The following is a 1,153,433-nucleotide window of genomic DNA, read 5'->3' on the forward strand; positions in this document are numbered from 1 at the left end:
TTTTTTAAATAAAGCAAGGAGACACTATTATTGTTGTCACAATGCATGTTAGTATTAAGTCCCAGGAGAAATCCGAAAGCTGTGAGAACTGTTTAACTTTTTTTTAGTCCAGTGTTTTTCTAACTTCTTTGACTATGAAACAGTGTCCTTCACAAGTAATTCCAATCCTAACTGATGTAGTTAGTTAGTTACTTAGTTACTTAGTTCGTTTGGGAATACTTAACTTTTCAAACATTGGTGTTGAAAGAACAAGGTTTCAGAAATACTATACAATATTCAAATTCTAATTCTAGTATGTTTAGTGAGAGGGAGGGCCCTTAGAAACACCTGAATTTATAAAAATACAGGATGCCCAGTTAAAATTGAATTTCAAATGAAAAACAACTCTTTAAGTATATCCCCTGCAATATTTGGGATATACTTATACTAAAAGAAAAAAGTATTGTTTATCTAATTTCTGAAATTCGATTTTAACTGGGTGCCTGTATTTTCCCTAGCAACCCTACTGTCTTAGTACATTTTGTCTTGCTATAATAGAATACATGAGACTGGATAATTTACAAAGGAAAGAAGTGTATTTAGTCTACAGTCTGCAGGCTGGGAAGTTCAAAACTATGGCCATGTCTTCTGCTAAGGGGTTTCTTCCGTGTCATAATGTGGCAGGGCAGAGAAGGTCAAAGGGGAAGCAGATAAGTGAGAAGAGAAAGGACCAACCAGGAACAGAAACCTTGCTTTATAATAACTCACACTCAAGGGAACTAATCCATTCCAACGAGAACTAATGCAGTCTCACAAGAGCAAGAACTCACGACCTAAAAAACTGCATTATTCATAAGGCCATGTTTCTGGCCCAAACACTACCCACTAGGCCCCACCTCTTAACCACCACCATATTAGTGATCAAATTTCAACATGAGTTTTGGTGGGGACAAAAAAACCATATCCATAGGACCTACCTTTGATCCATTCCTAGGGAAGAACTGGTCCTTCTGCTGGTCCTTCCGATTCGGATTTTCAGACATTTAATGGGGCTTTACCACTAGGCAAAGTCCCAGGATTAAAATCACAGGCCTGGGTGTCCTGCTTTCTTCTCTGAAGCATGTCCATCTCTTCAGTTTGTCAGCGGTCTGTGCCCCACCAGGAGAGGATGGAAGGACAGAAGGAGAAAGAGATTTTCTGTTAAGCCCTAGGTTGACTGTGGCCTGGCTCCTACACCAAAATGCAACTTTGTGAGGAATGTCAATGGTCCTTTGCTTGCCCTTGAAAGCCTAGGGAAGACTTTCCTGAAGTCACCAACCCAACAGCCTCATCGATCCTTATTTCCCTTAATTATTCCTCTAACTTTATAAATAATTCCTTCATTAAGTTTTTCCACCCTTTCTTTTTTTAATATATATATATTTTTAGTTCTTATTAAAAATATTATTACTATTATTATTATTAGACTTTAAGTTCTGGGGTACATGTGCAGATCTTGCAGTATTGTTACATAGGTATATGCATGTCACTTTAGTTTGCTGCCTCCATCCCCCTGTCACCTACATTAGGTATTTCTCCTAATGTTATCCCTCCCCAATCTCCCCATCCCCTGCTACCCCTTCTCTAGCCCCCCACCCCTCAACAGACCCCAGTGTGTGACATTCCCCTCCCTGTGTCCATGTATTCTCATTGCTCAACACCTACTTATGAGTGAGAACATGCTGTGTTTGGTTTTCTGTTCTTGTGCCAGTTTGCTGAGGATGATGGTTTCCAGATTCATGCATGTTCCTGCAAAGGACATGAACTCATCCTTTTTTATGGCTGCATACTATTTCATGGTGTATGTGTGCACATTTTCTTTATCCAGTCTATCCTTGATCAGCATTTGGGTTGGTTCCAAGTCTTTGCTACTGTAAACAGTGCTGCAATGAACATATGTGTGCATGTGTTGTTATAACAGAATGATTTATAATCCTTTGGGTATATACCCAGTAATGGGATTGTTAGGCCAAATGGTATTTCTATTTCTAGATCCTTGAGGAATTGCCACACTGTCTTCCACAATGGTTGCACTAATTTACACTGCCACCAACAGTGTAAAAATGTTCCTATTTCTCCACATCCTCTCCAGCATCTGTTGTCTTCGGATGTTTTAATGATCACCATTCTAACTGGCATGAGTTGGTATCTCAATGTGGTTTTGATTTGCATTTCTCTAATGACCAGTGATGACGAGCATTTTTTCAGGTTTGTTGGCCACATAAATGTCTTCTTTTGAGAAGTGTCTGTTCATATCCTTCACCCACTTTTTGATGGGGTTGTTTATTCTTTTCTTGTAAATCTGTTTCAGTTCTTTGTAGATTTTCACCCCTTCTTAAGTGTTCTCTTTCCTTCCAAGCCCCTGACTGACACAGTGTAAGGCTGAAATGCAGGGTAAATGGAGATTTCCTACTTGAACCTTAATCTTGAATCTCAAACTCACACCTACTTTTGCTGAATACTACTACTAGGGGGTTTTAGCAGTTGGCTGATTACAAAGAGGTCATTTGTTTCCCATTTCCAGTCAGGTTAAAGATCAACAAAAGCCATTCAGTAGGCTTAATAGAAATTACTGTTATTAGCAGCACTCGTGTTATTTGGAGGTGGGGGTCAGTGTATTTAAGTGCTGTCAACACTCATCTCTCTGTGCTTTAGAGAAAAGGAGATCATATAAACAAATCCATATTTGCCTGCAAATCACAGTGACTCCATGGTGAGCCTTGTGTCTTACTGGGTTTTTTCGTAGGGGAGAGGGGAGGGCCTGGAATCTGAGATCTGACCAACATGTTCATATTGTTAGTTTCCAGAACTCATAAATTCCTAAGATTTGTCTGGCAAACTAGAGGTTGTCAGAATACTTAGGGTGAGATACAATAACAATTTAAATGATAAACAAAAACAAACAAAAAAGAATCCATCCTAACTTACCCAGGACCAGTTTCTTGCTGTTTTATTCCCCAGCTATTTTAAAATAATCGAATCACTGTAGTATCTATGGTATTTTAGAGATTGCAAGGTCTGTGAGTCATATCCTTATTTACAGGAATGATGGGAAAAAGTCAGCTTGTTCAGCATTTACTCCATTTATGAGAAGTATGCAGACAATTAAGAAGCTGGGGGAAATGCTGTTTTGTGTATCATTTTACCTTGTCCTAAATCTCTTTCTCTTTCCCTTTTCAGGACTCAGACTTGACAGAACAGCCACTGCCCAGACATGTTCAGTGACAAATAAAACAGAGTATAACATTTTACAAATGCAAATTCCTCCTCTTTGGCTGTAGAAAAACTTGGTTTCTCCTTCATGCACACTGAATCCTTCTGCCCATAATGCTGGTCCTAAATGCCTTATTCCAAAAACAGCCAATAAAAAATTTTAAAAAGTCCAACTCCTTAGGGAAAAACTTTGTTTTCCAGCTTGTGTGACTCAGGCCCTCAGCTCATGGTCATTGTCACAGCCCCAATCATCTGCATTTGTAAGCAACTCCTCTTTTTATCTCTCTCCCTTCAGCACTGCCTGAGAAGTACACACAAACAACTGAACAGGGACATTTTCAAAGAGTTTCAGAGAAAAATGAAAGGATATGATTTTAACACTGTAACTGGGAATACTCTCTTAAGCATAAATTTTTCTTACAGGGAGGATTTGTTTGTAATTATGAGAAATTAAAGAATATATTCCCAGTGAATTAAAACACAGGCTATTAGTAGAACTGGAACCTAGAAGTTCGTGCTATCAGCTTTGTGAGTGATTTCATTTCTTACTTTGTGCATTTCCCTTATGTTCATGTTTGATGTGAGCTGCATTCCCAGCTCACATTATTCTCATTCTTTAAAAATAACAGGCCAGGTGTGGTGGTTCATGCCTGTAATTCCAGCACTTTGGAAGGCTAAGGTGGGAGGATTTCTTGAGCCAAGGAGTTCGAGACCATCCTGGCCCAACAAAGTGAGACCCTTGTCTCTACAAAATATTTTTTAAAGTAGCTGGGCCTGGTGATGCACGTCTGTAATCTGAGCTACGTGGGAGGATAACTAGAGTCCAGGAGGTCAAGGCTGCAGAGAACCATGATCACACCACTGCACGCCAGCCTGGGTGACAGAGCAAGACCCTGTCTCAATCAATCAATAGATAGATAGATAGATAAATAAGAGAGGTGAAAAATATGGTTTTAAGAGCTCTGTTTCAGAATACTCTGCTCCCGGCCAGGCACAGTGGCTAATGCCTGTAATAACAACACTTTGGGAGGCCGAGGTGGGCGGATCATGAGGTCAGGAGATCAAGACCATCCTGGCCAACATGGTGAAAACCTGTCTCTACTAAAAACACAAAAATTAGCTGGGCATAGTGGCACGCACCTGTAGTCCCGGCTGCTCGAGAGGCTGAGGCAGGAGAATCACTTGCCCAGGGAGGCAGAGGTTGCAGTGAGCCGAGATCTTGCCATTGTACTCCAGCCTGGGGACAGATCACAACTCCATCTCAGAAAAAAAAAAAAAAAAAAAAAAAGAAGAATACTCTGTTGCCACGTGGAGTTCGTCAATTCTAAAGTGGTAAAAAAAAAAAAACAAGATGGATTGTAGACATTTTCATAAAGTCAGGATTGTTTGGTGTCACCATATTAAACATGTTAATGGTCACAGCGGAGGCCGACTCAATCTGCTTTTTATTCTGCCAGGCTATTTGATACTGCTGAGGGCTTACCTATTTCCTGAGGAGAAAAATTGTCGTTAAAATGATCTTACAAAGACTATGCTTTCAGGGATCATTTCTATAGCTTGCTACTAGAGAAGTTTCTCTTGTGTCTTGCTGGGGTTTTTTTTTTTTTTTTTTTTTTTTTTGGTTTTTGTTTGTTTATTTTGTTTTCTTTTCTTTTCTTTTTTTTTTTTTTTTGCCTGGGATCTGGGAAACCACAGGTGGCGGTGTAGCGTTCTATCTGGAGCCTGACGCTGGCTCTGGGTGTTGCTTCACTGCAACTTCCATTTGCCATTGGGAACTGTTCTGCTTTTCCTCTGGGAAAGTAAGAGAGAGAGGATGCAGTCTGAGGATCTTCCCTTCTTGTAATACAAAATAATAATAACCATAGGGAACATGGCAAGTAAAATGTGTATAACTACCCCATCGGAATAACCCTATCATCTTTCTACTATCTATTGATCTAAATATGTATAGTATAAATAACCCTATATAGCACTCTAAGCAACTTAAATTAGGTAACTTAAAAAACGCTTTTTTGTTTTTGATACTGAGTCTCATTCTGTCGGCCCCAGGCTGGAGTGCAGTGGCATGATCTTGGCTCACTGCAACCTCTGCTTCCTGGATTCAAACAATTCTCTTGCCTCAGTTTCCTAAGTAGCTGGGATTACAGGCATGTGCCACCATGCCTGGCTAATTTTTTTTTTTTTTTTTTTTTTTTTTTTTGTAGAGATGAGGTTTCACCCTATTGGCCAGGCTGGTTTCGAACTCCTGACCTCAAGTGATCCACTCACTGCTCCCCCTCCACCTCCCAAAGTGCTGGGATTACAGGTGTGAGCTGCTGCAATCAACCAGAAAACTCTTAAAATATGCTTTCCTAGCAAAAAACATGTTACACCTGTAACATGCTTTAAATTCGCCAATGGTTTCTCTTTGCTTTGAGGCCAACGGTCTTAATATGATCTTCATGTTCTTTCCCTTTTCTACCACCTTACCTTATACTATATTCTCCCGATCCCTTCATGCTCAGTCATCCTGGCCTTCCTTCAGGTCTTGAGCATGCCACAGGCCCTTTGCATGTGTTTTCACTCGGTTTAGGTTGTCTTCCTCCACATGCCTTCTTCACCTCTTAGCTCAGTAGACAATACACTAAGAAGTCATCTCATCCCAGACTCCCTCCTCTCAGTAAGATTCTGGTTTTAAGGTGCATTCATCAACTCTATTTTGTCACTTATCTCATTTAAGTGGTTATCTTCATTACCTATTACTTCGTAACAAATCACCCCAAACTTAGCAGCTTAAAACCAGAATTATTGCCTCAAAGTTCCTGAGAATCGGGAACCAGGGGCAGTTTAGCCAGGTGGTTCTGACTCAGAGACTTTCTGAGGGAGCACTCCAGACACCAGCCAGACTGCAGCCATCTGAAGTCTTGCCTGGGGCTGGCAGATCTGCTTCTAAGGTCACTTAGGTGGCTGTTGGCCAAAAGTGTCAGTTCCTTACCCTATGGTCTTCTCTGGCAGCTGGCTCACCCCAGGGCAAGCGATCCAAGAGAGCAGGTGAGAAGGAAGCTCCAATGTCTTTCATGACGTAGACTGAGAAGTCACTCACATGTTGTCACTTCTGCTTGACTCTGTTAAAAACATGTCTTTAAGTCCAACTCACACTAAAGGGTAGAGAAATTAGGCTCTACCTCTTACAGAAATGTTTTGATATGTTTTAACACTATCCCATTTGTGTATTAAGATAAATGTCTACCTCCCTTACTAGACTAAGGGTTCCTTGAGAACTCAATAGAACTCCTGTTTCTATTGTTCACTTTGGTGTCCCTGCTATCTTCCAGGATGCCTGGCAGAGCATGGACATTCAATAAATATTGACTATATGAATTAACGAATGAATGAAACTTTGCACTTGAATCCCAGCTCTGAGAACTTTCTACAAATTATACAACATTAGTTTCTGGTTTTGGTGAAAGCGGATAATCACAGCTGCCTCTCAGGTTGTTAAAATAATACAGCCTATACAAAGCACCTAGTATACTCTGGCACAAAAGGAAGTCATGGAATGTTCTTTCCGTTCTTCTTCCTTTCTTCAGTCGCACATGCAATCCACCCAAAGCCCCGTGGAGTCTACTTCTCATTATGTCTTCCCCATCCCTCTTAGTCTGTCACTCCCTTTCAGTTGCTGTCACTTAGATTTGCCTTGCACACACTTTTCTATTAGCCTTTTAACAATTCCCTGTGCCTCTATTCTGTCTAGTGCAATCCATCCCTAAATGTGCTAGAATAATATTATCTTTGTCATCTTTGCCTCTTCTATTGCTGTTCTTCTACCCTGCACTAGCTAAGTGTATATAATACATTTTCGTTGACTCGAATTTCAGTTCCAGATCTCTTTTAGTTCCTTACTTGTACTGAGTTACACATACACTCAAACCCAGGTACCAGGATGACCTAGAGAAACATGCCCTGCCCATACCAATGGTTATAAATTTTCTAGCTACGTGTAACCACATTCTTTTCATGTCTACACAAGATAAATTGTCCATAAATAGCAAATTATTTAGTAGAGCAATTACAGACTATGTTACATTTTATTTTAGTTTTATCTCTAAAGCAAGCACCTCCGCCCTAATACTAGAGTTATAATAACACCGTAATACTTCTGTGCTCATTTTTATGCTCTATAATATTGTCATTATTGCTAATAGCAAGAATATTGCAAACATAATTGAAGATAGAAAATTCTTAAATGGTCTGCATTATGTAGATAATATACAGTGGTAAAAAAAAAAAAAGATGGGTGGAAATTTGTCAAATTAACAAAAAAAGATGCAGATAATGTAAGAAATTCCATCTTCTGACATGCTAAAAAACAAGGTGATATTTTCATGTTCTAATAAATAAAAATCTGCTAAAAACATATACACCTAGAGAAATTCTTGTTTTTGAGTGACAATTATGTATCTTTGGGAAACAGTAAAAATTCAAGCCAACACCCGCAAAGTTAAGAAAACTAACAGTGATTCCTTAATGTAATAATAGTTGTGTTCAAATATTTTTACTTGGTTAAATTATTTTTATTCTGGTAAAGCAAAGAGATTTTGGAACTATATTTCCTGCCTTCCCATTTTCCAGAAGGGACTATGACTGCTTGAATTCTGTAAATATATGCAACTGTCTTCAGATGAGCAGATTCCAAAAACTAATCTTTACCTTTAAAGATGAGTAACTTACCTTTCTTCCTCCCATTCTGCTGACTTTGATTTGTATTAACTTAGTGAACAATTCCTCCTTCATATTTGTGTCTACTAGGCTTATACTAAAAAGAGCAGGTGGGTTACTGAAACAGAAGTTTCTTCCAACAGTAGAGACTTTCACCTTTGGTCAAATGTTAAAGCAGCTTAAGGGTGAATAGGCTCACATAACATGAAAACTTTGAGGTCTATTAAAAAGCTCCGTTTCACAAATGAGGAAATTGAAGACTGATATGCATAGGGCCTCCCAGCTCTGCACCACGTGGCAAAACAACCTGTGGCCCTGCACCGTGCCTCCCGTGACATTTGCCCAAACTGTCCAGAGACTTGTCTATCCCAGGGCATATCAATCTCAGCACTATTGTTACACTGAGGCGGACAACTCTCTGTTGGCAGGCGCTGTTGTGCAGCACAGTTAGCAGTATCCTGGACTCTGTCCTCTAGGTACCTTCATGCAGCTGCGCCAACAAAAACTATCTCCAGACACTGTCAAATGTCCCCTGGGGGCAAAATCACCCCTGTTTCAAAACCACTAGTTTATCTGAGGTCATTTTGTTTTAATGAACTATTCCTTTTTTCTGTTGTTTGGAAAAATACCTGAAGATACAAATGAATCACATTCAGTATTGAAGGTCTGAGTTGTTTATATGAGAAATCATAGTCTTTCTAAGAAATGGGACTTCAGGCCAGGCTCAGTGGTCCTGTAGTCCCAGCACTTGGGGAGGTCAAGGTGGGCAGATCACTGGAGATCAAGAGTTCAAGACCAGCCTGGCCAACATGATGAAACCCCATCTCTACTAAAAATACAAAAATTAGCCAGGCATGGTGGCAGGTGCCTGTAATTCCAGCTAATTGGGAGGCTGAGGCAGGAGAATCGCTTGAACCTGGGAGGTAGAGGTTGCAGTGAGCTGAGATCTCACCACTGCACTCCAGCCTTGGCAACAGAGATGAAGTCTCAAAATAAAATAAAATAAAATAAATGGAACTTCGCTTCTTTTTTTGGCACATGCAAATACAGCTAAGAACCAATTTTGGACCAGGGCTAGTTCATCCCAACTTCTAGTACAAAGGAGATTAAGAAAGGAGCAAAATAGAAACCATCAGTTTTGATCCATTTTTAATGAAAAAGAAGTTACATGAATAGAAATGGACATATAACAAAGAGATCAATTTGAGAAAATATGGTGATAGATGGAATAAGGAGAAATTGTTTTAATTCTGAATTTACTCACGTATTCCTATTAGCTGTTATTGATCTAAAATATCTCCTTAAATCCAAAACAAAACAGTAATTATAAGTTCACTGATGTTTTCATGGGCACTCACCCAAGTAATATCCAAACAACATTGTTCCATGTCCCCCCTTCCCCCAGAACACACACAGGCAAAGGAAGAGATGTTTACTGTGAGGTCACATCCCATGAAGCAAATGCAGCCTTATCTGTTTATTATTACAATAGCAAGTTAGCATTGGCAAATGTGCTTTGGTTACAAATGTGATTTCTGCTAATAATTTCACAAAGAAGCTTTTAGGATATGTGACCATTTATTCTTAGTACAATCAATCACTGAAGGATAAAAATCAGAGTATAAAAGTTTATACTCTGGGGAATATAAATACATGCAGAGAAGTTTCTGACAGTTTAAATTTGAGCATATTTGAAATATTAAAGGCATGAAATTTAAAAATGTGCATATGTGAAACTACAGTGAACATGTTACAGGTTTGTTGCATGGCTTAACTCTGCTCAGCCCATGATTCTTAGTGGGGTCAGTCAATAGCCTATTTTTATCATTTTCTACCCTGTTGTACGGCATGATCATATCTTCCTAAAAAAGAAAAATATACGTATTTTTGGAAAAGAATTCTGATCTCCAAAAACATATACTAGTAATAGTTTCATGTGAACGATCTCATTTCAAATATCCCTTCTCTCAAGCTAGAAGCTGGCAAGCAGCAAACTCATTATAGACAGTTACCATGGGGTTAATACAGGAAAGCAACAGATCTGACTCACTATTCTTTTAAAATAAAAATCTTCTGGCCAGCACAGAGCCGCCATCAACCTCGTATGCTCACAGTGAGAAATTGACAGTTAGGATGAGCCCTGCCTCTTCTGATACTGTATTCTAAGTTTCTCCAGTTGTTCCACACATTGAGACTGGGCCAACTTCAACGTCCGATTCTCCTCTGTCAGAGCCTCGAACTCCCGAACCAGCTCAGCAGCATCCACCTTCTCCTTTTCTGCCTGATCCAACTTGGCAATGAGCTCTTTCCTGAAGGTTCGGGGTACAGGGCAGGAAGAAGCACAGAATTCAATGCAAACAAATTAAATTATTAGCATGATGGAGTAGAAAGGTTCATTCTGCACTTCTGAATGCTTACCCATCTCTACTTGCCTCCAATGACTTTTTTTGTCCAGCTTTACAAGTTTTATATCTCTTTATTCTAGCATCTGTACCAGACACATCTAAAATACTAACCATACACAAAAAATCACAGGTTCTTTAACAGTCAAAAACTTGATCATTTTAAGAACACAAAAAATTGTACAAATAATAATTTAGAAAAAAATCTGTATATAATTTTTCATAATTTAAGATGCTGCCTATTGTCTTGTAGGGAGGATGACTATCGTTTTCTCTTGGTTGAGACTTTGTCCCTCAGATTCGGTTGTTATCTTCCTATGTTTCCTACACCTGAGTTGAACAAATTTCAAGACTTCTTTCAACTACAGAATCCCAACTCTGTCCTTGTAGACATTACCTCCTATGCCTTTCCCTAATCCTTACATATATATTGCAGCCCAAATTAACCAAACAATGTGTCCACATTTGATGCTGGCCTCACTCTAGAATTGAGGAAGCAGGCTGAAGGTACTGTAGGAAAACTGTAACGACAACACTTTAAAGAAACTTGGTGTTATCTTGCTGTGGAATCCTTTTTCAAAGAAAATCATACCCTGAAGGGACACAAATAAAACAGAAACAATTGGACCTTCTCTGGTTGATCTTGGTACAGTCCCCTGCCTCACACGCTCTCTCTCCCCAACCTGTGAGAGACTCCTCTGCACACAGTTTAAAAGCCTCTGCCTTTGGGAAAATCCTAAACGAATAAATTCTTCTGGTTAAACATAAAACTTATTAAAATCTCCCCTTATTAGAAATCTCAGAATAAATATCATGACTAAAAACAAATCAAAATTGCATTAATTTTATCTTATGCCTTTGCAAATTACGTATGCACCCTTCTGCCCCATCCTGATACATTCCCCTAGATGAGCTGTTGCTTCCCCAATCATCTTTTTTTTTATTTTTGAGACAGAGTCTTGCTCTGTTGCCCAGGCTGGAATGCAGTGGAATGATCTTGACTCACTGCAACCTCCGCCTCCCGGGTTCAAGCAATTCTTCTGCCTCAGCCTCCTGAGTAGCTGAGATTACAGGTGCATGCCACCATACCTGGCTAATTTTTTATATTTTTGATAGAGACAGGCTTTCATCATGTTGGCCAGGCTGGTCTTGAACACCTAACCTCATGATCCGCCCACCTCAGCCTCCCAAAGTGCTGTTATTACAGGTGTGAACCACTGTGCCCAGCCCTCAATCATCATTTTATACATTTTTAAAAGACATGAGAATACAGGTCACATTGATTTTGATAGCCTCATATGAAAACCCCTTTTTAATGTTTTGCCTGAACACATTAAAATTATATAACATTTTTCACCTCAGAAACAAAAAGACAAGCAAACTAAAAATAGGCAAAAGATCTTTAGGGAGATTTCTCCAAGAAGACATAGAAATGGCCAAGAAAGCACATGAGAACCTCTGCAACATCATCAGCCATCAGACAACTGTAAATCAAAACCACAGAGACACATTCCCTCACACCCAGAAGGGATGGCTAGAATCTAAAAGACACAGGAAGTGTTGGCAAAGGTGTGGAAAATTTGGAACCTTGATACACTGCTGGCAACAATATAAAGTGTCAATTTCTTTGGAACCAGTCTGGCAGCTCCTCAAAAGGTTGCACATTTAGTTGTCAGATGAGCCAACAATTCTACTGCTAGGAACCTACTCAAGAGAACTGAAAACATACGTCTACCCCAAAACTTTTCTGTCAATGTTTATAGCAGCATTATCCACAATAGCCAAGAAGTGCAAACAACCCATTAAATGTTTATTAACCTATGAAAAGATAAAATATTGCATATTCATACAATGAAATATTACTCAGCAATAAAAAGTACTGATGCATGATACAAAGTGAGTGAACATTAAAATCATTATACTAAGTGAAAAAAGCCTATCACAAAATATTACATATTATATGATTCCATTTCTACGAAATGTCAGAAAGTAGATTGTTGGTTGCCAAAGTCCAGAAGTCAGTAACTACCAAAGATTTCTTTCTGGAGTGAAGGAAACATTGTAAAGTTAGTGACAGTCGTACAACTCTGTGAATACACTGAAAACCACCGAACTGTAAAAGCCAGGATACAGGATAAACCTAAGTGTCCAGTGTCCATCAACAAAAGAATAGGTTTTTTTCACGTGGTATGTCTATACAATGGAATACTATTCAGCCATTTTAAAAAATGAAATCCTGCGCTGGGCTCGGTGACGCACGTCTGTAATCCCAGCACTTTGGGAGGCCAAAGCAGGTGGATCATGAGGTCAAGCGATTGAGACCATCTTGGCCAACATGATGAAACCCCGTTTCTACTAAAAATACAAAAAAAAAGTTAGCTGGGCGTGGTGGCAGGCACCTGCCCAGCTACTTGGGAGGCTGAGGCAGGAGAATCGCTTGAACACAGGAGGTGGAGGTTGCAGTGAGCTGAGATCACACCACTGCACTCCAGCCTGGCTACAGAGCAAGACTCCATCTCAAAAAAAAAAAAAAAAAAGAAAGAAAGAAAGAAAAAGAAATCCTGTCATTTGCAACAACATGGATGAACCTGGAGGATATTATGTTAAATGAAATAAGCCAGGCACAGAAGGACAAATACCACATCATCTCGCTCATATGTGGAATCTAAAACAGCTGCTCTCATTGATGTAGACAGTAGAATAGTGATTACCAGAGGCTGGGGAGGGCAGTAGGGAGAGAGGTACGCGAGAGGCTGTTCAATGGGTACATAGCTAGTTAGACAGGAGGAATAACCTCTCGTACTTTCCTGCACAATAGGGTGACTACAGTTAACAATAATGTACACTTCAAAATAGTTAAAAGAGAGGATTTTAAACGTTCTCACCACAAAGAAATGACAAATGTTTGAGGTTATGAATATGCTAATTACACCAATTTGATTATTACGCAATGTGTCCACGTATGAAAACATTACACTAGACCCCATAATTAAGTACAATTACTACATGTCAATTAAAAACAAAACAAAACGGACCAGGCTCATGCCTGTAATCCTAGCACTTTAGGAAGCCAATCACTTGAGGCCGTGAGTTTGAGACCAGCCTGGCATGGTGAAACCCTGTCTCTACTAAAAATATAAAAATTAGCTCAGAGTGGTGGCACACACCTGCAATCCCAGCTACCTGGGGAGCTGAGGTGAAAGGATCGCTGGAACCTGGGAGGCAGAGGTTGCAGTGAGCCAAGATTGCACCACTGCACTCCAGCCTGGGCGAATGAGCAAGACACTGTCTCAGAAAAATAAAATAAAACAAAATAAAACTATTTATAAAAAATATATAACATGAGGATGCAAAGACAGAAGAATGATACAATGGATTTTGGGGACTCAGGGGAAATGACGGGAGGGGGTGAGGGATAACAGACTATACATTGAGTACAGTGCACACTGCTCAGGTGATGGGTGCACTAAAATCTCAGAAACTACCACCAAAGAATTTATTCATGTGACCAAACACCACCTGTGCCCCAAAAACCTATTAAAATAAAAAAAGAATAAATAAATAAAACATTCAATCTGACTTTTCAGAGACTGTCTCTTTCTGACATTTAAGTTAATCTTCTAAACATCAAAGTACCTAACACAATCTTTCATACCAGAAAAATAAATAAGTGGGTTCTCTACTGGACAAGATAAAATGCTCTGTCTGGAGCAAAGCAAACTTTATAGTTGATTGTAGTTTAATAATATACTTTTTAAAATTTCTGTCAAGCAATTTGGTTATAGATTTCATTTTTTTATTTTTTCTAAATTTGGTGATAGATTTCAAAAGCCACAAAATGTCTCTATCTCACTTCAATGGTTTCATATCACATATACAAAAAGCTTTATATGTTGTAGAAAAATGCTTGTAATATTTATGGAAAACATCATGTTACACATGCCATGTTACTGTATTCACAATTATATTAAAATATCTATTCACATGCAAAAGGCCTAGAAAGAATTAGATAAAAACGATAGCAGGAGTTATTTAAAGATATCAGAATTCTTGGTAAGTTTTCAAGAGCTTACCAGCTTTTTTACACTGAGAAAGAAAAAATGTTCAGTAAAAATATAACAAGCTTCTGTATATCATTGGTCATAAGCCAGAAGTGATTTGTTAAATTGGATTCAGCCAGTGCTCAGTTCATAATCCTAGAAAATGTCTGACTCTCTTTCTCCAGCCAACAGATATGATTTAAAATTATAGTTTCTGCAACTCTTACCACTTCGCTTCAAATTCTCCCAAACTTGAACCAGGGAGACCTCCTCTGGAGATGAGAGAGAAGTTCAGTTTCAAGTTCAAACCTTAAGCTATGCCTGAATGACTCCAAAAAAGAAAAGCTCTTTTTTAAAATACTTGAGTTAGCTCCTCTCTTTGCATCTAGCTCACGCCAGCCAAACATCAGAGGCAACATAATCAGCCACACTTTTTGAAATTATGGGAAAGAAGTTCTCAACAGAATCATCAAAAAATGGAGAGCTAACTACTTGGATCAGGTTCATTTGGCCCAATATATCTAGCTTGAAAATAAAGACGGTTCAGGAAAAGATGTGTTGCAAAATGAATTTCTGCTTCAGTAAAGTCTTAATAAAAATAATGATCATTAATAAACTTTGGAAAACCAAGCTCGTGTATTTATAAATATAAGATATTACCATATTTCCCATTTTAACAATTCATCCTAGCAGTCCCTTATTGCTGATATTGACTCTGTAATATCAGCACTTTGGGCGGCTGAGGTGGAAGGATTGCTGTAGGTCAGGAGTTTGAGACTAGGCTGGGCAACATAACAAGACCTATCTCTAAAAAATTTTTTTCAAATTAACTGGACACGCTGGCATATGCCTGTGGTCCCTGCTTTTCAGGAGGCAGAGGTGGGAGAGTTGCTTGAGCTCAGGAGGTTGAGGCTGCAGTGAGCTAGTTATGATTGCACCACTGGACTCCAGCTTGGGTAACAGATCAAGACCTTGTCTCAAAAAAAAAAAAGAGAAAAAAGGCGCTTGTTAGACCAAGAGCTTGGTGTAAACAGGGACTCAATGACTAGAGGACCCACCTCCTGTGAGGAGGCCAATGTAGCTGAAGTTGAGGGATGAGATTGGGAGTTCTACAGAGGTACCAAGGCATCCCCAGCCGGTCTTAAAATCTATGCCAAGGACTGGCTGTCATTTTCCAGCAACAAGAAACCCATAGGCTGGGAAACTAGTTACAATATTGCATCAACCCAAATTTCAAGTAGTAAGTCACAAGCCCAAATGGTAGAAGTGAGAATGAAGAAAAAGGAACTTGAGACTTTATTAAAAAGAAAAAAAAAATATAATGAAAGAATTTGGCCTTGACCCTACATCTAGCCATTTATTTAGGGAGAAACTTCAAGTATTTTGGGAAAGGAAAGAAGATGAGTTCTGCAGAAACACACACAGGCGTATGAGCAACTAAGGAGAAGGTCTGGCCTACTTGTGTGTGGTCTGGATGGTTGTATAAAATATCTCCACTAGCCTGCTGGCCATGATATTTCTAGAAGTTGACTTTTTTTTATTTTTTATTTTTTTAAATTTTTTTGAGACAGGGTCCCACTGTATAACCCAGGCTGGAGTGCAGTGGCGTGATCTTGGCTCAATGCAACCTCCACCTACTGGGTTCAGTGATTCTTGTGACACAGCCTTCTGCGTAGTGGCGATTGCAGGCGTATGCTACCTACCACTTCCAACTAATTTTTTTTTTTTTGTATTTTTAGTAGAGACAGAGTTTTGTCATGTTGGCCAGGCTGGTCTCAAACTCCTGACCTCAGGTGACCTGCCTGCCTTGGCCTCCCAAAATGCTGGGATTACAGGCATGAGTTCTGCACCTGGTCCCTTTTTTAAAGTTTAATATTGTTGTGGTGGTACCCAGAATAATCATTGCTCTCAATGCAAACAGCAAAGATATGTTTCAAACATCAGATAGGAGTCACTCTCACATCATTATTCTACCATATATATATTTTTTCTTTTCTTTTCTTTTTTTTTTTTTTTTTTTTGAAACGGAGTTTTGCTCTTGTTGCCCAGGCTGGAGTGCAACAGCATGATGTCAGCTCACTACAACTTCAGTCTCCCAGGCTCAAGTGATTCTCCTTCCTCAGCTTCCTGAGTAGCTGGGATTATAGGCGCCCACCAGCATGCCCGGCTAATTTTTGTGTTTTTAGTACAAATGGGGTTTCATCATGTTGGCCAGGCTGGTCTCGAACTCCTGACCTCAGGTGATCTGCCCACCTCAGCCTCCCAAAGTGCTGGGATTACAGGCGTAAGCCACCATGCCTAGCCTCTACGATATTTCTTCAAATGCAACATTAAAAAAAATTACAGAACATGTAATTTAGGGGATGAGTATTGCATTTCCAAAAAAAAGAAAAAAAGGCTACACATAAAGTTAATTTAAATAACAAAGTTCTCCAGTACCTTCAGTCTGAAGAGTTTACAAATACAGACATAATTACTGGGGATTTTTCTTTTTTTTTTTTTTTTTTTTTTTTTTGAGATGGAGTATCACTCTTGTTACCCAGGCTGGAGTGCAATGGCGCGATCTCGGCTCACCGCAACCTCCGCCTCCTGGGTTCAGGCAATTCTCCTGCCTCAGCCTCCTGAGCAGCTTGGATTACAGGCATGCGCCACCATGCCCAGCTACTTTTTTGTATTTTTAGTAGAGACGGGGTTTCACCATGTTGACCAGGATGGTCTCGATCTCTTGACTTTGTGATCCACCCTCCTCGGCCTCCCAAAGTGCTGGGATTACAGGCTTGAGCCACCGCGCCCGGCCTACCGGGGATTTTTCTATCATATCACTACACTTCACACACACGTACACACCAGAAGATACTTTTACAGGCTATCATATATATCATACAAATCTCCCTTGACTTCAATACTGGTCACATCATTAATAATCTTCAATTCCTTCATGAAATTTTTTTGTAGGACTCAACTGTGTGTAACCATGCAATCTGAATATTCCAAGCAACGTTATCAAAACTCTTAGAACAAAAAGAAGAGTCAGACATGGGAGGGAAAAGTTGTATTTGTGACTTCCTAATAAACATCTTTTAATTCCCTGTAGCCAAAAGTCTAGATACGATATTATGTTTGAAGCACAGCAAAGCAAGGAAGGAAGAAAGGGTTTACAAAGCACTAACTGAGGTCTTACAGAAGTCTGGCCCCAAAATCCATACTGTCCACCATCATGTTACACTGTCAACCACCAATCTGGGAGTCTCAAAAAAATTCTAAGGATTTCACAAACTTCTCAAAACAAAATGTATTTTATTTGCTTTAATGTAAAAATTAAATTGCATGTCTGTGTGTGTGTGTGTGTGTATATATATATATATATTTTTTTTAATACCACCACACTTCACATGCACACACCAGAAGATACATTTATTTACAGGCTATTAATCATATAAATCTTCCTTTGACTTCAATACTTGTCACATTATTAATAATCTTCAATTCCTTTCTGAAACTTTATATATATATTAATGATAATAATAATCACTGATAACCCTTGGAAAGCCAAGCTCATGTATTTATAAATATAAGATATAACCATATTTCCCAATTTAACAATTCATCTTAGTAGCCCTTTATTGCTGATACTGACTCTGTAATACCGGCACTTGGAGAGCCCAAGGTGGGAGGATTACTTGAAGCCAGAAGTTTGACATAAGCCTGGGCAAGATAACAAGATCCCATCTCTACAAAAAAAATTTTTTTTTTTGCCTCAGCCTCCCAAGTAGATGGGATAACAGGTACCCACCACCACACCCAGCTAATTCTTGTATTTTTAGTAGAGACAGGGTTTCACTGTATTGGCCAGGCTGGTCTCGCATTCCTGACCTGGGCTCAATCCGCCTCAGACTCCCAAAGTGCTGGGAATACAGGTGCGAGCCACCTCAGCAGGCCCCCAGAAAGTCTTTTTTAATTAGCTGAGCATGGTAGCATGTTTATTTCTTCTCTCCTTCCTTTTATTGTAGTGGCACGTGATATATAAGACATAAATAATCACAATATGTTTGTGTTCTGTTTCACACATTCAACAATTTACTCAGCGTCTAGGTGCCACCTACCATACCAGGCTCCAGGAATCTGATGGTGACAACACCTGACTACCTGTGATTTTATGGCACTTACCAGCTCGTAGGAGATGTAATCAAAAGGATATGTAATCAAAAGATCATATTAATCAAAATATCTCTTTAATAAACAGGAAATCCAAATTGGCCATACTGTGAAGGAAAGGTATCTGCTCTGATGCTTTGCAAGTTTAAAAGAATGGGATTCACTGGGGTAGGCACTGGCAGAATCAAGTGCAATTAAAAAGAAGGATTCTGAAACAAAGTTATGAGTGAGTAAAATTAGAGTGCTTTAATTAATAGAACTGTATAATTCCCTATAGCAGAACTGTAATGGTAAAAGAAGCTATCAAGATAAAAACTTACCCAGCCTGTAAAATGTAGTCAGTCAACTAATCCATTTATGTTATTCCAAAGAGCTATCCCAGTGGCTTCTTCATGTGATGTGGGAACACCATCATTTAAGCAGTAATTAAAATTCACACTGACCCACAGTGCTTTGTAGCCTCTGGGCACATTTACAGAAAACGTAGTGTGGTTTTGGGTGGTATTTTGGCAGTTTTAATTTCCTGAACTAAAATTTCTAATTTTAAAAATTAAGTTTTGACTGGGAAGCATTCCTGGTATTCCTTTTGCTACTCTACAAAGTAAAGCACTTAATCTCCAATAGCACTGCTGAATCATTGCTATAACCTCCTTGCTTCCCTCTTACCCTCACACTCAGCCTGTCCCCCTGCCCACTGCTCCTGGTCCTTGCCCAGTAGGCAGTGCTCAGATGTAGAGTGCTGGCAGGTAGGTACTTACTTCCTTTGCTCAAGCAGGGCAATTTCCTTTTTGACCTCATGGTATTCTTCTGCTATTTGGCAGTGCTGTTTGAATACCTCCATGGATTCCGCAGAGTCATGACAAGGTGGCAGGGGCTTCACAAACAAGAAGAAGAAATTAGTTCATTGCTTTGCGTCAGGTTAAATTATCAACCATTTTGCTCTGCTGATGTTCTTTAAAGGAAGGCTTTCTCTCTCTCTCTCTCTCTCTCTCTCTCTCTCTCTCTCTCTTTTGTTCACTTGAGAACAACATTGTCAGTCAACGTTCAACAGAGTTCAGCTGATTCTATTTGACTGAAATAAAGCAGTGGACAGATAGATATTCTCCACATTCATCTCCCAGTGTCATTCATGGGCATCTCAGGTCTGAGCCACAGCCCTGAAATCCATTACATGTCAGTTACCTGCCATGTGATGGAGTAAAAATAAGTCTCCCAAGGATTCTGCAAGGCTCCCCAGAAACCTTAGACTCTGCTTTGGAAAAGAGCAGTGGTAGGAAAATAGCTCAGTCGTCTGTTTCAATAACCCTTTGCTTTCTGTTTCTGTAGCCAGGAGGCAAAAATCTCATCTTGCAGAGTAGAGAAGAAAGGCTCTCTTCTGAGAAATGCCTCTGACCTAAAGAAAGATGCTGAGCCAGAGATAATGCTTGCAAGGATTAACAAACCTGTAAGAAAGGCCAGATCTCCCTCCCCCTTAAAAAAAAAAAAAAAAAAAAAAAAGCATCCTTGTAAGATTCATGTCTCTCTTTTTCTCCCATCCATGAAAGAAACAAAGGTCAGCAGGGCAAACTGTTCCGAAAACCCTACTTCTAGGAATTATTTTTAAAAAACTAGTTTTCCCCAAGTTTTTTACTCTAATTTCTTGTTTAGTAATGTGTGATTAAAAGTACTACTTTTAGGCCAGGTGGATCACTTGAGGCCAGGTGTTCGAGATCAGCCTGGCCAACATGATGAAACCCTGTCTCTACTAAAGACACAAAAATTAGCCAGGCATGGCTGCACACACCTGTAGTCCCAGCTACTTGGGAGGCTGAGGCAGAAGAATGGCTTGAACCCAGAAGGTGGAGGTTGCAGTAAGCCAAGATCATGCCACTGCACTCCAGCCTAGGTGACAGAGCAAGAGTCCATCTCAAAAAAAAAAAAATATATATATACACACACACACACACACACACACACACACACACACACACACTACTTTTAGCAATATACTAGTTGAGTTTTTTTAAATCACCCTTTTTAATTATTCATAGAAAAAAGTATATAAAATCTGAAAAATATCAGTTTATTAAGAAATGGACCCTTCAATCTTATCCTTTCTTAGCAATGGTATATATATATATATATATATATATATATATATATATATATACACTATGTGTCTGACAAGGTCATATTGTCACTAATTTTATATTAGGAAATTGAGAACTAAGGAATCTTTTACTATTTGTTCCTCTCATTGTATTCTTCAAGGACATAGATTTCTGTGGGTGTCATATTTAGTAATGCCTCCCAGGATGCAATAGAAATTCAATAAAGTTTACTGTCTGATTGATAGATAAGATGACCTTTCCTATTTATCATGAGGCCTCTGAGTAGAGATGCTTAAAGGAAATAAAATTCTAAATAGATTTTGATCAAATTTACCTTCACATGGAACATCTGTTATGTCTCAGTTCATGGAAAATTTAATGATAATCATATTAGGTAGCATCTTTCTCTACTGTCCTGTGAACACATTCAACGATAAACTCAGCCTGTTGGAACCATTATCCCTTTCTATACAGGATTAAATTGAAAAATAAAGCACGGTAGTACTACAATATAATTCGCCCCATGAGATAAAGCTGTTGCCAAAGGAATTCAGAGTTCCTGGCTTCTCCAGTCTGTGCCCCAGAAATTGCTACCCACTCATCAATTTTCACCTGTTACACTGGCAACTTACCAGGTATAACAGTAAGGAGAATGAAAGCAATTTATTCTGGGCACCATAGCCAAGCTGTTAAATCATCTGTGCCCTGTTAAAGGATTTGTCTCCTGGAAGGCCCTAAGACTCTACACATCATATTCTGTTCTTACAAACACCAGACAGACTATACTCAGTTGAAACAAGAACTCAGTACATGTAGGTACCTGAATCATGAATTCAGCACAGTTAACTACATGACAGCCAAAAAGTTCTAGAACTCTGAAGAAAGGATTCACAGCTTTAGGAGAACACAAAGAGCAGCCATGTAAAGGGAGATATGTCTTTTGCTGCTAGAATTTAAAAGCAAAACTGTAAAGGGAGATATGCCTTTTGCTGCTAGAATTTAAAAGCAAAAGTACACTAATAACTTTCTTGGGAAGAGAGAGGCCTTTCCTGGCTCACCCCAGCTTGCCACCTGTAATGTTTTTTACTAAGTGGGAAATGTCATCTGTTCTTTTTTTTATTATTGGCACCTCTTAATTGTGGGAAATTCAAAGATGTTATTTTCTACAGGCAGTGTGATTGTGCCATTAAGAGTACATGATGATAGGCAGTACTTATTTCAAGACATCCACATAGCTTTCAGCAGCATGATCGTGCTATCTATCTATAATAATATTTTCAATACTTCCCATCATAACAAAGGGACAATCAGAAAAGAATAAGTCCCAAATACTTCATATCCAGTTTTCAAGGAGTACAAAGATTCCAGGTGCCGTTTCGTCCTTTAGATCCTGAAAACTGAGACTTCAACTTGACATATAACTCAGCACCACATCAAATTCTCCCAGTTTGTATGGAACCATTAAAGAGCAATACAGATTTCTCTTTTTTAAGCAAAGAGGAAGGTTATATTGCATAACCCACAAAAACACTGTAAAATTCTCTCATTAGTTGCCAGAGGAAGAGGGAAATAAGGAGTTGTTTCATGGGTAGAGTTTCTATTTTGCAAGATGAAAAAGTTCTGGAGATTGCACAACAATGTAAGTATACTTAACACTACCAAACCGTGCACTTAGAAACGGTTAAGATGGTAAATTTTATCATATGCATTTTTTTTTTTTTTTTACCTTTCTGCTGTCTCTAGCCCATTTTCTAAGCAGTGCTACCAGAGTTCCCTGGGAGAGGCTCACTCCTTTTGAAACCAATCTTTCTCTCCTTCCCAAATAATTTCTGCCCAGAAAACTTCAAGTTTCTCACTCCTTTATCATCTCGAGCCCTTCACTGGTAACCCCAAACATTGTTGGCAAATCAAAGTGCCTTTGGGTCCGCAGAATCCACTGTTCTTAGAAGACAATTGACATCATTGGCCATTTACAGCAGCCCACAAAACTGATCAAAGAATTTGCTTAAATATATGTGGTTCTCGTCCCAGCAGGAATTCTGGTGAGTACAAGTACTAAGATATTCAGGTTTTATACCTAATATAAAAAGCGGCACTGTAGAACAATGTGTTGTATTGTTCTTTGTGGGACAGAATAACTCTCATTGCTTTGTGATAGAATGTGTGTAGGTCCTGACTGAAGGTGATCCTCTCTTACCTTACCTTTTTAAGGGTAATCCCTCAAAATAAGAGACAATAAATGGCCAACAGTATTAATCAAACATAAGCTTCTGCCTGAAGAAATCGCTTCCTAGAATTCAAGAATCAGGCTTCCAGTTTAAAAATGGAGTACCAGTACACTTAAGTAACATGACACGTAAAACACCGGCACTCATGAGTTAATTGGCTGTATATAGGTTTATGTAACACATGCTCAAATTAAAAGCTGAAAAATAACTTAAAAGAATACTTGTGGGTAACTAGATTTAAAAAAATCTGTTAGCTTCTTGGAATAAAAGTTAACACTATTTGAATTCTCATCGCTTGATTTTAACTATTCTTCTCAGAGAGATTTTCATTGTTATAAGCCCATGCTGGGAATGGATGTATGATAAATAAACTCTTAATGTTGATAGTCAATTTTTTTCAAATCAGGAGGAAAAAAATCCTTTATTTTCTCCATAATGATGCTACATCCTCCCATACGTTGGACACACTTATCCCACCTTCCTGCTTAAAGAATGAAATATTGCATTTCAAAGAAAAGGAATCCAACGAAAGTTGAGTTGAAAAACTGAAGATAAAGATACTGCTAATATACTAGAGCACAGATTCTGCGTGGTCACAGCAGCCACTTTCAGATGCACTCAATGCCATCGTATCTGGTCTACTATTCAACACAGCCAGTTCTAAGGAAGTGAAATTAAGACATTCTCCCAACAGTGCCTCAAGCCAACTTTGAAACACATGTCTCCAAGGCACAGATCGGGGCTTGGATGAGGTCACAGCCCAGGAGATAGACACTTCCTCCTCACCCCCTTTTCCTCCGTCTCTGCCTCCTCCCGCTGCAGCCGGAGGATGGAGCTTGCGAGGGCTTTATATTTCATGGCAGCGCAGCGTGAAGGAGCTGCTACTATCTCTGGTATCCGCCCCAATTATCAGGACCGATTTAACAAGATGAAATAAGAGAGAAACCGCAGGGTCCCGTTCCAAGAATGCCGGCTTGAGCCACACGGTGCTGTTCTGCTCTCTGCCTGAGCCGTCGGGTCATAGCAGGCTCCTCCCGAAGTGGATTCCACTCCCTGGAAAAGGCCCCATGGGGAAGGACCCAGCCAAACAACCCTCGGCTAGGAGCAAAGCCAGCTTAGGCTTTCCGTTTTCTACTTGGCTTCTGCATGTACTACTGGCCCCATCCTCTTCAAAAATGTAAGAATTTAATTTTCCTATCCACGCTTCCCACACAGGAGATATATTTAGGAAGCTAAACATTCTACACTCCCCAAGCAGTCTTTGTATTTATTCCTTGATTCTCAGGGTTACCTACTTTGGAGAAAGATGGGGGTGTCTGACTTAAATTTACATTACATTTCAATGTCTTAAAATTAGCAAGTATCGTTTGTTAAAACTGAGAGAAAAACACAGTCCATGCTGATTTCGATATTTAAAAACTCTATTATCTTAGAATTTTAAATAATTTAAGAACAGACGTTTATATAGTATCTATATTATAGTACAAGTTAAGCACCAGCGATTATACTACAGAACTTATACATCATATTACATTGGAGTAAAGGATATTTAAGTCATCTCTGTTGACATAAGCAATATCAAAAGGAGAAGGAATATAAGAATAGCAAACTTTTTGAACGAGCCATACCCAAGTGATGACTGAGCTTCTCAAAAACAAACAAACAAACAAAAAATTCAAGGCATTTTTGAAAAGCTCCAAAGTATCTATATATGTTTTCTGTGTGGACATAGCAGTCAAGGAAAAACTACAGTATAAGATACTTTGCAATGTGTGTATAAGAGAAAATGTCAGCTACATCTGGTGCTCTCTAGGAGAATATATCTTAACCACATTTCCAGATGGATGTTAAGGATAAGGTAGCAGAATCCTGGAATGTTAGATTTTCATTTTCTATCATTTTAATTTCTCAGATGTCAAGTGATATATTGATGCAAAACCTAAAAGAAGTTTCCGGAGAGGCTGCTCGGATAACGAGATATTATGGTACAAACTGTAGCTACGAAATTGTTTATTTGTGGAGGTGACATCAGTTTCTGGACTTATCAAACTCTTTAGTTCAGTGTGTACCACAGAGACACCTGTCACTGTCATCTAAGATAAGATGGGAGGACTTTATGAGGGATTGAAGCTATTGCTCAATTTTGTTTAAAAAAAAAAAGTCATATTGTTTTCGAAGCATCTTGGCTTAATGAAAAGAAGAGGGCATCAGAACTTCTATCCCCAATTGGAAAATCCAAGGAGATGCTTTTATTTCATTTTACATGAATAAAAATAAATTACCTACTTTTAAGTCTTTCATTCAATAAAGAATTTCACCAGAGAAGGAAATTTACATTACTTGAGCAATTATTTCTTCAAGGACTGTGCTAGATCTACTCATTACCATATTTAATTCCCACAACAACAATGTGAGATTGATATTGTCTCCACTTTGCAGTTGAGAAAAGTGAGCTTTTGAGAGAGTAAATAACATGCTGGAAATCACAAATTTAGCTGAGATCCAAATCCAGCCAACCCAATGCTAATGCCCATGCTTTGGTCATTGTCATTCTCATTAGGATGTTTATTACAATCCTAGTTACCATGCCCTCTACCAGACAATGAAACATATTTCTCATTCCAGAGCAGTTAAGACCACATACATTATAGCATAGTTTTGGATCATGTGTAAGTCAAAACATACTTAAGCAGTAAGACAGGCTTGGTCTTGACCCAAACCCTGGGACTATGAAAGGATTCCACTATCTTTTAGAACAGAGAGAGACAGATCAACCAGAAAGAAGCTAAGACCTGAAGAAAAGTAATGGCTGGGCACAGTGGCTCACACCTATAATCTCAGCATTTTGGTAGCCTGAGGAGGGCAGGTTCTTTGAGCCCAGGAGTTTGATATCGATCTGGGCAACATGGTAAAACCCCATCTCTGTAAAATATACAAAAATTAGCCAGGTGTGGTGGCATGCACCTGTGGTCCCAGCTACTCAAGCTGCTGGGGGTGAGAGTATCACCTGAGCCCAGGGAGTTCAAGGCTGCAGTGAGCCATGATCATGCCACTGCACTCCTGCCTGAGTGACAGAGCAAGACTTTGTCTAAAAAAAAATTAAAAAGAAAGAGAGTAGTGATTTTTCATTCATTCTTAGAAATGGACATAGAATTGGATCTCCTTTCTTCTAACTATATCATCTATACTAGCTCTGCTCAAATAGTGTCCCTGATGGACATGGGAAATTTAGAAACCTAGTCCCAAGAAAGGAATCTGCATAAATAGAATTGACCTTCCACCTACCCCTGGACAGAGGCTCAAGCCCCACAAATGAACATTATAAAGAGATGTTCATTTTAACACCTACCTTCCCCTGAGGTCTCTTGCTCAATATTTTGCATTAATAGAGACATCAACAGAAATGTTTGCCACTGCTATTCTTGCACAAGGCTTTTTTTGGCTTCTGCGAAAATAGAAGCACCATGAATTACATGCTCAAACATGTCCACATTCTTGGCAAAACAACAGAAAAATCCTGGGGGTCAAATTGGTGATAGAGTATCCACCAAATAGCTATTTTATAGCAGCATTTTATAAACTACCAAAGCATGTGTAATGGATGTCAGAAAGTCAGAACAGATTTTACAAGGTTATTCTATAACTACATTATGGCAACTGTGCAAACCAGCAACAAATAAAAAATTTCCACTTATCAAAGTAATTTAAGCAGCCTGTATGTTCCTTAAAAAGTGTAAGGGAAAGAGAGGAATAGTAAATGTATTTTGACCAAAATTTGGCCTCAAGTTTCTCATCTGTAAAGTGGAGACATAATAGCTTATTAATTATTACAAGGATCAAATGAGATCATATGTAGGAAAACAGCTCTTGCCTAATAGGTACTCAGTGTGCTTCGGTGGGATTTAAATTCAAGGTTTTGCAGAGAATGGGGCTGGTAATACCTGGCATCATTCATTTTTCACCAATAAAATGTTTAAGATTCTGATAGAGGTAATCAAGACTCAGTTCAAGCAAATAGTTGCAACCACAAGGCACTTCACATGCTTTTGAACTAAACTTTTACTCTTCCACAGTAGATTATGATAGTCGATAAAATTCCAAGAGCTATTACTGTGTGATGAAAGCACACAGGACTGACTATAAAGATGGCCTGCTCCGTGTAATAGATTGTTCCTTTTATATATAAAGCATTTTCATTGCTTTCAATATCGAGACTTCCTGCTACAGAAGGCTTAAATGTATATGCTTATGCTAAGCATAGAAATAAAAATCTGCTTTTAGATGCCATTTTCTGTTAGATTTCTCCTCCCAACCATCACTATCTTGCTCTTTAGTCACTCACGCCCTGGAGTACAGAATAAAGATAACAGGCAGCAGCTCTAGACAGAGGCAACCCTACCCAAATGCCTTGACAACTGGCAAATGTTTGCAACACTCACTCCCACGCTTCACTCAACAAACAAGCACTTACTGAAATGTGTTTAGTTGTATTGCTGGTAACATTCTCTCCATTCACAAAGAGATAAAGCAATACCATACTTTAAGAGAGTAAAAAAATTCAAAACCCCAAGCCAGAAACCACCCTCTCAACTGCCTAATTCATTAAAGATAGTTCAATGAAGATGAAATAGTTTCACTGGAGTAAAATAATTAAATAGACTTAATTTCTAATATATGTCAAGTGGAATTAAAGCTATAAAATTCAAATGGACCTGGCAATGCTTTAACAGAAAGATTATCTGGATAATTGCCAGAGCTACTGTTGAGTCTTATGGAGAATGATCCACGAGCCAGAAAATTTTGTTCCAATACAAAAAAGTAGAATTAATGATCCATAATTTGAGGAGTGAACAAGAACCTGAATATGCTTTTACTGTTTTATTTTCAAAATATGTTTACTCCTTATTTTCACCTGATTTCCATAATAGCTTTGACATGACCATAGAATAAAGAGGAAACAATGTGACTAGGGTAAAAAATAGCTATTGGGTTGGTGTAAAAGAAGTGAGTTTTAGCCATTACTTTCATTGATTGATTGATTGAGATAGTCTTGCTCTGTTGCCCAGGCTGGAGTGCAGTGGTATGATTTCAGCTCACTGCAACCCCTCCCTTCCGGATTCAAGTGATTCTCCTGCCTCAGCCTCCTGAGTAGCTCGGACTGAAGCCATGTGTCAAGACACCTCGCTAATTTTTGTATTTTTAGTAGATATAGGGTTTCACTATATTGACAAGGCTGGTCTTACCTGTCCGCCTCAGGCTCCCAAAGTGCTGGGATTACAGGTGTGAGCCACAGCACTTGGCCAATGGCACTACTTTCAATGGAATCCCAATTACACCAGCAGCAGCACATAGCCTTTCTGTGAGAACAGAACCTAAGCAAAAACCATCATTTGCAGTGTGAGCAGACCAGAAGGAAATGCAGGCTGGCCTAGCATTTTGGGAGGCCAAGGCAGGTGGATCACTTGAGGTCAGGAGTTTGAAACCAGTCTTGCCAACATGGTGAAACCCTGTCTCTACTAAAAGTACAAAAATTAGCCAAGCTTGGTGGCACACACCTGTAATCCCAGCTACTTAGGAGGCTGAGACAAGAGAATCACTTGAACCTGGGAGGTGGAGTTTGCAGTGAGCCAAGATCACACCATAGTATTCCAGCCTGGGTGACAGAGGGAGACTCTGTCAAAAGAAAAGGAAGGAAGGAAGGAGGGAAGGAAGGAAAAGAGGGAGGGAGGGAAGAAGGGAAGGAAGGAGAGAGAGAGAGAAGGAAAGGAAGGAAGGAAGAAGGAGAGAGAGAGAAAAAAAGAGAGAAAGGCAGGCAGAGGGAGAACTGAATTGTACTTCATGCTTTCATGCTGAAAAGAGGTATTGGTGGGGGTAGAGGAGGGAGAGACTATGGTTAGATATCAGAAACCAGGAGAGTTGGGTTGAAGACCCTGCATGGAGGATAGAAAAAGAAGGAGATACGATGGCTGATAGCTAGAGAGGAATGTTTAGGGGATGACAGAGCTCTTTTGACAGCTGTATGGTGATTAGGGTAACCCTCCAACCCCCTATACAATTTTCAGTAATACCTACATAATTGATAGTGCTTTGTTGAGCAGCTTTCTGTTGGAAAGCTAAGAAATGCCCTGGACTGCTATAAAGGTGAGAATGAAGACTACTCCAAGCGGCAGGTCACACCTAAGCCACTCTCAGTTGGTTTTTAGAGACCATCCTGGCAGTAGAACACCAGCTCTTCAAAGCGGACCTGGTTGCTCCCAGGTTTTTAACACAGTGCACTGCACACTGAGGTAAGAACAGAAGCAAACAAAAGGGAACACTATCTTGGGTTGTAGAAGGGCTCATTCTTGGTTCTTCCACCTCTGTTGAGGGCTGTCCAGGAATAACAATCCCAAACTCAAAAGACCTTAGGACACAAGGCATACCCACAAATGGGAGAAGCTGCTGTGTATATGACAGTAGGGTATGTCGCGGCCTATTGGGAACTGGAGGTTACAAACTCCTCCTAAAGACTTTCAAAATCAATATATCAGAGAAAAAGAAGTGGTGGCCAAGCAAAATGTGTGTGTAAAGGATTTGAGACCCCTAATTAGACTTGTCTAAATGTGACTACAAAGTTAAGTATTCAAGTGAATGGCTGGTCCAAGGTCAGTATCCAGGTATTTTACACAGAACCTCTTCTGAAAGCCATTTTTGCCTGGAATCACCGTGGATAATCTGAAGAAAATTAAAATGTCGTAAGTGAGCCCCTTTCAAATAGTTCTGGTGTATTAAAATATCTTTAGACAGATCATTTAGAAACTACGTTTATAAAATAATTTTTCATGGGTCCAACAAGACAGTTTTCAGAAGGTTTAACTTAATTATATTCCATTAAAAGTTGTCAGAGAACTGGGGAAAGGGCAGGGAATACAGAAAGGAAGGTTATTCCAAAGTCTTGGCAAACATAGTAAGTTTTCTTTATGGAGTTTATCACTAAATCACTAACTCCAAACACAGCCAAAATTGCAATGGTCTGGTGACAGCCATACCAAAGAAGAGCAGGGACTTGTTCTTTGCCCAGGCTCCAGAACTCCTTAAAAATAGGAGCCAGTTTACACTATAAGCACTCAATGTCCTCGTGCCATAGCCAAATATTCCATGAGGGCTTCAGCCTGACTTTGGAGCTCTAGAAATGGAATCCTTGATGACTTCAAAGCCCCACATTCTGTGCCCAAGTCAGTCCCCCCAGTCAAGCCACTCTCCACCCAACTCGCTACACTTTATGATACTGAGGAGGAAAGAAGAGAGACTTTAGAAAAATCCTTACCTGTAGCTGCTGGTCTAATTCTGGAAAGACCAAAGGAATGGCGTCTTCAGGGGGTGTATCATCTAAAACATGAAAATAAAATGATTCTTCACTATAGAGCTCTTCCTCGTATGACAGGTGCCCTGCTGAAACTGTCCTTGGACTCCCCCATAGTTAGACCATCAGTATCTACTGTGTCAGTCATTTTCATCACTTCAGTTGGGGACAGACAGAATGTAAAGGACAATTTTGCTTGTTTTCTGTACACACAGATGCATGGAGAGCTTAGTTAGCCTGAACAAAATTTTGCAAGCAAATATCAGAATCCTCAAATGTCCAGGCTGGTAGCTCTCCAATTAAGAAGGACTGCTTGTCTTTCAGTACTCCTGCATTGGCCAAAACCAAAAAATATGATATGCAAGAAGATGCCTTAACAAGGTGCTAATGAGGTGGCCAGAAGGACCTCAATGGGACAGAAGAACATGTTAGTGAAAAGTAGAGGCATTCGTTCTGCTCTGAGGGACTCCACGTGCTGCAAGCTGTGATGGTAATGCTGTCTGCTCCTACCACAAGCCACACTAACAGGCAGTTAACCAGAAACTCGTTCTGGGTTACAGAGAGAAACAGGCAGCAACCCAAAGGGGGCGTTTCTTTCCAATACACCAGGCATCACTCCTACCCTGCAGCAGAATTCACAGCTTTGTTAGGGAGCGCCAGAGCCCAGAGTCCAGAAAGACCTCCTAACATGTGCTTACATTGACTGGTTGGCAATAGGCAGCTGTTGCTGGATCAAAAGATTCAGTTCTAAGAAGCATTTGAGGAAACCTGGTCAAAATATGGGTCAAAATATCCAAGCCACCCCCAAATCTCTTCAAGAACATAGTGCTGACCCAGCCTCGGTGCTAGAAAGCAGAACCTCCATTATCTCCAGGTACTCTCTGGCTCTAAGGATCCAGTGGCCACTCATTTCCAATCCCTACCCCGGCACATATACAGTACCCATATACATACAGTACAGATACATATACAGTATACATATACATACAGTACATATATAGTATACATACATACATATAATATACATATATAATAGAGATACAGTACAGATACATATACAGTATACATATACATGTACAGTACCCATAAACATGTATATATAATAGAGATACAGCAGAGATACATATACAGTACACATATACATACACATACAGTACACAATACAACATACACACATATAATACACATATACATGGCCGGGCGCGGTGGCTCAAGCCTATAATCCCAGCACTTTGGGAGGCCAAGGCGGGTGGATCACGAGGTCGAGAGATCGAGACCATCCTGGTCAACATGGTGAAACCCCGTCTCTACTAAAAATACAAAAAATTAGCTGGGCATGGTGGCACGTGCCTGTAATCCCAGCTACTCAGGAGGCTGAGGCAGGAGAATTGCCTGAACCCAGGAGGCGGAGGTTGCGGTGAGCCGAGATCATGCCATTGCACTCCAGCCTGGGTAACAAGAGTGAAACTCTGTCTCAAAAAAAAAAAAAAAAAAAAAAATACACATATACATATATATAGTACAGATACAGTACAGATATATATACAGTACATATATAGTTACAGTACATACACAATACATATACAGTACACATGCACATATATACAGTATAGTACATATAAATATGCAGTGCATATATTCATACAGTACATATATACAATTCACATATATATACAGTACAAATACAGTGCATATACTACATATATAGTATACATATACATATAGTACTCATACCTATACAGTACATAGATAGTACATATACATTGACATATATACATATGCAGTGCACATACCTATATACAATATACATACATATACATATATAGTACATACATATACAGTATGTATGCAAAATATAAGGCAAAAAATAATTTAAAAATCAAAGCTATTATAAAGTATAATAAAGCAAGAAAATACAGTTTTTATGTTTTCGTAGTCATCACCAAATTTCTTGATGAAAACAGGTTGATGTTCTTTTTGAACTAGAGGAAGTGATATGTAGAAATAAGTATCTTCTCCCAATGCACTGATGTACAGGCCAGAATAAAATGCAGCACACAAGGCATTTCTGGCATCTAAGGCATTAAAGGCACTGAAGATAACACAAGAAAGATAATTTAAACCAGCATGGTATTCACTTTGACCAAACCCCTCAAGGGTCATATCACTTAATAGTCTCTGGTATATTTTAGACAAGTGTAGTGTAACAGTACTTCCGTTTAAAAGTGGTTAAAATAATGACAATGCATCATCAAATTTGAATCTGTTTTGTACTGCACCTATGCTAGACAATGGTTGTCCACAGATTCACTGCTACCACTTAACTTTGGCTCACAGAAAAAGTAGAAACTGAGAAATTTCCGATCCTCTTACTGCAGGTTAGAGGACAGCTCTCAGAGGAACTGAGATTCAATACTCAGGCCCTTTGAATGTTCTCTTCCTACTTAGACTAGAAGTAACAAATTCTGTCAATTACTGTGCCTTGTTAAATCCACCCCTACATTTGCAAAGAACTGGACAAAAGGCAGAAATAATGCACTTGTCACCACTGACCCTTTAGAGGTAGGCTTCATTATAAAACCTTTGCTTTGTGAAACTGATTTTGGTCCTAAGTGCATTCACGTTCACTGCAGTACAAGTTTAATAACCTAGATATCACAATCATTTTAGCTCATTGAGTCCAAGAACAAAATCATTTGGCAAAGATAAATGGGAACATATTATACTAGTGCATCCCAACCCTAATAATCACAGACAAGCAGGCACTTGCTGGAAGGAGACACCACTTCTGTAAAGTACAAGAGCAGCTAAAACACTCTAGAATTCTAGAAGACACCCAGGAATGAACCTTAAGGCTTCCTGAGACTTAATCTGCCTTGCCCACTATGAAGTCACACTCCTTCCTGCTTAATTATAAAAAAGAAAAAAAAAGTTATCCATTTACTTTACTACAGTAATGTAAATAGTAAACATCTGGTATCAACAGACTTAATGAGGCTCGTTGTGGAAATCTATGTCCTTATTTATAATCACACCATGTCTAGTCACCCATATGTGACCATACTGATAATTTTACAGATAAATAAAGTAGCTTCAGATTGGACTCTTTGAGTTGAAATAAAAGTCTAATTATTTAACATAGAAATCAACATACAATGGATGTTTTAGAGAGTCGAACAAAATAAAATGTCAGATTTTTGTTGAAGAATGGATCAAGCTGGATTAACCCAAGCAGGAAATAGCAGCGGAAACAAGAAAACCAAAGACAGATGTACGAAGCCTACCAAGTCTGAAAGCCAGGCCTGTATTTCACCACTTGATGCCATCTGGTTTAGCTGGCATCCCTACCAGCCAGAAATTTCAGGGTTTGCGAAGCTGCTTACAAAGCTGCCCCAAGTTGATGTGTGGTGTGTTTACTTTTAAACAGTGGCTGCCTTCTTTGACTGGTTTTAAAAATAGGCAAATATTCTAAAAGCAGGATGATGAATCACTGGATTGGGCCAAAAGGAAAGAAGGAAAATGACTCAGGCAGACTAGTAGCACAGCTGTTCCAAAAACATTTGGCTGAATCGTTGTAAAGCATTTTGACAGTGATACTGGATCAGAGTTCCTGACAGCAGTTAAGTTTGTTTTGACAATTCCAGAAGCTCAAAGTAGACTGTACAGTAGCTGTACAAGAGACCCTCTAGCAAACTTAACTTTTTCCAGAAAAAAAAAAAGTTGCTAGATATGTTTATAATGGGACAAAATCACAGTGCAAGTATATTTTTATTAAAATCTATTTACCAAATATTTATTGGATGCTTAGTATGTACAAGGCTGGGACTGAGACTCATGCAAATTGGCAAATCACTTTATCATATTTTTTTAATGCATTAAGGAAGTAATTTGAAGGCTTCCTCTTCAAAATGGCACTGTAGACTTACCAGAACAAGCAAAATGTATCCTAAGAAAATTTTTCAATGATGAAATATAAAGGAAAGAAGAGGAAATTTTTTTATATAAACAGATGTTCACTGCCTGTTTGGCAAATACAACGTGACTAAGACAATGTCATTAAGATAGAACTTTCTTATTGGTATCCCAACCATTGTGATGTACCACAGTACATTTGATGATGGGCTCTTTTCAACATCTATTGAGGAGCTGTCGGGTTGGTTTCATGATTATTTTGTTTGTAGATTCTCTTCAATTGTCTTCTCTGTGTTTCTCCATAACTTGAATAAATAGGAGACATTGGGTCTGTAATCCAAATCCTCCCTGTTATTTAGCAATAAGAGCTAGCAATCAGTTAGCTGAGAATATTGAAGCTGGAAAGGACTAGGCAACCATCTGGTCCAATTCCCTCAGAGTAGAGCTAAAGATGAGGACCCCAAAAAGGGAAAGAAGCCACCGTGGCCATGTAAGACTAAAGTGTGTCCCCCAGCCCTGGGCTCTTTCCACCATACCACTCTGCTCTTCTTCACTTACTAGTAAATAGGTTCTCAGACTCATATTTCATGAACCAGTAAAATTTTTCCTAAAATATTCTGACTGGGTGCAGTGGCAAATATTTGTAATCCTAGCACTTTGGGAGACCAAGGCAGGAGAATCACTTGAAGTCAAGAGTTTGAGACCAGCCTGGCCAACATGGTGAAACCCCATCTTTACTAAAAATACAAAAATTAGCTGGGTGTGGTGGTGCGTGCCTATAGTCACAGCTACTCAGGAGGCTGAGGCAGGAGAATCGCTTGAACCTAGGAGACTGCAGTGAGAACTGGAAGTTGCAGTGATCAAGCCCCTGCACTCCAGCCTGGGTGACAGAGCTAGACTCTGTCTCAAAAAAAGAATTCCCTAAAATATTGGGAATTATGTCTTAAGAGCACTCAGGTTTTTATTTAGCTAGTGAAGATGATTCAAAAACAGCCACCGAATAGCATAAGTATCCCTTTATGATAAAGAGAACGTTTTAACACCAAAATCATAAGGCAATCACAGGGTAAAGGAGTAGCCATTATATTAGATAAGTTTAACTTTACAGACAAAAACAAAAACACCTCACTGTCGTACCCTTCTTTCTTTCTTTATATCAGAGGGGTGAAAACTTCATCAAAGCCAGAACAGTGTTTTAAGCCAGAACCACTGTTAGCCAGAACCACTGTTCTAAGCAACATCTTCACTGGGTTTTAGAATCAATCATCTCCCCCTCTTATTGTGCTCATCATCATAGACATTAACTGGGGTGTAGGTTTAGAAGCCCTAAATCCTAGTTTAAAAGTGTTTAGAAGTCCTCAGGAGAGGGAAAAGCCACACCCAGAGGACATTCCCAAGCCCACTCCACTCCCCAAGCAGAACACCAAGAGGGAGCCTTGCCCAGGATCCACTACATTTGTCTACATTTCCTGCAGTTACAGCTGGCTTCTTGGGCATTCAACGTATGTGATCACACAGAGTGCCTCTTCCAGATGGGCCCCACGCTTAATTTAATGCTCTGCTATAATGTCTTGAATTTCTTTTCTTGAAACAGAGTTTCACTCTTGTTGCCCAGGCTTGAGTGCAATGGTGTAATCTCGGCTCACTACAATTTCTGCCTCCTGGGTTCAAGTGATTCTCCTGCCTCAGCATCCCAAGTAGCTGGGATTACAGGTGTGCACCACCACGCCCAGCTAATTTTGTATTTTTAGTAGAGACAGGGTTTCTCTATGTTGGTCAGGCGGCTCTTGAACTCCTGACCTTAGGTGATCCGCCCCACTCAGCCTCCCAAAGTGCTGAGATTACAGGTATGAGCCACCACGCCCAGCCCTTGAATTTTTAAATAATTTTAGAATAAGGAACCCTGCATTTTCATTTTGCACCATACCCTGCAAATTGTGTAACTGATTCTATCTGTAGTATGACCTCTGAGTGCTGGTGTCCTGTAAATTGTCCTGCAGGTCAGCAGGGACAAACTGACACTTATAAGGCAAGTGAATCTGGGCAGTGGCTTCAGTGCTGAGGCTGATACAAAAACTTTCCTGGCAACTGTTAGCCTATGAAGAACACAGCGGATCAGTACAACGTTCAGTAGGACGCAGACTTGCATTTGAGTATCAGGTTGGCCACTTTTTAATTGGTGAATGTGAAAAACTGGCATAATCTTCCTGAGACTCAGTTTTCTCCTCTGCCAAATGAGAAGGGTATTAGCTGCCTCAGACACTTGCTACTTTTTTTTTCTTTTTTTTTTTTTGAGACGGAGTTTTGCTCTTGTTACCCAGGCTGGAGTGCAATGGTGCGATCTTGGCTCACCGCAACCTCCGCCTCCTGGGTTCAGGCAATTCTCCTGCCTCAGCCTCCTGAGTAGCTGGGATTACAGGCACATGCCACCATGCCCAGCTAATTTTTTGTATTTTTAGTAGAGACAGGGTTTCACCATGTTGACCAGGATGGTCTCGATCTCTTGACCTCGTGATCCACCCGCCTCGGCCTCCCAAAGTGCTGGGATTACAGGCTTGAGCCACCGCGCCTGGCGACACTTGCTATTGATCAAGGAATGTATATGTAAATCACTAGCCTAAACCCCAGCACCTAGGAAATAACCAGTAATAATAATGAATGTTTAATATAATTAAGTTTACTTTTCATTCCTTTTCACCATAAACCCGACCAAATGGGCAATGTGGAGACAAGGTAACTGTGTGTGTATGTGTATCAGTAGTGGCAGGAGGTGGAGACTTATTCTTCATCATCTGAAGAATACAAAGGCAACACACAGGGTTAAGGCCACTGACTAATTACTGAGTTCTCCCTCTGCTACTTAAGGGAGATTTCGCTGATGCAGCCATAACCTCAGGTCTTGCGGATTTAGTCTCTTCATTTAAATCTGAATTTAAGAATCTTCTGTCTAGGCGCAGTGGCTCACACCTGTAATTCCAGCACTTAGAGGCTGAGGTGAGAGGATTGCTTTAATTCAGTTTGAGGCCAGCCTGGATAACATGGCAAAACCTGGTCTCTACAAAAAAATACAAAAAAATTAGCCAGGCATGGTGGTGCACACCTGAAGTCCCAGCTACTTGCAAGGATGAGGCAGAAGGATTGCTTGAGAATGGGAGGTCAAGGATGTAGTGAGCAGAGGTCACGTCAAGCCTGAGTGACAGTAATACCTTGTTTCAAAAACAATTTACTTCCAAACACTTTTCATACAAAAGATTGTGAAAAAACAAAATTAACTTATGCATGAAAGATTTTAAGTACTTCTATTTTAAATCTAAATTGAAATTAACATTTTATTTTTAGGAATAAAATATGTGATAAAAGGTGGCCAATGCACATTCCTAATATATCAAAAAAATTAATTTCTAGATACCTAAGTCCTTGTTGTAATATCACATAGTTTTAAGACACAGCAAACGCTTTTTAAAACTTTGCTTCCTGCTTATTAAACATTAGAGATGTGAATTCTTTAATAGACATTGAATTTTCAGGGCCCATAACAAGTATATTTATAGAGATGGATGTGAATATTAATACAGATATGGAAAAAGGTGGAGATTTGGTATGACACCACAGATTTTCAATTTTTTATAAATTAATAAACATGATGTTATCTTAAGCAGTATCTAAAATTGTCAGGCTAACAAGATCATGTCTCAATAGATTGGTTTTGCTCTGCAAAAAGAGACTTCATTTAGTTAAGGACAATTTTTTTTTTTTTTAAGAGTCTCACTCTGTTGCCCAGGCTGGAGTGCAGTAGTATGATTTCGGCTCACTGCAAACTCTGCCTCCCAGTTTCAAGCAATTCTCCTGCCTCAGCCCCCCGAGTAGCTGGGACTACAGGTGCCTGCCACCACACCTGGCTAAATTTTTTGTATTTTTAGTAGAGATAGGGCTACACCAAATTAGCCAGGATGGTCTTGATGTCCTGACTTCATGATCTATTTGCCTCGGCCTCCCAAAGTACTGGGATTACAGGCACAAGCCACTGTGCCTAGTCAAGGACAAATTTTATGTTTCTTGAAAAAACTAACCGATTCACTATTATTGTAGCTATCATTTTGTGAATGTCATCAATTTATCCTGTTAGAATATTTTGACTGACTTAGGTTATAACATACTCACTGTCCAAAAAGCACTTGCCTGAAAAAGAGCTTATTAGAGCCAGGTACAGTGGCTTATGCCTATAATCTCAGCACTTTGGGAGGCCGATGTGAGTGGATTGCTTGAACCCAGGAGTCCGAGCCCAGCCTGAGCAACGTAGTGAGATGCTGTCTCAACAAAAGGTAAACAAGGCTGGGCACGGTGGCTCACGTCTGTAATCCCAGCGCTTTAGGGGGCCAAAGTGGGTGGATCATGAGATCGAGAGATCGAAACCAACCTGGCCGACATGGTGAAACTCCATCTCTACTAAAAATACAAAAATTAGCTGGGCGTGGTGGTTCACACCTGTAGTCCTAGCTACTCGGGAGGCTGAGGCAGGAGAATCACTTGAACCCAGGAAGTGGCATATGCGGTGAGCCAAGATCGTGCCATTGCACTCCAACCTGGTGACAGAGTGAGACTCTGTCTCAAAAAAATAAATAAAATAAAATAAACAAGAAGCTGGGCATAGTGGTACATGCCTTTAGTCCTAGCTACTCAGGAGGCTGAGGTGGGAGGACTGTTTGAGCCCAGGAGGTTGAGGCTGCAGTGAGCCAAGATTGTACTACTGCACTTCAGCCTGGGTGACAGAGTGAGACCCTGTCTAAAGAAATTTTTTTAAAAAAGACCCTATTGGAAGTATATTTATTCTTCAGCACACCATCAAATAAAATTTACCCCTTTTTTTCTTATTTCCTACCACAACATACCAAAAGTAACCTTCCTCCATCAACCCCATGGCCCTTGGGAAGATATTTGTTATCAGGAAGCTTTGAGCTTTCACTTATAACATGGACTCTGCCTCCAAATGGGTAATGAAGTGACAACAGTCCTGAGGACCTGGTTTTGAAACCCTCCTTCTGTTTATTAATTGCATGATTGGAAGCAATCTCACCTCACTAGGCAAAGATTTATTTCCACTTCTGTGAAAATGAGTGGAATAACACCTTCCTGTGGGATGGCAATCAATATTAAATTGATGAGAAGATGGGAGTAAAAGCACTACTAGGCCAAGCAAGGTGGCTCATGCCTGTAATCCCAGCACTTTGGGAGGCTGGCGGATCATGAGGTCAGGAGTTCAAGACCAGCCTGACCCACATGGTGAAACCCTGTCTCTACTAAAAATACAAAAATTAGCCAGGTGTGGCGGCATGGGCCTGTAATCTCAGCTGCTTGGGAGGATGAGGCACAGAACTGCTTAATCCCAGGAGGAGGAGGTTGCAGTGAGTCGAGATCACACCACTGCACTCCATCCTAGGCAACAGAACACGACTCTGTCTCAAAAAATTAAAACAAAACAAAAAACAAAGCACTACTCCTAAGTACTTAATAAACACCTCCTTTCTAGCCTTTCTTCACAACTTTAATACATTCCAACCAATAAATCCTATGGTATCTCAGACTCTTCATTTGACACCAGGATAATAAACCCCAAGTGGTTACAGATAGTGCCTGGCTGATTTTCTAAGTATTTGATAATTCAGTTTCTACTATAGTTCTCAACTCTGTGCTCCATCAGAAATGCAAATATAGGAGACACTCACCTTCCACTCTGCCCTTAAGGCACTTTTGACTGAATGTTGTCACTGCATGCCAAGGCAGCTTTAAATGTAAGCTCATGATGGGACAGAAGGTGACTCGAGAGAGTTCATAATGACTGTCTGAGCCTCGGTTTCTCACAAATGCCTTGTTCCTGGCGTCTAAAACCCCAGTGGGACTTTATCCCTTGACTTCCTACAGAGTTCCCTGTGAATATGCCCTCCCTCAAAAAAAGAAAAAGCCAGAGAAGGGGGCTGGGTGCAGTGGCTCAAGCCTGTAATCCCAGCACTTTGGGAGGCCGAGGCAGGCAGCTCACCTGAGGTCAGGAGTTTAAGATCAGACTGGTCAACATGGGGAAACCCCATCTCTACTACAAATACAAAAATTAGCCGGGCGTGGTGGTGCATGCCTATAATTCCAGCTACTTGGGAGGCTGAGGCAGGAGAATCGCTTGAACCCAGGAGGTGGAGGTTGCAGTGAGCTGAGATCTCACCACTGCACTCTAGCCTGGGTGACAGAGTGAGACTACATCTCAAAAAAGAAAAAAAGAAGAGAGGTAAAAAAGGTAAACTCTATATTCATTTACAGCTTAGTGTGAATGAGGCTTTGCAGAGTCATTCCAGAGAAAAGGGATTAAAAGTGTGGAGAGAATAGATTACTAGAAACCCTTCAGATCCTCAGGAGGATGGGGGGAATAATACTGAAGGCAGAAAAAGTTGAAGAAAGAGGACAGTGACAAAACACACTTTGTGGCTGGTCCAAGTGCAATGGTGTTTACAACTAATTGATTACAACCAGTTACAGATTCCTTTGTTCCTTCTCTATTCCAGTGTTTCACTTGACTAACCTTTAAAATAATAATAAATAAAAAGCCACTTTACCTGCACCACAATTTTGCTGAGAGCCAGTTTTACAAATGAACACAAAAAGACTTCACATAATACCCAATTTGTTGCATTAGATTAGAAGGTAGCTATTGCAACTACTCCATGTAATTATCCCTATAACACAAAACATCCTGATATTTGAGGAGAAAATAGTATTATTTAAAAGAGTCACCAATGGTATGGGTTCTGGATTAAAAAAAAAAACTTAAGTGTCATACAATTAATTAATGTCCAGATATGAAAATTTCTAATAGCTTGAACAAATTTTTTTGAAATAGGGTCTTGTTCTGTTACCCAGGCTGGAGTGCAGTGGCGTGATCATGGTTCATTGCAGCCTCAATACCTCAGACTCATTCAAGCTCCCCAGCAGCTGGGACTGCAAACATGCACCACCATGCCCAGCTAATTATTTTATTTTTTTATAGCAACAGGTCTCATTATGTTGCCCAGGCTGGTCTTGCTTGCCCTCAAGTGATCCTCCTGGCTCAGCTTCCCAAAGTGCTGGGGTTATAGGTATGAGCCACTGTGCCTGGCCTGAAAGAATTTTTAAAATCTTAAAAGCTACCAGCTTGAGCTGATACCAGTATTCGTGACTCTTTCTAAATAAAACAAAAAACTGTGCTAAAAAATGCAAAAGATAGAATTCCAAAGCCAAGGTCTAAATTTACAAGGAGTGTGCCAGATTTTAGCTTAGCTGAAGATGAAGAAAATTCTCAAATAATTAATATAAAATCCTAATGTCTGTCCAACTCTAAATTCCCTCTAACCAGAGAAGGGTCCGTGATTCTCGAATAACCCAAGAGATGGGGTTCATATTTTTCTTCTGTACTTTTTCTATTAAGAAAACTAATTCCATGAAGTTTCCAGTTTAGGAAGTTTTAACTCTTTGAAATTCCCAGTTTAGAAATAATACTGATTATATCATTAGCTTATTAAAGATAGGCATTATTGCCTCTAGGAATTACCATTAGCTAAGTATTACCTTACAAAGCACTCTGATGATAGGCTAGAAATAGTGATTGTATTTTAGAGGAATAACTATATATATGTGTGTGTGTGTATACACACACACACACACACACACACACACACACATTTGTGTTCTCCAAAACCTTGTTTCCTTTATTTAAGAACCCTTGGAGGTCCATCTTCTATTCAAGGTCTTATGGCTTATTCTGCTATCCCTGAACAATGACCAACTCCTCATCTCCTAGGGCCAGTCTGTCACCAAGTCCTTTCAACCGTTCTTTCAAAATAGACTCTGAATTCAGTCATCCCATTACATTATCTAATGCAGGCTCTCATCACTTCACACCATTATAAAAAGCCTCTTCTATTCTCTCATTTCTCCACATTCCAGACTGTTCTACCACATTTTGACCATTTTCATCATATTATTACCTTTTCTAAGGACTTTTGACTCTATTGCTTTTGATCAAGTCCGAACCCTTTTGCTGAACTTTGAAAACTGACTTGGCAACACGGGTCTACTGCTGTCTAAAGAGGTGCCCTATGTGAGCGTCCAAAACAATGGCTGGCTCAAGGAGGGCTCGGTAGACCACACGTTACTCTTCCACAGTTCAGACCTGTGCTGCAATTGATTAGTTTTAGTCTTTTCTGAAGAGACCATGTTCTTCCTGACTCTTAAGTTTTGTTCCTGCTTTGTGTTTAGAGTGAAAAGAGAAAACTGGTTACAAGGTATGTAACCCCCTTTTTTGTGTCTAGTACCCAGGAATGACACCTTTCGTGTACTGCCCCTCTATACTCTACCTGCCCTCAAGCCCACTTTGACTACCACCTCTTCCAAGAAGCTATTACTAATGGCTCTCGGTGACACAGACTTTTCTCCAAACATCTTTGCTTTATAAAACCCATAGGAGGTCATGCTGTTCTCTTCTGCACATCCCATCCACCTTTGGCAGAGTGCTGGAAACACTGAAACCAAATAAATTCAGCTAATTGATGAGAGGAGAAATAGGATATGAACAGTCTACTAACTGCATAACTATCCTAAATAACTGCAGGTCAGTTATGCTATAAAATCATATCAAGTAGACTGTGAGATGTAGGTGAGATACACAACTGCTTAGTGACTTACATTTCCCTTGATACTCCACAATCAATTATCATCATTTCAGGGATAAGTTGAATGCTTAATTTGTATCAAGCACTCTGCTAAATACTTTACCTATAAGGTGTCATTGCCTTCTTATCACAACCCTGTGAATTACTACTATATGCATCTGATAGGAAACAGAATTTCAGCAAGGTGGAATGATCATACAAATAGTGTTGGAGGTAGGTCTAGAAATCATGCCTCTCTGGCTCTAAAGCCTATGTCCTTAACCTCTACACTAAATCATCTCAGGAATATATAGTCCCGAAGTGACTGGATGAAATGAGCACTAGACTAGGCTTATTAGAAATGAACATGGCAGGCCAGACACAGTGGCCTGTAATCCCAGCACTTTGGGAGGCCGAAGCAGGCAGATCACCTGAGGTTAGTACTTCGAGACCTGCCTGGTCAACATGGTAAAACCCCATCTCTACTAAAAATAAAAAAATTGGCCAGGCGTGGTGGCATATGACTGTAATCCTAGCTACTCAGGATGTTGAGGCAGGAGAATAGCCTCAGGGAGGTGGAGGTTCCAGTGAGCCAATACAGCACAACTGCACTCCAGCCTGGGTGACAGAGAGAGACTCTGTTTCAAAAAAGAAAAAGAAAGAAAGAAAGAAAGAAAGAAATGACCATGTCAACATTCACAAGCAAAGATGTCTCCTTTTCTCATGGACTCTGCTTATTCATCAACAATAAATTCAACAACATAAAATTACTCCCAAAAAGACAACCTTAGTGCCTTCCTTTACTGTGAAAGTCTAGGGTGTTTTCTTTTGTTTCCCCCAAATGTGTGGTCCGCAGGCCACATGCACTGGAATTCAAAAGGCATGCACAGCTTGCTTGATGGCAAGTGTTTTCCTGTGTGACACTCCACATGTTCCTTACTCAAGAATTCAAAGGGAGTGTCCCAAATATCTGCAAAGCAGCTTTTTGTTCACTCATAGACACATGTATGTGCAAAAATACAGAGTCCTGAGCCCTGGCTATTCTTTGAAATCTTGCATTTGTGATATGCATAAAACACAGGAGGGACGTTTCTTTTTCTTCTTACAACAGTAATGGGTCTCCTGAATTAGAATATATAGGAGTGGGCCCTTAGAACACATGTTTTTGATGAGTGCTCTCAGGTGACTATTTTAATCAGGAAAGGCTGACAAACACTGAACCTCAGCTTCTGCCTAACGTTCTCTAGGTAGGTGCCCTTTCTAGAGATATGGGGACACACTGACCACAAGATTAAAATAATTACTTTTAGGATTTTTTTTTCATAAGCATCTTTTGATAGGGCTTGAAGGTAGGAATTATTTAAAATAAATTAGAATCCCTTTTTAAGGCTACTATTAAAAACCATGAATTTCGAAAGTAGGCATTCTAGAGTCATTCAAAAGAGAAGAGAAAGAGACTGGAACAAACCAATCTAAATTGATAGATGAAAAACATCTGTGAACTCCTAGTCAGGGACCAAGAAAGTTCAAAGAATGGTGAGAAATTAATTGGAAGTTGTACATCTTGTACTTCAAGAAAGAGGCTATTCATGTAAACCAAAAATGGAGATTCACCTCTCCATGGGTCTTTTCTGTACGTAAATTAAATTCTGTTAAACTGTTGACAGGGGAACAGTACATTTATTTGGACCAAAATTATAATGTGATAATATTGCTTGAGATAAATAAGCTTTCTGTACTGAAATTTCCTTTGTAAGGCTGTTGATTGTAACAGAGTTTGTTCTGCTCACATGTAGCATGAGCAAAAAAGAAAGGAAATTATACATTTTCTTTCCCTCTGGATTTTGGGTTTTCACGTGCGTGTCTTGAGAACTAGCCACTCAAGATGCCATGAAAAGCGTTATCTCCTGAAATCTTGCATTTACGAAATGCATAAAGACAGAAGGGGCCTTCGTTTTTCCTTTTAGAGAAACAGCGTTCTAAAATGGAGAAAGTCCAGACATCAAGCCCAGGGCCCTGATTTCAGAACATAACTCTGTTACTTACAAATGGTGTGGTCTCTGGGTGGCAATCTCTGTCTCTGTGCATAAAGAATACTAATGCGTACGTTGCATGGTTGTTTTAAGGATCAGAGATAATACAGGTCGATAATATGATAGAGAATTACAGTTAATGGCAGTTGCCATTTCTATATTGGGATGGATTGATTTGCCTATTGGGAAGATTTCTTCTCACCGCTGTCTTGCAGAGTGACCCTGAGTGAGGAGATAGTGCAACAGCAGGTCATAGGAAGAGGTTTGGAAAAATAGATTATGAAGAGTTGAGCCTTCACCTCTTCCTACTATGGAATACATCCTCCATTGGAGGCTACACAGTCTAGGAAACTCCAGGATAAATGTGTCACCTAGCATAGTAACCCAAAGCCTGCAATGGTTGTGTGATATCAGATTTCACAGAGCTCCTTACTTTGCATTATTTTGGAATTATCCTGTCCCTTTTCAATTTTTACTTTTTTAAAAAATAGAGATGATGTCTCCCTATGTTGCCCAGGTTGGTCTCAAAACTCCTGGCCTCAAGGGATCCTCCCGCCTTTGCCTCCCAAAGTGCTAGAATTACAGGCATGAGCCACCGCACCCAGCCAATCATTACTTTTAAAAGCAGTATCCCTACATGGGCATTGTAGGGACAGAGAGAGAGTCCTCAAAAGACCCAAGGTTTAAATGGTAATGTTGTTTAAGCATGTGATTTTAACAGATGATATTAAACTAAGAGCAATGGCAGACACCAGTGGAAGAGAGCCAAGCCTTCCTTTCCTCTGCTCTGTGACCTCCGGCCACACCAGGTCCCTTGTTCAAAAGTGGTGCAATTCAATATGTGTGTTAAGAGGTCATTGAGGGGAGCCATGACGAAGAGCTCTAAGTATGGCAGCTTCACCTTAGACCTTACTATTTCAAGAGGCTCCTCCTCACCTGTCCCATTCATCATTCCTGCTGAAGTCTGTTGATTTAGCCAGAAGGGTGGGAGTACCAGTGAGAAACCAGCATTTCAAACTTAGGCTTCAGCAAATATTGCTGGAACTGAAACAGTGATATTTTCATATTACCTAACCAACTGTCAGCTTCTAATAAATGTTTCGTCATGCAGTATTAACAATAACACACTTTGCTATTGTTAGACATTGTTATAGCTCAATGAATTTTATTCTAAAAGAAAGCTAGAGGCCGGGCGCAGTGGCTCAAGCCTGTAATCCCAGCACTTTGGGAGGCCGAGGCGGGTGGATCACGAGGTCGAGAGATCGAGACCATCCTGGTCAACAAGGTGAAACCCCGTCTCTACTAAAAATACAAAAAGTTAGCTGGGCATGGTGGCGCGTGCCTGTAATCCCAGCTACTTAGGAGGCTGAGGCAGGAGAATTGCCTGAGCCCAGGAGGCGGAGGTTGCGGTGAGCCGAGATGGCGCCATTGCACTCCAGCCTGGGTAACGAGAGCGAAACTCCGTCTCAAAAAAAAAAAAAAAAAAAAAAAAAAGAAAGCTAGAATGGAGAGGGAGGAGAAAAAATGAGTTAAAATGGCCCAAAGATTCAAGGTGGAGGAAAGCATCATTAGAGGCATTTCTGAAAGCCAACATCCAACAACGCATGATGAAATATCACATTTCTCATCATCAGCTCATGCAAACATGCAACTTTAAATTTTCCACAGAGATGTGGCATTAGAAAAGATGCTGGAAAGGTGGGGCATGAGGGAGACAGCTCTTCTTCCAGAGCAGACTATACCTGAGGCGTCATTGAGGCTAAAGGCGATGCGTACAGGCTTGTCGGCAGGTACCCTGGCTGTGCTGATCATGTGGGCACCTGAGCCTCCGCCTTCTCCTGGGTCTTCCAGCTGTGAAAGCAAGACAGAGCCAGTCACTTTACCCAGTGTCATCTCCCTGAATACTCAGAGGCCCTTGGAAATTAGAGGTAAAGTTATTAAGGTTAGTAAGCATTACCTGCTTATTCTAAAGATACTCCTAGTTTTGAGCTTTCTTTTTCTGTGTCAGAAGTAGTCACCTGCCTCATTTAAATCTTTTTTTCTTGGCTCAAGAAAAAATTGCTTTTGCAATATACATCTAGAATTAATGAAATATGGGAATATCTCACCTGCCTTACTTGCTCAGTATCCTTTCACGCTGACCAGTTCAATCCTGGCCCTTTAAGGTCATATAAAGTATTTTATTTTCAACTCAAGAGAATAAAAAGAGATATACTCTTAAAAAGGTATCAGATGGCTTGAGATTAGACTAGCATTTCATGCTCAAAAGCCTAAATTAAATCTGAATTATTAATCTGAGAGTGGTAAAGAATGAGTTTCATGGAATCATTCAAAGAATACCAAAAATTGCTGGATGTGGTGGCTCATGCCGGTAATCCCAGCACTCTGGGAGGCTGAGGCGGGCGGATCAACTGAAGTCAGGAGTTCGAGACCAGCATGGCCAACATGAGGAAACCCTGTCACTACTAAAAATACAAAAATTAGTGGGGCATGGTGACAGACACCTGTAATCCCAGCTACTTGGGAGGCTGAGCCAAGAGAATTGCTTGAACCCGGGAGGCAGAGGTTGCAGTGAACCGAGATCATGCCACTGCACTTCAGCCTGGATGATATAAAAAAATAAGTAAATAAAGAATACCAAAAATCACTTTAAAATATCTCAGTTATGAATATCATGTGCTTAAATATCTGATTAACTACCTGTAAATCTATCAAACATTTCTAAGGTTGCATATCTTAACAATCTATCCTAAAAGCAAAAGACAAAACTCAAAAACATCCTATAGATATTCTTCTCCATCTATTAAATCATCATTAATTAATTAATGGAAAAAAACATCCTGCAGATAAAATGGAATGGGCAAAACACATGAATATTTCTGTGTTATAATCAGAGAATTTAGCCCAAATATATTTTAACCAAGATATTTGATAATTTGATGTCTACAGGGAACTAGGAAAAGATAGATATAAATACATAATATCTTTGTTATTTACAAACATATATTTAACTTCTCTAATTTTAGTCCCTCCTCCCCTAAACCCTCTACTTTTCTTCTCATGTAGACAGTAAACCAAAAAACCTGAATGATATTTTAAGAGAAATGTCTCTAAAAATGGCAAAGTATAAATAATCTCTTTAGCCATCCTTAAAGAGACTCTGGGAAGTGCTTTAGCAGGACATTTTCTCACAGCATGGTTTCTGACTTTTTCCCATAACTTTTCTCTATCTAAAAATAGTGTCCAGAACACTGAATTTTGTTTTTAAAAGTATTTATAGAGCCAAAGCCAATGCATATATATACAGGCATATTTAGACATACATACATATGGAATCATCTTACCCAGCATATGAAAAAAAGATCAGGCTTATATTAAAACCCCACTACAGCTCTGGAGAAAAATCAGCAACTGTTTAACACTCAGTTAAAATCATAATTTGGCCCATTTATTTAGCACAACAAGTAGCAATGTACCAAAACTGTCCATATCATATAATTCTAAGTTAGAAAGAAATAGTAACCTGAAACATTTAATTTTAAAAAAGAATAATATAAAATATCTGTTATTTGATTCAGGATTTGTTTTATCTTAACTCAACCACTCTTTTGTCCAGTCTTATCTGCTTAGAATCAAGGATTTTATTAGTATCTGTTCCAAGGGAATGGCACGGATTGTCTCAAATTCAACAGAACATTAAAATTTCCTAAAAGTTTTAGCTAAAAAGAAAAGTTTTGCTGTTATGTACTGTACAATCACCAAGCCACTTTAGCATAACATCTAAGGATGGAAAGCTGCACTTCTCTTTTGCTAAATGTCCCAACACTTGCCCACACCAAGAAAGCAAGCACAAGAGGTAGAAATTTGCCTCACGGATCTTGTAAATAGTCCTCTGGTATGGTTTCCAGCTACAGGAAATTGAATTAATAAACACAGCTAATTAGAGTCCCTCCCCTCCACTCAATGGAGAACATCTGTCTGCCTGTGAAAGGATGGTGGCAAGACTGAGTGGACTTTGAGTTCCATACAACATTGACCACAAGAGCCCCTAGACCAACTTGCCTTTTCATCACACCGTCTGGGGAAACGAACCACAGGTTCCTTCTCTCGGCTACAAGCTGTAACAGAGCTTTGGTTAAGTTGCTGGTGATCCGAGCATTTAGTTCACTTTTCACACCTGTTGGCTTACCTCACTTAGTTGAGTGTCTGCACTTGTGTAACCCAGAGCCAGCCACTGCCTTGGCCAGTCGTTGCCTTTGTGGAGTAGAGACTCAGTGAGAGACCAGGCTGCACCTGCTGCATAGCAGCCACTGACAATCTGAGGAGTGAAGACAGCTGTCAGGGCAGCACGCTGCTACCTGCTCTGCCCCAGACCCCAGCGTCCCACGGGACCTCCCTTCCCTTCCCTTCCCTTCCGCTTCCCTCCACAACCCCTCTCTCCTTTCCTTGCCTCTCTAACAGCCAGGATGTTGTCATGTTTCTAGAAAAAGCAAGAGCAAAAGAAAACCCTCCTCCTGTCAGAGGCATTGATAAACAGCAAACTGTGTAGAGTCCAAATGTTTTAATTCATTAGTCCTGGCAAACCTAAAATACAAACAGACTTGCTTCACAAGACAGGAATGTCTTCAGCATGACCCAATCAGTGTCTGTGTCTATTCCAGCAAACTGGCAAAGATAGCATGACTCCAGTCAGCAAAAATGTCGGTCGCTCCAATCAGCTCAGCCAGACCCAGCCAACTTGGACAGGCCACAGGCCAACTCTCAGATGATAGTGCGATGATCCTGGTTAAGAATGTGAGGTTTGAGGTTGAGCCCGTGTTGGGCTTGATGACTTGATTCATTCTTCAAATGCAACCAACCACAAAAGGAATCAATGGTAAATAGAAATGGAGCATCAGGATTAGTCAACTTTCTTAAAAACTATAAACTTGGATGTCATTGGTACTTAAAAATAATTGGATTGAGATTTTGAGGTTAAATAAGTAAAATAAATATCAGAAGAAGGCAAAGATAAGCCACAGACTGGAAGAAAATCTTTGCAAAACACATATCAGATGAAGAACTGGCATCCAAAATATACAATGAACTCTTAAAACTCAACAGCAGAAAAACAAAGAATCCAATCAAAAAATGGGCTGGGCAAAAGATCTGAGCAGATATCTCACTATAGAAAATATACAGATGGCAAGTAAGCATATGAAAAGATGATCAACATATGTCATTAGGGAATTGCAAACTAAGACAACAATGAAATACCACTATACATGTATTAGAATAACCAAAATACAAAATACTGACAACATCAAATGTTGGTGAGGCTGTGGAGCAACAGGAACTTTCAGTCTGTGCTGGTGGGAATGAAAACATAGTACTTTAGGATATGGTTGGACAGTTTCTTATAAAAGCAAACATACCTTTGCCACATGACCCAGAAATCACACTCCTTGTTATTTCCACAAAAGCCCACACACAGATGTTTTTACCAGGTTTATCCATAATTGCCAAAACTCAGAAGCAACCAAATTGTCCTTCAACAGGTAAATAAATTGCAGTATATCCTGACAATGGAATCTCATTAAGGGATAAAAAGAAAAACTATCAAGCCACAAAAAGATATGGAAGTATCTTAAGTGCATATTATTAAATGAAAGAAGCTAATCATAAAGGCTACCTGCTGTACAATTCCAACAACATGACATTCTGGAAAAGGCAAAACTATAGATATACTGTAAAAATATCAGTGGTTGCCAGGGATTCAGGAAAAGAAAAAGAAAGGATGAATTGGTGAAGCTCAAAGGATTTTTAGGGCAGTGAAACTATTCTGTATGAGACTACAATGGTAGATACATGTCATTACACAATTGTCAAAACCCATAGAATGTATAACACAGAGTGAACCCTAATGTAAACTTTGAACTAATAATGAATAATAATGTATCAATATTGATTCATTAACTGTAGCAAAGATGTTAATTAGGAGTTGACAGGATGAGGAAATATATGGGAATTCTGTACATTTCACTCCATTTTTGTTCTGTAAATCTAAAACTGCTCAAAAAATATTAAATATATAAGGACTCAGCATAGATTTTCTTAATCTATTGAACAGCAGGCTAATTTGTTATGATATACACAATAATAAAGCTGTACAGATTCAGACAATTAAAACAGTCACATATAAGCTTACTCTTTTCAGGAATTAATATTACTGTTTTAATATTATTTTATGGTTATAATATAACTTACTAATGCATTGTAACTTATCAAAGTGAATTTCTTATTCATAATCTCAATTTAACCTTCCAGATGATCCTATACAATAGTTATGGTCAGTATTGCCATCTCGATTTGACAGATGAGTAAACTGAGGCACAGGCAATTCAAATAACAGGCTTTAGAATGAACGACTGTAATAGAATTAAGAACCCAGATAGGATCCAGGTTTTCTAATTATTAGTTTATGCTACTTCTAGTACCCCAGGATGCACCCTGTATCAAAGATGTAATTGAAAGTTTAAGTTAAGAGTGAGTCTGACTCTCAGCTTTTGTTGGGAGGAGACAAAAGTGTCACTTTCTTCAGTGGTCCAGCATCCAGGTTCCTCTGACGATAGCCATCTTTATCATGACACCCAAGTTCAAGCCCAAGAAAATCAAAGTCTGCATCTTATGTGTGCCAGTGGAAAAGCAGATACCACATCTGTGCTGTCTCTTAAACTGGCCCCCTGGGTCTGCCCTCAGAAAAGCTGGTAGTGACATTGACATTGCCACAGCAATCGGTGACTGGAAGTGGCTGAATTATAGTGAAATTGACAGTTCAGAATGGACAGAACTAGGATGAAGTAGCACCTTCCTTTTCTGCACTGACCAACAGGCTCTCAAGGAACCATACAGAGGTAGAACAAGACAGTTACATATTAAACACAATGGAAATATTGCCTTCTATGATACTGTCAGCAGCTCCTGAGCAACATAGCGTAGATCTCTATCCATATAACTCTCTGGAATCATTAAAGTAAACCTGGGGATTGACCCACTGTGTGGGCTGCAGCGTTGATAGCTACATCCTCATGACATCAAAAATGACATCAAGAGAGGTGTGGTGGATGCCCAGTTGGTAAAGGGCTACAAAGGAAAAGATTTCATTAAAAGATAAGTTGACAACAATGAGAAAGGAACAAACAGAATATGTCTAAATTGTCTAAATGTTCTCTTTCTGAATCTGATAACATAAATTCAAGGTTTTCACAGTCACAATTAATATTTACCAGCTCTTCTGTTCACATATGAGCAACGATGTATTTCTTGGCTCTTTATCCAAACACTTTCAAGAGAGTTAACAAATCTGAAATCCAAGTGAAATCCCTTCCCACAACTGAAACTCAAAATAACTACAAGGTATTTTAAGAATTTAATAGAATTATATAAATTCAATCCAGGAAGGACGTGTTTGTGCATCAAGATATACACAGATTAACAGTAAGTTTCTTGATGGTGGCAATAATGTATAATTTTTACTTTATTCTTTTCAGCAACAAATGTGTTTTACTGTTATTTGGAAAGCCATTTTCAATAATATTCAAGGAGCTTTTCCACTTAATTTTAAAACTCTTTTTCCCATGACACAGCCTCAGGAGGTCCTGACAACATGTGCCCAAGGTGGCTGGTCGGGACACAGCTGGTTTTACAGATTTTAGGGAGACATGAGACATCAATCAATACATATAACTAATACATTGGTTCAGTTTGGAAAGGTGGGACGGCTCTAGGTGAAGGTGGGGCAACTTAAAGTGAGGAGGGGGCTTCCAGGTCTTAGGTAGATAAGAGACAAACAGTTGCATTCTTTTGAGTTTCTGCCTCTCCAAATGAGGCAATCAGATACACATTTATCTCCATGAGCAGAGGGGTGACTTTGAATAGAATGGGAGGCAGGTTTGGCCTAAGCAGTTTCCAGCTTGACTTTTCCCTTTAGCGTAGTGCTTTTGTGGCCCCAAGATTTATTTTCTTCACAAAGCATAGGTTCAACAAAGTATGGACAAGCATGTAGAAATATGACTGGACAAAAAGGGTGTGATCTAACACTAATAGACCAAGTGGGGAAACCCAGCAAGTTACATCTGTCTAAATTCTCCTGGCTTCTCTGAGCATGCATTTCTTCCTTCAAGGTGTGAGGCAGGGCTCTCTTTGGAATGGGGGTTTTATGATCTACAGTCAAACAAGGTAGGTCAGATAATTTCATTATGGCCAGTTTTTACACAGAAAGGAGAAGAGAAAGTTAGGGTAATATTTTTAGGTGTTATAGCGAGCTTTGTCGGAAAAGGCTCCTGGTTTCTTCTTGCCTTGGGGAAGAGAGATTCTAGTTTCCAATGGCTAGCCTCATGGGAGAATGGGACTGAGAGACAAAAGGACGGGAGAAAGGCAGAGAAAAACTTTTGCATCTGAGGCCTTCATCCTGGGCATTGCTGTGAGCCTCCACGACATCAAGGTGCAGCATTAAAAATTCCCCAAACTGGAAACAAAAGATCAAGCTTCCAAGGAGGAAAAAAATAAGATCTCATAAAAACAATCAGTAACCAGAAATGCTTTCACATTTCTCAGTAACAATGCTGGAAACCAGTAGGAAATGAAACTAACCTTCAATATTCTAAAGGAAAAAAATGATTTCCAACCTAGAGTTCCATATCTGACCAAACTATCAATCAAGTTGTAGGATTAAAGGCCAGGCATGGTGGCTCATGCTGGTAATCCCCGCACTCTGGGAGGCCGAGGCAAGTGTATCAGTTAAGGTAAGAAGTTCAAGACCAGCCTGGCCAACATTATGAAACCCCATCTCTATTAAAAATACAAAAAAATTAGCCAGGCATGGTGGCAGGTGCCTGTAATCCCAGCTACTTAGGAGGCTGAGGCAGGAGAATCCCCTGAACCTGGGAGGCGGAGGTTGCAGTGAGCCAAGATCGCATCACTGCACTCCAGCCTGTGCAACAAGAGCAAAACTCCATCTCAAAAAAAAAAAAAAAAAAAGTTTTAGGATTAAAGTCTTCAACAAAATTTTTGTATCTCGTGCCCTTTTGTCAAAAAGCTACTGGAAAAAGCTTCCTCTTTTCAGGAAAGAGGAAGCCTGGAACACAGGAAACAGAAAGGCCTAACACCATGGTCCTTCAGGATGATAATAAAAGGAAGTCACAAAGTGACCCTGTGTGCCAGATCCCACAGAAGCAGGTCTGAAAGACATAGGAATGGTTAGACTGCTTGATTGATGCCATACTGAGAAGACATTTAGACAATAGGCAGAAGGGCAAAGACCATTAGGGTTGAATTAGTGATGAGTACATGGAATAAAAAAGCAAGCAAACACAAAAAATTTAGCCTCCCCTCCAGGGACAGGGCTGAAACTCTACTGTAAAGTAAAAATAACCATAGTTGACTATTTGCCTCAGCTGTGAATACATTTACATGAGACTAATATTGTAAATACTGAATGCTGATCTAACAAAAATTACACTGTGTAAAGGAGGTGGCAGAGAAAAGGTGTCTGTGTGTGGGACCATGTGGGGATGCAGGGAGAGAGCCAAGTCCTCATCCTCCACGGGGGGAAGCCAATAGATAACAGCCCAGACTGGTAAAAGCAAGAAATAGACATGCAAACACATTTCACAGAAGTGGGAGGTAAAGACCAGCACTATTATCTAGACAGTGGTTACCTCTAGAATGGGAAAAATGGGAAAGAGAAGGGCCGAGCCCTCTTGGGCTTTTTGTAATAAATCTTTCAGAACTATTTGACTATTTAACATATGTACATGCAAAACTTAAACAAAAATTAAAATGTTTAAAGATCCATTAACTCACTCTTGTTGACTCACTGTTGCCTAAAGGATCATATCTTTCGTTTGGCATCCAAAGCCCTCATAATTTGTTCTCCTTTCCTCCATACCCATCTCAGCCCACCTCCCTGACAATGGGGTCACACTGAACTTCTCTCAATGTTTTCAGATACTATGGCCTTGTTGTCAACTGTGTGCCTTCACAGATCAAGGCCCTCACTCTTGCCACCTCCTCCTCTGTGTCGCCATTTCAATCCCTGTCCTCCCAAAACCCTTTGTTTATTCTCCTGGTAATGCACTGAGCAGCACATTGTGTTGCTGTTAGATATAATAAACTCTAAGTTTCTCTTCAAAGAATCAGTATGTCAGTATGTTCAGCTCTCTTATTCTTTAACTCTCCATTTTAAAGTTTAACTTCCTTATAGTTTCAGTAAACAACCTTTCCACCAGTTCTAATCAGTAGTTTACATCTGTTCCCCCGGTCCCCTGCTCTGTCCTGACTCATCCCAGTCACCTGCTCTGGTCACCTGCTTTGACCTGAGTCACCCCTGGTTACCTGCTCTGACCTATCCTATAACTGTCCCTCACCAAACTACCCACCCCACCACTCCGGCTTGTACGTCTGCTCTCTTTAAAATAGCCGATTGAAATTGCTTAGACTATGTGGTCTAACCCTGGCCAGTAGGGGAATGACATAGCAGTAGGGGTGACCTCCGTCAGGAATAAGAATCCCTTCCCCTCCCTTGTCCAGGTGTGTGCTCGCCATTGTTCCATTTGTGAGCTACACACTTCTACAGAAGTAAATTGCCTTGCTGAGGAAATTTATATTCCAGTGCTACTTCTTTTGCAGCACTGAAAATTTACACACCACACTGCTTCCATTTTTTGCAGGTTTACCACCCCACGGTCACCCCCAATTCAACCAAAGACACATGGTCAGTGCCTTTCCCTTAGCAGGGGCCCAACAAATATTTCTGGAACTAAATTGAACCTAGGATGCAAGTGCCTAATAGGAAAGATACCCATAAAAGTCAGGAACACATGAAGAAAAGTTAAGAAACATGGAGAAGTTAAGACACTTTGGGAGGCCAAGATGGGCAGATCACCTGAGGTCAGGAGTTTGAGACCAGTCTAGCCAACATTGTAAAACCCCATCTCTACTAAAAATACAAAAGATTAGCCAGGTGTGGTGGCACAAACCACATGTAATCCCAGCTACTCAGGAGAATGAGGCAGGAGAAGCGCTTGAATCTGGGAGGCGGAGGTTGCAGTGAGCTGAGATCGCACCACTACACTCCAGCCTGGGCAACAGAGCAAGACTCCATCTCAAATAAAAGTTAAAAAGATCTTGGTTTCCTTTGCCAATATCTCTAGTTTTATCTACTGCCAGACTCAGGTCCAAGTTAACCTTTTTTTTTTTTTTTTTTTTTTTTTTTTGAGACGGAGTTTTGCTCTTGTTACCCAGGCTGGAGTGCAATGGCACCGTCTCGGCTCACCACAACCTCCACCTCCTGGGTTCAGGCAATTCTCCTGCCTCAGCCTCCTGAGTAGCTGGGATTACAGGACGCACCACCATGCCCAGCTAATGTTTTTTGTATTTTTAGTAGAGACGGGGTTTCACCATGTTGACCGGGATGGTCTCAGTCTCTTGACCTCGTGATCCACCTGCCTCGGCCTTCCAAAGTGCTGGGATTACAGGCATGAGCCACCACGCCTGGCCCAAGTTAACCTTTTAACTTTAGATCTGTTTTTGTGAAGAATCAATATCCGAACACCCGCAGGTATTGACAAGTGAACCGAAGCATCCCTGCCTCCCAAAAGGCATGTAAGAAGAACATACATGTTCATAGTTTACCACAGGCTGTTGTTTTGCTGGTGAGAGGTGAGAGGACATATATACTTCAGGCCAGAGGTGAGTGGCTACAGAAAATAAAGGGGCTTTTAAAAGCAGTGCGAGGAAAAGGAAGGAGAGAAAAGGGACAGGGATGGAAGAGTAGAAAAACATTGTCACAGGGAGAGGTCCAAAAAAAAATCTAAGCTTTCCTGTGATGAAATCATCCTTTCTATAGTTCTGTGAAACATCCAGTAAAATCCACATTATTCCCCAATGCTTCTGGAGTTCTGTATTCTGGAGATGTAAAGAGGCAGTGAGGCTGAACTCAAAGTTGGTTACGGGGTGACTATATAGGCTACCCAAAGAGTGCAGTCGATTTGGGGTATGACTATTCTTGCACAGAGTCACAAAGATGTCTCTCCAACCTTACTGCGGTCATGCTCACCTTGAATAAGGCTTTTTGTTGTTTAATAATGCATACCCTTTTTTCAAACACAAAGCTCCAAAGGCATGGGTAGTTGCAGTAATCATCAAAATGAGAGGCTGCTGCTATGGAAACATTTTGCTATTCATGGTGGCAGTATTTTTTTTTTTTTTTTAGATGGAGTTTTGCTCTTGCTGTCCAGGCTTGAGTGCAATGGTGCGGTCTCAGCTCACCGCAACCTCCGCTTCCCAGGTTCAAGCAATTCTCCTGCCTCAGCCTCCCCAGTAGCTGGGATTACAGGCATGTGCCACTACGCCTGAATAATTTTGTGTTTTTAGTAGAGACAGAGTTTCTCCATATTGGTCAGGCTGGTCTCGAACTCCTCACCTCAGGTGATCTGCCCACCTCAGCCTCCCAAAGTGCTGGAATTACAGGCGTGAGCTACTGCGCCCAGCTGGCAGTATTTTCTTTCTTTCTTTTTTTTTTTTTTTTCTTTTTTCTGAGATGGAGTTTCACTCTAGTTACCCAGGCTGGAGTGCAATGGCGCGATCTCGGCTCACCGCAACCTCCGCCTCCTGGGTTCAGGCAATTCTCCTGCCTCAGCCTCCTGAGTAGCTGGGATTACAGGCACGCGCCACCATGCCCAGCTAATTTTTTGTATTTTTAGTAGAGACGGGGTTTCACCATGTTGACCAGGTTGGTCTCGATCTCTCGACCTTGTGATCCACCCGCCTCGGCCTCCCAAAGTGCTGGGATTACAGGCTTGAGCCACCGCGCCCGGCCAGTATTTTCTTAATAAAGTCACCAAGTTAAACTTTTCCTTTTGATTATCTATTTAGATATATCAATGTTTTCAGAAGTTGGGTCAAAAGTAAAATGACATAGAGGTGGAATGAGGATGGGGAACACTTAAGCAATTTGCCTTTTAGTGGAAAAAGTCATTAACACACAGACATAAGAAAGAGAACTCTAGCTTCATGAATGGCATCAAACATTAATTGTCACAGGGACAGGTCCAAAAAAACAATCTAAGCTTTCAAATCCTTTCATCTTGTTTTGTCTCAACTCCTCTGGCCACAATGAGATTGTCACATAATGTCTCTGAGCCTTAATTTCCTCATCTAGAAGGAAGAGATTTAAAATGAATACTCTCTGGCTGGGCCTGGTGGCTCATGCCTATAATCTCAGCCCTTTGGGAGGCTGGTGGATCACCTAACGTCAGGAGTTCCAGACTTGCTGACCAATGTGAAAGGAAAATAATTCTTAGGTTCCCTAAATCACTAAGCTAAAGGGAAAAGTGAAGCTGGGAATTGCTTAGGGCAAACCTGCCTCCCATTCTATTCAAAGTCACCCCTCTGCTCACTCAGATAGATGCATATCTGATTGCCTCCCTTGCAAAGGCTAATCAGAAGCTCAAAGGAATACAAGCCTTGTCTCTCACTTTTCTGTGACCTGGAAGCCTCCTCCCTGCTTCCAGTTTTCCTGCCTTTGCTTCAAGTTGTCCTGCCTTTCCAGACTGAACCAATGTACTTCTTAACACCTATTGACTGATGTCTCATGTTTTCCTAAAATGTATAAAACTAAGCTGTGCCCCAACCACCTTGGACACATGTTAACAGGACTTCTTGAGGCTATGTCACCGGCCCATCCTCAACCTTGGCAAAATAAACTTTCTAAATTAACTGAGACCTGTCTCAAATTTGAGGGATTCACAAAAATATGGAGAAACTCCGTCTCTACTAAAAATACAAAAATTAGCCAGGCATGGTGGCACATGCCTATAGTCCCAGCTACTCAGGAGGCTGAGGCAGGAGAATCGCTTGAACCAGGAGGTGGAGGTTGCAGTGAGCTGAGATCACACCACTGCACTCCAGCCTGGGCAACAGAGCAAGACTACGTCTCAAAAGAAAAAATTTTAATTTAAAATTAAATTAATATTCTCTAAAGTTTCTTACAATTCTAAATTCCTTAATTTTAGAACATGGAACCAGCCCCTGAATAAAAGAATAATTTTCCACAGAATTTCTTCTCTGGTTTTGATTCTGAAAGGCACAACTGGTTTGTAACAAACCAAAAATACATCTTACAGCAGTTGTCAAGAAAAGAACAGAATAAAGATAATCTCTGCTTCCTGTGGAAGGTAGTTACCAACACAACCCTCAATTTTACTGCCAAACCCATTTAGTCATCAGATATTTGGTACCGAAGTAAAATCCATTCAGTCCCTGATTACACTGTGAAACCTGAGGACATTCAGAAAAGTGACAAGAAAGAGATCGTGTTTTGTTCATAAAAACATTTCTCAAATTAAGCCATCACATCCTAAAATAGTAGATTAGAATCACCCAGCAGGACTTCTTCCTGAAAGCACGCAAATGCACAATCCTTGTTTAGAAGTAAGTGTCAATTGCTTGTGCAGATACAAAAATGACTAATCGCTGATGCCTAATAAGACACCTGTCAATTTTCCTTTTTTTAGCTTAGCTACTTTCAATTCATAGGAGTTGCCCAATACAAACAGCATTTTGCTGACAGTTTTGTGTGTGCTTCAGCAGTGATAGCATTCAAACTAAAATGGAGCATCAGATATTTCTGTCCACTTCTTAAAAATACATTTTAAGAATTACAGTATTAAGCACGAATGAATGGCTGCCCAGCCTCACAAATGAGATACAGAAATAGCATTGTTAAGTCCATCAGAGAAGGAATAGCTTTCCATCACCACTCCAGCTAAATGGGAATGAAGATTTCCTAGAATAGTCCACAAATAGAAAATGACATTCTCCTGGAACAGAAAAATTGTAGTGAAAACAGGAGATTATCTTCTTTTGGGATTTTAGGATCTTAAAATTTATATTAATTATATTAAATTAAATTATGTCAAATAGAAGAAATATATTGATAGTTAAGACAGATTTCACAGATGCTTTTGTGTTTGAAATCAGAAGATCCATTATTAAACCACAAAATGCCTGTTTTTGGCTGGCTATGACAATAATTAGAATCAAAGTGAGGTTACACAGTTTGCCGAATTAATCTAAACAATTCAAATTAGACAAGTGTGTTCTGCACGGCCCTTTATGGCCTGAGTACCATGAAAATGGAAGTTATTTATATATCAGGAAAATTATTCCTGAACATGAAAAAGTCTATTGCTTTAAAAAGCCTTTTGGACTAACTATAGCTGATTCACACCCTGAATGATAAAATTATTTATGTATTCAAAATTTTAAAGAACCCTTTGAAGAGCCTCATTAGCATGCTTTTAGAATTCTTTCTCCAAATTTAGATTCTGAAATTCACAATGAACAAGAATGACGTTCCGTGTTTACCAAGAAACAGTAAATGAAGGTGAATCAGAATACAGACAGAATACTACTTTGTACTCTCTTTGATTTTTTTAAAGGAAGACTTTAGAAAAATTTTATCTGCCATTGACCTCAGATATTTTTAATAATTTTCTTTAAGGACATGTTAGGAACAACAACAAAAAAAGTACTCATTTTAACAAGATCTTTCCATTTGTGGCTACATGGGCAGTGGGAAAGAATTGAGGCCCATGTGATTCTGTTACTAATGTTAGAGCTGGGAGACTTCTTTCAGATCATCTAAATCATCCTCTGATTTTATGCATGAGAAAACTCATCCATCATTTATATTTACATTCATATTTTTTAAACATTTCTACTTACAAGTTTTCTTCATGTGTTGATACCAAGATCCTGGATGTCATTTACTCGACTCTTCTAAATTCATGTGACTTAATAAGGTAAGAATCTCATGGCTGTTTAGTGACAGAGTTAGTATAGCTAAAGATTTATTCTAGCCTGCTATAGCACTGGAAATAGAAAGAAAGAAAAACAAAACTCATGACCTACATGTTGCCACTTGTTTACTGCTGCACACAGGATATAGAAAAGCATTCAAAAATGCTGACTGAATAAAAGAGCTTCACTGAAGAAACCACTACAGTATATATAAATAAACCATGCAGAAAGCCACAGCACAGATAGAATCCAAGGCTCACTTTATCACTAATTCACGGTGTTACTCTGAGCTAGTTACAATCTCTCTGGTTCCCAGACTACTCCTCTGTCATTTTTTAGATTTAATTAATGTTTACATAGATTGCATATGTGCCAGGCATTACATTAAGGGCTTTAAATACAATGATTAATTTCGTTCTCACAATTATCCTGTGAGCAGGGCCAGCTTCCTGGCAAGTGTCACAGGGCCCATGCTCAGAGGGGTTCCACACTTGGTTTGATGTTATGCTGCTGCCAGCTGGAAAGGTGAACAAGGGGCCAGCATTTTCATTTCATCAAAATTTGAACAAGAGGCTCTTGCAAGCTATGCAACCAGTCCGACCTAGAAGGTAAGAACTATTATCACCCTAGTTTTACAGATGGGGAAATGGAGGTAAAGGGCGGTCAAGTAACCCGCCTAAGGTAAAAAAGCTGGTCTTTTTTTTTTTTTTTTTTTTTTTTTTTGAAGACAAAGCCTCCCTCTGTCATCAGGCTGGAGTGCAGTGGTGCCATCATCTCGGCTGACTGCAACCTCCGCCTCCCGGGTTAAAGTAACTCTCCTACCTCAGCCTCCTGAGTAGCTGGGACTACAGGCACATGCCACCATCCCAGCTAAGTTTTGTTTTGTTTTGTTCTGAGATGGACTCTCACTCTGTCACCAGGCTGGAGTGCAGTGGTGCAATCTCGGCTTACTGCAACCTCAGTCTCCCGGTTCAAGCAATTCTCCTGCCTCAGCCTCCTGACTAGCCATGACTACTGGCACGTGCCACCAGACCCAGATAATTTATGTAATTTTTTGGGTAGAGGCAGGGTTTCACCTTGTTGGTTAGGCTGGTCTCGAACTCCTGACCTTGTGATCCACCCGCCTCGGCCTCCCAAAGTGCTGGGATTACAGGGGTGAGCCACTGTGCCAGCAGAAAGCTAGTCATCTTTGAAGTCAAGTTTCACATCCAGGCCGTGACTGTGACCACTCTGGTCCCCTACACTCAGGGATAACACTGGAGGCCTTTATTGCTAAGTTCCCTAATATTTCTGCAATTCCAAGGCCCTCTACTAAAAAGAATGTTGATTTCATTCTTTCCTCCTTCCATCAATGCTTTTTATAGATGCAGAATTGCAGTGAATAAAGAAAAACACAAACAAGCCAAATTTGAAAAAAGAACTGCTTAGCTAAATGAAAGGTGAGACGGTTTTAAACGGTCGTGGCAGGGGCTTAGCTATTTAAATGACAAGCTAAACAGGATACCTTTTGGGCTATTTCAGACTCTGATCCTCAAATTAGAGTTTTTAGGAGTGGGATCCAGAGCCCTACATGGGGAACACCAAGTTAGCCCGGCATGGTGAGGCCACAGCAGAAGCGGGACACATCAAAGGAAGCACTCTGCACTGCCTTTTATAGACGTGAAAACAGCCCAATACCCCTGCCGTCCAATGGGCAAACATAAATAAATGGTTTGCATCAGCTGAGGATCAAATACTAATGAAAACAGTCAAGATTTCCTCAGGGCTCTGCGTCAAAGGTCAAGTCTCCTGTGGAGAAAAGCAGCTGGCCTCCTGTGGCTCCTAAATTTTCCAGTCGAAGTCTTTCCACACTCACCCTCTATTGAAGGTAACCTTGGGTGATTCACTTTAACTAGAATATTTGAGCTCAAGGGGATGAAATGTAGACATTCCCATTAATCCAGGGCCTGGTCTATACCATACAGTCTGAGAGTTTATTATTATTATTAATACTTGCTGTCATTTAAGGTTCCAACTACTCTCTGCTTTCGATTTTTAAAAATCATAGCCGAGTGCAGTGGCTCATGTCTGTAATCCCAGCATTTTGGGAAGCCAAGGCAGGTGGATCTTATGAGCCCAGGAGTTTGAGACCAGCCTAGGCAACATAGCAAGAACCTGTGTCTACAAAAAATACAAAGCTTAGCCAGCCAGGTGTGGTGGCTCACACCTGTAGACTCAGCTACCTGAGAGGCTGAGGTGGGAGGATCAACTGAGCTTGGGAGGTTGAGGTTGCAATGAGCTGTGATTGCACCACTGCCCTCCAGCCTGGGTGGCAGAGCAAGACCATGTCTCAATAAATAAATAAATAAAATGGTGTGGTGGCTCACACCTGTAAACCCAGCACTATGGGAGGTTGAGGGGCGCAGATCGATTTTGACCAAGAGTTTGAGACCAGCCTGGCCACCATGGCAAAACCTCATCTCTAGTAAAAATACAAAATTTAGCCAGGCATGGTGGTGCATGCCTGTAGTCCCAGCTACTTGGGAGGTTGAGATGAGAATCTCTTGAACCCAGGAGGTAGAGGTTGCAGTGAGCTGAGATCGCACCACTGCACTCCAGCCTGGACAATGGAGCATGACTCTGTTTCCAAACTAAATAAATAAATTAAATTAAATGAATTAGAATAAAACTCTTATTTAACTCCCAAACATAGATCAATGAAAAGGTGCCCCAGATTTGGGTAGAAATGATGCCTCTAAAAAGAACCACAGAAGCTGCTATTCTAAACCAAGCATACTCCTTCCTTGTTGCCAAACACCCTTGCCCAGGGCAGACCAGAACCATGTGAGCAACACCCAACAGACCAACAATGGATGCTTAAGTAGGCATTATATAAAAATGAATGGATTTAAAGAATCTCAGGTCTATCTGATAAAACAATATAAATTTTCTGATTGTGTCACAGGCGTTCAAACCAGAGCAACTCTATCTTGAATAGGGGGCTGGGTAAAATGAGACTGAGACCTACTGGGCTGCATTCCCAAGAGGTTAGGCATTCTTAGTCACAGAATGAGACAGGAGGTCAGCAGCGTAAGATACAGGTAGCAAGAACTCTGCTGACAAAAAAGGATGTGGTAAGGAAGCTGGCCAAAACCCACCAAAACCATCATGGCAATGAAAAGACCACTGATTGTTCTCACTGCTCATTATATGCTAAGTATAATGCATTAGCATACTGAAAGGCACTCCCTCCTGTGCCAAGAGAGTTAACAAATGCCATGGCAATGTCAGAAAGTTACTCTCTATAGTCTAAAAAGGAAAGGAACCCTCAGTTCTGGGAAATTCCTAACCCTTTCCCAGAAACTCATGAATAATCCACCCCTTCTTTAGCGTATAATCAAGAAATGACTGCAAGTATACTCAATCAAGCAGCCCATGCCACTGCTTTGCCTATGGAGTAGCCATTCTTTTATTTCTTTACTTCTCTAGTAACTTGTTTTCACTTTATTCTATGGACTTGCCCTGAATTCTTTCTTGCTCAAGGTCCAGGAACCCTCTCTTGGGGTCTGGATCAGGACCCTTTTCCGGTTACAACTAGATAAACTAAAACCAGTGGGATTCCATAGTTCTTTGACTGTTACGATTTTCTGGTTGGCTAACAAGGGCATCGATGCCTTTTAATGCTTAATCAGTTAGCCAGCCACCATCTCCTTAGAGGTCCTCCAACCTGCCTCTCTGCTCTGAACTACCAGGGACCAGGTGAGGACTCCCAGAAAGCCTTTCTTAACCCAAAATCCATTCTACATTTGTCTGTTATGGAACAACCTGTCCCTGCAATCTGGCCTGGCATTCCTCTCAATGACATCACTGCTTTGTGTGCAACTAAAAGTCAGACACACCCACCCTAAAAAATCAAAGTAGAAGGCTGAGTGCAGTGGCTCACGCCTGTAATTCCAGCACTTTGGGAGGCCAAGGTGGGTGGATCACGAGGTCACACATTCGAGACCAGCCTGACCAACATGGTGAAACCCTGTCTCTACTAAAAATACAAAAATTAGCTGGGCATGATGGCAGGTGCCTATAATCCCAGCTAATGGAGAGGCTGATGCAGGAGAATTGCTTGAACCCAGGAGGCGGAGGTTCCAGTGAGTCAAGATCGCACCACTGCACACCAGTCTAGGTGGCAGAGCCAGACTCTGTCTCAAAAAAAAAAAAAAAAAAAATCAAAGTAGAAAATGCCCCATGAAGGCCATGGTTGGCCCCAGGGAGCATGGAAGGATTTGGTCTCACCTTTACTTCTGAACATTGAAAACATCTGAAACCACAAAGCTCACTGTTTGTATTAGCATCATGTTACTATTCCAGGAAACTCTTGATCCGAGAGATGTCCTTGCAGGAAATTATTCCCACAGATTTATCTATCTAAACACTAGAGGACTCTTTAGTCCTCATTAGAGTAAATACTCCCTTCTCAGGACAATAGATCCCTATCTAGGCTCATTCTATGATTGCTTATGCTTCAAGATGGTTTCACAACTCTCACTATGCCCCCAATCCTGAACTATTATGTAACAAGCTTTGCCCAATTCCAATCAACATTGAAAGACCCTCCTTAAACCAGATGCCATAAACATGCCACCTTTGCCCTGCTGCCCTCAAGAAGCTACCAAGATTACTTTGCTTTACCGTTTTTGAAATCTGGGGGGTCTTTTCAGGGAATCAGCAATCAGTACTTCTTTCACTTCTATTAACTCTATCCCATTTTTCTCCTTTGATCACAGAAATGCAAAGCAATATGCAACTAGATGCAAAGAAAGCCTTGGGCTCTGTGAAAGTTGCAGAGAACTGGTACAAGGCTGTCTCCTCACTGAGTTGAGAGAGGACCTGGTGAGCAGCACTGAAGAACTCAACATGGAGAACTGGAAAGGAGGCAACATGACGTCTGGGTTTGGGAAGGGGACATAAGAACGAGAGAGGGCTGAGCACATCAGAGGGTTTAAGTCATCTTTGGGAAAGGTGAAGAATCAACTTGATTTACAACAAAGTATTCTCCAAAGGCTCAGGAATGGGAGGCACTAGGTACTTCTGGAAGTGGGGGCAACGTGAGAAACTGAAACAAGGATGGGCTGAAATCTGTTTAAGACACAGTCAGACTCTTCAATCCCTTTCTACTCCACACTCCTTTCCTTACCTCAGAGTCAGGCTTTATTCTCTGTAGAGCGGGGAAGAAAGGCTGCCTCCCTACACTAGCCTGGACTTTAAGGGGAGTAAGTCAAAACAGGTAGACTTCCAGTCTTTCTCAACATCCACAATGCTAACAGTCAAGCTCTTACCCACCAGGCAAGAGACTGAAGATTCTTCTCAGGAGACTTGGACAAGAAGATAGATCTAAATATGCTGATGTGGTGCGGTGGGAAAAGGGACAGTGGAGGAGTAGGGAATGGAGCTCCTCACGAATCCGAACAGTGGGGGCACTTTGCACTCCACAAGCCCCCCTAACATACCCAGAACTACCAGCCAGTTCTTAGCTCCCCACTCTTAAGAGTAGACAACTAAGGATGATGAGACATCCAAGGAATGTTTAATAGAATAGCATTTTTTAAAGAATCATTCAGAGAACAAAAAGAAGTTCTTCAAAATTAAGAATATGAAAGCAAAAATGAAAAATTCAATGGAGGGGGTGGGACATGAAGTTTAGGAGCTACCAGCAAATTGAACAAAAGGTAGAGAGATGGCTGAGCCTGGTGGCTCAAACCTGTAATCACCAGCACTTTGGGAAGATGAGGAGGGCAGATCATTTGAGGTTAGGAGTTTGAGAGCAGTCTGGCCAACATGGTGAAATCCCACCTGCACTAAAAATACAAGAATTAGCTGGACCTGGTGGCATGCACCTGTAATCCCAGCTACTTGGGAGACTGAGGCAAGAGGATGCTTGAACCAGGGAGGTAGAGGTTGCAGTGAGCCAAGATCATGCCATGGCACTATAGGCTGGGCAACAGAGAGAAACACTGTCTCAAAAAAAAAAAAAAAGAAAAAAAAATGGAGTGACAGGATTGTAACTGAAGTAGCTGCAGCCAAATTTATTGGTTTTTACACCAGGAGTTGAACCCGGGCTGCCTGGGTGAAAACCAGGAATTTTAACCATTAGGCCACCACAGAAGCAAGCAGCTGCTGCTGGAGCTTAGGCTTTTGGTCTTTTAACCCTGAAGAATGGGGAAAGGGGCCTTGGTGTTGCAGTGAGTGTTACAACTTAAATAGAACTCGTGGACCCAAGGAGTGTGCGCGGTAGTGCGATTTATTAGGCAGAGCGAAAGGACAGCTTCCACACCGCTGTGGAAGGGGACCCAGAGAGGGTGCCACCCTACGCTGGGGTGGCTAGAGCTTTTACCTCTGAGTTATTCCCTTTTCATTTATGTTTGTGTGTGTGTGTGTGTGTGTGTGTGTGTGTGTGTGTGTGTGTGAGACGGAGTTTCGCTCTTGTTACCCAGGCTGGAGTGCAATGGCGCGATCTCGGCTCACCGCAACCTCCGCCTCCTGGGTTCAGGCAATTCTCCTGCCTCAGCCTCCTGAGTAGCTGGGATTACAGGCATGCACCACCATGCCCAGCTAATTTTTTGTATTTTTAGTAGAGACGGGGTTTCACGATGTTGACCAGGATGGTCTGGATCTCTTGACCTCGTGATCCGCCCGCCTCGGCCTCCCAAAGTGCTGGGATTACAGGCTTGAGCCACCGCACCCGGCCCCTCATTTATGTTTTTATTTAATGTGAAGGGTTATTTTTAAACTTTTTTTGGATTAATTAATTTTGAATTCTTTTTCTTTTTTTTTTTTTTTTGAGACAGAGTGTCGCTCTTGTTACCCAGACTGGAGTGCAATGGCACGATCTCGGCTCACCGCAACCTCCGCCTCCTGGGTTCAAGCAATTCTCCTGCCTCAGCCTCCTGAGTAGCTGGGATTACAGGCACGCGCCACCATGCCCAGCTAATTTTTTGTATTTTTAGTAGAGACGGGGTTTCACCACGTTGACCAGGATGGTCTCGATCTCTCGACCTCATGATCCACCCACCTCGGCCTCTCAAAGTGCTGGGATTACAGGCTTGAGCCACCAGCGCCCGGCCGGTAATTTTTGAATTCTTTACCAGATTGGCTGTTTTACAACCCTGAGTCACAGTGCCTCCACCTTTAAGAGCCAGAGGCAGGAAAATGGAAACAAAGGACCCTGGGGGGCCAGAGGCAAGAAAACAGGAGAAGTTCTGCATTTGAAACAAAGCCCTCAGCCGACCCCAGGAAGTTTCTTTAAGGCTGTCTCTTAGGATGATAAGAACATTAGGGCATTAGCCCTCCCCCAAGCAACTGAATACAGATATTCCAGAAAGTGAAAAAGTAGATGTACCTTAAAGTTAATGACTTTAGTCAAAATTGTAATTGATGTGCTTGATGGAGGGATATGTAGTAGCAAAGAAATATGAATATATGTTCTGATAGTGGATGTGTTTTTTTAATTTATGGAAAATAGATGAATTCTGTGTTTAAAGTAAAATGGCTGGTTCTCTAAGATGTAATGGAAGATAGTAAAAGAAAAACTTGAATGGTTAAAAGCTATACAAGGTGTGAAGACAAGTAAAAATATTATCAAGTTTACTAATAGTCAAAGAAATGCAAGTAAGTACACAGTGTCATATCACTTTATACAACACTGTACTCATAACCTTCTAAGAATAGATAGCATCTCTTGTTGGCAGGTTCTCAGGAGAAACGTACTACACATTGCTAGATTAACTTCTTCTTGGAGAGCAATCTGACAATAACAGAAGACAAACTGACGTAACTTTTGACCTAGAAATCCCACTCCTGGGAGTCTACACTATAAATAAAATAAAAGCAGCAGAACATAAGGCATATGTTAAAGATAATTTATTAGACCATTTTACAGTTTTGACTGGGGCCAGCTCAAGATATAACTATTTGTGTAAATTGCAGTATATCCCTAAATGCAGAGTGATTATCACTTATAGACATTCATCATTACTATACCAACTCTGTGATGGAGGAATAGATTTCAGTAGAGTAAAATAGAACTGCTGGTCAAAATCTATTCTTGCATCTATTTCAACAACTGTTAACAAAGAGAACAACTGAATGCTGAGATGGGGGTTTTGCCAGAAGCCTCACACTCAATGAAATACCGAACACCTTCTGGCTAAGCATTTTTTAAAGCTCTCTCTGATTTCAAGGAGTTGGTCTATTTTTCTACTACTAATTAAATTACTAAAAGCAATAGTGATCGTGGCACTAATTAAATGGGCATAAAATAAGCATTACACACACATGCATTATCTGGTTGTACATACGGAATTTCTTCTTCCTTGGAGCTCACAGCACTTAATACTTACCCACCCTTCCCTCTGTCCATACTTGCAGTCCACACTGGTGGAAACGGTGTGAGGGAAGAGGAAGAAACAAGCATCTTCACTCAAGCCCGGAAGGTCTTCATCATTTGGAAATGAGATGATGAATGTGGTTTCCCTGATAGGATCCAGGAAGGTTAAGAATGTCAACCTAGTAGGAAGATACAAAGTTGCAACAAAGGAATATAATTCTGCAATGAGGAAAGGGAAATGCATAGACTCTTTGCAGCTACTTTTATAGAATCAGAAAATTATTTGGGCCAAGCTTACACGGAATTCAGATTCAAGTTGACCTTCAAGACTGTAACCAAAGCATTCATGCATTTCTCATTTTGACTAATTTTCACACAGTTGGAGTTGACTGAACACTGCAAATTATTTCTGGCTGTTTCATTCGACCTCCTGAACATTCTACAGTTTGTTCTACTGAGGCAGTAAGATGAATAATACTACCAACAATACATGTTTTCCTCTACAGTTTGCAAAACATCTTCTCATATGTCTCATTGGAATTCCCAACAGTGCTGTGAAATGGCACCAACAAGACAGGGATGATGATGATGTTAATTTGACAAATGAGGAAGCTGGGACTCAGAGAGGGGAGTGGTTTGCCCAAGCATACCCAGGTGCTGTAAGGTATGCTGCAATTTAAATTCAGTTCTTCTAGGGTTACATTCAGTACTGTTACAAGTACAGGGAAATATGTATTTTTTATATGCTACTGGTGGGAGTGCCTACTGGTATAATGTTTCTGGAGGACAATTTGGCAGTAGGTATCAAAAGCCTTTTAATCAGCTTAGGCTGTCACGAGAAAATATTATAGATTAGAGGGCTTCACAGGAATTTATTTCTCACAGTTCTAGGCAGGGAAGTCGAAGATCAAGGTACTAGCTGATTCCATTCCTGGTGAGGGCTCTCTTCATAGCTTGCAGACAACCACCTTCTTGCTATATCCTCATATGACCTCTTTTTGTCTGTGCATGGAGAGAGGGGACTATCTGGTATCTCTTTTTATAAGGACACTAATCCTATCTGATCAGGGCCCCACCCTTATGACCTCATTTAATTAGTCCCTAAAGACCCTGTCTCCAAATACAGTCACAATGGGGGTAAGAACTTCAACATATGAATTCTGGGGAGACACAGACATTTAATCAGTAACAATATGTGGTGGGGTGCAGTGGCTCACTCTTGTAATCCCAGCACTTTGAGAGGCCTGGCCAAAATGGTGAAACCTTGTCTCTACTAAAAATGCAAAAATTAGCCAGGCACAGTGGTAGGCGCCTGTAATCTCAGCTACTCAGGTGGCTGAGGCAGGAGAATCACCTGAACCCTGGGGGCAGAGGCTGCAGTGCAATGGCAAGATCTCAGCAACAGAGTGAGACTTAGTCTCAAAATAAATAAATAAATAATAATATGTATACTCTTTAAGCTTGTAGTTTCTCTCCTAAGAAATTTACTCAAAAAAATAATCCCATTTATCAAAATATATGTAAATAAGTATGTTCCTTGAAATGTTGTTGGGCAAAATACATTTCTGAACTTCAGTTTACTCATACAAAAAGAGAGATAACAGCAACATATATTGCATAGAGTTGTTCTATATATTATGAAGTTGGAGCACAATGCCTAGCAAAGAATAATTTCCATATCAGTTATTTTCACTAACCATTAATAGAATACCCAACAAAAGTAGTTTAACTAATGGACATGTATCCTCTCACATAACAGGAAGTCCAGACACAGGACTGGTTAATTTAGCAGTTCAATAAAGTCAACACTCGATTTTAGTGTCCCTATTTTTTTCATAACTTTATTTGCGCATGGTCTCAAGATGGCTGCTGCAGCTCAAGATACCACATCCCCATGTGACAACTTCCCAAGGCAGGTAGGGGTGGCAAGGGAAGAAAATCTTTCCCAGAAGCTCTCATTAGACTTTCCCAGAACTAGGGCACAGGCCTACCCTAAATCACTGCAGAAACAGGATTATCATGATTTACTTACACCACTTTTCCTAACGAAACAAAACAGGAACACAAAAGGGAAATCGCTCTTGGGTGGGCTGCAAGTCGTCTCTACACTGTTACTTTCTGCTCCTGAAAGTTCATCTTCCATCTCAGACCAATTCTGTTTATAAGTCAGACTTTAATACACCCCAGACTTTGAATGCCAGCCATCTTCCTTTTCTTAGCAGTCAGCTCTGAAGCCCTACACAGGCCTGCCCTCTTTCTTCCCCAGCAAGTCGCAGCTTGGGCAGAATTGGACAAAGCTATCAGAAAGAGCAAGATCCTGTGCTTAAAGGACTGTCAGAATAGACTATTTTCATGATTGGGCTCAGGGGCCAAGAGTAAGGCAGAGGCCTGCTCAATAGCTTGGCCACATGAGGCTCTGTGCTCAGAACCACAAGGCGGGAACTAGTCTGGGACACAGAGACAAAGCCTCAGACACTGCTCAGAGCTGGGACATCAGACCAGAGAGGGACAAATGGCAGCAGTTATTCTATTCTAAGCCTTACAATACTGAACTCATGCCTGATCCTTAAAACTGTCTGGCTAGAGGTCATGTTCCCGGGCTGCCACACGGGGTCGTACAGACTATGATCAGTGCAAGGGCCCCAGAATGAGAGAAGTGGGTGGGGATAAAACCCAGGTCAGCAATGCTCTCCAAGCCATAACCCCATTACTGGATTCCATCTTCCTAAAGAAGTAGGTGCCTCTTTCTTCAGAAGTAATGCATTTTTCAGGTGGATCACCTGAGGTCAGGAGTTCGAGACCAGCCCAGCCAAGACGTGAAATCCCATCTCTACTAAGAATACAAAATTAGCTGAGTGTGGTGGTTGCACTCCTGTAGGCCCAGCTACTTGGGAGGCTGAGGCAGGAGAATAGCTTGAACCGGGAGGTGGAGGTTGCGGTGAACTGAAATCGTACCATGGCACTCCAGCCTCGGCGACAGCACAAAAGAAAAAAATTAGTGCACTCAAAGGAGCCTTATCTTTGCCACTCCTGGAACCACACAGAAGAAGATGCCTTTTCCTGATTTGTATGAGAATTCCATATGAATTATCTATACCCCAGTCTGGCTTGATCTTAGGAGACTAGTGTGAGCCTATAGATGAGAAGATAGGAAGGTTCATGGGGTCTCAGTTTTGCAAAGAGAAGGCCAGGAACCATGCAAGACCTGGCCAGGGCCTAATTTTGAAGAGCTACCTTCAGCAACATTTTAAGAAAAAGAATTCATAAGAAGAATTTTTTTTCTGTCTCCCTCTATGTAGCCCCCTTTCAGCAGTCAGTGTACCGAGCCATATGTGCTTTTCTATCCAAGCAGCAACTCCAGACAAGGCTCACTTTAGACCATGAAATGTGGGGAGGCGATTTAAAACACTCTTGAATGTCACTGCCCCTCCTACCCCACTGGCCCTTCCACACAGAGCTTCTAGGATGAGATCTATGCAAAGACTATTTCTCTGAAGGAACTGCTTATAAGCTCTTCTCCATGTGGTTTCATGGCCCTGTGCCTCTATCTGGTATGTTTTTTCTTACTGCCTGGAATCTCCTGCCCCATCACACTTCTCCAGATAAATAATTACACGCTCCTTCCTCAAGGATCCCATAGCTCTTGAATGTCCTTTAGATCATTAATCACATGGTACTGGGATTATTCGTTTATAGATATAACTGGATAATTAAGCAGGAAGCTCCTCCCCGAGGTCAAAGACCTCATCCTTATTATCTTGGTTTTCAGCTCAGAGCTCCAGAGGATCAGTGGAAGGAGCAACAGGAAGAAGGCAGGGCAGAATCAGATCTGTTGAAGGTTAACCATCAGCATGGCACAGGAGAGGGGAGGAAGAGAATGAACAATCACCTGTAACAGGACTGAGAAAGATCAGAGAGCAAGGCCTTTCTTAAATATAAAATTCCCCAGGGCAAGTTCCACTGCCAGTAATGGGGTCATTGCAGATGGAAGGCAAAAGATGAGGAATTGCCCGGAGACTGATGGGTGATAGGTTCCACCACTGACCCAGATCTGGATTCTTGGGTGGAAATCAGATAGCTCCTGCCATTTGAACTTTACAGGACTTCCAATGAGACATTCTTACCTTCTTAGAAACACGTGAGAAAGTCTTAACCATGCCTTATCTCCGGTCCCTTATGCATGGGTCTTCAATAAATAGAACCCTGAGTTTCTCCAGGAGCGCTGGTGATTCATGAAAAACTATCGAATTGATCTGGTGGTGGCAAAGCTAGGCCTGTGTGCCCACAGTCTTAGGCCAAGGCATGAGTAGGCTGCAGGAAGGATACCGTTTCGAAAAGAGGGTACATGCAGAAAAAGAATCTTCACCTCAGCTAATGAGGATTAGCCAGAGGACATGCTGCGGTTCATAGCAAGCGCACTTTTGGGGTGATGCTTCCTGGAGTGCTGTAATTGGAGACAACCACACACATTCTGCCATTCAGGCAGGTCAACAAATACCCAGCCTTTCCTGTGTGTGATTCCAAATACTCCAGTTCAGGACAGTGTCAGGTTTCTATGGAGGACTTTTCTAATCCAGACAAGCTTTCCCAGCTTCGGCAAAGGAGGTTCTCAAATTCACGACATGTGCATAAGGCTGGTTAGCGCAGAATAGAAAAGCTTGCCTCCACGTGGAGGATTTGCTTATTGTCTTGTCCACCATGCAACTGGGAATGAAACAACTTCTGCAAGCATCACCAACACAGGCCATGCACAACGGGATGAGAAGTCAACTCATTTAAAGGTAAGGAAAGTGGTTTTCTTCTGCAGAAATAGCAGTAGTTTACATGTAAACCACAGCTCTTGGTAAGAGGAGAAATGGAGAATAGTTTTGAAATGAGAACAGAAAGAACCCCAAGAAAAAAAGTCTGTTTTTGTTGTTTTTTTCCCCTGAAACAGAGTTTTTCTCTTGTCACCCAGGCTGGAGTGCAGTGGCACAATCTCGGCTCACTGCAACCTTGGCCTCCTGGGTTCAAGTGATTCTCCTGCCTCAGCTTCCTGAGTAGCTGGGATTACAGGTACACCCACCACTATGCCTGGCTAATTTTTTTATATTTTTAGTAGAGACGGGGTTTCGCCATGTTGGTCAGGCTGGTCTCGATCTCCTGACCTTGTGATCTGCCAGCCTCGGCATCCCAAAGTGCTAGGATTACAGGTGTGAACCACTGTGCCTGGCCATCTCTGTTTTTAAAGGGTTGTCTGTGCTGGTGCTGATGCTGTTGGGTCCAAGGACCATCCTTTGAGCAGCAGGGACTCAGAGGACACAAGGCCTGAGATTATTAGGAAAATAAATAAACAAACAAAAAACACACAAACAACAACAAAACAAATATGTATCAAGAAGGGGAAAAATGTAAACAACATCCTGGCAAGAGTTTGTGTTGATGGGTGCTCTGAACACAAATTAAACCATTGTTAGGTTTCTCCATGAGATATCTACTGCTGTACAAGAAGAAAAAAATTACTCCAAAAGCTTAAAACAGGAATTGCCAAACTTTTGTCTTAGTTTCGTTTACTTTTGAGACAGGGTCTCACTCTGTCACCCAGGCTGGAGTGCAGTGAAGCAATCACAGCTCTGCTCACTGCAGCCTCAGCCAATCACTGGGCTCAAGTGATCTCCTACCTCCACCTCCCTGAGTAGCTGGGACTACAGGCACATACCTCCATCCCTGACTAATTTTTAATTTTTTTTTTTTTTTTTTTTTTGAGACAAAGTCTCACTCTGTTGCCCAGGCTGGAGTGCAGTGGTGTGATCCTGGCTCACTGCAACCTCCACTTCCCAGGTTCAAGCAACTCTCCTGCTTCAGCCTCCCAACTAGCTGGGACTACAAGTGCATGCCACCACACCCGGGTAATTTTTTTGTACTTTTAGTAGAAATGAAGGGTTTCACCACGTTGGCCAGGTTGGTCTCAAACTCCTGACCTCAAGTGATCCACTCACTTTGGCCTCCCAGAGTGCTGGGATTACAGGCATGAGCCAATGTACCTGACCGTAATTTTTAATTTTTTTGTAGAGACGGGTCTTATCATGTTACCCAGGCTGGTCTGGAACTTCTGAGCTCTGGTGATCCACCTGTCTCAGCCTCCCAAAGTGCCGGAATTACAGACATGAGCCACCATGCCTAGTCACGAACTTTTCTTCTGTAACATACGGTAAATGGTAAACATCTTCAGCTTTGTGGGTCATGTAGCTGCTATCACAATTACTCAGCTGTGCTGTTGTAATGGGAAAGGAGCCGTAGACAATATATAAACCAGCAGATACGGCTTTGTTCCAATAAAATGTTATTTACAAAGACAGGCTGCAGTCTGGATTTGGCCTTGGAGCAGTACTTTGCCAACCCCTGCTTAAAATAACAAATACCTATTACCTCTCACAGTTTTTGTGGGTCAAGAATCTGGGAGTGCTGAGTTAGGTGGTTCTGGCTCAGAGTCTGTGCTGCAGTTGCAAGTAGTCTGTTAGCTGGGGCAGTAGTCGTCTAAAGGCTTGATCAAGGCCAGAGGACCTGCTTCCAAGATGACTCACTTATATGGCTGTTAGCAAGAGACCTCAGTTCCTCATTACATGGACTCCTCCATAGGGCTGCTTGAGTGCCCTCGCCCCATGGCAGCTTCCCCGAGAGTGCATAATCCAAGAGAGAATAAGAAAAAAGCCATGAGACATTTTATAACCTATTCATACATATTCTGCCATATTCTATTCTTTAGAATTGAGTCATTTATCCAGTCCATACTTTTAAAAAGGGGACTAGGTTTCCCCCCTTGGAGGGTCAAAAGACGAAAACAAGAAGGTAACAGAATCAAGTCAATTTCAGCAGGTGCGGTGGCTCATGCCTGTAATCCCAGTACTTTGAGAGGCTGAGGACAGGAGACCTCCTGAGCTAGGAGTTCCAGACCAGCCTGGGAAACATAGCTAAAACCTGTCTCTTAAAAAAAAAAAAAAAAAAAAGAGAGAGAGAATCAAGTCAACCTTGTTGTCTTGGCCAAATTTCTATTTCTTAAAAAGACAAGATTCAGTCTTATTTTTGAGGCTTGTTTCCACCATAGACTTAATTTTCTGTTTCTTGAGCCTCAGTTAAGTCAACTGACTTGAAATTCCAAAAACAGCCTTTGTTAATGGTAAGTCACAGGTCTGCCATGTATTGCATTTTTTGTGCCCTGTACAAGAAGCAGCACAGATGAGGAGAGAAGTGGCTGAAATTCAGCCTGCACTCAGTTCACCACACTTCGTTCCCAAAAGGAGATAATCTTTGTGTTTCTTCTGTCCAGAGAGGGCACCTCTTCAAGGATCTCCACAATGTGATTCATGTGCCAGCAATTCCCCTGGGATGTTGTTTACATTACTTAGCCTCAGTCTTGGTATATTCTTTAGATCCTGGCTGTGGCATCCACCACATTCTCCATCTCTCAGTCACCTTCTCTGTTGGTGGGTTTTGCCCACCCAGAGAGTACATAATAATCCTTTAGTATTCAGATTAAAAAATAATGGAATTTCTATTTGTAACTGTTTAAATCTAAAGCATGAATGAAAGTAAGCCTTGCTATTAGTTAATAGATTAACACTTGCATATGTGTTAACTTATAAATATATGTATATATATTTGAAGTGAACACTTAGAAGTTTTTACTGACACATAATCAAGAACAATGAGAGACTATTGTTTTACATCATCAACTAAGTCACTGATGAAAATGTTAAGTGAGACCAGGCTGAGAACAGAGCCTTCAGGTGAACATTGATCCAGTAATCCGTGTGGGTGACGTTACCACTTGACTCAGCATCTAATACCAAATCAATTATTATGGAGCAGATACTCTGTGCTAGGCAGCCTAGAAAATGGTCCCCAATGATTCTGCCTCCTGTTTTTCACGCCCATGTAAATGGCATTTTGCATGCAGCTTTGTAGTAGATCCTGAGCCTGACTTATCCAGCTAAGCCACACCCAGATTCATGACCCACAGAAATCATGAGATAAAAAATGTTTGCTGTTTTAAGCTGCTAATTTTGGGGTTATCTCCATAATAAGTGACTACTACACTCTTCTAGGTGATGCGTAATAGATTGCAATAACCAACAACTCTGTGGTCTAACTATTATCACCTTCATTTTACAGATAAAACAGAAACTCAGAGTATTTAAATGACTTTCCCAAATTCAAAACAGCTAGTAAATGACAGCACTGAAAGTTAAATCCAGTGTAGCTCTGAAGTCCACACTGACTAGCTGTATGACCTTGGGCAAGTTACTGTAACCTCTTAGTAGTCAGTTTCTTCATCAGTAAAACTAGGGACTGAAACAAAGTATTCATCTCTATTTTTCTAAAATTAGGGACTGAAACAAAGCATACATCTCTGTTTTTCTAAAATTTCATACCCCTCCTTTGCTTTATCCACAGCCCAAGAAGCAAACTGAAATGATATTTATACTAAGAAATACGGACGGGGAAACAAGGATTTGAAGATTACTCAATTGAGCTGAAGAAATGCAGTCATGCAGAAAATCACTGAGGCTTGTGACTCTCCATGTATACATGGCTGATGCTGACAGCTTCCTATTCATCCTGGGGCTGCCACTCAGAGCATAAAGGTGGGAGGAGGAGATCCATTTCTTTCTTTTTGTTTAATCAGTCTGTCACAGAAGATGGAGATTTGTTTCTTAAAAGAAAAGGAAGAAGAGGCTTCTAATTGACTCTGACCAACTGTTATGCTGCAATGTCTTCACAGAGATCCTTCCAGCTTCAATAAATGTAATGAAAGTAATAAAACTTACTTTGGCTACAATTCAGTACGCAAATCTGAAATACAGTGAGGCCAGGCAGATGGCACACTGGAGCAAAGCAGGGAAAGGGCATAATAAGAACCATCATAACTGTGGCTGTATTCATATATATTTGGATGTTTTATTTTATTATAATTTGTTATTATTATTACTGGCTTTTGTGTGCGAGCTGTTTTGAATCTTTTAACTCCTTTAAATGCCTTCAAAAGCTAGTATTCTAGCTGAGCACAGTGGCTCATGCCTGTAATCTCAGCACTTTGGGAGACAAAGGTAGGAAAATGTCTTGCACCCAGAAGTTCAGGACCAGCCTGGGCAACATGGCAAGATGACGAAGTTTCATTCTTGTTGCATAGGCTGGAGTGCAATGGTGTGACCTTGGCTCACCACAACCTCTACCTCCTGGGTTCGAGCGATTTTCCTGCCTCAGCCTCCCCATTAGCTGGGATTACAGGCATGTACCACCATACCCAGCTAATTATGTATTTTTAGTAGAGATAGGGTTTTGCCATGTTGGTCAGGCTGGTCTCAAACTCTCGACCTCAGGTGATCTGCCTGCCTTAGCTTCCCAAAGTGCTGGGATTACAGGCATGAGCCACAGCGCCAGACCTAAAAATTTTTTGTAAATGAGCTGGGTACGGTGGTGCACACATGTAGTCCCAGCTACTTGTGAAGCTGTGGTGGGAGAACTGCTTGAGCCCAGAAAGCTGAGACCACCGTGAGCCATGATTACACCACTATACTCCAGCCTGGGCAAAAGAGTGAGACCCTGTCAAGAAAGAAAGAGAGAAAGAGAGAAAGAAAAAGAAAGAAAGAAAGGCGGGGGAGGGGGAGAGAGAGAGAGAAAAAGAAAGACAGAAAAGAAAGAAACAGAAAGAAAAGAAAGAGAGGGAGGGAGGGAAGGAAGGAGGAAGGAAGAAAGAAGAAAAGAAGCATTTTAAATGTGCCTCAGACCTAAAAATGAGTGAATCCCTGCCCTAAATTATGGAAATAGCAAGCCCAACTTGGTTAGGAGGAGACCCTTTCCATGTGGGCTCAAAACTCTACCTGCCACTTTGGCATCTTTGAGAACAGACCTTCAACTTCACCCTAAGGGGACTGCTATACTCATAACCGAAGATCCAAAGTCCAGATAAATGAGAAGGTAAGGTAGAGAAAGATACAAAGAATTTCTCTCTTCCTCAAAAGAAAGACATCCAATAACGAATCTTCAGTGCTTAATAATGTTTGGCAAGGTAGTCTAGTTGAAAGCTTAGGACTTGGCTGTTTAATCATTCATTCATTTCTTCAAAGGGTTTGCCACTTACTAGCCAGTTGAACCGAGGCAAGTTATTTGCCCTCTCTGAGTCTTAATTTCCACCTTTGTATAAAGGAATCATAATACCTCCCTCTTCCTTATTATTGTAAAGATTAAAGATCACTTCTCTGAAAGAATGGTGCACAGTGGTGCAAATAATGGAAATTCAGAAAGTATTGTGTCCTTTCATATTCCTTTTTTTTCCCCTCAAGAAATTTAAAACCAGTATTATGTTTTTAAAAAATCATTCCAGCTGCTCCATGGAGACCATATATAAATTGAAAGAATGGAAATAGAGAGGTGAGTCAGGAGACTATTGAAGTTGTCCAGATGGGAGATAAAAATGGCTCGGGCTCAGAGAGTAACAGTAGCAAAAAAGAGAAATTAGTAGATTTGGGATGTATCTTAAAGATAGAGTTGACAGTGCTTGCTGTGGCACACATGGAGAAAAAAAAAATCCCTCTTAAAAATTTTATTTAACTTATTTCATTCCAAAGAAAGGGGACTGACTTACTGGTGCTGTATAGATTGGTCTTCTCCAACAGAACTTTTTGTGATAATGGAAATGTCCTAGATAGCTGTTGTCCAGTTTGGTAGACATGAGCCTCATGTGTCTCTTGGCACTTGAATTATGGCTAGTATGACCAAGAAACCAAATTTTTTATTTTATTTAATTGTAATTAATTCAAAGTTATATAGCTATCATATTAGACAATGCAAATCTAGGTAATATACAATTTAGATTTTTTTTTCCCTATAATTCCTTCAAATTTGGCAGACACAACAATTTAGAGACTGTACAGTTTGCTCCCATATACATTTTTATGATGTTGTCCAACCTTAACTGTTCAACCAGTTTATTGAGCTAAAATCTGGGGGGGAGAAATCAACATTCTTTCTACTTCTATAAATCCCAATATTATAACATTAATCAGTAAGCCATTTGACCAATGAAAACATTACATAAACTATATCTTTGCATGTTTTAATTATGTTGCTCCTTGGCCTAATTTGTGTGAAATCAATTGCTATGGTAACTACATATTGTGTTATTTGACCATAATGTCTATAGGAGAGATGACTAATTTTAAAAAAAAGTATAAGAAAGATTATGTAGTAAATCTGACTCTCTATCAGCCTAAGCTCTGAAGTAGTCATTACATCTTAGATATTTAGAAGGCATATCAAGGTTGACGTAAGGGGAATTGCAGTGGCAATAATAAAATTTAAAATAAATTTTAATTTTGTTCTACCTCCTTATGTTTTATGCACATTAGTAATACTTTTAATTTATAAAAGCCCTTTTCCCTTTTTTTCTCTCTCTTCTTATTTTCCTTTGGATAATAAGTTCTAATATCTATCTGCTACCATATAGTTTATAGATACTTCAACAATGTCTTCAACACTAAACTTACCCTCTGTGCTGCAGTTAGGAAAAAACCGTGCTTACCATAGTAAGCATTCGCCCTCCAAATTCCTACTAGATATTCTGAGTGAGTATTTTTTGGTTCCGTCTGCCCATGTGTCCCCCTTTTCCTCATAACTACAATTCCTTTCCCCCTAAGGTAGTATCCCTTATCCCTAGTTGTGATTTTTGTGAGACAGCCAATCATAATACTCCTCTCATACCCCAGCCAAAATTGCTAGCCTGGGATTAAACATGGTACTCTTCCAGTTCCCGTCAGAGTTCTTATCTGAGATTTTATACACATTCTGAAAGTAAGGTGACCTCCTTTATCTTTCCAGTTGCTAAACTGAGATGCTGTAAACCTTGAGCTACCTGTAATCATACTCTGTCATTTCCCAACCATGAAGGAAGCTTCCTTCCCACATGAAGGAAGCTCTCCTGAAATGGGGAAGAATCAGAGCAGCACATGGAGGGAAGTAGAAGAGAGGAAGAAAGTAAAGGGACAGATCCAGTGATTTCATTTCTCTGCCTGAGGCCAGCTCCACCCAAGGGACTGCCCAGTTCAGTAAACCAACAATTTCCCTTTTATACATAAGCTTTTATGAGTTGGCTTCTGGCATCTGTAACCAAATGTGTCCTGTTGAATATAGTGCCTCTCCAAACTCACAGCCATGCTTCTCCTCACTCTCCCTGCTCAACCAACACTCTCTGGTCACTATGGTCTTTCGTCACTGGGCCTTTGAATGTATCACCCCTCTGCCTGGAGCCATTGCCTTCAGCTCTCACCTTAAACATCACTGTCTTAAGGAGGTCCTGCCTGACTCTTAGATGTAGGTCATTCACCTGCTATACACTCTTTGTGTACTTTGTGTTTTCCCTATCATCAGCCTCACCCTACTTATTAGTATTGCCTCTTCGATGTTTCTCTTCACCACTAGACTCTGAGCTTTGTGACATCAGGGAACTGCATCTGTGTTATCACTGGTGTATTACCCAGCACCTAGAATAGTGCTTAGCCCAGAGTATGCACCTAAGGAATATTTTGAATGAACAAATAAATGAGTGGTGTTTTCTGTTGTGCTTTGTCATTTGAAACTGACAACAGATCTATGCGTATTGTCAATATATTTTCAAAACTTAGTGTACATTTTCTTTTTTTTTTTTTTTTTTTTTTTTTTTTGAGACGGAGTTTCGCTCGTCACCCAGGCTGGAGTGCAGTGGCACAATCTCGGCTCACTGCAACCTCCGCCTCCTGGGTTCAGGCAATTCTCCTGCCTCAGCCTCCTGAGTAGCTGGGATTACAGGCACATGCCACCATGCCCAGCTAATTTTTTGTATTTTTAGTAGAGACGGGGTTTCACTATGCTGACCAGGATGGTCTCGATCTCTTGACCTCGTGATCCACCTGCCTCGGCCTCCCAAAGTGCTGGGATTACAGGCGTGAGCCACCGCGCCCCGTCCCAGTGTACATTTTCAACCCTACATCCTAGCAGAAATAAGCTGGTAGACACTAAATTTTCTAAGATCCCACAGCTCAGAAGGCCAGCTACCAGGCTGGAAATGTGACTTTCAACTCCTAATCCAGCCTATTTCTCACTATAACTACTTCTAAAAATATTTTTTCATACAAAAAATAAATAATAAACTTCTCAGTTGCAGCCAGGGTTAAGATCCACTGTTCCAAAATCACCTTATTTTTCCTCTTAGAGAAAACTGATACTATCAAGTGGCATTGCCCTAATTTTCTGTGTCTCTGTGTATTAATTCTAATTCTCTTAATGAAATTGTTAATTCCTTGAAACTTCTGTCTGGCTATTCAAAGTGTGGTCCCTGGACCAGCAAAATCAATATCCCTCCAGGAGTTTTTCAGACATGAAGAATCTCAAGCCCCATCCCAGAACCCATAGAATTAGAAATATTTTAACAAGATCCCCAGATAATACCATGTACAGTTCTCAACCACTGCTGTGGAGTAGTCAGCCACAGCAGAAGTTTTTGTGCCATAACATTTGTATTCACAGCACACAGGTTGGGAGACTGCAGATGAAGGAAAATAGTTAATACCAGCTTTTAAGGAATCAGATGTTGAGGTGGTCAATTAATTCAACGTGCCAAACTGAGAGTAACAATCAGACCATTGTTCACTACTACAACAGTGCAAGCAAGAGGCAGAAGAGGGCGGCTCCAGCTCCCCCATGTTCTCCTTATCCCCATGGAACAGCTCTAGGTGAAGATCAGATGATGTGGAGCACAGACAAGAAAAATGAGACCCTGCCCCACACAAAAGGCTCCTGCCTTTTTATAGGCCCACAGGCTGAGAAATGGGGAGGAGCTAGGAGTAGAAAGGTGTGGAGTCAAAGTGCAAGAAAGTGTCTCAGTCAAGGCATCCAACAGACAGCCTCTGAATAGAGACATCTGGGATAGGCATACAGCCATGCATATGTGCACGAACAGGTGCAGGGGTGTGGGGGTGGGTGGTGAAACAGAATCCGTTTTCATTTAATGAATGAACCTAACCTTCCCATCTGTTCCCCTCCCCTCCCTTCCCCTCCCCTTCCTTTCCACTTCATTTTTGAGGCAGGATGTGGCTCTGTCACCCAGGCTGAAGTGCAGTGGGATAATCTCAGCTCACTGCAACCTCCGCCTCCCAGGCTGAAACCATCCTCCCACATCAGCCTCCCAAGCAGCTGGGACTACAGGCAAGTGTCACCACGCCTGGCTAATTTTTTTCTATTTTTGGTAGAGATGGGGTTTTCCCACGTTGCCCAGGCTGGTCTTGAACTCCTGGGCTCAAGCAGTGCTCCTGCCTCAGCTTCCCAAAGTGCTGGGATTACAGGTGTGAGAAGAAAGAGTTATCTTCACCTGAATCCTTGGATGCAACTCCCTCAAGGATTAACTGTAAGGCACTGGCTGGGTACCAGGTCTGGTGTGGGAAGGGCAGCTTCTCCTTCCAGGGAGCTTGCCGGGCAAAGCCTTGTCATTATCTCAAATCACACATAGATCACACAAAAGATTTTGGCCTAGAGTCAAACTTCTCAGCTAGTTGATACAAATATGCACCATTTAAGAAGATACTACATACCTTGCTCAGGTGGCTAAGCAAGTAGTCTATCAAAGTGACCAATGCATATTGAAGGATTTCTCTCCAGAAATGGTTCTCAAAGAGCAACGTCTGGACCAGCAGCATTAGCATCACCTGGGAACTTACTAAAAATTCAAATTCTTGGGCCCCACCCTAAACTTTCTGAATCAGAAAATGTGGGGATGGAATCCAGCCATCTGTGTTTCAATGTCCCCCGGGTGATTCCGACACATGCTAACATTTGAGAACCCCCTACTCTGCAGCAGGTTTCTCAAATTCAGCACTATGGACATTTGGGGCCAGATAACTGTTGTTGAAGGGAGCTGTTCTGTGGATTGCGGGATGTTAGAAAAGCCTCTGGCCTCTAGCTACTAGATTCTAGTACCATATCCCTGGTTGTGACACTGTAAAATATCTCCAGCCATTAACAAATATCCCCTGGGGGACAAACTTGACCCTAGTTGAGAACCACTGCCCCAAAGTAATAACTATGGCCTAGATTGGTCCAAGCCTAAAGCATAACGTATAAACATGCAAAAATGATAACATATATGCACTTAAGTATTCACAGATACATGACAATGTGACATAAACTAACCCTTAAATAGTTTACAAAGCACTTTCACATATAGGTCATTTATTCCCCACAGTAATCCTAGAAGGAGATTAATTATCATCATTCTCATCTTGGTGGTAAGGAAACAGATTCATACAAATTACTCAGTATGATCAAGGTCACTGCCTGCTAAATGGCAGAGATGGAACTTAAAGCTAGGTCTTTCTTTTTCATAAATAAAGAGAATTATCTTATTAAATGAGTTATGGAGGGGTTATTTCTAGCCTTTAACAATATTATGGCTGTTGGAAAAAATTCAGTATTAGCTGAGAAATAATAGTTGTAGGAATACTTTAACAGATTATTCAATATGAAAAAATGGATTGTGCATCCAAAATCAGGAAAGCCTATCTTTAGATATTTATACAAATGAGTATATGAGCTATTATTTGGAAATAGAAGTCTTATGATAGTCAGCCAGGCATAGGGGCTCACACCTGTAATCCCAGCACTTTGGGAGGACGAGGTGGGTGAACCACTTGAAGTCAAGAGTTTGAGACCAGCCTGGCCAACATGGTGAAACCCCGTCTCTACTAAAAATACAAAAAATTAGCTGGATGTGGTGGTTCATGCCTGTAATCCCAGCTACTCAGGAGGCGGAGGCAGGAGAATCGCTTGAACCCAGGAGGTGGAGGTTGCGGTGAGCTGAGATCGTGCCACAGCACTCCAGCCTGGGTGACAGAGTGAGACTCCATCTCTTAAAAAAAAAGTCAAAGTCATAGTGAGCCTGAGTCAGAGATGTTGGGGAGATTCGTAATCAAATAAGAGGAGTAAAAAAACAGCACAATTAAACAAATTCAGGAATAGTCTTTCTCCTGTAAACTTCAGCCTCTGCCTGGTGAGAAAGTGAAATGAGAATCCTAGGACATTGGCTAAAGGAGACAGAGGGAAAGCACCCAGCACACTGTAGAGCCATTGTTCTCCTGTGACCCAGATCCCTGCAGAATGAGGTGCTGCCTAACCAGCCTTAGGCTTCCATGGTGCAGTGCCTGAGACCTCCTGAAAGCGGATGGAATATTCACTCAGAGGTGAGCTGGGGATTTCCAGGGCACAGTAATAGACTTTGGCTTCAGAGTGAGCATCCAATCACCAGTAGCCAACTTGGTGACCTTTGGATGGTCCTCCAACATGGCCAAACTTGTTGCAGAGTATAAAACTGAAATGCTAAATAAAGATGAAGGTCAAATCAAAGTCATGATGAGACGAATGACCCCACACAGACCTTTTGATGTCAGTTCTTTTTTACCCTAAGAAGAACTTGAAACCTCTTGCCTCCTCTTTAGAGAGGGTTGTTAATGGTCCTATAAACTGGAGTTTAAATCTGGAAACATTTCTCATCAAGGGAAAGGGCACTGAGCTTGGACTCAGAATCCTGGGTTCTAGTCCTGGATGTTCAACAGAGAAACCACTCAGCCTCCTTCTGCCTCAGGTTTTTCTTACAAAAACAAAGAGAGTTGATTATAAGAACTCCAGGATTTCTGCCACTTCTAGAGTTCTACCCTCTAGCAACATCTTAAATTTGCATTTAATATACTCCCCACCTGGGAGATACCATACATACAGTTACAGAAGGCAGGATTTGGAGTTATTTAGGCCCAGCTCACAATTCCAGCTCTGCAGTATTCTAGCTGGATCATGTTCGACAACTCCTCTAGCCCTCCCATGTTTGGTTTCTTCATCTTTAAAACAGAGGTGATAATAACAGTATCCAACTCAAAAGGACTTTTGTGAATGTTAAGTGGAATTATATGTATAAACAATTAATACATAGCCTCTGGTACATAGGAAGCATTCAGTAGATGGGAGTTACTATTAGGTATTTGAATTATTACTATTCAAATAGTTACTATTAGGCCAGGTGCATTGGCTCATACCTGTAATCCAAGCACTTCAGGAAGCCAAGGCTGGAGGGTTGCTTGAGGCCAGGTATTCGAGATCAACCTGGGCAAAATAGTGAGACTCCATCTCTAAGAAAAAAAAAAAAAAAAAAAAAAAAACTTAGCTGGACATGGTGGTACATGTTTGTGATCCCAGCTACTTAAGAGGCTGAGGTGGGACAACCGCCTGGGCCCAGGAGGTCAAGGCTGCAGTGAGCCATGATTGCACCACTGCACTCCAGTCTGGGTGACAGCGCAAGGGCTGTCTTGAAAAAATTACAAAAAGGACTGGGTGCAATGGCTTACACCTGTAATCTCAGCATTTTGGAAGGCCAAGGTGGGTGGATCATGAGTTCAGGAGATCGAGACCATCCTGGCCAACATGGTGTAACCCTGTCTCTACTAAAAATATAAAAATCAGCTTGGCGTGGTGGCGCATGCCTGTAATCCCAGCTATTTGGGAGGCTGAGGCAGGAGAATTGCTTGAACCAGGGAGACTGCAGTGAGCTGATATCACGCCACTGCACTCCACCCTGGTGACAGAGTGAGACAAAGAAGGAAAAGGAAATGGAAAGGGAGATAAGAAAATGTACACTCAGGAAAAGAAATTTGAAGGATTTTTATTAAAATCGATAACTCATTTTGTGATAGAGGGAGCTAGAGTGACTTAAAAATCAACTGGCTAAAAACATTCTATTTTTTTAAATCTCAAAACTGGTGAACAGCCTCTTAGAAGGAACACAGGCCATTTCTCGTTTTTCCTGCATGATTCAATTGGTGGATAATTAGTCATAAAGACTTCCTGAGGACACGGCACCATTATGTAATGCACTTTTTTCTGCCAGTTTGGTTAGAGATGGGAAAATTGTGAATGACAGAGGAAGGTATATAGATGTGTTGTCCAGTACAGTAGCCACTGGTGCCATGTGGCTAGTCACAGCTTAAAATGTGGCCAGTTCAAGTTGAGATGTGCTATAAGAACAAAACTCACAGCAGATTTCAAAGATTTGGTACAAAAAAGAGTAAAATATTCAATAATATGTTTATATTAAGTATATGTTGAAATGATAAAATTGGATACATTGGAGTAAATAAAATATTCAAAAATAAATTTTACCTGCTTTTTAGTTTTTTAATGTGATTATTAAGCAATTTTAAATTACATATATGGCTTGCAGTATGTTTCTGTTGAACAATGCAGTATAGAGAGGAAAAATAAGAACACATTCACAAGGAGCAAGAAAAGAAAGGAAGTCCCAGGGATGTAGAAAGTTAAAAATTGAAAAAAAGAGTTCAGGAGGAACGCCACAGGCTTGATGATCCTAGCTCCATGCAAAGAAAGTCACCAAAATTGATTTTCCTATTAACAAAGAAACTAGTAGAGATTGCATTTCCTATGTCTTTTACATATTTCATTTTGTAACATTTGGTAGAAGAAAAGAGAAGTTGTGCCTTCCTCACGTCTTTGATTGGATAATCTCTTTTAATCTTGTAAATCATTGTGTTCTCCTTGGTCATAAGTGGGTGGAAAGACATAAAAATGAGGAAAGTGCACCCTCTGCAGGCTACTTGGTAATATAGAAATACTGAACAGTTAAGTTCTGTTAAAAAAAAAATGCAGAACGAATAAATAAATGAATAGATGAGTTAGACTTCAAGTTACTGCATCTACTGCTGTTATCATTGATTCAATAATGATGAAAATAAAGGCAAGGAAATGGGTTGGATAGTATGAAAATTATTCTTAGGTTATCTTAACCCTTTCTTTTTTCCTTCCCTCCTGCCTGCTTTCCCTCCTTCCTGCCTTTCTTTCTTCTCTTTTATTCTCCTTACTCCCTCCCTTTCTTTTTTCCCTTCCTCTCTTCTTCTCATTGTTTCCTCCTTTCTTCTTCCCTCCCTCCCTCTCTCCCTCCCTCCTTCCTTCCTTCCTTCTTTCCTTCCTTCCTTTCTTGCTCTTTTTTTCTGCTTTCACTCTGTGAACAGCATAGACACTCCTATTTTGGAAATCCTATATAAAGAAGGAAGGCAAAAGGCCAAACTCAGCCTAGAGACTTATGCTGTTTATTTCTGTACAGTGTCTTTATGAGGTCAATACTTCATTCACATTTCTAAATCCAATCTGGAAGACAAAGTAAAGAAACAACAAAGCCACAAACAGCAGCCACAAACTTAATGGTGTCAAATATGTGATTATAAGCAGCCCCTAACTTAGGAAAGGGTTACAGTCTCAAAGTCAGTTTATATTTTGGTTGTTTGGAATGGGAAATCTTTTTCTCATTTTTTCCTGGGCCAGTTCACAATGGCACAAATACATATTAACCTATAATGTATCTGAGACAGATAATAATAATAGCATTTTTTTACTTTATCAAACAGTAAGATATAACAGCATTTTTATGGAAAAAGACAAATGTAAGGCCCACCTTGGGCTCTCAGGAGATGATTCTTTCTCCAGGTGATATGAGCAGTCTTCCACCAGCTTCTTGATTTAGAGATAAGGATTACCTGGGGGAGATCCATGCCAGACACACACTACCCTCCCCACTCCGCACCGCACCAGTGTCTTGTTAGCATTCTTTTGTGCAAAGCGAGGAAGCTAACTCACTGGTACAGTTACGCCCCAAGATTTCTGAACTGGAGAACAAAGAAAAATTCCTATCATCATGGAATCAGAGAAAGCAACACCCCGAAAGGTGAACTACCTCTGCTTTCTTCAACACACACACACACACACACACACACACACACACCAGACACTTTCCTGTGTCACCAACACTCATTTCATAGATTAGTCATCTGTAGGTTAAGACTGCCTATAATGATAATCAGGCTTCAATAGCCTTAAGAAATGCAGCACTAGGGTTATGGAATATATTTCCTAGTAGCATTTTTATTATTCACAGCACAATTTATTTTAAGACCAATTTAATTCCATTTAACCTATTAAACAAGACTAGCATGGTTAAATTAAACTTTGCAGTGTGTGAAATAAGGAGAGCTTATGAAAGGGAATTTGGAATAACCCAGAAATTGTATTTATTTCTTACGCATAATTCAAACAGTACAAAAATGTAATACAATCTGTAAACTTGTGTTTTTGTCAAATAAAGATGATATATTTTAAAATAAACACTTTCAGAAAAATACAACAAAAGGTGACAGCATTTATTATTTGCTTTTTCTTATGCTTACATTTAAAGTTTTTAATCCAGAATATTTACAACAGCCTAAATTGTGTGCCTATTAAAGCTTCACTTCTCATAGTTAAAATGCTGAAAAAAATTAAAAGCATCTATCTTGATCAGAGTTATGAGAACACAAGTGAAATGTTTTTGCAGCCCTCCTCTCTCGAGTGCACAGACATAAAATTCAGAGCTTTTGAGAAATATGGTCCCTATCTAATGCACAGTGGTTCAATGAAGAAGCTCTTACTCACTTAACTTAGTGAGTAGATTAAAATACAATCAGAATTTCCTCTTTGGGAAGCTGTTTAGTTTTCAGCTATAATCTTTAGGTGATTGCAGATGTGATGTACAGAAATCTCAGTGTTGTATAGCATGATCTTTTTTTAAAAATGAGCATTAGATTTAAACTTTACAGTTAAATCTTGCATAAACCACTCAGGAGATGTATGACCTAATACATACTTAACCTCTCTGTGCTTTAGCTTCTTCATACAAAAACTGGGGTTTACTCATTTATTGAATACTTACCATGTGCCAAGCGTTGTTCTGAGAACCAAGAACATAATAATAAAGGACATACTTGGTCCAAATTCTTAGGAAGATTATATCTAAATTGGCAGAGATAGAGTTTTTTAAATTAATGTGAAAATGTTTAGGGAGTATTAGCTTTTAGGATAAAAATAAAACAGGGCAATATGAAAGGAATATTGAGGAAGATCCTCGAACAGAGTTGTCAAGGAAACCCTCTCCGGGGAGATGAGATGTCATCAGGGACCTGAATGACAAGGAGGAGTCATCCACACTAAGGTTTGGGAGAAGAGAGGTCCAGGCAGAAGAAAAAGATGGTGAAAAAGTCCAACAGAGAATGAGTGTGGCATGTTACAAGAACAAAAGGAAGGTAGTGTGGCAGGGGCAGAGCGAGTGGAAAAGCAGCAGGACACAAAATAGGCAGGGGCTAGATCATGCATGCCTTAGAGGACATGTTACAGAGTTTGGATTTTAAGTACAATTCAAAGGCATTAGAGGACTTTCATCAGGATGGTTGTGAAGACTGAGATAACATGCATAAGCCCTCAGCACAATGTGCAGAGTGAACACTCAGAAAAGGGGGACGTCATCATAGTCATTGTTGATATATGATATTAAAAAAAAACCTAATACACAATATATGAAGTTCAAAATATTTATTCTTTTAAAACTCAGGGTCAAGTTATTGCAAGATTAATGAAGAAAGAACAGGGCCTGAGCAGAGGATGGGAGTCAATTGCCAATCACCACCTGACCAAATTCTTTTTTTTTTTTTTTTTTTTTTGAGACAGAGTTTCGCTCTTGTTACCCAGGCTGGAGTGCAATGGCGTGATCTCGGCTCACCGCAACCTCCGCCTCCTGGGTTCAGGCAATTCTCCTGCCTCAGCCTCCTGATTAGCTGGGATTACAGGCAAGCACCACCATGCCCAGCTACTTTTTTGTATTTTTAGTAGAGATGGGGTTTCACCATGTTGACCAGGATGGTCTTGATCTCTCGACCTCGTGATCCACCCACCTCGGCCTCCCAAAGTGCTGGGATTACAGGCTTGAGCCACCGCGCCCGGTCCTAACCTGACCAAATTCTTATTTACTATATTTCTTGTCATCACTATCATTTTCACCATCAGATTTATTATCAATGAAATTGAAGTAAAATCTTAGGCCAGCACTGTTCATCACTGAAGTGAAATGTTGACCAGCCTATGGCAAAATGAAACTGAAGGAGCAATACTCAATGCTGGGGTCACTCTGAAATGACACCAACATTCCTTAATTTCCCCCAGAGCATCAGCAGGTAAGTGGACTTTCTGCTTTCCAAGCTGGGTGGCAATCCTTCCACCCATTTTCCAGAGCAGGTGGACAGCAAACACTTGCTGGGCTGTGAACCTCAAGAAGTTCATTTCAGGCCGGGTGCGGTGGCTCAAGCCTGTAATCCCAGCACTTTGGGAGGCCGAGGCGGGTGGATCACGAAGTCAAGAGATCGAGACCATCCTCGTCAACGTGGTGAAACCCTGTCTCTACTAAAAATACAAAAAATTAGCTGGGTATGGTGGCGCGTGCCTGTAATCCCAGCTACTCAGGAAGCTGAGGCAGGAGAATTGCCTGAACCCAGGAGACAGGTTGCGGTAAGCCGAGATCGTGCCATTGCACTCCAGCCTGGGTAACAAGCGAAACTCTGTCTCAAAAAAAAAAAAAAAAAAAAAAAAAAAAAAAAAAGGAAGTTCACTTCAAGCTGGAACTCACATAGATGTGCCAAGGATTTTCATCTGTGCCTGCCCTTTCTCTAAGAACACCATATAAAGCAGTCCTTACTCCATGGATCATGTAGTTTACTAAATCATGGTTTATTTTTTCCGCAGGATAATACATGCTATTTTAGTCAGTTTTCAAAAGGTCTTAAATGACTTGGCTCAAAATTGGTTTTGTATTAAAGGAAAGAACCGATGTCCCAGAGTTTCAATCAGCACCTTAACAAATAGCTGCTGACTTCCCACAGATTGCCCAGAGATTGCCAACAGCAATGGTTAGCTGAGATTTCCAAGGTTCATTTCTCTCTGCTTCTTTACTATATTTTTTCATCCTGTTTTCATAGTCGACAGTCTTACAGGAAGGGGTTGCGGATATACCATAAGATCGGCTGCCTTGTCCTACATAACTTCTAAAGGTGCAAGCAGCTGAACCATCTAGTCACTTTGCATGATAGTAATTTAACCATTCAAGTTGTCTCTCACATGGGGGTTATGATTCTGCATCAAAGCCATCACAACCTTCCTTCAAACAACATACTAACCATGCCATTGACATTCAATTAATGTTAAATACAGTAACATTTCATTCATGTATAATATTGGGGAGAATGAGGTTTTCTACATAAATGAATTTTGCAGATAAGCAAAGCTCACCCAACAAGAACCAAAAGATATTTGTAAATTTTGAATCATTTTTGATAGTATTTAAATGCATTTTTCATGTCCAATGACCACTTAAATAAGGTGTAGGGAATCTTTATTTTGTTTATTCACAACCAATGATCACTTTAAGCATAATACCACAGCTACATGCAATACAATGGCTTTGCCTAAAAGCTTCAATTATGTTTCTTAAGTTGTGGTGAACAAGTCTCCTTGAAGCACGTCATGCCCCTGTCGGTCTAGCTGTCGCTTTTGCTACTATTAGCAGGTTTGACTGCTCTTGGCTTGAGCATTCCCACTCCATTCTCATTTACTCGGTGTGAGAAACAAGATTATAAAACGTATGCACTTGAGCAGTATTACTTTACACCAATTCTCAGTCCAGAAGGCCCTGGGTTAGATTCCATATCTCAAATAAGAGAAAATATGGGCTCAGAGACAGGCATTTTCTTTCCTTTGTGAGTTTTTGGCAAAGTTTGAGAATAATCTTGAGCTAAGTCACTGTGCATTATTACATTTTCTAAACATATTCTCTTCTACTTCTCATTTCTCATTTCCATTTCCTAAATAAACTTTCTTACTCACTCAGAAAGTTCATTTCTAATTGCTGTTAGACTATATTTGCCTAAGTTGTCAAAAACCGCTATGAGATGATATCAGAGAATGAGAAGATCTTTTGGAAGGGATTTTTGGTAACCATTACCCTCCCTCTTCATTGAGATTCCTGATGTGATTTAACTTTCACCTCAATGGTGAAAGTTTGGCATAGAGTCAGAAGCGTGAATATCTGGTAAGAAACAGAAAATAGCCTAATCAAATAGCAATGAGAAAATGTAATTGCTTTAGCAGACTGCTACATAAATAGACACATATATCCTTTCTTGATTTTATTCCCCTGAGACTAATGACTGACCCTAATGAAAATCCCAGAGGAAATCATTGTAATAAAAATAGCCAAAACATTAAGAACAGGACAAGTGAGAATGATGATGGCTGATAAGCATTTGAATCAAGCATCCTTACTAATCCAACTACAAAAATAAGTACTAGCTCATGAGCTAAGTACCTAAAAGAAATCAGGGACCATCTTATGTGAATCAAGTAGTGTGTAGACCTTAAGAAAAAATATTCTACAATGACCCCCTAGTTCCCATTATTATTTTTAATGGAATCTATATATAGAATGTAAGAAGGTCTCAATCTTGCTTTTTACGCTTCATTGTTGTGCTACTTAGGATTTCGTTGTATTTCTAGTTTAAGTCACAAATTATAAATTCCTCCTTCTAAGTAAAAAACAAAATCATTCTAAAGTGAAACTGCTAATCCCTTTAATCATCCTCAAACCATCTGTGAATTCATAAACTAGCAATTTTGAAAAAATATGTATATATACACATATATATTATAATATTACATTTAATCTTATAATATTGCATATATTATATATCATATAAAATGTATATATGTATATATGTTATATATTATATATATACATATATATTAAATTATTATCTCTGAATGAATAGAACAGATATATATTACATATAGAGATATAATATTATATATAACATACATATACATACACACACACATATATATACATACACACATTCCAGCTGATTCCATAAAGAACTTGATGTGGCTTATTAAAAAAATAAAATCACTAAGGATTTTTTTAAGTTGAGATAGTCTCAGCAAAAAAGAAAGAACAATCAGGAAAATAGTAAAACCAAGTAGTAAGAGCAGTAGACAGAAATGTTGCACCAGAGCCCTATAGAGTTGGTAGAGATGGGCTACACATTTGGCCCTAAGTTTCCAGCAGTTAAAGAGAGAATCAAAAGCATGGGGAGATTCATAGAGGCCATAAAAAAAAAAAGCCATGGCTGAATGCTGAGATAAATTTTTCCCACAGGTCATATAAAAAGGATACCATGTAATGAAATGATTGGCATTCATAAAAACAGGCACCAAGTAGTGATAACAGGCTATGATAGTTAGCCGTTCCTTTTAATTTGGCTTATTATAAGACAATGGCATGATACCAAAATGCAATTTGTCAAACTCAATTCTTCAAAGGACTAAAAATTTAATGGTATGGCTTCATCCGAGGGCTAAATTAACTATCTAAATGAGAACGTACTGCATGGCATTCAGGGAATTTTGCTCAAACATACATTTTTGAAATTAGGCATTTGATAAGGATTGGATAAAGAATAGTTAGAAATTATCTTCTCAAACTAGAATCCAGGGTGCATATTTCTGTGTAACAGAATAAGGCAAAGAAAATTGAGGAAATGCCCAAGGCAAACACTGCATTACCTTTAGAAAGGACCAATATCATGCCCTCCTAACATTTCTGAATTCATTTCAAACTATAATTAAATGAGAAAGTAAGACACCAATGCTCTACAACACAAAGAATGATGACATTAATGTTTAGCTGGAGTTTTTTCAATACAGATATTAATAGTCACCTGCTACAGTGGCTCAAGAAAAAAAAGCTCAGTTAAACATCAAAATAACACCTTAATTTAAGTAATATTGTTTGCTAGTGAATCAGTTTATCCTATGGATAATGGATAATGGATCAATTTATCCTGCAAGGTAAACTGATCCCAACATTTTCTTAAGATAACTTGTTGAATGAAGTTGTTGAACAAAGTGTAAATGAATGTGGGAGAACTCTTGCCAAAAACATGGGGTTTTAGAGTGGCTGTGGTAGATTGACTGCACTATTGTCCTCAATTTACATGTCTCCATGTATCTACAGTCTTTGATACTACCATGCCACACTGATCCTGGATGTGACCATGTAACCTACTTCAGCCAATGGGCTAGTAACAAATTTGACAAGGTACTCACACATTTCTGCTTGCTCCCTTGGCACCCTCTATTTTCATGAGAGCAAGCCCAGGTAATCTACTAGAGATGAGACCATATGATGCACAGCTAAATTGCTCCAGTTGAGACCTCCAAGCCTGCCAACACTGCTTCCCAACCCCAAGCCCACCTACCAGCTGAATGCAGATGCCTAAGCAATCCCTGCCTAATACAGTAAAGCTTGGTCAGATCAGCCGAACTGCCCAACCAGTCCTAGGCATGTGAGAAATAGTAAGTAGCTGTTGTTTTAAGCCACTGAGTTTTGGAGTGGTTTGTTACACAATTACTGACTAAGTGCCTGAACTTAAGCTATTTCTTTCTTTCTTTTTTTTTTTTTTTTTTTTTTTTTTTTTTGAGATAGAGTCTCGCACTGTTGCCAGGCTGGAATGCAATGGTGTGATCTCGGCTCACTGCAACCTCCACCTCCCGGGTTCAAGCTATTCTCCTGACTCAGACTCCCAAGTAGCTGGAACTACAGGGGCACGCCAGCACGCCCAGCTACTTTTTGTAATTTCAGTAGAGACAAATTTTCACCACGCTGGCCAGGATGCTCTCAAACTCTTGACTTCATGATCCACCTGCCTTGGCCTCCTGAAGTGCTTGGGATTACAGGCGTGAGCCACTGCACCTGGCCAACTTAAGCCATTTATTTATGTAATATTAGGAAATAGAACCAAGAGCTGCTAGAGTTATCTATGTAACTTAATAATTTTAGTAGATATTACTTATTACTTTTATTTTCAATGGAAAGAGGGACAGATTCAGTTAGTGCATCCAAAAGTAATATTAAATATTATGAAACAAAAAGAAACAAAGTAGTCAAAACATCCCTGTTTTATTCATTTTGAAATAATCATTTAACTTGTCAGGAGACTGTTCTTCCAAACCTAGATATTTGCACTGGTGTTAATATGCAAATTCTAGTCTGGGTGTGGTGGCTCATGCCTGTAATCCCAGCAATTTAGGAGACCAAGGCTGGCAGATCACAAGGTCAGGAGATCGAGACCATCCTAGCTAACATGGTAAAACCCCATCTCTACTAAAAATCCAAAAAACTAGCCAGATGTGGTGGCATGTGCGTGTAATCCCAGCTACTTGGGAGGCTGAGGCAGGAGAATCACTTGAACCCAGGAGGTGGAGGTTGCAGTGAGCAGAGATGACACCACTATACTCCAGCATGGTGACAGAGTGAGACTCCATCTCAAAAAGAAAAAAAAGATGCAAATTCTATATAGGAATCAGGACTGGGTTCAACATTGTACTTATGCAGATTTGCCTACAATTGGTTCCTGTGCACAGAATCAAATATTGAGTAAAGATCAATAAAAGATGCAATCTTATCTTGTTACAGAAAGATTTTTGCATAAAATCTACAGAAAGGAAAAGTAATTTGATGTGGAAGAACCTTGCCAAAAGCCTGCTGCTGCACAGAACAATGATCTGAGAAATCCAAACTTGCAATCTTTGGTGGGAAACCGGCTCAAATATAAAAAAGAATAACCAGTAAGCTGATGAATTCATAATATAAGAAAGAGTAAATTAACCTTTCTTTACAAAAGGAGAGATGGGAAATATATTATATTTTGGTCCATCAGAACCAAGTTGGAAAGGCCAGATGCCAACACACCGTAAATAATTTTAAGAGCAGAAAACCTCCTCCAGGTAATTTACGTAATTTGGCCTTTTCAATCAGCAATGTGATGAAATAAAATGTTCCCTGCATGTGCTAAGGAGAGGAGATTTATCTCAAAGTATAAGCCTGAGAAAAGAGGCCCTTCTGTATTTCTCGATATTGTGACTACTTTAACCTTCCTCATCAGGTTCGTCTTTAAACCTTTCCTGATTCTCAAACCTTTCCTAACTGCCAAGTCTGGGTGAGCCACAAGAATTAATTTTAAAAAGGAAAATATTTTTTAATCAAGAGTAACAATTGGATTTGGTAAGATTCTGAATTACTTCTGACTTTCATTTCAGATGTGAGCTCTCAAGCCTGGCCATGACTGTTTTTAGCTTTGTAACAATCATAAACACAGGAATTACATCATACAGCATCCCATGTAGGAAACAGAAACCACTCAAGCAGAAAGGGTTTAATACAGGAATCCGATCCTTCAAAAAATCTTGATGGGCTAGAGAAGCAAGCTCTAAAATGGGCTTCCGGGGATAAATCCCAGATGTAACAAAAAAACTCACCTTGGGAGCTACACTGAGAATGATCAGCAAGGTAGGAGGAATCAAACACCACCACTGGATGGACTGAGATCAAGAACACACCACCACACCTGTGACCCAGAAAGCAGGAAGCCAGGATTACAAAGCTGTCGCCAGCCCCACGGCTGCCCTTGTACATCTGTAAGAGCCTGGATAGCAAGGTGTATTTTTGGCAAAGAGGTGGCAAAAATGCTTCATCTTATCACATTCCTTACTCTAAGGTTTACAAAAGACCCTGGCCCCTGATCATCCATGAGTGCACCAGGAATTCTTGTTGAAACCACGGCAGCTGTGGAGGCTTATGGCAGAAATGCCAAAGCAGCATGAAATAGACTTTGTTTTCCTATCACTTTCCAATCCTCACATGAAGGTATCTAACCGGTGGAGGCTTATTTGTATCCAGAGCCATAACTACAACAAAATCAAAGAAACACTGTTTCTGCTTCCCAGCCTTGCAGTACAAAACCTCATGTGTGCCAGTCTAGCACATCTATCAGAGGAACTATGACAGTAACTTCTATCTTTGCTGAAAGAGAGACTGATAAACACAGTTTTAGTTCACCAATAGTTGATTTATGAAAGCTCAAGAGAACCTTCTCTCTCAAGTCACCTGAGATAAAGATTTCATCTCTAGATATCTAAGGTATTACCAATAGAATTTAAATGCATCTCACTCCATTTCGCCCCTCTCATTCCCACTACTCTAACCAGCTCAATCACACCTAGGCACAAAAGACACCAGGACAGCTAAACCAATATTTAAACTCAGAAAGCAATCAATCATTTTCATCCAGTTCAAGATCTTCCCTCTTAGAATGGTAGTAAACAGGGAGTGATTAACTACAATACATTTCATTTCTTGTGACTTTGCCCTAACCTGGCAAGACTTAAAGGAGCTGCTCACTACAGTACAGCCTCAAATAGATTGACTGGATTATTGTTGAAACTCTGAATGTTGTGGGCCACACACAGAGCCCACTTTGGAACAAAACAGCCACAGAGCATTCTCACACCGAGGTTACAGAGGACCCTGGTCCCCATTTGCTATTGAGTGCACCACCAATTCTTGCTTAAGCCAAAGCAGCCGTGAAGACTTGAAACTTCTGAAGTTGCTTGACTTGAGAATTTAGCAGAACCTGGGGGCTTTTTGTGGCAGAGCAATAAACTGAACCAATCAGATACTCCCTCTTGGGATGTTCAAATATGAAACATGTAGAGCCCTTCCTGGGGAGATAGAGATACAGTATGGGGAAGCTGAGAAACCCACCGAGAAAAGGAAGCAAGCCAAAGCTAAGAAATAAGAAAAAAAGAGGTCAGCAGTTGATGGAGGTGAAGAGATGCAGAAGGCACCTTGGTAAACACCGTAGGAGCAGATAAGCTAAGGTATGAGAACGGTAAGTCAGAGACATTCACCCTATGGTGATACACGTGAAAAGTCAGTCATCTGGCTTCTAGGACAGTTTTGTTCTTTCTTACTTTTCTGTAATCCTTAATAAACCAAACCCTCTAGTAGTCTCAGCATGTAGATTTCCTTTCTTTTCAACCTCAAAGAGCCTAACCTACCCACTAAAGCTTACGGAAGAGAGAAAAATTATGTCCGAGTTTATTTCATATGTAACTCATTCAGACTGAGAAGACTATGTACGCAAATGAGGTTGGTGTGGAATTTCCCATTCAACACTTCCCTGTGATGCTCATAGAAGTGGTTCATGGGAATCTTTCTCTCAATGGTTTCAGGCAGGTATTCACTGGTTCTTTAGCAAGCTGGAAATGTAAATGGTTTATCCTACTATGGAGACTAATAGAATAGTTGAGAGTCCAGAGATGTGGCCTAACACCTAAGCAGAGCATGGGTGGTCTGATACAGAAATATATAAACTGAGGCAAATCTCATCTGATTTATCAGAGAAATTAATGGAAGAAAAAAATTTTTTTCATAAGAATACAGAATGTTATAGAGTGAATTCTGTCACCCAAAATTCATAAATTGGGCCAGGTGCAGCAGCTCAGGCCTATAATCCCAGCACTTTGGAAGGCTGAGGCGGGTGGACAGCTTGAGGCCAGACATTTGCGGCCAGCCTAGGAAACATGGCGAAACCTCATCACTACTAAAATCACTAAAATTAGCTGGGTGTGGTGGTATATGGCTGTAATCCCAGCTACTTGGGAGACTGAGGCACGGAGGCAGAGATTGCAGTGAGCCGAGATCCTGCCACTGCACTCCAGCTTGGGTGACAGAGAGAGACTCTGTCAAAAAATAAAATAAAATAAATTCATATATTGAAGCCCTAACTTGGCTTCATTTGGAGATAGGGCATACAAGGAAGTAATTAAGGTTAAACAAGTTCATAAGGGTGGGGTCCTAATACCACAAGGTTAGTGTCTTCATAAGAAGAGACATCAAAGAGCTTGCTCTGTCTCCCATCATGTACACACAGTGAAGTCATATGAGAACACAGTGAGTTAATGTCTGCCTACAAGCTAAGAAAAGAGGCACAGGACCAGCACCTTGATCTTAGACTTTTCTAGCCTCCAGAACTAGGAGAAAATAAATGTCTGTTGTTTTAAGCCACCCAGCCTATAGTATTATGTAATGAAAGCCTGAGCTGACTAAGACAAAGAGCTTGGTAGCCATCATCCCCTCCCCACCACAAGCTTGGAGGAAAAAAAAATGAGCACAACTAGCCTATTTGTATCTCCGTAAAAGATTTTTTTCCTCCATTACTAGGAAAAGAAGAACCTAAAATCTGGCATTTATAGACACCTGCAGTTAAAATATTCATGTATCCAAAATAGATATTGTAACTTTGCTTAGAGTTTTTAAAATAACGCAGTTTAGGAACCTTATCTTAGGGTCCCAACTATGCCACATTCTAGTAGAGGAATCTTGTTCATTGGAAGGAAAACAACTTCTATCTTAACAACCAGAAATTATTAATGCAGAATAGATATATTGGTGATGGCATAGAGACTGATATCAGCAACTGTTGCAACTGTCTCTGTGAGCTCAGCATCCATCTAGCTCTCTCATCTGAATCCAGACAGCCACCTCCACATGAGAATTTGGAGCAAAGGAAATATACTGACTATCTGGACCAAGACACCAGCCCTGATACTGAGCTCACAGCATATTCTGTCATCTAGAGAAGATCCCCCTTGACTGTCACTAGAAAAAATGTCAGAGTGACAACTAAAACCATCTACACCCACAAAGCCTGAGGTCCACATTGACATGACTTTACTATTCCAATGTCCTCATCAACATAACTTTATTCTCAGAAACAATGGCCTAGAAAGATAAAAACTGCAAGTAACTTTATTGTTCATTCCAGAAACTTCCTGAAAAATCCATCAGCTCTTAATAAAAAGCATCAAGTGATGGTTTACACAAGACTCTTTGAATCTTTGCCTCGAAATCTTTACCTTGCTGTGCCCATATCATGATCCTTACTCAAACCTACCCAAACCCCTGCATTGAAGGACCTGCTTTAACCAGACTTTAAAAACTCTTGAATATCCCAATTTTGTTCCCCACTAGTTGCCACTAAGACTCTGTTAAGGTAGTGTTCTCTATGACTGCAGTATGAATAACTCAGATTTGTCTCATCAACATATTGTTCCAGTAACATTTTGGGGAGCCAGTATTCTGTAGGAATCAGGAAATAATTATAGGTAACCAGAGGGTGTAAGATGTCTTGCAGGAGGGAGCTAGAGACGTGTCCCTTCAGAAGGGTGGGCAGGAAGAGTAAGCACCCAAATGGTGGAAGGACAAGATGAGCCTCACTGAAGACAAGAATCTTCACAGGGGTGAGCCCTCTGAGGAGAGCCATAGAAGCAGCAGTGACAAGAGATAGGAGGGACGTGGCTCTGCCCTGATGTATCCACAAAGGCAAAGGCTTCCCCCAAACTAATCTGAGTCTTGGCCAAATGCCTTGTGATCCCCTGGAACACAAAAAAGGTGGAGGTCTGCAAAAGGCTTCTTTAAGGTCATCTTCCTCTCACCTCCTCATCTCCCCTGGGAAGCTGTCATGAAGCAGTTTCTCCTCACCTCCAGTGTTCTGATGAGATATGGGTCGTCCTGCCTCACCCCATATTAATAGAGTGGCAGAATTTAAAACCCCTAAGCTGCATTACACAGCTTGTATTGCAATCTCCAAGTCCCTTTGGTTTCAGTGTCATTCTCTTTGATGAGCAGAACAATGACCTCGAGAAGTCGGCACATTTGGTTAGTCTTCCTTTAATCATCTATGTAACTAATAAACTGTCTGATTCTAAAAAAGAGTACCTGTGTCTTTACCAGTCTGCCTTACAAGAGCTCCTGAAAGAAGCACTAAACATAGAAAGGAACAACCAGTACCAGCCACTCCAAAAACGTCCCAAAGGGTAAAGGCTCAAGCCTGTAATCCCAGCACTTTGGGAGGCCGAGGCGGGTGGATCACGAGGTCAAGAAATCAAGACCATCCTGGTCTACAAGGTGAAACCCCAACTCTACTAAAAATACAAAAATTAGTTGGGCATGATGGCGCGTGCCTGTAATCCCAGCTACTCAGGAGGCTGAGGCAGGAGAATTGCCTGAATTGTCCCCATGCAGGGCCAGAAGGGGAACGCAACTTGGCACCCCCTGATGCCAGCATCCTCATCAGCAATGTGTGCAGCATTGGGGACCATGTGGCCCAGGAGATTTTTCAGGGCTCAGATTTGGGCACGGCAGAAGAGGCAGAGAGGCCTGGGGAGAAAGCTGGCCAGCACAGCCCCCTGCAAGAGGAGCATGTGCTGGGATTACAGGCTTGAGCCACCGCGCCCAGCTGAAATAGGAACACTTTTACACTGTTGGTGGGAATGTAAATTAGTTCAACCATTGTGGAAGACAGTGTGGAGATTCCTCAATGTATCATATTCCATTTGACCCAGAAATCCCATTACTGAGTATATATCCAAAGGATTATAAATCATTCTATTATAAAGACACATGCACATGTATGTTCATTGTGACACTGTTTACAATAACAAAGACCTGGAACCAACCCAAATGCCCATCAATGATAGACTGGACAAGGAAAATGTGGCATATATGCACCATGGAATACTACGCAGCCATAAAAAATGATGAGTTTGTGTCCTTTGTAGGGACATGGATGAATCTGGAAACCATCATTCTCAGCAAACTGACACAAGAACAGAAAAACACCACATGTTCTCACTCATAGGCGGGTGTTGAACAACGAGAACACATGGACACAGGCAGGGGAACATCACACACTGGGGTCTGTTGGAGAGGAATAGTGGGGGGACAGTGGGTGGGTAGGGAGGTTGTGGAGGAATAACATGGGGAGAAATGCCAGATATAGGTGACAGGGGATGGAAGCAGCAAACCACATTGCCATGTAGATACCTATGCAACAATCCTGCATGTTCTGCACATGTACCCGAGAACCTAAAGTGCAATATAAAATATATATACATATTTATTTAATATGTATATATATATACATATTATATTATACATATACATATATTATATTATACATATTAAATATGTATATATATAAAAATATATATACATATTTATTTATTTATATTTAAAGTGAACCAAAACAAAAGGAAACAAAAACAAATGCCAAAGGATGATGTCCACCTTAGAATGGGCACGCTAGTGACAGAAACTGGAGAAATGTTGGGTTTCTGAACAATGAGGACATTCATCTGGAATTGATAATAAAGAATTATATATGTCTGAAAAAAAAAATTCCTACATGTTCAAGTCAATTGTTCCACCAAAACAGTCTGTTTCATATTTTCTGTATTTTCTACAAGGAGAGTGGATTACTTTCACAGTGAGAAAATTACTCTTTTTTGAAATCAGCCATGTGTTGATGTGAGAAGACAGAGATCAGGTTTTAAGATCTCATCTTAAAGGAGTAAAAGGAATCTATATGTATGTATAGATTTATATATAAATCAGATTTATATAAATGTATACATTAGATATATATAAATCAAATAAATAAATATGTGTATTTATATCTGTTCTTAAAGGAGTAAAAGGGATTTATATTCCCAGGAAGGAGAAAAGAGGAAGATAGTGGTTAAGAACCGGCATTTTGCCATCAGTTGATCTGAGTAGGAATTCCAGCTTTCACATTTACTAGCTCTGTGATCTGGGGCAAATTATTTCAGTTTGTGAACTTGTTTCCCTTCTACAAAATGGACACAATACCATTTAATTTTTAATGGCATTACCTCCATTTTATAGAAGGAAAACTAACTGGCATTTAAATCCACAATACCATCAATTTGTTAGATGGACCGTGAGGAGATACCGCATGTAAAGCGGATCACACAGAACCTGGCACGCGCGAGCCCTCGACGTGTCGCCACCCTCAGCGACGCCCTGCACGATCACGGACATCCCAGCGCTTCCGACGCTGCCCAACACAGAGCGGACGCCCGAAGACAGTTCCGGGGGACGGGGCAGACGAGCTACCTCAGGAAGAAAAGGCACACCTGTCCTGATGTGGGTGCTGGCTCGGGAAGATTACGTGGAAACTAAGTTAAGGATGTGTGGCTTCGAGGTCAGAAACGACAAAAATCGAACGACCAAGCCGCTGAGGGCGGTCGGAGAACGCAGGCTGAAGCAAACCCCTAAGGCCTGGGCCGTGTGCGCGTGCGTGAGCCAGAAACCCCAGGCGCTCCCGGCGCGCGCCCCGTGGATCGACTCGATCGGGGATCGTCAGTTTGGTTCTGGCCACAGAAGTTGCTCTTCTTCTCGCGAGGCTTCAGACCTCGCGGCGGGGAAAGGACAGGCTAACTGGAGGGCGAGGAGGGGCGTGAGGTAAGCTTTGCACGCTGCGTTCCCAGAAAGCTGTGCGCGCTCCTCACTTCCTCCGCGGTCTTCCGAGCAGTCGCGTGAACGGCTACCTGCAGCCTAGACATGGCGCTTCACGTTCCCAAGGCTCCGGGTTTTGCCCAGATGCTCAAGGAGGGAGCGAAAGTAAGAGCTGAAGGAAAGGAATGAGGTGGGAGAGTCAGCATAGGGCTGCAGCGGCCGCGGCGAAGTAGGAGGGCCTACTAACGGGCCGAGCGTGCTGCCCTGGCATAGCGGCCCGGGGCAGAGAAGATTCCAGAAAGGGAGGTGGTCTCGGAAGGGCTCGGCCGCCCGGGGCCTGCGAGCACTTGCCTCCTTCCGCGACCAGGGGAAGCCGAGGGGGCGGCCGCGATGGGTGGGTACCGGTCCGCAAGATCGACATTGTACACTTTGAAGGTGGACGCACGTGAAACCGCTCGTGCGTTTTGCCTCCATCCGTAAATGGGGCTGAGGCCCGTCACCCTTAAAAGGCGTTGTGAGGGTGAAGTTGAGTAACATGGATGAAATTGTCTTGGGAACTGCGACGCCAGTTTACACTCAGCTCGCGAGTTTTGAGATGGGAAGGAAGCAGAAGTAAGCGATCCAGGGAACAAGGGCCGAGTCTTGGTTGCTTCCTTCCCAGTGAGAAACAGGGCTCCCAGCTTAATTCACAGAAGCTATGCGTTGTAGACAAATAAGCGCCGGTCCCAACGTAGGTTAGCTGGCTTAATCTAAAACGTAACTCTGTTGGGTTTTGCTTTCATCTTTAAATTGGTGAGACTGGACCGAGATGTCGTGTCTCTGAGTTCTGACTGTGTAATCTGCAGGATAAGTGATACCCTGGGGCACATAACGTCATTTTGTGTAATGACCTTGTCTTCAACGTTGTATCAGTATGGTTTTAAAAAATACCTTACTGGACTGTTGATAAATTTGTCTCTTGTGCTGTTCGAATTGCATTCCGCTATGCGTCCTCCAGACTTTGTCAAGAAATAGATCAGTGTGGTTGAATTTAAGATTTTATGTGACGTAGTGGGAGCATTAACAGTTTAATGGGACTAGGTTCATGTTGATAGGCTGAAGTTTTCAAATAATGCCGGTATACTAAGTAAATGTCAGGGTTTAATGTAAATGTTGGTGGAATAATCTTTTGAAAATGATATGGGCTGATTCCCTTAAATCAGGCTGAGATCATAGCTTCCAATATGGATTTTTTCTACTAATACAGGTTTGGAAAACTTGTGTATCACAAAGCATTATTTCTCATTCCAATGCTAGTGTTGTTTTTTGTTTTTTGTTTTTTGTTTTTTGTTTTTTTTTTTACAGAACACTAAGCTGTTTTCATTCAGTAAATAGGTACTTAAGGAACTGCAGTGAAAGACAGAACTCCCAGCTCTGGAAGAGTTTATATCCTTCCAGAGCAGAAATAATGATTAACTAAAGGAGAGTTCCAAATAATGATGAAAGAAATTGTACTGTAGTAGAGAGTGACAAGAGGTAAAAATGTCTCTAAAAGAAGTATCAGGAATAGACAGAACACTTAGATGTTTAGGGAAGAACTCGTAGCTCAGCGCTTAGTGAGAGAAGTCCCTGAGCCTGGACTGTTTTCCTCCCCCTCTTTTAGGGGGAAATTCCAGGCTCAGGGACTAATACAAAGATCTCAGGATGGAATGATTTGGATCTGTTTTTTAAAAAACAAAAAACAGGTTATGTGGCTGAAGCTTACCAAAGAAAAGAAGAATGGTAAATTTCAGAGGAGGAGCTGTACAAGGGCCAGGACAGGTAGGGCCGTGTTTCCCTGAAGAGGGATTTGCGTTTTATCCTAAGCGGGCTTGGAAACCAGTGGTCTTAAGTATGGGAATGATGGGATCTGATCAGATGCTTCTCACAGAATGGGGAGTGAGGGGAAGAAGCAAGAGTGTAAGCCAGGAGTTCGGACTTAAGTTTATTGCTGGAATACCACCCTTCTTGCTGAAGATGCTTTTTTTCTTTTTTTGAGGCGGAGTCTTGCTCTAACGCCAGGCTGGAGTGCAGTGGTACAATCTCGGCTCCTCAGCCTTCTGGGTTCAAGCGATTCTTCCGTCTCAGCCTCCCAAGTAGCTGGGACCACAGGCACGTGCCACCATGCCCAGCTATCTTTTTGTATTTTTTTTTAATAGAGATGGGATTTCACCATGTTGGCCAGGATGGTCTCAATCTCTTGACCTCGTGATCCGCCCGCCTCGGCCTCCCAAAGTGCTGGGATTACAGACGTGAGCCACCACACCTGGCCGAAGATGCTTTTAAAGTAGTAGCTATTGGCAGGAGTTGGTGGCTTATACCTGTAATCCCGGCATTTTGAGGAGACTGAGGTGAGTGAATCAATTAAGGAAGGCCAGGAGTTCCTGGCAGACATGCCAAAAATCTTCTCTACCAAAAAAAAAAAATTATTTTAATTGCTTTCACTAGCCCCATTTAGCTGATGGCTGCTGTGTTGGACAGCACAGCTCTAGAGAAATGTTCATATGTACAGTAGATTCATGAAACATATCTGAGGACTCAAGTAAATCCCAACTCAAGTCTAGTGTAGAATTTGTAAGAATTTTTAGTGCTGTGAGCAATTCACTTTTTCAGTATGTACGCATTGGGATTGTATTGCAATTCAAAAAAGTATTCAGCAGTCTGTATACTTTGTCCCTAAACACTTCTTGCTTTATAAAAGCCCAGATTCTAACACAATAAGAAAAATATTCCACATTTAACAGTTAGAAAATACTGATAAACTAGAAAGGAATTCTACTTGAAGTACCTCATAGCCATTCTCTAGTCTTAGCATGCTTTCCTATGCTTTTCACTACTTTTAATAAAAAAATTATAGGTCTTATGATTTGATGTGCAAGTAGGTACCTGTGGTCCCCCAAAATGTTATACTTTATTCATTGAACTAGAGAGGAAATTTATGCATCATTTGTGAATATCAGATGCCTTGGTTTATGTAAATAAATCTTGTTTGAGTGTCTCAACAGTCCTCTGAGGTAGGTACTGTTATAATTACCTCATTTTACTAACAAAGAAATATTAAGAAAATTGCCCCAATTTAAAAATAGCCAGAAAGCAAAGATTTGTAACCAGCCCTTCAGCCCTCTTGTGCCAAATACCCAAGCTATCCTCCCTCTTTATTAGAAAGAAGCAAGACATAAGCAAAGATACCTTGTATTTGAAAATTCTTGTTTCACTGTCCTGTCTAATTGGCGGAGTTTTTTGTTGTTGTTGTTGTTTTTTACAGCACTTTTCAGGATTAGAAGAGGCTGTATATAGAAACATACAAGCTTGCAAGGAGCTTGCCCAAACTACTCGTACAGCGTATGGACCAAATGGTAATTTCTAAATTAATATTTGTAAAGATACAGTAGTAGAATTTTGTGTAATAGCTCTTCTTTCAAACTTGTTCTGAGGATATTTATAGTATGGCTTTGGAAGTTAATTTGATAGCTCAATGAATAGTTCATTTCCAATTTTATTTCTTAATTTTTCATCAACTCACATGTCTTTAGAAAAATAAGGATCGATATATTACTTTTTATCCTGTTGAGAGGGTAGAAAAATTATAACACTTTGATGAGTAAGGTAGTACCTAATGTTCATTGTGACAAACACTGAATATAAAAGTGACATAGTTTAAGGAAGAAAACTCTCTCCTTCCTCTTTCCTTCTACCACCAATTGAATTTAATTGATACAGTTACATGGAGTAAACATACAACTAAATATAGTAAGTGGATTATTTTGGCCTTTTTATATATTAATTTCTATTGAGCACTGGCTGCATGACAATCATGTTGCAAACAGAACACAAACTGGCAAAAATGTGAGATTTGGCATCTTATGTAGTAGTAAATATTGTAGGATGTTAGAAAGGAAAGAAGGAATGTGGGTCTGCACTTGAGGATTGCCCATGGGGCTATAAGATAAACTCGAAGAATAGCTAGTACATGTGTTCTTACAAAGCTTTTTTTTTTTAATTTGTATGTATTTTTTAATATACACTTTTTTTTTTTTTTTTTTTTTAAACTAGATTTTCCTGGGTATTTGGGGAAGGATTTGATTAATAATGGCTTTCTTTTTCTTTTTTTATTTTTGAGGAATGAACAAAATGGTTATCAACCACTTGGAGAAGTTGTTTGTGACAAATGATGCAGCGACTATTTTAAGAGAACTAGAAGTAAGTTGTTTCTTTAAAAAGAGTCAAGAAATGTTTTGGTGACATCAAAATTCAGTAGATTTTAACTAGAAGAAATTTCTTATTTCAGATTGGATAAGGGACTGTTTTTCCAACTTGAAAATTTATTGTATAGATTGTTCTAATTATAAAGAGGCCTCTTTAGATTGAACATTTTAGCCACTGAAATGTTGAAAATCTCATTATTAATTTATAGAAGGATTGATTATGATACGTTTGTTAATTATGATATGAAATTGATTACCATTGTCTTCATTCTATAGAATGACTCTGATGTAAATTACTCCACAATGCAGAAATGTATACATAAAACAGTGGTTTTTAAAAAGATCAAACCCTTTGGTTTTATGAAAATAAAACAATCAGTTTATGCCATTTTACTTTGTTCAGCTCTAGTTTTGCTATTAGAGTCCATAAATTACTGTTAGCAGGGTTATAAGGAAGGTCTGGCACCTGAACAGGCAGAGAGAGCCATTCCTCACCCCTGCCTTGTAATTAAAGGATAACATATGCAACCTCAGGGAATTTTCCTGAAACTAAGCCCTTGAAAGCAGTAGAACTTAATCTTTTGTTTTAAATGAAACTATCGAAGAATCAACCTTTCTCTATCCTCTTAAATAACAGTATATTCTTGGCTAGGTGCTATGGTTCACACCTGTAATCCCAGCACTTTGGGAGGCGGAGGTGGGTGGATCACCCGAGGTAAGGGGTTCGAGACTAGCCTGGGCAACATGGTGAAACCCTGTCTTTAATAACGAAAGAAAAAGATTAACTGAGCATAGTAGCACACCCCTGTAATTCTAGCTACTCAGGAGGCTGGGACAGGAGAATTGCTTGAACCTGGGAGGCAGAGGTTACCATGAGCCGAGATTCTGCCACCGCACTCCAGCCTGGGTGACAGAGCAAGACTCCATCTAAGAAAAACCCAATATAATCTTAAAGAATTTAAAAGTTAAATTTTAACTCCACAAAACATTTGTGTAAGAATTTGTCATTGTGAATGTTAATTTTGTACACGGATATCTCAGGAGTTATTAAAGTACGGTGGTGATAGCGTCAAAGTAATAAAATCACAGGGCTGACATTTTATAGTTTTCTTGATGTTCTCAGTTGTTACTCATTGATTTGTTTCATGGTATCTAAAATTAAATCCTACAAATAAAATCCAAAAATAAAAAATTAAAAAATTAAAAAAAAATTCATATAAAATTGCTATATTTTAAGAAAAATTGTATATTCCCCCCTTTCTTTGAACAACAAATGATAGTTCTTACAACAAAAATGTATAGTAAAATAGGTATTGAAACTTAAGACCGAGTTAAGTGTTATCTATTTTAGTTCTCCTGAAGGCTTTTTAAAAAAATGTCTAGGAGCTGGGCGTGGTGGCTCAAGCCTGTAATCCCAGCACCTTGAGAGGCTGAGGCGGGTGGATCACGAGGTCTAGAGATCGAGACCATCCTGGTCAACACGGTGAAACCCCGTCTCTACTAAAAATACAAAAAATTAGCTGGGCGTGGTGGCGCGTGCCTGTAATCCCAGCTACTCAGGAGGTTGAGGCAGGAGAATTGCCTGAACTCAGGAGGCGGAGGTTGCAGTGAGCCGAGATCGCGCCATTGCACTCCAGCCTGGGTAACGGGAGCGAAACTCCGTCTCAAAAAAAAAAAAAAAAAATGTCTAGGAAAAAGACAAATAAAAAAATTTTCGAAAAAAAAGTCTAGGTTTGGTGATTGTAATTACTTTGTTTTTTAATTTAGTGAAATACATATGCTGAAGTGGCACTGTATGTATAGGCCATCAAAAGAGGATGCACTTTGAAATTCTTATTTATAGTGATACATTTGTACTGATTGGCATAAAAGGACTTGGATTTTTTTCTTGTGACCACGCCATAAGTAGTATAATAGTAGTGTGATCAAATGGAGTTACAGGAAAATTGGAGTCTATTTAAGAAATGAAACTGAACAGTTTTATGTTGCTTTAAGGATCAGATGTTTAACTTGATAACTATCTTTTATACTAGGTACAGCATCCTGCAGCAAAAATGATTGTAATGGCCTCTCATATGCAAGAACAAGAAGTTGGAGATGGCACAAACTTTGTTCTGGTATTTGCTGGAGCTCTTTTGGAATTAGCTGAAGAACTTCTGAGGATTGGCCTGTCAGTTTCAGAGGCAAGTGTTCATTTTATAATGTACTCCTACTTAATTTTTGCTTACATATACACCTACTTAAAACATAAACTAAAATCATTATTATAGTAGTAGCTAACATTTACTGAGCAGTTTGCTCTGTACCAGCCATTATAGTACATATGCTTCACATGCGGTATCATTTTAGTCTCACAAAAACTCTGTAAGGCCTGTAATCCCATTTTACCTATTCCCATTTTTTTTCCGCTTTATTTTAGATGAGAAAACAGACTAAAATTTTAAAAATCTTGCCCAAGATTTCATAGCTAGTGAGTCAGGTAGAGTTAAGATTCAAATTTGGGCTGTCATCTAAGCCTCTATTCATGACTAGTAGAGTCTTCCATCTGTATTATTCTGAAGTATATTCTTTGTCATTTTATATCAAAAATAGATATCCATATGCATTGGATTACCAAAATTAGCTATTGTAAGTCATGTCAGAATAAGAAAATGTCGTTTATGTTTTAGGTCATAGAAGGTTATGAAATAGCCTGCAAAAAAGCCCATGAGATTCTTCCTAATTTGGTATGTTGTTCTGCAAAAAACCTTCGAGATGTTGATGAAGTCTCATCTCTACTTCGTACCTCCATAATGAGTAAACAATATGGTAATGAAGTATTTCTGGCCAAGCTTATTGCTCAAGCATGTGGTAAGTAAATATCAGTAAATGGAAAGATCCAAAATAAAAATATCTTTAATGTGACTAGATATTTTCTCTGTTGTCCTAAAATAATCTTTAGATATATCTCATTTTCTTAACAGTATCTATTTTTCCTGATTCCGGCCATTTCAATGTTGATAACATCAGAGTTTGTAAAATTCTGGTGAGTAGAAAATGTATTAATGCTACATCTGTAGGTCAGTATTTTGTTGTTGTTGTTGCTGTTTGTTGTGCAAAAAAAAAAAAAAAAAAAAAAATTGTGTTAATCTAAACCTAAATGTTACTTTATGATTCGGACACTTAGGACTTTTTTCGAGGTGTTATTTTATAACATTTTGATACTGTTAAGTTGTAATAATACTATTACCTATTTAAATTTAAAAGAATTTTGATATATTTTCTCCTTACAAAGTCATTTTCTGTGATGTGGGTTTGAGAATAATGTATAAACAAAAAGTTTTTTGGGGGACGGAGTCTCTCTGTAGCCCAGTGTGATATAGGCTCACTGCAACCTCCACCTCCCGGGTTCAAGCAATTCTCCTGCACATGCCACCACACCCAGCTAATTTTTCACCATGTTGGTCAGGCTGGTCTCGAATTTCTGACCTTGTTATCTGCCCGCCTCGGCCTCTTAAAAGGCTGGGATTACAGGCATGAGCCACTGTACCCGGCCCAAAATACTAATTTTTTGTGTTCTTCATATTATTCAGAATTATAATAAGCTTCAAAGACAGTTTTGAGTGGGGTGGAAGTTGTTCTATTCCTCTTTAATAATAGAATTCACACCTTAATGTTAGTACTGAAATATTGAAGTATATTTTTAATAAAATGTGCTTGATAGAGTAAAACCTGTCACTGGAGTGGTTTCAGTTTTGCACATTGGCATTCTCATTGTAAATATGAATCTAGCTTATGAGTACTACATGTGCTGTCTCTGAAGATACTCATGTGTGCCATGTTTGCTGTTTCCCTCCACGTACTCCCAGCTTTTCCCATTAAACTACTAAGCTTGTGAGAACAGAATCTTTGCTTCGTTCTGTGTTGTATTTGCAGTATTGGCAGCTGTGCCTACTATACTGGCACCAAGCATTAGGTGACTGAATGGCTAGGAGCAGTTCTCTGCCTTTGGTTCTTCCCAGTACACGTAAGGACCTCCCCTCCGTAACAGTGATTTCTGCCTCAAGCAGAATGGAATGCTTTGTCCACTACCCCACCCCTTATCCCAGGAGTCACTGCCTTGGTTTATGATTTTATTTTAGAAAGGGATATTTTTGGTATGTTTAGAATCAACAGTTTAACTGTTAAGTTATTTTCATGAGATTGCTGATGGTTTTGGTATTCAATTCCTTAGGGCTCTGGTATCAGTTCCTCTTCAGTATTGCATGGCATGGTTTTTAAGAAGGAAACTGAAGGTGATGTAACATCTGTCAAAGATGCAAAAATAGCAGTGTACTCTTGTCCTTTCGACGGCATGATAACAGAAACTAAGGTATGTAGACTTCAAACCTTAAAAGTAAAAATTTGGGTTACACTTTCAGATTGTTCGAGTTAGCTCTTAAATCAGTAAGTACTTCTTAGTTACTCAACACTGCAGGATCTTAGCTGTTTTTTATGCCAGATTTAAATTCTTTGAATATCTAATTCAACTACTGAACATAAAACTTGAAATATAAAGATGGTGACCATTTATTTATATTCTGACACACAGCCTTTAACCTCTAGTAGAGCTTATACATTCAACAAGTGAAAGATTATGAGAATGTGAGTACTTCGTGTGCTCTTCACAAAAATAAAAAAAGTTGACATTCTGTAGCATCCTGGAACAATATACTAATATAATTTGAAAATGATAGGTATGTTTCTAAAAATATATACATTAGACGGTTTGAAGTTTGTATTTATCGTCAGTAGTGGCTGACTTCATCTCTAGAATTCGTGAAATTCAAATTGTTGACAGTTTTAAAAGAGGTGTGTCTGGTCATTTGGTCCACTTATTTAATTAATTAATTTATTTGTTTGTTTGAGAGAGTCTTGCTCTGTCACCCAGGGTGGATTGCAGTGGTGCGATCTTGACTCACTGCAACTTCCACCTCCTGGGTTCAAGCGATTTCCGACTAATTTTTGTGTTTTTAGTAGAGACGGGGTTTCACCATGTTGGCCCGGCTGGTCTCAAACTCCTGACCTCAAGTGATCCACCTGCCTTGCCCTCCCAGAGTGCTAGGATTACAGGTGTGAGCCACCACACCTGGCCTAGTCCACATTTTAGAAAAGGTTTGAGAACCACAACGCTGTTTTGGTAACACTAGTTAACCTTTGTCAGAAGACAAACACCAGGACACCTGCCTGACATACTTAAAATAAAAGCACTTCTCCAGCTTTTCCACCAGAGTACTTCAAAGTAGATGCATCTGTTTTGAGAGGAGGTTCTAGAAGTAATCTGAGTTTCTGTCAATTTCACACAGATTTTATATTCTGCTCCTTCATAATAAATGCACATTTATCTTTATATTTATTTTGCCAAACGTTTAAATTACTTCTTCAGTAAACTAATTATCTTATGACTTTGAACACCAATGTAGTGAAATGATTTTTTTTTTTAAACATGTGAAATGATTTTAAAGGGAATATTTGCTTGTTTTGCCAGGGAACAGTATTGATAAAGACTGCTGAAGAATTGATGAATTTTAGTAAGGGAGAAGAAAACCTCATGGATGCACAAGTCAAAGCTATTGCTGATACTGGTGCAAATGTCGTAGTAACAGGTGGCAAAGTGGCAGACATGGCTCTTCATTATGCAAACAAATACAATATCATGTTAGTGAGGTAAGAGCCGAATTCTTTTTACCTATATTATAAATGGTTTTTTGGTGATGAAAACACTAAACAAAATAGACCATGAAAACTGTTCCTAAAGGGAAAGTATAGGTTTTAGGTCAAATAGCAAAAGGGCATAGATTGGAGAGGGGTCAGGAAAGGCCTCTGAGAAAACATAAATTTAAGCTGAGAGCTTGAAGGACCAATTACCAGATATTTGAAAAGGAAGAGGGAAAGCCATTCCAGGTAAAAGGGACAACTTGTCCAAGAGACTAGACACAAGCTTGGTGCATTGCCTATCAAGTGTAGATTAAGGAAGATTCCTTTTAATAAATGAACACATTTAATGTGTGCACTAGACAACTTATCATCCCTAGTACCCAATAAAATGTGCAAAATAAATCACTGTACTTTTCTTCACAGAACATTGATTGCACAGAGTAAAGCAAAAATTTTCTATATGCTGTTGAGTTTTGTAAAGGTTTCCTGGTGTTTTAGAACTACAAGCCACTGGCAATCTAAAGTGACTTCAGTTCTCCCAATTCTAGTACAATGCTATACAACACAGATTTAAGATGTGGTATTATTCGCCGGACTCATTCGCAGGGTCAGGAATGAGCTTCTTGGCCTCAGTGTTAATTGCAGTCCAGATGTGTTCTGAGTTTAAATCCATTGTCAAAAGAATGTGACTTGAGGGCTGGTGTACAGGTTCCTCTTTAATTCATACTTTATATGCTATCTGAAATTAAAATCAAATGGATTAAAACTTTTATTAAGGTCTTTGTGTTTTTTAAAGGCTAAACTCAAAATGGGATCTCCGAAGACTATGTAAAACAGTTGGTGCTACAGCTCTTCCTAGATTGGTATGTATTTTAGAAAGCACTAAAAGATAGTTGAACTTGGTTGAATTTTTTATTACAAAAGTCACTTTCTTACAGACACCTCCTGTCCTTGAAGAAATGGGACACTGTGACAGTGTTTACCTCTCAGAAGTTGGAGATACTCAGGTGGTGGTTTTTAAGCATGGTATGTAAGAACGGTAAAACATGTTTATATAAGTGGGTGGTTTTTAGCTTCTTTTATTTAATCACTAAATATATTTAATTTTTTAATAGAAAAGGAAGATGGTGCCATTTCTACCATAGTACTTCGAGGCTCTACAGACAATCTGATGGATGATATAGAAAGGGCAGTAGATGATGGTGTTAATACTTTCAAAGTTCTCACAAGGGTCAGTATTAGCAGTAATGTTAGTACTTTGTAAGGTCTGAGTACCTTCTATGGTCTTAAAAGTATGGTTGACAGGCTCATGAACATCATGAGAACTTCAGAATGAGTGATTTATATGAAGTGAAGCACCTGTTTTTGTTTTTACCTGAGACTTAAGTGTCCACTGCTATTAAATATGATAGTTTCTAAAAAAGATTGTACAGAAGAGTTAATAGCAAAGCAGAACTTTTAAAAGAAAATTGTGTATGGTTATTTTCCATTGTAATGTGCTTTTAGTTGGTAAAGCAGTTCTTAGTGCTATATCTGGATATGCAAAAAAAGATACGGTGCTTTGCTCATTCAGTCCTTTTCATATACCAGACTGTGTACTAAGAAAATTTGCCCCACCCACTCATTATATACCAAATTTATAATTTGTATTTGAGTAACAATGCCTGATTAAAAACTCCCATTTGGTGGGGTACTGGAATATGAAAAGATTAGAAAAATGCAAACTGCTTTTTAGTAACTTTTTTTTTTTTTTTTTTTTTTGTGGGGGACTACATACAGGATAAGCGTCTTGTACCCGGAGGTGGAGCAACAGAAATTGAGTTAGCCAAACAGATTACGTCATATGGAGAGGTATAGCTTTTTCTGTATAAATTGACTTTCCATAGCTTGAATAATATGCAGTAATTAACACATTTTTGTTTTAGACATGTCCTGGACTTGAACAGTATGCTATTAAGAAGTTCGCTGAGGCATTTGAAGCTATTCCCCGGGCACTGGCAGAAAACTCTGGAGTTAAGGCCAATGAAGTAATCTCTAAACTTTATGCAGTACATCAAGAAGGAAATAAAAACGTTGGATTAGATATTGAGGTATTTGGAAAAAAAGCACTGAACTTAAATTGCTTTAATTTGGGAATGCACAACCTAAAAATAGTGTGAACTTAAAGGAAAAATCAATGAGAAACACTGTTCTCATTTGGGAGCACATTATTTTCTTAGTTTTTACATAGATTGTCTGATGGAGGAAAGTTTCATTTTCCTTCCATTTTATTGGTAGCCTTTTGTTCTATAGTATGTAGTCAGCCCAGTTCTTACCCATTGATTCAACCAACCAGAAACTAAAGACATTTAAAAATACAGTATAACAACTATTTAGATACTATAATTAATCTGGAAACGATTTAAAGTATATTAGAGGATATGCATAGATTATATCTAGACATGTCATTTTATATAAGGGACTTCAGGATCCACCGATTTTGGCATCCTTAGGGGGTCCTAGAACCAATCCTCAAATACTAAAGGATGACTCTGTAAGGTAGTACTGTCCTTGGTTACTTTCTAGTACTATTTAAGGTGCTATATGGGGCTTTTTGTTGAGTATAAACATTTTCACATAAAATGATTTTAAATGAAGGATGAAAATTGTGTTTGGACAGGCTGAAGTACCTGCTGTAAAGGACATGTTGGAGGCTGGTATTCTAGATACTTACCTGGGAAAATACTGGGCTATCAAACTCGCCACTAATGCTGCAGTCACTGTACTTAGAGTGGATCAGGTGAGCAAAGTGAAATTTTGATCTTTAAAAATACTCATTTGCATATGGTTCAACAGTGTATTTTCTCAGAACTAGAACATAGCATAGTTCTAATTTAAAGGATTCTTAGTCTTCACATATTAAACATACTAAAGTGCCACCACTCCAAGTTTTTTCTTCTATTGTAAATTGTATTGAATATATTACAACTAATTTAAAATGTAGATCTTTCCACTGAAAGAATCCTTTGCCATTTTAAGTAGGAATCGGTAGAACAAATGTAATTTACATTTATAATTTTCAAACCTTTTAGCCTTAGAACCCCTTTGTACAAAAAATTTAGAGAGTAAATGTAATATATAATACTAAGATGAAATGTGGAAGGACTGTAAAGCCCTCAAGCAGACATTGCAGACTACCAACTTGAAGGAAAATGAAGTCTCTAGCTGTGCAGATAAGAGGACTGGGTATTTAAAATTCTTTTCTGCTATGACAAATTTTAGCTTAAGGTACTAAAAGGTGTTAAAGGTGTTTAAAATCATATTTCTACCTTTCTTTTTTAAGAATGTGGTAGACTGTTCTATATATAGAAGTAAATCTGAATTCGTAATTATTTTTCCAAAAGGCATTTTCTTGTAGACATAATTAAATCAATTTCTCCACAAAATTTTCGAAGTAATTAATAAGCAATGACTATTTGTAAGTACTTAATAGAAAATTTTGATTTGCTAATGGTATAGTATAAAATCCATTAGGTAAAAGTTATGTCATATTAAAGTTGGAGTAAGTCTTAGGTAGAAATCAGTGGAAAGACAATTCAACTTCTAAGCACAGTAAGGACCAGTTGGTGGTAACTATAAAATTTTTATTCTTTATATAAGGAAGAACTATGATAGCTAGAGATGACCAAGAAATGGAACTGGATATTTAGTTTCAAGTCTTTGGAAATAAGCAGAAACTAGATGTTTGTATACCAGATTAATAGGGGTTTCTCTATCAGCTTATTCAGTGGTTTTCAATGGAAGAATATGGTTTTTTGAGTTTTTAAATAAAGGTAACAGAAATCTAAGGAACTGTTTATTCTAGAAATTAGAATGTGGCTAAGAATAAAAGGGGGGGACCAAAAATAGGGATGGGAGAAGCTAAGTAGACTGCAGCATAAGGTAAGCAGAAATTCCAACAGTGTTAGTTAGGAACTTTGAATGTCATCCAAGCAAGACAATAACAACCCTGATCACAAAGGCACGTTGAATTTTGGCTTTAAACTAGGAACTCTGCTTTGTCTTATGGTAGAGGAAGTTGTTGGTTGATGTGTGCCCCCAGTCTTTGCACTCTATATAAAAGTATGTAGCTAAGGAACCCATCCAACTATATTAACCAGTTTGTTTATATAGTGTGTAGTATAATGAATCTAAATTTGTATAGTATATATTCTGGAAAAGGAATTGCAGATCAGGCTTGAAGCATTGGGTAGTGTAGTACAGGCTGGATTCATCTTTGTTCAAATGTCTGTTTCACTAGTTCTCAAAGTATGGTCCCAAAATTGACAGCATCAACATCACCTGAGAACTTGTTAGGTAATGATAGATTCTCAGGCAGATACGGTGACTCACACCTGTAGTCCCAGCTACTCAGGAGGCTGAGGTGGGAGGATCACTTGAGCCCAGGAGTTGAAGGCTACGGTGAGCTGTGATCACATCATGTCACTCCAGCCTGGTTGACATAGTGACAGTCCATCTCTATAAAACTAAAAATAAGAAATACAGATTCTTGGATGTCACTCCAGACCCACTGAAACACTGAAAGAGGCCTAGCAGTCTATTTTAATGAGTACTTTGATTATGGTACTCACTGAAGTTTGGGAACTACTTGTTTTAGTTACTTTTTAAAATCAAGGTGCACTTAGGTTCTCAAATACAGTTAATGCCTTTAATTCAATCTGAAATTATCCTTAATCAGTAACATGTTATTCTGAGAATTTCAAGTTTAGGTATCTTTTTTAAGATACCTAAAGATGGCCAACATGGTGAAACCCTGTCTCTACTAAAAATACAAAAATTATCCAGGTATGGCGGTGGGTGTCTGTAATCCCAGCTACTCGGGAGGCTGAGGCAAGAGAATCAGACTTGAACCCAGGAGGCGGAGGTTGCAGTGGGCTGAAATCGCACCACTGCACTCTAGCCTGGGGAACAGAGCAAGACTCCCATCTCAAAAAAATAAATAAATAAACCCAGGCTTACACCTGTAATCCCAGCACTTTGAGCGGCAGGCGGATCAAGAGGTCAGGAGATCATGACTATCCTAGACAACATGGTGAAACCCTGTCTCTACTAAAAATACAAAAATAAAATACCTGGGCGTGGTGGTGCGTGCCTATAGTCCCAGGTACTGGGGAGGCTGAGGCAGGAGAATTGCTTGAAACCTGGAGGCAGAGGCTGCAGTGAGCCGAGATGGTGCCACCACACTTCATTCAGCCTGGCAGTAGAGCAAGACTCCGTCTCAAAAAAAAGTTTTCCAGTTTGTGATGCTTGAAACACAAGCTAAAACCCATTTTAGATAAAGTAAGGAGAGGTTTGGAGCATTTTTTTTTAAGTTACCAGGGAACTAAATGCTTAGATTTTTGTTTATGAAAAATTCCTGCTACTTGAATGGTTCTCATTTACAGATTTTAGAAAATTTCAGTGTTAAACTTAGTATATATTTATGTATCAACTACTTTAGATTATAATGGCAAAGCTGGCAGGTGGACCTAAAGCTCCTAAACCACAAGGAAATTGGGACAAAGATGGTTGGCAGGACCAATCTCATATATAAATAGCAAATCAGGTGCCAAACTGACTGATACCAGTGATGCATGCACGTATGTTCACTTTCAGCTTATTGAGTTACTGAAGTGCATGTCTCAGAATGTTCACTTCATCCGTGAATTTTGTTGCTATTATACACAAAAGCAGTAAACTTTCTCATGCTGCTGGAAGTTTACAATTTAATTTCTAACAAGGGAGCTAGCAAACTCTGATGTAGTGTTTTAATATGCAGTACATAATTATATTAGGAAGATTGCTTAACCTTGAATCAGGCTAATAGAAGGATTCTTTTCATTCTAAAGGTTGAATTTATAAGCATACTCTTGTGTGATTCTTTTTTATGCAGATCATCATGGCAAAACCAGCTGGTGGGCCTAAGCCTCCAAGTGGGAAGAAAGACTGGGATGATGACCAAAATGATTGAAATTGGCATAATTTTTACTGTGAGTGAAAGCTGTATTTGTAGTAGTACTCTAGGAATCGCCTGATGTTTTCTTATTCTCCTTAAATTAAGAGGTGTTTTGTTTCTATTCTTGGCTGGATGTTATAATAAACATGTTGTTACTGTCAAAGCCTTATTGTCCACTGACCACTGTTATCTGCTCTAAATGACCATGTTCCTCCTCTCAACCATGTTAATCACTTTAGCTGTGGGACTTAAATCACTTCAGTAAGTAAAGGCCTGCCTCCCATGTATATCTGGCCTACTGGCTGTTTGTGTAAATAAATAAATGTTATTGGAAAACAGGCTCATACCATTACATGTTGCCTGCAGTTGCTTTCTAACAAGGGAGTGGTAGCGTTCAAGTATTTTTGACAGAGACCAAATGGGCCTACAAAGCCTAAAATATTTACTATCTATCTGGCCCTCTACAGGAAAGATCTGCCAACACCTGAACTAATTTCCAGAGTGTTTTTGTCACAGCTCTGGAATTCCTGACTCAAGGTGACTTGTTTCAATAGCAATTAATAATTTGTTGATATTCTTCTTAGTAAAGTACAAAAAAAAATGCTTATAACTGAAAGTAGATCTGACATGTACAAAATCAAGTTAGTTTTCATAAAGCAGATCCTATTTTGTTAAAATTAAAGAACATTGGCTGAAATTTGGAGGCCTGCTGGGAACAGGACTTATAAAAGGAACTATGTTTGGAAGGCTGTGGTCCAAGGCTATTTTTGTCGGCTATCAGCGGGGTCTCCGGAACCAAAGGGAGCACACAGCTTTTCTTAAATTTGAAGGTGTTTATGCCTGAGATGAAACAGAATTCTATTTGGGCAAGAGATGTGCTTATGTATACAAAGCAAAGAACAACACAGTGGCTCCTGGTGGCAAACCAAACAAAATCAGAGTAATCTGGGGAAAGGTAACTCAGGCCCACGAAAACTGGCATGGTTCATGCCAAATTCCAAAGCAACTTTCCTGCTAAGGCCATTGGACACAGAATCCGAGTGATGCTGTACCCCTCAAGGATTTAGAACTAATGAAAAGTCAATAAATAAATGTGGATTTGTGCTCTTGTAAAAAAAAAAAATTACAGTTAAATTATACTGAATTGCATAGGACATGTGCAACCATATGTGGTGGTTATGTAAAGTTCTTAATACTGTTTGAAATTGTGTGTGTATATTTTCCCTTGAGACAGTGTCGCTCTGTCATGCAGGCTGGAGTGCAGTGGTGAGATCTGTTCACTGCAACCTCCACCACTCTTGGGCTCAGGCAATCCACCCACCTCAGCCCCCCGAAAAGTTGGGGACACAGGCACACACCACCACACCTGGCTAGTTTTTAAGTTTTTGTAGAGATAGGGTCTCACTGTGTTACCAAGGCTGGTCTCAAACTCCTGGGCTCAAGGTATCCTGCCTTGACCTCCCAGAGTGCTGAGGTTACAAGCATGCCACAGTGCCAGCCTGTTTTTAGTTCGTTCCAAGAGATTTTAGAAGCTATGTGGCTGACTGGGTCTTACATGAACTCAAGAGATGTTAGGAATGATAAAACTCTCACTACTGCCACAGTAAGTTATGTGTTCATTGTATATCAAAGTCATCCTAATAACCTTACAAGAAGTTCAGAGAGGCTTGGTGTCCTTAGGCTCTTTGGGTTGCATGTAACTCAAACACTGGCTGACTGACTTGGGACAGTTCATAGGCTTTCTCTGGTATATTAAAGGGGAATGGCAAAACTTATACTCCTAGGAGTGAGACTGGTTTGTCTTCTATCTGTCCTATATCAGTTGACCACTGGCATAGAGCAAATAAAAAGTAAGGCCTTATATACTCCAGCTTTTATACACTATGGCTTCAGGATTATAAACAAACATTTATCCCATTCTACTGCCAACATCTATGCTTGTAAAATTAACACACTTGTAATGAAACTTCATTAGCCAGTCTGATGAAACATTTTTAAAGTGTTACCTAGTAGGGTAAGTCCATAGAAGCTAAAATCTCAGTAATAAAACAAAAGTTTGGGGTAAGTCAGTTTATTGATGTGATCTATCACCCAGACATTAAACACAGAAGACTTAAGTAATTCAGGATTTCCTTTCCAGAAACAAAGTAGGAATAAAAACCACCATAACAATACAAAACCATTGTAAGTTTTTAGGTACTTTTCCCTTCAATATTTTAAACATGATTTCTTCTGGCATGTATTTAATGTTAGGTCAACATGATTTTAGTCTTTATACTTTATTGTTATTTCAGCCATTATAAAAGCCATAAACGTGTTTCCAGAGAAAGCACTTTGATATTAGAATATTCTCTCATAAAATAGGAGGTATGCTTGTGAGTTTAGTACTTTACTCGTAGGCACAGCTTGCACATGTGTGTCGCTGATGTGAAACCACTGCCCTTTTGATTCCATTTCGAAATCTGTCAAAAGGAAATAAAAAATCAAACATAAATGGAAAGATTCAAGCTGATTACTTTTTGGTTATACCATAATCTGTTGAGTGTCTGAATTTTCTGAGACACCTTACCTTGTGGAATATCACCGTGAAGAACAAGATTAGAGAGATGCCTATTTGCAGTTCTTGCCTTGGCATAGGCAGTGTAATGCCCCGATCTCATAGTACCACTGTGTTCCACAACTCCATATAAGGAATATAGTACCCTTGTATTTTCTTCTGCAACATTCTTTAAAAATGAGTAGAATCCAAAAGTTAGTTCTACTTCCATTTATACAGATGTCATTGGCAAAACAAGTTTATACTATGCAAAGGGTCTTTAACCATTACTTTCAGAGTACAGAAATCATTCATGAGTCTACTATTTTATCCTTCAGCTTGAGACACCTCTATTTTTATTATAAAGGTACCATTGTTACCCTGCTAGAAAAGCTATAGGCCATTTGATGCAATCAGTTACCTGGCTCAGGTACCAAATAACTGAATTCAACTTGTCAGTTTCTTTAGAAGCCTGAGGATAATTCCAGAATATCTTAACCGCCCTAGCTATTAACAACCCTGAATACCCTGTTGAAAATTTACGCCCTAAACAGACAGTATTTTAGGTTGTGCCAAGAATTACCCCTTGTATTTTTAAATGTCCCCAAGGGAGTCGGTGAGAAGCACACTACACCTCTCAAGTGTTCCTCTTCCCCACCAGAAAGTGGAGGCTGCTTATTCTTTCAGGACTCCAGCGCTGGCAACAGAAACAGGCATTCTCTGGGCCAGGAGCCATTTTGCAGACAACTATTTATGTTCACATGTAAAAAGTCCTTAAACAAGTATCACTGCCTTTCAGTTGTACTGTCTCTAGCCTCAGCTTCCCAATCTACCTCAGTATTCACTGAAAAACTTAATACTTCTCTGTCCCATCTCTGACGCTCACAGGATTTTAAATGCCATTCCATTTTAGCCAACCAGAATCAGGACTAGATTCTGTGGTTGTCATCACTCAGAACTGTTCATACAATTTTTTTTTTGAGACAGGGTCTCACTCTTGTCTCCCACTGCTGGAGTGCAGTGGCATGATGTCGGTCCACTGCAACCTCCCCCTCAGTCTCTGGAATAGCTGGGACTACAGGCACACAGCACGACCACTAATTTTAATTTTTTGTAGAGACAGGGTTTCACCATGTTGCCCAGGCTGGTCTCAAACTCCTGAGCTCAAGGGACATAAATCTTATTTTTCATCTTAGTCCACAAGTCTTCCACTATTCAACTCTCATCTCACCTATTCTGTACTCTTTAACCTAGAAAGGATATCCGATGCTCATTCTCCTGGCCTATGAAGACTTTTCACTTCATTCTTGATACAGTCTGGCTGTGTCCCCACCCAAATCTCATCTTAAATTGTAGCTCCCACAACTCCCACGTGTTGTGGGAGGGGACCCATTGGGCGGAAACTGAATCATGGGGGCAGGTGTTTCCCATGCTGCTCTCATGATAGTGAATAAGCCTCACAAGAGCTGACTGTTTCATAAGGGGGAGTGTCCCTGCACATGCTCTTGCTTTGCCTGCTGCCATCCATATAAGATGTGACTTGCTCCTCCTCGCCTTCTGCCCTGATTGTAAGGCCTCTCCAGCCATGTGGAACTGTAAGTCCAATAAACCTCTTTCTTTTGTAAATTGCCCAGTCTTGGGTATATCTTTGTTAGCAGCATGGAAACGGACTAATACAATTCCCATATGCAGTCTAGACCATTGTTATTCAAAATGATGTCCATGAACAGCCAGCATCAGCATCACCTGAGACTTTACATTAAAGATGCAGAATTTTTGATCCCATGCCAGACCTACAGAATCAAAATTTGTAGGTCTGATTCATATATACACATTAAAGTTTGAGAACTTCAACCACATGTATCACTGACAAATAATCTCCTTAGTACTCACCACCAACTTTGCCACTATACCCAATTCATCACAAAACCTCACCCTGAATCCTATAATGTACCTGCTGTGCTCCAAAACCAGACAGCCACTACTGCCAAGAAACAAAAGTATAATATATGATCATGTACTTTGTCACAGTCCTCAATGTAACTATAATCGTATACATTTTTCTTAGCTGCCTGTTCCATTATGCCCTTCACAGCAACTGGCCCAGACTTTATTTTTTCCTGAGGCCGTTTGTTGCTCTGTTGCTCAGGTTGGAGTACAGTGGTGTGATCTCAGCTCACTGCAACCTCCACCTCCCAGGTTCAAGCAATTCTCCGGCCTCAGCCTCCTGAGTAGCTAGGACTACAGGCATGTGATGCCACACCCAGGTAATTTTAGTATTTTTAGTAGAGACAGGGTTTCACCACATTAACAAGGCTGATCTCGAACTCCTGACCTCAAGTGATCCACTCGCCTCGGCCTCCCAAAGTGCTAGCAATACAGGCATGCGCCACCACGCCTGGCCCCAAAATCTTCTTTAACATGGAGATTCTTGGAGATCCTTTGTGGTATCCTCACTTTCTACCCCTGCCTCTTCCACTCACAGACACTTGGGAAGGTCCTGTCATTGGCCATGTCTTCTCTCTCTCTTCAGACTCTACATATAAGGGATCCCATCTTCTCATAGTTTAAACCACCACATATGTACTGATTTCTAAACCTTTGCCCTGGGCCAATCCTAACCTCTCTGCCGTAGGTTTCAAGTATGTATATACAAATGTTTTCTAGACTAAGCACATTTTCTGAAAGATATTGGACACACAAATGTATCTAAAACTGAAGTCATTATCCTTTCTCTACCTGCTTTTTTCCCTCTATTTCCTACTTCAATTTATAGTACTCCCATCTATCGAGCCAGGCCTCAGGAATCTTCTTCAACCCCTTCTCTGCCACCCTCAGCATCCAATTATAAAGTCCTCTGCTTCACCTTCCAGTGCCAATCAACCATTAAGTCTGGTTAATTCTACCTCTTGAAATATTCCTTCTAGCTCCCCATCTCCTGCCCAACTTTAAGCCCTCATTAACTACTGGCTGAATTAATGCAACAGCCTCTTAACTAATTTCCCTGCCTCTATCTAATCTTTCCCTCCTAAAATCCAGCCTCCATACTTCAACAAGTAGCCTATGTCATACGTGGATCTGACCATGCCACCCCAATGCTTTAAGCTCTTCAGGGCTCCCCACTGTATACCTAATGAAGTCCAAATTCCTCACCATGAGAACCCTCCAAAACTTCATTCCTACCTCACTTCTCTGGCTTCATTTCTCAACTCTTCTATACTTTGTACTGTAAGTTCTAGAAATACATATATTACCAGTCTCTGGCACTCAACATCCTATTTTACACTGCTGCCTTTACTCCTGCTGTTCTTTCTGCCTGCAAAACTCATTTCATCTTGATTCATCATACTTTTACTCCTTCTTTAAATATACCTGAAGCATGGTTTAGTTTACAGAACCATTCCTGAACCACCAATATGCTGGGTTAAATGTATACCACCCCGATCTATGTTCACCAGCCTTAACATTCAACCATATTAAACAGATTATTCATTCATAGATCCACTACTTTTAGTTTTATGCCCTCAGCTCACAAGACATGAGTGCCACAATAAAGGGGATTCTAAACATTGAAATGAAATAACAACTCAATCTTCAAAATGATTCATCACTGATCTTTAAATTATAAAGCTACAATGATCAAAGACTCACTCTACCCAGTGATTGTTATCAACTTCATACTTAAGTGAGATGCTACTGAAGCATTAGGTAAGTAAGCTATGATTTGACTTTAAAGGACTTTCCCGAAAAAGACCACTTTCACTTACCTTACATTTAAGGGTGCAAAAAGGAGCCAAATCTAAGATTTCAGGAAACTTTATGTGTTTGTTAACTTTGCGTAAGTTAAAACCAGCCTAAAAGAGAAACATAACAGATTGAGTTCTTTTTCTGGAAAAGCAATACAGGTGAAGTCCCCTCTGATGTCCAAAAGAGTATCAATATTAAGCTCTAGTTCAATTTTCTTTGGAGACTCAATTCTTCCTAACCACCAACTGATTCCAAGTTGGTCTGTATTTGCTAAGTACACATGTATCACCACAAAGAACACACACCAACACGTTAAGAAAGCTATTCCCAGCTGGGCATGATGGCACATGCCTATAATCCCAGCCCTTTGGGAAGCTGACACAGGGGGATCACTCGAGCCCAGGAGTTCGAGACCAGCCTGGGCAACACAGTGAGACTTTGTCCGTACAAAAAAGTTAAAAAATTAGCTGGGCACGGTGGTAGCCACCTACAGTCCCAGCTACTACTGAGGCTGAGGTGGGAGGATCGCTTGAGAGAGGAGGTCAAAGCTTCATTGAGGCATGATCATGTCATTGCACACCAGCCTGGGTGGCAGAACAAGACTGTCTCAAAAAGAAGAAGAAAAAAGCTGTTCCCATGACAAAATTCTCAAAGTTTCTGCTTCAGCCATCGAAAAATGCCAGATTAGACCACAGGTTCCAAGTGCTTAAAACTCAACAATAGCATAATACTTTTCTGTGAAACACATACTCTCAGCCTCATGCTGGAACCAAGCTTATTGAGTTGTTAATAAAGGCCCACCCAATTAGTCAAGCCCATACCAACCACAAGAGGAAAAACGTTCTGAAGATGCTGAAGGTACTTTTGGAATTTGGAACACAGTTTGGAAGTTATACTGCTTATAGCAAAAGTTTTCCAGAAAAGATGGAAAACTTTCCATCATTTTCCACTAAAATGATGACAATCCAATGCAGCAATGTCTTCTTATCAAGGGTCAGTAAAAACAAGAAAACAGACACAAAACGGAAAAAAAAAAAAAATCACTAATATTCCAAAGCATGAGATATATGTTAATACATTAGTCTTTTTCTTTTTCTAACCTGAAATAAAAGATGTCCCTACATTATTTCAGGTTAAAAAAAGGAACATGAACATGAGTTCTAGGAAATCTGAGGAGACTGTGCCTCCACTTTCACATGCACCTCTGCCTAGCACATATTTTTTTCCCTTTCCTACTTCATTGACATTAGACTTCAGAAACAACAGAAAACCAAAGAAACATAGTAATATGTTGAGACAGTAATGAATAAAGTAGGTAATAATGAAGTAGGTGTTACATATTTAAAACAAATTTTGGGTAACAAGGATTACCTGCTGAAATCTCTTTAAATGAAGAGTAAGAACAGGAGGAGCAAGAGAAATTAGCATCTGCTTTTTGGCATTGGTGTAAACATGCTTCCTTTCACCTAAAGAAAGGAAGAAATTTTTAGCAGTGTGAAAATCATTTCAGACCCCTGCAACATTCAGATTTGCTATAAAATCACTTCAAACATCTAAAACAAGGATCAGTAAACTTTTTCCATGAAGGACCAGATAATGAATATTGTAGAATCTGTGGACTAGGAGGCAAATCAAAGATATTTTATAGGTACTTACATATGAGATATAAATTTCTATAAATTCTTAGTCATGAAATCAAAATACTGTAATAACTGGAAGTGATTATAATCTATTACAGAGAAAAATGGAATTACTGTGGAGAGACACTATGTTGGTTAATGAGGTTCAAAGGTTAGTATACTCCATCATCAAATCATTTGCAAATGTTCATCTATAAAAAACATTTTTTAGGCTGGGCATGATGGCTCACGCCTGTACTCCCAACACTTTGGGAGACCTAGGCAGATGAATCACTTGAGGTTAGGAGTTCAAGATCAGGCTGGCCAACATGGCAAAACCCCATCTCTACCGAAAATACAAAAATTAGCCAGGCATGGTGGCGGGCGCCTGTCATCCTAGCTTCTTGGGTAGCTTTAAGCAGGAGAATTGCTTGAACCCGGAAGATTTCAGTGAGCTGAGATTGGCCACTGCACCTTACCCTGGGAGACAGGGCACAACTCTGTCTCAAAAATATGTGTGTGTGTGTGTGTGTGTGTGTGTGTGGTCTCTGAGCTGATACATATATACATTCACACATACAAAAAGTAAGTCTGGCCGGGCGCGGTGGCTCAAGCCTGTAATCCCAGCACTTTGGGAGGCCGAGGCGGGTGGATCACGAGGTCAAGAGATCGAGACCATCCTGGTCAACATGGTGAAACCCCGTCTCTACTAAAAATACAAAAAACTAGCTGGGCGTGGTGGCGCATGCCTGTAATCCCAGCTACTCAGGAGGCTGAGGCAGGAGAATTGCCTGAGCCCAGGAGGCGGAGGTTGCGGTGAGCCGAGATCGCGCCATTGCACTCCAGCCTGGGTAACAAGAGCGAAACTCCGTCTCAAAAAAAAAAAAAAAAAAAAAAAGTAAGTCTGTTTTTGTATGCTCTCTGAGCAGATATATATATATATATCATATATAAGTAACATATATTTATGCAGATATAGTACATATATATTTGTCTATATATATATATACACACATACATACAGACAAAAAGTAAGCCTGTTTTTTTATGGTCTCTGAGCTCACACACACACACACACACACACACGCACGCTTACTTTTTGTCTCTACATGTAAATAAATAAAATTTTACTTAGAATTTTAAAAACATTTCAACAATTTTAGTAAAAATCCTCAGGAATCCATGGCCCTCCACATCCTATTTACCCAAACCAAAAAAAAAAAAAAAATGCAGTGGGGAGATGGGAGAAACTGTCAGTGTCTTCCTGTTGCCCATTTGAGGAAGAGTGTAAGAAGGCACTGTCATCCCCATGCCTTGCACTGGGCGTGTCACACTAGCACACTGATGAAGTCGTCTGGCATCCTGGGTACAAAGGAGATAAGGGTGGGGAAAAAATAGCCACTATGTGTCAGGTGGCTGTGGTGATTCCATTCTAAGGGGATAATTTACCCACAGGGAGAGATGTCAAGGAGAAAACTGTCCCATTTAACTGCTGCTGGGATGTCACAGAGTACTAGCCACTTCAATAAAGTCCTACTTCTTTCATCCTTCTTTTAAAATATTTACACAGAAGAGGTCACTTATTCATGCCATCCAAATCCAGATACAATTACAATAGAAGTATTCTGCCTATGCAGTGCAAAATGTGCCTTTGAATATTAATTTTACTTACAATGAGAGAATTAAATACCTTTTATATTTGCCTTTGGTCCACTACATTGTCTCCGTGTACATACTTCACAAAGCAGTTTATTTGCGTCTCGAAGTTTCTCATTACGAGTGAACTGATATAAACAATGCTGAATGGAACACTCATCAGTACTGAAAACTTCCCTGTTTGCAAGAGTACAGAAAGCAGTTTCTGGATCTTCATTTACAACCTCATATACCTTTGTTCCAGAAGTATGACTATCATTCAGAATCTCTATATTTATTTCATCAGGATGAAGAGCAGCATTCAAATTCAGGTTTTTGAAACCACTGGAAATGTCCATTTCTCCATTGGTCCCTTCCTTCAGATAGGCACCATTTAAATTTCTAGTACATTCAGTGGGAGACAATGTCAAAACCTCCAGATCATTATCCATGTTGATATTTTTCATATCAACTTCCTTTGTGGATTTTTGATTGTCAGTTACACTTTCTATCATTTTTTCTTGGCCATTCAAATCTTTTTGGTTGACACAATATTCTTTATGCATAACATCCTCTTGTGAAATATGGCTGGATTTAATATCTACTTCTCCTTGAAGTGACATTTCAGCTTCGTATTCATTATCTTCAGAATGGTCAACAGTACAAATATCACTTAAATGAAGAACCTTTCCTTGAATTTTTTGTTGTCTTCGTTGGTTCTGGATAAAAAGTATAAGATATTACGAAAGAAAAAAAAGAAAGAGGGAGGGAGAAAAGGAGGAAGAGAGAGGAACAGAGAAAACATACACATGTACTATATCCAGTTTTGTTGCTTGTTAATCAAAAATAATTTCCTAAAAAAGAGTTCATTCTCACAATCTGATCCTAAAAGTTGCTTTACTATCAAGGATCAAATAAATTATGAAGAAACTGGTTGGGCATGGTGGCTCACACCTGTAATCCCAGAACTACGGAAGGCCAAAGCAAGAAGATCACTTGAGGAATCTGAGACAAGCCTGAGCAACATACCGAGACCCATCTCTAAAAAAAATAAAAACCAGCTGGGCACGTTGGTGTGCACCTGTAGTGCCAGCTACTCAGGAGGCTGAGGCAGGAGGATCACTTGGGCCCAGGAGTTCAAGGTTACCATAAGCTGTGATCATGTACACTATACTCCAGCCTGGGTAGCAGAGCAAGACTCTGTCTCAAAAAATAAATATATAAATAATGAAGAAAAGTTATTTAGGCCAGGTGTGGTGTCTCACACCTATAATCCCAGCTCTTTGGGAGGGTGAGGCAGGTGTCTCACTTGAGTCAGGAGTTTCAGACCAGCCTGGCCAACATGGTGAAACCCCCACCTCTACTAAAAATACAAAAAATTAGCCAGGCATGCCTGTAAGGCGCGCGTGGGTGGTGCACACCTGTAGTCCCAGCTACTTGGGCAGCTGAGGCGGGAGAATCTCTTGAACATGGGAGGTGGGAATTGCAGTGGGCCACGTCCACACCACTGCCCTCCAGCCTGGGCAACAGAGTGACTCTGTTCCAAAGAAAGAAAGAAAAAGTTCTTTAAATGAAATCAGGAACAAAACATCACCAATCAACAAAAAATTATCCTATTGCAGAGATGAAAATATCCAAGACATGGTCTCTGTGCTAAGAGAAGTTGAGTACTAAGATTGTTAAACCCAGGCAGCCAAATGTTAAAGCATATGGTGGGTCTGACTACACACATAACAGAAAGAAACTTATCGACCGGAGTTATAATTATTGGGTCAAGGTTTCACTGAGATAAAAAAAAAAAAACCAACTGAAAGAAAACTCAAGGATGCACTAGTACAGGACTGCTTTCATCAGAGGAACAGACAAAAGTATTCTGAGAAAATAATGGCCTGAAGTTAGCAAAGAAGCAAGGTAGCCACCCGCATATACAGGAGAAAGTGAAGAACTTGTACCCTTTAAAATCACTCTTACCACCTGCAACCTACTTATAAACAGAGAGGAAAGGAAGGCATTTAATCAAGATTACTGTTACTGAAATGCCTAAAAACCCAAAGGGGTTAGCATTTCTGGTAGTTGTAACTGAAAGAAAAGCCCCTGTAAGGCTACGTTTTCATACCAGAAGAATGAAGGGCAGCATAGAGGACGGGACCCAAATATTTTCTGATGTGTTTCCACAGAAAACAGAGAAACACGTGAATAAAAAATGAGAAAATATAAGCAAAAACTTCAAAGAAAACGCAACACAAATGGCTCTGAACCATAAAGATATGCTTAATCTCATTTATATTAAAATAAATACAAAATAAAACTGCACTGAGATAATATTTTCCAACTAACACACCAATCAAAATCTGGAAATCTGATTATCACACAGCTGTTAAGGATCAGGAAAAACCTCTGTCAAGGGCAATTAGGTAGTATCAACTGAAACTACAAATTCAATCCTTCTTTTCAAAATTTACCCTAGAGATGACACATGTATAAGGTTATTCACTAGAGCATTGACCATTATAGCAAAAGACTAGAAACAAACTAAACCAATAGAGAAGTGGTTAAATGAATTATGGTACATCCATAAAACACGGAAGGAGGGAAGGAAGGAAGGAAGGAAGGGAGGGAGGAAAGGAGGGAGGGGGGCAGGAGGGTGGGCCAGGTACAGTGGCTGACACCTATAATCCCAGCACTCTGGAAGGATGAGGTGGGCAGATTACCAGAAGTCAGGAATTCAAGACCAGCCTGAACAACACAGCAAAACCTGTCTTTACTAAAAATACAAAAATTAGCCAGGTGTGATGGCTCATGTCTGTAATCCCAGCTACTCAGGAGGCTGAGGCAGGAGAATCACTTGAACCTGGGAGGCAGAGGTTGTGCTGAGATCTCACCATTTGCACTCCAACCTGGGCAACAGAGCAAGACTCTGTCTCAAATAAAAGAAAGAAGAAAAAAAAAGAACGAAGAAGTTTTATATACTAAAATGGAAAGGACTCCAAATACATAAGTATAAACAAACAACACAATCCAGAATAGTGTGTATGGTAAGAAAGGGGAAAAAAAAACAAGAATACATACTTGTATTTGCTCATATTTTCCAAAAGAAACTCCAGAAGGATATGTTAAGAAAAAACAAAAATGTTTACCTTTCTCATAAAGTGGTGGTCAACTGGGCATGATGGTTCACACCTGTAATCCCAGCACTTTGGGAGGCCAAGGTGGGTGGATCAGTTGAGGTCAGGAGTTTGAGACCAGCCTGGCCAACATGGTGAAACCCTGTCTCTACTAAAAATATAAAAATTAGCTAGGCTTGTTGGCATGCGCCTGTAGTCCTGACTGCTCAGGAGGCAAAGGCGTGAGAATCACTTGAACCTGGGAGATGGAGATTGCAGTGAGCAGAGACTGTGCCACTGTACTCCAGCCTGGGTGACAGAGTGAAAGTCTCAGATTAAAAAAAAAAGTGGGGGCGCGGTGGGGGACTTATTGTTACCTTTATATATTTTTAAATTTGTGAGCGTCAACATATTAACTCAAAAAATTAAGTTAATTAACTAAATTTACTACCAATACTTCTTACAAGCAATGTAGGACTTAAAACAAAAAGAAGCACAATCTTTTCTTCACATATATTCAAAGCAATTTCTCTGCAGAAAATACAAAATCAGCTAAAGCCTATAATTGTCAAATGAAAGTGCGATATATAAAATAATACACATCTAACCAATGTCATTCAGACTACAAACTCAATGGTTCAAAATACCAAATAAGAAATGTATGATTTTCCTCCTAAATACCCACCTTGGCTTGCTTTTTGGCTTGTTTCTTTGCTTTTTTCTGTAAGTGCTTACTTGTTCCAGAAGGAATATCACTTCTCTCTTTTATGTAACTGTCATTATCTTTTTCTTCCTCGCTATCTTTATCTTCATCCTCCATTGTCTTTTTTAGATTTCTATCATTTACACTTTTCTTACCACTCTTAAAATATAGATAACATGGGTCAAAAACGAACTTTCACAACTACCATTAAAAAAAAAAAATCAGTACTATCAAGTATTTTTCTACTTCTATTGCATACTAACTTTATTTTCCACAATATTTGAAAATAGATGAGACAAAATCCATTTACCTCATATAATAGAAAGCAATCTTCACATAGTGAGAAAACAAGCAAACCAACAAAACAGCAAAAAGGCAACTTCACATGCAAGTGTAATAGAAATACAATGAATTTTATTAGATACATGCTGTGTCACACTGTAAATATGTCCATTTCCAAATGTATTTTCTAAGTGATTTATACATGTCACCACAGTGTATTCTTTTTATTCTTTCTTTCTTTGCATGCATATGACAGTTTCAGAGAAAGAGAAAATAAAGTTTGGTGAGACTTCAATTACCAAGTAACAAGGCAAGGGACTCATAATTCATATGAAGTTGAATAATGACTTATCTAATACTCATAACATCTGTTTTTTCCTATTACTACTTAAAAGGAACCAAATTAACGTGGCTCTAAAATGAAACAATACTCTTTATTTGACATTTATGAACCTAGGTGTGCAAGGGATTCATGATTAGTCTTCAATAACAAAAACAAGTAGTAATTTTAATATAAGGAAAATACTTCCCTGCATGCAAACCAATCCAACTAACTACTTGTACAGAATTCTGAATGCATCATCTTTTTTTTCATCCTCATTTTTAAAAGTAGTTACCCTGTTCTTTATTCAAATCCTAAAAATTATTCTAACTCAAATTAAGAAAAATTTCTGTGTAGGCTAGTAATACACAAACTTAAAAAGCGTTACAAGGCTTCCCCATAAAATCTTACAAGGAAAAAAATCTATTTGAATAAAATAAACTCAGTAGTCTTACCTGATCATCTAAAACTGGGAGGGACAAATCAAGGAAAGATTCATGAACCAAGGAGACCTTAACCAATCAAAAAAGAAAATGTAAAAATGCAAATACTCTAAATATTACATAAGATCCTCCCTGCCCTGTGGAGTAGGGGGTAGAGGTAGGTTTTAAAATAAACAAAGAATTAAGAAAATTTGAAATAAAAAATTACACAACATTGAGGACTTTGGGTTGGGGAAAATAAAATTTTAAACTAACTTCTTCAAGATTTAAGGAATGCTGACATTTCCCACAAAGAACCATGTGCATTTGAATACTTTAAAAAGATATCCTATGACGGTAGACGTTTCTGTTTTTGAATAAACAACTGATAAACTACTCTATGAATATTAGTGAATAAAACCAGTGCACATGGCATCTACTTACAGTTCTGCATTGATCACACATGATCGTACTAGTTAGTTCACCACCAAAGATGCGGTCAACAAAACTTGGTATTGATTTTTTCTTCTCATAATCTACAGAGAACAAAAGTGTATCAATTACCAATTACCTTTATACAATTAATTAAACAAGAAAAGCTAACACTACTTACCTAACTCTAAAATTTTACTTTAAATTTCCTGTCCCACAGACTTCTTCCTCTATTCATAATCACCATTATTTGATTTTTATGCAACAGAAGTCAGTACTACATATTCCACCTCTGAGAATAACACATTTGAACATAATCGCCTTTTATGAATAAGACAAAGAGGTCCTTATCCAAAATGTAGTCAGTGGGAAGTAAACTGTACAAGTTAGTGAGACTTCTATGTCTCTCTCTCTCCACTGGTGTAAAATGAAAAGTTCTGACTAGGCTGAATGACGGTCTAGCTCCTCAGTTCTAGCTCTAACATTCTAACATTCAAAACTGATAAAAGATACCACGGTAGCAAACTGGGAGAGAAAATGCGTGTAACTTGTTTTGTGAACTCCAAGACTGAACTCCTTTCGTATTTTAGAAACAAAAGAAAAACCTCAGGAAAATGTTTCAAACAAAATCTTCCTTTTATTTCCCTGTGTTCTCATAAATAATCTTTTTACTACTTGGTCAGCCAATTTTCCAAATATGTGAAACCTATAAACATTATTCAAATGATAATTTATGCAGAAACACACTTTTATGACAGAAAATGCCAGGAGGCATCATTCTCTCCATTACTGGCCAGGCTCTAAACGCACCAAGGAAGCAAAGAGTTGCTATGAGTTGATTCAAATCTGTACTTTATAATACAATAGCCCTTAGTCACTTGTGGCTATTTAAATTTAATTACAATTAAATAAAAATTAAAATGCAGTTCCTCAGTTTCACCAGTCACATTTCAGGCTCCACATGGGCCTGGCTGCTTCTATATGGAACAGCAAAGATAAAGAAGAGCTCCATCAACATAGGAAGTTCTACTGGGCAGACCGGTCCTAATCTTTACATGTCACAAAATAAGAACTAAGTTGGCTCTGTGATTAATAAACCAACTACTGAGAACTCACACTAACAAACATAATTAATGTATTACTACTAATTATAATTTTAAGCTTTTGAAAAGTAAAACTGTAATTCATCTTAGCTTTATCTTTAATACATAAAAAGAATACAACATAGGTTAAAACTGTTCACCTCTGAAGTACTGAATAATTTTTACTAATCAATGTTGATAAAGAGAAATTATACATTAATAATTGTGGACTTGGAAATACATGTACCAGCAATCTTGTCCTAAGGTACAGAGGAATTCAACTATATTGTTTTAGTTCAAAAAGTGCGACATTACCTTTAACTTTATTTTTTAGTTCTTCATCCAATTTTTCAGTAGAATTACCAAATGCTTTAAGTATTCCTTTACTGACTCTCTAAAAGTAATAAAATGGATATATATATACTATTAAATTTTAAATTTTATTTTCCTTAGAAAATATGTAATCAAGTCAAGAAGTGATCAAGCTATAGCTCCCCATATTTACTAAATAATTCCAAAATCACATTTTCAAAGTTAATTCAAGGAGCTAAAAAGGAATTATGCCTGCAAAGCAATCACTAACTACTGAATGAAGATATTATCATTTCAAGATTTTAAACCTCTTCAAACCAAAGCTTTTAAGAACATGCTCACCTCCTTGGAAAAGAAACTGAAATAGCTTGTCCTACAAGCAGAATGTTTACGTGAGAGCCACAGGGACTGACTCTAGTACTTACAACAGCCCAGCTCCATTATTTCTGGGGGACCTTACACTAGGTATTGAACTTTTCTCTACAGCCTAGATTCTCAATCTATGGAGTAAGAAAAATCACAGTATTCACCTCGCAGAAACTTAGTGAAAACAAAGGAAGAGAATTAACATAAAACCCTGAAAACAGCGATTGGCATAAAATAAATGCAAAATAAATATTAGTCATTAGTTACTATCACTATTATTAGTACTCACTAATTCATATCCCCAAATACATTATTTTATATCCTGGCAATTAAGGAAAATTTTAAAATGCAAATGTTCCCTGACTCTTACAAAGAGAAAATACTTCCTAGTTTCAAAAACAGTGTTAAATCAGACTTGGAATAAGAGTAAGGGTGTGCTGCACCTGGGAACTATTTTGGGAGAAATATTTTCCAATATTTGGCAGCTCTCCTCGTAGACGTTAGTAAACAGAATCTTTAAAGAACATGAATGCTGTAAACATCAACTAAACTTAAGCCATGATGAGAAACAGAATCATTGCTAATTCTCTGGACTCATTCTAATGGTAAAAACACACTAGTTGAAAAAGCTGGTGTAAGAAAAAACTTAAAAGTATGACGGCCTTAATAACTAGCTTTCACTGTTTTAATAACTCATAAGATATCAAATGAGACAGAAAGCTTATGAAGATAGGATTATAAAATACAATGGTCATAACATGCTAACTTGGTGTTCTTCTGCTCTCATCCCATCCAGTAAATAGCGAAGCAGCTCCTGGCTGTCTTGCTGCTGATAGCCTTTAAACCGCACTGCTCTAGAGAAAAACAAAAAGACAGAAAAGCAATGATCAGTCTACTAAGATATTAAGCTATTTTTAGAAAAATCTTAGGATCATATCCCAAATCTCAGAGAGTTCTAGTTTCTCCAAATTTCCATTTAGTCCATTAACACCCTTGGGAGATTTAATCATCATAAAATGTATTTTAAAATCCAAATTAAAAAAAACTATGCCTTATTGCATATATAGGGTTGACTTTAATGCTATTAATATTTTTATATTATTTCTCAGCATCTCACTGAGGCACTGAAAGCACGATCAAAGTGGATACTCACTTTTTACAGACCTGAGAAAAGAGTTCTTTAGGTGTCACAATCCCCTTTTTGGTCTCTTGCATCTCATTAAGAAACTGGCTCATGGCTAAAGTAAGAGGGCCTGGGGGCTCAAGGTTTATTTCTAACGGTTCCTGAATATGGGAAAAGAAATTACTTTCTTCAGTCAAATTTTGGAATCATTGACTTTACTAAAATGTTATTAGTTAACATATACTGCCAATGCTCTTGACAGAATTGCCCCATTTAAAAGTTTAAAATGTATATCAAAAAATATAGAAACTGTTGGTTATAGACTGTCTAATGCAGAATTCAGCTCTACTATTTTAGTTTTAGATTATCCGGAACACTTACTACCTAAGAATTGAAAGAGCCAAAACAAAATGTAAATAATCAAAATGGATAAGGTAGTATTTATTTGGTTACACAGCTCTTAAGTCACCTTAAGATGTTAAAAATAATAATGTAAGCCTAAGGCTTCACAAACACATACACATTCCCAAGAAGGAGGCTTAACATTCGAGCATAGAAAAACAAAGCATACACAGAGCAAACAAACGTGAAGGCTCCTTATAACTTCTATTTGCCTGAAACTGTTTAACTTAGTAGCCTAAAATAAAACAAAACAAACAGAAATGGTGGAAATGAGTGTTAATTATTTCAAATAATTTAGAAAGCAGACATTCAGAGAGGAAAGTTACAGATGAGAAAAAGTTTAAAGAACATACTGTTAATGCCAAATCAGGTGGTTCAATTTTTACAATTGTTCCAGACATTTTCACTTCTTTAAGTAGTTCTCTCAGTACTGGTGTTTGTGACAAGTTCTAAAATGTAGGATGAAAAAGAAAAAGAAAAAAATTATTTAAAGGCAAATCAACTCAAATACTTTGTGTCTATTTTATCAAAACAGAAAATCGGCCAGGCGCGGTGGCTCACGCCTGTAATCCCAGCACTTTGGGAGGCTGAGGCAGGTGGATCACGAGGTCAAGAGATCGAGACCATCCTGGTCAACATGGTGAAACCCCGTCTCTACTAAAAATACAAAATATTAGCTGGGCATGGTGGAGCATGCCTGTAATCCCAGCTACTCGGGAGACTGAGGCAGGAGAACTGCCTGAACCCAAGAGACGGAGGTTGCAGTGAGCCGAGATCACGCCATTGCACTCCAGCCTGGATAACAAGAGTGAAACTCTGTCTCAAAAAAAAAAAAACAAAACAGAAAATCATGAGCAACACTGAAATCACTATTGTATCTATACTTGGGAAATGAAAAATTACAGATGCTTCTCTCCCTACTCTACTTGGACTCTAACTACTTCAGCTCTGGACTTATTCATCACTTCCCAGGGGCATTCTCCTGCCACCCAATCAGAAGTAGCTATCCCCAGTCCTCCACCATGATTTTCTCACAGCCACTTACCACCACTTGTAGCTACATACATGCTTCTGTGTGAGGTTAACCTGTGTTTCCAACACCCAACTGCAAGCTCCATGAGGGAAGCAGCAATATTTATTTCAAACTCACTGCACCCCAGTGCCCACTGTGTTACTGTCATGCAATAAAACTTTCCTTAAGTTTTCCTTGGCCATGAGTGGTGGCTCATGCCTGTAATCCAAACACTTTGGGTGGCCAATGTGGGTGGATTGCTTGAGACCAGGAGTTCAAGACTAGCCGAGGCAACACAGTGAAACCGTTTCTACAAAAAATACAAAAACTAGCCAGAAGTGGTGATGCGTGTCTGTAGTCCCAGCTACTCTGGAGGCGAAGGTAGGAGGATTACTTGAGCCCAAGAGGCAGAGGCTGCTGTGAGCCCAGATGGTGCCAATGCACTCCAATCTAAGTGACAGAGTGAGACCCTGTCTCAAAAAAAAAAAAGTTTTCTTTGAATACATAGAAATAAATTACTTAGGGGAAAAAAAAACTCAAGTAGCAGATTCTATGAGGAAAATGATAGCTTTTAAGGGAAAAAAATGACAATGTACCTGCATAACTGCATTGAAGAAACACGTGTTTCCCAAATTACTGAGTCCTTTCACGGTTAACTGGGAAGGAGAATTCACGGAAGGATTTTCTTTAGCCATGTTTTCCTTCTTTTCTCTCTCTTGTTCATTTTTACTCTCTTTTTCTAATTTTTTATTTTCAAGCTCAATATTTCCATTATCTTTCTCTGCTTCAAAAAAAAAAAAAAAAAAAAAGAAGAAAAGATTTAGCAAAATGTGAAATACCATCATATCAAATGCAAAAGTATACTTGAGAAACAGTACTAGAGTTTGTGAGTTTTACCTAAAGTCATTATTTTCCACCTATTTGATATTTTAAATAAACACAAGTAAATTGCCATCCAAAAAAAAAAGAAGAACCAATAAAAAATACTCAGACCTAAAGTAAGCATTTCTTTGACAAATAAAACCAAACAGTATATGCTTTGGTATAAGTCTCCCTTTTATACTGCACAAAAATTATTTACAAATGAACATATCTTGTGAAATTAAGAATATAAAACAATCAAGTAAAGAACGTGAACATGAAATAAAGTTTTTAATGAATTCTGTAAGCCAGAAATCAATCCCATAGTACAAACAAATAATTCTGGCCCTGACAAAGACTTTTGTGACGGTAAAAACTTAAAGAATATGCTTAAAGCAAATGCTGTATGTCAACCAATTAATTTAGTTATTCATGGAAAGAACCTAAGAAATATCTGACCATTAGAAGGAATCACAAATGCTTTACTTTTATATTATCCCAGCAGACAAACTGAAATCCTGTTATTGCAAAATGTACTACAGTAAGAAGAGTATAAGGCAGGTCTATAGTAAGCATTGCCAGGGTTATGGGAACAGGTCTATTGCCTATTACCTTAGTCTGTGGCCTTCATCACATCTACTAGATCATTTTTCACATCCCTTCTAATACCTTATAGTTAAACCAAAAATAGTTTCATAGTTTGAAATCAACCATAACTAATGTTACTCAGCTGCATATAATGCTAAGTAGTATAACAAACCTGAGTATCAGCAGATACACAAATCAACATTCAGTGTATATTAAAGAAACAAATTATTTTACCTGGCTTTGGAGTTGTAATACCGGCTTGTTTTCTAACATAATCAACCACTTGACCCAATTGGTTTGAACTACGATACTGGACCTCATTATCACATATGTAACACCTGTATCCCAAAAAATCACAGTGAAGAAAAATGATTAACTGACAACTAAAAAAGGGAGATAAATAATAATTCCTGGAATCCAGACTGTGTAACCACCAACTTATTCTATTACAGAAACTGAAAGTAAAAATTCTGTTTTCCTGAGGAAGACTATACATATTAACTCTGGTTTATTATTAATAAGATTAGCCAGAATTATGGCTACATGTAAGTGGTATGATGAAATACTCCAAACATTTTACTGTACTGATTATAATACTGAAGTCAAAAGATTTTTCTACATGTATTTCAAAATACAGAACTACACCAACAAAAGTAACAACCTTTACAATTGAAAGATGTAATTCAGGGAAGACCATTGTGAAAATAATTTTTAAGACGTAAAAATCTGTTTTAATGATATTACAATGCAGCATCTATAACACACCAGCCTGACATTTATTTTCATGCAAATTCCTAGCAAAAATTTTATTACATTCTTTTTTTTTTTTTTTTTTTTTTTTTTGAGATGGAGTTTCGCTCTTGTTGCCCAGGCTGGAGTGCAATGGCGCGATCTCGGCTCACTGCAACCTCTGCCTCCTGGGTTCAGGCAATTCTCCTGCCTCAGCCTCCTGAGTAGCTGGGATTACAGGCACACGCCACCATGCCCAGCTAATTTTTAGTATTTTTAGTAGAGACGGGGTTTCACCATGTTGACCAGGATGGTCTCGATCTCTCGACCTCGTGATCCACCCGCCTCGGCCTCCCAAAGTGCTGGGATTACAGGCTTGAGCCACCGCGCCTGGCCATTACATTCTTATTTATCTGAAATTTGTTCTTAGTGTCCTTATCTCCACTATATGCCTTATAATATCACAAGCAAGAAAAACAAAGGGGTAAAGATTCTTAAGTCTTCTTTGTTACAATTTTTGTGTTTGTGCAAATGTCCAAGTAAAAGCTTCTCATAACATCATATTCTTTGGCTTTCTGAAAGTGATGGTATTTTTAAAAATACTACAAAAATTTTAAATTGCTCTCTTCTTAAACATACACAAACATTTCCATTCTTCAATATTTCAAATAATTTCCACCCAGCAGGCAGAGGAAATGAAACTCACCATACACTCCAGTTGTCCAAGCTAAGAACCAGACAGTGAGGTTCAGATCGTGGCGTCATATAGTGCTTCAAGGCATGCTGCTCCTGAGAATTTCTGCCACAACCCTAAAAAAAAAAAAAAAACCCATCATCATAAACCTCACAGCCATAAAAATTCACCAAGAGGGAAGAATTCATAATCTATCATAAACAAGGAATTGGTTCATGAAATTCTGCCATTCTTACCAATCTTGGAAAGAAAACATTAGAATCTGTATTTTGTTAAAACTTACAAATGCACAGGCAACTGTACTTTCAGGTAATACCTTCTGAAATAAGTTCAAAGAGTTTTCTAAAATCCCAAATTGATCTTAAAATGTAAGCATACCTGATGACCACATTTAAGACATAGCCAAACTGAAGGCTTTTCTTCTGTTTCTTCTTCAGATTTATCTTTTACTTTATTGTCTGTCTTACAGTCTTGGCAAATATTCCATTCCACATTCACCAAAGCCTTTTTCAAGTTACCTTGTTCCAATCCTTTTCTAATGTGTCTGCACAAAGGTTCTATTAAAACAAATAGAAAAGGAACATATAACATCAAAAATGACTTTCTTCAGTTAATCTTAAAACTTACCTTGATTCACATTTCAAAAATGAAATTTACGCTATAAAAAAACTGCTAGATATTCTGAACTTAAAACTGATATTTGAAGAACATGGGATAAATATGTAATAAAGAGATAAGAGACAAATTTGTGAAGTTTTGCTTTCTTGAAGTCCTAAATATAAACACCACTGCCCCCCACTACAAATTCATTTCAATTTATTTGGCTATTTCCTTTAAATTAAGCCTCTTTATCATATTTATGATTCCTTTTATCTCTAAAGATTGTAGAAAACGTTCTTCATTCAGTCAGTAATACACCTACTATAGGGAAAGCACTGTGCTAAATGCTCAGGAGCCCAAAATAGACCACGTCACAGCTCTTCTCTTTGAGCAGCTCACATTGTGGAAGGAAAGGCAGCTAAATAAACTAATTTATAAGTATCTCCAAAACATGGTGTAGCAGCACAAGAGGAGAAGGCTGAAGTCACCAAAAGTTTCAAAGGGGAGGTAACATCTATGCAATCCTAGTAGATAACAATAGTAATAAAAATTGCTGATATTAATACTTTCTATAAACTTTGTTGAATATTTTGCATACATTATCTCATTTAATCCTTATAATCACCCTAGAAGACACTATTAGTCCCAATGACAAATGAGAAAACCAAGATTTAGTGCCCACATAACTACTAAGTATCTATGCCAGAATTCAGACTCAAGCCTTTCTGACTTCATAGCTCACACTTTAAACTGTAACCTCAGAGAGCGAAGGGCAATCTGAAATGCCAAGGCCATGAACAAAGACATATAAAAGTACATGTTGTCTCCCCAGATGATGGAGTTACACAATGTGTAAAAATGAGCAGTTGAACCTGAGGCTAAAAACTCTGCTGTGGCCAAGATAAGTAAAGAGCTTTGCAAACCACTCTACAGTGCCTGAGTTGTTTCAGGAACATTGGAGGTTTAGAAACTACTCAAGTGGCATAATTAGTTTTATGTCCAATGATCTTGCACCAAGAAAAGAAATATAAATGCAAATGGGATCATGTAGAAAAACTACCAAATCTCAGTAGTCAAAGAAATACAAACTAGAAAAAGAAGGTATCCTTTTCAACTATCAAATCAGCACAGATTTTTACAGATGATACTAACTAGTGCTGATGAAGGTTCAGGAAAATGGACACTTTACTATGCTGCAAGGGGGCCTGTAAATTAGTAAAACATTTCTGAATGGCAATTTAGCAATGAAATCGAGTCTTTACACCCTCTGATTCAAAAATTATATATCTAGGATGTGTATTAGAAAAATATTTGGATGTACACAGAGATTTAGCTATAAAGTTGTTTATCACTGATCCATTCATAATACTAAAAAGTTGACGATTACCTAAATCTGTAACAGTAGAAAATTATCTATATAAATTATGAAATATGCATTCATGGTCTTTGGTCAGTGCAAAAATATGCAATTAAAAATGTTGAAGGCCGGGCATTGTGGCTCACGCCTGTAATCCCAGCACTTTGGGAAGCCAAGGCAGGCGGATCACTTGAGGTCAGGAATTCAAGACCAGCCTGGCCAACATGGTGAAATTCCATCTCTATTAAAAATACAAAAATTGCCAGGTGCGGTGGCTCAAGCCTGTAATCCCAGCACTTTGGGAGGCCGAGGCGGGTGGATCACAAGGTCAAGAGATCAAGACCATCCTGGTCAACATGGTGAAACCCCGTCTCTACTAAAAATACTAAAAATTAGCTGGGCATGGTGGCGTGTGCCTGTAATCCCAGCTACTCAGGAGGCTGAGGCACGAGAATTGCCTGAACCCAGGAGACGGAGGTTGCGGTGAGCCAAGATCGCGCCATTGCACTCCAGCCTGGGCAACAAGAGCGAAACTCCGTCTCTAAAAAAAAAAAAAAAAAAAAAAACAAAAATTAGCTGGACATGGTGGCACACACCTGTAATCCCAGCTACTCAGGAAGCTGAGGCAGGAGAATCACTTGAACCCGCTAGGTGGAGGCTGCAGTGAGCTGAGATCACACTATTGCACTCCAGCCTGGGTGACAGAGCCAGACTCCGTCTCAGAATTAAAAAAAAAAAAAAAAAAAAAAAGTTGTAGAAGGTCAAGTGCAGTGGCTCTCACATGTAATTCCAGCACTTTGGGAGGCTGAGGTGGGCGGATCACTTGAAGCCAGGAGCAAGACCAGCCTGGCCAACATAAGGAAACCCCGTCTCTATTAAAAAAAATAAATAAATAAAGGCCGGGCGCGGTGGCTCAAGCCTGTAATCCCAGCACTTTGGGAGGCCGAGGCGGGTGGATCATGAGGTCAAGAGATCGAGACCATCCTGGTCAACATGGTGAAACCCCGTCTCTACTAAAAATACAAAAAATTAGCTGGGCATGGTGGCGCGTGCCTGTAATCCCAGCTACTCGGGAGGCTGAGGCAGGAGAATTGCCTGAACCCAGGAGGCGGAGGTTGCGGTGAGCTGAGATCGCGACATTGCACTCCAGCCTGGGTAACAAGAGCAAAACTCCATCTCAAAAAAAAAAAAAAAAAAAAAAAAAAAATAGCTGGCTGTGGTGGGATATGTCTGCAATCCCAGCTACTCAAGAGGCTGAGGCAGGAGAAAATCATTTGAACCTGGGAGGCAGAGGTTGCAGTGAGCTGAGACTGCACCACTGCACTCTAATCTTGGTGTCAGAGAGAGAGAGAGACAGTCTCAAAAAAAACCAGAAAGTAGAAGACTATTAAATGACATATAGACACAAACTTTACATTAAAATGCAGATAATATAACAATAATATGCACTTTTTTTATCATTTTTATATTTTAAAACATATATCCATGTAGAGATATGAACATTAAAGATTCAATCAATGAAATATACCTAAAGCTTCAGAGGAATCATCGATTGGAACAGTTTTTCCCTTTGTCCGTTTCTTTCCCATGTTGGCACTTTATGGATTACTTACTGACACAAAATAACAATCTAGAAAATAAGATAAAGTTAGCTTGACCAAAGAAAAAAGTATTTCTCTAGGAGTCAGTAATATAACTAAGCCACATATATTATGCATGTCTATCGCACTTTGTAATTTACAAAGACCAGTCAGTATCAACTAATTTTCTTTCTTTCTTTTTTTTTTTTTTTTTTTTTGAGACGGAGTTTCACTCTTGTTACCAAGGCTGGAGTGCAATGGCGCGATCTCAGCTCACTGCAACCTCTGCCTCCCGGGTTCAGGCAATTCTCCTGCCTCAGCTTCCTGAGTAGCTGGGATTACAGGCACGCACCACCATGCCCAGCTAATTTTTTGTGTTTTTAGTAGAGACGGGGTTTCACCATGTTGACCAGGATGGTCTCGATCTCTTGACCTCGTGATCCACCTGCCTCGGCCTCCCAAAGTGCTAGGATTACAGGCGTGAGCCACCGCGCACGGCCTAATCAACTAATTTTCAGTAGGAACTCAAGTATATAGAATAGTTATCTCCCGTTTTTCATAGCATAGGAAACTGATTCTTAGCAAGCTTAAGAGGTTTTCAATACATGTAAAAGTCAGGAGAGAACCCTGGTCTTCACAGGGTTCTTGAACAGTCTCAGAACTTGACACTTGTAGGAAGCTGACTCCTCACTACATACATGTGAAATAATGGTGGCACTCTTAAACAGAAAACTGATTGTCTTTCCTTCTAAGCTACCTTTCTTAGCTCTGCAGTCTATGCAAATTAAATTGATAATTTCTCTAATAAAAATTAAAAATAATTCTAACAACCCCCTGAAGGGAATTAGAAAATTTGCAAAATAACTTCAAAGCCAAATACAAAAAGCGATACAGTGTTGTGTATTTTCCACACTAGGATTTCCTAAGGGCATTAGCTAAATGGAAATTGACTACAACTGCATTCTCAACTACTTACATTATTATATTATTGCCAAAACCTTTGGAAGGCTATGACAAATCTAGTTGCACATAAAATCTTCACGTTTTTAGTCAACAGTTCAAATTTAGAAAACATGAAAAGTGCTCAAAGCACATACAGGTCTACCTAACTATCTAGAAGTACAGATCTTAGAAACAAATACAAAAAATAGCACCCAAGTTCTTGCCTCCAATCCAACTAGTTCTTTTTTTTTTTTTTTTTTTTTTGAGATGGAGTTTCGCTCGTTACCCAGGCTGGAGTGCAATGGCGCGATCTCGGCTCACCGCAACCTCCGCCTCCTGGGTTCAGGCAATTCTCCTGCCTCAGCCTCCTGAGTAGCTGGGACTACAGGCATGCACCATGATGCCCAGCTAATTTTTGTATTTTTAGTAGAGACGGGGTTTCACCATGTTGACCAGGATGGTCTCAATCTCTTGACCTCGTGATCCACCTGTCTTGGCCTCCCAAAGTGCTGGGATTGTAGGTGTGAGCCACTGCGCCCGGCCCAACTAGTTCTAATTGGTGTGGTACTTCAGTACCAGATTCATCTTCCAGTTATGCCATTTTTATCACATCACTCTCTTAATTGAAAGCATTTAACTGCTTCCCAAACCATACTCCCTAAACTCTGCACTCATAAGGCCCTTATAAATTTGGCCCCAATACTCTGCTAATCCTGACTATTATCCCTCAATAACAACAAAAACTGACTAAAGTTATAATTATATAGTGTTTTGGCTCTTCAAAGCCCTTTCACAAACATTATCACACTGGACTTTCATAGCAACACTTTAAATAAAGACATTTCACTAAAAATTCAGAAGAAAAATGGTGAAAGATCACACAGGGTAACAGGGATGAGCTAAAAGGGAGATGCTGTCTGGCCTGTAATCCCAACACTTTGGGAGGTCGAGATGGGAGGACTGTTTGAGGCCAGAAGTTCAAGATTAGCCTGGGCAACAAAGCAACACTCTACCAAAAAAAGTAAAATGCAGATGTTTGCATTTCAACACCACCACTTTTTACCTGCCAATCAAGTCTCTTTTTTTTTTTTTTTTTTTTTTTTGAGACTGTCTTGTTCTGCTGCCCAGGCTTTAGTGCAGTGGCTCACTGCAACCTCTGCCGCCCAGGTTCAAATGATTCTCCTGCCTCAGCCTCCCGAGTACCTGGGATTACAGGCGCCTGCCACCACGCCCGGCTAATTTTTGTATTTTTCGTAGAGATGCGGTTTCACCATCTTGACCAGGCTGTTCTGAACTCCTGACTTCAGGTGAACCACCTGCCTCGGCCTCCCAAAGTGCTGGGATTACAGGCATGAGCCACTGCACCTGGCCAAGTCTGTCTCTTATACTCCACACCAAAACACTTTGCACACCACCTCCTCTGGCCTTGATGCCTTTGATTTCTAGCTGTAATATTCTATCTATCCAAATCTTACCAATCTTCCAAGTTCTCTATTTCAAGGAAGCCTTAATCATTCTACTCTAAATTAACCTCTCCACTGAACTTCCTCAGTATTTATGGCGTGCTCTAATCATCTTGTCCCCTTATCAAATATTCCAGTGTATTTCTTAAATATTTAATCTGGGTTTATGTTATTTCTCTAAGCAGAATCTAAAGTTCTTAGAAAAATAAATAGATTCAGGCAAAGCTTTGGAACTGCCTATAATATTTAGCATAATGTTAGTACATAGCAGGTCCTGAAGAAATACTTCTTGCATTGAAATAGAAAAACAGAATAGTACCTGAGGCATAAAGGATGGTTACAAGGTGCAAAGGTAGGTACATAAGAATGAAGCAACCAAGTTCTGGTGAAAAAGAAAAGGGCGAAAAATAAGAAGTCAGAAATCTGCAGTAGTGAAGACACATAGCACTAGTAAATCTGTTTTGAGGATTGCAGCAGCTCAGACTCCGTAGGAAAACTTGAAAGACGAACTGTTAATTGCTGCAGGCAGAGGACTTAGAGGGGTCACTCCAGTGCTGCGGAAAGAGCCCCAGTAAATTTCTGGCAACTATAAAGGCAACTCATGTGTCATGAGGAGAGAGTATTGCGACTGCCATCAGCTATAAAACATCAATAAACTTACTACACTTTTCAAGTAGTGTCAGCGGATGAGCATTAGCGTCTCACTGAAATGACTCTTTGCAGGACTCCACAGAAAATTTAAATCAAAGCTAGTCTTGCCGGCTCTCACATTATTCCAAGTTTCTTCTCTCTCTGCCCTCCCAGTCTTCCCCCGCCTACTCGGTTCCATTAAAAATGTAAGCGTGTGGAAAACTTTGGCAGCAGGTCTTAACGTGGCTTTCAAGTTTTGCGTAGATCAGTCCTCTCTTAGGTGTATTCAAATGGATAGGTGACAGATCCTGCTTTTCCTACTAACCGCATGAACGCGGCTGCAAACCCAGCCCCAACCCACAGGGCAGTCCCTGCCACCCACTTGCTCCGCGCCTGCCACACACGGGGCAGTCCCTGCCACCCACTTGCTCCACGCCTGCCACATCTCCCCTCTCCTCCCCTTCTAACAGCTCCGATCCCACGGGGGAAGCTCGGGGTCCACGGGGTCGAGAAGCGCCAGCAGCGGCATCTCATTTGCCAGCTCCTGGAACTGACAGGACATGCAGCCAATGAGATCGCAGTACCGAAAGTAGCCGGGTTACACGCTTATGGAGAGGGGCCTTCAAGAAGAGAACAAGGTTGGGGCGGAAAATCAGGGCTCTCCGAGGGCAGGAAGTCAGGAGAGCGACGACTGCGAGGCAGCGGGCCCAGAACTCACCCACGGCGACAGAGCCCATAACTGCATCCCCTCATGGGCCTTTGGGCTGGGCATCCAGCTCTGCCTTCCTTCTGGTGGCGGATTGAGAGCGACGGAGCCGAAGCCAGAGTGACCCCTGGAAAGCAACAACTTCCGGAACGCGGCATTATGGGAAGTGGCTAGACGTTTCCCTTCCTTCCCCTCCCCGCCCCCGACCGTCCGCCCTGGCGCTGGTGGTAAATCTGCGCCTGCGTACGGCTGGTGCGGTAACTTCGGACATGGGGTTTGGTTGTCAGTGGGCTTTTTGGTCTCTGTCGTAACCATGGAGTTATATAAATGCTTCTGAGGTGTAGGCCTCTGGTGGTGGTCTGAGCCCTGGAGTCTCCTAGGTGGTTACCTTTCTGGAACACGTTACATTTGGAGGCTAAGAGGGGGAACACTTGAATTTTTGTTTCCCTAATTCTTTGCTGTCGACTTCTAAAATTGAGTACGTAAGTTGTCTTGAATTTACCTTCCTGCACCATGTCAGAATAAAAAACGCAGCGAGAGTGAATTTTAAAGCAAAACTGAAAGACGGTGTTAAAGAGAAATTGCGAGAGAGGAGGGTAGTTTTCAAATATTTACTGTTGATTCGTGGAAACTATGTAAGCGCGAGGCCGGGCGCGGTGGCTCACGCCTCTAATCCCAACACTTTGGGAGGCTGAGGTGGGTAGATCACCTGAGGTCAGGAGTTCGAGACCAGCCTGGCCAAGATGGGGAAATTCCGTCTCTACTGAAAATACAAAAAAAAAAAAAAAAAAAAATTGGCCGGGCACGGTGGCTCACGCTTGTAATCCCAGCACGTTCGGAGGCCGAGGCGGGCAGATCATGAGGTCAGGAGTTCGAGGTCAGCCTGTCCAATTTGGTGAAACCTCGTTTCTACTAAAAAATACAAAAATTAGCCAGGCGTGGTGGTGGACGCCTGTAGTCCCAGCTACTCAGGAGGCTGAGGCAAGAGAATCGCTTGAACCAGGGAGGTAGAGGTTGCAGATCGTGCCACCGGGCGTCAGAGTGAGACAACATCTGGAAAAAAAAAAAAAATACAAAAAATTAGTCGGGTGTGGTGGCGGGCATCTGTAATCCTAGCTACTTGGGAGGCTGAGGCAGGAGAATCGCTTGAACCCTGGAGGCGAAGGTGGCTGTGAACAGAGATCACGCCATTGCAGTCCTGCTTGGACAAGAGGGAAATTCCATCTCAAAAAGAAAAGAAAATATGTAAGTGCACACTTTGTGCCAAGCCTTCCCTCGAATTAAACAAGCCTCTCTGCCCTGGCGTCTTAGTTTAGTAGAGAAGATAGTAATCGCTATCAAGGGGGCAGAGGTGGGGGGATGCAAACGTCTATAGAAAAATAGTCAAAGAATGTAAATAGGTAATTCACCACAGAAGAACAATTGTTCACAAAATAAATGTCCATCCTTACTAGTCAGATAAAAGGAGTTTAAGATGGTAGCATACTAATAATCAGAGTAACATTTGGTTAAATTTGGGGGAAAATTAGTTCTCTTGCATTTTACTGCTGAGATAATTTTTTAAAAAAATGTTTTGTTTTTTTTTTGAGACATGGTCTCACTCTGTTGCCTAGGCTAGAGTGCAGTGGCACGATCTGAGCTCACTGCAACCTCCACCTCCCAGATTCAAGCAATTCTCCTGCCTGAGCCTCCTGAGTGGCTGGGATTATAGGCACACACCACCACACCTGGCTAACTTTTGTAATTTTTGATAGAGATGAGGTTTCAGGATGTTGGCCAGGCTGGTCTCAAACTCCTGGCCTCACATGATCCACCTGCCTCAGCCTCCCAAAGTGCAGGGATTACAGGAGTATAAGCCACCACGCCTGGCCTAGTTTCATCTTTCTCTTTATTCTGACAACATTACGACATTAAAGTCCAAGAGATACTGGGCTGGTCCTTGTTTGGTCTCTGGTGATTTAGATGAGGCAGGACTGAGCCCCCAGGGATGTATATCTCAAAAAGTTAGTAGCAGCTACTGTGCAAAGTTTGAAAGCCCAAGTCAAATCCTGGGCACATCCAGGGATGTGTGGTAGGGCAAAGGCTCCAGCTCTCAAGCAAGAAAGAACAGGAGTGGGATGAGGTAATTTTTTAAAAGTTTTCTTCTCCAAGCTCCAGAATTGCAGGCTTTTTGCCCTTGCCCATTTTAAAACAGAGCTTTGGGGTCATTGTACCACCTGCTTCCTGTCTGAAAGGCTCTTCCCTTTGATCTTCCAGGGTTGGTATCTTATTTTTATTCTGTTCATACCTTATTTTTATTTACTTATTTTAGAGACAGGGTCTGGCTTTGTAGCCCAGGCTGAAGTGCAATCATAGTTAACTGTAACCTTGAATTCCTGTGCTCAAGTGATCCTCACACCTCAGCCTCCCATAGCTGGTACTGCAACTGGGTACCACCCCATTGGCTTTTTTATTTTTTGAAGTGACCGTGTCTCTACAATAGCTGGTCTCAAACTCCTGACATTAGGGGATACTCCAGCCTCAACCTCCCAAAGCACTAGGATTCCAGGTGTGAGTCACCACATCCAACCTCTAACATGCCTTAAAAGTCACTTCCTCACAGTTACAGGGCAACCTAGGTAACGTAGTCATCTGATCACTCACATCACCTTACTTTACTTCTCTGCCCAGCAGTTATCCACTACTATCTGGTAATTTTTTTTTTCTTTTTTTAGACAGAGACTCACTCTGTCACCCAGGCTGGAGGTAGTGGTGCAGTTACAACTCACTGCAGCCTTAACCTCCCAAGTTCAAGCCATCCTCCCACCTCACCCTCCTGAGTAGCTAGAAGTACAGGCCTACAGGCACACGCCCCCTCACCTGGCTAATTTTTGTATTTTTTGTAGAGGTCGCTCTATGTTGCCCAAGCTGGTCTCAAACCCTGGGCTCAAGCAATCCTCCTTGGCTTCCCAAAGTGCTGGGATTACAGGCATGAGCTACCACGCCCAGACATCATTTTTTTATTTTTACCTTTATCTTTATCCCTCTTCATACATACACAGAAATGTGCAAATGTAAGCTCTTTGAGAGATGGGACATCTTTGTCTTGTTCATGGCTATAATTAGTACCTGGAAGTACCTGGAATATAGTAAGTAATAATAAATATTTATTAAAAAGTCATGAGAAAGCCGGGCGCGGTGGCTCAAGCCTGTAATCCCAGCACTTTGGGAGGCCGAGGCGGGTGGATCACGAGGTCGAGAGATCGAGACCATCCTGGTCAACATGGTGAAACCCCGTCTCTACTAAAAATACAAAAAACTAGCTGGCGCGTGCCTGTAATCCCAGCTACTCAGGAGGCTGAGGCAGGAGAATTGCCTGAACCCAGGAGGCGGAGGTTGCGGTGAGCCGAGATCGCACCATTGCACTCCAGCCTGGGTAACAAGAGCGAAACTCCGCCTCAAAAAAAAAAAAAAAGTCATGAGAAATAAAATGCTGTATAAGAATGTTTATAGCAGCTTTATTTATAATAGCCAAAAAACTGAAAACAACCCAGGTTTCTATCAAAACAAGAATGGAATTGGTATATTCATGATGGAATATTACCAAGAAATTAAAAGAAACTGATACACATAACAGACAAATCTTTAAAATATTACCTTGAAGCCAGTCGCGGTGGCTCAAGCCTATAATCCCAGCACTTTGGGAGGCCGAGGCGGGTGGATCACGAGGTCAAGAGATCGAGACCATCCTGGTCAACATGGTGAAACCCCGTCTCTACTAAAAATACAAAAATTAGCTGGGCATGGTGGCGCGTGCCTGTAATCCCAGCTACTCAGGAGGCTGAGGCAGGAGAATTGCCTGAACCCAGGAGGTGGAGGTTGAGGTGAGCCAAGATTGTGCCATTGCACTCCAGCCTTGGTAACAAGTGCGAAACTCTGTCTCAAAAAAAAAAAAAAAAAAAAAAAAAAAAAATTTTAAAGAAAAGCAGGGGACTGGGTACAGTTTTAAACTTCTGTATGGCAACTTTCAGGAAAGCCACTTGGCAATATCTGTCAAAATTAAAAATGTACCTGTCGCTCCAACAATCCACCTCTATAAGTTTATTTTTGAATACACAGTATTCAGTTTACCATACTGTATATATAAAAAGAACTTGCATTATGGAATTGTTCATATTAGTAAAAATATGGAAACAACCCAAATGCCTATCAATAGGTAAAGAAATAAGTTACGGCATATCTACATGATTCAGTATAACAGGCAACAATTACAAAGAATGAGGTAGATCACTATATGTTGACAGTGAATAGATCTACAAAATATATTTGGTGGAGAGGGAGATAGGAAATAGGAAGAAAAAGTACATCATATACCCTTTGGATACATTTTAAACATATATACTGTAATATATCTCACATTGTATATATTTATACATTATACCAGCATTTCCCATATGCGTATATGTATAATGCCTAGAATGTTTTCATGTTAACGGGTTACTTAAGCTACAGGACAATTAGCCTTTATTTTCTCTTTATGTTCTTCTGCTTCTTAAAAATGAATAAATGGCAGGCACAGTGGCTGATGCCTGTAATGCTAGTACTTTGGGAGTCTGAGGTGGAAGGACTGCTTGAGTTAAGGAGGTCGAGACCAGCCTGGGCAACATAGCAAGACCTTGTTTCTACAAATAAAAAATATAACTGGCAGTGCATACCTGTGGTCCCAGCTTCTCAGAAGTCTGAGGTGGAAGGATTGCTTGAGTGTGGGAAGTTAAGGCTGCAGTGAGCTGGGATCATGCCACTGGACTACAGCTGGGGTGACAGAGGTAGACCCTGTCTCAAAAAAACAAACAAACAAACAAACACATTAATATATACTTAAAAAGAAGAAATTGACCATCCACATAACCACTCTCTGACTTACTCTGTTCATTCTAGTTTTCCGGTATAACCAGTCATATCCTCTCTTCTGGCTACATTATCGATACAGCTTTTTTACTCCATAATTGGTTTACTTTGATGAAATTGCCCATTATGGTAGCTCAAAATGTCCTTTCAACTATCTAGACACAGAGGAATGTGGTGTCTACTTACTCTTAAGAGGTTTTTTGTTTTTGTTTTTTTATAGAGATGGTCTCAATATGTTGCCCAGGCTGGTCTTAGCATAGGACTTAGCATATTATATCTGAAAGTAGATAAAGGGGAAAGAGACTAATTAAGTTGTACAATTTATGAAGAAATCAAATATAATTTTAGTACTTATGTTGATCTATTGAATTCTTCCAAGATTGCTTATGTAAATTGTCTCTGTTGTCTTTACCGCCTTAGAAACTTACAGATGTCCAAAAATGATTGAGATAGAGCAGGCAGAGGCCCAGCTTGCTGAGTTAGACCTGCTAGCCAGTATGTTCCCTGGTGAGAATGAGCTCATAGTGAATGACCAGCTGGCTGTTGCAGAACTGAAAGATTGTATTGAAAAGAAGATAATGGAGGGACGATCTTCAAAAGTTTACTTTACTATCAATATGAACCTGGATGTATCTGAGGAAACAATGGTAATTCAGTTTTGCTTTTGAAAGGATTGAAATGTGTTGAGATTTCAAACATTGGTTAGTGCACTATTTCTTCTTCTCTTTAATCAGGCGATGTTTTCTCTGGCCTGTATTCTTCCCTTTAAATACCCAGCAGTTCTGCCTGAAATTACTGTCAGGTACGTTACAGAAGTTTTGGCCAACTTTAGAGGTCAAAAAATTAATCTGAAAATAAAAGCAATTCTTGAGTTTGTTTTCTGTTCCAAGATAACTTTTTTCTTTTATCTTTGCTATTAGATCACTATTACTGAGTAGATCCCAGCAGACTCAGCTGAACACAGATCTGACCGCATTCTTGCAAAAACATTGTCATGGAGATGTTTGTATACTGAATGCCACAGAGTGGGTTAGAGAACATGCTGCTGGCTATGTCAGCAGAGATTCTTCATCTTCACCCACCACAGGAAGTACAGTCCAGTCAATTGACGTCATCTTCACGAGACTCTGGATCTATAGCCATCATATCTATAACAAATGCAAAAGAAAGAATATTCTAGAGTGGGCAAAGGAGCTTTCCCTGTCTGGGTTTAGCATGCCTGGAAAACCTGGTGTTGTTTGTGTGGAAGGCCCACAAAGTGCCTGTGAAGAATTCTGGTCAAGGTTTGCTTTCACATACGTATGTAAAGTCATGTCAATAATTTTAATACTAAACAAGATACAGTCATGTGCTGCCTAGTGACATTTTGGTCAACAGTGGACCACACATAAAACAGTGGTACCATAAGATTATAAGGGAGCACATAAAGAAACCTGATACATGGCACGTGATCTTCCCACTATTGAATATCAGGGTGATATTCAGTAATGATGCTGGGACATTTGGTTTTCCGCATGAAAAAATATAAATTAAAAAAAGGTACCATCTAGGTTTGTGTGAGTACACTCTATCGTGGTGGTACAATAACAAAACAGCCTGAAGATGCATTTCTCAGAATGTCTCCCTATTAAGCAACACATGACTGTATTAAAGATGTGGATATAAGTATGGGATTCATTCTCAAGTTGGTGGATATGGCAGAAATCACATGTAGTCAGCATTTTTTCCCCTCACCTGACAAGTGTGTGTAGGAGACATTCTGTAATTATACACTGAATGAATTGAGCCCCTGCCCAAGACACTATGACCCCATCCACTTCCATGGATCTGCATCTTCCTTCATCTTAGTGATGCTTCAAACTGGATACCCTATGAAGAAAGGGGCTTTCTAGAAGCATTAGAATTGCCACTAGTCTTCTCATTTCTTTACTGATATCCTAAATGAATTTCTGAGAAGTTCCATTAGTAGTTTGGGATTCAGTAATTACTACATTTCTAAAATACTGATACAAGGCCATAGTAATAGCAACAAATGAGTTTGGGGATGGGATTATGACCAGAATCATATATGAGTAAAATAAATCCTTGTGAGATAAAAGTAGACTTCTTGGCAGGGCGTGATAACTCACACCTGTTATCCCAGCATTTTCGGAGGCTGAGGCAGGAATATCACTTGCAGCCAGGAGTTTGAAATCAGCATAGGCAATACAGCAAGACCTGTCTCTACTAAATAAATAAATAAAGTTATTTTTTTAAAAAGTAAAAAGTAGACCACTTCTAAGAAAAGGCATTGATAAGTCTGTTTTATAACTTCTGTTTTAAGGGCCCTAGAATATACATTTTGAAAATGTTTGCTTTGGAAATTTCTTTTCAGACTCAGAAAATTAAACTGGAAGAGAATTTTAGTTCGCCATCGAGAAGACATTCCTTTTGATGGTACAAATGATGAAATGGAAAGACAAAGGAAATTTTCCATTTTCGAAGAAAAAGTGTTCAGTGTTAATGGAGCCAGGGGAAACCACATGGACTTCGGTCAGCTGTATCAGTTCTTAAATGCCAAAGCATGTGGGGATGTTTTCCAGATGTTCTTTGGTGTAGAAGGACAATGACAACAAAAGAGGAGTTGAAACTATCTTGTCACTGTTGACCTTTTGCTTCCCCCTTTTTCTTGAAAGATTAAGTAATTTTATTTTAGTTCCATTTAGAATGTTGGGGAATGAGGGACAAGGAAAAAGCAGTATAGCTGAAATGCATCTGTTAAAAATGTCATGATTGGGCCAGGCGCGGTGGCTCGAGCCTGTAATCCCAGCACTTTGGGAGGCCGAGGCGGGTGGATCACGAGGTCAAGAGATCGAGACCATCCTGGTCAACATGGTGAAACCCCGTCTCTACCAAAAATACAAAAAATTAGCTGGGCATGGTGGCGCGTGCCTGTAATCCCAGCTACTCAGGAGGCTGAGGCAGGAGAATTGCCTGAACCCAGGAGGCAGAGGTTGCGGTGAGCCGAGATCGCGCCATTGCACTCCAGCCTGGGTAACAAGAGCGAAACTCCCTCTCATAAAAAAAAAAAAAAAAAAAAAAAAAGTCATGATTGAAAGCAGAACTGAGTTTCAAATTCTAACCTTAAAATTGTTGTCAGGTATTTCTTCACCTATCAGTTGCCCATTTTGAAAAGAAATTTATTATCCACAAAGGTAGTGCTGGTGCTCCAATTTGCCAGCCATTCCCAACCCACTCTTCCCTTACCTGCCTCCACTGAAGAACCCAGAAAAGCGAATTGCCCCCTTTCAGCCACTGTTGCAACTAGCAACTATTGGTGGCCTCAGAAAACAGCTTTGGCTTTGGGATTTCTGGGAAAACTTCTGCTTCCTGATTAAAGATATATATGCTGTTAGGCCTCCTCTTCCCCTTCTTGATGCCATAAACACCAAAGTGATGGCCGGAGCTGGAGGAGTTCTTTAAATCACAACAGAAGGAAAGGTGAAGAGAACCAAGAACATGCCAGTTGCCACATTGTTGAGCTGCTGACCCAACACCAGCTGCTGCCTATCTCTAGATGTCTTATGAAATAAAACCAGTTTTGTTTGATTTCTAGGCTTTTTTTTACTAGCAGTTGAAAGCTAGTTTGTCAGAGTTTTTCAGAGATTTAGTTTTGCATTTACCCCCGCCTTTTGATACACAAATAGGTGAAGATTTTCGGAAGTGGAGTTTGCAGTTCATCTCTATTTTTGTATACTCATGCTCTGCCCTGCTCCTGGGCTTCCCTTACATAAGGCTGAGGCATGAGTAGGGCCTGAACTTTTTTAACAAGTCTCAACAATTCATCAAATTAGTAATTTAGAAAATTTAGCAAATTGTATTCTGATTTTTTTTTGTTTTGGAAATGGCTTTCTGTGCATTTATTTTTGCCAAATTGACCTAGCATTAAATAAACACTACCTGGTTTTTGAGGCCCTCTGTAAATCAGTTCCAGAAGCATTTGTTATTTACTAACAAATGGCACTTAGCATAATAAATAAATAGGATTCACTATTTACTAATAATACTAGCACTCAGGTTGGCACCAGGTGTTGGATAATTTTTTTTTTTTTTTGGAGGTGGAGTCTCACTTTTTCACCCAGGCTGGAGTGCAGTGGTGCTATCTCGACTCATTGCAACCTCCTCTGCCTCCCAGGTTCAAGCAATTCTCTGCCTTAGCCTCCTGAGTAGCTGGGTTTACAGGTGCCAACCACCATGCCCAGCTAACCTTTTTTTGCATTTTTAGTAGAAACAGGATTTCTCTGTCTTGGCCAGGCTGGTCTCAAATTCCTGACCTTGTGATCCACCCGCCTTGGCCTCCTAAAGTGCTGGGATTACAGGCATGAGCCACCACGCCTGGCCTGGATTATTCTTGACCAGTCAGACTTAGTTGAGGAATGGTGTTGGGATGAGAGACGATACATTAAGTTAGTAAAAACACTGGACTATGCTCATCATAAAATGAACCAGTAAGTAAAAGATAGCATATATTATGTAATACAATGTAGAAATCTAGAGGAATAAAATGGAAGAAGGCAATATGGATAGATATTAAATATAAAGGTAATTAAACACAAATGAGAATCAGAATGGTATTTAAAGCACAGTGCTTGTATTGGACCTAAATCTTATGTACCTCCCTAGATTTCCTCCCTGCTGCCCAGTCCTATCACCCTGTCAGTTGCCCTGGAAATCCAGTTCTTCCTCTGCTGCCACCAGCCAGCCAGATGGACTAACCATGTGTCTAGTTTCTGATTCTTCCCACGACTAGCAGATTTGTATGAAGTACCCTAGAGAATGGAATCTGACACCCGTACCACCAGAGGGGCATATGATGCATATATTACTTTAAGCAGCTGAAGTAGCAGCTAAACTGCTAAAACTTTTTCAGTCTCTGTATATTTTATTAAAAACTAGATTACTGCCAGGCGTGGTGGCTCACGCCTAGTACTTTGGGAGGCTGAGGTGGGTGGATCACCTGAGGTCAGGAGTTCAAGACCAGCCTGGCCATCATGGTGAAACTCCATCTTTAAAAAAAAAAAAAAAAAAAAAAAAAAAAAAAACTAGATTACTATTTGTAACATGCAGATCTCAAATGTCACATAAACAAAATGTAGCAGAATAGTTTTGTTAAGTCTTCTCTCCTGGGACACTTGTCAAATTTAGACATTTATGATTAAGTCATAGTAAGCCAGGGAAGGACAGATTTTTCCAGACTTGTGATTAGCAAGTTCTTTTGAGAATGGATAAATGTAGTTAAATGTTAAGAGTTTAAGCAATATAGCTTTCTTAGGTTTTGTTTTGTTTTTTGTTTGTTTGTTTGAAGACAGTCTGGCTCTGTCATCCAGGCTCCAGTGCAGTGGCATGATCCTGGCACACTGCAACCTCCGCCTCCTGGGTTCAAGTGATTCTCCCACCTCGGCCTCCTGAGGAGCTGAGATTAAAAGTGGGTGCCACCATGCTCACTAATTTTTGTATTTTTAGTAGAAGGATTCACTGTTGGCCAGGCTGGTCTGGAACTCCTGACCTCAGGTGATCCACCCACCTCAGTCTCTCAAAGTGCTGGAATTACAGGTGTGAGCCACCTTGCCCAGCGCAGTTTCTACCAATGATTATATATATACTTGATATATGAACATCCTAAAATGTAAAATGTTCCGTATGATTGCACATAAAAAATTTGTTCAACAATGACAACTTGTCAATATGTTAATGTAATATTTTGAACTGGAATCACCTATAAAAATGATAAAAGAAACAGTTTCAAGTCAAATTATGTTTAAAAGTTACATGTTATAAAGAAAACAAGTATGGGCAGTAAATATTGGCCACATACCCGCTTTTATTTGTACAAGTGTTTGCTATACAAACAATAGTATTCTTACCAAAGAAACCCCTGAAATATCTAAATTTAATCCCACAAATTCAAATTAGTGTGCTTTGAATAACAAAAGTCAAAGCTAGTCTTGTCATCTGCACATTAATTTGGTAAGTCAAACTGCATTTAAAAAAATGTATCTGCTATTGTGCAGAACTGATTGCTTTTCAGCACCTAAATGAAAACTGTTACCCAGCTATCTTTTTTTTAACTAAAAAAAATAACAGATCATCGGTGAAATTCCGTAAAAGCCGCAACGCACCAAGGGTTAATGGTATTTAAGGGCAGACGCAGAAATTACGTTCCCGCCCCCGCAACTCCCGGTGATTATTAGAACTATTTAAGAAAACAGAGTCCATAAAAATTAAGCAAAGGAGCACCACAGGTCTTCCACTTAGGCACAATCTGCCAATCTGAAGCCATCAGGTCGGGGAAGGAATGTAGGTCGTAATGTCCTTTGCCATTCCCGAGAGGGGCAGGGCCGGGCGAGGGACGATTCCAGCTCAGCGTGGAGGTGTCTGCGTGCTGCCGACAGACACCCGGGTATCGCAAGGCTCCTAGGCGCTCTGGGGCTGTCACTGACAGCTGGCCGTTCTCCCGTGACCCGGGCAGCTCCCGAGCACCCGCCGAGCCCACACACAGCCTAAGAGCGCGAAGTGGAGCTCGCGATGCTTCGCGTGTGAGCCTTCCTGGGTCGACGTGACCCGGAAGCACTAGCTCGTGGGTTGCCCGGAAGCTGTGAGCGCGGGGACCTATGGGCAGGTCGCGTCACTGCAGTGGGACCTCGGCCGACGCTCCCAAACCCGGGTTTGGGTCCTAAGCTGCAGACTCGGCTCCCGAGTGGGCAGCTCGCAGGCTAGCCAGATGGTACTTTGGTGCCGAGTTGGACTTCTTGTTTATTTTTTGTTGTTGTTGACGCTGATTATCTTTTGGATAAAGAGGCATCGATCCTTATTCTCGGGACTTTCCTCTAATCCCCCACGTTGCTGCAACTGGGAGATTAGAGGAATTGTGCACCCTGGGACCCGGGTGGTGCCTTCGAATTTCAGGGTGTTTCTTGATTTTAACCAGGGAATTACCGAAATCGAGGCTTTTCCCCCAGACTGGGGCTTTTCGGATTTTGTAAACCTGCTCTCTCTTGTTCCTCCCACTTACAAATTATATATATTATTTAAATGTTATATATAACGTATTACATATATGTATTATATGCATGCTATAATACATATATGTATTATATGTATGGATTACACATATGCCATTAAAGGGAGATTGGAAATAACTGGATTTTAAAGTCACCCACAATCCTGTGTCTTTGGATTTTCTACTCTTCCTATATTAAATCTTCTACTCTTTCTATATTAAATACAGTCATTTCTACTCTTCCAATATTAAATCTTGGTTTTACATTTTATTTTCTAGTATCTTATTTTTGCATGTGTGTACATGTGGGGTTTTCTTAAAAAAAAAATACTGCACATGCTGCTTTGTATCTGCCTTCTTTCATTAAAGAATAGATTGTAAAGATTTTCATAACAATTTTAAACAACATTTTCAAAAATATTCTGTTGTCTGAGTGCATTGGAATTAATTTCATAAAAACAATTCACTAGTTGGTCATGAAGTCGTATAGCTTTTTAATTTGGGTTTGTTTTGTTTTTTTATCAACAAATCTATGCAAACATTTATTATTATTATTATTATTATTATTATTATTATTATTATCTGACACGGAGTTTCTCTCTTGTTGCCCAGGCTGAGTGCAACGGTGGGATCTCGGCTCACCGAAACCTCCTCTTCCCGGGTTCAAGCAGTTCTCCTGCCTCAGTCTCCCGAGTATGGTTTCACCTGGCCAACATGGTGAAACCCTGTTTCTACTAAAATTACAAAAAAATTAGTTGGGTGTGGTGGTGCACGCCTATAGTCCCAGCTACTTGGGATGCTGAGGCAGGAGAATTGCTTGAACTCAGGAGGCGGAGATTGTAGTGAGCCAAGATTGTGGGCGACACTGTGAGACTCTGTCTCAGAAAAAAAAAAAAAAAAAAAAATTATCATCATCAGCCCAATTTACATGTTTGCTGTTGGAAAGATATGGTATATAATCTGATCATCTTGTCCTGTGAAATGGGAGGAAAAGTCATCTGCTGAAGTAAAGGAGGAAGATGGAATGGTCAGAGTTTTGAAAAACTTCAAATAATTAATTGTAGGGAGTCCTAGAAAATTACAAAAGTATGGTACATTTTTTGAGCTGTAATGAAGATAGAACTAAGGCTTGGAATCATTAATGCTTAGTGGTCTAAAGCTTCTGTTGACTAAATTTTTTGTTTTCCAGGTAGTGTTCAACATTTCTCTGGTAAGAAAAAAAAAAGGGAGAAACAAATAACTGGCTTTGTGTAGTGTTTGGTTTCTCCAGATGAATAGGCTGAAAGAGGAGATGAACAAGAGACTTACTGTTATTGGCAAGAGAGTGATTGATACAAAAGATCATGAAATCTAAAGTCAACAATGAAGGGAGTAAAGAGAGAAGAGTCCTTAGAGTTATGGAAGAAGTTTAAGGGGCAATGCAAGGTCAAGATTTCCTTGAAGAACGTCTAGGTGGCAACAGTTAAATGAGGAATCTGGCAAGAGGGGATTGTGACCCAAGAGTGGGGTGAAATTGGGAAAATGTAAGTAGTAATGAGATGGGGCTAAAACAGAAAGCTTAAGCACTGCCATCCTATAGAAAAACCACTTGGGCCCTGAGCAGAGTTGTAGTTCTCAGAACTGTTATTGTATTGCAGTTCTCAGAAGTGTTACTTTCTTTTTTTTTCTTTCTTTCTTTTTTTTTTTTTTTTTTTTTTTTGAGATGGAGTTTCGCTCTTGTTACCCAGGCTGGAGTACAATGGTGCGATCTCGGCTCACCACAACCTCCGCCTCCTGGGTTCAGGCAATTCTCCTGCCTCAGCCTCCTGAGTAGCTGGGATTACAGGCACGCGCCACCATGCCCAGCTAATTTTTTGTATTTTTAGGAGAGACGGGGTTTCACCATGTTGACCTGGATGGTCTGCATCTCTTGACCTTGTGATCCACCCACTTCGGCCTCCCAAAGTGCTGGGATTACAGGCTTGAGCCACCGTGCCTGGCCAGAAGTGTTATTTTCCAAGGTTAAACATTTCCACTGCTACCCCCCTTCCCTTGCAACAAACTGCTGACTTTAACTTCTGTACAAACAGCTTGCCTTGCACAACCCTGAGCCCTACGAAACAAAGCTATGGTTTTGCAGCTTAAATACCTTGCTCCCCCTGAGCTCAGGGCCACAGGTTGGAGAGACGTTGAGTCCTCTGTGGCCACCGGCAATAAAGACCCTGCAATTTGGCATACTTTTGTCTTGGTGTTGATTTTCTTTACTCACTCTGGTACAATAGTAATATCAGGATATGACTGTGGTATGGTAGATGAAGTGGAATGGAGGAAAATGATATGAGAGATGAAGATCAAATCTCATGTTGGACTGTGATGAGTTATAGCTGATATATACTGACATTATCCTTATGTACGTTTATTTTGTGATGTTATCGAACTGTTACATCTTATTTGTTCAGTTGACTTTCTAAAGATCCCAGTTGACAAACAAATTTTCTGAGAGGCCAAGCAGTGGACAGATATTCCACATGGACCTAATTAGGACTTTAAAAAGACCATCCAGGATGATGTTTGGAATGAGGTTGGAGAGCCAAGTGCTAAAGTCTTTAGAGACTAAAAGGGAGTGACCAGGAGGCTGGTAAGAAGACAGATGTCAGAATGTTGACAGCACCCTGAAAAGAATAATTTATTGTTTTTTTTTTTTTTTTTTTGAGACGGAGTTTTTCTCTTGTTACCCAGGCTGGAGTGCAATGGCGCGATCTCGGCTCACCGCAACCTCCGCCTCCTGGGTTCAGGCAATTCTCCTGCTTCAGCCTCCTGAGTAGCTGGGATTACAGGCACGCACCACCATGCCCAGCTAATTTTTTGTATTTTTAGTAGAGACGGGGTTTCACCATGTTGACCAGGATGGTCTAGATCTCTCGACCTCGTGATCCGCCCGCCTCGGCCTCCCAAAGTGTATTGTTTTAAGGAAAGTGGAAGCAAAGAGGATCCTGTTCTTGTCTGCAGACCCCTGAGGTAGGTGGGATTTTAGACAATGAACATAACTCATGAGAGGCTGCTGGGGAAGCAATGTCGTTAGCCAAACTGGGAACAAGTGTTGAGGGTGAATATTGGTTAGTCACAGAGCTGCAATTCCAAACAGTATGTGGGAAGGAAGGGCTTTGTAGGGCAGATGGGAGTAGGGTTTAGACCAGCATCAAAGGACATAGTTTTATGTGGTAGGGAAATATGTATACATGTATCTGTATCTCCTTCCTGCCTTATTGACTTCATGAGTCCAGACTCAATATTACAGAGTTTCCGTCTAGATTCTAGAAATGTGTTTTTCATCAGTTTTAGTTTTAGTTATGCTATTTTTGTCTTCCTCAATGTTTTTATCAGTTTTTTGTGTGTGTGTGTCCGAATTTGGGAGGGGCTGCTAACAGATGCTATTTTGAACTGGAAATTCACCTTCATATTCCTCTATTAAGGTTCTTTTCTTTTAAATCCCTCTGATATAGTTTGGATGTTTGTCTCTGCTCAAATCTCAAGTTGAATTGTGGTAAGTTATAGTTGATATATACTGAAATTATTCTTATACATTTATTTCGTAATGTTAGCAAACTATTAGATCTTATTTTTTCAGTTGACTCTCTAGGGATCCCAGCTGACAAACAAATGTTCTCCTGGCATATACTACTCATATAGTGTTGCTGCTATTTAAATAAGTTTTCTTAAAAAACTAAAAAAAATACTGTTTTCCTTCTTTCTGGCATTCAAGATGTGGAAGCGAGGATGTGGTGGGTCCTCTGGTGCAAAAGTTCGGGTTTCGTTGCGTCTTCCAGTAGGAGCTGTGATCAACTGTGCTGACAACACAGGAGCCAAAAACCTGCATATCAACTCCATGAAGGGGATTGAGGGACAGCTGCCGGTGTGGATCCCAAAGTGCTGGGATTACAGGCATGAGCCACTGTGCCCAGCCTGTGGAAATATATTTTTAAGTACTTGATATCTGATTTTCCTCCTCACAAAGTTGTCTGGATGGGCAAGATTATTTTAACATCAGACTTCTGTAAGACATGCTCAATGTTTACTTAGGGAAAAAGGCTATAATTCTGATGTAAAACTCAATCTGTGAAAACAAGAATTTCTAATATTAATAATCATGAATGAAGAGTTTTAAATCTTTTTTTTTTTTTAACTCCCAACCTGATTTCTGAAGTCTTAAAAGTATTGAAACATTTCTTTCTTCTTTTTTTTTTGAGAGGGAGTCTTGCTTGCTCTGTCGCCCAGGCTGGAGTACAGTGGTGTGATTTCAGCTCAAGACAACCTCCACCTTATGGATTCAAGTGTTTCTCCTGTCTCAGCCTCCCAAGTAGCTGGGATTACAGGCATATGCCAAAATGCCTGGCTAATTTTTGTATTTTTAGTAGAGATGGGGTTTCACCATGTTGGCCAGGCTGGTCTCAAACTCCTGACCTCAGGTGATCCTCCCACCTTGACATCCCGAACTGCTGGGATTACAGGCATGAACTACTGCACTCGGCTGACATTTCTTGACATAGATATTTACATTTTGAAAAAATTAAACATTATTATTTTTGAGACGGAGAAGATGTACACCTTAGTTCAGGCCTTTGAAGAATGAAGAGAGGGTGATGGCTGGCTGTTGCTGGACCTCTGGAGCTAAAAGAAGGGATCCCATGGTGTTGGGGCTCAAACATTGGCTATCTCAGTAGCTCAGGGGAAAGGCCCCATGAAGCTGGAATTCACATCTATGAGGAGAGCACTGATTGCTGCTGTTATTTCTGAGGGGTGCAATAAGGCTGATTCTGTGATTGTTGGAAAAAGGATGGAGATTAAAATCACCTGCTGGCTAAAGCAATTACTCCTGCCACGGTAAAAGGCAGCTGCTGCTGGGATGATGCTCACAGAATGGAGCAAGTCCCTTCTTCCTCTTGCCTTTGTTGCCCTGTTGGTGGAATATCTCAGGGGTGTCCCAGTAACATGGAGTTGAGTATAAAAGGGTGACTGTGTGAACGAGAAACAATAACCACCACACATTTACTTGTTTCTCTAGTGCGATTCTGAGTCGCAAAATCACTAAGTTACAGGATTTGTACATTTCAGATTTTAATAGAGACTCCCACGTTAAACTCCTTTTTTTTTGTTTTGTTTTTTTAAATAAAGACGGGGTTTCACCATGTTGGTCAGGCTGGTCTTGAACTCCCGACCTCAGGTAATCTGCCCACCTTGGCCTCCAAAGTGCTTGGATTACAGGCGTGAGCAACCACGCCCGGCCGTTAAACTCCTTTTCTAAACTGCACATAACACTTTCAATATGGATAAAAGGGGACGGGAGGATAGATGTAGAGAGAATATTGCCTAAAGTAGTAATCACATTTTAAGAAGACTTGGGAACACTGTCAAAATGCAGGATCTGATTCAGGAGTTCCGAGGGGCCCGAATTGGCCATTCTAACAAACGCCCAGGTGATCCTGATGATTGCATCCCTTTGGAGGTCTAACCCACTCCCATCCTCCCACAGCCTCTACCATAACATCCTATTGCTACCCTCATGTGAAACTGCCCCTCTTGTGATTCATGCGTTTCCTACCGGCTAATCAAGGAACAAACGTTGCTTCTGAAAGCGCTGAAGACAGGATTTGGCGCCACGGATCCCATGCTTGGCTTCCTATTGGCCAGCAATGACGTCACTCAGACAGGCGCTGCTTTAACTGTGACGTCTAAGGCGGCGGATGGTCAGTGATACAGCGGGAGGCGGAAGGCGGGAGCGGAAGTGGGGCAGCAGAAGAACGGGGCGGGTGGCGGAAAACGGGGTCCGGGGGAAATTATTGCAGGGAGTCCTCTTCCGGCACCAGAGGCCGGAAGTTGTCGCCAGGACGTGTCAACCTGGGTCTGAGGGCTCAGAATACAGCTGCAACCGCGACCATGGGCGGGAAGAACAAGCAGCGAACTAAAGGGAACCTGAGGGTGAGTTGGGGGGGTGGCTCGGCCGACCAGGGAGCCTCGCTTCGAGGCGGCTGGTACTGCCCAGTGCGTGGCTGGAGGGTGTGCGGCGCGCGGCTTTGGGGAGGCGTGTGTTTGAGTGTCGAGTGTGACCTCTCCGTTGCGTGTGCGTCCCTGAGGGCGGTTTGGGTTATCACTGAGCAGACTGGGGAATTGTGAGGGAAGAGATGTTCCGTGCCAGACCTGTCCCCATCCAAGCACACACCCACAGCATGCATGAAGAAATGATTCTGTGTCAGCTTCAGTGGAAGGTTATCTGGCGGAGGTAGCGATTGAGTTGGGGGAGGGCGGCGCTGGGAAGGAGAGTCGGGAGGATGTTAAAGTGAACCTGCTGTGGAGGTTACCGCTGATCGTGCCTCTCGTTTGCTGCCTACAGTGGCTGCTCCTAAGCCAGAGCTCTTAGGATGGTATATTTGGTTTCTGGTCTGCCTGTTACCCCTTTCCATCTGCAGCCCCATCTTCAACTCCCTCCTCTTGGCTTACTTCATCCAGCCATACTCATCTCTTCACTGTGCCTTGACCTTAACCTGACCCACTCCCAACGCTCTTCAGTTAGTTGGCTCCAAACTTTCCCATGATCACCCTCTTGTAGACCTTCCCCACTCCCTGTTCCTCCTGCTTTATTTTACTCCGCTGTATTTATGACTTTTAACATAATATGACATTTAGTGTCTTGCTTCACTAGGATGTATTTCGAAAGCAAATGTTTTTATCCTCGAGCAAAACAGAGACTAGCACCTAATAGACACTCACTAAGTACTTGTTTAAAGAAGTCCTTAAAGTGGATTCGTGTAAAACTATGCAATGAGCGGTGTTATAATGGTATTTTGTTTATGTCGTTAGATTTGTTATAGTACAGTCCAATTTTATAAGAATACTTTTTCCCTGTTTCTGATATAGTTAATTCTAGTGATTTCAACGTCACATTTTCTCAAATCAGTCACTTAATCTGTTTTGGAAGATAATAACAGTATTAGCAATTCTAGCGACCTATTGTGTTCCTGTGCTAAGCACTTGCATCTTCATTTAGTGCTTTTTATTTTACAAATTTTCTCAATGTTTTATATTTGAAAAGTTCTTATGAGGAAAAGTTGCAAGAATATTAGAGTGACATCCCATATACTCTTTACCTAGATTCACCAATTGTTAATACTTGGTTGCATTTGCTTTCTTTCTCTTACTTTATGTATTTTGCTGAACTGTATGAGAGTTAGTTGCAGAAGTCGGGACTCTTAACCTCTAAATACATCAGCACGTATCTTCTAAAGACAATGCCATTCTTCTAGCCTGTAGCAATTACAGTAATGAGTATAGCATGGAGAAACTGACTTTTGTGTAATACTGTAATCCAGTATACAGCCTTGTATTTAGACTTATGTAGTTATCCCAATAATGTTCTCTACAGACTTTTTTTTTTGGTTAGACAAGTTCGCTCTGTCTCCCAGCCTCGAGTGCAGTGCTATGATCATGCCCATTGCAGTGTTGATTTCTTGCGCTCAAGAAGTGCTCCTTCCACCGCAGCCTCCTCAGTAGCTAGGACTTCTGGCTAATATATGTATTTTTTTCGGGACAGGGTCTCTCTCTGTAACTCAGGCTGGAATACTGAGGCATGATCTTGGCTCACTGCAAACTTACGCCTCTAGGGTTCAAGTGATCCTCTCACCTCAGCCTTTCCAGTATCTGGGACTACAGGCACAGGCCATCACGGTCAGCTAATTTTTGTATATATATTTTTTTATTTTTATAGAGACAGAATTTTGCCATGTTGTCCAGTCTGGGGCTTTTCTTTTCTTTCTTTCTTTCTTTCTTTTTTTTTTTTTTTAAGATAAATGATTTTATTTGAGATCCAGTCAAGGATCACTCATTACATTTAGTTACCATTTTGGTTTCTTTGATCTAGAGTTTCTCAGTGCTGTTTAAGCAGGGAGACGAGTGTATTTTTAAACAAAATTTGGAGGAGTCTGGGCCATTTGTTTAATTAATTCAGATTGATCTAGTTGTTTCCTTATGATTAGATTCAGGCTAAACAATTTTTAGAAGGAATCTTTCATAGGTGATAAGTCTTTCTCTGTGCATCACACCAGGGGCACTTTGCACCTGTTTGTCCCCTTATTGGTGGTATTTGTTTAACCACTTGGTTAAGGTGTTGTCCATTATAAAGTGATCTTTTTCCATTTGTCAGTGACAAATAATATGTTCGTTTGAAACTGAATGTCCTATCCTTCCACAAACTTTCACCTAATGTTTTGAGTACTCTTTGATTCTTGCTGGAATCAGTTATTACTATGGTGATTTGAAAACTTATGTTTAATCATGAAAACAACCCAAGTAATGAATTAATTACTCATATATCATTTTAAATGTGATGAAACTGAGGTTTAGAGAAATTAGCTTGCATGAGTTCGTGTAGCCAGGAAGTTGTGGAGTTGGGATTTTAACTTTAATGTGGCAAAGTCTTCAACAGAAGACTTTTTTGATGCTGGATGTCAGATATTCAGAGATAATAGACAGATGTCTGCTGTTCTTGAACTGTTAGTTTGATGATACAGACACATATGTAAGCAAATATTACATTAAAGCATTATGATGCAAGTATTAGAAGAAAGAATGTGGGAGAATAAAAAAGAATGAGGGAAGGCAAGTGTTGCAAATATGAGTTTGAAGGATGAGTAGGAGTTTATCAGAAAGTGAAAAGAAAGGAAGCATTTTCAGGCAGAAAAGAGTATATGAAGATCAAATTGTGAAAGGGCATCACATAGATAACCTTTTTTTTTTTTTTTTTTGAGACCATGTCACTGCAACCTCCACCTCCCTAGTTCAAGCAATTCTCTTGCCTCAGCCTCTTGAGTAGCTGGGATTACAGGTGTGCACCACCACACCTGGCTAATTTTTTGTATTTTTAGTAGAGATGGGATTTCACCATGTTGGCCAGGCTGGTCTCAAACTCCTGGCCTGAAATGATCTGCCCGTCTCAGCCTTCCAAAATGCTGGGATTACAGACATGAGCCACCATACCCTGCCTCAAAGAACATTGAATTCAGTTTGGTACTAGAGCAGGAATGATGGCAGTATAATTAGAGAAGGAGGTGGGGCAAGGGAAGGAAAGAGTGGCAGGAGGTAAGACTGGGAAAAGTTGAGTTTAGGTGGTAAAAGATCTTGTAAGTCTTCCTTGGTTTGGTCTGTAAACTGTAGACTCAGGATTGCCACTTCAAATACTTCTAGAAGCTAGGCCTGAACGAATGTAGACAGAAGTTGTCATAGTATAAGAAAAAATAAAGGTCATAAATAGAATTGTTTCTTAATTTTTATTAAACTATGGGTATAGCACTTAGTATACAAAGGTCATAGGAATAACTATTTTAAATTCAAAGTACACATTGAAAGAAAGATAATTAGTGCATTTAAAAGTAACTTGGGTTGTTTTCATGATATCCTAAAGTCATCATGTTTAGTTTTTAGAATTATGATTCACTAACTACTTCCTTTGTAGCTCTTTATTCATGTATCAGTATTGAGAAAGGTGAATTGAATTACCAATATTAATTCATTTTAGTAAACTTAAAAAATAGGGAACCACTGCTTTGCCTATGGAGTAGCCATTCTTTTATTCTTTTCTCTTTTTGTTTTTGAAATGGAGTTTTACTCTTTTTGCCCAGGCTGGAGTGCAATGGCGCGATCTCGACACACTGCAACCTCTGCCTCCTGGGTTCAAGCAGTTCTCCTGCCTCGGCCTCCCAGGTAGCTGGGATTAAAGGCACGCTCCACCAAGCCTGGCTGATTTTTGTATTTTTAGTAGAGATGGGATTTTACCATGTTAGCCAAGGTGGTCTCGAACTCCTGACTTTGGGTGATCTACTCTCCTTGGCCTCCCAAAGTGCTGGGACTATAGGCATGAACCACTGTGCCTGACCTATTTTCTTAATAGATTTGCTTTCACTTAGTCTTAAATGCTACAGATTGAAGAAAAAAATGTAATGCAGGCCATGATTTTCTTTTCTGGTCATTTAATTCAGTATAGAAAGTAGGCCAGATTATTCCTTGTCAAATGAATTTTCCAAACCACTTTTGCTAAGTATTAGCAATTTTTTTTTTTTTTTGAGACAGAGTCTCACTCTGTTGCCCCAGGGGGAGTGCAGTGGCACGATCTTGGCTCACTGCAACCTCAGCCTCCCAGATTCAAGTGATTCTTGTACCTCAGCCTCCTGAGTAGCTGGGATTACAGGCGCCCACCATCATACCTGGCTAATTTTTGTGGTTTTTTTTTTTTTTTTTTTTTTTTTGTAGAGATGGGGTTTTGCCATGTTGCCCAGGCTGGTCTTGAACTCTAGGGCTCAAGTGATCTACCTGCCTTGGCCTCTCAAAGTGTTGGGATTACAGGCATGAGCCACCCTGCTCCTCTGGTATGAGCAATTTGTATCACACATTTGGATAACTGTTGGCAAACATCCTTATAGAGAAATAAGAAATAGATGAGTTTAGATGGATTGTGATGTCTGAAACGTTTTCTCTTTAGATGACAATAAGTTAATTTCTTTCAGCAGTTCAAATATTTTCATTTTTAGTTGAAGACTAAAAAAAAAATTTTATTTTTAGTTGAAGACTACTATATTGTGTATCAGTCAAAGAAATCACTGAGTATGATTCAAAACAAAGGAGTCTGTCTTATAGATTGACCACTGTATTGAATTTTATAGCCATAATAATGTAATTTTAGCCTAAGGAGGCTAGGCCAAGCTTTGAGTATGTGGAAATGAGTGTATCCACCCTCAAGGAACTCTCAGTCTAGCAGCAGCTATCATTAGACCTGGGCCATTGTGATTGCTTAATAAATACTTGTTCAATTTATGAATGAATGAAAAGATGGGTTCTATTTATGAGTTAATTTTACATCATTACACAGTATACGAGAATGTATACATACTATTTATATGAAAGTTGGAAATAAAATTCATAAAACAGCATTTATGAAAATTTTACCATATGTGATACATTGTGATTTTAAAAATTATCAATTTCTTTAAAATTCTGTCATGGTCCATTATATTGATATTATGAGCCAATAATGGATTGTATCCATGGTTTACAAAACATTCTAATTTTTAGGAAATGGAATAATTCCTAGGATCAGTATTGATGGATTCTTGGTGACAAAACCATTAGTCTTTGGGGAACTTTGCAATGGGTGAAATTTTAGGCTAGGAATAAAGAAAATAAGAGTAAAAGCTCATTCTGACCATGGGAATAGCCAAGGAATTATAAAGTAAAGTTTTGAACCCTTTCTGGACTCTCACTTCTTTTTCTCCATAATTTTCTTATCAGCCTTCAAACAGTGGCCGAGCTGCAGAACTCCTTGCCAAAGAACAGGGAACAGTGCCTGGATTTATTGGTTTTGGAACATCTCACAGTGACCTTGGTTACGTTCCTGCTATTCAAGGAGCTGAAGAAATTGACAGTCTTGTAGATTCTGATTTCCGAATGGTGCTGCGGAAACTTTCAAAGAAAGATGTCACCACAAAATTGAAAGCAAGTTTTCCTGTTTTCATAAAAATTATCAAGAAAATCCCTTTGTTAAAAGGAAGTGTCATTAGCATATCTTATGTAAAGGAAAATGAACAATAATTTATTGCTAAGTTCTTTTACAATTGTACTTTTTTTTTTTTTTGTGAGACGGAGTTTCGCTCTCGTTACCCAGGCTGGAGTGCAATGGCACGATCTCGGCTCACCGCAACCTCCGCCTCCTGAGTTCAAGCAATTCTCCTACCTCAGCCTCCCGAGTAGCTAGGACTACAGGCGCGCTACCATGCCCAGCTAATTGTTTGTATTTTTAGTAGAGACGGGGTTTCACCTTGTTGACCAGGATGGGCTCGATCTCTTGACCTCGTGATCCACCCGCCTCAGCCTCCCAAAGTGCTGGGATTATAGGCGTGAGCCACCGCCCCCGGCTGTACTTTCTTCTTTCTTTCTTTCTTTTTTTTTTTTTTTTTTGAGACAGAGTCTTGCTTTGTTTCCAGGCGCCAGGCTGTAGAGTAGTGGTGCAATCTCAGCTCACTGCAACTTCCGCCTCCTGGGTTCAAACAATTCTCCTGACTCAGCCTCCTGAGTAGCTGGGACTACAGGCGCGCACCACCATGCCCAGCTAATTTATATATATATATATATGTATTTATTTTTTTTTTTAGTAGAGACGAGTTTTACCATGTTGGCCAGAATGGTCTTGATCTCTTGACCTTGTCATCCCCCTGCCTTGGCCTCCCAAAGTGCTGGGATTACAGGTGTGAGCCACTGTGCCTGGCCTACAATTGTACTTTTTTCTGATACACAGTCTTAAACTTAGTTGATATTTATTTTCTAAGTTGTAAATTAGTTTGTTATGCTAAACTTTTTTGAACTGCTTTGGAATTTTGGCTGTACAGTTTTTCCCATTAGGAAATGTAACTTTGACCGTGTAACTTTAAATTGAGGGTTTTTTTTTGTTTGTAGATGTTTTATTTTTTAAAAAACAACTGTAGAGTTTCTCCCATAGTAGCCTGTGAAGGAGCTCTTCAGACTAGTCTCATATGGCGTAAACAGAAATAGTGTATTCACCTGCTACATAAAATAGACAAAGCTTCCAGAACAGAGTAATAATAGCCAGTATTATAGTTGTTAATCCTTAATGATGTTAATAACTTAATTTTAGGCTATGCAGGAATTTGGAACCATGTGTACAGAGAGAGACACAGAAACTGTGAAAGGAGTTCTTCCATATTGGCCAAGAATTTTTTGCAAAATTTCACTTGTAAGTATTCAAACTTTGCTAGTTTATTTCTGTTGTATGTTTTTGGTTGGAGTCATGGAGACTCTCAAATTTGTAAGGTTGATTTTTGGTGAGGGTTATTAAATGTTAGGTCAGCCTTGTTAATACAGATTGAATTGTTAACACTTGAGAAGAGTGTGGAAATACGAAAGATTGGGGCCTGGTATGGTGGCTCATGCCTGTAATCCCAGCACTTTGGGAGGCTGAGTTGGGCAGATCACTTTAGGTCAGGAGTTTGAGACCAGCCTGGCTAACATGGTGAAACCCTGTCTCTACTAAAAATACAAAAATTAGCCAGGCATGGTGGCAGATGTCTGTAATCTCAGCTACTTCGGAGGCTGAGACAGGAGAATCCCTTGAATGCAGGACGCGGAGGTTGCAGTGAGTCAGGATCTCATCATCAGTGCACTCCAGCCTGGACAACAGAGAGAGACAATGTCTTTAAAAAAGAGAAAATTACTGGATTGTGTTGGGTTATGAAGAACATTGAGGAAGTCTGTTTTCAGAAATTAGGTTGTTACTAGAGAATTATCCAGGTGCTTTCCAGTTTTAATACCTTTTGACAATTATTTTATTCCCTGTAAATTTGCTGCAGAATGAGAGTGAGTTGCTTAATTATTTGAGGCTCAGCTTTTTTTTTTTTTTTTTTAAATTGAGACGGTGTCTCGCTCTGTCACCCAGGCTGGAGTGCAGTGGTGCAGTCTCTGCTCACTGTAACCTCTGTCTCTGGGGTTCAAGTGATTCTCCCGCCTCAGCCTCCTGAGTAGTTGGGATTACAGGTGTGTGCCACCATGCCTCGATAATTTTTTGTATTTTTTAATTAGAAATGGGGTTTCACCATGTTGGCCAGGCTGGTCTCGAACTCCTGTCTGCAAATGATCTGCCCACTTCGGCCTCCCAAAGTGCTGGGATTATAGGTGTGAGCCACCATACTCAGCCTCAAGGCTCAACTTTGAATCTGTTTTGAATATAATCCCATCTCATTGGGAAAAGGGGAGAAAGAAAAATTATTTTACATACTTTCTGATTAAAAAACCTCCAAATTATTGATTTAAAAAATTGATTTCAGTTTAGCTCCATACATAGGTGAATTCTTGGTAATGAGTCATTATAGCATATTTGGAAATGTCTGTGATTGTTTTTATGGACTAGAGCTATTTTAAATCACATTTATATTTTTAATAGGATCATGACCGTCGGGTCCGAGAAGCCACACAGCAAGCTTTTGAAAAACTTATCCTTAAAGTAAAGAAACAGTTGGCTCCCTACTTAAAAAGTTTAATGGGATATTGGCTAATGGCTCAGTGTGATACTTACACACCAGCTGCGTTTGCAGCAAAAGATGCATTTGAAGCGGCTTTTCCTCCAAGCAAGCAACCTGAAGCCATAGCGTTTTGTAAAGATGAAATTACAAGTGTAAGTTCTGGAATCATTTTGAATCTTGTTTATTTTTTTTGAAGTGTTTCAGGGTTATAAGCATACCATAATGACAGCTCTTTTACTTTGGATTGCAGGGGAATGAGTAAGTATAGTATTTCCAACAGAAGATTGCCTTTTTAAGATTCTGTTTAGTAAAGTTGACTAATTTGTATCTGTAACAAATTAACATTTTGGATTGGATCTTTCTACAGTATTTTCCATTTTAATTTTGAAGTCTTTATTATATTTTTTAAAAGTAGATATGTTTTTTAATGTGTAATCTAAACAAAGAATATAGCTAAGAATAAATTATTTTCTCTCATATTTCCATTTCAATACATATATACAGATCTACCTTAGTGTCTTTTTATTGGCTTTCTGGTGTAACTTTACATGAATGTACTGTAGTTTAACTCTTTTTATATTAATATACATTTGGATTTTTTTTCCAATTTTTTATCATAACAAATGCTACTTAAGTAAACATTCTTGAGTAGAACCCTTCATACCCTTGTGGGAGTGATACATACTAGAACTTACAGTAAGCATTTGTTGGGCCAAAGGATAAGAACATTAAACATTTTTACAGAAAATGATAAATGGCCCTTCAGAAGGCCAAACAAATTTAGACTCCCATTATCAGATGAAGTTTCTCCACACTGGGCCAACACTTTTGCCATAACTTTTTCATAGAAAGTTATCAGCCACACCTGTTTGTGGCTTTCAGTGTGTCTGTTTCTAGTAGTGTCTTATTTCTTCCCCCTTTATTTGCTATTCCCAGTATATGGATTTGAAAAACAAGACAACAGAGTTACTAGAATTATACGGAGAAATAAAAGTAGATGAAGTAGGAGTGAGGAGGGACTTGATAATTAAAAAAAAAATTGATGCTTGCATTTATTCCCTTATTTAGTACTCCTATGAGGTTTATGGGGATTTTTAAAAACGGATTTTACTAAACTAGGCTTTGTCTCTTCACCATTGACAGTTCAGTAAAACCAAAGGCTTTGATATTTTCCCCCCTTTGTAGGTGCTGCAGGATCATCTTATAAAAGAAACACCTGATACTCTCAGTGACCCGCAGTAAGTTGTATTGGTTCTTTGTAACTCATGTTAAGGATTTGTTTCACTCATAAGTAATCAGATGATATCAATGTGACTTTTTTTTTTTTTTTTTTTTTTTGAGATGAACTCTTTTTGCCCAGGCTGGAGTACAGTGGTGTGATCTCAGCTTGTTACAACCTCTGCCTCCTGAGTTCAAGCAATTCTGCCTCAGCCTCCCGAATAGCTGGGATTACAGGCACTTGCCACCACACCCGGCTAATTTTTTTGTATTTTCAGTAGTGATGGGGTTTCACCATGTTGGTCAAGCTGGTCTCAAACTCCTGACCTCAGATAATCTGCCTGTCTCGGTATCCCAAAATGCTGGAATTACAGGTGTGAGCCACTGTGCCCGGCCTTGTTTACTTTTAAATTCTAATTAAAGTTTTAAGAGTCCTCGAGGGAAAATCGTCTTAGATGGCTTGATATCCATTCCCTGGGATCACCCTTGTACATGCTACTGACAGCACTATACTTGCTCACTTATTTCAAGCCTTGGCCTTTCATCTTCTTTCACCTAGTATTAGGAGTAAAGTGTGATTAAATTTCTTTGTATGTTTATACTTTGAGGGTGGTTGGCGTAGGGGAAATAGAAGATAGAAATAAAGCAACTTTGGTAGATATTTAATGATAAAAACTTTTAAAATAGAAGTACCAGATATGTAGTTTGGCTTGTTCTAAATTTTTTAATATATTATTTTGTTTTATATTAAGAACTGTTCCAGAGGAGGAAAGAGAAGCTAAATTCTACCGGGTTGTAACTTGTTCCTTATTGGCATTAAAGAAATTGCTTTGCCTCTTACCTGATAATGAGCTTCATTCTCTGGAGGAGAAATTTAAGTCTCTTTTATCACAGAATAAATTTTGGAAGTATGGAAAACACAGTGTACCTCAGGTATATTAATCTTTTTTACCTTCAGACATTTCTCTGATTCCTTAACCTCATCATCTTAGTTTATGTTTTATGTTTATTGTTTATATTTAGAACTCTGCAAGCACATCTCTGTGGTAGGCCATTCATTTACTGAATTACATCTCTTACTATAATGTTATTCTATTTTTACTTTTTTATTTAGTTTTGGCCTCAGATTCAGAATTATCAGTATGAATTACCATACTCCTTTGTTCATAGCACCTTAAAATTGGTATGTGCAAGACTCTTTTCATTTAATGTATTTATTTTTTCCCTTTTGTCCATCTCTTTCTCCATTCTCTACTTTCGCTGGCTGACTGGTCTACTATGTTTAATATATGTCCTTTTGTTTGTATAGTTGATTCTCATCATTCATAGTAATTACTTTCTATAAACTCAACTTGAATACTGACTTAGTGAATACTGAGGAATTGCTCTTACGGGAAGTACAGGGTTAGGTTCTTGTGAGCCTCTATTCACAGCATTTTTGTTAGTTAATAACCTTGTTTTATGTGTGTTTCTGCTTGAAGACACCTTATTTCGTAGCTATTGTTGATTCATTAGCATTGAATTCCTGGCCAACAGCACTAAAACTCATGCCTGGATAAAATGTATGCCACATATTTTCTTTGTAATGCACATCACAGCATTCTTGTGTTGAGACACAATAGACAGCACGTCAGTACTGCTGCTTGGAGGCCATTTAAAACGTGAAATCACCAATCAAAACCACAAAAGTTTGGAAAAAATACTGCGAAAAGGACACTTGTTTACAGTGTGAGAGTTGAAATAAGGGAGTGTCTGTCGCCTTGTTCGGTCTCAGCTGGGAATGTGCATGGGGGTGACTTAGATTTTTCGCCATTCTATGCGTGTCTGCAAATGTTTGCAAGACACTACAAGTTTTTCTTTTTTTTTTTTTTTTAAATCCAGATGAAGTTTTGCTCTTGTCACCCAGGCTGGAGTGCAATGGTGCAATCTAGATCACTGCAACCTCCACCTCCTGGGTTCAAGTGATTCTTCTGCCTCAGCCTCCCAAGTAGCTTGGATTACAGGTGCCTGCCACCATACATGGCTAATTTTTTTGTGTTTTTAATAGAGATGGGGTTTCACTGTGTTGGCAAGGCTGGTCTCAAACTCCTGACCTCAGGTGATCCACCCACCTCAGCCTACCAAAGTGCTGGGATTACAGGTGTGAGTCACCTTGCCTAGCCTAAGCTGTTGCAAGTTTTGATTTTGGGGTTACAAATAAATTTTAGCAAGTAGGTAAATTAGCAAATATGGGATTTGTGAGGATGGACTGTATTTTTGAAAAATGTGCTTTTGTGTTTGCTTGAGTTTTTAATTCACATAAATGGTACTATTTTATTGCATTTATTACTTTTTATTTATTGCTTTAAAAAAGATCTCTCATTTTCCTATATGTATATCTGGTCTATGACTTCTGCCTGCCTTGTAGTATTCAGAAGTTTGCACATACCTATCCATTTAACCTGCCCATTCCTGCAGTGATAGATCCTGATTGCTTCCAACTCCTTGCCTTCACAAGTAATGCAGCAATGAACATCTTCATTCATGTGAAGTTATCTGAATTGCGGAGTCAATAGAGGGTGTGCATACCTAATTTTCTGAAATAGTTACAGATTGCTCTCCTGAATGGCTGCATTACTCTAGACTCAACCATTAATATATGATGACTCCTATACTGCATAACCTTATACTCTAGCCATCACTATGCAGCGTTAGCATTTGCTGCTTAATTTTTCATCAGCCTAATAGGAATTCAGGTGATATCTCTCTTTGATTTGAATTACCTTCCTTATTGGTGATTTTTTTTAGCAACTCTTCATAGCATCTCTTCAAGCATATTTAGCATCTATTCATTTTTGTGTTTCTTCTTGTTAATTTTTTCTTTTTTTTTTTTTCTATTGGGAGTTCTCTTTTTATGTAAGAGTTTCTTCTGTAATCTAAATATTAGTCTTTTTAAAAAATTCTAGTCTCGGGCCGGGCGCGGTGGCTCAAGCCTGTAATCCCAGCACTTTGGGAGGCCGAGGCGGGTGGATCACAAGGTCAAGAGATCGAGACCATCCTGGTCAACATGGTGAAACCCCGTCTCTACTAAAAATACAAAAAATTAGCGGGGCATGGTGGTGCGTGCCTGTAATCCCAGCTACTCAGGAGGCAGAGGCAGGAGAATTGCCTGAACCCAGGAGGCGGAGGTTGCGGTGAGCCGAGATCGCGCCATTGCACTCCAGCCTGGGTAACAAGAGCGAAACTCCGTCTCCAAAAAAAAAAAAAAAAAAAAATTCGAGTCTCATGACAGAGTATCTTTTGTCACTTTAGGCAATGCAAAAAAGCTCCCATTCCGTCATCTCTCCCATGTGTCTTATGTGAGAAAGAAATCTTAATTTTGATGTGATCATAGTCACTGATTTCTGCCTTATGAAGGCTATTTTTACCTTTGAATCATAAAGATATTCTTGTATTTTTAAATTTTTTAGCTTTATAGTTGTAGGTTTTATATGCAGTTTTAACTTTCATATAAAATCTTTAATTCATCAGTAATCTACTTTTTCATTTGGTGTTAAGTATGGATCTTGTTACATTTTTCTACATATATGGTGAGTCAGTTTTCCTAACATTACCTAGTAAACTGATCTGTGGTCTTGTCATTACAAGACATTAAATTCTTATATATTGTGGGGCACAGTGGCTCATGCCAGTAATTCCAGAACTTTGGGAGGCCAAGGCAAGTGGGTCACTTGAGCCCAGGAGTTCCAAGTCAGCCTGGATAACATTGCAAGACCCTGTCTCTACAAAAAATAAAAATAAAAAAATTAGCTGGGTGTAGTGGCACACCCCTATTGTCCCAGCTACTTGGAGGCTGAGGCAGGAGGATTGCTTGATCCAGGAAGTTGAGGCTGCAGCAAGCTGTGATTGTGCCACTGCACTCCAGCCTGGGGGCGGGACCCTATCGCAAAAAAAAAAAAAAAAAGAAAGAAATAAAATCATACAATCATAAATTTGCCTCTAAACTATGTTCTAATGCATTGGTCTCTGTTTCTTATACCAGTGACGTTGTCAGTATGACATTATGATAATTTTTTTATTTTTATTTTTTTGAGGCAGTCTCACTCTGTTGCCCAGGCTGGAGTGCCGTGGCATGATCTCAGCTCACTGCAACCTCTGCCTCCTGCATTCAAGTGATTCACCGGCTTCAGCCTCCTGAGTAGCTGGGATTGCAGGTGCCTTCCACGACACCTGGCTACTTTTTATATATTTTTTTTTTTTTTTTTTTGAGACGGAGTTTCGCTCTTGTTACCCAGGCTGGAGTGCAATGGCACGATCTCGGCTCACCGCAACCTCCGCCTCCTGGGTTCAGGCAGTTCTCCTGCCTCAGCCTCCTGAGTAGCTGGGATTACAGGCACGTACCACCATGCCCAGCTAATTTTTAGTATTTTTAGTAGAGACGGGGTTTCACCATGTTGACCAGGATGGTCTCGATCTCTCGACCTCGTGATCCACCCGCCTCGGCCTCCCAAAGTGCTAGGATTACAGGCTTGAGCCACCGCGCCCGGCCCTTTTTATATTTTTAGTAGAGATGGGGTTTCATCATGTTGGCCAGGCTGTTATTTTTGAGACAGAGATTTGCTCTGTCACTCAGGCTGGAGTGTAGTGGCACAGTCTCGACTCACTGCAACCTCTGTGTCCTGGGTTCAAGCCATTCTCCTGCTTCAGCCTCCTGAATAGCTGGGATTACAGGCACCTGCCTCCGTGCCCAGATAATTTATATATTTTTAGTAGAAACAGAGCTTAACCGTGTTGGCCAGGTTGATGTTGAACTCCTGACCGTAGGTGATCCACCTGCCTTGGCCTCTCAAAGTGCTGGGATTACAAGCGTAAGCCACTGTTCCCTGGCCAGAACTTTATTTTTTCATAACAATTTCAGTAAATTTGGGCCGGGTGTGGTGGCTCATGCCTGTAATTCGAGACCTTTGGGAGGCCAAAGCGGGAGGATTATTTGAGGCCAGGAGTTTGAGACTAGCCTGCACAACATAGTTAGACCCCATCTGAAAAATATTAAAAAAATTAGCTGAACACAGTGGAGAGTGCTAGTAGTTGCAGGTACTTGGGAAGTTGTGCTCAGAGGATCATTTGAGCCTGGGAGATTGAGGCTGCAGTGAGCTGTGATTGCACTGCCACTGTACTCCAGCCTAAGCAATAGAGTGAGACCCTGTCTCAAAAAAACAAATTCCAGTTTCTCAAACTCTTAAGTAGAATTTTAATTGGGGTTGTACTCAATTTATAGACCAATATGGAGAGACTTGCTTTCTTTATGTTATTGAGTCTTCTATCCATGGAGTTCCCATCTCACAATTTTTTTTTTTTTTTTTTGAGATGGAATCTCACTCTGTCACCCATGGTGGAGTGTTAATCTCGGCTCACTGCAACTTCTGCCTCCTGGGTTCAAGTGATTCTCCTGTTTCATCCTCCTGAGTAGCTGGAATTACATATGCTACCATGCCCAGCTAATTTTTATGTTTTTAGTAGGGACAATTTCTTACCATGTTGGCCAAGCTGGTCTCAAATTCCTGACCTCAAATGATCCACCTGCCTTGGCCTCTCAAAGTGCTAGGAATACAGGTGTGAGCCACCATGCCTGCCCTCTCTCAGTTAATTTGGGTACTTTAAAATATTCTACAATAATTCTAAAAAATCAACTTATTGAAGTATAATTTGCACACAGTCCTGTAAAATGCAGCCATTTTTACAGTTTAATTTTTGACAGATGTATATACCTATATAACCGCTACAATAAAGAAATAGAACGTTTTTTTTTTTTTACCCAAAATGTTTTCCTTTTATCCTTCCAAGTCATCGTCCACCTTTATCCCAGGCAGTCATTGATTTGTCTTTTCTGTGCTTTCATATAAATGGAGCTAGACATTACTTTGTACCTAGCTTCTTTTGCTTAGTGTAATGTTTTAAGATTTATTCGTGTTGTTGCATGTGACTGTAGTTCATTTTATTGTTTCATATAGTTTTTGTGTGAACATATGTTTGTCTTTCCTAAGGAGAGGAATTGATGTGTCATATGGTAAGTATATCTTTATAGGAAGCTACCAAGATGTTTTCTAAAGTTGTACTCTTACCAGCAATGTGTGAGATTTTTAGTTGTTCCATATCCTCATGTTTCATATTGTCAGCAGTTTTAATTTAGGTCATTCTCCTAGGTATGAGATCAGGGGTTGCAATAGCTCACGTGTCAAATCTGGCACATCTGTTTTTTTTTTTCCCCCATCCCCATGGACAGGAGGGAAACATCTATTTTTTTTTTTTTTTTTTTTTTTTTTTTTTTTTTTTTTTGGGAAACATCTATTTTTGTAAATAGTTTTATGTATCATCTGTAGCTACTTTACTGCCTTTATTGCTACAAATCAGAGCTAAGTGGTTGCAACAAAGACTACTTGTCCTGCAAACCTTAATGTATTTACTTTATGTCCCTTTACAGAAGATGTTTGCTGACCTCTGGAATAGAGGTTTCTCATTGAGATGTTAATTTACGTTTTCCTGATGACTAATGATGTTGAACATCTTTTAATGTGTTTGTGGGCCATTTGTGTATCTTCTTTTTGGAGGTGTCTGTTCTAATCTTTTGCTTATTTTTGAATTCATGTATTTTTTATTCCTAGAACTTCTGCTTGTTTTTTTATATTTTCTATTTCTTTGATGAAGTTGTCTGTTTTTTTCATCCTCATCATGTTTTCCTTTACTGAGTATAGTTTTAATAGCTTTTTAAAATCCATGTCTGATAACATCTGGGTCGTCTTGGAGTTGACATCAGTTAACTGTCTTATCCCTTGAGATGAGACCACATTTTTCTGGCTATTGGTGTATTGGGTAATTTAAGATTATATAGTTGACACTGTGAATGTTATGTTTTGGAGACTGGATTATTTTATCTTTATTCAAAAGGTATTTGTTAGCCGGCGGTTAACTTGATTAGACCCATACCAAACCATTATGCGTGTGGTGGGAAATGACTTAGTTCTCAGTTCATTTCTTGTTTTAGCTTTAATCTGCTTCCACTTTACTTGAGGCCAGGAGTTCAAGACCAGCCTGCACAACATAGTTAGACTCATATCTCTAAGAAATTTAAATTTTTTAAAAAGACGGGGTTTCATCATAATGGTCAGGCTGATCTCGAACTCCTGACCTCAGGTGATCCATTTGCTTCAGCCTCCCAAAATGCTGAGATTACAGACATGAGCCATCATGCCCGGCATCTCTAAAAATTTTTTAAAAATTAGCTGGGCATGGTGGAGTGCACATGCATGATTCAGAGATGGGTTGTAGATTTAGGCTGTTCAAATACAGAATATAGGGGTTTCCTTCTGTGGCCTTCTCCTTCCTAGAGTCCCCTCTCACTCTCCTGCATCATCCCGTGTGGTCCTGGCCTTCTTTCCTGGTTCTTCTAGTTCCTCTGGCCAGAAAGAAGTTAGTCTTCCTACTGAAGTTGTAGCTGGTCCTATGCCTTTGTGATGGTGACCACAGCCATGTTTGGGCAGAGCTGCAAAAATTGAGATCTCAATCTACATGGATCACTTACTCCCAGTTTGATTCTCCTCTAAAATGCATATGTATTTCAGTCTCCAGAGCCCTCAGGTAGGTTTTTTTTTGTTGTTGTTGTTGTTGTTTTTTTTTGTATTTTATCCACAGAGCCTATATCTGATCTTTTAGGAGGATTGGTATGTTGGGCTCTCACTCATCCATGTTTTTTGGTTTTAAAAATTGCAGTTTGGTTATTTTTGAGTTGGAAGTATGCTGTATTTATCCTGAGTAGAAGTATTTTGTCTGATAAAAGTATGGGAATGGTTTCTTCCAGTATGTGGCATGTCTTTTCATTAGTGTTTTTGAAGAGTAGATATTTTAATTTTGATAAAGTCTAATTGATCATTTTCTTTTATGGTTGTGCTTTTGATGTGCAATTTTTTTTTAATTTTTTTTAAATTTTTTTTTATTTTAAAGATGGGGTTTCACCATGATGACCAGCTGGTCTTGAATTCCTGACCTCAGGGGATCCATCCACCTTGGCCTCTCAAAATGCTAGGATTACAAGTGTGAGCCACTGCGCCTGGCCTATTTTTTGTTTTTATTATTTCAATGGCCAGTTACTAGATTGATGTCTTATCTAAGAAATCTTTGCCTAAGTTTGCAAAGATTTTCCATATTTTATTTTAGAAGTTTATACTTTAGCTCCATGTAGTGCATTTATAGTTTATTTTTGCATATAAATTGAAGGTGAGAGTCAAAATTGATTTTTTGGTTATGTTGTATTTAGTTTCTGAAAGACTATCCCATCCTTATTCTGACAACTTTGTCAGAAGTCACTTGACTGTATGTGTACAACTTTAATCTTAGACTCTGTTCAGCTCCATTGATCTGTATGTCTATCCTTACTCCCAATACCATACTCTTGATTATTAATGTTTTATACTGTGTTGAAAGCTTCCAACTTTTTTCTTTTTCAAAATTCTTTTGGTTATCTTAGGTCTTTTGCATCTTAAAATAATGTTTTATAATCTCCTCAGTCTTTATGGTTTTTGTTTCCATCATGAATGAATGCTTGATGTCAAAGCAAATCAAAATGTTCTTGATTTTTCTGATGTATATATGATCAGAGTTTTTCAGCATAGCTAGAATTTGCTGTCTTTTAAAATGTCATGTCTTTTAAAGTACTCACTTATATAAAATATACATATTTTGTGGTGTTAAATATGTGTGTATTTTTAAATCTCACAAAATATTATCTTATACTCTCAATCTTTGTTTAGATTTGCCTATGCATTTGTTGCTTCGTGTCACAGGTGTTTTTATTTCGTTCTCATAATTTTTTTTTCCACTCTCATTCTTGAAAGACATATTTGCTGAGTACAGGATTGTATGTTGGTATTTATTTTTGTGTTGGAAATACTATTCCATGTCTTCTGATTTAAATTATTGCTGTCAAGGTCAACTCTCAGTCTGATTATCCTTCTTTTGAAGGTAGTTTATCTTTCTCCTTGGGCTACTTGTAAGATTTTCTCCATGTGTTTTTCCAGTTGCGCCATAATGTGTCTTGGTGTGGATTTCCTTTATGTATCCTGCTTGGGATTTGTTGGGCTTTTGAATCTTTGACTTGATATATTTCATTGGCTCTGCAAAATTCTCAGCTATTATTTCTAGGTGTTTCCTTTGCCTCATTCTTCTCTTGTTTTGAGATTCTGATGAAATAGATATGAACCTCCTTACTGTGTCCTCTGTGTCGGTTATGTTTTCCTTTGTTATTTTTGTCTTTTTGTCTCTCCGTGCTGCTTTGTGGATAATTTCTTTTGCTCAGCCTTGTAGTTCACTGATTCTCTTATTTCTATCTAATCTGCTGTCTTAGTCCATTCAGGTTACTTTAACAAAATACAGTCAGCTCTCCATATCTTCAGGTTCTACATATATGGATTCGATCAACTGTAGATGAGGAACCTGTGGCTATGGAGGGCTGACTGTATTATGCCATTTTATGTAATGAACATTTTATGTGATTCATCGGCATTTAGTACGTGTGTGGAGGTAGGAGGGTGGGGTGTCCTGGAACCAATTCCCTGCAGGTACTAAGGGTTGAACTGTACCTTAGACTGAGTACTTTGTAAACAATAAAAACTTATTTCTCATGGTTCTGTAGGCTGGAAATTCCAAGATCAAGTTGCCAGCAGATTAAGTGTCTGGTGAGGGTTGCTTTCTCTGTTTCAAAGGTGTCATCTTTTTGCTGTGTCCCATGTGGCAGAAGGAGTAAATGTAGTCTCTCACACCCTTTTTAAAAGGGCACTCTAATCCCATTCTTGAGGGTAGTGCCCTCAAGACCTAATCATCTCCTATAGTTCTCACTTCTTAATACTATCACATTGGTGGTTAAGTTTCAACAAATTAATTTTGGAGGGAGACATTCAGACCATTGCACTGTTCTTAAATTATGGGTTGAGCTTTAAATTTTAATTATTCTTAGTTTAGTAATTGTACTTGATCTTTTCAGATCTACTCTGCTTTTTCCAGGATCCTTTTTCCTACAAGTTTTAAAAAACTTTTGTTCCTTTAAATATAATAAGCATTGTATTATAGAATTAGTGACTGATCATTCTAAGATTTAAAGTCTCAGATCTTTTATTTCTGCTGATTGTGGCTCATGGTGTCTTATTTTCTGTTTGGCTATAATGGAGGCCCCAGATGAAGGCTTCTGCTACTAAAGAGGATTTGTGTTTGCTTCAGTCAAAGAAAAAGAAAGTTGAATTAATTCTTTCAGCCTTCACTTTTGCCTTGGTAATTCCTTATGCCTTTTCAGCCATTTCATACTCTTTTAAGATTTTTAAAAAGTGTTTTTTCTAGCTATTTTAGTTTTCTTAGTGGGAAGGTTAGTGTGAATAATCTATTACTATAAATTAAAAATATTATTAAATTTTACTAGGTTTTAATTTAATTCAGCTTTGCATTCTTTTAGATTCGCTCAGCTTATTTTGAGTTAGTTTCTGCATTGTGCCAGCGCATTCCACAGTTGATGAAAGAAGAAGCATCCAAAGTGAGCCCATCAGTTCTACTTAGCATTGATGACAGTGACCCAATTGTCTGCCCAGCTCTCTGGGAAGCTGTACTCTATACACTTACAACTATTGAGGTAGGTAAGAAAGGCACATTTAGTACACTGAGGAATACTTGTCTTTTAATTGTATTTAGAACGCTTAGGTATCATGTGACAGCTTGTGAGATAAGAATATCTAAAACTTATTGGAAAAATGCTTTCTTGGAAATAAAATAAACTTGGCATAAATCTTCAACTGACTAAAATGGCATAGTTTTTATTTTATTTTGTTTAGCCAGTATTATTCTTTAAACATTATGTGGCCTAGTGCAGTCACCATATCTGAATTTTATATTTAAGATGAATATAATTAAGATTGAAATATAATTGTCCCTTTTAGAAAGCAACTTTTTTTTTCTTTTTTTTTTTTGAATATGGGGTTTCACCACGTTGGTCAGGCTGGTCTTAAACTTCCTACCTCAGGTGATCCGCCTGCCTTAGCCTCCAAAGTGCTTGGATTACAGGCGTGAGCCACCACGCCCGGCCTAGAAAGCAGCTTTTATAGAAATAGAAGTTAAATAATTATTTCTTATCAATAATGTCCTGTAAGTATGTCAAATATATGATCATTATATGTAACTACATTCATAATTTCAGTTTTCGTTTTTTTTTTTTTTTTTTTTTGAGACAGAGTTTTGCTCTTGTTACCCAGGCTGGAGTGCAATGGCAGGATCTCGGCTCACCGCAACCTCCGCCTCCTGGGTTCAGGCAATTCTCCTGCCTCAGCCTCCTGAGTAGCTGGGATTACAGGCACGTGCCACCATGCCCAGCTAATGTTTTGTATTTTTAGTAGAGACGGGGTTTCACCATGTTGACCAGGATGGTCTCGATCTCTCGACCTCGTGATCCACCCGCCTCGGCCTCCCAAAGTGCTGGGATTACAGGCTTGAGCCACCGCGCCCGGCCTCAGTTTTCGTTTTTAATGGTGGTGAGAGATTTTAGCTTTTTTTTTTTTTTTTTAAATCTTCACCTTAAGATTTTAGCTTTTCTTAAGGTAAAATACAGTTTTTCTTTTTGAGAGCCTGTATGTTTTCTCTTTTAATTGGGAAAAGTGTGTTTATGATCTCTACTTACTACTGTAATCTTTTCTTTGGTTAGGACTGTTGGCTTCATGTAAATGCAAAAAAGAGTGTGTTTCCCAAGCTGTCAGCTGTTATTCGTGAAGGTGGTCGGGGTCTAGCCACTGTCATATATCCTTACCTTCTGCCATTCATCAGCAAGCTCCCTCAGTCCATCACAGATCCAAAGTTGGATTTCTTCAAAAATTTCCTCACATCTCTAGTTACTGGGTAAGAAATTTTTGATTTTTAAAGCAAAACAGGTTTTCTTATTTTTATACTCATTATTTCTTAAATTTCTCCAGCTTTTTTTACTATTCATTAAGTACTTTTAATTACTTAATGAATTACATTTGGTATTTTTTTTCCAAAAGAGAATTACAATTGATATTTTTTTCTTGAGGATATTCAAGGCTTCAGTGGTAGAACACAGCAGAAAGTTAGATAAATAAGGTAAAGCTCCTAGTTGGAAATAGGTCACCTCGGCTATTTTTCAAATTAGCCATTTTTTAACAGCAGAATGTGCTAACCAGTTGTGCCACAAAGACAGGTAACCGTTTTATTTTTCATGTTGATAAATACAAATGCCTAAATGCAGTAACTTAGCCAGTGAAATATTTAAAATGTCCACAAATTTAACTACTATAGGTGTTTCGACCCACTCTTTAAAAAACTATTTCAGTACATTTGATGAACTTAGAATATACACCGTTTTATTAATGATTACAGATTTTTTTTTTTTTTAACTACACCTTTATTTGGTTAATGTTATCTTAAAATTGCAGGTGGATTGGTCCATGAATAGGAAATTAATCTCTCAGCTGGGCATGGTGGCTCACAGCTGTAATCCTATCACAGGCCAAGGCTGAGGTGGGAGGATTGTTTGAGGTCAGGAATTCAAGACCAGCCTGGTTAAGATGCAGACCCTATCTCTAAAAAAGAAGCAGCTAAAGGAAATATTCTTTTACTTTTTGCTGATATGTTTTTTGAAATATTTTTTCAAAGTTTTTTAAGTTTATATTCTCATTGGGCTATATGTATTTTTGTTGGTATTTAATTTGTAGTTTAAGAAACTGCTTTAAAATTTTTTCTTCTGATTGATACCTATTTGAGGTCTTTATTTTGATAATTCTGAGTTCTTATTTTCTTCTTCATGAAAGAGTAATCCAGTTATTAATTATTTCTTAGGCTATCAACAGAGAAAACTAAAACCAGCTCTTCAGAGTCCTCGGCAGTAATATCTGCTTTTTTTGAATGCTTACGTTTTATAATGCAGCAAAACTTAGGTGAGGAAGAGATTGAACAGATGCTCGTCAATGATCAGGTATCTATAATGTGAAAGTCGTCAGTGTCTTTGCATGCTGATTATATAGGATCAAGCTCATTGTGTCTTATTGCCATTTTCAGTAATAAGCCTTCCTTGTAAAAATTTTATTTTTATAATTTGCCAATTGAGTAATGGGTATTTCTGCTGTTAGTTGGTAGCATGGTATGATACCTAAGAAACTAATCAGTGTCTGGATGCATAAACCCTGTTTTTCCTTTGTTTGTTTTTTGAGACAGAGTTTCATTCCTTGTTGCCCAAGCTAGAGTGCAATGGTGCAATCTTGGGTCACTGCAACCTCTGCCTCCTGGGTTCAAGTGATTCTCCTGCCTTAGGCTCTCAAGTAGCTGGGATTACGTGTGCCCACCACCATGCCCAGCTAATTTTTGTATTTTTAGTAGAGACAGGGTTTCACCATGGCGATCAGGCTAGCTGTGAACTCCTGACCTCAGGTGATCAACCTGCTTCGACCTCCCAAAGTGCTGGGATTACAGGTGTGAGCCACTGCACCTGGCCTGTAAAAACCCTGTTTTAGAAAGATGTAATGCAAAACAGAATTTTGAAGATGCTATTTGTGATCTTTTATAGTAAGTTTAAATCATGAAATAATCATCTGTTAATTCTAAAATACTCAAATTATGCTTTGTGAAAGTTTGGCTTGGCTTTTAGAACCAGAGATAAGAGAAGGTTATGGAATATGGTTCTTTACAGTAGGAACTTAGTGAGATTATAGAAGCCCACATCCTAGGATGTCTCGGTTAACTTCCCTTATTTTTGTAACTTAGGAAATAGGATTCTGCACTCTTGTGGGTCCTAGGTGTCTTTCATATTGGCTTGTAGTCTCATATCTTAGATTTGCCTATAATTAAGGCAGAAAAACTAAACACTCAAGTCCAGAAGATGCAAAGAAAACTAGATTGTTAATGACCAAGAATCCCAGTCAGTTATATCATGAAAAAGAAATAATTCAGGTGAAATCATTAAGCTCTTGTATGATATGAAAGGGATCTTCAAGGTAGCTTTTTTCATAGTTCTAGGGGAAAATTTATGTTTTTCAGTTGTTAAATATGAAATTTTGTAGTATTTTACAAATACTTTGTTTAAATTGTATTTCTCTTGAAAGAAAATTGAACTTTCATATTTTTTACCTTCTGTGAATGGAGAAAACAGTTTTTCCTTTACTTTGACATTATAGTAATCAACACAGAAGACTTCTGTGACCAAGTGTGTGGGGATTTTTCCCCACCAAGCAAGCAGTCAGTTCTGTAGCAGACACCAGCTATGTGTTCTCTAATTCAGTTCTGACTATCTTCCTGGAGATGGTGGCAGATCTCACTGGTTTAGGACTCAGTCCCACAAGACTGGTCCTCACTTCTGATGCCAATGTTAAGCCCCAGGCTGTTTTACCTGGGCTTCTGATCAACCAGCTATGAATCAGGGATCCCATGGCCCCCTCCTCGGTTTGCTTAATTTGCTAGAGTGGCTCACAGAACTCAGAAAAACAATATACCAGTTTATTATAAATGATATTACAAAGGATACAGATGAAGAAATGCATAGGGTGAGATATGGGAAGGGGCAAAGAACTTCCATGCCCTCCCTGGGTGTGCTACCCTCCAGGAACCTCCATATGTTCAGTTATCTGGAAGCTCCCTGAATGCTCTCTTTTTTGCATTTTTATGGAGGCTTCATTACTAGGCATAAATGATTAAGTAATTGCCACTGGTGATCAGCTTAACCTTCAGCTGCCTCTGTATCCCTGGAGGTCAGGGTGGTATGGAGAGTTCTAGCCCTTTAATCCTGCCTTGATCTTTTTGATGGCAGACCCCCATCCTGCTATATAGGTGCTGCCAGCCACCAATCAACCCATTAGCTTACAAAATGATATCACTTTGGAGATTCCAGGGATTTTAGATTTGTGTGCCAGGAGATGGGGATTGAAGACCAAATGTATATTTTATGATATTATTTATACCTTTTCTTTCAGTTGATCCCTTTTATTGATGCAGTTCTCAAAGACCCAGGGTTGCAACATGGGCAGCTATTTAACCATTTAGCAGAAACTTTAAGTTCCTGGGAAGCCAAAGCAGACACGGAAAAAGATGAAAAAACAGCTCGCAACTTGGAGAATGTACTGATACGTTTCTGGGAAAGACTGTCAGAGATCTGTACCGCGAAAATCAATGAGCCAGAAGCTAATGCTGAGTCCGTTTTGGGTGTATCTAACCTATTACAGGTGCTTCAGAAGCCAAAGAGCTCATTGAAGTCAAATAAGAAAAGAAACGGTAAGGTTAGATTTGCTGATGAAACACCTGAAAGTAATAAAGAGAGTGAAAAATGTGTATCTTCAGAAGGAGAGAACATTGAAGGCTGGGAATTATCAACTGAACCTTCTCTCACTCATAATTCTTCAGACTTTTTATCTCCTCTGAGGAAAAAACCTTTGGAAATCTTAGTCTGTAAACTGGCAGAGATGAGCATTAATTATGTCAATGAACAAAAGTCAGAGCAACATCTGATGTTTCTTTCTACCCTGCTTGACTCCTTTTCTTCAAGCCAAGTATTTAAAATGCTACTTGGTGATGAAAAACAGAATATTGGCCAAGCCAAACCTCCTGAAATAGTCAAGCTTGCACAAAAAAATCCCGCGGTGCAGTTTTTATACCAGAAACTGATAGGTTGGCTAAATGAAGATCAAAGGAAGGATTCTGGTTTCCTGGTGGACATTTTGTACAGTGCTCTCGGGTGCTGTGACAATGATATGGAAAGAAAAAAAGTCTTGGATGATCTAACCAAGGTATTCCTCTTGTATATCTATTTAAGCTATTTCAATAATGGATGAGTAGAATGAGCCTGCGTATTGTTTTCTGGTTGTTTCTTCACTATGAGTGTCAATTTGGTGAGAAGCAATATATTCTTGATCATGATTTGGGAAGTATCTAAGGCTGCTGGGTATATGTTCAGCAGTACCAGGGAGATAGATACTTGGTAATTAAAAGGTGAATTCTTTTAATCCATACATTTAAAAAGTTGGATAAGAATATTTTAGTTTTGTATTGGTTACATGGATACTTCATTTACTTTTTTTTTTTTTTTTTGATACAGAGTCTCACTCTGTCACCCAGGCTAGAGTGCAGTGGCATGATCTCACCTCATTGCAACCTCCACCTCCTGGGTTCAAGCAATTCCCCTTCTTCAGCCTCCTAAGTAGCTGTGACTATAGACGTGGAATACTATGCCTGCTGATTTTCTGTGTTTTAGTAGAGACAGGGTTTCACCATTTTAGCAGATGATCGATCTCTATCTCCTGACCTCATGATTTGCCCGCCTTGACTTCCAAAAGTGCTGGCATTATAGGCATGAGCCACTGTGCCCGGCCTTCATTTACTTTTTTTTTTTTTTGAGACGGAGTTTCGCTCTTGTTACCCAGGCTGGAGTGCAATGGCGTGATCTCGGCTCACCGCAACCTCCGCCTCCTGGGTTCAGGCAATTCTCCTGTCTCAGCCTCCTGAGTAGCTGGGATTACAGGCACGCGCCACCATGCCCAGCTAATTTTCTGTATTTTTAGTAGAGACGGGGTTTCACCATGTTGACCAGGATGGTCTCAATCTCTTGACCTTGTGATCCGCCCACCTCGGCCTCCCAAAGTGCTGGGATTACAGGCTTGAGCCACCGCGCCCGGCCCTCATTTACTTTTTAAAAGTTTTAGCTGGACATGTTGGTGCCTGCATGTAGTCGTCCTAACTACTCAGGAAGTTGAGGTGAGAGGATGACTGAGCCCAGGAGTTCTAGACTAGCCTGGACAACATAGCAAAACCTTGTCTCAAACAAAAAGTTTTTCTAGCAGATTGTTTCTAACTCTTTTTCTTTTTTCAGGTGGACCTGAAGTGGAATTCTCTTCTTAAGATTATTGAAAAGGTATCTTAGGGATTTTTTTTTCTTTTTTTTATATTTATGGGAATAGAAATATTAAAATTGTAGTCTTATTCATACAATAAATATGGTTCAGGTAGTCAGGTTCTGTTAGAGAACTTCCTCATTTTTGTGACTTTCTTCCTAGAATATGGGAGGATATTTGTTCTTTTCCTTTCCTGTAGTAGTATTTTTCTGATTAGTAATATTAGGGAAAAATGAACAGGCTCTGGAAAATCATTTCTTTCTTTCCTAGAGGGTAACAAAGGGCAGATTAAAATATTTTATTATCTTTTAATTAAGGCTACACCTTTCTGCTCTTAGTTACTTTTTCTGCTGTAGAAATAGATTGGTGGTTCTAGCTTTGGCTAGAACACATAAGGAAATTTAAGTTTTCTCTACTTGGGAACACTATGTAGGTAAATAAAAATCTTCCAGTCTTTTTGTGATTGTCACTGACTGAGAATATTACTGGGAAGAATAATGAAAAGAAATAAAATAATGAAAGCAATTTACAAGTTTTCACAAAACGACTTGTGTTCTTTCCTAATGAGGATGTAAATATTATAACTAACACTTTTTCAACTACAGAAATGTTATGACTAGCCACCTAAAATTCGTACTCCTTTTTAAAGCATTTTCAAATTATTTTTCTGTTTTCATAGCTAACTCTTGAATTTGCAAGTTTTTTCTATTATTTAATAAGAAAATTGTAGTAAACAAACAAATAGCATGAAATTTACTATCTTAACAATTTCTAAATGTGCAGTTCAGTAGTATCAAGTATATTTACATTGTAGTGCAGTTTCCATAACTTAATTCATCTTTCCAAACTGAAACCCTGTATCCATTAAACAATAACCCCTCATTTTCCCCATAGTTTTATTTTTACAAAATAAGTACAGAATATTTATTTTTCAGTGAGGAATATGACACAGGCACACTGTTCACATTAGTTTATCCATTGCCTTCTCTCCCTGTACCCAAGTTACAGAATTATCAGAAAGCTCCTTGATAAATCTTGAATCAGAGCAGGGGATGTAAATAATTTGGTAAGAGTGGACTAATGTATCCATTTCCAGCTTAGGAATGTACCTGTCATAAAGTGCAAATACTCACACCTGTGTGGAAGAATATACCCTTCCTGAGCAGTGATTGAAACTTCCTAGGCAGTGTTTGCTGCCTGTGCTTCTATGACTCACTAGCCTCTTCATCTCCTTATAGCTAGGCAGCTTCTTTCATTAGGTATGTTCATACAGGCATACCTCAGAGATATCATAAGTTCAGTTCCAGACCATGGCAATAAAGCAAGTCACACAATTTTTTTGGATTGCCAGTGCATATAAAAGTTCTGTTTACACTATATTAAGTGTGCAATAACATTACATCTAAAAACCAATGTACGTATTTTAAAATTATTTTATTGCTAAACAGTGCTAATGATCATCTGAGCCTTCAAGTTGTAATCATTTTGTTGATGGAGAATCTTGCCTCAATCATGGCTGCTGACTGATCAGGGTGGTGGTTATTGAAGGCTGGAGTGGCTGTGGCAGTTTCATAAAATAAGACAACAGTGCAGTTTGCTGCACTGATTGAGTCTTCCTTTCATGATAGATTTCTCTGTAGCATGCAATGCTGTTTGATAGCATTTTACCCACAGAAGAACCTCTTTCAGAATTGGAGTCAATCCTTTCAAACCCTGCCACTGCTGTTTCATCTAAGTTTATGTAATATTCTCTAAATCCTTTGTGATCATCTCAGCAGTGTTCACAGCATTTGACCAGGAGTAGATTCCATCTCAAGAAACCACTTTCTTAAGAAGTAACTCCTCATCCATCCACATTTTATTATGGGATTGCAGCATTTCAGTCACATTTTCAGGCTTCTTGTGTCATTCTAGTTCTTTGCCTCTTTCCTCCATATCATAACTTTGCAGTTACTTCCTACACTAAAGTCTTGACCCTTTCAGTGTCATCCATGAGAGTTGGAATCAACTCCTTCCCAACTCCTGTTAATGTTACTATTTTAGTCTTTTCCCATGGTTCCAATGGCGGTGAGTTTTTTCTAGGAGGTTTTCTTTTTTCTTTCTTTTTTTTTTTTTTTGTAGAGATGGGGTTTCACCATGTTGGCCAGGTAGTCTCCATCTCCTGACCTTGTGAACCACCCACCTTGGCCTCCCAAAGTGCTGGGATTACAGACGTGAGCCACTACGCCTTGCCTTCCCAGAAGGTTTTCAATGGACTTTGCCCAGATCCATCAGAGGAATCACTATGGCTGGTATAGCTTAATGAAATATATTTCTTAAATAATAAGACTTTAAAGTAGAAATTACTCTGATTAATGGACTGCAGAATGGATGTTGTGTTAGCAGGTGTGAAAACAACATTAATTTCTTTATACATCTCCATCTAGATCTCCATCGGAGGTCTTGGGTTACCCAGGTGCATTGTCTGTCAATGAGCAGTACTATTTTGAAAGGAATGTTTTTTCCTTCATTTTTCCAACAATGGGCTTAAGATATTCAATAAACCATGCTATAAACATGTGCCGTAATTTAGTCTTTGTTGTTCCACTTAGAGCACAGGCAAAATAGATTTAGCTAAGCTTAAGAACCCTAGGATTTTTTAAAATGAGAAATGAGCATTGGCTTCAACTTAAAGTGATTAGCCCCTACAAGAGTCAGCTTGTCCTTTGAAACTTGGAAACCAGACATTGACTTCTTGCTAGCTATGAGAGTCTTAGATGGCATCTTCTAATATATGACTGTTTTATCTCCCATCAAAATCTGTTTAGTATAGTCACCTTCATTATTGATCTTAGCTAGATCTTCTCTATAACATGCTGCAGCTTCTGCATCAGCACTTGCTGCTTCACCTTGTACTTTTGCATTGTGGAGACGGTATCTTAAACCTCATACACCACCCTTTGCTAGCATCAAACTTTTCTTGTGTAGCTTCCTCAACTCTTAGCCTTCATAGAATTGAAGAGAATTAGGGTCTTGCTCTGAATTAAGTTTTGGCTTAAGGGAACATTGAGGCTAGTTGGATCTTCTGTCTAGACCACTAAAACTTTGTCCATATCAGCAGTAAGTCTGCCACTTTCTGTTACTCCTGGTCCCACAGGAGTAGCACATTTAATTTCCTTCACGACCTTTTCCTTTGTATTCACAACTTGGCTGTTTGGCTCAAGAGGCCTTAGCTTTCTACCTCTCTTGGCTTTCAACATGCCTTCCTTGCTAAGTTTCATCATTTCTAGCTTTTGATTTAAAGTGAGAGATGTGACTCTTCTTCCACTTGAACATTTAGAGGCCATTGTGGTGTTACTAATTGGCCCAATTTCAGCACTGTTGTGTCTAAAGGAATAAGGAAGCCCAAAGCCAGAGAAGAAATATTAGGGAATGGTTGGTCAGTGGGGCAGTCAGAACACACACACAATATTTGTTAGGTTTGCCCTCTTACATGGCAATGGTTTGTGGCACCCCCAGACAGTACAATCATAACATCAAAGATCACTGATTGCAGATCACCATAACAGATATGTTAATGAAAAAGTTTGAAATATTGTGAGAATTACCAAAATGTGACACGGAGACACAAAATGAGCATATATTGTAAAATGGTGCCAATAAACTTGCTCAATGCAGCGTTGCCACAAATATTCAATTTTTAAAATTACAACATTTGCAAAGCACAATAAAAGGATGCCCAATAAAATGAAGTATGCCTGTACATTAAGTTGAACTTCTAACCTTGCTAATTGGAGAGGTATTTTATTCAGAAGTTTGTTTACCAGGATTCTGCAGAATAGATTGGTTTTACTTGGCAAACTACACTGGGAAGGCAGGCATCATTGCCATCTAAACTCTAAAGTAGTTTTTCTTGTTTTACGGAACCTTAATACTGTTTGAGAAGAGTCTTAAAATCATCTTTTTTTTTGAGAAAGAGTCTTGCTCTGTCGTCCAGGCTGAAATGCAAATGCACAATCTTGGCTTACTGCAAACTTCGCCTCCTGGATTCAAGTGATTCTCCCACCTCAGCCTCCTGCACATCTGGGATTATAGGCACCTGCCACCATGCCTGGCTCACTTTTGTATTTTTAGTAGAGATAGGGTTTCATCATGTTGCTTGGTCAGGCTGGTCTTAAAACAATCTTTTAAAAAAACAATCAATTAAAAAACAGGTCTGAGTTTTGGAACCAGAAAAGGACCTTAGAAATTTTCTAAGTTAATCTTCCCAATTTTCAAGTTAGGAGATAGGCCCATGTTGATTAAAAGATTTGTCCAAGGTCATAGGCTACTTTAGTACTAAAGCTTGGACTAAAATATAAGCTCTGGTTACCTACAATTTTTAAATAAAAGGATAAAGTTTTCCAAGCACTACCCAATGTGCACTTGGATTGTTTTTTTTCTTCCAGATTGCTTTGAAATGAACCAAGTTGCAAATTCCTTTCTTCTCAGCCCTTAAAGCAAAGGAAGCTCTGGGAACATGGATCAGCATGCTTTGGGGGTGGATTTACAGTTTTTTTTTTCTTGCTTCCCCACCTCATGAAAATAAACAAGTTGCTGTCAGATACCTGGCCTTAGTAACTCTATATCAGAGAATTTGGGGAAATAAATCCCATTGTTCATAATTGAATTAATTTACCATTATTATACATTAATTGTTCTTTAATTTTAGCAAAATTAATGAACAAAAGTTTATAGAGCATTTATAAATCTATTTTCAAAGTTTATCCATTATTCATTGAACATATCTACAGTGTTGATAGCAGGTATCAAAGAAGTTTAAGACACTCTCTACTCTCAAGGAACTTACAATCTCATTGGAAAGACAAGATATACACAGATGAAACATTTAAATAATTATACAATCCAGTAAGTGCTTTAGCAATTCAGAGAAAAGCAGTGATCATTGTGGGCTGGAGTGGATGGGGAGACTCCATAAAGTAGGTGGGATTTGTATTGATTTTCAAAGAATGGATGGGAGTTTAAGTAAAACAAAAAACAATGGGGGAGTATTTATGGCTGGGAAGGTAGCATGAGCAAAGCATGGAAGTGAACATCAACCAGGTTTAGTGGGAAACAGGGAGGATACCAGTCTTCCTAGAACTTCAGGAGGAGGAGGAGGAGTGGGGTATAGAATTGGAGCCATGATAATGAAGGGATAGTAATATGGTACAAGTAATATTTTGGATAGCTAGAGTATTTGATCTTGTTGTTAACCTTTACTTTAATTTTATGGTTTTAGGCTTGTTCTTGTTCAGATAAACATGTTTTAGTAACTCCTTGGCTAAAAGGCGATATCCTTGGTGAGAAATTGGTCGACTTAGCAGATCGTCTTTGTAATGAGGACTTGAAATCTCGATTATCTTCAGAATCTCACTTCTCAGAAAGATGGGCTCTTCTAAGTTTGGTATTATCCCAACATGTTAAAAATGGTAGGAAAAATACGGCTTTTTTTTTTTTCTATAAGGGAATAATTCATTTCACCTTGTGGGGAATTACATGGGACTCAGCTTACATGTTATTGGTTGAAAATAACAAGACTTACACTCATTCAAATATCTTTTTTTTTTGAGACCAAGTCTCGCTCGTCATCCAGGCTGGAGTGCAGTGGTGTGATCTTGGCTCGTTGCATCTGAGTTCAAGTAATTCTTGTGCCTCAGCTTTTCAAGTAGTTGGGACTACAGTTGCATGCCACCATGCCTGGCTAATTTTTGTATTTTTAGTAGAGTTGGGTTTCACTGTGTTGGCCAGGCTGGTCCTGACCTCAGGTGATCTGCCCGCCTCAGCTTCCCAAAGTGCTGTGATTATAGGCGTGAGCTGCTGCACCTGGTCCATTTACATATCTTAATATTATAAGTACCCCAAATGTTTATTAATCTTCATACCATGACTTGGAAGATATTTAATAGTTTTATATCCTAAAGGTTTTTTTTTTTTTTAAACTCATATAAAGTTGACTCGTGACTTAAAGGGTTTGAGTGTAGCAAAGTTGCTCACCCTAATTGTGTAGGCCATTTCTGTTTTCTACTTAATTTAAAACTGCCTTTTTACCTGAGGGCCTTTATATGTGAGAGACTGTGTTGATTTGTTAAAATTTTGTCTGATACATAAACACCATTTTAAAATCCATGGAAACACCCATTAGATTATTAACCCAAAGTAAGATATTTAAAAGTGCATGTTAATATTTTTATTTTTTTCTGTTTGAACCTTTTTTCTCTAGATTACTTGATTGGAGACGTATATGTTGAAAGAATTATTGTTAAACTTCATGAAACTTTGTTCAAAACAAAGGAATTGTCAGAAGCTGAAAATAGTGACTCATCAGTGTCTTTTATCTGTGATGTGGCCTATAACTATTTCAGCTCAGCAAAAGGATGCTTGCTAATGCCATCATCTGAAGATTTATTATTAACTCTCTTTCAGTTATGTGCTCAGAGCAAAGAAAAAACACATATGCCAGGTAATAGCCTACTGCTCAAATGTTTTGTTGGGAATCTCCGGCTCTGACCTTCGTAGTGAGTGTAAGTGCCCAGGCTTTATTAATTGAATCATAATATGTTTGAAAGTTTAAAGCATTTTGAGTAAAGGACTACAGTCATATACACTTTCAGCTTTAGAAACCGAGTTAAAGATGTTATTTCTAAAGTTCTCACTTGATATTCAAAGAAATTTGGAATGAGCCATAATTGATGAGTTAGAATCTTAGTCCACTCAGCACTTCCGGCATGCTGCTTAATTTCTTGGTGCTTCAGTTTCCTCATTTGTAACAGGGGGATAATATCCCTTTATATAGTAAAAGTATTCAATCTTTAGGGTATATCAAAATAGAATTGAGATTATCATTTTAAGGACTGAATTCCTGCTTTATGAGATTATCTTTTTAAGGACTATATTCTTATATGCTAATTCAGACTTATTTGTGAAAGGAATATAAAAAACTACTACCTATAGAGAGCTATTCTCTATGTTCTCTTTTTTTGCTTTCCTCCTCCTCTCTCCCTCTTTTTTTCTGCCAATCATTGGCTACCAACCCTTTCTTTAATACTAACTTCTATATTTGAAAAAGGTGTAGCTTTTTTTTTAATATCTCCAAAAGGAAAAGTCTTGTAAGTAAGTTCAAGCAGAAAAAATGTAACTTTTAAAATCTTTATCATTTTACATTTTTATGATACAAGCTACCTTGTATTTTTGCATGTTTATGACACAGTTGCTTTATTTGACAATTGAATTTTGAATGGCAATTGAATTTAAAATTTTTCTTTTTTAAATGGTGTTTTAAAAAATCTCAGCTCTGCAGAATTGTTTCAAACATTTCATGCTGGTTAGAGTTAATTCAGTGAGATGATAAATACCTGTTGACATCTTGATTTCAGATTTTCTTATCTGTAAACTGAAAAATACTTGGCTCTCTGGTGTAAATTTATTGGTTCATCAAACTGACAGTACATATAAAGAGAGTACTTTCCTACATTTGTCTGCTCTGTGGCTGAAGAACCAAGTTCAGGCTTCGTCTTTGGATATCAACAGGTGACCTCATTTGAGCTTGGTTTTATTGCCTCTTTTATACTTGATCAGTGTCCTTAAATAAGATTCCATTATCAATGTGAGTGCCTGTGAAAAATGACTTGTAGGGCTCATGCCTATAATCCCAGCTACTCAGTAGGCTGAGGTGGGAGGATCAGTTGAGGCCTCCAGGAATTCAAGACCAGGCTGAGCAACATAGTGAGATGCCGTCTCTTTAAAAAAGGAAAAATGAAAAATGACTTGCTAGGTAACAAATCTGTAGGACTCTTAAGAAAAGATCCAAACAAGTTTTTCCAAAACCATTTTGTTTCAATGACCATCCATTTAAACTGCCAATTAATTGAAGGATAGTTTGCTATTCCATACCTGCTGGACTCATACTTTATAGACAGTAAACTGATAGTGATATTATCCTTTGTCATAGGCTGGTATGCATTGTAGCCTGTCATGGTCACCACATGTACTGATAGTTCTGGTTTATTTTTGGGGAACAGGTAGGCACTGTTTTAAGGTATTGAATTACAAGTATATTTTACATCTCATAGTTAAATCCATAGAATAAAGGAGAGAATGCATTAGAGGATATTGGGGTTAGGTAAAATGATGTTGAATTTCATAAGGTAGCTGTATTTCCAAAATACCTGGTCTGAAATAGGTCAGGTCTCCTTCACTCTGAGATAGGTAGGAAGCAACACTAGATTTCAAATGATAAATATTGTATTACCTCCCCAGTTTGACTGTGTTATGTTGATGTGTTGTTGGTCAGGGAGCATCACTTACCTCTTTTTATTTTCATCATTTCTTTTTGTTCAGGTAAGCTATTATAGGGTACTTAACATGTACTCGGTATTCAAACTAGTCATGGCATAACTGCAACAGTTAAATTCTTTGCATTATTTTTAGTCTCCAAGCCCTCTTGTCTGCTGTTGATGATTTGCTAAATACGCTTCTAGAGAGTGAAGATTCTTATCTTATGGGTGTGTATATTGGAAGTGTAATTCCAGACAACAGTGAATGGGAAAAGATGAGGCAATCTCTTCCTATGCAGGTATTTTGGAAATTGGAGAGTGTGTATTTCATTTTGAAGTTTGGATTTCGTGCAAGCTTGAATATTTTTATTTTATTTTGGGGGAGAAAAAAATAAAATGAATATTTTGCTTTGCTTTTATGTTTTTGTATGCTCGTATACCGGCTGTTTGCTTTTTGCAAGACACAATTTGACTGTGGCAGTGGCCATGGTACAAAGACTTAGATCTGGTTCTGTACTTAAAGAGTCTGAAAGAAGTACACATGTTAATTTCCTGTAATAGAAACCAAACTTCTAGGTTCCTATGGTTTTGCTAACAAATTAAATATTCTCACAGCTTCATTTTTTGTTCAGTCTGAATTGCTTAGGTAATAAATAATTTTGTATATAACGTGTTTTTTTTCACAGTGGTTACATAGACCTCTTTTAGAGGGAAGATTGAGTTTGAATTATGAATGTTTCAAAACAGATTTTAAGGAGCAGGACATAAAGACACTTCCCAGCCATTTGTGTACTTCAGCATTGTTGAGCAAAATGGTCTTAATTGCACTGAGAAAGAAAATAGTCTTAGAAAATAATGAGCTTGAGAAAATAAGTAAGTATATATGAGCATTTACATATAACATGATGCGTGAATAAATACAATTTTGAAATAATTTTGATTACACTGCAATTTAGATCTTTAATTCAAGAATCTTCAGCTTTCTTTTTCCTATTTTAATGTTGAGAACCTTGAAGTGGTGAATGTTAAATTGGAAATTAGATGGAAGCATATTGGCACCTTGCTATAATCTTGTTAACTGTGGATCCTAAGTTGGTGTTAGCTACTCAGGCTGTCATGACATCAATATAAGTAGATCCTGTGGCACATACCCTAAAGAAAATGGGTGAGGCTTTGGTGTTTTATCAAGGATTCAGAATTTTCTGTTGATTTAAAAAAAAAAATTGGTACCTGATAATTGTACATATTTATGGGGTACATGTGATATTTTGAAACATACATACATTGTATAGTGATCAAATCAGGTTAAGTAGGATAGCTATCACCTCAAACATTTATCATTTCTTTGTGTTGAGAACAGTTCAAATCTTCTTTTCTAGTTATTTTGAAATATATAACAAATTATTGTTAACTATGGTCATCCTACTGTGTTATTGAATACCCATTCACCCACCTGTCTTCATCTTCCACTCTCCCTGACCCTTCTCAGGGTAACCACCAGTGTACTTTATCTTCATGAGATCCACTTTTTTAGCTCCCATATGCAAATAAGAACATGTGATGTCTTTCCGTGTATGTTTTTTTTTTCACTCAGCATGATGTCCAGTTTCATCCATGTTGCTGCAAGTGACAGGATTTCATTCTTTTTTTAATGGCTGAATAGTATTCCATTGTGTATATGTACCACATTTTACATATCCATTCATTCGTTGATGGACACTTAGGTTGATTTCATACCTCTTGGCTATTGTGAATAGTGCTGCAGTAAATATGGCGGTGCCAATATATCTTTGATATTCTGATTTTCTGGATACCTGCTGCATTGTATGATAGTTCTGTTTTTAGTCTTTTGAGATATTTCCGCATCCTTTTCCAAAATGGCTGTACTAATTTACATTCCTACCAACAGCGTATAAGAGTTCCTATTTCTCTGCATTCTTGCCAGCATTTGTTATTTTCTGTCATTTTTTAAGAGATGGGATGTCACTGTATTGCCCAGACTGGTTTTTAATTCCTGGGCTCAAGCAATCCTCCTGCCTCAGCCTCCCAAAGTGCTGTGATTACAGGCAGTGCCACCATGCTTAGCTTATTTCTTACCTTTTTGACAATAGCCATTCTAACTGGGATGAGATGATACCTCATTGTCGTTTTGATTTGCATTTCCCTGATGATTACTAATATTGAACATGGGATTTTTTTTTCCTTTCTTGCCTTTGAGTTGAGTTCCTTGTGTATTTTGTATGTTAGTCACTTGTTGGATGAGTGGTTTGCAAATATTTTCTCCTATTCTGCAGATTGTCTCTTCACTTTGTTGATTGTTTCTTTTGCTGTGCAGAAGGCTTTTAGTTTCATATAGTCCTCTTTGCCTATAGTTGCCTCTGCTTTTAAGTCTTAGCCATAAAAATGTTTGCCTAGACCAATGTCCTGTAGTGTTCCTCGATGCTTTCTAGTTGTTTTATATGGTTTTAATCCATTTTGAGTTGATCTTTTTAGATGGCGAGAGATAGAGGTCTATTTTCACTTTTCCATATATGAATATTCAGCTTCCCTGGTGCCATTTATTGAAGAGGATGTCCTTTCCCCAATATATGTTCTTGGCATTTTTGTTGAAGACTTTGTCAGTTGACTACAAATATGGATTTATTTCTGGGTTCTTTAGTTCTGTTCCATTGGTCTGTGTGTCTTTTTAAAAATATAAATACCATGCTGTTTTGATTCCAGTGGTTTTTAATACTTTTGTATTTCATCAGGCTCTAATTTTTTTTCTGGCAAGTGGACATTCAAATGTTGGATCCTAAGAGGACTTAGGCCCTCGGCAGATTTCCTTATTTGAACAAATGGTTTAGAATTACAGGTAGTGGTGTTACTTTTACAAGATGGTATTAAAGGTAGAAGATTTGCGGAAACCCGGTATCAGTCTTGTTCGTAAGCTCTCAGCTGTAACACAGTTACTAGAATGGGGGGAATATATGCTCTGTGGAAGAAAGTTGAAACACCTCTTTTGGTCAGCCAGCTTCACACTGAGTTAAGGGCAAGGAAATAAGTCTGTGGTTTACATTCGTCGCAGAGTGAATCTGTGCAAACACAAAACTAGTAAGAGGAGTAATAATTTTTTCTTTTACTAATTACAAACTGGCAATATTATTTCTTTTATCAACCGCATCAGTCAGATATTATTATTGTTTTTGTTGCCATGACTTGATTAGAATTGCTTAACTGGTAGGTGTAGGATTATGTTTTGAACCAGGCCGCAACACTTCTGACTCCAAAATCTATACATGGCTTTATAAAAGGGAGTTGTGACTGTGTATTAGAAACCTAAGATATGCCAGACTTCATAATAGATACTCGGTCATTTAATTCTTATAACAAGTCCTGTGAGGTAGTTTGTAGTACCCTAATTGATAACTTTATATAGTTTGAGAGAGATGCAGATTTGAAGCTACCCCAGTCTGTAACTGAGGCCCATGCCCTTTTACTGTATCATACTGTTTCCCATTTCTGCTATTTTGCATGAACTTCTCACCTCAGGTCTTGGGTCCCTTAGTTGTTTTTCCTGTATACAACTTTTTATCAATTGTGCCAAAATGGTAGGAAGATTCTTTCAATCTCTAGTAACTTAGGTTCTTGTCACATTCTTAACTAATTAGAAAACTGACTAAGTAAAATTTTGGAAAAGGGTGGTATTTTGTATCAGACAAGTGTTCTCAGTTTTCATTATCTATGAACACCTCAAAGCAGATTTGAAAATCAGTTCATAGGTGTTTTGAGATGAGTGGGCACAACAGTGTTAGAAAACAAGGCAGAGAAGTGAAAATAATTGAAGAGTTTGTTCACAAAGTACTTCTGATAATTTGGTCTCTTCTTTTAGTTGCAGAACTGCTTTATTCACTGCAGTGGTGTGAAGAATTAGATAACCCACCTGTTTTTCTAACTGGATTTTGTGAAATGCTTCAAAAAATGAATATCACATATGATAATTTACGTGTACTTGGTAATACTTCTGGCCTTTTGCAGCTGTTATTTAACAGGTAAGAATCTCTTCTAATTTCTGTTTTTTAAATGACTATGCTATTCCTTTTTTTTTGGGGGGGGGGTGGGGAGGTGGGGACAGAGTCTTGCTCAGGCACCAGGCTGGAATGCAGTGGCGCAATTTTGGCTCATTGCAACCTCCGCCTCCTGGGTTCGAGCAATTCTCCTGCTTCAGCCTCCCGAGTAGCTGCGACTATAAGTGCGCACCACCACACCCAGCTAATTTTTGGTAGAGACGGGGTTTCACCACGTTGGCCAGGATGGGAGAGATCTCTTGACCTCGTGATCCATCTGCCTCGGCCTCCCAAAGTGCTGGGATTACAGGTGTGAGCCATTGCGCCCGGCCATGACTATGCTTTTTCTTTATGGCTTTGCCTTCTATAAATTGTTGTGAACCTCACAGGCAGGCTAAACAAGTGTGGTGTGATCAGCCCCAGATTTGATGTGCAACTCAAAGATCTAGAAAAATGGCAGAATAATGTGCTTCTGTCCTGCCAGTTTGGTTTCATTGTATTGACAACCTCAGCTGGCATCATGGACCATGAAGAAGCAAGACGAAAACACACAGGAAGGAAAATCCTGGGATTCTTTTTCCAGGGATATGATACATATATTTACAAGTAAAATGCCTCATGGACTCTGGTGCTTCTAAAAAAAAGAAAAAGATGTGACGCTACTTCGTGCTAATGTTTCAGTCAGAGGATTGATCTAATAATTCCTATTCTTAATGATAAACAGTTTATGAATTCTAAATACTTGATTTAACCTTCTCAGGGGAAGGTATTTGTACTCTGCCTGTCTTATTAAATCCATAAATACATTCAGGGGTCAGATGACAAAAAAGAATTAGAAGCTTGTATAAGTTGTTTTTTCTGTTACCCAACCTCCCAGTACTCTCAGATTCATCCTTTATCTTACATGCTATAGGTGTGTCTTAATGTTATGACCACAAAGCTCTCTCCCCTAGATGAGGAAGGTAGGTATGAAAACAGAGTCCCTGTAGAGGTTATAGTAGTAAGATGTTTAGCTTTTTGAAATTGCTGTGTTGAACTGCCTTCTCTTTAGGAGTTTATCACTTGCTGATAGTACTTTGAGCATTACTGTATCAGAGGACCCAGGCATCCTTTCCAATCACATTCTAGTTAGTTGACACTCACAACTTTCCTCAGAACCAAAAAACCTCTTTGATTGTTCAACTTAAGCCAGCCTGGTGTCCTCTGGGAGATGTCTTTTTCTTAGCTGCAGCCTCTGATCTTCAGGCCTAATCTTTAAGATCATCTCCTCTATTGGGACTGAAGAGATTTTGGAGTTGCCTAGGGATGAGAGCTTAGTAGCAGCTGTGAAGGAGTGTTGAAAGCCTAAACTCCCAATTCTTTGGATAATTACTGGCAGTTGTTTGGGTGCAAAGTCTTAGGTGAATTGATGCCATCACAAAGTGCTTTATTTAATTATGTAAAAGGAATTCAGCTAGCCAGTGTTTAAAAATTTTATTAAGTATAGTTTCAAAATGGAATATAATTTTTTTTTTCCTTTTTTAGGTCCAGAGAACATGGCACATTGTGGTCTCTTATTATTGCTAAGTTGATCCTTTCCCGAAGCATTTCATCTGATGAAGTAAAACCACATTATAAAAGAAAAGAAGGGTATTCTTATTTAAAATGTTTCTACTTTGTAATTTACTGTAATAGGTCACTTTGGCAATCCCTAATTAATGAATAATCTCTAACAAATCATGAAAACAGGTTTAGAAAATGAAGAAGTTAAAGACTTCAAGGCAAGTTAAATTGTTTTAGGTGAGGGACATACTTTTTTATTTTTTTGAGACAGGGTCTCACTTTGTTGCCTAGGCTGGAGTGCAGTGGTACAAACATGGCTCACTGTAGCTTCGACCTCCTGTGGTCAAGTGATTCTCCTACCTCACCATCCTGAGTAACTGGGACCACAGGTGTGCACTGCCACACCTGGCTTATTTTTTAATTTTGTAGGAATGAGGTATCGCCATTATGCTCAGGCTGGTCTTGAACTCTTGGGCACAAGCAGTCCTGCTGCCTCAGCCTCCCAGAGGCCTGGAATTACAGGTGTCAGCCACCATGCCTGGCCCACACCTTTTTTTTTAAGTAAGTAGTTTTAACTCTATAACCTTTTGTTGTAGAATTTTATACTGTACTTTTTTTTTTAAGCTAATAACATTTCATAAACTTGTTTTCTTTTCCCCAGAAATCTGATAGAAATCTTTCTTTTGCTGTTTCCTCTTTTTCCATCACTTTATTTGCTAAATGGAAGTGAGAGGGAAATTCTCTTAAATAACATCACCCTATTGAAGAGTGTTCTAGAAATGTAACGTGTTCTGTTCTTAAGACAAAGAAGTAGATTATGGGTTTGGGCATGCTGGTGAAGTTCAGTATTCAAATTCGTACTTACCTGAGATTTACTAAGAGGCATTTTGAATTCACTGATTTACCAAGAATTCTGAAATGATAGATATGTGTTCAGGCATAGTAGAATTCTAAATTAAATTTTGCCCGTTTTTTATCTTACTTGAAAGTTTTAAAAAACTTTTTATTTTGAGGTAATTGTATATTCACCTGAATGTGTAAGAAGTAATATAAAGAATAAAAGTCGTACATCTACCCAGTGGTAATGTTTTGCATAACTTTAGCATAATATTACAACCAAGGAAAAGGCATTGATACAGTCCATTGACTTAGTTTACATGCACATGTTTGTGTTTGTGAGAGACAGACAGAGTGTGTGTGTGTTCTGTGTAGCTCACATCTGTGATCACCACCACAGTCAAGCACAGAACAGTTTCATTTTCAGGATCACTTGGGTTATTCATCTGTAGCTTCAGCCACCTCCCTTCCTATTATCCTAATCCCTAGCAACCACTAATCTGTTCTCTGTCTTTGTAATTATGTCATTTAAGAGTATTTAATTATGTCATTAAGAATATGTAATATCTCTACAAAAAATACAAAAATTAGCCCAGTGTGGTAGTGTGTACCTGTAGTTCCAGCTACTCAGGGGGCTGAGGTGGGGGGATTGCTTGAGCCTAGGAAGCAGAGGTGGTAGTAAGCAGAGATTATACCACTGCACTCCAGCCTGGGTGACAGAGTGAGACCCAGTTTCAAAAAACAACAACAAGAAACACAAAAAACAATATTATATAAATGGAATCATACAGTATGTAACTTTTTGACATTAGCTTTTTCAGTTTGCATAATTAAAATTTTTTTCTGATTATAAAAGGAATATGTAATTAGCTAAAGAATTATTGGAACTAATTACTAAGAGATGGATATCTACTTGACACAAAAATCAATAGCTTTCTTATTCACCCACAGTAATTTAAAAAATAGTATGGGGAAAAAAAGGAGATTGATTCTATTCATAATGACAACAAAAACTAAATACTTAGAAATAAATTTAACAAAAAAATTACATTTAAAAACTTGAATAAAGATCACAAAAGAAGGTGGGAAGATAAATTTTAAAAATGGTTGTGTCAATCTATAATTTCAGTGCAATTTCAATCAAAATATCAGCAGTTTTTGAAAAACTTAGTAAACTATTCTGAACATATACATTTGAAGGCAAAAGTGCTCAAAAATAAGAAATTTTGAAAAAAGTGAAAGAGACTGCATACCAAATAGAAACTATATTATTGAATTATAGTAATTAAGCAGTATGAAATTGAAGAGTAGACAAATCAGTGGATAGAATCCAGAAACCTATCCACACATATATGTGAATTTGGTTTCTAAGATTTGGCATTTCAAATCAGTGTGGTGAGTAAATAATAATGATAGAAAATTGGACGTGTGTTTGGAAGAAAAGTACTGAGACCTTCTCCTTTACATTATATGTAGATATATACATATATTTGATTTTGTAAAAATGAAAACTTCTTGCAACCTAAGCATCCATCAGTGGATGCATGGATAAATAAAAGTGTGGTATATCCATATAATAAAATATTATTCAGCCTTAAAAAAGAAAGAAATTCTGACATGCTACAGTCTGTATGAACCTTGAGGATATTATGCTGAGTAAAATAAGCCAGTTACAAAAAGACAGATACTCTATGATTCCTTTAATAGAGTAGTCAGATTCATAGGGATAGAAAGTAGAAAGAAGGTGGTTATCTGGGGCCGAGGGTGAGAGAGGAATGGAGCATTCATGTTCAGTAGGTAGAGTTTCAGTTTTGCAGAATGAAGAGCTCTGGAGATTAGTTGCACAACAGTGTGAAGGTACTTAACACTGCAGAACTCTACACTTAAAAATGGTTAATACATAAATTTTATTTGTATTTTATGACAATTTTTTATATAGTATTTTTGAAAGATGACTTCTTTGCGACAAAAATATGAAATATAAAGATTACAGGGACAAATGACAAAATGAGAGAAGACATTTGCAAATCAACAAAAAAGATCTGTAAAATGTAGATAGTTTCTATAAATCAGTAAAACTCCAAATTGAAAAATTTAACAAAGACTTGAAGGGTCAATTCATACATAAAATGGTCAAAGGTAGTTCAATACTGAAATGTGAAATATGAAAGGATTTACCTTACTAATAATGACAAGTACAAATTAAAAGCATTTTTATCCACTGTATGACCAAGAATCAAAAAGATTCACTGTTTGCAGCTAAAGAGTCACATCTGTACATTTTTGATTAAAGTGTAAATTGATTACACGTTTTCAGAAAAAAATTTGAAATTACCAACATATAATACATTCACATCCTTTGAGCTTACAGTTTCACTTCTAGGAATTTAGTATAAAGTATTTATACATATGCAGAATAATATTTTCTTTAGGATATTTATTGCAGTATTATGTATGAGAGCAAAAATTGGTGGGGGGAACCTAAATGTTCACTGACAGGGAAATAGTTAAATAATGATACATCCATAGTATGGAGTGTTAGGTAGACTTTGTTCATTTTTGTTATGTAGCTTTAAAACAGCATATACATTCTGACAGAAAATATATTTAAGTGGTAAATGATAGAACAATATGTTTAGTGTCATCCCTTTTATGTGACTAAAACCTGACTATATATATGTACAAATACGAATATCAATTCAAAGAAAGGACAAGACAAGCCGGGTGAGGTGACTTATACTTGTAATCCCAGAACTTTGGGAAGCTGAGGCGGGTGGATCACCTGAGGTCAGGAGTTTGTGACCAGTCTGACTAACATAGTGAAACCCCATCTCTACTAAATACAAAAAAAAATTAGCCAGATGTGGTGGTACATGCCTGTAATCTGAGCTACTTGGGAGGCTGAGGCAGGAGAATCACTTGTATCTAGGAGGTGGAAGTTGCAGTGAGCCGAGATCGTGTTGCTGCACTCCAGCCTGGGCAACAGAGCGAAACTGTCTCAACAACAACAACAACAAAAAGGACACAACTATTTAAGTTAATCAATTGACTCTTTTTTAAAAAAAGATGGCTAGTGTAATTTTTAAAAATCATATATGGGGAAAAGTTATATATGTTCATTTTAAAAATTAGAAATATGCAGAAAAGAGAAAAGAGCAAAAAAAAAAAAAATCCAGTCAGCACTTGTTAAATCTATCACAGGTTTCTTTTTTCCATATAATTATTTTATATGATAGAATTATTCATCTTTTTGAATAGTCTAAATAAAAGGAATGTCATGAAATAACCGTATATTTGGAGGAATCTAATTGTTTTTTTTTTTCTTTAAACAGTTTTTTTCCACTAACTGAAGGCAATTTGCATACCATTCAAAGTCTTTGTCCATTTTTGTCAAAAGAAGAAAAGAAAGAATTTAGTGCTCAATGTATACCTGCTCTTTTTGCCTGGACTAAGAAAGATCTTTGCAGTACTAATGGTTAGTTGCTTGATAATAAATATTTCATTAACTTAATTATTGCTTGAGAGTAAGAACTGTTTCTAATATATAAGACCATATCTAACAGAAGTAAATTGAATGATAGCTGATTTGTTCTGAGATTATATGGATGAGTGTCGTTAGACAGTGGCTGTTACCATTTTGCAATACAAAAATGCTCTGGCCTTAGGGGAAGACTTACACCAAGAAATACTGCCTAACCATTTTTTATCTGTTGATAGCTTTTTAAAGCTGTGCCTTATTTCTCCCTAATCAACCAAAGATTGAACATATAAAGGCAGAAATAGCTTCTGTTGTATTTAAAACACTGCACTGTCATTTGTTAATTAATAACATTTATGAGCACCAACTACATGATAGTTACTGTTGTAGAGAAGACAAACATAAATAAAGTTGTATCATGTGATAATTGATGTAGCAAGAAGATGATCCGTGTATAGAAGTGGCGAAAGGAAGGAGTTTCCACTCTGCTTTGAGGGTGTCAGTGGTGTTTTCACAAAGAGAAATATTTTTACTGGATGTTGAAGGATAAGTAGTTTTCTATATGGACACAGTTGGGGAAGGGCATTCCAGGTACACAGAACCATACAAGGGTACCGATGGTTCATTTTGGCTGGTATTTAAGATAGAAGGTTCGGGGCAGAGGGTGTTAAGATACACCAGTGGTTGGAGTTTGAGGAATGGTAGCAATTATAAAGAGTGGGTCCTCATCAGAGTTTACCACATATACTAGCTGCTTATTGAGGAATGAATGTATAAATTATGAAACAGGAAGTACTATTTTCCATTTTCTATTTCCAGCTACTCTATAGCTGGAAAGTTTTTTTTAATTTGAACAATGAGTTTACTGAATATGTCCTGCACTTAAGAAACCAAAACAAAAAACAGCATAAGTCAGTTTAAATTACAATATCATTCCCTTAATTTCCCCTCCCCCCAAATTCTCTATTGTGTGCTAGGTGCTAGGTATGGAGACAGGGTCTCTGGCCTTTGGAGCTTATAAGCTCATTTTTTGACTCTTACATAAGAGCCATTTTTAGAGTTCTTAACCTGAGTACTTCTCAAAAAAGTTTTTTACTTCTCAAAGTGGACTTTATTAGTAGCGATATCGTTTTTAAAAATATTAAATTTTCATTTTGAATTTTAGGAGGTTTTGGACATCTTGCCATTTTAAATTCTTGTCTACAGACTAGAAGTATAGATGATGGAGAGCTATTACATGGAATATTAAAGATAATAATATCCTGGAAGAAAGAGCATGAAGATACTTTTCTTTTCAGTTGGTAAGTAATACTTGATGTTTTTCCTTCAGTATACAAATCAGACAAAAATTATATATCTGTGTCACAATATGGTAGAGCAATTATGGTAGACGTTTGAGTCAGTTATTTATAAGTATATAAGATTTAAAGTAGAATATTTTCTAATTGAATGCCAATATAATTATTATTTTGTTGTCATTTGTTCTTATCTTTAACACAGTAATCTGTCAGAAGCGAGTCCAGAGGTACTGGGTGTAAATATAGAAATAATCCGCTTTCTTTCCCTTTTTCTGAAATACTGCTCATCCCCTTTGGCAGAGAGTGAGTGGGACTTCATCATGTGCTCCATGTTGGCTTGGTTGGAGGTAAATTAACCTGATGTGTCATTACCTCTTGCGGGTTTTTGTACATACTTTTGCATCAGAACTATTTACTGATCTCATTCTTTAAGTGATGATTATAATTAGCTCCTTTGCATAATTTAAAACACTTTATAGATGTTCTCCTCACCAACTAGTATTTTACAGACTAGTATAATAATAGATTTTTAATGACTACTAGCATCATTCAGTGACCAAATCTCCTGTTATTAAAATGCCTTCTCCTTTAGCTTATTATAATATTTGCAGCACAGCCCTTTCAGGTTTTATCTTTTAATGACAATTGTTTTGGTCTTTTTTGGTTATAATTAGATTATTTCTAAAATGTACTTTGTGAGTATTGGGAGAGTAATGCATTAAATCTTTTTTTTTTTTTTTTTTTTTTTGAGACGGAGTTTCGCTCTTGTTACCCAGGCTGGAGCGCAATGGTGCGATCTCGGCTCACCGCAACCTCCGCCTCCTGGGTTCAGGCAATTCTCCTGCCTCAGCCTCCTGAGTAGCTGGGATTACAGGCACGTGCCACCACGCCCAGCTAATTTTTTATATTTTTAGTAGAGACGGGGTTTCACCATGTTGACCAGGATGGTCTCGATCTCTCGACCTCGTGATCCACCCGCCTCGGCCTCCCAAAGTGCTGGGATTACAAGCTTGAGCCACCGCGCCCGGCCTAAATCTTAGCAAATTCAGAGGTAGTTAGTGTAATTTTATGACCCAGAGCAGCCAGAGGTATACTACTTGTGGGCTCCAAGGCAGCAAGTCAGTCAGGGTTGAATTGGTCTGAATCTCTGCTTTGCCTGCTATTAGCTATGTGACTTAGAGTTTTAAACTTGAACTATTGAGCCTCAGTTTTCTCTTTCTTTTCTTTTCTTTTTGAGACAGAGTTTCACTCTGTCACTTAGGCTGAAGTGCAGTGGTGTGATCTTGGCTCACTGCAACCTCTGCCTCCTGGGTTCAAGCAATTCTTGTGCCTCAGCTTCCCAAGTAGGATTACAGGTGCCCACCAGCATGCCTGACTAATTTTTATTTTTTTAGTAGAGATGGGGTTTCACCATGTTGGCCAGGCTGGTCTCAAGCTCCTGGCATCATTCACCCACCTCAGCCTCCCAAAGTGCTGGGATTACAGGCATAAGCCACTGCATGTGGCCAATTTTCTTATTTTGAAATAATAACTCACAACTTGTAGGGCTACTGAGAAGATTAGAAATGTGTATTTAATGTATCTGACTTAGTGTTTTCTTCCATAGTTTAGAAATTTAAAAGGGCATTTCAGAATAAATTGTTTATTAATGATTCTAATTCATGGTATTTAATTTTGAAGAAAAAAATTATTTTGATGTAAAATATTTATATTTCTCCTGAGACTACACACGTCAACTGCTTTTCATTTTAAAATTCAAAGAAATGAAAGAGGGGCTTTTCTTTATTGGCTTTATTTGTAGTGTTCTGTTAGAAGTGAGATTACTTATTTCATTTTGATTGCTTTTCAGACAACCAGTGAGAATCAGGCATTGTATTCTGTTCCACTTGTGCAACTGTTTGCCTGTGTCAGCTGTGATTTGGCCTGTGACCTCAGTGCTTTTTTTGATTCCACAACTCTGAATACCATTGGCAGCCTTCCTGTAAATCTGATCAGTGAATGGAAAGAATTTTTTTCCCAAGGCATCCACAGTTTGCTTTTACCTATTTTGGTGACTGTTACAGGCAAGTGAAAAGGGGAATAATAATGAGATTGATTCATTGGAAATGGCTTACTGAAAAATTCAAAACCAAAAGTAAATAATGCTAAGTAGTAAAAGAAAAAGCCAGAAGAGAAAGCCTGGCTTCTCAGAAGCATCATATATGCTTCTACTTTACAGACAAGAGTTGAAAAATGGCAAGGTATCCAATGACTGTTGCAAATTAAAGTAATAATAATTTGGATAACATGAATAGATTATGTGAATAGAACCTCACTATTGACCATTTGCTTTCTTTTTAGAAAAGAATCAGGTAAAAGTCATTAAAATAGTTGAGATTAACTGAAATACATATTCAGTTCATGTTTCTAGTTAAGACTGCTTTATTGTTTATGTCTAGCTTTCATTTCATTTTCTAAAATGACATTTGATTGTGAATCAGTTATGTTATACCAACTTTTTTCTGGGACATGCATGTCTTTCCTTTTTGTCATTAGGAGAAAACAAAGATATGTCTGAAACATCCTTTCAGAATGCAATGCTGAAACCCATGTGTGAAACATTAACGTATATCTCAAAGGAGCAGCTGCTGAGTCACAAACTTCCTGCAAGATTAGTTGCGGACCAAAAAACAAACTTACCAGAGTATCACCAGACTTTGTTAAATACATTGGCCCCATTACTCCTCTTCAGAGCTAGGCCTGTGCAAATTGCCGTTTATCATATGCTATACAAGTAAGAATTCATCCAATTGAATCAGTGTTACAGTGGTCTAAAAAAATAGAATATATGCTTAGGTTTTACTTTTAATTAAAAAGTAAAATTTTTTTAAAAAAGGAGATCTGACTGTTTCACTTGTAGGGACACCCAAGTTGCTTGATCTTCTAGGTTATCATTTTCTGTACACAATTTATATTTATTTATTTATTTATTTATTTGTTTTGTTTTGTTTTGTTTTGTTTTTTTGAGACAGAGTTTCGCTCTTGTTACCCAGGCTGGAGTGCAATGGTGCGATCTCGGCTCACCGCAACCTCTGCCTCCTGGGTTCAGGCAATTCTCCTGCCTCAGCCTCCTGAGTAGCTGGGATTACAGGCACGTGCCACCATGCCCAGCTATTTTTTTGTATTTTTAGTAGAGACGGGGTTTCACCATGTTGACCAGGATGGTCTTGATCTCTTGACCTCGTGATCCACCCACCTCAGCCTCCCAAATTGCTGGGATTACAGGCACAATTTATATTTAAATAGTCCTGGCTATAGTAGTTATTTTGGAGAAAACTCATTCAAACATTTACTCATTATAAAATAAGTATTGACTTTTCTGTTCTTGAACATGACTTAGTAAACAGTTTAATATCACATATTTAAAAATAATGTTCTTATTTCTAGATTGATGCCTGAATTACCACAGTATGATCAGGATAATCTAAAGTCATATGGTGATGAAGAAGAAGAACCAGCCCTGTAAGGTTTTTCTTTTTGGGTCTAGTACTTGCCGAGGTTTTTTTTTTTTTTAAATAATTTGTTTTATTAAATTCTTATAATCCTTCTCACTTATAATGTCTTTAGAGAACCGAAGCAGCTCAAAAGCTGTAAATTAGAGTTATATTCATTCTACAGATAGATCTTTTTAGTTATTTTAAGATATAAATGAAATCTAGATTTCACCCAAAAGATTGTTTCTCTCTCTTAATTATTCTTAAATCGCGTGTTCTATTTGCTACTGCTTAGTAAAACTTTCTTTGGCCATATAATGGCTGTGGAAAGAGTGTATCAGTTCAAATATCTATTGAGCATCCACTTTGTGGATAGTATTAATTCAGTGTTTAGTGAGCACTTTCTTTTTCTTAGGGGATTAATCCTATACAGATGATACCATTTTATAGAAAGTATAGTATATGATAAGTGCAAAAAAAAAAAAAGGATAACTTTTTTCATGTCAGTTAGGCCTATGTAAGATAGCATGTTATGAGGGCACAATTAATGTATATCAGGAAAGGAAGACTTTCATTTGAGGAAGAGGCATTTAAACTGGACCTTTAAGGTTAGGTAGCATTTCTGCAGGACAGGAAACACAATATAAGTTAAGAGAAGATTATGTACAAAGTCACTGAATCATGAGTGTGAGGATGTACTTGGGGAATATTGAGTAGTTACCGCTTAAGGTATACTTTTATTTACACTATCTTTCTTTACTGGAATGTAAATTCTGTGAGGGCAAGAATTTCTGTCTCTTATTTCTGAGAGAGAAATCAGCGGAATGCTATAGGACAGAATGCTTCCTGGCCCATAGCAGATATGAGTAGTATGTTGAATGAAAGAATAAATGAACCAGTGAGTATGGAATAGGCAGGGTATAATGGAAGATAAAGCTGGAAGGGTAAAGAGGCCCGATAATAAATGACCTTAAAAATGACTTTTCTGGGAAGATTTGGGCATTATTTGTTAGGAAATAGGACACCACCAGCTGATTCTGACACCAGTGTGAAACATGAATTGTAAAAAGAAGCAAGCAGAGGTAGAAGTGATTCCAGAAGTTAAATAAGAATGCATGGAGTGCAATGTGAAAAGTGGGGAGATTTCGGAGCTGGTATTTTATAAGATCTGGTGACTATCAGTATGGAATATAGGGGCTTGATATGTGAGATGGAGGTGTTGAAGGAAAAGACCTAAGGGCAGAAGCTTGGAGAAGGCCGGTACTTACGGGCTGGGAGAAGGAAGCCACAAGGGAAGAATGATCATGGAAGTACAAGGAGAGAACCAGGCTAGAGTTTCATAGAGAAGGGAGTTAAGTATTTTACTTTTTAAAAATCTCTTAAGTTCACCTGAAAGTATAAATGAGTAGAATAGTTCAGTAAAGAAGAAAATTAACTTACATTGTTGTGAATTAATCTGAATGATAAGTTTATTTTCTTAAAAAGAGATGCAATCATGAGTTTTTAAATAGGCACATAATTATTTTCTGTGTTTATTATTCTGATTAATAATATGATTGTGATATCTCTTAATAGTGCTAAATAAGTAGATAATATGCAATAAAATAGAAACTAGGATGAAGTGACAAAGTTTGAAGTCTTAATCTTCACTTTATCTTTTATAAAGGATGATGAAAGGCTTGGTAGGATGTAGAATCCCTAACAGTTTCCCCGACTAATGGAGGGACTTTGGAATAATCATTTGGCTTCCCTGGATATGTGTGTGGTTTTTTTTTTTTTTTTTTTTTTTTTACTTATAAAACAGAAAATTGAAATAGATGTTTTCTAAAAATGTCTTTCCTTCAAGTGCTATAGTATGTCTTTTTGATTTTACTGTTATATGAGATTAGAAGTTAAAATTGCATCAATAGAGGGAAATTTATAGAAGGTTTTCAGAAAATAGAGACATTTTTCTAAAATGCTTGAAGTCTACAAATACTGTCAATTTATTAAGGAATGAGTTATAAAGAAAACTTATGGTGTTTAATCATTGATTCTTAGGTCCCCACCAGCAGCACTGATGTCTCTTCTTAGCACTCAAGAGGATTTATTAGAAAATGTTTTGGGGTGTATTCCCGTTGGACAGATAGTTACTATTAAACCACTGAGTGAAGACTTCTGTTATGTTCTGGGATACCTTCTCACTTGGAAATTAATACTAACTTTCTTCAAAGCTGCTTCATCACAGGTAAATAAATATGTGACAACTTTCAGTAGTTCTGTACTAATATGCTTCTCTGACACTGTTCTAAATACCTTTCTTCCCTTCAACTTAATAAAAGGGAAATGCCTTATGTTTTAATCTTATCTTTTTTTTTTTTTTTATTGAGGCAGGGTCTCACCACTCTGTTGTCCATGCTGGAGTGCAGTGGCACGATCTTGGCCCACTGCAACCTCTGCCTCCTGGGCTCAAGCAATCTTCTCACTAAGTAGCTGGGACTACAGGTGTGACCCACCATGCCTGGCTAATTTTTATATTTTGTATAGAGATGTGGTTTCACCGTGTTGCCCAGACTGGTCTCAAATTCCTGAGCTCAAGCAGTCTAACCGCCTTGACCTATAGGCAGGAGCCACTGCGGCCCAACCTAATCTCATTTTATTCAGCTATCTTCAGACAATCTGCTTAATAAGTTTACTCCTGTCCCTTATGCCTCACCCCTCCCAGCAAAAGTACTTACTCTGTCTGATATGTGGCCAGATCAGTTTTTTTCTGACTGAATAGTCACCGGGTTCTTTTATTTCAGGAAATAAGATTTTTTTTTTTCTTTCTTTTGAGACAGAGTCTTACTGTTGCCAGGCGCCAGACTGGAGTGCAGTGGCGCGATATTGGCTCACTGCAACCTCCATCTCCCGGGTTCAAGCAGTTCTCCTGCCTCAGTCTCCTGAGTAGCTGGGAGTACAGGCGTGTGCCACCATGCCCAGCTAATTTTTGTATTTTTAGTAGAGACGGGGTTTCACCATGTTGACCAGGATGGTCTCGATTTCTTGACCTCGTGATCCACCCGCCTCGGCCTCCCAAAGTGCTGGAATTACAGGCATGAGCCACGGTGCCTGGCCAGGAAATAAGGTTTATATAATTTAATTCTGTGCTATCATAGTAATGATTTAAAAAGAATTGGATCTTGTGTTTTTTCTGTTTTTTTGGGGGGTGTCAATTTTTTACTCGGTTGTAGAGATTTCACTTAATACATCATTGGAAATTTACCTTACTTGAAAATTACTGTTTGGAAAAAGATCTGTGAAACATAACCCATGTAATAATTCAAACTGTTATCTAAATGAGGAAAATATCTAAAAATTTGTCCAAATTACTCTAGTAGCCACTAGATGTCTCTGTTGTCTCAAGTTTAGGAAGTAAGACCTTGTCCAAGAAGAAACTGGAAAGATCTCTCTCTAGTTTTTCTTTCTTTTAGAAAGATCCCACTTGAGGATAGCTTGAGTCCAGGAAGCAGAGGTTGCAGTGAGCTGAGATTATGCCACTGCACTCAAACCTGGGTGACAGAGCCATACCCTGTCTCAAAAAGAACAAGAAAGATCCAAATCTCCATCAATCTTTCATTGAATCAATGTAGTAAAATATGTGCCTTCTTTTATAGGTCAATACAAAGAGATGTGGTTTATCACTTAGTGTGATGAAGTATTTATGGCATTCGTTTCCAATGGAACTTTTTCAGAATTTTTAAATTACAATTTATGTTGTTGTTCGTCACCTATACCTTGGTACAAAGATATCGATTTTTGCATCTTTGTATTTGTATATGTAAGGGGAAAAATCAAATCACAGAGGCAGCATTGATCTAGTTATTAAATTGATTAGTTTTCTCTTCAGGACTGTCACTTATTTTTATGACTTAAGCTAGTTTTATTTGCTGATGATATATTTCAAGAGCTCCTTATTGGGCTTTTACATCAATTTCTTAAATTATTGTTAATCTCTAAAAAATTGCAACGGATTGAGGCTTTTGTGTATAAGAGTTTTGTTCTTATTTTATATTCAGAAGTTAGGGAAATGGCCTTGCTTCCCCTTTTCTGTTAAGCTGGGATTGGGTTAGGGTACAGAATTATACGACAGCATTTATGATTATTGAGTCTGAAGCTTGAACTGAGCTATGGGCAGATAAACCAGAATAACCCACTAAATAATACTAATTAGATGAATCCTGAAATAAACAGAATTTTTCTTCAGAAAATTTTAAATGTTCCTAAATCATAGGTTAACTTTTTTTTCTGGAAAAAAAAAAAAAAGCTCCTAGCAAATCAGATTGAACTGAAAAAAAAGTTGTACATATACATGTGTATGTTTTTGTGTCTGTTTTATAAAGCTTTACTGAGATACTGCACATACCATAAAATTTACCCACTTAGCACATAGAATTTGGTGTTTTTGGTATACAGTCATCCTTTGATATCTGCAGGGGATTATTTCCAGGCTCCCCTCCATGTACCCCACCCCAGGGAATACCCAAGTTCCTTATATAAAATGGCATAGTATTTACATCTAACCTATGCACATCCTCCTGTATACTACTTAAAATCATCTCTAGATTAATTATCACTGATACAATGTAAATGCTATTGAAATAGTTGTTATACTGTATTTTAAAAATTTGTAGTGTTTTTATTGTTGTACTGGGTTTTAAAAAATCACCTTTTTGCCCCTCAAGTATTTTCAATCTGCGATTGGCTGAATTTTCAGATGTGAAACCCATGAATATGGAGGGCTGACTGTATTCACAGAGTTGTACAGTTATTACCACTACCTTATTTAAGAGCATTTTCAACATCTCACTGTACTTGATAGCAATCACTTCCCATTTCCTTTCAAACCCCACAGCTCCTGAAAACCATTAAACTGTGTTCTGTCTCTATGCATCTGCTTGTTCTGGACATTTCACATATCTGGTCTTTAGTGTCTGGCTTTTATTTCACTTAGTATATTGTTTTCAATTTTTGTCAAATTGTAGCATTTATCATAAGTATTGTATTTCCTTTTGTGGTGGAATAATACTCTGTTTTATAGATATACCATATTATGTTTATCTGTTTATTAATGGACATTTAGGTTTGTTTCTGTTTTTTGGCTATTGTGAATAAAGCTGATGTGAACATTCATATATAAGCTTTTGTGTTGAAATATGTTTTCATTTCACTTAGGTTGTATATCTTGGAGTGGAATTGTTGGGTCATATATGTGTGTTTCTTAAAGTCCATTGATACTGCTGATTAATTTTTTAAAAATTTCCAACTTTTATTTTGAAAAAAGTTAAACTTACAATGAAATTGGAAGAGTAATTCAATGAAAAGTCACATACTCTTTTAGATCAACACATTTTTAACGTATTGCTACATTTGCACATACTTTCTCTGTATTTACTTTTTTTCTGCTGACCTACTTGAAAGTAAGTTGCAGACATTATGATGCTTTACCAAAAGTATTTAAGCATATATATCCTAAGATCAAGGATATGTTTCTGCATAAGCATAATACAGTTTTTGTACTCAAGAAATTTAATTTTAATGCAATAATACCTAATTGTTATTTAGATACTTTCAGTTGTCCCAGTAATATCTTTATAGTTTTATTTTCTTTTCTATTGAAGATCAATCAAGAATCATGTTTGTATTTGTTTGCCATATTTCTTTAGTTTCTTTAACCTATAATTCCTATACCTTTGTTTTCTTTCTTGTCATTGTTTTGGCCAGCTGCTTTTAGCCTGTCATACAATTTGAATTTGTCTGATTGTTTCCTCATTAGATTCTGGTTAATTTTCAGCAAGAGTACTTACTGCACAAGTTGTTATGTGTTCTCAGTGTCTTATCTCATGAGCCATATAATGTTATTGTGTTATTTTACAGGTTGAGTATCCCTTATCCAAAATGATTGGGACAGTAGTGTTTCTGATTTCAGATTTTTTCAGATTTTGGAAATTTTTGTTACACATACTGGTAGAGCATCCCAGATCCGAAAATCTGAAATGCTCCAGGAGCATTTCCTTTAAACATCATGTTGGTGCTCAACAAGTTTTAGATTATGGAGCATTTGGGATTTTGGATTTTCAGATTTGGGATGTTCATCCTTCATTGGTGATGTTAAGTTTGATGGTAAGGGTACTTTGGTTAACATATTTTAAAAATCAATTCCAAATCCTATGACTTGATCCTTGTATTTAAGTATTCGTAGTGTTCAGAAAATGGTGTATTTTACACAAAGAAAGGATAAATGCTTGAGGTGATGAATACCCTACTTACCCTATTACATATTATATGCCTATAAAATACCTCATATGCCCCATAAATATCTACTGTATACCCACAAAAATTAAAAATACAGAATTTTTTTTTTTTTTTTTTTTGAGACGGAGTTTCGCTCTTGTTACCCAGGCTGGAGTGCAATGGTGCAATCTCGGCTCACCGCAACCTCCGCCTCCTGGGTTCAGGCAATTCTCCTGTCTCAGCCTCCTGAGTAGCTGGGATTACAGGCACACGCCACCATGCCCAGCTAATGTTTTGTATTTTTAGTAGAGACGGGGTTTCACCATGTTGACCAGGATGGTCTTGATCTCTTGACCTCGTGATCCACCCGCCTCGGCCTCCCAAAGTGCTGGGATTACAGGCCTGAGCCACCGTGCCCGGCAAAAAATACAAAATTTTAAAAAAGAAAAAAAGAAAATAGTGTCTTTGTACTATGAGGAGATATGTGATATAGTGGAAGAAATCGTTTTAAAACCAATACAGATACCAAAGAACTGCAAAGTGAATGTGAAAAATGCAAGCTGTGCTATTGAAGGAGAGCAGGAGTTGTAAAGCACAGATCTCACGTAGGTACCTGTCATGCTTCCAGTAGCGGCTCATTTTTCTGTTTTTAAAAGAGAAACCAGAAATCTGTATTTTTATGTGAAATTTCCTGACTGAAAAAACAAGTCTGAGAAGACCCCCCAAGACCTTTTGGACTACTAGTTTGTGCTCTCTGTCTTAAAGGGTCATCGGAGTTTTTGATACAGGGTGAGATCAGCCACAAAGATGGGATTAGTTTTAAATAGAAATTCGAAAGGTTAAGGACAATGGTGTGGAAGGAATGTGTGGAAGACTTGGGAGGAGAGTGAGCGAGCCATCTGTGGGAATGGTGAATAGATTTTCTTGTCTAAGGTACTTTAAACCAAGGTGAGTGTATTGTAATACAGGGAGACAATTTGAGAAAGGTATTAGAAACATATGTTATAATAATGAGGGAATAGAGAGAATGTCTGCTAGTTTATAAGGAAAGGAAATTTGTTATACTTTGATTTGTTCTTTATGCCAATTGTCTTGGTGTATTTGGTTTACTAACAGATTCATTGCTCTCCACTAGCTTCGGGCTCTGTATTCAATGTATCTTCGGAAAACAAAGAGTTTGAATAAATTGCTCTATCACCTGTTCAGGCTCATGCCCGAAAATCCAACCTATGGAGAGACAGCAATTGAGGTCCCAAATAAGGACCCTAAAACATTCTTTACCGAGGAGCTGCAGCTGAGTATTAGAGGTTAGTAAGATACGTGTTTATGTTTTTTATTGGACGCTAGATTCAGACTAGGTTGAATTAAACTTTTCCCTGGGAATGTGGAGAATCCTGGCTATGAGAGTGTTGAAATACATTATTTTCCATATTGTTCTAAATAGGACAAATAATTAGATTTTACCTGTAAGACTATGAGGACACTAATACATTTTTGAAGCTTAGTATGATGAGACTATTAACTTTTTACTCTGTAAACAAATATTTGTTATGTAATAACATTTTATAGGCATATAAATAAGGGGAAATTAAGATGAATAAAATTTATTTCATTCTGGGAGCTCACATTTTAGCTGAGAGGATAGATATGCATGTATCTGGTTGTACTACAGTATTGAAAACAATTTACTAAGAATATGAATTTTTTAAATGCCCTGGAGATCCTAGGATGGACTGTATCTTGTGAGTATTAAGTTGGGTATTCCAAGACTTCTGTTCAGCAGCTCAGTGAACTCTGGGGAAAGTCAAGGAGGCCAAACTCCTTTTCATAATTTATAACACCAGGCATCTTTAATTTTTCCTTCTTTTTAAAATAGGTGTATTCTATTTTATTTGTGGTCTTTCATGTTAAATATAGAATTCTGTTTCTAGGTAGATTTTTCAGTGTTAATTGCGATTTTCACTTTCTAAAAAAATTATTTTGCCATTCTTATGGTTAATTTTGAATGTGTGAAAGGATGCTCATACTCCAGAGTTCTGGTTTCTCTGGTTTTGTTTTATGAGCTATTGCACTATTGTTGAGGAATTAAGGATCACTTTCTAAGGAAAATACTAATATTAGTTGTTCATAAGGAATATATGTTACTAATCAAGAATTTGCTTTCTTCCTCAGAAACCTCAACTCTTCCATACCACATTCCACACTTGGCTTGTTCAGTCTATCATATGACATTAAAAGACTTGCCTGCTATGGTTAGGTTGTGGTGGAATAGCAGTGAGAAGCGTGTTTTCAATATTGTGGATAGATTTACAAGCAAGTATGTCAGCAATGTGCTTTCTTTTCAAGAAATATCTTCCGTACAAACAAGTACACAACTATTTAATGGCATGACGGTTAGTATTGTCTTGACTTTCTCTAGAAAAGCTGTTTTAATACTGGATGTGTCTATCGTGAATATCATAACAGACTGAGTTCTTGACTCAATTTATAGAAATCGTTGGCCAGGAGTGGTGGCTTATGCCTGGAATCCCAACACTTTGGGAGGCCAAGGTGGGAAGATCACTTGAGCCCAGGAGTTCAAGACCAGCCTATTTTATTTTCTAATTTGTGTATCAAATCTCAACATTACTTCATGCATGGATTGAAACTCTGATATAATTTTATTACGCACTGTATTAGCCTATTCTCACATTGCTATAAAGGAATGCCTGAGATTGGGTAATGTATAAAGAAAAGAGGTTTAGGCCAGGTGCAATGACTCATGCTTGTAATCCCAGCACTTTGGGAGGCTGAGGTGGGTGGATCACTTGAGGTCAGAAGTTTGAAGCCAGCCTGGGCAACATGGTGAAACCTTGCCTCTACTTAAAAAATACAGAAGTTAGCCAGGTATGGTGGCAGGTGCCTGAGTAATCCCAGTTACTCAGAAATTTATAATCATGGCAGAAGGTAAACGAGTCAGTACATCACATGGCCAGAGCAGGAGAGAGAGGTGGGAGGTGTCACACACTAGTAAACAACCGTATTTCATGACAACTCACTCACTGTTACCAGACTAGCACCCACGGGAAATTCACCCCCATGATCCAATCACTTCCTACTAGGTCCCACCTCCAACATTTGGGATTACAATTCAACACAAGATTCAGGTGTGGATGCAGCTCCAAACCATTTCAGCCACCACATAGTTTTTCAGCATTCATTAGTTCATTCAAAATCTGTATTGGAATACTTACAGATGCCAAGCACTGTGTACCGGTCACCAGGGAAATGAAGGACCAGATTCTTGTCCTTTAATGACATACAGTTTAATAAAGGGAAAAGAGCAATACTGATAATGATTTTTGCATTGGGAAGTAGCATATTAAGAGAAAGAATGCTTCATGATCTGAGTGGGACAGATTCATCTGGCTGAGGGGATTAGGTGAGATTTTATGGAAGAAAATCACATTGAGGTAGGCAGGATTTTGTTATAGGGAAAATGAAGGGAAAGGCACTATAGAGGAAATGCTGTTGCAAAGAGCACAGAAATGAGAATGTCATTTCAGTGATAGTCCAAGGAATGATAAATAATGCAGTATTCCAACCCAGATAATGAGTAGGAGTCCCAAAGGTGAATAGACCACTCAACAGTGAATTAGAGGTATGTTGGGAAGGGCCTCAAATAACTGTCAAAAGTGGTACAATTCAGCCACTGAACATTTTTCATTCAAGCAGTAGCATGGTCAGAGTTATAATCTGTGAAATTGCTCTGACCGCTGTCTATAGCATGAGGTTTTGGCAGACAGTTTGGATTCAAATGAATGGTTAGAGGAGACTTGGGGTAGACATTAGGAGCCAAGGACTAGGACCAGAGTGAGGCAGTATCAGTGGGAGTATAAAAGAGTAGGGATGTGAGAGATTTTGTGCTAGTGATTTAGCCAAACTTACCATTAGTTAATATCTAGGATAAAGTAGAAGCAGAAATTTAAAATGATGCTATGATGATTTTTAGCCTGGGAGTGGGAAATTCAGAAGACGAAGTTTGTAAAGAATGTTAATGTGTGTTTTATGTTGAGTTTGCAATGTTTGAAAACCAAACAAATAACTATAAATGTTCTGGCAGTTGATGGTTGGCTCCAAAGCTCAGGAGGATAATATGGTAGAGGAAGACATGTTAGACATAGAAGTGACATTTGATACTCTGAGTGTGGAAGAGAAGGAGTAATAACCCATTCTGTCATTTATCTATTCAAGGATTATTGAGCTATTGTGTGACAAACCTAATGTAATAAAACCTTTTTTAATAAGCAGTTAATTGCTTTTTAAAACAAACTTTGAATATTGTGAAATCGCTGTAAAAACATACCAGGCAGATATTTGAACCTATTTCTTAATTATCTCATGTCCGATAAGTTGAATGTGTTTACCTGCATTGTCCTTGAATGAAGCCTTTAGCTTTTAACAGTCAACCTATCAAAATATTTTCTGGATGAAAGAAAGGAATTTAGCAAACAAAATATCCTTTGCTGTGTTGTAGGTTAAAGCTCGAGCTACTACTCGAGAGGTAATGGCTACTTACACTATTGAAGACATAGTTATTGAACTTATAATACAACTGCCCTCAAATTATCCACTGGGTTCAATAACCGTAGAAAGTGGGAAAAGAGTAGGAGTGGCTGTTCAGCAGTGGCGGAACTGGATGCTGCAGTTAAGCACTTACCTCACTCATCAGGTAAGTTTCTGTTGCCACATTTGGCTTTACAAAGTCGAAAAAGAGGATCAACTTAAAAGGACATTTAAACATAAAATATATCTTTTCTGCTTAAGATAAAAACAGATACTACATTTCCTTAGATAAACACAGACATATCCCTAAATGGATTAAACCTGCCCTTCTGTTTTAATTTTTATGGTTCTGTAATTTATTTTCTGGTGTTTGAGAGGGATTGACTTTATTTCATTAACGTTGTAGAATATGTAGAACAATATGTGGTATTAAGGAAATTGAGAGAGGATCTTCTGAAAAATACTGGAGATGAATGTCTTCTGAGCTACTTTAACTTTTATTCTTACATTTCAACTCCTCTTTGGTTAGAGAAGTCTCAGTACTCTGAAAAGCTTTTGACCTCTAAACACATTTTAAATCTTCAATTCTGTTTGCATACTGTATCTCAGGCATTCTACAGTAAATAAAAACTGTTTTTTTTCTGAGATGGAGTTTCGCTTTGGTTGCCCAAGCTGAAGTGCAGTGGCACGATCTCTGCTCACTGCAACCTCTGCCTCCTGGTTCAAGGGATTCTCCTGCCTCAGCTTCCCAAGTAGCTGGGATTACAGGCACCCGTCACCACACCCAGCTAATTTTTGTATTTTTAGTCGAGATGGGGTTTTACCATGTTGGCCATGGTAGTCAACCAACTCCTAACCTCAGGTAATCCACCTACCTTGGCCTCCCAAAGTGCTGGGATTATAGGTGTGAGCTACCACACCCAGCCAGGAAAAGCTGTTTTAAAACAAATATGCTCATCAATATTGTAGAACTGGAACAATCATTTGAGATCAGATAATTTCATCATTTTCAGTTAAACATTAGAAAAACTAACCTAAATGATTTAATTATTGAGAGAGTTTTATCAAGCAATGAGCTGAGACTATAACACTTTAAGTATTGGTCCGGAAGCCTTTAAAGTATGTCTTTAATGGAGAAAAATTACATCTGCTTCCTAAAACTTAGGAGGTTATTTTAAAAACCAACATTCATGAAAGGAGATATGAACATAGCCAAGCAGATTCTCTTCTTTCAGAATTGTAATTTAACTTTAAAATTTGTGAAATTGAATAAAAATAAAATTGGTGGTCATCAATGTATAGTGACTTATTTTTCGTCTTATTAACAGAATGGAAGTATTATGGAAGGCTTAGCTTTATGGAAAAATAATGTAGACAAACGTTTTGAGGGTGTTGAAGATTGCATGATCTGTTTCTCAGTCATTCATGGTTTCAACTATTCCCTTCCCAAAAAAGCCTGTAGAACATGCAAGAAAAAATTCCATTCAGCCTGCTTGGTAAGTCTAAAGAGAAATTAATGCACTTATATTTGATGTATTTTATACACACACACGTGCATGCACACATACACACAATGTCTAACTTTGGTAGAGAAAAGATATGTTAAACTTAATTGTAGATACTAAAAAGTGATTTTTAAAAACCTACAAAAGATAATTTGCAATTTATTGAGACTGGTAGAATCAAGGCCCTCTAATAAATGGGTGTTTCCAGTGACCTCTTACCACTCAAGAAGTAGGTCTTAGGAAATCTAGACCATGAAGGCGACTACAGGAATTGGTACTGGAAGCCATCTGGCATCAGAGCCCTGTGCTCTTTTTAAACTTACTGAAAAAGAAGTTGCCATTTGTTCATTTCTTTCACAGGAGATCTTTCTTATATCTTGGTGTTTGTGTACATGAGCCTAAGTAGAAAGAACTTAGTGTAGCTTTCAGAAGTTATACTCATTTGTGTTGATTTTGGAGATTAACAGAAAGAGCAAAAATGTTAGTATTCTTCCCTTTTTACTTTATCATTTGAAGGTTACTTTAGATGTATGTGTACTTTTTGATATATGTAAGAGGATAACTTTAAAAAGTTCTTTTAATATTTAAAACCTTTTCTTTTTCAGTACAAATGGTTTACATCTAGCAACAAATCCACTTGTCCACTCTGTCGTGAGACGTTTTTCTGAGATTTTTTTTCATTGGAGGTGATCCCTGAAGTGTGTCAAGCAAAGGCATTGTATCTGGATCCATCTTAAAGTGTGGATGTGGGGAAGCCAGTGAGCATTACTTTTAAATAGGACCTTCTCTGGAAAAGTATTTTGGTTAGCATAAATAATCTTAAAATCAGGTTTACTTAACTTTAGATTGCTTTGTAAATGTTTGGGAACTTTCTTTTACAAAAGAATATTACATATTTGAGAGAAAATATTTATATTAATGGTTTAATCTCTTTGTATATTTAAAAATAAATAAGAAAACCCCCTAAATTACAGAATTGGAATTTTTGAAAAGATTGTACAGCTATATTATTGATAAACCCATTCTGTTTGTTAATCTGTGTTTTCAGATAGTCCAAATGAAGCAAAATGATCTGAGAGAGCTGATTTACATCTATAGGTATTTTAAGAGTTATTTATTAGTTACCACAGTAAATTAGTAGTATTCTGATATTTGTAGATTATTTTAATGATAAAAATGACACTAAGCTATTAATATAGCTTGTCTTAAGCTATTTGGAAGCATGCTCTGAAATCCTGTATAAAAGAGTGTAAACTGAACTTTAAGGTGCCTCCATTTATCAAGGGTTGTGAAATTCAGAAAATTAAATTCTTGATGCTGACCTTTTGCTTGTGGAATAATTATTTCTATATAGTAGTGAAATTTGAATTGTAAACTTGTCAGTGAATTTATTACTCAGTTTGAGTGAGTCACTAGAGGGTGAGAATTTGAGAGAAATGGCAGTTTATTGTTTCATTCATGAAGCAGCATGGTACTTATGCTTCTATTGAGGGGCAGAAATAAATGAGTATTGCTGAAACTTAAAAATCAGTGGAAAATTGCTTATAGCCATTACTGGATAGTGAATTAAAGAAAAAAAAATCAGTGGAAAACACAAAACATTTAAAAATGTTGTAGGAGGCTTTCAATTTTGTAAGCAAACTTCGTTTTTCTTACCAAAGTTACACTAAATAAGAGATTTGGGGGAGCAAATGTTTTGAGCCTTCAAAAATGAAAGTTATGGATTTTAGCACTAAGTAAAATTCAGTATAATAGTCTGAAGTGGAATAAGTGAAAACCTGTCTTTTGACACTCTTAAAAATTGTGCCCAAAATATAAAAGTGTGGAAGTTTAGAACTTGGAATAATTTTATTGCAGTCTTCAATTACATGAAAATAGCATATTGCATATCTAGGTTACTTGAGAGATCAGCTAATCTTCTCTGTTGCATATGTTTAATTGGCAAAAAGCAATTCATGAAAAATAAAATTACTGCTTTAGTCATTTTACCCAGTCATTTTGCTGGGTAAAATGACTATTGAAATAGTATGAATGTGATCAGAGGATTATAGTTGAGAGTGAAGTACTATGTGTGAGTTATAGATCTCTTGAGTTATATTTATAGATGCAGTGTCCTGCCCAGTTTTGTTTGCCTCCTACATTTTTCTGTAAAATATTTATTACTTCTAGCCCTGAGGCTCTGAGAGTCAGTAAGTGAAGTACAGATAGCAAAATTTTACTACCTCGTTAACCCCTTTCTTAAAATAGTCTGTCTTTCTATGTCTCTCTCTGACATAGCAATCCCAAAAGATTGTGTTACTTCCCTGTGAAAGTTATATACTTTTCCTTTAAAAATGGTTTTATAATAAGACTGTTTAAAACCTTTCTGGTATTGGTACATCTTGGCTTTTGACCCAAACCCCAAGCAGAAAAGAAAGTGGAATAATGGAGCATTGTTTTTCCACGTTAGTATTAGAGCATCAGATTCTTGGTGAAATACTATAATTAAGTAGTTATAATCAAATAACTGCTCTTCATACTTAGGACTCTTAATACATTTCTTTAAGACTTGTAAGTATAATTGTAAAGCTTGTTAACTGTTTATATGCTAAAGGAAAAGCTTTCCAAAATGAGACTGAAATTCAGGATATCATTAAAGTTTTATCTGTATAGCTTTGACAACTCTAACAAAAAGGATAGCAGCCCTTAAACTTGCAGCATAAGGACATTTAAAAATTGCATGAGATTAGCAACATTAGCAAAATTATTAATTTAAAACCCAAAGTAAACTGCAAATTTTAAAATTTATTTTTTACTCTTATCACATGCTCTAATGTACGTACCTAAGTTTCTGTGGCTTAAATGTTATTATTTGATACATTTTTTGTGGTGCAAGTAATTGTTATTATTTGATTGTTATACCATATGTGCCCATTAAAATTCTTTTTAATTAAAAAAATTTCAAATATACAGAAAAATAATAATTTAAATGCCCTTGTACTTTTCACATACTATTTTGCCATATTTGCTTCTGATTTTTAAAGAAATAAAATGTTACTCTTTTGTACTTCTCCTTGGCGCCATCCTCCTCCTTTTCTCTGTAGAGCAAACCTACTATTCTGAAGTTGGTGCGACTCCTTCCTATTTAAGATTTTATACTTTACCATGTGTTTTTATATGGAAGCAATATATAATAGTTAACAAAAGTTATATTAATGGTGTTTTACTGTATGTAATCTTTTGTAACCTCATTTTTCACTTAATATGTTGTTTAGTGTCATACATATCAGTTTACTTACAATAAATGATACAACACTAAAGTACATATTAAGTGAAAAATTAATGGTTGTCTAAATTGTTATTTTTTGTCATTTTGAACAGTGCTGCAAGTCTACATTCTTGATCATGTCACCTCATGCAGATGTGCTAGATACTCATTTACAAATGGAATTTCAGCCCGGCTTGGTGGCTCATGGCTGTAATCATAGCAGTTTGGGAGGTCGAGGCAGTAGGATCACCTGAGGTCAGGAATTTGAGACCAGCCTGGCCAACATGATGAAATCCCATCTCTATTAAAAATACAAAAAAATTAGCCAGGCTTGGTGGTACACACCTGTAATCCCAGATATTAGGGAGGCTGAGGCAGGAGAATTACTTGAACCCAGGAGGCAGAGGTTGCGATGAGCCCAGACCATGTCACTACACTGTGGCTTGCGTGACACAGCAAGACTCTGTCTGAAAATATACACATACATATATATATATATATATATATATATATATATATATAAAATGGAATTTCAGGTAGTAGGATGTGTATACTCTGTCACTTTAGATGTTATCAAATTGCCCTCTGAAGTGTTATGCAAGTTTGCTCTCCCAACCTCAGTTTAAGAGAATTCTGGTTTTCCTATCTTGTCACCAATACTTTGTCTTATTGAAATTTTTAAATTCTGCAGTCTAAAAGCTATGAGATGGTAGCTCTTTGTTTTAACTTGTATTTCATTAAGAAGCCTACTTACATTTCATATATTTATTGGTCATTGTTTGACAGGTTTTTGTCCATTAATCTATGCCTGTTTTTCTGCTGGATTACTTGTATTCTTACTGATCATAATGCCTTATCTCATAGGACTTCTAATATGTGGCTTAACATTTTCTGTGACTATCTTTAATCTCACAGAATTTTTCAGTTACATTTAATCAGATAATTTTTTCTTTTATGATTGAGCCTTTTTTATGTTGTTTTAAAAATTTGTTATTTAACTGAGGTTTAAAAAATTATATTTTGTTAAAACTTTTAAATTTTAAAATGTGCCCAATGTTCCCGGAATTAATTTTTCTTTAAATTTTACTTTAAGTTCTGAGATACATGTGCAGAACATGCAGGAATGTGCCATGGTGGTTTGCTACACCTATCAACTCATCATCTAGGTTTTAAGCCCCACATGCATTAGGTATTTATCCTAATGTGCTCCCTCCCCTTGTCTCCCACCCGGAACGGGTCCCAGTGTGTGATGTTCCCCTCCCTGTGTCCATGTGTTCTCATTGTTCAGTTCCCACTTATGAGTGAGAAAATGTGGTGTCTGGTTTTCTGTTCCTGTGTTAGTGTGCTGAGAATGATGGCTTCCAGTTTCATCCATGTCCCTGCAAAGAACATGAACTCATTCTTTCTTATGGCTGTGTCATATTCCATGGTATATATGTGCCACATTTTCCTTATCCAGTCTAATGATTGATGGGCATTTGGGTTGGTTCCAAGTCTTTGCCATTGTAAATATTACTGCAATAAACATAGCATGTGTCTTTATAGTGGAATGGTGTATAATCCTTTGGGTGTATACCTAGTAATGGGATTTCTGGGTCAAATGGTATTTCTGGTTCTAGATCCTTGAGGAATTGCCACATTGTCTTCCACAGTGGTTGAGCTGATTTACATTCCCACCAACAGTGTAAAAGCTTTCCTATTTCTCCACAGCTTTGCTAGCATCTATTGTTTCTTGACTTTTTAATCACCATTCTGACTGGCATGAGATGGTATCTTATTGTGGTTTTGATTTGCATTTCTCTAATGATCAGTGATGTTGAGCTTTTTTTATATGTTTTTTGGCCACATAAATTTCTTCTTTTGAGAAGTGTCTGTTCATATCCTTTGCCCACTTTTTGATGGGATTGTTTTTTCTTGTAAATTTAAGTTTCTTGTAGATTATGGATATTAGACCTTTGTCATATGGGTAGCTTGCAAAACAGTTCTCCCATTTGTAGGTTACCTGTTCACTCTGATGACAGTTTCTTTTGCTGTGCAGAAGCTCTTTGGTTAAACTAGATCCCATTTGTCAATTTTAACTTTTGTGCCATTGCTTTTGGCGTTTTCGTCATGAAGTCTTTGCCCATGCTTATGTCCTGAATGGTATTGCCTAGGTTTTCTTCTCGGGTTTTTATGCCTTTGGGTTTTACATTTAAATCGTTAATCTATCATGAGTTAATTTTTGCATAAGGTGTAAGGAAGGGGTCCAGTTTCACTTTTCTGCATATGGCTAGCCAGTTCTCCCAGCACCATTTATTAAATAGGGAATCCTTTCTCCATTGCTTTTGTCTTGTTCGTTGAAGATCAGATGATTATAGATGTGTGGTGGTATTTATGAGGACCACAATTTTCTAAAGCATGCCTTTAAAATGTACAGTATTTTCTATCTAGTGTGACAATTTTTCTTCTTAATTGTAACATTTAGTTCATTTATATAATGTAATTACAAAGATAGTTTATGATTAATTTTCTAATTTTCCCATCTATCTTGTAGCCTTGTAGTATAGTTTGAAGTCAAGGTAGCATGTTGCCTCCAGCTTTATTCTTTTTGCTTAGAATTGACTTGGCTATGCGGGCTCTCTTTTGGTTCCATATGAAGTTTAAGATGGTTTTTTCCAGTTCTGTGAAGAGGGTCATAGGTAGCTTGATGGGGATAGTGTTGAATCTATAAATTACTTTGGGCAGTATGGCCATTTTCACAATATTTATTCTTCCTAACCATGAGCATGGAATGTTTTTCCATCTGCTTGTATTCTCTCTTATTTCCTTGAGCAGCGGTTTGTAGTTCTCCTTGAAGATGTCTTTTACATCCTTTGTTAGTTGTATTCCTAGGTATTTTATTCTCTTTGTAGCAGTTGTGAATGGCAGTTGGTTCTTGACTTGGCTCTCTTTAAGTCTGTTATTGGTGTATAGGAATGCTTGTGATTTCTGTATGTTGATTTTGTATCCTGAGACTTTGCTGAAGTTGTTTATCCATTTCAGGAGATTTTGGGCAGAGATGATTGGGTCTTCTAAATTTACAATCATGTTGTCTGCAAATAGAGACAGTTTGACTTCCTTAAACCCTAACTGAATACCCTTTGTTTCTTTTTCTTGCCTGATTGCTCTGGCTAGAAGTTCTAATAGTGTATTGAATAGGAGTGGTGAGAGAAGGCATCCTTATCTAGTGCCAGATTTTAAAGGGAATGCTTCCAGTTTTTGCCCATTCAGTATAATATTGGCGGTGTGTTTGTCATAAATAGGTTTTATTATTTTGAGATACATTCCATCAATACCTCGTTTATTGAGAGTTTTTAGCATAAAGAGCTGTTGTTCAATTTTGTCAAAGGCCTTCTCTGCATCTATTGAGATAATCATATGGATTTTGTCTTTGGTTCTGTTTATGTGGTGAATTACGTTTATAGACTTGCATATGTTGAACCCGCCTTGCATCCCTGGGATGAAACCTACTTGATTGTGATGGATAAGCTTTTTGATGTGCTGTTGCAGTCGGTTTGCCAGTATTTTATTGAAGATTTTTGCATCTGTGTTCTTCATGGATATTGGCCTGAGGTTTTATTTTTTTGTTGAGTCCCTGCCGGGTTTTGTTATCAGGATGATGTTGGTCTCATAAAATGATCTGGGAAGGATTTCCTCTTTTTGTATTGTTTGGAATAGTTTCAGAAGGAGTGGTACCAGCTCCTCTTTGTATGTCTGGTGGAATTTGGCTGTGAACCCATTCTGGACCTGGGCCTTTTTTTGGTTGTTGGTTATTAATTGCTGCCTCAACTTCAGCCCTTGTTATTGGTCAATTCAGGGCTTCAACTTCTTCCTGGTTTAGGCTTGGGAGGGTGCAAGTATCCAGGAATTTATCCATTTCTTCCATGTTTTTTGGTTTGCGTGCGTATAGTTCTTTGTAGTAATCTCTGATGGTCATTTGTATTTCTGTGGAAATGGTGGTGATATCCCCTTTATTGTTTTTTATTGCATCTATTTGATTCTTCTCTCTTTTCTTTTTTATTAATCTGGCTAACGGTCTATTTTGTTGATCTTTTCAAAAACCAAGCTCCTGGATTTATTGATTTTTTTGAAGGGTTTTTTATGTCTCTATCTCCTTCAGTTCTGCTCTCATCTTACTGCTAGCTTTTGAATTTTTTTTGATCATCCAAATTGAAAGAGCTCCTCTAGTTCTTTCAATTTTGATGATAGGGTGTTGATTTTAGATCTTTCCTTGCTTCTCATGTGGGCATTTATTGCTATAAAATTTCCTCTAGACACTGCTTTAAATGTGTCCAAGAGATTCTGGTACATTGTGTCTTTGTTATCATTGGTTTCAAATAACATCTTTATTTCTCCCTTCATTTCATTGTTCATCCAGTCAACATTCAAGAGCCAGTTGTTCAGTTTCCATGAAGTTGTGCAGTTCTCAGGTAGGTTCTGAATTCTTAGTTCTAATTTGATTGCACTGTGGTCTGAGAGACTGTTATGATTTCCATTCTTTTGCATTTGCTGAGGAGTGATTTACTTCCAATTATGTGGTCAGTTTTAGAGTAGGTGTGATGTGGTGCTGAGAAGAATGTATATTCTGTGGATTTGGGATGGAGAGTTCTGTAAATGTCTATTAGGTTTGCATGGTCCAGATCTGAGTTCAAGTCCTGGATATCCTTGTTAATTTTCTGTCTTGTTGATCTTTCTAATATTGACAGTGGAGTGTTAAAGTCTCCCACTATTATTGCGTGGGAGTCTGAGTCTCTTTGTAGGTCATTAAGAACTTGCTTTATGTATCTGTGTCCTCCAGTATTGGGTTCATATATATTTAGGATTGTTAGCTCTTCTTGTTGCATTGATCCTTTTACCATTATGTAATGTGCTTTGTCTCTTTTGAGCTTTGTTGGTTTAAAGTCTATTTTATCAGAGACTAGGATTATAACTCCTGCTTTTTCTTTTTTTTGCTCTTCATTTGCTTGATAAATCTTCTTCCATCCCTTTATTTTGAGCCTGTTTGTGTCCTTGCACGTGAAATGGGTTTCCTGGATACAACACACTGATGTGTTTTGACTTTTTATCCAATTTGCCAGTCTGTCTTTTAATTGGGGCATTTAGCCCATTTACATTTAAGGTTAATATTGCTATGTGTGAATTTGATCCTGCCATTTTGATACTAGCTGGTTGCTTTGCCCATTCGTTGACACAGTTTCTTCATTGCGTCGATGCTCTTTACCATTTGGGACGTTTTTGGAGTGGCTGGTACTGGTCGTTCCTTTCTATGTTTAGTGCTTCTTTCAGGACCTCTTGTAAGGCAGACCTGGTGGTGACGAAATCTCTAAGCAATTGCTTGTTTGTAAAGGATTTTATTTCTCCTTCACTTATGAAGTGAAGTTTGGCTGGATGTGAAATTCTAGGTTGAAAGTTCTTTTCCTTAAGGATGTTGAGTATTGACCCTCACTCTCTTCTGGCTTTTAAAGTTTCTGTCGAGAGATCCACTGTGAGTCTGATGGGCTTCCCTTTGTAGGTAACCCGACCTTTCTCTCTGGCTGCTGTTAGCATTTTTTCCTTCATTTCAACCCTGGTGATTCTGATGATTATGTGCCTGGGGGTTGCTCTTCTTGAGGAATAACTTTGTGGTGTTCTCTGTATTTCCTGGACTTGAATATTGGCCTACCTTGCTAGGTTGGGGAAGTTCTCCTGGGTAATATCCTGAAGAGTGTTTTCCAGCTTGGATTCATTGTCTCTGTCACATTCAGGTACACCTATCAAATGTAGATTAGGTCTTTTCACATAATCCCATATTTCTTGGAAGCTTTGTTCATTTCTTTTTACACTTTTTTCTCTAATCTTCTTGTTTTATTTCATTGCGTTGATCTTCAGTCTCTGGTATCCTTTCTTCTGCTTGGTTGATTCGGCTATTGAAACTTGTGTAATCTTTTTGAAGTTCTCGTGTTGTGTTTTTTACCTCCATCAATTCATTTATATTCTTCTTTAAGCTGTTCATTCTCATTAGCATTTCATCAAAGCTTTTTTCAAGGTTCTTAGTTTCTTTGCATTGGAGAAGCTTTGCATGTTTCTTTGCATGTTAGAACATGCTCTTTTACCTCAGAGAATTTTCTTATTACCTACTTATGAAGCCTCTTTCTGTCAGTTCATCAGACTCATTCTCGATCCAGCTTTGTTCTCTTGCTGGTGAGGAGTTGTGATCCCTTAGAGGAGGAGAGGCGTTCTGGTTTTGGGTGTTTGCGTCCTTTTTGTGCTGGTTTCGTTCCATCTTTGTGGATTTATCTACCTGTGGTCTTTGTAGTTGGTGACTTTCGGATGGGGTCTCTGAGTGGATGTCCTTTTTTGTTGATGATGAAGTTCTTTCTTTCTGTTTTTTAGTTTTCATTCTAACAGTCAGGCCTCTCTCCTGTAGGACTGCTGGAGGTCCACTCCAGACACTGCTTGCCTGGGAATCACCTGGTGGTGGCTGCATAACAGTAAGGGTTATTGCCAGTTTCTTCTTCTGTTATTTTTGTCCCTGAAGGATACCCACCAGATGTCAGCCTGAGCTCTCTTTTATGAGGTGTCTCTTTGGATATGGGGGGTCGGTGAGCTGCTTGAGGAGACAGTCTGCCCCTTTTAGGATCTGAAGTGCTGTGCTCTGAGCTCTGTTGTTCCATTCAGAGCTGCTGGGCAGGTACATTTAAGGCTGCTGCAGCAGAACTCATAACTCCCTTTTTTCCCCAGATGTTCTTTCCTGGGAAGGTGGGGCTTTATTTATAAGTTCCTAATGTGCTGCTGCCTTTTTCCAGAGATGCCCTGCCCAGTGAGCAGGTAGCCTAGTCACAGTCTGCCAGCAGAGGTGTTGCTGAGCTGCTGTGGGCTCTGTCCAACTGCTGTGTGAACTTCCTTGTGGTTTTGTTTATAGAAGTATGGTTAGAACTGCCTCGGTTATGGCAGTCTGCCTCATTAATGGCAGTCTGCCTCATTAATGGCAGTCTGCCTCATTAATGGCTGACTTCCTCTGTAATGGTGGACTGCCTCAGTAATGGTGGATTGCCTCAGTAATGGTGGATTGCCTTGATAGTGCTGGACTGCCTCAGTAATGGCGGATGCCCTTCCCTCTGCCAGTGTTGGGCTGTCCCAGGTCCAGCTATTGTTGAACTGTCAGTCCAGAGCATTTCAGATTGCTGGTTTTCTTGGGGGTCATTTCTGACCCGCTGAGCCAGATCACCTGGCTCCCTATTTCAGCCCCTTTTTTTTCCAGTTAAACGGGTGACTCTGTTTCTCAGGCCTTCCAGGCACCAGTTGAAACAGCTGCCCAGATTTGTGTGAGTTTTTGTGCAGAGACCCTCTGCGTCAGCTTAAACACCTGTGCTGGAAACTCATGGCACTTTTCCGCCCAGGCATTTCCTGGTCTGTGGGCAATAAAAACTTGTATGGAAATGCAGTGATCACTCACCCTCTGCATTCTCACCGGGAACTGCACTCCAGAGCTGTTTCTAATCAGCCGTCTTCAATCATGTTCTGATCCTGAATTTCTTTTTGTATTTCCAGACATGTGAGACAGCCTAAAATTCTGCTCACCTTTTCAACTTCTGGGCTTCAGTTTTCTGCTCATTTTGTCCCACTTTTTAGCTTCTTAGCCTTAGGCTACTGTTTATGAATTGCCTCAGTGTTTCCTTTGAATTGCCTCAAGGGGAAAATAGGTGCTAAATGTCATTCTCACCTTTGCACTTCCCTTTTGGACATGGTCTTGACCCTTCAATTTCTTACTGCCTTGGTGGCTCTCTTGTTTAAGCAGATATCCTCATCTATGTTTCTGTATCTGTAAGTGTATCTAATTTTCAAGTAAAGTAGCTGGCCTGATAAAAGTATATTCTAGCCCAAATAAGAGAAGTCCCCATAATTTGTTTAATGACAAAAGCTTCCACTAGAGAGAAGCAGTTACCTAGATTAGTCTTAGAATGTCAATTCCGTTCTTTCTCTTTGCTTTTTATGGAGAATTTATAACATTTATAAATAAGTATAACCTTTATAGCAATCATATATGTACATACAGTATTTTGGTATCCCTGCTTCAGCACTTTTGGGAAACCTTTACCTTCTATGCCTTAAATCCATGTAGAGCTGTGAACACAAAATATCTGAGACAAGTCTCAATCAATTTAGGAAGTGTATTTTGCCAAAGTTAAGGATGTGCCCATGGTACAGCCTCAGGAAGTCCTGGTGTGCCCAAGGTGGTCAGGGGTACCTTTTGCTTTTATATAGTTTAGGGAGACATGAGGCATCAATCAGTATGTGTAAGATGTGCATTAGTTCGGTCTGGTAAGTCAGGACAACTTAAAGTCGGGGCTTCCACGTTAGAAGTAGGTAAGAGGCAAAAGACTGCATTCTTGAGTCTTTGATCAGCCTTCCACTGAATATACAATTTAGTCTGGTTCAGTGAATCTTCATTTTCACATAAACAATATAGGAGAGAGGAAGCAATCAGATATGGATTTGTCTTAGGTGAGCTTCAGAGGGATGACTTTGAATAGAGTGAGAGGCAGGTTTGCCTTAAGCAGTTCCCAGCTTGACTTTTCCCTTTAACTTAGTGATTTTGGGGTCCCAAAATACACCTATGTACCCATGAAAATTAAGTTAGAACAAAACTTTATTCTCATCTTTTTGTTTTACATAAAAAGTGATTTTGTCTATAGATAGGAAAAATGGGAATATTATTTATGTTGACTGATATCATATTCTAGTTATAAGTAATATATATTCATGGAAAGATGAACTAAAACCGCTACAAATTGGTCTTGATTCTCAGATGAATTTTCATTAAGATTTTTAATGTTTAATATTTATATATAAAAATGTTCCTATTTGTGATATCTACTGTGTTGTAATAGTTATTGTAATAATTTAGAAAAAAGTTTTAATACAGCCTTTTAGTCATAGGAAATTAAATTGTTTTAATTTCTATTCATATTTGTTTCAGAGAAGTACCTTACAAGATAAATATTTTAAGCACTAAAATATACTATAATTCTGTGAGGAAAGCAAAATATAAACAAAGATCCAGTGAATGATGTTTAATGTCTGACTGTTGAAGAGCTTGTTTACGTATTATGTTGATAATGGTGGGAATCAAATTGCTATGGTACTTAGAGTCTATTAAATTTAAAGAATGACATAAAAGTTTTTATTTTTGAAAATGTAAGTATTTACAGTATACCACTGGAAATTATCTTATTTGCACTTACTGAAATTTATGATGATGAATGTTAGTTATCAACTTAAAAATACATGAAAGTGTACATACTTTCCTAAATTTTATTTAGAGGTACGTAGGTGATAAAGTTTGAAGATACTCTTCTGGCAAATTCGGTAAGTGAAAGGTTAGCTAGCAGGGTCCCAGACTAGAGTTAAACATAACAGCCAATCTTTATTGACAGGTTTATAGAAATTAAAAACTATCTCTTGGCCGGGCGCGGTGGCTCATGCCTGTAATCCCAGCACTTTGGGAGGCTGAGGCGGGCGGATCACGAGATCAAGAGATCGAGACCATCCTGGCCAACATGGTGAAACCCCGTCTCTACTAAAAATACAAAAATTAGCCAGGCATGGTGGTGCGCACCTGTAGTCTCAGCTACTCAGGAGGCTGAGGCAGGAGAATTGCTTGAACCCGGGAGGCGGAGGTTGCAGTGAGCCAAGATCGAGCCACTGCACTACAGCATGGCACCTGGTGACAGAGCGAGACTCGGTCTCAACAAAAAAACAACAGAATTCTCTCTCAACTTTAGATTTGGTGTTAGGAAATCTGAACAGCATGTCACACTGTCTTGCAGGTGAGCCAACCAAGTCATAATGCTAGAAATGCTGGAAAAAACTGCCTTACTCCTTGGGTAAGATCTTCCAGAGACCCTGTTGCTAGGAATCTAGCCATTGCTGGAAAAAAGGGAGAAATGAAATAGAAATTCTTTGTAATCAAAGCCTAATTCTTCCCTAGTAATAGAACTGACAGCTTTTACAAAGTAAAAAGGTTACATTTTCTGTCATGGAAAGAATGTATTATTAAAATACATGGAAAGAATGTATTATTGTAGTTGTTTGTCACAAGATTACAATTAAGTAGTTAAATTTATTGGAAATTACTTCCCTTCATTTAACATCCCCTTATCCCAATACATACTCCTTCTCATGCCTGCAAAAAATGAACTTTGTCATAGTCTGCCTGACAGTAAGTTTTGAAAACAGTGCCTATGAATTTCACATCTTATTTTGTTTTCTTAGCTGGCAAGACTTCTTAGCAGTTACCTTTGTCTTTTGATTGACTTTAAAATGGAATATTTTAAATCATTAAATGTGATATCCCCAGCTTTTAGCTACTTCCACTATATTAGGTTAGGAAGTTTCTATTTGCTAATATTTTTAAGTCCTGAGTGGATGATGAGTTTTATAAAATGCTTTTCCTACATATATTAAGATGGCAAGTGGTTCCCCACTCCTGCTTCTCTATTATGGTGGATCGCATAATTTTGAAACATTCTTGCATCCTGGCATAAAACCAAATTGGTCATGATCAGTAGTATTACTAATAATATACTTGTGGATTTAAAATATTTTATTTTCAAATTTTGAATCTTCATTTACAAATAAACTATGATAATCTTGTTCTGTATATTCATAAGTGAGATTAATTTTCAATTTTATAATTTTCTTTTGGTTTTTGTCATTTTTTGAAATGAATGTACATGTACTTCATGTGGTTATTGTTTTCTCCCTTTCCTCCTCTATTCCTTGGAAATGAACCACTAAGTCCAGCTCACACGCAAGTGCTAGAGAAGTAGACTTCATTTTTTGGACACAGAAATGTCAAAGAATGTGTGGACATGCCTAAAACCCCCACAATGCAGGTAATGCATGTACAGATTATATGGTAAATAGAGTGTTCTTTCTAACTTAAGAAAGCTCTGATGCCAAAATGAATTTGAAATTGATTTTGATGCCCATATAATTTATGATTTTACCCAAAGGCTGATATTCAATCAGTCAAAATGGCTTTGTAGTTATCAACTTACACACACATTTCATACTAATGGAACTACAGAACAATTAAAACAGGCTGATATTAAAACAAAAAATATACTTCAGCAAAGTAACACATTATTTTTGTCTTTGCTGCTTGTCCCAAATTAGGTTTTAAATATACTTGAGTCTTCTTGAGCCTACGTTGTAATTGTAAGTGTCCTGTCACAACATCAAACCTTTTCTAACAGCTCCTAAGTTTTGGTTTTATTTTGTCTAAACTCAATGGAAAATCGTGAAAGAAAGAAAACATTTACCATATATCAGGGGAAGGAGTCAGGAAGATACCAGTACTTAGCAAATTTTACAAAATAAGCAGTCTCATCTACTTCAAAAATTTGTAATTATTCAAAGATGACGGTGCTCAAAGAGTGATTTATCACATGCTACTGCAAAAGGTACAGTTATATATGGAGAAGCATGATTTTTCACTAAGATAATGATTCTAAAATTATTTTCTAACAATATTATATCACATATGAAAAGTAATTACTGTTGATGCATTTAATTAGCAGAATTTTGCACTTACTTGATACCAGTTTTATATCAATGTCAGATATGCCAGAATTGTTTTCTCCCTTCCGTACTCTATTCTTTGGAAATGAACCACTAGGTCCAGCTCACACTCAAGTGTAAAATTTCCCTTTGGAAATTTTATTTTGAAGGTGAAACATCTGACAATATTATGCCCCATGTTAAAAGTTAAGTTAAAAAGCCCAATATTAAATAGCTATTTCTGATGGTTGTATTATCTATTACTAATTTAGCAGATTAAAATAACAATAAACATTTATTATCTGACACAATGGGACAGAAATTTGGGAATTTGAAGATGGCTTATCTGGATGGTTTTCTATTTGGATTTGCCAGAAATGTGAGGTCAAGAGATCAGCTGTATCTGATATCATCAGTCATCCGAAGGCTTGACTGGGGATGGAGGATCCACTTCTAAAATGGCTCATGCATGTGGCTGTAAGTGGGAGACTATGGTCCCTCACCACAGGGCTGCTTGAGTGTCCTCCAAGATGTGGCATCTGGTTTCTGCCACAATGAGTGGTCTTAAGACAGTGAAGACACATGCAGCATACAGTAAAACCTTTTTTTTCTTTTTAGAGACATGGGGTCTTGCTATGTTGCACGGGCTGGAATGCAGTGGCTATTCACAGATGCAACCATTGCAGTTTCAAACTCCTGGTCTCAAGTAATCCTCTCACCCTAGCTTCTGTAGTAGTTGGGACTACAGGTGCACCATCATGCCCAGCTTGTAATGACTTTTACGACTTATTCTCAAAGTCTGAATCATCATTTGGGATTCTCTATTACTCATAACTGTAGTATGTTAACTTCCACTCTGCACTAGTACCGTGTCACATATGCCAGCCGCTGCGTCTTGAATCCTCTATTTGAGCATACTTCACTAATGATTACCTGCACCTTCAATGGAATAGACCCACTAAGTGGTCAAGGACTGACTTGACCCATCAATACAGGTTATGCCTCCCTTCTGAGAATAGAAATTGACACCACCTGTTAATTCTCTGACTTTTGTATGAACTATTGTGGCAATATTCTCAGCTAGTGCCAAAGCAAGGGATCAAATGGCCTTTGGCTCAGGCACTCTTCTTTCTCAGGCCAATGTTTGTATCCATGGGGCTAGGTCAGGGCTGGCCCAGGCACTGCCAATGTAAGCCTCTCCTTCTCCCTTTCTCTGAATGAAAGAGTAAGATTCAGATTTCTACAGTGATCACTACACTTGTAAAGGGTTCAGGCCTCTTGTCATAAAGCCTTTATTCCCATGGTTATCAACCCTGGCTGCATTTGAGAGTCATGGGGGATGGAAAGGATACCAGTTCCCAGCCCTCACTCTGAGATTCGGATTCAGTGATATATGGTGGAGTTCCTGGCATCAACATATTTTGAAATATAGGCAATTATAATGTATAGCCAAAGTTTAGGAGAACTATTGTTCTATTCTCTTCCTGATTAACTAGAACATGGGTTAGCAAACTTATTCTGTAAAGGGCCAGATAGTAAATATTTTAGACATTATGGACTGGTACTCAACTCTGCCATTGTATGACAAAAGTGAATGAATGAGTGTGACTGTGGTCCTATACAGTTTTATTTACAAAGACAGGTTGTGGTCTAGATTTGGCCTATCGGATGCAGTTTGCCTGCCTGCAAACTAGATCAACACAACATGAATAACATCTTGAAGCTACAATAGGTTAGGGCAGGGCCATCAAGCTGCAGGAGTCTCACTAATGTGTCCTGAGTTCTGGAAATGATAAGTGGTTCAGTTTTCCTAATCTTCACCTATTTGAAACTAGCTGCTTGGCATAGGCCTAGGTGTGGTGCCATTTATCTTTAAGAATAGACTGGACTAATAGGCCCTACCCTTCTGCCAGAATCCCCACCATAATCCTACTGTGGCAGGTTCATAAAGGGAAAAGTGACCTTTGAGCTTGAAGACCTGGTCTCTGGGACTCTTGCCACACAGTTGTGATAGTCACCTAAAGGCCCTGTTCACATGTGATCACTGCACTCACTCCTTTGTCTCTGAGCTCAGTTAATTGGAGGGCAATTCTCCTTAAATCTCTTTGTGTTTCTCCATGTCTTGAAAGTGAGGCACTAACTTCCTTTTGTTCTGGACTATATGTTAAAAATGTCTGCATAGTGAACATATTTCAAAACAAAGAGAAGGCACATTTAAATAAAAAAACAGGCTGTCATGGTGGCTCATGTGTGTAATTCCAGCACTTTGGGAGGCCAAGGTGGGCAGATTACTTGAGGCCAGGAGTTTGAGACCAGCCTGGCCAACTTGGCAAAACTCTGTCTCTACTAGATATACAAAAATGACTCAGGCATGGTGGTACATGCCTGTAATTTTAGCTACTTGGGAGGCTGAGTCAGAAGAACTGCTTAAACCCAGGAGGTGGAGGCTGCAGTGAGCCAAGATCATGTCACTGCACTCCAGCCTGGGCAACAGAGTGAGACTCCATCTCAAAAAAATAAATAGCTAAAGAGCATGCATTCTTCTCTACAATCCAATAAGCATTAGTTTGACATGGTGAAAATCCCATCTCTACTAAAAACAAAAAAATTAGCTGGTTGTGGTGATGCATACCTGTGGTCCAAGCTACTCCAGAGGCTTGTGTGGCAGCACATTCCTGTAATCATAGCTACTTGGGAGGTGTAGGCATGAGAATTGCTTGCAACCTGGAGGCAGAGTTTTCAGTGAGCCAAGACTGGGTCACTGCACTCCAGCCTGGGTGACAGAACAAGATGCTGTCTCAAAAAAACAAATGAAAATAAAGAAAATTGAGACAACTGATTTGAGTAGAAAATGTTTGTAAAATATAGAGATTAATAGCCAGAATATATGAAGAATTAGTTCTTACAAATCAGCAAGCAAAAAGACAACAGAAGTCTGATAGAAAAATACTTAAATGACAAAAGAGCAGAAATATCTAAACGGCTAATAAACATGAAAATTTCAACCATATTATTCATTAGGAAAATATAAATCAATATTATATCTACTAGATTGGAAAAATCTAAGAAGTCTAACAGTCCCAAATATTGGTGAAGATATGGTGCTACAGAAACTCATATACACTGCTGGCAAGTAAACTGGCAGCTTTCTGGAGAACAATTTGGCATTATCAGGTAAAATGAAATGTAACTGTATGACTTAGAAATTCTACTTCTAGTACCAACAGACATGTACAGAGATGTTTATAGAAACATTATTCATAATAGGGAAAACTGGAAACAAGCTAAAATTCATTGACCAAAGAATGACTAAATGAACAGTGGAATATAACAGTGAAAATGAGTGAATAACTCATGAACAGGGAGAAACTGCACAAAACTATTAAGCAGAAAACTCAATTTGGGACATTTATAAAAATATTTTGGTAATCTATTAAAATTCCAAATGTGCCATCGCCAAGGGCAAGTGAAAAATCATTGACTCCAGTAAGGCAGAATTGAAGGAAGTTCCGCAAGGGAAAATTGCAGGACACTGCACTGTCGAGAAATGTAAAGGACCTGAGGTTTTACTCTACTTGCAACCTGACAAATTAAGTCTGCCACAGTTTCACTGTTGGCAGAAAAAAACAAAGTGTTTGTGTCAGAGACAGGAGCTTTATCACTCGTGGTATTAATACAATACTTAGCATGAGCAACAGCATGTTTTATCAGTTTCCCCTTGCCTCAAGTCTTATGGGGGCAACATGGATGGGCTGGGCTGGGTCCAACCTCCTTGGCCTCCCACAGTACAGGGATTACACCACACCTAGCCTCAATTTTCTTTATGATGCTTTTGATGAATGCAACTCCTTACTGTAACTGGATTTATCAGTCTTTTAGGATCTGTGATGCTTTTTGATTTTATAGATATACTTTCCCATTCCATTGTCATAAAAATATTCTCCTATATTTTTTCCAAATTTAAAATTCAAGCTTTTTATTTATAACTTAATCCATTTTAGTGAACTTTGATATATGGTGTGAGGTAATAATCTAATTTTGTTGTTTCCCTTTGAATATAATCACTTATACAGCACTATTTGTTCTGCAGTTCCATTTCAACATTCATACTTTCTATATATGTATATGTTTCTAGATGGACTTTTCATTCTGTTTCAGTTTATCTTTGAGTCAATATAAAACTGTCTTAATTACTGTTGTTTAATAAGTATTTGGCATCTGAGTACTTCAAGCTCTCTCATGCTCTTCCTATTATCTAGGAGTGTCTAGGCTGTTCTTGGTCATTTGTTCAGGTTTTATGAAAAACACTTTTGGAACTTTGACTGGAATTTTACTGTTAAGTATAGGAACAATTGGTATCTTTTTTTTTTTTTTTTTTGAGACGTAGTTTCGCTCTTGTTACCCAGGCTGGAGTGTAATGGCGCCGTCTCGGCTCACCGCAACTTCCACCTCCTGGGTTCAGGCAATTCTCCTGCCTCAGCCTCCTGAGTAGCTGGGATTATAGGCACGCGCCACCATGCCCAGCTAATTTTTTGTGTTTTTAGTAGAAACGGGGTTTCACCATGTTGACCAGGATGGTATCGATCTCTTGACCTTGTGATCTACCCGCCTCGGCCTCCCAAAGTGCTGGGATTACAGGTGTGAGCCACTGTGCCCGGCCCAATTGGTATCTTTATAATGAGTCTTCCTAGTCACAAATGTGAAGTAATTTTCCATTTACTTCGGTATTTAAAATGTCTTTTAGGCTGGGAATGGTGGCTTATGCCTGTAATCTTAGCACTTTGGGAGGCCTAGGCAGGTGGATTGCTTGAGCTCAGGAGTTCAAGACCAGCCTGGGCAACATGGAGAGACCCCCATCTCTACTAAAAATACAAAAAATTATATGGTTGTGGTGGTGCACACCTGTGGTCCCAGCAACCCAAGAGGCTGGGGTGGGAGCACTGCCTAAGCTTGGGGGTTGGAGGTTGCAATGAGCCAAGTTCATGCCACTGTACTCCAGCCTGGGTGACAGAGCAAGACCTTGTCTAAAAAAAAAGTCTTTTAATCTAATTGCATGTTAGTCCTGTACATGTTATGTTTATTCCATGATGCCTTATTGTTTGTCATTTTTAGTGGTATTATTATTTTTTCCTACTTTGGGGGACTAATGTATAGAAATACAAATGATTTTTGAATATTTTTATTATAGGCAACCACTTTCCTAAGCGCTTTTATTATGATTAATAAGTCAGTAGTTTTCAAATGTTTTCTTGGTAAATACTATCATCTGTATTGACAATTTTGTTCATATTTTCCTATTATTTTTTATTTTTATTTTTATTTTCTTGTTTTGCTGGCTAGGACTTCCAGTGAAAATGTTGAATAGGAGCTGTGATAGGTGGCAATTTTCTCTTGTTTTTGATTTTTACAGGGAATGCTTCCAGTATTTCTACTTTCAGAATATTTGCCAGTTTTTTATATACAGACCATATTGGGTTAAGAAAGTTCCTTCTCTTCCAGTTTGCCAGGTATATTGAATTTCAACAAATGTGTGTCCACATCTGTTCAGGTGATAATGTGTTATTTTATTCCCTTTAACCTATTAGAATGATAAATGGAATTTATAGATTTTTCTATTAAACCTTGGTTACATTCCTGGGATAAACTCAACTTGCTCATAGTGTGTCATCTGTTTTATATATATTGTTAAGATTTAGTTTGTTGAAGTTTTATTCTTTTTTTCCTCTATGTGCATGTGATTGGCCCATCAGTTTCCTTTCTTATATAACCCTTATCTGGTTTTGTTGTTAAGGTTTTACTTGTCTCGTACAATTATTTAGGGGAAAGAATTACAAGAATTACTTTGTCTTGGGGATACAGTTTAACTATATTGGAATCATCTGAATGAGTCCTGGCCTCAAGTCACTTATGCTACTTCTAGGACTGGCTCAAAAATCTCTCATGCATGATCTTAACTTAGAGGTTACACGCTGAATGTGATGGTGGCACAAAACAGAAGGATCCTGAGTGTCTGAATAACTAAACAGAACACTGTCTATCCCCTGGACAAAACACATTAGATTATAAAATGCATACGCAATAAACTTTTTTTATGTCACTAATAAGGAACTTGGTACACCAGTTGAACCTCTGTGCATGAGAAAAACATAGACTGTAAGATCATGGCCCAGTTCACATAAATTTAAAATAATAAGATGCTCACCCAAGAAACCCTCTGCCCCAACTTCAGAACTGGGACATTGCAGTTCCTTTATGGTGTTTAGCTGGGTGCCTGGTTCTTCTCTAGCCTTTCTCTCAGCCATCTTTACCTCCTTTCATCCCATTGGTTAGCACTAGCCTGAAGTTTTTGTTTATCATTATGTTGCCTTTTTGTTTGTTTGCTTTGTTTTTTCTCTTACTTTTAAATATTTTTTAGAAGAGTTTTAGTTTTACAGGAAAACTGGTAAGAAAGTACAGAGAGTTTTATTGTAGACGCATGTTAAAAAAGTTTGCACAAACTACAAACACATGCACAGTTCCCCCCAATTATTCATCTTGCATTAGTGTGGTACATCTGTTACAATTAATAAACCAGTATCAGAGGGCAAGAACTTTGATTTTGCAGAGGGTGAGATTGAACAATTGATAAACCAGTATCAATTGTAACAGATGTACTACACTAATGCAAAATGCAAATAATTGATATTAATTTATCAGTTGTAACAGATGTACCACACTAAATGCAAGATGCAAATAATGTATCATGATAGATTATTACTAAAGTTCACAGTTTATATTAGGGTTCACTCTCTGTTCAGTAATTTTCAAAATGTCATTTGATTTTTTTTGAGACAGAGTTTTGCTCTTATTGCCCAGGCTGGACTGCAATGGTGCCGATCTCAGCTCATTGCAATCTCTGCCTCTCTTGCTCAAGTGATTCTCCTGCCTCAGTCTCCCAGGTAGCTGGGATTATAGGTGCATGCCACCATGCCCGGCTAATTTTTGTATTTTTAGTAGAGACGGGGTTTCATCATGTTGGCCAGGCTGGTCTCAAGCTCCTGACCTCAGGCGATGTGCCTGCCTCGGCCTCCTAAAGTGCTGGGATTACAGGCGTGAGTCATTGCGCCTGGCCTAAAATGTCATTATTTCTTCTTTGACATATGAATTGTTTAGAAGCCTGTGTTAAATTTTGTAAATGTATGGGGAGTTTCAATTTTATTTTTGTTATCAGTTTATAACCTAAATACTTTATAATCAAAAAATATCATACTTATTTTTTGAATTTTATAAGGACTTACTTTGGTGTAGTATGTAATTATGTTTGCAAATATCCCATTAGTGCTTGAAAAAGAATACTTATTCCCTGATTGTTAGTTTCAGAGTTCTATGTTAGTTATGATATCAAACTCACTGCTGTTGTTCAAATCTCCTCTTGTCTTTTTGGTCTCCTTGATGTAGTAGTAATTGAGACAGACTATTTAAAATCTTCCTGTATGATCAATTTGCAAATTTATTCTTGTATTTCTCTTTGAAGCAATTTACAAGTTGTATTAAAGTTTAGAATTGTGTCTACTTGATGAAGTATAAACGTTTATCATTCTTTAGTGTATTAGTCTGTTGTTGCATTGCTATAAAGAATTACCTGAGACTGGGTAATTTATAAAGAAAAGAGGTTTAAATGGCTCACAGTTCCACAGGTTGTATGGGAAGCATGGCTGGGCAGGCCTCAGGAAACTTACAATCATGGCAGAAGGCGAGGAAGGAGGCAAGTCCATATGGTTGGAGTAGGAGGAAGAGAGTGAAGAGGGAGGTGTTACATACTTTTAAACAACCAGATCTCATACGAATGCACTATCACGAGAACACCAAGGAGGAAGTCTACCCCCATTCAGTCACCTCTCGCCAGGCCCCTCCTCCAACACTAGAGGATTAAATTTACATGAGATCTGAGTGGGGACACAAATCCAAACCATGTGTATTCTTAATCATGCTTTTAATTTTGTACTCAGTGTATTAATTTCTGAGAGCTACTGTAACAGAGCCAACAACTGGGTAGCTTAAAACAAATGCATTCTCTCACAGTTCTTGAGGCTAGGTATCTGAAATAAAGGTGTGGGCTGGACCATGCTAGCAGTTGCTAGAAACCCTTGACTTTCCTTCACTTGTTGACTCATCACTCCAACCTCTGCCTCTGTCTTCATATGGCATCCTCCCTGTGTCTCGGTTATTGTGTTCAGATTTTCCTGTTCTTATAAGGGCACAAATGATATTGGAGTTAGGGCCTACCCTAATCCAGCATGACCTTGTTTTAACTTGATTACATCTCAAAAGTTCCTAATTCCAAATAAGATTATATTCATAGGTTTCAGCTGGACATAAATTTTGATGAGGGGAAGCTACTCAGTCCAGTACAATCAACTATTAATGTAGCTGACGCAGGATATTTTGCTCCTTAGTTCAGTTAAATTTGAGTTCTTGTCACCCAGTGAAGAAAAATTAGGCATGCGTACACACTGAAAGATGAGAAGGGCAGAATTTATTTGTTTTGTTTTTTTTTGTTTGTTTTTTGAGACGGAGTTTCGCTCTTGTTACCCAGGCTGGAGTGCAATGGCACGATCTCGGCTCACCGCAACCTCCGCCTCCTGGGTTCAGGCAATTCTCCTGCCTCAGCCTCCTGAGTAGCTGGGATTACAGGCACGCACCACCATGCCCAGCTAATTTTTTGTATTTTTAGTAGAGATGGGATTTCACCATGTTGACCAGGATGGTCTCGATCTCTTGACCTCGTGATCCACCCGCCTCGGCCTCCCAAAGTGCTGGGATTACAGGCTTGAGCCACCATGCCCGGCAGAATTTATTAAGTGAAAGTTTCTACTTGGTAGTCAGGAACAATCACCCAGCCAGCATTGTAACTCCTTTGTCTATTGAGTTGGAGGCATGAGAAGCCCAAAGTGGCTGAGGAGCAGGCTTAAACTTTCAGTTCAATTAAATCATTAGTGAGTCATTTAGTGTAAAACATTCCACCCTGTGCAAGGTCTCCACAAAAAGCGGGGTCCTTCATGCAGGTTTTCCACCTCACAAATTGAATGCCAGGCCTCCCACAGGCGCTGAAGAGGCGTGGCTTCTTCCCTGCATAAGGCACAAATTCCTTGTGGCTCCATCCCATTCTTCCAGCGCATGTGCAGGTGCTTAGTCTAAGCCAGTCCACAGTGATTTATTTCCCTTATTGCACATGTGTTGAGAAACGGACTTTTCCGCAGTGGGCATGTTTAGGCCACCTGTGCACAACGACCTGGGCAAGGTGGAGCTTCTCTGGGGACTCTTCTCTATTTGCCCAGGAATGTGGCTGTCTCCCTTCTCTTTCATAGCTATCCTTTTTATAGACTGGTCTAATATATCTTTTAACAGTACTATAAGAAAGTGGCTTACATGATTATGGAGGCTAAGTGGTCCCATGATCTGTCATCTATTAGCTGGATACCCAGGAAGGCCTGTGGTATAATTCACTGTGAGTCCAAAGGCGTGAGGACGAGGGGAGCCAATGATGTAAATCTATGTGAGGGCAGGAGATGAGATGTCACAGCTCAAACAGTGAGGCAGGAAGAAAAAAAAGGGTGAATTCTTCCTTCCTCTGCTTTTTATTCTATTTAGACCCTCAACAAACTGGATGATGCCCACCCACCTTGGGGATGGCAATCTCCTTTACTGAGTCCCCAATTCAAATGCGAATCTTCTTTGTAAACACACTCAAGACACTCCAGAATAATGTTTAAACAGATATTTGGCACCCTGTGGCCTATTCAAGTTGACATATAAAATTAACCATCACGAGTCTGCCCTTGTCAATTTGGCACCTATACACATCTCCTTATACCATACTTAACTGCCACATAAAGATAATAACAAGGTCATAATTCCATCTAACGTGATTAACAATCCAGCATTCTACCCAAAACACACTAACCCATTTCCCAGAAGAGGAGGTAAAGTCTTCTTGTGATGTTTACTCTCTCTTTGATATCCCATAACTTAAATACTATGATATAAAATTAATCAAGGTTAAGCGTTGGAGCCAATTTAAAAAATTAACAATATTTAAACATTATGATATAAAATCAATGCATCTTATGTTACAGAAAAGGAAATGAGAAGAAAGTAAACAAAACTACACACACAAAATGTCATAGCAAAATATGGACGACATACGTTTGACAATCACAATCTGTGTTTCTGTGACTGGTTGTATGATCAAAGCTTGTATTTCTTCCACCTCTTATTCTGTATTCTCTTTGCCTTCAGCAAGTACCTCATCTGGTCGTGGTACTTACCCGGTGGTGACCCAAACCTTGATTTCTGAAAGGCCTGGGTCATTAGCACTTCTGTCTGGATTAGGCTGTAGTTTTCCACTGACCTTAATCACGGGGCATGGTAACACTAAGAGATGCCCTAAGGAATCTTGTGTATTCCTGACATACCTTTCCTTGCCACCACTGGGGCAGCAGTCCAGTTTCTACCTGGTAATCAGGAACAATCACCCAGCCAGAACTATAACTCCTTTGTCTATTGAGTTAGAGACATTAAGAAGCCCAAAGTGACTGAGGAGCAGTCTTAAACTTCCAATTCAATTAAATCATTATTGTGTCTCTTGGTGGAAAACATTCCACCCTATGTAAGACCTCTAGGCTAGCAGAGCATAAGTCATAGGAACAGGAAGCAAAAATTTTGCTAGTGGGTCAGTAGGACTAATGGTGTTCCTTGAAAATAGAATGGTGTCCCTTGATTTTGATCCCTTCTTTCCTGGACCTGTGAATCGCGGTCATAAGAGAAAGGCATCATATACTGGATGCTGATTCAGAGCACAGACAGCCTTCTAGAGAACCTTGTTCCAGTCCTACAAGGCACTGCTATATATAGCTGGTGCCAGTACTGTCTTCAAAATGCTATTCCACTGCTCTATGTAGGCAGTTGATTCAGGATAGTAGGGAACATGGTAAGACCAGTTAATTCCATGAGCATGGGCCCATTGCCACACTTTTGCTGCAAAGTGAGTTCCTTGCAATGCTGTGTGGAATACCGTGGTCTTAGATGAGGCATTCTGTAAGTCCATGGATGGTAGTTTTAGAAGCATCACATGAAGGGAAAGCGAATCTGTATCCAGATAAGTTCTATTTCAGTAAGGACAAAACTATCCCTTCAACAATGGAAGTGGATCAATGTAATTAACCTGCCACCAGGCAGCTGACTGATGACTGGGGAATGGTGTCACATCAAGGGCTCAGTGTTGGTCTTTTGCTGGCACACTGGGCACTCAGAGGTAGTCTTGGCCAGGTCAGCCTTGTGAATAGAAGTCTGTTGCTGAGCCCATGCATAACCTCCATCCTCGTCACCATGGCTACTTTGTTCATGAGACAATTGGGTAATGACGGGTGGCTGGAGAAAGAGGCCTACTGGTATCCACAGAATAGGTCATCTTGTCTACTTCATTAAAATCCTTCTTTGCTAACCCTTTGGTGAGCATTCACATGGGGCACAAATACCTTCACCCTTTTTGTCCATTCAGTGTCTAATCCACATACCTCATCCCCAAATTTGTCACCAGTTTTTCAGTTATGTTCAACTCCCTGACCATCCAACAAAACTATTGGCCACAGCCCATGAATTGGCATATAATTGACTATCTGGCCATCTTTCCTTGCAAGCAAAGTCAACAACCAGGGGGACTGCTCAAAGTTCTGTCCACTGGGAGGATTTCCCTTCATCACTGTCCTTAAAGATGGCCCAGAGATGAGCTGTGGTGCTGCAGCTGTTCACTTTTGGGTGGTGCCTACATATCATATAGAACCCTCTGTAAACCAGGCTGAAGTCTTCTCTTTCTGTCAGCTGATCATAGGGAAGTCCCCATGAAGCCACAGATGTAGGCTGAAAGAAAACGTTCTGTAGGGAGCCTAAGTGGGGACTATGGAAATTTGGGCTACTTCTTCATGTAACTTACTTGGGCCTTGAGGGCCTGCTCAGACCCAATCATGTATATACCATTTCCATCTGATGATGGGAGTGTTGCTGTGCATATCCAACTTTGTGTGTTGGTGGGCCAGATAATATCTAGTTCATGATGGGCAGCTCAGGTTGCATGGCAACTTGGTGACTCATAAAGTATCAGTCTCTACTAAGGCCTAATAGTGGGCCAAGAGCTGTTTCTCAAAAATAGACTACTTATTTGTGGGTAATAGCAGGGTTTTGCTCTAAAATCCTAAACCATGATTCACCTATAGAAACCTACCAGAAGCTTCAAACAGCATCCCTATCTGCCACTGCCACTTAAACACCACTGGATCTGCTGGATCATATGGTCCAAGTGGCAGAGCAACTTGTACAGCAGCCTGGACCTGTTGCACAGAATCTTCTTGTTCTGGGCCCTACTTTAAACTAGCAGCATTTTGAGTCATTTGGTAAATGAGCTGGAGTAACCTAATGAAATTGGAAAATGATGCCTCTAAAGCCAAAACAGGCCCACTAAGTATTGTGCCGCTTTTTTAGCTGTAGGAGCAGCAAGATGCAACTACTTATCCTTCACCATAGAGGAAATATCTCAACATGCTCCAAGTCACTGGATCCCTACCAATTTCACTAAGCTAGAAGGTCCTTGAATTTTAGTCATATTTATTTCCTACCCTCTGATGCCAATGTCTTTCTCCTATGTCTAGTGTAGTTTCTACTTCTTGCTCACTAGGTCCAGTCAGCATAATGTCATCAATATAACAAATCAGTGTAAATATTTTGTGGAAGGGAAAGGCAGTCGAGATCCCCATGAACTAAATTATGATGCAGAGTTGGAGAACTGACATATGCTGGAGATACGACAATTAAGGTGTATTGCTGGCCCTGCCTTCTGAAAGCAAACTGCCTTTATTGACTCATGAAAAAAAAAAAACATTTGCCAGGTCAATTCCATTGCCTAGTAAATAATGCTGAAATAAATATTTCATATGTAACTCTTGTATTTAAAATGCAAATTATAAATATACATATTTAATTGTACTTGTGCAAATAATTCTATAGAGAGTGAAAGGGAATGTTTCACCTTTGTACCTTGTTTTAATGAGAAATTTCTGGTAAAATTCCTTGTTAACTAATGGATGACGTCAGTTTCAAAATATGCTAAATGCCTTCAGTTTCCAGTGGCTCTGGGCACACATTGTATGCTAGGACCTGGTGAACTTGAGGACTGAAAGAGTTTCTTGGCCTGCTTGTCTAGAAAGTGCAGTGGTTCCTTGTAGACCTTTTGTCTTCATTATTTTCAAAATTTCTTCTAAAAAATCAAAAGGTAAAATCCATTAAGTCATTTGGCAGTGCGCATGATCATTAAGCAATTTAATAAGATGATAAACACAGATGATTTATAAGTTGTATTCACCTGACAAAACAATGTATATCAAATAAATGTCTATTAAATCTAACATGGTTTTCAGCTAGATGGGAGCACTTTGTATTTTCAAAGTGTTGCTGGTAATTGTAATCAGAATGAATGGCTTGCTTTGCAGTCATAGCCTACTTTAGGCCCAGCGGAAACATTAATTGTCTTTGTTGTTACAGCAAGTGATCAGTTTTTTTAGTTGCTTGGCTCCAGTCTCTGCCCCATATTTTTCTCTTTGGATGTCAAAAGCCAATGAGAGTGTGGAAAAACTGAATAGTGACATTGTACAATGAGAGCGAAAGTAGTAGCTTATTTCTTTCTTCCTTTTATAAATAAATAAAACTAAGAAGACTGAACTAAGAAAATGAAGAAAGAAAGAAAGAAGGAAAGAAAGAAAGAGGAAGGAAGGGAGGGAGGGAGAGAAGTAAGGAAGGAAAGAAAAAGAAAGAAATGCAAGCAAGAGAAAACTAGCAATCGTGATTTGAAAGGCTGAGGATTTCTAGTATAAGCTAAAAATCAAACTTGAGGTGTAAAGAAAAAGAAGAAAAATTACGGTAAATTTAGTTATAAAGCACTATGAAAACAAAGCTATAAAAATCTATACAATAAAATAGCTTTCATGATAAAACTCCAGACGAACTACAGAGTACAGCACATTGTCAAGGGCATTAAGACTAGAAGGTAGAGAGAAAATTCATACTACTGAGAGTGAGGTATTTGAAGAAAAAATTAGAGATTTTGGTACTTGAATATTTGGTTATACATGGGGAAAAGAGAAGACAAAACTTTTTAAAATCAGAAAAATTTACTTCTAAAAACCTCTTTTCTCTTTCAACATGAATTTATGTCTGTATTGGCTATTGTCAGTGATTAACTGTTTTAAGTGATTCATTAACATACCATGTTATCTTATAAATTATAGTGTTTTACATTAATAACTTTTGATTTCAGCAACATAAATAGTTAAACAATAAACTGGTCTGTATTACCTGGGTTGTTTTCTTTAATGGTAACTAAATAGAATAATCCTCTTGGTGAAAGGAGATCTGAAACCAGGGGAAAAAACCTGTCCATGACTTCCCGACCATTTCTGCCACCAGCCCAAGCTGCCTCTATTCCGTGACTTCCTACCTGTGAACAATTAGAAAGAATGTTTTCTTTTAACTCAAGTTTGATTTAGATCACAAACTGAATCTTTTTGACAAGTAATATCACCAAACAAGTATATATTTTGCATTTTACTGCTGACGAAGGAGCAGTAAAGTTGACAAGTTTCATCATTTTCTAGTGTGTAACCATGGATAAATTAGTAATCTTGTTTGTGAATTACTTTCCTCCTTTATCTGTAAAATTAGAAAATAAAATAGCTCCATATGTACAATCAGAAAAATAATTAAAAATATTTTCATCCACTGTTAGGAATGAATGAAGAAGTATATTTAAAGTTTTGAGAACACTGCCCTGCATATATCAAAGGTGGTAAGGTGGATACCCTTTCCTCGGGTAAGAGAAACCCATGGTTTGCTGCTCTTGCCAATAACAAAAACACTGGAAAGTCGAGTCGCAAAGCTGTTGGCATTGACATGTTTCATGTAAACCATGTCAAAAGATCCAGGGTGACTCTCTCTGTTGGTGATCACACCAATTCTTCCTAGGTTAGCACTTCCGGTCACCAAACACAGGTTATCACGTCAAACTTGATGAAATGAGTAATCTTGCCAGTCTCTAAATCAATCTGAATGGTATCATTCACCTTGATGAGGTGATCAGGGTAGCAGATGGTGTGAGCATCATGAGTCACCAGATGAGGGATTCCCTTTGAGTCCACAGAGATTTTTCTCACTTTGCACAACTTGTACTTGGCCTTCTCAGGTGTAATATGATGTACAGCAAAGTGACCCTTGGTGTCACAGATCAGACGGAAATTCTTTCCCTTCTTGTCAATGCTGATGACATCAACAAAGATTCTGAAGATTAAAGATCATGGCCAGATCATCTTCAATGTTTCAAAACCCTGTTTTTATGACTATATAAAATTTAGAAGTGAATCAAGGCTGGGTGTGGTGGCTCACACCTGTAATCCCAGCACGTTGGAAGGTCAAAGCAGGTGGATAACTTGAGGTCAGGAGTTCAAGACCAGCCTGGCCAACGTGATGAAACCCCATCTCTACTGGTAATTCATTCTTTTAAGGGCTATATAATATTTTCTGGGAGAAAAGTATTGCATCTTAGTTGGCTGTTAATGGGCATTCACTATGTCTATTTGCTTAATTTTTTTGACTCTAATTATTGCCACATCTATCATAAGCTTCTCAATACAATTTTCCACAAAGTGAATCATATTAGGAAATGTATCACTTCTTCTGTTTTTCTTTACGACTTTCCACCTGGAAACTTCCTTTTCCTGGCATTCTCTCTGCTTTTCTCCTGGGCTAAACTCCCCATTTGTGCTGTTGGCACAAATCAATAGCATCTTATTTCATGTTTCTGGATATATTAATAAGTATAGCCACAGCTTGTTATAAACACAAACTCTTATTATTTGTATATTATGTTTCCTGGATCTAATCTCTGAGTCTCTTTTACCTTTCTTAATTCTTCTCCGTATTTTCATGCTCTGTGCACTGAAATCTTTCTTTCACTGGGTTTCAAGATCACTGATTCAGGTCTTCACAGTGATCATATTCTTTTTTAATTTACTGCCTAATGTTTTAATGTATAAAACATATTTTGAAGCTCCAAGACATCTTTGCTATGTTGTATTTTGATCCTGCTTTCTAGCTAATTGTCCAGCTCATGAGAATATGATAGTTTTTCATGCCATTGGGACAGCAAAAAAGCCCAAGGCACTGCCTACACTTGATCATCTATATGTCCCAGCAGCTGTAATCTCCTTTCATTGATTAGTCTTCCCACCAGTTTGATAATGCTTTTCTAAAGAGCTTTATTAAGCTGCATTCCCCTCAACTGCTGTTCACCTTATGACTTCCTTGTCATATGAGTTCATACGGCAGCAGAGCAATAGTTTTTTCATTGTTTAACTGCCATCAGTAGCAATAGCAGTCAAATGAATCTTTCCCATCTTGGTATTGAGGTGAATGTAATGTTTACCAGCCTTGCCAGAGAATAATTATCAAAGAATAAAAAAAGCATAATAATGAAAGGAAAGCGAGTCTTAGCCCATTATTAAACTTTGACCATTCCTGGGAAAAGGTTAATGTTGTTTATCTCTTCATCACTGAGATTTAAAAAATTAATATTTCAAGATTATTTCTTTTCCCTATCTGAAATGAGAATTGGTTCCACTCCTCCACTTTTTAGAAATACCTGTGAAAGGAGGAAACCTGAAACTTTCAGAAGGAATTCCCATGTGAATTTAAGGTTGGTTAAAACATTTTTTTTTTTTTGAGATGGAGTCTCCCTCTGTCAGCCAGGCTGGAAAGCAGTGGCCAATCTTGGCTCACTGCAACCTCCATCTCCCAGGCTCAAGGAATTCTCCTGCCTCAGCCTCCCAAGTAGCAGGGATTACAGGTGTGTGCCACCAAGCCTGGCTAATTTTTGTAATTTTAGTAGAGACGGGGTTTCACCATGTTGGCCAGGATGGTCTTGAACTCTTGACCTCAGGTAATCTGCCTGCCTCAGCCTCCCAAAGTGTTGGGATTACAGGTGTGAACCACCACACCCAGCCAGTAAAAACATTTTGTTTTGCAAATTTTTTTATTCATGATAAAGGATATAATATATATGTACATATATAGTCAAATATATGAATATAAACTCCATGGCCTGATTTGAATGTGATTTTTAATGATAGATATCTATCATAGTTTGCATTTCCATCAAAGGTTCCTTTCCTAGGTCTATTAATAGGACCCAATTGCTGACAATTAGGAGTAAAATCAGAGTAGTCTGTGAGAGCAGCAGCTGACTGATATCATAGAATGACATTCATTTGATTTTACAAACAAAATAATTGAAAATATTAATAATTAAATTTTGTTGTATGCTTTACCTCTTCAGGCGGAGTCACTACATAGGGGGGATTAAACACCAGAAGATCAACTTTTTCCTTCAATCTTGGTAGCAAGCCTTTGACCTAAATGTATTCAATAGTGAGAATTTTACATTAAACTCTGAATTAAATAATTGACAAATCAATCTTTAAAAATCATCTCCCATGTTTTTGGGAAAATAATGTGTTGGGGCTGCACTTGTAGAGAGAAATGAAGTTAAGTATTTTTACATTTTCACTCAAATAATATATGCAATTAAATAAAAATATGAAAATTATTTATCAGAATGAATATAAAAAAGCCTGTACTCAACAGCATATATATTTATACTCTGGGTTCACTTTTAGAAGATGAAATAAGGAAGCAAACTCTAATTCTGTATAATCCATATAGACCTGAATACAAGTTTACAAGTCTATTTGCTAACATTTTCACAATTTTCCCATGTCTCTATAGATACCTACTATAATTTACTGGATATTGTTCTATAATTTCTTCTATCCCTGGTGTTTCACCATTCTATCAAAAACACTTAATACTAATTACGGACACATTAAAGATATTTTTAGGCCAGGCATGGTGGCTCATGCCTGTAATCACAGCACTCTGGGAGGCTGAGGTGGGCAGCTCACCTGAGGTCAAGAGTTTGAGACCATCCTGGCCAACCATGGACAACATGATGAAACCCAGTCTCTACTAAAAATACAAAAACTAGCCAGGCGCAGTGGTGGGTGCCTGTAATCCTGGGAGGCTGAGGCAGGAGAACTGCTTAAACACAGGAGTCAGAGGTTGCAGTAAGCCGAGATTTTGCCACTACACTTCAGCCTGTGTGACAGAGTGAGACTCAAAAAAAAAAAAAAGAAAGAAAGAAATTTTTAAAATAAAAAAAATCACCCCATTAGTCTCATGTAAATCACTGGAGTACCTGTCATGATTCTCTAGTTTTTATTAGCAGTAACAACTTCTAATAATATGAAAATAATTTCTTATCTCTTTGGTGTAATTCCTTCTAAGGTACAAAATCATTTGTAAATTAAAAACAAAAACAGAAAAGCTAGCTACCCTCATAAGAAAAGTGCAGGTTAAGGAACACAGAAGTATTTTGTATTTCATATGTCTACCTGATGCATGCTATTATTATTTTTGCCTATAAAAAGGTATTTCACACTATAAATTAAAAACCCACAAATTTAAAATTACCTTATCAATATAACGTAAAATATTTTAACAACTGCCACTTGAAAATGTGTGATGTTAACTTCTTAAAATAATGGTTGTGCAGTTGTAATTTGTTGTTTTTACCTACTGAGGACCCACTGCCCCTTTCTTCTGATTTAATTTCCTTGACTTTTGTTAGGGAAGCTCTATCTCCCATCATTCTTGATCTAAGTGGCCTGAGCAGGGTTTATCCCAACCCAGCTCCTGGGATGGGACTATGAGCCAGGTTGAAGCCAATCATCTCCATATTCAAATCTCCTTTGGCCATTGCAAAAGGTTAAGAGATAGGCACATAACCCAAGTTGATCCAAATAATACTCATCTGGGGCCTCTTCTAGAGTAACTGAATAGAAAGGGATTCTTTCCTTGGGAAGTTGCTGAGAAATAAGATACAGAGATGCAAACATCTTGTTACCATGAAGGGAAAGAATGCCTAGGAATAGAACCACCAGAGAGAATTTCAGAGATAAGAAAAAGATGCCTACAACAGTATTTAAGTTCCTGGAAGTAGCTGTGCTGAAGCCATCATTTTCTTTTCTTTTCTTTTTTTTTTTTTTGAGACAAGGCCTTGTTCTGTCCCCCAGGCTGTAGTGCAGAGGCATGATCATGGCTCATGGCAGCCTCGACTTCCCAGGCTCAGGCGATCCTCCCACCTCAGCCTCCCACGTAGCTGGCACCACAGGTGTGAGCAACCACACCCAGGTATTTTTTTTAATTTTTATTTTTTGTAGAAATGAGGCCTTACCATATTGTACATGCTGGTCTTGAACTCCTGGGCTCAAGCAATTGTCCTGCCTTGGCATCCTAGAGTGCTGGGATTAAAGGCATGAGCCGTTACACCTGGACTAACTTTTAAAATTTAAGTCAGTTTGAACCGGGTTCACTGTCACTTCTGATAAAGGAGGCCTGATCCATATAAGTTAATATAAATTCCTTTTGAATTGTGGAAAAGATGGATTACATCGATGAAGAATTTACATTGTATGGGGTATACTTTTTAGTGGGTCAAAAGTTAATTACTTACCAAAGTTTCTTTGTCCTAAAACATCATTACCTTATTTGAAAATAAAATTATTATTGGACAAAGATTAATAGCTTACCAAATCTGTAATAACTGGTTGAATGTGGACTCTGTTACAGCGTGCTGTCTCTAGGGTACAAGCTGCTGCCTCAGGGTTGATATCAGTACACCTATAAACAGAAATGGAAGGAAACTATATCCTATGTCCACAAGGCAAATCTGTTACTGAATAATTTCAAGGAATGTTCCATTAATTCTACACAGAACAGATTTAGAAAAAAAAATAGAATGCTTTCAATAATGGCAAAGAAAAAGAGAACAAGGATTTGTTCAATTGATGAAAAAGACTGTTATACTGATACAATGTCCAAGAGTAGAAGAATGCAGATACATGCACACACATCTGAAGGAATTTATGAAATTCTGATACATCCAATGAAGGAGTACTATGCAGTCACCAAAAATGAAATTGAAAAGGAATTTTTGAAAGGAAAATGTTTATGAGACAAAATTAAATTAAAAACATAGGAAATGGAAAAAAAAAAGAAGGAAACACAGTTGGACCATGTATGGTAAAATTTATAGGTCATTTTAATTTTCTTCTTTATACTTTTCTATATCCTCTAATTTTTCTATAAATAAATTTAAGCAACTTTAAATTTCTTATGATTATCAAATTATTTACCTAAGAAATCAAATTTAGAGATGATCTAAAATTATGCTGCTTCTATAATTATGCAGTACGATGGAGGAGTTTGAAACATGAAGTAATAATCTTTAGAGAAGCATAATTTGTAATCTGGGTTCTTACTACACTTAAATACTATAAGATACATAGTGTTTACTTAAAAATTATTTCATTCGAGTTATCATAGTTAACCTGTCAGTGGAAGATCTAGATGAATATGATGTACTTACACGTACAAAGCCTGAGGACCTATCATAGAGGCTAGGAATGCAGATACTACACCAGACCCTGCCCCTACTTCCAGGCATATTTCCACTCTAAAAAAATAAATAAATAAATATTAGTACAGTAGAATCAAAATACTCTTAACAGAAAACTCTCATGCTAATTTTATTTCTAGCATGTATATTTCTCTAGCATCATCACTCACTTGCAAATATACAAAAGCAGAAAGGAAATTTATAAACTCTGACAACTACTTTATACTTAATATTGCATAACTCAAAATTACTAATATTTTGAGTATGTAATATATATTAAGTTCATAAAAGTTATATATTACCAAACACAGCTTTCAACAAATCATTATATTAAAAAGTACTGAAAAATGTTAATCTAGGCTTGGAAATATTAATATGAAAGACAAAATTCCTTCACACAAGAAGCTCTTAGCTTAGTATTTCCTAAAATGATAGGGTATTATTACACAATGTATTTTTGAAAAAAGTGCCTCTATCTTTTAATACCTAACATAGAGCCATTAGTATATCCTAGAGAATTAAAATGTACCCCAATAACAGACTTAGAGCAGGACAAAAATTCCTTTTCTGTACAGCTATATGCTAATTGGGAAAATAGTATCTGCTGATCTTCAAATGTTAACCATCTTAGAATGCTGTTAACTATAAAATCCTCATTCTATTGTACTTTATCTTTCCATTAAATTTATTTTCTTGACTATCATCTTGGAAGTTGTTTCTTTTTTAGAGACAGGCTCTTGCTCTGTTACCTAGGCTAGAGTGCAGTGGTGCCACCATAGCTAACCGCAGCCTTTAACTCCTGGGCTCAAGTGATCCTCCCACCTCAACTTCCCAAGTAGTTAGGACAACCACAGTGCCAGGCCTCTATAATGTTACACATGCATCAAAAGCATAAATTATCCCCATTACAAGATCAGCTTGATGGCATTTAGGGAAATTTTTATCGCTAAACTTCCCAAACAACTACCCAGCAACAAGCTCCAGAGGTTTTAAACTTTTGGAACCAGTCTACACATCTGACAAGTCTTTAATAGGTGGTAGTAAGGTCTGTGAATCTCACCAGGTGGCTTCTCTTTGAAAATAACTATCGTGGTCTCATAAATAATTAGAATTCCAGGACTAGAAATAACCCAAGACTTTATAACAAAATCGGCTCCTTTTACAGCATATTTTGCAGTGCAATTTGTGCTTGTAAATCTTTCTGGGCTATCTTGAGGAAAAAAGACAAGTTATAAAACAGTACTGTTCCACTCTGTATTCCAGTAAATCCAAAAGTTCCATCATCTACAGTGAAAGACTAGTTTAATAAGAGCTGGGGCATTTTATACGTGGAAAAATATGACCAAATTTAAGACGGATAAATAAATACAATATAGATCTTTGAAACCTGACAGCTGTTTGTTCCATCCTGAGAAAATCCAGTTCAAATCTTATCTTCAAACAAATCTTAACTCAAATTCCTTGGATTTAAAAATCACAACGTCAGTATTCATTCTTTCTGCTATTAATTTAAAATCGATGGCGATCACTTCAACAAATCCATTTAAATAGTTGTAAAGTGCTAGGGTAGACTATTACCTGCTAGCAGCATGTAACTTTTTAAATTTTTTTGGTAACAATTAAATGAAAAATTCCTCAGTATCACTAGCCACACCTCAAGTGCTCTGTAGCCACATGTGAGGACTGGCTGGTGATAGAATATGCTATTCAATGGGTTTAAAAATATTTCCCCACTCCAGTAACATAACTTTCTTTCATGTTTGGGTCCTACCATTGCTAGAGGGTGCTTTCTATGTGCTGAGTAACTCAAATAATACCACGCAATTTCAATATTTAATGCTTTAAAAATCAATATAAATAAGCAATGTTTTCAGAACATTTTGTTTCCAAACGTGTTATACTACCGCTTCTCTCAGGGACTTGTGCTCTTCAGATTAACAGGTGACAGGAGAAGGTACGTCTTTGCGTGGTAAGCAGTCAGGGAGCTCGAGACCAGAGCGGCTCCCTGGCAAAGGAGATGTGTCCTCGGCACACTCATTACTTGTATCTACAGGAAAATACTCAATTACAGCGTCCTGCTGTCAATCATCTGCAAGTGGACCCCGCCTCCTCCGGCTCAGGGCGGCGACAGTCACCGTCCCGGCCCTCCGCCACCGCCACTTCTTCAGAACGCCCCAGACCTCTCCCGTCAGAGCCCCATCCCTCCTCGCACCCCGCCAGCTCGGCAGCCGCTGCCTCGAGCACGTCCAAAAGCAGGAACGTGTCCTCCGCGGGCTCGTACACGTCGCTGAAGGCGCCGCGGCCCACGTGTCCGTGCAACGGCGTGGGGAAGCTCAGGGCTGCCATCTTCCTGCAGTGCGTCCCACGAGCTCGCGCATGCGCACGCCTTCGGGCACAGGCCTAGGAAGGGGGGTGGGGTTCCGGGCGACCAGTGTGTTCTTGAGTCTTCATTCTAAATTTGTCTGTGGACCTCCTTGAAATTTCTAAGTAGACAGTTGTATAATCTGTGACCATTGACATTTGCTTTCTTTTTCTGAACACTTAAATTTTATTCTGTGAACTAGAACCTGATAGTGTGCATTCTGAGTTGTTTTTGACTAAGGTGAATGTTCTTTCTTCATTCTAATGATGTTTGGAAATACTGTTTTATTCCTAGTTTACAAGGCTTTGAAAAAATATATAACAAATTTTACTTTGTCAGCTGAACTTTAAGCTTTACACTATACAGATGAAGACTTTTCTCATTTGATTGTTTACTGTGCTTTGTAAATTGACTTTCTGATGAATCATGAATGCACTCTTTATAAACCTCACTCAAGCAAGATGATGTGGTTTAATACACTGCTGAATTTCGGAGGTTAATAATCTGGCTCTGATTTTTTTTTATCACGGTTATGCTATCCTCGTTTTATTAGTTAGGACACTGTTTCTGGAACATTAGGTAGAAAACCGTAAAACTGGCTGGGCTTGGTACCTTTTGAATGGATGGATCTTTGATGTTTTGGAACATCTTCTGCAAGTTATTAGACTATTCAGGTATTTGCATTCTTTTTGAGTCGATTTCTGGTTTGTTTCACAATGAAACATTTTTACAGCTAGTTTTTTACATTTGAGAAATAAAAATACAGAAAAGTATTTGGGTCACAAATTTAATTTAATTTAATTTAATTTAATTAATTAATTTATTTGGAGACAGACTCTCATTCTATCCCCACAGGTTGGAGTTCAGTGGCGATCTCGGCTCACTGCAGCCTCTGCTTCCCAGGTTCAAGCAATTCTCCTGCCTCAGTCTCCCGAGTAGCAACTGCCTCCACACCGGGCTCATTTTTGTATTTTTAATAGAGACGGTGTTTCCCTATGTTGGCCAGACCGCTCTCAAACTCCTGACCTCAGGTGATCCGCCTGCCCCGGTCTCCCAAAGTGCTGGGATTACAGGCGTGAGCCTGTAATGTGCCCAGGCCAGGTTACAAATTTTAAAACCCTGAGTTTTAAACCCAGAAATGACAGTATTTTATCATGTTTTCTCAAAATATGTTTTAAATACAAGAACTAAAATATTACAAATGAAATCAGTGTTCTTTCTCTACTTGTTTATTTTAAATTGGTCTCATTGCTAATGTTAGGAATGTGTTCATTTGTTTCTTTCTTTGTAAATTATTCATTTTTCTTATTTTACCTTAAGTTTTGCCTTTATTTTGTGAAAGCTGATAAATATTTTAATAGGGCAAATAGTTCTACATAATTTATTGTGAAAAAGCAGCCTTTTCTAGCACCCAACATCCAATTTCTCATGTCTCATTCTTCGGAGGACCACCTTCAACTTTTATCTGTTTCTTTCGTCATTCATTTCCATATCTCTGTATACTAAGCTTATAATAGTACTTCATTTTTAAACATTAAGGATTATCTATAGAGTTCCTATGAGTGAAAGTAAGAATAATTCTCCTGTCTCTAATAAACAAGTACAGTTGCCAGTCCCCTGCTCACTTTCTTCACAACCATGGTACCATGGTTTTAAAAAAAATTTCTTGGCTGGGCACGGTGGCTCCAGCACTTTGGGAGGCCAAGAAGAGTGGATCACTTGAGGTCAAGAGTTCAAGACCTGCTTGGTCAACATGGTGAAACCCCATCTCCACTAAAAATACAAAAATTAGCCTGGTGTAGTGGCAGGTGCCTATAATCCCAGCTACTCAGGAAGCTGAGGCACAAGAATTGCTTGAACCTGGGAGGTGGAGGTTACAGTTAGCCGAGATCACACCACTGTACTCCAACCTGGATAACAGATGGAGACTCTAACTAAAAAAGAAAAAATTGTATTGTGATTTTAAAAGCATTATTTTGCTTATATAAATGCTACTGAAATCTGACCCATGTGTTACACCAGTTAAGTTTGCTTTCTTGCACAACTTTTTGCTCTTCCTGGAAGTTAATTATCTACTGTATTAGTTACTTGGGCTGCCATAACAAATTACCACAAACTGGGTAAACAAATAAGAAAATTTATTCTTACTGGTCCTGTAGATTAGAAGTCTGAAATGAAGGTGTTGGCAGGACCGTGCCCCTTGATGAAGGGAAGAATCCTTCTTTTGGTCTTTCAGCTTCTGGTGGTTTCTAGCAATCCCTGGCCACCTTTGCCTTGTGGCAGCAGACCTCCCAGCGCTCCTTCATCTTTCTTTGGCTTTCTCTCCTGTGTCTTTGTGTCTCCAGGGCTTTCTCTCCTTGTAAGGACACCAGTCATTGCATTTAGGAGTCACCACACACACATTTTTCTCAGTGTTGCCAGTGGTCAGTGTCACATCTTCTCCTAATAAAAATACAAATTCTGGCATGCTTTTATTCAGGAGCTACCCTAAACACAGTGACTGGTGTCCTTACAAGGAGAGAAAATGGTAGTAGAGACGGTGGCACAAAAGGGTGGTAGTAGTGGTAGAGAAGGTGGTTAGGACTTCAGAATATCTCTTTAGGAAATACAACTCAACTCACAACATCTAGTAATAGCTACTTTTTCATTTGCTCGGTTTTGTAATATACCACCAATCAGCCTCAAAGTCTTTTCCAATTGTTACCACCCCCTCTCCACCAATACATTTAAAGACATTGAGCATTTTGATGATTTCTATCTAATTAGGCACCAAAACATGTTTCTGGTATTTATTTCTTGGTTTTGCTTATTCTTTTCCACTTTATCTTCAGGGTGGCTCTTTGTGATAACAAGATGGCTGCAACTTCACATCCTCACACCACCAAATTCAAGAGTCTTTTAGTTGTTTGCAACAAGTCCTGCCATTTTCTCTTTCTTATTGGCCCCAAATGAGTCGTGTGCTCATGTGTGAATCAACCCTGTGGCTAAGGAGATGAAATGATATGCCCCACTCAGGGCTGGGGCTCACTTTAACTGCATAGCCAGAATGGTATTTCCAAAGAAAAACTGTGTTGCTGGTATGGATGTCAGGCAATAAACACACAATTTCTGCTACATGGAAATTTCTCATGTAAGTATTGGTAATTTTTTTTCCAGTTTATTATTATCTTTTGGTTGTATTTACAGTATTTCCACCAGATATTAACAGTTTTTTTTTCAGATACTAACCCTTTTTTGATGGAAATACTTATTCAATCTACTTTTTTTTGTTTGTTTCTCATTCTTGTATTGTGGTTAGAAATATCTTTCTCACTCTCTGTCACTGAAAAGAAAGTTTATTTTCTCATTTCAAACTATAGACTTTAGTAATTAGGTTTACCTTATTAATTCGATTTTTAGGTCTTCTAGAGTCCTGTTTATTTTATATCTACTTGATCTTTATGGTCTGAATAAGATCTATTAACTTTTTATAGTAATTATAATAAATGTCTTTTCTTATTAGAGTGTTTACTTATATTTCTTGATAGCTTTTGGTTATTTGAATTTCAATTTTATGCCAGTTGGAGTGTTGATATTCATGATTGATACATGCTGACTGAAGATTATGCCTACTATAAAATATTTGTCTTTGTCTTTTTATTGTGTATTCAGCCTTGCCTGAAATTAAGGACACAATCTGGCATTCTTTTTGTTCCCATTTTCCTAATCTACCTTTGTCTTTCTTTCACTGTTAGTCACACTTAAACTTTGAAACGCACACACACACACACACACACACACACACACACACATTTTTCTCAGTGTTGCCATTGGTCAGCATCACATCTTCTCCTAATAATGATACAAATTCTGGCATGCTTTGCTTTTTTTTTCCAGTGTCCCCTAACCGCCCCCCCGTGTTTAGATCATCTGAAAATTTTGGAGATACTTATTAATTTTTAAAAACAACTAACAGTGATTTAATTTAACTACATATGTTATTTTATTCTTTAATATTTTTAGAGATGGGTTCTTGTTAAGTTGCCTAGGCTGGTCTCGAACTCTTTGCCTCAACGGATCCTCCCACTGCAGGTTCCCAAGTCTCCTGAATTATGGGCATGAGCCTGGCTTAAAAAAAAAAAAAAAAAACTACATATATTTTAGTAGTTCTCTGATGCACACTTTTATAGTATACCATATTTTTTTCTTATGACTTACCTTTAGTTGGCATACATCCTCTGCTAATTGTTTCCAGGAGTAACATCCCAAATGTCTTTATTTCAGTCCTCAACCTAAAAAACAGTTTTTGTATATTAAGGATTCTAGGTAGAAAATAATTTTCCCTCATAACTTTGAAGATAACTCTCCAGTGTCTTCCTGACATTCAATGTTGCTGATGATCAGATGGGATAGTTCCCTTGACTCCCTTTGTGGGTAGGAACTGGCGTGGCTTGTTTCACTCAGCTTGCTGCTGGCCACTTCTTGCCAGAGGGAGCACAATGAGTGTGGGAACCGGAGGGAATGAACACTGGAACTGGCTGGTCACTCCCCTGTGGCGAGAGTAGGTTCTGTGCAAGCCCCAGAGCAGCATCCAAGCCCCTTCCCTCTCTGAACCCGGGTTCTTGTCTGGTGTCCAGGAAGAATCAGGTCACACGAACACATTGAAGGGTAGTGTTTGCGGAGTAATTTATTAGACAATGAAAATGGCTCTCAGATGGGAAGCAGGATGGGGAGTTGGAAAAGGAATGGTCCAGGAAGAAGATGATCTTTCCCTGAGCTGCACAGTCTGAAGTTAGCCGCCTCTGTAGTCCCTGACACTCAGCTGCTTCTCTGCTCACCACTCAACCACTTGTATCCCCGCTGCTCAGGGGCTTGTGTTGTTCTGCCAGCTGAAGTCTTTCTATGGGCACAGGATAGGGGTGTGGCGGGCCAAAAAGGCAACTTTTGGGTGGAAAAACGAGGTCAGCTGCTTTCACTTAGGGCCAAGTTCCTAGCTTAAGGGTGAGGTTTAGCCGGGAGCCCAACCCTTCTGTATCAATGAGATATCATGCCAATTCAGTCTTATTCGTTTGTCGATTATTTATTTATTTAACCCTGGAAGTGTTTATTTTTGGTCTTCTGAAAGTCTCATAGTAGACGTATATGTGTAATGGTTAATTTTATGCGTCGACTTGATTGGGCCACATCACTCAGCTATGTGGTCAAACAAACATTATTCTGGATGTTTTAGTGAAAGTGTTTTTAGATGAATTTAACATTCAAATTAGTGAACTTTAAAGCAGATTTCACTCTATAATGTGAGAGGGGCTCATCTAATCACTTCGAGGTCTAGGTAGAACAAAAGTATGACTTTCCCCGAGCAGGAGGGAATTCTGCAGCAGATGGCCTTTGGGTTTGAACTGCAGCATTGGCTTTTCCTGGGCCTCTATCCTGCTGCCCCCCCTGAAGATCTTGAGACTTGTCAGCCTCCATAATCACCTTAGCCAATCCCTGAAAAGAAATCTCTTTCTGTATATGCACACATCCTGTTGGTTCTGTCTCTCTGGAGAACACTGACTAATAAACACGTATATGCATACATATATTTTAAACTCCTGTGCTCAAGCAATTCTCCTATCTTGGCCTCCAAAGGTGTTAGCATTACAGGCGTGAGCCACTGCACCCAGCCCATAGATCATTTTAAAGGCATCTTCAAGAATGGTTCTAAAGTTTTACAACCATATAATTTGTTCAAATTGTTTTTTATTTCTCTAAAGCCTCAAGGTTGACCAACACTTAAAACACTATGACAGAATAGGAGAAAATATTTGCCAAAGTCATATCTGATAAAGAACAGCTATTCAAAACATGTAAAGTATTAGAACTCAACAATAAGAAAAGGAACAACCTCATTAAAAAACAGGCAAAAGACGTGGACAGACACCTCACCAAAGAAGAGATGTGGATGGCAAATATGCATGTGTAAGGATGATGCAAATAATATGGCATTAGAAAATTGCAAATTAAAGCCACACTGAGATATTGTTACACACTTATTATAATGGCCAAAATCTAAAACACTGACAACAAATGCTGATGAGAATGTGTAATAAGAACTCTCATTCATTGCTGATGGGAATGCAAAATGGTACAGCTACTTTGGAAGACAGCTGGGCAATTTCTTACAAAACCAAACATACTTTTACCATACATTCCAACAATAGCATTCTTTGGTATTTACTCAAACGAGTTGAAAATATGTGTCTACACAAAAACCTGCATATTCATATTTATAACAGCTTTGTTCATAACTGCCAAAATTTGGACGCAATCAAGATGTCCTTCTTTAGGTGAATGGGTAAATAAACTGTGGTACATCCAGAAGATAGAACATTATTTGAAACTAAAAAGAAATAAACTATCAAGCCACAAAAAGACACGGGGAAAACTTAAATGCATATTGCTAAGTGAAAGAAGCCAATCTTAAAAGGCTATATAGTATACTATTCAAACTATATGACATTCTGGAAAATGCAAAGCTATAGAGGCAGTAAAAAGAACAGTCCTTGCCAGGGGTTAAGGAGGAGTGAGATATAAGTAGGTGGAGCATAGAGGATTTTTTAGAACAGTGAAATGATTGTTTATAATACTATAATTTTTTAGATACATATCATTATACATTTTTCCAAAGCCATAGAATAGACAACATCAAGAATGAACACTAATGTAAGCTATGGATTTTGGGTGATAAACATGTATAAATGTAGGTTTGTTGATTGTAACAAATGTACCACTCTCATATATGGCGGTGATAGTTGGGGAGGCTGTGTGTGTGTCAGGGATTGCAGGATATCGATGGGAACTTTCTGTACTTTGTATTCAGTTTTGATGTGAACCTAAAACTTCTCTAAATGATAAATTTTATTTTGAAAAACTCTATGATACACTGAAACTTTGTGTCCTTATTGGGTAATACTTAGAAGTATAATTTTATTAAAATTATATGTAAAAGTAGAGTCAAAACATATGCATGTTTTGATGAGATATCTTCTATGATTACTATTATCATACTTATTATTATCTGACTTAGAAATCCTCAGTAGACATTATAAATTTAGAGATCAGCAATGTTTATATTGAAAAAAAGACATATACTTAATAAAATTGCCTCTTGTTCTTTTGATGTTACTGTGGTTAAGAGTCTTGTGCTATAATGATTTCAGTTAAAAATAGTAAAAAGAATCTCTTCAATATTGTAGTGGACTCTGCACAGCTAATGCAACAAGAGGCGTGGTTACCTGCCGTACAGCTTTGTTTATATCAGCCAGCTGAAATGTCAAGATGGTTCCTAATCCACTGGATAATTTCACAATCCTTCTCTTAATTTGGTTGCTTTGGACACATTCTATCCTGGAAACAAAATCTAGGCTTCATAATACATTAGGAAATAATAGATTCATGCTCTTTTTTCCAGCTGGTACTGGTAGAGTTTACACATTTACTCCTGCTCCATAGGAACAGCTGCTTAAAAAGCTGAAGTGTGCATTTAATTCCATTGCATTGGCACAATAGAAAGTCACGTAAAAGAGAGAGACTCTCTCAGCTTCTCCATATTTGGGAAATTAATTCTTTTAAGTGCTTTACAAAAAATCTCTACAGGTGGTCAGATCCTATGAACTTAGGACCAGAAATGACCTCATCACCTTCAGCTGGTCTAAAAGTTGTCTTTGGCTGCTGCACACTTCACAACATCTTGTTAATTATGATTGTTTTTCCTAGTTATAAGTCCTTCTGGATAAATTTTTATAAAGCATTTATTTTTATCACTTACATAACTACATAAAATATTTTCATTGGTGTCAAAATGTCATGTTGCCAAACAGATTCCATTTCAATTTCTAGAAATTATTGGAAAGTTATTACCCGCATTTTAATGGCACCCTTGCTGTAGTATGAAATCATGATTTACTGAAATTCACAAGAATCGTAATTACACTGCGTTTATCCGGAATAAAGCACTAGAACAGTTACTTTTTGGCCATCTTGCCCATTAATTACTATGCTTGCACTTTCTCTTTTTTATTTTTATTTTTTATTTTATTGCGTTTTAGGTTTTGTGGTACATGTGAAGAAATGCAGGATTGTTGCATAGGTACATACATGGCAATGTGGTTTGCTGCCTTCCTCCCCTTCACCTGTATCTGGCATTTCTCCCCATGCCATCTCTCCCCAACTGCCCACCCCCTACTGTCCCTCCCCTATTTCCCCCCCAAACAGACCCCACTGTGTGATGCTCCCCTCCCTGTGTCCATGTGTTCTCATTGTTCAACACCCACCTGTGAGTGAGAACATGCGGTGTTTGATTTTCTGTTCTTCTGTCAGTTTGCTGAGAATGATGGTTTCCAGGTTCATCCATGTCCCTACAAAGGATATGAACTCATCGTTTTTTATGGCTGCATAGTATTCCATGGTGTATATGTGCCACATGTTCCCTGTCCAGTGTATCATTGATGGGCATTTGGGTTGGTTCCAGGTCTTTGCTACTGTAAACAGTGCTGCAGTGAACATTGCTCTTTCTCATTAGACAATGAATGCAATTTAGTGCTTTTCTAGAATTGAGTTTTCATGAAAGCAGTGATTATATATACTCATCATCTACGTTTCTTTTCGGCACAGTGCTATTTTAGTTCAAGAATTGGTAAGTGAGTCTTCCCCCTGGCTTGTAAAACTATACCCTATTTAGTACTATTTCAAGGAAAGTAAAACTATTTTAAAAAGTAAAATTAGGCAAGAAAGTCATCCTGCTAGCTAGGCATTTGGTTTCTCCTTAGAGATGTTACTTAAGAAAACTCAGTCTCCCTAGACATCATTTCAAAAATATAATTGTTAAGCTACAGAGCTACAGTTTTGGGTAGAAAATTCCCTTTGAGGGTTGCGCATCGAACGCATATTTAGAGAACCTGAGAAACGAGCTTTCAGCAGTAATCATATTTACTCTTCTCCCCACAGCCTGGAGCATCTGTAGGAAGCCACGAGGAAAGCCAGAGGATGAGAAAAGATGATCGAGTTTGCCAGATTAGGTCCATCGCCCTGAACCCCTTTTTTGCCTAGGTGCTGCATATTCTGTGCTATGGACTGAATTACAACCCTGTAAAATTCATATTTTGAAGCTTTAACCCCCAATGTCATGGTATTTGTAGATGGGACCTTTGGGAGATAATTAAGTTTAGATGACGCCACGCCCTCATGATGGGATTAGTACTCTTAAAAGAAGCGACATCAGAGAGCTTGCTGTGTCTCTCTTTCTGCCACTGTGAGGACATAGTGAGAAGGCGGCCATCTGCAAGCCAGAAAGAGGGGTGTAGCTCTGACCATGCTGGTGTCTTAATCTCAGACTTCCAGCCTCCACGCTGTGGAAATAAACGTCTGTGGTTTAAGCCACCCAGTCTATGGTATTGTGTTATGGCAGCCTGAGCTGAGGAATAGAAATGGTCCTCAACCTAACAATGGTTCCACTTAAGCTTTTTTTTGACTTTCTGATGGTGCAAAAGTGAAAAGCATTCAGTAGAAACTGTAATTTGAGTACGCATATAGTCATCTTAGCCATCTGTCTTTTTACTTTCAGTATAATATTCAAAAAATTACATGAGATATTCAACACTTTATTATAAAATACGCTTTGTGTTAGGTAATGTTGCCCATCTCTGCTAATGTAAGTATTTTGAGCACATTTCAAGAAGGTTAGGCTAAACTATGATAATCTGTAGATTCGGTATATTAAATGCGTTTTAAACAATATATTTTCAATTTATAACTAGTTTATTGTGACATAACCTCACCACAAGTCAAAGTGCATCTGTCCATTCTCCTAGGACAAGAGACTTGGAGGCTGAGCACACAGGGATGGTGCAACCTCAGATGCTGGCCCAGGCAGTTTGGGAACACATGTTTTCAAACTGGAATTGTTGCCTCAATTTTCTCTTTCAGTGTGTAAATAGAACCTCCAAATAAGGTTAAATTGAAGAGAAGGCATTAAAGGGCAGTATTCGAGTGGTATCAATGAACAGTTTGTAAGTAAAATTACCTGTTTGCTTTCACTGATTTGCTAAGTAAGGGAAATTTAAAAAGTACTCGTTATTCTTAAGAAAGTTAAATTATGATTTAAGTTATGGTACATTTTGAACTGGGCACTGTGCCTTCCTTATAATATTCTTATTGAATATTTGTTGATTTAAGATTTTTTACTTCATCACATATATTTAGCAAAGAGTAAATTCTTCTAAAAGAGTTTCTCAAATCTTTGTAAGAAATTACACTCCGTGCTAAATGTGGTACTAATTACTTGAGTGTGAAGGTGAAGATTTTCCCTGGCAAATTTGGAACAGCAGCTTAAAAAATAGGTAACATACAGCTAAAGAGTCTTTTTTCCAGATTCAGCTCATATGCCTACTCTCTTGACTTTCCCTAAGCATATATATTTAAATTGAAGAAACTGTGACATTCACTCACTAAACACAAATGCCAAGCATGTGTCTAACATTTATTCTACATGTTAATTTTTATGAAATATTGCTTGAAATAAAGAGTCACCCAGGACAAGGGTCCAGAATCCCCGGACCATGGACCGGTATTACTTTGTGGCCTGTTAATAACTGGGCGGGACAGCAGGAGGTGAGTGGCAGGTGAATGGGCATTACTGTCTGAGCTCCGCCTCCTGTCAGATCTGCGGCGGCGTTAGATTCTCATAAGAGCATGAACCCTGTGGTGAATTGTGCATGCGAGGGATATAGGTGGTGTGCTCCTTATGAGATTCTAATTAATCCCTGATGATTTGAAGTGGAACAGTTTTGTCCTGAAACTATCCCCTCCACCTCCTGAGCATGGAAAAATTGTCTTTCAGGAAACTGGTCCTTGGTGCTAAAAAGGCTGGGGACCACTGATCTAGGGCATAGCTAGTTTTTGCCATAGCTATAACTATAGATGTGACAAAATCTCACCTGTACATCTGAGCTGAGCATGTGAGACTATTTCACTGTGGTAGACAGTTCTGTCTGTTGTGACCCTCCAAAGATATTCACATCCTAATCCCCAGAACCTGTGAATATGATACCTTAGGCAAAAGAGTTTGCACACCTGATTAAGATAAGGATCTTGATATGGGGAGGGTGTCCTGGATTAACCAGGTGGGTTCAATGTTATCAGAAGGCTCCTCCTATGAGGGAGGAAGAGAGTCAGAAGTAAGATAGAAGTATGATGTTTGAGGAGGGGGGGGGGGAGAGAGAGAGAGAGAGAGAGAGAGAATGAGGAATGAGAGAGAGACAGATGGGGAGACAGAGAGAGATGGAGAGACAGACAGACACAGAGAGAGAGAGAGTTGATGATATGCTGCTGGTTTTGTTTTGAAGGCCGATGAAGGGGCCCTGAGCCAAGGAATACAGGCCACCTCTAGAAATTGGAAAAGGCATGGAAATGGATTCCCCCCAGCGCATCCAGAGGAACGCAGCCGTGCCAACCCATTTTAGACTTCTGATCTCCTGAACTGTAAGATATTCAATATGTGTTGTTTTAAGCCAATAAATTTGTGATAATTTGTTATAGTAGCAGTAGGAGATGAATACAGCAAATCAACAGATTTTATTTTCTTAAGGAATTTATTTTCTTAACTAATATCAATTTAAAAGCAATTTAAACTTTACACATAGTTGTCAAATCTCTAAATAGACAAACGTAAGTGGATGTAAGAGACTAATTTAACCTTCTGACATCTGTTGGCACATTGAAGACTGGTAGAACTGGTAGTGTTCACAGAGCGTTTGTCCAGTCCTTTAACCCTGCACCTTCTAGACCTGCACTCTCCACCCACCCTGGAGCTACGGTGCCCTGGAAAGGGAATATAATGAGATGTGCGACAAGTGTAAGATTCACTCTGGATTTTGCAAAGAAGAGTGCAAAATACCTTCATAATTTAATTTTTTTTTTTTTTTTTTTTTTTTTTTTTTTGAGGCAGAGTCTCTCTGCTACCTAGGCTGGAGTGCAGTAATGCCATGTTGGCTCACTGCAACCTCCTCCTCCTGGTTCAAGCAATTCTCCTGCCGCAGCCTCCCAAGTAACTGGGACTACAGGCACACATCCATGCCTGGCTAATTTTTGTATTTTTAGTAGAGACAGCGTTTCACTATGTTTCCCAGGCTGGTCTTAAACTTCTGACCTCAAGTGATCCACCTGCCTCCGCCTCCCAAAGTGCTAGGATTACAGGTGTGAGCCACTGAGCCTGGCGATAATTTAAAAACATTGATCACATGTTGAAATGATCCCAGTTTGGACATATTGGGTTAAATAAAGTATATTATTAAATTTAATTTTAACTTTTTAAACTTTATGAATGCTGTTATAGAAAACTTACATATGTGGGTTGTATTTCATTTCTATTGGACGATGTTGCTCTAAACAGATGAATTCTATGTAATGATGAAATTAATATAACCTAGGTTATGTAAATTGATAGATTAATGATTAGACTGCTGCAGTTGAGAGTTAATGGATTTATTTATATATATTTTATGCATTTTAAAACTAGTACGTCCATTTTTTGTAGTCATATTCTGCTAGAGGCTGACCTCTACAAATCTCAAGTTAAATTGTGGTGAGTTAAGTCAGACTTTGAAAAAATATCTGGAGGAATGCCTAAGGGATTGTGAGAAATCCTGTTGGCAGCTCAAAGGTGGCGTTTTTGGATGGAGAGAGGCAGGGTTTTCTGAGGTGGGGGAAAGTGATCTTTGTGCATGTTTTGTTGCCTTTTTTTTTTTTTTTAAAGGAAGGAAAGGTAGTCTGTAACTATGAAGACATTGCTACTATTAAAACCTCAATTTAGGTTTTTTTTTTTTGTAAAATGAAAACATATTTTTTTCCTTCAGTGTAAGAATACTTACAGGGGAGACATAGAATTAAAAAACAGAAGGCAGCTTGCTTGGATAGAAATCACTCAATTGAAGCCATTAGGAAAAACCTAAAACTTGTGGCTTCATTAACACGTGTGTCTGGTTAGGAATAGACGATGCTACCAAAGGAATGATTAAGTTAGAGCTTCCTAGACCAGCGGTGAACTTCTTTTTTGGGGGAGTGGGGGGAAGAACAAATTTATTTTGATTTCTCTGGAAATATCGGGAACCATCAAGAAACAAGCTCAATATTTGGCTGTACCAAAAGCAAAATACAAGTAAAAATAACATTTGAAAATCATGTTTAACCTTAGAGAAACATGTTTTAAAATATGTAGTTTAACATTCCTTCCTCTTCAGAGCTAAACAAATTTTCTAAACCACAAGATTGCAGTTTTATTTTTTTAGCTGACGTAATTTTTTAAAAAGAAAAAAAAAAAAAAAACTAAAAGAGAATAAAAAGCACTCACTTCCTACCCCAGAATCCTGTCATGTATAAAATAACATGCTCAAATGTCAGTGAAAATAAAGTTGATAAACCTGAAAACAAGTCTTTCAATGAGTTAAGATTACAACCGAACCCAGGATTTTGCAGTCAGGAAAGAACAGATTGTATGACAACCAAGCTTTACCAAATACAAATCAATGTAAAAAGCAATGAAAAACAAACTATGAAATCAAAATTTTTCTATAGAGTAGCAGCTTTCCGAAAGTAAAGACAACTTAGTTCCACAGAGTTGTATGTTCCGTAGGCAGATGGCCAGTTTTTTCTGAACCTTTTGTCTTGTGCTGTAAAAATAAAACAATCTTTGTCTTGGAGCAAGTCTGCTGAAGAAGGCACCAAAATCCTATCCTCCCTATTCTCCTAAATGATCATTAACAATCCTCTTAACAATCCTTTCAAGGTAACTTCAACATCATTAAGAATTAACATTCTAAATATGTAAGGCTATAGAAAGAAGGTCCTGCCTATTCTCTTTGCCTCTCTCAAATCGTTCTTGTCTGGTTTACCAAACAGAAGCACTAGCTAGGAGGATAAGAATATAGTCCCATATTCACTAGGTATTAAATAAACATAGCCACTTGTGCAGGAAGCCTAACGTTTTTACTACTTCCTAACTTTTTTTTTTTTTTTTTTTTTGAGACGGAGTTTCGCTCTTGTTACCCAGGCTGGAGTGCAATGGCGCGATCTCGGCTCACCGCAACCTCCGCCTCCTGGGCTCAGGCAATTCTCCTGCCTCAGCCTCCTAAGTAGCTGGGATTACAGGCACGCGCCACCACGCCCAGCTAGTTTTTTGTATTTTTTTTTTTTTTTTTAGTAGAGACGGGGTTTCACCATGTTGACCAGGATGGTCTTGATCTCTTGACCTCGTGATCCACCCGCTTCAGCCTCCCAGAGTGCTGGGATTACAGGCTTGAGCCACCGCGGCCGGCCTACTTCCTAACTTTTTAACACTTAAGGATAAGCCCATTTCCACCAGCTAACTTTATAGCTCCTTAATATTTTTAATCTGGACAATTTTCTTTGCAGACTGTGGGTGTCTACCTTTTTCAATTGTTTTACCCAAAAATATGCCTGAAATAACTTTCAAATTTGGAAACCCCTGCAGGGAACCCTTGTGGTATGTGAGTATGAACATTAAGTTGAAGAATATTCTTATTTCACAGAAATCTAAGACTGTCAGTCTAGGGCTGAGTTCATTCTCTTCCTTCAGAGAGAAAATTTCAAGCTGAGTAGATTTGGAGAAAGGGTTCCTCATACAGTCATACACTAGTGCTGAGAAAAGGAGAGAAGATGCTATTTAATTGGGTTTTGTGGTTCCTCCAGCTGGGTTATAGCAAGATTTGAGAGTTGTACCCTTCATTTTCAAGTTCAAGTAGCTGCAGAAAAATTTCAAGAATTTCTCTGGCAAGGTGGCAAGTCAGTTTCCTTTTAGATCTAAGACTCTTTTCACTTTAAGAAAACACTTTTTCTCCAGAACCTTTCAGAGACTTGTTCATTTGTTCATGTGACAAAAAACATCTGCTAAATAGGCTGGTTTCTGTAGTATTTTTTAATTTCCGAAGCACTCAGCAAAAGCTGGCTGTTTTCTTGTGGGTATTCTGGCAATTCACCTTTCAACTCAAATATCCTGTAGGGAACTTGTCCTCTGATAAGCCACTGGATATCTGCATGGTGTAGGAGGTTTGTGTGCTGTTCGTCCAGGCTTTTGTTTGGGGTGTTTTGGTTTTGTTTTTTTAACATTTTTGCATAAATGGGTCTTTGATACGGGTAACCAGTTTTGTAGGAGTATTCAGGTTGTCACTGTATCTTCAAGTTTTTGATATCAGCATCTCTGTGAGGAAAGCAGTGTGCTGTAACATCAACATCAGGATTTCTCTCTTTCCTTTTTTTTTTTTTTTTTTTTTTTTAAATGTACATAATCTGAAATACCCCTTTGGAGCTTTAAACCAGAGTTCCACACATGTTTCTCCGTATTTTCTCATGTCTTCTAAAAAAGCCTTCCATGTGCCTGAGATGGGTAACATTGTAGAATAACTGGAGTCTCCTTCTTGGTTTTGTACATATCCTGGAGAATATGATGTACCAGTTTCTTGGGTTCTATCCCAAGTGTCTTGATGAAGATGATGTTATTTGCTCCACTTTCCACTGACTGGCATCTTCGTTGCCTCATCTCTGTAGAGGCCTCATGGCTTAATGTCACCAACTTCTTTCTTCAAGGCATCCTCTACGTCGCTTTCTCCCTCACTTCCAGAGGGCTGCTGATCCTTGTCTGGAAACTTTTCTGGTCCATAAACGCCGCCGTATGCGTTGAGCAGACTGTAGGCCTCCACACACTTGCACTCGTTCACGTTGCAGGTGACGAGCGTGCCCTGCAGCCCCGGCTCTCGCTGATGGGGCCCGCTGGTGTTGCAGCCCCCAGCCCGCTTGGCCAGCACAAATTGAGCCTTGCCTTTGCACTTCCTGTAGCCAGGCTGAATAGGCTGCAGGACTGGGGGCCGCCATGGTGTGGGCGAGCTGAGAAGAAAGAGAAACGTTTCTCTGCTGCTGTGGCATCCTCACCTCCCTGCGAACTTCTACATGGTTTAGGAATATGAACAGAAGAAGCATGATGGCTTCAACATTTGGGATACATGTGCCTTTTTTTGTTTTTGTTTTTGTTTTTGTTTTTGTTTTGAGATGGAGTCTTGCTCTGTCGCCCGGGCTAGAGTGCAGTGGCGCAATCTCGGCTCACTGCAACCTCTGCCTTCCGGGTTCAAGCAATTCTCCTGCCTCAGCCTCCCTGAGTAGCTGGGATTACAGGTGCGTACCACCATGCCCAGCTAATTATTGTATTTTTTAGTAGAGACAGGGTCTTGCCATGTTGACCAGGTTGGTCTTGAACTCCTGACCTCAGGTTATCTGCCCACGTCGGCCTCCCAAAATGCTGGGATTAGAGACGTGAGCCACTGCACCAGGCCACATATGCCTTTTTACCTCCAAACCATAAGGGTGGTTTTGAATCACTTAAGTGTTTTTGTCTTCTCACAAAGGCTTCATGGACATCCTATCTTTCTCTTTTCGAAGAAACAAATTTCGTCTGAAATCCTGTTAGTGTTTTATGAAGGCATCTAGCCAGTGCAGTTTCCTGGATCAGATTCATGCTTGTTTGATCAAGAAATCTTAGGAAACTAAACATGATCCGAAAGCAATTATCATTTGTGTGGTGATTACCTTAGAGTTCAATGTGGAAAAAACCATATATGTGTATATTAGGCATGTGTATATATATATATACGTATATGTATATATATATATATGCATATGTATATATATATATATATGTCTTTTACAAAACATTCATCACTTTACTATATATATGTATGTGTGGGTATATATATATGTGTGTATATATATATATATACATATATATGTGTGTATGTGTATATATATGTGTATATATATGTATATACATAGTCTATACATGTCGTCGCCGTATGCGTTGAGCAGATTGTAGGCCTCCACGCACTTGTGCTCATTCACATTGCAGGTGATGAGGATGCCCTGTAGGCTGTCACTGATGGGGCATACACACACACACACACACACACACACACACATACACACACACATGCACACATATACACACACATATACACACATATATACACACATATATATACACACACATAAATACACACGTATATGTGTGTATGTGTATATACATATATATACATATATATATACACAATATACACACACATATATATACACATATATATGTGTGTATATACATATATATACACATATATATACACACACATATATATACACATATATATGTGTGTGTGTGTATATACATATATATACACATATACACATATACACACACCCACACACACACATATAGTAAAGTGATGACTGTTTTGTAAAAGACAAAAAAAGTGCCTTCTGGGTACTCCATACCATTTAGGGAATGCTAAATATCACCTAGGACATAAAACTCATGGTTTGACACTCAGCATGAAAAAATATCTATTAAGAAAATTTATGCTGGCCTGGTGGTTCACACCTGTAATTCCCAGCACTTTGGGAGGTTGAGGTGGGTGAGGCTTGAGGCAAGGAGTTCAAGACCAGCTTGGCCAACATGGTGAAACCCTGTCTTCACTAAAAGTACAAAAATTAACTGGGTATGGTGGTGCATGCCTGTAATCCCAGCTGCTTGGGAGGCTGAGGGAGGAGGATTACTTGAGCCCAGGAGACAGAGGTTGCAGTGAGCTGAGATCATGCCACTGTGCTCCAGCCTGGGAGATAGAGCAAGACTCTGTCTCCGAAAAAAAAAAAAAAGGCAAGAAAAAAAGAAAATTTATACAAAGTTTATAATTTCAGTAAGTAAATAAGTGTCATAAATGATTATTAGTGGAAGGATTTCTCTAACTTATTTGGATCATCCCTCCCCCGACCCATAACCAGTTTTTTACTTTATTTTGTAAGGGCTGCCACATGCATCTGTGGGCCGAGTCTACTAATTGGTGTGAATATTGACCACTTGAGGTGTTTTAATGAAATAGTAACCTCTGAAATGCTTCCCCACTTCCTGACAAATCCCTGTGTACATTTATCATTGTGGTATATATACAGAAAAGTTATCAGGGCCAGGTGGATCACTTGAGCCCAGGAATTTGAGACCAGCCGGGGCAACATGGTAAAACTCTGTCTCTACAAAAAATACAAAAAAATTAGCAGGGTGTGATGGTGTGTGCTTGTAGTCCCAGCTACTTGGTAGGTGAGGTGGGAGGATTGATTGAGTCTAGGAAGTCGAGGCTGTAGTGAGCCATGGTCATGCCACTGCACTTCCGCCTGAGCAACAGAGTTAGACCGTCTTGAAAGGAGAAAAAAAAAAAAGTTATCAGGAAGTAGAGAAAACTTTTGAAAGAGCACTTGGATAGGATAGAAGTCAGCTATTAGAGGCTAACATCCTAACTGGACTTCCATTAGCAAACATGCTGTCTTTTTCCCAATGGGTAGTAGAGTGTATATTTCTTGGCTTTGCAAGAATATAAAAATATCCCATTCATTAACTTAGCTTTAATAAACAATTCCCTTGATTTCTAAGATAAGATACAGTTAGCTACGAATGCATATAGGTAGAATCTGGTGCATGTGTTTATCTCAAATCCAGGACTGTTTTTATATTTACAGACCATGCACTTCAAGTTTAAGTGTTCCCAGTTAAAGTTGTCAAGGCAGGAGGCTGAGTGAGGACACACCAGCTTTACCTGCCTTGAGGCACTCCTGGGATTGATTGGTTTCCTCAGAGCCATAAACTTTTTTATTATTCCTCTGCATATATCAGGCCATGGAACTGTGTGGCCTTCTGGGACTTCTGCTGCTTGTAAAATGGCACAACATTTTTGTTGGCCGGAGTGCAGGGTGAGAATTGCTCATCACCCTTGCAGAGTAACCGGAGACCTCTTTTAGGGTCATTGGCTAACCTGCACAAGAGGGCAGTTAATGAGCCAAAGAAGGAAATGCTAACATTAAATTAAAAAATGTGAAGAAGGATTCCTCCAAGCATCAGATAAGCTAGGAGGGGTAGAAACATTGAGAGTGAGAATCTGGGAAATAACCAAGTGCTTTGTTTTTTTCTAAGGTATGTAGAACTCATTACTGTTGATGGAAGCAAAATCAACAAAGCTGAGTGCCTTGAATAAGTCAGAGGTTAGAAACCCTCCAGCTTAACTTTATTGGTCAATTTTCTTTAGGTGAGCAAAGAAGTCTCTAAAGAGAAGCCTGTTTGCCCTACTGGCAGAGCAGTCATTGCTTTTATAAATGATCAATACCATATATCTTTACATATAAGTTTATCAGACTTAAAATATTTCAGCTTCTTAGTGGTATAGAAGTTATAGATAGATTAAAACAAAATGCTTAAAATTCAACCCCAACAATATGGAATTGGTCTTAGAAGATGGTAGTCTTTGGGCTGAGAGGTAAGTCGGGTACTAGATGTCTCTTACTGGAAGGACCTACCGAATTCTGATCTAAATGATTATAATTGAGCCAGCTGGAGTAGAAAAAAAAATTCAGGTGGTATAATGCAGGAATTAGAAATTAGGCCTTGGAATTGGCAGACCAGGTACCAAATCCCTACTAATTTGTGTTATTTAACAGAGTAGAATTACAATATATAGTTAATAAAATAGTTACACAGAGTTTTATTTAGTTCTTTTGGTTTTAAAGAATAGTCACCTATTCCAACAATTAAAAGAATTTTAGCATATCATTATGATACACACACACACACACACGCATATGCACACACGTATTATTGAGAAAGATCATCTCTTAAAAATCCAACAGCAGGATTTGTAATAGAACAATTTCTGTGGAGATAGAACAGAAAGGGGGAAATGATTTGGAATCCATGACAAGTCTGGGATCCTCAGAAGCAGAACTCCATTAATTTCACTCTGAGCACCCAATTTTAATATGAAGCCACGGTGCATCTTTTGTCTTCTCTGTGCTCCCTTGGCTACCAAAGGACTTGTGTTTTCTGTATTTCACAATTCAGGCTCCTGAAACAGGCATTCTGGCCGGTTTGGGCACAGACTTATTGGCCAGGTCACATTTTAGCCCAATGACTAGTTTATGGATTGGCTGGTGTTGGAACAGACAGGCCTTTACTCCTAATCTAATTAAAGATGTTCATTAGGAAGGCTACCCTTGGCTGGGCATGGTGGCTCACGCCTGTAATCCCAGCAGTTTGGGAGGCTGAGGTGGGTGGATCATCTGAGGTCAGGAATTTGAGACCAGCCTGACCAACATGGAGAAACCTCATCTTTACTAAAAGTCTGAAAAATTAGCCGGGTGTGGTGGCACATGCCTGTAATCCCAGCTACTTGGGAGGTTGAGGCAGAAGAATTGCTTGAACCCAGGAGGTAGAGGTTGCAGTGAGCTGAGATCGCACCATAGCACTCCAGCCGGGGCAACAAGAGCAAAACTCCATCTCAAAAAAAAAAAAAAAAAAAAAAAAAAGGGAAGAAGAAGAAAAGAAGGCTACCCTTTAGTGAGGGGAATGGGTGGACAGGTTCCTTTTGCTAAGGTGTGACTGGCACAATGAATGATATGACAGTCCTTGAGAGTTTGTTATGGATAAGTTAGATCTGCATGCCATCTTACTTTCTGATTATACTTCTTCACAATCACTGGGACACAAGTGGAAGGAAAATAAAGGTCTCCTTTACTTGAGAGCAAATCTTCTGAATGTCCGTTCAATGAAACTCAGATACTCTCTCTAGGTAAGACTTAACTTTGTAACTATTCACCTCAGAAATGTAACCACAAAGAAATTGCCCTGTAGGTAAGTGACAGAGCAGAGTGAATCTTAAATGGTCAAGTAGGCAATGAGATTTTTTGTCATTGTCATTCTTTCTTTTAAAACCCAGAGCCATTTTATAAACTAGCAAATTAAAGGCACCTTTACTTTGGGAGGAAGAGGATGTGACTTAGTTGGCAGATAATCTTAAATCATACCTTTGCCCCATATCCCATAGCCTTGGGTAAATAAATGAGCTGCTTTGAGCTTTAATCTCCTCAGTGTCAGATATAACTATCTGCCGTGGTTGAATGTTTTCCCCAAATTCATGTACTGAAAACTCAATCCCCAATATAACAGTGCTGAAAGGTGAGTCCCTTTGGGAGGTGTTTGGATCATGAGGGCTTTGCCCTTATAAATAGATTAATGCCATCAAACTAGGACTTGATGGAGGGAGTTAGTCTCTCTTGACCTTCTGACTTTCCTTATATAAGGACACAGCAGAAAAGCCCTCACCAGACACCAAATGCTGATGCATTGCTCTTGGACTTCCCAGTCCCTAGAATTGTGAGAAAATAAAATACTGTTCTTTACAAATTACCCAGTTTCAGATCTTTTGTTGTAGTAGAACAAAACAGATGAAGACACTATCATACAAGGTTTTTGTTCTAAATATTGTCTGAAAGAGGTGGGCATATGATGGTTAATTATTTCATGAGTACTTAAAATAAAGATGGAAGGGATACCTAAGAACTCTCATTTTATAGATGTGGGAACTGGGGCCTGAGAATTATTTTTGTTGTTTAAGTTCAGTCAGCTTACTTAGTCAAAACTAGAACCCAGGTCTCTTGACCTCCTAACCTAGTATTTTTTCAAGCTACCTCTAAGTTTTTCTACAATTCTAAAAACTTGCTGTTAAGACTGTAGATGTGTGTGAAGTTGTAGCTTCCAGTTGCCTACAATGAACAAAACTATTTTTACTACTAGGCTGAATTTCTTTGTTTCTCTACTTTTTTTCTTTTTTAAGGTGGAGCCTTGCTCTGTTGCCCAGGGTAGAGTGCAGGGGCATGATCTCAGCTCACTGCAACCTGTGCCTCCTGGGTTCAAGCTATTCTCCTGTCTCAGTCTCCCCGAGTAGCTGAGACTACAGGTATGTGCCACCATGCTTGGCTAATTTTTTTTTTTTTTTTTTTTTTTTTTTTTGCTGGAGAGAGTATTTCACTATGTTTCTCAGTCTGGTCTCGAACTCCTGACCTCAAGTGATCTGCCTTCCTTGACCTCCCAAAATGCTGGGATTATAGGCATGAACCACTGTGCCTGGCCAAAGTTCTTTTTTTAAAAAAAGAATATATCTGGTCCTTATTTCTGTGAAGACTGAGTAACTGTTAATAGCCCAAACGATGAACTGTCCTAGAAGAATGTGTTTTAATAGTAACCCATGTCTTAAAGAAGTGAAACTCCTTAGCTAGGCATCCCGAGCCTCCCTGGCTTCCTGCAGTCACGCTAGCTACATGGCTAACCTGTAGCTCTAAGATCAAGGAGCCAATCTTGTTCCAGACTGAAAGACCATGAAACACAAGTTACTTGAGGTCACCTGGCTGAACATCACAATCCAGAAGTGTGTTCCGTGCCATGCACTCCTCTGTCACGTGAGCAAGGTGTGTCATGGTGCAGTGGAAACTTTGCGTAATTCATTCTATCTTAAATTGCCAAGGAGTTGAATTTTATGAAATATTTAAGGACTAGATTCTAGAAGACCTTCATGGGATACAGTTGGTTTGTTCACATAATTGTTTCTTTCTTTGCCCAGGAGTATAAGATTTTCCAAGCATGTCTTCCTTCTTCTACCTAGAATTCCTTCCCAGACTTGTTGTCTATTTTGTGTAAAGCACCATGGGAAATACAAAATGATATTTTACATGCTCTCTTTCCCAATAGAGCTTGTTTTCTGATTGCTATATGAATGGAGACCCCATGAAGTCTGGAATTTTGTCTGTTTTATTCACTGTTGGGATCTAGTGCTTAGAACAACATCTTGCAGAGAAAAGGTACCTAAGAAACATTTGTGGAATGCATGGATGAACATTAGTCATAACCAACAAACATTTATATGTCTAATATTCATCCTCTGTCTCCCTCATTTTTTCTTTAGAGACAGGTTCTTACTATGTTGCTTAGTCTGGACTCAAACTCCTGGCTAAGCTCATCTTCCCACCCTGGCCTTCCAAGTAAGTGGGATTATAGGCATGTGCCACAGTGCTTGACTGTGCCCCCTAGTATTTTTTTTTTTTTTTTTTAAGACAGAGTCTCACTCTGTTGCCCAGGCTAGAGTACAGTGGCACGATCACAGCTCACTGCAGACTCTACCTCCTGGGTTCCAGCGATTCTCCTGCCTCAGCCACCCAAGTAGCTGGGATTACAAGCGTGCACCACCACACTCAGCTATTTTTTTGTATTTTTAGTAGAGACAGGGTTTCCCCACATTGGCCAGGCTGGTCGTGAACTCCTGACCTTAAGTGATCCATCCACCTCAGCCTCCCAAAGTGCTGGGATAACAGGTGTGAGCCACCACGCCTGGACTGCCTCCTACTATTTTAAGTACAATTGCTGCCTCATTTGATCCTCACAATTCCATGAGGTAGAAACTATTAACATTCCCATTTTGCAAATGGGGAAACTAAGGCTTAGAAAGCTTAAGTAACTTTTTCAATGTTGCCCAGTGGTGATCCTGGGATTTGTAGCAAAGTCAGCTGGCCCTGAAATCTGTTCTCTTGGCCGCTTGTTCTGTTGCCTCTGCATACTATGCTGTCTTCTCCCTCAGAGTAACATGCACTTCTTACCTGTTTTTATAACCCAAATCAAGAGGTGTTTATAATGGCATCACATCTGTGATGTAAACAGCAATGGGCTGGAAAGTTTTCGAGAGTCTGAACCAGATGTGGGACTAAAGCTGCCCTTGAGGGATAGGAAGGACTTAAACAGGTGAGAGGTAGAACTCCTCTCACTTAAACTTCTGGGATAAGATGGCTTGAAAATCCTCTCTATAATATTGTGATCTCATAACATATTATAGTATTATTTTTCATCTTTAACCCAGCTTCATCATCTTAAACAGCTTGTGTGGGTGAGAATACAGTCTTGTTCATACTTCTGTACAAGCTCAGCACCCAGCATGACACCTTCTCCTTGATTTGACTGAAATTGAATTATTGTTGATGGCAGGTTGGATGGGCTTTGGAAAGTATTCTTGCCAAACCTTGAATTCTGATAAGCTTTCCTTCTTCGTGTTTTTTTTTTTTTTTTTTCTAACTCTTCCTCTGCTTTTGTAGAAGTTCTAAAGAAAAAAAGAACGCAACTCTTCATATGAAATCATTTTTGACATCTGTGGAGATTTCTCTAGGTTCTGGCCCAAGCCTGACTGTTGTTCTGTTCCACCTACATTCTTCCTACACTTGAGGGATTTCAAAAAATGTACTTAATGATTTTGACTTATTTTAATTTTCTCTAACTTATTTATTTTCTCTGAGGTTAAGAACATTTTGTAAATTCGCAAACCAAAGATATTTTGCAAATGATATAATAGCTTTTAAAAAACACTGGATCAGAGTTAGAATATTTCCCCAAGGAAAGGAAATATACAAAATAGTCACATGATTGACTGAAAAAACAAAGCAAGAGAACTAAAATATCCTCCTAAACTAGTTCCTAAGGTACACTCTTTTTCCATTCTGAAACACTGACTAGTCTGCACTGTTTGTTTTTTGAAGTGAAACTTTGGTGGGAAAATTTATAAACGAATTTTCTGTGTATTTCACAGTAGCATTCTTTCTCTTGCCAACCATTTTGCTATGAACTCGGGCATTTATCCGCATATGGTTTCCAGCCTGTTTAGGTGTTCATCTCTCTTGTTCTCAATAAATATCCCACTAAATTTTCAAGTCAAGCTTCTGGAAAGGTAGTTTGGTCACCATGTCTTTGTAGAGAGTGATTATAATGCAAATTTGCTTTTATTTGTTCATAATAAGGAACACAAACCCCTGCTGTGAATTTCACTTTGTTAGTAGAGCCTTTACAGTCTGAGGATCTGATATTAGTAAACCAGTCAATTTTGGAAATGTTGGCTATCCAAAGAAGGGTGACAAATCCTGAATGACCTAATTGATAAGTTGACAATGCTATTGAACTTGCTAAATTGAACAGACCAAAATTGATAAACATTTTTTGAGCAGTGACTGTATGCAAAGCCAAACTTCCAATTGAAATTTGCTTTCTACTGAACAGAAGCAAAGATGTTGGGGCTTAGAGTAGTCACGTTGTTAGCAATGTCCTTCCTTATTCCTGCCAGTATGAACACAGTCGCTGACCAGAATGAACTCTTCCCACCCTGTTTCTCTTTCTAACTTACTGTAACTGGACAAGAATTTTACTCTTATACCCAGATCAGTCAGTTTTTATAACTGACATTTTCTAATTCATTCAGCTCCATTAGTAGTGCCACCAAATATTACTTCTGATTTACTTTGGAATTAATTCAAGCTTTTTTTCTCCAGATTTTATCATGCTAAGAAACATTTCTGATGCCTGCAAGCCCTAATATCTATTTCCACAAGTCAAATTTAAAAATATCGATGGGGCTGGGCATGGTGGCTCACGCCTGTAATTCCAGCACTTTGGGAGGCAGAGGTGGGTGGATCATGAGGTCAGGATATTGAGACCTTCCTGGCCAACATGGTGAAACCTTGTCTCTACTAAAATACAAAAAATTAGCTGGGAGTGGTGGCACGCACCTGTAGTCCCAGCTACTTGGGAGGCTGAGGCAGAGGAGTTGCTTGAACCCGGGAGGAAGAGGTTGCAGTGAGCTGAGATCATGAAATGCACTGCAGCCTGGGTGATAGTGTGAGACTCCGGCTCCAAAAACAAACAAACAAAAAACAAAAACACAAACGAACAACAACAACAACAAAAAATATATATATATATGGATTTATCTCTGCCCCAATATCAGTAGCTATCAGGGACTCAGGAGGCTCTAAAGATACAGAAATGATAGTAGTAGAAATAGCAATTGTAATAGTAGTAAAAGTAGGAAAAATAGTAGAAATGATAGTATTTACTGAATGCTTTCTACCCAGGCACTGTGCTAAGCACTTTATTCAGTGACAATTTCATTTTACAGAAGAAACCAAGGCTCAGAGAGGTGAAATAACCTTACATGGTCCAAGTGGTAGAGCCAGAAAATACATTGTTTCTTAAAATTTTGGTAGAACTCACCTGTGAAACCATCTGGATGTGCTTTTTTGAGAAGGGAAGTTTTGGACTATCATTTTAATTTCCCACACCCAGTTAATTTGGGTATTTTTTGTAGAGATGGGGTCTCACTATGTTGCCCAGGCTGGTCTCTAACTTTTGGGCTCAAGCTATCCACCCACCTTGACCTCCCAAAGTGCTGGGATTGCAGGCATGAGCCACCATGCCTGGCCAACTTCCACCTTTGTAAATGAAATTATTTTTTCTAGGTTTCAAATATGTTACCCTAGAGTTGCATGCATTTCGTTTTCTTTTTTCTTTTTACTTCAGTAGGTTTTGGGGAAACAAGTGGTGTTTAGTTACACAAATAAGTTCTTTAGTGCTGATTTCCAAGATTTTGGTGTACCTATCAACCAAGCAGTGTATACTTGCAGTCTGCTTGGATGATGGGCAAAAGCAATGTGCGGTCTCTTATCCTTTACTCCCTCCTATCTTTCTCCCCTTCTCCCTGAGTCCCCAAAGTTTATTATATAATTCTTTTGCCTTTGCCTCCTCATAGTTTAACTCCCACTTATAAGTGAGAACATATGATGTTTGGTTTACCATTCCTGAGTTACTTCATTTAGAATAGGTTGCTGCAAATGCCATTATTTTATTCTTTTTAATGACTGAAGAGTATTCTCTGTGGCATATACAGATGCCACATTTAAAAAAAATCTATATGTTGATAGATGGGCATTTGGGCTGGTTCCATATTTTTTGCAGTTGTGAATTGTGCTGCTGTAAACATGTGTGCAAATATCTTTTTTGTATAGTGACTTCTTTTCCTCTGGATAGATACCCAGGAGTGGGATTGCTGGATCAAACAGATTTGCTATTAGTTCTTAATGAATCTCCATACTATTTTCCATAATGGTTGAACTAGTTTACACTCCCACCAGCACTGTAAATGTGTTCCCTTTTCACTACATCCTTGCCCACATGTATTATTTTTTGATTTTTAAATTATGGCCATTTTTTGCAGGGGTAAGGTGGTATCACATTGTTTCTCTAATAATTAGTGATATTGAGCATTTATTCATGTTTGTTGCTCATTTGTAAATCTTCTTTTGAGAAGTGTCTATTCATGTTCTTAGTCCACTTTTTAATGAGATTGTTTGTTTTTCTTTCTTGCTGATTTGTTTGAGTTCCTTGCAGGTCCTGGATATTAGCCTTGTGTTGGATGGATAGTTTGCAAGTTTTCTCCCATTCTGTGGGTTGTCTGTTTATTCTGCTGGTTATTTCTTTTGTTATGCAGAAGCTTTGTAGTTTAATTAATTTCCATTTATTTATCTTTGTTTTTGTTGCATTTGATTTTGGGTTCTTGGTCATGAACTCTTTGCCTAAGCCAATGTCTAAAAGAGTTTTTCTGCTGTTGTCTTCTAGAATTTTTATGGTTTCAGGTCTTAGATTTAAGTCTTTGATCCATCAGGGGTCATTTTTATCTTATAATAATTTTAAACCCTTATCTGTGATTATGTATCTCTTTTCATTTTGTGTGTATATGTGTTTAATCTTTTTTTTTTTTAACCTTAAGTTCTGGGATACATGTACTGAATGTGCAGGTTTGTTACATAGTTATATTTTCATTCTTTTTAATAGATGAGATCTCTCTATGTTACCCAGGCTGGTCTTGAACTCCTGGGCTCAAGTGATCTTCCTACCTCTGTGTCCCAAAATGCTGAGATTACAGATTTTTTTCATTCTTAATCTTTATTACTTTTCTCTTTTTCTTAATCAGAACCATAATGTGCTCAACTATTTTATAGGTATTTAAAAAGTAAATTTTGGGAATGTTTATTATTTTTCCACTTTTTATTCATCAATTTCAGATTTTACTTCTTATAACTCATCTCTTCTGGCTTTTTTTGTTTTTCATTTTCTGATTTATTAAGTGGAGTCATTTTTCTATCTATTTGGTTTTTATTTTTAATAATGATTGTATTTAAGGCTAAAACTTTTCCTCCAAGTTATAGCTCTGAATCGCTCCCAATGGTTTCAGAAGTATCCTCCTTTTCATTGTTTTACACATAGTTTATAGTTTCCATTTTAAATTTGGTTTAATCCAAGAGTTATATAGAAATATGCTTATTAATTTCCAAAGAGATTAAACTTTTTAGCAAACTTTATATAAAGTTTTTATCTTATTGAATTTGTTCTTTAATTTTATTGAATTTGATCAAAAAAACTTAGACTACAACATTTCTACCTTAAAATTGTTGAGGTTTTCCTGAGACTAAGCACCAGACAAGTACAAAACCTATTTTGAAAGTGTTCCATGAACATATACAGGAAGATTCTTCGTTGGAAGGATGTAAAGTTTAATGTACATCGATTAAACAAAGTTTATTGATTGTATGATTCTTTTCTGTATGACTTTTTTTTGGCTTGTTTTTAACAAGACCTATGTAATTCTGAAAGAGAAATAATTTATCTCTTGTGATAGTTTGATTTTCTAAAATTTTTATTCATGTAGTTAGCTGCTGTGTCACTTAATACAGATTTATACATGTAATATACTCTTCATAATCTGTTTCTTTCATTATTATATAACATACCTCTTCAGTGCATGTAACTTTACATTTCACCTTGTCTGTTATTGATATTGCCATTTGTTACATAAAATTAACTGCAGTCCTGTCAGAACATAGATGTTTCTGGGTCTTATTAAGAATAACCAAAGATTTCTCTCCTTTAGGAAAAGAGATTCTGTGAGCTACTCTCTATGTTAAGTCTTTATACTGTTTAACTGGCATACACGTATGTCACAAAGGTATATATGTTCTAAGAACAGAGTTCCTGCATGGCCCACTGTTCATACAAACACTATCCAGACTGCATCAGGTGTTGTGGTTGGCTTTGACTTTTCAACAGGAACAGGCATCTTGTTTCATAGGTCATGCTGACCCACTCAGCCTATAATCCTACAATAAAGATCTTCTATCCTTGGCCTTATCTTTATGTGACTGAACAACAAAACAGCTGCAAGGTTCCACCTTTCTTTTTATTTGAATGTCTCATATCTCATTGCTCAATTCTCAATTTCAGCCGTTAACACTGCTTAAGTGAGGTTTTATCCTCTTGTACATAGCAAATAGCTATGATTTGTTTGTCCCCTAGTCTACAGTCTCTGTCAACTATGTCCCTAACCACTCTTTTTCCCCACCAGGATGCCCTACTTCACCTCTACTTCTTCCTTAACCTCAGTAAGTTGAAGCCTATAGATTACCTTCACTTGACCTTTCTCCTCCCCAGCTTCGTTCTCTGCACCAGTGAGAACCTTGGGATGCTTCTACTTTCCGTTGTTCCCGCAATCACCAGCTGCTAAGTTTTCTGAATTTGTGTAGTACATATTAGAAATGTCTTACCATTCCTCTTTCAAGAGACTTGCTTATGGATCACATTTTGAGATTCTATGTTCTTATTCAGATAGATGTATAGATGAAAACAGGAAGGAAGGAGGGAGGAAGAGAGGAAGAAGGGAAGGGAAGGGAAGGGAAAGAAAGGGAAAGTATGGGAACTGGAAGGAAGGAAACAGAAAGGAAGGGAAGGGAACGGCTCGACTTTCTCCATGCTGCTGTGGTTCATTTATTGCTCAGAGTCTTTTCTCAAGAAAATTTTTAAAAAGGGTTCATGCCAGGATTCATTGTCACAGGGAGCTATGATCGCGCCACTGCACTCCAGCCTGGGTCTGAGAAACTCTCTAAAACATAAAACAAAACAAAATAAAGAGATAAATGGCTGACATGATCTATGAATTTTTATTTATCCTCACATATCTCTCTTTCACTCTGACAGATCAATCATCTTATTTGAGAATACTTTGGGTTGCAATTCTTTGATTTTATTTTTTTTTTTGTGGAGAACAGGGTCTCACTATATTGCTCAGGCAGGTCTCACATTCCTGGGCTAAAGCTTTCCTCCCTCCTTTGCTTCCCTAAGAGCTTGGATTACAGGTGTGAGTGACAGCACCTGGCCTGGGTTGTAATTCTTTAATTGATGTTCTTTCACTATCAGCCAGCTTTCAGTATTAATTAAAAAATAACAGAGGATTCCATTGTCCAATGTTTTGTTCATATATTCCTTTGTTAGTTATTTGTTATTTCTACCTAGAAGCCTATAATATTCTCTTCACTATTAAAGTTCCAGAATTTCCTCAGGACATGTCTGGTGTGTATCTTATCATAAAGCCTGCAACTTGGAAAGCTCTTCATGCTACAGTCTCCTAACTGTATTTACTTTAGATAAATTGGTTTTTAGTATTTGTTTAATGATTGCCTATCTTCTGTCTGCTCTTTTTTTTTTTTTTCTTAAGAATCTCCAGTTATTTTCGTGGTAAGGATCCTCGAATCTTGCATTTGAGTTGCCTACATTTTAATTTGTGCTTTGAGCTAGTCTTTGCACTTGATCATTCAGTTTACCAATTCAGATGTCAATAATGACCATCCTTATCTTAATTTTATGTACTGAGTTATTTGAGAAATCATGGTGTTAAAGTCAATCGCAGTTCCTGTAACCAGATGTGGTTTCATTGCTTGAGCAAATTAACACAACTTGTACCTGGTGTGTAGCTACTGACTTGGCAAATGCCTTTTTCTCCATTCCTGTTCGTGAGGCCCATCAGAAGCAATTTACCTTCAGCTGGCAAGGCAAGCAATATACCTTTATTGTCCTACGTTGGGGTATATTAACTCTCCAGCTTTGTGTCATAATCTTATTCGGAGAGCCCTTGATCACTTTTCCCTTCCATAAGATATAACACTGGTGTGTTACACTGATGACATTATGCCGATTGGATCCAGTGAGTGAGAAGTAGACACACTACATGTATTGGTGAGACATTTGCATGCCACAGGATGGAAAGTAAGTCCTACTAAAATTCAGGGACTTTCTACTTCAGCAAAATGTCTAGGGGTTCAGTGATGTGGGGCCTGTTGAGAGATTCCTTCTAAGGTGAAGGATAAGTTGCTGCATTTGATCCCTCTATACAACCAAGAAAGAGGCACAACTCCCAGTGGGCCTACTTGGATTTTGGAGGCAACACACTCTTTGAATGTGTTACTCTGGCTGATTTATTGAGTGACCTGAAAGGCTGCCATTTTTGAGTGGGGTTCAGAATAAGAGAAGGCTCTGCAACAGGTCCAGGCTGCTGTGCAAGCTGTTCTTCCAATTGGGCCGTGTGACCCAGCAGATCCAATGGTGCTTGAGGTGTCAGCCATAGATAGGGATGCTGTTTGAAGCCTTTGGCAGGCCCCCATAGGTGAATCACGGTGGAGACCTCTAGGATTTGGAGTAAGGCCCTGCCATCTTCTGCAGATAACTACTCTCCTTTTGAGAAACAGCTCTTTGCCTGTTACTGGCATTTGGTAGAAAGTAAATGTTTGACTATGGGTCATCAGGTCACCGTGTGACTTAAACTGCCTATCACAAACTGGGTGTCTTCTGACCCACCTAGCCATAGGTAAGGTGTGCACAGCAGCATTCCATTGTCATATGGAAGTTGAATATATGTGACTGGGCTTGAGCAGGTCAAGGGGGCACAAGTAAGGTCCATGAGCAAGTGGCTCAAATGCCCATGGTCTCCAATCCTGCCACCTTGCCTTTTCTCCCCTTCTCCTTCCCAGCCTGCACTGATAGCTTCATGGGGAGGTCCCTATAATCAATTAACAGAGGAAGAGAAGATAACAGCCTGGTTAATAAACTCCCCTTAGTAAACTCCCTTTTATAGGTCCATCTATCCTATTAGTTCTGTCCCTCTAGAGAACCCTGACTAATACAATGGTCTATGTACTTAAGTGTGTTTTTGTGGTGGCCAGTAATTGTCTTTTGTTCCAATAATTAGCCCTCCCTTAAGGAACTTTTGTAAGGTAGATCTGGTGGTAAGAAATTACCTTAGCATTTGCTTGTTTGAAAAGGATTTTATTTCCCCTTCTCTTATGAAGCTTAGTTTGGCTGGGTGTAAAATTCTTGGTTGGAATTTCTTTTCTTTAAGAATGCTGAATATAGGTAGCCAGTCTCATTTGGTTTGTAGGGTTTCTGCTGAAAAGCTGGCTGTTAGTCTGACAGGAATTTCTTTGTAGGTGACCTGCCCTTTCTTTCTAGCTGTCTTTAACAATTTTTCTTTCATTTTGACCTTGAGGAATGTGATGACTCTGTGTCTTGGGGGATCATTATCTTGCATAGTATCTCACAGGGTTTCTGTGCCTTTCTTTAATTTGAACGTTTCCTCTTTAGTTAGGTTAGGAAAATTTTCATGTACTATATCCTCAAATATGTTTTCCAAGTTGCTTGCTTTCTCTCTCTCTTTCAGGGATGCCAGTGAGTCACAGATTTGGTCCCTTTACATAATCCCATATTTTTGGGAGGTTTTATTCATTCTTCTATATTGTTTCTTTATTTTTGTCTAAGTTATTTTGGAGAACTGGTCTTCAGCCTCTGACATTCTTTCATCAGCTTGGTTTATTCTGCTGTCAGTACTTACTATTGTATTATGACATTTTTGAAGTGAGTTTTTCAGCTGTATCAGATCAGTTTCTTTTTTTCTTAAAATGGCCATTTCATGTTTTATCTCTCATATCATTTTATTGTATCCCTTAGATTCCTTGGATTAGGTTTTGACTGTCTCTTGGATATCAGTGATCTTTTTTTCTAACCATATTCTAAATTTTATTTCTGTCAGCCATTTAAGCTTGATTAAAAATCACTGCTAGGGAACTAGTACAGACATTTGGAGGTGAGAAGACACTCTAGCTTTCTGAGTTTCCAGAGTTCTTGCTCTGTTTTTTTCTCATCTGTGTGGCCTGATGTTCCTTCAATCTTTGAAGCTGATATCCTTTGGATGGTTTTTTTCTTTCTTTCTTTCTTTTTCTTTTATCTTCTTTGATGCTCTGGGAGTTTGATTGTGGTATAATGTGGGTTCAATTGACTGAATTTTTTTTTTTCTGGAAGATACAAGGGAACCAAACCTCAGCTCAGCATTCCTGCCCTACATACTGTAACTTGGGGGTAGGGGTGGGGGGATGAGTATTGGGCCCCTGGCTTTGTTTTCTGGCCCCTCAAAGTTAGGAACCTTCTGTGATGGAGGGGCGGAGGTCTTCCCGGTCCACTGGCCCAAACACTCTGCTGAGTGGTGCTGGCCAAAGTACATTGTCAGGGTGGTGGCTGTAGGATCTGTGCTAACTCACACATGCCAGCAGCTGGGGCAGCACAGTGGGGTGCATGTGTGTCACCTGGGGTGGGGTACTGGTGGGAGTGGGGCTGCAGAATTCCTGTTTGCAGTCGTACCAGTGGCAGGGCACAGGCAGGGGCAGGGTTGCTGGTGTCTGTGCTTGTACTCACACTGGCAGTGACTGGGGTGGAGTGCTGATGGGTGTGAGACTGCTGGCCTCCATGTGTGTATTCATGGTTTGTGATGTCAGGTATGTCAACAGTAGCAAGCTAGTGGGTAGAATAATGCATTTCACAGAGCATATTTTTCTTTAAGATTTTCAGTTGTTGAATATTGAGAAATTTTATCAACATAATCTATTATAACAACACATTGAAGGAAAACTGTAATTTTTATCAATAGATGCCTAAAGGAGTTAGAAAGAAATGAATCATTTCTAATAACATTGCTAAGTAAAATAGAATATAATGAAACTAGAAAACATAAAGCTATTCAGAAAATACTTAAAATTTAAAAATTCTAAAACTATTCTAATTAAATTAGTTACTAGAGGAGGACGATCATTATCATTCTATTTAACATTACCTCAAAAGGGCTACTGAATGCAGTAAGAGAAGAAAATAAAAAATTACTGATAGAAACTTAAAACAAAGGGATCAAATGATCTCTTTTTGATGATCATATTGTATGCCTAGAAAAATAAGAATTTTTCTACAGTGAGAATTACAAAACCTGGCTAAAAGAAATTAGAGACAGCATGAACAAATGAAAAAACATTCCATGCTCATGGATAGGAAGAATTAATATTATTAAAATGGCCATATTGCTGAAAACAATTTATAGATTGAATGCTATTCCTGTCAAACTATCAATGACACTTTTCACAGAAGTAGAAAACACTGTTCTAAAATTCATTTGGAATAAAAAAAGAGCTTGAATAGCCAAAGCAATCCTAAGCAAAAAGAACAAAGCTGAAGGCATCACACTACCTTAAGGGCAGAGGGTGGCAGGAGGGTGATGATTCAAAAACTACTTATTGGGTATTATGTGATTATCTGGGTGACAAAATTATCTATACATGAAACCCCATGACACATAATTTACCCATGTAACAAATCTGCACATGTACCACTTGAACTTAAAATACAAACTTTAAAGAAAACAGAGAAGAATTTGGTAAGATTAATAGACAAAAAATTTAAAAAAAATCGACAGGTTTTCTCTTTTAACAAAATATTGAGAAATAGAAGTGAGAAAAAAATTTCTATTTACAATTATTGGAAAAATATAAAATAGTAATAAATTGAACAAGAAAAGTAACTCTATAAAGAAAAATATAAAATCTTACTGAAAGAAATAAGATTTGAACAAATGGAAAGGCAGATCATGTTGAATAGAAATACTTACTAACAGAAGCATTAAATACACGTAATGAGTATATAAACATAAGGTAGTAAAATTAGAACTGGCTTTCTTTGGAGGGATGATTGGCCAAAGAAGATTCAAATTTATATTGAGGAATAAATGCTTCAGAATAGCTGAGAAAATATGCAAAGGAAGAATAGTGAGAGGTCTTGTCTTACTGGATGTCTGTATAAATAATAAAACTACCGCATCATAATCATGTGGTATTGGCAAAGGAATAAAATGCAGATTGCGGAAATAGAACCCAGTATAGATGAGTTTAATATATTTCCGAAGTAGTAGTTCGTTTTAGTGGGAAATGAGTCAATTATTTAATAAATGATGTTTGGACACCTGATTATCCATCTGGAAGAAAAGAAAAGGGGATTATCATTTTATTCTACCTTTAAATATAAATTCCAGATGGCTGAGAAGCTCACATGGTCAAAATAAAATTGTAAAAACCTTGCAAGAAGATCTAGAAAATAGAATGTATAAAAATGTATGAACTGAGAGCATCTTTTTCAGAAGCTCTAAAAGAAAAGACATATGAACCTTGATATCACAAAGGATATCATAAACAAAACAGTAGACAGACATTCAATTTATAACAAACATTTGTACTAATTTTTTCAAATAGCTGAACATTTGGCCAAAATAACACAATCCAATTTAAAAAAATGGTCAAAGAATTGTGAACCCAAATGGCTAAAAGATACATAGAAGGGTTCTCAAATTTGTTGCTAGTAAGGAAAATGCAAATTAAAGTAAAATAAACTGTAATTTTACATTAATCAGATGACAAAAATTGAAGTTATATTAAATATTACTGTTGGTGATTTAGGGAAAGGATTAGTCTCATGGCTGGGAAAAATACGAGGTGTTACAGGTTTTGGGAAAGCCATTTGCCAACATCTATTAAAATTTAAAATATATGTGTGCTTCTTGGCCCAGCAGTTCCAGTATTTGGGCTCTATTCCATAGAAAAAGATTTTCATATGTAAGGCCATGTGTTTGTAGTATTCCACACAAAAGTATGTGTGTATCTATATATGCAGTATTGTAGTATTCATATGTAAGGCCATGTATTTGAAGTATTCCACACAAAAATATGAGGAAACAAGATGCAGAAATTTTGAGATCTCTTTTTGTAAAATAATAATATATATGTAGACTTACATGCACATTTCTATGTGGGATTACATGGTCATGGAAAGAAGTATGGAACTAGGCTAATGTGAAGAGTGGAGAAAAAAGCAGATGGATAGCTTCTCCACTTTGAAAGAATGACCATCAGCCACTGTTTAGGATATTTAAAATCAGATGCTATTGACTGTGAATAAAATTCCTAATGAGAAATTCAAACAATTAAAGCTTATCAAATTGACCACTATGGAGGATATAGGTGCTTGATATTTGTATGTATATATGTATTATGTTTAAATGTGTATATATGTATATAGTTCCTTTGTCATTTTTCTTATTGCTTTACATATTGGAAGTAGGTATTATATAACACGTAAATAAGCAATAGATTATTAAAACTTTGATTTAAAAACAATCACATTATAATACCCTCTAATACTGCATATAAATATATTATTTATGTTTTATTTTTGAGCATTTTAAAATTCAGATTCCCTTAAAATTCCTTAAAAACAATCATTTCACATTATGTGGCTTCCCAGTCCGAAATTACACATTTTACTACTATGTGAAGCAGGATGCCCTTCAGAGAAATTGGCAAAGGATAATGGCATGTAAAATAATGTTCATCTCTCATTTTCCAACCATGAACAGTAATATCCACATAAAACATACTCCTCAGAGTTCACATTCAGAGAACTGGCTTATTTGCATAGAAAAATTCATGTTTAATCAAGATCTTTAACCTGAAAGGAGACCATGACATGCTTTAGAAGAGAAAATAACTTTCTGGTTCTATCTTCCTACTTTTCTTCACCAAAATAATTGGATTCTGATTGAAGTTTGTTATTATTGAGTATGTCTTTTTTTTGAAGATCATTAAATTTGAATTGCACATGTGCTACCTTTTCAGAATTCCCAGATAAGGGCTTAATATGGTTTTGGATTGTAATCTGAATTGTAATCACCACATGCCAAGGGAGAGACCTGGTGGGAGGTAATTGGATCATGGGGGTCGTTTCCCCCATGCTGTTCTCAGGATAGTGAGTGAGTTCTCATGATATGTCTGATGCTTCCCCCTTCTCTCTCTCTTGTGCCACCATGAGAAGACTGCCTTGCTTCCCCTTTGCCTTTTGCCATGATTGTTAAGTTCACTGAGGCCTCCCTGGCCATGCAGAACTGTGAGTCAAGTAAACCTTTTTCCTTTACAAATTGCCCAGTCTCAGGTAGTATCTTTATAGCAGTGTGGAAATGGACTAATACAGGGCTGTGCATAATTTGTTTTTACAAAACACATGTGGAAACTGCATGTGTTTCAAGTACATGAGGATACTATTAGTGTCATGTAAGAGAAGACTCAGCCAATAGGTACAAGACAAAATGAGCATTAACTTTTCTTATTTATTTTTTTCTTGTAGATCTGCTTTAGTTCTTTGTAAATTCTGGATATCAGCCCCTTGTCAGATGGGTAGACTGCAAAAATTTTTTCCCATTCTGTTGGTTGCCGATTCACTCTACTGACTGTTTCTTTTGCCGTGCAGAAGCTGTGGAGTTTGATTAGGTCCCATTTGTCTATTTTGGCTTTTGTTGCCATTGCTTTTGGCGTTTTGGTCATGAAGTCCTTGCCTACACCTATGTCCTGAATGGTTTTGCCTAGATTTTCTTCTAAGGTTTTTATGGTATTAGGTCTGATGTTTAAGTCTTTAATCCATCTGGAGTTAATTTTGGTGTAAGGTGTCAGGAAGGGGTCCAGTTTCTGCTTTCTGCACATGGCTAGCCAGTTTTCCCAACACCATTTATTAAACAGGGAGTCCTTTCCCCATTGCTTGTTTTTGTCAGGTTTGTCGAAGATCAGATGGTTGTGGGTGTGTTGTATTTCCTGTGAGGCCTCTGTTCTGTTCCATTGGTCTATATCTCTGTTTTGGTACCAGTACCATGCTGTTTTGATTACTGTAGCCTTGTAGTATAGTTTGAAGTCCGGTAGTGTGATGCCTCCCATTCAAAAATGGGCAAAGGATATGAACAGATACTTTACAAAAGAAGACATACAGGAGGCCAACAAACATATGAAAAAATGCTCATCATCACTGGTCATCAGAGAAATGCAAATCAAAACCACATTGAGATACCATCTCACACCAGTTAGAATGGCGATCATTAAAAAATCGGGAAACAACAGATGCTGGAGAGGATGTGGAGAAATAGGAACACTTTTACACTGTTGGTGGGAATGTAAATTAATTCAACCATTGTGGAAGACAGTGTGGCGATTCCTCAAGGACCTAAAAATAGAAATCCCATTTGACCCAGCAATCCCATTACTGGGTATATATCCAAAGGATTATAAATCATTCTACTACAAGGACACGTGCACACGAATGTTCATTGCAGCACTGTTTACAATAGCAAAGACCTGGAACCAACCCAAATGGCCAACGATGATAGACTGGATAGGGAAAATGTGGTACATATACACCATGGAATATTATGCAGCCATCAAAAACGATGAGTTCACGTCCTTTATAGAGACATGGATGAACCTGGAAACCATCATTCTCAGCAAACTGACACAAGAGCAGAAAATCAAACACCGTATAGTCTCGCTCATAGGCGGGTGTTGAACCATGAGAACACATGGACACAGGGAGGGGAGCACTACACACTGGGGTCTGTTGGGGGGAAATGGGGGAGGGGCGGGGGGTGGGGAGGTGGGAAGAGATAGCATGGGGAGAAATGACAGATACAGGTGAGGGGACGGAAGGCAGCAAAGCACACTGCCATGTGTGTACCTATGCAACAATCTTGCATGTTCATCACATGTACCCCAAAACTTAAAATGCAATTAAAAAAAAAAAACTTTTCTTATTTAAAAGGTCTAAATATAAGTAGTTACAAAATTATAGTTCAACAATTTTGTCAAGACAAAACTGTCTATCTTCCCATTCTTCTATCTCCAGTAATGTGATACTGTCTTCCATTGTAGACTTGGGATAACAACTGCACACTTAGCAGCAGGTCTTCACATATTCTTCTCCAAAGCTGGGCAACCAGAGGAGCAAATGGACCCTTCTAATATCTACCTGATTCTCTGTATACAATCAGAGGAGGAAATCTTTCCCTGTTGCTTACTGGGAAAGCAACCTTTGTTGCTTTGTCTCCTCATTTGTCTCCTCATTCATAACCAGGTCCCATGATCACCTGAAATAAATCATTGGCAAAAGGAAATGCGACTACTAGCACTAGCTTAGCCTACTCAAGATTTATCCTCTGGGACTAGGCACATTGTTGCTGAACAAAACTCAGCTTCTGTTAGGTAAGGAGAGGGGGTAATGGCTTTGGGTAGGCAATCAACAGTGACTGCCACATGAGCAAATACTTTCCAGATACCACCTGGTTCTATTCTCTACAAGTCATCAGGAAGGAACAGTAGGAAGCACAATCAAACACTATCAGGCCAAGTGCTAACAAGCATCCAATTATTTCATAGCATCTGTTGATAGTCTCAGAAGTTAGGATATTAGTTCAGGTATTCAGTAGAAATGCAGCAAAACCAACAAAGGGTGAGAGATATAAATCAATGTTTAAGGAACAATAGACAAGAAAGAATTATCTCAATCTTTTATTAAGAATGCATAGAAAACTGAGTTAGTTATATATGTGATATAAGAAGATATAATTGTACATGAATAAATAATGTAATATATAATAATAATACCAATAACACCCACTGAACACTTTGGGCTAGCCGTTATGTCAAATACTTGATATGTATGCTACTGTTTAATCTTCATAATTATTTTTTGAGATAATGTGTTAGGCCTCTATCCCTAAGACCACCCTCAGGTTCAGTGACTTTCTAGAAGAACTGACAGAACTCAGAAGTTGTAATACTTACAGTTACAGTTTATTGTAGTTAAAGGCTGCACAGCAAAATCAGCAAATGCAATAGGCATATGGGACTAAATCCAAAGGAAACCAGCCTCAAGCTTCCAAGAGTCCACTCCAAGTGGAGTTGCACAGAACGTGCCTAATTCCTCTAGCAACAAGTTGAAACAAGTGTAAAATGTTGTCTGTCAGCAGAGCCCTCCTAGCCTAGGAGTCTAGGGGTTTTTATTTTTATTATTTTTATTTTTTATTTTTCTATAAGTTATTGGGATACAGGTGGTATTTGGTTACATAAGTAAGTTCTTCAGTTGTGATTTATGAGATGTTGGTGCATCCGTCACCTGCACAGTATACACTACACTGTATTTGTTGTTGTTTATCCCTCACCCCTCCCACTCTTCCCCGCAACTCCCCAAAGTCCATTGTATTATTCTTATGCCTTTGTGTCCTCGTAGCTTAGCTCCCACATATCAGTGAGAACATATGATGTTTGGTTTTCCATTCCTGAGTTACTTCACTTAGAATAATAGTCTCCATTCTCATCCAGGTCACTCTGGATGCTGTTAATTCATTCATTTTTATGGCTGCATAGCATTCCATCATGTAAATATATGGAATATATGATGGAATATGTATATCACAGTTTCTTTTCTATATATATATAGAATATATATGTATATCATGGTTTCTTTATCCACTCACTGGCTGATGGGCATTTGGAGTGGTTCTACGATTTTGCAATTGTAAATTGTGCTGCTATAAACATGCTTGTGCAAATGTCTTTTTTGAATAATGACTTCTTTTCCTCTGGGTAGATACCTAGTAGTGGAATTGCTGAATCAAATAGTAGTTCTACTTTTAGTTCTTTAAGGAATCTCCACACTGTTTCCCATAACAGCTGTACTAGTTTACATTTCCACCAACAGTGTAGAAGTGTTTCTGTTCACTGCATCCATCCCAACATCTATTGTTTTTTTTTTTTAAATTATGGCCATTCTTGCAGGAGTGAGGTGATACTGCACTGTGGTTTTGATTTGCATTTCTCTGATCATTAGTAATGTTGAGCATTCTTTCATGTTTGTTTGTCATTTGTATATCTTCTTTTGAGAATTGGCTATTCATGTCTTTATCCCACTTTTTGATAACATTTTTTTCTTAGTGATTTGAGTTCATTGTAGATGCTGAATATTAGTCCTTTGCCAGATGTATAGATTGTGAAGCCTTTTCTCCCACTTGTGGGTTCTGTTTACTCTGCTGACTTTTCCTTTTGCCCACAAAAGTTCTTTAATTCGGTGTCAGATATTTCTCTTTGCTTTTATTTTGCTTTTGGGTTCTTGGTCATGAAATCCTTGCCTAAGCCAATGTCTAGAAGGGTTTTTCTAATGTTTTCTTCTAGAATTTTTATAGTTTCAGGTCTTAGGTTTAAGTGCCTAATCCAACTTGAGTTGATTTTGCATTAGGTGAGCGATGAGGATCCAGTTTCATTCTCCTACATGTGGCTAGCCAGTTATCCCAGCACTATTTGTTGAAAGAATGCCCTTTCCCCACTTTATGATTTTGTTTACTTTGTTAAATATCAGTTGGCTGTAAGTATCTGGGTTTATTCAAGGTTCTCTCTTCTGTTCCATTGGTCTATGTGCCTATTTTTGTACCTGCACCATCCTCTTTTGGTGACTATAGCTTTATACAGTATAGTTTGAAATTAGGTAGTGTGATGCTTCCAGATTTATTGTGTTTGCTGAGTCTTGCTTTGGCTTTGCGGGCTCTTTTATAGTTCCATATGAATTTTAGAATTGTTTTTCTAATTTTGTGAAGAATGTTGGTGGTAGTTTGATGGAGATTGCGTTAAATTTGTAGCTTGCTTTTCACATTAAGGTCATTTTCACAATATTGATTCTACCTATTCATGAGCATGGGATGTGTTTCCATTTTTTCATGTTGTCTATGATTTCTTTTGGCAGTTTTGTAGTTTTCCTTGTAGAGGTCTTTCTACTCCTTTGTTAGGTTATATTCCTAAGTATTTTATTATTATTTTTTTACAGCTATTGTAAAAGTGGTTGTGTTCTTGATTTGATTCTCTGCTTGGTTACTGTTGGTGTATCAAAGAGCCATTGATTTGTGTGCATTAATCTTGTATCCAGAAACTTTGCTGAATTCTTTTATCAGTTCTAGGAGCTTTCTGGAGGAGTCCTTAGGGTTTTCAAGATAAACGATCATATTGTTAGCAAACAGTGAAAGTTTGACTTCCTCTTTACTGATTTGGATATGCCCTTTACTTCTTTTTCTTGTCTGATTGCTCTGGCTAGGATCTCCAGTACTATGTTGAAGAGGAGTGCTGAGCGTGGGCATCATTGTCTTGTTCCCGTTCTCAGAGGGAATACTTTCAACTTTTACCATTCTGTATTAAGTTGGCTGTGAGTTTGTCATAAACGGCTTTATTATATTAAGGTATGTCCCTTGCATGCTGATTTAGTTGAGAGTTTTAACCATAAAGGGATGCTGGATTTTGTTGAATGCTTTTTCTGTATCTATTGAAATGATCATGTGATTTTTGTTTTTAATTCTGTTTATCTGGTGTATCACATTTATTGACTTGCAATGTTAAACCATCCCTACATCCCTGGTCTGAAGCCCAGTTTATTATGGGTGGATTATTATTATTTTTTCTTTTTTGAGACTGAGTTTTACTCTTGTTGCCCAGGCTGGAATGCAGAAGATATTACCAATTGATAAGAGCCAGAGAGAAGACTCAGGACCAAAAAGCCAGTTTTAAGTATTGACTAATTTTATGACTTCAGGCAAGTCACTTACCTTTTCTGAGTCATAGTTTCCTATCTGTAAAATTAAAAAAAATGCTAATTTTTGTTACTAAGACCAAATGAGATAATGTGTTAAAGTAACTAGTTCAATTCCTAGCACATGATAGCCACCTATATAAGATAAAGTCTTTAGCTCAATATCTAGTACATGGGTGTTACTCCAAAAATATCAGCTGAATCTGAATTTGCATTCCCTCAGAGCAGGCACTCAATTTGTCATTGCTGTTTAAACATGTGAATCAATACATGAATGGTTATGGTTAACTTAGTAGTCTATATGTATATGTAACACTTATATGTTAAATCCTCTAGTAATGGATAAGTGAGATAAGCCAAATATTTAGAGTGTGAGTATTTGTTACCCAGGTTGTGAGACCGGAAGAGTTAATGGCTCTTAGGTGGAGCATGATGTTTAGAGAGAGTTTTAACACTGAATACAGGGGGAGCTAACTCAGAACAATCTTCTCAATTTATATCATAATACAAGTTCTTTGTTGCAGCAGAACCTGCCCTCAATTCAATGATTCATTTGTTTACTAGTTTACTACTGCTATTAAATTTGTGTTCAAAAGAGCTCAAGTATTTCAACATTTTTGCTTCCGGCTCTTGTTACTACTTATTTACACCAACAGTAATGGAGACTCTTGGAGAGGTAGAGAGAAGAACAAGAAGACTCCAGGTAATGGGGACACACTCAAGACAGCTCCTGATTGTTATTTCCTCTCTCAATCCAGCTTTGTGATTATATCACCTTTGGCTAAAACCACATCCTGAAACATGACTGTGCCTCTTTGTACTGCCTCCAGCATGTGTGCCCTACGATATGAGATCTTGTGTGCTTTCCAGGGAAGGATACTTAAGTCCAGTCCTGATAATAAGGCAGAGTGACTCCAGGGAAAAATGCCTGGTGTCTGGGCTCTGCTATGTTGGGTTTATGATGAAAAACTGCAAATCAAAAGCTTTATGTATAGTAATGGTGCTTTTAAAGTCTGAGAGTGCTACATAAATATACATTCCTTGTTAAAAAAAATAGTAAATTCTCTTTAGCAGTTTGCTAGTATATTGAACTTTCCACCTCCTACAAATAGGATATTTTGGTAAACAATTAGACTATATACATTACAAAATCTGAATTAAATGCTGTTTTGTTTTGTTTTGTTTTGTATTCTGCCTTGTGTACATATAGTAAAGATGACACAGAATACAGACAGCTGTAGAACATAAGTGTGACAATATTCAACATATAGGTATTAGGAATCCATCACTGTTTGAAAGATGGCACTGTTCTTTTTTTGTTTTGTTTTGTTTTGTTTTGTTTTTTTGAGACACAATCTTGCCCTGTTACCCAGGCTGGAGTGCAGTGGCATGATGTTGGCTCACTGCAACCTCCACCTCCCAGGTTCAAATGATTCTGCTGCCTCAGCCTCCTGAGTAGCTGGGATTACAAGCATCTGCCACCATACCTTGCTAATTTTTGTATTTTTAGTAGAGACAGTGTTTTGCCATGTTGCCCAGGCTGGTCTCAAACTCCTGACCTCAGGTGATCTGCCCACCTCAGCCTCCCAAAGTTCTGGAATTACAGGCTTGAGCCACTGCTTCTGGCTGATACTGTTCTTTGTGACTTTTAATGACTAAGTTTCTTCTGTTTGTGTAGCTATGACACATGGCATCCCTCCTGTCCCTAGAAATTGATTTCTACTCATTTACTGAATATCGGGAATCATGGGCTCATAAGTCTACAAAGCCGAATCCAAAAGAAATCAGGATAGAAGACAATACATATTTTAAAAAGTTTTCTACAGATGGATAGAATACCAATTTTCCATTTCCTTTCTGGCCTTCTCCTTCTATTCTTTTCTTTCTGCTACCCATCTACATTTTTTAAAAATAAAAAACATTTTGAAGATATTGTAGTCTGTTCTCACACCGGTATAAAGAGCTACCTGACCTGGATAATTTATGAAAAAAGAGGTTTAATTGACTCACAGTTTCACAGACTGTGTAAGAAGCATGGCTGGAAGGCCTCAGGAAACTTGCAGTCAAGGCAGAAGGTGAAGGGAAGCAAGCATGTTTTACCATGGCGGAAAGAGAGAGAGAGTGAAGGGGGGAAGTGCCACACCCTTTTAAACATTTATCAGATCTGGTGAGAACTTACTATCACAAGAACAGCAAGGGGGAAATCTGCCCCCATGATCAAGTCACCTCCTGCCAGATCCCTCCCCCAACATTGGGAATTACAATTCAACATGAGATTTGGATGGGGACACAGAGCCGAACCGTATCAGATATTTTCTGCTGTAAGTATCTGGATGTACCATACCCAGGGTTCTCAGTTTTAGATAACATAATTGGACTCCAGTTTACTCGGGTTGAAAAAAAGAACCTGTATGGTATAACTCCCAGCCTGGAGGATTAGTCTCTGGCAAGAATTCAAGGAGGCAAAGTGTGGCTAAGATCTTAGTGTAGGAAAAGCCCACCCTCTCACTGGGAGCAGACAGATCTTCTGCTCCTTAGGAGTCTCTATTGGGAGTTGAGACCTCTGCTTACCATTTTTCCAGTAATTTTCTCCAAGTGAGCAGGACATTTCATGGCAGTTGGCCAAAATGAAATATATTTCATTATAATCAGTATCAGTGGAACTTTCACTCTGATATGAACCACATCTTTGTTTTCCAAAGTTTTAGAAACAGGTAGAGAGTGTATGTTCTTGTAAAGTAATTGGTCTAGGGAAAATACCTTTTCGAGATGATATAATTAACTCTTTCTACCCAAATGTCTTAAAATTCATGGAGCTTTGTCTTAAAATGAATTGCTGCTGCTGAGAATGGGATATTGTCTTAGTCTGTTTTGTGCAGCTGTAACACTGTTTTGTGCAGCTGTAACATAATACCTGAGACTGGATAATTTATAATGAACAGAAACTTATTGATTTATAGTTCTTGAGTTGGGAAGTCCAAGACGGTGGCACTGGTATCTATCAGGGACCTTCTTGCTGTGTCATCTCATGGCAGAAGGCATCAGACGTCAGAGGGGTAAAAAGAGGATGAGAGAGAGGAAATGTGGTTGACCTTGTTCTTTTGTAAGGAACCTACTCCCGAATTGATGGCAACAATCTATCCATGAGAGCAGAGCCCTTGTGGCCTATTTACCTCTCATTAGGACCTATCTCCCAACAAACATTGTTGGATTGGAGGTTAAGTTTCCAACGTATGCTTTCTGAGGGACACGTTCAAACCTTAGCAGATACCAAGAGGCAACTCACAACTAACAAGACTTGGGTAATGGTAGATACCTAAGTGCTTACTGTGTAATTAGCAACTTTGCATGTTCTAAAGAAGCATTTTTCAAGAGGCAGCCGCAGTCTATCTTCATCAAAATCATTGTTAGAAATGTAGATTGTTGAGGATCCCTCCAGGCCTTCAGAATTAGAAATTTTGAGAGGAACTCTTGAAGTCAGCAATTTTTATAAATCCCCAGATGAACTTTAAACCCACTAAAGTTTGAGAAACACCAGGAATGTAAAGGAATGCAGGTCTATTAAAAATTGTTAAAGCTCTTGTTAAAATCACTCATTTTCAGCCTGTCCTCTTCCTGCTTCTAATAATCACTGTATATATTTTTATTAAATATTGCATTTATGATTAACAAAGAAAGATGCTATTCTAAGGCTTAATGAATTAAAAAGAAAACCAGGTTGTTGCAGCTGAGTGGGTTTCTTTACAGAGATGGATATTTGTAAAGTGTTAGGTAGTTATTTGTGTGAAAGATCAACAAGCCCATTGGAAACTTTTGGAAGATGAGCAGCATTGAATTTCTGGAAGAAAGGGAACATTTTCTGACAGTGGTTGGTCAATGCTGAACTTTCAGATAATGATGGATTGATGGTCCAAAGGCTGCTTAAGCTACGTGCCTTATACCTTATAGTCAGCTTTTAGTCTGCTTGACCTGCTTGGTGTCTAGTAGCTTCTCAGTTTGGAAAAAGCCAAAGGCTGCTTCAATTTATTTACAGATGTGTTGTTCAGAACTGGTGCCACAATTGTGCATGTTCACCCAGTAGTTCTTAGAGCCTCATTGGTATCAGTTACCTACATTCTCTATTTCTCGTTGGTACATGAAGCATTAAAACGAGGGCTTCAAGGTCACTTGAGAGGAGAAAAGCCCCTCAAATCAACTTCACTCTTTCCTTAGGTTGGAATCTCTCATGATGCTCAACATGTACATCTAAATCCAGCTGCTCTAACCCTTCCTCTCTGCTTACTGTGTCTTGGGGTTTCAACCCTTAGAGTTGCGCACACCTGCACACAAATCCTTCCACCACCTGTGGCCTGCAGGGTTGGATCAGGCTTTGTGAGTCTTACCCTTACACAAGTTTTGAAATACTCTTTAAAAAATAGATAAGAAAATGTATGACTGTGCAACTGTGTTTCTAAGGATGCTTTCTAGAATTTTGGAAAAGCCTATGCTAGTGGAGGACCTGTAGCCTAAGCTACCAGGGGTAAGTTAACTGACACTCTACATTATATATACACATATAAAAATGTAAGTATACACACATACCTATATACATACCCCTCAGAGAACTATGGGAATCGATAGAGATGATATATACTGGCTCAGAGCAAGTTTTCAATAAATTGCAGCTATTGTGGTTAAGGCCCACAGAGATTAGTTTAAATAAAGTGGTTGCAAATGATCAACTCAAGGAAGTATTAAAAGCAGCATGCAATTTCTTGCAAGAACTCATCAAAGCAAAAACTAGACACATGCAATTATAACCATAGAAAACCAACACAATAATCAATATAGAAATTCTAATAGTTCACTACATAAGTGATTTTAACATAGTGGTTAAGATCTTGAACATGAAGTGGACTGTCTGTGTTCACTTCCTGGCCCCATCATTGACAGACCCAGGGTAACCTAGTTAATCCTATTGTGATTCATTTCCCCTTGATTTCTAAAGTGGAAAGAGCATGCTGCCTGTCATGCAGGACTGAAGATTGAGTGGAGTAATGTGCGTAAAACATTCAGTGTAGTGCCTGGCATATAATAAGTATTCACTAAATAGTAGCTATTGACAGTCTTAGAATCACAGTAACATTTGATGAGACTCTGATCTTTCGCAGAAAAAATAATTATTTTTTCCCCAAAGTGACTCAAATAATAAGCCTCTGAGAAGGAAGGACTTAACTCTTAGGTATCAAAACAGTTAGTTGCACTGAGAACAATACAAAGGTTGGGGAAAATTCTCTCCTGTGTTTCTCTGAGGTTGCATATATCCTTTTATTATAAAACGTCTTAGAGGTACTGTAATTATTTGTTAATTTGTCTGCTTGCCCTATGTGATTATAAATGTCTAGAAAGCAGTTCCGCTAGACTTTGTAGCCTTTCTGCCTAGCATGGGGTCTGGCATTGTGGCAGTACATCATAACTATCTGTTGAATGAAAGATTGAATGGATGGGAAAATTCCTGTTTCTTCTGGCATTTTCTCCCAGGTTATCTGGGAGATCTTCAGTCTTCTCCAGTCTGCTCTGAACTCCCACTTCAGCTCTGGGATGGTCTCCTCGTTGGATCTGTTTCAACCTGCTTACTGGATGGCATGGCTCATTCCAGAAGGACATAAGGTATTTGCACTTTGAAGGTGCTGGTTATGCCAGATTCTCCTTGATCACGAAGTCTCAGCACATTGCAACACTCAATCCACCGAGGCTAAAGTTCATTATCATAGTGAATATTTGAAGTGTGATTGAGAAGATTATTGCCACATAAGCAGCCTTTTGCAGGAGTTAGTTGCTGGGAGGATGGATTAGTTAATGTTTGCTTTCGGATTTTGCGATGGTTTAGGTACTTTCCCTGGTGATGATTTTTGTTACTGTTAAATGTTTTCCATTATAACTCTTTACAGTTTGTGGGCAACGTTAGTAAAGAACATTTCAAAGAGTTCTCATGATTAGTAGGCTGTGTTACTGTCAATAGTGGCCCTCCCTCATGCACCCCATTCTGGTGGAATATTAATATTTGGTTGTGAAGGAGATTTGAAAGAACTCTGGCACGCTGGGAATGGCACTAAAGATCTTAGGTGAAATCCACATTCCCAACAGAGAGATTCTTTCTCCAGATTTAAATATCCTTTAGTGTTTTAATCATTTTGAACTATGTGTTCATTCTGCTTAGCTTATTTTTGTGTGTGAAGGAAACCAAAAGAACATGGGATACTCTGCTAATATTTACAAATGTTTTTTTGTTCCCTTACTGGTGTGTAGTTATCAGGGCTCTTTAAGGCTATACTTATAATGAGGTCTTAAGTGTGTGTGATGATTGTCAAAAGGCAGTGAGGGAGACTTCCATTTACGGGGTGTCTGGATGGTTCTGTTTGTGCTGAACTTTTCCACTTTCATGAGTTTAGAAAAACTGCAGGCCTGTAGAGTCATTTAACGTGTTTTGCCCATTTAAAGCAAATGTATTTCAGCGTTTATAGACGATATTTCTGGGTGCCCTTTCATCCTCTCTTGAAGGCTATAGATTGCAATTAGCATACTGGCTCTCTCCCTTGTTCTTCAACTGGCCCCTCCTCTTCTCATATGTGCTTTCTTTTCTTATGGCTGGAGCTATCTGACCCAGAGACGTAGGTGGATCTAGGCTCCAGTCTCCTGAGAGCACAATTAGGGTGACCAGATGTCTCAGGACTGAGGGGTTTTTAGGTCCTGTACGTTCAGTGCTAACATCAGGAAATTCCTGGGAAAACTAGGATAGTTTACCTAACTTTTATGGTTGTCAGGGGATCTTAAAAATTCCTAACTCAGGAGCTCCAGTGACCAGTCATTAAGTCTGTGCTCCTGAATGATTGCTTACGCATTGAATTTTGCCTTATTCCTAAGGCCAGCACCCCACCTTGCACCCATATCCAGTAGAAAGATCTTGGTCCTACTTCTTTAAGATGGAGCTTCTGTTTAGTTGATCTGCTTAGTACTTCAGATCCTCTTACCCTGGTCCTCCCATGTTAGCTCAGATTGGCTCAGTGCTTTGAGTCCTGCCTTCGGTTCTTAGCTTATATCTCTACCTGATGTGGCCTGTAGCTTATATCTCTACCTGATGTGGCCTGCTAACTCCCTGGTGCCAAGACATTATCTTCACATCTATTTCTTATGCTCAACTGAAAGTCTAGACCAGCACCCACAGCAGTGGTTCTCAAGGTGTGATCCTGGGACCAACAGTATCAGCATCACCTGGGAATGTGTTAGAAATGCAGATTCTAGGCTCTTCTCCAGACCTACTGAATCAGGAACTCTGGAGATTGTGCCCAGCAATTTGTGTTTTAACAAGCCCTCCAGTGGACAGTAATGCACACTCAAGTTGGAGAGCCTCTTCCCTAGGTCATGCACTGTGCCTCCCCAGCTAGACTTCAAAGCCTGAAGCCAAGGCTACTCACCTTCATGAATCTTTATTGTCTCGCTCTCTGCCCATTGCTGGTCTGGCTGATCTTCCTAACCAACGTTAAACTCCCATTCTTACAGAGATCTGCAAAGCACTGTTTATTTCCACTGCTGATAGGGATTGTCCAGGTTTGCCCAAGACAGGGGTTAACTGGGCACAGAACTTTCAGTACTAAAACGGAACATTCTGGGCAAACAGGGAGGGATTAAAAACCCTAACTGAGCAAGCCTATTAATACATTCAGTGATGTTGCCTTATGGAGACAGAAAAATAGAGAAATAGAAGCAGAATTATTGACCCTTTTGGATATGCCCTTCTTTAAAACAACAAAAAAGCCGAAAGGAAGACTGTCCATTATGGAATGTGGATGGACTAATTATTTGAATAATTTTTAGTATTGAATAGGTTACATTCCAACTATGACTGTTCAAAGAATCTCTCTCTCTCTTTCTTTCTTTCTCTCTCTCTCTCTCTCTTTCTGTGAAGCAACTCCGATGGAGTCAGAATTTTAGAATGAACTTGCTGTGTGATCTCAGGCTTTATCTATAATTGGAATACTAATGATTTTTTCTTCTAATTACATTACAGCAGATGAATTGAGGATAAATAAAATTAAGTGGTATTTATAAAAGTCATTTCTTGGATGGGTGCTACATTTTAAAAATAACAACCAACTCATACACACACAGTTTTCCAAGAGAACATGAAATCTTTCGCAAGATATGAGAGGAAATGAAAAGTAGTATCTGACCACTTCAGATAGAAGTGATTTCTTCCTGTTGTAAATTCTGATAGGGCCTAAAGTCTAGAACCATGGTTTACAGCCTTGGATGCCCATTAGAGTCACATGGGGACTTAACAACAACAACAACAGCAACAACAACAACAACAACAACAACAACAACAACAACAACAACAGTGACTGATGCTCAGGCTCCCCTCATCCCAGAGGGTCTGCTTTAATTGATTTGCTGTGGTACTTTGTCATCGGTGGTCTTAAATTCACCAGGCAATTCAAATGTGCAGCCATGTTTGAGAATCATGAGTCTAGAATAGTTATAAAACATTACTCATAAGCATCATTTGAGAAAAACTTATAAAAATGCAAAATCAGCCCCCTCCTCTAATCAAGTAGATCTGGGGTGGGATTCAGGAATCTGCTTAATACACAAGCTTACCTGAGGGTTCTGATGGAGATGATTGGCAGATCAGGTAACTTTTAGAAACCTTGAACTCTGACATTTTTTTTGTTTGTTTGTTTTGAGACAGAGTCTTACTCTGTTGCCCAGGCTGGGTTGCAGTGGCATGTCTCGGCTCACTGCAACCTCCATCTCTTGGGTTCAAGAGATTCTCCTGCCTCAGCCTCCTGAGTAGCTGAGATTACAGGTGTGCACCACCACGCCTGGCTAATTTTTATATTTTTAGTAGAAACGGGATTTCACCAGGTCGGTCAGGCTGATCTTGAACTCCTGACCTTGTGATCTGCTTGCCTCGGTCTTGCTGGGATTACAGGCATGAGCCACTGCAACCTGCCAACTTTTTTTTCCCCACAGTATATAACACATGGTTAGTAGAGGGTTAACATATGGCAGGTACTTAACATGTGCTGAATGAAGTTTGCTGATTTATGTCCAAGAGACAATGATTTTAGCTCTTACATTGTAGAGCACTAGGTCCTAGGATTTGTGGGCTACTTTTTAAACTATCTGTGTCTCAGTTAAGCCTGATACAGACAAGGTAATGTAAGAGCTCAGTATACATCTCTATAGTGCTCACTCAGATGCTTAACCAGTTGGAAAATGCCCCAACAGTAGGAAGATAATCCCACATTGCAGATTAGGTTGTAACCTAGCTTTGTGTTTCTGTGTCTGAGATGGTTCAGTGGAAACAAAGATCCCATGTAAAATTTTAAAAAAAAACAAAGAACCAGCCAAAAGAAATTAGCAGAGCACACTGTGATATCCGAATCTATGTTTTTGTTCAATTATTTTTCTTTCTCTTAGAACCTAATTTCTGGATCCATGGAGTTTTCTAAGTGTTATCATGGCCTCAGAAATGAAAATCCCCAGAGCACTTTGAGCTTTCCTGTTGAAAAATCACAACAGAAAAGCAAAGCCTTGGATATAAAATTGTCAAAAGTCTTTGGATGTAATATTGTCGACTTGGCAGTTTAACAAGGCCCACCCTGTTTGCAGCAAAAGGCCAAAAGTCCAAGACAAGCAAAAGCTTATAGCAATCACTTACCAGAATGAGCCCTGCTGCCCTGTTCACATTACAGTACATTTGTCAAGCTTGATAGCCATCTCTCTTCCTGGAGGAACCAACTTTTTTTTTAAGTTGACTTTTGTTTTCTGAGCCATGCCAACATTCCAGCCACATGAGAGAGCCTGAACAGATTTAAACCCCAAATTCAAAAATTCAAAGTACTGTTTGTACTACAAACATATTACAGTTGTCAGCAAGCAGTACACAAGCATATTAGAAGGGGGGGAATGGAAATTGAATGGATATTAATTTCTGGGATTAGCTGTTGGGTGGAATGCTATATTTCAGATGGTTCATTTAAATTGTAATAGGCTTCCCAAAAGTTTATACATCAAGTCATTATGGGACAGAGCTTTGTTGATGCTAATTACAGCAGCACAGCTAGATAATTAAATATAACCTTCAATAATAATTGGGGAAAGGAATGGCTTCAGCTGGAGTTCCTCAACTTTTTCACAGCAAAGCTAGTCTAGCAATCCAACAATTACTAGGGCTCAGGGATACACACACACACACACACACACACACACACACACACACACATATATATATATATATATATATATGTGTGTGTGTGTGTGTGTGTGTGTGTGTGTGTGTATGTGGTGTGTATATAAAGTGCATTGTAGCCACTTTTATGGTGTGGCTCATTTAAGAAAATAAACTGGAGAAATTCCTTACATGTTTTATTCCACACATGTTCTATAAATTTTTTGTTACAATTGGTCTCTTACGATATCTTTTTAGAACATGGGCCAAGAAATTCAGCATTTTTAAAGCAAATTACTATTTCATATGCTGTGTGATTTAAATTGTGGGTATCTTAATATTGTAATAGGACTTAGGCCACAATTGCCAAATGATTAAAATAACTGAACCTTATATTCTGCTCAATTCGGAATGATATCGTTAGGTAAATTCGTAATTGCTAAGGAAATGAAAAAATACTTTATTTTCTTTGTCCCGGCGGGTAGATAAGATACCTCCCCGAGTGCTTCTAAACCGCTTGGCTCCACTACAAGTCAAAAAGGAAGATGACTTTTCAGAGTGTGGCTAAACCGGTGATCGGAATTCTGTAGCAGGATGAAATATCCATAAAAGGGGAACAGAGAATGTGATATTCTACAAAACAGAGCATCTCTCTTCTTTGCAGTTGTTTGTCCATATAGCCTCATTCAATTATGCTAATACTCATGTTTACCTCACTTTTTGGTCCTCCAGGAAGTATTACTGAAGTAAACTTCCAGAATCCAGATCCAAAGAGGTGGACAGTGAAAACAACTGGAACTAGTAAGTGTTGCCATCAACAAGCAGAGGAAGGGCAAGGTCTTGAAGTACCTGCCGATGTGTACAAAAATCTTCTAAGTTATACTTTAATTTGAATATATTTTATATCACATTTTTCTTTGAAGATTGAGCCACTAATATATTATAGCAGCAAACAGATGTCAAAATTGTTGGTCTTATTATTAGCAATTGGGGAACGGGCGCTGGCAATTCTTAGGAAGAGTATTCTTGGGTTTTCTGAGACTGGAAACTTGGCAGAAGTCTCTACTGATTTTTTCGGATAAACATTTTAGCCTCTTTTCTTTGGCACTCTGCCACTGAACTTTCATTTAGATTGCTAAGGTAAAGGTGTGTGGTGGAAAAGTGGTATGAGTTTACAGACACAATTGTTATTCTTCCTTCCAAATTCCTCAAACTAGGGAAGAGAAACTAGAATTTACTGAGCATCTATCATGAGTCAGTTTCTTTCACATAGGTCAACTCATTTAAATATTTCCAGAAGATTACCCAGTTTTGCTCTTAGTTCCACTTTTACAGATAAAGAAATACAGGCTCAGAGAAGTTCAGAATCCCTCAGTGGGGCAGCAGAGACTCAGACTGAGGTTGCCTATTCTGGAGCCCACATCCTCTTCCTCTATGGTGCAGTATAATTAGTGTTAGACGTTGAAATAGGTTTTGGAAGGTGTTAATGAACCAAATGGAGGGGGCCCGGGTGAGGTGATGGTGGGTGGAGTGGAAGGTTGGCAGGAAGGGTCTTCAAGGAAAACTGAACAACGGAATAAGTCCAAAGTCAGACAAAAACGACATTTCAGGAATTTACTGTTTATGCTTTACTATCTTTCTTAAGAGTCACAGAATTATAAATATAAGAAATGAAAACATTTGGTTTATGGAAAAATAAGAGGAAAGGAATACACTAATTGTTAGTGGAGAGTGCTCAGACAATTGGGATACCTTTTGGAATTCAGTCCTTGATGTATGTGTTGAGAAACCACTTTACTTATGTATTTCACATAGGAGGTCAAACGAAAACATAAGATTGCTTCAGATTCCCTGCATTTGAGCTTCCCCACATTTTTATAAGACACAGAAAACTCCTTTATGGAAGACATTCAAAAATAAGAGCCAGAAATACAGTAACCCAAAAGCTACACACTTTTTGTAAGGGTGAAGGGAAAGCTTGAAAGGTTTGCTAAAAGATCAACTCACAGAAATATTAACAAACAAAAGGACACACAGATTTATTACTATTATGTGCATGAAGGGAATCGCAGAGTGATTGTCCAATATTCAAATGGGACACAGGTGCTTATGTACTCTACTTCTTAGAAGGAAGGGAAATGGGAAAATGTGGATGATTTGATGGGGATTGTAAATGATTTTTAGGGGAAATCAGTGGGCTTGAGGAACATACAGTGGTTTTTTGGGCCCACAGAGTGGACAAAGTTTTGTGACAAAAGTCTGTTGAGGTTTGTTGACAGACTTTAGTCTTCCTTCCTGCAATATGGGTTCAGTTAATGAAAACTCAGGAAAGGGATGAAAGGTCATTGTTTTCTTCTTTAGTATGTCCAGACTTAAGGCAGACAAGGGAACTTTAGCTTTTGTTTGGGAGAGGCAGAGGATTGAGAGACAAGAGGCAGGAGAGGAAAACAATTCTTCTCTTTATGGGCCTGTCTGGTCTTTATGTAGATAGGGAAAAAGTCTCTTCTAAAATCTGTTGATCTCTAAAGGCCTTTAGTTCAAAATATTCGTTATACCAGGGAACCGTATTGTGGGGTCAAGTTCCCTGAACTCCACACATTAAAGCATTTGTATATCATGATGAAATCTGGAAATTTTCTTGTACATTTAACTGTTTATGAAAAAGACATAAATTGTCAACCCCTGAATTCATATCACTTAATAAACTGGCAGCTAGAATGATATTTCTGAGGCTTTTACAATAAGAACTAATTGGTTAAAAAGTCATGTCCCTTAAGTGAGATAAAGCTATTGAGTAAAGGACGTGGGAAAACTTGTAGAGAAATCATTAGAAAATAAAGGTGGAACGTTAAAGGGACTCTTTGGTAAATCCTCCACTAACTAGAAATTCAATAAGTCAAAATATTGCCCAAATAGTCTCAGGTATTTGAGTTAATTGAAGTTTTTGTTATATAACTTTTACCTATGCTTAAATAAAAAAAGGTAAAAGTCTTCCTACATAAAGCATATAAAAATATGTCTATGCACATGAATGGCATAGATTTAAATGACCAGGGCCTTTTTTTTTTTTTTTTTTTTTTTTTTTTTTTTTTTTTTTTAAAGCTAATAAACTGCATGGTTGTTATGTAGCTTAGATGGCACATTTTGACTCAGCAACATGGAAGACTTTGTATATCTTTATGTCAAGGGTATCCGACAATACCCATCTAGTTTTACTTGAGGCTTTTCTATACCCTGTTATTTGTTGGCTTTTCCTTGAGCAACTACCAGAACTTCAAGAATTTCCAGTTTCTTTAAGTATTTACCAACTGAGGGTAACGAAAACATTAATGACTGATTATAGATAACCCACAGTTCTTAGCCTTGGAAATGGTAAAGACAGGACATGTGAGGAAGAACATTGAAAACAAAACAGCAAATATAGGTGTTAGGTCAACATACCAAAAAGCAACTTTTAAATCAGCTACAACATTCCTCTGTAATTATGTTACTTTTGGCACTAAGAAGTGAATCCTACTTTCTTTCTTTTTGGTCCACTTTTTTTGTAGGAATGAACTGACGTGATTTGGGGAGGCCGTGAAAACCATAGCCATTTGCCTCAATGTGGTAGCAATTAATGGTGAAACTAAGCTGATGCTGACAGAGCTTAATACTGAGCCCCACGGACTGTGGTGCAGTCCCTGTGAGGCTCCAGGGAACCTGCAGTGGGGTCCAATTGTGGCAAGCCTATCAGGCCAACTTCTCCCTGCAGCTTTCCCAGAGTATGGATTGGCTGAAAATTCCTTTGGGGAGGTTGGGCAAAGAAGGGGAAGGAGAGAAAAACAGAAGGTGCTTTGGAGGTGAGGAGGGGCTCAGGTTCCGTCTAGACATTACTCTATATTCCTGTCTGTGTTCGTCAGGGTTCTCTAGAGGGACAGAACTAATAGGATATATATATATATATGTATACACACACACATGTATACATATATATATATATACACACATATGTGTATACTCATATACACATATATATGTACTCATACACACATATATATATATACATACATACACACACACGTATGAGTTTATTCATGAATATTAACTCGTGAGGTCCCACGATAGGCCATCTACAAGCTGAGGAGCAAGGAAGCCAATCCAAGTCCCAAAACCTCAAAAGTAGGGAAGCCAACAGTCCAGCCTTCAGTCTGTGGTAGAAGATCCAAGAGTCCCAAAGCTCAAGAACTTGGAGTTTGATGTTTGAGGGCAGGAAGCATCCAGCACGGGAGAAAGATGGAGGCCAGAAGACTCAGCCAGTCTAGGCCTTTCATTTTCTTCTTCCTGGTTTTTATTCTGGCCACATTGGCTGCTGATTAGATTATGCCCACCCAGACTGAGGGTGGATTTGCCTTTCCCAGTTTACTGACTCAAATGTTAATCTCCTTTGGCAACACCCACACAGACACACCTAGGACCAATACTTTGCATCCTTCAATCCAATCAAGTTGACACTCAATATTAACCATCACACTGTTCTTACATGCAGATGGTTGGTCACCAAGAGAGACTGGACTTATTTACACAGCAGTTTTACAAGATGGTACTAATTTCATGTAACAATGGATTCACCAGAACTCCAAGATAGTAACTATTGTGACTTAAGGACATACAGCTAGTAAATGGGAAGTTGGGACCTGAGCCCCATCTACGTTTTTGATTACTGTACTGTCTCCCAACGGTAATGGCCAAAAGATAGGATGGGCAGTGGGAAGGGTCATGGCTCCCTGCTACTTTTATAGACAAATTTTCTTCACTCCATCAGACATTTATTAGCAGCTACGTAGTATAATTACTACTCTCAAGGAAATCTTTCATTTTCTTTCTTAATGATTTTCAAAGGGCATATTTTTCTCGAAAATAAATACTTAAGCTCATGTTTTTCAGTTAAAATCTAGAGTTAATGCAGAGGATTCCCAAATAAGAGAAGTTGATCCCATTTGTGTCCTCTTTGCCCAAGTCTACACCTATCAGAGAGAGATCACTTGTGATTTGGATTATAAAAGCTTATTAAATAAAAATAGTACATCACTAAATTTTGAAACAGCTACTTTTTTCTTTGTTTTCTACAATTTGTTGTATTCTATATCTTCCTCTTCATTATATTTTATCTTTAATTTTTTTAAAATACATCCTTGAGAAACTATTTCCAAAAGGGTAAACAAATAGGCTTTCTGAGTCCTTCCATATCAGAAAATGCCTTTATTTTGTGTTTGAAATTGGGCTGGGAATGAGATTCTAGGTTCAATGTAATTTTTTTTTTTGAGAATTTCAAATATAATATTCCAACATTTCTTAGCACCCAGTTTTGCTGTTGTGATTACAGATAGTAGTCTAATTTTCATTCATGAGTTTATAATCACCCCCTGCAGAAGTGTTTAGCATTTTCTTTTTCATTGGATTTCGAACTTCCATGTGGATGTGTTTTGCTGTGGTTCTTTTATTCACTCTGCATGCCATTTGATGGTTCATTCCAATGAAATGATTTATGTGTTTCTTCAGCTCTGAGGAAATTTCTTCAGTGACTTTTAATTTCTCATCTTACGTCTTCTGTTACCTCTGTTTTCACTCTGGAACACTTACCAGGCAGCTGCTGAAATTCCTGGATGCATCCTCCGTGCCTTCTCTTCCTCTGTGCTTTCTACTTCACTTTCTTTGCACAATTTTGGGAGAATTGCTTAGCTTGATCACCCAGCTCACTAATTTATTCTTCAGCTATATCTATTCTCTTAGGTAACTTTTAATATTTTTTTTAAGAGACAGGGCTCACCCTGACTTCCAGGCTGTAGTGCAGTGGTGTGCTTATATTTCAGTACAGCCTCCAGCTCCTGGGCTCAAGCCATCCTCCTGCGTCACCCTCTCAAGTAGCTGGGACTACAAGCGTGTGCCACTGTACATGGCTAATTTTTCATTTTCTTTTTTATTTTTGTAGAGACAGTGTCTTGCTTTGTGGCCCAGGCTGCTCTTGAACTCCTGGCTTTAGTATTCCTACCTCAGACTTTGAAAGTGCTGAGATTACAGGCATGTACCACTGTGTCCAGCTGGATAACTTTAAAAAAATTTATTTTTTATTTATCTGTGATATAGATCCTGACACAAATTAATTTTAACAATCACATTCTAAATTTCCAAATTATTTAGTTTGTTTTCCTGGTAATAATATTGTCCTAACTTCTTTCTGAGAACATCACTATTGTATTAGTTTGCTAGGAACCAAGTATCACAGGCTGGGTGGCTGAAATAACAGAAATTTATTTTCTCACAGTTCAGTAGGCTGGAAGCCCAAGATCAAGGTGCCAGCACGATTAATTTCCCCTGAGGCCCCACTTCTTGGCTTCAGGTGCCATCTTTTGCTGCCTTTTCACTTAATCTTTCCTCTGCGTGTGGACATGTCTGATGCCTCTCTGTGTGCCCTAATCTTCAGTCATATTGAGTTACAGTCCACACTAAAAGCCTCATTTTACCTTAATTATCTCTTCAAAGGTCTTATTTCAAAACAAAATCACATTTTGAGGTGCTAGGGATTACAGCTTCAATATATAAATTCTGGGGAAAATAATAATTCAGTCCATAACAACTATATGTATGTTTTACTGTAGAAACCTTCCTCCCTCAATTCTTCTATCAGTTCTGTTTTCTCAGATGTCATATATTTAGTTGGTTAGATTTGGTGCTATTTTTGATGGTGTTGGTTTTTCTCAGGTGTTTGGTAATTTTCATTTTTGTGTTGCTCATCTTTGTCACATGCTTGAAGATGCTGATTGTGGTAACTGTAGCTTTCCTTCAGTGAATGCGTTGAAAGCATGGAATGTCCTGTTGGTGAAAGGTGCTATGTAAGCTGTCGCCCTCTTCCTCCCTGGGTCATTTTTTACCTAGACACCACCTGTGTTTTGCGGCTCTGGAGCTAATATTGGTGCTTTACTCCAGTTGCCATTTTTAGTGGCAGCTGCTTGTAGGATGTGGGAGAGACTAACCAGCTTAGCATCTTCAAAGCTGCCTTCAGAACCTTCCCTGCTTTTTTTTTTTTTTTTTTGAGCCGGAGTATTGCTCTGTCACCCAGGCTGGAGTGCAGTGGCATAATCTTGGCTCACTGTAACCTCCACCTCGCAGGTTCAAGTGATTCTCCTGCCTCAACTTCCCAGTTAGCTGGGACTACAGGTGTGTGCCACCATGCCTGGCTAACTTTTGTATTTTTAGTAAAGACGGAATTTCACCATGTTGACCAGGCTTATCTTGAACTTCTGACCTCAGGTAATCCTCCTACCTTGGCCTCCTAAAGTCCTGGGATTACAGGCATGAGCCACCATACCTGGCCCCTTCCCTATTTTTTAAAAAATATATTGACTCTGCAGAAATTTCTCAAAATGTCTTCAGATTTCTTTTCTTCCAACATGGTTCTGAATTTTTTTGAAGTGTTTTCTTTTTTTTTTGCTTTTTATGTAATTTGGGATAGGCGTGATTATACATATATGAAAAATTTTAAAGGGGTAAATGTATAAGTATTAATATAGTAAATATATATATTTGCCCCTTTAAAAATTTTATATCTTTTTTTATTATACTTTAGGTTCTAGAATACATTATATATTTTTATAATGAATATATATATATTTGCCCCTTTTAAAATTTTATGTCCATGTATATTTTTTATTATACTTTAAGTTCTGTGATACATGTTCAGAATGTGTAGGTTTGTAGCATAGCTATACACGTGCCATGGTTGTTTGCTGCACCCACTGGTTTGCTGCACCCATTAACCCTCATCTACATTAGATATTTCTCCTAATGCTATCTCTCCCCTTGCCCCCACACTCTGACAGGCCCCAGTGTGTGATGTTCCCCTCCATATATCCATGTATTCTCACTGCTCAACTCCCACTTACGGTTGAGAACATGCATGTTTGGTTTTCCATTCCTGTGTTAGTTTGCTGAGAATGATGGTTTCCAGCTTCATCGATGTCCCTGCAAAGAACACGAACTCATCCTTTTTATGGCTGCATAGTATTCCGTGGTGTATATGTGCCACAATTTCTTTATCTAGTCTATCATATGGGTATTTGGGTTTGTTCCAAGTCTTTGCTATTGTGAATAGTGCTGCAATAAACATATGTGTGCAAGTGTCTTTATAGTAGAATGATTTAAAATCGTTTGGGTATATAACCAGTAATGGGATTACTGTGTCAAAAGGTATTTCTGGTTCTAGATCCTTGAGGAATTGCCAGTTGCCACCCTGTCTTCCACAATGGTTGAACTAAATTATACTCCCACCAACAGTGTATAAGCATTCCCATTTCTCCAAATCCTCTCCAGCATCTGTTCTTTTCTTTTTTTTTTTTTTTTAAATGTATCTTATTACACTTTAGGTTCTGGGGTACCTGTACAGTACATGCAGGATTGTTGCATAGGTACATACATGGCAATGTGGTTTGCTGCCTCTATCCCTGTCACCTACATCTGACATTTCTCCCCATGTTATCCCTCCCCAAACCGCCCCCAGCTGTTCCTTTCCTAGTCCCCCTCAACAGACCCCAGTGTGTGATGCTCCCCTCCCTGTGTCCGTGTGTTCTCATTGTTCAACACCCATCTATGAGTGAGAACATGTGGTGTTTATTTTTCTGTTCTGTCAGTTTGCTGAGAATTATGGTTTCCAGATTCATCTATGTCCCTACATACTTTTTTGTGGCTGCATAGTATTCCATGGTATATATATGCCACATTTTCCTTGTCCAGTCTATTGTCAATGGGCATTTGGGTTGGTTCCAGGTCTTTGCTATCGTAAACAGTACCACAATGAACATACATGTGTATGTGTCTTTATAATAGAATGATTTATAATCCTTTGGATATATACCCAGTAATGGGACTGCTGGGTCAAATGGAATTTCTATTTCTAGGTCCTTGAGGAATCGCCACACTGTCTTCCATAATGGTCGAACTAATTTACACTCCCACCAACAATGTAAAAGTGTTCCTATTTCTCCACATCCTCTCCAGCATCTGTTGTCTCCAGATTTTTTAATGATCACCTAACTGGTGTGAGGTGGTATCTCAATGTGGTTTTGATTTGCATTTACCTAATGACCAGTGATGATGAGCATTTCTTCACATGCTTGTTGGCTTCATATATGTCTTCTTTTGAAAAGTGTTCATATCCTTTGCCCATTTTTGAATGGGTTTGTTTGTTTTTTTTCTTGTAAATCTGTTGTAGTTCTTTGTAGATTCTGGATATTAGCCCTTTGTCCGATGGGTAGATTGCAAATACTTTTCCCCATTCTGTTGGTTGCCAGTTCACTCTCATGAGTGGTTCTTTTGCTGTGCAGAAGCTCTGGAGTTTAATTAGATCCCATTTGTCTATTTTGGCTTTTGTTGCCAATGCTTTTGGTGTTTTAGTTATGAAGTTGTTGCCTATGCCTATGTCCTGAATGGTTTTGCCTCGGTTTTCTTTTAGGGTTTTTATGGTGTTAGGTCTTATGTTTAAATCTTCAATCCATCTGGAGTTAATTTTAGTGCAAGGTGTCAGGAAGGGGTCCAGTTTCTGCTTTCTGCACATGACTAGCCAGTTTTCCCAACACCGTTTATTAAACAGGGAATCCTTTCCCCATTGCTTGTTTTTGTTGGGTTTGTCAAAGATCAGATGGTTGTAGATGTGTGGCATTGCCTCTGAGGCCTCTGTTCTGTTCTATTGGTCTATATCTCTGTTTGGTACCAGTACCATGCTGTTTTGATTACTGTAGCCTTGTAGTATTGTTTGCAGTCAGGTAGCATGATGCCTCCAGCTCTGTTCTTTTTGCTTAGAATTGACTTGGCTATGTGGGATCTGTTTTGGTTCCATATGAAGTTTAAGGTGTTTTTTTTTCCAGTTCTGTGAAGAGGGTCATAGGTAGCTTGATGGGGATAGCATTTAATTCATAAATTACTTTGGGCAGTATGGCCATTTTCACAATATTAATTATTCCTAACCATGAGCATGGAATGTTTTTCCATCTGTTTGTGTCCTGTCTTATTTCCTTGAGCAGTGGTTTGTAGTTCTCCTTGAAGAGGTTCTTTGCATCCTTTGTTAGTTGTATTCCTAGGTATTTTATTCTCTTTGTAGTAATTGTGAATGGCAGTTCGTTGTTGATTTGGCTCTCGAAACTTGTGTATGCTTTGCGAAGTTCTTGTGTTGTGTTTTTCACTCCATCAGGTAATTTATATTTTTTTTCTAAGCTGTTTATTTTTGCTAGTATTTTGTCAAATCTTTTTTCAAGGTTCTTAGTTTCTTTGCATTGGGTTAGAACATGTTCTTTTAGCTCAGAGAAGTTTGTTATTACCCACTTTCTGAAGCCTCTTTCTGTCAATTCATCCGACTCATTCTCCATCCAGCTTTGTTCCCTTGTTGATGAGGAGTTGTGATCCATTGGAGTAGGAGAGACGTTCTGTTTTTGGGTGTTTTCATCCTTTTATGCTGGTTTCTTCCCATCTTTGTGGATTTATCTATCTGTGGTTTTTGTAGTTGGTGAATTTCAGATGGGGTCTCTGAGTGGACATCCTTTTTGTTGATAATGAAGTTATTTCTTTCTGTTCTTTAGTTTTCCTTCTAACAGCCAGGCCTCTTTCCTGTAGGACTGCTGGAGGTCCACTCCAGACACTGCTTGCCTGGGAATCACCTGCGGCAGCTGCATAACAGTAAGGGTTGTTGTCAGTTTCTTCTTCTGTTATCTTTGTCCCAGAAGGATACCCACCAGATGTCAGCCTGAGCTCTCTTTTATGAGGTGTCTCATAAAATATACGGGGGTCGGTGAGCTGCTTGAGGAGACAGTCTGCCCCTTATAGGATCTGAAGTGCTGTGCTGTGATCTCTGTTGTTCCGTTCAGAGCTGCTGGGCAGGTACATTTAAGGCTGCTGCAGCAGAACTCATAACTCCCTTTTTTTCCCAGATGTTCTTTCCTGGGAAGGTGGGGCTTTATTTATAAGTTCCTGATGTGCTGCTGCCTTTTTTCAGAGATGCCCTGCCCAGTAAGGAGATAGCCTAGTCACAGTCTGCCAGTAGAGGCGTTACTGAGCTGTCATGGGCTCTGCCCAGCTGCTGTGTGAACCTCCCTGAAGTTTTGTTTATAGAGGCATAGTTAGAACTGCCTCAGTAATGGCAGTCTGCCTCAGTAATGGTGGACTGCCTCATTAATGGTGGACTGCCTCAGTAGTGGTGGACTGCCTTGGTAATGGCAGATGCCCTTACCCCCACAGAACTGGACCATCCTGTATCCAGTTGTGCTTGCTGTGAAACTCTTAATCCAGAGCGTTTCAGATTCTTCGTCTTTGTTGGGGTGGGACCCGCTGAGCCAGATCACCTGGCTTCCTGTTTCAGCCCCCTTTTTTTTCAGTTTAATTGGTGACTCTGTGTCTCAGGTGTTCCAGGCTCCAGTTGAAATGGCTGCCCAGATTTGCGTGAGTTTTTGTGCAGAGACCAGCCACGCTGGCTGAAACAACCATGCTGGAGACTCATGGCACTTTTCCACCTGGGAATCTCCTGGCCTGTGGGCAGTAAAAACTCGTTTGGAAATGCGGTGATCACTCACCTCTTGCCGGGAACTGCACTCCAAAGCTGTTCCTATTTGGCCATGTTGGATCATCCCCCTTTCCTAAATTTTTAATGATCACCATTATAACTGGCATGAGATGGTGTCCCTTGTGGTTTTGATTTGCATTTCTCTATTAACCAGTGATAATGAGCTTTTTTTCATATGTTGATTGGTTGCATAAATGTCTTCTTTAGAGAAATGTCTGTTCATATTCTTTTCCCACTTTTTGATGGGGATGTTTGTTTTTTTTCTTGTAAATTTGTTTACGTTCTTTATGGATTCTCAATATTAGCCTTTTGTCAGATTGATAGATTACAAAATTTTTCTTCCATTCTGTAGGTTGCCTGTTCACTGGGGTGATAATTTCTTTTGCTGTACAGAAGCTCTTTAGTTTAATTAGATCTCATTTGTCAATTTTGGCTTTTTGTTTCCATTGCTTTTGGTGTTTTTTGTCTTGTAGGCTTTGCCCAGGCTTATGTCCTGAATGTTATTGCTAGGTTTTCTTCTATGGTCTTTATGATATTAGGTCTTATGTTTAAGTCTTTTTTTTTTTTTTTTTTTTTGAGATGGAATCTCACTCTGTCGTGCAGACTGGAGTGCAGTGGCGTGATCTTGGCTTACTGCAACTTCTGCCTTCTGGGTCCCAGTTTATTTCATCAGCAAGATCCAGTCTAGATTATCCCAATGTGAGGCACATTTGTGAATCCAGAAAAACAGAAATGAAAGAGGAGCCGCTGATCTTTAGTTGCACCAGGAGGCAGGTAACAGAAATGAGGTTTGCAAATGGTTACTGATTGAGCTCCTGAGAGCTGGCCACTCTGGTACCAGCAGATATTTCTTCAAATTCATGCCCTTTTTGATTTATTGTCTGTAAATAAAAGCTTCCATAACTGTTCCTCTCTCAGTCCTTTCAACAGTTTTGTAAGTCCCCGAGTTCTTCTATTAAATTATTACTGACGGAAATACCTAGAGTGGCTTCAGTTTTCCTGATAGAAAGCTGAATGGCCAAATGGAAATGACTGCTTTTTGAATGGGCGGGAAAAATTTGTGTCCTGTTGGGGTATCCTAATCTTGCACTGTACTAGAGATAGTTTCCCCAAGAACTAAATACATAGATACTGCTAAATGGGGAGAGGCACATTTCTGGCAGAGCAGTGCATTGACACTGGGATGAGGGAATCTATGGATATTCCATGGCTCTGGTGGCTGAAGTCATTCAGGCTAGTATGGTTTTGTTTTATACCATTTCAATAGCCTTGTAGGCCATGAATTATATAGAAGAGTAAGACAATAAGAAAATACAAGGAAACTTATGCCCAGAAATTGTTAATCTTACAAGGTTTGGATCAACTGCTACTCATTCTTTGAAGCATTTCCTTGAATATTTTAGAGGCGACACTCCCTTTGGATGGCATTCAAGATAGATCCAACTCTCTATGAATTCTACTCTGTAATTAACATATTTATTGTGAGTTTTTAGCACAATATATCAAAGCATTTAAAAAACACTAGAATGCATTTTTTTTTGTCTTGGATAATTTCATCCACATAGCAGAAATTGCTTCCTCATTTCAGAATGTTAAATATGTATCAGCCTTGTATTAAGCCATCCTTATAGGATTTCACATGAGGACTTCCAGCTGTTGCATTTTAAATGAAGTTATTAGCCATCTTCAAGAATGTAAATTATTTATTTGGCTTTCCAAAAACACTGGTATGGGAAAACTGTTTAGCTCTTAGGTGAACTGTTAGCTGTAGAAGTATTTAAATCTATTATCTCCTCTCAGAGCTCAAGCTTTCTTTGGCTGTGGCCTAGTTGGAAGATTTCCTCTTGTAATTCTTCACTACTTAAAAACCTTTACATAAGTAGACCATAAAATACAAACTCAGTAGCCTATAATTTGAGACCCTCTGTTATTATATACCAGTATTTCTCATAACAACCTGATTTGTTCTTTGCCTCTACATTTGGATCTTGTTTTGTTAATTTTTTCTCTTTACCTTTGCTTGTTCTATGCCTATATCTTTCCTACAATTAATTTGACAGCCTAAACTTTCTTCAAAGGCTAGTTGAGATATCTTGTTCTCCAAAAATTTTCTTCGATTTATACTACTAATCTGCAATCCTGCTCATCATTTGAAGTTATGATTAATATGTAACCTCCTCTATACGGTAATTGTAAATTCCTCTGGCACAATTCATTAAAGATAAAATTTTATTCTGCTTTATTGCCACTCTTTATACAAAAACAAGCAAAAGAGTATATACAATTTGATGACTGCAATGACAGTTTTAATCTGTTGTTCTTGAGTGCTTTGAAAAATGGATTATCTTAATGAACATTAATAATATTCTCTTAATCAAAACTATTAAATTTGAATAAGTTGAAATGCATTTTGTTAAATAATAATATAAAGATCAGACAGGAAAAAGTAAAATTGTCTTTATTAACAAATGACATGGTTATTTACATAAATAATTCTAAGAGATTTACAACCACTATAACTCATACTCATAAGTGAATTTAGCAAAATCACAGTATTCATTGTTAATATGAAAGATCAATTTTATTTCATATACTAGCATTACATAATTGAAAAATGAAATAAAAGAACAACTGCATTTATAATAACATAAAAAGTATAATGTATTTATAAATAAATATATAAGCTCTCTATGCTGAAAACCAGAAACCAATGCTGATGAAAATTAAAGAAGACCCAAATAAAAGGAGATATACCATGTTCATGGATTGAAACATTCAATATTATTGAGATGTTAATTATCATCAAATTGATTTACTGATTCAGTGCAATTCTCATCATATTTTCAGCAGGCTGTTTTTGGAAGGGCAGAATTTGACAAACTAATTTAAAAATATATATGGAAATGTAAGGGATCTAGAACATTCCAAAAATATTGGGAAAGAAGAACAAAGTTAGATGAATTACATTACCTGACTTCAAGATTTACTATAAAGTTACAGTAAACAAGGTAATGTGGTACTGAAATGAGGTTCAAAAAATAAACAGCACTGAAACAGTACTCCTCACAGGAGTTTTTGTTCAGGTGTTTGCCCTTGTCCCTGCTCATGTGGCCCAATTTAGATTCTGCCCTTTTGTTGGGGCCACAACTTCTCTGCTCTCATCATTTTCCTTGTGTCTCCTCTTTCTTCATCTTGGGGGCAATCTTGTTTCAAGGTTTTGGGGGAGACACTGTACTCTCTTCAAGTCCTTTGCTCTAGCTCTCTGTTTTGCTCATACTTACTTTATAAGCCTAAAGTTTTGTTAGCATCCTGGAAAGATCCAGCTGATGGAAATGCATTCTAGAGAACTCTTTCATGTCCACTTCCTGAAATTAAGGACACAGACTGGCTAAGTTGGAAAATAAAGGGGATGGACAGGAAAAAAGTTAATCATTAGTTTTCCTGAATTTTCACAGGTATTTAGTTTTACAGGATTTAGCTGGTCAGGATGTTTCTTCTTTCCCTTCTAGTGTACCAGATGTGGTGGTATGCTATCGAGATCTTTTTGCAAACCAAGGTACTTATTACCTTACCTGTTGAAAAATTTGGAGGCTGATGGCTCTCTACCAAGGACTCTCTCCAGGAATTGCTCTCTGCCAAAAGAGCCACATCAGCCAAGGCCACATTCCCTTCTCAGGGATGACCTGTGCTCACTAACTGGTCAGTGGAGTGGGGGTAAAGATGACTCAAGGTAGGGGCCCTGACAGCTTCAGAGTTCTTTGTAGGATGAACTGAGGTCTTTGTGGTGACTGCATTGCGGTTCAGCTTCTCCCTCTGTCTCTGGGTGTTGATTCTGAGGGCAATCTCTAATAACAATTCTATATGCTAATCTCTACCTCAGAGTATGTCTCCCCGGGAATTGACCTGGAGACAGAATTTAGAGGCCACACAGATGGACTTGATATGGTGGTTAGGCAGGGAGGCATCAGGATGACTTCTGGGTTTTTCTTTAAATAACTTAGTAGGTGGTGATGCCTTTACTTAGATGCAGTAGACTCGGGGAAGTATGGGCAGGTAATGAATCCAAAGTCCTGCTTTGGTTGTGCTAACTTTGAGATGCTGTTAGGTAAGAAGAGCTACCCATAGGGTAGTTGCAGATTTCATTCTGGAGCTCAAGAAGTGGTCATGACTGTAGGTAATATCTTTGGAAGTCATATGATATGAATAGCATTTAAAGTCCTGTGCTGAATAAATTCACTTAAGCAGGAACCTCAGTTTAATTCTGCTTTCCTCTGACATTTTCCAGCTGAAAGTACCTGCAAGGGCTCTGTCTTAGTTTCCTAGAGCTGCCATAAAGAAGTGACACAAACTGAGTTGCTTAAGATCAGCAGACATTTAGCCTCACAGTTATGGAGGCCAGAGGTCTGAAATCAAGAGGTTGGTAAGGCCATGGTCACTCTGAAGCATCTGGGGAGCATTCTTCATTGTCCTTTCTTAGCTTCTGGTGAACCCAGGCATTCTTTGGTGTGTGGCAGCATAACTTGAATCTCTGCTTCCATCTTCCTTTGTCCATTTTCTCCCTGGATGTCTCTTCACATAACCTTTTCTCTCTGTATGTCTTTGTCTGTCCCAGTTTCCCTTTGTAATTTTAATTTTTTGTCTTTTGCTGAACAGAAAAGATGCACCAGCTAGACAGCGCAGCCTCTGTGGGACTACCCAATACCCCCTTTTTATAAGTCCAACAGTCATATTGGATTAGGATTCATGACCTCATGTTAACTAATTACATCTACAATTGCCCTATTTCTAAATAAGGTGACATTCTGAGTTACTGAGGGTTAGGATTTCAATGCACTTTTTTTTTTTTGAGAGAATATAATTTAACCCATATCAGGTTCATACGAGGATTTTCTACCAAGTTTACTGAGTTAAAAGAATATTCTTAAGTTACAGTCATGTTACATATGGCATATGACATTTTACATGACCCAAGATATTAAATTCATTAAACCATTGCCTTGTAGATTTATTCTGAATAACTAAAATCCCATGATCCCATAATCATCTACAGTGACAACATTTTCCTCAGAAAGTAGGTGCAGAACACTTCAGAGGCATCACAGGCCAATCAGGCAGTCACGTGGGGCCACTGGAGACGTAATTCCTGGAAAACACACTCAGATTCCATGAATACGGCATTTTACCAAATTTGTATATAATAGTTGAACAGCTGACTCATGTTTCTGGACTTTTGGAAAACAGACACTATGCCATGGGACATACTGATGCGTGTATTCAAAAACAAACAAGTGAAAAGATATCACAAAACTGCTGAAAAATCAGAGTAGACAGAAACACTATGTACTGGCTGAGTTTTTGGACAATCTCAATTTCAGCTTTCCGTCAAGGTTTTGCTTTTTTTTAGTGTTACATCATTTTTCATAGTTGCACACTTTTAAAGCATGTAGCACCTATAAATACACTAGTTTCAGAGAAAAGACAGAAGAACTTTTAAATAAAACAATGTAAAGTTGTATGGAAGCATCTGCCCAGCCTAAAGAATCAGGGACTCAAAACATACTCTGAGACTACTTTGTTTGAGAAGCAACTCAGCTGATGGCAGCCTCGAAATTTCTGACAAGTTGTGTCGATTAGGAATAGCTTGTAATCCTCAAACATTTTGGTTTCAACCAATGCTTTTTACTTTATAAAGGTATGGTTTGAGACAAATAGAAAATAGGATATGATCCTCATTAGTTTGTCTTTTTGCTGAAGTTGCAATGCAAATTTTTGTCAGATAATAACCAATAATATAATTTAAGAGCCTATACGGTGCTAGATTTTATGGGCAGATGGTGGGAGGAAAAACAGGCTGTGAGAAGCTAGAGCTGCAATAGATGGGGAACGGAAGCCACTATTCCATTCACAGAGTGCGAATGGAGTTTTGTTGAGCTTTGGCATGGGTCAGTGATAAAGTCGGCTTTAGAGACAACCTACTTGAGGTTGAATACCCAACTCTTCCTGTGTCATCTTGGTGTCCTGATAAATTGTTTAATTCTTACCGTTTCCTTGCTTCTTCAAGTCAAAAACAAGGAAAATAATTGTATAACATTGCAACCAAGAGTACATTTTGTTAAAACACAGATTCCTGGGCCCTACCCTAGCCCAACCGAATCAGAATTTTCAGGGATGGGGCCTGGTAAGCTGTATATTTAATGATAACACAGGTTTCTGTAGATTTACAAAATTCTCAGGGTGCTTTGAGACACATTAATTACAAACAGTACGTAAAGTGCCTGGAATAGGGTATGTAGCATAACTGTCACTCAATGAATGCTGGTTTTCTTCCCAGCCCTTCCCCTATTGTGTTTGCAGGAATGAAAGAAATGTGTACATGTCATGTGGTCTGTCTAATGTCAGACTATATAGTATTCTGAGTGAGAAAGCTTTTGGATAGGATTTTGGTTTATGATCCATCAGTCTACCAAGTGCCATTGTCTCTTTACCACAGGGAGATCATTTTAGGGGCATATGTATTACCTTTAAAAATGATTTCAACATTTACTTATTATTGTATTTTATTTTTAAGTTATTTGCAGAGATGGAGTCTCCCTGTGTTGCCCAGGCTGGTCTTGAACTCCTGGGATCAAGTGATCCTCTTGCCTCAGCTTCCCAAAGTGCTGAGATTACAGTTGTGAGCAAACTGTGCCTGGCCTCAACATTTAATTATATGACATATTCAAACCAATTGCTGGAATTTTTCTGTTGACAGCTAAAAAGAAAATCTGGCTGTTCTTATCTTTATTTTGAATTACAAAATGTTCAAATCTTGTTTTGCACTTTTTCAAGAAATGGAGCAACTCTAGATAAACATAAGCAGTACCAAAGTCGCAGATAGTAATTCTTGGGCTAGTTGGAACAACACAGAAAATCAAGTAAATTTGTCTGAGCTTCCTGATTCTAGAAGATACGGGAAAATAGCTTTTTCATAAGAAGGTGTCCTTTATCTTTTGGAAACAAAGCTAATAAATACCATATGTTAATTGAACAAGATCATCTAGAATTTGGCTTCATTTTTTTAGACATTGATAGAGTCCTTGTGCTTCATTGCTTCATTCCAAAACAATCTTTTGTTGTGAATTTCCTAAGGAATATGCTACAGTAATTTTCGAAGAAATTCTATTAGCAGCTCAATGTTGATAATTGCAGTTGCAACAGGGACAGAAATTATTTGTAAGTATATGTAACTTCTTGCCCTTCTTTTGCCCATGAAAGACAATTCTGTCATTGCTCTGAAGTTCTGCCTGCCCCAACCCAACCCTATTATTCAGACAATTACGCTAATTGGGGTACCCAAGAAATAGAAATGGATGATTCATATATGAACAAGTGAGAAGAGGGGAGAGTAATAGAGGTAGAAAGAAATGGTGTAAGGAACAGAAAATCTATATGGGTGAGGGTGAGGTGTAAAGGGGAGGAGAGAGTTTTGGAAAGCAACCACTATTAATAGCTTTATGGAGGAATCTGATAGAAGTAGTGATGAGAGAGAATTTCAGAGATGTTTTTCTGGGCATTAAGAATATATTTTCTTCTTTGGCATTTTCTTAAGAGCCTGAAAAAAAAACCTTTCTGGCTGCTAAGCTGTGATTCTTTGACTGTAGGAGTAGGCTGAGATTTGACCTCACTGGTCCAGGATTTATTTGGGTTTCACAATTTAATTGAATGTAATAAAATGAAAACTTATTATTTCAAAAAACCCGACTATGTATACAAAGACCATTTATTAAGATTCTATGATTTTGCATGATCACAAATTTGTGATCCAAGATGATTAGTCTCCAAAGCTTGAGGTTTTTGGATGTATATGTTAATCCCTTGAGATCAACACCCGTATATATTCAGGTTAATTGCTTAGGAACCAACAGAACAGGAAGTATGTGTGCAATCAAGGGAAATGATTTTTTCTAAGACTTCTGCTGCCTGGGTTTTTGAGAAGCCACTTGCTTCCCTTTGGGAACTACATTAGTATTCTGAATTTATATTCTGGTGAGTACAGTTGTATGCAGCCAGGGCTAACTTCATGGGTTCCCAGCCCATTCTTAGAAGGGCCCCAATGATTGGCTTAATGATCTGCTGCTACCATCTTGGAGTTCTTGAAAAGTTTGTAACAAGGGACCTCATGTTTTAATTTTCTCCAAGTCCCCCAACTTATGTAGATGATCTACTGTGTCAATGATATAAACAAACATCTACTCCAGACCCTTTATTAATCAGTCACAAGACTCATTTATTTATTTTTAAGATAAAATTGTTTTGCAGAGGTAATGCATTCACCTGGTTGAAAATGCTAAAGTTATTAAAAGGTTGACCAGAAAATATATTTGTCATTTCTTATTTATTTATTTATTTTTGCGATGGAGTCTCACTCTGTCACCCACGCTGGAGTGCAGTGATGTGATCTCAGCTTACTGCAATCTCCCCATCCTGGGTTCAGGTGACTCCCCTGCCTCAGCCTGCCAAGTAGCTGGGACTACAGGCTCACACCACCATGCCCAGCTAATTTTTGTATTTTGTATTTTTTTTTTTTTTTTTTTTTTAGTAGAGATGTGGTTTCACCATTTTGGCCAGGCTGGTCTTGGATTCCTGACCCCAAGTGATTCACTCGTCTCAGCCCTCCAAAGTGCTGGGATTACAGGCCTGAGCCACCGTGCCCAGCCTAGCTGCCATTTCTGTTCCCCATTCCAGCTTCCTCTCCATGTAACTGGCATTATTAGTTTTTTATGTTGTCTCCTTCCAGAATTTCTTTATGCATAGAAAAGAAATATGAAGATAGAGTCTTATTTATCTACCTTTTATTTTACACAGAGGGTAACATATAACACACAGTGTTCTGTATTTAATTTTTCCACTTAATATTTCTTGGAGATCTTACAGATATGCTGTGCATATGGAACTTATTCTTACTTTTTACAAGCTGTGTAGAAAGTCATTGTACCAGTGACTCATTATGCTTTCAACTGGTCCCTATTGCTAGACACTTGCTTATGCAGTCCCACTCTTTTGCTATTGTAAACAAGGCTGAAATGAGTAACATTGTGTACTCACCATTTTGCTCACGTATATATACAGGACACATCCTCCAAAGTAGAATTGCTTAGCCAAAGCTTGTGTGTGTGTGTGTGTGTGTGCGTGTGCGTGTGTGTGTGTGTAAGCGTGTGTGTATAATTTCAGTAGATATGCTAAATTGGTCCCCAAAGATAAGTTAATTTATACCAATGATGTGTGAGAGGGTCTGTTTTCCCATAGTTCACCAAATAGTGAGTTTCCAAATTTTTGGATTTTTTTTTGTTAATCCAACAGTGATGCTCTAATTTGCCTTTCTCTTCTTATAAGTGTTATTGAACATTATTTCATATGTTTCATAGCTATTTGTTTAAATCATTTAAAATTGCCAATTTTCAAATCTTTTGAACAATCAGTTTCATATGATTTAAATTAATCTTATACTCTTTTTCTCTGAACTGTCTGTTTACATCCTTTGCTATATTGTGTTGGTCTTTTTCTTCTTGATTTCTAGGTGATCTTTGTATATCAAGGAGAGTAGCCTTTTGTGATATAAATTTCATATTTTTTTCCAAAATTTCCTATTTATTGGTTTTTAAAGTTTCTGTCCATGAAAAAGTTTTGTCATCAAATTATCATTTTTCTTTTATCATTTATAGATTTTGAATTGTAGTTAGAAAGATCTTCCCTAGTCCAAAATTATACTTTATTTTTATAACTCCAAGATTATAAAGAAGTTATCCCTTTAAAAAAAGAATACTTATAGTTTTATTTTTTACTGTAAAATATTTGATCCATTTGTAATTTGTCCTGGTATAAAATGTGAGGTATGAATCCAGTTTTATTTTATTCTTTCTAGTTGGCTCACAGTTGTCCCCAAACCATTTACTGAGTAGCACCTTTCCCCCACAGGTTTGATACACTAAGTCCCTGTCAACATGCCCCTCTGTGCATTTAGTTAATAAATGTTTAGAGGACACCTCATGTACTCAGAACACTTTGGCAAAGCTGGCCTCAGGAACAAGTGTGAAGCTGGTGCTCTTTTTTCTTCCACAGTATGTTCCTTTTCTCTTTCCTGGTATCTGTTCTAACCCTGGTACCCTGTCCTGCCCCATAAACCTCTGTGTGCACCCTTTCTTTCTACCATTCTCACGATGCTACTTCATCTTTATTAGGAAGAGGCTGTATGAGATGAGAAAAAAGGCTGTTTCATCAATGATGGGCCCACAGGTCATTTTACTTAGAAGACCATTTATTCTGCTTTTCTTTTGGCTATTTTTGAAGGCTGGGGTTGTTACTGAATAACATAAGCCACTTGAAATCATTGAAAACTGGCCTTTTCTAAAAGTGTATTAATCCAGGAATTGACATTGTTACTCTATATGTTGAAAAACGGCTCCTTTTAAAAAATACAGGCATTATTGAGTACTTTACCAATCTTGTGAGGTCTCACAATCCTCTACTATATACACACATATGCATAGATTTACAGATATATACACAGGTATATACATATACCCACATATGTTTACATATATATAGATACATCTATACACCTACAACATACATACTTATGATAAATATATATACATTTTTATATAATGTGGATAAACAGATACATGTGCATGCAGTTATAATTACGCTGTTAATATAAAGGGTACAGATCAGGACTTGCCAAATGCAGAGAAACACACGGTGTGGTCTGAAAGGGTCCTGAATACAGAGCTCGTGTGTTCTGTCCTCAATTCCACTGCATTAAAAAAAGATTACATTTAAAGCATTGTTTTTTTTTTTTATTGCATTTTAGGTTTTGGGGTACATGTGATGAACATGCAAGATTGTTGCATAGGTACACACATGGCAGTGTGCTTTGCTTCCTTCCGTCCCCTCACCTGTATCTGTCATTTCTCCCCATGCTAAAGCATTGTTTTAACAGGATTTCTTAATGGTTGGATTGGTTTTTCTGTTACTATATGAAGCAATCCAATATTGTGTAGTGCGAGAATTTCACATGTATGTAAGCACGAGATCAGTCCGTCTGATGTTTAAGCACCACTGACTCAAAACAAAGGGGTCCACTTGGAAGCAAGAGACAGATAACTCAGTCACGGTGACAGTGTTTTGATTTCCCAACCAATGTAGATCTGGACTGATGGATATAGCCATTAGGAATTTCACTGTCTTGAAAAGCATGATTGCACATAAACTGCAGCATCGTGTGCATAAAACAGGATTGCCAAAGCTGCAGTGTGAGTTTCAGGGTGTATACTGTTAGGCTTGAATGTTCTTGGAAAATGCTGTCACTTGGAGAAATGAAAAATGAGTATCTGGTTATGTGCTTGAAGCTGGGCCTTCTCATCACTGAACTACACAAAAAATGAAACCATAAATGAAGATTCCAAATTTGGACATGCCAAACATTTTACCTGATCAAAATATGGACAGTTTTGCATAAATAAAGATACAGATAGAAGAATGAGAGGGCAAATTAAAACTAATATTTTTATTCACATAGGGAGCATTTTTGAAAATCTCATAGGGCTCTCTAAACCTTCAGGAGTTAAGCACCGGTATGGTTGATGAAACCATGCAGAGTGTTTAGAATTGCGATTTTATAGAAGAATACCAAATTTAGTGCATTGGCTTTCACAGTCATTTGAAAACTGGAGTTCTTTGTCTACAAAGTTTTCTCAATGAGGTGATGATGAGGAGAGGATGACATAGAAATAGATGACATAGAATGCAGACTCACTCTGGGTGAAGAGGGTTTGAGTCTTGGACCCTGATAGGGTTTGGCTGTGTCCCCACCCAAATCTCATCTTGAATTATAGCTCCCACAATTCCTACATGTTGTGGGAGGGGCCTGGTGGGAGGGGATTGAATCATGGGGGCGGGTCTTGTGCTGTTCTCATGATAGTGAATAAGTCTCACGAGATCTGATGGTTTTAAAAAGGGGAGTTTCCCTGCACAAGCTCTCTTCTCTTGTCTGCCACCATGTGAGACGTGCCTTCACCTTCCACCATGATTGTGAGGCCTCCCTAGCCATGCGGAACTGTGAGTCCATTAAACCTCTTTCTTTTGTAAATTGCCCAGTCTTGGGTATGTCTTTATCAGCAGCATAAAAATGGACTAATACAGAACCCAAATTGTTGATCGTGCCACTGGCCCTGGCAGTCCTAGGGAGGTGCTGTGGAATTTGGAAATATCTGTGGTATGCACACTGTGCAGTTGGAAAACCACCAGTTCAGTATCAGTTTACTGTCTTAGGACAGCACTCAAATTAAGATTCCAGCAGGTTTAAAGAGCATCCTGAAGGATCTTAAGAAGGCACAGAAATCTCAAATTACTGGTGAGGGATAGGGATGCTTTTTACTGCAGGAGATGTAACGACATCAAGGCTGCACACATCTCTGGCTGTAAGAGTAATGGCAATGAGCAATGCATGGAGATTTGTGTCCTTAGCACAGTCCTTTGCACAAACTCATCACAAAATATTAGCTATATTAGCTATTACTACAGCTTCTACTACTAGTGGCACAATTTCTGCTATGATCCCCACCACAACTACTATTCATCTCTATTAATTGACAGTTCTGGTGCTACCATTTCTCTTCCTGTCCAGGCTGCCAAAGAACACAGGACAGGGATCAAAAAGAAAAAATGAGTGGCCAGACATCTCTTCTTTAGTTTCCACTTAGGCTCTAGAGTTCCAAACTTTATGAGTGATAAATAGAACAATGATAAATAAATAAAAACAGTTGGGCTCACTTATTCAGTTTTTAGCATGGTGTCTCGCATAGAGTGACTGCTGAACATGCAGCATCTCATTTTATTCTCCACAGAAACTCTATTGGGTGGGTGCACCTATATGCTCATCTTAAGATGAGTAAACTGAGTGCAGAGAGATCAGTTAAATTGCCCCAGGCCACAAGGTTACCATGTGAAAAAAAGTACGTCTGCAAAGTTCATTGCTGTTCTGTTTATATTTTGATTGTTCTTGAATTTCATCGGAAGTGTCAAGAGGCATGGAGGTAGTGATTTTAAACACCCACCCCAAACTCTAAGCTGAGCTTCACATATTCAGAACCCATTTATACTCCATGTGCAGAGAAGCACTGAAAGTAGTAGCTGCTGCTTGACGAATGAAGGAGAGGCACCCTCAGGAAGGGAGAGCAGAAAGATAAGACAGGGTCACTTGCCTGGATCCTCAGGACTGACTGTTGGCAGAAACTAAGCCTTAAAGGAGGCAGGGTGTGTGGTGTTCCAGTTAGAAGTTAAAGGATTGAAACTCATGGAGCACGAGGGAAGAATGTTTGGTGTCATCAATAAGTCCAGCCATGCAGATGTGAATCAATAGAAACTTTCATTATCTATATCAGCTCCAAATGCTCCTTGAAGCCTCTCAATAGCTCCTTTTGCACCTGCATGTCACAGAATCCCTTATTTTTATCTTTTAGCAACAATGGGCAAGACCTTTTTAATCTTCCAACTGTCATCTCCTATTTTGCACAAGCCAGTTTTCCTCATTATTTTGATTTTGGGTTTTATTATCTTGTATCTATTTCAAGCTAATAGCTCTCACTTAAGTTATTTTTTCACATCTTTTCATATTGAGAATTGGATTCTTCAGTCTCTAGGTTTCTCTTTTTCTTTATTTTTATTTTTTGAGACAGAGTGCTGCACTGTCACCAAGGCTAGAATGCAGTGGCACAATCTCCACTCACTGCAACCTCCATCCCCCTGGGTTCAAGTGATTCTCCCACCTCAGCTTCCTGAGCAGCTGGGACTATAGCTGTGCATCACAGTGCCCAGCTAATATGTTCTGTATTTTTGGTAGAGACAGGGTTTCACCATGTTTCCTAGGCTGGTCTCCGTCTCCTGCGCTCAAGCAATCCTTTCACCTTAGCCTCCCAAAGTGTTGGGATTATAGGCATGGGCCACGGGTCCCAGCCTTCCTTTTTCTTTTTGAAACTTACCTTGAAAACTTTTCCTCACTGGCTTCACTCATTTCCTGTCCTTCCTTTGTTCCTTCAGAACAGGAGTGCAATGTACGTCCAACAGTGGGGCTGGCCATGGGCCCTGGTGAAGAGTCAGTGTCTGCAGATTGTTGTGGATGACTTCTGCCGAGTGTACATAAAACAAGACTATCTTGGCATGCAAGGCAGTTTACCAACTCCTCATCTCTATTGGGAGAAAAATACATTTTCAGTCCTAGAAACTGTCAGAAGCACCAACCAACAGCCTAGGGATTACTTGTATGCTACCAACCAAACCTAGAAAAACTAAAAATATAAAAATATAGTGACCCTAGAAAAAACTTAAATTACAATTTAAAGTTTATATTGAAGTGCCTTTAATATTAATCGTTACATCTAAAGAAATAACCAACAGGCTATTTGCAGTGGTTCATACCTGTAATCCTAGCACTTTGGGAGGCTAAGGTGGGAGGATCACTTGAGCCCAGGAGTTTGAGACCAGTCTGGGAAACATAGGGAGATTCCTATCTCTACAAAATGAATAAATAAAAATTACCTGAGTATAGTGGCACGCACCTGTTGTCCCAGCTACTTGGGAGGCTGGGGTAGGAGGATCACTTGAGCCCAAGAGGTAGAGGCTGCAGTGAACTGTGATTGCAACACTGCATTCCTGCTTGCGTGACAGAGTAAGACTTAGTTTTAAAAGAAAAGGAACAATGAACAAACCTTTAAAATGGTCAAACTGCTAATCATTTCCTCACTCAGATTTCTAATATTATCATCAGACTCAGTCCAAGGCCTTCAGTATCACTTTTGGATAATTAATTCTGGTCATATACCTGATAATTACAAAATCCTAAACCAAATTTCCTTTTTGATCAGCCTCGAAGTTGTCAAACCTATGCTCCAAATTCACACTGCAGATAGTTTGTATTTCCTGGACACTGGGCTCTTTTTAATATATTTTATGAATCATCATGATTGGGATATTTATCTATGATTGACACATGGAAATGGCAAATACTTCTGAAATGTTCTATGTCGTTTTTCCTGAGCTCTTTCCTTCTTTTCTGTACCTTATATCTGTTCACCCAGTAAACAAATATTGAGTGCTTTCTTATGAATGATCACCATGGTAGGTATTGCAGATAAAGAGATGAAGAGACAAGGTTCCTTGTCCTTTGTGACTCCAGCAGAGTCTGTTGGAACTGGAGAAGGGAGGCACTTGACCAGCGGTCAGTTGATTAGAAAGATTTTCTTTTGATGTCCTTATTAGGCAGTGTTTTGGCATCAGCCAGAAAGTAGCTCTGGGAGGGAAGGACCTGAGTTATTGGCTCTGTCATATTGAGGCAAGTTCCTCATCCATTCTGAGTTTTAGATTTCTCATCTATTAAGAGAGAAAATTGATATTACTTTTCATGGATATATAAATGAGAGCCATCATTATCAGAGTAACTCTCTTTCCTTCTTTCTCAGTGTATCTATTAATTATTTTGAAAACAATGAGAATAAAAAATAATGGAATTAATTCAACAAAGACAGCACGTTCATCTCATAGGGATGTTGTTCATTCTCTGCTTAAACTTGCATTTGGCCTACAAGGCCCTTTAAATTTTTATGTAGTGTTCTATTTGAATATGTTTGTTCAGAAAAATGGCAGAACCTAACCCTTTGACACATCAAAGTGCTACGGCACTAGGTCTGGACTTTAATGGCACCCTTTTGTAAACTCTTGAGTTTCAGAATTCTATCAGCACATTTACTGGAACCATGCTATTAGCATACCACAGAATCCACACTTTTTGCTTGAGTCTCATTTTACATGGAACTCCTGGTTTCTTAGGAAAGAAACAGCCTTCACAGAGTCAGATATAAAATAGAGGCATCTGGTGCCCAGTCCCATTGTTCTCCAGTGGTTACTTGTCAACTCTGTAGTCAGTGAATGATTTAAAACAGACATGTTCATGCATTATTCAGTAAAAGCAAGCCTGTCATACAATATGTGAATACCACATTTCCTGAGGGAGTTTGCTGCCTTTGATTATTTGTACATCTCCTTCCCCACAATTCTCAAATATGCAGTTACTAGATTACCTGCTGATCTGAACAACAGTTTTATGAATGCCTTCATTTAATTGTATTGACATTGTTGTTTTCAGTGTTCACATACCTTCCAAATACTTCACATGATAAACAACCCAAGAACATTCCTGTTGAATTGACTATGCTGTCCCAGCAGGACGTGACATTTGAGTTATTCTCATTACACACACCCATATTTAGGCAAAACTCTTGTTGCTTCATATTCTATCTTAGAGAGAAGATTTTAATTGATTAGTCTTTTAGCTAAGGTATTTGTAGTGAAAAACTTCTGAAATGAAAATTTTGATATCCAAAATGCCTTTGAAAATTGTAGGTGGATAGTGAATTATTTATGCTGTTGATTGAATGCCATCCTATACATATTGTAGAGCAATGCATTCACGTGTGTATTATTTAAAAAAAACTTTAGGTACTTAGGTTATTTCCAAATATGTTATTTTTGTTTTCTGAAGTATACTGAAAAGAGAAAACCATACTAGTTTCCTAAGTTCTGCTATAACAAATTACCACAAAGTGGATGACTTAAAACAACAGAAAATTATTTTCTCAAAGTTCTACAGACCAGAAGCCTGAAATGAAGGTGTCAGGAGGCCATGTTCTCTTTGAGGGCTCTAGGGGAGATTTCTTGCCTCTTTCAGCTTCTGGTGGTTTCAAATGTTCTCTTGGCTTCTGGCTGCATTGGTTCTAATCTCTGCTGTCGTCTTCATATCGCCTTTGACTCCTCCCTGTTTCTTCTCTTCTTCTCTTGGCCTTTTATAAAGACACTGTGTTAGATTTAGGGCATACCTGGGTAATCCAGGATGATCTGGTTTCATGATCCTTCACATAACATAATAATTATATGGGCCAAGACCACTTTTCCAAGTAAGGTCACATTCACAGGTTTTGGAGATTGGGATGTGGACATATTTTTTCAGGAGCTACCACTCAACCCACAGTATCCTCTAATCTTTAATTACTAGTCATTTCACTTTGGGTGTATATGAACTATTTCATGACAATCACTTACTTTTATCAGTTACACACCCTCTGAATTCACTAAAACACACTTATTTGACAGAATCAAGAAGTTGTATTTCCAGGAAGTTCCAATAAAAACAATAACTTATCCTGGGGTTATTTACACACACAGTTTGAAAGTGGCAAAGTTTTTTTTGACAAATAGGTGCATGTTGTTTTAGGCAAAGGAGTTACTGAAATTGACCAGACACTTCCCCAAAAGTTTTGTTATTAATAAAAGCTGAGAAAACTTGTATTTGCAATTCCGGGATAGTTACCACTAGATGGGAGCCTTGCCTCATTAGAGAGCCCCAATCTCGTGACTAGTGGCTCAGAGACCATCAACACTTCAGAAGGCATGTTTGCTTTCCTTTAAGTACAACACAGTTAAAATACTAAAATCCACATGAATAAATGTGTGCTCTGTAGAAAGAGAAACAAGACATTGCATTAAAACAAAATGCAAGGAGAACAGAATTCCCAGGCATTATGGAAATCATCATGAGATACCTTCTCCAGTTTTCTTCCTTTTGGGCTAAGGCAGTAATTATAAATCCAAGTTGCCTTACCTTTACGCGCTATTTTTTGGTGCAGGTGGTCTTTGCTCAGTTGCACATTGAACCCTCTGGGGATATTTAGAAGATACCGATACCCAGGTGCCCCATGAGAGATTCTGATTTATCTGAGCATTGGGAGCAAATGCTGAAAAGATCCAGATGGGAACAAAAACAGTGAGGACCCTAGGAAGGCGTAGGAAGCTGCACTCTGAAGAAAACAGGTGTAGTGAGGTAGAAAAGACAAAGTGTTGATAAGCTCAGCAGTTGCTAAGCAGATAGAAACCAAGACAGGGAGCATTGCCATGTCACCCTAGGGGCAGAGGTTCAATACATAGCTATTGCTGAGTTAGACCGTTTCAAAATTTGGCGATTCCTGAGGAAGTCACATTTCTGTTATTGTATGAAGTATTCACCTAGAAAGACCTCATCACTTGAGATAGCTTGTAGGACGCTGTTTCTTAGAATCATGAGAGCAGGGCACAGAGGACCTTCCATTGAATAGTCTTTGGAAGCCCTGAACTTTTTCCTGTAAACCTCATCCTTCCCATTGCGGGGGCTTAAAATAGTTTGTTATTGGAAAGGGGTTCTGATCCAGATCCCAAGAGAGGGCTCTCTGAACTCTAACAAGAAAGAATTTGGAACAAATCCACAGAGTAAAGTGAAAGTGAGTTTATTAGGGAAGTAAAGAAAGGAAAGATTGCCTACTCCGTAGGCAGAACAGCCCTAAGGGCTGCTGGTTGACATTAGATGGTTATTTTTTGATTATATGCTAAACAAGAGGTGGATTATTCATGAGTTTTCCAGGAAAGGAGCAGGCATTTCCTAGGACTGAACATTCCTCCCCTTTCAGACCATATAGGATAATTTCCAGATGTTGCCCTGGCATGTTTAAACTGTCCTGGCATTGGGAGGAGTGTCTTTTAGCATGCAAATGCATTATAATTAGCATATAATGAGCAGTGGGGATGTCCAAAGATCACTTTCATTGCCATTTTGGTTTTGGTGGGCTTTTCTTTTCTTCCCTCTGCATTCTGTTTTATCAGCAAGGTCTTTATGACCTGTATCTTGTGATACCAGTCCTGCCGACCTCCTGTCTTTTCCTGGGACTAAGAATGCCTAACCTGAGAACACAGCCCAGCAGGTCTCATCCGCATTTTTTCCAGTCCCTATTCAAGATGGAGTCAGGATGAACCTGGAAACCATCACTCTCAGCAAACTGACACAAGAACAGAAAATCAAACACTGCATGTTCTCACTCGTAGGCGGGTGTTGAACAATGAGAACACATGGACACAGGGAGGGGAGCAGCACACACTGAGGTCTGTTGGGGGGGACTAGGGGAGGGAGAGTGTGGGGTAGGGAGTTGGGGCGGGATAGCATGGGGAGAAATGCCAGATATAGGTGATGGGGACAGAGGCAGCAAACCACACTGCCATGTATGTACCTATGCAACAATCCTGCATGTTCTTCACATGTACCCCAAAACCTAAAGTGCAATATACATACACACACACATATATATATATATATATATATATATATATATATATGTATATATAGATGGAGTCACTCTGGTAATTTGAGCACAGTGGATTGGCCAATCCTCCTACTGCTGCTTAAAGTCGTCAGTGGCTCTCATGGTCAATCCAGGCACAAATAAATCCAGAAACAGAAGACACCAGAGTAGTGGGTCTCAACTTAGACATTCCCTGACACTAAATGTTATTAGAGATTTCTTAAAATGATTTTTATGTTTCTATTAAACATTAACTTTTGTACGGTTATGTCAAATAGAGCACGATAAGAGGAATCTCATTGGAAAAGGGAACTGAACACTCAGCTTTCCTTAGCCCCACTCTCCCCAACTCTCCCTGCCCTTTTTTGAATTATGTTTATTTTTCGTTTCTGCCTTATTCACCTCCTTCTTAGGAACACAGTGTAGAAAAAGGTGAAAGGTTCTTTCCCCAGAAGGAACAATGCCCCACCATCTCAGAAATACAGGGGGAGTTTTCATCCATTCCTTGTCTCAAATGTAGCTTTCTGCGCACTATTCCATGGGGCAAGAGGAGAATTAGAGTGTGTATCTGTTATTCTCAACCTTGATTGCATAACGAAATCACTTTTTAAAATATTGATGCCTGTGTTCTACCCACACAGATTCTGATTTCATGAGTGTGTGATGTTACCTGGGAACTGGGATTCTGAAAAAGCAACTGAGGTAATATTAACATGCAGCCAAGGTTGGGAACTCTTGGTCTGCATGCTCTCCCTAATCCATCATTTTCTGTGTCCAACCACTGGTTCACAAATGGGACACTATCAGTCAGGGGCATTTCTTTTACCTTATTTGCAAAATATTATTTAGAAAATACAAAAAATACATTTAGAATACATACATATATAATATCATTTAAACTATTTCCAAAATGTTCTCAATGAACCCAGAATTCATTTTTCCTTCATTAGTGTTTTTTCCTAAAGCTAGAGGGAAGCTACAGAAGTATTTATTCATTCAATGACAATGGATGGATTTCTCACTCTGTGCCCAGAATCATTCTATCAAATACTCCTGTTGTGTTTTTCTCACACCAGCCCTGGGGTAATCTTGTGCTCTGTCTTTCATGGTTAATGCCAAATGGAAACTGTTGTTCTTAGAACAGTCACACAATATCCAAAACAAAGGATCAGCAAAACATCTGAACTTTGGTACTCTCTGTGGCAGTCTGCAAGACACTTGATGCTTGAAAAATGCAGGTTTCACTGATTTAAATTTTTTCTGAATAATAAAAACCATTAACAACAATTAATTACCCTCCTCCCTGCCTAACCAAATAGCACTTTGATGTGTAATTGATCCAGGAGAGTGGGTTAGAAAAATATTCCTAGTTTATTGCAGGTGTTTATCATCAAAATGGAATCACATTTCCGAGTTTTTGTTTTGAAAACTGACATTCAAAAAGATTTCAGAGACGTTTTATAATGTAGTTCATTGCTGTTGGTGTGTAGAAGAGCTACTGATTTGTGTACATTAATCTTGTAATGAAAAACTTTGCTGAATTCCTTTATCAGTTCTGGGAGCTTTCTGGAGGGGTCCTTAGGGTTTTCAAGGTAAACAATCATATTGTCAGCAAACAACGAGTTTGACTTCCTTTTTACCAATTTGAATTCCCTTAATTTCTTTCTCTTGTCTGATTGCTCTGGGTAGGACTTACAGTACTATGCTGAAGAGAAGTAGTGAGAGTGGGCATCTTTGTCTTGTCCCTGTTCTCCAAGGGAGTGCTTTCAACTTTTCCCAATTCAGTATTATGGTGACTGTGGTTTGTCACAGATGGCTTTTATTACATAAAAGTTTGTCCTTTGTATGCCAATTTTGTTGAGAGTTTTAATGGTAAAGCGATGCTGGGTTTTGTCAAATGCTTTTTCTGCATCTATTGAGATAATCGTGATATTTGTTTTCAATTCTGCTTATGTGGTGTATCACATTTATTGAGTTGTGTATTAAAGTTAAAGCATCCCTGCATCACTGGTATGAAACCCACTTGATCATGGTGGATTATCTTTTTGATATGTTGTTGGATTTGGTTAGCTAGTACTCTGTTAAGAATTTTAGCATTTATGTTCATCAAGGATAATGGTCTGCAGTTTTCTTTTTTGGCTATGTTGTTGCCTGGTTTTGGTATTAGGGTGATGCTGACTTTGGTATTAGGGTGATGCTGGCTTTATAGAATGAATGAGGGAGGGTTCCTTCTTTCTCTATCTTGTGGAATAGTGTCAAAATATTATGATTTCAATCTTGCTGCTTATCTGCTTAGATATCTAATTCTTCCTGGTTTAAGCTAGGAAGGTTGTATTTTTCCAGGAATATGTTTATCTCTTTTAGGTTTTCTAGTTTATGTATATAAAGGTGTTCATAGTAGTCTTGAATAATCTTCTGTATTTCAGTGTCAGTTGTAATATCTCCCATTTCATTTCTTACTTAGGTTATTTAGATATTCTTTCTCTTTTCTTGGTTAATCCTGTTAATGGTCTATCAATTTTATTTATCTTTTCAAAGAACCAGGCTTTTCATTTATCTTTTGTAATTTTTGTTTCAGTTTCATTTAGTTCTGCTCTGATCTTGGTTATTTCCTTTCTTCTGCTGGGTTTGGGTTTGGTTTGTTCTTGTTTCTCTAGTTCCTTGAGGTGTGACCTTAGATTTTCTGTTTGTGCACCTTCCAACTTTTTGATCTAGGTGTTCAGGACTCTGAACTTTCCACTTAGCACTGTCTTTGAAGTATCCCAGAAGTTTTGATAGGTTGTGTCATTATTGTCACTCAGTTTGAAGACTTCTTTAATTTTCATCTTAATTTTGTTTTTGACCCAATGCTTATTCAGGAGCAGTTTATTTAATTTCCATGTATTTGCATAGTTTTGAAGGTTCCTTTTGGAGTTGATTTCTCATTTTATTTTACTCTGGTCCCAGAGAGTGCTTGATATAATTTCAATTTTCTTAAATTTATTGAGGCTCATTTTGGGGCTTATCACATGATCTGTCTTGGAGAAAGTTCCATGCACTGTTGAATTGAATGTGTGTTCTGTGGTTGCTGAATGAAATGTTCTGTATATATCTGTTAAGTTCGTTTGTTCCAAGGTATAAAGTCCATTGTTTATTTGTTGACTTTCTGCCTTGATGATCTGTCTAGTGCTGTCAGTGGAGTATTGAAGCCCCCTACTAGTATTATGTTGCTGTTATCTCATTTCTTAGGTCTATTGGTAATTGTTTTCTAAATTTGGCATCTTCAGTGTTAGGTGCATATATGTTTAAGATTGTGATATTTTCCTGTTGGACAAGGCCTTTTACCACTATATAATGTCCCTCTTTGTCTCTTTTAATTGCTGTTGCTTTAAATTTTGTTTTGTCTGATATAAGAATAGCTAACCCTGTTCGCTTTTGGTGTCCATTTACATGAAATATTTTTTTCCACCCTTTTACTTTAAGTGAATATAAGTTCTTATCTGTTAGGTGACTCTGCTGAAGGCAGGAGATGATTGGTGAGTCCTTATTGATTCAGTGGTTCTGTATCTTTTAACTGGAGCATTTAGGCCATTTACATTCAATGCGAGTATTAAAATTTGAGGTACCATTGCATTCATCCTGCTCTTTGTTGCCTGTGAACTTTAGTTTTTTTGTTTTTGCTTTTTAACTTATATTTTTGCTTTATAGGTTCTTTGTGATTTATGCTTTAAAGAGGTTCTGTTTTGATGTGTTTCTGGGATTTGTTTCAAGATTTAGAGCTCCTTTTGGTAGTTCTTGCAGTGGTGGCTTGGTAGTAGTGAATTCTCTCAGCATTTGTTTGTCTGAAATGACTGTATCTTTCCTTCATATATGATGCCTAGTTTCACTGGATACAAAATTCTTGGCTAATAATATTTTGTTTGAGGAGGCTAAAGATAGGGCCCCAATCCCTTCTAGCTTGTAGGGTTTCTGCTGAGAAATTTGCTGTTAATTTGATAGGTTTTCCTTTATAGGTTGTCTGGTGCTTCTGTCTCACAGCTCTTAAGATTCTTTCATTCGTCTTAACTTTGGATAACCTGATGACATTGTGCCTAAGTGAAGAGGGCTTTTTGCTATGAATTTCCCAGGTGCTCTTTGTTCTTCTTGTATTTGCATTCCTAGGTCTCTAAAAAGGCCAGGGAAGTTTTCCTTGATTATTCCCACAAATATGTTTTCCATACTTTTTGGAGTCTTTGTTTATATTTTCTTATTCTTTTTTCTTTGTTGGATTGGGTTAATTTGAAGAGCTTGTCATTGAGCTCTGAATTTCTTTCTTCTACTTCTTCAATTCTATTGCTGAGACTTTCCAAAACCTTTTGCATTTCTAAAAATGTGTGTGAAGTTTCCTGAATTTTTGATTTTTTAAAGCTATCTATTTCCTTGAATATTTCTCCCTTCATTTCTTGTATCATTTTTTGGATTTCCTTTCATTGGGCTTTGCCTTTCTCTGTTCATTCCCTGATTTACTTGATAACTAACCTCCTGAATTCTTTTTCATGAAAATCAGGGATTTCTCCTGTTTTAATTAATTGCTTCTGAACGAGTGTGATTTTTCAGGGGTGTTAAAGAGTCTTGTTTTGTCATATTATCAGGGTTGTTTTTCTGGTTTCTTCTTATTTGGGTAGCCTCTGTCAGAGGAGAGGTCCAGGGCTGAAGGCTGCTTTTTAAGATTTTGTTTGTTTATTTGTTTTTTGTCCTATGGAGTGTTCCCTTGCTGTAGTAGCCTCCCGCTTTTCCTGCAGATGTGACTTCCTGTAAGCCAAACTGCAATGACTGTTGTCTGTCTTCTGAGTCTAGCCACCCAGCGAGTCTACCTGGCTCCCAGCTGATAGTAGGGGTTGTTTGCACAGAGTCCTGTGATGTGAACCATTTTTGGGTCTCTCAGCCATGAATACCGGCACCTGTTCTGGTGGAGATGGCAAAGCATGCAATGGACTCCATAAGGGTTCTTAGCTTTGGTGGTTTAATGCTCTGCTTTTGTGCTGGTTGGCTTCCTGCACGGAGGTGGCACTTTCCAGAAAACACTGGCTGTAGTCATGTGGAGAGGGACTGGCAGTTGGCGGGGTCCTAGAACTCCCAAGTTTATGTGTCCTTTGTTTTCTGCTACCAGGGTGGATAGGAAAGGACCTTCAGGTTGGGGCGGGGCTCGGGGTGCCGAAGCTGAGACTCGCCTTGGGCAGGTCTTGCAGCTGCTGTGGGGTATGAGGGTGAGATTCCCAGGTCACTGGAGTTGTGTACCTAGGAGGATTATGCTGTCTCTGCTGAGTCATGCAGGTTGTCAGGAAAGTTGGGGAAAGCTGGCAGTCATAGGCCTTATTCAGCTCCCATGTCATCTGAAGGACTGGTCTCACTCCCAACTCTGCTTCCCCCACTCCCAACTCTGCTTCCCCCAGCAGCTCTGAGTCTGTTTCCAGGTGAAGGGCGAGATGGGCTTGAATACTTGCCTAAAGCTTTCCACCTCTTAGCTGTGAAAGAGAAAGGCTTTAGTTTTTTCCCCTAGGCTGTAAAGTCTGCACGCCAGATTCATACCCTCCTCCAAGTTCTGGCCAGGAGGCTTCTTACCCTATTCAAATTGTTACAAAGTTCAGCTATAGAATTCCTTCTCCCTGTAGAGTTTTACCCCCTGCTTCTCTGGCCACCCTCCTGATGGATCACTGTGTTGTCAGGGAGGAATGGGCTGCTTGGGGACCTATGAGCTCGCAGGGCCTTCCTGCTGCTTTTTCTACCCTGTATTTCACTCAGTTCTGCTCTCCAACTTGACCCTCCTCCAGCTAAAGTCAGAAACTTCTTCCACAAGCAGACCTCCAGCTTCTCCAGTGGGAGTGCGTATTCACAAGAGTAGAGTATCCCTTTCACACTTCCACAGTTGGGCACTCACAGTATTTAGGGTGTCTCCTGGGTCCTTCAGGAGCAGTCTGCTCCCTTCGGAGGGTTTGTGGGTCTTTTCAGGATTGCTGGTTTATTCTTGCAGTCAATCCAGAGCTAAAATTCACAATGCAAGCCTTTGCATAGTGCTCTGTCCAAAACTGCAATCTAGTCCTGCCTTCCATCCACCATGATGCTGAAATTCCTTGATGGATATTTGCCGTTTACTGGGAAACCCTAGCAGTCACTTTCAAAAGCTTCTCTGATCTCCTACTACTCAATCTTCTAGAGCAGGTGTCCCCAAACTATGGCCCACGGGCTGCATGCGGCCCCCTGAGGCCATTTATCCGGCCCCCCGCCACACTTCAGGAAGGGGCACCTCTTTCATTGGTGGTCAGCGAGAGGAGCACAGTATGTGGCGGCCCTCCAACAGTCTGAGGGACAGTGAACTGGCCCCCTGTGTAAAAAGTTTGGGGACGCCTGTTTTAGAGTTAAGAGCAGATGATTATCATCAAAATTTATCCTGAGCTAAGGATTTGCTTTTTAATAGTTTTATGTTTAGTACACATGGGTTATGGTTTTATATTTTATTTTCCCCTTACCAAACTCTGGTGAAAATTGGCCATTTTTAGCCTAACCTGGATCTTATAAAATGCAAGAATGTGCCCCAAGGAATATTCCCTCTGCACATGGACTGAGTCTCATCTTTGCAAGCCCCTCTCACCAGTGGTTCTCAGTCTCCTGCTCTGCCTTGACCTTATCTTTCTGACTGTCTGCATTTATTTGGATGCATCTAGTGATACAAAACTATAAATTGTAAAATCCAATTAGAAAACTAATTGGGTGCTTTTTCTATACACATCCAAGATCTGGATATTAGATAGCAATCTTAAATTCACTTTTTCCGTGATTAACACAGGATATTTGGTAAAATGTAGAACATTTTTAAACATGGAAGTAGGCACATCTGCTTCTGGAACTGTCTGTGGAAATGCAAATTGTAATCGTTAGACATGGCAACTTATTTTTCAGACTTGTTTCAGACATTTTGGCAGGGCACCAAGAATAAGCTTGAGTTTAAGGTTTTTATAAACTTTTCTTGTAAAAGAGGACTTTGGGTACAGATCTCCTTAAGTGATATTCTGTAAAATTCTTATGTGAGCTTAACATAAACATATGCAGAATTGCTAAGTTAAATTACATGATCAATTACTGTTCTTTAATGCGTTGATACAAGAGATACAAAAATTGCAACCTAGGCATGCTCTAAATCTCTGCAAGAATCCTATTGACTGGGTTTTGAACTGTTGATCAATTACAATACAAATTTTGGTTAAAGAGGTGGATATATGGCAAATGTGTAAAATCCCAGCAACAAGTAGATATTTAGATTTCTACCAAAATGAATTAAAAAATTGATCTTTCAGAAATTAGCATGAAGAATCCTTTTGTTTATGTGCTGATTTTGAAAGTCAGACATGCTTTTCTTGCTATGTGGCAGAACCATAATATCGCCTGGGTATAAAGGACTGGTGGGTTGTTTTCCATAAGGCCAAGATGGCGGCATCATTGTCTTGGGAGATCTCAAGGTTTGACCTGGCCTTCTGTCATGCAGGCTCTTAAAATGGATTTTGGCAGAACACTGAGAGCAGATTGATTTCTCCCGAGCAGACTTGTTAAATAAACTCAAGAGGCTGAGAAATGAAGTCAGAATGACTTTGCCTATTTTTCCAGCCTCTCCTGGCCACTTCCCCATTGTCCATTTTGTTCCAGTTACCTGAATTTTTAAACAAAGTCTTGTATGTCCTGTGCTCTTTATTTCCTGTGTATATACTGAAATGCTGTTTCCTTTTTCAAGGATGTTCTCTGTCTAGCCCTTCCCCTGATTACACACACACACACACACACACACACACACACACACACACACACACATTCTCTCTCTCTCTCTCTCTCTCTCTCTCACACACACACACACACACACACACACGCACGAACTTTAGTAACCTCTGCTCACCCTCTCACCCTCCAGGTTATATCTTAAACATAATTTCTTCAGGGAAGCCTTTATGGATGCCCCTGGCCCTGGCCCCAGTTTACATTAAGCCTCCGTGCTCCATAACACTTCTCATGTGTGGCATTTATTATTCTTATAATTATTTATTAAATGTCTACCTCCCTGCTGAGTAACCTCCATGAGGATGTACACAACCTACACTTGATGGGTGCACTATGACTATGGAATTAATTGTGGAGACTCAGATCTCTGTTCTATGAATATTCCTTACTTTATACAAATCATCAGCGAACATCTTGATGATTCTCAAGACAGATTGACATTTTGCTTCTTTATTTGAATGTGCTCATTTAATGATTTCTGCCCACATCCAAGCAGAGAAAGGAAGTAGTGTATGAGGCCTAAACCATGCTGCCTTGGGATGGCTCAGGGCTGGGCAGTTTGATGCATGCTAGTGAAAGCGATTGGGCATTACATCATACATCAACTGGCCATCCGATTAATTTATTACCAAAAAAACTTATTAGGAGCCTTTTTTAGTGACTTCCCTTTAGTGCCTCTCCTTTACGGGATGAGAAACCTTGCCTGGGTCAGTTTCTATCTGCTTTCTATAGTTCATTCTCATTTGAAATTTTCGTTTAGTATAGTGGGAAGATAAGCTATGTGCTATGAAGAAGCCTAGAGTTCTTGAAATCCCAGTTGCACTGTGAACGTCTGCATAATCATAGACAAATGACCTAAACATTCTGAGCTTCTGTAGAATGGGATAACGTTGGCACTCACTTAGTAGAATTGCGAGGCTTAAATGACATAATGTTCTTTTTTCTTTTTGACTCCCAACAACATTAAATGGGATAATTTGGGGGAAACAGTTAAATGAGATGATTTGTGCTAAGACATTAGTGTAGGTGCTGGCACACAAGAAGCACTCATTAAATTGTTACCCATTTTTGTAAAATGGAATGGGTAATACCTACCACCAGGTTGTCGCCAGAGAACATATGGAGATGCTGGGCACTATGTCTAGCCCATGTAGCTGTCCAATTAAAGTAAGTTATCTTTCCTTTCCCACTTCAGACAATGATGTGTCTTCCCAAAAACTAGAGCGGGATTCCTTCTTGACTAGATAGTTCTGAGAACACATTTTCTTGTTTTTCAAATTATTTCTTTTCCTTCCTCTGGTAAGTGATCATTATTGCACTGATGATATAATGTCCAGCCTGTAACACACACCCTGTGATTTTACCCCATTTCTTCCTCTTTCCATTGTCATATACTCCTTGTAATGATCTTGGTCTTGAGTGATTCTGAGTTATTTTATTTGTGGGTCTTAATTATGTTATTTAGATCTCTGCAATCCCAAAGACAATGGAAGACTTCTTTGAGTTTTTCCTGTCTCTTCTATCATTTAATTATGTATGTGCTCCTCAATTTTTAAACATGATACACTTTGAAATTTTTATTAGTTTACTTTTAGAGAAAACAACACTGCAAATTCATTTGGTTGTTAACTTGGTTCACCACCCCCCGCTTTTTTTTTTTTTTCAGGGATTTGGGGACAGAGTCTCACTCTGTCACCCAGGCTGGAGTACAGTGGCACAATCTTGGCTCAGTACAACCTCTGTCTCCTGGGTTCAAGCGATTCTCATGCTTCAGCCTCCCAGGTAGCTGGGATTACAGGTGTGTGCCACTGCACCCAGCTAATTTTTGTATTTTTAGAAGAGATGGGGTTTCACCATGTTGGCCAGGCTGTTCTTGAACTCCTGACCTCAGGTAATGTGCCCCGCTCAGCCTCCCAAAGTGCTGGGATTACAGGCATAAGCCACCATAACCCAACCCAAGATTTACAATTCCTTAATGGGGTATTAGATTAAATTTTAATGACAATAACTAATCTGACCTATGGATGAATAATATTTTAGACTTTACAAAGCACTTAAAAATTAGATCATTTTGTTTTTGCAACAATCTGTGAGGCTGAGAGATAAGATGATATTCTACCATTTCACATGTTGAGAAGACTGAAACATGGAAGTGTGATTTGCCTAAGTGATGAAGCCAGAACCGGAACTTAGAGCTCTTGGTCCTGATCTTATTCCCATTCAGTTATTCATATGACAGACATTTAAGAAGCATCTAGTCACTGGGTTATGTACCAGGAATCAAAGATAATGCAAAGTTCTTGTTCATAATGAATTTGTTGTCTAAAGGCAGATGGGTACAACAAATATGTAAGACCACAAGGGAAGTGTGAACAAGGAGTATAAACAGTATCTTAAAATTCAGCTTTAAAGTTTTCTTAGATCAAATAAGGCATGAGTATGAATTGACTGATGAAATTTTTAATGGGCTGTCCTTTTAGAAGGATTAAAATATGCTAATGGTAAGGAATATGGTGTATAAAGGAGAAGGTCATAAATTTTGAGTCGGCAATTTAGACTGGGCTCAGGGGGATGGTTCTTCTGGTCTCATTTGGGCTTGCTTTTGTATAGAGAGTGACTAGCTGTTGCCTGGGGCTATGAAGATGATTTGACTTCCTCTATTTTCCTGTAAGCAGGCTAGCCTGGGCATATTCACATAGTGATGACTGAGGTGTAAGAATGTAAGCAGAAATGTGCACCTTTTCAATCCTCTTTTTGTGTGACATTTGCTAATATCTCATTGCTTCAAGAAGTTACAAGACTGAAGCAAGAATCAAAGTGAGAATGTGCATACTGTTACATGGCAAATGTTGTGGATATAAGTAAAAGTAAAGAAATGGGAACATATTTGTAATTTATCCTGGGGTAAATGCGAGCAGTAAAATTGCTGTGTTAAGGAGCATGCCTAATTTTGAAGTTTGATACTTATTGCTATATTGTCTTCCTGAAAAGAACCAATTTATATTACAGGTTAAGCATCCGTAATTAAAAATTTTGAAATCATAAAGTTTGAAATTTTTGAGTAATAAGATGATGCCACAAGTGGATAATTTCACACCTGACCTTATGTGACAGGTTGCAGTCAAAACTTTGTTTTATGCATAAAATTATTAAAAATATTCTTTAAGGTAGGCACAGTGGCTCATGCCTGTAATCCCAGCACTTTGGGAGGCTGAGGTGATTCCTGATCACTTGAGGTCAGGAATTCGAGACTACCCTGACCAACATGATAAAACTCCATCTCTAATAAAGATACAAAAATTAGCTAGGTGTGGTGGTGGGTGCCAGTAATCCCAGGTACTCAGGAGGCTGAGGCAGGAGAATTGCTTGAACTGGGAGGCAGAGGTTGCAGTGAGCTGAGATTGCACCATTACACTCTAGCCTGGGCAAGAGAGTGAGACTCTGTCTCAAAAAAAAAAAAATTCTTTCAGGCTATGTATATAAGGTGTTTAGATTTGGTTCCTATCCCCAAGATTGCTTATTATATGCATGCAAATATTTCAAAATCTGAAAACATCCCAAATCCAAAATACTTCTGGTCCCAAGGATTTTTGATAAGGGATATTCAATCTGTATCAGGGCTGTCTGTATGAAAGAGATCATTATTTTACATTGTTACCAGCACTTGCAAAGAAATAGCATTTTACATATTGGCTGTGAATTTAATTGACAGAGAGATTGACCATTTAAAAAATAGTAGTTTTATTGAGATATAACTACTGAGATATAATTATTTAGATAATTCAAGTATCATACAAATCACTAATTAAAGTGTACAATTCAGTAGCTTTTAGCATATTCACAGAGTTGTGCAACAATCAGTACAATCATTTTTAGAACATTTTTTATCACTCAAAAAAAAAACCCATACTCATTAGCAATCACTCTCTGTTTATCCCCGTGGTCACTTAAACATTTAAACATTCAACAGTTTTCTTTTCATGGGTTCTTTATATATGAAGGATATTAAAACTTTTCCCTATTACATATGTTATAATTATTATTTAAGGTTTTTTTTTTGATTATTCATGTCTCCTTTAATGACATGAAGAAGTTTTAATTTTTATTTAACTATTAATATTTTCCTTTTGAATAGGTATCATTGAATAGGTATAATTTGTGGGTTAGTGAAAGCACAAGGTAATGTATTTATAGATAACTTTTTTGAACTGTATGTATATACTGAATGTACTGGATTTATTGCATTTAGCTAGGAGAGGAGTCTAGGCCTTGATTGTTCTGTGAAGATATGGGTCCATTCCTTTGGCCTAGAGTGCCTATAAATGTTGAGAATCAAACAGAAATATTTTGGGTACAGTGTATTTTCCTAACATGATGTGTATATTGTAGTATAAGGTGCACCTTGATTTCTGGGTGCAGTTCTGTTCTCTATGTGTCAACTAAAGTAATCAAAATAAAGAAGGTAAATAACCAAAGGAATAAAGTCACTGTCACTTGGGAACATGCTGCAAAGATTAAAACTATTCAATTTTGAAAAGTCAAAGGGGAGAATGGCTAGAATGTGATACATGCTTATGTTAATGATTAAGCAATTTTTGTATCTTGAATGAAGTAGTTTTTGTATTAAGAATTCTAGGTGGTCCCAATGAAACCGTATAGTAAAGGATCAGTTCAGCAGATTGTCCACACCCTGCACAATCCAAAGAAAGGCTGACCCTTGCTCTGGAGGTAACCTATAAGCCTTTATCCTCCCTTATAACCATGTCTGTTTATGTGGTGGCCTTGGGCTAAGCCAGAAAATCTATGCAAACAATTCCATTATGCCTGACCTTGGGCCAGGCAGTATCAATGTGACCACTAGTGGGACTGGAGACTGAAGATCAACCATGTGGGTGGACAGCTATGCCCATATAAATGACTCCCAATAAAAACTCTGGCATAAAGACTCAGGTGAAGTTCCCTGGTTGGTAATACTTTGTGCATACTGTTCCACATTGTTGTTGGGAGAATTAAGCTGTTCACAGAAATTCACTGTGTGAGGACCACTGGAAACTTGTATCTGGTTTCTCTTAAAGTTTGCTCCATGAACCTTTTACCATTGCTGATTTTAATGTGATTTCTTTCACTATAGTATAACCATAACTGTGAGTATTATACTTTTTCTGAAGTTCTGTGAGTCCTTCAAGCAAATTATTGAGCCTGAGGGTGATCTTGGGGACCTCTGAACACAGGAACATGCCTTGGAAACTCTGGCATGGCTTCATGGGTAGCTACCTGTCTCATTTGCTCAACTGCTCAATGATCCTGCTGGGAGAAATGATAAGAACAATAGAGATGGATGAACAGGTTGCAAGCCTCTAAAGCTGATGTAGAACAGAAGCATATACTACTGTCTTCTAATTTTCAGGGAATACTTTGAGTCGATAGGTAATTCACCTGCAGGAAGAAGTCAAATAATAAAAGGGTGCTTTTAGATTTGATTTTATGAGTTGCCTCTTTTATATCTGCTGTCCTGGTCCTGGGTGAATGTACTCTGTGCTCCTGGAGATAGAGGCTTGTAGAAAAACCTGAAAAATGAGGACAATAAAGCCGTAGTAGTAGAAGTTATTTAGAAACCAGAGAGAGAAAGGAAAATGTTTTTGGGAAACTCTTAAGATCTATAAACATGATGAGAGAACTCTTCCTGTCTCAATGAAAAGTCTTGACTGCAGCATAAGTGTAGCCTGTCTGGGGGCTATGCTGATAAATAAGTGATGTCCCTGAGTAGTGATGTCATAGTCACCAAGGAGGGGTAGTGGTAAAGAGCCAGGGCAGCAGGGAAAGATAGAGACCACCAGAAGGGGAGGATGAAATCAGATACAAATGCACAAGAACTGTATTGGCTGTTTAGAGGAATTCGTTTTCTTTTTTTTTGAGATGGAGTCTCGCTCTGTTGCTGGGCTGGAGTGCAGTGCCGTGATCTCGGCTCACTGTAACCTCTGCCTCCCAGGTTCAAGTGATTCTCCTGCCTCAGCCTCCTGAGTAGCTGGGACTACAGGCATTCGTCAACATGCCTGGCTAATTTTTATATTTTTAGTAGAGATGGGATTTCACCACGTTGGCCAGGATGGTCTTGATCTCTTGACCTCATGATCTGCCTGCCTTGGTCTCCCAAAGTGCTGGGATTACAGGCATGAGCCACTGTGTCTGGCTCTGTTTAGAGGAATTCTTAAGTCTCCCATGACTTCTAGGGAGTTGGGACTTGGATTTAAACGGCTTTGTTTCATAGACAATGGGTCTGACTACTTCAGTGAGCAAAATGTTAGTTCACTAACTATTATGGTGGTCCCTTTGAATCTCAAGGTTAGAATGAACTTTAAAAGTTGTCTAGGTCAGTCTCTTAAAGTCACCCGAGCAGAACCCAGTGAAGTCTCATTAGCTACTTGTAAGCTCGTAGCTCATGGGCCTGAACTATGGTGCTTGCAATGAGAATCCAGTTCTTGTTGGTTAATGAGGCTTTTCCTGCTATGGGAGGTTTTGGTTTGTGGATTTTTGTTTGTTTAAAGTGACATAGATGATGGGTTGTCAGAGGGAGTTATATGTCTAATAAAAAATAATGTAGCAACAAAAGAAATGCTTAGGAAACAGTAGCATTAATCTCATGTGTAGATGGTTTTTTTTTTTTTTTTCCAACAAGAAAATTCTTACAATAAACTCTTTTTGCATGCTGAAAGAGGAGGCCATGAGCTAAGTCTCAGATGAGTGGTTGGAGTTAAATTCCTCCACCTTGTAAGAAATAGACACCTTGGAATTGTCCTTTGGTGCTTGGGAAGTTGGGAACTGGGAGAAGAAAGATGACAGAAAAGGTCTAGAGAAAACTTCCTGGGAAACATGGCAGGAGAAAATGACCCAAGGAGACACAGGACTTCTGTTACCCATCTTTTTTTTGTTTTTGTTTTTGTTTGTGGTAAGATGTTTGAAATGTACTCTTAGCAACTTTGAAATATGCAATACATTGTTATTAACTATAGTCACCCTACTGCTCAATAGACCTAAAAGCCTTATTCCTTCTGCCTAACTGAAGCTTTATACCCTTTGACCAACATCTCTCTAATAACCTTTTCCCAACCTCTGGCAATCATCATTCTACTTTCTAACAGTCTGACTTATTAAAATCCCTCACGTAAGTGAGGTTGTATGATATTACTCTTTCTATGCCTGGCTTATTTTACTACACATGATGTTTTCCATGTTCATCTACGTTCTTGCAAATGACAGAATTTCCTTCTTTTTAAATGCTGAATAGTATTCCATTGTGTATATATACTACATTTTCTTTATTTATCCATCCATTGATGAAAACTTAGGTTAATTCCACATCTTGGCTACTGTAAATAATATTGCAGTGAATGTTTGAGTGCAAGCTATCTCTTTAACATTCTGATTTCCATTCCTTTGAAAGTCTATCCAGAAGTGGGATTGCTGAATTATATGTAGTTCTATTGTTAGTTTTTTAAGGAGTTAAGGAGGCTAATCTTAATGTCTACCTTCAAGTCTCCTCGTCCTATGGCTTTCTTTTGGGTTGATTTGAACACCAAAGCATGATGCATAGAGGAAAAATCAATTACGTTGGATCTCATAAAAATTAAAAACTCTGGCTCTGTGAAAGCCCATGTGAAAAGGATGAAAAGGTAACATATAGACTGGGAGAAAATATTTGCAAACCAATATTTGCAAATATCCAGCAAAGGCTTGTTTCTAGAATATATAAAAAATCAACTAACCCCAATATATGAAGAAAAAAGTCAGGTTAAAAAAATAATTAGTGAAGGGCAAAATACATGAATAAACATTTCAATGAAAAAGATGTAAGATGGCAAAAAGGTACATGAAAAGATATTCATTGTCAGCCATTGGGAAAGTGCAGCTAGAAACTACAGTGAGATACGAGTGCATACCTATCTGATGGCTAAAATATGGTGATGAAACCAAACGCTGGCAAGGCTGCAGACAACCTTAACTACTCCTACATAGCTGGTGGGAATATAAAATGGGACAACACTCGGAAGAAGTTTGTTAGCCTCTTACTTAGAAAACTAACCTCCAATTGCCATAGGACACAGCCATTGCACTTTTGGACATTGGTTCTAGACATACTGAAACATGTTCATATAAAAAACATGTTGATAAATGTGTATAAAAGCTTTGTTTGTCTTTAACAAATGAATAGTTACATCTGTACCATGGACTACTGCTCAGCAATAAAAAGTAATGGAAGACGAACACGCTCAACAACTTGGATGAATCTCCAGGGAATTAGGATGAGAAAAAAAGGCAACACCTAAAGGTTGCATATCATATGATCCTACTTATATAATATTTTGATAAAATTTTAGAATTGGAGGGTAGCCTAGTAGTTGCTGGGAGTGTGGGAGTGAACAGGGTAAGGAGGTGATTATGGTTATATAAAAGCTGAGCCATTTCTCAATGTATACCTAGTTCACAACATTGTGTTGTCCATCATAAATATGCATAATATTTGTCAATTAAAATCATAACACTAAAAAATTTAGGACAGTTCTTTTGTACTACTGAGAATGTGTTCAAGGGTAAACATTTATTTTTTAAAGTACAGGTTCTCATGGGATTTTGGAAGTCTTGTTCATAAGTAAAGATGTTATTTAATTTTAGGAAATTTTCTTTAGCTTTATTGATGTCACATAGATACAAATACCCCATTAACTTTGTTTAATAAATGAATTCACTAGCTAGGCTTTTGAAGTTATCTCTGAAATCAAACACTGTTTGGTGACCTTATCTTTCATCTTTGGGAGGACAAGCCTAGTTTATACTCTAATAACAAATGTCCTCATTTGTGACTAGACCTCCTCTCCTTCCAAATGTGTTCTTTAATTCTGCTGTGACAGTTGTTTGTCTACCCTAAGCCATCTCATCCCCTTTTCCTTGAGGGCAGAGACTTGATTTCATCCTGGTGTCACCTGGCCATGAGTTTAGGGTAAACGACAACCTCTCCTGACCCCAGATAGTGAATTATGATGGCTAAGGCAGTCATGATGGACTTATTCTCTTTGTAGATATTGATTTAGGGATGGGCATGTGACTACATCTAGCCAGTAAGACCAGAGGAGAAGTCAGTTGGGGGAGCTTTGGAAACTTCTTTGATAAAAACAATTGAGATACAGGAGGAAAGTCACCTTCTCTTTGCTGGGTATTTTTGTGCCTGCAGTTGTTGGCTGATGCTGCTGATGCCATGATTGGACTGGAAAGGTGTCACATGACATACTGAGGGTGACAAAACTGACATAGAGAAGGCATAAGGGTTCTTGATGATATTGCTTTGCCACTTCATTTCCATATCATAAGCCTTGTTAGTGTTTGAACTACTTCAAATTGGATAGTTTGTGACTTGCATCAAAAACATTCCAATGGATTACTGAATGCTCACAGAAAATGGAATGAACACATTTTAGTGAAAAACGTGTTCAATAATACATAAGATAACCACTGTGATGGTTAATATTGAGTGTCAACTTGATTGGATTGACGAATGTAAAATATTGTTCCTGGGTGTGTCTGTGAGGGTGTTGCCAAAGGAGATTAACTTTTGAGTCGGTGGACTGGGAGAGGCAGACCCACCCTCAATCTGGGAGGGTACCTTCTAATCCTAGCTGCCAGAGCAGCTAGGATAAAAGCAGGCAGAAGAACATGGAAGGACTAGACCACCTGCGTCTTCCAGCCTTCATCCTTCTCCCATGCTGAATGCTTCCTGCCCTCGAATATTGGACTCCAAGTTCTTCAGCTTTTGGACTCTTGGGCTTACCCCAGTGGTTTGCCAGGAACTCTCAGGCCTTCAGCCACAGACTGAAGGCTACACTGTCAGCTTCCCTACTTTTGAGGTTTTGGGACTCAGACGGGCTTCCTACTCCTCACCTTGCAGACGGCCTATTGTGGTACTTCACCTTGCGATTGTGTGAGTCAATACTGCTTAATAAACTCCCTTTCATATATCCATCTATCCTGTTAGTCCTATTCCCCTAGAGAACCGTGACTAATATAACCACAGTCCAGTCTTACCTTTACTCTTACCACACTTGTGTGAGCCTCTCTCAGAATAGGATTATACACAGCAACCTACTAGTAGAGCAAGAATTCTCTGAATTGCACCTCATTCCAGGCTGGTGCAAGTGATTCGTCAGACAGATAACCCACTGGCTCTGTGGTATCCACTCTTATGTTAAAACATGTGTGAGCCTTGACTTCAGCTGGGTTGCCTGTAGAAGGCACAAGAAATTCTTTCATGTTTGCTTCATGCTTTAGGTTTTGAGAAGAAATCCTAATCAGGGCTGCTTACCCTGTTCCCAGACTTGAAGTGTCACCCTGGAAACGCCCAGAAGTCTACACATTCTTCTCAGTGTAGCCTGTCTTTGTTAGACTTTTCTCCCCATCTCTTGAATTAAAAAGGGACCCATTCCCCCTCAGAACTTAAGGGGTTAAAACCTCTAACTCTTCTGCAGGATCCTTTTCTGCCAATTTCTCTTAAAAGCCATTGCATATTATGTTTTACCTCCTTTTTTTACTCTCACCTCTCCGATTTTCACCACTCTTCTGAATCCTTTCCAATGGCATTTTAACAGTCACTCCCATCTTAATAAAATCCTCCATTTATTTCACTTTACTGTCTAATTCTTTCTCTTAAATAACAATTTGAAAGCGTTGTGTATACTTAGTCTCCATTTTCTTCTCTCTCACTCACCATTTATTTAATCTTTTATAATCTGGCTTCAGTATTCATCACTCCACTGAAACAACTCATGTTATTGTCAACAATGGCCCTTTATGTCCTTAAATTCAGATACTTTTCTATCTTTCTTGTTAAACTTCACAGAAAAATTTGACATTGTTGGGTAAAAAAAGCATTATTTCTTGACTTCCTTGAAACCTCATTCTGGGTTTTTCTCTGACCTTGGATAGTTTGTCTCCTTTACATTCTGTTTATCAATCTCTCATTCATGGCCATGGCCAAAGCTTACACTTGACATAGTGACAATTTTACACACGTGTGTGTATTTCAATATTTTATGTACACACACACACATACATTTTAAATTCTCCTCAGCTCAAGACCTGTATATCTATCCTTTTCGGGACATATTTTCCTGAATGCTCTGCAGACATCTCAGTCTCAACAAGTTCAAACTTTTGACTCATCCTTTCTCCTCTTCCTTTACTCTGTCCCCATTCTCACCTGCACATCATTTCCAGAGCTCTCAATTTCAGTAAATGATCATCTCTAGAGCTCTCAATTTCAATAAATGGCAATGTCTGTCACCCATTTACTCTAGCCATAAATCACGGCTTCAATTTTCCTAACCTCCAAAATAAGAGTGATATGCAGTTATCTCTAATGTTACTTTCAGTTCTTCAAGTTTGCAAAAATATTGAATAAAAAAATGAATAAAAGGAATTTGAGATGCGTTCTGCCTGAAAAGCCTCCTTCCTTACACTGTAAATTTTCCCATTATTGAAGGAAAGCCCTTTTTTCTGGAATACATTAGTTTCCACTTATGGGGTTCTTTTCTGCCAGGTTTTCCTCATGAAATCATTAAAAACAAGATGGATCTAAATTTAGATGCATGTTGAAGATAAGTTGAGGAGATAATCTTCTCAAAATTAAATAAATATAAATATTACAAAGATGCTCATCTTTTAATTGCTACATACTACTCAGGAATACATAATTTAGATTCAAAATAAACAATACTTCTATATTCAAAAATAGATTTGAAGTAGGAAAATATTTCTACTCTTAGTGACCTTGATAAGGTTTTTATGAGATCATCATATCACTAGAGAGAAGGAATAACAACATTTAATTTGCTAATTTAATTTATAATATTTCAAGGGAAGTCTGAATTATTCTGTATATTGGCATTTCTTTTCCTTTTCTTAGAAACAGGGTTTTGCTTTGTCACACAGACTGGAGTACAGTGGCACGATCATAGCTCATTGTAAACTTGAATTCCTGGGCTCAAGCGATCAGCCTGCCTTAGCTTCTTGAGTAGCTAGGACTGTAGGCATGTGCCACCACACCCGGCTAATTTTTAAACTTTTTTGTGAAGACAGTGTCTCACCATGTTGGCTAGCTTGGTCTTGAATTCCAGGCCTCAGTGATCCTCCCACCTCAGCCCCCCAGGATGCTAAGATTACAGGTGTAAGCCACCATACCTGGCTTTTATGGGCATGTCTTAGTATTGGTAACAGTTTTTAGTAGGTATGCTTGATTCTTCAGATATTGTAATAGATGTTCCAGGAGAAACCTGAGACATGAGACATTTGAACTTAAAAACCAAGTAGGCAGAGGCCTCCAAATTTGGAGTCTTTCTTAGGGATAAACTTGTCAATCTCTTTTATTTTAAGATAATATAACTGGGTTTGGGAAGTTAAGTAATTTGCCCAAGCTTATACAACTTGTGAAAAGCCTAAACAGGACCATAACCCAGGTCTATAGGTTTCTAGCCAGTGTTGCAGGTGTAAGAATAGCAAATGATAAGGAAAACTTGGGAATCTACTCTTAAATTGTGGCCTATTTCCTTCTCTGTGAAAATAAACTCACCGCTTCAGAAAGACTTTTACCATTCTTGATATTTGCAAGCAGAATTCCGCCACAAATTGCAGCTTGGGAGCAGTTTTCCTGCTAGAGTACATCGAGTATCATGTCATAAGAAAACAAAATCAAACTAGATTGGTGAGGTTCTGGTTTTCAGGTAGAAATCGTGAAGAATGGTAGAGCATTGCAGCTGAGATTTTTCTGGAGATGATCCTTGTCTTTGAATTAATCTTTGCAAGTCTCTTCCCATGCATAGCTAGGGACCTTGGTCTGCACTATTTATTGGATTTCAGGTACATCGTGTATATTTAAAATGCAATTATTAGAATAGTATCTGTTTTTCTTGGAAACAAACTCTACTTGCCCACCCAAGTCACATTCTAGGTGAATATTTTCTGTTAAACAATATTTCCAATCTTTTAGATATTAAAAGAGAGACTATTCTATTAACGCGTTTCTATATTTGTTTATATGAAGTCAGTTCTGTGTCCTTACTGAGTTCTGTATTTCTAGTTGTTAAGGATGCCTAGTATGCATTAGGTATTTAAATGTCATTAGTTGATAATGGGAGTTGCAGAGGGAGAGAATGAGTCAGGGAATTTTGAAATAAAGTAAATATAGAAGATCCTGCTTTAATTAATTGTTAACTAGCTTGCCTGCAAGCACCCAAATCAGGCCAAATATTCAGTGTGTTATTCACCTATTTGAACTGGTATTTGGTGTGGGCCCAATCTGAGACAATATTTGCATCAGAAAATGTTTTGTTCATAACTTGGCACCAGTGGAAACTCAAAATTAAATCTAGAACAGGAGAAGCACTAGAACTACCTGTTCTAAGTAATCTTGTGTCATTATTGAAATGAGCAAACTACTTCAAACAAACCAAGAGAACAAACTTAAAAGCATTTTTATTCAATAAAACTCAAATGATTTTATATAATTTAATCAACTGTTATTGGATGCTAATTCCAGACACCCTATCAGTTTCCTCAGATATGAAATGAATAAGATGCCATCTTCCCTCTGAAGGTACTTTAGTTAAAGAAGAGACAACTATAATATAGAGCAAAATGATTGTTATATATGCTTAGTGAATATAGAAGCAATGTGGTTGGGAGCAGAGAAGCTATTTGGTTAATGCTGATGTGGGAATCAGGGACAGATTCATGGGGAAACTGGTATCTGAGTTAGAGTCTGAGTGATAAAGAACATTTTGAGAGAATGGGAAGGGGATATAAGATATCCCAAGCTTAAAGAAGTGAATGGGCAAAACTCGCCAAAACACTATAATTTAAAAAGACATTAGATGAGGCAATACTTATGCCATATTTTTCTTTAATATGAAGCAGTTAAGAGCATTCTAAGGTATAAATAACCTTTACCCAGAATTGGGTAAAATCTGGAATGCCTTTCAGAGAAATGCATATGACCATTAATAAATCTTACAAGATTAAGACAGTATAATGAGTTGCCCAAACCAGAGACCAGCCAGGCAACACTTTAAACAACTTCGTCTTGCTCTTATAATAATGTTTTAAAGGCCAATTAAAATATTTTATTCACTTGATTGCATGCTTTCAAAGTTTACATGTGAGTAATGTAATGTAAACAAAGATGTTCTCCACTAAAGTTGTCTTATCATTCTCTGACTTTTAGGACTTGTCCAATGTAGGCATGGTTGAAACATAGGTTTTATTACTGAAGCCCATGAAATTTATCTTCTGACTAATTAGGCTTTGATTTGAGAACCACAGACGATGCATTTTCTCCACATTGTCTCTTCTGTTTCTGCAAAGCCCAGAGAACATGCTGTATGAGTATGATGGAAATCATTTCACTTTCTCTGATTTATGGTTAGTGAAGAGGATTTCAGGCTGGCATCAAGTTACAGGTTTGTTGTCTTCATTTCTTTTTTTCCTTTCAAGATTTCTCATAGAAATGGTATGTTCCAGGGTAACCACTCTCCTCACCCCCAGCCCCTTTCTTGAGACGGGATTCCAGGAAGCAGTGCCACTATGTGTGATTGGATGTGTGACAGACAATTGACTTGTTGGGTCACTGTTCCCAAAATAGTGTGCACAGAGCATTTTGTTCCAAGCAGGGTGCTCTTTCCCAGGAGATTCTTTGAATGTCAGTTTTTCCTTCAGTCACACTCCCCTTGTTTCCTAAAAGGACCTGGGAGTCACAGTAAAAGATTAACATAAAGCAAGACTGTTAAAATGGGCACAGAGAATCAAAATCCAAAGAGAAGAATGAGTAGGAGAGAGGAAAATATACCAACCAAACTAAACCCTAGAGCTGGTGTCAGGATCGCAGCTCTGTGGACATTGCTGCGTAGGCAGTTCTCGGGGAGGGGCAGGGCATCTTGTGCATTGTGGAATTTTTCACAGCACCCTTTGCCTGTGCTGACTAGGTGCCAGTAGCAATCTCCAGTTGTGACATTCAAAAATGTCTCTGGACATTGCCAAATGTCTCCTGGTCAGGGGGTGGAGAAGGGGTGCATGTAACCTCTGGTTGAGAACATCTCACCAGATTTAATATGAAACTATCTGACTTGATACTTCTAAATAATCTCTCCCTGAATAGTAACTTCAGAGAGTGTAAATTCCAATATTGTAGTATTGTGCTTGGCCATCATGAGTCCTGTTCACAGCGCACAGTTTGGACCTCAAACTGGGATTCAAACCTTGGCTTTCCACTTGCTATTTGTGTGGTCCGTATGTCTCAATATCCTTACTTATAAAATGGGAATAATGGTTGTGAGGATTAATTGACATAATGTTTCTGAAGCCCTTATCACAGTATCTGGCATGAAGTAACTGCTCTATATATTCCAGTAAGTTTGTGTGTGTGTGTGTGTGTGTGTGTGTGTGTGTGTGTGTGTGTGTGTTTTAAATCTTATTTCTCCATCCAGAGTCATGGCTAGGATAAAAAAGAGAGACAGCATTTGGTACTGACTCACAGTGGAGGAAGAGGTGGAGAAGTGTAGCATGAAAATACTCAGGAGATGGTCTAGAGAACTCTGATCTAGGTGCTCAGTCTGTAGTTCCATTTGATGCTGCTATAAGAGAATACCACAGAACAAGCAATTTATGAAAAACAGAAGTGTATTTGGCTCCTGGTTCAGGAGGCTGTGAAGTCCAATATCGAGGTGTCAGCATCTGGAAAGGGCCTTCTTGCTGTGAGCTCATGGTGGAAGTGTGAGAGTGAGAGAGAGAGAGAGCTGAACTAGCTTTTATAGCAAGCTCACTCTTGAGATAATTAATTCACTCCCACAATAATGACATTAACCCATATATGATGGCAGAGCCCTCGTTACTTAATCACCTTTCATTAGGCCCCACCTCCCATTGGAGATCAAGTTTCTAACACAAAAACTTTGGGGGGTACACTCAAATCATAGCACTTGGAAAGGTCTCAGTGTCTTAAAGATACTAGACATATCCTAGGGAACCCTCATGCCCTATCCCCTTCCCATCACTTGGAAATAGGTTGAACTGAATGGTAAGAAAAACCTAAGAAGAGCCCAGAGGGAAGAAAGTAATGTGGCTTGATTACTCTGGATGGCCATGGGGTATAGCAAAGAGGTAAAATCCTAAAGGAAAGGGTTTTTTCCTACCAACTGTTAACATGGTGTCTATGGTGTCTTGTTGAGGAGTCAGTGTGTGGATGAGGACATGTGGGTTGCACAAGAGTGGAGAAGCAGTCCCCAAACTCTACTTCCTTGTGAAATCTTTTGTGAGATGGAAAATACAACTTGCAAGAGAAGTCTTGTTCAATGTCACAAAAGCCTTGCTTTTGGGAAGGCAAATAGAAATCATTTATTTATGGTGCATTCTGCAAAAAAATTTAGCTCTTAGACAGTAGCTGCTATTGCCTTAGAAGTACTGCCTCACAGAGCTGAGGGTGCTGGCTGACGACTCTGAGGTATTCAAATTGAATTATGATGCAACTCATTTGCCCAAAGGCGGGGAATGTCTAGTCAAAACGTGACCCGTGTAAGCAATTGATTCAGTGCAAACCATTGCTTACAAAGGAAGCCTATTTAGAAAGTATTCAGAATAAGAAAAGTTTAGAGTGAAAAATCTCCAAACTCTTGTTCTGGTAATTGGACAGTGAAAACTTGAGCAAGATAACTTTAGAATGTGCAGCCCTTTTCTTTCTTTTTTTTTTTTTAAATAAAACTTTTTTTTAATTGCATTTTAGGTTTTGGGGTACATGTGATGAACATGCAAGATTGTTGCATAGGTACACACATGGCAGTGTGCTTTGCTGCCTTCCGTCCCCTCACCTGTATCTGTCATTTCTCCCCGTGCTATCTCTTCCCACCTCCCCACCGCCCCGCCCCTCCCCCATTTCCCCCCAACGGACTCCAGTGTGTAGTGCTCCCCTCCCTGTGTCCATATGTTCTCATTGTTCAACACCCGCCTATGAGTGAGAATATATGGTGTTTGATTTTCTGCTCTTGTGTCAGTTTGCTGAGAATGATGGTTTCCAGGTTCATCCATGTCCCTACAAAGGACGTGAACTCATCGTTTTTGATGGCTGCATAATATTCCATGGTGTATATGTACCACATTTTCCCTATCCAGTCTATCATCGTTGGCCATTTGGGTTGGTTCCAGGTCTTTGCTATTGTAAACAGTGCTGCAATGAACATTCGTGTGCACGTGTCCTTGTAGTAGAATGATTTATAATCCTTTGGATATATACCCAGTAATGGGATTGCTGGGTCAAATGGGATTTCTATTTTTAGGTCCTTGAGGAATCACCACACTGTCTTCCACAATGGTTGAATTAATTTACATTCCCACCAACAGTGTAAAAGTGTTCCTATTTCTCCACATCCTCTCCAGCATCTGTTGTTTCCCAATTTTTTAATGATCGCCATTCTAACTGGTGTGAGATGGTATCTCAATGTGGTTTTGATTTGCATTTCTCTGATGACCAGTGATGATGAGCATTTTTTCATATGTTTGTTGGCCTCCTGTATGTCTTCTTTTGTAAAGTATCTGTTCATATACTACAAGGCTACAGTAATCAAAACAGCATGGTACTGGTACCAAAACAGAGATATAGACCAATGGAACAGAACAGAGGCCTCAGAGGAAATACAACATACCCACAACCATCTGATCTTCAACAAACCTGACAAAAACAAGCAATGGGGAAAGGACTCCCTGTTTAATAAATGGTGTTGGGAAAACTGGCTAGCCATGTGCAGAAAGCAGAAACAGGACCCCTTCCTGACACCTTACACCAAAATTAACTCCAGATGGATTAAAGACTTAAACATCAGACCTAATACCACAAAAACCTTAGAAGAAAATCTAGGCAAAACCATTCAGGACATAGGTGTAGGCAAGGACTTCATGACCAAAATGCCAAAAGCAATGGCAACAAAAGCCAAAATAGACAAATGGGACCTAATCAAACTCCACAGCTTCTGCACAGCAAAAGAAACAGTCAGTAGAGTGAATTGGCAACCAACAGAATGGGAAAAAATTTTTGCAGTCTACCCATCTGACAAGGGGCTGATATCCAGAATTTACAAAGAACTAAATCAGATCTACAAGAAAAAAACAAACAAGCCCATTCAAAAATGGGCGAAGGATATGAATAGAATGTGCAGCCCTTTTCATGTAGGACAACAGAGCTTCCACTTTGTAGATTTGGTGAAGAAATATTTCAGTTCACTGGTTCCCTTTTGAGTCATTATGAGCAAGTGAGAGAAAAAGGGGCTCTGTTTCAATGGGTAATACTTAAATTCAGAGAGATTAAAACACCCATGATTATTTTGTATCACCCTCAAGAGAATCCGCAACCTTACCTTAAATAATATTCTAGAAAATTTACATCGGGAGTAGAAAAGACAATGACGTCCAGATATGGGTCTCTTAAGGCATATATCTGCTACTATTAGGAACCAAGTATCCGGCTTCATTATGCTTTGCTGAAGGTTCTGGTAGGATCTTTGACCTTCATTTTGAGGAGAAAACAAAGACCTCCCTTATGCTACTGAGCTGAGAGGTAAATTTCTTACAAGTTAGCTATCTGACAGCACAGCACACAACTTTTACAATAGAAACGGTACTTACACATCATCTAGGGTTAATGCCACAAGCTTTAGGGTAGAGATTGGGTCTTCTTTTGAAACCTGGGGGTCCCAGGTGGGCCTAAGGTCCCTGACATCTGGAGAGATCTCCTGTCGGCTAGTAGATCAGTTAGGATCCTTGCCAGTGTGTAAAATTCAACAGGACTTCTGTTTGTTTGCCAGGGCTGCTATACAAAATGCCAACAGTCTAAATGTCTTAAACAACACAAATTTATTTTTTCACAGTTCTGGAGGCTAGAAGTCCAAGATTAAAATGTTGGCGGGTTATTTTTCTCCTGAGGTCTCTCTCCTTGGCTTGCAGATGGCCACATTCTTGCTGTGTCTTCATATGGCCTTTTCTCTGTGCATGCTCACCCCTCATGTTTCTTCTTCATATAAGGACAGCAGTCCTATTAGGTTTTGGGCCCACCCTTATGACCTCATTTAACTTATTACCTTTCTAAAGATTGTATGTCCCAGTATAGTCACATCAGAGGTTAGAGCTTCAACATATGATTTTTAGGTGGTCAAAATTTAGTCCATAACAGGACCTCAGAGCAATGACCTTCAATCCATCAAGAACCTGGAGGGGAGGAAACTCATGTCACTGATCTTGAGATGCTCCATTTGTTGTGCTTTAGAGGAGACCAACGAGGATCCACCTTTTCCTTCTTGTCCTATCTAGGAGCAGGTGATAGGCTACCATGGGGAGAAGGGTACTTCTTGGATAAAACTTGAGGAAAGGGAGAGCAAGGTGTGATTTCTTCTGAGCTGAGTGTGAGATGATAGAGCTCTGAAGTGAAAAAGAAGTGATATTTCCATACAGGGGACACTCGGGCGAAATTCTTTATCTCTTTGGCCAATCCATGAAATAAGCACAAACAGAGCGGATACTCTGCAAGTGGCTGGATGCTGCGTGCTACACAGTAAGAATCCTCAGTATTGTGTGGTGTGGAAGAAGTAGAATGCATCCTTTGAATAGGCTTCAAGAGTTAGGTTAGGTAGAGGATGGCCTTTTGCTTCCACCAAACTCCAGTGGTTCCTGGGGCATGACACATGGCTCACAGAAGGAAGCCCAGGGTAAGAGAAGTGCATGCTTTTTGGGAAGAGGAATAACATCTGTGAGGAGACCACCTCTAGCTGTGAGAGGTCTTAGCCTCTCAGAGACACAATGAGAGAAAGACCATCTTCTAACTCTTTCTCACACTTTTCTGAGACCCTGCTTCCTTGCTCCACATCCATACAGGAAGCATATGGAGCTGAATAATTGACAACCACATTGGAGGCTGAAGCAAAAAAAGCAGGGGCACTGAAGGGGCACATAGAGGAGCTAAAGGGACTGTGGGGTCACGTGGGAGGAGAATTCTTACAGGACTTGCCAGCCATGAGACAGGTGACTGTGAAAGGATGTCTCATGAGCCAATGTTGAAGAACCCATGATTGTAAAGGAGTTGGGAAGAATGAATTTATGGAAGGAAAGAAGTCACTCCTGAGACCCCAGCTACTGCCTACCCCAAGGCACACCAAGTGTTTATGTGTTAGAGGATATGACTTGACTAAGAAGTAAGGTCTGCTATATATGATCTTCTAGGCTCCATGTGTTGTTACAACAGATTCCAGTAAAGTCATTTCACAATAAATTTTATAACTCCTTTTTTTATTATCAAGGGTATAATGCTAATTAGCATAATGTTGTTGCTCTTGCCAGTTCTTTAATGACTACTCTTTATCAGATAGGTTTCTGTGCAGCCTGGAGTCCTGAATTCTCCTGAGTCTTGGTCAGTGCCTTGTAGCCTCACTAATTTTTCAAGAACATATTTTTAAAAAATCTCATGCCCCCTTTGTTTCAAATCATAGCTTTTAAAATTAAAAAAAAAATGCAATAATTTTTGGGGTGCAGTTGGTTTTTGGTTTCATGGTGTATTAGTCCCTTTTCATGCTGCTGATAAAGACATACCCAAGACTGGGAAATTTACAAAAGAAAGTGGTTTAATTGGACTTACACTTCTGTGTGGCTGGAGAAGCCTCACAAACGTGGAAGACAAGGAGGAGCAAGTCACATCTTACATAGACGGTGGCGGGCAAAGAGAGGAGCGCTTGTGCAGGGAAACTCTCCTTTTTATAACCATCAGATTACAAGAATAGCCTGGGAAAGACCTGCTCCCATGATTCAATTACCTCCTACCAGGTTCCTCCCACAACACATTGGAATTCAGGATGAGATTCAGGTGGGGAGACAGTCAAACCACATCACATGGATAAGTTCTTCAGTGGTGACTTCTGAGATTTTAGTGTATCTTTTACCGGAGCAGTGTACGCTACAACCAATACGTAGTCTTTTATCCCTCACCCACCTTCCAACCTTCTCACTCCTGAGTCCCTAAAGTCTGTTATATTGTTCTTATGCCTTTGCATCCTTATTGCTTATCCTCACTTATAACTGAGAATATACAATATTTGGTTTTTCATTCCTGAGTTAAGATAGTGGCCTCCAGCTCTATTCAAGTTGTTGCAAAAGACGTTATTTCACCACTTTTCATGGCTGAATACCATTTCATGGTGTATAGATACCATATTTTCTTTATCCACTCATTGGTTGATGGGCACTTAGGTTAATTTCATATCTTTGAAACTGTAAATTGTGCTGTCATAAACATGAATGTGTGTGTGCCTTTTTCGTGTAATGTCTTCTTTTCCTTTGGGTAGATACTCCAGTAGTGTGATTGCTGGATTGAATGTTAGTTCTACTTTTAGTTATTTAAGGAATCTCCATACTGTTTTCCATAGTGGTTGTACTAATTTACATTCCCACCAGCAGTTTAAAAGTGTTCTCTCTTCACCATATCCATGCCAATATCTATTTTTTTTTGACATTTTAATTATGGCCATTCTTGCAGGAGTATGGTGGTATCTCATTGTGGTTTTAATGTGCATTTCCCTGATGATACGTGATGCTGAACATTTTCTAATCATGGCTCTTTAGCTAGTCATTACTCACACTTTTTGGCTTTCCCAAATTTCTCCTGAAGCTTAAGTGTGAGGGAAATGGAGCTCAAAGCACCAAACATTTCCTGCTGTTTGGAGATTGATTCTGACCTATACCAGGCACAGTAAGACTTGGTAAGTTCTTCCTCATATCTGGCTATTATCAGGGTCTCTGTTATCACTCACTCAAGGAATCATGTGTTGGTGGAGACCTTTTTGGCTGGTTTGGTAGCCTGTATTTCAAAAAGGTAGTGACAAATTTGATAATTTACAAACCACGTGGCTTATTGGTTTCAAAGTATTCAGTATAAATAGCAAAATGATTAGAATTAAAATCCGAGAAGTCAATACAAGATTATAGTTAGTGTATTATTTAGCTATTGCTATGTAACAATATTAGCACACACTTAGTAGCTTAAAGCAAGACACATTTTTCATCTCACCTTTAGCAGTTTAAACCAACACACACTTATAAGTTTCTGTACATCAGGAGTTTGAGTGTACTGTAGCTGGGTCTTCTGGTCCTTGGCTTCATGAGCTGAAATCACAATGTCAGATGGGGCTGCAGTCTCACCTGAAACTCAGTGGGGAAGGATTTGCTTCCAAGTTCATGTAGTTGTTGGTAGAACTCAGTTCCTTGTGGCATGTTTGATTGAGGGCCTCCATTTCTTGCTGGTTGTTACTCGCTGGAGGCTACTTTTTCTTCTCAATATACTCATTTGCTCCCCCAGAGGCCATAAGGGTGAAAGTTTTCTTGCAAGAAAGACATTAGAATCTTATGCAATGTAATGACATATATTCTGTCAATTTCATCATACTCAACTGGTTAGAAGCAAGTCACAGGTCCTGCCCATCCTCTGCCCTCAAGGGGAGAGGATCACACAAGAGATTAAGTGCCAGCAGGATATTATGAGTATCAGGTGGATCAAGGGGACAATTTATAGTGTGCCTGCCAGTTAGCAATACTGAAAAACTAGTAATAGTCATGTCCAGAATTAGAAGTAAATGTAACTGTCATTGCACATTTATGATTTACTGAAATACATAGGGGAAAGAGGTGAAATGATCATAGTATCTGATTTCTGGTCACTTGGGAATGCTCCATGTGAGAGTGGTGAGCTTGTCCCCCTCTCTTTCCTGACAGCTGCAGCCTTAAGTTGTACAAGAGGAGGCATCAACTTGGATCTGTGAGTTCTCGGAGGGGGCAATACTGAATAGGAAACTAGATGCCCTCTCTATTCTCTCCTGAAGATGCTGAGTGCAGCTAATAGACTTCCAAAGGGACATGCTTCTTTATCTTTTTAGGACTTTTGTGTTCTCTGTGCATATACTGATAAGAAGTAAGTGTGCTAGGAGTAAAACAGGTTTCATTGGAGTTTTTTTTTTTTTTTTTTTCCTGTCTCCTTTATCCCTTGTTTATTATAAGGGATGTTCTTATTATCATCTTCTTTTGCTGCTTTTTGGGCCTCTTCAGAATTATTTCTTTCTTTTTTTTTTTTGAGACAGAGTCTCACTCTGTTGCCAGGCGCCAGGCTGGAGTGTAGTGGTGCAATCTCGGCTCACTGCAACCTCTGCCTCCCGGGTTAAAGCAGTTCTCCTGTCTCAGCCCCTTGAGTAGCTGGGACTGCAGGTGCATGCCACTACACCCAGCTAATTGTTGTATTTTTAGTAGAGACGGGGTTTTACCATGCTGATGAGGATGGTCTCGATCTCTTGACCTTGTGATCCACCCACCTTGGCCTCCCAAAGTACTGGGATTACAGGTGTGAGCCACCGCGCGGGGCCAGAAGTATTTCTTGCTCAAATTCTTTCTTGTCTTAGCAGCTTCCTTCTCACTTTAAAATGTTTATTTAAACTCACTTTAAGCACTCTTGTCCACATAACAAATAGGAATCCACAATAACTTAGATATGCAGTTTGTCTTGCTGACACAACTCTCAGCCTTGGATATTAGACTACCTGCTAGGTATTTCAACTTGGCTAACTTAGGTTGACTAAGTCCCCAGTAACAGACTCTGACAGGATTTGAGTGTAAATAATTCATGTGGGAAGTGAATCCAGGAAACAGCAGCAGGGAGTAGGGAAGTGAGTTAGGAAAAATAGAGAAAACTATTAAAGAGTGTGATATTAAGTAGGTCACTGCTGTGTACAGCTGAGGTTTAGTTCTGCCAGGGGGATACTACGCAACATGCCTCAGGGTTGTTGCACCTGCTGTCATTCCAGGATGAGGCAGCTGGGGTTTTAAATTATTGGTTGAGGACTGCTTCTAGGGGTACATCAACTCCCTCGTCTGCTCCATGTGACCCATGTGGCCCCTGAGGTGAGAGAGTAGTTGGTGCTGGCAGTCAAAAGAGTTAGTTTGGGAGCACTCATCACATCTGCTTAACTGTACCTCACCGTGTCTCCTGAAAAGAACATGGTCATACTCATCAGCTCCTTCTCTTTTATGATGACACAGTTTCCTCTTTTAACACCTCTATCTGTCGAGCATCACCACACCTCTATCACTTAGGCTTGAATTTACTGGGTTATCCTCATTCTTTTGATAAGGCTGCCAAGGCTCAGAATGTTCCACTGTGATACAGTTGGGATGTTTGTCCCCTCCAAATCTCATGTTGAAATGTGATTTCTACTGTTGGAGGTGGGGCCTGGTGGAAAGTCATTGGATCATGGGGGCTGATCTCTCATGAATGGCTTATCACTATCCCCTTGGTGATGAGTGAGTTCGTGCAAAAGCTGATTGTTTAAAAGAGCCTGACCCCCTCCTCTCGATCTCTCTCTTGCTTCCTCTCTCACCATATGACATGCCTGTTCCTGCTTCACTTTCCATCATGAGTAAAAGCTCTCTGGGGCCTCACCAGAAATGGGAAGATGTCAGTGCCATGCTTTTATGGCCTGCAGAACCATAAGTCAATTAAACCTCTTTTCTTTATAAATTACCCAGCCTCAGGTATTTCTTTATAGTAACACAATGGACTAAGACAGAGTGACTTATCCAAGTCCTGTGACTTGTAAGTGACAGAGATTTGCACTACTCTACATAGCAAAGGTGTCCCATTTGTGGAAAGGGCTGAAGCAGCTTTGTGTGCAGAAGCTTTGACCTTGTAAAGTCAGGTAATTTAACCTGAGGCAACAGGAATCACAGTCCAGTGACATTTTTCTCTGAGCTTCCAGTTTCTGAATTTTCTGTTTCCCCGAAATGAAATTGGTTCACTAGCTCTCTGTAGTTATACAGATAATTTAATAAGTCTACTGAATCTTTGTTTCATGTTTTAGTCCATTTTCTTTTGCTATAATAAAATATGACAGATGGAGTAATTTATAAAGAAAAGAAGTTTATTCAACTCACAGTTCTAAAGGCTGGGAAGTCCAAGAGCATGGTACCTGCACTTGGTGAAGACCCTCAAGCTGCATCATAACATGGTGGAAGGTGAAAGACAAATAACAGAGCCAAGGGAGTTTGCTTGAAAACAAAGCCACTCCTTCAATAACAAACCCAATGCAGTGATAGCAACATGATTCCACCACTCCTTTCATGAGGGCAAAGAACACATGAACTTTTGTGGGATATATTAAAACCATTGCAACTTGCTACCAATTCCAATTAGTTCTGAAACATTAGACAAAGCACATACTCTCTCTGGAGCTAATTTTTCACATTCAGTGATATTTGGTGACTCTTTCAACCCTAACAATGTGAGACAGGTGAGAGATGCCTTGCTTTTATAGTGGGCTGGATATAAATAAATAAGGTGAGAGTCAGCTTTATTTGTTTTTAATGTAGACCATGGTTTGGGTAACTTTCATATTTCAAGCAGAAAATATTGTAGACATTAAAAAATATCTATGGGCCTGTTCTTTGCTTTCTTGTGCAAGCCTTTAAAGTGTTACAAGAATAGCAAGTGATGTGGGTAACTTGGGCCAATAATGGTATTAATAAAAGCTGTGAAACATAATGTACTAGACATAGCATCTCCAGGAGTCACACACAGGCAGCATTCCTCTCTTCTTGTATGAGTTTCTGCAGGTTGTCAGCAATCTGAGGGCAACATCTTTTCTTAGGGAAAGCTAAGATATTCAGTTTTATCCCAGAGTGAGTATCAAATTATCTGTGGGTATAAGGAATACACAATGGCAGAGATTTTATTCCTAATGAGCAGAGACTGGAAACACATTTGGAAGTGTATCATGATGTTTCTTTTCCTACCTCAGTCTAGTGATCTCATTGGGTTGAATTCTCTGTGGTTTGGCTTCAAACTCTTTTCATTCCAATCTTCGTCTTTTCAATTTGCTGCCCCATTTTATAGTCTACATCTTTCCTTCAAAGATCCTGCTGCATTTTATCTTCTTGATGTCTCATCTTTTATGCAATCTGTTGTGTGCCTTCTCTGCCTCTTCCCTCCATTTTAGTGCATTTTATGTGGCAAATGGGGGAGGAGACAGAATGAAGAGAGACCAGTAAACCTATATTAAAAAAAAAAAAAAAAGCTTCGTAGAGCAGATAGAGAAACTGAGACACCAAGAGAATAAAGGACTCAGTCTGCATTATGTGACACAGGTAACCAAGGGAATAAACTTCAGGTGATTTGATTTTTACTATAATTTGTGATGCAATGAGTTGATTCCTTCCTCTACATCAGGGTTGGCAAATTTTGACTCATGGGCCAAATCCTGCTCACCACAGGTGCTTGCAATTAAAAATATTTTTATATTCATTTTTTGATTTACCTTTGAAAATTTTGCATAATTTCATAATCACAGGAAAGCTTTAAAAATAGTGCAAAATAATGAAATAAGCACATGCATTTTTTTTTTTTACGGAACTGTTAAAGTTTCAAATATGGTGTCTATGTCTTATGAACTCTGTTCTTTTCTTATGAACTGATTCTTAAAGGACATAGACAATTCAAAAACGCCTCAGTCAATAAACTTAATCATACTTAAAAAAAATCATATACTGGGCAATAAATGAAGCTCCCTCAAAGCAGAGCAAAAAAGAATTACTGGCATTATTTTTTCTGATTATACATAATTTTAGGTGAAAATAAATAATAACATAAACTCAATAATAAATTAATAGAAAGATGACAAAAAGTAAATCTGTAAATGTTAGAAAGGGAAAGAGTAGATTAACCCTGAATAAAATAGAAATAAACAATAGATACACAGTAGAAATGATTGAAATAGAAAACAAATTGAAATGGAATTAAGACCAAAAGTTGACTTTATCAAAACATTGTTAATTCAGTTTATATCTGGTAAGATTGGTCTTTGATCAAAAACAGCAAAAATACAAACTACCCATGTCAAAAATGAAGGGGACCATCATAAGATGGCACAGTCTATAAAAAAAAATGACTATCCTCTAAAAATTTGATGTCATAAATATGAAGAATGATACAGAAATGGTTCAAGATTAGAAAGAACCAAAGAGACACAATGAGTTAATACAATATGCGATATTGGATATTATTTTTTAATGAATGATAGTCAAAACAATTTACAAAATATACAGAAAGTCTGTAATCTGTATAGAAGTTTTTTTTTCTTTTCAGTATTAATGTCATTGGTACCTGGTTATGCAATTAAATTTTTAACAGAATACAGACATAACTGTTTAGATATCGTCTATGTCTGCTTTTACATTGTCACCAGAGTATTAGCTGCAGCAGAGATTGTATATGCCACAAAGCCTAAAATATTTACTCTCTAGCCATTTATGGGAAAAATTTGCTGAATCTAGAAAGTGATAAAGGCCTTTAAATAGCATGGGCTTGATATTTCTGATAATTGACTCTAGAAATATGGTGAAAAGTCTAATGGAAACTTTCAGAGATCACCAAAAAACTTGCCCATCTACAGGAATTTTCTTTTCCATCATCCTCACCATGAGAGTTGGGAGTTGCTATTGCACCCTCTTCTTCTCAATCAAGATAGAAACAGGAAGAGGCCTTGGACAATTGCTGCATTGTGAAATTTTATAGATTTGGTGTGGTAGTTTGTACTTTAAAGAAAGAAATCCAGAAAATATCCCACAAGTGATGACAATTCAGTCCTTGTTCAGTTTGAGTGCAGGATGCCCGTCCCAGGCAGGACCAGCTATATAATTTGTGATGTTCAGTGTGTAGCAGTCCATTTTAAGACTGGGTAATTTATAAAGAGAAAGAGGTTTAAGAGACTCACAGTTCCACATGGCTGGGGAGGCCTCACAATCATGGTGGAGATGAACGCCATGTCTTACATGGCAGCAGACAAGAGAGAACGAAAGCCAAGTCAAAGAGTAAATCCCTTATAAAACCATCAGCTCCTGTGAGACTTACTATCATGAGAACAGTATGTGGGAAACTGCCTCCATGATTCAATTAACTCCCACTGGGTCCCTCCCACAACATGTGGGAATTATGGGAGCTACAATGCAAGATGAGATTTGAGTGGGGACACAGCCAAACCATATCATTCCGCCCCTGGCGCCTCCCAAATCTCATGTCCTCACATTTCCTTCTCAACAGTCCCACAGAGCTTTAACTCATTTCACCATTAACTCAAAGGTTCACAGTCCAAAGTCATATCTGAGACAAGACAAGCAGTCCCTTCTGCCTATGAGCCAGTAAAATCAAAAGCAAGTTAGTTACTTTTTAGAGACAATGGGGGCTACAGGCATTGGGTAAATATAGCTGTCCCAAATGGGAGAAATTGGCCAAAACAAAGACCCCATGCAAGTCTGAAATCCAGTGGGGCAGTAAAATCGTAAGGCTCTGAAATGAGCTCCTTTGATCCCTTGTCTCACATCCAGGTCACACTGATGAAAGAGGTGGGCTCCCATGCCCTCGGGCACACTGCAACATGAAAATGCTGGGATTTTGCTAGTAAGCTCTCAAGAATTTTAAGATGGCAACAGCTGATCATTAAACAAAGTGCAAGACCCACCGGAGCACAGAGTCTTGTGCAAATGCACAGATTGCATGCCCAAAAAGCCGGCCCTGATCCTAGGACTTTGGAGCTCAAAGGGACGTCAGAGGGCAACTATCCATTCATTGTGACAATTGCATTTTGAAAACCAGCTATGCCAGACAGCTCGGCTGACTACTAGGAGTGAGAGTACAGCAGACATTGGTAACCCTGGAGAGGGGCCACAGCAGGCGTACATGCTTCTCTAACTTGGAATGAATTGCAGGATCGTCTACTTTCTGGATCTAAAAAGCCTATCTGGATCCACAAATCACTGAGTTGCAGCCTATTCATCAGCTCCCCCAGGTAACTGGAAGTTATTTTTAGGTAACCTGTCATGGGGAGGTTTGACATCTTATTTTCATGTCTGAGGATTGGGGTTCATGGAAAATGTTCCAAAGAATTCAATACAGTGCAACACACATATTAATAAAGGCACAGTGTTTTTATTTTTGTTGCCTTACTATTAAGAACATCTATTCTTAGTCATCTTCTCTTCCGCTCGTTGCCCTTCCTAACTCTTAGTTTTTTCCAACGTCATAGTCTCTCTCGTGTCAGTTGCTGAGCTCCTCACTGCCACACGGGTTCCCTTTCCCTCGTCGCTGCCAACCCCTCTGGTTCTCTGCGATGAATGAGTTAGTGCTGTTGCTAACTTCCTTTTTGTCTCTCCCAGGTTCCTTCCTACTTTTACTCCTTTCCTATGGTCATATTTGCCTCTTAATTTCTAGATCTTAAATCCAAAAGTTGGCCGCTTTTTGTCCCGCCTAACCTGATTACACAGAGCAATTCCTTCTAAATCATGGCTCTTGCCTTTCCCGTTCTGCTGTTTTCTTGACCTCCTATTCAGTCTTCCATTTACGTTAGAATACTAAGGTGTCAGGAAACAACTGACCAGTCAGTCTGCATGCCTTAGCGCCTTCATTACTTTTTTGTCTTAGGACCACAATCTAGCTGTATTTAACCTTCCATTTTCTTAGAATCTTAATAGTTTATTTGTCTAACTCTTCCATATGGCTGAGAAGAAAATCATCCATTATACTTCTTCCTCTGCCCCTAAAGTAAAAAGATTACTGAGAACACATATTTAAAATGAATCTCAAAGCAAATTGTCATTAATAATAAACAGTTGAAAGCCATTGAGATCTTTACTCAGTTTACTCAGAAAATGACGAAATGGAGAAATTCATTCATAATGCATAGCCACATCTGCCATATTTCCTCTGCTTGCTTCCTCAGGAAAAGCTCCTGAACAAACTCTTTCTGCTGCTGCAGAAGTGCCCTCCTAGCACTCCTTCATGTAAACCCCCTCTTGGCCTTACACTTAACTCTTATCCTAGTCAATATCATCTACTCTCTTGCCCTAATGCACCTGACCAACTCAGTCCTTTCCTCTGGCCCTACAATCTCCAGGGAATTTCCTCCATTTTGTTGTATCTGCTATTTATTGTGTAACAAACTATCTTGCACTTCTCATCTGAGAGAACAATGATTTAACAATAACAAATTTAAACAATTTAAAACTAACAAATCTGTATGTTGGCAGGGGAATTCCTGTGTTGGCTTCACCTGGGCTCACTCATGCAGCTGCATTTGGCCAGAGGGTCCACTGGGATCTGGGCTGCTGCTATCATTGATTCTGTTCAGCAGATGGGGGAATGAGGCAGGCAGGAATGAGAAAATCTAAGATATATTTCTTTAAGGAAACAAACTAAGTTTTTTTTTCTTTCATATTTTCCTCCATTCTGCTCCCATGGTATGAAGTATTCTTATACATACATAAAAATGTGCCAGCTGGATTTATTATTTATTCAAGCAATTTAACCATAGCTGGGTTCTCTCCATTCCTGTCATTTAGTTTGAATCACTTATATGATACCTAAATTAAGCATAAATGACACTTCATAAATAGATTGACTTAGCGTGTGCTGGCATAATTTGATCTTCCTAATTCTGTATGGTACAGCATCTTTACTACGGAAAATATTTAATAGGCATTTGCTGAATAAATTAATGCAAGAATAGCAGTATGTGTAATGGAATTCAAAGTAATATTATCTAGGCAATTCCATTTAAAACATGATGAAACTTTTTTTCAGTGAATTATAGAACAAAAGTTATTAAGTGAATTACTTACTGTAAGTAGAAAATAGCATTGCTTACATCAATCTTAGATACCTGTCTTGAGAAAAAGCTAAGTCCGAACATTGTCTAGATGCTGAGGGAAACGTCTGAGGAATATTCTCACAGAACATTGCTATTGGAAGTTTTGGTTTCTTATGTTAATTTCATGTCAAAATGTAAAAATTCTCCTTTCCTATTTATAGTAGATGGACCGTTAGTATTATTGTTTCACCCTAGAAGGACAAAGTGTTTTGGAATCAAGAGGCCTTGGTTTGCAGACCTGTTCTTTTACTTACTAGCTAAACTCTCTGACACGAGGCACTTGTCTTCTCTGTAAATTGTGATAAATGATATATGTCTCACAAGGTTGTTTGGAGTATCAAGTGAAATGATACATATTTAATGTGTTTTGCAACACAAGGTGAAACTCAGGAGCTAAAGAATAACATAAGTGAAATTTTGATTTATAGCTGGAATGGATGGAGATTTCCCTGAGATCATTTTCTGCATGGAATGAAGTAGAGAGTGCAGTGTGGAAAAAGGCTGCCTGAAGTGACAGTAAATGGCTAGTGGGTGGGGAAAGACGGAAGAACTGGGCACATGGTATATTCATGATCTGCCTCTGTAGGGAGGCACAGTGAGGAAGAGATTAGAAGGTAAGCCACTACATGGTTTAGCCACCAGTGGTGCTGTTGGCTAGTTGGCTAAGGTCAGTTGGTTGTGACATTAGGTGGCCCCAGGGTAGACAGATGGAAAGCTCACAGGTCATTCATGGTTGAACAACTCACCTGTTTCTCGGAAAAACAAAGTATATCTATGTCCACTGGTAATGAACCCAATGCCAGAAGTGGCCTTGTGTCTGTCTTCTTGAGTTATGGAGAACACTCATGAAAACTGTGCTGCTGATGATCAGAAGTTACTTGACTTCAGTTGCTACAGTTCTGGCCTTTGAAATATGGAAATTGGGCTCACACATATATTTTAATGTTTGGTTCAATATAACTTTTGTGTAGCATATATCCTTTATTTCTATCTCTTCTCTTCTTATCCATTCCATCAGTAGATTGAGCAGTACTGTTCACTCACATACAAAAATGGCGTTTCTCTTTTTTTTTTTTTTTGAGACCGAGTTTCGCTCATTACCCAGGCTGGAGTGCAATGGCGCGATCTCGGCTCACCACAACCTCCGCCTCCTGGGTTCAGGAAATTCTCCTGCCTCAGCCTCCTGAGTAGCTGGGATCACAGGCACGCACCACCATGCCCAGCTAATTTTTTGTATTTTTAGTAGAGACGGGGTTTCACCATGTTGACCAGGATGGTCTCGATCTCTTGACCTTGTGATCCACCCGCCTCAGCCTCCCAAAGTGCTGGGATTACAGGCGTGAGCCACCGCACCCAGCCCCATTTCTCTTATTTCCATCCTATTAGGCATCTCCCAGACACAATTTTTATCCCCTTATTCCTGATTCCTGTGTAGACAGTGAGCACTGAGTTACTGTTTGTTGAATGGCTATGCAATAGCGCCTGGCTGGCTCTATCTGGTAGTGTCATAACTTGGCAATCAGCCTTCCTCACAATTGCCAGATAATTATTCTTTAAGTATCAATTTACAGGTAAAAATAAAGGTGATCCCTGAGCAAATCTTCTAAATCTCTTACTACTGAAGATAGACGTCAAACCTCTTGTATTTACTCCCACAAACTCTAAGGTAGAAACATAAATTGCAGCTTCTTTGTCAATCTGTAATGGGTGGCAGATACCTAAACTAAAATCCAGGACCAAGAATACTTGAGTTGCTGAAAAAGAAAGAATTGCCATGAGGTAGTGTGCCTAGAGTGTGTTTGTGTGGACATGTGTGTGATGATCACACATATTTTTAACATCAACAAATGAGGATTAAGCCTTGCCTCCCTTCATCACTCTTGTGGCTTTGGGAGTTTCACAGAAATGATATCCTCCCTTTTGTTTAGAGTCTACCTCCCTGCAGTGCATTTTCTAGGGGCTATTAGCCTTCATATTTTAGAAAAAGCCTATCCCTGGTGATGATGAAGACCTCTGAAGACCTCATGTGAATTCTACTGCCCTGGACTAGCCATCTCTGCACGCATCTGTGCTGCTCCCTCTGCCTAGAGCTTTCCTCAGCTCTGCTTGGCCAATTCTACCTACTCTGAAAGGCCCACATCAAAATACCACCACCCCCAAGAAGCCTTTGCTAGTCCTTAGCAGAAAATGAATTCCTCCCTTGTCCCTTCCCCCCCAGCTCTTATTTCTTGTGTCTTCTAAAGCCTGGATCAGGATTTGCCTTGCCCAAAGCAGTTGATTCTCAGGAAAGGTCTTAATGCTTTACTTGTTGCAGGCACATTAAAAATAAGAACAATTATTTATTTGACCTTATAGTCCCTGTTAAGCCCAATAAAGTACCTTGTGTATAATAGGCTCTCAATAATTATTTGTTGAACAAAATTAGGTTACATTTATATAAATGTTTACAAATGAGAAATCATTGCCTTACATGGTTTACAAAAAAAAATTCTGTTGATATAAAAATAGACAAACGACAAGAATTTAAGCTGAAGGGTTACCTCTTACACAATGAGGTTGTGTTGTTTTGGATATTTGGAACGCCTCTCAGAATTTCCGCTTCCTAAAGAGCCTGCTGCTCTAGCATTTTGCCCACATGCTAAAAGGCATCAGAATAGATTTTGATAAAACAGAATATTTTTAGGCATTGTAATTAGCCTAGCTCTGCCAAATTCCTGGCCTTTGGTATGTGCTGCTGAGTAATGTCAGACGCTCACACGTACACACACTGACATTTACAAGGCACAAGACAGTCTCCGCCAAGTTCAGAACAAAGCCCCCCTTTTGATTGGTTCACCAGAACTTCCTCGGTTGCATTTATTGTTTGCTACTGGAGGAACTGACAGTCTGCTGGTACCGATTGAATTTCCATTCTTTTCTTCAGTTCCATTCTTCCCTTCACTCGGGGAAGTGAAGTTGTGGACTCATGAGGTTACATACTCAGCTGCGCGAGGGGGCCCTTGGGCCTCTCTGGCACTGAAACTGATGGAAGCTACACATAGGAGTGAGGCTGTGTTAGATCTCTCTGGTATGAGATTTGTAGAAGTGAACGTGAACAGGGCTCCACTCCAAACATGTACTAAGGGATCTTAGAAAATTCCTTTCTGAAAAATACTTTTACCTAAAAAGACAAAAAGGGATGAAAAGAGAGCACTATTTTATTCTTGCATGCCATGAAAAAGCCAGAATATATTTAGTAACCTCTGGAATTCCACTGCCTTTTTAGATGGAGGAGCATCCCAAAAAAGGAGACATTGCATGTGTGCGTGTGATTGAAACGACCAAATCTCTGTCTAGACAAAAATAGTAACTAGGTAGGTTCTAGAAAAGAAGTTCATAAAACTAAGCAGAATACATTCTTTTTCTAAAATAGTGCTTTTTTGTGAAAGGTGTTTTTTTTTTTTCCCCACATTACTGTATATGGCTAACTCTGAGATTTGTAAGTGGCAACTCCTGGAGATGAAGTTACTGCTGAGAATTCAAATCACCTGCCTTAAAAGTGGATGTAGGATTTATGATGTATTGGGTACTGTTTTACCTTTAGGGGCATCCTTTCTCCAATGGTGATTGAGAATGTCAACCTTCTGCTCCCATAATGACCTCAGGAGTTAGAGGTGAACCCTTGGCGGTGCCAGATGACCTATTCTGGCCACATGCTCCAGGATTGCAGGCACTAGGGTTCTGGAAAAATGTAAACATGTGAGCTGCCGTCTTTTTTTTTTTTTTTTTTAGGCAGAGTCTCACTGTGTTGCCTAGGCTGGAGTGCAGTGGTGTGATCTCAGCTCACTGCAGCTTCTGCCTCCTGAGTTTGAGCGATTCTCCTGCCTCTGCCTTCCAAGTAGCTGGGATTCCAGGCACACAACACCACGCCTGGCTAATTTTTGTATTTTTGGTAGAGATGGGGTTTCACCATGTTGGCCAGGCTGGTGATTTGCCCATCTTGGCCTCCCAAAGTGTACCTTCTATTTCTTAACCCTGAAGAACCATTCTTGGTTAAGAGCCATTTTACCAAGGCATCACCATAGCCTCATTTCTGCAGCAGGGACTTCAAAACTTAATACTCGTTCTTCAGGGTTAAGAAGGACCATTCATGGTTCCTGATGCCAATCATGAATGGAAAAGAATGGGCTCACTTTGCACACAGGACATCTATTGATACCCACCCCACATTCCCGTGGGCCTCTGCCGTGGCTCTCTGTGCCATGACAGCGGGGTGCTCCTGGCTTCACTCTGCATTGTAACAACAATAATACCTTACATTTTATGTTGCTTCTACTTTTCTATTTATCCCTTCCTCTCTCATTTCTGCCCCCATCAGATGATGACATGTGGTACAGTGACTTGCTTTTAGCAAGGCTTGGAAAAGACTGAGTTGAGAGTTGTCCCTGTTCTCCTGATGGCAAATCCCGGGTTTTGTTTGCTCTGTGGGGGCACTCAGTATCCACAGCTGGAAGGGTCTGTCTTTAGATGAGATTGAGACATTTCCATTTTTTTTTTTATGACAGAGGAAGTAAACATATGCTATATTGCAAGAATCAGTATTCAAGACATGACTATGGAAGATTATTGTAGGACATTTCTATGTCTCTGAGGTATGTTGGAAGCCAGGCTCACATACCTAGATTAGAAACATCTTAGAAGGACTTTAGGATGTGCTCAGCCAACTGAGGTGCTGTTAACTGAAACAGAAGCTGTTTATTTGGTCTTTTGGATTATTCTGGGGATCAGTTGATTCACTCTGGTTATGATGATGACTGGATAACCAGATGATGATGCTCCTTCCAGTTATTTTGATTTTCTATTTGTTTAGATCTGTGAGATTGGACTTTGTTTGCTTTGGGGCCAACTAGTCTATTCACTGGCAAACAGGAATGGAGAAAATGTACATTAAAAACTGGTTTTGGTTGGGCACGGTGGCTCACACCTGTAATCCCAGCACTTTGGGAGGCTGAGGTGGGTAGATCACAATGTCAGGAGATGAAGACCAACCTGGCCAACATGGTGAAACCCCATCTCTACTAAAAATATAAAAATTAGCTGGGTGTGGTGGCGCATGCCTGTAGTCCCAGCTACTTGGGAGGTTGAGGCAGGATAATCGCTTGAAACAGGACATGGAGGTTGCAGTGAGCCACTGTACTCCAGCCTGGCGACAGAGTGACACTCTGTTTCAAACCCTCCCCGGCCCCCAAAAAAACCAACCAAACAAAAAACCAAATTGGTTTCATGACTTAAATTTGATACTTTAATTTTAGAGATTTTAAAACTTAAGTGGGAACCAGAGACTAATCCAATTCAGACAGTGAAAGGGATGTTCTGTTCGATTTATTCTTTCCAAATTTCTTGATATAAAACTAACATCATTTTTCTTTTTATAAAAATAAATCTTGGCCGGGCACGGTGGCTCATGCCTATAATCCTAGCACTTTGAGAGGCCAAGGCGGGTGGATCACCTGAGGTCGGGAGTTCAAGATCAGCCTAACCAGTGTGGAGAAACCTCATCTCTACTAAAAATACAAAATTAGCAGGCGTGGTGGCTCATGCCTGTAATCCTGGCTTCTTGGGAGGCTAAGGCAGGAGACGTGCTTGAACCCAGGAGGTGGAGGTTGTGATGAGCTGAGATCATGCCACTGCATTCCAGCCTGGGCAACAGTGAAGTGGCTCACGCCTGTAATCCCAGCACTTTGGGAGGTCGAGGCTGGTGGATCACAAGGTCAGGAGTTCAAGACTAGCCTGGCCAACATGGAGAAACCCCGTCTCTACTAAAAGTACAAAAATAAGCTGGATATAGTGGCAGGTGCCTTTAATCCCAACTACTCAGGAGGCCCTAAGGCAGGAACAATTGCTTGAACCTGGGAGCTGGAGGTTGCAGTGAGCCAAGATCATGCCAGTGTACTCCAGCTTAGGTGAAAGGAGCGAGACTCTATCTCAAAAAAAAAAAAAGAAAAAAAAAAAAAAGAAAAAAAATGATGAGGGAAACTAATTTCATATTTAGGTTTTCTCTCTTCTCAAATCTCATTCTATAGGATATTCATGTGTTTCTTTTTTCTTAATTTAACCTAATATATGCCTGAGTTTCTATATATATATTAGTTTATTTATTCACTGTGTTGTGAATACTGTTGGTTAATCTACTCTCTGTGTATTTCATAACTATTTACTTGGCTATTAGTCCTAAACTTCAAGATGAGTGAGATGTCTGCTTCTTGTAAAAGCAGTGGACTGTTCAATTAGATTAGTGAAAATAGCAATGATAAAACGATTTACTTAATAATGGATTATTTTTATTTCTCAACTAGTGGTTTCGGCATGTCAATATGCAGTTTGCTGTCCTTTTAGAGACTATGCCAATTTTTGGAAGAGAATGCCAACATTACACAGCCACGGACACTTCACTGATGTTCTCGTAAGAGATACGCTCTCTCTCTCTGGTTGTGTTCATTTCAGTTTCTTACGGAATGATCAGTTAAATCGGCCGAGAGCCATGTCCTCTTAGCCTTTAATTGCAGTGCTCATCCTGCTTCTGAAATTGCTATCCTTCTGTGCTGTGAGCAATTACCATGTTAAAATAGATTGCCTTTTACGGGATCATACTCTGACGATCAAGCTGAAGATTACCAAGTGCTGACAATATCAGTATTCACACGTCTTGATCAGATTCTTGCACATTTTAAAAAGGGACAGGGCTGTTAGAAATTTTGTGTGGAATTTTGGCGGTGCGTCCTTCATGCCAGAAAGCAAGTGTGTGCTTTCAAATTATCTTAAGATGGGCAGATACTTTGGATCCTCTGACATTGAGGTAATCATTTCAACTTTCTCTACCTCAATCTCCTCCTCTAAAAATGGGATAATAATAGTATTTACCTCATAAGTTCTTATGAGAATTAAATGAGTTAATTTGAGCATGAAACAGTACTTGGCCCATGCAATATAATAACAATGTAAGTTGTGCTATTAGGATTATAAAGATATATATCAGCCTGGCGCGGTGGCTCAAGCCTGTAATCCCAGCACTTTGGGAGGCTGAGGCGGGTGGATCACGAGGTCAAGAGATCGAGATCATCCTGGTCAACATGGTGAAACCCCGTCTCTACTAAAAATACAAAAATTAGCTGGGCATGGTGGCGCGTGCCTGTAATCCCAGCTACTCAGGAGGCTGAGGCAGGAGAATTGCCTGAACCCAGGAGGCGGAGGTTGCGGTGAGCTGAGATCACGCCATTGCACTCCAGCCTGGGTAACAAGAGCGAAACTCCGTCTCAAAAAAAAAAAAAAAAAAAAAGATATATATATAATGATTTTTGCTACTGAGAAAAGTCATCTTCTTGTTTCTAGTTATCTTCATAGTCTCATAAGGTTTCAGGGTTTCGCGAACTCCTAAAGGGAAGGTAGTTTACTCTTTTGGCCAATATTGAAATCTCCTGCAATATTATAGCTACATTAGGAGGTAGAGCAAACTCGTACAGCAGAATGCAGCTTCCAGGGATCTAAAGAGCCATGACTCCAAGGTCTGATAATATGTTAAACCCAGATCATAGAGTATGTGATGTTTATTGGACAACAAGATTTATCAAGAATCTCAGTTGACCGGACACATATCCTCGTGAGTTTGGTAATATGAATAGTTTAGCTGGCCTCCAAATCTTTGGAGAAAGCAAACTAGAAAATGAAAATTCTATGAAAGTTCTACAGAACAGGACAGGAATATTACCAATCTTTATAATCTCTCTCTGACAGGGGAAGGAGGAATCAATTTTTAAAATGAAGGTTAGCTCCTTGTAATTGATAATGGCGCATGTTTTCCCAGAAAACGAAATATTTATTTCCATTTCTCTGTTTCCTGTTCATGTATGCTTTGTCTCAGATTCTTTTGGTTTCCTGTAATTTTCTTTAGAAAAACCCACATATCACAGCAACAATTCTCAAATCTCACGGAATCATCCAAAAATAACTTGAGGGAAAGAATCAAGCCCAAGTGGTTCAATATTTGATGGAAATTGGTGTAAAGAACAACGTCACTGTCAAATGAAAAAGAACTTAGTCCAATGTACCATTTTCATTTAAAAGCAGAATGATACTTTTGTTATCTAGAGGGATTTTTAAACTGAACTCATAATTATTTTTTACCAAAGTATAGTAAAAGGTAAATATCATCATTAATTTATTTCCTTATTCTCCTCTTTTAAAAATAATTTCAATGTTTATTTTATTTTATGTTTTTCAATGTTCATTTTAGATTCAGGAGGTACCTGTGCTCCACGGGTGTGTTGTGTGATGCTGAGGATTGGGGTTAGAATGATCCTGTTGCCCAGGATATGAGCAGACACTTTTCAAAAGAAGACATATATGAGGCCAACAAACATATGAAAAAAATGCTCATCATCACTGATTATTAGAGAAATGCAAATCAAAACCACATTGAGATACCACCTCACACCAGTTAGAATGGTGATCATTAAAAAATCTGGAGACAACAGATGCTAGAGAGGAAGTGGAGAAAGAGGAACACTTTTATACTGTTGGTGAGAGTGTAAATTAGTTCAACCATTGTGGAAGACAGTGTGGCGATTCCTCAAGGACCTAGAAATAGAAATTCCATTTGACCCAGCAATCCCATTACTGGGTATATACCCAAAATATTACAAATCATTCTATTGTAAAGACACATGTGCATGTATGTTCATAGTAGCATGATTTACAGTAGTAAAGACCTGGAACCAACCCAAATGCCCACTGACGATAGACTGGACGAGGAAAATGTGGCACATATACACCATGGAATACTATGCAGCCATAAAAAATGAGTGTGTCTCCTTTGTAGGGACATGGATGAATCTGGAAACCATAATTCTCAGCAAACTGACACAAGAACAGAAAATCCAGCACTGCATGTTCTCACTCATAGGTGGTTGATGAACAATGAGAACACATGGACACAGGGAGGGGAGCATCACACACTGGGGTCTGTTGTGGGGGGCCAAGGGAGGGACAGCGGGGGGTGGGAAGACTGGGGAGGGATAACATGGGGAGAAATGCCAGATGTAGGTGACGGGGGGATGGAGGCAGCAAACCACACTGTCCTGTGTGTACCTATGCAACAATCCTGCATGATCTGCATATGTACCCCAGAAGCTAAAGTACAAAACAAACAAAAAGAATGATTCTGTCGCCCAGGTGGTGAGCATGGTATCCAATAGGCAGTTTTCCAGCACTTGCTCTGTCTCTCTCTTCCCACTCTAATAATCCTTAGTATCATTTCCATCTTTATGTTCATGCATGCTCAATGCTGGGCTCCCACTTATAAGTGAGAATATGTGGTGTTTGGTTTTCTGTTCCTGTGTTCATTCACTTAGGATAATGCCTCCAGCTATATCCACGTTAAGAAGAAATGTCAACATTACACAGCCATAGACACTCCTCTGATATTCTCCTAAGAGATACCCTATCTTTCTTTGGTTATGTTCATTTCAGTTTCTTACGGAATGATCAGTTAAATTGGCCGATAGCCATGTCCTCTTAGCCTTTAATTGCAGTGCTCATCTTGCTTCTGAAAGCACTTTGGTGCAAAGAATAAGATTTTGTTCTCTTTTATGGCTGCATAGTATTCCATGGTATATATGTACCACATTTATCTAGAGGAATTTTGACTCCAACATTTTCAGGATTATATAACATAAAAGTCCATTTAAAACAAATAGTGGGGTAAGAGTATTGTGACTCTAAGATAACTTCATCTTCACTTCTGGACATTTACTTTGAGGGTTGAATAGAACTATTTTTTTTTTCTGCACAGGATCACCCAAATTAATTTTCATGTATATTTTTTATCTTAGTCATTGGCTTGGAAGGTTTTAAAGTCATTCTGTGTCAACTTCAACTAAATCCCATGAGACTCAGAGAAGCTGAGGTGGCAGGGACCAGCTCCTGCATTTTTACAGATGAGTACATTAGGGCTCCGTGAGGTCCAACAGCTGGACTAGTCAAATAGGGAGATAGAGCGGGCTCCTCGATCCGGGTCTTACAGGGCAATCGTATTTGCTTCCCTCTGCCCAGAAACTTTCTCCTCCTAGGTCACAGCAATTCCCATATCTAAGCATGACTTTCAATTCATCTTCTCCCTTCTGTTGAAAACAGAAAACATTGAAAACATCAGGTGCACCTGTACACTCCACAGCCACAATGCACCTGGGTCTTCGAGATCTGTCCGTTTCCATTGCTACTGGTCAAAGGCACTGTTTCTTGAGCATGTGATTTCTCACTGGGTATCCTGCTTCTGCATTCTCCGTTCCATAAATTCCTATCTCCAGGGAGCAGCCAGAGTGATCAATTTAATAGGCTTAGAGCCTTTTAAGGACTTTTCTTTCCGCCTGGTAAAAAACCTCATTGCAGAGCCCTGGCTTATCAAGCCCTCCATGCTGCGGGTGTGTTTGGCTCTCAACTCTCTCTTCCACCCTCTCCCGCCCCTTCACCCCTGGCAATGGCCTTATTTGTGCTCTTCAAGTATGTTGAAATGCTTCCCATCTCAAAGTTTTTGCACTGGCACTTCCTATCTTTCTGGAATGTTCACCATAGATCATCATATAGATTTTTTTTTAGACTGGCCCTACTTTAATATCACCGATTCTTGGACCAACCAGTGTAAGATAGCCTCTCAGTCACTTTCTATCACGTCACCCTATATTGATTTCCTGTATAGTTATATATTTTATAAGCTATATTTATCACTCATATATTCCTTTAAAAATATTTATTTTCCGTTGCTCTCCTCCCTACCTGCACACATGTTCATGAGCAAACAACTTGCTTGTTCTGCTGATCTCTGCATTCTCAGTGCTTGGTGATACTTGAATGAATGCAGGGCAATGCTAAGTCTGTGCTTTCTGATTATCTTCTGACTCACTGCAAAGACAGGAGTCCCCTGTGAGCAAGGAACATGCCAACAGTAGCATGTACCTCATGTTGTTACTGAGGCATTTCAAAACATGCTCAAATGCTCATTTCAAAGCTGCTCAAATGCATGTTTACAGTGATGAATTATACAGAATACTACCTGCCGCAGAAAAAGCTCTAAATAAGGATCAGCTCCAAATAAGTTGTTAGTGTAGGATGTATATATATTTTTATTTATATTCATATAGTTCCCTTATACATAGAAAACAAAACATTTTATCAGTTTTTATTAAACCTATCTACATGATACATGGTGTTAGCTATTGTTATTATTCTATTATTTAACAGAGTAGCCAATAAAATGTGTTACAAGATTTTGCAAAATATTATAAGCTAAATGCCAATCACTTCTTTCTCACCTGGTTCTATTTCAAGATTCAGCCAGGTTTGTCTTTCTGGGAGTGTTAATATTTTTGAGCTAAGCAGCTGCAGTACCTGCTGTTACTGAAATAGTCCTGAAGGTGGCAGCGGAGAGTTAAGGTTTGGAAAATGCGCCTGTGTTCTTGTATACACGCTAGGACAGGATTTGAAGCGGGTGAGAAACGTTATCCCATGGGTCTGTTTTTGCATCTTAAAAATGTCTTTCATCATTCTTATTGTTGGGAAGGGGTGCGTCATATGTCGGGAAGCTACTCAAATGCAAATGATATCTGGGAAGCGGCAGCCCGCTATTATTCATGAAACCTCAGGCAACAAGAGAGCATTAGAGCATTCATCGGGATGCAGGGAAGTGGAACTGCTGGTGAGGTGAGAGAGAGGGCAGGTAAAAGGAAGAAAAGGGCTTGGCTTTGGATGGGCACTTCGTTGGGTTCGGGGACTTCTCGATCTGTGGCGAGGGGTGCCGGCAGGGGAGGTCAGAGCTGAGTCCTCTAAGTGGCAGGCCCCTCTCATCCGGATCTAAGGCAGTAAACTCCTGGAACAACCTCATACAACATCCATCTGCTTAAGTAGCAAGCTATGACGTCTATCTGTACAATTCAGATTCTCTGGGGAGTAAGCATGGAAAGGAGACTAGAAACATTGTAAAAGTTTTTTTTTTAAGTAAAGAAAGAATAAAAACTATATTTGCAGATGATGTGGTTCCATACATAGAAAGTTCCAAATAATCCGCATTTTCTCCAACTGACTTTGAAATACTTCATATAGACCACGAGATGGCAGTATTGCACCACTAAATGCCTACACAGCAAGGTTCCATCTTGTTAGCCCTTAGAAATCTAACAAAATCATGTGTGCTTCCCGCTTGAGGCAATCATTGGAATTATGCTTATGCAGGGCAATTATTCTTCATTTGCACTTTGTTCATAAATGAAGGATACGTTTTTTGCCCATAGTGGCTACTGTATGTATACTTCGGTTATTGTCTTGGGAAAATGGGAGTTGAAAAAATTGAATTGTCTGTGACTCTATGCGTTTTATAATTCAAAATTTGTGAAAAAAACCTAATCGGCATGTGAGTTAAAGTGCAGCACTTCTTCGGCTAGAATACATCAACTGTTGGGAAACTGCAAGACAAAAAACCCATAAAATTGTTTGGTTTATAATTTTCTGCTTTTAATTTACAGCCTATAATAAGATTTTCTAAATCGTAAAACAAAATGGTTCTAAAATATGATTTTATGTAGTTTAAATGTTTTATAACCATGTCTATCTAAAATAGCTCTCTCTAAATGCATTTATGTGGTTGAAAAGTATAAAAAGGTGGTTATCAAGTGAAATAATGTAGGTAAAATACCCAGCTCAAGCCTCCCATATAGCAGGAATCATAATAAATAGAGGCTCTTGTTTCATTTATTAAGGAGAAATTATAAATTAGTGGATAAATGCAAAAATTCTTTGCTACTGTGAAACAGGAGAGGCCAAACAGTGAAATATCATAGAATGAGTTGCTGCTTACACCTTCCTAGTTGAGTAGTCAGAGAATGAAAACTACTTAAGGTTCTACCCTTCCACAGACACTGCAGATGAAAAGTGTTCAGCAATGAACCACGAATGACTTTCAGGAGTAGCAAATCCATGCCTTTCTATTTTACTTGACTTGGATTACATCTGTAGCACAGATTTAAAATAATTCTGGGGACGGTTTTTGCCTGAATCTACTTACTGTCTAATTTCTTTCTTTTTTTAATGGTTAATTTATGTATTTTTGAAAAATATTTTAATGTTTATTTTAGGTTCGGGGTACATGTGCAGGTTTGTTGTATAGGTAAACTTGTAACTCAGTGGTTTGGTGAACAGATTGTTTCATCACCCAGGTATTAAGCATAGTATCAGATAGATTTTTCTCTTCTAAACCTCTCCCTCCTCCCAGGCCCCACCCTCAAGTAGGCCCCAGTGTCTGCTGTTCCCTTCTTTCTGTCTGTGAATTCTCATTATTTAACTCTCACTTATTAGTGAGAACATGTAGTATTTGGTTTTCTGTTCCTGTGTTAGTTTGCTAAGGATAATGGCCTCCAGTTCCATCCATGTTTCTGCAAAGGACATGATCTTGTTCTTTTTTATGGCTGTCTAGTATTCCATGGTCTATATGTTCTGTGGCTATCTTCTTTGATAGACTCAGAACAATAAAACATTGAGTACCCACAGCAACCCTTGTAGCTACAAGATGCCATTTGCATGATCCAAGCGTAACAGTTAAAGACGAATGGCCTTAATGGTTGGGGTCATCCAACTTTTACCATCTTCTATTTTAGGCTTTTTCCTCCTCCTAATAGGCCTGTATGGGATGAATTCCTTAATGAAACGAGATCTCTTGTTTGAAACAGTTTAGACTACAATCATTCATCAAACTTTTCTTTCTTCCCTCCCTTCCTCTCTTCCATTCTCCCTTCACCTCCTCTCCTTCCTTCTCTCTCTCTTTTCCTTTCCTGCGTCCCAAAGTCTTGTTACTTACTACACTCTGTTAAGCTTAGGTACACACATTAGAAGAAAGAACTTTATTTAACTCCTCATTTCCTGCTGTGGGCTGAATTCATCCCAGTCAGCACCTTGATCTTGGGCTTGGATCCAGCCTCCAGAACTGTGAGAAAGAACTTCCTGCTGTTGAAGCGACCCCGTCTCTGGTACTTGGTTATGGCAGCTCTAGCAAATGTACACATCCCCTTGGATTTTTTTTTTTTTTTTTTTTTTTTTTTTTTTTAACATGGAACACTTTTAGGAATGTGCATGTCATCTGGTGCAGGGGTCATGCTCATCTGCTCTCAATTGGTGCTGGAGCAAGCACTTCTGTTAGATTCTTCAACCCCTCAAATTTCCAAGAATTCTTAAAATATACTGGCTTTCCAGACCTTTGGGTCTCAGCTCTGCTGTTGCTGCACTCCACCACCGCAGCGCGCTTGACAATAATGCCTGCATTTGTGTGAATGTGAGCAGATACTAAATCCCAACATTTTTGAGGAATTTCATTGCGTTCCTAACAGGTACAGCACATTCATTCATTTTAATATTTACTATCACAATGGGACCTAAGAAGGTATCAGGAAATGGGAAAAAACTTAAAAATGGTACATGGGAAAAGATGGAAGACCGTGACCACAGAGAAAATTTTAGCCTAAAGATTTCTTACACTGTTGTTTCAGCAAAATGCTTTTCCTTCAATAAATATATATGTGTCTATAGAGTGTCTTCAAATTCTGGTGTTGGGTGAAAATATGAAAATACTGTAGATGGCACCATGACATCGCACATGACTGTTTTAGAACAAAACCACTGTGTCATTATCTTCTTCCCGCACTTTTTTTCCTAGTGGGTAAGTTACTGGAACCTTTAAAAAAACGATTATTTATGGTGAAAACTTGGAAAAGGAATTATGCCCGTATTTTTTTTTTTTTCAAGTTTACTCTCACGGTCTGCACTACAAAGCACTAGTCAGCAACCTCCCCTTGCAAAGTCTCTGGATAAGTACATGGTTATTCTAGCTACCAGCACTTGGTGAATCCCCATTGAACTCAAACGTGTTTTGAAATTAAACCTCAGAGATGTTCCCAACCTTCTTTCATGTCCCTAGAGATAAATTTACCAAACGTTAACAAAGAAACAATTGTGCTCAGAACTTACGGCAGAAAAGTGATGAGATGGAGAGTTGCTTTAAGACTGAGGCACAGATGGTGCTCTGTGGCAAACATAAAGAAACCGTTCAATGATTACTGTTTTCAGCTAATGTAAAATGCTGAAACAGGGGCCAGCGTTTCTGTACAGGTCCATCCAGACAGTAAATATTGTCAGCTTTATGGGCTACATGGCCTCTGTCCAAGCTACTCAACCCTGCAAAGCATCCGTAGACAAGACATATACAAACGGACATGGCTATGTTTCAGTAAAACTTTATTTACAAAAACAAGGGGGAGATAATTCGCTGACACCCGCTCAAACCAAGGCTTGCTTTCCCTCTGAAGAAGGCTCTCTCTTGTGGTGATTCCTCAAAGACCTAAAGACAGAAATACCATTTGACCCAGCAATCCTGTTACTGGGTATATACCCAAAGAAGAAATACATATCCTTCTCTTATACAGACACCTGCACACATGTGTTCATTACAGCACTATTCATAATAGCAAAGATACGGAGTCAACCTAAATGCCAATTAGTGATAGACCGGATAAAGAAAATGTGGTACATATATGCCATAGAATACTATGCAGCCATGAAAAGGAATGAGATCGTGTCCTTTGCAGGAACATGGATGAAACTGGAGGCCTTTATCCTTAGCAAATTAACACAGGAACAGAAAACGGCATACAGCATGTTCTCACTTACACGTGGGAGTGAAATGATGAGAACACAGAGACACATAGAGGGGAACAACACACACTGAGGCCTAGTGGAGGGTCGTGGGTGGCAGGAGGGAGAGGATCAGGAAAAATAACCAGTGGGTACTAGGCTTAATACCTGGGTGATGAAATAATCTGTACGACAAACCCCCATGACACAAGTTTACCTACGTAGCAAGCCTGCACATGCACTCTGAACTTAAAAGTTAAAAAAATAAAGCTCTTTCTGTATTCGGTTTGAATGCCAAATACGTTTTTCCCTCCCTTGCCTTTTTAAACTTCATGCCGCTGCATGATGTTCTAAGCCTGACCTTGTGTCATCTTTTTTGGAGGTAAAATGTTGCATTGAGTGGGTTAGGAAACTGACTTGTGAGTGTGACTGGGGGTGGGTCTAATCATCGTGTTGGCCTGGACATACCTCATTTCTTTCCATGGGGTCCATCTGGTTTGATTCAACTTTAGGAGTAAGAGTTTAGATTTGGGATTGTGCTTGGCTTGGAGTTGGCCTGGTAAGCACAAATGTAATGTGGCAAATACTCTTCAGTTATCTTGGAGCTAATGCGTGTGTGTGTTAACCAAACAGAAACCAACTTAGGAAGTACATTATAGTAGTAATTGTATTAGAGGTAAAGCATATGTACAGTTATGAACAGTGCCCTGTGTCCAAAAAATGCATTAAATGATTCTCAAAAAATGCAATGTATTTATTAACTTATCTATCCAATAGTCAGGTTCCACAGGAGCTAATTCTGAATGTGGTTCACTTAAGCCCACTCCCCCCAGGAAGTCGGGCAGAAGGGATCAGTTCCCTTGAGGGGCACTGATCTGCTAGGTTCTTTCTTGCCTATCCTGACTTGAGCAGACTCCAGAAGAATAAAGCAAATCATTTCTAGAAATTCCCTCTCGTAAACTTCTGGGTCAGGCAAAGATAGAAAGTTGCCGATAGTTTTCGGCCTCACTTGAATTCTAAGCTTATGAGAACACTGTAGTTGTGAAATACTTCAGCATGAAGCCAAGGCTGGTGAAGGAAGGGTAACTTTTCTCTTCCACAAAAAGCCTCTCCAGCTAGAGTCGATATATTTTGCGTGGATTAATTTATAAACAATCGCTATTGCCCATATGGAAGCTATGATTGCCAATTGACTGAAAAGTAGGCTGAAATCTGCAGCTGGGCCTCAGGTTTTGACCCAGTGTCACTTGAATTCCTGCTTTATGTCAGTTCTTATAGGTAAGTAAGACATTCCAAAGGGTTACCAGCACAATAAAGAACTTTGTCTATTTTCATGTTTTTTGGCCAGTTTAGAAATCTTACTGCGTGGTCTGGGCTGCACAAACAGACAAAAGTAAACAGAGAAACCTGCTTCATGGAATCGCTTTGGAAACTGTGGTTGCTGAGATATAGATAGGCTTTAAGTAGAGGGAATTTCCATTATAAATATACCAAAAAGATCAGAAAAGTGAATTTACATGAAAAACATACACTGGGTGTTTGAAAAGTGCTCTTTCTATAGACAGGTTGTGTACAGCACATATCAAGGGAACTCTTTGGGGGAAGACGAGAATTTGCGCAAGGTGTGGGGACGAAAAATATTGCTAACTTGTTTCAATTATTGGCTGAAACTTGATGGAAAGAGGAAAAAAATTCTCCAGATGATACAAAGTAGACCTTTCTTCTCATGCTCCATAGAGGTCTTTTGGGAAAAATTTCCCATTTCTATTCATGTTTGGAAAACTTTGGGTGTGTGTTTTCACTGTGTACTTAACCTTCTTTCCTGGCTTCTGGGACGGTGCTGTCCAATATGGTAGACACTGGCCATGTGTTGCTTTTGAGCACTTAAAATTTGGCTACTGTTGCTGAAAAACAGAATTGTTAATTTTATTGAATTTTAATTTAAATTTGAATAGCCACCTAGGGCTATTGGCTAGAGAGACAGCACAGATAGAGGACATTTCCCTCATCACAGAAAGTTCCATTTAGGCAGTGCCCTGCTCTAGAGGGTGACCGGACAGTAGTTTTTGCTCATAAGACTTGTCTTTAATATTGAAGATTTAGTTTTCTCCCAACTGATAAAGTTTAGGGAGAAAATGCCACGAAGATGGCATTCACGTTATTCAGATCTTATTAACATTTTCTCCCAACTTATTTTTTTTTTCCCTCAGTTCTGGGTAATTCTGTCTATTTTTATCCATACCATATTTAGTTCCTTCTAATGTAATTAAATAAAAATATCTTAACTTTAGAAAACACTTCTTTAGTTACTCGTGCTTGAAATGTCCTCACTATTGCTTACTATAATAACTGAATGGCCAATTTCATAGCCTCAGCGGGAAAAACAAAAAGAGAAAGACTTGTGTTCTTTGTGCCAAACAGGAAAATACTGTGGTTCAGCAATAGAAAATGAAGAGGGAGGAAATGTGTTAGGTCATCAAATGGGGTCAGAAATACGCATGTCAGTGTACCTTTGCTGCTCTCCTGAATTTCTCAAAAGGGTATCTGTGAATACCTAATTTAGGTTTTTTTTCTTTTTTTTTTTTTTTTTTTGGTTTCACCTTAAGTACACATGAGCTTCTGGAAAGGGTAACATTGATATATTTTTTCATTGTGGTTTACAACCCAGTGTACGTATATTTCAAGATGTCACTCATGATCTCAATATGGTCATAGAATTATTCAGAAAAAGTTAATTGAAAGCAAAATGCATTAAAACGACTAGGATTAAGCTTCCCAAGGGCACCGACTGCCTGTTTTGTCCCCATTGTATACACAAATTCCTCAGAAGTGCTTGCACTGAAGTTGGCCTCTGTTGAGTGAATGCATTTAAATGTGAGAGTTTGTGTATTATTACAGGATAAGAAATGCTACAATTGCAAAAACGTTGGGACTAGAGCCATCTCTGGGAGGTTTTCCTAGGACATAAGCCTTACTATTTTGGAGTTCAGGGAAAAGGGCAGTGACCTGAATAAGGAACCCTCAGGGTACAGGCCCAGGCTCCTGGCTTCTCCTTGGGACTATATCCCAGGTCACAGAAAGGTTTCTGAAAGACGGAACCAAGTGTCAGAGATGGAACAGACATCTGACAGAACTGTCCCTGCTGGTTTTATAAGACACACTTGACTTTGATGGAAAGCAGAGGGAGGACAGCAAGAGGGAGCCGTTCTCTGTGTCCACATCAGCGCCCTTTACCCTTCCTTGCTCTTTATCTTGTCTCATCCTCACCTTGTTGGAAAAACACATTGGCAACGTCACACCCCACTCAAAAGATTGCCAACACCTTCTCCCAATAATAGCGATCAACACATGTAATAGACTTCAGCTGTCTTTTTGGGAGATCTGGCAACAAACTTAAAAAAGTCCAATTTTTGGTAAGGAAGCACTGCTTTATTGCTTAAATGTGGAAATAATACAGACCACCAGCTAAGCTAATAGCTTTTTGAAAAGGAAAGTTCAACGTGTCCATTGTTACTTCAATAACACATACATAAGTGGAAAGTGACAAAAAAGATGAATACATACAGAGGGGCCCTCATGTGTTGGCAAACTGTTGCTATTCTGAGCTCTTCACTTGCAGCAATTATCTGACTGTCATCGGAAGAAGCTGAGAAACAACCCTCCATCCCCCTCCCATAATGCCATCTCCAGCAAATGAAAACACGATGCAATTGGCTTTTCAATGTCGGCTTCCAACCTGACCCTTCCTGTGTTTCTCCCTGAATGTGATTCTTTACTTCGTAAGGCATCCTCTCACCCTTGTATTCTGCGTGTATATTACTGGCTAGATGCCAATCAGCAATGGAAACCTCCCAGAGCTCTAGAAGACCTGGCCTGTGAAGTGAAGCAGGGCTTGGTGGATGTAGCCCATGAAAGTGAGATGTGAGAACAATAAAGGGATGTATGCAGAGAAAGGCACAATTCTCCAGAGCTCTTGAGAATCCTTGAAAGAAATATGTGTTCCTTACAAATTTTCACTGTAAGCTTGGTGCACATTTCTAAGGCAGCTGGGGAATCATACAGCAGATTTTTTTTTTTAACATTCTATGGAATAATTAAGCTCTGAAAACACAAGTAGGCCATGATTTCAGCACTTCTAAAGAAAAAAATAAGGCAGATTTTTGAAGTCTTATTTTCTCTGGCTCTGCCTCTAAAGCCTCAAAAATGTTTTATAGTAAGTGGATAAAACTCCACTGAGGGGTTGGGAGCACTGGCTTATGCCTGTAATCCCAGAACTTTGGGAGACTGAGGCAGGTAGATCACTTGAGGCCAGGAGTTCAAGACCAGCCTGGCCAATATGGTGAAATCTCATCTCTACTAAAGATACAAAACTTAACCTGGGCAGGTGGTGCACGCCTGTGGTCCCAGCTACTTGGGGGACCAAGGCCTGATAATTGCTTAAACTCAGGAAGCAGAGGCTGCAGTGAGCTGAGATTGCACCTCTGCTCTCCAGTCTGGGTAACAGAGCAAGACCCTGACTCGAAAACCAACCAACCAATCAACCAGCCAACAAACAATACTTCACTGAGACAGAAAATCTGCCTCCCTCACCCCAATCATTTTGTATTTACTGGGACTCTTGTCTCTTTTTACTTCTGAGTTTATGAAGAGCCTCTTTTAAACCTCCCCAGCGGCTCCAATTTTACATATGGAAGGGATGTGGGAACTATTCAGCCTTAGAAGAATAAAATTTAAACACCTGTGAATCTCAAAATATCAATAAATGAAAGGACGTTTATCTGTCAATTCTGAGTTTCACAACTGGATCAATTGTGACTCTTTGCACCTGCCTGCCTCTCATCCTTTTTTTTTTTTTTTTTTTTTTTTTTTAATTGTATCCAAACACAACCAGCAGGTTTCTGAAAGGATATTATTTTTCATTTTTTATTTTTGGAGATGGAGTCACACTTTGTTGTCCAGGCTGGAGTCAGTGACGCAATCTCGGCTCACTGCAACCTCTGCCTCCCAGGTTCAAGTGATTCTCCTACCTCAGCCTCCCAAGTAGCTGGGATTACAGGTGTCCACCACCACGGCTGGCTAATTTATCTATTTTTAGTAGAGGTGGGGTTTTACCGTGTTGGCCAGGCTGGTCTTGAACTCTGACTTCAGGTGATCTGCCCATCTCGGCCTCCAAAGTGCTAGGATTACAGGCATGAGCCACTACACCCAGCTACTGAAAGGATATTAATATACTCAGTCTTCCAGTTTGGGAACAAGCATCTCCTCACTTCTAGGCTGACTTAAGAGAAGCGTGAAAGTCTCCTGATTCGCTCTTCTGTTGCACTGATGAGAGAGCAGGAGGAAAAGATAGCTGGGCTTTGTGAAGTGGAGAAGAAAGGAAATAAAGGTGGGTTAGCCTACTTCAGGGACAGTGTGCGCCTGATGTGTCTTGCCTGTCCTTCCATATTCTCATCCTAGTCACTAGAAGTGGGCTCTTTATGTGGGCCACCTTGTTGCATCAACAGCTACCATAAGGCATTGGGCTGCCTGGATTCTGGAAGTCAGTCTCATATATCCCGTTTGTGGCAGATTGCAAAAACTGATGTTGTTCCTACACCCCTTCCTTGCGTCTGCCCTCTGTGTAATAAGTCCTTGTAGCTCCTTCCATCGAAAGGTAGAATCTACTTTCCCACCGTTTGAATTTGGGCTGATCTGCTTTGGTCTTTAGGATGAGGGAGAAGGGCCAATGAGCTGCACAAGCCCAGGCCTCTGCAGGAGGCTAAATTCCACAGTGGCCCTTACTGTTGTGCAACCTCCTTGCCTTCACTGTGGTCGGCACTTGTGAATATGATGAGCTATTACTCTTGTGATTAGGTTATGCTATATAGCAAAAGGGATTTTGTAGATATAACCAACTTTCCAAATCAGTTGACCACAAGGTAGTGAGGTGATTCGGGGAGACCTGAACTAATCACATGGGCTCTTTGAATCTGGGTCTAGTGGTCAGAGACAGAGGCAGTCCAAGGTCTGAGACACGGGAAGAAGTGGACATACCCTGACTGTATTAGAGATGGAGGGAGCTTTGTGGTAAGGAATGTGGGTCATCTTCAGTGGCTGAAAGTGGCCTCTTACTGACAGCCTGCAAAGAATCAGGGACCTCAGTCTTACAACCACAAGTAACTGAATTCTGCTAACACTGAGAATGGGATTAGAAGCAGATTTTCACCCCCAGAGCCTCCAGCTAAGAACTTAGCCCAGGTGACACCATAATTTCAGCCTCTTGATACCCCGGGTAGAGAACCCAGTTCTTTTTCATTAGACTTCCGATTTGCAGACCTGTGAGCAGTAAATGAGTGTTGTGCTAAGGTGCTAAGTTTGTAGAAATTGTTATACAGCAACAGAAAACCAAGATAGCCCCAAAAGACTTCATACACTTCTATTCTCCCTCTTGGAACCTTGGGAAGATTATGAAGCCATGCCCAGACTAGCCTGCTGAGGAATGAGAGATCATATAAAGCAGAGCCGAGGAGCCCCCACTGAAGCTGGCCAACTTCCAGAAGCAGGGCCACCTGACCAACCCACAACCGATTATAGATGCCTGAGGGAGCTCAGCGGAGTGTGGAATCACCCGGTTTATCCTACTCTGTGTTGCTGACCTCCAGAACCATGAGTTATGCAAGTGGTTGCTGTTTGGCCCATTATGCTTTGGGGTGGTTTGTTACAGAGCAATATCTAATGATATAAAATCTGTCTTCTTAAGCAGACACCAAACTTGTTTTAATGCTGAGCAGGCACACTGCCACATGTAGAAAAGACGGGATTGATTATTCTTCACATACAAGGCTTTTGTTGACTCATGATGAGACCCACCCATTTCAGTGAGGTACTCAGGCAGCACAGCATCACAGAGCTGATCAAAGCTGTGGGCATGGGTTCAATCAAGATTATTCTATGGGTCATGTCAAAGTCCTTCACTGCTCCTTTACTTCATGTAAAAACAATTCATTTATAAACTTTTTTTTTATGATCAAGACCTCAGCATTCACCTTTTCACCATTATAAATATGACTGCAAATTATAAATAAGGAAATTTTTTTTTAAAAGTCATCTTGCCAAATTTCTGATTATAGTTGAAAGCAGACATGCTGTGGCAGACAGAAAATGTAAAAAACAAAGATGAAAACATTTCAGTGGTGTACTCCTGCTGTCAGAGTTTAAAACATGTATTATAAATATATGCAATGTGTTTTTGTGTGGAGTCTAACCTGCTTTCCGTGAACTCAGGCTCTTTGCAAACTTGGGTCTCTTTTTAGGGAGCTACTGTCTGCTTTATGTTCCTAAGATAATCAGGCAGGGGTGTGAAACAAAATGAGAGGCTCAGTTTTATTTTGAACTCCTGATATGGAGATTAGGGATTTTGAGCTTAGAAGGTTCGACTGCTACAGTGTTTTAGTAACGGGAGGTCGGCAATGGCATCCAGTGTTAATACCGTCTCCCAGGAAGGACACCAATGACTTTTCTCCATCCCTAAATGGGCCAAGACACGGTAGAACAGACATCTGTGGATGGAGGTTGCTGTAAGATTAATGTGAAGGAGGAAAAGGATCAGCAATAGCGCTGCCATTGCTGGGAAGTGGGTGGGGAGAGGCTGTCACAGAGGAAGACTAAACAGTGGCTTGCAAAGGACAGCAAGCCGGCTACCAAAAGGTCACATGGAACAAAACATCTGTGTGTGAAAAAAATGGGGTTGGGAGGAGTGGGTAGGCAACTTAAGTCAAAATATTAGTGACCCACAGAGAAAAGGAAGAGCAAAATGGAAGGTGTGGGTGGAGGAGTTGCAAGTTCCAGTTCAACTGCAGAGAGGTCCACAAGGGCATCACTGGCTCATTTCTCATGAGACCTGCATGTGTGTCTGAGGAAGAGACAGCTAGTGGATGCTCAGGATACATGATGGGATTTTCAGCTGGAGATTGTTGTGGAGGCTTAGCTGAGAAACAGAGCCAATGTTATCTAAGATGAATTCTGCTTCATGCAGGGAAATGGAAGACCACACAATTTGTATAAGCAATGTCGCTGCTAATTCTTAATGTTTTTGTTTGGGAGATGTGATGAGTAGAGAACAAGCTGACCCAGTGAAGCTTCAGTATTGCACAGTCCTTATTCTGGAGGTACCTGCATATTACTGACAAGCAACACTTTATCTAGAGGCAGAGAGTGCATTTTGAAGGACATTCAGGAGATGGGACTCAGGTCTGACACTCAGCAAAAATCAAGGTTTTTCTTGTTCAGACAGAATCTTTCCCTCTGAGGAGTGGGGAAACTCAAGATGATTCGGGTGCCTACGCAGATGTGTGCTGGTGAGCCTTTCTGTTGTCTCCTTGGGAAACATTATTTACACAAGTTCCTTATCCCAACCTGTGGCCCCCCTACCAGTCCCTTTCATGCCCGCCAGTGCCTACATCCACTCCTTGTGCCTACAGCCTTCTTTTGTTCTGGGCGAAGGAAGAGCAACTTAGTGAACTGGGTCCCCGAGAGGGAAATTGACAGTGATGTCCACAACCCATTGTCTTCTGCCTTTGCGAATCCCCCTCACATATGCAGTCCATCCTCGGAGATGCCACGTGATCTGGGACATCCCTTGATGCCAGCACCTGCTGTATCATCTTTGCGAGTTCAGTTGTTTGTTTCTGACACTAGACTGTGTGTGCTCCTGGCGCACAAGCTCTCTGCTTTATTCGGCAGTGACCCTCAGCACACATCCAGTGCCTGGCACACAATGGGCACTGAAATACCATTGAATAAAGGACACTACTCTAACAGTGCACATATAACTCTGGAGCCATTAAATATTTTCCCCATTTTCTTTAAAATAGGACCTGAAATCTTAAAGAGCCGATAGTCCCTGAGCATTCTACTTGTGCAGCACATAGGGCTAGAAATAGCCATTTTCAACCCTGTACCTCAAAGGCAGCAGGAAGCCAAGTGTCACCATCTGTGATTCAGCCTGTGTCATAGAACAAAAGGGCAGGAGAGGGTGGGTGGCTGATGAAAGCAAGTATCTTGTCTCAAGTTCAAAGCAATGATTTTCTGACCTGTTAGGTTTCCAGGAATGACACGTGCTACCCGGGGACTCTGGACAAGCTGCCTTGCATGTCATCACTTCTGTGTGGGCTACCAGCTACTGGCAAGGCTCATGGCTTCAGACACAGGCTGTGCAGTGCTACCGTGCTCTGCAGATTCCCAGACAGCTTGCAGGTGGCTCCAGGGACTGCTCACTTCTTTTTTTCTCTCTCTTTTCTCTCTAACCCTATGTTATGAAGGAGCTGCTCACTTCTAAGCCAGGTGTGTATTTTGTTTCCTGGCCAAGGCGTCGTTCCATAAAACTTCCGATTTAGGGGACATCTGAGGACACAGAGTGAATGAGGGGGCATCATTCCCAAAACGTGACATTTTCATGGGCAAGTATAAATGTCTTCATCAGATAGCTACTTCCAGGCAGATTTTGAGTATGGGGTGTATAATGGTAACACAAAATATGGCAGTTTTTCAGAAATTGGATATTTATCGATTCTAGCTCTATTACATAGTATCTATGTGACCTTGGGTTACTCAAGCTGTATAAGCTTCAAGTTCTTTAAATGTAAATCGAGCATCATAGTAAAAACAGGGTATTGTGAGGGCTAGGGGGCTCTCATTCCTTACTCCTGGTGCTTCTTTCCATTTGAAAAGGTCTGCTCCTTCCATCTTCTCCCGTTTTTGGCCTAAGGCTCATAGTATCTCTCTACCACTTCCTCCCTCATTCAGGATTTATTCACGGTATTGATGGGTATGACACGGCATGTGCCCTGTAGCCCATCCTCTGCCATTTCTTCCATGGGCAGGCTTCTTGTTGGAGCATGAGTTTTTTTTCTTCTGGGATGGGGTAGTGGGAGGCCTCCAATAAGAAGCCTGCCCATGGAAGAAATGGCAGAGAATGGTCTACATGGCACATGTCATGCCATACCCATCAATAGCGTGAATAAATCCTGAATGAGGGAGGAAGTGGTAGAAAGACACAATGAGCCTTAGGCCTCTTATCAGGCTATAGTCAAGGTGTTGGCTAGGGCTGTGGTCACCTCAGGGGTCCACTGGAAGCGGAACTGCTTCCGTGCTCACTCCTGTGGCTATTGGCAGGAATCAGTTCCTCACAGGCTATTAAACTGAGGCCTCAGTTCCTCGCTGGTTGTTTTCTTGGTGACATGAGTCCTTGCTGTGTGGACTTATCCACGGGGCTACTTAGAACACGGCAGCTTGCTTCCTTCTATGCCAGGGCTCCAAGACAGCAAGAAAGAGAGGCCTGCAAGCCAGAAGTCACAGTGTTTTATAACCTAATCTCAAACTCTTTTGTCACGTTCTGTGTGTTAGAAGCAAGTCACCAAGTCCAGCCGCATTTAAGAGGAAGAGATTACACATGGGTGTGAATATTATAGGGGCCCTTCTCAGAGGCAGCCCACCATGACAGACAAGTCAGGGAGTCACCGCTCCCTGCAGGCTGAGGAGTAGGGACTGCCTGATCCTTTCTGGAGGGAAAGAGGGAGGGATCTGTGTCCTGGCAGCTTGAGAAGGCTGAAATGTACTGTCTCAATTTTTTCCCTTGTGTCCTATTTCAGAATCTGTTAAAAAAAAGTATTCAAATCAGAAAAACAGCATTTGGATTTTATAAAATACAACAGATCAATTCCTACTTGTGGTTTACCGTGGAGCTTGGCATGGAGAACAGTTTTAACAGACATTTTTCAAAAATCGTTATTCTCACCAAAATTCAAGCTGGCCCGTGATGTTTGTATCCAGGTTCCATTTTTTTAAGCGAATACTTTTCCATCCCCAGTGGTCTCTAGCTTTTAATTATTCCCTCTACATCATGAGTTTAGAAGAAAACAAGTATGTGCCCACCAAAGACAAACTTAGAGTTCTTCCATGTTCATGAATTTCTGGGCAAACATAACCACTTGAATAGGAAAGAAAAGCACAGTTGATAAATCTCCCAATCTTTAGGGAGGCCCCATGATTTCTAATAACTTCTGATTTCTACTGCTTAGCCCCGTCAATTTCCTTTGGGCCTAGCCTTGTGATATACTTATTTTCATATCTGCATTAGATCACTTGGGACGATCAAAAGTCGTAAGTGGTAATTATTAAAATGGAATTCTATTTTAGGGGACATTAAATACTTTTAATGTAGGATGATTATGGGATATGCCTACATAGTTAATTTGTAAAGACATGTCATTTTATTAGGGCACTGAATTAGTTTCCCATTGCCACTGTAGCAAATTACCACGAACTAAGAGTTGAAGAAAACATACACTTACTGTTTTCTAGTTCTGGAGGTCCCAAGTCTGAAATGGGCCTCACTGGGCTGAAACTGCACCCTGCATTCCTTGGCTCACGGCCCTGAATTGCTTCAATCTCTTTCTTCATCATCACATGTATTGCTATAATTAAATAGCAGCAGACTGCTTCAGATTATTATATTTATGCATATACACACTACATGCAAAACAGATGCATTTTTAAAATGAGGGATATAGCCTCCATTTTTTATTGGGACCAGAAGGATTTATCAGTTTATTTCAAGCAAGCCCTCTCCGGCTTACTTGAATGAAACAGATCTGGTCTGAATGGAATTTCTTCCCAAAGAAATCAGGCTTATAAATAAATGGTCCTATTTGAACGACAAATTTACCTATGCATTGAGAGTTATCTAATGAGTCCATGTACAGGCATTTTTAACATCGTTGAAAATTAGTCTATTACACGTTCTTCTTTTTTTCTCCACTAAATCTTAAATCTACAAACTAAAGGCCCAAATCAAGTAATTGAACGTCATGAATTCTGTAGCATCCATAAAGGATGTGGCTCCTTTGTTATTCTGAGTCAGCAGGGTGCAACTTTGAAAGGTTAGCTAACGTGTTTTTTATTCCGAGAAGCCATTTGTCTTCTATCCTTCCTTCCTTTCCAGACACCTGCCTGGGTATTAGGTTTTACTAACTTGTCCTGAGGATGATGTAGCCAAACCAAAGAGTTAATTTTCAGTTTCCGGGTTTCAAAAGCGTGGACGTCGAATTTCACAAGGCAAAATTAAGAAAGACTTTGGGACGGTAAAATTATCCCAAAGCCACTGAAGTGTAAACGTGTGGGTGTCCTGGGGATACACAGACTTCTCAAGGGAGTGCATAGGGACTAAGACAGTGTCAACAAAATCAACTTCCAGAGCCTCAATTTCCCTGTTTTCTTTTCTCACACTGATCTCTAGGCACCGTTATGATCTGCAGTTTCTTGCTTCTCCTCCCACACTTGCCCTTTCCCTGTTCCTACCTCCATCCCTTGAGTCACTACTTATCTTGCTGTAGTGGAAAAACCCGAGCAAAGGGACCCTGTGAACTGGTACAGCTATTGAGGAAACTGATCTGTTAACTGGGGACTGCATTCTTTTACAATGATTTTTAATTCTTTGCTCAGAATAAAATTAGAAAACATACTTAGGATATTCCAAATAATTTTTATTATTATTATTATTTTTTTTGGAGACAGGGTCTTGCTCTGTTGCCCAGGCTGGATCGTAGTGGTGCAAGGATTCTCATGTTTCAGTCTCTCAGGTAGCTGGGATGACAGGCACCTGCCACCACTCCTGGCTAATTCTTGTATTTTTAGTAGAGACAGGGTTTTGCCATGTTGGCCAGGCTGGTCTTGAACTCCTGACCTCAAGTGATCTGCAGGCCTTGGTCTCCCAAAGTGCCCAGATTACAGGTGTGAGCCACTGGGCCTGGCTGAAAATAATCTTTGATGGTAGACTACTGTGCTATGTTTAGGATGTTAACTCTAAAAAAGTTCAAAGAATTGAATGATACTGCTATAATAAAATCTGATGTTTTCAACTACTTAAATAAATTTTTTGGACAAGTCTTTTCACTGCTATTTTTTAAAACAAAGGACAACATTAATATTAACCTCTGTCTTATTTTATTGATAAATAGTATTCATTCATAGAGAGATTAACTAATTGGAAAAACTGACCAGTCCTGCTCATTTCATTGAGATGACTTTCCATTCAAATTTAAATTTTCAAGTTTATTTATTAACATTAAAATATATTTGTATTGTTTTGATCAATTGTGTGCTAAGTAAGACATATTATGGTAACTCTCCAAAAGAAAACTTAAAAAAATACATTTGAACCTATATGGCCATAGGACATTTAAAAAATGTTAATTTATACCCTTTTCTGTGGTGAACTATGGCAGCCTTATTGAATTAAATTCTTTCAAGTATATTATTGTATTAGCACAAAGCTCTGTGGGGAAAATGGAACAGAAATGTGACTTCAAGGAACATTATAAAACAAGCGTGTACGTTTATATTTTTAAGTGAACAATGATGAATATCACATTTCTTTGGAATTTAAATTCCATTGGGAACTTTTAAAGGATCCGAGTGACAATTTTGTTTTAGACTTTCAATATTTACAAGTTACTGGAAGTCACTTTTAGCAACTACTGAAACTGATGAGCAAAAACGCCTATGGATGTCAACCTAATAATGTGCCAGGGGGAACAGTATCTTCTGCAATTATTTTAGGGAATAGATTAGTAAACGTAGACGAATTGAAGACCAGGTTATAAAAATCATCCAGAATGATTTAAAGGCAAGATTTGGAATGAGATTGAGAATCTGGACTGGGGATGGTGGAGAGCGTTGCTTCTGACAGTAACTGCGGTCTGAGTCAGGAAACGGTGAGTTCAGCCTGAGAGCTGGCAGCACCTAGGCCTTCGCTCTTGTCTGGGATCCCTGGGAAGCTGTTGATGTCTGGTTAGGAGAAGGTTAAGGGGAGAAAGGCCTGAGGTTTCACCAAGTTCCCTCCCTGTGTTTCCTCCCAGTGCTCCCTCCGAGTTGGCAGCTCAGTTGTCCGCAGTGATTACCTGATGATTCGTGAAGGCCTCCCTTTTCGTTTACCGCCCTTCCTGTAAGTCTCACATTCTCTATTGTCCTATCTGAGATTATCTCCCCAATAAACTGTCTGCATCCAGGTTCTCTCTCAGAATCTGTATCTGGGGGACATCAAAACCAAGAGATGTGCTGTAAGTCACTTACTTATATAGAATAGATTTAGTTTCAATCTCATTTAGCATGCATTTATTGGGTACATGCTAGGTTAGCTCTAGGGACACTCGAGAATGTTGACTGACTTATTAATCAGGATGGAATAGTCAGGACTATCAGCTGGTCCTTTCTACTGAGTATACACAGAGAGATTTAGGGAAAACTGATCTCGAAGAAATTCATTTTAAAAAGATGTGATACCAATTTGGGAGGCCAAGGAGGGCAGATTGCTTGAGGCCAGAAGTTTGAGACCAGCCTGGCCAACATGGTGAAACCCTGTATCTACCAAAAAAACAAAAAACAAAAAACTAGCTGGGCATAATGGTGCACACCTGTAGTCTCAGCTACTCAGGAGGCTGAGGCAGGAGAAATGCTTGAACCCAGGAGGCAGAAGTTGCAGTAAGCCAAGATCATGCCTCTGCACTCCAGCCTGGGTGACAGAGTAGACCTTGTCTCAAAAAAAAAAAAAAAAAAAAAAAAAAAAAAAAAAAAAAAAGACGTGATACATCTAGTGAAGAAGCTGATCTGTCAAAAGCCAGAGAGCAAATGCAGAGGCATACCGAAGTCAAATAGTTAGGGTGATTCTTTTGGAATAACTAATTTCTCATCAAACAATTTTTTCTTCTTAGGAAATTTGCTGCTGCTCTGTTATTACAACCTGGAACTATAAAGAACCCAAATGTAGTGTCTGACTAAAAACACAAACAAACAAACAGTTAAGTTTTATTTGTAAGGGCAAATAAAGGTTATGCTCTATTCTGGAAACAAGCAGTTTCCCCCCTTAGCTTTCATTATGGCCCATGCAAATGCCAGTAATGCACTTACATAAATGTCTAGTTGGGGTTTGGAGTGCTGCCTTTATTAAACTCTAAAGTTCTAAAATGCCTCATTTGCATATTACATTTTGTAGCGATGGTAGAAAGCTTATAAACAAGGTTCTATTTTTTAGAGAAAGTGTTTAAAGCAGGCTTCTGCCAGTGAGAATATGAGTCCTACCTAGTATTTAGCCTTGAGCCTTGAGCAAGGGATTATGTTCATAGCTATAAATGAAGAAAACCAAAATTAAAGAAAAATAAAAAGCATGTTAATAACTCTCACAAGTAATTAGCAAACAGAGCTCAAGGGCTTGAAGAAGGGATTGAATGTCTGGTCTCTCTTGGTGGTTCCTCAGCGTGTGTGGTCTTGACCAAGTCTTGTCCTCACTTCTTCCATCTGTAAAGATGAAAGCAACTCTTAATACTTAGGATCATTGCTGGGGCATTGGTGTCAGTTGGTTCACTTTCTGATGCTCAAAATTATGGAATAACTCCTTTTCTCACCACAAAGTTGCAGCATTTTAATAAGGAACAGGCTTGGGTCAGAAAAAAAGACGCAGCATGGCAAGGCAGTGCTGGCTGCATATCTTCATAGCATGTCTGAGCTGGAAAGAAGCTGAATTATCATGTCATTTAAAAAAATCATTTTTGGGTTTGTAGTATGAGCCAGGCTAAACACTGTGCTAAACACTTTACCAAGATGATCTCGCTCCATCATTTCATCAGTCCCATGAGGCGGGCATGATTATCAGCATCTTTGAGATGAAGAAGCATGCTCCAAGAGGTAATATGGCCCATGTCTTGAAGTTGAAGAGCAAGCACTGAGCCCTGTTTCAGACTTTCTTTTTTTTGGATGGAGTCTTGCTCTGTTGCCCAGCCTTGAGTGCAGTGACACAATCCTGGCTCATTGCAACCTCCGCCTCCTGGGTTCAAGGGATTCTGCCTCAGCTTTCTGAGTAGCTGGGACGACAGGTGCGTGCCACCATACCCGGCTAATTTTTTGTATTTTTAGTAAAGACAGGGTTTCACTGTGTTAGCCAAGATAGTCTTAATCTCCTGACCTTGTGATCCACTCACCTCGGCCTCCCAAAGTGCTGGGATTACAGGCATGAGCTACAGCACCCAGCTGCTGTTTTAGATTTTTAATCTGTATGTAAACTTCTTCCTTTTGTTCCACCTTTCTCTTTAGAAATAAAGCCCTTGGAAACTGTGATGTGCCAAGATCCCCAGGGTAATACGTAACAGAGAGACTTTGAATGCAGGTTTTCTGAGTCCCAGGCCAGTCACGTTGTTCAGCAACACCTGCTTCTGTCCCAGGCTTCCCTGTATAGCAGAGGAGTTGTCTCCATGCAAGTGTGCAGTGACATGTTGACTAATTGTTCTCAGTGTTTTAAAATGAAACCCAGGCCAGGCATGGTGGCTTATGGCTGTAATCCCAGCACTTTAGGAGGCTGAGGTGCAAGGATCATTTGAGGCCAAGAGTTCGAGACCAGCCCAGGCAACATAACAAGACTCTGTCTATACAAAAGAAAAATAAAAAAAAAAATTAGCCGGTTGTGGCAGTATGCATCTGCAGTCCCCAGCTACTTGAGAGGCTGAGGCAGGGGGATCACCTCTGCCCAGGAGTTGGAGGCTGCAGTGAGCTATGGTTGCACCACTGTACTCCAGCCTGGGTAACACAGAGAGAGACTCTGTCTCTACTTTTTTTTTTTTTTTTAATAAAAGAAATCTACAAGGCCTGCATGAAGTTCTGAAGATGCAGATCCTGCAGGTATAAAAGAGAGTTGTTCCCGTTTCCTGGCCTTTCTGGATGCCTTTCTTCCCAGGAATAACCAGCACAGAAGCCTGTCCGTTGTCCTTTGCACAACTAAATGAATATAATCATTATTTTTTACATAGAAACAATTCTCTCAAAGAACTTTCAACTGATTTTTGAAACAACAAACAAGCAGTTTTCTATGGGCAGTGTGAGCAGTTTTGTTTTACAAATCCTGTCTGTTCATTCAGCAGATTTCGGCCTCTTCCATCGAACTCCTGTTCCTGCTGGTTTGCCTCTTCATTTACCTAGAACCCTTGTTCATCTGCAGACTCCTTCTCACTTGAAAAGTTCTTTTCCTGACATTTATCTCCAAATTCCCCTTCAAAATTTTTTTAGTATTCTCTTTTATTACCAATACAATTGGTATGTTTTTTACTTTATCTTCCTACCATTTGACCTGTGTTTCTATAGTAGATCTAGAGGGAAAGCGACACACCATCCTCACATTCATGGTGGCTCAATTTTTGCAAAATCTTGCAAAACTTTTGGAAGTTAGTGTTCATTCCTTTATAAAAATATCTTTTTCTTTTATATCTTCAAAGAATGCAACTGAGGCATAAGCTCTGATTTCTATTTACTGATAAGTAATTTTTATTTCATGGGTTTGATGATTGCATCAAATAGATGTGTGTGTGTGTGTGTGTGTGTGTGTGTGTGTGTGTGTGTGTGTGTTTGGGGGGGGAGGGGGTTATGTGTGGGATGGTTAAGAATGTGGGCTATATTACCTAGGTCAAATCTGGCTCAAATCTGGTGTGACCTGGGGCAAATCACTTCGCTTTTATTTTGTCTCAGTTTTTAATTTGCAAAATGCATAACACCTATCCCTGAGAATTCCAGTGAGGATCAGTCAAGTTAATATATGTAAAGTAATATATGTAATTAGTAATATATGTAAAGTACTTAGAGCAGTGCCTGTCTCAGAGTAAGTAGAATGTAAGCAATAGCTGTTATATGGTGATCTAGTTTACTATTTCCACTATAAATTCTTACTATTAATCCTCCCAATTCAGCTGTTTATTCCAAATCAGCACTGTGTAATACAAGCACAATGCAGTCCATATAAACCATTTAACATTTTCTAGTAGCCACATTTTTAAAAGGTAAAAAAAGAGATAAAATTAATTTCAGTACTTTTAATGCCTATTATGTAAAATACTTCAATATGTAATCAATATAATAATTATTTGTGCTGGGCATGGTGGTTCATTCCTGTAATTCCAGCATTTTAAGAGGCCAAGGTGGGAGGATACCTTGACCCCAGGAGTTTGAGACCAGCCTGGGCAACATGCTGAAACCCTCTTTCTACCTCTACCAAAAATACAAAAATTTGCTGGGCATTGTGGTGCATGTTGTAGTCTCAGATATGAGGGAGGCTGAGGTGGGAGGATGGATTGAGCTCTGGAGGTCAAGGCTTCATGGTTGCACCACTGCACTCTAGCCTCCTGGGAGACAGAGCAAAATCCTGTCTCAAAAAATATTCTCAAGGACATCTCAATTTGGATGAGCCACCTTCAAGTACACGGTGACTACATTTGGCTGGTAGCTACTACACTGAGTAATACCAGTCATATCAAACATTAAGTGTAAAATCCTGAGATAATTCCTCTTTTGCCATGGATAATTTATGTAATATTATTATAAGACTATATATCAATATTAGGGTTGGGCTCAGGAAATATGGAGAAGAGGAAGAAGTTTGTCTCTGGTGCTTCTCCAGCTGCAGTTCAGTGCTCTCCTATTTCACATGACCTTCCTTAGTTGCTCAGGGTGGAGCCCATCAAAACCTCCATTCAGGCCCTTATATTTTAACATTACTGTCTGTTCTGGGTCCTATTTTTCCAGGACCATAATATGGTGAAGTTACAGTTAATTCTCATTATTTGTAGTAGTTGTCTTTTATAAAGTCACTCTAAACACTGAATTAGCAAATACGGAACCGTTGTTCCTAAGGGGAAATACAGGGGGTTAGGTTTCCAGGAGCCTCTGGTCATAATGTGTTCACCATCTGATCATCACATACCTTACGTATGTTTCTGTTTAAAAACACCTTATTTACACAATCTATTGTTGGATTGTTAGTATTGAACTTATGGCCAACAACACTGTAGCTCAGGTTGAATGAAGATTACCTAACATGTATACTAGATGACAGTTCACACTGTGCTTGGGAACTTTTAAGTAGTGAAATCACCAAAGCAAAGCACACAAATGTAAAAAGCATGGCAGTCAATGGAAAACTAAAAGGACACTGGTTTTACAGTATGTCCACTGAAACAAGAAGGCAGCATGTTGCCTTGTTCCACCTTAGCTGGGAATATATGTGTCGGGTGACACAGACAATTTTCCTGCTCTGTGCAAATCTGTGAATGGCCATGAAAGCACTGAGAGAATTGATTTTGAAGTTACAAATAAGTGAATCTCTGAATAATGAGAATAAGCTGGGTTGCTTTTCGTCAACACTTTATGTTAAGAGATGCTTTCAGTGTATTTGGATGGGCAGCTGAGAAGCTACTGGGTTCCTTCAAACCCTGTCACTTGGATATTCATAATGGTGAACTGCCCGTGCCTACTCCAAGGGAGTCGAACAGCCAAGTGTGTGTGTCCTGTAGCTTGGTTGGTGTATTAGTCTGTTCTCACACTGCTAATAAAGATATACCCGAGACTGGGTCATTTATAAAGGAGGAAGGTTTGATGGACTCACAGTTCAGCATAGCTGGGGGAGGCCTCACAATCATGGCAAAGGCAAAGGAGAGTTTCCAGCTAATATATTTTAATAGTTGAACATATTAAAAATCAGGGTCTAGTATTTATAGTGGATGTAGAAGAAGTAAAGTAAAAAACAAGGTTCTAGAGCTTGACAAGTTTTAGCATATAGGTGCCACCAGCAGAAAAGGATTATGAGAGCTCATGGAATACAGGAGCCGTTAAACCATGTAGTTTAAAAAAGGAGAATTTTCTCATGAAAAATGTAATGGAAAGCCTGATGAATTAAGAACTTGGAATTTGGATAGGCTCTTCATTTAGGAATGTGTTTTCTGAAGTTTTAAAAAATAGCAAAAATACTAAACATGAAGCATATTCATTGAGACAGGATCATTTGATTCTTTCCTATTAGAGGACAGAAAATAATTGATCCTTTTTTTTTTTTTTCATTCTCCATAAATTTCATTCCATTCTCCACTGCATCCTCCTTCTCCTTCTTCCTCACTTCCCAGCACTGGCTGCTTTTTAAGGTGATGTGTTTTCTGAATTTGTGGAGGATTTAATGTTTTGAGAAATGAGATGGCATTGAAATGCTGTCATGGTGCCTGAGTTATAAAGTATTTAGGTGATTTGTGGTCCATACACATATGGAGAAAGTATCTTTGATTGAAGAAAAGCATATAGATTCTTTTGTATATCTGCACTATTTTTTTCTAATAACAAATAGCATTTTAAAGTAAGAAACAGGTAAATTCTCAGTGAGTTTGTGTTACTTTAAATTACTTTCAAGAACAGAATCAGACCACCATTGGCTGGTTTTTCTGTTTCCAAATCATATTCCTAATAGATTCCAATCCAGTCCAGCAGTTTAACTCATTATTATGCAAAATCCAAGCGAGTGAAATTTTAACCTTTGCTTCTAACCACTTTGTGTTGGTTTTATCTGTAATTAACTTAGTGAAAGGCATCTGATGACAGATTCTTCCCTGTGCTCCAATTACCTAACTTAGGAGGTTCTCCAAGGAGTTTATTTAACCACTTTCGACTGGAAAGTGTCATGTGGTAAAACAGAAATCATAAGTAGGAATTCTAGGTGTTTTAATAGTGAATCCCAAAGGGTATTATTGGATGAGCCCACATGGGAATGTTTGTAAGCCATTGACTGGTGTGGTTGGGTCTGGGGAAGTATCATGGTCAAAAGAACACCACACTGAAACCAAAATTAGCTTCAAAGTAACCTAAATCCTTTACATCTTTCAAAAGCAATGCTTTCTAATATCTTCTCTTCACCCCTCTCCCATTCTCTGTGCATATTCTCTGCAGTTATACCCGGACTTTCATGTTCAAATGTCCTTCCCCTGGGAAAATCTCTTCCCCTAGCTCCAGCCCTCTGGTTTCCTGTGCTTTCTCCCCTGCCCTCCGTCTGATTTTGTCTTACAAAAGATCAGTCTAGCAAAGGTGCGAGCTCTTTGGAAGGTGGAAAAAAGAAAGCCAGATAAGAAAAAGCTAGAATCTTTTTTTAGGGCAAAATGTTGGGAAACGGCAAGGGACCCTCATAAGATAATCTTTGTATTTAAATTATATAAATAAGGACATCAGCAATTTTTCTATCTGACAGCACCAAGGGACGTTTTATTAACAGTAGACTTGGTTGTCCTTTATAACAGCCAGTTGGAGATAGTAGAGGAGTACATTTCAAAGTTCCATCCTACCTTGTGACTCTCATTCATGACTTTACCGTAAACCCTTCCTGAACCTACTTATATTTTAAATTTGTGCCACTCCTGGGTTTCACAATGGAAGGTAATTTCAGAATTCTCAGATTTGATAAACAATTCTATATTTGCCTCCATATTTACTCTGTATTCTACATATGCCTTTTGTGATTTCAAAGACTTTGCAATGGATGGAATGTTTGTGTGCCTTCAAAATTCCGGAGCTGAAATCCCAATCCCGAACATGATGGTATTAGGAGATGAAGGCCTTGGGAGGTGATTAGGTCACTAGGGTGGAGCCCTCATAAGAGGGATTAGTGCCCTTACAAAAGGAACCCGAGATAACTCTCCAGCTCTTTCTCCACTGTGTGAGGATACAAGTTGATGACAGTCTGCAACCTGGGAGATGGCCCTCACCATACTGTCACTCTGACTTCCAGCCTCCAGGATGGTAAGAAATAAATTTCTGTTGTTTATAAGCCACCCAGTCTTTGGTATTTTGTTATAGCAGCCTGAACTAAGACAGTCTTCATTTACACAGAAAACCTTCTTTTCTTTTTAAAATCTCTCATATTTGAGAAACCTCTCTTCTTTTAATCTTTTTAGTTAACCTTCTTGGGTTTCATCCAGTTTGGCTATGTCTTTCTTGAGACCATGGATGTCAGAATTTCTCACAGTGTTCCGGATGTGGTATGAATCCATTTTAAATAAGGAATGACAGACTCATATGATTTACTTTTAACATCCTTTTTGCTATTACCTAGCATTATTTTTGTTGTTATAGCCTTCCAAAGGACAAATCTCTTTCAAACCACACCATAATACTTCCTATACCATTTTCCTTGGTCATAACCATTGTTGACAACTGTCATAACTAACCTTCTGTAAATATGGTTGGAATTAATTGTGCCATCTGTCTAACCTATGCTCACATGGAATCTTATTTGCCATTTCCCTCCATCCCTGGGATTATAGCCATACCCTGGGGTTTATTGTTTATTGTTCTTGGATTGTAAACCCCAGGTTTACAAAAAAAAAAAAAAAAAGGTAAACTATAATCATTTACTACAAAAGCATGAATAACATAATGAGTAGAAGAAGACAAAGAATATTCTTTGGCAGGAGGTAAAAAAGGATTAATAGTAGGTAAAACCAGTAAAAATAAAACTTGGTTTTCAAAAGATCCTTAAGTTTCTACATGTAAGTTTCATGTGGTAGAACATTGAGAAAAGCATTTTAACTAAATGTCGTAAGAAAACTGTTTACAAGTGGGTAATTCTCTGGTAAGTCTAGCTGCCTTCCATTGGGGCATACATTAAAGAGATGTAAAACTATTTACACTGAGTGTGGTGTCTCATGCCTGTAATCCCAGAACTTTGGGAGGCTGAGGCAGGGGGATCACTTGAGGCCAGGAGTTTGAGACCAGCCTGGGCAACATAGTAAAATCCCATCTATACTAAAAATACAAAAATTAGCTTGGTATGGTGGCACACACTTGTAATTCCAGCTACTTGGGAGGCTGAGGTGGGATGATCACTTGAATGGGGGAAGCAGAGGTTGCAGTGAGCTGAGATCATGCCACTGCACTCCAGACTAGGTGACAGAGTGAGACGTCATCTCAAAAAAAAAATTTAAATTGTGTAATTTAAGTTTTTTGATTTGGAAAATATAGTTTTCATTAATGTTATTTGTGTTAACATTTAATGTGCTTACTGTCATTTTAAAACTAATAAATATTTTAAAATTCTCAATTTAAATTTCTAATATTAGAAATATCAGTACACAGTCCCCATCAGCCAAAGCTCTTTGATGTCTTCCACTTCTGAGAGTGTAAAGGGATGTTGAGGCCAAAAAGTTTCAGAGCTGCTAGACTTTAGAGAATCCAAATGTCATTTCCATCTTCTTTGTGTACATTAAGTATTTACTTCTTCAAAGGGTCTCACTGCATTTCTTTCATTCACCAGGGTATTTATATTTATCTGAGAGCATAGAGCAGTTTTCTACTGACTGGGAGTTTCAAAAGAACACAGTACATACAACAATAAGGAAATACAGTAACAGAGAATATTGGTACCAAGAAGAATACTAATTTCAGTTTTTTTTGTGGTTCAGAGTGAGTATCTGAAATTTCATATTTAGCCTCCAAATAATAATTTTATAAACCAGGCTTATTTTATAGTCTTGAAAGTACAAGGCTTGCTTTTTCTGCAGTGATAACGTTCATGAAGAAAAAAGAAAAGCTCAAAATCTGGAAAAGTCATCTAATTTATTAAAAAGTTTAGGAAATTCTGTGCCTTCAAAGATGGATTAAAGAGAAGCCTCATCATTTCAGATAGAGAAATCTGAAGAAGGAAAGAAAGTGAAGTTTATAAAACTAGCTACGTTTTTCTGTTTCCAAGATGAATAAAGATACTACAAGAGTCATCTCATGGTCATATTTTACACACACTCCCCTTCCAACTAAATAGGAAATAAGACATGAATGACATTTGATTGAGACCTAGTAAGGACCATAAATTTCTCAGAAAATATAGCTAGGATGTGATAGAGTCATTAAATAATCCTTAAAATCTAACCAAACCATTATGGAACAGATTAAATGCATTTGTAGTTGTAACTGTCTACTTTTGAATGCTCAAAGAAAATCTTTAGATGAAAACAGAGGAGATTTAGAGACAGGTTTGAGATTTCCTACAAGAACTTAGAGTTACTTCAAATATAGAACAATTAACCTATGACTTTGTCCATGTGGAATGAAGCACTGATAGGTGGTGTGATAGGTAGAATAATGACTTCTCCAAAGATGCCTACATCCTAATTCTTGGAACATGTGAAGATGTTGCCTTACAAGGCAAAAGGGACTTTGAAGATGTGATATTAAAGACTTTAAGATACAAAAATTACCTTGGTTTGTCAAGTGGGCTCCAGCTAATCACATGGGTTCTTGAAAACAGACAACCTTTCCCACTGTGATCAGAGAAAGGAAGATGGGATTACAGAATGGTGAGAGAATTGCATTTCTCTGCATTTTTGTTGCATTTGTCTTTGAAGATGAAGGGTGGAGTCATGAGTCTTGAAATGTGGAAAGCCTCTAGAATCTGGAAAAGGCAAGAGTGTTGATTTACCCTTCGAGTCCCCAGAAAGGAACATAGTCCTGCAGACACCTTGATTTTGGCCCAGTGAGACCCTTGTTGGACTTCTGTAGAACTGTAAGATAACACATTCAGGTTCTTTTAAACCTCTGAGTTACAAAGAACTAACTCCATTAGCGTTACCTTGATTCTGTCCTTTTATTTCCTCTTTCTTAATCATCTTTTTTTTTTTTTTTGCCTCTGATATTCTGGTATAGCATATTTCCTCTTTATTATTTTTAAAACATGTATTTATTATACTTTAAGTTCTGGGGTACATGTGCGGATGGTGCAGGTTTGTTGCATTGGTATACATGTGCCATGGTGGTGGTTTGCTGCATCCATTGCCCCGTCATCTACAGTAGGTGTTTTTCCTACTGCTATCCCTCCCCAATCCCTCCACCCCCTGCTATTTCTCCCCTGGCCCCCTACCCTCTAGGCCCCGGTGTATGATGTTACCCTCGCTGTATCCATGTGTTCTCATTGTTCAACACCTACTTATGAGTGAGAACATGCGGTGTTTGATTTTTTGTTCTTGTGTCAGTTGGCTGAGAATGATGATTTCCAGTTCATCCATGCAAAGGACATGAACTCATCCTTTTTATGGCTGCATAGTATTCCATGGTGTATATATGCCACATTGTTCTTTGTGACTGCTTTTTGTAAAAGAGTGATGATCAGTCTTGCAATCATTATAATACTATTATTTGTCTGCTTTCCAAAATGTATAAAACATTTGAAGGATTATGTGACATAAAAAGATTAATGCTGAAAAAAAAAATAAACCTCTAAGTTTATAGTAACTCATTATGGTGAAAAATAAATATAGCAGAGTTGAAGTTGGACATTTTTCTGACTCCCAGCTCTTCACTTTCTTTTCAATGCAGTATTGCATAAGCTGTACTATGCAGCTAACATATTAATCAAGTAATAAGAGAAGAAGCCAAGAGATATATGTTGCTTTTCTATTTCTTTCATGAGGAACACATGGGAACCTATTTCCAGGTCTTTGATTCTGCCAATGAGTGAGTTAGGAAGGCAGCCTCCTGAGAAAATTATTCAAAAACCTTGCTTTTTCTTTAGGTAGAAAAAGGAAAGAAAAGTAGTAAAAAAAGAGTCTTAACAATTATTTAAATAAATGAAATAATTTATTGTAGTCATTTAAAGTCCATAGACATATAGATTTCAATTTATGGGAGAGAATGGTCCCAGCAAAATGTTAAAAAGTATTTGTTAATATTTTGAACCTTGATCTAGTAGTATGATAGTGGTAGGAATAAGTCAAGGTAGAACCACAAAAAAAGAAATGAAAATTTACCAAGCTGCCTGGTGAGAAAACTGCAGTTTCTATTTTTTTCACCCTCATGTAATTTTGTTGACTTCAAGCCAAAGATGCCTAGAGGGAGACCAGCAAGTACGAATGATAGCGGCAGTGAAGAGAGACGGAGGTAGGGTGCCAAAGCAGGTTAGAGCCAGTGAAGCGTCTGCCAAGCCAGGAAATCATCACTGCTTGCTGCCTTTACATGCCTCACCTGGTACAGGGACCAGGACAAACTAAGTTGTGTTTACATTCAGCATTTCTATTTTGAAACTTTGTATACTTTGTCACCAACATTTATTTTAAATGATTGGCTTTAAATTACTTCAGAGTAATTTTAGCACGTCTTAGGAGCGACAGTTTTCCTATGAATGACAGTTGAAAGTCAGGGGTAACTTAGGCTTACCTGAAAGAATTTTACTTTTGTTAAAATGCTTGTCCCTTCTATGTCCATTGAAAACCTATCTGCATTTCATAACCCTAGTATAATAGGAATGCATGTTTGTTTTTTGTCTTTGGCCAAAACCTCCTAGAACATGCTGAATATCATGGTATGAAAAAAATAACATCTAGTAAACCTCCTAATCACTTGTGTCTCACCTAGATGGTGTCCCAGATCCAATATAAATTTTCTATCAGGATGTAGAGAAAGCAGATCTTTAACCAGCCATGCATTTTGTTTGAAGTCTCAGGGCACTCAGGAAATGTCTCATGAGTATAAGGAGACTCGATTGATAGAGGGGTGCATTAGGATGTCTGAGAAGGGATAAAGTGGGAAAACAAACGTTTTCTATATAGTCTGAATTATACTTCTGAAATGGGTTTAGTTTATAGAAAGTCAGAATTTTGAATTAATTCTGGCCTCCATCCATGGATCTAGGAAGATTCAGCTAACTTAGCTAATTTCCAAGGCACGAGAAGCCTCTATAGACTTGAACTCCCAGCTAGTGTTTGTATATCAAGGAGTTTGTTTCTTCAGTGTCTCAACTTCCCAAACAATAGTTTGGACACTGTTTCAATGATAATGTGACATGAGCAGACACGTTGTATAGGTTCACAATGTTAATTAGCATTAATCATGGTCAAGTAAGCTGCAAGTCTGTGAAAACAGCATGAAATGTTGATATTCTGACCTAGGAGAACAATGTCTCAAGTGCTAAGACACGGATGAAAAACATGTAACACCTCATTAAATATAATGTTATTATACGGTAATTTTTTTTCTTGTAACTCTGAATCAGAGCATCCAATAAATTTTACACGGAATGAATGTACTTCCATAAAAACGTTCTTTCCTGTGCTAGAGGATGCTGTTAAAATGTAAGGGATGTGGCATGTAAGAAGTGAAATACAGTAACAGGTGCCACAGAGACCTTTGGCTTGAATGTATGGTTGGAGCACTGAAACAGAGTCTGGGGTTTCAACCTGTCTTTATCCACAGATAAAGGATGAGCAACATACTTAATTCCTCACAGGAGCTTTTTATTTTGTAACATAGTGTCAGTAACATGAGCATTATTGTAAAGCCTGTTAGAAGAAGGAAGCAAGACTTCCAATATGGTGCCTGTCACCTGGTGCTTAATGAGGTCGGCTTTATTCTCTCCCTAGCCTTAACCTACAAAACAAGGATAACAATGCCTGTTGCATCCCTTCTCCAAAGTACTACCTCTGTCCTGCCAGTGATCCTACAGGGAATCATCCTTCTCCTTTAAAACAAAAACAAAAACAAAAACAAAACCACTTTCAGTTTCAAGGGTACATGTACAGGTTTTTATATAGGTTGTGTGTTGCCAGGGTTTGGTGGAAAAGTTATTTCGACAGCCAGGTAATAAGCACAGTACCTGATAGGTGGTTTTTTGATTCTCATCCTCCTCCTACTCTTCGCCCTCAAGTAGGTCCCAGTGTCTGTTTTTCACTTCTTTGTGTCCATGTGTACACAATGTTTAGCTTTCACTAATAAGTGAGAACATAGTATTTGTTTTTTTGTTCTTTTGCTAGTTCACTTAGGATAATGATCTCTAGCTCCATCCATGTTGCTGCAAAGGACACAATCTCATTCTTTTTTATGGCAGTGTAGGATTCCATTGTGTATTCTATGTACCACATTTTTTTTTTTTTACCCAGTCTACTGTTGATGGGCATTTAAATTGATTCCATGTCTTTGCTATTGGGAATAGTGCTGCAGTGAACATACACGTGCATGTATCTTTATTGTAGAATAATTTATATTCCTTTGGGTATATACCTTATAATGAGATTGCTGGGTTGAATGGTAATTCTGCTCTGAGCTCTTTGAGAAATTGCCAAACTGCTTTCCACAATGCCTGAAATAATTTACATTCCCAGCAGCTGTATATAAGTATTTCCATTTCTCTGCAACCTCACTAGAATCTTTTATTTCTCGATTTTTTAAATAATAGTCACTCTGACTGGTGTGAGATGGTATCTCACTGTGGTTTTGATTTGTGTTTCTCTAATGATTAGTGACACTGAACATTTTTTTCATGTGCTTGTTGGCTGTGTATATGTCTTCTTTTGAAAAGGATCTGTTCAGGTTCCTTGCTTATGTTATAAGGGGGTGGTTTGTTTTATGCTTACTGATTTAAGCTCCTTATAGATTCTGATGCATAGTTTGCAAATATTTTCTCCCATTCCATAGATTTTCTGTTTACTCTATTGATAGTTTCTTTTGCTGTGAAGAATATCTTAAATTTAATTAGGTCACATTTGTCAATTTTTGTTTTTGTTGCAATAGCTTTTGGCTTTGTCATGAGATCTTTGCCAGGTCCTATTTCCAGAATGGCACTTCCTAGGTTATCATCTGGGTTTTTGTGGTTTTAGGTTTTACATTTAAGCCTTTATTCCATCTTGAGTTATTTTTTGTGTATGGTAATAGGCTGGGGTCCAGTGTCAATCTTCTGCATATGGCTAGCTAGTTTTCCCATAACCATTTATTAAATATGGAGTCTTTTCCTTGTTGCTTATTTTTGAGACTTTGTTGAAGATCAGATGCATGTAGGTATGCAGCATTATTTCTCAGCTCTCAATTCTCTTTTGTCTATGTGTATGTTTTTGTAGTGCTACCGTGCTGTTTTGGTTACTGCAGACTTACTGTACAGTTTGAAATTGAGTAATGTGATGCCTCTAGCTTTATTCTTTTTGCTTAAAATGCTTTGGCTATTTGAGCTCTTTTTTTTTTTGGTTTCATATGAATTTCAAAATTGTTTTTTCTAATTATATAAAAATGTCATTGGTAGTTCAATAGGAATAGCATTGAATCTGTAAATTGCTCTGGGCAATATTAACAATTTTAATGATATTATGGTTCTTCCTATCCATGAGTATGGAATGTTTTTCCATTTGTTTGTGTCACCTCTGATTTCTTTGAGCAGTGTTTTGTAATTCTCATTGTAGAAATCATTCACCATCCTGATTAGCTATCTTCCTAGGTTGTGTGTGTGGCTATTGTGAATGGGATTGTATTCATGATTTGGATCTCAGCTTGTATGTTGTTGGTGTATAGCAATGCTACTGACTTTTGTACATTGATTTTGTATCCTGAAACTTAGCTGAAGTTGATGATCAGATCAAGGAGTTTTGGGGAGAGGTTATGGGGTTTTCTAGGTGTAGAATCATATCTGCAAAGAGGGATAGTTTGACTTCTTCTCTTCCTATTTGGATGCCTTTTATTTCTTTTTCTTGCCTGAATACTCTGGCCAGGACTTCGAGTATTATGTTGAATAGGAGTGGAGAGAGTGCATTCTTGTCTTGTTCTGGTTTCCAAGCGAAATGCTTCTAGCTTTTGCCTATTCTGTATGATGTTGGCTGTGAGTTTGTCATAGATGGCTCTTATTATTTTGAAGTATGTTTCTTCAATGCCTAGTTGAGGGTTTTTATCTTGAAGGCATGTTGGATTTTATCAAAAGCTTTTTCTGTAGCTATTGTGATAATCACATGGTTTCCATTTTAAGTACTGTTTATGTGATTGATTACATTTATTGGTTTGCATATGTTGAACCAAGCTTGCATCCCAGGGATAAACCCTCCTTGATCCTCGTGGGTTAGCTTTTTGATGTGCTGCTACATTCAGTTTGCTAATATTTTGTTGAGGATTTTTGCATCTATGTTTATCAGGGATATTGTTCTAAAGTTTTCCTTGTGTGTGTGTATATATATATTTTTGCCAGATTTTGGTAACAGGATGATACTCGCCTCATAGAATGAGTTAGGGAAGAGCCTCTCTTCTTCAATTTTTTGAAATAGCTTTAGTAGGCATGGTACCAGCTCTTTATGCATCTGGTGGAATTTGGCTGTGTATCTGTCTGGTCCTGGACTTTTTCTGGTTGGTTTTTATTACGAATTCAATTTCTGAACTCTTCATTGGTCTGTTCAGGGATTCAGTTTATTCCTGGTTTAATCTTGGGAGATTGCATTTCCAGGTTCATCCATTTCTTCTAGGTTTTCTAGCTTGTATGCATAGCGGTGTTCATATTAGTATCTGAAGGCCTTTTTTTTTTTTTTAAATTTCTGTGGGGTTGGTGGTAATGTCCCCATTGTTATTTCAGATTGTGTTTATTTGGATATTCTCTCTTCTTTGTTAGTCTGGCTACGGGTCTATTCATCTTAATAATTCTTCTTGTTTTTTGGGAAAGCAAAATATTTTGATGATTGCTTAAAACTGAAAGTGTGTTCTTCTGAGGTGACCAATACTTCAAATATCATTGACTGTGATAAGGACAGTTGTCATAACAGAGGTATTATTGAGAGAACAAAGTTAGAGAGGCGAAGCAGAATAGGAAAAGCTACATAGTGGAGGTGACACCAGTTCCCTAGTGGTAGAAGAGGGGAAGAGGATCACTCCTTGGGAAGAGGAAAAGACATGGGGACACCCTGGGGACATGCTTCTCCTCCTGGATGCTTTCCTAAGGTTTGAACACTGTGGTGGTCAGGGGCTATTGTTCTACTTCTTTCTCACCTTAAGGACCAGTTGCTGCTTTATTTAGCATTTAGAGGTTTTGGGGGAAAGAAAATTGGTATAAACTTATTAAACTACATTGAAGAAATCTAAGTGATATGAAAAACATAGTTTATATTTTAGTGGTTTAATTGTAAAATTCAATGAAATTAATCTGAGTGAGGATCGTTGTCACATAAATCAAGTGTTTACAGTTCCCACTTCATGGGGTATGACAAAACCCTATCTGAACCATCTGTTCTTGCATAGTGTTAACAAACTCAAAGTTGAAAAGAGGACAGACATGTTTGTGCTTGCAAACTTTTTCCTTATATGTGTTTAATAAAAAACTTTTATGCCTGCCCTTGGCACTCCACCCTTTTATTGATGATATCTTCTTGGTAAACAAATTTCTCTTAAATTTGATAAAATCTTAAATAGAATTAAAGTTCAGTGAATGCAATTTTATTTTTACCTTTATCAAACCCTAAAATGCCAATATTACTTTAAAAAATCATGCATCCTTCTTTTTAAATTTTTGTTTGGTCTCACATTGATCTTTCTCCTAAAATAATTGAAACTCAGCAGATTGACACACCTGTAAATTTTGACCCAACTTAATATCTTCAAATTTTTTGGACAATTTCAATGTATTCATTTTTCTTAAATGCGAACATAACTACAGGGCACAGTCTGTGAACCAGGGAGCAGGCCTTCACCACACAACAAATCAGTTTATGCCTTGGTCTTGGACTTTTTAGCATCTAGAACTGTAAGAAATAAGTTCTGTTGCTTATGAATTATGCAGACTAAGATACTTTGTAATAGTAACAGAAACAGACTGAGGCAGTCTTGTAGTATTTTACTAATGGAGTAATTTTAACTAAAAAGCATAATTTAGATTTTCATTGGTGGTTCATGAATTATTGCTGGAGGCCATTCAGAAATATGGCTTCCAACAATAATTTGAAAAATGGTTGCATGAATTAAAATATGTTCATAATATTAGGAGATGAACATTTCAGAGATTAAAAAAACACATGAATGCTTACATTTTGGCTGATTTCATAATGAATATGCAAAACTACAGGATACTGTGAATTCTGATAAGTTCTGGCAATGGATTTCATTTATCACCCATGTGGGATTTGGTTGGGGTAGTCATACAAGATACAGTGTATATTTAAAAAAAAAAATAAGTGTTCTATCTTTGCCACGTCTAATCAGTGAAAATATCTTTCTTCAAACAATTAAAAGAAGATGGAGTAGAAAAAGTTAGTTTTTATTACTCTTGTAGTACTTCAATCTTTCATGCAATTGCAGTTTTTGGATCATATTTACAGCTTTTTGTGGTTTTACTGTATTAGTTAAACTGTTTCATAGTCATTCCTCATTTCTTTTCTTTCTTTTTTAAAATTAAATAATTATTTAAGAAAGAATCTCTCCTTTTGAGGGGGATGGGACTAAGTCTTTATATTCCTGGCATGCATGCTATAATACAAGTAATTACAATTATAATATCAATAAGCACTAACATATTATTTGTTATGAGCTCAACATTTTAAACAATTTTTCATTTTAACTTATTTAAAGTTATGAAGCAGGCTATATATATATATATATATATATACATATATATATATATATATATATAGTTTATGAGAAAATTAAAGAGAGGTTAAAAAGCCCATTCTAACAGCACACAGTTAGTAAGTAGCTGTATTCAAACACAGTTGGCTCCCACCCAAGCCCATGCTCCAGCTAAAAGTTGTGTGCTGTGCTATGGTCTGAATGTTTGTGTGCTTCCCAAATTCATATGTTGGTACCTAATCTGCAATACAATAGTATTAAGAAGTGGTTCTTGTGGGAGGTGGTTAAATCATGAGGGTTAAGCCTTCATGAGTGAGATCAGTATCATTATAGAAGAGGTCCATGGGAGCTTGTTCATCTCTTCCAGGTGAGAACACAGTAAAAAGACATTGTTTATAAGCCAGATCTCAGGCCCTCACCAGACCCTGAATCTGCCCTCATCTTGGACTTGCAGCTTCCAGAACTGTGAGAAATAAATTCTCATTGTTTACAAGTTACCCAGTCTATGGTTGTGTGTGTGTTTGTGTCACTGTAAACTAAAGGAATACCTGGGTAATTTATAAAGTAAAGAGGGTTGTTTTTTTTTTTTTTTTTTTTTTTTTTTTTTTTGGCTCATGATTCTGCAGGCTTTACAAGAAGCATGGTGACAGCATCTGCTTCTGATGAGGGCTTCAGGGAACTTCCAGTCATGGTGAGAGTGAAGGGGAGCTAATATGTGCAGAGATTACCTGGCAAGAGAGGAAGCAAGGGAGAAGGAAGGTGGCAGCTTCTTTTCAACAACTAGATCTTGTGGAAACTAATAGAGTGAGAACTCATTCATTACTGTGAAGACACACTGGAACTGGGTAACAGGCAGAGGTTGGAACAGTTTGGAGGGCTCAGAAGAAGATAGGCAGATGTGAGAAAGTTTGGAACTTCCTAGAGACTTGTTGAATGGTTTGGACTGAAATGCTGATAGTGATATGGACAATCAAGTCCAGGTTGGGATGGTTTCAGATGGAGCTGAGAAACCTGTTGGTAACTGGAGCAAAGGTCACTCTTGCTATGCAGAGAGACTGGTTGCATTTTGCCTCTGCCCTAGAGATCTGTGTAATTTTGAACTTGGGAGAGATGATTTATGGTATTTGGGGGAAGAAATTTCTAAGCAGCAAAGCATTCAACAGGAAGTAGATCATAAAAGTTTGAAAAATTTGCAGAGTTAAAATGCAGTAAAAAAAACAACAACTTATTTTCTGGGGAGAAATTCAAGCCTGCTGCTGAAAATTGCATAAGTAATGAGGATCCAAATGTTAATAACCAAGACAATGGGGAAAATGTTTCCAGGGCATGTCAGAGACCTTCACAGCAGCTTCTCCCATTACTGGCCTGGAGGCCTAGGAGAAAAAAATGTTTTCCTTGGCCAGGTCCAGGATGGCCTGCTGTGTGCAGCCTCAGGACATGAAGCCCTGCATCCCAGCTGCTTCAGTTCTAGCCATGGCTAGAAGAGGGCAAGGTACAGCTCAGGCTGTGGCTTCAGAGGATGGAAGCCCCAAGCCTTGGTGGCTTATACATGATGCTGGGTTTGTAGGTGTACTGAAGTCAAGAATTGTGATTTGGGAACCTCCACCTATATTTCAGAGAATGTATGGAAATGCCTGGATGTCTATGCTATGATTGTGAGACCTCCTCAACCATGTGGAACTGTGAGTCCATTAAACCTCTTTTATATATATATATATATATATATATATATATATATATATATATATATGTTACTCAGTCTTGGGTATGTCTTTATCAGCAGTGTAAAATTGGACTGATAGAATGCCCATTGTATCTGGGAAGTGATGAACTTGCTTTTGATTTTACAGGCTCATAGATGGAAAAGACTTGTAGATGAGACTTTGGATTATGGACTTTTGAGTTAATGCTGAAATGAGTTAAGAGTTTGGGGGACCATTGACAAGGCATGACAGGTTTTGTGAGAACATGAGATTTGGGGGGGGTTGGGTGCTGAATGATATGGTTTGGCTGTGTCCCCACCCAAATCTCACCTTGAATTGTAAGAATCCCTGAGTGTCAAGGTTTGGGCCAGGTGCAAATATTTGATTCATGGGGGCAGTTTCCCCCATGCTGTTCTCATGGTAGTGAATAAATCTTGTGAGATATGATGGTTTTATAAATGGGAGTTCCCCTGCACAAGCTTTCTTGCCTGCTGCCATGTAAGACATGACTTTGTTTCTCTTTCACCTTCCACCACGATTGTGAGGCCTCCCTAGCCATGCTGAACTGAGTCGGTTAAGCCTTTTCCCTTTATAAATTACTCAGTCTTGGGTATGTCTTTATTAACAGTGTGAGAACAGACTAATACACCAAGCCATTTATGAGACATCTGCCCCCACAACCCAAACACTTTTCATTAGGCCCCATCTTCAACATGGGATCTAATTTCAACATGAGATTGAGAGGGGTTAAGCAAACCAAACCATAGCAATGGTATTTTGTTGTAGCAGTCTGAATGTACTAAGACAAGATGCCATATATATATATATATTTTTTCCCCCCACTGGTTCATTATTTGTTCATTTAGAAAAAAATATTAAGCACTAACTGCATCAGGCAGTATTCTGGGCATAAGAAAGTCAAGATAGAAGATCACGTTTTGGCTTTTATACCTGACTCAGCCTAGCTAGGAGGAGAAATTTGGGCCAAGTTTTATAATGTTGAATCTTGAAGAAGTAATTACTCCAACAACTAGAAAGAGGTAAATGATCCAGGCAGAGAAGAAAACATGAAAAAATTAGAGGAGAGAGGTTGAACATTCGGGAAATGCAAGAATAAGTATATTGTAGAGAGTGTCATGCACAGCTGAAGAGAGAGGATGGCATAGTGAGGCAGGAACCAGGTGATGGCTGGTTTTGTGAACCACATTAAGGGCTTAATGCTTCAACCATAAAAGATAGAGGGAGGCTCTAAAGAATGTTGAGAGCTTGTAATGTTGATGACCTCTTAGTGCTATACTAAGATTTCTTGTACCTTCCTTTTGTTGTTTTTCTCATAGTTCTTAGAGCATTCAAAGATGATGTGTATGTTAGTTATACAGATCTGGCACACAGACCTGAAAATTAGGTTAGAGCAAATTCCACACATTAGGTAGTCTACTATTTAGGGTAAGCATGTACCTTAACCATTAAAAGAATGAAGAGAAAACAGAAAGTAAGCCTTAGAGTGTACTTGGCATAAATGCCCAGTGTGCTTAAGGAATGGAATTGTCCAAGAAACTAGGCCAGGCCAATAATTACAAACAGGTACCCTTCCTTTGGCAATCTACTTTTGAAACTGCATCTGTAATTACCTTGTAATAGCTAAGCAGATATATTTGGTAATGATTTAATGCTTTGTTTACACCATGCACTATTAGTACATTTGTAAATAAATCTTTAAGTGGGTAGATTTTCCTGGAAATATTTTGAAAAATATTCTCTATTGATTGTATGGATAAAGCAGTGAGAAATCCATGTTGAATTTTAATTCAGCTAAACACTGATTAAGAAAGACAAAATTGGAGCCATTCTTCCTTCTTTCTGACAGTGTATAAAAGATGATTGATATACGTGCATCTTAGATAGATGGATGAGATTGCCAACATGTCACTGTTATCCTCAAGGCAAGTTAGGTAAACCAACTGAACTGATGAGGGCTCACTGTCTTTAATATGATAAAGAAGAAGGCATGCTTTTCTGCACGTTCTATGAATACAAAATGATGTGATTCTCAAAAGATAAAAATGTACTTCATTTTGGCAGGCTGTGGCATGCTTAATGGGCATCATTTTAAGATTATTGCTGCAGCAATAAAAATGTTGAAGCAGAATCAGAGATTTTAGTTAAGAAATACATTACAACCTGGAAAACTCCTCATTCTTTTGAGGGCTTGTCCATAAATAGCCAGTGTTTGGCAGAAAATTTTTACCTCAGTTGATTGGGCTTAAAAGGGAATCCTTGTTAGGTTAAAAATGTTATAAATCATAGTACCCAAGTCCTTATGTCTATGATAACATTAGCTTTAATAATTTGTCATGTTTGCTAAAACTTGGGCAGATAGTGCATGCTTTTATGCCTAAAACCTCTCACAAATGCCACCTTCTTTGTAAAGATTTCTAGTTCCTCCCTTGTTCTCATCTGGAGATATCTTTATAAAAAGTAAATATTTCTTTTTTGAATGAATTATGTTACCATCTACATTATACATATATTTTAAAAGTTTTTACTGGAGATATAATTCACAGCCCCCCCCTTTAAAGTGTAAATTTCAATGGTTTTTAGCATTTTCATGAGGTTGTGAAATCATCACCACTATCTAATTCCAGAATATTTTCATCACCCCACAAAGAAACCCAGTACTAGTTAGCAGTCACTCCCCAATCCTCCCCCTCCTCCAGCTGCTGGCAAAACACTAATCTACTTTTTGCCACTTTAGATTTTCCTATTTTGAACATTTTATACAAATGGAAGCATATAAAATGTGGCCTTTTGTGACTGACTTCTTTGACATACTGTGTTTTCAAAGTTCATCATGTTGTAGTGTATACTCTATTCCATTTTGTGGTAGAATAATATCCTCTTGTTTGAATATACCATATTTTGTTCATCCTTTCATCAGCTGGTGTATATTAAAATTGTCTGAATTTTTTTGTTGTCCTTAATAATGCTGCTAGAAGCATTCACAAACAAGTTTTTGCATAGAACATGTTTTACACTTAAATGTATTTTATTCAAATTAAAATACTAATATTTAAAAACTTTATTAAATCACTGCAACATGAAAATATCTAAAATAAATAAAATATGCTATTAATCACTTTGGTTTATCTCCTTTTAGATTCTTTTGTTAGTTTTATAATACTTTTATTTAAAAGAGAAGATGGTATCAAAATACAAATATTGTTCTATATTCTATTTTTACTTTGCTTTCCTTATTGTAAAGTATATACAGTATATATATTCCTAGAATAGAATTTCTAATCGTTGCCCATAGCTCCACATTTTAGTTTAATTTATAGATTGCATTTCTGTACATTACTCATTGCATTTCTTGAGGACAATTGCTTTGCTTTGTTCCTAATTCTATCCCTTTCTTTTCCCTCTATTAGTATCTCATGGGTGCCTAGAGTAATAGTCTCTTGCTGAAATAAATTTGTAATACATACGGAATTGTATAATGTCCGGGGTTGCAAGGAATCTCAGGGGTCAACAGTACTGTGAATAACATGTGTGATACAATCTTTCAGTTAAAGTGTGTTTTAATTAATGACTATAATTTGGCCCTTACACTTGCACTTAACCATCCTGCCGTATTCTTCAATTAAGAATAATTAATTCTTCCCACCTGGGAAGACTGAAAGAAGAGTAGAACATTTGTTCCTGTTAAATAATAAGATTTGGCAACTTCCTGAATTTCAGTATGATATGCTTTGAAATTTGGAGAGAGCCAATAAGCTGTTTTTTGGCTAGTTTGTAATTTCATTAGTGAGAATGCATATTATTTTCTGAAATAATGAAATGTTTAATGAAGTGATTTAAAGAAAGTTCAGCTGTCTCCAATGTTGTCTTGTTAAATATTCACAGGTTGTTTCAAAAGGGTGAAAGGTAATTGATCTCTATGTGGGGTCCAAACTTTATATTTTAACGTTTTTTTTTTTTTTTTTTTTTTTGAGACGGAGTTTCGCTCTTGTTACCCAGGCTGGAGTGCATGCAATGGCGCGATCTCAGCTCACTGCAACCTCCGCCTCCTGGGTTCAAGCAATTCTCCCGCCTCAGCCTCCTGAGTAGCTGGGATTACAGGCATGTGCCACCATGCCCAGCTAATGTTTTGTATTTTTAGTAGAGACGGGGTTTCACCATGTCGACCAGGATGGTCTCGATCTCTCGACCTTGTGATCCACCCGCCTCCGCCTCCCAAAGTGCTGGGATTTGATTACAGGCTTCAGCCACCGCGCCCGGCTATTTTAACGTTTTTGTTGACACTGTATCTGCTGTTGAATCATAGTAACATCACTAACTATATATTGCCAACTTGAGCTTGTTCCAATTTTAAAAATATCCTTAATCCTACCTCCCTGACTGTGGCATTGAAATCCTATTTTTCACTGAGGCAACCAGAACTTTTTGGAGAAATGGCTGATTCCAGGTTCAGGGGTAGAATATGTATAAAATCAACCTGTAACACCTTGTCATGCCAGATTTCCAGGAACCATCAGAGACCATCAGGGTCATGAGAAAAGGCTTCAGAAATGAACTTGAAGAAGTCAACTCACTCCTCAAAAATGGAACAATTTGAGCTTTAATAAGGATTTTAATTGACATGGAGTGAACTCCATCATATATTCAAACCCTTAAATTCATAAACATATTTAAAAATTAATTTATTACCTTTGGAAGATGATGAATCAATTCATTGTTTCAAAAACTGGTTAAAAGGAAAGAGAAAAACCCAAGCATTCAATCTGACTTTCTCATATGAACTATCTCACTGGGCAATCAATAGTAGAGGAGGGGAAGCAACTCTTTAGAAAGAGTATTCCAATGAATAACTGAAAAAGAGCTGATAGAATTATCACCATTTTGCAGCACCCATGAAATACAGATCTAGGTATTGAGCTGCTAATGTAATGACCAGAGTGAAAACCAGACATGCCTTAAGGGAGAAGTACAGCAATACCCATAACCTTGATCAAGGCATGCTGTCTGAGATTGATCAAGACTCTGTATCTAGCTGCCAATTTGCCAAATACAGAGAGAGCAGAGAAGCTTGTTGAATTGCACTGTGAATATCAGTCAACAAAATCCTGACTGAGAGAAGCTCTACAGTCTAAAATGGCTGTTTTTACACAGATGGATTGTTAGGAAAATAAAGAGATGGAGGGAGATGGTGTGTATTGGAAGTAACAGACGTGTTGATTTCTAAGAAAATTGAGCTAGATTATAGGTAATGTCTGGTACTTATCATTCTGATGATAAGAGCAAGGAAGAAATTATTGTGAAGATACTGTAAAGACGAGGGAGTGGTTTCTTCCTGGAAAAAGAGGTGGCTGCATTTGAGACGAGCCAGATAGAGGCGGCTTCTAGGTGACTGGCATAGCTCTACTTCTTGGCTCAGGTGAGGATGTCAAGGGCATTGTATTAGTTTAAATTACTATAAACGTAGAGGCTTAAAAAATACCATTTATTATCTCATGGTTCTGTAGGTCAGAAGACCAGGTGAGCTTGACTTGCTTCTCTGCTATGAGTTTCACAAGGCTAGAATCACATTGCTGGTCATCCTGGCTTTTATCTGGGGGCTCTGAGCAAGAACCCACTTCCAAGTTCATTCAGGTGATTGCTAGAATTTAGTTTCTTGAGGCTGCAGGGCTGAGGATCCCCTTTTATTGATGACTATCACCTAGGAGCTCCCTCCCTGATGTGGTTTGGCTGTGTCCCTACCGAAATCTCACCTTGAATTCTAATAATCCCCACGAGTCAAGAGCAGGGCCAGGTGGAGATAATTGAATCACAGCGGCAGTTTTCCCCCTGCTGTCCTCGTGGTAGGGAGTAAGTCTTGCGAGAGCTCGTGCTTTTATAAATGGGAGTTCCCCTGCACAAACTCTCTTGCCTGCTGCCACATAAGATGTGGCTTTGCTTCTCCTTTGCCTCCTGCCATGACTGCGAAGCCTCCCCAGCCATATAAAACTGTGAGTCCGTAAAACCTCTTTCCTTTATAAATTACCCAGTCTTGGGTGTGTCTTTCTTAGCTGTGTGTAAATGAACTAATATATTCAGCTTCTTAAGGCCACTACTACACTGCCCCCTTCATCTTCGAACAGCTGTGGTTAAGTGGAGTCCTTTTCATGTTTGAATCGCTCAAATTTCTCCTCTGTTGCAACTCTTCTTTCCTCTTCTGCTTTGAAGGGCTCATTTGATCACATGGATCCCATGTGAGAATACAGGATAAGCTCCTTATTTATTTATTTATTTTTTTCCGAGACAGAGTCTCGCTCTATCGCCAGGCTGGAGTGCACTGGCGCGATCCTGGCTCATTCCAACTTCCATTTTCCAGTTTCAAGGAGTTCTCCTGCCTCAGCCTCCGGAGTGGCTGGGACTACAGGCACGCACCACCATGCCTGGCTAATTTTTTGTACTTTTAGCAGAGACAGGGTTTCACCGTGTTGGCCAGGATGGTCTGCATCTCTTGACCTTGTGATCTGCCCGCCTTGGCCTCCCAAAGTGCTGGGATTACAGGCATGAGCCACTGTGCCTGGCTGATAAGCTCCCTATTTTAAGGTCAGATAATAAGTATCCTTAGTTCTATCTTCTGTGTCTCTTGACAGCAGTATTTAGGTGTGTTTGATTGAATAACCAGGGGACTAGAATCCTGGGAGGATGTCTTTAGAATTCTGCCTGCCTGCCTGCCTGCCTGAACCCAGGAGGCGGAGGTTGCGGTGAGCCGAGATCGCGCCATTGCACTCCAGCCTGGGTAACAAGAGCGAAACTCCGTCTCAAAAAAAAAAAAAAAAAAAAAAAAAAAAAAGAATTCTGCCTGCCACAGGTGCTTATACATTGTTTTGTGTTGTTTTCCCTGTTTGTATTTTATTTCACAAATAACTATGGCTAAAAAAATTGTGGAAATATACAAACTGGTGCTTTCCTGTGATATTTGAAAGATACTAAAGGTACTTCACCCTTTTTTTTTTTTGCGGAAAAAAATATAAAAGAAAATTATTTTTTTCTTAGCTGAAATAATTTGTATTTTCATCTTGTCTAAGGATAGTAAAAATGGAGGTATAAAAAAGTAAATTCTTGAACTTGCTGCTTTTATTACTGTAAGCCTGTGACATCTGTGATTAAATGTCAATGTTTACAATTTGCATGGAGTTAAGTGTGACTTTAAAGGGACATTGTGTATAGTGGATGCGCAGGTTCATAGTGTGCAAGGAATGCTTCAACTCATTTTTGCAATAGCTTTTAGAAAATACCACTTTGATTTTTTTTCTACCATTTTATAACTCCTTTTGGTATAATTGTCATTACATTTTTTCTTAATTGATGGTATTTTATACTTTATCTACACCAGGGGTGGGCAGACTCTCCCTGTACAAGGCCAGAGAGTAAATATTTTCAGCTTTGTGTGCCATAGTGCCTCTGCTGCAGATATTTAATTCTGCCATTGTAGCCCAACAGCATACGAAAAATACATCAGTTAATGGGCATGGCTGGATTTGGCCCAGAAGTTACCACTTTCAGACCCCCAGTCTATGCATTTAAATATTTCCTCTCCTATTGTGTGTGTGTTCTGTATTTTACTAGGGATATATTTTCATTGTATTCACTTATATGGTCATATTATATAAAAATAGACAAAATGGAGACAGTCACGAAAATCAAATGCTCCCTTAGTCATAGCATAAAGATTTCTTAGAATCAATATTTATGCACCTGTAATGTAAATATCTGGATTCTTCTCTGAGCCCTGATGATAAAGCTAAGTATATTTTTGTATCAACTTACTCATGCATTTATTCCTTCACCAAATTGAGCACCTAGTATGTGCCATCCTAGATTCTGGAGATCAGCATTAACCAAGCAAAGTCCCTGCTTCATCATGCATGCACTCTAGCTGACCTGATGATGTCAAGAGTCCAGGATATAATACGCTTTTTCTATCAACTTTTCCCAGACTTGCAATAAGGCAGCATCTGAGGGTTTAAGTTAATGCATTTGTGTTGTCAGGTATAAATATTGTTTGCATATGTTTCCTATAAATTAATTACTGCTGAAAAATCGGAGTTCATGTTATATGTTCACGGTGTTTTGTTTCACATTTACGTTGAAATATATTTGAAGTCAAAATTATATTTTGACTTGATATAATTCTGAAGACCTGGGCAATGTACTCTCATACTTTATTGTCTTCAGGTTGTGTTATGTAGTTTGAGAGACTTTCATTTCCCGTGCAGCTGTGAATGGAATCGGGGTTGAAAATCAGCTGGTGATAATCAGGCATTTTGACAGTTTAACTTGAGCCACATCCATTTACCATACCCATCAACAAGTCTTCTTGGAAACTTTATTTTTAACCAGTGACTCATATCAATTTTTAGCTTTAGAAGGATTTATTTGTCTTACCTGGGGAAAAGAAACAGTTAGATACGAAGATCCCAAGACTAAACAACGACACTAGCCTTAAAATTAAAAAGTCAAACTAACAAGAACTTACAAGAAACACACAGAATGTTGGGCCTTCCCTTTCTATTGCACAACTGACAACTACGCTGTGATGAGGACATCCATCCTTAAGCCTTTCCTGGCACTGAGCCAACTGCATTACCTGTATCCTAGTCACGTCCGTCGTCACGTACTTTTACATGAGTTGACATGCACAGGCCTAAATTTAACAAAAAAGATTGAGTTACAATCTACCTTCTCGATCGCATGTTTACAGTATCTTTATATATCATTTACAGATAGAGTTAGAGAAACTTTATTCTGAGATTGAAGAAAACAAGTTGGTCTGGTAGCATTAAGTTTACTCTGTTGAATTTTGTTGGGTGTGTGCATGCTATGCTGGCAGGCACATCGTGTTTTCTCATTTTTTTTCTTTAAAAATACATTGAAAATAAATGATACAAAAATGTGTATCACAGGTTTGTAGGTTCGTGAAGCTCCTCCATAAAACCCTAAGTTTCTGTAGGACAAATCTGAGAAATTTGACCTAAGTCAAGCCATTTATTTTCTAGATGAGGAAAATGAGGTCCAAAGAGAAGGTGTGTCTAAGGTGGCTGTCCTAGAATCAGAATCCAGGGGTCCTGGCCCCAGGTGAAGTGTGTTTGCCATTGCCATGGTTCAACTTTGTATAAAACAGGTATTACAATCTGCAATTTACTTTAAAGTACATACTTTAGGCTTTAACTTTATATGTGGTCAGATATAATGCTAGCAGGGCAGCACACTTCAGATGTGGCAAGGGGTATAATGTGACAAGGGTCCACTGTGGAAGCAGCTGCTACATGCCCTTTATTGTATATCCTTTTGTTCAACCTCTGATAACCCTATGAATTGGCATATCGATTCCAAATTTGGGTTTCCATTAATGAATCTAGTGTTTGTTGGTTAGCATGATGGATGTTAGAAATAGGCTTTGGCTCTCACTGATGAAATTAAACATATTTTGAACATATGGATTGGCTGAAATAGTTCAGGGTCTTTCCATCCTTTTTTAAAAGGAGTGTAAAGACCCATGAAGGCCTGATATTTTTAAGGATGACAGTCATGGTTTGATTCCTTTCAATCCAGATGTTGATTTAGGAGAATTTCTGACTGCATGGTGCCAGGTAAGCACAAAATCCTATGTTGGAAATCTCACAGTGTCTATTTCAACTGAATGTTTCATCTCTGGGCCACCTAAAAAGGCTTCATCCAGCATGCAGAACAAATAGTATAAACTCCTTTATGCTTTCTTGCTAATGAATAGTTGCTACTACATGTCTGTCTGTATGAAGAAATTTAGGCTGAGATTTGTTTTTATTAAAATCTAATGGTGGCTTGCTGCAGTGGCTCATGCCTGCAATCCCAACACTTTGGGAGGCCAAGGTGGGCAGATCATGAGGTCTGGAGCTCTAGACCAGTCTGGCCAACATTGTGAAACCCTATCTCTGTTAAAAATGTAAAAATTAGCTGGGCATGGTGGCAGGCACCTGTAATCCCAGCTACTCAGTAGGCTGAGGCAGGAGAATTGCTTGAACATGGGAGGCAGAGGTTGCAGTGAGCCGAGATTGCACCATTGTACTCCATCCTGGTCAATAAGAACAAAACTCCATCTCAAAAAATCAAAAACAAAACAAACCTAATAGTAGGTATGGGTAGTACAATTTCACCATTACAGATTCTCTTCTTCACCAAACTCTAGCCAGGATCTTTGGAGCCCTCTTCTAGACTAGGCCTCAGGCTGGCATATAAAGACTTGAACACTCACTAATATAGTTTCTAATAGCTAAAAGTAACATTCCTAAGAATGACCCTAGAATCACCCTAGACCCATATATAAAATGCTTGTCGGAGTAAACTCAAGGCTGTCAAAAGGATGTATTGTTTGTTTCAACCAACATTTGCATGCAGGGACTCTGCCTTCCAGTCTCTGTGGGAGGAAAGAAGTCTAACTCTGATAAGCTTCAGTTAGCAAACCCTGGTGGATTTTGTATGGTTCAATTCCATTTCTGTCTTTCGTAATTTTTTTACTTTCCTGAATCTAATACCTGCCCCTTCCCTATTCTCTCATTCTTCCTTTAAAACATGTCAGCTGGGTGCAGTGGCTCAAGCCTGTAATCCCAACACTTTGGGAGGCCAAGGTGGGTGGATCATGAGGTCAGGAGTTCAAGACCAGCCTGACCAAGATGGTGAAACCCTGTCTCTACTAAAGATACAAAAATTAGCAGGGTGTGGTGGTGAGTGCCTATAATCTCAGCTACTTGGGAGGCTGAAGCAGAGAATTGCTTCAACCTGGGGCATAGAGGTTGCAGTGAGGTAAGATTGTGCCACTGCACTCCAGTTTGTGTGACAGAACAAGACTCCATCTCAAACAAACAAACAAAACACCAGACACCTCTGCAAATCAAAGTTGAGTTCAATTCATGCAGAACTTGTTTCCCTATTGCAATAGTACATTACTGAAGAAAATCTGTTCTTACCTCTTTAACTACCATCTGGCTTTGTTTATTCGTGACACCATTTTAAACTTTTTGGTGGCCACTCGAAATCTAAGTGTGCATAACCAAACTGGTTTAGGTAAGTTTGCAACAACAGGCTTTATTTGGTTTGAGAGTCAGTAGGGTCTTAAATCTTCTGCTTTCTTAATTATATTTTTTCATTTTCCACTTTATGTCAGCCTTTAGCTAAATTTATAAAAAAGAGGGAGTCATCGCTGTAGATCTTCGTGACTTTCTGATGAGTGTTTGGTCTTGCTGTTCTTCAGTTTCCTGCCCTTTCTGGTATTTTGGGACACAAAGATTCATAATCAGCTGAGAAGATGAAATACATATCATAGCATATTGTAAAAAATGCCAAGAATTTAAAATAGTGAAAAATACTTAAAAAAAATCTAACATGAAAAAATATATTGCAAGGAAAGATTGTGGGCAATTGCACAGAGATAGCCCCGAAGAAGTAACTTTTATGATTACTAACTATATTGTGAAATCTTTCATTGTGAGATGCTTCACGTGAACCAATTCCCTGTTTCTGTTTTTTGTATAATTTTTTACTTCCCTGACTCTAATACCCACCCCCTCCCAACTCTCTAATTCTTCCTTTAAAACACCAGTCACCTCTTCACAAATTGAAGTTGACTTTGATTTATGCAGAATTTACTTCCCTATTGTAATAGTATATTACTGATGAAAATCTGTCCTTACTTCTTTAACTAATGTCTGGCTTTGTTTACTTTTGACACCATTTCAATCTTTTCAGTGGCCACTAGATATCTAAGTGTGCATAACCATTGCTTGTAGAATAGAGCTGATTCCACAGGTTCTTGATCTTCAGGGTGAGGGAGGGAAGTTGGATGTTCAACCCAGGAGCTTGGAGCTCAAATGAGCCTGTGGTCTACTGGAGTTCCCAAGTGCTACGGGTGGAATTGTGCATCTACCATTCATGTGTTAAAGTCAGGTTTGGAGCATAATCCTGAAAGACAATCCTGAAGGTCATACTCTCAAAGTTGACATCCCAAACGATCAAAGTCTCTACAGTATAACATCCTTCATGTCTAAAGAGGTGAAAATCAGTCACAGGACGGTTGCATCATGTCAGGTTGAACTATTACCTTGTAGTCTTTATGCAGAAGAAAATAAATTTCAATTGAATTCCCAAACCATAATGACAGACTTGAAATTAGGTGTCATCAAGGATTCTAAAATGAATTTCAAGGTATTACTGATGAAGTTTGTTTTTCCGTTCAGCCTAATGCATTTGGAGGGAAATTCAGATGGATGAAGTGGCCCAGCAAAAACTTCAGTTTAAAAAATGTGTCGTTTACCTGCATTGACGTTCCTTCCCAGATGACAACATTCCAGATTTTAATGAATTAAAGCTGATTTGCCTGAAGAATCCAGAGAAGTTACTTAGTGTTTGAGAATAATTATGTGCAAGGTAGGATAAGGAGACACACAATGGTGTTGCTGTTGAATCATCAGTATTGTTTCTGACAAATTTGTGGTCTGCACATAGGTGTGTGTGGAATGCATTTCTGAATATCCGAAACAAAACATATGGACATGGCACAGAAGATGGGAATGTTTAATAGTTTAAGATGGGAATGCTCATGTTGGTGTTTACTGAATTACAGAATAATTTCAAAAAGAACAATGCCACATAGAAAATAAATATCAACACATTCTCCAAGGAGATACATATCCCAAAAGATAAAAAGAATCTTCTCATGATGCAAGACTTCAGAATATAGTTAGTTGTCATGTGAGTTAGCTCTTAGGGGCTGTCTCTGTGCAATTGCCCCTAATCTTTTTTTGCAGTGTGTTTTTTTACATGTTAAATTTTCTTTTCTTTTTTTTTAAAATGTTTTTCACTATTTTAAATTGTTGGCATTAATTTTTACAATGTGCTATGCTATATATTTCATTTTCATAATTGCTAATACTGGAGATATAAATTGTATAAAGACTTTCAGAGGGTTCAATTTGTTTTATGTAATTTTTTGCAAATGTGACTCCATGAAAGTGCATCATCACAGTGTTGACTTGGTGCATTATCATTGTGTGTGTATTGAAAAATGACACATAAGAGAGATCCTTTTCATATATTTGCATTTGTGAAAGATAAAATTTCTTGAGATGTTGGCTCTTTGGGCTACATGCAGTGGTGATACAGCACTGACCCACCATGGTTTTGGATCAATCTGATCAAAAGATGTAGGTTGTTCATCACAGTGTTTCAGATGACTGCACTTATAAAGCTGGTATACACAGTTACCAGCCACTGTGTTAAACATTCATACATTTTGTTTTTTGACCTATTTCTTTATGAATATAGTTCATCTTCTCATAACTGTTATACCTTCTGACTGTTGTTAGTATACACCTGAGTGTTTATGCTTGCCAAAATGTGTATCTTACTATTACCTGTTTTATTGTGTAAAGTGGCCTATGAAGTGTTCTCTTATGTTTGTGGGTTACTGAAATAAATCGCCTTTAAAATATAAACAGAAATCTTTTAGAGAATTTTTAAAGTCATTTTTTTTTTTCCAGAATTGTTGTAGGATACTCTCCTTAGTTCCACTAGAGACAGGGGTCCTTGTCACATGGCCACAAAATATTAGGCTCACAGACAATTTGAAGGGTGAGAATAATGAAATTTATTGGACAAAAAGGGGAATAAAGAGAACCAGGGGCGCTCCGCAAAGCTGCGGTCCGGCTAGTGTGCTTCTTGCCTAGCAGACTAAATCCCAGGTACCACCTAGAGGAAGAGGAGGGGCCTGGCTCCTCACTGCTGAAAAGGTGCAAATTCTGTGGCTCCATCCCAGTGCCTGCTCCTCCCAGTGTGCAGGCCAGTTGGAGTTTCTCTGGGGACCCCCTCCAACCTGGCCGGCTCAATATTTTCAGGATTTTGATCTTTCAGGATTTCAAGATGATGGCATTTGGGATTGTGTCTTTTGCAGTTATGTTCAGCTCTCGTTGAAGTCCTAACTTCAACAGACACGTAGACACACATAGAGGGACTACCATATGTAGACACAAGAATCTACAAGCCAAAGACAGAGGCTTCAGGAGAAATCATCCTTGACACCTTGATATCAGGATTTTAACCTGCAGAATTGTAAAACAATAAATTTCTATAGTTTAAACCACCCAGTCTGTGGTACGTTGTTATGGCAGCCCTAGTAAACATGTGCCAGGGCAGTTTGCTTCAAATTCTACCTTGCTGAATTTTGTACTTTATCTGCTGCTGAATTTTGGCTCTGACTCCGAAGGCCCAGACACTGGAATTGGGGTTAAGCATGAAGGGTTCTGTGTTGGCGTAAATTCCAGGGAGAAGGGTAGTGCCCAGCTGGACTTGCAAGAGAAAGTGGCCCGAGAAAAGAAAGAACTTCAGAATTCCAAATGAGAAACTTCCTGTAGCAGCGCCAGGCCCTTCTACAAAGAGCTAATAGAGATGCAACATTCTGGATTACTTTTACTCTCCTCTCTGCGGGTGAGGAAAACTCTCTCTGGCTCCAAGTTAAAAACACACAGTGCCATACTGCAGGAACTATTAATAAGATGAGTTCTCAACTCTCTGTTCTCAATCTCCAAAGATGGACTGGGCCCAGGGTTTGTGCCTCTCCCAGCTCTAAGACAGAATATGCATTCTTGAAAACTGCCCTATTGGTTGAAATACAAGCCATCAAATTAATCCTGATGCATCACCCATCCTTATAGTTTCTAAGGGCATGCCCTGAGCAAGGTTAAAATGTTCCTCGTTCTGTCTCTGTCTTGCAGCATGTGTTCAACTTGCCCTCTTTTTGTTGCCAATGATGGATATACTGCTCTACTGCTGACAATTTTGTTGGCAGTCACTTTAGATGTTTAAAACACTTAATAACAGTTAGATCATGAGTTTTTCAAAATAGGGACGCTGGGAGGGAGTAATGAGTCAGGCTGTGCTCAGCCTGACATAATTTGTGAATTGCCAACTTGAGATGTATTCATTTATTATCTTTTGGGATTAATCCATTTTTCATTTGTATTATCATGTTTGAATATATCTATATATATGTATATCTATCTATCTATCTATATAGATAGATAGATATAGATGGAGTCTCACTCTGTTGCCTAGGCTGGAGTTTTGTGGTACAATCTCAGCTCACTGCAACCTCTGCCTCCTGGGTTCAAGAGATTCTTCTGCCTCAGCCTTCTGAGTAGCTGGGATTACAGATGTGCATCACCATGCCTGGCTAATTTTTGTATTTTTAGTAGAGATGAGGTTTCACCATCTTGGCCAGGCTGGTCTCGAACTTCCGAACTCAGGTGATCCGCTTGCCTTGGCCTCCCAAAGTGCTGGGATTACTGGTGTCAGCCACCATGCCTGGCCTGAATAAATATATTGTTTAAAGCAGCAAAAGGTTACTATTTCACTTCCATAATCCTTGTACATAAAAGAGGAGTGACTTTACTTGCTCCGTCTTCTTATATGAGGAAGATATGGAGGAATAAGCCAGTTGTTAAAAAGCACTTGGTAAATGCACTAAAACCACACTATAAGTTTACTATAATTTACCAATGTGTTTTAATTCCTAGGTTCTTATGTAGTTAATGAATCATTCAGAGTTACTGGGTGCTATGATCTAAATGTTGATGTGACCCCAAAATTCATATGTTGAAACCTAATTCCCGATTCAATAGTATTAAGGGGTGGGGCCTTTTGGGAGGTGATTAAGTCATGAGGACACCACTTTTATGGGTGGGATTAATGCTCTCATAAAAGAGGTTGAAGGGAGCTGCCTTGCCTTTTTGGCCATGTGAGGACACAGAGAAAGCACTATCTGGGAGAAACAGTCCTTCACCAGATACTGAACTTGCCATCACCTTGACCTGGGACTTCCAAGGTTCCAGAACTGTGAGAAATAAATTTCTGTTATTTATTTACCCAGTCTAAGATATTCTGTGATAGCAGCAGGAATGGACTAACATAGTGGGCCTAGCAAAGAGTTCTCAAGATGGGTGCTCAAATCCGGATACAAAAAGAACTAAAAGCAGAAAAAAGTTAATGCAGATGGCAATCAAGGAGTGAGATAGTGAAGCGAGCCTTCCATCCTGCTCCAGAGAAGCAGGACAAGCTTCCTTGTCTGCCTGCCTCTGAAAGAATTATGCTTTTGAGAGTCTTTGACCAGGGCTACTGTTACCAGAAAGGGGTCTGGTTCTAGACTCCAAGAGAGGGTTTTTGGATCTTGAGCAAGAAAGAATTCAAGGCAATTCCATAGAGTAAAGTGAAAGCAAGTTTACTAGGAAAGTAAAGGTATAAAAGAATAGCTAGTCCATAGACAGAACAGTCTCTAGGGCTGCTGGTTGCTCATTTTTATGGTTATTTCTTGATGTTCTGCTAAACAAGGGGTGGATTATTCATGCCTCCCCTTTTTAGACCATATACAGTAACTTCCTGACATTGCCATGGCATTGGTAAACTGTCATGGCGCTGATGGGAGTGTAGCAGTGAGGACGACTGGAGGTCACTCTTGTCACCATCTTGGTTTTGGTGGGTTTTGGCTGGTGTCTTTATTACAACATGTTTTATCAGCAAGGTCTCTATGACCTGTATCTTTTGCTGACTTCATATCTCATCCTGTGACTTAAAATACCTTAACTCTCTGGAAATGCAGTTCAGTAGGTTCCAGCCTCATTTTACCCAGCTCCTATTTAAGATGGAGTTTCTCTGGTTCACTACTGTCTGACACTACCATCTGAGTTATCTGAATGGTTAATTTTAATGAATGTTTTATCCTCAAACCTTGACGAACAGTGTCAATTATAATGCAAGAGAAACTATTTATTTTACGCATTTTTCACTTACATAGCTTTTTCAAGTCGTGTAGTCATATGACCATATATGTGGGTTATATGTGAGCTAAGTGTTTGAGTTTGGACTGTTGCTGAGAATACAAATTTATCAGAAGTTTATTTTTGAAGTGAAAAAGTAGATTTAAATCCACTTTAAGTAATGCAAAGATTAAATAGTATCAGACAAATTTCTTTTTTTTTCTTTAAATACGTCTAGATTTTTCTGAGTCAATAAAGCTTCTGATTGGAGAAAACAGTTATGAATGATTCATTTAAATGATGGCTAAAACACTATCATGCATTTTTCTAGACAATTTTCCTTCTTTCCCCTCCCATCCTTTCTTCTCTGTCTCTTTTTCTTTCTCTCCCTTCATCTCTTTCTCTTGCCTGCCTCCCTCTCTTTTCCCCTTCCCCCTCTCCCTTTCCTTCCTTCCTTTTTTTCTCGGTTTCTTTCTCTTTATTTTCTCTTTCTTTCTCTCTCCCTTTCTCCTTCTTTCCTTCCTTCTTTTTTGTGTTTATCATGTAGAAGGAATAATGGAAAAGAAAGGTAGTTTTTGTTTACCTAGTTGAATCAGGAATTGGGAGATAAAAGGAAGAGCTGAGACTTAGCTCACATCTGTGAGGGAAGAATTACATTTTTAATTTTTAAATTAAAACAAGTCAAAAATGGAAAGAGTGAGCAGAGTCGAGAAGAGAAAAAGCTCAGGGCATTTGGTTGCCTTGAGGTGTACAGGTGTCTTGGATAGCATACTAATACAGCACCACATTAAGCCATTGCCTTTAAATATTCTCTTTACATTTAACTTAAAGGAGGGGTGTATACTGGTTGGGGAACAAGAGGAGGAAGACCACCTCCTGGAGAGCCTGCTCTCTTCTCTATTAATAGAGAAATTCTGCTTAGGCCACGAAACTTGCATATTTTCTACCAAACAAGAGCCTCCCACATTTCTGACAGAGCAGAGAAGCAAACATATTTGTAATTTTAGGATTCATCTCGAGAGTCCTTTTGGCTACAAATGACTTAAAGCTCTCCTGCTAAATATATGCAGTCCTCTCCTTGGAAAATAGTATGATCAATACTGTTTTCTCCATCTCAAATTTCCAGTGGAAATTTAACACCCTAGTGATAGGCAGTATCCCTTATAGATTGGTACTTGGGGCAGTTGTTAACCTGAGGGAGACAGAGTGTGGGAAAAAGACAGAGAACAAGCCTCTGTGGAGGACAGGACTCAGCAAAGAGGAGTTCGAAATGATTTAAAATTCATTTTGAAGTGAAAAGAGAACTAGAGGAATGTTTAACGAGAATGGTAACCATTTAAGCTTTTGTTTCTTTTTTTGGGAGTCTGCTTTGCAAAAAGACCTACTGTCTAATGTGCTCTGGTGTTTGAAAAACAATGTGTGCTTTAAAAATGGCTATGACTGGTCATATGATCGATGGGTCTTGAGTTGTTCCGCTCCACTGTAGAACGAATAAGTCACAGAATTTGGCAATTTTCTGTTTTCCAGTGAAATGATAGGGGAGACCATATACTGGCTTAAAGATTTTGTAAATTAAATTATGAATATAGTGCTATGGCAGAATTTACGTATGACATTAAAACCACAGATCAAAGAGTGGAAATGATTCAGGGGATTATGTTTATGATTGTGGAAGCAACAGTCAGATGTAATAAAAAAGCCAAGCTTCCTAGTGACTAAGGGTGTAAATGAGGTTTATGGAATGATGATATCCCTGGCATTGCTATACTGAACTCAGCCTTTTGAGAAATAGCATCAAGCACTCTGAGTCTTCTAAACACATGATAAACACCAGGTAATTTGCCCACCCAACTCCTACTCCACTGCCAGTAATCCAGATTGTATTTGTCATCATAGCCTTCTGGGCTGGGAAATAACTTCATCTAGTCCCAGAAATGTTTGATTTTATATTGAATGAATACAGAGTTGGTCTTTGCTCACCTCTAAGGCTGGATATATGAAGAGGACTCTTCCTTTTCTAGCAGCCAGAAGAAGAGGCTGCCTGCAAAGGGAGGATGCATGGTACTGTTAACCTGAAATCTTACTCTCATAATTAGAACCCACTTTATTACCTTGGGTTTTTAGATAGGACTTATTTGGACCTTTACTCTTTCTTCCTCCAGTGCACTGTTTCTGTTCCACCACTGCCTGTTCTCACTTTCTTTCAAAGACATGATTAAGAGTTTCCCATCTGGCCCCTCAAAAGGCAAAGATAAAGTACAAGAGAAATATAGGGACCACAGGCAAGATCCAAAGCTGGCTGCAGTCTCTGAGACCTGAGTCCTTCCACGAAGGCTCCTGCTCCTCCTTGTTCCATGCAATGTATCTTTCTTCTTCATAGCAAGACACTCCCAATAAGCCCAAAAGCCCAGAGTGCAACTCAGATACAATATATTACTTGTTGCATCACTGTTTGATATGGTTTGACTCTGTGTCCCCACCCAAATCTCATCTCAAATTGTAATCCCCTATCCCCGTAATCCCCATGTTTGGAAAGAAGGACTTGATGGGAGGTGATTAGACCATGGAGTGGTTTCCCCCATGCTGTCTTGTGATAGTGAGGGAGTTCTCACAACATCTGACAGTTTTATAAGCATTTGGCAGTTCCCTTTTCACATGCTCTCTCTTGCCTGCTACCATGTAAGACATGCCTCCTTAGCCTTCTGCCACAATTGTTAAGTTTCCTGAGGCTTCCCCAGTCACGTGGAACTGTGAGTCAATCAAACCTCTTTGCTTTATAAATTATCCAGTCTCAGGGAAGTTCTTTGTATCAGTCTGAAAATGGACTAATACACTTTCTAACAGGACAGAGTTCTGATGATGCTTCTCAGATTCACTAGTTTGGTAGAAAGATCTGCCTTGCAATGTCAGCCTCCAAGAGTCTATGTGTGAGAATATTTTCTCAAGCAGTTTTATTGAATAGAGACAAATCATGTCCTTATGGCCTCAAGACAGTACACAAGAGCGAGGAAAGAAAATGGACTCTAGAGATGTAAAGGACATCACACATGGCTAAAGTGTTTGGTTGGGGGGACAGAATAAATTCTATTTTAGGTGTCAATTTCATTTTTACAAAATAAAACTAAGAATATTTTTAATCGTGTAGGGCAGAGTCATTTGCATCAGTTCCTTTGCCCATTTAGACTGCAGGCTCTGTTTCTCAAAACTATAAATTCTGTATTCAGTTTAAGAAAGTGTATTTTTGATTGAGGTTAACATAGTATTTAAGTTAATGGAAAACATGCTTCCATTGCAGAGTATTTCCACCAGGATTGCTGGATTCTGTACAACAATCTTTTTCTATTTTGAAAAAAAAGTGATGCTGTTGTATGACCTAAATACTTTTTTCTCTCATTTCACTCTGCTACCTTCATATACTTTGTTCTTCAGGTATATTCAAATAAATGACACACTATGAATTTAGATGAAAATACTTCCTAATGGTATATATTCTTAATGTTTCATAAAACTAGGAAAATATTTTGTTTAAAGTCTGAGCCTCTTTTCAATGTAGGGAACATGAGTTCCCACTCCTGCTACTGAAATAATGCTAGAATTGGGGAGAGAATATGACTTAGCTTTTGCTGAGTGGCAAGTCACCCCAAATTATTGGCTCAAAATTGCAGTTAGTTTTTCTTTCACATGTATGGATTTCATATGGAGATGGATTAACCTAACTGGTCTTGGCTAGGTAGCTCTGCCTCAAGTTGGGTCCAGCTGGGCTTGACTTCTTGCTTGGGCTTAGGCTGGTCAATGTATGTTAATTCTGGGGTCCTGTCTGGACTGGCAGCAACTACCAGGAAAAGTTGTTCTCAAGGTACACTTCAAGAGGGTAAGCAGGAACATGGCTTAAGCTTGGAACCGGCACACTGTTACTTCACCCATATCTCAGTGGCCAAGTGAATCACCTGGCTAAGTCTAACCACAAGGTAGAGAAACAGTGGGAGGCACTGCAGAGTCAAATGGCAAAGGCATGAAAACATGGAGGGGAAAGAATCAAGAGTCAACACCCAATCCATCAGAAATTCCATTTTATTCTCTTCCTTTTTTGAGTCTCACTCTGTCACCCAGGCTGGAGTGCAATGGCATGATCTTGGCTGACTGCAGCCTCTGCCTCCCGCATTCAAGCAATTCTCCTGCCTCAGACTTTCAAGCAGTTGGGACTACATGAATGTACCACCACATATGGCTAATTTTTGTATTTTTGGTAGAGACAGGGTTTCACCATGTTGGCCAGGATGGTCTCTGACTCCTGACTTCAAGTTATAGACCCACCTTAACTTCCCAAAGTGCTGGATTACAGGCATGTGCTACTGCACTGGGCCTGGTTTATTCTCTTCTTTCTGCAGGTGAGAATGTTGTTGTGTCATCCTCCCTTCTTTCCTGGGACAGCAAGTCAGAAAAAGTAGGCAGGCAACTGCTGTCAAAAGTGACTTGTCCTGATCTTTAGGCATAGCTTTCTGCAAACCAGTGATTCCCAAACTTTGGTGTATGATGGAATTACTGAAGAGATTAGTAACAATACAGATGCTAGGTCTCATCCTCAAATGTATTACATCAGAATCACTGTGGGAATGCCAAACCATTTATATAATTGTAACAATTTCCCCAGGTGATTTTGATGCTCTTCAACATTTGAGACCTATATCACTACTGTAAGGTTAATTGAGGTGGTTAGTTTATGTCTTGAATTTGGTAAAACTCTGGTAGTTTGGCAAGTGTGATCAATGTATTATTGTTCAGCAAATACTACCCTTGACCATACAAGCATAGGAGGCATGTACTTCCTTGTTACGTAGCTATTGGACTTGGTAATGTGATTTATTTTGGCCAGTGAAATGGAAGCAGAAGTGACCTACTTCCTCTTCAAATAAGGTTTTCTATTTGTTTAAGTCGTTGGCCTTTTTCTCTTGTGTTCCTTCCCTCTGCCATGATAAAAAGTTCTTTAGGTGGCTACAGCTGCATCAGCCTGTGAGAGACATTGTAAGTATTAGACTGAGAAACAGGAAGCAGAAATACAGCCTGGAGCATAGTCACCATGGCTGCCTCACAGATCCATGTGTGGCAAACAAATTTCAGGTGTTATAAACCAATGAGATTTTGGTATTGCTTATAGAACATTATTGCAGCAAAAGCTGAAAATACATCCAGTAACAACACAGCAAAACTCGGATAAAATACAGTACTCTAAATAGCTTTTCCCATATTACTCTTAGATTTCAAGATGCCTTTAATGCCTTATTTGAGGTTATCTTTAGTGTTTGTTCTAATTTAACCTAACCTGCTTGAAAATGCTGAAAAGATGGAGGAAATGGGCTTATAACAAGATTTGACCAGGATCTAGAACACTCTCAGGATTGGTCTTCATTCGAAATTTTCCCCTGAAGGACTTCTGTTTTTCCCAGAGTACAAGTTTTTTCTCTTTTGTTGTTGGGTCGATTAGCAATAATAACAATGCATACTGAATAAATATTAGTGTGTGCTTAGTACCATCCTGAACACTTTCCATGTATTAATTCACTTAATACTTTCAACAAATCACTATGAGGTAGTGATTATTATTAACCTTACTTGAAGGATCACACATTCATAACTCAGATCCCACAGCTAGGAGGCCATAGCACTGGGAAGATGGACTTCAGAACTTGTTTCTATTGCCTCTAGAATAGCTTTTTCAAAAAAATGAATTTCACCCTTTTTTACTTTTGTAACTTTTATTTTTTTTAATTTTTAATTTTTATAGGTGCATAGTAGGTGTATATACTTATGGGGTACATGAGATGTTTTGATACAGGTATACAATGAGAAATAATCACATCATGAAACTACATAAATACTTCTTCTAGAAAAGCAGTCTAATTTTCACCTAGAGCAGAAGGATTTCAGATTTCAGAAGCAAAATGTGTATTCAACACATTCTTGGGAGTGAATGACAATCTGCGGCAACATTTGCTGCTTTATTCTTTCTTTCTCTCCATTCTCACAGTTATGGTTTAGAATACTTTTTTCCCCTCCATATTCTAATTCTTTCATCAAAGAAACACAAATTATGGCTTCTCATTTCACTTTGACCCAGAAACCTGATGGTGGATTATATATTTTTTAGCAAAGCACATCATTGGTATAAAAATCTGTCAAAACAACTCATGTTTATATATCCCATGAGTACATGGCAATGAGATACAGCTTGCACAGGGAGACATAGCAATTTAAAAATTATGTAAAATAAAAGCATATATTTCATCAGGACCTACTCTGAGGCATTTTATACATATTTTCTTTATTTCTAATAACAAGTCTATAGGAAAGTTATTATCTTCTTTTATGAACCAGATGATTAGGTCTTTATAAAGTTGCATAGTTAAGTGATAGAGCCAACATTTGAACCAGGGTTTTATGATTCCAAATTCTGTTGCCCTGGGCTCCATACCTCACGGCTTCTGTTTCTTTGAAGAAAAAATACTTTCAAATTACTGAATAACCACTAGTTTTTTTGATTTGTTCCCATAATATAGAAATATCTGAAATGAATTTTTCCTTCTCTCTTTTGTATAGTAAGTCCAAGGGATCAGATAAGAACTAACAACTATATTTTGTAGTCTCTCCTGAGAATACACTATGATTAGATAAATGGTTAAACAGGATTTATATATATCAGGAGAGATCTAATTCTGAAAAGGAGCCGTTAAGCTATTTATTACCTTTTTGCTTCAATCTAGGCAAATACATTACAAATCTATATAGGAAAACCTGCCCTCATCTGTTATTAATGATTAAGTAGAGGATAAATTCTTAAGTGTTTTCAGTAGTAGATCTACTCATCTAATCATTTAATGTCTCTTTTCAAAATGATGTGAAGATATATTAAAATATAGTTTGATATATATTAAAATAGTTTGATATATTAAAAAGTACCTAAGTTTGTTTATCTGGTACTGATGAAGCTACATCGCCAGAAGTGTATCTTTTCTTGGTTGCATATCAGATTCTCTAAAGGCATGTATTAGCAACCTAAACTCCTTTTCTAGTATTAGATGTACAGTAAAAACTGAACATACAACTTCTTTAAAGAGTCTTAAATGTGTACTGCAAAGGGTATCTAACAAATGCAGAAAATAAATTCTGTAAATTTCTCACCAAAGCCACACATTTTTCTAAATGTTGAAAAAATATAAATGGGAGACAGAGTAAGAAGAAATCTGCTTCCTTTGAAAGCCCAGGCAAATGGGAACAAACTCGAAAGTCCAGGGACATCAGGGGGCAACACAGGCCCCATCTGCAATGTTAGAAATAGATTCTCATTTAAAGTACGCATCATGCATGATCAATTTAGAATTGGGATTTTAAGGTCAGAGATGGAAGTTTATCAATAATATTATAAAATGTAAGAGTAATGTATGTTCCTCATATTTATAAGTTTATTTTGTAGAGAAGAATTGTATAAGCAGTTGGAAAGGTATTTTTTTTTAAAAGTGGACACTAAAGTATTCAAATGTATAAATGCAATAAAATATTTGAAGAAATATAACTAAATTTTCAAATGTGTTTGCAAATTAATCTAAGTCTATTTTTAAATGTATGTACTTTTGGAATAGGGTCTTTCTCTGTCACTCAGGCTGGAGTGAAGTGATGAGATCACAATGTCTCACCACAGCCTCAACCTCCCAGACTCAAGAGATCACAAGTGCATGCCACCATTGCTGGCTAATTTTTTTTTTTTAATCTTTAGTAGAGATGAAGTGTCACCATGTTGCCCAAGCTGGTGCTGAACTCCTAGGCTCAAGTGATCCACCTGCCTTGGCCTCCCAGGATTATTGGTGTGAGCCACTGTGCCTGGCCTATAAGCCACTTTAAAAGTAACTGGAGCTATAAATGGAGTAAGATTTGTATGTTGAGTTGAGAAGTTCTTCAGGTGGCTACAGCTGCATCAGCCTGTGAGAGACATTATGTCTTAGATTGAGGAACAGGAATGAGATAGACAACTTGGAGCATAGTCACCATGGCTGCCTCACAGATCCACATGTGACAAACACATTTCAGTTGTTAAAAGCCAGTGATTAGTCTTACATTGGATTAGTCTTACAAGTCTTACAAGACTAATCCAATGATTAGTCTTATATTGGATTAGTCTTGTAAGTAAGTCTTGTAAGTCTTATATTGGATTAGTCTTATAAGGTTAGTCTTGCCAGACTAATCCAATGATTAGTCTTACGTTGGATTAGTCTTATAATGGATTAGTTTTACTAGTTTATAATAAATGTTAATTTTTAAAACTAGTAATTTTCTAAACAAAACCTACCTCCCTGAGTATCAAAACCTAGCATTTATTAAAAATATAGCAATGCTATTGTAATCTAAAGGTCTACTTTATTTTCCTTTCTGAGCATTTCAACCTGTGAAATGATTATTGGAGATTGAAGCATGCAGAAATTATTATAAATGTAGAGCATATAGAGAAGGACCTGAAGATATAGTCTGCTAGAATTCTAGTAGAGTGATTATCTTTTCTCTTTAGCTTATAAAAATAAATATTTTTTAAAAGGCAAAGTTTTAGGAGGAAAAAGTCATGCTTTCAACATTCTGTGCTATCCCTATTTTATAAGAATAAACTGTAGTATAGGTGGTTGATGGTAGTGTAAGTAAAGTGCTAATTTGAGTTGGGTGAAGGTAGAGAAAGAAGAAAGAGAAACAAAATCTGCTGCTCCTTTAAAGTGTGGGCCTATGTAGTGATTTATTTTTCTTGAGTAAGAGCAAGTAAGATACTCAGAAACATATGACACAATTTATACAATGCATGTACACATATTTATTTATGGTTTCAACTGTACCAAAAGAGAAATTATAATGGCTTTGCAAAGACCACAGATCTTTTGCATACAAGTCAAAGTGTCTATTCCATGTGGCTTAGGAATATGTATAAGGCTTCCACATGGGAAAAAGATTTTCTGATACCCAAACAAACAAAAGAATCAAGCATCAAAGCACTTACTGAAAGATTTGACAAATATCAACACATATTATAAAACTTCTAATTCCAATTTTAATGTCTGCACATTTTATTTTGCAATATACTTCACTGTTTTGTAATACAGCTGTATAAAAGTTTTTGCTAAAGACCATGAGGTTTTATATATGAACCTACTATATGTACAATGCATATATATATACACGTATATCAGTGTTTTGCTTTCAGTTTGCATATTTGACTACATGCTCCACTGATGGACTCTTGATTTTAGAAACTAAAGAGATGCCTGCTCTCTTGAAGTAAATGCCAAACCCTCAGAATAATGATTATATATTTCATGTATACAGTTTATTTCCTCCAAAGTGTTCATTTTAAATTAATTCCACATTGAAGTGAGTGATCGTGATAGTGGCTGACAGTGCTAGGTTAGACTGACTTTGTCTTAACGTCATCAATGACAATAATGAAAAAGACAGAGAGAAACAACAAAACCAGCAACAAAAAGAAACCCATCCCAAGTACCCAACGTTGCATTAAAATTAGGGTTGTCACATAATGCTGAACTAGTCTGTTCTTGCCGATGGGCCATGTGATGGGATGGATACTTGAGGTCCATATATCATTGCCGCAGAGACCCTTCTGTCCACGTGCTGCACTGCAGAAGTCTCAAACCATGGCCCGCAGGCTGGATTTGGCTCATCACAGTGTTTCATTTGGCTGCTACAATGTTTAAAATTTTTCTGAGCCAACACTTTGAAATTAGATGCTCTCACATAAAAATCCAGATTTCTGGCATCTCTCAAAAAATTAGGAGATCTCGAAACACTGGACTCACATTACCGCACTGCAGTCCCAGGCTGGCTGGATAGCTGCTGCCGTCTTTAGACAAGCATGTGTCCTCCATGGTCCCTACTTATGTCTGCAACTTTACTACACTTCTCATTGCACTTGCTCATTTCTCTTTTAGTAGAAAATGATGCCTTTCTTCTAAAAGTGTCTTCATCAAAATATGAAAAGAGCATGACAGAGTTATATCTTTACATCAGATTATTCTTTGTCTATTCTCTTCTCATTTTTTCACTCATTCATTGAGAGATTATTTTTCTCCCTTATCTCCCACTGAAGTTGAAACAAAGATTTAAGAAACTGTTAATCAGTGAGGGAGGTGACAGAAGGTTCTCAGAGGTATGCTTTCTCTCTTAGGGAGCAGGTAATATTGGGCTTAGGGAAAGTGAGACAGGAGGGGAGAATGGAGAAACAGATAAGAGAGTATGTTGGTGTATTCGTCTGTTCTCATGCTGCTAATAAAGACATACCTGAGACTGGGTAATTTATAAAGGAAAGAGGTTTAATTGACTCACAATTCCATAAGGCGGGGGAGGCCTCAGGAAACTTACATTCATGGTGGTGGGGAAAGCAAGCACGTCCTTCTTCACATGACGGCAAGAAGGAGAAGTGCTGAGATAAAGAGGGAAAAGCCCCGTATAAAATAATCAGATCTCGTGAGAACTCACACACTATTAGGAGAACAGCAACATGGAGGTAACCGTCCCCATGATCCAATTACCTCACTCTGGGTTCCTCCCATGACACATGGGAATTACGGGAACTACAGTGCAAGATGAGATTTGGGTGAAGGCACAGCCAAACCATGTCAGTCGTTTTTTTGTTCTTAACGTTGAAGGCACCCTTCTATGATTGGCTTCATGGTGCTTGGGCTTGGACTCTGAAAGCCACCTTTTTGCTTTGTGAAATGCTCCCTGTTAGACTCTGCCAGCAGAGGGAGAAAAAGGGAGATGGCATGGCAGGAGGCAGGTGACAAACTTGCTCCTTCCAGTTGGTTCCTGTGAGAGCCAAAGTCTATCAGTGGGTCATCAGCAACATTTCTTCAGCTTGACAGCAGCAATTCTTTCGGAATGTAACAGCTGAATACAGGTTGTAGTGTACAGTTTACACCTATCAGCATGGCCCTCTCCCACCCACACTCCTTTCCCTTTCAGAGTTCTGCTCCAGCTTCATGGGCTTCTTCTCCGACCTTCTAAGTTTAATATTCTGGACTCCTTAGTTTCTCCCCTCAGCTCTAGATAAGGCAGTTGCTTCCCAAAGTTGCCGCTTTTGTGATGCCTTAGAGTTTCCCTTTTTCCCTAGTTAACAAAACATATACTTAGTTAACAATTATTTATGGTACTTTCTCTCTGTTCAAATAGCTTCTTCCTGACCACATTCTAACTAACAGAGAGAGATGGGTTGATTTTACTTGTGCTGTTCAATATGGTAGTTCTACTCACTTTGGTTACTTAGATATAAATGTAGTTAATTAAGCATAAATAAAATGTAAAAACTGTTTCTCAGTTAAACTAGTCACATTTCAAGGACTCAATAGCCACATGTGGCTACTGGTTACTGTCTTGGATGGTTGAGATACAGAACATTTCTGTCATCACATAAAGTTCCATCAGAGAGTACTGGAATAGAGGAATGAGGAATTTTGAAAGTGAAAAGGAAACATGAGTAAAAAAACTTCATTAGAACCAGGAAATGAAATAGAAGAGATTCAGGATGAGCTTCCTTGAGAAAAGAGAATATATATATATATTTGTATACATATATGTGTTATTGTCATTGCTAATGTTAAGACAAAGTCAGCAAAACCTAGCATTCTTAGTTATTAGCATAATCACAAAATTAAAAAATACAGATTCTCTGATCACAATGCAGTTAAGTTCAAATCCCATATATTTAAAAATTAATGATATGATGATACAATTATAGTGAAATATTGCATAAATAGTTATAAATAAAGCAGCCCTTAGAGGAACATTTACAGCCTTAACTAAATATTTCAGAAAAGGTGAAGGTACGATTAGAAATTTAAGTGTGTATCTCAAGAAGTTAGAAAAAGAACAAAGTAAAAAACGAAGATGGTAGAAATGTTAAAAATCAGAAAGACAACATAAATTAGACATCAAAGAAGAAAAGACAAAGCCAATAATTAGTTATTTTGAAGGATTAATAAAGTTGGTAAGCTCCTAGGAAGAATGATGAGAAAAATAGAGAAGGCACAAATATTGTCAGTAAATAATCATAGAACCAATAGACATTAGAAAGATAAGATATTTTGAACAACCCAAGATCAGTAAACTTGGAAATTTAGAAGAAATGGACTTATTTCTAGAAAAAAATTTACCAAACTGATCCTAAAAAGTGGAATATATAAGTGGTTCCTTAAGTGTTAAACAATTGGTTCATATTTAAATACTTTGTTTAAAGATCACTTCAGGCTCACATAGCTTCACTATTGAGTTCTGTCCCATTTTTCAAAAGGACTGAGTGGCAGTTATTTACAAATTCTTTCAAAAAACAGTAATAGGGAGTTAATTTTTGTATAAGGCATAAGGAAGGTGTCCAGTTTCAGCTTTCTGCACATGGTTAGCCAGTTTTCCCAACACCATTTATTAAACAGGGAATCCTTTCCCCATTGCTTATTTTTGTCAGGTTTGTCAAAGATCAGATGGTTTTAGGTGTGTGGTGTTACTTCTGAGGCCTCTGCTCTGTTTCATTGGTATGTATCTCTGTTTTGGTGCCAGTACTATGCTGTTTTGATTACTGTAGGCTAAAGCATAGTTTGAAGTCAGATAGCCTGATGCCTCCAGCTTTGTTCTTTTTGCTTAGGATTGTCTTGGCTATGTGGGCTCTTTTTTGGTTTAAGGTGTTTTTTTCCAGTTCTTTGAAGAAGGTCAATGGTAGCTTGATAGGGTGGTATTGAATCTATAAATTACTTTGGGCAGTATGGCCACTTTCATGATATTGATTCTTCCTAACTATGAGTATGAAGTGTTTTTCCATCTGTTTGTATCCTCTTTTGTTTCCTTGAGCAGTGGTTTGTACTTCTCCTTGAAGAGCATCCTTTGTTAGTTGTATTCCTAGGTATTTCATATTCTTTGTAGCAATTGTGAATGGGAGTTTGCTCTTGATTTGGCTCTCTTTTAGTCTGTTATTGGTATATAGAAATGCTTGTGATTTCTGCACATTGATTTTGTATCCTGAGACTTTGCTAAAGTTGCTTATCAGTTTCAGGAGATTTTGGGCTGAGACGATGGGGTTTTCTAAATATACAGTCATGTCGTCTGCAAATAGAGATGATTTGACTTCCTCCTTTCCTAACTGAATACTCCTTATGTCTTTTTCTTGCCTGATTGCTCTGGCTAGAACTTCTAATACTATATTGAATAGGAGTGGTGAGAGAGGGCATCCTTATCTAGTGCCAGATTTCAAAGGGAATGCTTCCAGTTTTTGCTTATTCAGCATGATATTGGCTATGGGTTTGTTGAAAGATCAGAGCAGAACTGAAGGAGCTAGAGATACCAAACTCTTCAAAAATCAATAAATCCAGGAGCTGGTTTTCAAAAAAATCAACAAAATAGACAATCTGCTAGCCAGATTAATAAAAAAGAAAAGAGAAGAATCAAATAGATGCAATAAAAAATGATAAAGGGGATAACACCACTGATTCCACAGAAATACAAACTACCATCAGAGATTACTACAAACAGCTCTTAGGCACATAAACCAGTAAACCTGGAAGAAATGGATAAATTCCTGGACACTTGCACCCTCCCAAGCCTAAACCAGGAAGAAGTTGAAACCCTGAATAGACCAATAACAAGGGCTGAAGTTGAGACAGCAATTAATAGCCTACCAACCAAAAAAACCCCAGGTCCAGATGGGTTCATTGCTGAATTCTATCAGACATACAAAGAGGAGCTGGTACCATTCCTTCTGAAACTATTCCAAACAATACAAAAAGAGGGAATCCTTCTCAGATCATTTTACGAGACCAACATCATCCTGATAACGAAACCCGGCAGAGACTTAACAAAAAAATAAACCTTCAGGCCAATATCCATGAAGAACACAGATGCAAAAATCTTCAATAAAATACTGGCAAACCGATTGCAACAGCAAATCAAAAAGCTTATCCACCACGATCAAGTAGGCTTCATCCCTGGGATGCAAGTGTGTTTCAACATACACAAGTCTATAAACATAATCCAACATATAATCAGAACCAAAGACAAAAACCTCATGATTATCTCAATAAATGCAGAGAAAGCCTTTGACAAAATTCAACAGCCCTTTATGCTAAAAATTCTCAATAAACTAGGTATTGGTGGAACATATCTCAAAATAATAAAAGCTATTTATGAGAAAATTTTTCATTGAAAATTCTTAGTATATATAGAAGTTTATACTGAAAAAATTCACAATCTGATAAAGAGTAGTTACTCTAAATCTTGCAGCTAGTTTTTTATGTAAAGTAAAATAGTAAGAACTTTCCCTTTGAGATTAGAAACAAGTAAAGTTTGCCCAATTTACTGTTCAATGTGTTAGTGGAAGTTTTTATCATTTGCAGAAGGCAATGAAAAGAAGCAAAAGCTATAATGATGAACAAAATTGTGATTATTCACAGACGATATCAAGTTTCAGGTAGAAAAGTCCAAGAATCAATTGATAAATTATGAGAACTGATTTGTGAGTTTAGGAAAGTCATTGTATTTCAGTTTTATCAGTTTTATTTTACACAATAGAAAAAAAGATTAAAATTAATAATACAATTTTCAATAATATAAAATATTGAATATCAGGAATAAGTCTATTGAAAGTCGGATAAAACCTCCATACAGAAAACTACAACATGTTATTGAGAAAAATGTAAAAAGGATCTAATAAATAGAAAGCTATAATCTCTTCAATATTTCAATCCTCCCCATATTGATTTAGGTTCTGTGCCATCCCAATCAAAATCCTAGCACTTTTTATGTGCTTGCACATATGTGTGTGTAACTGTACTGTTAGGATAATTCTAAAGTTTATGTGAAAGGCAAAAGACCAGAGATAGTCCAGGCAATGCTGAAGATGAATAACTAGGTGAGAAGACTTATGTTATCTGATATTGAGATACTTATTTAGTGGATTGTGAAAAATAATGTTATCCCATGGGCTAAGCATGAGATGTCTCATTACCTATTTCTCTTTTATTAGAAATATACCCAGATCTTCATGTCCAACTCATTTTAATTATTCGTTATATTGCAAGGTTGAATCCATGGTGTATAAATATGAAAAATAATTCCATACTCAAATAGTTCTCTTTGGTTTCTGCTTCTCCTTATGAACAGAAAATGTGGCAATGAGCTTCTTCACTTCCTTTGGCACTTTTAAAATTCCTGGGTCAAAGATAGGGGTGCTAAACAATGAGAAAAGGGCAAATGCTGGCTAAATATTTATCACAATTCAGAATTAATAAAAATATTTTGAACATTTCAGATTGATAAACTTGATTGTCCGTTTGGAGCAAAATGCTCTGATAAATTAAAAGGTATCTTTTGAACTCTTTGAGAAAGCTGAAGCACTTGCAGTGGGTTATTATTATAACACATAGAACAAGGCTTTTCAAATTTCCCATATTTCTTTATTGAATAAAGCTTCTAGGCTGACTGATTAGGAAAATGTATAGCAGAAACTACTTTATCAGACAGATACATTAGTCTGTTATGTTATAGAGAGAATATCGTTGTGGACAAAAATAAAAATGGCAGGATAATATATGCAGGAGAATTTGTAAATTTTTGAATGACAGTTTGTAAATCAATATTTTTGACTGTCAGGACATAGCTGGTTACATGCAGCAAATGTTTGAGATTATACCCACTCAACACTGCTGGTAGGCTTAGAAAACAAAGAGTTAACATAGGCTTTGGAACTTTAGCTAGTATATTAGATGGCAGAATCAAAATCAGACTCAGGTGAAATAAGTGACCAGGTTTAAGAAGGTGAAATGCAACGGCAATTAATGTATAGTGCTTCAATCAGTCTAAAGATCAACTGCACAAATATGCAGCAGACATGGTGTGCCTTAACATTAATTTACACGAAATGGACAAGAGGTTTTTGTCAGTCATGACCTTGGGACAAGTCAGCAATATAATATGCTTTCTTAAAATCGAATTGAATTTTTGGCAAATAACTCCTATGGATTGGTAAATATGACATTAAAATCATGGCAGTATACCATAGAAGTCATATTGGTTTACATGTCACTTGTTTTTAGGCAAAAGGAGTCAGAAAAGCAGGACCAGATTACAACCTCCTTCAGGCAGAACAAAGATCTTCAACATGGCAATTGTACCTGCAGAAGTCCTTCCAGCTCTATTGTAGGGCAATTTAAAATAAGCACCTAGGCTTCGGCTTAACTTGAAGCAGGTTGTACTTATTCCTCTGACCGCCTCATCAGGAGCCATACTGAATCAGAACTCTATTCTCTGCATTTCTTAGGGCCACAAGCCAACTTTCCCACTCTGTTGGTTTTGGGCATTTTTAATATCCTTTGAAGTAGTCTTTAGCCAAACTGAGCTACTGGAACTCTAGAGGTTCTAGTTATTCTTTTATTAGTACTCCAGTTACAAAGTTGTTTGGGTTTTGGATAGTATGCCTTTAATGTTATTTTTTTTTTTAGGTCCTATTATTTTGGTGAGAGCCAACTACCACACAGAGAATAGTTGAGATCTGTCCCTACAACCTATATTTGGCATGCAACCTATATTTGAGTTTTGGAGTCATAAACATACTTTTAAGCATCCCACAACTTCTAGGATTTTTGCACACATAGCAAGAAATGGCTTGTCTTAATTCACAGAACTATGATTCAAAAAATCCATGTCCCCATTTATTCAAAATTTGAGGTATTTTAGGCATTAATTTAATTCATCTGCATTTTTCTTTTTGCCTTTTTCCTCTCAATATACATGTTATAGAGTTAATAGCCCTAGGGTAAAGAGCTGTTTCAATCCAAGTATATCTAGGAAGCTTGCCCTAAGATAACATTTTTTTATGGTTAAAAAAGATAATTGTTGTGCTAAGTTATTTTTCCTGGTTGGCAATTTTAAAGGGTTGGGTTGCTGGCTGCTTTTTGGGTATTATATCATAAGTATGGATGAGTTGAAGTACAAACATTAAAAAAAAAACCTCTAGTATGCTTTGTCCAAACAAAAGAATAACCATCCAAGTTATGAAGTGATGCATCTCAAGTATTCTGACTTCCAGAGGTTTTTTGTTTTGTCTTTTCTCTGTAGTTAGGATTTTCATGGTGTTGTTGTAGTCTGCCCATGTCAACCAATTTGTGTTTTCTGGTAGGGTAATTGAGTTGAGATTTTTCTCCTTTGACATGAAGTCAGGGTATTCAATTTGTATTAAAGTTACAAACTGATGGATTAGATCTTCATAGTAGGGAAAGCTAATTCCTTTCTGAAGTCACCATTGGCATAATTGAGGTACAAGAGGACTGCTGCCCTTTTGGATAAAGAGTAAATTTCCTATTATTTAGGAGCTGATCAAGCAAATTGTATATGATTCAGTTTTTGACCTTTCCTTTTCTTAGGGTTTGCTGCTAACTCTTGACTGTTTAAGCACTCTTCTGTATCTTTATGCAGATCTGTTTACCTAAGCAGGCTCAAGAAACTGATCATTTAAATTAGGAAATTTCAGCTGATATCTGTTTTAGGAAGTTTATGCAATAGAAAAATAGATGGGTATGAAAACAATTTAATATAATGTTGAGAAAACATGAATTTAATATACTGCCTGATAAAAAGTGATCAGCAAAAGCGTTACTCTATTCATGCCACTTAAGTGGATATTGATAAAAGCTAATACTTGTGCACTTACTATAAAACAGAATTCTCACAAATATTATTGTAAGTGTTTACAGTAGTCTTAGAAGGTAGGTGTTTTTCATTTTTCTCTTGAAGAAATGGAGGATCAGAGAGTTACGTAATTTATCAAAGTTCCCAGTGGTTAAGTAAAAGAGCTAAGATTTGAACCTTGGTCTTTCTGACACTTAAGTCTTTGTACCATATCGCCTTTGGTCGACAGGCTTTCTTGAACTTTCCAGGGGTAAATGACTTTTCCCCTGTAGTTAAGAGATACCTCAGCCATCATCTTCTAAACCTTCATTGCTGTATCCTCTATTTGTATAGCCTGAATTTGTATTTTTTTTCATTTTTCTCATAATGCTGACTTTATTTTCCTGACAAAACTCAGTTGCATATTTAAAGTGTGACTTTTCATACATTTAAATAGATTCTAACCATGCACAAATTTTACATTTTGGTTTAGGGTGAGAAGTAAGATAGGATACTACACATGAGAAAGTAGAAGCAATCTCAAGTTTGAAAGAATTGAGAGTTGACAAAAGTCCTACTAATTGTAATTATTTCTTATATAAATGCAGATATTTTATAGAGTGGAAATAGCATTTAATTTTATTTCATTCAGGAAACAGTTATTGAGTATCCACTCTATAAATAAATACCCGAGTTGGGTGTTTCAGGGAATATCAGAGAGCTAACACTGACTTGTAGTATATCATGAGTCAGATGCTAAGATCTATTTTTTTTTTCTTTTTTTTTATTGCATTTTAGGTTTTGAGGTACATGTGAAGAACATGCAAGATTGTTGCATAGGTACACACATGGCAGTGTGGTTTGCTGCCTTCCTTCCCCTCACCTGTATCTGTCATTTCTCCCCATGCTGTCTCTTCCCACCTCCCCACCCCCCGTCCCTCCCCCATTTTCCCCCAACGGACCCCAGTGTGTAGTGCTCCCCTCCCTGTGTCCATGTGTTCTCATTGTTCAACACCTGCCTATGAGTGAGAACATGCGGTGTTTGATTTTCTGCTCTTGTGTCAGCTTGCTGAGAATGATGGTTTCCAGGTTCATCCATGTCCCTACAAAGGACACTAACTCATCGTTTTGATGGCTGCGTAATATTCCATGGTGTATATGTACCACATTTTCCCTATCCAGTCTATCATCGATGGGCATTTGGGTTGGTTCCAGGTCTTTGCTATTGTAAACAGTGCTGCAATGAACATTCGTGTAAGATGCTAAGATCTTTAATGCACACCACAGTTCTGTGAAGTAGATATGATTACCCTTATCTTACAGTCGGGAAATTCAAACCTAGAGCGTAGAAGAAACCACTGTGTGACCTCTGCCAGGTTTCTTATTCTCTCTAGGTTTGAATACTTGGGCTACTATCCTGGTTTGTCTGATTTCAAATTTCCAAGGTTCTGCCCACTAGTCTGAGCTACTTCCTGCCCTCAAAGAGTTTTTAATTCAATTGAGATGGATTTGGAAAAGAAAATATATTTCCTATTCTCCTGGATGAATTCAAATAGATTTTTAAAACTACTTAGAGTCAGATTTATTTTTTCCTTATTTATAGCAAATTTTTATGCATTTAGAAACTATCACAGTTACAAGCAATTGCCTCAGGCAGCAAAACACAAAGTTTTCATTTGTTCATTCTTTGCTCTACACTAGTTTGTTCAAAACAAATTCAAAATAAAAATCTTATTGTGTTCATTGAAATTAGTGAAAAATAGAATAGACAAACAGAGGAAGAGAGGGACTTAAGTATTTTCCAACAGTAGAACATTTTGTCATAATATTTTAATGAAAAAGAGAAGTATTTAAAAGGTATATTAGGCTCAAAATGTGCCTTGAGAACACAAGCAAGTTATTTATAATACCCGTCTATTGACCTGAAAATTTTTTGGTAAATATTTGCTTTCAAAGTGAATTAGTCTCCAGGTGAGTTCATTAAAGATGGATATTTAAGCAGCATGAAGTGAGTGGTGAGAGTAAAAGACAATGTTTTCAGCAAGTACATGTCTTTTACATACCTGATCAAAATAGATATTCAAGTAAGCATTTGGAAATTGGATTTTATATTCAGCATTTTGTATCCTTGGCATAAGGAATTCTAGGCAGCCAAGCTTCTGTTTTTAGGTATCTAGAATAATCCTATTGCAAAGAACAACTGACTTAATGTATTAACCTACTGTGCAGAACCACTTTTCTAAAATTGGGCACTTTAGGCTAAAACTATGAATTCCAAGCAGATTTCATTGACTTGTTTCAATAAGTCTGAACCTGTAGCCAGGTTTTTGTTTGGACAGCACTGAAAACAGGACGTTAAGAGAAATACATTAAAATGTCTGTTTTATTTTTTTCTAAACTGAGAAACTTTGTTCCGGCAAGTTCCACTGGAGAGAATATCTGCTCAGAAACTATTCTTATGCTTTCCTTGACTTGGGTGCTGGTGAAAAATAAATTTATGGATCTCTAAGTTTCATGCCTTTTCTACCACCACAAAAAGGATATTTACTTGTGAAAGGTTAACCTTTAGTCTCCTTCCCTTCCAAAGTGAGTACCTAAGCAGAGAAAGAAAGTGCTGGAGATAACCTTGAAAGCTATCAAAGATTTAAACATTTTTTAGAGTCTGTGCAGGCAGACACTATACTTAGTTGCACAACTGTGCTGTTTTTTAAAGTAATAAATTAATGGCCTATCAGGATATGGCTCAGGATCCATAACTTACTAAATGCTCTTTCATTTTAAGGACCTGTTCTGATTGATGCCTTCAAGAACACAGTGAGACCAGTGCAATGTTCTGTGACTCAAATCCACACGTTTTCTCAGATCTTCCTCTTCATGGTTGCTGTATTTTCTGCTCATTTGACAATTGCCACATCATTTTTGTTAGTGACTTTCAAATACTGTTGGTCAACAATAATTCTAGTTGGTAAACACTGTTTGCATGTAGGTTAGTGTTCGAAGCTGTTTTATTTCATTAGTCTTTTTAACTTAAAGCTAATAACTTCAAGGGATAAAAATAAACTAGCTTACAGTTTTCCTTTTGCTAAGCATAGAGCCAGACACATTTTTCATGATCATTTAGGCTTACATAATTTCCCAGTAATATCTGATTTTGTTGTGTTTATGTGCATTAGACCTAGTCCAGGTGACAATTGAGATTTCAAAACTCCTTATAGTACAACTGAACTAACACAAAGCCATTCATATATCAAGTGTCCAAGATTTCTATGGAAGCAGATATACTTTTATTTATTCATGTGGACAGTTGAGACAGTAAACAAACAAGAAACTTGTCAGATGGTAAGAAATGTTGCACAGAAGTGCTGCACAGTTGACTGAGAAGCTGTGGGTGATCGAGGGAAGTCCCTGTGAGGATGTTTCCTTTTAAAAAAAGATCTGTATGAAAAGAAGACATTAGCCATAAAAATATTAGAAGGATGAGCCTTCGAGGTGGGTTGAATAGCTAGCACAAAGATCCTTAATTTGGGGAAAAGGGTGGTGCGTTCCAGGAATGGAAAGGCAGATCAGTTTAGTTGGAGTCTAGTGCATAAAGGAGAGAGTGAATGACATGGGTCCAAGGTGTTTGAAGGGAGAGATCTTGTAGGGCTTTGTTAACCACAGTAAGCAGTTAGGGTTTTCTTCTGAGCATGGTGGAAGACATCGGAGAATGTTAAACAAGTAATATTGATGCAGGACAGACAAACCCCAAAACTGGGATTTAGCTTTGGAGGGTTTTTGCCTTTACCCAGGAAATAATTTAAGGATGAGCCTGTGGTGTTAGACAGCCATCTTTTAGTGAACAGTACTGCTCCTTGTGGAGCAGGGCTAACTCATAGGCAGTGTGCCCAGAGTTGGCAATGTATGTGCTCTTGACAACTCTCTTTAGTCACACCCACTTTCAATCACATGCAAATTAAGGAGCAGGTTAATGCAAATTGAGGGGTGGGTTATTTAGAACTTTCTAGAAAAGGAACAGTAACTTTTGAGTCAATGCCATGGGGAGGGTTGGTAACTTCCGGATAATGGCTTGGCATTTGCAAGCTGTCATGGCACTGGTGGGAATGTCTTATGCTAATGAGCAATGAGGGCAGCTAGATTTCTGCTGATTTTTTCATTACATCCCCTTGGGATTGGAAAATAAATGCTGTAGTCTTTTATCTCTTATCTCAATATAATCTGGTTTATGTTTTGAAAAGGCTATTCTAGCTTTGGTGGAAAGTATATATTTTAGAAGCAACAGCAAGGAAACCAGATGGAAGAACATTCAGGTGGGAGAATAATTGTGGTAATTGTGATTAGGGTGATACTACAGAAATGTGGCAAATGGAGGAATTTGGGGTGCTATAAATGTTGAATTTCTTTGATTTTGTGATTAAAAATGTACAGTCAGTACCAAAGGGAATGGAATATCTTCAAGGTCTGTCATGTGGTCAGTATGTTGGGCTCTGGAAGTTTTAGTCATAACTTGGCTAGATTGTATTTGGTACATAATTTGATATTAGTGTGCCTTTATGTTCACAAATATATTAGAAGTATGCCACTAGAAATTGTGAGGAAAGAATAAAGTGAACATATAATGTTATTTTTCAGAGTTTAGGTAAATTATATATATATTCTATCACTTGAGATTCTTTTGGCAGCCAATAGTGGAAAACCTCAACTCAAATGAAAATAAACAATAATGATACATATTTTCTTTTATTTCTGGTAGTCCAAAGGGTAAAGTGGGTTTCAGGTGGAATGAGCAGTAACTCAATGGAGTCTTCAAGAATCTAGGTTATTTCTCTATCTCTGCTCTGCCATTCTTACTTCTAAAACGGGTTCTCCTCATGGGAGCAAGATGGCTTTCTGTGACTTCATGCTGGGACTTCATGCTTCCTTGCTCATGTCCAGCAGGAAAGAAAGACAGAAAAGGAAGGAAGAAAGGAAAGAAGGGAGGGAAGGAGGGATGAGAGAAAGAAAAGGAAGAAAATATAAGCTCTTCTTTGCAATCTGATTGGGTCAACTTAGGTCATAGGTTCTTCCTGGTATTGGTTTCCTGGGCAATGACATGCCCAAAATTGACTTAGGCTAATCAGGATTTCCCCAGTGAAGAGGGGAGAGTGAATGCCTAAATAAAATCAACAGTCTGAAAGGAAAAAGGGAAGAAATGTTGGGTAGGTGATCAACAGTATCATAAAAATTACATAACTTTTCTTATGTTTTAGTAAAGTCAGCAACCACTGTTTGTGTTTTAAGATCTTAGGGCACTAAAAATACGGTGTGAATAATTCTGAAAATAAAAGCTTTACCTCCATAGGAAAAAATGCAATGAAGCAACTTCAGAAACACAGCTATTCAAATCAAATCCAAAGACCTTAAATCATAGAAATGTGGTAATTTAATTTTCTACTCCACGCTTAGAGGAAAATTTATAAGACAGGTATAATGTGGTATGTTGTGGACTGCTGGAATTTGAACAAGTTGTCTTACTTGATTTTCGAATTTTGATATGTTTTTTCTTCCCATCCCCACCTACTCCTTTTATTTAAATTTCTATTAAACTTTTCTCTTTTGCAAATTAATGACATATTAATAACATGGCATATTTTATTTTCTATTTCTCTGTAATGACATTAACAGAGATTCTCTGAGGTGGTTGGTATAGAGAGATTCCAAGGAAAACAAGGTATTTTGAAAGCAGATGTATGACCTTCATGATAATGCCCTATGCAAGATATTTATCAATTTGGTAATTATACAGAAGAGACAAAAATGAAATCATTCTTGTGATAGGTATTAGTTTTGATTAAACTCAAACTGCAACTTATAATTAGAAATCCATAAACAATGATTTATTCAAGTGACAATGTTTAGAAGCTAAATAATACTACTTTATTCTCTTTTATTTCTCTTCTGTTCCAAATACCCTCTTTTTGATAAACTACTATCACATTTATTTCCATAAAAGCCTTGATTCAGTTCAACAATAAGCAGATTTTTTATAGTTTTTCTTCTAAATCACACTTCTGGTAGATTCTTCTTATGGCTTAGTTCAAAACTACAGTGATTTATTAAATTGCTACATTCTTTATCCATAATTTACATGGAGTCTGGGGGAAAAAGGAATACTTCTCACTGTGAAATAGGTCTTTATTATACTTTAAAATGACTGGTATTTGACAACTGGCAAAGATTTTGTTGGAGCAGAAAACTATGTACTTTGACCAGCACAATTTATACTTATTTTCAGAATAGCAACACAGCTCTAACTATCTTCCTCAATAGGATTTACTTGGTCCATAGAAATAACAATTACACAATGCCAACTCCAGTCTACTCTGCTCTTGACAGTATTTTTGACATTCTTGATTTCTTGCTTCTTCTCTCATTCAATAACTTCTGACATAATATTCTCTTCTAATTCCCCCCTACCACTCGGCACCCCTCTGTATTGTCCTTTGATAGTTCGTTTTTGTCCTCTCACCATTTAAATGAGATCATCCCGTAAAGTTCTCTTCTACATGTCTTTCATAGCCTCTTTGCAACTGTCTGTTTCCTCAAGCTCCTTTCATCTTCTAAGTTAACATCGTTCACACCTATGGATTCAACTCCTGCGCTGAGGACTTGCAAATCTACATCTTTACTTCTTTCTTCTCAAGACTAGACTTCAACTCTGAATAGTTGGCTGGACATCCCTCTCTAATATTCCACAGATGTCTAACCCTCCAGGTATGATCTCACCTGAACTCATCCCACACAATTGCTCCCCCAGATGTTGGCTATAGGTACTTCCATTCCCCCATTGTCCAATTTGGAAACCATAAAGTTTTCTGACTCCTTCCCTCTCTCATTCTATATCTAATTGGTCACTTCACACATTATGCTTCCACCTGGCTGTCTCTTAATTCTCTCTATTCCTTTCCATGACCAATACCACTCTGCAGATCCTGCCTCCAATATTAAATGGACCATGGCAATATTTTTTATGTGAACTCCCTGCCTCTTTATGCTTCAATCCATTTCCTGCATTCATCCATTTCGACATTTCTCTTGATTTCCCATTGTCTGAAGAATAAAGCCTAGACTTTCAAATGTTCTTTATAGCCGCTTGACATTGCTTACAAACCTTATTCCCAGGCATATATTTGAATTGTTTCCAAACATGCCATGTAATTTCATACTTTTAAGTTTTTGTTATTTATAAAAAAAAGTAAAATTTTATTATTTTGCTTTTCCTCAAGCTGTTTCCTCTGCCTTGATTTTCTTCTCTACTTCCTTCAAATCCTTATTGCCCCTGAACCTTAGTATTTGTTGATCCCTTGGCCTGGAATGATATTTCCTTAGTGCTTAGTATGGCAAGCTCCTTTTCTTTGTAGATTCCAAATGAAATATTAGGACCCTTGAGAAGCTTTCTTAATTATTCCAAAGGAGACCCTCTCCCAGCGGTTATCCTATATCCCAGCATAACATTTATTCACTTCCAATTTACTCATCACTTTCAGAAATGCTCCTGTTCATGGAGTTGTTTGTTTCTGCTTCCCGAACTAGAATGTAGTCTACTTGTGGGAAAGGACTTTGTCTTATTTATTACTTCTTCCCATTTCTTAAAACAGTGTCTGTCACAATGTAGCTGCTCAGTAAATATTGTTAAATAAATAAACAAGGGTTTGTTCACTGAGGTGATGTGTTTTGGTTCTTTGGTGTACCCTATACTTATTCCTGAATCAGGTCAGACAGGAGCCCCCTTTGCACCCTCATTATTTCCTTCTAGATGGGTTTAGTTTTCATGAAGATTCTGTTCTATTTATGAGCTTCCTCTTTTAATTTATTTAAATGATATCACTTTAAGGAAAAAGGTAAAACAAGGAAATGTTTATATGGCCCTGGAGACAGAGCCAGATTCAATCTGTCTGGTTGTACTCAGCTCTCCTGTTTTACTATGGTGTACAGAATAAAATGTAATATGTTTGGGAAATCCATGAATTCAGAGACAAGAAATCTGAGTTTTGCCTCTTGCTTCACCACTGACATACTTCTTCACAGTGAGTAGGTTCTTTAATGTCTGTGGATCCCAGAATCACAATGTAGAATGAACTAAATCCTCTCAAAAGTCTCCTCTACTGCTAGTGTTCTGGGCTTCTTTGACTTACCAACCGAATTCAATTATTTTTATTTTTATTTATTTATTTTTTTTGAGACGGAGCTTCGCTCCTGCTACCCAGGCTGGAGTGCAATGGCGCAATCTCGGCTCACAGCAACCTCCGCCTCCTGGGTTCAGGCAATTCTCCTGCCTCAGCCTCCTGAGTAGCTGGGATTACAGGCACAAGCCACTATGCCCAGCTAATTTTTTGTATTTTTAGTAGAGACGGGGTTTCACCATGTTGACCAGGATGATCTCGATCTCTTGACCTCGTGATCCACCTGCCTCGGCCTCCCAAAGTGCTGGGATTACAGGCTTGAGCCACCGCGCCCGGCCCGAATTCAATTATTTATGTAACAAATCTTCCCTGAATTCCTTCCTTAACTTGGTGAAAGGCACCAGGTTAAGTGCTAGAGATACAATCAATAATGGGCAAAGCAGGCTTGGTCTCTGTCCTCAGGGATCTTACAGGTTAGTGACAAGGACAGACATTTATAAATGATCACACAGCTCTATTCCCAGGAAAAAGTAGGTATTTCTATTGAACCAGAACACTCCATACTTAACCTACTTTTTGCCAAAGAAACACCTCTGGTGTTACTATTAGGTTTGACTCTCAGAATTTTCCCAGTGGAAAGTGAGTCAAATGTTTTATCAAAAAATATTTACATACAGAAAGTTCAAAGGAGCAATCTGAGCATGTTAGTAATGTCCAAATGGAATAGATTATTTTCAAGCTCCTGTCATAATTTTTCAAGTTCCCAACATTTTTCAGGGACTTTTGCATGGGACAGAGGTATGGAAAGAGGTGAAAATATAAAACACCATTAAGAAATCTCAGCCTCTGCTGATAAATTCAGCCCTAGCTAGTGATTTGCATTCTAATCTGGTAATTATACTCTCAAGTCTCTTGCAGAGTAAATATTCAGTCACTTTGAAGAATCCCTATCCCCTGTAACGGTCTTCAGCTCAGCTTCAAGGAACATGGTAGAGAAGAAGGGAAGGTTTGAGATTTTTCTCTCAATCACTCCCTCTTGTTCTTGCTCCAATGCCTGTTCATGCTCTGAGCAATCCCTTTTCACTCAGTGCATCCCAAGCCTGAGTGAAAACGAGAGGTGGAGGGCCTTTTGTGCTGGTTTTTGCTGTCAGAACAGGGTATGTGTGTATATGGTTGTGGTGTCCATTCATTTCATGTAAGAGGTCTGCAGGGTGGCCTTCTTCAGCCCTTAAACCTCACCCTGGGGGAATTCTTTTAGGCAATGCATGGTCCCAGACTTTGTTCCCTCTGCTATAATTCCAAGGCATAATGAACCACGAGGAGCTGACGTTGGGTGGAATTTTTGGCTGGCCCCTAAGAATTCCCCCAGTGCTACTTTCTCTACTACCTTTTGGACCCATATTAGCTCATCCTCAGAATCTTGGATACCTTTTGTGTTTTCTTACAAGTTCCCTTGGTGGAAAAACAAAAACAATCTCTACAATATTTCAGATCCACATTTTATGAAAATTATATTTTCAAAAGATGGTGGCCATGGTCTCTCACCCTTAATGTTCTTTTCCAATATGATTTTACCACACCCTCTATTAAGAACAGGAGCCTATTTCTTCTTCTCTTGGATTTTGGTTGGCCCAAGCGACATGCTTAACCAATAGAATAAATCAGAAGGGATGTTCTTGGACTTATGAGACTAGTTCATGAGAGGGCTTGCTCTTGGATCAGTCCTTCTCAGACTTGCCAAGCCCCAACCAATGCTGCGGGAAGCCTAAGCCAAATGGAGAGGCTACATACATGTGCTGTGCTTGACTAACCAACTGAGCTCCAGGCTGATGTTCAGCATTAATTCCTAGTCATATGAGTGAGCCGTTTTGCATGACTGGCCCATAAACCTTCAGTGATCTCCAAATCCAGCTGCCACCTGACGGATAATACATGAAAAATACCAAATAATGTCATCCGACAGAACCCAGTCAACTGGTAGAATCATGGAGATAACCTGGTTATTTTGAGCCACTTTGTTTGGAGGTGGTTTGTTACATGGCAACAGATAACTGAAATACCCTCAGACTTTATGAGAGTCTCTTGGGTTAAGCCGTTGAAGGAGGAAGGAAAAGTTCAATGTTCCTCTTCCCTCCACTCTCAGGGAAATGTTAAGAAAGAGGCAATTTGTCCCCTCATAGCCTCTTCTCCCTCTCTCTAATCTTCTATGTATGAAACAGTGATAGGGCATGGTGTCCTTCAGGATATGCTTAAGTGAATCACCCAGCTCACCGTTTATGGGTTATCTATTAGGACATCAGGCTTTCCCTGAGATGACGGGTTGATGCAGGAGGAAGGGGCACCTCCCTCTTTCTCTTCATAGTGATCCATATGCTGCTCATATTATAATGATAACATACAGACAGCAAACCTCCGTAAACGTGTGCCAGATGTTCTCTCTCAAGATACAGATATTTCATCAAGTGACCCTCACAACCTTCTTTTGATGCAAAATTAGCCTTTTCTTTCATGATTCTCAGCTTTAATATGAGTTAGAATCACCTGGGGAATTTGTTTAAAAATTCTGAATCCCAGCTCTATCCTTAAGAGAATGTGAATTTATAGGTGTATAGTGGGTGTCTTGGCCCTTTAGGGCTGTGATAACAAACATGGGTGGCTTATATACAACAGAAACTTACTGCTCACAGTTCTGAAGACTTGAAAGTTTAAGAGCAAGGCACTGGCAGATCTGCTGTCTGGTGAGGACCTGCTTCCTGATTCAGAGACAGCACCTTCTAGTTGTAGCTTCATATGATGGAAGGGGCAAACAGCCTCTCTCAGATCTCTTTGATAAGGGCATTAATCTCATTTACAAGGGTTCTGACCTCATGACCTGATCACCTCCCAAAGTCCCCACCTCCTAATATCATCGCATTGGTGATCAACTGTCAGCATATGAATTTTCGGGGGATGCAAACATTCAGATTATAATACTGGGGCTCAGGAATCTGTATTGCAAAAAAAAACCACAGCTACATTGATGATATGCAGAAATTTAAGGAGCCACGATGTGAAAAATTCTTTTTGACTCTTTCGCCTTTGAAATTTGTGTCAGTTTCTCTTAATCCTTCAGCACCTTTATAGGTCTCTGAAACTTTTGAATTATTCTTACCTTGTATCTGGCAGTCTCTAACTGAACAGGATCTTTGACAAAAATTGACAGATAAATGGAATAACTTCAAATGTGTTTAGAGTAGAAGACATTTATTAGAAACCAGAGGCTGACAGAGATAGATGATATTCATACAATATTAAGAGAAGTCTTATCTGAGACCCTTTCTAAATGAGTTTCCTGGTGTAAGCTTGGGGATGCATGCAGTTAGTAAAAGGGCGGTGCTGCATGAACTATTAAACAGAATCTGGCAGAAAAGTGTGCCCTCTGTGTCTCCGGAACTCCCAAAGGGAGGACAAGCAGATCACCTGTCTGGCCTCAAAGACTCATTTGACATTCTTTGAGATGAGGAGGAGGTAACTCTGTAGCTTCGCCGATGAGGACACTCCTACCCCAAGGGCATGCACATTTAGTTCCATTCCTATAACTCACCAAGAAACCTTTGGATCTGTGGTTTGGCTTTCAAAAGCCAAGTCTCCAAGCCCCAGAGCACTGGCCTCAATCTAGAGAGGTTCTTGAGCTCAAATGCCAATCTCTCATCAGATTAGCAAAAATATGGAGTGAGGCAGTATTGGTACATTTCTGAGAAACAAAAAATTAGATTTCCAGTATTTTATATTGCCTAGTCATCAAAACCACCAGAACAAATTAGCAATTTATTATGAAATAGTTATTGGAATGAGAAATTGATCTACATAAATATTTTCAGGATTTAACTTTCACAAAAGAATTAAGATTCTGTGAGTTGTTTAGGCCATTGGAAAGTAGTCAGAATTTAATACTTTGTTTTGTTATTTCCTCAGTTATTAGCTCATTTAATCCAGGAGAGTGAAGAAACATAAGCAGGGAGAAAGAGCTATGATGTTCTGTGGCTGAGACTTGAAATGGGTTAGTTATTTACCAGACTAATTTCCACTAATTTCTAGGCACACATTTCCCATATTTCTTTGCAGTGGCCAATAAGTGATGTTGGTGTGATGATAGGTGATACGGTTTTGCTGTGACTCCACCCAAAATCTCATCTTCAATTGTGATTTCCATAATCACCATATGTCAAGGGAGAGACTGGGTTGAGGTAATTTAATCACGGGGACAGTGTCCCTCATGCTGCTCTTGTGATAGTGAGTGAGTTCTCATGAGATCTAATGGTTTTATGTTTGGCAAGTTTTTCCTTTGGTCATTCTTCTTCCTGCCACCTTGTGAAGAAGGTGCCTTGCTTTCCCTTTGCCCTTCACCATGATTGTAAGTTTCCTGAGGCCTCCCCAGCCATGTGAAACTGTGAGTCAATTAAACCTCTTTCCTTTACAAACTACCCTTGTAGTATTTTTTTTATAGTAATGTGAGAACAGACCAGTACAGTGGGGTTTTATGTACTTGAATTCATGTCAATGGAATTTGGAGGTAAGTGTTGCACACGACCTTGAGTCTCGGGCCATGGAAACTTTTCACATGTAGTTCTTCATGTTCTCATCCTATCGCTGGCTTAATGTACAAGAATGTGAAGCCTTACAACATGCTGCTACCACAAGATGGCAGGAAACTGCATCCCTGAATGACTACATGGAGCAGAGATTCCTGCTGACTTCATTTGATTCTTATGTGAGCTTGTGACTTAGTCTATTCAGACTTGAGTCAAATTATCATTGACCAGGTAGCTTATAAATAATAGACATTCATTTCTCACAGTTCTGGAGGCTTGGAAGTCCAAGGTTAAGGCCTACAGGATAAGTATCTGGTAAGGGCTTGCTGACTGGTCACTCTGTTGCCCAGGCTGTTGTGCAGTGCTATAGTCCTGGCTAACTGCAGCCTTGAACTTCTAGGCTCAAGCAGTCCTCCCACCTAAGCCTCCCAGCAGCTGGGACTACAGGTGTGCATGGCCTTGCCTGGATAATTTTTAAAAATTTTCTCTAGAGAAGGGATCTTGCTGTATTGTCCAGGCTTTTTTTGGACTCCTGACCTCAGTCAGTCCTCCTGCCTCAGCCTCCTCATATGCAATTATAGGCATGAGCCACTGTACTCAGTCAACATAATCTTTTCTCTGTTTTCTCATATGTCAGAAGTGGGTAGTCTCTCTTGAGCCTCTTTTATAAGGGTACTAATCCCATTGATGAGGGCTCTACCCCCATGACTTAATCCCCCTCTGAAGTCCCAACCTCCTATCACCATCACCTTAGGAGTAAAGATTTCTGCATATGAATTTTGAAGGTGCACAAACATTCAGACCATAGTGCTCATCGAGTGCAATAAATGGTTGCTGACACCTTTAGTGTAGCAAAGCAGTAGGAACTGGTGAGGACTGTGAGGAACATGTGTTTGTTCAACAAGGGCAGTAGCTACCCAGCCAGCCTTAGACTGTAGGATATGTGACCATTGCCCAAAGGCCCAAGCTTCTAGTACTTTTGAGATAGAAAGGCTGGGCTCCCAGCTAAACCCCACCCTTAGCCTGGAACTGCAACCCTAAGTAAAAACAGCTGACAATGTTTTTCCACCCAAATGGTGCCTTTTTGGCCTGCCTCACCCCTATCCTGTGCCTATAAAAGACTTTAGCTGGCAGAGCAACACAAGTGGCTGAGCAGTGAGAAGAGAAGCAACTGACTGTGAGACTACAGTTAGACACAGCTAACTTCAGATGGTACAGCTTTGGGGAGGGCCTGACTGGAGATGGCTGGGCTTCAGGGAAAGATCACCTCCCCATCCCTTTCTGCTGAAAGCCAACCAACGCTCAGCACAATAGTCTTCCACATTCATCACCTTTCAAACTGTTCATATGACCTGATTCTTCCTGGATGCTGGACAAGAGCTGGGTGCTGAGAGGGCGGGGGCTGCCACCTTGACCCTCTACTGAGCTGGTTGGCACTTGGTAATCCCCAAATGGCAGAGCTGAAAGAGGATTGGTAGTAACATGCTTGGACACTCCTACTGGGCCTGCACAGAGCCTGCTGCCACCAGAGAAGAGTGGGCAGGTGCCTCCATCATTTATTCACTCTGGTTCCCACACTCACTTGCTTGCACGCTCCCTCCCATGAGGAGTGGCCTGTGGCAGGCTGACTCAAGTCAGTCCCTCCAGTTCCCGCCCGTGAAGGGAGGAGTCAAGGGAACTATCCTGCCTCACTGTTACCTTTGGGGTTAGGATTTCAGCTTCTCAATTTTGGGGGAACACATGCATTCATCCTAGAGCAGCAAGAAATAAACTCTTAATGTGTTTGTTCACTGAGATGTTGGGGTTGTTTCAGCATTTAATGGAATGTTAATATTCAGACAGCTCCTGAAAATGCCTGTTTACTAATGTCAGGGGATCCCACTTTTCCAACATCAAATTTCTTTTGAGTCCCAGCGTGAGGGCTTGAGTCTCACATGTATTCACTCACCTCTGGAATTCAGAATCATCTGCACATTTGGCTAACTGATGTGGCAGATACACCAGAGACCTGTTTGCAGGAGACATTGTTGAATCTTGTGGGAGAGAATTTATCCTCAGGGACAGAGATCCAAAAAGATAAGCTTGGCCTGACAGCAAAGCAGTGGTTTGTGTGAGGGACATGGCTGCTCTCAATATGGGTTTCTATTTGTTTTTGGATCCATCCCTGGCCCAGTTCTAGCTAAGAGAGACAGGCTTGGTAATAAAAACTGAAGAAATTGTATAATTGGTATCACTGTGTTTCACTTGTGTGTGCAAAAACCACTGTATTTTTCTAAGTAAAATAAATATCTCAGTTCCTGTTCATTAGGGTTTGTAGAATACTTAAACTTGGTTATATTTTGGCAGGTGTCCAGTCTTTACAACAACCAAGGAGCTTTTCCAATCCAGAAGACTGGGGTAAATCCTTTGGTCTTCAGCCCATGGTTGTCTCTTTTGAGATGCTCATTGCTTAGGGTTATCTGTTCCATTAGGAAGTGGGTGGCTCTGGGCTCAGGGTAAGAAGACTTCCAGGTGATCAGGCCTCAAGCCATTATATAGCCCCCTTTTTTAAGAGATTCTGCTGACCTTGTGTGTGGGTAGGAGGGGGCACAGTTCAAGTTCATTGTCACCACTGCCTCCTTTTAACTCTAGGAATTGGGTCATTTCTCTTCAGTTCAAAACATCACCTTCCATTACTCTTTTTGACTTCTGTCTTTATGGATCTGAAATTTGAACACTGTGCTTTCCCTGGAGTTACAGTTGAAGGAGAGTTTACACTTTAAAAAGCACAATTGCTGGCACCTTCTGTCAGTGGTGGAAGCAAAGGGACAAAGATTTTTTCATTCCTTTGTGAGTTTGTAGCAGCAAAAGCAAAACAAAAGAAGAAGAAAACCTCCCACCCCCTCAAGAAAAGGAATAGAAGAAACAATAACAAAGAGACACTAGTGAGTTTTTCTTAACAGTAAATTTTTTCAACAATTTTTACTAAAATGCCTAATATTTGCAGTAGGGTAGAATATTTCTTTAATTTCCTCCTGAGAATGTCAAAGGGTGTCTTTGCCTAACATCGTACATACTTGGCACTGTGACTGTTCTTCATAGCAGCCATGATCTCCTGAAGGGCAGACCAGAGTCAGGCAGAAGCTGAAATGTGAGTTAGAAGTGGATGTGGCTGGGCGTAGTGGCTCAGGCCTGTAGTCTCAGCACTTTGAGAGGTGAGGCAGGTGGATCACTAGGTCACAAGTTCACGACAAGCTGGCTAAGATGTTGAAACCCTGTCTCTATTAAAAATGCAAAAAAAAAAAAAAAACCTGGGCATGGTAGCAGGCACATGTAATCTCAGCTACTTGGGAGACTGAGGCAGAGAATTGTTTGAACTTAGGAGGTGGAGGTTGCAGTGAGCCTGGGTGACAGAGTTGACAGAGTGAGACTCTGTCTCACAAAAAAAAAAAGAAAGAAAGAAAGAAAGAAATGGATGCACCTAGAATGAAAGGCAGGGTGTTGGATGGTGGCATATCATGTAAACCAGAAGGCAGCTGGGCAGGTGAGAAAGAAACATCTGATCAATCAGCCAAGTCCTAGCTGATTGGATTTGTTTTGAAGCCTAGATTAGACATCCACTAGGGACTCCAAGAAGTATTCAGCGATAGTAGTAGTGGTCAAAGGAGACTTTCCAGGTAGCTAGATTTCTGCAGAAGAAGAGATTTCAGACATACCTTAATTTGACTTACGGGAAGAATGTTTCTACTGTTTTGTGATTGCCCTCGGTTCCGCTGTAGCACCATTCTGATTGTCTCTAGGATCTGCATGTTGATTCAACTCTTCCCCAAACTCAATGAATTATTAGGTGAACAGCGTCCTTGCTGGATATTTGAAGAATTTAGAAATATTCATGTCTATCCCGTGCCCTCGCACAGGAGCTGCAGGCACTTCTGAAGGACTCTTAGATGGTGACCCCTCTTCCTGAGCCATGATGATCCCAAAGATCTTGGCCCTTCACTGTGTCTCCATCTCCCAAGGGAGCTGGTCATCATGGGAGGTTGGTGGAAAGTGCTTCCTGCTTGTGTCTGCTACTCTTCATTTCCTAATTCCACACTGGGTGAAACTGTCAAAATGACAGCTTAATACCTTCCCTCAACACTCATCTATCTATCTGTAGAGTTCATTTAAAAATTGTTATTTGCTATGTGCCAGACACTGTGGGTTTCCTCTAGACTTTGTTTTCTCTTCTAAATTGGAGTGAAGGTTCCCTAGGCCTCTTTGCTAATAGGACCTTGTCTCCAGGATTACAACCCAGCCTTTCTTTCTCTCCCTCCAACCTCCACCCCCTCAGATCCCTGCTGGTTTCCTAATACCTTCTCTTGGTTCAGTCTGGCTTTGCTCCTAGCATGCCTTTATACTGGATGATTGGCTCATTACTGGCGCAAGTTTTGACAGATTTTTAACAACTAGAGTCTGAAGCCCAAGAAATAATGTGTAAACCAGATTTTCTTAATCAGGGTTCCTCATCTGAACCACAGGATATTGACCATGATTTAAATAACTATTTTTTTCAATTCTCTTAACAATAGAATGTAGAAAAGAGATTAAAAACTATGTATACTAGTCAGATAGATGATACTCAGATAAATTAATATAATACTAATATTTATGAGAATTTTTGATTATAAAATCCACCTTGTTTGGGTCCTATCTGCTCCATGAAGACTTCCCTGATTCTTCTGAACTTTCCTTCTCTTTTCTGTATCACTTTCTATCTTTACTATATATTTTATCATTTGATCAGTTACTATTTTCTATTATTACCTGACTTTCTACTTTGTTTCCTGGACTGAAGTATTAGTTCCTTGAAGGTAAGGTCATTAAGTGGCATTAGAACTGGGAATGTTAACTTAATATGAGATAAATGAAATTGATCCACATTCTTCTCTAATTTTTTGATGCACACCTGATACTTGCATAAGGATTGGCCATTGGTATGTTGTTAAGACAATTCAATAAACACTTAAGGCACACAAATATTTAGTTTCTATCTTTCTTTTGGTCAAACTAGAGATTTTGTCTTCCTTGTCTTGATCCAATCAATCACAAAATTCTGCCATTTTATCCATGAAGGTTTCTTAACTTGGTTTCCTTTTCTCCGTTGCTATCACTTCCTTTGATTAGGCCCATTATCTCATTTTTAGGGGACAGTACACAGTATCTCCTAACTGGATTTCTTGTCTTTGGTTGTACTTCTCTGTACCAGTTTGGTAAAACTTGCAGTTTCTCCCATTAAAAGTGAGCCTATTCCTCTCCACAACACCTCTCTTGAATCTACGGTGGCCTTGTGACTGGCTTTAAGAAATGGAATATGGTGATGATAACATTGTCCACATCGTGAGCTTGGTCTTCAAATACACTGGCAGATTTCACTCTTGCTTGTCCTAGAACCCTGAGGCCATGTGAGTGAGCTCAAGGTAGCCTGCTGGTGCATACGAGGCCCCATGGCGGAAAACCAAGGAGCTCCGGCAGACAGCCTCCAACCAGCATGCACATGAGGCCAACTTGGATCATATAGCTGCTGGCCAATTTTGCAGCTGATCCCATACACAGAAGAGGGCCAAGAAGAGTGAGCTGAGCTGATTTGCTCAGAAGAACTGCCCTCAGGATCATAGGCTATTAATTCTTCCAAACCTCTAGGTTTTGAGGCAGTTTGTTTTGCAGCACAAACCAACTCACACCACTAAAACCAAAATCAGACATGTCCTCTCCTTTGCTGAAAACCCCAGAATGCTTTCTCTTGCTGGCCTCTCTAGGCTTAGGTCTCATTACTCTCTATCTCATGGTTTCCCCTCTGGCAGTGTGGGAACACTTCATTCTCCTGTGCACCATGCTCCTCCTTCCAGCCCCTTTGCTCTTCCTATACCTCCTTTTCACATAGTGACCCTCGACATATTCTTCAATTGCAGACCAAATCCCACCTCCTCTAGGAAGCCTGATGGGTTAGGCTTTTCTGATACTCCATTCATATTCCTATAACTTCACTCCAGGACTTTCATTTAAAATATTTATGTTAATACCCTCTAAGTAGATTGTGAGCTTCTTGAGGGCAAAGTTTGTATCTATTTTTCTTGTGTTCCCTCTGCCTAGCAGGGTGGACTATTGAATAAATGCATACCTCAAGTTTCAGAAATGTAAAAATAAAATGTGGAAGAAAATGGTACCCATAATTTGTGGCTACTTTGTACCTTCTAAAGACTAATAATAAACACCTATGATTTTAATTTATTTATTTTCATGTTTATGAATTCTATTTTTCTCCTATCCAAAGAGTTGCTTTCTGATTGATATATACTTTGTAGATTCAAACCAAATTAGAAGCAAGAACATAGAGAACATTTTTTCCCACTCACAGCAGTTGTAAACTATCATGCTTACATTAAAATGCTTCAAAATGTAAAACTTAAAACTGATCTTTTTCATAATTCTGAACTCAGAATTGATGAATTTATCTAGCGTGACTTTCCTAGAGAAATTCTACAGTTAATTTCAAAGTAAACTCCTGCCCACCCATAGAAACCCACCTAGCAGGGGCGGCTGCTCAGGTTTCAACATTTATGAGCTATGAATGCAAGTGTTGACTGAAAGTCTTTTGCTAAACCCAGGTTAGCTCTCTTGAGAGCAACACATGAAGCTGCTTCTTCTTTTTAAACAATTTCTGTTACATGCAAAGGCAAGTGCCCACTATTAACATCAATGAAAAAATTGTGTATCCAAGTGATCTTTTAATCCCTTTGATTCACTGTGTCTCAAAACTCACACGAATGATAACCTATGAACACATCAATAGGAATGAAGGTTGGAAAGAAAAGAATTCAATGAAAACAAGAAAAATTAACATATCTCAGAATCACCACCCTAATATTATACAACGATGGATAAGCTAAATACATAACACACATACCCTCTCTGCCCACAAAATTGTGGCAAGGCTGAGTCGGTCTATTAACAGAAAAAAACATGAATATTTTGCTTGGAAATCCGGTCTGAAAACAAAGAGAGGAAATGACTTAGAAGAAGATTTGCACATGAGCTACCCAGTCAGCCCTGACCACAGCAAATCAAACTGAACTACCTGAACATGCCACTCGCTTTTAGACATTATTGTATGATCATTATTCCATACTTTTAAAGCTTGTTTAAGATTTCAGGTTTGTCTGTGAGGCTTCTGTCACGTGGCTTCTAAGCAAAATGATCCCAGTTGTGATTTTGGAAATGCAGTTTGGAAAATGCTGATTACAAGCAATGCTGTATGAGGGACTTGGGTAAAAGTGACAGAGTCATACTCTCTGCCCCGATGACAAATGGGACAGCACTTGTTTGGATCGAGCCTCACAGCACAGATCATTAAATAAAATGGGAATGGAAAGCAAGATGCATATAGTGTCATTCAAATGAAGTTATTTTCTTGGTTGCAATATTGATTTAACTCAGGAGGAAAAAAAAATACTTCTTTTCTTGTGATTTTTGTTTTCCCGAGTCTCTCTGGACTTGGACAGGTTACACTTGGCAAATTACAGTGGTGCAGAGGGAGACAGAGGTTGGAGATGAGGGACTGGCCATTTGGAATGAGACAGGCATGCTCAGCGTAGTTAATTTTATGAAATACAGGTTAAAGTAAAAGCATAATTTGGTGGATCAATAGAAAGCCAAGTTTGATGGTACTACATAAAAAGTGATATGATGTCTGCTGTTGTCCAACAAGCCTCCATTTTCAGCTCAGACAACAATAAAGTAGTTGCTCTATAAAAGAAAATAGAACTCGTGTCCTAACCAGAGAACATGGGGTAGACACGTGCAGAAAACTGTCTGCATGTGACCTGTGGCTATAGAATAGTGTCTGACTTCAAGCAAGTACAAGAAGTCGGCACAAGGATAAACAGTTACAGAGTGAGCCATTATTAGTGGAGTATTTTGAAGGCACAATCTCTTTTTACTGAAGATAATCAATGTATCAGAAAAGGCCACTTATTTTTTAAAGAAGATAGTAACAAAGGTCCCAAATGAAGAAACTACAACCAGTGCAGGCAAGTGTGAAACAAGAGCAGTGTGGACAAGGGTCTCCACTAGTTTCTTCTGTGGAACTGGCCCTTTAATAAAGCAATGCAACAGGGTGGTCTAGACATGTGTTGTCCACGAACTACCTGTGGCTATTTAAATTTAATTTAAATTAATTAAAATGAGATGAAATGAAAAATTCACTTCCTCAAGCATATTCACCACGTTTTAAGAGCTCAATTACTACATGTGCCCAGGGCCTTCTGTACTGGGCAGCACAGACAAATCAGTTCCATTATTGTGGAAAGTTCTATTAGCACTGAAAGAACATTGTCTTGGGAGCTTGGAAGTGAATGCTGAGTCAGCTAGTTAGTGATGGCGTGGTGTCTGTTTCCTCGTATTTAGAATAGTGCTAGGTAATAGTACCGACCTCCTAGAGCTATTATGAGGATTAAATGAGTTATTTTTAAGTAAGATGTGTAGAACTGTGCTTGGAACACAGTAATGCAATATTGGTAGTTTTTAAATGAATGGATACCTGCTGTCTGTATTCTGTAGTTTGTATACATTTAAGCTTATGTTAATTTTTAGTGGTAATGATGACTAATTGTACACTTAATCCTTGTGGGCTTGATGTTTAACTTCGTTTGATTTAAGTACTGTTAAAACCTCATGAGGAAGACTTGATTATTACTTAATAGATGAGGACATTAAACACATAGATCATTCAGAGATAATTTTAAACTTTGCTGACTTTTAACTGCTATAGCATTTCCCAGTGTGATGAACTACCAAACTCCCAAGTCTATGCATACTGTCTTTTATCCTTTAAACTAAATGTTACATATGTCTCTCCTGGCTTTACTGTTGAGTTAAAGAAGTGTTCAAGAATACCTGGTGTAATAGTGGCAGCTAATCATCACACGCACTTAACATACGCATCACACAGTATGTTACATATGCCACTCACTGAAATAGGAACTTTGTATGCAGTATATCTATAAATTTTATCCTTACAATAAGTCTATGAGATACATATTAGTATTACCTCATTTTATAAATCAGTAAATTTAAGCTCACAGAGTTCAGTAAATTGTCTAAGTTCGTATAACTAGTAAGTCACACAACAAGCCCAAGGACTCAAATCCTACCTCTAATGTCTGTTTTCCTAAGCCCTGTGCATTCTGCCTTTCAGGAATACGCAGGTAGTTGACCTAGGGAGATGCTGCCTGACTAGTGCAGAATACTGTGATTTTTGCACTGGTGCTCAGAATACCCAGAGTCAAGGAACTGCACTTAATAGATACTTAACTACTTAAACAGGGCTATTTCAGTCCTGCTTGCTAGCGTGCATATCCTGACTCGCCCTTTCCTTGGAGAAAATTGGGAGAAAAGTACATACATGGAAACGTACTATTAGCTACTATAACAGATTTGGCAAGGGCTGTGGACCATAGCCTCTCAGCAAAGGAGGACGATGTCCCTGCCAGCAAATGCCTGCTTCCCAAGCTCAGTTCCATAGGATTTCCCCCTTGCACACTTCCCAGTCTCCTTCAGAATCAGCTGGATCCCCGTGAGAAAAGGAAAAGTGATGTGTTTGAGAAGTCAGGTCTAAGGAAAGACCAACTCTCTGTTTGCAGTTCTCAAAATAATTTTCAATGAGATAAAGCATCTTGAGTCAGAGGATATGACATCCTCATTTGCATGATTCAGAACGGCAGTGACGCCACGGGCAGTCAGTCATTAGAAAGGAGTTCCCGAACATGAAACGCTGAACAATTAAACAGGCATTGTAGCTGGCACCAAATGAATTATCTTAGATAACCGAAGCCTGTTCCATTGGCCCCAGCACAGGAAGCTGGTGACTATCAGAACTTCACAGTAGGTTATTCCTGTTACCGCCCCAACATTTTCCTGGTGTGGGGCTGATGGCAGATAGGTTTCAGAAGGACAGAAGTGGCTGAGCTTCTTATCCTGAGCAGAGTATACAGTGCTTATTTACTGACACCTTTCTTTTTTTGTGGAATGGCTTATCCTGAGCAGAGTATACAGTGCTTATTTACTGACACCTTTCTTTTTTTGTGGAATGGCTTAGAGAACTATTCATATTGTATTACAATGGGAATTTGTAACCTGGTATCCATGCAGAGGAAGAAGCTCTCTAAGTCATCTCAAAGTCACATACAGAAGGTTGATTTTGTGTCCCAAAAAAAGGGTTCACAGTGCCTATTATATTCAGAAAGGGCTCTCTGGTTTCTAAAAGAACAGAACTTTAAAAAATACTTGGTATTTAAAAAAAATACTTGGGAATGTGGGCATGACTGCGCTGCCAGACTTAGCTACTAACAGCCCATTTATTTGTTAGGCTTCCTGCTCAGTTTCTTCTATTCCCCAAAAAAGTTGCCGTGATTTTGAAGACAAATAGACCCAGAGAACTGCCCTGTGTGTTTTTAAAGTCACAGTTTCCATCTAAGCAGGAGTTTAAGATCTTACCTGTGGATTTTCAATAGTAAATGTTGTCAGTAGCAAAGATAAGGTATTTGTGGAGCATCCTGGCTTGTAGGGAGAGCCAGCTGTGTTAATTTTCTCTTTGTGACTCTGCACACTAGAGCTGGCGACTTTTTGACAATGAGGACTGCATTCCAAAGCTCTGCAGAGACCCAGCCTCGCCCTTCCAGTGCGTAGGTTCAGACTTGCTTCCTCTCAGGCCACCTGGAGCAAATGCTCCTTCTATAGTGATGTCAGTCCCCATAATCTCATCCAGTGGGTGAGTTTATCACAATCGGAGTTTGGCGGCTGGTTTTAGAGAAAAGCTGCGGATTTCAAAAGATGGGTCTCGTCAAGTGACAATCACGGTATGAACCATAGGAATGGGAGGAAATAGGACTCTGACTACACCTTTCTTATGTGATGTGTTGACAGTTGAAATAAATCACTTGTAGCAGGAGAAAACATGTCAGCACCGCCTCTTCTTTTTTCTTATCCCACCGTCAAACTCCAGGGCTATCTTTCCTACGGTGACTCATCGGGGTCATTTGCTGCCAAGAAATCACTTATTCTGGTTTTCCGTTAGCTACAGTTATTAGCTAAATCTAAACTGTACAGCAAGAATTGGAAGAGAGAGTCAGAAGAAGGCATCCCGATAAAGTTTTCTATAATATATAACTTCCTCCCCTGTAAGCCAAAAGTTACAAGAACAAATAGATTGATTTCTATTTTACCGTGTGGACAGAGGAACAGAGTTGGTAATGTTGGCATCAATAGAAATGGCCACATTTGTGACTGCTCCCTAACACTTCTTTCTACTAAACCGAAGCTTTATTTCAGAAAATGGTTGGAAAAAAATGAAAAAAATCTTACACTGTTATTGAGAATAATTGGTTGAGAAACTCTTCTGTTTAAAAAAACCGAAGTTAATTAAAAAGGTTAAAATGCAAGAAAATCCACTTTCAGCTACAATTTTGCTGGCACAACTGAATAAAACGTGTGACATTGTAGAGAGCTCATTGAGGGCTCTTACTCTGATACAAGCTAGGAGATCCTTAGATTTTGGGACTCCACCCAAGACATACTGATATCTAGAATCTGCATTTTAATAAGACTCTCAGAGAATTTGTATGCGCATTTAAGTTTGGGAAACTCTGATTTAGGGTACTGTTTCCCAAACTTAGATAATCATCATTATTGTTTATGTGTAGAGCTCTTCAGAAATACCGTACAGAGATAATGAGTCTTATTCAACTCACTTGTTTAACAAACTTTCTCCTTTACTTCAGTAAGATATTGACTAGTGACCACAGCAAGCTGTCTAAGCCTGGTTTGTAGCTCATTCTCTAGTATTCCAGAGCATTTCTGCACACTGTGCTCGACTGTATGTGCTTACCAGTTACTGTTGTGTTTGTTCCCAAGTCTGCTAATGATGCAATGTAAATAACGTAAATTGATACAATCTGAGTGTGAAGAGTGACACCATTTATTTGTTGTATGTGGACAAGGCAACTGTAAGTGATTAGAAAGTTGTAAAAATCTAAGAGGTTGTGTCCCTGTTTCTTTAGTCTTCAAGACTTCAAAGAAACTGAAACTGGAGATTGTATATCTTGACTTTGTGTGAGAAATACACAAGAAAGATGGCTTTACTGTTTAGTCACTAGACCTATATGAGAAAAAGCCCATACGTGACATGAAAGTCTGTCAAATGCATGTGTTTATGTTTTAGTTTCATATACAGTGTTATCTGTTAAAGATGTACATGTGTCATATTTTCTTTCTGATTTCTTGCTTTATGAAACTTTCGGGTTGAGCAAATTGTAGACTAGTTATAATTTTGTCAGGGTTTCTACTATACATATTTCCAGATCTCATCCAAGACCACTGAATTAAGGTGGGGCTTAGAATAGAATATGTATTTTTAAAAAGACCTGGCATTCAGTTATTGGAAGTTATTGAATTAGAGAATCGTGGTTGACCAAGCAATGTTACAGAAGTAGAAAAATTTTTACAGGTTTTGATATTTTAAGAATGTTATTAGCACATTTGCTAAAGAATTTCCAGAACTTTTACAATAAAAAAAATCTCAACTGATTCCACAGATAATCTTTTGGATATTGTCTCCTTTCCTGGTCTGATGCTGAAGTTTTCCTGGGACTGAACCAGCTGGTCCCTCTGAAACTGTCCATTTATAAACCAGGAAGAGGGAGAGATTTGGATCAAAATTTCCCTGTCAGTTTTGGAATATCTAAATTTTCCTCTGCACCCTAACCCCACTGAAGCTGGTTAGAGAGGCACACATAGTTTCCTTGGGGAGATTCATTACCCTCTAGTGACTTCCTGTTTTCTTAGTCGCTTAAACCAACATAACAAACTGAGCAATGGGGATTTTGAGAAGACTGAGCTGTACTGATGCCCTCTGGACCATGGACTAAGCTTGTCCTTCAATCCCCTGATCTGGCTTATGTAGCCACTAAATGCCTTCCAGGCTCCTGAGGAAACCTGGATAGTGGTAGGCTATGGATCTATGGAAAGATAAATAACCTTCACATGACAGGAGGGCTGGAAAATGAGATTATCACCTGCTTTTTAAATTAGAGATGGCAGCTACAGTTATTCCTGGATCAGATTTGAATCTTGTCTTTAAGGCTTTAAGAATGTAGGTTTTAAAAATGATGTTTTAAGTGAGCTGTCTTCTGGACTTGCTGCCCTGCCTGTGTTCCACTCTTCTAGCTGCTCTGCATAGTTCCAATATTTGGCTGTCAGATACAGACCCAATGTCTACATGAACATTTGTTTACATTAGGGCGCTTGCTTTGGAAGTGCGCTTTCTGGCTATTTTGAATGAAAAATGCCATGATTTATTTTGATATATAGGATCTGGGTTGGACATCTGCTTGATGTTGAGGTGATTACGTGACCATGCTAAGCCTAGGCACACTTACTTATAACTGAAGACAACATCACAGCAATGTCTCTCTTGGCTTCAGAATCTGGCTGTCTGGTTATAATTTGCCACCCACCTCCTCCTCTCTAATTACCAGTGAGACTTTAGAAAAAGAGGTAATCCAAATCCAAGCACATTAAATGCGTCAAACGTCTTTGAGAAGAGACCTGCCAAGACTCTGGGGTAAATTCTATGGTTTCTAACATTATGCCTGTATTTCCCAGATTTCCCTGATCTTAAAAGTTCTTCTGTATGGGGTGGAATGAAGAAGAGCTATGCTTAAAAAATATAGATCCCAGGAATTTTCACTCACTGGGTCTGTTGGAGGTGGGAGCAGGTGATTCTTATGAACAGGTAACTTCAAGAATCCCTGCTTTAACTAATGTTTTGGGATTTATTTTATTCTGATGTCCTGTGAATACTGCAGGCTCAATAAATGATGACTAGGGATGTGGGTGAACACAGTTAATTCCAGAACACATAAATGAAGGGTGCTAAATGCTGCCTGTGATTCTGAAACAGCCAATGGCAGCGTGTGAACCTCACTTGTTCTAAGCAGTAGGAGTGTTCAAGAAAACCTTTGTAGAACCTATGATCTAATCTGACTTCTTAAGAATATCACAGAAACTAAAGTTGCCTTTATTTACAGTAAAGTGGTCAAAATAAGCAATCCCTAACTCCTAGTGGTTGCAAAGATCAACACCATATCCAATGTTTATGAAATAAAAGCACCACATTTTTGATATTTTAAAATATCAATACTATTAAGTTAGTGTGTCAAATAAAAAGGAAGCTTCTTATACTTTGTATATATAAATATATGCATTGTATATATATTTATGTGTATAGGTGTATAGATACATATGCTATTGTTACCGGTGGAGGGTTTCCAGGCTCTTGGCTTTTGAACAAGAAATTGGACAAAATGCACAAACAGAGCAAGGAAAGAAAGAAGCAACAAAAGCAGAGATTTAGATGACGGGGGGATGGATGCAGCAAACCACCATGGCACATGTATACCTATGTAACAAACCTGCGTGATCTGCACATGTACCCCAGAAGTTAAAGTATAATAATGAAAAAAAAAGACCGATGAAAAAAGAAAATGAAAATACACTCCCCAGAGTTGGAACGGGCTGAGCATAGGGACTCAAGAGCCCAGTTACCAAATTTTCTGGGTTTAAATACCCTCTAGAGGTTTCCCATTGGACACTTGATGTACACCCCATGCAAATGAAGTAGTGGCCTGCAATCAGTCTGATTGGTTGTGGAAAGCAGCCAGTCAGAGACTGAAGTGAAGTTACAAAGTTCACACCCTATGCAAACGTCTGATTGGTTGTGGAAAGCAACCAATGAGTGGTACTTTCAATTTTCCATCTGCCAGGGAGGTTGCAAAGGGAGTAGCCTCTGGTACTTTTGTTACTTAGGTGTAGAAACTTGGGGTTTTCCTTTTGATTTAGTTCTAGGAGGTCAATGTGAATTGGCCTTACTTAGTTTCTCAGCCTCCCGATCCTAGTCTCCTGCCTCACTATATACATGTATCTTTATATATGTAAGGTACATAAATAACACTAGGTATAGAAAGTTTATGGATGGTACCTGACTTACATTAATTTTAACATTAAAAACAGTTCAAATGGAAGAGAGCTTATAAATAATTCATTTCAACAACTTCATCTTATTGGAATACTGAAACTTGGGGAGGCTAAAATGAAACAGATGGTTATTTCTGGAGCATGGACAAGAACTGTTACCGTCAATTTTTGCTCAGAGCACATTTTAATTTTATTTTAAATCAAATTTATCAAAAGCATAATTTATGTAATAGGAAATGCACCCATTTTCAGTGTTTATTAAGTTGACAAATGTATGCCCTTGTGCGACAACTGTCCTGATCAAAGCAAGTAGCATTTCCATAACCCCAGAAATTTCTCTCATGCCCCTTGCAGTATACTGCTCTGATTTCTATCAGAGATTAATTTTGCCTGTTCTAGAATCTCATGTAAATGGAATCATACCATGTGTGCTCTTTTGTGCTTGGCTTCTTTTGTTTAATGTAATATCACTGAAATTGATTCATGTTGTTGCATATTTCAGTAGTTTGTTTCTTTTTATTGCTGATCAGTGCTTTATTTATACCACAATTGGCATATTCATTCAGCTGTTAATGTACATTTGGTTTGTTTGTAGTTTTTAGCTCTTATGAAAAAACTGCTGTAGATATTCATATACAAACGTTTCTGTGAATATAAATTTTTATTTTTTTAAGTTAAATACTTAGAAACAGAATTATTGGGTCATATGATATGAGTGAGTTTGAAGTGGTGTCTCATTGCAATTTTAATTTGCATTTCTCTGATTACTAGTGACCTTGAGCATTTTTACATGTGCTTGTTGGCTACTTGTATTTCTTCTTTTGCTTGTTCAAGTTTTTTGCCCATTTTTAAAAGTTTTAACTTATTTGATTGTTTATGTAGAGATGGGGCCTAGCTATGTTTCCTAGGCTGGTCTCAAACTCCTGGTTAAGTGATCCTCTCACTCTAGCCTCCCAAATCATTGGGATTGTAGACATAAGCCACTGTGGCTGGCCTCTCCTTTTTTTATTGCATTGTTTGTCTTATTATTATTGACTTGTAAGAGTTCTTTATATATTGTGATATAGGCTCCTTTTGAATATATGTATTTCAAAGATTTGCTCCTATTCTGTGGCTTGCCATATCATTTTCTTAATAATGAACTAAATACTTTTAAGTATTTATTTTATTTGCTCTATTGGCTTCTTAGCTATACTACTTTTATTAATATTTAGTAGTTTTTTTTATCAAAGTTTACTACCTCACAGTTCACAGTTCCTACTTAACACTTACACTTCTCATTGCAATAACCTTATAATAGTTTAATTCTATTTTCCATTCCACTCATCCTTTGTGGCATTTTGTGCCATCTTTTACATATAACATAAAAAGTCCACCATTTAATATATATATTTTTAAATAGTCAGTTGTCTTTTAAGGAAATTACAAGAACAACAATAAAAATGTATTTGTTACTTACTGTTTTCAATCTTGGTATATTTCAGTTTCTATTTGATATCATTGTTTCCTGCAGCTTGGAGAATGGCCTTTAGCATTTCTTTTAGCGCAGATTGATGCTGACAAATTCTTTCACCTTTTGTTTATCTTAGAATGATTTTTAAAATCCTTTCTTTTACAAGATATTTTCAATATATATTCATCCTTGTTGTTTTACATTTCTGGTGATTTTTATTTCCCTGTGTCAATTCATATTTCCATCTTCTATTACTCCCTATAACCTCTGTTTTTTTTTTTTTTTTTTTTTTTTTTGCTTTTGTTTTTTGTTTTTGTTTTTGTTTTTTTTTTAAGACAGTCTTACTCTGTGGCCCAGGCTGGAGTGCAGTGGTGCAACTCCAGACCTCAGCTCACTGCAACCTTCAACTCCTGGGTTCAAGTGATTCTCATGTCTCAGCCTCTGGAGTAGCTGAGATTACAGGCATGTGCCACCACGCATGGCTAAGGTTTGCTATTTTTAGTAGAGAGGAGATTTCACCATGTAGGTCAGGCTGGTCTCAAAACTCCTGACTTCAAGTGATCTGCCCACCTTGGCCTCCCAAAATGCTGGGATTCCAGACATGAGACACCAAAAATAATCTCTTTGAATTTTAGTTTTCTCATAAGAAAAACAAAAGAATTAGACTGGAATATGTTAGGGTTCCTACATGTTGTAATAATTTCAAGAATCTTTTAAAAGTATATTTTGATTGCTGGACTTATTTTAATGTAAGTTCCACAAGTATTTTTTGCAATAACTGGCTTTTTTCTTTGTAGAAAATTTTTGAATAATCCTTCTCCTAAACTAACTATTCTTGAAACAAGACAGCTCTGCAGAAACTTATCTGTTTGTTTTTGAATCTAATCTCTCCTTTTGCCATTTTCTACTGACCTATGGGAAGAGCTTAGTGACAATGTTACTTTTCCTCAGTTAATTTCAGTAAGCTGGGTGCATAATTTAGCAATTTGTAAAATGTTGAGGATTTGTAAAAAGGCTGAGGCCTGCTCTAGTAGTAAACCAAAGCAGCCTAAATGCAAATATATCTGCTTACCTACCACACAAAAGTCTTACACTTTGCCTTTTGTCCCTAGTTTAGCTGAGCCTTGACATCTATGAGCTAATTCTGCTTGGTACAGGAGAAGCCTAGCCTAGGCCTAGGTCTATGGCTGACCTCTCTGGTGCTTGGTGGGGTCAACCAGAATCATGGATAAGTGTGAGTGCCTCAGGTGCAGACAGCCCACCTTGTTTGTTTGCTTGGTGATCTGGCTTTATGCCTTGGGTTCCTTATTAGTGTTCCTAGTTCTATCTGTGTCTGGATCCATATTGAAGCCCATTAAGCCAGGAATTTGATGTTCTTCCCAGCTCTTTCCAGGGTCCTTCTCTAGAGTGGCTAGATCCCAAATAATTATAGTCACTTCACTTGAGCCTGATACAAAACAGGCCACTGTCTTGGGACTGTGATGGGACCAGACACATGACTGTAGGTGTCACCATGCCCTAAAAACCACTGCTGCCACCCTCCTCTGACTAGGTGAACATTCTCCTTTGATGACAGCAGCAAACAGATCCCACAGAACTCTATTTACATTCTCATTCTCTTAACCTTTGTTTTAGATAGGACTAAAAGAATGTGACTTCTTACGTATTATGGAGAGAAGTGATTGACTTAAAACTCTGTCAAATTGCCAATTTTATGGACAGGATGAGGAACTTCTCAATGGAGAGTAGAAGCTACTTTGCTTTAGCATTCAAAATTCTCATAGTAGATGTGAGCATAAACTTTCTCTAAAAATCTGGACAAAATCTGAATGTATTTTTTTCTCTGTGCTTCTGGTATTACAAGACTAGAAAAGAACTTTGTTATTGTCATTTGTTTCTTTTTAAAAGATGGCTCATACACTCCAGTTAATGCAGCTGACAGAACACACATTAAAAGTATTTTGCTGATAAAACAGTAACTTTTTCTCAGTTGTACAGACTTCTAGTTTTTCCTTACTCATGAGTCTGAAACTGCTGGCATTTGCTTCACATTGCAAGTTGGCACTAGAGTTTTTTTTTTTTTAACTTTTATAATTTAAGTTCTGGGATACGTGTGCAGAATGTGCAGGTTTGTTACATAAGTATACACCTGCCATGGTGGTTTGCAGCACTCATCAACCCATCATCTACATTAGGTATTTCTCCTAGTGCTCTCCGTCCCCTACCCTGCTACCCCCTAACAGGCCCTAGTGTGTGAAATTCCTCTCCCTGAGTCAATGTGTTCTCATAGTTCAACTCCCACTTATGAGTGAGAACATGCAGCATTTGGTTTTCTGTTCTTGTGTTAGTTTACTGAGAATGATGGTTTCCAGCTTCATCCATGTTCCTGTGAAGGACATGAACTCATTCTTTTTTATGGCTGCATAGTATTCCACGGTGTATATGTGCCACATTTTCTTTATCAAGTTTTCTTTATCCAGATGGACATTTGGATTGTTTCCAAGTCTTTGCTGTTGTGAACAGTGCCACAATAAACATACATATGCATATGTTTTTATAGCAGAATGATTTATAATCTTTTGGGTATATACTCAGTAATGGGATTGCTGGGTTAGATGATATTTCTGGTTCTATATCCTTGAGAAATCACAGAATTGTCTTTTATCATGATTGATGTAATTTATACTAACACCAACAGTGTTAAAATGTTGCTATTTCTCCACCAGTCTGTAGTTTCCTGACTTTTTAATGATTACCATTCTAACTGGCATGAGATGGTATCTCATTGTGGTTTTGATTTGCATTTCTCTAGTGACCAGTGATGATGAGCTTTTGTTTATATGTTTGTTGGATGCATAAATATCTTCTTTTGAGAAGTGTCTGTTCATATTCTTTGCCTACTTTTTGATGCGGTTGTTTTTCTTACAAATTTGTTTAAGTTCCTTGTAGATTCTAGATATTAGCTTTTTGTCAGATGGATAGATTGCAAAAATTTTCTCCCATTCTGTAGGTTGCCTGTTCACTCTAATGATAGTTTTGTCTGCTGTGCAGAAGCTCTTTCATTTAACTAGATCCCATTTGTCAATTTTGGCTTTTGTTGCCATTGCTTTCGGTGTTTTAGTCATGAAGTATTTGCCCATGCCTATGTCCTGAATGGTATTGCCTAGGTTTTCTTCTAGGGTTTTTATGGTTTTAGGTCTTATGTTTAAGTCTTTAACCTATCTTGAGTTAATTTGTGCATAAGGTGTAAGGAAGGGGTCCCATTTCAGTTTTCTGCATATGGCTAGCCAGTTTTCCCAGCACCATTTATTGAATAGGAGATCCTTTCCCCATTGCTTCTTTTTGTCAGGTTTGTCAAAGATCAGATGGATGTAGATGTGTGGCATTATTTCTGAGGCCTCCATTCTGTACCATTAGTCTATATATTTGTTTTGTATATCTATCTATCCACACTATATATACATATATTGTGTGTATCTATATATCTATATCTATATCTATATCTATATCTATATCTATATCTATATCTATATAGTAGCCTTATAGTTTGAAGTCAGGTACTGTGATGCCTTTGGCTTTGTTCTTTTTGCTTAGGATTACCTTGGAAATATAGGCTCTTTTTAGGTTCCATACGAAATGTAATGCAGTTTTTTCTAATTCTGTGAAGAAAGTTAATGGTAGCTTGATGGGGATAAGCATTGAATTTATAAATTACTTTGGGCAATGTGGCCATTTTCATGATATTGATTCTTTCTATCCATGAACATGGAATGTTTTTCCATTTGTTTGTGTCTTCTCTTATTTCCTTGAGTAGTGGTTTGTAGTTTTCCTTGAAGAAGTCCTTCACATCCCTTGTAAATTGTATTCCTAGGTATTTTATTTCTTTGTAGCAAGTGTGAATGAGAGTTCACTCATGAAATTGGCTTTCAGTCTATTATTGATGTATAGGAATGCTTGTGATTTTTGCACATTGATTTTGTATCTTGAGACTTTGCCAAAGTTGATTAATAAGTAGATTTTAGGCTGACCCATCTCACATGTGAAGGCACACATAGGCTCAAAATAAAGAGAGAGAGGAATATTTACCAAGCAAATGGAAAGCAAAAAAGGAGGGGTTGCAATACTAATTTCTGACAAAACAGATTTTAAACCAATAAAGATAAAAAAAGACAAAGAAGGGCATTACCTAATGGTAAAGGGATCAATGCAACAAGAGCTAACTATCCTAAATATATATATATACCCAATACAGGAGCACCCAAATTCATAATGCAAGTTCTTAGAGACCTACAAAAAGACTTAGACTCCCAGGCAATAATAGTGGAACAATTTAATAGCCAACTGTCATTATTAGATAAATGAGACAGAAAATTAACTAGGATATTCAGGACTTGAGCTTAGCTCTGGACCAAGTGGACCTAATAGACATCTACAGAACTCTATACCCCAAATCAACAGAATATACATTCTTCTCAGCACCACATCACATTTAGTCTAAAACTGACCACATAATTGGAAGTTAAACACTCCTCAGCAAGTGCAAAAGAATGGGAATCATAACAAAAAGTCTCTCAGACCACAGTGCAGGATTAAGAAACTCACTCAAAACCACACAACTACATGGAAATTGACAACCTGTTCCTCAATGAGAACAAAGACACAATGTATCAGCATCTCTGGGACAGAGCTAAAGCAGTGCTCAGAGGGAAATTTATAGCAGTAGATACCCACAGAGGAAAGTGGGAAAGATCTAAAATTGACACCCTAATATCACAATTAAGAGAATTAGAGAAGCAACAGCAAGAAAAAAAATTCAAAAGCTAGCAGAAGACAAGAAATAACTAAGATCAAAGCAGAACTGAAGGAGAGAAAGATGCAAAAAGCTCTTTACAAAATCAGTAAATCCGGGAGTTGATTTTTTGAAAAGATTAACAAAATACACCACTAGGCAGACCAATAAAGAAGAAAAGAGAGAAGAATCAAATAGACACAATAAAAATTGATAAAGGAAATATCACCATTGAGTCCATAGAAATACAAACTACCATCAGAGAATACTATAAACACCTCTATGCAAATAAACTAGAAAATGTAGAAGAAATGGATAAATTCCTGGACACATACACCCTCCCAAAACTAAACCAGGAATAAGTTGAATCCCTGAATAGACCAAAAACAAGTTCTTAAATTGAAGCAGTAATTAATAGCCTACCAATAAAAAAAAATCTGGGACTGGATGGATTCACAGCCGAATTCTACCAGAGGTACAGAGAAGAGCTGGTACCATTCCATGTGAAACTATTTCTAACAGTAGAAAAAGAGGGACTCCTCTCTAACTCATTTTATGAGGCCAGCAACATACTGATTCCAAAATCGGGCAGAGACACAATAAAAAGAGAAAATTTCAGGCCAAATATCCCTGATAAACTTCAACGTGAAAATCCTCAATAAAATACCGGCAAAATCACAAAAAACATATGAAAAAAAGCTCATTACCACTGGTCATTAGAGAAATGCAAATTAAAACCACACTTATACCAGTTATTTTGTAATGGTAAAGATACCATCTTATACCACTTAGTATGGTGATCATTACAAAGTCAGGAGACAACAGATGCTGGAGAAGATGTGGAGAAACAGGAATGTTTTTACACTGTTGGTGAAAGTGTAAATTATTTCAGCCATTGTGGAAGACAGTGTGGCAATTCCTCAAGGATCTAGCACTAGAAATACCATTTGACCTGGCAATCCCATTGCTGGGTATATACCTAAAAGGTTATAAATCATTCTACTATAAAGACACATGCAAACATATGTTTATTGAGGCACTGCTCACAACAGCAAAGACTTGGAACGAATCCAAATGCCCATCTGGCTAAAGAAATCTTGATAAAGAAACTATGGCACATATACACCATGGAATACTATGCAGCCATAAAAGAGGATAAGTTTATGTCCTTTGCAGAGACATGGATGAAGCTGGAAACCATCATTCTTAGTAAACTAACACAAGAACAGAAAACAAAACACCAAATGTTCTCACTGATAAGTGGGAGTTGAACAATGAGAACACATGGACACAAGGACGGGAATTTCACACACCAGGGCCTCTTGGGAGGTGGAAGGCTAGGGAGGGATAACATTAGAAAAATACCTAATGTAGATGACAGGGTGATAAATGCAGCCAACCACCAAGGCAAATGCATACCTATGTAACAAACCTGCACATTCCGTATATAAACCCCAGAACTTAAAGTACACACACACACACACACACACATACACACACACACACACACACACACACACACAAATACTGGCAAACCAAATCCAGCAGCACATCAAAGAGCTTATCCACCTCAGTCAAGTCAGGGTCATCCTTGAGATGCAAGGCTGGTTCAACATATGCAAATCATTAAATGTAATCCAGCACAGAACCAATGACAAAAGCCACTTGATTGTCTCTATAGATACAAAAAAGACCTTTGACAATATTCAACAGCCCCTCATGCTAAAAACTGTCAATAAACTATATATTGATGGAATGCATCTCAAAATAATAAGAGCTATTTATGACAAATCCACAGCCAATATCTTACTAAATGGGCAAAAACTGGAAGCATTTCCTTTGAAAGCTGGCACAAGACAAGGATGCCCTCTCTCACCACTCTTATTCAACATAGTATTGGTAGTTCTGGCCAGGGCAATCAGGCAAGAGAAATAAATAAAGGTATTCAAGTAGAAAGAGAGGAAGTAAAATTGTCTCTGTTTGCAGATGACACTATTGTATATTTAGAAAACCCCATCATCTCAGCTCAAAATCTCCTGGCAGTAGAATTTTAAGAGACATTTCCTTAGATTTACGAAGTCATATGGTGTTTATTTCAGATTATGGTTTGTGGGAATAATAGTTTCTTAATCTTCTATTGATTTGCATGCTATTCTTAGTCCTTAGCAACCCAACTGAAATTAAAACCATATTACTTCAATAGGAACATCAATTATTGTTGACAATGGAGAAAAAAGGAAAACACTGAATCAACAGTTCTTCTATTCAGTCATTTTGTAATAAAAATGCAGTCTGTTCACAATATTAAAGGACTGTGAAAGAAGGTATATAAAGGAAGAGCAGAAATAAAATAAAGATTTTAATGGTAGCCAATGCCTAGAAAAGATTCAGAGCTCTTTTACTAGTTTGTTTTAGTATCTTTGTGAGAAGCACCAATGGGTAGTAAAATGAATACTTCAAAACTGTCATCTTTTTTAGGACCATGTGATTTGGTGAAAGTAAATTCCATTTACAAAAAGGCAGTCCACTTGCTTTGGCTTTCATTTGTTATTTCAATGCCTTTATGTCACCTTATGGTAGTTACTTCATGTGCTCTTAAAGATATATTGCCAGAAAATGACTTCTTATAAGGCAAAAAAGTTATATGAGCTGTCTCTAATCTTTGCAGACTCTTTATTGTAAACCACTGTATTCATTTTCTGGGGCTGCTGTAACAACAGTCTTATATCTTCTCCAAGCTCTGAATGCTATGAGTCCTAAATCAAGGTATTGGCAGGATTGATTCCCTCTGAGGTCTGTGAGGGGGGAATCTATTCCAGGCTTCTTTCCTTGGCATGAAGATGGCATTCTTCTCTCTGTGTCTTCGTATCATCTCCCCTCTGTGCATGTATATATCTAAACTTCCTTGTCTTATAAGTACAGCAGTCATATTAGGTTAAGGCCCTCCCTCGTGACCTAACGTTAACTTCATAGCTTCTGTAAAGATCCTCTCGCCAATACAGTCATACTCTGAGGTACCAGGGGTTGGACTTTACATGAATTTTTTTAATAGACACAATTCAGCTTATAATAACCAATGTACATGGAATACCCCTTCAAAAGTTAGTTTATTATTATATATAAACTTAAGCTCAGAAAATTTAAGAACTAAAGGTTAATTTCTCACAGTCACATTAACATAATGTAAACAATGATCACTGGCATTGAGTGAGCATGTGCCAATGTACTGTCAAAAGGTAAAAGTGCCAGAGGATATGCATTCATATGTGCAAGGATGAGTTATGGGATAGTGTTTTATAGAATCACTGACAGATTACAAACCAGTTTTTCCAACAATATCAATTTACATGGTAATTCTGAAGAAAAGGGAGATCAATTCAAAATATATAGTTAAATGGGGTTCACCTGTGATTCAACAATATTTTACTAGTGGACCTAGCTTTGCTTTAATAATCAATTCAAAATAAAATTTCCAAGTGCAGTTTTGACACAAATCTCTTATTTATAGCAGAGAATGATTTAGAAGTGTAAAACAAACTATGAACTATCTGTCAACATATAAGCCATTAATCAAGATTAAGTGCACAGTAACTACAAGAAAATAGGCCAGCAAATTCCTTTCATAAGTTCAAGCAAAAACATATTTGTTTTTGTGAATATACAGTTGTAAGTCATGAAAACTTGAACATTTTATTTTGAAAAGTGAGGTGGCAGAGGAAGAAACTATGAGGTATTTGAAATTCTTAAGTGACATTTTAAGGAGAACTGCTTATTGTACCACTCATACTATTAATTTCAAATTCTTATGCTACTTTTGATAACTCTTGATTTTATTTGTCCTGTTTTTCTTTTTATCTTTAAAACAGCCAAGGCTGGGTGTGGTGGTTCACACCTGTAATCTCAGCCCGTTGGGAGTCTGAGGTGGGAGGATCACTTGAGCCCAGGGGTTTGAGACTCGCCTGGGTAACATAGTGAAACTCCGTCTTTACAAACAGTACGAAAATTAGCCAGGCTTGGTGGCATATGCTTATAGTCCCAGCTACTCAGGAGGGTGAGGTGGGAGACCATGATCATGCCACTTCACTCCAGTCTAGGTCACCCGAGCCTGGGAAGTCGAGGCTGCAGTAAGCCACAATCATGTACTTGCCCTCCAGCCTGGGTGATGGGAGTAAGAGATCCTGTCTGCCACCCCCCATGCCAAAAAAAAAGACAGGAATACCAAATACCAGCATATTAGAGATTAATCAGGCATTCTCATTTTGCTGTTTCCAGGAATAGTTTACAATTTTAATTTAAGACCTTTAGAAATATTATTTTGTCGAGGCACTGACAGTGATGTAGCACCTAGCCACATCATGAGCTGCGAAGGTAGCAAGAATCAGTAGATTACTTGGATTATGAAGAAACAACTTTTATGTGCATCTCTCCATGTGGCAGTGGCCAATGCTTTGTAGAGCTGAGAGAACCCATAGTACTGTGACTAGAGGTGGCAATCTGAGAGCTTAAAGCAATGGGTGGCTGATTAGCAGTAAGTAGTTATAAGGTGTGAAAGGGAGGCAGTGAGAGATTTGATACTGAGACCATTAAGGATCTTCCGTATGAAATCAGCACAAAATAACACATTTTTAGCATGTCATGCAAGGCTCTTCATTACTTGGTTTTTGTTTGCATCCCCAGTCTCACTTTGCACAGTTTTCCCTGCCTCCCTATACTCCAGCCCTGCCAGATGTGCTTCAGTTTTTCGATGCAAAATTGCTTCCCATGTTAGGGCCTTGGCACTAGCTGTGCCTCTGTGGGCAAGGTGCATCGAGATCTTAGCATACATGTAACCTTCTTCAGCAAGGCTATTCCAGACCACTCAATTCAAATTAGCCACTAAGTCATTCTCTGACCTATCGCCTTGTTGTATTTCACTTTCTGGTTCCTATGTCTAGGTCTTAATTTTCTTGTTTGTTTATTTATTTTTCTTACCAGCTCACTGGAGCCTAAGCTCTATCATAGCAAGACTTTATATACTTTGTATCACTATACCTCAATGCCTTAAAAAAGTGCTTGGCATATGATAGTTTCTTATTTAATATCTGTGAAGTGAATGAGCAAGAATGACAATTATTTTATTGCCTGCCACAATGATTAGATCCAATCCTGAGTGACGTGTTGAGGTTTTTGAGTTGGAGAGAGAGAAACTGGAATCCATCCACAAATGAGAAACTAGAACAGCAAAGGATATACAAATGGTACTTATAGGGTAGGAACTGGCAATATTCAATCTGGAAAATATTTAAATGACTGAGAAACAGAAAAACAAATTATAAGAACACAGTTTTCAACTTGTTAAAAGAATAATTTTCTGATAATTTTGAGCTTTCCTACAATGGCATAGACTACCATTTCAGCACAGGAAATTTTGATGTACCAGGGAAATTTTAGAGAATTTTGCAGGTAATAGAATTTTAAAAACTATGGTTTCTTAAAAATACAACATTTTATTGGTATAACACTTTTCATAAAATTTCATACATTTTCAAGCAAGACTAATTTTTACAAATTATCTTTAGCTAATACATTTAAGCAAAGTTCATTCTCAATACTGCTGGATATAAGTCCATATTTAAAATAATGTTTTTATTGTTTCAGTGGCAAGACTTCTTGTCATATCTGATGAAAATTGCCATTTTTTTCAAAATCTCATGATGTGATTAGCAAAGAACTTCTCGCCAAAGCAGAAAAAGACTTAGATCTACATTTCCTTTTGCCTATATTATTAGCACCATCTTCAACCTCGAAAAATCTTTTTAAGCTACTTTTCTACTTTTTGAGGATTAGAGAAATTGTGTCTAGACAATTTTATTTGTAAGCCAAAAGTGATCAGTGACTGAAGCTTCCACTGTCAACGCCTGTTTATTATAAAACGTTTTCTCTGGAGACCTCATGTATTAAACCTGACTAGTGGCACTTGATATATGGACCTAGTGAAGATGCCATTGTTTGTACTTTAAATATTAGTTATGATTATTTTTTCCTTCTTGTTATAAAAATCAACAGAACTTTTAAAACTTGTTTTCATACCTCAGTGGGCTATCTCAGTGGGCTCTCAGACTTCTGTGATTTATCTACCCCACCCTGGAGATCACAGAAATAGCGCCTAGATAACACATAATATTAAAAATATAAGAGCAGCCAGGCACGGTAGCTCACACCTGTAATCCCAGCACTCTGGGAGGCTGGCACGGGTGGAACACAAGGTTAGGAGTTCGAGACCAGACTGGGTAATATAGTGAATCCCTGTCTCTACTAAAAATACAAAAATTAGCTGGGAGGCAGAGGCAGGAGAATTGCTTGAATCCAACCCATATATGTATATACATATATGTATATGTATATACATATACATACACACACACACACACACACACACACACACACACACACATGACCTATTGTTAAGCCCTTCTATTTTGAACCTAATTATAATGCATATAATGAATAAAATTCTAGCCTTATGGAAGGCAGACAAATATGGCATTCCATACCATGTGGATTATATGTGGATTATGATTCTAGTGATTTCACTCTGGGTTTTCCAGTAAAAAATTTGAACAAGGGACCAAAGAAAAGTGCCCCTGTTCCTGGTTTTGAAATAACCAGAGGGGAAATGAAATTTACACTTTTTTTTTTTTTTTTTTTTTGGCAAGAATTTATTGTAGTGAGCAGAGTCTGAAAGCTCAGTTCATTCCTGACATTTTGGTCCTGATGCTGGTGTGCTTATGACCCCAGCTCCGTGACTCAACGTTCCTGTTTGCTGGTCCTGTGGCCTAATCTCGTTCTCAGAGATAGAGGTTTGTGAGGAAGGGAGGAAGGGAGGGAGGGAGGGAGGGGGGGAGAGAGAGAGAGAGAGAGAGAGAGAGAGAGAGAGAGAGAGAGAGAGAGAGAGAGAGAGAAGAAGGAAGAGAGGGAAGAAGAGAAGGGAAAAGGGGTGTAGGAGATTGGTCAGGTGGTGGGAGAAGCTATAAGGAAAGACACAAGCCTTCTGGAAAGGTTGGAAAGTCTTGCAAAAGCTTCGGGAGAGAATAAAGCTGAAGGCAGCTAATTCTCTTAACCTGAGACTAAAGGCGAGGAGTAGGTAACAAGGGAGTATAAAGAAACCTATCTAGATAAGTTTATTTACTTGTGTCACATAGTGACAGACCTTTGATCAGCTGCCACAAGACTGCTTGCTACACGGGGGGACGACAGTGTTAATTACCCACAGATTGCGTTGGCTGCAGGCCTTCGACATTATACCAGTAATGAATAAATACAGGTGACTGGTTTATCAGATCTGCCCGCTCTCCAGTAGTCCCCTCGCTGCTCTCAGGCAAAATACCCAGGTCTGAGTACTCCTTTCATTTCTTGCTCCGCCAGAGTCTCAGGGATAGACTCGGCAAAGGGGGAAGGAGGGAGGAAAGGAAATGGGAAAGAGAGAGATGGGCCTAGTAAAATCCTGAAGAATATATTCCTTTCTTCCTTCCAGCATCGTACTCCCTGCATCTTTCTGCTTCATTTGGGGTCATGAACTACAGATCTTTCTAAGAATCATTTGAATGCAGTGGGAATTAAGTTCTTCCCTTATTTGCAGACAACTAAGGGTCAGTTTCATTAATCAATGAGAAAAGAGAGAAGACTCCCATATTATCCTTGTATCTCACCATGCTAGAGCATTCCTACTCTGCAGTTATCTGTCCCTGTAGACAAGAAGAGGCATTTTGAACCATGCATTCCAGAGAAACATTTGGAGATTAGGAACGGGTTATGGAATTTTATATGGAGTGGGAAAAGGTCTCACTGAAAAAGCATTGCTTACAAGATTGAAAAATATCACTCAATGCTCTAAAGGGCTTTGAAACACGAAAGAGAACCACTTTCCTGCTGTCTTTAGAGGCTGCTGTGTTAGCTAATTCTCTAGGTGAGCCTGTGCCATGTGCCATGTGGAGGCATTTGTGGTACTTCCGATAACAAACTTCTTGGATAGGATTTAAGTCAGATGTCATCTATTAAGTTCCATATTCTAGTGATTCATATGTCAGCAAAATGTCACTGTAATCTAATTTATATAAGGACTTTTTCTTCCAAAAAATGTCATTTAGTTTTACAAATTGCCTACCATGTTTTTCTTAATAGCCATAGAGCCCAAGAAAATGGTGAAGGCTCAAGTTGAAATCTTGGTTTGGCTTATACTATTTGATCATATTTTTCACTCTGAAAACTTCTGGAAAACTTTTTATTTCAAAGTTTTGTTAAATTGCAAAATGTTTGATGGACAGGTTTCAATATGTTTTTTTAATGTGTGAAAAACAGTGCAGTGAATTATAAGCAGCAATCCTAACTAAAACTATGCTCCATAGCTAAGAGTTGAAAAAAAAATTAAAAGCACTGTTGTTAGAACTTAAAAAAAATTATCAATCTAGTGTAAAGGATATATACGTTCATATATAAGAATAGACAGGTAGTTCTAATTTTCTAAACTATACATAATACCTCTTTTCTCAGTCAATTATCTACCATGGTTAGAAAGTTTTGTATATTACACCATGATTGTGGATTCAATTCCTGAATGGAGGTGGGGGAGAAAAAGAGAGGGAAGCAATTATAAATTGACATGCATTGCTGCAATAGAGCCTTGCAATGTGTATGCAAGAGACAGGCATTGGTTTGTTGGTGCTTCTAGAAAATATTCCCATGGTGAAAAAACACAGCACTGCACTTAATCCCTGGGAGAATGTCATGGATATCTTTTTCCCTGAAGAAATTGCACTTTTGCAGTGATACTTTACAGTGGAAATGTAAATCCTAGTCGGCAAGCTTCATCAGTGTAGGAGTACTGCAACTTAGATTTGGGGACATTGCCTGCATGTTTAACTCCATTTCTTTCTTTTTTTCCTTTTAAAACACTTGAGGTCTTTATTTAATACAAATGTTATCATGGAAATGTGACATATTAAGCTAAATGACTTGGCATGACTCTTTTTAGTGAATTAATTTTATTGTTAGATAGGTCCTGGGGACACAGGATATGTAAGTTTTAGTTAAGGGCCAAAAAAAGATGCAAGAAGAAAGGAGAGAAGGCTACCACAGTATTGAGGATCCTGAGAAGATAAGGTGAGTTCTTTTGCTGGTGGGTAATTTGAAAAAGTTATTTAATTTCTCTATACCATGGTTTCCTCATCCATAGTATGGAAATTTTGATGGTGTCCTATTTTATTTACTTTAGTTAGTTTTTCTCTTTGAACTTTGAAAAGTTTCTTTATTTTGACTAAGCTTTTTGCTGCTGGCTAAAATGAGTGCAAGCTATGTATAGTCACAGTTACATTATGGTTGGGGGGGGGGGTATTGGTATCAGCAAATAAAGAAGTTCTTGATTCCAGAGTCAAAATTTACTGTAAGTTACCCTGATCATGTGGTCTTTGGACCCACCAGTATGCAAGCCACTCTGGGGTTTCATAAAAATATATACACCATCTGTTCCCCAAAACCTATTAAAATATATTTAAAATATGTTTTTGGAAACGCGATGTTTGGTCACATGAATAAATTCTTTAGTGATTTCTGAGATTTTGGTGCACCCATCACCCATACAGTGTCCACTGTACCCAGTATATAGTATTTTATCCCTCACCCCCCTCCCACCCTTTTCCTCAAGGCCCCAAAGTCTACTGTATCATTCTTATGCCTGTGTGTCCTCATAGCTTAGCTCCCACTCGTGAATGAAAACATATGATGTTTGGTTTTCCATTCCTGAATTTAAAAAACGGTCTTAAAATTATGGTCTCCATTTTCATCCAGGCTGCTGCAAATGCCATTATTTCATTCCTTTTTGTGGTTGAGTAGTATTCCATGGTGTGTGTGTGTGTTCACTACATTGTGAAAATATGTACCACATTGTGATGTAGATATACCACATTTTCTTCATCTACTCATTAATTCATGGGCATTTGGGCTAGTTCCATAATTTTGTAATTGGGAATTGTGCTGCTATAGACATGCATGTGCAAGTATCTTTTTTGTATAATGACCTCTTTTCCTCTAGGTAGATACCCAGGAGTGGGGTTGCTGGATCAAACAGTAGATCTACTTTTAGTTTTTTAAGGAAATTCCATACTGTTTTCCATAATGGTTGTACTAGTCTACATTCCCACCAACAGTGTAAAAGTGTTCCCTTTTCATCACACTCATGCCAACATCTATCATTTCTTAATTTTTTGATTATGGCCATTCTGGCAGGAGTAAGGTGGTATCATATTGTGGTTTTGCTTTGCATTTCCCTGATAATTAGTGATATTGAACAACTTTAAAATGTTTCTTGGCCATTTGTATATCTCCTTTTAAGAATTTTCTATTCATGTCCTTAGCCTGCTTTTTTGATAGTGTTTTTTTTTTTTTTTTTTTCTGGTTTGAGTTCCTTATAGATTCTGGATATTAGTCTTTTGTCAGAGGTATAAATTGAGAAGGTTTTTCTCCCACTCTGTGCATTGATTGTTACTCTGCTGATTATTTCTTTTGCTGTGCAGAAGCTTTTTAGTATAATTGAGTTCCATCTATTTATATTGTTTTTATTGCATTTGCTTTTCAGTTCTTGGTCATAAAGTCTTTGCCTAAGCCAATGTCTAGAAGGGTTTCTCCAATGTCATCTTCTTCTACAATTTTTATGGTTTTTAGGTTTCAGATTTAAGTATATGATTCATCTTGAGTTGATTTTTGTGTAAGGTGAGAGATGAGGATACAGTTTCAGTCTTCTATATGTGGCTTGCCAATGATCCCAGCACCATTTGTTGAATAGGGTGTCATTTTCCTATTTTATAATTTTGTTTGCTATGTTGAAGATCAATTGGCTGTAAGTACTTGGCTTTATTTCTGGGTTCTCTATTCTGTTCCATTAGTCTATATGTCTGTTTTTCTACCAGTACCATGCTGTTTTGGTGACTATGGCCTTACAGTATAGTTTGAAGTCGGGTAATGTAATGCCTCCAGATTTGTTCTTTTTGCTCAGTCTTGCTATGTGGGTTCTTTTTTTGGCTCCATATGAATTTTAAGATTATTTTTTTTCTAGTTCTGTGAAGAATGATGGTGGTATTTGAATGGGAATTGCATTGAATTTGTAGATCTCTTTTGGCAGTATGGTCATTTTCACAATATTGATTCTACCCATCTACGAGCATGGGATATGTTTCTATTTGTTTGTGTCATCTATGATGTCTTTCAGGAGTGTTTTGTAGTTTTCCTTGTAGAGGTCTGTCACTTCCTTAAGTATATTTTGAAGTATTTTATTTTTTTTATTTTTGCAGCTATTGTAAAAGGGGTTGAGTTCTTAATTTGATTCTCAGCTTGGTTGCTGTTGGTGTATAGAAGAGCTACTAATTTGTGTACATTAATTTTACATCCGAAAACGTTGCTGAATTATCAGTTCTGGGAGCTTTCTGGAGGAGTTTTTAGGGTGTTCTAGGTAAACGATCATATCATCAGCAGTGACAGTTTGACTTCCTCTTTACCTATTCAGATGCCCTTTATTTCTCCAATCTTTTATTATTATTATTTTTTATTGCATTTTAGGTTTTGGGGTACATGTGAAGAACATGCAAGATTGTTGCATAGGTACACACATGGCAGTGTGGTTTTCTGCCTTCCGTCCCCTTGCCTGTATCTGTCATTTCTCCCCATGCTATCTCTTCCCACCTCCCCACCCCCCATCCCTCCCCCATTTCCCCCCAATGGACCCCAGTGTGTAGTGCTCCCCTCCCTGTGTCCATGTGTTCTCATTGTTCAACACCTGCCTATGAGTGAGAATATGCGGTGTTTGATTTTCTGCTTTTGTGTCAGTTTGCTGAGAATGATGGTTTCCAGGTTCATCCATGTCCCTACAAAGGACGTGAACTCATCGTTTTTGATGGCTGCATAATATTCCTTGGTGTATATGTACCACATTTTCCCTATCCAGTCTATCATCGTTGGGCATTTGGGTTGGTTCCAGGTCTTTGCTATTGTAAACAGTATACAAGGGACATACTTCAAAGTAATAAAAGCCACCTGTGACAAACCCACAGGTAACATTATATTGAATGCGGAAAAGTTGAAAGTAATCCCCCTGAGAACTGCAACATGACAAGGATGCCCATTTTCACCACATCTATTCAACATAATACTGAAAGTCCTAGCCAGAGCAATCTGACAAGAGAAAGAAATAATTTCTTTATTGGTCTTGAACTCCTAACTTCAAGTAATTATTTTATGGGCATCCTTGTCTTGTTGCAGTTCTCAGGGGGATTACTTTCAACTTTTCTGCATTCAATATAATGTTACCTGTGGGTTTGTCACAGGTGGCTTTTATTACTTTAAGGTATGTCCCTTGTATACTGATTTTGCTGAGAGTTCTAATCATAAAAGGATGTTGGATTTTGTCAAGTGCTGTTTCCTGCATCTATTGAAATGATCATGTAATTTTTGTTTTTAATTATGTTTGTGATATATAACATGTATTGACTTGCAAATATTAATCTATTAATATATTCCTGGTATGAAACTCACTTGATCATGGTGGATTATCTTTTTGATATGCTGTTGGATTTGGCTAGCTAGTTTTTTTTTTTTTGAGGATTTTTGCATGTATGTTCATCAGAGATATTGGTCTGTAGTTTCCTTTTCTTGTTATGTACTTTTCTGGTTTTGGTATTAGGGTGACACTGGCTTCATAGCATAATTTAGGGAGGATTCCCTCTATCTCTATCTTTGGGAATAGTGCCAATAGGATTAGTAGCAAATTTTCTTTGAATGTCTGATGGAATTTAGCTGTGAATTCATCTGTCCTGAATTTTCTTTTGTTGGTAACAGTTTTTTTTTTTTTTTTTTTTTTTTTGAGATGGTGTCCCTCTCTGTCACCCAGACTGGAATGCAGTGGCACAATCTTGGCTCACTGCAACCTCTGCTTTCCTCCTGAATTCAAGTGATTTCCCTGCCCTAGCCTCCTGAGTAGTTGGGACTACAGGTGCCTGCCACCACCACGCACAACTAATTTTTGTATTTTTAGTAGAAATGGGGTTTTGCCATGTTGGCCAGGATGGTCTTGAACTCTTAACTTCAAGTAATCCATCTGTCTCACGCTCCCAAAGTGCTGGGATTACAGGTGTCTATAAATACTTGAGCATGAGGAAATTTGGATTGGCTATTCATGAAGATGGAAAAATATGGTTTTCATATTGAACAAAAGCTTCCATATGCATTCAGTCATGTATAAAGAGTTAAAAAAATCTGACTTAGTTAAAAAAAAAAATCACAACTTACCATGGCCTTTATTCTTAATTAGAACAAGTGTCTTTGACATATTTGAAGACATTTGGCTTAAAAATAGCCAAGTTGAAATTAGTTAAGAGTGACACATGAGTACCATTCTCCACTGCACTCTCTATCTGTTGCAGGCATCTATTTCCTTGACTTCAAAGAGGGTTCTTCAGAATGAAACCACTACACAGAGGAACAATCTGTCCTTCTTCCTTTTTCACTTTATTTGAAACTCAGCGTTAATGTCTGTGTGCACTTGAGCTCAGTGAAGTCGTGGGTCTGGCAAAATGACCAGCATTCTAATACTTGCCAGTGGAGTTCCTTTGCAGAGCTTCTGGCTCTCAAATGGGAATTCTGCCTTGGCTGTGTGGAGGTGCTATGAGCAAGAGCAGACCAATGCCTGGATGTTTGAAATCATGTATGCTTTTTGTTGATATAAGTGCATACACATGTGAATCAATCATACTTGATACATGCCTAAAATCAGGGGGAAAGCAATATTCAAGGACTCACCCTGTTGTTAGGACAATCCTGTCTCCTTCAAATAGCTACATGCACGGACCTGTACAAGAAAAATTCATGCTCAAGAACAATTGTCTGTGGCACAACATGGTCCCAGTCCATCAAAGAAGGCTTCAACTCTGACCACTCCACTGTACTACCAAAGCAGGAGAGTGGACAAAGACATTTTCGGAAGATCTGTGTCAAGCTAAAGAGCAAATGGTGTGAGGCTTTGGGGAGGCAGAGTGCTAGGTAGAGTGCACCCTGAAAATATTTTTTACCATATGATCTCAGGTTAAGTCATTGTAACTTAGAGCTCCTATTTTCTCATCAGCAAATGAGGAGAATTGCTGAGCAGTTTGTATACCAGGTCATTTACTGGTCAACGTGGAGTAAAATGGACATGTCTATCTTCACCCACTCTAGACATTTGCTGAATGAAAATCAAATTTGTTATTAGCCTGGAAAGTCTCCATCTGTCTTTCCCATATAGGGTGTGGTACAAACTATTCCTGTGACAGGCAGACATTTAAAGGGACCTCTTTTAAGGGAAACAGGACAAAATTCAGTTCTGTGTGAAGCAGGGAAGACTGAGGGTCTGAACGATCTCAGTTCAGGCAACAAAACTGTGTGACAATGAGGAGACTCAGTTTTCTCCTCAGGAAGTAGGGATTGAACCAGGATAACTTGCATGATCTTCCAGCCACAGAATCCTTGAATTCTAAGGGCTGTGTTGACCTCTCCCTGTAGCAGTTGGCCTGCCTGGACCAGATGAGTATGCAGAGCTTGCAGCATTGAAGAGTTTAGGCAGGCCACCTGCATGGCTCGCCACCAACTTCTGGGTAGACCCGCACCTTGGAATGAACCAGATGGGAACCAGAGCCCTGCCATGAAGGCAACTGAAGACAACACTGCTGTCACCGTATTTGAGCTGAGAGTGAAAGTTCATTTTTTGTGAGTGCAGATTCCAACTGAGCTGCTGAAATCAAACAACACTGTGGGAGTAATGTCGTGGCAGGATGAGCTCCTTCAGAAAACAACTCGGGAAACAAAAACCTTCCTGGGGTTGTAGTAATATAAGAATTAAGAAGCAAATGCAAAAACAATATTCTAGAGCATTTAAAGCTTTTATCTTACTTTTACCTTGCAACCTAAAACATACACAAACACACACACACACACACACACACACACATACATATATATATATATATATACACACACACACAGACACCCATGTGTTTGTATATATTTTACACACACATGTTTGTATATGTTTTCTACAAACACACATGAACACACACACACACACACACACCCTCAGTGAAATATTGTGGAGGAGTTAAGCTGCCTCCTGGAAAGCAATAATGTTACTTGCTAAGTGTCACTAAGGGATTGCCTATGAATTCACTGTCACCATAGAATAAGAAAAGGAGGGCTCTATGAAGCACTGCTTGAAAATGAGACTAAGAAGGGTGACCTAGATTGGGTTCCCTGGAAGTGAACTTTGAGATTGATTAGTGGCAAATGGTTTATTAGGGAAATGTTCCGAAGAGAAATTTATTGGAGGGCTGAAGAAGTGGGGCAGGAATGGGGATGTAGCTAATGAGTTGTTGAGGATAGTGTCAGCCTGATTCTGCAAGGATACTCTGGTGTGTGAGTTAAGCCTTAATGTGTCTCCACTGGAGTCCAAAGAGCTGAACTCTCCTCATTGAGATTAGAACTCCCCAGCACTTGTGGCTTTTCATGATGCCTGCAGGCAAATGGGCTTCAGGAACCCCTGAGGGCAGTTGTCCTAAGACCAGTGTCAGGTGCTGACCATTGGGAGAAAATAGGCAGTAAAGTACAGAAATGGTAAAAGGAATACAAAGGGGTCTGGGAGAAGCACTGGGTGTCTAGCAGGCTACTCCTCTTGTTGACTGCTCAGATGCACTGCATGAAATTCATGCCATTCAGTGGTGGCTAACTCAACATGATGGCTGGAGGGTTAGTGATGTGGGCTCTAATCATTCCTCCCCTGAAGTTGGTCTCAAGGCTAAAACTGTTATCTGTCATTTCCACCACACATGCAAGATTCCTTTCACCCTCTTTTGGCTCAGGGATCTTGCCTTCTAACGTGCCACAGATTTTTCATACTGTGACCTAGAACTTCTCTCCTGATTTCTATGCACTTTTAAGGCTGTAGTTACAATTGTGCATTCATAGTGAAAACAGCATGGGAGCATCAGAGATGTCCTAGTGGATTTCTGGAGGCAAAGTCTTTGAATGGCATGCAGTGAATCATTATTCACTTTTAGAATTAATATGTACAAAATGTAGAATATAACAATTCTAAAGTCCCAGATATTTGTTTATTTAATATAATTTTTATTGTAATGAACATTGAAATCCAGTAAAATGTCAGTTTTATTGAGTAGTCTAGCACATCCCTTGGCATATGTCATATACTTAATAACTGAATAATAAATGAAGACATTGTAGGTGCTCCATAAAACACATAAAAATGAATACAATAATTTAAAAAACACAGTCCTCATATTTAAGTTACCAAAGACAACATACGAAGTCCAGTTTTCCAAGAAGAAAAAGATGCAGAGATAGTCCTTTTTTTCCTTCATAGTTAAAGAAATATATGATTTAAAGTTTTCCTTGTTTAGGAAGCTGGAATTCTTTCCACTGAGGAAATGAGGCTTGCACAAGCCATTATCTGATGACAATGTACAATGAATTCAGTGGTAGAAGCATTGCATAATTCACTACAAGAAGGACAGTGCTCTATTGGGCAGCTCTTTCTTGGTCCTCACACTTGTTGCTTCCAGATGTGATTATAACAGGATGTGTCCAAGGGCTGGGTTTAGTGGTGACTCTGCTGATTACAAAATGATCAGTTATGTAACACTTTCCATTGCTTTTCAGATATCCATTCATTCAACAAATACAGTCTCTGTTGAGTACTTCATAGTCTGTGCTAGCTTCAGTTCTTGGAGCTAGAAAAATAGCAGTGAATAGAAAAATCTCCTTGCCTCTTGGGGCTTACATACTAGAAAGAAAAAGCAATCCTAAATGAGTAAATTACAGACAGACAGACACACACACACACACACACACACACACACAGAGAGAGAGAGAGAGAGAGAGAGAGAGAGAGATCGAGATCGAGATCAAGATCGAGATCAATCAGAAGGTGACTACTGGACTACTGCTAGGGAGAAAAAAACTAAAACCAAGGGAGGAGATAGGTATCACCAGATAGTGAAGTGGGTGAAAGTGCAATTGTAAAACTGCAAATAGTAAAAAATGTTAGCAGAGAAAGAAAGTCTCAATTGGAAGATGACATTTGAGCAAAAACCCTAAGAAGCTAAAGGAGAGAAACATGTTTATCTGGGAGACTAATGTTCTAATAAGAGGAATCAGGGAGCACCAAAGAGGTCAGTCTGGCTGGGGAACTGGGGGTGAGGAGAAGTGCAGTGAGAATGCTACTGGCTCAGTAAATGCAGGTCCTTGAAAGCCACTGGCAGATTTGGATGTTTGCTCCCAGTGAGATGGTAGTGCTTGGGGATAAGTGACATGACCTGATCGTGTTTTACCAGGATCTCTCTCACTGCTGGGTAGAATATGCTGGGATGGAGCATGAGGGTGAAGAAAGGAACCAGGCATGTGATGCTGGTGCCTTGGAGGTAGTGAACAATGGTTGCAGCTGAATATATTTTGAAGCAGAGTTGACATAATATGTTAGAAGATTAAACACTTATTTTGAGAAAAACCTGAGTGAAGGATAACTCCATGGTTTTTGGCTTAATCAGCCAGAAGAATGAAGTAACCATTAACTGAGATTTATTATTATGGAGGAGTGGAAGTTTGGGCTGATCAGAAGTTTGGTTTTAGATATGGCATCCAAGTAAAGATACTGAGTAGGCATTTGGAGTCTGGAGGTCAGGGGAAAGGGCCATAAAAGTACATTTAGAAGTTATAAGCATATAGATGGTATTAAAAAGATGAGGCTGAATCACTAGGGGAGGGAGAGTCTAGGTCAAAGGCCTGGAATACTTCAACCTGTGAAGGGGAAGATGAGGAGGGAGCTGCACAGGACGGAGGCGATCCTGTGAAGTAGGAAGTGAACCAAGTGTAGTTATTGGAAGCCAAATAAAACCTATCTAAGGAGGAGAGAGTGTTCAACCGCATTGAATATTGCAAACAGACAAGTAAAATGAAAAAAACTGGTTTGGTTTTAGCAGCAAGGAGGTCTCTGATCTTGACAAGAGCAGTTTTGATGGAGTAGCAGGAGAAGGACCTAATTGGAATGGATTCCAGAACAAATGGGAGAGAAGAAGCTGGTAGACAATGAGGTTGGAGAATGCTTGAACAGTTTTTCTGTAAAGGGAAATAGAAAATATCACAGTAGTGGGAAGAGATAGTAGGATTAAGAGAGAATTAACCTGTCTTTAATGTTGGAGTAATAGCATATTTGTTCACAAACAGAAATGGACCATGAAAGGAAAATATATTGTTGTTGTAGGTCAGAAGGGAAAGTTGTTAAAACAAAGTACTTGTGACAGTTAATACTTTGTGTCAACTTGATTGCATTGAAGGATGCAAAGTATTGATCCTGGGTGTGTCTGTGAGAGTGTTGCCAAAGGAGATTAACATTTGAGTCAGTGGTCTGGGAAAGGTAGAGCCACCCTTAATCTTGGTGGGCACAGTCTAATCAGATGCCAACATGACCAGAATAAAAGCAGGCAGAATGTGGAGAGATCAAATTGGCTTAGGTTACCTGGTGGAAGAAATTTCTAAGCAGCAAAGCATCTAAGAGGTGACTTGGTGGTGTTACAAGAATTCAGTTTTAAAAGAGAAATAGAGGATTAAAGTTCAGAAAATTTGCAGCCTGACAGTGCAATAGAAAAGAAAAACCCATTTTCTGAGGAGAAATTCAAGCTAGTTGCAGAAATTTGCATAAGTAATAAGGAGCCAAATATTAATCACTACAACAGTGGGGCAAATGTCTCCAGGGCATATCAGAGACCTTTGACACAGCCCTTCTCTCACAGGCCCAGAGGCCTATGAAGAAAAAAAGGTTTTATGGGCCAGGCCCAGGGTACCCCTGCTGTTTGCAGCCCAGGGACTTTGTGTCCTGCATCACAGCCATTCTAGCCCATGGCTAAAAGGGGCCAAGGTACAACTCAGGTGGTGGTTTCAGAGTGTGCAAGCCTTGTCACCTTCCATGTGGGGTTGGGTCTGAGGTGTACAGAAGTCAAGAAGTGAGGTTTGGGATCTTCTGCCTAGATTTCAGAGGATGTATGAAAATGCCTAGATGTCCATGCTAAAGTCTGCTGCAGGGGTGAGGCCATGATGGAGAACGTCTGCTAGGGCGTTGCAGAAGGGAAATGTGGTGTTGAATCCCCTATACAGAGTCCCCATTTGGGAACTGCCTAATGAAGCTGTGAAAAGAGGGCCACAGTCCTCCAGGCACCAGAATGGTAGACCCACCTACAGCTTGCACCATGCACCTGGAAAAGTTGCATACACTCAATGTCAGCCTGTGAAGGCAGCTGGGGGGAAGCTGTACACTGCAAAGCCACAAAGGTGGAGCTGCCCAAGACCATGGGAACCCACCTCTTGCATCAGCATGACCTGGATGTGAGACATCGAAATCAGAGGAGATAATTCTGAAGCTTTAAGATCTGTCTGCCCCGTTGGATTTTGGACTTGCATGGTATCTGTAGCCCGTTTGTTTTGGCCAGTTTCTTTCACTTGGAATGTGTATATTCATCCAATGTCTGTACTCCCATTGTATCTGGGAAGTAACTAACTTGCTTTTAATTTTACCAACTCATAGGTAAAAGGGGCTTGCCTTGTCTCAGATGAGACTTTGGACTATGGACTTTTGAGTTAATTCCAAAATTAGTTAAGACTTTGAGGGACTGTTGGGAAGACATGATTGGTTTTGAAATGTGAGAAGTTGAGATTTTGGAGGGGCTATGGGTGGAGTGAAATGGTTTAGCTCTGTGGCCCCACCCAAATCTCATGTTGAATTGTAGCTCCCATTATTCCCATGTGTTGTGGGTGGAATTCGGTGGGAAATCATTGAATCATGGAGGTGGTTTCCTCATAGCGAATAAGTCTCATGAGATCTGATGGTTTTATGAAGGGAAACCCCTTGTGCTTGGTTCTCATTCTCTCTCTTGTCTGCCTCCATGTAAGATATGCTTTTTGCCTTCATCGTGATTGTGAGGTCTCCCCTGCTACATGGAACTGTGAGTCCATTAAACTTCTTTTTCTTTATAAATTGTCTAGTCTCAAGTATGTCTTTATGAGCAGGATGAAAGTGGACTAATACAATACTACGTGACCATCAAGAATGTTGATATTCATTTATGTCGCTGTCTTCCTCTGTATGCCTCCAAGTGCACATACCCTGGACCACATTAGCATCATAGCTTGTGAATTCTTTCAACTATATTTGCTTTTACCTTCACTCTCAATCAGTGTACTAGTTCCATGGTGCAGACTAAACCTTAGGATCCCTTGCAACTTTGCCTATCATTTCTGAAGTGCTAAGCTCCAACATCATGTCCTTACTACCTTCAGTCTTTCACTGCTACTATTCTTCTTTCTGATCTTATCAGTAACTACAGGGAGGACTCTTCTTTTAGCATGCTGTTCCATCTTGACTTCATGTTAATGCTTATTTAGGTTGGATTCTGTGGCATTTTTTTCTATAACTCTGTCCCCAGTGTCCCAACTCCTTTCACTTACTGTTCTGTGATTGAGGAAAACTTCCAGTCAACTTCTACTCATTGCTTTTGACTTGGAGTTGGGGAATGGGTAATTCTATAGAATCAGAGGTCCCTAAGACCACCCTCAGGCTTAGTAATTTACTGGCAGTACTTGCAGGACTCAGAAAAACTCATTAACTCATGGCTATGGTTTATTACAGTAAAAGGATAAATATTAAAATAAGCTAAGAGAAAAGGTGCATAGGGCAAAATCCAGGAGAAACCAGGCATGAGCTTGCAGACGTCCTTCACAGTGGAATTGCATGGTTGTGCTTAACACTTCCAAGGATGTGTTGCCAACCAGTTAAGCTCACCTGAATCATGGTATCTGGGGTTATTTTTGGAGATTTATCACAAAGACATGCAGTGACTGTCTGACTGACTTCAGCTACTCCTACTCCAGCACCTCAGAGGAAAACATGCCATTCATATGCAACCATTAAAAAATCATTCATCATAGATCATATCATCAGCATAAACTTTGTGATCAAACTAGTGCTGCGTGGTCTAAGACCTCAGGAATACAAAAGACTCTTATAAGGCAAATATTTTCAAAGGCTTAGAGCTCATCTTCCAGGGCAAATCCTGAAGACGGGATTTTCTTGGAAATGTTCAGTTTGAGCAACCCAGGCCTGCTGAGTGAACACTTTCCTGCTCACGTGTGAGTCAGCAGTCATTTCATACATGACCGTGATCTTTTTTTTAGGCTCTTACTGAAACTCATTTCTTAGTCTGCTTTCTTTTCCCTTCCTCAGTATAACTTTTCAGCTTTCACTTCTCTGTTTAAGTTCATACTCATTTTGTTGCTCCTATCACAATGACAAAAATGACGATTTCTGTTTAAGTTTCTTCCATCCTTAACTTCGAATTATCTTATCTGAACTCATACTTCCTTGTTATCTCTAGGAAAGATCTATATTTATTTCTACCTAGAATTTGCAATTTTATATTAAAAAAAGAAAACTTCAGCTCATCTCCTTTCTCATAGAAACTTCTAAAATTCGTCTCTTATGACTGTTTTCCCACCAGCCTAAAATCCTGATCAGATCTCTCTTATCCTAAAAAAAAACTTCTTTCTAATAAGACCCCTGGTGTGTGAATGTCCTATTGATTCCTTATCTCAAATATCTTTCCCATCAGGATTTTCTTCTTCATTTCTAAACTGGTACTGCCTAGTTTATGATGAATTCCATATAGCATCATGACAGAAACCTAACCGGTTACCCTGCCTCCAATGTCTGCTGTTTGTCAAGTCTTTCCTGAAAACAACCAGAAAAAGAATTTGATCACTTCCCTGAATGATGTAAAGTTTCTGTTAGTTACTCCGTGTATACTAAATACAGCAGAAACTATTTAGCATGATTTATAAGACTTTCTACAATGGTGCTCTCTCACCTTTCAGTGGAGTCTCTTTTCTGTTCTCACCCACCTCCTGCCTTAACAGATGCCTGACAGTTCTCAGACTAAGCTATGGGCTTGCTTGTTCAGGGAATTCCCTCCATCTAAAATGTCATTCTCTTTATTTTTCACCTGTCAATATGCTATTTATCCTTCAAGACTTAGCTCATATAGTAAATTTTCTGTGGTGCTTTTGCCAAACTTTCATTGCATTCTTGTTCCCTTTTGCCTATCATATCTTATTGTGTTGAACGAGTTTATTTTGCATGCCTATTTCTTTCATCAGAGCAGAATGCTCTGGTCATTGATTTCCCAACTTCAGTGACTGACAGAGTAGGGATCAAAATAGGCAAGTTTAATAGATGGGTGGGATCTGAATTTAAAAAAAAAAAAGCTAAGGAAATTCTTTCTAAATTATATATCTTTAAAAAATAATGTGTATATTTGTGGCACTTGATTCTAATTATTTATTATTACTGAAAGCTGTGGGACCTATAAGCTCCCAGGAGTATCTTTCCATTTTCAGTATGGCGCGCACTGTGCATCTAGATATTTTTTAAAATTCCCAGTAACACACAGTGATTTCTTGCTATATCTTGAATTAAAATCAGTGTATCTTCCATCTGCCAAGACTGAATTTAAATTGTCTTTTACAGATTCTAGCCATAGTTACTGGATTAAGCAAAACATAAAATTACGTTTGTAATTCCATTTGTAATTTTCTCAAAAGAAAGTCTTGCTTTGTCACCCAGGCTGGAGTGCAATGGTACAAATCGTGGCTTACTGCAACCTCTGCCTCCTGGGTTCAAACAATTCTCCTGTCTCAGCCTCCTAAGTAGCTGGGATTATAGGTGTGTGCTACTACACCTGACTAATATAACATTTTAAATAATTTTATACATGAAACAAAGTTTGTGTACATGGAATCATCAGAAAGTGTAAGAAAAAGAGGAAGCATTCATGTTTATCTGTAGCACGGAAAGTCAAGCTGTTGGAGAAACTGGATAGCAGTGTAAGTGAAACATCTCACAGAAGAAAACGGCATTGGAATGACTACCATATACAACCCGAAGAAACAGAAAGATGAACTGTTGAAGTTCTATGCTGATGGTAATGAAGAAACATCAATGAAAAATAGAAAAACACTGAAAAAAGCTAAAAATGAATATCCTGATTAGGTATTGAAAGAGTGATCCATTAGCATTGCGATGAGCAGATACCATTTAATGGTATACTGATCATGAAACAAGCAAAGCTCTATCACGGTGAGCTGAAATTTGTAGGGAACTGAAAATATATGTAACAAGCTGGTTGCAGAGATTTAAGAAAAGAGACAGCATTAAATTTTTAAACATTTGTGGTCCTAAAGCATCTGCCAGTCATGAAGCAGCAGGGAAATTTATTAATTGATGAGTTTGCCAAAGTCATCACTGATAAAAATTTGGCATGGAACAAGTCTATAATGCTTATAAAACATGAATGCTTGAGCGTTATTGCTCCAAAAACACACTTGCTACAGCTGATGAGACAGCCCCTCCAGGAATTAAGGATGCCGAGGGCAGAGTAACTGTGCTGGGATGTGCTAATGCAGCAAGTACGTGTAAGTGTAAACTTTGCTTAGACAAAAGCTTGCATCCTCTCTGTTTTCAAGGAATGAATTTCTTACCAGTCTATTATTATGCTAACAAGAAGTCATGGATCAACAATGACATCTTTTCTGATTAATTTCACAAACATTTGTGCCAGCATCTCCTGCTGACTGCAGAGAAGCTGGATTGGATAAAGATTGGATGGCAAGAATTTATTATTCCTTCACAACTATTTGGCTGATCCTGTGGCTGAAATTCCCATAAAAAATAATGTCTATGCCATGTACATCTTCCCAAATGTGCCTGCATTAATTCAGCCAATGTAACCAGATCAATGAATATTAAACACTTTCTTGAGCAACAGGCTAGCAGCAGTGAACAGACACTTGGGTGTGGAAGATTTTCAAAAGAAAGTTAGCATGAAGAATGCCATATATATGCTGTTGCCAATGCTTGGAGCATAGTGACTACAGACATAGCTGTTGCATGCCTGGCACAACCTCTGGTCTGTGAGTATGTTCAGTAATAATGATGAACAAGGTGATGACTTTGAAGAATTTTGTATGTCAACTGAGAAAAAAATTATGCATGACCTCCTTATATATGTGAATAATATATTTTCAGGATCCATCAGTAAGTTGAATGAAGTGCATAAATGAAAATATATAGTATGGAATCTTTTCACACTGGTTTTTTTTCACTTAGGGATATTAATTTGAGATGATTGTGTATGGTGCAATAACTCATTCCTTTTTATCACTGGATAGAACTCCATTTTATGGATATGCCCAGTTTGCTTATTCATTTGCATATTGAAAGACATGTTAGTTACTTCCAGTTTTGGTGATTATAAACAAAATTGCTTTACATGTTCATGTGCAGGATTTTGTGTGAATGTAAGTTTTCACTTATGAGTAAATATCTAGGAGCATGATTGCTGGGTTATATGGTAAGACTATGTGTAGCTTTGTAAAAAGTTTTCAAACTGTCTTCCAAAGTGGCTGTACCATTTTTTATTCTCAACAGCAATGCATGTGAGTTTCTGTTGGTCCACATCTTTGTCTGCAAATGTTATTGCTGATTTTTTGAATTTTGGCCATTTTAATAAATGTGTAGTGGTAACTTATTTTCTGGTTTTGAATCCCTGAATAGTTGTTAGCTATATATTGTTCAAATTACATAGACTCTCTAAGCCTTACCTTAAGTAGTGATAATAATAATAATACTGATCTGGATGATTGTTGGACAGTGGTGGTGAATGGTATATGTATAGGATTTACATGTATTAAGTGCTCAGTAAACCTTGTCTCACTTCAGACACAGGAAATTACTAAATAAAAAATACAATGATCTGATGCTAAATGAAATTAGCTATTCATATTAAACCTTTCTAAATTCACCCATCCCCCTAAATATGTCAAAATTATGCTCTTTGCATTTACAATAGTTCTCAGAAATTTTGCTATATGTAATACTCCTTCTTTTTCTCCAGTAAGATTATGATGCTGATGTAGTTTGGCTACATCCCCACCCAAATCTCAACTTGAATTGTATCTCCCAGAATTCCCACATGTTGTGGGAGAGACTCTGGGGGGAGGTAATTGAATCATGGGAGCTGGTCTTTCCTGTACTGTTCTTGTGATAGTGAATAAGTCTCATGAAATCTGGTGGGTTTACCAGAGGTTTCTGCTTTTGCTTCCTTCTCATTTTCTTTTGATGCCACAGTGTAATAAATGCCTTTCACCTCCCACTATGATTCTGAGGTCTCTCCAGCCATGTGGAACTGTAAATCCAATAAAACCTCTTTTGTTCCCAGTCTCAGGTATGTCTTTATCAGCAGCATGAAAACAGACTAATACAGTAAATTGGTACCAGCGGAGTGGGATGTTGCTGAAAAGATACCTGAAAATGTGGAAGTGACTTTGGAACTGGGTAACAGGCAGTAGTTGGAATGTCTGGAGGGCTCACAAGAAGACAGGAAAATGTGGGAAAGTTTTGAACCTTCTAGATACTTGTTGAATGGCTTTGCCCAAAATGCTGATAGAGATATGGACAATAAAATCTAGGCTGAGATGGTCTTAGATAGAGATGAGGAACTTGTTAGGAACTGGAGCAAAGATGACTCTTGTAATTTATCATAATCATTGAATTTTAAAAAGAGCCATTAATACTTAGGTATAATAAAAGACAAAAAAGTGGGGGCAATAAAGTATTTATTTTTTAATAAGTAAAATATTCTAGTTAACACATATAGAGTAAAATTTGATATCAATAAAATAGTATATTTGGTCCATGTCATTATAGATGCTATTATAACCATTGGGTTAAAAAGATCATGAGACACAGTGTAAGACTATCACCTCACAATTACAAAGAAAAATATGTACCCATGTAATGGTGGACAAGTGAAAACATTGAGATTTAAGTGATAAAAATCGTTAATAGTGGGATAACCTGATATTGTATATCTCCTGGTATGATGTAGTATGGAGCACACAGTACCACTCTATTTCAAAAAATGTTTGACTGCATTTAATCAAGACTCTAAATCTAACTTCCTGGTTACAGGAAATAGGGGTGCAGGTGAAATGACTCCAAAAGGAAGTAATAAGACAAATCAAAAATGTGGAATTCTTTTTTTTTTTTTTTTTTTGTCGCCTAGGCTGGAGTGCAGTGGCACGATCTCGGCTCACTGCAGCCTCCACCTCCTGCCTCAGCCTTCTGAGTAGCTGGGATCACAGGCGCCTGCCACCACACCTGGCTAATTTTTGCACTTTTAATAGAGACAGGGTTTTGCCATGTTGGCCAGGCTCGTCTTTACCTCCTGACCTCAGGTGATCCACCCACATCGGACTCCCAATGTGCTGGGATTACAGGCATGAGCCACCACACCCAGCCGGAATATTTGATAAGATGAATACCAGACTCTTTGGGGGACTGTTCTACATAACAAAAGATATACCAGCTGTGTTTAATGTGTGTCTCTTTATTATTACCTGGATTAATAAAAAGAAAAAAGAAAAAGTTATGTTTGTTGATATGTGGTATGTGTATCAGATTATACATACACATATGAGATCTCATATATATGAGATAACTGTTTCTGTTGTGTTCTCGGGTATAGTAATGATATTGTGGTTATGTAGAAGGCTGTCTGTATGAGATACTTGCTGAAGCATTTTCAATTGGAATCTCATATTCTCTGTAACTTATTTTCCAGTGTAGCAGAATTTAAACAATTGATGAATCTAGGTGAGAAATATGCGGTGTTTATTATACGAGCCATTCATCTTTTCCAATGGTTTGGAGAACTGCAAAATAAAACTTTGAGTGAAAAGAAAAACATTATAAAATAATTGTTATATTATTACACATTATTAAACACGATAAAATAATTTTTTCCTAAATTTAAAAATTATAACAAATTTTCTCCTTGAAGAAGTTAAAGTAGACAGGAGCAACTGGCATTTATTTGTACGATTATAGAAGAAATTAGTTCTATATACAGGTACCAGTGAGGCAGAGAGTGTTCATCTCTTTTGGTGGCAATGATAACTTTCTCAGATTGTCTCAAGTCATTAAACAAAATTAAATATATAACGAATTACATGGAGATAGAGAAGGCAGAAATCTCTGTTCCCAATATCCCCACAACCAGGTGTGTGGGATCCTGGGAATAGCTGTAGAGTCTGCGCTTATGGTGACTGCCCCTAGTTGAGGAAGTGGAAGCGCCTAACATGGTGCCTCTATCAGACAGTGGGTCTTATTTCTTTAGCCACAGGGACCTGATGCTCTTTTCTTTTCTTTTTCTTTTCTTTTTCTTTCTCTCGCTCTTTTATTTCATTTCTCTTTCTTTCTCTCTCCTTTTATTTTCTTTTTCTTTCTGACGTGGTTTCATTCTATCACGAGGCTGGAGTGCAATGGCTCAATCTCCGCTCACTGCAGCTCTGCCTCCTGGGTTCAAGCGATTCTCCTGCCTCAGCCTCCCAAGTAGTTGGGACTACAGGCATGCGCCACTATGCCCAGCTAATTTTTGTATTTTTAGTAGAGATGGGGTTTCACCATATAGATAGGATGGCCTCAATATTTTGACCTCATGATCAGCCTGCCTCGGACTCCCAAAGCGCTGGGATTACAGGCTGAGCCACTGCACCCAGCCACGTTGTGCTCTCTTTCTACTACTCTCATTGCTAGCAAATTTCATCTGTCTCCCATATATTCTTATTTTTTTCCTTTTTAAGCTCTTTTTTCTGTCTTATCTGTGGCTTCTATTGCATTGTTACATCTATGTTGCTCTTTCTTTGTATATTTTAAAACTTTTGTACCTTTTATCAATCGATTGACTTTCCTCTTTTGTTTCTGGTTTGAATTCTCCACCCCAACAATCTGATCAGGTAAATTGATTATTGTCATCTCTGATTGGGCAGAATTTCTGTTTAATTCCTGGTTACCTACTGAGTGGGATAACAAACTTTGAGATTTTCAGCCCTTAGCTGTCCTGGATCAATCAGGTGTGTTGGGTCACAGAAAAGATGTGTAGCTGTTACAGAATAAAGCATCGATGTGTAAGGAACTGCCTAAAGTTCTCCTGGGGCAAAGCCTGTAGTGTGAGGTTGACAGTTTCCACTAAATGAAGTAATGGGTAGAGCACGAAGCTTAATAGGCCTTTTTGGTACCCCAAATCAGCTTTCTTATGACACTTTTTTTTGGTCCACTTTGCCTAAATATTACTTCAAGAATGTGGAGAGTCTCTTTTTACTATGTGAGAATTTTATTTGCCTCATATTAATGCCTACCTTTAAAAGATCTAAGAGGTTGTCTTTCGAAATCTATGAACGTTTAGCTATTTAAGAGCTTATATTAGTCTCAGACGCTCACTGGGGAGGAAGAGAGAACACCCTGCATTTAATAACTGATCTTTTTGCCAGCCACAGCTGGGGTTGGCATGCAAGTTGTCTTGCAACATCACACTTTTCCTTGTCTTTTGACCCGAATGCTCTCTGCATGTATTCTGCATGTGGAGAATACCAGAGTACACTATTATAATCTCTGCAAGCAAATGAGTCACCTCAAAGGGACTATGATGGTCAATAAAACGTGATCATTTATTTATCTGTTTAGGCTTAGAAGAGTTTCTGAACAGTTTGCATTTTGAATTTCTGGAATCTTCATTATATAGTAAGTAAAGAGATGATAGACTGTAGATCAACTTCTTAAATTAAAAAAATCCGAACCCATTGGCACTTGTAGATAGTTGAAAATGCCATTTAGTGGGATAATATTAAATTATTAAGAAATGGGCTGGACACACCCATTAGAAACCACAATTGGAAACTTGTGGAAAGAAAGGACAAATAGTCTATGCCAGAAGGAAAAGCTGGCTTACACATGCAGTAATTAGTTTCTTAGGTTGCCTACGACTAATGAGTGTCTTAGCAATTTGTAACAGTGATTTCATATGCTTTCTGTACCACCAGGAGTAGATCAATCAACTAATCTATTTTATGAAAAATCAACCAATTAATCTATTATATTTATAATTTACCTTATAAATATATCACAACTATTATAAGGATTGGAGTAAGATAATAAAAAATCAATTGAATACAACCCACACCCCAGTTTGGGTGAATGAATCTTCTAAAGGAAACATTAGGCTTGGTAAAAATTAGCATGAGTACTTTAGAGCAAGAGTTGTGGAATCATAAAGCCTGGGTTTGAAGTATTTTTTTTGTTGTTTATTTCCTTGTCTGATATGGCTACTCCGTTTACCATGGGTTGCTATAAAATAGGATGGCTTGCAATTTTAAGATTGCTAATTTATCTTTTATGGCTAAACTGTCTTCCATTGGGTTTTCTTAAATTTAGTTTTTTTTTTGTAACCATAAATATTTTATTTTTACACAAAATATACAGATGCTGCTATGGTCTAAATGCTTGCATCCTCTCACATTTCATATGTTGGAATTCTAACCCCGAGGTATTAGAAGGTGGAAATTTTTGGGAGGTGATTAGATCATAGGGCAGAGCCCTCATAAGTGGGATTAATGTCCTTATAAAATAGGCCCAAGGGAGTTCATAACCTCCCCCTTGTGAAAACACTGTAAGAAAACACAATCCTATGAACCAGAAAGTGGGCTCTCACCAGACACAGACTCTACCAGAGACTGTGTCTTCAACTGTCCAGTGTTAAAAACTATGAACAATGGATTTCTGTTATTTATAATCTATTCAGCATCAAAATTAAAATCAGATACAATTGGAGTTTTAAAAGTTTATTGTGGATATAAAATAATAGTTTGCAAACCAGGAATCCTTAGATGAAAGTGAAGGCGTTATAGGATGGCTTATGAAATACAAATGACGTAGCTGTTTAGCCTTTGCAGTGATTGGTTTTTACCACGGGGGTTTCATGATGGCAGAGTATCGGTAGCAAGAAATCATTTTTTACTATTTTTGGAAGACAACTTAAGCTCTATTTATGAGTATCCGAGGTATTTGCAAGACATAACCCAAGTTATTTTGTTGTTCTCATTTTGCTTTAACACCAGTTTAAGATATTGTTGTAGCAGCAGCCTGAATAGACAGATGTGGATTCATTTGTAATCTTTTTATGTATAAGACTTTTTCTTTGAAAACTGTGATAGAAATTTTTAGTCCACTTTTTATTCACAAACATATGCATAATGTTTAGCTCCACTAATTTAAGTTTACTTTTTAATTTTTAATGCAGGCTCATAGTTTAGAAATTCAAACATCACAAAGATGCTTATTGCAAATGCACCAGTTCTCTATCCCAGCACTTTCTTGCTCCCAAATCTTTCTGAGGGGCAACCTTTTAAAGACATTGTTTTGTTGTTTTGCCAAACAGTTGTGCATCACTAGCATTGTAAATAATATGTGCATCCTGCCATCTTATAATTCATGAATTTAAGGGCATATATACTTATTGGATATTATTGAGGCTGAGGATTGAACTATCTGATATTGTACCTTATGATTTCTTCCTTCCTTTCAATATGGTTATATCATAAGTTGTTTTATTCAAGATTTATTGGACTTCATTTATCTGAGGATTTATGTATTTCAATAATTTGGTAAAATTTTCAGCCATTATGTTTTTTATGTTTCCCCTTCCTCACTGTCCCTGTAATTTACCTCTAGAACTCCGAATAGACAAATAGTAGGCTTTCTTACTCTTTCCTCCATGTGTCTGAACCTTTCTCTCATATTGTGCATACACACTTTTTAGATCTGTCATCCAACTCCCTAATTCTCTCTTCAGGTTTGTCTACTCTGCTGCTTTATGTTTCCATTGAGTTTCCCATTTTAGTTATTACAATTTTATTTCTTGAAATTCTTTATTTTAAAAAGTCTGCCTTGTCATTTTTTATAGGTTTGCTTTGATCTTTCTCTAATTTCCTTACACATGTTAACATAGGTACTCTATGTTCTTTATCTGATAATTCCAATATCTGAAGCCTTTATGGGTCTGGTTTTGTGTTTTAGCTGATTTTCAGTGAAGGTGATATACTTATTGGATTACCTCTGATTTTTAAAACAGTTGTGAGCATATAGTGGTAATCGCCTCTAAGTCCTGTGAGGCTTGGGTGGAAGATATTTTTATCTGGGAAGGAATTGCCTTTGTTTCTGCCACGTACTCATGGCTGCTAGCAGCTAGCATCCACTTTTAACTAAACTTCTCAGCTTTGGCTTTTTCTTTGGTACATAGTAAACATTTGTGTCACGGTAGATGACTTGGTTCTCTTGTTTTGCAGAGACAGATGATTTTCTTTGCTTCCTATCTCTGTTGTGCTCCTTTTCATCCATTTCACTCCCTGCCTTACAGTGGAGCTCTCTCTTAGCTCCAGCTTTATGTAGGATTGTCTCCAGTTTGCTTTCCTACTCTGCCCAAGTCCAAGACTTAGTCCACAGTACCCTGCTCTCCCCCAGGCCAGCTGATTACCATTCCACCAGGCCATTTTGAAATCCCGAGAGTGTGAGGAACTTTACTTTCTGGAGTGGTGTTTCACTTTAATGAGATGTGACCCTGCTTACTTTCTTACATGCTCTTCCCCTAAATTAAAAGGGTTTGCTTTCCTGACATTTTGGAGATACGTTTTAGAAAGACTTTGATCTAAGATATTACAGACAAATTCTTCAACTGGCTTTAGAGACAATGAATTAATTTAATTATTTATCTCCCTCAATCACACCCAGAAGCTATGAGCCGAACTATAACTGTCTTCAATGTACTAGTAAGTACTGATTCCATTATTACTGATTTGCTTTTGTAAACAAAATCTTTACAACTTATATTCAAGTTCCTGACTCTTTAATTTGTTGATAATTCACACAAAATAATCTTTTCTTACTGGGGTAAGAAAAGCATCACTTTGGGAGAATTTTAATAGTATCTTAGATTGGAAAAGGTAAAATTGGAATATTTATGAGATTTTGAAGTCTGGTTTAAGGTGAGTTTTTTGGTACAGGTTAGGACTGGGTAAGGACTGTGATATACTTGTGTAGGACTTGTGTACACTATGATGAGCTTGGCATATATGTTTCAGAGACTCCTGTACATTTTCTTTTGATTCTTTTTATTGAAAATTTGAAGGGCCGTTCAAAATGATTCTAGCATGAAAATGGAAGTGATTAGCAACTTTTATACTCCTGAAATTGTAAGGTTATATTAATGGAGATAGTGAAAGAATTAGTCCTGTTAATGTAAATACTAAGCTGTATGGGTATAGATGCTATGCTTTCTGTTCTTGGCATAAAATGGCAACTGAATGTTAACAAAGGGAAATCATTCATAGAACCATGCAATGCTGCACAATTTGGGCAAAATATGGCTGTGGTACTAAACACACCTTTCTTAACAAGACTTCTAATTATGGTATAAAGATAGAAGTGTTTTCTCAAATTACTTGATTGAATTAAAATGATGAGACATTCTTGAACACTATGATTTATGTAAAACTTGAAATGATGTGTTCAGGAAATGATTTTATTCAGATGTTCATTTTGATGCCATAGCCCTATTTCAATGTCTGTGTTCTTCTGTGATCCCCTTCATAACCTCAAACTTTCTCATTCAGGGGTAACCAGAGGGCAGGGAAGGCTTTTCACAAGGGCTGCATGCTTTGGATAAAAAGAGAAAAGAATTCTCAAAAGGGTTTCCAGCTTGGGTCTTACCATTTGGCTCAATAATCTACATCCATTGTATGTTGTTAAATTAAGACACCAACTATTGGAAGAAGCTCCATTATTTTATGTACTATTAACAAACACTCCCAAATGAATCATGTAATAATGCTCTCTTTTCATCTTGAATTTTTATTTTGTAATCACTAAAATATCTCTTTCATATTTAGAGATATATTTTCATCTTATATAATTATTTAGCTATGTAAAAATAAAATAAATTGTTAAAAGTATTCTTAAAATACTTTCACATTCAGATAGCAACTTTTCAGAAATACCTTTTGACTCAGTCTCATTGATATTGTTTTTCCAATAATAACTCTGTGTCATCAAGAGCATTGATAGTACCACATTTCTTGAGAATGTTCCTCTATTGTCTGTGAAATTCTCTTCCAATGACATCCATTCTGTAAACTTTGATTGTTGTACTGTCTTGATATTATCAACTAGTATAAAAGAAAAGGTTTTCAGATAACAACCAGGATCCGTATTTCTTTCTCAAATAGTCCTTAAGTGGTTTGCTGGCTGATTTTTTTATACCAGCAGGGAAAATAAGCTTTATCAATATGTAGACAATAGCAACGACATTGTGACAACAACCTGACTACTACTGTTTATAAGATACCATTAATTGTGTATCTTGGATTCGACAAAATAAAATATTTTGGATGAAAAAAGCTACTGATTATAGCATTTCCTCTCAATCTTTTCTAATGTATTCTCTACTATGTACTCTTAACTTGATTTTCTTAGTCCTTTGGGAGGGCTTCGTTCTTACTTTAAACGTTTAGGTCTAAGACTGAGAACCTTGGCAGACCCTCTGCAGAACTTTAGAGGGTGACTCCTCTGTCTTATAAAAGTCTCACTCTGAAGGCTGTCATATGCAATTTTCAGAATAACATGTTACTGGTAAAACATACTTGATTCCCCAGGTGGTTTAAATGGAAGTTTCAATTCCAAGTGACAACATGACATCAAATCAAAGAACTGGCCTTGGAAAGCTTACCATCAGAGAAAAAGAAATGATATTAATATGTCCCTTCTGGATTAAATTATTTAGACCAGAGGTGTCTATGGGTGTGAGCTGGACTACCGTCTGGTCCTGGAACAAAGTGAGACTAATAAATTCATTTAAAGTGTCAGCTTTAGTTTAAACTGCGTGAACTGAGTGGTCCCCAAACAGAAAACTGAATAGCTCAGTCCTTTGCTATTCCAGTTTCCATTACGCTCAGCAATAAAGTAATCTCAACTGGTGAAAAAACCACTTCAGTGTTTGTGGCTCCTTTTCAGTTAATTTGGATCACACTCTGCTGGTTATAATATAATAAGAAAGACATAAAAATAAGACCAATACAGTTTGCATGTTGTAAATACTTTCTCTACTCTTTAGGAACATAGTGAACGATTATATCTACATTGTCAGTAATGACTGTTGTTAGGGCGTTTTAAACATTTCCCCCCTTTTTAAAATGTATCAGCCATTGCAAACTTCATATTGATTCCAGAATTCACTAAGATCACTGGATTCAATTTTCTTATTTAGTTTGTCTGCAATAACAAAAGTACAGGGCAGTTCTCTAGGTGGCTTTAAACCAACTTAGTTTTTACCCCTTTCTTACTTGTAGGTCTCAAGAATAACTACAGAATGTGCTGGGAATACAAGCCCCTGAGATAGAAAGCAGCTGCCTGGACTACTCTAGGCCTGGTCCTTGTCTCTCCCAGGGAACATCACATCTCAAATTAGGGAGAAATGACTCAGGAGAACAGGCTTTGTTCCTCTTTCCCAGGAAGCAGTATATCCTTCAAAGCTTTAGTGCAGTGAGTGACATTGCCCTTGAGGTATATAACCCAGGGTGGGCTGCTGTTTAGGACCCTCAGTTGTGGTGTAATCGCAGCATGCCCAGTCCAGATGCCCTCTGCCCTGGGCACTTTTCTTGAGTCTTAGGGGACTTGCTCACGATGAATTCTGGGCTGCTTTTGTTCCTTGCTGCCTAGTTGTAAAATTAACAAAACCATTACCTTTTGCACTAACCTAATAATTAATCCACTCCATGTAACTTGTGTGTGAATAAGTATGTTCTGTCTCACCAGATTCAGACAAGGTAGTAACCGGTGCACAGTGAAACTGCTTGACATAAAGGACTTTATTTTTGATATTAAGGGACAAGATATTTACTCTTCATCTTTTTTCTGCAATTAAAAAATTAAGATTCCCGGGTACCAGAACAAAGGCCATTATTCACATTGGGGATGAAGGTGTAAGTAAATTCATCATTATCAAACCCTTATTTGCTTATGTATGGATCCTGATCAAGGCCATACTAGGAAGTGGGGATATAAGAGGCACAACCCATGATTTATCAGGATTTTTTTTTGTACTTTGCTGTCTAGTTGGGAAACATCTGTAGAGAAACTTGTGAATCTCAACAGGAATGGGATATTCACACAGCAGAAAGAGGGCAGGGGAGACAGTAAGTGTGTTAGATATCCAGGTTTGAGAGGATAATTGTTGACTATTGGGTTGGAGGCAGTTTCATGGAGGAGGCTGAATCTGTGGTGATATTTTCTTTTCATTGATTTTGCAGGGAACAGGGCAGGCAGTTTCACTGTGCATACTAAAGCTGTTGCTTCTTCTTCTTTTTAATGTATTACACTTTTCTCATTTTAGCCAAGCCAGTTAAACTTGGTAAAAATGACTGAGATGGTGCACCAGAAGCCAGGGAATACTGTTTTGCTCAGATGGGTGGGGAGTAGGGTGGGAGGCTAAACAGGATTCAGGGAGCCACCTGTTGGAGGGCTCTACCCTGCCCTTGCTAGCTGTTTCCCCAGGTTGCATTCCTTTTCCGAACCAAGTGACCTTGCTGGGCTCTGTAGAGAACTGCCCCCTGCCCTAAGGTGGAAAAATACAACTCTCTGGGCCCCAATTACGATGGGAACAGGCCAAGAGACTGTGAAATGAGTACATTTCCAGGGTCTTCTTTCTTCTGTTCGTACTGGAGGGGGATAATGGCTTGATTCTCTTAGAGGAAATTCACCTACCTGCTGTCTACAGACACTGCTTCTCACCAGTTCATGTACATAAGAAGTGTACAAAGTGATAGAAGCCAAGTCACATATCAACTATATTCAGAAATTGATGGTGTTCACTTTTGACAAGAAAATCTCAGTTTTTTGCTTACTGTCAGATTTCTTAATGATCTCTTAGAGATTCAGAATTGTGAACTAGCAACCCTTTGTTTGCACAAGAAAACTCACTGCTTCCCTTCTTTTATGCTTTGTCAGTTAAATTGATGCTTGAAATTTTTAGTCATGATGTAAGCTACTTACAGGATGAAGAGAACTTGGGAATTAAGCTCTTTTCACAGAAACTTAGTCACTAGAGTGAGCAGTCAAACTTTGAATATGAAGGGAAGCAAAACTGGGGCCCTTTGGATGCCTCAAGGGTATCACTTTCAACACTGCTGAGCAAAGAATTGGATCTGAGCTAATGCTCTTAGTGTTAAATCGGACTAACAAATATGCACAATTTTGATTAGGTAAAAATTGCCACACTGCCTTAACATGAGTCAGTCCTGTTCCATTCTATTTGTATTATGATATGTTTACCTAGCTCTCTTAAATATTTATTATTTTAAATTTACAAATTATTAAAAACATGAAAAAATAGACAACATTTATATTTAAGTATACTTTTCTTTTTCTAAGATAGCTATTTTAAATTATGGTTTATTTTAAGCATGGTTGCTGCAGTATTACTTCCAGAAAGGTAAAATCATGACTCTCATGAAAATATAGACATGCATTAAAGGTGTTATTAAACTTTTTAATGAGAGAAATAAGATGTTCAAACCTGTTCAAAGAAGAATTTGAAGAATATACAATTATATATCTTAAATACATATGCACATGCATATGCATATAAACACAAGAATGCTGAAATAAATTTGCTACTGTATAATCCAAAATTGGTTAATAGTCTATAAGGCAATAAAATACAATGTAATGACATATGTTTAGGGTATCTATAGGGTGGAAATAAATATTTCTACCAACAGAATTTATTTTCATTGATACGGACGAAAATCACTTCCATTACATCTATTACATCCATTTTCTACAACTCGATTTCTACCCCTACCAAGTTCACAAATAGCCTAATTGTTACAAATACAATAAAAAATATGTCAGTCGATAGAATCTGATAACCTCTGGAGTCCATAACTCCACTGAAGAAACATCTTTTTCCCATTTCCAACTCTTGGACAATTTTTCTGACATTACATTGAATTTCACATCTGAATTTGGGGAGAGATAAATCTATTTTTTTAGGTGCCTTTCTGGAAGCAAGCATGAACTGTTGCACATACTTACATACTTACAAATTTATTAGTTGTGTGTCATGCCTAAAATTAAGTCCCAATATTAAGTGCTGGTAACATCTGGTAAAACTGGGAGGGCCTTGAATGGCTTAACCACAAGTTCACAAATACCTGCTCCCATGGATAAGGTCTACTCTGCTCCACAGATAAGTTCCCCTAGTCAAACAACCCTTTGTTTCAAGGAAACCAGGGACAGTTCCTGCTTATCCCTTAGTGGAAGATTTCAATTCCCTGCTAGCCCATGTGATAATTTAAATGAGCCAATCTGATCCTCCCATGAAACCCAGGAAGCACCTACCTCTTTAAACTACAAAGCCTGCCTCCCACACCTTCTGATTGTTCACTCTGTTCCTCAATGCAACCCCCCCGTGGCCCTGTGTGTTTTGTCTGTTTCCACTGGTCTGTGAGTATATGCAACTGTCAATATCATCTGTCCTATGTCAAGGTTGGATGTTCAATGATCCCCATCACCTGAGGGCAGAAATCCTTCCTTCTCCAGAAGGGTGAATAGGAGGTGATTACAACCTTATCATGGAGAACTGAATCAGAGCAGAGCATGGAAAGGGAAACTGGTCTATCTGAGAGCAGAAAGATCTAGGTTCAGCCGAAAGGGGGATTGAGATTTATGTTATTGGCTGAAAGAATGCTTTAGATAGAAAAAATTTTCTATGTAAATATTAGAATCAAAGGGCAGAGTTAAGCTTTTTCCAGAGTCTGAAAAAGTTTTGAAAATGGCTGGAGTATATGCAGAGTGCAAGACAGTGATTGTTTAGAGATAGGATGTAGCAATGATGGCTGAGTTTAGGAGCTTAGACTTGATCTTAAATGCAATAGAAACAATTGAAGGGGTGTGATATAATCAGCTTTGTTTTGAAAAAAAAAAACTGTTTTAACTTTAATAGAGAATAAAGGTTGTTTTGATTCGAGTTTGGGAGCCAATTAAAAGATCATCAAAGCAATCAGGATATAAACATGGTGTCATCAGCAAGGGCACTAGAGATAGAAATAAGTGGACTGACTTGGGAAATAGTGAGCAAGTAGGATTTAGAGGGTTTAATGAAGAATTGGATGTGGGTAGGGGAGGTAGATTTATCACATAAAACTACAGGATGTACAGTTACATTTGAATTTCAGATAAACTACTTTTAAAAAAATATGAGGGCGATATTTAGGATAGAAAAAAATTATTCATTGCTTAACTGAAATTCAAATGTAGCTGGGAAACCTGCATTTTATCTGGCAGCCCTAGATGTGTGGTTGAGGAAAATGAAAGAGTTGAGAATAGGTTTTGTGTTTTGGAGATAAGAAGTTGTCAGGGGACAAAGCAAGGGTTTTTTATTTCCCAGAATATCAATCCTTATTGCAAATCTATAAGTTTCTTATGGATAAATAAAACATATCAAAACATATCTTCCTGAAGGCAATTTTACAATTTTGTCCTCTTCATGAGACATGGTATATTTTTAAGTTTCTTTATCGCAGAAAAGAATGGGAACTATAGGGAGAAGAATGAAGTGAGTGACAGGAGGACCAAGGTCCCAACACAAGCAGTAGATGCTGAGGAAGATGAGATGTTCGTTGTGGAGTGAGTGAGTGGGGCCTGAGTTGAGAAGATCCTAGCTTTGGTTGTTGAAACCGTCAAGTGACTATGGTTATGCTTGTCTCTGCTTTTCATTATGGATATATGTGAGCTTTACTTTCTATTAAGGGAAGTAGCTCTAGTCAACACTGTGCCAGGGTTTCTTAGTTTTCAAAGGTGAACAAGTGAGATTCTGGACATTAAATCTCAGCCTCTTAAGGTAATGGTTCACAGAAATTAATTTGGGAGGAATCATAGGCCAAAAAGTAAAAGCGAGGGCTGGGCGTGGTGGCTCACACCTGTAATCCCAGCACTTTGAATGGCTGAGGAGGGCAGCTCAGTTGAGGTGAGGAGTATGAGACCAGCCTGGCTAAAATGGTGAAATCCCATCTCTATTAAAAATATGAAAATTAGCCAGGCATGGTGGCAGGTGCCTGCATCCCAGCTACTTGGGAGGCTAAGACAGGGGAATTGCTTGAACCCAGGAGGTGGAGGTTGCAGTGAGCCGAGATTGTGCCATTGCACTCCAACCTGGGTGACAGAGTGAGACTCCATTTCAAAAAAAAAAAATTGTAAAAGCTAAACTTACAGAGTTTCTGGGATAAAACATTAGAGTGCATCTTCATAAACATGGCACAGATAAAAATTTCTTAAATTGGATGCAGAAAGAGCATAAAAGAAAAAAGTTATAAATAGAATTTTATAAAAATTAAAATTCTATTTATCAAAGAAAATGAGGATAAGACAGAGATTGAGAAAAATATTAAAAATACATATAGCTAACAAATAACTTAAGAATATATTTAAAACTTCAAATCTCAATAAGGAAAGACAAACCTAATTTAAAATAGGTAAAAAAGCTGAAAGATACTTCACAAGAAAAATATATAAATGGCCAATAAATTCATGGAAAGAATGTCAATATCATTAGTGTTTGAGGAAATGTGTTTTCCCGAGGACTACAATAATACAGCACTTACCCACAAGAAAGCTTGAAATTGAAAGGACTAACAGTTCTATTGGCAGAGTCCTGAGGGAACTGGAACTCATATCAGCTGGCTGGGAAATAAAATGGTACAAACACTTGGGGCAATAGTTTGGCAGTTTCTTATAACATTAAACATATATTTACAATATGACCCAGAGATTCTTTTCCTATGTATTTATATGAGAGCCATGAAAACATATACTCATTAAAAATTTATACAAGAATGCTCATTACAACAATTTGGTTCATGATAACCCCAAAGAGAAAAAAATTACAAGTATCAATCAACTGGTGAATAATTAAATAACGTATGGTACGATCATACAAAGGGTACCACTTAATGATAAAAGGAACAAACTGCCTGTATGTGGAACAACATGGATGTGTTTCAGAAATTTTATTTTGAGTGAATAGCAGTATCTTTGACTCTTTACTTTCAATCATAATAAAAATTATCACCTATTATGTTTATATAACAACAGAAATTTATTTTTATGTAAAAACAATAAAAATTAATAGCTAGTTGATTCTCATTTCTCTCTCATTTATTGCACACACCATTAAATTGGACTGGGACACTCCAACTCCATTAAATTGGCATGTGCAATATACAAGATAAAAAATGAGAGGCAACTAGTTATTTAATCCCCAGTTTGCACATAAGTGAACTGAGGCTCAGAGAGAATATATTAGTAAGCTATACATGCTTTACCTGGAAGCTAGGTTTTAAATCCACTCTTGTCTGGCTTCAAGGCTTTGCTTTTATATACAGTATAAAACATAATTTGATTGTTTTTCTTTAAGTTATAAAAATGTGCTTAAACCTTTTCTCTGGGTCTCCTCTAAATTTCCCCAGTAAACTTCCCCAGGTTTCATGACATACTCAAAAATCAACTGAACATACACAGTTTCAGGAAGACGGCTCTAACTTTTCCAGTCTCTTCAGCTTTTAAATTCTATATGCTTTAGCTTGTCTACTTCTGTGACCATCCAGAGCCGAATTTTGTTTATGTAACAAAAAGAGCACTGGATTTTTTTTGACTAATCAATGACCAATAATATTCTGGGTGCTTTTCACAACTAACTTTCATTTAAGGAAAAAAATTAACACATTGATAGCTAATATGAAGAAATCATATTGAAAACGATCAGTATGTCCCAAATAATGATCACATGCAAGATATTTCAGTTATTTGATAACACTTTCATAAATCTATGTTGATGTGCTCTCCTTTTGAAATTTTTGGAGCAATAAACCACCTTTTCCAACCTGGTTTGTCTAGTTTCAGTTTTGGAATAGTAATTATTTATCTTGTTGCTTACAGCCATTTGTCTTCCCTTCTACAAAATATTCCTAGACATTTTAAGCTAGTAATCTTCTTAAGAATTGAGAACATAAAAGGTCACAGTGAACCTGACTTATCAAAACATGTTCAAGTGTTCTGGCCCACACCACAGGTCTTCAAAGAATTTAATGAATACACAGCACAAAAAAGGTCACTGCCAAAGGCAAGTCTTGCAACATTTTAGGGTGGGTTGCATTTTTTTTTTTTTTTCCTGAAGTGAGTTTCCATTCATATGGGAGGGAGCAGCTTTTCAGTTCTTATAAACTAAAATTTTATTTCCTATGTAAATGGACTTATTTATCTAACTCATTCCAAATGCATATATATATTTTGGGGTATAAGATATTGAAATATGCAAGGGCTATTATGGATCAAAGCAAGGGAAAGTGACTGAATAAAATACAGTAATAAAATAGAATAATTAATTTGTAATATAATACTGTATGTATTATAGTTATCAAATATTAAAAATATATATTGTATAATATGTATTATATATTATAGTAATACAAATAATGATCAATATAATAATGGAAATACTAATAGAAACAGAGCAAGGTAACAGAGTTTTATGTCTCAAATATTAATTGAGCTCAGAAGGGTCCCTTACATTGTGAGATGGCAGTAAGGTGGAAATGACATACTTGTATTGCCCTTTTTATGTTCTATTTTGCTGACTCTGATGATACTAATTTAATCACTGTCTTCTAAAAATACAAAAGAATACACACACACACAAAGTAAAAATGACTTCAGTTGCATTACGTTCAACCCCATGAAATTATACAAAGAAAGATGTGAAACTATATCCTTTATAACTTTCCAGTTATACCGACTGAAATAACCCTTGTTATTTGCTTTTTGTAATTTCTGATAAGACCTCTTGTAGTGACTGCAGCCTCATCACCTGAAGCTCTGGCTTTTCCATGCTGTAAGTTTATTAAGAAGCACAACTAAGCCATAAACGGGGGGGTCAGAGACAGTGCTCTACATAACTATGCAAGTCATTTTTCCTCTGTCACGTGTGAGGAGTCTGCACATACCTACCTACTTTCAACTGCTTGGCATTTGGGTTCCTGTATCTGGACCAATTCCTTTTTTTTTCTTTCTTGAAGCATAACACAGGTGCCAGAACTCAGCCTGTTGATCATTTCTGCTTAAGAAACCCTCGAGTTCTCTTCTCCGTCCCTTGACTTCAGTGTGAGGAATACTTTCCCAAAGTCCCTGCTTCTTTGCTGCCTTCAATAAAAGCACACCGATTCTCTTTGTTCAGGGATTTTCTTGCAGTTTACTATGGGGCTTGCTGAATTTTCAACCTAAATAAAAGAGAGGCTCTCTGAAAGAAAAAAATATTTTATATGAAATAGAGATTTGCAATGGGAATATGTGTGCCGTAGTAAACGAAGTGTATATACAGAGAGGTAAAGGAAGACAGAGTACTTTAAAGGAAAAATAGGGAGGATGACATTACTGCTTTGGGATGATTATCCATGGCAATAAGGATCAATAAGAGTGGCTCCAGTCCAAGGTTGGAAAAGAAGTTGCTGAGCAGATAATCTTACAGAAGTATTTGTGTATGTCTGTAAGTTTGTGATAGCCTTTTTGCAAGGTTGGAATTTTTGCATAGCCTTTGTGATAATTCTTGTCAGTCATTTATGCATGAGAAATCTCCTTTGAAGGCATTTCCCAGCTCGTGTGTGTGTGTGTGTGTGTGTGTGTGTGTATCACAGGTGACTGTATTTTGATTTTCACAACTTTAATATTTCCTCTTTTGATCAAAATTTTCCCCCAAAAGCATCTCTGGCAAATCATCCTGTGGTTAGTTTTCTATTGTTCTTCAGTGCTGGGATGAACCTGTCTGGTTGCTGGTCTGGTTCCATGTTGGACAGAGTGAATGACAGTTAGAAGCAGCGTCAAAACCCTTTTAGCCATCTTTGAGCAATAAAAGAGGTTTGAAGGGAGTGTACAGGGTTACAACCTAATAACAGGTATATTATAATTTTCTTTTTATAAACAACTTTTTCTCTCTACACCGATCACATACGGATCTCAGATTTAAAAACCTCTTGAGGTTAGAAAGCCAAAGCAAAACAGACTTTAGATTCTACCCACAGTCTTAAGGTTTCTGGGCCTGCCAGGAGTTGATAATTTTTATTCACTTACTGTAGGGTTATGAATTCTTGAAGTTAGATATTCACAAATATGACATTTTAATCCAAGCCTTGGTAATATAACCAATGTTTCCAATTGTATCTTGTTATCAGATTCTAATTAAACTTATAAAAATAGTGATTTTTGCCCCCATCAAATAATACACATAAATAACTTTTGAATTTTGAAAGAAGTAAGGAGAAAAAACAGATGTTTCCAGTTTTCTTCATAAAAATGTACTTTACCAAACGGATGTAAACAATACATAGTTTAAGACAGAACATTTCCCTCAATGTGAAAAACAGAACACTAAAGAACCAATGTTTCTAATAAAATTTATAAAAATATTGTCTTTGGATGTTATGTTATATCACATAATTAATTATTAAATTTTGTTTGGTCTTAATTTGCAGTTGCAGGAACCCATCAATTTCTTCCTTAGAGTTCTGGAAAATTTTTAAGTTAATAAATCTTAACATTATTAGAAATTTATATTTAAGTGTACTTGTTAGAGTTTTTTCCATCAATCTGAGTGCAAATGCTTTTAGTGAAAAGGAAAAGCAATAACTATGGGGTAACAGAGACTTAAAATAGCAATGGTTAAAAATCTGATGAAAGTTTACTCTAATTAGCAATTGACAGGGGACTTTGGTTATTTTTATGGATACAACATAATAACCAGAATTATTTCTGATGTCATATCAGATACTTAAGAATTTTATACAATTTGGAAAATTTATATCAATAACATATCAATAAATGTAACTGAAAGGTCTAGTATCACATCATTTGACAATAAATGCTTCATATATAATTTACTATATAATACAAATCATTTATTATCTATCCCAGATAATACATACATCCTTTGAAGATCTTCAGGAGACCAAGAAGAAAGTCTGAAAGTTAACTTTAGGTTAAAAAGACTTAGTATAGAATTTTGATATTGCAGAAGCCTATGAAAGATGCTCAAAAGTTTAAAACACTTGATCAAAACAGGATCATAAGTGGTGGTGAAACAATAGTCACTCATTTAATCAGAGTTATAAGTAAAAAACTTCAAAAGCAATAAAGTTAAATAGTTATAAAAAACTTATTGTTAAAGCTCAATTTTCCTAAGTAATCAAAAATCTAATCAAGACAACAAAGTAAGTCATTTGGATAAAACACAAAATCTTTTTTTTTTTTTAAATTGTACTTTAGGTTCTGGGGTACATGTGCAGATCATGCAGGATTGTTGCATAGGTACATACATGGCAAGGTGGTTTGCTGCCTCCATCCCCCCATCACCTATATCTGGTATTTCTCCCCACGTTTTCCCTCCTCACCTTCTGCTGTCCCTTCCCTAGCCCCCTGACCAACTGACCTCAGTGTGTGATGCTCCCCTCCCTGTGTCCACGAAAACACAAAATCTTTCTTTTTTAAGTCAATTTTTGTTTTATTTTCTCTTTTTTTAAACTTTTATTTTACAGAGGGTACATGTGAGGGTTTGCTATCTGTGTATATTGAGAGATGACTGGACTTGGGTTATGAATGATCCTATGACCCAGGTAGTAAGCATGATACCTAATAGCTAGTTTGTTAACTTTTGTGACCATCCCTCCTTTCCCCTCTAGTATTACCCAGTTCTATTGTTGTCATCATTATGTCCATGAGTACCCAATGATTAGCTCCCACTTGTAAGTGAGAACATGTAGTATTTGGTTTTCTGCTCCTGCATAATTTGCTAAGGATAATGGCTTTTACCTGTATCCATGTTGTGGCAAAGAAAATGATTGTATTCTTTTTATGGCTGCATAGAATTCTGTGGTATATATGTATCATATTTTCTTTATCCAATCCACTGTTGAGGCATATGTAGGTTAATTACATGTCATTGCTATTGTGAATAGTGCTGGGATAAAGATGTGAGTTCCAGAGTTCCTTTGTCTTTTTGGCAGAACAATTTGTTTTCTTTTGGGTATATACCTAGTAATGGGGTTGCTGGTTCCAATGGTAGTTCTGTTTTATTTTCTTTGAGAAATCTCCAGACTGCTTTCCACAGTGGCTGGAAGAAAAAGTGTACAAGCATTTCCTTCTCTCTGTAGCCTAACCAGCATGTTTCTTTCTTTCTTTCTTTCTTTTTTTTTTTTTTTAAGTTTTTAGTAGTAGCCATTCTGATTGATGTGAGATGGTATCTCATTATGGTTTTGACTTGTGCTTCTCTGATTATTAGTGATGTGGAGTATTTTTTTCTCCATATGTTTGTTGGCCACATGTATGTCTTCCTTTGAGATGTGTCTGTTTATAGCTACTGCCCATTTAAAGGGGTTTTATTTATATTTGTATTTTCCTTGTTCAATTGTTTAAGTTCCTTGTAGATTCTGGATATTAGACCTTTATCAAATGTATATTTTGCAAGTATATTTTCCTATTCTATATGCTGTCTGTTGACTCTGTTGATAGTTTCTTTTGCTGTGCAGAAGCTCCTTAGTTTAATCCATTTGTCATTTTTGTTTTTGTTGCAACTGCTTTTGAAGTTTTCTTCGTGAAGTCTTCCCAGGGCTGATGCCCAGAATGGTACTTTCTAGGTTTTCTACTCAGGATTTTATTGTTTTAGGTTTAACATTTAAGCCTTTAATGCATCTTGAGTTGGTTTTTATATATGGTGAAATGTAGTTGTTTGATTTTAATATTCTGCATATGGGTAGCCAGTTATCCCAACAACATTATTGAACAGGGAGCCTTTCCCATTGCTTGTTATTGTCTGCTTTGTTGAAGATCAGATAGTTGTGGGTTTGTGGCTTTATTTCTGGGTTCTCTAGCCTGTTCCATTGGTTGATGCATCTGTTTTAGTACCAGTATCATGCTGTTTTAGTTACTATGGCCTTGTATTATAGTTTGAAGTTGGGCAATGTGATGTCTCCAGCTCTGTTCTTTTTTCTTAGGATTGCCTTGGCTGTTTGGTTTCTTGTTTTGGTTTCAAGTAAATTTTAGAATTTTTTTTTTCTAATTCTATGAAAAATGTCATTGGAAGTTTGATAGGAATGGCATTGAATCTGTAATTCACTTTGGGCAGTATGGTCATTTTAACAATACGGATTATTTCTATTCATAAGCATAAAATGTTTTTCCATTTGTTTGTATCATCTCTGATTTCCTTGAGTAGTGTTTTGTAATTTTCATTGCAGAGATCTTTCACCTCCCTGATTAGCTGTATTCCTAGTCATTTTATTCTTCTTGTGGCTGTTGTGAATGCGATTGTGTTCTTGATTTGACTCTCCGCTTTGACATTATTACTGTATAGAAATGCTACTGATTTTATATATTGATTTTGTATTCTAAAACTTTGCTGAAGTTTATTATCAGATCTTGGAGCCTTTGGATTTTCTAGGCATAGAATTATATTGCCTATGAAGAGAGATAGTTTGACTTTCTCCTCCTATTTTCATGCTTTTTATTTCTTTCTCTTGCCTCACTTCTCTGGCTAGAACTTCCAGTAGTATGTTGAATAGGAGTGGTGAAGGTGGACATCTTTGTCTTGTCACAGTTCTCAATGGGAACATTTCCAGGTTTTGCCTGTTCAATATGATGTTGGCTGTGACTTTGTCATAGGTATCTATCTTTTATTATTTTGAGGTATGTACCTTCAATGCCCAGTTTGTTTGGAGCTTTTAACATGAAGGGATGAGTTTATAAAAAGCCTTTTCTGTGTCAATTTCAGGTAATCACTGGTTTTTGTTTTCTGTTGTGTTTATGTAATAAACAGCATTTATTGATTTGCATATGTTGAACCAACCTTGCACCCAAGGAATAGGGCCTATTTGATGTTGGTGGATTAGCTTTTTGATGTGCTGCTGGATTTGGTTTGCTAGTATTTTGTTAAGGATTTGTACATCTATGTTCATTAGGGATACTGGCCTGTTTTTTTTTTTTGGTGTGTGTGTGTGTGTGTGTGTGTGTGTGTGTGTGTGTGTGGTGTGTGTGTGTAATGTCTCTGCCAGGTTTTGGTATCAGCATGATTCTGGTCTCATAGAATGAGTTAGAGAGGGATCTCTCCTTTTCAATATTTTATAGTTTCAGTGGGACTGATATCAGTTCTTTTGTATACATCTGGTAGAATTTGGCTGTGAATTATTACTGATTTAATTTCAGAATTTGTTATTGCTCTGTTCATGTATTCAATTTCTTCCTGGTTTAATCTTAAGAGGTTATATGCTTCCAGGAATTTATCTATTTCTTCTAGATTTTCTAGTTTGTGTGCATGAAAGTGCTCCTAATGGTCTCTTAGGTTTTTATTTTGTATTTTTGTCGGCTCAATGGTAATATCCCCTTTGATATTTCTGATTGTGTTTATTTGGATCGTCTCTTTTTTTTCTTTATTAGTCTAGTTACAAGTCTTTAAATCTTATTTATTCTTTAAAAATTAACTTTTGGTTTCATTCTGATGTTTGGAATATCGTGTTTTTCTCATCTTCATTTCATTCAGTTCAGCTCTGATTTTAGCTATCTTTTTTTCTGCTCTTGGAGTTGGTTTGCTCGTTTTTCCTCTAGGTGTCATGCTGGGTTGTTAATTTAAGACCTTTTCCACTTTTTGATATAGGCATTTAGCACTCTAAGCTGTCCCCTTATCATTACTTTAGTGGTGTCTCAGAGATGCTGGTATGTTTTATCTTGCTTTCTTTAGTTTCATTATTTCTTGATTTCTGTCATAATTTCACTATTTACCCAAAGGTCATTCAGAAATCGATTGTTTAATTTTCATATAATTGCATGGTTCTGAGAAGTCTTTTTGGTATGGTTTCTGTTTTTATTGTTCTGTGGTTCAAGAGTGTGGTTGGTATGATTTTGAAAGTTTTTTGACTTTTTTGAGAATTGCTTTATGGCTGAGCATGTGGTCAGTTTTAGAGTATGTGCCATGTGTACCTGAGAAGAATATATATTCTGTTTTTGTTGGGTCAAGTGTCAAGTTTAGGTCCTGAATATCTTTGTTAGTATTCTGCCTTGATGATCTGTCTAAAATTGTAGTGGTGTGTTGAAATCTCCCAGTATTATCGTATGGTTATTGGGATCACTTCATAAGTCTCCAAAAATTTGTTTTATGAATCTAGGTGCTCCAGTGTTGGGTGCATGTATATTTAGGATAATTAAATCTTGTTGAATTAAACCCCTTATCATTATGTAATGTCCTTCCTTGTCCTTTTTTACTGTTGTAAGTTTAAAATCTCCTTTATCCAATATAAAAATAGCATCCTCTGCTCTTTTTTGTTTGCCCTTTGCATGGTCGATCTTTCTGCAACCCTTTACTTTGAGCCTATGTGTGTCATTAAATGTAAAGTGGGGCTCCCGAAGATAGCAGATGGATAATTCTTTTTTCTTTTTTTAAAATCCCACTGGCAACTCTGTCTTTTTTTAAAAAAATAAATATTTTATTTTTTAAGTTCCTTGGTACATGTGCAGGATGTGCAGGTTTGTTACATAGAAAAACGTGTGCCACGGTGGTTTGCTGCACCTATCAACCCATCACATAGCTATTAAGCCCAGCATGCATTAGTTCTTTCCCTAAATGTTTTCCTCCCCATGACCCTCCTCTGATAGGCCAAGTAAGTGTTCTTCCCCTCCCTGTGTCCATGTGTACTCATTGTTCAGCTTGCATTTGTAAGTGAGAACATGTGGCATATGGTTTTCTGTTCCTGCATTATTTTGCTGAGGATAATTGCTTCCAGCTTCATCTAGATTCCTGCAAATGACATCATCTCATTCATTTTCATAGCTGCATAGTATTTCATGATGTATATGTACCATATTTTCTTTATTCAGTCTATTGTAGATGGGCATTTCGGTTGATTCCATGTCTTTGTTATTGTGAATAGTGCTGCAATGAACATATGCATGCTGCTGGATTCGGTTTGCCAGTATTTTATTGAGAATTTGTGCATCAATTTTCCTCAGAGATATTGGCCTGAAGTTTTCTATTTTTGTTGTATCTCTGCCAGGTTTTAGTATCAGAATGATGCTGGCCTCGTAAAATGAGTAAGGGTGGATTCCCTCTTTTTCTATTGTTTGGAATAGTTTCAGAAGGAATGGTACCAGCTCCTCTTTGTACCTCTTGTAAAATTCAGCTGTAAATCCATCTGGATCTGGGATTTTTTTTTTTTTTTTTTTTTTTTTTAGTTGGTAGGCAGTTTATTACTACCTCTATTTCAGAACTTGTTATTGGTCTATTAAGGGATTCAAGTTTTTCCTGGTCCAATCTTGGGAGGGTGTATGTGTCCAGGAATTTATCCATTTCTTCTAGGTTTTCCAGTTTATTTGCATAGAGGTGTTTATAGTATCTTCCGATGGTTATTTGTATTTCTGTGGGGTCAGTTGTTATATCCCCCTTATCGTTTCCGATTGTGTTTGAATCTTCTCTCTTTTCTTTATTAGTTTTTCCAGCAGTCTATCTATTTTATTGATATTTTCAAAAAACCAGCTCCTGGATACATTGATTTTTTGAAGGGTTTTTTTTGTGTGTGTGTGTGTCTCTATCTCCTTCAGTTCCACTGTGATCTTGGTTATTTCTTGTTTTCTGTTAACTCTGGGGCTTGTTTGCTCTTGGTTCTCTAGTTCTTTTAGTTGTGATGTTTGAGATCTTTCTAGCTTTTTGATGTGGGCATTTAGTCCTATAAATTTCCACTTTCTGAAGCCAACTTCTATCAGTTCATCTATCTCAGTTTCAGCTCTATTTAGTGCCCTAGCCGGAGAAGTGTTGTGATGATTTGCAGGAGAAGAGGCATTCTGGCTTTTGGGATTTTCAGCATGTTTGCATGGGTTTTTTCATATCTTTGTGGATTCATCTACAAAGGCTGGCTGTTGACCTTTGGATGGGGTTTTTGTGGGCTCTCTCTTTTTTTTTTTTTTTTGGTATGGTTGTTGTTGCTTTCTGTTTGTTTGTTTTTCTTTTAACAGGTCCCTCTTCTGCAGGTCTGCTGCAGTTTGCTGGGGGTCCACTCCAGACCCTGTTCACTTGGGTATCACCAGTGGAGGCTGCACAACAGCAAAGATTGCTGCCTGCTTCTTTTGCAGAAGCTTTGTCCCAGAAGGGCACCGATCTGATGCCAGCTGGAGCTCTCCTGTATGAGGTGTCTGTCGACCCTCTCTTGGGAGGTCTTACCCAGTCAGGAGGCATGGGATCAGGGACCTGCTTGAGGAGGCAGTCTGTCCCTTAGCAGAGCTGGTGTGGTGTGCTGGGAGAATCCCCATCATCAGAATCAGCTGGTCTCTTCAGAGCTAGCAAGCAAGAAAGATAAGCCCATTGAACCCGAGGCCATGGGTGCCCATCCCACTGGCTGCTCTGTCCTAGGGAGATGAGAGTTCTGTCTGTAAGCCATTTTGCCGTGCTGTGAGGAATTCCCACCCAGTCCAAATCTTCCAGTCTCCTTAGCACTGTCAGAGAAAAACCACTGACTTACAGCCACAGTAATGGTTGACACCCCTCCCCCTGAGAATTTGGACATCTCAGAAAGACTCCAGACTGCTGTGCTGGCAGTGAGACTTTCAAGCCAGTGGTTCTTAGCTTGCTGGGCTCTGGGGGAGTGGGACCCACTGAATGAGACTGCCTTGCTCCCTGGCTTCAGCCCCCTTTCCACGGGAGTGGATGGTTCTCTAGTCTTTCTGGAGTTCCGGGTGCCACTGGAGTATGTAAAAACTCCTGCAACTGAGTGCCTGCCTAAATAGCCAACTGGTTTTGTGCTTGAGACTCAGGGCCCTGCTGATGTAGGCTCATGAGGGTATTTTCTGCTCCGTGGATTGCAAAAATCTGTGGAAAAAGCATAGTACCCCTGGTGGCTAGCACGGTCCCTCACTGATTCTCTTGGCTGGTGGGGAGGTTCCTCCATCCATGCACTTTGGTTCTGTGTGCCCAGTTTAACGTTTTGTTTGATCTGCATACTTGGGTTAACATGTTTGTGAATACTCTGATTTTGGTTTGGTTATGTGCATCTGTAAATGGTTTAGCTCTTTATTATTAATTGTTTCTGAAAATCTTCCAAGAGCCAAAACAAACATTCTAAATGGTAGGCACAATATGGCTAATTAAAAGTCACTAGGGCTGTTATCACCTGAAATAGCCCAAATTTTTGATATTTTCTGGCAGGATTTGTAAGATTTTCTCTTTCCTTGAAGGGTCAGTAAAAAATAAATAGGATTCTCAAACATTAATGCATGCCAATTATGACCTCGATTTATTTAGTGCTATTCACGTTGTCTCTTTTTGTGTCACTTTTGGGGAGTTGTGTTTTGTCAAGAAAATTTTTGTTTCACTTATCAAATTTATTGGTACAAATTTACTCGAAATATTTTCTTATTAGCCTTTGGATGTACGTAAGATATATAGTGATATCATTACATTTATTTCTGATATTGGTAATTGATTATTAATGTGTCCTTCCTTTTTAGGTATTTATCGGTTTTTGTTAATCATTTAAATTCACTTGTGTTTTGACTTTCTCTATTGCATTTTTTTCTTTTACAATAATATGAATTATTTTTATTATATTCCAAATGTGTGCATCATGAATTTTGTAGTGTTTATTTCTAATTCTTAAATTAATATTGTAGGGAAAATATTACTATACTTGGTTTAAATGTATGGAAAATAAGATGCAAAGAGGTTAATTATTTTGATGTATCTTATAAATATCAAAAGCTGTATTTAAGTCTAGGACACTCTGATCTCAAAAATGATGTCTTTTACTAGCGTTTCACTGCAAAATTGCAGAGTGTTTGACTGCATGAATTATGATTCTAAGTCCACTTCTGGCCATACCACTAATCAACACCACTAAACTTATTAGCCCATCAGTATGTTAGGGATACCTCATTTGCATGACTATAAAGGCTAGTTTTGGTAAGATAATAGAACCAGCATAGGAACAAATTATATCTAGAAACAATATATTGGTGTTTTATAATTTGCATGCAAGCAGTCTTATCAAGGGTGTGAACAGCGAAATTCTTGGAGGAACTAATTACAATACAGAAGTATAAGATATCTTACACTCCATGGTTATTGGTTCCACTGAAACATGCACAGTATGTGCTCTCTCTTCTGTCCTCTTTCTGGAAGGTCTAGTTTTTGGAATTTACTCCCAAGAGAGATTTCTGATTTGGATTGAATCTAGAGCAATGACCTAGGAAGCTACCCAGGAGAAAGCATTCATTTGATATATTGCAAAAAGGGCTCCAAGTCTCTATCCCCACAAGACACTGCTATTTACTGTGGTCTGAGTATTTGTTCCCTCAAATTTATATATTGAAATACGAATCCCCAAGGTTATGATATTAGGATGCAAGGTGTGGGCTGTGGGAGGTGATTAGGTCATGAGTACAGAGCTTCTGTGAATGGGATCAATGCCTTTATAAACGAGGTCTGAGAGAGACTCCTCACCCTTTAACCAGGTGAAGACACAGTAAAAAGGTGCTGTGTTAGTCTATTTTCACATTGCTATAAACAACTACCTGAGACTAGGCAATTTATAAAGAAAAGAGGTTTGACTCACATTTCTGCATGGCTGTGGAGGCCTCAGGAAACTGACAATCATGGCAGAAGGCAAAGAAGAAGCAGCAGATACTTCTTCATAAGGGAGCAGGAGAGAGAGTGAGTGATGGGGGACATGCTTTGCAAACAGTTTTAAACAATCAGATCTTGTGAGAACTCACAATCACGGGAACAGCATGGGAAGACTGCCCCCATGATCAAATCACCTCCCACCAGGTCCCTCCCTTGACACAGGATTACAATTTGAGATGAGATTTTTGGGGGGACACAGCCAAACCACATCACTGTGTATGAGCCAGAAATTGAGCCTTCACCAAACACTCAATCTGCTGGCAACTGAAGGCTTTCTTTTTCATAGTCTTCAGAACTTTGAGAAATAAATTTATGTTGTTTATAAGCCACTCAGTTTAGGCACTTTGTAATATAGCAGCTCAAATGGCCTAAGGCATCAATGGACCATGATAGGAACCCATCTACGGTCTTTTACCTCTACCCTAAAGCAAATGTGTGTCAAGGAGAACAAGTGTGTTTAAATAACATTTGGTCCACAAAAATCAAATTATTCTATTTTGGAGTTTTGTTTGTTATGGTAGAATAATCTTGTAATAAATGTACGTAGTTTGAGAAGCTACCTTTGATTAGTTTTCTGCTTATTTCAAGGAAGTCAGTAGAGTAAATGCAAAAATCAGTAGCTTACTGTAGATCTTAGAAACCTACTACTTTGGTAAAAGTAAATAAATGTTACTGTTAGGATAGCTTCTGTTTCTTTTCGATTATTTCAACTGCTCAGGAAGTTGTATGTTCTTGTGTAACCCTTTGACTCCCCTGGTTCCTCCCCTTCAGTGCCTGTACTAAGAAGCATCCATCTTGAACTTTCTCTGACTTTTTCTTTGTCTGCTTCCTATTTTTAATAAAATGTATATACTTGGTTTCCTATTTATGTGCATTCCTGTAAAATGACAGAAGGCAATCAGATAAGCAAAGCTACTTTATGCATAGCTAAATAAACTTAACATAGGTTCTTTATGTACCTAAATTTTAGAAAAGAAAATATTGAAAAATCATAAATCCTAGGTGGTGGCTAATTGTGTCAATATATAAATATTGACATGTATAAATAGTGTACAATGTATAAATAGTGTACAATGTCCAAATCAGGCTTTTAAATTAGAATTAGTCTAATGATGGTTGGACTTCCTCATCTGTGAAATTGACATAATATCATCTCTCCTGTGAGTTTGCCATAGCAATAAAAATGAGATGACACGTAAAAGGCTTTTTCTGGTGTTGTGCCATAGCAAATACTTAGTAAACATTAGCTGTATTATAATTATTTCTAGAAATTTAGCAGTTTAAGAATATGTAGATTGAAGTAAAGGGATCAGGGTGTGAACCATTTTTGGGATGAAAACATAGGATAAAAACACATTCCTAAAAGTACGCTTCTATAGTAGTGGTTTTTCCAACCTTTGCAGTTAGTACTACCCCTTTGGGCAGTGAATAATATGTTGTATTACATGTCTCAAGAGTACTTTATAGAGTCTATTGATCATATTTCATTAACAAAGGTATAGTTTTACAAAAAGAAACTAACTTGAGAGAAGATGAAAGTCAGGGTCATAAAGAAGAACAGGGTCCCCCATAAATCAAATAAGGGTGATATCTGGGCAAATGGGAACCAGAGGAGGGAGAGCGATGGTCTCTGCAATGCAGGCTATAACACTTCCAAGAACTGAGTAATCCACATTTCAACATTCTCAAATAGTACATACTAATTTGTATAAATGTCATCTTGATTAATGCCTTTGTTACAAAACAAAAATCCCTAGACTATCGTGATGAAGGTACGAAACACAAGGAATTGATAAAATCCAAATCCACATGGGGTAGATAGACACGTAATTATATTAAGACCATATAATATAACTAAGATGCTTTGACAGCTTGGAGAAATATACCAAACTTTGCTTGGGGGCTTTGGCAAGGACTGCCTGGAGGAGGTGATACTGCAACAGGTTTGTAAAGCCTAAGTAGAAGTCACAGAGTAGCAAATTGGGGGCTCTGAGAAGATTAATCTTTATTAAACTTTCTACATGTTGTCTTGTGGTATTGTGGTCAGTGTTCCATGAATATTGTCTTACTTGAGCCATATGACCTCCAGATGGCTGGATATCTTATCCCTATTTTACAGGTTTTGAAATTAATGGTCATAAATAACAAAGGTTCAAGTTTTCACAGTTAGATAGAGGCAGATGTGACCCTTGGATCCATGGTTGCATGACTCCATGTTTCTTCTACTTCAAAACACTGCTCTGAGAACATTCTAGGAAAATGTCCTAGAGTAGAAAAGTTACGTCATTTTGGAAAAAATGGCAAACTGAAGGATAAGTAAGTAGGTCAGTGTCACTAAAGCATGTAGTTTTCAGAGAGGAAAAAGAAATGAAGTTGAAGGACTTTCTGACATTCCATTCTCTGTAAGCCTTGTTCTTTAATTTCAATATTTATATTTACTCACACCTACTCACTTATACAACCAACACCTTCTCTTTTCATACCTAACATCCACACATTGTATCTTCAAGCTACAATCCTGTGTTTCTTAGTTTATTCTCTCTTTTCTCTTTTATTCTTAGTATCATCTTTGTTTTTATGAAAGAATTATCCTAGTCATGGAGGTTTTTATCCCAACAGTCAGATCAAAAAGTGTAGCCATTCTATTTCCCACTCCACCTTATAATGTTGAACTTCAGAAGGAACCTTAAATTAACCAATTGTAACTGACCTGTAGCCATTCATGTCTCTTAGAAGCCAACCTAGAAATTTGGTTTACATTTCTATTCAAAAGAATTCTGGTCAAAATAAATTAAAGTCAAAAGCTCTCTAGTTCAAAATTCATTGGTCTATTTTTCTGCAGTGGTGTTCCATTTCACATAAAGATGGTTTGGCCAGCTCTAGTCCTGATCTAGGCTGGTTATTGAAAGTCCCATGACATCATTTTAAAAAGAGCTGGAAGTGTCAACCCTAGAGTTTTGGTCAAATTCCAAGTTAGATCATTAGGTTCAGCCTCTTAAATCCTCTCTGTGGCTTTTGATGGTATTCTGGCTTACTTTCTCAAAGTTCTCTTTGATGGCTGAGAAGCTCTCGTCAATAGTCAAGTGCACACACATACTTGTCTTTGGTACTAAGATCCAAGTGAGCAGGTCCAGAGATTAGGGAGATTCCCATAAAGTTCTCTTAGTGTAATAACTGGAGAGTCTCTGGAAATCCTTATGTTCTGGCAATCTATTGCTATGAAAAAATCACCCCAAAACTTAGTGGTTTAAAATAATGACAAAATTTATTTTACTTAAGTTTCGAGTTTCTGCAATCTAGGTGAGGCTTGTGTAGACAAATACTTCTGCTCTACTTGGCATCAATTGTATTACCCCAAAAGTTGGGGACTGGAATCATCTGTAACCCAATCACTTGTATGTCTGGCAGATGATGCTAGCTGTGGGCCGAAACCTCTGCTGGGGCTTTTAGTCAAAACATCTCTACATGGCCTTTCTGTTTGGCCACTTGGGTTCCTCTCATCTTGGCTGTTGTGTTTTATGTGTGATTATCCTGAGAGGGAGTCGTTGAAGGTGAATCATCTTTTTTTCTAACTTAGCCTTGGGAATTACGCAAATACAACTTCTGCAACATTCTATTCATTAAGAATGAATAGAATACAACTTCTGCAACATTCTGTTCATTAGGAATGCAAATACAACTTTTGCAAAATTCTATTCATTAGGCGTCATTATGTCCCGTCCATATTCAGGGGGAAGGGAATTAGACGTTACCTTTTGAAAGAAAGCATGTCGAAAAACTTGTGGATATATTTTAAAACATTGCATTTACTTTCTGGCCTCTATTTAAAATGAGAAAATTAAGCATCAGAGAGTAGCAGAGCTGTGATTAGCTCTCAGGCAGTCTGACCTTGAATTTGTTTTTTTTCTTAATGTTAAATGTATTTGTGACCATTTAAAATGTAATTTTATGATAACTTGTACTATTTTGTCTAAATTAGGCACTGTGAAACCACGGTCTATAGGCCAAATCTGTACTGTTTGTTTTTGTAAGTAAAGTTTTATGGTGACACAGCCATATTTTAAAGTTTCTATATTGTCTATGGCTGTTTGTTGTTAACAGTGGGAGAAGAATAGTTATGGTAAACACCTGATGTACTACAAATCCTAAAATATTTAGTATTAGGCACTTTACAGAAAATACTTGCCAACCCCTGCTTTAGATTGTCAGTCTACTGTACACATGATTTCTGAGTTTGAGGAGATGGACCACTGGCTAAATGCTAACTGAACAGCAGGGTGCTAGATGGATGGAACTCTAAAACTGCTAACCTTTGGTCCCAAAGAGCAAAGTGTCTGGAGAGTTGGACTGCATATACCAAACTGTATAAAATGAAAAAGAGGTTTATAAAGACCATATTTGTTTTGTCAGTCAGGTTTCAATCAGATAGAAGAACCAGTAGGGATTTTCCATAGAAATTTGACCTTCTGCAACTTTGGGACAAAATACACATCTGTCACATCATGAAAATATCACTGTATTGATGATGCTAGCTGTTGACTGAAACCTTCTGCTGTGGCCTTTGATCAAAACATCTCTACATGGTCTTTCTTTTTGGCCACTAGGGTTTCTCCCAACTTGGCTGTTGTGTTTCATATGTGATTATATGTATTCTGTATGCGACAAAGAGCTCCAGGTCTCAGAATAATATTCCACAGACATCTCAGAGTCTACACATACTCACCAAACTAACTCTGGAGTTCTGCATCTCATGCTTGATGATAATGCCACATCAACTCAGTTGTCCAGGACAGGGACCTGGTAATATTTGAAGAGTTTTCCTTGTTCTCCAGCCAGTTGTCTCAAGTGTCAATTCTACTTCCTAAGTGTGTATCTAATTGTTTCCTTCCTTGCTACTGCTACTACTTTAGTTCAGCCATCACCACTCTGCATGAGATTACTGCATTGACATGATGGGGTGCTCCTGGTTACTAATCTTAAACTCCTTCAGTCAACTTCCCCACTACTCTCTGAGTAGGAAGACTAAAATACAGATATCATGACCTCCCCACACCCACCACCCTGAAAGTCATTTTCTGTCTCCTTATAATATTGAACACAAAGTCTCAATTCAACATGGTATGCAAAGCCATTCATAATTTGAACAACATCCTTTCTCTCCATTCTCCCACATTCAGATTATGTCCTGAATAATCTGATAAGTCTACCAACACTCCACATTCTTTCACATCCCCATAGTTTAGATGTGCTATTTCACGTCTTCTCCGAGCAAAACACACATACTTTCTTCTCCAGAATAACTCATATTCATTCTTGAAGACTTGGTTCAAGTTTTTTCTCCTTTAGGTGACTTCTATAAAACTTTCTTTCCTCTGCCCCAATTTGAGAAGTGCTGTTCCTCTGTACTCTTATCAACCATAGCAGCCTAGCCTATATCTATTATAGATTTGTCATACTTTGTTGTAATTAACTATAGGTTTATTAATAACAATAGTGATGATGATTATGGTATCTGTAGGTTATCGAATATAAACCTCTGTGTTAAAGTTGTACCATAAAGTCATGTTTGGAGTCCAAAGCTTCAAGGTGGCTCTTCTTATCAGAGACTGGGGAGAGACTTGGATGGGAGGGATATCCTTTAGCAAACTATCTGGCAGTCCCCATAGCCTGTCTCTGGTTTGGACAGCACCCTTGCATGGGTGCTTAGTTTGGTGTTGGCCCTGTCATCAGACTGTGGGAGGATCACCAATAGTATCCCCATCCTGCCATTCAACACTCACATTGTGCTTGATTCAAAGCTCATCACCTGTACTTGAGTATGTTCTTTCTTCAAAGACCCCTTGGTCCATTATGTGCACTGACTGCCAGCGGGCCTGCCTTCCTTCTGGGCACTGTGAACAGTGTCATTTAATTCTTAGAGCAAACCCATTAAGTGGGCAGCATTATCTCTTTTTCAAGCGTGAAAACTGGCAAAGGTTGACATAATTTGCCTATAGTTATATGCCTAAGAAGAGAGGTTCAAATTTGATATTCAACTATGTGTCATTACTGCCTAAAACAGGATAAGGCTAACAGAAGACACTCCTTAAATATTTACAAAGTTTTGGTCAAATAGAAGGAATAAGCTTTAAAAATGGCTTGCACAGCATGGTGACATTAGTTAACAATAATGCGATGTATATTTCAAAATTGCTATGAGAGGAGATTTTAAAGGTTCATAGCACACACAAATAACATAAGTATGTGAGGTTATGGATATGTTAATTAGCTTGATTTAATCATTCTCTAATGTATGTATCACATGGTACCCTATATAGATACATGATTATTATTTGTCAAGTAAAAAACTTTAAAAAGTTTAATGAATGAACAAGTCAGTGAATGTTCATTCAGTCTTTTAACATGTTCCTTAGGTTTTAATGCCCTAAATCAGAAAATAGCCTTCAAGCTGGTAATACTAGTCTTTATAAAAACCTGGTGGAAGACATATTTTAGGCAGGCAGAACATTCAGCTGTCTTGGATTACACCATACAGAATATGCACTCCAAGTTCACATGAAAGGCTACCCTTCCAGGAACTGAGACTTTTGTTCTCAAAACATCTCAAACCCTGATGCTTACTGCCAGTTCTGGCTGAATTACAATGTCATTACTTAATCCGAATGTCCAAACCATAGCCACATTTTAAGGTGAATGAATAATAAAATGATTGATACTTTTGATATTACTAAAATAAAAATTTCATTAAAATTTAAGAGCACAAAAGTAAATTAGTAATTGAAAAAAGTACAAATTAGGAAGATAAAATATATCTTAAACATATTAAGAAGGTGTCATAAAAGAAAGAATGAGAAACCCGTTTTCATCCATTAGAATGGCTAAACTCAAAAAGAAGATATGCTGCACAGATCAATTATTCTTTTCTGCCACCTAGCACCAAAACCCTCTTTCTCTAGTTTGATGAATTCATACCTTATGAATTTTGGTGGGAGGCATAGACTGCCTCCTACCAAAAAAGTTGAAAACTTTTAGATGCTACGTTTTACAGTCTCCCATGTAGTATGATTTAGACTCCTTAAAGTAATATGAGAAACAGACATGGTACCTTTGATGGAAAAGCAAACTTTTTTCCTACTCTCTACTGTCAACATAACACACTACACTTCACCTCTGGGCACCAAAATGGGTGTGAGTTTTTTCCAAACACCAGACAGTTCTCCAGTGGACACTAGCTGGGTGTCTTCTAATTCACCCAGCTGTCTGCTTGGAGTTTGTGTCCGATTTCATAGGTTGAGGGCTCAGCTCCACAAGACTCCCCCCAACTTCAGATGCCAATCACATACTCTAAACTTTGGCCTGTGCTTCTGAATGACCAGCTATAAATTGGTATTTCCATAACTTCCTTCTTGGGTTCAATTAATTTGCTATAGTGACTCACATAACTCAGGGAAACATATTACTTACATTTATCCATTTCTAAATTAAAAATACTATAATGCATACAGCTGATCTGCCAGGTAGAAGAGATGTACAGGCAGAGGTATGTGGAAAGAGGTACAGAGCTTCCATGCATCTGTGTGCATCATTCTCCAGGAACTACCACTTATTCAGCAATCTAGAAGCTCTCTGCACCATAATCTTTAGTTTTTTATGGATGCTTCATTACATAGGCATGATTAGTTAAATCATTGGCCATTAGCGGTCAACTCTACCTTTAGCCCTTCTCCCCTCTCCAGAGGTTGGGGGCTGAGATGGAAAGTTCCAACACTCTAATCACATGATTTGTTCTTCTAGTAGCCACCAACCCCAGTCATGAGGCTATCCAGGTATCTACCAAGAGTCACCTCATTAGAACAGAGGATGCTTCTATTGCCTAGGAAATTCTAAGAGATTTAGAAGTTCTGGGTCAGGCAGTCTTAGGGCTCAGGAAATTATAAAGGTCTTATGAGCAGAGCTCTGGGCCAAAACTGGGCTCAAAGACCAAATATTAGAATAAGAGATTCTCTTAGCACCCCTGTCTATGAGGGTATTAGGAGCTCTGTCTCAGGAACCAGGTGCAGATATCAAACATATATTTCACAATATCACAGTAAGAAATTCTCTAGAGGTAGTTGGCAGTTGCTATAAGTTTAATTTTTTTGGTGCAGATTGGTATCAGTGTAAATTTTTATTTCCCATGATTTTGAAATGGTCTTATTTATTTTCATTAAATTAATTTATTAAAAATTGAAAAAATAATACTTGTACAACTTCCTGGGGTATGTGGTGATGTTTCCATACACATAGTGCATAGTGATCAGATCAGGGTAGTTATCACATTCATCATCTCAAATATGTATTTTCTGATCGCTTCTATGCTATGGCCTATTGTTCTTACTGTTTGTCCCTAAATCTGGTACTTCAGCACTCCCAATGATTCTGTGAGCTACTGATCATCCTTTTAAGGCCTTTTTATGATAAAGTCACCCAGGATCGTCTCTGCCGCTTACATCTTCACAGGAAGAAGAGACCTCTAGATATGCAGCAGCCATCTGGTGTATACGAGGGAACAGCCAGATAAACTCCAAGTCGGTTAACACGGAGAACTAAAATTGTGCCGCTACTGAATGAATCAGCTATGGAATTGCCTGTGTGTGGGCATTCAGATGGACAGACCCAATAAAATTCTGGACTGGTAAGTATGTGGGGAAACTGCCATTCTTAAGCAGTGCTGATGGGGGTGTGAATTGGTACAATAATTTGAAAAGGAAGTTGCTAGTTTGTATACATTTAAAAAAAAATGTGTTCTCTGACCTAGTATTATCTGTTTTGGGAATCTATTTTACAGATTAAAAAAGCACTAGATTGTCATATGACATATATATATATATATACACACACACACACACATCATATATAGTTATATATATCTATAATCTATCTATATATATACACACACAGATACACTTAATTATATATCTATTAAAATATCTGAAGGAATGGTCAATATAAAGAATAGCATCCAATTTTTAAAGAAGACAGGAACAAAAACCCAACCCCTCTGTGCTTTTTTTTGGGATCTATTTGTATGGAGTAGATAAACGCATGGAAATATAAATATCAAACTGTTGCCACTGGTTACTAAAAGGGAGTGAGTTTTTAACAAGAAAGTGGAATCAGATAACATTAAAGTTTTCCTTATATGACTCAGTATTATTTGACTTATTCCAATAAGCATGTATAATTTTTTACATAAAACCCCTCTGAAGTGGAAAAGATTTTTCTAACCATTATCGTTATCTCATGCTAGTAAGTGATTTTTGGGAAGCAGCATTGTGCAGTGGTTATGAACACAAGATTGGAGTAACTTCTGGATTTAAATACCAGCCTTGTATTAACTGTGAGAGATTGATCAGAATAGTTTAAGTATTGCTGTTCTCATTTACAAACGGAGATGATGATATCAGTTAGTCCCCTGTCTTCTACTGCCTGCTATAGGACAATTTCCCACTCTTTTCAGCAATCCTTCAGTGAAGAGATGAGCCACAAAGGCAAAGGAATTGTAGCTAATGGGCACTATAGCAATTTTCTAAAGACTTTATGTTTTTAAGAGCAATTTTAGGTTCACAGAAAAATTAGGAGGCAGGTGCAGAGATTTCCCATCTCCTTCCTGCCCCACGTGCATAGTCTTTCACATTATTAACAACCCCACCAGAGTGGTACATTTGTTATAATGGATAAACCTATATCAATACATCAGAATCACCCAGAGTGCATAGTTAACATGAGGGTTTACTGTTGGTGTTGTGCATTCTATGAATTTGGACAAATGAATGGAGGCATGTATGTATCATCATAGTATCATACAGAGCATTTCCACTGCTTTAAAAACTCTGTATCTGCCTATCAACTCTCCCAAATCATCATAGTAACCTATTTCTTGAGAGGACTACAGCCTATTACCTCGCTGTGTGGTAATGAAACTCTCTGAAAACGAACAGTAATACCCTTCTCTTTCTCTTCTCTTAGTTGGCCTTGGAATAAGTGCAGAGAAGTTAGCAGATGAACATGCTTGAAATCTTAGCTTGCTAAGACCCTGGAAAAAAAACATACAAGAGTGCCATTCCCTGTGATAGCAATTTTCTTCATTTGCTGCATATCCGTGAGGATGGAGAAGTGTCTTACTTCTTACCTCTGTCCGATTAATATATATATATACCATACCTTATTTAGTTCAAGTATTTGATTTAATTCATAAGTATAACCTCATGAAGAAAGTTTTTGATCTACCCTACCTATGCCTAAAATATTTATGCAATACAGCATCCATTAGTATTCTAGTACTGCTGTACCAAAATGCCATAAACTGGGTGGCTTAAACAACAGAAATGTATTACCTCACAGTTCTGGAGGCTCAAAGTCCAACATGAAGATGCCAGCAGGGTTGCTTTCTTCTGAAGGTTCTCGGGGAGAATGTTTCATGCCTCACTTGGCTTCTGGCGATTTTCTGTCAATCTTTGGTGTTCCTTGGCTTGTAGACACATCACTCTGATTTCTGCCTTCATCTTCACATGGCAATGTGTTCTTTTTATATCTGTGCCTGTGCCCACATTTCCCCTTTTCACGGACATCAGTCACACTGGATTAGAAATCCACCTCACTCCAGTATGACCTCATCATAACCAATTACATCTTCAACAAGCCCAACTCCGAACCAAGTCACATTGTGAAGCCTTATGGGACAGGATCCCAACAAGACTTCTTGGGAGATACCATTCTGCCCACAACAGTGTGTTAAAAAGAATCAAAGAAATAATGTGCATAAGATGTTCAGCACAATGTAAACTACTCTCCAGATGTTACTAGCATTTTATACAGTCAGTCCCAATGCTTTGTCACTTGACATTTAGCTGTTTCACTCATTTAATCTGATAAAGAACTGTTCTTTTCTTCAACTGTGTTGACTTACTCATTTGATGATGTTTAGCCACATCAAGCACACTTCTTCAGGGATCATGAATATAGATGAGAATCATTATTGGAGTGTTGTTTTAAATTGTTGACCTCAGCCATGTGTTGTTTAATCAAAAGACGCGTGATGGTGGCTATAAAGATGGAAAACATAGATAATGAGAAATCTAAAAGTGGGGAGGATGGAAAGAGGGACAAGAATTGAAAAACTACCTGTTGGGCACTATGTCTACTGTTTGGGTGATGGGTTCACAAAAGCCTAAATCCCAGCCTTATGCAATATACCATGTAACAAGCCTGCATATGTACCCCCTGAATTTATAATTTAAAAATAAAGAAATAAAATTTCTTTTTTATACACACACAAAAAAGAGGCCCAAGTTGGAACTGACATATCTGCAAGACAATCTCAATTTTAGCCAGCCCCAGATGTAGCCTTCAAATAACAAAAACAAAACATGTTTTTGTTCCTGCATTAATTAACTTGGGATTATGGCACTGGGCATACATAGACAGATACATGGGAACAATAGACACTGCAGACCACTAGAACAGGGGAGGGAGCAAGGGGGATGTGGGCTGAAAAACTACCCATTAGGTACTAAGGTCACTACTTGGTACGATATACCCATGTAACAAATCTGCACATGTACTCCCTGTGTCTACAATAAAAGTTGAAATAAAAAAAATCACTTGTCTCTAACTTCCCAAATTTTAAAACTTGGAACTCTTAGCAGATATTTGTCAGAGGATCTCACAGTTTGAAGAATAAAAAAAGAATTCAAATAACATAGGATTTCATTTCAAGTTTAGAGTTCAGCCACAGAGAACTGTGGACCACTCTTAGAAAGTGGAGCCCTAGGGAAATAAGTTCCTTGTGAATGAATGTATACTCATTGTATTGATACTCAGCCAACTTAACATGTGGTCTTTAAGGATGACCTTCCTAAGATCGTCTGTTAAACATAGGTCTTTATTGAAGTGATTTATTTCTTCATTGGCCTTTTTTACATCACACTGGAGAAGAACATACAAGTGACTCAGATGCATTAGTAACCACAATGGAAATAAAACTTTCTCTTAAAAATGATTATTGTAAACAACCATTTAGAAGATGAGCAATATAAAATGGTATTTCTGTTGGAAGTGGTCTTGGGTGAAATCGTAACTGCTTTCTCCACCATTCGTTTTGTCCATGTGCTATCAGTATGTCAATATTATTTTGAAATTTTAATCAACTGGACTACACTATAAATCCAAGTTTTTATTTTCCTTCACATTAACTTTTCTTCATCTCCCATTTCAGCTATTAGTCATCATTGTTGACGCCAAAGTCCTTAGCATGTAGAGTTCAATTAGCTTGACAAAGTGTGTTAGTTATTAAAAAATTTGCACATTTTTTGTTGGCTATTGTTTTCAAGTGATTGCATAAATAGGAAATAACAACTAGCAAATAATTGAAGTTCAGCTTATAGTTCTTTTGAAGTAGGTGAGTATATTTTGGCTGTTGGACATTGAGTCCTCTAGGCTCGCCATTCCCAAGCTTTTCTACACTATAAACTTTCCTTAATTTCACAATAGCCATTCATGTGTGTGATTATACCTTGAAACTTCTCACCCCTGGATTTGATTCTCTTAGGAAACTGAAAGCCAGAATTTTCATATTTTAACAAAGGGACCCTTTATTTTATCACTCCAATTATCTTGCTCCCTTTTTGCCTGTCCTTCAACCCTCACCATGATTGTCAAGTTCTTAACTCTACTGTGTTCTTCAGATCTAATATCTTTTGGTGGTTTTATGAAATTTATGGTAGATCAGTCATGACACTTTGACAATCTCAAACTCTGGACCAAGGTAACTAAACAAATTTTCTATTCCTTGGCTTCTAAGTAGGCTGGAGAAAAATCTGTACCAATGCTGTTCTGATTTACTAAAGAATCATCAGAAGACAAACATAGTTTAATTTCAAGATTTAATAGTCACTGTTGTATGGATACTTTACCAAGATTATCAATGGGCACTTTGGTTATTTGTAACACCTGTTCATAACATTGTCAATATAAAAATTCCTGCAGTCATAGTCTTTAATGGAGAATTTGGGCCTTCAGTTACTCATTTGCCCATATTTGCAGCAGCCTCAGAAGTGAGTAAAATGTTAGCTTTGCCCGGGGTCACTACCTTGGATCAACTCCATGTTGTTATTGGATGAGAGTCTATCCAAGTTGAAGTCTTAGGCTTTTCATTTTAATAAGGGGATGTCAGTATCCCTGCAGGCCTATTTGATTGTCAAAGCATGATAATCTGCTAGCTATTCCCTACATGCCATGTATAATCTTCAGGTTTTAGCCAGATAATATAACTTAAAATGCTTTGCCATGTAATTTTTATCAAAAACTCAGTTTGAGTAATGTTATTCATGGATAACTTACTAAAGAATTTGTAATCTATGTGTTTTTGAGTGATTTAAAACGACATGCCTAGGTAATGCCAAATCAAACCACATTTTTATTTCCTTATACAATTATTAAAAATATTTTTATGGAAGTTTTGTGTTGGAACTATGCCTTTGGATTTATTTAGGGAGGTCAAGTTGCAATGTTGCTCACTCTACGACATGGTGCCCTTTTCGTGAGGACCCATGGAAGAAATTTCTGTTAGGTTTCTTTATTTGAATAAAATCTTTTCTGAAAGAATATCAGTTACCTTCTCTGCTTTGTTAACTATTAATGGCATGCTTAGATTTTAAGTGTAGGCCACCAGCCATATAGTAGAATTTTATATTATGCAGTTTGGGATATAACTGTCACCTTGGGCATTACTTCACCTGTACTTATTTTCTCCTTGCCTCAATTGTCTCATGATTTTTTATACTATACATTTTTAAAATGCTGGTAAAAATTCTTTTAAAAAATTGAGCCTGGGCTAAATTTGTAACTCAACAAGCAATGCACAAAAAGAATAATCTCTACCAATATTTTTAGGAAAGACATATAGTTATAGTGTCTTTTAAAACAAGGCTATTCTGTTGGCCTTAAATGACTAGTGGTCTTGCTCTCTTTTCTTTCTTTCTTTCTTCTTTCTTTCTTTTTTTTTTTTGAGATGGAGTTTCCCTCTTGTTAACCAGGCTGGAGTGCAATGGCGCGATCTTGGCTCACCACAACCTCAGCCTCCTGGGTTCAAGCAATTCTCCTGTCTCAGCCTCCTGAGTAGCTGGGACTACAGGCACGTGCCACCATGCCCAGCTAATTTTTGTATTTTTAGTAGAGACGGGGTTTCACTATGCTGACCAGGATGGTCTGGATCTCTTGACCTCGTGATCCACCTGCCTTGGCCTCCCAAAGTGCTGGGATTATAAGCGTGAGCTACCATGCCCGGCTGGCTAGTGGTCTCTCAAAACTGAGCTGAGAATGGCCCCCAGCTGAGAGCCAGCAAGAAAGCAATGTGTTTTTCATGTAGAGGTAAGCAATCTAATTCTGCCAACAACTAGTGAATGTGGAAGATGACTGGGATTCTCAGAAAAGATGGTAGCTCCCTCTGACTCCTTGATGTCAACTCCTTGACTGAAACCCTAATAAGCACAGGATCCAGCTAACTTATGCCAAAACTTTTGACTCATAGATATTGTGAAGACTAAGCTCTGATTTTTTGTCTTGCCCAAATTCCTTCCAAAGGGTCTAGGGCAGGCGTCCCCAAACTACGGCTTGCAGGCCGCATGCGGCCCCCTGAGGCCATTTATCCAGCCCCCCGCCACACTTCAGGAAGGGGCACCTCTTTCATTGGTGGTCAGTGAGAGGAGCACAGTATGTGGCGGCCCTCCAACAGTCTGAGGGACAGTGAACTGGCCCCCTGTGTAAAAAGTTTGGGGACGCCTGGTCTAGGGAGTCATGCCCTAAAAACCATAAGTTCTCATTATATGAGTTTTATTTGGCCCTAAATATCATGACTTACTTTTCAGTCTGACTCTGGCATAACATTATGAGACAATAAAAAAAAAATTTAACACCAAAATATATTATTTTCTTTCTATATCTTGAAACATTGCCCTGCAAAGTCTCTTATGGGAAAAAATCCACATTCTATAAAAAAATCTCCTTCCGCCTTTGTTTTCCTTTTTTCTTTGCAGATCCAAGTGATAATCAACTAAGGGCCAGACACCCTTTTAGGTCTGATAGGAAACATGTTACAATCTGCTTTCTCTTGGAGGTCTGCCATCCGAGAGGTTCCTCTGCACAATAAAACTTGGTCTCCACAATCCCTTATCTTACCCTGAACATTCCTTTCCATTAATCCCAGGTCTTCAGATAAACTCAACCAATTGTCAACCAGAAAATATTTAAATTTACCTATAGCCTGGGAGCCCCTGCTTTGAGTTGTCCTGGCTTTCTGAACCAAACAAATGTATTTCTTAAATGTATTCGATTGATGTCTCATGACTCCCTAAAATGTATAAAACCAAGCTGTACCCTGACTACCATGGCACATGTTCTTAGGACCTCCTGAGGGCTGTGTCATGGGCCATAGTCACTCATATTTGGCTCAGAATAAATCTCTTCAAATATTTTACCAAGGGTTTGATTCTTTTTATCTGCATAAGATAATAAATTTGTATTGTTTTGAGTTGCTAAGTTTGTGGTAATTTGTTATTTAACAGTGGGAAAGACTCTTGCTTACTACCTTGTCCTTGCACGATGTATATAAAATATGATGAATTGATTTGCTTATATAAAATATTGAATTTTCTGACTCAATGAAACAAAAATTGCTAAAAGCTAGAATTTTATTTTCCTTATTATTTTGAAATGCAGATGCTGTAGGTATAACAAACATCTGTAATGGTCATTACAGTTTGTGTAGTTGCTTATTTGAAAAGCAGGTGCTGAACTTTATCTTTTGAAATTTTTTTTTTCAATTAGAAGCTTGCAGAACAAAATAATTCTACTGGAAACTGTCAATTCCTTATATTAAGACCAGGGTCCAGTGACGTAATTAAAGAGGATAAGGAAAGGAAACCATCACCTTATTTCTGCACTCTGCATTTAAGAGATGCTTTGTCTCATCAAATGGATAAATACAGGTCTATCAGCTCTTCCTTCATTTCACAGCCTTCGTTACCCATCTTATACCCATCCCATGTTCTTGCATGTGAACTATTCCAAGGTTGCCCACAGCAGTCTTGCTCTTTTCTGTTCTCTGTTGGAGCCTCCTCACAAACTCCCAACTTAGGTTCAATCCAATTTTCCTGTTCAATTTGAATGTAGCATTCTCCTATTACCACTCAAAAAACACTTGTGAACAGGATGTGAATTGTTGTAGTGGGATCTGCAAACATGGCTGCCAATTCTCCCCAGGTCTGCAGTTCTATGCCACTTCATTCTCAAGAGGGAGAGTCCACTTTCTTCCTACTGAATCTGGGGCGACCCTATGTCTTGATTTGACTAGTAGAATATACAGAAAGTAAAAACATGTGATTCCAGACGTAGATTTTAAGAACCCTTGAAGCTTCCATTGTTGAACTCATGGAGCCCAGTACCATGTAAAGAAGCTCGAGCTCCATTGACTCCCCAGACATTTTAGTCACACTGAGTGAGTCACTAGATATGAGCACAAATCAGTCTTAGTAGCTAATCCCTGATCAAGCATCCTGCTGAATGTAACTTTAGGAGTCAATATCATGTAGCCAATATCAGGAAGAGAAAACAAACCATGTGGATGAGTACAGCAAACCTAGATAATCATTTAAAAAATCATTGTTACTTTCAGCCACTAAGTTTTGGGGTTTCTTTTATATAGCGATAGGTAATTAATATAATTACCAAATCTAAACATGATTCTACTTTCAGATACCCCCATTAGAGGAGGGGAAATAAAGTGTGGCTGATGTATTTGTTGGAAATAATGGAGCCTTTCCCCAGTTTCTTCTAATTATTTCTCTATACACTTGTCAAAGAAAAGCAGTGCTGGACTCTTGTTAAAGGTGGCAAGACAATTTAATTAGACTTATTTCAGTAAGTAAGAGAGATTTCAGTATAGACAGAGCAACTTAGGTTCAATTTGAATGTAGAATTTTCCTATGACTACTCAATAATACTTGTGAACAGGATGTGAGTTGTTATAGTAGGATCTGCAAACAAGGCTGCCAATTCTCCTCAACCCTAACTAAGACAGAGATAACTGAGGTTTTTAAGGGGCAAACAAATAGGGAACAACAAAGGACTTATGGGGAAATAAAAAAGGGAAACAGAAATGGACTAGGGGGCCACGTGGAAGTGAAAAAAACTACAGAAGGGTAGGTGGAAAATTACTGCAAATGGTTTGGCAAGATGGGTTAGGACAATGTATTATTTTATGGTTTGGAAGTACTGTACATTCTTGAATGAAGATTCAGTACAAGTCTGGGGTCACTGTTAGGGACATGGCTTCCACCTATAACAGGTGGAAGTCAAGCTAATATTTGGTCAAGTCTCTGAGCACAGTATCTGGGGAAGTCTTTTGTGCCATATGGGAGTTCATGTTCTTACCCTTCTTGCAGGTGACCTCAAGTCCTTCTTCATGGATGAGATAGAGCATAAACTCTTGGCTTCTATACCAATACATTCATCACTGGGGCCAAAGAGGTGTTGCCCTATTTAAATTTTCTACGTATTTTACGGTTTTCAGGTTTGCAGGTCCCATGGTTTACTTTTGGGTTCTAGTTCCATGTGAAGAAGTTTGAGCTCAGAGAGCCCTCAGATGTTTCTGTCACAATGGATAAAGCTCCAGATATAAGAATAAAACTGTCTTAAAATTTCAGACACCACCAAATACTCTGTTGAATGCAGTTGTGGGAGTGACCCCAGCCAATATCACAAAGGTATGGTTCTAGTTTTACTTACCTTCCATCTATCCAAGGAGTTAGCAAAATATACCTATGGGACAAATCCAGCCTGCCTCCATCTTCTTTTCGTAAATAAAGTTTTTTTGAAACATAGGCATGCCCATTTGTTGTATGTGCCATTTATGGCTTGCTTCATATTACAATAGAGTTGAGTGGTGGCAACAGAGACTATATGACTTACAAAGCCTAAAATATTTACTATCTGGCCTTTTATAGAGACATTTTGGTGAACGTTGCTTGTGAATAAATGAATACAAAGTTCCCTTAAAAGGATAAATCATACTGAATAAAGTATAGTGAATTATTTAGGGTAACTCTAGTTTCTATAAACCCTAATATTTTTATAATTTAAGCAAAATTAAAGTTTCTGTGTTGTTCACATAACAGTTAACAAGTTAGAAAAGCAGTCTCTTTCCACACAGTAATTCAGTAAACCTGGTAAATGGAAAGTCTTCAACATGCAATTTCTGAGTAACCCTAGGTGAGAAATAATGAGCCCAGGAAGAAGAGTAGAACATGATATTTTGTGAGAGGATAGCAGATCCTGTCACAGATAGTTTTATTACCACTGGTATAATTTTATTAACAATCATACTCTTTATGCAAATGATTGTTCTAGTTAGTTTATTAAGCTACCACTTATTCACACGAATTTTTTAAATAAAATTCTTCTACCAGATACCAAGGTGAGATAAATGACACTTTGGTAAGCATCATGATTTTGGTAAAAACTCAGAGAAGAAGGCAAATAACCTTTGGGTCATGGAACATTTTGAAGGGAGGATGGTTTTTACATTGTGGGACTTATGTTATTCAGAAGAAGCACTGAATTTTTTAGGATGTTCATGAGAGAAGTGACCAGAAAGAAAAGAGTAAAGGAAGACAAAAGAGGAATGTGAGGTTCTGGAGGACAATATTTGCATCTTTGTCATGGACTGCTCATGGCACAAATTTTCAGGGATTGAACAGAGTGTTCTTGAGAGGTAGCATTGTGAGGACACCCTGGAGAAGGAGCCAATCTCCTTTAAGGCAAAGTGACTCACTTTCTTTTTGAAGTTTCCAAAATAATATTAATAGCAAAAATGATGGAGACAGTAGATTACAGAGCTCTAGAATTTCAGTGATAGAAATGTGAAAGCCATTAAGTTGAAAGTACTTTCTTCTGAAAGATTAAGCTGTAGTTGTGTGGTTATAAATTCTGCATACTCATTGAGTTTTGGGACTTATTGAGATTGAGTCTTGGAGGAAAAATAAGCAAAAGAAAGATAAACTTGTTCCTTAAAAGGTAAATTTCTTTAAAATTTTAATTTCAGGGGGAAAAATGTATGTCAGATAAGAAATTAGCAATTGTAGCTTGGCGCAGTGGCAGTATCGTAGCCAATGAGGTTTATCCGAGGTGCGATTATTGCTAAATGAAAACTTTCCCCAAGAAATTAGCAATTTTAAAGAATCCTTCTATGTCTAGAAATTTAAATTTCCCAACTAGTGCATGTACCAATTAAATATCTATTGAGCCAAAAAAGTAAAAGCTAAGGTATACTATATTCTCTCAAGTCGTTTAGACACATCAGTTCACAACTTAAGACAATACATAGTAAAGGAAAAATGTGCAGGACTCATTGCAAATATATGGTAAATTCTCTGGGGGAAATGAGAGGATTTGCAAATTAGTTATCTATTGCTAAAATAATGCTGCATAGCAAACCACTTGAAAACTTAGTGGTTGAAAACAATTATTATTGCTCACAAGCTTATAGTTTGGCTAGATGGTTCTTTTCATCTAGGCTAGAAATATCTACTCTTGGTTGGGCTGATTCATGCATCTTCAGTCAAATGGTGGGCCAGCTGGAGTTTGATGATCTAGAATGGCCTCAACCTGGATGACAAGGCTCTGCTCCATATGGTCTCTCATCCTCCAGCTGTGCTTGTGATTTTGTTCTTGTAAAGAAGACAGAGGGGTAAGGGAGAGAGGTCCAGGCTTTAAACTGGTATACTGTTATTTCCATTACATTTTACTGTGCAAAGTGAATCACAAGGTAGGCTAAGTTTCAAAGGACAGGAAAGCAGACTTTACTTTTCAGTGAGGGAAATGTGAAAGCCACATGGAAAGGGCATGGATACAGGGAGATGGAGAGAATTAGGGCCATTTTTGCCATCAGTTTATTTCATGGAATTTTATCAAGGAAATCTTGGTAGGGGAAGGTACAACTTAGCTTGATCTATGAAAGTAAGGGAAAGAATAAGGGGCATTTTTAAAGGCAAGAATAACAACATAAATGAAGCCACTGTGGTAGGAGATTAATAGAAATGAAGAGTTTTGGTTGTACAGCATGTGATACAAATTATGCATGTATTGAGCTGCTTAGGGGGCTGAACTGGCTTATATTTTGTATAAATTAGAATGCCTGTACAGAATAGACCACAAATTCATCAAATAAGATATAGAAATATACTCATACATCGTGTTTAAATTTCTGCATGATGGGATGCGTGTGGTTGTTTTTATTTGCCTTTTTTGCCTGAGGACAATGGTGCTGTCTTCTTTAATTCAGCATCCATTGTTTACCCCAGATAAAAAGTTTTCACTAGCTCCATTTTATTTATGATGTATACCGGGGCAACAGATCGTAAATACCCTTACACATTGTTTGAGAGCAGGGTGGTCAACACTATCAGCCTGTTTAAAATCTCAAACATTCAAAGAAGTATCTTTGAGAGTTGTGCAGAGATATAGGACAGGCTCTATTCCCTGCCAGAGAAGTGTACCTGAACGTGAAGAAGGAACGGAATTCTCTGTTTTAGAAGTTCTCAAGCTTTTTCATCTTAGGACTTGCTCACATTGTTAGAAGTTTGAGGATCCCAAAGAGTTTCTGTTCAGGTTCTTTCTATTGAAATTGACTGTATTTGAAATTAAAATTGAGAAAATAAAAACAATTTACTTACTAATGCATTACAAATAATAGTAGTGAACAGAAGCAGTTAATGAAAAATACCAAACTTCTTTCCATAAATGACATATTTCTGTGAAAAGTAACAATATTTTTCGAAACAAGGAAAGTGAGAAAATGTCATTGTTTTACATTTTTGAAAATCTTTATATCTGGCTTAATAGAAGACTAATTCTCTTAGCTGCCTCTGTATTCAATCTATTACAACATGTTATTGTGGTTGAAACATATAAAGAAACTTTGGCTTCATGCAGACCTTTAGATGGTAGAGGAAGAAAACTGCAGAATTCCTGAAAGGGTCTTAAGAACCGTATTTAGAAAACTCTTCTATGTGAGAGCTCCATAAGATTTATCATGGCACCTTTCAGAAAAAAAAAATTGAGAATGCAAAAAGAACATATAACAAATTGTGATTTTTTTTTTCTCCCCAAAGTGGGCTATTCACTGTGAATTTTTTAAATAAAAGAACACCTATTTCCTCTAATTTATTAATTTGTTATAACAACAACAACAACAAAACACACTGTGATTTTTGGGCCAGTGCCCCAGATCTCTTAGTCATCATGCCAAAAATGCAACAAAAGAGAATGTTAATCATGGGAAAAATTTCAAAGGATCTGACCAAATGCCCAGGATGAACTTGATAAAACTGTGACCTTACTCACATATAGCTTATTTCATAGTCAAGGAATATATTTTTTTCACCACTCAAAAAATTCCAGCCAATTTCATTGATATTCTTTCTTGTTCCAGAAACTTCCTCAAAGTTGACCTTTCATTCTCTGGTGACCTGGGCAAGAATTTCTCAGAAACCCAAAGCCTGGCTGCTCAGTTGGTTTGGGAGTGGCATTTCCTAAAGTTTTGATTGGAAAAAAACCCTGAAGTTCTAACAAATTCATGTTTAAAGGAGTGAATTGAAGTTTCTTTGCCAAAGGCCATATGCAAAGTTTATTACTAATTCTTAATAAAAGCAATGTAATTGAAGGAGAATATGAAAGTGAATTATTAGTTCTGGGTTTAAAATCCCATTATATGATCCATATATTTCTGCTCCACTTCAAAAAGTTGTGAGTGATATTGGTATGCATGAAACCCTTATGGTAGATTACATATGATCGAATAAATGATTTTAAATAATAATTTTATGATCCAATTATAAAAATACAGAAAATTTAAAAATAAGACAAACACAGAAGGAGAGATAATCACACAGTCTTCTCCAAAAGCTACCACTCAATTTTTTTGCATTTAATTTTATTGGCATTATTAACAAAAACATATCACACACGGATTTACAACTTTGCCTTTTGTTTTAGATATACAATGATTTTTTCTCCCTTACGTTAACCAAAGAGATCGTTTTTAGAAAAAATGAAACAGACAGCACATATGGGGAGATGGGGGTCTATGTTTACATGTAAACAATGACTTAGAAAATTTGCTGAAAGTGACCTCAGAGGGAGAACGGGGAAACTAATCCCTTGGAAGCCTTAGATCCTCCCAGGCAGCTGTGGCTCTGCATTTCCTTCCTATTAAGAGGGATGTGTGGTTTGCATTGTCCTCCTGGGAGAATAATTCTGTCATTTCCATTAGGAAGATGATTTATTGAGGGCAGTTCCTTTTTAGGACTGAACAGGAAAACCAGCGTTGCAACCTGATGGTGCTATTTCCTTTGTAAAACGCTTCAGTGCCGAAGTTGTAGCAATTACCTTGGCCTTGAACTGAATCACAGACACCTCTCTGATCCCTTCTGTAACCTTATCTGGTAACACAAAATGGTAACCACTGTGTCCTTTTGGTTTGAGGTGGGTGAGAGTCAGGGAATACAACTTCCGGATTTCTCATAAGAGAGCCTCTAGCCCTGGAACAGATATCCCCCAAGGCCATCCTGGAGCAGCCTGGATGCTGAGTAGGGGTTACAAATGCAGATGCAGTTGTTAAAGGGAATTTGACTACAGCTGGAAAATAATTTTCTAAGAAGGCATATGGCAAAACATTTTGCTTCCATGTACCAATATTTCTTCATACCTCCTTTATTCCTCATTGAACCTCAGGGAATATTTAATAGTTCAGTCCTTCTTTTAAAGGTATGGTGAAAGGCAGCATCACCGCATCCCAGCAGAGGGCAGTTTCCTCAAGCCTATAGTACACCATGGTAGGTCTCATTCATTGCTCAGATGGTGGTTGTTCACACCTTGTTCTTAAGAAAAGCAAACTTGTATTCAGTGACCTGGTTACACAGCAGGTTGGGTTGTGCTAAACAGTCATTCAAACAGATATTTCCTTTAGAAAACTAAAGTGAATACAGTTGCAGTTTGCAGAAATAAGTTTCACAATGAGAGTAAAGCGATCTGGGTAGTAGTCTTGGATTTGCCACTAAATAGCCATTGTGCTGGTGACATTAAGCAAGTCATTTTAGCTCACTTCTGCATCTCTGGTGAGGGGTTTGGGAGAGCACGATCTAAAGATTTTAGATACAGTAGAATTTTCATATACTACTTCTATAACCCTGATAAAAGTATATTTTGAAGCTGAGAGTTTGGAGTTAAAGAAATAGAGATTCTTTTTTAAAGTAATGCTAATTCAGGTAGTTTAACCAGTTCACAATATAAGCTTTATAGATTATCTCCCTTCTACAATACCTGAACTAAATCACGTTATATATTAGAAAAACTCAATTGGGAATGACTGTGAGAGTGAGAAGAACTGATTTCTGGGCCTGTGTTGGCTTTTCTCTAGCTATCTGACTTAGGTGAATCATCCCAACCTTCTGATTTCCAGTTTTCTCATTAGCACAGTGAATGGGTTGAATTAGATCAGTGTTTCCTCCAAAAGGACCTGTGATTAAATGAGTTTGGGGGAAAAAGAGGTAAAGATAAGCAGGGGTCTGTACTGCATTGATACTGAAACAATTTCCACAGAATCATCCAAGACAGATTTACTGGGAGCTGCCTATCTGGTAAGACCTTTTCCAGGGTAACCTGCTTTAAACAGAAAGCAACTGGTCAGCCCGTCATTGACCAATCAGAATGATGCTGGCTGCAACTCTAAAGTGGCTCTGAGTCCCCCTGTATTAGTCTGTTCTCATGCTGCTAATAAAGACATACCCAAGACTGGGTAATTTATAAAGGAAAGAGGTTTAATTGACTCACAGTTCCACATGACTGGGCAGGCCTCATAATCATGGCAGAAGTGAAGGAGGCAGAAAGTCACATCTTAACATTGTGGCAGTAAGGAGGGCTTGTGCAGGGAAACTCCCACTTATAAAATCAACAGATCTCGTGAGACTTATGCACTACCATGAAGAGAGTATGGGGAAACTGTCCCCATGATTCAATGATCTCCACGTGGCCCCACCCTTGGCAGGGGGAGATTAGTACAATTCAAGGTGAGATTTGGTTGGGGACACAGCCAAACCATATCACTCCCAAGTGGCATCCGATATTTGTTTCTGGATCCTGGGGAATCTGGATTCTCCTTCGGTGGTTATTTATCAGTCAGCATGGAAGTATGTCAGTATTTTCATAACTGGTATGGCCATAACTACCTGTACACGCTCACTTCTGCACTGTCCCAGGTTGTAGTGCCCTCTCTAACCTTGTCTCACAAAATATGATCCAGGACCAGCAGCAGCAGCCCTGGGAGCTTGTTAAAAATGCAAATTCCTGGATTCCACTCAGACCTTCTGAACCAGAATCTGCATTTCTGCAAGATCCCCAGGTGATTATTGTGTACTTTACAATCTGAGAAGTACTGGCATGCAAAACAGGTCTGGTTTATTTAAAAGGCACAGGGCTGATGTGCTGATGTCTATAGGTAGTCACCAAGGGATGATATTTAAAGTGAAGCCTCAAGCTTAGGAGGGGAAATAGCTTGAGCCCAGGAGTTTGAGACCAGCCTGAGCAACATGATGAAACCCCCTCTCTCCAAATATGCAAAAATTAGCCATTAGCTAGGTATAGTGATGTATTCCTGTGTTCCCAGCTCCATAGGAGGCTGAGGCAGGAGAATCACCTGAGCCCAGGGAGGTCAAGGCTGCAGTGAGCTGTGACTGGGCCACTGCACTCTAGCCTGGGCAACAGAGTAAGTTAAAAAAAATTAATTAAAAAAATAAAGCGTAGTCTCTTTATAATGACTTGGCATAGAAGCCCTTTATGATGGAGCATATTGTGAATGAGTGGTCTGTGAAATTTTGGAAAACATTGAAAAAGATGATATCTGATGTTCTCTCTAACCCTAAAATTCAGTGATTCTGAGACAGTTAAATGTTCTCACATTTCTCATTTGTTCATAACATTCTTCAAATTAGTTCTAATATAAGTTGGATTTACCATTTCCTTTGGGCACTCAAGTGTCAATAGTGATTGGGGATTTTTTTTTTTTTTGGAGAATTTTGATTTTAACTTCTGAGATACTAAATTGAGAAGGAAATGAAAATAATCTGGAACCCAGACAATACGTTTTTATAGGAGGTCAAAGGTTTTTTTTAAAAAAATTATTTATATCTTATATTTCTTTTACTGTAGCGAAATACATATAGCATAAAATTTACCATTTTAACCATTTTTAAGTATATAATTCAGTGAGAATATGTACCTTTACCATGTTGTGTGATTATCACTGCTCTCCAGAGCTTTTTCATTATTGCAACTGAAATTCTGTATGCATTAAACAATAAATCCCCTTTCTCCCCACTTCAGCCTGGGTAACCTCCATTCTACTTTCTGTCTCCATGAATTTCACTATTTTAGGTACCTCATATGAATGAAATTATACAATATTGTGTCTGCCATCTCATTTAGCATAGTGCTTTCAAGGTTATCCATATTGCAACATGCATCAGGATTTCATTCTTGTACATGGCTAGATAATACTTCATTTTATGTATATATCACATGTTGTTTATTCATTTATCTGTTGATAGTTGGGTTTCTACCTGGGTATTGTGAATAATACTGCTACAGACAATAGTCTGTTTGATTCTCTGTTTTTCATTCTTTTGGATGTAGTATATATCTAGTTGTGGAAATGCTGGATATATGGTAATTTTATGTTGAGGCTCTGAACTGTTTTCCATGGTGGCTGTAGCATTTTACATTCTCACCAATGATGCACAAAGATTGCAATTTCACCACATCCTCACCATCAAAGTTTTTAAAGAAAATGTTTATTTTGATTCATTCTTGCTTGAGATTTGTTTTTGCAAGTTTTCACTGAAAAGAAAAAGATACAGTAGTTCTGGCTAAGTCCAATGACTCATTTCCCTGTTGGATGGCAGGCTGGTAGAGCATGCCCTTTTTCTGGTTTTCTATGCTCCGGGCTGGTTAATGTGCACGCTTAGCTGCTTCACTGTTTCTCTGTGGTCTTGATTACCCAGGAAAGTTAACTCTAAGGAGCAGATCCATGTCTTCTAATAATTTGGAGTCTTTTAAGTGGGTTCTTTTTTTTTTGTTATACTTTAAGTTCTGGGGTACATGTGCAGAATGTGCAGGTTTGTTGCAAAAGTATACAGGTGCCATGGTGGTTGGCTGCATCCATCACCCAGTCATCTACGTTAGGTATTTCTACTAATGCTCTAAGTGGGTTTTTGATGAGCTCCAGGCTCTATCCTCTCAATTCAAAGTCTAGAAATTTGTTTTCCATAGCTAGCTTTGAAATCATGGCCAAGCCATTCAACCCACAAGGATTTCAATTTTTTCAGTTGTAAAATGATCTCAAAGTTTTCTTCCTCTTAGGTGGGACTTGCTACATAATTTGTGGGGCAAAATGCAAAATTAACATGCAGTGCCCTTTGCTCAAGAAGCAAATAAATAAATTACTGTCAAAGGAACTTTGGGAACTCACTAAAAAGGCAAATGCCCATGTCTTCTTGCATCCCTGCCTTCCCAAGGGGTTCTGACTGAATAGGTCTGGGGTGAGACCAAGGGGTTTGCATATTTAATAAGAATGCCAGGTGATTCTGATTCAAATGTTTGGTGTAACAGTGTATTCAGACTTTTAATTCAGCATAGGGTTTTGGAATTTATCTCTTTGTAAAACTGTACCTAAAATTTAATATAAAGCCTTTTCATGTAAAATATTTTACTTATAAAATGCGATAAGGGCAATCGTAGCAACATAAATTTATGAATACAAATGGTAATATTTTTGGTGGCAGACCGAATATATAATGAAACTTTATTGGTGGGAGATTGTGATTCATTGTATAATTTTTCTGGCTTGCTTATCTTGGAATTTATTTATTGGGACAACAAAATTTATACTTTTAATGAATTTATTTTCTGATGAATTATTTCAAAATATAAATTTTATAAAGTATCTTGGGGAACACTTTTTTAAAAAGGTTTAACTTTTCATACAAATCAGTTTTGGGTAAATAGGAATAAAATACACATTTCCAGCCAACTAAATGTTTGCTTTTTCTGAGCTTTTGCTTTCTGTTGAAAAGATTTATAACCTTAACAATTATTTTAGTGGGATCTAGTGGCTAAAAAGACAAAAAAAGAGGTTGAGGAATGAAACATTGCTGTTTTTATAATAGAATGACTTTTGTTGAATACTTCAAGAACTTTGGATTTCATCAAAGTTTCCATTTCTTGTCAGATGTCTGAACACTAATGATTCTCAGCTTTTTAGGGAAGCCACAACTTTACTATGTTGCCATATTTATTTTAAATGGACTTTTTAGCTATGTATTATTAAGTGCTAATTTAAGAAATAATATTTGAAATTAATTTCTTTATTGGATTGTAAATATTCCTTTACATTTAATCAACCTTTTGGAGTTGTCATTTGCTCCAGACTCAAATGTATCAGTCAACATAATATTCTTTTTAATGGGATTTTAGAACGAATATTTACCTTATTTGTGAAATTTATTTAAAATAAGGTATTTGGATTCATCTGAGGCAAGTAGATAAGTGTACTCACATATTTTGGAATGGGAGTCAGAGAGATTGAAAATAGGTCTGTTGGAACACAGTATCTCATTGATCATGTTTATAGCTCCAACTCTGAGCAACAAAACACCTTATCATATTTATTAAATGAAATTTGATGTTCCTTTGATTTAATATTGGGGATGCTTTAAATTTGGTACTGAAGGATTTGGCATAACAGGCAATTCCAGGCCTCCCAGACAAAGGGCTGGATGTTGCCAAAGTTTTTAGAATATTTTCTGAGACTTAGCATTGTGTTCTGAGCACACCCAGGGTGTTTCCAAAAAGGCAAACATATAGAGCTTTGAGGAAATTGTCTGGGTAATTCATGACAAAACAACAACAGGAACACTGATATTGAGGAAAAGAAAGGGATAAGGCCTGAGTTAACTAGACTATATGTAATCTAATTAATTAAATGATACATGTTTCTATACTTAATTATAATAAATTACTTTGATAATCAATTCTTTATGCTCATTTTATTTACTCACAGCTGTATATAGAAATCTCAGCATCATGGATCCTATCAGTTTGGCTAAACTGGAATTATACAAAACATCTATTTCTCCATTTTGTGCAGGTACAGAGCTAGTCCCAGGGAAAGTAATGCCATTAGATAACTTCTTAATCTTGTCTTGTGACTCTCCTACCTGTCTCTCTTCCAGCCTGTTGGATATTTGCTTGGTTGCCTGTATTTCCTGGTATACTCATTCCTGACGCTTCTGCATTTTACTTTCTCCAAATTGTAGAGATGACAGAGGTGTAAGAATCTTGCCTCTGTGAGAGGATCTTATAGCTTTATGAAGCCGATGCTTAAGGCAATTTTGACACTTATGCAGAGAATATTGAAAATAACAATACAACAAAGACAGTAACAATTATACTTTACGTGTTTCAAATATTAGAGTCTTGACTCTGGAAGGGATTTTATAGATCATATAGCTCAGTTTCCAATTTGAGATATGAACTTTCTCCTCAGCATTAATATAACAATGTCTTCTACTTCCATTGGGATATTTCTAGTGTGGCAAAACCCATAGCTTCCAAACACTCTATTAGAAATGTGTTTTCTTTTATTGAGCCCAAATCTATTTTTCTGTTACTTCTGTCTATGGGTGTGTGTGTGTGTGTGTGTGTGTGTGTGTGTGTGTGTGTGTGTTTGCAGGTCATATTGAATGGTTCTAATCCCTTTCATGGCTCAGCCTTTGAAGGATCTAATGAAATCTATCCTATGCAGTGTGACTCTGCTTTTCTCCAGGCTGAATATTTTCAAATCACCTCAACTCTTCATTACATTGCACAGATATGGCTCATGTTTTTAATACTTACATATACATCATTTCAATTTATTGTCCAGTTAGATTTTAGATTTTAGAAGTAGGTGAGGGTCTGTAAAACTCTACGTTTACAATGAGAAAACTGAGATGCAAAAACTTTGTTTGAAAGAGAAGTTAATCGATACCCACCTGCTTTTTGTGTTACAAGTTTTCATTGCCATCCGTTTTTTAATTAATCATTTTAGAAAAGGAGCAGTTTTATTTTTGGCATGATTTGAGGTCAGATTGTGATGTTAAACTTTTTAATTTTCAGTTGTTAATGTTTAATCAAGTTTTTCAGTTTCAGGAGTTCCTGGATATTAAGCTGGTGAATCTTAAGACAAGGATGTGAAACAAGCCATCAATTTTAGTTTTCCAGTGATATTTAAGAAACATATTTTAGCTACATATTTATACTGCTAGAAAATTTTCTAGACTCAAGTTAAAAAAAATCTACATATAGCATTTCCTCAAATGAAATGGTCTCTTTTTGCTGTATTCTTCTAGAGCCTTGATTTGTACTGCCTCTTTTTCTTTGTACTTAGAGTTTTAGAAAGTTTACTAATGAGCTCAGAAGTTTCCAGTCACTTATACATGATGGGATAGAGAAATAATACAGTTGGTCTCTTTTTAAGGAGAAGGTGTACTTTCCCATGGGAAAAATGCTTCTACCTGAGAGGTACAATTTCATTTTGTAAACTCTACCTTCTAAATGTTACTTTTCATGCTGTAATGAATTCAAGAGGAAACTCTACCCTTTCCTCTAAATGACTTATGATGTAATGCCTTTACAGATTAAAAGCACAATTTGACTAATGGGCTTCATTCTTACTTGTAAGGTTTTATACATTTCATCACGTTCACCCTATTGGACACACCACACACTACATAACTTGTTCTAAAAATAGGCTGTATGAAAAGGGTTGATTCAAGAATCAGAGGTCTCATTCTAATCAAGTTCTCAGCTTGGAATTTAACCAGTAACAATGCTAATTTATAATGTTATACAGATACTATTATGGTTAAGTAGAGCGTAAAAAAATGCAAAGCATTGACAGCATCATGAAATTGCTTAAAGTAAATATTGTCTCTATAAACTGTTAGGTTGGAAGCAGTAAAATCATCAACCCGGGGGCAAAGTAAGCCCACTTGCAAAAATGCCTATTTTCTGATATGCTATCTTGATTTTTAAATGACTAAAAGTTTATATATTTTTTGATAATAAAGAAATCTATTTAGATAGCTAGTCATATCTTTTGAATTAATTGATCATTAAAGCTTCTGGATAAGAAAGAAAATTTAAAAAATAAAAGTAAAAGACAAATGAGGATGGGAAGAAGGAGACAAGAAGATGCATTAAAGTTTTAGGAGAAAATAATACAATAGAAACACATTCTGATTGTAATAAAGGTATTTAACATCATTAATTTTTAAGTCTAATAACTACCTATGACTTTAGGAAAAACAAAGAAGCAACCAAACATTTGAATAAAATTAATTAAGGTCTTAATATCCCTAGGCTCATTTCATTTTTTTAGGTAGCATATCCTGTTTTTGCAATCACTTGTTAAACATATTGTTTGGGCATAAAATATTGCATATTTAGAAATTTAAGATGCCTGTTCCATTTTGCTCAATTTATGGAAGAATTTCTTCAATTTAGACAGATGAGGTTCTGTTACTTCAGAAACAATTGAGCAAAGTGTCCAGTTGACTTTGGGGGAGCAAAGGGAGAAGAAGTCCAGTCTGGGGTGGTCATGGAACAAGATGAGATCACCTAAACAGCAAAAGATACAATTTTATAAAATCCCAATGGGCTTTTACAGAAATGAAAATTCATACTGTATAAATATGTTTCTAGGAGAAAAACTGTATATTTATTTATTTATTTATTTATTTATTTTGCCAAGCTTCTGGAGCTTAAGGGAAGCCAGAGCTTTAGCTATAATGATTTCACTTCTGTACTGAGACAGATGTTTATAGAATACTATCTTCCACATTCTTGGCTGCCCCTCTTTTCCTCTATTCCTTCTACCCAGCTTGCTGAGAAGTTTATTTAGAGAGTTCATTTTTCTAATTATTATATTTAGCATAATTAACATATACTTAAGTTTCCACAAACGGGCAGCAGTTAAAGCATGAGAATAATATCCAGTTAATAAGATGCAAAATTAATAGTATTTGTCCAAGAAATTTTCTAGTCTTAGCTACTATGAAGCAGTTGCTGTTTATATTGAAAGGACTTTTTTAAAAATCAGGATTACAAGAGATGATGACCTAGATGTTCCTGTACAAGGACATGTGGGTAGGGATGTTCCTGCTTCCCTTTAATACATTTGGAAAATTAGTTCTATTTATCAGAAAGAATATGGAAATTTCCATAGAGAGATGATAGCTTCAGAATATTAATTGCTTATTAATAGACCAATCCCAGTTAAAACAATAGAAAACTCCAGGAAACTTGATTTATGAAAAGGGAAAACCCCACCTGTCCCCTCCCATTTTTATGGATCCTTGGGAAGGGTGTGGACAGGAAGGGGAATGACAGGTGTTCACTGTATTTACTAGACTGGAATATAAAATTGAACACGGTGTTCACATCTAAGCACTAGTGGTAATGATTCCATTATATACTGACCTTTAGAGGAAGAGATAAAGGAAGCTGTACAGTAAGTACTTGGGTTCTAAGGCAAACAATTCCCATTCCAAAATACAGACTTTCTGTACAAGATGTGGCTTATTTCAGAGAACCACAGTATTAAAAAAATACAGAATGCAAAGGTCATACCAGGAATATGACAAGAGAAACTAGTGTCTACACACACACAAAAATGACTTGTTGAGAAGCCAACACAACATTCTCATAACATTCTAAGTATCTAACTTCCATTTGTGCCTCTTTCGATATTGCTCCGTTATATTCCAAACAGAGCAAATTAACAAACATTGAGAGGTGGTCCTCCACTTCAATTATTTTATAATATAAGACATTTATAAATCTAATACTTGTCAACCAAAAAGCAATTTGAACTACTAAGCTACTAGGCTACTACGTAAGGTACACATTATACTCTGGAATCCACAAATCTGCATTTTAGTATGAGAACTTCATTAACTTTGAGCAAGTTATTTCATCTTTACTTGACTGATTCTTTTTTGTAATATGGAGATAATTACTAAGATAATGTATAAGAAATGGCTCTGTGAACTTAAAAGTTTTCATGGTATTACTGATCCTGAGGACAAAACTAAAAAAAAAGAAAAAATTGTCACAGAATCCGGTTTGTTTATCCAGGAAAGGGAAACAAAAATGAGGTTGGCTCATTTGGGGAGCTCAGAGGCCTCTGTCCATGGTAAAAATGGTGTAGGGACTTGGCATTAAACAGTTATAGCAGCTACAAATTCCCACCTGAAAACATAATTTTAAATATAGCTTCTCTATATCCCAGTCTAAGTATTCCAGCCTCCTTTCTGCTAAGAAAAAACTTGATTTTCCAATTCAAGTTAACATAATCACTCTGTATTTACATTTATCAATTTTGTGTTTAAATATTATCATTCAACTTCTCTCTTTTCCATTTGTCTTCTATCTTTTGGAAGTGATCTGGGTCCCAGGAGATGGGTTTATGTGTCATCCTGACTTTCAAGATATTTGACTGTATTACAGATTTGTAAAAGGTATCCAGCACTTTCAGTAGCTTCATTGTTTCAGACTTTATCTGTCTTGGACTTCAAAAGAGAAATCTCTTGCTGTTACTCAATGTTTGGGGGAAGAATATGGTAAATGAAAAAACCACAATAATAAACAATTAAACATAAACTTCCTTGGAGGAAAGATAATTTACTCTCTTTCCAAGTCCACTTAACCACAAGATCAGGTTAATGATGCTTGAGGCTGAGAGCCTCCGCTGTTAATTCCCTGAGATGAACCTGACCTGGGGGAAGGAGAGCTATTTCAACAGTTCTGTCATTGCCCTGGAGATGGTGGAGTAGAGCCATAAATATGGTGGTAGAGACAGCAGAGACAGTTAACAGTTGGGACAGCCAACTGGAAGGTACAAGATGGCAACAGAAAGAGCTCACTTCCACTTATACTACTCTAGTTCACTAGGATGGTTCCCTCAGAGACCTGGGAGACCCAAATCAAGGAAAGCTTCACACGTGAAAAATAGTTCATGTAATTAAATTTGTTGTATGATTCTTCTTTTCAAACAGAGTATTGTTTCTCAGTGGGAGCTGATTCAATTGCCGTGTGATTCTTCTTTTCAAACAGAGTAATGGTTCTCAATGGGAGCTGATTTTGCCCTTGATTTTGCCCTCCACGGGACGGGTGGCCACAACTGGGGATAGGAGGTATGCTATTTGCATCTAGTGGGTAGAGGGCAGGGATGCTACATATCCTATGATGCACAGGACAGACCCTACAGTAAAGAATTATCCAACCCAAGATGTCAATGCTGCCAGCGGTGAAAAACCTTGACTCAGAGGACGATATTTTCAAGGATTAATGTTCATTCTACTATATGTCTAATGGGATGGGATTTGAATCATAAGATAACTTTTTTGATCATGTCAGGCAAAAAAATGCCTACTATGAAATTTAGCAGAAGCTCAGGTGGTCAGTTAATACTATGTCTGCTTATTGTTTTAGAAGTGAGCAAGAAAAACAGTAGTGATTAGATTGTTTTACATTCTGAAACAATCAGAAATCACTCAGGCCTAAACATTTTCTAACTTTGGCTGCTTATCAAATTTACCTGTAGAGTTTAATAATTCCCCCCAGAAATTCTGATTCAGTTGTTCAGGTGTGGAGCTCATGCATTTAGATTTTTTAAAAGATCTAGACAAGATTCTAATTCACGGTAAGGGTAGAAAACCACTGTATCATAGTCACATTAAGAAAACTAATGTGATTTAAATAACATTCTCACTCTTGTTTCTCTGTTTACAAACTGCTGTTTAGTGGTTTTAATTGATGAGAGGATCACAGACATATAAAAACATATACTATTCACCCTGAATTCTATTTCTTACTCAGAGACTAAGTTTAAAGAACTGCAAATGATTTTGGGTTATAGACGCATGTACCTACGAAATCTTTTCTTTTTCTTCCTTTTAAGAATGAATTCTCCTGGCAAAATTGTGTGGCCCATTCAGACTTGATGAGATGTTCAGACTATCTACATTATGATTCTTAAAAGAAATTATCCCTGTATTTCCCCTCTTGGCCTCTTGGCCTCCTTGTGACCCTCCCCCAACCACATGTATTTGAATAGAGTTACTAATGAGGAAACAGGGTGCAGAGATTAAGGTCTCAAGGTTACACAGGAAATCAGGGGCAGATTGAGATCAAATTTCCAGCAACCAATCCAGAAATCCCACCTAAGTAGTTTATCCCGAGTTCTGTAAGGGCCAGCCTGTGCCAAAGCTGGTTTCAGATGAAAGAAACTACAAGCTGGTTTGCCCATTTGTAGAAAACACACACAGGGACACATATCCATACACATGCAAGGACTTAACTTTTCATTTTGATTTTCTCCATTGTTTATCATCTCCTGATTTCAGTAGAACGTTCAAGACAGTATCTACCAGATTTGAATAAGCACAAGATAAACTATGAAACCTAAGTTATCTATTTTCTGAAGTCTGTTTTAAAGATGTTGCTTTTTTTCCTTATTTTTTTTTCTTCAAATGTAAGATGGCTTCTGTTTGTTTTCCATTTTCAGAGAAGACAGATCTCCTAGTGTTATCAGTACCCAGAAATTATTGAGGGATATCTTCAATTCCCTGAAAAAATGTAATAGTATTTTCATTTTGCCATTGCATTCACTGTGAGCACAGCTTAAATCTTTTCAAGGCCTCCTCATTTGCATGGAAGAAATGAATAATTTTGATTAATGAGAGCTCTCTGAGAACTTTTGACAACATGTTTATTGGGAAATATGAATATGGAAACTGCTATCATTTCTGTCTCTAAAAACCATTGCCAGCTGTGTGTGGTGGCTCATGCCTGTAATCCCAGCACTTTGGAGGCCAAGGTGGGTAGATCTCGAGGTCAGGAGTTCGAGACCAGCCTGGCCAACAGGGCGAAATGCGGTCTCTACTAAAAAAAAATACAAAATTTAGCTATATGTGGTTGTGAGTGCCTGTAATCCCAGCTACTCAGGAGGCTGAGGCAGGAGAATCATTTGAACCCGGGAGGTGAAGGTTGCAGTGAGCAGAGATTGTGCCATTGCACTCCAGCCTGGGTGACAGGAGCAACACTCTGTCCCAAAACAAACAAAAAAAACCATTGCCATTAAAAGAGTGAAAAACATTTTTAAGCCCCCCAAAGCCCAAAAGCTTTATTTTTACCCTGAAAAGTGAAAATGGAATAAAAAGACAAGTCAGTATAAACATTACGTGTTCCAAATGAGTTTTACGCGACCACAGAAGAGGGAGACAGTGTTCTGAGAAATCAGTGACAGAGACTGAAGAAACTTAGACTGTCAGAACTTTTTGTTTTATCTAAAAAGAATGTCACATTTTATCTCGTTACTCTGGAAAAATGGTAGCTGATAAATGTGATTTCCTATCAAATGCCAAAGGCAATGGGATTGTTGATATTTTCCTTTTGCTGTTTACTTTGGGGCTTAAGTGCAAGTGGGATAGTCCAAAGAATAAAGAATTGCAGCCTTGGTGTTAGGAGACCTGGGTTCTAGTCCCATCTCTGCCACACTGACGAACTGCATGACCATGAGAAGACTCTAAACCTCTTGGTCTCAGTTTCCATACAGTAGAAGCAATATGCAGGCCCCCCCAAGGCAGCAAAACACGTAGGTTACTGAGAAAATGGAAGGGCCCACAAACTCCTAAAGCTACCCTTTTTCATCCATAAAATGTTAGGAAGATAACACCAGAAAAATGGTGGTGAGGACAAAATGAGATAACATATGTGAAATGTAAGGCACAGTAGACATCCTGAAACAACAGTTTATGATCGATGCCTTGTGAACATATACATTTCTTTATTGTGATTGAGAAGAACTCTGTAGATGTTAAGAATGCCATATTTAAATGTAAGTTACTACTTTAAGCTTCTTTGCTATCCCAGCTTTAGGAATAGAAATTTCCTAGCTTACTATTTTTCCATACAGTAGAAAGCAATACAGAGACCCCAAGGTAGCAAAACGTATAGGTTTTGAGAAAATGGAAGGGCCCACAAACTGTTTCCATAGTTTCCATACAGTTTCCATACAGAAAACAATATGAAGACCCCGAGGTAGTAAAACACGTAAGTTACAGAGAAAATGGAAGGGCCCACAAACTCCTAAAGCTACCCTTTTTCATCCATAAAATGTTAGGAAGATTAATACCAGAAAAACGGTAATGAGGATCAAAAGAGACAACATATGTGAAATGTAATGCACCATAGACATCCTGAAATAACGGTTTGTATATGATTTATGCCTTGTGAATGTATACATTTCTTTATTGTGATTGAGAAGAACTCTGGAGAAGAATGCTGTATTTAAATGTAAGGTACTACTTTAAGCTTCTCTGATATCCCAGCTTTAAGAATAGAAATTTCCTAACTTATTTATTTATTTTTTTACAAAATTGTTTTCCAAAAGGCTGAGAATAAGGTACAAGGTTACCAGGTAGCCTAGCCAAAAGGTGACCCTAAGCTGAGGAAAAATGAGTTCTATGTCTTACGACCATGCTCCTGTGGAGACTGCAGCTCTCTCCACAGAGCACGGTGCCTGTGTTTGCTTCCATTAGGAGTATGCATCCAACAAGAGTATTTCCATCGGACATCTTGAGTGCTGCAATGTGGCTAAGCCTGCAGGTGCACAGAGTACAGAAGTGAAGAAGTCTTGAGGGCCTCTGCCTAGATTTCAGAGGATGGATGGGAAAGCCCGGGGTCTAGGCAGAAGTCTGCTGTAGAGGAAAAGGCCTCACAGAGACCCTCTGCCAGGGCAGTGTGGAAAGAATATGTGGCGTTGAAGCCTCCGCACAGAGTCCCCACTAGGGCACTGCCTAGTGACGCTGTAAGAAGTGGGCCGTGATCCTGCAGACCACAGAATGTTATATACACCAGCAGTTTGCACCCTGCGCCTGGAAAAGCCACAGGTGCACAACTCCAGCCTATGAGAGCAGCCTCGGGGGCTAACCCTGCAAGGCCACAGGGACAGAACTGCTTAAGGACTTGGGAGCCTGCAACCTAGTGGGACCTGGAGCCTAAAGAGATTGTTCTGGAGCTTCAAAATGTAATGACTACGTTGCTGGGTTTTAAACTTGCCTGAGGTTTGCAGTCACTTTCTTTTGGCTGATTTCCCCCTTCTGGAATGAGAACATTTACCCAATGCCTACAGCCCCATTGTATCTTGGAAGTAGCTAATTTGTTTTGGTTGTAATGGGCTCACAGGTGAAAAGGACTTCCTTTATCTCAGATGATGCTTTGGATTTTGGACTTTTTTTTTTTTTTTTTGAGATTGAGTTTCACTCTTGTCACCTAGGCTGGAGTGCAATGGCACTATCTTGGCTCACTGCAACCTCCACCTTTTGGGTTCAAGTGATTCTCCTTTCTCAGCCTCCTAAGCAGCTGGGATTATAGGTGCATGTCACCATGCCTGGATGGTTTTTGTATTTTCAGTCAAGAAGGGGTTTCACCACATTGGCCAGGTTGATCTTGAACTCCGGATCTCTGCTCCCTCTGCCTCACAAACTGCTAGGATTACAGGCGAGAGACACACCACCTGGTCTTGGACTTTGGACTTTTGAGTTAATACTGGAATGAGTTAAGAATTTGGGGAACTATTGGGAAGGTGTGATTATATTTTGCAATGTCAGAAGGACATGAAACCTGGGAGGGGCTGAGACAGAATGATAGAGTTTGGACATTTCCCTCCTGCCCCCACCACAATCTCATGTTGAATTGTAATCCCCAATGCTGAAGGTGGAGCCTGGTGGGAGGTCTTTGGATCATGGAGGTGGATCCTTCATGGCTTGGTGCTGTCTGCAGGATAGTGCATTCTCATGAGGTCTGGTCATTCAAAAGTGTGTGGCACCTCCCTCATCTATGAGACACTCTCTCTCACTCCTGCTTTACCATGTGATGCGCCTGCTTCCCCTTGGCCTTCTGCTGTGATGTAAGCTACCTGAGACCTCCCTAGAAGCCAAGCAGATGCCAGTACCATGCTTCTTGTAAAGCCTGCAGAACCATGAGCCAATTAAATCTCTTTTCTTGATAAATTACTCAGTGTCTGATATTTATAGCAATGCAAGAATGGCCTAATACAGTCACATTACATCTACTATGTTCACGGATATCCAATTGGTCAAAAAGTCATGTGACCAAATCCAATGTCAAGGGGCAGGGAGTACATTCTGCCTAAGGAGGTGGGGATGGGAGAGTGCTTACCTCTGAAGACTATTCTATCACAGTCTAATTGTATTAGTTTCCAATTGCTATTGCAACAAATTACTACACTTAGTGGTTTAAACAACACAAAATTATTATCTTATAGTTCTGGAAGTCAAGAGTAAAAAGTCAGCCTCACAATTCTAAAGTGAAGGAGCCAGAGGACTTATTTTGAAGACTCTAGAGAGAATTTGTTTCTTTAACTTTTTTAGCTCCTAGAGGTTATCTACATTGTCTTGGCTTATGGCACCTTTTTCCATTTTTGAGAGGCGCAGTGTAACATCTTCAAATCTCGCTCCCTGTCTGACCTTTGCTTTCCTTGTCACACATCCCACTGATTAATTTGATCCCCCTGCCTCCCTCTTAAAAGGACGTCTGTAATTACATCGAGCCAAACTGGGTGATTACCATAATCTTTCCATCTCAATATTCTTAATTTAGTCAAAGAATCTTGCCAGGTAAAGTAACATACCTGCAGATTCCAAAGATTACCATGTGGATATCTTTGAGAGAACCATTACTTAACCTATTGTAATCAGTTGGAGACAGCTCCTTTCACTGCCTCTGGCCTGACTCTAGCCAGGACTTTTTGCAAGCGAAGCTCTGCTGGACCTGAACTCTGTTTAGTAGGTGGGACATGAAGGCATGCTCGTTATAGACTGTTTTCCTTAGCTCTTACATGACCGAACAATGTCAGTTGTTATAGTGAAAATAAAAATTGCTTTGGAGTATGTTTAAATAAAAGGGGTTAAATCTTTATTACCTTACAATAATATGGCTCAATGGAGATGGAGCAGTATATGTCTCAAAACAAATTTTTATGCTATACCAATATAGGGATAGTAGTTGAATCTTTAGAAATTTTAAAATACATTTTATAGACTTATATACTTTACATACCTATTTTATATATTTTTATAACTTCAAAATGATTTTTTCATTTTGTATACTATTCTGCATACTATTTATATACAGTTTATTTATGTTTATATTGTTATATATGTATTTTCCAATATATAGATATAGGTTATGAATCAAATACATACAAATATATTCCTAAAAATTTATGTTTTATGAGCTTGAAGCCAAGTATCTGACTTTAATAAGTAATATTAATGGTTTCACAATCAAATAAAAATACAGAGACAAATTTTTAATCCAAACATTTACTCAGAAAAACAGAATTGCAATTTGGGGCATTTACACAGACCAAGGTGGCCTTTGGTATGCCTAGATAAAAATGAGACTGTTGGGAGTTTTAGTTTTAGTAGAAAAAGAAATATATATTGTTTTGAAAGGAAACGCCATGGCACTCATTGGCACTAGTTGAAATTTTGGAGAGTTGGCAAGCTGTGATTTGTGAGTGATGGTGGTAGGTTATGCTAGCCTTAGGTTCATGGTAGTTTATTTCAGCAGCTATGAGGTAAAACTGGTTTTAATGTTACAGCAAGTCGTTTCAGCAGCTGGTTTTTGAAATAATCCTTGGGCAGGTGCTTTTGCCCCCAAGTGCTTTATCCCTCTGTGCTCTTGACTCTAATTTAGTAGGGTATGGCAAGATAATTCTAATTTATATAGTCAATTCTTAACATTTCTCCTTCTTGGTCAAGAGCTTTCTCTGAAAGTATCACTGAACAACTAGCCTGAAGTTAGGCTTACTTGTCTCTTAGTAACAGGATGGATTTGGTGATCTCTGGTCCTGTAGTGGGAGGAAACTAAGAGAGTCAATGTCAAACTAAGCCTAACTTCAGGCTATCTTAAGCGTTGGTAACATAATTAACATTTTAGTTACATCCTGTTGTAAAACTCGTATTTTTATTAAACTTATGTAAATTTGTCATAAATATTATCATAAAATTAAAACATACAAAATGTTTTCAAATTTTAGAGGGATCAGTGGAAAGCAAAGTAAATGCTTTCACCTCTGTTCATAAAAGTATACCAGATTGCTGTAAATTACAGGTAGTTTAAGAAAGCTTTCTTAAATCTGAAAAACAAAACATTTAAGTAAAGAATCAACAATGTTTTAAACAAAAGTCATGCAATTCATAATTTTTTAAGAGTTATATATTCTCATGTAATTAACTTTTGTTTTGCTTGATTTTGATTTGTTTTATTAATCAATCAGTTTTTTTGTATTTGTTTTGGAAATTTTTATTTAGTCCACTTACCTTAAAGCTATTAGAAACTTGTATTTACTAGTACTTGTTGGAGACTTTTTTAATGAATCTGACTGCAATTGCTTTTAGAGATGAATCAACACTATTGATGATTTTTCTTAGTAAACCATAGTTACAATATGATGAGATTTCTGCAATAAATAGGAAAATTCTGTTGTATCTATTGCATACAAAATTTTAAGACAAACAGAATCACAAATGATAGCATCAAAACAGGACCAGCAGACCTTTATAAATTTTAGATAATCTTTAGTACATTTATATCAATAGCACAGCCATAAAAATATAATGTAAATAATATTTAGTATTGCTTTTTAATTTGATAGTGCTTTTTATATAACACAACATATCTAATAAGCCTAATGAGAGTCAAAATGTTTTAATCTTTCCAGTGGTTGAACTGTAAATTCCAAAGTCAATTTTAGGCTAAAAAGACTTAAATTGGAATTTCATTTTGGAAAAGTTTGTCAAAGATGTTAAAAGGCTTAAAACATTTAATTAAAATATAAGCAAATTTCATTGAGAGATATTTTATTTCATTATAGTGATAATTAAAAGGCTTCAAAAGCCAAAAAAAAAAAAAAATCAGATCATTGAGAGAGAACAAAACTTAAACTGGTATTAGAGATAACTTAATTTTCTCAAGTAGCCAACCACCCAATAAAGACAGCACAAAGCTTAAGATACTATCTTAAAATACAAAATGTCTGTTTCTTAGGCTAGTTCCTTAAAAGGTAAAAAAAAAAAAAAATCCTGCAGTATGACTGCTTTGCATCATGCAGAGCCTGTTTGAATAATCTGAAAGTCAAATGTCCTGAAAAGTTATTTGAATTCAATTAGACATTGAAGGAGTGTGTGTCCAAGGTTATGGAATATGTACTGTATTATAGAAGAATAATGTAAGCAAGAAAACCAATATATATACAGGGGAACCCATGCCTTTTAGAAAAAGTAAAAGCATGTTAAATGAACCGGTTTTACAGAAAAATTTATACACATTAAGAAAAGCCAAGAGTACACAATCAAGTTATACTGCAGGAAACTGTTCTTCTAGGTCTTAAGAAGAACATTCTCAGCATCAGGCCATAATAGCAGAGTCAGGACAACAACAAAAAGCTGTAAGAACTGATAAAAATAATTGAGGGAGAGAGTCCTATCTTTTGTTAAGCAAAATGATACACCTTTTCGGAGAGAAGGGAGAAGAGCAGAAGGCAATGATGCATGATCTGCAAATCACCTGTAGTGATATTCATAAAATGCTGAACCTGGGCATGTCCATCTGAAAAGTTTTAAGAAAAAAGCTCTACTTTGAGATATGAAATTATGATTTTAAATAAAAAAGACAGCACTTCCAACTTGAAATTTGGTAGAAAATGTAAAACAGAAAATCATTGTGGTTCACAGAATGGTTTCAAATGTAAATAAACATTGCAAAATTAAAACCAAAACCTCTTGCAATTTTTCTTCATGAAGGGAAAATTGACATTCTGAGAAATCCTGCTGTTTCAGAAAGAGAGGATCAGACTTTGGCCCCGTATCAGTGTACCCCTGACACCAATGCTCAATTCTTAGAGATACTTAAAAGCAATTCCCTTCCAACCCAGCCAATCTGACTATGCAAGAAACTCCCTGCATGAGACCCATCCTTCTGCAACTCTCCATGACTTGCTTAGATTTTCCATCTTCTCTTCAGCTCTCGGCCTTTGTTCTCTACCGTCCCCTTTCGTATACCAGAATAACCAATCATTTCGCTTTCGGACACATTTTTGCCTTTTTCCTCTTGATCATTGAGACTATCTAAATTTCTTTTTCATACAAAAATTATGTTTTGTATGTTTTGTATATAAAATAACACATTAGAATTTTTAATTATTAGAAATCTTAAAGTTTAGTAAAAAAATTAGAAATTAAATAATTTAAAACATTAACATCTTATGAATATGTAATCTATAGTCTTAATAGTTTTCATAGAACAACTTTTAATGTGGAACAGAACATTTTGTTAATGTATGCAAACATTTGTCTTCTTAGGAGGTTTTAAAAGCCTAGAGTAAATAAAGCTTAATCATGTTGAGCAATTAATGTTTCATTATTTTATTTATTTATTTAGAAATGACTCAGATTTTATGAATATTATTTGATTCAACCTAACTTTAAAATTTCATGCTATAAAAAATTATAAACATTTATCTCATTTACAGTTATTTAATTTTCTAACATTTCTGCCTAGATTACTTATGAAAACTGAGATATTTAACAGAGCTAGTCATTATTTTAAGTAATTTTCCTGTCAAGAAAATTTCTGACAGTTAAATTGGTGTGCTTTATATGTAGGAAGCAATGGTGACCACATTGCACTTTCATCTGTGCCTTTGTTCTTAGATCAAAGTCATACTTTTATGATATTAAAAGATATGGCAGAGATAAACTTAATTCTGTCTGGTCAGCAAATCCAGGCTACACACACACACACACACACACACACACACACACACACACACTGCATATACACACACAATTAGTACGTATATATACTAGTTAGTATGTATACATACATATATATATACACACACACTAACAATTCTAAAGCCATCTTCATATTAATTTTATCAATATACTTAAAATAAGTTTGTCTATCAAAAATTTACTTAAATCATGTGGCCTAAAAGGCATTTGGGTCAATTACTATAGTTCTAAGTTGCTTGATTTAAGCACTTATTTTTCCCTTTAAGTTGATAAAGCTCTTTGAAATAATTTGGTAAAAATATGACATCTATCTGTCCATCTTTCTACATAATTAAAAAATTGTAAAAACATACTGGTGAAGATACAATGGTTTTTGTTAAAAAATTTAGTAACGAGTAAAATGTAGTTTTACAAATTTACGAGCTTATGTGAAGACAGCTGGACTCAAATCAGGGTTTTGACAAAAGGAATCAAGCTAAACTTTCAGATGTTTTTATTTGTCCTAATAAGCCTACGAGGCTAGTGATACGGTTTTGCTGTGTTCCCACCTTAATCTTATCTTGAATTGTAGTTCCCAGAATCCCCACGTGTCAATTATCAAGGGATAATTAAACCATGCAGGTGGTTTCCCTCATCCTGTTCTTGTGATAGTGAGTTCTCAGGAGATCTGATGCTTTACAAAGGGCTTTCCCGGCTTTTGCACTGTACTTCTCCTTGCTGCTGCCACAGGAAGGATGTGTTTGCTTTCTCTCCCACCGTGATTCTAGTTTCCTGAGGCCTCCTCAGCCATGTGGAATGGTGAGTCAGTTAAACCTCTTTCCTTTATAAATTACCCAGTCTTGAGTATGTCTTTTTATTCATTTATTTTGAGCCGGAGTTTCGCTTGTGACCCAGGCTGGAGCGCAATGGCGCCATCTCGGCTCACCGCAACCTCCGCCTCCTGGGTTCAGGCAATTCTCCTGCCTCAGCCTCCTGAGTAGCTGGGATTACAGGTGTGCGCCACCACGCCCAGCTAATATTTTGTATTTTTAGTAGAGACGGGGTTTCACCATGTTGACCAGGATGGTCTCGATCTCTTGACCTCGTGATCCACCCGCCTCGGCGAGTATGTCTTTATTAGCATCATGAGAACAAACTAATATAGCTGGGTTGGACAAAGAATAGTTAATTGTAAAAATGTGACTGAATTATGTGAGGAGACTTAAAAGATAAGAATTTTACTAACAAAGTCTGTCCCGTGTTCTTTTGGTTTCAATTCCTTGTCCTTGAAGATAAGAGTGTCCTCTTTCCTTCTAGTTTAGAGAGGTTGTCTTTACTTGGGAATTTCATCTTTTGATTTTAAGAAACAGCATGAAGGTCAAAATAATTTTTTTGTAATCTACTGTTTTTCAACAGAGTTGACTTAGTCAGTATGCCAGAAAATCTGAGGAGTTTCACAAAAAAGAGAGTTTAGCTCAGAGGGAGAAAGAGGAGGAAGCGTAGGAGGAGAGGGAAAGCACCCGGGAGGAAAGAGCCTCAGCTATCTTTTAGACAGTACTTTGCAGCAAGGTAACCTTTGAGTCCTGAATGCATTTTGGAGCCTCAAGATACCAAATGAGATATGTTCCCCATTTGGACTGTATGATTTTATAGCAATGGTCTTTTAGTTTATTTCTAAGAAAAACAAACTGTTTGAATGATTCCCATAGTGTTTTAACATGTCACCAGCTGGAGTTCCAGAAGGGCGAATCTATCTTGGCATGCCTTTCAACTTTGAGAGCCCAAATGGTAAATAAACTCATTTAGGTAATTCAGTTTAATGTCAATTACAAAAAGCCAAAATAAAATCCAAGCACACAAATGAACTGAAAGATAAAGTTTGTACTCACCAGGAAAGACAAGCTTTCTTTAACAGGAGGGGAATATAATCCCTCCTAAACAGAAGACCTGGTAACTAGGATGGAGAAAATCCCTCATAAACAGGAGGCCTTAAATCCAGCAGGTAGCAAATCTCTCATAAGCAGAAGTCCTCGTGGATAAGAAGGGGAAAGACTCCCCTTAAACAAATCCCTGAATAACTCAAAAGAAAGAAAAAAATGAGAGTTCGATGCAAGAGGGACTCACTGCGGGGAAAGAGGTACCCGGAGGAAGCCGTGGGTAGGCAGGAGGGGCTCAAGTGGGGGGGACCACGTGACCCAGTTCCAGGGCTTGCTAATCTGAGGTGAGTCTATTTCAGACTGCTTCTAAAGTCAAGTACGAAAGAGTCAAAAGTATAAAGATGAATCTCTAAAAGATTTAATTTGGGAAAACAGAATTGGCATTTTAGGTATACATATAGACTGGGGTGATCTTCTATTTGTTTGAAGAACAGAGAAAAGATTGGGGGTTTATTAGAAAAAAAATGTGTATCATTTTGAAAGAAAACTAATTGGCACTAAAGGAGATTCTGAGAGCTGGCAAACTGGTGAGTGAGCGTGTAAACCGTGACTGGCTAAAATGAGTCTTCAATCTTATTCTTCCTAAAGCAATAGGATAACTGTAGTTAGTAATAATTTAATTATACATTTAAAAATTACTAAAAGAGTCTATATAATGGGATGATTTGTAACACAAAGGTAAATGTTTGAGGGGATGGATACCTCATTTTCCATGATGTGATTATTACGCATTGCATGCCTATATCAAAGCATCTCACGTACCCCATAAACATATACGCTACTTATGTACCCACAAAAATTAAATATTAAAAACAAAATGAAAACAAAAAAACTAGCCTTAGAATCATGGCCGTTCAGTTTAGCAGCTACAAGGTAGAACTCGTTTTGAGGTTATAGCAGGTCATTTTGGCAGCTGACTTTAGAGACAATCCTTGGGCCTGTGAGTTGTGCCCCAAATATTTTTTTCTCCACTGGCTCCTTAACTCTAATTTAGTACGAGCAAGATCACTCCAATTTATATTGTCAGTTTTTACAGTGGCCTTATTGTTTATCTAATAAAATTTGCTGAATGGTTTGGTTAGCAGTTTCGGACATATTTTTATAAATTCCCTAAATGCCTTCTTTAGATTATATTCACAAGAAAATTAAAGAAGAAATAATCAAAGACAATTTAAAATCCAAGAATATAATATAGAAATAATATACTTATAAAATATAACATACAAGTGAATTAATAAATTTAAAGTCCTGTTAGATAAAATAATCTAAAAGGTAAATAAAGGTTAATATGATATAAATCTTAACTTCTAATGAATACATCAGCATATTACAAGTTTATTCATAAGTATTTTTTTCCTAAAGTAAATCCACAAACGATTGGATGTAAAGGAAAAAAATAATTTACTCAGTCTCATAGCCTTGTCCATTATACTTTGTAAAATTTATGCTTAAATATTTAAAAGATGACACAGTGGGGCCATGCTAAGTGACAAACTGTAGCTAAATCTTGATGTTCTAATTATTACAAATGACGACACAAATGGCATCCCCCTGAGATTGGTTGTTCATCTTTTTTTATGTCCTACGTCACACTGGACATGGCCAGTTCACTCACTGTGTTATATAAGTGAGGTTATCTCTGACGTACTCTGTAAAATGAAGATTTGAAGTCATCTCTGTAATTCCTGAAAGCTCCTGTCAATCTTTCTTTTCGAGTATCTATCTCCTTGACCTGTGTTTTAGGCCTACATTACCTGATTAATTGGCTCAATTTTTACCTTAGACGTAGATACAGGTTATGATGTATGATGAAGAACAAAATAACTTGACTTTGAATAAAACTCAAGATTGCAATATGGTGTAACTCACAGAATAATATGACTTTTGTAGTCCTTTTCAGCTTTAAGCATGTATGATGCTAACAACTAAAACATACCTGTAGTCCCATTTTTCTGTAGTGTACAGGAGAAGGAGACTCTAAAATTTGGGTAATAACTAGTAATGCTAAAAGAAGACTCATGTTTGATCTTGTCTGCAAGACTGTATACCCCATCCACAGTTCACATATTGTAGAAAAAAGTCATAGCCTAGAATTTTCCCCAGAAAGAAGAAAGATGAAACCATAAAATCCCTGATCCAATGATTTCTCTATTTAAGTATCAGGCTAGTTAGGTTAAAAGTAAATCACGTTTTATTGTGACTTACTTATGAATAAAAAACACATGCTCACCATTGTTAAGTACTTAGACCAGACTGAGTGATTTGATGCATGAGGAATGTGGATGCAGATATGTTCTGAGTTTGTATGTTAATCTGCAAACAGATTTGTTTGATACACAGTCCTTTTTCTAAAATGGGAGACTTAGTAGCAGTCATTATTGGAGGTTGTTGTTAGAATTAATTGCTGCATGAGAAACCATAGGCCCTGAAGTCTATTCTTAGGATCTAATTTGTATAAATGTCTCTATGCGCTATAGGAACTCATGTAGAGTAGCACTTGGTGGTGGTGTGAAAACTCCCTAGCTGCGCTTACAGACATTTCAGGGAAAAGAGATAGATTCAGTGTTGATCCGCTTTATTCAGATAAAAGTAACACAACTGATTACTGCAGTCCTAAATAGGTCACAGGTGGGAAGTCTGGAGATCATGGTTTGAAAGGGGCTAGGAACCAGGCTAGCTCCAGGAAATTTATGCTGAAAGAGCTGTTTAGTTACTAATTTCATCAGGTCATTGCAGTTAAAATAATTTAGTTGTGTTTTTCCCTGAGCTTCTGTTCCTCTCTAGATTCCAAAATCCCAAAAGACTGATTAATTTATCTTGGTTTAAGCATCCATTCCTGATCTAGAAAGCCAAACACCATGATTGACCCTCCAAGACAGGTTAGAATTGGGGTGTGTGTATGTGTACGAGAGGGTGCCATAAGGAAATCATGGCCTTGAGATCAGAGTGCAAATAGGTCTGTACATGGGAATGGTCTATATATGGGAATAGGTCTATACTCTTTATAAAAATGTCAGCAGATTTGAAAATGCAGAAACTGTAGATAATCTAAAAAATGGATTTAATACTGTAATTTATTGCTTTATTGGTCGAATAGAGAACTAAGGAATGTCAAAGTTATGAGCTGCCCTCGATCATTATTAGGTAGGGGTATCTCTGATTTACTAACCCAGAGTGGAGAACACTTGAATTTGGAGATGTTTCTAGAGAAAATGTGGCCAAAAAATGAGGAGATTTATTTATTTTTATTATTTTTTGAGACAGAGTCTCACTCTGTCTCCCAGGCTGAAGAGCAGTGGCGTGATCATGGCTCATTGCAACTTCAAACTCTCAAGTGATACTCCTGCCTCAGCCTCCCAAGCAGCCAGGACATTGACATGTACCACCATGCCTGGCTAATTTTTTTGTTTGTTTTTGTAGACATGGTGTCTCGCTATGTTGCCCAGGCTGAAGGAAATTTCTTAAAAGAGAGGAGGAGCTTCATGATGTCCAGATTGTAGGAGTATGTTTCCAGGCTTCTGCATAGGGTATTTTACTTTTGAATGTCTTACTGTGCAAGGCTCTGCTCTGATTCATCTTACCGTATTACATTTGACAGCACTCATGTTGAGAGTATAGTGAAGCTTTTTGTGTCCTTCAGTTGAAAGAATAAAGGTTATCCCAGAAGCCAATAAAACAGCAATTCATCTCCAGATAGCCCAATGGAATTGAGGTTCCAGAAACACAGAGTAGAGACCACAGCCAGCTACTGAGACTAAAGTGTAACTTCAGTTTGGTTAAATTCTTGGTGGAGAATATGGCATAAGAAAAAGGGTTATGGTTGTATAATACTGATTATCTTTGGTTTCAAAACATTTACTTACAAAATGATATTCAAGGGCATGTAATCACTGTGAAATTATAGAGTGTAACTTTCCAATCAAGCTGTATATAATCATCAAAGAAAAAAGTTAAGTCAGTTTACTTTAGATCTGTGAGCCGCACTTGAAGGGAAAGAATGGATTCTAGTAGCAGCTTATCCTCCACGAACTCCTAGTTGACAGTCAAATCAGTAAACTTCCATGTGGCGCACTTTCTTCAGCTGTGAAATCAACATAATAATCAGTATACCTAGCTCAGAAGGCTTTTGCAGAAAAAAATGAAGTAAGTCTTTCCTTAGCCTTTTTCTTAAAGGACAGGTTGATATAAAAAGGAATAAAAACATTTCGGGTATATTGTTTTCCGTGATACTGCAATGTGATTTTTAATTTCAGCTCTTTATAATTAGCTTCTTATAAACCATTGGTATTTTGCATTTGGTACCTGACATGGGGCCTTGTTAAAAAATTGTAATGACAAAATAATAACGACAACAATAATTATTTGTGAGTTGTATTATTCTGTGTCAGCTCTGATAATCTCATTTACTCCTAAGAGCAGTTGCAAAGCTATCTGCTGAGGAGATATTATGATCTCCAATGATAGAGATTGGAAAACTGGGCTGTGGAGACTTTAGAAAAGTTGGTAATTTAGTGCTCTCAACATCATACCCCTCAGAAGAAACCCACTCTGCTGACAGCTTGATCTCAGACCTCTAGCTAATAGGGTGACTCCTGTGAATGTTTAGAACTGTAAGAAAATACATCTGTTTTGTAAGCCACTCAGTTTGCAGTACTATGACAGAAGCCCTAGAAAACTAATACAGCAATGAAAGGAACTGCCTTCCATTGTGTGCAATGACATGAATGATTCTATTGACTACATCTTTGGATGGATGAAGCTAGACTAAGTACAGACTATACAAGTCTATTGACGTAAATTTCACACACAAAGAAAACTAATTCATAGTGGTTTCCTTTAGTGTGAGAAAACTGTTGTATAGGCTCTAGAGAGACTTTCTGTATGCTGTCGTATTCAGTTTCTTAACTATGTACTGGTTACAAAGGTGTGTTTACTTTGAAATAGTTTCTTGAGCTGTATGTATTCTTTTTTTTTTTTTTTTTTCCTTTTTTTTTTGAGACGGAGTTTCGCTCCTGTTACCCAGGCTGGAGCGGAGCACAATGGCGCGATCTCGGCTCACCGCAACCTCCGCCTCCTGGGTTCAGGCAGTTCTCCTGCCTCAGCCTCCTGAGTAGCTGGGATTACAGGAACGTGCCACCATGCCCAGCTAATTTTTGTATTTTTTTAGTAGAGACAGGGTTTCACCATGTTGACCAGGATGGTCTCGATCTCTTGACCTCGTGATCCACCCGCCTCGGCCTCCCAAAGTGCTGGGATTACAGGCTTGAGCCACCGCACCCGGCCTGAGCTGTATGTATTCTTATGATTTGTTTGTTTATATGCACGCTGCACATCAATACAGGTGTGTATTGATGGGGAAATATAGAAGGGGAAGAAATTGAAGCTAGAGGATTTAGAAGTCATACTTGACATTGTAAATAAGTACCTCTGATGGAGGTATGGGATCTCACTGAGAGCACGGTGGAGTATTTGTCTTAAATGAGAGGAAAAGAACTTCTGTGCTTGCTGGGAAGGCACTAGATACAGTTTATAGAACGAGGGCTTATAAAAAGTCTTCAGTTTCCACTTTATCAAAGTTTTCTCCTTTCCTTTATCTCAAGTAAAAATTCAGTATAGCACTTAAAAAAAATACTGTCTTTGGCAGGCCTCTTTCCATTTTCCAAAATGCCTTTGAAACGCCATCTATTTCTCTGGCAAAATCAGGGAGCTTTTTGGTCCATGTGACATGGCTCCTGTTGCTATGGTAATTGAATGTTTACTAGAGAAAATATTACCGGTTAATAATAGCCTGGATGGAAATAATAGCTACTGCTGGGCCTTCGGAGTTACACACCATCAATTTCCAATTTGCTGAAATAGGTGCAATTTGCTTTTTGAGTTTGAAAGTATTACTTTTTCCAGGCCTCCAGGATCCTTCCCCAACACCACGTACCACAGGCCCACACCCACATACGCATATGCTTCTAAAGAATGTTCAGCTTGTCCAAAATGGTGATAGAGAGAAACTGTTGTGTTGGAGTCTTGTCATAATTTCAACAGTAGGAATAATGAATAAATTAGAAGGTTACTATTTATTGGCTTGGGTTAATAGTGCAATCAGAGAGAATAATCACAGAAAGAGAGGATAATTCATACTATTTCTTATACTCAGCCTTTTCCAAAATCTCATTTCCAAACAGCAAACCAACAAGCAGATGTGTTGAATTATGCTTTAAAAAGTCATGTCTATGCATAACAAAAATGCCTTTCAAGGTATTCAACTCACTATCTCTCCGAGTCTGGACTATTCCTGCATTTGTTCATTGATTGATTGCTTCTTTCCATTATTCATTCATTCAGCAAATATGTATTGAACTGGTCACTAACCTAGCTCCTAGGGATATAGCCTCTGCCCCTCCCCTCAGAGAAGCCTGCAATATTTTGATGAATTTGCCCCTCCTAGCATCAGCTTTCCCACTGAATGCCAACAAAGAGAGCAGCTTGAGGGGGCACAGCTCATTGCTCAGATTCCATGTCCTCCCACTCTCAGCCACCTTTCACCCACATGTTGGAAGCTGTGCGTAAGCATGGGGGTGTGCAGACCAATACCTAGGCATGAGGGAGGGCAAATCCTGCCTCCAAAGTCAAGGAAACAAACAGCTCTCCTGAGAGTCCTGGCTTATGCTTCCAGACAAAAGCTGGAGAAACACTCAGCTACCATGACAACCGATTCTATCACTTTTTCTCCGAATCTGTGAGGGCACTGAACCTGAGAGAGGATGTGAGGGGAGTCAATGAGCAAGCCATTCCTCCAGCAGGGCTACCACGGGCGTTTGGCACCACCCGAGCCTGCCAGAAATCATGTAGAATCATGGGGAGGAGAATATATGGTGTTCGTGTAAGAACATATATTATTTGTATTGTTTCTTTTATGACCTGCTTGTTAGACAAATAGTTTATGTGGTAACTAGGGTTAAGTCAAGGAAACAGGTACTGGGAAGTATATTTTTTGTTCTAATAAGTGGAAAAAATGAATGACTAGTTTCAAAATAGAGCTTGGCTGCTCCGTATTTCTAAGAATGTATATTTCTATTTTGGTACTTTGCTCTTCAGAACAGGGGTCAGCAATCTATGACCTGTGGGCCAAAGGCAGCCAAGACCATTCCATTACATATTGTCTATGGCTGCTTTATCCTTACAACAAAGTTTCATGGTTCACAGAGACTAGACTGCAAATCCAAAATGATTTTTGCAGAAAAAGTTTGCCAACACTGACTTTAGAAGAATCCTTTGCATAGCTGGAATCATTAGGAGGTATTTCTCCTATGATTGACATCAGTGAGAAAAATAATATATTTTGATCACTTTAATGTTTTAAAAATACATACATATTAGCCTAATATTCTCCAAGAATAGGTTTTCAGTTAGGTATTCTAAATCTTATTTCTTAGATGAATCTTCTTAAATAAAGGAGAGGTGAAGTGATTTGCTTGGCTTTCATTCACTCTGAGGAACCAGAACCAGCCTCTCAATGTCATGAATCCAAAGTCGTGAGATTTCCACTTTCTGGCTTCATACTAGAGCTGAGAGTGGAAGCTCATCTAACAAAATTTACAAAGTGCTGAGAGGCTTTTTGAACCCCCAGATGTGCAGCCAAAATCTCAGCATTAACAATTCATTCCTATAGATCAACAAGTTCTCATTTTAAGGTATGAAATGCCTCTGGCTGGGTGAGCATGCTAAGCCTAACTCTAAGTCACTTGGGTTTTCAGATGAAGTGTCCCAAGGGAATTTCCTTCTTCTAACAAGAAGATATGCTGCTCTGTAGGAATAGGAACTGCCAAAAATGGGCAAAGTGATAGGTGCAGAAGGAAATATTTCTGAGCTTGGCCAGAACACTGGCTGTTTTGGCGGGGGGGTGGGGGGGGTGGGGGGGATGGTGGGGACAGCTCTGGTATGGGCATTTGGCATCAAGAAGGGCAAGAATCAAACTTTTATGTGTGCCAAATTTACTCATCTCCTTATTCACAATTCTGTCACTCTTACTGGTGCTATAGTGAGAAGGGCAGTATGTAGGCAAATAGATTGTGGGTTTCATTTATTTTTGTAATTCTTACGTTCCTATTATCTTGTCCTTGCTGCCCTATGAGGGACCCTATGTTCCATCTCACAGTTGCATGGGTACTTGTAGTCTGGATGCTGACAAGGTTTCTAATGATGACAAATTTGGTTTATTGAGAACTCTAGAATCTTACCACCACAGTGTCACTGGAGTAAATTTCTGGATTCTAAATATTCTCCGCAGATTGTAAATTTTGTACATAGTACGGCACTAGCAAAGAGACAATGGGACAGCAGCAAATGTCAGGGTCACGTGGTTTCCAGTTAGAATGTAGTGACATTTTGTATCATACACTGTGTTCTTTGCTCAAAGATATCTGTTCTTGAGAGTGAGAAGAAACTTTGCATGCTTCTTTTGTGCCATGTAATGAATAATCAAGGGTAGACACTGAGTGTTGTTAGGAAGAAACTGGAATTGTGATTTCTTTTGTTGGTGGCACCATCTTGACAAAGTGAAAACAGCATGGTTTTCTGTTTCACTTTTTGGTGGATGACAGAAAATGGTGTTCAAACTCGATAGGTATGTGATAGGAAAACTTCACTAAAAAACTTTCTGTGGGCCAGGCGCAGTGCCTCACACCTGTAATCCTAGCACTTTGGGAGGCTGAGTTGGGAGGATCACTTGAAGTTAGGAGTTTGAGACCAGCATGGCCAACATGGTGAAACCCTGTCTCTACCAACAAAATACAAAAATCACCTCGACATGGTGGTGCATATCTGTAATCCCATCTACACAGGAGGCTGAGGCAGGAGAATTTCTTGAACCCAGGAGGTGGAGGTTGCAGTGGGCCAAGATTATGCCATTGCACTGCAGCCTGGGCAACTGAGTGAGACTCTGTCTCAAAAAACAAACAAACAAAAAACAAATACAAATAAAAAATTTTCTGTAAATAATGGAGTTGAAATATATGCTCTGAAAATATGGGATAAACTTGGTGAAAGGGTTAATTAATAAATTTTAGGACATTTCCAATTAAATAGAGATAAAGATGCAGATATCATACATGAAACTGATTAATCATTGCCTTTCTATAACTGTGCCATCTGACCATGATGTTTGGAGAACTTTATTGATGTGTGGGAATCTTCCTTCATGTGGTAGAGAGTTAATTGTACTGGAACAGGCACTCTGGGTTGCATCTCTGTTCTTACTCATAACTGGACGTCTTTAGGTAAAACATTGTGTTTTCCTTGCTTGATTTTTATATCTCTGCATTGAAAAGACTGAAGTAGATGACTTCTAAGTTTTCTTTCACCTCAGAAGATAATTCTCTGCTCTGTTTTGGCCATGGACTCTGGTCAACATGTTTTATTTGTTTGTTTATTTGTTTGTTTTCACTCTGTCACCCAGGCTGGAGTGCAGTGGCACTATCTTAGCTCACTGAAGCATCCAACTCTTGGGTTCCAGAGATTCTCCTCCCTCAGCCTCCCTAGTAGCTGGGACAGGAATGCACTATCACACCTGGATAATTTTTTGTATTTTTAGTAGGGATGGGGTTTCATCATGTTGACCAGGCTAGTCTCAACCTCCTGACCTCAAGTGATCCACCTTGCTTGGCATCCCAAAGTGCTGGTATTACAGGCATGAGCCACCACATCTGGATGTATTTTCTTTTCTTTTGATCCTTTGATGTGTCTTTTTAAAAAATCTGACCCCTTAAAATTAAATTATTTTGCTTTGGATTTCTCATCTTTCAATCTTTTGTTTCTAGTGGTTTTATTCTGCATGTTAGAATCTGGGCTTCATGAAATTTGAGGATGCAAAGGTTAGAGTCTCGCCTCTTACTCAAAACATCCTTGAGAGATTTCTCGTCTGATTCTTCTTGTTCACCTCCAGGGACAGAGAGACTGTTACTTCTGAAGCTCAATGCATTCATGCTGGCTTAATTTTAATTACGTCAAATATGACCAAAATTTTGCATGAGCCTCTGACACATTAGATTTACCTAAGAGTGCAGCTATTCTATTATTTTTAAACCGACCTATTTGAGTAATGTAATAGGCTTATTGCCTCTACAAGAGTATATCACACAACGATTCCAACCAAAGCTTATGAATCATTATGATTTCATCAAGCTTGGAGAGAAGGAATGATTGGTGGTTTGAAGCAATGCCAGAAAAATCACAAAACCCATAGCTCTGTTTTTAACATTTGTGAAAGTGTTACATGTACAATTTTGCTTCACAAAATGGGAGAGAAGGAAAGAGGAAGGGAGGCAAAGAGAACGAACTGGCTTAGCAATAATGGTGCACTGCACAGTATAATGAAGGGGAAGGTGATGTTCCCGGATGCTCTGAAGAGTCCGTTTGGAATGAGATGTATACTTTTAATACTATTACATATGAAGTAAGTACATCACATGGATTTGTCTTACATAATATTCCCTGCTTTATTCCAGTTGTCTAGAGAGCATAGAATGAGATGTTGTCAAGTAATAAACCGACAGTTATGTATGAACATTAAGCCAAGGGGAAGGTTGGTGACTTGGAAGCTTGTTTTATAACACGTACTGGGTTCAACTCTGCCTTTCTGAGAAAGTTTATTCAATACTGAATCTGGGTTTCCCTGGTATATGAAATCTCAACAGTAGCGTACACACATCAGCAGTGGTCAAACTCTTGATAATAAAGCCAGGGAAGACAGTGGCCATCTTGAAACTGATTTTAGTCCCAAGAGTTGCTAGGGAGGAATTCTGTCATGTACAAAGAGACATCTTAGGAGGCTGACTGCGTGAAGCTGGCATGTGATTCATTCCTGTAGATCATTTCAGCCACAGTCTTTGGTTTAAAATGCATCATATTAATCTACTGTTACTATTTGAATTAAACTCTTTCAAATAATAATAGAAGTCAATCTAGTTTTAGTAGGGGAAATCCAGGCCCAATGTCAGAAGACATTTATCTTCTTTTCTCCAAAACCAATATGTATATGCATTAAAATGTCTATCAAGAAAAGGAAACAATGATTGGTTCCAATAATCAATAAAATTACAATTCAGAAGAATTCAAGGTCATGGAAGGCTGCAATTTTTGCATTAGGCATTGAGAAACAAGCAGATAGGAAGACACAGGGCAAAGGTATCCATGACCTTAAACTCTGATTTATTTCAAGTTTAGCTGACTTGGGAGCCTGATTCAGTTCTTCCTATTCTACATTTGTCCCACAAATGTTTCCTGTATTAAAAATATGGAAAGCATCTTGGCTATATATATATGTAGGAGAGGGTGGTGGAAGATTGCATTTCCAGAGGGTTTTTCTTTTTTGTCTTTCAGTATTTTGCAATCCATGTTATAGTTATTAAGAGTTGATATTCCAATCTCATTTACTCTGAAAGCAGGGCCATTTAGAATGCTCATCTTCATATTTTTAGATAGATTTTTTGGGGGGCCACTCCACTTTGCGATTCTAAGACAAGAATTCCAAATAAATGCATATACAATAATTTTAGAAAACTATTTTCAGCAATCACTTAATCTATAAAACAGATATCTTTTTTCTGTCACAATTTCCTATTTAATTATGTTTTCAAATTTTTCATCTCAAGCGAATGTTTTGATTCTTCAAAGTTGAAAAATGAGGAATTTAAAGTAGATTGATGATTTGATTTGTTAGAGTTTAATAAAGTCTTCCATATGACTCATTACATTTTTTTTTGAGATGGAGTCAACCTCTACCTCCCGGGTTCAAGAGACTCTCCTGCCTCAGCCTCCTGAGTAGTTGGGATTACAGGTGCGCTCCCCCATACCTGGCTAAGTTTTGTATTTTTAGTAGAGAAGAGGTTTTATCATGTTGGCCAGGATGGTCTGTTTTATTGTTTTGGAGATTTAAAGTTAAGAATTTGGAGAAAAACTAGAGATATGAATTATTTCCAGGCAAAGATTCAGATTTTCTCTTGTTGCTACTCTATTATATTGACTTTTGGCATGTGATGGCCATAAATCAGAAAAGAAAAAGATGTAGAATTCATAGCCCTTAATTTGAGCTCATATGAACCATTTTCTGTGCTAACTAGCATTTCTCACTTGGGAGGGATATAGACTTGTTTAGAAGATAGAAGAAAGCAGCTCCTGAGATTTACTGATTTCAGCCCTTCAACTTTTTTCAGTATCTGGGCATTTATTTCCGGTTTTCTCTTTATAGGACTGTCTCTAAACTGAGGATCAGATTAAGAAATTTTCTTTCTGTACCTTTGGCCATCTGGGACAGACTATTTGCATTTTCACCCCTCATTCAAATCTCAGCTGGGACCATTCATTGTTTCTGCTTTATTTCAGGTCATTCACCTTCTTGTGTGTGTTCAGCAAGTACTTAGAACTCTGATAATCATTGGGGCAAGTAGGGTGTTTACAGAGACAATGAAATTATAATTAGACTTCTTTTTTTTTTTTTTGGACACAGACAGAAACACACAGAGGGAAGACCATGTGAAGACAGGCAGAAGACAGGTATGTCACTGGCATTAGGCATCTATAAACCAAGGAATTCCAAGGATTGCCCATGACCAACAGAAGCTAGGAAAAGTCAGGAAGGATTTCCCTACTGGTTTCAGAAGAAACATGCTCCTACAGACAGTACCCTTTGGAGGGAGACTATCCAGTGAGATCTGACTTCAGGCCCCTGGAGGACAAGCTTGTCATGGTTTAGGACTTCCCCTTTGTAAGCACTCCTAACTCAATACTTTTGGAAAAAAAAATATAATGTGATAGGAATTACCAAGCTGGCTTTGTAATGGGCATATTATGACGGAGAGTTCTGCCCTCTCCCCAGCCCTCCCTGGAGGCTCCTGGTTATTCAGTCACCAGAGAAGGATACAGGGAATACTTTTCCCTTCTCCTGGGTCTGCCCACACCACTTCTGCTCCTGTCCTTTGTTACACACTTGGCTCTTAGATTCCCTTTTGTTTTGAAACCACTTTTTAGATTTTCTTTCCCAAAGCCATCCCGAGTCATCTTCTGATGCCTGTTTCTTGACCATTCCAGGTACCTGCATATTTCTTCACTATATCCTCAGTGTTCATTAGTGAACACATTCACTTTCTGCCTAGAGGCCACATTTCTCCCTCCTCTATGCACCTTCTGGAGCCTTCAGCCCCTGAAACAAATTTCAAAACAGAAGTACTTTTATGTTTTTATCTGAGCTACAGATCAAGTTTACTGTGCATTCCATTTGCAATCTCTCTTCTCATTTTGAATGTGCAGGTGCAATCAACTGGAGAGGTTGGTGAAAAGCAGCTCTGAGTCACTAGGTCTGGCCTGTACCCCACCATGTTCCCAGGGGCTGCAGATGCTGCTGATGCCAGGACCACACTGTGAGCAGCAAGGCTTTACACTGCTTTATTTTCATTCTTTGGAAGCTGTGCTAGGTTCCTAGGGCTGCCATTGCAAAGTACTACAAACTGGGTAACTGAAAACAAATTTATTAATCCGGAGACTAGAGGTCCAAAGTCAAGGCATCTGTAGGAGGATGGTCTCTCTGAAACCTGTAGGGAAATCCTTCCTGACTTTTCCTAGCTTCTGTGGTCACCAGCAATTCTTGGAGTCCCATGGCTTATAGATGGCTCACTCCAGTCACATTTCTGTCTTCGCCCCGCGTGTCTTCACATTCACAATTCACATTCACAGTCTTCCCTCTGTGTCTGTCTCTGTGTCTGAAGAAATCGAATTATAACTTTCTTGTCTCTGTAAAACCCTATTTGCAAAGAACATCACATTCTGAAGGACTGAAGGTTAAGATTTCAAAGATTTCAACATATCTTTTTGGCGGCCCACCATTCAACCTGTAACAGAGACCTATTTTCTTTCCTTATAGAATGTGTAAGACTTTCTTTTTTCTTCTCTGTTGTTATTATTTTTTTTTTTTCTGAATAGAGTTAACTATTTTGATCAACAATTGAAACATGAGAAACTAAGAGTCTTTATAACAGACCAGGAAGTAAAGCAGACATCTGGAATCATTAAGTAAGAGGCAGTAAAGGAAGATTTTTAAAAAAGACCTTTTCTTCTAGGGTTTAAAAGTAGAAAAAGCATTGACTTTTGACTAAGCCAGTTCTAAAATTCAAATCTTGACTTGTCACTTGTTAGTTCTGAGATTTTGGGGGCAACCTACTTGCTTCTGCTCAACTTATGTTTCCTCATAAGAAACATGAGTATAATGATATTCATGATTGAGAGGATCAGTAAGGCTTCCAAAGCACCTTAGATTCCCTTTTGACATTGAGTACGTGTGATCATTATCTTTGTAGTGTAAGTTTGCATTCTGAATATCCAGTTGGAACTGTCAGCATTATTTAAACTGGTCACCCAGTGGGCCTTCCAGGGCTACGAAGTCACCTTTCAGGCATCAAATTCTACCTCCTCCTCTCCTTAAACCACAGTGATAGTTCAGAAAAGCACAAGGGACAAAGGGACTGCATTTCATTTATTTTCTGTGTAATTTCCTATCCTAGATTTTAAAGAAAAATACTGTTTTTTCATATGTCTCTATATTTTAATGTATATCATCTTTTCCTTATTGCATTTCTATTATTTTTTTAAACCAATCTCTCCTAAGTAGATACCTAACAGATATTTCCATATTCTGGTTGTGTATAAAGATATATGTTTGAAATGTGGGGGCTTCTAAAATGAATTCTCACTGTAATGGGGTCATTTGCCTTGGTGTTTGGGTAAAAAAAAAAATAAAAGGTCCTATTTGTTACTAGTCTAGTATTTAAATGCTCATTGCTTTGCCATTTTTTTTAGATAGAGATTTTCCCAAGTAGAGTTTGAATGAAATGGACACTGGTTAAGACGAGTATGTGATAGTGCATATCTATTTGTTTTCTAGATGTGTGAGTCTTATGCTGCAAAAGTAAGAAAATACATAATGCTTAGGCTTGGTTCAGCTTTCAAGTTGAATCTGGAACAAGTATTACTTCTTACATGCCAACTACACTGGAAGCTTCTATACCCAAACATTAGTGGATGTGATAGTGGAAAATTTTATCCTCATATTTTTGTTAACAATAAGGCGGGCATCATTCCTGAACTGGCCTATTATTATAGGTTCATATAAAACTACAGTGAACTAAGAGGATAATGTTGTCTATGAGTTTAATATGCAAGCAATACACATAGATGCAATGTGCATACTCATATATTTCCGTATTATTTTATAGTTGCCAAACAAAATAACTTGTTTTTAAGGAAGAAAGGTATAACTTTTTTTTTTGAAGATTACTTTTTTCCACAAACCAGCTAGTAAAGGTTGGAGGAGTCTAAAAGCCAATTAGAGGAAAAAAAAAAGAGCACTGCTCAACAAGGGTTTTCTTAAAGTCAAGAGAAATGTAATTGCTTCTCAAGTGAAGTAGGCTGACAGGAATGAGCAGGATATTCTGAATGCTTGCATCTGGTTTGATTCAAATGGTTTCATATTCGTGAAGCTTCAAATTAAAATAAAGCTCATAGCGAAATGAAATGCTATTTAAATCATGTGAACTGGAGCCAGTGAAAAAATGCATTCTCATAACCGCAATGTGTGAAGTTCTGCTTGGTAAGTCATTTTTCATGGAAGGTATGCAAAATTAAACCAGATACACCTGCATGCTTGGGTTAATTCTTGGGGTAAAGTTAGGCCAACCATTTTCATCTAGTTTCTCAGTCCAGTTTACTCAATTTCATGTCTTCTCTTTATGGAGTATCTGCAATGTGTGAGGTAGCCCCAGAGGTGCTACAGTGGTAGTATATACTGGTTCGTGCCCTTGAGGGGTTTACACTCTAATTATGAAGACAAACACATGTCACATGTTTTTGTGTGCTAGACTGATTTATTGAGTACTATCGAGGCTGATAGAAGAGGAGAAAGAAATAGAATTGGTTGCATATCTTCTTAAGCCAGAAAGCTAGAAACAGATGGCTCTTCAGTGACAAATGGGGATTACTACAGCTGTGAAAAGCCTACACTACTGCTTTGCAAGGTTTTGGGGAGAACTCTTTCATAGTCAATCACAAAAGCTGTCTAAATGAAGAATCACCAAATAAGCTTTATATGCCTATATTAGTCAGGGTTATCCAGACAAATAGAACCAACTGTACATGTGTATCTAGGGAGAGGAAAAGATTTATGTAAGGGATATTTTTCATGTGATTGTGAAGGCTTGGTAAGTCTAAAATCTGCAGGGTAAGCTGGCAGGATGGAGACCCAGGGAAGAATGCAGCTTAAGCCAAAGACAAAAGGAATTCTGTCGCTGGCAGAATTCTTTTTAGCTAAGGAAAGGTCAGTGTTTGTCCTGTTAAGGCCTTCAACTGATTCAATGAGGCTCACCCACGTTATGGAGGATACTTCTTATCCAGTGTTCACCCATTTAAACGTTGATCTCAGCCAAAAATCACTCCTATGGAAACATACAGAATAATGTTTGACCAACAATCTGGGCACCATGGCCCAGCCCAAGTTGACACATAAAGTGAAGCGTCACAGAGACACTGATGGATCTGGAGTGCATCTGGGAATAAGCTGTATCAGTGAAGACCAGACCCCATACGAGGCCTATAGAGATCCCTGCTTAGTTTCAGCAGGAGAATATTACAGTTTAGGCCTTACATTTGCTAGAAGATAGCACCCACAAGGATAAATGACAAAAAGTAATAAGAATAAAATACTGGTGAGGTATCTCAGGAAACCAAAAATGGATCACGGTGTGGAGCTACTCTGATCCCACAGGCACTTCAGTTCAGTCAGTACCTTTTCAGCTTGTTTCAAAATATCAAGACCAAGGATGGGTGTAGCTAGGGGCTGGGTTCTCAACCTGATGACTGACATCCGTTGCACAAATCGTCATGACAACCCAACAGCTCTTACTCTAGTGAGCAGGGCATAGCCTTCTAATTTTTTGGTAGAGGAAATTGGAGAGAGAGCCTCAGCTCAGTGGTGAACAGATGAAAATTGGGGTCAAGTAGAGAACCAGCTCACCACCTGTTAGAGTTGACTCTACACCCGGCTACTTTTAAACCTCAAAGAGTTATTTACCCTTCTCACCACCTCCCACTCTCTACTTTATGAAATTATGCAAAAACAGCAAAGACATATCTGGACTCTCTGGGGCTGACAGCATTTTTGGCAATCCTATTTAAATATTTTCACACTTTCTTCCAGTTTTTTCCTCCCCATTGTACCCCTTGTCCTTTCCAAATGATGGTTTAAGGAGATTCTTTTCCCAATTAAATTTTCCCCTAAGAATTTATTCCTGTTTGACATGCTATTTATCTTAGTAATTTTATTTTTTTCCCCTGTGATCTTTCTATTACTCGTATATAAGTTCTATTAAGGTAGAGGTTTTTGTTTGCTTTGATCTCTGTCTTATTTTCTGTGCTTAGAGCAGTGCCTAGCACATAGTAAATGCTCAATAAAGACTTACTGGATTAATAATTAAATTATTTCTCTGGTTGGAATATAGCCAGTATAGATTGGTAGAAATTTCTCCAAGAGGACATAGTGCCCTTTGGGAAGCAGATAATTTGCCTAGTAGCCAAGCCTACCTAGGTAGTACTTGGAGAGATTCAGGAAAACTGAGTCAGCTAATCTTTGAATGCTAGGACTTCTCTCCGAAAGAACCCAAATTCAGGATACAAATCTGGTTTCATCTTGTTTGGGATGGCCCCTTGATGGAGAGTAAATTGTCTCTCTGGGATGACAACAGAGTCTTTAGGTGAAGAATAAATCAGATTACAAAGCCAACATATTAATTAGTTTTTCCTTTTGCCCCTTTCAGGTTGACATACTTTTTTTTTTCTTCTAAAGGGAGATGTATAAAATGCAAACAAAAGCAGAAGTTGCCTTCACCATATTTCCCCTCCTGTCATTTGTAAAAGCCAAAGTCCTCCTAAGAGATTGCTATAGTTATCCTGAACAGAGAATGGGAGGGGTAGATAAGTGGGGAGACTTTTGACAGTGAGTAGGAGTAGAGGGGTAGGGAAAATTGCCAAGAATTGAAAGAAACTGGGAAGTAGTGGTTTCCAGAGAGAACATGGACCCAAGCTTTTCTTGTTGGTGTTGCCCTTAGGTAGTACACCGTAGAGGCTGAATCTCAAACAGGGATTGAAATAAAAGAGTCATTATACCACCAGCAAGTGGAAATCACAAATCTCATTCATGGCTATAAAGGGCAGATGATGAGAGCCTCCTTTTCCATTTTAAAGAACTCCATTAGCATCTTTGATTCTGGATCTGCCCTGCAGTGGTAGAGACGCAGGTAGATAGATAAGCTCTCAAATTGGATTTTAGCTTGAGAGGGCTCTTGCCTTCATTCAGGAAAGAATTCAAGGGTAAGCCCGTGGTGTTGGATAGTAATCTTTTATTGAACTGGAGCTGTTCCTTGCAGAGCAGAACTCATAGACATTGTGCCTGGAGCCATGAGCTGTGCTTGTTGGCTGTTGGAAACTCTACAGCCACATATGTGCACTTTCGATTACATGCAAATCAAGAGGTGAGTGAATGCAAATTGAGGGGCAGGTTATACAGAACTTTCTGGGAAAGAGGTGGTAACTTCCTGGCCATTGTCATGGAAAGGGCAGTAGCTTCCAGGTGGTTGCTGTGGTGGCACTGGTGAAAGTGTCTCATGCTAATGAGCAATGAGGGCAGCTAGGGATCACTTTCTTGTCCATCTGCTGGTTCTTGTTTTTCTCACTTCATCCCATCAGAACCTAAAAATAAGTCCAACTGGTTTTCTACCTCAGTCGTGACTTCAGGGTTGTTTGGGCTTGACATTCTCATAATCTCTGTGGATCAGGGACTCTGAGGCACATTAAATTGGATCAGAAGTTTTTTGGATACTGGGTTTAAAGCTTAAAAAATTTAAAGTTAAAAAATTGGGTTTGTGGACTGAGATTTGTAGCTACCACATTTATAAGAGTATGCAGAGAAAAAGTACTAAGGAAGAAAAAAGCAAAAGGGCGTCTTGAATCTGAGCATCAAGAAAGACTGTATAAAGGAGTTAACTTCAGAGTTAGCTTTGAGGGCTTGGCAAAATGAGTACGTTTCACAATAGCTCATCCTCTAAGAGTGGAAAATTCAGGCCTTTTACTGCAGTCTTAGCTCATTGTTTGCCGTCCTGACTTCTTCCAAGCAATGGATGCCTATAGGCCATGCATCCTCCATCTACCTCTTTCCTCTGTGTCTCTCTTCAACTGCTGCGCCTCCCAACGGTGTTCATGGTTCTGCTGTCTGTGTGCTCCAGAGCTCCTACTTTAAGCTCCTATGTTAACGCACACAATTGTTGAATTTACAGAAACACACATTCTTCTTTCTTTTCTTGTCTCTTTTTTCCCTCCTTATTCGAGGAGTTTAACATGTCTCTATTTTAAAAATATCTTTCCTTTCCAACTTAGACATCAGATTTCAGCACTCAGTGCAACTAGAACCCTATAGCAGACTTGCAAATATATCTATACTTATATCTTAAAATAAAAATGAGTCCTAAACACACTCATATTTTCAAAACTTACAATATATTATTACATATACCAATTTTAAATACACTAAATAATATTTTTTAAGGCCACTGCAGAGGCAGTTTTACCAAAAAATTATGTGGGGTGGTAAGGAATCAAAGGAAACTGAAATTTAATGGTTACCTCTGTATTGGAGACTTTGAGCCATACAACTTAAAGCAGAAAAAATACAGTTTTACTTTAAAATCTTAATTGTGGAAAACTTATTGATTACTTTGCTTCAATGTTCTTCAGAGCTTTTGAGACTCATTTGTCTTATCTTCAATCACTCAGTATTTTCAGGTTATTAGACAGCTTTTCCCTCTTTCCATACTTTTTATATATATATATATATATGTATATATATATATATATATATTTGTTATTTGGAAGATGCCTCCTCCTTCTAAACAAAGGAAATAATTATTTTCAAAAAGACTTTGGTTTCCATCGTCTGCAAAAGTCTGACATGCAGCCCCTGACTCAAGGATGGATGAATGAATGCACTCACACCATTACAGTGTTTCAAGTGGGCTGGGCATGGATGTTGGCTGCTTTCAGAGGACAAAATGCAACCAATTGACCCAGACTCTCTGTCCATTACACATTTGTTCCCTCAAGATTTTACAACAGAGGTTCTAAGTTAACACAGTTGTGGATAATTAACATGGTTAAGAGAATGGTTTTAGGACTGACAAAAGTTTAGGTTGTGGGGGGGCAGAATAAATACTATTAACAGATAATACCACTTTGATCTTCCCCAGAAATACCCCCCAGCACAAAAGTGACATGAGTAAACAGAGTGGAGATGAATGGGTGTGGGGTAAGGCCTTTTGTTCAGTCTCTGTCTCTTTCCTGTGCTTATGTTAGTGAGGCAGCTGCCTTCACCTTGCCTCAGTACAACCTTTGGCCTTCCAAAAAGTTTGAGATTACAGTCTATAACTTTTCCTAAATATTTTCTGTAATATTTTGCCAACCAGCCCAAGTGAATAGCAACAGACTTTGACATGAAAACAAAACTTGTGTTTTGATTTTATTTTTTTAACCTGGAAAGTTCTACTCTTTTCCCCCCACCAGCCTTTAACCACTTTAAGATTTTCTATTTCAAATATCTTGGCTAATCTGTAATTTGATATTAGAATATCTGTTTGAGCAAAATTCTACAAGACTCTCTAAAATTACATAAAATTTGCATAGTATGGCCATTGTTCACTCTGATTATATGATAAACTTCAGGTGAAATAAGCATCTTTAGCAAGGGAAGAGGCACTCTGCACCCAAGCACATGGCAGAGAGGTCAAAACATGGGAAGAAAGTTAAGGTTCTTTGGTGTTCAGTCCCACGTTTTGTCCCTTTGACCAGTCTTCATGCTTGCTGCTGCCTCTCATTTTATGCCAACAGCCCTTATATTCATATTTGTCATGTAGAATAAACAGAAAAGGGTTGAATAAATCATCGAGGGCTCATTAGTTTCATGCAGTATGTAAGTTAAAAAAACCTTTTTTTGTTTGTGTGTATTTATGGTTCACTCTACTCTTTAAGGAAAAAAATTATTCTCTGTGCTCTATTACTATGATAAGAGTGTTTTAATCATACTAGTTGCTACGTGAATTAAATTACTTTCTCTTAAAGTGCTTCTAAAACTTTAATGTATACATGAATCCCCTGGGCATCTTGTTGAAATGCAGATTCTAATTCAGTAAAGCAAGAGTAAAGCCTAAGATTCTGCATTTTTAATAAGCTGCCAGATGATACCAGTGCTACCCATCTTTGCACCACACTTTGACCAGCAAGATTCTAAAAAGGATTATTGACATTGATGATAAATGGTATTTTGGAAGAGAAAACAGGACAAATACTCTGAATACAATTAGAAGAGTAGAAGAATAATCAGAAGAATAGAAAACATTACCAATCTTGGAAGCTGGTTTTATCACTAGCAATAATTTTGCTGGAATCTTTCAAAGAATGTTTATGTCAGATTTACTTGAAGGTAAATTCCCAAACCCTTAAATTTGATGAGCTCAGCTTCATCCAGTCCCTGGGCCAATTTTCATAAATCGGGGAAGAATTAGGAAGGTAATCGCCATGCATGATTTTAGACTGGTGTGAGACTTGCTTCCTTAAATAAAATATTTGCTGTGCCTAGGGTGAGCCCACGTATCCCCTGAGTTACAGATTTTCCATCCACTCATCCCTCTTCAACCACCCTGGCTACAGGTATAGTTTGTGTGAATGGGCCTCAGCCTTGGAACGTGAGTATGCTCTTGATCCTTCTATTAGGTTGTGCTTCTGCGGTGATTCCCAGCCCACTTTTCTGGGACCTGCTAAACAACTCTTAAAATCTTTTTCCCCATGAGAATGGAAGACATACATCCTGTCTTTATAGTCCATAGCCCTCATGAACCACTATGAAAGAACACATCCACTCCAAGTAGAATTACCGCCTCTACCCATGAAATCCATGGCACAGATACATTTTCATTGTATCAGAACAAATGGAAACAATTCTGAATATTAAAACCAAGAATGATTAATTTGTAGAAATTGACTACATGGATGGCAAAGAGCTTAGATACCAAATGGAATGGGGAGTTAATCAATGTATTAGCTATTACAGGGCTGGATAAGGCAGCTTTGCCAGACTCCAGGAATAGAGCGGCTCACTAAAGCTAGAACCACAGCAGAGGGCATGGGAGCTTGGTGAAGATATAGCCACTGCTGGATACTCTGCCTCGTACAGAGGGGAACATGGAGATTACCCAGGCTTTTCCCTTTCCTCCGTCATCACATCTCCCGAGGGTTCGCCCTATTGGCTGAATTTAACAGAAAGAAAGTCAGATACTTAGATCTGGGATATGCAAACTACAGAGTGGGCCCCACCTGCTATGTTACAGAACAGAGTTGGTTTGTTTGGGCTAAAGGAGAGGAAGGAGAGCGAGGCATTGACCTACAGGCAGATAGTTCTGTAAATATATGTGCTCAGCAGACCATGCTGTCCTGGAGGTTACCATCAGTGCAGATCAAACTCAAGCCCTCTTTTCCCCTAACAGTGTGACTATTAGACTGTTCAGTATCTCTCTGCAGTCAGCCCATAGCTAAGAAAATCTCGCTCCACCTCAGCCCTGCTGTTCTCCCCTCTCTCTGACAGCTCAGTATAGTAATACAAGCTTGCTTTGAGCCAAGGTCACATGAGTTATGACACATGATGCAGAAGTAATTTCTTGAATGTTTATTTCCCACACTGTTGATGAAATATGAAACCATCTTTTATTTCCCGTTTTAAATCTGAAAATCTTAGGTTGTCATAAAATTCAGAATGTATGAGGCTGTTCTGAAATTCTATAAAAGGCATTTTTCTCCCTGCTTCTATTTTTTTTTTTTTTTGTACTAGAAACTCAGGAGTCTCTGATATTTCATATTGGTTACTTTACTCATAAATAAGATGAGGTTTAGTTTTAGAGTTGGGCAATAAAATTTGGCTAGATTTACATTTCGGAGAAATGTGATCAAAATATTTCCCAAGCAACTCTTCCAGCAATAAACAGTGCTACTTTGGCAAATTAAATTGAACATTTAAAAAATACATTCATTCTGACTATATTTAGGTAAAAATATATCTTCTTTTCCAGTTGATGAGTTATAATTTTCGTTAGATAAATGCATAGGAATTGTTACCTGTTTTGTCTGAAAGCATATCATTATTATTATATTATTAAAAACAATCATGCAGATAATTTAGCTCCCAAACTCAATTCCTCAGAATAAAGGTATGGAGAAGTTAGGCGTTACATATGTTAGCCCTCAATAAATAAAGGAATAAATAAACACGTTTTTAAACTCTTGCATTTGTGTTGTTCATGAAGAAGTGTATTTAGTCTGGTTAAAAAACCTTAAAAAACAACTGTAATATAAATATGTATTTAGCAGAATAAAAACTGATTTCAACTTTTAGATTCAGGGGTACCTGTGAAGGTTTGTTACATAAGTATATTGTGTGATGCTGAGGTTTGGGGTACAAATGACACCATCATTACCCAGGTAATAAGGAGAGTACACAGTAGTTAGTGTTCCAACTCCTGTCATCTTCCACCTGTCTTCCCTCTAGTATTTTTCAGTGTCTTTTGTTGACGTCTTTTCATCATTAAATCCACCATTGATGGGCACTTATGTTGATTCCATGTCTTTGCTATTATGAATAGTGCTGCAGTAAACATACAAGTGCATGTATCTTTTTGGCAGAACAATTTTCTTTTGGCTTTATACCCAGTAGTGGGATTGCTGGGTGTAGCAGTACTGCTTTTTTTAAGTTCTTGAGCGAGAACTATTCAGACTGCTTTCTATAGTGGCTGAACTAATTTACATTCCTACCAACAGTGTGTAGGCACTCCCTTTTCTCCACAGCCTCACCAGCATCCACTGTTCTGACTTTTCAATAACAGCCATTCTGACTGGTGTGAGATGGTATCTCATTGTGGTTTTGGTTCGCATTTCTCTGATGATTAGTGATGTTGAGCATTTGTTCATATGTTTGTTGGCGGCTTGTATGTTTTCTTTTGAGACGTATCTGTACGTGTCTTTTGACTAGTTTTTCATAGGGTTATTTTTTTTTTTGCTTGTTCAATTGTTTAAGTTTCTTATAGATTCTGAATATTAGGCCTTTGTCAAATGCATAGTTTGTGAATATTTTCTCCCATTGTATAGTTTGTCTGTTCACTCTTTTGCTGTGCAGAAACTCTTTAGTTTAATTAGGTCCCAAATGTCCAATTATGTTTTTGTTGCAATTGCTTTTGAGGACTTGGTCAAAAATTCTTTCCTAAGGCTAATGTCCAGAATAGTGTTTCGTAGGTTTTCATCCAGGATTCTTATAGTTTGGGGTCTTTTTTTATTTTATTTTATTTTATTTATTTATTTATTTATTTATTTTTTATTTTATTTTATTTTATTTTATTTTAGGTTTCGGGGTACATGTGATGAACATGCAAGATTGTTGCATAGGTACACACATGGCAGTGTGGTTTGCTGCCTTCCGTCCCCTCACCTGTATCTGTCATTTCTCCCCATGCTATCTCTTCCCACTTCCCCACCCCCCGCCCCTCCCCCATTTCCCCCCAACGGACCCCAGTGTGTAGTGCTCCCCTCCCTGTGTCCTTGTGTTCTCATTGTTCAGCACCCGCCTATGAGTGAGAATATACGGTGTTTGATTTTCTGCTCTTGTGTCAGTTTGCTGAGAATGATGGTTTCCAGGTTCATCCATGTCCCTACAAAGGACGTGAACTCATCCTTTTTGATGGCTGCGTAATATTCCATGGTGTATATGTACCACATTTTCCCTATCCAGTCTATCATCGTTGGGCATTTGGGTTGGTTCCAGGTCTTTGCTATTGTAAACAGTGCTGCAATGAACATTCGTGTGCACGTGTCCTTGTAGTAGAATGATTTATAATCCTTTGGATATATACCCAGTAATGGGATTGCTGGGTCAAATGGGATTTCTATTTTTAGGTCCTTGAGGAATCGCCACACTGCCTTCCACAATGGTTGAACTAATTTACATTCCCACCAACAGTGTAGAAGTGTTCCTATTTCTCCACATCCTCTCCAGCATCTGTTGTTTCCCGATTTTTTAATGATCGCCATTCTAACTGGTGTGAGATGGTATCTCAATGTGGTTTTGATTTGCATTTCTCTGATGACCAGTGATGATGAGCATTTTTTCATATGTTTGTTGGCCTCCTGTATGTCTTCTTTTGTAAAGTACCTGTTCATGTCCTTTGCCCATTTTTGAATGGGCTTGTTAGTTTTTTTCTTGTAGATCTGCTTTAGTTCTTTGTAAATTCTGGATATCAGCCCCTTGTCAGATGGGTAGGCTGCAAAAATTTTTTCCCATTGTGTTGTTTGCCGATTCACTCTACTGACTGTTTCTTTTGCCGTGCAGAAGCTGTGGAGTTTGATTAGGTCCCATTTGTCTATTTTGGTTTTTGTTGCCATTGCTTTTGGCGTTTTGGTCATGAAGTCCTTGCCTACACCTATGTCCTGAATGGTTTTGCCTAGATTTTCCTCTAAGGTTTTTATGGTGTTAGGTCTGATGTTTAAGTCTTTAATCCATCTGGAGTTAATTTTGGTGTAAGGTGTCAGGAAGGGGTCCTGTTTCTGCTTTCTGCACATGGCTAGCCAGTTTTCCCAACACCATTTATTAAACTGGGAGTCCTTTCCCCATTGCTTGTTTTTGTCAGGTTTGTCGAAGATCAGATGGTTGTGGGTATGTTGTTTTTCCTGTGAGGCCTCTGTTCTGTTCCATTGGTCTATATCTCTGTTTTGGTACCAGTACCATGCTGTTTTGATTACTGTAGCCTTGTAGTATAGTTTGAAGTCCGGTAGTGTGATGCCTCCCGCTTTGTTCTTTTTGCTTAGAATTGACTTGGCTATGCGGGCTCTCTTTTGGTTCCATATGAAGTTTAAGGTGTTTTTTTCCAGTTCTGTGAAGAAGGTCATTGGTAGCTTGATGGGAATAGCGTTGAATCTGTAAATTACTTTGGGCAGTATGGCCATTTTCACAATGTTGATTCTTCCTAACCATGAACATGGAATGTTTCTCCATCTGTTTGTATCCTCTCTTATTTCATTGAGCAATGGCTTGTAGTTCTCCTTGAAGAGGTCCTTTACGTTCCTTGTTAGTTGTATTCCTAGGTACTTTATTCTCTTTGTAGCAATTGTGAATGGCAGTTCGTTCTTGATTTGGCTCTCTTGAAGTCTATTACTGGTGTACAGGAATGCTTGTGATTTTTGCACGTTGATTTTGTATCCTGAGACTTTGCTGAAGTTGTTTATCAGTTTCAGGAGATTTTGGGCTGAGATGATGGGATCTTCCAGATATACAATCATGTCATCTGCAAATAGAGACAATTTGATTTCCTCCTTTCCGATTTGAATACCCTTTATTTCTTTTTCTTGCCTGATTGCTCTGGCTATAACTTCCAGTACTATATTGAATAGGAGTGGTGAGAGAGGGCATCCTTGTCTAGTGCCAGATTTCAAAGGGAATGCTTCCAGTTTTTGCCCATTCAGTATGATATTGGCTGTTCGTTTGTCGTAAATAGCTTTTATTGTTTTGAGATACGTTCCATCAATACCTAGTTTATTGAGGGTTTTTAGCATAAAGGGTTGTTGAATTTTGTCAAAAGCCTTCTCTGCGTCAATTGAGATAATCATGTGGTTTTTATCTTTGGTTCTGTTTATGTGGTGAATTACATTTATGGACTTGCGTATGTTGAACCAGCCTTGCATCCCCGGGATGAATCCTACTTGATCATGGTGGATGAGCTTTTTGATATGCTGTTGCAATCGGTTTGCCAGTATTTTATTGAAGATTTTTGCATCTATGTTCATCATGGATATTGGCCTGAAATTTTCTTTTCTTGTTGAGTCTCTGCCGGGTTTTGGTATCAGGATGATGTTTGTCTCATAAAATGATTTGGGAAGGATTCCCTCTTTTTGGATTGTCTGGAATAGTTTCAGAAGGAATGGTATCAGCTCCTCTTTGTATGTCTGGTAGAATTCCGCTGTGAACCCATCTGGACCTGGGCTTTTTTTGGGTGGTAGGCTCTTTATTGCTGCCTCGACTTCAGACCATGTTATTTGTCTATTCAGGGTTTCGGCTTCTTCCAGGTTTAGGCTTGGGAGGGTGCAGGTGTCCAGGAATTTATCCATTTCTTCCAGGTTTACTAATTTATGTGCATAGAGTTGTTTGTAGTAATCTCTGATGATGGTTTGGATTTCTGTGGAATCTGTGGTGATATCCCCTTTATCGTTTTTTATTGCATCAATTTGGTTATTCTCTCTTTTCTTTTTTATTAATCTGGCTAGTGGTCTGTCTATTTTGTTGATCTTTTCAAAAAACCAGCTCCTGGATTTATTGATTTTTTGAAGAGTTTTTTGTGTCTCTATTTCCTTCAGTTCTGCTTTGATCTTAGATATTTCCTGTCTTCTGCTAGGTTTTGAGTTTTTTTGATCTTGCTCCTCTAGCTCTTTCAATTTTGATGATAGGGTGTCAATTTTCGACCTCTCCTTTCTTCTCATGTGGGCACTCATTGCTATATATTTTCCTCTAGAGACTGCTTTAAATGTGTCCCAGAGATTCTGGTATGTTGTGTCTTCGTTCTCATTGGTTTCTAAGAACATCTTTATTTCTGCCTTCATTTCATTGTTTATCCAGTCAACATTCAAGAGCAAGTTGTTCAGTTTCCATGAAGCTGTGTGATTCTGAGTTAGTTTCTGCATTCTGAGTTCTAACTCGATTGCACTGTGGTCTGAGAGACTGTTTGTTATGATTTCTGTTCTTTTGCATTTGCTCAGGAGTGATTTACTGCCAATTATGTGGTCAATTTTAGAGTAGGTGTGATGTGGTGCTGAGAAGAATGTATATTCTGTGGATTTGGGGTGGAGAGTTCTGTAAATGTCTATTAGGTTTGCTTGTTCCAGGTCTGAGTTCAGGTCCTGGATATCCTTGTTGATTTTCTGTCTGGATGATCTGTCTAATATTGACAGTGGGGTGTTAAAGTCTCCCACTATTATTGTGTGGGAGTCTAAGTCTCTTTGTAGGTCATTGAGAACTTGCCTTATGTATCTGGGTGCTCCTGTATTGGGTGCGTATATATTTAGGATCGTTAGCTCTTCTTGTTGCAGTGATCCTTTTACCATTATGTAATGTCCTTCTTTGTCTCTTTTGATCTTTGTTGCTTTAAAGTCTATTTTATCAGAGATGAGAGTTGCAACTCCTGCCTTTTTTTGCTCTCCATTTGCTTGGTAGATCTTCCTCCATCCCTTTATTTTGAGCCTTTGTGTATCCTTGCATGTAAGATGGGTTTCCTGGATACAGCACACTGATGGGTTTTGGCTTTTTATCCAGTTTGCCAGTCTGTGTCTTTTGATTGGGGCATTTAGTCCATTGACATTTAGGGATAGTATTGTTATGTGTGATTTTGATACTGTCATTTTGATGCTACCTGGCTGTTTTGTTGGTTAGTTGATGCAGATTCTTGATTATGTCGATGCTTTTTTACCATTTGGTGTGTTTTTGGAGTGCCTGGTACTGGTTGTTCCTTTATAAGTGTAGAGCCTCTTTCAGGAGTTCTTGTAGAGCAGGTTTGGTGGTGATGAAATCTCTGAGCGCTTGCTTGTTCACAAAGGATTTTATTTTTCCTTCGCTTATGAAGCTTAGTTTGGCTGGATAGGAGATTCTGGGTTGAAAGTTCTTTTCTTTAAGGATGTTGAATATTGGCCCCCAATCTCTTCTGGCTTGTAGGGTTTCTGCTGAGAGATCTGCTGTGAGTCTAATGGGCTTCCCTTTGTGGGTAACCCGACCTTTCTCTCTGGCTGCCCTTAGCATTTTCTCTTTCATTTCAACCTTGGTGAATCTGATTATGTGCCTTGGGGTTGCTCTTCTTGCAGAATATCTTTGTGGTGTTCTCTGTATTTCCTGGATTTGAATATTGGTCTGCCTTGCTAGGTTGGGGAAGTTTTCCCGGATAATATCCTGAAGAGTATTTTCCAGCTTGGATTCATTCTCTTCATCACATTCAGGTACACCTATCAGACGTAGATTAGGTCTTTTCACATAGTCCCACATTTCTTGAAGATTTTGTTCATTCCTTTTCGCGCTTTTTTCTCTGTTCTTGCCTTCTCTTTTTATTTCATTGAGTTGATCTTTGACCTCTGATATCCTTTCTTCTGCTTGGTCAATTCGGCTGTTGAAGCTTGTGCATGCTTCACGAAGTTCTCGCGTTGCGTTTTTCAGCTCCATCAATTCACTTATACTCCTCTCTATGCTGTCCATTCTCGTCAGCAGTTCGTCCAATCTTTTTTCAAGGTTCCTATTTTCTTTGCGTGCGGTTAGAACATGTTCTTTTAGCTCGCTGTAGTTTCTTACTACCCACCTTCTGAAGTCTGATTCTGTCATTTCATCACTCTCCTTCTCCATCCAGTCTGGTTCCCTTGCTGGTGAGGAGTTGTGATCCCTTTTAGGAGGAGAGGTGTTCTGGTTTCGGGAGTTTTCATCTTTTTTACGCTGGTTTCTTCCCATTTTTGTGGGTTTATCCACCTGTTGTCTGTCTCTGTCCCAGGGAGTTGGAGCTTTATGAGTTTCCGTTGCACTACTGCCTTTTTTTGATTTTTCTTTCAGGTCTGACCCGCCCAGCTAGCAGCACACCTAGCCACTGCCTGCCCGCAGGGGCTTTGCTGAGCTGCTGTGGGCTCCGCCCAGCTGCCCTGAGCTCTTCCCTGTAGTCCTTTTTATATGGGAGTAGTTAGAACTGTCTAGGCAACGGTGGCCCCGCCTCTGTTATGGCGGACTCTCTCTGTTGTGGGAGGTTGCCTCAGCAACGGCAACCTGCCTCCGTAGTGGTGGAGAGTCTCAGTAATGGCGGAAGCCCCTCCCCCACCGAGCCGGGCCGTCCAGGTTCAGCTGTGCTTGGTTTGAAGGGCTCAACCCAGAGGGTTTCCAATTACTGTTTTTGTTTTGGTTGTTGTTGGGGGTGGAAGGCTGGGACCAACCGAGCCTGATCACCTGGCTCCCTGACTCCGAGTCTTTTCTTTTAAGTTGAACGACCCCGAGTTCCGGTCGCTTGTTGAAAAGGCGCCGGGATCTCCCGTGCTGCGACTCACGGAGTCGGCTCGGCCTGCGGCGCCGGCTCCTGGTGGATTTTCTGCCTAGGAATCTCCTGGCCTGACTCGCTATTTCAGATGAATGGCCCACTCTGCCGTCTCAGGGCTCTGCTCGCCAGCTAAGAGGGCTCCCAGACCAGTGGTTTTTGTACGGAGAACCGCAGCAACAGGGAGTGGTCACAGCAGCCGCGCGGGCGGAATCAGCCCCACAGGGGCCAAAACAGCCACACCGGCTGGGACTGCGACACTGGCGACCCCTCTGCCTGGGTATCTCCTGGTCTGTGGGCAATAAGAGTTCGTCTGTAAATGCGGCGTTCACTCACCCTCTGCACTTTCACTGGGAGCTGAAGTCCTGAGCTGTTCTTAGGCGGCCATCTTCCCAGCATTCTGGGGTCTTAAATTATTTTTGTATTATGAAATATCTTAAAACTTTTAATTTTTTTGGGTACGTAGTAGGTATATATATATGTGTGTGTGTATATATATATATACACACACACACACATATATATATATATGGAATGCACAAGATATGAGGTCTCACATTCACATTTTTATTCTGTTTAGCATTAATATTTGTATATGGTGAGTGGTAGGGGTCCAGCTTCATCTGAATATGGCTAGTTAGCTATCTCAGCTGCAATTATTGAATAGGGACTTGTTTCTCCATTGCTTATTTTTGTTGACTTTGTCAAAAATCAGATGGCTGTAGGAATGTAGCTTTATTTCTGGGTAGTCTATTCTGTTCCATTGGTTTATGTGTCTCTTTTTGTATCAGAACCTTACTGTTTGGTTACTGTAGTGTTTTAGCATAGTTTGAAGTCAGGTAAACTTCAAACTTTGTTCTTTTTGTTTAACATTGCTTTGGCTATTAAGGTTCTTTTTTGGTTCCAAATGTATTTTAAAATAGTTTTTTTCCTAATTATGGAAAAATGATATTGGTAGTTTGATAGAAATAATGTTGATTCTGCAGATTGCTTTGGTTAGTATGGCCATTTTAATGATAGTACATATTCCAGTACATTATCATGGACTATTTTTCCACTTGTTTGCATCATCTATAATTTCTTTTAACAGTGCTATATAGCTCTCCTTGTAGACATCTTTCATCTCCTTGGTTAGATATGTTTCTGTGTATTTTATTTTTTTTTTGTGGCTATTGTAAATGGGGTTGCATTTTTGATTTGGCTCTTGGCCTGAATGCTTTTGGGGTATTGAATTGTTACTAATTTTTGTACATCAACTTTGTGTCCTGAAACTACTGAAGTAGTGTAGCAATTCCAGGAGCCTCTTGGCAGGGTTTTTAGGGTTTTCTAGGTATAGAATCATACCATCAGTAAAGAAATAGTTTGACTTCTCCTATTCCTGTTTATCTGCCTTTTTATTTCTTTATCTTTCCTGATTGCTCTGGCTAGGCCTTCTAGTACTATGTTGAATATGAGTAGTGAGAGTGAACATCCTTGTCTTGTTCCAGTTATCAAGGGATATGCTTCCAGCTTTTGCCTATTCAGTGTGATGTTGGTTGTGTGTTTGTCATAGATGGCTCTTATTATTTGAGGTATGTTCCTTCAATATCTAGTTTGTTGGGAGTTTTTATCATGAAGGGATGATTTTATCAAATGCATTTTCCATATCTATTGAAATGATCATATGGTTTTTGTTTTTAATTATATTTATGTGGTGAAGTACGTTTATTGATTTGTAGATGTTGAACCAACTTTGTATCCCAAGAGTGAAGCCAACTTGATCATAGTGAATTAACCCTTTGATGCCCTGCTGAATTTGATTAGTTGAGGAATTTTGTATCTATGTTCATCAGGAATATTGGCTTATCGTTTTACTTTTTGTAGTGTCTTTGTCAGGTTTTAGTATCAGAGTGATGCTGGCTTTGTAGAATGAATTACAGGGGAGTCCCTCCTGCTCAAGTTTTTGGAGTAGTTTTAGTAGAATGATTACTAGCTCTTCTTTGCACATCTGGTAGAATTTGGCTGTGAATCTATCTAGTCTGGGGCTTTTTTTTTTTGGTTGGTGGAATTTTTATTACTGATTAAATTTCAGGCCTCAATATTGAACTGTTTAGAGCTTCAATTTAGTTCCTATTCAATCTTTGAAGGTTATGTGTTTCCAGGAATTTGTTTATTTCTGTTCATGACAGTCTCTGAGGATAGTTTGTATTTCTGTGGGATCAGTTGTCATATCACCCTTTTCTTTTTTTCTTTGTCAATTTAGGTAGCAGTCTCTCAATCTTGTTAATTCAAAAATCTAACTTTTGTTTTTGTTAATTCTTTATATGATTTTCGTCTCAATTTTGTTCAGTACTCCTTTGATTTTAGCTATGCCTTTTATTTTCCAGAAGAATTTTTTAATGTGGAGACTTTTGTATGCATAAACTTATGAAAAATCTATATGAACTAAAATTTTTACCCTTCATTAAGTAGCAAATGATCTATGATCATAAACACTAACTTATATTTACTCTTTGCTGTTATTGAATTCATTTTGTCTTTGATACATTTTCTGAAAAATTTGAGACTAAGCTTCCCCAAAATGTTAAGATAGCTTCAAAAATAATTATATGACTTGTATTGAATTTGAAAATTAAACATATAGCCGGGCGCGGTGGCTCACGCCTGTAATCCCAGCACTTTGGGAGGCCGAGGTGGGCGGATCACAAGCTCAAGAGATCGAGACCATCCTGGTCAACATGGTGAAACCCCGTCTCTACTAAAAATACAAAAAATTAGCTGGGCATGGTGGCGCATGCCTGTCATCCCAGCTACTCAGGAGGCTGAGGCAGGAGAATTGCTTGAACCCAGGAGGCGGAGGTTGCGGTGAGCCGAGATCGCGCCATTGCACTCCAGCCTGGGTAACAAGAGCGAAACTCTGTCTCAAAAAAAAAAAAAAAAAAAAAGAAAAAAAAAAAAAAGAAAATTAAACATATAATTTTTTAGTTCTTTCATTTTATTTGAGTTTTTTTCTCAGGAACAGAAAACAAATCCACTCGTTCCGTAGGTAATGTATCTCAACTTGCCCAATAATCTCTTCAAAAAAGTTTAAAGCTATTTATCAGACATTTTGAAATATACAAGCAAGTAATTCACCCTGTGTTCTTTCTTTACAGCTTTTTGTTTTTGTTGCATAAAATTATCACTTGGTTTTTTCCACATTCATGTTGAAATCTGGTATATCAGAAAAAAATTATCCAAACTGGGATTGGTTTGGCTTTTGTCAGAAGTCCAGGAAAATTATTCTTTATGTCTGACAAGACTATAAAAACAGGATTTTCTTTGTGTATTCTCTGTGGGTATGAAATTAAGCACTCTCAGCATCCTTCCTGTGAACTGGACTATCCATATGCAGATGTTAAGATGATGAGAGATGAATAAAAGAAACAGTAATAGGCTCAGTTTCTCAGTTTTCTATCGCCACAATAATGTTACATAATAAACTGTCTCAAAAACCTACTTGGAATAACAATAATTTATTAATTCTCATGCATCTGTGTTTGTTGGGTGTTAAAAAAATCTTAAAGAAGTTTAAATTTATCAGAGTTTATTTGTGCAAAAATCCTCAACAAGAATAATTCTCAAATTGGGCAGTCCTCAGAACCAGATAGTTGCTAAGTAAGAACTTCTGCCTGCTACATGGTCTGACAGCATTTATAAACAAAGAGAACAACTTGGCTGGGTGTGGTAGCACTGTGTTCTAAATGGTTTTTTTTTTTTTTTTTTTTTTTACATTTTTACATAAGTTTTTAAAAAAGTGCTATGAGATAGAGATTCAGCTGTTGTCAGCTAAACTTCACTCATTGTTTTTGCAGTTAGCTGGTAAACTAGGGGCTGAGGTTACTAGGCTATACTCTATATTGTGTCTCCAAATCTAGCTGACTAGCTTGAACTTGTTCTTATGGAAAAGGCAAAGGAACAAAGGAAAGTATGAAAGTAAGGAAGGCTTTTTGAGGTCTAGAGCTGGAATAGCCTAAATCACAGGAACTGCCTAGATTCAAGGAGTGGGAAATAGAGAAGAGGAGCTTCAAAATCATGTTGTAAAAAAAAATTGTTTATAAAGAGAAATAAAGATTGGAGACCACTCTTTTTCTTTTGCAGTAAATCCATCAGACTAACTCATTTTCTTTTTTCTCAAAAGGTGGCTAGTATTACTTGATTCTTCTACTCTTCTAATGTCTATTTAATTACTACACTTCATATATATTGTCTCTTGGGTCATTGAGAGAAGATAATTTGGCTGGAGTTTTGCTATTGAAGGTGTATAAGCAAGAATTCTCCAGAGAAACAGAGCCAACAGAGGAACAGAAACATAGAAACAGAATCAATAGTACTGAGACAACAAGATATATCTTTGTCTATCTATCTCATCTATCTATAGATATCTACACACAAGATTTTTAAAATTTATATTAAAATATATAACAATGTTTTGATATACATACTGAAATGATTACTAGAGGAAAGAAAATTAACATATTTATCATCTCACATAGTTACCCTTTGTGTGTGTGCTAAAACTAGCTAAAATTACTGTTAGTAAATTTCTAGTATGCAATATAATTTAGTTAACTATAGCCCTAATGCTGTAATTTAGATATCTATCCTACTTTTTCTATAATATTTTAAGGAATCGGCTAATGTAATTGTGGGACTGGCAAGTCTAAAATCTGTAGGGTAGGTCAGTAGGCTAGAATTCGGGAAGAGCAGATGTTGCAGCACTCAAGTTAGAAGACATTCTGGAGTCAGGATTCACTTTCATGACCTTAGTCTTATTTCTCTTAAGGCCTTCAAATGATTAGATGAGGTCTAACACATCATAGAGGATAATCTGCTTTAGTCAAAGTCTACTGATTCAAATTCTACTCTTTTTTTTTTTTTTTTTTTTTTTTTTTTATTGCATTTTAGGTTTTGGGGTACATGTGATGAACATGCAAGATTGTTGCATAGGTACACACATGGCAGTGTGCTTTGCTGCCTTCCGTCCCCTCACCTGTATTTGTCATTTCTCCCCATGCTATCTCTTCCCACCTCCCCACCCCCCGCCCCTCCCCCATTTCCCCCCAACAGACCCCAGTGTGTAGTGCTCCCCTCCCTGTGTCCATGTGTTCTCATTGTTCAACACCCGCCTATGAGCGAGAATATACGGTGTTTGATTTTCTGCTCTTGTGTCAGTTTGCTGAGAATGATGGTTTCCAGGTTCATCCATGTCCCTATAAAGGATGTGAACTCATCGTTTTTGATGGCTGCATAATATTCCATGGTGTATATGTACCACATTTTCCCTATCCAGTCTATCATCGTTGGGCATTTGGGTTGGTTCCAGGTCTTTGCTATTGTAAACAGTGCTGCAATGAACATTCGTGTGCACGTGTCCTTGTAGTAGAATGATTTATAATCCTTTGGATATATACCCAGTAATGGGATTGCTGGGTCAAATGGGATTTCTATTTTTAGGTCCTTGAGGAATCGCCACACTGCCTTCCACAATGGTTGAACTAATTTACATTCCCACCAACAGTGTAGAAGTGTTCCTATTTCTCCACATCCTCTCCAGCATCTGTTGTTTCCCGATTTTTTAATGATCGCCATTCTAACTGGTGTGAGATGGTATCTCAATGTGGTTTTGATTTGCATTTCTCTGATGACCAGTGATGATGAGCATTTTTTCATATGTTTGTTGGCCTCCTGTATGTCTTCTTTTGTAAAGTATCTGTTCATATCCTTTGCCCATTTTTGAATGGGCTTGTTAGTTTTTTTCTTGTAGATCTGCTTTAGTTCTTTGTAAATTCTGGATATCAGCCCCTTGTCAGATGGGTAGACTGCAAAAATTTTTTCCCATTCTGTTGGTTGCCGATTCACTCTACTGACTGTTTCTTTTGCCGTGCAGAAGCTGTGGAGTTTGATTAGGTCCCATTTGTCTATTTTGGCTTTTGTTGCCATTGCTTTTGGCGTTTTGGTCATGAAGTCCTTGCCTACACCTATGTCCTGAATGGTTTTGCCTAGATTTTCTTCTAAGGTTTTTATGGTATTAGGTCTGATGTTTAAGTCTTTAATCCATCTGGAGTTAATTTTGGTGTAAGGTGTCAGGAAGGGGTCCTGTTTCTGCTTTCTGCACATGGCTAGCCAGTTTTCCCAACACCATTTATTAAACAGGGAGTCCTTTCCCCATTGCTTGTTTTTGTCAGGTTTGTCGAAGATCAGATGGTTGTGGGTATGTTGTATTTCCTGTGAGGACTCTGTTCTGTTCCATTGGTCTATATCTCTGTTTTGGTACCAGTACCATGCTGTTTTGATTACTGTAGCCTTGTAGTATAGTTTGAAGTCCGGTAGTGTGATGCCTCCCGCTTTGTTCTTTTTGCTTAGAATTGACTTGGCTATGCGGGCTCTCTTTTGGTTCCATATGAAGTTTAAGGTGTTTTTTTCCAGTTCTGTGAAGAAGGTCATTGGTAGCTTGATGGGAATAGCGTTGAATCTGTAAATTACTTTGGGCAGTATGGCCATTTTCACGATGTTGATTCTTCCTAACCATGAACATGGAATGTTTCTCCATCTGTTTGTATCCTCTCTTATTTCGTTGAGCAATGGCTTGTAGTTCTCCTTGAAGAGGTCCTTTACGTTCCTTGTTAGTTGTATTCCTAGGTACTTTATTCTCTTTGTAGCAATTGTGAATGGCAGTTCGTTCTTGATTTGACTCTCTTGAAGTCTATTACTGGTGTATAGGAATGCTTGTGACTTTTGCACGTTGATTTTGTATCCTGAGACTTTGCTGAAGTTGTTTATCAGTTTCAGGAGATTTTGGGCTGAGATGATGGGGTCTTCCAGATATACAATCATGTCATCTGCAAATAGAGACAATTTGATTTCCTCCTTTCCAATTTGGATACCCTTTATTTCTTTTTCTTGCCTGATTGCTCTGGCTAGAACCTCCAGTACTATATTGAATAGGAGTGGTGAGAGAGGGCATCCTTGTCTAGTGCCAGATTTCAAAGGGAATGCTTCCAGTTTTTGCCCATTCAGTATGATATTGGCTGTTGGTTTGTCGTAAATAGCTTTTATTGTTTTGAGATACGTTCCGTCAATACCTAGTTTATTGAGGGTTTTTAGCATAAAGGGTTGTTGAATTTTGTCAAAAGCCTTCTCTGCATCAATCGAGATAATCATGTGGTTTTTGTCTTTGGTTCTGTTTATGTGGTGAATTACGTTTATGGACTTGCGTATGTTGAACCAGCCTTGCATCCCCGGGATGAATCCTACTTGATCATGGTGGATGAGCTTTTTGATATGCTGTTGCAATCGGTTTGCCAGTATTTTATTGAAGATTTTTGCATCTATGTTCATCATGGATATTGGCCTGAAATTTTCTTTTCTTGTTGAGTCTCTGCCGGGTTTTGGTATCAGGATGATGTTTGTCTCGTAAAATGATTTGGGAAGGATTCCCTCTTTTTGGATTGTCTGGAATAGTTTCAGAAGGAATGGTATCAGCTCCTCCTTGTATGTCTGGTAGAATTCAGCTGTGAACCCATCTGGACCTGGGCTTTTTTTGGGTGGTAGGCTCTTTATTGCTGCCTCGACTTCCGACCATGTTATTTGTCTATTCAGGGTTTCGGCTTCTTCCAGGTTTAGGCTTGGGAGGTTGCAGGTGTCCAGGAATTTATCCATTTCTTCCAGGTTTACTAGTTTATGTGCATAGAGTTGTTTGTAATAATCTCTGATGATGGTTTGGATTTCTGTGGAATCTGTGGTGATATCCCCTTTATCGTTTTTTATTGCATCAATTTGGTTATTCTCTCTTTTCTTTTTTATTAATCTGGCTAGTGGTCTGTCTACAAATTCTACTCTTATCTAAACAATACCTTCCCAGAAATATCTAAATCGGTGTTTAACCAAATATCTAGGTACTGTGGTTTAGCCACATTGACACACAAAATTAATCCTCACAGAAGATTGTAGTATTTTCCAACCAGGAGAATTTTTGTTTTGTTTTGTTAGGTGCTTTGGCCAAATGACCAAAGATCTAGTAGAGGAGTAAGCAAACTTTTTCTGTAAAGGGCCCAGTAGTAAAAATTCTCTATCTCATAGTACTTAAAAAAAATTATGTGAAAATGTAAAAAAACAAACAAACAAAAAAACAAAAACATTTTTAGGTCACAGGGCTTATAATCTCTAAGACATGACCTGGGTTTATTTCATGAGCAATGGTTTACTGATCTTTTGTCTAGTGAATGGAGTTTTACTAAGCAAATCACTATAATTCAGCCTGTTTTAGGAATGGAAAAAACCTTTCCAGTGCCATGGTTTTAGAAGCTCAGATGTTAAATGTATTCAGCCAAGCAGATTTAAGAGTGATCAGTTGCCTCCTAAGGTCACGTACCCTTGTCTATGGCAAAATGCTCCCCAGAAGATGCTATACAGGCTATGTGCAGAGAATAACAAGAAGGTACCGAGTCTCACAGGTATGTTCTAGGTTGAAAGGGAGAGTTTTCCCCAGTGGAATCTCTGATATGATTAAACAAACTTATGACTCAGGGTTATACAGAAGTTAGGTGCTCTTGAGCACATCATAACTGTATTGCAGCAACATGAATTATTATGAAAACAAAAGCTATTTTTCCTACCAATAGAAAACTTTCTCTGGAAAAGAATGGAGGGAAGATAATTGAGCTCAGGAGGCTTTTACTTAAAGGCGAAAAGTTCATGTTTTGTCGACTCAAATATACACGTAGAAAAGTACATGAATGATACGTTTTATGCATTTTTACCTGCACAACTTTATGAATTTTTGCAAGGCGAATATTCCCTCATAACCACTGTTTGTTTCAAGTAATAGAACATTACCAAAACACCAGAAGGTACTTGCATTTTGTCACTATATTGCTCCTCTCCCAATACAGCAATTATGTTGATCCAATACCACGAATTATTTTTTCCCTCTTTTTATTTTTACCTATCATCTAGCTCATTAATTCTCTATCTTAGATGGCCTATTGTTAAATTCATCTACTGATATGTTATTTTCAGTAATTGTATTTTTTAGGATGGGTTTCTAGGAGTAGTTCTGCAAGTAGTCTAGTACTATTATCTGGAATTAAATCTTCATTATAGATTCCAGTGTTTGGGGAATAAAATTCTACATTCTGTCATCTCTTTTACTAAACAGATGTATTATAATGACTAAGATCTTTTTCTAGTCATTCTTATTTCTGGACTTCATTCTGATTTTTTTCTCAATTTGGTCATTTGGTCAGTTTTCCTTGTATGTCTGGTAATTTTTTCTTGAATATCAGATAATTTAAATGAAATATTTTAGGGATTATTTGGGGATCTGGCTAATGTTTTTCTCTGCCAGCAAGAATTAATTTTTTTTTTTTGGCAGAGAATTAAAGTAGACGCAGATTAGCCTTAAGCAGGCTGTGATCAAGCTGATGTGAAGTTGGGTTTTAGTTTTAGAAAAGCTGGTTTGTTTTGTTTTGGCTCTATCTTTGCAGGATCTTAATAGAAGCTGGGACCTCTTGTTATTATCTCCATAGCCCATTAGAAAGTTAAAAGTTTTGTTTGGCTTTCTGGCTTCAGTTTAGTTCTTAGTTTCTTGCTTAAGATCTGGCAAATGTCTATGGGAGAGTAGAGCAAATAAATTGTTGGGCTCAGCTTCTTGTCCTTTCTTTTTCTCAGATCCTGGTGGCTCAAGGCCTGTTTGTCTCAGTACTCTTCAATGCCTTCGATACTATGTATGTCTGTGTGTGTATGTGTATATATATATAATATTTTGTCTGTCTTTTAAAGTTGTTTTTAATGGAATGGTTAGTATTATATGAGCCAATAAAATTGCCAAGTGATAAACCAGAAAATATCTTTTTTCAATGTTTAAGAATATTAAATCATAAGCTAAAACTTTCAGTATAGTAGTACTATTAAAAAAGTAATTTCAGTACCGTGAATAGTGAGCTAATTCACAATGATGGACTCTTTTAAGAGGGTCTTTGATTAGGTAAGGTATAGATGGTATTTATGCATTTCATATGAGTGTCTTACGCTTTTTATACTGGAGCAAGACTGAGGTCAAGATCATTGTTTTAGGAAATGTAGAGAAAAATGTGTAAAAGCTTTTATTTGCTTGCCAAAATAATACATTTTTAAATTGCTCTACTTTAACAATCAACACTTACAGATTATGACTCTTCATGTAGAGGAAACAAAAAACACACAAAGACAATGGAAAGTTTTCAGAAATTATCTAAGAACATATAATTTTATTTTCGTGATATGTTCCATTTAATTTTTAAAAATATTTAAATACAATGTCCTAAAAAAAAAAGCATATTGCATAAGACCAGCACAAAGTACTGTGGTAGTAATCAACGTCTTTAAAACTGGTAAGGATGGCTGGGCGCAGTGGGTCATGCCTGTAATCCCGGCCCTTGGGAAGGCTGAGGCGGGCAAATCATGAGGTCAGGAGTTCATGACCAGCCAGGCCAATATGGTAAAACCCCACCTTACTAAAAATACAAAAATTAGCTGGGAGTGGTGGCACGTGCCTGTAGTGCCAGCTACTTGGGAGGCTGAGGCAGAAGAATTCCTTAAACCTGGGAGGCCGAGGTTGCAGTGAGCTGAAATCATGCAACCACACTGCAGCCTGTACAACAGAGGGAGGCTCTGTTTCAGGAAAAGAAAAAAAAAAAAAAGTAGGGATACTGGGAAGACAGTCACTAAGGCAAAAAAGTCAAAACAAGAACATACTTTGGGAGAGGAAGATTCAAAATCTCACTCTCTCCTTGACTTATATATCTTTTTTACTTCAGTAAATGTTCCTTTTGAAAAACATACATATTGTTTTTCAGTCTTCTGTCAGAGTGCTTTTTTAGAATCATCTTTGCAGTCATATAATGCCTTAAAGTGGGATGGGTGAGGGAAGGACAGGCCAAGGAGTGGCTGAAGCACAACTTGATCATCTGCTTTATTGTAAGATTTTTTTCCCCCAGAATGTCTGTGAATACTGCACTGAAGTATTCTATAATAATGAGGACAGAGCACAGGAAACTGCCATTCCTGCTGAAGTGGTCCAAAACCCACACATCACTTTTAGTTCTAAAGATTTGAATTTATTTTTATTTTGCTTTTACATTAAGATGAGAAAAAAGCCAAACTTGTAATTCCACATATTGGAAGAATTAGTCTTCAGGATTTTAAAACAGACAGAATAGGATCAGATGATTAGTGCTCTACATTGCTGACCTAGTTTGCATCTTTCTGTTTAGTTTCCTTATAATTACGAATTATTAGAGTTGTCTGTGACTTCAAAAAGCAGTGTTTATGATTCTGTAAAATGGAATTTTAAGCTTCTCATGGGTATGTGGTCATAAGATTGTATTCCTTCTCCACAGATATTATTTTATTTTGGTGGACAGTTTCATATTGCCTACTTTTATTTAGAATTTTTAAGTTATTTCTTTAGAAAATCATCTATCAAAAATAGCACTATTTTGTGATGGATGATGGAGACTTTTTCATAGCTTCTTGTATTATTTCCTGATATTCTTTTTAATCCATTTGATGCTACAACGATGGACCTTCCAACCCATGTCTAGTCCCCAGATACACTGTGTTTGCAGGCAGCCCTGACCTTGCACTTAACTTCTTTCCCCATGTGACTGCTTGCCCACCTCCTTCACTCATGCTTGAAGACTGAGCTCAAATGTCATCTATATGAGATCTCCTAGACTTTATGTAAAAAGTCATTCTTGTATTTGTAAAAACAACAGACTGGTTTTTTGTTTATTTGTTGTTTGTTGTAGGCAAGTCTCGCTCTGTTGCCCAGGCTGTAGTGTAGTGGCACAATCTCAGCTCTACTACAACCTCCACCTCCAAGGTTCAAGCAATTCTCCTGCCTCAGCCTCTCAAGTTGCTGAGATTGTAGATGTCTGCCACTGCACCCGGCTAATTTTGTATTTTGATAGAGATGGCTTTCCCCATGTGGATCAAGCTGATCTCGAACTCCTGACCTTAGGTGATCCACCTGTCTTGGCCTCCCAAAGTGTTGGGATTACAGGCATGACCCACTCTGTTTTATAATTATTTGAAATATGTTTGCTTCTATCAAGTTGTGAATTTATGTGTGGCAATGACAATCTTTTATTATTCTTTGAATTACTGGTATTTCCTATGGTCCTAGGCCCAAGTACACAATTAATAAATCCTCACTGAAAATTAAAAAATAAATATAAATTAATATCCCAAAGACCAGCATTTCTTTTGATATAATCTACTTCATATTCTGATTTTCATTGCTCTTATTATTTAATTAAACATATTCTGTGAAGGGTAAAAGTGTATTTATATTAATGTATAGGGCTGTAAAATATCTAATACTTGATATTGGATCATTTCTAAAGATATATAGTAGTCATTAACTACTATAATATATACTTTTGAGAGAATGTCCATATGGGTTTTCTTAGACTGCTTCGGCCTTTCATCCCTTTAGAAGTTTCTGGCAAAACTGAAATGAGTAATGACAACAATTCATTGACAGATTCAAGTCTTAGACTGTAACATCAGCTTGCTTAGAATGGAGCTCTTTAGAGTATCAGGAGATGAAGAGACATCATTTGTGCCTTTTATGGGAAGCTTTCTCTCTGGAGTATCAGTGCCCAACCATATAGAAGAAAAGAAGGAATTGACTGCCTTTATTCAGCATGAAACAAGCTTAAAACCTTTGCCCCAATGAGAGATCCAACGTCTAGTCAAAGGAATGCATTTGGATAATATCACCACTGTATTTGGTTACAAGAGAAACTAATATGCTATTTGGAAAGAATCAGTATCTTAAATTACCTTTTATAGTGTTAACTCAAGAGGAATTTCACCATAGTATAACAATGACCTAAATCAAACTATAAGTATGGTTTCTACTAGTAAAGAAAATGTCTTTACAGGACAATGATGGCTTGGTTTTAAAGAAATGTTCTGTGGTTACTTAACACTTTTCTTACTCATGAAATAAATATTGTCTGCTTACTATTTATTTAGTAACATTGTGTGTAGGACATTGTTCATCAATTTACTAACTCTGGATTCTACTCAAATGCAATCTATAGCCAGATTCTTTAACATTGACTGAATTCTTCAGAGTCACTAATATTCCTCTTACGTTTTCCAACATTTCAGGTAATCATGCATATCCACTGCCCAAGCCAGCAAATCTAAGTCTCTTAAGACTTCCAACAGTGCTTGCTACCATGAGAACATTTAGTTCCTAGAAGTTAAAAACATATCTTTAAGCAGCTTATAAATTCTGGCTTCAGATTTAAACTGATGTCAGATGCCAGAGTCAATTACCCCCTAAATTGATGTGATCTCAATTCCATATGGCTCCATTAGCCCACTGCTATGTAGTTAATTACCTGAGCTAGGCGCTTTTGTTTTTTTTTTGAGATGGAGTCTCTTTCTGTCACCCAGGCTGGAGCATAATGGCACAATCTCAGCTCACTGCAACATCTACCTCCTGGGTTCAAGTAATTCTCCCACCTCAGCCTCTCAAGTAGCTGGGATTACGGGCATGCGTCACCACACCTGGCTAATTTTTTTTTTTTTTTTGTATTTTTAGTAGAGATGGTGTTTCACCATGTTGGCCAGACTGGTCTCAAACTCCTGACGTTTTGATCTGCCTGCCTCAGCCTCTCAAACTGCTGGAATTACAGTTGTGAGCCGTTGTGCCTGGCCACCAGGCACATTCTTAGGAAACAAAGAGTCTTCAGTTCAGATACATATCAGGCTTCATTACCTTGTAGTTTGAAGGTAATCTCCTTATTTGAATATATTTGGAAAGAGTGGTCTGTGAATCTCAATATTGAGAGTGCATAATTTTTATCACCTGGGGCATTTAAAATGACATTCAGGGGCCCTACCTCAAGATAATCTAGTTCACTGCATTGAGTTATTGGTGCAGATTTTGGAGATGCAAAAATCCCACTTTGGAAAACACTGTTTTGAGACTTATACCCTCATCTTGATGGATTTGGAAGTGATCTGGAGAGCCACGGGGATTGGTAAAGACAAGTCTTGGGGGAAAGAAGCTTCAGGGGGAAGGCTGGGAGCATTGAGGACCAGGGCACTGAGAAGGTAGAGGCCCTAAACACGTTTTTGTTCACTTTAAAATATTACCACTGTGTTCATGCATAATGAGGAATCGCTTGGGGTTGTAATCACATTCTAGTGAGAAGTGACTGCCGAAATAATTAAGGGTATTGACTCTGTGTCAACGAGGAGTGAATGACTTTGCCTTTGGTGATACTCAAGTGAGGCTCCACTCAAAGCACTGATCAAGCTTATATCCTTGAGTTTGACTCTGTTCTCTGTCTCCCTTGCACCATGCAGTGGAGATCTTATGTAAGATGTGTGAAGACAGACAGTTGGGGTCAGATTAAGAAAGGGCCAATCACAAGGAGCAATATAATTCTGTTTGTTAGGAGGGAGAATGAGTTGGTCTCTGCTCCTCATTCTCAGTCAATGCTGGAAACCCAGTGAAACCCCTACATGGTCAGGCATCACTCCAGAGAGGTGACCACTATTACCTGTTGCTATCACATTCCAGGAGGAGGGCTCTAGCCATCTATGAGTGGAGTGGAGGACAAAAATGAGAAAACCAAGTGAATGCTGTTGGCTGTCATTGTGTGTGTGTGTGTGTGTGTGTGTGTGTGTGTGTAACTAAATGAGTACCTTCTACACCCTCCTTTGATACATATTTTTGTATGTGTTCATGCATTTTGTCATTTGATGATTGCATTAATATTTATTAAGGGTTCACTTTGAGCCAGGCACAGTACTAAATGATGAAAATGACACAATCATTGCAAAATTTAGTCTAGCGAGAGAAACAGATGAGGACAGGTAATAATAATGCTGAAGAGTAAGTGCTATGACAAGGAAATATGGGCACCTTGGATGCACAGAAGAAGGAAACATTGCTGAGACCTGGGGGATCCAGGAAAGATTCCCATTGGAAGGAGAATCTGAGCCCTGAAGGCTGACAATTATTAGTCAAATAATGGAAGTAGCAGTGCTGAAGACAAAAGGAATAACTTGTGAGAGTAATGAAGCAGTAGAGATCATGGCGTGATCAAGGAGCTGAAAAGCCGACATGTGCCAGAACCATCTTTGTATTAGTCTGCTCTCATGCTGCTGATAAAGAGGTACCTGAGACTGGGTAATTTATAAAGTAAAGATACTTAATGGACTCACAGTTCCACATGACTTGGAAGGCCTCAGAATCATGGCAGAAGATGAAGGAAGAGCAAAGGGATGGTCTTACATGCCGGCAGGCAAGAGAACTTGTGCAGAAAAACTTCCCCTTTTAAAACCACCAGAGTTCCCGAGACTTACTCACTATCGTGAGAACAGCCAGGAAAGGCCTGCCCCTGTGATTCAGTTACTTCCCACTGGACCCCTCCCATGACACATGGGAATTGTGGGAGCTACAATTTAAGATGAGATTTGGATGGGGACACAGCCAAACCATATGAACTTTGAAACCTGGAAATATGTGTTGCATGGGATGAGGCTGTAGAGGTAAGCGTGGAGAAAATGGAACCTCATTGGGTCTCAGGAATTTAGAGATGAATAAAGCAGACTTACACCCTCAATACATTTATATTTGAGAATGCTCTTTTCATTCTATTTTTATAAATTTATGAACCAATTGGGAATATGTATTGTTCAAATTCAGTAGACGCTATTCCTTATTTTAGATCCCATTACAAGCAAATAAATAATACATTTTATTGATAGTGTCATTCTTTAAGCTAAGAATATCAATAATGATGAAGTTTAAATAATGTAGTAATGAATATTCATAGACTCTGTGCTAGATATTTTTCTAAATACTTTGTAAGTATTAATATAGTTAATCCTTATGAACAGTTTTTTGCAGTAGATATGATTATTATTTTTCCTGTTATGGATGAGCAGACAGAAGCATCAGAAGGTTACGTAACTTGCTCAGGTTACATCAGAGCTTCTCATTACAGAAGTCTATCTCCAGAATCTGTCTTTTTGACTCGTGTTATATAGCCTCTCTGATTTAAGAAATGACTAGAGTAAAAGATCAGAATATTAGAATTTCTTCAGTGGGTGGAGAAGTCTGGCTGAAGACTAAAAGTGTCTGGTTTCTAGTCAGTAACAAAGAAGCTACCATCTTTACCACCAAAAAATGTGGCAGAGGAGGCTAGTTTTAGTTAACTCTTGAATCTCATTATTAATTCTTGCAACCCCATCTATTATTGCAGATTCTTCCTGGGTATACTGGGCTTTCACCAGCTTTGTAGAGATAAGACCTGACATCTCTCTTTTGACCTCCACCTACACCTCTTGCTTCCTGCCACACCGATTCTCAGCACTTGCTATGGGAACCCACTTGGTTCTCACACATGTACAACCTGGAAATGCAGGAGAGCTGATGCAATAGGGTGGGTGAGAGTCTATAGATCAGTGCTTTCTCCTAGTTCTAAGATGTGTTTCATTAAGACTCGTCAGATGGTCCTGTTGGTTTGGGCACAGTCTGTTGCAACAGTTGCCCATTTTGATAATGCAGCTTTATAGGAACTTTTTCTCTCTCATGGATTCACTGTTCCTGGACTTCCCTTTAGCTTTCTGGAATCATGCTTGTGTATAAACTCCTGGTATGCAAACCTTTATCTCGGATTCTGCTTTGGAGGAACACAGACTAAGACAGTGTTAGGTCCAATTGACAGATAAATTTGGTAATAAATTGTAGTGTAAATGTTGAATACAAAATTGCTATTTCTATGGGACTAAAATAATGTTGATTCTCTTTTTAGATCTAGCAACTGGGAAACAAAATGTATATAAAAGTCTTCACTCTGAGTTCCTCATACAAAACACCATAAGATTTTCTTCTAAAGTCCAGAAATTAAGAAGTACTATACAGATAGAGCCTATTATAGTGAAGTTAGCCAAGCAACGTTTTAGCTCCTGGTTCCATCATAAAATAGTTATATAATTTGGGAAAGATAGTCTTCATGACTTAGTATTTCTCTTTTCTGGCTAGAACACGGAAATATGGATGATTTTAACTCGTATTTGCATAGTATTTCCTAGAATGGTGTTTATAATGCCCTTGCTGCTGTTTAAACTGTCTTTGCATAACAACATACATGTCTAGAATTGTGAAGGGTGTGAGTTTTTTACCCTATTTGCAAGCTTAAAAATCAGCCTGCCATGGATTCGTGGTTGCTGACAGAAGATGCAAGACCTTGAGGTCAGAAATGATAGCAGTTTAGGCCAGGCATGGTGGCTTACACCTGTAATCCCAGCACTTTGGGAGGCTGAGGTGGGTGGATCACAAGGTCAGGAGATCAAGACCATCCTGGCCAACATGGTGAATCCCCAGCTAGCCAGGGGTGGTGGTGTATGCCTGTAGTACCAACTACTTGGGAGGTTGAGGCAGGGGAATAACTTGAACCCGGAGGTGGAGGTTGCAGTGAGCTAAGATGGCACCCCTGCACTCCAGCCTGGGCAACAGAGACTCTGTCTTGAAAAAAAGAAAGAAAGAAAGAAAAAAAGGCAGCTTATTATTTGCAGCAATAGCAGTCACTAGAGCATTAACATTTTTTTTTTTTTTGTGCTGGTTCCTCAGTCTCAATTCCCACGGGAAGATGCAAACATTTTCAGGTGATTCTTGTATACTTAGTAATTTGTATTACAGTCAAGGAATTCTGAACTTAGGGAACGCAAATCTTTTATAATGAGAAGTAAGATGCCTGTCCCTTTCCCTGGCAGCAGGAGTCATTATCTTTACTAAGCTGGAGACTAAGCAAACATGCTTTTTAATTTGGAGGGAGACATCATCTTTCTGTTTCAGGGACATAAATACTTTGTTCTAGAGCAAGACATTCTCTCTCTCTTTTAAAGTTTCTTTGCACACATATTTTTGAAAAAAATAATGTGGAATGAAGAGTTGGACATGAAGAAATTTGAGAGACCCATGGACTGTTTTCTTCTAGGTGCTGTCCGGAAACATTGTGTGAAAAGTATGTGTAGTTATGTCCTTCCCATAGGGACACCTGACAACAGGTTAAGACGGGAGGGTTTTGAATGCCACAGAGTGCAAGTAGTTATTACCCTTGCACCAGGTTAGAAAAATACTTTTCTATCATGTTCTCTAAAACATCAGTTGCACTTCTTACTGTCAGGAAATGCTATATATAAGTAAATAGATATATAGGTATGGCTAATTATAGTATATAGATATATAATTGTACTCTTATTCTCAGTATAAATAATACACATAATTTGTTTCATTGCCACCTGACTTTTAAGAGGTATTTCCCTGTATTTTGTTTGTGGAAGGCATGGAAATTATTATACATTAAAATTAGATAACATATATAGAGGTGGTCTTTACCCTCTCTAGAAGTACTCCCTTTAGAAGACAAAAGTCAAATAATATATGCCAGTGTATTTGTGTTGTCTCTCACCAAAGAGACAATGGTTCTCAGATAAAGGAACATTGTAACATGACAAGTTTATATGGTAGTAATTTCACAGGTTCTTCACCAAAGGAGCATGTGAACAGTAACTTGGGTAATATACACTGGGGAAAGAGGAATGTGCAGGCATTTTGAGGATAATTAGACATAGGGTCTGCACTGACCTCGATACTTAGGAACTGAAGCGCAATCATGTACCATTGTTAGAGTGGGCACATATGAGGAAAAAATAAAAAATGGAGTGCTAGCTCAGGATAGGTTCCCAGTGGATCACTGCTTTCCCAGATTTGCTAGGTTTCCAAATGTAAAATTGGAATGGATGTATTTTGCTAGCCAGAAGATGCCAACCTGAAAGAAGAATGGGATGCTCTTTTTTTGTGAAGCAAATGATATGCCAACTTGGCGTTGATGGCCTGCAAGGGTGCATACACCAGGAGGTGCTAAATACCCTAAATCAATAACCGCGAACTGATGTCATTTCCCAGTAGGTGTCTAGAAGCTAAGGGGTGGAGTGGCTAACCATACCACCACACCTATAGCACACTTGGGGAAATTTTAGCTTCCTTTTTTTAAAAAAATTAGGCTTGGTGGGTCTAGAAGTACTTATTCTCAAAAGGATTTGCTTTCATCAGGGGAGACAATGAAGGTCCTGTTGAGTTTTAAGCTATTACTGCTGTCTGGTCAGGCTCCTTATATCAAAGATGAGTAGGTAGGGGGATAACACTGGAAGAAATGCCTGATGTAGGCAATGGGGTGGTGGGGGATGTGGCATGTTTGTACTTATGCAACAATCCTGCAGGATGCAGGGATGTGCACATGTACCCCAGAGCCCAAGGTACAATAAAAAAAAAAAAAAAAAAAAAGATGAGTAGGAAGAAATGACTACATCATGGTAGGGTAGTTGACCCCAACTATTAGGGGTAGAAAAGGTAGCTGTTCCGCACTTGGGGCAGGGAAAAACACGTTTGGCAACACTGACCTACTAGTGTGTTACTTGGTACTCCCCTTCCTGGTTGTGATAGGATGGTAATAAACAAAAGTTTTGCAACTGTGACCCAAGATTGCATGGTTACTAAGACCTCAGACCCCTTGAAGATGAGTATTTGGGTCACCCCAACAGGTAGACAACCTAGACCAAAAGAGGTGCAAGCTGAGAATGTATGGAATGTAGGATGGGCAGTAATGGGGGGGTACCAATGAGTATCATTTTCAGCCTGAGACTAGCCCTGGTGGAGAGGACTATAGTTTATACCACCAACATTCCTCTTACAAATTTCATTAGGAAATGAGAACAACTAGAATTCCAAAGAAGATGCTTCTAGATTGAGAAAGTTTATTTATAAGAATCAAGTAGAACCAAGCATCTTATATTAGAGTGAACTGCAGTGGATACTGTTGTGTGTCATCCAGATTACTCCCTTCAGAGTCAATGTACTCATTCTCCAACCCTAAATATGTTGGCTGCTGATGGATCCTAGCTGTGTTCCCCTGTAAAAAATGCCCTTGATTAAAGAATACTCCTTCAGGTGTCCAATGTCTGGTCTGTTGGGGATTCAAATGCCTGGCCGCCTTGTCTCAGTTTGGGACATCTTTAGAGGCTCATCACAGATTCAGAATTCTACAGACTCTCCATGGATGGGCTGAAGCCTTTGATTGAACTCTATCACATTTCAACTTTTCCTTCTGAAAAATTTTACTTCTTCACTCCCTTACAAGCAATATTCCTGAGAAGACATGCCAAGAAACCTCTTGTACACAGATCTCAGTGTCTGTATCCAGAAAATCTGATCAATGACAGCATGCTTATTTGTTTCCCTGTGGGACAGTTTGAGCAACCTAAATTAATAACATCATACCAGGCTGGGTGCTTTTTTTGTTAGTATTTACTTAGTTTAGAATGAAAGTGAGAGATTTTCCGGTAAAAGAGAATACAGGTATTATGTAACTCAATATTTTTCTATAGTAGATAACCAAATAAAAGGAAGGTAAAGTGAATCTTCTCTCTTTGCAAAAGTTATAAAAGAGCAATGAGAGTGTGCCCTCTCTTTCTGAGGCTCTCATGTGCACAGAAACTTAAGAAGGAAAGCTCATTCCAACTTGGGCGTGGATGACTGTTTCTTTAGCATATAAAGGGAAAAATTGGGAATGCGAGAATGAAAGTGAAAGTATGAAAGTCAGCTTCTTCCTCAATTCCCTTGTGACTGGATTTTATTCCAGACTTGCTCTCCCAGGGCTGTGAAACTAATGAGCTATGTTCTCATTCTGACTTAGTGGAGGCCACGCCATTTTCAGGCTTGGTTAGAATGAAAGTGATGAGAGAAAGAATTGCATGTCTTCACCTATTTTGTGTTCTTGCAAATTAAGAAATGTTGGATAAAACCCCTCTTTTTACTCAATTCTGGGCAATTTCAAATTGAAGCATATTTTTACCATCATAAAGAGCAGGCTAGAAGTCCTAATACTGGGCTAAATTTATTTATGGATTAGCTATTCTCTCACTATGGCAATGTGGTGAAGTGGCCAGCAGCCCAGGACTGCTCATTTTTCCCCTGCTTCCAGGAAGTAGTACAATGATGGTTAACAGACATAGCTGTAGAAATCTTCTTATTTTAAATTTCTGTGACTATATTGAACTGTACGCCATATATTTATATATATATATCACTAAAAATCTGCGAAGCATGCACTTTTCCAGTCACATTTAATTGCATCAACATGGAGTTCCTATTGGCTTTTGCAAAAACAGCTAATGAGCCATGTGTGAAAGAATCCAGATATTTGGATTCTATGCTCTTCCAATCCATCATATGAACGTCCATTTATGACAGTGTCTTGCATTGTGTGGAATGGAGAAGAATTGCATCACCAATAAGGAAGTAAAATTGAAGGCTAATTATACTGTTGCTGTTTGCAAATGAGGATTTTTCTGCTGAAAGTGTTATTTTCAACATGAAATGGTGAATGATTTGTGGCTTGTGTTTTCATAGAGGCCTTCTATTTGTTATTATTACATGGCCATATGTTTCTTTCAACAACTCCATTCAGCAACTCCAATCATGAACACATGTACACACAGACACACACACACACACACTCTCTCTCTCTCTCTCTCTCTCTCTCTCTCTCTGTCTCTCTCATCCCTAAATGTAAGAGAACACAGCAAATACATTAGCAGATAGAAGTGCCCAGGGCGTAGGGTGATTGACAATTCATTCCCTCTGAGAAGAATAGGAACAATTTTCTAATGGGATTTTGAGATGAGATGAGATGAGATGAGATGTTGAAAGATAGGATTTTGACAGTTGTAGGTTGGGGAGAGGATAATTTTAAGGTGGACAAAATTTAATAAATAAAGGACAGATGGTGAGGAAAAGGCAACATGTTTTAAACGTTTGCTGTATTCCTTTAAATATTGAATTTCTAATTTTATGACAAAGCAGGGATGCAGTATTTCAACAAATCAAATTAAACACATTTAATGATACCAAGCTGTAAGGCCCAGTGTCCTGTGTCCTGCAGTGGGAGCTCACTATTTTATTTACCTCAACAACATTAAAACACCCATATCTCAGGTCCCCACCTGATTTGCTATTTAGTCTGAGAAATAGTTAAGAGAGTCAGGTCCGTGGGCATGATCACAGAATGACATGAGTATATGGATCTCCTAAGGGTCCATGGAGAGCACAAGGCTTAGAAATATTTGTACCAGACTGGGCATGGTGGCTCACGCCTGTAATCCCAACACTCTGAGAGAACAAGGCGGGTGGGTCATGAGGTCAGGAGATAGAGACTATCCTCACTAACATGGTAAAATCTTGTCTCTACCAAAAATACAAAAAAATTAACCCGGTGTGGTGGCACGCACTTGTAGTTGCAGCTACTCAGGAGGTTGAGGCAGGAGAATTGTTTCAACCCAGGAGATGAAAGTTGCAGTGAATGGAGATTGTGCCACTGCACTGCAGCATGGGCGACAGAGTGAGACTCTCTCTCAATAACAACAACAAAAAAACAAGGAATGTTTGTACCAGGGAAGGCCTTGGAAGAGGAACAGTTCTCAGATGGTGGTCGCTCTTCCTGGTATCTTTGGAGCAAAAAGTCAGAAAGGTAGTATTTACTTTGCTTTGGGTTTCAGTCCTTTTGGAATTGTTCATGTTTGAGCAGAAAGCAAGATAAATTGAACTTGCAGATGAACGGAATAGGTTCTTTTTTATCCACAACTATCAGTACTTGTTTGAATTTGCTCCTTTCTCTTTTTACCATCTTAATCACTCCTAAGACTCCAACTTTTACCTCAAAGTAAAAGTCATCTAAACTTATGTCCTTGACCATCTCTCCCTGCAAAGCTCCCATTCTCCATTTCCAGCTACCTGCTCATATCTCAAACTGAGCAGTGCAAATCTTAGCTCCCCATTTTACAGCTTATATTTTCTATGTCTTTGCACGCCCCCCAGCCCCACTTTCCACCTTCTGTTGACCCATCTGGGGACTTTGCTACTTGTTTTCCAAAGTTAAAACTTTGGCCTCGTATTCAACACTTCTCTTGAACTTTAAAAATAAGTTGGTTGCATCCAAACTTTTTCAGTTCTACCTTTGAAATGACTCATTAATCCATTCTTTTCTATTCCAGTCACTGATGGCGTAGTGTGGAACTTCAGTTCTTCCTACTCTGTAGCAATAGCTTCTTAAATGGTTCTTGTGAATTTGTTGTTTCATTCCTTGAGTCTGTTTATTTCACAAAATACTAAATATGATGATGAAGATAACAATAACTAAATGAGGAAGAGGAGTTATAACTGCCTGCTAAATTGTTACGAACCTCAATCAAGATTAGTTTTGTAAAGCATCATGGAATAGAATAAATCCTGAATAAACACTGACTATTATACTCTCTTTACAGAAACACTGTATGTATATATGCAAGTTCTCATACTCACCTAACTCTTCCCCACATTTGAAGCTCCTTGCCTCTGTCTCCTTTGTTGGAATATCTTTCCTCTCTCTTTTTTTTGTTTTCTCCTTTCAGCAGGCTACTTTCTGTTCATGCTCCAATCTCTGTTCAAAATTCTGTGTTTTCATTCCAGTTTTCTCTGAGTGCCTAGACCTGTTTAAACCACTGTGCTGTGTGCTCCTGCAGAATGTTGTATTTCTAATCTTGAAGTTATTGAGTAGCAAAATAGAAGTCATTGTGTGAAACTGCAGATGGACAAAGAATATGAAGATGATTCCTTTTCTGTAACTGATAGAATCTTCCTGAATGATGCCTACTCTAGTAAACAATTCTAACATTCTTTGAACAGTATTTCAATTTTTCCATATACTTTTGTGTAGTTAGATTTATTTTAGGATTTCCTCTCTGCTCCTTGTTTCTCACTGCAAGAGCCTCCACAGTGGTCTTTCTTGTTGCCTTGACACCATCTTGGCTCTTTTAGGCACTGTAGACCCCATCAAACCTCAGCCACTTGCCACAGAAGCCCCACTGCAGTCTCACTGGCTCTTAACTTCCCTGCCTTTGGAAACCTCTGCATGACACATGGGGACTTCTAAGCTCCTCTCTTGCCACGCTGAAGCAGAGGGACACTCAAGAGCATTACCTCAAGCCTTCCTTCTGTTCAATCATGCTGGCAATAATCTGCAAGGGCCTGAAGGCTTACTGTGATCCAGAGAAGGAGCATACATTGCATTAGAGTAGTTTCATCCAGGAGGGAAACCCAGTTGAGTGTTATCCCTTTCAATCCAGGGGAAGGTGTGAAGGATAAGAAATCAAATGAGAAGATCTCATTTGGGGTTCTAGGAAGCGATGACCTCACATGATTCCTCTCACCCCAACCTGGGATAGTCTTGTTACAGTAAGAAATAACAAGCATATTTAATCAGAAAGAAAATCTATAATCATACTCTTGAGCCTTTTTTTTTCCAAAGCATTTCCTGGCACCTCCCTCTCTTTTTCTCCATTTTAGCATATGTGTTTTTCTATTACTGTGCCTATGTCATTCATTGTGTTTTGTAATGTCTAGCTCTTCCTCCTAGACCAGCAGTCCTCATCTGAAGGTGATTTGGTCCCCCGTGGGCATCTGGGCAGTGTCTAGAGACATTTTCCTTGTCACAATGCTGGGGAGAGGGTGGTGAGTGGGTGCTACTGGCATCTAGTGGGAAGAGACTGGGGTGATGTTAAACATTCTGCAATACACAGGAAAGGCCTGTAACAAAGTAATGCCTGGCCCCCAATGTCAATAATGCTGAAGTTGAGAAATCCTGTTTTAGATTGTAAAGCACTTGAGGCAGGATGCTGTCTTATTTATCTTTTCGTCTCCAGTACCTCACACATTATCTGGCTTATACAAGAGACTTTATAATTATTTATTTAATGTTTAGATCATGAATGAGTAAATAACTAGAAACATGAACAACATAAATGAGTGAGTACCAGATACGTAATTTTTGAAATCCTCTAAAAATCTCAATTGGTTTTGCTTATTTTGTTTGATACATCTGCATTCATTTATGGGAACTGATAGTGAAATCATAGTCTACATGGCACACAGCGTGCTATTAATAGTTCCAGTTGAGTACAGTGGCTTATGTCTGCAATTGCAGCATGTTGTGAGGCCAAGGCGAGTGGATCACCTGAGGTTAGGAGTTCAAGACCAGCCTGACCAACATGGTGAAACTCCATCTATACTAAAAATACAAAAAAAATTAGATGAGTGTGGTGGCACATGCCTCTAATCCCAGCTACTCAGGAGGCTGAGGCAGGAGAATCACTTGAATCTGGGAGGTGGAGGTTGCAGTGAGCTGAGATTGAATCACTGCACTCCAGCCTGGGCAGCAGAGTGAGATTCCATCTTTAAAAGAAGTTCCCTTGGCACATGCTGTGCCACTGCATGGTTTGGTTGCTTAAAAGTCTTCTTTTGAATCCAGCATCTCCTGTGCCAGTGGTAGAGCTGTGGTAAGAAGTCACAAGAGACATAGTGACCATGGTTTAGATTATTCTCAGACGGTATTTATGCCCACCTAAGATAGCTCATGTATAAATGCCCACAGCATTCACTGTTAACTAGTTTAAATAGTTTGCTTTATTATGCTGCCTTTCTGATAATTTTAGATGTTCTTTAAAATATTTGCCATTCTCATTTTTTTTTTGGTCAAATTGATGTGAATTTGGCAGACAATCATTTAGAAGATTAGAAATTACAAAATTCCGATTTCTTAAATGGTTCTTTATATGAAAGAATAAGTTTGGTTAGCAAGCATATTTAGTAAGAAAGATCTGTAATGACACTAGAGTTTTGCTTCTGCTCAAAGCATTTTCTGACACTTTCCTCTCTCTTCGTTCATTTTATCTTATTTTTTTCTATTATTGTACCTATGTAATTCATTGTATTTTTAAATGTCTTTCTCCTTCTAGACCATTTTTGTATGAGGATTACTGTTTTTAGAGTAAGTATTCTACTGAGATATGGTAGACAATTCAAGACATATCTTTAGATTATTCTTAATAAGTATATTAAACCTTGACTATGGAATGCATAGATTTAAAAATACTTAATTTTTAGTATTCCTATAAATTAATAATCACCATTTTCTTTTCATGGGAAGGCAATATTTCATTAAATGAAGGGAATAAATAGCTTAGTCAGATCAATGGCAGAGGGAAAAAGGAAGTGTCCAAGAGTGAGAGGGAATTCCAGCTTTTGGCAGTCTCACCACTTGTCAGCTGTTCTATGATAATTGATCCTTAAACAACCCCAAAGAGGTATCTGGTCTTTAAGAGAAGATATTTGTCCTTCATTTTAAGGATACAGAATATGAAGCATCGAGAGGCTGATTCATTTGCTCCAAGCCACACATCTCATCCTGTGTAATTTGAGTTTGAATTCCCATCTTATAAGAGAATTTTCTTCTATCACTCCACTGCCTTCTCATAAGTAACTAGATGAGGCTCATAGTTCTCTACCTTGGCTGCATAATATAATGACTGGAGGAGCTTTTAAAGAATACTGATGCCCAAGTTTAACCTCCCAGAAAGTATAATATAATTGTTCCGAGGGTGGAAGCCTAGGAAACTTGTCCTTTTTTTGTTTCCTGGGTGATTCTAAATTGTTACAGATGTTGAGAACCACCAGCTTAGGACTTAACTTTCCTGCAATTTGTTATACCCTTTGTATCTGAGCAAGTGTATTTATTTTGAACTTTTTAATAGAGCTTTTACATGAAATTCATGAAGAATTAAATTTACCATAATTTGAATGAATCAGAGTGACTTCTTTATTATTTTGCAGAATAAGGTAGGATGTTTCTTATTAAGTCAGCTTTATTATGTGGGGTTTATAATTTAAGATCATAAGGTTAATTGTGAGTAAGGAAACAAAGTGTTAGCAGTGTAAAGGTCAAGGAACCTTTTCAGTTTGCTACACCATAACCTTGAAATCAGTTATTAGTGGTCTGGCTCATCACTGGAAGATTCTTGAGAGAACTGCAAAACTATGCACAGTTGACCAGGGCCTTGAGATGGTCCCGGCTCCCAGTCATGTGACCATTAGATTAGAAGTGGTTCTTGGCTTAATGCATTCGTTTGAAAGATGTATTCTCATGCCAGAATGCTTTTCTCTGTATTTTCTTCTGCAGGTTAATGTGTCTGGAAGTTATAATGTGGTGTTTTGCATTTTAAAGTGTAGCTCTGATGACAATATTTCCTACGAGAAGTTGATCCTATGATTATGCTTTATTGTACATGAAACTTACATGTTCCCTGAAGTACCTTGTCTTCACACCAGTGCTTACCACTTTTATCCTTTTGTTGTGTCTTTTTGTTTGGGTCTTTTGTCCCCTTTCCTAACCTGTGTCTTAGGCTTATCAGATTTTTGTTGTGTCATTTATGTCTTAGTCATCCACAGTATGATCTGTAGGACTGAAGAGGTAGATTGCCCTGGACTTAGACATCAGTTTCTTTCTGTTAACTGTTAATAGCAGTTTTAAGGAAAACACACATCTGAGATTTAGATTTTAGAAACAATGTTCACAAAACTAAAATTTAACAAATGATGATGTTATGCCTCAAATCAATGTGTGTAGAGGTGTTTATAGTATTCTCCAATGGTAGTTTGTATTTCTGTGGGATCAGTAGTGATATTCCCTTTATCATTTTTTATTGTATCTATTTGATTCTTCTCTCTTTTATTCTTTATTAGTCTGACCAACAGTCTATCTATTTTGTTGATATTTAAAAAAAAAAAAAACAGCTCCTGGATTCATTGATTTTTTTGAAGGGTTTTTCATGTCTCTATTTCCTTCAGTTCTGCTCTGATCTTAGTTATTTGTCTTCTGCTAGCTTTTGAATTTGTTTGCTCTTGCTTCTCTAGCTCTTTTAATTGTGATGTTAGGGTGCTGATTTTAGATTTTTTCTGCTTCTCCTGTGGGCCTTTAGTGCTGTAAATTTCCCTCTAAGCACTGTGTTAGCTGTGTCCCAGAGATTCTGGTACATTGTGTCCATTTTTTAAAGAAAAAAACAAACCAAATGTGTTTATCAAGCATGAAACACTTAGGATATTAGCTATGAGATGCTTATAAGATGACATAAGACAAGTCTGATTCATAAATTTGTTGAAAATAGAAATGTTAACATTCTCAAAAGCTTTATTTTGTAATAAAAGTGGTATAGCTCTTCAGTATGAAAACTCACATTACAAACTAGACAATAAATTTGAATTACAAAGTTTTTGCAGGCACAGTTTTATTTAATATCTGCTGCTGGCTATATTTTCCTTATTTTTACCTTGACACCCTAGAGATTTTGCACAAAGGCAGAAGAGATGTCGTCTCACTGTATAGAAAATGCAGTTCTATATTTTTCTTTCCTTTTCTAAAGGAAAGGAAAACCTACATGCTATTCTGAAATGTTCAAGCCAGACTGAGCCTATTGAAGGCCAGTCAAGAATGCTGAGAGAGGAGAAGTCTGCTTCCAGAACCTGGGATCTGTGCTTTCTTAGCATTGAACATCAACTCAATGATCCTTCTCCCCAGCTTTTTTCCTTTTCTACTTGTACATCTGTCATAATCTCCCCTTACCTCCCTAATATTTTTAAATTCCTGTGCATTGCAATGAGGTTTCCAGATACATGTTTATGTTTCATGGTACGTGAAAAGATTGGTGTGTCATCTAATTGAAGTTTGTATCATACAAAAGCTCTATTCTTCAACCTCATTTTTGTTGTTGCGGGTACTTTTTTTTTTTTTGAAGATAGATTAGTGATGTTGAGATTAGCTTTGACCACTGGTTGTGAAATTCCTGCTGAGAAACCATAATGAAAATACAATTTCTGAATACAAAGTACTAGAAGTATTAGAAGTATGTCTGTAATGTGCTACAAAAAAGATTACACAGGCATGCCCTTGGTTGTATTATTGTTTCAGAATTTTGGGACAAAATTGTTTCCTAGCAGCATTTTTCTGAAATTGCTTGACTTTTTTCATGTAAGGATTCCTGATTACATAGCATCTGTAAATGATATGTTGTACTTTTTAAAAAAAAATTCTTTGGAAAATAATTACAAATAAGCAGTTCATTGTGACCTTATTGGCTGTACTTGACTTGCATTAATGTAGAGGTAAAGGTGAGCCATAAGAGAAGAATTGGCCACCTCCATAGTAGATGAGCAGAGTCATGAGGCAATATTGATAATTAGACAGAGATATTAGACAATTTTGTTTATTTTATAGTGTCCACACTGTATGTGTGATCCGCAGGGTAAAAGACTATAACATCTCACAGGACAGGCATGGCTGGTAATTAAAAATTGTGCATAGAGCAGACATCATCTGATGAAAAAGCTTTGTGGGGAAAGTGACATTTAGTTTGGAAGTTATAGATAGTTCGATTTTTGATAGGTAAAGTTTCAAGAAGGGAAAGAATAGTGAGAATGAAAAAACAGCTGTGAATATGAAATCAGAGAGGCAGAAAGTCCTTGGAAATTATTCATTGGAATATGAGAAATGTATGAACAAGTTGCTTTGAAAGATGAAGTTGGAAGAGTAGTTGTTGAGGACTGTGTTCCTGAAGAAGATGTGCTATTTTTCTGCTAGTGGAGTCTAGGAGATGATTTTTAGTATAAAATAAAAAACTTGAAAGAGTTTATCTGGAATTCATACATGATCTAGTCCACCTTCCTCTACTCAGAGATGGAAGGATGGAAGTGGCATTGTTGCTTATTAAGAACAGGATATTTGTATTAAAGGGAAAGAGCAGACTCCTACTTTTGAATCCCTAATTTACTAGCTCTGTGAACGTAGATGGATTACCTAACTTTCCTAAGCTTTATTTTCTGTATCTGCAAAAGAGAACTATAAGGTTTATTGTGAGAATAAGAAAAATGATGCATGTAGTGTTTAGCTTAGTATATGGAATAGCAAATGCTTCCAGAGTGTTTGCTATTATGATACTGATGCTACCATTATTATTCATGACTTCAATACGACAGTCTCTTATCTTTCCTTGTTCTGTTCTTAGAGGAATTGCATAAATTTGCTAGAATCGCATAAATTTGACTAGCATAAAATTGCTAGTCAGTTATCCTGATCTCAGAATAATTTGGTGTGTACAAAGTCCAAGGTTTGAAAACTCATCCAGAAGTCAGCATCTTGCAAGAATCACCACACATGCCACACTTTCTATAGTAACTGCTGTTCTCTATCGGACTATACCACTCTCACTTTCTGGTATGCAGATGTCTATTAGTCTGGTTTTCATACTGCTATAAAGAAATACCTGAGACCAGGCAATTCATAAAGAAAATGGGTTTAATTGAATCATGGTTTCACATGGCTGGGTGATTGTCAGGAAACTTACAGTCATGGTAGAAGGCAAAGAGGAAGCAAGGCATGTCTTACGTGGCAGTGGGGATTGGGGAGATATATATATGGGTGGGGGGGAGAGAGAGAGAGAGAGAGAGAGAAAGAGAGAGAGAGTGAGTGCAAGGGAAATGCCAGACACTTATCTAACAACCAGATCTCATGAGAACTCCCTCATTGTCATGATAATGGCATGGGGGAAACTGCCCCATGAACCCATCTCCTCCTACCAGGTCCCTCCCTCAACATATGGGGATTACAATTCGAGATAAGATTTGAGTGGGACACAGAACCAAACCATATCAGAATGCTAGGAGTAACATAGAGGTAACAAGATTGCATCCTCAAACTCTCTTCTTTCTTTTGCCTTTTGAATATTGTTTACAACTGTATTTTCTACAAACCCTAAGCAGCTTTAAATCTAAAGGAATAAGACAAACACGTTTTTCCTTTCCAAACATTAAAATAGTTTTATTAAGTCATCCAATGAGCAATTTCATGAGGAAAAAATAGTTTATGTGTGGTTTGGATGCTAAGCATTGACTCAGTGTCAGGCCTATGAAGGAGAAGGCCAAGCTATGCCTGCTGACACACAAGTAATCATGGAAAAAATAAAGAACGTCCCAAGTTTGTTAAATGAAGCCATACGTTTGGAAAAGCACGATATGCCAAACTCTTATATTCTCCTTTTTGTTTGTTCAAGATTGTTCTCTTTGTTGCCCACCAGAATCATGGGTTTTCCTTCCAATACACAAATGTTCCCAGGTCTCACTGTTGCCATAATCTTCTCCCAAGTGTTCTGTATTTTTGTACAGTACTAGTCATAGTTAGGTAATATTAAGCAATACTTTAGAAAGCAAGGCATTTGAAATGATTATTTAGGCTAGGAATTTTATAGAGACTATATGTAGTTGTTCTTCTTACTTTAGGGATTACTTTTATAGTACAAACAATGACGGCAATACAAGCTTTGAGAGACTGACTCACTAAGGAAACAAGACAGGTTTGGAAAAATGGATCCCTTGCCATTGACGCATTCTGGAGAACTCTTTAAAAAATGGTAATCTGAGAAATGTAATTGCCATGTAACTGTTCACGTAAAACTGATGCTATCAGTAAGTGGACCATAATTAAACATTCTGTGATTATATGACAGTTTCAAAAATATTGCATTTCACAACCAGGTGTTTTGATTTTTTTTTTGAAATGAAAGAAAATAAAAAAGGAAGCCAGCTTTTAACTATTTGGTTCAGTTGATCTCCCCTGGAAAGTTAATCTGCAAACCTACCAAATAAAGATGAGAAAATAGATTTAGAAGATAAAAAAGCAAGGAAGATGTGTTTACCTGCTGTGTACCACCTTCGTGGTGTTGGATCCCTTCATCTTTCTGTGCCTCATTGTTTTTCCTGTTTCTCCATAGGGGGCACTATTCACAGTGCTGTGGGGGGAATTACCCAGAATCCCTGTAGAAGCTGCTACTGATGTAGGCTTTAAGAGGAAAGGAACCCAAGTAGACTTTAGCCAGAACAAACCTCTGTCATATGTTGGAATGTTACTGAATTTGAACAAAATATTCTTCAGAAAAAAATATTTTAAAGTCAATAGATTCCTAGATGATTTCTAGGCCCTTTGTAATATTAACTTCCTTTGAATCAATGCCTTCATTGATTTAATGATTTATTAAATCATTTAATAATGATTTAATAAATTCAATCATTTAATAATTAATGATTATTTAAAGGAAAGAAAAACCAGAAAGTAAAAAATGGATTTAGCTTGTAACCTTTAAAGACAGCCCTCTTTCTTTTTTTTCTTCAAAGATTTATGTGTGTTTTTTTTCTTATCTTAAAGTATAGTAATAAGAATTAGCTGCAAATCTAAAAGAAAGGTTGCATAAGTGCATACATTCTTTTAGAGTTCTGTTTCCTGTGGTATTTCTTCACTTTTAATGCTGAGTGGCTGAAGCACTCAGTTTTTAACTTCATCATTTATTCTTATCACTTGGGAAAATAACAATTTCAAGATTTTCTAAGTAATAGCCTAACTCCCATTTGTGGCTCATTTTCCTATGTCAATATTAGGATCATTCTATTGAGAAGAGGTCTAACTACCTAGGAAACTGTGAAAGGCTTATGGTCACAGCTGCTTACATACATGTAAATATTAAAGGAATATGTAAAACCTCATCTAACTTCTTTGGAAGTCTGAGTACACAGTTATTGTTGATAGGCAATTGGGGTGTGTATGTTTGTGTAGCGTGTGTTTTTGTAAGAAAAAAAGTAGGGGAAATTGGAGATAATTAGTGTGCTGGAAAGTTACAGAATTTGATATCTTGTTTTGCATAGACCGTGCATTGTAGGAGTGACATTATTGTGAAACTTCATTCAGTCAGTTTTCCTTCAAGTGAATTTGGTGCAGTTTTTTCAATCCAGTGTTAAGGGCATGACAATGTATTTTTCACAAACTTGTCTAAGAGGAAACTCTGACAGATTATCATGAGGAAAACTAAATTCACTCATATCAAATAAACACACAGAAGACTTCTCAGTGGGGTCTCTGCCATCAGAGTCTGTCTCATTGTACCCCAGATGCCAAGGGGGAGCTTGACATTTGTCAAGTTATTGATAGCTGCCTTCGTCCATCTCATGCTGCCGTAACAGAATGACACAGACTTGGTAATTTGCAATGAACAGAAATCTACTTCTTGAGGCTGAGAAATCCAATATTGAGGTGCAGGCATCTGGCAAGAGCTTTCTTGTTTTGCCATCCTATGATGGAAGGCAGAATGGCAAGAGAGAAAGAGGAAACCAAATTTACCCTTTTATAAAGGCATCCATTCCACACATAAGGGTGAAGCCTTCATGGCCTGCCACCTCTTAAAGGCTCCACCTCTTAATACTGTGACAATGGCAATTACATGTCAACATGAGTTCTGGAAGGGACAGTTTTCAAGCCAGAGGAGCAATTGCCTATCATAGGTTTCAAGAAAGAGGGATTTTACTATTATTTGAGCTACCATTTTTAGCTTTACCCATACCTTTAGAAATAGGTATTTCTTTGAACTCAAATTATCCAGTTTGAGAATGTCATAATTTTCTATTAGGAGTCTGGCTGATCTAGTCACTAAAAAGACACATAATAAACGTGTAAGCATGTTTTTAAGTGGACAGTTTATAAGTTAGTTAATAATATCAGCATTAATTACTGTTGCAACTAAATAAATCACTACATTTTATTTTCTTTCAACAATCTGAAAGAATTTTTTTTTTAAATTACTGTTGTGCAAAATTTGGCTTAGCAACAGAGAGGGAAAATACCTGCTTTAAAGATTGCAATGTCTGATGGCTATGAAACAGATGAGAAGTTTTGAGAAGATGACATCAATATGGTATTGATTGGTTTCATGTGGCTTTGAGCTTTTCTGCCACTGGGAAGATCACTACTGCACATAGTTTACATATGATTAGTGTGTAATGCCAGATTGAAGCTTCCTTCTTTCTGTATCTTAAGTGTACTTGGTATTCTGATTCAAGAGTGAGATCTTGAAGCTTTGGCAAATAGAATTGCCTAATTTCCAGTTGTCCGCCAAGCAATGCATGCATTTAAAATTGAAAACAATACCAAACCTCCTTCTTTTGTAGTAAAGGAACCCAAAACAAATCAATCAATCTCTCTCTCTCTCTCTCTCTCTCTCTCTCTCTCTCTCTTTAACTTGGGATATTGGTTATTTTATGTTCTTATACATATAAAATTCCTTTCCTTTCATGTGTATGTTCTTAATAAAGGAAAAATTTCCACTGCATTTCTAGGAAGACAACATATTTTAAGTATGGCATCTTACAAAAAGAACTCTCAGTAGTCAAGAAGAGTAGGCAGTAATAAACAATTACTTTCAAGACAGAGGTACCTAAAATCTTTCCTTGGTTTCCTACTGACTACAGGATACTTTTCAAACTCTTTGGTTTCACTTTGACAAACTTGCTTCTTGCAATTCTCCTAAGGTGGTGTGTATATAGAACCAAGTGGGATGTGGTGAATTTAGCTGACTACAATGTAATAGTCTCTTCTCTATACATAAAATTAGATTTCTGAAATCGAGAAATTTACAGTCCCATAGGGAAAAACAGGATTGAGGAAATGAGATCATTAGTTAATCTCTCAAAAATCTCATGTATATAGTTTATGTTTTCTAAAGTAGAACCATGGAAACGGTCCACCAAGTTAATGAGACTGTCAGTATCATATGTTCTTTCATTTGGTAATTAACAGTATGGAATGGATACATATTAACTTACCATCCTTTGATCACCAGTGACTTTTCAGTATCTCCATTCTCTTTTATCCATATTTTAAACACCAGACTCATCAATGCGTTTTGTTTGATGGTGTTAATCTACAGTGCAGAAGAATTCCTGTGTTTGTCCACTTTCTAATTTTCATGGCCTCTCTGATTTTATGATTTTAATGTAGCTTTTAGCAGTGTGGTTTCATCACATTTCTGCAGGCATTCATGTGGATGCCTGAGCTGGAAAACTAACCTGGGGTAGTCTTTATTTCTTAACTCCCATTCCCCAGTGCAGGGCCCAGTGGTGCCAATTCTGAACATAATAAATGCACAAGAAAGTCCTTCCTCACTATAACTTCAGGAATGTTTTCACCCACAAATTAAAACACTCAATTGCAAGGTTTGGGGGTAATCTTCTCCCAGCTCTCTTTCTCTCTCCTGCAGTTTCATTGCATTGCCTCATCTGTCTCTTTTTTTCTCCCTTATGATTTATTTCTGCTTCTTTTTCTCAACTTCTAGTTTCTTATTTCTCTAATAATCTAAGGCAGGAAGAAGTGTAAATTCATGTGCATGGAAACTAAAATTTTCCTGAGGATACAACGTACAGAATAAACCCATCTTCACTAGAATTTTAGAACTTGAGATCTGGCATGTGTGATTATTCTACACATTTTAAGTGGGTCTCTGTGCTTTTGCATGTGATTTTGCCTCTTCCCAAAACAGTCTTTGTATTCTTCACCATCTGAGAAATGTGTTTTCATCCATGTAAACTCAAATCGAATACCATTTTCTCTATAGAAACCTGTCCAGCTTATTCAGGCAGAATTAGCTCCTCTGTAGGCAAATAGCTCTTTGGCCTTTTTTTTTCCTTTTTTTTTTTTTTTACCAAAGCAAGAACATCTTATTTTCCATACCTACTATGTGCTTGACGTTGTATCAGTGCACATTTCTATTAGTACATTCTAGCACTACGTATTTGTGGGTGTATCTTATGTGATTGGCTTTGAACATTTCCAGAGCAAGGATATTTTTGCTTCTTATACCTACCTCAGGATTTGACACAATCTGGCATAACCAGACATGGTAAGAACAAATATTTGTTGAATGAATGATGTGTGAATATTTGCATGACTATATTAAATGAGTTGGTAAGAATATTCACTACCTGGATGTCAAAAGGAGTTAACTAAACATTTTTATCTTTGGCCTTTTATTAGATTGGTTGCAAATTCTGTGGCAACAGAATCTGTGTCTTTCATTCTCATCTTTATACCCCCAGTTCCAGGTACCTGTGCCCAACAGGCATTACTGGATATTTATAGAATTTAGGAATAAAGAATAAAAGGATAACAATGTGGAATAAAAATAATTTAATCTTTGACATTTTTTTTTCTGAATAGAGACAAGCTCACTAAATTTGACTTTTTAAACTATGCAACATCATAGTTCTATGTCACTTTTATATGTGGCTAGACATGGAAAAGGTAAAAGTAAGGACAGAGGATGGAGACATAACATACTCAGAGTCAATCAGGTGACTCTTGTCTGAAAAACTTGTACATGAAAAAATGAATGGTTTGAAACAAAAGTGAAATATTGGATGGAACTAATTTGCACAATTAAAACCTGTCTCACAACCAAGTGTATCAGTTGATTCTCTGGCAAATCATTGCTTTGCCTTTTCTTATCCAATATTTGTTTGTTTTTGAAGGAAAAAAAGGCATGTGGCTGAGAGGAAAAATTATGTATTTTTTTCACCATAAATACTCATCTTTATGCATTTTGTTAAAATTATAGTAACTGATAATATTTAAGCATCTTTTGTAATGGTGATTTTTTGGTATGATATCCACAGATACAAAATAGTGCATATATTAAGAAAACTCATGCACAAACAAAACAGCACATGCTGTACTCACAGCCAGTTACACAGAATGCTCATGCATGCATCTGTTGCTTATTAATTTTCTTCCTGCTCTTTGCATCATTCTTTTGAAGAAGCTCCAGCAAGCCTTGTGCTTTGCTCAGTTGTTTATAATGGTCTATAAATCAGGGGCATGGACCAAAAGAAATGTCTTAGTAGTGTTTGCAAAATATTTGGATATTCAGATTGTATTTCACTGTCATAGCTTTAGAAAATGTATAGATTAACCTCTGATTGAAACTTATATTCTAGTAACTCTGTCTCTTTTCTTTATTTCAGAATTGGTCATGCTTTCAGCGAATGGGTGAGTTCAAACAATGTTTACATGTATTGCTCAATTTGTTTTAACTTCCTGCTGTAAACATTGACAGTTTTTTCTTCCTAAGGGTCTTATGAATAGGCAACACATAAAAGACAAAAACAAAAACAGGTAAAAAAAGAAAAATATCCCAATCTACATTTTTAGAAATCAGGTAAAAATGCTTGGTGAACTGTTTATGTTTTAGCATCTGTTTTTAACATTCGGTTGTGACTTTTTTAACAACAGCTGTAGTTCAATAATTAAGCTATGTTTGGATTTGAAGTCTGAATGAGCTGAATTCAAAATATGGGACTTTTTATTAGAAACCCTGGTAAAGTGGATGCTGGGGAGAAAGCCCAAGATTTCATGTGTTTGATTTATTGACTACGTGCGTCAACAGCCTGCTTTTAATTTTCAGAGTAACATAAAAATACTCAGAATCTAAGTGCTGTGTTTTGGTGGGTTATGAGTCTATATTTTTTGTCACAGATGTCGTATCCAGTCCTCTCCCTTTATTTCACAGTTATGGTTTTATAGAGGGATTTGGAGGACAAAAATTTAGGGCTAACAGTGGGACAGAATCAGTCACATATGACATTTATGAGCTGCAATGAGCAACAAAACTTTGGGGGAAAATATCTGTGTTTTTTCAGAATTTAGAGGTAAATGGGCTAATCATCCCAATTTAATGCCTAAGTAGGTCTATACAATGTGACTGCAAGTTCAGTGATAACCTATGTCAGTTTTGATTTACATCTGTTTTATTCATGTGACTTAGGTATTAATGTAGATACATTCCTGAAGAGTACGTGCTTCAGATGAATAAGCTATCCCAATGATTAAGCCACTCAGTTAAACAAGAACTAAATATATTCTACACAACAAAAATATACTGAATAATACTATTTGCATTTGCATAAACAGTTTACAAAATACTTTCACCTTTTTGACCCACTTTAGTAGATGAATAAGAATTAATAGACCTATTTTGTAGGTTAGGACCCTCAGGCTCAATATAATACATTGATTAATAACCAATATTAAAAAAATAATAAGACTGGCTGCAAGGTGTATATCAAAGTTCCTTGTGTGTGTGTGTGTGTGTGTGTATGTATAAATATGTGAAGATATACTCATTGCAGAATATGCATAAACTTTAGTTATATGGCCACATGTTAAGAAGCAGCTTTTAAAACTTGAGTTTCTTTATTCTACCAGCAAAATGAAATTGAAAATAATTATTGCAATCCACCAAAGATCCAGAAGTGCCTTCAGAATCCTGAAAGCAGGACACTGCTTTCTTGAGAAGACATTCAGTGCATTATGCATGAAACATTTTCTTAAGAACAATACCAATAATTTGACAATTTGGGAGATGGTAGATTCTGCCATGAATAGCTGCTTCATTCCAAACCATCTCTTTGCTGAGCAACATCAGTCAAACTGTTTGGTTTCTTAGAAAAAAGTCAGTAGACTGAAATAGAACCTCTCAAACAGATATTCCAATGAACACTAGCTCCAGGAAGGATGTCAATAGGTGCTTCAATAACAAATCATGCAGGGTCAAGCAATTTGATAAATAATGCAAACAGATGCCATTTGTGGAGATTAAAATATTAGTTCTGAAGTAGAGAAACCTATCAAGTATTGTTTTCCTAGTTTTTCTTAAACTTACTGGAATATGCACACATATACACATGCAAACTCATAAATATACAAACATGCACAGATATAAGAATATATATGAATAACTTGAAAACAGAATTTGGAAAATATTAGAAAAAAATTAATTTCTTTGCTGATTATTTAAAGTTTACATTCTCATAATGCTATTGTTTGAATGTGCCCCTCAAAGCTTACTTGTTGGAAACTTAATCCCCAATGAACAGTGTTGAGAGGTTCGATGTTTAAGAAGTGATTAGGTCATGGGAGCCAAGCCTCGTCAATAGATTAATGCCATTGTTGCTGGAGAGGGTCACTTATCTGAAAAGTGAATTTTTGATAAAAGAATGTTTTCCTCCTACTTTCTTCCCTTCCCCATCCAATGCTCCTACCCTCATGCCTTCTGTCATAGTATCCTGCAAGATGGCCTTTGCCAGATGTGGCCCCTTTAGCCTAGGATGTCCCAGCCTCCAGAACTATAACAGATCTCTGTTCTTTATAAATTACCAAGTCTGTTTTATTCTTACAGCAGCACAAAATGGAATAAGAAACATGGGATTTAATAAGATTTATGATTTCTACTAGGCCATATGATTTTGAAACATGACTGCAATTAACAATTAAATTAGACATTTAAAATATAAATGAAACAGAGTCAAAGTACAGCAGAAAGTCTGTGATTTTCTGCACAGAGTTTTGCTTGTATGATGTTATTCTGCTTTTCCAAAGAGCCTTCAGGGTATGAATTCACTGACTTAACTCCTCCTCAAGTCCTCTGCCATGTGGGCCCATCTGCCTTCTCAACTTGCTTCTTTATCACATGATCACATTTTGGAATAATCTCTCTCCTTCCTCTTTGATGGGATCAGAATTATTTTAGAGGTACCTCCACTGGGGTTCTTGTGTCCACCAGACTCTCAAATGTCCAGAGGCAGGGCCCAAAGCAGCCCTGTGTTCCTGCTAACTTAAGACTTGAAAATCCAGCCATCAGCCACCTCGAAAGGACAGCTGTTTTCATGGAAAGGCTGTCTTTGCTCGTTATCTTGAGCATGGCTGACTCACGGTGTTCCATGCTTTGTTCCCTGGCTTTTGTTCCTTGGCTTGTGACTCACCTCCTCCATGCTTTCTCCACCTTCAGCTTCATTTCTCCCAGCTGTGACCTGTGTTCCTGGTTTCATCTCTGGTTTCCTAGTCAGGTTATTATTTTTTTAAAGGCTTTTTCCATTTTCCTGTTTTTGACTTATTGCTGATAGGTCTTTCATGCTTTTCCCTCTGTCCTTGGCCATGACTCTGACTAACTGGAAATTGCTGATCAAAGGCTGGTGACCACCACGTTTAGCCTTTGACTGTTACAGCCCCTGTACCATGGTGACCTCATTTGTGCTGTCAAAGCAGTAACAATTTCCTTTTCTGAATTACTACTGCATGTGTGCCTAGTACTCATTACTTGCTATTTATCAAATTGTGCTTTCTATGGTGAACAAGTCCTCTATAATGCAAAAATAAATTATGTTTAAGGAATTCCAAAAATTATGAATTTTGCTGAAAGAAAACTGAGACCTGCACAAACATTGTTACCGACAGTGAATATTGGACTGTTTCCAAATATTCTTGGGTCCTTTGTTAAGTTACATCACCAGTCACTCATAGTCTCTGGTGCAGATGTTACTGGTCCCAAGAGGGCAGATTGTAAGAAATTAGAAGATAAGAGGTGAATATTTTTCATTAGGGAGTAGGAATTGCTGGTGTTAAAAAATGGATATGTTGGCCAAGGAGTAGTAGAGGAGAATGATAACAAGAGACGGATAAATGCAAACAAGAAAGGACATGTATCTCCTCCCTCATATTTATTTATTTTCTTTTTTTCTTCCAATGTTACATATTGCAAATGAGCAAAAACAGTATAAAGACACTTAGGTGATACATGAACAAGTAATATCTCCAGGAAACTTTCTTGTTTGTGTCATGTGCTGTGTATGTTATGAGATAATGGCCAGGGAAAGGTAAAACATGTTATTTATTAATAAGTTAATTTACATGAAATCAATCCAAGGAAATCATGAGCACATCTGTGTTTGTCCACTATAGATAGTAGTGGAAACAGAACTACGGAGGGAAGGAGAGCAGAAAACTAAATGGTGAAGGCAAATGCTGTGATTGCTCTAAGCTCTGTCTTCACTGATCCTTTCGCTTGATGTCCTCTTCCTGACCCTCAGGTGGGAAAGCACCTCTGGCCTGCAAAGGCATAAACTGGGTTATTTGGGGAAAATATACAAAGCTTTTGAGTGCAGAAAAGTCTTTTGTAATTGCTGATCTCTGAAAGCCTAAGCTAATAGAAACAGAGCAGGATCTCTAGTTCACACAATGTAAGAGGCAGGCATAGTTTATATGCCAGACTGTGGTGGAAACAAAAAAGAGCAAAAACATATATAATCCTTCTTATAGAGGTGGTTTTTAATAAGAACAGGCAGATAATTCAATTATTCTTAGTTCATTATATCCCTGAAGTCATTGTCTAATCTTTATGTTTTCTACCACTTTCCAGACTTTTGTGTAGTGGACGTGATGCGAGTCATAATGGTCTAGTGAATAATGTTTTATTTCACAAAATATTTATCTAGCATAATAGCTTTCAGACTTTGGTTCTAGTGGGCTGTCTCCTTAAAATACCTTCTTCTTCCTCTGGTCATGGTTCCTAGCCCATTCTGCCTGTCTCTCACCTTCCTGTAGGTCCTCTATCTGTCATGCAGACCTTGCCAGAAAAAATACTAGTCCAAGAGTTTCCATATGTCCCAAGTAGGGCCAACCAGAGACATTTTCTCAGTTAACATATCAACATGGGCCAGGTGTGGTGGGTCACGCCTGTAATCCCAGCACTTTGGGAGGCCAAGGTGGGTGGATCACTTGAGGTCAGGAATTTGAAACCAGCCTGGCTAACATGACGAAACCCTGTGTCTACTAAAACTACAAAAAAATTATTTGGGCGTGAAGATGGGCAACTGTAATCCCAGCTACCAGGGAGGCTGAGGCAGGAGAATCACTTGAATCTGGGAGGCGGAAATTGCAGTGAGCCAAGATTGCGCCACTGTACTCTAGCCTGGGTGACAGAGCAAGACTCCATCTCAAAACAAAAGAAAAGGAAACATAGCAACAGTGGAGAGAATGGTGTTTCTTTTATTTGAAAGAATGCAAAACTTAGTGAACGTGTTTCCTGCTAGGTGGAGAGAAGCCTCCTACAGAAAGGAGCCAATCAAAGATAGAGCTGGGAGATGGATAATGACCAGAGTATTGGTTCCCATAGCTTTTCCTTCTATCTTATGAGTTAAAGCAATATTTCCAGCTCCATGAGTTATGGATAATTTTTTAAAACTAGTAATTTGAATAGGGCTTCCATTACTCATAATATATACATAATCTAAAGCTTTTTAGTAGTCACATTTGTGGGGTAAATTTTTTAAAAATAGGTAAAGTTAGTTTTACTAATAAATTTTATTCATCTAATTATTGAAAATATTATTTTAGTGTTTAATATGAGATTATCAATAGGGTATTTTTTCCCATTAAGTCTTTGAAATCTACCATGTGCTGTAGCATATCTCTCATCTCACTGGGACCAGACATATTTCAAGCATTTACTAGCTGCTTGTGTTGGTGGCTACCATGTTGGACAGCTCAGATACAGACCATAAATATTAATAACTATTTTTCCCATTAGTAAAACATAACCACTATTAACATTGATTATATATGTCTAGGCTTTTTAATAGGTATATATATATCTCCATTAAATATATACATGTAAAATATATATTTTTAAACAAAAAGTTTATATTATAAGACATGTTTTAAGCTTGCCTTTTTCATTTCACCTTATCAGCACATCACAGGCATCTTATTTTTATTCATTTCCTCAACTGATGAAATACTTTTGCAGTTTTTTTGTTGGGGAAAGGACACATGGGTTGTATTATACCTGCATGTATCGGAATACTGTTCAGTTGCCTAGCAGTTAAATCTTAGGTTGGTTGGGCATGAAGGTATTGAAGCCCAAACTCTAGAAATTTTGCTTCACTATCTTCTGAAATTCGGTATTTGTGGAAAATAAACACATTCACTTCCCCCACCTATCTATTTTCTCCCCGTTACTCTGGAGAAATATTTAAATATTTTCCATTATAATTATTTTTCTACTACCATTAACATGCTTTTAACATTTAATATTTCTTCAGTTCAGAGAAATTATCAACTATTATTGATTATTATATCCCCTGAAATTTCTAATATATTGTTTTGACGATTAGGCTATTTTTTAGATGGCTTCTCTTTTGTCTAGTATTTTCACCTTTGTGCTCTTTATCTCTATGTTCTATATTTTTAAAGAACTTCTTGAAACAACCTTCAGTGGAACTGTAGTATACAATAAGTCTGTAGTATACAATTTTTGGTACCTCCTTAGTATTTGAAAATTTTATGATCTTACTTTTATCTATCTATCTATCTATCTATCTATCTATAAAATTGCATTTTAGGTTCTGGGGTACATGTAAAGAACATGCAGGATTGTTGCATAGGTACATACATGGCAATGTAGTTTGCTGCCTCCATCCCCATCACCTATATTTGGCATTTCTCCCCATGTTATCCCTCCCCAGCTCCCTACCCCCCACTGTCCCTCCCCTAGCCCCTCACCACAGACCTCAGCGTGTGATGCTTCCCTCCCTGTGTCAATGTGTTCTCATCATTCAACACCCACCTATGAGTGAGAACATGCGGTATTTGCTTTTCTGTTCTTGTGTCAGTTATGATCTTACCTTAATCTTAAAGCAATATTTTATATTAGGTTATTACTACATGATAGTTACCACATGATGGCATATATAAATGTTAAACTGAGAGTTAATCTGTTTTTGTTGTTGTTGTTGCTTAATGGAATAAGTAAGCATGGTAAGTCTAATTTTCTATCTTCTAGTTGGGTTACGTAGTTACCTAACATTTGACAGGAATACCTAATTCATATTTGGGAAAAACTGGTTTTATATGAGCAGAATAATTTCTCAAAGATACATCCTTCTTGATAACTTTTACAACTTTTAACTTTGCACATGGTCCCTTCCAGTCAGTGATGCTGTTTCCTAATATACCACATTTTCCCTGTCCAGTCTATCATCAATGGGCATTTGGGTTGGTTCCAGGTCTTTGCTATTGTAAATTTTAGAAATCAAGGATGTTTTTCTTTGTTACAGGCCATCCTCTTTCCTGTGCATTCTGTGTCTATTCCCTTCCCTTCGGCAGACCTCCTTTCCCAGAGACCCTTTGCAGTACACACTTGGTTGTTAAGAAATGTCTTACAAAATGCTTCTACGTTCACCCTTTCTTTCTGGTAATAAAAATATATCTACTTGTCTCCAGATTCCTGAAAATCGAGATGGTTCGAAGTGGTGAAAGATGATGAGCTAATTAGGGTAGCTAACATGTTGTCTACCCAGACACGTTAATTTCCTAAATAGATCAATAGTTTTACCACTTTTCTGAAGTCTGTGAAGGAATGACCCCCAGTGAAATATTGTAAAATGTAGACCACTTGGACAAATGCTTTGCATCAGATGTAGTTTTGTGACACTCCTAAATTAGCTTCCAGAAAGTGACTCGTTTTTTCAGGTAGGTGAATGGGGCTGATTTTCTGCCTCAAACTCACTTTTGAGCACTAGACTGCTATAAACATGTTCTTAGAGGACATCTCTACATGGATGGCCCTCTAATGTCTTTAAAGCAACACATAAAAAATTTAACTCATCATCTACAAAGCCTGCTCCTTTCTCTGTATTGTAATACAATTAAAGGAATCTTCACCTGCCCATGTTTCCACAGAAGAGGCCACTAATCATTTCACCCCATGCCCTATTTCAGCCTATACTTTTAGTCCATTGTCCAAACTCGTCAATTATTCCAATTTACTCTGGCTCAAAATTATCTTCTGAATCAAATCCAAGCTTGTAGGCATCACAAGTAAAGTGGCGCTTCCTGTCTGCCTTTCCAGGGATTTTCTACTTGCCACCCTTTTTTAAATGTATTGAACTATTTTCAGTTCCTCAAATACACTTTACTTCTAAACACTATGTTTCGTTCATGATGCTGTCATTGTTGCAATGAGGACTCTGCTCCTGACATACCTAATTAACTCTTACCATTCTACTTATCCTTCAAAACCAAGGTCAGATGTTATTTCCCCTGCCCCAGGACCCCCATCCAATGGGTTAATTTCCCTTTTCTATGCTTCTCTGCTATCCCATGCACAGATTTGTTTTATTTCACTCTGTTCACTTAATAATGCTATTGTTTTGTTTGTCTGCCTCTCTCAAAGAGAATAAATGCTGAGGTTAGGAATTTTGTGTCATTAATCACTGAACAGTACCATTTTTGAATGAATGAATAGATGAGTGGATGAATATTGAGAAAACACAAACAGTGACACTTGAAATCACAGTTTAATAGTTCAAGATGTTATTAATAGTAAAATTTGTTTGAATAATATTATTTAGGTAAAAATGATTGTGTAGTCCATATAAAATCCAGTGAAACTGAGCTCTATTCCCAACATCATGCAGTCATTGAACTTTTCAGATTTCTATTTGCTTATCCAGATGTATATCTGTTTTGTTTTTCATTGTAAAGACAAAGCAAAATGTATATTTTTTAATTTTGCAAAGGAGACAAGCTATTTACATAGGGGAATCCTTTCTCTTTGAGGACGATGTGGAATTGAAAGCAAAAAATTATCCAGAATTCCACAGGTGTGTGCCATATGAGCTTCAGTTGATTTGATTGTGAAGTCTGGGTTGACAGTTCTGAATCCACAGTGCATTAATCTTGAGATACATAAGCATCTGTAATCAATTTAAGTAGCTTTTGGTTTTGGCTTTGGAGACTGGCAATTTCTCATGTATTTCATGGAGAACAAGAGGAGAAGTTGGTGTAAATTCCTAGACTATGTGTCCATAGTACACAAAACAGTAAGAATTTGTTGACCATCACTCATTTGATCAACTCCAATAACCAGCATCTATTTCTTTGCCCGAATTAATAAACTTGTTGGCCTACATTGATCAAATTGACTGGAAAATTACTAAATTGCTATTTCAATTTGTTTTGTATAAAAATGCCAATAGAAGGCACAGTTAAAACACATCTTCACATAATTAGCAAAATAGGCCTTCATTAATTACTTACGAATTTTGGGCAGGGAAAGCAACCAATGCTTAAATTAAGAAACCTTATAAATAAACAGCAACAGAAAGCTATGTTAAGCAGGTGACCTTTTAATATATATTAGATATGTGTTCTGATTTTTATAATAACTTTTATGTGAAAAATTTATCTCTATATATATAAACTGTATATATATATATTTTTTTTTTTTCTATGATGAGCTGTATAAGAATAAAATATATACCACATTTTCCCTGTCCAGTCTATCATCGATGGGCATTTGCGTTGGTTCCAGGTCTTTGCTATTGTAAACAGTGCTGCAATGAACATTCGTGTGCATGTGTCCTTATAGTAGAATGATTTATAATCCTTTGGATATATATCCAGTAATGGGATTGCTGGGTTAAATGGAATTTCTATTTTTAGGTCATTGAGGAATCACCACACTGTCTTCCACAACGGTTGAACTAATTTATACTCCCACCAACAGTGTAAAAGTGTTCCTATTTCTCCACACCCTCTCCAGCATCTGTTGTGTCCAGATTTTTTATTTTTATTTTTCTGAAATTTCATAGTTAGTCTTTATTGGGGCAGGTGATTACAATTGGTCTCCAGATTTTTTAATGATTATGCAGCCATCAAAAACGATGAGTTCGTGTCCTTTGTGGGGACATGGATGAACCTGGAAACCATCATTCTCAGCAAACTGACACAAGAGCAGAAAATCAAACACCGCATGTTCTCACTCATAGGCGGGTGTTGAACAATGAGAACACATGGACAAGGGGAGGGAAGCACTACACACTGGGGTCCGTTGGGGGGAAATGGGGGAGGGATGGTAGGGGGAGGTGGGAAGAGATAGCATGGGGAGAAATGACAGATACAGGTGAGGGGAAGGAAGGCAGCAAACCACACTGCCATGTGTGTACCTATGCAACAATCTTGCATGTTCTTCACATGTACCCCCAAACCTAAAATGCAATAAAAAAAGAATAAAATATAGATGGGTTGCATTTCCTATCTCTATTTCTTCATTAAAAAAAAAAAAACCATGTAAAAACTGTAATTACAGAGGGCCTTTTATATAGGTAGATCTATGCACATAGATTCTGGCTAATGCACATTGATTTGGAAAGTCAAGTGGTTTAATGAACTAGAGGCTTCTTGCGAGCCTCAGACTCTTTTTCAGACATTTTAAAATTAAATTTTATATGAGGTTCAAGAGGGTCCAATAAAGAGAACTCTATTAAACTGCCTAAGTTCTGAATCAAGTGAGAAGACGAAAGACAAAAGAGATGTGGAGCAAATTACCACATTTCTTTTTTAATCTAGTAAATCTGCTTTTGGAGAGTATGATTGCCAATTACAGCAGTCTTGGAAAACCACAAGTTTCCTCAATAGAGACAAGATCCTTTACTACATGAAGCAAAATGGCACATATGAGAATTCATGATACTTGCAAGCCTTACACTTCCTAGATTAAAAAACCAGGAAGAGGCTGGGGAACATGTGTTCAGCTTCTCCTTCCAAACTCAATACTCAGTTTGTGCCCTGCCACTCCTGGAGGAATGAGTGTGGAGACAGCAGAGATGCTGCACTGAAGCGAGCATTGCTGGTCCCGCCTTCTAATGTAAAAGAAGTGGAGTAGTCATCTATTTTTTTTTACTGTGATATTTTAGTTAATTTACTAAATTTACCCATTAGTATATTATGGTACATAAAATAAGATTAGCTGTCTTAGTAGTGTGTTAATACTTATACAATGGTAAGTTTTCGGCCATGTTGAATTCTGAAACGTCTTTTCCAAATCATACTCTTTTGCAAACGTGTTCAACTGCAACAGACAAACACATTTCTCAGAGTTCCTATGCTAAATATCTTCCTAAAAGGAGAGTAACGTTATCAAAATTATTATATACTACTAAGGGTACATGCTTATAGAAAACTAAGATTGTGCTTTTTTTTTTTTATGGAAAACTTCCAAATGAAAACTAAAAACACATACAGATATGTTTGTATATGCAGACCCTTGGTATTTTGGGAACTAATGATTCAAATATTTGAAGCAGGGCACAGTGACTCTGCCTGTAATTCCAGCACTTTGGGAGGCTGAGGTGGGAGGATCACAAAAGCCCATGAGTTTGAGACCAGCCTGAGCAACATAGGGAGACCTCATGTCTTAAAAAAAAAAAAAAAAAAAAAAAATTAAAAAAAATTAGCTGAGTAAGGTGATACAAGCCTCTAGTCCCAGCTACTTAGAGGCTGAGGTGGGAGGACCACATGAGCCCAGAAGGTCAAGGCTGCAGTGAGCTATGACTGCACCACTGCACTTCAGCCTGGGCAACAGAGCAAGATCTTATCTCAAAAAAAAAAAAAAAAAAAAAAAAGATAAAAATATTTGCTAAGTGTTTCCAGCTTTTGTCTGTATGCATACCATGAAAACTTGACCATTTATATGACATCATGTGTGTGAAATGACACCAATATCTATGTGCATTTTATTAAGACTTTGTAAATTAAATAGTTTATAGGCACTTTTAGATTTTTAAATTGAATGTATAAGGAGTTGCACTGTGAGCATAACACCTAAGGCTACCTCTGTCTATGTATTCTCTGATTGTAGACTTAGAAGCTAGGAGATTTGAAAAGGAGGATTATAAGTGAGTGGCTCATGAAGGTCAAGGGTACATTACTGAATCAACTTGCAAACTGTGAGAAGTGCTCTTGTTTGTTTAAAAAGTAGTTTTAAAGATAGAACACGAATGAGTAGCCACATGATTTTTGTTAATAAGACTTGCCCTCTTGAATTTCCACCAAATAAATGATTCTAGGATTAAGATTTTAGCCTGAATATGCCTTGAGCTGATAAGCATTTATCAATTGACCTTTCTAGATACACTTTATTTCCTTGGTGCACAGAACAGATAAGAAAAACCAAAGGATTATGAATGAAAAGTTATTGACTGCATTTCAAAATAAAGCACTTGTGTTTAATTTATTTTATCCTTTGCCACTATTTTCATAACTTTCATTATTTAAAGGGCCCAGAAAAAATACTGCTTGTATGAATTAGCAGTAAACTTTTTTTTTCACTTGCTATAGCTTTAAGCAATATATGTTTAATCAGAAACAGAGGCTAATTCTTTTTCAGATTTGTGTTGTGGTCTCTCGGTTTCCTGAGGAGGCATAAATAAAACCACTAAGCCACATCATAAAATACTTTATTTGCTTTGAGGTATCAGTTATTATTATTATGAGTGATATACATTCAGAAGAATGGACATGCTAAAAGATAATTGCATCTTATGTTTCTTAACTAAGTGTAAATTTCTGGTTGTTCTACAGAACAATAAACTTCTGAAGACAGAGTTTGTGCAATTTAAAGGCAAAAATTATACATTGAAGTCAAGTTGAATAGTAGAGAGGTCAAGTTGTGGAGACATGGGAGTATTACTCTGGGGTAATTTTTGGCTGTCTTTCTGAATATATGTGAGTTGAGTCATTAGCTATTATTTGAATTTGAAACCATAATCTGAATTCATGATATTTAGGATTGACATGACCTCAATTTACCTTTAAAAGTGTTGAAGCAGGGGCCTCTGGTCATCAGATTTTGTTATCTCCTACCTATGTCCAATTTGAATGTGTAAATAAAGCAATGTATATTACTTTGTGCCTCTTTTATTATTGTTTATATAGGTATTATATATACTCACAACTTCCACCTTTCCTCTAGTTGAAGAGGTTGAAAAGTTATTAATTACATTTCCAAGATATGCTCGCAGCTGTGGTTTAGAAGAAATGAGGATCCACCAATGAGACTGATTTCCATGAAATCTGAAAGGTGGATGGATATGAGGGAGAAGCCATCCTTCTGTAGCCTTTAGCTGTTGCTGTTGGCCAGTGAGATCATGAAGACAGGAGGTCTCCTTAACTCAGTGCTCCTCTGTCAATTCTCAAGCTTCCATGGTGTCAAGAAGCAGGGGCAGAGATGCTGGCTCCTGTTCTGGCCTTCAGTCTCATTGCAAGTATTCCTTCTCTAGATTTTTGGATGTGGGGAGGACACTGGAGCCCTGTCAGCAGAGTGTCTCCCTTCCATCACAGATCCAGCAACCACCTTCATGAGTCAATTTTATTGTTTTTGAAGTCATTCCAGGAGGTCCAACCTAGAAGCTGTTCTTCAAGTCTTTTCAATAATTTTGTCAGAAACACATTTGCTATTTTGATCTGCCCCTGCTTAAAATGCTCAGTGTGGTTTCTGTGTCCTGCACTTGAATTCCTCCTAACACAGTAGGCAAGCAAATATGTGAATGTTGAAAGCAGCAAATTTGATTTCACTTTTAATAGTGATTTATATCATCAATTTGAAGTTACTCCTCCACATCTACTTTTATTACATAGTGGAAGGTCTGATATGCCCAAATCCCAATTTACAAATATCGGAGAGTAATTTTTCACAATAAAACATGGCTTTTCATTTAATAACACTCTGAACTGTTAAGAAACATAAGGGTTAATTTATATCTGGCTAGGATACAAGTCATTGATATCCTTAAAAAGGGTTAAGAAAGCAGATATAAAATTTCAAGTTCCAGATTATTGTGGTAAGAGAAGAATGTAGCTGTACTTAAAAAAAGAGCAGAATAATAATGAATTTAATAATAACAGTGCAATGTTGATTTTTTTTTCCTGTCTGGATAGACAAAGGGTTTATGAAGTCCGGGCGAGCAGACAGTTCTATAGACATAAGTTCTCCATGGAAAACTCCTTGGAGCCTATTCAAAGCAAGTGCTGTCTGAGCCTGGTTAAAGTGATGGCTGAAACAATAGCCAGCCATAGAGCAAAGCATTGGCCTGGATACCAAGAACTTTGACTGACACAGGGAAGGCCTCATGACAATCATTGGTCCTAAAATAAAGTACAAGTACTCCATCTCCAGGTTTGGTTTCCATGGAAATTTTTGTTGATGGGGAAGTCTTAGGTTGTGTCTTCCTGACCAAAATATCTATGCAGTTCAATCAGTTCAGTCATTCACAGTTCATGTGACTGGACTTTTTGGCTTTATGGCTGGCATGAAGTGCTGATAGGATTGGTCAGGTGAAAAGTCAGACTCTGTACTTTTTGCAGGCTGATGGTTAGCAAATTTGGCTCATGGTTGTTTGATGGGATCATCCATGTCTGGAAGGGAACAGATGGTTTTAGCAACAATTGGCATGTGCATTGAGAACTGAGCGGACTAGACAGGCCATGGGTGAATTAAGATATTTTCTAATCCAAATTTTTTGTAGTTGTTTAATATGTTTTTCATTTTTCTTGTTCCCCTGAGAGAGCAGGCAGATAACTCACCAGATTGGTATGGGTGTCTTCATCATATTTATGTTGCTAAAGTAGAAATGAAAGAGGGACACGTAATATTGGGACTTTCTCTCTTGAGGAAGCCATTTATAATGCATTTCCAGGGTATTTCAAATCAGTTAAATGTACAAGTGTTTATTATACACAAAATCTGTATAGCTTACCATGCCAGATGTCAGGCATAAAGTTCAGGACAACAGCTATCTCTGTCCTTAAGAAGCTCGTGACCTAGAGTTTTGGTTCTTAATCGTGGCTGTGTGGTAGAATCACCTTGGAAGCTTTTAAAATAAAGTATTTTTTGCTTGTTCTTTTCTGCAGACCACTTATTATGTAATCAGACTTAAGAATAATGTTTGGCAGAATAGGTATACATACACATAGAATATGATGAATGATGTAATGTATAGCGACAATTAGATGGGTATAGAACTTTTAAGCACACTAACATTTTAAACATCATTTTTGAAAAGCATATAGATAGAGTCTATGTGTCCTAAGACTAAGTCCTCCACAGCATTTGACACTATAGCAATTTGTACTTAGCCTTTCACAAGACACAGAGTCACATTTGATGAAATTATGTGTCATGCTTCATCTTCCTGGGTAGATGGAAGCTCAGTGGGAATAAAGATCATGTTGCTCTATTAGCTAACACAGTGCTGTGCACATAGTACATGATCAACAGATAATTTTTAATTGAATGAATAAATAACTTTGCAAAAGGTACTCACATAGATCATTAATCATTACTAATGAGATTCTCACCTGTATTCTGGAGTCATGGATTTTTCCTAAACAGTGCTATCAAAAGTATGTCATAGATATGAATGCTAGGATTCAGAACTACTTTTGTACATTTTGCTTCAGGCAAGCTGGCCTTTCTACTACACTGAGGAAACTAAGCACATTTTTGTGTAGAGATTTTTCTTACTCTTTGTGTTTCACTTAGAAATTTTTAATTTTTTTAAAATATTTTTTCCTACATCATAGTAGAAGATATTATTTCAATGATCTGACAAATCAAAAATATATTTTTTTCTTACTTAAACTTTAATTGCTTCATTATTAAACTGCTGTTCTCATCCTTTTGGCACCATTCTATGATTTGATCTGTATTAAACAATTCATAATTTCTTACTCATTGGTTAGATGGAGACAGAATTTTGTGAGCCCTGTGACTCTTACAGCTAATGGTAAAAAGCCAGCTTATTCAGAAGCAGGAAATAATTAGCCAATTCATGTATTATACTTCTGTTTAGACTTCAACTTCAGAGTCTACAGGTTAACATAATGCTTTATCTTTTCATCAAAAGGGTTTCCATTAAAAAAAAATATGGTCAGAGTTTGGCTCAGTGTTCAAAATACAAAACATTAAAAATCCCAGAACTTTTTCTCTAGAAAATCAAACTAACATCTATGAAGACAGAGTAAGCTATTAACTAAAGAAATAATGTGTTTGAATTTTAAACAGAAGATAATCATTTCCAGTAATAAATACACATATATGACAATGGAAAAATTAAAATTAAATTTATAACAATTAATAATATATACACAGATGTATAACTGGCTAAGAATAAGGAAAATCAAATTTGCTAGAGAGAGATATATATCCAAGAAGGCTTGACATATGTTTGGCTTTGCCAAGTGGAATACTGGCTAATAGTAGACTACCTTCTATTAATTCAAAAAGGCTCACAGAACCAACAGAGGTCACCATGACCAACGCTGTAGACACCTGCTCTGGAAACAAAGGGAGTTAAAATAGGGCTGACATCCAGGGAACTCGCAAATGTTCTATGACTCATGGAAATCAAAGATGTGGATATTTCGGGGTGAAGAATAAAACATTCTCTGACATTAAATAAAAATGATCACCTTTATGCTGCACAGTTTCCCAGTGTGCAGTCTTTAAAGAAAATAACAAAATTGAAATTAAGTTGCCAATTTAATTAAATGTTTGGTGATAGTATAATATGAAGGAATTGGACCAGTTAGAAAATTCCCACCACACAGAATTCTAAAACTGCTAACTATTTTCTTATAAAAAGATAGCTTGGAATAGTGGGCAAGAATCCAGACTCCAGTGCTGGACTATCTAGGTTCAATTTCTTCATCTGTGTCTTCCCCACTTTGAGTCTGTAAACAACAGACCTAACGTCTCTAGACTTCAGCTTCCCCATCTGTGAAATGGGGATAATGACAATACTCATTTTGGAGGGTGATTCTGGTGGTTAAATTAATCGATATTTACAAAGTTCTCAGAGAGTTATGGCCCATAGTAGAACTATGTGTTATTATTTTATTAGATAAATGAACTGTGGGATATACACAATATGTATCTTTGTCTTAATGAAACATCTGAAAATCCTCTTGGTGTTTGACAGAGCTAGCTATGTGGTCAGGCCAGGGCAGCTCACAGAGCACACAGATTCCTTCCATACTTTCCCAGAAAAAAATACTTAAATATTTCCTGGAAGCAAAAACTACATGGCTTGCTCTTCAGCATGACATCAATAATAAATCTGGGCGTTGATAAGGAGAATCCCATCAATGTGGCAAAAGTAAAGGTATAAAACACTTCCAGACATGCCTTAGAAACTCCTATTTCTGTGTTTCTTCTACCCATTGGGATTCCCATCCCTTACCTGTTCAAGTGTAGCCACTGTGAAAAAAAATGTTCCTACCTACACCTCCCTCATAGGAGAGAAACAGCTATTATCTTCTTCTGGCCCCACATCAGCCTGAAGTTCATACCTCTGGAGACCAGATTTAGCACACTGTGTTAGGGTCATCTGCTGTCACTAGCCATGCAATCAAAACTGCTCTCTGGAGTCTTAGCCATTCTCCCATCCCCCGCCTAGAATTTCACCACCACTTCATCTCCCTGTCTAGCTCTGTGTTTTCTTTCACCAGACAACAAAGGCTATTGGAAGTGAATGTCTTTAACTTTCTGGCATCTTTTCTCCACACTCATCTTCTCATGTCCCTTTGTTCACTCTTCCTTAGCAGAGATGTATCCATCCCTATTAAGTTCATGCCATCCTTCTAAGTTCTACTTCATACTTCTTTTCACCTCCTTGAAGAATTTGGTCCAAAAATTATTATTTCTTTTTGTATCTTCTACTCTTTACTCTCGATTGACGTTATCTTCAGTCTTGGTAAAGTCTTCTTCATTTCCCCATGGAGCTGCTGTCTAGATGTTTCTATTCTTTCTCTTCTATTGACATTAATAATCACTGCACTTTGGTCTCACACACCACTACTCTGTTAAAATTTTTCTAGCAACTATCGTTGATGCCCTTCAAGGTGTTATAACTAAAACAAAAATTGTTTCTCTTTTTTGGGGGGTTCAGTCAGACTGGTAGGAAGAGTTGTAAAAGAAATCATAAAGGATGTTATAGAACGTAGTCACAGACCTTCTTGGAAGGCTAGAAGGTTTTGCAATAGCCTGGAGATAGAATTATGGTTGAAGGCAGCCTAATCCTCTTTGAGCTAATAGCAAGAGTAAATAACAAAGGAATGCAAGGAAGTTTATCTCAATAACTTGTTTACTCATGTGGTCCTAAAACTAACCTTTAATCATTCACTTTACCAGATGTCTGTCTTGGGGGGAGGTTGACCAGATTTATTACCCACAAATGGCGTTTGCTCTAGACCTCGAAACCTGGCCTTTAATCTTTACCCTTTAGTGTTGTTGACTCAAAAAAGCTCTTGTCATTTAATGTGTGCTGAATAAAGGCCAAGAAGGCCAGCATATCAGGGCCATGGTTACTATCTCTTTCAGGAGTTTCTGTGAGTGTCCACAGACACTCATAGCCCACTCTTTCACTGGAGATTTGTATTTGAGTGAATTTGTTCATTTGTTGTTGGGTCAGGGTCTGCCTGTTGGATCTCAACATCTTTTTACCTGACCCTCTTTATGACAGTTTATATTGTTTACCACTTGATGCTCCAACTTTCATTTTTACATGAATTCTTTTCTATTTCTCTAGCCAATTCTCAGTGTACTTTGTAGCTATACTTCCTCCATCTATACCTTACAATTTGAGATTCACCAGAATTTTATTATTTTTTTCCATCTTAAAATAAGCAAGGATTATTGCTGGATATGGTGAAGTTTACCTTCCAGAAGATGTGTAAAAAATTGAATGAAAGTAAAAATAAATAAAGATATTGTAAAGCAGCCTTGTTTTCATGGTAGCTCAGAATAAAAAATACTTAAACATAAACTCATTTCTCTTTTCTTTCTACTCTGCAAGTGTAATTTCATTTTCTTACATGCTTTCATCCTCACTCAGTTGCTGATGAGCTTCAAATTTATTTCTCCAACCAGATTCTTCCATTGCTTTTCAAATGAAAACATTTTTCCACCTGTATGTTTTCACCTGTTGTCCCACTACTAAACTCATATTCTTTCCCAAATTTACTCCTCTGTCATCCTCTCTGTGATCCTAGACATTATTCTAGTTGCCTCCCTTCACCTTACATCAAGCACCCACTCAATCCATCATCAAGTTCTGTTAACATGCCTCCAAAATATCTTCTTCTCTACTGACTCTGTAGTAGCATCAGCTCGTCAGTGCATGCCATCTCTTGCTTCAAGTGCTGCATATCATTCTCTCTGCTCTTAATATCATTCTTTACCAGCCAGTGCTCTCCTTTATGTTAGAAATCTTTATCACTGCTAAATATAAAACAGCCAATAATTGCCCACAGGATAGAGTAAAAAATATTTAGTTGAACTATGCTAACCTGTCTACACTCATTTTTCAACATTTAATCTGCTAACATTTTCATAAACACTCCTTTAAAAACACCTGAGCACACACACACCACTGAATTACTTGTATCAGCTAAACACGTTGTCCCCTCTATTGCTTACAGGTTGTTTTCTCTACCTACAAAGTCTATGCCCAGCAAATGCATACTTATGACTCCAGTTGGCATTTTAAAGTTCTTTTTTTCCCATGACTTCTCCTCTGAGGGTTTTTTTTTTTTTGACAGGGTTGGGGTAGATCTGGGTGTTTCTCTTGTTATCTCACAGCACTTCACACAGATCTACGTGATAGCATCTCTCTCATCACATTGTAATTTTTGTCCACACATGTGTCCACATTGTATGGTTGGCTACTGAGCTTTCTTGTCCATTTTCTCATCTCTGGCCAGAAACACAGCCGTGTAAGAGGAAGACTGGCAGAGCCATTTGCAATATTTTAGAGAGAGCATAAACTTCCCCTCATAGGAAAGAGAAAACAACACTGAAAAATTTGCTATGTAGAAAGCCAAAGAGTGATTTTGCCCAGGTTTCCTTCTGTAGCACAAGGTCAGTGTAACAAATAAGATAAGTTTAAACCATGTAGCAGGATAAAAAGTGGAAGGGATAGGGTTTCTCTGACAAAAAGACAAAGATTTTGGTGATCATAGTGCTGGAGGTGGTTGCTGTAAATGGAGGTGTGTTAATTAACTCAGTTTTTAGCAATATGTTAAACCCAACAAAGCCATTTGTTCTGTAAGGCGTAGGGACCAGGGAAAGGAAAGAAGAGGACAAGATGAATATTGGGAAAGCATGTCATCTCAGCAACTCTTAGAGAACATGAGAACTTGATTAAGGAATCAATCAGGTATTTTTTAAAAACCCATCAGGCTCTAGGGCATTGTTAGATACAGTGGGGATGAAATGTGGGCAAAACTAACAAATAAACCCAAACCCAAACCAACCGATCAACCAACCAACCAACCAGCAAATGAAACAAAGCACCTAAATATTGCCTCTGGTAGGAAAAGACTAAAATCAATTAAAAAGCATATTAAACCATAAAGCATGGTTTGAATGTTATGAAAAGGAGTTCTGTGGCACTAGGAAGGCATGGGCAATGAGGACTCTGTCTGCAGCTGGTTAACACGAAACTCCATTACAAACACAGGTTCCCATGTAAACGAAAAAAAAAAAAAAGGGGGAAACTGGAGAGGCTGAATATATTAAATTTCTTGTAAGTTCAGGATGTAATTTCCATCTGGCCCACCCTGAATTCTTTCAGCCCCTGGGCATGTGGGATTGGGAGAGTTTATTTTATGGCCAATGTTGCCAGGAGTTACAAGTGACGATTTAGGAGAGAAACTATTTTCTGGATAATTTATTGTGTATCTCCTATAGTGGGTGCTGTAGTAACACTAGCCATGGGAATAAATACCTTCAGAACAAAAAGTGATTGAAGCCAGTGAAGGGAAAGCTAGTTAAATCAAGGCCTGCAACTTCAGTGAGGGAAGCGCATGATGCCACTGGAAATTGATAAAGTCTTGTATAACTTCTCTCTGCCAGCAGATCAAAGTATTTCATGCATCATTATTAGTTCTTACACTAATTATATATATATTGAATTGATTGTCAGTGCATACTTTAAAATTCTTATTTAGGAAAAATGCAAACAGAAGATGGGTGGCTTATGGCATGGTGGGACTGACTTTACTAGGTCAGAGTTTGGGAATTTTATTGGTAACTAGAAATGAATATGCAGATATAATCAGATTATGAAAACACTGAGGTCACAGTTGTGGAATGTGGATACAGTGACATATAATAACATCTAACATTTATTGGATAGTAGTTATGTGTCAATCAGTTTGAAAATTTCTCTGCTTATCAAAGGCATCAACTTTTATTTCTTTTTTTAATTTTTAATTTTGTGGGTACATAGTAGGTGTATATATTTATGGGGTACATAAGCTATTTTGATATAAGCATACAATTTATAATTATCACATCAGGGCAAATGAAATATTTATTATCTCAAGTATTTATCATTTTTCTCTTGTTCCAAACAATCCAATTTTTTTATTTTAAAATGTAGAATAAATGATTGTTAACAATAGTGACCCTATTATGCTATCAAATACTGTATCTTATTTATTCCACCTAACTATGCTTTTGTCCCCATTAACCATTTTCTTTCCCCTCCACCATAACCCTTCACAGCCTCTGGTAGCCATCATTCTGCACTCTATCTCCATGAGTTCAATTCTTTTAATTTTTAACTCCCACAAATGAGCGAGAACATATGAAGTTTCTGTTTCTGTGCCTCTTATTTCACTTAACATAATGACCTCCAGTTTCATCCATATTGTTGCAAATGATGGGATCTCATTCTGATTTGTGACTGAATAGTACTCCACTGGGTATACATACCACATTTTCTTCATTCATTCATCTGTTTACGGACACTTCGGTTGCTTCCAAATCTTGGCTATTGTGAACAGTGATGTAATAAACAGAGGAGGCTGGGTGTTATGGCTCTGGCCTGTAATTCTAGCACTTTGGGAGGCCAAGGAAGGCAGATTGCTTGAGAACAGGAGTTCAAGACCAGCATGGGCAACATAGTGAGACTCCATCTTTACTAAAAATATAAAAAATTAGTTGGGTGTGGTGGTACCTGCCTGTAATTTCAGCTACTCGGGAGGCTGAGGTGTGAGGATCACCTGAGTCTGGGAGGTTGAGGCTACAGTGAGCTGAGATCGCTCTACTGCACTCCAACCTGGACTATGGCAGTGAAAGCCCATCTCAAACGAATAAAACCCATAGGAATGCAGTTATATCTTCAATATGCTAGTTTCCTTTCTGTTGGATATATACCTAGCAGTAGGATAGTTCTATTTGCAGTTTCTTAAAGAAGCTACAAAATGTTCTCCGTAGTGGTTCCACGGGAACATCAACCATGTTTGAGGGTTCCCTTTTCTCCACATCCTCACCAGTCATTGTTGTTTGTCTTTTGAATAAAAGCCAGTTTTACTAAGGTGAGATGATACTTCATTATATTTTTAACTTGCATTTCTCTGATGATCAGTGATGCTGAGCACCTTTTCATATACCTGACAGCCATTTATGTATTTATTTCTTGTGCAGTCACTTCCCACTCCTATGGTACATCTGAAAAGCACCATGAACACTATGCCTGCACATTTCATTTATATTTGCTAACTGCAGAGAGTGCAAAGTGCAACATCACACAGGGATAATTTCATTTGGTTTTGAAACTTGGGTTTTTCTCACTCCACTCAAAATTAACTTGTAGAGTAAAAGAGTAACATTTTATCTAAATATCACTAAAGTGAAAATTAAAACATTCCAAAACAAGCATAAAATCTTCTTGAAGCATATTAAAAGGTTCCAGAAATGCTAGTTTTATTTGATAGAAGATAAAAAATATTTACATGAAATACTGGAAAATGGCAACAATCAATCCATATTAGTCAGCACGAAGAGGAGGTTACTTAATTCAAATGCCCCAAATGGTCTTTAGTAGAAAGAATCAGTACCACAATTCCTCAACATGGCAAGGATTCATGATATGCAGCCTAGCTAAAAATAAAGAATTCACACTGCTTCCTTCTGTGTTGGAACAAACACTATTTTCTATGAACAATTTCTTAGTTGGATCAATGTTGGGTTAAACAGACACAGAAATCCTTGGTTGACTGTGGGCACACAGGGAAAGTTAGTGAACATGATCTTTAAATTTCCATTCTCTCTTCAGAATAAAATGTGGAATTGGTATTTTTCTTCCATTTGAAGTTACTTGTGACATAACACTCCTGTTCTCTCCACCTCCACTTAAAAAAAAAGTCTATTTTTGTTAATGCACTTCTCAGCCAGGAAAAATGACATTAGGAAAAACATATTGTACAGGTTATGGAAAGGGCAGAAATAAAAGTCTCAAAGTGAAATATTCTTTATGAAAAAAGTTATTTCATAGCTCTTTGATGATAAATAATACCACCCAATGTTTTTGAAAACTTTTGCATTTAATTTTACTCCCTGCCACTTTTTAGGGGAGTTGGGAATACAGATTTCTTTTATGGACAGATTTAACTACAAATTACTGTTACTCAGATCTGGGAAATTTGTCCCCAATATTAGAGAAGCCAAATATTCCTAATAAACACATTTTTTATATATGAAAAAGAGGAGTACGGTGATTTTCTTTGTTTATGTTTGTTTGTTTGTTTTTTGACTAGTAAATATTTGTTTACCCTTGCTTCTCAAACGAAAAAGTACTTTATGTGCAGAAAGTATCCAGGGTAAAAAAGAAAAAAAAAGTACTTTAAAACCTTTAAAATCATTTTCCACCCATGATGTCTGAAATGTGTCCACATATGTACAGAACAAGGGTGTCTAGCATATGTTGACACATAGGTTTCATTTCATTTCCCTTCCCAAAAAATTAAGATTCACTTCAGAAGGAATAAAATCTTGGTTCTTTTGAAATTTTATCTGCCCTGACATGCCAAAAAAAAAAAAAATCCCAAACCTTTTCAAAATTTCCCAAGTTATTCTTTAGTATTTAAAAATTCAGATTGAAGATAGAGACATATTTTTAATGATTTGTTTAGTCTAGTAATTATCATCAACTTTTAACATGGGCTGAACCAGCTCTCTCTGTGATTGGTGTCCTTATTATCTGCTACATTGTTATTAAACAGACATGTTCTCATAGGAAATGCTAGGGCAAGTTACCCCAGGTCTTTGAATGGGGATGTCTGTTTAACGGTTTAGTCATGGAACTGGATTTGAGGTTGCTTGGCAGAGTCCAACTTTTTATCTGGCCCTTTTGGAGTGGATAATGGTGAGAGTTCCTGTGAAAAGAAATGGACACTTAGAACATTCCAGAGCTGTCTTCTCCTTTTTCTGAAAGGGGCAAAGGCTTGTGAAATAAGCTGTCAGTTTCTTGGGGCTTCCATATTGCTGCCTAGCTCTCTGTGTACCCAGTCACTTCTCCTGAACTCTTAAGACCACGGATGAAGTCTTTGAGTTCCAGCTCTTGGTGCCTCAGTTCAACCAAATAGCTACAAATGCCTAGTGTAGAAAAGGTATTTTTTCTCAAAGCAATAGGAAGCTGTGACCTCAGCTCTCTTACTGTTGGGAGATGGTGGGTGATGTAGTGGGCAAAGCCACATTCAAAACCACTGTAATAACAGATCTCCGTCTGCTAGGTACAATCTGTGAAGTGGAGCCTGAGGGGGAGTTTAATGGAGGAACTGACACTGGGGAAGGATTTTGACAAAGACCAAGCAGGAAGCCTCCTAGGCAGAGCCAACATTTGGCTTTAGTTTCCTACCAATTGGCTCCAACTTACATTTCCAGTGTTTGTATTTACTATTTAACCTGTCATTTAGTCCAAACTTATGTGCATGTATGGATTAAGTATTGTTAAGTTCCAGGGGAAATGAGATTGTTATGCAAGAAGCTCGAAGTCCAACAGAGGAGAAAATCCTGGTTTTAATGGGAAATTCTTAGAGAATAAGCTTCAAATTGGGAGATCTCCACTGTGAACTGTGGTATTGTTTCAAGTATTGAAAGCACTGGATTTGAGATGAGTGGAAATGGACATGCCAAGGAATCAGTTACACACTCAAAACTAGAGAACTCATCAGCGAGGCAGACCTGGCAACTGCCTGGCTTGCTTTATTCATTTTTTCATTGAACAATGAGGTTTTGATTATGTGTGGTGGGTTACAAATTATGCTGGGCATTAGAGGCAGAGGAAAGAGACAAACAGTGACTGTCTTTTTAAAGAATTCACAACCTGAAAGAAACAAGAGACTAAACCTCCAAAATCAACTCTTAAAACAGAAGGAAGAGGAGCATTGGCCTTAAAATAGGGAGGTAGGAAATACATATTAAAGACTTTAGCAGAGTCTTGGAAGACTAGCAGATATTAAAAAGTCACACAGGATAGGAGGTCATTCCAGGTGGCGGGAAGTACATATAAAAAGTCTGTACAATGTGAGAGAACATGAATTAACTAGCAGATTTTTCTTTAAGCTATGGGAACTGCACATAGGCCAGATGGTTAAGAATGGCTGGTGCATGTGAGAACGCTGTCACATCTGAGAGGAGAAGAGATGGTGGGAATCGTACACAAGGGGTTAATGTGAGGGCACTGCACATTCCTATGAGAATGGGCCATGAAAAGATTTGAAGGGCCAGCAGCACAGAAAAGCAACATTTGATAAGGGATAGTGAAGGCTAGTATGCCTGATTCCAGGGAAGAAACTATAGAGAGAGAGGATCAGAAGGACAGACCTTTTGAGTTGAGTAATGCACATAAATATTTCTGGGGAAGAAAATGAGGAAAAATAACTAGAAATGCTTAGAAAACATAGAGAAACCAAGGCAAAAGATTAAGACTATAGGTAAGAAAAAATGTTAAGGGAAAGTGTCAAATGCACTGAAGACATCCTGCGGAATAAAACACAAAAGAAGAGAGAAGGTCACCTGCTTTGGCAATAATAAAGTCATTGGTGAACTTTGCAAGCATGTACTTGGCACATTGTTAGAAATGGAAAGCAAATTACATTGGGTAAAGGGGAAAGTAGGTGGAGAGGAAATCAATGTAATGGGCGTAGAAAATTCATTTGTGAAATCTGGCAGAGCTCTTGCCTGGAAGTGAGTGACCAGAGAGATGACAGAATTGATAGCTAAATGAGGAAGCATGTTGTCATTCACTCTTATACATAATCCATGTGTTTCAGCCTGAATTGCCTAATCTCAGTCCCTGAACGTGTATTTGGCATTTCCTCTACTGCACTTCTGTTTAACTCCCTATTTTTGCTCCTTTTTTTCTTTTTTATCCAAATATATCACCCATTTCATTTAAGACCATATCATGAACATATAGTAAGCATTTAACATATATAATTAATCAAAAACCTTCAGCTCTTTCACTGTTTATAGACCTACTGCTAATATAAGTCAGTTCCAAAGGATAAAGAATAAAATGGATTAATGGCCTCTTGGGAAAAAATAGACATTTAAGATCTCTCATAAAAGAGACATCCAATCTTATTATAGTGAAGGCATAAAATAATTCTTTTTTGCTAATGTCTATGGAAACACTCAAGTAAAAACTGTGGTTTTGGTCGACTTATCCATTCAACAAAGGATCAAAAATAAACAACTCACCTCCCTTCAACTCATCATCTAAAGGAACTAAATTCACATTTGAGTACAAAGCTGTCTTAGGGTGACAGTTTGAAGATTAAGACATGTAAAGACCTGATATTTGTTTCTTCTATTCATTCTGAAGGAACATCTACAATTAAAAAATATGTAACCTTTCAACCAGAAAAACAAATATTAATTTTACAGTTATTAGAGAACAGACATCGTGGTAGCAGCTTTCATGTATGTGATTTCATTTCTTTCTCACGTCAACCCAGAGAGAGAAGAGAAACATAAAGATAAATTCAAAGATGAGCAAATTGAAGCTAGGAGATACCTAGAAACAGGTCTCTGGTGACCTTTAATAGACAGTGCTTCAAGAATAGAATGGTGTTTTCCATGGGCTGGTATATAGGAAAATGAAGAGATATTGGTCAAAGAATACAAATTTTCAGTTTTAAGATGGATGTATTCTGGGAGTCTAAAGTACAACATGCCTAGTACAGTTAACAATATCACACAGTGGCTCAGTCCTGTGATCCCAGGAATTTGGGAGGCCAAGGTGGATTGATCACTTGAGGTCAGGAGTTCGAGAGCAGCCTGACTAATATGGTGAAACCCCATCTCTACTAAAAATACAAAAATTAGCCTGGCATGGTGGTGCATGCCTGTAATCCCAGCTACTCAGGAGCCTGAGGCAGGAGAATTGCTTAAACCTGGGAGGTAGCGTTTGCAGTGATCTGAGATTGCACCACTGCACTCGAGCCTGGACAACAAGAGCTAAAATCCATTTCAAAAAAAAGTAAATAAAGGAAATTTGCTTAGAGAGCAGATTTTAAGTGTCTCATTCACTCCTCCACCCTGCTACACATACACATGATAACTCCAGGTTGTGATAGATGTGTTAATTATTTTGACAGTGGTAATCAGTATATATATTCTGATTACCTACATATATATATATATACACACTGATGTATATATTGATATATATATCAGTATATATATATCAGTATATATATATACTGATTATATTATATATTGATTATATATATCAAGTATATATTATATTATACTTGATATATATTATATATAATATATATCAAGTCATATTGTATACTTTGAAAAAAAGTTGTGTATACTTTACACAACTTTTATTTATCAATGAAATATTGTTTTAAAAGAGTGCTTCAACATTGATACTATTGTTACATTGCATAATCATTTTGTCCCAACGTTTATAAAAGGAGTCACTGAAAACGTGATTTTTTTTTCTAAAAAGACTGTTTACCATAAGCACTGGAAGGACTTACAATTTAAAAAAAGACTCAGCTATTTGTGATCTTTATGAGACAATATGTTACAGAAAATATTAGAAATATGAACATCAAAGATAATAGACCTGCAATTGGTGATTCCACTGCATTTCATTCTATCACATAGTACTTCAACTTTTTAATAAATGGAAGTTTTCCCATATGTGTTCCCATTCAGTTTGGGGAACTGAGTACTGGAAAATCCAGAATCTTACTGAAGTGTTTTTAATTAGTACCTTCTGGTTTGGAAAATGCACTGAACAATGTCTGCTTGAAAAGTCTGAACATAACAAAGTCTGTTTCTTTCTACTAAGATTGGCCAGCCCTGAACATGCAACAATATCAGAAGAAGAAAGCAAATGAAAAATGAGAGCTACGTATTATAGCAAGAGTTTGCCCTGTGGGTTTGGAATGAGGCTTGAGGGTCCCCAGCTCTGGAACACAGATGTCAAGCATAGCTGAACAGCTCTGGAAATTCTCAGAAATTTCTGGCTGGTTCACTGGGGCCTGGCTGGCTGTCCTGGAGAGGCTGTTCTCTGGGTTCTCCCTGGTCCTGAGAACAGTCAGCGTAGCCAGCTGGCTTCTACATCTAGCCAAGTTGTCAGATAAATTGATTCCACATTTGGGGGACCAACAGTCGGTGAGGCCAGTGATCAGCCAACCCAAGGGCAAGGAAGAAAGTGATAAATTAGCTGAGGGATTCCAGTGAAGAGCAGAGAACTGAGTAGCATGAAAGGATGTCTGTCTTCACCAGTACTGACTCAGATACTATTGAACTTGCATATTAATGCACTTGGTAACTGAGGTTCAATAAAGAATGAATGGGCTTAAAGCATCATAATATGGACATGACAAAGATTCTTTCTTTGACCAAACTCTAGGTAGGTTCCACTGGGCCCTCTTGGCTAGGACTTGATCTTGGCCTATAAAAACTCTCAGCACAGATGATTTTGTCTGCCCCCTCCTCCCACGTTAAAAGACCTAAACAAACATTAGCATCGTTTCTAACATTTCAAGGCTGCATCCCTAGGATGACCCCAGTCCCCTTACAGAGCTTGTCTGAGAATGTTCTGGGCTGTCAAAATAGTTTATGGTTTGCCATAGCCAACACCTGATTATAGAACTCTTGACAACTCTTCTGAAGCATTTTCTAAAATGTGTTCATGATTGAGAATCTTTCATCTATCCCTTTGAGATGTATATGTATCTCCCATGACACAGGATTGTGTTTTTCAATGACCTGAAAGCCATTCCTTTAATATGTAAGAAGGAAAGGGCCTCTGTCTCCCAGTCTCTGTGAAAGGAAAGAATTCTAACTTGGACAATATGCAGCCAACAAATACAGCTGGCTTAATTGACATTTACTGACCAGTCTTGGTAATTTTTCACTTCTGACTCTACTGATACACTGCTAGAACCTTTGTCTACCTTCCCATTCCCCCTTTAAAATGCCCAGTTACCTCTGCACAAATCAAGGCTGTGTTCAGACTACACTGGACACCCTTCTCTATGGCAATAATATATTACTGATTAAAAATATGTCTTTACTATTGTAGTGTCTGGCTTTGTTTATCTTTGACAGACATACACATTAGTCTTTAGGAAATTAGCTTTCAAATGATCAAGTACCAAAGTGTAAACACCATGACTTCCTTAGGATAGTTGATTTAGGAGGAGAGTTTTTCCAGGTGACTACAGTAGGCAGCCTCTAAGGTGGTCTGTGATGTTTCCTACTTCCTGGTGTTTGTGACTTTGTGGAGTTACTGCTCGTTGAATGTGGGCTAAAAAATATTACCTGATATGGTTTGGCTGTGTCCCCCATAAAATCTCATCTTAAATTGCAGCTCCTATAGTTCCCACATATAGTGGGAGGGTCCCAGTGCGAGATAATTGAGTCATGGGGGCGTTTCTCCCATAGGGTTCTCGTGGTAGTAAATAAGCCTCACAAGATCTGATGATTTTATAAGGCTTTTCCCCTTTCACTTGGCTCTCATTCTCTCTTCCTTGCCACCATGCAAGATGTGCCTTTTTCCTTCTGCCATGATTGGGATGCCTCCCCAGCCGTATAGAACTGTGAATCCATTAAATTTCTTTTTCTTTGTAAACTACCCAGTCTTGGGTATGTCTTTATTAGCAGCATGAAAATGGACTAATACATGACCTCACTACCAATAAATATAGTTGACCTTTGAACAACATGGGTGTTAGAGGTGCTGATGGAATCAGTCAAAAATCTTTGTATAATTTTTTACTTCCTGAAAAGTTAACTACTACAGCCTACTGTTGAGTGGAAGCCTTACTGATAACATAAACAGTTGGTTAGCACCATTTTGCATGTCATATGAATTATATTCTGTATTCTTACAATAAAGTAAGGTACAGAAAAGAAAATGCTAAGAAAATCACAAGAAAGAGAAAATATATTTACTATTTATTAAGTGGAAGTAGAGTATCATAAATGTCTTCATTCTTGTCATCTTCACGTTGAGTAGGCTGAGGAAGAGAATGAAAAGGAAGGGTTGGTCTTCTGGTCTCAGGGGTGATGGAGGCAGGAGAGAATCCATGTATAGGTAGATCCATGCAGTTCAAACTCACGTTGTTCAAACATAAACTGTAGAATAGAGTAGCAGTGATGGGTGTCACGTCTGAGATTAGGTTATTAAAAAAACCTGTCGCTTCCATCTTGAATGTGCTTTTTCCATCTCTCGCATGGTTCTTTTTGGAGAAAGTCAGTGTCCGTGTCATGGGACATTCATGTTGAGAAGCCCAGGAAAGAGCTCAGAAGCAAATCTTCTGAGTTCTTCCAACAACTATGTGAGCTTAGAAAGGGATCCTTTGTCACTTGAGCCTCAAAATGACTGCAGCTGCTCTAGCTGACATCTTGATTGCAGAATCATGAGAGATTACCTAGCTAGGTTGCTTCCATATTCTTAACCCATAGAAACTGTGAGATAAAAAAATGTTTGTTGATTTAAGCCACTAAGTTTTGGGGGTAATTTGTTATGTAGCAATAAGTAATGAACACAGTGACCTACCTCTACCCAAGTGGCTTAGCCAAGTTTAGAGTTAAATATTCCTATCCTTACATGCAGATCTTACAATTAATTCATTGTTTCTATAGACTGTTATTATGTATAAGGACAGTATTTGAAAGGAATTATCAGGGCTTTTATGTAGAGCAGAAGTTCTTTGCTACAATAATAAGAGGGACAGATATGTCTAGTTTTACTTCTTCCAGAGAATTTCCATCTGTTTGGATGTATGCCACGGATATCCATCTTCAAATAAAATTCACAATTCCTGGACCCTGGGATCAGAACCTACTTTGGGATATCACTCACTCACATTACAAAATAACTTCCTAAAGTCATGCAAGTTTTGACTGAATCCACTTTTAATTATTTATTTTTGAAATGTCCAGGTGTGGTGGCATATGCCTGTAGTCCTAGCTACATGGGAGGCTGAGGGAGGATCATGAGAGCTGGCGAGATTGAGGCTGCAGAGGCCGCAGTGAGCTATGATCGCACCACTGTACTCCAGCCTGGTTGACAGAGTGAGACCCTGTCTGGGGTGGGGGGTGGGGGAAGCATGTATCAGGTTTTTCTGGGATATGTAAAAACAAATCCTACTCATATCCTACCCAAATCCTACTGAATCCACTTTTAAATGTCTTGTGTGATTTATATTAATTCTTCTACTTCACCTGAGAGGTCAGGTACCCATGATAGGTACCACTTCTGTATGAGTTTTCATTTTACGTTTAATCTGATGCATAGATTGTATTTTCACCATGCCTGCAGGGCTTGCTATGGCTGAATCTATTTTTATGTGTACAGGATTCTTCTGTGTCTTATCTAACTCATTTAATCACATCTCAGCCACAGAGTGGCTACCACTTTTAACTTAATTTTATTTAAACTTCAACAAAGTATCCAAAACAAAATATGTCATCCATGTGAGCCCTTTTCATGTAGTTGGGAGACATTTTGCCTAGTGGTTGGAATATTAATTTTAGCATCAACATGCTCAACAGCCTCCAAATTGAGAGAGTATTTGAACCAAAGCAAAAATTCCAGTCCAAAATTGTGATAGGAGAATAATGCCGCTCCCTCTCGAAGATGTCCATGAGCTCATCTCCAACACTTGTAAATATGTTCCCTTGCATGGCAAGGGGATTTTGCAAATGCAATGAAGTTAAGGATCTTGAGATGAAAGATTATCTTGGTTGATTCAGGTGAGCTCAATGTAATGACAAGGTTGTTATAAGAGAGGCAGGAAGGTCAGAGTCTGAAAGAGACTGGAAGATTCTATGCTGTTGGCTTTGAAGATGGAGGGTCTTCAAGGAATGAAACTCAAATGGACCATTTAAGGAATGCAGGTAACTTTTGGAAGCTGGGAAAAGAATGGGAACAAATTTGCTTTTACAGCCTTTGAAAGGAACCAGCCCTACTGACATCTTGGTTTTAGTCCAATGCAACCCATTTTGGAACTGCAAGATAACTGTTTTAAGGCACCAGGTTTGCAGTGGTTGGTACCAACAGTAATAGGAAACTAATACAACCATCTAAATGGGCAATCTAGAATGAATTTTTCCATGTTTAATAGTTAAAAAGCAAAATCTTTCTCTGGTGACATTCTTGGGATTCCTCATCCACCTTTATCTTATACTATGCATCACTTTTATTACGCTTATCCCATGAATTAAATTGTAATAATTACATGTGGGCAGTTGCTTTTAAAAAATGTTCCATAATTCCACCTTTCCAGTGCACCGTACCCACATGGAGTCTAGTACCAGGGGAATCTTGATGCATCTTGATTTATTGATCTCATTTATCACTATTTTCCATATTGGATATTTTATTAATAATTTTTCTGGAAAAATAACTGCAAAATCAAAATTTCATCCAAGAAATGACTGCTCTTTTGTTCCTTCTTTGTTCTCATTTTTTTAAAAAAAGAATTTAATTTAAATTTATTTAAATTAAATAACATGACTCTCATACTAAAACTATTACAGACTGTAAAAAATGTTTTAAGAGAAAAATAACATAAACAGATACTCCTTTTCTCTTGATATTCAAGAAAGAAAAATTTGTTTCTATCCAAAATTTTCGTGTTCATAAAAATTAGTCTCAAACCCTCAGTGCCTGACCCCAACACTCAACAGGCCTGTGCTTTTCTGCATATTTCTATATCCTAACTTTATTCTTTTTCTATGTGACATTTATTTACACAGCCTGAGCAATGATATTATCTAAGTTATATGCAAACATGGTGTGCTACAAGGATGTATCCAGCAAGTACTTTTGTTTTCCAGTGAGATTTAAACTGCTTCTAAAAGATGGTATGGTAATCTCCCAAAATAAAAAAGTGTTTCTCATGAATAATTAACTTTTAAAATTTATTTTTTCAAACTGACAAGATATATATTTATGGCATACAACATGATTTTTTGATATATGTATACATAATAGAAGGGCTAAGTTAAAATATTTCACACACATGCCTTATCTCACATAACTTGTTTTGTTGTGATGAGAACACGTAAAATCCACTCTCAGCAAGTTTTACGTACACAATGTATTGTTATTAACTGTAATCCCCATGATATACAATAGATTTCTTGAACTTATTTACCCTGCCTAATTGAAATTCCATGTGCTTTGACCAATACTTTCACAGATCCTCTAACCCCCAGGCTCTGGCAACCACCCCTTTCCTCTCTGTTTCTGTGAAATCTACTTTTAAAATATTCCACATAAGTGAGGTACTGTGGTCTTTCTCTCTCTGAGTTTGGTGTAATAATTTGTTTTTTGTAGTTTGTTAGAGACAATCCTAACCTTCAGAAAAAGTTGCCGATAATGAAAATGAGTTGGCATTTTCATTTATAAAAGTAGAAGAACTCATGATATTCTGTATACCATGCAAATCATGCTCATATAAATATTTTACACTCCGAGGGTGAGGTTTATGTAAAAACAAGAGCTGTTTCTTCATCCATAACTAGCTGTGACTTGGTAAAATAATCTAATTACTTCACCATTATATTTTCTTAATAAACAACTACAATATTTAATCTTTTTAAAAAATATTAATTTGACAATCTATGGTTGTGATTTTTATCTAGAAAAAAAGGTCAGGCTCTTTTGGTGTCAGTCTGGCCACCTTGGTTGACCTTTTTGTACAATTCTCACCTCTCAGAGGCTGTGGGTACATTGAGCTCACTATACGCTGCAGCTGAGCTATTTTACGTTAAGAAGTGGATGGTTGGAAGCCTGGCAATAAGCCTTACGGTCCCAATGGCACTCTTTGATTCAGAACCTACAGAGAAGGTAGGGTGAGACTGGGGGATAAAAAACAAAACATACTTCGTATTTCCAAAGCTATTCCAAGTTACACAGATGTTGTGATAAAAAGTAATCAAATGTAACTAAAGATATTTAAAATATTATAGTGTAGATGCAGGTACAATAGTTTAACCAAGTAGAAGTAAAAATATTGTTTAGCTTTTGTAAGAAATTTATGGAATAATAACATGGTGCATTTTTTGTGAATGACATTATAAAGTGTGAGTAAGCTATTGCCACTGTGTTCTATTGGGGATAGCTAGGAGCCCAAGAGGAAAGTTCCAGCCTGCCCAGAAATGCTAGGAATATTTTCTAAACCATGTGGAAGAGAGGTACAGAATAGAAAGAATAGCTGGGCCTCCTCCCACTAAGATTGTGGGTAAAGTTTTTGGTCCTCTATGGGACTCAAGAGGCAAAATGTAAAGTCCAAGGAGTTCCTTCTCTTAGGGAACAGGAACTCCCTTCTTTGCACCTCTCCCCTCCCAATAAAACCAGGTCCAGTGGTCATCCTGGCTCTTTTAATCTGACCAGTGACTGCTCTGCTCAGGAGAATGAGCTAGTGAAGGGTCAAATATGGCATGAGTAGGTGTGTCTTTGCTCCTCTAGATTAAGAGAGAGACAAGAGGAAGGAGCCCATGATCTTGATCTTTGGTCATGACCATTTTATGTGCCACAGGTATGTTCAGAGGGTTGAGTGGATGTCAAGGATCTCAGATTAATGATTCCCTATTGAACAACAGAAGTTAGAACACTTTAGTGTTCTACAAGAAAAGTATGGAGATGAAGCAACTCAGTGGAGGACTCTAGAAAATTTTGCTCATAAGTGGATCAGAAAATTTTAACTTTCCACTTTAAAGACATTTATTGTATAATTTATTGGTTTGTCAGGATTGAGTTTATTGTATTTATCAAGTTTTATTTTAAGATGATTTATCCTCTTTATCAATAAGCTACCTCTCACCAATCTATCACTCAACTATCTCAATAAACAAACAGCCATACAGTCAGACTTTTATTCTAAAATCTGAGTGGAGTTGGTTTAGATTTTCTCTTATCTCTTGGTTACACAAACAGGGATTATTAAGGCATTTAGAGGAAGTATACCACTCTCTAGAATGTTCCAAATATCATTTTTAAATTTAAAAATTTGAAAGTTATTTTGGGTTCTCCTTTTTTAAATACAGCCAAATTGAAATATAAGGTATGACATTATGTAATTTTAATCCATTTGAAATAATTCAGATAAATATCCTACTTTTAATGTTACCTTTAAATATTTTTCTTTTAATGTTAACTTTCCTTTCTTCTGAATTTAGAAAATTATCCAGTTTTTTCCCTTCTTAAGAAGTACAATTGTACATCCAAATATAAATATTTACTGTGTTTAACAGATCAGTTGAATGTAACCTACATCTTATAAAAATTCACTTGTACATTCTGTCAAATAAATGAGGTAAGAAATATTTGTGTAACAATGGTGAAATGAATGATGTAATGGTCAACTTGCAACCCAGCCTTTGCTTCTTTTATTTATATTACCTAATTCGGGAGAAATAATTTTGGAGAATTTTATTTAAAAAATTGTATAAACCACAAAAGTATTAAGTGAAATATGTCTGTCCTCAGACCACAGCACTGATGAAAGTTTTTTGGCCTTGTAGAGGACCCCACAGAAAACTGAATTGCCTGAGATTGTTTTATTTGACTGCTGTGCTTCAGTGTTTTTAATTTTCTGGTGCTTAAACTTTTGCTGCAAAGGGAGAAATAAATCATTGTTTGGTAGCAGATAGTGTTTGGTAGCCTATCACATATATATCTTTTTAGAATATTCGAAAGCAAATTTTTAAATATGATAGGATTCTGTATTAGTCATTCTCACATTGCTGATAAAGACATACCCCAGACTGAGTAGTTTATAAAGGAAAGAGGTTTAATTGACTTATACGTCCACATGGCTGTGGAGGCCTCACAATCAAGGCAAACAAGGAGCAAAGTCACATCTTACATGGCAACAGGAAAGAGAGCTTGCCTAAGGGATCTCTCATTTATAAAACTATCAGATCTCCTCAGACAGATTCACTATCATGAGAACAGCATGGGAAAGACCCACTCCCATGAGTCAATTAACTCCCACATGGTCCCTCCTATGACACATGGGAATTATGAGAGCTACCATTCAAGATGAGATTTGGGTGGGGACACAGTCAAAGCATGTCAGATTCTAAGACATTGTATTAGTCTATTTTTATGCCGATGATAAAGACATACCTGAGATTGGGAAGATATAAAGTTTAATGGACTTAAAGTTCCTCCTCATAATCATGGCAGAAGGTGAAAGGCACATCTCACATGGCAGTAGGCAAGAGAAAAGAGCTTGTACAGGAAAACTCCTCCTTATATAATTATCAGATCTCGTGAGACTTATTCACTATCATGAGGACAACATAGGAAAGATACCCCATGATTCAGTTACCTCCCGTCGAGTCCCTCCCACAACATGTGGGAATTCAAGATGAGATCTTGGTGAGGACATAGCCAAACCATATCAAATATCATCTCATTATTGTAGATGGGATGATCTAGTGTTCGTTCCAGCAAGTATGTGTGTCTGTCCAGTGGTGGTTTCTCTGAACCAAGTAGGAAACTTAATATTGGTGCAAAATTTTAGTTTTCTCTTTATTATACAGAAGCTGAATTCTCTCTGAGTAAGAAACAGAAGGGCTGTGTACAAACAAGGGCATTTTTTAAAAGCTTAAAGTTTTTAAATCTCACACTCACAGATAAGTTCTTATAAAAAGAAATAATATATTTTTAAAGAGATTAGAGAAATACTGTGAATAGAAAAGATTTTTAAATGAAATTACCAATATAACAAGATAATCTTCGCAAAATCAATAGTAATACAAACCCCGATCTCAAGCCCTTTATGGACAATGTCAGTAAGAAAAGAACAATACTTAACAACTTGAATCTAGCACAATCTAATTATAAATTTCCCCCAAAAAATTACGGTCTTAGTTTTGTGTCAGATCTAAGCATTATCCCATATGTATGAAATATGATGTCCTTTTATAACAGTTTTGTAATAAAATTTCTGAAATCTCTATGTTTAATACTTAGAGTGTTTTTTTTCTGGTGGAGTAGGAGAGAGATGAAGCAAATGAACTCTATCATGGCATAGGACGATAGCTATATACTTTTCAAATAAATTTTCGAATCGAGTTTTTCTTAGGTTTTATAACTTTGATGAACTGTATTTAGAAACTATATGTCAATACTTCATAGCCTGTAATTTGCAAAGCCTCCTGGAGTTGAGAGATGGTTTCTATTCATGCCTCTAACTCATGGCCCAGTTTTTAAGGCAAAAAAAAAAAAAAAAAAAAAAAAAAAAAAAAATTGAGAGTGAAAAAGACTGAACATGTTCTGTCTTTAGCAGATTGAAGAGGGGACTATGAAAGCAATAGGAACGTGCTGTGGTGATGAGATTCAGCCCGGCTTTCATGGCTCTTGTGTCGTGAGAAACAGGCGGGAATGTCAGAGGACACAGGTTCCCTTTGAAGCTTGATAATGGGAAGCTTCTTCTTGTAGTAGTCTCATAGCTGCAATATTTCCATAGCCAGAATATTTTCATAGCCCAGAGGACTATCAGCAAAGAGAAGAGCTTAGAGTTTACTAAACTAATGAACTCCTCAAATAAGGTTGCTTCTTCCCTAAATGGCTAAGCCTTTTTTTTTTAACATTTTAATTTTAGTATATATCTCATGTAGCATATATGAGATACATACTCAACAATTTGTTAAGAAATTCTAATTTTCAGTAGATTATCCTTTTTTTTTCTTCTTTATTTTTTTTCCTGTTTTCAGAAAAGGAGATGACATTGACTGAATCTCTTACAGGTACTCCTTAGACTCAGGTATATGCTTATGCCTGTCTCTCATGGCTTTTGATAGTCTCACTTGGTAATGGTCTGCAAACTGTGTGATCGTCTCTTTCCTTTCCTTACCTCTGTTTTGTCTTTGCATTCTGAAATCTCTTAGCTTCTCTCTCTTTGTTTTCATTTTTGTTTTCCCATTTTAACCATCATCCCTCCTGCACCTAATTCTTTGCTTTTGGGTTCTGTCTTCTGGTTATACAATTTTATGCCCTTCCCACACTAACTCCAACCAAGGAGTGACATGCAAATCATACTGTAGGCCCTTCCCCCAGGGAGCTATGATAGCCAACCATCGGCAGTTGGGGACTTGGAGGATTTATGGTCACAGCCAGGTTTTCTGTTCCTCTGATTTCAGGGACATTGGGCAGGCAACAACAGGTTACTGTTTGTCCCCATACCTGGTCAGAGAAGGTCATCCTTTCTCCTATAGGTCTTGCCACATGGATTGGCCTACGTGGGCCAGTGACCAACTAGCTAATTTTGTAACTTCCAGGTAGTTAAGCCTTGATAAACGGACCAGCTATTGGTGCAGATTACTACAGGTGTCACCTCTTTGGTGATCACCATCCATACTGCTCTAAGTTCAGCCCATTGGCTACTTTGCTCACATCTGGTTTCAAACCCTATGGTATCAGTGCTCCAGGTAGCAGTAACACCTCAGCTCGACCCATCTGTATACCATGCCCCATCGAGAGTGGAGGGATTCCCTTCTTTGAATGGTAAAGGCTCAGGGCCTAAGGGTGCCTCAGACCCCATGGCCTTATCTTGCATTAGGAATACAGGTCTTAAGACCTCTGGCAACTCTGCTGCTAAGGGACTTGTAATCAGCATACTCCACTGCTCCAAGTAGCCATCCCACTTTGCCAAAGTGAGTGTCTGCTCTATTTCAGTCCAGGGGGTTGTTATCCTTGAATGCACCCATCCTGCTATTGGGTAAGTCATCCACATGAAGACTGTATCCATCCTGCCAAATTCTCTTGAGCCTGAACGGCAGCATATATGGTTACTAACTGCTTCTCTTTTAAGGGATACAAGAGCTCAGCTCCCTTCCAGAGTTGGGATGAAAAGCCTACTGGTGTTCTCAAGCACTCTTTGTGCTGCCACAGGCCCCACCTGAAACCATCTGTGGTCATACGCACATCCAGCTCAAATAGGAGCCCTCTGGTCAACTATCCACAGGGCTTGTTCCTGCTGAGTAGCCCATTTGGCTGCCAGGAAGGTGGTCTCAGCTGCACCATTCCAATTTCAGGCAGGAGGAGCATTGCTGCTTCTAAATCTGCAAGAGGATTGGAGGTTAGCATAATATCATTAATAAGACTACGAATAATATAATTAACAAGATCACGACATATGGTGGGGCTATGCACATAGCTCTGCAGTAACACTATGAAAGTCCACTGTCACCTTCCCATGAAGGCAAACTGTTCCTGATTCTCTGAGAAAAAATGCATTAGCCAAGTCCACCACATAGTGGTTCTGTCCCAATTCTATTGCCAAGCAGTCCGTCAAATCTGTGGTAGATGAGACAGCTGCCAAGCCGTATAAAATGTCCACCCCCAGAATGTATTTCAGGTATGGGAGAAACATACACAGTGCATAATCAGGAAGCCAAGCGGCTGATGCCAAGGTGCAGAGATACAGGTTTCACTTTCAGTGACTATAGGCACTTTATAGCTGTCTATGCAGCCTTGCCTGGAAACTTATCTAGGTGCAGGGACGAGTGGATGGCTAATTTCACATGTAGCCTCCGGTTGCTCAGTGTCTCCTCAAGCTGGGCACCTCTACCAGTTCCCTCATAAACAGAAAAATCTTCACATCCCTGCCCGGCTGCAGTATGTAGTCTTTGAGCTGGAGCATCTGGGTGAGATGGGGGCCCAGCTGCAAATGGCATTGTCAGGAATGCTTTGTGGTGCCTCACCCTTTGGCCATGAATGTAGGCTGACACTCAGTGCAGCTGGTGACTTGACGAGTTGGGGGAAAAGTGTAGGAAAAAAGCTAGGTGCTTTGCCTCTCAGATATGACGGACTTCCGTCTTTGCATATTTGAAACAAAAGTGTCACAGAGCTGGGAGCAAATGCATACACTTAGTCTGGAGAGTTGGCAGCAGCTTCAGGCTGGTGCCTTGGAAAAGCCGTTTTCACCTCATTCATTACACGTTGTTTTTTTAAAAACAAACAAACAAGCAAAAAAGAAAAACCACTGGGTGTGTTCCCCCGCATCCGGGAGAAAATCGAGATGCTGAAGAGTAAACCAAAATCGCTTAGTCAGCAACTGTTGCCTCGCCAAGAGGTGAATGTAAATAGCCTGGTACTGAGGGGGAGGAGCAGCCAGGCAACACCGCCTTTCCCACAGGCCAGCTCCCAGGGCTTTCAAAGGCACTAGGATTTTCATTCTGTATTGGAGGTAGGGAGGGTGTCCCTTATGTCGGAGTTGTGTGGTCTTTTTTTTTTTTTTTTTTTTTTTTTCCATGTTTTGCCTTTTAATTTCATTTAAGAGGTTAGTATTAGAGTCATAAAAGCTTAACAGTTTCAACACACATACACACAGTCACAGAATTAAAAGTCTTTACTTCTTAAAAAAAAAAGACTTCCATTTTGTTTAATATATCACAATCAAATTTCAGTCTAACAAAATCTGGTAAAACTGCTTTCATTAAGTAGAGCAGCTGCCACTCACCTTTACATATTTTATGGATGGAACTAAGTTCAGTACTGATCCAAGGATGCTGGCATCATAGCCTTTACACTGAACTATCCCTAAAGGTTCCGTATTTCTGTAATATACCACCAATCACCCTAAATTTATGATACCCTGTCTTTAACTTGGTATATACCATCTTTTGGGAAAAAGTTACTAATATTTTGAGACGAGATACAAGAATAAAGTCATTCTTGAGGTTCCACATCTAATATGAAAAACTGGATGATGTTTGCACATAGCAGCTAGTTTGATAGGTCATGCAGCAATGTCCTTCTCCCCTTCTTCCCCTTGGGCATTTTCTGGAATTGCTGCTCCAGAGGCACCTGTCTCCACAAAGTTAAGAGTACTTCATTGGGTTGCTGATCAATTTTCTTTCTGTCAGCCCCGCCCAGAATCGGGTCTGTCCACATCTTTGAGTGTGTTACTCGTTCGGGTTTCCTTTTCTCCTGTGTGAGGGGTGGGGGGAACCTGAGAGTGGGGAATCTTAGCCCTTCATTACTGCACAGACAGTCCCACCGATGGCTTCCAGGCCATTAAATCCTTTTTCAAGCTCTGTAGGCTGGCTTCCAGGGAGCGCCTGGAGTACCCCATTCATGGCAGCTTCTAATTCTTTTTCTGAGCTGTGTAGCCAGGCTTCCAGGTGCCTCGCCAATGCCTGGAAGGCCCTTACCTCTGTGGCATCCCTCAGGAACTGGGTGTGTACTCCTAGCACAGTCAAAAACACCCATCCAATTCTTCTGCAAAGGCTCCTTCCTTCTCAGTGGTCTGTGCTTCCAGCGGCTTCAGTGCCTTCTCTATGCTCTCAACGGACCCACCTACCACTGCCCAGGTCTCACTGGAGACCATCTTCACTGCACAGCTGTAGCCTGGTACCACGACACATGTGGCCAGAGGGCCAACCCAGAATCAGTGGGGACCAAAGGCTCACCCACCTCAGGATCCAATTTTTATGCCAAGTCTTAGGTTCCAGCCCAACCTGAGGACTGATGGGAGTGGGTAGACCAATGGTGAGTAGCTGGAAAAATGCTTGTGGAATTGTACACAGTTTTGACATGGCTTTTACTCTCTCTCTCTGGGAGTGAGTGAGCCTGAATGTCAGCCACAGGTACAAACCACGTAGCCTTAGTAGGGTAATTATGACTTCACAGACAATAGTGGCTTGGTGTCAGACACAAGCTCAGATGAGTGACCACCTAATGCACCTCATGTGCTGCGGTTACGTAATGTGTCTCACATGGCATGGGTACATTAGATGTGGAGTTACGTGCCTGCATTCCAAACCTGCTGAGTCATGCTGCGCCAGGCAGCTGCCTCAGCCCACTCCTGAGTAAAGCGCAGCCATTTCCTTACAGCGGCATGCAGCAATGAAAATTTATTTTTGTCCATGAACTTAGGACTGGACTGGTGGTTCCGCTGGGCCAACTTCAGCTGATCTTGGTTAAGCTCACCTTGCATCTGTGGTCAGTTGGTGGGTCAGCTGGGAGCTGGTTGAAGTTGTCTTCAGCTGAGATCATTGGTCTCTGTTCCATGCAGTCTCTCATCTTCCAGAAGGCCATCTAACACTTGTTCTCCCAGCAAAGGTAGCATTCTGAGGCAGTGAAAATGTGCAAGGGCTTTTGAGGCCTTCTTTCAGAAGTGGTTAGCTGCCACCTTCGCCACATACTATTGGCTAATGCAAGATAAAAAGCCAGCTCTATAGTAAAGACTGGGAGGATAGGGTCCACGTCTTGATGGGAAGAGCTGCAAAGTCACATAGCAAAGGGAGGCCATAAATTGGGGCCAAAAAGCCACCTACAGCAGGACTTATGCCATAATCAGCTGCAAAGTAAAAGTCACTGAAGAAAAATGTACCCCCCAGTGCCAAATAGGATCAAAGTAAATTAGAAAATAGAGCAAAACATGCATCACTAGAAAGTAAGGCAGAGAGACTCTGACCAGTGAGTCATCTGGAGCTCAGTCTCTCCACTAGAGCTGGTTCCTTTATCCCATTGCTTAACCATGGTGCACAACCTCGCAGTTTCTGCTAAGCCAGGAGTTATTTATCAGTCACAGCTGGGTTAGGTGCTGTCCTTCCTGATGCTGGTTGGGAATTGGTGAAAACACTGACCTCACACTGCCAGGCATTCTGGTTCTGCGTAAAACTGAGGAGTTAACCCGAAGGATATTTCCACACACGATAAAAACATTAGAAAGGAACAAAATTGTGGCCCAAATTATTAGGAATGTGTTCTTTGAAGCACAAGAAATAGGCTGTCTATGTTTCTATTATTCCATCTCAAGAAGAAAGACAGGCAGGATAAATTTAAAATAAGTAAATACAGGAAACATTGGAATAATTTATGCTGGGATGATGAGGCATCTGTGGATATGAAAGATCAGTGGGTTTATTCCAGAAAAGCAAACAAAAGGCATGTGATACAAATATGTAAAGGAAGGTTTGAGAAAAGGCAAGCTCTCATTTCCTCTTAAGGGAAGAAGTAAAAGAGAGGCTTAATTTGAAGTAAGGAAAATGGTGAGTAATGGAAAACCACGTAATTAAAACCAATTGAACGATGAAATCCATAGCTAAAGGTAAATTTGTAATTCTTGCCAAACAGAATTAAGGACTGGGCTCAAACTATCTACAGAGACTGGTAGAGAGATCACAATCTGTGTATTAGGTTGTTTACAGTAATTTCATTTTAACTGGTTTTATGACTTTTAACTTTTATTTTAGGTTTGGGGGTACGTGTCCAGGTTTGTTACATAGGTAAACTCATGTCATGAGGGAGTTCATTGTACAGATCATTTCATCACCCAGGTACTAAGCCTAGTACCCAATATCTATTTTTTCTGCTCCTCTCCTTCCTCTCATCCTCCACCCTCAAGTAGGGCTGAGTGTCCATTGTTCCTGTCTTTGTATCCATGAGTTCTCATCATTTAGCTTCTACCTCTAAGTGAGAACATGCAGTGTATTAGCATGTTTTCATGCTGCTGATAAAAACGTACCCGAGACTGGGCAATTTACAAAAGAAAGAGTTTTAATTGGGCTTACAATTCCACATGGCTGGGGAGGCCTCACAATCAAGGAGGAGCAAATCACATTCTACATGGATGGCAGCAGGCAAAAAGAGAGTTTGTGTAGGGAGACTCCTGCTCTTAAAACCATGAGATCTTGTGAGACCCATTCACTGTCAGGAAAACAGCAAGGGAGATAGCCACTCACATGACTCAGTTTTCTCCCACTGCATCTCTCCCACAACATGTGGGAGTTATGGGAGCTACAAGATGAGATTTGTGTGAGGACACAGAGCCAAACCATATCATGAGGCATTTTGGTTTTCTGTTTCTGGTTAGTTTGCCAAGGATAATGGCCTCTGGCTCCATCCATCTTTCCTTAAAAGGACATAATTTCATTCTTTCTGATGTCTGCAGAGTACTCCATAGTGTATGTATACCACATTTTCTTCATCCAGTGACTTTTATGTATTTATATTATAGGCGTCTTTATTATTATTATTATTATTTTTTTATTGCATTTTAGGTTTTGGGGTACATGTGATGAACATGCAAGATTGTTGCATAGGTACACACATAGCAGTGTGGTTTGCTGCCTTCCGTCCCCTCACCTGTATCTGTCATTTCTCCCCGTGCTATCTCTTCCCACCTAGCCGCCCCCCCGCCCCTCCCCCATTTCCCCCCAACGGACCCCAGTGTGTAATGCTCCCCTCCCTGTGTCCATGTGTTCTCATTGTTCAACACCCGCCTATGAGTGAGAATATACGGTGTTTGATTTTCTGCTTTTGTGTCAGTTTGCTGAGAATGATGGTTTCCAGGTTCATCCATGTCCCTACAAAGGACGTGAACTCATCGTTTTTGATGGCTGCGTAATATTCCATGGTGTATATGTACCACATTTTCCCTATCCAGTCTATCATCGTTGGGCATTTGGGTTGGTTCCAGGTCTTTGCTATTGTAAACAGTGCTGCAATGAACATTCGTGTGCACGTGTCCTTGTAGTAGAATGATTTATAATCCTTTGGATATATACCCAGAAATGGGATTGCTGGGTCAAATGGGATTTCTATTTTTAGGTCCTTGAGGAATCGCCACACTGTCTTCCACAATGGTTGAATTAATTTACATCTTTATTATTTTTTAAGCTTATCTTAGTAGAGACAGTTTCTTGTTCATCAAAATACCTTCATGACTTACTTTTATTTCTTTAGACAGTTCCTTGCTTCTATATTTCTAGAATATCCAGCCAGTAATATTCTAAGGTCTGTGCTTTTAAATTTTTCTATAAGAGGCTTTTGTAAAACTGAAATGAAAGACTAAGTATTGGAGAGAAACTTATGATGCCACAGACCTACTATTTAAATTCATTCATGCAGGAATTAGATCCCTGAATCAGAATTCCAGCTTTCCTGACAAGGCTTCTCTATTTGTGAAATGACAATGAAAATAAAAGTATTTACTTACACAAATCAGATACCATAGCAGAAGAGAGAAAAAACCCACCTCAACCGCTTAAGAACAAGAACAGTAATTATCATTCATAATAGGAAGTCCTAAGTCAGGGAAGCCCCCAGTCTAATGATGTCAGAAATGTTCTAGATTCTGTCCACTGTTCTGTCATCTACAGTAATTGCCTGCAAAATATCACACCCAGCAGTAACAATGTTTAAACAATGAAGTGAAGATTTTTTTTTTCTGTGTTTCTTTTTTTTAAAAAATGTGTTATAGGCTGAATCATGTTGCCTCCAAATTCATTCGTCCTAACCTTTGTACCTCAAAATGTGATTTAATTTGGGGATACTGCCTTTAAACAGATAACTACAGTGAAATAAGGTCACTGGGGTGGGTTCTAATTCAATATGGCTGGTGTTCTTCAAAGAAGAGGACAGATAGACAAAGAGAAAAGACGAAAGAGAAAGGCCTCAGAAGAAATCAACACTGCCAACACCTTGATCTTGGACTTCTAGCCTCCAGAACGATAAGAAAATAAATTTCTGCTGTCTCTGGAAGTTTGTAATGGCACCAGTTTCTGGTAGTTTGTAATGGCAGTTTGTAATGGCAGCCACCAGTCCCTGGTAGTTTGTAATGGCAGCCACCAGTCTGTGGTAGTTTGTGATGGCAGCTCTAACAAACTAACACAATGTGTGAGGAAACTTTATACTAGAAATCCCCTCAGTAGCCTCCCTCATGTATCATTGGTGACCGTTGCGTTCCATGTCTATTCCTGATCCACCCAGCAGCAAAGAGGTTGGGATGATTATAACTGACTTAATGAAGTCCCAGATTTTTGTAAGATACCAGGCACCAGAAAATAAGATTTTTTTTTTTTTTTTTTAAAGAAGGGAAGAAAGAGATATTATGGCAAGGAAGAATCAGCATTCAGAGAAGTCTTTTATGCTATCTTGTAAGTCATCCTGAGGATTAAATGAGGCTTAAACAAAAAGACCATGCATGAAACACTTAGTTTGGTGCATGGCATACTCAATTTGCTATTACTATTATTAAGTGTCATTTAGCTGGAGTTTGTAGGATTCATGCCTGGAAATTCTTTAGAGGAAGATGTTTTGTTATTTTGGTAACACTTCTTATATGTTCTTTTAGAAACATATATTATACAACATGCCTTGTACTTCCAGCAGTGTCCTAGTATAATTCCAGCATAGTTCTAATAATAGATAATAATTGGATTAGTAGCTTTATTATCTCATTTGAAGAGTGTATTACGTAATAGCTGATAATTTATTTATATCCAATCCTAGACCCTTTATAATGAAATGATCTTTTTTGAGACCAGGCATAATGGCTCATGCCTGTAATCCCAGCACTTTGGGAGGCTGATTGCAGGGGCATTACTTGAGGTTAGGAGTTTAAGACTGGCATGGCCAACACGGTGAAACCAATCTCTACTAATAATACAAAAAAAAATATTAGCCAGGCATGGTGGTGCATGCCTGTAATCCCAGCTACTCGGGAGCCTGAGGCACAAGGATCACTTGAACTGGGAAGGAGGAGGTTGCAGTGAACTGAGATCATCCCACTGCACTGCAGCCTGGGCGACAGAGTGAACTATGTCTCAAAAAAAAAAAAAAAAAAAAAAAAAGAAAGAAAGAACTTAGAACTTGTTGATTGAAATGCAAACTCTGTAGTGGGTTAAATGATGGCCTCCAAAAAGATTTATTCATGTTCCAATGCCTGAAACCTATAAATGTTGCCTTTTGGGAAAAGGCGTCTATGGAGATGCAATTAAGTTAAGGATCTTGAGATGAGGAAAACCTCTTGACTTATCCCATTGTGTCCTAAATCCAGTAACAAGTGGCCTCCCAAATAACCTATTGAGGAGGATAGAGGCTCACAAGGAGGGCAATTTGAAGACCGAGCAAAGAGTTTGTGACCACAAGCCAAGGAATGTAGACAGCCCCAAGAAGCTGGAGGAGACAAAGAAGGATCCTTCCCTAGAGTCCCCAGAGGGAATGCAGCCCTGCTAATGCCTTGATTTTGTCTTCTGGCCTCTAGAGCTGTGAGTGAATAAATTCCTCATTTTAAACCACCAAGTTCGTAATAATTTGTTACAGCAGCCTTAGGGAATGAGTGCAAACCTCATGCCTGTTGACCTCAATTATTTTGATATATTATCTGGCACATACCATTCCTGAATTATTTATTATGATTTTTTAAAAACAGTCTTCTGTATGGAATTTATTAAAGAGTAAGCAAAAGAGGAAGCTAAGCTGACATACTATATGAATAGGAATCTGAGTGTCTCATTTGCTACAACCTTTTCATCTCCTCCAAAGATATTTTTTTAGATGTCAAAGATTTCACAGATGAATACATACTAGCTATTTACTTGTAATATCTGTAAGTGGATAAATACATTTTCACCCCAAGACATTTTTCCAGCATTATTGACTTTCTTTTGTTAACTTTGAGCTTCCAAGGGCCTATAGTTCATTGAACTACTTGCAATTACCCATCACCACTCAACTCCATTTCTTCATATCTGAGAGGAGAGGAATGGAGGGGAGAAGCAAGGGAGAAGTGAGGCAAAGTGAGGCAAGGGAGAAAAGGAGAGGAGAGGAAATGGAGCTGCTTTTTAAAAAACAGCTATAGCATTATGCCCTTAAAGATACTTTATTCTAGCCAGGCGCCGTGGTTCACGCCTGTAATCTGAGCACTTTAGGAGGCCAAGGTGAGCGGATCATGAGGTCAAGAGATCGAGACCATCCTGGTCAACATGGTGAAACCCCGTCTCTACTAAAAAATACAAAAATTAGCTGGGCATGGTGGCGCGTGCCTGTAGTCCCAGCTACTTGGGAGAATGAGGCAGGACAATTGCCTGAACCTGGGAGGTGGAGGTTACGGTGAGCCGAGATCACGCCATTGCACTCCAGCCTGGGTAACAGGAGCGAAACTCTGTCTCAAAAAAAAAAAAAAAAAGATACTTTATTCTATTAATGTTTACCTTTTCTTTTACATAAGTTTTGTCTTATATCACATATAACAACAAAAAATGAAATTCCATAAATAATTGGGGGATTTTTATATGTGGCTTCATATACCTTTGTCTGTGTACCCAACTAAGTATGAATAATTCCAACATTTTCACAACAAACCTTGATATTTGGGGAAGAAAACCCTGAACTTTTAAATCAGATCAAGCATATACTGGCAAGATGGCAGACTGAGTACTGTGACTACTAAGATACAACCATGAATTCTGTGTATGAATGAGACTCACATACACAGAAACAAAACTTAAAAAAATTGAAATTTCTAGAATTACTTAATGTTGAATTGTATAACAAATCCTTTGGAATTTTAGTTTTGACTTTAAGTCATTGACTTTTGTCCTTTGTCAGTTTAAATGTATTCTAATGCGGGAAATAGGAGTCTTTTGTGATTGAAATCTGGCTTGCCTTTGGCTGTTTCTTGGTATTCATGCCAATGATCTACAGGCTACCAGCAAACTGTGTCCTTAATCAAGTGCCAGGTTCAACCCAAAAAGGATAAAAATAAAGATCTCCTAAGAGTGTAGGGATAGTTTGTAATGATTAGCTTGAGGGCCCAGAACCCCTTGAATGTAGCAACCTCAGGAAATTCCTGCCATTAACATGGACTTTCACTTTTCTCTAAAGAAAACAAGGAAAACAAAAAGTAATTAATCCCTCTCAGGCATTAAACCCAAGATAATTCACATGTTAAAAGCTTGATTTTATTACTTTCACTTGGTTTTGTTAAGGAGTAGTATATTCTGGCCGCTATTATTATTTCAGTATTTATTCTAGTTTCTAAAGGAGGAGATTGTTCTGAGGATGCAGATGTCTAAGCAGTTAACATCACAACCTTCTTCAGTTGCCAAGGAAAGAGGAAAAATTAACCTCTTCTGCAAAACTAATTTGCCGGCTGTGTTTTTCTATTTTGATTTTCAGTTATTGGTTTTGTCTTCACTAGTCCCACATTTCTATTTTGTTTGTTTTCAGATGTTTTATTCTTGGTCATTGATACATCTGGCTATTATAGTTCTGCTACACTGTTTTTTCTTCCTGTAATTTTAAAATATATTTTTAATTGCTGTGGGTACATAATAGTTGTATATATTTATGGAGTATAAGTGATGTTTTGATACAGACCTACAATATGTAATGATCAGAATAGGGTAACTGAAGTATTCATCATCTTAAGCATTTATCATTTCTTAGAGCTAAAAAGAAATTAAACTAATGGAGATAGAGAACAGAATAATGGTTACCAAGGGCTGTGGAGAGAGGGGAGAGGATGATGAAGTGAAGATGGTTCATGTGTACAAAACTACAGATATGTATTAATAGAATGAGTAACATCTAGTATTTGGTAGCAGAATAGGGTATGAGTAGCAATAACTTATTGCATACCCACATCTTTTTCTGATTAAGTTTATACCTCTTGGTCTTGAATGGGATTGTAATAAGAAAGATTTGGAAGATACCATCTCTAGTATTTTACCTGAATTAATTATTTACTTGCAACAATAAAGCTTGGAAGAAAATTTATAAGAACATTTTGTTATGATTTGATTTTAGCTTGTAGCAGACAGGCATTTTTTCCCCAATACATTTGTGTCTATATGGTTGAGTACTGTGTGATATCTTACAGTGAAGTAGACGACATGTTTTTAAGCTCCTTTTCAATATTCAGTTTGCCTCTTCAATTCCCCAGTGGAAGTAAGGCCTTTATATGACTTAATGGTTCACCTTATTTATTAATTTAGCAAACACCTATGGCCCATCTCTGATGTGTACTTATGCTATGGAAACTGCTGTGGAAAATGCAAAGAAACATAAAGGTAGCACATTGCTGGGTGACAGTAAATGTATACTCACATAAAATGTAACTCAAGATACAATAACTCAAGATAAGATAATGTCCACTATATGCAACTAGATAAATGAGAAGCCCTATTTCTAACTAGAGTAAACATGGATTTTAAAAATTGTGCCTTTAAAAATAATTAGGATTTTATTTAGTAACCTGGAGGTAAGGAATCTGGAAGAGGGTGTCTAAGAGTGTGGAAGGGCAGCTTCAAATTGATGTGGATGATGAAGGTATTATTTAGGAAGACAAAAATAGTAAGACTGGCTTTGAGAGTCTGGCTTGAAAAGTAGGTCTAGGACATGTCATAGCAGACTCTAACTACTTATCAATTATTAATCAAGCAAGCACCATGAGTTAGTTTTCCTTTTAGAGGATTAATGTGATGCCACACAAAGACTATAGTAGGCTGGGCATGGTGGCTCATGCCTGTAATCTCAGAACTTTGGGAGGCTGAGGCGGGAGGATCACAAGGTCAGGAGTTCAAGACCAGCCTGGCCAAGATGGTTAAACCCTGTCTCTACTAAAACAACAAAAATTAGGCAGGCATGGCGGCAGGCACCTGCAATCCCAGTGACTTGGGAGGCTGAGGCAGAGAACTGCTTGAACCCGGGAAGCGGGCGTTGTAGTGAGCCAAGTTTGTGCCACTGCATTGCAGCCTCGGTGACAGAGTGAGACTCCATCTCAAAACTAAACCAAACTAAACTAAAATAAAATAAAAAATACTACAGTAAAGCAAACCTTTTACATGGTTGTTCACAGCCTACCTGCATTAAAATCACTTGGGGATGCTTATTAAATGTGCAGACTGTATGCTATTGGTTTATCTGGGGAGGTCAATGCTCTGGAAGTCATTCTTATCCACAAAAAAGCTTGAGAACTATAGGAATGGAGGAGGATGTGATAGAAAATCAGAAAACTTATTAAGAAGTAACTATAATGGTCAGAGGGGATCATAAAAATTCCCAACTCATATAGCTGATGGAACAGGCATTGGGTTGTGATAAGCCTAGATTCAATTCCATCTCTACCATTTTGAACTGTGCATGTCCCTAGACAAATTTTTCTAAATTTCTGTTTATTCATCTATAAAATAACATTAATATTACAAACTCATAATATTTAAAACATTCATCAGCATGGTAATATCCCATATAAAACATATAAAACAGGTCATTAAAATATGGTTCCTTTATTTCCCAAATAAGGGGATAAGTTCATGGATATAGGAGATCCTTTAGCCACAAAAAATTAAGAGGACCTTGGAGATCTTGCCTTCAGCCTTGGTTTAAGTTATTACCATTTCAGTTGGCTTATAGTTTATTTCTTTAGACCTAATCTCTCTTCTAGGATCCATAATGCCTACTTGTATCTTTCAGATAACTCAAAAGTCCTGCAACTTAACATATGTTACAAAATGAACTAATGATATTTCTTATAAACTTGTATTCTTCCATGACTCCCTGGTTTGGTAAAGATATTCACTATTCATTAAGGTACAAAGCCAGAAACTTTGACATCATCCTCTACATCATTATTTCTTTACTCCTCGTATAAAATAATATTTTCTTTTTCCTGTATCATCAATATTTCCTTTCTTCTGGGCATTTTCTTCAATATAAAAACATTCCGAAATCTTCCATGTTTAAAAAAATAGTCCTTCCTTGATTCTACTTTTTTGTCCAGTTATTGGACACATTTCTCAGCTTTTAATTAATTTATTTATTTTGAAAAAAAGTCTTGACAGGAGTTCTATGTCCTCACCAACTTTGTTTCTTTTTTTCCCTTTCCCTTAGGCCTATATTAGTTTGGTTGTTTATTTTTTTCTCCAAACTTCTACTCAAATTGTCCTGAGCAAGTCCTTATGACCTCCATGTTGTCAAATCCAGTGGTCAGTTTTCAATCTTGATCTTACTCCACAGTTGATCAAACACTCACTTTTTTTGGAAATATTTCTTTCACTTAGCTTTTAAAGCCCATCCCCTTGGTGGTTCTCCTATCTCAATGGTTGTTCTTTCAGTTTCATTTGTGAATTCCATTCCTTTTCCTGATTGCTCAATGTTGGAGTGATCCAAGCCTCAGTAATCTACATTTCCCCTACTATCTGCCATCACTCCCTAATAATCTTCCCTAGTCCCATTGCTTTACAGACAATTAATATTCTGATAATGCCTCCAACTATATCTCCAGACTACATCTCAACAGTGAAATCCAAGATTGATTTATTCGACATCCTAGTGAGTTTCTCCACCTGGCCATTGAATGGGCAAAAGTATCCAGTAACAAATAGTAATTAGTTGTTTTCCTCACCAATTTTGCTTCTCTTCAGTCTTCCACATCTTAATAATTGCACAATTTCTCATGTGATCAAACTGTTTGTCTTATTTTATGAAAAAATTATTGGCATGTATGTTAATGTATGTCTACTTTTACCTAACTCACAATTATGAGAGTCTTAGTTTTATTTTTTTGATCAATAGCAGATAAGAAACAGAAAAGTAAAAATGGAAAGAGGTTTCCAGAGAAATAATTTCCATAAGAAAAAGCCAGAAGAAAGAGCTGAATATCAAATAGGAGAAGGGCGGATTTAATATAAAGAAAAACTACAGGTTAATTTTTATAGCAACATTGTCAAATCAATAAAAGGATAACTCATGTTCACTAAACACTGTTCATAGAAACATTGAATTAAGTTGCTAAAACTTCCATCAGGAAAGCTAGGAAATAATAACACTTGGCCTTGGAATGGTAAGTGTCAGGTTAGAAAATCATTCAATTTCTGGGGATGGCATCTTATTCTTTGACAATGCCCTCAAAATAAAAACATTAATTTATTTCATCTTACATATCGTATTTTGTGACTATCTGCAAGACAGACAATGATGTAAGTTACTTAATAGAAAATCAATCCAATATTATTTTTCAACTTCCATGGTTTTTGCTGGTTCTTTCTATGTCTCTCTGTGTGACATGGGGTTGCAGCTTTCAGTGCAAGTGGGCTTGATCTTCTTGAAAAACAAAGTAATAGTTATATTTTACATTTTAAGTAAGAATTCCTGCCTGTGGAATATCAACTTGCTTTTCAGCTAGTGTTGAATTTCTCTTTTGCTTTGGGTTTGTAAACCTGTGATGATTTTCAAGAATGATCTAAACTCTCAGTCAATATACAGTTATTATTTATAATTTTTTTTGTTTTGGTTAGAATTTCTCCCAGCTTTATTGCAGTATAATTAACAAATAAAAAATTTATATATTTAAGGCAAAACACTTTTATATATACATTGTGAAATAATTGTCACAATTAAGTTTATTAACATATCACTTCATTTAGTTACATTTTTGTGGTGAGAACATCCATTCTCTTAGCAAATTTCAAATATGTAATACAGTATAATTAGCTGTAGTAACCATGCTGTACATTAGATCTCCAGAGTTTATTCATACTGCAAAACTGAAAATTTTATGCAGTTATTTTTATACATATTTTGGATGTTCTAATAACCTTCTACTTATTTTGAATGCTACTCAACATTACAAAAGGACAAATTTGAGTTTTATGGTAGAAGTCAGTCTTAATTGTTTATGTACTAATTAGATCACGGGGATACTTTGCTCTTTAAAATATGCCATCTGGCATGTTTACAACACGCTTAAAATAAATCATCCTATATCATCTTGTTTACTATATGTTTACTGAGCAAATAACAGTTGTGTCAAAAGCAATGGCAGATGCAAAGTAAGTGTGTCTGTAGCATTAAAACATTATTCATCATTTTCTCTCAATATACAAAAATGTAAATAACTGAGGCATTTAATGCATTTGGATCTTTCAATGTCTTCTTTTAAAATATGATCATTGATGATATTATCATTTTTATAATTTTGATAATGGATTTAATTTTTTAAACAGCTAAAAAGTATTTCACTAGAAATAGTGACTAAGGTGAGTTAGGGGACAAATGTAGCCAGATTATAAAGCGCTGTACTGATTTTAGGGTGATTAAATTCAAAGATATCTCATTCTTATGATTATAAAATTTACTGTTTATTGAGTGCCGGTTATAAACCCGCTCTGAGTCTCTGTTACAAGAATGATCTAATTCTTATAACAACTTTGTGAGGTTGTTCTCATTATCTCCATTTTACAGGAGAAAAAAAAGAAAATAAGTAATGAGAGAGATAAAGAGAATTCCACCCCACGTATGTTCTTGTTTTAAATATCATCCTCTTAATTGTTATGATACAGTGCCTCCAAATTGCAGCTAGAACACTTAAAAGAGAGATTTGCCAAATAATGTGCAGAATTAGTGCAAAATATAGTCAGTCTTATTATTTGTCCTCAAACAGACCAAACACATAGCTGGTAGGATTTTTTATCTTCCAAACAATTGTATTAGCATCATGTACAATCAGATTCTTAGCTATGTACCCATACACAGCACACACACACACACACACACACACACACACACACCCTAATACACATAGATACATAAATACACACATATACACAAATTTATGAATAAACAAATCACAACAAAGAGTGTGGAAAGAGCACTTGGAAAAGTTGTGTCCAAGGTTACAATTAAGTCAGTTGGAGTTGACGTCATAAAAAGAAACTAATTTGGAAGACGGTTAGAAAAAAACAGTATAAACCACACTGGACGAGTTGCAAAGCCTGAATATTGGTCCTAATGTTCCCACTTAGCACTCTGTGACTAGAAAAATTCATTTGATCTTATTTAACTGCTTTCAGCCCTTGTATAAATAGTGTAATAATGCTCACTATTCCTGGATTACAGGGTTTAGAATTAAGCTAGCTTCTAAAAAGAGACACCATCTTATCTTGGCATCTCAAAAACTAGTTCATTGCTTAGTAAAGACAGGTACTCCAGAAATGGGAATGAAAACAACTTATAAAATGTAAAATATTAACACTTTCCCTTATTTATAAAAAAACAAAACAAAACACTTTTTCAGGTATCTGCCATGCTGCATGTGTTCATATGACTATGGTGTTTTGGTAACACATTATTTCAGCCCTTCTGAATACAACTCAACTAGCCATCTTGATGTGGTGCATTTAGATCGTACATGAGTCACCTGCTTCTTGTGCTCACACTGGCTAAAATGTCAGCACCCTCGGTTAATGGGGGAGATTAAATTGGTAAAATGCAAATAGTGTTGTAGAAATACACATGGTTTTTCACTAAGTTATTAGTCTTTTTAAATGAGGCCTGTCATGATGTCATCGGATCTAAAACTCGTCTAATGTCTGAATAGTGGGCTTCTGTAGAGCATGGTTATGCTTATTCTCTAATGATTTTACATCTGGTCTACCCAAATGCAATATTCTAAAGCTAATCTTGCACTAATTGCTCTAGTGATCACTAACTTGCATTTTCTGGAAAACAGAAGCTATCTAAAATCAGATTGTGATTATTAAATATATCTGATTCAAATAAGAAATTGTGTTACTTATGCAAATGTGTTCTGCTTCTTTTAAGCATGATAGTATTTTCCATAAGAAAGAAAACCTTCCAGATCTCCTAAATTTGAGGGGAAAGACCGAAAAATGATCAGAAATTCAAAAGTGCCTGAATCAACCGAGTTATCCTGTGTTCTTAATGTCTGCTAGTTAACTCCATGCAAAACTCTCCAACACAAACTTTTCTACAGAGTTCTTCTAGAGGACTGTCCCAAAAGAAGATGTATCAGCTGAAAGCTGCATTCTGATTGAGGAAGAACTTTAATCATAGACAGTTATATTTTGGTTGGGATAGGTGCAGGCCTAGGAATCAGATGTTTTTTAGCAAAACCACATGGATTATTAGTAGAAATCACAATTTTCATTCTCTTGGGTGTCAAGATTTTAAATTGACACCAAGGATTCTCATTTCTAACTGAAGTTCACATTATATCACTCTGGCAGTATTTTGAATGGAAATGTTGGTTACAGATTGGAAAAGTGCTGAAAACTAGGGAAGACTCTTAGTTGGGACACTAATTTATTCAACAACAGTTTGTTGCCATCCAATGAACCATGACAAGAATGCCTTGGCTACATCTTTGGACATGTATAGATAAAGGTAACTATGGCAACAAAAGAAGAGGTCAGAAGAATTCTAGCCTTGAGTCAGGCCTCTCATAGGTTTATGAGGCATCTTCCTCGAGGGACGTTGTAATTGCTTCACATAATGCTCAGATGAGTTCTGAAGGCATGGACCAGGGACCTTAACACTCTCATCTTCTGTAAGAATACAAATTTCTACATTTCTAGAAAGATATTTAGCACCATTTGTTAAGATTTTTAAAAATGTTTTTTATACCCAAGCCATTTACCTTTATATCTAAGCACCTATCCTAAGAAAAGAATTAGAGAGATGTAAAAGATTTCTGTGTAAATGTTCACAGGGATTTTTAAAAATAAAGAGTGTGGAAGAAACACAAACATTCAAATAAAAGGAATTATAATACTAATAAAGTTTGGATGTATTTTGGCACCATTAATCATCATGTGTTTGACTGAAAACAAAGTAAATGCTAGTCTACAGAGGAATGTTTAATTACAGCAAACTCAAATTTAGAATTTAACACACCTATTTAAAAAGAGTGGATTTAAGCAATACCTGTTGACTCAGGGTTTCTGTGAGATATAGGTGAGTGAAAAGCAAGATTCAGAAAGCATGATATTCCATTTAGATAAATTATTTTTATATGAACAAAAATTCAAACCCCTATATATCTGTGTATAGGTATGCATTTATGTACATAAATAAGACTAGGCACAGAAAAGAGATTGAGGATCACCACTGCATTGCCATGTGGATTACCTTGTGGCAGAGGACAGCTGATGTTGAATGAGAGGTAGAAAAAGTACGAAAAAGTAAAACATTTAAAGTAGAATATAAACATAGTCACATATTTTTGATTAAGCAAAATTATGCATGAAAAATATCTGTAATTTTATAAAGAAAATAAATAGGCTGGGCTCAGTGGCTCACGCCTGTAATCCCAGCACTTTGGGAGGCCAAGGAGGGCAGATCACCTGAGGTCAGGAGTTTGAGAGAAGCCTGTCCAACATGGCAAAACCCTGTCTCTACTAAAAGTACAAAAATTAGCTGGGCATGGTGCCAGATGCCTGTAATCCCAGCTACTCTGGAGGCTGAGGCAGGAGAATCGTTTGAACCTGGGAGGCAGAGGTTGCAGTGAGCTGAGATCATGCCACTGCCCTTCAGCTTGGGTGACAAGAATGAGACTCCATCTCAAAAAAAAAAAAAAAGAAATACAGTATTTTAAGTTACCCTTTTGCTGACATTTAATATGAGGGACATGTCTAGACTGTTACTGTGTATGAAAAGGTTACAGAATCTTGGGCTCCAGTTCTCATCCTTTCACAAAGATTATTCTTGTCAAGGTCATCCATAACTTCTGTGCTTTCAAATTCAATGGAATCACATTTTAAATTATTATAGATACTTTATTATCTCAGCACTGAACGGAATGGCCTCTTTCTTGAAACATCCTCTCCTGGTTTGCCTGATGCTACACTTTTCCAAGTTTCCTTCTGCTTCACTTGTCTTTTCTTCTCCTCTTTCACAGCTTCCCAATTCTTTTTTTGGTGTGATCTTGAAAGGTTGACATGCCCCAGGGGGAATGCTGGGATTTCTTCTCTCCCAGTTTTGTACACTCTCCCTCAGAGTTCTCATTTCATCCTGTGGTTTGACATGTCTTCTAAATTGCTGTTTCTGAATCTCCTCCAAACTTTTCACGGTATATTCATCCAATTGCCTACCTAGCATCTTCTCTCCACCCATTTGTCCTCTCCTCTTTGTCCCCAAACTTTGTTTTCTCATCTTTTTAATTGGCACCCACACACGCACTTGTACCCAACAGTCATCCAAGTGTGACCCTTTATTCTTCTCTTTCCCACACACCTAACCTGGTGGCAGGTTCTGGTAAGCATACCCCAAAGATGTGTCTTCCCCTACTCCTCTGCAGCTCTACTTCTTTTGCTTAAGTAGCAGAGGGTTTCTCCTCTAAACATGAACACAATGACCTCCTGATGTGTCTCCTCCTTTGGCTTTTAGCCCTTAACAGTCTATTCTCCACCCAGTAGTCAGAGGGATCTTTGAAAACTACAAATCAGATTATTTTAGTGGCCTTCTTACAGCACTCCAGTGCTGCCCAATGTCATGTGGACTAACACCCATGCTACCTTGTCTGGTTTACTATGCCTATGTAATCTGGCCACTCTGACTTCTCTGGTACCACTCTTCCCCTCATCCACTGAAAATGTTTAGCTGCACTAAATATTCCCTGGGTTTCCTGGATGTGCCAATTGTGTCATACTGTTCCTAAGTCCTTCACTCTGACTGTTGACCTTTCCTGGAAGAGCCCTCATCTTAATCTTCACGTGGCTGCCTGATTCCTTCTTCCTACCTCTTTGGTGAAGCATTTTGACCACTAACCTAAGTTAGCCACCCAGATACTCTCCATAAAACCATGCTGTTTTTATTTTTCTGAATTGCACTCATCTTTATATGATTTCTGTATTGACTTTTTTGTTTATTATTTGCCTTTCCTGTCCAGAAGATTGCGTAGGATCATTTGCCTTGCAATTCAACCATACCTTGCCACATAGTAGAGGCTCAGTATGTATCAGATGAATGGAACAAGCACTGTATGTTATAAACAGTTTCTTATCTGTTTTTATGGTTAATAATAGCATCTATATCCTCGAAGGGAAATAACATTTATTGAATGACAGCTATGTGTCCTGCAGCATGCTTTGAATTTCATGTATTGTATTCTTTGAACTTTTCAAAATAATGGTGTTAACTAAGTATAGTCCTCCCTAATTTACACAGAGAGAACCATGAAGCAAGATCAAAGTGTTTCAAGATCCAAAGTGTTCCAAGTCAGTATTCAAATACAGGTATATTTACTTCCAAACTCTATGCTTTTTTTCTTTTCTTTTCTTCCTTTCTTTCTTTCCTTTTTTTTTTTTTTTTAAGACAAAGTCTTGCTCTGTCATCCAGGATGGAGTGCAGTGGTGTAATCTCAGCTCACTGTAACCTCTGCCTCCCGGGTTCAAGCAATTCTCCTGCCTCAGCCTCCTGAGTAGCTAGGACTACAGGTGGGCACCACCACGCTCAGCTAAGTTTTTTGTTTGAATTTTTAGTAGAGACATAGAGACGGGATTTCACCATGTTGGCCAGGATGGTCATGATCTCTTGACCTCGTGATCTGCCCACCTTGGCCTCCCAAAGTGCTGGGATTACAAAGGTGAGCCACCACACCCGGCCATTCTATATTTTTTCTATATCATAAAGCAACCTCCTTAATATTTTACTGCTCTTCACTCAAGATCTAGTGTTGGATAATGTCTCAATTTAAAAAATATATTTCTCTGCTACTTTTTGTGTTTGGTTTCAGATGTTTGCCAGAGACTGATACAGCTATCTTGATCGACTCTTCTGCAGACTTGTGCTACATCTCTTTTATGCATATATATTGCTTTTCCAAAATATTTTTTTCTCATTTTGTGTTTACTTTTTTCCTCTTTCAAATTCCGTTCCCTAAATTCTTTCACCCTGCTTCTGTCCCAACAAGTTCCCAGAATTCTGCTGCTATTCCCTCCCCATCTGTGATCTTACATTTCGTGAATCTGCAGAAGCTTAGGGCATTGCTTCAGTGATCAGGTTGCTGTGGATAATGTCCAACTTGTTCTTACCTGCTCGAATAGCTCCTGTAAATTTTAATTTCCAGGTTCCTTTTATGTGTCTTTTTCTTTTTTGAGACAGTCTTGCTCTTTCACCCAGGCTCGAGTGCAGTGGTGAGATCTTGACTCACTGCAACCTCTGCCTCCTGGGTTCAAGCGATTCTTCTGCCTCAACCTCCTGAGTAGCTAGGACTACAGGTGTGTGCCATCACATGTGGCTAATTTTTTATATTTTTGGTAGAAATGGGGTTTGGCTATGTTGGCCAGGCTGGTCTTAAACCTCCACATCTGGCTTCAAGTAATCTGCCTGCCTCGGCCTCCCAAAGTGCTGGTGTTACCATTGGACGGTGTCCAGTTTCTTGATGTCTTGAACAAAGAATTGGCCAAAATGCACAAACAAAGCGAAGAAAGAATGAAGCAACAAAAGCAGGGATTTATTGAAAATGAAAGTACATGCCATAATGTGGGAGCAGATCTCAGCATAGGGCCTCAATGGCCCTGTTACAGAATTTTCTGGGATTTAAATACCCTTTAGAGGTTTCCATTGGTTACTTGGCATAGGCCCTCTGTAAATGAAGAGGATGAAGTAAAGTTACAAAGTCATGTATTTGGCCTATTCCCTATGTAGATGAAGAGAGTATTTCCTGTCATAGCTGAAATGTCTCCATGTGATTTACTTCTAGGCAGTCCTTATGTTCTCTGTCTCCAAACCCTTTTCTCCTGCCTTGCTGGGATTACAGGGTGAGCCACCAAGCCTGGCCACCTTTTGTGTATTTCTATATGGACATTCTTAAACCAAATGAAAGTCAACATTTCTTCTCTTGAAACAGCCTCTGCATTGTGTGTGGCACTTTCTCTCTCTTTCTCTCTCTCTCTCGCTCGCTCGCTCGCTCGCTCACTCTCAAATGTTATTATGAATTTTTGTTATTAGTGCTAACATTCTCCAGTCAACTGGAGAATTCAGCGTTGGCTTTGACAGATCTCTCCTTTCTAAGTGGTCTCAAATTACTACGCATTCTACTTTTGTTTCACTCATTTTGAAAATTGAACATTTTCACTAAATGCAACTAGAAAACGTTAATTTTTAAAAATTGTACTGTAGGTTCTGGGGTACATGTGCGGTTCATGCAGGACTGTTGCATAGACATACACATGGCAATGTGGTTTCTGCCTCCATTCCCCCTGTCACCTACGTCTGGTATTTCTCCCCATACATTTCTTACCTGTGTTTGGGAACAGAGCAAACTTTTCTTCCTCATAATTTTGGATGGAGCAACATCAGTTAAAACGATCAGAAGATGACCTTTTTAGTTATAAGAACCAGGGACTTATGGTTCATTCTGGAACTTCCTGTGTTCATTTTCTTTTAATGAGTCTTTTAAGCTTTATTGCTAACATTATGCTACTTTGACCTTTTGCTTCTTTAGGCTAATAATTACCTAATAAACTTTGAAGGCATGTCTCATGCCACGATTTATTACTTTTCCACAAAGGCATTTGGATCAACATTATTTCCACCTTTTCCTACCTTTGTATGTACAGTTCGCATCTCAATCTGCCAATACAAACATCCTTCACATTTTTAGATTAGCCTGTGGACAGAGGCTGAGGAAATGCCTGAAAACATAGAAATTACTTGCACTACACTGAAAGAATTTATTTCTGATGGCAAAACTAATAAGAGTTCATTGTAGAACTATTTCAAAACACCAGAAATCTCACATACACAAAAGATGTTGCCTCAATTTTATAACACAAAAATGATTATTACTATGAATTGGAATAATGCATTTGTATTTGTACAGCTATATATTTGTTTTCAAATATCCATGTTTAAGTGAGAATACTGTATTCACATCATTGAAGTATCTACATTTGTAATTAACAGTTTCCCATATCAATAAATATAGTTCTTTAATGTTATTTCAATGACTACATAAGTATTACATGTAACTATTTTGTAGGTTTTCAAAACTCAATGTATTATTATTTTTGAACTTTTAGATTGCTTCCAGATTTTTACTTGCAGAAAAAATAAATAAACACTATGGATAAAACTTGGTTCACATTCATAATTAGGGTAAATTCCTAGAATTGGAAGTGTATGGAAAACATTGTATTATGAACAACAATATTTTTTCCCATATTATTCCAAATATGATGTTATTATGTTTTAATGTTTGCAATATTGTCATTTTTTAATCAAAAGACATTAATTTATGTTATTTAATGAAAGGTAAAATTTTATTTTATCATATTAAAAACAAATGCTTACTTAGAAATTAAAAATTAAGCATTTGCAATTTTACTTCAATAAATTGTATATTATATTTTGCCATTTTATTATTGAAGTTGTTTTATTTCCTTTTTAATTCATTTGTACGGTTTTTTTTTTTTTTTTTTGTGAGACAGAGTCTCGCTCTGTCACCAGGTGACAGGCTGGAGTGCAGTAGCACGATCCTGGCTCACTGCAATCTCCACCTCCCAGGTTCAAGCAATTCTCCTTCCTCAGCCTCCCGAGTAACTGGGACTACAGGTGCACACTACCACGTCCAGCTAATTTTTGTATTTTTAGTAGCAATGGGGTTTCACTGTGTTGGCCAGGATGGTCTCGACCTCTTGACCTCGTGATCAGCTCACCTTGGCCTCCCAAAGTGCTGGGATTACAGGCATAAGCCACCATGCCTGGCCGATTTGTACAAGTTTTTATAGATTAAAAGAATCTATCTCTGCTAAATATAGTACAAGTAATCGTCCCTCTTTTTCAGTTTCTTTTGATTTTAATGCAGTGTTATTAATAAACAAATGCTTAAACTTTTTAGACTGGTAGCTTTTTAGCCTTCTTTTGTTGGTCATGGATATATTATATAAATGTATAAATTTTCCTTTTTTTCTAACATTTCTAATAGTATGACATATTTGTCTAATTTTATTTTTCCTAAATATTATTTTTTTAATTTCCCAAGACTAGCTATCAAATAATTCATGTTTCTGAGTAACTTGAAGGTCACTTTTATCATATAGTTAATTCTTATATATAATTATATATGTAATTTGCATTTTATTTTGATGAGGAAGCATTAACTTTTGTACATTGTTTTATCTTTTATGCCAAAGCATCACTCTTTAAACATTGTGAATTATGTGTGTATATAGTTATACATATGCACACAAACATACGTATATACATATATGCATATGTACATGCACTATGTATTTATAACACACAACACATACATATATATATCTATATATATTCTCTCTTGTCTTGAGTGTTTATCCATATTTTGCATGCTTTTGCCCAAGTTTTTCTTCCATAATATGTTAAAAATGTTAACTTACAGAAAATTTTATTGGAGTTTTGTTTAAAATAGTGTTAATATATTGATTAATTTTCAGGGAAGTAGCAGTACAAAATCTTCCTGTGTTAAAAACATTGATATTTAAAGGAAGTTTAGGATTTTTCTGTTTTATAGTACTCATTTTTTGATATTTAATCTTTGGTATTTTAGAATAGTTTTTGCTATTGTAAATAGATCATTTTTCCTATTTAACTTCTTAGACATTGATGTATTTGATCAAATCATCTTACTAAAGACTATTATTATTTCTAATAATTTTTAATGGCAATTTTTATATCAAGAGATAATTAAATTATTTGTCACTTCTAAGATCCAACAGCTTAAGGACAATGAGTTGCTGTCAGACTATGAGAAGCCCAAGTAGGGAATTTCACTAGTACAGTTCATTTTCTTTTTGATGACTACAATTCTCTAAGGTAGGGTGCTTCATATTGAGTTGGTTAATTTGTTTTTTGTCCAGTCTGGTATTAGAATAATTCTGGTTTGTCCACTCTGGTATTAGTTCAAACCCAAATTGTTCATATTTGATGAATTTGATCCATCATAAAAGCAACCTTAGATCCAGAATTCTTTTGAGGCTCTTGTGTTGCAGAAGAGCTCTGAAACATCAGAGAGAGGTCCCTAAAGTGTGAGTCCATTCTTAGCTTTCAATTTGTTTTATATTTTGCCTTTGACTTTTCTAAATTATCTACTCCTGATGAAATTTGATTCTAGTCTATGAAAGGGTTGGTACCTAAGCCACAGGATGAAGTCTTCTTTTCTCTTCCCTCTACTTTTCTCAAGCAGAAGGAGTCTCTCTTCATAGTACCACAGGTAGAAATGGGCTGGGTCACACCTGAAGCCAGCAAGTCTCCAGGTCTCACCCATGGCCCATGGCATGTGCTACCTGGCTACAATTGCTGATTATTCAGGGACCAAGGGCTTTTATTCAAATAGTGATGACTGGTGCCAGGACTGGCCTCTGGTGGCGATGGTCACAGTAGGAGACTCCTATGCCTGTGGAAAAGGGAGGGAAGAGGGAAAATGACTTTGTCTTGTGGTTTGGGTGCCAGCTTAGCTGCAGTAGAATGAAGCATCAACTAGATTTTAAGGTTTGTGGCCCTGGTCTCTGACTCCTGGGTGGCATCTGTGGACCTTCTTAGGGGCTGGGGAACTGACTTCCCTGAAGGGAAGAACACATGCCTTGCTGGCTTTAGCACCTGTTGATTGTAGAGTCCTAGGGCCTTGAGCAAATGAGGTGGTAGCCAGGTAGTAGCAGCATGAGACCCAGTGCTATGCTGGCTTCCGGTCTGACCCAGCACAGCAGTGCTGGTGGCCACAGGGGTGCTCATGCCACCCCTTCCCCAGCTACAGGCAACTCAATGTAGACAGAAACTGTTTGGGACAAAGTAAGGGAAGGGAATAAGAATCTCTGATTATCTCCAGATAATCCTTCTAGATCTTATCCAAGACCCTCAAAGTGGTACCTCTATGAGACTGCAAGAGGCAAAATATCATGGAGTTTGGAGTGCCCTCTAATGCAGGTATTGCTGTAGTTACCAAAGACTTAGAACACAACAACCAAGTCCCTTTGAAAACCTGGAAAGCCTTCTCAAGAAGGATGGGTACAAACAAGCTCAGACTGTTAAGACTACAATATATGCCTAATTCTTCAATGCCCAGGAACTGACAAACATCCATAAGAATCAAGATCATCCAGAAAAACATGACCTCACTGAATTAACTAAAGAGGCACCAGGGACTAATCTTGGAGGAAGAGAGATATGTAACCTTTCATAAAAAGATAATTCAAAAAGCTGTTTTGAGGAAACTCAATGAAATTCAAGATAATACAGAAGGAATTCAGCATTCTATTAGATAAATTTAAAAAAGAGACTGAAATAATTAAAAAGCAGAAATTCTTGAGTGGAAAAATGCAATTGGCATACTGAAGAATGCTTTGGATTCATAATAGCAGAATTGATCAAACTGAAGAAAGAATTAGTGAGCTTAAAGATGAATTATATAAATGTGTACATTCAGGAGATCCAAAGGAAAAAAGAATAAAAAAAGAATGAAGCATATCTACTGGATCTGAAAATAGTGTCAAAGGACAAATCTAAGAATTATTGGCCTTTACAACAAAGCCAAAATAGACAAATGGGACCTAATCAAACTCCACAGCTTCTGCACGGCAAAGGAAACAGTCATTAGAATGAATAGGCAATTTCTCAATGACCTAAAAATAGAAATCCCATTTGACCCAGCAATCCCATTACTGGGTGTATATCCAAAGGATTATAAATCATTCTACTATAAGGACACATAGACACGAATGTTCATTGCAGCACTGTTTACAATAGCAAAGACCTGGAACCAACCCAAATGCCCATCGATGAAAGACTGGACAGGGAAAATGTTGTATATATACACCATGGAATATTATGCAGCCATCAAAAATGATGAGTTTGTGTCCTTTGTAGGGACATGGGTGAACCTGGAAACCATCATTCTCAGCAAACTGACACAAGAGCAGAAAATCAAACACTGCATGTTCTCACTCATAGGCGGGTGTTGAACAATGAGAACACATGGACATGGGGTGGGGAGCACTACACACTGGGGTCCGTTGGGGGAAAATGGGGGCGAGATGGGGGGGTGGGGAGGTGGAGAGAGATAGCATGGGGAGAAATGACAGATATAGATGAGGGGAAGGAAGGCAGCAAATCATACTGCCATGTGTGTGCCTGTGCAACAATGTTGCATGTTCTTCACATGTACCCCAAAACCTAAAATGCAATAAAAAAAAGAATTGTTGGCCTTTGGAAGTAGTAGAGACAGAGATAGGAGTAGACAGTATATTCAAAGGGATAACAAAGAACTTTCTAGAGAAAGATACTAAAATATAAGTACAAGAAGGCTATAAAGCAAGTGAATTTAACCTGAATAAGACTATCTGGAGAGACTTCATAATCATTCCCAAAAGTCAAGGACAAAGAAAGTGTTGTAAAAGTGGCAAAAGAAAAGGAACAAATATTGGACAGCCTTGGTGGCTCATGCCTCTAATCCCAGCACTTTGGAAGGCTGAAGCAGGTGAATCACAAGGTCAAGAGATCAAGATCATTCTGGCTAACACAGTGAAATCTCATCTCTACTAGAAATACAAAAACTAGCTGGGTGTGGTAGTGTGTGCCTGTAGTCCCAGCTACTCGGAAGGCTGAGGCAGGAGAATCATTTGAACCTGGGAGGTGAAGGTTTCAGTGAGCTGAGATCATGCCATTGTACTTCAACCTGTTGACAGAGGGAGACTCTGGCTAAAAATAAAAAATAAAAAAAAGAAACAAAGAAAAGGAACACATCATATTATACAATGGAGCTATAATACATCTGCCAGCAAACTTTTTAGTGGAACCCTTATAGGCCAGGAGAGAGTGGCATGCCATATTTAAAGTGCTGAAGGAAGAAAACTTTTACCCTAGACCAATGTATCTGGTGGAATATTTTTCAAACATGAAAGAAAAATACATACCTCCCCAGACAAATGAATTGGAGAGATGTTGTACAAGAAATGTTAAAGGGGGTTATTTAATCTGAAAGAAAATGATGTAAATGAGCAAGAAGAGACCATTGGAAGGTACAAAGCTCACTGGAAACATAAATACAGAGAGAACACAGAGTATTATAACACTGTAACTGTGATGTGTAAACTCCTGATAACTGGAAACACCAAAAGATGAACCAATCAAAAATAATAACTTAGAAACACTTTTCCAGATATAGCATAATAAAATATAAATAGAAACAACAAAAAGTAAAGGGGCTAGGTTTTTTTTGCAGTAGGAGATTCGAGGCATTAGTAGCACACATCTCTCACTTGGAAGGAGAAAACAGTGCATAGAGATTCACATTGTGAACCTTTTATTTAAGAAGTAATGCAGGAACTGGACAGGAAAACCGAAGGAATCTGTAAATCCTTTGAAGAAAGCAGGAAGCCGCAGCCTACACTTTGAGTCAGGTGAAGGGCTGTGAGTCCCCAGAGTATGTGAGGGAGAGAGTTTGCCTTCAGAATACACACCCCACTGGGACTCTGGAAGTCCAGGCCCTAAGGAAGGGCCCTAACCCCATCCAGCATAGGAACTCACATGGAGAGGATCATGGAATATAAAATGTAGGACTGGCAGTGGGAAGACCCTTGCATGCACTCCCAGATTCCAGAGCAGACAGAGGGCAGCCATTCTTTACTGTTCCTCACAGGAGACTCTGTTAGGATGCACTCAGGGTGCCTGCCAAAATATTAAGGGAAATATTAAAGTTATAAGATATAGTCTCAAATCTTTTGGAAGGATGAAAGGTTTTCATAACCTGTAATAATGGAATAGGCTGAAGGCCTCTGGTTTTTACTTTAGGTCATAGGGTAAAGATTAGGAATAATAAAAGCTTCCCCAGTTAAGTCTGTTTACCCCACATTCCTTTCTCCCTACTCGATAACTAGCTTGTTTACTCATGTAAACTTTGTGCCGATAGCCTTCTGGGGGAAGGTCGACCAGGGAAATTAACCATTAATGGTGTTTGCTCTGGCCCCCCACCACCCAACCAAACCTTTTATCATTTGAAGAACCACTCTCTTAACCATGTTAATTATCCACAAACGTGTTGACTTAGGACCTCTGTTATTAAATCTATACTGAATAAATGCGAGGGGGACCAGCATGCAACCCTTCCTCTATCTTTCATGCCAGTAGCATAGCATCTTGCTCCAGTTGTCACATTGCCTTCTGTCTCTGTGGTCAAATATCCCTCTGCCTCCCTTTTACAAGGACACGTGATTACTTTTAGGGCTCATCCAGATACTCCAGGATAATCTCCTCATTTCGAGATCCTTGATTTAACCATACCTGCAAAGTTTCTTTTGCAATATAAGGCAGTAGTCACAAGTTCCAGGTATTAGAACCTGATTTTCTTTGGAAACTGTTATTCAGCCTTCCATACCAGACATGCTCATTTATTTGTGAATTGTGTATTGCTGTTTTCTTGCTTCAATAGCAGAATTGAGAATTTGCAACAGAGAACATATGGGTGCAAAATATATGTTTGCGTGGTGCTTTACAGAAGATGTTTGCAGTTCCTTGCTCTAAAGAAGAAGCATATGCCTTAAAGGAAAGACAGTTCCCAACGTCAGAAATCACTGTTCCCTGGGAGGGCATTAAATCAAAATTAAATCATGTCAAAGTTAAATTAAATCAAATACATCCATGTTTGTCCACTAATAGGTAGGATAAACATGTTTTCTTCTGACAACAGGGAGATCTTCTTCCATTGCTTTATGTTTTTAAATCTTGGTTCTGATCTACTGGAAAAAAATGCCTGTAAAATTAAAAGCAAAACAATATTTCAGAGTCACTGCAGTACAAATTCTAAATAGGATTGATGGTATGTACTGACATAGTTTCCAGATGATACTTTGTCAAACAGTGAAGTAGCTAGTTAAGAGGAGAGCATGCTTATACGGAATACTTTTTAGTTTTCTTTCTTCCTTTTTTTTTTTTTTTGACCACTACACTTTGGATCCACATTATGTCAGTCTTCTTATTGTACAAATGGAAATTTAAATTGCAGGTTTACATAACGATTATGCTCCAAATATCACCAAAACGGTATAGAAGTACACAAAACATCTGGAAATACAGTGTTCTTTTGCAAATTATAGTTTTTATGGTATTGCAACAATGCTGTTAGTAAACACACAATTATATAACAACTGATTCCAAATTTTCTAATACTGGCAAAAAGCATGTAGCCTTTCTGATAAGGAAACTATTTCATTTGGCTGAGTTCTCGGTAGAATATTAAGAATTGTAGAGATCATTGCATAGTCGACTTACAGTACAGGGAAAACAAAAGCTGACTCTTGTTTAGGGCCCTGTTCAAGCATTAAACACCTTGGGTTTGGATTTTTGTGCATTTTTATTTTTCAACTAATGGCACTTTAGGGATGGTAATAGCCAGTACATATGTAGAGCTTCCAATGGGCCAGGCACAGTGCAAGTGTTTCATGCACGTTGAGTCATTCAATCCTTTCAACTGGAGCTATTATTACCATTTTACGGAGGGGAAGTAGAGGGACAGAAGGACTAAGTAATTCAACCAAGATCATACCACTAAGTAGGAGTAAGGATTTAAACCCAAGAATATAAACATTATGCTCTTAATACTATGCTAGGCTGCCTCTCACATGCACATTTATGCCAAATAGCTCCTGATCTCTGAGATATACAGGAGACATTAAGTGAAGTAATCAGACAGCAGTCCTGCGGAGTCAGAGGAATTTTTTTCTTCTACAAAGTTCTGAGCCTTCTAATAAAGGGTTGCATGTTATTACAATATACCAATATACCTATAATTCATTTCAGATTCAGCTTGTTAATTTTAGTCTTTCAATCTTGGCTGTACACTAGAATCTCCTGGGGAGCAATAAAAAATACCGAGTCCTGGCTCTACTTCAGGCCAATTAAGTCAGAGTCTCTGGGGATGGGCCCTGGATGTAGGTATTTCATGAGAGCTCTCTGGGTGACATTAGCATGCTGCCAGGGTTGAGAACCCACCATGGGCTTTAACATGCCTTGTAGATGTGGTGGCAAGGCTGCACATAGTTTACTGAATTAGGTATTAGAGATGAGAACACTTTCAATTATCTGATTATTAATGAAGACTGGGAAACTGGGTGGACTTGGATAAATACTTATATATTTTGGATTCACTGGTAAATCTCTGAGTGCCTTTTGATACCTTTAGCATTTTCCAGAGCCAGCAATCTGAGACTATTAACATGGCTTGAATATCAGTGAGCCAGCCCCATGGAAAGAGATGGGAGGAATTTCTTTCCGGTGTTAATTCCAAATCTTACATTGCCTGCCAACTTAGAAGCAAAGTGAATCTGTGTGTGGCTACTCCATTGCATTTTCTTCTCCTGTTACGCATCAGCCTGTTTCTACTCAACATGCCTCATGATGTTTCCCTTTATTTAAGAAAAAAAAAGTCTCCCAATTCATAAGAAAAGCACAAGGATTTGTGCAAACATCCCCAGCATTCTGATTATAGGTATGACACTGAACAGATTGACAGGCTGTATTTTATTTCAAGCTATCTGAACAACTAGTACTGCCATAAACTTGAGCATTTTTTTTTCCATGATGGAATAAGCCTCAAGTAGTCCAGCCATGCAGGACTTATGTTAAAACCGTTAAGGCTCATTAGCACAGTACAGCAAGCTTGTCAGATATAGACGATGCTGAGGTTTTCTTCTACTCCAAGTGCAGGTACACACACACACACACACACACACACACACACGGTGAAAGAGTTCAACTGGATGAGTCCTCCAGTTTATTAACAGCAATGAAAGGAATCATTGCATATGAATGCTTAAAAAATACAACGTTTCTGTGAATTCAGTGTTACTGCGTTTATTCTAGGAGAAAGAAACCCTGGGAGGTGGTATGTGATGATAAATAGTGTTACTTTCATCATTTGTAATCACGAGTCATAGAACCTTGTAGTTGGTTGGCAAACTGGGCATCTATGTAAATTCCAGAGGCCTGACTTGCCTTTGTCCTTGGAGATGCCCTAAAGTGAGGAGTTTCATTTGACAGCATCCTGGACTGCTGATGAAACTAAGAAAAAGAGTTGACAAGATGATCTAATAGACCTTTTATATTTCCTCCTCCTTTTCTTGGGCGGAAATAGCAAGCATGCATTCAGAAATGGACCCTCTCTTTAAATGGATGAATAGAAGATGCCCATATTTGTGCACTCTTACTCTACGTATTCTTTCGTGCATAAATTTCTATTATTGTGGACCAGTAGAAAAGTCAAAAAACGGCAGAAACCCTGGGAATGTGGCCAGAAGTTAAATGTGGCCATAATAGGTCTTGGAGGTGGAAGCATTGGCCACTATGGAATTTTGAATGGGAAGCTGTGTTTGGGCCAAAAGGTTTATCTTCCAGGCTTTCCTCATCTCTCAATACTTTTTTCCCCTGGCCTTCTATGGAATGGAGCCAACAACCTCCTCTTTTATGCACATCAAACTTTGACGTTTTCCAGAATACAAGGATAGTTATTATAATTGGGACAACATCCACTGTAAAGAGGGATGGGGATGACACATCAGAGTCATATCTTGACATTTAGATATAAGGATAGTTAGATGCTCCATGACTTTGTTGTTGTTGTTCCTATGACTCTAATTCTAGAATGAAGATAAAATTGGTTCTCACAGTTGTCCCTTAATGGTGTGATATGCCTGAGGTTATGTGAAAACAATAATGAGATGCATGACAAGGCTCTAGCCACACTGCGGCTACATAAAATTAAATCCAACAAAACTGACTTGTGTGATGATTCCCAGAATGTGGTCAGCAGGCATGGCTGTATTTTTTTCTTTTGATTACACATTCTCAATTTCTATTCCTCTTTTAAAAAGCTTATAGAAACTTCTTTTTTTTAAACTTTTATTTAAAGTTCAGAAGTACAAGAGTAGGTTTGTTCCATAGGTAAAGTTGGTCATAGGCGTTTGTTGTACAGATTATTTCATTGCCCAGGTATTAGGCCAACACCCATTTGTTGTTTGTCCTGACCCTCTCTCTCCTCCCACTCTCCACTCTCAGAAAGGTTCCAGTGTGTGTTCTTCCCATCTGTGTGTCCATGTGTGAGATCATGCCCTTTGCAGGGATATGGATGGAGGTGGAGGCCATTGTCCTTAGCAAACTAACACAGGAAGAAAAAAACAGATGCCACATGTTCTCCCTTATAAGTGGGAGCTTATAACTTCTGTCTGCTTTTTGGCTTCTGCCAAGGAGTTCTAATGTCCTCTCTTCCTTTGCTGAAATAATTTCTTCTATCTAAAACACCTGAACTCTTCCTCTGCCAATTTGTACTACTCTGACAATGAAAGTGAACTCCAAATCAACCTTTTCAAGTCCCGTTCTCGTCGGATCACGTATTTTCATTTGTTGGGATGTAAAATTTAAGATCTTGATGTCACATTTTGGAAGTACTAGGTCATTTTGTGCATGTTTCTTCATGACTAGGTTTCAGTGTCCTTAAAGCGAGTCCCATGACTTCCAACAGTACAGAGTGAATGCTGTGAAATTCGTGATGACAAAATCACTTTTTCTGGTAAATGAATCTGATGTGCTGAATAGAATTTTTAGTATTTCATAGAGAATATCAATGAATTTATACTACTGTATGTACCATACATATAATGATAGCAATGAATTTATATCACATATAAATAAAATGTTCATTATTATATGTGTGTTTTTGTATATCATATATTTTGTACATATAGTATAAATATATTTTTATATAGTCTAAATACAAATACATACAATGTCCATTGCTTACAGTCTAAAAGAATAAGAAACTATTCTGAATAAAATCATGCTTTGGGCCCAAGTAAGTCTTACTAAATTTTCACAATTGCTTGTTTTGGAAGATTGTTAATATACTTATTCAAACAATATACATCATTGAATATGAACTTGAGAGAAGTCATTTTGCCCAGAAAAGGTTATTAGGAAAGAATAAAGAAAAATGAAGAAAAACTTAAGCCATGAATTTATTAAACTATTTCCAAGGTCTTAAAAAATTATTGTTTCTGAGCTCTTAAAACCTGATCAAGTTACTATAAAACCACTTTTAAACTTTAGATTTAATCCACAAGATAATTCTGAAAAGATGCTACTAATGAGAAAAGTTGTGATAGAGGAGTTATTATTATTTTTTAATCCACAATTTAGGCACATTTAAAAAATACTCTTCATTGAAGATCCAGTTTCTTCTTTCTGGTATTTAGTAATGGTTACTGCCTATAAGGCCACATCTTAAGAAATGAGAAGAGTTTCCCAGCAAAGCAGCAGATCTTTAGAACTGATAGAGACGTAGGCTGGGTGGGAGTCCACCTGAAATTGATTCCCATGATCTACAAGAATTACTATACCTTTCAAAAAAATTATTCTTGCTCTCTAGGAATAGAATGATAAATTTAGCACCCAAAACTGTAGCTGTTTAATAGGTTTCTATATGACTTTCTTAAAGGAATTAAAAATCTTTCTTAAAAACTTAACTCTGTTATGCCTGTGTTGTGATTAAAGTAAATATTTTGTGTGATATTTTCCTTTCAAAAGTATTTCTTCAAGTTTAAAAAAATTTATTTTTTATTTCAATAAGTTGCAAGGATACAGGGATGAGTATTTTAAAATAAGATGTTTTAAGGGAGAAGAAATGCTTATTGTGGAGCTAATGAGCTCATTCATCCTTGATATTTTACCGAGAAAAATATTAAACAACTACAACACATTATATTAGCATATGTGTTTGTGTAATTTAATTGTAGTGGGTACTTGAAAACCATATTTGTACATGAAAATAGAGCTTTGGTCATGCAAATGCTTCTGACTTCACCGTGAAAATATTTACTCCTGCATACAAACAAATAAAATTTCCTACTCATAAGCTACACTGCCCCATACTTTCTTTTTTAGGTAATATTTTTTAAAACACTTTTTTTTACCAGACTTCTAATTATGCCAAATGAAAAAAAATTACAGCTTGACCAATATGCCCAAGAAAAATATACACAATCCTATAATTTTCAAAATAATAAAATAACATTGCATGTTACAAAATGGGTTAAAGAAAGAAAATGAAATATCTATAATATTAAAAAATGCTATGATCACTTAGTGGAAGAAAGCATATTTGACTAAACAAAAGATACCAAAACCATAATTCTCATTATTCCATTTTCTACCAGTTTGGGAATTATGCCAAGTTCAACACATTCTGAAATATATCCTCCTTAAATTGACAGGCATGAGTGATCTGATTGAAAGGTAATCTATATAACATAGTTGAGCTAATTTAGATGATGTGAGTTGCTAATGTTATCAAAGGAGATTTTCACTTCTGTTTAGTCTCCAACAGTGAGATGATCCAAGATGGACATTGTCTTTTTTTTCTGTTGACTCAGTAACATCCTTTAATGGTTTCACGTGGGTTGAGAAGAGTGTTTAATGATGAAGACATTACATTTAAAAATTAACTGGCATATGCCAATTAGTGTTCTTGGCCTTTCATACCTTTAATCTGACCTCTCCCTTCCCATCTGAACTCATTCCTCCATTGACTTTCCATTAGAGAGCAAGCGGATCTGACTGCATGTGGGACATGGTGTGGCTGAAAAACAGAACTGGATGCCAGGCATCCTGAGTGCTGTTTCTATTCTGCTACTTATAAGCTGGCCATTTGAATACCTTGGACCTCCATTTCCTAAGGGGAAGACATTTTGTTCTTTATGTTAGCTAAATTGGTTCTTTCAGGATAAGATTTTCAAGATTCTGTAAGGGGGAAGGCTCACAAATTTGTTAGATGGTCATGTATTCGGGGAAAATATTGTTGTTCTTAATTTACTACAACCAAGATAATTATCCTCATTAACATTTACTTTATAGGTGGTCAGGAAAACCTAAATTGTGACCTGAAGTTAATAGAATCATAGTCCCTTCCAGCTTACGTAATACATTTTGGATGTAATAGCCTTCTTTGCACAAGTGCTTAGGAGTTTAGATTTTCTTCTCCACCCTTTCTCTCCACATGTGTGCAGGGAGGGAGAACCTCCATAGCAGTGTTCTCTGATCTACAAGGTATCTTCCGAATCTTCTGGTCTTTGCTAGGCAGAGCCCCTGAACCCACAACTAGTCAAGCAAGACTGGCCCTATCTGCTATGTGGTTAGCATTCCAGTACCCATTACTGAAGTCCTTGGTCTCAACTACTTGCCATTGATGGTGATATTTTTAAATATTGTGCCTTTTTAAGTCTGACTCCCCTGGAGGTCTCTTCTTGTTCATGATTTCTGTGCTTTGTTCTGGGCACATGGAATCTTATATAGCCAATTACTGTGCTACTTACTTTGTGAAGATCATGAAGAGCCCTAATCATCTAGTCATCTCTCCTAACCAAACACATGACACTTGAAATCTCTCTAAACTATACCCCAGAAAGCACCAACTGTTCCTCAAATGGCATTGAATTCCCTCTTCAGTGAGCTGGTGTTTCTTTTGCATCGTTCCCTCTGTCCACCTATCACATTTCCACACTAAAAGGAAGAGAGTGAAAATATGTCTACCTCTTCTCTCTTCTTTTCATTGGAGTGTTCCACATTTTCTTCCTACCTAGAACTCTTCTCTAGATAAACCTTTTCTGCACTTTTGCAACACTGGCCATATACATTATGTCTTTAGATCTCATATAAGTCTGACGAAACAGTATGGGCATGGAGTGTAATGAGGTAAAAATATTACTTTGACGATAATGCAAAATTATTTTATAAAAGAAAAAAGGAAGAAGCAGCAGAAGGGGATGGAATAACAGAGGGAAGAAGGGGAGAAAAAAGAATATTTGATGTGTGAAGTCATGCCAACTTCCTGCTACCCCAAGGAAGACTGTATATTAAAATGCAGGCTGCTATTTCTATTTAGCCATGAATGAATTTCCCCATGAAGTTTCAAGCAGTGAATAGGAACCTTTTGAAGGAATGTATTCTTAGCATGAATCCACATGTAAATACGGAGACACTTGTTAATTGTTTTATCTTCCTTTTCTTCATATTCACTACTGTCCTTCCTGATAAAACTTTATTCCTTTAGAAAACAAGGACAGCAACAACAACAACAAAATGCCTCAGTGGAACTATACTGACAGCATGTTGAGTAAACCAATTATGAGAGATTTTATTTCCTATATGCTTTTTCAGACTTCTGCCTCTTGTAATAAAAATGTAATGTCTGTTTTTCCTGCCTTTGAATTTTGGTGGCATTTGTGTCTGACTTGATAATAGAATGCAGTGGATGCGACATTCCATGGCTTCTAAGACTTCTGTCTGCTCTCTCTCTCTCTTTCTCCCTTTATTTCCATTACTGTTTCTTTCTCAGAACATTTGTTTCTGAAACTCAGCTACCATTTTTTGAGAAAGCCCAGAGACCATGTGTAGGTTTTCTCATTGGAAGCCCCAGATAAACTCTCATCAGAGAGTGATCATCAACTGTCAAAAATGTGAGTGAATAAACCTTCAGATTCTGAGAAGAGCAGAGAAAAGCTATTTTCTCTAAACAGTGTCCAAACTGAGATTCCCAAGTCAAACAAACATGGTTTAAGAAGTGCAAAATTTTCCCATTCTGTTGGTTGCTGGTTCACTCTAATGATTGTTTCTTTTGCTGTGCGTGCAGAAACTCTTAAGTTTAATTAGATCCCATTTGTCTATTTTGCCTTTTGTTGCCATTGCTTTTGGTGTTTTAGTCATGAAGTCCTTGCCTATGACTATGTCCTGGATGGTATTGCCGAGGTTTTGTTCTAGGGTTTTTATGGTGTTAATTAGTTCAACCATTGTGGAAGACAGTGTGGCAATTCTGCAAGGATCTAGAAACAGAAATTCCATTTGACCCAGAAACCCCATTACTGAATATATACCCAAAGGGTTATAAATCGTTCTATTATAAAGACACATACACATATATGTTCATTGTGGCACTCCTTACAACAGCAAAGACCTGGAACCAACCCAAATGCCCGTCAATGATAGACTGGAAAGAAAATGAGGTACATATATACCATGAAATACCATGCAGCCATAAAAAAACAATGAGTTCATGTCCTTTGGGTGACTCTGGACACCATCATTCTCAGCAAACTGACACAAGATCAGACAGAACACCACATGTTCTCACTCATAGGTGAGTGTTGAACAATGAGAACACATAGGCACAGTGAGGGGAACATCACACACTGGAGTCTATTGGGGGGCTGGGGCCTATGGGAGGGACAGCGGTAGGTGGGGAGGTTGGGGAGGGATAACACTGGGAGAAATACCTGAGGTAGGTGATGGGGGTATGGAGACAGCAAACCACCAAGGCATGTGGGTACCTGTGCAACAATCTGCAAGATCTGCACCTGTACCCCAGAACTTAAAGTACAATTAAAAAATAAAACGGACCCTTCTTATGCTCAGCCATATTAAATTGAAGGGATGAGAAGAGAATTGTGATCCAGTAAGCCACTCGAACCATAGCAACATGTCATGTATTAAATAACCATGCAGTAGTTGATTTGAAGGACTTGAATAACGTGTTCATTTGAATAGAGACTCAGTCAGGATAACACCTCCATGTTGCTCTATGCTTATCTTTGCTCTGTGCCATGACCTCTGAAAGGTTCATGGCTGTGTTTCCTAACCTACTTCACCAATTCTTAGTTGAACCTGGAGATAGCATACTTACATACACTATTTTTTTCTACTACTACTGTTTTTATACCACTACTCTTTCTACTAATGAAAAATCAAACACCGCATGTTCTCACTCATAGGCGGGTGTTGAACAGTGAGAACACATGGACACAGGGAGAGGAGCCCTACACGCTGGGGTCCATTGGGGGAAAATGAGGGAGGGACAGGGAGGTGGGGAGGTGGGAAGAGATAGCATGGGGAGAAATGACAGATACAGGTGAGGGGAAGGAAGGCAGCAAACCACAATGCCATGTGTGTACCTATACAACAATCTTGCATGTTCTTCACATGTACCCCCAAATCTAAAATGCAATTAAAAAAAAAAAGAAAAAAGAAAAATCAGACTGTCTTTACATACAAAGTGAAATAATCCCAAAGACCTAACAAAGAAAATCTTAAAAACAGCAGCAGCAAACACATTTACAGTCAACTGGACTTACTTCTTTAACATTTTCATTTATTTTTGGATTTGTATTGTGTATATTTACAGATATCTTTTTTGTTATTTAGGCAAATAAAGTCTGTTGGCATTTTGTTGTACATTAAATAGAAAATATGACTCCCTACCCCCACTTCTGGAATTGCTCTGAGATTGTTCATCTGGAAGAAGTCAGCCTGGGGAGAAAGTCAGACTAGAGCAGAAGATCAGAAAGTAAGGTTATACAGTTACATAGTTGTACTTGTTCATTTTAAGCAGAATGTTAAGTTGGTAAAATATAAATCTATTTTAGAATTTGCCTAATTTAAGAAAAACACAAAATGAAAAATTCATCTTTTCTTCTTTTTTCTCCTGGGCAAGTAAACCTGAATAAATAGTAAAATCAACTGCATATCTAAGTTGGCTTCAGCACGTGAATGCCAAGCTCTCAAATCACCTCAATATTTTGAGGGGTTGCTTGCTCTTAATAGACCAATGCCCTCTATTTAATACCATGAGGAATTTTACTTTAGTATGGTAATTACCCTTTGGTTTTTATAGTTGTTTATTCCTCTTTGATAATGAAACTGATCACCAGTTACTTTGACTGTTAATATATCATTTTTTCAAAGATTGACAAGAACAAACAAAAATGTCTATGCATTTCTGTTTTTTCCCTAAGTAATTTCATCTGGTCTTATGGCTTTAATGAAATATTGCCTAAAAGTTGATGACTCTTAAAATGTATATGTAAGTTCTAACTCATTCTTTGGGGAAAAATCAAAATATCCAATTGCCTGCATGTTGGTTATTTACTAGAATGTCAGAATCAATCCATTCAAAACAGAACATTACAGTAAAGGGAGAAATACTACTTCTCGTAATATGTACAAATGACAATGCCAATTAGCAGGAACAAAATAATGTTTCTGCTTCTCTTTTATAAAACAATCTGAATGTTGGCCTGATATTTTACTTTTGTAATAATACAAAGAATGTGGCAATAATAACTATCCAAATAATTACACTCCAATCACAGATTGGAGATTATTTTCTTCCATTTCCTGTTTTCCTCTCATTATTTGAACCAGGATTTATTATGAATTACAAGGAGGAACATCCAGAAACTAAATTCATCTCCCATATGAACTGATTGCATTTCCCTGCCACAAAATATACTGGAATCATTTGTCCCTAGATACATAAAATTGTGGATTTCTCATGTTAAAAAAAAATTCTTATCTGTTGGCTTAATACCAGCTTAATCTGCAAACATGTTCTTTCCTATTTTGTAATCCTGTTTCATTTTAAAGCCAGATTTAAAAATTTAATATTAAAACCATTAGAATGAGAGAAGTCATCTTAAGAAAACTTGAAAAAGATTATAAGAAGTAAAAGGCAGACAAAGCATAACCAAGAACATACTTGGAAAAGAACAAAAATGCAAAAAATAAGTGATGTCTGCTTTATTGAAATTATTTAGACTCTATTTGGAGGACAAAGAAAATCACTTCAAGTCTTTAGCAGATGAGGTCTATCCCAGGCCCTCCTAGGAGCTCAATTATTATTATTAGTAGTCATCATAATATATATATTATTAAAATAATTAAAATAGGCTGGGCACTGTGGCTTATGCCTATAATCTCAGCACTTTGAGAGGCTGAGGTGGGCAAATCAACTCAGGTCAGGAGTTTGAGACCAGCCTGGCCAACATGGCAAAACCCCCTCTCTACTAAAAGTACAAAAATTAGCCAGGCATGGTGGCACATGCCTATAATTCCAGCTACTCAGGAGGCTGAGGCAGGAGAATCACTTGACCCAGGAGGCAGAGGTTGCAGTGAGCTGAGATTGCACCACTGCACTCCAGCCTGGGCAAGAGTGAGACTCCATCTTAAAAAAAAAAAAAAAGAATAAAATAAAATAATTAAACTAATATTATACCTGAAATAGTAATACACCAATAACCATTTAGTTGAGGGCATGAACTTTACCAAACACATATGGTAAATTATTAAAATTAGTCCATGCAGCAACCTTAGGAAAAAGATATTATGACTGTTTTACAGTTGAGAAACTATATTCCCAAGAATCTAAGAGTGACTTCCACAATCATCCGTTTCATTCAGCCCAGCAGATATTTACCAGATTCTCTCTCTCTCTCTCTTTTTTTCTTTTCTGGAGACAGAGTCTCAGTCTATCATGCAGTTGGAGTGCAGTGGTACAATCTTGGCTCACTGCAACCTCTGTCTCCCGGGTTTGCATGATTCTCCTACCTCAGCCTCCTGAGTAGCTGGGACTACAGGTGTGCACCACCACCCCAGCTAAGTTTTGTACTTTTAGTTAAGGTGGAATTTCACCATGTTGGTCAGGTGGTCCCAAACTCCTGGCTTCGTGATCCGCCAGACTTGGCCTCTGAAAGTGCTGGGATTACAGGTGTGAGCCACCACAGGCGCCTGGCTAATTAGATTCTGATGATAGAGCACAACTATATGTGACACAATTTCTTTTCTCTAAAGTCAGGGGGATAGAGAAAGAAAAGAAAAGAAGGAAAGAAGGAAAGAGAAAGAATGAGACAGAGAAAGAGAGACAGAGAAGGAAGGAAGGAAGGAAGGAAGGAAGGAAAAGGAAGCAAAGGAAGACAAGACTGAAGTTATCAACCTGATAACTCCTTACGTGGTAGAACAAGGAAAGAGTGATCAACTTTTGGGTGAGATTGGTATGGAGATTTACTTTAGCTGACATTTGAACAATGATGACTGAGAATTTACCAACTGAATTGTGATTAATTTTTACCATCCCAACTGTGAGGTCTTGTGAGATGCATGAGAACCACTGAGTAAATTGAACATCTAGTCAGATGTTCATCAGTCATGATAATAATTCTCAGATGTCTTGAGAATTGGTTAGTGCTGGAAGAGTAGGGCCACTGGAGGCAGAAGGAGAGGCCTCAGTGATGGTGGTCTTCTCACAGACCTCTACATGAGAGGCCTTTGCCCCAGTGACATCTCTCAGGCACAGATGCATTGGGAGCTCTGTTCTGGCTCCAAAGCTTTTCCTTTCCTGTTCTACTATGGAATTCTCCCCTAAAATCAGGGTGAGCTTACCAGCCTTGGCATCATTTCCTTACTACACTATAATTGCCGGTTAATGTAATTTCTTCATCTCCTTTTAAAGGATTTTAATATTGAAGGATTATTTTCTCTTCTTTTTCCAGCTAAGTTTTCTTTCCATTGCTTTCAGCTTTTTTGTCTCTAGAAAATCCTTAAAATTCTATGACAAAACAGTAGAGGAAACGAGGCAAGAATCTGAGACTATACCACCAGAAATAAGCGCAAAGTTAATGCCTACGCCATTTCTCTTATTTGGATATCTGATTTTATAGCTTCATCCAGGGCACATGTGATGAAGTGAGTTGTGACTGATTGGAATGGAGTTAGGAACCTAGCTCTCCAAGAAAGAATGTGGAAGGGAGCTGTCTGTGGGAGTTGGAGTGTCATGGAGCCAACTGCATTTGCCAGACAGTCAGGGTTCCTAAAGAGTAAGGAACCTAAGGGTTCCTAAAGAGTATCCCTGTTCCTTTTCTGACTGCTCATGCGTGTGCATGGGTGGTCATGGATGGCAAAGGGGAATGCAAGGAGGGGAGTAGCTGAGCAAGGGCAAAGAAGGAGTTATAGCCATGCAGTATGCTTTGCTACCAAATATAATAAAAAGATCCTAGATTTCACTATGATCTCTTAGGACACAGTTAACCCATGATTATTGGGGTAACCTGTGAATTTTATTGAAAATCTTTAGATTATTTAACTAATATTCAATGTTTAATCTTTTTCTTCTTGACTCTGAAGTAAATGTGGGGAACTCAAGGTCCCTATATATACAAACAAGTGGAAGGAGAGCCTATTTCCTTTAATGCAACAGAGGCCAATTTTAGTGTCATAGGCTTGGGTCCCATGAAGCATGCTGGCTACTAAGGGGGGGGACCCCACTTTCAGGTATATTTTTCTTTCACTAAGGGAGACTGACCTCTTACTAGAGGGAGATGACTTATAATTTTTTTAGAAACTGATTTTCTTTCATAACAACTACTGTACAGTAATTAGAAAATCCAGAATCTGTTCTGTCTCTCTTGTGAGGGGTGTAGTTTGCAATTCTTTATCCTCATTTTGTCTTCAGAAGACACAGAGATCAGTAGGCCATCTTTAATAAAACAATTTCACATAGTTACCATAGGTTATTAAGTCATTCATCAGCATGAGTCTTTATCCTAGCATGGAATAATCATTGTAACACTCATATGAAATCATTACTTTGAACACCAGTCAAGGATGTTAATTTATTTCTTTGACTCTCCACCCTAGCTGTCAGCATTTTCATCTTAAAGTGACAGAATCATAGTTAGGAGACCATGCAATTCCAGGAAAAGCAGGCAGTCTTTCACACTTCCTCCTCCCCCAGTCACACAAATGCTTTCCTGCAGAGATGAAACAAAATGTAAAATCGATACATGGAAAAAGGGTAATCATCCACGGACTGAAGCAACTTTACTCTAACCTAGGTCATGCTTGAGAAATTTAGTCATGAACGGTTGGCAACGAGAATCTTTCCTGAATTGCTCCCTGGGGGGGAACATTCGAGTAAGGTCAGAACAAGTTTGAGGAAAAAAAAAGTCATGTTTTTCTAACATTTTCAAGGAATTAAGTTGGTGAAAGGTGCTAGATTTGAAGTTCTTAAAAGTAATTATCTCTCCCTAGAGCACACATATTGTTCCGAGGATGGTAAAAACAGTGACCTCTCGTAGTCTTAAATTGCTATTCATTAAAGAAAGGTCTTCCCTCCTTGAGTTGCAGTGGGCTTGAAACTACTCACTCTATGCCTTCTGTTGAAACTACAAATTATAGCCTAAAGATAGCCTAACAGGAGAGTTTTAAAAGTCATAAGGAAAAAGAAGTGGTCGGAAACTGCCAGATTTTCATTGACTTTATTCTTCTTTATTCACTTCTCGCTCTGATGTGCTGTTCTCTGCCTCTGCTCCATGCCCACTCCCATTGGATTGTCCCTGATTTTGTCATCCAGGAACTCTCATAGCAACTAAATGTGATGTAAAGCAATTCCCAGGCACTGCATTACAACCCTAAGTTGTTCACATATATTGTATATTGTATGAAGAGCATGTAAAAAGAGAGTAGAAAAAAGTTTGGGTACAAAGTCATCTTTAGTTCCTATACCTTTTGGACTCTAAGTTGTTTGACCTCTTCTCATGTCACTGACTGCTGTCTTTATAGCAATTTACTGTAAAGTCATCACATAAGTCCTCTAGATAGAAATTTGATAATTCTAATTCAATTGCACTAAATAATATAATTTAGATTTGAAAAGGGTCATTATGTGTGATGAGTAATCCATTGTTGGTGCTATTGCAATATGGTCAAATTTATAATTTCATCAGGATGCTAATTTTCAAATATAATAGTTGCATTAACATTTTAATCTTGCTATGATGGATTCATAGTTGGAAGACAATTGTTTCAATGCTCCAAACAAAATAAAACAACCAATGTCAATTTTTTTTTTTGAGGTAGAGTTTCACTCTCTTGCCCATAATGGAGTCTAGTAGCATGATCTTGGCTCACTGCAACCTTTGCCCCAGTTTAAGTGATTCTCCTGCCTCAGCCTCCCAAGTAGCTGAGATTATAGGCACCTGCCACCATATGTGGATAATTTTTGTGTTTTTCTTGGAGACAGGGTTTCAAAATGTTGGCCAGGCTAGTCTCAAACTCCTGACCTCAAGTGATCCGCCCACCTCGGGCTCCCAAAGTGTTGAAATTGCAGGCATAATCCACTGCGCCTGGCTCCAGTGTCGATTTTCTAATTGACATTCTTTTAGACATAAAGTCTTTATCTAAATTTTAGGACTATACTAAGATTTTCTTCTCAAAATAATTAACTCATGAATTAAAAAAGTGGTCTGTATGTGATATCATTTGGCTGTGTTCCCACACAAATCTCATCTTGAATTGTAATCCCCATAATACCCACATGTTGCGGGAAGAAACCAGTGGGAGGTAATTGAATCATAGGGGTGGTTTCTCCCATATTGTTCTCATGATAGTGAATTCTCACGAGATCTGATGGTTTTATAAGTGTGTTAGTCTGTTCTCACACTGCCAATGAAGACATACCTGAGACTAGGTACTTTGTGAAGGAAAGAGATTTAGCAGGCTCACAGTTCAGCATAGCTGGGGAAGGCCTCATAATCATGGCAGAAGGCAAAGGAGAAGAAATGGCATGTCTTACTTGGTGGCAGGCAAGAAAGCATGTACAGGGAAACTCCTCTTTATAAAACATCAGATCTTGTGAGACTTATTCACTATTTTGAGAACAGGATAAGAAAGACCAGGCTCCACAATTCAATGACCTCCCACTGGGTTCCTCCCATGACACATGGGGGTTATGGGAGCTACAATTCAAGATGAGATTTTGGTGGGGATGTGGCCAAACCACATTGTAGTAGCATCTGGCATTTCCCCTGCTGGCACTCATTCTCTTCTGCAACCCTGTAAAGAGGTGCCTTCTTCCATTATTGTAAATTTCTTGAGGCCTTCCCAGCCATGCAGAAATGTGAGTCAATTAAACTTCTTTTCTTTATAAATTACCCAGTCTTGGATATTTCTTCATAACAGGGTACAAACAGACTAATACAATAGGCATATTAATATTTCTTAAAATTTCCTTTGTGAAAAATGATGACTGGTTTTCAAAGCTTATTAAATTTTAATCAAGGAGAGTTTGGACTTCATGTATTTTATTATGCATTTTAAACATTCAAGGTTCAGAATAGCATGAAAATTCAGTTATAACAAAAAAATCAAAACATTATTGACTAATTCTGAGGATCATAAGCCAAAGAAGGAAAGGTTAGTGAATTTTCATACATCACTAATTACATCCCATTTATGCAAAAGATTACTGACTAAACTTTGTTGCTTAAATAAGGATTTATCAAAATTTAAATCAATAGAGTAGCTGTCATGGGTTTTAACCTACAGGGCTGTTTAGTGGTGGAAGAACTCTTTTGGCTTTATTCTGAGATAAGACCCTCTTCGAAAGAAGCTCCACACCATGGCAACTCATTTGAAACAGCTGCAGGGCCTCTGCTTTTTCATCTGTTCCCTTAAACTTCTTGTATTTTGACCAGCATGTCAAATTCATGGCTTCTGCTGTCTTCCTAGACAAATCTTTCATGACAAGGAAAAACATTGCTGTAGTATCTCAGATCTCTCTCACTGAGCTTCAAAGGACAAACAGTTAGAAGCCATATGGCAAAGTATGCTTTCTGTTAGATCTCTTGTTGGTCATTTCCCCTTCTAGCTTTCAATGAGTGTAATCCAAGACTGTGCTCACCAGTGAACCACACTGAATTCCTGGGGATGTGATCAAATCAAAACTCTATCTATTGTGTCTGAAAAAAAGCAATGTAGTGCTACTAAGGCTCTGTTATAATTCTGTGTCTGCAATCAAATTGTCACTGAAAGGCTCTTTTCTCTAAATATAATTTTAAAATGTGTCTCAAGTTATTAAGTGGGGTATATTATATGATTCCAAAGTTATGGCACATTTATTTTTTAAGGAAGTTCTTTATATGTGATATGAAGCTTCCCACTAAAACCCACAACTAAAAAATGTTTGAGAAATAGGGCATAATTTTCTTATGTTTTCCTCAAATATTTTGTGGTTGCATGCCTTAGAAAATAAACTTTGAAAATCTGTTTTTCAAGATATATTCTTACAAATAACAATATTTAAAGATACTTATTGATTATATATGCTTAAGGGTATAGAAAATTTAAAGTAATATTTGTAGATTCTGAATACAACTTAGAATAAATTTGTAGCATTATTTGAAAGACTGGTTTATTTACTTATTTTAATCAATTTCCTTTTTTTGCATATTGTATCTATCTAAAACAAGCCAATTATTCAAAATGACATTTTTAATATATATAGTATATAACACATATAAAATATAAGAAAAAAATTGGTCAGATTTTCAGAAATTTGAATTAATTTCAAAAATGTTGCTTTGTAGTCATCAAGTTTTCTACCATTATAGATTTAGTAACTTACATGGTTTTTCATTCTTATTACAGTAGTGTACTATTGTAAAAAATGATTTTTCTACATGAGAAACTTTCTATTCAGCATTTCTAAAGGAGTTCCTGAAATTTCTCAAACTCTATCCTTGAAATTTACTCAGGAAAACGCTTCATTCAAATGTAAACAAGATAAAGGATGGTTGTATTTTTAAAGGTTGTGAAAGAAAGAAAATCCACGCTCTTCCTCTGAAAACGGAAAGGAATGGCACCAAAATGTGCTTATAGAAATGTGGACAGATCCAGATGGATGCTGGAAGGCTCCAGAAGGAAACTTCTTCCTTCTGCCTCTCAGATAATCTGGAACATTATGTCTTTGGCACCTATGCCATAGTTTGACGTAGGCTATGTTTGCTACCTGAAACCCATATCTCTCTTTTCTTTCCACTCATCTTACTGTCTCTACTTCCCACCTTGCCCCTAAACAACAAAGTGCTGGAGCCCACCTTATTGTCAGTCAGGGACCAATGGGTCTAATAAATCCTTTCTTTGAGATCATTTATCCTTCCAGAAGCAGTTATCCACTGTACATATAAATACTTTATTTAAAAACTTTGAGACAAGATATGTTTCAAATTCTAAATTTTAGAATTTTATATTTAGAAAAATTATATGGTACATATACCTTCATCTTGTAATAAAATACATAATCAAATTAACTAATACCTCTATAGTGAAATGGAACTAATTAAGATAAAGTAAATAAGACTACTCTCCATATTAGATTAGATTTTGCCACCAGATGGATTAGAAAACGAATAGGCAATTTTAGTTTCCTGGATTTTGGAATGATAAAAAAAGAAAGGATTTCAAACTATGAAAATATCTCCACGGACATTCAACCAATTGTCTGTATTTTTGAGGCTGGATTATGAGACAGTAAAATATAGATATGTACCTTCCCCTTTCTAATGCTCTTCAAAACACACTTAGGTTTTTTACTTTATCTATAGAGAAGCAGATGATGATGGACATTTGGCTAATTACATCAAGGAAATCAACTATCCTGCTTCCTGGGGCTTCCTTTAAAAATTTCCTAAAGCATGCAAATACTCCACCTCACTGCCCAAGTACGTACATACTTTCATACAGATTTAAACATATGGATGGTAAATACTAATAAATCTGTTTTGCAAGATATGTTTTGACAAATGACAATAACAAAAGTTCAACATTGTCAAAGCTTGTAAATTGTTGTCATATATAAGGGTAGAAATGCTTGCTTTGCTTTTCATTTAATTTTTTATTTAAAAATACACTCGTTTAAGAGAAAATATTTTTAAAAATTATTTTATTGGAATAGAGTTTTTTTTTTGGCATTTTTTGAAAGAAATCGATATTGGCTTTTGATGTTACTACAGTCAGAAATATGTTGAGATCAATCTGAAAGAACCAAATCCATCACAGCTTTAAAGAATGAAGATGATTTGAAGTCATAAAATGTGGTTTGGGGTAAATAAGTAACAACAAAAGAATTTTTTTATAAAAATACAGAGTGGTTAGAAAATATTCATGTGCATTTAACTACTTTGGAATGAACACGAGACCTAGTTAAACAGAAACTACTCCTTATTTCAACTGTAAAGATTTAGGAAAAAGAACAATTTTCCCATTCATGCTTACAGTTCCGCATTTTAAGTGGCGCAAATATACCACGGGATAGGCTTGTTTTACATATTAACTTTATTAATTTCAGCATAGGAATAAAAATTAATGACTCCCCTAGAGAAACGTTGCAGGCAACACTGGACCTGGCATTGTTATCCAGAAGGCAGGCTGAAGACCCCTCCACCCAGGGTAGGGTCAAAGGTGGTTTCAGTTTCTCCAGGGTGCTTTAGAGGAGAAGGGAGCTTATCTTGAGTGAGAAAGTAACTGAACTGCTTAGACTTGATCCTGGCCACGGGATAACACTGGGAGTAGAAAATGAGGACCCTGGTTGTAACACTTTGTGGTGTTGGTCCATGTACCCTGGTCAAGCCCTTGGGAAAACAATCCAAAAGTCTTCAAGACAGGAAGCAAAAAGTGTCATTGAGAGTTCACTGCTTTTCGTAATGGGTTGATGTTCTGGGCTCTGATACAAGGGAGGTACTGGTATTGAGAACGGATGCTCACCCATTAGGGCTAAAGCAGTGTCAACAGAGACTGGGAGCTCACTTGGGAAGCATTTTAGTGGAAGGATGTAACAGGTCAACATCAAGAGATCACAACAAGCACAAAACAAGTTTCAGGTCAAAGTCCAGCCAACATCAGTGAGAGAAGGGGGAATGCTGCAGTTGTAGGATCTGGTAAACACAAAGAGAAGTGGGGAGACCAGCTGCCATTGGAGCGAAAGAGTAAAGAGCAGTGAAAGGGCAGAAAGACTGCCAAAGAGAACATCTATGCTCTCAGTCAGATGTGGCCAAGGATACAAGAGGTGCGTAAAATTGGCTGGAAGCACCTCACATGTCCTTCTGAGGTCTTTTCCTGTTCTGTGCCTTTTTTTTTGTCATTTTTAAGCAATTTTTGAGGACAATATGCAAAACTGTGTTTCTAAAATGAAAGATTTTTTATGCCTGTGCTCTTTTGTAATGTGATTACTGATTTTTCCGCTTCTGTGCTTTGTTTTAATTGGTCAAGAAGCATGGAGTGGAAGGAAACATGGCTCTCCAAACTTCTATCAGTTCCTGCAGCTCTTCCTCTGGGATAGGCGTATCTGATGGGCAAACCCAGAACAATGCAGTATCCTAACAATAGTTCTGCCAGTACATAGAACTAGCCTGCTCTTGGGTAAGAGAGTCCAAAAACATGTATAAGGCATTGACTTCAGATATGCTTGTTAATAGAAGAATCTGAGTGGTTCAGAAACAGATCCTGATTTATGATTTATTTTAACTGAGGGTCCTGTTAGAAGTGCATCCTAGGTGCCTTAGGAAATCCTGTCATGTTTAGGAAGCCAGCTATATGATCAAAGACTCAAACATGAATTGCGCCACTGCACTCCAGCCTGGTGACAGGGCAAGACTCCGTCTCAAAAAAAAAAAGACTCAAACATGGGTGAGTTGATCTAGATAATATGAGTAGTGCTTGTCAAGTGGAGGATTTAAAGTTATGTCTCCAGCCCCTAACCTCCCAACCAGATAAAAATATATGAAGTAATTTTTTCCTGAAAATATCATTTTATATGTGCTTATTTTTATACTATTTATTTCTGCTTATTTTTTGACTGAAGTGCTATAACAAGACCAAATTCTTCCTCTCTCAAAAAGCAGTTTTCAGTCTATCAAAAGCAGCTTTAAGTGATGCTGTCCCCACAAAACCACTAGATCAGTGTCCCTGCAGTTCAAAATCAGCTTCAAATCAAGACCAGCTTCCAAATCCTCTTTTAACCAAAGGGCTACTTTGAAATCCTTCTTAAATAGAAATTATCTGTTAGCTAGAAATACCCTCATCATATCTGCTAATAACTGTATAACTAAAAATTTTGTAGTCACAGTAGTGAGAAAGAAAATTAATCGTTCATCTTTCCATTGAGCTCCAAAATATACTTATTACTCAAGAGCAGTGCCAGCTCTCTCCAATCATCTTCTCATGAAGTTGGAAAGTTGATAATATTCAAAAGTTCATGCTGGATTGGCAGGTTAGCATTGGAACGTTTGTGTTTTCTTTCTGATGTCTGTAATTATTCCTCTATTTCTTAAATTTTGGGATTACGTTAGAATTTAAAGAACTTTTTATACGTAAGTGTTCAAAGAGTGATTTTAATTCTTACTTGTATTTGAAATCAACTTATACAATTTGGACAGATAACTAAAAATTGCAATCCTGAAAAATTCTTCTGATTCTGTGTAATACATCACAGCATTTTCCTTTTATGTTTCTGTTTTTAAATTTTTTTCAAGTTGAAATGCCTAAACTTTAGAAATTTTTGAAGTTTAGCACATGTTTCATGATTATGCAGAAACCTGGAGAAACTCACCTTGAGAATCCCAGATTTAAAAACTAATTGCAGCTTTTCAATGAATTAGTGATATTTCCTTGCCTTCAGTTGCAGAAAAGTTATTAACTAGGTGTCCTTTCTTATGAGATTCCTGCCAATTCGAATTCCTGCTCTAAGTATGAGTTGTTTAAGACTAAAACTATTAAGGACAAATGTTTAATCATGAGCAGCCCTATAATTTATTAAAACACTTGTATATAATAATTCTAATGATGATTTAAGGACCTATAGCTTGAAATTCACTGTTTTTCCATGTTTTGTTCCCGTAAGTCCCTGTGGAATCCTACAAGTTGAATTCAGAAGGTTTTTTTTATTGATTACTCCAACCAACACTCTTAATGGAATCTGAAAGAGATACTTGCTAGGCACAAGGTGGCAGCAACATTCCACCTAAATTTTATGATTTGCTCACAGGGAATAGAATTGTGTAATTCAAATCAGAGACCTTTTATGGTAATTTTTAATCTTTTGGGAAGGTGGGGACAGACGACTTTGAAATCTGATTAAAATGATAGTCTCTCTTCACCCCAACCACCACATATATAAATTTCTGATGAAGCCTTTTTATAGACTTTCAAAGTTTAGCCCTGTGAAGACTAATTTATATCCTTCTCTTGAAAATAAATCCACAAAGGGAACAGAAGGATACAAAGAGTTCAGTAATCCAAGTATCAAGGGAAGGACGGAAGCAAAAGTTGAGGCTTTTGATGACATTCCATCTTCTGCCTTTCTAGGGAAGAATGATAAATTGCAAACCTTGAAACAATGTATTGTGTATTCCTAGCACTTTCCACTGTAAGAGACACATCAATAGGTTAATGATTATTTCTTTATTAGTAGTAGGTCCTTACTCTGTTTAATTTTTAATCCACTGATTAAAAGTTGTATTTTCACAAAAGTCTGAAAGTTTTTTTCTATTAATTATCTGAGTTTGAAAAACCACAAACAACTATTTCTACAACTTTTAAGAGGTAGGAATAGTTGTTTGTGGTTTTTTGAACTCAGATAATATATATATGCATATATATATTTATATATATGCATATATATATTCCTACCTCTTAAAACAACTATTCCTACCTCTTAAAAGCATATATATATGCTTCTTTCTTGTATTGTTCTTATTACTATTTTAAAACATAGAGTATATAACCTGTATAGCTCAGAGTATCAACTAGAAATTTAGTAATTCTGATGTGCATATACATTCTAAATTGCATACATATATATTTACAATGAAATAAGATTTAAACCAAGTGACATATGGTTGCAATTAAAGCTTTGTTGTTTGGCTTTACAAACCTTGGTAGAAATCCTGAGGAATGAGTCCTAACTTTGGCACAGGTACAGCTTAAGTAACCAGCTTCCATGATCAGTACTTGCAAACTTGGAAGAAAATAAACAGGGGGAGGGGCACAGCTGATTATTGTAGAATTCTGATTCAGAGTTACAACTTCCAAGTTTGATAAAAAAGTACTCGCGGTTTCCCAGAAGCAAGCAGCTATCCTAGTTTTGCAGAACACAAGGTGGCAGAATTGTTCTTTTAAAATCACTGATCTTCAAATAACATTTAGAAAAATTTCTAAAGAGCAATACATAGTAAGGAAATTGTTGAAACACTAAATTCCCACAAACATTAAGGTGATATTATACAGAATGAAACAAAATATATATTGTGGAAAGCTCATTATGCCAGCTTTTTGGAACTCTCATAAAGATAAGTGAAAATATTGATTGATTTAATTAAAAATGTCTTTAGTAAGTTACTATAGCATCGTTTAGTGAATTCTTTCGATAATTTAACAGTGAATTCTACATTTTAACAAGTTGCAATAGTGGTTTTAATATTCAAATTCAAAAAGCATACACTCAGCAGATACCGTTTTAACATATTGTTTCAGGTGAAATTTCAGCCAAAGGCTAGAATGTGTGTTGACATCAGATTTTCTCATCTAAAAAAATTAAACTTTATTTATCACACAAATATGTTAAAACACCATATAATTCTAGAAGAGATAGCAACAAAATACGATGTGAAGATCATATACCTTCTAAAGGCCAGTGTTTAGGAATTAATGCAACTATAATAAAATTATTCTAGTGGATATAACACAATATTTTATTGAATTTATCTCAAAGTGCTAAATTAATTATTAGGTTATTTATTAGGCACTACCACCTGCAAAATAATTAAACATTTTTATATTGTAGCAGAGATTGTTGGAAACTTTAGGATTGACAGAATTCCAAAAATGGTGACTGATTAAACAACTATAGACAGCCCTTATTTCAATTAATAGTGGGTGTTTATAAAAAATTCAATTAGAAGTATAATGTCTGTAAGTAGAACAATAGACTTCGAGACTCTAAAGAGGGTTACATTTCTGAGATCTGAAAAATACTATTACATTCTTAATTTTGGAGCGGAAGTATGTAGTGTTCTTCAGGACTGGACTGTCCATTGGGTGAATGAGAGCCCCTGGGTGTACCAGGAGTCAGCTTCAGTGGAGGGGATCAACATACCAATCACTGATTACTGGAAAAATCCAATAGGACGTTTATTCTTTCCCAGTGAGCAGCTGCTCCCTTGAGCTCCAGCCTCTCCAATGGGCAGAGATAGTGATGCGGGCAGCTCCAAATGTCTTACCTTCAGCAACAGGTTACCTACTTTACACAGAGCAGGATAACAGAAAGATAGCACGTGTATCCACCTCTACCCTGCAGCCTGATTGGTGAGTTTGGGCCTGTTCTGATCACTTTCTTACATGAAGAGGAGATTTTACTTTTGATAACTTCGTTGCTTCTTACCGTTACTGCAGTTCCGCCTTTATCCCAGAGGAAACAGGTTGAAGGGATTTTGAAGTAGGAAAGAGGACAGCAGCTCCTAGTGTCGCACATGAGCAAGAGAATTTCAGGTGCTTTGGTGGGTCCTTTATAGACCACGTGGAGAGAAAGGTCCTTGGATTTGACATTGGTCTTTGTTCACAAATACTGTCAAATGCTCTGGTGTGGGAGGAATTCTACCCCCCAATCCCAGCCCCTTATCCTCAGCCACATGAGACAGAAATAATGGGTTTGCTCGAATTTGTCAATAATCAGGTATTGTCTTAAAAAATAAAACCATGGCCGGGCACGGTGGCTCAAGCCTGTAATCCCAGCACTTTGGGAGGCCGAGGCGGGTGGATCACAAGGTCAAGAGATCGAGACCATCCTGGTCAACATGGTGAAACCCGGTCTCTTACTAAAAATACAAAAAATTAGCTGGGCATGGTGGCGTGTGCCTGTAATCCCAGCTACTCAGGAGGCTGAGGCAGGAGAATTGCCTGAACCCAGGAGGCAGAGGTTGCGGTGAGCCAAGATCGCGCCATTGCACTCCAGCCTGGGTAACAAGAGCGAAACTCTGTCTCAATAAATAAATAAATAAATAAATAAATAAATAAATAAATAAAACCATATGTACTTTGAAAAATGGACTTAGATTTGCTAATGCACAATTTATATTCAACAACTCAGAATATCTGAAAACTAGATTTAGAGTAATCAATATATGAGAACTGTATGTGGACTATATATATAGAAAAGTGGCACCTGATTTTTTTTCTCTCCTTTGTGATGAGGTCTTGCTCTGTCATTCAGGTTGGAGTGCAGTGGTGCTATGACAGTTCACTTGAGCCTCAATCTGGGCTTAAGCAATACTCCCACCTCAGCCATCTGAGTTGCTGTAACCACAGGTACATGCCACCATGCCTAAGTTTTAATTTTTTTAAAGAGAGAAGATGGGGACTCCCTGTATTTCCCAGTCTAGTCTCAAACTCCTGGGCTCAAGGGATTTTTCAGTCTTGGCCTTCTAAAGTTCTGGGATTACAGGTGTGAGCCACCATACCAGGCTCATTTCTTTTGTATGTATAAGAGGTTACATATTTATATAGAACTATGTCCCATTTGGCCACTTTGGTGTGGGAGATGTAAAGGACATGTGTGAAGGGAAAAGGAGCTCAATTTATTGAGGGTACCATGTTCTATGCAATGTGGTATTTCTTGTATTCCCTTTATGTTAGGGTAGCGTCACAGTAATAATTTTATAAGGCAGAAACACCAGTCACGAAGCCCAGAAGCCCATACTGACTTTTGTCTTTTTCTATATTCAGAAACATTTAAATAACGTTTATTGCAAGCCTCTTCTGTGGTCACTAATACTGATTGCATAAAAGTCATGATCTCATTCATGTGTGGGTTTTACACAAAGGAATATGTCTTCATTAGCAGAATTTCTCATCAGTGGCTGATGGGAAAATGATTTATGATGAGAAAAGAAAGAGTTGGCCAGAGTAACACCAACATTACTGCAGGCATGAGTAAGAGTATCATGGGCCGGGCACGGTGGCTCACGCCTGTAATCCCAGCACTTTGGGAGGCCGAGGCGGGTGGATCACAAGGTCAAGAGATCGAGACCATCCTGGTCAATATGGTGAAACCCTGTCTCTACTAAAAATACAAAAAATTAGCTAGGCATGGTGGCGCGTGCCTGTAATCCCAGCTACTCAGGAGGCTGAGGCAGGAGAATTGCCTGAACCCAGGAGGCGGAGGTTGCGGTGAGCCGAGATCGCGCCATTGCACTCCAGCCTGGGTAACAAGAGCGAAACTCCGCCTCAAAAAAAAAAAAAAAAAAAAAAAAAAAGAGTATCATGTCCTCACATTAAGTTTTCTAACAGAATCGCTACTGTCCTACAGATCAATAATTAACATGACACAATTTGACTTACGCTAGTAGCCTATCAATTTAGTTTGAAAGAAAAAATGAGCTTTATTTCTTCTTTCTCTTTGAGATAGTATGCATTCTTCAGTCTCTGGACTATGACGAAGTATTTGAAGAATCTCCTTATATCCTAATTGTGCAGCTCAAAAATTCTCAGCTTCATTTTATCCATGAGTAAATGTGTGTACAGTTGGTGTACAAATACTCGTAAAAGTTTAGTAGACCACAGACATTTAAGAGTTGAAATAAACAGAATTTTATGTTTTATGGATGTTTTATTTTGATTTATAATTACCAAAAAGTCTCAAGATATATAAAGGTACTTTCAAAATTTAATCCGGTTCAAAACTATAACATCTCTGTTTAAGACTAAACATCTTCATGAATTATATTTGTTAGATTTTATAGTTCTAAGGAAGAAAAATAGTCACCAAAGATCCTTAGCAAACACTCTTTAAATCATTTAGATATAACTTATTCCTTGGCATATTGCCAGAGTTTTCCTCCAAAACAAGCATGTATTTCAAAATAAAAGAGAGGTACATTATAAATTATGAATAAAAATGAAAACATTTGAAGAAAATGTCCTGAGGCCTGAACTCAAATATACTAATTAGTGTTTTATCAGCTCAATATGTTTTGCCAAAAACAATCTTCTGCTTGATTTTAGTGTTTTTTTTCAGTGAAGATCAGTTTTTTGGATGTCTTTCATGAGGGACTAGAAGGCAAAACAAGGAAAACAAAATAGAATAGTTATTTGTGTCTGACATGACAATGCACAAGACTTGTTTCACCTCAAAGCAGACAATATACACAGCTTTTTGTACAATTCTAAATGGAAAAGATCATGCATGTTTATTTCTGCTTGAATTTATATCAAAACCATTTTCATAATTCCACCATGGCAACTGAATTCAACAGTTTCTTCTGGACACAGCGGTCCTTCTCAGCAGAGCTGGCACCAGAGGAGACAAACGCGGCTGGCATTGTCTTCTCAGCGAAACTGTTACAGCAGTCTCTAGAGCCTTCTTTCTCCTGTGCAAAGTGGCAACTCTTAGGGAAAATCTCATTGCACCAGTTGCAGAAGAGGCAACAGTCCCAAACAATAATGCCACTGTAGTGGGTGTTGGACAAGTTGGTATGGCATGTGCTATCAGCATTCTGGGAAAGTCTCTGGCTGATGAACTTGCTTTTGCAGATGTTTAGGAAGACAAGCTGAAAGGACAAATGATGGATCTGCAGCATGGGAGCTTATATTTTCAGATGCCTAAAATTATGGCAGATAAAGATTATTCTGTGACTGCGAATTCTAAGATTGTAGTGGCAACTGCAGGAGTCCATCAGCAAGAAGGGGAGAATTGTCTCAATGTAGTGCAGAGAAACGTTAATATCTTCAAATTCAGTATTACTAAGGTCATCAAGTACAGTCCTGATTGCATCATAATTGTAGTTTCCAACCCAGTGGACATTCTTACATATGTAACCTGGAAACTAAGTGGATTACCCAAACACCGTGTGATTAAAAGTGGATATAATCTGTATTCTGATAGATTTTGCTACCTTAGGGCTGAAAAACGTGACATTCATCCCAGCCGCTGCCACAGATGGATTTTGGGAGAACATGGAGACTCAAGTGTGGCTGTGTGGAGTGGCGTTAATGTGGCAGGTGTTTCTATACAGGAATGGAATCCAGAAATGGGAACCAACAATGATAGTGAAAATTGGAAGGAAGTGCATAAGATGGTGGTTGAAAGTGTCTATGAAGTCGTCAAGCTAAAAGGGTATACCAACTGGACTGTTGGATTAAGTGTGGCTGATCTTATTGAATCCATGTTGAAAATCTACCCAAGATTCATCTTGTGTCAACAATGGCCAAGGGGATGTATGGCATCGAGAGGGAGTCTTCCTGAGCCTTCCATGCATCCTCAGTGCCCGGGGATTCACCTGCATTATCAATCAGAAGCTAAAGGTTGATGAGGTTGCTCGGCTCACGAAAAGTGCAGTTACCCTGTGGGACATCCAGAAGGACCTAAAAGACCTGTGACTACTGAGCCCTAGGCTGTAGAAGTTTAAAAACTATAATGTGATTAACTCTGAGCCTTTAGTTTTCATTCACATGCATGGATCACAGTTTGCTCTGATCTTCTTCAATACGTGAATTTGGGCTCACAGAATCAAAGCCTATGCCTGGTTTAATGCTTGCAATATGAGTTATTGAACAAATAAAATTAACTCTTTCAGTGTGCTTCTAAAAAAAACCACCAGTCCTTCTCTATTCTAACTTATCTAATTTAGAATACTGTTATGTAATTATGAATATAAAAAAATAACCAAATGTAATCAAATATGGGCAAGAAGTACAGAAAGAAAAAGAGAAAAGAAAGCTCAAAAAATGTTGTGAAGGTAATTCAAGAGAGAATGTCTTTGTTTTGATGTAATACCTGTTAAAGTATTTAGGAGATAAGGAGGTATGATAGCTGCATTTGATCTCAAAGGTTTAGATTTCTATGTCTACATTATTTCATATGTGTAGAGATAGAGGGAAGGGGAAGAGGAAGAGAAATAGAGTATATGTGAGAAATTTTGGCAAAATGTTGATAGTTGTTTAATATAGCTATGAGTGTAAGTGAGTTTTACGTAACTATTTAAAAACCTTCCTGCAATTTAAAATGTATTTTAAAATAAAACGTCAAACAATGCATAAAAATGGTGGCATGCAGGAAAATCAGTAATATTTGAGTAGGAAACATAAGTTATTTAGTATTTAGATGCTTTTGACATTCTATTTCTTCAGGGGTGACAGATGATAGTTTAAAACTCTTTTTTTCTTTCATCAGAGAAAATCTGATATCAAATATAATAAACAGCAATATAAAACAAATAAATATGAAGCTAATACAATTGAACTAGAAACATGAGGAATTTAGCTTCTCCTCACCTCATCTTTAACCCTACCATTGATCTCTGGCTTAGTCACCTTAGTTGCCATAATAAAATACTGTAGACTAGATGGCTTAAACAACAAAAATGTATTTTTTCATTGTTCTGGAGACTAGAAGTCCCACACAGAGGTTATGGAAAGGATATCTTTCTGGTTTCTAGGTGGCCCTTTCTTTCTGTGTCCTCACATGGCTTTTCCTTGGTGCATGGAGAGCTCCCTAACATCTCTTCTCATAAGGAAGTCAGCCATATTGGATTAGGGACCCAACCTTCTGACCTAATTTAACCCTAATTATTTCTTTAGAGATTCCATCTCTAAATAAAACCATACTAGGGATTAGAGCTTCAACACATAAATTTTGGGAGGCACACAATCATTCAGTTAGTAAGATTCTCTGAGTCAGGTTCAGAGAAATGCTGGTTTTCAAGAAACCTAGAAAAGCAATGTTTTATGCTGTATGCTAAATTGTTTTTATGGTTTACAGTATAATTAAACAGTATGATTTTCCTAACTCTAGCTCGTACTTAACTCAGCAAAGCATCATGTTATATTTTATTGAGACGATTTTTTTCTCAAGTTTGTAGCAAGTGAAGCACATCAAATGATGTCCTTGTTCTTTTTTCTACGACTCTACTCAGTTAATATTCTCAGTGTTGATTCCACTAATATTCTGTTTAGTGTTTATTAATGTGGCCTTATAGACATTATGCAGTGTGAGTCTAAAACCTGAAAAGAATAAATTACAATTAAGTTGGTAATTTATTAACACAACAGTGTCCAGTGAATGACGGAATTATGTCTTCTGTTCCATAGCACCACTGAGACAACCCCACTGAAATTCATTGGACAATGATCAAATCCATTATCCTTCCTTACTCTCCTCCGTGTTCTGAAAATCTTGACCCATTTTAACTTCCTTTATGTTTTTACCATGGCTGTTTTTTTCTTGGTTCCTTCTAGAGTTTCTAAGTGCTTTTATTTTGCTTTGTTGTTCTTGTTAGAAAAGGAAACATATGTTTTCTTTGTTGTGTCCCCAATATCATCTATCTTTTTACTCATTCTGTTGCCTAAAATGCAGTCCATTTTTCCTCTAAAAGGTTACTGGCTTCCTATTCTAATTTGGAGGAGTAACTTGATATGTGGACCATAATTGCTTATGCAGATGTTTGTTTTACTTGGAGTTCATGATTAATTTCTTTTATTTTTCTTTCAGGTTTGATCATACCCTTGATTTTAAATCTTCTTTCTGTCATGTAAACCTATTCTTTATCTGCACTTGATCTCAAATCTCCTTTTCTTTTGCCTGGAGACCTTCATACTAAAGTCTATGTCCTTCTAATTTAGCTGAACTGGTGGCTTTCTGATTTCAATCAGTGAAGCATAGCCACCATAGAAGAAAGAACATTAATGGAATCAAAACATATATTATCGTGGGAGCTGGTAGAGAAGTCCACGGAAGGCTGTTGTCACTGTATCTGGCAGTGGGTCTGAAGTTGCTATAGATAGTCAAAGCTGGTAGTTCATAAAAAATGTTAGGCATGGAGTAGGAGACACAGCAAGGACAAACTGGAATCCATAAGGAAAAACTGGAAACAGTGTCTGAATCTTACCTCCTCCAGTCTTGATGATATGAATGTTCTGTGTTAGGAACAGCTAGCTGTTCTGTACCTGTGAGCAACAATTAAACCTGAAGCTCTAGCAGGATCTGAAAGAGCTGTAGGTCTGGCTGCTTCCACAAACCTAGCAGGTCAGTATAACAATGTGTGTGAGCTACAGGGGAAACTGATACCCTACAATGACCTTTAGAGATTATAGCCATTGTTTTATATTTGTCATTCCAATCTTGTACAGTTTCTTTTTTGGCTCACCCTAACACAGAAATACATAGAAAATAGAATTATGGAAGACCTAGTTTTAGCTTAACTAAATTGGCATTTTATAGAAGCTGCCACAGTCTGTCCCTTGTCAACCTGACTTTCATAATGACATAGCAAAATCATGTTTATGCCTTATAACTGAAGAGATACTAACTAACTGTCTCACCAGAAGAGAACCCAAAGTCCTTTTGGCTGTCTTTGGGTAAAACTCTTTCCTTTTCTAGCTGAGACACATTTCCTCCTGGATATCTTGGAGCTCAAATACTGAAATACCAAGTTAATTACTATTAAACGTTTTCTAATAGTATGGAATTGGGGGATAGAAGTTTAAAATATCAGTGTATGTAGACACAAATATGTTCATGTCTAAATAATATTTATACCACCATATTTCTCATTTCTACAATATAGCATGTTGTCATTGCACACTTGGAAAGGATATTGTAATCTTCCTTACCAGAACATATGCTCTGTGAAAGGAGGGGTCATTTCTGAATTACTTACTCCTCTATCTCTAGTCCTGATCACAGTGACAAACACAGAGCAAACATTAAATTAGTATTTAATTAGTATTCAATAAATGCAGGCCAATGTGTGTGTGTATCTGTGTTTCTATGTGTGTGTATGTATGTGTGCATGCATGCACATGCACATACCAAAATCATCCTGGGTGTTTTAATAAGAACATCTTCCAAGTTGAATGCTTCTGGAGGAAATTTACCTAGAATACAGATATCATTTCACATATTATTCCCCTTCATGTGCACTAGCAAATGTCTCCTCTTGTTCTTTTGTGCTAGTTTAGTGTCCAGCTACATCCACTCGGAGTTTTGCTGTTTAAGGGTTTCACTACCACTTTGCTATGAATTCTTCTTTATAAATATTGTATTTATTTTGTTCCTTAGAGCTACCCTGTGAGACACTCAGAGCAGCTATTTTTACTGTTTTAATTTGCAAATAAGGAAAGTGAGAGTCAGAAAAAAAATGCAATGCATTGTGATGTCAGTGGTAGTAAGACCTCAAATGTGTAACTTGTTACTCTTAGTCCAGTGCTCCTACTATTAAGACATGCTGGCATTGGAAAATGTAAAGTGGTTAGTAATGGACTGAACTTGAGTAATAAACTAATGGAAACATCAAATGAATTTCCTCTTCTTATAGCTATGGTTTTGAAACCACAAAATACTGCTCTGGGGACAAATTAAATAGAGGGGTTTGTGCTTTAGTTCAGTCTTACGAATTATGATTAGTGGAATAAAACGTTACCAGTATTACTGAAAGCATTTCTTGATATTAGATGTAACCTGTTTTGGTATTGTAAACTGTTTTTGATATTTGGCCTTTACTGTATAGAATTTGGCTCTGTTTTTCAGGCCTCTGTATCACTTACTGGTCTCTGAGTATGTGCCCCAGGGCCCCTCCCTTGAATTTCTGTGATTTGGAAAACCGAAAGTGGCGTCTCATTTTCTCTAGAGACCTTCTTCATAATTTTGAAATTCTGATGACATTTATGGGTACCACCATGAAAAAGAGAATGGCCATATGCTTTTGGTTTGCCAAGCTCTTACCCAAACCAAGTGTTCAATCTGCAAAGAGATACTTTTAAAGTGCCAACACAGTCATTTTTAATTAGTGGACATTGTTTGTCAGGAAAGTAAAGTTTCGCATTTCTTTGGGTGTGAAGTTACATATTAATATGTTCTAGTTTCTTCTAAAAAAAAAAAAAACAAAAAAATCCATTTTAGGAATAAAATGTGGGAGTAACTTAAGCTTCGATTTCTGATATTCAGATTATTGTTTGGGAACAACTCATCATTGTATTAAACCTGTTTCTCATTACAAAGGAAGTATCTATTACCTGAATAAGTACTTTTAAGGTCTTTTTGCGTGTAATTTAAGTCATGCCCTTGCCATGATCCAGGGTACCACACATTAACAGATTATTCGTAGGAGCTCAGAAGCAGCAATGATTAAGAAATTTTAAGTAGATTTGTAGCATAGTAATGGGTTTTTAATCCTTTAATTTTACTTACCATCTCCACAAAGAAGTTTTGAGATTGACTTTGACTTCACATATTTCCCTATTTTCAAAATTACATAAATGTACTTTTTTGACTAGTTGGAAAACACCTACTCATAATAACTTTTGGAAACATAACAGTAGAGGGAAACTCTACACTTGCTAAAGAATATCTACAAATAGCTTATATATAATATCATATTTAATGGCAAAATACTACATTTTTTACACCTAAAATTAGAAACCGACAAGGATGTTCATTTTCACCAACAGTATCCCACATAGTGCTGGAATATCTAGCTAACACAATAAAACAAGCAAAGAAAATAATAGGCATACAGATAGGAAAAGAATAAATAAAATGGTCCTTATTTGCAAATTACATGATGTTCAGGGTCTATATGGAAAATCCCAAGTAATCTTCTCCCACCCTATAAAAAAAGACCAAAAACTCATAGAACTAAAAAGGGGTTCAAAGTTATAGAATTTAAAAAGACAGAAGTTAATTATATTTCTGCATATTAGCAATAAAAACATGGATTAAAAATACAGTGCCATTACAACTACTCAAAAAATGAAATATTTATAAATGGAAGAAAACAGCTATAGGACTTAATGCTAAAAAATAGAAAATGCTGATGAAAGAAATCAGTGAATATCTAAATAAATGGAGAGACATATTCTGTTTAATGGATTCAAAGGCTCATGTGTTTGTGGATTGGAAAACTCATAGTGAAGATACCAGTTCTCCCCATATTGATATACAGCTTAAATAAGATTTCTACCAAAATCCCAGTAATATTTCTTTTAGGTTCAGGGGAACATGTGCAGGTTTGTTCTGTAGGTAAATTGCATATCACAGGGGCTTGGTGTGCAGATTATTTCATCATCCAGGTAATAAGCATAGTGCCTAATAGGTAGTTCTTCAATCTCAACCATCCTTTCTTCCTCCACCTCAATATTAAACTCAGCCCTAGACCCTCCTTTCTTCCACAAACACTGATTTGGCAACAATTCACAGGTTAATTTCCTTTGTAAGAAATCCGAAACTAATTAAAAGTCTTCTGCACCTTGGGAGAATGTGAAACCAGAGTTACCAAAGCTGGTAGGGATATCTGGGACATCATTTCACTGGAGACTGTGACCCCAATGTAGCATCACACAATCAAGAAGAGACACTTTAGCTTCCAGATTCATCTTAGGGAAGGAAGGTGTTGATTCGAGTGTTCAATGCCCCAACTGTTTTGAGTGGATTCCACAGAGAACTGACTTATGTATTCCCAGTTTTGGAGCTCTGACAGGTTCTATGCAGTCTATGGATAGACTGCATAGAAACGAGGCAGTGGTTTTGGATGGTAGACACCATTGATCCCATCCCCACTTGTCAGCATAGAGCAAAAGGCAAAAATGTAATCTCAATTCTCTCAGCTTCCATATGGAGAGAGAAAGAGTTCATCCATGTGCTCAGGACCCAAGAGTCTCCAGGGATTGCCAAAGAATTAGCATCTGCTTAGCTAGTATGAAAGCTCTGCTGAGGCCAGCAAAATCAACTTGCCTTGGGAAGAATGGAGGATGGTGGCTTGGGCTGATAGATACTATAGCTTCTCTCTGGCTCAGCACAGGGTGAGCTGACAATAACCACAGCTTCCTGTCTCTTCCTGTGGAGGCAAAAAATAGGTAGAGGTTCCCAGAATCTCTGGTTATGCTCATTTATAAGTTTCTTCTCCAGAATGAGGTCAGTCCGTAAGACTGGAACAGTTGCCTGCTGTGTTTAATGCACAGACACCAACACAGAGAGTCAAATAAAACAAATAACTAGTCAAATGATACTCAAAAATAAATATATAATTATAAAAAGAAGGAACAGGAAACAAGATACGTCTGTAGAAACTGACCCTAATGAAATGTAGTTATATAATTTACCTGACATAGAATTAATCTAAAAGAATAGTAATAAAGATACCCACTGAGATTGAGAGAACAATACATTAATAAATTGAAAATTTCATTAAAGGGATATAAAATAAAAGAGTTCCAATAGAAATCATGACATTTAAGAATGTAATAAATGAATGAAAAACTTCACTAGAGTTGTTCAAAAATAGACTATATCAAATAGAATAAAGGCTCAGCAAATTTGAAGACAGATAATTGGATAGTAATAGTCAGAGGAACAAAAATATAACAATGAAATATAATTAAACAAGATTGAAAGATTTAAGGAACGTCATCTAAATGTATGCATTAGGAAAGTCCTCAGAGAAAGAGAAGAAAGATCAGAAAGCCTATTCAAAGTAGTGGCTAAAAACTCCTCAAATCTGAGGAAGAAAATGATCATCTTTATCCAGGGCTATAAGAAGACTCTAAATAGATGAAACCAAAACCGTCCATACTGAGACACGTAACAATTAGATTGTAAGAAGTCAAAAACAAAGAATTTTAAAAGTAGCAAGAAAAAAGGAAATTTTTATTTATAAGAGAATCTCCATATATACAAAATTAATCCAAAATGGCTACATCACAATATTTTTGAAATTGTAAAATGTATAACAACAGAGAACACATTAGTGATTGTCATGAGTTGCAAAATGGCAGTGATAAGTGGGTGTAGTTATAAAGAGGCACCATCAGAAATCGTTGTGGTAAAGAAAATATTTGGTATCTTAATTGTGTCAATGTCAAATTCTGGTTATGATATTAAACTACAGTTTTGCAAGATGTTGTTATTACAGGAATATGGACAGAGTGTTTCTATTATTATTTTCAACTGCAGTGAATCTATAATTTTTTTAAAATAAGAATTTTAGTTTTATAAAGTCAGTGTAGCTTATTATGGTAATATGTGGTTATCTAAGTCCATTTGGTGCTGTTATAACAAAATACCTGTGACTTGGTAATTTATAAAAAACAGAAATGTATTTCTTACATTTCTGGAGGTTGGAAAGTCCAAGATCAAGCCACAGGTGTGTTGTTGAGTGCACTTCTTGCTGTGACTTTTCATGGCAGAAGGAGAAGGGGATTAAAGGGGAACAAATGCTGTTCTACACATGGCAAGACAGCAAAAGAGGCAGAATGCACTTTCACAAGTCCTTTCAATAGCAGCATTATTTAATTCATGAGGGCAGACTCATTCTGATTGAAACACCTTCTATTAAGCTCCATCTCTCAATACTATTGCATTGGAAGCTAAGTTTCAATATACATCTTTAGAGGTAACAAAGACATTCAGACCAAGGCAGTGGTTAAAACACAATAGTTAAAAACAAATCAGAATGCCGTGAGCTTAGGGTCATGTCTGTTTTTTCAGAACTCAATACTCAGTCTTTATTTAGCGGAATGCTTATAAAAGTTGTCAAATCAGTGTGTGAGTATAATGGACAAATACATGAATCTATAAGACATCCTGACTACCGATGACCTATTTTATGTGTCTATTTGCTTGGTCCTGAATTTCTCCTATTTAATCATGTTGTATATGTGCCCAGTATCCTCACATTTTTCATAGGATAAAAATATAACATTATTTTATTTGCTTCTTCTGGTAAAAATATATTACAATATATCTCAGGTATATACGTATTCTTGTTGACTTGGCTATGTAGTATTGTCAATTTGCCTCCATGTACTTTGGGACTCTGTTGTTAGATACATATGTGTTTATAATTATTATGTCTTCCTGAAGGATTGACCCTTTTATTATCCTAAAACATACTTCTTTTTTTCTCATAATATTATTTTTTAAAGTCTACTTTGCTTGACATTAGTATCACCATTTCAATTCTCTTTTGGTTTCCATTTTTATGATATATTTTTTTTCACCTTTTAAACTTTCCACCTACCTATTTTTGAATCATAAGTGTATTTCTTGTAGAGAACATATAATTGGATCATATTTTTAATTCATTCTGCCAATCTCTGCCACTTGTTCAGAGTGTTTGGTATTCTTTTACTTAATGAAATAAGATAAAGTTGGATTTATATCTGCTAGTTATACACATACAACACCCCCACACACGTATGTAGGTGCCTATCTTCAGGCTTAAAAAATCACATACATGATTTTGTCCTGGAGCTGGACTCTTTTAAGTTCATGTGGATTTGAGTTGTTGACTAGTTTTCTTTCATTTGATTCATTTTTTTGGTCTTGGGATATATACATATATAATTATTTTTTTGTTCTTGGGATATATACATATATATCCCAAGATGTATATGTATGTATGTATGTATGTATGTATCTATCTATCTATATACACATATATATGTATGTATATATGTTTATATGTGTGTATATATAGAGTATATATTTATATACATATATAGAGAATATATGTGTATATATTATATACATATATAGAGAATATATATGTGTATGTATATATGTTCTCTATATATGTATATAATATATACATATATATATATGTAGAGAGAGAGAGAGAGAAAGAGAGAGAGAGAGAGAGAGAGAGAGAGAGAGAAAGAGAGAGAGAGAGGTAGGAAGCTTCCCAGTAGAGGTCTTTTGGCTATATATGAAATGTATGTAAGACCATGACTGCCAGAGGGGCCTGAGTTCTTGGCTGCAACGTTTGTCAGAGACTTCAATGCACTGTCAGTATGTCAACTTTGGTGTGGAGAGGGTAGATTTCCCTGTGAGGCCTGCCTGGTAAGCTTTTGCTGGTGCCTATTTTCAGTCCTGAAAAATGTTCATGTTGATTTGAATTACTATATAACGTCTTTCCATTTTATTCTGAAGGACTCTCTTGAGTATTTACTGTAGTATAGGTCTTTTGTGACAAATTTCCTTTATTTTTTTTTTTGGACTGGGGTATCTTAATTTCTCCTTAATTTTTGAAGGTTAATTTTCCTGGATATTCAATTCTTGGTTGACATTCTTTTGATTAAGCACTTTGAATACATTGCTCTACTGCCTTCTAACCTCCATTATGTCTGTTGAAAAGTCACCTATTAATTTTGTCGAAATTCCCTTATATCTTATAAGACTCTTCTTGCTGCTTTCCACACTTGGGTTTCAGCTATTGCCACTCTGATTATAATGTGTCTACACTTGGATTTCTTTGAGTTAATCCTACTTGGAAGTTGTTGATCCTCTTGTATGTGTAAATTAGTGTTTTTTATATCAAAGTTTGAAAGTCTTTGCCTGTATTTTTCAATTTATTTAAAAAATTTCTTTCTCTTTATGCTTTCCTCCTGACTCTTACCCTACACCTGTCTTTTTATTTTTTCTTTTCCTCTGACAGGATAATCTCAATGGATGTGTCTTCAAGGTTATTTGTTCTTCTTTTGCTAACTTAAATGTGCTATAAAGCCCCTGTAGTAAAATTGTTTTTGAAAATTTATTTGTCAACTCCAGAATTTTGATTGGTTCTTTTTAAAAAATAATTTGTGATCAGCTAATGATTTATTTACTTAGGTTTTTTTTTGAGTCAACTAGTCTCCTAACCTCTCCTGAGGGGTTCTGTTTGTGTGTTGGGCATGTCTTTAATGCTCTGCGAGTTTACATTTGTGCTTCAGCCATTATTTCCTACTTGAATAAAGTATCTAAATTAACTATAAATGAGAGGGTAGAACTTTCTCAGTTCTTTTCTGAATATTGTACAGCCCTGTACATGTATATGGTCTTCAGAATCCTAAGAATGTAACAGAGCTTTTCACAGCTCAGTGGACATATTATCTCCAAATTTTCTTATTTTTTGGCCAGATTCTTGTTTACCTTAAATAATATTAACACCTCAGGCAGCTGAAATGGTATATAAAGACCTGTGAAATTTTTGACAAATGCCCTGGGAAAGAGATTTTCCTAGTGAGTCAGCTCTGACTTACTTCATGTAAGATAAGCCCCTTATGAATGGTGCCAGACAGGTCAAAAATTAACAATTCTGTCAAGATCCGACTTTTGGAGCTGCAAACCCATTCTTCCTTCAGTGTTGTTAGACTGCTGGATCTTACAGCTACCATGGTTGTAAGGCTGCTGTTTTTCAAGACTATTGCCAAGGTACAGAGAAGCAGGAAAGGGAATAAGGGAAATTAGAGATACCACACCCACTGAGATTCTTTTTTCTTTCTTTCTTTTTTTTTTATTAACAGTCTACTGATAATTGCAAGCCTTTGGTTAATTTCCAGAGTTATAAAAATATTGATTTTGAACATTTCTCAGCTCTTATGAAGGAATGGATTTCTAGAATTCTTTATGCTGCTGAAAGTGCTTCTACTTTTTGCATATTAATTGCATCTAAAATTAGTGCCTAAGTTTCCCAATGTTTACATAAAAGGACATGAATTTTATATGTGACAATTGATTAACTATGAAAAAGGTTTTGTCTGCAAGTGTTAGAGTCATAATGAAATATGTGGTAAAGCCTATGTCACAATTGCCAGTAGGTATTCATAAAAATGTGTTAGTAATGGATCCTAAGCTCGTTTCTTCTCTAAGGATGGCAGCAGGATCCATACCTGCTTATTGATGCCAAAATGCCTAGAGGAACTGGTAGGAAGGTACAAGAATAGCAAATAGATCCATCAGAACTAGACATGCTCAGAAGGAAGATAGAGCCATTCATAAAATTATAAATTATAGGAACTTTCTTTTTAAAAAAATATGTATCTTCCAACTCTTGATTTGTTGTTGCCTTTGAAGGCATTCACCAACTCCATCCCCAAGGATATAAAACTTACACACAGCAAACAACTCAGACTATGCCAGAAAAGTGAATCCCCCTCTAAGCCCAGAATCTCCCTCTAAGTCTCTGTTCTCGTATGAAAAGCCCTATAATTCTGTATTATTTACTTTAGAAAACTGCAAAATAGTTATTAATTCCTGATGTGGACTATGTGGTTCACATACATTTACCATTTTCTCTCTGCCCTTTTCAACATTAAATTTAGAAAATGTTGGACTGTTTTAAACATTCTGGAAGATATAAAGAATATTCTAACAAACAAACTGTACTCAAACATGTTTGCAGAACATGTGCTAAAAATCTGTTTTAACCTCACTTCTCAGTCTTTTTCTCTCCCTTTCATGCCAACTGTGAGCTCCAAGCTTCAGAAATCCCACTAGGGAGAGAGACTTGCACTAGCTCTGTAGCACTGATATTCTAAGATGTGATTATCTCTGCTTGCTTCATTTGTCTACTCACATCTTTACACTTTATGACTTCCACATATTTGTTGACATCTCCTATTTATTAAGAAACCCCTCTCATTATTTTTGCTTTTCCAGGTTTATTCTCTTTTTAAATTCCGCTTTGAACACAATTATTGTTTTAGTGGGTTTTCTAAAGGAAAAGAGAGAAAGATGTACTTCTGTATTTTTTTATTTTAATAAATACGATCAGGCTATTCCACTTTATTTTAATATTATTTACCCTTGTTCTGCCATTTCATTTTATAGTTTTTCATTTCTTCATTTTTTGATTTTTGTATAATTTTTTTTTCCTTTTACTGTTTTGGAAAGTGTAAACTTGGCCATAGTCCTCAATTGTTTCTCAGTTGAACTATGATCAGTGGAGCTCAAAGAATTTATTAATCACTCATTATTAATGAGTTACTCAATGTTCAGTACAGGAAAAAAGAGCCACTTTAGATGCTTCAAATAGAATGAAACTTAATTCAGGGAATTAGATACTTCAAAAATTGTAGGGATATCTGGAAGAGCCTAAGTTCATACTACCTCTCACAAACGTTTTTGCTACTGTGCAAAGTTGGTGACTAGAGAGTAGAACTTGAAATTAGAACATTGAAAACATTTGTCCAATAATCGTAGGAAGGTGGCTTCTTTCTCATTATGATTTCTAAATTGTGCTTGGCAGAATCTTATGTCCAAAATCAAAGCCGTGAGGGAGTCTAAAATGTACATTTTAGAAAGCTAAAATGTATAGTATCTAGAGTCATACTATCTAAATTCATATTATCTAAAACTGTTATATAATTTGCAGGTTTACATGAGCAAAATTCATTGTAGTTTGGTGATACTGTAAAAAGTAACACATTGGGTATATTCTCACATTTAAATCTTGAGTTTGTAGAACACATTAGCTATTTTCATATTAACCTGCTTTGATAAGCCATGAATTTGTAAGAACTCTCTACAAGTGTGTTTGAGAACATGAAGAGTTTGTATCAAGTCAGAGTTTAATAGAATGAGTCACAAAATGAAAATGAAACATCATTTTAGACTTGAAATGACATAATTACCAGGGTAATATAATTTTATGTGTGAAAATTGATCCATAAATCATAATGCTTAAAATAACATTTAAAATAATAGGAAAAGTTATATATAACCATGGTGGTAGAATTTCATATTGACTTTTTATATCTATAGTCATTCTCATTAATATTTTAATATTCAAATAAAATATGTAAAAATCAAAGTTATCACAGAACATGATATTACAGAATCTTAGTATGTCAATATTAAATCATGAAAGGAATTTTCACTTCCCCTTTCAAATGCAAAAATGTGTTAAATATGCATCAGATATTGCAGTGTATTCAATATCTATATTTTTCTTCTTACAAGTACACTTAAAAACGATTTTGTTAACATTCTGCTTTTCCCTGAATAAATAATATTCCTAAATAATATAACTATAATGTGGAAGATTATATTAAACTGTGGTAACAAATAGACACAAAATGATGTAAATACTTCAGATGCAATGAAAATTTATTTTTAACTCACACAATTCAAGGTGACTCTTTCCCTCGGGTGACTCAGAATCTCAGGCTTCTGGATTGTGGCTCTACCTTTCATCATTTTGGCATCCACAAGTACAAGGGGAAGTGGAATGGACAAAGGCAGACCAATTAATTACATCCTTTGCCTGGAAATGGCTCACATCATTTCTGTTCACCAAACTTTGTTGACAACTAATCACATGACCACATCCAAATTGGTAAATAAATGTACTTCTTGACTGGGTAGCTTCTTCCCAGTTACAAATGACTAGCAAGGTTAGTGGAGACATTGCTACTTCTGCTGTCTATTTCTCTGACCACCAAATTTACTCTTAGTTCTTTGAGTGGGAAAACTGTCCTTTTCTTCTCACATGAAAACCGCAACTATCCCATCAGTAAGAGGAAAATTTTATATTCTGAGTATGTAACTGCATCAGCTCAAAATCCATGATCTCTGGGGCTTTTACATTTGCTTCCATGGACCAGACATGCATCTGTCTGTCCAGAGACCTGCTAACCAAAATGACATGTTATTTGCCCCTGCCATCCTCCATATCAAATTTGGTGGTAGAAGGGTAGAATATATGTTTAAAAAAATCTCATAGTAGTCACCACTCCTTTGTTGTATTCTGCTGATCAGGCATTAAAATATCCCTATAATATATTTTGAATTAGGCACTCCTTTAACAGAGAAATTCTCTTGCCCTTTGCTCTTCATGGCCCCAAGTTTTACCTCTAGGTTGTTTTTCCTTGTTCAATCCTTCATGACATCATTATTTGCAATGGATGTCAGAGATTCTGCCCCTTTGAGAGCTGACCAGTTTTCACAGCTGACTAGTTATTCATTCAATTTTGGTGGTCCAAGTGTTAACACTTGCCCATTAGTCTCTGGATTTTGCAGCCTAGACTCATGCATTCTTTGCTGGCACAGAACTTTAAAAATTTTCAGGAATATTTGCTTCTAGTTAGTTTATTATGACTTTAGTCATACCCTAATTTTTTTCCTAGACATAGTTCTTAAGTCTGCCTTATAATTTTGCTGTCTTTCTCTCATGGCTGTTTCTTCAAATTTAGTGGCCACTATATAAAAACTATTTAAAACAATAAACTCTTGTGAGAAAACAATGCATTTAACTTGACCTTTATCACATGGCTAAATTCTTATTTTTCCTGGAAAGTCTTAACAGTCTCTGGAGAGCAAATGCTATGTGAGCTTCAAGAGTTCTCTCTTTCCAGCCCTGCTACCAGTTGGTCAGTCATATATGAGCTAATCTTTTTCCTAAAATACTTTGCTAATAGCAGTCTGTGTAGCCAACACATACTAATATTTTGGCTTCTTCCAACAATTTTCCTAGAACCACAATTGTATGTCTTCAGCCTTACAACTTATCTCAGGCAACAGTTTAGCCAAATATTTTGATACTGCATAGCATAGATCCCAATTTCCCAGCCTACATCAGCTATTCTTCACTGCCTATATCAGTCAGGGTTCTATAGAGCTAATAGGATAGATGTACATATAAAGAGGAATTTATTAAGGAGTATTAACTCACAATCATAAGGTTTCATAATAGGCTGTCTGCAAGCTGAGGAGCAAGAAAGCCAGAGTTCGAAAGCTGAAGAACTTGAAGTCTGATGTTCAAGGGCAGGAAGTATCCAGCCCAGGAGAAAGATGTTGGCTGGGAGTTTAAGGCAGTCTGTCTTTTTCAGCTTTTTCTGCCTGCTGATTAGATGGTGCCCACCCAATTAAGGGTGGGTCTGACTTTCCCAGCCCACTGACTCAAATGTTAATCTCCTTTGGCAACACTCTCACAGACACACCCAGGATCAACACTTGGCATCCTTCAATCCAATCAAGTTGACACCCAGTATTAACCATCACACGTCCACCGCTTGTCAACTTGAACCCATACAAATCTCCTGAGATTATAATCTTCAGATAAAGAAATTATAAAGTCATAATTATACCTAACATAATACAGCTATCTTTCTTATAACTTAAAATGCACCAATCCCCAATCCAAATGCTATTACATGAAGGTAACACCACTTAAATGCTGATATGAAGTCAATAAAGCTTATGTTACAGGATAAAGGAAAAAGGAAATAAAATGAAGATATTTTCTTAGTACAAGAGTATACATGCAGAAACATGGTACTATATATTGTACACTGATTCAGATAATACACAGCCTTGTGAAGAGCTCTTCCCAAGCCCTGCAAAGTATTGCCACCTAGTTGGCATTGTAATTGAGACTTTGAAAGGCCATTTCACCATTCTGTCAATCCAGCTGCTTCAGGATGATGGGAAACACAGTAAGACCAGTGAATTCCATGAGCCTGATCACACTGTCTACACTTCTTTAGCTGTAAAATGAGTGCTTTGTTCAGAGATCATGCTATGTGGAATACCATGATGGTGGATAAGGCATTCTGTGAGTCTATGGATGGTAGTTTTGGCAGAAGCATTGAGGGCAGCATAGGCAAACCTATATCCAGAGTAAGTGTTTATTCCAGTGAGGTCAAACCTCTGCCCTTTCCATGATGGAAGAGGTCCATATGAATCTGCCACTAGGTAGCTGGCTGATCACCCGAAGGAATGGTGCCATATCGAGGGCTCAGTGTTGGTCTCTGCTGCTGGCAAGTTGGGCACTCAGTAGTGTCAGCAGCCAGGTTGGTCTTGGTGAGTGGAAGTCCCTGTTGCTGAGGCCATGTGTAATCCTCCACCCATGCCACCATGGCCACTTTGTTCATGGGCCCATTGGGTGATGACAGGAGTGTCTGAGGAGAGAGGCTGAGTGGAGTTCACAGAATTGGACATCGTATTCATCACTGATTATTAAAATCCTCCTCTACTGAGATCATCTGTTGAGCACTCACATGGGATACAAATATCTTCACAGGCTTTGACCACTTAAGAGAGGTGCATCCACATACCTATTCCTCAAATTTCTTTGTCATCAATTTTTCAATCATGCTCTTCCAAGTCCCTGACCATCCAGCCAAACTATTGGCTACAGCTCACAAATCAGTATACTGTCACACATGTGGCCATTTCTCCTTCCATGCAAAGTGCACAGCCAGGTGCACTGTTTGAAGTTCTGCCCACTGGGAAGATTTTCCTTCACCACTGTCCTTCAAGGATGTCCTAGAAAGGGACTGTAGTGCTGCAGCTCTGCACTTTTGGGTGATACCTGCATGTCCTGCAGAACCATCTGTGAACCAGGCCCTAGTCTTCTCTTCCTCTGTCAACTGATCATAGGGAACTCCCTCTGAGACCATTGGTGCAGTCTTGGGGAGAGAAGACAGAGTGGCAAAAGTGGAGACCATGAACATTTGAGCCACTTCCTCAGGTAACTTACTTGTGCCTTTAGGGTGTACTCTAGCACCATAAAGTATATACCATTTCCATTTAATAATGGAATGCTGCTGTGGATGACTCATTATATGGCTAGATGGCTCAGAAAGCACCCAGTTCATGAAAGGCAGTTCAGGTCACATGGTAACTTGATGACCCATAGTCAAATGTTCAGTTTCCACCAAAGTCCAGTAGCAGGCCAAGAGCCATCTCTCAAAAGGAGAGTAGTTATCGGAAGAAGAGAGCAGGGACTTGCTCTAAAATCCTAGCAGCCTCCTCTTTGATTCACCTATGGGGGCCTGCCAAAGGATCCAAACAGCATCCCTATCTGCCACTGACACCTCATAGCTCTCTAGAGGGACAGAACTAATAGGATAGAAGTATATGTAAAGGGGAGTTTATTAAGGGTTATTAACTCACATGATCACAAGCTCCACAAAAGACCATCTGCAAGCTGAGGAGCAAAGAAGCCATTCTCAGTCCCAGAGCTGAAGATCTTGCAGCCTGATGTTCAAGGGCAGGAAGCACCCAGTATGGGAGAAAGATCTAGGCTGGGAGGCTAAGCTAGTCTAGTATTTTCACATTCTTCTGCCTTCTTCTTTTCTGGCTGCACTGGCAGCTCATTAGATTGTGCCCACCCAGATTAAGAGTGGGTCTGTCTTTCCCAGCCCAGTGACTCAAATGTTAATCTCCTTTGGCAACACTTTCACAGACACACTCAGGATCAGTACTTTGCGTCTTCAATCCAATCATGTTGACACTTAGTATTAACCATCTCACTGCCCAACTGTTACTCCCATGTCCTATAGTTTTTAGTGTTTTGCTAAATAGAAACACTTCACTTTAAGATATCAATTTCTGTACTGGTAAGGGTATGCTCAGGTGTGATGAAATACACATGCAAAGTATACAGTGGGTCAACACAACAGATTATTTTCACTGCCATAGTAATAGTTCAAGGTGTTTATTCCTGATTAGTGAGCAGATTTTTTTCATATTCCTAATGTAGAATCGTCAATTTCTCCCACCTTCTGTCATCCCATGGGGCTATAACCACTTTTATTTATTCTGTGGAAAGAGACAGAGAGTATGGAGGATGATTGATGTTATTACCTTGATCATAAAGTGGCATACACCATTACTCATTCTGTTGATGTTAACTAGTCACAAGTCCATAGCTAGCTGCAAGGTGGTCTTGGAAATGGAACCTAGCTCCTTTAAAGAACAACAACAGTATGCAATAAAAAGAGAAGGAGATTTTGATGGATAGACAGCTATTCCTACCATAATATCTATTGACATTTAAAAATGTATCTTTATAGATTACAAAGCAGTCATATAATTGAATAATGTAAATATCTTAGCAATTCTCAAACACAAAATGTTATCTGCAGCCAAATTAGTGATTTGCCCAAGATACATTATTTGCAAAAGTCAAAACCTGTGTGTGAACTCAGAACTTCTCTTTTTGAATCTCATGCTCTTTCTGAAAAACTGGGTAGAAAAAAAAATAACTGTTCAATGTAATTCAAACTTTGAAATTAATACTTTCAAGTGATCTCATCAATAGTGGATAAATTTTTAATCAGTAACATATGGCCACAAATCTCAGACAGTTTAATATTATATTTTTCTCTCAATAATACAGTTATAGAACCTAATCCCGTTAAAACTGGCCAAGGAATTTTCAAGTATAACTCTTTTTATCTTAAGTAGACAAAGTAAAATTATTTTTTGTGAATGGGGACTCATAGTTCATATTTTAATAATTAATATATTCATATATTTATTTAAGACTTGAAAATCAATTTTTCTCATGTTCATTGCACATCAGGAAGTCATTCCTTATCAGACAGTCCTTTATTCCTCTCTTTTATTTTTTAAAAGTCATTGAAAAATGCTGCTTGGAAGGAAACTCTGTACTAACTGTTCCAGTGCTGAAAAGACATAAAAAGAAAGTTCAATGAAGATAAATTTTTCTTTTTTTGAGCTTCTGAAAAAAAAATCAAACATATATATAGCCAGCATTATCGAGAGAATTTTACTTGTTTTATTTATGCCTGATCTATATTCAGATTTAAATATACTAGTCACAGAATCATAAAATTTAAAGTTGGAAAAGTTTTGAGATAATCTCTTTCAATCTGTCTTTCATTCAATTTCAGTAAAGCTTATTGGTAGAGTTTGAGGAAATTAACTAATGGCACACAGACTTCTTTTTTGTTTCACAGATTATGCAATTTGAGCTTTTTCCCCTGACCAAATTATTGTTGGTCATAACTTTCTTTCTTGGCGGGGGAAGGAGAGTTCCAGTGGTCTGCCCCTCCATTAGACAACATTATTGCCAATTGGCTCTTTACTTTTGTGTGCAAGGTCTCATTAATTCTGTGGTGCTTCTTAGCTTTTATTATTGCAATAATTTGAATGTATCCTTTGTGTGGAAATTATCCTTTCTAACTTATTAAAAGCAAAATGTACTTCAAGAACTGCATAGGGGAATCTTTTTTGGTGGCGTTATCACATCTCAAGGACTAATTGCTTTCTAAAGAAAGATAAAAAATTTAGGGCTTTTTGCACAATCTTATTGGCATATGACATTTCAGACATTATAAAATACTTTTAGAATAAAACTTGCTATCTGCTTGTAAAAATTAGAATAATTCAATAAATAAGTATGACTTATCTAGGCTAACATAACTTTGCTTAGGTATTGTAAGTTTGTCTAATTGAACATTCTAAACTTGGCACATACTTAAGGAATGCTGTGTAATAGTGTCAAATTAGCTTGACAATTTCTTGTATGTAGTAAGACTGATTTCAGACTTTTAATATCAAATGCTTTGAATATGGCCATCTATCACAGTATATGACTATAAATAAGTTCTGTTTGACAAGATCTGACTTTTTTAGGGATTCATTATTCTAGTATTTTTTGTCAATGACTTTGAGACAAGAAATTTATTCAAGTTATGCAACCACAAAATAGCCTCTACATTGGGATTTGTGGCTCATTGTCTGAAGCACAGTCTAGACAATAGCAAATTCTTCAATTCTGAACAGCCTGCATATAATAAATTGCCAACTTGAACACTGATTTAACTAAAACATTACATTTCATATTTCAATGTTGCATTCCATCTGATTGCACTAAATGTTGGACATAGAAGTACAATTCTGGTGTCTTGATTCTGTGATCTAGCTATGAGGCTGTGTTGCTTGGATACAACACAGAGGACTTGAAGTCTGTCCAGAACTCTGAACACCAATTTCTCCACGGTAAGCACTTGACTGTGTGTGTTTCTTCCTGTTTTCTCCTGTTAAACATTGAAGTGAAAAGCCCAGTATACAAAGAGTCAGATTCTCACACGGTATTGGTCACATCTTTGATGCTAGCTTGGTCATCTTGGTAATTGAGTTAATTCTTACAAGTCATTAAGAATAATAAAGATGTTATTTATTGAAAAGTATGGCTTAAAGTTACATATATTTTTCAAGAAGTTTTGGAAAGGTCAAATAATGTAATTAATTTCCTAGAAGATTAAATATAAAAATGTGATTCAATAAATATTTATTTATTCAATGAAGATGTTTATTACATTTATTGTACCATTATCAACATTGTTAAGAATATAAAAGAGGTAGTCATATGCCTTTCCTTTAAAAATTACAATTTAATTGAGATAACAAGTTAGACACATGTTAAAATGTTGATGACAATGCCAGACAATAGCTTCCCAAAAGGTTGAAAGACGGAGTATTGTCCAGTGTCAAAGCTGAGAAAAACAGGAATATGGGGACAAGTCACTATAGTTTGAACTATTGAGTATAGATTTTATGGGAAAGATGTGGTTGCCTCTAATCCATGATGAATGAAAACAAGTCAACTGTGGAAGAAAAAAGTGGGAACAAAGAGGGTAAGAAAAACAGGTGAGAAAATAAATGATTTGACAGATAATGAACAACTATTCTAACAGTAGCACAGTGTCTGTGAGTACGAGTTCCTGTTGGAATTGGTGATAAAATAATTGGCTAGATATAGTATCTGCCTTCTAGCTTTCTAGTGTGTCAGACTAACTAAGAAAGGCTGATTTCAAGGTAATGTGGAGGGAAATTGATACCATTGTTATTAATGATTTAATCAGTTATTCATTCATTCAATACTGTGTTTTGTAATTCATTTAGTCAACTTAAGATGTACCTTCATTGTGTCAGAAACTGAATTTCAAAAAAGAGTGAATAAGGCTACCCTTGTAATGTTTACAAGCTATTTTTCTAATATGCAACAAATAATAAATAAATTGAAAAGGGCATTAGTGAACAAGAAAATAATGTGCTGTTAAAACATAGAGAATCTGCTTAGAGAGGTTATCCATAGTAAGTCAGAAAGCAAAAGAACAAGACTCAATCTTTCAAGGTCAAGGAATCCTTTGGAAAATGCTTTAGTTAACTTTAGATCTCAAGGATAAGTAAGCCATGGGAAATGCAGCTGGAGTGAATTCCAGACAGAGAAAATAGCATACGTAAAGCATATGTTTGAAAGAAAGGAAAGCGTAATTTTTTATGGCCAGAGCAGTAGAGCTGGGAGAAATGTAGTTAGACAAGCAAGGTCAGATGATGAAATGTCCTGTGATATTGTCTGCAGATTTAATATGAATGATAATCTGGAATTTATGATATAAATTGAGCACAACAAATATTCAGAATTTCTTTTTTTTTAAAAATTATACTTTAAGTTCTGGGGTACATGTGCAGACTGTGAAGGTTTGTTACGTTGGTATACACGTGTCATGGTGGTGGTTTGCTGCATCTATCGCCACATCATCTTCATTAGGTATTTCTCCTAATGCTATCCTTCCCCAATTCCCCCACCCCTGTTATTCCTTCACTAGCCCCCCCATTCCTCAAGTATGTAGAAATAGAAATACCATAAGAATTTCTAAATTGTGAACTACAAAGGTTTCAGAGTTTTACATGGAGGATCGGTAGTCAGTACATATTTTCATATAGGATTTATTCTGCCTTATTAAAATCAGTTTAAAAAAGTGGAAGTTGAAAATTGGAATGTTAGAGCTGCACAAGGTAGAATGGACTCTGGGAGGTGATTGAAGGCTCAGATGAGTTTGAGAATTCTGAAGCATAAAAAGTGGGACATTATGAGCAATTGGGGCAGAAAATAGTTGAAGGGGCTTCCCAGAAAGAAATCTAGTCCTCTTTAAGAATTATTTTATATATTAGGATACTATTTATATTCTCAGTTTGTGAAAGTTTATCTTCTTGTTATCCCAGAAAAATTAAAATTTAATTATCTAAATTAGTTTAAATTAACGAATTAGTAAAATCCATATGTGAAATGTGGTGTACAAGAAAAAAGGAAATCAATTTGAATTTTTTATTAAAAAATACTTTTTAATGTAATATAATCCGCAACAGGTAATCTAATCAGAGAACTGGTTAGAATTATGAAATATACTTTATTTTATACATAACATGTCAGTTAAGAGAAATTTTTTTTGTTAAATACATTTTATTGTCAGTTAATTATGGTTTTAAAAGGAAAATTTAAGTAGCCTCATGCATTATTGAGAATAGGTGAGGTAGAGCTCCGAGAGTTTTGAACTAGGTAGAAAAAAGAATGAAGATGAATTCTAATTTGAAACGTCTTAGTCTTATTATTTATAGAATGGGAGCACAAGTAAATGCTTCAGTTTCTTCACAGACTGTTGTGAAATACTAATATTTTAAAAACAGATTATATTGAAATATTACTTTGTATAAATTTGAATATTTTATTAAGAAACCTATTAAAATTGTGAAACCACTGAAGCAATGTATTTTTATAACTAAGATTTTGATGAAAAATGTCAATTCTTTTTGTCTAATTAAAGAATAATAGAAAATGACTTTTGTATGTCAAATTAGGACTGCTGATTAAGCAAGCTATTATCACATTTACTTCCTTCTTATCTCTACTGAAAGCATTAAAAAAGATGAAAATCTTCGTAATAATAAAGAATAGAAAAGGAGCCATCACAGGAAATAAGAATTCAAGAATCTTGAAGCACTCACACGGGTGACACTAATAGAAAGTGAGACAGTTCCCAAATCACAGAGAGTGAGATTGAGCCATCATATCCTTAACAGGCCAGGGTGAGGCATGGTGCTGAATATAGAAGAATTCGTAAAAATTTGTATACAAAGATGTTGAATTTTCTATTGTCTCCTGTGTCTTAGTTCATTTTCTATTGCCATAATATAATATTACAGACTAGGTAATTTTTTAAAAAAAGTAATTTATTTAGCTTACAGTTCTAGAGGTAGTAAAGTCCAAGAGTGTGGCACTAGCAGCTGGTGAGGGCTTTTCTACTGCATCAAAACATAATGAAGGGCACCACATAGTGAAAGTGCAAGAGAGTGCCAGCTCAGCTCTCTCTTCTTCGTATAAAGCTATGAGTCTTATCATGGGGTCCTCAGTCTGATTACCTCATCTAACCCTAATTACCCCCCAAAAGTCCCACATTCAAATGCCATCAACACAATAATTTGTAGATTAAGTTTCCTACACATGAAATTTGGAAAACACCATTCAAACCATAGCACTCTATAGTTTATGATCCCCCACAAGAATGCTAAATAAGGCAGAATATCTGAAGTGAATTCACCAGATAGACTGAGCCTGAGGTAATAGCCCTATAAAAGATGTAAACAGCCAGCTTGGATTTCCATAACAAATTTCACAGACTGGGTGGTTATTCTAGTTAGCATTTTGTCTAACCTTTTTCAAGGTTCTTAGTTTCTTTACATTGGGTTAGATCATGTTCCTTTAGCTCAGAGAAGTTTGTTATTAGCCATCTTCTGAAGCCTGCTGCTGTCAATTTGTCAAACTCATTCTCCATCCAGTTTTGTTCCCTTGCTGATTTTGAAAGGTGTATACATATTTTGAGTCAGTCCCTTGCCTTTCATTCCAAGGACTACTGAGAAGAACACCAAACTTTTAACCATAGAATGTAAAGTTTTGGTTTATTTGCTAAAAACAGTCATTGAAATTTTAATTTCACACATCCGTCCTTTAGTATTCAGTCTAAAAAAAACAGGAGTGATCTGAGTAGAAGAAATTTCATATGGAACTTAAAGATTATGATCATGTGTAAAGAACTGGGAATGTGAAGATCAGGAACAGGAAAGTGATATTCAGCAAAATCACTAACCATGACAACTTGTTGTGAATGGCCAGGTTAGAGATTGCAGAAAAGTTCCAGAAGATGTTCATCCTTGTCCACTGAATTGGGATTTAAATAAGGTAGTGCTTAAAGAGAGGTCTGTTGAAGCTATCACCTTGCTAGAGCTAGTGGTTGGCTTGGGCTGCTGTTACTTGATGAAAACAGTAGAAAGGAGCTGAAACCAGAGCCCAGTGAACACCCTGGGATTTTCTCTTACCGTGGCCTCCAACCACAGTCTTCCAAAATAAATGCCCTCTTCACCCAAGAAAGCTTCTCTTTTATCTAACTCAAATCCAGATCATGTATGGAAGGGGTTTCTGGAATAAATTCAATATACCCTTGCATAATGTGGGGCTAGCAGCACTACCTCACAGTAAAAAACCACACATAAATTTTGACTCCCCCCAAACTTGACTACTAATAGCCCCCTGTTGACTGGAAGCCTTACCAATAATATAGGCAATTACCATATATTTTGTATATTTGATATATTTACTATTCATTAATTGGAAGTGACCATCAAAAAGATCTTTGTCCTATTTTCTTTCATATGAGTAGGCTGAGAAAGAGTAAGGGTTGGTCTTAAAGTCTCAGGGGTGACAGAGGCAGAAGAAAAGCAACATAGAAGTGGACCCATGAAATTCATGTGTTGTTCAAGGGTCAACTGTAGTTGTTCCCAGTTTCAGCTAAACTGAGATAATAAAATCCATCATATGCATGTGTTCTCATTAAGGCCATGTTGTGGTATTGTAAGTATTGAAAAGATAGAAGTACAAAACTAATTTCACTGGATCTCATGAGAGCATTTTCATGATCACCTGAGGTTTTAAGAAACAGAAATGGGGAACATATTTACAACCTGGCAAGGTCAAGCCGGATGAGACTCAACATAGATTGCTAGATTTGGCAATTTGGAAGCCATTGGAGACCTTTGAAAGAGTTATTTTATTAGTGTGGTGGTGAGGAGAAAATCTGATAAGAAATGAATTAGAAGTGAGAAAATAAAAGTGAGTAATCTACACATGCACATAATCAAATATATGTAAAAAATCTGTAGAGTTACCAATTCATGAGCTCTGAAGTTACTATCTGTCCTATTTGCCACTTTACTGGTAGTAACTAGTTTCAGGAACTACAAAGGATATGAAATTTTAACCAATCATAAGTTAGCAAGGTAGCTTGCCACAGTTGCCTGGATGCTGCAAGAAGGTGGAGTTTACTAGTCTTTACTAGACTTTACTAGCCACTGGCCAGTAGGCAGAATTAAGTCCAGGTTTATATTGTTTTTTCTTGCTGCCCATTCCCAAATCCCATGGGGGTGCTGCAGAGTTTGGCTATGTGCTTCTTCCTTTGGCTTGTCCTAATTTGTATCCTAGACCTCTGATTCATGCAATTGTGAGGATAATTATTTTCAGTGAGTTCTGTAAGTCTTTCTAGTGAAATTTTGAACCCAAGATGGCTGTTGTAACCCCTGAATTTGTTACCAGCTGGTCTGAAATAAGGGTGGTCCTGGGGACATTTGATGACAGCTGGTACCTGAAATGGGAATAGTCTTGTGACTGTGTTTTGAGATTGTGCAGTTTTCCTAAATCTGGGAACTCAATTTTCTGAGGTATGGTTAAATGCATTTGTGTTTGTTTGATATAATATCAAAGAATAGTATGACTCTCATTATTTTCTTTACTGACTTTGTTTCAAATTTCTTTAGAGTGATTCAGAAAGTCTATTATTTTCCAAGAGTCATACAAATCATAAAATGGAACAAACCACGATGTCAATTATCATGCAATATTTAAGATAAATGACAATTTGACTTTTAAGATTTTCCCTATATAGCTGTGATCCATTTTTAAGGTGACTATATCTTAAGGAGGCTTCGCATAGCACAGAAGAAACTGATAGAAGAGAAATACATTGTAACATGGTGATTTTATATAGTGTTGGGAAACAAGTTAGTCTTCTTGTCTTAAGAGATTTGATTTATAGTCATAAGCATTTATGCCATAAAAATTTCAAAGCCAATAATTTGTTCCCATAATGTTTTTGTTGTCCTGATAACAGGAAGTTGACCGTTCATTTTGGCTAATGGTTTAATAATTTCCTGTAGATTGCCTGCCAGTGAAAAAAACATAAAATGCCATGTATAATTTCTACTTTTGAAACAAAGTCTTTTGGGGGGAAATTTTAATTTCCCCAAATATAAACAACATTTTAGCCTTTCACTGATAAACATTAAACAAAAAGAAATTTTGGCTATCATGATAGTGTATAGTATAGCCAGAAGAAGGAACACTCAAATATAATTTATATTTCATCACGTATTAATTTAAGATAGATCATTTCTATGGGCCTTTGTCTTCTCTGTTTGTAAAATAAGAAAGAACATCTTACCTGCTAGAAGAAAGGGATGATATTAAGATCTCTCCCAAATGGTATAAAAATCAATGTACTAGATTTTATGGATATTTTGGGTGTGATTAACAGAGAATACAGCAGAAGTAGAAGTTATTACAAACAGCATAGAATCTAGATTTTGTTCTAATTCTATCAGTTATTGATTATGTGCCATTGCAATAGCTCAGCCTTTCTCAATTTTTCCCCATGGTCAAGTAGAGACAAGGTTCTGTGAGATCTAAATACAATTAAATGCAGGCATTTTTTGAAGTAGAAAGCATTGTACAAACATCTGAATTCCATTAGAACTTCTAATAGCTGACCTTGTGTCCAGTTATAAAGCCATTAGTCCAGTTGTAAAGACAATATTAATACAGATGAAACAAACAGGCAAAGAAAGGCAGTTAAACTCACAGAATGTCAATCAAGTCATAAAGAATGAAATTATTAAATCATATTTTATAACTATCTATAATTTAAGCCAAACTTATGCCCAAATCTGGTCCTCAATATTTATGTAGTTCCAATAGTTATGATTTGCTCATGACCAAAATTACAGAGGTGAATGTTTTTATTGAAGCATATTGGTTTGGATTTATAAAGTGAAGTGTCAGATACATTGTTTCTTAGAATTTGTGTCAATTTCAGAGTAAAGAAATGAATCTGAAGAATAACATAAGCGAGCATTCCCACATATTAAAAAAATAGAAAATAAAAATGTGATTTAGATTTTATTTAATTTCCTATTTTCACCATATTAGAAATTTTTCAAATTCTTCTGGAGAAAGGAAAAATGAGTAAACATATTTCTTATATTTAACAGTTCTTGAACCAAATTGACAAATATTTTTGAATATCATTTCAAAACTATATGACTGCCAGCCTTTGGCAATTGCATGTTGCAAAATGAGTTCAGTGGTGGAAAGGAGGATTCCAAGTCTCACAGTTGTACTAAATGTCAAGCTATGTCTGTAAAGCAAAACAAACACCACCGTGGAATAATAAACTCTCTGGTATTCTTCATCATTTTAAAAACAAGTTGTGATAATAATAAAATTTAATCTGGTATCAATCGTGTTGTTTAAAGTGGCTTTTGGTATATATACACCTGGAACAATTGGTGCCTATTGTCAATCAAACCTCTTCATTGCTGTTTAATGTGCCAATAATTGAAATCTTAGCACTGTTTCTGGCACATAGTAAATCTTCAAGGAATGGTAGTTATTGCACTACTGACTAAGGACCCAGTCTCAGAGAGGCTGCAGGAAAAGAGAAATGAGCAACTATTACATGATTCTGCAGCCTTTGGAGAATCCATAGACATGCTTTCATAATCTTGCTGTAAGTTTATAGTAAAAAAGCAGGCTGTGAGGAGTAGTTCAGAATAAATGGGAGTGTCAATATCATCCACATTTCTACAATTTAAAAAAATCAAATTAGATACTATTGTACATATCTTACAGTTAGAAATGCATGTTTATTCTCTCTCTCTCTCTGTCTCTCACGTGTATGCATGCTTGAGTACTTTGAAGAGACTAAAGCAGCTGAGAGACCTGGTAATTGATCAGAATGTTTTTCTTTTTTGTTTTTCCTGGTGATGAACTGGTTATATTATAAATCCAATTCAAGAATTTGATAATGTAGCTATGATAAAATGCATTCTTTCCTCTACTGGGTGTTTCACTATTATATGAAACCAAATAAGTTGCTGGGAATGTTTCTTCCTTAATAATCAAATATGTAAGTTTTATGTTGTGGGAAAATATATTTTATAGAGAAGAAACATTTTTTATCTTTCTAAATCATGACATTCTGTTGGAACAGGATTAGAAGGAACACTACTTATTTTTATGCAAATTGGAACTTAACTTTCATGTTGTTAACAGTCTTATTCTTTATTTTAATAATTGAGCAGTCTATTAATTCAGTAACAGTACTCCTAAATATTTTGTTTCTTGAATCAATCAGAGCTAGAGTATTAGTTTCCTGAGGCTACTACAAAAAAGTAGCACAAACTGGGTGACTTAAACAACAGATATTTACTGTCTTATAATTCTGAAAGTCAGAAGTCCAAGATTAAGGTGTTGACAGGGTTGCCCCTACTGAGGGTGCTTAGGGAGAATCTATTTCTTGCCTCTTTCCTAGCTTTGGCAATGACCAGGAATCCTTGGCATTTCTTGGCTTCTATATGTATCACTCTAATCCTTTCCCCACCTTTACATAAGTTCTGTGATGGCTAATATTCAGTGTCAACTTGATTGAATTGAAGAATGCAAAGTCTTGTTCCTGGGTGTTATCTGTGAGGGTGATAGCAAAGGAGATTAACACGAGTTAAGTAAACTGGGAGAGGAAGACCCACCCTCAATCTGGGTGGACATAATCCAATCAGCTGCCAGCATGGGTAGAATAAAAAGAGGCAGAAGAATGCAGAAGAACTAGACTAGCTTTGTCTTCTGGCCTACATCTTTCTCTCATGCCGGATGCTTCCTGCCCTTGAACATCAGACTCCATGTTCTTTGGCTTTTGGGCTCTTGGACTTATACCAGTGATTTGCCAGAGGCTTTCATGCCTTCAGCCACAGACTGAAGGCTGCACCATAGGCTTCTTTACTTTTGAAATTTTAAGACTTGGATTGGCTTCCTGGCTCCTCAGTTTATGGATTATTGTGGAACTTCACCTTGTGATCATGTGAGTCAATTATCCTAGTAATCTCCTCTTCATATATTTTTCTATCCTATTAGTTCTGTCCCATTAGAGAACCCTGATTAATATGGATATTGTTACTGGGTAGTGGGGTGCTGCTGTGCAGTTACCCAGAAATGTGGAAGCAAATTTGAAACTGGGTAACAGGCAGAGGTTGGAACATTTTGGAGGGCTCAGAGGAAGACAGGAAGATGTGGGAAAATTTGGAACTTCAGAGACTTGTTGAATAGTTATGACCAAAATGCTGATAATGACAGGAACAATGAAGTCCAGATTGAGGTGGTTTTAGATGAAGATGAGGAACTTGTTGAGAACTGGAATAAAGGTGACTCTTGTTATGTTTTAGCAGAAAGACTGGTGGCATTTTGTCTGTGGCCTAGAGATCTGTGGAACTTTGAACTTGAGACAGATGATTCAGGGTATCTGGGAGAAGAAATTTCTAAGCAATAAAGCATTCATGATGTGTCTTGGGTGCTGTTAAAAGCATTCAGTTTTATGTATTTACAAAGATATTGTTTGGAATTGGAACTTACATTTAAAAGGCAAGCAGAGCGTAAAAGTCTGGAAAATTTGCTGCCTTAAGATGCAAGAGAAGTGAAAAATTCATTTTCTGAAGAGAAATTCAAGCTGGCTGCAAAAATTTGCATGAACAATAGGAGTCAAAAGTTAATTGCCAAGGCAATGAGGAAAATATCTCCAGGGCATGTCAGAGATCTTTACTATAGCCACTACTATCACAGACCTGGAGGCCTAGGAGGAAAAAAGCAGTTTTGTAGGCCAGGCCCAGGGTCCTCCTGCAGTGTGCAGCCTAGGGACTTGGTGCCCTACTTCCCAGCCACTCTAGCTGTAGCTAAAAAAGGCAATGGTTCAGTTGGCTCATGGCTTCAGAAGGTGCAAGCCCAAGCCTTAGCAGCTTTCATGTGATGTTAAGTCTGTGGGTGCACAGAAGTCACAAATTGAAGTTTGGAGACCCTTGCCTAGATTTCAGGGGATGTATAACAATGCTTGGATGTCTTGCAGAAGTTTGTTTCAGGGGAAGGCCCTTCATAGAGAACGTCTGTTAGGGCAGCATGAAAGGGAAATGTGGAGTCTGAGCACACACACAGAGTCACCACTGGGGCACTGCCTAGTGGAACTGTAAGAAGAGAGCCACCTCCCTCCTGACCCCAGAATGGTAGATCCACCAACAGCTAGCACTGTGTGCTTGGAAAAGTCACAAACACTCAATGATAGCCCATGAAAGCAGCCGAGTGGGAGGGGGACTGTGCCCAGCAAAGCCTCAGGGCCAGAGTTACCTAAGGCTGTGGGAACCCACTTCTTGCATCAACATGACCTGGATGTGAGACATGTAGTCAAAGGAGATCATTTCTAAGCTTTAAGATTGGACTGCCCCTCCTGATTTTGGTCTTGCAAGGGGCCTGTAGCCCATTCATTTTAACCCATTTCTTTCATTTGCCATGACTATATTTACTTAATTCCTGTACCCCATTGTACTTAGGAAGTAACAAATTTGCTTGAGATTTTACAGTCTCATAGGCAGAGGGACTTGGCTTGTCTCAGATGAGACTTTGGACTGTGGACTTTGAATTAATGCTAAAATGAATTAAGACTTTGAGGGACTGTTGGGAAGGTATGATTTGTTTTGAAATGTGAGGACATAGGATTTGGGAGGGGGAAGAGCCAGGGATTAAATGATGTGGTTTGGCTCCGTGTCCCTACCTAAATCTCATCTTGAATTGTAATAATTCTCTCATATCATTGGAGGGACCAGGTTGGAGGTAACTGAATCATGGGGGCGAGTTTTTCCCTTGCTATTCTTGTGATAATGAATAAGTCTCACAAGATCTGTTGGTTTTATAAAGTACACTTCCCCTGTACATGCTCTCTCTTGCCTGCCACCATGTAAGATGTGCCTTTCTCCTCCCTTGCCTTCCACCATGCAAAAATTTGCATGAACAATAGGAGTCAAAAGTTAATTGCCAAGGCAATGTGAGGCCTCCCCAGTCATGTGAAACTGTGAATCTATTAAACCTCTTTTTCTTTATGAATTACCCAATCTTGGTTATATCTTTAATAGCAGGGTGAAAATGACGTAATATAATTTCTTTCTATGTTTATGTGTCTTCATGTTGCTGTCTTTTTACAAGGACATCAGTTGTATTAAGAACTCATTCTGCTTAAGTATGACCTATCTTAACTAATAACCTTTGCAATGACCCTATTTCCAAATAATGTCACACTCTGCATTCTGAGGTACTGGGAAGTTGATCTCTAATATATATAGTCTTAAATATACATATTGAATCTCTATATACACACACATTAAATATATACGCGCGTGTGTGTGTGTGTGTGTGTGTGTGTGTGTGTGTGTATTTTGTTTCGCCAGTGGTGAATGGAAGGGAACAATTTTAATTCTAACAGCTGATGATCTGATTGTAATTTTATTTTATTTTTGCTGCTTCATTTTCATCTGTCTTATTTTATGGAAAATAAGGGAGGAGATTTTATTACTATAAATGATTAAGTTCTACAGCTTAATCATCCAGATTAAAGATGAATAGGAAGCATAGTTTATCTACTACATATTCCAGGATATGTCTTCCTGGATTAGGTATCAGAGTAAACAGAGTTGGGACTCAGTATGGGAGAATAATTCCCAGAAAGAAATGAAGAGAGTACAACAGAGACTTCATGGGAAATCCCATTGTCAGTGCTAACCTAGGAACTAGAGTGGAGACGGGAGGGAAGATTAAATGTTTAAGAAAGAAGGCAGAAAATTCTCATGATAATGATCCAGGTTTGAAAGAATATCTTTTTCTAAAGCAGAAGTTGGAGGAAGAAAATCCAGTGAATAATTGGATTCAGTGCTCACTGAACAAATTATTGGGTTAAACTACACTGGCAAGTGAAAATTAGAGTTTAGAAATATTCTGTAACAGGCAGGTACATAGGTCCTAGAAAAAGGAAGAAAGAAAATAAAACACAGAAGATAAAAAGCCTGAACACAAGTTAGAAGATTGCAAGAACCAATGTGAGACACAGAAGCAACCTGGACAAGCTATGAAGTCACTGGGAAAGAAGGTGTGGACAAAAGAAATTCAGACGCCAGTCTAGGTAAGAGTCAAAGGTGAGCAAAAGGGGAACATAGCGGAAACCTATTGCAGTTCCAGGCAGGAGGTTACAAAGATAGCACAGATTCCATCCTGGAATCAGCAAAGGAGAGCTAGCCCAGTGGGTTCTTCTTTTAGAAAGGAGAGCTTGATTGATCTGAAGGTACCTGGGGGCTTGCTGGAGGCAGAGGCAGGAAAGAAAATGAAGACATGGGGCCTATGCTGGTATTATAATTTTCATTCTAGACAATCCGTTACAGTCAGTGTGAGCTTGAAGATTCTAGTTTGAATGAGTCCACAAGGATTCTCAAAGAGAGTGGAAACAGTCTCTTTTTTTCTCAAAGAAAAAAAGAGAAATCATTCTCTCTTTATTTTTTTCTCTCTCTTTTTAACTGTTCTCACAGTACTTGGACAAGAAAAACAACAATCCATTTACAATCTTGCTTCTCTCAATTATGGGACTTTGATCTTAAGGTTTCGATGGGCAGAACTGGACTAAAATTAGTAGCTACATTTCTGTGCAGGATGTGACAGTGGCCCTCCTTCCCCTTGATTACAGGCTTAAGTTTATTAAGAGAATAGAGTAACCTCAAGGATGTTTAGGGCAGTTAAACTGCAGGCTCCCAGTTAGTACTACAATCTCCAGCTAGCACCTTTCCAGAATTCCCCAACACCCCATGGATCTCCATCTACCTGGATATGTTCTTAACTCAGAAGGCATAAAACATGTGAGATGCTTTTTGGACAAGAATACTTAAAGATTGAGAATACCCAGATACCTGAATTATATTTGTGAAGTGAAAAATGCCACATACTGCCCTCTGGTTAAGGGAGCATTTGAAAATCCTTGAGGAACAATATGTGTAAGAAGAGGCACTGCCAACAAAAAAAATATTGCACCATTAGCCTTAAGTATAGTTTTGTAATGATTATTAAATATCCACCATACCCCCAAATATGGACACAATAATTGTCTATATTTTGGGGGGTATGGTGTGATATTTCAATATATGCACCTATGCATAATGCTAAAATTGGGGAAATAGCATATTCCTCACCTCAAATCTTTATTATTTCTTTATGCCAGAAACGTTCAAAGTCCTCTCCTTTAAATATTTGAAATTATATAATAAATTATGGTTAACTATAGTCACCCTACAATGCTATTAATCACTAGAGCTTTTTCCTCCTATTTTGCTTTTTTTTAAAATCTGCAAGCCAACTTCTTCTCATCCTTCCTTTACCCTTTCTAATCACTGGTAACCACTATTCTATTTTTTACTTCTTTGAGATCAACTTTCATTAACTCCAACATATGAGGGAAAATATGCAGTATTCATCTTTACGTGTCTGATTTATTGAACTTAACATAATTTCTTCTAGTTCCATCCAAATTGCCACAAATGACAGGATTTCCTTCTTTTTATGAGTGAATACTATTCTGTTGTATATACGTACCACATTTTCTTTACTCATGTATCCACCAATAGATACTTAGGTTGATTGCATATCTTGGCTGTTGTGAATAGTGCTGTAATAAACATGGGAGTGCAGATTTTTTTTTGACATAATGACTTATTTTCCTTTGTATATATACCCAGCAGTGGGATTGCTGGATAATATGGTAATTCTATTTTTTTTTTTTTTTTTTTTTTTTTGGGAAACCTTCATACTATTTGTCATAGTGGCTGTACTAATTTACAGATATTTAATATAGCATGACTTTGCTCCACAATAGCAACAATTCATCCATCTCATCTTACTTTTGTGGCTGATCCCTGAGTTTGGATATGTGAATAAAAGTCACACATAAAGACCAAATAATAAGAGAGTACATAAGATCCAAAGGACAAATTCTTGCAGAGTTTCTGGCTTATGAAATAACTGCACTGGAGTTCTGTGTGCCCCACAAAGTAGAAAAATATGTATGGAAGAATTCAATAGAGAAAAAACTATCATCACCATGGTAGTATTTTAGAAAACTATGAATTCTACAAGATAAATTTTATAGAATGCTGCTGTGCACCATAGCTGTACATAAATTCAGACAGATCAGAGTTTCAATCATTAAACCACCAATTTCTTTCTTTTTTTTTTTTTTTTTTTTTTTTTTGAGATGGAGTTTCACTCTTGTTACCCAGGGTGGAGTGCAATGTCGCGATCTCGGCTCACTGCAACCTCCGCCTCCTGGGTTCAAGCAATTCTCCTGCCTCAGCCTCCTGAGTAGCTGGGATTACAGGCACGTGCCACCATGCCCAGCTAATTTTTTGTATCTTTAGTAGAGACGGGGTTTCACCATGTTGACCAGGATGGTCTCGATCTCTTGACCTCGTGATCCACCCGCCTCAGCGCTGGGATTACAGGCTTGAGCCACCGCGCCCAGCCAAAACCACCAATTTCTAAAATAAAAAAAAAAAAAAAAAAAAAGAAAAAGAAAGAAAACTATACCAACAAGACAAACCAAAAAGGAAAAAAAAAAAAAAGATAAATATTTCCTATTCATCCTGCCAGAATTCATGCTCATCCCACGTTTTCTCCTCTCCTCCTATATTTTTAAAATTAATTCATTGATTTGTTTTGTCCTTTTCCCCTTTTTCTTCAATCCTAGCTCCAATTTCCATAGACTCTTTGTAATGTGTTTAATGTACATCATGTTTTCTATAAGTGCTTTTTGCAAAATGTGCATGCTTTTTCACTTAAAACTATATTTTAAAATTCAATCATGGTGTTTTAAGTAATGAATCTATTTCTCATAACTACTGATTGACATTTTATGCTGTCTCCTTATCACATTTTACCTGGTACATGCTTCCAGGGGTAGACTCCCAGGTTGCCTCCCAATTGTAGCACTGCAATGAACACCTTACATGTAGCCCCTGTGAACCTGTGTGAGACTATCTTTGAGCCACGTATCCAGCAGGAGAATTGCAGAGCTATGCAGGCTATAACCTTTCTGTCTTGAATATCCAGAGAGAAATAGATTTGCTCTCCAAATAGCATTTTTCATTAACAATGCTTGAGGGCTATCCTTGAATTTCCATCAATACTAATCTTTGTTTAAAAGGTGCAAAGTGACACCTTGTTTTAATTGACATTTCTCTCATTACTAATGATCTAGTGATTTTGAGTGTGTCTTCATGTGCTGTTAACTTTTTTTTTTTCCTTTTTACATGAATTTTGCTTTTGTTTTCAGGAGCATCTTGATTCTTGTTGATTTATAGACTTGTATAATCTTTCTTTCCTTCTGTGAATTAAATATCTTCTGCCATTTTTCCATCTATTTCTTAACTTTTGTCTATGCTGTAATTCATAGACTAGAAATCCACTTGTTGGCATGTTAAAAATTATCTATTTTTTGCCTTATATTTGTGTTTTTGGTATTTTTGTTTAAGATACCATTCTAAGCTCTTGCTACAAAGATATTCTATTGAATTTTCTCTAGAAATTTTGTGGGTTTTGATTGATATAGTGTACACCTACATGTGGGGTATGTGTATCTGCAGGTATGTGTCATGTTATGTTGATAGAAATCTAGGTTTTTCTCCATTTATAGTACAAACCATTTCAGAATTCAAAGTTGATTCCAATTATTTATAGGAAAGAAAGGATTTCAATAATATTAACAAAAATATGACATTTTCATTGAAAATCTGCGTAGTCAGAATAGGTACAGAAAAAGGAAAGAGAAATACTTGGAAGAGCCAAACAAATTTATACCCTGCCAAAATATCATTATCTAATTATCGTTGTTTTCTATTTGATATTTCTAGAACTACACACTATTAGGAAAACCTGAGACCTAGCTAGTAGCAGCTAGTGGCACAGGTAAGATTCCTTTCAAATTGTAATGGTTTTCATGTGGAGGTTGACTGACAGAAGACTTAAAACCTCTTTTTCATAAGGTACAAACAATTGCTTCAAGTGCTGTGACTTCACCTTGACATGTTTTCAAGTGATTTATTTCATCATATAAATAACTATAATACAATACTGACAGGGCTTCAGCTTACACAGCCCTTCACCCCTGGCCCTCAGGCCTCAATTCCTTTACTATTTATACCTTTAGGAACTGGCACTACTTTTTCTTGTAACAATGCAACAATGACTACTAAATCTAGATCTTTTTATCTTCTGCCCAACCTCCCCCAAAATGCTGATGTTCAGAATATTGTACAGTAGACAGACAATCTGTCATGTCAAATGTGCTGGCAGACTGGCTGACTTCTGCCTTTATGGAATTCAATGCCTTGCCAAGTAAATAAATGTAGTTTAAAAAAATCCAAAATTAGATATGCCCTTAAATAAGTTATTATAGGAAATTTGCCAAGAGCTTTTTCTTTCCTGTCTCCCAGACTGCCTGTGTGTAAGGTCAAAAGCTCAGGATAGATTATGCCTCACCAGTTCTAACATCACATCATCACGTAGTTCCACTCTGCTTAATGAGCCTTCCTGCTAAGCAAAGCAAGCCTGTGGAGCCCGCTGGAAGTTACTGAAGGATTATTTAGCAATCCTGCCAGAGCTCCTAGCCTATTGTTCACAACCAGGAGTGTTATCTCATCTTTGGGCCAGAGCAGTTTATCTTTCCTTAGACAGACAGATATAAAAGCACTTAAGGGGCACACACTGTCTCTCCAGCCAATCATGAAAAATCACATCCAAAAGCTATTTTGCAACTTCTCAGCTACTGGGTCAATTTGTCTGATATCTAAATAGTTCCTCCTTTTGTTAAAGAAATTTCCTGCTTTGAAGAAAACAGTGGAGGTGAAAGGGTACAAAAACTTGGTGGAGTGAGAAGAAACTTGCATTGAACGTAACTCATAATGAGATGCCTTCCCTTTAAAATCAAGCAAGAAGGAAGCTTTTGTTGCAGTTAAACTGGTCCAATTTCCGTTATGTTTAAAATGGTTTTTTTGGTTCAGAAGTGTACAAACCAAAGTTGTTTGCTAAAAAACTCTTAACACTTATGGTATTTTTTAAAAAGATAAATGTACCTCTTCTAAGTATTTAAAAGATGAAATATTTAACTCAAATGCAAATTAATTTTTGATGCTGATCAAGTTGGGTTCTTGAATGTTGTACACTGAAGTGTAACTGTCTTTCCATGCAGACATGACCAGAGCATAATTAACAGCCCACATATTTGAGGCACAGAGATCTAAAGATCTCCATGTAGCCCTGCTAGGAGCTTGAAATCGAGGAATGAAAAGTATCTGAATAGCCAAAGTTAACATTACAAAGCTCTGACTTGAAAGCCAATGTAAATCCTGCAAGTGAATCCTGTGCCATAACTCATCTGATTAACTTGACTTTTACATTTACTTTCCCTGTTTTACATGTTAAGAAAACAAGCACAGAAAAGGGCAGAGAGCAGGCTAGGTTCATATTCCTATATTTGCTTTTCAGATGAGAAAACTCCAGGCTTAATGAGGTTAAATATATTGCCCGAGTTCAAACATTAAATATTTTAGATTTTAGGGAATATTATCATAACTTGTTTAACAAAGCAGATAAATTCGGAGACCTTTAACCATCAGAAACCTTTCTCAGTATGTAAAGTGGAGGCATAGAAGTATCTTTGCAGGTTGGGATCTGTCCAAAGGAGAGCTGGCTTTCTCTCGCCCTTCAACTGCCAGCTCTGTCTGCCAGTGTTGCTCGGTCTTGAAGGTGTTTTACCAACTTCTGGTAAGCTGTTGAAGAAGATCAGAATAGGGCTAAAGAAGCTCTATGTCAGGGAAGTGGTAACAGGATTAAAATGAGAGACTGATTTGAAAAATGTTTTAGAAACAATATTTCAGACTGATGAAAAAGTAAGCATCCATCATCTATTCTATTTCTTTTTGGGAAATATGGATTGATGATATGAGATCAACAGGTATAATTTCCTATAATTTATATTCATATGACTCATAAGTTTGTGTTTCATAAATAGCTTCTTATTATTTAAACTACATGATTTAATAATAAATATTGAATTGTTCTTTAATATATACATTTTATGACCAACTATACTGTAACTGGATTTCTGCTTTAGACAAACTGAATGTTAGATTAGTCTATATACCACCTGATGTGTCTTGATGATATGACACTTAATGAACACAGCCCTTTACAAAAGTGACTAGCATCACAAATAGTGCTGTTGTACTAGTCCAGCCATTTGTCTTTGCAGTTATTAGATATCCTCTGAAGGAACCAATGACTTTAATAAGTCATTCTCTTGCAAAGTGCCCATGCAACTATTGCTTGTGCAAATACAGTCTACTGAGATTATTCCTGTGTAATATTGATCTTGTAGTCATTTTGGAAATCAGAGACACCTAAAGAGGTCACAGTCTCATCATCTATACTCTTACCCAAAACCAACACTTGGCAGTGCTTTCACAGGCGTTTGTGTACATACACAGAGAGAAAATTTAAGTCACTCCATGTACAGGTTCCCAGCTGATGTTGAAACAGGTGATGCTCTGCCATCTCTTTTCAGCCCTGTTTTCAGTAAATGAGTGTCTTTTTTTCTGATCTTTTTAGTGTCACGTTTTCCACATTTTTGTGCTTTTTGTTGGTATTTCTCTGTTTACATTGGCCCCTCCAATGTAATGCTGAACTGCCGTCCAGTGTTTCTAAGTGCAAAAGGTGTGCCTTCTGGAGAATATACATGTGTTAAGAAGGCTTAATTCAGGCATGTGTTATAGTACTCTTGGCTGTCAGTTCAATGATAATGAATCAAGAGTATGGTACATCCAGAAAAATGAAGAGGAAATTTACTTATCTCTATGAGAGCTTACCCTAAAAGAATTAAAATTAACTTAACAGATCTCTTCCTTTCCCTTTATCTTTTCCAGCCTCTTGTATCCTCCGTTCTACTTTTTACTTCTATGAAATCAGCTTTTTAAAAAAATTTCCACATATGACAGAGCATGAGGTATTTAACTTTCTGTTCCTGGCTTAATTCACTTAATATAATATCCTCCAGTTTCATTCACACAATGACAGATTTTATGCTTTTTTATGGCTCAGTAGTACTCCATTGTGTATATCCAACACATTTTCTTTATCCATTCATCTGCTGTTGAGCACCCAGTTTGATTCCATATCTCAGCTATTGTGAATAGTACTACAATAAACATGGAACACAAATTTTCCCCACTAAATTTCTCAAAGCTGATGAAATAATAATATGTAAGGAGAAATCACATGTAGCTTTGCCTAAACTCTTTTTAACATCTGTGTTACGTGGGTAGTAAAAAACACTTCTTTAGGACGTTTTGTGTGGCAGTCATTCGTCTAGACATTTTTCTATATTAACACACTTAATTTTCACAGCCACTCTATTAGGACAAGGTCTATATGTGATCCCCTTTTCAAGATGAGGAAATTAAGGCAAAGAACCAAGCAAACTCACTTTATTCTCTGTACTCTTAAGTTCTGTATTGCGGTAAACATTTTTGAGAAAATAAATGTCTTCAACATGTAAGAATCAAATACTAATCACAGAGTACAATGTTCAAGGTTTTCTGTAATCTGGCCTTGACCCACCTGTACAGTCACAGGCCCCTTCCCCTTACACACTGCATTTACCAAAGCCTGTCACCCACTGACCAAGCTGTGTGCCTTATGCCATTTTCCATATTCCATATTCAGGGACTCACCATTCTTTTCAACAGTTCAGCTCCCAGTTGTGCAATGAAGCCTTAAGCTGACTCTTTCAAAAAATAGAGGGAAGAAAAACAAAACTGGAATCAGACTTGTCTGATTGCAGTTTGAAGAATGGTTTAAAAAAAGGGTATAGTACATTCAGGACATTTTGGATTCAGGGATTTTTGAATTATATTTCAACCAGGTATTCTGATTTCCTAAGCAAACTCCTGAAAACACGGGCGATGAATTGGATTCTTCACTCACTCCAAGCCCCAGTAAAACTGGGAAACGATCTCAGATACTATATATCTTAATGATATATTATGTATTTTAATATCTCTGATATTATGTATGTTATCCAAATAAGGCCATTTTTATTAGTAAAAATGCTTATATGTACAAATATATTTTTGTTGAAACATTTATCTCTCTGTAAATGTTGTATTTAACTCAGAAGTAAATAGATTATATTGAGGACTTAAAAATTTTTTATTTCATTTTGGGTTCAGGGGCTACATGTGCTTATTTCTTACATAGGTATTACATGGGTAATTTGGGGGAGCAGGCTTCTAGTGCACCCATCACCCAAGTATTAAACATTGTATTAAACATTGTGCCCAATAGGCAATTTTCAATCCTCACTCCCCTCTTATCCTCCACATTTTGGAGTTCCCAGTGTCTATTATCTTCATCTTGATGTTCATGCCTGCCTATTACTTAGCTTCTACTTATAAGTGAGAACACATGATATTTGATCTTCTGCTTCTGAGTTAGTTTACTCAGAATAATGGCTTTAGCTCCATTCATGTTGCTGCACAGGACATGATTTTATTCTTTATTATGGCTGTATGATATTCCATGGCACATATATATTCTCATACATACCACACTTTCATTATCCAAGCAACCACTGATGGGCACTTAGGTTGGTTCTGCGACTTTTCCATTGTGAATAGTGTTGCAATAAACATCCAAGTGCAGATGTCTTTAAACATAATGCTTTCTTTTTTTTAGGGGGGAGATGCCGAGTAGTGTAATAGCTGGGTGGAATGGTAATTCTATTTTTAGTGCTTTGAGGTTTCTCTATAATGTCTTTCATAGGGTTTGAACTAATTTACATTCCAACCAACCATTTTAAAACTAGAATTTGACAATAAAAATAAAACAATGATTATTAAACAACATTTAGTAGAAAAAATAATTCTTAAGTTTGTGTCAATTTGAGGCTAATCTTGAGCTAACAGAGTTTGAGTAAGCTTTCCGAATTTTGTGTATATACAAAAAGATATATTGTGCAACAAGTCATACAGAATTAGAAAATTAGTTTTAACTGTTTAGGATATAAGCCATCCATAAGAGAAGACATTGAAAAAGACTTGAATAGGGATCACATCTGAGTCCATAGCAAGAGGATATATGTCTGGTAAGAATTTATGCTTAGCAAAATTGGATGAACAGTTTTTCTCCTTGTATTTAGAAAGAGGTAGCAGTTTTTTATTCACGTAGATTTATTTGGTTCATTTATTTTCACCATTATTGGCAGCATGTTGAAAACGCTGAATTTTTGTTGAGTAGATTGAGACACTTTCATTTTACAAGTACGGATTCATCTATTTTCTGAGTGACTTTCCCATTACTAAGATGAGAGAAATGACAAATCTCAGTGTCAGAGATGCCTGGGTTCCAGCTGACCCTCACTGAGTAAATGAGGTCATTGAGGAAATTCCTTAATCCCTCAGTATTAAGAGATTAGCTTCCTGTTGTTGCTGTAACAAATTACTATAAACTTTGAAATATAAAGCAATACAAATTCTTTATATTATGTTTCTGGAGGTCAGAGCCCTAAAATCCAGGCATTGTCAGGGCTGTGTTCTTTTTGAAGTCACACGGGCAGCATCTGTTCCCTTGCCTTTTCTAGCTTTTAGAGGCCACCTACATTTCTTGGCTCACAGCCCCACTCTCTATCTTCAAAGTCAGCAGCATAGCAACTTTAACTCTCACTTTCTCTCTCTGACCTCTGCTTCTGTCTTCACATCTTCTTCCTACTCTCGTTACTTTATAAGGGATTTTGTGATAATATTGGCATACCTGGTTGACTCAGGATAACTTTTCTATCTCAAGAACACTTAACTTAAATCACACCTGAAAAATCCATTTTGCCATGGAAGGTAATGTATTCACAAGTTCCACTGGTCAGGGAAGAAATATCTTTGAGAGGACAATTTTCTCTAAGTCTCATTTTCATTATGTATGAAATGGAAGCCATAATTAGTGCCTCACTTTAGCATCAAAATAAACTCTTAACATATAAACTGGCATATAGACGATATTCAATTCCACATAATTATTTTATGAGTCTGTGCGGTGATGCTTTATTTGTTTGGCATTGTCTCAGAATATTTTATTTACTGCTTTCTTCTTATAAGTCTCACCATGTTGAATCATCATATTTCAGAATGGTATTTATTCAACAAATAATTATTGACCAATGCAAATGACTAAATATCTGTATCTTTCTCCTGCCCCAAATTCATATATTGAAACTGTAATTCCAAAGTGATGATATTTAGAGGTGGGGCCTTTGAGAAGTAATTAGGTCTTGAGGGTGCAGCCCTCATGAATGAGTTAGTGCCATTCTAAGTAGTGCAGAGAGCTAGCTCTCTTTCTGTCATAGGAGGATGTAATGAGAAGTTGGTGATCTGCAACCTGAAACAGGGCCCTTATCAGAACTCAACCATGCCGACATTCTGATCTTAGGTTTTCAGCCTCTGTGACTATGATAAATAAATTTATATTGTTCATAGGCAACCCGGTATATGACAGCCTTTTCTTACAACAAAGCCTGAGCTCAGATATTCAGTTAGTGCCAGTGCTGGATTAGAAGCTAGTGCCCTCTGCTGGGTCCCTTAAGTTTTCAAGAGCCAAGTTACTTCAGATTGTACCTTTCATCTTGGGATTTATCATGTCCTTCACTGGCATCCCATTTTCAAAATTCTGTTTTGCAGAGTTTGGTTCCTCATGCCTCAATCTGTGTACCTTGCTTGGCCTGGAGGAAGGTAAACCTTCCCCATGCCTCAGATGATTGTTTGACTAAGAGTGACTTCAGGCTTAGTTTGGGTAGCAGGATGTTGGAGCACTCTCCTAGCATTACCAGCTCAGCCCTCATCAGGAGGTCCTGCCTCATCCCTCATCGTCTGGGGCTGGAGTCCTGTTTCAATATATGCAAAGAGATATGCCAACAATTACAAACATTTGTGATTTAGCAATGCAGTCTAAGAGGTGAAAACAATAGAAAGAATAATTAGGGAGGAAGGGGTGTTCAGCATAGGCAGCAATGAAGGAAGGAGGCCAAAGAGGGAACACAGTGGTGTGTTGAGGAAGATACAGGTATTGCATTTGATGGTGTGAACCAGGTGAAGTGAAAACAACAGGCTTGTTCAATTTCATGAGAAATTTCATTTGCTGTTTCTTTTAACATCTCTGTAATAGCATTGCATCTCACAGTTATTGATGGCTTGCCAGTAGTTATGCCATGGTAGTTGCAATTAATTGTCTATGCATAAGCATGAAAAATTTCAGAATAGATGACAGTAATTTCTCAGAGACAAAAGTGGAAAACACTTTTAAGAAGTATTACACCATCACCACTGCTGATGACACAGCAAATATTATTGTGTGAGCAAGCACAGACATCAACCATTCTGACTTGAAAAGTAATGAAGATTATTTGGGCTCTGAGTGATTATGAAAATATTTTATAAATACTTTAATCAAAGTCTTTGATTTTCAAACAAAGAATGAAAAAGAATACAAAGTGTGCAAAAGAATATAATATAAAATATATGTAGGTAAGGCTAAACAGCTTTTTCTTTAAAACAAAAAATCTAACTAATAAGATTGTGAATCTCATAGTTTGATTAGCAATAGCTTTACTAAATAACGTATTTTAAAATCAGTAGACTTAGATTTGGTGCAGTATAGTGATAGAATTATCACAATTATATTTGTGATATAAAGAAGTATGAAAACGAATTAAAGTAAAAACTGGAGGGATAAATTTAGGCCTAAAATTTGGAGAGAGCTATCCTGAAGAAGTGGCATTAAGATAAAATTAAGTAGCACTATAGACAAAACTTTACAGATAAGCAGAGGTTCACTTACTGAGAAAGTAGAGGGCGTGGCCATTGCAGCCCAGGAAAGCATTCTGTGTAGAGGCCCCCATGCAAGAAGGTGTAGGGGTCCAGAGCAAGCAGGAGTATGTGACTTTTGTGGTTAGTTCTGAAAAGATTACTTTCACTTTAGTTGCTGGAACCCTTGTGCAAGAGCCTTGAGCTGTGATGCTGTGAGGAAGTCCGAATCGCTCACACAGAGAGACCATATGAAGATGGCTTGATAAAACATAGGAAGAAAGAGATTTCTAGATCTACTGTTCCAGGCCCAGCTACCATCTGACTAAACATCATGGGACACTCCAAGCCAGAAGCACTCAGCTGCACCCTTTCTCCTGATACACAAAATCCTTGAGAGCCAATAATAAAATAAGTGTTATGTTTTAAGCCACTACAATATTTCATACAGGAATAGTAATCAGAACATGAGGTACGCAGTTAAGCGATAAAGTGTAACATATTGCATTATATAAATCGATTCTCATTAAGAGCACAAAAGGGAATTTCAGAGCCAAATTATCACTTTAAAAACTTTTCCCATAAAAGTTTTGGTCACATTGCATTCTGGGAAACTTCAGAAAATTGCTTTATTTTCTCATAAAATTAATAGTAGATCAAATATAAATGAATAACTTAATAAATTACTTTTTAATTTTCAGCACACCATAGCATCATTCCTGAGGTTAGGTTGTCAAAAAGTTATGGAAAAATTAAGCTTTTTGATAAAATGTCAAATCTGAATGGATACTTACGCTGAATCTACAAACCTTTGTCAAAAAGCCCTTGAGACTAAACATGATTCAGAATTCAAAATTTAAAAAAATTACATAACACCTCTAACAGTCTGAAACATTACCTCATAATATAAAACAATAGATATAGTGATAAAAATGTATTATATGTATTCTAATTTAAATAGAGACTACATATGAGTTCTTATCAGACAACTGGTTTGCAGCCAAAATAATTTGGGAAAAAAAGGTTTCCAGGAAATTTCAGAGTTTGGAATCATGGATAAGGAATTCTGAACCTACTTCTGCCCCTTCTTCCCTCACTTGTTTTCATAAAAAGCTGAGTGCTGATGGAGAAAGCTGCAACCACAGGGCAAAATGGTTTCATTATATATTGATAATCATGATGCTCAGAGGAGACCTTGAAACCATCTTAGCATTTCTATCAAGTTTCTCTTGTGTCTCATCAAAATTCAACCAAGTTTTTCTTTTAGTCTTTGATAGATGACTTCATGTTGTAATTTACACTGAAAGAAAAACCCATTTGGTAGAGAATTTCTCATTTTTCTGATAGCAAACCTGACTCTCTTACTATAATAAAAGGATTTCCCATAAATATACCTTTTGTTTGAGGCTACTTGTACCCGGTGCTTGAGATTCTAGCCCCTGCTACCTTTACAGGATTCCCCACACTATGTAGTAGCTTTTTCTTGTATTGAACAGGGTAATTCTTAATTTTCCGTTTTTCATTATTGGATGGGTGATGATGAGTTAGCTGGCATTGGAACACTGGAGGATAAAATAACAACATCAAGTTTGTTTATGTGTTTGTGAGCTATTAAGTAATTGTTGTATAGATAAATTATTTCATACATAAGTTATCTATGAAAGTTATTGAAGCTTTGGACATGGGTGAAATTAACACTTTTGAGAATGTAGAGTGACAAGGAAAGAGGGCTTAATGACAGGAAGAGGAGATACTTTCAAAATAAACAGAAAAGAATAGTCAGCTAGGGTGAAATCTAAGACACCATAATTCATAGTGAAATTCGAGAAAACTGGCCAGAAATCTGACGTAAAAGGAAAACTAAAGCTGTAGAACTCTACCTGGAGAGAAATGAGGGGAATACATAGGCATTGTTTTCTTAATCCTTTTATGTGGGAGCACATTGTATCGTATCATTATGAATGAGTTTCTTCCAGGGGACTAATGCACTCCTAATCATGGTGTCCTTCATTCAACCAAACAACTTTTTGAGTCCTACGTTCTCTGTTAGGCTGGGAAGCTGAAGTTGAGTAAGATATACTCAATGGTCTCAACATGAAGAGTCAAATGCAGAACTTGGTACCTGGTAATTTTTGTTATAGGATCTTGTCACCATATCTGTATGATTATAGGGGAGTAAAGATTGAAGACATCTTTAAAAAATTAAGAACAATATATATTTTTAAAACAATTTATTGTGTGATTCATGATAAAGTTGAAGACACCTTTGAAATTAGTGAATGAGTGAGGTAAATATCATAAAGACGATAAATCACTCTAAAAATGGTCACCGAATAAACAGACTGCAAAACCTCAGATTTTTGCTTTTAGACTTATGTAGTTCAGTGCATCTGATATCGTTTTGCTGTGTCCCCACCCAAATCTCATTTGAATTGTAGCTGCCATAGTTCCCACGTATTGTGGGAGGGACCTGGTGGCAGATAATTGAATGATGGGAACAGTTTCCCCTGTATTATTCTCGTGGTAGTTAAGTCAGTCTCACAAGATCTGATGGTTTATAAGGAGAAACCCCTTTCGCTTGGTTCACATTCTCTCTCTTGCCTGGGCCATGTAAGTCACGCCTTTCATCTTCTGCCTTCTGCCATGATTGTGAGGCTTCCCTAGCCACGTTGAACTGTGAGCTTAATAAACCTCATTTCTTTATATATTACCCAGTCTCGGGTATGTCTTTATCAGCAGCACGAAAACAGACTAGTATTAACATCTTCCTTCTTAATATACTAGTTTTGGTAAATAATGGGCTCATCAATAAGTGTTTTCTCCATATTCTCACCATAAAAATCACATGTTGAGCTAAAATATCACATTATGATCAGAGGAATCAATATCATGACACAGACAAAGCACTTCTAATATGCTATATATCCTGACATTCTCCAGTGCATCTGTGGGATAGTCTAACAAACTAAAAATGCTATTTATCTTCCCTCACCTTGGGCTCATTTAACATTGTGCTACAAGCAAAGACAATTTCAGGAGAGTTATTGTATGTGAATTTATCTCTGGTTTCTTGAGTGTTCAACATTTATGTTATAATTTATTTTTCACTGGAACAGATCTTTTGTATTTGAAGCTTTCTGGAGTAAATGACATCAGAAGATGGGTTTCCTTTTCTGTTATCTTTAAGGAAGGATAATTATCATGTAATATATGATGTGTTTATGGTTTTTTGTGGATGTTATCTAACCTAAAAAGTGAGTGATCAGCATGAAGCAAAGCAGATGGTGAAGTATCTGGTTTGCGTCTGAGAGCAAGTATATCAGAGGGCTATAAAGTCCTGAAGTGTGAGCCAGTTGTCATGCTCACTGGCATTTGGAAAAGAGGGCCTCTAAACCTGAAATAATGAACAGACATTTATTTGGGAAGTTTGAGAATAGAAAATATATGACAAAAATATTATCTTTCTCATGCCTTTCCTTTGGATTGGTTTGTATTTTACATAAACACACACATACACACTTAGATAAAAACACAGAGACTGCAGTGGATTGATTATATCAAATTTAAAATGTAGGACGTTTAAACTTTAGTTACCATGAATTAGACGTTTTATAGAAATTAATGTTGGATTTTGCTTTTAAAGTTGATATGGATTTCACTTTGTGGTTACGTTTTTAAGTTCCTTGGACTGGAACTGTGTTTTATAGACTTTGGCATAGAACTCTCCATGAACACACATCTCTGGCCCAATTTCAACACTGAATTATGATGATCTATTTGTGTGTCTGCCCTCTCACTAGGAACCCTTGAGAGTTTTATCTTTATCTCATTGTTGTATCCTGACACCTTATGCATGCCATGGTACACAGTGTCTTCAATAAGAGTTCTCATTTAAAAAAAAGTTTTTTATGCATTTATTTATAATAAATATTAAGCAAATATATCAATGGTTACCTTCCAATTTACAAGGTATTTTCCATTTCTTATAGTATCTGGAATGAGAATACATAGCCTAGATTTTATTTAACTGCCATTTTTGCAGTACTTTTATCATACCAAATTCTAAAATAAACCTGAAATCAGTTATTTTATAGTTACATTAAGCTTTATATATGTTTATATATATTACCAAGTCAGAGGGTATTTATAGAGCTATTAATTCATTAAAAAGCACATTTACAATTTTATTTTGAGAAACAATATATTATAAATATGAACTTTCTTCAATACATTTCTTATGACGAGTGAGGAAACTAAATCTCATGACTTTCTATTTAAAGTTGAGCTATCTTAAAAACTACTGTATCGCTAAATATAGCATCAGGAGACATCATTGCTACTCATGGCCTTTAGCTGAAGATACTAGTGAATTCAAACTGTGGAGCTGAACTTATATCTAATCAAAATGATTATGCCCTGTCTCAAAATGCTTTCCCAGATGACACTTCCAGATGATTTGCAGTATCTTCCAAGAATTGTTTTCTAACTGAGATATCTAAATGCATTTACATGCACAAATATTTAACAGACTGCCTGATTACAACATTACAACAACACTACACCCACGTAATTACCACCCAGAGCAAGGTACGGAAGATTTTAAATATGTTAGAGGGGTCCCACGTGTTTCCTCCTACTTAGTACTCCTCTCCGGAATAGCTACTTCCTGGCCAACATGGTGAAACCCTGTCTCTACTAAAAATACAAAAATTAGCCAGGTATGGTGGTGCATGCCTTTAGTTCCAGCTTCTTAGGAGGCTGAGGAAAGAGAATCACTTGCACTCGGGAGGCCTGTGTTGCCACTGCACAGTTTGACGACAGAGCAAGACTCCATTTCAAAAATAATTAATTAATCCATTCTGTTGTATGTAGCAATAATTTATTCTTTCCCATTTTCTGCTTAAAATTCCATTCTATGCTAGCAATATATGACACAGTATGTTTACTTATCACATTATTCATGGATATTCAAAATGTTTCCAGTTTTGTATACAATGAATATGAATAAACTCTGTTATGAGCATTCTTGTGCATATAGTTTAATGAATGTTAAGTACTCGTTTTGGTTAGGTACATACTCAAAACTGAAATAGCCAGGACATAGAAAATAATACCAAATTTTTATCAAAGTGATTTTATCAATTTATCCTCTCATGAACACTGTAAAAATTCTAGGTGTGTCATATAGTTGTTGACACTTGATATTGCTAGTTTTATTTTAGTCTTTTTTTGTGGATGTATCTTAGTTCTCACTGTGGTTTTATTTTGCATTTTTCTGATGACTAATTACACTGATAACCTTTTTCTGCTTTCTGGGTTTATGATACCTCATTTTGTGCAGTGTTTGTTCCAATTTTTCATCTCTTAACTGTATTTTTTTGTCTTTTTCTTATTTACTTATAAGAGCTCTCTGTGTATTAGAGATACTATTTCTTTGTCAAATTTATATGTTGCAAATATTTTCTCCCAGTCTGTCATTTTTCTTTTCACTTTTTAAATGGTGGTTTTCAGTGAACAGAGTTTAGTTGTAATTAAGACCAGTTACTGGTAACTGTAGTAAGGCCCAATTTATCAATATTTTAAAAAACCATGTATGGCATGTTTAGAAATCTTTGTGTATTCATATATATGGATTTTTTTTAAATACAGAGATATCTGGCCATGCACAGCAGCCCACACCTATAATTCCAGTACTCTGGGAAACCAAGGCAGATGGATCACCTCAGTTAAGGAGTTCAAGACTGGCCTGGCCAACATTGTGAAACCCTGTCTCTACTAAAACATGCAAACAAAAAAACAAACAAATCAACCACAAAAGTTAGCAGGGCAAGGTGGACCTGTAGTCCCAGCTACTTGGAGGCTGAGGCAGGAAAATTTATTGAACCTGGGAGGCAGAGGTTGCAGTCAGCTGAGATCATGCCACTGCACTCCAGCTTGGGGACTCAGTGAGACTGTCTCAAAAACAAAACAGAAAAGCAAAAAACAAAAACAAACAAACAATGCAGGTATATGCAATTGGCCCAGTACAATTTTTGCATATGTGCTGCATAAAGAAATAAAATATTAATACATGCAAAACATAAATGAGTTTATAAAGAATTATACTAAGTTAAAGGAGGAAGCACAAAAGACTACATACTGAATGATTTCATTTCTATGTAATTCTAAAAAGAGAAAAACCAGGACTTTAAAATACAGAGCAGTGCTTTTCAGGGACCAAAGCATGGAGGAGGGGATGGATTGCAAAGGGCCGTGTAAGAACTTTTGTAGTGATGGGGATATGCTGTGTCATGTTGCAGTGTAGACTGCATGACTGTACACACTAGTTAAAACTTTGAAGTATGCATTTAAAATTGGTGCATTTTATTTTAAAGCAGCAGTGCTTGCTAAAGAACAGCCCAGGGCATGCACTTTATTATTATTTTCTAATCTTTGAGTATTTTTTAACATCCAATTCAGGTAGAGTAAGTGTCAAATGTAGAATAAATATCACTATTGCCAAAATTAACCTAAGGAATGAGAAAGTTAAGGTTGTCTAAGATCACACAGCTAATATGTGACAAAATGTGAATTTGAACTTGGAAATATCTTATACAAAGGACTCAAGTTATTGAATACTAGGTAATTTTTGTAAATAGATTTTATACCTTGATGGATACATTTTTCACATCATTCTATTTGCAAAAATAAGCTATTATTTATATAGCATAGAAAAATGACTTAGTTCCCTTGTAACAGTAAATATTGTTGAATTTTAGCTGGGCTAAGAACAAGAATATTGGGAAATTAAATATGTATTTTTATGGATCCATGAAATTTGTTGTTCAGATGGACGATTTTGTTTTGTGTGTTAAACTTAAGCCTCATTAATGTGGATTCATCTAATTTTAAACAATTTTTAAAGAGTCATCAGCATTTTTCAATTTAAAACAGCTGTAATAGTAAAAGTTACAATGTTCACATAATAATTTCTTTATCTCCTAAACCTCCAATGTCTACAAAAATATATGCTCAACCTATAATCATAGCAGAGCTATCTCTGGTCAGTTGTAAATTCATCAGTAGTGTTGCTGCAGGTCTAAGAATGAATATATATTTTGAAAATTACAAATAACATATTTAACATTGGGATAAAACATATATTTTTATATTTCTAAAAGGCTGACACCATGTTAAAAGATGTGTGAATTGTGGGGTTTGTCTGTTTTTTATTTTTTATTTTTTTCCTTTCCTGGCTTAAATGCAGTATTTCTGGTTTTATTATATAATTTTTATTTATTTATATATTTATTTATTTTATTATTATTCTTTAGAGACAGGGTCTTGTCTGGTACCAAGGCTGGAGTGCAGTGGCACTGCCGTAGCTCACTGTGGCTTGGAACAGCTGAGCTCAAGCAATCCTGCTGTCTCAGCATCCTGAGTATCTCGGACTATAGGTATGCACTGCCACATCCACCTAATGAAAAAAAAAGTTTCTTTTTCTGTAGAGATGTGGTCTTTCTATGTTGCCCAAATTGGTTCTGAACTCCTGGACTTAAGTGATCCTCCTATCTGGGGTTCCCAAAGCAGTTTGTGTTTGTTTCTTTGTTGTTATTGTTGTTTAATAACTAAAAAGGAGCTGCCTAAGTTTCTTCCAAGTCTCAAGGGAAAGTTTTATTGCTGAATAACAAACATTTCAAGTATTAGCCTTTTTTTTTTTTTTTTTTTTTTTTTTTTTTTTTTTTTTTTTTCTGAAACAGAGTCTTGCTTTGTCATCTAGGCTGGAGTACAGTGAGGCAATCTCTGCTCACTGCAACCTCCCAGTTCCAGATTCAAGTGATTTTCCTACCTCAGCCTCCCAAGTAGCTGGGATTACAAGCACTGCCACCATGCCTGGCTATAGAACTATTTTTTTAATGCCTTAATTACATAAACTGTTTTTGACTAGTTGTAGCCAAAGTTTAAAAAAAATATTATAGGAGAAAAACTACTGCATTGTATCTGGAAATTAAAAGATAATGTTAGAAGTATATATTTTAAATCTTTATTAGAAAGCATTTATTGAGTGCTTATGATGCTTTTTCAGAAACGCGTTGCGATGGTTAATTTTAAGTGCCAACTTGGCTGGGTTATGTTGCCCAGATGTTTGGTTAAGCACCAGTCTAGTTATTGCTCTGAAGCTATTTTTCAGATATGATTAACATTTAAATCAGTAGACTTTGAGTAAAGCAGATTCCCCTACCTAATATGAGTGGACCTCCTATAATCATTTGAAGATCTTAAGAGCAAAAACAGGATTCCTGAACAAGGAATTCTCCTTCAGAATGAAATAATAGAAACTCTCCTTGTGTTCTAGCCTACTGCCCTTTGGAGTTTAGACTTAAGGTTGCCACATCAACTCTTATCTGAATTTTTAGCCTTCTGGTCTGCTCTACAGATGACAGGCTTGCCAGCTCCCACAATCACATGAGCCAATTCCTTAAAACAAATCCGTCTTCAGCAACCTCTCATCTTTCTTTCTGACTCTGTCTCTCTATAACTCCAGCTATCTATGTTTATTTATATACACACATATATATCCTGTTAATTTTGTTTTTCAAAAAATGCTAACTAATATGCTTACCCTGACATGATTTTCTTCAGACCAGATTCAAGGCTTTTCTCAGCATGTATGTGTCCTAATATCCAAACTTGCATCATGAAGGACATGAAACAGTTTTCTAGAACTGATGATATCACTAAATGTTAGGTAACTGATTTTGGAATGTGAACTTTCTGACTTTTGTTGCTGAACTGAGGGTATTTAGGTGATAGAATCATGACTGGAGGTGGCTCATTAGTCATCATGAGAATAGTAAATTTTCTTGGAATTCTATGATGTTAATGGAAAAATCCTTTCAGTTAATTGACTCATCAATGTATCAGGTACTGTGCTGGTCATTTAAAAAACTATATTCTTAGTTCTTCCAAAACATGGGATGGGCTGCGTGTGGTGGCTCACACCTGTAATCCCAAAACTTTGGGAGGCTGAGGCAGATGGATCAGGAGTTTGAGACTAGCCTGGCCAACATGGTGAAACCCCGTCTCTACAATAAATACAAAAATTAGCCAGGGCATGGTGGTAGATGCCTGGAATCCTCGATACTTGGGAGGTTGAGGCGAGAATCACTTGAACCTGGGAGTTGGAGGTTGCAGTGAGCCAAGATTGCGCCACTGCACTCTAGCCTGGGATACAGAGTAAGACTTTGACTAAAAAAAAAAAAAAAAAAAAAAAGAAAGAAAAAAGAAAAAAAAAAAAAAAACCATGGAGTGCAGGTGTGAGCATCCTCATTTTATACATGTTACTTAACAAAGGTCAAGTGACTGGTTGGTGGTACAGTACAGGAGAGAACATGTAGACCATGTAGATGGACTTGCTCCTAAAACCTGTTCTCAACCATTGCAAAATGTTCAATTGTCATGGTGGTTGAAGAGACACACTGTGTTATGGCAATACAGTTCAATCTACTGGAAAGTCTAGAGATATTGAAAAATTCCTGACTTAAAATGTAGGAATGTAACTTTTAGATTTCTTTATCTCTGGTGAAAAATGTATTAGCTCAAGTTTCTAATGGAAAACAGATTAGTGGTACCAAGCAAAATCAGACTGTGTACCCAAAAGAAAATAAGAATATTCTGATAGATAAAGATATTTTGTTTTATATATGTAATGCTGTATAAGTACAAATTGTGGTTTTAGAAAGCATAAGTTGAACAATTTCGGAAATCAATAATTTCAGAAATAGCAATTTGTCTCACATTTTTTATCTGAAACCAGGAATTTTACTTCCCTACAAGCATCTGTCATTTGTCCATTCATTCGATGTGCAACTCAAATCAAACATTCAAAAATATGTTTTGGAATTATATAGAAGAATTTCTGCTTCTAATTGTTTATTTTTCATGCAATAAAAATGTCATCAATTAAAAAGTATCAAAAAGAATTAGTCTTAAGATCTTGCAGAGAGACGCAGATTATATTTCTATGTGGCTTTGCGCTTACTGACTTTATGAGTATATACAGTGCAAGATCTCATAAACAAATAACAGAATATGCTTTGAGTTTAATCACTTCTAAACTCCATGACAAATGTAAATACTTATAAAAATGGTTAAAAATTTATACTGGTTGACTTTATATGCATGATTAGTTTTATCAACAAGTCCTTGGTTTCATGCTTCTATTACAGGTGGCTAGAGTTGTAGTGTTTCTGACATTGCTATGCATTTTCAGATTAAAATAAATCGTATGTAACGTATTTATTCAAAATCATAGTCACACAAGCCTTTGTACCTCTTGTTGCCTTTGTTATCTGCTTCTAAATTTTTACATAAAGTCTATTGTCATGTCAACCTATTGCATTTATCAAAGACCATTTACTAATCCTAGCTAAGAAAAACTCAGGTACTGACAATCCTTCATGAAGATTTCAGTCTCTCCACTTACATAAGATATAAATCCACCAGTTTTGCTCATTGTATGAATTTGCAATAAAACCCAACCATTAAAGGCAATTATTTATTATTTAAAGCAAATTATGAGACCAGACAAAAAACGAAAAGTGAGAAAAAACAGCAAGAAATGCCATAACTTCATCCCTAAGAGTGGCCTATTTTAGATTTATAGACACAATTAGCCTGTTTTCCTTATCTTATTCTTTATTTTGCTTAACTCTTTCTTGATAAGGGAATGACTTAGTCACCACTCTTTCTGCTTCCGTGTGGCCTCTTTTTACATCCATTGGCTCTTAATTTTTTACTTTTTTGATGAAGTCTTGCTCTATCACCAGGCTGAAGTTCAGTGGCACAATCTTGCCTCACTGCAACCTCCACCTCCCGGATTCAAGTGATTCCCCTACCTCAGCCTCCTAAGTAGCTTGGACTACAGGTGTACACCACCATGTCTGGCTAATTTTTTGTATTTTAGTAAAGACAGGGTTTCACCATGTTGACCAGGATGGTCTCGATCTTCTGACCTTGGGATCTGCCTATCTCAGCCTCCCAAAGTGCTGGGATTACAGGCATGAGCCACTGTGCCTGGTCCATCTGTTTCTCAAAAAGAGGATGAGATATTTGACTGGTGTACTGGGAAAACCATATCAGCCTCTTCCATTGTGGATCCCAGCCTATTTGCAAGATGTAGGGCCTAGTCTAGTCTATGGTCTATCATACAAGGCCTGTTTTTGAGGATTAGATGTGTTATTGAACAACTGAGCTAGCCAGCCTTTTCTCCTAGATCTAAACCTGTGCTTTTCACTAAGCGTTGGACGGAAGACAGCAAACCACACTGCCATGTGTGTACCTATGCAACAATCTTGCATGTTCATCACATGTACCCCCAAACCTAAAATGCAATAAAAAAAATAAAATTAAAAAAAAAAGTTAATAAAAGTAATACTGTATTTTGATCTCCATCTTTGTGATTCCTGTGTCTATACCACAATTGATTCTGAATCCAAATGATTCGTTGTTGCTCCCCCAAGTCCCAATATTTTTCTCTTGCATTTTCAATCTTTAGCTTTCCATTGATTCCATCTTCCACTATGGCTACAAATGTAAGTCTGCTGAAGCTTACTGCCAATCCTGCTCTTTTCCTTCTATCTTTTTCATACCCTTAGCATGAAACCTCTGAAAATTTACTCTATATTTGCTCTTTCTTTTTTTTTTTTTTTTTTTTTTTTTTTTTTTTTTTTTTTTTTTTTTTTTTTGAGACGGAGTTTCGCTCTTGTTACCCAGGCTGGAGTGCAATGGCGCGATCTCGGCTCACCGCAACCTCCGCCTCCTGGGTTCAGGCAATTCTCCTGCCTCAGCCTCCTGAGTAGCTGGGATTGCAGGCACGCGCCACCATGCCCAGCTAATTTTTTGTACTTTTAGTAGAGACGGGGTTTCACCATGTTGACCAGGATGGTCTCGATCTCTTGACCCTGTGATCCACCCGCCTCGGCCTCCCAAAGTGCTGGGATTACAGGCTTGAGCCACCGTGCCCGGCATATTTGCTCTTTCAATGGTTCCCCCTCCTACTCCTCCAATGTCACTGAAACTGCTTTAGGAAAGGCTTTAAACACTTATCCAAATCCTGTATCATTTTATTAGTTATCAACTTCCTAGGTGAAAGCAGGTTCAATTTGGTTACAGCCTTTCTGATAGCCAAATGAAAAGGTAATATGTTCAATTATATAAGGGTTGTGGTTCTGAGCACTACAGTCTAAAGCCAGATTCCAGATTGCAACTTTCTAAAGAGCACCCTGAAATGTGATGGACTATGTCTTTGCTTGAGCAAATGGATTAACTCCTTGCAGAGTCTTTTGATAAAGATGAGGAAAAAGCAGTCAGTGAAGGAGATTCTTCATGTGTAGGTACTTCATTGGCATAAGTAAGAGATTAGAATATTGAAAGAACTAGATTTTTAAAAAGGGATGTTCAAGTAATTATTCAATAAGTCCCTCTCTCTCAGCCAGGTTTTTGAGATTTCCCTCAGTGAAATAAGCAGGATTATCTTGATTTTGTTCCTCTGAATAAAGGTAATTAAACATGCTTTAGAATTTCAGAAATGCACATTTCTTTGTAATTTCTCTTGGAATACTTTCTGAATGTTCAGTGGTTTCTGTTTTATGCCTCTAGCACCTTACACTCAAAAAATTTATAGAGAAATTTCATTTGTGTGTCTCTTTATTCTAAAACAGCTTATGTTGACATCTTTAAGGAAGCATGAAATTTAATATTTCAGTCATTGTTGATTTTCATTCATTTTTTTCCTTATGAAGTGCTATAAGCACATGCTTGCTTGACAGCTACAGATGTGATGGTTTTGAAAAGGAAGATACTGAGTTTAAAAAAGCTGAGAATTTGGTAGGTGTGAGGATGATGGAGAATCTTAAAGAATTCTTTGTAGGAAGAGGGTAAACCAAGTTAAAAGAAGGTAGTGAGGGATAGCTTAGACTAGCTGCTGTAGCTGAAGTGAAGAAATATTTCTTTTCATGTTTCTGTGGGTGACTTTTCTAGAGTTCATATTTTGGAGTCTCCATATATTATATGTATGTAAATATGAGGTTGTGGCTGTAAGATGTTTATAGGATAATAATGAGTCTAGAGGAGCAAAACGAGTCTTGGATGTCATTGGTGGCAGAACTCTCCAGTTTTATGGGGTTTTAGGACTAAACCATATTGATATGAGCCACATGAATTTGTTTGAATGTCCTGCTACATCTGTCTTGGAAATCTTCAGCAAAGATGAGTGTTGAATTGGACATTCATGGCTATACCACTGTTTTTCTACCAGAGACATGACTAAAACCAAAAATAAAAAATATACCTTATTTAGTTACTTACAAGACATCAAAATTGGACTCATACACAATTCTTCTTGAATTTAATGTGATCTTAAATGTCATCTCTTTGATTCTGTGAAACTACAGCAATACCATTTTGACAGTTCTCACAGGAACTCACTACTAGTTATCCATCTTCCAGTTGCCATACACAAAAAACGAAATCTCCACTGGAAATGAACCTAATCATCTGGTAACATCTTTATTAAACAAACAAACAAACAAACAGCTAAACAACTGTTAAAAAAACACAAAAACTTCAGCTGAATTAAATTTAAAGGAGTTTAATTGAGCAAAGGAGTTTAAATGAGTGATTCACGAATGGAGCAATCCCCAGAATCACAGCCGATTCAGAGAGACTCCAGGGATGCCTCATTATGGGAACAAATGTGTAGACGAAATAGGCAGTGCGGTACAGAAATAGCTGCATTGGTTACAGGTTGGCATTTGCCTTATTTGAACACTGAACACTCAGCAGTCTATGAGTGGTTGAAGTATGGCTGCTGAGATTGGCTAAGATGCAGCTTTTGTTATGGGTGCATACTCCTAAGTTAGGCTTTCAATCTTTTCTGCCTATTAAGCTAGGTTATAGTTTGTCTATAGACTCCTTCTCTAGGCCTATTAGTTTGCTTTAATGCAACAAAACCAAAACAATAATAAATAACAACAACAAATGTAGATGTTCTTAATATTCCCAAAGCTGTTGATATAATTAAGTCATCTTATGAAATTATTTAAATTATAGTCAATAATTTAAATAATTTCATAAGATGACTTAATTCAGTCGAAGTTGGTGGTTTTTAAAAATAAATGTATTGACTTTGTGGATTCTTATTTCTCTAAAAAAGCAATAGTTTGGGGCATTATATTTTCTAAAATGAAACCTTACTCTCTAAGTTGGAGTTTATAACAAAACTGGATTTTGTGTTACTAGTCATACTTCACTGCTTATTTTGGTTTTTAAATAAATATACTGTCTAGAAGTTGATGGAGTCAAAAGAAAAAGTTGAATGACTAGAGGCAAAACAAATATATTCATCAGACATTATTGCTGTAGGAAAAGGTTTATAATTTATATTTAGGTTTATTTCAACTGGGAAAGAGTGACTGACTATGCTTCTAGATTTCTTACTATCATAAAGTTTCATAGAAAAAAATAGCAGTGATTTAAATCAACATAACTTGAATCCAGTTTCTTTAAGTCAACTTTATTAATATGTCTCAAAAAAAAAGGTAAACTATTGACCAATTCTCGGGATATTAATGAGTCTGTTGACAACAGTTGATTTCAAAACAATTCCAATTCACTCATCAGCCAAATGAGAGGAGCTAATTCAAATGCCTTGGTATTTGAGGATTTGGGAAGAGATTTGGAAAATTTGATTGAACTTTCTGTTTCCTTTACCCTTTTCTTATTCTTTAAAGCACTGAATTTTTTTTTTTTTTGTTAGATGCCAAATTCTTGGGGAAAATTCACTTTTCATTACACATGCACATGATTTCTAATCAGCTTGAACCCTCTAGGGATTGCTATATTTATAAATAAAAATAAAACCCTTGTTACAGCTCACTCTTCTTTTCCATGATGTGTAACTTTTTACTTCTTGGCTAGAATTAATAACAATTCACTCAGGCTTCTCTTATGTAACTGTCATTTTATTGAACTGATGGCTCAGAAAGTTTTCCCTTTCTGTAGTGAGGTTTAATTCTGTTTGATTAGTTCCTCTGCAAAGATTCCTTTGAGGTTTTGAATGTTCTCCTATAATCATAATCTTAAAAAATTTTTGCTGATAAATCATAAAACAGAAATCCAGATTATCAATAAACTATTGAAACAATAAGATTTAATTTTATTCAACATTAGTAATCTTACTATATATTTTGGTGATCAGAGACGTAAAATTAAATAAGATCTCTTGGGAATTAAAATTAATTTTTTAAGAGAATAATCCATTTCTTTTGCAAATAACTCCTCCAGGACAAAATGAAAACATGGATTTATATTTATTAGGGATTTGGGGAATGTTAAAAGCTATTGTCATTGGCTTCATAGTTTACCAGCTTTCCATAAATAAAATTGACTCTATGGAAGCCAATATGTGGAAATAAAGTCATTTCACGTGGTTAAGAACATGGGCTCAAGAGTTATAGTCTTGAGGCCTAGTTCTGTCTTCATCACTTACCGGCTGTGTGACTTTAGCTACTTTAACTTCCTTGCGTTTCCATTGTTTTCCTTCCAAAAAATGATCTATCTTTTAGAGTTTGATAATTAAATGAGATAATACAGGTGCCTGGAGTATGATAAACCTCAACTGTATGTTATGTATTATTATTGCATGAAAAGCTAACTGAAATTGTTAATGTTTTCACTAGGTGAGACACCAAATTTTTAGCTTTGCCAACATAAGCATAATATATTCATATGGATAGCAATTTGTTTATGTTGTCATCTAACCTTCATAATAACTCTGTTGTAATAAATATTATCTATTAGACTCCTGACATCTTAGTGCATCATACAATGACTTTATGTCAAGAATATTAGAAATTTTAATCACAGACAAGCTATAGCTATTCACTGAGCACTACATATAAAACACTATGTTTTAAAAAGATTTTTTTCTTTTTTTCTTTTTTTTTTTTGAAGCACAGTACCTAGATCCTTTCTCCAAAGAGAAAGAAAATCGCCCATTCTGATTATCCAGCAATTACCTTTAGTAAAGGAATAGACGCATAAGTTTTCAGTAGTAGCTATCACAACCTGGCACTCTGCATGTAATCGAGAAAGGCAAGTCCCTGTATCCATAAGATTTTTTTTTCTTGACTAGAAAAAAGGTAGGATAATTAAGCAAGTTGTAGCAATCACTTATACAATCAAAAAGACTGCAGAAGGTTTAATTTTTTTTTTGGTAGATGCAGAAAGTAGTATTTATGGTTTTCTTTTTTATTTTTTTAATTGCATTTTAGGTTTTGGAGTACGTGTGAAGAACATGCAAGATTGTTGCATAGGTACACACATGGCAGCGTGGTTTGCTGCCTTCCTCCTCTTCACCTATAACTGGCATTTCTCCCCATGCTATCTCAAGATATTTTAATATTGATTAGGTATTTGAGCACATCCTTTTGCAAAAGCCATTAACAAATGTGTCTTTTTAAATGTCTCAAAGTATTGAAGAGTAGATTAGCCAATGGGGAGCAACTGGGACAAAATTGTAGGGGAAGCATGTATCCAGATATGTGAACAGGCACATAGAAATAAATCTACTTTTGTCCCGAGGACATCGAACAATATAAGCAGATTCAGGCTTCATATTTGTGGCCTTGAAGAATCAAGATCTTGAACCCATCAAGGTGGAAAATGTACTAAAAACCCTCCCATCATTAAGCTGGGTCATGAAAGAGTTACATGCTTAGGGGATATGGGAGCTTAGGAGACCCCCCCAAAAAAGGGAGAAAACAGTCCCTGAAGTTTTGCACTCTGAGATGAGTGTTCTCAGTATTCTCGAACTACGAACTTGAAGTGAAGAATTCTCAGGTTGATAGTGTACCCAGAAGCAAAGCCAAATCATCTTGAGGAGGACAACTTCATCTAGTACTTAAAGAGTACCATAAATATTCTTTTTCTAAAATGAGCATATGCTTCTACAACAACTGAGTACACAATAAAACAAAGTATCAGGAGCAAGAAACAGCAGGACAAAGAAGAAACAAAATATATAGATCTCCATGTATTTCAAATGTAGTGATTACAGATAATAAAAATTCACTATTCTTACTCTTTTAAAGAAATGAAAAAACTAGCTTTAAAATCTGGAAGAAACAGGAAATATGAAATGAAGCACAGCAGACTTGGGGAAAAATTCAAATTGAATTTCTGGAAATAAAATATCAAACAACTAACAGAAAAATCTCAATGGTTTGAACAGAATAGTACAATTAAAGAGATAATTAGGAATCTAGGATCTATATCCAGAATTTTGCACATGGAGCCAAAAAGATGGAAAATATGAAAATGAGGTTATGATACAAGGAGGTTGTGAATATGCTTCAACATGTTTAATTGGTCTTAAAGAAGAGTAAAGAGAGAAGAAACGGGCAAAATATGAAGAATTAGTAGTTAAGAATTTTTCAGACGTGATTAAATATGCTTGTTCACAGATTCAAAAAGCCCAGTGAACTCTGAGCAGGAAAAATAATAAGAAATCTACACTGAGTTATATCATATTGCACAGCAGTACATCAAATACCTGAAGGAAGAGCCTCAAAGCAGTCAGAGATAAAAGGGAAGGTTTCTTTCAAATGAGTGAGTACTAAGTTGACAGCTAATTTGTCCATAGTCAATGTATAACCCAAAGAAAATTTCCATTATATAATTTTATACTTTGCAAAATAAATTTCAAGGATAAAATTAAAAGAAGCTGAGGGAGGGAGAGAGAGAGAGAGACAGAGACAGAGAGAGAGAGAGAGAGAGAGAGAGAGAGAGAGAGAGAGAGAGAGAAGACAACAACAAAAACTAAAAACTAAAAGAGTTTTTTAAGCGTATACCCTCAATTCAGGTAGAGGGACAGAGAGCTCAGATGTAAAGTATGGGAAGCAAGAAAAATGCAATACAAAGAAAGTGGCAAATATGGCTAAATTTAAACCAGTGTTTCTCAAGATCAGTATGATTGACATTTTGAGCCAGGAACTCTCTGCTGTAGGGAGCTGTGATAGTTTGGCTCTGTGTCCCCACCCAAGCCTCATCTCGAACTGTAATCCCCATGAGTGGAGCGAGAGACTTGGTGTGAGGTAATTGGATCACGGTGGCAGTTTCCCCCACATAGTGAGTTCTTATGAGAGCTGAATGGTTTTGTAGACGGTGATTTCCCCTGCTCGCTCTCTTTCTCTCCTGCTGCTGTGTAAGATGTGCTTGTTTCTTCTTCCACCTTAAGTGTTAGTTTCCTGAGGCATCCCCATCCGTGAGGAACGGTGACTCAATTAAAACCTATTTTCTCTATAAATTACCCAGTCTCTGGTAGTTATTTTTTGCAGTTTGATAACAGACTAATACAGTAGCTTTCCTGTTTATTGCAAGACATTTAGCAGTATTCTTTCCCTCTCCCACTTGATTCCAGTATCACCTTTTACCCACAGCTCCCAGATGTAACACCCAATAGTGTCATTATGCTTTGCCAAATGTTCTTTGGGGTTAGCCTGGAGAACTACTGATGTAAATTTGAGAATCACTGATCAAAACAAATATTTGTTTACAAAACAATAATAAAACATCATATAATTAAAAAGACTGAATTAACGTTTACTGCAGTAATATAGAAATCAGGAGCAGGAAAGAGATCCATTAGAGGAGGATTAAAAAAAAATTACTCAAAAGAAAGGAAAAAAGGAGAGAAAAAAGCAAAACCAGCCAAAGCCAGAGAAATTACCAGTTAGGATCAGGGACTCAAACCTAAACAGAAGAGAATAACATTAAAGGAAAATGTAATAATGCCCATGTTGAAGACAAAATTTTCAGACTAGGCTAGCAAATAGAATAAAACTCTAACTATGTCCTGCTAATGACAAACACACCTAAAACCAAAGGAAATAGATCAATTGAAGGTAAAGAAAGAAAAGATACATCTTAGGAAAAAAAGAAGCCAAAGGAGCCTGGTGTAAATATTATCAGACAAAATAGTTTTGAAGCATCATGGATTAATCACCATTTGTCCTGATGGTTTCAAATCTGTGATGCAATGGAAAGAGTTAGCCTTTTATTGTCCTTTCCTGTTGTGTTCGTACAGTTTGTTTTGTACATGACAAGCCAGAAAAGCAGCACAGCAGAGGAAGAACAGGATTTTACTTTAGCCAGGAGCAAAACTGATAACATTGATGACCGCAACACTTCCAGCAAGTCCAACGCTGAAACGAACTGGCTTTCATCTTAATGACAGAAATAAAAGCATTTTGGAAAATATACATAAAAACTTATTGAAGGAGAAAACAGGACCCCTGGTTTGCATTGAAACCACTTCTTAATTAAGAAGTCATTTATAAAACTGTGTTAAGTAACTTTTAATGACTCTATAATTATGTTCTGTCTTTCCAACTCTCTCTGTTAGCTTTGCCTTTCTCTTTCACACACAATAATAAACAGGAACCAGCATATGGAGACATTTCATACTCCATTCAGAGGAAATGTGAACCTGTTTAAAAAATTGTTTAGCATAACCCCACAGAATCATCTGCTTAATTTTATTTATTTTGGCAAAGATGCTGTCACAGATGTTCATTATTAGAAAAAGAAAACAAGTTAGTGGAGCAGTAGAAGACTTAAAGTGGAGTAGAGAAACGTCACATGAAGCAAAGAATCCATATAAATTTTATAAGCAAGTTTATTTGTGACCTGGTCATGGGTTAGCAATGCATAGTAATAACTTGTAGGAGTCTGATTTCCTTTTAGAAGGCTGAAATAAATTCACTTAACCCTAATAGAAGCTGTTGAGATAATTGAATGATCTTTAATGGAAGAGAGACAAAATTCCACCTAGGTAAAAAAGCCTTCAAAGAGATGTTCCAGAGAATTTGGGGAAGATAAAAAGCCCAGCCTGCTCTGTTATCACTTTTTCATGCCAGTGTACCTCCAATGCAACCTAGGGAGTTTGGACCTTGAGGTTATAGGCTCTCTTCACATGAAAATTCTTCATGACCTTGTCAACTCAGAGCAGTATGATAAACAATCCAGAGCTCCTAGGAATGACCATGTTTTAAAAGTACTATAAATACACTCTGGTTAATTATTAAGCTCTTAAGCCTGTCTAGTTAGTGAGTGATGAAACTACTAATCTGAAAAGCTCATTCCTATGCAGCTCCAAAGCCTCTGAAATTCAACTTCCTTCCTCATACTCATTATTAACAGAGCTTCTTGGTTTCCATCCTGTATTATTGAAACTCCATGTTTCTTTATATATCTTCATATTATTTGCATTGCTAATAAGAGCTCTGTGTATATGGGCAGCATTCAAATTGAATGAAAGCTTCAAAATTACTTCCTCACATATAAATACAATTTTAATAAGGACCTACCACTGAACATTTCATATAGACTCACGTTGTTTTAAAATTTTGTTTAGGCTTGCTAAAATGTGCAGTTTCAGTTCTATATTATATTCTATTTTTATTATTCTAGTTGTACCAACAAATATCTTTTTTGTTACAAACATTAGCCTTTTAGTTCCTAAAGGAAATTATTTTCATTGTTATTGGACCTTCATTCTCTTCAAACCTCAACTCCCCAAATCTCAACTCAATATTTTTTAAAAAGCCTACTTAACAATAGCTTATATTATATCCAGATACACCAATCCAAGAATGATAATATTAAACAATGTCTTTGTTTTAGAGACTTGTTCCTCCGTGGCAGTGCTGGTGAATGCATTTGTTAGGCAGAACTTTTCATGTAATAAAATTCACAGTAATGGATCAGGCAACTACTGTTACCATAAGCTACTTTCCAGGACATGTTATACTTGTTATATGGTACCAGTCATGATAATGGTTTCTATTTAGATGAATTCTGCTTCTGGGTACAAATATATGTTTAGACTTACAAAGATATTCACTCTCTTTCTGATATGAATAGGTTCTGTACATGGTGACCACACTTGTTTTACTTTTTCTCTACTTAATACCCATATTTATCCTAGCTCTAAAATGATATTCTCTCTCATAAAAGATGATGAATTTTTTACTTATTTGCTCTGAGTTATCTTTCCAGAAATGGTGATTACTACTAAGCTAATTCTGCTGTTACCACATTATGTAAAAGGCATGCTTATATCTTACATTAAAGAAACACTCAAAGTGTTGTGTGTTAGGTGTTAAGTAGCCCTCATACCTTTTTTCTATTTGTCTATTTGTCTCACCTTGACATATACATATTGTGTTGTCTAATATTCTTGCAGAATGAAAATGTGTATGTGTGTGTATTCAAGAATAAGGTGGGTATTCAGAAATGTGACAATAGTATTTCAGAATGTTTGGCAAAAGGCATTTTAGTGATCAACTTTTTATAGGTCTGATACATAAGTCCCAGACAGAATAGAGATTTGTATCTGTATTACATTTTTTCTTGATATTCAGATTAATTCAACAAATGAACATACAGTCCTTCCTTTGTTTCATACCCTGTTCTTGAAGGTAGAGGAAAAGAATCATCTTTCAAAGGTTGACATTCTAGTGGGGAAGTAAACTGTGTTTCTTTGGTTTGATTTCACATATGTGGCTTTTAGACCTTAAGCTTTATGAAAGTAGAAATTCCTGTCTTTGTTTGCTTATGCGTCTTGAATATCTACAAATAGGCCTGGAACATAGTATATATAGTTGTTCTTTGGTATCCATGGGGGATTGATCCAGGACCCCCACAGATACCAAAATGTGCAGATGCTCAATTCTTTTATGTAACATGGCATAGTATTCACATATAACCTATGCATATTTTCTCATATGCTTTAAATCATCTCTAGATTACTTGTAATAATATGATATAAGTGCTATATAAGTAATTGCTATACTGTATTATTTAGGGAACAGTGACCAGGAAAAAAGTATACATGTTCACTACAGACACAACTATCCTTTTTATTCATGAGTATTTTCAATCTGTTATTGGTTGAATCCATGGTAGATATAATCCCTAGATGAGGAAACTGCGGATATAAAATTCCTATCGCATTTAGTAAATATTCGTTGAGTAAAATAACAAACATGTACATACTGGATGTTGTTATTACATATCATAAGATTAATTATATTACACATATTATTGAGTTTATTCCTGAGAACATGAGGATGGCGTGCATTCAGGGAAGGTGCCCTAGCCATGAGTTTAGCCCCATTGAAGGTAGGATTTAGCATTAATTTGAACTGCATAGATTACTAAAGTACTTTAACAGGTATTTTGGTTAACACTCCTAAGTGATTATATGCTCTGGATAAAATATACCTAAAATGCATAGATGAAATTTTAACTTCATTATTGCTATTTGAAAATCAAAGCTAATAAAACTATGTCTGTTTTTCCCCAAAGTGTAAGATCTAATGTAGACTTGAAAATTATTCATGAAACTCCACCAGTGGCACATGTGCATAGCGTGAGGGAGGGAGGAGGCAAAAGAGGCTCAAAATATGCCCTGAAATATGTCAGGGTGTCTACAGCACAATACTCTACTAAATGAAAATATTCCAGAAAGTGATTATTCTGTGCCATATCCATAATAAGGATGAAACAAACATGCAAGGCAAAAGGGATAACTTAAAGTTTTTAATTAAAAAAAAAACTTTTCCCTGCTATCCTCTCCTCTGGGAAAATCAGTGCATCCCGTTATGGACAAGGTCAAAATCATAATAAGGAGCCACTACATAGTAAAAAGTTTGCATAATAAGTGCAGGATATTGTTTCAAGCAATTGAATTGTGTTTTTAAAGTAGAGACAATGGATTAAGAACTGTGTGTGCTACAAAATATAATTCAGAATAGAAAAATACCTCCTCCTCATATATTTCTACATCAAGTTTTACATTAAAATTTCAAAGATGCATTAGAAATGCTTGTAGATTGGGAGGTAAAATGACTCTTAATTGCTAAATGAGCTAGAGATCCATTGATAGTATGTGAATAATCATTATCTGGTGGTACGTTTACTTTCAACAATATCTCATGCAGCGACTGGAATGACTGCTCATCAATGAGTCGTGTCTGAGTTAGTTACATTCAAGAATGTTCTGAAGTTGTGAAAAATATCACTATGTACTGAGTATGTTGAGTAAATCCTATGACAGGTTTCTTTTTTCACACATGGAGTTAATGCATTTTTTGCCCCCTTTTCTCAGTCTAATCTTGATATGAAAAGCATGGTATATGTCTCCCTAAGACATTTGAGAGGTCATCCATTTGCCATTTATGATATGCACTGAGATGATTTGACAACAAAAGACAGACACTTTGAAACCTGTTGCTTTTTTTCCTAAATATCTTTAGCTTTACATTAATATTATAAAAAAGGAATACATTTTAAACATGTTTACAGTGTGTGAGAAAAGTGGAATCTCTCACAATACCTTACTCACTAGACTTTCTTCCCCAGAATACAAAGCCAGTAAATGTTTCATGATGCTGTCAGTTTCAGTTTCAGTTTATGGGCACAGCCTGAATACTGACCTGAATAAGGTTATCAGACTTAGCAAATAAAAATACAGGACACCTAGTTAAATTAGAATTTAAGATTAGTGATGAATAATTTTTCAGCAAAAAGTTCAAAGTACTGACTAATATTCTGAATATTGCATGAGACATACTAAAAAGTATTTGATTTTTATCTCATATCCAAATGTAACTAGATTTTTTTAATATATATTTTATCTGACAACTCTGAAACTGAAATTCACAATGAAATAAGCTATTTTCAACAGTATTGATCAGAATGTCTCTCTGGAAGAGAAAGAAAATGCCACATGTGAGAGGCTTCAACGTATGATTGGGTCAGTACCATGGCAAATTAATTGAGACAAAGCTAAGTTTTCCAGAAAAGGCGTACTTAGCTCAGTATGTAACATTTGCTATACTGAAAGTCTGCATGCAGCATTCTCCAATGAGTATATATCATTTGCTGGTAAAAATTCATTTCATTCAACAAATATTTATTGAGTATCTACTTTTGCCAAATCTTGTAAAAACTGTGGAGTTTCTTATGAAAAAAAGAAAAAAAAAACAAATTTAGAGTTGAGATGCATTTATGTTCTCCATAAACTGACAATGTGGCAATGTTTACACGTATCTTTACATAACTAAACACATTGTCTTCTTTCCTCTTTATTTTTGATTTTGATTGGCATGTTACCCTATGATTTAGCTTCCCATCTGCATGAAAATGACTGATGTGATAATACTTTCACATCTTACTGTGATGATTTTCACTGTCTGAATTTTATTTATCATATTTCTTAGATGATTTTGATTGGATGGTTGTATGTGTAAGGTCTTGCCACACAAATTCCAATTTTCTTAATTATTTTTCTTTATATTAGTAACGTGATAACTGCTTTACTGAATAGAACAAACTTTGAGAAAGATTTTAATTTGCTTGAAATTTTACTCAGAAATGTTTAGTCTAATTGATAAGTCAGTTAATATCTGCTTTATTTTTAGAAGAGAAAATGTAATCACAAAAATGTAAGAGAGATTTTCCTCATGTTATTACTTTAATTTTTGTATTCAGATGAAATCACACACCTTTCTTATAGTTGGCCTTGTAGACCAGCCTAGAATCTAGAACGTAGATGAAAATTACATTTCATTCATAAAACAGGAATTATTATTGATATATAATGATAATTCATTTTGACTGTTTTTAATTTTTATGACTTCAGCTATGACTTAAATACCCAATGGAAACTTCAATTTTACCAACATAAAGAGTTGTCTAATAACCATAGCCAAAACATACTGCAACTGGAATAAATAGTGTAGAAGCCTTCCATTCAGATCCCTCATCGCATTTATGGTTGGCGATTTTTCTATAAAATTGGCAAATGCACATGTAAATTTTTTCTCACTTGGTTTTTATTACCATATCTTTACTTATTTATTTTGTAATGCTTCTAATAAAATATTGAATTTTCTTTAAAATGTTCATTTTTTATACTTTCTTGAAGCCAAATTTCATTCTATGCATTGCCCTTATACCCACGTTATTCTTTAATGATAGAATCAACAATACACTTAGTGACTTTACATTTAATAAATTATTAATTAATGTAGTTTAAATCATTGTTTTGTGAAAGGGAGCAGAGAGTCCCATATGTTGATTAAGACTGAGTAAAATAAAGAGAAACCTGAAACTTGAAACAATTTTGAGAAGTTTTCGACCCCAAACACAAGTCCAAAAGGATATAAATCCTTTGCTGTGATCTTAAGTAGTGTGGTGCCTAAACATGATCAATGTACTGACTTTTACAGAGGCCTCAGTTACAGCCAGGATATCTTAATGTACTTTTTGACATCTCAGAGCACACATACTCTATGTGAAGAACTTCTCATTTTATGCTATAAATGTAGCCTACCACATGGGCCACAGCTCTTTCCTGTTTAGTACTTTCTTCCAGCATCTGTTCAGACATGCTCTTTTGTTTTAATCTTTTCTTTCTTAACTATACATAGACTATGTATTTTTTTCAACAGTCTTTTATTTTTTTCTCAATCTCATCTTCCAATATCCATTTGAAATAAAGCAGGAAAGGTGTTTATGTCCATCTCACAATTCACAACAGTAGTTGTTATGTGATACTAACCTACCTACAGTATTTCCCCCATAGCACCGAATATATCTACTCACTTTTATTTTCAGGGAGAGTGGATTGGGGATATGAAAAAAGGAAGTATATTAATTTTTTCTTAATGTTGATCTAGATAGCATATACTGTGAAGTAATTTTCCCTTTGGGAAATACCACTTAAAGAAGTATGAAAATTAAATCACATAGAACAAATAACTTTTTGAGAATCACAAAGATGTGTGTAACTGTTTCATTTAAAAGGTATTCTCAAAAACAAACACTCACTGAGTGTTTAGAATTTGATGTGACAACCAATCATAACGCATGGCAATCTTTATCAAACAGTTTAGGTTTTAAAAATGCCGTTAGTGGAGGAAAGTCAATTATTTTGATAATGGATGTATCTAAATGTTTTTTGAAAGTTTTAACCGTTCCTAAACTGTTGAAAATCATACTGCATTCAAGTTAATTTTCCTTAAAACTGTCACTGATATGTTGAACTCATGTAGATTGGATATCTTTTCTAAATCCAGATTGTCATGTTTATTTAAATTTAAGACATTTTAAAATGCTCTTTGATTGTGTAAGTTCACAAGACTCCTTTCATGATGTTTTGTGATTTCTGAAAATTATCTGTGTAGGAATTTTTTAAAATCTTTATTAAGTTGTAAAACTTACTATAGATTTCGAAGTAAAATGTAAGATCAAATTTGTGAAATAGTTGTCATCAGCATTGTATAAATAATTCAGTCATCATTGGTATATTTAAATTTGTCTTTTTAATTGAGTTGAATTTCATCTCAGCATATTAATTTTATATCAATTTTCACTGTAATTATATACATGTCATATGATATTAACATTTATTTTTGTGATATAAACAAAAATTAATGCTTTAAAATAAGCTTCCTTCCAGAAAAAAAACAGGTTTAAGGGATCTGATTACACACATGTAGAATACCAAGTATTTTAATACAATACTGGTAATTTTAGGTCGCATATTTAATGTATATTTAAAATATGTTCATTATAATAATTATGTCCATAGAAAACATTTATTGACATTTTTTAAAAGTAGAATCAGAATTTAGGAATATTGCCAAACAACTTAAGCACAGAATTTTTCTAGGTTTTAATTTTTTCTCTAACTTATACTTGTCTTCTTTCTACACCTCAAATTTAATTCTTTTAGAAATTCATTTTTATTTTATTTTCCCAAATTATTTAATCTTTTTTCTATTGAAATGACACATTTTTATAATTATGTTTAATCTATTTATGTGTAAGTTAATGTATATGATTATGATAACAGCTATGAAGAGAATAACAAATGTGTGGAAAACAATTGACTTGGGAGCTAGGAAATACAGAGGAGTGGGCAAATGGTTAAATAGAATTATATTAAGAGAGTATTCTATTGGAAAAATGTAAAGGGAAAAATAAAAATATAATTTTTCAAAAATACTTGATACTTTTGATATTTCTTTTCAGATGTATACAGGCTGTACTTAGCTGATATTTATTGTGTCTATCTTGTGAAGCAGTAGGCTAAATGCTTTATCTCACCTAATTCTCAAGAAAACAGACTACGATTCAGGAATGCCTGTTTGAAATCAAATCAAATATTAGCAAAAGTTGTAGGTGAATAATATTTATTCTGTAGAATGAGTACTCAAATTATAGGTGATGGCAATGTTTACAGACCAGAATATTTCTGAGTAACCCTCATATCTCCAAAAGAAGTTATTAAAAGTAGAGTTACTAGATCAAAGATAAAAGTTTTTCATATACTATTATAATTACATATTATGTCTTAAGATTATATCCAAAGTTTACTATTAGCATTATAAGAAAAAATTGATAATGATTTCAATCAATCTGAGCTAGTAAATAAAACTGTAAATACTTTTTGTAGAAGGTTGAAAACCTACAGAAAAGCATATAAAACAAAATAGAAGGGTTACCTATAATCCCACCATACATATATATGTATATATGTATGTCTGCATGCATGGGTACATATGTATGTGTATCTCTGTTTATGCGTGTGTATGTATATAATTTTTTTTAGTAGAACATATTTCTATGCAGAAGGTTTTGTTAAATCACAGTTACCACTGTTTTGTGTGGCTTGAGAACGTGTCTCTATAATACATGATGTTTCAAAGTTTCAGTTCTGGATTCTGACTGCCTGAGATGGAGTGCTGGTTCATCTTTTGCTAGTTGCGTGGCCTTGACAAGATAAAGCGTCTTTGAACTCTCAGATTCTTATTTGCCAATGTGAGAATAATAGAAATACCTAGCTTATAGATTTCAATAAGATGATGCATAAGAAATATTTGGTTTAGGAAATATTAAATGGATTTTCTTATTGGCAACTTAATGGACCAAGATTATTACAGGTACACAAATACCTTGTCTTTTCACAGAAAATTATTTTATAAGTTAGAGGGCAAATATATACGTGATGATATACTAATTCTCAAAAGACTGATCATTTCATTTTTATTACTGTCATTTACATAAATCAATTAAATCATGAAGGAATAAACTGCACAGTCAACAAAAACAAAAAATAACCAACTAAATTAAGAAATGATTTATTTAAAAAATTAAACCATAAATTCTATATTATTTATGTGTACTTATATTTTTCTATGTTATATTTTCTCTAAGAAACATATGCTGCCTATTATGACAAAAGAGATTATCTTTAGTATTTGTAATCCAAATTTCCAGAATGTGATAATGGTTTTAAACTGATTACTAAGCCTATGTTGATAGATAATTTAACAGACTAACGAAGCATAAACATTGTTGATATTTGGCATTCCCAGTCTAACACAGTGATTAATATTTTACTTAACTTACAGGTTTTTCCCGTTCATGCTTGCTGAGTCCTTTAAATCCCACAATTCAAAGAAATTAATTGACTGAAAGTGTAACTATTTGCAAGCATGTAACTTCTGGGAATTTTTGTGTCAACAATAAAATCTGTTATTTTTTACACCAACTAATATTGTTGGACAAGATTGAGTCATACAATTTCCCCTAATTTTTAAATGTCTCAATAATGTATTACAGAACCAGTAACTTCAGGTATTTCCAAAAATAATGTGGTGAAATCCCCATGGTGGATTACAGGCTGAGTTTTCAAATATGACAACAAACAATTCTTTTAATTTCTTCTTCCTCTGTAAGATCATAGCTGAGCATATAACTTACAGGAACATCTTTCTTCTTCCACCTTCATATTCTTCTAAATTTCCTCAGTCCTGTGGGCTCATTGCATCTTCTCAGTGTACCTATTTGCAAGTGTTATATGGAAAAAGATCTGTTAGTGATATTACATAGTACTGAAAATTTCAATAATCTCGACCATAGTGATTCATGTTCAAGGATTCAAACAATATTTTTTCCTTTGGGTAAAACATCTTCAGGCTGTAGGTATTCTTATGGAATCATCTGGAAGGCTAATGTGGGGATACCATGATCAAAGGGTCAAAAATCTCTAAGACAGTAATGAGCAGGGATGGAAGCCTAATGACAAAGAAGTTTATTTCAAGCATACATTTATCTTGGATTAATAATCTACTAATTTATATGCTTCTTGAATCCTGAGATATTTTGTCTTTGTGTTATTAATTTATTGCCTAGCCCATATCAGCACAATTAATATTTGTTGAATAATTAAATGAGTAAAATTTAATTTTTGAATCCAAGTTTTCCCTTGATAAGGAACGAATGCTTTCAATATCCTAACAAATGAGTATTCAAATTAAATTTAAATTTAGTGTCAGCATGGACATAAATACGGGACCAATAGACACTGTGGACTACTAGAGGGTGTAGGGAGGGGTGTGGGTTAAGAAATTCTCTATCAGATACTATGCTAACTGTGGTGGTGATGGATTCCGTATTCCAAACTTCACTTTGTTGACTTTTTTCTTTGCTCTGCAGAAGCTTTTTGACTTGATGCCATCCCATTTGTCCACTTTTTTGATGAAATCTTTACCCACTCCAATGTTTTACGGAGTTTCCTCAATGCTTTTTTTTTGTAGTTTTATAGTTTGAGTTTTAAATTTAAAATTTTTATTTGATTTTTATTTTATTCCTGTATATGATGACAGATAATCTAGTTTTATTCTTTTGTATGTGGATATCCAGTTTACCCAGCATCATTTATTGAAGGGACTGCCCTTTTTCCAGTATATATTTTGGGCCACATGGAAAAAATGAGTTCACTGTAGATGTACAGATTTACTTCTGGATTCTCTATTACACTCATCTGTGTCTGTTTTTATGCCACTTACCATGCTGTTTGGTTACTATGGCCCTGTAGTATAATTTGAAGCTGGATAATATGATTCCTCCAGGTTTGTTTTTTTTGATTAGGATAGATTTGTCTATTCTGGATCATCTGTGGTTCCATAAAATTTTAGAATCATTTTTTTGTATTTTTGTGAAAAATGTCATTGATATTTTGATAGGGATTGCATTGAATCTGTAGATCACTTTGGGTAGTTTGGACATTTTTTTTTTTTTTTTTTTTTTGAGATGGAGTTTCGCTCTCGTTACCCAGGCTGGAGTGCAATGGCGTGATCTCGGCTCACCGCAACCTCCGCCTCCTGGGTTCAGGCAATTCTCCTGCCTCAGCCTCCTGAGTAGCTGGGATTACAGGCACGCGCCACCATGCCCAGCTAATTTTTTGTATTTTTAGTAGAGACGGGGTTTCACCATGTTGACCAGGATGGTCTCGATCTCTTGACCTCGTGATCCACCCGCCTCGGCCTCCCAAAATGCTGAGATTACAGGCGTGAGCCACCGCGCCCAGCCCCTGGACATTTTAACAATGTCAATTCTTCCAATCCATGAACATGGAATACCTTTACATTTTTTTCTGTGTCATCTTCAATTTCTTGCATCAATATATTATAATTTTATTGTAGAGATCTTTCGCTTCTTTAGTGAATTCCTAGGTATTTTATTTGTAGCTAATGTAAATGGAATTACTTTATTGCTTTCTTTATCAGATTGTTTGCTGTAGACATTCAAAGATGTACTGATGTTTGTATATTGATTTTGTATCTTGCAACTTCACTAAATGTGTTTATCTGTCCTAATAGGTTTTTGGTGGTATCTTTAGGTTTTTTCAAATATAAGATCACATCATCTGCAAACAGGGATAATTTGACTTCTTCCTTCTCTGTTTGGATGCCCTTTATTACTTTCTGTTGTCTGACTGCTCTAGCTACAACTTCCAGTACTATGTTGAATAAAAATGGTGACATTGGGTATCCTTGTCTTGTTCCAGATATTAGAGAAAGGCTTTCAATGTTCCCCCCATTCTAAATGATACTAGTTATGAGTCTGTTGTATATGGCTTTTATTATGTGAGATATATTTTTACATCCACTTTTTTGAGAGTTTTTATCATAAAAATATGTTGAATTTTATCAAATTCTTCTTCAGCATCAATTGAAGTAATCATATGGCTTTTTCCCTTCATTCCGTCACTATGATGTATCACATCATAGATTGATTTGTGTATGTTCAACCATCTTTGCATCCCAGAGATATATCCCACTTGGTCACGATGAATGACCTTTTAATGTGTTGTTGAAATTGCCTTGATAGTATTTTGTTCAGGATATTTGAATCAATGTTTATTAGAGATATTGGCCTGTAATTTTCTTTTTTTGATGTGTCGTTTCTGATTTGACATCAGGACAATACTGGCTTCATATAATATATTTGACAGTATTTTTTCCTCCTCCATTTCTGAGAATAATTTGAGTAAAGTTTATATATATATATATATATATATATATATATATATATATGTGTGTGTGTGTGTGTGTGTGTGTGTGTGTGTGTGTGTGTATGTATATATTTGGACCATGCCATTCTTGAACAATTAATTTTTTTACTTAAATCTTTTATTTGCCTTTATTGTTTAAGAAGTTACATCTATTTTTAAATTATCATTAAGAGATGACTTAATTATACAATTTAGTGAATGAGAACTATTTTCTTCTTGAAGAATTTTTGGTACTGTATTATCTCATCTCAAGCTCTTTCCTGATCACTATAACTAAAACCTTCAAATTTAAAGCCATTATTTTATTTTATTTTTATCACTGAGAAAAGTTTCAATCACGTGCAAACCTCATTCATGCAAGCTCCAAATCCCAAAAGGTGCTGACTTGATATAACAATGTTATGGCCAACTAAGAACTAAATTAACTCATGAAATGGAGAGCAATCTGGTTGAAATTTTATCCTACAGAAGTTAGTTATATGACTTCAACTAGCTCTTATTATATGGAGCCATCACTCTCATTACCAGAATTTATAGGAAAATGGACCAAAATATGAATCTGAGAGCCATTCTACTATCACCAAAATAACTCACTGAAAAAAATATTTTTACTTCCAGTCTCCAAAACCTTTGGTTAAATGGGTTTGCAGTCATATATCTTAAGAAAGAAATACTTCCATCAGAGAACACAGTCATAGTCTGTTTAGTTACAAGCTGAGACTTCCTCTTGGCCATTCAGGGCTCCCCATATCATTGAACCCACACAAAGAGAAGGGGGTCGCTCATTGACTGAAGTGACTGATTCCAATTTCCAAAGATGAATTTGGGTTTCTGCTACACAATAGGGACAAAAAGGCCTACACATAGAGCCCAGGAGGATGCCAACAGTCTGATAGGTAAACAGACGTGCAAACCAACATACATAATACAAAGTGTTCATTACTATATCAAAGTTGTGGTGTGAGCAAAGAGGGAAAAATCTAGCTCAACGTGCTGTGATGGGAAGGGAGGAAGGAAAGGGTGAGTTCAGGACAAGTGTTATATAATATTTGACTCTTGAGGGAAAATGTATTATATGAACAATAAAGGGAGAAAAAATTACGAGCCAAGATAAAACAACTGGAGTCAAGGGAGGTATGAAATATTTAGGCCAGCAGTTCAGTATGACCAACATAGATAATGAGAGAGAGAAAAATGTAGGGGAACAAGCTGTGGAGGAGGGCGGAGGCAGGAGGCTGACATAAATTGTCCTTATTACTTCCTTCACTGTTGTGTAAAAATGAATGGGATCTGAATATTCTTAAAATCAGTATCTATGACAATCAGGTAAGCCAGATGTATATCTTCCCTCTCATTGCATGTTATAATGAAAATTACATTCTGGATCTTCCAATAGTTATTATGTTTAAACTCAGGGACCTATTGTTGGAAATAATTTGTGTCATGAGGCCACTAAAAAGTATTAGATGAGTCATTCAGTTTGCTAAAAGCTTAATCATATTTTCTTAAAAACATAAATTTGTTATATTAATTACCGATAAAAGTTATTACATTGTTTTTCAAATTGATTGTAACTATTTCAAATATATAGCAAAATATGAAATTACCTAATATTAAACTGGGTTATTATTTGTTAATAACATCAATCTAAAATAACATGTAGAATACCTAAAAAATTTGAGGCAGAAAAAATCTGGAAGATGGTAGGAGAGTTGGAATCTATTTCTAGATTTCTTTATCAAAGTCTTTAAGAATATACAGGTAGTGCTATGAAATTATGAGGTCATTTCCAGTATTAGAAATGTTTAATATACTTCATTTCTTGCCATAATTTTAAATTTTTATTTCATGTAAGATTTAAAGAGGTAAAGCCAAAATGCTTTTGTGGCTAGAATGTTATTGACTATGTGAAAAGTAACTAAGCAGTTAATATTACAAAGCTACTTAAAGTTCTTAGAATTTACATTTATCATTGGCATATTTAACCTACTCACATGACTTAGCTATTTTGAACTTTAGCTTTGATTAATGAATTACTAAGTTTAGTGATGTTTTCTGGCTTCTATTTATAACATCACAATGTATGGCAATGAGGAACACAACAATTTGCACCAAGTATTAAGTTTCAAAGAATTCCACTATGTTGTTTCAATACTTCCACCAACTACTGGCTATCTTCTATATCAAGTACTTTGAATTACTGAAGACAAAACTGAAACGTGTCATTTTTGGAGAGACATGTGAAGACTGTTCATAGTTTTTCATGTTTTCATTACCAGAGTGTGAGCAGAGTCCCCAGGGCCTGAGGCTGGGACATTTGGCCATGCTTACATTCTTCAAGACAGCTTGAGAACAAACAGTTCAAGCGCAGACATGACATATTCCTAAACTTGATTTGGCAAGGTTGCAGAAATGTTTTTAGCAACTGACATACAATTTAGTTTTTATTTTTTCTAACACCACGGGTGGCAAAATATGCCTACATAACTGTTCCTTTATCCTGTTTTAATTTCTTACATATGAAAATATATTTTGTACAGACACAGAGCATGTTCTAATCTACAAGGAGAAACTGTAAACATGACCCTAGTCTAAGAGTTGTGGATTGAGTTTTCTTTTCTTCTGCCTGACACTCTAGTGCCTGAAATAACAGTTCAAAACATTTTAATATACAGCATTTGGGTATATATTTACACATACACATACACACATTCTGTCTCTCACACACAAAGATGAGAATTCACATATTTGTGTACATAGTTAATGAACTTCACTTTCAAACGTCTGCATAAAACAAAAGAGGGAACAACGCTTAACTATGAAATTATGAACGTCAGAGGTAATTCTCTTGAAACAATGATTTTCTAAGCCAGTTGTCCATTCAGGGCCTTCTGAATTTAGACATTCTATGTAAGCAGTTTATGTTTTCCTTTTCCTTGTAATGTCTGCTGTTTGTTTCCTTGAGTGATTTTAAAGAGAGAGCCAATGTGATATTAGCTTCTTTTATGAGGCTGTCTTTAACCATTCATTTTCACTCTGTACCCATGTGTACCACTTGATTTTGATTTTTTTTTTCTAGAAGAAGTTGAGGTATTTATCCTTTTTTAAAAAAAATGTAGAAATAAGAGTTTCCTCCAAAAATATTTGATCATGAGTTGTGCCTTGGGAAAAGGCGCTATGTAACCGTTTAGAACATCTTCATCTAATATATGAGGACCATAATGTTGGCAGAGGATTAATTTTTCATTCATAGAGTTTTGTTTATGAATACTTATGTATTTTGATAATATGCAAAATTATAACCTCTCAAATGATACTAAAATATTATTTTAAATAAAGTATATGAATCTTATTCTTTTCTGATTAAAATTTCAAGCTTTAGGTCTACTTCTTTTCTAATTAAAAATATCGTGACATATTATCAGTTTAATGTAACCGCAAGTAAGCAGCATTAAATAACCACACACATTAGCTGACACAAAAGTGAATGTTAGAAGTACATATGGGAGAGTTACATATAACAACAAATTAACATGTTTCCATTTAAAATTCTTTTGACATCTGGACATGACAGCAATGTCAAGGTAAAGCTTCAATCTATTTCAGTATCTTTAGCAGTGCTGTCATACAATGGAGTATGAATAGTTTCAATGGTACTAATGGTAATTTAATATGATAGTAATGATTGGTGAAGAAAAGAGACCTAAGAAATAACATTTCAGTTTTCTTCTGGGACTACTAGAGTAACTATGACTCACAGGTCTGTCCATTTGCTGCTAGTGTGGAATTTGTGAATTCAATCTCAGCTTTATAAACGCTTTGAACAGAGACTATTAAGAGATGGGTGTGTGTGTTGATATCACCGCTTTGTAGGTGCTCTACTTTAAAGCAAGAGCATAGTATAAGGAGAGTTACTCTCTGACTCCCATGTTGCTGTCTTCTGGCAGAGTCGGAGGGCTGGTGGCAACGAAGAACATCTGGATGTACTTTAGTGACTTCTGGAATATTCAGCCTCAGTCCTCTTAGTGTCACAGTTCCAAGAGTGAAGCAAGTATTTTAAATGATGTCTGGCAGGCCTTGGGATAAGTTATATAATACAATATGGTTGTTTTTTTTTTTTTTTTTTTTTTTTTTTTGTCTTTCAAGCAACAGTGTTTAATGAGATTTTTGTCCATTATTTGTTATCTGTGCAAACCTGAGCCTTTGCCCCACTGCTGGCTGCTGGCTTGGTCCTACGAATTGTCCTAACCATGCCATGGTGCACTGAGCATTCGTTTATGCTTAGTCTCTGGGCCTACTCTATGCACCTTTGTCTGTCTCAGGGGCCAGAGGAATACGTTTGCTCCTACCCCAGCACTGAGGGAAATCCTTTACTTAATTGGATATGTGCTAGAGTCTGGCTCCACTGGAGATAATTTGGGCATTTATTTTTAAGGGCCAACTTCTAAAACAAGCACAAAGATTAAATAAATGTGGAGTTTATGATAACTGAAAAGTAGTACTGCCACTAAAGAGTTATTTGATAATCATGTATGTTGTGTTTACGTATTTTACATATTTCACATACTATAAGAGACTGAATAAAGCCATTTTTTAAAATTCTTTTTTTATTCTTTTTTTTTTCCCCTAAGGACAGGGTTTCATTCTGTTGTCCAGACTGGCGTACAGTAGTGTGATTGTAGCTCACTGCAGCCTCAGCCTCTTGGGCTAGGGAGCTAGGGAGGTAGTGATCTGGTAGCGATCCTCCTAAGAGATTACCTCCTCCTTCCTGATTACTTGAGACTAAAGGCACACACCACCATGCCCAGCTAATTTTTGTAGAGATGGGACTTCCCTATATTGATCAGGCTGGTCTCTACCTGGGCTCAAGCCATCTATCTGCTTTGGTCTTGCAAAGTGCTGAGATTACAGGCACAGGAATTAGCCACTATGCCCAGCCCATTTTCTGCAGCGATCGATTCAACATTGGAAGAACTCTATCTTTTGGATGAAACTATCCTGATTATTTAGATCTATAATCTAGATAGATAAAATTTTTTGTATCTCAAAATTTTTGATATTGAATAATTAACATTAATAAATAACATTTAATATGTCTAAATATGACTTTAAATGTACAAATAAGAAAAATAACAACGTATAAAACTTACTATTTTATATGTATGTACTACTTCCTCAAAATCTACCGTTTACTATGTAGTAGATTTTTTTTGAGACAATTATACTAATTTGTTTACTCCATATGACATAGGCACCATTGTTATCTAGACTTTACTATTGAGTATTTGAGGCATAGAAAGATTATGTGAACTCCTTTACTTTACCTATACTAATTTGTTTAATCTTCACAACAGCCATATGATACAGGCACCATCACTATCCACACTTTATTACTGAGTATGTGAGGCATACAGAGATTATGTGAACTTCCCAAATTGCACAATTAATGAGCTATAGAGCTGCAGTTCCAACCCAGGTTGTTTAGTACCAATACTGCTGTTTTTAATGACTGTGCTACAATTTCTCACCACAGAGTGAAGGCTAACATAAAACAGAAATTCAGTACTTGGTAAAAAGTAAATAAAATAGATAAAATAATTACTATTGATTCTGTCCCAGTTTGACCTTTGAATAATTTAAGCCATCTCTGTCTCTTTCTCTCTGTCTCTCTGTCTCTCTGTCTCTCTCTCTCTCTCTCTCTCTCTCTCACACACACACACACACACACACACACACACACAGAGAGAGAGAGAGAGAGCGAGAGAGAGAGAGAGAGAAAGAGAGATGTAATATGGTTCTTAATTATGCAAACAACCTTAAACATTACTAAATATAAAAGAAAATAAATTTAGGAAGATGTACTTTGAAATATAAATACTTGATCTTTGAAAAAAGTGACTGATAATGTTATAAAAGGTAAAAATAAATAATTCCTTTTTATTTATTGGTTAATTAACAACGAAAACAAATCTAATTCCTACTTGCATACTACTGTAGTTAAGTATGGTCATTTTTGACTTTCAAAGTTGTTCAAACATAGTGGCAAGTGCTCAAAATGTTCACATTCTTTTAAACTCTCTCCAGCCATCAACCAAAACTTGATTCACATATTGCTTTTTATAGAATGCATGTTTCTTAAGAAGTCCAAAATAAGTTGGTATTTTTTAATGTGTCAAGTTTAAGTTTCTACATCAAACACAGCTTGAAAATTTTAAAAGCACCTCATAGTAGAAATTAAGAGCTAAACACCAGAAGATATTAAATTCAATACTCTGTGGTGTTTCATTTATTTGTAATACACACAAGACCATTTTTCTGTCTTCAGGGTATATCACCTTAGCCCAATGTTCCTTTTTAAAGAAGAAACTTCCCCTTTGTTATTGCAAGGATAAGTAGTTTTTGAGGTAAGTTCTTGGCTGACACACATCTAGGTATAATAGAGGTACATTTATGGAAAGAAATTCAGCATTCAGGCTTTAACTGCTATTTTGAAATTATTTTGCATTTCATAGATAAAATTATTTTAAAATTTGTTGTGATATATATATGTGTATATATAATATATATACAGGATAATAAATATGTACATGAACATTAAGGAAGAAGAATAAAATGAATATTTTATTTCTAATTCAGGAATAAAATGAATATTTTATTTCTAATTCAGAAATAAAATTGGAAATTTATTGTCTTAGTTTATGTGTTGTCAACTTTACTTACATTCAGTATATATGTGATTTGCTATCTTGGTTCAATATTCTCCCTTTTAAAATTCAGTCATATTTTTGCATTTGATTGAACTTCGTTTATTTTTACTGGTAGGTGGTACTGGTTGCATGGTTTTGCCACAGCTGATTTTATTAAAATATAGTGCAGTGTTTATAGTTATTAGATTTCATAAAATAAAATGTGACAAATTTTCTTATCTTTACCTCTGAATACAAATGTACAAGAATTTGTTTTGGATATGCCTTTTTGTACCTATAAATGAACTCCTTAGCATGGTAAATAACCCAATGTAGTAATACATACTACTTTTTCAAAATGGTGTAACTAATTTATACTTACATCAACTGTGGCCAAGAGTTCTTGTTGCTCCACACTCTTATCAAAGTTTGGTACTGGAAGATTTTTTTTAAAAAAATTATTAAACTGTAAAATAGTTTCTTTTTGAGATTTCAACTTTGTCTAGTAGTGACATAATTATTTTTCATGTGCTTATTGGTAAGAATTTATTCACCTGTTCCAATCAAAGGTTTCCCATGAAAGATTGACCCAGTGGTCAAAGGTTTACTCTAGGGTTTTGGGTTGGGTCTTGTGATATCTTCAACATAAAAGTCCCAGATCACCAACTAAAACGTTTAGGGCCAGGTGCTATGAAACTGAACCTGTGCAAAGGTGATCAGTGTCAATATCATGTAGGCTGCTACAATCCTGAAGAATAATGAAAGATGAAAGATGAAGCCTAGGGTATCTGAAGTGGTGAATAATGGGTGTCTAATTCTATGACATCTTTTCTGTGTGCTGGAGGAACAGATCTGTAAATAATGTTCCAACCAGGTCACAATAGAGGTCACTTAAAGATTTCCCAAATGTCCCTCCTCTCATGGCATTGCATGGATTGCACTGGATTTTATTTCAACTGCTGCTGCATTGGCATTAATGCCACTTCTGAATTGGAAATTAAAATGGGCAACCATTGCTTCCTCCAAGCCTTATGCATCTTCTGCCTTTTGTATTTTTGCCAAATGCAAGCTCAGCACAGTTTCCTTATCACTCTACTCCAAATTTAACTCTCATATGGTTACATTTAATTAAAGGTGAAGATTCTCCATGTTCTAGAGACAGGATGGCTTTCCAAGTGAATGAATGGTTCTGTCTCACTGGGGTTCCAGGTACCACTAGGGTATGAAAAAAAAAGCTGCAACAACTCATGTAGCTAGCTTAGTGTCTGCCCAATTAGCCTCCCAGTTTTGTGCTTGAAACCTAGGTCCCTGGTAATGTAGGCACATGAGGGAATCTCCTGGTCTGTGGGAGGCAAAAACTGTGGGAAATGTGTAGTATCTGGGCCCGATAGCAGAGTCTCTCTCAGCTTCCCTTGGCTAGGGAGTTCCCCATCCCCTTTCACTTCAAGTAAGGTAATGCCTCACCCTACTTCTGCTTGCCTTCTGTGGGCTGCACTGTCCAACCAGTCTCAGTGAGATGAACTGGGTACCTCAGTTGGAAATGCAGAAATCACCCACCTTTTGCTTTGGTCTCACTGGGAGCTGCAGACAGGGGCTTTTCCTATTTGGCCATCTTGCCAGATCCCAACACAATTTTTAAATCATGAAACATTTTCAAGAAAATTTATAAACATTATTTCTGATACTTTCTCATACAAAGGGCTTATTCATTCATGATTTCAACCAACCAATCAACAAATTTGTCATTTTTTATATGTCATGTGTCAGACAGTCTGGAGATTCTGGTGAATAAAATTGCTAAGCTTTCTGCTTTCATACAAAATTCTTTTGATGGATGCAAACAGCTAACTGTATTATTACAATACAGTCCATTAGGAATTATGCTTTGTGGTATGGGAGCATACACACAGTCTAGACTCTGGCTGAGAGGAACTGTGGATAGGATTACCCTGTGAAGGAGGCTTTGGGAATAAGTTTTCCAGACATTTTGGAGAATAGAGATCAAAGACATATTTGAAAATCCGAAGAACAAGCCCCATAATGCAATGGTGAGAATTAGGTTTTTGGATTTAGACTTGTCTGAGTTCAGATCTGAGCTTCATCATTTCCTGACTGATATGGCCTTGTATGACATGGCAAACATGGCAAAGGTTCCTTTTCTTTCCAAATGCTCAGTTTGTGAAAAGAAAAGGAAATTCATTCTATCTGGAACATCTTTAGCAGGGAATAAAGGTGATTCGTTCCATAGCACATTAGGGACAGTATCTGTTACACACCAAGCTCTTGTTGAGTTGTAGCTATGCTGCACAATGCTGGCATGAAGAACCTGGAGAGGGCCAACTGGTGGGCTGCGTGACAGTGGTCTTGTGGGTTGTGTTCAAAATTTGGATGTCATCTTTAGAGTCATGTGGAGAATCTAAAAAGCTTTAAGCCAAAATGTTACACAATCGAATTATTATTTTGGAAAAATCTGATGTTCAGATGTAGTCACATGATAACATAAAAATGAAAAATACTTTATTTTTTAAGGAATTATGAAGATAAAACTGAATAAAAATAAATAGGTAAAAGTCAGCAAAAAATACTGTTTAGAAATTTGTATATTATGTATTATTTTCCTATAAATAGAAAATTTTTGGCAGCCAAATAGTATCTTTAGAGACCCACACATATCAGAGGATATCGTTGGACCAAACTATTACATAACTTGTTTATAATTCTAAGAAAAGCATATTACCATTCCAGTTGTTGACTATCCACATACTCAGAAATGTTACATGCCTAGAAGATGGTCAGAAATCTTGGTTACACTTATATTCAGTATTGTTACATTTGTAATTTTTACATATTAATACTTAGCTATTTTCTTATATTCTGTGATTTCATTTAATAAATATTTATTGAACCAAGGTTTATGTGAAAAAAACATTTTACTGTTATTCCTACCATCACATCTTATTTTATTTTTATGTGTTGTCTTACTACATTATATAAAAGTATATATTCCCTGTTGGATTATTAGTTCCTTTCTATTTCACTGTGTAGGATACATATTAAATAAATATTGACATTGCACTTATGATGTGTCCACATCATAATTCTCTGGGTTGAAATTAGTATATATTGTTTTCCCTCCACAATATAAACTTGCAGTGTTTTCAAAAGCACGATTCGAGGATCAATAATATACAAAAAACCTAGGGAAGTGAAGTCCCTGTTGTAAATGGAGATTCATTATTAACCCCACAGGTTTACTGAATCAACATATTCTAGGGATGGGCTCCTGTGAAAGACATTTAAAAATTACATAAGAACTCACTAAAATTTGTTGAGTGGATTCTCACCAGCTCTCTAAAGCTTGTTTAGTGGATTCCTATGTGAATTCAAGTTAGAAGACCACTTCACAATATGTGCAAAACTCCTTTTTGTCAAATAGACCTGGACTATCTCGTTGTTGTGTCTGTAAGTATTACTTAACTAGTAAAACAATAATTATGATAGAGTATCTTGGTTTATAATAAGTTAATCGGAAATACATCTCATAAATCGTTGGTGGATAAGCTGGTAATGTATAGACTAATAACATTTGCAAGAACAGAGAGATGAAAATTTGAACATTATCAACTTGAAAAGCATCTTCAGATGATACTATGGACTAAATGTCTATGTCCCTCCTAAATTCATATGCTGAAGTCCTAATCCATAATGTAATAATATTTTGAAGTGAGTCTTTTGGGAGTGATTAGGTTATGAGGGTAGAGCCCTCATGAATGGCATTAGTGCCTTCATAAGAAGAGAGAAAAGAAAGATAATCTGTTTGTCTTCCACATGAGGATATAGCAAGAAGGTGGCTGTCTGCAAACCAAGAAGACAGTACTCATCAAAAACCAAATTTGATAGCACCTTGATTTTAGAAGTATGAGAATAAGTCTATTATTTTAGCCATCAAGTCTATGATATTTTGGTGTAGCAGTTCAAACTGACTTAGACAGGTTATATGTATTTGGCTTCATTTAATGTAATTGTGTGCTTGTGTGTTACATATAATATTACATATAGTATTCATGTATTGTATTTTAATATTATCCAAAACTAGAATTGATCGCTAATTAGTAAAAATATTTAAAAAGATATCTATAGGCTGAAACAAGATTGACTTTATGAAAATTAAACTTCAAATGTGAAATCCTATACTAGTTTGAAGACATCGGCTATATAAATCCAGGATGTGTAAAGAGGTGGATTAAGGACAGTTTATTTGCAAAAGGCAGATGGCTTTTGATCGATTTCAAACTGCATATGAATTAATAATATGAAGTAGTTACCATACAGAGAAATTGATTCAACTTTAATTATAATATTTCTACAATACTAGGTATAAAAATTATCATAATGCCATCAACATTGCTTAATTCTAATTGTTGTATATTCTTTTCAAACCCTGGCAACACAAGTGAATAAGTCAAATAGTTTAATCATAATGTATACATCATTGTTTAAATGTAGCTATTTCTATTTAATATCATTAATGTGGTGTTAAGCTGCTGCTGCTTTTTTTTTTTTTCTAATGTAATGCTCTAGGTAAAGAAAATCATAACAGACTCTTGTACCCTGAATGACCCTGGCATAAAGAAACTTCTAGAAATAAGCTACAACGTGGCATAGAGTTTCAAAACAAGGAGACAGACATCTTGCCAGGAAATAAAGGTTCTTAGGGAATCCTGAAGGCTGTTTCTATTAATATCTACTTCAATGATCATTTTCTGAAAGAAAAATTACCAAGTCTTTTAAATTTTTTCTTTTTCTTATTTATTTATAGAAAGCATAATAAGGATCAATTGGTTTCAATTCAACAAACTCCCATTGATCCTCTATTAAATTCCAAGCATTGGGCTTGCTGCTTAGGGCTATTTAAAGAACATAGATCTGTCTCACTTCATAAATATCACAGACTGGTAGAGAAACAAACGTTAATATCCCTCTGAACTCCTTTTAAAACTCCTAAGGTGAATTTCCAAATATTTCTGGTTTTATAATCGTATCTTAATGTATGTTATGTTTTATTTGTTATATATATTTCTGTTTATATAATAAAATATATCTTATTAGGAATAATGACTCTCCAGAAATGTTCACATACATTTATGGAGAAGATATGTTTTAGAGACAAAAGGAATTTAGTACACAATTACTACAATTGGCATTAATATTAGGATGTGATAACAGTTCCAAAGAGGTTAGTAAAATTAAAACATTAGTGCCTTGATTGATAAGTAAGAAAATTGAATTGGGCAATCTAGCCACTAATGACAAACATGCTTGTATTAAGGATGATTTAGTAAAGAATTTACTCCTGCTTAGTAACAGTTACAATTTTATCTTTTGAGATATAAATATGCATATTTTCTTTATGTCTATTGTATGACTCAGAGGTGAGAGTTTTCTTTTATCCTTAGCTTTGTAAGCAGTGTAATTCAATAACATTATATTTAAGACTTGCATTTTATGTTGTATACATTTTACTTTGCATTAAGATTTCTGTATGATATCATTGCAACAAAACAGATATGTTCAAAAATATAACATGATATTTATTAAATATAGACTTTTGGCACTTTAAAAAATACTAAAGATATGTAGTTTATTGTTTTAAGAAGTCCTCAAACTACGTTACCTACTAAATCCTCATAACTATGTTCCATCATATCTCCTATTTAGAAAATTGCTTTTTCAGTTTGTAATCACGCTATGCAATATGTTCATGTTATTTAGCTTTTGTTAGAAATGTAAGAATTTTTAAAAAATTTTTTGATTGCATTTTAGGTTTTGGGGTACATGTGAAGAACATGCAAGATTGTTGCATAGGTATACATGTGGCAGTGTGATTTGCTGCCTACCTCCCAATCACCTATATCTGGCATTTCTCCCCATGCGATCTCCCCCAACCCCCCACCCCCCACTCTCTCTCCCCTATTTCCCCCCAACAGATCCCAGTGTGTAGTGCTCCCCTCCCTGTGTCCATGTGTTCTCATTGTTCAATACCCGCCTATGAGTGAGAACAGGTGGTGTTTGAATTTTATATATTGTAATTTAATTGTGTTACTCTCAAAACATTACAGGATTAACATTGTATTATTTCAATTTATTTTATAAAATTTTGATCTTTGATCTTTAAATTGATATATGGACGGGATTAAATAGTATTAACTTATTTGTCATGGATGTGAAATTTCAGTTAGACAAGATAATCCCATTTTGTTTTTTAAAATCAATGAAGTAAAATTCATAGAAAAATAAGCTTTATTTTTTAAATATATTTCTGAATTGTATTCCTGTCTGATAACTTTATTTACTAGAGTTGTGGACCTCTAAATGCATGATAAAATGTAAGCTTCAGCTTAAATTGCCACTATAAAAATGTAAAAGGGATACATAAAGCCACTTTTAAAAAGTCTTTATAATCATATTAAATATACAGCTTTTGCTGGATAACATTCTTCTTGATTTTTATATTCATTACCAAGAGAAAAAGTCACAGCCAGAAGTAATTAATCCAAAAAACACAATTTGAAGTTATATAGAGAGTATGAAAAATCACCAGTATTTTACCTTCATTGATACTTACTCTATACTTTGCACAGTATGCAAGCATTACCTCATTTAATCCTCAAAGCATCCAAATGAAGTAGCAACCATTATTACTTTCATGTAACTGAGGAATCTTACGCTAAGTATTTAGCTGAATGACAAGCAGTTAGGAAGAGGTAGCAACAAACAGGTCTTTTAGACCCCAGAGAATAAATTCTTAGCCTTTCTCCATGTTACTTTCTCATGCTTCTTAGCCCTTGGGCTACTGGGCACTAAGAGGCAGCATTCAAGGCACTCAACTTTCAGTAAACCTTTAATGAAGTCTTCTTTGCATTTTTACCAAACTAGGAGATACCTCTGTTTCTTGTTCTCCTCCCTCTGTCATCTCCGCTAACATAGATCATCAGGATAGGTTGAAAGGGAAATTTGTAGTCATCTCCTCTAATCAGGAGATCCCTGAAGCAAAACATTTCTTGATCAATTTCTTTGTATGTTATCTTCTTGAAATAAAAATACCATAGCTTTAGTTAGGGATATGCTATGTTGAACGTAACAGAAAAACTGACTTATGTGGCTTAAACAAATAGGGATTTGTTTTCTTCCCATAGCTGGGGGAAGGGAGGTGCAGCTTTGGCTCAGCTCTCAACAGTGCAATGTTCAGTGCCTCTACAGTTCTCTTGGACACAGATGACTGCTTTAAAAGAAGAAGTAAGTGGAAATGATGGTGAGGGCTATGATGTCATCTTTTTTTTTTTTTTTTTTTTTTTTTTTTTTTTTTTTTTTTTGAGACGGAGTTTCGCTCTTGTTGCCCAGGCTGGAGTGCAATGGCAGGATCTCGGCTCACCGCAACCTCCGCCTCCTGGGTTCAGGCAATTCTCCTGCCTCAGCCTCCTGAGTAGCTGGGATTACAGGCACGCACCACCATGCCCAGCTAATTTTTTGTATTTTTAGTAGAGACGGGGTTTCACCATGTTGACCAGGATGGTCTTGATCTCTTGACCTCGTGATCCACCCGCCTCGGCCTCCCAAAGTGCTGGGATTACAGGCTTGAGCCACCGTGCCCGGCTGATGTCATCTTTTATTAGACACAAATTGCTTTCCTAGGGCTTCTCCCTATTTCTGTTGAGCTTCCATTGAGCAGAACTGGGTACTGTACCCATGTGTAAGCTGCAAGAAAGGATGGAAAACTGGGGTTGGAGTGCAACTTTAGGCTGACACCAGTGTTTCTCCATGGAAGCACTTTTGATGTTTTGGACAAATGATTCTTCAGTATGTTAGATTGTCTCATGTCATGTTCACCAAGTTAGTTCCTCTTCCCAATAATTTTGAAACTCAAAATACATTCACAAAATTTCAGCCACTCCCTAGGGGTGCAGAATTGTCCCATGTGTGACTCACTAGATTACATAATTTGTCAACTATCACTTAGATCCGTGTACTTGGCTAGCACAAATAAGATTTGTAAAGGAAGAAAAGAAATATACACGTAGGGGAGGCAGCATTCCCTGCCTCATCGACTAGATTGTGCAGATTTCTCATTCAAGTGATAAAATTTTAAATTTTAGCATTTTAAAGAATTTCATATCATTTAACTATTTAACACCATACATAATAGATTCCCCTCTTTTCCTCTCTCCATACTTTCTCCTTCCTTCCTTCCTTCCTTCCTTCCATTCTTTTGTCTTTTTCCTTCTCTTTTATTCTTTTCTTTTTTTTCCTCTTCCCCCTCCCTCTTGATTTTTTTTCTTGGGGAAAACAGTCTGAAATGGTTTATTTCTGTCCTTTTATTTATATTTTCTGAAAGAAAATATAAATTATAAATTATTCTTGCTGTTAGTAGAACTTTTCTGTTTTTCATGATGATCTGTTATCATGAAATGAGCACTTAGTATTACATTCTGCAATCTACCCTCTAGTATGTTTCAGAGTTTTTTATTTTTCCTTCCTCCCTCTCTTTCCCTCCCTGAACACTGAGTCCTGAAAATACTGGGTGAAGCAAAACATAGACATCCTCAAGGGAATTAGAGAGAGATGTAGTAGCTGGAGATGAGGTTTCAGAGTGAGATGACAGTATGTGATGGGTGGGTTGCCCTGGATCAGGTGGCGGAGCTGAGGAAAGGTGTGGTGAATTTCAGGCTGGCTGGGCATCACAGGCCAGCATAGTGCAGGGTGTCACAGAACAGAGCAGAACGAGAAACTGTGTCTCACAGAGGGTCAGCTTAGCTGGGGGAGCCAGAGCACTATGCTGAAGGGAGGGGACATGAAACTGAAGTGAACAGCAAGTGAATACAAAATCTGACCTATGCTAAGAAAAACCTGACCTGTAGCATCAGAAAACAAGACCCCCACACGCCAGTTGAATTTAAACTTCAGATAAACAATGAAGGTATACTGATGCTTTTAAAGAAAAACAGTTATACATATAAGGAGTACAACTTTTCTTGGGACATACCGATACTACAAAATAATTTGTTGTTTCTCTGGAATTCAAATTTAACTGAGCATCCTGTGTTTCATCTGACAGCTGTTCTACAAGGAGATAAGGGACTTCCATGTGGCAGGCAGCTCAGGCTTCCAGCGTTGGGTAAGAAGTAAACCTGCATGGATTGGGTGTCATGGCAGAAGCAGGAGATTGATTATATGCATGGCATCTTATCAAGTAGGTAAATATGTAAGCACAATGAGATCTGGGTTTCTCATAGTTGGAGAAGGAGTTTGCATTTATGAAAAGAAAGAAAATGAGAATAGGCACTGTGAAGTTAGATTGGAATTAGTTATTGGTATGAATTCACAGTTTTCAAGATTTATAACTAGATCTAGAGATAAGTATAGATGTAAAATCCCATCTGTGTATGTGTGTCTGAATGTGCTAGTGTGTGCATGTGTGTATGTGTTTGTGTGTGTACACGTATATTCATGAACCTACCTTCCACTCAGAAAGACTGGAGTAGCAATACTCCCATAGCACTAAGCACACACTGTACCCTCAGATCTTGGCTTCCCCAAGGGCTCTTGAAGAAATGCCTGATTCCAATGCTGGACTGAAGCAGGGCAAATGTTAGGTGAATATCTTGTTGAGCCAGGAATGTTGGAAATATGCCAAAAGAAAAAGAAAGCACCTTGAAAGAACTACTAGGGCCCCAAAAAGGTTTATTTGAAGATTAAAATTAAAATGTTGTTAAAGAATTATAACCCACCTACTAAAAACTGGAAACTATGAACCAGTGTAGGTATAAATAAGTGATACGGTTTGACTCTGTGCCCTCACCTAATTCTCATCTTGTAGCACCCGTAATTCCCATGTGTTATGGAAAGGACCCAGTGGGAGATGATTGAATCATGTGAGTAGGTCTTTCCAGTGCTGTTCTTGGGATAGTGAATGGGTCTCATGGATCTCATGTTTTTTAAAAGTAGGAGTTTCTATGTGCCAGTTCTCTCTTTGCCTGCTGCCATCCATGTAAGATATGACTTGCTCCTCTGTGCCTTGTGCTGTAATTGCGAGGCCTCCCCAGCCATGTGGAACTGTAAGTCTAATAAATCTCCTCCTTTTGTAAATTGCCCAGTCTTGGGTATATCTTTATCAGCAGCATGAAAATGAACTAATACAGTAAGTAAATGAATAAGTTGAAATTTTGATGAAGAACAAGATGTTTACTTCTCAGAAAATACTAATCACAAAGGGATAGAGAATATAGTGGAGAGGCCTGGCAGACATCACTTTAATTAAGTGCTAAAGGTAATAGGAAGTTGGTAACGAGACAAATCAAACTTGCACACAATCCGATAGAAAAAGAGAACACCTCGTCATTTCGGTTTTATGCCTGCCAAAGATGCTAACCTGAATCTAGTGTCAAGAAAATAGCAAATAAACCCATATTGAGAGAAATTCTAAAAGCGAATGCTTTTAATATTCAAAAGTTCAAGGTCATGGAAGTCAGCAAAACTGAGGAGCTGTGTCAGAGTGAAGGGGACTAAAGAAAATATGGCAGCAAATTACAACATGTCATTTTGAGTTGGACATTTTGGTATACTGGATATTATGGGGATAATTGGTAAAAGTTGAATAGGGTCTGAGAATGAGATTGTAGTAAGGTATCAACATTAGTGCCCTAATCGTGATGGTTGTATTAAGAATATGTATTCCCTTTCCCTCTCTTCCTCTGTTCCCCTTCTTTTCTTTGTTTCTTTCTCCTTCCTTCCTTCCTTCCTTTTCTTTCTCTTTCTTTCTTCCTTCCTTCCTTTCTCTTTCTTTCTTTCCTTCTTTCTCTTTCTTTCTCTCTCTCTTTCTTTCTTCCTTCTTTCTCTTTATTTGTAAAATTTCTTTTCCTGTAGAAAACACACATGAATTATGACAAATATCTGAGTATAATGAAACATCAGGTTGGCAACTATTTTTAAATAATTCAGAAAAACTGATTTCTATCATACTTGCAAGTTTCCTGTAGGTTTGAGATTCTTTCTCACATATGTTTTAGGTGTTGACTGCTATAATTGCTGTTAAATGCTTGAATACAGATACAATTTGATTAACTGGAATGCATGAGGTATGGTATGTTAATTAATTGAACTTAACAGTTAACCAAGAGAGAAATGGAAATTCCCTTTCATTCAATCTTTATCTGGCACATTTCCAGATATATCAGTATGTGTCACTGCCTTAGAAAGTTGAGTAGAATGCTCTTGCAATAAACGTACTTGACAATCCATCTGCCTTATGGCATGTCGTCTATCAGTGTCATTTACAAAGTCATTCAATGGTGCTACTCAGGTGGTACAGACAGAGATAAATCTGTGATCTTTCAAAAGATATGGCTTCTATAATTGCTTTCATGGGTAAATCCTTGATACTGGCTAAGGTAAGTAGGAAATCTGGTTATAGTTCAATGATTCAGAAAGTGTGGTTTTCTTATCAAAAGTGGTGTCCACATTTTCCTCCCATCTCAATTTAATAAAAGCTTCTGGCAATATAGGCATTAGGTCTCCCTCTAATTCCTGAAATGGAAAGTGCTATATGCCTTATGTTATGTGTATTCTGTGCCTCAGGGTCTTCATTGTAAAATGAAACATTGCTAGTATTTATTGCATGAAGTTCTTATGCAGATCGTGAGAATAAAGTACTTGGATTGAAAGAGCTTAGCAAAACATGGCACAATTAGATAATTAAGATCAGTTGATAGAAATCACTACAAGTACCTCCACGTATAGTTTTTTTTTTTATCCCACTGAAGATGTCAGAATCTTAATTTTAAGTTAGTCATAAGTTTAAGCATCAAGATATCAGACAGTCTAATATCCAAAAAGGATTTGTTTATAAACCTTGAAGAAAACAATGGAAGTCTTTTTTTTTTTTTTTTTTTTTTTTTTTTTGCATTAGTGAACATGCTCCACAGAATAAGAAGAACATTTACTTTACTGAATTCAGAATAATAAATGAGTGCTGATTATATGGAACAAAGTAAGACAATATGCAACAGGTTTTTAAATTAATTTCTTCCTTTTCCTTTTTCGTGACAGCACTGCAATTGCACGATTTGATTTTTATGTAGCAAAGCCTGTATTCATTACGTTGCAAAGGACCAATTTGCTCTGCCCACACCCTGACACTTGTCTCTGTTAGCCTGGGAAAGCCCCAGGTCCCTCTTTGCATGGACTGCCCTAAAGCTCTATAGTTGTGAATCTGGAGGATCTGTGATCCTGCAAGTCCTTACAGTGTTTGGCACGGACTTTTGCTATCATCTGGCAATAGGAACTGTGTCCTTCCATTAAGGGCAAGCATAGGTTCACATATATTGATCCTTATTATTAATCATTCACAGTATTAAGGGAAATTTCATGGGTAAGAACTAACAGGGTAGGGGAATATTTTCAATTTCTGTTCTGTAGTATATACCGACAATACAAATAATAATTCAAGTAATTATTACTGCTGATTTGCTAGCATTTTTCAAGCTGCCTTTTAGCACAGAACAAGTCATAATTTTAATATTTGAGTCACAGAGACCGGCCCTTACAAAGAGAGATTTTTAAGGTTAAAAAATAATACTCTTCCTATCTCTGCGGTGTTTTCCTGAAATTTTTGCTTACCACTCAGCCTCTTCTGTTGCAGCCATCACTCAGGTATCACTGGGCGAATGAGTAAGTTTTACACCATCCCTTCCACCCCTGATACTTCCCAAAAGGAAACATCATTAGTTATTTATGCCAGTGTTTATAGATTGAATTAGAAAAGCAGAACTTCTTCATATAATTTATAGTCATCATTACATATTTAATGGCACACAATCTTTTCTCAAATTGAAGTTTTAAAATAACATAATTTGTTTCAACTTGAATTAATGTCATTGGGACTATTATAATACCGTATCTATAAAATTTAGATGTTGAACGATGGAATTAGAGAAGAGAATCATAAAATTTTGTTTCAAAGTTTGTATAAATGCTACTGATAAATCATAAAAGAAAGAAGTTACTCTAAACGAATATAAAATTTTCTGGATGACTGCATTGAATGTGTGATAATGGAAACATGATAAGCAGAAGCTGATTGGAAAGTGGTTTATTTTACATATAACAAAAGCCTGGAAGGGGGTTGTTCAAGACTAACATGGTAAATGATAGCTGTGAAATACTACTGTTTCTTAAAGTTATCAGCCATCCTTGGCATGTGGCCCTTAACCTCAGGCTTCTCTACTTCCTCCTTTCATGTCTGTTCCAAGGGGAGAGAGAAGGACAAAAGCTTAAAGGCTAAAGTGTAACTATCAAATGAGTCTCCCTTTCACATCATCTTGAAGGGAAGTCACACTCAAAGACTCCTTAAATCCTGTTGGCAAGAAGAATGGCATTTGGTTACTCCAGTGGCAGTGAATTTTGCAAAGCTAAGTATTTTAAACTGAGCATATTTCTAACTCACAGCAAAGTAGAATTCTGTGAGAAAAAGAAAACAAGAATAGACATCTGTCAGGACACTATTAGTGAGGGCCATGAATGTCTCAGGTTAGATAGATCCTAATAATAATAACAATCATCAGGTTTTAGAATATTTCTTCAAATTTGATTAAAAATATGTATCCCTTTCTACTACTTACTGAATGAAAGAAATTTTTCATAGATAAGATAAAGTGTGACTTCATACATGACCATATTTACTTGATAATCATACTTGCTTATTTATAACATTTATGATAATTAATTTCCTGATAAATGGAGAAGAAAGTACATCCAAAATGACCTCTGTTGTTTCTTTTGTGTTCTTCTATAATTTAAATATTCTGTGTTTCTGGGATTAATAGATGGAAGGAGAAATTTATGTATTAAAATGATTTAATGGTAACTCAAGTATTTAACTTTACATTATGCATACTCTTATTTAGATTTAGAAGAACAGTAAAATTTGAATTTTGTTACTTCATGTTGTACCAACAATACAAACTTAAATATACTTTAAAATAGATTTAAAAACTATTCATCAGAAATACATGAAGTGTTGATTTTATAAGTGTTGCATCAATTAATATTTTTGTGTAACTTACCTTTACTATCAACAGCTTTTTTTCTGATTTATAAAGCAAGACAAAACAGCAAGTTTGGGGTACATTTGAACACTTGGGAAATGAATTATCATAGGTATTATAAACAAGCAACTATGATTACCAAGTAGGGCACATACTGAGTTACTTCAGATAAATTATTAACTAAAGTTAGTTACTCATGTATGAATTAACCAAATAATGTCTCCCTTTTAAAAATTAATTATAAAATTAATGAACTGTTTTCCATTGTCTCATTTAAATATTTGTCCTAACAGGCATTAAACTAAGTCCTAATAAATAGAATATAGTCTAATTTTCAGAGATAATCAATTATTTATGTCTGTTTGTGTGTTTTGAGGAGAGGAGGTAATATGGCAATTGATAATTTGGTAAAAGGAAAGAAAGAAGAAGAAGTAGCTCTAAAGTAACAATTTAAAGCTATGATGCTATCAAAGTTGTACATATTCACTATAATAAGAAGTCATTTAAATATGCAATGTGTGTTTGGGGAAAATGAAGTTGAAAAGAAATATTAAATTATTAAAATAGGGGAAATATAAAATAATTATGGTGCCCAAAGATAAAGAAAAGAAGAATTTAAAGGAAATAAAGGTAGTAAGTATATTTTTGAAAAAGACAGTCCTAGTTAATGATAATCACTGTCCCTGAGATATGATACCCAAGAAAAACTAGAAAACATGAGAACTGACAGATATAATAGTTGAAACTTTCCCTTACATGAAAAAAGGACTGATTTTTTTTTTAGGTAAGAAAGAAATGCAATTTTCCAGAAAATATATGTAAAACCTGACTGATATTGGGCATATCCTGGCTAATTATCAACATTCTGGGATTAAAAACAATATCTTCTGGAACCCAGGCAAAAAAGCAAGAAAACTACAAGAATGAAATAAAAAATTCGAGCCATAAGCAAAACCAAAAGAAAATGGATAATTGTTTAAAATGTTCTGAATGATCTAAGACCATCTCATGAGCCTAATTGATGTCATGTAAACATAAAGTCAACATTTTCAGTATTCTAAGAATAGAAGCTGGCACTCTGAGTAGTTACTCTGGGTTAAGTCCTTTTCTTTGGGCGTTGCAGGCATTATTACACTTAGTCCTCACAATAATCCCATGAGAGAAGGTACAACTGTTACGAACAGGTAATTCAGTAGACCTCTCTTTGTCAGCTAGCATTTCTCTGCTTCAACACTGGGAATTGGGGCTTGCAGTCAAGCAAAGCCTAAATTTGCAGAAATGGAAAAATACAAAACTTGCAAACAGGTTGTGACGGTTAATACTGAGGGTCATCTTGACTGGATTGAAGGATACAAAGTGTGTTAATCCTGAGCGTTTCTGTGAAGGTGTTGCCAAAAGAGATTAACATTTGTGTGGGCTGGAGGAAGATCCACCTTTAATCTGGTGGGCACAATCTAATCAGCTGCCAGCGAATATAAAGCAGCCAGAAAAATGTGAAAAGGGGAGACTGACTTAGTCTCCCAGCCTACATCTTTCTCTCGTACTTGATGCTTCCTGCTCTCAAATATCAGACTCCAGGTTCTTCAGTTTTGGAACTCAGACTGGCTACACTTGCATGATCTCCACTCCTGCCACCCTGCCTTCTCTTCCCCAGCCTGCACCAATGGAGTCAGAGGGAGTTCCCTATGATCAGTTGACAGAGGAAGATAAGACTAGGGCCTGGTTCACAGACGATTCTGCATGACATTCAGGCACCACCTGAAAGTGGACAGCTACATCCCTGAAGAACAGCAGTGAAGGGAAATCTTCCCAGTGGGCAGAACTTGGAGCAGTGCACCTGGCTGTGCACTATGCACGAAAGGAGAAATGGCCAGATGTGCAATTATATAGATACATGGGCTGTAGCCAATGGTTTGACTGGATGGTCAGGGACTTGGAAGAAGCATGATTAGAAAATTGGTGACAAAGAAATTTGGGGAGGAGGAATGCAGCTGAACCTCTCTGAGTGGTTGAAAACCATGAAGATATTTATATCCCATATAAGTGCTCACCAATGGGCAACCTCAGCATAGGAGGATTTTAATAATCAATTGGATAGGGTGACCTGTTCTGTGGACACCATTCAGCCTCTTTCACCAGCCACACCTGTCATCACCCAATGGACCCATGAACAAAGTGGCCATGGTGTCAGGGATGGAGGTTACACATGGGCTCAGCAACATGGACTTCCACTCACAGAAGCTGATCTGGCTATGATCAATGCCAAGTGCCCAATTTGCCAGCTGCAGAGACCAACCCTGAGCCCTTGTTATAGCACCACTCTTTGGGGTGATAAGCTAGCTACCTGTGTGGCAGGTTGATTATATTGGACCTCATCCATGATGGAAAGGGCAGAGGTTTGTTCTCACTAGAATAAACACTCCAGATATGGCTTTGCCTGTCCTGCATGCAATGCTTCTGCCAAGATTACCATCCGTGGACTCAGGGAATGCCTTATCCACCATTATGGTACTCCACACAGCATTCCCTCTGACCAAGGTACTCACTTTATGGTTAAAGAAGTATGGCAGTGGGCTCATGCTCATGGAATTCACTGGTCTTACCATGTTCCCCATCATCCTGAAGCAGCATTGATAGAATAATAAAAATGACCTTTTGTAATTGCCTAGGTGACAATTACAATGCCAACTAGGTGACAGTACTTTGCAAGGCTGGGCAAAGTAGGCTGTGTTTGATCTGAGTAAGTGTCCAATATATGATTTTGTTTCTGTCATTACAGAACATTATGTTCTGTAATCATTATGTTCTGCTGGCCTAGAGGTCATAGTTCCAGAGGGAGACAGTTTATTGTGGGACCATGTGATCATGTAAGTTAATTCTTAATAAATTTCCCTATATGTATATACTATTATATTACATTATACGTATATACTTATTCTATTTTGTCCCTCTAGAGAACCCTGACTAATAAACAGGTCAATGGAAAAGATGAGTGGGGCCAATCCTACATCTGCCCTTTGGACATTGGAATCATTAGTCTAGCACGTGGGACACACCATCATATACTGGCCATTGGTTCAGTACATAAAGCATCTCCTGGACCAGAATGTCCAACTCCACAAGAGAGGGACAGTCAATGTCTGGCTTAATGACAGTTCCATTCCAGGTTAAGAGGGACACAGCTGGTGGTGGTTAGTAGATAAATTGATGGAAGTGGAGCCAGGGCATTTATTAACTATAAGAGAAGCACTTGTCATGACTAGATTCTCTGCAGCTGGAAAACAGAACAAGCCATGGAGCCTCAGGGATCAGGGCCAAAAGTAGGCGTCTCCAAACTACAGCCCGGGGGGCCGCATGCGGCCCCCTGAGGCCATTTATCTGGCCCTCCGCCGCACTTCAAGAAGGGGCACCTCTTTCATTGGTGGTCAGTGAGAGGAGCACAGTATGTGGTGGCCCTCCAACGGTCTGAGGGACAGTGAACTGGCCCCCTGTGTAAAAAGTTTGGGGACGCCTGGCCAAGAGGATCTGATTGTGCAAGCGGGAGCACATCAGCAGGGACCTTACAAGGCAACTTGCATGGATGCCCTAAAGCAACTTTGAAGTCTCCTTGAAAGGAAAGTTGGCTCAACCTGCTGTAGAGGTAAGTCATTTGGTTGAAGTTTATTTATATTTTATGCCTCTTTTCAGGTGTCTGACCCTGTCTTCAAAAAAAAAAATCTTATTTACTTTGTTAATATTCCTCTGCTGTTGGAATATATTTCTTCTCACCATCAGGGCTCCCCAAATCTGTGAATCTGATACCATTTCCTATTTTCATATTATAATGCCACTCAGACATGTTATATCTTTATTTCAGCAAAGTGTTTGATGAGATCTTTTATGTTATCTTTTTTCACAATCTCTAACACTAAAATTTAGTTTGTTTTGCAATTTTTTACAAACATATTTTTCATTTATATCAAGAGCACTTTAATTTTTGTGATAGTATAATTTCATTAGTTCCCCCTCTGTGCCAGGTACCATTTAGAACTATTCCTAGACTAAAGTCTGCACTGAACTACAAGAAATGTTTAGTCTAGTTTTAGTAGTTGTTCCTTTCAAGGAAAAATATCATAATGTATTGGAGTTTACACAGAATGTTTTGCGTTCTGTAGACATCTTCATTATAACAATATTAAGTTCTAAGGTAGTAATTTGGGAAGATAACCAACATTGTGTCCTATTGGAGGAAAAATTATTCACCATTTTTTCCTCATGCATGTTCTACCTATGCTTACCTAATGCTTAGCAACTTCCTCTTGCTATCTCCATTCCCAACCCAAGGAAAAAGATTAACCTGCTTATTCAAATGCATAGATATTGATTGCACATAATTAGTAGTGGGCACTGCCATTGCATGCACAATCACTGGTTATATCTTCAAAGTGAGAAGTCTAGGTTTGGAACTTCTCATTGTCAATATTATTTATTTTGTATTGTGTTGTAGAATTGGTAAGCAGTGTTAGGGAGTCCTCTTAAATTTTGATGGTCTTTCTCTGTCTTTCATACTGCATCTGAATAAGTAAAAAACCACTCCAGCTATATGTTTTTATCTCATGAAGATATACCTGAGCCTTCTGTTCTCAATAGCTAAAACATGAATGTCTTAACATGAGGAGGTGTTAGGAGGTCCTTTTCTGACTTAAAGCCTAAATCAGAGGCTTCAACTTACTTTTTAACCAGCAGGATGCATTGCAGACTCTTACAGCCAACAAAATGACCTTTATTCCTGCCCTGTTTTGTTCACTGATTGCCTTACTTAATAAGCACTTGGAAGGGAGTTGACAGTGACATAGCACTGAAGCTTTCCTAGCCTTCTGACTTCAAAATGATCCTAATACCATCAAACACTATCCCTGACTTCTAATATTGCTTCGAACATTTGATGTGATGTCCTGTAGTTATGTATAAGTCTATGTTGATGGTAGCTTTTGCTACCTGAGGACAGAGAGCATGCATTTTTTTTTCTTACACCAGGCAGCAGGTATAGTGCTTGTACACAGAGATAATTTTCCAGTGAATCATAACATAATTCCAAACATGTAATTTTGAAATCATATTTTTCAGATATTTGGAGTTTCTTATAAGGAAGCATTTAATTTATAATACCTCAAAAAGGATTATGCTAATTTTAAAGATGAGGAAATTGAGACCCCAAGAGATTAAAGGGTTTGTTTAAATTTCCATGAAGAGGAAGTGGCAGAGTTGAAATTCTAGTGAAGATATACCCAACTCTACAGCCAGCTCTTGGCAGAGCATCACTATTTCTAAGCTAGCCCAAGGGTACAGGGAGTTTTCAACTTCTCATCCTTAGTCAGACAACATTATCTCATGTGACTCCATATCAGTTCTCCTGGTTCTGAGCAGCCACTTGGACATTCTTGGTGATGAAATATTTTGGTCCGTTGGCTGTTATGCAAGCATAGTCAACTAAAAAATATCCTTAGGAGAAAGTGTCTTCTTCATTATGTTGTTTATTTACAAAAGTCTTGGAGTAAGATGAGAGAGGGAAGAGCAGAGACAGAAAATCAAGAAGTCCAATGAAGGCAAGGCAGGAACATTTGAGAGGAAAACTAAATTCCAGATTTCTATTAATATTTTAAAATGATTGCATTATATCGTATCAGTAAGAAATCTCTATATTCTCAGGCTGGTAACTTCTGTATGGCAGATGTCAAAGGCTGAGTCTCTAGCTTCAGCGTTTGCCTCCTGCTTGTGTAAAGTTTTCTCTCTACAAGTATTCACGACAGAAGGCTGACTAAAGAATGAACAAAGAAGAAAATAAAAGCCAGTTCTACCTTGTGCCTTTAATTGTGTATAGTCTAAATCACACATTAGACTTGGCTACTTTGAGATACTCCTCTCTATAGTTAAGCTGAGCTAATGGAATGTAGAATGTTGGTTTTTATTGTTAAATAAACATTGTTAACTTTGATCACGTTTCCTTAGTTTAACCATTCTCTGAATTATTCTAAATAAGCAGAAAAGCAAGGGATTAGTAGCAAATCTTTTGTTAATGTGTATTTATTTCTTTTTTGACTCTTATATGATTGAGTGTATTTGTTTTAATTCTACAAAAACAATCGAAGCAGTTTATTCGAATGCAAGCAATAAATGTGAGAAAAAAGAAAACATAATTCAGGATGTTAAAAAATAGGTATACAAACAACACTTCAGAAAAAAATTGTGTAAAAACAAGTATGTCATAATTTTTTAAATGGTTAGTAAAATTATGTCTACAGATTTAGCTCCAAGCTCTCTGGTAGCCAAAGAAGAAATGAGAAAATATATTACTTAAAAAATTTGTATCATCTAGGAAAAGCATACAGTCTTCTTTTACTTGTTATTAGACCAACCATATCTGAGCCTTATTGTTTGTGCACATGGGTTCTTAATGTTTTCTCAGTGAATGCTTGTGATATGCAAGCTGCAGCCAGTTGAACTCATGCTTTCTGAGGCTTTACTCCCCTCTTCTATGAAGACTGCTCCAGACCAAATGTGCATTCCTCTGGTTACTGCGGAACACAACACATGAACAATGGCCACCAGGTTTCATTTGAGATCATTTGCCATAGAAACTCTTTAGTGATAAGAGAACCAAGACTGCTTCTTGCCTTCTTGCTTCCTATTTCTCTCCCATTTCTTCTGGAATTCTAGATAGTTATGAGCTACTATTTGCCCTCTCCTTCTAGATTATAATGTGATGAAGTCTTGCTGATTGATTTATATTTCAAATGCATGCCATTGTGAATTGATGCTATTTCTGCTCCTTTGAAGGAAAACCCAATATTTGAAATCTCTCTAGAGCTAGAAAAGTTAGCAAAATAAAACAATCTGGTCCTGGAATATAGTCCCTTTTCCCAGGGAACAGTAAGAGGGAAATATGCACCAAAGCAAAATTCTATTTCTCTGTTTTTATTATTACATAACTGAGAAAGATATTCTTATTTACTGGTGGGTAATTAACTTATAGCCATTTTAAGACATAAGGAAGCCCATCCTGCAGATTTCCTTAATTCAAAAATAATCTGAGTCAATAGCTGAGGTTTCAGTTACTTCATTTAATTATTTGAATTTGATTTTTTTTTCTAATCACTAACATTTTAGTGTAAATATGTTGAACAGATTTTCTCAAGCCAGAAAATTTGCTCAGAAAATCTCTCTTACATAATGAGGGACATATGATAAATTAAATATATTTAGATGGCAAGGAGTTGGAAAACGTGTGTTTAGAATTGATTTAATACACAACAGCTGAACCCTTAGCTATAGGATAGCTCAGCCAGGGCTCTGATTAGTATCTGCTTCAATGTCAGATGTATGACTGATGAAAACTTCTGTACTTACTTCATATCTCTTGAAAGGCCTGACTTGTAAACAGATTTGGAAATTTTGAATCATTCCAAAGCATTTCTAAATGCTCATATGTAAAGCTATTTTTTTTGTATTTTCAAATAGTGTAGAAGTTAAATAAAAAATAAATGATAGCAAATATTACCTTAAGTGTGCTATATTATTGACCTTCTTACATGAAAAGTCCTATTCTAAAAAATATAATACAAATCCTTTAAAAAATAACAACAGGAAACTTTACATTATTTAAATAATTGTACTTACTCCAAAATAACTAAATGACTTACTGAAGCTTTCTTGTTAGGAATGTGTAATAACTCTACTAAGTTACATATAGAAAGCTGTTTTTTATGAAGTCAAAATAAGAAAGATATTTCCGTAATTATTCTGTTTTCTTTATAACAACCTATATCATATAAAAAGTTTATTTTTAACAGCACTTGATGGCTATTGACAGTGCATAAACAAAAATAAAAATTTCACCCATCATCTGTAGATTGCCGATATAATCTAGTCAGAAGAAATTTAGACATTATATGAGCATTATAAATACAAAACAAACACAGTCTTTAATATGAATAATATTGTAACCTGGCTTTGTTAATAATTTAGATAACCACTGAAGGGAAGCAAAATGAGATTTCAAAAGTGCAAATCGTGTGCAATTTTAGGAGAAGGTAAAAAACACAACTTCTCTTTTTCTTTAGTAGGCCCGTAGCCAAGCCATCGAGAGACAAGTCCATGGGAGATAAATTAGCTCCTGCAGCTCAGATGTCCTGGAGACTTTCCACAGACCACTTGGCCAGTGCCTAGACGAGGTAATTTACTGTATCTCTAAATGTCCTACTCCCAAGCGCACATTCATCTTGCCATCCCTTGAAGCAGATCCCTTGAAGAGTTTCATGTTTATGAACATGGAGTAGTATCATTTGGTCAGCAAAATGAGAAAATGAATTGTGTTTTCAGTAAATGCATCTATTACTTTACTTCAGAGTGATTAAACTAATAGTACTTCATGAAAATAACCAACTTTAATTGAGAAATGAGCATAAAATATGGTTATACCATCAGAGGTCTTCCTGGGATAAGAAATGAAAATCAAATCAGCTGGGCATTACCGAGCAAAATGATGGTAAATACAATTTTAGACTCATCATAAAATAATGAAAGATATATATTTTTATTTAGGTTTGTTTTGATACCAACAAGAATCTTTTTTTAAAGTATGAATCTCATTAGAAAAAGCATGAAAATAGACTGAAAGGCATTTATAGATTTAAAAAGCTATTAGAGGGCTTGTAGGACTTACAGGCAAACATTACTATTTTGAAAAGAAAGTTGGCCAAAACCTTCTGAAATATTAACCTCAAAGAGAGAAATGAGTAACATTAGTTGTGTTTTGATTCTAATCAACCTAAATATCCATAAGTGATAGACTAAATTTAAAAAATGTGCTACATACATACCATGGAATACTATGTAGCCATAAATATAATGAGATGATGTCCTTTGCAGGGACGTAGATGGAGCTGGAGGTTATTGTCCTTAGCAAACTAATGCAGGAACAGAAAACCAAATACCACATGTTCTCATTTAAAAGTGGGAGCTAAATGATAAAAACACATGGACACACACTGTCTGTGTGTTCTTATCATTTATGGGAGCAGCCCACACTGGGACCTATCAGAGGGTATTGTGGGAATTCAAGCTGAGAACAGAGAGACCAAGAGACACAAGAAAATTTCTTTATTGGCACTCTGGCTGATGGTGGCCTTACTGCCTGTAATGGCCACCAACCCCACACAAAGGAAATTCTTTGCTTATTTAAGTTTTGGCACAGAAAGACAAAGCAGAAAAAAAAAAAAAAACAGGTTTAAACAAAGACAGTTGGTCATTGACTTGTGACACGTGTACAACCTTGAGAATTCATACACTTTCTATGTGATATCTTATTCCCATGACTGACAGTTGGGAAAGAGAACAGGTGTTTTTTTATTTGGGTTCCTTGTCTCAGAAGGAGGTTGCTAGCTGAGTCTGCGTTAGCTAACTGCAGGCAACGTAGGCAGGGAGGGATGGCTTACTTACTTCTCTTACTTGCTTCTCTGCTCTTTATAACTTTCTCTTTTTAAAAAATTAAGGACATGAATGAGTCTGGAAACCATAATTTTCAGCAAACTGACACAAGAACAGAAAATCAAACACCGCATGTTCTCACTCATAGGCGGGTGATGAACAATGAGAGCACATGGACACAGGGAGGGGAGCATCACACACTGGGGTCTGTTGGGGGGGCGAAGGGAGGGACAGTGGGCGTTGGGGAGGTCAGGGAGGGATAAAATGGGGAGAAATGCCAGGTGTAGGTGACGGGGAAATGGAGACATCAAGCCACATTGCTGTGTGTGTACCTATGCAACAATCCTGCATGATCTGCACATGTACCCCAGAAACTAAAGTACAATAAAAATTAATGTTTATTCTGAATTTTATATTTCCTCCTTAAGGGTGGAGGGTACAAGGAGGGAGAGAGAATCAAGAAAAATTACTGTTTAGTATTAGGCTTAGTATCGACAGTTGAAATAATCTGTACAGCAAACGCCCGTGACACAAATTTACATATAAGCAAGTTTACATATATCACCAACCTACGCGTGTACCCATGAATGTGAACTAAAAGTTAAAGGAAAGAATTTTGATTCTGAAGAAAGTGGGAGGAAAGTTAACTAGATTAAAAATATTGATTAAATACTTTGAAAAGGTTTTATATAAACATGCAAAGTATGCATTAAGCTTTTCTGTGTCTAAACTTCTTAAAACTAGAAATAGTTTAATATTAGAAATGTCATAAAATATTAATGATTCACCACAGCACTCTGTTGAGTATTATTTTTTTCTAATTTATACTCCGCTTAAAGAAATCATGGTTTCTACTTTGTATTTAGAAAACTAATTCTTCTTATATGTAGTCAAACGAAGTGTGTCAAATACACATTTACAGGCATGTTCAGCTTGTGGGCAAAATAAAGTATGGGAATGGTGTGTTTTTCTCCTGACAGAGATAAGTACTTCTTCATGAGAGACACAATCATTTCTTGTGTCTTATTTCTCTGCCTTTCTTTTACTTACCTATTTTTTTTATAATTCTGATAAAATTGCATTTTTAAACCATTCAAATGTTTATCAACATGTTTGTTCTGATCCAGAGCAAAGATATGAATGCTCATAAGGTTCTCATAGAGAAATTAGAATGCATTGGGAGGAGGGGGATACTAATAGCAGCTTCTGGAACAACCATGAGGGCATTATAGGAGGTGGGGAAAACCAGGGTTAAGGCAGGCTCTAGATCCTTTATTTATGTATAGTTCTAATCCATTGGGCAGAAAACAATGAAATAAAAACATTAAAGAGAGAAACAGACATGGGTGTGTGGTGGGTGTGAGGAGGAGAACCAGATGGATGATGGTTGAGGCACCAATTTGAAAACAAAAAATTTTGAATTTCAAATCCAAACACATTCCCCTAATATGAAGAAAAATCTATTTATATTAAAAATATCTGTTAGAGTATGCAAAACATCTATTTGTTTCCTTCTAAATCAAGTGGTAACTAAAAGACCAGCAAATAAGGAACAATACCTGCCTATTTTTAGAGAAGTGTATTTTCTGAGTTTGTTCCTTGCCAATCCAGGATTCCTTACTTTTCACTCTGACTTAAGATATCTGCAGCCACATTCTTCTTGTCATCCAGAAGACAGCATCGTGATATTTTCTCAAAGCCTTAGTTTAATTACTTGGATTTGTTATTTACTCACACATTGAGATTTTCTCATATTTTCTTTTGTTTCAGAAAATATATTTAATGTAAAGCACACCCAGATTCTTCTTTGGTATGTCACCTGAGAAAAAGCTTGAATCATGTCGAGTATGGTAAAAGTCTCATACAGCGTCTTACCCCTAAGAGATCATCTTGGTTGAGACCCTCAGGTTTTCCCATCTTCTCTGTCTTAATAACTGGGTTCCTTTCCACTTTGCCGTTCTTCATCCCTCCATTGACTGCCATCTTGATTTTTCAAAATGTAAATCAAATTATGTCACTCATCTTCAAAAAGTTCTTAAGTATTGCCTACAACCCACAATGTAATAGTAAAACTGAGAATGGCCCCTGCCTACCTGCTCGGCATTATCTACTCCACTCTCATTAATCCCCTTTGCACAGACTGTACCAAGAAATTTGGCATCCTCCAAAGGTATCATGACACGCTGCTCTTTTGGCTGGGCAGTTCTTGCTACCTGCTGCCAGGGAATACCTACTCTCTCTTCAAGTCCAAATGTTAACTTTCCCTGTTGATTGAGAAATTAAACACATCTTTTTCCCTTCTCTGGCATCTTGTGTGTAACTCAGAACACCAGTCATTATTGTTTTGAAATTCTTCCAATCCAGCGCTTTCACATAGAGGTCTTTCAATAATTGCTTGCTGAAACAAAGAATAAATGATAAAGTAAATAGGTGCTTAGCAAATATTAAGAACATCAGAAGTTTTATTGCTATCTTGTACCAAGTTGCTGGAAACCTTTGAGATCACATATAATATGATCAATATCTGCATATGGCTGGAATTTTTACTACCAGATTGTTATCCTACAATGAAACATTTTTTGAAAAATATTGTCTATGTCAGAGACACCTTAGTTTGAAAACATTTTAAACTTAATCTAACTTCCATATTATATTCATGAGAAATATCAAGTCCAGAAAGATGAAAGAAATTCACTGTAACACAGCTGAACTTAAAGGTGGGGCAGAAGTAAACCAAGGTATACAGATACTCAGACAATCATAATAAAAAATGAGGTCTTTAGTATAAAAACAAGTAAAAAAAAAACCCAAATGGTTCTTATTTTTATTCACCTAACTTACATAGTCATTAAATATTAAATACCTATTGCCACTATGTTCAGGACCTGTTATGAATGTTATGGTGTTATGGATGTGAAACAAATAGCATATAAATTCTTTACTTCAAAATTCATATTTCATCTCTTATCTCCTTTCTCTCTCCTTTCCACTATCCTTCCTCTCTACCTAAGAACACTTATTGTGGCCTAAGATGGGCCTTCAGCTAAATTAAGTAAATTTAATGGTGGAAAAAATAAATAAGAATAGCACAGAGACTCTTTAGAGTCAGGTTGTGGATCAGACTCTGTCTGTAAGCTCTGAGGTCTTAATAAGTCAATTCACTTTGCTGAGCTTTGGTTTATAACTCTGAAGGGTCATGGTGATCTCTACTTGTCTCTGCCACATGCTACTTTGAGAAGAAATAATAGAAATGCTTCATTTCAAAGCATTGGCTTGGCATCAAAGAAGCTTGAATCTCTGCTCTGCAGCTGATTAGCTGTATGACTGTCTCTTCATGTTGAAAATGGTTATATTTTCCACCTTATCATTGTTAGGATTACCAATATCATAAGTAAGGATAAAGGTCTGACATTTAGGACATTCCCAATTAATATAAATCTTACTCATTTTTAGTAACTTTTGGGAGTACTTTATCAGTCCTAAGTTTCTGTAGACACCTTAGAAATTATTTCTCCCTAGTCACATACCATCTAAAGTCTGCCATTGATGGAATGGCTGGATAAGTTGCCTTAGCCTGGATACTGGTGCTCTTATAATTTCCTTCCAGAATCCACATCTTAACTACGAAGATGAGCAATGATTCTGGGTGCACACAAATGGCCTAGGAACCTGAGGCTATGTGAAATGAGGACTACTCTGAAGTAAATTGTCATGTTCAAAAAATAAATAATGAGTCAGACCATGCCTAATTCCACAGGAAAAAGATTAGTTGCAGCAGAAAACATGTGGAGTTAATTTGGTTAGAAAGGAAATATTAACATGTTGAATTCCACACAATGACTTGTACTCCTTCGAGTTTGGGGGATTATTTACATTATAACCCTGCATAAACGTAGTAGGTACATTATAAAGTGGCAAATCAATGATGACTATTGTTAATGTGAAGGTTTCTGTTTAATATACATTATAAACCTTATTCCACATATATAGCCTTCACTAATATGGGACCTAGGGACTTTTGAGAGAATTGAAACAAGAAGTGAGATTTACATAATGCTTTCTTGAGTTCCATTTTGGCTAAATTTTGAAAAGGATTTAAAAATAATGTAGACTTGGAACGAGTCAGAAGAGAGCACTTGTTTCTACAATGTGGACGTCAGCTGTGGCTTGCATAATATAAATCTTTTATTAATTCAGTGTCCCAATTGACTGCTAATTTTTGTCATTCAGAACTTGAAGTTGCTTTCGAGTTTGCTTTTAGGGTTAGTTTCTGCAATAACTATGAATTTTCATAGTTGTGTAGATTCTTAGATTCATCACTTTGACTTTCTTTTGTATTTTATGCAGGAAGAATAGAATTTTCTTCTGGCTGATTTCATCCGTAGATTGTCCCTAAGCCTCTGTTTTATGCTGTCATGTTCTCAAACTTTCGTTTTTCTCCAGCCTTAGACAAAAGACATCCTTTCTCAAGTGCCATTTTCAGTAATTTTTAAAAGAACTTTCTGCAAATGACTGCCAAAGGGTCTTCAATGACACAACACTGGAGCAGATAAAAGACGCAGTACTTTAGAGATAACCAAATCATCGTCATTATGCATTCATTTGGCTCACCTAGAAAAAGTTACACAAAGAGATTATCTGAATTATTATATTTCCCAGAGTTTTCTGCATAGCTGAAGTTCCTCGCATTTTCTTAAAATAAATTCAAGGTAGTAAAATCCTTTTTTACTTAAACTATTTCCCTCTTCTTCAGTAATACATTTTGCATTCATAAAATGCTCTTTTTTTTTGCAAACACTTTGATATTAATTTTATTTTAATCAAGAAATATACTTTTTAGGGCATTAAAACTCTAGATGCATATTATTTTTTCTTAAGTTCTGGAAGCTTCAAATGGAAAGATTTTAGAAATTGTATTTGAATTTCATTATATAATGGTATATGTTTACATATATCTTATTTGCAGCCATATATACACACACTACATACAGGCACATATATACAATAATTAATGATTTAAGTTCTCACCATTCAAAATAAAGAGTTCTAAATTCACAGTTATGTCAATCACAACAATCCTTATGTTTTCTTCAAATTCTCAAATAATACTTTAAAATTTTCTACTTTTTTATTCTATGTAACAGGAAATACATCATTCGTTCATTCTTCATGATAATTCTCAGTCAAATGAACTATTATTCTTGCTAATATGAAGCTGAGAGACAAAGTTACTCAAGTTCCTCCAGCTTTTGAGAGGCAGAGAAGAATTACATACACTCCTTTATCTTAATCACGACATTGGCCATTCTGTTTATCACATTAACTTTTATTATAATCAAAGGGATGTGATAAAAAAACACCTTTAGAAACTCAAATACAGGGCCGGGCGTGGTAGCTCACGCCTGTAATCCCAGCAGTTTGGGAGGCCGAGGCGGGTGGATCACCATCCTAGTCAACATGGTGAAACCTCATCTCTACTAAAAATACAAAAAAAAAAAATTAGCTGGGAATGGTGGCGCGTGCTTGTAATCCCAGCTACTCAGGAGGCCGAGGCAGGAGAATTGCCTGAACCCAGAAGGTGGAGGTTGCAGTGAGCCAAGATCGTGCCATTGCACTCCAGCCTGGGTAACAAGAGTGAAACTCCATCTCAAAAAAAAAAAAAAAAAAAAAAAAAAAAAAGAAAAGAAAAGAAACTTAAATACAACCCAGTTGTTGTAAGCCCATAGGGTATACATCAGTAACACAGAAGGAATAAAGGACAGTAAACTATAGCTTTCTAAGCAAATGAAGGAAAAACACTATATCATGAAATAGAAACATTGAGTTGGGATTAATAATTTGACTTATGGAAAGCTTATTGGTATATTTTCAAATAGCAATTAAGATCTAGGTAGAAAAATAAAACCACTTTAGGTTATTCAGACTGAGATTATTTCATATAGGAATTGGGTAAAAAACTTGAGAGTGGGGACACTCAAAAATTTGCAACAAGAAAGCTATTATCATCACACCTAAAGGGTAGTGAGAGCAGGTATTGTTATCAGAGTCCAGAAATCATGGCTGACTTCCGGCTGCTGTAAATAGGAAGGATGGGCTGGAGAAAAGAGGTAGAGGCACAGGGGAAGCAGCCACAATCAGAGACATGACAGGAAGCAGAGAGAAAGGGAAATGCCCTGTCTCCTGCCTCTAGAATGCCAATCATTGCATCCTGTCTTCTGTTTGAGATCCAACATGAAAACTATAGGTCAGGGGCTTTTAAAACCAAGTAAGTTCCTGAAAAATGCAGTACAGCTAAAGACAGGCACAATGTAGATCTGAAAGAAGGTAGTTCAGTCATCCTCCGTCCTCCACAGCTCACCAAAATTTAACTGGGTGAATTTGGATAAGTCATCAAACTAATGTGAAACTGCTTCTTATTATTTCAAGGTATGTTCCACTGATTTCTAGGTGGTGAGTGCTTATATCTAAAGGGATGTTGGATTTTATTGAGTTTGTTTTCTGCATCATTGGGATGATTATGTGGTTTTTGTTTTAAATTCTGTTTATGTGGTGAATCACATTTATTGATTTTTGTATGTTGAACTATCCTTGCATCTCTAGAAAAAAAAAATCCACTTGACTGTGATGTATATTACTTTTTCATGTAATGTTGGATTTGGCTTGTGATATGGTTTAGTTCTGTGTTCCCACTCAAATCTCATCTTGAATTGTACTCCCATAGTTTTCATGTGTTGTAGGAGGGACCCAGTGGGAAATAATTTGAATCATGAGGTAGTATCTTTTATGCTGTTCTCATGGTGGTGAATAAGTCTCAAGAGAGCTGATGTTTTATCAGGGGTTTCTGCATGTAAGAAATACCTTTCACCTCCTGCCGTGATTCCGAGGCCTCTCCAGCCATGTGAAACTAAGTCCAATTAAACCTCTTTTCCTTCCCAGTCTTTATCAGCAGCATGAAAACAGATTAATACATTAACTAGTACCAATAGAGTGGAACATTTCTGAAAGGATGCCAGAAAATGTAGAAGTGACTTTGGAACTGGGTAAGAAGCAGAGGTTGGAACAGATTGGATGGCTCAAAAGAAGACAGGAAGATGTGGGAAAGTTTAAACTTCCTGGAGACTTGTTGAATGGCTTTGACTAAAAGCCTAATTGTGATATGAATAATAAGGTCTAGGTTGAGATGGTCTCAGATGGAGATGTGAAACTTGTTGGGAACTGAAGCAAAGGTGATTCTTGTTATTTTTTAGCAAAGACTGGCAGCATTTTGCCCCTGTCCTAGAGATTTTGAAAATTTGAACTGGAGAGAGAGAATTTAGGGTACCTGGCAGACGAAATTTCTAAGAAGCAAATCATTCAAGAGGTGACTTGGGATGCTATTAAAGGCATTCCATTTTAAAAGGAAATCACAGCATAAAAATTCAGAAATTTTGCAGCCTGACAACACACTAGAAAAGAAAATTCCATTTTCTGAAGAGAAATTCAAGCCAGCTGCAAATACTTGCATAAGCCACAGAGGAGCCTGATGTTAATCCCCAAGGCAATGGAGAAAATCTCCCCAGGGCATGTCAGAGACTTTTGTGGCAGCCTCTCCCATCACAGACCCAGAGGTCTAGGAAGGAAAAAAACATGGTTTTGTGGGCAGAGCCCAGGGTCCTTGTGCTGTGTGCAGTCTAGGGACTTGGTGCCCTGCATCCTAGCCACTCCAGGCATGGCTAAAAGGGGCCAGTGTAGAGCTCAGACTGTGGCTTCAGAGGGTGCAAGCCTTGGCAGGTTTCACATGGTGTTGAGCCTGTGGGTGCACAGAAATCAAGAATTGGGGTTTGGGAACCTCTGCCTAGATTTCAGAAGATGTATGAAAACAGCTGGATGCACAGGCAGAAGTTGACTTGGGGCTGTCATGGAGAACGTCTGCTGCGGCAATGCAGAAAGGAACTGTGGGGTTTGCAGTCCACACACAGAGTCCCTACTGGGGCATCACCTAGTGGAGCTGTGAAAGGAGGGCCACCCTCTTCCAGATCCCAGAATGAAAGATCCACCTACGGCTTGCACTATGCACCTGGAGAAGCTGCAGACACTCAATTCCAGGCCATGAAAGCAGCTGGGAGGGAGGCTATACCCTATAAATCACATATACTGTCACCCCAGTTATAATGGCCTATCTCCAAAAGACAGGCAATAATAAATGCTGATGAGTGAGAATGTGGAGAAAAGGGAATCCTTGTACACTATTGGTAGTCATGTGAATCAGTACAGGCACCATGGAGCACTGTTTGGAGATTCCTCAAAAAAACTAAAAATTGAGCACACATATGATCCAGTAATAACACTACTGGATAATATGGGGTATATACCCAAAAGAAAGTAAGCCAACATATCAAAGAGAATCTGCATTCCTATGCGTGTTGTAGCACTAATTACAATAGCTGAGATTTAGAAGCAACCTAAGTGTCTTTCTTTTTTTTCAAGTCAGAGTTTCGCTCTTGTTACCCAGGCTGTAGTACAATGGCACGATCTCGGCTCACAGCAACCTCTGCCTCCTGGGTTCAAGCAATTCTCCTGCCTCAGACTCTCGAGTAGCTGGGATTACAAGCATGTGCCACCATGCCCAGCTAATTTTTTGTATTTTTAGTAGAGACAGGGTTTCACCATGTTGACCGGGATGGCCTCGATCTCTTGACCTCGTGATCCACCCGCCTCGGCCTCCCAAAGTGCTGGGATTACAGGCTTGAGCCACCGTGCCCGGCCCTAAGTGTCTATCAATGGATGAATAAATAAAGAAAATATGGTACTTCTACACAATGGAGCACTATTCAGCCATCAAAAAAGAATGAGATCCTTTTCATTTGCAACAACGTGGGCGGAACTGAAGATCATTCTGTTTAGTAAAATAAGCCAGGTACAGAAAGATAAAAATCACATGGTCTTGCTTACTTGTGGAATCTAAAAGTCAAAACAATTGAACTCATGAACACAGAGAGTAGAAGGACGGTTACCAGAGGCTGGGAAAGGTAGTGAGAGATTTAAGGGGAGGTGAGGATGGTTAATGGGTACAAAAAACAGAAAGAATGAATAAGACCTATTTGATATCACAATAGGCTGATTATAGCCAATAATAACTTAATTATATATTTTAAAATAAAGATTGTAACTGGATTTTTTATAACTCAAAAAATAAATGCTTGAGGGAATGGATATCCCATTCTTCATAATGTGCTTATTTCACTTTGCAGGCTTGTATTGAAACATCTCATGTAAAATGTAAATTTATACACCTACTATATAACCACAAAAAGTAATAATTAGAGTTACAAAAGATAAGGAAAAAAGAGATCTCTCTCTCTTTCTCTCCACCATTGAGGACACATCAAGTAGTGAGAAGGCAGCTGTCTATAAGCCATGTAGAGAACCCTCATTAGAAATCAAATTGACTAGAATTCTGGTCTTGAATTTCTAACCCCCCAGAACTGTAGAAAATAATGTCCTATTGCTTAAGCCCCACAGTCTTTGGTACTTATTATTGGCTGGCTGAGCACACTGGTGCATACTACCATAGTGCCAGTCTGCTTCAGACCATGACATGAACTAGCAGTAAAGCTAAATTGTCTGAAGCCAATAAGAATTGGAGTTGTTTGCTAGAGTAGTTAACATGCTCTGACTAATATGGTAATGGAAGCAAATATGTGGAAAGAAATAATAAAAGAGCATATGATAGCTGCCACAGGTTTTAGTATTTTGACAATGATCATAACTCAGTGAAACAGGAGATTTACCATAGGATTTGAACATGCTGAATATAACCTCTAGGTTCATCGACAAAGTAGATAGTCATGTTACCTCATGAAACACTGAGAGGAGAAAGAATGATAATTTAAATTCTAGAAATTATTCAAGAAGAATGTTTTGTCAACCATTTGAAAGGCCAAATTAGAGTTAGCAATTCTGAATCTAGAACACACCAGCTGTTTTTTTTTTTTTTTCATACTTGTTAAAACAAGGAAGTCAGGATAAATTATGAACAGAGGAATGTATTCTAGCAAGTATACTCCTGGTTTGGGGACTGAAAGAAAAGCAGTAAATTAACTGGCTGAGTTATTGCATGCAAATTCTTAAATCTGAGGTCCATGACTGGTAAGTTCATTTAAACCATGGCTATAGTACTGAGTTGGAATTTTTTCTTTATTTCTCAAATAAAATGATATGTTTTTAGCTATATGTTTTTAAGAGGGGGAATAATTGTAGCCTATTTGAGCCATTCTGTATCTACAAAGGTTTTCATTTTGACATTTTGGTGGATAAAACTTGATTAGTTTGTTAATCACAATAGGTGGGCTATGCTGTAGCAGTAAATAGAACCCCAAATCTTAATGGTTACATAAATATTTGGTAGGCAGAATAATTTCTCCTCCTTGCCAAGGATGTCCACATCCTACTCCCAGAAATCTGTGACTATGTTATGGTAACAGGAATTTGCAGATGTGATCAAGTTAGGAATCTTGAGATGGCAAGATTATCCTGGCATATCTCAGTAGCCCCAGTGTAATCACAAGGGTCCCCCTAGGACAAAGTCAAGAAGGATATGTGGTGATAGAAACTGAGGTTAGAGGAATCTGATCATGAATTAAGATGCGGGCAGCTTCTAGAAGCTGGAAAAATTAAGGAACATCTTGTCCTCTACAGTCTTCAGAGAGAATGCAGATGGGCCATCATCTTGATTTTAGCTCTGTGGGAACTATTTGTGCTTTGGTCTCCTTCAAAATTGTTGGATAATAATGTGAGTTTTTTGTTGATTTGTTTTCTTAACTCACTGTAGTTTTATCATTATTTGTTATAGGAGCAACTGAAAACAAATACAAGAAGTTTATTCTTATTAATATAACAACACAAATACAGGTCTGATAGTTTTTCTTGCAGTAGTAATTTATGATTTTATTTTATTTTATAGATTTTAATTTAACTTTATTTTAGAAAGAACCTCACTTTGTTGCCCAGGCTGGAGTGCAGTGGCACAATCAGCTCACTGCAGCCCCAGTCAATCCACTTGCTTCAGCCTCCTGTGTAGCTGGGACTACAGGTACACATCACTACACTTGGCTAATTTTTATTTTTATTTTTATTTTTGTAAAGAAAGGGTTTGACTAGATTGCCCAGGCTGGTCTCAGACTCCTGGCAAGTGATCGTCCCACCTCAGCCTCTGAAAGTGCTCAGATTATTGGCATGAGCCACCACACTCAGCCACATTTCTTGGAATTGATTGCTTTCCTTTGCCTTTTGTATTATCATTTAGAATTTGATCTTTCTCATGTCTTTTGTCTACTTTCTGAAATATTTAGTTAATTTTCTCAGAATCATTTATTAGATTGGTGTAAAAGTAATTGTGTCTTTTGCTATTACTTTTAATTTTACCTGTTAAAATGCAACTATTTTTCCACAGTACTAATTATATTGAATTTTAAAATATAGATGTTAAATCTATTATTAAAGTTTAATCTGAAGTGAATATATAATATCGATGCTTACCTGTCATTATAAATAATTAGAAAAATCATTAAATATATCATAGTATTTATGCAAATATACAATTAGGTAATATATGTACAGTGTTCAACACCAAACCTTCAAGCTTAGAAATGGCTCTCGATTTACATTATTTGCACTTGGGATTATGGCAGTTATTAAACGTTTTCTGGAAATAGAGATACAAAGATGAATAGAACACCGGTCCTTTCTTTGGAGTGCATAGTTGTACAATAATAAATGGACATTTAGTTACAGGACATAATGCGTTAGGTGGTAGAGAAGGATTTTATGCTACATATATTTATTACCTAAAAATTAATGTCTGAGTCAGCTGGGTCTATAGTAAGATGGTAACTGTGTGCCAGGTCTTTCAAAACTCTTTAGTTTGACACTTTATTTACTAAAATCAGTATCTGAAAGCAGCTGAAGAGTTTCCATTTGAGTAAAATCTGAACATGTAATTCATAATTCAGTTGTTAGAATTTGAGGAGCATTTTCATGTTTAATCTCCAGTTGTGTTATTCCAACATTGTGAGTCTTTGGATTTTGCCCAAACTTTAAAGCGTTGTTACTTTTACTAATTATAATTTGATATAATTGGAAAACTACAATGCTTAGTTCAGCATATCTGAAATTAGGTGACTCTATCCCAGTGATTTTAATAAATGTGCCAAATTTTTTCTCTAAAGCATATGAATAAATATTGAAGCATGATTTCAAAAGCATGATCTAGCATTCACCTCTTGAGAAGGTTTTGTTTTTGACACATCCTGTTTTCTCATATGGTATGTATTACAGAACTTAAAACTATTATTGCAGTAATTATTACCTCTTGTGACCAAGGGAGTATTTATAAAATAAGTGTTAAGGTTTAAAGAGCTTAAAGAAAAAGAATCCTGAAGCACTTTAAAAAAGCAGATTTTCCATAAGTTTTGTGACTTTACCCTACACAGAATTATTTTCCAGGATGACTGGAATAAAGCCAAAGCAAACATTTTGAAAATTATATAAGTAATATCTATTCCTTTTTTATTTCCATGGATTGAGCTTTTTATTCATTGTGATGTCTGTCATCTATAATTATTAATAATTATAATGGTAAATGACCACAGTTCAATTATTGTAAACATTTTAATATTCATAATAATATAAAGGAAATATATATAATATAAATGAAATTGATGAAATTAATAGTTGTTTTAATACAATAGTTTGCATTTAATTTAATCAACATTTTATAATTTTCAAGCCACTTACATATCCACTATGTTATTTTACCTTCAGAATTACTCTATAAGAATTATGTTAAAATACCTATTTTACATAAGAGCAAACTCATGCCAAAGAGTTATGCAACCTAAAACGCATCCTAAACAAATTATACATTTGCGAACAGAACTACTTTTGTTTATTCCAATATATAAAATAAATCCCAGTGGTCTTTGTAAAAAAGTATACTCTAAGAATGTATCTAAAAATACATATAATAGCTTTTGAACAAAATCGTGGTTCTCTTCTATTGATCTGTCCCAAAGTTCTCAATTTATCTCATTATCCTTATTTTGTTATTGCATCCTCATTACAAAACAAAGCCATGCTTCCAGCTGACTGAGCTTCTTGCAACTATTTTTTGAATTTTTATTTTTTTATTAAGAATAGATGTACATAATTTCAGGATACATGTAATAAATTAACTTACGTAAACTTACTACCTTTGACAAACATCAAATCAGTATGATTGGGTTACATCCATTGCCTTCAATATGTCTTTTCTTTAGGCACATTTGCATTATTCTCTATGAGAAACTTTGATATATAAAATAATTGTAAGTGATAGTCGCTGATCTGTCAAACACTGTCTTATTTATTCTATCAAACTGTATATTTGTATTCACGAATCAACCATTCTTTAACCCCCTCTCCCACCTAATTCTTATGTATACCTACTAGAAGTGTTTTATTAGCTCAAATTGAGTTAGGTGTTTCATATATCTGCATAGTTAACTTTGTAAAAATCTATAAAACTCTTTCTCCAAAGTGGTTGTATTTGTCCGTTTTCACACTGCTGTAAAGAACTTCTGAGACTGGGTAATTTACAGGGAAAAGAGGTTTAATCGAACGACAGTTCTGCCTAGCTGGGGAGGCCTCATGAAAGTCTTAACTCATTTCAGCATTAACTTAAAAGTCCAAGTCCAAAGCCTTTTCTGAGACAAGTCAAGTTCCTTTTGCCTATAAGCCTGAAAAATAAGAAAATAGTTAGTTACTTCCAAAATACAAATACAAAACAAGTTAGTTATTTCCAAAAGAGTATAGGCATTGGATAAATGTTCTCATTCCAAATGGGAGAAATTGGCCAAAACAAAGGGCTACAGGCTTCATGCAAGTCAGAAATCCTGTGGGGTTGTCATTAAATCTTAAAGCTTGAAATAATGTACTTTGACTCCATGCTTCACCTCCAGAGTATGCTGATGCAAGGAGTGGGCTCCCACTTCCTTGGGCAGTTCTGCCCTGGGGGATTTACAAGGTACACTCCTGCAGCTGCTTTCATGGCTAACATTAATGTCTGCAGCTTTTCCAGGCACATGGTGCAAGTTGTTAGTGGATCTACCATTCTGGGGTCTGGAGGATGATGGGCCTTTTCTCACAGATCCATTAGGAATGCCCCCGTGGGGCCTCTGTTTGTGGGTTCTAATCTCACATTTCACTTTTGCACTGCCCTAGCAGAAGTTCTCCATTAGGGCTCTGCCCCTGCAGCAGACTTCTGCCTGGACATAGAGGCAGTTCCATACATTCTCTGAAATCTAAGTGGAGGTTTCCCAACTTCAGTTCTTGAGTTCTGTGCACCTGCAGGCCCAACACCACATGAAAACCACCAAGCCTTAGGTATAGAACCTTCTAAAGCCATGGCTAAAGCTGAACCTTGTCCCCTTTTAGCCATGACTAGATCTGGAGTGGCTGGGACACAGGACACCAAGTTGGGAGACTGCACAAAGTAGTAGGCCCTGGGACTGGCCCACAAAAACAGTTTTCCCTCTTTGATCTCCAGGCCTGTGATGTGAGGGGCTGCTGTGAAGATCTCTTACATGCCCTGGAGACATTTTCCCTGTTGTCTGGGCTATTAACATTCAGCTCCTCATTACTTATGCAAATTTCTCCAGCCAGCTTGACTTTCTCCACAGAAAATGGCTTTTTCTTTTCCACCACATGGTCAGGCTGCAAATTTTTTAAACTTTTATGCTTTACTTCCCTTTTAAATATAAGTTCCAATTTCAGATCATTTTTCTCCATTTCGAAGTTCCACAGATCTCTAGGACAGGAGCAAAATATTGCAAGTGTTTTTGCTAAAGCATAGCAAAAACAACCTTTGCTCCAGTTCCTAGTGAGTTTCCTCAAACTGTTCCAACCTCTGCCTGTTACCCAGTTCCAAAGTTGCTTGCACATTTTCAAGTATCTTTATAGTGGTTCCCCACTCCTGGTACAAATTTCTCTGTATTAGTCTGTTTTTACACTGCTATAAAGAGCTGCCAGGGACTGGGTAATTTATAAAGAAAAGAGGGTTAATGGACTCACAGTTCTGCATGGCTAGGGAGGCCTCAGGAAACTTAAAATCATGGGGGAAGAAGTTGCAGGCATGTCTTATATGGCGGCAGGACAGAGAATGAGTGAAGGGGGAAGAACTTGTTATAAACCATCAGATCTCATGGTAACTCAATCACTACCATGAGAACAGCATGGGGGAAGCTGTCTTCATGATCCAATCACTCCTCACCAGGTCTCTCCCTTGAGATTTGAGTGGGGACACAGATCCAAACCAGTGAGTGGTTATACCATTTTACATTCTTATTAGCAGTGTATGAGAAACCAAGTTGTATCCATCCTTACTCACATGTATTTCACATTCTCACTAGCAATGTATAAGAAATCTAGTTGTTTACAGCCTTACTTACAAGTGGTATTGTCAATCTTTTTAACTTTATCTTAATAGGTTTGTGGTATTCTCTCATTTGGGTTATTTTCATTTGTCAGAAGGATAATATTGTTGAACTTATTTTCAGGGGATTGTTTGTTTCTTATTCATTATCTTTGTGAACTGTCTTCTACAATCCTTTGTTCACTAAAAAAATCTTGATTTGTCTTCTTACTGAATTATAAGGGCTCTTTATGCATTATAGATACAAGTGCATTGTCAAATATATTTGAGATGTATTGAATATTGTTTATCCCGGTCTGTGGATTGTCTTTTCATTTTTAACAGCATGTTGCAAAGAGAAGAAATCTTTAATTTTGATTAAGGCTAATGTTATTATTTTTGTTTTCTTTGTATACAGTTTGTGCTTTTTGTGCCTTCTAAATACTTCTTGCTTTTTTTTTTTAAGCTTTACATGAATCTTTTTATTTAAAATTTCTGTAAAATTAGTTTCCCAGTGTAATTCAAGGTGGTTTGATCAAAAATAAAAACTCCCAAATATTGTATAATAATGAGCATTTCAGCCTGGGGTTCTTGGTGTAGATTAAAAGAGAAAAGACATGCACAGTAGCAACTAACAAATCTGACAATAAGTTAATCCTTTCTGTGTGTTTGCTGAAATTAAAATGATTTTCACAATTTATACTGCTCTAAAGGTCTGTGTTTGTTTATATAGGAGGTGCTTATTTTTCTAAGAAGGTAAATTTATTTATTTTCTCATATGTCTCACATACTCCAAAAAAAAAACTAAAGATTTCTTGAATGTTAGAAACATATTGGTGCTTTTTAGAATCAGCTCAGGCTCAAACATTATGCTACACACTATACATAGAAGCTAGTCCTCTTATACAATGTGGCAGTCAGTACACAGCAATATCCAAGTCAGAATAATGCCAACAACTACAGCACTGTTCATCATTGTACACATGCGAACCACTGTGATTACTACTGAGCAGAGTACATGGGAGCAAAAGATCTGATTTCTATTCATTATTACAATCAGATGGCAACGATCTATATTCAACAATAAATGTGTGTTCCTGCAGTTATTATCTTGTCCAACTCTTCGGACACTTGGCCACATTTTAGATAAACATCCAGATAAGTGAGTCTTTTATTAAAGTGAGACCAACTCAAAATCCTTCCTTATTTAGGAGTTGTGCAATGAATAAATACAACCCATTTTAAAATAAATATGTGTTTGTGTGTGTGTGTGTGTGAGTATATATATATATATATATGAGCATATATATATATGCTCAAATGCTATTTGAGTAGTCTGTATAACTGAATATATATATGACATATATTCAGTTATATATATATGTCATATATATATATATATATATATATATATATATATATATATGACTTCTTTTACTGAAGTGAGACCAACTCAAAATCAGTCCTTATTTAGGAGTTGTACAATGAATAAATACAACTCACTTGAAAATAAATATATATGTGTGTGTATATATATGCTCAAATGCTATATATATTACATACATATATATATATATATATATATATATATATATATATATATATTCAGTTATACAGACTACTCAAATGGCATTTTTGGTTTTCAATTTTTTTGTCTGTTTTTGTAGAATATAGTTGGACCAGAAAAGGCATCCAATATAGGTACCATTTATAAAATTAAAAATAATGGTGAATCAATCTCTTACTAGGTACATATATACGTATATATAAAATAAACACAAGCTGAATCTTAAAGAGGTGTCTGTACTGCTAGGTGCAGAATAAAACTTCCTGCAGCTTTTTTTTTTTTTCACAATAGCCATAAAATAGAATCAAACTAAGTGTTCATAAACAAATGAGTAAATAAATAACATATGGTACATATACACAATAAACTACTATCTATCCTTAAGAAAGAATAAAGCCCTGTCATTTGTGATAACATGGAAGAACTTGGATATGTTACGTTAAATGAAATATACTAGGCACAGAAAGACAAATGCTGCATGATCTCACTTATACATGGAATCCGAAAAAAGTGAACTCATAAAAATTTATAATGTTAGTTACCAGGAGTTGGGAGGGGTGAAGGGGTTTGGGGAGATGTTGGTCAAGGAGTACAAAATTTCAGTTAGAAAGAGGAAATAAGCTCAAGATATATATTGTACAACATAGTGACTATACTAATAACAATGTATGAGATTTTTAAAAGAAAGTAAGACAGTCATGTTTAAGCCAAATTGTAGAATGTAGTTGCTAGGTGGTGTTGATATTTGACTAATACTTTCTTCATGTCCTTGGTAGGGTATATATTTTATAGGCAATTATGTTGTTAGCAATTTTTCTAAAGTAATGAGTCTTCTTAAGTGATGCAATCAGAATCATGTAATTTAAGATTCGTCTGTATGTGTGATGTGATATACTGTTATACCATTATAACAGAATATCACAGATGTTACTTGATAAGTTATTTAATGTGTGATGTGATGTACTGTTAATGGTATATCACTTTTGACATATAAAGTAAATGCAATCTGAATCTTGAAGAGGTGTCTGTACTGCTACGTGCAGAATAAGTTACTTGGTGTGTGAGGTGATATACTATACTGTTAACAGTATATCACATCACACATCAAATAACTTATGAAGTCACTTATCTAGGAACTTATCAAGTAACTAGTAACTTTACGTTCTTTTTTGTAAAGCATTTTAAATGCTTGTTTACCAGCTTTTAAAATAATTTAGTTACAAAGTTAATACACACTCATTTCAAACTCTTAATCAATGATTCATACAAAAATATTAACTATATCCCACATCTTGAGTACCTAAATATGAATGTTCCCAAACACTATAGGTTTTTTGCCCTATAAACAGATGTCTCATTTGAAATAAATAAAAATATATCAATAAAACAGTATATCACATCACACATATTAGTACATTGTTATAACAATGTAACAGTATATCACATCACTGTTATATAAATGTAACAGTATATCACATCACATATACAGGTTAAAACTGATAAAAATAGTAAGAATTAAAAAAATAAAATAATGATCAATGCTGTTTCCATTGCTGAAAAGAGAAACAAGTTAATTTGGTAATTTTTGTTGTCTTCCATAACAAAACCCTATCAGAAAGGTAATCTGGAAAAAGTTAAGCCCCCTTTTCCTCAACGTGGTAGGTATAAATTTTCTATGTAGCCCTGTAATGGATGACTATCATGGAGGCTGGTAAGGGCCTGGCCTTTTCTGGAAGCATGAGAATCCCATAATAGAGTTTTGGAGCAGCCATAAATATTCTTATCACCCAAATCAGTGTCAAAGACTAGCCCACTTTCTTTAAATACTTTTCTTTAAAAGGTTGGGTAAACCATAAATTCTTATATGAGAATTTGAAGAAGGAATTATATTATTGTATCTAGTGATTATTCTGACTTAGCTACCATTTAAACTGGATTGTAAAAGAGGGATATATACAAAAACCTTCAGAGTAAAGCAAAAGGGTACTAATTAGTAACATGAAAACATATGAAAGTAAGAAACCCACCACTAAAGGAAGTATATATTCAAATTCAGATTACTCTGATTCTAAGTTCAGAACACTCTATTACTTCAATAGTGGTTTATAAAATCTATTTTAACTCTAATATAAAGGTTGAATGTGAAAAATAACTATATTTTGGGGAGATGTTGGCCAAAAGGTACAAACCTTCATGGTGACTATAGTTAATAATAATGTATTATATACTTTGGACTTGCTAAGAGAGTAGATCTTAAGTGTCCTCACTGCCCCAACCACCCTTCACACAATGGCAGCTGTGTAAGATGATAAACATATTAATCAGCTCACTGTGGCAATAATTTCACAATGCATGCATGTATCAAAACATCATGTTATGCACCTCAAATATGTGCAATTTTTATTTGTCAATTATACCTGAATAATGCTGGAAAAAATGGTCTTGGGTTGCTAAAAATAAAATAACATATCAAATAAAAATAAAAAGGGGACTAGATTGCTGGAAGATACTTCCTATGTGAATTTTATGGCTACACACTGGAAGTACCTAATTTATAAAAGTGGTAATCAATAGATATATTCTGATACCTGTATTGCTTATTTTTCCCTATGCTTTTATCACCAAATAAAATCAACATATAATATTTCATTTGGAGTCCAATAGTCTCTTGGAGCTTTTACACTGATTCAATACACTCTTAGTTTCCTATGTAGAAGGAAGAACTCGCAGAGAAAAAGCAGGCTTTAAAATTCTGATGAAACTTTTCACTGTCAAATATTTTCTTATTCACCAACAGCAGATAAGTTATTGCTTATCTGGTGATTCTCCTTAGTTTTTAAACTTCTGTTCTTAAAATGCTCTTCGAGCCTGTATTTGACATTTCTGGTTCTCTCATTAATCAGTTAGTTATTAAATCATTGACATGCTCATTTTTTACTTGTATGAGAGTGATGTTTATAACTTTTAAAAATTATGTCTGAACGGTAGTAAATAAACACATGCATTTACCAAAAGATAGACATAGTAGCATTATGTGTAATCTCCAACAGCTGGTAAAATTCTGTGTCTTGCTGTGTAAGAAAATTACAGGGATAAGCTGTTTAAAAAAAAAAAAAAAAAAACTCTCCGTGCCCCTCCCTGTCAAGTGAATATTCATCCAAATATTCACTTTCTTAGCTTCCAAGACTATGAATCACTTTGTCTGTTTTTTAATATGTATGTATATATGTATGTGCATTGATTACAGACTCCTCTCCTGTTGTGATTTTATTCACTTAATATTATATCTGTGATATTGACCCTGTTGCATGTACCAGTGGTCATAAAACATTCAACAACAATCCTATACATCCTTTCTACTTTAGGTGAACATTTGGGGCCTTATTTCCAATAACTAATAGCTATAAAGTACCCAGAAGACAACCTAAGATATTATTGTTTTTATTGATTATAAAGCAGTCACACGTTTTCTTAAAATATTTAGTTGCATTACCATTGTACAAGAATTGTAAAATAGCCTAATGGATGGTTAGGAAACACAGATACATACTGAACCATAGAAAATACGCCAGTATTTTTTAAAGTTACAATTTGAAAGTCGCTGTTTTTAGTTTTAGAGAATTCGGCATGTTCTCATTTTGTATTGTCAGTGAAATTATTTTAGTTCTTTTATCTTTTTTGTGTTTATCATTTATTTTACTATGTTTATTACAACATAGTAAAATAGTTTTCTTTTTGTCTTATATAATCTTTGCTTGCTTGATTCTTTTTCCTGTTTCATTTTTTAGATTTAACCACACTTTTAAATGTTTGAGTGATAACTTCTTCTATTCTATTCCAAAAAATCAAATTAAATTTGTTCTCTATTGTAGATGAAAATTGAAGGGGAAAAAAAAAACTCCCTCCGAGATATTTTATTTTTCAACTGTTTCCACACCATTAATATAATTCTTTATAGCCTCTTTACTGCTTTACTACCAGAATAAGACATTAGAAAGATTTTAGCATTTAATCTATTCTTTCCATCAACTCCTGGATTTAGCCAAGAGAGTTAAAAAACAAAAGAAAACACAAAACCTGGCCCTACTCCTAAGTCTTTCTGGATACACAAGGAGTTTCTCTTCCTGATTCAGACTCTGTGACCAGAGTCTGCCAGTCAAAATACTCTCTTTCATTCTTGCTCCATTTCATATCCAATTCCACTGGTATCAGCAGGGTTGCTCAGGTCTTACCAGAGTTTGTAAGTGGGAAGATGCTGCCTTCAGAAATGCAATGATTTGCAAAGGCATCTTCACTTCAGTTGCACTCCCTGCTTGTGCCAGACAACAAGAGGGAAACGTCTCCCACCAACAGTTTTATTTGGAGTTCTCAAAAACAATTCAGACTTTATGTGCTGAAACAAAAATTATCTTACCTGCCCTCCTTTAAACCTAGTCCGTTCTAGCGTTCCTTTTCTCAAAAAAATCAGACCGTTAAATTATGAAAGCTAGGAAGTTTGAAAATCTTTTCTTTTTTCTTTCTATGCGCAAACCACTGCCAGGACTTGTTGAATTATCACTCCTAAAGCATGTATTCTCCATGAATTATATACTGCCCTAAGAGGATTACAATTGGTACTTTTTGGGAGGTGGATTTTAAAAAATTGTTTTAATGTACAAAGGACAGTCATACACTTACTGCTTAATCAAATACACTTTATACCTTTGTATTAAAATTTTCATAGAGGAGAGCTAATAAAAATGTCTCAGAAGTGGAGTGTTCTAGTAGTTTGGATATTTGTCCTGCCCAAATCTCATGTTGAAATGTAGTCCTTGGTGGGAGGCGTTTGGGTAATGGGGGCAGATTCCCCCATGGCTTGGTGCTGTCTTTGCAACAGTGAGTGAGTTCTCCTGGGATCTGGTTGTTTAAAAGTGTGTACACCTCCCCGCGCTCTCTCTTGCTCTCACTCTTGTCTGGTGACTGGCCTGCTCCTGCTTAGCCTTCTGACATGAATGAAAGCTCCCTGAGGCCTCTCCAGAAGCCAGCAGATGCCAGTGTCTTGCATGCTTCCTGTGCAGCCTGCAGAACGGTAAGCCAATGAAACCTCTTTTCTTTATAAATTACCCAGTTTCAGGTATTTCTTTATTGCAATGCAAGAATGGACCAACAGAGAATGATTAAAAATAAAAGTGGCAAATATTATCCAAAACATGGGTAGAATTTGTCCACTTCGTTCATATTCACTGCTATCATTTTGAACAAGGTTCCAATCTCTTCTGCACATGCCATCACATTTTCCCATTCAATTATCTCACTCACAGCTTAAAATCTTTCAATGGCTTCCCATTACTCTGAGGCTATAAATCAAATTCTTACCTGACTTATATGGCATATTATGATTTTTTTTGTATTTCTGCAGCCTTGTCCCACATTACAATAACCCCTATATTCTGCAATTGGGCCTCATTGACCTTCTTTTAACATCTTTCTTGTGCTATGCTCCCTGTACGAAAGTGGTCACAGCGCATGTATCTCCTCACATCCTCCACATCTCAGCCTCATGGTTCTTTCCTCTACGATGCATTTCCCAACTTCTTAATCTGTGTCAGATTCTATATTATGACCATTTTGAAATAATATTTCTTGCCTTCAGAGAAAATATCAGTTTGGATTTACATACATATATTGGTTTAATATTCCAGTTCTCACTAAACTGTAATTTTCATGAGAAAAAAAAAGGTGTTTATTTTGTATTTTTATTTTTATCACAGCCCCAGCACTTACTCAGTGCTGGGCACATAGGCATGAAGCAAATTTCTTTGGAATAAATAATTGGGTTAATATATGAATATATTTGCTACACTTTATTCAGCCCCTTAAACGTCTTTCTGGTGCTATTGGAGTATAAAGAAATGTCCCTCATTTCAAGATTTTCATGATCTTGTCTTCTGTATGCCTTCTCAGCTTCTTATGGCACTCTTCCTTTGCTCTCTTTTTGTTTTATTTTAGTTTTTTCAATTATTTTTGGCTCAGATGCACCATATACACTCTTACTCTGGGGATTTTGCCTGCGTTGTTTATGTTGCTTCTAATTTTCCTATTGATGTGAGCCATATTAGTAATATGATATTGGTCCCCCTTGCTTAAGTGGTCCCTCTCCAAGAGTCATTTCTTTATCAGTTTATTGTAAGAAGTTTCACTCACTCTTATCATTTTTTTCTATAACCTGTTCGTTTTTGTCAGTTTATTTATTAATTTATTTTCAGCAAGTGACGTTACCTAGTAGGGGGCAGACTAGTTGGATTTAAATACTAGTCAGAAGACATAAAATGGGACTCAGCAGAGGAGATAAGAAGTCCAATGTCTGAATGACACTCAGAGAGAAAATCATTCACAAAGCAGATCAAGAAAGGGCAATAAGAGAAGTTACTTCAGAGGTTGGGATGGGAGAATCCTTTGAGTCCAAGAGTTTGAGGTTGCAGGGAAGTAGGATTGCACCACTTTAGCCTGTATGATAGAGACCCTGTCAAAAGAAACAAAAAAAAAAAAAAAAAAAGAGAGAAAGGAAGAAAGAAAAAGAAAAGAAAGAAGAAAGGAAGGAAAAATAAAAGAAGGAAGGGAGGGAGGGAGGGAAGGAAGAAAAGGAAGGAAGGAAAGGAGAAAAGGAAAAAATGAAAAAGAAAATCTTGTGATTCCTTTGGTAATGTATCCCGATACATCATGATCGCACAGGTACTACCAACCCTTAGGTGAATTATATTCCTTAGATAGCCATTATTATCTTATCCATTAGAATTATTCATATAATTGTGTTTATCCTGTTTGCCTTTTCATTTTTTAACCAAATATTCTCTGAAAATGGAGATTTCTCTATATGGGTACAGTTTTTGCAGGCACCAAATTCATTTAGAAATGTACCTTGCACTATAGCCTTCAAAAAAAAGTACACAATATACAATGAATTTTCTATTGTAAATATTTTACTCTAGAGATAAATTTTAAAAGGATACAATGTTCTATGTAAAAAAATTTTAACATTCATAAGAAGATATATAAACATTTGTTCATAAATTAAATTTCAACAATAGTCATTAATTGAAATTTGGCAATAGATGAGTGGAATGTGAATTATTTGATTCACATTAGTGTTATCTTTTTCCTTTTTTATTTATATTCTCCACAAAGCCAGTGAGGATCAATTTATTTTTTATTTGACCGATTAGAAATTTGAAAATTTTGATCTTGAATAAAATGTTTACCACAATCAAGCTAAAGGCAGATCCCATTTTCTGCATTCCTAGTTGAGCTGGTTTGGCTGTTACTGTATTCAGTGACACTTTTTCTTTCTTATTACACCATTAATACAGCAACACTGATAGCCCTGAATTTTAGAGGAAAGAAGTCAATCTTAGAATCTTAAATGCAAGTTTCAGGAGTTACATATCTTTCATAGGTACTAAAACCACTTGGTAAATTAAAGCTTAAAATTTTGTTATTAAAGCTACTGTCCTGCAGCTTCTCAGAAATAAAATTGTCCAATTATTTTTGGCATCATAAAGGTTTTGTGTGTACATATTATCAGAAATAATACCATAGATGTGAAAGTTTGAGTTTCATTTTAAAATGAGAAAAGAGATTTAAACATTAACACAATGTCTTTAGTAAAAAAGCTAGAGAAATACAAGTGGACCATCACCAATAAATTGGATTTAAAACTAGGTTTAAATTTACATATTTGGGAAATCAAAACTCGTGGAAATAATAACTGTGCTACGATAAGCTGTGGTATGTCTATTTTTCCCCACATAAACTGACAAAGTGTTTAGAGTTAAAAGAAATAAACATGTTAAATTAGTTATATATATATATATATATACACACACACACACACACACACACACACACATATATATATATAGTAGCAAATTTTCAATTTTCATGTGTATTGATAATACAGTGGGATACTTGGCTGCTGCTTTCAACCCTTAGTCTTAATGCTTTATATGTGCCTTTTAAATTTTCTTTATTTCCTGGTATCAGAATGTGTTTATAACTCTTCCACCTACTTTGCTTTTTCCTACATTTCTTCTTAGCATAGATAATCAGCATATCTAGGACACTTGTATTCTGGGAATATTAATTCTGAAATGAAGGTTAGCTAATCCTTCTAGCTCTGCTTCACACTGAGACAAAGGAACTTGAAATGTCCCAACGGTTGTAACTTCTAGACTACTCTTCACACTTTTGAATGAGATCTGGAAAGAAGGGCCAAAATTTCTCTTCTATTTTACATATCAGCATTATGAGCTTAAGCGATAAGCTTTCTGAAAATATTTGAAGAGTCGTTGAACCCACTGGATTTGCTAAGCCTCCTGGCTTGTGACTTTCTCGCTTATGGTACATTTTGAATCCTGTGGATTTGTAGTGCTGGCCAGTTAAATCCATGATCATGTTTTCTCTGTCATTGTTGAAAGACTGAAATAAGATGCAGTGAAAACAGTGAATGTGTACTCAGTTTTTTCCTCTTTAAAGCAAGAATGTGTGTTAAGCAATGCTAAATTATTAACCCTTTATGAAGAATTATGTTTTCTAGAAAGGGAAATCATGGTTTCTTAAGCCACATTATTATGAAATTTATTTAAACACACAAGATCACAATAATGTTATTTAAGAATAATTTTTATGCTTCAGAGAGCCAGTATCAACTCAGTGGAGAAAAGAGAAGGCTTTATTATTGATGCTTTTCAAAAACAAAATAATGTTTCTATAATCAAGCATAGCTAATTCTAAGAATAAATGTAAGTTAAAATATCAATTGATTTTCTGTGGAAGGGGTGTATATGTGACACTAAAATTGTAATAAAAGAAAATTGGTTATATATGTTTTGCTGCTGTTCACAAATAGACATGTCTTAGTATTTTGAGGACGACTTAAAATGTGCCTGAACTCTTCAATAGTTTTCTAACATTCATTTTGTCTTTTAGAAAATATTTTTTTTTCTGCTCTCTCACATAATGTCTTCCAAAGCTGTGATAGCAGTTGTGCATAATCGTATTCAAATTACTGTAAAGAACTCCACACTGTTGATGTACTACCTGGAAGCTTTAACTTGTATCTAAAAAACACACTGAGTAAACTTTTTAAATTTTTATTTCATAAGATACTTGGAAAGAAACATCATGTTATATTCATGTGAAGTTTAATATTTAGTTTTTAACATGCATTGACTTTTCCACTTTTAAAATTATGCATTCATGTAATGTTCACATTTTAAAGTAGGAGAAGGCTCTCTCAATTGAATATTACAATGGACTGAATACTACAATGTAACACATGTGATTTAGAAAAATCATTTACTCCTTAAGTTATGAAAGTCATTTGTAGCTTCCAATTATACCTCTCAGATCATTAGTGGATAATAACACACAAACACATATTGTTTACTTTTCAACCAACTGAAACAGTTCATTTTTTCATTAGCACAATGCCAATTTGCATCATATCTGCCAGTTCTCCCTCTCTGGAAAATATCTGTGTTAAGCCAACTTCACCTCACAAAACTTTAACAAGAAATCGTAGAACTTGGCTGTCTTAAAACACATCAGTGCTTTCTTGTGTCTTTGGTGGACTTTCTGCTTTTGATATTTTTCTTGAAGGTAGAAAAAAGCTATTAGTAATTAAACTTTATGTTAAAAAGTTGTAGTGTTACAACTTTTAGAAAATAATCATATTTTACAACCAAATTATGGACACCAAGACTTTAAATGAATTTAAAATTTCACCTTCTTCTTTGTAAGTGGCAGATACCCTAGACAAGCAAAAGGGCTGAAAATTTCAGACCATATTTAGATGCCTGAAATCAGAGTAGCTGCTATCACACTAACATGTGGAAACTCAAGGAAGGCTTTTATTTGATGACCACAATGCAACAAACTGTAACATACTGTCCAGCTGAGATCCTTTTGTAGCAGGGTTGTAAGCTTAACAGTGTAACTAAGGTAATCAAATATTGACACTTTCAATACCACTATTCCTTAAAAAAGTTCACCTATACTAACATTGTAGTATATAATTTAATCTTCAGTTTCTTCTAAGGAATTAAAGTTGAATTGAATTGCCTATTTGAATTATGGGGCACTGCTTTTATTTAAAATACAGAGATTTACTTAGGAGAGGGAAGAAACTCACCTATTCTAATTCTGCTCTGTTTCGTGGAGATTGGTGCTCAGGAATAATATATTTCTTTTCATTTAATTAATGAAATATCTTTGTAGATATAATCACACTTGTCTCTCAAGCCCTTCAAAGGCTGCTGGGCTGCTTATTTTTTCTTATTAAAATTAAAACTCAGCACTTAGCATGCTTTTTTTTTTTTTCTGGGAGGAGGGCGGTGAGATAAAGTTTGCATAAGTATAAAGTCCTATTATGTTAAATTGCTGTTTGCTAAACTATTCTGACCCAGAACCATAAAATTATACCTCCTTTACCCCTAAAAAAGGAAAATATTCTGAACGGTCGTGGTCCAAGCCTATGCTTTTAGAAACACTGTATTAATGATTTTACAGAAAAATGTGCTATAAGGTGAAAACAGTCTGATGTCTAAATCATTGCTTAGAGAATAGCACTGAGGAAAGCTCAGAGATGCATGTACACATATTGGACTAGGATGTAAATAAGAAATACACTTTTATTGGATTAAACCAGTGAGATGTTGAAGTGTGTTTGTTATGTTGGTACAGTTTATCCTATTCCAGTGAAATCTAATGAATTCAGAAAAATGTGCTTATGTAATATTCATCCTTCTGTTTGGTGTGTTAGTGATAGATCCACAAAGTATTAACCGAAACACAGGTTTCCTCAGCTTAAGACTCTATCAGCGTTCTTGCATGCAGGTTTGATTATATGACTAAGTTCTGGCTGCTGACTTATAAACCAAAAAACAATCTCTGCAACTGAAGTGTCATGTCTTTAAAAGATAACTTCTTCTTATGTCTTTTTCTCCCTCCTTCCTGTTGGTTAGATGCCATCTTGGAAGAAGTAAACAAGTACCTCACATTAGGGGCATGGCAGAACAAACAAACTGAAGGTATTGTGATCCAAGACGAAACAAAGTTCTTTTAGATCTATGTAAGATTAGTCCACTTTCTCATGTACAGAATATCAACATTTGTAATTGTGAAGTTATAAAACAAAAACTAAAATATGTGGCAATATTTAAGAGATCAGGGCAGGTGGTGAAGGCTCCGGCACTGGGCACCCGAAAGATGGTCACTGTTATTTACAGAAAGAGAATAATGAGAAATATTAGGATCTGCAGTTACTTGGGAGGAAGCCTATCAATCTAGGGATGGAGGAGGATAAAAGGAAAGCACAAGTGTATGTGGTTATTACTGATCTCACTCCACAAATGGTTACAAGAAAGTAAACGGAGTGAACACAGTTTTTACTCCCTTGCGGCATTGCATTTGAAACAGGAAGAGATAGGATTATAAAGACTATGAATGAAAAAGTCATTTAATGCTCATTCGTTTGACCAACTCACACAGAGGAAAAGGAATGAAGTTTTGGTGTTTAATATAACTGTCAGTCGAATAAAGGAATGGGAGAAAAGATAATTTATGAATGTTGCTTTTCTACATATTTTACCAGCTCATCTTAAGGTAAACAACATTCTTTGGAGACAGACGCATGTTGAAGGGAACAAGGAAAATAATTAGTCTTGAGATTTAAATAAATGAAAAAATATGGGTATGGTTTCTGGCACTAGGAATTGACAGGAAGTACATAGATAAGAAGCCTACTAAGATTTTGAGAGAAGTACATTGTGATTTTGTGATTCCTGGTTGATAACTCCCATAGCCCCTTTTATACTCTTCTATTATAATGCTAGGGTGCTTTAGGCCTCAGGAGCAGACCTCATGGAACAGAAACTCTCTTTCTCTGAAATTCTCCTGTCCTTTTTCCACAGGCAAGATTCTAATCAGATGTAGTTCAAAGTATTCTCATTCCAGAGACGTACTGCAGACACAGGAAAGAAAGAATAGAGAATGCTATCCAGCTAGCACTTTGGGAGACTGAGGTGAGTGGATTGCCTGAGCTCAGGAGTTTGAGACCAGCCTGGGGAACATGGTGAAACTCTGTCTCTACTAAAAATACAAAAAATTAGCCAGATATGGTGCTGGTGCCTGTAATCCCAGCTACTTGGGAGGGTGAGACAGGAGAATTGCTTGAACCCAGGAAGTGGAGGTTGCAGTGAGCCAAGAGTGTGCCATTGCACTCCAGCCTGGGTGACAGAGTGAGACTCCATCTCAAAAACAAAAACAAAAACAAAAACAAAAGAAAAAGGAAAAAGGAAAAGTCTGAAGAGACAGGCTTCACTGGGTTTAGATTATGTGTTATTTGTTCAGTCACATCTTTACACAGTTGTCAGTCGTGGCCACGTATGAAGCCTCTGTAAAACCCCAAAAGGATGGCATTCAGGGAGCCTCCAGATACGTGAACATGTGGAGGTTCCTAGAGGGTGGCAAGCCCAGGGGAAGCATGGAAACTCCAAGCCCCCTCCGCCATACCTCACCCTAAGCATCTCTTCATCTCTATCCTTTGTAATTTCCTCTATAATAGACTAGTAAAGAGAAGTATTTTCTTAAGTTCTGTAAGCCACCCTAGCAAATTAATTGAGCCCAAATAGGGGACTTTGGAAGGCCCAACTTGAAGCTGGTTGGTCAGAAGTTATAGAGGCTCAGACTTGTGACTGGTGTCTGCAGTCAAGGGCAGGTTCGGGGACTGAGTTCTCAACCTGTGAGATCTGACAGATAGATAGCATTGGAGTCAACTGGAGGGCACCCAGTGGGTATCCACTGAGGAGTTCCTTGGTGGGGAAAAGCTCCTTTCCCTCACATTTGGTTGCAGAAGTCTTCTTTTTTTTATGTTTGCTGTGGCATGAGAGAAGAGGAAAAACACAGTTTGAGAGTTTTTTCTAAAGAATCGTCAAGGAGATCTGGCTGCTTAACATTCTAAAGCAAGACTTGGATTTCTGTTATCGTGAGATGGTCACCTTATAGGGAATTTCCACTTCAGATGTGAACAGGCAGATTCATGGACAAGGAGTACCCATCCAGAACCTGGACTCTAGATGGACATGTGTAAGGGAGGTTTTTCCCCCGGAGAAAGAGACAAAGGTCTAATCTAGAATCACTCAGAGCTCTAAAGTGTTTTCAAAATAGCTACTCAGTAGGATTTCAGAATGTCACCACCCAGTGAGTTCTGTATGCCTTCTTTCTCCTTTGGATTGGGCATGTTTACTGTGGGCATTCTCCTTTTATGTCAGGTATGTGGTGGCAGACAACTTGCCACTTTAGTTGATAGGTCATTGGACCAACAGGGGCAATATCCAGGTACATGAGAAACTGCTATACATTCTTGATGACCCTGGTCTTCAGCCACATGCAGTGATGAGAGAGGACAGAATAGAACTGATTCCCTTGGGGAGATGGAAAGTATGTTCAAAACATGGGAAGAATGAAACAGTTTGGTGACCAGAATAGTGGACTGTTGAAAAGACAATGTCTTTATTTCAGCACAGCATATACCTGGGTCTGGCCAATAGGAGGTGGAGAGAAGTGATATCAACAAATATCAGGCCTATATCTTGAAAATATTTCACGTGACCCTTCAGTTTGACAAAGGACTTGGATTTCCTGTGTTTCAGGTGGCATAGCTACAAGATCATGAGGGCTTTGGTAAGTACTGTGCATAATGTTCATTACATGGAGACACATAGACACATGTATATACTTATACATACATATACTCACCTTTGTAATAGAAACACTTCCCTATTAATTGTATACATTCCTTATAGCCAATAGTATGGGAATATTGAGAGAGTAGAAAGTATTTCTGAAGACCATATTCCTAAAGTAATAATTGCCGGCTGCTTTTGGGAAGGGTGAGCCTGTGGAGTTTCTTCTCTATAAAATGTGGATAAAAAGATATAATTTTCCTGCTATTTGGAGGATTAGCAATCATACATGTAAAACACCAAGCAGAAAGCATGGTATGTGGAGTGTTGATAATTGCTAAGTATTAGTGGTAATAATCTTATAATTTCAGAATTGAGAGAAATTATGAAGAAAATATTTTTCAAATGGTGCACAGACTGACTCATCAAATGAGATATTAGGTTCAATTACTGTTTATCTCTGGTTCTCATAGAACGCATCATTTGACAATCATATTTCCTGAATTTTCACATCTAAATGTTAGAAAATAAAGTTGCATAGAGCTTACAGGACATGCGTTCAATAGTTTCGAACACAAAGTGAGATTTCATCTTATATTTGTACTACTTGGGGATCCAACTCAGCTGGGTCCAGCTGTGGGGCTCAGATGTGTTAAAGGATGGAGTGAAAGGAGAGGAGCAGTGAGGCAGATTGCAGACCTGCTGTGGTTTCTTTGAGCAGGTATTCAGAACTCAAGTACAGTTTATCCTTAAACAATGTGTTAGTTATGGCTGCCAACTACCAAGGTAGTAAAAAACACCACATGTAACTTTTGACTCTACAAAAACTGAATTACTAATGACTTACTGTTGACTGGAAGCCTTATTTACACACAGTCAATTAACACTGATTTTTATGTTACATGTATAATATGCTGCATTCTTACAATAAATAAGCTAGACAAAAATGTTAATTAAATCATAAGGAAGAGAAAATATATTTACGATTCATTCAGTGAATAAAGATCTTAATTTTTGTTGTCCTCAGGTAGAGTAGGCTGAGTCAGGGGAGGAAAGAAAGGGGTTGGGTTTGCTGTCTTGGGACTGGCAGAAGGGAAGAAAGGCTGCAGGTGAGTGAAGCTGCGTAGTTCAAATTCCTGTTGTACGAGAGTTGACTGTACTCACTCTCTATTGTCTGAGTAGAAAGTCTTCACGTTCCACATCTGAAAATATAAAACCAATTTCTATGCAAGGTCGTACAGCATGCAGTTGTTTAGGAGAATTGCCTTAGGGGCTGGATCGCTTGGCTGTTTCTTCTTATTGCATGTTTTTCTCATATTTTCTCCTCTCTGGTTTAGATTGTTCTGTCTTCTTTGGATTGCTTCATTTTTTAGTGTTATTGCGATTACTTTAACTGTTTAGCAGTTTTTTAAAGAATTTTTAAAAACCGTAAACACCGATTCGTCTTCTAACAATATGCCACTTATATCTTGCGAAAAGAATAAGCAAATAAAAACGCTTTTTCTTTCAACTTTCTATAGTTAAAAATAAATTATTTAACCACACTTTTGAAAACAACTGATATTAAACTCTTACAAAACATTATCAGCTAACTGTAAATGATTGAGAAACATATGGATTAAGTTTCTATCTAAAATACACACGTTAAAAATTTAAGCACACTTGGCTTTGCAAATGTCTTTTTGTATTTTACCAATTTCAAAATATTTGAAAATAATTTGAGTGTTTTTTTCTGAACGTAAAATGTCATAGGCTATTTTTTTGTGAAAATTCAAGAAAAAATGATGAAGAAGTCATAACATGATTTCTGCAGGAATAACTATCAAGCAAGTAATGTTGTCATCTTCATTGCTTCACGGATTCTTTCACATGTAATTACCTGAAGGAAAAGAAAAGCCTGTTTTGAAAACCAAGGGCAGGTTGGAAAACAGGAAACTATTATGAACCAAAGATAGGAAATTATGCTGCTTATTTTCAAATATAAAAGGAGCAGAATCTTCCAACTTATTTAAAAGTACATTTCATATTGCCAATAGCATTTATGAAACTTAATGTAAGAAAATAAAATATACTCTATCATTGGCTTCAAATAATCATTAACCAATTTGACCTTGCCTCTTGTAATATTAAACAAAATTCTATTGGAGCTAGTGGTGACCACATCAGCTAGTACTCTGGTTTAGTGATAAAAGTCTTGCTTCACCAGTCTTAGACACAAATGTTAAATAAATTTTTAAAAATAAAAGGAATATATGGGATCACATAAATAAGAAGTCCTGGTCTTGGGCTGATTTTTATCATGGCAGGATCCACAGTCTCACTTTCTAACCCTAATTTTCACTCATTTATTGGCTCTTTTTAAAGGCAATATTTCACAAAATGGCCATGAGAAGCTCATGGCTCCTATGTTCCCAACGTAATAACACTAGGGAAAAACAAACACTTCCTTTTGTACAGTTCTAGCAAAGAGCCTAGGATGAGCAGAGCCATGCTGTGTGATGTGTCCGTCTGTTCCGCTTTGCTGCAGTCATCAGGAGATCAGGGAGACACAGGGAGCAGGGGTGGTACCAGCCAACCAGATGCTCTGGGAGTGAGGGTCATTGATTTATCAATAATTAGGGCTAGTATTTCCAAAAGAAATAAGAAAGGATACTGGACAGGCAATAATCTCAGAGATTATTTAATATTGTTCTGATATTCTCTACTTACTGTCCATTTGCAATGTCTATAAGTTATTTGTGCTATTATTCTGATGCAGTGTGTCACAGTAGTTACCTTTCTAAACTGTGACAAAAATGAAATATTTCATTTTCCCTGTCTGGTTAATTGTATTTTCTTTCAAAACATCCTGGTGGATTTGAATTGAAAAGAGCTAGAAAATGTTTACTCTTCATGGTTGGAGCTTTTTTCTTAAAAAATAGTTAAATGTTCCTATTTCTTTTCCTTTGAGATTTCCTTTGTGGTTCTCTTCCCTCTTCTCTTCCCTTCAATTAATTGATGAGGCTGGTACAAGAAGCCTGGCTCTGAGTATTCACTCAGTTCTCCTGCTTGGAAAGGCTTGAGGTTGAGACAGGCAGATTCTCCTACTGCTTGGGCTTAAAAAGAAATTTCTTCTTGGGTGTTTGGTTATTTGTTTGTTTTTCTGTACTACTCATATCATCAGAGTGATAAGATTAAAAACTAAAATTAACAAAATAGGGGAAAGTCCAAGGAAAAGTAGCTTAAGGAATAATGTATTGAACCTCCAGAACATGTGAGAAGTATTGTGGAATCTTGTGCTATTAAGATTACAAAAACAGGTTGCACGGCCCTGGTGTCTTAATACTTTAGAGCTGCTATAATAAAATACTATGAACTAGGTGGCTTCTAAACAGCAGAAATTGATTTCTCACAGTTTTGGAGGCTGAGAAGTCCAAGATGAAGGTACCAGCAAATTCAGTGTCGGGTGAGGGCTCATTTCTCTCATAGAAGCCTTCTAGCTGTGTCCAAGGGGCTCCCTGGGGTCTCTTTGTTAAGTGCACTAATCTCATTCTTGAGGGCTTCATCCCAGTGACATCATGATACTCTTGAATGCCTCACTTCCTAATACTAACACCTTGGAGGAGTAGGATTTCAACACATGAATTTTTGAGGGGCACAAATATTGAGACACCTGGCTACTGATAAAATCTGGCCTGTGTGTTTATCTCCTTTTACCACTTCTGTGATCAGAAGAAGACTGGTAAAGGATTCTGAGCTCATGCTTGCAATTATTGTATCCTCTTCAATGATGGAATTATTAGTCATATAATTTGCCCTTTATGTAGTTTTATAAAATGTCTCTTTGGAAAGAACCAGAATACATGAAAAGTTAGTGAGACTTGGTTTCTGTGTCACTATACTCCATGAATGCGATTATTGAAACAGGAATTCCTAAATCATTTTTCCACTTGGAACAGGCAGCTACCTAATCTCAAGACATGTGTGTTTTATATGTCTTGAGTATTTACATACACTCAAAAATTAGGTCACAGGGAAATGGCATGTAAAAACAAAAGCACAATTTAAATTTCCAATAATCAGAACAAGCTATCAAAACTATTATTTATTATAATATGGTTAAGAAATTGTATGTTTTATAAGTTTGGCATTTTGGGGAAGTAAGTAATCAAAATTATGTGTTAAAAATGAGGCCACGGGTTATAAAAAGATAATTTTCCTTAAATATAAAGAGCTTTTGGAAAGTATTAATAAATCAGTGTGTATATGAAGTATTCAATTTGCTGTGTGGTATTTTGAACAATTTAAAAGGGAACATTTTTATGGGGAAAGGGAAATTCATGGTGATATCTTAAAAAGATAAAATTTTGAAGATATTTTCTGACTTTTTTATATTTTGAAGGAATTCTATTTGTATAATATTAAGTAGTTTAATCCTCTCTGCTTATTTTACATTCCATTTTTAACAAACTAGGCAAACAATGTTTTTGTTAGTGGTAATTAATCTACACATCCTGTTTATGTTTTAATTTGAATGTTCTCATGGAGTTAAGCAGTATTTCTGTAATTCCTATTTTAGTTTATGAGTGACTCAGAAAGTATGTTGCCTAAATAGGTATAAGAATAATAATTGTAGTCCTTAAATCATCAATCATTGTCATTTACTGTTTTAGTCTATTTTCACACTGGCATAAAGAATACCTGAGACTGGGTAATTTATTAAAGAAAGAGGGTCAGTTGACTCACAGTTCTGCATACCTGGGGAGGCCTCCATTTACAATCGTGATGGAAGGCAAAGAGGAGCAAGTGCCTTCTTCACGAGGTGGCAAAAGAGACAAAGAATGAGAGACCAAGGAAGTGCCACACTTTAAAACCATCGGCTCTCTTGGTAGCTCCCTCATTATCCTTATTAGGAGAATGGTATGGGGGAAACTGCTCCCATGATCCAATTCCCTCTCCACTACAATTTGAGATGAGATTTGGGTGGAGACACAGGGCCAAACCGTATCACCTACACTTCATGAAAATCTTGTTAGTATGAATATATCAACACTTAAGCACTCTTCATTAGTATGACATGTATTTTTTAGCATAGTATGTAGACACATAGTAAGACAAATAATTGTTATAATACTAGCCCATATTTCTGTAACATTTTTTTGTATGATAGACAGTATTCCAAATGTTCTATATGTAAGAACATATTTAATCCTCAAGATAATCCTTTAATCCTTTGTAATTAATGAAGTGGTTAGGATTGTTATCCGCATTTTATGATGAAGAAACTGAGCACAGAAAAGTTTAAGCACTGGCCAAAAGTCACGCAACTATGTTAAATCCCATCATTTTACTTGCTATACGTTATTACTTTCTAAAGTTGTTTCAAGAATGTATTCGAAGGATTCTTGAAATTGATATTTTTGTAGCAATTTTTGTAATGAATATACATCAATTATATGATATGAGATACACTAAATTTGCTTTCTCAAGAATAGAACCTCCCTAAATTAAGAATAAGGAAAAAAGAACCACTGCCATGTGTCACTTAGTAATGATGATACATTCTGAGAAATGCTCTGGTAGGCAATTTCATCATTGTACGAACAACGGGATGTGTACTTATGCAGTCCCAGATGGTACAGCCTACTACGCATCTAGGCTACATGGTATACATAGGCTATTGCTCCCAGACTACAAACCTGTACAGCATGTTACTGTACTAAGCGTTGTAGGCAATTGTGTAACAGTGGTATTTGTGTATGTAAACATATGTAAACATAGAAAAGATACATTAAATATAAAGCATAAAAGATTTAAAAAGTTGCATCTACCATGAACAGACTTTGTGGGAGTTGAAGATACTCTGGGTAAGTCAATGAGTGACTGGGGAGTATATATTAAGGTGTAGGGTACTGCTGTATAATACTGTAAAATACTGTAGATTTTATAAATACTGTACATTTAGACTATAATAAATTTTTAATAAATTTACCTACTGAAACATTTTTGTTTATAATAAACTTTTTTAACTTTTTAAGTCCTGTAATAACAGCTTAATAGACGAACACATTGATAGCTGTACAAAAATATTTTCTTTATGTTCTCATAAGCTTTTTTTATTTTTAATTTTTTTCTTTACTGTTAAAACTTTTCTTGTTAAAAACTAGAAAACAAAAACACACATTAGCCTGAGAATACACAATGTCAGGGTCATCAGTACTACTGTCTCCCACCTCCATGCCTGTCAGACTGGAATGGCTTCAGGAGCAGTAATAGGCATGAAGCTGTCATCTCCTCTGATAACAATGCCTTCTTCTGGGAACCTCCTGAAGTGCGTGCCTGAGACTGTTGCACAGTTAATGTTTTCCTTTTTAATTAGTAGAAGAAGTACACTCTAAAATGACAATAAAACATATAGTAAATAAACCAGTAACATGGTCAATTATTATCAAGTATTATGTATTGTACATAATTGTGTGTGTTACTTTTTTTTTTTTTTTTTTTTTTTTGAGACTAAGTCTTGCTCTTGTCACCTATGCTGGAGTGCAAGGGCACGATCTTGGGTCACTGTAACCTCTGCCTCCTGGGTTCAAGCAATTCGCCTGCCTCAGCCTCCCGTGTAGCTGGGATTACAGGCTCCTGCCACCGTGCCCAAATTTTTATATTTTTAGTAGAGATCGAATTTCACCATGTTGGCAGGCTGGTCTCGAACTCCTAACCTCAGGTGATTCGTCCACCTGGGCCTCCCAAACTTCTGAGATTACAGGCGTGAGCCACTGTGCCCTGAGGTGTGTGCTACTGTTACATGCCTGGAAGCCCAGTAGGTTTGTTTACACCAGTATCACCACATGCATGTGAGCAATGCATTGAACTGTGTAGGATGTTACCATGGCTACTGTGTCACTGAGTGATAGAAATTTTCAGCTCCATTATAATCTTTTAGGACTATTGTATATGCAGTATATTGTGGACAAATATGTCATTATATAGTGCATGCCTATGTTAAATATTTCCACAAATATACACAGAAGTCATTTATCAAGCTTAGAATTAAAATGATTTTATTTCATTAGGAACCTTTAATCATTCAACAGACATTTGTTAGACATCTTTTTTTTCATGCTTCTTTTTAAATAAAGCCCGTATTTGAAGCCATAGTGTATCAGTATATAGGTTGGTGCAAAAGTAATTGCAGTTTTTGCCATTGAGAGTATTGACAAAAACTGCCATTACTTTTGCACAAATTACTTTCACACCAACCCAATAAATAGAAAGTGCCTTCTAAGTAGATGAAACAATTATGTTTAATTTTTTTTCTTTTTCTGTCTTGTTTCCCAGTGTTCCTTTATATGTCTATAGTATATATTATATATTTCCACTCCTTTTCTAATATCACAACTCTTAGGTAATCAAAAGTGCTTTGGTTAGTTATAAATATGCCCACTGCCATGTAATAGTAAAAACATAAGCTACTTTGAAGATAGGGTTTATCGGTTCTCTTTGTTCAGACCTACTGCAGAGGGAGAAGCCAGCAGGGTCAAGTGGACAGCTGATAGTTCTCTTTCTCTACTTTGTCATTCTACTACTTTCCTCCATAGCAATGAGGTTTCTTCCCTCATAAAGGCTGGCATACGATGAGCGAGGGGAGAAGCTTGTGTCCTGCTCCTCTGGGCCTGAAAACAGTGTGAAACTGACCACTTTTCTCCTGTGAATCCTTTCTCTTGTGAACTGAATTGTCTTCAATTCCTCACCCTTAGAGTCAAAGATGCTCCCTTTCCTGGCTTCTCCCTTGCTTCTTTCTCAAGCCCTGCACATCTGACAGCATTTCTAGTTTGTCTACTCAAGTCTGTTTGCCCTTTGGGCAGCCCTCCTAATCCCAGGCACACAAACTCCTTCAGTACTGAAGCTGGAAGTGTGGACCACCTTTGATCAATCTCACTTTCTTTGGTTCATCCATCAGCAGCTGTCTTGCCTTTTTCTCATGTGTTAGATGTTTTAGGCAGAGGCCAGCATCAATTGACCTCATCTAACATTTATAGGAAACACTTCTCAAGCTCTCTGAGTTGTCCCATTGAAGATACTGTCACTAGGCTTGAGGCAAAAAATGGCCTCCACATCTCATGCATTGGACAGAACTCTCTGAAGAAAACTTCTCAAAGTCCAATTATCTCTTATAAAAGTGAGGACAAAATTGTTATCAGATTTGGCCAACTACTTTGTTAAGTTCTATATAGCATCTAGAAAGTTCTTTGCAAAGGTATATTGCTTCTTGGTATCTCAGCAAGGTATTTTAACATCATGCTATATATATCATCATCATACTATATATATAGCATGATGTTCAGGGTATTGGGTCACCAAAATGATATATGTCATTTGCCGGCGTTTAGGCTGAGCCCTAGACCAATCACATTGGTGAAGATATGACTTAGCAAGCCCCCACCCCCACGCGCCCTCCCCATCCCCTAGCTTCTTAACTTTACATACTGGCCTCTCCAGAGCACGCAACTTGACTGGGAGCAGCACCATACTTAATCAACATCTGCTCACTGAATACTGCAGCAGAGGTAGCAATAGTATTGATTAACGTTAACGTGAGTTCATCCTACATAGATAAGTAGGCGAGAAACAATGTATTTTTAAAACCCCAACCAAAAAAATGAGAGCAGCATTCAGCTATCATAATATCTTCTAAAACGTGAGCAAGAAGACTTGCTGCAGAAATTCAAATCAACCAAAACTCTTTCTTCCTAAACGGTTTTTCTTCCTAAAAGTAGCACATGAGTGTATACCTAAGTATAGAAGAAAGACATTTAACTAATCACATGCAGCATTAGTTAGAATCATCAAACACTTTTTAATTAAATGACTGAATCCCAGCTCAAACTTGGTTAATCTAAGGGCCAACCATAATTTATTGCTGAGTAATACAAGTGCGGCTCTTCAACCTGGTTAGAAGCAGCAGCTGGACAGAAAATACTGGATTGCTTCTGTTCTTCCTGACTTCCGTTCACCCTTTCTTATCTCTACATCTCCTTATTAGTTGTCCTCCCAGGATTTCTTTCTTGTGGGTGCTCTCTTTGCAGCATAAAAACCCCAGAGGAAGAGGTAGAAGTCATAAAAGAAGTCCTAGGGAGGAGTTATCAGCATGCAGGTTTTGTTTGACCAGGCAAGGGACATGTGCCAACATTGTTCTGGAAACACTCCAGTTAGCATAGAATACAGGAGTTTGCTAGGGAAAGTGTATCAGTTTGCAATGGTTACCATGACACAGTACCACACACTGAGTGGCTTCAACAAAATGTATGAGATATATGGTCTTAGAGTTCTGGAGCCTGGAAGTCTAAAACGAAGGTGTCGGGAAGCTTGGTTTCTGCTGAGGTCTGTGAGGGAGTGAGCTGTTTGAGGTCTCTTTTTGGCTTATAGATGACTACCTTCTCTCTGTGTTGCTTCATATTATCTTACCACTGTGGGTGTCTGTCTCTTTGTCCAAAGTTTCCCTTTTTATAAGACATGAGTCATATTCAATAAATTCCCACCATAGTAATCTCATTTTAACTTGATAACCTCTATGGAGATTCTGCCTTCACATAAGATCACATTCTGAGGTACTGGGAGTTAAGGCTCCCATGTCTTCAAGAGGCACACATTTCAACCTACAACACCCTATAACTTTACAGCGGAGTCAGAATTGACCATAAGAGGACAAATCTCAACTACCATACTCCACTATACACACATTTACAGAGTGGCAAATGTGTAAATGAAAGCAGCTAAGGAAGTGGGAATCATTCTTTCTCTTTCTCTCTCCATAAATATATACACAGTAAGACTTTCCTCATTTTTGAACTTAAAAAATGTAGATGGTTCACAGCTTAGGATGGTTCAACTTACAATACCTTGACTTTATGATGAGTTTATTGGCGTTAAATGCATTTTCAACATATGATGAATTTATTGAAAGTAATTCCATTATAAGTAAAGGACCATATATATTTATGTAGATATGTATATATATGTATACACACATTATGATATATGCATATATATCATATATGCATGTATATTATAGATATATATATCATACATACAAAAATTTATGCACACATACACACATATAAAAATCACATGTGTGTGTATGAATTTCTTTCATTTTGTAACTATATATATATATACACATATTGTTTTGTTTTGAGACAGATTGAGACAGAATCTTGTTTTGTCGCCCCAACTGGAGTACAATGGCACAATCAATCTTGACTCGCTGTACTTGCTGTCTTTTGAGTTCAAGGGATTCTCCTGCCTCAGGCTCTGAAGTAGCTGGGACTGCAGGTGTGTGCCATCACACCTGGCTAATTTTGTATTTTTAGTAGAGACGGTGTTTCATCATGTTGGCCAGGCTAGTCTGGAACTACTGACCTCAAGTGATTCTCCCACCTCAGCATCCCAAAGTGCTGGAATTACAAGCATAAGCCACTGTGCCTGGCCCATTTTTATGTATCTTCGTGGTTTCCAGTCCTAAGATAATCTTTTATTTGATAGTGTTCTATGTATATATCCTCTAAAATTTTTGCTTGTGTTTATTTTAAATGTTCTTCAGACTTTGAAAACAATTCAAAAGCAAAGATTCATTATAAGTATTTTTATAACAAAATAATCTCACAGCATTCATTCTAATCAAATCAATTATTTATGAATAAAATAGCAGTATGCATTTCTTCCCCATATCCATCTAAACATATGTACAATAGTTTCTAAATTAGAGAGGAATTAGCCCCTCAATTGAAGCATGTAATTACATCAATAAAATTGAAGAAATTTATTTCAGGAAATCTTACAAAACATATTGAATAGCGCATTATATTGTTAGTATGTGTTACTCTTTTCTACTAATTCCTTAATTATAAAGTCCTGACCTTCTTTATCAGAAATAGGCATTGAAGTTTACTTTGCCCTTAACAGATCCCCAGGGAATATTTTTTTTCATGAATGAATGAAAGAGATGACAAGTCATTCATCAAATAAAACAAAACAGAATTATTCTCTTTATTTTTCCTAAAAGAAGAAGAAGGCAATTAAGAGACAATTGAGAAATACACACATATGCACAGAGTTTAGAATTTACTTTCCATTAGGATAAATCGCAGCTTATTTTGGGGAAACTTCTGGGTATTTTTCTTGTTTTAGTTGCTCTGTTTCATTTTGTTTTTGAATAAGGAACTCAAACAATACGTGTTGAATTGAAATGTAGCCATTTTTGGATAGGTCTAAAATATAACTTAAACATAACGTATATGGAATGGCTTGCTTCAAATGTAATAGTTGTAGGCCCATGGACTTAAAAAATTTATTATTGGAAACTGCCTTTCCAAATAAAACTGTTTCAAACAAAATTTCCTCTGGAGCTGATGTGAATTATTAGGTGCCAGAGGATGTGCCCTCCCAGCATGTTGTGATATTCATCTATTTCCAGATGTTCGTGTCATCCCTCCTTACACAAAACAGCCCCAGGAAAAGGACCATGTCAAAGACTGGAAAAGCAAATATCCAGGCATCCAGGCTCTAGCTCTCTCTACCAATAGACTAAAACCAGTTAGAATGGATGATCCCATGCCACATTTTTTTTTTCCTCCGAGATTCTATAATCCTCTTGATTTCAAGTCCACTCTTAAAGTCTGTGCTATGCACACTCTGTTGTCCTATATTTAACATGGTTGTCATAATCTGGGATTAATGGTTAGTCCCATCTTCAAAATGTCCTGCATTGTGCTTTATCAGTCTCAATGTAGCTAAACTTTTATTTTCTGGAGTCGGTTTTATTATTTTAATCTAGAAGCATATTACATTGTATGAATTATAAAGAAGCCATTGCCCACCTCTCTGGGAAGAACACAATGAAAGCTAAGAGACTAAGCCTGCTTCTAAAACATTTCTTCAGTTCACTAAATGTAATATATTAAAAACACATGAGCCTAGAATTCATGGACATCTGAGACCCAGATTCCAGCCATACTATCTGCTGGTATATATCATTTCAGAGCGAAACAGCAAACTTTTTGCTGGTCAGAATTCCCCTTAGTAAAATAGAGATTAAAATAAGTGTTTACATTGTGATGGAAAGAATTATATACAATGACAGAAAGGGGCCAAGCTCATAATAGTTTCCTAAATGTCCATCCTTTCATTTGCATTATGAAACAGGAGAAAATTATCCTGGTAAGAGTAAGAAAACTTATTAGTGATGCGAATAAAGACTTTCATTTACTCTTTCACCCTGTAAATGCTTTGATTCTTAATCATAACTACAAAGTCTTGCACAATTAATACTAGTACGGAAGAGTGGAGAATACATAAAACAGAAAAAAGTAGTTAAGACCTTTAAGTCCAACATATGTTGAAAAAATTTGAATTGGGGAGAAATTTATAGATTAAAATAAATCATAAAACATAGTTTTGCTAAGATTACATTTACATTAATTACTGATAAAGAATATGGCCTTGATCTGAGTGTCAATGTCATTCTTCATTTATTATAGAAAAATAAATGTAGATTACTAACAAATAATTTGATACTTTTACATAGATGTTGTTGGTCTTTGGATTTACTATTTAGTATTTATCTATAGAATTATTCCTGGAAAAATATAAAATTTGGCTGTATATCTGCACAAACTAGATAAATTGTAGAAAATTTAAAGACAAATGTAACACACTAAAGCAAATTTGTTTTAATACTTTATGAAACATGAAGCACTCAGTGTCAAATAACACAACCTTAATGCAATAAATTGAATGCTTATGTGGCCTCAAAATTCATACATTAAAATAAAACCTGAGTCCCAGTGTGATGGTATTAGATTTGGGGGCTTAGAGAGGCGATTAGGTGATGAGAGTGGAGCTCTCATGGATGGCACTACTGTTCTAATAAAAGAGACCACAGAGAGTTACCTTGTCACTTACACCATGTGCAGACATCAAAGAGAAAACAGGTTGTCCCCAGACACCAAATTAGATGGCACCTTGATTTGGACTTTTCAACTTCCCATAATGTGAGAAATAAATTTCTGTTGTTTATAATCTGATAGACTAAGAAAACTACTATACTAAATGTCTATTGAGTCTATATTACTAAATTAATACATAATTAATATATTAAGTAAATTATTTTAAGTGAATAATAGTTTCAGCTGATTATTTAACAGAATATGTATTTATTCTGAATTTTTTTTCTTCTACAGTACTGATTTTATGTGAAGCCCTCTAAAAAGATATTGTTGGAAAGTGTCTATGCAAATAGTACCCCACAACATAAATTAAAATGTGCAGATGTATCTTGGCAATTACAATATTCAATATAGAAAATGGCTCAAGACATTTATTTTAGCATTAATAAAGGAAGGGATACTGAGACAAAAATCAACTTTTTTTTTTCCCTCTCCAATAAGTCTATTTCATTAGCAAGCTTCCAGCCAAATCATTTTCCTTTACTTAAGAAGTTTTTGCTAACCTTTCATTCTCTTAAAAATTCTGAAAATTGGTAAAATTTCTAATGAGTAGGAATCAATTTAATTATTGTAATGTGGAGATATTCAAGACTATCAAATATGTTGTATCACTCAGGCAGATTTAAGCAATATCTTTGAAATACAAGTGCTATAATTGATGCATAATTAAGAATAATTAAATAGAATTGATAAGATGGTGCAGTTTATTTCAGCTGCTGTGATTCATAGCTTAATTTAAAAGTACAATATTAGTGTGATTGAATTATCAAAAATTCACTTTTGCATTTAGACTTATCTTTCATGATAGATTTTCTGGTAAATACCTTAATCCCTTTGGTTTTCGCTAAAAAAAATTAATATTTTACATCATTGCTGTTTACAGCCCAACCCTTAGAAAGATTTCATAATAAATTGCCATGTTGAGCCAACGAAATGGCTTGTCTAACCAAGTGTTCTGTTTCTGAATGACACCAAAGGACATTTAATTAAGATGGTATTAAAATTGGCCATAGCATCTATCCCTGGAGAATCCTACTGTTTATATTTTTTCATCCAAAAATAAATTTTCTCTTATGTTTACTTTTTCTTAAGCCAGTTCCTTAATCATGTCAAAATATTTTTCATAGTCTTGTGATTTTGCTTTAAAAAACACTTGTGTGTGCACACAATATAGACACATACTTCTTATTCTCTTCTCACACATTTTTCCCACTTAAAAATGTGTAGACAGACTAGCATGAGTTTTCCATGCATATATGACCATGATTTGTATTTGCTTTAGTATCGTTAAAAATTCATGATTACAATCTCAATGATACTGCTGGGAACAAGCTGTGGAACAGTCACCCAGTAGGTTCTGCTGACTAGAAAAAGGCAGATGGGTAGAATGAAGCTGATACCTTTTTAAACAGACGGCAAGGATGGGAAGAAGGGCCCAAAAGGCTCTAATTCCTGAAGGGCGTGCTGAAAGATGAGTAGGTAGCGATGTACGTTTGGATGGAGATTGCAGCCTGAGTAATTTCATGAAACCCAAGGCAGGTTCAGGGAGTAGGAGATTTTTATAGCATGATTGGTGTGTAAGGTGCATTTGAAACGTTGGTATGATTTGCCTTTGTGTCCCCACCTAAGTGTCATCTTGAAACCTTAATCCCCACATGTGAAAGGAGGGAACTGTGGGAAGTGATTACATCATCGGTGCAATTCCTCCATGCTCTTCTCATGATAGTGAGTGAGTTCTCAGGGGATCTGATGGTTTAAAACTGTTTGGCAGATTCTCACTTCCCCCCGCTTCTCTCTCTCTCCTGCCACCATGTGTGATGTGCCTTGTTTCCCTTTTGCCTTCCGCCATGACCGTAAGTTTTTTGAGGCCTCCCGAGTCATGTGGAGCTGTGAGTCAGTTAAACCTCTTTTGCTTATAAATTACTCAGTCTCATGTCGCTCTGTACAACAGTGTGAAAATGAACTAGTACAGATGCGTAAACTGGAAATGTAGGCTAGATACTAACATTAGTCAAATGCCATTTTTACCAATGTTTATAAAATTTTTAAAATTCAAAATTCTAGAAAAAAAAATCCATTTACTTTGTAACCTAGGACTCATATGCGTATAGCTCTCTTTACAGCCAGAAACTCCTTGCTTTCTATAGCTCTGATAGACACAGATTTCACTTATCAGGCTTTATTTAGTTAAATAACATCAGTCCTCTGGCAACAAGGTTTAAATTTTAATTGCCAAAATGTATGAACTGGAAGAAATTGCTTAAAGAACAAACTTCATGACTAGCCCTACAGTGCACAAATCACTGTACATCGGGGCCAGTGACCAATCATTGTGTCGGTTCTTTCAGAGTCTCTCAGTGATTGATCAATGAAGATCTGTTACTCAGTTTACCTGTAAGTAGGAAGGCATGTCGTTGTGTTCCCTCTTTATCTCCCAGTGATGAAAGCTGATGACAGTTTACAACAAAAGGGTAAGCACACACAAAAAAGGAGTTTGTTGACATGGGTAAAGATGCAGGGGAAAAAGTGCTAACACTGAAAGTAAAATGTAAATTAAATGTAAGCAAAGTTATAGAAGAATTAGTCAAGGGTGAAAATATTGACACAGCTGATGTTTGAGAGACTTTAGTAGGCAGTTAAAGATACTATCGAAGATGAACTTATCAGTGTAAATAAGAAAGTGGTTGTGAAGGGAATTATGAAGATGTCTGAGGAAGAAGTGATATCAGCAAAAACCTTCACATGAAAGGAATCTCAGGATTTCTTTCTAGATATTGAAAGCACAAAGGATTAAATATTGAGAGTTGGTCCAAGCTTAGGTAAGAATATGACAAGTTGTCAAGACAGAAAAAAAAAAATACTCACTCTGTATCATGAGTTATATATAAGAAGTAGAAGACAAAAACTGTTGATAGGTTTTTATTTACTTTATGTTTTAAAAGAAGTATAGCATCACAGAAAGTTACAAGAGGTATACAAGGAGGCTCCATGTACCCTTCAGCTAGACTCTGCAAATGGTAACCTCTTGTATGACAATAAACATATAATCATATATATATATAAACATGTGCACATGCAGTTCTATGCAATTTTACACATATGCAGCCTTCCGTAGCCACCACTCTAATCGTAATAGTTCCAATAGCATAGGAATCACTATTTCTTTATAACGATACCCTCCTCTTTTCCCTGAAACTCCTAAGTCCTACTACAATGAATCTGTTCTCCTCCTCTACATTTTTGTAATTTTGTGAATATTTTATAAATGAAAATACATATTACACATTGAAATTGCATTTTTTCATTTAGCATAATTCCCTTATATTATTCCTTTAACTAATGCCCAATACTTTCCATCCATGTGTTGAGTATACTGTGTTTTTTACAAGGAAGTGAAATACTTCAACTATCAATATTTCAAGTGTTTTAAATTAAAGGGTATTAAATAAGACTAGTTTTATTAACTTTTAATTTTTTGTACATTTGTGACCATCAATAAGAGAGATAGTTAAGTTTTGACAAAAATTATTAAAGATTATGGCACGATTATAATTTTCCCATTGATTATTAAAATCATTTTTCATGGTTTCAGTTTGCATAGTCCATTTCCACACTACTTTGTGATGGGTGAACCACTTCTGCAGTGTATATGTATGTGTTTGTATATATGTATGTACCTATTTAAATATATAACTGAGATATATGTATATATACATTACTGAAACAGAGTTGTCATAGGCAGTACTTTTTACATGTATTTGTTTTCCATTGCTGCTTTTGAAGTTACCAAAATATTAGTCATATAAAACTACAGTAATTTGTTACCTTACTGTTCTATAGATCAGAAGTCTGACAAAAGTTTCACTAAGCTAAAATTAAGGTGTTAGTCAGACTGCATTTCTCTTCATAAGATCCAGGGGAAAATCTCTTTCCTGCCTTTTCCAGCTTCTAGAAATTAACCATATTCCCTGGCTTGTGACTCCTTCCATCTTTAAAGCAACCAATGGTAAATAGAGTTCTTTCCACATTACCGTTTTTCTGCTTCACTGACAATAGGAAAGCCAGGAAAGTTTTCTGCTGATTATTTCTTCACATTATTCCTATGATGAGAGACTGGGACCACCATGACAATAATCTACTCATATCAAATTATTTAATCTTAATCACACCTGCCATGTAAGTTAACCCATCTGTAGGTTCTGGGAACTTGGACATAGACATCATTGGGGGATTATTATTCTGGATAACACATTCCACTTTCTAGACTCCAAAGATTTAAGTCTATCTCACCTACAAAATTTATTAAGCTAAACCAAGTTCCCCAGAATTCTGGACTCACTACAGCATCAACTCAACATCCAAAATGTCACCTCACCCACTCAAAAGCTTCAGATCACATAACCTAAATTATTTAATTTATGCATGAGAAAAGCTCTGAGTATAATCCATTCTACGGCACAATTTCTCTTTATTGTGGATCTTTGAAAGTGAAAAAATAAGTTATCTGTTTCTGAAATACGGTGGTAGGACAGGCATAGGATAATAGTTACAGACATTCCTGTTTTCAAGTGGGAGAGAATTGCAGGCAAAAAACAATCACTTGTCCAAAGCCACTTGTAGATTCTGCTAGAGAAGCTCCATTAGGTTCCAAGATCCAAGACTAATGCGATGTTGCTTTCAGCTTTTCCTTTTAAACCTTTGGCTTCCTCCTCTGAGTCATTCTTTCCCCTGCATAAAAAGTGGCAGGTCTTTGCAGCTGAGTAGTTGTGTAAGCTTGTTTCCTCCCAGAATTTTGAAAGTTTAATAGTCTTCTTTCGTTTCATATTTCCTCTATTCCTTTCAGTACCAACTGGCAATGTCTCTCCTAATATAAAATTCTCAAAAATCAAGTGAGTTTCCCATGTATGCTATAGAGGTTCACTCCATAATATGAGACTCTTTCAGAGATCTTTCTTAGATAATCAGTCTTCTGTTTTTGCCTTCTGCTGAGAAATGTGAGGGACAGCAACCTTAGGCTTCCTAGATGCTCTTTGGTTTTATCGAAGAAATCTAATCTCTTCAAAGAGCCTTTTGTAATTGAGTACTTTGGATCTATTAGCAACCTGCTGATGTGTAAATAAAAAGGTTGTTACAGCCATGTCCTAGGCTGTTTCTTTAGATTATCTATCCCTGTTACTGAATTTCTTAATTTTAGCATTTTTTTTTTTTTTGCAATCGGAATAAACTGATAATTTCCCAAATCATTATGTCTTGTTTTCTTTTTGTTTAAAGTGCTCTTCTCTCAATTTATCTCCTTCTCATTGCATTTTACTATAAGCAGAAAAAAAGAAGTCAGGCTGCTTCTTCAACCTTTGCTTGGAAATATCCTTACCTATATACTCAATTTCATCATTTACAAATTCTGTTTTTCACCTGAATGTAGGACAATTCTGCCAAGTTTCTACTGCTATATAATATGGAAACTCCTTCCTCAAGTTTTTAAAACGTGTTTTTTTAATTTCCTTCTAAGCCTTCACCAACAGCACTTTTTATGACTCTACTTTTACTGAATCTGTTCATAATGATTCATGTGTGCTCTAATGCAGTTTATGCCTTCTCTACCATACTCTTCTCTTCACTTCCTTATAAGTCCTCTCCGGCAGAATAATTAACAACCACATTTCTACTAACCATGTGTTCAAAACAGTGTCAGTTTTTCTAGCATGACCTTCAAAATTCTCTTATCCTCACTTACTGCCCAATTCCAAAGCTACTTTGACATTTTATAGATATTGGTTATAGCAGGATGTAACTCTTGAGTGTCAAAATTTGTATGAGTTTCCTATTGTTGTTATAACAAATTACCACACATGCATGCAGTGACTTTAAAAACACAAATAGCTGGCAACACCCTCCTTCTCGCAATGCTCCCTAAACAAAATGAACACTGTTCCCTCAAGTTTCAGCTAAAGTCCACCCCCTCCAAGGGACAGAAGCAAGTGATTTTCTCTTTTGCCTGCATTATGCTCATAAACTGCATGACTCAGTGCTATTTACCATGTGTTCTGCTGTGTTGTTAGTTATTTACCTTCATAATATGTGAAGTTATTTTAAGAATACAATTAGATAGTTGAGGACAGCAACTTTTGGCATTCCTAGCATTTATGAGAGTTCTTATATGGTAGCCAGTCTGAATTCATTTGTGATGATAATGAAAAACACAACAGATAACTGGATAGTAAATGTAGGAAATTTTGCTTTATGAAATAAAATTTTGAGAAAGCCAATTATATTTTACTAACAGTGGATGGCAAACATATGTTTAATGTAACAACTTATTAATCTCTAATTTTTAGTAAGTACAGCTATCATTTATAAAATATTTTAGCTTATAAATACCTTTAACACACAATATCATTTGATCTCAAACATGTAAAAATACTTATTACGCAAAAGAGGAACACAGAGTTACTACTTGATTTCAGTTGTATTTGCCGATTACATAAGGACAAAGAATACATTAGTAGCAAAACGGAAACATAAATCTATGGTACGTGATTCTAAAACTTGTGTTTTTCCACTATGCTATATGTACATTCTTATTTCATGCATTTAGAATACATTAATAAGCAACACACATACTATTTGTTCAACAACAGTTAAGTTCTTAATAAGGATGGCACAAGAAGAAATTTTTAATCTTTTCTAATTCTTAATATAATCACTGCAAATACAATAATATTGTATTTAACAGAGAGGGATATTACTCTAATTTTAAAAAAAGTTTACATCGTGAGTAGTTTAGATAAATCACTACACTGAAAAAATACTAACCATAATAATTTATTGTTAGCAAGCTTTATATATACATATATATATATATATATATATTTTTTTTTTTTTTTTTTTTTTTTTTTTTTGAGACGGAGTTTCACTCTTGTTACCCAGACTAGAGTGCAATGGCATGATCTCGGCTCACCGCAACCTCTGCCTCCTGGGTTCAAGCAATTCTCCTGCCTCAGCCTCCTGAGTAGCTGAGATTACAAGCACGCGCCACCATGCCCAGCTAATTTTTTGTGTGTGTGTTTTTAGTAGAGACGGGGTTTCGCCATGTTGACCAGGATGGTCTCGATCTCTTGACCTCGTGATCCACCCGCCTTGGCCTCCCAAAGTGCTGGGATTACAGGCTTGAGCCACCGCACCCGGCAGCTTTATATATTTTTAAGTTCTTCTAGAAGCACACAATCAACCTTAGGTTTTGTCTAACAATAGCAAAAGTAATCCCAAAACATAAAAAGTAGTTGCTGTATTGAAAAGTCTGATAGATGAAAATGATAATTAAATGGATTATAAGGAAACCTTGTTACAGTTTCTTCATATCACTTCAAAAACAACAAAGGAAAAAATTGGTATTAACATGTACCAAGTATAATGCATCACCGTGAAATATTTAAAATGGGGAAACCAAGAGGACTAGTTTTTAGCACATCCAAATACTTTTAGGAATTTAGAGAAACTCAGAATTTCTTTCTTTTCCTTTTTCCTCCATAGCATAAAAGCTTTGCTAATGAGAAATAGCAAATATATATATATATATATATATATATATATATATATATATATAGCAAATATATATATATACACATATAGCAAATATATATATACACATATAGCAAATATATATATACACACATATAGCAAATATATATATATATATATATATATAGCAAATATATATATGAGCTAAAGCTTTAGTGTTTGATCCCATGATTAATTGGAACCACGTGTGTCATAAAACTCATCTTTCTCAAATCTTCTGATCATAACACAGATTCCCATATAGACTTCTCTCATAAGAGAATATGCTGGCTATAAGGCAGCAAAGTGAATTTACAGTTTTAATTCCTGTAAATTAATGTCTTTGCATTGACTTCTATGAAATAGTCTCTCATGAATTTTTTTACTAGGTCAACTTTTTGGCTGCAAGCAACAGAAATTGTCTCCGGTTAACTTTTGAAGGACAATTAAGAAGTCCATGAAGAAGCATAGAAAATTTTTATGAGGCTGAACCAGACTCATAAAATGGTCAATAATTAAGGGAATTTAAGGCCGCTTCTTTTGGCTTCTTGCTGGCACCACAAGACTGTCAGTGTTGCCAGCACTGTTGTGCTGTGCTATGAATAATTTCTTAGTTGCTCATGGTCTCTGTGTTCCCCATTTTCAGATTCAAAGTCTTAGGCAGGAACATCTGATTGGCCAAGTCTGTCAGGAGGTAATGAGAGTAAATATCCCAGAAATAGAAAGTTTGTTTGGATGCTGAGTGGCCAAAAAAATGACAATATTCCATGAAAGCAAGGTCAGTCTGATGTAAAATGATAACAACCATCAAGTGTCTGGATTTGAAAGGTTGAGAACCACACATTTTTCTTTCTTTTTTTTTTTTTTTTGTTTTAATCAAATGACAGGTTCCCAGTGATGGGAGGGATCTTCAATATTATATGGTCTGATATTTCTCCAAGCTTCAATTGAGTAAGAAAAGGGTAGTAACAAGAAATAATTTCCCTTTGATGGTCTATTTTATCTATTTATTTACTTTAGGTGAGGGAATGATCCCATTTTGGAAAAAAAAATTCTTGTGTTAAACTTTTATTTTTTAATATTACTTTTACCTCTTAGAGTTACAGAAGAAGTAGATGCAATTACTCTAAACCTGATCATCCTTTTGAATTAAACTTACACCTGGCTTTCATATCATTCGTACAAGTTAATAAATCCCAACTTACTTAACTCTTTTTCCTGTGACATGCTTTTGACTCAGTATTTCTGCTTCTGCCATTCCTGTGTTGACTCCACACACACACACTCACACACACACTCCACCACTGCCACCACACACAACACATGCGCATGCCCGCCGACATTTGCAACACTAAGAAATAAAAATACCAACTGGAAGAGGTTTGACAAATATATAGCGTGAAAGGGCTAGCATTTTATTTTATTTTTATTTTTTGAGCTGTCACTCAGGCTGGAAAGTGGTGGTTGGTCCCTTTTCACAGCAGCCTCTGCCACTCAGGGTTAAACAATCTTCACACCTCAGTCCCCTGAGCAACTGGGACTACAGTCATGTGCCACCATGCTTGGATAATGTATTAGTCAAGGTTTTCTAGAGGGACAGAACTAATGGGATACACGTATATATGAAGGGAATTTATTAAGGAAAATTGACTCACACGATCATAAAGTCCCATGAGAAGCCGTCTGCAAGTTGAGGAGCAAGGAAGCCAGTGGTGGATCAGTTCGAGTCCCAAAACCTCAAAAGTAGAGAAGCCGACAGTGCAGCCTTCAGTCTGTGACCAAAGGCCCAAGTGGCTTCAGCAAACCACTGATGTAAGTCCATGAGTCCAAAAGCTGAAGAACTTGGAGTCTGATATTTGAGGCCAGGAAGCATCCAGCACAGGAGAAATATGAGGGCCGGAAGGCTCAACAAGGCTGCTCTTTCCAACTTCTGCCTGCTTCCTTCTAGCCATACTGGTAGCTAATTAGATGATGCCCATCCAGATTGAGGGTGGATCTGCCTCTCCCAGTCCGCTGACTCAAATGATAATCTCTTTTGGCAACACCCCAACAGATGTACCCAGGAACAATGCTTTGCATCCCCCAATCAAGTTGACACTCAATACTAACCATTACAGTTAATCATTAAATTTGTCACATAGACAAGTTCTCACCATACTTCCCAGGCTGTTCTTGAACTACTGGGCTCAAATGATCTCCCCACCTAGGCCTCCCAAAATGCTGGGATTATAGGTGTAAACCACCATGCCCAGCCTAAGTTCTATATGTCTATTAATATCATCACATTATTTAGATTTTCTTGAAGGCCATATACATATTCATTCCTATTGGGCTTTTTTTTCCCGCATATATTTTAAGGATTCTCTTCTTGAGTCGTATCTCCCATTTCATATAACATCTTTTTCTTCTTTTTTTTTTTTTTTTTTTTAAATCTCAGTTTATGATGTGGACTGAACCTGCAAACTAAATCAGTGGTGTAGCTAACATTCTAGTCTTGGAAACTGAACCTGCAATCTAGCTTGGAGGCATTCATTTCCCAAATACTGTCATCTAAAAATATGTTAAATAAATCATCTATGTCTTTATTAGCTGTTGAGTTAAAAAAAATAATGAACAGGACAAGGGCAATCATAAATTCCTGGGACATGTCCTTCAAAGTCCCTATTGGTCGATACTATAAAAGACTCTAATGAGCATCTTTTAGAAACAAACATACATCATATTTTGTGTGGTGTTCTCAGCTGGTGGAGACGTATCAATATTCCTGCAGAGATTTAAAAGATACACATTTATTTCACAACCTAAAGTTTAGAAAGTCTCCCTCAGAGCCTTCACGATTTATGCGATGTGAGAAATGAGTTGGTACTAGATCATTTTCTATTATAATTCATTCATTCATTCATTCATTCATTCATCCACTTATATGCCAAAGCCTATCCTAAAGCCAATATTATGTGGTTAAAGAAGGGTCATTTGGCTGGGCACAGTGGCTCATGCCTGTAATCCCAGCATTTTGGGAGGCCAAGGTGGGTGGATCACAAGGTCAAGAGTTCGAGACCAGCCTGGCCAACATAGTGATTCTCTGTCTCTACTAAAAATACCAAAAAAAAAAAAAAAAAAATTAGCCTGGCGTGGTGACACATGCCTGTAATCCTAGCTACTCAGGAGGCTGAGGCAGGAGAATCTCTTGATCTGGGGGGCAGAGGTTGCAGTGAGCCGAGATTGCACCATTGCATTCCAGCCTGGGCAACAGGGTGAGACTCTGTCTCAAAAAAAAAAAAAAAAAAAAAAAAGTCATCTTTTCACTGAATTGACATTTCTCAGTGGAACTTCAAGAAAGAGTGAGTATTTTCCCCTGATTCAAGGCTAGATCAATAATGCAAATTAAAAAGGATAAATGTATATGATTGCTTCTCACCTAGATAAGGAAATATCCTTTTTCTACCTTAAGATCTCACTTTATATCATACTGATTTTGATAAAAACATGATCTTTCACAGAATATATTTCTCTACAGTGTAAAACTTTATGGCAAATATGGTGATACATAGCAACTGACGCTCAGGTCCAAGATTAGAGAATATTAGGGAGTTCTGTGGTAAACAAGAACACATTCTTTGCTTATTGGAGAGAAGCTACATAGATCCAGCCAATTGTTGTCATATAGGAATGTCAGCTCGGTATTACTAGATCTTTTATTTTTTTTTTTTAGCAGAATCCAGAAATCTGGATTTTTATGTAAAACTCCCCAGTTTTTAATATTGGTAATATTTTTTAAAACAGTATATGAGTCAGATAAAACATACCTGTGGGTTTTATTTATAACATGGATTCAGCCAAGTTTGAGGGATGCCTCACAGAAGAAAGGGACCTTCAGAGTTACCCTGTTTTGGGGAGAGTTACTCAGATTGTTATAGTTCCATACCAAATTGTCATTAGATGGTTTCCCCATGAAGGAGACATCTCCTTAGAGGAGGAAGCATTCTTCAGTTGATACAATTCTGGAAGAGGGCTGGATTTCTGACAGATATCAACACATAACCTTCATAGCAGCTGGGAGAATAAGTACCTCAACCTGATGGGGATGTCGAGGACATCCAGCACTGCATCTACTACAAACAGGTATCTTGATATTCTCTGATATGAAGAAACGTTTAGATATTATAATTATAATTAGATATAAACGTTTAGATATTAATTGTTGTAATTTTGGTTCAGCTATTCAATAACATAGGCCTTCCTTACATCTGTTTTTCTCTTGGCCTTTCTGTATGATCACAGGCTGGTGACTACAACTCTAGGTATCAAAACGAGAAGGGAGAAGTGAGTGAGGTGTATATGAAGGTTCCCTTCATTAGGGAAGCTAAAGTCAGCCCCAGAGTTCTCCAGCAGACTTACCCGTTACTCTCATTGTCTGTAACTGAGTCACAGAGCAAGGAGATGGGCAACCTTCATAGTTTCTGGAAAGATAAAGCATTATCTTGATTGATTTAGATTAATTTTCTAAGATTGGAAATATTTTTGTCTGATGAGATTTATTGACAAAGGAGACGGAGGGAATGGATATGTTGAAGGCAAAATGCAAAAGCAGGATTAGCCACAGGTCATTTTATTCTTAACTTGTAATCACATTGACTTCTAAGAAGCATATGCCTTATAACCATACATGGGGCATCAGAGCATTTGTGGTAGGGGATAAGGGAAGATATGAGGCGTGGACAAGAACAAATTGTTCTTCCCTTAAATCAGCACTTATCTCAACTCATTTGAATCTACAAAAGTAAAGTGGAGATGGGAAAGAAAACAGGGATAATACACTGAACTTAGGTGGAAATTCCAACTTTATATGTAATGGGGAACGAAAAGAATGACTAAACAAATTCACTTCTATCTAACGAGAACTAAACTGTGCTTGCATTTTTATTAATCTCTGTTTGAACCATCAAAAACATTTAGCTTCTTATTAGCTGTTTCCCAATGCTGATGTTTATTCACACTGAAAATGGATAAGAATACATCTGTGGTAGATTAGCTTAGTGAGGCTTGTAAATGGGGTCACAGAGTTCTAGAAATTTAGGGCTGGAGAGACTGTGGAACTCATCTAATGCAAACTCATCATTTTACACACAGGAACTGAGGTCAAGAAGGGGCAAGTTGCCCAAAATAAATATAGGTGTGACCTTTTGAAAGATCCTTTTTTTTCTCCTTTCCTATTTAATTAAGCAACAGTTATGTGTTTTGCTGCAGATAGCTTAAGTAATTTTTTAAGATTGAAGTCTAGTTCATATGCCAAAAATAACCAAACATCAGAAGTACCACCTTTTGACAAAGTAATTATTTTAAAATAATACTTGCTGATTATTGCTAAATTTATAGAACAATTAACATGTTTCTGAGTCAGCAATATAAAACATATTTCAGCAAGTATCTATTTAACTTGCAATGTCCCAACAGACCAAATCTAAACATAAATTTCAATGGCGAAAGTTTGTTTAATGGGAAAACCTATCCAAAGAGAAACATTTGTTTCATCTGTTGTGAGAAAATATTCATCTGCTATTAGGTTGGTACAGAAAGCCAAGAATTTTGCAAAAATTTCCACTGGCTGGTTGTTGCTTGTGATCCAAGTGAAGGAAATATTTGAAAAAAAAAAATCAATGGTCAATCACTTTTAAAAATGCAATTTTGACAAAAATTTATATGGGGTTTGGGTAGTTCAACAATTAAATGACATTTTGCTGTTATTGTATGAACTGTATTTGGGAGTATAAATAGCTCCAGCATGAGCGAATTGGCAAAGATGAATAATGTATCTAAATAGCAAAATCATGGTTACCGAAGGCTAAGAAGAATAGTGGGAAGTTGGGGTGGAAAACAGAGATAGTTAATGGGTAGAAAATATAGTTAGATACAATGAATAAGATCTAATATTTGAAAACAATACAGGATGACTAAAGCTAGTGATAATTTGTTGTACATTTTAGAATAACTCATGGATTGCAATTGGAATGTTTGTAATATGAAGGAATGATGAATGCTTGAGGTTATGGCAACCCAATTTACCATGATGTAATTATTACACATTGCATGCCTGTAGCAAAATATCTCATGTACCCCATTAATATTATACACTTATTCTGTAATCATAAAATAATTTTCTTTTAAAAGAAGAAACTAAAAAACTAGCAAAATTATTTGCAATAGTGATTATCATCAGTTGGACTCTCAAGGTGGGAATGCTTTTTTATGTTACCATTTTTAGTTTGCATTAATTAGTAAACTAAACAAATTATTGTTTTGCTTCTGTATTCATTGTTTCAAGATATGTAAATTACTTCAATTTTTAACTCCCTCAGGGAACAAAAATATGTATTAACTTTGATATCACTTCCAGACTTCACCACTATGCAATATAGTCATGTTACAGAAATGCTTGTGTATCCCTTAAATCTATGAAAAAAATAAAATATAAAATGTGATCATAAAATTTTATGTTAAGGAGGAGACTTTAGACACATTATTGGTTGGAACTATTTATTTTACAATAAAAAGCCAAAGTGATGTAGGTTAAATAATTGTCTGGATCACAGAGCAAGTTAGTGATCCAGATTCTTTCATTTCATGGCATTAGTCTATAAAGAAAGAAAGAAGGCTCCCTCAGTCTCTACTGTCTTAATATAATCTATAAAATTAGACTATTTACTGAGCCAACATGGCTTTTTTATTTCTTTTCCAGAAAAGGTCAGGGTATGAAAAACAGACCAATGGACAGCTAAGAATTGACAGATAAAATAAGAAACAGATATACCACAAAGCATGGAGATTTTGTATACTTATTAGAGGAGCAAATAACTTTACATATTTCAGTTGTCTTTGAGAACTTATGTATACATTAAACACACTTTAATAGTTGAGATTCATATTGTCTATTTTGAATTATGAAGGGATTTCAGTATATGTATAGCACATTTTGTATATGACTAAGTCATTAGGGAAAGAAAGATTACAGGAGAAATTTAAAATCTGAATAGGACAAATATTGCAAACAACTTCCAGTACTTAGAAATAAAATGCAATTCAGTGATACAAAGACATTTCTGAGTACTTCTGATAGAAAATAATGTATTGATATACTTAAAATCAGTACAGCATATTGTTAAAGTGTACTTTGTTATGGTGATCCTAATATTTTGGCTTTTGGTAATTCACGTTTCCCTTTTCCTTGACTTCAATTACAGATGGATTAATCATAACAGTAATTAACTATTAATTCAAATGAATGTATTTTTTCCTCTTACAAAGTGTAACTAGGAATTGGTTTTAAGTCACAAATCTTCTATTTCTTTGATGTAGGCATTTTCCATACAGCACACTTGTGGTGTTTGTTGCTTACCAATCATTATTTTATGATGAAATACAAAGTATACTCTAGTCAAATTTGAAAAGTAGGAAGTACTAGCACCCAAACTATTTTAATGTAATGTTTCATCATCTTTATTAAGTATTGACTTTATTAAACTGGTAAGTAGAACTCTAGAAAGTCATTGATTAAAACAACTCCTCCAATCAAAGACAACTAGAAGTTTTCTTCATATTCTCTTTTCTGCTCCCTTTCCTTTCCCTAAATTAGATAAAGCTTGACATGACTTATTTGTGTGTGTGTGTGTGTGTGTTTGAAATCGAAGTTTAAACTAGTTTATTTCACACACACAAGTATGTAAGTACAACAATACCCAAACTGTTCCTTCAAATTTTAAACAAAATCAAGATTTCCAGATTAAAATATCAGTGTTTGGAAGAAAGATTCTTAAGATTGATTATGAATTTCTGACTAGATGTAAGCAAATAATGTTACTGTTGTAGGCATCTATATAAATGTTATTTGTTCTTTTGTGCAAATCTAGAAATATGCACTCCTATAATTGTTGTTTATTTTTGCTGTATAAAAGTTAGATCAAAATACTCTAGCATTATTCCATGCTGTTTATTTTGTTAAATCTCTTCCCTTGATTATCTTTTGTAGTGACAGAAAGGGTCATAGCAGAGAAAGGGGAAACTATTGTTTGTCCCCTGATTCCTTATGATCAGTCTCTGCATCAATTGGAGATGACATAGAAACCTCAAAAAATACTGAGTCCTGAGATTACAATAAATCATTTTATGTCAAAATTGTTACAAGTTAATTCTCCAGCCTCATAGTTTAAGTTATGAAATTATTTTAATCAAAGTTCATTCATGGAAAGAGATGTTGCAAAAAACTGGAGGAGCAGCTGAATAGTCCAAGAACAACATGAATATGTGACCAGCCCGGTGCCAACAGCAAATAAGCCAAGATATTTGATGCTGCCCCTTGGAAATAGCTTCCAATTTCTATATATTAGCCACTTAAAGTAAGGTACAGAATTAAAAATATAGAAAAGTAATGACAAAAGGATGAATCAATGTACTCTTTAATACAACAATTCACATTACTGAAACTATTTAAAAAGGGCACCTAATGTAAATTCATTTCCACTGACAATTTTAAGATTTATTTGTCAAAATTATGTGTACTTGTTTTAAAAATAACTTACATATATTATGCATTGATTATTTTTGTAATATTCAAGTAACTTACTCATCTTTACTCTTGCAGTAACTACCTTGATAGTTACTGTACTGTGAAGGTCAATTCATGGAATAAAGGTCAAGTCATGGGAATGGTTTATGCCTTGTAAATAGCTGATCTGGAAGTTTCTTATTAAAATAACATTGGCCTAAATATGGATAGTTGGAATAATTTATTAAACACCCTGGAATATTTGTGCTTTATATTTTCTATCTTTGCTGTCCTAAACTATTCAGATGCTATTGGATGTTGCTCATAAACTAATGTGGTTTTATCACAGTAAAACTACAATACAACACCAAAATAAAACCAATAAAATATTTCAGTTTTAATAGAAATTTATTATATTAGTATATGTAGTTTCATGGCTCTTTCTCACTTTTTTCTCTCATTTATACTTAACTCTTTGTTTAAAATACAATTTGAAAAAAAGATGAGGTTAAAAATACAGAATAGAAAAAAGTGAAAAATGAATAGGAGGACTATAAATTTTAAGGTAAGTTTACACTATGAAATCAATAAAAAATGAAACATGTATAGTAAAAAATAAGTCATACAAATCAGGGCAATATTTAAATGGCACCTTTATACCACCCCAGGTTTAGTGCAGCATTCACTGGGTAAAACTCACAAGCTGAACACTCATTCCAGTGCTGCAGGAGGCCTGGCAGGGTAGGATGAAAGTCTCTGGGGGAAGAGCGCAGCCCTCAGGCTGTGGAGCTTCCAAACTTCGGGATTACAGAAGAAACTCCTTTTTCTAATAGCCATTTGATATGACAAAAACAAACCTGTGCTCTTGTTACCTTGCCAGCCCTTCACCTGGCATGATCAGGATTAGGGTTGAAGCCTTTCAGATGACCAGAATCGGTTGACTTTATAACTATGCCCAAGTTAGTTTATATGATGGTTTGTGGGATGGTAGTAACATATTTTCTGACAGGCCTATTGGAAGGGCTCAGTTTTGCTACAAGTTTAACTTGTAGCAAACCGGCTTAAAACCAAGTGTCTATAAAAGGGGTCTTTTTTCCATACGTACTTGAGTCGGATACTAGTTGATCTATTTATGAAACTTGTTTCTTCTTCCTTTTAGATGCATATATGTCCACACTATCTAACCTCCCATTAAGCTAGTTATGGCCACCTGACTGAGTTTGTTGAGTAGCATATGAGCAGAGTGAGGTGCACTTTCTTAATCTTTGGTCACAAGAACCTCTCCATGCACCCCTACAAACATTCAGGTAGTTCTTTATAGTAGTGAGGGAATGGACTAGTTCAGTTATATCCGTTCCGTCTTTTTCCTTATGCTTTGATGCATTGTCTAGTAACACAGCTTTATAATCTTGAAATCATATCCTGTAAGTCCTCAAAATCAAAGGCCCACACTGTAGACGCTCCTATGCGCACTCCAGCAGAGCTTCATTATTTCATCTGTAATCCAGGATGTTAATGAAGCAGCTGGATGGGAGCTTTGCTTTTTATACAACAATAAGACAACACTAAAAAAAAAAAAAAAAAAAAAAACCATTTACAGCCACCAAAAAAAAAATTATTTTGGCTATTGAATGTCCTTTGTATTTCCATATAAATTTGACAATTGTTTGGTTGATTTCGTCAAAAATTCTTTTGGCTTCCAAGATTTGAAAGCAGCCTGAGTATTATCAAGAGATGAATGGATTTAAAAATGCAGTACAAATATGCAATGGAGTACTATTCAGCCATAGAAAGAATGATATCCTGTCATTTGCAACAACATGAATGGAAATAGAGGTCATTATGTCAAGTGAAATAAGCCATATACAGAAAGACAAACTTTATATATTCTCACTTATTCGTGAGAGCTAAAAATTAAAACAATTGAACTCACTGAGATGGAAAATAGAATGATGGTAACCAGAGGCTTGGAAGGATAGTGGGAGTGGGGAGTGGGGATGGTTAATGGGTACAAAATAGAGTTAATGCCTATTGGTGCAAACACAGGGTAAAAACTGCCAACAGTAATTTATTTTACATTTAAAAATAATCAAAATAGTATAATTGAAATATCTGTAACATGAGGAAATGATAAATACCTGAGGTGACAGGTACCCCATTTACCCTGACGTGATTATTACACATTGCACATCTATGTCAAAATATGTACTGATAAATGCATATACGTACTATGTACCCATAAAAATCAAAAATTAAAAATTAAAAAGCATAAAATTTCTGTTGGCTTCTGCTGTTTCCTGGCAATCTTTGTGTTCCTTGGCTTGTCAACTCATCCTTCCAATCTCGGCCTCCATCTTCATTTGGTATTCTACCCTCCCTGTGCTGGTATCCAAATTTCTTTCTTTTTATCAGGTCGAGTCCTAATCAAGCATGAGCATATTTTAATTTGATTACATCTGCAAAGATCCAATTTCCAAATACAAACACATTCACAAGTTCCAGGTAGACATAAATTTGGGGGAGCATGTTCAATGCAGCACAGTTCTGTTGTAAGAGATGTGTCTTTCAACCCAGGACAGTGCTGTTGTAAGAGATGTGTCTTTTTATCTCATTTTGTAATTGTTTATTATCATTACATTGAAATCTAGACTTTTGTATGTTTACCATATACCTGTAATCTTATTTAGTTTACTTAAGAGTTGTAAGATATATTTTGCAGATTACTTAAAATTTATATTTAAATTACTACGACATTTGCAAACAAATATGTATTGCTTTGATTTATTTTCTTACCTTCTTCCACTGCCCAAGTATTTTAGTGCAGTGCTGAATAAAAATTGTAAAATTGGACATTATTGCCTTGTTTCTGATTTAAGCAAGATGAGTTTTTTTCACCATTAGGTATGTTAACTATGAAAGTGTTTTGCAAATACATTTTATCAGGTTGAGAAAGTGATGCATTCAGCCTCCAATGATAGCTTGTTTCCTTTGTTTTTTGTTTGTTTATTATTCCCCTATTTAACTTATTTCTTTATTGCTAAGCCTTTGGTTCTTCTCAATGTACTTCATTTTGTTTGTTTGTTCGTTTGTTTCACTTGAGATTTCTCATGTAGTTTCATTGAAAAAGTGCCTGGATTGGCTGTCCTCACAACCTCAACTGGAACATGGAGACAACTGGGCCTTTTTCTTTGTTACGTGGTGTGATGGTTAATATTGAGTATCAACTTGATTGGATTAAAGAATGCAAAGTATTGTTCCTGGGTGTGTGTTTTGACCGTGTTGCTAAAGGCGATTAACCTTTGAGTTAGTGGACTGGTAAAGGTAAAGCCACCCTCAGTCTGGGTGGATACCATCTAATCAGCTGCTAGTACAGCTGGAATAAGAGCAGACAGAAGAATATGAAAAGACTAGACTAGTTTAGTCTACTGGCCTCCGTCTTTCTCCCATAGTGAATGCTTCCTGCCCTCCAACATGGGACTATAAATTCTTCAGCTTTGGGACTTAGACTGGCTTCCTTGCTTGTCAGCTTGCAGACAGCCTATTGTGGGGTCTCACCTTGTGATTGCATGAGTCAATTCCCCTTAATAAACTCCCCTATATATGTGTATCTACCCTTTTAGTTCTATTTTTCTAGAAAACCCTGACTAATACAGATGGTCTTAGGATATCTCACACAGTCCCTCCAGCAGGTGTAACTGGGTATCTTTCATGTCTGCTCAATGTTCCCAAGATCTCAAAATTGGAAATCAACCGCCTCTCTTAAAGTGTAGGTTCAGAGTTATGTCACCTTTCTTTGTTGGCAAAAACTACACAAGTTCTGGAAGGCTGGCTCCTTGGGGGCCATCTTTGGAGACAAACTATCAAACTACCCGCATTAAGTTCTTATGTGTGCTTTTGTTAGCTAATGATAGAATATAGATTTCAGATAACATCCTTCAACTGTGCTCTAATAGCTCTAGGTAGTAGATTGCAATTAACTGTTCTACCTGTACACATGCCACTGCTTACTTTGAAGTATTTTAAAGTAAATTTGCAGAAGATGTAACATCATAGATTTATACTTTTATTAATTTTGTCATATATTGTCATTAAATAGTACAATGTTAATGCTAAAACACTAAGAAATATTTTTAAAGAATATTAATTGCCATTTATTTAAAAAATGTAAATTTGAAAGTTATACACTAAGCTCCAAATAAAAATAGAAGAAAAAACAAAGAATGAATTAAAAATGTTTAAGTTAACATAAATACAAAAAAAATAAGAAAAATATGCCTAACTAAAAAATAATGTTATTTATATAAAAATCAAAACAAACTGACAAAAATGCAAGCAAGCACTTCTAACCCAAAACTCTGGACCTAGCCTTGCACTACAGGGTGTTTTCTATTGGAGTTTGCCTTTAGAAAGTTTGTGCAAAATAGACATAGTGAATCATCAAAGATTCTTTTCCTAAGGGTATAATTGATTTCTACTGAAATAAGTGTAAGAAACATTGTATAGATAAACAAGACAATATAATTGATGAATACCATTTGCAGGAGTAAAATATGCTACAATGTGTTATAACTAAGTCATTTCTATATTATTTAGAGGCAACTATCCATTTGTGATGAAATCTTCTGTAAACATGTCAGTCCATGATCAGCCCTCTCTTCTTCCTGTTATGGTTACTAGTATTTGTGAGCACTCACTGTGGATTATTAGCCATCTTTTAATGCTACTTCTTTATTATTTTCCTAAGGAAAATTTTCATGAAAATTCTAAATTCCTTTCTGACTAGAAATTAAGCCTTCTATATTTTGTGTCTCCTATATTTCAAACTGTGAAAACATATATTAAGGCTATAAATATTTGTTAAATTAAGCAGAATTAAATATTTTTGTTACCCTGAATTTGATAGTATATTTTTCATTAGCTTTCAACTAGAAGTCAGCAATAAAAGAAGATCTGTTAGATAATTTGAATATATAATATTATAGCATGTTCTTCAAAGATTCATTTAATAGTGTATGCATGCATGAGCACATGTGTGCACACACACCCGCCCCCATATTCAGACAGTTTATACTGAAGTACAATGAAATCTTCTATGCATTACTTAACCAAATGTTATATTGTGCTCATTTTAAAATACACACTACAAAATGAACTGTGTTTTGGAATTCAATCCCAGCTCCAACAACTGTGTAAATTTAGAGGTTGAGCTGGAGAGAGCACATAAGTCATCTAGGCATAGTAGTAAGCTTTGGAAGAGCAAAGGTGCATATCTAAGCATCACTGTATCTTTAGCAGTTACCAGGAACATTACCAGATGAGTACTCTAGCCGACTTTAGGAGCCAACAATCACTTGCATTCAAGGGGCTGTTTGAATGTTTGTAAACATTATTAAATTATTTTATCCACAGTATTGATACAATTTTCCACTGGCATTCTAAGTTAACAAAGATATTCATTTAATGGATAAAATCTATCTGGAAAAAAAAATCTTAATTCTTGTAATTTATGTAAAAGTTTTCCATAATAGGACTTCAAATAACTTATCTCCAAATGAAAAAGGAAACAAAAAACCCAGACATTCCTATTAACAATAAATCTTTCTTGTAAAAAATTTAAGCATGTGAAGCCAAAAGAGAAGACTCCAAGTGAAGCAGGAAACACTTATAAGGCAAATATAGAGTAACATTTTAACTTAGAGTTATTTTAAACAAGCAGTTACATTTTATGACAGACCAAAGTCAAACCTACACAGTCCTTAAAGAAGTGCCATGATAGTTTCATCATTCCAGTAGCAACTGAAGAACTAAGGTCAAAAAAGAAACGTCTTGCAAACAGCTAAGTTTTAAACATTAGCATGAAATAGTTGCAGTACCTTGCCCTCAGGCCACATGAAGAGAAACACACCCAGTAAAAGCAAAACCTGGTTCACATGAAGCCAGCACGTTAGCATTATTGAATGTGGCCTTATTCTTGCTGTAGAAAATTATTATTTGTTATTCTACTAGTAGTTTCTATAGAGTAGCTTCCATTTGCGCTTAAATTCATTTTTTTTTTTTTGTCCTAGAAGTAAAAATCTGCCTTATTTACTAGCAGATCTCTTTAGTTGCTGAGGGCAGTTAAAAGTCCTTGATTGTGTATGTGCATGTTTGTGTATGTGTGTGTGTGTGTGTGTGTGTGTGTGTGTGTGTGTGTTTATATGTGTATGTATGGTTTATGTTTTAACTGGGCTTTCAAAATATTGCTGTTGGGGTAAGAGTCCAGATTTTGAAGAAATATTATAGTTTTGTATTTACGTTTACTTATGTTTTAGATAAATGTGGAGAGAAAAGAATTGTCAAAATATTGGCCTCTCTGGTGCTTTTCCCTCACCGTATTGTTCTGCAACTCTCAGGACATTTTAACCTTTTGATTTGATTTGATTTTCTTTTGAATGGATAGCATGGTACAGGTAAGCCATAAATTGCATTATTGCACACTAAATACTTTTAAAAAGCATGGTAGAAACTAACTATTGCAAGAACTATTATTTATGCTAATTGATCCCAGATGAGCTTAGAAGGGAGTCTGGCCAGAGAGCCTTCAAAGACTTGCCAAAAGGCTGTCAGGTTTGATAACTCACACCACGCTGAACTTGGCTTGGAGAGGTCAGTTGCAGAGTGAACACTAAGCTTCCCCCAATATCCAAGCCTGCTTAAAAATGCAGAAACACTGCCAGCTGACTCGAAAGCCACTAGATTTTCAACTTTGTTTTAAGAAGCTCATGTTTTCTTGGAACTGGGGATGGGCTGGTAAGCAAAGAGAAGATGGTCCCATGTGGAGCTATGGAGCAGCTGTAGCTGTTCTGTGTGCTGGGAGGCATCTGTTTTTGTTAAAACATGGTTTACGCATTGGCCTAAAGATTTAGGATGGACTAGGGATATAACAAAACCTTCAATTATGCTTATTTGATTGAATAACTGAATGCATCCAGCAATTTGTATTTTATTGTTTTATGTAATACTTTTCACATAAAATTCATTTACAGATTATACAAAGAATTTTGTTGGTTTACATTATCGAAAACTTCAGCTGAATAATCTTAAGCGTTGGAGTAATTTGTAACATTAAGTTGTAAGCACAGTGAAGAAAAGAAAACAATATTTTTCTCTTTATTGTTACAGCCTTCTTGCCTAACAAAATCTCTGGGCTCACAATGGGATATCAAGAAATATTTGTTGGATGAAAGAATAAATGAAAAAATAATCGCATGAATGAAGAAACTGGGCAATCTATTTTAAGGCTTTTCTTTTTCTCTTAGTTCAATCAACTTTCTCACTCTTGTCACTTTTTAAGACATTTGGTAAAATATACTATTTAAAGCATATACTATTTAGAGCATTCTCTTCAAATTCTAGTAGCAGCTTTCTGAAACTTTCATATTATTCATAGACAATGGTTTTTAAAGGAGCCTAGAAACTGGCAGGATAATTTTATATGGAAAGTTCTTTTTCTTCTCCATTTTCTAATTTATGAATATATATAACTTCTTTCTACGTTTAACTTCGTATCAGAAATATGGCCTAAACAACATAATGGATTAAAGACGGCCACAATTATTTGCCCCTTTTCATTGAGGTGAGGGGTTTCTATTCCCCTTGAATGTGAGCAGGCCCGAAGACTGACTTTGACCAATGTAATAATCACAAGTGGCATTGTGCATCTCCCAAGTTTGGGCCTAAAGATACTTGCAGCTTCTTGTGTTACCTATGTTGGTACACTCCCTTTTGGAAGACAGATGTCATTTAAGAAATCCAGGTGACCACCATTTTGTGAGGAAGCCCAATTTTCCCAGATGGCGAGGAAGAGAACACATGAAGGAGAACATAGGCTCCAACTCCAGACATGTGAGTAAACTTTTTGTACCTTCCAGGGAAGCAAAGAAAGAGATGCTACAGGATGCAGCTGTCCAGCTGATTACTTCTTATGTTCCTGACCCATTGGAACATTAGCAAAAAAGAGATGTTGTCTTAAGCCAGTAACTTTTGAGGTACTTTGTATTCACAGCAGCGTATATACAAACATGCATTTTCTTTATTAAACATAACTTTGAAACATGCCAAATATGCTTATTACATATTTTGGAGAGAATAATAAGTAATTCCACATTACAGTAAAACTTTTTTCAGTGTGAGTATGATCCCCCTGGGTATAAATAATTCATTCCAATATAAATTTATCATGTTAAATTTTCACACTCAGTGAAAAATCAAAGTGATTGAAGCTTTATTATATCATTAAAACACTTAATACTAAAAAAATCTAACTTTAGAAATGTGGTTTTAAATTTAGATTTTGGCTAGAGTTTATTTCATAAATGTATAAAAACAAATATAGTCACATCAGATTTTAATTTATTACATTCTCATTACTATAAACAGATATCACATGTCAAGGTTATATGTAGTTTCCTGTGGGATTTTACTTAGTAGACCCATTAAAGAAAATAGTTTCCTTTATTTGTTAAGAAACGCATTAAATGATGAATTTCTTCATTTATTATTTCTATAATACTTAAGAGTTCAAGCTGGGTTAAGGTCTGAGCTTTTTATCAATATAAATAATTTGCTTGAAATGGCTGTGCTGACACATATTGATCATCTTAGGATCACCACTTATCCAGTTGAAGAAAAGATCATCCTTTGTATCAGTTCACTCACATGTAGCCATTTTGCAAATGATTAGAGTTGCATCATAAAATGCTCCAGAAAGAAGAAATGATGAATTTCAAATATTGATTATTTAACTCTCCTTCAAATACACTGTTGGATAAAAAAGCGGATACATTTTTTAAATACTTGTAAAACAAGCAAAGTGTTAGTAAGTGACATGCTCCCCTTACCACCTCTCCCCACTGTCACACAACAATTAAAAAACACTTTTTTTTTTTTTCTGTGACTTAGTGTGAAATGATTCAATAGACTTAGCAACTGCTCATATAGACAGGCTAGGCTGAAACTACAAGAAATGTTTTTTTATTTTTTATTTTTTTCTTTTTTTTAATTGCATTTTAGGTTTTGGGGTACATGTGAAGAACATGCAAGATTGTTGCATAGGTACACACATGGCAGTGTGGTTTTCTGCCTTCTGTCCCCTCGCCTGTATCTGTCCTTTCTCCCCATGCTATCTCTTCCCACCTCCCCACCCCCCCGTCCCTCCCCCATATCCCCCCAACGGACCCCAGTGTGTAGTGCTCCCCTCCCTGTGTCCATGTGTTCTTATTGTTCAACACCCGCCTATGAGTGAGAACATTCGGTGTTTGATTTTCTGCTCTCGTGTCAGTTTGCTGAGAATGATGGTTTCCAGGTTCATCCATGTCCCTACAAAGGACACAAACTCATCATTTTTGATGGCTGCGTAATATTCCATGGTGTATATGTACCACATTTTCCCTATCCAGTCTATCATCGTTGGGCATTTGGGTTGGTTCCAGGTCTTTGCTATTGTAAACAGTGCTGCAATGAACATTTGTGTGCATGTGTCCTTATAGTAGAATGATTTATAATCCTTTGGATATATACCCAGTAATGGGATTGCTGGGTCAAATGGGAGTTCTATTTTTAGGTCATTGAGGAATCGCCACACTATCTTCCACAATGGTTGAATTAATTTACATTCCCACCAACAGTGTAAAAGTGTTCCTATTTCTCCACATCCTCTCCAGCATCTGTTGTTTCCAGATTTTTTAATGATCGCCATTCTAACTGGTGTGAGATGGTATCTCAATGTTGTTTTGATTTGCATTTCTCTAATGACCAGTCATGATGAGCATTTTTTCATATGTTTGTTGGCCTCCTGTATGTCTTCTTTTGTAAAGTATCTGTTCATATCCTTTGCCCATTTTTGAATGGGCTTGTTTGTTTTTTTCTTCTAGATCTGTTTTAGTTCATTGTAGATTCTGGATATCAGCCCCTTGTCAGATGGGTAGACTGCAAACATTTTTTCCTATTCTGTTGGTTGCTGATTCACTTCACTGACTGTTTCTTTTGCCATGCAGAAGCTGTGGAGTTTGATTAGGTCCCGTTTGTCTGTTTTGGCTTTTGTTGCCATTGCTTTTGGCGTTTTGGTCATGAAGTCCTTGCCTACACCTATGTCCTGAATGGTTTTGCCTACATTTTCTTCTAGAGTTTTTATGGTGTTAGGTCTGATGTTTAAGTCTTTAATCCATCTGGAGTTAATTTTGGATATATAATTTTTGGATATATAATATTTATTATAATATATATCATATTTATTATATATCATGTATTATATATAATATTTATTATATATTATGTATTATATATAATGTTTTGTCATTTTTATAATATTTTATTATTAAAATAATAATATTAATATTCACCTTTAGTCAAAAGGTAAAGTTCTAGAAGCTTGTAATATTAAAGAAGGAATGTTTCTGGAAAAACATTGAAAGTTATCAAATACATTTTTGAGGTTATCATAAGTCTAAATACTCACATAAACATACATAGACACACTAAAAAACACTCAGTGACACAATCAAAAGACCCAATCTGCAAACTCATATCCAAAATAGTAGTAAAACAAGTTTAACAAAAATTTTTAAGAACTATTCACTATGGCTACTTAAGGATCACAGAGTAATAGATTGTTTCCTTTCAGTTTGAGTGTTCTTATTACATTTTCTTTTCTCTAAAAATTTTTACTTTGCCTCATCAATTCTAAATTGGGTGCTCTGCTAGTGTACTTACAGAGCAACTTGTACCACCATTCTATGCCCATTTGAATGCCCTAAACTGCAACATTTATAGAGCCAACAATCAAGATTGTAATCATAACATTTTTAAACAGATCAAAGTTTTAGAAATATCTAAATATTGGCTTTACAGAAAAATATTTGAAATACTACAAATTATACTCCTAAAAATATTATCCCAACACAAGATCAACAGTATTTTAACACCATAATGTCAATTTATATTTTCTATAAAGTAATACAAATTTTGCAAAGTAATTATAACATGTGCTTTAAATATCTTTTCATATATTTCACTGCCAGTTTATTCTGTAGAATACTATTCATTGCATATTTTATTTCTTAAAAATATTATAGACCTTATATACAAGTAGAATAAAGTAAGTAACCTTACGATCAAAAGTCATTTTATCATTACCAACTAATCTAGAATGTCTGATTCTTGATGCAGAAATGTTCTGCCCCACAGTTGCTGCTTGATCAAGCAGAATTTAAGGAAATCTAATTAGCTCCAGAATAAATCTATGAAATAAGTTATCAAATTCTCTCATTCTTCATGCGTTAGTGCTGCTGATTTTATATGCCATTACTGTCAAGAAATATAATCTATATGAATTAACTTTCAGTAACTTTAGTAAGGCCTTTAAACAACTTAGATATTTTATATGAAACAGACTATTTAAGAAAACTCTCAACGTTGTGAGTCTTAATATAAAGAGCAGTATCAGATAGTTTGTCTTAAGCAAAAATGGAGCAATTTACCAGTTAAACCAAACTTATCATTTCACTCAGATCATAATAAATATTTTAGTAAAGCTTAAACTAAAAACATTTTAAAGTACATATGCACAAAATGGTAATGAACATTAACAATGGAATCATTCATTTTAAAGGCGTTTTCTTATTTTTTCTCTTAAATTTGATGTAGACATAAAATACTAACTTATATTTTTTAAATAGATAGGATTTAATGTTTTCAAACACAATATATACAAGTAAACTTTTAATTTATTCACAAATTAGTAGGACTGGAAGGATATAAAAAAATATTCATACATTTCGTACTGTTATCTATGATAGGAGTGGCATTTGAAGGTAGAGAGATTGTTGGTTTCTACCTTGGTATTTATAATTGCTATTTTAAATAAGGATATTATGTCTATATATTATATAATAATTTAATTATATTGTATTTAAAAGCAATGAACATTAAATTACATTTTTCATTGTCCCCCTATTTATTAACCTGGGACAGAGCGTGATGATAAGAAAAGGAAAAATCTGGGCATCTGCCATAGATGATCCAGGACATTCCTTTGCTTTTCTAGAAGTGGCTTATGTTTACTTGGACCCTTGTATTTATCAGTAAAGTTTGACATCGGATAAGAGCACTAATCCATGTGAGTCTGCCTTGACAATTAGACCCTTTTTATGTTCACAAAAAATATCAGGTAATTCTCTGAAGAGTAAATTTAAATTACCACAGGAAGAAAACCCAGTTCACTAATGAAAAGAGAGAATCCAATGAGCACATGTGATAAACCGTTTTCCTCTAACTTTAAAACGATAACTGTATCAGGTGATGATATGGATGTGGAAAAGAAAAAGGAAATAAATTTCCGTGTCTGTTGTGAATATAAATCAGTATCAACGTAATAGAAAGTAGTTTGGCTACACAAATATAGGGAAAATCCACTAACCCAAAAAGTAAAAAATTACATGTATATGCTTGTGTAGGTATATAGCCTAGTGAATCCACTGCGCTTTTATGTATAAAGAGAAAAGCAAATATTTTCACTGAGGCAAAATTAGAAATAACCATCCATCAAAATTAGATAAACACATTTTGGTGTTTTCATACTGGAATACTGGAATTTAGCAGTTGTTTAACTATATCTGAGCAAAGCTTTGTGAATCAACATGGATCAATTATTGCAAATAAAGATAAGAAGTTACTAAAAATATGTATATATTTTATCAATGCAATAAAAGACAGTGTTTTGTATAACTATTTATGTAGTGTGTGAAATAACAAAAATGATAGTACTAAATACCAAGTTTAGAAAAGTAGTTAACTCAGGGCTATGAGGAACAGAAATAAAATTGGTGAAAATAAATTTAACTATACGTAGGATCTTCAAAATTTCATGGAAATTATGTGTTATCAAAAATACTGTGTGTGTCAAGTTACAGGGGGTCATGGTGGACAGGAGGCAGGATGAGATTGAAGCTTCAGGCAGAGCAGCATGTGGAAGATTGCACTGTGAATTTTAGTTCCAGATCAACTTAACAGCAAACTAGCCATCCCAAGAGGACCCAAAGAACTTCTGAAGGAAGCAGACTGCTCCTGCAGGACCCAGGAGGCATCCCAAATACTGTGAGTGCCCCAACTGTCAAAGTGGGAATAGGAGACCTTCCTCTCCTGAACACACATCCCCCACTGGCAAAGCTGAAGGTCTATTTGTTTGAGGAGTTTCTGTCTTTACCTGAAACTGAGTCAAGTTAGAGAGCTGAGCAAAACACGGGGTTACAGGAAGCAGTAGAAAGGCCTTGGGAGCTCACTGAGTCCCCAAGCAGCCCATTCCTGCCTGACACAGGATCCACTGGGACGGTGGCCAGAGAAGGGAGTAAAACTCTACACAGTGAAGGAATTCTCTAGCTGAACTTTTTAACAATTTGAAAGCAACTAGAAGCCTCCTGGCCAGAACTCGGGGGATGGCACGAATCAGTCATATAGACTTCACAGGCAGGAGAAGGACTAAAACCCTTTTCTCTTGCAGCTGGGAAATGGATAGACTTCAGCAAATTTTCAAGTCATTTTCACTCTCTGACTGGAAACTGACTTTTGGCTGTTGGTGGAGTAAGCATGGTAAGAGTGAGACCGGCCCTTCGGTTTGTGTGGGAGCTAGGTGAGGCCTGTGACTATCAGCTTTCCCTCACTTCCCTGACAACCTGCATGACTTAGCAGAGGCAGCTGTAATCCTCCTGGCACATAACTCCAGTGACTGGGAATCTCACCCCCATCCCTGACAGCAGCTGCAGTAGGACCCACCCTAAGAGAGTCTGAGCTCAGATATGCCTAGCTCTACCCTACCTGAGGGCCCGTCCCTATCCACTGTGGTAGCAGAAGACAAAGGAAATACAATCTTGGAGATCTAGGGCTTGCCCACTGCCTGTTACTCTCTGTACCACTACAACTGATGTTCTCTGGAAAGCACCACCTCCTGGCAGTAGCCCAACCAGTGTAAAAGTAGAGCATTAAACCACCAAAGCTAAGGATTCTCACAGAGTCTACTGCATCCTCCACCACCTCCACCAGAACAGGTGCTGGTAGTCAAGGCCAAGAGACCCATTGATGATTCACATCACAGGACTCTGTGCTGACAACCCTCAGTACCAGACCAGAGTCAGGTAGACTCGCTGGGGATGGGCCCAGAAGAGAGACAGCAATCACTGCAGTTCAGCTCACAGGAAGCCACATCCATAAGAAAAGGGGAAGAGTACTACATCAGGGGAACACCCCGTGGGACAAACGAATCTGAACAACAGCCTTCAGCCCTAGACCTTCTCTCTGGCAGAGGCTACTCAAATGAGAAGAGACCAGAAAACCAATCCCGGTAATGTGACCAAACAAGGATCTTCAGCACCCCCCTCCCCAAATCACACTAGTTCACCAGCAATGGATCCGAATCATGAAGGAACCCCTGATTTACCTGGAAAATAATTCAGGACGTTAGTTATTGAGCTAATCAGTGAGAGATGAGAGAAGGGTGAAGACCAATGCAAGGAAATAATAATTACAAAAATGACACAAGAGGTAAAGGGAGAAATATTCATGGAAATAGCTTAAAGACAAAGCCATCAAAAATTCAGAAAAATTTCGACACACTTTTAGAAATGCAAAATTCTCTGGAAAGTCTCAGCAATAGAATTGAACAAGTAGAAGAAAGAAATTTAGAGCTCAAAGACAAGGTCTTCAAATTAAACCAATCCACCAAAGAATAAAGAAATAATAGAATAAAGAATAAAAAATATGGACAAATCTTCCAAGAAATCTGGGATTATGTTAAGTGGCCAAACCTAAGAATAATTGGTGTATCTGAGGAAGAAGAGAATTCTAAAAGCCTGGAAAACATATTTGGTGGAATAATTGAGGAAAAATTCCCTGGTCTTGCAAGAGACCTTGACAACCAAATACAAGAAGTACAAAGAACACCGAGGAAATTCATCACAAAAAGGTCTTCACCCAGCCACCTTGTCATCAGGTTATTCAAACTTAAGATGAAGGAAAGAATCTTAAGAGCTGTGAGACATAAACACCAGGTAACCTATAAAGGAAAACCTATCAAATTAACAGCGGATTTCTCAGCAGAAACCCTACAATCTAGAAGGGATTGGGACCCTATCTTCAGCTTCCTCAAACAAAATAATTAGCCAAGAATTTTGTATCCGGTGAAAGTAAGCATCATGTATGAAGGAAAGATACAGTTGCTTCCGAGCAAAGAAATGCTGAGAGAATTCACCATTACCAGACCATCACTGCAGGAAGTGCTAAAAGGAACTCTAAATCTTGAAACAAATCCTGGAAACACATCACAATAAAACGTCTTTAAAGAGTAAATCACACAGAACCTATAAAGCAAAATTACAAGTTAAAAAGCAAAAACAAAAAACAAAACCAAAGTACACAAGCAACGAAGAACATGATGAAAGCAAGGGTACCTCACGTTTCAATGCTGACATTGAGTGTAAATGCCCTAAATGCTTCACTTAAAAGATAAAGAACTTGAGTACTGGTAAGAACTCAGCAACCAATCATCTGCTGCCTTCAGGAGACTCACCTAACACATAAGGACTTACCTTAAAGGGCTTACTTAAAGGGCTGGAAAAGGATATATCATGCAAATGGACATCAAAAGCCAGCAGGGGTAGCTATTCTTGTATCAGACAAAATAAAGTTTAATGCAACAACAGTTGAAAGAGGCAAAGGACAGGATATAATGGTAAAAGACCTTGGCCAACGTGAAATATCACAATTCTAAACACATATGCACCTAACGCTGGAGCTCTGAAATTTATAAAACAATTACTAATAGGCCTAAGAAATGAGATAGACAGCAACACAATAATAGTGAGAGACTTCAGTACTCCACTGACAGCACTCGACAGGTCATCCAGACAGAAAGTTAACAAAGAAACAGTGGGTTTAACTATACCTTGGAACAAATGGACTTAACATATATATATATAACATTTATCCAACAATCACAGAATGCACATTCTATTCAATATCACCTGGAAATTTCTCCAAGATTAACCATATGCTAGCCCATAAAATGAGCCTAATAAAGACAATTTCAGACCACAGTGGAATAAAACTGGAAATCAACTTCAAAACAAACCTTCAAAAGGAAGTTTTCAAAATGGAATACTGCAGACCAATATTCTTGATAAATATAGATGCTAAAATCTGTAGCAAAACACTAGCCAACTGAATCCAACAACATATCAAAAAGAGAATTCACCATGGTCAAGTGAGTTTCATATCAGGGGTGCAGGGATCATTTAACATACACAAGTCAGTAAATGTGATAGACCACATAAATAGAACTAAATACAAAAATCACAAGATCATCTGAATAGATGCAGAAAAAGTATTCAACAAAATCCAACATCCCCTTATGATTAAAACTCTCAGCAAAATCGGCATAAAAGGACATACCTTAATGTAATAAAACCCATCTATGGCAACCTACAGACAACATAGTACTGAATGGGGAAAAGTTGAAAGCATTCCCTCTGAGAACAGGAACAAGACAAGGATGCTTACACTCACCACTCCTTTTCAACATAGTACTGGAAGTTCTAGCCAGAGCAATCAAAGAAGAGAAAGAAAGGGCACTCAAATCAGTAAAGAGGAAGTGAAACTGCCACTGTTTGCTGACAATATGATCATTTAGCTTGAAAACCCTAAGCATTTCTTCAGAAAGCTCCTAGAACTGATGAAAGAATTTAGTAAAGTCATGGATACAAGATTAATATACACAAGTAAGTAGCTCTAGCAGCGACCAAGCAGAGAATCAGATCAACTCAACCCCTTTTACAATGGTAGCTGCCAAAAAAAAAAAAAAAAAACATAAAACACTTAGGAATATGCTTAACAAAGGAGTTGAAAGACCTCTGCAAGTAAAACTATAAAACACTGCTGAAACAAATAGATGACATAAACAAATGGAAACACATCCCATGCCCATGGATGGGTAGAATCAATATTGTGAAAATGACCATACTGCCAAAAGCAATCTACAAATTCAGTGCAATCCCCATCAAAATACCACCTTTATTCTTCAGAAAATTAGAAATTTTTAAAAATTCATGTAGAACCAAAAAAGAACTTGCATACTCAGACCAAGACTAAACAAAAAGAACATATCTGGAGGCATCACACTTACCTAATTTCACTCTATACTATAAGGCTATAGTCCCCAAAACAGCATGGTACTGGTATAAAAATAGGCATATAAACCAAAGGAACAGAAGAAAGAACCCAGAAATAAACCCAAATATTTGCAGCCAACTGATCTTCCACAAGGCAGACAAAAACGTAAAGTGGGGAAAGAACACCCTTTTCAACAATGGTGCTGGGATCATTGGCTAGCCACATGTAGGAGAATAAAACTATATCCTCATCTCTCACCTTATACAAAAATAAGCTCAAGATGGATTAAGGACTTAAATTTAAGACCTGAAACTATACAAATTCTAGAAGATAACGTGGGAAAAACTCTTTTAGACATTAACTTAGGCAATGATTTCATGACCAAGAACCCAAAAGCAAATACAATAAAAGTAAATAGCTGGGACCCAATTAAAATGAAGAGCTTTTGCACAGAAAAAGGAACAGTTAGCAGAGTAAACAGACAACCCACAGAGTGGGAGAAAATCTTCACAATCTATATATCTGACAAAGGACTAATATCCAGAATCTACAATGAACTCAAACAATTCAATAAGCAAAAAACAATCCCATCAAAAAGTGGGCTATAGACATGAATACACAATTCTCAAATCAAGAAGATACACAAATGGCAACAAGCATATGGAAAACTGCTCAACGTCACTAATGATCAGGGAAATTCAAGTGAAACCACAGTGCGATATCACCTCATTCCGTAGAATAGCCATAATCAAAAAATAAAACAGTAGATGTTGGCATGGATGTGATGAACAGGGAACACTTCTACACTGCTGCTGGGAATGTTAACTAGTATAGTCACTATGGAAAACGGTGTGGAGATTCCTTACAGAAGTAAAGGGAGAACTACTATTTGACCCAAACAGTCCCACTACTGTGTATCTACTCAGAGGAAAAGAAGTCATTATTCAAAATGGATACTGGCACATACATGTTTATAGCAGCACAATTCACAGTTACAAAATCATGGAACCAACCCAAATGCCCATCTATTAACGAGTGGATAAAGAAACTGTATCTCTATAAAATATATCACAGCCACAAAAAGGAATGAATTAACAACATTTCCAGTGACCTGGATGAGATTGGAGACTATTATTCTAAGTGATGTAACTCAGAAATGAAAAACCAAACATCATATGTTCTCACCGATATATGGGAGCTAAGCTATGAGGATGCAAAGGCATGACAATGATACAATGAACTTTGGGGACATGAAGGGAAGAGTGGAGGGGGGTGAGGGATAAGACTACAAATATGGTGCAGTGTATACATGGGTGATGGGTGCACTAAAATCTCACAAATCACCACTAAAGAACTTACTCATGTAACCAAATATGACCTGTAACCCAATAACTTATGGAAAAAATACTATGCATGGATTTCAAAAACATTTTGCACCCAAATAAACTTGTACTAAGCTGTTATAACATATTTGAACAGGATCTAGTTTGAAACACAAAGAAAGATAAGATACTATTTTGAAAAAAAGCCCCATGAGAGCAACAGGAAATCTGCTAAAATTGAAGCAAGAACAAACATCAAATTTATGGTGGATCTTGTGTAGAATGTTAAAATGATTGATGCATTAGGAAAAGTTTATGAGGACAATGTCTCAACGCAGTCAGTGGTTTATAAATAGAAAACAAATTATAAAAAGAGACTAGACAATGTGGAAGATGAAGCCTTTAGCGGCAGACAATTCAGATCATTTTGTAAGGAAAAAATTCATCTTGTTTGTGCCCCAAATAAAGGGGACTGACAATTAACAGCAGAAACAATAGCCAATAGCATAAACATCTCAATTGGCTCAGCTTACACAATTCTGACTGAAAAATTAAAGTTGAGAAAACTTTCCACTCAATGATTGCCAAAACTGTTGCACCCATATCAGCTGCAAACAAGAGCAGAGCTTTCAATGGAAATTTTATACAGGTGGGATCAAGATTTTGAAGCATTTCTTCAAAGGAGATAAAACATGGCTCTACTAGTATGATCCTGAAGACAAAGCACAATTGAGGCAATTGCTACCGGGAGGTAGAATTCGTCTGCTCAAAGCCAAAATGGACTGGTCAAGAGCAAAATTCATGGCAAAAGTTTTTGAGATGCTTAAGCTATTTTGCTTGTTGACTCTCTGGAGGGCCAAAAAACAATAACATCTGCTTATTATGGGAGCGTTTTGAGAAAGTTGGCCAATGCTTTAGCAGAAAAGCTCCTGGCAAAGCTTCATCAGAGAGACCTCCTCCACCATGACAATGCTCCTGCTTATTTCTCTTATTGAACAAGGGCAATTTTGTGAGTGTTTTCATAGGAAATTTAGACTTCAGCATTACAGTTATGATTGGTTCCTCTTTTTTTCTTTCGTAAAATTAAAAAAAGTCTTTAAAGGGCACCAATTCATCTTTGATTAATAATGAAGAAAAGGCGGCATTGACATAACCATATTCCCAGCACTCAGCTTCTTAGAAATGGAATAAATGGCTGGTGTCATCACTTGTATCACTTACTTATTTTGAATTTTTTGGATTTTATATTGAGAAATACTATTTATATTTTTCATTTTTATCTTTTAATTCTATTTTTCAATGAACTTTTTGAGGTTTCATAAACTATTTTTTTAATAAAATACAGTAGCAAATATTTATAAAATTGGTATGGTGTATAAGAGGTACTTAGTTATAATATTCTTATATTTTTCTTTACGTGTTAACTATTTCTTATTAAATGAATCAAAATAGTTCAGGCTTCTCTCAGAAGTCACCCAGGAGGACGTCAGTCAAATTGATGTGATTTTTTTTCATTATTCTGGACAGAATATTCAACTTCTTCACATAGGCTTAGAGTTCATTACAAATTTCCAGAAACCCCTTTCTTGGCTTTGACCCTTTGTCATAATGTGCTGGTAAACACAAAACAGTAGGCTTTCTGGAGTGTGTGTGTGGGCTATATAGTAGGGGAAGTCTTGACAGGTTGCATTTGCTGATTTTTGTGGTGTAAATTTCTCCAATATGGTCACTTTCAAGCTACCAACACAATGCAACTGAATGCAAAATTTTGAAAAGTTGTACTGTGGCACATGAATATGATAGTCATAATTAAAAAAATATAGACACCACATGTTATCACTCATAGGCAGGTGTTGAACAATTAGAATGCGTGGACACAGGGAGGGGAGCATCACACACTGTGGTCAGTTGCGGGGGCTAGGGGAGGGACAGTGGAAAGTGGAGTGGGGAGGGTGGGGAGGGATAACAAGGGGGAAATACCAGATATAGGTGATGGGGGGATGAAGGCAGCAAACCACCTTGCCATGTATGTACCCATACAACAATCCTGCATAATCTGCACATGTACCCAGTAACCTAAAGTACAATAAAATATATATATATATATTAAAAAAAGAATATAGATAATAATATATAGTAAAATAATTAGAATGTGATGAGTTTGAGTCTTTCTTACCTTTGTAAAATATAATTTATTTAATTCTAAGCTTACATAACTTATGGTAGCCATGTTTTATCCTTTAGGGCCACATATCAGTCATAATTAGCACCCTGGCCATGGAGTGAGGCTGAAAACCAAACCAAATCCTACATAAAGTATGGGTCCAGGCAGAAGAGTATTTGTTTTTTCTGATCTAATTGCCATTAATGAACTCTTTTGATAGTAAGAATATCAGAAGTATAAATGCTTCATGACTGAGTGATCATATTTTTGAGATAAGGCAATATAGAGCCATATACATACATCACTATCTATCTATCATCTTTTTATCAATCATCTACCATCTATCTATCATTTATCATCTAGCTATCTAGCTAGCTAGCTATCATCTATCTTTCAATCTATCTGTCTGTTTATCTGTCTATATCTGTCTGTCTAATCTATCCTCTATAAATGTTGTGGACATGACTGTTGTTATTTTGTTATCGTAACTTCTTTCATATATTCTGATCCTATGTTGAGTCACAAAAATTCAAGCTAATGTTCAAAAAGATGATGGAAGTGTCAGTGATACAGTTGAGCCTCAACATACTCTAGGTTTTTTTTAAAAGCTGTATGCAGAGTGCAGGGGCTTCTGCATCTAAGTAGGTTGTTTGGCAAGATAATAGACATGGCATACAGAAAAACTTGTATGTCTTACATGAAAGTCTGTGTGTTTATGAGACGTATGTCACATTCCAGAGTGTGTACTATGTCAGTATATCTTCTAAATTTCTTTGGCCTGATAGAATCTGCTTAGAAAACAACCAAGTATAAACAAATTTCTTCTGTTTTTGTATTGTAATGTGACTCTTGTTCTTACAGACATGCTATGCAAGGGTTGGGCATAGGTACAGCTTCTTGAAAGGAATTAATCAATACAATGTTATATAAAAACTTTAAAAGGACTTGACAACATGTAATCATGAGGATTCCTATCAGTATAGAAAAGTGTCAGCAATATTACCAGTCACCATTTATATATACTTTCTATTCCTTTCAAAAGGATTTTTTATTCTATAATAACTTATAAAAGAATTGTGGCAGTTGCTTTCCTTTTGATTCACGTAATTCTCTGTCCAGAAAGAAAATGCAAAGCATTAAAAGGACAGAATCATAAAAAAGGATGCCTCCAAGCAAAAGCCAGGGAATTTTATCCTCCTCTGTATTTTTAATTGAAGAGGGACATGAAAAAAGACATGACCAGTGACAGAAAAGGGTGAATTTCTGTCTTTTTTTGTTCTTTTATAAAATGGCCAGAAACGTGTTTGTGATAACAAGTCTGGCAACTTGCTTGGCTTCAATAACTTGCAAAAGAAATAATAAAATTATTAAAAATGAAAATGAAATCTTTCATTTTTTTTCACCAGTGAGGAGAGTTGGTCAAAGAAATTGTCCTGGGAAGTTTGTTTCCTCATCACTTAAGAAAGCTATGATATAATTAAACAAATGACTTGTGTTTTTCATCATAAAGATTATGAGTAGAATGATCAAATTAGAAGACATTTAAAAATGCTTACTTGATATACTATAACTTGAGAAAGAATCAACCAAGTATTTTTAAAGGAGCATTTAAATTAAATGATAATAAACTGATAAACAATCAATCCAATTTAAATACTAAAAAAAATGCTGTGAAGTTCATTCTTTTTTAAAATACTAAGAAGAATATGAATCAGTAGATGTCACAAATCAGTGCTATTTCTGCTTGAATAAAGATTCTGATGTTACGTAGACTCAAAAGTGTTGCTCTAAACCAGGAGTTCCCAAATTTCAGCATTGATTGCAATCACACAGATACTGGGCTCTAGCCCTGGAGTTGTTAATGTGATACATCTGAGGTGGGGCCTAAGAATTTGTATTTACAATTAGTTCCCAGGCAATGATGATTCTGCTGAATTGTGTACCACCCATTGAGAACCACAGCTATAAACAATATCATATATTGAGAATAGATACGATGATATAATATAAAATTGTAAAGAAATGCATGAACATGAAAACTGCCAGATTCACCATATGGTGTGTTTATGTTGGAGAAAGTAATATGGAAAGATTATATAGAATGTTTAACTCTATTAGAAGACAATATTTTAAATAATCTAAGTAGGTAGCAAGTATTCATTGCATCATTTTTATAGATTTTGCATTTTTATGATTATGAACATTTTTATGAACATTTTATGATTTATGTTTTATGAACATTTTATGATTACTTTTTAAAAATAAAATAACGTTGTTAATACCAAACTAAGGTTTGTATAAATTAAGTATGAATGATCAGGTACATTCTGTTAGCCAAAATGCATAGAATTGCTAGCTTTTGAGTTTCCTTTAATCAAATAGTATAAATAATGCAATCTAAAAAAAGCTTAGAATGTTGTTATATAAATGACATAATAGAAAAATTATTATAGTGACTTTGTTCAGTTTTACGTCTATTAGTTTATTTAACAAATATTATAGTGACTTTGTGGTTTCTGTTGAGTCTCAACAGCCCCCCTGGTTGGGGCCAGACACTGCCATGGCTGTCAGGCATTCAAAGGTGAATGAGACATGGTCTTCCTTTCAATGAATTTATATTCCCATAGGAGATTTGCAAATTGCTCTTTGCTTTTAGGGCACTAAGTGATTAAATTTTACTGGCTAAAAACTATAAAATAACCCTTAGCAAAACTCTTAACAACTATTCTTGCTCTTAATTTTTATGTTTTAATGTTATGAAAGCTCAGTTTAAAATATCGCAGCAATTAATTAATATTTTTTTTTTCTGCAGGCCAACCACTTCTTATGTACACATTGAGTGTACCTATTACATAATTTTAGATAAAATTTTAGTAGAATTTTAGTACACAGTCTTAGTTATATATTACCTGGAGGGAAATTCAAAACCAAACCAAACAAATAAACATAAGGCAAAACAAAAGCTTTGATTTTTCTCCAACCGAAAAAATCTTTCAGTGGCGTCTTCCTTCTCTGAAATATAAGATTATGTTTATAATAGATCTTAAAGGATATCTACCAGCTATTTTTAGGGGTTATTTTTACCTCCTCCTATTACTAACACAGATAGTTGTATATGAGTAAAAGCATGTCTCCTTTTCTGCTTTAATTTAATTAAATATAGCTGAAATGACAATTAAAGAACAGCCATTCACCCTTATACATTATAAAATTATTTATTTAAAAGCGAAACAATCTGTGGATATGGTTCGTAGCACAATTTCCCTCTCATAGTAAACGGAGAAATTACCAGCCACGTTTTAAAGTTTTGTGTTCTAAATTAAATCATGTTGTGCTCTAAATTGAATCCCATAAAACTCAAATATATTTTTTCTTTGTTAGGAGTTTTAAAATAGACAGCTTGAATAATTTTTCTTAATTAGGTTTTAAACCCAAAAAGGCCGGTAACTATATTTGTGATCTTTTATACAATTTATACTGAGCTGTCATTGCAAGCGAATCTAATTTTGGCTATTAGCATGTGAAAAATAAGTAAACCTTTTTTCTTTTACTCCTAAAATTTGGGAGTATGTTTGATAGTACTTTATTTATAAAACAAATTTCAGAATCATGATCAGAATTATGCTGATGCCACAATTTCATGTGAATTGACTTTATGGGAAACACGATATTTAAAATAAGTGTCTTGGTAGACTAATAAATGAGCAGGAAAAATAACACATGCTCCTTTATTTTTACAAACACTTTTATTCTAACCAGGAATTAGAGGTATGACAAACAAATTTTTAAGTTACATGATTATTTATTTAGTATTAATATTTCTGGTATAGCCAGTTCATTAAAAAAGAGCTACCTAAAGCTCCTGACATAAAATACTCAAAAACAAAAGTTATTATGCTTTATAACTCCTCAAGAATTTACTAAGAGCACCAACACTTGTTATACCTAGAAAAATGCAAGTTTGTGAACACATTTCTTCATGTCTTATTACATTTACAAGGTAAACAGCCCACTTTTGGTTCTAAATCATTGACTCATACTTGTGCACATCAAAAAATCTAATTTACATATTAATGACAAGAACACTATATATATATATATACATATATATTTCACTGGTATGACAGAAACCTACTGAAAAATCAATTGTAAACATCTACTAAAATGAATTTAAGTTAAAGTTGAGAAAACAAATGTGTGACAAACTTATCTCAAGACCTTTCCACCGTTCTCATTCTTAAGTAAAGAAGTTAGTAAGAAAACGAGTTTGCTCTCAAGAATTTTCCAGCCCATTTCTAGGCTTCTACTGTTTTAGGGTAACTCCTGATCTGCTGCGTTTAAAATAATGTTACCAATTCCATGAATATTTAATGGAAGCAGATCCCCATTTGACTGGACTCTCCCCCAACATAATTTTGCATCAACTGCCTATTTAGATTGCTGTAAAGATACTGCTGAGTATTAGTTTTCTTTTCTCCTGGAAGATTTATCTGTAATTTTCTGATGATTTATTTTCTTTTTCTGCTTTTGTACAGACAGGGTGTCACTATGTTGCCCAGACTGTTCTTGAACCCCTGGGTCCAAGCAATCCTCCTGCCTCAGCCTCCCAAGATTTCTGTTGTTTGCTAAAAGTAATATATTGTATTCTTCTGAGATTGCGAGTTCACACTTTTGGTCATATTAGATGGCCCTACCAGAGGGCCAAAGAACAATCCATCTCCCTTCTCATTCTTAAATAGGATGACAGAGATTCTAAAATAAACCAGTATTTGGTTTTCATCCTTTGTATTTATGCATAATGTTTACATGTAGTGCCTCTTGTGTAATTGGAAACATTTGGAAGTCTTGTTAAATTTATTTCTTACAATTAATTTGTATTTCCTAAAACAATAAAACAGATTATTGGAACCTACTTGAACTATAAAAACTTTTGACCCAGTCAGGATCCAGGGCAAACTGAACATTTTTCCTCTTAGAACTAGCCCTTCACCATGCTTTCATTTTCAAACCCTTAATCCATAAAATTGGGTGGAAATACCCTGCTGTGTTCATTGATAGCCTAAATAAGAACTTCACACCTTCTCAGTTCCCTCATTTCTGAAATGAGCTCAATTTCTCCATTCTCTGTATTATACCTATTATTTCTTGTATTTCTTGTTTTTCCAAAGCATGGAAATTAACTCATTCCAAACCAAATTCTAGCATATTTTGAAGATTTACTTCTGAGAGTTGTTTTGGACTGCACATTTCACGTAATGAACTATATTATTGGTCTGAAGACAAGAGAGTGTCAGAATCTATGCACATTTGATTCAGGTGCCCTGGTACAAGATTGCATATGGAAGTGGTAGGTTTTAGAGTAAGTGACAAAACCAATAATATCATATTCTTTTGTATTTAATTCTTCTACGTTTTCTATCATTTTTTAGTCTTTTTTTTTTTTTTGAGATGGACTTTCATTCTTGTCACCCAGACTGGAGTGTAGTGGTACAATCTAGGCTCTCTGCAGTCTCTGCCTCCTGAGTTCAAGCAATTCTCCTGTCTCAGCCTCCCAAGTAACTTGGATTACAGGTGTACACCACCTTGCCCAGCTAACTTTAGTATTTCTAGTAGAGACAGGGTTTCACCATGTTGGCTAGGCTGGTCTTGAACTTCTGACCTCAAGTGATCGACCCACCTTGGCCTCTTAAAGTGCTGGGATTACAGGAGTGAGCCATCATGCTTGGCCTTCTTTTTAATGATTATGAGGATTTTTCTGTCTATGATTCTGGCTAGACAGCCCTATTAATTAATTCGCCTAGAGCTAATACTGTTAATTGGCATTATTTGCACAGAAGCAGCTAACTAATCTTTGCAAAATTACTAGGTAGCAAATTATTTGCTTGCATATTGGAGAAAAATGATACAAGTATTTCTTTAAAAACTTTGAATCTGAATATGAAAATAAAATTTGTATTCTTATAGCCACATCTCTTCATATGTCTTATATAACACTCATTTGACACAATGTAAGTTTAATTTTTTTAAAAAGAAAAACATTAAAAACCCACAGAATACTTTGAGGTAATAGTACACTGTCATTATATTTTTGCCAATTTCAAGAAGAAAAGTAATAATATAAGAAGTGATTTATTTTCTCACTGACTCAGTGTTTTGTTTTCATTGTGGTGCAGGGCTAATGTAATTTTCAAGGATTTTAGATATTTATTTTGTGTGATTTCCCTAGACCAAACTGTATCCTTTTTGAATTTTGCTACTTTATAACAGGAAACAATTTTGCAGCAAATTGAACTGGTTGGATTTTACAGCTCTTCTTTAGAACATCTCCTTCCCCACCCCCACCTTTTCTTTCATCAAGCTACAATTACCCAGAGTCCACACAACATATTACTTGATTTTTCTTCTTACGAGAACTTCTAATCACACAGAAAAAATAATAATTTTCCTCCTAAATGTTCTGTTATAGAATTTTCCTTTCATAAAGCATCTATCTATGTCGCCTATTACAGTGATTAAAATCAGTTTCATGCAGTGCCAACAAGAGGATCATTTCTCTCCCTCAAAGAACTATTGTAAACACTTAATCCCCTTTATTTATATTATTCCTACTGTAGAAGGCCTCTTTTATGATATCTTATTCTAGGGTCACATTGTCATGTCTGTGATCTTTATAGGTGCACAAATTCTTTCATCTTGTTCCAATATTTGCTTTAGACATGGATAAGATTTGATTTTGACTTGGGTAGTCCACACTGCAGCAGCAACTGACTTATCAGGATCCAAACACTCTCCCTGCCATCTGTGGGGAGTTGGCACATCCAAACTAGACAACAGATCAGATTATGAGGTCTTCTCTGACCACATGTGTTCAAAATAAAATCGAACTCCTCTTTATGGCCTCCATCACATTAGGAAAATTCCAGAATACACTGCCTTCTAGTCCTTTTTTTCTACTCCCTACAACTGGTATTTAAGCAAATACTTTTTAAACATTAAGAAGCTTACACCTTACTGAACTTTCCACCTTGGGCAGAATGTTACAAACAGCTCCCTTATGGCACCAGGTTTGCCTGCTTACCAGAAGGAAGTCTCAGGGAATACCACTTCATCCCTCAGCCACCCACTATCTGCAGGCATCCTTTAGAGGCTAAAGCTCCTGTATCAGAGATTGGTCTTCTAAGTAGAGCCAGGTTTGCATTATCACATTTAACCCTGCTTTGAAAGGACAGGCCTACTCAAATAGAAGATGACTCTCCTCCTCCACTAGTTAGGTTTTCCAAGGGATTAAGTGAAGGGGTCTTCATCTCAGAATACCAGAATTCGCTAGGTTTTATTATATATTAACAATGTGCGTTTGGACAATTTTGCTACTTAAACTGTGAGTTTCAATTTCCTCATCTTTAATGAGTTTAATGATATAATACTTATGTCATGGAGTTGTTATAAGAAGTAAAGATATGGTATAACAGTTCCTGGTGAAATATAGGCAATCAAGTATTACTATTATTTTCTTTTTAACATCAATACTCTGAATTAGCTGGGCATGATGGCTCATGCCTGTAATCCCAGCACTTTAGGAGGCTGAGGTGGGTGGATTAATTGAGGTTAGGAGTTTGAGACCAGCCTGGCAACCATGGTGAAATCCCGTCTCTACTAAAAATACACAAATTAGCTGGGCGTGGTGGCACATACCTGTAATCCCAATATTCAGGAAGCTAAGGAAGGAGAATCATTTGAACCTGGTAGAGGAAGGTTGCCATGAGCTGAGCATGCTACTGGACTCCAGCCTGAACAATAGGGTGAGACTCCATCTCAAAACAAAAACAAAAACAAAGAAAAATCCTCTGAGTTGGATAATGATAGAGCTTTCTGGAAAAATGATGGTTGAAATGTACCTCAATAAGGGTCCAACCTAGACATATCTTTAACAGATGATTTTATTTTTATTTACATCTTAATATGTGTTTTTACAGTATAAAGGTAAGTATATCCAATATCCATTATTCTATAGTATTTTTGTATCACACTGAAACATACCTGCTAATGAGTTCATTGCATGTGAAATTATTGATTTATTGGCACTTAGTTACATTGTATTATACAGATTTTTTGCTAGATTATTTCTGGTGTTGAAGTATGTTTTGTGATATTGGGAGTATGGGTTAGAATGTGGTGTTATTTTTTCCCTAAATAGAAAAAAAATTGAATATGAGCTTATGCCTTCTGAAAACTCACTATTCAACATAATTTTAGAAATGGAAATATTTAGGTAACAAGGATTGCATTTTCTATGTCATTCAGTCCCCTGTAAGCTAACAAAATCTCTGTTTGAATGTCTTTCACTTTCAAACTCCAAGGAAAAATGTATTTTTCCTGACTTGCTCGTTATTTTTATGCTCAAATCCAAGCGCTATGACTTCTTTTGCAAGTAGCTCTTTACTGACTTGCTTTCTTAAAGTTGACCAATTTCCACTTAGCGGTCTTCTGTTAGTTATTCCTGGACACCTGTCACATATAACAGGGGTCGCCAATCCTGAGTCCGTGGACCGAACTGTTAGGAACTGGGCCGCATAGCAGCAGGTGAGCTAGTGAAGCTTCGCTGTATTTACAGCTGCTCTCCATCACTCACTCTAATTACAGGTATTGAGCCACTTACGACCTATGCAACTTACGACCATTCGACTTTACGACCACAATCGCTAGCCACGACTGCTCCGGGTCTGGCAGCGCAAACGTTGCCCAGCTGGGCAGACCACAGTGCGGACCAGCTTCTGGCAGCACTACCATCTCCGCGTGCACCATTTCAACTGTACATACAGCCTACTCAACTTAGGACCAAATCGTGTTACCACCGTTCTGCGGTCCCGACCATGGTGGTAAGTCGAGCACTAGCTGTACTGCCTGAGCTCCCCCTCCAATCAGATCAGCATCGGCATTAGAGTCTCATAGGAGCGTGAACCCTATTGTGAACTGTGCCTGCGAGACACATAACTTGTGTGCTCTTTATGAGAATCTAATACCTGATGACTTGTCACTGTCTCCCATCACCCCCAAATGGGACTGTCTAGTTGCAGAAAAACAAGTACAGGGCTCCATTGATTCTAAATTATGGTGAGTTGTATAATTATTTAATTACATGTTACAATGTCATCATAATAGAAATAAAGTACACAACTAACGTGATGCGCTCGAATGGTCCCCAAACCACCCTCCACCCTGGTCAGTGGAAAATTGTCTTCCATGAAACTGGTCCCTGGTGTAAAAAAGGCTGGGGACTGCTGGTAAATAACATTATTGAACTCTATTGATGTTGATACTCTTTTCTTAATCTATTTGATATAAGAAAATTCTTCTTTTGAGTCACTTGTTTGCTAGCTCCTCAACCTTTTCTTGTTTTCTGAAGATTAATGTTTATCAATGTTTTTTCTTGTTGGCCTTCAGAGTCTCATAATTTCAGGTATTGCTTTCCAGCAGGATGTACCATAAAGCTTAGTTCTAGTCCAGTTCTAAAGTTCTTCTAAATTGTTTATTTATTTATTTTTTTGAGATGGAGTCTAGCTCTGTCTCCCACGCTGGAGTGCAGTGGCACAATCTTGGCTCACTGCAACCTCTGCTTCGCAAGCTCAAGCAATTCTCCTGCCTCAGCCTCCTGAGTAGCTGGGATTACAGGTTCATGCTACCATGACTGGATAATTTTTGGATTTTAGTAGAGAGGGGTTTTTACTACGTTGGCCAGACTGGTCTTGAACTTCTGACCTCACGTTATCTGCTCACCTCGGGTTCCCAAAGCTGGGATTACAGGTATGAGCCACCACACCCAGCCTAACATTCTCCTAATTTGTATATGTTTTTCTGATATTACCAAGATGTCCCACAGACATCTTACATTTAAAATAAGTAAACTGATCATCTTTATCTCAAACACTGAGCCTGTATTTTTGACATCCCTATTTGTATTCATGGCATTATCATTCTTCTAGTCACCCAGATTTAAAATCTTCATCACCACAAACACCTGATTTCCCTTCATTACTCACAGATAATTAATGTCCACATCTTATATTTTTAGACGCAGAATTTATTGAATCTATTTCTTAATTTCTACCTCAATTTTTATCACCCTAGATCAGACCCTAATTGCCACTGTGCTGCCCACCTACAATAATCCATCAATGAGTTTTATCACATCTTGAAGACTGTGGAGAATTTTGACAGTTAAAGATGGAGGGAGATAATATATACAAAGGGCATATATTTATTTGGAGATCTCTGATTCATTTTAGAACATTTAAACAGTTGTACTGGGAGAGAGTCATACAGGTAAAAGAGTAATGAGATCTGAATGCAACTTGGAATAAGATCCTGAGTACCAGACTATTAAGAAATATTCATTAATATGCTTTTCTTCCATTTTATTTTTTATTTGGTATTCATAGTACCTAGTAAAATACTTTTCATGTTTTTAATGTTCAAAAATTCTTCTTTCAACAAAGAAATCTATTATAAGTATGTTAAATTACTAAAATGCACCTTGATTTATTTCTTTTAAAAGTATGCAGGACACGTAAACTATTATTTTGCTTCTACAGTTCATCTTGTAAGTATTTAAACACATTAAAATATGTTTTAATGTTTTTCTTAATTATTCACTGTCATATATACATATCACTGAATATATTACAGACATACATGTATTGTATATGTAATATATTACAAGAGAAATGATTAATTGAAGGGGCTTATCTGGTGTCAGAGTTTTGCTTTGCTTTTGAATTCTTATTTAGTCTGCTCTATTTACTGAATGTCCATCTCTGTGTAATATGTGAAAAGCCCCCTGAGTTAAAAATAGTTAATTATGGGAAAGAGCTCATCTCTTGGTACATAACCATATCATTCATCTTATACGGGTGATACATTTATAATGCATTGATTCAAATACATGTGGCTTTTAACTTTTGCAGAAACTATAAAGTCATACATCATAGATTAATATTCTTCTCATTCCTTCCCCCGTCCCCCCTCCCCGCGCCACATTCATACACAAAGGTCTCTTGTGGTTAGTGATATTAATCCATTCCTGTGGTTTTGCAGTCAAGAGGAATATAGTGCAGCAAGCCTCCTGGTTTAAAACAAAAAGGCTTAGGGTGTTCTTTGGCTTTATGTTGCCTTGGCTTTCTCCAGAGGACAGCATCCATGAGAGGGATTTTGCTTTGTTTTTCTAATTATCAGCAGCTGGGTGAAACAGCTTCCAAAGGGGGAGAAAACAACACAGAGGATTTTAAGTCATGCTACTAACAGGTGTTCCCAGAGGTCAAGTTCTTAAACAACCCTAAGAGTAAGATGAGATGCACTTTATAGCTGAACTATTCCTGATAGTAGAGGGAAAAATAATCAGGAATTTGCATACAATAGCTGATTAGGACCCCTTCCCAGTATATTAAATAGACTTATTTTTTCAAAAGGCAATTTTGGATAAAGATAGCTAATAGTGTGCTAATGTGAAATGACTACACAGCATAATTTCATTTTGGCTTGTTTTGTTACAGCTCCCCTTGCCATATCTCCATTATCAGTTCCTACCCCACACATTCATACACACTCAGATGTGTACACACTCATGTGAGTGCACACATATTGCATATTTGATGATAACATTGTCCAAGCTGTTGTGATGACATCCAGGGTCATTCACCTATGGTTTTATGCAATTATAAACAAAATAGAATTCAGAAAGAGCACAAAAACATATTGTGAAATAGCTCTGTGGGCTAATCCTGAATGGAGAGACTCATCAAATTATTTAGATACTTATCTTGAATTTATAAAAGCTGGCATAAATCTTAGTTTGAAAGATTTAAGCAAAAAGAGATGGGTACTGAATAATATAACAGCATAAAAGTATTCTTAAATAAATATAAGCCTATCTCAAATTTATAGCAAAATAACGACCCCAAAGAGGTTATCCCTCACATAAAGGTTGCAGTGTTAGCAATCTGAGCATTCTGTCAGAGCTTTCAGAAGATGATTAAAGTAGCCTTTAAGCATCAGCACTTGCTGGGCTCTTTCACCAGCTTGTGAAAATTTGCCACCTCATGGTGGCCTGGAGTGTAGTCAAAGGCCAGTCAGTGTTGGAGAGAGAAGCAATGGCAGTAAGAGAGAGGAAGACAAGAGCAGTTAAGCCAAGACACTCAGTCTGTAGGCCCACATTTCTTCCACTCCAGCATACTAGAGGAGCTACTCCCAGAAGACAAGGAAGAGACAGCTCCAATCCAGACCTTGCTTTAGGCAGCTTCAGCAGCCTACTGTGACCATCTGGGTTTCAGCTCCAGTTCAGGCAGGTGTGAAAGGAGAAGTTAATTTTTACATTGAATTTTAGATTAAATTTTAAAAGGTATATATTTTAGTCGTTAAAAGTTGCCAAAATAGTTTAGAATCTGCTCAAATGTCGCTAATGGTTAAGAGAGGAAGATTGATGAAACGTAGTTGAAGGTAATGATTACAAAAAAATAAAATCACTGAGTGAGGATACTGGACCATGATTCTCTCAGGTGGATGACATTGAATTGGCTCTCTGCTGATAAATCTTTAAAAATTCATGAAATAACCTTCCCCTTCCCCTACCCTACCCCCCATTACCTCTTTAATGTAAGTGTAAAATTAAAGACTAAAAAACTGCCTGCTTTTCTGGGCAAAGGCAAAATCTGTATTTAAGGGTGTTAATTATCACTCAATGACTCGATCTGAGTTCCACTTCATTACATTTTTATTATCATCAGCTATGTCTTGGGCTCTCAAGTTTTATGTAAGTTTGTATCATATGCAAATTCATTTGTTATTTCAGTTTTTTTTTTCTGTCATCTTTATTTTGAATTAACAAACTATTAAATACAAAGTATGTTTTACTATCCCCAAAATGTATGCCCAGTTCTGTTACTTTACAATTTTTTTCTCTTTAAAATTATTTTTTAAGGTGAAGAGTTGTTACTGGTGGTAGAGACAATATCATGGCACAATTTTCAGTAAAAGCTGTAGTTTTGGCTTTTAACTAAAATCTATGCTCATACAAATACTATTTAAAATTAACTTTCTCAACAAATATGTTTTCTATACAATTTGAATATTTTGTTTATACGTGTCATCAGTAGGTAATATTTATGTCAACAAATTATCATTTAGTAGAATTTCCTGGGAATAAAAATCATTTTTAAAGACTTTTACTAACCTAATTCTGCTTTACAAAACAAGCTGTTTATTAATATAAGAGTCCAGGAAAAAATATTTCTGAAAGAACTAAACATGATGTTCATTGACCTAGAACACCTACGGAGGGAACATGAGTGACCCTAAGATGGCAAAGGGTGACTCTCCCAACCTTCTCTCTACTATGCAGCATCTTTATTCTCTCTTCCAGTTGCAGGTTTTTCCCTATCAGGAAACTAGGTTTCCTAGACTCACTCAGTTCAAATTCTTCATTCCACCAAGATCTTGAATATATCTGAATATAAACATATCACTGCAAATGAATTATAAATTATCTTGAGTGCATCCATAGTTATTTTAAGGCACCCTAACGTAAGCATATTACAGGTGCAATAAATAGTATGGCTTTCACGAGACTGAAGTTGGCAGAGCCAACAACTCACATTTTTACTCATATTAACATCTGTGTTCACAATACGGCTTTGAATATTCATATCTGCCCTGATTTTCCTGTCTCTAGAAATTTCCAGCCCCTATGCCCTGCTGTATTTTGGCCATTTCTAGACGCCACTCAAAGTTTTTCAGTCTTTGCAATTTTTGTTTTTCTTTTGTCAGCATTTTCATTTATCCCAGATCTTCCTCTCAGTACACAGATTTTTCCACTTATTTTCAGCTTTCCTTATCTTCTGAGCTCCAGCCCTTGCATGACTGTTTTTCTAGCCTTTTGTTCAGTGGTTAGCTGACCAGGCCCACTACTCCTTTGGATTTTGGATCTTCTTGGTTAGTGAACTGAATGATTACCATGTTTTCTTTACCTCAGCTCTAATGAACTTTATTTGAACTACAGTCTTTAGTTCTCCTCTGGCTGCGACTTCTACCCTGGGAAAGACAACCATTACTTGAGAATTCTGGTTAATCAAAATGTGGCTGTTCTTGAAAAATGGTCTAACATTAATGAATCTGACACCCAAACAGAAACATAACTATATTTGCAATCTGGCTTTTGTAGAATTTAAAAAAATAAATAAAGGCTATGGTCATATTTTTATTTTTTAATTCGGTCAACCAAATCAAGGCTGCTTCTCTTCTTTTTTTTATTCTAAAGGCTTGTGCTCAATAAAATGCACATGATTTTTTGCCAAGCAATTCTTTTTTTTTTTTTTCCCTCTTAATTTTTAAGCCCATGGGTATTTCAGGGGAAATTCAACCCACATGTTTCTGATTCATTTACACTTAATTTATTAAAATGTTGTTTTGTAAGAGTTATTTGATGTCCAAGGGCCTTATGAGTCTTTTTATATGACTTTTTATGCCATTTTTTTTCCTCAAAAACAGGAAGTGGTATTTTGCTAAGAACTGAAACTCCAAAAGGGTTGAATTTCATATGAATCACATAAAGGACACTAAGACGATTATATCTCTCCTGGGTCATTTGCTTTGAAAGAGCACCTGAAACAGTTATCTGCTTAGACTATATGTTGTTAGTGAAATTCCAGTTTCTCCAGCACAATTCTAAAATCTCCTAAAAAGGGAGACTTTGAAAGTCAATCTTTAAAAGGACACGCAAAATGAATCCACTTAACTCAATATATAAATATAATGTTATTTATTAGGACAAAGTGTTATATAACATAGGCATCTACCATGCGATAGCCTAAGGAAACCACTACAGTCTGTTTATTTAAATTGAAACATTCCTTAATTCCCTCATCTCACTCCAAGAAAGGAACTTTGTATAAAAAGGGGCAGAAAAGGAGATTGCAATAGATTAAGCAAACAGAATGTGTGTGTTCAATGACAATAAGAAACACTATAATGTATATCTAGGTCATTCTTTCTTACTGAAGCAACAATTTTTTAGCCAGAGACTTTTTTTTTTTTTTTTTGAGACAGAGTTTCGCTCTTGTTACCCAGGCTGGAGTGCAATGGCGCGATCGCGGCTCACTGCAACCTCCGCCTCCTGGGTTCAGGCAATTCTCCTGCCTCAGCCTCCTGAGTAGCTGGGATTACAGGCACGCGCCATCACGCCCAGCTAATTTTTTTTGATTTTTAGTAGAGACGGGGTTTCACCACGTTGACCAGGATGGTCTCGATCTCTTGACCTCGTGATCCACCTGCCTCGGCCTCCCAAAGTGCTGGGATTACAGGCTTGAGCCACCGCGCCCGGCCAGCCAGAGCCTATTTAAATCGCAGATGTGTAATATTTTATTTGTGACAAAGAAACATTAGAATGCTTATATAATGGGCTGAACTTCCTCGGATACACAGTTTTTACTAGTAGAGCACTGAGGCCTCCTCTCTAGAATGTTTGACTTCATGAGCAGCTCTGGGGTCGCTGAAAGAAATCCAGAACCAAAGGCCCACCAAAGGGTTCTTCTGATTGGTTTAGTTTCCAGTGCTGACAAGTCTAATGAAGAGATCCAAATACCACTGAGAATAACCCAGAGTAGCGTTTTGGATCAAATCTTCAGCAGCTGAAATCAAAACAAGAAAAAAATTGTTAAGAAAAAGTTATCTAGGGTATAAAGGAATTAAATTAGAAATAAAATTTCTTTGTAAAAGAACATAATGATGTGGAGAATGAACAGAGGATGACAAAATCCTAGAAGTAGAATGGATAAAGTACTTAAAGTAGAAGATGAAGTTTCAAAAGAAAGAAACCCAGTAAACTGTCAGAGGAAATACAAAGATAATTATTAAAGCTGAAGTTGTATTTTCTTAAATCCAAAATACTTTGCTTACTTGTTGGAAATATTAGAATTTCTAAATACAGGAAATGCATGAAGTGCAGTCATTACATCATCCATAATATTCTGCCACACCCAGTTATTCACTTCAGAGCTCTAGATGGATACCTATGCAAAGTCTTTGATGTAACATCATGTAGCAGTACTGAAACTTATGTTTTACAAAACACCCAAGCTTTGCATTTATCTAGAAATCTACTATCCCTGATGTGTTGATTGCCTGAAAATAGAGAGGAATTTCCCTTTAGCACCAACTCTGTTGATTATGACATCAACATAGTTCCCTCAGCCCCTAAATCATAAATACATGGGATAAACATCAGTATTCATGTGTGCTCTTTTTCTCCACAATATCTCATGATGTGTGCCTTCAACACTGATCCACAATTCCAGTTTCTTCAGAGAAAGCACATCTTGAGTAAAGAGAGAAGATGAGTATCACATGATTGGTATAGCAATATAAAGTTTTCATAATGTCTTAGAAACATTAATTAATTTCCAACGATGGACAAGCTATTTTTCTAAAACCTTTAAGTAGTAAAATTAAATTTAACACTCATTTCTTTAAGTGGATTGCAATTTACTGGAGGTGAGAGACATTAAAGAAATTATAATCCAAGATATTGTAATAAATGTTATACAAGGGATGCAAACTATTTTTTGGTTTCAGCTAGTTTCTTGTTCTGTTGCCCAGGCTAGAGTTTAGTGGTGTGAACTTGGCTTACTGCAGCCTCTATCTCCCAGGCTCAAGCAAGCCTCCTACCTCAACCTCCCAAGTAACTGGGATTGTGACTAATTTTGTAACTTTGTGTGTGTGTGTGTGTGTGTGTGTGTGTGTGTGTGTGTGTGTGTGATGAAATCTCACTACATTGTGCAGGCCACAAACTTATTTTAATAGCTACCAAAAATAATTAGAGTAGTATTTCAATTAGAGCTGTTAGGAATGGTTTTATGTAAGAGTTAGCCTGTGAGTTAGTAAGAATTTTAATAGGCATGAGTGAAAAAGAAGAAAGAAAGGATGAATGAAAGCAGGCAAGTAGAATGAGGTGAACTAAGGTAGTTAGAATAACAGCTCTACTGGGAAATCATATTGGAAGTTTAATTGGAGCTATGCTGTTGGTGACCATGAGAGCCAGACTAAGTAATCTGAATAAGTACATAGTGCATAGTTCATTAGACCCTGTGAAAATGGAAAATGCTTTCAAAATGGGGGGTGCGGAGTGGGAAGTAGGTGGCATGGCTACATTTGTGTTTTAGAGCTTGGCAGTAAAATGTAGGAGTTCTTAAATCAGAATCTATGAGTGGGCTTCAGTAGTTAAAAACCTGCAGAAAGTTGATTTGTTTTCTGGGACAAGTTTTATATCTTTTGTCAGTTTCTTTTAAGGAACATGATGTTTCAACAGTTTAACAATCATTGGGGTCTGTTGGGAGGCAATGTTCCATGAATAACTCCTTGCGCCTACATGTTCAGAGCTTTCTAAACAAAGAGTGCTGTCACCTAAGTTAAAGGTTAATTAAATAGCAAATAATCCTTGGAAGTCAGAGACAGATACTTGCAGAGAAATGTAGACATGTATCTCCCCGTATCCATATGTTTATATTTCAGGATGGTAAAGCAGTGACACTTGTCTCAGCTATGAGAAACAATTTGTTTAGATTCTGGAACAAAGTTTTCTTTCTCTCTCAGGGAGCATGGGCAGTTTTGTGAGTAGTTCCTGAACAGGTGCTATTTTCATAACTTGAAGCGTCCTCCCCTGTGGTGTGAAGCTTGCTGCATGACATCTTATCGTATCATGGGAAACCAGCACAAGTTCCTCTATGGAAAAACATTCTTTCCCCAATCAGAACACTTGTAACTATGTATATGTACGTATGTATGTATATAGCTCTGGCGCACTAATTTTTGTGCTTGCAGAGTAACATCTCGGGCTCTTTGCAGTTTTGAACTAAATAGAACCAAATATAAATTAAATACCAGAATAATATTGAGTATCACAACTAAGATTTTTTCCATTATACAAGGATGTCTCAGCATTATTAAATCTATTGATATACTTTCATCACATGAAAAGATTGAAAAATGATGCAATCATATTATTAAATTTCAAAATATTTTGATAAAATGTTGCATTTCATTGCCAATAAAAAAAACAGACTCCTTAAACTAAGACATAGGATATTTTAACTATTTTAACTCTACTACTATGAGCCACAGGTAGAAACCTACTGTAAACATACTTAAGAGAGACAGAAAAAAGACATTTTAATATACTTAGCAAAGGAGATTCACACCATTGGGGCCCTACTGCAAGCATATATAATAAAATAGTAGAAAAATTTTTATTATAATGAATAATAAAACATGGATACCTGCTAACATTCCTTTATATTTTTCTATAAAATACTATAATTCTAATTTTGATGATAAATCATGCAATATTTGTAGATTAAATAATTATTACACAAAAATATATTTTTCAAAGTGTGTCCCTAAACCAGCAGCAACTACATGCCATAAACTTATTAGAAATGCAGTGTCCCAGGCTCTGCACAGAACTGCTGAACCCAGTGAGTTATGCTGTAACAAGCACCATGGGTAGTTCCGACGCACCATAAAATTCCAGAACTACTAATATAGGAATTCAAGAAATTGTAATATACTTCAAGATAATTAAAGATAATAAACTGAAATAATCTTAGAACAATGTAAAATCTATAACATACACCTGAAAATAGCTTTATAAATACATATATTGCCTTACTAAATGTCAGAAGAATATATAGAGCTAAAAGATTTGTAAAATATGTGGGATAATATATCAACATCACCAGTATATAAAAAAGTATTCAAATAAAAGAAAAAGGGATAAAATATACTAAGAAAATAAATGAATGACCTATCAAATATGTAAAAATGTTCCAACTCAAACACTCATGAAAATTAATGCAACACTATAACATTTTTTATTCATTAGCTTGATAACACTGAAAGACCTAATACCCAGTATTGTCTAGGGTATAGAAAAACTCACACTCTTTGAAGTTTTTGTGGAATTATAGATCATTAAAGCTTCTCCTGGAAAAGGGATAATTTGGCATTACACATTAACATTAATGTCAGATTTGCTCTTTGTCCCCAAATTTATACATCTAGGATTTATTCTATAAGGATTCTTAAACATGTATAAAAGCATGAACTTATGTATGTGAATCAAAGCATTATTAACTAATAGCAAAACATGGCAATAACCTAAGTAATCTTTAAGAGGAAAACCATGTAATAAATTTGTGTGTATATGCAAATGTGTAGAAATGGAACTAGCAGAAATCACCCCTGAAAAATGGATACTTTATTGATAAAAGGGGGAAAAGAGAAACAGCAAAACCAACTTGAGAAAGAGAACGTTTCTCTTTCCAGTGTCATTGCTCAAATTCAAGGCCCTGTCTTTGCTCATGGGCCTTGGGACTGGGTGGGGGCATGTGCCCTAGAGATTGAGATTCAGGGATCAGATGCAGCTTGTTCACCTTGTTTGCTAGTACAGGAAATGCTGTGGATCTCCTCCAATGGATTCAGAAAGAGTCGAAAGTGGAGATTCAATTTAAGTGGAGTTTAGCTACCACTGAAAAGGAAGAAGAGCTCATGTTTGAAATGATAGCACTTGAGAACCTTCATATGAATGAATGTACTATAACTTAGATGATAGGACCAGTTTAATAGGTAATTTGTTCACTTTTCTGATTTCTTACTATGTTCACAACATTCATTAATAAATTTCTTTAAAGACTTTACATATGCGGTTGTCGAAACAAGACATAAAGAAAGAAAACACATAATAGCAATGAATACCTCTATCCTTATTATATCTAAAATAGTTTTAGATATAATAAGAATTAATATAACTAAATGTGCTAATACTAAACAAGTTCAAAATATATAGCACTGAATTTTATGAATAAGTGTCATAAATTACAAACATGAGTGACATTTGTTGAGAGAAAAAAACAAAGCAGAGCTTTTTGTTTTTAAAAATACAGGTGGCTCACACCTGTAATCCCAACACTTTGGGAGGCTGAAGAGGAGGATCACGAGGTCAGAAGGTCAAGATCATTCTGGCCAACATAGCGAAACCCTATCTCTACTAAAAATATAAAAATTAGCTGGGTGTGGTAGTGCATGTCTGTAATCCCAGCTACTCAAGAGGATGAGGCAAGATAATTGCTTGAACCAGGGAGTCGGAGGTTGCAGTGAGCTGAGATCACTCCACTGGACTGTACATTGGCCCCTATTCACCCTGGCTAGAACAACAGGGAGGCATACCAAGTCCCTAGGCTCCACACAGCAAGATGAACCTGGGTTTAGCCCATGAAAGCATTTTTTTCCTCCTAATTCTCTGGGCCTGTGATGGAAGTGTCTGCCACAAAGGTCTCTGATGTGACTTGAAGAGAGTTTCCCCATTGTTTTGGTAATTAACTTTTGGCTCTTCATTACTTTTGCAAATTTCTGCAGCCAGCTTGAATTTCTCCTCAGAAAGTGGGTTTTTCCTTTCTATCACCTCAGGCTGCAAATCTTCTGAACTTTTCTCTGTTTTCCTTTTAAAACTGAATGCTTTTAACAGCACCCAGTTACCTCTTGAATGCTTTGCTGCTTAGAAATGTGTTCTGCTACTTACACTAAATCATCTCCCTCTCGTTCATAATTCTTCAAATTTCTAGGCCAAGGGCAAAATGCCACCAATCACCTTGCTAAAACATAGCAAGAGTCACCTTTATTTCAGTTTCCGACAAGTTCCTCATCTCTATCTGAGACCACCTCAGCCTGGATTTCATTGTCCATATTTTTGTTAGCATTTAGGTCAAAGCCGTTTGACAAGTGTCTAGGAAGTTTCAAACTTTCTTACATCTTCCTGTTTTCTTCTGAGCCCTCCAAACTATTTCAACCTCTGCCTGTTACCCAGTTCCAAAATTGCTTCCACATTTTGTGGTATCTTTATAGCCATGCCCCATTACCTCAGTAACAATTTACTGTATTAGTTTGTTTTCATGCTGCTGATAAAGATATACCTGAGACTGGGTAATTTACAAAGAAAAAGAGGTTCAATGGACTCACAGTTCCACATGGTTGGAAAGGCCTCACAATCACAGTAGAAGGTAAAAGGCATATCCCACATGGCAGCAGGCAAAGAGGGAATTAGAGCCAAGGAAAAGGGATTTTCTCTTATAAATTCATCAGATCTTGTGACACTCAATTCCATGAGAACAATATGGAGGAAACTGCCCCCATAATCCAGTTTTCTCCCACTGGGGTCCCTCCCACGACACGTGGGAATTATGAGAGCTACAATTCAAGATGAAATTTGGGTAGAGACACAGCCAAATCATATCAATATATAAGACAATGTCTTCTGCAAATAGTAAGTTTGAACATTTCTCCCCCTTGCTCCCTCTGCTGAGTTATCACTTACTGTCCACATCCATCCATTGAATGCTGCAGCCCCTGTCAAGCTGCTCTGACTATGGCTATTTTCTATGTGTGCTATTTTCTATGTGTGCTACAAAGCACTCTCTCTTTGTCCCTTTAGGTACATGGGTGTTAATGGCTTTTTGATATTTTTAGCCTTAAGGGACCACAGCCCTAAGGGACCACATCAACATTTCTTCTAGTCTTGCCCATACAATTTTCCTACCTTAGAATATCTTTTAAACTCTATATTAACATACTAAAATGTATAAGGATCTAAGACTTAGTATAAAATGATAAAAACAATCTGCATTGTTCAAAAATATGTTGCTTTTTAAAAAGCTAAGTATGAAAAAACTTAAATATCTAAGGTTCTGAATCCTATACTATTGCTAATTTCTCTTTTAAGGATTTATAAATATTAATGCAAAGCACAATAAAACAATATGTAACATTTATACTGAGAATCACTGCTGTGAGAAATTGCTAACTTTAGCATATGTTGGGAATTCAGAATCTATTAAAACGTTATGAGTAATGCTGGATTTGTCTTTCAATGTTTTGTAATTGACTTTAGAGTCAGAACAATTTTTTTGTGAATTACATATTAGCTACAATTCAAATTAATCCATATGCCTTTATTTTATTTGAGAGCAGAAAATGCCAGGCTTGAATAACTACCAATTAATGACATATCAAAAGAATTCACATTCAAATATTATATATACTTCAATATCCTCAAACATATCAGTCAATTTTATAATAGCTTTTGTTGAAATTCATCATAATTTTCAAAGAAAATCAGGCATATGACAATTATTCTTTCCTTATCATTGTGTCTAGTGTCTTAGAAATAAGCCCGTTACTGAATGAGACAGATTTTGCAAGAAAAAAGAAGGCATTGTAAAAAAAGCACCTTAGGTGGAAGAATTACAGATTTGAATTTAATAACATTATGGTTACATTTCAATAGCTGGCATTTCTCACTTTTATACAAAATTTTAATAATAATGGATACTAAGAAAAGGACACTTGAAAGTAGATAAGGTTTTGCATTTAAAAATCTATTTAAATTTTATTAGTTTCTCAAATCTAGGAAGAAGATATTTTTCCATATAAGATATTTATTTTCCCTTCTGCTGTTGCTCCAGTGCTATTCCTTCTAAGAAACTCAAGCCCTTTAGCATTTGTGTCTGCATAATAAAATTTACTATATATATATTTTACTAGTCTACTTATCATCTCAGTTTCATTTCGTTTTCCACACCTCCACTCCATAAGTCAGCGTGTAGAGATGTGTTACTGGCCTCTGGAACTTTATCTTTCAAAACATGCAGCCAATTGTGCAGGGGACTGTGTCTTTGTTCCTTTGATCTTTCCAAGCTAAAAGAATGCAAATGCCATTATTGAGGATCACTTTGAAAAGATCTTAAATCATAGATGATTCCATCTTTTCACATATGTGAGTTTCCCCAAAATTCACATATACCTAAATTCATAGCATTCTAAAAACAATTGCTAAACCATCCATGTGGTACTTGCCAAACGATGGCCCAAAAACTATTCTGCTGACATTAATACATTATTTATTATATTTTAAAAAAGGATATGGATGAGAGGGGAGAAGAGAGGAAGAGAGTTTATCTTAAGGGAATAGTGTGACTGGCATTCCATTTATCCATCACCATCTGCGGCTGAAAGGAAGAGGACACTTATCTTTTAGCTTAAGTCAAGTGAGGAGGGGAATTTCAGGAGAATAAACACACACACACACACACACACACACACACACACACACACAAACGCACTTACAACAAAACAAACAAAGCCTTTCAGACCTTGATTTAAGCCCAGGATTTCAGAAGACACGAGTATGTTGCAGCTTACTGAACAAGGATAAAGTGATCTATGTGTTTTATAATGACAAAGCAAAAGCATGGATTTCCCAAGGATTAGATTTAAGAACATGCTAGGCTTGTGTTATTGTAAAAGGTATCTTGATAAAAAATAAGAGAGAAAATGCAACTCCAACCAAGAGGAAGAGACAAGGTAAAGTCCAATGGCTCACTTCAAAGAATAGTGGCTGAAGGACCCCAGAAAGAATCTAAGAGTAACCTTCAATAGCATCCCACTGGAAGACAATTCCACTTTCAGCATTCATTCACCAAGTCCAGAGAGTACCAACACCATCTCTGGTGTACTATACACATGAGCCTGTGTTCATTACTCCAAATATCAGCTTATCTGGGCCCTGTCTGTTAGGCAAGGTAGCAGAGGAGAAAGTAAGGTAAGGAGAAAGAAATAAAGCCGTTGGACTTCTCCTTCCCCTGCAGGCTCCTAACACTGAAGTGAGCCCAAGTTAGGGGAGACAAGAAATGTTCAACAGAATGATATCTGTCATTTGGACTTTCTATAATAGATTGGACTATGCATTAGTATTGAATGAGTAGGACCATTTAAAATATCAAAACATCAATTGCTGAGCATGTAATTATCAGGAGGGGTATGTTCTGCTAGAGATTTTATTTAGTGAGACAGAGAAAAAAAAGAATAAAGTTGCTTTCTTCTACATACTAGCGAATCCGGGATGCATTAAATTTTTCTTACAGAAGCAATACTTTTCACATCCTGCTGTTTAGACAAATTCACATCAACACTTTTCTCACAGGATAAAATACATGTGTTTTGGCACTTAAAAACATTGAGGAGTAGCAATTTGCTTTTTTCCCCCCATAATATTTTTTACATATCAATATATCTCTAATCAATTCATCATTGCCAACATGCTAATCATAAGCACTAGTTCAGTCCAGATTTATTGCGATTAGGTTATTCCTCAAGTTGAACATATCCCGAGGTGGATTTTAATGAAACAGAGGACTTTTATATGAAACTCCAGTGTGTTTAAGTCAAAAATTACATGTTAAAAATGTTAGGAATTTAAACTTTCCTATACATATTATATGTTAAAATTAAAATTTCAATACAAATACAACAGAAAAAGGGGAACAGACGCAAAAAGAAACTGGCAATAAATAGATTTTTTTACATGTTATCAAGATATGAAAATATTTTAATAAAGTAATGAATATGTTTAAAATATCAAACCCTACTAATGTGTTAAAAACTTGTTTTGAATAGTTAGGACCCTCAAAATGCTGATTACATCTCCAGTATATAGCCTGTGCTGAATATTTACATATCTGGTCTATTTATGTATGAGAAAAATAAGAAAAATAAAAAGCAGAAATTAAAAGGATAGGGAAGCTAAAAAGGCAACAAAGAGATAAACTCTATTATAGTATTATTATTTGTTTCAGATTTAAAGTTATATTACATATTCTTTTTAAGTCTATAAGTCCTCCAGCAGCAAATGCACTCCTACTTTTAGAATTATAAATCAAAACTATTTATTGAGAAACTGCCATAAGCCAGGCATTACATTCAAGCTATGTCTTTTACTATTTGAAATAAGGTTTAACCAGAAGGTTTACATGGAGTTAAAAAGTGACCAAATATTCAAAATGACTGAAACTGAATATGCTTTGTTTAGTTCAGGTCTGTTAAACATCAAGGGTGGACATGCCCCTTTGCATGAGTTCAACACTGAAATCGGTCAGCTATTGCATGCTAATAAATAGCAAAGAGGCAAAGATGACATTGAAATTAAATGATCTGGAGAAGATGAAGGTTGAGCCCTCTTCAAGCACATTCATAAACATATGCACACACACACACACACACAGGCCCCAAGTCACTTGATCACTTCATAAGAAATAACTTCAACTAACGACGTGTATGTTTCGGTAAATAAACGTGGAAGAAGATAGGTCAGAGTCAGTTTCGTGTCATCAAAAAATGCCTATACTTCTTGGCTCTTCTTTAAATATGATACTTGGGTTAGGAACAAAGACTTTGCTGGAAAAGCAGTTTAATTTTCACCAACCTTCTCAAAGCAAAGCACAAAACAACTACTGTGGGATTGCAGGTCTGTCAGCAATCTCTCTTACACTTCACTCATCACAAGGCCCCTGAATTTAACAAGCACTAGGCCTCGCCCACTTCAAAGACCATGGGGAAACCCACTTCTTCAACAAAAGTCTCCTTTGAGCCTATGTGGACTGATTTTATTTTTTTTCTTACTCTTCATCCCAGAAGTTAATTCCAGAGTGGGTTGATACAATAATCTTGAACAATAGCCTCTGCAAACCTACACATCTATTGGCTGACTTTATCCCACTGGAAATGCATAAAGTTATTGCGATTCAAGTTATGCCCTAGGTGTTGATTTTTGGGAGCCTATAATTCCAGAAATGTAACATTTGATTTGGTCCACATGGTGTCTAAGAGTACCTTGCAGTGATAGGAAATTAAAATCAATATTTATTAATAATTGCCATTGTCTGATCCATCCCCATGACATAAATCCTGAGACTCTGTAGCATGTATATTTTTATTAAAATATATTATTTTACAATTAAAAATATGTCATTTAGTATATTTAAAATTTAAATACAATACTTTAAAATTACAAGTAATATTTATTAGTAATTGCCATTGTCTGATCCATCCCCATGACATAAATTCTGAGAATCTATAGCATGTATAATTTAAATACATTTCCATAAAATATTTGTAATTACTTTTTAAATTCTCTTGCACATGTCTTGGTGTCAGAAATATATTTATTTATTATTGGTTATTTTTCTCTTGGCTCGTTTCTCCTCAGGCATTTTCAGAGAATCACATTTGACCTAAACACTTGTTTATTTATTATGAAAAGAACTGATAATTGGCCACAAAAGACATTCCACTGATCTTCACCACAATAAATAGATGTTATGTATTACTCTGAGATGCGGACGAAGAAACTAAAATATGGAGCAACTAGATGGCTTGCCAAAGGTCACACTGAAGGAAAACCAACACCCAGGATTCTCACTCCGTTGCCTGTTTGCCTAACAACACCCTAAGCTGCCCATGTATCAACTGCAGCTCAGTTCAGATCCATCCTCCTTCATGATCCCTTCTCTGACCTTTTGGACTCCAATCCTTTGCATCATCCCTACAACATTGGCTGTATCATTTATCTAGAACATATCATGTACCATTTTCCATTGTCAGTTATCTAAGCTGACTAAAATTTCTGGTAGGCAGATCCTTAATCTTGTATTATCAAGGACCTACACCTGATATCATTCCTAAGACTCAAAGCTAAGCAATTACTTGATTTTATAACCCTTTTAGAAGAATCAAAACTGGAGTATATAAAAAGTTTTCTAAATATAGTTTTGAATAATAGGGTCATAGATTTAGTATCATTAGCACTTGCGTGTAAAGAAAGAAAACTGAAGGGTTTACCCACATTCACATCTTATAATTATCCAAGTCATATCCATCAAAAGTAGATACTGATTACAGACCAACATTTCACAAGCCCCAGTGAGCACGAATTACTTAACGCAAAGAGAAATTCTTGTTCCCTGATGCACAGACTGAAAAACAGAAATGATTAAGAAAGGCCTTCCCTCCAGGGACCACCCTCTTTGGAAGTACATAAAGGATATCTACATCATGTGTCCTTTCATGTTAGGAGTGAGGACCCTATACTAACACATTATATTTTCCCTGGATCTAATCATAATTTCTTCAAATTTTCCAATTCCAACCACTAGATGTCATGCATAGACCACAAAGTAGAACATCTTAGTGGTGTGTGTGTGTGTGTGTGTGTGTGTGTGTGTGTGTGTGTGTGTGTCACATCAATCATTACCAATTTTATGAACTTCAACATTTAAGGTGGTTTGGAAAAATTGTAAGTGACAGGCATTAAAGACGCAGGTCAGTGCAATTTATTTCACAGGTTGGATGCACAGACATTATGGCAAAAATATATAGAATGAAAAGTACCACCTCATTCATTGCAAAACATTATTTCTGGAATCTGAAAAATTAATGTGAGTGCATTCTAAAAAAATTAAAAAGATGGGGGGGCGGAGAGAGAGAGCAAGTCTGAAGCCTCCCTTCTTTAGTAATCATGTACTTTACCCTGGTAGACAAATCTGGAATTCAAGAAAACCGAAAGAAAGACTATATAATAGAAAAATAAACAAATAAATAAAAGGATTTAGACTCAGTAAGGTTTTGGATTAAACAGGAGCTTAGAAATGTGCTAATTGAGTAAATCTGCTGTAATGCTTAATTTCTGTAAGTATCTGTTTTCTGGTCTGTAAAATAAGAATACCTGACATGCAATAATTGGGAAGTTTCAATAAAACATTGTATATAGATCATTTGGAAGAGTCTTGGCATAGTGTAGGTGTTCAATAAATTTAACCATTGTGTTAAATCAGTGTCATCATCATAATTAAACTATGATTTTAAAATGTGATAATAGAACTTTGGGACACATATAGAAAATTTCTAATTTAGAAGAGGAGAAGCAAGGATGACTTACATATGAGATCAGTAGTGAGTTTTCTCTTAACGAATGGGTAGGTGTTCCTCAGGAAGAGGAAGAAGGGGATTCCAGATCATGAGAACAGTATAGGCTTTGTTTAAGAAGAAGCAAGCATGGTTCTTTTGATAAATGGCAAGATATGCTTGTTAGTTCTCAAATAGGGTTTGATAGTGAGTGCATAGTATGAACATGAGTACAGAAATGGGGCTTTTTTTTTTCTTTTGCCAGGCAGGGGCAAAATTATAAAGGTTCACCTAAGCCATACCATGGAATTCAAGATTTTTTAGAATATGGTAATAGTGTGTTTTTAAAAAATTAAATAAGATGAGTCACAGAATTAGATGCAAGTTTTATAATGATTTCCCTGCTTTCAGTGTAGGTTGTGTCTGAGGAGTCTAAGGTTGCTGACTGAAGAACTGGTTAATAGATTGATGGCAAAAATGAGTTAGGCACTGACATAATGCAGTGCTAATAGTGATAAAGAGGAAGGGTGAATTGAAGAGAGTCACACAGAGAAAAATAATGCAGAAAAATGAAGGGCATGTGATACAGATTTAATGTTGTTGGTTAGAGGCTAAGAGAAATATTAACTGAGATGGAGAACAGGAGATCTAACAGGTAAACGGTGAATGGGATTAAATGAATTAATACATTAGGAATTGTACATATATAGACCTGAGAAGAAAATTAAAGAGCGTTATAGATTCTGGAGTCAGCAAGTTATAAGTGAGAGGTGAAGCAATTAGAAGAGGACTAGGTTGTCCAAAAAGACTGCAGTAGATTTAAAGAAAAAAGAAAAGGCATCTGGCTTTAGGCATAGCCACATTTCAGAAATGTGTAAGAAAAAGATAAGAATCTGCAAATATTGGTTAGGTTAGATAAATAAAAAGATAATTTCAAAATCATTTCTTTTTTGTTTATAATTGGATAAGCCTGCATATGTGGGAAATGAGAGTAAGAAGTTAGAAGAAAAATTTGACCTCTTGAGAATAAAAATTCTCAAGGAGGTGAAAGGAGATGGGATTCAGACCTGGACAAGGCTGATTGGAAAGATAAGTGATCCTTCCAAACATACGATTAAAAATACAAACAATAATAAGTCAAAATAAGCAATAAGGAAGGCCAATGCCAACAGAATTTGAAGAAGTAAACAATAAAACATCTCATCTACCACCACAAAGATAGTTTTTTAATCAAGAGAAAACTTACAAAATAGGAATCATGGCCATTATTCCTAAGAGCCATACTAAATGTAAAAACGTCTCTGAAGTATATGATACATATTGAAATATACACATACACATACACATGTACACATATGCATATTTGTTTTTGAAAAATAAAATGAAAATTTTTTTCTTTAAAAAAATTTATTTGTTATACTTTAAGTTCTGGGGTACATGTGCAGATCATGCAGGTTTGTTACATAGGTATACACGTGGTGGTCATTTGCTGCATCCATCACCCTGTCATCTACATTAGATATTAATCCTAATGTTATTCCTCCCCTAATCCCCACACCCTAGGCTCCGGTGTGTGATGTTCCCCTCCCTGTGTCCATGTGTTGTCATTGTTCAACACCCACTTATAAGTGAGAACATGCAGTGTTTGGTTTTCTACTCTTGTGTCAGTTTGCTGAGAATGATGGTTTCCAGTTTCATCCATGTCCTGCAAAGGACATGAACTCATCCTTTTATATGGCTACATAGTATTCCATGGTATATATGTGCCACATTTTCTATGCATCTTTTTTGCTTGTATCAATAAATCCTATAGTCAACTTACCAATGAAGGCCAGTTTTTCTCAAATACCATAATGCTCTACCTAAATCATTCATTTTAAAATGATGGGTAAAACCTTACAAATAAAATGAAGTAACTTTATGTTAAATAATTTTGAATTTTCTATATTTAGAAATAATATTGCGATGATCACTTCAGTAAACAAAACTGAAATGCTAAAGATTACATTTAAATAACACGTTCTTTGTTATTTTTTTTTCTTGTTTTGTATTTTACTTTGAGTTCTGGGATGCATGTGCAGAATGTGCAGATTTGCTACATAGGTATACATGTGCCATGGTGGCTTGCTGCACCTGTCAACCTGACATCTAGGTTTTAAGCCCCACATGCATTAGCTATTTGTCCTAATTCTAAATCTTCCTTTGTCCTCCACCCCTGACATAGTGCACTAAAACCTGAAGCATTGTGACTTGCAGTTCGCGATACACCATGTAGGCTAGAATAAGAAGCTTTTGAAGTATGAAAGAAGAAAATGTAAAGAAATTCATTAAATTTAGTTTTAAAATTTAAATTAATTTTTATATTTTAATAACAATGTCTATAGTTTAATATTACTATGAATATTTTATCTATAAAGGTGGACAATGAAATTAACTTTTTACATATTCAAACTTTCTTAGTTTTCAACATTTTTCAATTAATGTACTTATTCAATGATTTTTATAATTCATTGAGATAACCAAACTATTTGATAAGATTGTTCAAAATGACCACATTGTGTTTTTAGTAATGATTTATTTCCCAAAAGTTAAATGTTTCCACCTTAAATTCTTGTAAATAAGAATTCTTGAGATAGCTTCTTAAAAAGTAAGAGAAAAGAAAGACAGAGAAAACTGATTCATTTCTACTTAGAGCTTGATTTCAAATACGTAAACCCCAACTACGTAATTCTGTACACAGGGATCGCATTGTTTATTTTCCTAGTTGCTGCTTTATTTAAAATTTTCTCTCTAAAGTTTATATTTGGCAAGACAAATAACAAAAATAAGCTGGTTTATAATTTTTCTTATTCCAAGGTGTGCATGTGTATATGTGTAAGCATGTTTTAATTTCTAATGGCCTGTCCAGATGAAGGTATCACTCCTGGAGACATGGCAACCCCTATGAGAATGTTTATATACACTGGGGTGGAGAAGATCAACCATGCCCAAATCCTAATTTAAATCACTTCCACCTTTGAAATGTTAAAACTGTATGTCTTTTTTCAGTTTCTCTGCTCCTCCTTTTCTCCTATGCTCTTGCTCAGAAAACGTTTAATTTCAACTCAGGTGTATTTATTAAAAAGAATTCTTCTATTTCAGTTTTTTGAAAGTCATTGGAAGCAGATCCTGTGTCCTTATAAAATTCTGCAATAAAACATTTACTATTGTAAGCTATGTGTATCTAGATGGTGATATTATTGTTAGGAAATAAAATGAGAGCATTAGGTAACTATGGCAACATGATATGTTTCAAAAGAAATATGAACTCTTTTTCCTTGAAGAAATTCGATATTTTTCCTTGACTGGTACTTAGAGATCCAAGTCTAGAAGAGAAATAGGATTTTTTTAAGCCTCACTATTTTAGTCTTTTTTTTTTTTTTCTTTTGGAAATTGTTCACCCAGCCACATCTGACAAAATGAAAGATTAAGTTTGAGGCTGCAGAAACAAAACTGCTGTTGTAATTTGCCAGCATCTAGTCCATGTTAGGGTAAGCAAACACAGTCAATTCCTATTTTTCTAAAGTTTAAGCAACAATAATTTTCAAAAATAAAATTTCGTTTTTGTCTTATTATTTTTTCTCTAGAACACACAAAATCAGAATGTATTAGTCTATTCTCATGCTGCTGATAAACACATGCTGGAGACTGGATTACTTATAAAGGAAAGAGGTTTAATGGAGCACTCACAGTGCCACGAGGCTGGGAAAGCCTCACAATCTCGGCAGAAGGTAAGGAGGAGCAAGTCACATCTTACGTGGATGGCAGCAGGTAAGAAGATGGCTTGCGCTGAGAAACTTCCATTTTCAAAATCATCAGATCTCTTGAGACTCATTCACTATAGTGGCAAAGTCCCACCCCCATAATTCAACCACCTCATGCTGGGTTCCTCCCAAGACATGTGGGAACTGTGAGAGTTACAATTTAAGATGAGATTTGGGTGGAAACACAACCAAACCATATCAGAGAATATTCTTTTTATAGAGATAGATTGAAAATGTTACTTCTCGTTTCAATCATTCTACAATAATAGAGTCCAATTCTAAGTCAATAGTTTTAAACAAATAAACATTTTTCACCACAAAATTTTCAAAACTTTATGTGACTATGAATTATCATCCTAATCAGATTAATTTTCTGGTATTATTTTAGTGTATAATTTTTGGTATAATTGAAAGAAAGGGCTTAAATAAAACAGTAGAATAAAAATTTGATACAAAGAAGTCAGAGGTGAGACAAAAATAGTTTATCAATATAAAATGAGGAATCAAATCTAAGCTTGTGTGTGAATAAGATAAAAAATGATCAAATTCATGTTCAGTCTTGTAGGAGTGATCTAGACAAAAGATGAGACAGGAAGAGTGGCTATGCTGGTAATTTTATGGGTTTATTATGACTTTTTAAAATATTTGATATTTGAACATCTCACAGGATAAAATATTGAATTATTAGAATATTTAGTTGACTGAAATACCCATTTTTTACTCATTCTTTAAAAAACAGAATTTTAATGTGTAGATTAATGAATGTGTACATACACATAGAAAAAGAGAGAAAAAAACATTCTCTACATAATGCTTCTTGTTGCAAAAATGTAAGATCAAAGGTTTTTCTTCATGTCTTTTTTTTTTTCGTGAAGGTGTTTCTTTTTTATTTTATTGCATTGTAGGTTTTGGGGTACATGTGAAGAACATGCAAGATTGTTGCATAGGTACACACATGGCAGTGTGGTTTTCTGCCTTCCGTCCCCTCGCCTGTATCTGTCCTTTCTCCCCATGCTATCTCTTCCCACCTCCCCACCCCCCCGTCCCTCCCCCATTTCCCCCCAACGGACCCCAGTGTGTAGTGCTCCCCTCCCTCTGTCCATGTGTTCTCATTGTTCAACACCCGCCTATAAGTGAGAATATACGGTGTTTGATTTTCTGCTCTTGTGTCAGTTTGCTGAGAATGATGGTTTCCAGGTTCATCCATGTCCCTACAAAGGACATGAACTCATCGTTTTTGATGGCTGCGTAATATTCCATGGTGTATATGTACCACATTTTCCCTATCCAGTCTATCATCGTTGGGCATTTGGGTTGGTTCCAGGTCTTTGCTATAGTAAACAGTGCTGCAATGAACATTCGTGTGCACGTGTCCTTGTAGTAGAATGATTTATAATCCTTTGGATATATACCCAGTAATGGGATTGCTGGGTCAAGTGGGATTTCTATTTTTAGGTCCTTGAGGAATCGCCACACTGTCTTCCACGATGGTTGAATTAATTTACATTCCCACCAACAGTGTAAAAGTGTTCCTATTTCTCCACATCCTCTCCAGCATCTGTTGTTTCCCGATTTTTTAATGATCGCCATTCTAACTGGTGTGAGATGGTATCTCAATGTGGTTTTGATTTGCATTTCTCTGATGACCAGTGATGATGAGCATTTTTTCATATGTTTGTTGGCCTCCTGTATGTCTTCTTTTGTAAAGTATCTGTTCATATCCTTCGCCAATTTTTGAATGGGCTTGTTCGCTTTTTTCTTGTAGATCTGCTTTAGTTCTTTGTAAATATTGGATATCAGCCCCTTGTCAGATGGGTAGACTGCAAAAATTTTTTCCCATTCTGTTGGTTGCCGATTCACTCTACTGACTGTTTCTTTTGCCGTGCAAAAGCTGTGGAGTTTGCTTAGGTCCCATTTGTCTATTTTGGCTTTTGTTGCCATTGCTTTTGGCGTTTTGGTCATGAAGTCCTTGCCTACACCTATGCCCTGAATGGTTTTACCTAGATTTTCTTCTAGGGTTTTTATGGTGTTAGGTCTGATGTTTAAGTCTTTAATCCATCTGGAGTTAATTTTGGTGTAAGGTGTCAGGAAGGGGTCCTGTTTCTGCTTTCTGCATATGGCTAGCCAGTTTTCCCAACGCCATTTATTAAACAGGGAGTCCTTTCCCCATTGCTTGTTTTTGTCAGGTTTGTCGAAGATCAGATGGTTGTGGGTATGTTGTATTTCCCCTGAGGCCTCTGTTCTGTTCCATTGGTCTATATCTCTGTTTTGGTACCAGTACCATGCTGTTTTGATTACTGTAGCCTTGTAGTATAGTTTGAAGTCTGGTAGTGTGATGCCTCCTGCTTTGTTCTTTTTGCTTAAAATTGACTTGGCTATGCGGGCTCTCTTTTGGTTCCATATGAAGTTTAAGGTGTTTTTTTCCAGTTCTGTGAAGAAGGTCTTTGGTAGCTTGATGGGAATAGCGTTGAATCTGTAAATTACTTTGGGCAGTATGGCCGTTTTCACGATGTTGATTCTTCCTAACCATGAACATGGAATGTTTCTCCATCTGTTTGTATCCTCTCTTATTTCGTTGAGCAATGGCTTGTAGTTCTCCTTGAAGAGGTCCTTTACGTTCCTTGTTAGTTGTATTCCTAGGTATTTTATTCTCTTTGTAGCAATTGTGAATGGCAGTTCATTCTTGATTTGGCTCTCTTGAAGTCTATTACTGGTGTATAGGAATGCTTGTGATTTTTGCATATTGATTTTGTATCCTGAGACTTTGCTGAAGTTGTTTATCAGTTTCAGGAGATTTTGGGCTGAGATGATGGGGTCTTCCAGATATACAATCATGTCATCTGCAAATAGAGACAATTTGATTTCCTCCTTTCCAATTCGGGCACCCTTTATTTCTTTTTCTTGCCTGATTGCTCTGGCTATAACTTCCAGTACTATATTGAATAGGAGTGGTGTGAGAGGGCATCCTTGTCTAGTGCCAGATTTCAAAGGGAATGCTTCCAGTTTTTGCCCATTCAGTATTATATTGGCTGTTGGTTTGTCATAAATAGCTTTTATTGTTTTGAGATACGTTCCGTCAATATACCTAGTTTATTGAGGGTTTTTAGCATAAAGGGTTGTTGAATTTTGTCAAAAGCCTTCTCTGCATCAATTGAGATAATCATGTGGTTTTTGTCTTTGGTTCTGTTTATGTGGTGAATTACATTTATGGACTTGCGTATGTTGAACCAGCCTTGCATCCCCAGGATGAATCCTACTTGATCATGGTGGATGAGCTTTTTGATATGCTGTTGCAATCGGTTTGCCAGTATTTTATTGAAGATTTTTGCATCTATGTTCACCTGCATCCTCCCAAGCCTAAACCTGGAAGAAGCCGAAACCCTGAATAGACCAATAACATGGTCTGAAGTCGAGGCAGCAATAAAGAGCCTACTACCCAAAAAAAGCCCAGGTCCAGATGGGTTCACAGCTGAATTCTACCAGACATACAAAGAGGAGCTGATACCATTCCTTCCGAAACTATTCCAGACAATCCAAAAAGAGGGAATCCTTCCCAAATCATTTTATGAGACAAACATCATCCTGATACCAAAACCCGGCAGAGACTCAACAAGAAAAGAAAATTTCAGGCCAATATCCGTGATGAACATAGATGCAAAAATCTTCATGTCTTTCTACAATTAAGCTAAAGATGGTAGAACTCCACGCTAGTTGTCATCATAATAGCATAACTAGTTGCTAATAGCTTAGCTAGTTGCTATCATAAAAACATACCATTTTGCATAACATTTTGTTCACAATTGGGAGAAAAGAACCAGCAAATAAACTTTGAGATGTAAAAGTAGTGTACCACTACCTTTAGTGTAGCAGTCTGTACTAGGTAAGAGAGTGCTTTGATGCATATATTATCTTCTGCTTTATAAGATAGCTTACTTTCACCTGCTTAGGTTGGAATAGATGATAATAGATGATAGATAGATAGATAGATAGATAGATAGATAGATAGATAGATAGATAAGACAGATACATAGACATATAGATAGATGGGTAGATAGTGTCTTAGTCCATTTTGTGCTGCTGTAGCATACTTTAGGCTGGGTAATTTATAAAGAACAAAGACTTACTTCTTACAGTTCTAGAGACTGTGAAGTCTAAGTTTGAGAAACCTACATGTATCAAGGACCTCCTTTCTGTGTCATCCCATGGTGGAAAGCAAAAGAGCAAGAATGCATGTATGCATGTGACAGAGAAGTGGGAATAGTGCTGAACTAATCTTTTTATCAAGAACCCATTTCCTAGGTAGCTAACCTACTCCCAAGATAATGGCAGTAATCAATTCATTTAGCAGAACACTTGTGACCTAATTACTTCTTAAGATAAACATTTTTATTAATTAAATTACATGTCTGTGAGACAACTAGAATTCATTTATATCATATATGAAGTAACTTAGGTTAGCATGTTTTCTCCCTTTACCCACTTCAGTGAGGTTGTGTCACACAAGTGAAATACAGTTAGATTTATTATTATTATTATTGCTTAGTTGGTGTTTAATTCAGGGATCTCCAGACATACTATATGTTTCTTTTTAAATTTGTATACATTAAGGTTTACTATTTCTTCTGTAAAGTTCTGCTGGTTTTGACAAATATGTAATGCCATGTATTCACCATTAGTATCATACAGCATAGCTTTATTGACAGAAGAATCCTTTGTGCATCATTTCTTCTTCCATCCTCCTCCACTCCTCACAAATATTTGGCAACCCCTGATGTTTTCTTCCTGCAGAATGTCACATAATCAGAATCAATAGTTTGCATCCTTTTCAGATTGGCTTATTTCACTTAGCAATTTGCATTGAAGATTCCTTCATTTCTTTCATGGTTTGATTGCTCATTTGTTTTTATCATTAAATGTTATCTCATGATATGGATGTATCACAGACTATCTGTTCACCTCTTGGGAAACGTCTTGATTGCTTTCAGTTTGGGATAATTCTGAATAAAGCCTCTATAAAAATACAAATAGAGTTTTTGTGGGCACAAATTAACTAATAAGTTTGGTAAAAATCTAGGAGCATGATTGCTGAATTGTATATTTAGCTTGATAAGAAATTACAAAACTGTCTTCCAAAGAATCTGTACTGTTTTTCATTTCCACCGGAAAAGAATGAGAGTTCCTGCTGCTCTGCATTCTTCTCACTATTAAGTATAATCAGATTTTTGGATTTTAGCAATTCTAGTAAATGAGTAGTGGATCCTAATTGTCTTAATTTACAATTCTCTAGTAACAAATGATGTTGATCGTCTTTATTTTATATTTTTATATGTTCTTTGATGAGGTGTCTATTTAAGTCTTTTGCCAACTTTTAAATATGGGTTTTTTTTTATTGTTGAGTCTTACATGTTTATTGTATATTTTGGATACAAGCCTTTTATCAGATATATGTCTTGCAAATTTTATCCCACTTTATTACTTTTTAAAAATTTCCTACCAGTGACTTCCACAGAGCTGAAGTTTTTAACTTTAGTAACCTCTAAACTTTCACAGAATATTTCTGAAATCTTATTGCCAAATTCAAGGTCACCTAAATTTTCTCCTATATTTGTAGTTTTGCATTTAAATCTATGTTTTATTATAAGATGATTTTTGTGAAGCTCTGAGGTTTATGTGTCCAGAAGGATATCCCATTGTTGAAGTACAATTTATTGCATTTATTGCAAAGACTATTACTTTTTCATTTAATTCCATTAAAACCACACCCATGATACATTGCCTCTCCCTGGTCTCACCCTTGACATATGGGGATTATTACAATTCAAGGTGAGATTTGGGTAGAGACACAGAGCCAAACCATATAATTTCACCTGTGGCCCTCTTGAATTTCATTTTCTCACATTTCAAAACACAATTATGTCCTCCCAACAGCCCCACAGAGCCTTAACTCAGTCCAGCACCAACTCAAAAGTCCAAGTACAAAGTCTCATCTGAAAAAGGCAAGTCCCTCCTGCCTATGAGCCTGCAAAATAAAAAGCAAGTTAGTTACTTCCCAGATACAGTGGAGGTACAGTCATTGGGTAAATACACCTATTGCAAATGGAAGAAATTGGCCAAAACAAAGAAGCTACAGTGTAATGGTTAATAGTGAGTGTCAACTTGATTGGATTGAAGGATGCAAAGTATTGATACTGGATGTGTCTGAGGGTGTTGCCAAAGGAGATTAACATTTGAGTCAGTGGGCTGGGAAAGACAGACCCACCCTTGATCTGGGTAGGCACAATCCAATCAGCTGCCAGTGTGGCCAGAATATGAAGCAGACAGAAAACTGTAAAAAGGCTAGACTGGCTTAGTCTCCCAGCCTACATGTTTCTCCTGTGCTGGATGCTTCCTGTCCTTGAGCATCAAATTCTAAGTTCTTCAGCTTTGGGTCTTGGACTGGCTTCCTTTCTCCTCAGCTTGCAGATGGCTTATTGTAGGACTTTGTGACTGTGTGAGTTAACATTACTTAATAAACTCCCCTTTACATATAAGGGGAGTTCATTAAGTGGTCTTAACTCACACAATCACAGAACTAAATAGGATAGCTATAGCTATAGCATATGTATGATATATATATGATATATATCATACATATGCTATAGCTATAGCTATCCTATTAGTATCTATTATTATATATATAATAATATATATTATCTATTATTATATATATGATATGGCTATAGCTAATATATAAGCTATAACTAATATATACATGACATAGCTATAGCTAATATACTGATATATATATATGATATAGCTATAGCTAATATATGTTATATATATAATTATATATTATATAATCTATAACATGTAATTATATATTATTATATTATATATTAATATAATATATAATATTATTGTATTATATATTAATATAATATATAATAATATTATATTACATATATAAATATTAGCTATATTATTGTTATATATTAATATAATATATAATATAATATATATTATATATTACATAACTATATTTAAAAATATATTATTATATATCTTATATATTTTATATGATATATAATATAAGGTATATAATACATATAATATATAATATGTATATTATTATATATAATATATATTTTGTATATATTATATATTATAATGTATTATATATTATTATATATTAAATATATATATTTATTATTTATTTATTATATTTATTATATTATTTATATACTTATATTTATATAATAAATAATATATATATTATTTATTATATATAATATTTATTATATTTTTTATTTATCTATTATAATATATAATATATATTATATAAAATATATATTATATATAATAATATACATATTATATATAATGCATAATATATATTATATCATATATAAATACATAATATATATTTATATATATTATATATTATATATAATTATATATAAATTTATATAAATAATTATATATAATACCAAATATATATATTTTATATCAGATAGATAAGTGGATTAGTCTTTTGATTTTGTTTTCTGTTTATCTAGTGAATTATGACTAATACATTGATTCAGTTTTTTTAATAAATATACATCTGTTTAGATGATCTGACTGTTGTCTGCATTTCAGAAGTTTGTGTATTTTAAGAAATTGTTCTATTTTATCTCAGTTATAATATTGTTCATCATAAAGTTATTAATATTATTCCTTTAATATTCTTTTAATGTCCATAGAATTATTAGTGATGGCCCAACTTTCAGTTCTAATGTTGGCAACTTTCTTCTTTGTTTGCCATGCTAGCATGCAAGCCATGCAATCATGCGAAATACTACATTAAAAATAAAGACAGATGTAAAATTCAAAAAGAGCCTCAGTTATTCTTACAAAAAGAAAAAAACAGAAGACTGTTTACACAAAAGAAAAACGAAAGAGAATATAATTTTTAATTAAAGAATATGTCAAATATAAGCAATGTGAATAAACTGAGAAGACAATTGTAAAATTAAATGAATGGAGAACCAAAATGACAACATTACAGAGTTAATTAAATGGAAACAGATTAGACAGTGTGGATGATAAAATTAGTAACAGAAAAAGCCATGAAGTAGTCTCAGTGAAATAAAGGAGCTAATTAAAAAAAAAAAAAAAGAGTAGAAAGAAGTTAATGTTAATAGTATACAGAAAATGTAGATCCAAAGTAAAGATAAATGATAAACCTGAAATAAAACCCAACAAATGAAATTAAAAAGAGTAATTATGTAATAGAAGAAAATGTTTCTGAAATTTAAAACAATACTCATAGATTTAAAGGCATATTGTTCTCAAGAAATTCGTTAGAAGAACCAGTTTTATGACATTCTGGTAAAGTGATTTAATTTCAAGGATAAAGAAAGAATTCATCAGGTATCCAAGAACTTACAAAGGGGATAAATCTGGCGGGGCTCAAATGCCTCCATGGAAAAATAAAGTGCCAGAAGATAATAGATGAATATTTATAAAATTCTAAGGGAACAAGTATGTCTCAAGAATATTATCACCAGGCAAGTTGTTATCCAAGTACAAAATGGCAGTACTGGCATACTTAATCATGCAAAAACTCACAGAATATGTCATTCCTTATTCTGTGTTAGAATGAAACTATGTAAGAGACAAATGAAGAAACCATTGTAAGAGAACTGAATGGAGCCTTGTTGCTGCTTCCTCAGAAGGGAAGTAACACCATGTCCTCACATGTTGAAGGTACAGAAAGGAACAAACCCACACCCTCGAACTGTTTTATAAGGGCCTGAATCTCTTCATTACCTTCTAAATACCCCATCTCTTGATATTATTGTGTCATCTATGAAGTTTCATCAAATAAATTTGGGGGAAACATTTAGACGATAGAACCCAATTTGGTCATTGTTTGGATATTAGAACACAAAATTTCATTACTCAGTTTCTTACTATACATAAGACATTAACTATCACCACATTAATTTTATTGTTATATTTATTATAATTGCAACAAAACCAAGGAACATCTGTATACAGAACTTAAACATGAACAAAGACTTTTCAGATTTTGTCATTTAATCGCCAAAACCATGTAAGGTAAGGTATCTTAATTATGGTTATCCTCTAACATACCCAAATGCAGAGATTGGAAGAACTAATTAACTACTAAGTTGCAGAGCCGAGACTGAATTCTAGGTTTCAGATCATAAGTTTCAAAACATTTCTGTTGCATAATGAGGTAAACAATATAGTGCCTAAACTGTAAGGTTAAATGATTCCTTCATAAAGGAAATTCAAAAAAATATAAAATAGAAGAAAACAATTCCTAGTTATTTTGGAAATTTTATTAAATTACGTGTTGCAAAACATGACAATAAGTATACTTCAATAAATCACCAACTTAATCCATCATCTTCAGTTGAATCCTTAGTTTTCTCACGTGAAGTCTAGTATTCCTACAGAGCCAGAACACTGTGCAAAGGAATAAAACAGGGAGATAAAATTAATGCTAACTTAGTTTTATAGGAAGCATCAGTTGGAAACATTAATTGTTCTCATATTTAGATATTTGCTTTTGACAAAATCCAAAGAAGCTCACTATTTGTTAGACTAGTAGATATAGGGTCAACGTGGCAGTAAGTCTGGAGTGGGGCATATGTATTTCGTACATTCAAAGATGTTGTCAATTTTGTACATATTAATTACATATTAAATTTGGAGAGAATACCACTTCATTGAATGCGTGCCAGCATTTTAAAATGTCTTCCATTTTTAGAGCAATTTTATAAAAAAGGATATACTGAAGTTTATTTTGTTACAGGCATGACATTTACCAGGCAAACCAGAGATACATTTGCTTTTTGTGAAGAAGCTTCTGCCCATTTGTCCATTTCAGTGTGTGAAATTAAAGAGTACAGCCAGTGCTCAATAGAGGCATCAGCTGAAGTCACCATCATGGCTAAACAAATTGCTTCCTTATGCGGGAAAAGAAAAATTCTCAAATGGCTGATGGACAATTAAATATCTTGGTTTCCATATTATTTTCCTGAATCCTAAAGTAGATTTAGTCAGACCCTTAGTAATTGCTAAATATGATTGAGGACTTTGCTATATCATTTTTTTAATTAAAAGAATTCATAATTCAGAATCATATATAACCCATTATAGTGATGACTGCCTAAATGGGGAGACTTTTAGCTTCAAGTATTGGATACACAGCCCAAAGTGAAATTTTTTTCTGTGAGAGAACACAAAGTACAGACGCAGGGTGGTTCCATGATTGATTCAGTAGGTCAGTGACACGATCCATGTACTAGGTGTTTTTTTTATCTTTGCACTGTCCCAGACTTAGCCTGTCAGCCAAGTGTAAGTCCACATCTCCAAAAAGACTGCAGCCTTTCCAGGTCTTTGCAGGGAGAAATGATCATGACCACATTTTCTGAAGGAAAAGGGAACTTCCTCTCTTAAGTCTCATTTCGTTAAGGAAAAAAAAAATTTCTACATGCTCAGCCCTCACCCTGAAGACACTCACAATTCTTATTTCTCAATAGCAATTAATTTTAATAGTTTGACAATAATTTATAATCATAAAACAATGCAATTCAAGAAATTACTAAAATATGTTTAAGAAAATATCAGAATTATTCCTGGCACTTATATCTAACATTTCAAAACAGAATATTTCTGCAACTAATTTATAAAGTGCTAATATAAAAATAATCTTGAACATGTTTAATTTCATCCATAATGAAACTATAAATTATTAATTACTATAAATTGTTGGTTAGAAAAAAAAAGGCAAAATATTTTTCCTCATGAGACTTAGTTATAGTGTTATTAATTTGAAAAGCACTTATATAGACTTAATGTTGATACAAGAAGTAGTTTTTGTATAAGCGTTTTGAGCATAGTTTTGGAATTAGAAGTAGTTTTAAGTCACTTTCCCTGTGCCTTGCTTTCCTGCTGCCTCTGTAACAAATTACTGGAAACTTAGTGGCTTAAACAACAAAATGTATTCTTTCACAATTCTGGATGCCATAAATCTGAAATCAGTATCAAGGAGTCTGGAGGGTGTGGCCACCAGGAAAGTTCTAAACAGACAATTTATTATCCTCTAGATGATATTTCTAGTGGCCACCAACATTCATTTGCTTATGGCACATCAATCCAACCTCTGCCTGTGTGATCACATTTTCTCTTCTTTTCTATCTGGGTGGTCAAATTTCTTTCTGCTTCCTATACGAATACATGTGATTGTATTTAGAGTCCATCTGGCCAATACTGGCTAATTTTGTAGGTCAAGATCTTTAACTAAATCACATGCTATGATTTTTGTTTGATTTTTCATACAAGGTGATATTCAGAGGTTCAAGTAATTTAGATATGAATTTTTTTTCTGGAACATTTTTGGCCTACCACACACTCATTCACTTATTTATGTCTTTAAAAAATATTATATTGAATGGACCAGACACTGTTCTAATGCTGGTTATATAATAGCAAACTAAAGAGACAAAGCTTTTACATTCTTGCAGTTTACGTTCTAGTACAAACATTGGCAAACCATTTCTGTAAAGGGCCAGATAGTAAACATTGTTTGTAGATCATAGAGATTCTCTGCTGCAACTACTAAACTCCCCTGTTGTAGCATAGAAACAGCTCCTCCCCTCTACATACAGAAATAAATAGTTGTGGCTATATTCCAATAAATAATTATATATGAAAACAGAAAGCAAGCTAGCTTTGGCTCTTGGGTTATAGTTGGCTAGCACTTTTTCTGGACAGAAGACCCAGGAGAAAAAGTGACAGGCAAATACGGAATGTGTCAGATGGTGATAACTGATGTGGTTTTAAGTAAAGCATATTCAGAGAAATAGGAAATTCAAATGGAAAGGCGCTATGACAGAAAACAACAACAACAACAACAACAACAACAAAAACAAACAAAACACAAACTTAGTGGCTTCCCAAAGAGCCATTTCCTCAGTGCTTATGAGAAGTCCAATACTAAGGTTTCTTATTAATGGGAAGCCTTCCATGTCGTGATTCAGAAATCCAACCTCCTGCTCTTGCATCTGCCCTCCTGAGAACTCTAGAATCCTGTGTTCAGTTGGTGGCTGAAGAAAGAGAGTAGAGCACACACACAGGCAATTAAGGGAAGCAGGATAACAAGGTTAGATCAATTCCACTGAGTTTATATGCATTTTCTTGTCTAACAGCTCAATTGCCTGACTTCACCTAACTGGAAGTGAAGCAAAACATGCTGTTGAGCTGGGTGTCCAGGAACATTGAAGCAGCAGAACCTGGCCCATGCCTGTAATCCCAGCACTCTGGGAGGCTGAGACGAAAGGATCACTTGAGGTTAAGAGTTCGAGACCAGCCTGGCCAACATGGTGAAACCCCGTCTCTACTAAAAATACAAAAGTTAGCCTGGTGTGATGGTGGGAACCTACAATCCCAGCTACTGGGGAGGCTGAGGCAGGAGAATTGCTTGAACTCAGGAGGTGGAGGTTGCAGTAAGCTGAGTTCATGCCACTGCACTCCGGCGTAGGTGACAGAGTGAGACTCTATCTCAAACAAACAAACAAATAAAAAACAGGACTGAAGATCACTGAGCAACATTTAATTCAGGAAGTGTTGCTCTTATAAGCAGGGTTGCCAGAAATTTTTTTCCTGGCCTTCCTGAGGAATGTAGGGTACTAATGTGGCAGAGATTTGGGTGGCGGGGGGCGTTCAAACATTTAGGCTAGCTTTATGCCTCTGAATTTATCTCTTTGCAGATAGATTAGTCATGGGACTGAGCAGTAGTTGTTGAAATGTGGGAAGGAAAAATACAGGCCATTTTCAGGTCAGACCCTTAAAACACACTGTATTCTTCTCCATGCTTTCTTTCTTTCTCTTTCTATGGGACCAAAATCGAGGACTTAATCTCTGCTTAGAAGAGAGCTAGTCAGAGGTGCTGCCATACTCTCACTGGGTTGGACTATTAGCAAAAAACAAAAACAAAGCAATAGACTTATTGTATTAGACCACTTAGATTTATAGTATTATTTTTCAAAGCAGTAAATGTTAATTACCTTATATTCTAGTTCTATAGCTATCAGTGAGAAGAATGTTCCAGGCAAAGGCCCTGAGTCTGGGCCAAATTCAAGGATTCCAATGTATAAGGAAAAGAGCTAAAGAAAGAGAGAGGTAAAAAAAAACGAGGCCAGGAAATAACATGGACAATTATGTAGTGCCATTGCCAGACCTGGCTTTTTGTCTAAGAAAGAGGGTTTATGTTGAGAGAAAGATAGGATCTAACTTTAATTTTAAAATGATCATTTTAGATGCTGTGTTAAGGATGGATGTGAAAGGTGGTGGAAGAAAGCAGCTTCTAAGGAGGATATTGCAATAATGCAGGTGTAAGTTAATGGTGGCTTAAAACAGGTACTACAGGGGTTGGTGAGATACATGATGTAAGAGAAATGCATAAGTCAAGGATGAACATTACTTTTCCACATCAGAATCTGGAAGAAAGTATTTGCCGTTGTTAACAAGATTGGTCATGTTCAGGATGATATGGCCATAGAGAGTATTTACCATTACTGAGAAGAAGACTTTAGAATTGTATTAGAAGAGGAAGGTATGAGGGAGATGGATTGTGTACATGTTACATTTGAAACGCTTTTTAGATATCCAAGCATACATTTAGTGTAGACATTTAAATGTGGAAATATAATTTGGGAAATCAGCCATGTGTAGAAGACATGAGACTGAATGAGCTCAGTAGGGCAATTTGTATTTTTAAAAGGAAATATCAATAGACTGGGTTTTAGTGCATCCAAAATTTCAAAGGCTGGATAGTTAAGAAAGATCAAACAAAGAAACCTGAGCAGAATCTCATGAGAAGAATCAAGAAAATGGCATCCTGGGAGTAAACTGGACATCGTGTTTCAAGAGGGAAAGGGATCAACTAATTTAAGCACCACAGAGGTCAAGTTAGATGTGGGCCAGGAACTGACCTGAACTTAGCAACTTTGACATCAATGATGTAGTTTGGGTGGAGACTCTCATTTTGAAGTAGTAGAACTGAGAGCCTTATAGGATCAGATTAAGGAGAGAATTGTGTGGGAGAAAGCGGAAATAGTTGTAAAAACTTTAATGTGAAAAAAAAAGAGATAAATGGGGCAGGAAATGGAAGAAGACCTTGGATCAAGGGAGGCTTTTTTCTGTTATCTGTTATAGCTGTAAATTTATGGGAATTATCTTTTTAAAAGGGAAAAATTGGAAAGTCAGCGATGTGGGAGAAAATGAGGGCAAATGTTAGAACAATACAAGAGGGATGCAGTGAAAAGATGCCCTCTTTGGACAGAGGCATGGAAAAATCTTCAGCATTAACGAGAACAAAAATGCATGGAGAAATTTCTCCACAGTGGTAGGAAGGATGGTCTAGAGTCAGAGGAGATACAGGTAGAGTGATGATTTGTATGGTGCCAGTTTGTACAAGTACTCTTGGCTGAATTTTACTATTGTCTTTCTATAATAAGAACCAAGGTCATTAGGTGAGATAGGAATAGGGTAGAAGTTACAGGAAGGAGATGGGGAAAAAGAAAATATTTTAGGAAACTGAAAGACTCAAAGGAGCAGACAAATATTAAAGCATGGGTGCTCACTAACCGACCACTTGAAGTTCATGGTTAGTAATTTATGATAAAATCTGGCAAGCACAGTTGTGGGTTTTACCATGCGACGGTGACAAATAGAAAGTACAGAATTAAATGCCAGCACTTTGGGAGGCTGAGGCGGGTGGATCACGAGGTCAAGAGATCGAGACCATCCTGGTCAACATGGTGAAACCCTGTCTCTACTAAAAATGCAAAAATTATCTGGGCATGGTGGTGCACACCTGTAATCCCAGCTACTCGGGAGGCTGAGGCAGGAGAATTGCTTGAACCCAGGAGGCGGAGGTTGCGGTGAGCAGAGATCGCGCCATTGCACTCCAGCCTCGGTAACAAGAGCGAAACTCCATCTCAAAAAGAAAGAAAGAAAAAGAAAAAGAAAGTGCAGAATTAGATTTAATAGGATTGGGGATTTTATAAGTCTTCTATAATGAAAGGAGTGCACAGCAAGAAAATTTAGATCAGATGTTGGGAAATGAATATAAGCTTGAGGAGACTGAGGATCTTGTTTATTTTGTTTACTGATCTGACTTCAGCACCCCTAGATGAGAGCCAAGCACATATAAGCGTGTGATAAATATTTTTGGGGTGAATACATTAAAGCCAATGCCTTGAATCATCAGTTGGGCTTGAAGGTACATGAAGACAGAATGGAGTTGAGAGACCGAGTGAATAATGGTAGAATTCATGGGTTGTAAATCTCAGAGGCTTAACGGACATTTAAATGTGGGTGGGTGAACCACTTGCCATTTTTGAGGCTTTTCTTCAAGGGTAAAATTGCAATGCATAATTACATGGAATCATACCAATAACTTATGAAATATGCTCAGCACAGTGCCTTGTATATAAAGAGCACTCACCACCTATTCTCAGCCATTGTTATACAGAAAGCACTATGTATTGTTTTCATTTTAATTCCTTCTCATTAAAATAATAACTTGCTGGATTTACCATACATGCCTAGATTTCACTATATTACCAAGAGATCGATTCTATGACTAAAATAAAAGGCAACTTGTTGAATTGAAAGTAAGATTAATTAAATGTGCTGCCTAGGGACTACCAGGAAAATTAGAGCTCTTTCAATACACAAAGACGAAATTAGCATAAAACATTATCTAAAATGTTAGCATTAGATAGATTGTAAAACCTCCTTAGAAGTTTCCCTTCTAGATTATGTATTTTATCAAAATGTGTCTATAAGTATGATGAACGAGAGCTAACCATGGCAGTTGACAGCATCAGCTTTAGTAGAACAGATTAGATTCTGTGTAACTAATACAGATCCCTCTAAGATGTGAAGACTGATTAGCGTTGTGCAAATACATAAGGGAGCTGTGTTCTTCAGCTTCTCTGCCCACTTGCCATCTCTCCGTCATTCACTTTTAATTAAAAGATTAGTGGATAGTTTTGAAAAAGAAAAAAGAAACATGTAAGGAAGTTCCTGTCTCCTTCTATGGTTTCAAGTAGTAGGGTTATTGAAAAAGACTTGGATCAAAAGACAGATCTCATCTTTTCATACATGTAGTTTTTTTCTTGACCCGTTATTTGAAGTTATAAATCAGTAGGAAGCATGATGACAGGAGCTCTATATTTTGTGTTTTAAGGTAGGTAGCAGGTTAATTTTTTCCTGTTTATTTCGGTTCTTTACTGGTATCATTACACGATCAACAACATTATATAATGTTAAATAACAAAACTCATAGATCAAAATGTATACGTATATCAAATGTATATATTGCCTTGTACAAATGCAAATATGTCTCCTTTTTAAGGAGAGAGGGACATGGCAGTGTGGCCAGGCAACCTCCTTCCATACAGCCTTCCAGGCTGACTGAGGCACCCCCATCCCTCCGATCTTCAACATGTAGATGACCAACATTCCTTGGTCTAGTTATCCTGGAACCTGTGAACTAGAAGGAAAAGAGCATGAGGAAAATTTGCAGGACTCCTTTGTGGACCTGGTACAGAAATGGTATATATCAATTCTATTTAACATTCCACTCTCTAGGAATCAATCCCATAAACGCATCCAATTGTAAGGAAGACTGAGGAACTTGTTTCAGCCCTGTGACTGTGAAGAAAAAATGAAAATGGGTTTGGGGGAGTTAATCGCAGTCTTTGACATGAGTGTTATATATAGTAATTCTGGCTACCACAAAGATGATGAAATAGTCATGACTTATTAGGACAACTTTGATAATTAAATGTATTTTAACATTATTGATATTCAGTATTCTAAGCAGTGATCTAGTATAGAGTGATTATTAAGAAAAAAATGCAAATTATGTAAGTAATGTGCACTTTACCCATTTTGTCACTGGTAACTGCTGTTTCTACTCGCTGCTTCTATTTTTTGTTTAAATACTTATTAATTGCTATGTTTTATTGTCATTGTGATTATTATAATTTGAATAGCAATAATAGTGAGGTTTTAAACTTAATACGATTTAATATTTTAAATAAATAGATAATTTAAATGAACACCCTGCATCATGTTACATATTTAATGGTACTGTAGTACCATTTTATTTTATCTCCTACATTTAGGTTGCAAATTTACCCAACTCAAAATAAAAGAACTGTCATTCTTGGTATTTATCACATAACATCAATTTTCATTAATTAATAGCATGTTTTTATAATACAAAAATTAACTATCTCTTATTTTAAAGAGACAGGTTCTTACTATATTGCCCAGGGTAGAGTGCAGTGGCTATTCACAAGTGTGATGATAGCATACTACAGCATAAGATGTCTCGGCTCAAGCAATCCTCCTGCCTCAGCCTTCTGAGGAACTGGAAGTAAAAGCTACTATTTCTTTTTAAATGAAGAAAATTATACTCTAAACAAGAGTTTCAATCACACAATCAAGGGTCACATTGGCAGGTCTTCTGAAAAAAGACTTCTCTGTGCCCATATCTCTATTCTATCAGTTCTAGAGAAGCTGAGTGGTTCTGAATGTTTTTCAAACTAAAGAAATAAGCCAAAAAATAATACCTAGGAACTTCTCTCACCCTCTTGCAGATTCCAGTATCCTCAAGATAAATAAATTGATCTTAGCTTTGATTTAAGCAAGCAAGCCATCAAGACCTCCATACAATAATGACATGCTTCAGTAACCGTGTGTGTGTGTGTGTGTGTGTGTGTGTGTGAAAAAGAAAAATGATACAAGAATAAAGTTGTGTAAGAAAGAACACAAGAATGTTCCTTTAGGTATCTTGTGTATATACACAAGCTATAGAGAAAGGAGAGGGTTAGAAGCATTATGACATTTTTTTTCAAAGAACTACATATTAGTTTCTTTGAAATTTTTATTACATTATACTCTGGTGTCTTGCCTAGAATACATTCAAATGCCCATGTTTGCTGCTGACAGAAGTTTGTCTCTGAAATTCAGATTTATGGATGCCCTGGAATAAATTATAATGTCACCTTTCAAATCTCACAAAAACCATTAACTCATGATTACCTAATTGAGTTTCTGATCCTGCAGGTCAATGGACTTCTGTTTGTGAAATGCTATTGTGAAATGTTATTCCTCTATAGTACCGCTTTCCCATCAGCCCTGTCCTGGTACTCTCATTTCATGTTATGCTGACTGACGAGATACAGTAACACTCCATAAAGATACATTGTCTTAATTTTAATCTCAGATTACTTTAATTTGTAAAATGAATTGTCTTTATGTATTACCAGGTATTGTGGTTAATTCTATGTGTGCATTTGGCTAGGCATCAGTACCCAGATATTGGTCAAACATGATTCTTCATGTATTATGAAGGTATTGTTTAGATAAGATTAGCTTTTAAAACAGCTGAGTTTGAGCAATTACCTTCCGTTACATTCCAAAGCAGATTACATTCCATTATGTGGGTAGGCCTCATCCAATTAGTTGAAGGCCTTAATAGGAAACTGCTTTCAAATGCAAACTGCAGCATCAACTCCTACCTGAGTCTTCAGCCTGCTAGACTATCCTTCAGATTTTAGAACCCCTAGTCCCTACAATTTTGTAATCTAATTTCCTAAACTCTCTCTCTCTCATTTCTCTCCAGAATTAGCAACATGCTATATATGTGTGTATACACACACACACACACACACACAACGTGTATATATGCATCTGTGTATATATAAACACATGTATATACATACACATATACATCTGTGTATATATATACAGATATATACATAGAACCATATATGCATGTATATATAACCATATATATGTATATATGTGCATATATGGTTCTATGTATACATCTGCATACATATACACATATACACACATCTCTCTCTCTCTCTATATATATATGGTTCTATGTCTCTGGAGAATATTAATACACCAGTCAAAATGCTAGCTGCATTATAAATATCAATGGTTCTAGATGTCTCTTCCAGGCAAAATTGTTATCGCTCAATGATTGAACTTTCTTCAATTTTTTATAAGCACACTCAATTCTTATATATTTTTGAAGAATCATGCTTTTTTTGTATTCATTAGCAGGTTAGTGTGAATTAATTTGTCATATCACTTTGATTCAACTGTTGGCCAGGAGAATTGGTTAAATTACTACTAAGTGATTAGAAAAAGCTGAATATACAACATGATTCCTTAGGAGAAAGAGGATCTCATATGAATATTTTACTCAGGTAATGGACTAGGAATGGGAAGAAAACAAGGCAGATTCCTTGTTTTCAAGGATCAGTAGGAAAGGAGTATTAAAAGCAAAATTTCCAGAGAATAGTTTTATTTTAGGTAATAGGAAAAAAGTAATCATCAATGTACAGATATTTTTATTTGTAGGTAAGATTTTGAAGAGCTGAGAGAGTTTTTGTTTTTTTTTTTTAATAGAGATCTATTTTATAGATCGTGAAGTAGGAGAAATTTTACATAGAACAATATCACAAAGTTGATTATTTTTTCATAATTTAGTTTTGTTTTCTTAAATAAATTATAATATGGGTACATATCATACTTTAACAGTCTTTCATATATATGAAGTATAAGTTTTGTAGTTTTCTTGGTAAATATATAAGTGATTGAAAGAAGTGATTGCATGGACTATTAAGAGAAGATTCATTCCTACCTTAGTGATAATATATACATAAGATACAGAAGTAAACCCTTCTTATTTATTTTATTGGTTCATATTCTGAAAAAGTTTCTGGCAGAGTTAAAGTGAATCTAATCTGCCAATCTTCAAATTTATATTTTACATTTTCTAAATTCCTTATAGATAGTTAAAAAGACAACATTTTCAAAATCAATCTATTCATTAATAAGTTGATAAAAATCTAGTCTTATTTGGGTGTTTTTATCCAATATATTCATAGCCCAAACAATTTTTTAGTGAAAAAAAATTTAAATTTAATAATGCCAAATTCAATTAAGACAAAGGTTAGATTTAAACATCTAAGGATTATGGATTATGAAAATTTGCTGTAATAAATGTTCAACGGATAAACATCTAGTACCTTTCCCCAAATATGATTATATTTTGGCCTCAGAATAAATAATACAGTCTTTTCCAACCTCTGAACAGGTGCCAAACTGTAAGAAAGGATAAGACTATGGCATGAAATAATTCAAGTGAAGCAGTTCATTAGGAAATACATACTGGCTTCTATAATATATGTACTTCCAATAATTGAGAACAATACTTAGAACATGACGGCATTGTGTGGTCTTTTAGCCTTCATTTAACTTTTCTACTTCATTTAACTAGTATTGCTAGAAAATACTTTTACTATCTTTGGCTAATTAATAGTCTCAAAAATATAATGATGGATTCCACTGGATATTCTAAATAACTTTCTGCTTGTTCTCTGCTTATATCAAGTCTCCAGCAGCAAAAACAGCCATGCAACTCCTCCTGCATATTCAATTAACATTCATTTTAGGAATTGAATAGATCTGGTAAATGATTAACATGTGCCAAGCAACTTACCATTTTAGGGCAATATTTGCACATGACTAAACAAATAGATCTTTGCAGAAGATAATGAGATACGTGTCTGTTCTTTGCTTTCTTCGTTGATTTGGATTACTGTACAATCATTAAGCTGAAGTCTATCTTAAAGAGGAGAGAGGGCTGCTGGCAGGAAGCCACTTTGGCAGGCTCTTCTATGTTGTGGTCTGTTTGGTTCATCTACAGAGACATGGATTAAGATAGAATTATAGGAAATCCTATTGAGTAAAGGCCTACTGGATGAGAAAAGGGAAAATTAATTTAAGCCTCTCTACTCCTTCAACATAACCTTTTAAAATACTAGGTTACAGTGTGTTCATTTCACTTGTAATTCTCATGTAACATACTAATGGAAGTGACATTTGAAAGGGGACTGATGTGTATAAACTATCACTGGCAGGTCCTAAAAGTACCTTTTCATGTGGGCATTTCATGATGACATTTACCAGGTTATGAGCATAGATTAGAAGTTAGGAAATTCAAAGCCTATAAAGGTGTGTTCAATTTCTATCTCTTTGAGGGTAACGAGTTTGAAATCATGATTTATGAAATAAAATATTAACCCAGGACATTGTTAGGGATACCATAATTTTTTGCTTATTGTTTTATTCTGAAGGGAGACTTAAAAACATCTTTGTTTTTTCTTAGCCTTTATACAATCTATTGCAATGCAGCCTTGGAATAATGAATTGGATTCCTTTAGCTCATGTTCCCTGCATCTTGGTCAGTCAAAGATGAGGGGACATCTGACCTAATAATAACACTAATACAATGCATATGCAAGAGTGCAGGATTTTCAAAGCTCTTCCACCTATATCAACTGTTTCCCCCTCTCACACAATTCTGTAACTGGTCTCATTTTATAGTTAAGTAGACAGATTTAAGCAATATTATAGAGTCAGAGGTAGAGCTAGGAGATGCACTAGGACCTTTTAAATCTACTCTTACATATAGGTTTGCTTAGTGTCAGCTGTTGACAATAAAATGTATGTGTTGCTTATATTGTTCTCAGAAATTAAAAAAAAAAAGGAAAAGAGAAAAGGAAAAGGAGAAAAAGAGAAGAATAGAAAAGAAAGAAACAACTTTTGGAATTTTGGCAGAAATATTTCTAGTACCCTAAAATGAAGACAAGGCCTCAGAGTCCAAGGGCACAGATGTGTGGCATGCAGTGAAGTGGCCACAGGCCAGACAGCTGAATCCCTAACCAGGGAAAGCTCAGTACTGGGGCTGGGGGAGCAGAGCGGGGGAGGGGCAATAAATGACCAGTGTGCCCAATAAAATGGAAAGGCCAAAATGTTGCTTGCTCAGCTTAGCTTACTATTTTAACCAAACTTTTGGAAATGATAGCTAATGAAGGGGTATCCAAAAAAATATTTGAATAGTTGCTGTGTGCAATAGCCTGGAAAATGAGAATGGAAAGACAAACACAAGGAATGATACTGTGGGTCTATGTGTCCTTCATGCTGTAATGAGCATAACTCAGCTTGCTGGAAACTTCCAGGGAAGATGGCAACTTTTCACAAGCAATTGTCCTGGAATTCTTTTCCCAAGTGTCTCTGTATTTTAACAGGTCTAACAATTTTAGTCATGAATGAGAAACCAAGGAATAGAAATCTGATGAAGAAAAATCACAATTAATATTTTTAAAGACTTAATATGTCCTCAATTGGCTTAGTAGCAGCTTGTGTTTAATTAACTCAAAATGACTATAGACTTGACCAAGAAAGAAACTTATTATCCTTTTTCAACTTATTGCTTATTGCTAATTCATTTGTCTTTCTCTTCCCTTTATTGATGTGTGTGGTTGGGGAGGCTAAGGGCAGGAGGGGACGAAAAGAGCCTGCAATTTAAATGTTTTAGCCTGTAATGTAAAAGTTACATGTTATGTGCTTTATTCATGATAAAAAGAACCAATAAAAAGAGTAAGTTTTCATTTGTTCTTTTTATTATGAATAAAGCACATAAAATGTAAAAAAAAATAAATTCCTTTTTTTGTAATGAACCATTGTTAAATGCCATAAATAGTTGAGAATGCTTAAGTCATTAGTAACAAAATGTATCTTTAGTTGGTGTGTTAGCCTGTTCTTGCATTGCTATAAATACATAACTGAGTTTGAATAATTTATAAGGAAAATAGGTTTAATTGGCTCATGGTTCTGCAGGCTGTACAGGAAGCACAGTGGCTTCTGCTTTTGGCCAAGCCTCAGGAGGCTTCCAATCACAATGGAAGGCAAATGGGGAGCAAGCACATTACATGATGGGAATGGGATCAAGAGCGAGCGAGCGAGAGAGAATGGGGGTGGGGGTGGAGGAGAGGCACTATGTACTTCTAAATAGCCAGTTCTCACAAGAACTCACTATCACAAGAACACCACCAAGGGGATGGTGATAAACCACTTATTAGAAATCCATCCCCATGCTCCAGTCACCTCCCACCAGGCTCCACCAACAACAATGGGGACTAAAGTTAGACATGAGATTTGGGCAGGGACACAGATACAAATTGTATCAGTTAGCAACAGTGTTTGGAATATATCTGTGTATCTACGTATCTAGATATTGATGTATCTAATGTATCTGTGTATCTACGTATCTAGATATCGATGTATCTAATATATCTGTCTACGTATCTAGATATCGATGTATCTAAATAGCTCTCTATTTATATGTGTAGATTGCTATAGCTACCTATTTTTCTGTCTGATGTGTGGTTACAATGGATATTACCCATTATCTTCACTCTCAGGCAAAAGCTAGGTTTTATGTATATATTTTATACAGAAGTACTAGAAAATCATCAGCTAGACTTGCTCAACTTGTAAGTACTATTTTCTGTGAAGATAGCTGTATGCCTAACAGGAAGTGGAAAGAAGTGGATGCTTTCTACTTCCTAATCCACCCCTGGTGAAGGATGATGTGAGAGAATGCTTTGAGGACCTCAGTGAGAGGACGCTTTAGAGAACTGAGTGTGGATCCCTGGGGTCCAGGACAAAGAAACTAGTGTCTTTGTATTCAAGGATTCTAATAGAAGTTCTGGCAGGGCATAGGCTAGCGAGTACATAGAAGAAAAGACAGAACCTTCACCATGAACCCAACTCCACATGGAGCAGAGGCTGAGTAGCAGGATGCCTGCTACTGAGGGAACACCCCAGAAAACTCAGGATGGTGATGCTCAGAGGGTAAGTTGCCGTGGAACCTGAAAGGCACCACCAGGAGATAGTCAGGAGGAGGAACTGACCCCCAAGAACAGTGACACTTGATCCATATTATGCCCCATTGCACCTTATTTTCAGTGTAAGTAGTTCAGATTCCTTTGTCTACTGACAGGATGTGGACAGTACTTCTAAGATTTCATTTTAGGCAATGCGTCTGCTATCTGAGCAACAGGACAGCTTGAAGCAGTACATTAGAAGCAGGCAGAAGTGCTACTACGCAGGGACTGGGTGCCGATTGCCAAGAATCACCAGGGGCAGGGTATGAGACATTTGGAATTGACGAGTGGTGAGAGATTATTGCTGTTCTGCAAAGCAAGATGTCAGAAGATATTCCTTGCTATTTGCCAGATGACAGACCCTTTGGGGATATTTTGTGTGAAATGATTATTCTCATTCACATTCAGACCTTTAAGCAGTGATGTCAGCATTGTCCTAGAGATTAAGAATAAAAAAACAAGAAAGAAAGAAAAGAAAAGGGCATGCAGATGCAGACACCCAGTGTGTCTTCTAGAGAGCCATAAAATGTTTTCTTATTTCCTGGCTACATGTGGTTCCTTTTAATGGTGTGCATTCAATGTTTTGGAAAGTGTCAGCCCATATACCACTGTGTCTGAATGGAAAGCCGTGAGGCAGATTGCTAAGAGATGGATTTTGGAGTTCTACTTTGGATTTTGGAGTTCTACTTTGCTGGTTTCTCCAAACAAGCAAACAAATAATTATCATCAACATCAACAACAACAAAAACCCTTCCTCCCAAAAAACTACCTTGGTTTAAAAATGACTAAATATACCATCTAATAAACTCTACCTGGCTTTTCTACATACACTTTTCTTTTTCTTTTTTTTTAATCTCTAGAGTACTACTGTCATTATTGCTTAAGAATTTGTGTGTGAATTCACAAAAAGAGACTTTAAAACATACCGATGATAGCAGCTCACCATAGGAATCAGCTTCACTAATTACAATGTCTTTCTTATATAGCTCACTCCAAGAAAATCAGCTGTGAAAACAATTAGAAATAGGTTCCAAGTGTCTGCACAAAGGTTTGTGGTGTGACTAGCAGGTAACTGAATGTGTCCTCTAAGTAAACAGATAGAAATGAAAGACTAACATAATCTAAGATACTATATTAAAAGGTCAAGGAATTATACAGCAAGTTAAGAAGACATTAATATATATGTGGGTAGAAGCTTAATGGAAACTAAAATCGCATCTTGGATTAAAGAGCAATTTTTAAGTGCAACAGAAGAAACTTCATTTAACAATTTTCATGACTGCTGTCAAGATGTAATAATGTTCAAACTTCTCAATTTGAATCATTTTTAGACCTTGGTGTGCATAGCAACTATGTGTTGCATACCTGCTATTTCACAGGAAAGCAGAATGGGCTGCTCAGATACTTGCCTCCACTCTAATTTACTATTAGGGTCCTGTACCAGCAGATCCGTAATAGTTATAATTCTGTCCTCTCCGATTACTACAGAGAACCATCATTTATTGAATTAACGTGAATATGTGATAACATCATAATTTTAGTAGCATTAGATATATATATAATACTCTGGTCAACAAATCTAAGATACAAAGACTTTATTTAAGTGCTATAATTTTTCCCCCTTTTCCCTTCCTCTAACTCCTAGACTGAAGATTTGTGTTTCATTTGTTGATACAGAAGGTATACCTGGCTTGAAAAAATGGCACAATTTCTTTACGTAAGGCCAAGTACGTCACTGCTTACACACTGCTTCTTTCTAACATCTAGGAGAAGCCAAATCATAATGTTTACATAAACCTGTTCATTTACTTCAAAAGACTCACAAAAAGAAACGTGACAAAATTTGAACAGTAGTACTACTATTTAGGTATTTTTCCATGAAAATCGAACTAAGTTATTTTTCCTAAAAATATTCCCACAGAAAGCAGAGCTTTTTTTTTATTGTGGAAATTTGAGAATTTTCCATAAAAGATTTTAAAGTCCATGTAGAGTTTAAAAGGTATATTACAGTATATTATTTATCAAAAATTGCCATTAAACCTGTTTTAAAATTCCAGTGCTACACCCAAAAGTCCCTTGTAACACCCTTAATTGCCTTACAACTCCTCTATAATTCTGGATTGGAAAAAAAGACAATGGTGTAACAGGAAAGTGAAAAATTCATTTCTTCATGTTATTTCCATAAGTATAGGTTCACAATTAAATCAACACAATTTGTTGTTTGATTTCATTGGGGGAATTTGACTCAAACTGCTTTTATCATCTGCTGTATCCTCAATTTAGCAATTTGTTGTTAATCAAAATGTCTCCATTTGGGAAAGTTATGTGCTAAATGACTAACTTGTAAGGTAATTTCTGCATTAATACAGTCCCAGGATTTAAATTCAAATACAGTGTAATAGTTTCCACAGAAGAAACATCTTATTTGTCTTTAATAGAAAATAAATGGAGTCGACAACACATTCAATAATCTTCTATTGTAAAATGTTCATAAATCACTGTTAAAATATATTTTTAATACTATTTTCTGAAGTGTAACCAAGTACTAGTATACTTTGTGTTCACAAATTATTTAAGGTCATGAGAAATGTGTAGATATTTGAGCAGCATTCCATTCTTTAGTAAAGAGAAAAACATCCATTTTTCTCTTTACTAAATTTAAGTGTATGAGAGTGTGTATTTGCTTTTTGAGTTGGTGACAAAAAAGAAAAAGAAAAGAAAAACACATAGTTTCTTTCATGGTTAGAAATAAGGGATCGAATTCATCTTATGTGGATAGACTATGCACTCATGGTCTTATTCTTCCAACAGATCATGTAAGTAATATTTTCAAGTGCAAGTAATAAATAATACTCAGAATAGAGTTTTAGAATTTCAACAAAAGAAATAAAAGACAAAAAACCAAGTAAGAAAACTTTATCTTTTTTTTCTTGCTTTGTCCTTTGTTTATCCACTTAGAATCTAAGTCTTTAAAAACATCATCCTGTTTTATTTCATTCTTTTCTACTGTCATCTGCTGTCTGGTCCTTCTTACAAAGTAGATTGTGCAATAGAATGCTGTTTCCACTATTCTCTACTTCCTAGTTGCCCTAAAGGAAAACCACCTAGTCTCTTTTTATGGTAAAATTTTACTGCTCAGTACCATGGGGAAACACATAAAAATAAAAATATTTCAAATTAAAAGATTAAAAATGCTCATAGTATATGCCTGAGAGCTAAAAGTTGTATGCTGAAGCCAGATTGACAAGATTATGGCTTCAGTTCCACTGTTTATTATTAGCTGTGTGACCTTGGTGAAGAAATTTTTAACTACTTTTTCTCTTCACTACAAAGAGGGTAATAGATCCTCACCTCACATGGCATTGTAATGATTAAATGAAATGCCTGTAGAATACTTAATACAGTGCCTGGCATATAGTAGTGATTCCATGCTCATAGCTATTCCATGGGATATCTATGTCCTTGAAATATCTACTCTTCCCCTCTTTTTTTTCCTTCTAACTTCTATTGTCAATCTTTCATTTGTGTTTCAGGGAAAGAAATAAATATGAATTCCTTCTCATCCTTGTTTACCACCTTTCATTATCTTCTTAGGTGAAGGCAAAGACAAGGATAACAATGAGTGTTCCCTTGCTTAATGGAAGCATAAAAAACTTAAAAAAAAAACCCTCAGATTTGATAACCTGCATTCCCCTAAAATTCAGATCCTGCAAATAATTATTTCTGTGATAAATTATTGCAAGTAGAATAATTAGGTCAGTGGGACACAGTAGTGTTCATTTAATGTCATCTATTACTATTTGTTATCATAATCCTATATGTTTTGCTATTGTTATTACTGATATTATTCTTTAGAGGATAATATGGTTTGGCTGTGTCTCCACTCAAATCTCATTTTGAATTATAACCCCTTCAATTAGCCCAGGTCCTAGAAGGAACCTGGTGGAAGGTAATTGATTTATGGGTGGGGGGGGGCTTTCCTGCACTGTTCTCCTGATAGTGAATGAGTCTCCCTAAATCTGATAGTTTTTAAAAATGGGAGTTTCTCTGCATAAGCTCTCTTTTTTGCCTGCCCCCATCCAGGTAAGATGTGACTTGTTCCTTCTTGCCTTCCGCCATGATTGTGAGACCTCCCCAGCCACATGGAACATTACTTTACAACTGTTGAAATTGTAGTGAACAGTTCAATTTTAAATTTTGCTTAGTACATTTTTTATTCTCTTGAAGTAATTTATAGCTCTTGAGTACATGTAGCTCCACAGACACTCTGCTCCTTCTGTATTCGGAAGGGTCCCTTATCAACTCTGTTCACTTATGTTTTCACTCCCAAGGGTGCATGATGATAGGTTGTTAAAAATAATAGCAATACCAGTAACTTCTCAATGTAGAGTCACTGCCCTCCTTGTGCTGAGATGATGATGGGGAACTTCTCAGTGGCATACTCAATATGTAATTATATCTAGATTGAGAAAAGTAATTTTTACCCTTAAGGAATTGTGTAATATCCTGAGCTATCTGATACATCAGGGATACAAGGTGGTGGACAGTATAACTAAATCCATAATTACATTGTAATGAAGCCTCATGATGGGGTTTTTACTGTATTATTTTGTTATTCTATTTTTTAACATAATAACATGAGATGAAAACTGTGTGTCATGGAAATTACTCAGATTACTCAGTTAGCAAGTGAGCTTGTTTGATTGTCCATTGTGTTTGTTTCTCCTTTTATTATTAAAAAGAAAACAGTTACAGAGGCTCACCACTGAGGTCTACTAAAAGCAGACATGCTCATAAAGAACATAACTTTTTGGGTATTCAGGGAAAAGATTTCATTAAAATGTCATGTAATAGAAATATACTGCATTGGAGTGAAATTACAGGATAGTAGAAAGCCCTAGTTGTCTGGAAAGATCTGTTTAACCTCTTTTTGTGAGACTTGCACTGGACAGAATTCAAGCAAGGAATTTTATTAGGAGGTAGCATAGGGAAGAGAAAAGCAAAAGAGGGGGAGTGACAAAAGAGAAGGAGAAGCCAAGAAAAGGATTTTGTTAGGCGGTGTGGAGTTCACGAGTGCCTCCCTGGGAATGTTATCAGTCTTGCTAAAGCTTTCTGGATGAACCAAAGAAATTATCATTGTCTTATATAGAGCAATAGAATGAGTAATGGTGATTAGGCTTTCCTGACATTCATGCATTCATGTAGCAAATACTTATCGAATCTCTCTCTCCAATTATTTTTGAGATGGAGTTCTGCTCTTATTGCCCAGGCTGGCATGATTTTGGATCGCTGCAACCTACCCCTTCTGGTTTCAATGTTTTTGCCTCAGCCTCCCCAGTAGCTGGGACTACAGGCACATGCCACTGTGCCCAGCTAATTTTTCTGTTTTTAGTGGAGACGGGGTTTTACCATGTTGGCCAGGATGGTCTCGATTTCTTTACCTCATGATCTGCCCTTCTCAGCCTCCCAAGGTGCTGAGATTACAGGCATGAGCCACCATGCCCGGCTTCATTGAGTATCTCTTAAAAAAAAAATATATATATATATATATATATATATATATATATGATTGCATTTTAGGTTCTGGGGTACATGTGAAGAGCATACAGGATTGTTGCATAGGTACATACATGGCAATGTGGTTTGCTGCCTCCATCTCCATCACCTATATCTGGCATTTCTCCCCATGTTATCCCTCCCCAACTCCCTACCCCCTACTCCCACTGTCCCTCCCTTAGTCCCCCCTCCCCCCACAGACCTCATTGTGTAGATGCTCCCCTCCCTGTGTCCATGTGTTCTCACTGTTCAACACCGGCCTGTGAGTGAGAACATGTGGTGTTTAATTTTCTGTTCTTGTGTCAGTTTGCTGATATCTCTTATGTGTCAGGCTTTGTTCTAGGTTCTGGAGGTATAGTAGTAAACAAAATTAACAGTCCTATCTGTCTTTCTGTAGTTCTCATTCTCTCATGGGTGAGGGGAGATGTATATTAAAATCCACTAGATGGTTCTAAGTGCTACAGAAAAAAATAAAGCAGGAAAAGAAAATAAGGAATGCTAGAAAGTGGAAAACGTAAGTAGAAAGTCAAGAAGTCTTCACTAAGAAGGTGATATTTGAGTCCTGTTCTGAAAGAAATGAGAAAATAAGCTATGAGAATAATTATAGGAAAAATGGTTCCAGGCAAGAGAAAACAGCAAGTTCAGAGGCCTGGGTTGGAAGCAAACCTGGCATGGTTAAGAAATGGTTCAGAAGCGACTGTGTTTCTAGAAGAATGAGGAGAGCAGCAGTAAGAGGTAGGCTAAGCAGAAGGAAAAAGGAAATCCAAGTTAACAGAGTACAATTTTGTCATTGTATTTCAATCGAAATCTAATTATATTGAGAGCAGTTGAGTTACAGAGTATCAGGCCTCTTTTCATTTCTCTCATCTTAACTTTGCCTGATGGATATTTGATAATGCTACTTAGACATCTAGCTCAAGAGTAAATCATCTAGGACATTGAAGACGATTGTAAGGCAGCCAGTGGAAGCTTAGAAGAGAGGAAAGCTATGATCTGAATTAGGTTTCTTTGAGGATCACACTGGGTGACTATGCCAAGAGTAGATGGCACAGGATGGAAGCAAAGACCAGCCAAGAAGCTATGGAAATAATCTAAATGAGAGGTGATGGAGACTTGGATCACAATGGTAACAACAGTGCAGGTGATGAGAAGGAACTTGCTCCATAAATATCTAGTTTGTAGGTAGACCCTGAGAAACAGAAAGGCAGAGATGTTGATTATTGAAATGGGTAAGTTTGTAAGAGGATAATATTATGGTTGGGGAAGAGCTGAAATCAATTTTGGACATGTGAAATTTGAAATACCTACTATTAGTCACCGGCACTTAAGAAAGTGAATATGCCATTAATTGATGTGTAATTACCAAAACGTTGCAAATAATTTGTACTACTCAGTTACTCATTCAACAAGTATTTGTTAAAGGTTATGTGAGTGACACCATGGTTGTTTCAGGGTATGTCTTAAGAGCAATACAGATATTTATATGCCCTCTCTACTTTCATTTGTCGAAGCTGATATTAAAGACATAAATAGAGGAGCAAGGAAAAATATATTCATAGTGTCATTTGTTGTAGCTTGATGTTTAGTAGGTTTGAATGACACATATTATTCAATTTGATTAACGTACATTACAATAGCCGAACAACATGACGAAAGGGGTCACCATCCACTCCTAGACCTGTTTCTTGTATCTTGCATTTACACCTGTCTTGCTCAGTCTGCAGGCTTTTCTACATCTAGAATGAGAATTTCTTTGCCTCCTATAATTTTTGACCACAGTGATTTCCTAACACCTACAAGCAAATTGTGTACAAATTTTTCAAAATAAATTCCTACTGAAGACATAAGAAAAAATAAATTCAAATTAAGGCAGTATAATTTTCTTATTACAGTTTAACCCAAATCTAATTATATTGAGAGCTGATGAGTTATAAGCATACTGTCTCTTTTCATGGCTCTCATCCTAAATACAACTGATGAATGTTTGATAATGTCATTCCGGTAGGTTGCTAAAGAGTGATTTAAAATTCACTTATTTGGACTGACTGCAGTGGTTCATGCCTGTAATCCTAGGACTTTGGGAGGCCGAGGCGGACAGATCACCACAGTTCAGGAGATTGAGATCACCCTGGCCAACAGTAAGAAACCCTGTCTCTAATAAAAATACAAAAAATGTGCCGGGTGTGTTACCAGGTGTCTGTAATCCCAGCTACCGAGGAGGCTGTGGCAGGAGAATAGCTTGAACCTGGGAGGCGAAGGTTGAAGTGAGCTGAGACCACACCATTGCACTCCAGAGTAAAACTGTCTCAATAAATAAATAAATAAAAATAAAACAAGAAAAATTTTTTAAATAAAATTCACTTATTTGGACTTTAGAGAGATCTCCGTTTCTTCAACCTTCTGATTCTGTCTTCTTTCTAGATATAGACTAGCTCTTAGGAAAATGTTGCATCTATTTACACCCATTTTTAAAAATTCTGAATACTCTCATTTGTCAAGAACACATTCAATAGCCACATTTAAATGGAGTCATTAACTTTGGTGAAACTTGGCTTTGACACCTAATCTTTTATGCTGATTTATATGGTTATTTCCATTTTGAGGGCCATTCATGAAGGCTGAGGCCATCTTGTTCTGGAATACAGTTGTATTGCTCAGCTTTTGTCAAGAGCTATGTCAGAAAGTTTTAATTTAGATGCTCTCGTTTTCCATCTTGATAGGATAGCTTATCAATGTCCTGTTTCCTAACTGAGGAACACTTGTGATACTCAGGTCACTTGTAGGTAGAAGCGATTCAGCTTTTCCTGGTTCATATTAGTACCTCTACTTGCTTTTCCATTTTCTCTCCTCATTTTTCTCCAAGCAATAGTCCCACTTACCTCAATATCGCTTTACAAATCTAATATTTTAAACATGAAACATGCTCAATAGACTACATTAAAAAATACAGGCCGGGTGCGGTGGCTCAAGCCTGTAATCCCAGCACTTTGGGAGGCCGAGGTGGGTGGATCACGAGGTCAAGAGATCGAGACCATCCTGGTCAACATGGTGAAACCCCGTCTCTACTAAAAACACACACACACAAAATTAGCTGGGCATGGTGGCGCGTGCTTGTAATCTCAGCTACTCAGGAGGCTGAGGCAGGAGAATTGCCTGAACCCAGGAGGCGGAGGTTGCGGTGAGCCGAGATCGCGCCATTGCACTCCAGCCTGAGTAACAAGAGCGAAACTCCGTCTCAAAAAAAAACAAAAAAACAAAAAAAAAAACCATGCTATTTTAAGAAATAATAATTTTTTTTAAAAAATAAGCTTTTCTTTTGTTTTCAGAAATAAACCAGTGGTTATGGTTGTATTAATCTAACATTATAAAATAGATGCACCATTTTATATAACTTATGAATTAATAGATTAAAAAAGCATATTTCAGCAGGTACTGCTGTGTTTTGATAAGTTGTTTCAGATGGTAAAATAATTAAATGATATGTAAAGAATTGGTATCAGTCATAAATAATGACCTATTTTGTTGCCACTGACATGGGTCATTTTACTGAAGTATATTTTAGATTACTATTTGAAGGAATTTCCCAATGGTCATCTAGGGCTCTATAAATGCTATGAACAGCAAAAATCTTATTAATTTGTTAACAGCAATATATAATTCTTATACATTCCATAAAGGAAAACGACTATGCTACTACATAAACGAGTAGCCTAGTTAGAGTGATAATTAACAGAAATGTTATAAAAACATGTGAGCTCATGGCAAAACTGGAAAATTTTTGTGTACTTTTACCCAAAGGGAAAGAATTAGGAAGTAATCCTACAAACATGCATTTAGAAATATTTCAGTTTAGGATTAAAAATAGCTATAATAATATGAATATAATAATAGCAGTTTTGATATTAAAATTATATTTCTTATTTATTAAACACATAGTTCAACATGGACACACAAAAATAATCATTCACTTATATATTTATCCATCTAACTGACTTGTTTCCTTTTCTATCCAGGACACTGGGATTACAAAGGATTGTGAATAAGTCACTATTGAAACTTAGATGTTCATGATACACTGAAAACTGGATAATAATGTTAGGGATATTGTAGCAATATCTATCACTTCCATAGGATTCAATAGAAAAATTATATGATTAACATTAAGAGAGATGAGTCCAGGAAGTCTTTATCACAATAGTTGTTTTGACTGAGGGACAGTTGGACAATTGGAAGGTTGAAGGGTACAGGAAAAGGCAAGGAGATTCAGTGAGTTCCACAGAGCAGAGAAACCCAAGAAACGGTTTTTAGAGACTTGGAAATGAGAGTGCATACATCAAGGAGCTATGAATGTATAATGCAATTAGAAGTATAGCTGAGTTTAGGGTAATGGTGAGAGAATAATGAGACTGAAGTGAAAATTGTAGACAAATTTTACAGACTGTGTAAAACATTTTAAAGAATTTAGTCTCTTTTCTAAAGAAGTGTGTGTGTGTGTGTGTGTGTGTTTGTGTCTGTGTGTCTGTGTGTGTGTGTGTGTGTGTGTGTGTGTTTGTGTCTGTGTGTCTGTGTGTGTGTGTGTGTGTGTGTGTGTGTGTGTGTGTGTGATATACATGACGTGTGGAGGGGAGGATTACAAACAGGTTAATGTTAGTAGTTATATTTCAGGGAAGACTCCTGAATGCAGTGTAGAGAGTGGCCTGGATGAATTTACGATAAATAGATGTGATCTAGTAATTATCTATTTCAGAATTGATGTAGAGATAGTGAAAACAGAAAATGATATTTGTAGAATGGAAGAAGTAATCCTAAAACAAATGAACAGTCACAACTAAAAATGGATAAATTAGATACATTTAAAATTATATTTTCTAACCCCAGGGTTTATTTGGAGAAAGCAGTGAGAAGCAGTCCACGGAGAGCTTTAGGTCTCTGTTAAACTGCTCAGTTGGTAAAAAATGACATAGGTAGAGAATATACATATATGTATACACACACACACACACACACTGTCTCTCTCTCTCTCTCTCTCTCTCTCTCTCTTTCTATAGAGAGAAAGAAAGAGAGACATTTAACATAGAGGGCATAAAAGACAATTTTTACCTGCTTCAAAATTTGGCCTCACGTTGGCTCCAACTATATTACTACATAGGAAAGATTTGATAAGAAAACTCTCCAACAATTTTCATAATTTCAAACTGATATAAGCAATAATAATGGAATATGTTCCAGTTAGCCAATATTGAGTAACACTTCTCCCCTGAGAAATAAAACCTTAATGGATTAAAATAACAATAATTATTGATTTTGTTTTTGAATCTACAATGTGGGCAGAACTCAGTAATGATAACACATACCCAATCCCAGCATTTGGAACCTCACTTAGGATGACTCAAATCCTTAAGGCCTGAAACAGCTGAGGACAGCTATGTCTCTCCCTCGCTTCAGGCCATCTCAGGATCTTCCTGTGGTTTCTAAGGATAGTCTAACTCCTTACATGGCATCTCAATGATCTGAGAACCAACATTTCAATAAATCTAGTGGAAGCTATCAGAATTCTTCTGCACTAGCCTGAGAAGTCTAAGAATGTATACCTGATGCCTTCTATTAGACAAATTATTAAGGCCAGCCCAAATTCAAAGAGAGAGGAATTAAACTTCACTTCTCAATATAAAGCATAGGAAGATGTTTGGAGTCATCTTTAATCTACCACAGAGGGCAACATTTTACTATGGCACAATACCTGAAGTTTCTATTTCTAATTATTTCCCCTTAAAGGGGAACTGTTTACTATTGCCAACCTTGGAAAATAGTATCTATTGTAATACAACTGCATATTATTTATTTATTTTAGATCCTGAACCAGTAACTGACCTAGCTGATTTTACTAAGGGAATGGGCAGATTTCTTCATAAATAATGACCAAATTCTTTCTTTTAAAAAGCTATTTGGCCAGGTGTGGTGGCTCATGCCTGTAATCCTAGCACTTTGGAAGGCTGCAGTGGAAGAATAGCCTAAACCCAGGAGGTATAGATTGCAGTAAGCTATGATTTTGCCACTGCTCTCCAGCTTGGGTGACAGGTGAGACTGTGCTACTAAAAAGAAGTAAAATAAAACAGCATTAATTAGATAAAAACAACAACAAAAACCCAGGAACAAAAGCCAAAACACCCATTTATAGTTGCTATCCATAAGCTATCATTTGCATTGAAGAAACTGAAACATTCTGTTGGTCACTTTAACGTGATTGGTGGAAATAACCATCCAAGGCAGAGGGGTAAACACTCATAAGGGTCAAAGACCCTTGAGAGGAAGGGAAGAGTGGTGTTCATCTGGAATGTGCTTCTGACGAAGGGGAGCTGAAAGGACACAGGGTCCCTGTTTTGAACAAATGGTGGTGATGAGGCAAAGACCCGAGCGACTGATACCTGGAGTCAGAGTTGTTCTTCAGCGGTGGAATGCAGTTAGTCAGGACTATGCTGTTTTAAAGAGCATAGCAGAAGCCAAGTTCCATGGGGGCACGTAAAGTTTTTGGAGGTCCTGGTCTAAGTAATTGGTGGGGTCGGGGGTTGGGCAGTTGTGCAACCTGAATGTCTTTGGCATGCGTATGTCAGGGTCGAACACTTCCTGCATTAAAGAGGAAAGAATTTTCCCAATTGTAAGCAGTGTTCCATAGTGGAATGTTTTACAACAGGACTTTTAATAGGATAAATGTTAAGTGTTATCCTGTTTGGAAACTAGAATGAGAGACACTTTATTTTTGTTCTAGAGTTTTGACTATAGAATACAATAGGAACATATCAAGGAATATTCTTAAATCATAATTTTAGTTTACAGAAATAAAAGCATGTTTAGATTTTACCATGTTGGTTTTGAAACTTGTAGATTTCTTCACGCAAAGAAAATACTTTCAAGATGTTCATTGAAAAGAAAAGCAATTGCTCTAAATTAATTGTTATATGATTTTTGAAGACCCTTGTAATTATATTCAAATATCCTATTTGGGGAATATTAGTGAGATGTATTTGTTTCTTTCTTTAACATTTTGAAGAAAGTAAAATGTAATGGAGTCTGTTTCCACTATCACTGCTGGAGTAGAAATAATACTATATTTTTTCCTAAAATAATACTATATTTTTTCCTAAGGCAATTGTATTAAACCTATTATCAAGAGGGTTTTATACAAAAAGTCTTTAGAAAATAATAAAAAAGTTAGATATTAAAATTGTTGTTTACAATATTCTGCAATATTGTAGGTACAGATTTAGATAATTGTTTCAACTCCTGTCTTAAATTACTTAAGTAGATATAAAGTTTAACTGCCCTGAGGTCATATCTAATCAGTTCACTAATTCAACATTTTATAAATCATTGTTTATTCTTCACTGGATTCTTAAAGATTAAGCAAAGAACATACATCCGGCCTAAGCTTAATGTCAACATTGAAAAGTAGCAGGAAGATTGTATTGGAAAACAAAAGGAAATGTTTAGAAGTAAGAGAGATAACAGTATAATGGAAGGGAAGGATATTAAGAAGGAAAGCATAATCCAAAATGGAAACATTACAAAAAACTTATATTTCCCTACCTGTCACTGCAGTACAAATACATTAACTGCCCATTAAGCTCCAGTGAACCTGTGAGAATATCCTTTTGTGAATTTTAAAGTGTAAGTATTCAAATGATGGTTCCAGCTTGAAAGAAAAGCAAAGACCAAACTCTTCACCTTGGCGTCATAAATTAATGCAATTTTATCCTTTTGAGTTGATATATGTTGATAATTTAAGGACTAGTGAATGGATTAAATAAAAAGTAAATTTAAGCCAACATAAATCTAAGTTGCCTTCACAAGAACAAATCCAGTTTTCTCCTGTTCATAGTACAACTGGGTGTAACATCATTTGAGGCACTTATAGTATGTGTGTGTGTGTGTGTGTGTGTGTGTGTGTGTGTGTGTAACTACACTGTTATATTCAGTCAGTTTCCCCATTATGATTAATTCCCCATTGATTGCATACTTTTGCAATGAAAACAGAAATAAAATATATAATTGGAAATATTTTCAGTTCACCAATTAAAAAACGTCTTTTGTTGAATGATATAAATCAAGTGTAGACAATGTCTAGTGCACAGAATTCCAGACCATGGAACATTCTAATCATCAAGGTGAAACTTACAGCTTGTCTCTTCTCACTTAGTTATACTGTAAGGGACTTGAGGATAGAAACTGAGTCTTATGTAGAAAGATTTGTATCCCTACATAGCTATCTGACACAGAGTATATGAAAAAATACTCGTCACAATTCACTGGAGAAATGAAGATTAAAGCCACAATGCGATAACATCTCATCTACTTGCTGGTCATTTGTATGTCTTTTTTGAGAAATGTCTACTCAGAAATTCCAACGTTTTAATGGATTGTTGTATTTTGTTGTGTTAAGTTATTTGAGTTTCTCATATCTTCTTGATATTAATCACTTGTCAGTTGCACAGTTGCCAAATATTTTCTCCTAATCTACGGATAGTTTCTTCACGCTGTTTTGTCTCCTTTACTATTTATGTAGGCAGTTTTAGTGTGATATATTCTTATTTATCTGTTTTAACTTTTGTTGCCTGTGCATTTGAGGTCTCATCAATGAAATCTTTTCCTAGACCAATGTCCTGATGATTTTTCCCTAACTTGTTTTTGAAATCTTTATAGTTTTGCATATTACATTTACATCTTCAATAATTTTAAGTTTAAATTTTGTTTAAGGAGCCTAGTTTAATTATTCTGCATACGAATATCCAAATATCCTGGCACTATTTATTGGACACTATCCTTTCCCCAATGTATGTTCTTGATGTCTTTGTCAAAAGTCAATTGTCTGTAAATCCATGGATTTATTTCTGGCTTCTCTCTTCTATTCCATTGATCTACATGTGTGGTTTTTGTACCAATGCCATTTTATTTTGGTTACTATAGCTTTGTAGTATATTTTGAAATCAGGTAGTGTGATGTGTCCAGGTTGTTTTGCTCAAAATTTCTTGGTCTACTTGGGCCCCTTTGTAGTTCCACACAACTTTTATGATTTTTATTTTTATTTTTATGAAAACAAGCCTAGAGCAAAGTTTACAGGCTAACGTGTAAACTTTATCAAATTTTGCAGTCCCATGCCTATGTGAGGGGAAATTGAAGTAATTCAGCACAAAAGAAAAGGCAAATGTCATTATAAGATTTTGCATTAGCTAAATAATCACATTTTCCCAAGAAAACATAATCATTTGCTTGGTCAAATAAGATATTTTAAAATTATTAACATTAATAAGTGAATTTATAAAAGTTAATAAAAAATTAATTAATTTACATGTACTGTCAACAAAGAATTAGAAAAATAAGTTGACCAAATAATAAAAAGGTACACATTCTATCTACATGGTTAGAGTAATCCACATCCAACCTACTTCCAAAAACTGAGTCTAGGATATACATTTTTACAATCATCCCTGAATTTTGTTGTGTAGAAATGTCTTTAATAAAAATTTTAAGAATTGTCCCTGGAAAAGATTGTGATAGCAAAGAATCCGATGTGACCATTTGTAGGTCGTTGGCAAGTTATCCCCTGATGTTGAACAGCTTTTGTTTTCAAAAAAATTGTGTATGTTTTACGTGAAGCTATAAGCAAAAAACATTTCTCCCTTGTCTCTTGACTGTTGGTGAGGCATCTTTTTGGCATATATAAATGTCCTCATCGTTTGGGAAGAATCCAAATAATGTTTTTCCTTTCTTAGTTCTCCCCAATGTGGCAACTGCATTCTGTTTGGCCCCTTTCCACGTGTATCTCTATCACACCTCCATGACTTCCTGAAACTTAATAGAGCTTTTTTCCCCCCATAACCACCTTTTCTTTATTATTATTATTATACTTTAAGTTTTGGGATAAATGTGCAGAATGTGTAGATTTGTTACATAGGTATACATGTGCCATGGTGGTTTACTGCACCCATCAACCCGTCATCTATATTACATGTTTCTCCTAATGCTGTCTATCACCTGGCCTCCTACTTCCAAACAGGCCCTAATGTATGATGTTCCCCTTCTTGTGTCCATATGTTCTCATTGTTCAACTCCCAATTATGAGTGAGATCATACAATGTTTGGTTTTCTTTTGCTGTGTTAGTTTGCTAAGAATGATGGTTTCCAGCTTCATCCATGTCCCCGCAAAGGACATGAACTCATCCATTTTATGGTTGCATAGTATTCCATGGTGTATATGTGCTATATTTCTGTAAGGAATGTCATTTGTGTTTTCACAGGGATTGTAATGAATGTGTAGATCCTTCTGGGTAGGTGGACAATACTCACCTTACTTTTTTTTTTAAAGATAAGAGTAACCTGAAAGAAAATGTAGTTGTTATTATGGGATGCTGTTTGGGGCCCTTATTTTCTTAACTACTGGCAGTGTTGCCCACATCCCTTGTCAGAAATTGTTCTCAACCTAAGGGAACTGTTCCATCTCTTTCTCTGTGTCCAGTGATTGGCATCCAATAATTGGTTATTGCCACATTCAAAGGCCTGGCTCCCTGGTCTTAATTAGTGTTATTTCTAAAGGGCTTTAGTATTCCTTTTGGGACTGGCTGACATTACTGTGGCAACTGCAATGCTGTTCATTTTATCTTTATACCTAGCTCAACTTTCTTGCTCTTTTCCAGATAATGTATCAGAGAGGATCCTCTACATACAAATATCAATTTTTTTCCTCCCTGAAACCAATCTGAGAGAGGAGACTGTCTTCTTAGCTTTTTCTCCCTCATTATCTTTGAGAGTGAAAGGATAATGGGATAGACACGGAAACTCACAGAAGGAAAAATTCTTATTCTGGTGTGGTTGGTATCAACTCCTAACTATATCAATACATTAATGTTATTATGCTGCCCTAGTTTTACTCAGTATCATTGAGCAACCTGGCCTCTTGCTTAGGATTTCCATAATGCACGAAAGGGCAATTATCCTCTCAAGATAATATCGAGAGACAGAAATAGAGCTCCAAAGTTTTCCTTCAAAGTTTCCTTCAACTGATATGACTGGAAGTCCCTTTGCACAGATGCTTATATGCCTCCTCTACTTCTAACTCCTAACACTTCACACGTATCCACATATATATATATATCAGCTTTTGATATCCCAGATTGTATTACTTCTTTTTTTTCAGTTTGTCTTAAGCCCAGGAATTTTATGCATTACTTTCAAACACAAACACAAAGGTTATTATATTTTTCAGGAAAGGTGCAATTCAGCTATAAATCCATATGGAGATTATTCAGGTATAAATCCATATCTTCTATTAGAGTTTCAGTGAACAATGGTTTTTGTTTTTTTTTTTAACTGTTCAACTAAGAAGGACTCTCAGAATTTCAAAAATGCACATTAATTAATGTGAGCTCTCTATGTTCTCTGGTAATGGAGGCCAGCCTCCGACAAAATATTTTCGGCTTCATTCAACCTCTGGATTGGGGTTGAGGGTTTGCAATTACTCTCAGCACACTGTTACTCTAGATAATGTGTTCATCCACACTATGCAATAACTATTTTCAACTTAATGATCCTCAGTGTCTACAGTTCTCTCCCTCCACCATCTCCCTGTAAATTACTTCAGTTCTTGTCTCTGTTAGTAGAAAGCATGAGAGCATTCTACTAACAGTGACTTTTTCATCAGTATCTACAGTGTCAGAACATCGTGTCTGATCTCCAGCTTGTTACACCCAATTGCCTTCACACATTCACTTCCGTGTCCAAGACTGGTTCAATTCAACCTAACCAATGCTATAATCATTATCTTCACCCTTAAACCTGATTCTCCTGTATCCCTTAACAATCCCACTTGTTACGTGGCACCAACACCTATCCAGCTATTCAGGCCAGAATTTTGGCTGTCCATAAATTATCCTCATTTGCACTCCTCAATATATTCTGAGACATTTATCTGTCAATTCCTCTTGAATCTATTTGTCTCCTTCTCTGATGCCAACATCCTACTGCAAGCTAGACTTGTCCTCTGACTTGTAATGATATGATAACCTATTAATTAGCCTCGCTGCTAACCTCTCTACTCGCTACAATTCCTTCTCCAAACTTCAACTAGGTAGACTAATCTTTACGCTTGATGGATTCTTTAGATGTTTAGAAAGATGATTTAGATGGAAATATTCTTTCAGATAAAACTTATAATTACTTTTAAGAGTCAAGTTCAAATGATCAGTACACTATGTCAAAATGGCAGTTTTGTTTTCTTGTCCAGTATAGGACTGTGGGCCAAGCCTTAGTAATGCTTCAGATTAAATGGATTTAAATATTAAAGTCCACTAACATTCAATGAAATGTTCATCTTGTATATTCAAATTAAAATAGCAGCTTGATTTTTATTTTAAATGCAAAGCCTTAAGTATGTGTATAACTTAAATTTTATAGATATACACATGTACATATATGTATACAGGTGTAGGAGACACTTCATTAAATGAAAACCCTCTGAATTATTAATCAGTAAATGTTTAGTATAATATTAAGAATAAATTCTATGCAATTATTTTCTTTCATAAAGTAAATATTAACTCATTTAGCATCACTATGCCATAAACTATGGGAGTAAATTATTTTGTTTTCATATATATTTACATTATTAAGTTTATATATTTTAAAATATATCTAATGCAAGGTTAACTTGAATGAAGCCATTTACTATAATCAGAAATTTTAGAGGAAGAAGGAGAAGGGCAATGTCACCATTCTCTTCTCCCTTAAGGTGTCCCTGGCTCTCACATACATGCTTGAAAAGAGGTGGAACATGGAGAACACCGAAGGATCTTATTTGGCTTTAACACTGTCACTCATAAGTGACTGGAAAGCAGTCATGAGGAGGGTTTTCTCTTTTCTTTCATCTTTCCTCTGTAGGACTTCTAGGACTATCAGCTAGAAAACTGGAATTAGAGTATATTAGATATTATGTTCCACTGAATATATTTTAGTGTCTGTCATTCTATTTATTCAACTGAATGTAGAATATATTCCTAAGAAAAGTGGTTAATTAAATTATCAACCAAAAAAAAAGAGATCTTCCTCTTTCTTCTCTGTTCCTTCTCTTCCTCTTCCTCCCTCCTTCTCCCTCAGTCTCTCCTGCTGCTCTCTCTCTCTCTTCTTTTTTCTTCACACATATACTCATGCACTCTTAAAACCAAAGTTGTCAGCATTTCGGGTTGCTTTCCTTATCGTACTTTTCTTCCACAAAATAATAGCAGTATATGTCTTTATATTATAGAATATTTATTATATATAACATTTTTATTTTTCAAAAATATTTTAATAAGTATTGTATGCATTTAAAATATTTTAAAGATAATTTGTGGTGTTAGTGTGGGCATGGTAAAATATGTACAATGATATATTGCTGATAAAGATCATTCCAAAAGATTCTTAGATGGTAATAGAAGTTGAAACCACCCTGTGAGACTCAGATTTCCTGCCTGGGCAGGTTCTAGTCTGTGTCCACTTTGGCTTTAAAGTTAGAAATACCATGTCCCAATGTATGCAAATATGTTGGTGGATACACAACTTTATTTTTAAAAATTGGTATGTCATAAAAGAATATCAAAGAGAACATTTTCATAAAAGCACAAGAAGAAAAGAGAGGTATACTTAACATATTTTGCAACCTAAGGAAATGTAATGAGATATTTGACATGCCTCAATGAAGGAGGTTAAGGGCTTAGTTTCAGGCTACAGTAAAAATGTATTTCTTATGTTTACGCTACTTTTCTTTGAATTTGTTGCTAACACATTTTCCCCAACTGTTGATATCTCAAAACAGTATTTTTAGTAAAATGAAAAACAATTTTATTTTAGAAAAATGAGTAAATTTCTAAATAGCATAAAGTAAACAAAAAATTACATAGAACTCCATTTAGATAATATAATCTAAAATATTTTGAGTATTTCTTACTTGTCTCTTTATGAATACATATATAATTTGCATATACATTACTTAAATATAATTTTATACTATCAATTTGTAGATGTGATTATTTATAATAATTTTTAGTTTTACTCTACACCTGTGTCATTAAATATTCTTCTATTGCTTGACTTTTTATGGCTGTGCATGTTCTATTTCATAAGTATTCCATGAATTGTTTCACCATTCCTCTACTACTAACAATTAAAATTATTGGAATGCTTTATTATCAAAAAAATGGCAATAAACAGTATAGTAATAAATACATTCTCTCTAATATAAATTAGTAAGAATTGAAATAATGTATAAAATTATATGAATTTTAACCCTTTTGAAACATGCTGTCATAGTATCTTCTATTACAATTAAGATATTATGTCCTGTTCTTACAGCACACATATATACATACAATCATATATACACATCTTCTTAACATAGATAAATCGCTCCCAGTACCTAATTTTATACATCATTCTAACTCTAGACCAGAAGTGGACATCTGGCTCAGACATGCCCAGGCAGGCCAGCTGTTTCAGATGGTTGCCTTGGCTCCCACCTTGACCCCTTCTTCAAATACTTCTCAAGCTCTAGTAATCCTCTGGTCATGAACTCCATGGAAGATTATTGCAAAGCTGTACAACTAAAAAAGAATTCAGGTTAATTAGCTTTCATTTTCATTCTGCCCACTGTGTGATGCTTTAAAAGGTTGCTGCTTTAATTTAAAATCCCTTACAAAAGCAACTGGGCATTTGCCATTTTTTTATATCCTCCAACATTCTGATCCTTTAAACTCTGTCCAACAGCTTTACATAGCACATGATTCCAGTTAAAAGCCTTCACTAATGCTTGATGGCATTGCTTTCACCACTGATTATATCAAAATAAATTGCTTGCTTCATGCACTTAAAAATATATTAAAACTTTAAAGCATTGGCTTATTTGTCCCTCCATATCTTTTCACATTCATGAGTCATCTTTAAAAGTAACTGTGAGATTTACTCACATATACCTTATGAACACTTAATAATGATAATACTTCATTATCAAAGAAAGTTATGTTTTCAAGATCAAGTTAGCCTCTGATAGTAAAGGGAAATAATTCTACACTATTTTGGACCTTTATCATTTTTTACTAGGATAATTTCAAATGCCAAAATATCTCTACCCTCCTAGTTGTGGGGTGTGTATGTGTGTGTGCGTGTGTGTGTGTGTGTGTGGCTTTTCACTGTTTTAAATATTCAAATGACTTACCATTTCTGCCTAAAAATTTGTTTCTAAATATATAGTACAGCATTTTGGAAAAACAAAGCTTAGATAGATAAATTTTCCATTCTCTCACTTGTCAGTTACATAATCCTGGGGAAATTATCTTGACCATATAAATTTAGTTCCTTCATTTATCATTAAGGGTGATGATTTATTTACCTTCTATAATTGTGGTAATTGCAAACCTCTGAAGTTTCATACTAGTCAAATTAATTTCTCATTCTATTCCTCAATGTATTTCTTTATTTTCATGGGAATATGGTGCATCTCCTACTCCTACAATCTCACTCCTATTCTTAGGCTGAATGTGATACGCCAAGAAATAGTGCCTTGGAGTTTACAGTAACAAAGACCTGGAACTGACCCAAATGCCCATCGATGATAGACTGGACAAGGAAAATGTGGCACATATATACCATGGAATACTATGCAGCCATAAAAAACAATGAGTTTGTGTCTTTTGTAGATACATGGATGAATCTGGAAACCATCATTCTCAGCAAACTGACACAAAAACAGAAAATCAAACACTGCATGTTCTGACTCACAGACAGGTGTTGAGCAATAAGAACACATGGACACAGGGAAAGGAGCATCACACACTGGGGTCTGTTGGTGGGGGAATAGAGAAGGGACAGCAGGGGTTAGGGAGGTTGGCAAGGGATAACATGGGGAGAAATGTCAGATATCGGTGACAGAGGGATGGAGACAGCAAACCACCTTGCCATGTAGGTTCCTATGCAACAATCCTGTATGTTTTGCATATGTACCCCAGAACCTAAAGTGCAATAAAATATATATATGTGTGTGTATATATGTGTGTGTGTGTGTATTTATCTATATATTTTTTTAAAGAGTGAAATAAAATTGACTCTGAGTCAGACAATTAATACCCCCCCAAAAAAGAAAAGAAATAGCTCCTTGAAGTATCATTTGAAATCCATATGCTAACCAACCATTATTAATTATTATTTTATTTCATACAAGATTTTTGAAGTTTCACTCTCACTTTCAAACCTAGCCTTTGCTTTTCTTGCCTCACGTCCCATTTACAGTTTATGTGTCAGCCACTCAAATGTTAAGCACTCTCGGCACTCTTCTACCTACTGTCCCTGCAGCCCTCAGCATGGCACATGCCCTTTGTCACTTTGGGAAAATTCCTCTTCTATGTAAAGTTCTACTCTACTCTGTCCTTGAATATATTGGATAAACATATGTAATGACATTTATTTAAACATTTATCTTTTAAAATTCAAATACACTTGTGGAATAAAATACACTAGATCAGCTTTTTGCATGTCAGCATACATTAAAATCTTTTCTCCTGCAAGATACTGAAGTTCATATCTTTAACTCCTTTAGTCCTATCTTTAGTCTCCTTAGGGTAATTTAGTATTGCTATTTCCACCTAATGCGGGCTCTGAGTCACAAAGAAAAAAATAACTGAGAGGATCTAATATTTACTAAGTGTGCCTACCACATAACATTCACACACTAAGACAATCATATTCTTTCATATTCATCCTTTAACTCTTTATGCAGTCACAGATAAAAATTCTTATCAATCAAAATTTATCACAAATAAACATCATTAATTATCAATAAAAATAAAGACATTACTTTAACTCTCAGAAGGATAAATTCGCTTAAAATAATATTTATTGAGATACAGTCTCACTCTGTTGCCCAGGCTAGTGTGCAGTGCGGTGCTGTGATCTCAGCTCAGTGCAATCTCTGCCTCTCACGTTCAAGTAATCCTTCTGCCTCAGCCTCCCAAGTGGTTGGGATTACAGGCACATGCCACCAGGCCCAGCTAATTTTTCATTTTCAGTAGAGACAGAGGTTCACCATGTTCCAGGTTGGTCTTGAACTCCTGACCTCAAGGGAGCTACCCGCCTGGGCCTCCTAAAATGTTGGAATTACAGGCCTGAGCCACCGCACCCAGCATAAATTCACTTTTGCAAGGTCACGTAATAAAGATTAAACTAAAAAGAAAACCTTGAATATCATGAAGTTAAACTTACTTTGTTCTTTCACCTCTAATTAAAATATGTACTCTGATTGTTCTTCCTTAAAGTCAGTTTCAGGTAGAATATAAAAAAGTGGTTAGGTGGCTGCCAATAAGTTTTTCCCAGGACTTCTCATGTTTCATCTATAATCCATTCTAAATAACTCTAGAATATTAATAAAGATATATAGAGAAGAATAATAGCAGGCAAAGGTATCATATTGGATAGTTTTTCTCATTGGATCTAGTAACAATTACACTTCTAAGATTTTCATTTATTCAGTTGAGCTAAATCAAGTTTTATGTATTCTCCAATCTATTTTGAAGATGACACTATTCTTAAAATATTATAGCATATGACTCAATATAATTCATGTAATTATGTAATACATTCAGAGAAAGAATAAGTATGCTACATTTATCAAATTATAAATTGTATAAACTTTGTATATTAAATACCAGAAATTTGACTTTTTGTGCTTTGATTTCACAAACATATTGATTGTATTTGATATGGCTTGGAAAACTTTTTAGGTAGTATTCTACTGATATTGCCTGGAAAAACATGGGAGATGAAAAATGACATACAAATGTTTCCAGTAGTTAGTTTAGTGTTCTTAAACATTATAAAACTTTTTTTTCTGCATAAGACTGTTAAGAAAATCAAAAAGACAAATTATGTAATTATTTTACTAAGATGACTGATTCCCCATGCGACCAACTATAAAGTGCAATTTACCCTCCAGAGCTCCCCATTCAGTCAGGCTAAGGCTGGTACTTCACCTGAAATCACAACCTTGCTTGACTTATTTTTTCCAGTTGTGTTTCCTACACTTTCTGAGGGGTTTTTGGTTTGTTTTGGCAGAACTTCTTTACTGAATCACTTGCTCTCAAATCCTGAGTTCAGATTCTACTTTTGAGGGACTATGACCTAAGATGGCTCCAGAAAGGTTTATTAACACATTCAATGTTTGCCATTTTAAAATAGAAACCAACTATATTAGAATCGTGTTTAGAAGAGTTCTGGTTTATATCAAGACAAAGCTGATACAATGCTAAAAACAATGATCATTTCTTCGATTTCTTAATTTAAACCTTAACAACTGTTATTTTTCATGCCTAGAATGTCTTATATTTCATCATTTATTTCTATATTTATCTTTCTTGCTGTTCTGTACAAGGTAAATATAATTCACTAAATTATCTTCTTAAGTCTTGGACACCATAAATCATATACAAATTATTTTAAATAGTAAAATAATATCATAGAAATTTTAACACTATAGCTACTTATATATGATCACTATAAATTATCTTATATTTACTTTTTCTAAAACTTTCATATAAATTACAAACACATATAGATTTGTAGAAAATCATTGTCCTTTGAATAAGGTGAAATCATACAGTCAATCAAATGGACATATTTTAATTGAGAAAATTTTATATTTTTTTAGCTCAGCATTTCTTTTTTTTTTTTTATAGACTTAAGTCCCTAAATTAGATAAATGTCCCTTAACAATAAATGACAATCTTCTGTAGCTAAAGTCTTATTTCAATATATAGGCAATTTAAAATATACTGAAATGTTAGAATTTTTGTAGAGTCCAGTTTTATACTTTCAGAACACACACAAGTGCTTTGACATTCATTGAGAATTTATTTCTTTGGCAAATAACTCTTGCTTACTCTTCCCCTTCAAGAGAACAGGATCTAACAAGATCTATATTCTCAAACTGTTTCAGATCTCTAGAGTCTGCTGTTACTCTTGAAGTAAGACATTTCCTTTGGTGATGACCTCATTTGAAAGGTCAAGGAGTGAATAGGAAATTCTTAGAGATTGAGATGGCATTGCCAATAGAGGGGAGGAAATTACTTACTTCATTATTTTCAAAGGACTTTTTTGTTTGAAGGTCAGATTAGGGCTTTCCATCCTCTGTTCTTTTCCCAATTAAGTCTTTCACAAGAACAAAATTTGTTTCTTGCTCGCTTCCCCTGTAATAGGGAGGAGAGATTCCTATGCCTCATGTGCATTTTCTTCAGCTAAATGAGATAAAGAGTGATAATAACTGGTATCTAATTTAAAAACCTGAAATAAAATTTTCCTAAAGTTATCCTGGCTTAAAGCATGTATATGTGATATCAAATATGCTATTTTTAAAGTATTATTTTATTTGATAATATGCACATAAAATATCCATGTAGTTGACTGTTTCAGCTGGTCCTATCTAGCTCTCAGTCAATACAGAAAAAATTCCACTGCAGTCTAGCCTGAGTAACAGAGCTAGACTCTGTTTCTAGAAAAAAAAATGAGTATAACATATTGAGGTAAACGAGAAATGTAAATATCTTCAATCCAATGAAAGAAACACATAGACAAAGATGGTTGATGGAAAAAGGAAGTAATTGATGGAATCAGGGAGATCTTGAAATTGGTGTACTATGATCTACAGGACAGTTTTCCCAGAGAATTGCTATCACATCTTCTAATTCTGTGAGGCTCATATATTCAAGGTGGGCTTAAAAACAGATTAATAATAATAATAATGCAATTAATCTATAGGATATAGAATGTGGTAAAATTGGGGGTTTTGTTCCAGATAGCAGGATGTCTTAAATGCCAACCTACTGTGTGAGCTTAATTCAGAAAGTGGCAAAAGTGGGGATTTTTGAAAAGGATTGCACTTTCAAAACCAAACCAACCCAAATGCCCATAAATGATGGACTGGATGAAGAAATGTGGCACATATACACCATGAAATACTATGCAGCCATAAAGAATGACAAGTTCTTGTCCTTCAGAAGGACATGGATGATGCTGGAAATCATTTCAGCAAACTAACACAGGAACAGAAAACAAACACCACATGTTCTCACTCATAAGGGGAGCTGAACAACGAGAACACATGGACATAGGGAAGAAAACATCATACACCAGGGCCTGTTGAGGGGTGGGGGGCAAACGGAGGGAAAACATTAGGACAAATACCTAATGCATGCTGGGCTTAAAACCTAGATGATGGGTTGATGAATGCAGCAAACCATCATGGCTTATGTACACCTATGTAACAAACCTGCACATTCTGCACATATATCCTAGAACTTAAAGTAAAAAAAAAAAAAAACCCAAAACTGAGGTCAGAAGTTCAAGACCAGACTGGCCAACATGGTGAAACCCCATTTCTACAAAAATATGAACATTAGCCGGGCACCTGTAATTCCAGCTACTCAGGAGGCTGAGGCAAGGAGAATCTTTTGAACCCAGAAGGTGGAGGTTGCAATGAGCTGAGATGGCACTTTTGCACTCCAGCCTGGAAGACAGAGAGAAGCCTGTCTAAAAATAAAACTAAAAATAATTAATGACTAAAGACAGTATAAATTTGTGCATCTATATGTCCATAGTGACATATATTAAACACAGATTTGTATGGAATCTTTTCAAAATGGATATTTCCTGTTTTCTACAAATATGAAGGTAGTAGGAAACATCCAGAATAGTTATAATTCTTAAATTACCACGAGTAACTAACTCAGTTTCCAATGTCAACTCCTAGATTCTAGTTGTAAATTGCAGCAATGAATCAAATATGTGATTCCAACTGTGTTCTTATGACATGAAAGCTTTAACAATGCATTTCCATCTGGAAGATACACCAGGAAGGAGACTGTCAAGACCTCAACTTTAGAGAGACCTTTAGGTGAGGATTAAATACTTAATCAGGGAGAAATGGCACAGTTCAGAAAGAATTTTTGATTTGAGATTTGACCATTCCTCTTATTTGACAATTTCAAATCATAATGGAGGAAAACATTTTTAAGAAGGAATAAGGAGCTTTCATCCCTTGAACAGATATTGTAAACGGGAGAAGCTATCAGGAGATGACTTTATCCTGAATTTTTGCATGTCTGTGTAAATTTAAATCACATCTTTTTATTGCCAATAAATTTTCTTGCAAGCACACGTTTCTTTTTCCCAAATGAGATGCAGATATATAAGTGTCATATGGTAAGTTGGTTATAAATGTAGATTAAATGCAGAGAAATGCTGTGTTCCTTCAGTGGAAATAATTTTATCTGCATGAGGAAAATATAGAGCATAGAAAGCCTTGGGTCAAAAGAAAGTTATGAAAATAATCACTGCTAGGTAGACAGAGCAAGTATAATCTCTGCTGGGAGAATCTTTTCACTTTTACCACTCAGATAAATTGTTTTCAATTAAAATTAATTTTCTGGGTAATAATTCTACATAATGAAGCTATTACTATAGTAGGCAATTTGTCATTGCCAAACTTATTGCAAGTAATCTTTATCAGTACCATACGTAAGTGTAAATCTCTGCTCAGAGAATCTACTTCTTGGATGACTCCAAAGAAAGTCCTATTTTACTGGAACTTTCAACATAATTTCTACTAGAATTGGTTCATATTGCTTTGACCAATAGATAACAATAGAATTAAAGAAAGAAGAGACAGAAAATGTATTTGTTTATATTAACTTCAGAAAAATCTGAGAAGATAAAAACTATTTTCTAAGGTCTGGGATATATACTTCTGGCTACAGTAGACTATCCCTAATTCTTTTCTTACATTCTGAATGTTTATTTTATTTATTTTACTGGCTTCTCTTTCTTCTCTTCCCACTGGATTGAAATAATTCCTCAAGCATTAGTTTTTACCTTGGTTTTTCTCTACATTTATTCTGCACAAATTTAATCTGGTCTGATGGTTTCAATGCTCCCTTTGTTTACTGGAATTTTCTTCTTACTGTCCTCGATTTTCTTTTTACAAGGAAGTTCCAGACGTAATTCTTAAAAGTTCTTTTAAACAATTTCCTTAGATTTCTCATGTTCATTGAAAATACATACTTGGCTCTAAACCTTTCTCCATCTACATCAGTGACATGGTATTTCTCCCACTGACATGATCCAAAGAAAATTTTAGGGTCACATCCTACACGTTTCCCCCTGACTCCCTACCCTGTCACCTCAAAACTAAGTCAATTTCCTCTTTTGTTTCAATCTTTGTTAATTGTTTCTGTACAATTTTTGGTGTGTTAAAAATATCTCAACAGTGACAGTTTGTATTTCCTCTACACTTATACCAAAACTATTTCATACCCAAATCTCTCATATTTGCTTCCCTTGATAAGAGTTTTAATTCACTAAAATTCACAGCTGACAGCAGTAATCAGTTATTATGAAGTGGCAGTAAAAATTACCTCTCCATTGTATATAAACTGAGTATGATAGTCACAATTCTCCAGTAAGGCAGTACTCACAGGGTGTGTGTTGGAGGTGAGAGAGGTTGGGTCACACACACGCACAAAGAGTTTTATTATAAGGAATTGGCTCATGTCATATGAGGGCTAGTAAGTCCAAAATCTGCAGGGTGAGCTGGCAGAGGAGACTCAGGACAGCCAGTGATATAGTTCCAATTCAAAGGCAGTCTGCTACAGAGTTCTCTCTTGCTTTGAAGAAACTAGTGATTTTGTTCCCTTCAGGCCTTCAACTGATTGAATGAGGCCCACCTACACTAACGAGGACAATGTACTTTACTCAAAGTTTACCAAATTAAATGTTTTAATCTTGTTCATGTGATCTTAGGGTTATTTTATGAAGTGATATCTCATTGCATTGACTCTTTCAAAAGGGGAAAGTAATGTCTCTTGTTTGGGAATTGGTGAAGAGTGGAATATATAGAATGAATAGGAAAAAAAAAAACACCATTCACAGAAGAACTCCCAGTGCACCTGCTCATTCATTTATCAAGTATTAGAACAGCCTTAGTTTCATGCCAGACACTATGACTGATGAGCTCAAGCTTAAAATAAATGGGTTCTAATTTTTCTTTTCACAGAATTTATAGAAATCCAATGTGTAAAGTTGACCTCCAGGCTTTTTCCAAGTAAGCCAAAAGCTACTAGTTTAATGTTAAATTAACAGCAACAAACAGATGTTGTTGAATAAATGAATGGGAAAAGTAAAGGTCCAGTATGGATAGAAACAATTTCCTTTTCTGTGAAATGCCAAGATGGCAATAACCATTGAAGTTGGTCACAAATGGCTGAGTACTAAAGTATTAAAACATATTGCCCTCCACTTGCTTGCAACTTTACATATAGTGCTTTGCTTCAAATTCCAGAATATATTTTTTTATTATACTTTAAGTTCCGGGGTACATGTGCAGATCTTGCAGGATTGTTACATAGGAATACAGATGTCATGGTGGTTTGCTGCTTCCATCCCCCAGTCACCTACATTAGGTATTTCTTCTAATGTTATCCCTCCCCAATCCCCCAACCCTCTGCAATCCTTCCTCAGTCGCCTATTCCTCAACAGACCCCAACGTGTGATGTTCCCCTCCCTGTGTCCATGTGTTCTCATTGTTCAACACCCACTTATAAGTGAGAACATATGGTGTTTTGTTTTCTGTTCTTGTGTCAGTTTGCTGAGAATGATGGTTTCCAGATTCATCCATGTCCCTGCAAAGGACATGAACTCATCATTTTTTATGGCTGCATAGTATTCCATGGTGTATGTGTGCTACATTTTTTTTTTATCCAGTCTATCCTTGATGGGCATTTTGTTGGTTCCATGTCTTTGATACTGTAAACAGTGCCACAGTGAACATACATGTGCATGTGTCTTTATAATAGAATAATTTATAATCTTTTGGGTATATACCCAGTAATAAGATTGCTGGTTCCAATGGTATTTCTATTTCTAGGTCCTTGAGAAATCGCCATACTGTCTTCCACAATGGTTGCACTAATTTACACTCCCACCAACAGTGTAAAAGTGTTTATGAAACATCTCATAAAAATCATATTTATGGAAGAAGCAAATAAAGACAACAGCTATATGTATATATTTAACAATTTTGCAATCTTCAATTTAAAAAAAATAACTGTTTTGTAGATTTTCTTCAATAAATGAAGCACTTTGCTTTCTTGAAATAAGCTATAAGCTAATAATGAATACAAGATGTTAAATCAAGGCTTTGGATTTTAATGATCCAACTATTAATACTATGATAAATTCATAATAATAGAGAATCAGAGCATATTGATCATACATTTCCTAAAATGTACATATGACATATTGATCATACATTTCCTAAAAATAAACTATATCAGATGGAGACTGTGGTATCATGCATGTCCCTTATTCCAGTGATCACATATTTCAAATTTCTCAATGTATTAGAAAAGATATGCCTGTCTCTCCACAGACTGCATCTAATAAATGAAGTTTCATTATATTTGACCAGTATATTCATATTGTAGTTATTGAAAAGTAAAAGACATGAAAAATATTTTGACCCTCCTGCTATTTTTGGAAGAGTTGGAGCTAAGTTTGAATCTCAACTGTACCGTTTGCCTACCTCGTGGCCTAGTTTGAATGTCTCATTCTTGTCTCCCTTGAAATCCTCATCCATACAGTGTGACTAATACTAATGATGCATTCTAGTACGTGTGGTGAGAGGTTTTAATTACATAAAGTACATAAAATAATAAGTATCTGGCCGGGCGCGGTGGCTCACGCCTGTAATCCCAACACTTTGGGAGGCCGAGGTGGGTGGATCACGAGGTCAAGAGATCGAGACCATCCTGGTCAACATGGTGAAACCCCGTCTCTACTAAAAATACAAAAAAATTAGCTGGGCATGGTGGCGCGTGCCTGTAATCCCAGCTACTCAGGAGGCTGAGGCTGGAGAATTGCCTGAACCCAGGAGGCGGAGGTCGCGGTGAGCCAAGATCACGCCATTGCACTCCAGCCTGGGTAACGAGAGCGAAACTCCGCCTCAAAAAAAAAAAATAATAATAATAATAATAAGTATCTGACACATAATGTATTTTCTGCATATTAGTTCTTTCCCTTTTTCTCTGCAAATGGTTCCTAAAGCATCTTAACTATAAGTGGCATCAAGTAAATGTAGTCAGGAGAGGGCAACTTGGTCAAACACCTGTTCATGGTGTTTATACTGTGATTCTGTCTTGAAGCTGTGTGATGATTGTCCTACCCCAAATATCTGCAAATTCAGTAAAGATCTTGAGGAAAAGTAATAGATAAGTCCCCTCTTTCTACGTCTTTGAAGGCAGTAGCTTCCAAACATGGCTCTACAAGTTAAGGATTCCTGAACCCCAACACAGGAAATTCCGATTCAGTTTGTTTGTGCTGATACTCAGGAATCTTTATATGTAAAATTTCTTTCAAATGATTCTAATATTAACAGCGTATTGTCATCACTGCATTATGACACCATGTTCAGTCTAAAGTCTATAAATCCTGTTTATAGAGAAGGTAGACAGCCCTTGCTTTTGAAAATTAGCAATAATTACAAAAATGGATTCCTCTATGGTTTGAATGTCTCTACCATAATTCATGTGTTAGAAACTTAACGCTAATGCAGTGTTGGAAAGTAGTGTCTAGTAAGAAGTGATTGGAGCATGAAGGCAGAGACCGCATGAATGGATTAATGTTGGTCTCACAGGAATGGCTTAGTTATTGCAAGAGTGGGCTTGTTCTAAAAGCAAGCTTGACCCCCTTTAGCATTTTTGCTCTTAATGTCCTTTCTTTCCCTTCTGCCTTCCTCTATAAGATGATGCAGCAAGAAGACCCTCACCAGATGTGAGCCCATAGACTTGGACTTCCCAGCATTTAGAACTCTAAGAAATAAATGTCTCTTCTTTTTAAACTACCCAGTCTCAGACATTCTGTCATAGCAATAGCAAAGCAGACTAAAACAATTCCTCATTTTGAAGAAGATCTTGAATCCATTTTGCTGTCTTGAAGGGAACTGACCTTAAAATGTTTTGATCATAAGCATCTATTTTCTAACTTCTCTCTCCAATGCTATGTTCATAAAATAACAGGAAAAATAATAGCAGCAGCAACAACAACAATTTACTGGATGGACCTGGCAAAAAGAATCTGATTCATTAGAAGTTACAAATTATAAACTTCATGCTAGAAAAAAAAATCCTTTATTATAATATAAGTAGTATCTGCTGAGAGAATTAAGACTGTTTTCCTGCAAACTTTCCTGAAGATATTATAGTTTATTACTCCGAGATATATTTTTGCTGCTTCTGGCAGGACATTCAGTTTCATTTGGTTGTTTACGTTTAATTTAATTTATTACCATTAAACTTCCAGTTAAGACCATTTTGGTTAAACTTGTTCTTAAATGACAGTATCCATCTGCCTCTTTTATTTTGTGTTAGGAAATAAGAGAATTGAAATACACTTTTGGTTTTAAATTAAGTTTGTCTATTGCAATAGGAAGTACAACCAAGTTCATGTTTGATATTAAATATTTCATGCCTTTCTAAATTCTGTACAAGTGTAGGACTGACATTGTTCCCTGCATTTGGATCTGTAAAACAGGAATATAAACCTGTTATTAAAAGTATACACATGAGTTTCTCTACCAAGGAATAGTTCTGATTGCAATAGAAAGATATTTAAGCAAAACTGCCCTTCGTGTGAGTGTGTGTGTGTGTGTGTGTGTGTGTGTGTGTGTGTGTAGAAATATTTACTAACATTGTTTCCAATTGGTTAACTGGTCTTATACAGGATTCTAGAAATTTTTAGAAGCAAATGAGTATAACATGTCAGAACACTGCATAAAACTGACTTACCGAGATTCCACTTGTAAGACACTCTATATTCGCAAGGAAATAAAGTATATGGATATACGTTATTATTACTAATACATATGTCTGGCCTCTATTTTAGAGGGGGATTGGATACTTTTTTCTTGTGAATTTTGTGTTTTGTAAACTACTTTGGGACAACTTGCTCGTAGTTTCTGTTTTGCTGACTCCAGAGCAGAGGGAATATATTGCTCTTGAAAGGAATTAATTCTTCCAGATCACACTAGTATTTGTGATGGTTTTGTTTATTTCAAAGACTAATTCCCACATCAGGTAGAATTTTCAAGTAAAGAACTACCTTTTCCTCTAACATGCTTGGAAATTGGGAACTAGAAATTGATTGACATAAGCTTGCATAGTTAAATGGAACTTAAATGCACATGCTTCTGAGAGTATCAGATGGGTTTGATATTACTTTAAAAAAACAAGCTCTTATTTCTTTATTTTTATTTATTTTTAAAGACGGGGTTTCACCATGTTGGTCAGGCTGGTCAAAAAAACCAAGCTCTTGACCCAAAGAGCCACTTGCTTGGTAAGAAGACTCTTATGAAATACAAACATGTCCCTCATCCCTTGGGACTTATAAAGTCATCCTGCAAATATCTTGTCAGTCATTCTGTGTTGAAGTCATTTATTTCTCCTCAGTTTGAATAGTTAGAATCAGATCTAAATCTTCTCTCTAGAGAATTGTTTTTAATTGTTTTTAATCTAGAGAATTTAATTTAATTTAATATAAACATTATTTTAAAACATTCTGGCATATTCTTTTAAATACACCAGATCCTAATTAACTTTGTGTGAACAAAGCGCAAATATAAGAAATACTAAAATCAATTTTGAAAGTTTATCCATAGTAAACTAGTTCACAATCTAACCAGAAATACTGATTTTTACCTTTATTATGTGATAATTATGCCAAAATATTTAAGAAGTCCAATATCTGATGAGTGGTTCAAAATTTTCAAGGTATACAATTATCTAATCTGGAAAAAATCGCTTTATATTGATTGATTTGAGTGTTTTTTTTTAATTGTACTTTAGGTTCTGGGGTACATGTGCAAATCACGCAGGAGTGTTGCATAGGTACATACATGACAAGGTGGTTTGCTGCCTTCATTCCCCCATCACCTATATCTGGGATTCTTCCCACATTATCCCTCCCCACCCTCCTGTCTCCCCACCCTCCTGTCTCCCCACCCATCCTCCCCGACCTGCTGTCTCTCCCCTAGCCCCGCCCTCCCAACTGACCGCCTGCGAGTGCGAACATGCAGTGTTTGGTTTTCTGTTTGTCATTCTTTGAAAGTAGGGATCTTGACTAAGACATTCAACCTGTGCAACAGCTATAAAATCTAGTATCCCCTTTGTGACATGCTGCATGTGGAAGGTCTGGGGAGGAGCTATTCATGATGTCTTAGGACATCAAACACAAACCAGAGCCATCCTGAGCAACATCTATGATCAGTCTATAGCTAAAAACAGTTTATAGAAGTGATGATAAGTGCTCCAAAGACTGCCAGCTTTTTTTCTATTGTGATAAACTTGAGCACTTTTCCCTCTAACACGCACATAATTGGTTCTCTCCAATAAATATTACTTCTTTAAAAGTTTCAAAATGTTTTAAAGGTCTAACTTTTACCTTTGACTTGTTTGCTCTGTCTGGAAGCAGTAGGCTTACAGTCTGTGGTAACTGGCAGTAAGAATCAATATGGTTTTCCTTTTCCTTTTTCTCTAGTGAAAACTATTTCCACTTTAATTATTCTGCACTCGGCAGTTAATGAGAGGAAACCATACTCCCTGACGAAGTCATAAACATTCTAGATGGTCTTGTAAATTACTTTTCCAAGAAGCTACACAAATGATATGTTTCACATGTTGAGTATTGTGACAAGTACAGTATTGAATACACAACGTTAGAACTTACTTTGTTTAAAGCCATGAAGCAAATAGACTGAGATAACAAATCTATCTCCTAAACCCAAGATGCTTATAATCTTCCTAGAGTTCAAGACTTGCTTACAAAAACAACAACAACATCCACAACAAAGCAATAAGAGGCAATGAATGGCAATATAGATAATAAATACCAGAAAGGAGTTCACTGTAGGTTGGGGTGGTTATGGCAATGATGACCTATGGTTGGTCTGTGAGAGTTGCAGGACTCCAAACAGAGACCTTTTTCAAAAAAAGCATAAAAAACATCATCAGCATCAAAACACATTTTAAAGTGTTTGTCCAATATGGTCTTAAAAGTTCCCATGTTTTTGAAATCTTCTGGGTTAAGCTCTCGTTTGGTAGAGAACTTGCCTTGCAGCAAAGCAGATGTACTTGAATCCGGCCCTGGGAAGAGACATCCTCCAAGGGTTGAGGATGAGTTTAGATTCTCTCAGCTGCATTCTGTTTCTCTCCATTCCCTGAAGACTGACAGCTGGGGATTTGTAAAGTGGGCATTTATCCACCACTCAGAACCGTTCTGGAACTATCTGTTCAATTTGGGCAGGCTACGGAGAAACCATCTGTGGGTGACTACTTTTGCATGTAATTTTAAATAAACTTGAAATAATGTCCTAGAGGCAAAATTCTCTTCTTTCTCAGTCACAAGTAATCCTGAGACGAATGGGCCCCCAGCTAGAACTGACTCACTCAAAATGTACAAACATCTCCAATGTTACCTCAACAATCTCTCTCTCAATATAAATTACTTTCCTCCACCTTGTAAAAAAATAATTTATATTAGATATTGTCTCATCTTCCTGACATATTAGGGGTTCCTTTGAGGCTAATCTTTTTTTTTTTTTTTTTTTTTTTTTTTTTTTTTTTTTTTTTTTTTTAAAGACAGTCTCACTGTGGTGCCCAGGCTAGAGTTTACTGATGTGATCATAGCTCATTGTAACCTTGAACACCTGGGCTCAACCCATCCTCCTGCCTCAGCATCCGTTGTAGCTGAGATTACAAGCCTGGCTAATTTTTTATGTTTTGTAGAGACAGAGTCTTGCTATGTTGCCCAGGCTGTTCGTGAACTCCTGGGCTCAACCTATCCTCCCATGTTAGCCTCCTAAAGTGCTGGGATTATAACTGAGTCACCGCACCTAGCCTAGTGTTAGTTCTTAATGTTGCTTCTTGAGTTTTATGAGGGATCAAAGTAAAATGGTGAGGTCTGGATCAAGTTAACAGAGCAGACATTATAAACAAAGAATGTTTCTAGACAAAACAGGGTACCTGCCTTCCAGTTGTCTGCCCATATCCCAAGAATTTTGACTGTGTTAGAAAAAGGGTTTGCAATTAAAGATTAATCCCACAATGCAAGTCTTTATAGTGTGAGACCAGCAATTTGTATATGATTGTTTGAAATATATATTGATATAATTTCATTAGAAAGCAATTTGACAATTTATGTTCAGAGATTTATAAATATGTACACTGTTGACTATAATTCTTAACTCCTAAAAAATGCTTATCCAAATGAGTGAGAATATCTTCAGAAGAGAAATGATTTTAAAATTCAAATAGTTACCTAGAGATGGTAGAATTCGGAATGACTGTTTAAAATTTCTAACCTGTTGTTTATAACTTGGTATTTAGGATATCTAGCAGCAAATGGAGCTGTTCCATCCCACTTTCTTTTTTTCAACAAAGTGCAGTGGCCTATCTCAGCTCATTTGAACCCCTGCCTCCCCAGTTCAAGCCATTCTTCTGCCTCGGCCTCCTGAGTAGCTGGGACTACAGGAGCGTGCCACCACGCCCAGCTAATGTTTTTGTATTTTTAGTAGAGACGGAGTTTCACTGTGTTGGCCAAGATGGTCTCGATCTCTTGATCTCTTGACCTCGCAATCCACCCAAATCAGCCTCCTAAAGTGCTGGGATTACAGGTGTGAGCCACCACGCCCGGTCCCTTCCCACTTTTATTCTCACTATTCTGTGGCATATCTAAAAAGTTTTTGTGTCATGTGGGCATACACATGCCTACACATACAGCATCACACACCTTCTGAAAGAAGACAATGGCCTTCTAACAAAACGATCTCAAGACCTTCCACTTTGAATAGAGAAGTGGTTTTCAAGAAGTCATGCAGCACCTAAATCCTTGGGCCATATCTCTTAGCCTTTTTTTATAGTCTTCGATCTTTTTTTTTTCTCTCCTATTATAATGCAAAGATTCAGTGTTTGATGTGACTCACTGAGAGGATGAGATGGTAGTGTTGTATTTATTGTGAGCAAACACCATCTTTATTATTTATATGCACATAAAATTATGTCCTATTTTTTCATCTTCAACTAGTCTTACTTTGATATTATTAAATATTAAGGAATGGACATGTATCTATTAATGCAACTGCTCCCTACTGCTGATATACCAACCATGGGGTATTAATTCATATCAAATATTACATTGTATTTATAATATTATTATCTAGCCCTTAATATTATATGTAATACTATATTCAATATTTATTAAATATTTTATACTAATATTAGCAAAACATTATTTTGATAAATAATATTTGAATGCTATTTTATTATATAGCAAGTACCATTTTATTTACCTTAATTTTAATAAAATTATATTTTTTTTATCTTTAGAGGAAGGGAACAATGTCACTCTGCACAGAGATGTCTACAATATTATTTAGTGAAAGGGCTGGTATTTGTTCTTAACACACTCAAAATAAGATTTTTGTTTGTTTGTTTCCTTATATATTTTACATGTTAACTTCCTATCAGATTTATGGTTTGCAAATATTTTCTCCCATTCTCTAAACTGACATTTAATTTTGTTGACTGTTTCCTTTGCTGTGCAGAAGATTTTTAGTATTATGTAGTCCCATTTGTTTATTCATTTATTTTTTTCTTTTTTAAAAAATGGTACTTTAAGTTCTGGGGTACATGTGCAGGTCGTGAAGGATTTTTACACAGGTATACACGTGCCATGGTAATTTGCTGCATCCATCCCCCTGCCATCTACACTAGGAATTTCTCCTGTTATCCCTCTCTAATTCCCCCACCCCCTGCTATTCCCCCCTAGCTCCCAAACCCACCAACAGGACCCACGGTGTGATGTCCCCCTCCCTGTGCCCATATGTTCTTATTGTTCAACACCCACTTATGTGTGAGAACATGTGGTGTTTGGTTTTCTGTTCTTGTGTGAGTTTGCTGAGAAAGATGGTATCTAGCTTCATCCATGTCCCTGCAAAGGACATGAACTCATCTTTTTTATGGCTGCATAGTATTCCATGGTGTATGTGTGCCCTATTTTCTTTATCCAGTCTATCCTTGATGGGCATTAGGGTTGGTTCCATGTCTTTGCTATTGTAAACAGTGCCACAATGAACACACATGTGCATGTGTCTTTATAATAGAACAATCTACAATCCTTTGGGTATATACCCAGTAATGGGATTGCTGGGTCAAATGGTATTTCTATTTCTAGATCCTTGAGGAATTGCCGCACTGTCTTCCACAATGGTTGAACTAATTTATACACCCACCAACAGTGTAAAAGCTTTCCTATTTCTCCACATCCTTTCCAGCATCTGTTGTCTCCAGATTTTTTTAATGATTACCATTCTAACTGGCTTAGATGGTTTATTACATGCAGTTGTAAATTAATTCAAATGTAATTGAACAAATAGAATTATGTTGCTTTCTACCAAAATATCTTATGATAAGACACTTCACTGTTAGTGTACTTTGTCAAGTGTTGTTAATAAAACGTTTTCCTACTTCATAGGCTCCTGGAGGAATAACTTAAGTTATGTAGATGAAAATTCACTACCTTCTCAAAGAAAATTTTCATAAATATTTCTAAGATATTCTTGTTATTATAAAATCACTATTGACTGAATTTCTTTGGGAATAGGATATTCTAGTTAATCTAATTTTATGGTAAACTAAACATTAGTGGATAATGCTATTTTATTTCTGTATACGTTTCAGGACATTTTTCTTGCCCAAATGTAGTTCAGCGAACATGAACAACCCTCTATATTAATATTTGCAATGTGATGATACCCGCCTCCCAGGTTGAAGCAATTCTCCTGCCTCAGCCTCCTGAATAGCTAGGATTACAGGCATGTGTCAGTATGCCCAGTGAATTGCCTAATATACATTGGAGAAAGGTATATTCATTCTTTCACCCATTTTTAAATAGACTTGTTTGTTTTTGTAGTTGTTGTTGAGTTTTAGGAGTTCTGTATGTATTTTGGTTATCGATTTTTTATCAGATATTTCATTTGCAAATATTTCTCCTATTCAGTGTGTTGCCTTTTACTTGGTTGTGATTTTGATAAATAATTAAAAAAAAAATTTTAGGGTCCTGGGGAGTGGTGGCTCACGCCTGTGATACCAGCATTTTGGGAGGCCCAGGCGGGTGGATTACTTGAAGTCAGGAGTTTGAGACCAGCCTGGCCAACATGATGAAACCCCATCTCTACTAAAAATATGAAAGTTACCTGGGCATGGTGGCACATGCCTGTAATCCCAGCTACTTGGGAAGCTGAGGCAGGAGAATCACTTGAATCCAGGAGGCGGAGGTTGCACCACTGCACTCCAGCCTGGGCGACAGGGCAAGACTCTGTGGATTCATTGTAAAAAAGCAATATGATGCCCGATTTGTCTCTACATTTTTTGTTGTGTTGCCTGTGCCTTTGGTTATATCCCAGAAGTTACTTCCAAATCTAATGTTGAGAAACTTTTGTCATGTGTTTCTGTCTAAGGGTTTTATAGTTTTAAATCTTATATTTAGGTCTTTAATCCATTTTGGGTTAATTTTTGTATATGGAGTTAGGTAAAGGTCCATTTGTTTATTTTGAACATGGATATAGTTTTCAGTACCCATTTGTTGAAAAGATTGTTCTTTTCTCATCTAATAATCATGGCACCCTTGTCAAAAAAATATTTGACTATACATATGAGGATTTACTTATGAGATCTCTATTCTATTTCATGTTCATTAATCATCAGAGAACTTCAAATCAAAGCAACAAGAAGATAGCACCCAATATCCATTATGATGACTACTATATATATTAAAAAAAACAAAACAGAAAACAACAAATTTTGGCAAGCATATAGAGAAATTAGAATCTTGTGTACTATTGATAAGAATGTAACATTGTACAGCTGGATGAAAGTATGATGGTGCCTCAAAAAATAGAAATACACTTACCATATAATGTAGCATTTTCATGTTTGGGTATATATCCAAAACAACTAAAATCAGGGTCTTGAAGAGATATTTACCAAATTTATTTCAGCATTACTCATGATAGCAAAACATGGAAGCAATCCAAGTTTGCATCAACAGATAAATGAGTAAGCAAAGTGTGGTCTATACATACAATCTAATATTTTTTAGCCTTAAAAGGAAAGAAAATGATGATAACTGCTACAACATGGATGAATATTCAGGACATTGTGCTAAGTGAAATAAACTAGTCACAAAAAGACAAGTACCATACGATTCTACTTACATGAGGCAGTTAGAGTAGTCAAAATCATAGAGATAAAAAATAGAATGGTTGGTGCCAGGAGCTGGAGAGAGGGAGGAATGGGGAGTTCAGTTTTATAAGACAGGAAGAGTTATGGTAGTGATAGTTAACACAACATTATGAATGTATTTAATACTAGTGATCTGTACACTTAAAATAGTTAAAATGATAAATTTTATATTGTGTGTATTTTACTACAACAACAAAAAAACTGAAAAATACATAGGGCCAAAATGAATTAATGGCATTTGCAGCAAGTTGATGGTACTGGAGATTATTATTCTAAGTGACGTAACTCAGGAATGGAAAACCAAACATCATATATTCTCACTCATAAGTGGGAGCTAAGCTGTGAGGAGGCAAAGGCATAAGAATGATAGAATAGACTTTGGAGACTCCGAGAAAAGGGTGAGAGGTGGATGAGAGATAAAAGACTACAAACCGGGTTCAGTGTATTCTGCTTGGATGATGGGTTCACCAAAATCTCACAGATCACCACTGAAGAACTTACTCATGTAACCAAAATGCCACCTGTTACTCAAAACCTATGAAAATAAAAACTTTAAAAATAAATAAATAAAACAAACACATAGATCCACTATTACAGTTAAGACTTTGACACTTCTTTCGCAGTAATCAACAGAATATATGGAAAGAAAATCAGTCAGGGATGTGCTTTTTGGAGAATGATTTAAAAACACCAAAGCGAATCACTGTACTAGGTAAGAAATATCAGAAATGAAGCATTGGTTAGCTCATGTTTCCACACTATCTTCTTGTAGAATTAGCAAAATATCTATCAGTAATTCCTTTGCTGAATTAGGCAACAAAATCAATGACATATTACATGCATACTCTGTTTTGAGAGAAATTTCAATTACCAACTTTCTCTACGTGGTTAGAGTTTAAATGAATCCCAGGGTCGCAGGTAAAAATTACGAAATTTCTGATCACAATCTGTCCTTTTTCCTTCTTGCCATGTGGCAACTTCCTGTCCTATAAAATCTAGAAAGTGACTGAGGTCGGAGAATTACTTGAAACCGGGAGGCGGAGGTTACAGTCATCCGTGATTGTGCCACTGCACTCCAGACTGGGCGACAGAGCAAAACTCCATCTCAAAAATAATAAATATATAAATAAATGAATAAACAAATAAATAAATAAAATCTACAGAGTGCATGTGTAGGTCAGGTGTGGTGGCTCACACCTGTAATCCCAACACTTTGGGAGGCCAAGGTGGGTGGATCACCTGAGGTCAGGAGTTCAAGACTAGCTTCACCAACATGGTGAAACCTGGTCTCCACAAAAATACAAAAATTAGCTGGACATGATGGGTGGTGCCAGTAATCCTAGATACTGGGGAGACTGAAGAGGGAGAATTGCTTAAACCTGAGAGGGGGTTTGCAGTGAGCCCAGAGACTGCCACTGCACTCCAGCCTGGGCAGCAGGGTGAGTCTCAGTCAAAAAAAAATAAATTAGAAAGTTCATGTGTTTCACTTCTTGAGAGGCTTGCACCGTGTTCTCCCACCTCACACTGTCAGTAAGGGGACTCCAGGAGAGAGAAAAGTGTCAGAAAACCACATTCCTCTTCCTTTCTGGGAACTGCAAGAATCAGGTTTGGGACTCTAACAAGGTCCAATAGAGTCAAACAGTTAAATGGTGTGTTTGCAGCACTCTTGAAAGAGAAGCAGCAAGAGCTCAATTGTGCTATTATCTCCCTAGGGCATCTATAGATGACCTCTTACCTTAATTCTTTCATGGAGATTCTCAAAAAAACAAAATAGACATTTTATTAACTGTGATCCTGAGACATATTCTTATAAACTCGATTTTACGAAAGATACATACAATTGTCCTTGTTTTTCTTTCCTCTCTCAGGAATCTTATTATCCTTGACCATTTGCTTAGTTGAACTAATTCCTCCAATTGAAATGGAAAGGAGAGCATCCCAAATTTTGTTGTTGTTGTTGTTCATGTAGGGTCCCACAAAAATATGTGAGGGCATTTTGTAATAATCACACCACTTTTGGTAGTGTGTCAGCTGGCTGAGTTTTGGTTGTTGGTGGCAATTTTATAGCAACTTTATAGAAACGATTCTAATTCACAGCCAGTTCTACTGAAAAATGAGAAAAGTGAGAAAATGCTGAGATTACCAAAATCACAAGAGCTTAGACAACAAACATTTATTAAAAAGTGCTGCATTAGAGGACAAATATATTACTGGCCAGAGGAAATAAAAAGAGAAGCACAGCTGTCCCCAACTCCATCACAATAACTATAAGCTAGCAGAAATCCTACCTCTCCACCATTTGTGGATTATTAACTGTATTTTAAAAATCAGTTTCTTTTTCCAAAGTTGTAAATTTGGCTCATTTACATAATATCTTCTTATAGAATTTCATAGTACGTACAGTGTTCAAATGACTTAAACATACTGATACCAGGGGTAGAGTGAAACAGAGATTGAGATGATCAAAATCTCTATTCTGAACTTTAAAAAAAAAAGTATTACCAAAAAAGAAATTCCACCATCTGTCAGTTACATTTAGAATTAAAATTATACAACTATTCTAAATTTTAGAAACTATTTACCTATTTTTATAGATAAGAAAAATTTAAGCTCTGGAGTTTTTTACACAGGAAGTTAGGAACACAGCAGTGACTATAACCCAGATGAGCCGGTTCCTTGACTAGCAGCTCCATAATGATTCCGAGCTACAAGTAAGTGTCCAGACAGTCCCTAGAGCAAGCGCCTCTAGCTCAACATTGTAGAGAAAACAATCACAACTGAGGAGAAACCTCATGAGGCATCTGTCCCTATTGCATTTTGCAGTGTATAATAAATGGGTGTGTTAAATTTCCACTCTGTTTCTTCTCTACCATTGGCTTATTTTTGAAACTGAATTTTAATACCGTTCAGTCAGGATTCTGTTCAGGAAAATAGGATCATTTTACATGAAAAAAAAGGCTTGTTTTCCTGCTTATGTATAATTCATAAGAAAGTGAAGAAGAAACACTAACCCAAAAGAGAAAATGATATGAACAAACATGAACTTCTGTATAGTTACATGAAAACATTACACATTTGTGTTGCGTAAGGGTACCAAATTCTAAAAACTGCATTCATCCTTTTAAAGCTACTGGTCCAGCTTATGAAATCTTGCATTTTGAATACATTTTCTCAGTAATGTGCTGTTAATGCAAACAAGAGTTGCTATATCTCATATACAGCAGTCTTAGTGAAGACTAAGGAGAAATAAAAGTGCAGGTTTCATAAAAGATGGTTTAAAGTTGTGTATGCTTTGATTCCAACCAAAGAATAAAAGGCATCCGTCTTTGCCATGCAGCTTTTATACAGTTTTTGACAAAAGCCTGTGCTTAACTCACCAAGTTGCTTGAAGGATTATAATCAGGATTCTCCTGTGGAAAATGCCAGTGCCTTAAATAACAACTGGGAACAGAGACAGGGTTGGAAGAATTACTGGAGGGTAGAAGAGAAGTAACAAAAAGTAAAGAGGAAAAGGTGTGCTGTGACTTAAACTAGAGTGAAGCAAAACCTTACTCGTTTTTCCTAAGAAAATAGGGCCAAACATTATTTCATATTGCCTTGCTTTCCACTCTGGAATCCAACTCCCTCCACCACTGCAGGAGTGCGTGTCCTTTGCCTCGAGTTGACAGAGAACTGTTCTTTTGCTCCTAATTAAAACAGTCAGGGGCATTACTGATTAAAGGTGGGGAAGCAGAGAACTGTTTTCATTTTATTCCAAATTAGTTTGAGCTCACCCAAGATCAAAGAAAATCCAGACCTGAGAAAACAAACAGACCACAAACAAGTAATTTGTTGACCTGATGCTATTTCCTGGAAGTAAAATTATTGTGACCCTTTGAAAGGCTAGCTCAGCAGTCTTGAATCTGTCAAAAGAGCTTCTAGCCAGGGAACATCTCAAGGTTCTGTATTTGTGAAAGTATACTTTGAAATCGAGGTTTAATAACACAAAGTGCAGTCAGAATATCATCAGAGGCTCAAACACAAGTGGATTCTAGTTACACTGCCCTATGTGCAACAGTTTGCCTGTCTGGGGCTTTTGATTATGTGTTTGTCATTAGGTAGCCTTCTGCTGTTAACAGCTCAGTCACTCCATAGGATGTGCTGGTGAAATGACCTCCTTCACAGTTGACAATTATGTCTGTTTTCTTACCGTATTAGAAATATCAGCTTTTATCCCCCCTAGATCCCATTGTTTTCATGATATTTCCTTTTTTATTTATTTTTCAGGGCAATAATAAAAATCTCCTCACTTAAAGTCCTAAAACTTTCAACTAATTTTCCTTTCATCCCAGATACTTGGATACAAAGTAGAATTAAGATAGAGGATAGAAGAGAACATAAAAGTTAATATTTTGGACATCATTGTGAAAGTTTAAACTAAAAAAAAAATCTGTCAAAAGTAAACATGTACACTGTAATATAAATACATTTATCCCTCATGCTAAAGAAAGCCACAAATCTTGTATCATACAGTTTTATTTCTCATGATATACACAATATTTTCTAAACTGACTTCTTAGTGGGTAAGATATGTGATTTTTTAAAGTGTAACTGATATTTATACTTAAATTTTAAATTTAAGGGTAAAGATGAATTCACTACATTCTCACCAGTTATTTAATAGATATAAGTGAGCTGAACCATAATGAGGAAAGAAATCTATATATTCTGCTCTAATGAGGAAGAAAAAATCCATACATTCACAAATATTCAAATGAGTTTGATATCAGTGCTCTGGAGTCAGACTTTGGGAAAATGATGAGATCAATAAATATGCATAGAGATGTTTAAAATTAAGTATTACATGAGATATTTAAATTGCTTGTTGGTCCTTCGAATTGTCTCTGTTTGGTGGTGCTTGAAAAAGTTTCTTTATCAGATAATTTTTGAACTGATATTTGAAGAACTCGATACATATTTTATCTATTTTGTGACTTTTGTACTTAGGATAGATGAAAAAAAAAAAAAGAAAGAGAAAATAAAAAATGAAGAAAGCCAATGGCACTTTATCCAAAATTTAAGAGAGGTGTTTTAAAGAAAATTGTCTTCATTTAAATGTGACTTAAACAACTCTTTTATATGTTATTCAACAAGTGAAATACATAGCTACATTAACTATATACCTCTTTTAATGCAAAATTAGTCCATATTTTATTTTCATTTCTTTCTGGTTTTTAAGGAAATCATAAAAAGTAACTTAAAGTTGTACAAGTTTCTACTGACTTGCCTCCTTTGTTCCAAATCTCTGCACTAAATAATGGATACATAATTGTGTAGTGTGTCCCTTAACAACTATGTGACTTTAACACTTGAACCAATAATGAAGCACTATTAATGCATCAATGTCTCACAAGAGCAAACATTATTTTTTCCTAGGCAGTGGGCAACTATGTAAAAATTATTTGTGTAGAATGGTGGGTATCAGACAGTATTTGGAGAAGAAGTAATTTGTGCAATCTTTAGCTTAAAACAAGAAGATTTCATTTAATTTCTTTTTAAATTTTGGCTGCATCTAATTATTAGCTCTCTAGACTATATCTACATAGAAAAGCAATGTCTGACAATAAATAGATGCCATGAGAACTTTATAATTCTAGTATATATAACTATATAACTATATAACTAGTATAATTACAAGTAAAATAGCAGAGTCTCATTCCTTATGGAATTGCTTATTTATTCAATTCAGATTTGCACATATTCATAATGAACTAAGTAATTGGATGATTAAATTTACAAGATTTTTTAAACTTTATTTTAGTTTACTATTCCATAGCGCCAAAGTGGATAGGAAAGAAATATTGTTGCCAAATAGATATGTGAATTGCTTCCCGAGTACAAAGTGTACATTTGAAAATTTAGGGCCATTGAAATGTTTTATAAGAAAAAAAATCTCTTTCAAATTCCATCTATTTGTTGATAAGCTGTATCTTGAGAATATAAAGCATAGCATGCACTTTATCAAATGCTAAAGAAAGAATTATAAACAAGGTAAAAGCAAGTATGTATTTTGTGTGACTTTTTCCATTCCTTATTCAAAAAAGATTAAGGAAGCTCATGACTTGAGCATTTTAGACTACAGCGAGGAATATATATATAAATATAACATGAATTCTACTAAGCTTTCCAGAGAAATATGGAATTTGGGAATTTATAGGTAACATTAAATAATGGGAAATGTATAATAGAACATATATATAACAGACAGAAATAATCATATATCTTTGGCTGTCCATCAGAGAAAGCAACAAATTTACCGAGAGAGTCATGCAAGTTTTCTCCAAAGACTGGCATTTTATTCATTTAATCACCTCAGAAAGATAAGAGAAGATAATCCATCCATAGAACAAGAAGAGGATGATACAAACACCAGAGAACAGAAGAGGTCTCAGAAATGGCATCTATAATAGAAAGGAAACGATCAGTAAAAAGAATAGAAGATAAACAACACACAGTATAAACTGGAAGGATTTAAAAATCAAAGGTAAAGAATTGTAATGTTAGAATCAATCAATCCAGTAGATTCAATATCCAAACAATTTGATAGAGAAAAATGAAGACAGAAAATCATCCAGTCAATTGAATAAACTTCCTGAGAATTGGACAGGTAAAAGTGTTCAGATTAAAGGGTCCATTGTAGCCTGTACAATGGTTAAAAATAGATGCCGACTAAGACAAAGGTTTTTGAGGTTTTGGAACACTGGGGAAAACAGAAGAGCCCATAGCTTCCAGAGAAAAAGAACAAATACATACAAAGTTAATGACTGCCACTGGCATTTTTACCTAAATTCTAGAACTAGAATAAGGTAAATCAAATATTTTTATCATAGAGGAAATATACTTTAAATCTATAGTTCCATACCCTGCCAAGCTCTCACCAAAAGTAAGAGTACAATGAATATATCAATAGATCAATAACCTCAAAATTCTATAGGAAAATGATGTCTAACCTCGAACCCTATGTGTAGATAAAGAATTATTCAAGTTTAAATATAGAATAAAAGCACTTTGGCAGGTGATATTTTTTAAAACACAAAAACAAAATTAAAAACCATTACACATTCTTTCTTGTAAAGCTTTTGGGAAGGAAGATTTACATTCAGCCAAGGGAGGGAATAAAGCAAGAAAGTGGAAGACATAGGCTAAATGAACAAGATAATAAAATAAAAGAGAGAAGTAAAAGATAAAACAGTCAGGATTCATTCATCAGTTCAAAAATTATGTATTAAATATCCTTCTTGTACCAGTTACTGCTGGGAATGCTTTAAATGCATCAGTGAACAAACATAAAAAGATTCCATCTTATTTAAACTTCTGTTAAAATAATGCTAGAATCATGCTCACATAAAAATTCCGAAATGAGAGCTGAATAGAGTTGAGAGATGAATCTTCACTTTCCAAAGTGGTAGGAAACATATAATGCTAAGTGCATGTTGTTTGACTTGTGAAGGTAAATATCAAAATAATTAGTTAACATGATTGAAAGTGGGAAAAAATATGGGACTTGGTTGGAATATTACCGTTTTATAGAAAAAATCTAAATGTAACTACTTCCAAACTATGCACATATTTTGATGAAAACGAAAGTTAAGTGCAAGAATAAAATGTAAGAGGTGTGTGTGTGTGTGTGTGTGTGTGTGTGTGTGTGTGTGGAAGAAAGAGAGAGAAAGAGAGAGAAAGATCTGTGACATAAACATTAAAAGACAAGAATTTCAAAGAATGAAAAATGCTCAGAAGCATAAAATCCATAAAATCAGGGGTAAAATCAAGAAGGATCTATATACTCTCTGATCCCAGGGACACTAGCTAGAGGACCACCAAATATTCAGAGTTTTACTCTTTTTCAACTGTCATCAATTGGATGCAGGGGTGGAAAGATGTGATACCTTTCTCCACCCATCCTAAAGTTTCATGAACCTAGTTCTACACTAACTCTGCTCCAAGTTTTATTTATTATTTATTACCAATGAATATCTTAATGATATTTCTGATGAACAAACTATTGAACTAAGATTATTGGGATGTTTTTATAATGTATTTCAGCACCAGACACATTTCTTAATAATTAAATTTTATAGAGAAGCCTGATATAAATTAATGTATATATTCACTTGATCACAATTTTTATGCTTACTATTCAGACAAGTGACTACGAGATAGTATATAACAGACATAGCTCAAGTGCTGGTGCTGTGGTTATTGTCAGGTTATCTAGTTTGCTCATTTTTGTCCTTCAGCATTTTGTCCCTCTCAAGACTGTTCTACTGGCAATCAAGTTTTCTGCAGAGATTGAATAGTAATTCTGAATTGAATTTTTCAATGTTTTCAACAAAATAGTAAAAACTATTTTTTTTGCATGTGCATTTTTACTCTACATTCACTGTACCTTCCAGATACTAATTCATGTGATCATCTCAATAACCCATTTATCATCATTTTATGGATGGAGAAACATAAACACTAACAACTTACATACTTTGATCCATATTACACATCTAAGGACTGGTGGAAACATGATTCACACCTAGGTAGTCTAGATTACCTTATTTTTTACAATCTTAAAAAAAATGGGAGAAATGATGTACTAATAGTTATATAATTTTAGTTTAGAAAGGACTTCAAAATTTTACTATTTACATAATTTTTGATAACTTTATTAACAGCCTTTTAAAAAGGCTATACTGCATCTTTTGAACACTTCCAGTGTTGAAGATTTACTAACATCAGAGCCGTCCACATGATGCTTCTTATGTTTAGGTTTCTCTGATTTTTAAATTTCTGTTCATAACTTCAGTACATGTGTCTTAGATCAGCCGGGAACCCTGAGGCTACAGAGAACACATGTAATGTCTTTTTACATGACAACTCTTCATATGTTTGGAGATATTTGGCCCAAACCCAATGGAATTTTACTTAGTGCACCATGTTCAGTTCTTTGAACTACACTTTACACCTGGCATCACATTTCCTTTAACCCCTCTAATTGCTTTCTTCTGAGCATGATTTGGAAGGCCTACACCTCTTTTGGGATGTTGTACCCAGAATAAATATTTTTGACATCATAGGTGAAGATGTGTGGACTATCAATTTCCATTAGATTTTATTGGTTTTTTTTCCCTAAAAATCCCGCCATATTTTTCATATTATATTAAAATTGCTGTCAAGTATAACTTCTGAGTTTTTTCATCTATCTACTACTTATTTAGATCACCCCTTTCTCATACCTTTGAAATTGGTTTAGGAGACTCAGGTGCCTTTATGTAATTTCCTCTTGTCAAAGTCATTCTATTTCTCTAGCCAGCCATGACACAGTTGCATCCTCATTTCATCATCTAATTGATATACACATTCCCTTATGATTTGGGGCATCCATAAAATTGATAAAAATGTTCAGCAGGTTTTCATCTAAGTCACTGAAATGAAATTAGGAGCAGTGTAAGGCTGAATCCCTTGAGATATCCTTTTATATATTTGAAGTGGTCTCACTCATATATTAAACAAATACTGTTCATACAATGATTCTGAGTTGAGTACAGTGCCAGTCATATAGTATATACCTTACCAAGATGAGCATGTTCTCTAATAAGATGTTCACAGCTTAGATTATATGCCCTCCAAGATATATTATTCCAGATTGAAATAAGGTAATTTATAATTAATATTTTAATATTATATTTAAACTGGGTAAAATTTTACCTAATTGCACTACAATTCAATCTGAAGTTCCATCCTGAAGATGAAAATATGAGACAAGTTTGAAAGAACCTACTGAAGCTCCCAAACAAGATATTGTCTACATTTGTCCTTACCTGAAGACCTTGTAAGAAAAGAAAATCAGTTTGATCTTATATGCCTTATTCTTAAGGCACTCATTCTAAATCTGTATTTTACTAAGTCACTTCTATTTTAGTCTTGTTGCCAGGTAATAATTGTTCACCACCCAGCGCAACTACAGTAACTCATCACCTCGTGGCCTGAAATATGACTCAAAAGTCTGTTTGTTTCTTTGTGACATTTTTGTTTGTTTGCTCCTTGTTTTGTTGTAAACCTTTCGTTGGGGTCAGTTTTTGAACTTTCTTGACATTTACATGTTCATGCACTCCATGAAACATTCTAGTTGACTTTGGTGGAACATGAAGGCTACTTCTGTATTTACAGTGATTTTTTTGGAACACCTCTTAAATTGAGATGTAAAAAGAAAGAATGTAAAAAACTTAAACTGCAGATGGTGTATAATAAAATTCTAATTCATGTTACCTAACATCAAGACATACCCTTTTCAGGATATTAAATTTCAAGGTAAAAGTATCATTCATCAGGCATCTAGAGCAGAGAAAGAAAACACAAACAGTGGAGAAAAATCAGATGAATCCCATCTTTTCTTCACAGCCATCAGTATGTTGTGGCTAAAGACAATGAAGCAACTCTGAAATCTCAAAGGGTAAAGAAATGTGACCTAATAATTGTATAGTCAGCTAAGTTATAGTTCAAGTATAAACAAGGCACGGAGACATTTAAAAATATGAAAAAAACCTGAGAATTTATGGAATACAAGACTCAAAGAATTCAAGTAAAGAGAGTCTTATAACACCAACACTAATAAAAATCTATTCCCCTTGAAAATAAAACTAAACATTTTTTGCAGAATGTAACAATATAAAAAATAAACATGAATAATGTGAATAGAATAATGTATTTTACAAGTGTTGGGATATAAGTAGAACAGAGATGGAAATACGTTACATTCTAATATCTTTCTTGTTTATAGCAAAAAGCTAATAGATTTTTAATGGAAATCTATAATTACATTACTAATGCATACCTGTTAATCTGAGTAAAATAATTTCTAAGCTTTATGTTATTTTAAAGTGTAAAACAGCACTATGGTAAGGAAACATTTATTTGAACTCCAACATTTTATGTTTTATTTCAGTTATATTTATTCTTATAAACTAGTGTAAAATAAATTCATTGATTTTACCATAATAGCTTTAGATAGTACAGTCTCATTTTTATTTAAAAAAAAATGTTTCTCTTTGTCTTTCTGGTTTTCCATATGTGTATATCCATAGAAAAATATCCGAAATGAGGTTCACTCATAGTTAATGATTATATTAGTCAGGGATCTCTAAAGAAACAGAACTAATAGGATAGATGAATATATGAAGGGGAGTTTATTAGGAAAATTGACTCACACCATCACAAGGTGAAGTCCCATAATAGTCCCACTTTAAGCTGAGGAGCCAGGAAGCCAGTCTGAGTCCCAAAACCTCAAAAGTAAGGAAGCCAACACTGCAGCCTTCAGTTTGTGGCTGAAGGGCTGAAAACCCCTGGCAAATTGCTGATGTGTGTCTACAAGTCCAAAAACTGAATAACTTGGAGTCTGATGATCAAGGGCAGGAAGCATCGAGCACAGGAGAAAAATGGAGGCCAGATTACTTAGCCGGTCTAGTCCTTCCATGTTCTGTGTCTGCTTTTATCCTAGCTGTGCTGGCAGCTGGTCAGATGGTGCCCACCCAGATTGAAGGTGGGTCTGCCTCTCCTAGTACACTGACTCAAATGTTAATCTCCTTTGGTAACACTCTCACAGACACATCCAGGAATAATACTTTGTGTCTTTCAGTTCAATCAAGTTCACCCTCAATATTAACTATCACAATGACATTTACTTTCTTGTGTAAATATTTGGGATGTTTGTTTCTTCCTATTTGTGATTTTATGCATTTTAAAAAATCTTTGAAAATGCCTGTACATGGCATATGCAGAAATTTACCATGTATACACAAACAGATTGGTATTTGTTTGTTTGTTTTTTTGTTTGTTTGTTTGTTTATTTAGATGAAGTTTCTCTCTGTCCAGGCTGAAGTGCAATGGTGTGATCTCTTGCTCACTGCACTCCCCACCTCCTGGGTTCAAGCAATTCTCTTGCCTCAGCCTCCCAGGCAGCTGGGATTACAGGAATGCGCCAACCATGCCCAGCTAATACTGTATTTTTAGTAGAGATGGGGTTTCTCCATGTTGGTCAGGCTGGTCTCTAACTCCCCACCTAAGGTGATTTTCCCTCCTCGGCCTCCCAAAGTGCTGGAATTACAGGCATGAGCCACTGTACCAGACCAGAGTGATACCTATTTTTTATTAAATAGCTGTAGGTAAAATTCACCAGCTATTAATTCTTTGTGGTCAAGTCTTTGTGTTGGGAATATGGATGTGTTGGGTTTCTTATTTTGCCTTCTGACCTCAATCAAGTCTTTGTCTTTCCATGTTCTTCTTTCTGTTCTGAGAGGCTGACTCCCTTGGACTGTGTTACTGACTTTCTTTCCATTTGGCTTCAGGTTGCTGGATTCAGTAAATGGGAAGCAGTGGCATGCCAGTCACAGGACAAGAGGGAAGTTTGGGGTATTAGTTCCACTCCCTATCATATTTGGTAGCATTTCTTGTTAAGTGGTCCAAACCCTCAATGACTGCAGTTCCAATGAGGAAGGCCACTAGTTTAAGGCTCTTTTATTCTTCAGATCCTATAGTGCTATTACCTCCTTTGCTCTGTAGCTTAGGGCTGGCAATAACCTCCCACTGCTGCTAATCTCTAGATGCCTCAACATTCATTCATTAGTACTCCAACTCTGGAAAAATTTCTCGATTTATCTGGGCTGGATTCTGTTTACTGCAGGATTGACATAATAAATAACAAATAAGTTTTTGGTTTGTATTTTCTGATATTCTTAAAAAAAACACTACATACATGGTTTGTATAAATTCATGTGATAGGCTGCAGAATAGAATTTTTTTTGGCCAATTAGGCATTCTCAATGTATAATTTGAATTGCTTAATCTACAAGGAGCTTTATATGGATGTTTCTCCTCATAGAAGAAAACTTCTGATAGTGGGGCCTTCTCCAACATTATAATAGATTTACATATGTCAAAACACTGCAGATTAAAGTGACAGAAGATAACACTTCCAGATAACATATTAGCCTAAAGGATTTCTTCCCAGCCCATCCCCTCTTTGCCATCAAGCCTTTTTCCTTTTACCTCTTAAAGTCTTTGAAATCAGCTGGGATTTTAGGTAACTGTTGGGAAGTATTAAAACTCATTACTTGGTTGACCAGAAGAGTTGCCCTCTCTTATTTTCCAATAATGCTTTCTGAATGGTTTCCTTAATACTTTTAAAAGATGTGTGGCACTACAGCAGAGTATAATGCAGGACAGGAATTACAGTTATCGTTTCAGATGAGGTGTGTTGAAAGAGGTCAGGATGACGCAGTTGGCAGTGCTCAGAACTGACCTCTTTATTATTACCATCTGTGTCAATTTGGAGCCTTCGTTACAGAGAAGATGAGAAAAATGAAGCTGCTTTGGGGGAGAGAGAAAGCCCTCATTCTTTAGTCAGTGCAGTGACTTCCTCCCGAAGACTACAGTGTAGAAAGGGGGAGAAGAATAACTTTATGGTCAAGGAAGATGACAAACTCTGTCAGCCATGTGATCAAGATGAACATCAATGATAATACATTTTAGGTGCTCTTACCTCACATGCAAAAACCATGCAAGGTACAAGACGATAGATACGTTAATTTGCTTTATTATGCTAATTATTTTACTATGTATATGTATATAAAGGCATGTTGTACAGTTTAAATATAGACAATAAGTTCAGTGGTATATCATGCTTATAGTATCTACTTTTAATGTAATGTGATGAGACTTGTACTTTACCTTGTGGTCTTCCTTTTAAAAACCAATAACCTATGTCTTATTGAGAAAAGTATTAGAGAAAACCTGACTGAGCATTGTGCAAAGTATCTGATGAGTACCCCCTCAAAACTCTCAGGTAATTGCATTAGTCTGTTTTCTCACTGATAAAAACATGCCCAAGACTGAGAAGAAAAAGAGGATTAATTGAACTTATAGCTCCACATGGCTGGGGAGGCCTAAGAATCATAGCAGGAGGCAAAAAGCACTGCTTACATGGTGGCAGCAAGAGAAAATGAGGAGGAAAGAAAGCAGAAACCCCTGATAAACCCATTAGCTCTCATGAGACTTATTCACTATCATGAGAATAGCATGGGAAAGACCGGCCACCATGATTCGATTACTTCCCCCTGAGTCCCTGAAAATTCTGAGAGATACAATTCAAGTTGTGATTTGGATTGGGACCCAGCCAAACCATATCATTCCACCCCTCACCCCTCAAAATCTTATGTCCTCACGTTTCAAAACCAATCCTGCCTTCCCAACGGTTCCCCAAAGTCTTAAAGCATTTCAGCATTAACTCAAAAGTGCACAGTCCAAAGTTCCATCTGAGACAAGGCAAGTCCCTTCCACCTATGAGCCTGCAAAATCAAAATTAAGCTAGTTCTTTCTTAGATACAATGAGGGTACAAGTATTTGGTAAATACAGCTGTTTTAAATGAGAAATGGGCCAAAACAAAGGGATTACAGGCCCCATGCAAGTCCAATATCCATTAGGGCAGTTAAATTTTAAAGCTCCAGAATGACTTCCTTTGACTCAAGTCTCACATCCAGGTTACACCGACGTAAGAGGTGGGTTCCCATGGTCTTGGGCAGCTCCACTTCTGTGGTTTTGCCAGGTACAGTCTCCCTCCCATCTGCTTTCATGGGCTGGCATTGAGTGTCTGCAGCTTTTCCAGGTGCATGGTGCAAGCCGTAGGTGGATCTATGATTCTGGGGTTTGGAGGACAATGGCCCTCTTCTCACAGGTCCACTAGGTAGTGCCCCAGCAGGGACTCTGTGTGGGGGCTCCCACCCCATATTTCCCTTCCACAGTGCCCTAGCAGAGGCTCTCCATGAGGGCCCCACCCCTGCAGCAAACTTTTGCCTGGGCATCCAGGCATTTCCATGCATCTTCTGAAATATAGGCAGAAGTTAGCTAAAGCTCAATTCTTAACTTCTGTGCACCTGCAGGCTCAACACCACATGGGAAACTGCAAAGACTTGGGGATTCTACCCTCTGAAACCACGTCTCATGCTCTACGTTGGCCCTTTGTAGCCATATCTGGAACAGCTGGGACACAGGTTATGAAGTCCTTAGGCTACACGCAGCATGTAGACCCTGGGCCTGGCCTGCAAAACCGCTTTTTCCTCCTGGGCCACAAAGAAAGTGGATCTCCTGGAGGTAGAGAGGAGAATGGCGGTTATCAAAGCGTGAGAAGGGTAGGGAGGATAAAAAAAAGTTGGCTAATGGTAAAACATACAGTTGGACAGAAGGAATAAGTTCTAGTATTTGATAGCACGTTAGGAAAACTATTGTTAATATTTTATTACATATTTCAAAACAGCTAGAAAATAGTGTTCTTAATATAAGGAAAATATAGATCACCAAGTTACCCTGATTTGATCATTTCACATTGCATACATGTATCAAACTATCCCAAGTACCCCCAAAATATGTAGAACTATGATATGTCAATGAAAATAATAAAAACAACAATAATATTAAAAAGTTTATTAAATATGCTTTTGAACATTTTTGAGGGTTTTTTTGGAAAATATATTTTCCTAGTTTTTGTGGATTTCAGAACATTTATATTTTCTGGTATTAATAATAAACTTATCCAGGAATCTTCAGGATTTCAACTTTGTATATCCACATAGGTAACTTGTATATATTGAGATAAAATGTCCACGTAAAATTTGTCATGTACGTTTTAGTTAAGTCTAAGGAAAACATACACATCAGTTACTATATTATTGAATAGATGTCCTTGTCTGTGTGTATGTTCTGTGTGTGTGTTTTTTCTTAAGTAGCCAAGATTATTAAATTCTATCTTGAGCAAAAACTGGTCAATATCCTTCTGACGCAAATCAACAAATGTTAAAGCCCAAACTTCTTCTAATATTGTACCAAATGATACTTTACACAACTAAAAAAATCTTTAAACAATAAAAAACTTGCCAACATAGAAAAGATAAGGAATACTTCTTGTATGTCTGCTCAATGCCAATGACAAAAGGTGCCAAAGGAAAATAAATCTGCCATGGAATTACTCTACAGCTGCAGCACATTTTCAGGAAGTATTGTTGTCATAGACTGCCAACGACCAGAATGAGAAGAAATGTGGTGAGCAGAAAATTCTGGCGTAAAAATGTGTTGACTTAGACACTCATTTGCCCACTTGGCACAGGCTCCGTTTGCTACACTCTTTCACAACACTTTTCTATTTCATTTCTCGAACTGCTGTGTAAGAATTGTGGTTTCCGATAATTTTACTGGATATTAGTCCCTTACTGTATTCCCCACAACTGTCATGTAAGGATAATTAATTTAAAAAGCATATTCTGTGCATTTAGAAATTTAAATCTTATGAAGTATTCTAACATCATCGTGATAAAACTTGATAATAAAAGACTTCTCACCTTCTGAATACATTTATACCAAGAGAATCACAAAGAAGCCTAAGCCGGCACTTCTGCCTATATACGGAGATCTGTAAACATGCTTTTCTAGAAATCCTTGTCATTCATTCATTCTCTTTAGTTGCTGCAATGTGGCTTTATTTCTTGGAAACAATGGTGGCTACGTATATGCAAAGGAAAGTTCAATCATCCGTTACATATTTCCCCTAGAGTAATATTAGGTGGGTTACAGGGGGAATGGTGAAGTGCATGACAAAAATTTTACTACAGATCAAAGTCTCAGGTTTTATATACGTGTTGCTCAGCGTTCCGTAGTCTGAGCTGTCTTCCCAAGAAAAAAACTCTGTAACAAACTTTCTCTTTTTTTACCTTCATCAATATTTCCAGTGTGTCCTATCCCTGAGGCATACATATTTAAATAATAATTTTAATAAAAGGAATATATATTAATACAAGAGGATTTTTCAAAAGGAAAGTGAAAAAATAAATAGCCCATGGTTTTTTCCTTTTCTTTTTTCTTTTTTAAAGATAAATCTTGCTCTGTTTCCCAGGCTGGAATGCAGTGGTGTAGTCTCTGCTCACTGCAACCTCCACATCCCAGGTTCAACTTATCTTCCCGCCTCAGTCTCCTGAGTAGGTGGAGCTACAGGCACACACCACCATGCCTGGCCAATTTTTGTATTTTTAGTAGAGATGGGATTTTGCCATGTTGGCCAAGCTGGTCGTGAACTTCTGACCTCAGGTGATTCACACACTTTGGCCTCTCAAAGTGCTAGGATTACAGGCATGAGCCATCGCACCCAGCCACAACCAGGATTTTCATGAGAGTTATATTCAAATATTTCGTTTTTTCATTGGTATTTTAGACTCATTCAGCATTCATATATAGTATAATTTTTTTACTGATTATTACATTTTTAATTCTGCCTAGCATATGAAATATTTTTCAATACATAATGTTTTTGATTGAACATAATGTTTTGTGTTATATTTGTAGCCACCAAATATTGTAAAATTTGAATATATCTTATTGAGATACAGGTTGAACATCCCAGATTTGAAAATTTGTTATTCTGAATGCTCAGCTGAAAACTTTTGTCCTGAGATGATGCTCAAACAAAATGCTGAGCAAAACACTTGAAGTATTTCAGATTTAAAATTTTCAGATTTTGGATGCTCAAACAGTATAATGTGAATATTTCAAAATCCAAAAAACCCTAAAATCCGAAACACTTCTGGTCCTTAGAATGATTTCTTGAACATGGTAGCAAAAGCATAGGCAACAAAAGCAAACATAGACAAGCAGAACTGCATTAAACTGAAAAGCTTGTGCACAGCAAATAAGACAATCAACAGAGGGACAAGGCAACATGTGAATAAAATAGATGAACTAAAATGCAATAATTTAAAAAAAAAAAACACATTAAGCCATAGGCAATGGACTTAAATAGACATTTCGCCAAAAAAAAAACCATACGAATAGCCAACAGTTATAAGGAAAGTATGATAATCATCATCAATCATCCGCAGGGCAATGAAAATCAAAACCACAATGCTTTCACCTCATACCTGTTAAGATGGCTATTATTTTAAAAAATGCATTGATAAGAATATAAAGAAGTTGGAACTTTTCTGTACTGTTGAGAATATAAAATGGTCAACTACTATGGAAAACAGAAGTTCCCTCAAAAAATTAAAAATAGAACTATAATATGGTCTAGCATTCCCAGTTTCCAGTATATATAAGAATTAAAATCAGGATCTTGATGAAATATCTGCACTCCCATGTGCACTGTAGCATTATTCACAAGAGCCATCATATAAAAACAACCAAAATGTTCATCAGTAGATAAATGGATAAAGAAAATGTGATCCGTGTATGCAATGGAATATTATACAGACTTATAAAAAGAAAGAAATCCTGCTATATGTGACAAAATGAATTAACCTGAAGGACATAAGCCAGTCACAGAAGGACAATTGCTGCATGATTCTATTTATGTGAAATATCTAAAATCATCAAACTCAGAAACAGAGTAGAATAGTGGTATCAACGACTGTGGAGAAAGGGAAGGAGAGGTTGTTACTCAATGTGTTTAAAGTTTCAGTTATGAAAGATAAATAAGACCTACAGATCTACTGCATAACATTGTGTCTATAGTTAACAGTACTGTACTATGCATTTGAAAAGTTGACAGTGTGTCTTAACACAATATAAACAATCAAAATATTTGAAGGATTCACATTTTATTATTTGATTTTATTTTAAATGTTTTAATTTCAAATATTTTATCAAGTGCTTTGTTTGTGTCAAAAATGTTCATACTAGACGCAGAAAAATGCTATGTAAGATCCATTGATTAATCCTAATAGGCACATTAGTGACTTTAAAAATGATTTACACTGTTTAAGCAGTAAAAATACTGGCCAAAATTTTTATAATTTTGCATACTCTTTCTTCTTTTTAATTCAATAGGTATTTAAAAATAGTATCTGCATGTAAAAATGAAACACAATTATTCTTAACAATCATCTAACAGACAAATCTTTGTTTTTAGTTAAATTGAAATTTCATCTTTAATAACAAGAAAAAGAATGCATTGCGTTTGAAAAGTATACAGTTCTTTAGCCGTATAGTGAAAGCTTAGTAAATGTTCAGGTTTCTTTGAACAAATCAACAAATACGAGCATAAAGACATTCAGGATGTGTAGTTTATTATGTATATTGACTTAAATCACTCCATTTTTATTAAGCAAAGTTAACATAGCTAACTAGTCTTTTACATACTATGAATACTTAATTCTTCAAATTTATTTCATTTAAATCACTGTTAACAAATTGAGATTAAGTCAGGCTGTCCATTTTAAAAACAGTAACTGCTGTAATAAAATATCAATCTGAGTTGGGGACTCTGAGAGGACAAAGAACACTAGATTTATACAAGTGAATTGAAAGTAACAAGCATGGATTTGTTTCTGAGCACATCTGTACTTTGAAGCTTCTACACAGTATCGTGTGGGACTAAAACATACTTTCCACTTATAAATGGAATAAGAGACCTGACACAATCATTATACAAATTTTAGCCTGGAAGTGTGCTGGTTTCATGTTTTCCATTTCCCCTGACCTTTTCCCTTCCATCAGAACTATAAATGGTGAACAGTACTCTTATTTGTATTTGTTTTACTGTTTGAGGCTTTTGATTTTCAAGGAAATTCATTTTATGAATAACTTTTTAAGTCAAAATTAAGGAATATGTTTTGATGAGAAATAAAGGTATAATTTTAAGAAATAATGAGTTTAATTAAGAGAGTTTAGGGATTTCAAAATCAAAAAGAAAAGAAAGTAGGAGAACATAAAAATAATAAATAAATCAGAAAATAAAATTCCCAGAGACTTCTGTGAGAGTGTTTACATATTTCAGTGAAAGTTGTTAAAACAGAAAAATAGTATTTAGAAAAATCTAATATATCTATGCAAGTAAAGATCTATTTATTTTTAAATATTTCAAAATAAGGAAAACATAAAATATACAGAATTTCAAGTTATTTAGAGACATTTTCAATACAGTAGGTAGTAAGACATTATGGTAATACCTGTTTGGGAACATTTTCAGAAGACTATAAAAATATTATTACCAGAATTTTGCTATAGATGACAACATTATATGAGAAAATTCAAAGTAATTTATGATAAATTAGCTGTATATCAATTCAATGCAAGTTATAATTTACATATAATTTTAAAAAATAATGAAATAACATACTATAGTGTTACATAAAAACATAAGGTTTTCTGCTTTATAGCATTCAATTGATTGGGGTGTGGGGAGGTGAGGGCAGAAAGCAAATTTCGCAACAGTGTGTGCTAAGTGCAAGCATTTGTGTAAAAACTTCTGTTACATGTATAGAGTTTTTCTGGAAGAATTTATAAGTGCATATAAACACATATTTAAACCTACAAACACAGAGTTGGTTATATTGGTTTATTCCTTGGTTGGCTAGAGAAGAAAGGTAAAAGAGTTTTGATTTTCACTTTGTATTCTCTTATGGTCTTCTAATTTTCTTCTCGATGCACATATTACAATTTTTAAAAATAGATTAAATTTTAATAATGTTGCTACCAACATATGTTATATGTTTATTTTGCTATCGAAATTGTGGATACATTTTCCAAAACTTAGCTTATATTTTATAGTGATAGCAAACTACATATTATTAATAATTTTATGAAATAAAAATCACAAAAACTTATTAACTTCTATAAATTATATCCTCTAATCTTAATTAGAAGAGCTATCTGATCAAAACACATCAAGTGATTTGTGGGGAGACAAATATACTTGCAAAGTATAGTGTCCTCATTAAAGTGCGTATTAGGCCATTCTTGCATGTTGTAAGGAAACATCTGAGCATGGGGAATTTATAAGAAAAGAGGTTGTATTGACTTACAGTGCTGAAGATTGCATAGGGAGCATAGTAGCATCTGCCTCTGGGGAGTCCTCAGGAAGTTTCCAATCATGGCAGAAGGTAAAGGCGGTGGAGGTGGGGGGCATGCACATCTCATGGTAAAAGCAGGAGCAAGAGAGAGACTGAGCAGAGGAGGTGCCACACACTTTTAAAGGACTAGAGCCCGTGAGAACTCAATATCACAAAGTCAGCACCAAGTCATGAGAGATCTGCCTCCGTGATCCAAACACTTCCCGCAAGGCCGTATCCCAGCACTGGGGATTATGATCCAACATGAAATTTGGGGAGGGTTAATATCCAAAGAATATCATTCTGCTTTTGACCCTTCCCAAATCTCACGCCCTTTTGAAATTTTGAAATGCTATAATTCCTTACCAACAGTCCCCTAAAGTTTTAACTCATTCCAGCATTGACTCAAAAATCCAAAGTCCTATCTGAGACAAGGCAAGTCCCTTCCACTTATGATCCTGTTACAAAAACAAACAAACAAAAAATCCATGTTATTTCCTCCCGAGATACAATGCAGTACAGAAATTGGGTAAACATTCCTATTCCAAGAGGAAGAAAGTCGCCAGAAGAAAGAAGATACAGGAACCAAGCGAATTTGAATCCCAGCAGGGCAGTCCTTAAATTTTAAAGTTTCAAAATAATCTCTTTAGACTTCGTGTCCCACACCCAAGGCATACTGGCACTAGAAGTGGACCCCCAAGGCTGTGGGCAAAGTGATTACTTAGTTGTAGTTAAAAATCGATTATGGATATTTACAAAGCTAACCCACATCTCCTTGTCTGAGTCACTCTTCCTTCCCTCCCTCCCTCCGTTCTTCCTTCCTTTCTTCCTTCCATCTTTCTTTCTTCTTTCCTTTCTTTCCCTTTTTCTTTCTTTCCTTCCTTCTTTCTTTCTTTTCTTTCTTTTTCTTTCTCTTTCTTTCTTTCTTTCTTTTTCTTTCTCTTTCTTTCTCTTTCTCTCTCTCTTTCTTTCTTTCTTCTCTCTCTCTCTTTCTTTCTTTCTGTCTCTTTCCTTCTCTCTCTTTCTTTCTTCCTTTCTTTCCTCTCTTTCTTTTCTTCTTTCTTTCTATGGCTGATCAAGAATTCATTTTTAGAGAAATATGAGTTGATATATAGATTTTCTAAATCCATTGATTAGTCATTAAGCAAATACTTTCCTATCAACTATGACATGCTAAGTATACTAGGTGAATGGTACAAAATGATGAGCAAGATGCCCTTGGTCCCTTCTTTCGAGAAATTACATTCCCATAGGAGGGTGGTCAATTCAGAAATACATCAACATAAATAGAGTATATAGGTGGGAATCTAGATAGTAGGATAAATGTTCTGATAGTTTACAGAAACATAAGAAAAACATCTCCAACATGGATATAAGTGACAAAGAAAGGAATACTGCCTATACTGAAAGATTCCTGGATGCCATTCCAGGCCTGCTTTCTGACTTGTTTCTGCCCAGCCTTCACAAAGCAAGGGAAACTTTGTCGACCATTGTGGGATATGTTTGAGGCATCAAGTGCCTCTAAGAAGGACCACATTATCCTCAGACTTTAGAAGATTCTTATGTTGAAAAGACTTTCTCCAATGCATTCTCTGAGCAACCATATATATATGTTTATTTCTGGGTTCTGAATTACATTTTATTTCTCTATATATTTATCTTTGCACCAATTCTATAATACCTTGATTAATGTAGTTTTACAGTAAATCTTAAATCAGGAAGTCAGGATATTCCAACTTCAATCATTTTCAAAATGATTTTATCCATTCTTGGTCCCTTATATTCCTTATGAATTTAAATATCACTGTGACAGTTTTGAAAAAAGAAACTTGGATTTTGGTAGAGAATGCACTGAATCTATAAATTATTTTGAAAATTTGGCCATTTTAATAATATTAATTTTCTTATATGGAAACATCAGATGGCTTACTTTTATTTAGTTTCTTTTAACAACACTTTTCAGTTTTCAGTGTAATGACTTTGATTCATTTGTTAAATTTATTCCTAAGTACTTTTTAAATTTTAGATGTTATTTTATAGGATTTTTTTTTAATTTTTGAAATTTTCATGAAAATGTATAGAAACACAATTGCTTTTGGGGTATTCATCGTGTATCTGGCAATCTTACTGAATTCATTTCTTAGATTTAAAAGGTTTTTAATGCAGATTCATTAGAATTTTCCACGTCCAAGTTTATGTCATCTGCTAATAGAGATAGTTTTATTCCTTCTTTTCCAATCTGGATGACTTTTATTTCTTTTTCCTGCCAAATTGTCCGGGTCAGATCCTTTAGTACAATATTGCACAGACATTGTGAGAATATCCATCTGTCCTAAACTTAGGGGTAAAGCATTCAGCCTTTCACTATTAAGTGTAATGTTGGCTTGGGGCTTTTGTAAATACCCTTTATCTGGTTGAGCAAGTTCTCTTCTGTGACTAGTTTCCTGAGTCTTTTTTTTTTTGTTTTACCATTAAATAGTGTTTGATTTTGTCAAATGCTTTTTCTGTATCTATCATGTATATATTTTTAATTCTATCGAGATGGCATTTTATGCTGATTTGTTTTTGAATGTTAAACCAAGCTTGTACTCCTGGGACAAATCCTTGGTCATGGGAAATAATTAGTTCTTTTCTATATATTGCTGGATTTAGTTTGCTAGCATTTTGCATTTATATTTATAAGGTATTTTAGTGTGTAGTTTATTTTCCTCTGATGCCTTTGTTTGCTTTTGGTATTAAGGTAATTTTGGCCTCACAGAACAATTTGGGAAGTGCTTGCTCTACTTTTTAATTTTGTTTTAGTTTTGAATGGTTGGTGAAGGATTGATATTACCATTTCATAAACATTTGGTAGAACTCACCAAAGAAACTATCTGGGCTTGAACTCATCTTTGTGGAAATGATTTTATAACAAATTCAATATCTTTCATTGTTACTGGTTTATTTAGATTTTCTATTTCTTCTTGAGTCATTTAAATTAGATCATGTCTCTCTAGGAGTTAATTTTGTCTAGATCATATAATTTGTGGACCTATACTAATTTTTGATTCCTTCGTATTGCTATTCCTCTTCATTCTGATTTCAGTAATTTGAGTCTTTGTTCTTTGTTTTCCTATTTTACCTATCTAACGTTTTGTCATTTTTTGTTGACCTTCTTAAAGAATTATGTGTCTTTTATTTCATTGGTTTTTCTCTATTATTTTTCTAATCTTTATTTTATTTATTTCCACTCTAATCTTTATTATATCCTCCCTTCTGCTTTTTGACTAGAAGTTGCTCTTCTTTTTCCAGTTTCTCAAGGTGGATAGTCATAATATTGATTTGGACTTTTAAAAATATGGACATTGGCAGCTATACATTTTTCTCTAAGTACTGTTTTGTCTTTATTCCCTAAGTTTGGTATGTCTTGTTTCTACTTTTTTTCCCTCTCACTGTATTTTCTCATTTGTCTTGAACTTATTTCTCCATTCATTTCTTATTTAGTTATTAAGGGAGTTATTAATTTTCACGTATTTGGAATTTTCCAAATTTTCTTCTATAATTGATTTCAAATTTTATTCCATTGAGCCAAAGAACATACACTGTATGATCTCAGTAATTTACATTTATTGTGCCTTGTTTCATTAGCCAGTGTATAGTCTAAGAATGTTCCAGGTATGGTTGTTCCATGGGTGTCTGTTAGTTCTCCTTTGTATTTAAGGTTGATCCTTGTAATCTTCTACTTGGTTTCTCCATCTGCAATTGAGAGTGCAGTACTAAAATCTCCAACTATTTCTCTATCACTTCTGTGTATTTTTGGTTTATGTTTTTTAGCTTATTTTTGATTTTTTTTTTTTTTTTGTGAGACGGAGTTTCGCTCTTGTTACCCAGGCTGGAGTGCAATGGCGCGATCTCGGCTCACCGCAACCTCCGCCTCCTGGGTTCAGGCAATTCTCCTGTCTCAGCCTCCTGAGTAGCTGGGATTACAGGCACGTGCCACCACGCCCGGCTGATTTTTTGTATTTTTAGTAGAGACGGGGTTTCACCATGTTGACCAGGATGGTCTCGATCTCTCGACCTCGTGATCCACCCGCCTCGGCCTCCCAAAGTGCTGGGATTACAGGCTTGAGCCACCGTGCCCGGCCAATTTTTGATAATATGTTTCTATTGATACTATTGATACACAGTAGAGATATATTTAGAATAAATGATAATTACTCTCCTTATATCCCAAAGAGTAGATCTTATTTCTTCTACCAAACTTAGTATTTCTACTCATTCATCAACCTTTTTTTGTTACTCCTCATCCTCTATCTTTCCTGGCCTCTGGTAAACCACCAGACTACACTGTATCTTCATGAGATCCACTTTTTTAGCTCCCATTTATGAGTGCAAACATATGACATTTATCTCTCTGTGTCTGGCTGATTTCATCTAACATAATGACCTCCATTTCTGTCCATGCTGCTGCAAATGGCAGGATTTTATTATTTTTTATGCCTGAATAATATTGTATTGTGTATATATACCACTTGTCTTCATTCATCTTTTTATGGGTGATTTGATTGATTCCATATCTTGACTCTTGCAAATAGTACTGCAATAAACTTCTCTGATGTATTGATTTCCTTTCTTTCAGATATATACTTATGTTTGACAGAATTCACCAGTGAAACCTCTGATACTGGGCTTTTGTTGCTGTTGAGAAGGAGTTTTGATTATTGATCCATTATTCGTATTTGTTATAGGTCTGTTAAGATTTTCTTCTACTTGAATCACATTAGGTAACATGTGTGACTAAAAATTTGTTCATTTCATCTAGGTTATCTAATTTTGAGGTGTGCAGTCCATTTCATATAGCCTAATTTTGGAGTGTTCATAGTATTTTTTTTTCTTAAATTGCACTTTAGGTTCTGGGGTATTATATGGGCAGATCATGCAGGATTATTGCATCGGTACATACATGGCAATGTGGTTTGCTGCCTCCATCCCTCCCATCACCTGTATCTGGCACTTCTCCCCTTATTATTCCTCCCCAACCTCCCCACCCTCTGCTGTCCCTCTGCAAGAACCCCCAACAGACCCCACTGTGTGATGCTCCCCTCCCTGTGTCCATGTGTTCTCATTGTTCAACACCCACTTGTGAGTGAGAACATGCAGTATCTGATTTTCTGTTCTTGTGTCAGCTTGCTGAGAATGATGGTTTCCAGATTTATCTATGTCCCTACAAAGGACACAAACTCATTGCTTTCTATGGCTGCATAGTATGCCATGGTGTATATGTGCCACATTTTCCTTGTCTAATCTATCATCAATGGGTGTTTGGGTTGGTTCCAGGTCTTTGCTACTGTAAACAATGCAGCAATGAACATACGTGTTCATGTGTCTGTATAATAGAAAGATTTATAATCCTGTGGATATATATCCAGTAATGGAATTGCTGGGTCAAATGGAATTTCTATTTTTAGGTCCTTGAAGAATCGCCACACTGTCTTCCACAGTGATTGAACTAATTTATACTCTCACCAACAGTGTAAAAGTGTTTCTATTTCTCCAAATCCTCTCCAGCATCTGTTGTCTCCAGATATTTTTAATGATCGCCATTCTAACTGGTGTGAGATGGTATCTCAGTGTCGTTTTGATTTGCATTTCTCTAATGACCAGTGATGATGGGCATTTTTTCATATGTTTGTGGGCCTCATATATGTCTTCTTTTGAAAAGTGACTGTTCAAATCCTTCACCCACTTTTGAATGGGTTTGTTTGTTTTGTGTGTGGGGGGGGTGGGCAGTGTGTGTGTGGGTGTGTAAATCTGTTTTAGTTTCTTGTGGATTCTGGATATTAGCCCTTTGGCAGATTGGTATATTACAAAATTTTTTCCCATTCTGTTGGTTGCCAGTTCACTCTAATGATTGTTTCTTTTGCTGTGCAGAAGCTCTGGAATCTAATATTTGTCTATTTTGGCTTTTGTTCCCAATGATTTTGGTGTTTTAGTCATGAAGTCCTTGCCTATGTCTAGGTCCTGAATGGTGTTGCCTAGGCTTTCTTCTAGGGTTTTTATGGTGTTAGGTCTGATGTTTAAGTCTTTAATCCATCTGGAGTTAATTTTAGTGTAAGGTATCAGGAAGGGGTCCAGTTTCAGCTTTCTGCACATGGCTAGCCAGTTTTCCCAACACCATTTATTAAACAGAGAATCCTTTCCCCGTTGCTTGTTTTTGTCAGGTTTGTCAAAGATCTGATGGTTGTGGATGTGCGGTGTTGCCTTGGAGGCCTCTGTTCTGTTCCATTGATCTGTATCTCTGTTTTGGTACCCGTATCATGCTGTTTTGGTTACTGTAGCATTGTAGTATAGTTTGAAGCAAGGTAGTGTGATGCGTCCAGCTTTTTTCTTTTTGCTTAGGATTGTCTTGGCTATGCAGGCTCTCTTTTGGTTCCATATGAAGTTTAAGGTTTTTTTTTCTAGTTCTGTGAAGAGGGTCATTGGTAACTTGATGGGGATAGTATTGAATCTATAAATTACTTTGGGCAGTATGGCCATTTTCACAACATTGATTCTTCCTAACCATGAGCATGAAAGGTTTTTCCATCTGTTTGTGTACTCTCTTATATCCTTGAGGAGTGGTTTGTAGGTCTCCTTAAAGAGGTCCTTTATATCCTTTGTTAGTTGTATTCCTAGGCATCTTATTCTCTTTGTAGCAATTTGAATGAGAGTTTGCTCTTGATTTGGCTCTCTGTTAGTCTGTTTTTGGTGTATAACAATGCTTGTGATTTCTGCACATAGGTTTTGTATCTTGAGACTTTGCTGAAGTTGCTTATCAGTTTAAAGAGATTTGGGGCTGAAACAATGGAGTCTTCTAAATATACAATCATATCACCTGAAAATAGAGATTTCTTTACATTTCTTTCTGTCATTAGAGACAAGTTTAGTTAATAAATATAAAACATGATGTTCTCTTATTTCCACAATGATCAAGAAAAGATTTCTCTATTTTATGATTTTATTATGTCCTCTCTCCCAAACTTCACTTTGAACATTCTCCTTTTTGGGAATTGTGTTGAAGGAGTTTTGCAAACAACATCAAATTTCGGAATTTAGTTTTGGAAATTGTTGCCAAAATTGTGGCTAGTTTCAGACATTTGAAAGCTTTGTTCCAAGTGGGATAATTTATGATTCTTCCTCTTTTACATCAGTTCATTGTTATTTAAAAGCAATAGGATAATTATGCCCCCTTGTTGGTGGCCAAATCTAGAATCAAAGATATTTTTAACTTTCCTCCATCATTCAGGGAACAATGAAAATTATAGATAATCTGGGATAAATCTCTCATAACCTTCTTATTTGATTATGCATTACAAGCTTCCCTTGCTTTTCTCTGTCTGTCTCTATTTCTTATCTCTTGCACACACACACACACACACACACACACACACACACACACACACACTTTCCTAACTAGAAATCAGTGTCTTAATGTAATAAAAACTGTTCTTCTTTTTGTGGTCTTTAGTTCTAATGCAGAAAAAATTAACACTGCGGATGAGATTATTTCTTTCTAAAAAAAGTGTGGCAACAATTTTTATGATGTCAATATCATTACCTATTTTAAAAATGTTAAGATCAGTCTTGATAGTGATATGAAATAGTAGTTAAATAATACAGCAAAACAGATATATTCATGAATATATTTTCTCAGGAATGTTAATAATAGAACATTTACCCTGGAACATTGGATCAAAAACTCTGCAATAAAGATCATTAGACATTTGACTGCAAGAGTATTTGCCTAGCTATAGAAAGTGTTCAAATGCTTATGTATGCATCTGTAGGAGGTCTTGCTATGTTGCTAAACTGTTCAAACCCAAGGTGACCAGTCCAGTACATTTCCCACTAAGTGAAAAATACTGAAACTGGATGATGACTCAGATTTTCTTTCAATCTTAAGTTTCTATCATTTAAAATAAGTCTGAGTGTCTAGGGTTATGAGATCAAATTGTGTTTCTTTGTCACTGGAAATCCCCACTTCAAACCTTAAGAACAAGCCATTCAAAAGCTTTCAGTGAGGCAGCACACTTAATAGGAAAGCATGACTTCATTTTGGCATGATTCGTCTTCAAAATCAGGTCAGTGATTTAGATTTGAATGAGTGGATTGTTCATGAGCACCAGATCAAATTAGACTTTCATTTATTTTAAGAAATTCATTAGACCAATTATGACAACCACAGAGGGATGTCTTATGACTGAGAAGTGCAAATTATAAGAACAATAATATCCATTGTTATATGTGAGATGAAAATTTCTCTGCAGCTTACTCATTAAAATCTGCTTCTTTTTACAGAAATGTTTTTTATGTAAGGTAGATTGCAGGTAAAAAACACTAAACCAAAACATAATTACCAAGTTTATAACATTCTGGTAAATGCAAATTGTTTATAAAATGGAATCAGGTCAGAAAATTTAAAGGAAATAGAAAATACCATATTTCTCTTTTACTATTATGTTATTTTTTGTGGAAATACACTAATTAGGTTTCAAATAAGTAGAAACAAGAATCAAACTGTTATATAGTTGGCATTTTTATATCCACACTCTTACATTTCAGATCAAAATACTTACTAAATACTTTAGCAAAAGGGGATTGGGATTTGGAATCTGACACATTTATATCTGACTCCATCATGTTTTTACTTTTGTCAGGTTCCTTAGATTCTGGTCATCTTTGTTTAATCATTGGTAAAACAGGAACAATTGTGTTCATTTTTTTAACATTTCAATAAAAAATAATATGTGTGAAGTATTTTGCATAGTATTTATTCTCTTTAAACATTAGTTAATTTAATATCATGTCACATAATTAGGAAACATTTTAGATAAAAATAATTGACATTCTTTTTCATTTTTATATGCAAATGTTTCAAAATATTACAATGCAATATTGTCAATGTACATTGTTTACAAAACTACTTTTCATTTGTCATGGTTCACCATTCCCTTGTAATTTAACTCTCTCCCTCCAAGAAGAGCAAAGAATACAAAAGGATTTCAACAAATAATATTGGTATTGGTTTCCTTGGAGTTTATATTTTGTTATGAATGAAATCTTCCATTCCAGAATAAGTCTTTAATCATTATTCCATACTGAAAAACAACCTACTAACAAATCCGTAGCCATCTCAGGAGTGTTACATAGTTTGAGAATTTTTTAAGTTTGGTTTAGCAATTCATGTCTTTTCATGCTTATCATATCCAAGCTACAGTGGCAACTAGAAAAACAAACTTCTGAGTGGCCTCATTATTTTCCCTTAACTAGTATGTCAGATACAGAAAGATCCTGAAACTTCGCTGTGATTAAACTATCTAATGAAAAACCATATACATTGCAATACATATTTCTCAATTCTGGTGATTCATAAATATATTTTCTCAGGATTGTTAATAATAGAACATTTAGTGAAAATGCTTATACACACATCACTTATAGTACAATTACGTTGTGTATATTTGAGTTGAATAATCTTGTAATCTGATTACTAGGTTTGTAAATCTGATTACTATGTTTTGTTTTATCATGAAGAAGAACTAGCAGCAAATAACTATATAAGGTAAAGTTATGGAATGAGATAGCATTGGTTTCTCACAAATACTATTTTGTGATTGAGATCATATTGTTCTGACTATCGACTACATTTATAATCTCATCACAATTTATATAAATATATTTATTAAAGTTTATCTAAATGAGGCTTCACAATTAAAGAATAATATGATCTCAATCACAAATTCAAAGAGATTGAACTGCCATCAGCTTAAATTTTTCTGAAACTAAATAAAATTAGAGTTTTGTTGAGGAGGATGATAATGATTGATGATGATCATGATAGAATTGTTAGGTCACATAGAAAAAGAAAAAAAAATTAAACAGAGACTATTTGTGCTCCTTTTACAACTGTAGACGACTGCTCAACTTCCCTTTCCTTAATGTGCTGTTTATGAGTGAGTCAATAACAAGCGTCACTGATTTCCGAGTCCTTTACAACCAACAAAGAAGCTGTGGTTTTCACTGATCATACCCTTGGGTAAGCCAGTGAAACTGGAAAGTTGTTTAAAAAAGTTCAGTAACACCAAATACTGACTAAGTCGCCAAGACAGTAATCAAATCTTATTTGTATATAGATTTCTCTACTGGATTAACTTGTCAATACTGTGCTAAAAACCAAGCTACCCACTCATGAATGTTTTTATAGCAACTGAATAATATCTTTAAACAAACTAGACTCTGCATTCCTGTTGTATCTTAGAACTTTTCTAATTACTTGTAGCAAAATAAGACAAGGTGAGACAGACCAGGAGATCAAGAGGCTACGCTCGGCTGGATGCTGTGGTTCATGCGTATAATCTCAGTGCTTTGGAAAGCTGAGGTGGGTTGCATTGCTTGGGGTGCTAGGAGTTTGTGACCTGCCTGGGCAACATGAGAAAACCTTCTCTACACAACAATTCAAAAATTAGCCAGGCATGATGGTGTGCACCTCTAGTCCCAGCTATTTGGGAGGCTGAATTGGGAGGATTACTTGGGACCAGGTGGTCAAGGCTGCAGTGAGCCATTACCATGCCACTGTGCTCCAGCTAGGGCAATGAAGTGAGACCCTGTCTCCAAAAACAAACAAACAAACAAACAAACAAAAGACCCTACACGCTGTAGAACAGAAAGCATTGCAGAGGCTGACACCACTCCTTCAGATAAACAGAAACTCTAAGACAGAGTAGAGAGTACTCCATGAAGAAAACAACAACAAAAAAAAATTAGCCAAAAATACAAGGCCACAGAGAGACTGTGAGTCTCTTCGTCAATGTTATAAGATAGACCAATTGAAAAAGGAAAGCAGGCACTCCTCATTATAGGACTGGGGTACTCAGCACTTTGCAAAAGTAAGACTTCAAACATAAGGCTCATGATTGAAGTCAAGGGCAAATGCTCAGAAACTTTGTGCTGGCTTCTGTGCCATTGCTGATGATAGGGGATTTCATACTTGCTATAATTTTGATAAGGGCTCAGTCAAGTTTTTCTATAAACAGCCAAAGAGTAAATATTTTAGATTTTGTGAGCCATATTGTCTCTGCCACTGTAGACAGTTTGTAAATGAATAAACTTGGCTAAATTCTGATAACATTTTAGTTACAAAAACTGGAGAGTGGGCCGGATTTTGGCAGTGGGCTATCCTTTGCAAACTCCTAATTTAGGTGCTAGAAAATAAATCTTACTAGTCATATGACAACTTAGTATTGGTTAAGCTAATGTGATCAGCATAAATCTGTGCTGGATTTTAGATCCTGTGGAAGTCAGTGCCAGGAGTAGTGGGCTGCCACACCCTCTTTCTTCTCTGGCCTTATCTCCTACTGCTTAACCTCCTGGTTGCTCCATTTTTTCACACTGGTCGTACCGTATTCAAAGATCCAGGCAAGCTGTAATTTCATTCTTAGATCTTGGTGTTACCGCTGTCCAAAACAGTCTCTTCTGAGATACTCTCCCTTAAATATTTGTTTAAGTGTCCTTATACTTCTAAGGAATATATCAGAAAACAGATTTCATTCCAGACATTCAAATGAATATAATTTAATCCATAAGATTAAAGAAAGACATGAAAAGGGCACAAGAGCAGGAAGCAAGGCTTAGAGGTAGAGTCACAGTACTTTGGGATAAGAAGCCAAGGAGAGAGTGACAGTAGTTGAGGGCAAATTAAGCATGGCATAGACAGTGGTGTAGGGTAGAAATGTGTGATACCTTTCTTCACACATCATAGTATCATGGCTGACACTCCTGTAAAACAAGACAGGAATTAACAAGAAAAAGGCATAACAATTTATTTAATCAGTGTTTTATAAGACACAGGAATCTTCGGAAATGAAGACCCAATGATCAAGGGAGAACTGTCTATTTTTATGCTTAGGTTCAATGAAGAACGGTTATCCACGTAGAAAGTTGATTGGACAAAAGTGTATAATCCACCGTTAATAGACTGAAGGGGAAACCCAATAATGCTTTTCTATTCAAATATTTGTTAGCCTCTTTGTATAGAATTTCTTCCTCCCAGATATGGATAGGACTTTTCTAGAATAAGCATTTTCAAGGGAGAAGGAAAAAATGTAGAATAAATGAGGCTTCTAGGTTTTATGGCTTGCTTTGGAGAATTTTTCTTTCCATGACCTGCCTTGGGAAAGAAGAATTCTAGTTTCTATGATCCATCATGGAGAATAGGAATTCTGATGTCTATGACTGCTTTGGGGGAAGAAAGAGAAGAAGGAAACAGGAGGATAAGAAGTCAGAAAGACCTTGCTTCTGAGGCCCTTCCAATCTTCTTTAGTTCAAAGTATTCAGCACATAAGGTACCAAACTTTAGGTATTGTTTCAATGCCTCAACACTGGCCTCAACTAAATTAATTTTTCTGATTTGGGAAAAAGTAAAGTAGATGAACACATGGACTCGGCTAGAAAGGATATATATTGTTATCTTACATCAATGCCCATCAGAGGACACCACTGAAGTGCAGACACTAAACAACAAAGTGAATGGAATGACTTATCCAGCAAATGCCAACTAGTATCTTTCCTTAGTCATCCCTATGCTCACAGTGGCTCCTAGTGGAAGCAGCCAAGATGGCTTCTGGCAAGCCAACAGCATGGGCTCCCTCTTATCCAGGTTTCTATTGTGGCTGCAGAATATTCATCCTGTCATCATCAGAAACCTTGACCTCAACAGGATACTCTTCTATGAGGAGGCCAACCAGCCACTTGGTTGCATGTTGATCATTTAGGATAATTTCAAAAAGGGGAGAAGTTGGTTTTGAGTAAGGCTCATGTAAAATTTGCTTTTTTTTTTTTTCTTTTCCTAACAATGGATAGGACCATACTACTACTTAAGGGTAGTATTATTCATAGATATACTGACATGGGACCCTGTATTATTTACTCACAGTCAAAGAAACCTGTTTTATGGTGAAAGAAGTGTGTTAACGGATACAAGACAATTGCATACTAAACACCACATCACTCAAAAAGGTGAGGCCTGAGAACATTAAAAGTGAAGCTAAGCATAAGCTGGGAAATAATATGCATAGGTTTGCAGCGTTGTCCTTGAGATGCAGAATGTATGTTGACCCTATGGTCATTTAAACATTAAGACAGACTGTATGACTCCAAGAACCAAGGAGTAAAAAGTGGTGTGCTCTTATTTTCATTACTCTGAGAAGCCCAGTGCTTCAGCTTCCAGCCAGGTACTAGTCCTGGAAATAGGTATTTCTTTGGAATATGAAAGGTTTGAGCAGTCTCATCCATATTTAGAAATACGGAGGTCAATACCAGGTAAATTCCAAAAAAAAAAAAAAAAAAAAAAAAAAAAAAAAACCTAGAAAATGGGGAAGTGTTCGCTTTTATGTGATAGAACTAAGGAAATGCAAAGGGTTCAGCACAGTACTCCTTGTTTAAGTAATAACTTATAAATGACAAAGCTAGAAGGTATTAAGTTTTAACCATACATATATACCGTTATGTATTTCTCTAATATAGGCATACTCTTAATTATTGTTGATTGAAATTGGCATCTTCTTTAAAATGCTCTTCTTTCTTATAATTAAATTTAAAATAGAAAAAAAAAACATTTCCTATGCCAAATTACTTTAATATGCTTACTACATTAGCAATTTTCTGGATGTTTTCTAATATCTTTCTTGATTCTGCTTTTATCTATGCAGAACATATTATTTTTATGGAAGGCCAGAAACATACTTTAGTGTTTGTCAAAACTTTTCTGAATATTTTTAAACAAGTAGTCAGTGTGCACTATTTACTTAATCTGAATTTAACATTGGTGCTCTATGCTTTTAAAACAAAATTACTTAGATATCTAATATTATTAACACTAAGATATAAAAACCTTTTCAGACAATATGTATGCTGTTAGAAAATGTGTCAATAGAAAAATATTACATTCACAGTCTTTCTTTTAGCTAAAAGCAACTTTTAAACTAGAACTCGGCCACACTAACTACTTGTCAGAGTGTCAGACTATTGCAACTGAAAAGACACTGGTTATGAAGAAAATTAAAAGTAATGAAAGTGTAGCTGTGCAAATTATACTGTCAAGAGAAGAGTCTTCTGTTGTTTTTATTACTAGCATATCCATTTCTTTTGTCAGCAAATTTTATTTAGCATTAGGTAATCAAATCTACATTTGCCACAAAGGAAAACAATGCTTTTGGTCTCTTCACAGTGAAAAGTTTCTGTTCTGTAGTGGAGTAAAGCTCTAACTAGATCCAACAAAGATATTATGAAAGTTTGTTCATATCCATTTTAAATGAAAAAAAGAAATAGAGAATTGCTATTGTGGCTTGATGATATATTTTTAAATGTATTTTATTGTTAGCAATTATTCTTTTAGAATCATTTCTTGTTGTGTAAGATTTATTCAGCCTTCTCTAAAAATAAAAAGACTGAAAAAAATGGGCCTTTATTATTTTAACATTTATAGTCAAATGCAAAAAATTAAGACTGAGACTTTTGGTGATAATACACATTATTTTAATTCTGCTGCTATGCGTTAGAGTACATGTCAAAATAGATTTCTAGAGCCAAATATTTATTGCAGAAAACTATGTCCTAATTCCAAAGAAAGAAGTTCTAGTGATATAGAGACTCATCTTATTGATGTAAAATGCTGAAACTTACAAACATTGAACAAAAAACAGCTAGGTTTCTTAAGAGAACAGGATTGCTGGCATGCTGAATAGTTTTGTATGTTTTTTAGTTCTTTCATTTTATTACTTTTTAAATTGACTTTCTCTTTCTTCTGGGTATTCACCTGGTATCTGAGCTAGTGAGTGTAATAAGAATAAATACAAGCTTGAGGCAAAAAACGAACTCTTAGAAACTCTATAAATGCTGGCATGCCTTTACTTCTTATGAAAGCTAATCACCTGAATTATTAAGTAAACCACCTCAAAGTAAGAAGAGAAATACTATTAGAATTTCAGATGTAAAATGTTATCAAAGAAACAGCAAATGTAATCCTTGTTTAGTTTACCGCACCATATCTTAATTCCAAAAGTTTTCTTCATGGAAAGACAAAATAAGCACTTCAGATATGTTACAGTAATTAAACCTCAAGTAACTAGTGACTTCACAATGCCAAAATTTGTGAAGAGTGAAATTATTTTCTTCTTTTAGTGTATGTTTCAATAAATAAATGAATTTCCTCTTCACTTGACGAGATAGGTGAAAGAAAATAAAATGCAATTCATGAAAATAGAGCCAAATCAAATTTGGATAAATAAACAAAAAAGCCTCCATTGTTGACCAATATTTGTGAAATAATTTAGTATCACGTCATTCTATTCTTGTTTCATGAGTCTCTAGAAAGATAAAAATTATTTCACTTTATTTCCAATAACAAAATATTCATTTTTATATCAGGACATTGGTTTATTACAAAATGTAGGCAAGCAAACAAATATTTTCTGGTATTACTGAGACTACTTTGGGGTCATGAAAAAGACCGATACAGATTAATATCACTATAAATCACTATAAAAAGCAACTCAACCATGTCACTGTGCATAGAAGTGTTGCAGCAAGGTATAGCATTGCTTAATTCTTGTAGACTTCTTTTGTATCTTTTGACAAATAACTACAACAGGAAACAAGGAAGAAATTCTTAAATAACTTTTACTCTTCCTTATTTTACAACATCACAAAACTAAACTTATAAACATTGAAAAATTTTTTCATGTCAAACAGAGATTGACAGTAAATGTAAACTGTATTTCTGTTCATGCCATCATTGGTAGTGAATTATTTAAATATGTGAAACAACTTGAATAACTTGTAACAAAACAATTATCTATCTAATTTTGCCCTTCATAAAATGAAATGCAGTCTCCATGTAATAATTTAAATAGTTTTTACAAGCTGGTCTAGCAGGAATGTTTCTTATTCTTCTATTTAAAGAAATAATTCTTCACAGCCTATATTCTTAACAGACTTACTTTCTTTTTACTTTTTGTCATCTTTATAAAATCACAAATCTCTTCTACATTATGTATTTATGCAAAACATATGCTTCCCTTGGAGTGTGAAAATGAACTTCTCTCTCTCTTAAAAAACATTGTAATATTCAGCTTTAATAGCCTCTCCCCAGAGTGAAAGAATAACTTATTATTTCTTAATATAAAAGCAGTAATGTGTCTATGTCAAAATTTCCTTAATAATTGGGACCAGTTCTCACTGTCTTTATATGAACCAGGGTCAAGGGTTCATGAGGTTTTAATAGCACGTCACATTCTCTGCTAGGAACTAAAGCCATGAAAAGGTATCCTGAGTGAAAAATCCAATTTATAATTACTTTTAAGGTAGTTTTGATAGTATATTATCCTTTTCTCATCAATCAGGGATAATATGAATGCTTACATTGAATTTATTTACACTGCCTGACTCTCAGAAATTCTACTTCATAAAAAGTATGTCATAATTTATTTTATTTTCTTTTTGAAAGCTCATGTGTACATTCCAAAGTATACTATTATCCAAGGCAGCCACTGAATTACTTGGGGAATCAAATAATAAAATGGAAGTAATATTTAAATTATTTGTTAATTGAGCATTAAGTTTCTTTCAAACTTTTTCATAATCGGATATAAATCAACTTCAATTAAATCTTTCAAACTTGTAGAAGTTACCAATAGGCTAAACACCAAACTCTTCTGATCATTTTGTTCAGCATAAGAAAATTAAAGAGTCAAGAAAATCATCCAGATAGACTTAGAGCAAGAGCGAGTCAACTATCAATTGCATTTTTCTGCATTAGCAAAATACATTGCCCAGGATGTTACTGCTCCATGAATGTAATTAATTGTCTACTTTATATTTTGACTAGGAGAAGTTTTCAAAATTTTTCCTGGCTATTTCCAAATATCTAACTATTTTATACAGAGTTCTCCAGAGAAACAGAATCAACAGCATATATATAAATATATAGAAAGAGATTTATTATGAGGGATTGGGTCATGTGATTTTGGAGGCCGAGAAATTTCATCAACTGCTGTCTGCAAGCCAGAGGCCCAGGAAGGCAAGTAGTGTGCTTCTAGTCCAAACCTCAAGGTCTGAGAACCACGGGAATCAATGGCAAAAATCCCATTTTGAGTCCAAAGGTCAGAGAACCAAATAACTGATGCCCAAAGAAAGAAAAAGATGATGTCCCAGCTCAAGCAGAGACAGCAAGTTCTTCCTCTGCCTTTTTATTCTATTTGGATCTTCAATGCTTGGATGATTTCCATTCACATTGGTGAGGGCAATCTTTACTCAGTCTGTCAAATTGACACCCTCACAGACCCATTCAGAAATAATGTTTTACCAGCCATTTGGGTATTCCTTAGCCCAGCCAAACTGACCTTATAAAATTAAGCACTACATTTTCTATGCATATGCATGCTTCAAAGTCTACAAGTCCTGGAGGAATGAGCTGTCTTTTCTGTAATCATGCCAGATTAATTTAATGGGGAATCTCTCTTTTACTACTGATGTGTTTAGTTTAAAGCCCTGGTTAACCTTCACATAATTTTAGGAGTTGAATGAACAAATAATACTTTAGGATGCAGAAATGGCCGGAGGGACATTGTTTGATGGAGTTCTAGATCCAACTTTTCCACGTCTACCCCAATTACGGTCTTAGTACCTAAAGAAGACTGCAAATAGTTATGGGAAAAACATTTTCCTTTCTTCTTCTCCCAAAGGCTTTTGAATATAAGAACTGGTGGATTTCAATAGCACTTTAATAGTCATACACCTCTCCCACCAACCCACACAACCTCCAACACCACTTCTCTTGTGGGATTCCTTTAACTTTTACCTAGATTCTTTCTGCCTATGTGTCTCTCATGAACTTTCAGGATTTTTAAAAGTTTATGTAACAGGAAATTGCTCTGAGTTACTCTTAGCAATCTTTCAAATCAGACAAACTCTAGAAAATTTTTCTTTTCTTTTTTTTTTTTTTTCTGAGGCAGAGTTTCAGAGCTTTGCTCTTGTTGCCCAGGCTAGAGTGCAGTGGAGCAATCTCAGCTCACTGCAACCTCTACCTTCCAGCTTCAAGGGATTTTCCTGTCTTGGCCTCCCAAGTAGCTGGGATCTGGTGCCCACCACCACGCCTGGCTAATTTCTGCATTTTTGTACAGATGGGGTGTCACCATGTTGGCCAGGATGGTCTCCATCTCTTGACCTCGTGATCCACCTGCCTCAGCCTCCCAGAGTGCTGGGATTACAGGCATAAGCCACCGTGTTCAGCCCCCAGATTTTTTTTATAAATCTTATTTTTCAATGATTTCAGACTCCTGGTTTTGAAATGGTAACCTTACAGTAATAATATTTATGTTATTATGATATCATATATATTACATATAATGCATTATAACATCCAACAAAATAATTACTTCCATTTATTGAATATATATTTATGTAGGAATAGGCATAGTATGTGTATAAATATGTAAGAATATATTAATATATATATTAAAGGTACTATTAAACATAATAAATGCATACTTTCATCAATATTCAGAGCAACTTTGTAAAGAAACTATTGTCCAGAGGGAGTAAATCAGTCATGCAAAATGAAAGTTTACAGCTGTGGTGGATAAGTACGTGGCCCAGTCCTTCTGAAGAACTTCTTTCTCCAACTACTGGGAGTGCTGCCAGCATAAAACTCTCAGCTCAGCTTCCCCCAGAAATTGTCCTCAGCTAAAGAGTGCTATCTTGCTGAAGAGCACTCCCTTTTTTAGGTCCAGACCTATGTAGTGAGTGGGATGATAGAGTGATATCATGGCTCAGAAACTCTTGTTCCAAATGGAACAATTCCAAAGAGTCATTCCAGCTTCCAAGGTCTCTGTGGGGTTGGATGAGGCTTTTGTTCTTCCTGTGGCCAATCTTGATTTTTTTTTTAACCACTAAGGTGTAGATTCAGAAATTATTACCCAAATTAACTTCCCACAAGCTGATCTATGAGTTCAGAGTCAGCTTCTTGTAAAACCCAGCCTTCAACAGTGACCATCTAATCTGCTGTCAAATCTGAGACTTTTTGTTTTTTGCAGGTGAAAGGCTAATCAGATGGAATTTAGGTACAATAGTCCCAGGTAAGCTGAGATTTTACGGTCACTCTAGGTTCCAAGTAATAGAAACATGGATTCAATACCACCTTATTAGTTGTGGAATGTTGGGCTGATTATTAACCTTGCTAAGTCTCACTTTTCTCATGTGTAAAAGCAAGATAGTAATACCTACTCTACTGGAACATTGGAATTTTTGGAAGATAATATGTATAAAACACAGATATATTGCCCAGGACTTACATGGGAGATGTTATCATTCTACTCAATTTATAGATATGAATCTCAGAGAGATTAAGTAAGCCCCACACATCTGATTAAGTGTAGCAGTCAAAATTCAAACTCAGTTTCCTAATTCTAAAAACCATCTTGATAACCTGTCAATTTGTTACACTCTTCCTGGTCATTTTAAGAATTTATTATTTGAAACTTAAAACACTACTCCTTAAGTGTCTGATGTATTGAGTACTCTTTTGATTATAATTGACAAAAGCACACACATGCAAACACATACATTCAAACAAGCTTAGTCAACAAAGAAATTTATTCACTCATGCAGTAGAAAACCTCGGGGGTGGGGGGCACAGGTGCTCTCTATACAGGCCTGGCTGCTCTACTGCTCTGCAAAAGAAAGAATTTTGCCTCTCTCATTCCGTATTTGGTTTATTCTTTTCTGTGGTGACTTTATTTTCAGTTCAACTTTACCACAGATTGGGAAAGATGGCTATTAGCCGTTCCAGGCCAATACAGCATGCAATTCCAGATCTGAGAAAAGCAAAATCCTTTCTTTTCCATCATTTATACTAATCCCTTGAAAGACTTTTTGGGTCCTACTTGAGTCATGTACCTTTTGGTGGTATACCTTGCCCTCTCCTCTTAAACTTCCAAAATTTTCTGCCCTTCCTCTTTCAGCTAATATTCTTGTTTTTCATTTTACAGAGAAAATGAAAGCAACCAAAAGAGAATTTTCTGACACTCCCACCAACAAATCCATCAGCATACCTGCATCTGAAATCACATTCTTTGCTTTCCTTCCTTTGAGAGTGGTTGGTCTGTCAGTATTTCTATCAAAGACCAAACCATATCCTAGCCTCTTAGCAGAGAACATTTTCCTGAAAATGACCATTTCTGGGTTTCACTTTACCCGTCCCCCCATACTGAATCATTCCCATTATCATTTGTTTCAAAGGAAGAATTATAATTCAAATATTTATTTTAGTGCAATGAGTAAGAGATAAAAGCTAAATTTAATATTAAGATTGGTTCAGAAGATAAAAGTTCATTTTGCACCATGTTTTTAAACTGTTGAAGTACTATCTTCACAATATAACTCTCCGTACATGCATTTCATTGCTCCTCAATTTTTCTGCCTTTCTCCAAAACAATACCTGGTACTGTCCTACTTTCGTTTCTCTTGTATTCTTATTTTTTCCTAATCGAGAGTGAACAGTGAGGATAATTAAACAACTGAGTGAAAAACCAACTCCTGTGACAGTGCTAGGTGCTTAATGGGTAACATCTTCTGCTCAAGTCACTGAGACTTCAGCTACTTTGAAGCTACTGATCTCAAAGCTTAAGGAATAAGTATTGAGAAGATGATTTTAGGTAAATTTGAATTTGTAAGGAAATGTTGTCCAGGAAAATCCTAAGGCCCATTTTTTACCAGGCTTGAGACATATTTGGAACAGAGAAGATGAGGGAATGGTTAGTCAGAAACGGCTGCTTTGGAAAATGAATTGAACTGTAAAAAGTCTCTTGAGTACATATAACAGTGGAATTAAATAATGGTAGAGGTGAAAGACCAGTTAATGTGATACATTTTGACTTCAAATTTTTAATCTCTGAGGATTGAGAAGGTACCAGTGAAGAAAGGTTTGATTTTCAAAGAGAAGCAACAAATATCCCATGACACCATTACAAAAAAATTAGATAACACTTCAGAGTTTGCAAAGTTCATTTATTTTATTAATCTAATTCAAAAGTGGCACAACCTTATAAGTGGCAATTACTGTACTTTAATAAGGAATGGAAACTAAGAGAAATTAAGTAGCATTTCAAGGGAATCCAGTAAGTGAGCAAAACCCAGGCTACAGGTAAAGAAAATGGCCACTCAGTTGTGGAATGTGCACGTTCACCATTGCAGAGTGCTGCCATCTTTTGAAAAATAGCCCCGAGTGACACATGCTGTCTAGTATTCACTTTTTTGTATAGTTTTTACCCAAAATAAATGGGGGCTTGCCCTATGTACATAATAGGTAGCCATGGTAACTTATTTTTATATTTCCTTCAATTCTTTTCTAAGCTTTTTTCCCCTACTTTTATTTTAGAATTAGAAAGTATGCATGCAGGCTAGTTGCAATGTATATTGAGTGATGCTGAGGATTGGAGTATGAATGAATCTTTCTCCTAGGTAATGGGTATAAGTTTTTCAGCCCTTGCCTCTCTGCCTTTCTCTGTCCTCCAGCAGTCCCCAGGGACTATCATTTTCACCATGCATACCCGATAGTTAGCTCCTGCTTGTAAGTGAGAACGTACAGTATTTGGATCTGTTTCCATATTCCCTTCTTTCATGTATAATATGCATAAAAGGAGATTTTACATATTTTGTGTATTAAAGGGCTTTGACCATGCAATTCATTTCCAAGGTGACAGAAGCTGATTTGTGAAATGATAATGAAACAACAAGAAGGAAATTCAGCAGTGTGGATTAGCACAGGAAAAACTGGGACCAGGAGTGGAGGTGCTAATTAATGTGATGTAGTCACCATGTGCATGTTGTTATGGAAATTATGCAAAAATGAAAGAAAAAAAGGAATCACATAGTTGTATTGAGAGGACAGAAACGCATGTCTCTGATAACATTATTAAGGAGACTTCTTCTATTTCCTGAGACAAGCATCTAGAATCTTTAAGAACTGGAAATAAAGCGGTTCAGTCAGATGATAAAGTTAACCTGGCAAACCTCTCATAAAATAAGAATCAGCATCTATCGCCAGTCTCCTGATGACATTTTTTAGCACTGTATTTACATCTCAAGTTCAGAAAGCTCACTTGCAATCTTCATTACTAAGCTAATTTCACTGACTTGCTTAAAGGGATATTTTCATTTTTAAAAAATCTTTTAACAGCACAGTCCTTGCTAAAGAATGGCTCCCAGGGTTTAATCCCTTATCCTAATTCGAATCACACAGCCCGTAATTTCCTGGTATCCAAACAAATCCAGTGGGCAGGCATGAACAAAATTTGGCCACAAACAGTAGTAATCACAATTTTACTTCAAGATTGAATAAGAGATTGTGGCTACAATGCTATTTGCTAATGGACAAAAGCCCTCATATCAACCTCAGCCATGTGTTTGATTTATTTTTTAAAAAAGAAACCAGGAGCCATACGGGTAAAGTTAACGCCTGTGGTATGGACTTTGATCAGCGTACCAGAACCACCCTGAAGCAACAATTCCTTGAGTAAAGGGAAAACATTAGAATAAAAAATAAAGAAAACATAGGCAGAGAGAGAGAAAGCAAACTCTTCCAAAACTCATGTCAGAGTTAATCGTCTTTAGCAGTGAAAAAAAAACAAAAAACAAAAAACTTTTTTTTTTCTTTGAGAGTTAATTAGTTGCTTCACTCTCCCTTGTCTGGAAAAGATTGTGGTAGTTATTATTAATAATGCTCTTATTAATAATGGCAATCAGCTGTAATAATTGAGCTTTTTGACATCCCATGGTTAGTATTATATTTGGTACCTTACGTATTACCTCTTCTGATCCTCACCAGAGGAAGTTCACAAAAGTAACTAACTGGCTAAGCCTCTAATAGCCAGTAGGTGGTGCATCCTGAAGAACTCAGATGATGGAGCCCCTGAATCCATCTTACCATTGTGTTCTGCCAAGTCTCACTTTACCAGTGGGAATCCACACAGCAAATGACCCTTAACTTGGTTCTGCAAAAATTCCATAGTAGGTAAAATTACTTATCACCCAAAGGGTTTCTCTACTCTCTAGCACAGAAAATGGACATTAGCCTAGTGATACCAAAATGCTACTCTTCTTAATGTGAAATCCTAACCAGTTGAAACTATTAAAGGAGACAAAGGTCACTGAGCATCTACCAGATACCAGACACTGTTCCATGCATTTCAGTGTGATTTCTCTCACTTACTCAAAATATATGGTAAGCTGAGTAATGGTTAAAGAAGTAAGTGAGCAGCCTTAGCATTTTCTCAACACTATAATTTTTTTGGCTGGTTCCTTTCTTGTAATTAAGTAATAAAAAGTTCAATAACAACAGCTCACTTTCAAAATTCATGTTAACCTTTAGAATGTATTTAATCACTAGTTTTTACTACATTAGAGTTGTTTCTATAGCAGCCAGAGTCCCTCCTCAAATAAGTGATAACATAATCTTAAAGTATGTGAACATTCATATGTCTCAAATTAAGAAACAAATATAATTAAATTAAGCCTCGATATATCTGAGAAATGCATTTTTTAAATTTGTACTACTATTAACACTTCTTATTTAAAATTAAGCATGTGAACAATAAGAAACAAATACAACTGGAGATGGCCTTCATATTTCTAAGGGTTTTCTCTAATAAGTGTTTTCTTAATTTCTACTAATATTAATCCTTCTTATTTAAAATTAAGCACGTGATAACTATTTGTTGCCACCTCATACAAAATAAAATAATGTAACATGAACTATGCTTATTGTGCATGCACTTTGTGTCAAATTATGGTGTAAGTTGTCTGTTAGCTCAGTTAGCCCCCAGTTGCCAAATTATGTAGTTGCTATTACCGTCATACCATTTTTTTTTTCAGATGGATTAAAGGAGTCAGGAGGGTTTAGTACTTACAGAGTTAGTCATCAGAAGTGAACAGGACCAACATTTGAACTTTACAGTTTATCTTTAGAGTTGGAAATCTTAATCTCCACACATACCTGGGGTTTTTGGATCCTCACCAAATTTTCAATTACCTAAGTTAAATACGGAAGAATGTGAGGGTCACAAAATTACTCAATCATCTCTAAAATAAATCTCAAAGAGATAAGCAATTTTCAGCAGGCGAAATACAATTAAAACAAGAGACTACCTACCTCTTGGTCCTGTTCCTAAGAGAACACTGGTTTACCCTAAGCCTCTATCTATTCATGAGGGCCATCCTTAGAATACTTTCAATTTTCCTCATATAGATAAGTTTCAGGATGCATTATGGCAACCAGAATAATTTTATTCAAGAATAGGAAAGGCCATCTTGTTTAGCACCATTAGAAATGGAATTTGCTTTCTATTATCAAATTTAATTCGATCTTATTTCTTTTCTATTTTAATTTATGGATAGAAAATTATACAGTAGTTTTATAGGCTGACCTGTGTAAACTCCTTCTCACAATTTTTAAATATAATTCTGAGGATTCTTTTATCAGACCAAAGTCCTATGCCATAATGTAATTGACACTCATTGAGTAATTGGCCTTCAGTTTTATCTTAGTGATCATAACTAACTAAAACCTTAGGATTTTCTTTGTTATCTGTAAGATTATTTAATAATAAAGGTCTCAGTCTACCACAATGTTTAACTTTGGGGAACATGCTCTGAAAAAAATATACTTTAAAATTTTAAATGTTGAATTATTCCTTTACATGTAATGTCCTGACACTTATTTTTGTTTTACCAGTATGCAGGGAGTAGATATTCAAAATAATTGCATAAATGTATGTAAACTAGAGACTAGAAACTGTTAAGACTGGTCCAGATGACAAGACATTCCTTGCCAAAATTAACATACTCTCTCACCTCAGAGATTTCATCATTGCTCTTGCTGTTGTTGATATTGCTGTTTATTAAAACTGTATTTCTGTAAATTCCTGGTGAGAGTGAGTGGTTTTAATATTGCTTTGGTGTTCACATAGAAATTCTTCAGTGCTGTGAAGATAAGACCCCAAAAGATTGCTTACTGTATGGGGACTTTTGGTTAGCTATATATGTTTTTAAAAAGATAAATATTTCCATTGCTGAGATGTAAATGAAGAATTCCCAAACATTTGAGGTGTCTGTTTAATGTCTAAAATAAGAAGTTGAAACCTTTCACTAACAACCTGTGCTGTGAAACACATAAGTTTCAATGAGTAATTCAACAGTTACTGTTTAGATTTATATAGAAGGACTTTTGCCCAAGCCTGTGCTGAACGCATACCAGAACACTTATGCTTAGCATGAACACAGTCGTAAGAATGTTTTCTTTTGGCAGCTACTAGAGGAGAAACTTAGAGCAGTACCATTTCCTGCTGCTACCCTTGGGTCTGTGCTGTTATTTATCTGAATTGTTCTTAGAGTAACTACGTTTCCTTGTATATGAAATGGATCTAAAGTAATGGATTTGCCCTTTAGTGAATAATACTAGAAACAATTTCAGTTGTAATGCAATTTCTAAATAGACAAACTACTGAAAAAAAAATGACACCAATCAATGAGTAAAATTACAATAAATACTTTTTAGGTGAGAAAACAGTCAAGAGTGTGGATTTGGAACTCTTTCCATTGAGCTAATTATAGATCATTTTTATCTATTTTGGATATTTGTCATCAGTTATTAGGTTTATACGATTTTCTCTTTTTAATGCATCAAAAAATCACCAAATAAGAAGTAAATCTGTATAATGGGACATCTAACAATGCATTGGTTTAAAAATACATAGTCTAAAATAATGAAAAAATATGTGTATGTACTGCTTTTTTGACTATTTTATAAAATATGCTAAATTTATATTGCAAATTAATTCTCCTTACCTCCCAAATAATAACAAAATATGTACAGTGAAGCAAAATTGTACAAATTTATATTAAGTGTCTGAAATTTAAGCTAAACATAAAAACTGAACGGTATTTTGGGATTCAATGATTTCTAAAAAAAAAATGAATATCACAAAATTCAAATTGGCGATAACCAGCATGTTGTCATAATATAACACTAAAAGTTTATTCTCTGAAGAAATATCAAGTTTTCAAAATAAATGGGAACAGTACCAAACATCATCTAAAGGTCAGTTTCTAGTTTTCTCAGCACCATGGGTAACTTCTGTAAGAAATGATGTAATTAGATTTACTGCAAATAAAATTTTGATGAAGTGCTATTAAGTATATTTTATGAAATCCCTTGTTACCTTGGAAGGAGCTAAATGACAACTGCTAGCTTATTATGGGACAAAGATAACTTTAGGATTTCTTCTTCTAAATTGTGGGTAGTGACTATTTTGGTATTTTCTGTAAGTGGTATTGCCCAGCTATTAGGTCCAGATCTTAGCCAAGTCACTTCTTGAAAACTGACTTTACTTCAAAAACCTTCTTTGCTCTTCCTTAGCTTGTGAATAGTGGCAGCATTTAAAATTAATACCAAGCAATTATCTTCTGCTCTATGATAATCTTTCATATTTTCTCTTGAATTCTCAAACTCTTCATAATTCTTAAGTTAACTTTCATGCCCTATATAGTTCCCTTTCTTTTGTATCAGCTTAATGTTGTGAAGATTATAGTAAGTTCTTAATAAGAATTTATAGTTATCTCAGTCAATTTGTTAACTGTCTAACAAGAAGACCAAAGCCAATGCATTCTTTTCAAAAGTATAGATAAAGAAAATTACCTTTGGCATTATCCTTAAAGAGAGTTTTAGTCCTCATTTTCCAGTACGTACACTCAATACATTTCCCAGTTTTTTAAGAAAACCAGCTGCATTTGAGAACATTTCTTAAATTGTTGAACTCTTAACATTGATACCTTTAAACATATACTTACAATCTTTGTGAATATTATGTAGAATATTGACTAAGATAACAAAAGATATTGCACTCCACACTTTAGATGAATGACTTCAAAACCTTAGTGGAAAGAAGTCACCCAGGATTTTTGCTTAAAGTGCAAATTTCCCAGTTCCAATTCCAGAGATTCTGATTTAATAGTCATAGAACAGGACCTGGGAATCTGCATTTTAAATAAACTCAATGTCCATCTTAAATCCACTCAGAAGTAAGTGCTTTTACTACTTAAGAAATATCACTCGAAGAGTTTAAAATCTGTGATAATTGATTGTAAACTTTGGCACTTTAAAGAGAAATACATAAATGAGTCATGTTTGGTTTCCATTCTGTCAATCTCTGCTACTTTTTGTCTCCTTTGTTCAGCTTCGCTGGTCTGTGCATTTACATGTAACTTTCATGAAAACTCCATCTATCTTCATCAATACACAAAATATGTACTGTGTAAGGACCTTTTTACATATTCTATTCAAATATTTTTGAGCTGAATGAATCAGTCTGTATTAGCCAATTTTTATGCAAAAAAAGACATACATGATTGAGTAATTTATAAAGAACAAGTCGTTTAATGGATGCACAGTTTCACATGGCTGGGAGGCCTCACAATCATGGCTTAAAGTGAGGGGGAGCAAAGGCATGTTTTGCATGGCAGCAGGCAAGAGAGCTTGTGCAGGGGAGAAAAAACCAACGTTTATAAAACCAACAGAGATTTATTCATTATCCTGAGAACAGTATGGGGGAGACAGCCTCCATGTTTCAATTATCTCCACCTGGCCCCGCCCTTAACACATGGGGATGATTACAATTCAAGGTGAGATTTGAGTGGGGATATATAATCCCATATCACAAACCTTATCACAGTCCCATAATCTCTTTTGTAGTGCTTAATTTGAACCACTCATGATATTTTCTTATACTATAATTTATGAAAGATTTATGGAAGAATTACTTATTTCATTTTTTATGCCCTCCACCTTCACTGTTGCAATGGACTAAATGGTTGTTGTTCTTCCCCCACCCAAATTCATATGTTATATCCTAACCCACAATGTATTGTGTTAGGCGGTGGGGTCTTGAGGAGCTAATTCGGTTATGAGAGTGGCTCCCATGTGAATGACCTTACCCCCCTTATTAAAAGACCCCAGAGAACTCTCCTGCTCTTTTTCCATTGTGTGAGGATATAAAGAGAAGATGGCAATCCGAAAGTCATAACAGGATCCTCACAAGAACCCATCCATGCTGGCACTCTAATCTCATATTTCTGAACTCAAGATCTGTGAGAAATTAATTTTCTGTTCTTTATAAACCCAACCAGTTTACAAAAACCCAGTCTATGGCACTTTGTTGTGGCAGCCCAAGCCAACAATATTTTCAGGAAAACATAAATACACATGTACATACAACCACAAAAGTCTTCAATGTGATTAACTCTAAAATGACTTTTACTTTAATGGTATTCATATAAGAAAGAAATACATGAAGCCAAAATAAATCTTAAAATTAAGGGTGAATAGTACTTAGCAAAGTGCATGTTTGCTTTGCCAAAGCCTAAAATTTTTTCTTTCTAAGCAAATTGAAAACCTCAAAGATTTCAACATTTTGTATTACTTATCCTAGCAAAATCTTTCAGATCACTTATTTTTAAATATAGTCATTCATTTATTTCACTTTTATTCAGTTAGGATAGGAAGTGAATGTCAATTGGAAAATAAAGTTATAGGAATAGGAGAATCACAAAATGATTTTTTGATTTGTTATCACTCAGAGCACTTATATTTGTTTGTGACACATTCAGAAGAATGGAAGAAAAGAGGGTAAAGAATGATTCATATGCATTGAAAATTATTATTCAGTTTTAAAATGAGTACCCAAAACTATAGATACTGTAAGACACTGAGTTTGAATATTTTACCTTTCATTCTTCTATTAAAATTTACTGAGAACAAAAAGAAAGCAAAAAAAAAAAAAAAAAAAAAAGAAGAAGAAGATAAGAATCTTCAGATAAACAACTAAAGCCTGAAACCATAAAATGAGAAGCAAACCTGCCAAATACTGTTACATTTCAACTAAAAAAAGGAGTGATCAGAGTGAGTGCTTTCACATGCTTCACAGTCCATGTTCAGGATGATCATTTTTCCAGATATCATTGTCGCTATTCTGGGCAAAATATTTTTCTTAAAATTATAAGATTTTATAGAATAATGTGACCATGATATTAATAAAAGTAAGAAAGTCACTAAAGAGTAAGTCAGTGTTGCCTACCATAAAATGGAAGGAATTTGAAGTTGTAAGATAATTCAGGCTGATGTATTCTAATAATTTTATATACTCTGACCTCCAAACAGAATAAGACTCACAGAAGTGGAAAGGAGCAAAAGAAAGACAAGGATTAATCAGCATGTGATAATATAGGGATTAGAAATGTAGATATAGGAACATAGGAATCTAAATCTGCGTCACATTACCTTAAGAAAAGTGAATGCTGATAGGAGGAGAAACAATTATCCACTGCTTACAGTATAAGAAAATTAGAAAATGTGACAGTATTTCATTACAAAAACGTGAATTAAAAAATGATACAAACTGCAGGCCACACCACTCCTGCCCCAGAGAATCCCTTAGCTAATACCTGTATCTATTCTAAGAGGAACGCAGATAAAAAAGAAAATCAGTACAGCATCTATGCATGTGTTCTAGTTCTCATATATGAAAAAGAACAAAAATCATAAGCAAGATGCAGTTGCTGAAATTACATTGCAGAATTACAAAAGTAATCACAGAACAAACTGAAGTATACAAGTCAACTTACCTCAATTTAGAAATTTAAGTGAACAACTAAGGAATTATATAAGAAAGAAATACATAGGTACTATACATCAGCAATTACATCCAGAAAAAAAATGGCTAATATTTAGAAGGAACCACACGAAAGTAAATGATATGAAATGACAAAGGCACAATCATAATTCTTAATAGGATATTGGTAAATATAGAACCATGAAAATGGAGACTCAACCTCTGCTTACTTGATGTTTTGAAGAATAAGAAAGAAAGTTTGTAATGGAAACGTTACTTGTTGAAAACTTCTAAGAGATACAATGACACTTGAATCTATAGATATTAATATCATTCTGTTTTTAAGACAAAAATATAGAGATACTGATCATCACTAAGACTGACTTTGATTCACTTACTAGATTTGAAGAATAAAGAAATAGGGCAATTATTATCTAGGCAGTTAAACAAGTCTCTGAGAAGTCAACTGCTGCTGCTGAAGAATTAATGACTACCAGAATTATGCAACTTTTGTAAACATTTAGAAATCCTAAACAAGTATATAAAAGGTTTCTATTGCATGAAAAACATAGGAAGTACAGAACTGTGATCTCTGAGAGAAATAAAACAATATATACCCTTGATTGTGCCAGCATACTCACGGAAAGTGATTTCCAGCCTCTGGCACAGTGTGAGACAATCCAAGAGAGAATAGCATGATTTGCTGAATTTATAAGCTAGATATCAAAGATTAGGGAGGTCAAGGTGACTAGAATTATCAAGGCAGACTAACAGAGAAAAGAACGTTGCATAGTGAGAACTATGGAGGTTTACATAGAGATCCTCTGGAGTCCTTGAGTGACAACTGGGCTGTGCCTACATAGAGTAAAACTCCACGAAATAGAAAAATGAATCATTATTAGCAATAGGCCAGAGAAATTCCTGGAGGTCACATGAGACTTAGAAGAACCCATATGTGCTCCAGCCACAATGAGAAACTTGTAATATCTGGTGAAGTTCTCAGAATAATAACACCTGAGTAGGGGGTTGAATCAGCTCTACAGTCAAGGCTCTGAAGCCATTATAAATACATTTAAAAGCAAGTAACATCATCACTGATCTCAGATACCTTAACTGAATTCAAAAACAAAGTTTATCTCTCTTTAAAGAAATAAAACAAAACCCAGATCCTAACAATATGCAATTTAAAATTTCCCTTATACATTAAAAAGTACCAGAAATGCATAAAAACAAAAAATTAGATCCAAAACAAAACAAAATATTAACAGAAACAGGCCAAGAAAAGACAGAAATTAAGGAATTAGAAAATATTAAGTAGCTTAACCACACACATAATTGAAATCCCAGGAAATGGCGGGGAGGGCAAAAACTATTTGTCAGAGTAGTGGTTGAGATATTTTTTAAAATTGATAAAACTGTAAACCAGCAGGTAAAAGAAGTGGAGTGGACTCCAAGCAAAATATATAAAAGGATTAAGTTAAAGAAAGCTATTTATTTTTATTTTTATTTATTTTTTTGAGATGGTGTTTCACTCTTGTTGCCCAGGCTGGAGTGAAATGGCATGATCTCTCCTCACTGTAATTTCCACCTCCCAGGTTCAACTGATTCTTGAACTTCAGCCTCCAGAGTAACTGACATTACAGGCATGTGCCACCATGCACAGCTAATTTTGTATTTTTAGTAGAGACAATGTTTCACCATGTTTGCCAGACTGGTCTCAACTACTGACCTCAGGTGATCCACCTGCCTCAGCCTCCCAGAGTGCTGGGATTACAGGCATGAGCCACCACACCTGGCTGAAGAAAGCTATTTTTAAAGAGAAAACTTAAAAACAGTTGGGGAGGATCCAAGATGGCTGAAGAGGAACAGCTCTGGAGTGCAGTTCCCAACGAGAACACAGAGGGTAAGTGATCACTGCATTTCCGAACGAGTTTTTACTGCCCACAGACTAGTAGATTCCCAGGCAGAAAAGCACCATGAGTCTCCTGCATGGCTGTTGTAGCCAGCATAGCAGGTCTCCTCACAAAAACTCCCACAAATTTGAGTGGCCATTTCAAATGGCACCTGGAACACCTGGGAGACAGAGTCACCCATTCAACTGAAAAAAAAAAGGGGGCTTAAACAGGGAGCCAGGTGATCTTGCTCAGTGGGTCCCACCCCCACAAAGACCAACAATCTGAAATGTTCTGGATTAAGAGTTTCACAGCTGATTAAGAGTCCAGCTGTGCTGGACCTGGGATGGTCAAGCTCTGTGGTTGGAAGGGTGTCCACCATTACTGAGGCAGTCCACCACTACCTAAGCAGTCCACCATTACTGAGGCAGTCCACCACTACCTAAGCAGTCCACCATTACTGAGGGAGTCCACCATTCCAGAGACAGTCCACCATTACTGAGGCAGATCTCCATTACCAAGGTAGTTCTAACAATATCTCTACAAACAAAACCACAAGGAAGTTCACACAGGAGCTAGGTAGAGCCCATGCAGCTCAGCAATGCCTCTGCTGGCAGACTGTGACTAGGCTACCTACTCGCTGGGCAGGGCATCTCTGAAAAAAGTCAGCAGCAGATCAGAATCTTACAAATAAAGCCTCACCTTCCCAGGACAGAGGACTTGGGAAATAAAGGCAGTTGTGAGTTCTGCTGCAGCAGATTTAAATGTACCTGCCCAGCAGTTCTAAATGGAAAACAGAGCTCACGGCTCAGCACTTTATGTCCTATAAGAGACAGACTGTCTTCTCAAGCAACTCCCTGACCCCCATATATCCAAAGAGACACCTCATGAAGGAGAGCTCAGGCTGACATCTGAAGGGTATCCTCTGGGACAAAGATAACAGAAGAGGAAACTGGCAGCAACCCTTACTGTTGGGAAGCTGCTGCAGGTGATCCCCATGCAAGTAGGGTCTGGAGTGGACCTCCAGCAGTCCTACTACAGAAAGTCTTGACTGTTAGAAGGAAAACTAAAAAAACAGAAATAACGTCATCATCAACATAAAGGAAGTCCATTCAGAAACCCCATTCAAAAGTCACTAACTACAAAGACCACAGGTAGATAAATCCACAAAGATGGGAAGAAACCAGCATGAAAAGGATGAAAACACCCAAAACAGAACAGTATTCCTCCTCCAAGGGATCACGATCGCAACTCCTCACCAGCAAGGAAACAACTGGATGAAGAATGAGTCTGATTAATTGACAGAAACAGTCTTCAGAAAGTGGGTAATAACAAGCTTTTCTGAGCTAAAACACCATGTTCTAACCTAATGCAAAGAAACTAAGAACCTTGAAAAAGGTTTGATGAAATGCTAACGAGAATAAACAGCTTAGAGAAGAATATAAATGAATTGATGGAGCTGAGAAACACAACATGAGAACTTTGCGAAGCATTCACAAGTTTCAATAGCAGAATTAACCAAGCAGAAGAAAGGATATCAGAGATTGAAGATAACTCAATGAAATAAAATGAGAAGGCAAGGATAGGGAAAAATTATAAAAAGAAATTAACAAAGCCTCCAAGAAATATGGGATTATGTGAAAAAAACCTAATCTACGTTTGATAGGTCTACCTGAATGTGATGGAGAGAATGAAGCCAAGCTGGAAAACACTCTTCAGGATATTATCCAGAACTTCCCCAACATAGCAAGGCAGACCTATATTCAAGTCCAGGAAATACAGAGAACACCACAAAGATATTCCTCAAGGAAACCCCAAGGCACATAATTGTCAGATTTACCAGGGTTGAAAGGAAGGAAAAAATGTTAAGCGCAGCCAGAGAGAAAGATAGGGATATGCACAGATGGAAGCCCATCAGACTTACAGCAGATCTCTCAGCAGAAACCCTACAAGCCAGAATAGAGTGGGGGCCAATATTCAACATCCTTAAAGAAAAGAACTTTCAACCTAGAATTTCATATCTAGAAAAACTAAGCTTCATAAGCAGAGGAGAAATAAAATCCTTTACAATCAATTGCTCAGATAGTTCATCACCACCAGGCCTGCCTTACAAGAGCTCCTGAAAGAAGCATTAAACATAGAAAGGAGCAACCAATACCAGCCACTACAAAAATATATCAAATGGTAAAGACCATCGACACAATGAAGAAACAGCATAAACTAATGGGCAAAACAACCAGCTAGCATCAAAATGGCAGGATCAAATTCATACATAACAATATTAACCCTAAATGTAAATGGGTTAAATGCCCCAATCAAAAGACACAGACTGGCAAATTGGATAAAAAGTCAAAACCCATTGGTGTACTATATCTGGGAAACTCATCTCCTGTGAGAGGATACACATAGGCTCAAAATAAAGGGATGGAGGAAGATTTGCAAAGCAAATGGAGAGCAAAAAAATAATCAGGAATTGCAATCCTAGTCTCTGATAAAATAGAATTTATAAGAAACTTACTTTAACCAAAAAACAAACAAACCAAAACCCACTAAAACTGGGATGAGGAAAGTAGACATCAGAATAGGAAATATCACTGGGGATGAAGAATAACATTTCATAATGATAAAGAATACATCAAGAAGATATGTAAATAATAAATATGTATGCACACAATATAATTACTTCAACATACGTAATACAAAACTATTAATACTGAAAGGTTAAATAATAAAACCACAGTCACCCATGGGAATTTCAACAGTCTCCTGACAGAAATTTGTAACATTTGTTAAACAAAAAATAGGTAAAGGAAGAGAGGATCTTAAATATATAATTGACTAACTTAATCTAATTGAAACTTTTAGAATAATCTAAGGATGAGGGATGAGGTAGGAGAGAAAGAAAAGGCAGACATCAACAGTGACTTTAGTGTTTCAAGGCTATGAGAATACACTGATAATGGTGTGTGTGTGTGTCTGTGTGTGGTGTGTGTGTGTGTGTGTGTGTGCAGATGGTAAGCTAAATCTTAAAAATGTTGAGTTGTAACCAACAATTCATTATCAAAAAATATAAGAGGAGATTGTATCTAGTGAGAGGCCATGACTGAAGTCTTAAGAGAGAGGTCACAGCAGAAACTGTGTACTTGACAGTTCTGCAAGGACGTCAGTCAAAAATAAGGCAGTGATGAGTTCTCCAGTGTAAAAGCAGAGGAATGAGGACTGGATTAAAAACATTATGGAAGTTGAGTGACTTACGATAAAAATATAAGCTTGAAAATCCCGTTGATATGGATTTAATTCTAGCTATGATATTCTGCTTATGTAGACAATAGTGAAAAAAACAAAACAAAGAGAAGTAAACAGCACATGTTCCTTTAATGTAAGTGAAGGGCACTACTTATTGCACACATATATAGGTCTTAAACAGAAATTCAACATATTTCTCTCATTGAAACAGCAAGCTCTCCTGGCCTTCATGTTTCCAATAAGGTAGGCACCCTTCTGATGATTATACCCCACCTCCATCATTGCAAAGCTCCCATTGTTATTGTCTTGGTTCTGGGTTCCCTCAAAAATAGACTATAAAACAAATAATTGGGGATAGATATTTTGATCAGAAATTGATGTGAGAAAGCATAGAAGTGGAGAAAATGAAACAGAACATGAAACGAATGTGAATGAGTAGTTACTGGTTTGTGCTCATTAAGTAATGATGGAGGTATGGAGAATGTCTCCAAATAGCTTTACAAAGAGATGGGGATGCTGGAATCCCCATCTCTTATTGCTTAATGATGGCCTTAGAATCATTAACTCTCCATCCCTAACTCCTCTTTGTTCCTACATGTTTTTGAGAAGCACTGGTTAGCCTGAAGAAGCTTGCAGGCAGGACCAGAATCATAAATACAGGCATGATGTGGGAGCTATCAGTTAGCTGGAAGCAGGTAAATTTCAGGTAAACATATTTGGTCCAGGACATAGGAGACAAGGCATCAACAATATCTGCTACAGCCAGTTTTCTTTTTCTTTTTAAAAATACGTATGCTCTTTGTTGGGGGTCCCCAGATACCCTTTTGGTTTAATGATTCACATAGCTCAGGAAAGATGATATTTTTTGTGCTTATAAAGAAATCACATTAATACAGCATGACACAAAGTCGTAAGCATACAGAAACACGTACTCACAACAAGGTGCTGATGTTGTTAGCATCAGCTATTTGGTGTGGCCTACATTTTCAGGTATACAAAGACTCTCATCAGGCAGCATATTCCAAGGGCTCACAGGTTATCATCTTCCAGGAGCTTGTCAAGGGCCAGTTCTGAAGACCACTGGAGAACAAGGTTTGGGAAAGCCATGTCTGCAGAATTAACCCTTCATTACACACCTTCTAAGAACTTTTTTAATCTTTAAAAATGTTTTTTGATCTTTGATCATGTACCAACCAAGACTGTATAACTAGTAACAACAGTGTACTCCTGAGTATATCTTCAGGTTTGAATCAAAGGGTAATTTTTCTGATCTATTATTCCTCTGTACGGTGCAATTTCTAGTATGGGCTTTGGATTAGCAGCAGTAGCTTTATGGAGGAGATACTTAGAAATCAGTATCTCACACAACCACCTGAACTCATTCAATCAGAATCTGCATTTTTAAAAGATTCCCAAATTCTTCAGATGCACAGTTAAAAATTGAGAATCATGGCCCTAGTAGGCCTATTTTTTCTAGCCACTGTGAGACATATTCTATTAGATTTTAGCAGTGTCATCATGAGCAATGTATTTAATCTCCTTAAGCATGGTATTTCATCTAAAAGGTTTATTTTATACACACTCAGACTCACACCTGCATATACATATATCTTGCAGTGATATGTCAAAGATCAATTTATATATATATTTATATATAATAAATATATATATTTATATATATATTTATATATTTATATATATTTATATATATATGGGGTCTAGCACAATTTATATATTTATACATATATATATATATATATATATATATATATATATATATATGGGGTCTAGCACAATTATTGGTTGCTTAATGGTAGTTATAACAAAGACGATAATAATGGCCATAATAATAACATAAAGATAGAGGACCAAAGGAAAACAAAGAGACACAAATAGAGATACTGCTGTATAAACAGATAGATGGACAACCACAATAGAAAAATGTAAGAGAGATTAGAGATAGAGTTTTAAGGAGAAAGAGTGGTAGTATCTCATAAAAGAAATTGTTTGAGAAACGTTTTTTTAAAAAAAGGCCCAATGAATTTAATAAACAGGACACTTGAGGTATTTTAAAAGATTTATTTCAATTTATTGATTTTAATATAGTAAAGCCCAAACTAAAAAAAAAATTCCCTCTTCATCCCAAAATGAATCATGTCATGAACCACTTGCTCATGACTCCCAGATGGACTTGGGCTCCTGAAACAGAGACATGGATTTGTTGACTAAATAGTTGTTTACGATCTGATTCTGGCAATGCTTTTCTTAGATACCTATGGGTGAATATTGGTTACCAAGTAAGACTGTAAGACTCTTTTCTTATTCTTGTGAATACTAAATCTAACATCTCATAAAAAAAGATAAAATGGTGTTTTAAGTTATATTGAAATGCATGAAAAATAAAATAGTGATGCACATACATCTAAAATGCTTTTATCAATATAATAAATAACTGAATTAAATAGGTTAATATCTTTCAAATGCCTGTGTATATTGCATGTTAAGATGTCTTTGCATTTTAACATAGTTTGAAAACAATGCCTACATACTTGCCAAAGTAAATTTTCAAAAACTTAAAGAAAAGATTCTCATAGAAACAGAATAGACATGTGCCAAAAATGTATTCAACCAATTAACAACAGAATGGTAAGTTTATAAAGATGGGTCAAAATATTTGAGAAACTAGGTATTTCTGGATATTTTGAGGAAAAAATGTTAGCATAAGACTTCTACAAAAGATGTGAAATGATAGTGACACATAATCTTCAGGAATATGACCCCTTTTAGGAAGAAATATTAAAGTTAATATGTCATTTCATAGTAGTCTCTGAGCAAATAATAAATTATATTCAAACATAGCTATGTTATTTTTAGAAAAATAAACAATCCACCAAACAATTGAAAAGTTGTTTCACCCAATTTTTATTTCCAACTCTTAAGTAATTTTTATTATATGCATTTGAATTTTCAGTACCTTTCAAGTTACACATATTTGAGTACCATAATAGATACTACAAGAGCACTCAAGGATTTGTATTTTCAACTTTATTAATTTACCTCTTTTTATCCGAATATAGTAAATTTTAAATCGATTTATTATTTTTTTGTACACTCACAGAATCATCGACATGTCCTAATTTCAGGAAAGACATACCTGATTAACTCAATGGAAGAATAAAATTAACCCTGAGTAACATGTTTATAAATATTGTCAGATTGCCCTCATTTTCTAGGCCCCTGTTAAGAAATAAAATTGCAGGCCGGGCGCGGTGGCTCACGCCTGTAATCCCAGCACTTTGGGAGGCCGAGGCGGGTGGATCACGAGGTCAAGAGATCAAGACCATCCTGGTCAACATGGTGAAACCCTGTCTCTACTAAAAATACAAAAAATTAGCTGGGCATGGTGGCGTGTGCCTGTAATCCCAGCTACTCAGGAGGCTGAGGCAGGAGAACTGCCTGAACCCAGGAGGCACAGGTTGCGGTGAGCTGAGATCGCGCCATTGCACTCCAGCCTGGGTAACAAGAGCGAGACTCCACCTCAAAAAAAAAAAAAAAAAAAAAGAAATAAATAAAATTGCATTAAATGTCATTAAATAGAAATTGTCTTTTAATTTCAACACATAATAAAATATTGCCAATTCCACATTATTCTTCCTACCAGTAAATGTACTTAATATACCTCCAAGTTTATTTCAAATGTCATTATTTTTTAACGTATTTAAGAGCACTTACCAGAGTTTAGCGGTAAGATTTAGCATCAGAGATTGTTAAAATTTCCCAGGTTAAATTTCACAACTATCAGCCCTTTAGACCACTATCATGTTCATCATGCTTCTTTACAGTCTTTGTTGAAGGGTAAATAATCAACTATGGGCAACTTTAGCTTTAGCCAATGGCACAGGCCTTTGAACTGTCAGAGCACATTTGCAATGCCCAGATACCTTCTCTGTAAACTCCCAGCATCATTTATTCATGCTAACTTAGTGAGACCAAAAAAAGGTCTGACCATTAAAATATAATTTCATTGATGTCTAACTGTAGCACATATTTCTACATTTACATTTTACTGGCTCATATATAAAAATAAGTTGATATAAAGAAGAATTAAATATTTAGAAGTTTCATAAAGCAAGCTGATTTTCTTGTTAGTATAAAACATAAATGAGATTAGGCAGATACAGAAAAAAACAAAAATATGATGCTAAAAAGTGTGAAAATGAAATACTATTGAGCATTTGAACTTTTTCAGTTCTATTATGACTAAGGAAATATCTGAAGAAGTAAACTATATAAAATTACCATTTCATAATACATGATACTGGAAGAGGGAGATTATTTTCCCCAAATTACAAGGCAGATAATTACCAAACAAAAAATCTTGGCAATTTAATTTCAATGACTTTAATTTTAGTCATTTTGACTTAGTTCTTCATCTTGTTCCTTCTTTCCTCTGTGCTTCTGCTTTTAAAGGCAAGGCAAATTCTCAGGTATTAAAAAGTGTTTACATAAATTGATGTTTACAAAAAGTTTGAATTTTAAGTTGATGTTTGGTAGACATGGAAGAATATGCTAAATTATTAATAATGAAAAAATAGCGTGTCTGCTTATTATAACACATATCCTGAAGTGGGCAGAGGCAGGTCCCATAGAAGCCAAGATTCTGCCTGTATTGGCTTAGAAGTTTATTGTAAAACATTTTTGAGCCAAGGACATTTAGAGGAGCAATGCCAAGTTAGTTTGAAGGTGCCAATGCAGAGTAATCTTTAAAAGATGGATACTCCATCATTGAAGTAACTGAAAGTACAATTCATGTCATGTCAATTAAACTGAAGACATCTGTTACCAAGATACAGAAGCGTATCTATTAATTTTTAAGTGGAACTCTTCGGTTTGTGCTCACCCATTTAGTTTTAATAAATGTTCTATAAATGCTTCTTTTCAAATGTTATTTTTTATGAAGCCAGGTTTTATTCTATGTTATTCTTGGTCTGTATTCCAATTGTGAAAAGTACAGGTAGGAAAGAAGAAAAGGAGTACAAAGAGAAAATCCTAACCCTTACTGGAAGCTTGCCATTTCTCAAAATGTTGTGTTGTCTCTTACCACAGCTTTAACCTGAAAGCCTCCAAGTCACTTTAGGACCCTGTGCCTTCCTTCCTCGTCTATTTTGTCCCCTGTGAATTTCCTTTGAAATATTGTAGATCCTCAGTATGTGTTTATTCAGTAACTATCAATGAAAACCTCAGGCTTTTTATGACAGTAGACATGATGATGGGTAAGTTAATAATAGAGGGTCTCAAAAACAAAGACTCACTCAATGAGACAAAATAGTAATGTGGATAGGCAAGGAAATGCATTAGCAGCAAGAAATTTAGTGTTTGAGCCAAAAGTATTACATATTAGTGAGTGGAACCCCAAGTCTCAGGTTATAAAGAGTTTATGAAATTTCTTTCTTTTAGTAGTTGATTTATCATTTAATTTGACTCACTAAATGGCACATACCTCATGTTCCTTTGGCACATACCAATGGCTAATTTCACTATAGAATTTGTATCTTGACAGGTTCCATAACTTGCAGTCCAAACAATGATAACTTGCAGTCCCAACAATGAGTCTCATTATCTATAATGAGATACAATAGCTCATCCCTTCAAATATATGAAAGGTAGCAATTATCTCAGAATTTTCTACTATCTGTGATGATTCAGAAATAATCTTTGTTTCAGTCATTGCTTCAGGCAAGTTCTATAGTGAAGTCATTGATTTTTGGAGAGGTAGCTTATGACATGTACTACTGTGTTCTAATGTCTAATATCAATTCTGTGTTTAAATTGTCAGTGCAGAGATTGCATCCACATAGGATTGGTTTATCTGGAATATTTCAACCTTATTTAGGGGGTCTCTATTGGCACTCCATAGGTCCAGTGTTGAACAGAGGATTATCTATTCAATTAATTGCAAGACTAGAATAAACAAGAAAATGCTCTGAGTTTTCTTTGATTCTAGAACACATATTTATGAGCATAGTATTTCAGGTAAATAAAATTATTTCAAAATATCAATTAAGACATTCAATTATAATTTGCACATCAGATTTATCTGGATTTTACACATTTCTGTCAATTAATACTGTGTTTTTCCATTAAATATGAAACATAGTATTAAGGAATTGTAAAATTCCGGGTTCTCTCAAACAAGGGCATCACTGGATATTGATTGAAAGGTATTAAGTATAAAACTATTTTTCTTTTTTTGGCTTCAAACTATGATATTAAGTCCAACTGTTTGAGAAGTTAATATTGTGTTAGATGGCTAAAACTATGTTGTGTATTTAGTTACTAAGAGTTAAATACAGGTTTCTACATTAAATTTAGTTAGTTGGGCGGAAGAGTGACCTTAGATTTAGAGAGAAAAAAAGGAGTGAACACTTCCAACTGCTTATAAAAACTATTGCTATGAGGCCAAGGTTAACTTAACAGAACAAGACACAAATTTTATAATTCAATAGAATTTACCAGTTTTTAAGCCAAAACTAAGATTATATAATGAAGTAAAAATCATATTTTTGTTTTAAATTTTAAAGATCATTTTGAAGTTAACCAGAAAACAAATTTGAAATAATTCTATTTACCCATTTTAATATCAAATTTTAATTTAATTTCTCTCATGTAGACTTTGAAATCATATTTTAAACACTATGACTACACATTCATCAATTACAAAGTAGTCACCAATTTCCATTTTTGAGCAGGAGCTCAACTTCCTTGGATAAATATATAAATTAATTATTTTTAATATTGCTTCAAAGACAACACTATGGTAAATTATATGGAAAACATTCTTTTAGGAAAAAAGGCACTATCAATCAAGATCAAGCTATAAAAATAATTTTAACTATAGGTCCACATTTTTATTAGTAGGTGAGTTATTTTATTGTGACAATATTTAAAAGAATAAACTGGTTTATGTTTTCAACTAGTGGCTGTTTCTCTCTTATAATATAATTGCCAAAACCACTGATGTCAGAACAACAACTCGACTGTTCTCCAGCCTTCCTCTGGGACCTGTGACACAGAAATAAATCATTAGCTGCTCCAGAGTATGCAGAGTTGGAATCAGAAGTTGCCTTATTCTGTCTTCAAGACGGGCACCCCACCACTAAGGTGACAGGAAGTATTCCAACTTAATCCTAAGTTCTGATTTAACCTCTAACATAAAAACACAGGTGTTGACATTATAAATAGCCTCTTATTAGAGAAAACATGAAAAAATAGTTTTGTTTTGTTTTGTTTTTTAAATAGCATGTTTGGGGTAAAGGGAACAGAGGAATATAAAAGATACCATGAAACTGTATATCACTGTGAAGTTAAACAAATAGAAAAGACAAACACTGAAAGACACATTAAGAAAATTTTCTATTACTTTTAGTTAAACTGAAGGCAGACACTGTTGAGAAAAATAGATTGGAGACCTAATTTTGTTCTGAGCTATGCTAAGATGGCAGATATTGGTAATTACTTTTTCTTTTCTTTTCTTTTTTCTTTCTTTCTATTTTTTTTTTTCCTTGAGACAAAGTCTCACACTGTTGCACGGGCTGGAGTGAAGTGGAGCAGTCTCGGCTCACTGCAACCTCCGCCTCCCAGGTTCAAGAGTTTCTCCTGCCTCAGCCTCCCAAGTAGCTGGGATTACAGTCACCTGTGACCATTCCTAGCTAATTTGTTTGTATTTTTAGTACAGACAGGATTTTCCTATGTTGGACAGGCTGGTCTCAAACCCCTGACCTCGTGATTCACTCACCTTGACCTCCCAAAGTGCTGGAATTACAGGTGTGAGCCACTGCACCCAGCCTCCTCTGTCATTTTTCAAATGAAGGTTTTGGTTCAAATCATTAAAGACTCTAAAAACCTAGGTCAAAAGTATTGAAGATTTCATGTTGGCCTGGCCTTTGGTTTTTAAATTCCTTTATTCTGAATATTCCTTTTAAACAATCTTAGGATGTTGAATTCTTTTTTACCATCTCATCTCTGAAGAATATGGATCTAGCAACCAATTATACTTTATTTTTTCATTTAAGTTTATGTGTAAACACAAAATTTAATGACAAAATGACATATATTTTACATTTTGAAATAAGTTTTAAACCAAATGGGCAAACCCAACATAGTCAGTTGAGCATATTAAAAGAGGATATAGAGATTAGGAATAATTAGGAATAAGTTGGAGGCTGTCATCTATTTTTGAAGAAGTAAGCTGTCATTGATTATGAAGCTTCATCGTAGGGAATGGCAGAAGACCTTGGAGTTGAGGGCTTTCAGTCCTACAATCACAAAACAAATCCTGCCAACAACTATGTAAGACTAAAAGAGGACCCAGAGCCTCAAGTAAGACCTGATCACCATCTGAAACCTTGATTGCATCTGTGAGATTCTGAATAGAGAATCCAGATAAGTTATATTTGGATTTTCCTTCTGTGGATACTGGCAATTGTTTTAAGCTTTTAAGTTCTTGGTGATTTGTCACACAGCATTGCAAACCAATGACTCAATATGAGGACCCTAGGACTCTAGGCACCCACAACCTATACATTGAAACACTTTCTATTTAGTATTACAATATAGTTGAGATGATTTGGCTGTCTCCCCATCCAAATCTCATCCTGAGTTGTAATCCCCATAATTCACAAGTGTCAAGAAAGGGACCCATGGAACCATCATGGGGACAGTTTTCCCCATGCTGTTCTCATGATAGTGAATGAGTTCTCACAAAATATGATGGTTTTATAAATATTTGACAGCTCCTCCTTCACATACTCTCTCTCCTGCCATCTTGAGAAAAAGGTACCCACTTCCCCTGCCTCTGTGATTTTAAGTTTCCTGATGCTTCCCAAGCCAGGCAAATCTGAGTCAATTAAACCTCTTTCCTTCACAAATTATCTAGTCTCACCTATTTATTTATAGCAGTGTGAGAACAGACTAATGCTTAACTGAACTACATTAAACTTTATTGGAGATGTAAAAATAGATTGATGGCATTTAAGAAAAAGGAATGAGAAGTTATTTCTTAAGGAATCAGGATGCTTAATGAAGAAGGCAGTTCCATGTTGCTATAAAAGTGAACAAGTTCATCTAGTTATATGTTGAAAGGGATTGGATCTGATGACTTCTATGAGGAAATGTGTATTCACATTGTTGGTTGCATGCAAATTAGGGAGCTGTTTACAGGGGTTGAGTATAAAGTATTAAAGAGAAATAGTGGAAATTCATGTTGAAATGCAGTTTGGAATCAGGTTGTACTGGGAGACTTTCAGATACTCTATATAGAATGAGTTATTACTGAAGATGTTTTTGAGGTAGAAAAAGTTGATACAGTTTCCCTCTAACTACTTCTGTGACCCTGCACAGATTACTTATTTAAGCTTCATTCAGATCATCTACTAAATGGATCAAGAAAAGACCTATCTTGTATTATGGCTCATACAGTGACAAAGGTACTATTTGCTCAATATGAAGAGGGACTTGTTATCTACTGCATCTCTGACTGTAGCATGGAGGGTGAGTTGGGGGAGAAGATGATAAAGTCAAGTTAGAAGATAATTGTAATGGTTCTAAACTAACCTCTGTTAGCAGCAATAAGAATAATATTTAAGCAACAGATAGGAGAAGCTGGGAAGACACAAAGAACAAAGTAGACTTTCTTGTCAATACAACATGGAATCCGATGTCATTATATGAAAGAAAGCAATCATACCATTTGCAGCAATATGGATGCAGCTGGAGACCTTTATGTTAAGTGACTTAATACGGGATCGGAAAAACAAGTATTGTATGTTCTCACATATAAGTGGGAGTGAAGCACTGAGTACACATGGACATAAAGATGGCCACAATAGGCACTGGTGGCTACTGTGGGGGAGGGAGGAAGTGAGATGTGGTTTGAAAACTAATTAATTAGCTATCATGTAAATAACCACAACTCTAAAACGTCCAACACTGCAAAGTAGAACTTTTCTGGGGAGTGGGGAGGAGTGTAGTTTTTAAAAAATTTACCAGCACAGCCCTAGATGATTCTTATAGGTAAAATCTAAACATCTAGGAAGATGGTAGTTCTATTAATTGAGAAAGATAAGTTGAGAGAAACAAAATTTGATTTGAGAATGGTAAATGAGGCTGGGCATAGCGGTTCAAGCCTATAATCCCAGTACTTTAAGAGGCCAAGGCAGTGGGTCACCTGAGGTCAGGAGTTCGAGACCAGCCTGGCCAACAAGAGGAAACCCTATCTTGATTAAAAATACAATTAGCTGGGCATGGTGGTGGGCACCTGTAATCCCAGCTACTTGGGAGGCTGAGGCAGAAGAATTGCTTGAACCTGGGAGACAGAGGTTGGAGTGAACTGAGATTGTGCCACTGCACTCTAACCTGGCCAACAGGAACAAAAGTCCATCTCAAGAAAATAAATAAATAAATAAATAGAAAAGGTAAAAGAAGGATGGCTTTCTGGTGGAGATAGAGAAAAATAATATGTTTGCATGAGGGCTTCTTGGTTTTCTATCTTCTTTATTTAATTCACCATTGCTGGGCACCTAAGTTAATTCCATATCTTTGCTATTGTGTATATTGCTGTGATGAGTGTGTGAGTGCATGTGTCTTTGGGAGAATGATCTATTTTTCTTTGTTATATAACCAGTAATGACATTACTGACTCAAATGGCTGTTTTAAGTTCTTTAAGAAATCTCCAAACTGTTTTCCACAGTGGCTGAATTAGTTTACATTTCCATCAACAAGGTATAAATGTTCATTTTTCTCTACAACCTAACTAGCATTTATCATTCCTTAAGTTTTTAATAATAACTATTCTGACTGATTGTCATGGCATCTCACTGTGAGTTTGATTTGCATTTCCCTAATGATTAGCAATGTGGAGCATTTTTTCATATGTTAGTTGGCCACTTGTATGTTGTCTTTTGAGAAGTATCTATTCACATTTTTTTTTTTGCCTATTGTTTAATAAAGTTATTTGTTTTTTGCTTGTATTCTTTTTAAGTTGCTTGTAGATTCTGGATATTAGACCTTTGCAGATGCAAAGTTTGTGAATATCTTCTCCAGTTCTGTGGGTTGCCTATTTACTCTGTTGATACTTTCTTTTGCTCTGCAGAAGTGCTTTAGTTTAATTAAGTCCCACTTGTCTGCATTTATTTCTGTTGCAATTACTTTTGAAAATGTGGTCAAAAATTATTTGACAAGGCCAATGCCAAGAAGGGTATTTACTATTTTTTTCTAGGACTTTTATAATTTGAGGTCTTACATTTAAATCTTCAATCCATCTTGAGTTAATATTTGTACATTGGGAAATGTTATGGTTCATTTTTCTGCATATGGCTAGCCAGCTATGCCAGAATCATTTATTGAATAGGAAGTATTTTCCCCATTGCTTGTTTTGTTGACTTTGACAAAGATCAGATAGTTGTAGGTGTGTGGCTTTATTTCTGAGTTCTCTATTCTGTTCCATGGGTCTATATGTCTGCTTTTGTATTAGTACCATACTATTTTGGTTCCTGTAGCCTTATAATTCAGTTCAAAGTCAGGTAATGTGATGGCTGTGGCTTTGTTCTTTTGCCTAGGATTTCTTTGGCTATTTGCTTTTTGCTGTTGTTGCTGTTCCGTATTAAATTTAGAATTTTTTTCTAATTCTTTGCAAAGTTGCATTTGTAGTTTGATAGGAATAGTGTTAAATGTGTAGATTGTCTGTGTAGATTCCTATAAATAATGTTAAATCTACACATTTAACAGTATTCTATCAATAGTGTTAAATGTGTAGATCATGTAGATGTGTTAAATGTGTAGTATAGTCATTTTAATAATATTGATTCTTCTAATCCATGACCATGAATTGTTTTTCCATTTATTTGTGTCATCTATGGTTTCTTTCATCAGTGTTTTGTAATTCTCTTTGTAGAGATCTTTCACCTCCTTAGTTAGCTGTATTCTTAGATATTTCATTTGTTTGTGGCTATTGTAAATTAGATTACGTTTCTGATTTCACTCAGCTTGAACAATATTGGTATAGAGAAATACCACAGATTTTTTGGCATTGATTTTCTATTCTGAAATTTTACTGAAGTCAATTTTCAGTTCTAGGAAGGTTTTGATCATAACTTTATGTTTTTCTAGGTATAGAATGATATAGTTAGTGAAAAGAGGCACTTTTATTTCTTCTCTTCTTATTTGGATGCCTTTTATTTCTTTCTCTTGCCTCATTGCTCTTACTAGAACTTTTTGCACGATGTTGAATAGCAGTGGTGAGAGTGGGCATCCTTTCCTTATTCCTGTTTTCAAAGAGAATCCTTCCTGTTTACTCATCATGATAAAAACTCTCCACAATCTAGGCATTGAAGAAACATACCTTAAAATAATAGGAGTCTTTTATCACAAATTTATAGCCAATATTATGAATTTCTAGGTTTAGAAAAACTATCTATATATACATTCAAATATATTGAAGCCTGGACATCATGTGGCATAGAGAATAGCCACGGAGCAGCAAATTATACCACTCTCTTCTTTTGAGAACATGTTATTCTCCATACGTTTCTTCCTGTTGACTTTTTGATGTAAACGAGGCTTCTCATAGCTGTCTTAGGCAGAACTAGTTGGTTGATTTAATACTTCCTTACAGTTCATATAAATAACAGGTCCACGTGTTTCAGACAAATTCACCAAATAAGATTCAACAGTAATATTTTAAATAAACTTATGATGTTGAGGCAATCAGACTCTTAGAATCCTTAAAGTGCCTTTTTGGTTCAATTTTAAAACTATGATCCCCAAAATAACATATACACCAATTGATGGGGGCATATTTTGTGGATCTTTTTTCTTTTTGAGGTCATCAACAGCAACAACAAATAAAAACCAGAAACAACTTTTTAAATGAGTAAGCCCTGTGGTGTCAAAGAATTTTGGTTAACATTTGGGATAGATGGAGGAGCTTAGAGTTATTGGTAGAAAATAAAAAAAGCTAAGGAGAGCAAAATAAATTTGGGCTTTTGGAAAAGAAGAATATGAATGTGGGGTGGGGAGATGTGTGCATGCTGGCTTTGGGCTGGGCATGTGTGCAAGAAAATATTCAAGTGTGTGTATTTGTATAAGGATTGAAAACAATAAGTAGGCTCAAACATTAGTGAAGAAGAGAAATAGATAAATTTTGATATAATAACTGGGGTTTTGTTGGTTGTATTTCTACTATTCCAAATCTTGTGTTACAGTTGATGCACTAAGAATGAATTATTAACTTGGAGAGTTTCTAATCTTAGAGAAAGAACCTCTTCCATTTAAGGTGAATAAGATGTGGTTTGAACAAGCTTGACCAGTATAAGTGTCAAGGAGAATCAGTATTAATATCTGTACTGTTTTATATATTTCTCTGGGGACACTTCACATCTGTTTTCCTATTTTATCCTCACAATAACTTTGTAAAGTAGAAAAAATAAATATTACACTCTTTATTTTATAGATGGGAATCTGGGGTGCAGTAAGGTCAAATGACTTGACTAGAGCCAAACAGCCAAGATTAGAACCCAAGGCTTCCTGGAATTTCATCTAGAATTCTCTAATGCGTCCTGATGCCTCCCATTTAGGCTTTGAAAAGCAGCTTGAGGTTAAGTGTAAGTCAAGTTTTCTTTCTTTGGATAAGTTCTTTTCATTCTCTTGAATTTCGTGAAGTTGAAATTTCAAGAGGGCTAACACCTTAGCGTATGTACAATGGATTTTTCCTATTAGGTAACATTGCCCTTTGCTTCACCCACTGCACAGCTGGGCTAAGTAATTCTAAAGGAATGTTGTCATGCCAAAGACTCAAGTAAAACTAGGTTTCGTAAAAGTCAATTTATTAAAACAAATCCAGGTTTTTTCATTGGTTACACTTTTTAAGAGTCCCTTGGTTAAACATTAAGGTGTTCTTACCACAGAAATAAATAATAATTTTATGTGTTTGGATATATAGCAAAAAAGTAAAAAAGAATATGCTTTCTGAAAATGTGAGTGTTTACAATGCCCCAGAATATGTACTTTCAAAAAGCTTAGAAACCAAACTCATAAAAATACAAACAATGGTGCTTTGACAAACAAAAGTATTAGACTACAGGAGAGTGGTTTGTTTTGACTACTAAATAATAATGCCATTTTTTTTTCTTTTAAATCAACTTAGTTAACTTATTTTGGAAGCTCTGTAGGACAACTCATGGAGGTGAATTTATTCCAGGTATTCATTTAAAGAGAGAGAGAGAGAGAGAGAGAGAGTGAGCGAGCGAGCGAGAGAGAGATATTCATCAAGCAAAGGTTAAAGGCTAGTGTTGTTTTTCTCTAGCCTAGAACTTGGCTTGTTTTGCTACACATAAGATGAAACTCGTGATTTTTTTGGTCTTCCCTGCAATCTAATCTGTCAGCATACAGTGGATTCGTAGTAATCAGTTCTAAAAGATCTGTTACTCCCAACAGTCTGTTCCCTGTAAATAGAATCCACTTGAAATAACACTGGGGTTTATATTACCCTCATGGTAGATTAACATCGACAAGTGAATTCGAGGACTAGATTTTCTTAGATGTTGCACTAAATTTACAATGTTGAGTGATAAGAAGATAGAATGATGAGCTCCTCTAATAAGAGACAGGGAAATAATGTCGGTACCTTTAATTGTCCAAAACAGGTAGTAATATGTAACAATTTCTAAAAATATAATGTGATTCTAGGACTGAATTGTCTACTAGATAGTATTATGTGCATTAGTATTTGGAAAGCTGGGTCAGCAAAAAAGCAGTAGCCAGGATGCCTAAAGACTTTGAGATTGTAGCCTTTGAGAATAGAGTTTAAAAAAAAAAATCTCAAGAAAGTGGGAAACATTATTTTTGGTCTATGTGTTTGTTTTGTCTCGCTTGTCACATATTATTATACTCATTGGGTAAAAGAAAGAGAATGTGAATTAAGCTACCAAAATTTAGCCTTCTGGTTTTTAAGTAAGTAATAACTAAATGACAAATTTTGTATTTCTATACTATAAAGTGTGTTTTGAGTCACAACAGATCCCCCTTTGTGGTAGTATGCTACTATAGAAAAATATAGCCCTCTCAATAGATACAAAACAAAACACATTTCTATTAAAAAAAAAAGTACAGGGAGATAATTCTCAGCTGTATGATTTCTCCACTCAGAAATCATAACTGGGAGTGGATTTCTAGGAAATCTCCATGTATCCCTGACAAAAAGAGTCTTAGCTGGGGATTTTCAAATTAGTATGTTTCTCAAGGCATCCTAGCAACTTTGCCATAACAGTATCCTACCTCTCTCACAATATAAGACCAGTTTCTTCACTGAGGGCTTATCTTTGGTTTCCTGGCATTTACTTACACTGTTGAAAGAACCTGCATATGACATAGTGAGACTGGAGGTTTTATGGTGGGCTGGGTAATAAGCACCCTGTTGAAACCATGCCATGGAGATCAGGGAAATGCTGACAGCAAACATTTGTGTAGGACATCTTCCGTGCCAGATTCTGTTCTAATTGCTTTACTCCCTTAATCTCTCACAGTGACCTAATTTACAGAGGGGGGAAGTGAGACAAAGAGGAGATTGGAAGCTAATTAATAAATGGCAGAATTGATGTTACCTCCCAGGCAGGGTAGTTCCAGAACCTGTATTCTCATCTCCTAGCAAGGGTGGGAAGCAATTACACTTGTCTCCTGGACCCCATGACCTCTCAGTTGCATCCCTTTCACCCTTTCTTTACAGCTGGAACTTTTAATACCAAATCTGCCCTTTAAGCTACTCATATTCCTTATTATACTAGCTCATGGAGAAGTTTTCATTATTTGAGTATTCTCTTCTGAAGAAATACGAAGCATGAGAGAAACTTCCTGCCTCTTTAAAGTAGAAACAGAGGCAGAGGGGAAAGGGATTCTGATGAAATGAATTCACCTTGAATGAGAAAGATTATGGAAAAGCCTGAATTTGTGGCATCAAAAGGAGTAACAGTTACTAAATCAAGCTTTAATTGATAGAATTTCAGGCAAGCTACAAGGAGTTTAATATATAGAGGTATATTAGATTAACTTATATTTATTGGCTATTTTTAGGGAAAAAGGATGTCTTATTTAGTTTAACAAAATAGTACAGGATCAAAGAGGAACTTCTTTATGTCCTATAAAACAAAGCATATCCAAGAAAATTCTTCTGATGATAAAACCAGTGTTAAAATCACTCTAAGCACATCTGGGTCTATATCTTCTACGTCTTTAGAATGCAGTTGTGGAAGCTGCCATCTTGTGGCACACACCACAAGGGAGAGTACAGTAATAAATATTCAAGGGAGAAGAGAGTAGCAAATGCTTCAAAGTGGCTACCTAGGGAAGCGGCTTTAATGAGCATTGCCTAAAAAGCTAGGCCCTAGTTTTGATCAGAAAGATACTTCTTCAAACCTAGAATGCTTAAGTATGATTATCTGTTTACTAAATAATTTACCATTTTGAAATAATAAACAATATTTATGTTGTCTGAAAGAGATAGATAAATATATCTTTGCACAAGGGTACTAATTCCCTTTAAAGAGCTCACTATCTTTTCTAATCCTAGTTACCTCCTAGAGATGCCGTCACTTCAAACAAACATAGCAACTAATAAACATAGTATCAGGCCAACAAAAGAAAGAAAGAGAAGGAAAGAAAGAGAAAGAAAGAAAGAAACTTGTTCAAGAGGCTGCTAGCAATAGAATCCACTGTTTGCTCAGCTATCTCACTTGATCTGTGGGAAATGCTTCTACTCTCATTGGGATGAACTGATAAACCCATAGTGGAGAGTATAGAAAGATGTTTGTAAATTTGCTAACAGGAGAATATTTCATAATGTCTTTGAAATTCTACTATGTTTTAACTTGATAAGGTTTAGATTGTTAAATATAAATGACTACGTATTTTCATGTGTGTGCTCATGTATATGCGTGTGTGCCTGTATATGTGTGTTTGTGTATGTATATATGTATACATACAGATATATACAATATTATATATATATATATATATATACATACATATATATATGTATATATATACACTCAGATATGTATGCACAGTCAATCCTTGGTGTCCATGGGGCATTGGTTCCAGGACCTGCTGTAGATACTAATATCTGCAGATGTTCAAGTTCCTTTTATAACCAACCTGGGCAACATGGTGGTACTCTGTCTCTACAAAAACAAAAACAAACAACAAAAAAAATTAGCTTGGCGTGGTAGCACACACATGTGGTCTTAGCTACTTGGAAGGCTGATACATGAGGATCTTTTGAGCCTAGGAATTTGAGGCTGTAGTGAGCTGTGATTAGCCTGGGCAACAGAAGAAGATCCTGTCAAATATATATGTATGGTGTGTGTGAGTGTATCTGTGTGTGCATATAACCTGCACATATCTTTCTGTATACTTTAAATTATTTCTATATTCCCATAATATCTAACACAGGGCCTACAGATCATTTATGTGGTTTCTTTGCTTTTTGAAAATTTGTGGATTTTTTTTTAAATTTTTGATCCACGGTTGAATCTTTGGATGCAGAACCCACAGACATGGAGTGCTAATGACATATATATATCCCAAAAATGTTGTACTTGAAATGACCCTAAAACAGAGATAAACATTAATGTATCTAGATGTTAAGTCCCTAATCTAAATTGTTGCGTAGTATGTGCAATGATAATCCAGGCTTCCAAGAGTACAACAATGGTTTTGAAACCCTATTGAATCACTGAAAAAAAAAAAAAAAAAAAAAACAACGATGCTCCATAACATATAAATGTTCACTGTATTTTGAACAATGGTACCTGAGATTCTGAGTGAATTAAATTTTCATCTGCTTATCACACCCACAGATATTTCCTGAATCAGTACTGATTGAAAGGGTTTGGGTTTTACCATTTTCCAGAGGTAGTTATGATGCATCTGAGTGTTGGATGCATGATCCCCTGATGTCCTGCTCTGGCCTCAAGAAGACTTTCCTCACCTTTCTTAAGGGATATGTTTGACTTTTATAGTCCACAGTGAAGAATACATCAACTACTAAGGATAAACATTTAATTCTAGAATAAACTGATATCACCCAGCTGTGTAAGCAAAATTTATAGGCACAAAGTCAAGTAAATTATCATAAGGTGTATTTTATATGTACATATGTATACATATATATGTATATGCATAAATGTATATGTATATGCAACACACACACACACACACACACACACACACACACACACACACACGTATGTTTTCTCCATTCAGGCACTCCCTGTGTTTATCATGGTTTCTTTTAACATCCGCTGGATTATCCTCATGAAAAACATTTTCAATGCTATTCAGATACCATTATTATCTACTGAGATAACTTTGAGGTCCATACACACATTTGAAAAATAGTCGGTTTATTCTTTTTTCCAAGTAAAGACAGATGTCATTTCACACATGTTATTTCTTAAGGCTTATTCAGAGTGGGGGAAGTGCTCGGTTCGCCTCAGAAAAAAAGTAAGGAAAAATCTATGACTCTAGCTTTTTTCTTTTTTTCCCCTCAACCCTGCTTTCTCAACCAAAAGGAGCATGTGGTAAAGTGCTTGTGGCACAGACACTAGCCTATTCTTCTTGTGGAAAAAGGCGCTGCTGTTTTACGGTGGCCTGGAGGCTGGGCGCAGTTCCCCCGCCAGGGCCTGCGTTCTGATGGCTTCTCCAAGCAAGAGGCAGCCTCTGCAGGGCGGCTTAGACTGACTCTGTTCACCATTTGTTTGCTCTGCAACCTGGAGCTGAGGATTTTTTCTCTTTCCAGCCTTCCTCTCCCCTTGCTCTTCCCCTCTACCTTTTCCTCATAACTAGAGGCGTTGCACAAAGTTTACTTGAGATTTCCCCTTGCAGTCAGAAAGGACAGTTGTCTTATATTTTTATTAATTGAACATAATGGAGATAAGCCTGGTTATTATATTTAAACACACAGGTTTTTGGGCTACAGACAGAATCCTCATTTATCTGCCATTGCTGTGTTATTTATTGTTAATATTAGCCATATGATTTAGAGTGAAAAATGTTTACAGCAGTGTTAGGCTCTGAAACAAATCTTGGCTTTCCTACTTAAGGAACTTATAAACTTTTCTGTGCCACTATTCCTGCATCTGCAAAATGCAAGAGTAAGATAAATGTAAGATTATGTGGGAGAGTGACCAGTTTATACTCAGCATTCGACACTTATTTGTGTTATTATGAAAGTAATTATAAAATATAGGTGATAAAAGTGAAGATATCTTGTGCTTCTTTTAAAATATTAACTTAATACATAAAATATTTACTCCACCTAAATGCACTTTATTTCACTATAATAAAATACTGAATAAGGATGTATTTTGGAAGTAGTTGGAGAAATCAAGCTCATTTTATTTATTTATTTATTTTTCTTTCTTTCTTTTTTTTTTGTACTTTAAGTTCTGGGATACAGGTGCAGCTCATGCAGGATTGTTGCATGGGTATACACATACCATGGTGGCTTTCTGCATTCATATCCACGTCATCTACATTAGGTATTTCTCCTAATGTTATCCCTCCCCAATCCCCCCAATATCCCTCCCCTACCTAGTTCCCGCTACCCCACAACATGTCCCAATGTGTGATGTTCCTCTACCAGTGTCTATGTGTTCTCATTGTTCAACACCCATTTGTATCGGGAAAACGGGCAAGCCATATGCAGAAAGCTGAAACTGGACCCTTTCCTTACACCTTGTACAAAAATTAACTCCTTATGGATTAAAGATTTAAACATAAGACCTAACATCATAAAAACCCTAGGAGAAAACCTAGGCAATACCATACAGGACATAGGACTTCATGACTAAAATACCAAAAAGCAATGGCAACAAAAGCCAAAATAGAGAAATAAGACCTAATTAAACTTAATTCTGCACCACCAAAAGAAACCATCATTAGAGTGAACCAGCAACCACCAGAAAGGAAAAAAGGTTTTGCAGTCTCTGCATCTGACAAAGGGCGACTCCAGAATCTACGGAGAACTTAAGCAAATTTACAAGAAAAAAAAAAAAAAAAAAAACAATCCCATCAAAAAGTGGATGAAGAATATGAACAGACACTTTTCAAAAGAAGACATTTATGCAGGCAACAAGCATGAACAAAAGCTCACCATAACTAGTAATTAGAGAAATGCAAATCAAAACCACACTGAGATATCACTTCACACCAGTTAGAATGGCGATCATTAACAAATCTGGAGACAACAGATGCTGGAGAGGATGTGGAGAAATAGGAAAGCTTTTACACCGTTGGTGGGTGTATAAATTAGTTCAACCATTGTGGAAGACAGTGTGGCAATTCCTCAAGGATCTAGAAATAGAAATACCATTTGACTCAGCAATCCCATTACTGGGTATATACCCAAAGGATTGTAAATCATTCTGTTATAAAGACACAGGCACACAAATGTTCATTGTGACACTGTTTACAATAGCAAAGGCTTGGAACCAGCCCAAATACCCATCAATGATAGACTGGATAAAGAAAATGTGGCACATATACACCATGGAATACTATGCAGCCATAAAAAAGGATGAGTTCACATTCTTTGCAGAGACATTGATGAAGCTGGAAACCATCATTCTCAGAAAAACTGACACAAGAACAGAAAACCAAACACCATATATCCTCACTCACAAGTGGGTGTTGAACAACATGCTCATTTTAAATCATATAAAATTTTGAGTTAAACTATCATATAAATAATTTCCCAAAATGAAAGAAAAAGACAAGATTTGAGGAGGACCCTAATGTCAAGCACTTTATAGCTATAATTTGCAAGCCAATTCTCAAGTTTAAAAATTTATTTTAAAATCTCAGAAAATGAGATTTTTTTTTTATAGGACTAATTCTTGGTATTCAAAACTTGGCCCCAGACTAGCAGCATGGTAATCATCTGGGAGCTTGTTAGAATCTCAGGCTCAAAGCAGGACCCACGTGTCTGAATCTACGTTCAAAAAGTCACCTAGGTGATTGATATGCACTTATTTAGCCATATACACAATATTACATCTGTAATGGACAGCCTATTCACCATTACTTGAATATACCAAACTATAAGGAAAACTCTGTCTTGAGGCAGCTAGAACCAGTAGTGATCTAATTGCTGAAATATCATTAGTGTTTGTAAGAGAATATTTCTTTTTTAAAGGATAAAAATACTTGCTCTTCTGTATTTTTTTCTAATTTAGTTATGTTGTCCTCTGACTTCTCAACAAACAGTCACATTACTGAATCTCGTTTACCTACCGAATCTTTTCAGCCTTGGTGGGTTCACTGTTGAAATCTACCAGTAGGGGTCACTAGAGAAGAGGTTGGAGAGGGACGGCTGGAGGAGGAGAAACTAGAGATGCTCTTTCCTGTTTCAGCTTTTGCATCCTGTTCCTGTTAGCATCACTCAGAGGAACAATTTTTCACCCTGACAGTTGCTGTTTGTTCCAATGCAACATTCTTGGATCTTTCCAGCACTCATAGACATTCTTCATTGTTTCCTCTTGCAGACACAGGCACCACCAGCCTAATGATGTCCCTTTCTCGAAGGTCTGACTTCCAGCCCTCTGAGGCTTCTTCCTTAAATTTCTAAATTTTAGTAATTTTAAGTGCTTCTCTTTGCCTCCCCCAACCCAGCCCTAAGGGCGACAGCTTCTTTCTACAGTTGCTGTCTCTGGAATACTTTCGAAATTTTTACATTTTCCGTTCTTCACTACTTAATGAAGAACAATTACACAAATTTTCCTTGTTAAAATTACTGAGGCATATATCAAAACATCATGTGTACATTATAAAAATATACCACCTGTCATTTGTCAATTAAAATACTACATGAAAAAAAATCCAGCTTTTTAGTCCTAAGCAGTACAAGTTTATTCTTTTTTTTCCAATGTACATTTTACAAGAAGGCTTCTCTTTCACTCTAAAAATGTATTTTGTGTCTGTGTAGTATAATGTCACCTACATTGGATATTCTCTGACACTAATATGGGGATAGGACAGTGAAGGTGTGGGGGAGCAGTTCCTAGAAATATCTGAATCTTCATTGCAATGACTGTTAACCTCAGCCAAGTGCAACAATGTCTCCAAAATAATTTCTAAGAGAAATTTTACTAGAAACTTTATGAAAAATAAAATAAACTAAGCACTGTTGTTAAAAATATTCCCAACACACTATATGCGGGGTAGAGGAAGTCTGTTTTTAATAGCAAAATAGTTGTTAGCTTAAACGTAAAAATATGCAAAATGGTATAATTAATATGCAGGATATGTAGGTATTCCTATGCCTACACATGTAAGTCTTAGACATGTTTAAGAGAAAAGGCTCTCTCTCTCTGGGTTGTTTTTATTTTTAATCGTTGAGGTCTGCACGTGTGAGCTCATTGGTGATATAGGAGTCTGGAATACCTCTCCCTATAGCTTACTTATGCCTCTTCCAGCCCCTCTTCTGCCTGGTCTTGGGAGTATCACTTTCATCCCATGATGAATTGCAACTGAGTCTGTTCCATCTCATGACACGATTAGTGCAATAGCATACACTTCGTGTTGGGTGGCTCTGATTTCATGGTCACTTGGCATACGTGGCCTTTTGGTCTCTACATGTCCCGGTAGTATAACAAAAACTGCTTTTCAAATGGTGCGTAATTTTCTACTGTATATGGTCTTCCTGTAGGATGAGAAGAGCTGATATTTTTCTCTCTTTACAAAGCATCTTTCTCAACCATAGATATTTCCAGATGAATTGAAATTGCCAGATTATGTAACAGGTTTCCAGGATCCCTTGCTCATCAAAAACCGTAGAGCGTTTTCCTGCTCTGGTCCACACAAAGCTGTCAGCCTTCCACTGTTGTCTATAAAATACTTAAAGCAGTATTCTCAAATGTAGCATATGGCTCCTCCAGTACTCAAAGGTGCCTCAAAATCTACCTTCTTAGTGCTGGAAAGTGTGAGATGCAATAATTTGTTCCATTTTTTAGAGGGCATGTCTTGTCATGTCCAAGCTCACTGGGTCCTAAAAAGTTACTCATATGACAAGCCAGCAAACTGGAGAAATAAGTGCCTCTGTCCTAAATTCAGGAGCTGGATGACACACTGCAATATCCTCTACAGTCTTATTACTTCTCGTATTATATTATAGATGCTTCTATGTATCTTATGTTCTCTTCTAGATTAAAGATTGATTCATGGCCAGGTGTGGTGGCTCATGACTATAATCTCAGCACTTTGGGAGGCTGAGGCAGGTAGATTACCTGTTCAAGACCAGCCTGGCCAACACGGTGAAATGATGTCTCTACTATAAATACAAAAATTAACCAGGCATGGTGAGACGTGCCTGCAATCCCAGCTACTTGGGAGGCTGAGGCAGGAGAATCGCTTGAACTGGGGAAATGGAGGCTGCAGTTAGCTGAGGTCACATCATTGCAATCCAGCCTGGATGACAGAGTGACACTCCATCTCCAAAAAAAGAGAAAATTCATTTCTGATTTACCTGAGTATTTACCAAAGCATTCAGACTATACTTTTTTTGTACATGGTAGGGGCTTAATCAAAATTGCTGAATTAACATTAGACATTATCTCAACCAAACATTTCACTGTATAGTCATGAATTGCTCTATAAATAAGTGTATAACAATGTTGGACAAACTGAGAAAAAAATAAGTGTTTTTTGGTGAAAACACATTTATAAATTCCTGTTTTTAAAAAAGTTTTTAATTTTAAAATCAATTTAAATTTGCAGAAAGGCAGTGAGATACTACAAAGAATTCTGATATACCTCACACTCAGTTTCACCTTTTATTAACAAACTACATTAGTATTTACACTTGTGATAATTAATAACCAATATTGATTCATTATTTTTAACTGTAGTCCATATTGATTCAGTGTAATTTGTTCAGTTTTTACCTGTCATTTTTTCTTTTCCAGGATCCCATCCAGAATAGTACATTATATTTAGTTGTCATATCTCCTTAACCTCCTCTTGGCTGTGATAGTTTTAAGATTTTTGTTGTTTCTGATGAGATTTATAGTTCAGAGAGTATGGGGTAGGTATTTTGAAGAACATCATAGTAATAAACTTTTGATGTGCTTAAGCATAAAAACGGGTTGACCCAAGTGCTGGTTTACCATTGCATTCTTTTTCATCCATCTTCATGTTCCTAGAGTGGGATTTTCCCGTTTTACTTTGGCCTTGCTAATGCTTCTGGAAGTGGTCACAATGAATAATGAAATAAAAACAAAACAGCTGTTATGCTGCCTTTTGCAGTCAATGAAAGCATCTTGATTGTAGAAGAGCCAGAAACTTTAAACGTTGTATTCTTCATCACAGTTTATGATCAATAATGGTCTACTGATTTCATAAAGAAACATCCCTTTCCTGAACTCTCAATTTTAAAGTCAAAAAGGTATTCAAATTCTTACATAAAGAGAACTTCCCCCTCGTTTGGTGACAGTTATAAAGTGGAAATTTTGCAATCTTTATGCAACTAGCATTGCTTGCAAATAATTTTTTGTATAAAATGATTCCTTAATATGCTTACATTTTACAGAAACAATTTCAATTCCATTCTCTCATTTTTCCAAACACCTTCTTACAGTGTATTTATCAGCATACCACATCTAATCATCGTGAACATATTCCTTTTAATTAGCTTCCTTGTAAGCAATTTTCAAATATCATGGTGTGTCAAATGAAGAACAATGTGGTTTTAGAGTGCTAGTTTTATCATATGAAATTCCAGGTCAAGTTTGGTAGTGGAAACTTACCACTCACAGGACTTTCTCTCCAGGATATAGAGGTGTTTACAAATAATAAATACATACTGTGGCATTTGCAAATAAATAATCAGTACCAAATGGGTGTCACGGTGGAAGATGTGTTCATGATATTTACACCTTGCATTATGTTGGTCTCTCTGGCAATAAAGAGGTTGGGGACTGTGATGGAGCCTCATACCTTCCACCCAGGTTTGAAATAATTAAGCTGGCCCCACAGCCTGGAACTTGTCCATCCACTCATGGTGAAGAAACTAGAGAGGATGATCCCCTGATGAAACACATCCTACTTATCCTACCTACTGTGGAGAGTACCTAGCCTCCGCAGTACCCTTATGAACCTGTGAGCATGCTATGTATGAGGAACGGCAGTTTTTACCTTAAAAAACTGTCCATCAGGACCTGTAGCCCCATTCCAGCACCACAACATACAACACAGTCCACAATTAATACCATTCCCTGGGTTTGTAAAATGCTCAGCCTGCAGAACCATCTGCAGAATCTTGAGCTATATAGCAACTTACCTATGAATATCCAGGAAGCCTATTCAAGAACACAAGTCTACATACAAAGACACTTATTTTACAGTAGTTGGATATTCCATAAAGATTATTTATGCCAATAAAATCATGTAAATAAATTTGAAATTTTAGATGAAATAAGGAGGTGCCTAGAAAACTATAATTCATCAAAAGTGGCAAGAGAATGAGTAAAACAGCAGAAAAATACTCAATAAAATTTTACCCTATTTCCTATTTCATAAACTTAGATCATTTTTAATTTGACATATAGTAATTAAAAATAAACTAGTTCAGGCCAGGGACAGTGGCTCACGTCCATAATCCCAAGGATTGCTTGAGCCCAGGAGTTTGAGACCAGTCTGGGGAACATGAAACTCCCGCTCTACCAAAAATAACCAAAACCAAAACTAAAAACAAAAACTTAAAAAATAAATTAGGCAGGTGAGGTGGTGCATTTCTGTAGTCCCAGCTACTCAGGAGGCTCACAAGGGAGGATCACTTGGGGTGTGATGCTGCAGTGAGCTATGATGACACAAATATCATACTTACTATGGAAATATTGAGAACTGCATCTAATTGGAAATGATCCTAGGATGCCTGTTTTAATAACTTGTTTTCAATGTCGTGTTAAAAGCCCTATTCAAGGTAAGGAGGAAAGAAAAATAAAAGTTAAACACAAAAAGCAGAACAAAGCTATCATTTTTATAGGCAAATACAAGTTTAACTAGAAAATCGAAAACAACCCAGTTATTATTGGAACTGATAAGTAAGGTTAGCTCTCTATTGGATATAAGAGTAATAAGCAAACATCAGTTACATAATTCTGTTAAGGGACTATGATGATTGCCTTCACCAATTAAGCTATTATTTCATAGAATAAGAAAGATACTTTCCCCAAATATAATTTAAGCAAAAAAAAAAAAATCCCAGATACAAAACTGTTTAGTAAAGTATTATTTCATTTGCATAAATTTTGAAAATATTCAAAACTAATAAAATAACATAAAAAGTCAAGTCAAGAAAATGGTCATATTTGCCAGAATTTGGGGACAGAGATACTGACAGAAAAGCCTGAACAAGGTTTTGGTGATGCTGGTAACAGTTTTTGGTTCTGAGTGATTAATATACCCATGTATTATATTCACTTCTTTGGAAAATCTTCCTAGTCAAGCATTTATGATGTAGTCAGTTTCCTGTGTTTATGTTAAACTTCTTATAAACATCTTCTTAAAACAACTTATACACACACACACACACAAATACAAACACACACACACACACACACACACACTATGCCTCAGCCCTCTTATTCCTATCTCTCTAACTCTTCTGTCTAATTGGGCAAAGGAACACTACTTTTGCATATTAATATATTAGCTAACATGATCTTACTAAACCATAACTCAGAGCATCTTTCTCCACTATTCAAACGATTGAGTTTATTCTGTCACACAAATTTCTTACTGAGCCAAAAGTTCCTCTGAGCTCTCTCCCCACTTTCCTCTTCACTCATCTCTTGCAACACTGGTCTCATAGCTTTTCTTCAAATCCATTTTCTATTCCTCGACCACTTGCAGCTTCTCTCCCACAATTCTTTATAGTCTTGTTCTGTCACCCATTCTGGAATGCAGTGGCACGATCTCGGCTCACTGAAACATTCATGGCCCAAGTTCAAGTGATGCTCCTGCTTCACCATCCTGAGTAGCTGGGATTACAGGCGTGTGCCCCCATGCCTAGCTAATTTTTACATTTTCAGTAGAGACGAGCTTTCACCAGGTTAGCCAGGCTGCTCTTGAACTCTGGACCTCAGGTGATCCACCCTCCTCGGCCTCCCAAAGTGCTGAGATTACGGGCGTCAGCCACCGTGCTCGGCCTCTCAGTTCATTACTTAAATTTAATCTTTGCAGTGAGGCCCACTTGAAGTAGCATACTAGCACGTGAAAACCATGTCTATCTCCAAAATTTTTTGACTCTTTTCACTGATTCTGTTTTTCATTTAGCAGTTATAATTTGGTATCCAAAATTTATAGTGGTTATTTTCAGTCTATCCCGTAAGAATGCAAGATCTGCAGAGACAGATATTTTTCCTGTTGTTGTTGTTGTTGTTGTTGTTGTATCATAAATGCTAGCCAGGCAGAAATGCTTCAAAAACAATTGGTACATAAACAAATGAAGGAGCAGAACAAAAGATTAGACATGGGGTAATGTTATGAGTGTTTAGATGATGACTTCCAGATTCTGGGACAAAACACCTTCAATGCAGCCTTAGGTTAGAAGCATTCTAGAAACACAGGCAATAATAGAGTCCCAGCTGAATCACTTGTATACTTTATACCGTTAAATAAATAAGCAAGTGAAATGGTTTGTCCATAGCTTGATAGCTGCATTGCCTAGGAGGGAACTTCCTAAGAAGAAATTCAATGGCTTCATTTCATCATATATTAGTAAAATGTGGATAATATCCCATTAAAAAAAAATCTGGGATTCTAATCTGCTGAACTTGTTTTGAACTTTAAATTAAAATACTCAACAACAACAACAACAAAAAAACACCTAACAAAATTGCCCTACCTTAGAAGTCTCTCTGTTTTTGGAGTTAAATACCCTTTTCACACATATGACAAAATTCCAAAGTAATTGAGTTACTAGAGGGATTTTTAGTATTAAAATAATGTTTTTCCAGATTCCAGCATGCGATTTTGACAAGAACTGATAATATAGCTTGAAAAGTTATTTGCTAAGCAAAATCTTTTGAGAGTGGTAATTTGGATAGGACTGAAACAGAATTAAATCGCAACAGGAGTTAGGAAAAATGGGCCAAACAATATGAGATTTACTGGAATTTGGTTAGGGAGTAGCTGAGAAGCTTGTCTGATTCATTTCCAGTTATAAAAAGGATTTTTACATTGCCCTTTCATGCAGACTTAACTTCAAAGACTTTATTAGCAACTGTCACTGGGAAGGTGTGGGACAGACCCTTGTTCACAAAGTAGTAGTCAAGAGCGTGAACCCCCTCACCATTTCAAAATAATTAATTAAATTGTTAGAACAGGAACTTGGCCTCTGTCTGAATATTTTAAATGTAAAACATTCCTTAGAGCAGTAGTTCTCAATCCAACATGCACACTCAGGGAGTTTTAGAAACTAGCTGATGGCCAGATCTTTACTTCCATATTCTAACTTTATATTCTACAAGAGTAGAGTCCAGGTATAGGATTTTTTTTAAGTTGTTTTAAAATGTTAAAACTAAATATTCATGTTATTTTCTTTCATTTTCAAATTTTAAAGTTCTTCAGGGTTTAAAGAAGCACCAGGGATTGAAATCACTGTTTATAAGAGTTGTGATTTCATTCTTGAGTAAAACATTTGAAACACTTTCATTATTAAAGCCAATTGTGGTCAGTGCACCTGTACTGTAAAGAGTAAAAATGGAATAATAGATCTGTTATATTTCAATGTAAAATTACTAAGAATCTAATGTTTTTTTGAACACATTGGTAATATCATTATGCAAGTGCAGATAGTTTGTTTATTGACTTTTTTCCATATACTTTTCCCCTAAAAGAGTAGATACATACTTATTCAGGAAGAAAAGGAGGATAATTTGTTTCTGTAAGAGTCTGAGGCATTTTTTTTGTTGTTGTTCTGTCATTAGTCATTCTTATTTAGCAATGGGATCATTTTATTTACTGGAAACATTATTTGCATTGTTTCCTAGAATCCATTATCATTAATCAGGGATAGAATTTAATAAAAAGCAAATTAAGTAAATGACACACACAAAAAGCTACCATTAGGGACCAGCTAGCAACCTGGTTTTCGTCAGAAATGTGGGATGTAACTGAAGACATATGTGAGGAAATGTGGTCATTTTTGGTTGGTATCAATTACAACTACTTGAGTACCTAAGGCTTTGTACTCCTGAATCATTCCTGGTAAAACGGTTTCATCTTTGTTATTAAATTTCTTTTCATGAACACATTACTCAGGGCAAATCTTTCCCTTTAGTCAATGGAAAAATCTCTTGAATAAGAGTCCTTAACACCTTTCCATGACATAAGACACTCTTTTGGAAACTCCTCATATTATATATTCCTTTCGTTTAATAACTTCTGAATGCCAGCTCTCGGATCATGTGGGTAATTAAAGTTCTAAATGCCATTTGCTCCTCTATTTGCACACATACTTATTCTATTTCTCACCTTGTGAAATGTTTTTGGGTTGTGAATCTAGTTTCTACTTCTGGCTTGTATTTGGACCTATGATTGCTTTCTAAAACCCTGTAAGAGTGTGGATTGAAGTTACTATTTTTCTCTTCTGTGAAAGAAGGGTTGGTATGTAGAAGAGAATGTCATTATTTAATCTGGAATTTTGCCGGAATTCTAGGACTTGTGACCTGGTTTAAATGAAGTGTTAAAGAATTTTCTTTTAACTACAAATAGTCAAAGGATGTGTTACATAACTCATGAAGTGTTTTCCTAATGTGCTAGATAACTAGCTTACTGCTAAATTGAATGGGAAACTTCCAAAGACCAGGTTATACATATACCATTTCCTAGAGGAGTTGGCCTTTCACGTTTGAGTTAAGTGTGATAATTTACCACAGCTTATGGGATAATTGCTCGAGATCATATATCCTCCATGCCTGGAGGCAACTGGGATTGTAGAAGAGTACAGATTTTTTTTTTTTTAATGTGTATTTACTAGGACCTATATGACTTAAAAAAAAAATCAGTTTCCGTGCCTGAAGGAAACTAAGATTGTAGGAGAGTACAGATCTTTATAAACATGTGTGTTTACTAGGATCTATATGACTTTAAAAAAAATCAGTTTTGACCTAGACTTATATTCATAAAAATAGTACTATGAACAGGAAATTTAATATTTTAGGAGAATTCAAGAAATATATTTGTACTGTGTGAAGCCTTTAGTCTCTTTATCTCTATCTATATTGGATAACATAAAATTAGTACAATATAGTACACAACCAATAGAATAATGAGTATACTATATATATATTTTTTTCAACTTTTATTTTAAATTCAGGGGTGCATGTGCAAGATGTGCAGGGTTGTTACATAGGCATATGTGTGCCATGGTGGTGTGCAGAACGGTTCATCCCATCGCCTATGTATTAAGCCCAGCATCCATTAGCTATTCTTCCTGATGCTCTCCCACCCTATTCCCAACCTGAAAGGCCCCAGTGTGTGTCATCCCCACCCACCAAGTGTCCATGTTCATCATTCAGCTTCCACTTGTAAGTGAAAATATGGAGTGTTTGGTTTTCTGTTCCTGCATTAGTTTTCTGAGGATAATGGCTTCCAACTCCATTCATGTTCCTGCAAAGAATATGATCTCATTCTTTTTATGGCTGCATAATGTTCCATGGTGCACTGTACCATATTTTCTTTATCCAGTCTATCATTGATGGGCATTTAGGTTAATTCCCTGTCTTTGTTATTATGAATAGTGCTCAATGGACATACGTGTGCATGTGTCTTTATAACAGAATGATTTATATTCCTTTGGGTATATACCCAATAATGGGATTGCTAGGTCAAATGGTATTTCTGCCTCTAGGTTTTTAAGAAATTGCTACACTATCTTCCACAATGGTTTGAACTAATGTAGGCTCCCACTACAGTGTAAAACTGTTCCTTTTTCTCTGCAACCTTGCCAGCATCTTTTGTTTCTTGACTTTTTAGTAATAGCCATTCTGACTGGTGTGAGATGGTATTTTATCATGGTTTTGATTTGCATATCTCTAATGATCAGTGATGTTGAGCTTTTTTTGATATGTTTATTGGCCACATGTATGACTGTCCATATCATTTGCCCACTTTTTAATGGGATTGTTTGCTTTTTTTCTTGTACATTTGTTTAAGTTTCTTGTAGACTCAGTATATTAGACCTTTGTCAGATAGAGAGATTACAAAAAAGTTTCCACTGAAAAGCCTGCTGCCAAATGGACTACAGAACACCATTGCATGCTATTATGTTTTCTCTCTTGCTGCTTTTATGGTCCTTTTTTGATCTTTGAGGTTTGGGAGTTTGATTATTAAATGCCTTGAAGTAACCTTCTTTGGGTCAAATCTGCTTGGTATCTCATATGTCAATATTGATATCTTTCTCTAGGTTTGGGAAGTTATCTGATATTATCCCTTTTAAGAAGTTTTATACCCATATCTTTTTCTATCTCCTTTTTAAAGCCAGTCATTTTTAGATTTGCCCTTTTGAGGCTATTTTCTAGATCTTGTAGGTGTATTTTATTGTTTTTCATTTTTTTCTTTTGTCTTTCCTCACTGTAGTTTTAAATAGCTTGTCTTCAAGCTACTAATTCTTCTGCTTGATGAGTTCTGCTATTAAAAGACTCTGACGCATTCTTCATTATATCAAATGCATTTTTCATCTCTAGAATTTCTGCTCAATTCTTCATAATAATTTCAATACTCAATACTTTTGTTGAAGTTATCTGACAGAATTCTGAGTCTCTTCTCTATGTTACGTTGAACTTCCCTGAGTTTCCTCAACATAGTTATTTTGGAACCTCTGTTTTAAAGATCATATATGTTTTCTCCAGGATTGGTCTGTGGTATCTTATTTATTACTAACTTAGTTCATTTGCTGAGCTCCTCCTTTCCTGTATGGTGCTGATACTTGTAGATGTTTGTCAGTGTCTGGACATTGAGAGTTTGGCATTTATTGTAACTTTTGCAGTCTGGGGCTTGTTTGTAACTGTCTTTCCAGGGAAGGCTTTCCAGATATTCTAAGGGACTTGAGTCCCAAACCCAATAATGCTGTGGTTTTTGTAGATGCATAGAAGTCCTGCCCTGGTGGTCTTGGATAAGATCTGGAAGAATTCTTCGGATTATCTGACAGAGACTCTTGTACTCTATCCTGAGCCTCCTGGAACTGGGGATAGGGGAACATGAAACTGATAAATTGAAATTTATAAATTTCAATTTGTATTGATTTAATACAAGAACCCCTGTGGCATCACCACAGAGACTGAGCTGGTTCAGACCTGAAGCCAGCACAGCACTGGGTCTCGCCTACTGTAACCACTCCCTGGCTACCACCTAAGTTCACATGAGGTCCTGGGTCCCTTCAACCAGCAAATGGCAAAGTCAGCCAGGTTGGTTTCCCTCCATTCAGGGTGATGATTCCCCTAACCCTGGGTGGGTCCAGAGATGCTGTCTGGGAGCCAGAAATTAAAATAAAAAGCTTTAGAAATCTATCTAGTGTTTTATTCTACTGTAGCTAAACTGGCACTAAAACCACTAGACAAAGTTTTTCCCACTTTTTTTTTCCTTTTACACAAGCAGAGGATTCTCTCCCTATGGCTACTACCAGCACCAGCCCACGGGCCTTCTGCCAGGCCACGACTGATGTTCATTCAAAGTCCAGGGGCTCTTCTGTCAGTTTGTGTTGAATGTTCTCAGGCCTGGGGCTCAAACTTCAATGAGTGGGCTCCCTTCTATTCCAGAAGAGGTCCAGCAGTGATGACCAAGAGCCTAAGTCTTGACTCAGGGATCCCAAGATCCCACTTGGCAATCTACCCCACTGTGACCAAGCTGGTATCTAAGGTGGAAGGCAGAGTCCCCTTTAATTTTCCCCCTGCTTTTCTCAAACAGAAGGAAACTTGCACTGTAGCCAAGCAGCTGAAAATGTGCTGGGTCACACTTGAAGCCAGAAAATCTCAGAGCCCCAAACCTAGTTACCACTGTTAATTATTTAGGGGCCAGGGGCTCTTTAGTCAGCAGGTGATGAATCTTGCCAGGTCTTTGCTGTGCTAAGGGAGCACTGAGTTCAATGTACAGTTACCAGTCACTGTGCTCCCGCTTTCCCAAGTACACAGATTTCTCTGTGCCACATGGCTGCTGCAGGGGTGGGAGGAGTGACACAAGCACCCTCTTAGCTGCCTTGGTTGGTGTCTCAGTAGATCACATGCCTCGCCCCCAGTCCACTGGCCCTGAGCCCAACTCAGCACTAGCACTTGCCAAGAATTGCAGTCCTTGTGGCCTAGACTATGCCTCAAGTTTACTTAGACCTCCAGAGCTCACCAGCCAATCAGTGGTGGTAAGGCTTGCTGGAACTCAAGTTCTGACCTCTGAGATGGGCAACTCACCTCTGGCCAAAGTTATCCAAATGCTTATTCTGTGTGTGCATGTCAGCTTAGTACAGCTGGTTCTGCTTTCTTCTATGACAGGGTAGCACTGAGTTCAATGCATAGCCCCGCAATCACTGCCCTCTCTCTCTCCCAAGTGCACAGATTCTCTGTGCTCCAAGGCTGCTGAGAATCTGGGGATGGAGTAGAGTGGCATTGGCAGTTCAAGACTGTCTTTCCTGCCCTCTTCCCATCTCTTTCAGTGAAGTTAAAACCAGAACCTGTGATTGCTCACCTGATTTTTAGTTCTTGTGATGGTACTTTTGTTCACAGTTGCAACAATTTGGTAATCTTGTGGGGGTGATGAATGATAGAAGCTTCTGTTCAGCCATCTTGCACCACCTTCCCTAGTTTGTCTTTTCTCCAGGCTAAGATATGCAGAGTTCACTGCTAGAAGTGGGTATTTGTTTCCCAAACCTCACGTTGGCATTTAATCTCAATGTTGGATGTAGGACCTAACAGGAAGTACTTGGGTAATGGGGAAAGATCACTTATGAATAGGCTAATACCTCCTTCAGGAGGAAGGGAGTGACTGAGTTCTCACTTATTAGTTCCCATGAGAGCTGATTATTACAAAGACCGTGAAATCTCCTTCCCCCTTGCTTATTCTCTGCGCCCAACTCAGCACAAGCACTCAGTGCTAAGGCAGCACTGAGTTCAATGTACTGTCTTCTCCTACCATGTGATCTCTGCACATGCGGTCTCCCCTTTGCCTTCTGCCGTGAGTGAAAGCAGCCTGAGGCTCTCACCAGATAGATTACCAACAGTTCAGCCAGCAGAAGTATGAGCCATGTTCTCTGAAGGACTGACTTTAACATTTCTTGAAATACAAATTACCTAGATTCAGCTATTTCCTTACAGCAACACAAATATTCTAAGACATTTACCCATAACCTATGTAGGGTTGGGGGTGTCAACACTCCCATGCATGTAGTGGAAGATTTGTGTATAACTTTTAGTATCCCCAAACTTAACTACTGATAGCCTGCTGTTGATCAGAAGCCTTATCAATAAGACACACAGTTAATTAACAGATATTTTATAAGTTATGTATTCTGTACTGTATTTTTACAATAAAGTAAGCAAGAGAAAAAAGTGTTATTTAGAAAATAAAAAAAGAAAAATATATTTTATTATTAATTTTTAATATAAAATTTTAATATAAAATATTAATATAAAATTTTTATTTTTAATAAAATAAAAATATATTTTATTATTCATTAGGTAGAAATGAATCATTATAAAGGTCTTCATACTTATTATCTCCACGTTGCATAGGCTAAGGAAGAGCAAGAAGAGGAGGGGTTGATCTTTCTGTCCCAGGAATGGTAGAGTAGGAAGAAAACTCATGTATAAGTGAACTCATGCAATACAGTATGTATGTATGTATAATATACGTATATATTGTATATTATATGTATATTATATTATATATTATATGTATATTATATATTATATTTCATACATATGTACATACATATATACTGTACCGTGTGTGTACATATTTTTATACATATATACACATGGAATATATATGCTTGGAATGTATATAGATGCATTTTTACACATATATACTATATATATAGTGCCTGTATACACTGTATATGCACACAAAATATATAGAGACTATATATGCACTATGTATAGATACTATGCATACATATACTACCCCCAAACTTAACTACTGTTAACCTATAATGCACATATATATACTATATATAGTGTGTGTATATATTTGTGTATACATATATGTGAGTGCGTATATATACGGATATGTATACATATATATACTCACTCACATATATGCGTCAATGGAGGTGTTGAGGAAAGGGATGAGAATCTTGAGGGAATTCCAGCTGATCGCCTCTCTCTCTTCAGTGAAGTAGGAAATAAAAATGAGCATCAAAATCGCAGGTCCCAGGACCTCAAGAATACTAGTGAATTAAATACCTAGTACATATGGGCATTAGTGAATTATTATATAAAATTATTATACTACATATTATTTTTATAATTATATAATCCACTAGTGTCCTCGATCATTGCCTCTTCTTTGTTTCGTTTTTAATCAGTCTGGTGTTGCTTTATAATTAAATTTAAAATGTTACTCAAATTTCACACCAGGTGACAGCTTTCAAAATAGAATTTGAATTCTGCCACTTGATTATTTAGTTTCAAAGCATATGGCTCTAATCTCAACTAATGACAAAGAATTAAGCAGTGACGCAGAATGACACAAACATTTGTCAGAAAATAAAACGAGAAGTTTGTTTTAAATTTTTAAGAAAGAAAGTAAAATTCTTCACTGATTTGAATGCAAACATTTTTACCCTTGTAGTAAAATAACTAAACATTGTTATCACTTTAATCTTGCCTCCGTGTAACTGGCTTTAATAAGTTACATGCAAATATTATGTTTTGTTTATTGTAAGTCTGTCTTTTTTAGGATTTTTAATAACTAAAAATATAGCAAAATTGACTGATGCAGAATTCTATCAGAAAAGGTAAAGGACATTTTTTAAGGAAGACGTTATTTCACAAAAACAAAAATTTTAGAGAAAATCAGGAGTTAAAAGCATTATAAGATCAGATGTGCCTTCTGAAGGACAGAGTGGAGGAAATGCTAAAGATACATGAGGAATGTGGTAAAATATCCTTGAAATTTGGAGCTGTAAAGAACAGGCTAGCAATAATGAGCAGTATGTGAATCATTTAGATTGTAGAACAGAGCAAATTAATGAAAAACAGGGAAAGAATAACCACCTGGCTACAGAGACTGACAAGTATAAAGACCTCCACCCCTGTAAAGCAGGGAGAAAAGAAGAACTGTTTTTTTTCTGGAGAAGAAATAAAATCTGACCTAATATTCTGTTGTTCATTAAATTGTTGCTTCTTTAGCCCACACATTCTCAAATGTGTATTGAAAATAGATTTTTTATTCATGCCTGTAAAGAAGTTGAGATTTCATCTACATCAAAAAACAATAAAACAAGTAAATGCTTTTTTAAAGCAGAGTTATTTTTCCCTAGCTATCTTTTATTATAGATTATCTCATATTAGTGCTGTATTTCTACTAGTCATTTTGGCATATTTTATTTCCTCTTTACTGCTTTGAAATCTGGTTGCCACCTACACATTCAGTGAAAATCACTCTAGCAAAATTCAGTATGGTTATTCTCAAATCCTATGCTCTTAAACCTGCTCCAAACTCAGTAGACACAGTTACAGAATTTATATTTTGTGAACTCCTGTGGCTCTATGAAACAACACAGTGCTTATTCAACTTCTATAAGGCATTAATTCTGCTACTTCCAGAGGAAGTAATCCTTCATTAACTTCCTATCCTCTAAAAAGATGCATCACCAAACTAACTACATCTGTTTTCAAGATTTTAAATGTATATCTCTAATTCCAAACTCACTGAAGCTGTAGTTTTGTAGTTCCATTTACCTATGGAATATTTCACTAAAATGTCTCTTTATTAGAATATGCTCACTAACTCTAAATTGAATAAATTATGTTTATCTTCCAAACTATTTACCATGTCAAATTTCACCATTTCTGATCTCACTACTATTCTTCCAGTATTTTGTTTCCTTATATGTCATCTCTCTATCCTACAATGTTATATATTCCAAATGGGAAAGCTATATGCTCTTCATGCCATAACGAATCTGAAAAATATTTACACATAATCAGTCAAGTATATATTTAGCATTCATATTTTATTTGCTTTATTTTTATTTCTTTGACATAGTCTAACAATTATCTTAGCCTAACAATTATCTCCTTGCTACAGAGAAGTCAAGATGACATTCAATTGCAATTTTGAGGTTATTTTCTGATCCACCATTCCCATGTTTTAAGCCAAGCTTACCACGTATTGGGACCAATCCAAAATTCTTGGATCCTTTCAGTCTTTCATTAGACATAAAATCATGGCATTTTCTGGTGTGTGTGGCAACCAGTAGGGGGTTGTTGCTGAGCAAATAGTCCCAAGCAATTTCTTAAATGACACAGATTAATTTTTCAGTTCAGAAGATGAAAGTTGCCAAGTCAACCTATGGAGCACTCCAGGTTCAGTATCTGACCCAGCTAATTTGTAATGGTGTCGCTATTGTTAATTCAACAATTTAGGAGTGAGTGTCTTTTACATAGTATAGTTTTTGCAATGTGGCAACAATAAGACCAGAACAGATTTTAGATTTCAGGACCTTTTTAACAGAAAAATATCAATAAGAATTTTCTGTTCTACCACTACAATTGTATCTCTGCTCTTACTGTGGTTAAAAAAGAAAAGAAAAGAAAAGAATCAAGTCTCTTCTGAATAGTAATACTATAATTTTTAAAGGGAAATATTTGTTTTGGAATGTTAGATTTGATGTTTTTATTATCAAACTTTTTGGATAACATTTTTATTCATTTCAATTTGTATTCATTTATCAATAGTATTTTTAAATTTACCATTTCTTTTTAAATCTTCCTAAACTTTTTCTTCATTAAGCATGTTAAGCTTCTACATAGAAGACAGTGTGATAGGCTAATCTGGTCTAGTTTCCTTCATGAGAAGTGATGCGACTATAGCAACTTCCAGCTAAAAGAGGAGGGTGTCATAGGTAATGGAACATTTTCACTGAATTAATTTTAGCCTGAATAAAATTATAAATAAATTTCAAGTTTTGTTCTAATTTAGGCAAGGAAATGAGTCAGATGACTAAGATAAAGATGGGTTCAACAAAATTCAGGAAGTGAGAAACAAATCAATTTCCATTCTTATTGTTAAATGAAACAATATGTTCCTTCCTACCTTGGACTTGTATTATTCTAAACACACACACACACACACACACACACACACACAAACACACACACACATACACACACATAAAGCTCTTTTATACTGGAGATTTTAAGACAGAAACATGGCCTGTTTGAAGATTTTCATGAATATATATTCTCTTCCATCCCTGAAATCAGTGGTTAAATGAAGAATAACTGATGGAAAACTGGCTCTTTGTAACTAAAAGAGGCAAGAATTCGTAATTCCAACTTTTCCGTGGACATTCTGTGTGGTCTCATTTTTACAATCCGTCCTAAAACTGTTTACCTACATCAGGTTTCATCTGAATAGTGCTTGAGGGTGTAAAACTCTAATCACCCCATTATTATTTTCCAATTAACAAGCTTTCATTTTCTTTTTAATTCTCTTCTGTCAATACTCATGCTCACACAATGTGGGTTCTAGATTTTTTAAATGTTTTTCCTTAATGAACAGATGAGAATATGTCTTCAAAACCATTTTATCATATGCTGAAATTGTTTCAGAATAATTTAATTTAATATGACCTCATTCTTATCTACAATTACAATTTTTCCCTTAAAATAACAATGATTTCATAGATACTTTCATAGAAGAAAACTGTAAAAGAGTTTCTGTAACTTTACTAGTTGCCCTTCCTTTTGAACCTTGTTCTGTTCTGAATGGTTCCTGTAGGAAATTATAAAAATAACTCAGATTCTAATGAAAAAAATAAATCTCCAAAGCAGTATTCAGAGACTGTCATGCATGGGTCAGATTTTTAAGTGACAGAGTTCTATTGTCTTATGTCGTTATACATGATCTCAAACTGTCTGTTCTAATTTCCAGGAAATACTAAGCAAAAGAAGGGCTTGACACTCAGGAAGAAATTTTTTCTCTTTCAATGAAGATGGACTTGTAGCTGGAAACATGGTCAATTAGATAAACACTTGTTTACTTGTGAATATCTATAAATGCTGTTGGGTATCCTTTCTTACAAAGATGAAAATAAAAGTAGGGCAAAGGTTAGTCCCAAGGAATTCTCCTAATACTGTGAAGCTGATTGGAAAATGATGCTTTCTTGTTGGTTTCACATTAGATCTGGTGATTTTAATGTTCTCATTTCAAAGGAAATCTATAAATCTTGGAAAATTTTGTAGCATTATGTTTTACAAATATACTAAACTGAAACTGAATAAAGATTAAGAAGTTGTGTTGCTATATGAAAATGAAATTATATTTATTTTTTCATACAGAAATTAAACAGCACTATAGACTATAAGAATATTGCCATTTATAATGCCAATTACTACCAAAAGATTATTTGTCTAATTTCTGCAGATGTTAATATCAGACTGTAAAACATTAGAACGGTGCTTACCAGCATTTTGCTTTTTGGAGGAATTTTAATGGATAAAAATGCACTTTAGTGATTCCCTCTTCAATCTTACGACGTGTAAAATTTTTCTATTGGTATTTCTAGTTATTGTGGGCTGGTTTATTAATGCAGAAAGTGGTTTTATTTGCATGTGTAGCTTTGAAGGAAAAGGTAAGAAAATTATCACATTATTTAGTCATAACAATATGCAAAGCCTTCTGGTGCTGTCTTTTTGCCTGTCCTCAACCCTAACTTGCCAAATTATTAATGGTCTCAAACATTCAATGTTCTTGATGAGATGGCAATACAGGTAAACACCATCCTCCCACATCTACAAGTCTACCTCCATCATGAAGTGTGCTTTTGCCAATATTAGAGAGGTCCAAATTTATGTTTGACAGTATAGTAAGACTAATTTAGTACTAAGCACTGAAACCCAGCTACCTCAGTAAAACTTTCTTTAGCAACTCTGTGTTCTAGACTTCTGACCACAAGATTGGAAGAAAAGAAAAAGAGAGAGAGGGGTAAAGGCCATTGCTTTGTAGAGTTATAGTGGAATTAGAACTTTTATCTCAATATAAGAAATCAAAAGAAACTTTGTGTTAATTCACTGGAAATTTAGTTTTTCTTCCTGTGGATGAAATGGAAAAGTTCTCAAGCTGCCTGAAATGCACCTGGCCAGACATTTCACTCCTGAGAACCTTTCCCAATTTCATACCTGGGCTCACAGTCTTGCCTCTACTCTCATTCTGCTTTTTCTCTACCTTTAGAAAGTTCCACCAAGGCCAAGTTAAAGTGTCACTTCCTCTGTGTAGCCTTTTCTGGCTCCCAAGGTACTTCCCTCCTTTGTTTTCCTTCAACCTTTGACCTACATTTTATTTTTTTCCTGCGCTTTGGTGTCATATGTAAGTACACATTGTCATGTCCTTTGTCATGAAGATTTTCTCCTATACTTTTTGTTCCAGAAGTTGTAAGTTTTTTACCTTTTAAACTTTGTCTTAAAAAGAAATCAGAAGTACTCACTTGGTGAGAGCCATGAAACTAAATCATTATGTTACTTGACAGCATTTAAAATTACATTTGTGCCTCAATAATCACAGCTGTAAAAATTAATTCATTTTCTTGTGCAAATGATTGATTTAAATAGGTTTACATAATTATAAACCTATTAAAGGAAGTGTTACTAATTTGTTTAGGAAGTACAAAATGCTTCCACTAAATTATATATGCCAAGTTGCAATCACATAGGACTACTTGTTATTTTTATAACTCTTGTGTATTTCTATCTCTGTACTTTTATTAAAGTCCTCTCACATCCCTCTCAGCTTAAGTCAAACATTTTTTTAAAGACCCAGATACCCTATCCTGCCTCTCCCCAGCACATTCACAGGACACCTTCTCTATTTTGCCATTCCATGTGCATTTTTTTCTAAGTTAGCACATGTGATTAATTGTATTCTTTAATTTTCTTTATACTATAATCATTATTGGACATATGTTTGTAAATGAAGAAAATTCAATTAAGTGGAAGTTTTTTTTCTGTGTGGTTAAAGGGGATCAACTCTTGTCTTAGTCCATTTGCATAGCTGTAAAGGAATGCTATGAGGCTGGGGAATTGATAAAGAAAAGAGGTTTATTTAGCTTACAGTTCTGCAGGCTGTACAAACATGTTGCCAGCATCTGCTTCTGATGAGGGCTTCAGAAAGTTTTCACTCACGGCAGAAGGGAAAGGAGAGAAGGCATCACATGATGAGAGAGAAGGAATAAGTGAGTAAAGGGAGACTCCAGACTCTTTTCAACAACCAGATCTTGGAAGAACTAACAGTGTGAACTCACTCAATCCCGGGAGAATGGCACAAACCCATTTATGAGGGATCTGCCCCCATGATCCAAATGCCTTCCACTAAGCTCCACCTCCAATGCTGGGGATTAAATTTCAAGACAAGATTTGAAGGGAACAAATATCGTGACAATATCAACTTTATTTCTTCCCTGAAATCTCTGTATTCATTGTTAAATATAAGAATCAAATACTACACTAGTTATAATATCTTAAGATTTTATTACCATGTGGTTTCTGCATCATCGATAGGAGAAGGTGATAATTTTAGGGAAGTTATGCCTATAGTTTGACATATCAGCTGTGACAGCCTTTAGAGCACACTAAAATAGTAGCCATGGATAAAGAGGAGTATCTTTTGTGATACAGGTGGGAAAAGAAAGAAACAAATCCAAGACTAATGTAATTTCACAAAGACAAAGAGAAAATAAGCCAAAATGTTAACACTAGTTATGTCTAAATTATAGATTTATCCATGACTTTAATTTTTTATATGGATGTTTATTTTTTAAGCATTCTACTAAGCCTATATTATTTTAATGGATGGGGAAAAGTTTATTACAAAATGGAAAGGGAGCGAAGGAATTATAATAGCTAACAGATTTCATAAAAGAGAGCTTAGAATCATGTTATTTTGCTACACTGCAGGAAATAAAAGTTATTGTTGAAAAGCAGCATGGAAATGTGTGTGTGCATGCTGGGAATGAGGAATGGAATGTTGGGACTGGAGATTACTAATACTGAAAAAGGAAACTTTCTTTATTCTTTGAAGGTTTGATAATTATTAACTGGAGAAAAAAACATTTTAATTATGTGTATACACATAGGAATCCCACAAAACATGAGGCTTGAAAAGGGGACAGATGATTGAAACATACATAACTTCTGGAGCTGAAGAAAGGAATAGAGGCCTGGGGATTCTGGGGTTGGTGGTGACTCAAGTTGTGGGAGTGTGAGGGGAGAGGATACAGTGTGAACAAAGGTTGTCTTGTTATGCAGACAAAAGGTCTCTCAGGTAATAAACAATCTCAGAAAAATAGGTGATTATCTGTGATAAAGTCTGCCTGGGCATGGTGTCAACTTTCATTTTCCTCTGCTGTGATACTGTTATTTTTCCAGTTAATGAGATTCCCAGGAAAAGCACTCATGACTACTGTATTCCTTCTGGAGGGCCCGTCTTTAGACAGATATGGGAAGTTCTTTCTCCTTGCACTTTGCAGGAGAAAGAGGATAAGAAACAGATAAGGAGGAGGTCAAGGAGATGTTTGTTCTAAGGTTGCTTCTATGGTCGTTCAGCTCCTTTAGTTCAAAGTACTTAGCATGCCAAGGTGCCATAGGGGATATCAATTTCTCAACCCCAGTACTAATGTTTTGGTGACCGTTTTGTGCTAGCAAAGGGTTTTCCTTTTCTGTCTGTCTTTAAACTGGTGTCGGGGGCAGGGGGAATGTTTAAATATCTCTTGAGTGCCTTCACCTAGATTGTAAATATGTATAATTTGTATAATTAAATCTCATTAATTTGTAAATTCTAAATACTTTGACACTAAAGAAATAGATTTAATAATTTATTTTATGAAAAATTATTTAACATAATTGTATCAGTTATCCAATCTAGAGGAAGAAATCAACACAGTAATTTGAACAGAGAAAGTTTGATGTAAAAGTTATTAACTTTAACGGGATTTGTGTAAAGAGGGATAGGATTGCAATAAATGAAAAGAATTTTATAGAGTACAGGATTAGTCAATGCAATAGTAAGGGAGTGTTTTTCAATCCCTGGGGTTGAAACAGAGCATCCAGTAAGACTGCTCCCTCCCTACCAAGATGAGACTCAAACCTTATTGGAAAGGGTAAGCATGTGGCTCACTACCATGTGACCATGTGTTCTCAACACTCAACTCCCACATATAAGTGAGAACATGCAGTATTTGCTTTTCTGCTCCTGCATTAGTTTTCTGAGGATAATGACTTCCAGCCCCATCCATGTCCCTGGAAAGGACATGATCTCATTCCTTTTTATGTCTGCATAGTATTCTGTGGTGTATATGTACTGTATTTTCTTTATCCAGTCTATCACTGATGGACATTTAGGTTGATTCCATGTCTTTTCTATCATGAATAGTGCTGCAGTGAACATAAACATGCATATATCTTTATGATAGAGTTATTTATATTCCTTTGAGTATATCTCCAGTAGTGGGATTACTGGGTCAAATGGTATTTCTGCCTCTAGGTCTTTGAGGAATCACCAGGAAGAGAACAATGCAAACTAGGTCCTGTTAGAGGGCAGTGTATGGGAAGAGGGAGCACATCAGGAAGAATACCTAATGGATGCTGGGCTTATTACCTAGGTGATGGGATGATCTGTGCAGCAAACCACCAGCCCACACTTTTACCTGTGTACCAAACTGCACATCCTACATCCTGCACATGTTTCCTTGAACTTAAAAGTTGAAAATCAAAAAAAAAAAAAGAAAAAAGAAAAAAGAAAATAAAAGAATGTTGCTCGCTGGGTGGCAGAGTAGTTGCTGTGGGGTGGTAATGGAAGAAAATGCTGAAAATATGCCTTTTTGGGCTGGCAGAAAATTTATCCTCTCGGGTGTCATGGAAAGCCATTATTTTTCCAGAGGGGCTCAACTGCTAAACTATCTGAAAGGAGTGTAAAAGGAAGCTAATGGTCTCTGAGTGCTCTGAACAGGAGCCAGGTGTTGGAGAAGGGGTGTTTCACTGTGAGAGCCTGATGAGCGAGCATACCAGATCTGGAATGAAATCCCTTCCACCTCCAGCATCTCTCCATCACCCTCTGCTGGCAAGTTTTTACACTCTGGCAGCTTTTTAAAGGGCCCAGATTCTTTTTCTCAGTGCAGGCGATAGTGAATTTGCATCTGAAAGGCAATAAATTAATAACTGGTATAACCACCATGTTGCTGGGAACAGTTGTTTATTGTGTTATTTTTTTATTGCCATTAACGTGGTGTTTCTTAGGTTAGAACTGATAGTAATTACAGAGATACATGGCATTGTCGACGTCTAAAATTTATACAAACTTGTAAATTAGTCTAAAAGGTAGGCAACATGTCCTGTTAGTGGCATCAGTTTACAAAGTGATGCAGGATATTTTCTTGATGCTTTGTGGGACTCAGAAGAGGGGTGCACCATTTACTTAGCCCACCCTGTTCAGATTCTTGTGGGAGGGAGCACACATGTGAAGGAGTACAGGAAATGAAGCAAATGAGCTCAGGAACTGGCCAGCAACTTAGGTACCTGCAGAAGCAAACTCTGCTTCTTCAAGTCCACTGTGCCCTGCTTCTCACAGGAGGGAGTATGCAGGCGAGCAAGTGAAGGAACTGGCTGGTTGCTTTACTGCTGGCAGGAGCAAAATTCATGCACACCTCTTGGCAGCATCCAGGTGGGGGGTTCCCCAAGAGGGCATGTGACAATGCTCTCTTAGCTCCACCATCCACAGAGAAAGCAGTGTGCTATCAGCTCAGTGGGTTCTTTGCCTCCTCCTCATTGCATGGGGTGGCTGCCCTCTGCCAGTGAGGGTGAAGGGTTACTGCAACAGCCTTTGTGGGTGCCTGCACTTGGTGCATCCCAAATTCTTGTTCCATGCCCAAGAGGAATGAGGTCACAAACACAAATTGAAGGATGGTGAAGGTGGAGAATTTTACTGAGTGATGAAAGTAGCTCTCCGCAGAAGGGAGAGATGGAATGGAAAGCAGAAAGGCAGGTCACTCTCCTCTGATGTTAAGTTCCCTCTTTGCATCTCTCTTCTGAAGTCAAGTTGCCACTTTCTGATATCCAGCTCTCATCTCTGGAGTCAAACTGCCTCTCTCCAACATCCAGCCACTTGTCCTTACTGCTGGCTGAGTCTGGGGTCTTTATAGGCACAGTTGAGGCAAAGCAGGCCGTAGGTAGTTATGGAAAAGGCAACATTCAATTGGTAAGAAGACTTTATTCAGAAAAAATCAATCGGGAGACAGTGGATACACAGGGATGGAAGTTCTCACTTTGGGCCATGGGTTTCAGGCTTTGCAGCTCGGAGATGGGAGTTTTGCAAGGAATCTGCCCCTGGCTGCCTAGAATTTCTCAGATTCCTACCTCTACCATTGTATCAAAAGGCCAACCAGATTTTATAAAAGGATCATACCACTGCACTCCAGCCTGGTGACAGTAATATTCCAACTCAAAAAAAAAAAAAAAAAAAAGAAAAAAGAAGAAGAAAAACAAAAAAAATTACTCACCCAACCAAAAAAATGAGAATTACCATGTCTAATTTGCCATGGATACTGTCTTTACTGATCTGGAGGTTTGAGTCCCATGCTAAGAATGTGGGCAGTTTTTCTACTCCACTTCTAATTGACATGCTAGTGAACAAACTCAGCCTCTTTTTATGTTCAGCCTCTGCCTGCTTATTTAATGTTCTCTTTTCAGTAACGTATTTCACTTCTATTTATTGCCTGGATTTTGTTGATGTGGTATTCCACTTTGTAGCACATTCATGTTTATCTTATAACCTACTTTATAATAACTACTTTAGTCTATTTGGGTTGCTATAACAAAATACCGTAAATTGGGTAGCTTATAAAGAACAAAAAGATATTTCTGACAGTTCTGAAGGCTGGGAAGTCGAAGACCAAGGTGCCAGCAGATTGAGTGTCTGGGGAGGGCCATCTTCTTTGTGCATAGATGGTGCCTTCTCCCCATGTCTTTACATAGTGAAAAAGAAAAGGCAGTGCCTGGGTTTTCTATAAGGACCCTAGTCTCATTAATGAGGGCTCTGTCTACATAACCTAATCATCTTCCAAAGATGCCACTCCTTAGTACCATCACATTAGTAATTAGGTTTTAACATATAAATTTTGAAGAGACACGAACATTCAGACCATAGCAGTAACTTTATGCTCCTGGTGAGCTGTGTCTAACTAGCTAAAATCTTGTTCTACTAAGCATTAAAATGGTATTTAACATGCCAACTAATGAATGTTTCTAACTAGGTCCTTCATAATCATCACTTTACATTCCCATATAAGAAGCAGGATTCCACACCAGTAACTCTTTTAAGATAGTTTCACCTTTAAGATTTGTAAAAACTAATAAGCCATATAACAAACATACATGAAGAAAATATTAGTATCACTTTATTCTCAGCACTGAAAGGGGAACTAGAAGCTTCTTTAATTAGAGGTTATTACAATAATATGTATGTATGAGGAAATAAAGCCATGTTCTTATGATAGTAACAGGAGTGGAATGAGAAAGAAGACTATAGAATCTGTCATTAATGTTGACATTATAAAGCTAAAAATTCAGTATTTAAATGCAGGATATTTATGGACTTCAGTTTGGACTACATTATCTCTATAATCTCACCAATTTATAAAATTCTATGGTGATCAAAGATGAGGGACAATTTAAGTACCTAAAATTTAAAATTTAAAATGTTGAGAAAAAAATATGCAGCTAGAGGAAGAAAAGGAGTACAAATGTGGAGGACAATTTTGAATGTGAGTCTACTTTCTGACTTATGTTGGACATGCAAGTAGGAAAGTCTGATAGAGAGTTGTATTTACAGGATAGGTCTTTAGCAAAATATTAGTCTTGGAGATATGCTGCTTAGTATTTTTCTCAAATTATTTCTAAATTATGGGGTTCCTTGTAATAAAATTAAAAGCCAATGAGCATAGATATCATTTGTTGTTATATATATATATATAAAAGACCACATGAAGCAGTACTAATAGTTAACATGAATTGCAAAGAGCTGATCTGCACTCACTAAAAGAGTGTTTGGGTCTGCCAGCTGGCATGACAAATAATTAGACTGAAATCACTTGAAATTTAATTTATTGCTAAACCATGAAACAAGAATTGCATAGAACACATGAGTAAAAGAGAAGTATGAGTAAGAAAGACAATAGAGTTGCACAGCTCATCTACGTTGCCCTAGTTCCTTATAGTGGCATGGCATGGTGGAACCATAGAGCCCATCACGTAGAGTAATAGTAGTTAAGGCACAAGGCTAATCATATGAAAAGAGAATGCATTAGTATGTTTTCAGGCTGCTGTAAAGAACTGCCCAAGACTTGGTAATTTACAAAGGAAAGAGGTTTAATTGACTCCCAGTTGTGCAGGGCTGGGAGGCCTCAGGAAACTTACAATCATGAAAGAAGGGGAAGCAAACACATCCTGCTTCACATGGTGGCAGGAATAAGAGTGCCAAACAAAAGGGGGAAAAGCTCCTTATGAAGCCATCAGGTCTTGTGAGAACTCACTCACTATAATGAGAACAGTATGAGGGGAACCAGCCCACATGATTAAATTACACTCCACTGGGTTCTTCCCACAACACTTGGGCATTGTGAGAACTACAATTCAAGGTGAGATGTGGATAGGAACACCATATCAAAAGACTATACTTATATAAAATAAAACAGACTTTAAGCCAAAACAGTAAAAATAAACGAAAAGATTATTGTATAATGATAAAGGGATTAATTCCACAATGGGCTATAAGAGTCCTAAACATATATACATCCAGCACTGAAGCACTAAGTTAAATAAAGCA

At 37.2% G+C, this 1,153,433-nt stretch overlaps 6 protein-coding genes, 4 long non-coding RNA genes, 1 other non-coding gene and 5 pseudogenes across 24 annotated transcripts; 10 read left to right on the forward strand and 6 right to left on the reverse strand.

Moving 5' to 3' along the window:
- The first annotated feature begins 4,756 nt into the window (after positions 1-4,756).
- Positions 4,757-5,055, forward strand: LOC120368490 (small nucleolar RNA U3; annotated as a pseudogene).
- A 4,006-nt stretch (positions 5,056-9,061) lies between these two features.
- On the reverse strand, positions 9,062-86,154 carry MAP3K7CL (MAP3K7 C-terminal like). Of its 4 annotated transcripts, XM_010338341.3 has the most exons (7): positions 86,093-86,154; positions 69,016-69,181; positions 48,990-49,118; positions 46,543-46,651; positions 30,151-30,212; positions 19,285-19,400; positions 9,062-10,238 (listed from the first exon to the last, which is right to left on the reverse strand). In XM_010338341.3, the coding sequence occupies exons 4-7, from the start codon at positions 46,610-46,612 to the stop codon at positions 10,058-10,060; spliced, it is 429 nt and encodes a 142-aa protein (XP_010336643.1). In that variant the 5' UTR covers positions 46,613-46,651; positions 48,990-49,118; positions 69,016-69,181; positions 86,093-86,154; the 3' UTR covers positions 9,062-10,057. The 4 variants fall into 4 exon arrangements, with proteins under 4 accessions (XP_010336643.1, XP_074245496.1, XP_074245494.1 ...); XM_074389395.1 differs by lacking the exon at positions 48,990-49,118; XM_074389393.1 differs by lacking the exons at positions 69,016-69,181; positions 86,093-86,154 and adding an exon at positions 60,569-61,329.
- Positions 86,155-104,163: 18,009 nt separating this feature from the next.
- CCT8 (chaperonin containing TCP1 subunit 8) lies at positions 104,164-120,172 on the forward strand. The gene is made up of 15 exons (XM_003927688.4): positions 104,164-104,301; positions 107,420-107,510; positions 108,275-108,354; positions 110,393-110,542; positions 111,029-111,209; positions 111,323-111,384; positions 112,573-112,710; positions 113,866-114,044; positions 114,832-114,898; positions 114,974-115,061; positions 115,151-115,266; positions 115,815-115,886; positions 115,961-116,125; positions 116,695-116,814; positions 119,947-120,172. The coding sequence occupies exons 1-15, from the start codon at positions 104,242-104,244 to the stop codon at positions 120,022-120,024; spliced, it is 1,647 nt and encodes a 548-aa protein (XP_003927737.1). The 5' UTR covers positions 104,164-104,241; the 3' UTR covers positions 120,025-120,172.
- Positions 120,173-120,451: 279 nt separating this feature from the next.
- LOC141582032 (large ribosomal subunit protein eL33 pseudogene) lies at positions 120,452-124,171 on the forward strand (annotated as a pseudogene).
- Positions 122,270-149,392, reverse strand: USP16 (ubiquitin specific peptidase 16). Of its 7 annotated transcripts, XM_039480463.2 has the most exons (19): positions 149,271-149,387; positions 148,242-148,304; positions 145,466-145,567; positions 142,359-142,537; positions 141,993-142,096; positions 140,792-140,895; positions 139,705-139,892; positions 138,450-138,545; positions 137,725-137,855; positions 137,338-137,425; positions 136,209-136,287; positions 134,824-134,915; positions 134,413-134,469; positions 133,336-133,512; positions 129,602-130,265; positions 127,664-127,758; positions 126,313-126,399; positions 122,579-122,735; positions 122,270-122,471 (listed from the first exon to the last, which is right to left on the reverse strand). In XM_039480463.2, exons 3-19 carry the CDS (start codon positions 145,524-145,526, stop codon positions 122,350-122,352), a joined length of 2,481 nt encoding a protein of 826 aa, XP_039336397.1. In that variant the 5' UTR covers positions 145,527-145,567; positions 148,242-148,304; positions 149,271-149,387; the 3' UTR covers positions 122,270-122,349. The 7 variants fall into 7 exon arrangements, with proteins under 7 accessions (XP_039336397.1, XP_074245490.1, XP_074245489.1 ...); XM_074389389.1 differs by lacking the exon at positions 145,466-145,567 and having other exon boundaries at positions 139,705-139,889; positions 149,271-149,392; XM_074389388.1 differs by lacking the exon at positions 145,466-145,567 and having other exon boundaries at positions 149,271-149,392.
- Positions 149,393-149,424: 32 nt separating this feature from the next.
- RWDD2B (RWD domain containing 2B) lies at positions 149,425-159,910 on the forward strand. 3 transcript variants are annotated; one of them, XM_010338344.3, is made up of 5 exons: positions 149,425-149,740; positions 154,566-154,792; positions 154,880-154,947; positions 155,066-155,428; positions 156,520-159,910. In XM_010338344.3, exons 2-5 carry the CDS (start codon positions 154,586-154,588, stop codon positions 156,752-156,754), a joined length of 873 nt encoding a protein of 290 aa, XP_010336646.2. In that variant the 5' UTR covers positions 149,425-149,740; positions 154,566-154,585; the 3' UTR covers positions 156,755-159,910. The 3 variants fall into 3 exon arrangements, with proteins under 3 accessions (XP_010336646.2, XP_010336645.2, XP_074245493.1); XM_010338343.3 differs by having other exon boundaries at positions 149,425-149,736; XM_074389392.1 differs by having other exon boundaries at positions 149,425-149,736; positions 155,066-155,444; positions 156,520-156,606.
- Positions 149,856-154,571, reverse strand: LOC141582033 (uncharacterized). Its single transcript, XR_012514884.1, has 3 exons — positions 154,332-154,571; positions 153,953-154,070; positions 149,856-150,311 (listed from the first exon to the last, which is right to left on the reverse strand). It is a non-coding gene; the product is annotated as an uncharacterized LOC141582033 (long non-coding RNA).
- A 3,951-nt stretch (positions 159,911-163,861) lies between the features above and the next one.
- LOC141582034 (uncharacterized) lies at positions 163,862-165,313 on the forward strand. The gene is made up of 3 exons (XR_012514885.1): positions 163,862-164,181; positions 164,667-164,707; positions 164,927-165,313. It is a non-coding gene; the product is annotated as an uncharacterized LOC141582034 (long non-coding RNA).
- A 1,686-nt stretch (positions 165,314-166,999) lies between these two features.
- Positions 167,000-229,936, forward strand: LTN1 (listerin E3 ubiquitin protein ligase 1). The gene is made up of 30 exons (XM_010338345.2): positions 167,000-167,139; positions 172,495-172,698; positions 173,855-173,953; positions 175,157-175,387; positions 176,421-176,473; positions 177,206-177,386; positions 186,928-187,101; positions 188,164-188,354; positions 189,312-189,447; positions 191,435-192,244; positions 193,324-193,365; positions 198,606-198,795; positions 199,587-199,826; positions 200,740-200,893; positions 201,794-201,938; positions 202,326-202,512; positions 205,511-205,670; positions 207,210-207,314; positions 211,397-211,539; positions 212,708-212,843; positions 213,043-213,187; positions 214,690-214,903; positions 215,376-215,613; positions 216,267-216,341; positions 218,354-218,540; positions 223,701-223,872; positions 224,738-224,958; positions 227,082-227,276; positions 228,439-228,606; positions 229,221-229,936. The coding sequence occupies exons 1-30, from the start codon at positions 167,098-167,100 to the stop codon at positions 229,281-229,283; spliced, it is 5,301 nt and encodes a 1,766-aa protein (XP_010336647.2). The 5' UTR covers positions 167,000-167,097; the 3' UTR covers positions 229,284-229,936.
- Positions 229,937-232,354: 2,418 nt separating this feature from the next.
- On the forward strand, positions 232,355-251,007 carry LOC141582035 (uncharacterized). Its single transcript, XR_012514886.1, has 2 exons — positions 232,355-242,757; positions 248,835-251,007. It is a non-coding gene; the product is annotated as an uncharacterized LOC141582035 (long non-coding RNA).
- A 914-nt stretch (positions 251,008-251,921) lies between these two features.
- On the reverse strand, positions 251,922-266,387 carry HEMK2 (HemK methyltransferase 2, ETF1 glutamine and histone H4 lysine). Of its 2 annotated transcripts, XM_003927698.4 has the most exons (6): positions 266,230-266,387; positions 263,988-264,074; positions 263,149-263,239; positions 260,830-260,913; positions 257,807-257,948; positions 251,922-256,712 (listed from the first exon to the last, which is right to left on the reverse strand). In XM_003927698.4, exons 1-6 carry the CDS (start codon positions 266,361-266,363, stop codon positions 256,606-256,608), a joined length of 645 nt encoding a protein of 214 aa, XP_003927747.2. In that variant the 5' UTR covers positions 266,364-266,387; the 3' UTR covers positions 251,922-256,605. The 2 variants fall into 2 exon arrangements, with proteins under 2 accessions (XP_003927747.2, XP_010336648.2); XM_010338346.3 differs by lacking the exon at positions 260,830-260,913.
- LOC141582060 (small ribosomal subunit protein eS4, X isoform-like) lies at positions 257,959-259,262 on the reverse strand (annotated as a pseudogene).
- A 10,185-nt stretch (positions 266,388-276,572) lies between the features above and the next one.
- LOC141582042 (uncharacterized) lies at positions 276,573-905,314 on the forward strand. 2 transcript variants are annotated; one of them, XR_012514892.1, is made up of 9 exons: positions 276,573-277,878; positions 308,270-314,407; positions 319,704-319,772; positions 417,922-418,007; positions 567,740-567,914; positions 671,301-671,325; positions 901,636-901,701; positions 902,584-902,694; positions 904,193-905,314. It is a non-coding gene; the product is annotated as an uncharacterized LOC141582042 (long non-coding RNA). The 2 variants fall into 2 exon arrangements; XR_012514893.1 differs by lacking the exon at positions 308,270-314,407.
- On the reverse strand, positions 278,051-288,741 carry LOC101030519 (THUMP domain-containing protein 1 pseudogene; annotated as a pseudogene).
- On the forward strand, positions 578,417-578,561 carry LOC120368493 (U4 spliceosomal RNA). Its single transcript, XR_005582604.1, has one exon. It is a non-coding gene; the product is annotated as a U4 spliceosomal RNA (small nuclear RNA).
- LOC101030843 (L-lactate dehydrogenase B chain-like) lies at positions 765,633-767,911 on the forward strand (annotated as a pseudogene).
- Positions 905,315-1,153,433: the final 248,119 nt, after the last annotated feature.

Source organism: Saimiri boliviensis, chromosome 18 (genome assembly GCF_048565385.1).
Source record: "Saimiri boliviensis isolate mSaiBol1 chromosome 18, mSaiBol1.pri, whole genome shotgun sequence".
Classification (NCBI taxonomy): domain Eukaryota; kingdom Metazoa; phylum Chordata; class Mammalia; order Primates; family Cebidae; genus Saimiri; species Saimiri boliviensis.

What these genes read in the sequence shown, in the direction of transcription:
- MAP3K7CL (XM_074389395.1), bottom strand. Translation starts at nt 46,612, where the DNA reads ATGATCAGCACAGCCAGGGTACCTGCCGACAAGCCTGTACGCATCGCC. An exon ending in TAGCCTCAATGACGCCTCAG is followed by an intron (nt 30,213 to 46,542) that starts GTATAGTCTGCT and finishes TTCATGTTTTAG; the next exon opens with ATGATACACCCCCTGAAGAC. An exon ending in AATTAGACCAGCAGCTACAG is followed by an intron (nt 19,401 to 30,150) that starts GTAAGGATTTTT and finishes TTGTTTGTGAAG; the next exon opens with CCCCTGCCACCTTGTCATGA.
- CCT8 (XM_003927688.4), top strand. Translation starts at nt 104,242, where the DNA reads ATGGCGCTTCACGTTCCCAAGGCTCCGGGTTTTGCCCAGATGCTCAAG. An exon ending in TGCTCAAGGAGGGAGCGAAA is followed by an intron (nt 104,302 to 107,419) that starts GTAAGAGCTGAA and finishes TGTTTTTTACAG; the next exon opens with CACTTTTCAGGATTAGAAGA. An exon ending in TACAATATCATGTTAGTGAG is followed by an intron (nt 114,045 to 114,831) that starts GTAAGAGCCGAA and finishes TGTTTTTTAAAG; the next exon opens with GCTAAACTCAAAATGGGATC.
- USP16 (XM_074389388.1), bottom strand. An exon ending in GTCTTAAATGTGGTCATCAG is followed by an intron (nt 142,097 to 142,358) that starts GTATGCTTACAT and finishes TTTTTTTTTTAG; the next exon opens with GGTTGTGGCAGAAATTCTCA. An exon ending in TCTTCAATGCAGTTATGCAG is followed by an intron (nt 138,546 to 139,704) that starts GTACATTGTCAT and finishes CCTACATTTTAG; the next exon opens with AACTTGTCACAAACACCAGT.
- RWDD2B (XM_010338344.3), top strand. Translation starts at nt 154,586, where the DNA reads ATGATTGAGATAGAGCAGGCAGAGGCCCAGCTTGCTGAGTTAGACCTG. An exon ending in ATGTATCTGAGGAAACAATG is followed by an intron (nt 154,793 to 154,879) that starts GTAATTCAGTTT and finishes CTCTTTAATCAG; the next exon opens with GCGATGTTTTCTCTGGCCTG. An exon ending in CTGCCTGAAATTACTGTCAG is followed by an intron (nt 154,948 to 155,065) that starts GTACGTTACAGA and finishes CTTTGCTATTAG; the next exon opens with ATCACTATTACTGAGTAGAT.
- LTN1 (XM_010338345.2), top strand. Translation starts at nt 167,098, where the DNA reads ATGGGCGGGAAGAACAAGCAGCGAACTAAAGGGAACCTGAGG. An exon ending in AGATGCTCGTCAATGATCAG is followed by an intron (nt 189,448 to 191,434) that starts GTATCTATAATG and finishes CTTTTCTTTCAG; the next exon opens with TTGATCCCTTTTATTGATGC. An exon ending in CATTATAAAAGAAAAGAAGG is followed by an intron (nt 207,315 to 211,396) that starts GTATTCTTATTT and finishes TTCTTTAAACAG; the next exon opens with TTTTTTTCCACTAACTGAAG.
- HEMK2 (XM_003927698.4), bottom strand. Translation starts at nt 266,363, where the DNA reads ATGGCAGCCCTGAGCTTCCCCACGCCGTTGCACGGACACGTGGGCCGC. An exon ending in GCGGCTGCCGAGCTGGCGGG is followed by an intron (nt 264,075 to 266,229) that starts GTGCGAGGAGGG and finishes TTATTTTTTTAG; the next exon opens with AGTGGAAATATGCCTGGAAG. An exon ending in CATTAAAGAAAACAACCCAG is followed by an intron (nt 256,713 to 257,806) that starts GTAATACAGACC and finishes TTGATTTTTTAG; the next exon opens with AAGAAATTTTGAAAATAATG.